The following is a 1,153,433-nucleotide window of genomic DNA, read 5'->3' on the forward strand; positions in this document are numbered from 1 at the left end:
AATCTCCTAAACGCCTTTCACGATTACATTTACTGTAACGAATTAAGATTAAATACTAACAAAACTCAAATAGTATCATTCTGTCCACGATACCACACGCCTTTATCCCATCTTTGGCACATTAATCAGATCCCTTTATCTGTGGTTTTCCAATATACTTATCTTGGGATGATTTTCGAGGGCAAGTCTCACGCTTCCAGTCATCTCGCTCATGTAAGTAGCAAATTGAAAACTGCCATCTCGCAGGCCTCTCTCATAATGTTTAAATATGACAAATTTTCTAAAACTATGACACTGCTATTTTGGAACTTGAAAGTTACCCCAATTTTACTTTATGGCCTGGAAACCATTCATGATGATCTATCATCGCTGTTCACACTTTGGGAGGCCAAATTTTGGAGAAATGTGTTACACTTACCACAATGCACTCCTTATCCATGGATCAGGTTTGAGTTGGGTCTTGTCTCATTGCAAGCACTTTATAATTGGCGTGTTTGTGCACTTTTTAGGAAATGTTTGATCTCTACCCCTCACACTTCCATACTGAAATTGTTATCTGACTACATGTTCTCTGTAACACATGTCTTTACACATACATGGTTAACAAAAGCTTACCATATTCTGGTAAATGCAGAAGTCTCAATCGAAACTTTAATAACTAATCCCGATAGAGCCAAATTTAAAATTTACCAATCTGATTGGCTTCTGACAAGAGATCTCTGCCTCCAGTACAAAGATGGGGATGGCTTAAGATTTCCTCAGAAATAAATTCGTACAACGGCACCGTATTTGCTGCTATCGCCTACCCCGAAATACCGCTTAGGCATTTTACGCCTGAGGTTTAATGTATGCCCTGTTGTTGTTTAAGTTTTTATTCATGATTGTTTTATATTTGAAAGGTTGATTAATTTCAACCAACCAAATAATAAAAAAAAGAGTGGTTAAATTAACTATTTGTTGTAGTTGTGCCCAACTAAACCAGCCACAAGGCTAAACTCCGCCACAAAGTTATGCAATTGTAACATGCCAAATATGGATAACTCGAATGAGTCAGCCCTGACTTGTCTGGCAGTAGAACAACGGAAGGATATGTGTAAATTCAGGGGTCTGACTCTGAAAGGAAAAAAATGTGAATTGATTATAAGGTTGTTAAATCACCAAACTTGGGTATGTAACACCTACTAACCCACATAATGTGGAAGATAATGATGAGGATGCTAGTTTAGAGTCAAACTCCAATCTGCAAGAGGAGCTAGAGGAGGGAGAGGAGTCTCCCTCTTCCACAGCCTGCCCCTGTACCTCAGTCACTTCCCATTGTGACCCCACAAGGTCCAAATCTAAATCCAGATCATATTTCACTTGAGAGACTAAGATTAGAGTTGGAGTTCAAGAAACTGGATGTACAAGCCGGAACCAAATGTCAAGGGGTGAAACTAAGAGAAAGTGACATGCAGCATGAAATGGAGATGAGAAAGAGGTCCGTTGATTCTGCTTCCCTTTCAGTGTTTCTAGGTCTACTAGTACCAAGAGGCCTTTCCGGCCCAAAGAATCAGTGAATATGTATGAACCTAAACTTGATGTGTTGGATTGGCTAGGTACGTTTGAATACACCTGTGGTCTTCAAGGAATAAGTGGGAATGATTTGATTCCATGGCTCCCCCTGAAGGGCTGTGATGGAATTGGGTGCCAGTTATAGAAAATAATATGACTCAGTTAAGCTGGCATTAATAGCCAGATTTGGGAAAACTCCTCCCCAGTACCTTAAGATGTTTAGGACCCTCAAAAATACTAATGGTACCCCTTGGGCTACCTGGGTATGTGAATGTTTGAAAAATGTAGATGGTTGGATTAAGGGGTGCAGAGTACACACCTTTGAAGGAATGAGAAATCTTTTTTTGCTTGAATCTATTTTTGTTGCCTGCTCTCCTGAGCTGAGACAGCGCTTGGCTGACTCAAAGGATATTTTTCCTGAAAAGCTAGCACAAGCTTCTGACTTATGGGTAGCCAACAGGGCCACTCATAAAGGCCCTGTGGCCACTCACAAGAAGGAAGAGGGGAAGTAGCACAAGAAAGAGGTTAAAGAGAATTCTAATTCCAACCATCCAAAAGAGGGCCACAAACATAGCAAGGGTACATTTAATGGGAAACCTAGTGAACCCTCTGGTGCCAAACCAGAGGGAGGTCAACAGAAACCCCCATTCCAGTGAACATTTGGGAAATGTTTTGTATGTGGGTCTGTATATCATGTGAAAGGGGATCCCAAATGTAAGGGTAAACCTTCAGGGGTCCACACTGACTTCTTAGCCTTCATCCCTGAGGGAGAAGCACAAATGGCAAGTTCACACTTTCAAAAACTGGCCGAAGACCCAATTGAAGTTCAAGCCAGTGTATCTTTAGTGTCCCTGGGTCAGGGGGAACAACAGAATGTGGATGTTTATAACTCCATTCCAGACAACACCAAAGAATATTATAAGGCTAGTGTTCTTGTAAATGGTCAGGAGACCCCTGCCGAAAGTTTCGGACACTGGTGCACACTGGTGTACCCCTGCCATCAGAGACACTGGGGCAAACATTACAGTGGTTGATGAAGGTTTTTTTCAAACCTGAGTGTGTAGCTAAGTCACCCAAAGGTCCCACTAAACTTTCAGGAGGCCCTATCCATATGGTTCCTATTCTGCCAGCTCTCATACAGTGCAATAATATGACTGGTAGAATGTCTGTTAGTGTACAGAATGAAGTGCCAGGGTGAGTCCTGTTAGGAAATGACAATAAGACACTTGGAGTAGTGTCTAGTACCCCCAGGCCTCCCAGCAAAAAGAAGCAGGAGCAAACAAGATTGGCCAGAGCGGCAACCTTAAGAGACTCTCAGTTTGAGGTTAAGGAGATTTCCAATACCTCCAGTCCACAGGAAAACCACCCTTCTACTTCCAAAACCAAGAAAGAGACAAAGGAGAAATCCAAGACCTCTGGGAGAAAGAAAGTTTGAATCCTAAACCTGTCCCAAGTCACTCCAGTGACCCATACCCCGGCTGCTGCTGAGTTGGAGGAACAACCAAATTCTGTGGAATCAGCTACTGGTGACACAGAGCTGGATTACAACCTTCCCTGAGTTAGAGGTATGGATCCTAGAGATCATCCTGAGCTGCAGACTTTACTTGCAGAAGGTGGACCCTTTTTCAGCAGAGGACAAAGAGAGGGTACCTCGCTAGAAGGTCTGCGCCAGCAGATAGCTTCCCAGCTGGAAGGACAAGAGCCAGGGAAGCATATGCTTTACTGGGAGGATGGCCTCCTCTACAGTGAACCTACTGAGCCTACCCCAGGGGACTACAGGAGACTGGTAGTGCCTCGGGAGGTGAGACACAAGTTCCTACAGTTAGCACATGAGATCCCGTTGGCTGGTCACTTGAGTTGAGGCTTGTGATAGCCAACATGTGATGCCCATTTTGCCTGACAAGTGTAGTTTTCTTGTCATGTGACCTGCTAGATGTATATGTTGTCCCTCCCCTCCTTCTCCGCACCTCCCATACTCCTTGGAAACCACCCTCCCTAAGCACACAGATTTGCTCTGGACAGATAGTGGCCTATGGGGATGGGTTTACAGCTCATCTCTGCTTCCCCTGGCTCCAGCTTTATAGTCTCTGTTTTCGCCTCTGAGCTGGCTTTATCTCACCACTCCATCTTTTAGAATTGGTATTGTTTTAATATATTTCGTTTGGTGCTTGGTGTTTGTTTCTAGTCTTAAACAATACAAAATATTGAACACACCAAATACAGGCAATTACCATCACGACCTGGGTCGCTGAGCGGAAGGTTGTGTGTGCTCCTGCAAACCTTCAGTGCACTCAGTTCCTCCCTGCATCCCTTGACATCCAATTGCAATTTAGTTTTTTTCCCCAAAAAATACAGAGAGTTTCCGATGGCCCATTTTGTTGCCTTTTTAATTGTATTTCCTTGGATTCCTTTTCTAGCAAAAAGCAATGTATGGTTGAAACTTTAATCCACAAACGATATGAACGAAAACATGTCGGCTCAGACTCCACGTGTTCACATGTTGCCTTTTTCCATACGGCTACTGTTCTGTGTGCATTTTATTTTGCTAGTTTTATTTTATAGTTTCTGCTGCCTTTTGTAACAAAATGTAATATGGAATGAAAGCTTAATCCACAAACCTGTTCCATTTAACCATGTCGGGTTTCAGCTGCTGTGGAGAAAGGGTGGCCCCCGGATGGGGAGATGCTGACATCCTGCAGAGCGCCGAGTATCACTTTTGGCCTCTGCCTTGGTTACGAGGTGGCTATTTTTTCAAACCTATCAAGTTGATTGAAAGTAGCTTTTTGTGTGCGAATATATCTGTTGTTCCCATCATGCTTAATATAATGGGCAACTGTATCAAACAATCCATGACCGATGATGATGCGTGGATGCAACTTCCTGCAGTAGGTGCATAAACATCTGAGCATGCTGACAAATTATATTCCAAGTACATATTCTGCTGCATTAACTACTTTTGTAAAAGTGAAACAATACGGTAGGCGGTAATAACAATGTAATTCCGGGGGAGAAAGTTTGCAAAAATCAAAAGGTTATTTGATGCACTGCTTTGAGTTAAACATTGCCACTATAATTTCTGTGTGCAGTCTTCCATTCCATAATTCTTTAGTATATCTGTGCCATTACAGAAGGGCACAAGCCATTACTCTTGTTTCTATCATCAAACTGTGCAGTTCAATCTCACCTGCTGGGCCATGCCCCCTCTGCACTGGAACACAAACCACCACAAGCTTTTTTCGACGCTGTGGATTAGGAGTTTGGGCAGGGCTGCTGACATTCGTGGCAGGGCCGAGGCTGCTTTGCAAACAATGGTATGGAAGGCTGGCCAAAGCAATACCAGTGGTTAGACTGATTCAGAGACTTACAACCATCAGCATGTGGGCCCCCACAAATTGCAATAAAAGTATATATTCTGCTGCAATAACTACTTGAGTATAAGGGAACAGATAAAGTTGGTAGTAATACACATTTAATTCTGGTGGGGAGAGTGTAGTAAAATCAAAAGGTGATTTGATGCAAGCCTTCGAATTAGGCTATTAGGTGTAAACCAGAACGATTACATTGGACTACAGATAGGATGGAGATGGGATGTTAGGAGGGATACACACCTCATGAGAGCATTTGGTCATTTATCCACCCATTGCCACATTAATCCCTATGGCATTCTTTTGAACTACCTGCCCCTCCCTGCTGAAACACTCTTTCTTGGATGCTCTTTGAGCTCGCTCTGTAACAAAGTAACACCAAACTGTGTGCTGTAGAGGGCCTGCTAGTGTTATGTCTAGGCATTCTTTTGATTGTTTAATGACTTAATTGCCTCTGTAAATGAGCTGCACTTGTAATAAGAATCTCGTAACAATGTGCTTCTTCATCCATTTGAGCAATGTGTGTGTCCTCGCATCTGTTACTTGCATTGGAGTCCTGTCTAAAAAAAGAAATTGCAAAGCCAACAGTTTTGGCTTGTCTCAGTATTTGACATTGTCCAGACAATGGCATCATATGCTCAGCACATTCTGCCCTCCGGAATTACACTGTTATTACTATCTACCTTATTGTTTCACTTCTACACAAGTAGTTAATGCAGCAGAATATATACTTAGAATATAATTTGTCAGGGTGCTCATACGTTTATGCACCTACTGCAGAAAGTTGCATCTAAGCATTATCACCTGTCATGTATTGTTTGATACAGTTCTGTATACATTATAGTAAGCATGATGGGAACAACAGATATATTTAAACAACTTTAAATCAACTTACTAGGTTTGAATAAATAGCCACCTCGTAACCGAGATGTTGTACTCTAGGATGAGCAGCGCCGTTATAAAATAAAGCACAGTAGGAAGCCTGCTGCAGCAAGTATTAGAGGTGTGAGTGGCCTCCATCTCCCAGGTCATGTGTGTTTTCATGGCTGTGGGGCATAATACATTCTCCAAGGCAGGCAAACAAATGTTGGCCGGGCCTCCTGCAGTGCAGCCCCTCAGAATGTTAACCGCTCTGAAGTTGCTACGGGATGTTCAGAGTGAAACCCCCTGCCTGAAATCCCTCCCCTGGTCCGAGTGGTGATTAACACCACTGGTAAGGCCTCGTTTCTTAGGGATCAGGGGGGCAGAGGGAGACCTTAGGGCCCTGGTCCCCCTGCTGAGTAAGAAGTGGAAAATGAAATGCCATTTGGAGGAGGAAAAGGATGAAATGGCATCAGGTTAGAGGTGGGGAGGGGAAAAGAGCACACCATAAAATAATTGTGAGTTGGGGGCGCTAGGGACCAAGTTCAGAGCTCGAACATTTTCGCATAACCAGGGTTATACTGGGGGTGGCCATGGTTATAGTAGAAAACGGGATCAGGAATGCAAGTGCGTCACATGAAAATAACCAGGGGTTATTTGTAATTAATAAATCTATTCGCTGATTATGGGAAAAAAGAGAGTTAAAAAAATTAGATTCATACAAAAAAAGGTGGGGAGTAATGGGTGTGGCTGAAGGATATGGCTACTGTCTTACTTTAAGGTGCCAAATGGTGCCGTATTGGAAAGTGGACATGGCTGAAGGTTGTGGGCACTGGCCATGGCCTAAGATCATGGCGAGTGGGACCGAATAAAGCTATTGGGGTAACATTTAAAAGGTTGACGGCTGAAGGCCGGGGCCAATGGTCATGGGAGAAAGCCAAGGCTAGTGAGTAAGAAAGAAAGGTAGTGTTTTAAAAGGCCATGCTCACTGGCCAGGGCCATAGGGAAGTAGCCCGAAAGACATGTAGAGTGGCCATGGCCAAAGTCCTTGTCCACCTAGTGAGTCCAAAAGAAGGATATTTGGGGAACACATACAGTGGACACGGAAAAAGGTCATGGCTAGTGGCCCGGTATTGTTTTAAAAATACAGTGGGCACGGCCAAAAGCCATGCTCACTGGCCAAGACCGAAGGGAACTCATGACCATCTTAACGTGGCATGCGCCTGCTGATGCCTCCATAATGCCATTTTGTGTGTCATTGTGAATCTCTTCTCATATAATATGTATGTGCTCATGGGCTTTGCAACGGGAACGTGCCGAGTTAAGTTGGTCATGACTTCCCACATCTGCTGAATTTCAAGGTTTTTGTTACATTAAATCTGTGCATCTTACCTGCAGCTTAACTACATCTTTTCATTTTTACGGGCCACTAGCTATGGCCTTCAGCCACTGGCCATGGCTGAAGGCCGTGTTCACTGTACATGTTTCTTCAGTATGTTTCTTTCTGACCCACTATGTACATGTTTTTTGGGCCCACTGGTCACGGCCTCTGGCCAGAGATGCATGACTGCGGCATGGCCGCACCACTAGGTTTCTTTTGAGAACACGAGCCTCCCACCCACTTCTTAATTTCACCTGGTGTCCTCTTGCCCCTTCCCCACCTCTAGCCTGATGCCATTTCATCCTTTTTACTCCTCCAAATGGTATTCTTTCCACTTTTCATTTTCGGCTAACCCCGGTTATACCCATTATAACTGCGGTTAGCTCTCGCATCGAGACGCCTCCTGGACATTTTATAAGCCTCTCTGAGTCTCTCTGCTGCAAAGCACCAAGACCAACAGAAAGGTTTTAAGGAGCAGGGGACACCCTGTTCTCTGTTTTCTGTCGAATATTTTAAAAACTACTGTATAAATTTACCCCAAACCAGCCAAGGAAATCAAGTCAACGCTTTGTGCCCAAATTGTTTCTTACTTGGTCCATATCTGGCAAGAGGTTTTCGTGCTATGGCTGTTAAAAAACAGCACTTTTTCCCTATGAGAAAATGAATGGGCTGAAAACTGTGAAACTGTGGCTTTTGCTTTCTTATTCATTTTTTCTTTTCATAATGTTTTGTTGCCGAAATGTGCAGCTTGGGGGGCCCTTGACAAGCCTCTTGTTTTAAAAATGTCATCCAAATCCATCCAGCAAGTCAAAAGTAATTACCAATGGTATTCTGGGAAAGAAAGGCTGCTTTTGAATTCCGGAACTGCCTCTCAGCCTCTATGCTGCAAAGCACCATGGGATATATAGCTATATTTTTGGGAGAAGGGGACTCGTCTCCATTACAGTTTTAAATACTACTGGATGAACCCCAGACCGTTCCCAGAAATCAAGTCAACGCTTTGTGCTCAATTTTCTTCATACCTGGTCCAATTCTGTTCAGTGGTTTTGGCTGTGTGCTTGAGCAGAAATTTGACTTTTTCTCTATGGGAAAATGAATGGGGACTAGGCCGAAACAGTGTTTTGATGTGTGCATTTTTCATGCCTTATGCACCAAAACAAAAACTACAAATCAATACCATAACAATTTATACATACAATTTCATCAAATAATAAAATTAAATTAATAGCGTATTATCCTAATGCATACAATTCATCTGACCCAATTAAAATTCTCATCTCACAATACAGAAGCCTAACCTACAAAAAATACATCTTATAAAACAATCACAGTACACCAATCCTTCACATTTCATTGTACTCTCAGAACTTCAACTTTTCTATAAATTGTTTCCATATATAAAAAGAAGCGTCAGATATAACCAGTGAACTCCCCATGTAGATGGTGGACATGAATTGGTCTGTTGTGTAATCACCTTCTGCGGTAATAGATTTACCAGACCCAGTCCTATACTGGAGAAGCAAAGCTTTGCAGCCAGTAAGTATGTTGTGCATGGGCGTTTCTATGTATGTATTACAAGGCCTGCATTTCCGCTTGTCTCTAGGTGTCGCATTCCATGCGCCCATATACTCTAGCACAGGCAGAATGTTCAAGCGTAGGTACAGTATAAATCGGTGCAATTTTATACTGCACCATTTTACTAAATAACTAACAGGGGCATTCAATGGGAAACTCTGCTTTCCATATTCCACAACTCTCTTTTTCCTGGTAAATTCTTCAATATTATCAACCTTGTCCATATTTGCTGACTTTCTTTTAATCTTTACCTTGAACTCTTCAGTCTCGTTTACCTCATTCAAAGGGATAGATACATCAATAAAGTGTTGTTGTGCAGTGCAGTACAGTTAATTGTAGATCAGATGTATGTGGCTTCCCGTAGGTCTAGCCAACATTTGCTTGACATGTTCCTCCAAGAACTTCCTTAGTGTATGGGTTTCACCTGCTTTGCAGTTTAGTCTTATATATAACATACACCTCGCTATCTTACAACATGTTCTCAACAATATCAGGCCTAACTCTCGGCACAAGGCCTCAACCGGGACCGCCCGTGGTACTGCTAATAAGGAGCGTAATATACGCCCTTCTAATTGCCTCGGCCATACAACGTGTTTCTCAGGTAGTGTCTCCAGAGCATATAATATTGCAGGAACCATGCTCTTTACACAGGCATTGCGTAGGGCCTCAACTGAAGCCCCACAATACTGGTTCACACATTTCCTTATAACCTGCCACCTTCACAGTATTTTCATCTGTATTATGAACCTATATAATTGGCTATTGGGCACTGAAAGAATAGGGCATCCCAGTTATAGATACCTGTTCACAATTTCCAATTTAGACCCACTCGATACGATGCACATCTGAGGTTACTCTACTGCCTACCACCCAGGGTCATAATCTTTGTCTTATTTTGATTTATCTTTGGCTCATTTTCTGCGGCACATTTTTCCGAGCAGGTCAAGGATCTCTGTAACCCCAAAGGTGTTTGATCCATTCCCATCGTATCATCGGCATAGCACAGATGACTGATTGGTAAGGGGGAAGATTGTCACATTTTTGTAGTGCATTTTTCAAACCACTCACACATAAGTTATAAAGGGTAGGGGCAAGTACACATCGTTGCTTCAGGCCCAGGTTTGTGCCTACTGGCCTTGTCCGTGTTCCCGCCTGCAAAGTTCTACCCGCTACAGAGGTATCAGTATAGAGTGCCTTTATGAAGTGGAGAAGAGTCTGATCTATGCCCCATGATGTTAACTTCTCCCAGAAGCGCACGTATAATCCACATAACACATCTATAATCGGCTGCTTGATGTTTTCTTTAGCTCGCCATATACTAGCTGGATAGCCCAAATGCAGTGTGTAGTCCTGCAACCACTCAGCAATCCTGTCTGACTCAGATCTAGCAACCTTGATGCTGGCACCATTTATTTAGCTGGTTCAATAGTAGTTTCGCAAAAATGTTGCTACTGGTGTCTAGCATCGCCAGTAGTCTGAAGTTCTTTGGGTCTGATCTTGAGCCCTTTTTATGCACTGGTATTAGCACAGAAGTTCACCAACTATCCTGGATTGTGCCACTCCCTACCATGGCTTTAAACCCGTGGCAAAAGAATTTCGCCCATAATGATGGATTCTTTTTGATCTGGGAGTCTATCGGGCCGTGGGGATCTAGAGGACTTTAAATGCATAATAACATCGTATATATCGTCCTCATCAAAACCTATTTCATGCAGTACCGCTCCACCTCTTCTATTGTACCTTTCCTTCTTGTGCTTCAGTGTCTTGCAATAGGATTTGCCAATGTGCTGCACCCAGGTGACCTCCGGGATGCTAGTTATTTCCCGGGGATTATCTTGCACTAAGTAAGTGTGATACAGTTGCCAAAAGGACTTCAAAACCTTTGCGCTCATTAACCTGCAAGCCAACTTCCAATTAGAAGAGTTCCAGTTTTACCGATATGGCTTCAGTTGAGATTTATATTTGGCCGTTAAACTTTCCGAAGCTACTTTTTTTCTCTTTGTACATTTGCTTAGAATTCTTAATTTTCCGAAGAGATATACAATGCTGTTTCGTTTTTAAAATTTTTTTTTTAGCATCTCAGCGTCGTACTGACGCCCCTTATGTTCTTTGATGTAATGTGTATTTCTATCTTGCTTTAAGGACAAGACAATCTTCTGTGCTACCTCGGCCATATAATGCACATTTCTCACAATCATTGTCTCCTTAGAGGGCGAGCTGAGGCAAGATTTCATTGGCCTGGTCCATGTTCGCGAGCGTCCATCTTATGCGGTTCCTCTTTACATTTACTGTGGCTAACGCTGATCGGTTCTTTTTTGGCGTGACCACACTGCCATCCAAGACATAAATCAAAGCTGCCTGATCGCTTTGTCCACTAGACCTTGCCTCAAACTTCCTCTTACGTATCCTTAAATCTCCTGTGACAAAAACAGCATCTAGACAAGACCTCTTCCCCCTTCCCCGCCTTGCCTCAAAGTGCAAAGGATCACTACCATCAGTCGGAGACAGTGGGTGCATATTAAACTCATTCAATACTTATACCCATGTTTGTCCTTTGTCCAATAAAAGGGTCTGGTATTTATTCTGGAGACAGTCCCCTGCACAAACTCATAAGCCATTATGTCTATTCTTTTGAGGGAAAAGCAAGTCACCTGCTATGGCAGCTTTTTCTCCTTCCCCCCTTCTCGGAAAACCATTGAGGCAATTCCCGTGCCTCTGCGCCCCCATTAGGGCAGCTGTGCCTTTACCTCTGGGGGGGTCATACAAGGTAACGACCAATGTTTTGGTCTCTAAATCAGGGAAATCGCTGATAATTACACATCACAAATTGTTTCTATTTATGTCATCTGTATAGAACACAACATCAAAATGGGTTTTTAGCCCAGTCGTTAGGCCGCCAAACGGGCGTCCCTCTATGCTTAACTATGCTCACCATGTGTGCACTATATACCCATCTATCAGCAAATTCCCTGTAGCCCATGTTTCCTGCAAGACAAACATGTCTGCTGTATTAAACTTCTGCCCTCCGGATTTGCCATAAAAGAATGAAAACCCCTATTATACCGATATATAAATAAGTTCTCAACTCTAGGGATATTGTGTCAATAGTCTGTCTTCTGCGCACGGTTCAGGTGCCCATCAATGGCTAATCCCATAGGGTTAGCGTATGGTACTTTGTACCTTTTGGCTTTTCATATCGGGTTCGGGGCGCTGCACAGATTTACGAGTTTACCTGAATATCAACACCCAGCTTTACACACTGCTCATAATATGCATTCACATTCAGGGCCACCACTGGAGAAACAAAAGGGGCGGTAACCCAATTGCTATCACTTCCCCACCATGGTAAGTCAACCTCCTTAATGTCCCCTGTTGCAATTATTGGTAACTCTGGTGTCGAATGTATCATTTGCAACAGATCAGTTCGACTTAAGAGGGGTTTCTATAAGAGTGAAGAGCATGCCAAGTGTTGCATTGTTGGGTTATCTCTAATGTTTGCCTGTCTATGCCCATTTCCTTATTCCAAGAGTCGGCGGGTGGAGAGTGTTCAAGTTGCTCTGCATAGGGGTTCCTTCCATTTGAAATGAAGTTTCCTCCTGATAGACAAGTTGGAAGGGTTTCTAACCCTACTATTTGCTTCAGATTAGCAAATTTACGAACAGGTAATAATGCAGATTTTCCAACAATTGCAGGGCCGGCATGTGGGACAGAAACCGTCTCCTGTGCTTTTATCCACCTATCCAATGTCTGCGTGTTTTGTACTTGCTGCTGCACCTGTTCTTCCCCTCTGTTCTCCTTTATTTGAGAAAGGATGTAGCAATCTTTACTTTCAATACATGTCATTCCAGCTTGAGTACTCCTAGCCAGTGCTTCTACTTTCAATTTTATTTATTTCCTTTTGTTAGTTGTTTCTCCACAAGATGTTCTTATTGGTTGTCATGTTTTTTTAGGATGTCGTCTTCTATATTTATGTTTCACTTTGTTGATAGTAATGTTTGACCCCTCAGAGGTCTCTTCTGTTTCCTCATATTGGCCCTTTTTGTTGGGGAGAGCTTGAGAGCATCGCTGGCAGAGTGCCATAGTCTGACAACACGGTTACGTCACCTTCCAGCATGTCACTCCTAGGAGGTATAGGTTCAAAAACACTCTGGCTATTTGCTAGGATAATGTCCACCATCCTTGCAATAATTAATTTCATATTCTGCTGCTCTTGAATTAGCATCGTACACATTGCGAAGGTAGCGTCGAGCTGACCCGTTTGGAATATTAATATGAAAGTTAGCCTCATGCATATCGCTATTTCCCTTTGGGGACATTGTGGAGTCACTTGTGAATGAGTAGTCCGAAGAGGAGGACTGAAGCTTTTTCAAGTTAGGAGTTGCTGAAAGATTGGTATTTTCGGATCCGTTAGACGCCATAGACACTCACTTGGATGATTTGTTAGATTCACCTAAATTCAAACACAGTTTTAACAACAAGCTGCTATTGTCTATATTAATAGACGTTGTTGGGGATGTAGGGGAGAAATTGGGTCAGCCAGAGAGATTCCCTATTGACTTGTATTCTCTGTATACTTTTTGGTTGCAGTGAATTTGAGTTGAAGAACGGGTATCTGTCAATAGGCTCTTGTTGTATAAACCTGCGGGCCAGTGGGCCTTTTTCAAGGCGTGTATGGTGATCACAAAGCATATATTATGTTTGATGCACTCCGTCAATAGGCTCTTGTTGTATAAACCTGTGGGCCAGTGGGCTACTGCATCAAGATGGGCTGTCACAGCGATCTTTCGATGACCGGGTCGAAACACATGTCGGCTGAGTGTATTAATAAATCACCAACAAATATAAAGTGACAAGACTGCTCAAATTCCTTGTGAAACCTGTACACAATCATACAAAGAGTCATTACTTCAATGAAACAGCGCCCGGGTCATACTGGTTCTTCATCCCAAATTCACTCGATCCCTCGCCGAGACAGAAGAGCACTGTCTTGTAAGAACCCCCTCAGCGGCAGCAGGTACTACTTGCTTTCATAAGATCGGTGCAGTGATCTGTGAATTCTAATGCTCTACCTACCCTGCTTTTTGGTTGCACCTTGGAACAAATTTGTAATCTTAGTACTTCTTTTCTCCTTCAGACTTTCAATGTTCCTTTTGACATTTTCCTTTCCTTTCATAGCAACAGGCATTATTTGATAATCTAATCGGTTTTACCCTTATGATGGGATTTGTTTGTCATTGTGTGCTTGTAAGTCTAGGCCCCGAGATTGTTCTCACTTTAATCGGTGCTGCTGTTAATGATTTCCTAGACCTCACTACGGGCGTGTGGCATTCCGTTCGATTACGCAATCCCGGCAGACTGGGCAAAGAAGGTTTACTACTCTTCCTCTTCCGACCTCTCACTGGTTTTATAGTGCCCATACCACGCACGGTATCTCCGAGCCCAGCTAGGCACCCCCAAGCACCCTACACAGAGAGAAGATGTACGACCACAAGTGTGGAAATAATGGCTCAAATTCCACTGGCTTGGTGCCTTCACAGTTTTGATTGCAGCCCAAAAAGTGTTCTCAAAGGTAGAATTACAGCTTGTAATGTACTATATTTGTATGACTATACTGACGTCGGAGGGGAAAAACCACTGGCCATGGCATTTATCTGGGACTCCTATACATGCAGTAACCCAGACTGACCCTGCCGAGCTTCAAAGTGAGGAAGCGGCCAGCCCCCTCAGGCAATGTTGCCTAATAAATGAGCACAAGTTACAAGACCACTTGGAACAAGTTTCTTTTTATTTTTTGCTGAATTGTATTATGGTATTTGTAGTCTCTTAGTAAAGATGGGCGGAATAAGGCCACAAATTAACACTTTTCTTGCCCAACATAGTTTTATAAGGATTTATATATTTCAGTGACACTATTGTATGTGTACTTTTCACAATATCTTTACAACGCAGAGTATTGTTGAAAGTAAGACATGAGGATGAGGAGGGGAAATTATGAGAGGGCAAGTAAGTCATGAGTATTTGCCCAGGAGGTAGCAAGAGAGGCTGTAATCCTGGACACTGGTGCAGTTATCTTCCCCTTATGTGGCTGCTTTTCAGGGGAAAAGTAAAGGACACATGTGGGTGGACAGCATAACTTGCTTTTACTGAATACACACACATATGTAAATATTTTCATTTTGATTTTTCAAATAATAGAGAAGCTAATAGAGGAAAAGCTAGTGATTGGATGAAACGCATACACTGATAATCGCAGCAACAACTGAAGGGTGTACAAAAGCGCTAATCGCTGTGCGGCACATGTAGTCACAGATATTAGTGGAGCTCTGTGTAATCACAGCTATACACAGGCAAATGGTACGTCGTGTTTTTTCACGGATTCCATAGCCGCAGCAACCTGACATTTTGATCAAAACTGCATCACAGAAACGACAAGTGTTATAGGGAGAATGGGAGGGGGCAAATGAGGTGAGTAGCACATTAAGGGAGTGGGGTGACTGGGGGGGGTGGCACAGATGGTGGGGGCACTTGGTGAGGGCGTGGGAGTGCAGGAAAACATTTTTTGTTTTTCCCGATAGCCACAGCTATGAAACAAACAAGTTGAATTGCCATCGGTATTAAGCATATATTTCTTTGCAATGATCATATTATTCTGTGGATGTTAGAACATACATTTTTACTTGTGTTTCTGATGTCATGTCTTTGTTAGGCAAGATTGGATGCAGTAACCCTGTGGGAGACTACACCAGCCTTGTCCTCTTGGTAATAGGTAACCCACCTATTGGTATAGGTCTGTACTACACAGGTTGGTAGAGTGACTGAGCAGCCGGACTTATCTCAAGAGGGGTAAATGTGAGCTGTGTAGGTGCAACAATGAGATTCACAATTACAAGTATCCAACTAACACTTACACTCAAGGTTTTCTAATAAAACAATTATTTATTTATTTAGCAGTCAGTTTAAAATAAGCCTTCTTTAGAAAGGGCAATATGCAACAATAAAAATACACTTCAGAACACCTCCTCAGATTTAATATAAGCAAGTAGATACCCTTTTGGCATGCCTCACACACAATTCGTACATGCTGAGGTGACTTCAATTACTAGGATAATGTTTGTCATTAATATATCACGTTCTTCACTGAATGCAATTCTGAGGTTGTGGAAAAAAAATGTTAGGGAAGGAAGAAGGTTAACAGGTTCTCAGAGAATGTGAATAATTTTCAATCTCCCAATGAAGTCTAGATTAGATCTTTCCCAGCAATACAAGTTAAACTTACGCACCACCTATGAGGGTCAGTTAGAACCAATGTCAATGGGTCAGAAGAGTCTGCATGGAGCCAGGACAGCCAGAGTCAATTTGAGCAATGTCTAGGGGGCTGAGGCACTTCTTTAGATAGCACAAAAGGCTTTCACAAAGTTTAGAGAGTTTGTAATGAAATCACTGTTGGGCCACAACCTGTGAGGCTTGTGAAGGGCAGAGCTGAAATCAACTCTGCAAAAAGCAGCTACTGCAAGTCTCCAGTGAGAACAAGCATGCTACAGACAAAAGAGGTAAGTACCCTTTAGTCAGCACAGTACCTTAGGTTTGAATAAGAGGATCAAGATGGCTTCTGTTCTGGTTGCAGTCTTGCAGATCCTGGGTTCCTAGGCCTCAGTCGTGGGGACAAGAGGGAGGACGTCTGGAGGACTCCTGCACTGCAGTTTGAAGGTCAGCGGCAGCTACGGGCTCCTTTCAGATCAGCAGCACTTCATGGTTTCAGCTACCGGCAAATAGTGAGGTGGGTCAGGCTTGGGTCGTCCTGCTTTGGGAGTGTCCTCAGGATCTTTCTGGAGCTTGGCCCGGCTTAAAGACGATGCACTAGATTTTGGGTTTCCTGACCCCTGGCACTCGCTTCCAGCAGCAGCAAAGAAGTACAGCCAACAGGAAAAGGTCTTCCAGCACAGTTCGGCTTGGGGTCAGTTGGTCCCACCAACCTGAGGGAAGAAGTTGTTAATTCCGGGCTTCTCTAGTCGATTTAGCGTTGGAGTGTCAACACTGCAGCAGGGCTTCACCAGGCAGTTCAACGGTCCAGGAGGGTGCAGCAAGCTTCTTTTGCAGTTTCCTTTGTCAGATGTTTCATCCAGTGGTCATTGGTTCCAGAGACCTCAGCTTTTATGCAGGTTTCTCCCATTCAAGCACAGCCTAGCTGTCACTCACACAGCAGGACAGCCAACCTGCCAATCACCACTGGGTGCATTCAGGTAACCAGGGAGGCTAAGAACAGGGAGTTTCGGGCACCTCCCTCCCTCCCTTCCTGCCCTGCCAGAAACACTGGAGTCAGAGGCGGGTTTCAGCACTGAAGCCCGCCAAAGGCAAAATTAACAAAATGGTTAAACCTGGTTTGGCGCGCAGAGTAAAACCCAAGAAAGATCTCATAAGTAAGAAATGGCAAAAAAAGAAGAACAGGGCCATTTTGACAAAATGGGCACCGATGGGTGCAATACTGCAGCTGAGGATTCAGCCTGCGGTAAAAACGCACAGTTGTAGGAAAATTAAACCACTGCCACCAGCAATTAAATGTAGTCAGGGTAACATAAAACATGTTACATGAGTAAGTAGGAAAAGGGGCTACCAGTACTTCCCCATAAGTAGACCTATTGGACCTACATAGAAAAAACAGGTAAGTAAAGACATTTTCACTTTACTACTCTTGGGAACAGTAGTTCACACAAGAGAAGGTATTTAAGCCGGTATTGTACGAAATTACCTACTATAAAAGTCTGACCCCAGCAAAAGACCTAAAACACACACCACGAAAAGTTCTAACTACCAAAAGTTCAAAAAGTTGGGACTGGGGGGTGTCTCTCGCCAAAAGATTTTTAAAAATGTCCCCCGCAACACCCCGCTCACTATGCTTTACAGTATAGTGAGTGGGGGTTGCGGGGGAAACCCCTGCAGCTGCCCGGGAAAAAAAAAGACGAAAAAAGAAAAGGACCCTGCGGCGCTGGTTCCTGATCACTGAAGTGAAAGGGAACTGGCGCCGCAGGGACTCAGTGCGTCTTCAAAGATAAGTAGGGTGGGGGTATGTTAGGGGTGTGTGTTGTGGGGGTGGGTGTGGGTGGGGGTGTGGGTTTGTAGGATCTGCGTGAATGTATGTTTGCATGGGAAATGTACGAACCTTTTGTGGTTCATACATTTCTCATGCAAACTTTTCCGACGCTGACCTTTCCGCGACGGAAAATTCACGTAGATCCTTTCAACCTTATGAGAAATCTAAAGGACTTATCTGTGACACTGCACTGAAGGTGCTGTGTGTCACAATACAAACGTAGATGCCCATGGTGTTTGTCAGACTCCAAAAACATAAGAAAACACACAGGTTTAATATTAAAAAGTCCTAAAGTCCAGCAAAAGAACTGGGGGTCTCTAAGGTGGGAGGAATTTAGCACTGAAATGAAAACGCTCCCTGACAGTCTTCAACTCTAACCTTGTCTTATTTGAAGTTGGCATGGTCTGTTTTTGAGTTAGTAAAAAAATAGTACGTGTATCCCCGGCTACAATAGTTTGTTTATAGCCGCAGGTTGAATTGCTGTGGCTATAAAAGAATGGTTGGAAAAGAAAAGGTCTTGTGTGAGTTTCTGTGTTTGCAATTGTTTGGTGTTATTGTTGTAATTGTGTACTTGGCTGTGAAATGTTGCATTGAAAGTGTGTCGGCTATTTTAGTATTTTGCTTATTATTATTAGTCCTCTTTTTGTGCTATTGATTTTGAAAAGTATAAAAGCCACCATTTTGTACACTTATCTCATTCTGATTTACAGAACTCACACTGTGCGCATGCTGAGTGTGTGGCAGTGGCATATTTAGGCTTTCTGCTGCCCTAGGCCCAAATAAGTGCATGCACCGCCAACTTTACTCCACCTCTGCCAGAATCTGCACCTTCACCAGATTCCGCCCCTTCAACAAACTCTGTCCACGTTGTCCAAACTTCACCCTTTCACCTCCATTTTGGCTGCATAACATTATACAGACTTTTTTGTAAATTGCAGGGATTAGAAAGTTATTGCTTCCTCTCTATTAATTCAAGCCTGTCACAAGCTATGTTATGTTAGTTGAAAGAGTGTTTTCAGATATCTGCTGCCCAAGATTTGGAGATGGCAGTGTGTTCTACAGTTTAGTTCACTAGAGGTAATTGTTACGGCTAATTGTCTACTTTCAGTTAAGCCTGAAAACAAGTTTATAGAGGAAGTGATAAGAAAATAAGCTGTCTACTAACTGGACACAAGTGAAAGAAGGTTGGAATGAGGAATTTGTGTTTCAATGCCAATATCTGGTTTCTCTCGTACATTGACTGCTGTCACTCGGAGAAGCACCTAGACAGGTCTGTGATATTAATGCAACATAACTAAATTTCTGCATCCGGTCTTGTCAAATGGTAACGCTTACATATTAAATATATGGGAGTGGTATAGGCACATCTTATAAAAATGTTGAATAAAAAGAACTCAACCCCCTTCTCATGGTTACAGCTCTAGTGTTAGCAGGGAGCAAAATGGAACTAAAGCAAGTTTCCTGCTGCAGCCGATGTACCTCCAATCACTTGGGCTGGAACGCCAATAAACTATGGCAAAATCACATGTGAAATGTGTAACTTCTGCCTGGGCATATACACCTCAGTAGAGTAAAGACAGTTGGAAAAGGTTCTTGGAATCTTTGGCTGTGCATTCTCGTGGTGGAGTAATTGATAACACTGGCCCAGAATGTGTGGAAAGCAACAGCATTCCTTGTAGCTGCACAATGCAGGCACCTTTTATAACAAAACATGTGGTAAATACTGTGTACATAGTTGCTGTTTGTGCAATTGTTCAAAATACCCAACACTCCAAGAGTAAAATTTGAGCAATGGATCAGGCGTTCCAGCACAATATTACCTTTGTGTGTGTGGTTTAGGCTATGGGTCTTGCCAGATTGCGTTTCAGGTCATTTAAAATGTTTGTTAACTATGTAGAGTTGGTTGGGCGGTACAATGGATAGAAATATTTTGAGATGTGTGGGTATATATAGAGGTCTTGCTGTTGTTTGAGGTACTGTTTCACAGTAAAAGTCCTACCCTGTATTTAAAACATGATAAACCCAGCAGGGATGCCATTTGCCTGCTTAGCACTGAGCAGCTTCTGTAAAGATGGATGAATGGATATCTTTACGGGACACCTTTATAGCTGTGAAACAGTGTGCACATTTGGCACACAGTTTTAGTTCTCACCCTTCTACGGCTTTGTGTATCCTTTCACAAGTTTCTTGATGCACTTGCGCATTTAGATTTACTCTTTGCCATTTTAACTTCTCTATGATCTAATTCATGCTTGCACCTTTTGGGCGGCCACAGATCACTGAAATGTGGAGCCGGGGAGGGAAATTAGTGCTTGCTTCTGAACATCATTTTAGTGCAACCTGTGGGATCTCTATGCTTGACTTAAGCATAGGCATACATTTAATGTTGTGAAATGAGGCATCATTTTTAAACTTTGCTTTTCTGAAGGGAAATTCCTCATTTTTGCAACGGTTTAAAAAAAATGCATGTCATGTATTTCAATATAAAAGTGATTGCTTAACACAGTGCATGTGTGCATTGATTAGAAAGAACTCCAACGATAATGTGAAGTGGCGCCAATAAAACTAATTCCGGTTAGCTGCTTTGCATATTAAAGAGCATTTTGGGAAGATAAGATGACCAAAGAGCGTAATAGCTGTCATATCATGTCTTTGAGAGTTGTATGACTGAATCACTAAATACCTAAAGCACTCTGGGTTTGGTACGTAGTTCTAAAAAATAAAAGCCACCCTAAGAATAAAGCTTTTGTAAATCTCAAGCATATATAAAAGTTTGCCCATCAAAAGCTTTAGTTGTCAGAGTGGAATGACTGCTAGCAGCTCAAAATTACTGGCAATGTTGTGGATGAGCCAGCCTCAGAGAAACAAAATTAGCTTTGTATTAAAAAAATTACAACCAGTAAATTGAAAATAAAACACTGCTGCACTAGGCCTGGGCTTAGTTAGCCTTGTTGTAAATACATCTATGATTATTGGCCAACGTTGATGAGTCCAGTCTGCACATGTTTCTCTACTGTGGCATGGCATTTTTGAGTGGGCATCAAGGGTGAAGGCAACTTTACGAGTGTTCCCACGTGGTGGTGGGTCCAGTCTGGACATGTTTCTGTACTGTGACATGGCATTTTTGAGTGGGCATCAAGGGTGAAGGCAACTTTACGAGTGTTCCCACGTGGTGGTGGGTCCAGTCTGGACATGTTTCTGTACTGTGGCATGGCATTTTTGAGTGGGCATCAAGGGTCAAGGCAACTTTACGAGTGTTCCCACGTGGTACTGGCTCACATTGGTGGGTCCAGTCTGGACATGTTATCTACTGTGGCATGGCATTTTTGAGTGGACATCAAGGGTGAAGGCAACGTTACGAGTGTTCCCACGTGGTACTGGCTCACATTGGTGGGTCCAGTCTGGACATGTTTCTCTACTGTGGCATGGCATTTTTGAGTGGACATCAAGGGTGAAGGCAACGTTACGAGTGTTCCCATGTGGTACTGGCTCACATTCGTGGGTCCAGTCTGGACATACTTCTTTCATGTGACATGACATTTTTTACTGGCCATTAAGTTTAAAGGCAGCATGATGAGTGTTCCTACATAGGAGTGCCCCACATTTCTTTACTGTGGCATGGCATGTTAAACAAGTAAAGCCAACAGATCCAAGGGAGGACTGCCGGACAGACACTGCAGTTCCAAACCGGCACATCTAATGCCAAAATAAACAAACAAGCAATTGTGGGTTTGAAAGCTAGTCCCTATTATTTTCTGCTTCCAGAAAATACAATAGGGAATTATGCTACAACTATTCCATTATTAACCAATTCATAAACAATCACATTTTCCAAAATATTTGAAGAAAATATATTTATTATTTAGAGAAAAAAACATTTTCGAAAAAGCATATTTAGAATTTAAAACAGGAAGCACATAGACCTTAACATGTCAAATGGTCATTACAATCGTGCTCGTGGATTTAATCATAAAAGCCTAACATGCCCATTTGTGCACAACTAACTTATTATTGAGGCCAAGTCTGTATAGTTAGACAAGCTATCCCAGACATGCGCACGTTTCCGTCCTATAGTGGTCCTCCCGTGTCCTGGACTTTCATCAGGGGAGAATCTAATCTTTTTTGTATTTCTCATAATCAACGTCCTTTAGAAGCCACGTTGCCAAAATAGTTCCAGAAAGAAGCTGAAAATTAACAGAGGTCGCAGTTAATATATCTAATCAAATAAATAGATTACTAGTTGTACTTTAGTATACACGAAAACACATTAATGCCATTTTATACCTTCTGGAAATCCCAGTATTAATCATAATTCTGCAGACCCTACGTAGTAGCGTCATTATATAATATTCTGGAAAATATACAACAACAAAAAGCAAACCAATTCATTCAAAGGTTGTCTGCCAAAATATCAAACGCCAGTGTAACCTGATCTTAACTTTTGTCACCTGTTTAACCAGGCGACGATATTATCAAGGGTTTATATTTTCTGGAAGCTGAAAATAGCAGGGGCTGACCTTAGCCCAACCAGTTGCCTGTTTGTTTATTTTGAACTGATGAAGCCAACAGGAGTAGGTTCTTATATGGTAATACTGGCATATATTGGCTTAAGCTTCATGGATATCTATGGACACAGCCGGCATAAAAAGATGTTTTACTGGCATATATTGTGGGCAATGGCATCATGAAAAAGAGTTGGAAAATGCTCCTGTGCAATGTTGGTAACTTGTTGTAGGAATTGGATTTTGACATGTGTTGCCCACGGGTGGGTGGAGGTAGAGAGAATGTGGTAGGGTAGGTAGGTGGATGGGGGTAGAGAGAGTGAGGGTAGGGTGGTGAGTGTGGGTAGAGAGTGTGGGGTTAAGGTGGGGACAGAGAGAGTAGGGGTAGAGAGAGCGGGGTAGGGTGGGTGGTTGGTGGTAGAAAGAGTGAGGGAAGGGAGGGTGGGTGGTGGTAGAAACAGTGGGAGTAGGGTGGGAGGGTGGGGATAGAGAGATTGGGGGTAAGGTGGGGGATTTGGGGTTGAGTGAGTGGGGAAAGGGTGGGAGATTGGGGGTAGGGTGGGACAGCAGGGGTAGAGAGTGGGAATAGAGTGGGTGGTTGAGGGTAGAGAGAGTGGTGGTAGGGTGGCCAGGGGTATATAGAATGGGGGTAGTGTTGGGGGGTAGAGAGAATGGAGTTTTGAGAGAGAGTGGGGTAGGGTGGGTGGGATAGAAGAGTATATTAGGGTGGGAGTGAGGGGGTAGAGAGAGTGCAAGGGGGTGGCTGGGGTTAGAGAGTGGGGGCTTTGAGGGTGGAGAGAGTGGAGTAGTTGGTTGGAGCAAAGGACATAAAGAACAAGGCATCATGCAAGGAATTGCCAAAAGTAATCAAAAATAGCCCAATCCCAACCAGCACATGTAATGTGGGTGGGGTGTGGGGGGTGGGGCATAGAGGCAGCAGCCTCTGGAGAACTAGATCTGCTGTAGAAAACAGGTCAAAATAGGCATTGTATGCAAAATAGTTCAAAATAGCCCATTATAGTAAGCTCACACGGCGTGGCTGGGAAATTGAAAGCCCGGCTATAGACTTTCTTCTTACAAAGCTGCACATTTTCTTTTGGTAGAACAGCAGAGGAGTTTGGAAAAAGAGACTTTAGTGATTTGGCATTTTCATGCCGTGGCCAACCAGATATTCTCATTTCAGAACACCCCTTCCCTCTCTCTCTTCTCTAACAATGATTTTGGCAATTTTGCGTCACCAAAGTTCACCAAGAGCAAATAGGCACGCCTGAGCAATCTCATGACTGGATGGGGTACTCACACCTGACATGGAACATCTCAGGAGCTCTGACTGCTGGAGCTAAACCCGTCAGAATGAGTAGAGGTGCCATCTGGCCCGTGTCGTCAGGATCATGTTCGTCCATTGCACCCTTTTTTTAGCCAGCAGCTCTTTGCATGCTGAGCTTGTAGACCCATACTGTAACTGCAAAGCCGAAACTACCAACCTAAGCTTGCAAAGAAGTTCGGTTGCCTAAAAAACGATACTGGATAATGTTGATATTGATGACATAGCGTCAGATGCCATTATACGATTAGTGTTTATTTTATAAAGTGAAAATGAATTGGATTTTAACAGTTGCACTGAAATATATTTCAACCTATATTAAATCTTGGAGTAAAAAAAACAAGAAATTGATCAACATGGAAACTTAACAGAGCATTGAGGTTGGTTAAAAATCCCGGAGTGGGCCGGTTTGTCACACATGACATGGTGTGTCTGATTTGGGAAATTTGAAGGAAAAAAAACGCTTTGTAAGCCAGGCCCGGTGTCTCTAGCTTGGCAGCTATGGCGTCTGAAACGTGCTTGTGTCACTTCGTGTGACTATTACTGTTGACGTATTTTCATGTACATATTTCCTGATGGCCTAACAGGAAAAACAAGCGAGTAAGAAGCAAGCTGCTCCTCCCTGTGTGTTTTTGGTTTCAACGTGTCTCAGGCTGGGAAGAAAGGGGCCATGATACCGCCATTGCAGGTTGGTTTACTGTAAATATGGACGCTGTTCTACTACAGATATGTATCTTGTTACACTGTTGTGAAACAAGGTTGGGCTACCAAACATAAAAAAAAACTCCGTGCTGCGTGACTGGAGTTGTATAATCTCACCAAACAGACTTGTCTCCCTGCAGCGGACTTCACCTCCGCACATAAAAAAATGTTTCAGTTTTATTTAGGGCTTGGTTCATTTATTTAAAAAAAAAAGAAAAAAAAGTGGCCTGTGTTACATAAAATGGCTTCAATTAAAAAAGTGCTTTATTTTGCGTCGGGATGCTGTGTTGAGAGAGTTTCATGTATTTACTTTTCTGCATTTCCAGTGCTAGTTTTACAGCACGTGTCTTCAATGCGCCACCACTTGCCATGTGCTTGTTGTTTATAAGGCTGCCAGTGCCACACCCGCTTATCTTTGCTTGAAGGGGTCTTCCCCTCACCCACTACTCCTCCACTGTCCTGCCCTTTTGACGGGAGGTCCCACCCATGTCGCTTCCCCTGCCCAGCCCCATTACGCTCTATGTTCCGCCTTCCTTGCTGCGTGCATCCAGGTCGCCCCCTTCCCGCCAGACTCAAAATTACAGCCCATGCTGCCATTAACAGTGGTTTAAACGCTGGTGCGTCACGGCTGTACTCATAAATACCAACGCTGGTAATGGCAGCACCGAAAGGCAACAGCCATCACATGCCCAGTGTAGCCGCGAACACACGATTAATGTCAAATATTGACTCAATTGCCTGGTATAGTCACAATATGTAAGGCAGAGGTTCACGTGTGTAGAGAATGCCCCCAAATTACAAATATGGCACCAAATGCCCTATTTTCCTCAGATAATCCCCACATGTGCAGGTGCCACCATGATATACCAAGTGCAGCCTCAAATACCTCAGTAATGTCAATTATTACCCTATTCGCCTGGTATAGTCACCACATGTAAGGTTGAGGGTCTCATATGCAGGGGCCGCCATGATAGGCCAAGTGCAGCCTCTAATCCCCCAGTAAAGCTAGCGCACCCAATGCTAGGTGTAGTCACCATATGCAAAGTACAGCATCACACATGACCATATGCAGAGTCGCTGAAAAGGATTTTTGACACCTATCAAAAGGTCATTTTGCTGCCCCAACCCATTACCCATACATGTTTTGGCGCTTAAATGCATAAAATTAATCTTTTATAAGCGCACAACCAGTATTCGAACCTGTGTTGCTCTGCATTATCTTGCTGCGATGAACCACAAAATGTAATCACCCCTGAAAGGGGAAAATGGATGCTCTCTCCCACCTCTAACCCCTGTGCCAACTTCTCGCAGTGCCTCGGCCCGTCACAAACACGACCGATGTTCAGCCGCATGGCGTCTAAGGACTGCTGCGAACGATAGCTGCAAATCAGGGTCTGGCCCGGGAATGCCCCTCAAACTATCACACACTTTCTCCTGGGCACTGTACTGTCGGACGTGTACTGTTTGCTCAGCCCATCACTGTTGTTTGGGTGATAGGCGTGGCACCGCTTAGGCCACAATACTGCGAAGTGACATGGGCTACGGAGGAGGTTCCGGGGTACAGGGCAGTGAAGAGAGGGTTGAGAATAAAGACGGTTGTGTTCAACCAGCTGGTGTCTGCGTCCTTATTCCAGCAGCAGGGAGGTCTTCCGTTGTTGTAGCAAGGTGAGGCCTCCACACTGACGACGATCGGGTGAGCCGACCCAGTGACTCTCGGTCTCTGCGACCTGGTGGACCCAGGTAGCATGGACAGAGGTGTAGGCAGGGTAGGGCCTGAGGGGCAAGGCCCACCCAAAATCTGTAAATCCCTACTCAGCAGCTCTGTGTGGGCATTTACAGATATTTTTCTCAGTGCAGTGGGCCCAACTACATTAGCTTCAGGCCCCATTTGCTAGACAATCCTGGCTACGTCTCTGAGTGTGGAGGGCCCAGAGTCTACATCAGCAAGGCCAACGCGGGCCAGGAGCGTGCCGCGATGAGGGCACGCTTGGTTTTGGCTCTCTGGTGGGAAGCGGAAGGCATGGGCTCAGCAGGAGGGGTGCGGCCGAGCACTGTAAGTGTGTGCCTGCACCTTCTGCAGGTCCCCGCCACATGGTGTCACCGAGGTGGGCGCAGAAGCCTGCTGGCCTGCAAGGGACCTCACAGGGCAGGATATCGGTACACTGCACTCCGCTGGAGCGGGTGGACATTGAGAGTACTGCAAGCGCCACCCGGGGAAGTGGAATAAAGGCCTCTGTTGGCCTGCGAGGGCCTGTGAAAGTGAGTTCAAGTGAACAAACCTGGCAGACAAGGCCATAGTTGATCATACAGCTGCAGAGGCCCCAAGTAAGACATACATAAACTCCACAGGCAATCAAAGCATACACAAATTTGGGGGCAAAGAACAATATCAACGCTACTGCAGGCCCAACATAAACTTCTAGCAAGGCTGTGTGGTCTGGATCATAACAGACAAAGGATAGTGCGGCACCCATCTAAATTTGTGCCACGTGCCTCACGTTATGAGGACAGCAGATTTCACCACGTCCTAAAGTGAAATACTGGCAGCGCTGTCCGCAAGACCATCAGATGTTTCTAGACAGACGCCTTGTTAGACACTTACCCCCTGAATTTGACCTGCACAAAACCAGCAATCTGGGTCCAAGATGGGTGAGGTGGCTCAGAGACTTCAAGTTTCATGTGGGGGCCATGGGTCTCACCGACAGTACCAGGGTGAAAAACATGCTCTCCCTCGCAGTAGGCCCGGCAGTGAGGCATATTGTAGGAGAGCTCATCGACCCGGAGATGGCATCATTTCGAGACCTACATGAAACACTGTCAAACTATTTTGCACCTCACACGAATGTGGACTATGAGAGGCACATTTTTCATACGACACGCCAGGCGAAGGGCGAGATGCTTGACAACTTTGTAATGAGACTGTGCATCAAGATCAAGCATTGCAAATTCCACAGCTACTCCAACAATGAAGAGCTGCGGTCGCAAGTCATTGCTGGATGCGAGTCCGAGGCATTCCGCAATAAATTGTTGCAGAAACAGTGATCCCTGGAAGAAATACGCCATTGACCTGCAAATAGCCAACATGAGCAAAGTGACCATACAACCGCAACACGCAGAAGGTGAGAGTGTACACAAACTCACCACGACCACCAGTAATGCCTCCAGACGTAGTGATGCTACATGATTCAAGCGTTGCTACAAATTTCCCCATGCGGGCGCGTGCCCAGCACTGGGACAAAAGTGTGCTGCCTGTGGAGGCAAAGATCATTAACAGGCTGTCTGCAAGAGCGCCCCTCTGCCACCACGAGGGAGGTGGATGCTGAAAGAAAGATGGAGAGCCGCACACACAAGCCCCAGGGCAGCCGAAGCGGTGGCAAGACAAGGAGATACAAGGTGGAGGACTGCGAAAACACCAGGTCGTACCCCGACTGCGAACACCAAGCATCTGACGGTCAGGGACAGTGGCGCCCCAGGTGACATGTGAGGTTCATAATGGTGTGGTCGGCATCTAGGAGCGACTCTGTGTCGTCTATGGATGATCGGCTTCATATGGACACTGAATAATGATGTGGGCAAGGAGCATAGACCAACCCTGGTCATGCATGTCAATGAAACCCCTGCTGAGTTCCTCATCAACACAGGGGCGACAGTCAACATCCCAAGTGAGGAGGCGTACAACAGTTTCCTGCAACCACCAAAGCTGAGACCATTGACTATAGACATATACCCGTATGGGTCCTCCACACCCCTGCGCTGCAGAGATGTCATTTCTGCAATATGCTCACATAAATCACATACTGCATGGCTACAGCTCCGTGCTTAAGATGGAGTCCAACAGCGGGTGCATACTCAGCTTCAAGACCGCAGTTGACATGTGTCTGGTACATGTCCCCTCCCAGTTAATGGCACACAAATATCTGCCGAAAGTCTTGGACATTGAAACAGCATTCCCAACACATTTTAAAGGGCTGGGCAAGCTCAAGAACTGCAAGATCCAACTGCATATAGATCCAAATGTCAAGCCAGTAGCCTAACATTATCGGGTCATTCCAATCAATATACAGAGGCAGGTGGAGGATGAACTCAAAAAGCTGCTGGACCAACAAGTCATAGAGCCTGCCGTAGGGCCCATAACCTGGGTGTCCTCTATTGTACCAGTCCCCAAAAAGGCAGCAGGAGGGTCCTTATGGTTATGCATGGATATGAGACGGGCAAATGAGGTGATACACAGAGAAAAACACCAGGCACCCCGAATCACGGACATGATTCACCTGCTTCACGGAGGCAAGGTATTATCGAACCTGGATCTCACCATGGGGTATCACCAGGTAGAAAATGCCTCAGAATCAAGATGCATCACCACATTTGTGACGCACATGGGCTTCTTCCGTTACAAATGGCTCAGTTTCGGCATATCGTCTGCAGCTGACATTTTTCAGGAAGAAAACCACAAGGTCATTCGACATATTCCAAACTGGCTAAACTACTCAGATGATATCCTGGTTTTCGGCAAGTCTACAGAGGAGCATGTTGCAGCACTCCACCGAGTATGCTTGGCACTTGAGGTGGCGGGCCTGACTCTCAACACAAACAAGTTTGAGTTCTTCAAGTGCTCAGTGAGATTCTTTGGGCACATTGTTTCTAAAAGAGGCATGCAACCAGACCCAGACAAAGTGGCGGCACTCAACAATGCCACAAGACTGCAGAACATGTCCGAGTTGCACTTGTTTCTCAGACTGGCCAGCTATTGCTCCCGGTATCTGCAGGACTATGCGACCATTAGCATTTGAAACACCATCTCTGCGGCAGAACAGATGGCATATTTTCACGCCGAGAGAACTACAGAAGTGGCCGTGGACGTGAGCCCAGTTGGCCTGGGTGCCATGGAGAAACGACAGGACTGTGATAATTCGCAATACCAATTCATAGTGGCATAAGCCAGCCAGAGCCTCATGCACATGGAGCAAGCATACTCACAGACGGAGAAAGAGAGCCTAGCTCTCGTATGGGCCTGTGAGTATTTTCATCTGTTCTTTTATGGAAAAGCTTTCACGGTTGTCACGGACCACCAGGCCCTCTTGGCTATCTTTGGCAACCCGAAGGCAAGAATGCCTCAGAGAATTGCAAGATGGGGCCTGCGACTGCAGGATTACAAGTTTACCATTGTTCACCAACCGGGAAAAGAGGCAAACCAGGCTGAATACCTGACCAGACACCCGACGAGGCCGGCAGGGGAGGGCCCGTTCATTGAAGATGCATAGCTAAACTACGTAGTGCACAACATTAAACCTTTCCCTGTGGACTAGGCCACCCTCAGGAGTGAATCAGAAAATGATACAACTCTGGACATCATTGCAGGATGCCTGTGTAAAGGAAAAATGAAACATGCCAGAATGCAGTCGAAGAGTCAGCCTGTAGCCGGGCAGGATGATGTCTGCAGCCTGAAGCTAGTAGAGGACGAACTCACGGTGGTGCAGGACCACATCATGAAAGGATGCAGAGTCATGCTGCCCAGCATGCTCAGACAGCGAGTTGTCCATCTCGCTCATGAGGGGCACCGGGGGTGGTGTCAATGAAATGGCTTCTACAACAAAAAGTTTGGTTTCTGAAGCTGGACGCCATGGTAGAGGACACGGCCCAGAACTACACCACATGTTGCGTAGTAGCACCACCACCTCACCCCAGTCCGTTACACATGTCCCGCTCCGGGAGAGAGTATGGGAGGAACTGGCCATGGACTTCTTTGGGCCACTGAGGGACTGGTCACAAGTGCTAGTGTTGATTGCCGCACATTCCTGTTTTTCAGATGCACAGATAATGATAACCACTTCGGATGTGTGCGTCATACCAGTGCTGGATCGTATGCTCTTGACCCATGGTATCCTGAACATAATCAAATCTGACAATGGTCCCCCATTCACCAGCCAGGACATCGCACACTTTGCAAGATATATGGGTTTCCAACATAGGATCACTCCCTTATGGCCAGAGGCCAACAGCATCACTGAACGCTTTATGGCAAATGCCAATCGCTCTCTGCAGGTATGCCAACGTCACCAACAGCCCATTCAAACAGATCATACCATCTGCTCAGAGAGTACCGGCACACCCCACACAGCACCACGTCAGTGTGACCTGCGGACATCATGTTCGGGAGGGTCATTCGCACCAATTTACCAGATGGAACAATTGCTCATGCCCAGAGCCCACTAGAACAACAAGTCAGGGTTCATGATCAGACAGAAAAGGAGAAAATGAAGGACAGGGCTGATCCTAGGAGAGAAGCCAAAGAAAGCAAAATAGAAGTGGGAGATCAGGTGGTGGTGCGACCACTGAGGACCTGGAAGGAGAATAACACATTTGCACCAGAACGGCTGACTGTCACAAGAAAATGAGGGACAATGCTTACAGCACAAGAGGGGTCTCACCGGACAATCACCAGGACAATCACCCAAAACTCCACACACTTCAGCAAATACCCCAACGTGGGACCCTAACAGGCAGGGCTCAGACTTGGATGACTCATATCTGGGGGATGGAGAAATGTCCGAAAATGATGCTGTGATCCGCACAGATACGGAGACAATACGCCCCCACCACAAGACATACAGAGGTGAGCTGCATACTTGTGACGGCCAAAATGCATTTGCAGAAGCCGTTTTGTCAAACTGACCATGAGCACGCAATTAAGTTATTCATTTTCCTCTGAACATGGAGGGCGCTTCTCAATTAGGTTGCACTATTAAGCACATACGTGGAGTACACCTTTGCTGGGCGCACATTAATTGTGTCTTATACCCGCTCATGAACTCTGACTGCGTTTTGCAACTGCAATCTACTTTTCCATGCAACGTGTTTATAGCACGATACATACCAGAGGCAGTGAGGAACCTACAGCACTATTCATGTCCTGATGAAGGCCGTTAGATTGGAGCTAAACAAAATGCTATAGGCCAAAACACTATTGTGTCGACTCTTGTTTGTCTTTTCGAGCCAATGTGGCAGAAAACACGTTATGTTTCACTCTTTATTGTTTTTACTGTAACCCTGTTAAAAACAAGGCTGTATATGTAAGGAATCACCAGACGATTGAAATACATTTATGAATTGTAATCATTCTTTGTTATGAATGTGTAAGGTTCACCATATGTCCTCATGTTATGTCTCACTTATGAACTTATTTTGCATAAAATAACCACATTTTGTGTGTGAACAAAGGCACAGGACGGCAGCGGGAAAGAGGAAGATGCCTGGGCTCGACTGCCTTAAATACCCTGACCCCACTGGATGCTGGTAATTCACCTCCTCACCTGCCCTTCCACCGCCAAGCTCCGTCCTCTTTGCCCCTCTGGAAGCCGCCAATAAAAACTAAAGCCCCCACCATTGCCCATGCGGCAGCCTCTAATGGCGCAGCTCTTGTAGGACAATGGTGGTGCCTCCAATTGCTAGCAGCAGTGCAGGCTTCATTGACACAGTTCATGTACAGGCATCAACAACAGTAGTCTCAACTGTATTCATGTACAGTAATGGTACAGCATCAGCTGCAGCAGTGCAAGTGAGTGTGCCTCCAACAGACAAACACACACAGTGAAACATTGAATGCAGCAGTTTACATGTCCTCCAGACAGAAAATAACATGAGCAGTGACTGTGCATTTCCCTTTCTACACACAGATCAGGACAGCATCGACCACAGCAGTACAAGTTCCCTTCACAAGCCAGCCGAGGCAGGAGCAGTGCACTCTTCCCTTGCACACACACACACACACACATCAGGCACTGCATGTTTGCAGAGGAGCAGACATGCTGAATGCAATATAATGTGGCTGAGATAGCGCAATCCTCCCTCATGTGCATTGAACAGGCAAGGAATGGGGCTCAGCAGAGCAAGCTTCCGTTATACAGAACAAGATAACCTGGGCAGGGACGGTGAAAGGTTCTCAGAGACCAACAGGATAGGCCCTGCATCGATTACACTGGTGCAAACTTTCATTATGTAGAAAGGGGGTGCAGAGCAAGCCTCCTTTGTGTGTTACATAAACAACTCACAGAATGTATTTGAATTATTTATAATGCACTGTTGTGACTGACCAAGTAAACTTAATTGCCCCTGGGCCAGGGGAGAACTGGCAACATTTGGCCTGGGGGGCAAGTTTATTTTTCTGGCCCTTAGTCCAATGGCCCAATCCCACAGCGTAGTGCCCCCAACCTCCAGAACAAGGAGTCTCATTACCAACCTCTCCCCCTCCCACACATTTTAAAGTATATATAGTAGACATTATTGACATACTTTCCTTTTATTAAACATATTTTTCAGTTATGCTTGTGGTTTCTTAGAGACACAGACACCTGGAAATTCTCCCACTTACCAAACATAGTACAACTATTTCACCAAAATAATATAATTGGTGAAATGGAAAAGCTGGGGTTTGAGCTCAGTTTTCAATGAGTTGAAGATTGTAGTTTGACAGCAGGCTGGATCTCCTCCCATCTCATCTCATCTGTAGTTTTAGAAAAATGTAAAGAGGCGGTGAAGCTAGAGAATTCATTGGTAGAGCAGAGCCATTGCTGAACCATGATGTCTGTGTTTGCTCTCATAGTCAAACATGAGCGGCATGGCAACAGACCCAGACCTGACTTTCTGCCTCCCCAGCCCACAACACAAACCCCATACCTGCACCCTAGGCACCCCCCACAACATAACACATTTATAGAGTAACACCATAGAGTTTAAACCCATATGAGTGAGACTTTATCTACAGATAGTTAAGGAAAATAAGGCACAGTGATTTGCTCAGGATCACATAATGTATGAATTGTGTAAGATGGGGATTTGAGCCATGTCTTCTTGGATCCAAAGCTTCCAATCCAGAAAGCAGGGGTGAATTTATCTTTTCCTATTCCACCTTCAATATTAGAAACAAAAAAAAGTATTTCTGTAAAGTTGTTTTTTAAGGGCTAAACTAGTATACGGTTCGATAAATCTGGTTTTCAAAGCACCTATGTATCTACAATGGGGAAGCCTATTAATCACCTGTATCATGAGGCAAATGCATCATAGAAGCAGACTAAGATTATGAAATTGAAAATGCACCAGCATTATAATCTTAGTCTGTACAATTGTGTACTTTCAAATCACCAAGAGACATGATAAAGCAAGGTGAAGAAACATAAGATAAGTCGTAATTGAAACATATGTTCATGAAGCAAGTATGCATCACTTAGTCAGATAAAAGAAAGGGGGTCAAGCCAGTCCTCCAATTGGATGCAATGGCATGCAGGTCAGATATAGATCTCAGCAACACTCAACATGCTGACCTACCACCCCAGATGTGTATCTCAGTCTCATTTACCCTATCTTGCTTACCCATCATCTTCCAGCACCCTTCCCTTGCACCACATTCGTAATGCCCCAGTTTCTTACAATTAACTTTCAGACCTCTGTTCCACTTTTGCTCAGAACTTTAATTGTTAATTCTATCCCCCTCCCTTGAATGCACCTCATTTGTTTGCCCACATTGCTTAGTCACCAATTCCTTGCCATTCATGCCCTTTAATTGCCCAAACCCATTCCTTGCCACTCAACACCTTCTGTTGCCCTGGCTTACAGTTAGACAGTAGACCACCTTGATTTGCCAGTCATCCTCTGCCAGACACAAAAGGGCGTGGTCAAGGGTCTTCCTGGTAAATGTGGCTATGGGGTCTGCACTTGGATAATTCAAAGTGAAAGACAGTGAGGGGATGTGGCTTTTTTGTGCTCCCAAGTTGCACTTTCTTGGAAGGTTGGCTGAATATTTCAACTTATGGAAGCAGCGAGAACTGCAAGGGGAATACTCTTTGGATCTGTTGATGGAAAGGGAAAAGGAGCAGCCTATAAGGTGAAGTGTGTGTGTGTTTCAGTTTCTGTGACTTGGTTTATGCGTTTGAGTGTGTTTGTGACACTATAAAGTATAGATGGAAGGATATATCTGTGTTCATGTGACTTTGTATCTATATATCTGAATCTGGTGTTGGTTTGCATGTGTGTCTTTTGTTGGTGACATGATAGAAGAGTGTTCTGGACAAGACAATGGAAAAACAATCACATACTTAGGGGATAATTCAGAGTTGAGTGGTAACAGTGAAATTGTCAGTATTTGGCAAATACTGGTAATTTTACCATCCACCCAATTCAGGTGTTGATCAAATACGAGCAGTGTTATTCAAAGGGTATACCAGATGTGGTATTTTAGCTGTACTTTCTGCAGAAAGTCCAACTATTTATACCTCAACCTTAAAGGAGGCAGTAAAATACCCAAACTGGACCCACATTTTTCAAATCTTTCTTTTTACTTGTAATTTTATTGAGAGGCCACCCTCAACACAGGGAGTTCCGTCCCTGCCCAATATAGGTGTCACACAGTTAAACAATTTAATGTCTGTTTTTTATTGTGCCCTATTTCCGAGGCAAATCTTAACCGTTGGATCCCTCCCTGTGAGCTACCAAAGAACCAGGCCAGTGTACAGAAAAGCTTTTTTTTCTTTTGGATGACAAAGGCAACCAGGAACACTTACCTGAAGTATAGTGGCTTAACCGCAGCAGGACTGGACTACCACGTGCAAGGGACCAGTGAAGGAACTCGGTCCAGATCATACAAGTGCACCTTCCAGAAGCAGCAGGACGGAGTGCTCGCCAAAACTAATCAACAGGTAAGCTTTCCAGGGACAGCGCATCCCACGGGTACCATGGTTTAGGAGAAGAGGTCTGGAAGGGGATCAGACGCACAAGCTGGCATACTCACGCCCCCTATTCTCCATGCAGGAGCAGTCCCGATCAGCATCACCTATTACCACCAGTCACCACATAAGCGCAGAGTGCGAAGTCGGACCTGAGCGACCTCACCCCCGGGAGGGCTGCAACCATGCCCCAACGCCTCCGCTGAGACCAGGTGAGCGTAACACTATCTTGGGGGTAATCTTAGCAGCTCTTTCTTTCTCCCATAGTGCATCCACTTTATATAGCAGTGGTGGCACCATCAAGATTTCAATTTTGGGCAGTGCCCTGCAAGAGTTGTTGCAAATAAGATTGGACAGTTACCCTTCTTTTTCCTCCCAAATCCAGCCACTCTCTAAGGATTGGTTTAGGAGTCTGGAGCAGACATATGGCAATTACCATTTGCAATCCTCTTTTGTTTTCAGCTCAAATTGTGGCAAAAATCTAGTTATGTGTCGAAAATGTTGTGATTAACTAGTAACTGCCATAATGTAAATTTATTCCACTTCAGCTAATCATGGGGAATTAAATAAAACAACAGCCGGGTCCACACCATGTTGCATGGCCATTTAGCAATGTTCTGCCGTTTTTACAAAAAGCTAAATCTTTAGGAATATGCCATTTATTCCTCCCCACATATGTAATTTTACCCCTCCACTAGTATGCCAACTCTTAATTCAGACACATGTTCATATCAGCCAGGAACACCTTTTAGCTCACCATTAAAATTCCCTAAGTGGCAGGTGGAGGAATTGTATATCACCAAAATCGCCCTTGAAATTAGCTAAAAAATAGAACATCCATGGATACAGTGTGATTTGTAGTTTATAGAAACAGCAACAATTGTGACAGTCCATTTAAACTAAGGGGAATCTTCATATGTGCAAATATGAGCTTCCCTTCATCTGTGCCATTTGCCATCCTTGGCCAGCCTTTGACCAGTGTTCATTTTTCTTTTATTATCCTCTTTGTTGTTTGAAGTTGGTAGCTGCCGGTCATAAAACCCTCGGCCTTGGCAACACAGAGATCCCCAACATTTCAGGTATGCACCGGCTAGAGCCATTTGCTCTGCACAAAAATGAGCTTCCAGAGACACCAAGTCTAGGAAAAGTCCGTTTTCAACACCTCTCAGTAGCCACACTTTATTGCAGTTGTAAACAGCTGCGATGCCAGCCAGGCTTTTAGTGGGGGAGTCCTTTGTGAAGTTTGTCCCACAGCAAGCAAAAGGGTCTCCTCAGGCCTACAGGAACCTTTTCATTGAAACAAAGTGGGCTTTTCTTTTCAAATGTTGCAGGTATTTTGCATGTGAAGCATAATATACATTACATTTTGTCAACACGCACCATGTCTTTTCCCTGCCATCTTTATGTTGGCAGGGGAACATGTTTCTATTGTCTTGCTTTAAACTGCAAACACAAATGCAAAGCCGTTTTGGTGTCAGTGTTTCAAAATACTGTTTTTCATGTCAAAGGGGCCTTTGGATTTTTTCTGCCACTGTGAATTAAAAAGGCTGCTTTTCCTTTTGTAAGGACAGTTAAGCCTTTTCATATAGCACATCCTTGTGTTACATGCAGAAACCCCCTTGGCCTGCCTTAATAGGCCAAGTTTCTGTGTGCAGGTTTTTCTTACTTTCTTTGATAAAAGCTGGCAGGCAATGCATCACGTGGCCATTAAGTTTTTTTTATTTGGGGGCTTTGATTAATCCCCACATACTGAACACAATGGAAGCACAGGGGCTTCCCTTCAATAGAGTGAACAAAGTTTTTACAAATGGCCATGTTGAGGGGGTAAGAGGATGAGCATCTCTGATTGCTCCTCTCATTACCGTACTCATATAATGCATAAAAGGGACAGAATTGAACCTTTTGTGCATACATCAAATCAACAGTAGTGATATAATCCTTTTGTCCCTTCATGTTGTTGCTGAAAAAGGCTGAGAAAATGTTAAAAAACCATTTAACATTAGCGCCATCCGAGGTAGTATTTCTGAAATAGCATTATAGGCATTCCAGAAATACCACCTCTGCTGGTGGTAAACTTTGAGTAGGGCCGATTTCCAGAAATACCACAAGCTGTTAATTTTGTCAAAAGTATTTAAAAAATCCACCCAACTCTGAATGACCCCTTTAGTTTGCAGTATTGTAATAATGAATACCTGAATATTACATCTTTCTATTCAGGTCTTTGAACTGTGATCCAAAGTAAGTACCACAAACAGTTCAAAAGCCATTCTATAATCTCTCTATAAGTATAAGGTGCTATTCAGGTCACATAGGGGAAGCATTTGTAAAGAATCAAAGCAAGAACAAACACAAATGAGATATGGACCCTTACTTTCTTGGAAAGTAAGCTGGGTCGTCTTAAGGTACGATCGAGTGGTGTGCCTGCACAGAAGGGAACAAAGTAAAAGGTGCTCTGCATCACCCCTTAAGCTGGCTGCGTCAAGCTTTTTGAAGTTGGGGTGCACCATGGGAGGCCTTCCAGGCAAAGACGGACTCAGTCCGGTCGAAACAAGGGAGCCGTTAAGAACAAATTATTTGTTTTTGTGTGTGTGTGTGCAAGCACGCATGGAGGCACATGTGAATTTGTGCTGTGTGTTTATGATGTATGTATTCGTGCATGCAAGGTTGTGTTTTATTTAGTATCATGTAATGTGTGTGTGTGTGACTGTGAATGAGCGAGTGTAGTATGGGGTATGGGTGCGCAAGTGAATGGTTTGAGTAAATGAGGGAGTGAATGTTGTGAATGGATGTGGCTTACTGTGGCATGATTTTTAAATTCTTGCATCTATGATAAAGCAAACATAGTATATCTGCCATGGTTGCTTTATCATCGATGCCCAGAAATAAAAGCAATGTCACAGTAAGAAAGGGCTAGATTGGCTGCCCCAAAATGCTAGCGTAGCCCTTTCCTACCGTGGCATCACTTTCAATTCTGGGTACCTATGATAAAGCAAGCATGGTATATGTTATTACTGGGCTAGACTGGAATTTTTGGGCAGCAGGTCTTACTGTGGCATGACTTTTAATGTACCCCATGTCGCTTTACCAAATACACATGTGTGAACCAGAACAGTGGGGGGGGACCCTAAAATCTCTCACAGGGTGCCAGGAGATCTGGGGCTGGAATGGCAAGTAGACTTCATGATAGGCTGCTTTTGATTGTAATCGACCAATGGTGTATGGGCAGCAGTGGTGCCAACATTACCATCCAGGGTCACAGAATATGTTATTTAAATGCATCCATGGTCACTGGGGGCGCTATGAACATGCCACTGCAGCCTAGACCCCTCTCCCTCTCCCTCGCACTCACTGTGGTTGCCCATGTGTGGGGGCTATCCAGGTACATCTACAACCTTGTTGAAATCAAGACGTATGCCTCGCCCCATTTACACAGAATCTGAGCAGGCCGTGCAGCACTCGGTTCTGTTGTGGCAGGCCAGATTCTGAAGGATTTCGTCTTTTTCGACCTATTTCTTTTTATATTGTGGAGCTCTGGCCCATGGGGCAACAGCTCAGCCAACCTGAGGGGGGGGGGCAGTTCCCACTTTAGCCCCTTGTGAGTCTGCCCCTGCCCTGGGCGCCAGACAGAAGTTAAGGACTAAAGTGGACAGATGCGTCTCATGTTCCTTCCTTAACCTGGTGAGAGTATTTAAGAGTGCAACATGAGTAGGAAGGGACTTCCAGAGCAGAGGGCCATTAACAGATGATTCCCTTTTTCCTCTGGTTGAACATTAAATGGAAAGAACAACAAAAGATGCTGCTCCCGTGACCGTGATGTACATGGAGGAGCAGGAGGGATGAGTTTCTTGAAGAAGTAATCCAGGGCTAAACCATTAAGGCATTTAAAGCCTATGCAGAAGATCTTGAATACAATTTGTTTCTCAACCAAAAGCCAATGCGATTCCTGTTGAAAGGAGAAGACAGATTGACATCTCTGCAGACCTCAAAGAAGACGGACTGCAGAATTGTGAACAGCGTGGAGGCTAGAATTTACAAGAGCGCAAACAACAGGCCAGTGCCAATGTTTAGGAATAAATGGGAGTGTCATTTTACATTGACATAAGGTGAAATAGGAGATATTGGCCCTCATTAGGACCTTGGCGGAGGACCATGGCGCTATTAGCACCATGGTCCATGGCGCTAAGTTGCCAACTCCGCCATGGTGGTTGGCGGATTTACCGCCCCATTCCGACCTTGGCGGGGCGGTAAGTCCCCAATCCCCATTTACCCTTCCCCATTCCCATTTTTGCCCCATAGGGCATAATGGGAGTGGGGAAGGCGTTAATTAACAACAAGGTCCCTTAGCGCCATGCTAAAAGCAGGTGTTAAAACCGCCATGGCGCTAAGGGAACTCGTACTCAGGCGGTAAGGGTCGGCGATGTTTACGCCGGCGTAAACCCCTTACCGCCTGGGTCGTAATGAGGGCCATTAACTATTAATCCAATGTAAGACTTTAAGGTTAGGTCTGATTTCCAATTCTGGTTTTTCTAGCAAAGGACACTTGGTGACCTAACAGAATTGGTGGAGCTGGGCAGGTGGCTGGATTGTTTAAAAGGTGGCCAGTTCCCAGCAACATGGACTCCGTTTTAGCTGCATTAAGCTTCAAACTGCTTTTTCACATCGATGCCTGAACATGTTCAAGACCGTCTGAAATGTCAGATCAGTCCTCAGAAGGCCCTGGGGTTCTTACCAGAATGTGGGCATTATATGCATAAGAGAAATATTGCAGGCCCACTGAGCCTAACAGGATGAGCAATGAGAGAACATGGATGCTAAACAGCAGGGGGGACAGTGGAGATCCAGGTGGTACACCACACCCCACTGCAAGAAATGTAGACTGGATTCATCCCAATTTCACACTGGGCCAGATTGACAAAGAATAGCACAAATGATTTGTGCTATTTATTTTTAGAAATGCGCATGTCACCTTATTCTCAAAGGTGAACTGTGCATTTCAGGGGGGGCTGGAGAGTGGAGCAAAATTGAGCTTTCCCCTCCTTTGCATACATCAGTGTTTTGCTCCCGACACTAATGTATGACAGGCTCCCAGCAACCAAGTGGTTGCTGGGAGCTCATTTCACAGAGACGGGCCCATAGACGCCTGTCTCTGTGAAATTATGTTAAATGTTAAAGGTATTTGTACCGCGCACCGTCACCAAAGGAGTTGATCCCCAGGCGCTCTGGCGGATCTGCAAACAAGAAGGTGGAATAGGTTAGTAGGTGAAGCAGGAGTAGGATAGTGAGAGGAGTAGTGTTCTGTTGGCAGCTTCAACTCGGTATACACCTGGTGCTGAGCTTTGGTGCGAGTATCGGATCGATGTCAGTTCTTGGGTGCTGTTGGTGCGGCTTATGTGTTGTTGCAGTGATGTGAAGTGCGTGCGGGTTGTGTACAGGAGGACGGAGCGACCTCTGACGGGCCCATGGGATCAGAGCTCACCCTCAAGTACTTTTAGGACGAGATAGCTGCACCTTGAGGAGGATGGGGTGAAGGATTCTCTTACTCCAACACCAATCAATACAGACAACTCAGTAGTTTGGCAAAGGGAAGTCCGTTTACAAAAAACGGGGAAACAAATGGAAATCAACAGTGATGCGATCGCCTGTCTCGCTTCAACTCCCGATTTCTTCATTCAGACAGCAATAGTTATAGTACATTCTCATCATCACTGACGTGTTATACTCCAAAATTGTCATGCAATTCTATTGGTTGGGAAAGGTAACTTAAGTATAGGTGCTATATCTGTATATGGTACCAGAGCGTGAGGATTGGATAACTCTTACCGGGTGGGAGTCTACGCCCATCCCTCTACATCACTCATGATAGACGTCAATACAAGTACGACGTCTCATTGGTTCTACTAGCTATAGGACCCTAGATTATTTGGTCCATTGTGATTGGGTGGGTTACACCCCTAGGCATAAATCTCCACTTTAATTAGCAGCATGCAGAATGGACACCCAGATGCAGTGTGCCCCAAGATTCACCCTGCCTCCCTTCCATCAATCAGTACTTTAGGGCTATGTGTCAATTAGTTGGCTGAGGATGGCCTCGAAACTGTAGCTTCTTATCAGGAAACGTTATGGCATCCTCGAGTTCTGGGTGACATCAGACGTTGGTACCTCTTCGCGCTTGGCTGGTCACGTGTCTGTTCACCACAAATCTGCTTCATTTTCCTTCTTTTCGTGTATTTGATTCTTCCTTAGCCTTGCCACCTGCCTGGGGCCTCCTTATCTCGACCTTCACTGGCTGGCTGCTATGCTCTGAAGTTTCGATTCTTCGGAGTTGCCGCTCTCCTCCCTTCCTTGAGTTGACCTCGAATTCCCAGGCATGAGCTGCTTTGTGCTTAGTTTCGATTCCTCTCTTTCCTTCTGGCATTAGCTGGAATATGAATCTCGGCCTGGTTGGCCCCTTGCAGCCTGGGCTTAATTCTGCTTTTACAAAATGGAGTCGCACTTGTATAATGTGCTTCATTGAGGTAGATATATAATTGGTGCTTGCCGCTCTATTCTTCTGCTAAGCATTGCAAGCAGTACCGTTTTCTTAGCTTCTTGCGTTTCAAGCCTATTTACAGGCATTTGTTAGTTGAATATTTTCATCTCACTTCATGGTTACGTTTCTTTATATATCTACATCATTTCTTCTTACAAGTCCATTACATCATTACTCTTCACATTTCGTCCTTGTGTGTCATCTTTCGATTGTCGTTTATGTTCATCTGTACGTCTGCCTGGCCTCTTATGTCGTCACCATTTGCCTTCCGTTAAGGCTCTTTGGGTCTCTTCGGGGACAGTCTGTAGGTAGTCTTCATTTCGTGTGAGCTGCTGGTACGGTTGTCTCAGCGGGTACCTAGCTGCCCATGGTTGTCTGGTTATAGGCACTTCAACAGGTATTGCTCTTCTGATGGGCACTGGGCAGAGTCCTAGTGCTTCTCTCTGTTGGTTTATTTGTTCCTCACACGTCACATATCTTGGTGAGTATGTTCCTGGCACCTCAAAATGACTGGCTGGAGTGCAGGCCATATCAGGGACCTCCTCTACACTCCCCCCTCTGGTCGGTTTATCGACCACTTCTGCTTCCTCCTTTGGATTTGTCTTGCTTGGTTCTTCTGTATCTTGTTCATCATCTTCTGGGCTTGTACATGATGGTGTGAATGTGTGTTTCTTTGGCGTCCATATTTTTATCACACCTTTCAGACTTCCTGTTGTTTTTACATGTTCGTCTTTGTTCCAGGTCATTAACTGGCATTGTCCATTTGGGCTGCAATAGATCCATTTTCCTTCATACTTTCTTCATTTTCTGGGATACACAAACTTTGTTCCTTCTGGCGCAAATTTGCTCGCCTTCACAAAGTCTCTTGGTTTGACATCGATCATGATCTTCATCCCTATGGCTTTCTTCACAGTTTTCTGGCATTGTGTGATGATTATCTTGATAACACAAAATCCTAGGAGTATCATCAATAGCAAGGCTCCCAGAAACTTGAATATGTCCGCCATCCATTGTGGGACCCATGAGAATAGTGTTACAAACCAGCTGTCATCATCTACTTTGTCAGTTTCATCGATCACCTGGTTCTGTAGGTTTGTCAGCATACTTATGGCTTCTGTTAAGGTTCCATTTTCTTCATCATGCGAAGGTATAAATGTGCAACATGATTCTCCGATTTTTGTGCAAACACCTCCATCCATCGTGGTGATCATGTCAAGTACATATCTGTTCTGGAGGGTCATCAATCGGATTGCTCTTAGTTCTTACTTAATCCCATTGAATCCTTTTATGGTTGTGTTGATGGTCTGCAATAACTCCCATCTGGTTATCTGTAACCATTTCGTACTTACTCCAACTTGGATTCTTGGCATGAGGATTGTTGTGAATACTGATGAGGTGAGGCTGAACAGCCTGTGTTCATATGGGATTGCATGGAATACTTCTTCTGATTTTGCAGAAAAGTAATTCTCTCTCTTCATCCGGGATACCAGCTTCACTGATCTCCTTTTCCTCAGGTGAGCATCTGCTTTCGGAAAACTGTCAATATTCAGGTCACTTTTCAGGATCACTGGTGCAGGAACGTGGACGTTCACTATTGTGCATATGCCTCCCCAGTCTCTTGGCAGTCTGATGTATGCTTTGGATCCACATGCCCAGTAATGATCCATAATTACTGCGGTTCCATGAGTCATTCCGGGAGCTTCAAAGATTTGTCCACAGTTTTGATTCTCTCCCATCTTCCTTGTGCCATTGTTCCTGAAGCACAATTTTGGGCTTTCCAGTGGCACTATCTGCAAGGGTCCTCCTCTGTCTTCGAACCAGGTCAGTAACTTTACCAACTTTGGCCATAGAGGTTTGCACAGTCTTTGTGAGTTTTCTATCACTTCTTTGCAGGCTCCAAGGACCATCCAAGCTCGGCAGATTACCACTCCTTCTTCCCATCCGTTTGGGGAAACCAATGTCCCCCAAATCTGCATTTGGCCTCTGTTCTGCCAAATTTGAGCCTCTTCTGGAGTCTTTCTGTGGACGTTCAGCCTCGGGTTTATTTCCCATCTTGTTCCTGATCCTTTAACTTCAGGCTTCTCATACCTGATCACGTGGTTCTTAGTATGCACTCTGTTTCTTGTTTTGATGTCCTGGACATAACCGTCTTCATCCGGGTACTCCGTTTTGGTCACCCATATCAATGAGGCGTCCCTCCCCGTAAACTGTCCTCTGGTGTTGCACATTGCCACGTGTGACATACAGTGTGCTGTTGGAACATCAATTTCTACAGCCACAAAGATCTTGGATTTTCCCATGCTTTATGGTAGAAGTGCACAGACGAAGCATTCTCCTTCTGATTTTACTTCTTCCGACCTCTTTCATGTGTTGGTACCAGATGTTGTTTCCTAGATGTGCTGTGCTGTCCAGGTAATCGTTTAGTTCATTGTTATCTTCATGTGGGCTTCTCTTAGCTATAACTACATCTCTAAACGCGTCTGTGTGACTTTTCCTTGCTGGGGGTCTCTCTGGCATGCTTGTCGGTGGAGCAGGTTTCTTCATCTGCATCGATGTGATGGGTGGGGGTTTTGCAAATCTCTTCCCCTCCTCTTGCGCTCTTGTCCTGCCCTCTTTAAGTGCCTTTAGCCACCACCTGTCTGCCTTCAGCCCTACGTATGGCTGCATCGTGGGCCTGGTGTTTGTTCCTTGTGTTGGAACTGGTGTGCTTGTCACTACGGTCTCTGCGGTTCTATTTTTCAGTTCCTCATGTACTCTCTTCGCTCCGGCTATAAACGGGAATAAATGATCTATCAACATGTGTGTCCCTGAAGTGAATTCTCCCGTAGCCGCTTCTGTCTTCTTGAGGGATTTTGCTTTTGCTATATCTTCTTTAGTAGGCCTTTCACTTGGTTCTTTTCGGTCACCTTTACTATTTTCTGGAACGGGTTGTTCAGTAGGCAGTCTCGTACTTTCTGTTGTTTTCGTTTGAGGTTCTGTAGCCATTGACACTTGTCCTGGTTTGTGTGCATTCAGTGTGTGTGTGTGTGTGTGTAGTGGTCAGTGCTACGTTTTCATTCATTCCGCGGTGACTCTGTCTCCAGCTTGTCTCTTCATTTGTTACCTTAAGTGTGTATGAATCACTACTAATTACATTCAATTTTAGTTTGTATACTTTACCATCAGATTTTCTTGAACTGGAATAACTATATAGGGTCTGGGTGCTTTTGTGGGACTCATGCGTACATTATCTGGTGGGTGCACTGAAATTGGACCGCTTCGTGCACCAATAAAGAATGCAGTTCTGATTGTTAATGACAGAAAGACAATGATAATCACTATACATATACACATAATCGTGCGGTATGACAATTGGCAACATTTCCTTCCAGGAAAGCGGGGGCGCCCCTCTGGTTGTGGGAGGACCAGGTTACTGTTTTGGGCCCCCATTTCAATCATAGCAACTGCTAAAGTTCTATTCTTTTCACTTACTCCATTATTGTTTTTCAGAAAGTTTGTATCATAAAGTGTCTGGTGCTTCGCATGTGTCCCACCTCTTGCGGGTGACGATTGTCTCTGGTTATGGGATACAGTTCTCTTGCTAGACTATGGAAAAAGATTAGACTAACACTTTTGGTGAGTCACATTCATTGTGCATATTCAAAATAGGTAAGTTCCCAGTCCACCCCCCGAATCTGCTTCAGTCCAGAGGACATGCTGGAACCTGTTCAATGCGAAGAAATAGAGAAATAGCAATCAATCAAAATCAAAGTAAAAAAATAATAAAAACAAAACGGTGAAGTTCTCATCTCTGCTCCCACGACCTGTCCCACAACGGAAAGATGAAGTGCTTTGTCTTTGTCTGCCGGATCTATCCCTCGGGGGAAAGATGAAGAGCTTTCTTGGCTTCCTTGATCTGTCCCTCAGCGGAAGGTTTCACTGGAATCTCCTCAGATACTCTCTTTGGAAGTTGGACAGTTCCACTTGGAGCATAATGCCATGTAGGAGCGTTCCCATATGCGCGACATTATCTGGATCTCTGATGAAGGTGATGATGTCAACCTCGGCAGGTCTCCCCACCATTTCCTGAAAGTCAGTGACTAGACAAAACAGGACGTTGTGAGCCAGTCGGCTGTCCTCGGGAGACAGGGACATTTGTCCTGCTTTGATGGGTTCTGGATCACAGGCCCTTCTTTTGATGTGAACAGTCCTTGCACTTTCCTGCCGCGTGGATTTCGACTACGTAGTTCAGTTTGACCCACAGCTGGTTCAAACGCTCAGAGTTTTCTGGATCTCTAATGAGTGCGAGTGTGTCGGTGGTTCTTCCGACAATAGCTGGGCACTCCTCTATGATGCGAAAGAAAAGTGTATTCGTGAGTTCATCTACTATCTCCTGTGGTGGAAGCATTTGGGTCTTTATCACTGTATTCAGGTAACACAGCGAAGGCTTCCGCGAGGACAGTCAGCAGTTTCCGGATTACTTTCTTGTTGGCAGGATCTTGAATAAAGTCTGTGACACTGGTGACTCTCCCTACAAGTGACGGATATGTCTCTAGTACTAATTGGAAACAGGACAGTACATCCCTTGTGATATTTCTGCTGGGGCATACCATAAATGCTGCAAAATGACGTCTTGATCTTTGTCAATTCAGGATACTGTGTTAGCTCCTTTGGGCAAAAGTCCTTGATCACAGTCTATTTGGGTTTTGTTGTTCAACAATGCTTGAGTGTGGCTTGGTTCAAAAGTTCGTATCACCAAACATGTTGTGGCTCTGATGTGCAATTGTCCTTTTTTAACCTAAAACTGAGATGCTCATGTGTCCTTCTTCCTCGTCATGGATCTTGTCTGCACGTGCTGAGGTTCTTCCCCGTTGTCTGTAATTTCTTCGCTGTGGGGTGCAGCTTGAGGGCTTTCTCCGATATAGGGCTTAATGCCATTTAGAAAAATCCATGCTCTCCTGCCTTGCAGTTTGACAGCTCAAGGAGTGCAGTCCTCTACGATAAAAGGGCCATTGAATCTTGGCTCGTCCCACCTTTTCCTCGTGTGGTCTTTCACCAACACGGTGTCTCCAGGGAAGATGAGTGGCGTACGTAGACCTTGAACTGCGTCTGTTTCAGCATCTCCTGCTGTGTTTTGTGCTGTGCTGCGCCCTTTTCGCCGTCGCTGTAGTAGGTCTGAAATGACAGTAAGGCTTGATGTCATGCAGTTCAGGTATTCCTGCAGCTTGGTTCCCAAGACCTCTCGGGTTGACTGGGCATCACATCTAGATCTGTCTCGGGAGGTAAATGGGGTGTTCATTCTCCTTCCTGTGACTATCTCGTGCGGCGTAAGATGATCGTGGGAGCCTGGTCGGTTCCGAAGAGCATACAATGACAGTGGAAGGCAGTGCAACCATCCCCTCTTTAGAGTAAGCTTCAACTTGGCTATCCTCTCCTTTAACAAGCCATTGAGCCTTTCACAAATACCATTACCTTCCGGATGATACACCAACAAGAACTTGTGCTTTATACCAAGCAGTAAGCTGATCTGCTCAAAGACTGCATTAACAAAATGAGCCCCGTTGTCTGACCTCATCACCTCACACACCCCCCATCTAGGGAACACTTCCCTCACCAGGAATTTGGCAGCACAGGTTGAGTCTGGGTGTGTACAGGGACATGCGTCTATCCATCTAGAGAATGGACACACCACTACAATACAGTACCTGACCCGTTACACACTTGAATCATGTCGACATAGTCAATATATAAGTGCTGAAAGGGCCCATTTGGCCGGGGGATAATTCCTCTCACTACTTTTAATGTCTTACCAGCGGTGAATTGCTGGCAGATTATGTAGTTCACCATAAAGAATGCAACATGCTCAGCTGAATTCGGTACGAACCAGTCTTCTGCGAGCGTTGCTGCTAGATTCTCTTTTGACATGTGAAATGGGTAATGCAACTGTTCCAATGCTATTTTTAGTAGGGCTACAGGCATAACTGGTTACCAGTGCTGTCTTGCCGCCACAATCCGTCAGAGGGGTTTAAAGAAGACCCTCAAAGCCTCCATAGGTTCTTTTCAACCTGAGGGGCCTTCTCTTTGATCTCCATCAGTTGGGTCTGCCCCACATTACTATAGGTTTCTAGTGTGGCTCATGCTATCATCATTCGTTCATGGGTGCACACCACTTCTACTTCCATGATCGTTTCACTCTTGGATGCCATACGCTTGGCATCCGTGTCTGCTGCATGGTTTCCACGTGACACGAAATCTGTCCCTTTGGTGTGGGTGGCGCATTTCATGACCGCTATGCCTACTGGGAGCTGTAGTGCCTTAATCAGCCTGTCCAATAAGGCTGTGTGCTGCACTGGCGTGCCGTCCGCTCGGAGGTAGCCCCTCCTTTTCCATCGTGCTAGGCCTGCATGCACTTTGGACGTCACATAGGCGGAGTCACTGTACACTGTGACTTCCTGGTCTGCGTGATTCCCAATGGCAAGTATCAACACCAATAATTCTGCAGCTTGAGCTGAATAATGAGATGGTATTTGTGCACTGACGAGTACTTGAAATTCTCTGTTTGCTATGTGTTTCATAACGGCAACGCCTCTATATCTTTGTCCGTCTTCTTGGTCGATTCTCGAAGAACCGTCAATGAAAACGATCTCACCACCCACCAAGGCATTTTCTTTTACCCTGGGGATTTCATCATAGAATTCTTCATAGTTTGCACAGTCATGTATCGGCTCTCCTTCAGCGACTGGCTCAGCTATGAATGTAGCTGGGTTTACTGTTTTACATTGAACTATTTTGATTGATGGATTAGATATGATCACTTCATAGGCAGAAGCTCTGTCACGACTCGCTCCGTTCGCTCCCGTTCCCACCACTTGGGGGCATGTTTTGGGGTTTATTCCCTACTGGACATTTTCTCCGAACCTAATGCTACAGTGCTGTGATGAATTGGGAGCGCTAAAACCTTATTTTCCAAATTACTTCCCTTCCGGATCCATTCCAGGTTTTTGGCAGCCAGCATGCTACTTTACTCAAATGACTATGCTTCCCAGAATGCCTGGCTCACTGCTTCACCTCCTCCCTTGCAGGACAAGGTTGGGTGGAGGATAGGCAACACCTGTGGCTGCAGGTGCAGCAGGCGGCACACCTGAGGGGTGTGCTCGTTAAGCAGCTTTAAAAGCCTCAGTTTACTTCAGTCCAGCGCTGGTCATCGTTGTAGTGTTCCTGTTGTGACTAGTCCCTTGTTCCTTGTTCCTAGCTTTTGTGCCTAGTTCCTAGCTCCTGTTTCTTCCTCCGCCCTGGATTTCGGATTCATGTGCTAAATTGATTTCTGCTTTCTGGACACTGTTCAGCCCCTGAGTGCAGAGACTTTGGTAAACCATGATATTTGTCAATATGTTAGATCTATTGGGAGTGAAAGTCTTTCTTCTAGCACAGCGCTTAATCTGGGCACAGTTTCTGACAATGGTTCTGCTGTTTGTCAGGGATTGCAGTTAGCTGAAGATTTACAAGCTACTCCTTTACCCAAAAGTTCCTGTGTAGCAGTTTGTCATAATTCTGAGCTTGAACACATACATGCTTCTGATTTCCAAACACAATCCACAATGGTGACATACACAGAATCAGTCACTACTGTAGGCTTAGGTTCTGCCCTTGATCTTGCTGCTGAGACTGAAGTAGACGTTCAGGCTGATGTGGAAAACGATGCTACCTCTGTGTTCGCTCTTCCTTCTGCCAATTTTGGTCACCACGAACAGTCAGAGACAGTACAGATTTCAGATTTTGATGGACCCATTCCACAGGATACTGAACCAAAAACCTGGCAGACGATTCCTGAACTGTTGATTGTTAATCTGCCACTTTCAGAAGCTAAGACAGAAGAATGGACAATTGACGAAATCCTGATTAACAGAGACTTTACTATGGTGATTCCATTGGTTGATATTGACTTCTACAAAGGAAGAGACTCTGTGCCATCCGCTAAGGAGAGGGACTGCAGGGGTACAGCTCAGTCATTGGTTACTGGTGCCAAGGAGTCAACTGCCCTAAAGGTGTTTTCCATTCCCGAGCCACAAATGTGTATGTCTACTTCTGGGACTTCAGTCTGTCCTCCTACAACCATTGACTCTTCGATTATCCAGTCCACGGCTCTGCAGTCATCGTTGACACACGTGTCTTCAATCAATGAACAATTGCTATGTCTGCCAGTCACTCAAGAGCCTTCACCATGTACGTGGTCAGAGCCAAAGATCTTGACAAGTTTGTCTTCAGCTAACGAGATGGCTCCAGCTTGCATGCCCTCAGCCTCAGAATTTCCTCTGGCATGCCTGTTTTCGGCTACAGTGACTCATCCAGCGGATTATCCTTCAGCCATGGAGCCTCCGGTAGCACATCCTGAGTGCATGTCTTCAGTCCCAGAGCCTACTGCTAGTTTGGCTTCAGTTCATGAGAGACCTGTATCCTTCTCAGCCTCGCGGCCAATATCGGAGGTGTACCTGTCTACACTGTCAGATCCTGCTGCATATTCTTCTGCTCCAAAGATTCCTCCTGAATCCCAACCATTTATTACCGATGAAGGTCCAGCCAGCCCTTTGTATGCTTCAGGGGGATCACCAGATTGCCTGCCTTTTTCACAAGACAATTCTCCCCACTGCTTGACTGTAGCATCAGAGCCTCCCGAAGATGCAACATCTGAGTCTGAAACTTCTGCCAGCTCTCTCTTCAGAAACATCAAGCTGGATCATGATTCGGGAGAGCCTTACATGCGAGGCCATTGGACTTGGATTCCTGGATTCGCCAGGAGTACTACGACAGGTAGACGGATACCATCCGCCACGGCCCAGTCACCGAACAAGTAGCCGACCAGGATAGCAGGCTGGGTGGTTCGCATCTGGGGTCCGGTTTGGACCAGCCGCTTGACAGCTTTTTTGTTGCCGGATCACGCATGAGCCCGAAGGAAGGGACGGGCACGGTCCCCCAGCAGCAGCACCAGTTGGGTGCTAGTAGCCAAAGGAAGAGAGTGACTGCTGCAGTTCAAGATGTGCCTGTTATTGCTCCTGCTGCGAGTGTGCCTGATGTACTAAGTACTGCTTCTATCACTCCTATCAGTATGCCAAACATCCCTGCGGTTGTATCCCACGCGCAACAAAATGGACACATGACTGTCACCAGGTGTACCAGTCTCGTACAACCCATTGGACTTCCAGGCATCCAAGGCATGGAACATATGCAGTCAAACCTTAGTCACTTTCAACCACAAGCCTTTTCCCAGATGGATGACAGAAGAGGATCCGAACCTCTACCTCGGCCGCCACCTTCTTTTTCTGAACATAAACATTTCCCGAAACCTGCAGTTTCCTCATCTCCTGCGTGTCCACTCTCGGCAGAAAGGCTAACAGGGCTTCTACCATTGTCAAAGGCATGTTGCACCAGCCTGCCTCCCTCCTCAAAGACTTATAAGCGTCCACTCCCAGTGACTGAGCTTCCTGGACCTTCCAACTCTGCTTCAGGTCCTGCAAGTCCTTCATGCCTTTCTTCGAACCATGAGTCTCTTCCTCACCAGAAGCCTGCCTATGACTCTTCTAGACTGCAGCTTGATTCTATTCATTCCAGTCCATCTGCTTTTGCCCACAGGCCACCGTTTCCATCAGTGCCACCTCCAAAGACAAAGCGCTCCTATCATAGAAGGAAGATGTTTTGTGCGGGTGATGGTCGCCTGGAGACGGCCGTGGTAGGGGGTATACTGCCACGACTCGCTCCCTTCGCTCCCATTCCCGCCACTTGGGGGCATGTTTTGGGGTTTATTCCCTACTGGACATTTCCTCCGAACCTAATGCTACAGTGCTGTGATGAATTGGGAGCGCTAAAACCTTATTTTCCAAATTACTTCCCTTCCGGAACCATTCCAGGTTTTAGGCAGCCAGCATGCTACTTTACTCAAATGACTATGCTTCCCAGAATGCCTGGCTCACTGCTTCACCTCCTCCCTTGCAGGACAAGGTTGGATGGAGGATAGGCAACACCTGTGGCTGCAGGTGCAGCAGGCGGCACACCTGAGGGGTGTGCTCGTTAAGCAGCTTTAAAAGCCTCAGTTTACTTCAGTCCAGCGCTGGTCATCGTTGGACTGTCAATCAGTGTTCCTGTTGTGACTAGGCCCTTGTTCCTAGCTTTTGTGCCTAGTTCCTAGCTCCTGTTTCTTGTTCCTCCGCCCTGGATTTCGGATTCATGTGCTAAATTGATTTCTGCTTTCTGGATTTCCCTTTCTGTCTTCCTCTGTCTGCAGGCAGCCTTTCCCTGTGCTTTACCCTTTGATGCAGCCCAATTTGCCAGTGTTTTCTATTTCTTTGATGCTGTCCTTTGCTACTAAAAAACTTGATGCATTAGTCTTTCCTTTTTTAATTTAGTTTCCTGCCTTTTCTCCTTGGATGGGTGGGTAAGGATTCCTTTTGTGATATCATTTTCCCTGCTCCTGATCCTTACTTCCTATTGGGATCCATGCCATGTTTTCCATTTCACTTCTGCATTTATTTCCCATTTGGTTATTTAGGTGTGGGGTGCTGTAGTAACTAGTCCCTGTGTGAATGCCTTTTGTTTTCCTCACTATTTCTTTAATCACAATTCCTACTTGCTCCTTGACTTAGGTCTTAGGTATTTAGTTATCCTCCACCCATTGCTGTTATAGCCTTCTGGGTCCTTGTTTGATCAACTGGGTTCGTGGGTTTACTGACATTCAAGTGGTCGTTCCGGTTCTCGTGAGTACTGTTTCTAAGTTCCTTATTCAGTATCATCCAGAGTGTCAGCACACAGATCCTGTCCTTGCTTGCCCTCTACGTGGGCTTAGCGCTGTCAGTATCTGTAAGAGCATAGTGGGTAAGGAGTTTGCCGACTTTCCTTTCAGTCATAAGGAGGTTCTAAGTGCTTACCCCACATCCCTTTTCATATATAGGTATTTTTGTTTCACTCTATCTGCACTCCTGGGTTTTAGTATTATGAGTCATGGTTCTTGTGTGCACGTTGTTTGATTCAAGGTTATTCACTGTGTGATTTTGTGCACATTTCCCTTGCCATATTCGCTGCCTTTGTACTCACCTGATTAATCCTGACAAGCTCTCTGAGATGTCAATGTGCCTTTTGGTTTCTCTAAGATGGCAAATAATGAGTGCTCGATGTATAACGTCATGGAGCATCCCATTACAATGGTTGTCGCATTCTCTACTGCGAACGCTGCGGCAGCTAAGCTTTGTTTGCATGGGAAGTGGCCTCTCATTACTGGATCCAGGCTCCCACTGTAATACGCCAGGGGCTTGTACCCCAATGAGGTTTTTTGAGTGAGCACTGCCGTCATAACGCTGCCATCTGTGTGTGAGAATAGGTAGAATTCTTCTGCATAATTAGGAATCCAGAGAACTGGGGCCGTACAAATCGCTCTCTTGAATTCTTTAAACCGCTTTCCATTGCCTCAGTCCATTCAATTTTTTCCTTTGTCACCTGGGCCTTCTTTAGAGCCTGGAGCAAGGGCTTGGTATAAGTGCTGTAATCGAAAACCGATGCTTTAACATAGTTGCACAGGCCTAAGAAGCTCTGCATTTGCTTTATCGTGAGCGGCTCAGTTGTGTTCATGAAAGCTTCCGCCCTTTCTGGGGTTACCTTTTTCCCTTCATGCGAGATGAGCTGGCCTATGTACAGCACTTCCTGTTCACAGTATTGTAGCTTTTCCTTGTCAACCTTATATCCTTTCTCAGCAGTAAAGTCAGCAGCTGCACAGAATCTCGCCTGCATTGCTCTTCAGTGGTGCTGCAGATTAGAATGTCATCCACATACTGCAAGACAATATTGTCTAATGCAATATTGCATAGCTCCATCTGTAGGACTCTGTTGAAAAAGGACGGGCGCTCACAGTACCCCTGTGGCAACCTTGTGCTTTTCAGGCGCATTTGTCTGAATGTAAATGATGTCAGATCTTGTGAGTTACGGTGCAACGGGATTGAGAAAAAAGCATTTTTCAAGTCAATCACTGTGAAATATTTTGCCTGAATTAGTATGTTACACAGGATCGTAGATGGATTAGGGACTAGAGAGAACTCGGCTTCAACAATATTGTTTAATGCTCTTAAATCTTGGATTAAACACCAAGACCCTCCCTTTGATTTCTTGACAGGGTAAATCACCGTATTACAGGGTGATTTTGACGTCACTAGGATGCTCTGATCCATCATGGCGGAAATTGTCTTCGCGATCCCTTCATCCGCTTCTCTGGACATGGGATATTTTCACGCTCTTGGTAAAATTGCTCCTGGTTTCAGTTTAATTTTCACTTCTCCCACCCCCTTCAGGAGGCCTACGTCATAAGGTCCTGTAGTCCATACTGAGGCAGGCACCTGGGCCATGTCATCCTCAAAATATGCTGGATGGATCAGTGCCAACATCATTCTCTGTGGCACTTCTCGTTTGATCATTTTTACCCAAAATATGAGACTCACTTCCACTCTCGTCTCTTCTAAATCAGGCTGTTCTTCAAACAGATCATCATTGGTGACTTCAGTCACTCGATACCCTTCTTCAATGGCGATAATCGCACACCATTGTCTGCCTTCATCATCGTACCCTTCGACCATTGCTAATTACCCTCGTACTGCAGCAATATGTATCATCAAGGGAAATACTTGACCCTCTTCTTCATGCATAGGTATGAATAGAAACTCGTCAGGGGTTCTCATGGTCCTATCTGCAAGGCCTGGCAATCCCGCCATAAGCACACGCATGCCATATGCGAAGACTTCTGGTTCTAATGGTATAGCTCTCATGGCTATGTGTCCTGAGTAAGCTCTGATCATCTTGCATACCGTTGAATAATACATTCCCGGAGTGGAGCATACTATGCCCTCCTCCGTGAATGAGATTGCCATGTTAAATTTTGTCATTAAGTCTAGACCCAAAATATTTACTGGGGTCTGATGTGAATATAATAAGGGTACATTCATTTCGCACTCTCCTACGGAGACTGGGAGTGCGTCTGTAAAGGGAGCTCGACTGTAAGCTCCTGTAAAACTCTGAGTGTCTATGGCCATGCCGGACAAGGAAAACTTGCCCTCCCGTATGTACAAGTGTTTTGCACCCGTGTCAACTAGGAAGGAATATTCTTTACCCCCTATGACGACATTCACCCTTGGTTCCCTGTTAGGGTCTGGTGTCACTGATAGGATAGAGCACATCAGGGTTCCCAGTGAGCTGTCCTAGTTCATATATAAGTTCGGTCCACTGTACACGTGTGGATTTTCTCCATTTCCAGGGTTGCCTCCCCTTCCAGAGTTTGTGCCCTGAGACATTTGCAGTGGTGCCTGTTGGAATTGTCCTTGTGGCAAGTTCCCCATGCACGGGGGTTGAACCCCCTGCTGTGCACCCTGCTGTATGCCTGGTGCTTGCTGCTGCACTGTGTGATTCTGTGCACCGCCCTGTTGGGATATTGCAGGCGGATTCACCATGCCTGCTCCCATTCCTTGGCCATTTTGCCACGCGCCTTGACTCCTGCACGAGTGCACCAAATGCCCTATCATTCCACACAACCAACACACTGGCGGTGGTCGGGCTATTTGTCCATTTGACATATCTGGATTACCCATCTGCACGTTTTGGAAACCTCCCTGATTACTCTGAAAATCTCCCTGATTACTCTGCCATCCTCTTCCTTTAAATCCCCTTCCCCTTGGGTACAATCTCACGTTACCCTGGTTGTTCTGTTGCGGGTTAGCCACCTGTGGCATGTTCTGTTCAGCTGGGTTTGTCAGCATGGCTCCTTCGAGAGCATAATTTGATAATTTCTTCTGCAGCAGATTCGCTTCCTAACCCTTACGAGTTACCTCCTTTTTTTGATTCTTTTCTTGTAACAATCTACAGTAATGTGCAATAGTCAACTGTATTTCAGCCCAAGGTTTAGCCTCTACCCCTACCAATTTGTTGAGCTGTTTCTGTACTGGTTCTGGCAACCCTTGGCACAATATGTGATAGAATACAGGTATAGATTTCGTCCAAGATTCATGCGTTTCGAGGACCCACGCTTCTTGGACATTCTGGATATAAATCAACGGATCTTCTGACTCCTTCATTTATTTTTCGAGTCATTATAGCTCCCATATCGGAAGTGGCTGGGTACAGTAGTCTTAGCACTTTCCATACTGCTGCTCTGCAATTATTGAATGGCACTCTGTCGTGGGCAGTGTTAATTATGGTGTCACCAGGGTACCCAGCCCATGCCCATACATCGTCTGCTCTCTCACCAAGTATGGCAATCAGGAGACCTTTAATGTCCCCTATAGCTAGTGTGACACCCCCTGTCATCTTTTCTAACTCGTGTATCCACTTCCCAGCTCCCGATGTCAGCATTGGAAGCTTGTTTTTCAAGTTCTCTTAATCCATATGTGGCCATGGGATATATGGCGGTCTTGCTCCACCCTTTTCTAAAAGCGGGAATTGGAATGCGCAGACTTCCTTCTCTTTCCCCATAGCTCTCCTGTCTACCGCTGGGGTATTATTCCTGCATCGCTGTCTACCTGGCAATGTCCTCAGCCTGTCTGCATAGGTGGATGTTGACACCCCCCTCTGACCCTGGGATGTTCCTTTGTGTCAGTCAGGCTGCGTGGTGGACTCTGATGTCCTAGGTGTGGACTCGCTAGCATCTGACCATCGTACCCCTTTCTCCCTTGGGAGCCGCTTTTCGTGCCGTCTCCCTTCTTCGGTTGTCTCGCACTACGTCTCCTCTCCAGAGTCAGACAATGATTGTTCCCAATTCACGCAACACCTTGCGTCTTCATCATTCTTACTGATTTCTAGCCTATCCAGGGACAGCCTCCTGCTCCCCCTACTTCGGGTGACATCCTCAGTGTCATACAGCTGAGTGCCTTCCAAGCGCTCGTCTTCCCTTTCCCTTTGCGATATTGGTTCCAACCCCATTTCATCATATATTTTATCGATCTTTTCCACGATGCTTCTGGTGTCGAAGTCATCTTCAATATTTGCCCCACTCGTGCCTGGTACTGAGTCATACGCAGGAAAGAATTCTTCAATGTCTTCCCATTCTGCAACAGGATTGGGTTTTTTAACTTCCCGCTCCAGATACTTGAGGTTGCGTGCCCTCTGTTTACGCTTTCGTTCAATATCATCATTGAATTCCTTGCGCCTCCTTGCTTCTTCTCTGACCTTATCTTCTTCCCTTCCCCTTTCGTTTTTACGTTCATTTGCCCTTCTAACTTACTCATCTTCTTGTCCCTTTACTCTTTTTTCACGTACTCTTTGCTTTTCTTCCAACCTTTGCAGGTTCTGTCTGTACTGGTCATAGGCTGCTATCTTCTTGCGACTGAGCGGCTTCCTTGCTCTTCGCGATATAGCTGTTCTCGCCTCAGCATATCCTTCCTTTTTATTCTCTCGTCCCTTATTTCCTTCTCCTTCTCCCTTCTCTGTGTCTCATCAGACTTCTCTCTCGGTCTCACTTCATCACTTCCTTTTCCATCGAGTTTCAACAATATCTGTCCTCCCATCCATTCGTCTGTCGCGAATGCTATCCCATCCGTTCTGCCTTCACTTCCTTTCCATTTTGTCCTCTCTCTCTTTATCAAGAGGTGCACTTGTCTGTGCCTGATCCCTCCTTCCATTATCGCACCTCTCCTCGTTCCTCGGGATTTTGGAGGTAAGATTAATTTCCTGATCCTTCCCTTTATTGTCATCACTACTGTACGTAGGTGACTCATATGCGGGGCTGCTATACCCCGGGGCTGCCTTTAGCTCTCTTAATGGCTAGAGTCCCTCTGACTTACTTCCCTCGATTTTTGGCTCAGGCGGGGCTGGTGGGTGCGGTAGGCGTCCCACCCCCCTCCGTGCAAACGTTTAATATCCAATCTGCGGGTGTCTCTTCCTCCTTCGGCTGTTCAAACATCTTCCAAAGTTCTAGAACAACAAGATGTTTTTCTAATTTCTTGCCTGTATATGTGGCATGCAAGTAAGTCGTCATATGTTGTAAGACGGCTTTGGATAAGGACCCATTCTGTGGCCACGGCATGAACATCTTGTGGGCGTTACCCTTAACCCACTCGGTGCTATATTTCTTAAACTTGGGTGCATGTTTAGGCAATTGTTTACATAAGTGAGCAAGTGGAGTAATATCTTCCATTCTTGAATTCTGTTTCTAACAATACTTTCATGCAATTTCACCAGTCCCAACAATATGAGCGAGCACCAAACACTGCAAGCTCCAATCCAATCTTTTCCCGCCAAAATTTTATATCACCAATTTACTCAAGAACATCAATTCAGGTGCGATTCCCTCTCAACTATAGAATCGCGTAAAACCCCTAATGAATTTCAAACATCAAGGAGACAAATTTCCGTACATATGACACATCAACAGGACATGTATGACAAACGTTAAACAGATTAGACAGACACCAGCTGGACACAGATATCTCTGCCTTCTAATCAATACCCCGACAGGGAGTTTAAACAAACTCCTTTTACGACGTCTTTAATCGTCGTAGTAGCCTAATTATTTCCCTATTATGTAAGACTATGGGCCTCATTACGAATCAGGCGTTAAGGGGTTAACGGCGCCGTAAACGGCGCCGACCCTTAACGCCTGATTACAAGGTCCCTTAGCGCCATGGTGATATTAACGCCTGCTTTTTGCAGGCGTCAAAATCCATGGCGCTAAGGGACCATGGTGCTAATTACCCCACCCTAATTTACGGTGGCGTAATTAGCGCCTTCCCCACTCCCATTATGCCTATGGGGCAAAAATGGGAATGGGGAAGGGTAAAATGGGAAATGGGGATTTACCGCCCCACTCACCTTGGAATGGGGCGGTAAATCCACCATCCACCATGGTGTAAACATAGTTTACACCATGGTGGTAAGGGTACGACCGAGGCGGTAACTTACCGCCTGGGTCGTAATGAGGCCCTATGAGTTCACGTTTCTTCTGACCGCAATATTAAAGCGCAGGAACAAGGCGTATCCTCTCTCTTCTCGGGTGTCTACCCCGGTATCCTCTCTCTTCTCGGGTGTCACCCCGGTATCCTCTCTCTTCTCAGGTGTTTACCCCGGTATACTCTCTGTATATTCAGTTATTTTGGAGTCATTACCCCTTATATATTTACAGTCTTCTCTACTTCTGACTATTTTGTTTTTCTCCACCTCCATCCATTACCTTTCCCTTACTTGTTCTAATGCCATTTGCCAAAGCATTTAATTTTTTGTTTCACTCACTGCTCGCATTGTTCCTCTCTGGATCCTCAGGATCACCGCCTCCTTTACCGCCTTCTTCGGTCTTTTCGTCCGATCAGCTGCCCATAGGAATGAGAAGGTATTATGCTTTGTAAGGCAGGTTCCTTCATACCCACTGCAGTTTTTGATGGACTTACACTATCATTGTCCACGGGAAGCTTCTCAGTCTACTCAGCCGAATGGCGAAGGACTCGTGATATCACCAAAGACCTAGAGTTACTTCGTGTCGACGGTCAATAGGTGTCTTATCAATAATCAATGTTCAATAGTTGATGGTCAAAACCATCCTCTGCTACCAAGTGTACAGGAGGGCGGAGCGACCTCTGACGGGCCCATGGGATCAGAGCTCACCCTCAAGTACTTTTAAGACGAGATAGCTGCACCTTGAGGAGGATGGCGTGCAGGATTCTCTTACTCCAACACCAATCAATAAGGATAACTCAGTAGTTTGGCAAAGGGAAGTCCGTTTAATGACAAGTACAAAAAACGGGGAAACAAATGGAAATCAACAGTGATGCGATCGCCTGTCTCGCTTCAACTCCCAAATTCCTCGTTCAGACAGCAATAGTTATAGTCCATTCTCTTCATCACTGACGTGTTATACTCCATAAATGTCATGCAATTATATTGATTGGGAAAGGTAACTTAAGTATAGGTGCTATATCTGTATATGGTAACAGAGTGTGAGGATTGGATAACTCTTATCGGGTGGGCGTCTACGCCCATCCCTCTACATCACTCGTGATAGACGTCACTACAAGTACGACGTCTCATTGGTTCTTCTTGCTATAGGACCCTAGATTATTTGGTCCATTGTGATTGGGTGGGTTGCACCCCCAGGCATAAATCTCCACTTTAATTAGCAGCATGCAGAATGGACACCCAGATGTGGTGTGCCCCAAGATTCACCCTGCTTCCCTTCCATCAATCAGTACTTTAGGGCTATGTGTCAATTAGTTGGCTGAGGATGGCCTCGAAACTGTAGCTTCTTATCAGGAAAAGTTATGGCATCCTCGAGTTCTGGGTGACATCAGACGTTGGTACCTCTTCGCGCTTGGCTGGTCATGTGTCTGCTCACCGTGAATCTGCTTCATTTTCCTTCTTTTCGTGTATTTGATTCTTCCTTAGCCTTGCCACCTGCCTGGGGCCTCCTTATCTCAATCTTCACTGGCTGGCTGCTATGCTCTGAAGTTTCGATTCTTCGGAGTTGCCGCTCTCCTCCATTCCTTGAGTTGACCTCGAATTCCCAGGCATGAGCTGCTTTGTGCTCAGTTTTGATTCCGCTCTTTCCTTCTGGCCTTAGCTGGAATATGAATCTCGGCCTGGTTGGCCCCTTGCAGCCTGGGCTTAATTCTGCTTTTACAAAATGGAGTCGCACTTTTATAATGTGCTTGATTGAGGTAGATACATAATTGGCGCTTGCCGCTCTATTCTTCTACTAAGCATTGCAAGCAGTACCGTTTTCTTAGCTTCTTGCGTTCCAAGCCTATTTACAGGCATTTGTTAGTTGCATATTTTCATCTCACTTCATGGTTACGTTTCTTTTATATATCTACATTGTTTCTTCTTACAAGTCCATTACATCATTACTCTTCACATTTCGTCCTTGTGTGTCATCTTTCGATTGTCGTTTATGTTCATCTGTACGTCTGTCCGGCCTCTTATGTCGTCACCATTCACCTTCCGTTAAGGCTCTTTGGGTCTCTTCAGGGACAGTCTGTAGGTAGTCTTCATTTCGTGTCAGCTGCTGGTACGGTTGTCTCAGCAGGTACCTAGCTGCCCATGGTTGTCTGGTTATAGGCACTTCAACAGGTATTGCTCTTCTGATGGGCACTGGGCAGGGTCCTAGTGCCGCTCTCTGTTGGTTTATTTGTTCCTCATACATCACATATCTTGGTGAGTATTTTCCTGGCACCTCAAAATGGCTGGCTGGAGTGCAGGCCATATCTGGGACCTCCTCTACAGTTGTGTGAGATTTTTGAGTGAGATAAGTCTGCAGAAATGCAGAATTTTTTTGTTAGTGGGTTGTTTGAAGTTTAACATGCTAACATTCAGAACTCTGTCCGAATGTGGCGCTCGCCAGTCCTCCCAATCTCATCAGGGTGGGTGAAGGGGTTATGCCTGGCAGGGTTTTAGGTTTGTGTGAGGCGCTCCCTGTGCTCTTCTAACGTGCTCTATAAGTGTTCTAATTGATCAAAAAGAAAAGCATTTCCATCCAAGTTAGGGGGATGAAAATGCTAGTGACACACGCCTGTCAGAAATGACGCTGACATGATTTGCTCCTGCCCTGCTCCTATTTTAAAAGGCGCAGGAGGATAATCCTCATTTCAGGGTCTTTAAAAGCACACCCCATTTGTAAGTTGGGACAAAAGGGCATCTGAATGAGTACATTAGGCTGTCAATTTTTTGGGTACAACTGAAGAGATGCACTGGTGCACCTCCTTACTTGCACCATAACAAATTCTGAAAATCTGGCCCACTGTTTCCGGTCGGTGAGAAAAGACCCGACCCAGTCCAGAGCGTGTTGTTTGATACCTGCATACCAGGATAGCCACGTCAGCAGCTGCTCACGATTAACAGTGTTGTCTAAGGCAGGTGGTAGTATGGTTTTCTTTCCATGATGGGGGCGAATTGTCCACAAAGTGCAAGTTACACGCACAGACAGCCTAAGCATGGACTATGTGACTACAATGTTCCTTAAACAAGTCAGCAGGGTCAGTGCAATCTCTCCTCAGATATAGATGACAACCACATGCTGAGTCACTGCTCTGCAAACTTGCATAAAACAGAAAAGATCGGCAGCTGCAGTGAAAAGCACCGCTTTGGCACCCAGAACACATAATACATCCATTTCACTGAACAGGTTGGCAGCATCTGTGGAAAGGCTGCTGGTGCACAAAAATATGGGCACAACATTGTGTGCAGGATTAGAAGGTTCATCCTGTTTGAGTGCTTTGAGTGCAGTTGGCAGCAGGAAGGTCTCTCCTCACTGCATGTGTATTAACAAGATACAGGACTTGTGTGGATAACCTTACACGCCTATTGGAACTGTTACAGTGGAGTACTTTGAACTGATTTCTTTTGGCTGCTCCTAAGCTCCACCCCCACAGTCACTCCTCCGTTTAAGCACCGAGCACACGCATTTGCGCGCGCGTGCATTTGTTTGAGCGCTTTGAGTGCAGTTGGCAGTTGAGCGGGTGAGCTTTCGCTTTACCTTTACTCAAATTGAAGGTGTAGGTGTTATATATTATTATCATTGTGATCTACTTGCATCTTTACAGAGTTCTTATTGCTGACAAAAGTGTATTAGCAACCTGCTTTAGTAGATTCGTTTTCCTGTGGACACGAATCGTCTGAGTATGCCTCATGTATACACTTTTAAATCGCATATGCCGAATTCTCATGCCACGCAGTCAAGTATGTAAAATTGGGCAATCGATTGACTAATAACCTGGGCCTGAAGCGGACATCTTGTCAACTAGCTCCCTGCTCGGGCAAGCGACCTAATTCCAGGATTAAGGACATAAGAGAATTCTGTAGAGTTAAAACAAACTTGGCGAGTTCCTTGGACGAGCACAGCCAAAATAGCACAGAACTAGCTGTGAAGCACTCGCCTGCTGATATTTCCGTGGCCATATCAATTGAACTCGCTGACTCGGTAACCGCGCATCCAGCATTACTGTTACAGTCAAATGACTGCAAGACACTTCTTGTTCCAGCACAACTATCTATTATCAAACCTGTTGTATCCTTTTCGAAAGACATTCCACCTAATTTGGAATCTGCCTCGCATTCTCTGGCGCCCTGCCCAGATTCTAAATCCAGTCCGATTGCAAGAGTTCCAAAGTTACATGGGCTGGTTGCCTGGTTCATAATATTAATACGAATATAGTGCCTGCCTGTCTACGCAATTGCTCTCTCCCCAAGGTAACTCAAAGCACTTGCGTATTATGCTCCCCAAAGCAGGTTCAATTAATATCGATCCAAGGGGATGTAATTAAAACTGATGAGTTGGTGTCTGCAAATGTCGCTGAATTTGAGGCTTCCGTTACTGCACGCACGCCTGATCACAGTGATGTGGTTTGTTTCTCTGAATTACCTCACCCCCTGCCAACAGTCGTGTGGATACCTCAATGAATCTACCACAAGATACCATCTTACCCTCTCCCTTATCGCAGTCATCGATTATGTTCTCTAATTCGTCATCATCCTTCTCACCTTTGTCCATTTCTTTTGCCCAACCTACACCCCGTTGATTATCCTTGCCCAAACAATCACCACCTCCGCTCTTGGAGGTTACACTGGGAGCAATGCAAGCAGCATCGATTTCACTTACCAAATTATATCAATCTTTGCAAGAACATTTTGAGCACAATAATGACTTGCTCATGACACTTTTGATTGCACAATTAGTGGACAGTTTCGCACACATAATGCCTAAAGAAAGAAACGAAAAAAAACAACGTAGCCAAGACAGTGTTTTGTCAATAGAACCGTCTGAACCAATTCTATGTCCCGATGGCTTCGTGCCCCTGGCTTCGACAACGGAACAAGACCCCAAAGAAATAAATGGAAACAAAGAAAGCACACAAGAAGATGTTTTGTTAACAGAGACCCAGGAAACGTTATCATGTCTTCTGCCTGTTTTAGGTTCTACGTGCTCAGTTACACAAAACACAGTACTCAGTTGTGTTCGGAGAATCAGCACAAACTAACAAGGACGAACAGGTGAAATGCCCCTCTTACAACAGCACTGGAAAATCATTTGAGTTTCCACAACAGAAATGTGCTGCATTGCAACACACTGTGCAAGCTCTTAAGTCTAATACGCTTAATTCTACTTGCCAGCCGTGTACATTTTTTTTACAAATTCTAAGACTATCAGACAACCAATGTTGCTCACAAAAAAATCCAAAAATCAAAGGGCTTTGCCTAAATCTTCCTAAGTGAGATCACATAATTTAATTAAATATTTGTCTATTTCAAAGCAGCAGACTCACAAAACAACGGAATTAATATCGAAAAAATATGCACAAATGGCAAAAGTGCAGAAATCCTTAAAAGAGGACACGTTAACCAACTCTGCCAAATCTACCGCAATTCATGTCATGAATTACGAACCACTTGATGCTTTAATAACCGAAGCTGAGCAAATGAATAGTCATAATAATCCAATGGAAGAAATGCTTACCTCACAAACTACTTTAGCGGCACACACAAAATTAGAAAGTTGTGCGAATACTCAGATGATTCGTCCCTCCATCAAATGTGACTATAATTTTGTCACTCTTGAACAAAAGAGGAAAGAGCTTGAGCATGTTGCAATGGACCACCCAGTTCTCACGGGCCCGACTCCTACTATTATTCACATGAGTCTGACGAACAAAATTCCGAAAGGTGACTCTTTTGAAACCTCTCGTAATAACATCAAGGTTAAGTCACTAACTACAAAGTTGAATTTTCAAACATCAAAAAACATAGTTAGTAACCCAAAAAAAACATGTGCCTATGCTCTGTCAGAACCAACACTCTCTGTTACTACAATGCAGAGATTGGGATTTCCCCATATATACTCTATATAGATCTAGTTTACTAGCAATCTTCAGTGAGATTCAATCACTCGAAGATCTTTGTTCTTTGGACATATCTCAGGTCGAATTCCCACAAGAGTCAGATCCCACGCAGGTTAGAGTGTGGATTCCACCGGGAATCGTATTAAACACCATTCGGAAAACAAAAACAGATCTATGCCACATGGGCTTTCTCTTAAACCAAGATCATTCTCGTGAAGAAGAAGTTTTAAAAACCAGAACAATCACAGTCTCTGCATTTCCAAAGATTTGGATGCTTATACAATGTTAAAAGTCACATGTCTGAGAGATGCCCTTGAAACGAGGCGTGCAGTTGTCACAGAGAACTTATGCATGAAACACGATTTAGGGAAATTAAAATATTTTGAGACCCCAGCATGTCAAGAATAGCAACCATTGTCGCCTCAATTCATTAATTTAACCCTAGCATCATGAACACAAGGGGATTTAAACAGCTCCTTTGTCATGATCATAACCCTCTTCTCAACTTTGATATAGTTTTATTGCCGGGAGCATGGCTAATTGACCCTCCAATGTGGAATGGTCATACATTAACTTTAATATCTGCTGAGACCCACAATCATGGCAGACCCTCTGCCAGACTAATGGTTGCTGTTAGTATGAAATCACATCTAATATTGGAACCTTGGGCTTGTCCAGGTGCATTTATGCAGTTTGTTAAGGTTATGGCTCCAGCATTGAATCTGGCTATTATCAATCTGTACTGGAACCATGCTGGCATGTTGGAATCACTTTTCATCCAGCACTCAGAACAAATACTGGAATTAATTTTGCAGGGTACAACAATTGCATATACTATAATAGCGGGTGACCTAAGCATACATTGTTTTGACGGTACTACTCCTATTATGAATGACTCTAATCAAAGGTGGCTCGAAATCATGGAAGAGAGACAATTTACCAGGCTTAATGGGTCTCTAAGAAGTGATATTCCACCAAAACCTACTTGGAAACCTGGAACCCAATCTGCCATCATTGATTATATTTTCGTGCAATGAAGCATGTTAAATATCATTACGGATTTTCAAGTAATTGCCCAGATAAACAGCTACCATGATCTCTTGGCTATGAAATGGGGCACCATCTGCACTCCACATGCTCCAGAGTATTATGCACCAAATCTGGAGATCCTTAGTGGGCGAAATAGATTTCGATGGTCGGCACCAGAGTTGAGACGTTTAGTTGGCTTGCCTATGCCTGCTAGGCATAATGCCTCTAGAACTGTAAAGACCAAAATCTTTCAGTGACAATCTGAGCAAATGCTATTGGCTATTGTCTATAGCAGCCAAAAATAGTGCCCAAATATTGAAATTATTAAATGCCTCTTATCAAGTTGGATATGCCACCTATCAAATTAACTCTGTATCAGAGGCAACATGAGTACGACATTATCAAGAGTTACACACAGATCACAACCAAGGGATATTGGGGAATGTATGTGATTGGATTACCAATGACAATCTGCATTTTCATATGGATGACATACTGCAGCAGATAAAAAAAAAGAAATACTTCTTGAGCCCTGGCCCTGATGGCCTTACCAACCAAATCCTTAAAACTGATCCAGATGAGTGGCCTTTAGTTCTATATGCCATGTTCACTAGGGTTATCATACAAAGACGAATCCCCACAGCCTGGAAGAGATTGGTAATCGTGCCCATTTTTAAGAAAGGTGATCATGGATGTCCTACCAATTATCGACCTATCGCCTTATTAGATATTCGGGGCAAGATTTTTGTTAGACTGTTGCTGAGAGACTTTACAGCGTGGGTCCAAGAAAAGTAAGCTATTTGATGCACATCGAACCGGATTTATACCAGGTTTGGGGATTTCTGTTAACTTGTTTACTCTGTGTAATCTTAAAAGTCGTGGCCAACACATGAAGCAACCATTGTACATGGCTTTTGTTGATATCCGCGCCGTATTTGATTTTGTATCTAGAGGTAAGCTGATCAATAAACTTCAAAAAGCTAAATGCCCTCCCTACATTCGATCCTTGATTTCTCAATTTCATACGGACACATGGTTCAAATTAGTTTGTCTGCAGGTGGCATTTTATCTGAATCTATTCCAGCTTCTCGGGGGTTAAAGCAGGGCTGCATCCTAGCCTCGTCCTTGTGTAACTTGTATGTAGCAGATATTGGTCAACATCTACATGCACTAATCTCGGATCCACTAAAACTAGGACAACGAGCATCACCGTGGCTCCTGTATGCGGATGATTTAGGTTTGCTATCTAAAATCCCTAAGGGTTTCCAAAATCTTGTTTTGGCTCTTGAAAATGTGCAAATAAAAATGCTCTCAGTATCAATTTGGTGAAAACATAAACATTAATCTGTGCGCCTAAACAGCAGATAAAAAAAACAAATACAATTGGCACCTGAATTGGAGCAAACTGGAAATAATTAATGAATACTACTATCTTGGTCGGAGTACAAATAACCATCTAATTGACTCTCCTTATATCGAACAATGCAAAAAGAAGGTATACGCAGCCAGAAGAAAATATGGAAAATTCACTTAGCAACCAGCCATTCAATTTTGCAAACAAAAGGTAATGCTGGTACTCGCCTATGGAGCGGAAACCAGAACTCATCGTGAAATAGCCTACTGGACGAGCCTAGAAGGCTACTTCTGGAACAGAGTATTGTCATTACCCCGCAGCGTGCCAATGTGCATACTGCGCCATGAACCGGGATTATTGTCTCTTAGTGCTGTGTGGAAAATGTTTAACACTTAGAAAAAATGCATTACGAATAAGGAAAAAGGGTCACTTTTAGAGAATTTGGACACACATCTTAAATGTAATGGTTTGGAAACAGCAAATGTTAGCAGCAGGTATTTTTGTTAGAACCTCTAATAAATGACCCTAATCGTGCCAAAAAGAGATTGTGTCTTCACGATTGGATGTGCACAAGACAGCAATGCATGCAATGTAACCTTTTCAAGGAAAGCAATGTTGAAAATAAGAGTCTGAATAATCCGGAACCATATTTAATAAAATGTCCTTAACAGAAGAATGTTCTTGCGTTTTAGACTAAATCTTTGGTCAACTGGCGAAATCATAGGAAGAAGGGTTACATCCTGAAACACCTTGAGAACATGCAGATATTGCAAACATGTGAATGACATTCAGACACTTATGCACATAGTGGCCCACTGTCTCGCCTCATTACCACTTCGTAAACTATATTTGGAATGACTGTATCGCGATTTTCCATACACTTCATCCAGCATGCTACGGGAAAGTCTCTTTAATGGAAAACGTAACTGCCTCACATTTGATATAATGAACTTTTTGAATTCACTTGAAATTGGAAAAGAATAGTTCCTCTTCATAGGAACCAATGCGAGTAATATGAACCTTGAATATTTGTGTGATTAACTGTGTAAAACATGCTAATTTTATCTTATTTCAGCAATTATGAATTTTTTAATAAGATACATTGTTTTTTAATTGATTCTTCTCTGTTTTACAAATATATATTGTGTCCGACTCTCTGTGAACACTCTGTAAATAACAACACAACAGTTAGTCTACTATTTTAAATAATTTTAAGTATGCATTGATTAAATAATATGTCACAAATTATGTATGTACTGATGAAAGAATAGCTGTGTTTTTTTTTAATGTCTTAAAGTTTGTTGTAAAGGTTTGAAATAAACCAAACACAATAATAAAAATAATTAAAAAAATAAATTCAAAAAAAGGTTCATGCTCACAAAAAGCCAGCAGTATAACAAAGCTCCCCTGTGACAGCAGCTCTTACATGTTACAGTGAACAGCCAATGAATGCACCCTCCAAAGGCTGCCACCTTTTCCTTTGAGTAGTCTGCTTTTTTGGTGCTCTATTGTGTTGGTGTAGGAGCTGGGGGAGCGGCTAATAGATTGGCATGCACCCTATGTTTTCTGTAGGCGCCAAAGGAGACAGGGGCTACGGGTGGGCACGGGGGAGTTGGGTGGCTGTTGTGTAGACCGTTTTCTTGCCAAACATAGCCTTAAAGAAAATATTTGCAGCAAGACACAACTCAACCCAGACCACCTACTAAGCAATAGCTTCTAGTTTTGGGTTAATGGGTGGCGGGGCAGAGTGGACAGCCCCAGAAACAGGGCGGAGCACCATGGACGCAGCACATGGGCTCCATATACCTATTGCAGTCACCATATGGACGACACAGTCTCACGTGCACAGGTGCTGCCGTCATACACAGAGCCCGGCCTCAGATGCCTTAGTAATGCCACCCAATGCCAATTAAAGGCTCGTATGCCTGGTCCAGTCACCATATCTAGGGTACAGCCACACGTGTGCAACGGTTGCCATAATGCACCAAGGGCGGTCTTAAAAGTCTCAGTATCCCATTAAATGACAGCTAACGTTCCATGTGCTTGGTCTAGTCTCCTGCCCATCAGTTCCTCCCCAACCACCAGGCCACCACCGGGCACACGCATGAGCGCTGACCTACAAAGGCAACCAAAGCTCCGGCCGACAGGTGCCATGACGATGACGTGGCCTCGTTTTCATCTGGCGCCCACTTCCCTTCCAATGTGCACTTCGTTGGGCACTTGCTGATAGGATGGGTGTGGGAAGAGGAGTTCCCAGCAGCCACTCCTCCCCATCTGTTCAGCAGCCATTAGGAAGTTGAAGAAGGTTTGGGAGGGCTGTAAAGGGTGAGAAGCTCTTGTGCGGCTGGGTTTACACTCGGGGTATGGCACTAGACCTGCACAGAAAGAGGCGCTGCAAGGACAGCCCTCAGAGTACCAAAGCCATCTAGGGGTAACAACGAGTAGCCCCGGAGAACTGCAAATGACGCCCATTCTGACCCACCCCTGGGCTCTGTCAGGGAGAGGGCGTCATTCAATTCCAGGCCTACAAATGTGGGGGTCATTACATGACTTTGGTAGTTAAAATACTTCCACGCTTAAAGTTCTGTGAGTAAACAACTTCTAGGACAAAAAAACGGAAGTAACATCGTAGCTAAAAACAGACAGGCAGAATTCTTCTGACTTCCGCTTTTCAAGCGTGGGAACAAAATGGCAAGTCCCAATTTGTCCGAAAGGAGTCAATAGAGGAAGGAAGTGCTCCTGAGGAGCTGGGACTGGAAGTCCAAGTATGCAAGACTACGTTTCTGGCGCCCATTTTCGAGGTGTTAAGTGAGGCACTGGACACAGCTATTCAAGTTTGTTGCACACACTTTTACCTTCAGCCCCAAATCCCTCACCTTGGTCACAACAAACACAGACAGGCACGCACACACACACACGCACACACGCACACGCACACACGTCACATGTATGTCAGAATGCATGTAAACGGAAACTGATGTCATCGTTGAAGTGTTGTAACACATCTGACCACTCGTTCTTTTAACCATTTGAAACACACTGGCGGAAATAATATAGTTACAAACAAACCGAACACGTTACATCGCACATCTCACGCAATGCAGTCAACAAGGACACACATATATTGTACCCACATCACCAAGCACGTCACGCGCATTTGTGTGTGCGTGTGGGTTTGCGCATGTGCACACATATGGACTCGATGTTTCCGTGGCAGTCGGCTTGCTCTGCCACCTCACTAGCCAGGGCTGTGTATCTTAAGCACAGCTCACTAGTGGTGGGTTCTTATATCGAATGTGTTGGATTCAAATAACAAATAATCATGTCATTTTAATATAGCACTTTAGAGTAGACTCCTGGAGTGACTAACTATTGCACACCAGATATTATTTTCCCCATTAGTGCTACTCAATCTATTGGTTGATCTCGGGAATATTACAGGAATTTGAATCTGTGATCTCAGCAACAGGTGCTTAATTTGCTGAGCTACAAGTCCCAGAAAAACATAAAACACTCATTTCTTAAATGAAAGCCCATGGGGGTGAAAATGGTAATTGGGTAACAGACTATAAACTATACATAAAGCATTTAATCTATTTTATTTAGTTGAAGTCCTGAGACTGCACTCTTTTACCGTGGGTGCAATGATTTTGCTAAGCTACACGATGTGAAACGCACATGAACACGCGCAGTCCCCTAATGAGATCCTATCAAAGGTGCTGGGATCCAGTCGAGACAGGTTACCGGTGGCAGGTCCTGAACACGGGCAAAGGAAACCAAAACAAGGTGCACTGCGCATCACACCTGCTCTGTCCAGTTCCGCTCGGACCAGAACGTCTTGGGGTGCTCTGTGGAAAGGACGCGCGTTTCACACTCACTGCTCCGGCGAAGCTACGCTTTGGCAAATGTTAGCTGCTCTCTTTCAGAGGAGGAGGGCGTCCTCTGCCAGCGAGGACCGGCTGCTCCTGGCCGAAGATGGCCCGGACCTAATAACTTCCCTGGACCCGAGCAAATGCTGCCGGGGGGCCGCAGTGAACACCCCTTGCACAGCCAGGCAGAGGGAGCGCCTGGCGGCCCACGAGAGCTTGGACTATTTCCCTCCCCACAGCGAGGCCTACAAGAAATGGCTGCTGGACAGGCCTCACAGGTAACCGACCGAGCCTGCGCTTGGGAACGAGGGCGGCTGTACTGTATGTACATCATTCACTGTTTGTTGCATTAAAATCCCGCGAGACAGGGCAGGTAGAAGATTTGCGGGCTCGTTTGCGGTGCCTCCTTGCCATACAGCTCGGAAAAACGGGTCTGCATATCTTAACACCTATTGATCTTGTGTATTTAAGGTTTTCAAATGCAAATAGACCGTGGGAAAATGTTACATGTGTTTTTGGGGGCACAAGCAGTTTCAGTTGATGCAGCTTTGTTTCCCTCAAACACCTTCCTGATCACTCAATCAATATATTGTAATGAAGGCGAAGAATGAATTAGCACGTTTTGCGAGGTCTGTCATTGGCCAGCAAATGCTTCCTTAGGGGGTATGCACATGCCATCAGCCTCACCTCATAGCTTCATTCTGTGGCAAAATCCGAGATAAAGCAATGGAGGGAGCGGGTGAGTGGTTACAGATCATGAAAGGACAGGCTTATTGGCCTCTGCACGGCAGAACAACGAAAAGCAACTGGGGAGTTGAAACCTTAAATGACCACTTTAAACATCAATTAAGCTTTCTTTGTCTGAGTCAGGGGTGGCCTGAGGTGTAAGGCCCATTTCAATTGAAAACAATGAAAGACCTTGACACTGGGCCTGCAGTGAGCATGTTCAGTGATATATTCTCAGAAAGAGATGCGGACCGTGGGGCTACTGAAGGTGACGAAGCTCATAGAATTCTAGTTGTGAATGTTTGTATGCTGTTGTTATGGTGGTTTCTTAGGCAGCGCTCAGGTGATTGGGGTAGGATTCAGAAGAAGTTTGACTCTAGTGGCGTCAGGTGGAAAATCCAAACTGAAACGTTGAAGAGGCCCTCGGCAGAGTCGTTTAACAGTGATGAGGTGGCGACACGCCATTCAACTCAGTGAATCTTTAAGGAGGGGGGAAGCAAAACATTTTGAAGGATGTTACCATTCAATGAGGAGAACCTTTTTGGGAGGGTGATAAAGGTTGATGGGGGAAGTGGTTCCATTGATGTCTATGGAAGACATTGAGCTTGTAGAGAAGGTGGAATTAGTCAGTGGCGGGTGACAACCTCCAAATGAGAGTAGTTGACAGGTAAGTGGTGTGTGTTTTTCGTCAGAGGCCTCACCTGATCTGGATAGGGTACGTACATACATGTATGTGCTAGAATCCGGACCTTTTAGATGAACCTGCCTGATGTGCAGAGTGAGACAAGCATGCTTGATGCCTGGAGGGGAGGTGGATCTTGAGTGTTTGGACAGGGAGCATGTGACTGTTTTATGTGAATAATGATAACATCACATTTCAATGTCAAGCTTAATGCTGGATTCCTCCCGCTTCTAAGCATTGTAATAACAAGTGTTAGAGCTCACACCAGAGGGCTCTGTTGTGTGGTAGTTGACTGCCTTCTGATTTTCTGGACCCAAACCAAAGGCAAAGGCAAGGGCTTCTAGCAAAGGTGAAAGTCCCCTAGCATGCAATAGGGTGCAACGATAAGTGTTCTAATGCTCTTAGAGCTTGTGGAGAAGTGGGGGGAAGGGAAGCCTCACCCAGGACTTCCTCTGACGCGCTGCTCCATGTTTCCTTGCTCAGTGCCGCGTGTGTATACATCACAAAGGGAAGCTTGGAATGCAGCCTTTTACAGGAGGTTACAGCCTCCATTCTAAGATTGATAATTGGCTAGAGAGCTGGAAACAGTGAGAAGGACAAAGGATGAGCGTGGGACGGAAGCTTCTGCTGTGGGCTACAGCCTGCATTCTACACGTTTTGATTTTTTAAAGAAGAGAAAACATGCCCTAATCTCTTTTAATATTCCCCAATTCAAGGGCATGCATTGTATTGACAAGGGTCTGTGGGTACAGACTGTATACTCAAGCCCCCTTCCTGCTCACTCTTTCTGCCCACCTGACCCCTGATTGGGCACAGGTCCGTGTCTTGATTCCTGGGTGAATCTAAGCTGTCGTGCTCAGCGCAGCTTTTTCCATCTGTTGGTCTGAGCACAAGGTAAGGGGCTTGTCTGCCGAGCTTCTGCTCGTGTTGCCACTTAAAAGGTAAATCTATATTAAAGCCTCGTGGCTTGCATTAGTCAGGCTTCCACCCCCTCTTAAGACCTTTTCTTGCTCCCTCCCTCCTCCCACCCCAACCCCTGATTGGGCACTCAGCTCTAGTTGCTGTTGCACTCAGGGTTTCCCCACTGCCCGTTGCAGCCCCTGCGGCTAAGGGCCCTGCGCCAAAGGGCAGCTCCTGCAGTTGCAGCTCCAGATTGTGTTTGCCTGTGTTCACTGTGGGAGCATGCCGTGCAGCCGTCACAGCAGTGACTGACAAGGTAAGAAGGTTGCGGGCTGAGGGAACAGCCATTACTGCTCCCTATTTAACTGTCCCTCCTCTCTTATTGCTCCTATTAGCTACATTTGCAGTCTGCTGCACGTCACAGTTATATGTTATCCATATCTGGCATTAGGTGAAGTGTTGTAGTTAGCAGCTTTTCCCCCTATGTAGAACAGTCTAATCTTCTGTGTGTTGTTTCATTCGCTGCTGTGTTTGAAAATTAGGATTTTCCCCTCTGTCTAGGAAAGTCAAATCTGTGTGTTTTTGCATTTGCTGTTGTGTTTGAAAATTAGGTCTTTCCCTCTATCCCTATCTAGTTTTTTCCCCTGTATCCAGAAACCTCGCCTCTAGGTGTCTTGCTTTTCTGCTGTATGCTGAAACTTAGGTTTTCTCCCTTTATCGTTATCACTGGATTCTAGTTTGTTGGTTTGCTGAATGTTGTAGTTCAGTGTCGTGCACTGCAGTTTCTCCCCCCCCCCCCTTCTCTTCGCGCTCTCATTCTATGGTGCTTTCAGTCTCCACTATCTTCTCTAAGTGCTATTCTATCACCTATTCTATCTCTATTTTGAATTCTTGAAGAAAAAAGTTCAAGAAGCATCTACTGGTCTCGAATCCAGGCCTGCCCGTCCCTGACACCTTTGTCAATGCCTCTTCCAGGCAGACTGTCACTGATATCCTCTTTGTCATTCCCTCTCCGGACCTTTGGATTCCCCTTAGGGTCTCAGTGCTCTCCTCTTTCTCTTCCTCTCCCATTAACGGTGGCACCCATTGGGAAGTACTCTTGGCATACTTCCTTTCATCAAGGGCCATCATTAATGTCTACCTAAATAGCACTGTCATGGTTCAGGGCTCTCAGCCCTATCTCCTCCTTCTTGATACACGTCTTCCATCTCTCTTCAACTTCCTCACTTCTCCTGCCATTCCTTCTGCCACCCCTCTGGACCCTCTGCCACCACCGACAGATGTACCACATTCCTGTACCCCTCCTTGGAAGACCTTCAAAAGTGGCAACCAGCTCCACTTAGCTACCCTAATCCCTTGTTCTGCCATCAAACACTCCCCTGACATCTACCACCTCCTCGAAGACCTCGACATCCTCGCTCTCACCGAGACGTGCATCATGGCCAGCTCTGTCACGGTTTTTGCTACTCTCCTTCCAGAGGGCTGCAAGATCCTCTCCGAGCCCAGACCTAACGAGTCCAGGGGATCGGAGTGGCCCTGATCTTCCCTGAATGGGTCTCTGCTACTATCATACCCACCCAGTCCTACCCCCTCCTTCAAATGCCTTACCTGCAGATTTGGTGTCTCTCCTGCGCTCTAGCGAACTGTGGCCACCACCTACAGGCACCCTGGCCCGGTCTCCCTGTTCCACTCAGAGTGGTCTGATCTCACCTCTTCTCTCCTGACCTCCACCTCCAAGCTCCTCCTATGCAGAGACTTCATTATTCACATTGACTCTCCTGGTGCAGCCTCTGGACTCTTCCGCAACCTCTGTGACTCTCTTTCACTCTCTATTCCTCCCTCCGGCCGACGCACTCAGCTGGACACACCTTGTATGCTCTCACCGCTGCAGACATCCCCCTCCCCATCCCTTTCACTACTCCTCTTTCATGGTCTGACCATGCTCTCCTGCCTCTCACCTGGACCTCCTGGGTCCCCCGGCTAAACCCCCACCCACACTGCCAATCTCCTTCCCCGAGTGTCAGTTGCTGCTTTTGCTGCCACCTTCATTCATCTGCCTACTCCTGCCACTGACTCTCACTCAGACACAGCCCTTACTAGCCTTCAACTCTCCATCTGCAACACTCTGGACATCCTTGCCCCTGTCATGAGGATCTGTATGAAGCCTACCTCCAAATACAACACCTGGTTTGACTCCGACCTGGCCTCTCTGAAACACAAGTGCAGAGATGCTGAGTGGTAGTGGGAAGCTTCGAGCACATCCTATGACAAACTTGGCTGCACCTGCTCGAAAGGCAATATAGACTTTCCATCTGCTGGAAGAAAAGGGCCTATATCCAAGCCTGCATCTCTGGGGCCACTAACAATACAGCTGAACCTTTCAAAACCCGCAAGAAACTCGCCAATCCTACTGCAGTCTCCATTTCACCTCTGCCTTCCCTGGCCCTCTGCACTGGCCTCTCACTTCATTCTAAAACTCAGGACATCCTGTCCCCACTCTCCTCTTCACCCCTCTTGTCTCCCTGACCTGCTCTCAGGCTTCCCTTGGCCCCCACCCCTTTCCCTCCTACTCTCCTCTTTTTCTCCCCTATCACGTGATGAAGTTTCTAGACAAGTCTGCTCTATGAAAGTCTCAACCAAACAGGTGTTCCCCTGCTCCTTTAGAACTATCAAGGACAACATTGTCTTCCTTGCTCCAGCCTTGGCTGATTTGTGCAATCACTCCTTTACCACTGGATCCTTCCTGCTACTACTCAAGCACTCCCTTGTGCACCCTCTCCTCAAAAAGCCTTCTGCCGAGCTTTCCTGTCCAGCTAACAACCACCCTATCTACATTACCCCATTCCTAGGCAAGCTCTTGGAGAAGCTGGTCATCTCCCAGTTTATCCACCACACGGAATCTGTTGGTTGTCTGCATGACCACCAGTCTGGCTTCAGAGCTGCCAGAGGCACGGAAAGTGCACTACTGAACACCCGTGAAGACTTGCTCTCTAATCTCGATTCCAACTCTCCTTCTGTTCTCATCCTTCTTGACCCTTCCCCAGCCCTTGATACGGTCAATCATGCCAGCCTTATAAATTGACTCCATGATACCCTTGGCATCACAGACTTGGCTCCGGACTGGTTGACCTCCTTCCTCACTGACCGACCTTCCCAGGTCCAACTGGGTCCTTTTCTCCCCTCCATCTCACTCTCCACCTGTAGTGTCCATTAGGGTTCTATTCTCACGCCTTGACTTTTCAACATCTACCTGTGCCTCTAGCCCACTTGGTCTCCACCTTCTCTCCTAACTTCCAGTGTTATGCGGATGACACGCAGCTGTCCTTCAAGCTTCCCTCCTCTGCCTCCCCCTCTTCCTCTCTCATTCCTGACTGTCTGTCTGCTATTCAGTGCATTGTGCAAAGCCGATGATCTCTGCCTTAATGCCAGTAAGACTGAGATTCTTCTCATTGGGATCCCAGCTCCCTTCTTCCCACCTACACTCTGGCCGCCCTCCACGGGCCCCCTCCTCTCACCTTCCTGTGAGGCAAAAAACCTTGGTGTCATCTTCGACTGCTCTCTCCTCCTCTCTCCTCACATCATGGACCGTGCCAAGAAGGCCCACTTTCCACTGCACTGCCTCAGAGGCATTCTCCCTTTCCTCACTTTCCCCCGAAACTCAATATCTCCAGAGCTCTGGTCCTCTCCGGGCTGGACTACTGCAACAGCCTCTTCCTCTTTCCTAACTCCTCCCTTTGCCCCCTTCAACTAATCCAGAATAGGACTGCAAGACTTATCCTTGGCCTCAAGCCCAGGGACCGCATCTCTCCAGCCCTAAAATCTCTCGACTGACTCCCGGTTGCTGCGAGAATCAAGTTCAAGATCCTCTGTATCATCCATAAGTCTTTATGGGGCCTCGGGTCCCGCTACATCCAACTCTCTCTCACTAAATACCTCCCTCCATTTCTCTTTCTCCATCCCTCTCCCCCTCCCATTGTTATGTCCCCCTCTGCCTCCTGACTGTGCTGCCTGGTTCGTTCAGATTCGTACAGGGCACCAGACCCTCCTTGACCAGTCTACCCCTGCACTTGGTCTCTCCTAACGCCCCTCCCTCCCCCTGCACTTGCCTTTCCGGGTCCCCTTCCCCTGCACTAGCCTGGCTGGGCCTGCACCCTTGAGCCCTTCCAGCCCCGTTCCTCGCACTCAGCTCATGGACCTTCCTTCCCCTGGCTCTGCCCATCTGGCCTCCTCTGTCACTCGCTTAACCCATGGGCCTTTGCACCCTGACTGGCTCTTCCCCCCTCCCCTGCACTTCTTGTTCTACACTGGCACAATCCGAATGTTACAAGGCCTAGTAGGACAGTTTTTGTTTTTGTCCCTGTCCCCCCCTTGTCTTGTTGCGCCTTGAAACACTTGTGTATATGCGCATTATAAACACCCAACAAATAAAATAAATAAATACAGATCTAAGCAGCAAGTGCTTAACTCACTGACCTTTCTTACAGTTTAGGAGGGTTGAATGAGTTGTAGAGAAAACAGTATATAGTCCAGCTTATTGAGAACGAGTGTGCTAATCAAGCACTCGTCACAGTGTATGGTTTTGTGTGATTTATGTGTCATAATAGAACATAACATAACATGACATGACATAACAGATAGATTTGTAGAGCACACAATCATTTCCTGAAGGCTATCTTGGCACTGTTAGCTGCTACTAACCCTTAAAGGCAGTTTATAATCTCTTTCGGTTATATCCGTCGAGATATCAAAAGCTCTCTACCTCAAATGAGCCACAGTTTTACTGCTGTATTTTCACTTGATCAGCTGATGATCCATGAGAGCGGCCTCATAGTATCAGCTGCTATCAGTGCTTAAAAGTGAGAGTTATTCTCTGAGAACAACAATATCACTCTTATCGGCCAAAGAAACCTGCCTTTGAGCTGTCGAGTGGTTGACCCCAATTTCTGCACCCAGACACGTTGCTGCGGGGCTGGAGCAGCTATAGTGTTATGAAAGCAGGGACGCCAGCATAAGGATTTGAGGTAATTTATTAAGTTCACAAGAGCAGGCAACAGACACTCCTGCAGGGCTAAGTAGAAACCTCAACTGACACATTTAGAATCTGTTTCACAGAATCAGAACATAAACAATTTACGCAGATAGAATGAATGTACCTCACAAAGAACTTTGAGAACACATAGCTACACAGACAGATTGGAATGCATAACAACAACACACATCTCCCTCCTAACATGCAAAAGAAAACTTAATGATAAAGTCATTCAAGGTAAAAAGTAATTGAAACGGTTGGGTATTTTTCTTGCCCTTTTGTTGGATGCTCCAATGTGGCAATCTGTATTTCCAGTGTTTTCCTTATCGGATTTGCATAACCCCTCCACCTGTTCCTCATTGAACTCACAATCCACTTTATCCTCATTCAACCTTTGAACCTTTGCCTGTACACATTTTGGGCATCAGCAATTAGTCTCATTATTTCCTGCCTGTCTACTTCCACACATCCAGAATCTCCTAACCATCCTGGGCACAACCTTGTTGCCGGTTGTCTTCCCTTCAACGACACAAACGGAGAGATTTTGGTGATAGAATGCGGTGTCGTGCGGTAGCTCCAGACCATTTCCTTTAACAACTCAGACCAATCCAAACCAGAACAAAACGCCAATTGTATACCTCCCTTAACAAACCTGTTAGCTCTTTCTACTAACCCATTTGCCCTGGGATGGTCCAAGGCGGTCCTCATATGTTTAATGCCAAAACTCCTCAAGAACTCCTTCATTCTATCTGAGCAGAATTGCACTCCATTATCTGTGATGGTCTCTGTGGGAAAACCTTCCCTATAAAAAACCTCCTCAAAAAATGCAATCAACTCACTGGTGGTAGCTTCCCTTAATGCTTTCCATTCTAGTCATTTGGACTGATAGTCAACTAACACCACCATAAACTTAAACCCATCACCCAAACCTTGAATAGGACCAATTATATCTACTGCTGGTTTCTTCCACGGTTCACTGGGGACCTGAACAGGACTGAGGGGAACTTCTCTTACTATCTTGCCTTTGTCTGCCTTTTCACATTCTTTACATCCCTGAATACTCTTGTCTACTTCACTGTCCATACCTGGCCACCAATATGATTGTCTCAGGCGTCTCTTGGTGCCACTCATGCCCAAGTGACCCTGATGGGCCAAATTGGCCAAACAGGATCTAATACTCAAAGGAGGAACTATCTTTGAACCTCTCCTCAATTTTACCCCATCTTCAGACAAACTTAATTCCAACTTAACCTCATAGTAAGAATCAACATTTCTATCCAAAGCTTCTCTATTGGGCCATCCAGCCCTTGTCCATTCCTTTACTCTAGACAGTATCGTGTCCGCTTCATCAGACTCTAGTCATTCCTCTCTCCCCACCGCACATGCAACCACATCAGAAATGGTCATGTCTTCTTCATTGGCCACTCCTATGACATCTTCAGTATTCTCAGTAGGCAGTCTAGATAAACAGTCTGCAACCACATTGTCTCTGCCAGGTATATAGCCCATCTTCAAATTATATCCTTGTAGCCCTACCATCCATCTTGAGATCCTTGGAGACTCTTTGACCCAGTCATTGCTACTTAAGAGTTGTACCAATGGTTTGTGATCAGATTTAATTTGGAATTCCTGCCCCCAAAGAAAACATTTGAGATGCAGAATAGCCCAATAGACAGCCAAAGCCTCTCTCTATAGAACTGAGTAGTTCCTTTCAGCTCCTCTCAGAGGCCTGGAAGAAAACGCTATTATGTGAGCTTCCTTCCCTGAATCCAATTGGCACAGCGGAGCCCCCAAACCTGATAGACTAACATCCACCATAAGTACAGTCCTCCTCCCACTAACAAAACCACCTGATGAGGGGGTCTTTGATTTCCCTTCTTTTATAGCTGTGAATGCTGCCTGACACTCTTCGGAACATATGAAACCTACCCCTTTTTTCAAAAGATTTCTCAGAGGGGAGGAGATGGTGGCGAACTTATCTATGAATTTGTGGTAGAATTCTGCCATACCCATGACAGATCTAAATTGGTCTGTATCTTTCGAGACAGGCACCCCACAAATACTCTCTACTAAATTGGCTTTTGGTGACACCCCTTGATCAGACACTCTGTGTCCTAGATACTCCACCTCCCTGTGCAATTCTACATTTTTTTCTCTGTACTGTCAGACCAGCTTCTTTCAACCTCTGCAATACGCTTCTCGACACACCATCATGTGCACTCTCAGAATCAGCATATATTAATATATCATCCTGAAATACTGTAACATTATTGAGGCATTTGAGTACTTCCTCCATAACCCTCTGGAACACTGAAGCAGCTGATGCCAAACCAAATGGCATTCGTAGGAACTTGAAGGGGCCTTCTGGGGATGACGAAGGATGTGACATGTTGGCAGTTATTAGACAGTGGTACTTGGTGATAAGCTGCTGGTAAATCGATCAGCGAGAACCAGCTGGATTGTCCTAATGTAGCTAGGGTTTCCGATATTACGGGCAAAGGATGTCTTTAGACGAGAATGTTCTTGTTGAGATCCCTGAGGTCTAAGCAAAGTCTCAAACTACCATTGCTTTTGGTGACAAGTACAACAGGAGAGAGCCACTCAGTGCCATCAATACGCTCAATGACACCTTTTTGGATCAGATCATTAAGCTCCTCTCGCAACTGTTGTTTTAGCTTCAGAGGGACCGGTCTCACTTTGTGCACCACCAGTTGTGCGCTCTTTTTCAACTTGATGTTATGTTCAAAGTTATTCAGTTTTCTCAGCTCTGAGGTGAAAACTTCAGGGAATTTCTTCGACCATTTGTCTTCAATTTCTGCAATGGTCACCGGCTCTGCGGCACTTGCCTGGATGCGAACCCCCAGTTTTCTTTGTTCGTCCCAACATAAAAGGGATGCACCCTTTTTGGCCACTAATATTTCAACAGAGCATTCTCTTCCTCTATATGACACACTCCCTTGAAATTCACTAATAAGAGTGATGGTGGTCTCCCCATAGCCACATGGTTGAACTTTGGCAGGAGCTAGAATTCCAGGGTCTTTGCGAAGAACATTTCTGAAAGTGTCTTCAGAAATTATTGTCCATGGAGAGGCTGAATCCACTTTCATCTTGAGATGACAGCCATCAACTAGGAAATGATCAACTGGCCCTTTAATATCGCCTGAGACAGCATAAATATGAAATATGTGCTTGGTGTTCCTTTCTTGGACAGGTGGTCCTTCCAAAGTGATGGTAGAAAGTTGGTTATTCATCTGGTTGTCGAAATCTCGCTGTTCTATCGCATTTATTGAGGATTCTTTGCACATATTCGCGAAATGTCCTTTGCGCTTGCATCTGAAACAATCTGCAAATCTTGCCGGGCATGTGGGGCAATTAGCCGAATGTTTGGGGTTTCCGCACCTGGAACACCTTTGAATCCACCACTCTCTTCTGCCAGTCATCCTTTTCTTTGATGTCATGGCACACAGGCTTTGTGCAATACTTTGTGAAATTTGCTTATCAATTTTCATAACCTTCATATATTGGGATGTTTGTTCGATGTTGCGAGTGAGTTCTATGGCTTTTTCCAGAGACACATCTTTGGCAAGCAATTTCTCCTGTACTCTGGGACTACTTGTGCATCGTACCAGTTGTTCTCTAATCAGAGAGTCGGTCAGGTCGCCAAAGTCGCAGGTGTGACTCAAAGTCCTCAGTGACACCACATAGGATTCTACTGATTCAGCACTATCTTGAGCGCGTTGAAAGAATGTATGCCTCTCGAATGTTACATTTTTTTGGTTCAAAATGTTCTTCAATTTTGTTTTATAGCTATGAGATATTTATCTGCATCACCAGCACCCTCTTCAGTGCCGGGTGTAAGTCCATCAAATACCATCCGTCCCTCAGGGCCCAGGTTGTGAAGGAGTAGAGCTTTTTTCCTGGCAGGACTATATGTCTCCTCCAATTGCTACAATGTAATTCTCAAACATACGAATCCACCTGTCCCATCTCACAGGGGGACGGCCTGGCTCAGTTAGAAAGGGCGCAGGAGGAGGGATTGCTGCAGCCATGTCACCAATAATGAACAGGAAAAGAAAACTGTGGAGCAGAATTACATTGAAGGGACAAGGTGCAACCCGAGAATGGTCCTTGAGAGGTTTATAGAATGGCAGGATGCACATTGTCAATTGGCCTGCATGACGACCCAACACAGAGAAAAACAAAAATGGAAAGGGAAGCACTACCAATGTCGAGTGGTTGTGTTTAAAAGATGATAAATGAAGAGTAATATCCCCCTCTCTTGTTAATTCTATAAAGGTGTGTCACTCAGACTTCAGGTGCAGCTGGGTAGCTCTCAAGGCCATTTGAGAGCAAAAAAGACACAAAGAACCAAATACATCAGCAGTCACCAGCCGATAACCCAGAATTGCACTCTAATAAATGTATAAACCCTAATACTTTAAAGCCACTATGTGATGGCCATGCCCCCAAATGTAGAGAGCACAGTAAAAACTGGTCAATTCAGTGATTAAAAATACCTAAGCATTCAGAATTCAAGTTGCTTTGTGGTCTCATTTGATGCACAATACTATCACCCTTGATTCAACACAGTCAGAGGCCAACCTGACCATAAATGATACAAGGTAGACAAGGTTTTTCATCAATAGCAGAGATTCTTATGAAATACACAGTACTAATATTACAAATATATACATACATCTGTTCAACAATTTCATCAGTAACAACATAAATGTGTTTTTTCAGTCCATGAGCAGCAGTATCCCTACTACTCAGTCATACATCCTATACACTTCTTAAAAAATGCCAACGCGTTTCGGATCTCAATACATCCATCTTCAGGGCTGGAAGTGTAAAGTTTCAAGGTATCTCTATTAACTCCCTAAAAAACCCAAAGATAAGCTAATTAATTCCCAATGTACTACATTAGAAAACTTAGAAGATGTACCGCCATGTGAAACACTGACCTTATTGTCGAGATAAATAGGGGGGGGAACGCCTCAACCTGTGTTAAGAGTAGAAGAAAACACATCTCAGACGCCATAAGTATCACTTCTCTTTGTAACTCAAATCTCTTTGTGACAGAAAAAATGCTCACAGCCAGTCGAACACTCACCCGGTCCAAAGGGATATACTTCGCCTCGGGTGTGTGCAAGCTGGTGAACGGAGAACCGCAGGTAGCATGAGCTAAAAAGTTCCAAAAAGGATATCGTTTTTGAAGCAATCCATTAACTTAACGTTGTTACAATAAATGCTTGTGTTTACTAATTCGTATGTCAAGGGATCTACATTTAAGGGCTACTGTTGCTGATACAGTAGCACTATGGGTATAGTTGTGTTCCCCCCCTGTTGTTTAATCAGTGTGGGTACCAGGAGGATGACTCCCCTTAGTTATAGGCATCCACCAAGTAAATGCTGAGACAAATACTATATGGATATTTCAATTACTGCGGGTGAAGAATCGTAAGGGTATTCATACCTGCTTACTGCAGTCAAACGCCGAGCTCGAGCCGTCCATCAGGAAGACGCGCTGCTCGGCTCGGACTTTGTTTATAGGTTACCATGGAAGTGACGTGCACGCGCGACGCCTCTATGGTTGCCATGTTGGTGTGGGAAATTCACTGTGATCACAATACAATGTACTAATGATGTCTTCACTTAATTACTAACTGTTATATATATGATACACTGCACAGACCGCGTTGGGATAATGGAGGACGTAACATAGTGAAATCATGAATGCTAGAACACAGTAAGATCTAGTTAATGCAAGTCTTAGACTTGGATCACACATCCTTCACCGCGCCCCTCTGAAATCCTCATTTAATGACGCCCGTTGCCTTTGCAGAGCCGTCTCACATTTCGTTGTTCGCCTGCCTATCTAGCCTTGTCTGGCTGCTGTTCACCACTTTAGTGCAACTAAGCACGGTGAGTTCTTATTTGTTTCGTGGATATGTTCTCCTTCCTGTAAACACTGAAAAATTTAATTCAGAGCTGTTTCTCCACAGCAGGTATAGATTGCCATAGGGAACGTTTATTTTAGGGTTTTCTGGGGGTGTGGATTAAAAGCAAACCCATTTTTTCCCTTTATCGTCCACCTCAGCTGTGAGAAAGTAACACAGGGTAAGAAGTAAACAAAGCAGTAGTTTGTTTGTGCCTACACCTCTTTGCGCCAAATTTCTGATGTAAATGAATAAAAGTACGTGGTCAAGTTTCTTCAAGTATATTTTCTTAATTTATTTGATATATGTTCTGCCCATATGGATGACACGTGTTTCGGCGTTTCTTTGGCGCCTTTTTCAAATCCGGGCCTTATTGAATGTAATGCGAATCTCCCTCCCTTTCCTTATTTCCGGGAATTAGTTTTTAGTTGAAGTGTATCACGGTAGTTCCAGGGTTAAATCCCACCTACAAAATTTTCTTGTTCATGCCTCAAGCATCGGGGATGGATTTTCCCATGCTGTACGGTAGAAGTGCGCAGACAAAGCATTCTCCTTCTGATATCCTTCTTCCGACCTCCTTCATGTGTTGATACCAAATGTTGTTTCCTAGATGTGCTGTGCTGTCCAGGTAATCGTTTTGTTCATTGTTATCGTCGTGTGGGCTTATCTTGATTCTTAGTGTCTTTCTGTAGTTAGCTATAACTACATCTCTAAATGCGTCGGTGTGACTTTTCCTTACAGGCGGACTCTCAGGCATTCTGGTTGGTGAATCAGCTTTCTTCATCTGCATCGATGTGCTAAGAGGCGGCTTTGCGTTTCTCTTCCTTTCCTCTTGTATTCTTTCACAGAGTGTCTTTACCCACCATCCGTCTGACATCAGCCCAACGTAAGGCTGCATCATGGGCCTGGTGCTTGTTGTTTGTGTTGGAACTTGTGTGCTTATCACTGCAGTCTCTGTGGTTCTATTTTTCAGTTCCTCAAGTAGTTTCCTTGCTCTAGCTATAAACGGGAATAAACTATCAATCAGCATTTGTGTCCTTGCAGTGAATTCTCCCGTGGCCGCTTCTGTCTTCTGGAGGGCTTTTAGTATATCTTCTTTAGTCGGCCTTTCATTTGATTCTTTTCGGTCACCTTTACTATTTTCTGGGACTGGTTGTTCGGTAGGCAGTCTCATACTTTCTGTTGTCTTCGTTCGATGTTCTGTAGCCATTGACACTTGCCCTTGTTCGTGTGCATTCAGTGTGTGTGTGCATGTAGTAGTCAGTGCTACGTTTGCATTCCTTCCGTGCTGACCCTGTCTCCAGCTTTTCTCTTCATTCATTACCTCAAGTGTGTATGAATCACTGCTAATTACGTTCAACTTTAGTTCGTTTACCTTGCCATCAGATTTTCTTGAAACCGGAATAACTATATAAGGTCTGGGCGCTTTCGTAGGACCCATATGTACCTTATCTGGTGGGTGCACTGAAATTGGAACGCTTCATGTACCAATAAAGAATGCAGTTCTGATTGTTAGTCACAGAAAAACAATGATAATCGCTATGCATATACACATAATCATGCGGTATGACAATTGGCAGCCTTTTCTTCCAGGGACGCGGGGCACCCCTCTGTTTGTGGGAGGACAAGGTTACTGTTCTGGGCCCCCATTTCAGTCATATCAATTGTTAAAGTTCTATTCTTTTCACTTACTCCATTATTGTCTCTCAGAAAGTTTGTAACATAAAGTGTCTTGTGCTTTGTAAGTGTCCCCCCTCTTGAGGGTGACAATTGTCTCTGGTTACAGGATGCAGTTCCCTTGCTGGACTACGGAAAAAGATTAGACTATCCCCTTTGGTGAGTCACATTCATTGAGCATATTCAAAATAGGTCAATTCCCAGTCCACCCCCCGAATTTGCTTCAGTCCTGAAGACATGCTGGGTCCTGTTCAATGTAAAAAATGGGAAAAAATAGCAATCAATTCAAATCAAAATCAGAAAATAAAAAATAAAAATAAGAAAAATAAGACAGTAAAGTTCTCGTCTCAGCTCTCTCGATCTGTCCCTCGGAGGAAAGATGAAGAGCTGTGTCTCTGTCTCCTGGATCTGTCCCTCGGTGGAAAGATGAAGTGCTGTGTCTCTATTTCCTGGTTCTGTTCCTCGGTGGAAGGTTTCACTGGAATCTCCTTAGATACTCTTGTTGAAAGTTGGACAGTTCCACCTGGAGCATGATTCCATGGAGGAGCGTTCCCATATGCGCAACGTTAGCTGGATCTCTGATGAAGGTGATGACGTTAACCTCGGCAGGTCTCCCCACCATTTCTGGAAAGTCAGTGACTAGACGGAATAGGACATTGTGAGCCAGTTGGCTGTCCTCGGGTGAGAGGGACATTTGTCCTGCTTCGCTGGGTTCTGGATCACAGGCCTTTCTTTTGACGTGAACAGTCTCTACACTTTCCTGCTGCGTGGATTGCGACCACGTAGTTGAGCCTGATCCACAGCTGGTTCAAATGTTCAGTGTTTCGTGGGTCTCTGATGTATGTAAGTGTGTCCGTGGTTCTCCCGACGATACCTGGGCATTCCTCTATGATGCGAAAGAAAAGTGTATACGTGAGTTCATCTATGATCAACTGTGGTGGAAGCATTTGTGTCCTTATCACTGCACTCTTGTAATTCTGCGAAGGCTTCCGCAATGACAGTCAGCAGTTGCCGGATTACTTTCTTGTTGGCAGGATCTTGAACAAAGTCTGTGACACAGGTTACTCTCCCTACAAGTGACGGATATGATATTACCTCTAACTGGAAGTAGGTGAGTACATCCCATGTGAGATTTCTGCTGGGGGATACCATAAATTCTGCGAAACAAAGTCTTGGTGTTGGTTGCCTCAGGATACTGTTTTACACTCTCAAACGAAAAGTCTTTGCTCACAGTCTATCAGAGTCTTGTTTTCCAAAAATGCTTACGTATGGCTTGATTCCAAAGTTCTTATTATCAGTTTGTTGTGGCTTAGATGCACAATTCTCTTCTTCACCCTGCAACTATGATGCACAGAGTGTTCATTTTAAACCCTTACCCCCTTTTCATTCTTCTTCACCCTGCAACTATGATGCACAGAGTGTCCGTATTATGTCTTTATTCCCCTTTCGTTCGGCGGAAATGTCCAATTTTTAAGCCACAACTTGCAGAGGAGTTCTTTTTTTCTTGGCATTTGCTGCTCATGCGTCCTTCTTTCTCGTCATGGATCTTGTTTGCACGTGCTGAGGTTCTTCCCCATTGTCTGTGATTTCTTTGCGGTGGGGTGCAGCTAGAGAGATTTCTCCGATATAGGGTTTAATGTCATTCAGGAAGATCCATGCTCGCCTGCCTTGCAGTTTGACCTCTGAAGGAGTGCAGTCCTCTACGATCAAAGGGCTGTTGAATCTTGGCTCGTCCCACCTTTTTCTCGTGTGGTTTTTCACCAACACGGCATCTCCGGGGAAGATGAGAGGCGCACATAGACCTTGAACTGCGTCTGTTTCAGCATCACCTGCTGGGTTTTGTGCTGCACTGCACCCTTTTCGTCGTCGCTGTAGTCGGTCTGTAATGACATTAAGGCTTGATGTCATGCAGTTCAGGTATTCCTGAAGCTCGGTTCCCAAGACCTGTCTGGTTGCCTGGGCATCACATCTAGCTCCATCTCGAGGGGTAACGGGGGTGTTCATTCTCCTTCCCATGACTATCTTGTGCGGCGTAAGGTGATGGTCGGAGCCTGGTTGGTTCCGAAGAGCATATAATGTCAGTGGTAGACAGTGCAGCCATCCCCTCTTTAGAGTAAGCTTAAACTTGGCTATCCTTTCCTTTAACAAGCCGTTGAGCCTCTCACAAACACTATTGCCTCCGGATGATACGCAGACGAGAACTTGTGCTTTATACCAAGCAGCAAGCTGATCTGCTCAAAGACTGCGTTGACAAAATGAGCCCCGTTTTCTGACCTCATCACCTCACACACCCCCCATCTAGGGAACATTTCCCTCACTAGGAATTTTGCAGCACAGGTTGAGTCTGGGTGTGCACAGGGACCTGCTTCTATCCATCTAGAGAATGGACACACCACTACAATTAAGTACCTGTACCCGTTACACACTTGAATCATGTCGACATAATCGATATGTAAGTACCGAAAAGGCCCATTTGGCCAGGGGATGACTCCTCTCATTACTTTTAATGTGTGCCCAGCGGTGAATTGCTGGCAGATTATGCAGTTCACCATAAAGAATGCAACATGCTCAGCTAAATTCGGTATAAACCAGTCTTCTGCGAGCGTTTCAGCTACATTACCTTTTGCCATGTGAAATGGGTAATGCAACTGTTCCAATGCTATTTTTAGTAGGGCTACAGGCATTACTAGTTTACCAGTGCTGTCTTGCCGCCACAATCCGTCAAGGGGGTTTAAAGAACACCCTTGATGCTTCCACAGGTTCTTTTCGTCCTGCGGTGCCTCCCCTTGAAGCTCCATCAGTTGAGTCTGCCCCATATCACTATAGGCCTCTGGTGTGGCTCGAGCTACCATCCTTCGTTCATGGGTGCGTGCCACTTCTACTTCCATGATCGTCTCATTTTTAGACGCCATACGCTTGGCCTCTGTCTCTGCTGCATGGTTTCCGAGTGACACGAAATCTGTCCCTTTGGTGTAGGTGGCGCATTCCACGACCGCTATGCCCACTGGGAGCTGTAGTGCCTTTATCAGCCTGTCCAATAATGCTGCATGTTGCACTGGTGTGCCGTCCGCTCAGAGGTAGCCCCTCCTTTTCCAGCATGCTAGTCCTGCATGCACTGTGGACGTCACATAGGTGGAGTCACTGTACACCGTTACTTCCTGGTCTTCATGATTCTCAATGGCGAGTATCAACGCCAATAGTTCTGCAGCCTGTGCTGAATAATGAGATGGTATTCGTGCACTGACGAGTACTTGAAATTCTCTGTTTGCTATGTGTTTTATTACGGCCACGCCTGTATATGTTGTCCGTCTTCTTGGTCGATTCTCGAAGTGCCGTCAATGAAAACGATCTCACCACCCGCCAGGGCATTTTCTTTCACCCTGGGGATTTCATCATAGAATTCTTCATAATTTGCACAGTCATGTATCGGCTCTCCTTCAGTGAGTGGCTCAGCTATGAACATAGCTGGGTTTACTGTTTTACATCAAACTATATTGATCGATGGATTAGATATGATCACCTCAAAGGCAGAGGCCCTTTGAGATGTCAATGTACCCTTTGGTTTCTCTAATATGGCAAATAATAAGTGCTCGAAGTATTACATCATGGAGCATCCCATTACAATAGTTGTTGCCTTCTCTATGGTGAATGCTGCGGCAGCTAAACTTTGTTCGCATGGGAACTGGCCTCTCATTACTGGGTCCAGATTCCCACTGTAATATGCCAGGGGCTTGTACCCCAACGAGGTTCTTTGGGTGAGCACTGATGTCATAATGTTGCCATTTGTGTGTGAGAACAGGTAGAATTCCTCTGCATAATTAGGAATCCCGGAACTGGAGCTGTGCAAATCGCTCTCTTGAGTTCTGTAAAATCATTTTGCATTGTCTCAGTCCATTCAATTTTTCCATTTGTCAAATGGGCCTTCTTTAGGGCTTAGAGCAACGGCTTGGTATACGAGCTGTAATCGAAGACCCATGCTCTAACATAATTTTACAGGCCTAAGAAGCTCTGCATTTGCTTTATCGTTAGTGGCTGAGCCGTTTTCATGATAGCTTCAGCCCTTTCTGGGGTTACCTTTTTCCCTTCATGTGAGATTAGCTGGCATATGTATGGCACCTCTTGTTGACAATATTGTAACTTTTCCTTGTCAACCTTATATCCTTTCTCTGCCAGTATAGTCAGTAGCTGTATCGAATCACGCCTGCATTGCTCTTCAGTGGTGCTGTAGATCAGAATGTCATCCACATATTGCAAAACAACACTGTCTACTGCAATGTTGCTTAGGTCCATTTGCAGGACTCTGTTAAAGATTGATGGGACTCATAATACCCCTGTGGCAACCTCATGCTTTTTAGACGCATTTATCTGAAAGTAAATGACGTCAGATCTTGTGAGTCACTGTTACGCTCATCTGGCTCCCACGGAGGCATCGATCTGAACTGGACAGCTGCGGTCTCCACCAATGTGACGCGTAGGGCCGAGATGACGGACTGGACTGGCCCACCTAGCTTCGTTTGCTTGGCCCGTAGGAATATCCTTCTGCAAATGGAGAAAGGGAATTAACCACCCATGAAGTTGAGTGCAAATTCCCCTCACCCCCGCTGATCTCCCCACAGATCACCTTTGATGTTCCCCTCCTATAGTCTCACCTGATGGTTTGAAAAGATGAGCTCTCCATCCTGCATTGAGCGCAGGGGCGCGTTGATAACCAGTTGCTTCACTGGCTCGAAGGAAACAGCGCCTTGGTGTAAAGCGCTCTATAAATCAATAAATCAATCAATCGGTGAGTTCCAGAAATGACTCCGAAAAATATGTAGTTCGTAAAAATATGTAGTTCGTAAGAGTTCACATGTCTGACTTTCACTCTTGTCCGATCCCTTGCAGTTTGCAGTTTGCAGCTTGACCCCAGCGAAGAGTTCCTCGTGGTAGCTGACGAAGTTCAGGTAAGGATTTGGCTTATCCTACACCGTTCAATAAAATAAGGCCAGAATGTAAGCTGCCTGTTCCCTTATTCAGGTGTGGCGAGAAAATATGGAGTTCGAGGAATTATGCCTCCGGCGGTAAAATTAGGTAAGTCTATTGCTGTGAGAAGAATTCCCCTTATTTGTCCCGTTGTCTCACCTTGTCGTCCTTTTGTTCCCCTTAGGGGCCGGGGTGCGGAAAGGATGCAATGGAGACTGCGCCGACCCGTGAAGAGGAATAGTCCCCCCGGCGGTAATCAGGTAAGTCTATGGGGGTAGTTACTATTGCCTCTGTTTATATCCTTGGCTCACCTTTGCTGATCTTGTGTTCCCCTTAGGTGCCAGAATGCGGCGGAAGGTGCAGAAGGATGCGGTGGATCGTGAGGGTGCTGCGAGGGCCGGTGAGTTCAGCGCGGCGCTGCAGCAGGCGAGGCGGCGCGCGTAAATGCTTCTTTCTTCCAATTCGAAGGTGCGGTGGATCCGGAATCCAGGTAAGGATCGAAGGTTTGCTCTTATTCTAACCTTTCTGCTTCTGTTCCTCCCTTTTTCTAGGAGCTGCAGACTCGAGGCGGGCGTGGCAGAAGACTGGATGCAACATCATACAAGATGGGTATCCCCTAAACCATGGAACTGGGGAGCAACAATAAGAGAACAAAAACCCCAAAGGGGGAAGTTCACATGGAGGAGTACTATATTAATTTAAGTACCCAATTTATAGGAATAGAGGTGGAAAGGAATAGTGGCCCAATCATAACAGATTCATATTTTCAAATTTTAATAATCATCAAAAAACATTATAAAATTACATAATACATAAACAGTATAACAACAATAAAATGGATGAATTAATGTTAGTATAAAATACTTGTCGAATCTAATACATTAAACCATTCGATCACAATTTAATTCCCACAATTCATGACCCAGTATTAATCAGGGTAAAGCATCACTATCTTCACATTTTTGAATTTCATTCGAATGATAAGGATGCTGTAAAACAGGAAATTACTGCCAATGGAATAAAGTGCTAGGTGCAAAAGGGTAATGAGTGCCTAATCCAGACAAAGCATCATTGTCTCATGTTTTTTAAATATCATTTAAATGATAAAGATGCTGTTGGAAAGGAAGTTGCTGCCAATAGAATAAAGTGCTAAGTACAAAAAAAGTGCTAAGTGCCCTGATTAATACTGGGTCATGAATTGTGGGAATTAAATTGTGATCGAATGGTTTAATGTATTAGATTCGACAAGTATTTTATACTAACATTAATTCATCCATTTTATTGTTGTTATACTGTTTATGTATTATGTAATTTTATAATGTTTTTTGATGATTATTAAAATTTGAAAATATGAATCTGTTATGATTGGGCCACTATTCCTTTCCACCTCTATTCCTATAAATTGGGTACTTAAATTAATATAGTACTCCTCCATGTGAACTTCCCCCTTTGGGGTTTTTGTTCTCTAGAAGACTGGATGCAGGCTTGCAGACACGGTGAGCGTTATGCTGCTGGATGCAGAATAACGCGAAGCGTGTGCTGCTCTTCGGGCGTGGTTTAAATAGCCTCCAAAGTAGTCCCAGGTGAGTATTCTTCCCCAGCCCCACCCGAGTAAAAAATAGTCCCTAGGTAAAATAGTCCCTTCCAAGCCTCATTTGGCTTGGAGCGCTGCAGCATGGTCTGCACCAGGTAAGTTTGCAGCATGGTCTGCATCAGGTAAGTTTACTCTATGAGCCTGGCACCTATGGTGCCAGGACTGACTCTCCATATGAGCCTGGCGCCATAGGCGCCAGGACCGCACCCTAACAGCCCCTAACAGGGGCTTTTGGGCTTGCTCAAAACAACTTGATGCCTGCTTCCGGGGTTGCTGGACCTGGTCTCGTTCCCCGGGGGTAGGCATCATGACAGTCACAGTGGAGCGTGATTGAGAAAAAAAGCATTTTTCATGTCAATAACCGTGAAATATTTTGCCTCGATCGGTATGTTACACAGGATCGTAGATGGATTAGGGACTAGAGGGAAGTTGGCTTCGACAATATCATTTAATGCTCTTAAATCTCAGATTAAACGCCAAGACCCTCCTTTTGATTTCTTGACAGGATAGATCAACGTGTTACAGGGTGACTCTGACATCACTAGGATGCCCTGGTCCATCATGGCGGCAATTGTCTTTGCGATCCCTTCATCCGCTTCTCTGGACATGGGATACTATCGCGCTCTTGGTAAAATTGCTCCTGGTTTCAGTTTAATTTTCACTTCCCCCACCCCCTTTAGGAGGCCTAGGTCATAGGGTCCTGTAGTCCATACTGAGACAGGCACCTGGGCCATGTCGTCATCAAAGTATGCTGGACGGATCACTGCCAACATCATTCTCTGTGGCACTTCTCGTTTGATCATTTTGACCCAGAATATGAGACTTACTTCCACCCTTGTCTCTTCTAAGTCAGGGTGTTCTTCGAACAGATCGTCATCAGTGTCGTCGGTCACTCGATATCCTTCTTCAATGGCGATTATTGCACACCATTGCCTGCCTTCGTCATCGTACCCTTCACCCAATGCTACTTTCCCTCGTACTGCAGCAATATGTATTGTCAAGGGAAATACTTGTCCCCCTTCTTCATGCATAGGTATTCTTGGTCTGAATAGAAACTCATCAGGGGTTCTCATGGTCCTCTCTGCAAGGCCGGGCAACCCCACCATAAGCACACGTATGCCATATGCGAAGACTTCTGGTTCTAACGGTATAGCTCTCTTGGCTATGTGTCCTGAGTATGCTCTGATCATTTTGTACACATTTGAATAATGCATTCCTGCAGTGGACCATACTGTGCCCTCCTCCATGAACGAGATTGTCATATTCAACTTTGTCATTAGGTCTCGACCCAAAATGTTTACTGGGGTCTGACGTGAATACAATAAAGGCACATTCATCTCACATTCTTCTACGGAGACGCGGAGATTGTCCGTAAAGGGGACTCTGCTGTGAGCTCCTGTAAAACTCTGAGTATCTATGGCCTGGCCGGACAAGGAAAACTTAGAGCGAGTTGCACCCGTGTCAACTAAGAAGGAATATTCTTTCCCCCCATGACGACATTCACCCTTGGTTCCCTGTTAGGGTCTGGTGTCACTTTTTGGATAGAGCACATCAGAGTTCCCAGTGAGCTGTCCTAGTTCATATATAAGTTTGGTCCATTGTACGCTTGTGGATTTTCTCCATTCCCAGGGTCGCCTCCCCTTCCGGAGTTTGTGCCCTGAGACATTTGCGGTGGTGCCTGTTGGGATTTGTTACGCTCACCTGGTTCCCACGGGGGCGTCGACCGGAACTGGGCCGCTGTTGTTTCCACCAGCGTGACGTGTAGCGCCGAGATGACTGACTGGACTGGCCCGCTCAGTCTAGTTTGTCTGGCTCGCAGGAATATTCTTCTGCAAAGGAGAAGAGGAATTAACCACCCGTGGAATTGAGTGTCAACCCACCTTCCCCACTCCCGTTGTCTTCCCACAGATCACTCTTGATGTCCCCTCCTTAGTCTCACCTCATGGTTTGGAAGGATGAGCTCTCCATCCTGCGTCGACCGCAGGGGCGCGTTGATGACCAGTTACTTCACTGGCGTAGAGGAATTGGTGAGTTCCAGTATTGACTCTAAAGTCCAATTGTTCATAAGAGTTCAAATGTCTGATCTTCACTCTGTCCGATTCCTTGCAGGTTGCCGATTAATCCACTCGAAGATTTCCAAATGGCAATTGGTAAGATTCAGGTAAGTCTATTGTGGTTTTCCCCTTAGGGGCCGGGGTACGGCGATGAAGCAGAGTTGACTGCGCCGACCCGAGATGAGGTGAGTACCCCCCATGGTAAATCAGGTAAGTCCTTGGGGGTAGCTTGTATAGCCTTAGAGAGTCCCCTTGCTCACCTTGCTGTCTTTGTCTCCTTAGGTGTCGGAGGGCGGCCGCGAGATGGAGAGAGCGTGATGGAATGCTGAAGTACCGCCAAGCAGGTGAGTTCAGCGCGGCGCCGTAGGAATGCGAAGCGATGCTTCAAAGACTTCTGTCTTTCAGCTCCGTGGCGAAATGGATCAGGATTCAGGTAAGGATTAAAGTTAAAACTCCTGTTCTAACCTTTATCCTTCTGTTCTTCTTGTTTCAGGAGTCCCAGGACTGAATCGGGCGTGGCTGAAGACTGGAGCTGCTGAAAACACGGTGAGCGTTACGCTGCAGCAAGCAGAATAACGCGAAGCACGTGTGGCTGTCCGGGTGTGGTTTAAATAGCCTTGGAAGAAGATCCAGGTAAGTATTCTTCCACATCCCCACTCAAGTAACAAAATAGTCCCTTCAGTAAAATAGTCCCTCCTAAGCCTCATTTGGCTTGAGTCTTCATGCAGCATGGTCTGCCTCAGGTGAGTATGCAGCATGGTCTGCTTCAGGTAAGTTATCAATAATGAGCCTGGCGCCCATGGCGCCAGGACTGACTTTATCTTTATGAGCCTGGCGCCATAGGCGCCAGGACTACACCCAAACAGCCCCTAACTGGGGCTTTTGGACATGCTCCAAGTGGCATGATGCCTGCTTCCGGGGCTGCTGGGCCTGGTCTGGTCTTCCGGGGGCAGGCATTATGACAGGATTGCCCTTGTGACAGGTTCCCCATGTTCGAGGGTTGAACCCCTTGCTGTGCACCTTGTTGCAAGCCTGGTGCTCACTGCTGCACTGTGTGATTTTGTGCACCGCCCTGTTGGGAGATTGCAGGCGGATTCACCGTACCTGCTCCCATTCCTTGTCCATTTTGCCACGTGCCTTGGCTTCTGCATGAGCGCACCACATGCCCTGTCATACCACACAGCCAACATACTGGCGGTGGTCGGGCTATCTGTCCATTTGACATATCTGGATTGCCCATCTGTACATTTTGAAAGCCTCCTTGGTTACTCTGGAAACCTCCCTGATTACTCTGAAACCCTCCCTGATTACTCTGCCATCCTCTGCCTCTAAATCCCCTTCCCCTCGGGTAAAATCCTGTGTTACCCTGGTTGCTCTGCGGCGGGTTAGTCGTCTGTTGTACGTTCGGTTCAGCTGGGCTCGTCAGCGTGGCTGCTTGGAAAGCATACTTTGATAATTTCTTTTGCACCAGCTTCGCTTCCTCACCCTTATGAGTTGCCTCCTTTTTTTGATTGTTTTCTTGCAACAGTCCACAGTAATGTGCAATAGTCAACTGTATTTCAGCCCAAGGTTTAGCCTCTACTCCTACCAATTTCTTGAGCTGTTTCTGCACCGGTTCTGGTAACCCTTGGCACAATATATGGTAGAATACAGGGATAGATTTCGTCCAAGATTCATGAGTTTGGAGCACCCACGCGTCTTGGAAATTCTGGATATAAATCAACGGATCTTCGGACTCCTTCATTTTTGGAGTCATTATAGCTCCCATATCGGACGTGTCTGGGTACAGTACTCATAGCGCTTTCCATACTGCGGCTCTACAGTTATTAAATGTGTTAATTATGGTTACTCCAGGGTACCCTGCCCGTTTCCACACATCGTCTGCTCTTTCAGTATGGCGATTAGGAGGCCCTTAATGTCCCCTATTGATAACGTGACACCCTGTCATTTTTTCTAACTCATGTATCCACTTCCCGGCTCCCGTTGTCAGCATTGGAAGCTTGTTTTTCAGGTTCTCTCGATCCATGTGTGGCCATAGAATATATTGTGGTCTTACTCCCCCTTTTTCTAGCAGCGGGAATTGGAATGCGCAGTCTTCATTCTCTTTCCTCATGGCTCTCCTGTCTATCGCCGGGGGAACATTCCTGCATTGCCGTCTACCTGGCAATGTCCTCAATCTGTCTACATAGGCGGGTGCTGGCACCCCCCTCTGACCGTGGGGTGTTCCCACATGTCGGTCAGGCTGCTCAGCAGACTCTGCTGTCCTAGGTGCGGACTCACTAGCGTCTGACCATCGTACCCCTTTGTCCCTTGGGAGCCGCCTTTCGCGCCATCTCCCTTCTTCATTTGTCTCATCCTCCGTCTCCTCTCCGTAGTCAGACACAGATTGTTCCCAATTCACGCAACTCCTTGCATCTTTGTCGTTCCTACTAATTTCTAGCCTGTCCAGGGACAGTCCCTGCTTCCACTACTTCGGGTGACATCCTCTGTGTCATACAGCTGAGCGCTTTCCAAACGCTCATCTTCTCTTCCCCCGTGGGAGTTTGATTCCAACCCCATTTCATTGTATATTTTATCAATCGTTTCCCCCGATGCTTCTGGTGTCGAATCCATCTTCAATATTTGCCCCACTCGTGCCTGGTACTGAGTCATACACAGGAAAGAATTCTTCAATGTCTTCTCATTCTACAACAGGATTGGGTTTTTTAAGTTGCCGCTCCAAATATTCAAGATCCCGTGCCCTCTGTCTACGCTTACGTTCTAAATCATCATCGACTTCCTTGCGCCTCCTCGCGTCTTCTCTAGTCTTATCTTCTTGCCTTCTTCTTTCATTCCTACGTTCTAACTTCCTCATCCTCCCGTCTCTTTATTCTCTTTTCACGTACTCTTTGCTCTTCTTCCAACCTTTTCCGATTCTGTCTGTACTGGTCATAGGCTGCCTTCTGTTTGCTATCGAGCTGCTTTTCTTGCTCTTCGCGATATAGCTGTTCTCGCCTCAGCCTATCTTTCATTTTTATCCTTTCGTCCCTTATTTCCTTATCCTTTTCTTTCTCCCTTCTCTGTGTCTCATCAGACTTCTCTCTCAGTCTCACATCATCACTTCCTTTTCCATCGAGTTTCAACAATATCTATCCTCCCATCCATTCTTATTTTGCGAATGCTATCTTATCAGCTCTATCTTCACTTCCTTTCCACTTCTTTCTTTCTCTCTCTCTCTTTATCGAGAGGTGCACTAATCTGTGCCTGGTCCTTCCTTTCATCATCGCGACTCTCCTTGTCCCTCGGGACTGCAGAGGTAAGATTAATTTCCTGCTCCTTCCCCTTGATGTCGTCACTACTGTACGTAGGTGACTCATATGTGGGGTTGCTATACCTCGTGGCTGCCTTGAGCTCTCTTAGCGGTTAAAGTCCTTCTGAGTTACTTCCCTCGATTTCTGGCTCAGGCGGGGCTGGTGGCACGGTAGGCATCTCACCCCCCTGCGTGCATACATTTAATATCCAGTCTGCGGGTGCCTCTTCATCCTTCGGCTGTTTGAACATTTTCCAAAGTTCTAGAACAGCAAGGCGTTTCTCTAGTTTTTTACCTGAATATGTGGCATGTAGATAATTCGTCACATGCTGTCAGACGGCTTTAGATAAGGACCCATTCTGCGGCCACATAATAAACATCTTGTGGGCAGTACCCTTAACCCACTCGGTGCTATATTTCTTAAACTTGGGTGCATGTTTAGGAAGTTGCTTACATAAGTGGGCAAGTGGGGTAATCTCCTCCATGTTTTAACACTGTTTCTAACAATACTTTCATGCAATTTCACCACTCCCAACAATACGAGCGAGCACCAAATATCGCAAGCTCCAATCCAATCTTTCCCGCCAACAATTTATCTCATCAATTTACTCTAGAACATCAATCCATGTGCGATTCCCTCTCAGTTACAGAATCGTGTGAAACCCAAAACCTTGTTTCAAACAATCAATGATACACAATTCTTTACATGTGACATACAACAGAACACGTACAATAGACACTTGACATACTAGACAGACACCAGCTGGACACATATATCTCTGCCTTCTAATTAATACCCCGACATGGGGTGTAAACGAACCCCCTTAACCACGTCTTTAACTGTGGTCGTATCCTACTCGTCCCCTATTCAGTGGGCTCAGAGTTCACGTTTCTTCTAACCGCTATATTAATGCACAGGAACAAGGCGAATCCTCTCACTTTTATCTCAGATGTCCTCCCTGGTATCCTCTGTTTTTCTCTCGGGTGACTATCCCGGTACCCCTGTGTTTTCTCTCGGGTGTCTACCCGGTAACCTCTGTTTTCCCAATTATACTCAAGTCATTATTCCTATATATATATATATATACAGTCTTCTCTACTTCTAACTATTTTGTTTTCTTCGCCACCCTCCGTTACCTTTCCCTTACTTGTTCTAATGCCTATAAGACGTTTGCCAAAGTGTTGAATTTTTCGATTCACTCACCGCTCGCATGGTTCCTCTCTCGATCTTCGGGATCATCACCCTCCTTTACTGCCTCCTTCGGTCTTTTCGTCCGATCGGCTGCCCGTAAGAATGAGAAGGGTTTTGCTATGTAAGGCAGGTTCCTTCAGACCCACTGCAGTTTTTATGGACTTAAACTATCATTGTCCACGGGAAGCTTCTCAGTCTACTTAGCCGAATGGCAAAGGACTTGTGATATTGCCAAAGACCTACAGTTACTTTGTGTCGACGGTCAATAGGTGTCTTATAAATAATCGATATTCGCTAGTTGATAGTCAAAACCATCCTCTGCTGCAATGTGTACAGGAGGGCGGAGCGACCTCTGACGGGCCCATGGGATCAGAGCTCACCCTCTAGCACTTTTAAGACGAGATAGCTGCACCTTGTGGAGGATGGGGTGCAGGATTCTCTTACTCCAACACAAATCAATAAGGACAAGTCAATGGTTTGGCAAAGGGAAGTCCGTTTAATGACAAGTACAAAAAATGGGGAAAAAAATTGAAATCATCAGTGATGTGATTGCCTGTCTCGCTTCAACTCCCCGAACTTCATACAAACAGCAACATTTATACCCAAAACTCGTCATCATTGACGTGTAACACCCTAAGTTTGTCATGCACTTCTATTGGTTGGGAAAGGTAACTTTACTATAGGTACTATATCTGTATATGGTAACAGAGCGTGAGGATTGGATAACTCTTATCGGGTGGATGTCTACGCCCATCCCTCTACATCACTCATGATAGACGTCACTACAAGTACAATGTCTTTTTGTTCCTACAAGCTATAGGACCCTAGATTATTTGGTCCATTGTGATTGGGTGGGTTACACCCCTAGACATAAATCTCCACTTTAAATAGTAGCATGCAGAATGGACACCCAGGTGCCTTGTGCCCCAGGATTCACCCTGCCTCTCTTCCATCAATCAGCACTTTTAGGGCTACGTGTCCATTAGTTGGCTATGGATGGCCTCGAACTGTAGCTTCTTATCAGGAAAAGTTTTGGCATCCTCGGGTTCTGGGTGACATCAGACGTTGGTACCTCTTCGCCCTTGGCTGGTCATGTGTCTGCTCACCGTGAATCTGCTTCTTTTTCCTTTTATTCGTGTATTTGATTCTTCCGTAGCCTCGCCACCTGTCTGGGGCCTCTTTATCTCGACCTTCACTGGCTGGCTGGTATGCTCTGAAGTTTCGATTCTTCGAGGTTGCCGCTCTCCTCCCTTCCTTAGGTTGACCTTGAATTCCCAGGCATGAGCTGCTTCTTACTGTGTTTCGATTCCGCTCTTTCCTTTGGCTTTGGCTGGAATATGAATCTCGGCCTGGTTGGCCCCTTGCAGCCTGGGCTTAATTCTGCTTTTACAAAATGGCGTTGCACTTGTATACTGTGCTTCATTGAGGTAGATATATAATTGGCACTTGCCGCTCTATTCTTCTATTAAGCATTGCAAGCAGTACCGTTTCCTTGTCTTCTTGCGTTCCAAGCCTATTTACATGCATTCAGTCAGTTGCGTATTTTCATCCTTCCTTCATGGTTACGTTCTTCGTGCTGCAACGTTGTTTCTTCTTTTAAGTCTGTCCTACCACTATTCATAACTTTTCGTCTTGTGTGTCACCTTTTCGCTTGCCGTTTATGTTCATCTGTATGACTGTCCGGGCTCTTATGTCGTCACCATTTGCCTTCCATTAAGGCTCTTTGGGTCTCTTCGTGGACAGTCTGTATGTACTCTTCATTTCGTGTCAGCTGCTGGTACAGTTGTCTCAGTGAGTACTGGGCTGCCCATGGTTGTCTGGTTATGGGCACTTCAACAGGTATTGATCTTCTGATGGGCACTGGGCAGAGTCCTAGTGCAGCTCTCTGTTTGTTAATTTGTTCCTCATACATCACGTACCTTGGCGAGTATGTTCCTGGTACCTCAAAATGGGGGCTGGGGTGCAGGCCATGTCTGGGACCTCCTCTAAACTAGAACGCCAGGTGGTAGGTTTAAGAAATGTAAGCCTAGTCAAGTAGGTCTCCTGGAGAGATGGGTAGGGATGTCCAGTGGGTAGGCCATTGAGAGAAATTAGGTCAAATCCCTAGCCATTTTCCGACTGGAATTATGATTCCGTGCTCAGTGTAGCACCTCGTGGCTTAAAACAGCGGATATCACATCTGTTTATTGAACGGTTTGTCTTGGGGCGCGGAGTTACAATCGACCAATACTAGCACATGTTTATTTGTTTCATTGTGCCACCATGTCAGTAACCTGCTTCGAGGCACCAGGATATGGAGAGGGCAGCAGGGCAGGACCTTCAGCACTGGACCAGAGATCTATGCCTACACCCAGCCGACTCTCATCGTCATTATTTTGCTCTGCCTATGCGCACACGAGCCTGGCAGGCTTGGCGAGAAAAGAGCCCCTCTGTCGTGGTAGCCGCAGTGAGTGAGTTGGTGATGCAGAGGCCGGCAGATTCTCTCTGCGTGCTACTTCTTCGTGTACGGGGTGTTGGGATTCGCAGTGTCTAGGGGGGAGCTCTACTCGAGAGCCTGTTGTAGTGTCAAAACACGGGGGTTCATCTGTCCGTTTATTTACACCCCTAGCATCCTTTCCAGAACCATGAAATATTTTACTTAAGTTTTGCCAAGGTGTCCCCGCTCAGCTTTGGGAGCCGCTGTCCAATAACACGCCAATAACTCTTTAGGCCGCCTTTTCAAGAGGCCCTGTTGGACCAGCTGAACATAATGCTTCCAGTAAAATAGAAGTGTTGCCAGGAGCCCATGTCTCAGATTTTCTTTTGCCTGAATACCGGCCAAAGGGCATCCACTTTTACAGCTTCCAGAAAACCTGCCCACTACTGCAATCTCCCCAAATATCGCGAAGAACCAAATGAGGCGAACCCCACCGTGTCCAGTAAATAGTCTTTTATTAGGATGATTCGCCTTATTCCATACATTGCCAGTAGGTGGTGCTACAACCTCTGACAAAACCACTCTGAATGTTTGCATTGACAGCGAACTTCACTACTGCACGAAAAGTCCTAGTTTGGTCCAGTTATGGCACTTACCTGCCGTGCTCATTTCGAAGGGCTTTACACTAGTTTGGAAAAAAGAAAAAATACATTTAATAATGCATGGTCACATAAGTACCCCCTCATGCTGTGGCCAAAAAGATGTAGGATTTTTCAAGTTTCAAAATTAACACTTTGCATGACAATTACGTCACAGGAAAATACAAAACGTACATTGTGGCACCACTGGAGCATTCTAAAATGCACAACATGGAAAGATGTTCAAATGTTTAAAATGTATAATTCTGAATGGTAAGTTAACACCAAATTCAATTACCTAACTTCACAGAAAATAATCACACCGAGCTGGTAGGCAACGTTTGTCACTGCTCTGTAGCAGTAGCATGGGCAGTACCTATTTATTCCTGCAGTGCAGGTTGAACACTGAACAAAATGGAGACTGATACCCTCCTCGGTCTGATAGGCAGATGCTGTATGATGGCGCTACGCTCTGCCACTTGCCTTCACTGGTGGTTCACCTAAGGTCTTTCCCGGCAAGAGTGCCGGGCAGAGTCATGTAGCTGTCAGGTCACTGGACTGGTCTGAGCCCATCACTCAGAGTAATCACTTACTCACCCACTGCACAGACAGACTAACTAATGTGTTGCATGCTTTGTCCTGGGCCGGTCTCCAGCAGCCTGCCTTGGAGTCACATAAATTACCTGCCCTTGTAAAAAGCAGTAGGATCCGTCACCCAAATCTGTAGGCGGTAGGACTGCCTAAAAAGCAGTAGCCTACTGCCTAAATCAGTAGGGTTGGCAAGTATGCCCCCTGTGTGACTCTATCATGGTGTAACAGTATATTCTGAATGCCATTACGCCATGTTTAAACAGATCTATGTGATTACTGCGAAAAAAAATGCTGATGACAAAAATGTACATTTTTTCTTCCTTTGTGATATTTTAATGCAATTATACAATTATAGGCAGGGGAAGACCCCTGCAGCTCCCCTCATACTTCCCTTAAATTCTTTATTACACTAAAAGCACTGCCTCTGGCCTGCATAAAGGGTAAATGGAACACTGCACAGTGCATGTCACCCTGAGAACAGCGCCTCGCACACCTGTTAAGAATGCTCGGCTTCACTGTTCACGCTTCTGGCACATATCTGTTTTAACAAAGCTAAGCGTGTTGCCTGCGTGCCTTTTAATGAAAGGCGTCTTGAGCTGGCGGATGTCATCCTATTACTATACCTCTTGCCTGCCTCGAGGGGCGTGTGAAGCGTTAGGGAGTACATGCACCTTGAAGAATTGTCTTGCCCTGTGCTGCTTTTACTGATGACGCTAACAAGCACTGCTGAGTGCAGCTGGCATCGAAAGACCGTACAATGAAGGTTTGTCTCGGTCAGCAGTTAAAGTTGCAAGGTGTGATCTTTGTCAGGCTGAGACCCCTCCCCCTTTCCATTGACAATCATGTATTCCTGTGAGTATAAGAGATCTGGACCCAGGAGGGAGGGGGGTTCACTTGCGTCGAAGTCTCATGGTCATTTGTTTGCTTACTGCCTAACAAATAAAGTGTTCATTAATCCACCGGAATCGTGAATGGTCGTTATTAAACACTACACATAAGTAGGTACTGTGGCAGTCCGACATGCGGAACGTCAGGGCAAGCGTAAGAGGGTTAGGGTCGGCCAGCCATTCCCAATAATACTTTACATTCCCAGCAGGGTAAGTGCAGGGAGCATTTCTCCTGCTGCATTTTGTAAACAGATACATGCAGTCATTGAAAAGTCCTCATTACGAGGACTCCAGTAAAGGTAAAAAGTTGTGGAAATGGAATTGATGCCACTTTTACAAAAATCTGCCGCTAATTACGCTGACGCTAATTCCCCAGGAGGAATCACAGATAGAAAGAAACAGCAATTGTGCTGGGGGAAATAGCACCAGAGGAATAACTGCCGAAAACAAACAAGCAAATTACACCCAATTACAATTGGAAATACCACCAAAATAATACCAAAATCCAGCTGCAATTCTCCCCCAAAAGGGCGCAATTACCTCCACCTAACCGGAGAATCTGAAGGTTCACCCAATAGCCAACAGGGTATGTAACTTATCAACCTTCCCAACACACATCCAAGTAGTTGCACACCACACCGTCCAGGGCTTCCTGATTTACATTGCTCTGAAGGAGATCACATGTGGAGGAGACGTGCCATGAGGAGGCCTCCCATTCCCTGAGTGCGACCACCCTCTCGGCACAGACAGAAGGCCAGTTGATGTCACTCCATCCTCCAAACCTGCAGACCATAGCAGACCTCCTCACACCCGCCCAGCCTGACATTGAGAGTGGGATCGATATGCAAACAGATGCACCGCTGCTGCTCAAGCAGGTGTCTGTCTTGCCCTGTTGTGCAACAAGCACATATCAGCACACTGTCGGCATGCTGCATGGCATGTTGCAGCCAACATTTTCAAAAGTGGTGGGACAAGTTCTTGATGCACAAACGAAAGATACCCAAAATCACATCTCCTTGCCCACCATCCCAACATAATTGTATGCCACAAAGGTGACATTATATGGCCCTGCCAACTTCCCAAACATAATAGTAGTCATAATCATTTATTTGGCATAAAAACTATAAATCACACAATACAAAAGCATTTTATTCATATATAATATATATACAACTCCCACAATATAAAATCATTCTTAATTAATCACTACACTATTGATGTTGTCTACAGGTTCATGATTTATGCTAATTCACACATTTACACACAATATATGAACTTATGTTAATTCATGGACAACCGTTTTCTTTCTTATGCGCTTCTCTCCTTACTTACCAAGCTTTAGTTTCCCCATAGTGCCTGATCGTCCTGAGTTTGAAAGCAGTATGATTTTGCTTTGGTGTACAGTTTTAATGTTAATATGCCTAAAAAGTAACAGTCACCAGTTGTTCTTCAAGTTTGTGTACAGTGAACGAAAAATTAAAAAATGAATCGCATCTCCTTAAATATTCTGACAGAAGTTACATTGCTTGTGATTATCCACTTGCAACTTGTAAATTCCACTCGGGGTAATATACCCAATTGGCACCCAGGGCGGGGAAACCAGCCAATCAGGTTGCTCGGATCACCTACTGAATTCCACGATTCAAGCCTGCGTGCCGAGTAACCTGAAGGCTGCTCAAAACGGCCTGCCATCTTCCTCCCTCCCTCACCTTCCCTCCAGTCCCTGCCCTCACCACACCCTGCCCTACTTACCTGATTCCTTCAGCGGCGGCCACTGCTTTGCATCCCCCGATGCCAAAGAAATAGAAGAGGGGCTCTGCACCATCTTCACTGCGCCCATCTTAGGTACGTATTTTGTTTGAATGAACGGGACGCTGAAAACGCATCCCATTCGTTCAAACAAAATGCATTGGTTTCAACACCCTGTGTTTCCAAATTTGAAAACCTGGGGTGCTAATAGCAATAAAACCTGATCCTGCAGGCCAGATTAGGTGGTACCGGTGCTGGGGCCCATCGTTAGCTTGAGCCCCAGGCCGTTAGCACCCAATTCGGCCCGCCGGATCAGGCTTTATATCTGTAATGGAGTTTCAGATTCAACCTCTTTGCTTCAATAGCCTCAATTATCGTGATATACTTTGCCAAAGCCCAAATGGGTTTTATTATGCAGCTATCTTATAGTCAGGCCTATAGTTTTTTTACCTCAGAGAATTTACAGCTATAGAACTATTCTTCATATTTTTGTTTCGTTTGGAGTTTAGTGAGTGGTGCATTACTTAATACTAACTGGATATTTTTGGGCAACTCTGGGATATTTAGATCCAAACTCATAGCAAGATTTTGATCATACCGTACCCAGGTTAAGGATTTAGCACCGTTTTGTAATAATACATCCTTTAATTCTTTCAAATGAAATTAGATGTTCGGATGTCCACCGTCTTTGCCAATAAAGTAGAGATTGCAGTTTGGCGTCTAACACGACTCCATTTAACCCCAGTTCCAAGCAGAGTGGTAATAAGGGAATGCTTTTTGGCAGTGAAAGCACTGTTTTTAAAAGAAGTGCTTCTTTGCTTTCTAATCTTTGGAGATTAGCGTATCCCGAGATCTCTGCCCCGAGTAGTGCTGTAGAATTTGCATGCACTCTGAGAACCTCCAACGATCGTTTGATTGCTCTTCCCCAAATCTTTCTGAAAATGAAGAGACCACACCCCCTTGTCTAGCATAAACAAGCATGCTCTTAGTTATCTTCTTCTCTCAGTATGCTCCCTTATCAATCGGCACACCCAGATAATCATAATATTCGATTTTATGCTCCATTAGGTATGCCCCTGAGTTTGCCATTTTTCGTTTTTTCAAACAAATGAGGAGGATAGTTTTGGTTAAATCTAATTCCAATCCAATTTCACTACACTTGGATGGGAATGTACTCAAACACTTCCTTATACCTGTTGGGGCTTTACTAATTAACACTGCATCATCTGCAAAGAGCAGGATACCAGTTTTTTCCCCCTATATCTGATGCATCCATTTTCAGATCCTCTACCAAATTTGCCAATTGGTTAATGTATAGACATAAAAGAGTTGGTGCAAGGATGCTTCCTTGTCTAACTCCTCTCTTGTCCCCTAAAGGTTCTGTGGTTTCCCCAACAAACCCAAATCTCCCTTGCACAGTTTTCATAATAGCGGTTTCAATTTGCAGCTATTAGATCTGTCGGTACTCCTATCTCAATTAAATTATTCCATAATACAATTCTAGGTACTGCATCGAATGGCAATCGCAGATGGACACATATGAAAAAAAATCCTGTTTTTGTATATTTCTCTTGTAGCAAGAATAAGCAAAGGATCTGGTCTAAGTCCAGCTTGGAGATCCAAAATAGCATTATTCTCGCTGGTCCACTTTATAAGTCTCTCTACCAAAACATAACTGTGATTTCTACGTGGATATCTGTTAAAGAAATGGGATGATAATTATAGGGATTGGTTCAAATTCCTTTTTTATGGATTGGGATTATTTCTGCCAACTCCATGTGTTTTGTATGTGATTACTTGAAGTTATGCTATGGAATAGGTCGTGAAATAATGGTGCCCAGATTATCCTTTCCGATTTAAAATATTCAGATTATATATTATCTAGTCCTGCCGCTCTTTTTTCTTTCTGTGCAACTATTGTCAACCCCACCACTTTTACAGAAAGGTCTAGTTCATACATGCCTGGAATTGATTTTTTGTGATCTTCCCTCTATTGATTTGAATATCCTCCCAAGGTTTATTGTAGATGTTACTTTTCCACATATCTCCAGTAATGTGTATGTCAGGGGGAACACTTAAAACAAAATAGCATTTTTGGACTGCATGAATTTACTTTCCCCTAGGATAATCAATTGCACCTGGATGGAAAGTCAATCCTCAAAACGGGAAGACCGCAAAATGCAGTATTAACAGCAACGTGCAACATCGCTGTCTGGTCGATGTCTTGAGCAATGTTGGGGAAAAGAAAAGCGGCACTCCATAGACACTGTGCAGTAGCCCAAGCCTCAGTTTACTGACAGCGTGGCATCAAATAAACAAAAATGAAATACCTAAACAAAGTCTTGTGATCCCAATCGTAGGTGCTGCAATGTGTACACAGCCGTGCACATGCCGATGTACCTCTTAGTCCAGAACGGGAACATTGCTGGCGGCAGTAATCCTCCGCTGTAGGAAATGTTGCAAGATGTGTTCGCTAAAATGCGACAGATTTAAATAGCTCTAGTTCCGGTTTTTGGAAATACCCCGGTAAGACAGGAACTAGAGAGGCTGCTATTTACCAGTGGTGTGAGTATTAGGAAACGGATCTCACTGCAGGCCCGTACTTGCGAGTTCATGAAGGCTGCCAAATCCTCCCAGGCAAATGATGACTCACAAGGAACCTGAATTTAGCAACAGGTTAGAAAAACCTGACAAGAGGCAGAGACTCCAGGCCATGCATGTGCTGTAATATAAAGAGAAGTGCCCTTTGCATATTTTCATGCACAGCGGACACTGCCGCTGCAAACTCCTCCACCCACTGGCCTATGAAGCTATTGGTTTCTGTCACCTCAGTTAGGTCATTTCAGTAAGGAGACATTTCCCTGGCGATCCTTCTTTTGAGGCCCCTTGCACAGCATCTCACATTCCATGCACACACTATAGATGGAACTCAATAAGGTGTCCATCCTCTCTTGCTGCTGCTCCATTTTTGTCAGCCTATCACAGATCATAGATAAGGAGTAACTGGACAGGATGGTGGGTGTCTAGGGCCTCTCTCTAGCCCATTTCGCTTGCCCCAGCATCAACATTTGATCAGCAGTTGAGCTAAGTCAGCCTTTATAGCAGGTTGCAGCAGGTTGCTCCTCCTGATATTGCTGATCCCTATATTATGGTGGATGCTCCTTTGCTATGGTGCCTGCATCATCCCCTCCTAGAATCCCTACCTGGATTCCATTCTTTTAGTTGGTGTCATCATGTCTTTCAGGGTTGTGCTTGCAGATTCTGGACCACTAACACCTTTTGGCTTATAGAAAAGGAACTCATTATCGCTTTCGTATCATAACACTCCTTTTGATGTTCTTGTGCTCGGGCCATATTAGTGTGGACTATTTTCCTAACCACAGCCATGTGTTCTTTCAATCTCTGAGCTGTTTGGGACAATGGAATAGTGGTCTTTCTCTTTCTTCCCTGGTTTCCCTTTGCATGTCTAATACATCTCTAGGTTCTCTTCCCTAGAATAGCTCAAAGGGGGAAACACCTGTGGATGATTGGGGCGTTTTCCAAATGGCAAATATGGGTCCTGGTATCATCATGTCACAATTTTGCCCATCTGCCTCAACTAGGTTCTTTAAGATTTGTATCAAGTTTTGATTAAATATTTCAACATGTCCATCGGTTTGAGGATGATAAATGTAAGTCCTTAGGGTTTTAATCTGAAGATTTATTTAACCTCAGCCATGAGTTTTCTCATAAAAGTAGACCCCTGATCAGTCAGAATCTCCTTTGGAAAACCGGTGTGGGAGAAAAAGGGAAGTAAATGTTTCAAAATGTTGCTGTGAGGTATTGTTCCACAGGGGAAAGGCTTCAGGGTAACGAGTTGCGTAGTCTAAGATGAACCTAACCTTGATGTTTCTAAAGGGCCTACTTTATCCATTCCAATTCTAGAAAAAGGAACATTAATAATGGCCAAAGGTTGTAAAGGAGCAGGAGGTGGCATTCCATTGCTTATTTTCTGACACAAGTCACATGTATTTAAGAAATTCTTTATATCAGCATACACCCCAGGCCAATAGAATCTATTTATTATTTGAGCTTGTGTTTGAGCTGTTCCTAAATCCCCCCCCCCGGTTAAATGGGCATGAGCCATTTCCAGTACAATATTTGTATGACTCCTGGGAATGTCAATTTGAGTCCTAGGGGTACCAGAAGGATCTATATCCCATCTGTACAGGAATCCAGTCTAAAGAAATAAAAATGGAGAATTATTTTTCGCCCCTTCCTCCACATTGGTTACCTGATTAAAAGTTTCTGCCAGTAAGGGATTGTTACATTGGGAAAAAGCTAAATAAGGTATAACTTCATCTTCATTGTATTGAGGTATTGTAGCCACTGGTTCAAGATCAGCTTGACATGATATGATTTTTTATTTATATCGCGGCCATACACAAGTATTTCAGAGTGCGACGAGGCAAAGGAGGGGTACAAGGGAGGACAAAACAACGATCTTACTAGGCCCAGTGACATTGAGAACGCGCAAGTGCAGGGGAGAGGGAAGGAGGAAAGTGCAAGGGGCAGGGGAGGGGTGGAAAGTGCTGAAAACACATGATCAAAACAACAACATATAGTGCAGCCAGCAGGGTGCAAGTGCAAGAAATAAGCGCAGAGAGCAGGTATCTGATAAGGGCAGGTAAGGGGACTGTAGGGATGTAGATACAGACCCAAGAGCAAGGGTTGCCAGGAGGCAGTGCAGTTATGCAGCGGGGTGGGAAGGATACTGTGCCCTAATTCAGAAGGTAGCCAGGTGCCCAGTGCAACAACAGACAGATCAGCAAAGGAGAGGAAGAGAGACAGCAGAAGCAAAGAGGAAGGTCTTGAGGTGCTTCCGGAACCGCAGATGGTTCTCCTTGAGTTTCAGAGAGGCAGGGAGGCTGTTCCAGAGGGAGGCCCAGCCGAAGCAAGAAATCTACCACCAACTCGTTGCTTGGAGAAGCGACTGACCCTGAGGGAGTTGGAGGTGGAGGAGCAAAGAGCTCGAGTAGGAAGGTATTTGTGATGGGAGAGTTGAAGGTATTGCAGACCCAGGCCCCAGTGGCCTTGTGGACAATGCAGAGGGTCTTGAACTTAATCCTTGCAGCCACTGGGAGCCAATGAAGGGATTTCAGGGCTGGAGAGATACGATCCCTGGGCTTGAGGCCAAGGACAAGTCTTGCAGTCCTGTTCTGGATGAGTTGCAAAGGGCTGAGAGTTGTGGCAGGCCTATTTAGAAAGAGGCTGTTGCAGTAGTCCAGCCTAGAGAGAACCAGAGCTCTAGAGACAGTGAGCCTCTGAGGAAAGGAGAGGAAAGGAAGAATACCCCTGAGGAGGTGCAGTTGGTAGTTTGACTTCTCAGAAACGTCAGCGATGTGTGGAGAAAAGGAAAGCATGGACTCGAAGATGACCCAGAGGTTCTTAGCCTCACAAGTGGGGGCAGGAAGATAGTCAAGGCAGGCCGGCCAGAATGAGACAGGAAAGGAAGGTGCAGGAGTGCAGAGGAGCAGGATCTCTGTCTTACTGGCATTAAGGCAGAGGTCGTTTGGCACCACACCACTCCCGGATTGCAGACAGACAGTCAGCGATGAGAGAAGGAGAAGAGGTGGCAAAGGGGAGCCTGAAAACAAGTGTTAGCAAGTGTCATCCGCATAGCACTGAAAGTTGGAGCAGAGAGCAGCAATGCGGCGGGCCAGGGGTGCCAGGTATTGGTTGAAAGCCAGGGAGAGAGGTTACACCCCTTGGGAACACCACAAGTGGAGCGTGAGATAGAGGAAAGGAAGGCCCCAATTTGGACCTGGGAGGGTCGGTTGGAGAGGAAAGAGGTCAGCCAGGCCATGACCTGATCAGTGATACCCAGGTTATCACTGAGGCGGTTGAGGAGGATGGCAGGGTTGACCCTGTCAAAGGCAGAAGATAAATTGAGTAGGATGAGGACAGAGGGGAGATTAGAATCAATGTTGCAGAGCAGGTCTTCGCGGATTTTCAAGAAAGCAGTTTCCATGCTTCTGAAGCCAGACTGATGGTCATGGAGACAACCAACAGAATCAGTGTGGAGGTTATGCTGGGAGAGGGCCAGCTTTTCCAGTTTTCCCAGGAAAGGACTGATAGAGATTGGGTGATAGGTAGGTTCTACAGGGTTGGCTGTGGTTTTCTTGAGAAGAGGGTGCACAAGAGAGTGCTTGAGAGGGGAGGGGAGGGGATGGGTCCAGTGGTGAAGGAGTTATTGCAAAAGTCGGCCAGGGCAGGAGCGAGGGTGTCAATATGGTCAAAACCTTGGGTTCCTCTCCCTGTTTGAACAATGTTTTTAACTTCCTTAGGTTTTGTAAACACAGCTTTCTCCAGAATGCCTTGGGCAATCCTTTCAACTGTTTTGATTTGGTGCTCCTTCTTTCCATTATTTTGCATCAGTACTTTAACATCTCATCTGTAGTGTGGATCAGTTGCCCCTGCCAATACATCTAGGCCACAACGCCAGGCCAGACTTGACTTAGATCCAAGGTGCACATAAGTACCCTGTGGACGGATAAGAATTAAATCTGTGGGGATCGGGGCTCTTTCTGCTGGTTGGATTAACTCCTCTCTACTGCTTTATATATCAAAACCTATCAACTGTTCAGTAGCTATAGTGGGAACAGAGGCTCATGTGCTATGTTTTTTATGTAAGGGTTCCCCAATTTGTATCAATTGATTCCAATCCCACACCTGACATCATAAGTGAGGGGTAAGAAATGTGAGGTCGACAACTTTGTAAAGAGCTCTAAAAATGTGCCATTTTATTAAATAAAAAGGTTGGATCAATGTCTCACTATACCTACCCTGACGAGGATTTCCCTGCCTAAAATAAAGGAAAGGAAACACTCTAACAAAAGGATATCTGTCCCTCATACTTGTACATTCAATAAAGCAACAAGGAAATGTATGGCAGTTCAATTCAACTAATATATATATATGTAACATACCATCAAATTCAAAATATGACCACTGTCTCTTTTCATAATCTGGGTGAATTCCCCTTCCGCAGACCTGAGCAAAGTCTTGCTCCACAGTTGAAAAGAAATAAGGAAATCCTGGTTTGCCACAAAGTTCCAACACAGTTCTTGAGGATTTAAACTTAATAACAAAAGGTCCAGTTGTCTCAATAATGTGCTAAAAGAAATAGTATGTTCCAGCTACTCCTGGAGTAAGAACAAGTATCACATTTGTCTTCTTCAGGTAAACAAAAACAATTGTCTTTGTCAGGATGATTTGCCACAAACTTTGATTTCCGAAGAAATGAATCTCATCCACAGCAGGTTAACACAATTCTTCTTTCAATGTCGCAATTAACATAAGTTGTCTTTGTTAGAACCACAGTTCAGCACTCTCATCAACTACTACCTGGTTTACTCCCAGGCCTTCCACATCAATAACTTGCCATACGGGTATATTCTGCTGCCCGCTCAACACTTCACAAAACAACAAAGGGTGCTTCAGTGGTAACTTCCAATTTAGGACAACTACAACATCACAAGGTTTCATTGACATCAAAACCACTTTCTGGGAAGCATGGAATCACATTAGTGCTCTTTAGGACTCCTCTGCATCTATGCTCCTCTCCCTCTTTATAGTCTTCTCCAGAAGGGCAGTTTGTTTGCCACCTTTCTTTCCCCTCTACTTATACAACCAAATAGTGACCAGGATATGGTTTGACTCTGCTTCTGTCTTGCTTCGGCAATGTGTGTTAATGTCATCTAATGATCTGGATTTCCCATCACATAAGCAGCAAGTCTTACAGCCCTTGCATTTCCCAATATTCCCCTCTTGTCTTGAGCAATTTGTTGTATTGGTATTGCTGAGTTTTTATGTACTCCTGGCTTGGGTATTGCTTGTAGGCTTTTGTTTTTTACTAAAGCGTCCCCACAGGGTTTCTAGGCCTTCCACCAACTCAAACGCTCTCTTGCAAAGTCACTCTGGTTCAATAAGTGTAACTTGCATTGTTTTCGAATAGTTCAGTATTAAACATTTTAATTATCGATTCTTTCACTCACACGCAAGTGATAATGCCTGCCATGAACACGCCGACAGCGTCGGAGTGCTCCGGAGTCACTTGCAAGCTGTGAACTCACCGGGTAAGTATCACGCTCCGCTTGGTGTTCGCAGGTCTTCTGTCATTGTGACTCCATGTGATCTGGCGAACACCCTTCTCTTGTCCACCTCTGGTCATGCCACACAGAATTGGATCTTCCTCCAGCCACCTGAAGCCTCTAAAGAGGGTACACTTCCCTTGCTGCTGCTTCCCGCTGCGCTACCTCTGCACTACAAGTCTTCAATTGGCAAGCGTCCTTTTCTCACGCTTCCTGCTGTGTGACCTCTGCAACAGGGACATCTCGAGGCAAAGACCCTCTCAGGACCCACCACAGTGTTTGGCTTTTTAGTAGTCCCGGCGCCTTTTCTTGCATCCAGCTTCACTTTCCTACATACATGGCCTGCACTGCTTCTTCTCTCCTTCTGCTCTCCTAATGCCGGCACCTGAGGGGGCATTTTAAGCCTCTCAGTCTCGCTCAGGCGTAGGCCATCTTCACTAATTAGCGGACCGCTCCTACAGCCGTGTTCCTCTGCATCCCTCTTCCTCGTCCCAGTACAGAGGGAATTCTGGGACTTGAAGTCCCTGCCAACAACGTTAGTTTTCCTAACCTTTTCTACTTTGCAATAAGCCATTGAGAGATTGGGGTTTCAGGGAAATTAAACAAGGGGGTTTCCTCTTCCTCCTGACCTGTTTCCCCCATGTGAACCTCCCCCAGAACACCACCCCGAGGGTCGGGATCAGGAAGCGTCTGCCTTTCCCATGCCACATGAGAGGTGGTCCCAGGCCAAGATTCTGGGGGGATCATTGCTGATTCAGGCAGCCTTATTCGTCCATTGCGATATGTACAACAGTCGATGTGACGGGAACATACAATCCTGAACATTAGGCACCTGGTGTCAATGCGAGTCCCTGAATAGCTCTGTGAACTTCAGTTTAGCCATGCAAAGCCATATGTTGCTCTTACCCGTCCGTGCCATGCAAAGCCATATTTTGCTCTTGCCGGCCAGCGTCATGCAAAGCCTTATTTTGCTCTTGCCTGCACGCGTCATGGAAAGCCATATTGTGCTCTTGCCCGCCCGTGTCATGGAAAGCCATATTGTGCTCTTGCCCGCCCATGTCATGGAAAGCCATATTTTGGTCTTGCCCGCCCGCGTCGTAGAAAGCCATATTTTGCTCTTGCTCGGCCACATCATGGAAAGCCATATTTTGCTCTTGCCCGCATGCGAATGGAAAGCCATATTTTTCTCTTGCCCGCACGTGCATGGAAAGCCATATTTTGCTCTTGCCCGCCCGTGTCATGGAAAGCCATATTTTGCTCTTGCCCGCGGCACGGAAAGCCATAATTTTGCTCTTGCCCGCCCATGTCTGTCTGTTATTTTTGTATCGCAAAGCAACTGATTGGAAACATGTCCAGATCTTCTAAAATTCCAATTCGATGGACCCCATTGGGCTCAGAGGCCAACAGTAAGGGGTCAAGTGAGGAACCCTTCACTTTCCTGCCATCTATGAATTACTTTTTGCAAAACGTCCAACATCTCATTAAGGCCTGGCCGCGCGTTCCACCGCTTATCTTACAGACATGTGCTTTCAAAGCCAACTTCATTATGTTTCGCCTGATGAAGACTTCGTGCTACAGAGGCAAAACATTCCCCTAAATTAACATATTACCCTGGCTTCGTGAAAAGGTGCCAATATGCGTGTTGCCAGGAAATGTATATGCTTCCCATGTGTGTTTCGCGTGCCACGAGCTTGTTGTGAACTGTGAAAGCTAAAATAAACACGTGGAAGGAGACCCTGGAATACACGGAATGGATGCACCCTGGAGAGATGGACAGGATGACCGCCAAAACCCAAGCAATCTCATTAGACCTCTATCTACTGGACAAACCTGCGGCCGCCTCCCTTCCCTCCACGTGTCAGGGCCTTCGGGTCACCTTTGCTAGCAAATGTTAAAGGTCCTTTATTTTTACCCTTTCACAAGTGAAGCAGCGTTTTGCCATTTATTCCCATGGAAATCCATGGAGTTGGTAGGGTCCTTAATCAACTCTAGTTTGGATTATACCAACGCAATCTATACGAGGCGGTTTGGCCCTCAATTGATTCGACGTCTATGGTGCGAAATGCAGCTGTGTGACTGATTCATGGCCTTATGGAGTCTGACTCCATTTTAACTCTGTGCAGGGCTGTCTGTTAATAGGCAGATCGAGTTTAAGGTTTTCTCTCTGGTTGGTTTTGGCTATCACACGGCGTTAAAACGCCACCTATAAAATGAAACTATTGCATCAGAGTACAGCTAGGGTGAAATGGCATATTAGGAGGGGAGTAAGGCTTGTAGGTGTTGTTTGGTTATTTACCCACCCACTGCCTGCACCTGGCCATGCTAATCCCTATGAACACCCCCCACTTCCTGCCCCTCCCCACCCAAAACACACCCTACTTGGATCTCTTTGAGCTGCCTGCCAGTGTTTGTTCAAAGTTTTCTCCTGTGAGTTAATGACATGATTGGAGCTGTAAAGGTGCTACGGCGTAATAAAAATATCTTAAAAAGGTGTGCCTTCAACCAACCAATTTATGAGCACTGTGAATGTCCCTTACTGAAGACCTGTTAAAACAAGCATTGGCAAAGCCAATAGTTCACATTTGTGTATATAGGCATTTGTCCAGGTACTCAGACCATTTGTCAGCTGCTACCGTCGATGGTCAGTTAACACCACTACGACAATGCCCGGCAAATGACTTTCACATGCCTACATAAAAGCCATAACTGTTGGCACCGGCCATGCTTGTTTTAGGACAACCAGGCTAGGGCACAGGGAGTAGAGTTGGTGGGGAGGAGGAGGAGGGTGAGGAGATCCCAAGCAAGGTATGCACCCATCACAAAGGTTAGGCCCTCACCCTGGACCCTCACTGACAGCCAGTTGGTGTCTCTGCACTGCCTCAACAGGCAGACCATAACTGAGCTGCTCAGAACAATAGAGGATGACCTAGGGAGCAGGATAAACATCCGGACAGCCGTGCCCCCACTGCTGAAGCTGGTGTACGTATTACGACCCTTAGGTACTGGCACCTTCCAGCACTCTATGACCATGATGCCTGGCATGGCATAGCCCACATTTTATGCAGTGTTGGCCCAGGCGCTGGATGCCCTCCTGTGGCATGTGCATCAGCACATTGCACTGCCCACCACCCCAGCCCAGGTAATTGCCATGAAGGCAAAGTTCTATGGCATAGCCCAACTGCCAAATGTAATAGATGCCCTGGACTGCACCCATGTTGTGTTGGTGGCCCCCAGGCTCACGAAGCAGTCTACAGGAAACGGAAGCGTACCACTCCCTCAATGTGCAGGTGACCTGCAACCCCAACCTCATCATCACGCACTGCTGTGCCCGATAGCCAGATTCCACCCATGACTCCATGATCCTACAGAACAGCACACTGCCAGGATACATGGATAGGCACAGGGGGCAATGGGCGTGGATAGTGGGTGAGTAAATCTGCCTGCACGCATGTATTGTGAAGCACCTGACCAAATGAGGGTGGGGGTACGATGAATGACACAAACCATGTCCTGACAACAAATGCAAATGTACCTGTGCGGCCCCTGCACCAGCGTCAGAGTACAGCCCAGAGTGCATGCACATGCTGTCCACACCTGGATGGACATGCTGTCAAACACATACAGCATCAATGCAAACCACACACATCACTACAGGTACCACAATGCATGATGCATGATCCAAACAAATGCCAACATTGCGTCGCCCAACTGCAGACCTGCCAGTGCCGCAGCCATGTACCCCTTTTCACCCACCCTGCAATGCTGCCCAACTGCCCCAAGAATAGTATGGAAGGCCGATGGGAAACCCTGCATGTCACAAGCAAGAGAGCAATACACAGGCCAAATGCCGCCTACTGGGACATGTCACAACAGACACATTACCAAATATCTACTGCAATGTAACAGGGTGCATGTGAAGGTAAAAGAATGCATGATACCTGTGACACAGCATGCAGAGGAATTGTAGAGGCACATGCCATGTGACAAGTCCCCATATGCATTCACATGATGTCCATTTCCCTGATACAAAATGTTAGTCCACCAACACACTTTTCACAGTGACCGATGTCTGTGCCTCCCCCCATGTAGGTGAGTCTGGAGACCCGCATCTGACCTGGCTGATGACCCATGTGCATGATCCACGAACACCGCACACCATGGCATACACCCACGCACATTGCAGGACCCATGTGTGCACTGAGCGGACATTTGGACTCCCGAAGGCACGCTTTCGCTGCCTAGATCGCACAGGCAGAGCCCTTATGTACACTCCTGAAAAAGTAGGGAAGAAAGTGCTTGTGTGTGCTATGTTGCACAACATTTGTATAAGGCGGAATGTACCCCTACCCCTGACATGGACATGCCACCTCCAGTGGATGATGAGGCAGTGCCTGATGCAGGGACCACAGCAGGCAACGCCAGAGATGATGTGAGGGAAGGGAGATTGGCTCGCCAGGCACTGATTGACAATTTATTTTAAGTAATTTCCCTTGCACAAGCCATGCACCACTGTGTGTGTGTCATTTCTGTAAATAAACTCCACAATATCAAAATCAGGAATGCCCTTGCATTGATATAGTTCAACTGTTTTATTCTAACTATGTGCCCAACTATCCCCTCTCCCCCCTCCCACCACTATCTCCCCAGCACACTATCCCTTTACCCTCTCCCACCACCAACTCCCCAGCACAATATCCCCCTACCACCATCAACTCCTCAGCACACTATCCCCCTAACCCCTCCCACCACTAACTCCTTAGCACCCTATCCCACTACCACCACCAACTCCCCAACACACTATCCCCCTACCCCCTCCCACCACTAACTCTCTAGCACACTATCCCCCTCCCACCACCAACTCCTCAGCACACTATCCCCCTCCCACCACCAAGTCCCCACCACACTATCCCCCTCCCACCCTCACCACCAACTCCCCAGCACACTCTCCCTCTCCCACTCCCACCACCAACTCCCTAGCACACTATCCCCCCTCCCACTCCCAACCCCAACTCCACGGCATGGCCATTCAGGGCAATTGGTGTCACATCATTATTTCTGTGCCCCCCCTTCCAGCACCCGGTGATCTGGAGCACAGCTGGTGCAGGGACTGATGCCTTGGCGTGCTCTGCTGGGAGTCCCCTGTTGGTGTGGTGGAACTTGAAGGAATTGAGCCAGGCCCCAGGAGCTCTTGGCGTACCAATTCATTGCTTTTCCGATGGCCTCAGCAAGTGCTGAGACACCTTCCATCATCTCCCTTACCCTCTGGCCAAATGCTGTCAGTGCAGACGTACTGGCAGTTATCATGCTCTGTGTCCTTGTGTTGTCCCACGCAACTGTGCGTGTGGCCCTCTGGTTGCTATTACATATAGTATGCATGTTTACTGCTTGGGTGTGCCCGATGGCCTCCATCTCCCTCTGTTCCATGTCCCCAGCCTCTGCAGCACCATTCCGAGTCCCTCTGTCTGTGCCATGTCCCAAGCCTCTGCAGCACCATGCCGAGTGTGGCTGAAGGCTGCGTTGGAGAGGGTCTGCGCTGTGGCCATGGGCTGTTGACATGGAAGCCATATGATGATGCGTCGGTGTCCGGGTCCGGTGTATGAATGCGGCAGCGCGGGGTAGGCACTCAGGGGTCTGTCCACGCTCTTCCCGTGTTGTGGGCTCTCAGGTGGGGTTGAGGTCTTCCGGTAGATACTGCGACCAGGGGTTGTTGGCACCTCTGCATATGATGTGACCGAGCTGCTGTCTCCCTGTGTTTCCACTGTCTCTGCGCTATGTGGTGTGGCCTCCGTGGTGGTACCCACAGCTGTGGGTGCAGCTGCCATTGCTTTGCTCCTGGTGGGCTGTGGGGGTGGTGTGGGCCTAGGCCTGCTGTGATGCGCCGCTAACATAAGGGGCGATAAGATAAGAGCCCTTTTCGGCGAGCCGAAAAGAAGTAGTGGAACTATGTTTCCTACGGGCCTGCACAGCTCCCCACAAACCCCATCACCATGCCCCCTCACATGCACAATGCAAACCCCAAAACACATGTGCCTTCTGCTTAAGGGAACGTCCAGTGAAGTGCACTGAAAGTGCAAGTTTCAACTTCTTCCTACACTTTTAATTTAACACTTAACCATTTCGGAATGGTTTCTTTTTAAAATAAAAGTATAGGAACGGTAAAACGTAATTAAAAGAAGTATAGGAGCACCGCTCCCGACCGCTCCCGCCCGCTCCCGCCCACTTCGACCATGGGATGACAGCAACCGTGGCAATGGCTTCTGTGACATTTTCCACCAATGGCTGCCCGGCATGTGTGTGAAGAGAATGGCCACCTGGCCAAAGCACTCGAGTCGAACCATACACGAATAATATCAGAGCTACCACTGGATCGACAACTCATGAACCAAAACCTGAAAAGTGTGTCTTTGAAAACCCTGTGATGTGATTGCTCGGACCTTCGCATCCATGTAAATGTGGCCCTTGCATGGTTGCTCCAGCTGCTTTCATTGTCTGCGACCAGCCTTTATAATGCTCTATTGCTATCCATTTTCATTTAGACGGAAAAGCTACTTTTACAAATACATCATGTATTTGCTTAGTTCTGTGTTTTACAAGGGGAAGGGAAGCTCTCTTGCAGTTACATCTATTTGTCCTTTCATAATGCAGATGCTCAAGACGAAAAAGCCTCTTTGGAAACTTACTTGAGCAAAATATGCTTTTAATATAAAGTAAGTTTACTCAAAAAATGCAGGCAAGGAAATGCACTTGAAATGATTTCTAGGGAAAATTATACCGGGGATTTTTTTACTCCCATAATCCATTCACTGGTTCATGATGTCATGCCCCGCCATTTTCCTTTTTATCTGAACAATGTTTTTCTTCAATTCTGCAATGACCACCAGTTACACCCATTTCTGAAGCCAGGGCTCCCCATTACAAAAATGGCGTCCAGTTTGCATATTGTTTCTTGCAAATGTTCATTTTGACGCAAAAGCTAACCTAAGTGTATGTACTGCCTACTGTGTTCTCTGTCCAGCCCAGCTGTCAGAGTACTTCACCGAGTACATATGAAGAGAAGACATGTTACCACTTGAATGCAATGTCACATTGGTATCTATCCAGTAACCTCAGAGTAATGACAGCTGTTGTATCTGTGTATTGTTTAGATCAGAGTGGGACCGATGGCTGATGATGGGGCTCATCGGGACCGTGGTAGGGACCCTGGGGTTCCTCACGCATCAAATAATCGACTACATGTTCAAAATCCGTTGGGAGTTTGTGGAATCATATATACAGGTGAGAACCGTGCGTTCGAGTGATATACAGAATATCTGCCTTCTGAATTTAATGAAAAATCCCAAGGGGACTTGTCTGCCATTTTAGGACCTGATAAGACATGGGGCCTCATTACGAGTCCGGCGGTAACCTGCCGGTTTTTCTGGCTTGGTTACCACCGGACTCGTCTTACCATTCCGCCTCCATGATTTCCGGAATTACAAGGGCATTACAACCCTGGTGACCCGGGAATTCCTGAGGCGAAATGGTGTAAATCCCCATTCCCATTGAGTCCCATAGGACTCAATGGGAATGGGAACCATGGAAACACCAGCACCATCTCGTGATGGTGCCGGTGTTTCCTCGTCCGCCTGCAGGCGGGCGGTGTAAAACCCGCCAGGTCAGACCTGGCGGGAACGCCACCTCCCGCCTGCAGGACTCGAGATCGGGCGGTCCGGAATTAACAGTGGTGGCGGGTTTACCGCCACTGTTATTTCCAGACCGCCCGACCCGTAATGAGGCCCATGGGCACCTTGCCTCTTGGAAGCTACATGAAAAGAAATGGCGCAACATGCCACCTTGTTTCGAAAACTGTGTGTGTTGTTCTTGGTTTTCTACTGGCATTGACTTGCCCATGCGCATAGGTCTATTCTTTTACTGCAAAGATTGAGGACTAACATGTTGTGGAAAAGAGAGACTATCTCACACATGCACCTAGGACTAGGAGGTAGCCGGATGCATGTCTCAGTGAAATCAAGCTTACCAGTATCGCTGCAAAGTGACGCTATCCCTGACACACCTTTCCAGTCTCTGATGCTCGTAAACCAACCGGCTGGCATTCTGAAAGAATCATCCAGGCTAAGGTATCTGCAAAACCACTCCAAATAATTTAAGCATGTTGGGTTCTGATAACATGTGCTTTTATTTACTAATCCCACCTTCACCCAAGCCAGGGGTGGAAAAGATCTGGGGCTACGCTAATGCCAGGACTTTCGAGACTCAGGGATAGCTAGCCTTCTGGTTATAGCCCCTGAGCTTCTATCCGGAGGTACAAGCAAATGACCTGAGGCTATAAAGCCCTGACCCCTCACGCCCTAGGTTTCATGCTCCAGTACAGATTTAATGAAACAAGGGGGGCATGCTGCCACATACATCTGAGTATTCACATTAATTCATGTAAATATTTGGATTTTGTCATGTGTATCTTGACATGGATGTCTCTGTGTCTACTATTACCATCATGCAGACAGAAGAACAATATACCGAATTAAGGTCACACAGCATTTATTACTTGGCTAGCGAAACAGTTTTATTCTTTTTCAACATATTCTTTGAAAAACTATTTTTCTGCTTTCTATTTTACTTTTTTCTTTTGCCATAGTAAATTAATTAAACCATGAACAGTGCATAACACAGTGCATCAACATATACATAGAGACAATGAATTACCCTACATGTATTACTTTCACATATCTAGGTTCCATATTTGTGCTACACAAAACCTTACAAATCATTACATGCAGAACATTGAAAATAAGAGCTCTGTTTGTCCTGGAGAGTGCTAAATGTCTCTGAGGTCATATATGCCAGGCAGAAGGGAGACCTAATCATAGTACAGATTTAAGACACCGGGAAAATTGCTAATTATTTTACAAAAAATGAGGCCATAGACCGGTAGCCAGCCCTACAGATAAGGGGTGTATCAGCCACTTTTACTCCCTAAAAATAGGCAAATACTCCCAAAAAATAAATACAAGGAGTAAAAATACTCCCATTAAAAAATTGGAAGTTGACACATAGGAGCTTGTGCCCCGTGCATTCACCCAAACAGATGCATGGATGTGTTTAGAGCAGTAGTGCATGTAGTAGCACATGCAACACACTACTATCATTATGGAAGAGGTCAAATTCATCTTTTAATGCGCATGAATAACTTGGTGCCAATAAGTATTTCTCAAAAACATTTCTGTTGTATAATTGAACATATGTTTAATCATTTATAAAATACTCCCATTGGGAACTGGACTCATGTTTTTACTCATAAAAATCATTTTATTCCCAACTTTCAAAAATAGGGAGTAAAATACTTCTGCTTCAAACTCTTATCTGGAGCACTACAGGTAGCCATTGAAAGTAAATGTATATGTCATGTTTTTACCTAGATCAATAAGTATAAAATAGCTATTACCATTAATCCCGTTTCCTTCTCTATCTTAGTCTTTTTTTCTACATCAACTACGGTAGAGTAAAACAGTTTGTATAACACCATAGGACAAAGCAGTACAGGGATACTGCTCGCTTTTTGCATTTCCCTAGAGCTCCAGTGACACAGAGCATGTCTGACAGCATCTGCAGCCATTCTGGTGTGTCGTCCATGTTGTGGCGTGTCATCAATGTTGCTGGTAATCGTCATTAACACATATCAAAGGCCCAATTTTGTCCACGCCCTAGTGAGCCAATTTGTGGGGGAAGGCATAATGGGCCAATGAGACTTGCTCCACTTCAAATATCTTGCAATGGAAATGTTGCTCTGGGTGCTTCAAACGCCCCACCAACGCCCCCCCACCCCCAACCCCCCCTCAGTGCACAAGCGCAAATGAGGGATGATAACTCACTGTTCCTATTTTCAGGCACCCCAACCTCATTGTTTCTTTAATTCCTGCAAGCTGGAGAGGTGGATCGAGGAGAAGTCGTAGAGCCCGGTTACCTCCAATAGGATCCCAACATGAAATTCTGCAGCATATGAAATGGTGCTTGGCTATGACTCCCTACCCCTAAGGGGCAGGCTCTATATGGGAAGTGGGCTGGCACAGACTAGCCGCATTTTAATAACTAGCTGCACTTCTCCTCAGGATACGCTCTGTTACAGGCACACATGTGTCCACCTCTTCGCTCAAGAATCTGCTTCCAGAAGGGCCTCGAAAATTGGTGGTGTAACATCCACAGGACCTGCTGTGGTCGCATTACCCATGTGTAACTAATTCAGTGCTCTTTAGGATGATGGACAGCATGAAAAAAACTAGATGGCCACCCTTTATATGCTTCCCAGGTATGCACTTGCTTTTGAGATGTTTTTCTAGATCTAAAGATCAGGCTGGCCAGTCAGGAGCAGAGTAACAGAAGTTAGGGGACAGACTCAGAAAGAGGGCGTTCTTTAACCGTGGACGGATGAAGTGCTCAGGCAGTGCTACACGGCCAAGATGTTTGACCAAGCGTCAAGATAAGAAGACCTATTTGTTCAAAAAAGGACATTGTAATCAACTCCTGAAATCGAGAGTCAAGATGATAATAGAATAGATCACCAAGCGCATGCATGCTATTTCTGAACACCCAATGTATACCCAGTGTCTCATCTGCATAAGGCCATTCATTGGCTGCTAGTTATTTTACAGGCTGATGGCTATTTAAACAATAAGTGTAAGAGAGGGACGCTATAGATGTTTTTTGCATGCCCATAGGCACCTATATTTGCATTGCTTTGTGTAGACTTTCAGACATTGGGCCTCATTACAACTCAGGCGGTCAGGAAATAACGGCGGCGGTAAACCCGCCACCACCGTTGTTTCCGGACTGCCTGATCCCGACTCCTGCAGGCGGGAGGTGATGTCCCCACCAGGTCTGACCTGGCGGGTGTAACACCGCCCGCCTGCAGGCGGACGAGGAAACACCAGCAGCATTACGAGATGCTGCCGGTGTTTCCATGATCCCCATTCCCATCGAGTCCCATAAGACTCAATGGGTTGGGGATTAACACCATTCCGCCTCCGTGATTCCCGGAAAACCGAGGTTGTAATGCTCCGTTAATTCCAGGAATCAGGGAGGCGGAATGGTTATACAAGTCCGGCAGTAACCAGGCGGTTTTACCGCCTCGGTTACCGCCGGGCTCGTAATGAGGCCCAGTATGTATCCAACGCTGTATATTGTAGGGTTCTGACAAACTTTCAAAAATGTGAAATAAATGTGAAAATATTAGAAAAGAACAGATTCTTTCATTTTTTTTTTAAAGTATTTTATTGGCATTTATATAAGTACATAATAACCATCAAACGGTAACATAACAAACGAACAACAACCAATTAATGACCACAGTCTTCATAGCTCAGCGTATTGTTCGTAGTTGTGGTGAGGGGGAGGGGGGCCGGTGGTTGGTGTACCCAAGGTCACGGGGGCTGAGTTTCCGGGTTGTCCATCCTTGGGGGAAAACCCCAGGCAAGTCTCTGGTAGGGGTGAGAACTCAGGGGGGTTTGTGATCCGAAGCGTATTGGATGTCGCGCAACAGGGCCCTCCATGATTCTAGGTTGTCATTGGAGTTATCATTGCTTGAGTTGATTCCATCTTGCCAGGCTCTGGTCTCTGCCTCTGTCCATTTTTCCAGGTCCTTAAGCCAACGTCCATGCCTCGGGCCCCCTGGAGATTTCCATGCCATAGCTATGGACCTTTTTGCGAGTATGCAGGCTAGGTCCATTAGTTTGACCAGGTGTTTGTATTTGCTCAGTCTGGGATGGGCTCCCAGTAAGCATTCCTTTGGGTTCCATTCATATCTTGTGAGTCCCGCTTTGGTGCAGGTGCTATCTACCATGGACCAGAATTTCGCCATTTTGGTGCAGGTCCAGAACATGTGGATCATGTCCGCATTATCATTTCCGCACCAGGGGCAGTTCGGAGATGCTTGTTTGTTAAAGGTAGCAACTCTTAGTGGGGTCATGTATGTTCTGTATAGCACATTTAGTTGAACTTGTTTAAATCTAATGTTCCTCGACACCTCTTTGGGGTATAGTAATATTCGCTCCCATTCACTGTCAGATAGTGTGATCCCCAATTCGGTTTCCCATTTTTGTCTCAGGGTTGCGCTTTTTGGATTGGATCTATCGTTCAGTTTGATGTATAAGCGGGAGACCGGCTTCCAACCATCTGCTAGGTCGTACATTTCCTGGAGGTGGGGGTCCGGTGGGGGTTCTTCTGGCCAGACAGGCCATTGTGCCCTAGCTATCCTCTTGAGGTGGTGGTACCATAGGAATTGGGTGTTCGAGATGCCTTCATTAGCTTGTAGCGATTCAAGTTCTCTGAACATGCCGTCTTCAAACAAGTCTCCCCATGTGTAGATTCCGGCTCTCTCCCATTTCCTGGCTGTCGCTAGGTCTGTCTGAGTTTTGCATACATCTGCCAGAATGGGGGTGTTGGGATTGTAGGGATGTTTTAATTGTCGAAGGAAGCCAGTTCTGGCCCATATCTGCCTGCCCAGGGTAACAATCATGGGAACTTCAGATGTTTGTTTCATCGGGTTCCAAAGCATTTCTTTGGGGAATAGCTTGGAGGTCGCATGTCGCAGGAGCCCCACTTCAGCTGACGGTTCATCGGAGAGCCATTTCGTCACGTGGCTGAGCTGTGCAGCTAGATAGTACCTTTGCAGATCGGGTAGTTGTATCCCTCCTTCCTTGTACGGGAGCGTAAGTGTAGGTAAAGAGAGCTTGTGTCTGGATGACCCCCATATGAAGTCCTTGATTAGAGAGTCCAGTTTTCTGAAGAAGGGAGGTCTGATGTAGAAGCAGACGTTCGTGAAGTGATATAAAAAACGGGGGAGAACTATCATCTTGACTATTGCCGCTCTGCCCATCACTGCCAGTGGTAGCTTCGACCAAAAGTTCATGGATTTGCAGAGGGCACCCACTGCTTTTTCAGTGTTGTGTTCATGCGTGAGTGCAGGGGTATGACACACATCGACTCCTAGGTACTTAAACTTCTCTAATTGCCATTGTATCCCGACGTCTGGTAGATCGGACTTATCCAGACCCCTGAGTCTGGCCAGTGGAAACGCACACGACTTTAGCTTGCTAAATGTTATCCCAGAGTATCGGGCATAGTTGTCTAGGATGTCCAACGCGACTTGTGCATTGAGCTGAGGGTTATTTAAATACAGGAGGACGTCGTCCGCGTACATGGATATTATGGAATGGTCACTGCCCAGCTCAATGCCCGCGTCAAAGTGTTGTTTCCTGAAATAGGCGGCTACTGGCTCCAGGCCCAGTATGTATAACATCTGGGACAGCGGGCATCCTTGCCTGGTGCCCCGCTGTATCGCCCAGGCTTCGGACACCGTCCCTCTAGTCTTCACTCTCGCTGCCGGTGAATTATACAGTACCTCGACCCATTTTACAAAGCCCTCGCCAAAGCCGAATTCCCTTAGTACTTCGATCAGCCACTCCCAGTAGATGGAATCGAAGGCTTTTATGGCGTCTAGCGATAGCACCGCTAGGTCCTCGTCCCGATCATAGGTCTCTGCCATGATGTGCTGGAGCCTCCTCAGGTTTACGGTAGTATTGCGTCCTGGAATGAAACCATTCTGGTACTCGTGAATCAGGGTTCCTACCACCCTCGCCAGCCTCTTAGCCAGTATTGTGGTCAGGATCTTGCAGTCATAATTTAGCATGGCGATTGGGCGGTATGATTTACAGTTGTCGACAGGTTTGTTGGGTTTAAGTATAGGGATGATAATTGTTTCTTTCATGGAGTTGGGTAGGATTCTGTTTTCGTATGCCTCCATATACACCTTGTGTAGTATCGGGGTGAGGGTGGCTTCATATGTTTTATAGGATTCTGGCGGAAGCCCATCGCTCCCGGGGGTCTTGCAAGTGGCTAGCGATCTAATCGCCTCCGTCATGTCTTCTGGAGTGATTTCCGTGTCCAGTAGCTCGCTTTGGGCCTCCATCAGTCTTGGGAGCTCAATCTCTGCCAGTGTAGCCCTTATGTCCTCCACTGTATTTTGGTGTTGTGGGCATACAGTTTGGAGTAGAAGGCCGCAAAGGCAGAGTTAATATCTTGTTGCATCCTGTGGGTTGTCCCCCTTTCATCAGTTATTTCGGTTGGGAGGTGTCTTGGGAACTCGCGTTTACACAGCCAGGCGTACCAGGTTTATCTGCTTCTTTGTGCGCCCTGGCTATGTAGGTTGTGTAGTCGAATTTAGACAGTCTATTCCAGGCCAAAAGGCATTCCTCCCGGGTGCCCTTTAGTTCTGTTTCAGCGTCCGGCATGGTGTCGATTTCGGATTCCACGTGTGTAATCTTATTCTCCAGATCCTCCAGTTCTGACTTCAGATGCTTGCGGATGCCACCAGCTCCGGATATGACTTCTCCCCGTGTCACAACCTTCATGGCCTCCCATAGTGTGCTCCAACTTGACACTGAGCCTGTGTTAATGTCTAGGTATTCTTCGAGTTTAGCACCAAGTTCCTCCTTAAAGGCGTGGTCAGTGAGTGCTGCCAGTGGCATTCTCCATAATGGGATTGGCGGTCTGGGTCCTCTAGGAGCCCATTGCATAATCAGCAGAGAGTGATCGGATATGGTTCTGCCTAGATACATTGTGGAGTCTACTTGTTGAGCCAGCTCACGATCTATGAACAAATTGTCTATCCTCGTATGGACCTTGTGCGGGGCCGAGTAATAAGAATAGCTCCTCTCGGTGCGATGTTGTTCCCTCCAGATATCCACTAGGTCGGGTTGCTCTATTGTGGTGTTTAGCACGTTAGATGCAGGGCTATTTAAAAGACGGGGGCAATCTGATCTGTCCATAGCTCCGTTCCTGATGCAATTGAAGTCACCACCCCATATGAACACACTCTCTCTGCGAAGAATCATTTTAGCACTAAGCATTTTGAGGTGTGAGGGTATTCCGTGTTCTGGTAAGTATGAGTTCACCAGGCACACTGGCATGGATTTGATAGTTCCCCATAGTATTAGATATCTGCCCTCTTTGTCGGCTTCATAGTCCAGTAGCTGGAAGGGCAGTGTCAGGTTTACCCACGTGAACACTCCTCTAGCAAATTTGGAGTATGGCGCCCATCTTCCAATCCCACCCCATCTTTCGGACAGTTTGGCTGTGGATTCTTCGATGAGATGGGTCTCTTGAAGCATCACTATCGATACCTTTTTCCTGCACAGGTAATAGTGGATCCGATTCCTTCTCATGTACGTGCCCATACCCCTCACATTCCACGTCTTCACCTTAAGTTGGAGTGCCATTGAGTTAGTGTTTTGGTTTCATCTTTCCGGTCGCCCCAGATTTCACGGGGCGGCCCCTTCTCCAGGTGATGTGGCTCTCCTCCTGGGTTCCGGTGTTTTCTCATCCTCGGCCCCCAAGGACTTCTGGTCCCGTGATTCCCCTTTCTTAATATTTCGAGGACTGTTGGGTGAACGAAATGATTAACAAAACTGGAACTGGTGCACCCAGCAATGACAAGTTCCTGCTGGTGCTCAGGTGCTCTCGTACCGTCAGGACCCATCTGGGTGTCAGGCACGAGTGAGGTCGGTCAGGCAACTGGCCTGTCCTGAACTGTTCGTGGGGGTAGGGCTCTGTGCCTGGCGTGGGCCGAGCAAGGGCCGCATCTATGTATCTGACTGTTGGGTGGTTTTACTTTCTCTTTGGTTATTTGTCTTGTGTCTGAGTTAGCTTTGTGAGTCATGGATCCGTCCATGTCTCAAGCGCAGGTGATTCTTCAGTTTTCCGTGGGTTGAGGATCCTTATCTGCAGGTAGATTGTTGTCTTCCAGCCACATGTTGGCAGCTGCTGGGGATTCCAGGAAAATCGCCCTCCCCTTGTGGATCACTTTCAGTCTGGAGGGGTACAATAGCATGTACTTCAGGTTCAGTTGCCTGAGCCGGGCTTTAATCGGCACAAATGAGTTCCTCTCCCTTGTTGGACCTTCGGGGTGTAATCGGGGTAGATTGTTATCCTGGAGCTCCCACTTTCAGTGGGGCCCTCTTCTCTGGAGTGCCGGAGGATGGTCTCTCTATGCTGGAAGTTGAGTACTTTAGCGATTATGGGGCGAGGATGCGCGCCCGGCGGGGGTCTCTTCTGAAGAGATCTATGCACCCTTTCGATCGAGAATCCTGCGTTATTCTTCCAGCGCCCACCTCCTGTTGTATCAGGGATTCTATATAGGCTGTCGGATTCGAGCCCTCGCTTCCTTCCGGGACCCCAAGTATTCTGATGTTGGCCCGTCTGGCCCGGCCCTCAGCCTCCTCAGCTCTGGCCTCAAGTGTGAACACCTTTCGTTCCAGGTCCAGCACCTTAGCTTTCAGCTCTGCTGTGTCGTCTGACATTTCTTTTATGGTCGTTTCGGCAGTGGTCACTCTTTCTGTTAAGTTGCGGGCATCCTGGCGCATGAGTTGCAGCTCGGATTTGAACTCCCCGATTCTGGAATCTATAAATGACCGCAGTGATGCAATTGCCTCCAATACCTGGGCTTGGTTTTCGGGGGAGTCTGCCGGTTTTGCTTGCCGAGGTTCGGGGGTGGAAGTGCGTGGCTGCGGAGGAGTTTTGGCTTTAGCGGATACATGTGTCCATGGTGCTTGTTTTCGTCTTATTCCTGGCCGCCATGATGAGGGACGTTCAGAGACGCCACTCGGTCATGTGTGGGTAGGTGATAGTGGACGTTGCCTCCACAGCAATGCCCCCGCCAGCCCGGTGATTTTAGTGTGCGGGCTGGGGGAGCTTATGGTTCCGGGGGTGGGAGGGTCAGCATTCAGCATGTACTGGAAGGTAGTCCAGGCCAGTCCGCAGCGTGTGGGAACTGTTTTTCGCGGGTCTCCAGGGATCAACAGGGAGGCAGCGGATGGGGGCCCCTCTGTAAAGGCCGCATCGGCCTGTTGGGATCAGTGTTCAAGTTCTCAGAGGGGCAAACAACAGCACGCCGATGGTGTGGCGCTATGGTCCCCTATGCTGGGGGTATTCGATTGGTTTATGCCCTCACCCCGTGCTCTCCTCACCTCCACCTTCTTTTGCTGTCGGTGGCGGGGCTCCCCGCGCCAAGGGGTCAGCGTGTCCTCTCACAGTGTCTCTCTGGTTCTTACTCCTCGGCCGCTACAGAGGCCAGAGCCCAGGGCCCAGGCCCAGTCTCCCAGGGCGGGAGCGTCCACTTGTCTCTCCGGTCAGCCACTGCAGCAACAGCAGATCGGACCCGGGTGGAGGGGCAGGCTCCTCCTTATTTTTTCGGTTGTGGCAGCAGCTTGTGGGTCGGCTTCGCTGCAAAGGCGGTTAGCGTTTTCCTCCGGCGCCGGCTTCAACAGATGGCCGCCATCTTGGGTCCTGCCAGCAGTGGGGGGGGACCTTTGCAGGGGAAAATCCGTGGGTCTGGAGGTCCAAACCCAGGAGAAAACCACAGGTTTGTGTCCGGGGCTGGTTCTCCTTCGCTCGGAACCGGTTCTTTTTGTCTTAGAAGTAATTTCAGGCAGGCAAAAGGATCAAGATACGGCGCCTCGGCCGGAGCACGGCGACTCTGCTTCCACTCGCCATGAGCTCCAGGCCACGCCCCCCCAGAACAGATTCTTTCATGATACAGTTTCATTATCACGCTTAACTTAAAGAGGTTCAATGGACAAAGAGAAACCATTTCTACGCAGCTGGTGTTAAGGATTTCAATCAGACGACACACACTTTGGTCTCAGCCTAGTATGTAGCGCACAACTGAGAGGCTTTTCTCCTTATTTTATGCAGATTCAATTTGAGATGGTACACCACTCGTATCACACCCCCTTTTCTAATACCCCGGGTCACAATGGACCATGAACCAGGCTGGTTGGTGAAATGCAATATTTATTTATTTATTTTAAAATTCAAAAGAAATCATACAATTTTTAATATGGGGCAGCAATCACCAATGGGGTGATAATCACAATGCAAATGGAATCAAGACACTTGGTTAAGCTTTTAGTAGAACAGATACACAGCACACACGAATAGGGGCACTTTTTGAATTAGGAAAGATAGCACACAAGTTAAGGTTTCCCCCTGCAATGTTCTCTAAACCCACAGATAATCGAATTCTGAGTGGATAGAAAGAAGCAGCAGGTAATCAGGAATAAGAGGCAGAAGACTATTAAACGCTTAACAAAGTCCTAAAATAGCAATCGGAAATGGCAAATAATGAATTAATGTGTGGTTAAATTATAATATACATATGTTTTATCACAATAGCATGTAGGTTATATCACTGGCAATCACAAGGCAATGGATCAGCCAAAGGCATACAATTCAAAATTAGTGGACATTTTAGAACAGATTGCAGCCAAATGACACGTGTAAAAGTTGCATTTCTTTTCAATTCCCGCTTTGAATTACCCAAACGGTTTTTAATAAAAATGGGTGAAATACTCTGATTTGGAGTGGGGGATAGAGGTATATAACAGGGATATTATAAAAGTGAAAATAGGTCTCTAGCTATGAAACTGGATGAGTTATGCAAGATATAAAAAGGTGTGCTTTGAGCAAAATGAAGCCGTGAAATAAGAAAGGAACTCAGTTGTGACAAGAACAGTTTTACTGTAAACTAGAGTATGCAGACTAGACCACCAAAGATGTACACAGTAAGATCCAAGGTTGATTAGCAAATTCAACCCTGTCACCACAGCACCCAACCCTGGCGGAAACCAGTCCGATCACTCGAAATAGGACTAATGGTTTAGGATTACACAAGACAAAATTGAAAAGAAATGGCGCTAGTACTTTAGAAAGTCAAGGGCAGGGTGCACAGATATTTCTAACAGTTTTTAACAAGTTATCAGGATAAGGATACAATGGCTTAGAGAGTGGGAGAAGGACAAAGGCAAGACAAGATAGGTTATGGGTTTCTATTGGGGTAGGGGTTATACTCACAGTCCACTTTTAGTTTTGGTATTTTTGGACCGTCACCAGGTTCTGGTCACCACACAGCTGCACAATTGGGCCGTTCCGGTCACCGGATGTCAAGGACAGCGTAATGGCAATTCTGGTCACTGGAGACTAAATGGCAGCTGAATGGCAGGATTGCAGCGGGCATGCAGTTAGTGGGCAGCAAGCCAGTCTGCAAAAGGATGCAAAAGGTACCACAGCTTTCCCCTCTGGTTATTTGGGATTTTAGTGGATTTTTCTGGATCAATAATCTTTCTGGAGTAGGAATCAGCTATGCTTGGGTTTTGCAGTGGGCTCTGGAGTAGGGTCAGCACTGCTTTGGCCTTGTAGTGGAGTCTGGAATCTGGATGGAGCAGGTCAGGAATGCAGCGCAGGAACTTCGAGAAGAGTGTTTGTGGAGTTTTGTCAGGGACTCTTATTTATAATACATAGTGACATCATCAAAGTATATGGCTGGGCAGGTTTAGTTAAGCACACCTCTAAACTACTGGATTGGTCAGGGGTGCTAGTCCCGCCTCACTCTAAGCTGGTTGGATTTCAAGGGAATGATGTCAGATTTATGATGTGAGTTTAACAATGTCCAGAACCTCCCACAATTACTTTAACTAAAATCCAGTTTTGCCGTAAATGGCACTTTTATACAGTGGAAATATCTAAACAAATTATGTAAGCAGGTTACATAATTTAAGCAGCACATAGCAGTCCAATTCTCCAGTTTGTGAGACATTGTTTCGCCCTTCTACCAGTTTTTTTGCGCTTTTCAGTGTGAAATGTTCGACCTAAAATTCCATAACTTTATACATATATGTGGATCATCATAAGGCATGTAAATATGAAAATTTGCATTGGCATCATGGATCCTTTCCTTGTAATACCTGATTCTTTGCCATTTCTATTCCCAATGGGTCAGTGAATTCTACAATGTCTCAAATTATAAACCACAAAATCACTTTTAAACTACAAAATGTTTACATTTTTACAAAGTTCTGCTGCGGAGGTAAACATCTTTACATTTGTATTCATAAATAGTCTTTGGAAGCAAATGGCAGTCCTTTGTCTGTCACTGGACCATTTTTTTATTTCTTCAGCTGCCACCAACTGTCATCTCCTCCAGAGAAAGGTGGGGGGGTTTTCAGCCTGATTGAAGGTTTATTGCCAACTTCACACTTCCTTTTTTCTGGAGCTTCCATTGTCAGTGGGTTCAGCCTAGACTGCATTCTGTCCAACCTAACAATTATCACTGGGGTGTTAGTATGGGCTGAGAGAGGCCCTCCTGTTGGTAGCATCCACCCCCCAAAAGCAGAAACCTATTTTTCTTTTCGAGCTTGAAAAATCCAGCCAATATGGTTTAACAGTTTTACTTTCTTATATTTGGTCCTGAATTAAACAAGCCCATTGAATAAAATAACCCATGTGTGTATTTTTCCCAGCACAAGCTCCTTCACGTTGCTAGATTATGGCAGGCTTTCATTCAACAATTTACTTTTTAAAAACAGGTATTTTTCTCCTTGAGATTGCAAAGCCCATTTTACATGTGTGGTGAAAAGCTGGCATTTCTTTTTAAATTCGGTTTTGCATCTCCCTTTGCATTACCACACTGTCTTGCAGCTATAGGTATTTCCTTGTATGCAGCAGTTTTGTTTGAAGCAGAGATGCCTTGAAATTGACCTGGCTCAGATTGCTGGAGTTTTTTTTAACTACTGAGCTTTGATACTTTGTGAAGAAAATGAACGCGTTTTCCCATGCGGGTAAAAGTGGAGTTCCTTGTTGATTTTTCTCAGAGTTGATTTGACAGGGCCTGTCATTCAGAAATCATGCCTGGTTTTGCTGAAGCACAATGAAATATACTGGGCATGGCAGGGCCTTATTAATCCCAGTGGTGTAAGGAAGAACAAATGGAAATAGCGTCAGAACACCATTTTTTAAAAGTGAAAAAGTTTCCTTTTTAATGAGGATTTTGGGCTGGCAGCAAAGCAACGCTGTTTTTTTTCTCACTTATTTCTTTTGTACAGGTAAGAACAGAATGGCAAGCTTCCTCAGTGTGCCCTCTTGTTCCATCCTGCCCAATATGTGCTTGGCAAGACGGTGCAGGCATCTTTTTGTTGCTAAAAAACGCAGTTTTGAGGCCATGGTGCTCACTGGAACCAGCGCAACCATTTCGCTGTTTCTGTTGAAGCGCAGTTTGGTTTTGCAGACATTCTGTTCAGTTGGTCAATGTAGCCCACAGATTTCCCCCCCCCACCCCGACTCTTCTGAGATCCTTGTTGAGGGAGAGTAGGGCAAGGTGGGCTCCATTGGTTAGGAGTCCTTCGTCCATCAGAGAGCGGAACGGCTCAATCCTCTTGCTGTCTCTCTTTGGAGCGTGGAACGACACTCACATATTTCTCTTGGATCTTCCTTCATGGTGTGGAGCGACGCCCCGAGATTTTCTTTGATTTCTCCCTTCCAGGTCGCCAGGGAGGTCCTCCTTGGTCTTTGAATAGGCGCAACCAGTACAAATCTGTTAAATAAATAAGAACTGGTTACTTAATTTTCCCTCTAACTGCCTTCCAATAGGGTTGACAGCAGTGGGACATGCATGCATTCAATAATGACAATTGATAGTGAAGAAAAATACTCCTTGTTACATAATTATACTTATAAATCCATCATTCCCTTCTGATTCTTCTTTTTCTTATCGTCATGCTTCAGATGTCTCCTCTATGTGATTCTCTCTTGGTTCCTCAATTTGCTGCAAAGTGTGCTTAGGTTGACAACTCTTTAGCTGATTAATATGAACCCATTTCACTTCTGTCAGTTTTCCTTTGGGGATGCGGATTCTATAGGCGACTGGTGAAATTTTATCTACAATTTCAAAAGGACCGCGCTAACTGGGTAAAAGTTTACGCTCTTTGGTCTGGTTCCTTTGGAAATTGTACAAGTAGACCCTGTCTCCTACTTGGTATTCCTTTTTGGTTGTTTTTAAATCATATTGAGTCTTCATCCTCTCCGCAGATCTTTCCAGATTCTGCTGAGCATATGAAAAAGCATGTTGAAGGTGTTTTCTTAGATTCTCAACATACTCATGAGTTGTGGAGGCGTTTATCAGTGCCTGCTCCTGTGTTCTATAGAGCAGATGCTGAGGTAAGACCATCCTTCATCTAGTCATCAGCTCAAATGGAGACATCTTAGTTGCAGAAGAAGGTGTAAATGTGATTGCCATCAGGACAAGCGGTAATCATATGTCCCAACTTGGCCCAGAGTCTACCATAAACTTTTTTCGAATGCTCACAATGGTTTTATTGTACCTCTCAACTCCACCACTAGAGGACGGAGATATGCAATGTGAAGTTTCCTTGTTACCCCAAGTATCACCCACATCTCTGTCATCACTTCGCTGGTGAAGTGACTACCTCGGTCTGACTCAATCCTTTGGGGTATGTCAAAACACGAGAAGATGTGGTTGATCATTAGGCCAGCTGCTGTTTCTGCCTTGCAATTTGGGACCAGGAGACATTCCACCCATTTAGTAAACAAGCATGTTAAGGTTAACATGTACTTGTTCCCCCTAGAGGAGCGAATCACGGGCCTGATGAAATCTACTTGTAAATCTGACCAAGGCGTGTGTGAGTGATGTTGGCTGAAATTGTGGACACACCCCATGTGTGGCCTGTATGCAACCTCTCGCAAGATTTCTAAAGTAGTGTGAAACCCCGGATGACCGGCTGTGGCTGCATCATGGGCATGACTTAGCATCAGGCTTCGGAATGAGGCAGGGACCACACACTGGTCACAGTCATATATGGATCTCCTTACCAACAAACCGTCTTGGATTCGGAAAATATTTTGACATTTCATCAAAACCCTAAGGTCCTATTTCCCAATGTAATTGCTATCCGTCAGGGGAAAGGTCTCAGGGTCCTCAATGTGTTGATAAAATTTACCAATAATTGGATCCCCTTTTTGTGCCATGATTAAATCAGCATCTGGGGTCTCCTTACTCCACTGGGCTGTTGATAGTTCATTGTGAGCATTTGTCTGGGATCTAGTGATCACAGTGACCTGGATTTCCCCCAACAGGGACTCCATCTCAAGGAGATCATCCTGGATGGCTCCCGATTTGGCCAGCTGATCAGCTAGGTCATTTCCAGTTTTGTCTGGTCCCTCTATTCTGGAATGACCCTTGATCTTCTTCCAATAGATGGTCATCCCACTAGAGGAGACCAGATCATCAATATTTTGGATTAGCTTGCCATGTTTAAGCGGTTTGTTGTTAGCACATAGCATGCCTTTGGTTTTCCAATTAACCAGGTGTTCCATGAACCTATTTCGGACATAATCTGAGTCGTTGATTATGACCAGTTTGTGAACTTGGTGTTGGACGGCAGTGAGGATGACCTGATGAACTGCTATCAACTCTTGCACCTGACTACTGCGGGGACTGATTTTGTATCCAGCAGAGGGTTGCAGGGCATCATTTACCCGAACATTCACAACGCCGGCCACCAGTTCCTTTTCCCCATTGTTATCAACATGGTAGGAGCACCCGTCCACATAAACCATGGGCATTCCCTCACACATGTCCTCTTCATAGACTTTGTGTGGGGAATTCAGGTACGCCTCCATGTTGTCCTGGGTTTTAAGACTTTCGTCCTCGAGACCGTTTTCTCTGGCACAATCATGCAAGTCAGCCAGACCTTGCGCGAGGGGACTCTTCTTGTCTTGGCCATATCTGACCTCCACAGGAAAGCCTTGCATTCACAGAATCCAGGAAGTAATTATGGAATTACTCACATTTCCGGGCCAGATTCTGTCACTTTGAAGGTATTGCAAAGGCTTGTGTGGAGTCTCCACTATGATGTGTTCCCCCTGGATGAACAGGCGGTAATTTTCCAATGCCCACACCGTTGCCAAGAGTCCCTTCTCACAATAGTTGAATTGTTCCTTCACAGGGGATAAAGTCTTGCTTGCATTGGAGATGACTTCATTGACCTTGTCATGCTTTTGATATAATACTGCTGTCAAGCATGTATTCAAGAACCTTGTCTCCAAGAACAACTCGGTTTTTGACAGGGTAAGCTAGACAAGGCACTTGTGAGAGGCTTCTTTTGAGTTGCTTTACTGCCTCAGCTTGTTCTGGACCCCACTCCCACTTGACCGCCCTTTCAATAGATGGATCAGGTGTCTTGTGATCTCTGTGTAATCCTCCACGAGCTTCCTACTGTAATTAGTCAGTCAAAAGAGGCTTCTTAGCTCAGTTGTGGGGGTCTTTAAGTTTAAGGAGTGCTTCTACTTTCTTTTCCTGGGGACAGAGACCCTCATGAGTTATCTCATGCCCCAAGAAGTTGACACGGGTCCTGCACCACTGTATCTTTTGAAAGGACTGTTTTGCTCCAGCAACCCTCAACTGTGTTAGAACATAACAGATTTCCGCTATGTGTTCCTCCACATTTGAGCTTTTTATCAGGACATCATCCACATAGGCCAGGTTATCCCTTTCACCCAAGTCGGGCATGGCCTTATGTAGGAAGATGTTGAATTAATTGCCGGAGTTGATGTATCTGAAGGGAGTCCGGGTCCACGTGTACTGCTGCCCCCCGAAGGTAAAGGCCAGCTTGTATTGGTCCTCCCTACTGACAGGCACGGTCCAGTACCCATTGGTCAGGTCAATGGCAGTGTATACCTTTGACCCCTGGATCTAGGCCAGTCCTTGGTCAATATATGCGAGAGGCCATCGGGACATATGGACCCGTTTATTTAGCTCCCTAGGGTCAGCACAGAGTCTCCACTGGCCGTTCAGTTTTAAAATCCCCAGCACCGGATTATTAAAGGTGCTGTGGACTGGTCAAATGATCCCAGAGGACTCAAGGTTTTTGATGATTTCCGTGAGGGACTCCATGGATGCGAGAGGCAAGCGATATTGCTTTACAAACACTGGAGTCATTCCAGGGTCCGTGAGACTTGTTGTTGTATGGATTTCGGGGCGACCAGAGTCATACAAATCCACCGCAAAAAGATCTTGAAAATCTAAGAAAACCTGTTTCAACTTTTGCATTTGCTCCGGAGTCTCACAGGCATCAGCTAGGTTGACCTGCTCTTCACCCATTTGCCTGAAGCTTGGAAAGACTTCAGATTTTGCTATCTCAGCGGCCTCCTCCAGCTGGGTAGAAAGGTCCCTGGTTAGAGTATTGACCTGGACAGAGGGTTTCAGGTAGTAGAGGCTGTCATTGTGGACCTGGAAGATCACCTCATCCTGCCTAATGTCACTGGTCACCTCTTCCTCACCATAAGGGCAAGAAGAGTACACCAGGAAATTCCCCCCCCTGCCAGGTGAAGATCCTGTCTGGTGGTAAGTCATTGTCACTATCACTGTCAAAGCAGTCATTGGGGATTGGTCCTACCAGTTCATTACCTAGATCCATGGAAAAATGTCAGTCATCAACCCCCATCCCAATAATGGTGCCTGCGCCCAGAGTGATACTCGTAGGGTAACTGTTATCCATCAATATTGGAATAGTGCTGTGTTCTACATTGACTAATGGTGTTGGGTTTAACCCCAACCTCTGCTGTTGGAGATGGGCATTGAGGTGTACATATGCGTTAGGATTTTACAGTTTCTGTCCTCTTTTAACTTTTAATTCAAGTGGGAATAGTCGGGTCCGTCCTGAGATAGTGACCTCCTCTCCAATTTGAACTTTTACTGCATACAGCAGCAATTGGGCTGACCAAAATGCTTTTTCTGAATCATCAAAGTCCATGGGATTTCCCCATAGTCGGGACCAGGCTTTTTAATTTATCAGGTCCAAATTAATGTCAAAACGATTGAGAATGTCACTGCCTAAATAAAATGCAGCAGGGACATCTCGCATGACCCAACAATTGTGTTCTATGCTTTTGTTACCTACAGCAATTTTGAGCATACACCTGCTAGGCAGGAGATGTTTGGAATTGGGAGTTTCCAGGCCCATTTCCCACTTATCGATCAATTTAAATGTGGGAATGGCTGGATCTTTTGGGAGCTGCTTGAACGTGGCTTTGCTGATGAAGCTCTTACCATTGTTCATACACGAGAACAGTCTCTTTCCCCTCATTTAACTGAATAGGGATGAACAACTGTTCTCTAATTTTCTGAATATCAGCTAAACTCTGAGCTGGTTTCTCATCACTTTTGGCTATAGTATTGGGATTTTCAGATTGTGAATCAGTATAGAATTTCAAAGTATTTCCTTCCAGTGTGGAATGCCACTTCAGACTGGAAGGAAGGTTGATTTTCAGGAATGGAGAGTAGTTCCCATCCCCAGTTTGTTGTCCTACAGCAATTATTGTCACGTCAGGTATTTGATTGTTCTGGAAATGAAACTCAATATGATCAGGTTTTTGTTCAACCATTGCCAATGTGCCATTTAAACTAACATGGTTGACACTCTGTTTCAATTATATTGGCCTGTTAGTCTGAGTCCAGAGGACCTTATTCACACAGTCTATTAGGGGGAACAACCTGCGCAGGATGTCATTCCCCAGTAGACAGGGTTTGCCCTCTTGAGTCACAACTATGACCGGATGTTTCACTTTGTGTCACCCAATTTTTATTTCCAAATCCGCTCTCCCCTCGACAGAAATTTCATTCCCTTTGAAGTTTTGGCGTTGTCCACGAAGAGGGGTGAGAGGGATCTGGTATCTCTCCACCCTTCCTGAATTTAGCTGTTCAAAGGCCCTTTTTGACAGAAGGGTATCTTGGGATCCAGTGTCCACCAGCGCTGCAAATGTACATTGCCCTTGCCCTTGCACTTGGACCGGGGCATAAAATCTACCCTCCTTCTCCTCAAGTGGGCAATGATAATGCACATTTTGGGCCAGCTGGGTGGTCAATTTCCTTATTTTTGACTCCAACACAGGGGTAGTTTGTGCATAATTCTGTGTGGGAGTTTGGGAATCTGAAAGAAAAATTTGACATTTGGATATTTGGGGAGTTTTGGGCTCCCCTTTTTCTGATTCTGGGCTGCCACTCCCTTTTTGGAGGCAGTCGCCAGAATTGATTCGGGAAGCTTGGGATCCCTCTGTTACTATTGGGTTTCCTGGATGCTCATTCTGGGGTTCAAGGATGGGCAATTCTGACTCAGTCCCCACACCCAACCAGTCTTCATTTAGATATCTTGGGACCCATTTTTCTTTGGGAAGAGTCCCCGCGTCCCTGAAGGAGAAGATCTTTTTCCCAGAATCCTCTAAGGATTCTTCCCCTTCAAATTGGAGGACACTAACTTCTTCCACGAAATGGGCCTTTTTAGCTCTTTATTTCTCCTACCCACCCTCTGTTCCCTGGGTTGCAGATTTTCGGTGGAAGGAGATTTTTGTTCCGGTTCCTGGGTGTCTAATAACCCGGGTCACAATGGACCATGAACAAGGCTTGTTGGTGAAATGCAATATTTATTTATTTATTTTAAAATTCAAAAGAAATCATACAATTTTTAATATGGGGCAACAATCACCAATGGGGTGATTCACAATGCAAATGGAATAAAGACACTTGGTTAACCTTTTAGTAGAACAGATACACAGCACACATGAATAGGGGCACTTTTTGAATTAGAAAAGATAGCACCCAAGTTAAGGTTTCCCCCTGCAGTGTTCCCTCAACCCACAGATATTCGAATTAGATGGAAAGAAGCAGCAGGTAATCAGGAATAAGAGGCAGAAGACAGACTAAAAATCTGAGCTTCCCTCAAAGAATAAGAGGCAAAAACAGACTTTAAACCCTTAACAAAGGCCTAAAATAACAATCGGAAATGGCAAATAATGAATTAATGTGTGGTTATATTATAATATACATATGTTTTCTTACAGTAGCATTTAGATTATATCACTGGCAATCACAAGGCAATGGATCAGCAAAAGGCATACAATTCAAAATGAGTGGACATTTTAGAACAGATTGCAGCCAAATGACATGTGTAAAAGTAGCATTTCTTTTCAATTCCCGCTTTAAATTACCCAACGTTTTTTTAATAAAAATGGGTGAAATACTGATTATGAGTGTGGTTTTTGGGTTGGGGGATAGAGGTATATCACAGGGATATTATAGAAGGGAAAATAGGTCTCTAGCTATGAAACTGGATGAGTTGTACAGTGTAACACAGTATTCCAACCACACAAAGTATCACTACCCTGCAGGTTAGTCTACTGTGCTAGACTGCACGGGTGGTAACCAAACACAATCCTGGATGAGCCCCCAAGTTTGTTAAGGATTTCAATCAGGCGACACACACTTTTGTCTCAGCCTAGTATGTAGCGCACAACTGAAATGCTTTTCTCCTTATTTTATGCAGATTCAATTTGAGATGGTACACCACTCGTATCACACCCCCTTTTCTAATACCCCGGGTCACAAATGACCATGAACCATGCTGGTTGGTGAAATGCAATATTTATTTATTTTAAAATTCAAAAGAAATCATACCATTTTCAAATGGAGCAGCAATCAGCAATGGGGTGATTCACAATGCAAATGGAATCAAGATACTTGGTTAACCTTTTAGTAGAACAGATACACAGCACACATGAATAGGGGCACTTTTTGAATTAGAAAAGATAGCACCCAAGTTAAGGTTTCCCCCTGCAGTGTTCCCTCAACCCACAGATAATCGAATTAGATAGAAAGAAGCAGCAGCATGTAATCAGGAATAAGAGGCAGAAGACAGAATACAAATCTGACCTTCCCTCACAGAATAAGAGGCAAAAACAGACTTTAAACCCTTAACAAAGGCCTAAAATAGCAATCGGAAATGGCAAATAATGAATGAATGTGTGGTTACATTGTAATATACATATGTTTTATCACAATAGCATTTAGGTATATCACTGGCAATCACAAGGCAATGGATCAGTAAAAGGCATACCATTTAAAATGAGTGGACATTTTAGAACAGATTGCAGCCAAATGACACGTGTAAAAGTTGCATTTCTTTTAAAATCCTGCTTTAAATTACCCAAACGGTTTTTAATAAAAATGGGTGAAATACTGATTTGGAGTGCGGTTTTTGGGTTAGGGGATAGAGGTATATCACAGGGATATTATAGAAGTGTAAATAGGTCTCTAGCTATGAAACTGGATGAGTTATGCAAGATATAAAAAGGTGTGCTTTGAGCAAAATGAAGCCTTGAAATAGGAAAGGAACTCACTTGTAACAAAAACAGTTTTACTCAAAACTAAAGTATTCAGACTAGACCAACAAAGATGGACACAGTAAGATCCAAAGTTGATTCGCAAATTCAACCCTGTCACTCCAGCGCCCAACCCTGGCGGAAACAGTCCGATCACTCGAAATAGGACTAATGGTTACACAAGACAAAATTGAAAAGAAATGGCGCTAGCACTTTAGAAAGTCCCGGGCAGGGTGCACAGATATTTCTAACAGTTTTTAACAAGTTATCAGGATAAGGATAGGATGGCTTAGAGAGTGGGATAAGGACAAAGGCAACACAAGATAGGTTATAGGTTTCTATGCGGTAGGGATTATACTCACAGTGCACTTTTAGTTTTGGTATTTTTGGACCGTCAACAGGTTCTGGTCACCACAAGGCTATGCGCCTGGCAAAAGAAAACAGCTGAGCCGTTCTGGTCACCGAATGGCAAGGACAGCGGAATGGCAATTCTGGTCACTGGATACTAAAGGTCAGCTGGTTGGCAGGATTGCAGGGGGCATGCAGTTAGTGGGCAGCAAGCCAGTCTGTTTTCAGGATGCAAAAGGTACCACAGCTTTCCCCTTTGGTTATTTGGGATTTTAGTAGATTTTTCTGGATCAATAATTTTGCTGGAGTAGGAATCAGCTATGCTTGGGATTTGCAGTGGGCTCTGGAGTAGGGTCAGCACTGCTTTGGCCTTGTAGTGGGGTCTGGAATCTGGATGGAGCAGGACAGGAACGCAGCGCAGGAACTTCAGGACGCGTGTGTGTGGAGTCTTGTCAGGGACTCTTATTTATAAGGCATAGTGACATCATCAAAGTATATGGCTGGGCAGGTTTAGCTATGGACACCTCTAAACTACTGGATTGGTCAGGGGTGCTACTCCCCGCCTCGCTCTAAGCTGGTTGGATTTCAAGGGAATGATGTCAGATTTATGATGTGAGTTTTACAATGTCCATAACCTCCCACGATTACTTTAACTAAAATCCAGTTTTGCCGTAAATGGCACATTTATACCATGGAAACATCTAAACAAATTACATAAACAGGTTAAATATTGTATGCAGCACATAGCAGTCCAATCCTCCAGTTTGTGAGACATTGTTTCGCCCCTCTCAGTGTGAAATGTTCAGCCTAAAATTCCATAACTTTATACATATGTGTGGATCATCAGAAGGGATGTAAATATGAAAATTTGCATTGGCATCATGGATACTTTCGTTGTAATCTCTGATTCTTTGCCATTTCTATTCCCAATGGGTCAGTGAATTCTGCAATGTCTCAAATTATAAACCACAAAATCACTTTTAAACTGCCAAATGGTTTCATTTTTACAAAGTCCTGCTGCAGAGATAAACGTCTTCACATTTTTATTCATAAATAGTGTTTGGAAGCAAATGGCAGTCCTTTGTCTGTTACTGGACCATTTCTTTCTTTCTTCAGCTGCCACCAACTGTCATCTCCTCCAGAGCAAGGCAGGGTTTTTTCAGCCTGATTGAATGTTTTTTGTCTGCTCCCCAGTTCACACTTCCTTGTTCTGGAACTTCCAGTGTCAGTGGGTTCAGCCTAGACTAGATTCTGTCCAACCTAACAATTATCACTGGGGTGTTAGTATCTGTTGAGAGATGCCCTCCTGTGTGTAGCACCTCCCCCCCCCCCAAGCAGAAACCTATTTTTCCTTTTGGAACTTGCAAAATTCAGCCAATGTGTTTTAACAGTTTTACTTTCTTATATTTGGTCCTGAATTAAAGAAGCCCATTAAATAAAATAACCATTGTGTGTATTTTCCCCAGCACCAAACACCTTCACATTGCTAGATAATGGCAGGGTTTCATTCAAGAGTTTACTTTTTAAAAACTGGCATTTTTCTCCTTGAGATTGCAAAGCCCATTTTACATGTGTGGTCAAGGCTGGCATTTCTTTTTAAATTCGGTTTTGCATCTCCCTCTGGATTCCCACACTGCCTTGCAGCTATAGTTATTTCCTTGTATGCAGGAGTTTTGTTTGAAGCAGAGATGCCTTGAAATTGACATGACTCAGATAGCTGGAGTTTCTTTGAAGTACTAAGCTTTGATACTTTGTGAAGAAAATGAATGGGTTTTCCAGTGCAGGTAAAAGTGGAGTTCCTTGTTGATTTTTCTCAGAGCTCATTTGACAGGGCCTGTCATTCAGAAATCATGCCTGGTTTGGTTGAAGTACAATGAAATATACTGGGCATGGCAGGGCCTTATTAATCACAGTGGTTTAAGGAAGAACAAATGGAAATAGCGTCAGAACATTCATTTTTTTAAAGGTGAAAAAGTTTCCTTTTTAATGAGGATTGTGTGCTGGCAGCAAGGCAACTCTGTTTTTTTTCACTTATTTCTTTTGTACAGGTAAGAACAGACTGGCAAGCTTCCTCAGTGTGCTCCCTTGTTCCATCCTGCCCAATATGTGCTTGGCAAGATGGTGTATGCATCTTTTTGTTGCTGCAAAACGCAGTTTTGAGGCCATGGTGCTCACTGCAACCAGCCAACCATTTCGCTGTTTCTTTTGAAGCGCAGCTTGGTTTTGTTCATTGGGTCAAAATAGCCCACACTGGATAAATATGAACAGAATGGGCCAGTTTAAACTATTTACGGAAAGACAAATATTGCTTTCTTTTCAAGCCTTGCTCCCAACTAATTTCAAAGCCCAATATCCTTAATCTTCCATAGTCAAAGTATGAAAGTTCATCACACAGACCTTATCGAGTATGGTGACATCCTCGCCCAGCGATTGCTCACAGAATCATCATGGAGTCAATGTGTTACCATCATGAAGTCAATATTTTACCATAGTTTGACCAATGCAAAGAAGATCAGCTAACAGAAGATAGATATGGGAGAGGGAGAGATTCGGGTGGGCGGTGTGCCGTGACTTCATAGCAAGGAACCATACAGACTACATGGTAGGCATTGAAAAGTGGGTGGTCAGTGGAGTAGAGAAGTGGAGATAGTACAAACGCTATCCGGGTGATGACAGACGAAAGACAATATAACTGGAAATGAAGGAATAAGCTAGAATGGAAAATGGGGATTTATGACAAGAAGAGCAACCAGCAACTAACTGTGAGCCAAGTAACAGGCAGCAGTAAACAAAAGAGAAAAATGCACCCCACGGCTTACCATATTGATATTCATGGCTACATATTTTCCCCACTATGGTGGATCTGGCTGCAATTGGTCTGCATGCAGGCAGATTTACCATGGACATTTGGACACTGTAGCTGGATGCAAACAGCTGAATCACCAGGCAATTTCAGTAAGACTGGGCATTACTTGTCCAGCCCTTCACTTGATGCAATCCTCTCACTGCTGTGTAGACAGCATGTGGGTAGCCAGTGTTTGGGCTGTTATCTTTTAACACTAGCGCAGTACTGTGGGTTGCGGTCTGTTCGTAAGTCTGTGTGTCCATTGATTGGGATTGGCAATTGGTCAGGTGTTGTTGAAAAAGCCACGTTTAGAGACATTGGAAAATTGTGGGGGCATTTGGAGTGGATACCGGGATCGAGTTTCAGAGGTTGGCTCCGTGACAAGAGAATGATTGTTTGCAGGTCCTCTCTATGCGGAAGAGTTGTGATCTGAGCCAGGTAGTCTATTTGCTGCACGACAAGTGTGTGCCACCAGATATGTGTAGCTTAGCCACCAGATATGCTGGCCTGTTATTTGTGACTGCTTTGTAGATACCATGCAATTTTGAACAGTATCCTAGCCTGAAAAGGAAACGATGCAGTTTGCGTATGACTGGGGTGATTCGGTCAAGTGCCTGGGCACCCGTAATAACATGTGCTGTAGCTTGGTGGACTGCTTTTAGGCGAGCCAAGTGAGTGGCTGGGAGCCTAATGAGGAAGGCATTTCCCCGATTGATGTGCGAGACAACAAGGGCACATATCATTCAGCCATTGATGGACAAGTTATTCTGCAAGGGGGGGGGGGGATCAATGAGGACACATCCAGTCTTGGATGGGTTAGGTTTGAGGTAGGCAGTTGACATCCTGGACTGGATATCGGCTAGGTATACGCAGAGACGACTGATATCCTGAGAGCTTTTTACTCTCATGTACAACAAAGTATCATATGCTTATGCTATATTGGGATCTTTGGATCGTGTGCCTCGAGGCTCCATGTAAAGGTTAAAAAGGATTGTTAGAGGATGGGACATTGGTGGACTCTGCAGGGTGAATGCAATGTGCTCATCTGCACAGCCTGGTGTCGGCCTGAAAAGTATAAGGTAAGCCAATTCAGAACGGTGCCAGAGAATCACATCCTGTCAGCGATGAGAATGCAGTTGTCGACAGTGTCTAATGCAGCCGAGAGTTCAAGGAGGACAGGGCGGCATGAGTCACCCTTATACATGATTTGGATGGCATCATTCACAACCTGGATGGTGGCTGTCTCGATGCTAGATTTGGGGTGGAATCCCGACTGATAGTTGTTTAGTGAAGTTGTTCGATTCTGGCAGGTAGTTGTTTACTAACTACTTTTACCAAGATTATTTTAAGAAACAGAATGTTTGTAATGTTGGCTAGGTCGTCTGGGACGAGTGTCGATTTTTCAAATGAGTTTATATCAGACCAATCTTGAGGTTGGGAATGACCCTTCTGTGACAGAGGCATTAACAATGCTGAGGAGTGTGTTGAGTGCTAGGCCCATCAATAGATCACTGATGGAGGCTGGGATGATATCCTCAGAGTAGGAAGTAGGTTTGCAGCAGGTGATTGTTTTTGGAGGTTTGGGGAGAGATGGGAGATAATTCAGTCCAGAGGAGCAATGGGTGTATTCGATTTCAGGGGGCTAAAGCTGTGGGAGGTTGATTCAATGATCTGATGGATTTTATCTATTTTTTCAATAAAAAAGTTGTTGATTGCATTTCATTTATTCTGAATTGCTGGCACTTTGGGTTCTGGTGATGGTTTGGTACAGTGCTTACTACTTTAAAGAGGGCTTTGCTGTTGTTAGATGCTACTGGAATGGTGGTGGTGTAATAAGCAGCTTTGGCTTTGGTAATCAGAATCCTACGGTTGGTGCAGAGAGATTTGAGGTTTATGAGATCTCCAGGGTTACAGATTTTGTGCCGCCTTTTTTCTAGGGCTCTGAGTGAGTGTTTGTTTGGCAGTGAGCTTGTGGGTGTACCAAGGAGAGGGTGGCTTGGTCTTAATGTGTCTGGTATTTAAGGGGTCATGAGTGTCCACCAGTTTCATAAGAGAGTTGTTGAATAATTCTAGGAGGATTGAGGCATTCCCTGTTGTGGGGAGGTCAGCAAAGTTTGCTTCTAGCTCATTGACCAGAAAGGTTTTTAATGAGCATTGCTGAGTGAAGGGGCATTTAGCCTGACCTTTGTGTGTCATGGTCCAGTGGGTGATCGACGGTGAGATGATGGCATGATCAGACCAGTCGACTGGGATAGGGTCTGTGCAGGTGATGAAGTGGGATGATGTAAAGACTGTGTCTAGGGTGTTTCCTTTGTTGTGTGTGTGGGACAGCACAATTTGCTTATGGTCCATAGATGTGGTCAGTGCGAAAAGCATGCATAGAGTGTGGTTGTGGGTCTGCGACATTAACATCTCAGAGAAAGACAATAGTAGTGTGTGCTAATTTGGCAGAGAAGAGTAAGGTGAACCCGTTAGATGGTCTATAGATGAGGTGGAAGGTGATGGATTCCTTATAAAATAAAGGTAACCGGCAGGTGAGTGATTCAAAGAAACATATTCTGAGAGTGGGATGATGGAGCATAGCCAATCGCTCCTGTGGATGATTTCTACTCTGCCCTCTGCCTTTCCTGGCTGGTGGACATATTGGATGTGGTTGCCTGGGGATAGGAGGATGTTGAAAACTTGGGGGGAGGATTGGGTAAACCATGTTTCAGTGATGAAGAGGGCATCAAGGTTGAGGTACGAGATGAGGTCAGCGATCTCTGTGGTATGAGCAACTGCTGAATGAGCATTGATGAGCATGAGGGTGATTGTGCATGTGGTCCATGGGCGTTGTATGGGAACAAGATGTCAGGCCTAATCAGGCAAATCCTTGTCTTTGTCTGGTTCTTTGCTGAGGTCGCTGGTGATGAGGATCCCTCAGGGGGATTGGTGAAATAGGTGGTGGGCGCAGCAGTTGAGTGGCAGGGCCTGCTCACATGATCAGGAGCTTCCTCAATGTGGTCTACCTGTAGTTGGCCTCGAGTCCCAAAGTAGCTATCTGGAAGGCACAAAACCTGGTGGTGGGTGAAGCAGCTAACAGCGGGCCTGGTCATTTGACAAGAGGCCTCCTCAATATTGTCTGCCTGGAGCTGGCCTGTAGTCACAAATTAGCTGCCTGGAATGTGCGAAACGCGGTGGTGGGTGGAGTAGCTGAGTGGCAGGACCTGGTCACATGACCAGCAGCCTCCTCAATCCTGTGTCAATTTGTGCAACACAAATGGAAAAAAGTGGGTCTTGCATGGCTTCGTAATCAAGGGCAGGAAAGGTGTGGCTCAGAGTTCAGTGGGCCAACATTGGGGTTGTGGTAGCATAGAACAATATAGACTGGTAGAGTGTTTGGGGCCGTGACTTGGTATTTGAATCAGTTTTCATACTAAAATGAATATACAAGCCCATTTGTTCCATCTTTCCAAAAAGAATGTAATGCTATGTTATATTCCTTTATTCAGCTCTGATGCCTTCCAAGTGCTAATGAGGTTGTTCCACAATATTACAGAAAACTTGATGTTTGCCTACTCTCCTCCTGAGTGTATAGTAGTATTTTCATAATTTGTGGGTTATTTATTGAGTGTGGACCTGGCTTCGGCAAACAACGGAGCACTCATCGGTGGGGGGTAAATAGTGAGTGAAGCATAGATAGAAGGGCGAGGGGGCTAACAATGGGATAAGTGAATGGCATAGACTGAGAAGACCAGTGCTTTGCTTCTTACCTGTCTACACCTGTGGAGTTCAAGTCTGCACATGTCCTTAATTCTGCAGGATTGTAGGTCTCACATGTCCTTACTTCTGGAGGATCATGAGCCGGTCCCAACGAAGAGTGCTCTTCACAACACGGCACATTACAGAAAGGGACCCGGCAGCACCTTGGACATGGAGAAAGGGAGACAGGACTGGATTGTGTAAACAGATGTGCCGAACCACTGCATCAAAAGAAATACACTATGGAAGTGCAATCTGTAGATGCAGGTAGACAGAAGGAGTGGAGATTATGTATCTGCTGCACCGACTGCAAACACTTCAAAACTCAGCGGTGAGAGTTGCAACTTTGACCCCTTTGCGTGCCCATGTCTCACCTATCCTTCACTATCTACATTGGCTTCCAGTTGCCAAACAAATAGAATTTAAGGCACTATGGGCCTCATCACGACTTTGGTGGTAACCCTTAAATCCGGCGGTCGGGCTATTACCGCCGGATTTAAGGGTCCGCCAAATCAGGACTTTGGCGGATTTCGACCCAGATCTTGGCTGGGGGGAAATCCGCCGAAAATTCACGCTATTACCGCCGGCGGGAAATCCGCCGGCGGTAAGAGTGCGAATTTTTCCCATTGTACCCAATGGGGAATGGGGCATTCCCAAATGGGCTCAATGGGGAATGAGGAATTACATTACCGCCGAACTCCTGATCCGGCGCTATTAGCGCCGGGGAGTTCGGCGGTAGGGCTAATACCGCCCGCGGTAATACCGCCAGCGTTACTGCCAAAGTCGTGATCAGGCCCTATGTATTGTACATCACGCTTACTACCAGGCTGGCCCAGAGTATCTGCAGGAAAAAATCTGTCACTATATTCCACCTCGCTCACTTCGTTCATCAGAGGTAATTTTGATCAAAGTTCCTAGGTTTAATCCGACTTGACTTGGTGGCTGTTCTTTTTCTGTTGCTGCTGCCAGTCTATGGAACAAATTAGCTTTGTCCCTGTGGGCTGTCGAGCACCATCTTTACTTTCAGTGGATGCTGGAAACATTGTTGTTTTAATCTGGTTTGTTTTTGGGTTGCCTGACCTTTCCATTTTCAGTTTAGTGCGAAGATGCCCTTGCTGGTGAAAGTTGCGCTGTATAAATAGGCCTAGCATAACATGACAGAAGGGTGATGAGACGACAGAGGAGGTGAATGCTGCATTGTGAGTGAACGCAGAGTAGTGTGGCAGCCAGAAGAAGATTATTTGTTTCTGTCTTCATTTAGGACATCAGAGGGATGGTCATGCAGAATGTCCCTAGCTCCATAGTATTTATGCCATCTGCGCGCCCAGTAAAGATAAAATGGGCACAATAGAAAAAGGGATTCCTGCACTGTCTCAAGGCCACATGTGGTGCGGCGGAGTTGACGGAAAGCTTTCCCTTTTGATACACTGCCTGGGGTATGAGGGACAATGTATATATAAGACGTTGCCTGACTTGTCAGAGGAAGATCCTGTTGTGGAGGGATTTAACGAATTGGAGTTTGCTCTCAAAAAGGTAGTCATGCTCTTTAATCCCAGAATAAATACTACACTATAATAGGTATCATTTTGCGAAGAAGATAGTGAGCCTGTGGAAGACTATGGGCCGCATTACAAGGAAGGCGGTAGGGGGGTTAAAGGGGCTGGTAGAGCTGCCGGCCACGTTAACCCCCTACTGCTGCATTACGAGGTTTGCTGGCGGGACTTGGGAAGGACGCCTGGTAACCAGGCGTCCTTACCGCGTCCCGCGAGCAGATCAGGATGCAAACAACAGGCCCGTTATTAACGGGCCCGTTGTTTGCATCCTCCCCATTCCCATTGAGCCCTATGGGGGCTCGAATGGGAATGGGGATGTAGAGGGTCTGGGTTCCTGGAATGAGGAAATACCGGGCCCTCCAAAGTTGGAATGGCCCGGTATTTCCCCATTCCAGGAACCCGGACCCGGTAATGGGGGTAGCCATGCCGCAAACAGCAGCATTGTTACCTCCTTCCCTGTAAGGAGGCCCTATATCATGGCATTGCAGCATTTGTTACTCACGTGCAACTTTGGAGTATCTATAGAAGAGCACATAAGGCGTCAATTAATGGTGCATTGTTCCAATAATAAAACAGGAATTGTGACTGAAAGTCGATCCCACACTGAACAAGGTGATTGTCATTACCAAGAGAATGGAGCACTCGATGGCATGAGTGGTGTGTCTCACTAATAGTGACAACCATGAAATGGAATAGGGGCTGGCCGAAGAGATATCGATACCTAAGTATATGTACAATGCACACTTGTAAGGTACGTTGGAGTTAGAAATTCAGCTTGTAATCTTCAGGTGCGGGGGAGAGAAAATCCACCCTGACGCGTGGGTGGGAAATGTCAACAGAACAAAGAAAGAGTTCCCAAAAATGAGGGAACTCCCATCCCCTGCATACTATCATAGGCTGAAAAGATATCAGCCAAACATTTTGGATGAGTAACTCATGTTAATACATTGTATAAGTACTGTAGATGTATTCAAATTGTAATGTAACAAATCCAAGTATGATTATCGACTGTAGTACAAAAGTAGTTTGATTCAGAAAATGTTTTTTATTATTGATATAGCCCAACGTGTTTCGAGGATAATCTCTCTTCATCAGGGGCAGTTTATCTAGAAAATAATACAAGAGGTATTTTAAGTAACGGTTAATCACTTGTTAATCCTACAAATAAATGCATATCTGATGAGTCTTGTAAACATGAGAACAAATGGCGAAATATTTCAAATTTAGTCAACATTAAGATGTGCTATGGTTCATAAGGGCTAAAACCACAGTTATTCTGCCTAAGGGATGGTCTCAATCCTAAAATATTGTTGCTCATCATTAGATTATAATCTATCACTCAAATGTTTGGCTGATTTATTTTCAGGCTATGAAAGTGTGCAGGGGACGGGAGTTCCCTCATTTTTTGGAACTCTTTCTTTGTTCGGCCGAAGAGATATTGACAGTTGGGACTGGGGACCCAGAAAGGTAAAGGTGGTGAAGGGACAAGGGAACCGAGGAGGGGGGTTCAGAATGCACAAAAATGAGTACAGAGAAGTGGCAGGAATGACAAAGTGTGTTTTTGGTGTGGAGGGAAAGATCACTTGGCGGGGTCAACTGTGTGTCCCGGTAGGAGGGTAATGTGTAATGAATGCAAAAAGCGGGCTTATTATGCAAATTGCTGTCGTACTTTTCAGTGAGGGGCGATGCCATGGAAAGGTGTTATGATGGTGGTGATTAGCATTCTAGTGGAGTCATCAGAGAATGAAGATTTGGAAACTTTAAATATGCTAGATGTGCATGTAATCGGGGATGGAGGAGGACATGAGGAGGATGAGTGGGACAGCCCCATGGCAAGGATGTTGGTGAATGGGAGGGAAGTATTGATCATGGCTGGTTCAGGAGCCAAAATAACTCGAGTATCGAGAAAGGTGTTAGAGAATAAACTGAAAGAGAGTGCCACAGAATTAAAACCACCAGATGTTAACCCAGGTGTACAAGTATATATTCTGTGCCAGTTCTGCTGAAATCACTTTCTCTATAGGGGATTTGAAGTGGTTGAAACTAGTGGAGGGGTTACTGTTTAGCGCCTCTTCAAGAGCTCAACATTGAAAACAACAGAGGGTGATACAATTGTTGTCTCATATACTAGACATATGGCCTAGGATTGTAGGGGGTTATCCCAATCAATTATTTGTTCATGTACGATTGTTATTCTAGCACATTGATGGAATTCAGTATTTATTGAAGCACACAGCACCTTGTGATTCATGAACATGTGTCTATGCACTTTGCGTTTTCTGTATGTATTTAATATGCATGTATTCTATTGTCTGTTGTTAGGTGTAGGTCTTATTTGTCTTTTTTATCTATTTGTATTTTTATTTCGGAACATGTGACTTAACAGTTTTTAGCTAAAATTGGGCAGTTGTTTTTTTTAATTTATAATACAATGATGTAACTGTATTTATGTGACCTTCATTCACATTCTTTTGTCCATGCTGGGTGGTTACAACATGGAAAGGATAGAGATATTAGGATATGTAGAAGCAAGTCTAGAGTTCAAAGGATGCAATTCAAAAGAAAAGTTTATATATAGATGCAAGGTGCTTCATTATTGGGATGAGAGAGCAGAAGAAGCAACATATTAGATATGACCCAAACACGAAGGAGCAAGTCTTGTAAGTGGGTCAGGAAAGTGAAACAAGAGAGGTAACATTGTTTCCAGAGGTTTTTGCCGATAAGTTTGGAAGGTTAAAGAGATTTGCACACCAGATAAGTTTAAGGGATAGGAGTGTGCTGGCAGTGGTCAAACTAAGGAGTGTGCCCATGGTTTTGAGAGAAGGTTTGCATTTTGAATTAGGCATGTTGTGTAAAATGACCATAATCAAGCATACAGTGGCCATTGATTGGTTGGATCTATGATGTTTGCCACAGGCTGTTTTCACAGAAGCCTGATTCCGCATGCCCAGTTTTGGCACTGCAGGGAAACATCATTGCCTTTGAGCGCACACTTCCCAGGCCTCTCCTGATGCGGGGGATACCCCTGCCAACACTGTTCCCTCCCCCCACAGCCTATTGTGTATTTAGCGGGGGTCTCCCACTACCCCGGCCCCCCGGCGCACCCTCCCATTCCCAACTCTAAAAACATTTACACACACACACCAACCTCTCTCCCCAGTCTCCTTTTTAACTCTCTGGCTCAGCTTCCTGATCCTTCACAGCATGCTCAGTAACTGCTCATGGAGTGTTCCCTGATGGGCCGCTGGTCGGTGAAGGCGGCTTATCAGGGAAATGGATACAATGGAATTGGGCACATTGGATTGGTTATTGCCATTAATGATGGTGCAAAAGCAAAATGGAGGTATACGGATGTGTATCGACTTGAGGAAATTGAACAAGATTGTGATTGTGTAGTGTCACCCACTACTGAACATGAATGAGATCATGTGTTTGATAGGGAGGTGCAAAATGTTCACAGAGCTGGACCTACTGTTAGCTTACCACCAGGTGGAGCTCCAACCAGAGTCTTGGGGATTGCCTGCTTTAATTTCACATGAGGGCATTTTTCAATTTCAATGGATGCTATTTGGGTTCATATCTGGTTCTTGGTGTTCTAGAAGACGATGTTGAAATTACTTGCAGGAATGAAGAATGTACAGTGTTTCCAGAATAATTTATTGGTATATGGATAGACCATCGGAGAACACGATAAAATATTGATGCAGGTGTTGAGAATATTAGCAGAGCAAGGTCTCACTCTAAAAGCAGAGCAATGTGTTTTTCAAAGAGGGGTAGTAGGGTATTTGGGACACAAGATTTCAAGTGAGGGGATCAGGCCAAAAATGGAGGTAGTGGAAGGTATGTTGTGTGTTAGTGACCCCAAGAGCAAAGCGGAGTTGAGATTATTTTTGGAAGTGATGGAGTTTAATCAAAAATTCATTAAAAACTTTGCAGACAAGGTGTATGGAATGAGGAAACTATTGAAAAAAGGAGTGGAATTTAAGTGATCAATGTGCTATGGAGTTTAAGGGGATGAAATAGGTGATTGATATAAGGGTCCTTTCAGGACCGTTTGCTACACAGAAAAGGTTGTTAATCAGATCTGACGCAAGTGACTTTGGCTTGGGGGCAGTGTTGTCACAGAGAGGGGGCAACGGGGAGGAAGTCATAATTGTCTATGCAGTAAGACTACAGGAGGGTGCTGAGGAGAGGCTTTCGGTCATCAAATGAAGAAGCTTTAGGCTCTGTACAGTAGTCCTGAAAAACTAACAGAAAAAACTGTCCAAGAATGCAATAATGGAGTGCACGATTTGCAGGATTCTTTTTTTTAATATATGCACATTATGGCTGGGAGGGTCGATCAGCTCTGTCGAACTGAAAACTGAAAACTCTTGATCCGCCCCCATTGAGTTACAGTATTTAAGGACAAAACCCACAATATTAGAATACATTACAAATATCAAGTACATGTTAATACCATGTTCCCTATTGGCTCCCACCTATAGAGATATTGAAACACAATATACATTACTACCCCCCATTGATTAGTACACATGACCATCCTAAGTGCAGCCCCCTATGAAGGACCCAGTTGTGTAGTCAGCAGAGAATACTGCATCCTGATTGGCTAAAGTTATAAATGTAACATTTACTTAAATGGCATATCCTTATTGGTCAAATGAAATTCATGTAACTTCTGATGTGCAGTTCCACCAATATTATTCACTCATGTAGTAGGTGTGAACAGTGAAGTCAGAAAGTTAGACACAGCAATATTCTCTCCCATGAGCTCAGCCAATTTGGCAATCCCAGGCAGTTCTCAGGCTGTATAGTGTTTTACTTCTGCAACACTTTTTGCAACTCCCATTTTGAAACTTGCTGCCCTAGCACACATTATTCTGGCTATCTCTTGGGAACCAAGTGGTTTTAAAAAAAAGCGCAACTGAGGCTCTGCTCCTTGGAAATTAATCTCTCCTATGTATTCGTTCTACCAAGCCATTCTAATGCAGAGCCAGGTCTTCCAACACTGCTTAGGGGGCAGTATGACCACAAACTAGTTTTGATGCTTTGGCAATGCCTTCACTCATGGCTTTGTTCACACCAAAATATGTCCTTAGCAACTATTGTATTTTATCTATTGTTGAGAACACAAACCGTTATTCTACATTTTACTAAAAGCTCCTGAGAACTGCTAGGCCCTGCAACAATACCTAATATGCGTGCTGCACTCTACCCTTCCTCCATGGACCTTGGCATGCTGAACACTCAGCAGGAAAATAGTTTAATTAAATGGAAAGACATAGGCTCAGAACTGAAAGCTACATACTCTGATGGGGCCTAGTTCAAAAGAGCAGGACCCTGGCTAATGTGGCAAGATGACCTTGTACTAATGGAAACCAGTAACAATATATTTGCTGCCCCTCATTCCACCATGTGCTTGGTAGCCTAGTGCTCTCTAAAATGTGGCAAAGCTAAAGTAAAACTGAATCCCATTTGAAAATGACCTGAAACACTGCGAAACATGACAGAAACACTAACACTAAAAATGACCAAATCTTCATGATAATAGAGCATCCACAGGTTGAATTTCCCTACACAATTGGGGCATTGCACCTGCATCCTAACATCCCCCTGTTTAGTTAATTTAACTACCTTACTGGCTTCTTTCATTTTGTGAAAATCAGTCTTTGGTACCCATACCTTACTAACATAACGCATGTCACCTTCTTGCCTGGCATATTCCTCTGGGCTAATCATCAGAAAACAGAAACCTCCACCCCCAATGCATTCAACATATTCTTCCCAATAGTTCTCTGGGTTGGGAGAGGGATAAGAAAGTGTTCCTAGTGGACCAATCAGTTCTGATATCCTAACCATGCGATGCTCAATCTTGCCATTCTATTTGTCTATCTGTGTGTGCACATGTTTCAAAAGGTGAGTGACCTCACCTGTATTAAGTTGAAGTGACATCATAGGCATTCCCTTGGACACCGTATTTCTGCAGCAAACCATAACCAGCTGACAGGTGCAAAGAAGAATAAGAAGAATTCTAAGAATTCTAAATAAGAAGAATAAGCAACAGAATACGGACAGGAGCCAGTACTTTGAATATATTTCCCAACCACAATGGTACCCGTGAAAACATGGAGGAAAACCAGTCTTGCTATGTGACCCCCCTACTTGTTTCTCCATCCTAATGCGGAAAGTAGGTAGTGAGTAAATAGCTTTATGTTAAGGAACTGTTATCTGCATCTTTGAAAGGTGTGTACAACAAGAACTAGCTATCTTGGCACAGACACCACCCTCCATGACAGTGAGTAAATCAAGGACATATCTATTCTGGAGGGTGGTCAACCTAATCGCTCAAATCTCCAGCTTGATGGCATTGAGTCTATGTCCGTTTCATTCGCAAGCTGTAGCATTTCCCACCGGGTTATCTGGAGCCATGTTGCATTCGCTGCTGTCTATACCCTGGGAGCAAGAAGAGAGTTAAACATTGTCTCAGGTTTACTAGACAACATATACTTCTTGAGGATAGCATTCAGTCTCTCACTAGAATCCTGGGAAAAATAGTTGCTACGTTGAAGATGTTGCAATCCCAAAGAGTGCTGGGTCCGCTGATGCATTAGGTGCACTGGGTGTTTGCTGATGGTGGTGAGATTGACATCTGGGACAACGAGCAAGGGAGTCTGCAGGGTTTCCAAGGAGCACACCCTTCCAGAGTGGCGGCAATTGGGTATTCGCTAGTCCCCCACAAGCCCAGTATACACCCATGAGGCCTGTGATGTCTCGGAGATCAATTGTGAAATTGCATCATGTGTTAGTCCCCACATGCATGCTGCCGTTGCTTGGGAAACACAAGGAGAATTGGATGAGTTTCAGTACTTGAGTAGGCTTTTCATGCTGGTCTATCCAGGTCAATTTCGTAACATACTTCTTCCAAACAGCATAAAAACTTGCATTTATTTGCATTACTGCACTCTTTGATAGTCCAGCCATCCCTCCTGCTTTGCAGTCCTTTAGTCCGCCTACCCACTCATCTTTATAATACACAGCACCTTCCATCTTCAATTGAGGTCTTGTTTTGCACCAAAACTGTTCCTGTCCTACTTCTTCAGGACACCTGATCAAGGGTGGTACAATAAGGACAATCTCCTCTTTCCTCTGCACTGTTTTCTGATCATTCAATGTAGCTTATTCAAACTCTCTTTATCTGCCATCTTCTTCATCTTGATATAGTTATCGTTGTATGCTGTAGTGTCAATGTCTACCTATTGTGCGTGGGCCTTGTATGCCTGAATCATTCCCTGCACCCTACCTAAGGCAAGATACACTAAATATTGTACTACTTCTGGTGGAAATGCCCGTGGTATAAACAGTCTGGGTGTGCCTGTTGCATGGGGGATTAAGAACACACATAACAAGTGTCGCTTGAATTCCCTCTTCCCACCACCTTCATGTAGTTGTACCACTTATTGTCAGTCTCGGGGTGATGCACATCTATAACGGTACCTAATTACTCCTGGGTTTGACATTTCCCTTCTAATTCTGGTCACGGATACACTACTATTCACTGGCATATATAGTGTTAGTAATGTTATTGGGCCCACCCCTAGAAGACAACCATATGAATTCAGCGATGAGGAGAGAAAGAGGTAAAGAGAAGACAATTAAAACAATACAAGGCATAATCCTTTTGGCATTATCCGCTGTGAAAAAGTGTTAACATCCATCCCCCCGAAGAGGTGCATTGAGTTAAAAAAGGAAGTATCAGTGTCACTCATCTTATTCACCACCCTTTTTCCTCCTTTGCCTGGAGGGGGGGTGCTGGATCTGTTGTCCTTCCGTGTTTCTGTTATATGGATCCATGTCTTCCGTCCTGCATCCTCGACCTCTCTGGGGCTGGCATAGATGACATCGTAGGGCCTTTGAAATTTTGGTCGGTTCCACTTCCTTTAAATATTCTAATGAAGACCTTATTGCCAGGGAAGAGCTGTTGCTTTTGTGGAGGTGATGTGTCCTGTTGTGCTGCTGGAATGTCTGTGGCTGGTGAAGTGAGCTCTCTGTGATGGGGCCCAAGCTGGTAGGAGATAAATCTGAGAGAGTTTGTTAACTCCCTAAGATATCCCTGAAGCTCATCACCTAGAATCTGTGCAGAATTTTGGGCATTGGGGGCTGTGTGTCTGGGTTGTGAGTGTAATATGCAGCCTCCTGCCTGTTACTATCTCATGAGGAGTAAGATGATGAGCTGACCCTGGTTTGTTAAGAAGAGCAAACAGTGATAATGGCAGACAATAAAACCAGCTATCTATCAATGTGTCACATATTTTTGCAATACGTTGTTTCAATAGATCATTCAGGTGTTCCACAATGCTGTTGGCTTTCAGGTGATAAATTGAGCACAATTTGTGCTTTGTGCTCAATAAAAGGGAAATTTCTTTGACAGGCTCATTAAAGAAGTGAGTCCCATTATCAGATCTGAGGATGTCATATATCCCCCACCTGGGAAATACTTTATGTACTAGAACGTTTGCTGCCAGTTTTGCCTCAGGGTGGATACAGGGACCTGCTTCAAGCCAACGAGAGAATGGACACACCGCAACAAGTAGATAATGGAAGTTACTGCACCTGTTAACCATGTCTATCTAGTTAATGTGGAGGTCTTGAAAAGGCCATGAAGGGTGGGGCAATTTTGCTTTCAATGTCTTACGGGTGTGAATTGTAGTGTACATTTGACATGTGGTACAATTAAGTATGAAATTATTAAAATGTTTATCAAGATGCTCTTGGAGGTTGGGAACAAACCATTCTTCCGGTAAGTCAACTGCAATGTATTGCTTTGATACATGCACAGGGTAGTGGAACTGCTTGAGTGCTACTATAAGTACTACCTGGGGCCTTACTGCTTTTCCTGAAATATTCTGTCTCCAAATTAAATATGTGGGGGAAAAGAAACACCCTCTTTTGATACATAACTCCTTCTCTTGCTGGGGGAGCTTGTCCCTGTAATTCGATGATCTGGGTCACTTGGATTGCATTGTAAAAGATTTTTAGTTCTATCTGCTGTAATATTACCTCAGTAGACACTGTGGGAATTGGCACTTCCAGATATGCTGCTTCTTTTGCTGCTTAATCTGCTGCTTTTTTACCATGAGAATGCCCCATTCCCCATTGGGCTCAATGGGGAATTTTCGCGCTCTTACCACCAGCGGATTTTCCGCCGGCGGTAATAGTGTGAATTTTCAGCTGATTTCCCCCCAGCTCAGAGCTGGGTCGAAATCCGCCGAAGTCCTGATTTGGCGGACCCTTAAATCCGGCGGTAATAGAGCTACCGCTGGATTTAAGGGTTACCGCCAAAGTCATGTGCAGGGGACAGGAGTGTTCCACAAATTTGTGGTCACCCGCTGTTCTTACATAGTTTGATACAACCCAGTGTCAGGGTTGATATTCTCCCCAGCACCCTACCAATTATCCTAAATCATTTACCATATGTTAAATAAGGTGTGCTCTAGGCCAATTAGATTTTAGCCTTTTGGCGCCAGGCTCATGTTCAGATTGGGACTTTACCTTGAAGGGACTACTTTTCCCGTGAAGGCCTGCGGCCAACATGGAGGCACCCATACAGTCTTGTTCCTAGGAACCAGACTGTGTGGTGCAGTGTTTTAGGGTGTGGTAGCCTGGACTACTGTAACTGGACTACTTTACAGAGGACTATATGTTAGGGAGAATTCTCTGTTTAGGCTGAATTTCCTAACCTAGTGAGTCCCCCAGCAGCTTTGCTGGATTTTTGGGGTTTAATTTTTTCTCCTGCCAAGAGTGAGACTCTTTTACCCTCACTCTTGGACATGATTTGAGTGTGTTCCTTTGACTCTAGATGTGTTTAATGGGCTATGGGGTCTTTTACTCCATAGGGCTTCATGTGTTTTTGTGATGTGTGTTACACAGCACCCTCAGTGCAGTAAGACAGGGGTGTCATAGTGACCCCCCAGTATAGACTCCATACCCTGGGACTGACTACTGTCTCCCAGGGCATGTAAAGTCACCATTGACTTTACTAGTCTTGAATTCTGAACAGAACCAGTACAAACCATCATATTGTGGACGTACTGGCTGGGGCAATTCGATTGCCCCGGGGTCTGTTAGTCGAGGGGGCATGTCTCCGTCCCCCCTGATCGAGTTTTGGCTGGTGGCAGTGGATACTACATTTTATATTCAACCACGAATATTTCTCTGTGGGATTTTCCCATTGTTCGAGGCTACTATCTTTATTTAATTAATTACGATAGCCTCGAACATACCGCCGGTTTATTTAATTATTATTAATTTTCCGGTTGGTATTTTTTTGCCAAAACTCAGTTCTAAAATGGCGTTTGTGTTCTCTTCTATGACTCCAACCCAAGTCGAGCCCTTTGTTCCACTTTTTGGCGGGCTTCTCCACAGAAGCCCTCCAAAGTGGTGCCACTCTGTCTGGGGTACTTAGGAGGGGTGGAGGGGGATGTAGGCACCCGGGACTGAGTTGCCAAGCAACTCAAGTCGCACTCCGTCCTGATTGGCCCAAGTGGTGAGCCAGCCGGCTCACCACTTAGCATGTTTGAGTGACAGCTAGGCTGAGTGAATGGGGGTTTTCTGAATAAAAGCATGGCTTTGGGGACTGGAACTTCAGAAGTCGCCACAGGACCTAAGAATCCGACGAGGGAGAAGCTGAGCCGACCTGCTACGACGATACCACCGGTGGAGCCCTGCTGAACCGTCTCACCACTTTTCCCAACGACAGAGGAAATCTCCCGCCGTAGAGTCTTCCTCCTTTGACTGGTGGGGATAACCAGTTTCACCGTCTTTTCGCCTTCACGACGCATCTCCTGGCCACCTTGCCTGTGCCAAGCACCCCGGCAACCGGAATACCATGTTTTACCACGACCGCGAAATAAAGGGTAATACCTTTAACCGGAAAACTCTGCGGCTGCTTTCTTCCCTGGCAGTGCAACGACCTTCATCTTTCCTCCAAGTTGAGATCTTCTCTTCCTCTGGACGAAGCAGAGACTTGCACCCGCTGCCAGGAACAACTGCCACCACTGGAGCATCCTTCCCACTTAAGGTACCGTGTTCTGCCTGGCTTCCCTTGCCACCGACTGTACAGGGTTGATTTAGCCCCCGGCTTTCGAACCTGGGTTAGCCTGGGACACCCTGGCTAAACTTTTTTGAGCCTCTCTAAACTCTTTTCGACTCTCTGCAAGACTTTCAAAGCCTAGTGTAACTGTGTGATCTTGGGCGCATTTGTGCTCTGCTCTCTCTAAGAGTGGGTCCAGCCTATGGACTTTGGCTCACAAGTGACTTTTGCTCTTCTGCCTTGCTAAAAAGTGTTCCTAAATCTTAGAGTGGTGTATCTTCACATATTCTGTCTTTTTCCCTCCCTTCTTCGTGAACTTATTGGAGTGCCATCTATAGTTAAGCGCTCACCGCTGTCTGGAAATAAGTGGTGTTAACTAAGACTTGTCAGATAAGGAATAAGGGTTGTATATATTATAATAGTAACTGTGTTTAGAGTGTTTTACAATAAGAGTGCTGGAGTGTTTCAAACAGTGTGTTTTTAAATAAATAATTATATACTTTGATACCAAAGCTCTGGTCAGTGTTTGCTTGTGCTATTGTGTATGAGTGCCTATTGTGTATACTTTGCATACTGCCTAACTCTTCTTGAGGGAAGTCTGACTGCTCAGCCACAGCTACCAGGTAAATTTGGGTGGTACAGACTGCTACCAAGTGGGTTTACTGCTAACACCTGTAGTCCTAAATCTTTTGCAGTGTTCCCAAAGGGAACTGCACAGGTTTCTGCCTAACACTATATAAACCGCACCCAAGCTACAGAACGTGCTTCGCGTTATTCTGCAGCCAGCAGCGTGACGCTCATCGAGTTCAGAGACCAGCACCCGTCGATCCTTGAATAGCGGACCTGCAGAGGAGACAAAAGAACATCATTAGCAGTCTCTGCTTACCTGCAACTTTCCATCCGTCATTTCCTGCTGCTCGCGGTCTTCCATCCACTTGGCAGCATCATCAGGGCACCACGCTCGCACCAGAATGAAGCACCTGGAGGGAGGGAGAGAGAAAGAAGGACAACGTTAAACAGGTTACTCACTACATTCACGGCAGTAATCACAAAACCCTCACCTGGCTGGGCATTTCTTGACTGGTTCCACTCCGGAAATCTTCACACGCCCAGAAAGACCATCGCAACCTGAAAAGGAATAAAGAATACAGGTTAGCAAGAAAAGATATTACCGCGCCGCACTTCGCGCTTAACCTACCATCCATCATACGCTCCTGCGTCCATCATCCTGGCAGGAGCCTGATCCACATAGCGCACCCACCGAACCTCTGTGCACCAAAAGGGAAAACAAACAAGAAAAGACATTATTAGCAAGAAAGGAAAGCAAGGACATTTAAAGACTGCTATAACCAGACTTACCTCCTTAAAGACACTTGAATGGGTTAGGACCAGTGAAGTTAACTCGGTCGCTTCAACCCGCAGAAGACTACGCACCCCTGCACAGAAGGCAGGACGGAGAGCACGCCAGACATCATAACAAGGCCCGACTGCCACAGAAGGCATCGTCCAGAATTGGGAACGTCCAGGGTGAATCCGGCAACCAGGGCATAAGGGCGTCCCCATGGATACCAGGTGAGCGTGTGTTGCATGGGGACTCTGATGGCACTATTAAATCCTGCTGCCATAATGCTACAATGGTGGAATAAATCCCTTTGTCTGCTTCTTTGGACATGGGGTACTGTCTGACCCAGGGCAACAGTTTGATTCAAACTGCCCCTATCCCTTTTAAGAAACCTTCATCGTGGGGGCTACTGGTCCATAACTCTTTAGGCACCTTCTCTAAATCTTTCTTCAGGTGTGGTGGCAGTGTCTTAGCAAGTAGCATAATATGGGGCACTTCTCTGTTCGATAATTATCTGACAGGTTACACCTATTTGAAACATCATCTCTCCTATGTCATCAGTGTCTTCAAACAATTTCTCATCAGACACTGCTCGCAAATGCTGTGCTGGGTCAATACATTCGATGCCATTCTCATCTGTGCCGGACAGTATTACTTTTTCTGCCTTAGTTATCACTGCATCTAAATCTAATGTGATAATGGTGCCTGGTGCTACCTCCTGGGAACAGCTGGTCTGAATAAAAATTCAGCCAGCATAAGTGGTGATTTGATCTTGATCCTGGGCACGTAACGTAACAGAATGGTTATCCCATAGAGGAACACATCTTGGTGGAGGGACACACTCTGCAGGGTGCTGTGGCCACAATGCGCTTGAATTACCAAAGTAGCTCTAGCATGGTATGTGCCTGGGGTAGAACACACTATGCGCACCTCAGGGAATGAAATGGTTATGTTCAATTTGCTCATGATATCCCTGCCCAGGAGGTTAACTGGGGTATCTCATGAATACAATAGATGTAATGTCAATTCTTGTGTACCCATGGTGATGGGTAAATATTCAGTGAAAGGAACCAAAAGAACTGCCCCAGAGAATCCCTGCATGTCCATTATTTTGCCCTTCAAAGGAAACTTCCCTTCCCTGATGCAGGACTTCGTAGCTCCTCTGTCAACCATAAAAGAACATTTTCAATCCTCTATCTTCTCTCCCACTCGGTGTTCTTCTTCCGGGTCTGAAGTTACTGATAATAATGTCAGAGGTCTCTGTGTGTTTTCCTATTGTGAGTAAACATTTGTGCCTGGCAGTGGGAAAGGATTGCCACATAGCAAACACACTCCTGTTTAATGAGTTATCCTGCCCTGTGTCGTTGGATTTTTTTATCCCAGGGCTGAGCAGGCGACTGTTTCATATTTATCTGAGGGAGATTTGGTGCTGTGTACTGAATCGGCTGTGGCTGCATGGGACATGGGGCAGGTGGGAAAATGGGGGGCTATATCTGGGAAGGTGGGTGGTAAGAGAGCCGATACATTAGACTGCTAGGGTTATTGTAGGACAAGGGCAGCCTACTCCTGCATTCTCATGCAAAGTGTTCTATATCCCACAAGACCAGCATGGTCCTCCAAATATAGGTCTCATTCCTCCCCATCCACCCCCTCTACCGCTTTGGTAATTACTCCTTTGCCTCTAGAAACATCCTATCTCATATCTACCATCTCCTGGCCCTTCTGTCCATCCCTGCATGGGGCTCTGTCCCTGCTGTCCTTCCATGGTGTTCATAGTCACTGCTCCTACCAAGCTGAATTTAGCTAACTTTTTCTGTACTAGTTTTGTTTCTGCCTCCTGTGTTTGTTCTTCTCTCTCCTTCTCCTTTTGTTGCCTACCTCAACAGTAGTGTACTGTGTGTGTCTGTATTTCAGGCCATGTCTTGGCTTCGATGCCAACCACCTTATTCAAATCTGCTTGCACTTCTGCTGATAGACCTTTGAGCAACCTGTGGGAAAGGAAGCTACATGCTTGTCGCATGTCTCTCCCATCTCTAACCACCACATTTCCTGTATCTGCCAAATTTTGTGTGCAAGGTCCTCATCTGCCTTGATTGTGCGGGCCATGATAGAGTTCATGTCAGATGTGTCTCGGTATCTGTCTCTCAAAGCTATGCATACATGTGCTCGACAGTTATTAAATAGCACACCATTGTGTGCATTACTGCTCAATTTTATTCCTTAATATCCTGCCTTCCTCCATATTTCATCTGCCTGTTCCCATAACAGGGCGGCGAACAAGCTCTTCATGTCTCCTACAGCTAATGTGTTCCTTGCTGTCTGTTGTTTGAGGGCATAAATCCACTTGCCTGCTCCCACTGTGCCGGAGGGCAAGGTGCACATTATGTTATCCCTATCCATAGGGGTCAGGGCACATAATGGACTCTCTGTAACTGTGTTCCCCATGTTTTACTCTTGGAGGCTTTCCTCCTATTCTTAACGAGGGCAATTCGGTTTATAGTGATTGCATCGAATGCCAAAGCAACGAATGCCTTAGCATCTAAAAAAAAGCAAGAAAAAAAAGCATTGAATGCATTTTTAAATTTCTTTTTTTTTAATGGGGCCCCCAAACCCTGTTTTTCTCCCCTTAAAACCCATTATAATTAAAATAAAACCTTTACCTTTGAAATAAATGCATTCAATGTTTTATTTTGATGCATTTTTTTCTATGCTTTTGGCATTCAATGCTTTGTATTGGATGCAATGACTGGATACCGGAAATTCGCCCCAAGCCACAGCCTGAGCTGGCGGACCTATTGTGTTATTTCCACCTGCTCCTCTGTCTACCACCCATTGAGGGTACACTGAGTCATACTCTACACTATTGCAGCACTTGTTCCTTTCTTGAGGATCTTCTGGGCCCCCCCTGGATTGGGAGATTCCCCACTTGTGCTTACGTTAAGATCTTTGATAGCTTTCCTGTCTATTTTGAAAATAATCTGTTCTGCCCTCCATTTGTCTGTGCCTATTGCTTCGCACTTCCCATCCCCTTGTCCCTACACCGCTTTCACTAGCTGCTCTTCCACCTTCTGCAATGCCACCTCTAACTCTCTACGAGCCTTGTTTTCTATTTCCATAGTTAATGGATCTCTGGTCCCTTCCCCAGGTTCCCCTGATGTTCCCTTTTTGTCCTGCGATGGGCTGTAAAGGAAATCACCCATAAGGGGGTGGGGTGGTGGCCTGAACGCATACTTGAATGGTTTCCTCTGTACTGTCATCAGGGGCATTAGCATCTCTTCAAACATTTTCCATAATTCAAGGATTCTCTGCCTATTCTTCAGCTTCTTCCCTTTCTAAGTTGATGTGTATACATACGTTTCAATACATTTTTATCATGCATGCCCTCCTTGGCCCAAGGATTAAACAATTTGTCCACAGTTACCTCAACCCACTCTTGCTGGCACTACAGAATGTTCGCTTTATATTGCGGAAGTGTTTTACACATGTGCTCCAACTGAGTACCCATAACAACACGAGGTTCCAACATCATCCAAAACAACAAAAACTCCACAGGCACCGGACCTGGGGTGCCTTATTTACCAAAACTCACAACCCACCAATAAACCGAGTACTCACACAAATGTAAAAACACCTTACCCTAAAACACTGTCACTTACACTTAATGGCCCAAAACTCCCCACTTCAAGACACCTTTATATGCACAATATGCTAACAATGCCCAAAAATGATGACCTCTACATACACGCCAGCTTCTAACACCTGCAAGGAAAACACATTTATATACACAATGATGTAGATCCTTCCTCTGCCTCCCTCCTCAAACTCCCCTTCTAGAGCTGAGGGATATCCTGCCCTTTTCTCATAGGACAATCACTTTGTACACAGCACTGTTTTTCCCCGTTTAAGAGGAGTTCCCCCACATTAATTCTTCACTTTTACTACTCTATATGATGTCATTTCTCCCTGCAACAGGGGGAGCTACACCTCAATACCAGTCAAATACTCATGCAATACTACACGATGCTGTTTTTCCTCATCTTCGAGGAGCTTCGCCCTTCTACCACAATAACAAATTTACAAGCAATAATAAAGATATCAACAACACTGTGTTTCATGCAGAAAGTGCACTCATGTCCAATGTGGTCTCTGAATTCCCCCGAGGCCTCATCCCCTGTAAACTGCCTGCACAGCCCAGCCTGGCAGCCCTCACTTCAGGTACCAGACAGACATTCAGAGTAACACAGCCTCTACTCATCTCTTTCGGGAGGCAGGGCTCTGTGGCCTGGGGCCGTGTGGCCAGGGGACCACTGCGTCTTTGGGAGGCACTGAACATCATGCCAGGGTCACCAAAAATGTACGATAGGCCCAACAACCAAACAGCATGTCAGCAGTGGAAGGAAGCTGGTGACCTCTGTTTGAAAACAGCAAGTGCGCAGAGAGCGATGTTTGAATCACCACTGAGGGAAGTGGAAGGTGAGCAAATCAACTTTTCACAGCTTCTACAAGGAATTATTTTGCCATAAGCGAAGATAAACTGTGCCATTAGGGTTGCACTACATGCCATAATCGGCAAGTCGAAAAGGCTCATTGGTGGGACGATGCCTCCTCCCTCAGGGTGTTTGATGTCAGAGCCAGGTGGTCATATAAGGGAAGGGGCAGATGCTTGGGGTGAGCCTGGAGCCTGGTGGGTTTAACTAGGTCCCAGTGCTGAGGCTGGGGCCGAGACTAGTTTCTGGGTATGAGTCTGGGGGTCAGGTTGGATGCAAGGGGCAAATTTGGGGATGGGTCCATGGGCAGGGCATGGAGCTACATGGGGGATGGGCAAGCATGCTTGTGGGCAGAACTAGTTCTGGGGGACAAGGGTATGTGTGTCTCTAGCTGATGGTGGGTTAGGGAGGTGCCAATAGCAAGCCTAGGGTCGAGGTTTAAGTGCTTGGACTGAGGCTTGCAACCTTGCTGTGGGCAGGAGGTAAGGCTGGGGCTGAGCTGCGTGGTAGTAGGGCTAGCTATAGGTGTGGGGTTATGGTTGCCAGCAACAACCCAGGGGCCAATCTGTTTTGCTGGGTGTTAAATTAGAGCGTGCCAGGCTTGAAGTAATAAAAGTATGTTTATTCAAGATAAGGAGTACGCGGCTGCAGGCCTCATGAGAGGCAAAGCTCAACTGACCATCATAGAATTATACACATACAATAACACTCCAACCCGAAACACTATGACATCATAGTTAGAAAGAACAGGATAAGAAACAGATAAGTATATTATCAGTACAACTGAACATGTGAAGCATACACAAGCTACATCTTAACACCTTCCCTTACAAAAACAACAAATTAAATGTCATTCAACATAGTAATCCCTCAGCCACAAAGGTTTGCTCCTAAAACGTCCTGCATTGTTTCTATTAAGCACATCACTGTGTTCTGATAGAGCTCCACTCTTCCTTGAGTCATAACCCAAGTCACTATCACTGCCTTCATCCTCACATTCTTCAGCCTCTCCATTGTTGTTGCATCTCACAAGTCTGGACATGGACCAGCACTCCCCTCCTTCCAGAATCACTACATTGCCTCTTACAGCGGTAATTCTTTTAGGTCCAAGGAACTTGCTTTCAATACACTTGGGTGACCGTCTAAGATTCTTCACATATACCATATCACCTTCCTTCCAATCAACACTCTTACACTTCTTTTCTAGATCAAATCTGACTTTATACTCATCTTGGGCCTCTCTAATAAGTGTGACAATTTTGTTCCTATCGACATTAACGCTCCTGTCCAGATTCAACCAACAAGGGCAGAGTTGGGTGCCTGGCTGACTCCCTTTAAGAGACATAAAGGGGGAGATCCTAGTAACCGTATGGGGTGTAGTACAGTAACCCCATATCATTTCCCTCAAAACTCTTTTCCAATTCAATCCTGCTGCCATGGCTAGGTGTAGTCCTCCCTTAACAAACCTGTTTGCTCTCTCTACCAGTCAGTTGGCTCTGGGCTGATAGAGAGCCGTTCTGTAATGCTTGATGCCATATTTTCTAAAAAATTCTGTCATCCTGTCTGAACAGAATTGGACGCCATTGTCTGAAATCAACTCTGTAGGAAAACCCTCCCTGTAGAATACTTCTTCGAAGAAGATTATCATCTGAGCAGTGGTGGCTTCTTGTATAGCCTTACACTCTGTCCACTTAGAATGATAATCTACCATGACAATCAAATATTTGAGGTCTTCTCCCAGGTCCTGCAGAGGGCCTATCAAGTCTACTGCAACTTTCTTCCAAGGCTCAGTAGGAACACTCACTGGTCTCATGGGTGCTTCTCTTACTATTTTGCTCTTGTCACTTTTCTCACAATCTTTACACTTCTTAACACACTTTTCAACCTCTCCATCAATCCCTGGCCACCAAAAGGTCTCTACAATATATCTCTTTGTGCCTCCTATTCCTAGATGCCCTTGATGAGCTAAGGTCACCAATCTAGATCTAATACTGGCAGGGGGGATACCTTTCAGACCCTTTCTAAGTTTGAGACCATCCTCTGATATACTAAGTTCCTCTTTAATGTTATAATAGCACTCAAAAACTTTCTCAACATCATTTCTCTGAGGCCACCCTGTTTTGGTCCAGCTTTTAACTTGTTCTAACATAATATCTTCACCATTGGCAGTTTCCCACTCTTCCTTACTTATGGCATTATATTCAAGAAATAAGTACATTTTGTTCTAAGCAGTCTTCTTCATTACTTTCGTTCCCCACTGGTAGTCTAGACAGGCAGTCCGCCACTACGTTATCTTTACCTGCTATATAAACCATCCTAAAATCATAAGCCAACAGGTCAACCATCCACCTTGAGACTCTGGGTGAACCTTTGGCCCACTCGACACTTCCTAACAATTGGACTAAAGGTTTGTGGTCCGTTTTGACCACAAATGTTTGACCCCACAAGTAAAACCTGAAATGAGCCACAGCCCATGATACAGCCAGAGCTTCCCTTTCAATAACTGAATAATTCGCTTCAGCACCTCTCAGTGATCTGGATGCGAACGCAATGATGTGTTCCACCTTGGCAGAGTCATATTGAGATAAAGATGCCCCCAGACCTTGATTGCTAGCATCAACCGCCAAAATTGTCTTTCTTCCAGCTACAAACCCACCAAGTGAGGGCGCTTGAACAATACTTTCTTTAATCTTTCCAAAAGCCACCTCACACTCACTTGACCAGTCGAACTTAACATTCTTCTTCAACAATTCTCTCAGGGGAGTGGAGATGGTGGCAAAATTATTAACGAACTTGTGTAATACTCCGCCAGCCCCATAAATGACCGTAACTGATCCTTGTCTTGAGGCTGGGGAGCATTGCTGATGCTGTCCACGAGTGACTTCTTGGGAGAAATACCGTCACTAGAAATCTTATGGCCTAAGTAATCTACTTCCCCTACAGCAATCTTACATTTGCTCCTCTGAACAGTCAGGCCAGCCTCTCTGAGCGTGGTTAGAACAGCCATAAGAGTGTTATCATGCTCCAATTTATTGTCGGCAAACACTAGAATGTCATCTTGGAACACCGTGACTCTTTTTAAACCTCTGAGCACTTCCTCCATTACTTTTTGAAAAACGGACGCAGCAGAAGCTAAACCAAATGGCATTCTCTTATACTTAAACACACCCTCAGGAGTTATGAATGCAGTGAGATGCTGCACATCTTCTGATAGTGGGACTTGGTGGTAAGCTGCTGATAAATCAATGATGGAAAATATCTTTGGCTCACCCAAAGTGGAGAGGGTCTCAGAGATGTTGGGAAGGGGGTGTCTCTCAACGATGATATTCTGGTTAAGGCTGCGTAAATCGACACACAACCTCAAATTCCCATTGGATTTAGCCACAAGGACAATGGGTGATAGCCATTCTGTTGCAGCTACAGGTTCAATTACCCCTTTTGTAACCAAGTCATGCAGTTCATCACGGAGTTGACTTCTCATATTTAATGGAACTTGCCTTACCCTATGTACGACAGGTTGAGCATTTTGTTTAAGTCTTATGTGATGTTCAAAGTTTCTTAGCCTTCCCAGTCTCTCGGAAAACACTTCGGGAAAATTCTTTGTCCAGACATCTTCTATCTCTGCAATGGATACAGGATTAGGTGCACTTGCCTGGACTCTCACTCCCAAAGCTCTCTGCTCTTCCCATCCTAATAAAGAAGACCCTCTCTTGGCAACAAGTATTCTGGCTTGACAGTCCCTTCCTTTGTAGAATATTTTCACTGGAACTTCACCCATGATATCAATGGCGGATTCTGCATACCCACAAGCTTTGACATCAGTGGGTTTGATTTTGGCTTCATCCTTCTTTAAAACATTCACCAGAGTATCCCTTGATACTATGGTCCACGGAGAGCATGTGTCAACTTTCATCACAATATTGTGACCATCCACACAGAAGGTATCCGTCGGTCCTTTCTCATCACCATGTATGGACAACACTTCAAAAATGAACCTTGCGTTTGGTTCTTGATTGTTTGATACTTCTTGGATGTTATAGTTCCTCCTAATTTCTTCTTCGTGAGTGGATTTCACTTCCATCCTGGGTTCTACAAGGTTCACTGAACTTGCTCTACAAACGTTGGCAAAGTGTCCCTTTCCCTTGCATTTGAAACAATCAGCGAATTTGGCGGGACAAGACGGAAAGTTCACGCCATGTCTGAAACTTCCACACTTGGGGCATGAGCCCCTCGAACTCCAGTTCCCTTTTTTTACTGATGAGAAGCTCCCCTTCTTCTTTTGATCGATAGCACAGACTGAGGCTGGAGTAATTTGTTTGTCAACTTTGAGCTCCTTCACATATTGAGATGTCTGCTCAATACTCCTTGCCAGATCAATTGCTTCTTCTAACTTCATGTCCCTCGCAAGTAGTTTTTCCTGGATTCTGGGATTATTCGTGCATCTAAGTAGCTGATCCCTGATCAGTGAGTCCGTCAGTTGTTCGAACTCACACGTGTAACTTAAGGACCTCAAGCAGGCAATGTATGATTCAACAGACTCATTTTGTTCCTGCATCCTCTGAAAGAATTTATGTCTTTCAAAGCTGACATTCTTGCGTGGTTCAAAATGATCTTGCATTTTCTTGATGGTCAGAGCATACACATCTATGTCACCAGCCTCAGGTACTTGATCGCCAGTCAAACCATCATATATTCTGCGTCCTTCAATTCCCAAATTATGAATCAAGAGGGCTTTTTTCCTGACAGGGGAGAATCTGTCCCCCCCATTGCTATCAAGTAATTTTCAAAAGTGTCCTTCCACTTATCCCATCTAAGGGAAGGGCGACCAGGTTCATTTAGAAATTATTGTGGTGAAGGAATAGAGGTAGCCATAGTAGATGGGAACTAAATAAGAACTTTTTGAATGATGTGGAACACCAGCAGATTGTCTGGGACAGAAATAGGCTGGAGTAGCAGTGCTTGAAGTGAATTGTCTGCTGATCACAATTGTTTCAACAATGTATCCTTTGCTCCGCTAGATTCGATGTTCCTTTGTGCTTTCAGGACAGAAATCAGGTTGCCAGGCAACCGACGTCACAATGGAGGCTTTATTTGCCTTTCCGAGCCGTAGCGCGTAATATGACGTGCCCCCAGGGAGCCAGCCTCAGCAAACGGGTATGGAAAGCTTAGATGACACGTGCGTGCGCGTGCGCGCACGGGCCAGTAGAAGCGTTGTGCTTTTATGGCGGCACGCGGAATCACACAGTTTCTTGCTTTCCCTTTCCCCCCTCTCTTCACACAACAAGGCACAACTCGCTGACTTGCCTTGTGTGAGGATTCTTCGTACGATATTCTCCGCCTCCCTCCGCGATCCACCTGCTGCCGCTGCTAAGGAGGAGGACCGGACGAACACGACGCTGATTAGATCAGCTGGAGATACGCCTTCAGACGCGCACACAGGGCCCGCTCCAGTTATCCTCGTCGCCAATGTTAAATTAGAGCGTGCCAGGCTTGAAGTAGTAAAAGTATGTTTATTCAAGATAAGAAGTACGCGACAGCAGGCCTCACCTTGAGAGACAAAGCTCAACTGACCATCATAGAATTATACACATACAATAACACTCCAACCCGGAACACTATGACATCATAGTTAGAAAGAACAGGATAAGAAACAGATAAGTATATTATCAATACAACTGAACATGTGAAGCATACACAAGCTACATCTTAACACTGGGGTTCAGGGTCAGGGGGAACAGAGATTTTGTTGGTATGGTGTGACAGAGCCATTCATCCAATCAGGCTGTGCCTGATGCTGCCATATTAGGGTCAGGCAAAAATCTGAGCGGATTAATGCCTAACATCAAGGAAGCAAAAAGCCAAAGTATTGCTGAACCCTATACACATCTAAAAATTCACACTACAGGATAATTTTTGCCACTTTGCTACCTTTCAGCAAAAACTAAAAAGCAACTAACAGTCTTAGTTCCCCATTCAAGCAGCAGCAGCCATCGCCGTCAGCATAGTACCATATTCTCTTTTTAAAAAACAGTCAGTCAACAAGCCCATCTCTGCTTGCTGTCCATACGGGTGTTTGAGATGCATGCCTGCTGCTTAGAACTTCTTTTCGCCAACTACTATAGAATTATTAGTACGGGCAGCGTAGGGACATGACACAAGGCATGATGGGAATCTTTTTTACATTTTTGACAGGGTCATTGATGCACACTAGAGAAGTGGCCTGCTCTTTAACGTATAATTGCAGTCTGTGTTTGTTTTCCTTGTTTAGATTTTTGATGTTTTGGTTTTCTAATGCAAACTTTGCAAGGAAGCAACCGAATGATGTACTGAGGGGCTGAAAACTACTAACAATATGCTGCCGGACTTGCAATATTTACTGGCGCCTGGTTTGCCGGAATAACCGGGGGATTACTTTCTGGGAAGTCAGGCGCTGGTAAATTGTTAATCCCCATTGCCATTTGAGTCCCATTGGACTCAATGGGAATGGGGATCATGGAATGAATGCCGGTGCTTCTGTGAAAGTCTGCGGGCGGGTGCCATCCCGCCTGCCAGGTCTGACCCTAACAGGCGGGGCGGCACCCGCCCGCAGAATCAGAGTGTGCCGGTCCGTTAACAACGGTGCCAGTATTCTTACCGGCACCGTTGTTACCGGACCGGCACCCTCGCAATGAGGCCCTATGTCTTTTTGTGATGGGGAGAAAAGGGTTACAGTTGGGGATGGCAGTGATATGGGATCTGGTAAAAGAGTGTGGGTACCGGGTGGGGTTATGGAGCGGTCAGCAGTGGTGGTGAAGTGCTCTTTGTCATTTGCTTAGAATGATAGATTTATTTTGAAAAAAGATCTTCAACCAAAAAAGACAGAAGAGGTTTTGAGGGGGGATCGAGTTTCTTTTTAAATTTCACATTTAGAAAAACAAACAAAAAAACACATTTCCTTTTGCTCTCTCCCTATGGAACGATTTGCTTCTCAGAGAACAGGTAAAATAGCACTGTAGGCTGATAAAGTGCCGACACACACCAGCAGACTACAGGTTTAAATAGACACTTGACCAAATAAAACATACATTCTTTTGAGATTGATGTAATTAGAACTGCGCAGGTATAAGTACGACTATTACTGAAGTTTCTGTCAACATTGTTGTGTGCTACATACATTGCCATTGTTATTTTACTACTGCCACTAAATGATTTCACTTTCGTATGATGACTGAAAATATATATTTATATCACTGGCAGAATGGGGACTTCCACATGACCTGGATTTTCATTCTTGGGACTGGATTTGTCATGGTTGCAGTCGCCTCAGGACTGGTTGTGGTAAGTCTTTTTCAAATTCACCAGTAAAAAGTGTCCCCTTTCTCTGGCTATCCTTTGATGAAGGAGCATGAGAGCGATGACTGGCGTCACTGTGTGCCACATTTCTGCAACACGGTCACATTGCCAGACTTATAATAATAATGACCTTGAATATTCAACAAAAAAGAAGAATACAGCATCAGAGCAAGTATTTCTGATTGTGATATGCAATCCCAGGCTTGTCTCAGTTCGGCGACAAGTGTCATCTGTAACATAATACCTATGCAAGCAACTAATGTAACCATCCTTCTTAAGCAAAGAGCGCCTAGATGCCTCTGGGCTAGGTGTGCTATACAAACGAGAAAATAAATAAAGAAATGAATACATTATGAGACATGGAAATTGTCAAGTTTCATTGTGGAAAATGCGCCACTGCTAGAACGCAGTCCATGCGAGACCAGTTTGCAACACACAAATCACCCCTTTGTGTAGTTTCCACCACACTCTGCTGTTATTTTGCCTATAGGGACTGGCCCATATGTCTCCTCTTAATATCTAAATAGTTGCGGACCCGTCTACCATCTTTCCCTAGCACCAATCCAGACTAAATGAAGCACTTAGCACTTAGAAGCCAGTTCCAAATTTCAAATTCTAATTACAAGATTCTTGGCATTTTGTCACTAGTCCTCATAACTAAATTATTGACCTGAAAGCGGTTTAGGGCGGTCTGTCTACCTTTTCTCCTTTTCCTACTTCAGCAGGACTATGTGCCATAAGGGCATTGTTATACTCCTTTCCTTATCCAACAGAACATAGCACTTCCTCTCCACCCCGTCCACTTTCAAACAGCTCTTCTCTGGCTGCCCTGTCTTCCTACTACAAGCAATTTCTCTTTTCCAGCACACCACCCTTTTTCTTAGCATCCTCCTCCCACTAGCCTTTACTCTGCCCTTCATCCTCCTCCTCCCACCAACCCTTGCTCTCCCCAATGTGTCCTCCCTTCAGCACTTGCTTCCCCCCTCATGTAGCTGTAAAGGGCCCCCTATGTTGTGTTTGACACCTTGAGTCACTGACAGCCTTTTAGCCAAAAGCAGTCTCCATTTTGGCAGTTATAGTTTCATTTGTTCACTCTAAAATACAGGCTTTCAAAAACTATAGGTCTATATGTCCCAGCATGCAAAGTTCTTGATGTTGGCTAAAAGGCCAGGCCTGGCAGGCATTGCCAGAAATTATATGGGACCACTAGGAAGCTAGTCTCCTCCTCCTTCCTTGAACCCTTCCTTTCCGTGGCATTCTTCTGAGAGTTCTGCCTTTTCCCCATCACTTCTCCCTTCTCTTCTCTTTTCATCTTTCACCCAGCTGCTGTTTCTCTCTCCTTATTCTGTACCCATCAGCAAACCCTTCCCCTCTAATCCACTCCTAACCCCTTTGTTCACATTCTCTTTGCTGTAGCCTTTTTTCTCCATCATGCCTTTCTCTCCTTCCCCTCCTCTGCCCCTCATGCTTTCCCCATTCTTCTGTTCCCCTATCCTTTCCTTGCACATTTCTTTCTACACTCTCCCATTGACCCTTCTTGCAATGAAGCCCTGATTCCCAGTGCATGCCCCAGACCACTCTCCTTCCCCCTCATAACCTAGCTTAGAAGTTTAGACTTGCATTACAGAGGGGGCATGTTAGGGAAAAAGAGTCGGGGCTGACCTGGGCCACCAACCAATACAAACCCACGCCTCTGCATGCTGCAGAAGGTAGGCGATCCCTCAGCAAGCATATACACATGTAAACATGTGCACAGCCAACGCGAGTTTAGGGGCATCGTGTATACAGCTGTCTCTAATATTAATAAGGGTGGCCAGTCTGAGAAATACACTACATTATCTCACCTGCCTTGCTGTTGTTAAACCTGCTAGGGTGTTGAACTGTCTGTGGTTTTAGTTGACTGTATGTGTGCCTTCTGGGCTCAGCCTTGGCTGTGGCTTGGGCCTGCGAGACAGCACAGCGCCTCCAAGCCGCGGCAAGGTGTTTGTGCTACAGTTTCTTCCATTCTTGCCAATCGTTTGTACATAGACACATTGCTAGGCTCACAGGAGAGCAGGTGCACAATGCATTCACAAGCAATCAGCCTCAGCAACGAAATGAGAAGGTCTGCTCCTCATCAATATGTTGGGCGGTGAAGGGGAACAACATGTCCTCTTCTTGCCCTCAACACAAATCCCCCCTCAACTTCGCCCCATGAAAAGGCCACTGCAAGGAACCTGCAAAGATAATCGTAAAAAGAAACTCTGTAAAGTGAATTCATTTATCAACACACTGTGAATTTGCAGGCAAGTTCCAACGGCCGCTTCTTTCGTCCAGTGGTGCCCCCAGCTGAGTCCCCCATAGGCGAGCGCCCAGCTGGCCTAGTGGTAGCACAGGCCGTGATTGCATCAAGTGCAAGGTTAAACATCGACCACCTGCAACATGCACTCTTATTGTGGGTCACAAAGACTCCCCCATGCAATATTTTGACTGCCCCACATTGCACTTGGAAATGGACCTGAGTAAGTCTGAAACAGTAGGGGAATAGGAGCACTTTCAGAGAATTTATTTTACAAAGATAATGTGTATTTCTCCAGATCTGGCCAGGCTGTAACAGCAACAAATTGCTACAGTTGTGTGACTCAAGTTCCTCCATTTGAGTGTGTGGGCGTGTCCCGAGCTTGATTTGAGCAGCTACTGACACTCCTCAGGCCACATCCACTCTGTTCCTGCAAATGAAGTGTTACTGGGGGCGCGCCTGCCACCCACTCATAAGTCGCGGGGACACTTTTTTGATCGCGACAGGCTACGAATGGCCTTTTGAACGCTTTCGTTAAGCAGGCTTAATTGAGGACAGCTGCAATTTGCAAATGTTTTCCAGGCATGCATGCATGTTCTGCCGCAAACGACATCTGTGAATTAGGCCCAGACTAACCACGCGTTAAACCTCTTATGAAGAACGAACACAACGGGTATGAGCAAGCATGTGTTCATGCATGCCAGCATTATCCATTCCGTTCAGCAGACGGCTGTCCAGTCCAGGTTTTAATTTGGCATTCTGGGACTTGTTCGCTTGGATTTATATTGGGAAAATCCAGGACTACAAGTCCCAGAAGTAAAGTTACAATGGGACAGGACTATTGTCTCCCGAATGCAATGTATAGCGTTGGCATGTATCTATTTTACCAGTAATTCAGAGGAGATGGTGCTGGCAGCTCGAAGAGTGCGCTCTTATTGTATCAAAAAGACCTGCTTAAATGTAATGGGGGGATTTGCTTAAGTTCACATCACACTTCACAGGCAGCACCTTTACATTTTATAGTTGAGACTTCAGAAGAATCGGTTATCATTTTACTGGTCAGCCTTTCAAACTTTGACTTAGGCTTTTATTGACCTCCTGATACTTGCTCGTGCAGGAGCACCTTTGACTACGTAGAAACTACAGTGGTTGCCGGCAAACTTCGATTTTTTTCATGTTGGGTGGCATTATAGAAGGGAACCCGCAGTCTCATTCTTGCTCTGCTCGGGGTGGGCACATGTGCCTTTCATAGACAACCGGGAGGTGCCACAGCATAGCAGGTGCCTGTTGCTAGCCCATCAAAAGCTAGCCCTTTTGCACCCGTCTGTGCCCCCCTCTGTGCCAGGACCAGTCACGGGCCCAGTAACGCTGCACAGAAACGCTATGTTATCCAACATGTGTACTGCGCCCGTCACCACCGTAGTGGTCTTACGGCGCCTGGCCTTGTCTGAAACATGGCATATTGTGACCCTGCCAGGGTGTGGTAAATCACTAAAATACAAAACTACCCAGCTGGAAGCAGTCACCAGTAAGAATTTGGCTATTTCCCTAGAGACAGGATTAGTTGGACAACTGCAAAGAGAAAACCCATGGGTACATTTGGACGAAGACTGCATTGAAACAGGAGTCGGCGGGGGGGGGGGAGCTTAAGGGGGCGTGGCTGTGGCCATGGGATAGTCTATTGTAATGCTTCTATACTCTGGGTCAGCAGTCACAAATTACCACAACATCGTCACCTGGATCCTGGATCCTGGATCACCAGCTGTATCCTTTGTGCCCATCAAACACTTGATTGTAGTCTGGCAGCACTAGATGATTGCTGTAGGAGTTTAATGGTTGCCTTGGAGACGTGCAGGAGGGACACCAAACCCTTGGGGGACCTTATGTGGAATGTGGGTTTGGAACAGTTTGTGGTTGTAGCCACACAAGAAGGCAATACTGTAAATGTAGCCAGTCTTAGCACTACCCTTGCCAGGCAATCATGCTTCCCCCTGCTAGTCCCTCCTTAGGCCTGAATCAGAACCTGGGGAGCTGGCAATGATACCTGCAGACATGGTAGAGCTTAAAATCGTGTAACTCGTGGGGCACCACTGAAGACACTTAGTGGGATGGCTTTGTGATCCCTGTGTGTGCCTGACACAGTCCTTGGAAAAGTGTATCAACAGAAGAATAACCAGCCTTTTAGAAGGGATTGTCCATGAACAAAAACAAGGACATTAGGAAGAAGAAGAACCATGGCACAGGGTTTACCGAGGCCCTCACGGAATCTGGAATGCGAATGGCGCAAGAACCATTGCCAAACAGTCTCTGATGTCTTATGAGCAGAGGTTATGAGCTCAAAACAAGACATAACAAATGCCAAGAAAGCCTTTTATAATAGTTACAAGTGCAAAACATCCCAAAGGAACTTTTTGGCATCTGCAGTGACTTTAAATAGGCAAACTCAATTAGCAAACAGACCCCTCGTCACTGGATGTGAGCAATTGGCTGCGCATTTTGTCAGCAAGGTATCTTATAGGGTATGCAGTGATTTTCTCGAATTAAAAATAACGAATAACTTTTTTATGTGAACATTTTTGCGGAAGAAAATGCTGAATTTTTTAAAATACATATGGATGGTGGGGTAAGGGGTTAAAATGGGTGGGGAGGTTGGTTGGGGTCGTATCATAAACTAAGGGAAATGCGGTGGGGGGACCCTCTCCAATAAAAAACAAATTCGGTATTTTGTTTCGGTACAAATGTTTAGTTAAACAAGCTTTCGTTATTTTTAATTTGGTAAAATCACATGTAACCATTTTATAGGCTGTAAAAACCGAGCCTTGCCATGGTTAGCGTGGCAATGCCATAGAGAGTCATAGATGGGTAGTCTGATAAAGAAAGCCAGGGCTTCCCGCTCTCCTAGGTATCCCGCCCATCCAGAATAGCAACGAGAACAAAGGTCTTTCTTAAATCAAAGATAGGTGAGATGATTATTCAATCGTTGCAGATAGGCCTGGTTCTGGAGGAGCTTATCTTGCCGTTGGTTAGACCGCTGTCATGGAAATCGCGACTTGAAGAAACTGGACCTGCAAACTATCAGACCATCACTGCTGCCTTTCCCTGTGAAGCTTTTAGAATCAGTGCTTATGCAACAACCTCAGGATCTTGTGCTGGCCAATGATCATCTCTGAACAATCTTGAGGGGGGTTATAGACCAGTCCATATCACTGAGGCTGTAATGGTCTCCAAGGCTGATGATATAAGCAGCTTTAGGCATTGATATTGATATTGATATTTTATTTGAATCACGCTCCTACACAAGTGTTTCAGAGCGCGACGAGCCAAGGGAGGGGAACACGTGAGAGACAAAAACAACGATCTTACTAGACCCAGTGACATTGAGAACACGCAGGTGCATGGGAGAGGGAAAGGGGAAAGTGCATGGGAGGGGGGAGAAGTGGAAAGTGCTGAGCAACTGAAGCAGAGCTCTGAAAGCCTGCCTCATAAGCACTGCCATTTGTATTGCATGGCATTGTGTATTTCTGTGCACGTTACACAGGTATCAGAAGTAATGAGACGTGTACCTGAAAGCCAAGACTGCTGTATTACTTCCGGGTTGAAATGGCACAATTTGGGATCCCTGCAAACTACCCTACATGTGTCTGTTCCTGTTTTATATTTGCACACCATCCAGAATAAACTCTGTGGTAGTTACCTGCTTGTAGTCATTGTTTGACACATGCACATATCTTGGTAGTATGCATAATGCGCATGACCTTTATTTGCATTGCATTCGTATTTATTTGTTTGCACAGATGAAGGGGCTGAGTCTCTTCCACCAGACACGCAGTCAACTGCTTGTTTCTGAGCTGGGAACGTAAGGGTTACTACATGCTTTATTAGTGTTTGTTTTAGAAGCAGTGTCTTTCTGAAGAGGCTCCTAGAGCTCTCCTTTATAGAAGGGGACTCCATCTTGGGAAGACCTCCTAACATGCACGTACCACTCCTCTGTCCACGTGTACATTGTAGTATAAACAACCAATACCCTGAACTCAAAGCATGGAAATACTTCCCAACAAGATGTGTGTTTACTTCTGTGCCCAGGCTCCGTTTGCCAACATGGCACTGAAATAGTTGAAATACTTTTATTGATATTTTTCAGTACACTGAGTCAGACGGCGCTGTGGTCCCGATTGGGCTTTGATGGTTTATGTTCACGCTGTGCTGTCTTCTGTTCCCTGTGACTTTGTATCTGACCCTTTAAGTGTGCTCACTTATCAGCACACTCTTCGCAGTATTGCTGTTAACTCACGAACAGCAGCGTTCCCCTCCCAACTCATCCTCTCCCCTGCATGTAATGTCACAGGTTGGGCCCTGAGAAAAAGAGGGCAGGCTTCGCCCCTCAGGCCGCAGCCTGTCTAAGGGTGTAGTTAGAACGCTGGTTATGGCCCTTACTACCCGTCGGAATGCTGTGTGGCAGCCCAACCAAGAAGACAGCTCCAGAAACTGTATGTGGGGTAATAGAAACAGACATCAAAACATGAAACAGGGCGTGTACTTGTTAACTTGATGAATTGTAAAATCGAGTTGTATTTTCAGACTGCCCAATATGCAAATGATCTCTTTTTAATTTGCCTCTAGTCTCTATATAAATATAAACCAGAAAATCAGTTAGGTTGTTCCTCATACAATTCCCCAGCGTTCCACCAATCTGCACCACATTTGGCATAGTTACCTGTTAGGACCCTCCAGACATTACTGGCTACATGACATTTGGACACCCCGCCCCTTTCCCTGGATTTCAACCTGTTCACACATGAGACGGTTGCCTGAAATCAGCGAGACACCAATGGGGTCGTAGAAGGACCTGGTAAAGCTCATTCTAAGCGTCTCGAAGCGAAGGTCAAAACTCAAAAGTCTTTCAAACCACGGTTTAAGGCCCCAGGACGCACCGTTTCAGAGTTATTTGTGCTGCAACGCACTGCATCACACCAAATACATTTTAATTTTGTGTAATAACTGATTTCCAAAAATTGAAGGGAGTGTTTCTATTTCTGTCTACAGAACCCGTGCAGAGTAAGGGTACTTTTTGCTAGTATCACATACATGTTTACCTTGGCTATTCATTGTGGATATCCTGTAAACTTGAATGGATGGCACCGTTCTGTGGTTTGGCGAGCCCAGCCCTTCCGCAAGCCTGCCCCAAAGCCTGCGCTGTGACTCTTGGTGGGGCAAAGAATGCCCTACAGAATGACGTGCCCTGTTCATGAAGCTTTCTGGGGCAAAGGTACGCGAGACCTGCAGAAAGTGGCCCCACACAACACCCTGACCAGCAACCTGAAGTCAGGCTGGGTTATAGCACTGTCTTGAGCTAACACACGAAATGGTGCAAACAAAGGGGCAGTCTTTTTCACTAGAGGTTCCACCTTGTGGAACACACTAGATCAAAACCTGAAAGTCCAATGAAATGTCCTTCATTCAGAATTAAACCGAAATGAACACTCTTTGTGCTATTGTTGTACCCTTGAAGTTATTTAACAGTTCCTTTGACTCTCTGCTACCTCAATCCTGACTGAATTAGAAATATGTATGCGTTTTAGGCCTCGCTTTGTAATGTGCCCTCACACTAATGCTGTTACAGTTGCAAAGGGCTCTGTAGTTGCATGGCACATGTCACCATAGAAAACAAATTAATCCATTCATAAAGACAGATGTCTATCATTGATATCTATACACATATCGGTCTATTAATCTCTCTTTCTCTCTCTCTATCTCCTCTCTCACTCTCTCTCTCTGTAGCTAATCTATCTATCTATCTATCTATCTATCTATCTATCTATCTATCTATCTATCTCTATCTATCTTATCCATCTGAATTGTTGATCTTTATATTCAGTTCATATTATACTCCTACATCGCCTCCCCTTTCTTCCATACTTGTGGGACATTCAGTCCTTCAGGGTGGGACTGGAGCATTCTTTTACGGTACCACAAATGATTACGTCCTGTTATTTTTAACAGGGCTCGTAACATTGTAGCTACAGCCCAACTCCCCAAAACCTGCACCTCAGTCCTTTTTCTGCACGGTTAGGATTGGACGTGTTTGGCACAGCAAGGTTTTTTCCCGTCCCTATTTCATATATTTTATTTCATTTTATTTCTTCTTCCCTTGCTCTGTGGGAATTCAGTCCTGCGGCTATTCCAGGGCTACAGGGGTTTTCTGTGCGTGTTTGTCATGTGGCCACCATTTTGCGTTATCTGACCCTCATGCACAGTTCCTTGAGTGTCTTGGGCCAGATCACTTTTGGGACAGGTGTTGATGTTGTGACACACACTCAGAACACTAGGCCGGTGGCGCCTGTGCTGGGAGGAGATCTGCTGTTGCTCTGCTCCTTTGCAATTCACATTGATGCAAATTGAGGAAGGTAAGCGACTTTGTTTTCAGAGCCCCAGTTGGGCAAGCTCTTCCCGATGGTTGCCAGTGTTTGGAGGGATACCAGTGCTGCTACCAGCAGCAGGGGAAACCCTGAGGCTCATTATCAAGAGGCTAATTTGGAGGCCCAGGGAATCCCACAGGATCTCCACTCTGGGTTCCCCGTCATGGGGCGAAGACTGTAACTAACTCTGTGGAGGCTCCGCGCTCAGGGGCTATAAACAACTTGGCCAAGGTTGCAAGGCCAGGGACTAAAGGTTGCACCAGCTCACCTGAGGTTTTCTGGAAAGGGGCTCATCTTCCACCGGGCTTGCCCTGAGACTCCATCTAGTCAGAATGCTAAAGTGGCCTACTCTAGTGCAGTACCCACGTCCAGGCCTTTCCCTATAAGGCTGCTAGAACACTGTAAAGCCACGAGTCATTCCTTAATGGTTCCCACCACAGGGCCCATTCATGTGACACAGAATGGCAGACGGCCAGCGCATTGCCGCTAGGTCTTCCATTTTGTCTGCTAGTGCCATGGTGTCCAGAACATTTCATCCATGGTGATCTTCCCTGCCTGGTGTGCCTTTGGGAAGAAATCATTTTGCACTGAGAGTAGGGTGACCAGTGCCAACATGGATGTCTCTGCCGCCTGCCCTTTCCTTCTCCTCCACCTGTTCCCCATTTCAATATGTTGACCTGTGGTTGTGAAGGCCATATTGGCACCCTTCCTCAGTCCATTTGTGGGCCTGTCTAGCACCTCAGCAGTCACCAGCCCCTCAGCCACCCCCGGCTCTTCAGCCTCTGGCAGAGGACAGGTTTCTCTTGTTTTCAAGCTCTCATGCAGTCTTCACAAAATAAATCCTATTCCAAAGAACTTATAAAGGAGTCGTTCCAGCCACAGCTTCTGGTGTTTGGGGGCAAGCTTGTCTGTAAAAGCATTGGAATGGAATGGTATTTCATTACACAAAGATGTCCTGGCCAAAACCAGGAACATGTGGACCTAGCCTCACTCTATGTTGCCTAATGAAAGCAAAACAGATCTTTGTTTTCAACGAGTGGCTCTGAAACTGGTGTGTTTGACTTCATGCCCAGAGCCTTCCTCGTCAGTAGATGAGGCAGCCACACTTTATCTGTAACCCTCCGCCTCACTTCTCAGTAAGGAAGTCAAAATACTGGAGACCCTTAGAAAGAAGGTCTCTGCACATTTAGGGCTGAATCTATGGCAAGCAAACACAGGCTCTCTGCTGGCAGCTGCAGACTCATCACATTGGTGGGAGCTTGCTGATTTTGAAAAGTCAATTCCGGTGGAGAAACTTGATTAGTTTGGCCTTAAAGATTTTAAGAGCATAGCTCAGGATGTGTTAGAGTCGCCTGCACATCGTGTTGACATAATGGGCAGGGGCATGGCATCAGGGTGTGCGCAGCCTAGACTGTATGCCACTACATTTGCAAAGGAGGCACAGGACGCGGTTTTGGACCTTTGCGATGATGGGATCGCCCTGTTGCACAGTTCTGCGGATGAGGAGCTAGCCAAGAGAAAAGTACTCGCACTTACACGCAAGTCCCCATCTGTGATTAAAAGTCCTCGCAGGACCTTGAAGGCCAGCACATGAGTTGTTCCAAAGCTTGCCCCGTAAAGAAACAGCAGAGAACAGAGGCCACATTTTATGTTATGCTGTTTTCCTCCTCCAGTTATGCTCCCGCCTTGGGAGGAAAGACCAAATCACTTCCAGGTCAGATTCTATGCTTCTCCAGTGGGGGTTCTCTGACTCGCCACGTGGAAGATTGGAAAATGATAGCAACAGACCTATGGGTTCTTTCTGTGGCGAGTCGGGGCTTCTGACTTCGTATTCCTGCCTCTCTCCTATATCATCCCCCTTGGAGCAGACTGGGTTGCCTTCTCTTTTGGGGGGTGATCGAGAAACCTCTACAATTGGAGCCTTGAAGTCCTTTCCCCATTAGTAAAAGGATATGGCATATTTGTCCCATCTCTTCGTGGTGCCAAAACCAATCCAGGCTGGGCTGCATGCCTTGCTTGACCTTTCCAAATCCAACCTGTACCAACCATCTGAAAGATTCAAGATTATCCCACCAGCAGAACGCAAGACGGTGTTACACAAGAGAGACTGGATAGTTGCAGTAGATCTGAAAGTTACATAGCTCCACATTCCCATGTGCTCTCTGCATCACTGGTTTCTTTATCTACTGGTGGGGAACTGCCCTTTTCAATGCAAAGTATTGAAAAGTACTCCCCTCTGCCCCCGCACCTCCCACCCCCCTGCACTTGCGCAATCTCAATGTCACCCGTCCTAGTAGGATCGTTGTCTCTGTCTTCCCTCTGTTTTCCCCTCCTTTGCCTCATTGCGCCTTGAAACACTTGTGTATAGGTTCGTTATAATTGCCATATCATATCATGTCATATCAAAGTACTCCCATTTGATCTGAACTCGGTTCTATGTGCCTTTATTGACATGATGGCAGTGGTAGCTGGTCATTTCCATCTTAACGGAGCCCATGTACGTTTTGGCTGGATGAATGGTTGGTCAGAGCAGAGGCGTAGACAGGATAGGGCCTGAGCGGGCAAGGCCCACACAACATCTGTAAATGCCAACTCATCAGTGCTGTGTGGGCATTTAGAGATGTTAATGTCACTGCAGTGGGCCCATCTACATTAGCTTCAGGCCACACATGTTAGACAATCCTGGCTACGCCTCTGGGTCGTAGAGCAGTTTCCCAAGGCAGCCAGTTAGGCAATGCAATTGCTGTGGGACTTTGTATTCCAGGCAAGCCTTTCAGTGACCTTTCAGAAGTCTTCACTGAAGTCCTCTCCGGGGCTGACATTACGGTTTGGATGGAAAATTGCTGTGGCCGGGAGCTTTCCCAAGGCAGGCAGAATTGTGGACATTTTGACCAGAAGGGCTTTGTTTCTGGACCAAATGCACTCCAAGCATGGTGATTTCAGAGGTTACTCGGCCTTATAGAATCTAGTGTGTTAACAGTTCATCTGGATCATATGAAAAAGCAAAATACTCATTTATTTCTAGGAACCTTCTGCTCTTAAACTACAGACCCAAAGTCCAAGTTCCAAATTACCATCTCTATGATTGCAGATGGCAGTTGTACTCAAGCAACCTGGCGGTGGGAGTATGTTTCATGAGCTTAACGCCTCAGTAACCATTATCATCAATGTCCCTGTTAGGGTGGGCAGCCACCCTGGGCGATTGTCGCATCGATGATATTTGGTCCTTCCAGGAATGCAAAGACCATATCAATGTTTGGGAATGGAGAGCAATCTTTCTTGCATGGAAGGCATTCTGATCAAAAAATAGGAACAAGATGGCACATATTAAAACAGGCAATTCAACCTCAATGTTCTACATCAACAAGCAGCGTGAACCAGAGCCCCTCCCCTGGTCATCCTGATGGTGAAGATGCAGGAGTGGGAGGTGAATAACAGCATTTCTCTCCAGCTCCCGGGAGTCAATTGCCAAAGCAGTCTCACTGAGTAGCCTCTGGGCAGTGATCCACAAATGGCAGCTTCACAAAGAAGTCACAACAGGGTTGTTCAGAGACTGGGGACTTCCTAGGTGGAAATCCATGCATCTTACACCCACAAGCAATGTCACCTCTTTAACCTTAATATATTTAGTAGGTGCACCAGAGGACCCGGAGGCGTAAGGGCGCACAACATCAAACACACAACATGGGGTGGGGGAAATCAGGGAGAGGCAAGGCTTTCTTGGCAATTCTCTGGAGAATGAATGGGAGGGGATATCAGCCTCCGCCTTTCCCTGCCTTCCCCTCATTCACTGAGCAATCCCAAAATGCCACCATGCCACCCTCTTTTCCACCATCAGGGGAGGCCCTTGGAGGACGGCTTCATTCTGGTTTTCAGATCTGACATCAGAGCAGCTAGTTCCCCTGCCTTCCAGGAGGAATATTCCGATCGCAAGGGAGGACTCATTCTTCACCCCGCCCTTCAATCGTTCTCCTCAGCAGATTGGCTCCCGAGGAGCTGACTCCAGGATGTCCACGTCTGCCAGTGGATCATATGCTGATCATTCAAGCTGCGAGAAAATAAATAGACCGGTTTCTGCTATTGGGCTTTTAAGAGGGTGCAAAATCCCCTACAGTGTTCCCTAGATGATGCGTTGATTTTCTGCAGTTATGTATTTTTGTGTCCTTGCAGTCACAGACTGCAAACAATGACTGTACCTATAGTAGCCTGAATTACCTGGGGTGCAAATAGCTCTGTGCCGCGGAAGATCTTCTATGCAGCAGGATAACCGAGAGGGGCTGGCATTGTGCAGAGCTATATGAGTGGATTCCCTAATAACATTATGACCTACAACCATGTGGCAGCCAACCGCCATTCTGCTGCCTTGCTTCCTCTGTATTGCGAAACAATGAAGTTATGTGCGTGCTCTCTGCACCCAAATTCTGGCTGTTGCGAAGTATGGCAGCATTCGATGCACTGTTTATCAGAGAGCCTAGCTCCACTGTGCCACGCGGCAACTCTGATCCACTGGAGCCCCACACGGGTAACACACTCTATCTGGCCCCGTGGGACAACCCAAGGGTCTCTGGCAGCAGTGCCCCAGAACTGATTTGGCGCAGGAGCTGCTAAGAAATTAATGAGAGTATTGCATTAGTCGGTCATTGCCCCATGCCAACACAATTCCCTGGTACGAAGCAGCCTCAGAACTCGATGCCAACCCCTCCTCCTAAGAGACAACATAGGCAAGCTGGTATGGCAGTCAAAAGGCGGACATCTTCTGCCCTGTAATTTCCTTCAGCGACAATGACAGGTACATTTGAAAAAAGTATCCAGTACGGCCTGCTAACTCTGCACAGCATTTACCAGCCCGTCAAGAGAATCAACCAAATTAAAGTAAGATCTCACCTGAAAAGGGCTGAATTGTGTTTTGGGTCAATAGGTGTGCCTTCTTCATTGTGCCCTCCCCCCACATCATGCTATGTGCTTATTTCAAAGGTCAACTCATCCCGAGCATACCAATGTATGTTCGTCTCTCTGCAGTCGCATACCATGTGGAACCAGGTCGCAGCATTATTCACAGATATGCAGTGCTTAATTTGTGGGGGTGGTTGCCAGTGCCCAACACTGGCACTCTTTTTTGGGCACCGGAACTCATGCGGGGCCAGCGCACGTGCAATTGCTTTGTTTGTTCTTCCACTTCGCTTTGCTTCGATTATATATCATTGGGATTTGTCATTCTGATCTCTCTCGTGCTTGCAGGTTGCAGGCCATGGCTGGCTGGGCCTGGGAGAAGCAATAGCAATGAACAACAAACTGTTACAAACAACAGCCAATGAAAACTACCATTCTATTGTTACTATGCAGTATTTGATAGATTCTGTATAGTAACACAGAATGTGCAGTTTTCATTGGCTGTTCTTCTGAGCCAGTGAAATTACATGGTGACGTGTTGTTGTTGCCACAGGAGGCAGCACAGCGCCACCTTCATTTCACGAGTTACTGTGAAGTGAAGGTGTCGAGGCGTGGCGTCGTCGGTCCTGTCTTGTGAGAGAGAGACCCTGCCCTGGTGCACTGCGTGGTGCGGCCTAGTTGCTTCCTGGGGCCCCCCTGCCTGCTTTTTCATTTGTGCGGGTGCCAGCATGCGGACCTGCCCCCCCCACCCTGAGGCCCGACAGGAGACCAAGTCCTAGCCGGCAAAGCAGGTAAGTCACTTGTTTTTGCGTGTGGTGCAGCCTGAGCCTATCACAGTCAAGTGATCAGGCAAGGAAGGCCCAAGTCGGGGCCTGGGAGGTGGCACGGCCCCCTGGTGGTGTCCTGGCTGCCAAGGAGTCAGGATCCCACCAGGGGCCCGTCCGCACCTGGGCTTCTGTCTGTGTGACCTGTGTGCAGTGTGCTGCTGACTGCAGTCAGTGCCAGGCCCAGGCCAATTTCTGTGACCAGGGGCTGCCGGCTGCCGCAGACTGAGTCGGATGACTCTGCCGCAGGCGGCCAGGCCCGTGGATTGTGCCCAAAAGTATGTTTTTACATTTTTTTTTTTAAAACCTGACACCCCACGGAAAGTAGGTTTTAAAAGAAATAACTTATTTTGAATGGCGGCTGTGGCCCATCACTTCGTAAGTGATGGGCCCCAGCCACCCAAATATACGTTTTTGCCTTTAAAATCTTACCTTCCGTGGGGCCGCTGTGCACCTATTTTTGTCATCATCAGGCTCAGCATGGTCGTGGCGGTGGTGGCCCCACGGAAGGTATCCTAAGTGATTGAGGCAAGGCAGGCAAAGCCCAGGACAAGGCGGGGCCCGGGCGGCAACATGGTCCCACTAGTGTCTGTCACAAAAGGGATGAATTGTTGTTTGCAACTTTGGCCACTTTTTCATTTTTGCCGAGCCCGACTTGAGATAATTGTATGCCCCAGTCCGACCCTGGATAGCATTCATCTAAGCGAAACATGAACTGTGAATTTTTGGCTGGGTGTTTCCGTTCTTCCTTTTAATGTTATCAGCCTCATTAGTTCACAAACGAACTTCAGCTAGGGGACCCTGAACGGTGCATGTATTGGGCCGAAACTGAACCGCTGCACTTCGCGAGAAAAGCTCATGCAAAGACGAACTTCTGAAATGCCATTTCAGGCTTAAAGATACACACATGGAAACTAGACAGGGATAAACATGGTGCACATGCCCACTAATCTGTTATTCGTGAATAATTCTCAACCGTCTTTTGCTGTAATTTTTTTACATAATTCCAGTGCATGTTTTCTAGCCTGATGTGTGGTTTATACACCAGATGTGGCCCCTTAACCTGGGTACAATACACTCCGAGCATGTGCTCCGAATAAGAGCACATGCAATCCTCAGATAGGAATCCTCAGATAGGGAGGTGGGTGTCTGTTACACCCCGCAGTTTAGTGAAGTTTTTCAAGAACATGTCAGTGGGGAGGAGATATCTGAATATGCATTCTCCTCTGGCTCCTGAATATTGGGTGACAAAACATATTTAGTTTTTTAATATGTGTTAAGGTGGAAAGAGGCCCTAAAGCAGAAGTAGCACAAGCTGTTGATTTCACAACAATGTCTTGCAGAAATGACTTTTTCCAAGTTATACAAAAACATGCTCATGCTTGAAGGAAGGGTGAAGGGGGATGCATTCATGAGATGTGATGACTGTTAAGGGCTTGAGAGTAAATTGATTGCACAAAACACCTGGATGAGGTGACTGAAGAACGGGCTGAGGGGAGGGTGCTCTTCCTAGAGGTAACCGATTAACAATACTTTGTGTACTTTAACAGACTGTCAAATGGGGCAGAAGGGGTAGGGACAAATACAGTGCAACAGTGATTTTTTATTTATTTGCTTTTTTAAAGCGCTCACACAGCCCGGGCGCATCGAGGCGCAGTTACAGTAGGAGCATGTCTTAGTTGCGTATTTACTGCTAGCCTGTGCCAGCAGTTGCTGCAGCGCCAAACATGTGACATGGAGCAGCAGCAGTGTGATGGGCTGGTGGTGGGCCAATCTAGGTAGGTATAGCACTGAACTCACGCGGCCGGCGCACCCACGCTCAGGGTGGCACCCAGCATTATCGGGCCAATATTCTTTGGGCACTGGCACTTATTTTTTTACAAATTAAGCACTGCAGATATGAACAGGTTCAAGTTACGATAATATAGAGAGAAGACAAAGTTCACACGCACCGGCCATCCTGAGGCATAGCAGCTCATGACCCAAATGACACTCTCCGAACACTCGTGCATCATTGACCATCAACCATGCACTCAGGTGTCGACCAGAAGGACACTTGGACAACTCACATACAAGTCATACATGCTTGTTACACAAAGCCAGGGTGGCACACCTTCATTTTGCAGTTGGCATCATCCAGTCTTCAGAGAGGTTCCTGCGGGACCTTCGTGTTGACTATATGGCATGAAGAAATTTGGAAGCCTTTTCTTTTCAGCCTCAAATCCTAAAGTTAAGCATTATTGTGATGGCTATTGCCAATTGTTTGCACCTGAAAAGCCTTTTCACTTTCATTGGGATCTTAATGTAGTCATTTCAGCTTGCGTTCATAAACCATTTGCGCCAATGGCCATGGCGGTATTAAAATGGTGACATGGAAGACTGCCTTCCTAGTAGCAATCATTCTGAAAGGTGGGTAGAGGAATTTCAGGCGGCCGGTGAGTCGCTCACAGTTTAAACAAAGACAATGCGATTTTATGAACACACCCTTCACTCATTACCAAAGTCGCGTCTGAGTTCCATATGAATCAGGAGATCTATTTACCTACTTTCTTCTGGACTCCTTCCTCGGAGGCAGAAAGGGTTCTTCATTGCTTGGATGTTCATAGGACCTACCAATTTTATTTAGACATGTCCAAGGCTTTCCAGGCATCGGACAGGCTATTTCTCCCTTTGGAGTCACTACTAAGGGAAGTCAGGCCTTATAAGCTTTAATTGTCCTCTGGGTAGACTCTTGTTTTCCTGAAAGTTACTTTATTCAGAAACGTCCTTCTTTTAAAGAGATTCATGCCCATGCAGTTTGGGATAAAGTAGTAGCCTTCCAGCGGCATGTACCTTGGGAAATATTTGTGAAAGCGGCTATTTGGGCTTCTCCATCAGCATTCTGTAACCGTTACAGTTTGGGTGGCAGTCCAAGGGCTGATGCCCATCTCAGACAGATTGTTCTGCAGAAATGATTTGACTAAGCTAATTGCAGGCCCATCCACACTTCTGTATTTAATGCTTGGGAATCTCCCATAAGTATGGAGGAAAGGTGATGGGACATAGGAGTAATAAAGGTTACCCTACAGACTACGGCACACCACATCCATAGTTCCCTCTCCTTCCCATGCTCACCTTCTTTTCCGTCTAAAACTTGCCATATGTCAGGTAAGATCCAGGCAGATGGAAATGACACAGGTGCAAAGCCCATGCAGGCATCGGGAGGCGGAATGCAGCCGAATATGCACCAGGATTTGCTAAAAATAAAAGAAGGACTGATTATTACATGGTGCTACAAAAATATGCTGGAGTCCTGTCCCTGTAGGGGGGAATGTCCCACAATTGTGAAGGAAAGGGAACAATGGACTAGGAGTGCAGTAGTCCCTATGGAGATTAACCTTTTCTTTTTTTCTTTTTGGCACATGTGTACGCAAGTGTGGGTTCTTGCCTAACTTAAATGGGAGAAGGTTTGCCTGTCAATCAAAAGCAGAGGAAATTATGCCCTCTTGAATTATTCCTATTATATTGATGTTCATTATTTCTATGTGAAATTTCTGCATATTGAAGACCGAACACAAAAAAGACAGATTTTTTGCGGTCAGTTTTGTGCGGTGCCGAAATATCACATTACATTATCCCCAACCCACCACCCCTTCCTTCTCCCAACCCACTTACCTCCCCCGCCCCTCCCAAACAGGCAAGTTCTTTGTCAATTGGGGGGGGGCTTCACCCCGGACCCCTCTTTACCTCCCTCTCCTTCGCCCTTCCCTGCCAAAAGCCTTTCTCACCACACACAGGCTAACAGGCATTCAAACATGCACACACTTACCTGTTCCCCGCGCCCCTCCCCAAACATTGCTCACACACACTCAGACACACACACACACACAGCACTCACAAAAACAAACCATGTACCTGGGCCCCAACGACTTCCCTCTTCTGGCTCCGCCATGCCTGTTAGCCCCTGTGTACACTCGTGTGCATCGCAGGGGCGGACATTCGATTTAGAAAGACCGCTCGGAGCAGTCTCTGAGGGGTCTTTCCAATTCGGTCTTTGAAGAAATCGATTTTACCAAATCGATTTCTTCACTTAGTACCGTGAATTGCCTATGCAGTTTGTCGGATACGGGCCTTTTGGTATAGTCAATAAGACTGAATGCATTAGCTAGAGCAGTTCCCTGTTTATGTCAGAACAGGACCCTCCTCCTTGTGGATCACTTTACATTTTCTGATATTCCCTTCCAAGCTTCTCAGGCTACTCCGTTTCAGAATGGATCATTTAAGAGATGCCAGTTGTGTCCTGAAGCAGCTCTAGAAGCACAGTTAAAGAACAGTTCTCTCGGGAAGCTGACTTAAAGCATAACACAGAATCTGAAGCACTAGACAGGAGAGTAGAAAAGAATGGGATATGTGGGCGATTCCGAGAGGTGTGTAGCATCCGACTTCAGAGTGGCAAGGATTCTATAGCACCACAGTAATCCCAACAGGACTTCTGGCGGCCGAGAATCAGTACTACACAGTCTGAGGACCCACAGGCTGAAGCCCACCCTCGCTTGAGTGCAGTCTCTTCCCACCCTAATAGATTGTCTATAGGATCTGGGTGTTTGTGAGGTTCAGAGAGATAGTCAGAGTCTACGACCAACCTCTCTAGGATATTGCTAAAGCCACAGCGCAAATCATGTTTTTTACATCAGTGCAGGTCTGCGGTTTAAGTGAAGGCATGGGTTCCTTCCTCCAATATACACACACAGCTGCCATCCAAGGCACTAATGCCCACGTTCCTGGAGGTTATATTAAATGTATGCATAGCGGTGTACTGCAGTGGTTCCCTTAGTGATGTACAACCCTGGCCTCAGAGGCACACTGTCGTCCACTGCATCGCTGACTTCCACCGTAAGGCTGTTAGCAGGAGCGCTTATGGGTGTTTGTGGGCATCCATCAAAGGAACATTGTAGGTGGTCCTCGCTATCCTCTCATGGGCATTGCCAGAGCCCCAGCACTGCTCATCTGTCAGAGCACGTCTGATGCTCATGGAAAGGCACGCTAAAATGACTCACACTGCCAGGAAGGAAATTACCATCCACTAACCTCATCATGACCCCTTCATGTGTGTTAGTGTCCAAGGTGTTAGAGGCATTTCAGCCCACAGTTTGCACTCCATGAAAATCATTATACATCATTACACGTTGGCTGGTGCAGCACATCTTGGGTAATAATTCTCTTCCACTTTTTTTTGGCAGTGATGGAATTACCACCAATTTTACTGCAATGCTTAATTCTGAGATTGGAGGTGACAGGGACGATTTACCACCAGGACAGAGATGGATTTCCCTTGCTCGAATCACTACTTGCGGTAAATCCACTAAATTCTCCATGGATGGAGAATGCCTATGGACTCCAGAAATGGAGATGAACACCACCTTTGACAATAATTATAATAATTATAATAATACCACCTTACCATCACTTGTCATTTGGCAGTAAATCCACTGCAGTGCTTGGTAGCAATGGTAACTGACTTTGACAAATTCTCTGGAAATCATGGAGTTACTGCCAAACACGTAATGAGTTCCATTGTGTGTTGCGGTTGCACCCTTCTCACTGTGTAGCAGTGGGACACCATTAGTTTCAAATAGTGTTCAGTGAGTGAATATAATAATTCAACTGTCTGCAACAACCCTCTAGCCACTCTTGCCCCAGCACCCCCACACAGTTCTGTTGTGTCTCTACAGTTCGAATAACCGCCACTGGCATACTTACTTGTTAAAACTCCAGGACGACATACAAAACAATTTACATGTCAGTACTGTGTAACGTGGTTGACTATGATCATCACATGAATGACCCAACACAAGAATGTGATTAACAAAAGGTTTATTCAGTGCTGTGTAGAAATTGGGGCCAAACTAATGAATAGGAAGTATTATAAATAAGTCAAAGTGGACAGGATAGTGATTCTCCAGGAGGTGGACAGTACTTCAGCATAACTTAAACATTGAGGGTTTTCCATGAAAGTCAACGACTGTCCAAAAAAGGAGCTCGCTGTGTTCTGCATAATTAGGGGGCCAGGTTTCTACTGGCGAGTAACTGAATAAACGGTATGCTTTTAGTCTTGGATTGAATAGGGTCCCACACCCTTCTTCACTGTTCTTCTTGGGTTCTGTCTTACTTGGTTTTCAGCCCTGCTTTTACAGGGTTCCTGCACCCTTCTTCTATGGCCTCCTCACTTCTCAGTCTCACTTTAGGGGTTCCTACACCCTTCTCCTCTAGTGTTTTCAGAGTCTCTTCCCCTTGGATGTCAGTCTCTTGTTTAAGGGGTTCCTGCACTTTTCCTCTATGGTCTTTTGGGGGCCTCTCTCTGCTTGGTTCTCTGTTCTCAGGTTTAAGGAGTTCCACACACTTCTTCTATGGTCTTCACACGATACTCCTTTGCTTGGTTCGCAGTCTTGGGTTTTAGTGGCTTCCCACACCATTCTTCTACGCTATTCCACAAGGGGGAGCCTTGTCATAAGAGCCAGCTGTGTACTGGCCGCTGTTGGTGTAGGTAGTGTAGCAATGGAGCTGTCCTTCCACCAAGGCCAGGAGTCACAGGGAAACTGAGGGCTAGCCTAAGGTCTTGCCAGGTTACTGGTCCGTAGGCCTCTTACTCCCTCCCTCTCCTTCAGGGTCCTGGTTCTCCAGACACCTTCTCTAGTCCCTTTGTCACATCAGCATATTGCTTCACGTCTTGTATGGACTCGGTCCTGGCATCATACCTCCTCTTTCTCCCTCATTGATTTGAGATTCTCCTGCTCCTCCTGGATGCCTCTACACAAGCGTGTTCCTCCAGCTCTCCCAGGTGTCCTCCTTGGTGTCTTATGGTCTATCAACTTCTGGTCCTCACTACTGTAGTCAACCACCTTCTCCTCGTTCCATATGATTCCCCACTCCAGGGGGGGAACGATAGCTCAGAGGCAATGCATTTGTCTTGGAAGCAAGACAACGCAGCACATCACCAGTTCAAATCCCGATCCTGCACTTAGAAACCACTCGCTTGTATTAAATGCATCATAAAAGAACAATTACAATACTAATAAACTCAACAACCTTTCCACACACCCCTTATGTCTTTCTTCTCTTTTCCTATCAACCTCTCTTTGTCTGATAACTTTTCCCAACCCTCTGGATCCCTCTCTGCCCAGCATACTGGGCTTTTCCACTCCCAGCCATCTTGCTCTTTCTCCTCCGAACCCTCTGGGCCTTTCCCCTCCAACCCTTCTAGGTATTCTCCTTCCAGTCCTCTTGGTCTTTCTTGTTTCTCCCAGTGCTCTGGGAAGTTTTCCTCCCAGCCTTTTAGATCTGTCAGCTCACAGTCTTCTTAGTACTCTACTCCAAACCTTCTGGGCCTTTCACTCCTCATCCCACTATATCTTTAATTTCCTAACTCTCTGGGTCTCTAAATTTCCCACATCCAGTGCTTCTGTTTCCCCAGCCTCCCGAGTTTCCCCTGCAGCCTCCCATTTCCTCACCTTATTGTTCTGAGCCTAATCTCCAGCCTCCTGCTCTCTCAAGGTTCCAAGGACTCTCCTCCAGTCTGCAGAGCTCCAACGTGGAAGAAGATTCACCTTGATTCGCTACGCTATTCTGGTAGACACGGGACACTTTTGCTCGGGCTAGGCCGGCTCCTGGACATCATCACGTCAGTCCATTGGGCAGACACCTCCAGTCAAGGTGAATCTTCCTCCACGTTGGAGTCTTGCAGGACCGGCCTTCCTTCCTTTTTCGAACATTCTTGTTTGATACCGTGATCTATGACGCATGTAAACATTTCCGGATCACATGGACCAAACCACCTCTGATGACTTACAGAATCAGCCTTTTCAGCCATTGTGCCTCCTGATACGATCACATTGGACCTTCTTGCTCTAACTCTTCCCGTCCTGATGAAGGCCGTCAAAGTTACAGCTTCGCGAGAACCGCGTTGAGGCCGAAACACAGTTGTGTAGACCTTTTGCCATGCCATATATTTTCATACCTGAAGTATTGAATGCACTACAGCTACATCACTTTCCATATGTATCCCATGTAAGGGACCCTGAAGATTGTTACTGTTGTTGAAAATCTGTCCAAAAGGGGTTATTTTGGCACATTTATTTATTCATTGTTGTATGTATGTTATATATATTTTATGGAATGTCCTATATCCTTTTTACATATTTGTAATATCTGGTTGATGCATTAAATTTGTTTCACATGCAATTGTTTTGTCGCTACCATCTATATGTACCCTCACTATCAGAAGTAGTGTGTTGTGTGTGGAGGGTTCATAGTACATTGCTCAATTGAACTTGATAAATACACATTCAATCTCCTGTTTCAGGTCCCTATCTTTCCCCCTTATCTTTTATATTGGATTTCCATGTGAGGGGAGCCGAGTGAGCAAGTGCAGCGGGCTCTGTGGTTTCACAGATCCTCAAATACTCTTAAAGGTGCAGGAGCATCTAAACTGGACATGTAATGGGCACCTCCTTCCTGCATGGTGGGGGGCACCTCCTTCCTGCATGGTGGGGATGACCATCCCAATTTCCGTTCCCATCATCAAGAGGCTTGTGGTGTCACCATGCCCCCTTGGCGACCAAACCATTCACTAGTAAAGCGGTGTGAGGCAGGGGACTTTGTCAAACGCACTGTTCAAACCGAACCCCTGCACTTAGCTTTTGGGGCCACACATGCTATACAAATGACCTATTTCATAGCATAACGTAACATAGTGCATGTGTATACTGGCAAGCGAGATCTCATGCTCAGCATTTATTTAACGGTTCAGGGTAGGAGCCATTTTAGGGATCATTGTAAGTTAAAAGCAAGGTGAAGGCCTGACTCTTTGTATTTTGGGTTTATGTACACTTATGCTTGTCGTCTTCAGTTTTTCTGCCCATCAGGTTCACCGAGCGGCCTACCTGAAGTCATCGGGTTCCTGAATGGTGCTTCCATACCACACATTTTCAATGTAAAAACGTTTTTTGGGACATTTATTTCCTGTGTGCTGTCCGTCGCATCAGGACTCTTTTGTGGACCGGAAGGACCTATGATTCACATGGGGTAAGGAGCAATGTGATTGAACTGAACAATCCAATTCATGATTAATGGAAATCAGTAGAATGGCAGGAGACCTAATTCTATGTTTAATATTATCTGGGATATCATGTCTGGGGAGTAAAGGACACGAAATTCATATTGTAGGATCAGAAAATCGTGTCCCTAGTACCCCCTCTCAATGCGGGTGGTAAACGTTGCGCTTGTAGTTGACTGTGGGGACTAAGTAGGAGATTCACTGGGCGCCTCTGGTGAGAGGGGGCACCTTCCCCAGTTACTGTGGAAAGGAGCAGCAAACTCCATGCCTGTAAGGGATTTTCCTCCTGGCGGATTGACTGAATGTATATTCAAATTGGGGCACCTGGCTCTTCCTTGATCAGCCCAGACATCAATATATGTCAACCACAAAATAATCAGGGCGATTTCGGATAAGGCTGAACCAAATCGATATTTCTCTATACAGGTAGTTCTGGTTTAAATATCTACAAATGAAAAATCATTCGTGCAAAGCGATCAACAAAACAGTGTGCCATAGCAACCAGCATACACGGCTGCGCATGACTCGCGCCAGGGTCGAGTCCCTTGCTTTCCTGCCGCGTGGTACTGTGCAAGCTTAACAATTGATACACACACCCCTCGCACTACAATCTACCATATCATTTATCTTTTCTTATCTGGTAATTAAACACTAGTGACCACGTGTACTAGATGGTGAAATGTGGGCAGCACGCACAGATACCCACTCGCCACTGCTTTGATATTATCATATCTTAAGTGCATATCAGATATCCAGAAACTAAGAATATTGGCCTCATTACAAGTCTGGCGTTAATCGTGCTGGATGCTTTTGGCGGCTTGCCGCCAGACTCTTAACATTTTACTGGCACCTAGCTTCCCGGTGCCACCGGGACATTACAAGTCCCGGCGGACTGGGAAGTAGGTGCCGATATAATGTTGGTCCCCATTCCCGTGGAGTCTGATCGGACTCCATGGGAATGGGTTCATGGAAGCACCGGCACTGTCACTAATGGTGCTGGTGCTTCCATGATGAGTCTGCCTAGTGGGCCCGCTGCGGCTGGCAGGGTCGACCTGTTGGGCGCAGTGACCCCGGTAGGCAGACCCATAGTGTGGCAGTCCGGAAACAAGGGTGCCGGTGAGCTTACCGGCACCCTTGTTTCCGGACTGCCACACACGTAATGAGGCCATATATCTGTATATTTTTCCAGAACATGGAGACTTGGGGCTAGAACAGAAACGCATGCAATTTACTAATAAGCACAGTACAGATTCTTTGTTTTGGACACACTGGTCCACCTACTAGAAATTGACAGATTCAGTGCTGATGCTATTAATATGCATACAACCCTTAATCACTCCACAGAGTAGGATTCATGCTGGCACCATTGATACGAATAAAATGTTATGAGAAAACGAGAATAAGGTAATCATTAGTTCTGGTAATTATTAGTTCCTAACTAGTACATGAGATGTAAAGTGAGATTGTTGCAGGGTAATGTTCCTATGAGTTTAGAGGCTATGTGTTGTGTCTTACAGATACAACTCAGACTAACTTGGCCAACACTCTCTTACCACTTTGCCAGATGTGCACCTGGCCCAATGAAATTGCATGATATGTATCCCATTAATGGTTATAAGAGGAATTTTGAGAATAAGTGCTAGAAAAAAAACCTGGTTAAGACAACCTTTTTAATTGTTGTCCCACTTCTTGTATTTATATCTGTACTGTAGATAATTGAACACAGGAATCCTCACCAGAGAGATGAGAACAAACACCTCTGTCCTGATGAAGGCCACCATAATAAGAGCACCATTCAGTAGATCACAGAGCCAAAACACTGTTGTGTCGACAAGCTGATAACACAGCAGTGTAACAGACATGCACTGCTAAATTAGCCGAATGGCATAGGCAGGTAGACTTAGATAGCCCTAGTCGAGCAATAGGGACTGTATTTTGTGAATGTATAACACTTTTTGACTGCAAATCAAATGTACTCTATTTTCACTCCTGTGGAACACTGTTTTGTTGATTGTTTTGTATGAATGAGTTTTAAATTGTATATATAAAAACCAGAACTACCTGTATAGAGAAATATCAAGTTGGTTCCGCCTTATCCGAATCACCCTGATTATTTTGCGTTTGATATGTATTGATTGAAAGTGACAGCGTGTGGCGAGGAAGAGGAGCATTGTCTCGCTGGCACTGCATCTTGCAGGATTTGTGCAGGAAGATAAGAACCCACCTCTACCCAATTGTAATACCCTGCCAGACATTGGTTTACCAGTAACCAATCAGAATTGCCAGTTCTGACATTGACTAATGTGCCAAATTACAATTGCATATCAACTGAACATGTATTACTAAGTCAAGAACATGCATCCCCAAGTCATGAACCTGTGCAAGCACGTGCAATGTTAGAACAGACTTTAGAATGTATCAATTTGTTCTTTGTTATCGTGCCCTTAAATTAAGTAGCCTTTCTATTTTGCCCATGATGCCAGAATACACTTTTGATCTCCACCACATGAAAGTGGTTTTACCAAAACATCATTAACTTTTGCATTTTTAATTTTAGAGCAATAATAGGATGTGGCCTGAGCCAGTTCAAATCGGATACCTTGGGCTTCCAGTTGCCTTTCTTCACAAGGTTTCGCAACTCAGCTGATAAGTGAGTAACTTCAAAAATGAAAATCTTTGTTTCAGCACACAGCCCTCCCTTTCCTTATGTACCTTCACAGCTCTAGATGAAGTAGGTAGTCCTCCCCATTCACTCTGCCCCCATTCCACCCAGCAGTACCAGCCAGTGCCCCCGAAGTCAAGCAGCAACAGGTCCGAAACCACCTGCCAGGCTGATAGCCCCGGTCCCTCCTCAGGACCATGGCTGGGAGTCCTGTGAGAGAAGTGGTGGTAGAGGAAACGTGAGAAATATGGAGCGTACTTCACCGCCAACTCCTATGGCATTCTCTGTGCTTAACCATCTGCATAATGTCAACAGAAGATATAGTCACCAGTGTAGCAGATCAGATCCTTCGATTGCCTCGAATATGCTGTCCACATACGTCCCCACTACATAGGGTATTGCCAACTTAGAAGTAACTTATGATGCTAAGGTACTACTCAAGTGTAAGGTTCCCAGGACAGCCAATGTAAATGCTGGAGTGTCGATAGACTGTGCTATACCACAATGGTTACACTCCACTCAATAATGCCTGTCCATTCAGTGTTGACGTAGAATAGACGTTTTGTTAATCTCTCTGTTCTATGCCCAATGGGATATTAGTGTCCATGGGTTTTCTGCTATGAACAATAACACTTACTTTAAGCTCTATCGCTGCAAGATGGATGCTATGTTTGCTTTACTTTCTTGCTAAAAGCTGGTAGACTTTCCCAAGTGGGTACCTGCTTTAGCCCGTACACCATTCTTCAAGGTGCGGGGCACCTACTTCCTCTTAACAACTCAGTCGTTGGTCACACCTGTGGACTCCTTGATGCCCTGACTCATGGAGTGTTCCCTAGACCATGACTACACAAGACCCATGGAGGACTCCCGATTGACACAGCGCTATGTGCAGGGGTAGAAGTGTACCGAAAAAAGTAGTGGAACTCTAGTCTTGGCAGGGGAAAGGGTAGGCAGAAGCATATTGCAACATGTTACCAGGTGTGGCAGCTGGGGCACTACAATAGTCTAAGTGACTGGTAACTAAGGCTCCTATCACAACTTTACACTTTCACAGGAACATGAAGGGACAAATCTTCTATATAGAATAGTGAATATGGTCGTAAAAAGTACAGGAATGGTAAACAGAAAAAATGAAAGTAGTGGAACACCGTTCCCGACCGTTCCCGCTCAATTCTATCACTGCCTATGCGAGCCAGTTCTGAGTTGACATATGTGCTTCTTCACAAACCCTTAAAGAGCACTATTGCTTATACCTACGTGTTACGTGAACTCTGTGTTAAGGCCTGTCTTTCACACAATTCCATGAACACCAGCAATGTTAGTAATCTGGCTAGCTGGTTCCTTTCAACCCAAGTTCACCTTAAGAGTTCTCAGTGCCAGGATTCTGACACGATCACATTATCAGAGGGGTATGGAGGCATTACTGAAGCAATGCATGACTACTCTGATGCACAAACTGTTTGGGCAGGAGAAGCCCCCGAGTTCATGGAGTCAGTACTTATTGGGCCCAGACCTTGAACTCTTCGACTAGGTTCAGGCTGGTTAGCAACTCTCGCCAATATCCTGGTTCCTTACTGGGCTCCTATTTTGTGCTCCTCTGTCTCATCCCCAGTGTGCTCTCCTTTTCAACCTCTGCCAGCCCAGCACAACCTCCTTTACAGCACCCCACCACAGTCGTACCGTGCTCCTACATGGTTCTCATTCTGCCCCTCTGTTGGTCCCCCGACTCCTCTTCTTTGAGAGCTAGTTCTAGTGTACCTCACTTGCTGCACTCCTCCCTTTTGTGCTATGGGGTAAATAACATGTTTCAAACTTGGCTGATTGGAACCTGTGTTGCAGCTGCTCCGGAAAGTGTCTGAAGGTTGCATAAGCCAGTGGAATTCCCATCACTGACTCATGAGTATCAAGGTGCCAATTCTAAGTCTATCAGACCAGGGTTCGGATTTGACATTTCAATTCCTTGTTTAGGGTACCTGCTAAGTCACAACACCCTGCTTCTCAGCCACTTTGCAGAGCCATGGGTACTACCTCTTCTCAAACCTTCAGTGATAGGTAGAACATACATATTACGTTCACTTCTACTATGTAACAATACTACTATACAGCTACCTTTTATAGGCCTGAATTTAGAACTCATACACATTATGTGTTTAAATCCAGTATCTTCAGTCACAATGATGATTGTTCTTCTTTGTGAATTATAGGAGGAATTTTGTGACGGCTGGTGCCGGAGCAGGAATAGCGTCGGTGTTCCGTGCCCCTGTAGGTGGACTTATGTTTACAATGGAAGAAGTGGCCTCTTTCTGGGACATCAAACTCGCCTGGCAAACCTTCTTCTGCTGCTTAATGGCTGCCTTCACCACAGATTTGCTCTCCTCCTCCTTTTCTGGCTTTGTCTACAGAGGCCATTTTGGATTTTTCAAAGCAGAAAGCAGAATCTTGTTTTGGGTATGTACAAGTTTGCTGTGTGCTCCATGTTTTAAAGGAAATTGTGGCCTGGCTGTTTTTTATTTGGCATTTTAGGAGGGGGCCAGGGATTGCATCCAAACATATTCTCCATTGGTGTGGCAACACAAAAGTGGGGAATATCTGTTACACATTTTCCCGATGGTAAAGTCAGTCGACTGATATGCAGGCATGGCGTTCTGGTCCATTGTCCACTATGCGGAACGAGAAAGAAGAGACGCTAAACGGGAAGGGTTTGATCTGTGTACCCCCTGCCCAAAGTTAAAACCATTTTCTAGTCTTCAGCAAGTTGGGCTCCAGGGGATGGGAGGGTGGTCACTCAGTAGGTCAAGATCAGGGACAGTGGAAAACCTTGGCTCTTACTTCCGGCTGCGACACTTTGGGAGCAGAGCAGGAGATAGGGTCTATGTAGAGAAGGGGAGTGAGGTGGGCAGGGATTTAGAGGATCAATCCAATGTCTTCACTCAGTCACTTTCTCTCGCGCACTCACGGCCTGTATCACTATAAAACATTTATTCTGTGGAGCAGTCGTCGAATACAGTGAACAGTATTCCATAGTACATACATTTATAACATAAGTGAATAAATCAATGGCAATTTAGTGACAATCAAATTTGCTTACACAAACCATAGTTATGCTTTCCAACCCATGCTGGATTTCACAGTGAGAACCATCAGAGCACTAGGCATTCTGGGAAAAGTACAGCAATAGATGTGACATATACTGAGCACGCCAGTTCCAGGGGAGTACCGGTGCTTCTTATGTTATGTAATAGGTCAATACCCCAGTGTGAGCATAAACAGTTTCCCTAAATGTATGAGATGTGATCAGCAACCCATCGAGTCGCAGAAAAACCCAACAACAGTCCTTTATGATATCCACAATGAAAATGTGTGAGAAGTATGCACAAAGAGTGCAATCATCATGAAAACTGACCTGGGCGACCACTTAAAATGCACTGATTCCTAAAATACAGCTTCTGATGGGTCATTGTATTTAATGTTTGAACGTAGTAAAACATATCGCAAGATACACCAGAAGAACTAACATGTGTAGGTGATTACTGCGCAAATGAGAGATTTTCTCAAAAAGAATTGCAACCAAACCTAAAACGTTTTTTGCAATAAACATCTCATGAAATCTTATCAAATATTTCCATAAAGCACACGCCCTTTGCTCCAGCACCACCCTGAACCTTTCGTTTGTTCACTGACCCAGCGACTCTTTCTGGATCTGACCCTCCTCCGTTCTGGCTCCTTCCCCAACATCCACTCTTCCAATCAGCACTTAATGTTCTTCTCCTCCTTAAAAATGCACATTCCCAGTGGGGCAGAGTATGGCCATGCAAGATGGCCACCTGAGTGTGTAGCTCTTTCGAACCTAGGGTGAAAAAGGGTCCAGGCCTCGCAAATCCTGCACTCTTATGGTGTTTTTCTGCAGTGTTCACTGGCTCAAGCCCCGAGCTCCAGTTTGGGCCAGTGGACGCTGTGTTGCTTTTGCCCCAGAGCTGTACCCTGCTGTGTCTTTGACAGTGGTTGAAGTGGGCGGGAGCGGTTGGGAAGGTGCTCCTCTACTTTTATTTTTGTAATTTTACTGTTCCTATACTTTTATTTTAAAAAGAAACTGGTCCGGAGTGGTTTAGTTTTCAAATAAACGTGTAGGAAGAAGTTGAAACTTGCAGTTCAGTGCACTGCACACGCCATTAAACAGCAGGCGCGTTTGTTTGGGGGTTTGGAGTGCGTGTGGGAGGGAGCGTGGGGATGGGTATTGTGGAGAGCAGGGGCAGGCTAGCAGGGAAAATAGTTCCACTGCGTCGTTTTATACACTTCGACCACTGGTCTTTGTGTTTCTTGGGCCTCCTCTATGATGGCGATCCTATGGTAGCCGGTTCGCTGAGTTTATCTGCGCCCATGGTCCGCATCCCGTATGTTACATGACATCTTCCCTCAAAATGGAAAATAAATATCCTAACTTTGATAGGAGTGTTGTATAATCTATTCAGAATCTTAAACTGTACAAGGCAGAACTTTGAGTTCATGGAGACTGCGGCATTACGTCCACCGTATTAATTATGCTTGTTCATCTCTCTCCATTTCATCGAAACCGAGCTGAGTCTCCAGACAAATTCTTTATTATTTTCAAATGTTCTCAAAAGAAGACTCACCCTTGCCAAATGGGCACATTTAAAAAAAATACATAGCAGCTTGCAGAACCATCATCTTAATAAGTGAGACATTGAACATCTATGATATCGGAATCCTAGCCAATTTCGACATCTTGAGCATAACCCTAAACCGGTATTCCCCATTCCTCGAACTATATGAAATTTCCCGACTCCATAGTACCCCTTCTCCCTTCTCCTAGATCTTGAAAAGATTCCTCTGCCCAGCTAAACTTACACAAGTCCTGGGGATCTGGCTTTCAATTGGATAATGGGAACGGCTCCGATTTATAGCGGTTCACATGCACACAACCTTAAAAAAAAATAAAAAAAAATGTGAGACATTCCTCATTACTGGGTCCAGAGATTCTCACGAACAGCAACATATCTGCATATAAAGAAATTATTTCTGATGATCCACTCAATTTAATACATATGTATTCCTGTCTCTAATTAAATCAGCAAGAGAATCAATAATCAACACAAAGAGGTGAGGCCAGAAAGGGCATCCTTTTCACACACCTCTCCCCAGTACAAATGGGGAAGAAAGGGTCCAACTTTGTAGATTCTCGCAATAGGCGGTGTACTGAGCAGTTTGTCAGCCTCTCCATAACCACTAGCCGTGGCCAGAGCAGACTAGAAATGGAGTTCCCTGTCAGCAGCCTCACAGAATCTGTCTAGTAACAATTTGATTTTTGACATGAGAGAAGCTGAGGGATTAGCAGTGTGCTGTTGCTCCAGTCTTTGTAACCCAGTCCAAGTATTTGCAATATCCCTCCATGTTTTCTTTAGTATACCAAATGTACTTGCCACTGCAATCTCTCTGATGTACACCTTGAATACCTGCAGCAAAATTGCTACTGATGATATCGACCCTTCATTTATATTGAAGTAAAAGTTTGATAATAGACTTAAATCTCCAAAGGGGCCTAATAACACAACTAGCTCCAAGTCAGACAAGTAGAGCAATGGAGAAAAAATGCTCAGACTACGTACATGGTAGAATCTTGTATGATTCAACATCGCTTAATAAAGAGGTAGTAAACAACCATATATCAGTGCGACATGACATGGCGTGTCTTGTAATGTGACATTGCTTGTATAATTGTGTTCCCTCAGATGGAGAACACGCTAAGCGTCTAGAAGCCCCACATCATAAATGTGCAGTAGCACCCTGTAGTGTCTCATGTGCTCAATGGAATTTCCAATCATGATCTCAGACCCAAATAACTGGACAGACTCAAAGATTATGGCAAAGTACTACTTTGTTATCAATTTAATAAAATAGGGCAATCTGGCGAACAACCAATTGTAGTCCACGCACTAACACTTAAGTTTCGATTATACAAAGGCTTTATACCTCAATGTACGTCAGCTATGACGTCATCATAGTGGCAAACTGTAAAACCTATTGAAGGGAGGGATTGGTTAAGGAAACATATGTACCTATATGTCATGTAAGTATTAGTAACGTTACTGGATGCCCCTTATCTGGTAGGCACTCTTTGAACCACCTCTAAATACGTAAGGAATGGATTTTAGCAGAATAACAGCAGCAGATTGTCCTGTGCAACTTTGTATAGCATGTTGCTACATAGACCTTTATTAACGGTTGGCATTCTCTCCCAACCTTGGACTTCCGACTTGTTAGCAGCACGTAAGCAAAATGAAACTCAGGTGCAGGGAAAAACACCATACTGCTACCCACTTGCCCAATTAGTCAATCATCTCTCATCAGTCAGGCCCTAAATCAAGGCTTCTTTTTTGCAGATGACCTTGCAGCCTGTTGTCTGCTGTGGGACTTTTAAGGGAGTGTAAGTACAACATTATCTTTGTCTAGAGCTTAATGAATAGCCTTTGTTTTCGACTTTTGAATCACATGTGAGGAGACCATGATGTTGTCCATTTCAACCTTTTATTTAGTGCTATTTAATTCAATGATCCTGGGTGTCATTACTCCTCTTGACCTCTGGAAACTTGGTTGTGCTACTTCACATAAGCTTTCTGCATCCTTGACTGTCCAGTACTTGGCACTTGCAGATATTTTCTTCTTTTCTTAATCTAAGAGAAATATGTCTTACATACATGGCTTATCCTCTTGACTCCCTTTGTGACTTGCAATTATTTCTTGATGTGGTATCCTTGATCCCAGGACAATAGACTCCTCTTTATTCCTCACATGGAGCTGTTTTTCCAGCATCTCCTGACTCTGCAGCCCTGGTCTGTCTCTGAGGTAGCTCGATTGGTTTCAACATGAGTCCTACGCCCATCTTTTTCTCATGCTTGCTTTAGTCATGTTACATTTTCTTCTGTAGCAAGCTTCTGTATGCCTCATCTACCTTGCGTTTCTACATATGTACATTCACTTCATCTCTTCCCACTTATTTCTTTAGTGCACATGATTTCTTCGTATCCAGTTACATTTTTCTCATGTTACTTGAGTTACATCTTCATTCTTTAAGAATTCGTATATCGTTTCAGTGCAACCCGGTGTCTTTCCTTCATGACGTCACTTTGCAGCTGTCCAATTTTCTCTACAGCTCTTCAAAGCTTAGTGGTTCCTGCAAATCTCCCACTACCCTTTTAGTTCAAGGGTATTTCGATAAGGCTGTCTGAGTGCATATCATCTCTCAAACAGCCGATGCAGTATTGGGACAACACCTGGTGTAACAATCTTCTACTGTTGTTCCAGTATGACAGAGGTGAGGGGGCATATTCTATCAGTGTCGTTCCCTTTCTCTACATCCATACTGTCAAGCAGGGGACAAGCTGCTCAACTCAACACCTTGGGCATCCTACTGGTGCGTTCAACTTGAACGTCAATTATTGTAATGATAGCTCCCCCCAGATCATTGAAGCCTCCAGGTATCTTGTAGATATTTGAAACATAGCCATGTAAAAGTCTGTCTCACTGAAATGGGGTACATAGGTGTTCACCAGCAGTATGTGCTGGTCAGATATTTTACCATTCACCACAACATAACTCTCTTTAGGGTCTATAATAGTTGCCAGGCACTGAAATAGCAAAGTGTGATGAATTAATAAAGGCACCCCTCTCTGGCCTGTGTGGAATATGATGTAGGAAATATGTGTGCTCCCCAATGTTTGATAAATCTAGCACCACCTCCCATTCTCGCATGTGTCTCCTGCAATAAAATCATATTGGCCCTATGGTTTTCCTTCACAGGATTGCTCAGTCCTCACACATTGAACTAATACATGTGACGCTAGTTGTGCAATTACCTATGCAGGATGCTTTGTGTATAATGGGAATGTTTCCTACCATACATGGTACACAATGTTCTAGACTGGACACCGCAAACTGCCTAGCACATAGAGTACAGATAACCAAGTGCAAGCATAATTAAATGTCTCCAGTAACTCACCCCCTCCCTCACCGCACCCCTTACTTTCACAGTGAAAGGGCCGTCCCTAGTATTATAACAAATGCAAAAATGCACGGGAGCAAATTGTAAAAAGACTTCCCATTAAACAGCAAAAATACAATCAGGTCATTGTACGCATAATACTGTGCACATACCAAGACATAGCTTCATACATGCCATCATCCAAATTAGCTTAGTTACACTAATACATTTCACTGTTCACATGCTAACTCTATCTCATCAGCAACAACAGCAGGATGTGTTCCTTGGGAAACACATCAATGAAAGTAATAACTTTGTCTGGCATTGTGAAATAATAAGTCTTAGTGTTGAAGAGCTTTGCTAGAAAGAGCATGGCATATGTTAGGATAGAAGACCCCACATATTAAATGATGACAGAGAGCCTCTTTACTCTTAACTCCGTTTATTCTCTTTCCTTCTCAAAATTAACTTTTCCTTGCCTTGTCCCTCCCCTTCCTCCCGCTTCCACCTGCCCTCCCTCATCATGTGTTCCTCTTCTTAAAGGCCCTGCATGTCCTTATGCTCCACAACATCTCCCCCCTACTTATCATAAAGCGTCTCGGGTTCACATTTGTTCAATTAAGCGGGAGGGCTGTTGAATGACCCGGTGGGGTCATACAGGCGATTTGCGAGTCTCCCAGATCCTTCTTCATCGGTTTCTGTCCGGTTTCCCGCAGGTCATTCAGCTGGTCTTTCCTCTGGCATTCTCTCTCGTGTCTTGATCTGTTCTTCATATACTCTTGGTGGCTCTAGGCTTTCTGTGTCCGGTGGTGCAGTCGGTGGAAGAAGGAGGCGGTTCGAGTTGTGTCACACCTGTCTCTGGCCACAGTGACCATGGACCCTTTTACTTCGGTCACTTGGAATGGGTTGGAGTCGTGCTGAGTGTCAGTCTTCCTCTGTTGCCTCTGACACACCAGACATTGCCCTTCATTAGGCAGCTGTGGCTCCCTCACTCTTCTTCGATGGTCGTCCCATTTCTTTAATTTAATTTACCTCTTGGCATCTCTTTCCCAGATTTCAGCATCTTGTTCTTCCATCTAGTCTTTAAATTGCAGAATGTGGGTGCAGGGTTTGTATCAAATCATTGGGCCTCATTACGAGCTAGGAGGTAGCCATGGTGCTATTAGCACCATTGCTCGGTACACCCCCGTTTCGGCACCGCCGGTTCGGCGTGGGCCGATTTGCCATGGTCAGTTCGGCGCAGCCAGTTCGGCGACGTCATGTTTCACCGCTGGGATGTTTTTGCGCGCCTGCTGTTTAGGGAAATGTTCAGTGCAGTGCACTGAAAGTGCGAGTTTCAATTTCATCCCACGCTATTTTAAAATGAAACTGCTCTAGAGCGGTTTCATTTTAAAATAAAGGCATAGGAACCCAGACTTTTGCATTAAAAGCAATGCCCTGTGCGAGCACTTAACACAAAGAGTAATCTACTCTGTGTGCACTGTCCTCGCACAGGGCAGATTAGATCTGCCGGGCTCACGAGGGTGGGGGCTGTGGAGTCTGCGTGGCTGTGGTGCCTGCATGAAGAACTCGTAGTGACAGTTCTGGAGCAGGACATTTATGTGCGGCCAGTTCGGCTCCTGCGCCGAACTGGCCGCACCAAATCATCCCGCGCCGAATCGGCCGTGCCGAAATGTCCTGCTCCGCCATGGCTACCCCCTTACCGCATTCCGTGTCTGGGTTCTCGAAATAGGGACTTAGCGGGTCATCCAACCTTGGAGGACCCGGTAAATCCCGATTTCGTGAACCACTCCCCATTCCCATTCGAGCCCCCATAGGGCTCAATGGGAATGGGGATGGAGCTAATAACGGGCCCGTTAATAGCGGGCCCGTTATTAGCTCCCTGGTCCCTTAGCGGCTCCCACTAAGGGCGCCTGGTAAAACCAGGCGCCCATAGCGGGACCCGCTAAGGGACCTTGGAATAGGGCGATAAGGGTTTCCCGGCACCGGTCTCCTTACCGGTGCCCATTAACCCTTACCGCCCACCTCGTAATGAGGCCCATTATCTCCATTGGAGTCTTCCCGGTGACCTCTTGAGGGGTGTTCCTGTAGCTTCTCAACATTTGCACACAGCTTGTGGAAACGGCACCTGATACATGAGGTCTTTCTGCCAGGTTTGTTTGATGGTGGACATAGATTGTTCCACCATCCCATTGGCCTGGGGCCAGAGCATGGTGATCTTCTGGTGCTAGAAGCTGAGATGGGCTGCAAACTTCCTGAAGTCTGGTCCTTGGAATGGGGGTCTGTTGTCTCTTTTCACTATGTTTGGTACACCTCACTTGGTGAATAGTTCTTCAATAACTATCAATATGGGAACCATGAATACTCATTGATGGCCACATATAAGTACCCCTTTCTTCCAGGGGCCCATAGAAATCTGTTGGCACTCACTGCCAGGGACCCTTGAGCAGTGGCACAATCCTCAGGGGCCATGGGGCGTGGTTGCTGCCACCCTCTGACAGGCCTGTTAGTGCATCAGTATGCATCTACTACTGCATCCATGTAGGGGAACCATACTTGATTGCAGAGTATCTTTTTTGTGTTCACCAGTCCTCTGTGACCCTCATGTGCCAGGTTGATGACTGTTTTTCTCAGGCCTTTGGGTACTACCAGATGACTCTCTCTCAGTATAATCCCTTGCTCAATGGTGGCTAGCTCCCCTTGTACCTTGGCCATCCTTTCTAGCTCCTTCATGTCCACCTCTGCGCTCATCTGCAACTGCTTTCAATGGTTCTTCCACTTGTTTGTGTTAGTGAACTGCACTGCAGCCTTGATGGTGGGATATTGTCTGCTCTTGTCAGTGAACGTTGCCAGGGTGAGCATCGGGCCAGTGCGTTCTCTGACAGGTATTGGGTATAATGCTCAACCTCTCTCTCCAGCATGTCCTTCACTTATCCTTCCGGGTGTTGGGATAGGTAGTCTGCCAGATTTGCCTCCCCCCGGTTTGGGAATAATGTAGATGTCATACTCCTGAAGCCTGATGTCCCATCTCTCAATGCGTGGGGGCATTCTGGTCTTTGGGTTCCTGAACAGGGATATCAGTGCATGATGGTCAGTGACAAGGGTCAAACGCCACCCGATAATGAAGTGGTGGAACCTTTCACATGCCAACACTGCTGCCAAACTCTCCCTCTCAGCTTGTGAGTATGCCCTCTCGTTGGTCAATAATGCCCTGCTGGGGAGGCAACTATGCGTTGTCTGGGCTGTTGCACAGATTCACACTGGGCCAAGATTTCTCCCAGCCCTATGGGGCTGGCGTCCATTGTTATTTCTGTGTTCCAAACTTAGGTGCCTTAAGAAAAAGGCCTTCCAAAATTGGAAGAATGGTCCATCTATGGCCAACATATGCTGCCAAACAGTACAAACTTGCCCTCTATGAGGCAAAAGGACACCTGTATGACAACAGAATTACAAACTTAGAAAAGCCAAACAACAAGCTCACCTAAACTCATGGTTCACGCCACACCTTAGAGCTCTGTGTAAAGCAAAACGCAAGGCGGAATCACTTTGGAAAAGTCTCCCTTGTGCTTCTAACAAAGACAACTCTTCATCGCATCCCTTAATTACAAGGAAGCGATTATTCAGGCAAAAAAAGAAACGTACAACCTGCGCATCTCGCAAGCTGAATCCAACACGAATGAGAATTTCAAAATTCTCAAAGAATTAGAATCCCCTTTGCCTATACCAGATACGTGTAACAAAGACAGCTCCTGGTGCAACAGCATCCAAAATGCTCTTCTCTCCAAAATAACCACATTACAAGTCAAAATCAATGCCAAACAAAATTCTCTTCTCTCCAAACCTCTGGCACCTAAAACACCCACCACTTTCACTCAGCCACCATTTAGCTTCACTCCTCTTACTATCTCTGAGGTTGAAAAAAGGATCAGCAACCTTAAACCCTCTAACTGCCAAGGGGACTCCTGCCCGCACCCCTATCATTAAGGAATCTGCCCACGACCTTGCTCCCTTCATCACCACCTTCATTAATTCCTCATTTCATTCCGGAATTGTGCCCAACAACCTTAAGGACGCCGGGGTCATCCCACTGCTGAAAAAGCCGACACTTGATCCGTCCATACCAACTAACTTCAGACCAATCACAACGGTTCTGTTGCTCCTAAAAATCTTAAATAGAGCGGTCTACTTCCAGATACAGAAGTATAATAACTTACTTGGCACAAGACAATCTGGATTCAGATCTAGGCATGGGACAGAAACAGCCTTATTAGATCTCAAAACTCAAATAGAGGACGTAAAAGATAATGACAAACTAGCCCTACTATTACTCTTGGACCTCTCTACGGCCTTCGATCTGGTCAATCACCAAATCCTATGCCAACACCTGAAATCTGCTGCCCACTTTTCTGAAAATGCCAATAACTGGATCAGATCCTTCCTTGACAATAGACTCATGAGAGTATTCTCAACAACGGACTCCGCTGACCCTTCTCCGTTCCCATGTGGAGTTCCCCAAGGATCGTGCGTATCTCCTACACTCTACAATGTTTTCAACAAGCCTTTATTCGATGTGCTTGACTATCTGGGCGTCACCTACACCAACTACGCGGATGACACCCAGATACTCATCCCCATCACTGGTGACTACATCGCAGATGCCAAAGCGTTGAGCGACGTATACCAAGTCGTCCAAGCATGGATGGCACATCATGAGCTCTGTCTCAATGATGACAAGACAAAGCTCCTCATCCTTGGCACCCAACAAAGGCTTAGCAAGCTTGACCCGTCCTTCAGCACTTTCAACATTGATGGTAATTCCATCAAAGTGGCTTAAGAGACCAAAACTCTGGGAATCTACCTTGATTCCACACTGTCCCTTAACCGACAAACTAACGCAGTTGCCGTTGCATCAGCCTACACTTGTAAGTTGATTACAGCCTGCCGCCCATTCCTCTGTACTCAGAACTGTATCACTCTTGCCAGGACATTGGTTATGTCTAAACTTGATTACTGCAACGCACTTTATCAAGGTACTAACCAACGTAACCTCAATAAAGTTCCGATCGCCCAAGACAATGCGATCAGAGTAGCCCTCGCCATTCCTAGGTCGGCACACATCTCTGACACTAGGAAAAGCTTACACTGGCTATCTGCCGCCCAAAGAATTTCGCTCAAATCATTGACTCTCACTCACAAATGTGTTAACAACCAGGCCCCTACCTACTTAACCTCCCGCTTCTCTCAATACATCCCCTCACGGACACTAAGATCTGCCCAAGCACAATCGCTGACCATACCGAAATACAATTTGCAGACTGCCAGAGGCGCCAGATTCCCTATGCACGCATCCAAACTTTGGAACTCCGTGCCGCTATCCATCAGAACTCTCCCGTCCGCTACGCTTTTCAAACACAAAGCCAAGCTATGGCTATCCTCTACACCTCACTCACTATCAGCTTAAGCCACCTGCTCCACTACTTATGCACTACCGGCACCTTTGCTTGTGAATTCATTGTTTTGCCTGCACCTGTTGCCATGCCACTTTTGTACCGTTGCACCTTATTATATGCACCTGTGATTATAATCTTTGCCTGTCTGTAACTGGATCAATGCCTTTTTTGTACCTTGTGCCTTAAGATATGCGCCTGGTTGCCCTCGGGCCTAGTGCGCTATACAAATAAATAAAATACAAATACAAATACTGAAGCACCCTCTAATACCAAGGAACTGTTTAGGATCCTAAAGGAACTTGAGACCCCATGCCCCTTCATAACAGAAGTTGTTAATAACACCACCTGGTGCACCAGCCTACAGGAGGCAATGAGAGGAAACATTGAAAAGATCAGAGAAAATACCACAATAAACTACACCATCTTAGATCTATGATCTTCCTCGACACATTGCCACACCTTTCTTCTTTAAGGAGGTAACGGAAATGGCAGTTATTCTGTCTAGTCTGAAGCCAACTACATGCAAGGGGGACTCCTGCCCAGCAGTGATTAAGGCCTGTGCGGCTCAACTGCTGCCAATATTAACCAAATTTGTCAACAGCTCCTTTTAAGAGGATAATGTACCTGGCTCCATCAAACAGGCATGTACCTCCCCTCTCTTGAAGAAGCCATCTCTCGACCGAGCTCTACCAGAGAACTAGCACCTCATTACAAATACACCCTTTCATCTTAAGATTCTGGACAGGTTAGCACATATCCAGGTTCACGGCTTCCTGGAAACTCACAACCTCTTAGGATATAAACAGTTAGGTTTCAGAAAATTACAGGCCACTGATCCACGTTACTGGATCTTAAATCCAATATCCTGCATCACTTCAAAGAGGGTAGTACAGTTATGCTTATGCTGCTTGATCTGTCCTCTGCGTTTGATGTAGTGGATCGTGCCATACTGGTACGGAGACTGTGATTCCGCTTTCTTTTCTCCCAATGCAGCCAACTGGGTCAAATCATTTCTCTCTGACCGAATGGCTAAAGTTTTCTGTGATGATGCCATGCCCGAAAGCTATTTGGTGACATGTGGGGTGCCCGGGGGGATCATGTATCTCGCCTACTTTGTTTAACATCTTTACCACTCTCCTTTTTAACATGCTGGATAAGGAAGGCACCCTGTATGCCAACTATGCTGACGACACTCAGTGTCTGATCCTCCTCACTGGAGAGTATACCAAAGATACCATCTCTGTCAACCATGTGTTCAGTCACATTGGATCCTGGATGAGGGATAATGGGCTTGCACTGAATGCCAAGAAAACAGAGCTGATGATTGCTGGCACTGTTGGCCAGACTAGAAAACTTGAGAATGAGTACCAAGTCTTTAACATCGCAGGCTGCAAAATTAAGATGCAACAAGGTGAAGACCTTGGGGTGGTGCTGGATCAGGAGCTCTCCATGAAAGCACAGATCAGTGGCCTGGTATCTAGCACAGGCTACTGTCTGAATCTGACGGCTGAAATCAGACCCTTCCTCAGTAGATCCAACTGTGTGGCGATCGCAAGAGCGATTATCGGGGTCTGCATAGACTATTGTTCTAGCCTCCTCCAGGGCTTTAGCAAAGGGGAACTGGCCAGATTACAGGTCATCCAAAATAATGCGGTAAGAGTGGTGAAGGGTCTTAAAAGATCTGAGCACGTCTCTGCCGCTAGACAAAATATCCACTGGCTCCCAGTGGAAAAGAGAGTGGTTTTCCAGACACTCTGCATCACACATCAATGCCTACACAGAGATGTCCCCAGATATCTTGCGGAGACACTGGTCCGGCTGCTGGAAAGATGGGTCCTGCAATCTAAAAACTCAAATCTTTTGCTTATTCCTGAGGCAAGACTGGCTGTTGTCGCATGGAACTCTTTTGCCTAAACAGCTCCAAGGCTCTGGAATGACCTTCCACCGGATCTGAGAGCCTGTAGCATCTTTCTGAAATTCAAACGGGATCTCAAGACATCCTCTTCTGTTAAACCGATCTCTGTCCACCTCTGCCCTGCTCTCTGATCATAAATGTGTGTCCTAATTGTGTGTCCTTGCGCTATTATGCCTATGGGCCATGTCTATGCGCATTACACATAAAATAAATAAAATAAATGAGGTTGAACATGAGACCCTTGAAAAAGTGACAGGAAAACATGTTATTTGTTAAGGAATAGTTATTCTCAATGGGAATGGCGTTGAGCAATCAATTACTTTGTGTGGATACAAAGTATGGGAGATATTCAATCTAAACCTCATTAAAGTTTTATGAGGGGAAGATTGGAGCCAATTTTTTTTGTTGTTGCTGATTTCAGATACTCCCATTCTGGGCACTGGACTTGCTTTAAGGTGTAGAAGGCTGGTTGTAGAGGAGGATACTTCAATTTTCTCAGGGGGCTCCAATATCGGCAATTTGATATGAACTTGGTCTATTTTCTCTCAAAGGCAGGGCTCAGTGGAAGTACCTATCACAGTATTTTACGTTTTTGTGTCCCCCTTGCTCGCCATCCCTATATGAGGAACTTAATAGGTTAATATCAAATGGTAAGGAAGCTTTTATACAAGAATTTTCAGATTCATGTGATACACAACTCACAGACTTGGGGCTCACATCATCTGATCTTATGGAGAACCCAGGAAGAGTGAACAAAACTTCTATATAGGAGAGATTGGGCAAAAATGATGGACTCTGTACACTTTTTTGAATCGCTTATCCACCCAATATCAGATTTAAAATGTGTTGGAGTAACTGCCCCTTATTTAACGGTGTATCCAGTGCTATGCAAATGACACTCGGCTCATTTTCAGGCTACCCTCAGCCACCTCTTCTCCCTCTCTCATCTCTGACTGTCTACCGTCCAGGAGTGGTGCGCCGCCAATTATTTCTGCCCTAATGCCAGTAAGACCGACATTCTCCTCATCGGCACACCCACTCCTCGTTTCCTGTCACTCTCTGGCCGGCCTCTCTTGGCCCTCTTCCTGCTCCCACCTGTGAGGCTAAAAACCTCATGGTCATCTTCGACTTCACACTCTCCTTCTCTCCTCACATCTCTGACGTCTCTAAGAAGTCACACTACCAACTGCACCTCCTCAGAGGTATTCTTCCTTTCCTTTCCCCAGAAGCTCACTGTCTCCAGAGCTCTGGTTCTCTCTAGGCCGGACTATTGCAACAGCCTCTTTCTGAATCTGCCTGCTTCTACTCTCCGCCCTCTGCAACTCACCCAGAACACGACTGCAAGACTTGTTCTTGGCCTCAAGCCCAGAGATTGCATCTCTCCAGGACTGAAATCTCTGCACTGGCTCCCAGTGGCTGCGAGGATTAAGTTCAAAACCCTCTGCATTGTCCATAAGGCCTTCTGGGGCCTGGGGCCTCAATACCTTCAACTCTCTCTTCCTAAATATCTTCCTTCTCTAGCTCTTTGCTCATCTGTCTTCAACTCCCTCATGGTCAGTCGCTTCTCGAAGCAACAAGTTGGTGGTAGATCTCTTTCTTTGGCTGCAGCCTCTCCTTGGAACAGCTTCCCTGACTCCCTGAAACTTGAGGAGAATCATCTCCCGTTCCAGAAGCACCTCAAAACCTTTCTCTTTGCTTCTGCTTTTTCTCCTCCCCTCTCTCCTGCTAACTTCCTGGCTGTTACTAAAACTGCACTGGTTACCTGGCCACCCTCTGATCTCAAACCCAGGTCCTCCCACCCCCGCCAGTCGCACTCCTGCACTGCCTTCCTGGCAACCCCCGCACTTGGGGACTGTTTTCTGTATCCCTACAGTCCCACTACAAGCACTTGACACCTGATGTCTGCACTTACCCTTGCACTTGCCACCTGCTGGCCGTAATTTTACTTTTGTTATTTATTTTATTACCCCATGTACTGCACTGACCCCTCCCCCCGCACTTTCCTCTTTCCCCTTCCCCTGCACTTGCGCAATCTGAATGACACCTGGCCTAGTAGGATTGTTGTGTGTCTTCCCTCTGTTCCCCCTCACTTGCCTCGCCGCGTCTTGAAACACTTGTGTATAGGCGCGTTATAAATGCCATATCACATCATATCCTATCCACACAAAACAGTGAGGTGATTATTTCTTAGATTTCGCAGGAATCAAATTCAAAGGAAAGAAATCTTAATACGGTATAAGATGCTAGCGGTTGATCCGGAGGAATGTGGGTTCTGTGGAGAAGCAATAGAAACCATAGAACATTTGATAACAGCCTGTTCTGTCTTAAGGGGTAAACGCGAGACACATTTTAGACGTTTTTTTAAACACTTTTATCTACACTGCAGAGTGATTCTTTTATGAAATTTAGTTTGGCAGGAAGAACTACCTCAGTGGTATTAGCAGTTACAGTTTTTTTAAAATCTCTACAAATAGAATGAATTGTACGATGATAATTGTATTATGAATTTTGTATGCAATTGTGTTTTGGTTTTATTGTATATAATTTTGTATTTGAATTAGTTACATTGAACTATGTTGTTAACGTTTTTTTAATACAATTTAATAATAAATAAAACAAATTTAATAAATGAAGAAAAGATGATGTAATTGTGTTGGTATTTTACTGTTCTAATAAGGTTAATGTGCATTATTCATTGTCATTTCAATGGTTTTACACATTCCTAGCACTCTTTCCTGCTACATGTGTTGGATTAGAGTGTCTAGTGTAAAACATAACTGTGTGTAATGTTATGCTATTGAGATCTACGTCACACACTGCTGCCGTTTGCTTGGCCTCCAGGCGCTCTGGCCGATCTGAAATGCAGGGGTTGGGTCAGGTGAGCGGGCAGAGAGGTAAAATAGCTCTGCTGTTGTGTTGATGTGTGCAGCTTGGAAGTAGGTCTGTGTCCAGGTGTTCTATGTCGAAGGCATAGAGGCAATTGTGTTCAGATGGGAGCCTTCCGTGGCTGCAATGTTAGCTTTGCTGCAATCGAATACGTAAGATGATTTCAGATGTGTAGCTTTTTGCTATTTGATTTCTGTTTGGAGGGCTATTCAGTTTTCGGGCGCGAGTGGCTTTGTTGGTGTGTGAATAGTGTGCTTGATGGCAGAGGTCGGGAATGTTGGTGCTGGGAGGTTAGCAGTGGGGCTTTGGGCAACTTTCTAATGCTTTCTTCTTTTCGATCCAGATAAAGAACTTGCTGGATATGAGCGTTCTGGCCTTCATCCCTACGATCATCATTGGAATTCTTGGGGGCCTGCTGGGGGCTCTGTTTGTATCCCTGAACATAAGGATTAACAAATCCCGTATGAGGTTTTTTAATATGATTCAAAATGAATCCTTGAAGAAAGTGAGCAAGCTCTGTGAAGCTTTATTAATTGTGGTAAGTAAATAAAGGAACATTGTCACCGGCACTCCAATTTTTGTATCTGCTGTAGTTTACTGGGTAATTCCCGGGATTGTATCTGCTGTAGTTTACTGGGTAATTCCCAGGACAGAAATGATAAATAAAGCTGAATACTGGCAAAGTAAGGCCAACTGTTTGTGCTGAAGCACAGACTCTTCCCAGGCCTCTGGCCCAGACACTGGATTCAACTGACTGTGACTGTGGATGGATGGGACATCAAGGGATGGAGAAACACCTTCCGGGGCCAGCCAGCGGTTGTACTGCATAGTTGGGGACATGGTTCCCTTTAAGTAGAGAACACGAGTGCAGAAAAGGGTCTAACTATTCTCAAGCAGTGGTCGAAGTGAGCGGGAACAGTTGGGAGCAGAGTACTTTTATTTTTTACTGTTAACAGCTCCACTACTTTTTGCAACCATTTTCACTGAACTGTTCTTTGTGAAGTTAAAGCACACTTCTTCATTTTACCACCGCATATCAGTTACAGCTAAACTGAAATCCGTTTCAGCTCAATTGGCTGTCAACTAGCATGACCGCGACCAGGGGTGTTGCTAGGTCTGGAAAAGACCCGGGGCTAGGCTAATGTCAGAATTGTCGGGATTGGGGGCTAGCTAGCCTTTTGGTTGTAGCTCCTGAGATTCTATCCGGGGCTACAACCAAAAGACCAGGGGCTATAGCCCCCTTACCCCCCCCTAGCAACGCCTCTGACCGCGACCCTTGAAAAATGTGTTACTTGGTGATCCCTTCCTTCCTAATCTGTCCCCCGCCGGAAGTCACAGTTCCACTACTTTTTTGGTACACTTCTTTTACTGTCCTTAAGTAATTAAACTAAATGTACTGCAGTAAAAATAAGTCCCTAGTGGATGAAAGAAGAATTAAAAAGGTCCTAAGCAGAGACATTTTTAACAGAATAGACGCACAATACAAAAAAAGACAAGATTTATTTTCTGGAAAATGTACTTTATAAATGTATTCATAAAGGATCATTATGAAACATATATCACAACATCGTGATTTACGCGAATAAAACGTTCCGACCCTACAACTGGCTAGAAAGGGCCCCCAATCCTATATATATATAAAACTAAAGTTCTAAGATTATATTTAAACCTATATATGTTTACATCACAAACAATGACTTTGTATGAAAGCAATACTTAATGGACATTTTAAACAAAAAAGCAAGATCTAGGGATTTACATAGCATGAAAGGTTGCTGCTGGGGAAATACTGCCTTCGGGTACAGCCTACATGCACACAAACTACCAAACTAGAGCAACATGTTTCGACTCTACGGGTTTTGCGTTTCTTCCCCAGGCTTCCTTGCTTTCATTCTTGTTGTGTGAATGTAGTGAGTATATACGTGATTACTAGTTCATTCGAGGTTTGAAACTTATTTTATCTACTTTGCTTGAGTATCATGCTCACTATATATTCCTGCCCTGTGATTTTAAAATCGCTCCGGCTCATCAGAAGATAGGTCTTAATGATCCTGATCTGGAAGTTAGGCAGGACTTAGAAGCAAGTTTATCTGCATCCTATGGGTGGGATCAATGAAGCACTTATTCAGAGGCAAGAACAGCCGTACTGTACATTAAAGTGCCCAAGTGTATCTCGTTAGTACACACATGCAGTCTCTCTCAATGGATGATTGTGAATCTTACAGATAGATAATTGAATTTCAGGTTGCTACTATCATTGGCCCACAGTCTTGTGCGCAAGACACAACAACTTGTTTAAAAAACTCCAAGTATCCAAGCCCTTTGTTTATGGCAGTTCTGCAGCTTTAACAAGTTTTGTCAGGATATAAAGCAAGAGCCTGAACAAGTCAATATATTAAACAGTGACCTTAAGATTGTTATTGCGAGGAGAAGGGTTTGCTTATAGAAGTCTTTTTAGAGTGGTGTACTAGTTTGATTTTGTGTTCTTTGTTTTGGGAATATCAGTATTTACCTGTGTTACCCGATTAAACTGGAGGTCAACATGGGTAAAAACCGGGTGGCCTGGAACAGAGCTAGTATGCAATTTTTCTACTGTACCTTAGAAAACTTGTATTCACCAGAAGATCTGGAGGCAGTACTGCTCCAGATTCTTTACCGCGCAGTTTTGGATCAGATTTATTCACGAATGCCATGGCAACAGGCAAAAGGCTGTGTGGTGCGGAACCATGAGTATGACCATGAGGTCGAAGAAGAGGCAGTTGAGGAAACAAATACATAAGAATAAAGGGTTAAGTGAAGCAAGGACGCTTAAAACTGCATATAGAGTGGTTGTTTGAGATTTCACTGCTACGCAATGGTGTTGAGAAACTCTCAATAGATGCTGCATCAGATTGCGACCCGCAATGCTCGGCTGTTCTGGAAATTGATTAACCAAGCAGCAACATTGCTATTATATACTCAGGTTATTCCGATATCTGAAGTCGCGTGGGTTGAGCACTTCGGGACAGTGTATAGGGGGAGTAATAGTTATGGCCAGATTACAAATGACTTCCTCACTGAACCTTGGAAGCTAGACTTTGATGAAGATGACATCAGGTCTGTAATTAGTTGCAGTAAGAACTTACGGACTTCAGGCCCAGATGGACTGTCCAATGCAGTCCTGAAGGAAGATCCTAATCTTTGGTCATGATTATTGGGTAGTATATTTAATGTACTTCTATTAACTCAGTGTCTTCCTAAATCCTGGAGTCAATTATAGTACCTATGCATAAGAAGGGACTAAGAACTGTAGGAGGTAACTATTTGCGCATAGAAACCCTTATATCATATCATATCACCCAGTAGCCTTACTGGATATTCCAGCTAAAATCTTTGCCTCCCTCCTTTTAAGAGATCTCTCCCAGTGGGCTAAGAGAGGGGTCAGACTGGATTTGTTCGAGATGGGGTTTAGGGATGGGCCTGGCACTCATGCAAATGCTTTCCTATTGGGTTTGTTAAAACAAGAGGGCATGGTGAAGGCCAAGCCTGTTTATATAGTGTTTATTGACTTCACCATGGCCTTTGACAGTGTGAACGGACGCCTTCTATGGAGAGAATTGCAATTGTGGGGCTGCCCAGCTGGTCTTTGCAGATGATTGTGGCTTTCCACTCAAACACTTCTGTGGTGTCAGGTTGAACAACCGGGGAAAGTTATCATCTTCAATTGTTTCCTTAAGCAAAGCTGCGTCTTGGCCCGCTTCTTTTTAGTCTGTTTCTTTCGGATGTCAACGAAGTGTTGGAAAATGTTTGTTGCTTTCCTCCGTGTTTTGCACATTCGAGCTTGCATTCTGTATTGTACGCGGATGATTTAGCAATGTTCGATTCTAGCCCGATTGTCCTGCAACATAAACTGGAGGCAATAGATCCCAGGGCCAACAGCTTGTTCATGAATGGCACTAAATGGAAGGTATTTCCCTTTAGACCTGCAACGAGGAAGAAATAAAGAGACTTTCAATGGTTTTTAGGAACGGTAAAACTGGAATGCATCCTAAATGTTTCGTATTTGGGGATACATTTGTACGAACTTTGAAATCAGGTAGAACTGTATGGATACTACAGAGCCAAAACGAGCACCTTAGCTGCACAAGCCATTACAATCAATTGTAGTTATGGTCAAATCTCACTTACGCCGACCCTGGGATTTTACAAAATGAAGGTCTTATCAACTGGCAAATCTTGGTTTTCCAGTCTTACTGGATTGCAATACGGTTTTGAAACTGCCTAGTGGGGTTCCAGCAGCATACAGTATGAGCTAGGCCTACCCCCAATTAAGCGCTTTTTGGCTCGCAAAGACCATGCGATTGTGTGTATTGGCGTTGGATCCATGAGGGATTCAATCACATCTGAAGGGTCAAGACACTTGATTATGTATTCAGTCTTGATTTAATCGGGTCATTTATTTATGTATTGTTTTTTTATAACGCGCTTAATACCAATAGGAGTTCGGTTTCTATGCACGGATCCAGGATTCGAACCTCTGTTGCTTTGCTGTAGTCTTGATTCGAAGACCAGCACGTTACCCCTGTGCTATCCACCGTTAGGGTATGCTTAGGGTGAAGGGTAAATCCACACAGTTTATGTTCAGGGCAATGCCTGGAATATACCCACACTTTTCCTGCTACTGAAGTGTAGTCCTGGCAGCCGCTGTCAATTTGTATTTTTTTTATGCTGGCAGCCTGTCCCGGTTTTTCATTTAAAATATCTCGTCACTCTGTAAAGGGTGGTGGCTAGGGGGGCAGGTTCAAGAGATTTTGGTAGAGGATGGGCTACAGACGCTGCCAAAAAAAAACACTTTAAAGTACATGCGCTTTCGGCAGTAGATATCGGATGAAAATAGTGCCGAAACCCACCGGAAACAGAAGGGCAGAGAACAATGGAGCTAATTTGCAGTGCATCCATATAAATGACTGCACGCGCAGACTAACTGGCCCAGAGCGCAGACATCTAGACGGCTGTTCAAAGGGTGCTAGCTTTGTTGCAAGACTCATTTTTCCGGGATTGAAATTGCTGGGGGATCTGAGCTGTTTAGCTCCTGGATAGGGCCCAGAAGAGCCTGCTTTGCTTCACACCAACGCCTACCAGGAGCTACGTTTGGCTCCCCAAGCCAGTTGGGTCCATGCCCAGCGTCGGATTGGGTCGTCGGCCAATCGGCCCGTGGCCGATGCAAAATCATGGCCGGAGACCTGGGGGCCGGTTCCTGAAGCCCACGTGGGCCGGTTTCAGCCCAGGCGTGCGTGGGCTTCACACTTCAAGAACCAGCACCCAGGGCCTCGGCCTCGCCGGGCGGATGCAAGTTGCAAAGGATCTGTAAGTAAATAACTTACAGATCCTTTGCAATTGCAGCCCCGCCGCCGGCCCGTCGCAGATGCAGAGAAAGGTAACACTGAAGTGTTACCTTTCTTTGATAAATGCGGCGGGCCGGTGGCTAACTGCCTTGGCCCACGACACCCTGGCGCCAGCAGCAGTCAGTGCTACAAAACACTGGGAGGGAGCGGCAGGGCTGGGCGGGACTGCCGCAGCCCGGCCTGCTCCCTCCCAGTGATTTGTAACAGACTCTGCTCGCCTCTCCGCCGAGGGCCAGTCTGGGTCTGCAGAGAGCCAGTTTGTGTATCTCTGCAGAGACAGCCAGGGCTGTCACAAAGGGGGTGGGGGGGCAAACTTCACCAGGCCTTGCGCTCAGGGGTGGCCTCGCGGCTGCCTGGGTCATGGGGTGTCATAATAGACTTCTTGCGAGCTGCCATTGATTTGCTGGCTGCAGCGCCAGCCTGCAACAGAGAGAGACGAAGACGATGCAAAACAAAAGTTCTGCGCACTGAAGACTGTTGTCAATTTCACACTTCATCAACACGGGCTGGCCTGGCTCCCGAGTCCCGCCAACCCGGCACCAGGCCGCCAGGCATGCGCATTGGGCTGGCTGGGTGCGGTGCGTGTTACAAGCACAGGCTGCCGGGGAGGCTGGGGACTGGAGACACCAGTGTGACTGCAGCAGCAGGCCTGGCCAGCAATCTGCAGTGCAAGGGGAGTATGAGACAGGCACCGAGTGGCGTCGGCTCATTGAAGGATTCGAGCTTCAATTTGTGCCCTGCAAAGTAAGTAAGAACTAAAGTCAAGTGCTACTGCTGCTGTTGTCATTTTTAAAATTATGAAGACATATATGATTTGTGCTGCCGGTGTTGGTTTTCCAGCCCACATCCTGTGGTGTCCAGGGTAAGGGGAGATAAACTTCCCTTCAGGGGCACGTTTGGATAAAGAGATGTGCCCAAGAGAACACAATGGGGCTGATTCACAAAGCGTTTTGCAATGGGTATATCCCATTGAAAACGCGCTGTCAATCAGGCCCGATGTGTCATGCGTTGCACCCCATCTCCGGCCAGGCATTGGCATGGGTCATCGTTAGATGCCCACCAGGAGCCTGCCATTTTGGGAGGATTTAAGCCGCTATCCCGCTAACCTGCACCCCCGTGTGATTGTAGATGCTTTTTACGGGAAGAAAACAGCAATGATTTCAAGCCCCCGTTATCGCTACCAGCCGAGGGATGCGTTTCATGTGGCTTATTTAAAAAGAAAATGTGCATTAAGACGGAACGGGTGTGCATCCATGTTGGACCACTTTCCCGGTTTAATGTGGGATGGAGTGAACCAGTCTGGCTTTCACACCCATAATTGCTAAATTATTTTTCTCTGGGGCACGGCGGTGCAAACCAATTTTGCACAACGCACACAGTGGCAAACTGAATCTAATGCGTATATATCGCAGCTTGTAGGTCAACAATTTAGCTAAATGAATAGCCGCTTATGCTGGACTTTGTTGACCTAATAAGGGGCAAACCAGCGGCATTCACGCTTGGGTCGAGGGCGGCTTGCTGGAGCTTTTCTCCCTTAAGAATTAATCGTGCGAATGCAGGGAATCTTCTTCAAAACTCACCCCCAAGCAGCGTGCATGATATCAATGAGCTGGTGCCCGCCAGTGCCATTGCCACTACACCTGGCACCTAGTTGGCAGCCTCAGCGGAGAGAGCCTCCAGACATGCAGCCCTTACGGCTGCATCCCCAACACTCATGCAAGAATTATTGTATGCTGTTGTTCAATTTCTTGGGCATTCCATTTACTTGCCGGAATCCGCTGTGATAAGCGTGTGGGCAGACAGGAACTAGCGTGTGGGCATGGGCAGACAGGAACTCCGCTCGTAAGGGGCTTCAATAATGGTGCCACCATTTTTTGTGCTATGTGTGTTAAAATGCCATCTGCCACTAATTTACCCCAAAAGTGGATGAAAGGTGGCAGAGGGTGGAATGACACTATATGGAACCACGCGCACTGCAGGCCGCTTTAAATGGCTACCACTTCTAAAGTGTCCTGCAAAACCATTTTGTAAAGTTGGCCACCCTACCTCTGAAGCCTGAAAAGTAGTGCACGCAAGGCTGACATGCGGCCAAATTTGCACCAGACCTGCAGATGAATTTAACTGGTCTGCTGTTAAATCTCAGTTACCAGTTTAATGGTATCCAGTGGATACTAATTGCTCATTTTACTATAGCTGATATGATAGCTCAGTGGGTTGAGCGCTTGCTGCTGTGATGCGTGTGTGATCTGCAGGTTGCAGGTTTGAATCCCAGCAAGTCCATCTCCGCCTTTCATCCTTCTGAGGTCGATAAATGAGTATCAACACAGGTTGGGTGATATTGTATGCATATGTGTTCTATAAAAAAAAGAGCTTAAGCATAAGTGCTATACAGTACATATTATCATTTGGCCTTGGATGTCTGCTTGCATTCACAGTAATTTGACAATATGGATCTATACACACAGATATTAACGATACATATGGTAATCCATTCTTGTATGCAAAGTTATGTTATTTTATGAGTTGTGTTGTAATGTAACAGACACATGAGCACTCCATAAGTAGCATTTTTTGTAAAGTCCTGAATTGACGCAATTCACGGATGATGGTTTCAGGGCCGCTTTTTTGAGGTGAGAGGTGGGCCACTTTTTTGAGGCGAGGGGTGGGCCACTTTTTTCTGGGTGTCCGGGTCTATTTCTTGTCCCAGTCCGACCCTGTCCATGCCAATATACCTATCTGACATGAACGATGCGTCTGGGAATTTGCATAGAAGGTGCAATCGTAAACCTCCAGGAGACATGCAAAGCGTGAATGGTCAGGCATACACATACTGGCACGCAGTTACAGTTGCATCTCATCTGAAAGTTATATCTCTTCCATACTTTGTGTTAGTGCCTCATTGTGCAGCTGAGAGAGAGAGAGAGCGCGAGACTGTATCACACAGAGGTAGCACCACAGGACAATGTGGCAGCAAAGAGGCGGTAACTGATGTTGTGGCAGAGTTATCAAAGATAGGCGAAGACTGAATGAGAGGTAGCAGCAAGACGGACGAACTAACGGGAAAGAAATGAAAGAGAAATGAAAGGGTAAGCCATTCAAAGAGGAAGTGAACGGTGAAGACAGATAAAGCAACCGGGCAAGAGACACAGGATTCAACAGAAACCGCACGAGACATAGCAACATAGCAATAGAAAGAGGGCTTCAAGGAATGCGTATTTTTGGGCGCATGCCACAGTTTAGGAAAAAAGTTCTGCCACCTTTCAGGCACTCCTTTCTTGAGGCTGGCCCATGGTCCACGGTGAGTAGGGGGAGGGAAAACCTGACACCCAGCAGCTGCTGTCGGGTCCTGCTTAGTGAATTCCAATTTCAACCCCTGTTTTTCAATATGAAAATCTCTGTACAGTAAAGAAAAAAACACGTAAGGGACATTCCATGCGCATGTTGGGGACATCATTGTTTTCCTTTAAAACTGCATTTCGTGAATCCAATATGAATTGGTTGCTGCCCTCTAGTGGCTAAATAGAGAATAACAGGTGATTCAATCTGTCAATTCATCGGTATGCACACAATGACCAATACATTAATTAATAACTGTTCCATCTTTTCAAATACTTGGAAGATTTGTATCCCTTTTTCGGCAATCCTCTAATATATATTCCAGTAATTTATTTACAAAAATAAATTAGTTCATAAATGAAACAGAGACGAGAATACACACGTCATACATTACTTTCACTTCTGAAAAGTATTATGCTAGTCATTGAACACGCTTTCTAAATCTTTACAGAAACAACATTGAACACTTGGATGATTTAGAATTGTTTTTATATTTGTTTTAAGTAAGTTCTTTTAGGTGGTCAATGTCAAATATATAAATATTCAGTGAAAAAACCTTAGTTAAGGTGCACTTAAGTTCTGCAGATTTGACGCAACAAAACCCTTGAAACTCAGCAAATGGTGACCAGTTCAATTCGACGCACTCTTGTTGATGTCCCTCATAATGCTATTTTTTATTATTATTATTGTTATTATGGTATTTATTGAGCACAGACATTTCTTCGAGAAGCAACTGAGCGCTTTACAGAGGTATACACCAATACATATACATAACAAAGCACTTTACAGAGGTGTACACCATTACAGATGCATAACGGAGCACTTTCCAGATGCCTACACCAATACAGATACATAACAAAGCACTTTACAGAGGTGTACACCGTTACAGATGCATAACGGAGCACTTTCCAGATGTGTACACCAATACAGATACATAACAAAGCACTTTACAGAGGTGTACACCGTTACAGATGCATAACGGAGCACTTTCCAGATGTGTACACCAATACAGATACATAACAAAGCACTTTACAGAGGTGTAAACCATTACAGATGCCTAACGGAGCACTTTCCAGAGGTGACAACAGAACAGATATACAGCGGGGGGTAGGATACAGAAGGGCACATATGAGGGGTACAGCTGTACTGGGTGGCGGGGAGGAGAGGGTTGTGCCGCGTATAGCAAGTCAAGTGGCACGAGTGGCGTTATGATGGCCTTGTATTTCATTATGAATCCCTTCTCTTATAATTTGTATGTTCCATTTAGCTTTGCAGCAGGAATGCGCTGAGGTAAACTGGTCAAGACTTCCCACATTCACTCAATTTCAAGGGTTTTGTTGCGTTAAATCTGCACAATTTAAGTGCACTTTAATTAAGGTTTTTTTCAGTGAATTTCAAGGGTTTTGTTATACCATAGTTTTTTTACAGGCCACAAGCCATGCCTTTGGCCAGGGCCAGTTGCCACGACCCTCAGCTGTGTCCACTGTACATGCTCCCCCATTATGTTTCTTTTAGAGTGGCCGTGGCCACTCTACATGTCTTTTGAGTCCATTAGCCAGGGCCTTCAGCCGTAGCCATTGTGCACAGTCTTTGGCCCTGCCCAGTGGATCTTTTAAACACTACCTTTCCTTCCCGCTCACTAGCCATGGCCTTCACCTATGACCATTGGCCATGGCCTTCGATGGTGGCCCCTTTACATGTTGCCCCAATAGCTTTCCTCCAGTCCCACTGGCCAGTGGCCACAGCCTTTCACCATGGTCTCTTGACATATTGCCCCAATAGGTTTCTTTCGGCCCACTAGCAATGGCCTTTAGCCATGGTCATTTTCCATATTGCACCATTCAGTTCCTTAAAGTATCCCAGTACCCATATCCTTCGGCCACACCCATTACCCCCACCTCACTGTAGCTGCAACATTCCACTTTATTTTATATTAATCAAATTTGTTTAACTCTCTTTCAAAATAAAAAATGTTTTCCAATAACTGCCGTTAGTATAAAACCGATAATAGTAATGTACTACAAATAACCCCGGTTATCCATAAAATAATCCTGGTTATTCATATAATAACCCGTTATTCATGTGACACACTTTCATTACGGATACCGTTTTCCGATATAACCCCGGTTATGCAAAAATAACCCCAGTTATGAGAAAACGTTCGAGCTCTGAACTTGGTCCCCAGCGTCCTCCATCCCTACAATTTTACATGGTGTTCTTTTTCCCCCTCCCCACCTCTAGCCTGATGCCAATTCATCCCTTTTCCTCCTCCAAATGTCATTTTTTCCACTGTTTGTTTATGGCTGATCCTGGTTATCTCTCGCATTGAAACAAAAAAAAATATGCCTGCTTTTACAGTTATGAAAAACCACTCTGCTGCAAAGCACCATGGGAGATATAGCTATAATTTCAGGAAAAGAGGGCACCCTCTTCTCTGTCAAATATTTTAACAACTACTGGACAGATTAATCGAGTCAACGCTTCATGCCCAAGTTGTTTCGTACAGGCCCAATTCTATCCAGCATTTTTTCTGTCCACTGCGCAGAAGTTCAGACTTTTTCTCCATGGGGAAATGAATGGTAGTAGGCGGAAAACCATGTTGTTTTTCTTTCTTAATAACTTTTTCATTTTTTAACAAAACTTTCCCAATATTTCCAGTCATGTCAGTCTATAATATATCATTAACAATATGAAACATGGGGGCATTCAGGATAAGTACATTGTTTTGCTTCTCGTTTGTAGAAGCGAAAATTTCAAATTTCAAATTAAATGATTTAATAACTGAATGTGATTGAGATTGTACGTATAATGTCTCAAACTGTTTTGCAGAATTTCTTATAAATTGCGTATAATCGCTGTGATTACTATAGGGAATATATTGCTGAACCGAACAATGTCTGGCAACAAAAAAGACAATTTGTAAAAAAACAGATTTGTGGTCGGTGATTTCATTTCATGCACATTTTCCAATGAAAATAATGCTATGAATAATGTGCCGTGCTTGCGTCTGCCATGTTAGGTTGTACGTGCAGACGTATTGGTCACGTTGACTGTGCACGTGAAGTGATGGTGGGCAGTGTTAGTCAATATCAAGACTGAATATCAGCGTTTCCTGTAGATCCAGGGAGGTTTTAAACATAGCAGGCATACAATGTACCAAGTAGCTAGAAGAGTATGCTTGTTGAGTGTGTGCAACCTTATCATTGGATGGAGGGTGCCAGGCTGTTCCATTGCTCTGGTCTCTGTGGGGAGGATGCTTATTCTCCATATGTAGCAATTTGGCTGGTGGATGGGAGCAGCATTTCTGTTCCAGATGATCAGAGTCCTCTGGTCATGTATCAAATTAACATTGCTCAGTGTGTTGAACTCTTGGCGCCGAGGTCTGGTGCAACATGCGCACTCACACCCACATCACCCATTTGATTATGGAGATGCTTGTCCAGTCCTGGTTCTGTCTTTGCATTCTGAGAACTGTAGCCCTGGACTTATAATGGCAGACCCAGGACTAAAAGTGCAAGAATGCAAACAAAATAACAGAACAGGACAAGAACCTTCAAAATAGAATGTGACACAACGACATTTATACCTGCAGATTACAGGGGTATCCATCCCATTCAGGAGGTGCTAGTCCAGTCTTTGGTTTTACTTTGCATTCTGGGATTTGTAGTTCTAAGAGATGGTTACTGTTGACCAATATAGTAACACTAATGTATTGATCTATAAAACAGTGATACAATTTGACTGGTTGTAGAATGTGACCATAGTGAACGCTTGCTTACTGGGCAATTGTTACCCTATTACAAATATAAGTTTGGACCTGGGTTGCTTTATCTGGGGTAAAACAGGATGCCAAAGGCACAAGTTTGCCATTTCGAGGATAATGATTTCACCAGTGTTTGGGGACCCAGGACGGTATTTCGAGAATTTCAAGGCTAACAAGTCTAGAAGGAAACAGAGAAGATTGTAACTAGAGAGATGGAGGGATTCTCAGCCAGCGAGCGAAAAGGAGCCATTCTTGGTCAAAGGTCGCAAATCTGGTTTGGGTTTCCAGGAGCCGGGGCAGCCTGGGGACTGGGGGGATGGTAGAATTACCTGTTAGAATTTGCACTTTCCTGTAGAATCCATGAATAGGAGAAGAAAATGAGAAAAAAAGAAGAAAAAAAATGAAATACAGATTGACTACCCCTCTCTATAAGTCCTGTATGTAACACAGGTAAGGGTGGAGGTTACCCTATCCCAATCATTAACAGGGTTAACACCTTAATGGGGACGTTATTGAAGCTCACTGCAACTTTGCAAAACATAAATCTCTTTAATTATTCATAAAAAAACATTAAAAAAACATTACAAACATTTTTCTCTAATGATCATCAATCATACCATTCAATCAACATGCTCCTATTGTAACAACGGGGTACTGTAACATGAAATTTCTTCCAGCATAACAGTTAGTGTAAATATGCGTGCATGACATAGGAAAAAAGAATTTGGTTTTCCTTTATCGGTCGACATATGTTTCGGCCCTTGATGGTGTACCACTTATGTCAGCAGCGGTCAGTAAAGTAGATGTTGGGCCATCTGCAGGACAAAGGTTACTTCTAGAGGATCAATCTCGTTCCCCATTTAACATAGACTGACAAATCTAAAAACATAAGTATACATATATTAGTATAAAAAGAGATTATGCTCCCCAATAGGACTTAATGAAAGGTGATGGCTAGTATATATTATCCTAGACATTAACACAAAACCCACCTGAGGTCCATAAACTATGATTTGGACTTCTGAGCTTTTTGGACTCCTGGGTGTAGCAGTAATTAAGCATCCAGTGTCCGGTTTCCTGCATTAATGAGGAAAGTGAACTGATCACTCTACTGTTTAGACCATTTCATGTTAATTGTTGCATCTAGGTAACAGAAAAACGTACAGGCAAAACACGTGTACGTTTGTGTCTTCTGATCCAGTCTTAATCCTATCGGGATAGACAGTCGTCCATTTGCTGAAATATGGACCTGTAGACTTAGCTGTTGAAACCGGCAATGGCGGATTTCCCATTAACGGGTGTTCTGCCTAAATGTTAACAAAGGGAGAGATGTACTACTTAGTTTGTGTATTTCTAAATCTTGTTCATAGATTTGAAAGCTGCGAGAAAAAGAAAATATCTATTTTACATTGGTCACTCTTGAGTTAGGCATAACATTGGAGAAATCACTCCAATAGTAATATCTTAATTTGTGCCTATTCGAAAAATATTTATTTCACCAAAATGTGTGTTGTATTAATTACGTGCAAACTGTTCATGCACCTTTAACAGCATTCATCTACTGTGCCGTCTAGAAGTGATGTGAATCCATGAATAGGCCACTCCCAGGCAGCCCCTTGTAAGACATACTGCATGTGTTGGGGAAAGCAGCTTATGAGCTCACACCAGCCCTTAGATCAGGGGTCCGGAAGCTGCTGATCTCCAGAACTTTTGGACTATGACTCCCATGGTCCCTCACTATTGACTGTGCTGGCTAGGGCTGATGGTACTTGTTGTCCAAAATATCAGGAGAGCCAAAGACTGTAGACCGCTTCCTTAGATGATAGAGGTTATGCAGCCAAGGATTTTCATTAAGGCGTCACCACTCCCTTATGACTTCAGGGTACAGTGTGCTCTGTGCCCTGTTGGAGGACACAAAGGAAGTGTTTTTTGCAGTTTTATGCCTGCACTGGCACTACAGTCTGGAAGTCCTTTCTCCTCCTGACAGGCATGAGTCAGGGCCCTCAACCTGTGGCTGTAGACTGCACAGAGGTGCATCAGATCTCAGCTCCACATCACTTAAAAGCAGGTTGCAAACTTAAATGTGTTATGCCCCACAGTAGGGCGGAAGCCCATGAATGATGCTGAGTGCTAAGTCTCCCCTCAGAGGTTTACGCTCCCCTTTTAAGGGTGCTGATCTCCCCTTTCACACTCCATCACAATTGGTCGCGGTGGTTGAGGCGTGTCTTATCCGTGATTTTGCCTCTCGCTTTCTCATTCTTTGCTATCACGATGTTCACCCTCAAAATCTGGCAGCTGGACTGGCCGCTTCCAGGTTCAAGCTGATGCTATGACCATCAGAGACATGTATATATTGACGTCGGTGTGGGGTTGGCCGAATGTGTTTCCCCTCTGCCTAACGTACGCGGTGCACCTTCTTTGTTGTCCTGCTGTAGACTAGATGAGTTTAGTGCTGCACGTAGAGAAACCAATGCACCAATACTTCAGACCATCATAGAAGTTCTTAAATAAAACCTCAGTGAAGGGCCTGGTGACGCGGACGTCACTCAATGATTGTCAGCCTACCTACAAATTCCCACAGGGGCTGGCGTACAGACTTTGTAAACTCTCTACAAGCCCCCTAAGCACCCTCCCCCTGCACAGGAAGTGCCAGAAGATTCCTCGAAATCAAAAGCATGAAGCAGCAACTTCCCAAATGAGTGAGACAGGAACATATTCAGAGGCAAGCTTACTTTTAAATATAAACAGGATTGGTATGTAGACAGGTGGCTCGTTTCCCCTCCCTACTCTTCCTAAGCCTCCTCCCCACTCCCTGTTTCCCCTTTTCTTTCCACACCATCTCCCCCCTTCTTCCTCCTCTGTTAGTTTCCCACTGAACATGTTTGCCACCATTCACATCTTTTTGATTTCTCTATTGATGTAATGGAGTCTGATGGGATTGGGGTTGGCAGCTTTGTCTATTGTGTACATCTGGGCAACTGCTCTTTGTTCCAATGATGCTTACATGTGGACATTTGACCCAACACGGGAAACCCACCCAGCCCGGACTTGGAAAGGATTGACAGATTGATAGCTCTTTCTTGATTCTGTGGGTGCTGGTGCATGATCGTTGTTAGTTGGTGGAGTTATTTGTCTGGTTAATTCCAATAACAAATGAGACTCCTCCATTCTAACTAGTTACGCGACCCCTACCTTAACTTTTATTTTATTGTTGTACAAATAACAAACATGTATCAATTTTGGAATCATATTGGTGGTCATGTGTGAGAATGACATATTCAGCCTGGAAAAAGACTGTGAAGGTCGAAACACGTGTCGTCTGTGTTCTGAGGGTCCAGGCGGACACAGGGACCTAATTGGCACTATCACCCACAGTCGATTATTTGTATTGTATTTACATATATATTCTTGACAAGCACAGCAGGTTATACGTCTAAGTGCCCCTTTTCTGTCCTGTTACAAGTCGACATGGTTATGTCTGATACATTATGTGGGTGGTGGTGTATTTAGAAAGAAAATCAATAAACAAAAAGGTTTAGTACAAATATAACGCCAGGTGAACAGAATCCAATTGTAAAGCATTAGTGAATCCAATTGTACTTAACATGTGTTCATAGGTCTGCTGCTTAAAAGAAGTGCTTACAACACGTCATATTTCACACAGAAAATATACTGCACTTGTCGTCCAAGTCTCCTCCACGGGAGCCAAATCCACTCCATGTTATCAAGATATCCAAACAAAATACATTTCAACACAGGCCTCATTACAAGTATGCCAGTGTGGAAATAACGTGCCGGTATTAACATATGCCAGCACATTTTCTCACCAGCATACTACAGGTTTGGTGGTGCGGTGGCCGTATTTACCTGCAACTCCGAGCTGCCGGTAATTCCAGCACCCCACCACTAAAAATGGTGGTATTGCTGGCACCGGTATTTCCGGTGCTGGTAATACCGACAGTTCCCCCCGTGGACTCCTATGGGACTCCATGGAATGGGGAACACCCACCCTTACCGGCACTTGTAATCTGTAAGTAATTCTGGCAGACCAAGTGCTGGTAACGGTAATACTGTTCGGTGATATCCCGCCGGATTTACCAGTGGGATACCATGAAACTTCTAATAAGGCAGTCTTGGTCTGGGATCATTTTAAAATTCTGTTGTGTCTGGGGCTTGAGAGGATAGTCATTGGCGAGGGCGACCCTTCTACAGTGCGTCAGATCCTTACTGATCGCAGGGTGGACCGAGGATGTCAGGCGGTCCCTCATACTGCACTCTAATGCAGTTTGTCTCAAACACTTGGACCCTGAGATGCAAAACTGTTGGCTGAAGCTGGTTCTCTCTTTTTGCTCACAGTCGAGTGCTACATGGTCCCCCGGCCATGATATGCTTCCATGGTCTTGGCCACCTTAGCTAACATTATTTGGATTGCTGTCATGCCAGATACTTGCATGCATGTTTATGCGTGTTTGTGCTTTATTTGTTCCTGTGCAGGTGGTCACTCTCACTGTTACCGTCTACGCTCCCTACGTCTTTCCTTGTACTCCAGTCATCAGCGAGGAAGAGCTGCAGTCCGGGATCCGGCCTGAGCCGTAAGTCGCCGGCAAGAGTGCTCTCTTGTGTATTTTACAGACATGGATAAAGACCATAAAGTGACACAAACAGCTGTAGAAACCTAGAAAGAAATCCTTTCTCAGCCCCCACACCCCCTTACTGTAATGAAATGACCCTGAGAAAAGCTTCCAAAATGCCAGGGACCAGATCCACTAATATCCCCATAAATATTCCCAATGCCAGTATGCGGAGTGTGTGCAAATTTGACCATGAGTTCCCAAAATGTGCAAGTTCCTGATTCACGAAAGGTCCTCGGGTTTATTGTGGAGGTGGGCTATGCAAGGCATCTTTGTGGTGCTGTGGCAAGCTATGCGGCAGCCATCTGACCACAAGACTCTTAGCTGCTCGTTGAGTCCACCGGCGGGGTTGATGGTCCGCTGACATGTTTTTCAAGGGGTGAAAATAAATATAGGGTCCTGCTATAAACTTTCCCTTGCTGCCTGCAGAGTGGATGGCTGTTTTCTGTGGTTTACGCGTCACCTGTCCCTGCTGTTTCAATGTCCTGCCTGCTCTTGCTGACTTCCTGATCTCATTGAGTGTTGCGCGGCCCTCACTTCCAGAGCCTGCTCCCATTGTTATTGCAAGGCACTACCCAGACTTTCCTTGGTGTCTTGACCCTCCCCATAGACATATGGGATATCACTCTATTTAGGTGTGTGAGTAAGGACTTTACTGGGGTGCCTTATCATGGGTTAAGTCTTCCTTTTAAAAGTTATGCATTTGCCATGCATGCTGTATTGCTGTTTTAAAAATCTTCTGGAAAAGAATTCTAATTCTAATATTTACCCATTATTGGTAGTTCCTGGGAAAACACTGGCCGGTAGGTGCTTGGAAGCCCGACTTGTAGGTTTGAGAGGAGTGTCCAGGTGTAGCTTTTACACCTATTTCTGAGAAATGAAAGTGTACTGGGTACATTTGTAACCAGCATCTGCAGGTTAGATTCAGAAAGCAATGCACTGAATCTGTTTTGAAGGACAAAATTCTAATGTTGAGTAATTGTTGACATTTGAATTGTATGTGTCGAATACATAAAGTCTGAATTTTATAGTATTTTATCTTGTTTGAATTGTGTGATGTATGTGTTTGCTTGTATAAGGTTGTTGGATACAACCAGTGCTATAATTAAACCAAAAAAAATGTAAAAGTGTAAAAAGTGGTGTAGAGATGACAGCTGAGCAATTGATGCTTGGTGGTCTCCTGGAAATGGTTCTTCTTGTGTGGTCCCAGCAGCCTCAGTGAATGAGTGCTCAGCTGCAGGCCTGGGAAAGGAGGCAGGAGTAGTGAGGATGAGGATGGCTGGTAAGTGCTTGGAATCGGAGAAAGGGGTCAGGGCGGATACAGTAGGGAGCAGTGAGAGTGGGCGGCATCCAAAGCGGTGTGTGGGATTGCGAGAGCTGCAAGGATCCATGGACACACTGGTAAATGTTGCCGGAAGGCTTGGACCCTGAATGGCTCTCAGCATCAATGAGTCATACTCAGGGAGAGGATGTACCTGCATTCCATGTGCGCGGCTAGTAGCGTGTACGCCTTATTTGCCACATTTTGAGGAATTGTATAATATTGTATACAGACTAAATAGATGTGTTTTCTGCTCTCTCCATCTCTTTTCCATATGAGCCTCCTTTCGGTTTACTACAATGTTGCACCTTCAGGGAATAGGATGCACTTTAAACTTACCCCTCCATCCTACACTTCAGGAAGGATCCGACGACCCTACTCTTCGAAGAACATGCCGCCAATCACTGATGCCCCCCCCACTCAAGCCTATTCCTCCCCCTCGCCGCCTCCCTTTACCCATTGCATTTCCTCTGCTACCCATGCACAATACTTCTAACGCCCTGTGGGCATGCCCTTTGCACAACGGTCTGCTTCTAAACCCCTTGTGTGCATGCCCTTTGCACAGCACACTGTTTCTAACCCCCTGTGTGTATGCCCTTTGCACAGCGCTCTGTTGCTTTCCAGTCTCCTGTGTGCATGCCCTTTGCACAGAGCTCTCCTTCTAACCCCATGTGTGCATACCCTTTGCACAGCGCTCTGTTTCTATCCCCCTGTGTGCATGACCTTTGCACAGCACTCTGTTTGTATCCCCCTGTGTGCATGCCATTTGCACAGTGCTCTGTTTCGAACCCCTGTGTGCATGCCCTTTGCACAGTGCTTTCCAGCCTCCTGTGTGCATGCTGTTGTGATTTAGTCTTCCCTGGACCCTGCTTTTGATGCATGGAATGTTGAGAGTGACTGACGAGGAATACTGAGTGAGAGAATGTTATATTATGAGTCGTTCTGTGAATGTCAGTTGAGAAGATGGGGTGACTGAGAGAGGATGCAGGTGGATGTTTATGTCCCTATGTACTTACCTGATGTACCTTGTAACCGGTACCTGGAGTCTGAATACAGTAAAGATGTTACTTGCACCAGCACTGAGGTCAGTCATTCTTGGCCAGGGATCTGCTACTACGCATGCCCTTGGCACAGCGCTCAGTTGCTTTCCAGCCTCCTGTGTGTATTCCTTTTGCACAGCGCTCTGTTGTTTTCCAGCCTCTTGTCTGCAGTCCCTTAGCACAGCGCTCTGTGCATTGTGTCACACACCAAAACCAGATATCCACAACACAGAATGCAAGTTGACTTCAGACTCCATTCATACAGGTCCCTCCACAAGGGTGTACCAACAAACACATCCCCTGGGAAGACTACAGTTAGTCGAACAGGAGGCAGCCCCAGAGCCATATATGGTCTTTCCACCGAACATCCAGTCAGGAAGAAACAGACAGAGACAGGGCTTCCTGGGACTTTGGGAAACAAGGTGCAAAGGCAATACAAACCAAGAGGCTACAGTGGCCATCTTGCCTTTCTTCAGGAATCAATTGATTCCTATGGCAGGGCCTGGGTGTCCCAAACATGGAGGGCACTCAGAGCCACTGTCAAGTCAGCATGTAGCTGCTACCAGCCCATACCCTGCTCTGAGGGCAACACGCAGGTGCCCAAAAACACATTAGGTGCCATAAGGGTATCCCATGGGTGTTGTTCACCAAAAGAAAAACATAAAGAGCTGCACTGCCAGAGGATCCAGGCTGGTCCTCAGTGGCAGAAAACATAAGGAAAACACACACACACAGAAGTGGTAGGACAAGGGCTAGGAGGCCCTGTTACTCCAAAAGGCATTTCCAGCATCACAGAGACTCACCTGGATCTCTGGCCACTGCATCGTATGCGTCCTGGGCTCAGCAAAGGAGTGCAGAGGATTTGTCTGCTCAGATCTGCTATGAGGCATCGCCACAGAGGAAATGTGGGCTTCTTTAGCACTGTATAGCAACTCCACTGACATAGGGGAAAAAGGGCCTGCAGGTGGAGCCCTGAATATAGAAAATACACTGGCACGAGGAAATAATTAACAGCACACTGCCACGGAGGAAATAATTAACACACCGCTATGGAGGATAATGTGTTTATAAGTTCAGCAATGCCAGGCACTTCTGCAGAGTGGTGGACAGAAGCATAAAGGGAATGTACTTTGACCCTTTGAATATAGACTTTGACGGATGTAACAAGACATACACTAATGACTAATAGCAGACTGCAGCTGCCATTGTTATTTAAAGAAGGGAAATAAAGTAGCTCCATTGTGTGAAAAGGAGGAAATGTATAGTATTAAGGGGGGAAGACCAGGGAATGTGTGAGCAGGAACCTGCGTAAATCCATATGGTGTAGTATTTGTTTGCAAAGGGTATCCGTATTGCCCTCAGTAATCCAGGGACAAATAGTGATTGGAAAATTAAAGTGGGTTAACTGACAAATGAAGAACGTGTTATATTTTCTTTTAGGTTTTGTAATACAAGCTCCTGCAATGCCTAAAACCTCCCCTACAGTTTACTACAAATGCCGCTATGTATTCTTCCACCTTTTTACTTGGGTGTTCATACCTTGTGCAGAAAAGGTGTCTTCCCATCACTACATTTAGCTTTGCCAGGTAGTATTTGTCATGTTTTGCTCTGGTTTCTTGGAAAATGTCCCTTTGTTCACTTAGGATTACTCGTAAGTGCCTACAACAGTCTTGTGCTTCTCAACCTAAGCAATGCATCAATATTTGCATACATGTTTCTGGGGTTTCATCTAACCTGTCAGTTGCTACAAGGTATGTCAGGAATTCAGCTTTCCATCCTCTCCATGGTATGGAGGGAACACCCGGATAGTCCAAATATAGGAGTAAACATATGAAATAGTGTACTGTAGGATATATTTTGGGGTTATATCTAGTGTATAGTAGTATTTTCTGTACTTTGCTATGGTGATATTTTTATAGTGGTGAGACTAATTTCAGAATACTCCTTAATAATTATTTCACAAGGGTCACAAACAATAAACACATACTGGACCTAATACACTGTGAATAAATGGCTAATGCTCTCCTATGATGTTTTATTTACAACATCACGATGATGCTCTTTGGGCTGTGTTCCAACAAATGTAAAGCATGCAATTTAAATACAACACTTTCAGTCAGCCTCGCTGAGTAAAACAATTCACTGCAACTACAGACATGCACACACATCGCACATCTGAAAGGCTCAACTCCCACAAGTAATTTACCTTATGTTTTGCCACATGTGGTAAAATGTGAATTACTGCCTCCAGTAAAATAGGCTTACCACCTGTTGGACTTCAGTCTATGTGTTAACAATAATTCGGACACATAATAAAATGCTAGTCCAATTTCTTTGTCTTTTATGGCTTTATAAAATGTTAAAATTCAGAAAATTACCCAACAGTTGTATTCTGCTGTACTCCTTTACAGAGACTTATATTTAAACATGGATACAATAGATTGTGAATTGCTTTAAGAAAACAAACATATTTCTATCACACAACCTGTAAGCATTTCTCACATACACTCCGTGCTCCTCAATTACTGCTATATTTACCTAGATTAAGCTGGCGATATTCCCGACTCAGCTTGGCAGTAAATCCTTCCCCGGCCTTTCTGCCTGCCTCGCACAGGGTGAAACCAGATAAGGATTCTCGAGACTTCGCAGCTCTGCTAAGTATTGCCAACCCAGGAGAGAGAGAGCCACAGCCTTAATCAGCTTGCAAGCACTGAATGCAGTCTACCTAGGAATCAGCACTTCTGCCTCCTGCGTCAGTCAGTGCAAGAATAGGAATGCCTCTCTAACACTGCCTCAAACCCTTTTCATAAAGAAGCCTGTCACTCAAAACCACCTCCCTTTGCAAGATCGTCCCACTAAAACATCACACAATTTCCTCTGTGCCTTTCTCATTGTGCTAATTGCATAGCTGAAGAAATAAACTTATACATCTTTTACTTGCACTTTCTGCTCTAATAAAATGCCATAATTTTAGTATAACAGATCTTCACATTCAGTCCCAGCCTGCACGTTTAAATAATTTTTCCCATTTTCAGAGCATTATGCATTTCGCTCAGTCTGCATCCAGTTTATATCATGGGCTAAGTTGCACTATTTGTTATTATGTGAATCTGTTATATGTTAAATGGGGTTGGGTTAATTAGTATGTTAATTTCATGTTAGTATAATTTTTTTAGTGCAGCTAAACCCATCAAAATAGCATCCTGGAGCAAAGTGATAATTTTCTATCATGTGCTCTGCACATTGGCATCTATTTAATTCAATCTGAGACTCATACTCTTGAGTACCTCAATGAGTCTCACACCCTTAGCCCGAACTGAAGTTCAAATCATCGCTAAAATGTGAATGCTGAAATGCATAGTCTAGATGTTGAAATGCAGAGTCCAGACATTGAAATGCGGAGCCCAGATTCCTACTCCTACAGTACGAACATGTAAGATCTAATATAGCAGCAAATTGCTTCTCACGCCTTCCTCAACTGGAGAAGGGCACCGAAACACACAGAATACTAACATGTATTACATTTAATGACCACAGTGGAAGCAACAGAAGTTATGAATGTCTTGGAATCAGAATGGACTGTAGCAAGTGAGCTGGATCAAGTCTTGGCGAGTCTCAAGCAACATAGTCGACGAGGGTGGCCTGTAGCAAGAGTGGTCAGTGAAGAGCTCAAGCCAGATTTTAAAGTTGCAGATGAGCTAAGTATAGTCAGGAGGATGGTACTAAGAGAAGACTGAATAATTCCCCAGTGGGCGCAATATTATACAAAGCACCCATAAAGGTCATCCCGGCATATCATTAACACAGAGACTAGTGCGTGAACGTTTTTGGTGGCCTGCAATGGTCACAGAAGTAGACGATTTTGTCAGAGTTTGTCAGTACTATTGTGGACATGACAAGACGATAGCAGCATTTGGGGCTCTATTAACGCCTGTTGAACTTCCGCAAGAGCCATGGCAGAATGTTTCCCTTGATCTCTCAGGCCCTTTCATTAGATTGCAGAGGGACAAAATATTTGCCATTGCCTTGGTTGATTATTATTCACGATGGCCAGAAGTGGAATTTGTAGAACAGGTTACAACATTTTTTGTTATAACATTTCAGTGTTTATCCATGAATTGTGCCCTGAAATCATAGTGATTAACTATGGCATGCAATTCGTTTCCCAGGAAATTAGGTATTTCTTGGCGAATGCAGGGATTAGGCACCAAACTGTGGTGCTCTATCACCCACAAGTGAATGGACTTGTGGAGAGGTTTAACAGGGTTGTAAAGGATGAGTTGCAGACAGCTTTATTAGATGTGTATCCAGTGGAAGAAGTCATAGAAGACATCTTAGAAATGTACAGACACACCCGTAATGGTTTCACTGGAGTCGTTCCCTTTGAAGTGATGCAGGGGAGGAAGACAGTTAATCATACAAGACCATGGTAGTTAATAAGGGAGGTGAAGTTCAACATGAAACCCTTTCATGATTTAGTCAGAATGAGGGAAAAAGAAAAACATGATTTTATTAAGGCTTACTATAATGCTAGGGTCCGGTTACACAGCAGGCTCTCTAGTCACTGGAAATCTCTACAGACACCCTTTCATCATCTTCCTCTTAGGTTTCCGCTCCAGTGGTAGACTTTCCAGCAGCTTCCAGGTTCGGAGTATTTATCAGGAACTACTTTACAACTTCTGCAATCTCTCCCTGCATTTTACAACAAGGGGCGGTCTGGCTGTCCAATCAGGACAGCCAGCCACCCACTGGGGGTTGGATCCTTTCAGGAAAGGGGAAGGACAAAGGGCTGCAGTGTTTTGGACTCCTCCCTCACTTCCTGCCTTCTCAGACACTCTGGAGCCTGGGCAGAGAGTCCAGAGGATTCCTGCCAAAGAGAAAAACTTCCACTGAGGTCTTTCCTGCCTAGAATGGCAGGGGAAGACCTCTGAAACAGCAAACATATGAGAAATGGCGAAAAAAGATGGACCCCGCCATTTCAGAAAAATAGTGACCCTTCTGTGCATTACTGAGGCTGAAATAACAGCCTGCAAGTAATAAAGACATAAAAGTAATACAGATAAAACCACTGCCACCAGATATTCAAGTAAACTGCCAATTGTAATAAACATGTTACCAGGTAAGTAAGAAAGAGAATACATTGTATCCCCCAGCACTCCACATAAGGTGGGGTGTGCCGGCTCACTTATACAAAATCTAAAGGGGATGAAAATCAGTAGTTCACCCAAGTACATGAAGGAGAAATTAACAGGGGAGCCCAAAGGGGAACCCAGCCTAAGCCCAAAGGGGAAACCCAGCCTAAGCCCAACCATTATAGGAAACTATAATTCCAACCCTACACTATGGAGAGACATTAAAATGTCACCCATAAAAGACTAGGTGACAGGGGAAAAAGATTCCCACTTACATAGGGGCAAAGTAAAATAATTACCAAGTTCAAGCAAAAAGTTCTGTGGTTGACACAGGTCAGGAAGATTTATCATTAATATAAACATCTTATCTAACAGTTCGTATGGAAAGTGGAGCAAATAGCCAAATGCTCCACAGGAGGCCAAAGAAGCACCCCAGTAGCAGAAGATGAATACTTCTGGGATACTCATTTTCCTAACTTGCGCCTATGTGGAACGACCGCAAGGGGGGAAGCTCCAGCAACCCTGGCTAACCAAGATGCAAACGGGTCTGATGCTCCAGAGAGAAGTTGATTTGATTTGAGGATTTAGATCACGCGAAACATGACAGACTGAACCGTATACAGGCACAGATGATATAACACAGTAAATAGCAAGACCGGATGATTAACTATTACAGACATCAGTCACCTATGAGAATCCCTAAGTCCCTTATCTTCCTATTTAAAAAGGTATGTTTTAAGGGCTTTGCGAAACTGACAGAAGGATGCCAATACTTTACTCTCCCGAGGGAGCCTGTTCCACAATCCAGGGCCTTGTACTGATCATTTTCTGTCTCCCTAGACACACAGGCGGGGGTGGAGGGATTACCAGCAGCAACAGGTCCCCCGAGCTGAGAGTCCTCGTAGGTTGGTATCTGATCATTTTATCCACCCGATATGGGAGTGCAAGACCGTTCAGGCATTTGTATATCAAACAACCTTAAAACCAATTCTGTCCCCTACAGCCAGCCAGTGAAGAGACCAGCATTAGGCGGAGATAGAGGAAGACTTTCCCACTCAAGTTGTACACACCATGAGGGTGGTTTCCCAGAGGAGAGTGTAAGTAGGCCTTACGCAGACCCACATTTTGAATATGCTAGTCTGATAGCGCATAGAGAAGTTCCTACCTCTACTCATGAACACGAGAGGTCCATGTCAGAAAGAGTAAAACAAGCAAAGCATCCCTTACACATTCCTATCAGGTACAGGGAGTTATACCACTAAGATGAGGATAAACTGTTAGGGCCAATATCACATTGAAATTGTGATAGTAAATTGTGTAACTTTAGGAATTCCCATAGTGTAAGACGTATTCATATAGGATGCTGTGCGTGAACAAGTTACTAAATGAGGGAATCATTTAGGCTGTCAATGTTAAGTTATGTTTGTTTGTTTGTTTGTTTATTAATTTGTATTGCTCACCAAACCCAAAGGTATCTGGGCGCATTGCATAAAGGTACAGGTATTACAGTTTCCTACAAAGTACAGTACAATTCAATTCAGGTAAAGTGCAGTAGTAGACATACATATTAGGCAGACAGGAAATAGTATAAGGCCAAAACGTAAGCCAAGACACAAGTTAACAGAGGACAGGAGCAGAGGTACTCAGATATCATTTGCGACAAGCCATATTTTGGTATTTTTCCTGAATTTTTGGAACGGCCTGTCCATTCGCAAGTGTAAAGGGAGAGAGTTCCAGAAGTGGGCAGCCTGAACCGGGAAGCTGGTACCCTGGGATTTATTTAGGTTGAATCTGGGCATTACGATACAGTGTGAGTTTACAGTCCCATTGGGGTGTGCTGAGGTTTTTCTCATGATTTTGTCACTGAGGTACTGCGGTGCAGCATTATTTAGGCATTTGTCAGTAATGGATACAATTTTCAGATGGATCCTGTCCTTAATGGGGAGCCAGTTGTGGGTTCTTCTGGCCTCAGAGATGTGTTGCCTCTTAGAGATGTTCAAGGCTGTTCTTAAGGCATTATTTTGTAGGATTTGTAACTTGTTTAAGATTTGTTTGTTAGCTCCTACATAAAGGTCATTACAATAATCAAGTTTCGATAAGATTAATACTCTCGCTAGTGTGATGCAGCTGTTAGTAGATAAATATGGTTTGACCGCCCGAATCAGCATGCACGTGTACGCCGTAGCCGAGGCAGTTGCATTAACCTGTCTGTCCAGATTCAGGGTTGAATCCAGGTAGAATACTAAAGTTTTTGTTTCCTTTGCAACTTTGATGTTGATACCAACAATGTTAAATGAGGTGTATTGGCTTCCCAATTTAATGAGGTTGGTCGAGGCTCCTAGAATCAAGATCTCTGTCTTGTCATCATTCAGGCATAGGCCATGGACAGTCATCCATGCCTGAATGATTAGGTATATTCTATTGACTAGAGTCAGGTCTGTGTCATAGTCACCTGAGAGAGGTAGGAGTATCTGGGTGTCATCTGCATAGTTGGTGTAGGTGACACCAGATGGTCCAGATCACCAAACAACGGCTTTTTAAATATATTATACATGGTCGGTGAGACGCATGAACCTTGCGGCATGCCGCATTTGATAGGTGTGGGATTGGCGGCCGCTGAAGGAGAGAAAACTCTCATCAACCTGTTGTTGAGGAAGGATTGGATCCAGTTGGTGGCTTACAATTGTAATGGAGGAGGAATTGTTGTTTTAGATACTTGTCCTTTCTTCCTTTTCCCAGTAATGGATATGTAATGTTGGGGGCATTTAAGCGGTTTACAGTTAGAGAGGAACGTCAGCCGGAGATGTGCAGTGTGCGGGCCACTCTGTTTGTTTTGAATAAATAACGCTAAACGCCTACCTGACTCAGCAGTCTTCATTTCAACAAAGTTTCACATATCTATGGCCCGTCCGCCTGCCTCCACCTGGCTATCTCCACCCCTCATTACTCATTCCCTCACACTATGAAATCTTTAGGTCCCCTCAGCCCCTCTGTTACCTGCCCTAGCATGTACTACTTCCTGCTTTTGTTCTTTCACCCTATTCACCCCTCACGCTCCCTACCTCTAATTCTAAGTCCTTCCCCACTTCCTCAGTCTTCAGACCTGTCCTAAAAAGGCCCTCCTTCCCACTTGAAGGAGTGCCCGAGCTGGTAAATAGTATTACCCATCCCCCGCTCTGCCCATCCTCTCCCATCTCCTGTATATACATGTGTATGCGGCTTATGACAACCCCCTTATATGTGTACATTTTTGATACTGTAAACATTGTTCTCTGTAGATTGTGTTCTTATCATGTTGGTGCGGTCCCCTCTCACTCATACTATATCTGGTTAACGAGGTGCATGGCAGTTCTTATCTTCCTCCCATGTCCTTTTTTAATTTCCTCCACACTACTTGGAAAACCCACATTCCATATCCCACTGGAAAATCACAAATGTTGCCCCCAACCAAATATCCCATGAGACAGCAGTAACTCTTGGTCAACACCAACATGGACTGCAAATGGCCCAACAAAAGAAATGTCAGCAAGTTCTCCGGTCTGACCATGAAATTGTGTGTATGACACTTTAAAAACCAATGTAACTACATAGATGAATTATGTTCTTTTACAGAGACATGTGTAGAGAATTCTGATGAAGCACAAACTCGCCCTAAAGACATCTTTGTTATGGCTATTTTTTAACAGGGCTGGCACTCAACCTTTCAAGAGTGATATTTCACAATACAATTGTCCTCCAGGCATCTCATGGGATGGGACAGGTGGAAGCAACAACACCAATCAAACGTTCAACCAAGGTAAGTGCTGTGCCATTACTGTGTTGGATACTAATGGCTTGATACACAAAAATGTTTCCCTATGTGCATGCGTCTGTTGCTTACACAAGTAGGGCACATTAATACATTTTGTTTATGGGCGTCTTCGCGGTGTGGAACAATTGCATGTGCAAATGACCTTGCATAAGTAATTTGCCTGACCAACAAACTGTTGAAAGGTAGATGGGATGTAGATGTGTAGTCCCTTTGCCCCCTTCCATGGCAGCCATTTTGTTTGTTTAATTTGTTTCTATCTTTTTCATAGCCGCCATCCCTGTGGGCCATTTTCTTCACTTTTATTTCTTGAGTTGAGAAATGGTTTCAACAACGTTTTCTCAAATCGAGAATAAATACTATTAGTACCCCAGTACGGCGTGACAGGGTATTAGTAAAATTAGAACCCTCGAAGGGTGGCATTACCGGTCAGGTAATGCCCCTGGGGCTACGTTAAAGCCCTCATTTTTGTTCAGGCTTCTAACTATCACCCCAGGGGCATTACACGACCGTTGAGGCCCCCCTCCTTCGGTTCTATTGCTGAAAAGATGCATTACAAGTGACAGTACTGACATTAGCATAGTCCTGTTTTTTTTTCAGACCTAGCAACACCCCTGCATATAATATATTTTAGAGAGTTGCGATGGACTAAAGGCAGAGGATAGAGTCCCTTGTATTTTCAAGAAGCATCCTAACCCCCACCCCCCGAGACCCCGACTCTTATAGAAAAACAAAGCCGTCGCAAATTAAAACCTAATCTTTGATAAATAAAGCAATAAGGGCATTGTTGGCCCGAACCATTTGTTCTTCGATGTCCTCAATAATCCGTCACCTGCATAGGTCTACTTACCACACAAACCACCTGACCCGGAACCTTCTAGAAGGTCCAGTCTCATGGTGGCCTCCATCATCCTTCTGCATGTTCTGGTAACATCTCATTCGCTCACACAATACTATTATCTTTGTCGTATGAGTGTCCCAATCATGTGACACACCCAGGTGCCAAGGCCTTGAAACATAATGCCAGCAGTTCTAATGCCGGCCAAATAATGCTATGCTGGTCCACTGAGTAATTGGTCCACTAGTTCTATACTGAGGTCACATAAGTCCTATCAGAGCTAAGACAAAAGCAGTTTTTTCAAAAAGTCAAAATGCATTTACAGCCTCTATTATTTTTAAAGCCCAACCTGCAATAGAAATGGGGAAAAGGAGCAGTGAGTAGCGCAGGAGAGTGAATAACTGTAAACGGGAAGACGGATGGATTCAAAATATGTCAGCGCCCTACAGACTATCTTGTAGACTAGACTAACCAATCTTCCCCTCTGTTGTGCAATCATCTGGATACACTAAAATCCAAACATAAAGAGCTAATACCCCTACTCCCTGTCATCTGTGCCTATTGTGTCTTCAGTGGCGGAGAGCCTAGGCTAATCTACTATTCAACTTTAAGCTCTCACTTCTTAAATTGTGCAGGGATGTGCCCTCTAATCCAATGTGCGAAACCCTTGAACACAATCTAGATCTATGGTGCAGGGCTATCCAGCATTAATACCTAAATGGAAGTATTTTGATCCTAGACCTTTCTCTGAGCTTCTCTGAGCTCTCCATGTGTTACTTAATTGGCTATAGGGTTTGCTGGTTTACTCTCCACCCTGAATACATCCTCATGTGATTGTTAGGTTTGCAGTGTCTTGAGTTAACACAATCTTTTTTCTTGTGGTCACATATCTTCCTTCACTTTAAACGTTGTCTGGATTCACATCTAGAAATTCGAAGCTTAAAAAGAAAGGGGACTTATGATTCTGGGGCATTTTCTTTTAGCAGACATCTGGGGCCGCTGCAGAGGAAGTTACCCGCAACTCTAGGACATTCGGGGTCTGATTCACAGAAAGTTTTCCTATGGGATTGCGCCATTAGACTCAGGCCCTCAGTGTCATTCGAGTTTCTTCCCTGGGATCAATATTTAAGTCTACTTGACATCTTAAACATATTTAGCTGCTCCTGAGTTACTAATATCTGGCATTTCTTTATTGTTTTCATTTATTGTGCTTGGTTTGTAAAAACCTTTCACACGTGACGCTACAAAAACTATTTATATCACAATCATTACACAATTTGTAACATTCTCAATATCATAATTATAGAAAACCAACATTCAAAATCTTATGTGCAAAATGAATCGCTGCAATAATTTAGTTACCATTAGAATATCTGGTGTAGACCTTCTAACCCGTAATAGGGTGGGAGGTAAAACAGTTTGCATTTGGCAGATAACCCCTACTTTACTGTTACCATCCAGACTCTAATGACCCCTTCATTTATAACTTTAACTTAATACAGATGTGCAAATGACCTAAAATAGGGTTTCCACACTGTCTTATTTTTATTTCTTTTCCCTACTTTAACACTTATTAACACCCGGGGCGGTGGCACAGCAAATCAGGTTCCGTGGATCGAGGGCTGAAACCAGTAATCTCAGCCCAAATTCCATGGAACCCGCAGGCTGCCTCCCCCAGCGCCATCTTCTCTCCATCCTTTCTCTTTTGTATTTATTTTTAAAACTAATCCCAGCCCCTCTACCAAGCCCCACTCACCTGATTGTGGGGCCCGCGCCGGTTGCCGCAGCAGCTTCCCTCCTTCTCGGTTTGCAGCTGCCATAGAAATGGAAGAGGGGCTTGGTATAGAGCCCAGCCTTATCCACAACCATGGCGGCCATCTTTGCAACGTACTTTCCTCCAATAAACGGAATGCTGCGCGCGTCTTGTTCTTTGAATGAAAATACGTATTTCTTAACACCCCGAGCTACACAATATTCAAAGCATTCTTTTAAATGAAAATTTATTTGGAAAATTGTCTTCATTCTTCAATCTATAATTGGTATCCGGGCAGTGCTTTGTGTCTTCCATAAAGGCATATTTTTAAAAAATAGGGCTTTTCCACAACATGGCGGCCATCTTTGCTGCGCGCGTCCTGTTCTTTGAATGAAAATATGTTTTTTTTTTAACACCTCGGGTTACACAATATTCGAAGCATTCTTTCAAATTAAAATGAATTTGGAAAATTGTCTTCAATCTATAATTGGTATCGGGGCAGTACTTTGTGTCTTCCATAAAGGCCTGTTTTGTCCTTCCTTTGAAGCTGCTGCGCTGCTCGTTGAAAACGGGAAGAGAGGCATCATGCTACTGTTCAAGCGCGGGACACAGGAAGAGTTTGGCTACGCCTCGCTCTTCACAGCTCTGGGCTTCTACTTCTTCCTCTCCTGCTGGACTGCTGGGGCAGCTGTTGCAAGTGGGCTGGTCATCCCCATGCTGTAAGTACCCCCAAATACAGTGTACAGTGACAACATGATTCTGTACTGCGACTGAATGTGTACCACTCCACTGAGGGACATCTGACAGGCTACGAGAACAAAGCTCGAAATGTCTTTGGAGTCACTCAGAAGGTCAGGGTGAAATATCTCACTGTTTATATTGCTTATGGTCACCTCACCATTCCTTTATTACCCCTGTACTGTCTGCTTGGATTCAGGTATGCATATATTTCCTCAGCCAAAAAATGCATGCGAACATGTCCCCTGCTTTCTCTCACCACACCACCAGACCTGGGGGGCTGGGGTGCAGAGGTAATCCTGCAATGCCCTGCTGTGCAGTCACACTGTGCAATATGGCCTTGATGTTCCCCTGGTGTGATGTCATTACAGGAAAAAGCAATATTTTCACACATCTTTATGCACTTATGACTTCCTATGCGAGCCATAAGCAACACACTGAATACTTGCTCAGCTCTCTTCAGCCTTCGATCCACTCTGATGTACTGAGGAACCATAGCGGACACCGAAGGTCATGCTTTTCAGAGAAGTAAAAGTGGATGCCCTGGTAAGATGCTGCCAGGAGGCCACTGGCTCCCACCACCCAGGCTGCATCCTTGCATCTGCCTTTGGTGGAACGCCAGGGACACGCCATTCTCACCCTCATGAATACACATTCTAGCATTCCATCATTCACTCTGACCCCATACATTCTAAACTGGCATCCATCCAGCCATGCAGCAAAGCACATCACAGCACACCTCCCTTTCTTACTGAACACACAAACACACACCATCAGACAGAGCAATAGAATGTGTGAATAAGAGTTGACCAACAACAACACCCTTGCAAAACCCAAGAACAAGGGGAGGCCATATGCCCACATCCACACTGGCGAGAAGCTACCGCCCAAACATCCAGACATGCTGCCCATGCCATTATCAAGGTAAAACCACCCTTCGTCCTCACCAACATTGCTCTAACACCTCCACTCACAACACAAAACTGTCATATGCTTGACCCAGCTCCAGGTGTAGTGAATATACTTTAATCCACGTATCTCCTTAACACCTGGCATAGACACCATACACACCAATCCACACATATGACCCACTTCCACGAATAGCCAACATCCCCGCTACCAGTGTGATAGGGAGGATCCATGACTCTTCGGGTGATTGTTACATAAGGCCATCAAGATGCAGGACAGGAGGCCACTGGCTGCCAGCACCCAGGCTACATCCTTCCAACTGCCTATGGTGGAAAGTCAGGGACACAGCATTCTCACACATACACATTATACCATTCCATCATTCACTCTGACCTCATACCAGCAGCCATCCATCCATAATCAAAACACATCACAGCACATATGACGGGCTGATCGGCTTCCTTCTAGCCAATTTCATCTCATGCTCAGTACCGTAGAGCTGGCTCAGGGATTCAGTGTATGCAATGGTGCTTGGGTTCCTGACTCCCTCACCGCATGCATGTAATGAATCTGAGGTGATCTATGTCGTGTGCTCATTGGCACAGCGAATCGTCGCAACGGCGAATGCAGTAGTTGCTATGCTGGCCGAAATTGAAACTGCTTTGTCAACTCTTGCATTGACTGCGCCTGAATATTAACTGAGTGGAATAAACAGGTACAACCAATGTAAATGCACAGAATCCCCAAACATCAGGAGGATAGCTGACAACGGGAGGATAGCTCCGTGGCAATGGGCTCACCTGCTTAGAAACCTCTGGGTATTAAGCGTGTTATAAATAACCTATCATATCATATCATACAGCCATCTTTCAAGGCCCTAACATAACACTACATGTGCAGGGTGTGTCTTTAGGCGTGGAGTCTCTGGCCATTGCGCACATTGCAAGATGCCCAGCTAAGGAAACAGAATGGGAAGATCATTTTCCAATTGTGTTCATGCATCTATTTGCTCACATGTGACTGTGGGAGTGTGCTTAACATAGCGCGCAGTGGAGCAAGTGCAGTGGTTAAGTTTTGTGGTACTGTCTAGCTGTCCTGCTCTTCGCTGCCTGTTGATACGGAGAACTGTTTTTGCAGCTGCCGTGATTCGAGTGTGACGAGATGCCTGCGTTGTCTCTGATTGACTGCTCATGCTGGACCCGTGAACCCGCCTCCTATTTAGTGCACGTACCCGCGCATTGGCGCGCGCACAGTGGAGCTAGTGCGGTGGTTAAGTGTGGTGGTACTGTCTAGCTATCCTGCTCTTCGCTGCCTGTTGATACGGAGAACTGGTTTTGCAGCTGCCGTGATTCGAGTGTGACGAGCTGCCTGCGTTGTCTCTGATTGGCTGCTGATGCTGGGTACAAACGAACTAACCAACCAAACTGTGTTGCTTTTGAAAAAGACTCTAATTACCAATGGACTGGTAACAGCCGGTAACAGCTACCCTTTCTTGTTTATTTTTTTGTTGCAGACCCGTGAACCCGCCTCCTATTTAGTCCACATACCCACGCATTGGCGCGTGCGCAGTGGAGCAAGTGCAGTGGTTAAGTGTGGTGGTACTGTCTAGCTGTGTAGCATGCTAGCTTGCAGCATAAGCAGTATTTTTATTCTTCACTTATTTTTTTTTAGTTAAAACAGTTAATTAATCCTTTGCATCATTCATTCTACTTTTTTTTTTTTTTTAATTCGGAGCATTTAAGCTCTTTTTTAGTTGTGAAGTTAAAAATATAATTTATCTAAATTGTATATCCTTGCGAATTTAATGTACAAAAAACTATGACAGCAAAGAAATTCATGTTGAAATCTGGTATGCCTTTGATGGCGGGGTTGTCATCCGTGCCGACTAAAGCCCAATCTGATGCAACAAAGCGCTCTCTGACCAAATCAGCATTACAATGGCCGGGTACCGTGAGTGTTAAATTACGCCGCACCCTATCGTTATCAGCTGATATTTGTTCCTACTACGATATTGACTCTCAAGCAGGAGCGAATGCTTTTATTGAACCAAGTCAAGCGCCAGGTGCCCAGACAATTTTATCGAGACAGCAGTTGCTTGCTATTTCTTCCAACTCTGTCATGCAAACTCTTGTTCACACAACCCCCGAATCAACTTCCGAAGGCACCGAAATCCCAGAACCTAATCAAGAGAGTGTTAAAATACAAACTATAACAGTGAATACTTTACCTGATTCCAACCTGCAGCCAACTAATAACCGAGTAACTCTATCTAAAACAGCTCTTAGGATGGCTGATCTGAAAACTAATGGACTGAGGGTATCGACAGAGCTAACAGATACTACGTTAGAATCAGCCGCAATTGCAACTGAATTACTTCCAGCTGAACAGCAGCAGAGGTCAACAATCATGAGCGAAATAGGAGACGGCTGCCTGAATAAAAGAGAATCCCCAGTAAAAGAGAAAATCACCGGGTTGGGGAAATCGATTGAAGTAACTGACCTCACATTCAAATCAGTCGCCATTTCGAGAGAACTACTTCCAATTGACATCCAGCAAGTTTCAATAGCCACGAGTGAAGTAGAAAAAGAAGGTACAAATAAAACAGAAAAACCTGGTGAGTGCGATGGAGCTAAGCCCGCAGAAATGATTTCCCAAATTATGGAACCTGTCATATGCTCAGTTGAAGCACAAATAAAGCTGCGGAAAGCTTATGAATGTCTAACCATGACGGGCGACATCGACCATGAGGCCCTTGATTTTATAGATACATTGTCTAGCTCTGAAATTCCAGAAGCTTGCATATTGTATATCTGTTCAAACTCAGGGGATCTTATCCAGTTGCAGGAAGAACACACGCGGAGCTTACTTGAAAAATCAGAACAAGCCATGGCAAATCTACAAGATCCCGCCTGCAATTGCAATCATGAAAATGATCCCCGTCAGTTAAACCTTTCAACGCGACCGATTACCCAAATGGTTGATGAATCACCTTCTTTCATAGCACCAACTCCACGGCGGACGAGATTTCGATAAGTAACCCTTGAATCTGATTTCTTCATTCAAAAGGCACAATCAAAGCGTTTCTCGTTTCCAGAGGCTCCGGCCCTGAACAATACGCTAAGTGCTATGAACACAGCTCTATTGTCAATAGCAAAGTTGTATGAAGTTTTAGACAATAAGGTGACCCAGCAAAGTTGCTTGAAAAGCTCCTAGAGGCGGGACTGACGCCTGAACACAAACCGAAAGAACAGAACACCTCTAGCACCAGATGGGACATTACGGAAAAATCAATTTACGTCAGAGAAAGACCGAGTCACACAACGGCAGGTAGTGATCTTGAATTGGTAAAATAACCTGAAATACACATTGTGGAATCTGACGAATCCTCCCTGCCACAAGTTGCTACGAATGTCTTGAGACCAGTTGATCAACTGTCTGAAAACCAACAATCGATTGGGGAAGCTCAACCCAACTTGACAACAGGAATCTCAACCGATACAGTTGATCTGCCACAGGCAAAGAGAAATATATTTGACCTATTTGGGCCGAACAGTGGCGAACAAATAGCAGGCTCTAACCTCATACCTCCTAAAGATGGTAGAATGAATCATGTCAAATCAACTAATCAAGGTCATTCCAAAATGTTAAGACCAAAGAGACGTAAATACGTTAAAATTCAGTCAAAAACTATAAAGAGAAGATGCGTCTAACACAACAGACGTGATACCTCAATTAGTACCACCATATGAACCTTTAGACACCTTGGTGGCCTTGTCTAAACAAACTACTGTTCTGAGTGAAGTATTGTCCTTCCGTGATGTGAATAAAATATAGCGCCAGCGTTAAGGACGACCATGTTCAAGGATAACAATTCGTTAGCTGCCATCAACCTAATCGGTCCTTATAATCCTGGACTCTCAGCAGCTCAAATATCCATCGAAGACCTAAGAGAAGAAATTAGAGAATCCATCAAGACATATCAGGCTCAACAAATCGGAAGTGTTCAAACAAATGACTCTCTTATGAACCCCACTTTCAAAAATGATAACCTGACAGCTGCTCTAAAAACTGCTGAATCTATGAAGATATCTAATCCGGCTCCTGATAGGCCAAGTAAACTAATGGAATATAACCACACTAAAGACCATAACGTTAAACTTAACACAAATTTCACAGCTTCAAATCCAGACCATATTTGACAAACCTAAAATTCAAACAATAGAAGCAGAGTTGCCTCCACCCAGTATCCCAGCAAGATCTACGAGAGCTGATCAAGTCGTCAATTGAATCTTACATAGTGGACACACGTTCTCACACCTCCAACCCAATGATGCAATCAAATGTCACCTTTCCCGAAATTAGCCTATTACTTCATGGACCAAATGTGGCAGCCGGACCACAAGTTCAGCAACCGAATAATCTTCTGAATATTCGTACTCAAGTCCAGCAGTCTCTACAGGCCTTAGCAACTCCAAGCCAGTTGACTTCGAATAAACAATCGACATTTCCTTGTCTGAATTTGAAGTGCCGGGCTCAACCCTTTCAAACCTATGTACTCAATCGCACAAGTATATTGTATATATGCAATTCTGAAAGAATTGACTTCGACTGACCTTGAGCTGATTGAATTTGCAAGCCAGGAAAACACCTTTGAAGCTAACATCTATGTTAAATCTGCCTTAATTTACAACTTGATATGGCAAGCCAGAATGAACCTGTTTGACATGGGTTTTATATTGTGACAGGTCAATCCTCTCTCTGGCGAGCAGGTGGATAAACCGGATGTATACGAATTGTTCGAACTACAATTGTTCGAATCACAATTGACCTTTGCACAATTGACCGAATTGTGAACATCAATTGTTATATATCTGCGGGGGGAAACCCCCTGCAACCCCCCCATATATATATATGGTCAATTGTGCAAAGGTCAATTCGGACCCTTGACTTTCAATCAATTGGGTCATTCGAACAATTGTGTTCGAACAATTTGGGTAATACCGATAAACCCCAATTAAACATCTACCAGTCTAGAAATCTCAAACCATGTCAGAAGTCTCACTTACAGAACTACGTGGGCAGATCATAACAGATTCTTACCCAGACCATAATCAAACTAGTCTCTTGGAACTCGAGAGGTAACAGTCATAAACTCTAAGCAAAGTAAGCTCGAGGAATATGACATCATCGCTCTCCAAGAGACGTGGCTTATGGAATCCCCAACATGGGATACCCATATCATTTTTGATACCTTGGCATTAAAAAAGTTAAAAGGCAGACCATCAGGTGGACTTCTATTAGCAATAAAGAAAACCTGTGGGCTTATTGGAGAAAAATATCCATCTCCCTCCCCGTATTTCCAAGTTGTCAGACTCACAAGATCTACAGTTAATATTGCTATTGTGAACATATATTGGAGTAGATCAAACCTCACATCAGATCGATTTTTTACCATTCTACTGTGGCATCTCGATAAAATAGCGCGGATTATTGAACCTATGACTATACTCATCGTTGGCGATCTAAACCTGCACTTGCTTTCAGATCAAAACATATTGCAGACAAGTGATGAATACACATGGAATGAAATTATGAAAGATAGGGGTTTAGTGATGCTCAACAATGTATGCAACGGTGACTCCCCGTCATGTAACACCTGGCAAAGGGGTACCTCTGGTGCAATACTAGACTATATCTATGTGAGCAAAGAATTTCTCCCACGAGTTGAAACAATGAATGTCGTATCAGCTGATGAAAGTGATCACAACAAATTGGTCTTGTGTTTTAAACTTCCAACTGCATGGTTATCCCAGGAGAAAAACCCAAATACTGCACACATTGGCATTAACAACCGTGGTAATCGTCTGAAATGGAATCCCCAAAATCTTCTTCAAATGAAGAATATTTTACATGAAATGTATAATGACAACCCTCCCAATTCTTCAAATTGCTACGTGAGAAAAATGCAGATATTTAAACACATCATCTCCCCAGATCTCTCCTTAGAAATTAACCACCGACATCCTTTTGACATTAAGATCCAACAAGCCAAAATCAATTTGAGGCAGGCCATACGCAATTTAATACATTACCCCATCAATCTACGAAATAATATGAAAATGCAACTAAAGAAGAACTATGCTTGTTGGCTGAGAGGACAAAAAATACAATTGCATCAAGAAAATAGCGAACATATGCTAATGCATCTGGTGAAGAAATCGAGCAGTGGCATTTGGGCATGTATAAACGGAGTGTCTATGCGACCTCAAGTGGCTGTACTAAACAACTCAGTACAGAATAAAACTTGGGAAACATATTTTAAAAATCTTTATCAATCTCCCTTTCAGGACACAGATGGGTGGTTTCAATTTAATTCTATGCCATGTTCATTCCCAATACATCTTAATTACATCCTAGATTGCATTAACGCCCTGAGTCAATCTAGAGCTAGTGGGCCGGATGGATTACATAATTGTATGCTCAAAAACTATCCATATGAATGGGCATCCATCTTGATGCACATTTTCCAGAATGCCTTTGTTACTAAGCAAATTCCGCGAACATGGAAACAATCAATTATAGTGCCGGTATTCAAAAGGGGCAACAGAGCGGATCCAAAGGCTTATCGGCCCATAGCGCAATTAGATTGTCCGGGCAAGATCTTTGGACGCCTTGTCCTAAATGAATTTAATGAATGGTTAGACGCTCGTTGCCTTTGTGATATTTTCCAAACTGGCTTTATCCCTGAAGTGGGCACAGGAATAAACATCATGACCTTGAACAGTATTATTTATCGAGCACATGAAAGGAAGGAAGCATTATACATCGCTTTCATTGACATTTGCATGGCTTTCGATGCAGTACCTCGCGAATTGCTATATATAAAGTTGATGAATAGTGGTTGCCCGTGGTCAATTTTAAAATGGGTGATTGAATTTCACACAAGCACCACTATTCAAATCAGATTAGATTCCACTGGCCTCCTCTCTGATCCGATAAATACTGCTCGTGGGTTGAAGCAAGGATGCCTTTTGGCATCCACTTTATTCAACTTTTTTATAGTAGACATAAAATCTCGATTTGAATTAATTGTGACGGACTCACCAAAAATAGATGGCATCCCAATCCAACATCTGTTATACGCGGATGATATGGTTTTACTTTCTAAAACCCCCAATGGCCTAAGTGCCCTACTGAAATCCTTGGAGACTTATTGTTCTGAAAATCATATTTCGATTAACTTTGCGAAAACCAAGGTGATTCAATTTGGCACTCATAGGCAGAGATCTAAAATCCATCAATGGCCATTACAATTAGCAAACTTGGATTCAGTCCCCTCATATGTTTATTTGGGAACCTTGATAACTCATCAAGTGAGCTCAATGGGATATGAAAATTATATAAAGCAAAAAGTGATTATGACGCTTTCTCAGGCCCGATTGATCAAGGCCAAATATTGCAAATTTTCATTAAAGCCCATTTTAATCTACTATAAACAAAAGTTTGTGCCTGTGGTCACACATGGTAGTGAGGCCTTCAACATAAAAACCTATGAATATTGGTCTGCACTGGAAGGCTATTATTGGAAACGTTTGTTAAATTTACCAATGTCGATACCATTAACTATTCTGAGGCATGAGTTAGGCCTATTGTCGCTATATGCAACATATAAATGGAAACTTTGTTCCTTAAATAGGAAAGTTTAATGGCAATTGAAAGAAACTTTGAGGGGCTAATGTATATTGTAGCGAATTATCTGTTAAAATCAAAAGATCATTTTACCACTATGTGGCGAATGAAAGCGCAGAAAATTCTTGACCAATTAAATCTTTCTGATCTCACTTTGCTCAACAACCCTAATGCGGCTAAGAAGCGATTATGGAAATTTGATTGGATCAAGACAAGTAATGCCTGTACCTCATATCAGGCATTCATAGATAACCCATTCAACTTAAAACGTTACGATATAGTGGAGCCTTACTTAATGCTATTTCCAAATTCTCGCCAAAGGGATGATTTCCTGCGCTTTTGTTTAAACATATGGCCTACCCATGAAATATTATGCAGAAGAAAAATTCTACCACTAGACGCACTGCCCTGTCGATACTGTCAATCTGCTCCGGAAACTTTAAGACACTTATGTGCAGAATGTGTAATACTACTTCCGCAGAGGAATTTGTCCTTTAAACCTTTATTTGAGGGATCATATATTGAGTCTACTACGGAATTATGGAATTTCACACTATTTCACACTGCAAGGAAATCTGTTAGATATCCTATTCTGAATTTTTTGTATGGTTTAAAAATGAATAAGCAAGAAAAATCTGTTAATCAGTCTGATTTCCATGTTTTTTACATAATTGTGTTAAAATATATATCAATTTATTTTTTACTCGTCTTTATCAAATATTATGTATGTATAAATGATATATTTTATCAAAGAATTTTTATATGCTGTAATGTTGAAAAAATCAAGATTTTTTTCTTGATTAAAACAACAAAAAATAAATAAAAAAAAGTTAAATAGCACATTCAAAGGGTTACCCAATTCACAGTTTCCTCTGGACTGGAAGAGCCGCTTCCTTACAGCGTGTCCACTTCCTGGGCATTCCTCGTGGTATGTGGGATATGGATTCAGATGATGCTTTGGGGAAAACATCTTCTGTACCAAGGTGGCTCCCAAGGGGAAGAGTGACAAGAGGAACAGGTGTAGGTCCCATAGCCAAAAGGTCACAGCATCAATAGCAAACATCATGAGGACACCCTGTGGGAAATTCTGCGATGCCTGGAAAACCTGTTCTGCCCACAGTTTACCCACATGGAGTGGGAGGAAGGCCCTCTCCTGGACCTGGGAAATGTGACTATCCTGAAAAAGGTGGCTGACCACATTCTCTAAAGCAAGCGGAAATGGTGTACAGTCCCTTTGGGATCACCAGACCCACTGGAGCCCCAGGAATGTGGATGGCCCTGTACTGAACAGGGCTATACTGGGATGCAAAGGCAGCTCTGGAAACTGCGGTCAAGCCCTATCCCATTGTGACCTGAGCGAATACTCTGCAAGACAAGCACGCCTGACCAAGTGAAGGGTTATTTGGTGGGGGTGTTCTCCCCTCAGGGCGCTTTAGGTGGCGCTCTAGGTGTTGGTCAAAAGCAGAAAAGATTGGCATGGGAAGTGAAGAGAGGAGAGAGATGGGATGTGAGGAGGGGCACAGCATGTGTGGGCTATTTGGCATTTATCCACCCATTGACTGCCCATGGCCATGCCAGTCCCTATGGCCATTCTCATCCACTACCTGCACCGACCTGCCCAACACATCTGCTCCCGCATCGAGATATCGTTGAGCTGGCTCTATCACTCAGTAGCATCACACCTTCTGCTGTTACGAGGCTGTCTTTGTTATTTTTAAGCATTCTTCTGAACGGTGATGCCTTAATCACAGCTGTAAATTTGCTCCAGGTGTAATAAAAAAGTCTTAACCAAGTGTGCCTCCAGTCACTTCATTTATAAACAATGTCTTCCTATAAGTTGTTTAAACTCCAAAACCTTCCACTGTAATGTAATGGGTTATTTATAACACGCTTAATACCCAGAGGTTTCTAAACACGGACCCAGGGATCAAACCGGTGTTGCTTAGCGTCGTCTTCCACGTTGCCCCTTAGCTATCCTCCCGAGATCAACTAATTGGACACACTTCTTGCAACTGTTTAATAATACAGCTCTGTTTATGCATGAACAGCTCTGGACACCATGTTGATGTTATCTTCCAGCACATAACAGAGGTAGTTTTCCAAAGGCCATTGTCTACATGCATTATCAAACAGGTTTACAGTTTTTTTATTTAATTTAGGGGGCTGCCCATCCTAGCGTTTAATGTAGTAGTACAGAGTAGGGACCAGGACCCACTCTACACAGAAATGGCGAGGGGCTATCGGAGCACAAGGTGTGAACCGTTGCAGCTTTGGAGGTACTGAGGTATGGGAGGAAGTACCTCACCCATAAACACCTACTTCCATTACAAAAGGGTGAGGCTGGAGGTGCAGGGACTGATTTTGGATTTCATTCACCTAACCTATACCATCACTTTTGCAAGATTTCGTAGGGTTTTGTATGTTTTGTAAGGATCAGGGTCCAAATGATGGCTAGTTCTAAAGGTTGCCAAATGACCTCTGCTTTGACCATGTGAGTACATTTTGACTGAATGGTCAATTAAAAAACTGCCAAAAAATCTTAAGTATTTCTACAAAGAGCCCAGAAACTTACACACTCGGCTTAAACTGGGGTGTGCAAAAAATGAGGCACAAATTGAAATGTGGATTTTCTATTGGCCTTTTGAACGCCTCCCATACAAGAAGAATGCCCTTTGTACGACCTGCTTTTCCCCGGACGTGCAAGCTGGGCGCCCGTTCACGTGCAAACTCAGCGACAAATTGCCTGTGAGAGTATAGCGTGCCTGAAGCATTTGGAGGAAGTTGGTCTTTTTTTTCTCCTCATTAATTAAGCGAATTAACCACTTATAATCAAATAAACATAATTTGCAGCAGAAGGTTTTTTTCCAAATACCTTCTCAATACCAAGATACCAACGTTGAACTTTTTTTTAGGACTGGTGTTGGTTTAATGTTTCTACATTTGCTAACCAGTTCCAATCGTGGATTAACGTCGCTAGATATTTATTTTTAGCAGGATGTGGGCTATCTCCTGTTCTTCTGTAGCGTGGCTCCTCCCAGTGGCGAATTGAAGGTACTGCCAGTACTTCGTAATTTTAGCCGGCTGGTATCTTAGCCAAAAAGAACTGCCTATTCACAAAGATCAAACCATGAAGTCTTGCAAGGTTAACACATTTATAAGACTAATAGATGCAGTTGGTTATTAGCTTCAAAGGCCACGCAGGGAGACCTGTCCTAAAAGACAGCAACCACAAGCCTTATTTATGAAAGGCTCAAGCAGAAGATAGTTAGAAAGATCCTTCATTGAAGCCCGCAGAGCACAGCATCTGCTGCAGGCTCACTGGGCACCTCGTCTGCTGCACACTCAAAACAAAGCATTCTAGAACAGATCACACATTCCTTCCAAGAAGGGAAACACCTTAACTAAAGAACGCAACCCGTTACAAATACACCAACCTTCGCCTGTTGTTTTCGTGCTTCACAAAGACAAGACCACAACTCAGTTTCATGATATTTAGCTCCACGTAGAACTGTTTTACTGATTTTCAACTTCAGTGGCTTGTTAATGAATTGCTGCATTGTATTGATTCTTTGTATGACGATGCTACCAGCGCGTTTCCCCACACTTTTCAGTTATGTGAGCCCCATTGTTTCCAACTGGGTGACTATTCTGAATGATTTATAATACATCTTCGAGTGCTTTCGCTTCTACTCCCATCTGCGTCAATTCTTTTAGCATTTCTGCTCTTCCCACTGAGTGTTCATACTGTTGGTGATGTTGTGTTATTGGGATTTGCAACCCCAAAAAAGGTACACTGCTGTCTTCTGAGCCCCCACACATGGCCTGTGGAGCATGCAGGCGATATGAGCTGCTCCTTTCCCAAAATGCTGCACTTCTGCCTTTTGGGGACCTTTATCTCCTGGGCTCCCCCACTTGCCCTGTTGGAGTCACGGCTTAGGACAGGGGGCCTGTGACCTGGGGTTCTCCAGATCTCTTGAACTACATCTCCCATAATCCATCCCCATTTACTAAGGTGGCTCGGCTTAATGGGCGGTGTGGTTTAAAACATTTCGAGAGCCAAAGGGGGCAGAGCCCTGGTTTACGAGATGCAGGTTTGGTGCATACAAATCACTTAGGCCCTGATTCTGAGGTGCGTGTTATAATGGAAAAGTGCCGTGTCAGTGTTGAAAGACACTTTTCCGTGGAGACATGTATTCTGAGGAAAGACAGGAGGGGCAGCAATAAACAAAGTCTGCCACTCCTGCAAAGCCATGATTTACGGCATGGCAACAACCTTGCCAACCACCTCACATATAAAGGGCTGGCAAGGACTGTGTTCAGAGGCCGGAGCACCTTTCCTGTATCAGCCTAAAGAGGTGGTCATTAACGGGACTCTGGGAGGTGTAGTTAAACTCCACAGCACACTCTTTCATGTTATAAACATTGCATTTCTCAGACTACAGCACCACCTTTCTAGTTTAATGAAAGTTTAGGAAACTTTCTTAAATTAGAAAAGTGGCAGTCTTTTGAGATGCCACCGGAGCACATCCCCCCCCCATGCCCCCCCACAAAGACAGATTGTAGCGGCTTTTGCTGCTGAAAAGCACTACATTTGCCCCCCCCCCCCCAATATTTCTACCCATCTAAGAATGCTGGTGCTGGAAACTAGAGGGGAGAATGTCACACAATCAGGGACTTAATGTGAATGGGGTGGGAACAGATGTTTATACTCTGTTGAGAAGTGCAAATTAAGTTTGTGGTGCTAAGTTTGTGCGCTCCTGGGAGCCTGAGCTGGTTGACTCCTGCCTGTGACCCCGTGACCCTACAAAACTACAGACGGCGCACCATTGCCCCTGCATCTACTTGCATATGAGGTAGGAGGAATCCAGGCTGCACTACAAAAACGAAAAGGTGTTTGCTGACTTTAGATGTTTTTCCTGAAAGAAATCAAGAAAAGAAACTGGAGCGTTTTGATTTCATCACTCACTTTTATTGCTTTCTTCCTACATCCTAACTGCTGCCCTCTGTGTTCATTGTGAGGTGGGAGCCACAAAGGAGACCTTTCTCTGTGGCCTCTCGGGTCTTTTAATATGTCTGCCGCCTTTTCTTATTACTGAAGGCGCACTGTGGCCACCAGCATCTACTTCTTTGCCTGCTGATTGGCCACCTGCAATTACATATCAGCCTATGGGGGACTGGTAGGCTTTAGCCGGCCCACCCCTTACAGGCCCACTTTCTAAGGCCCTCTCTGCTCCCTGTCCATTGCCTGGCCGGGTCTGGGGGTCTCGCTGCAACCCCCACCAAGTGCACATGGAAGCTGAGGTGACCTCCATATGCTTGGGACACTGGAAATCAATGGAACACCTAACTTTTTCTCTAAAGGTTGGCTATCTTAACTAACTACTTCAACCCTCTTCCTCCACACCTGAGTCTGTCTCACATTTCTTCCCTAATTGCTACACTGTTTTCTTTCTACTTGTGCTGCCAATTGAATTTGGCTGTGCCCACTTCTCACACATTTCTTTGTGTTTCATCTTGCATTGTTAATTTTTGCGAACTTAGCTGTGCCCAGTGGCTGCTCTGTGTTTCATCCTGCATTGTTAATTTTCAAACTTAGCTGTGCCAAGTGAATGCATTCTGTCTCATTCTGCCCTGCTGTTCCTGTCCTGTTCTGTCTCTTCTGCTTGCACCCCTCTCTTGTCCTCCCCCAGTGTTTCCACCACCCTCCTTCCGCTCCTCTCTCACTCCCCACCCCTCCTCACTCTCCTCTTTCCCTCTTTTACATCACCCATGTATGTCCCTCTCTGTTACTCCTATCTTCTCCAACTGTTTCACCATCGACTATCCCACCCTTTTCACTAAAACTGGTAGGAAGAAATTCAAAAAATTCAAAAAAGATATCCTGTTCTCCAACCCTGGCCTCCCTATTGCTGATACCTACACCAGCGCTTTCTCCAGACAGACCCTCACCGATGTTGGGTGTCCTGACCCACGTTTGGACTATTCTGCTGCAACATTTGGTGCTGTGGGCTTAGAAAATCCAAGATGGCCGAAAAAGCCCACATTGCGCCAGAATCCAGGAAAACCGTGCAGTTTTTGCGCACACCAAAATGGTCGCCTGACCTACCACCCACCAGTGCAAGCGTGATGGGCCAGAAGCACCATGAGTGAAACGTGGTGCCAAAGGAAAAACAGCAGTGCCTGTTAGCTCAAAAAGCGCTTTGAAATCACCTTTGTTTCACTGAAATGCAAGCTAAAAATGCCTATTTTAAACATTGCAAGATATTCAAACATCTCAATGAACACCAGCAGACATTTGGCAGAATGTAGTCTTGTGTACATACAACATCTGGAAAGATGAAGAGCCCAAAACAATGTTTATAATAAAACTGGCTGAGCTGTGGATGTCAGCAGCTTAAGTTAAATTGGACTGAAAGCCACTAAAATCTAAATGTTTAAAATAAATGAGTGAGCTACTGTTGAGTGTCACATAGTTTGCAACTGTTAAATGTCATAGTTTTGAACTTAGAATAAGCATTCTAGCTGCATGTGTAAAAATTGTAAGTTTGATTTGAATGAAGAAAAACTGGGAACAAAAGTGACATTTGGTTGAAGCCTGGCTTGAAGAGAGTGAATTCTGCCCGGCAACTACCCCCGACAGGAGTTGAAACTTGCTCAGCCACTCTTCCCAGGCCTGGCTGCATTCTGCTGCCCCCACCAAAAGGAGATAACACCTCCCTGATTGAATCAGGGGAGGTCAACACACATTGGGGAGTCCCCCAGATAAACCATTCAAGAACAAATTTGATGGCCCAGTCTTAACTCTTACTGGGTCCCACTCCGTAGGTTATTTGCATCGCCTCACAGAATGTAATACACATTGCACCGTATTTTTCATTTAGTATAAAAAGGTTATAATTTTATTTCATAGGCCATTGGTCCTACGTTTGACAACATAAAACAAACCACATACAGACATATATCAATGTGGAAGATGTATATATACATCTACTAGCATTTTCATGGTTTATTCATAAAAGCCAGAGGTGACACAGCAAAAATTCTCTGATACGGAGGAGAACGGGCACACATACTGTCTTCCTGGCCCTATCTGGCTAACTAGTCACAGATATACTCCATAGAGCAGTGTCACCTAATTCCAGTTCTAAAATTGATTAAACATGGCGAAGTGAATTACACCTGACCGAAAAAACACACAGTCCAGGTCTACGTCCATTGTGGCGTTGCTGAGCCATGTAGCATAACTCGATGACACGGAGAAATGCCCAGGATGTTTCGGCAGGGTATAAATTCTGCTGCCTTCGTCAGGACCCCAAGGGAAATGGAGTTTTGAAGGGAAGAAATGGTCCCCCCAAGAGATTTTTCGATGCCACGTAAGCGGCAAGAAGGAGAAAGAGAGAACCTCCAAGCCTAAGTCGGAGGGCTGGACAGATCATGAGTAAATGTCCTTCTGACGGCCGTCACAGTGGTCAAAAGACCGAATTGACAAATGTGAAGGGCGCGGGACGACTGTGCAGTCAACTCCTCCTCCTTGGAAACTTCAACATCCATCTGGATGCCCCCTGTCCTGCCACTGGTCTCTTTCACAACCTCTGTGACTCTCTCTCTCTCTATTCTTCCCTCTGGCCCAACTCACTCTGCGGGCACACTCTTGATATTCTGATCTCCTCTGACCTTCCCCTCTCTAACCCTCTCACCACTCCTCTCTTCTGGAGTGATCACTTTCTCTTCTCATCTCTACCTCACTACCCCGAAGGGCCAGTCCTACCCCCAGCCACCCACCCAACTTCTCAGTCATTCGACCTATGAAGCGTGTGTCAGTTGAGGCTTTTGCCACTTCTTTATCTCCCCCTCCTGCACCTCTGACTGACACACACCCTAACATAGCCCTCTCCATGCTCTACTCTGCTATCTCTGATGCTCTTGATGTACTTTTCTCAGAGGTCAAAGTGAGTGGGAGCGGTCGGAAGCGGTGCTCCTATACTTTTTATTTTTAAGTTTCACTGTTCCTATACTTTTATTTTAAAAACAAACTGTTCTGGAATGGTTTAGTTTTAAAATAAAAGTGTAGGAAGAAGTTGAAGCTTGCACTTCAGTGCACTGCATGGAACATTCCCATAAATAACAGGTGTGTTTGTTTGGGGGTTTGGATTGTGTGTCGGAGGGGGTGTGTCGGTGGGATTTGTGGGGAGAGGGAGCAGGCCAGCAGGGAACATAGTTCCACTACTTCTTTTTGTACACTTCGACCACTGACTTTCCCCTGTCATGAGGATTTGCATGAAGCCTAAAATGAAGTTCAACTCCTGGTACGACTCTAACCTCTTCAACCTTAAATGCAAGTGTAGGGTGGCTGAGAAGAAATGGTTGGCATCATGTACATCCTCTGACAAACTGGCCTGCCGCCTGCTCCAATGGCCTCACCTACTCTCTGTCCTTGCCAAGAAGAGAGCTCACATCCAAGCCCGCGTCTCTGCTGCATTTAACAACTCGACCAAACTCTTTAAAATCTGCAAGAAATTGGCCAATCCTTCTGCATGCTCTATCTCTCCTGTCCCTTCCCTGGCCCTCTGTACGACCCTGGCCTCTCACTTCATCTCTAAAACCCAGGACATCCTGTCTAACCTCTCTGCTTCTCCTGCTTTTCCCTCCACTCTCTCCTCTTCCTCTGGCCCGGTTGCAGCCATTCCCCCTCCCTTCTCTTTCTTTCCTCTCTTCTCCGCTGACAAGGTTTCTAGACAAGTCTGATCTATGAAAACCTCATCTAAGCAGGTTCTTCCCTGTTCTTCCAAAATTATCAAGGACCACATTGAAACCCTCGCCCCAGCCTTGGATCGCTTCTGGAACCACTTTTTTTTGCCTCTGGAACCTTCCCCTCCCCCTTAAGCACTCTCTTGTGCACCCTCTCCTCAAGAAACCCTCTGCCGACCTCTCCCTTCCGGCTAATTATCGCCCGATCTCTAGCACTCCTTTCCTGGTTAAACTCCTGGAAAAGCTAGCGCTCTCCAAGATTAATCTTCACACTGAATCTGTTGGTTGTCTTCATGACCATCAGTCTGCCTTCAGAGCAGTCAGAAGCACAGAAATTGCTCTCCTGAACATCCGTGAAGATCTGCTCTCCAACCTTGATTCTAAACTCCCCTCTGTTTTCATCCTATTGGAGGTCTCTTCTGCCTTTGATGCGGTCAACCCTGCCATCCTGCTCAACCGGCTCTGTGATAATCTGGATGTCACTGATCAGGCGCTATCCTGGCTGACTTCTTTCCTCTCTGACCGACCCTCCCAGGTCCAACTTGGGTCCTTCTTCTCCTCTATCTCGGTCTCCACTTGTGGTGTTCCCCAGGGGTCTAACCTCTCTCCCTGGTTGTTCAACCAATATCTTGCACCTCTCTCCCACCGCATTGGCGCTCTTTGCCATAACTTTCAGTGTTATGCAGATGACACCCAGCTTGCCGTCAGGCTCCCCTCTGCCGCCTCTTCTCCTTCTCTCATCTCTGACTGTCTGTCTGCAATAAAGGAGTGGTGCTCCGCCAACGATCTTTGCCTGATGCCAGTAAGACAGAGATCCTCCTCATTGACACACCTGCACCCACCTTTCCCGCCACTCTCTGGCCAGACTCCCTTGGCCCTCTTCCTGCCCCCACCTTTGATGCTAAGAACCTCAGGGTTATCTTTGATTCCACCCTTTCCTTCTCCCCTCACATTTCCGATGTCTCTAAGAAGTCCAACTACCAACTGCACTTCCTGAGAGGTATTCTTCCTTTCCTTAGAATCTCACTGTCTCCAGAGCTCTGGTTCTCTCTAGGCTTGACTACTGTAACAGCCTCTTTGTAAATCTACCCTCCTCTACTCTCCATCCTCTGCAACTCATCTAGAACAGGACTGCGAGACTTGTCCTTGGCCTTAAGCCCTGGGATCGTATCTCTCCAGCACTGAAATCTCTCCATTGGCTCCCAGTGGCTGCAAGAATAAATTTCAAGACCCTTTGCATTGTCCACAAGGCCTTCTGGGGCCTGTGTCCAAAATACCTCCTGCTTTCTCTTCAGAAGTATCTTCCTTCTCAATCTCTTCACTCTTTTTCCACCAACTCTCTGAGGGTCAGTCGCTACTCCAAGCTACAAGTTGGGGGCAGATCTCTCTCTTCGGCCGGTGCCTCCCTCTGGAACAGCCTCCCTGCCTCTCGGAAACTTGAGCAGAACCATCTCCGGTTCCGGAAGCAGCTCAAGACTTTTCTTCTGCCTTCTTTCTTCAACTTCCCTGCTGATCTCATGCCTGAAAATGCACTGGTTACCTGGCTACCCTCTGAATCACAGACCCAGGTCCCTGCCTTCCAAGTTGCACACCTGGCAACCCTGCACTCGGGGGCTTTATTCTGCATCCCTACAGTCCCCTCTACTTGTGCTTATCTAACAGCCGTTGGCTGCACTTAACCCCTGCACCGCCACCTGTTGGCTGCACTTTTTTCCTATGTCTTGATCCTATGTCTCGCACTTCTCCTCCTTCTCCTCTCCCCCCTGCACTTTTCCCCTTCCCTCTGACCGGAATTGCACAATCTCAATGTCACCTGGCCTAGTAAGATCGTTGTCTTGTCTTCTCTTGCCCCCCCCTTGCCTCGCTGCGCCTGGAATCACTTGTGTATAGGAGCACTATAAATAAAATATCATATCATAAAGTGCATTGCTTTCATTTATATTTTATTCCAATGCTGTAAAAGTGCACAAGTTGAGAGTACATATGGTGAGTTATTAGTTGTATTGCTTTCCGTCTTTTTCATGTGTAGTTGAGGTGTACCACAGGGCAGTTTCTAGACACTATAGCTCCCCGAATGCAACACTAGGATGAGCTTCCCCACCCACATACTGCAAACCCTGCTCTTACATTATAAATAGCTGCCATATAAGCCAAGACTATTGTATTAGCTTGTAAGTAAAGTTCTTAAAAGTTACAAACAGACTCAGAAAAATGGACAACCATATTCCAAACATCAATTCTCATTGATTATCTTTATTCTAACATACGTTTTCATTATTTAAGCAAAGGGCAGTATCCTAAATTGTGTTCCAACAAAATTGTTTGCTGCTCAAGGGTTGGGCGGTAATGGGTATTTTTCATTCCCCATTGAGTCCATTAGACACAAAGGGGCATTTTCGGTGGAAATAGCACACAATAATAGCACTGTGCTGGTTGCATCCAAAAATGGGCGTTAAGTTGCCACATTTACCCCCAGTTTAGAGCTGGGGGGAAATGCTTGCAGACTCGTGATTGGGCAGACCCTTAAATGCAGTGGTAATAGCGTTACTGCCGCATTTAAGGGCTACCGCCCAACTCATGATGAGGGCCTCTAAATACTGTTTCATCCATCTGAATTAAGTGAAACTCCTCTCACAGTTAGCAACAATGCAGATCCTCAGGGCAAAAAACACACTTCGGGACAGGGGGTGGGTATCTAACCTGTAACCATACCCTAACACGTTCACACACTGCGGAGAAAGGTTAAATATTTAATTATAATTTTTTTAGTTTTGTCATTAAGTACACTCTATATTGCCCTCTAAGCATTCTTACAAAGCCATCCTTAGGTTGCTAAACCCCAGGTTGTGGCGGTGTGCCACATATCTAGGGTTAGGGGACAGGGGAAGAGGTTTGCCCTAACTATTAGGAACAATGTAAAGGACTGTTGAAATGCCTAATTTAAAAGCACCTTGGAGGCGTTGTTTGCCAAGCCTCCACCTGTGTTAGAAGCCATACATGGTTCTGATAATTGCTTTTAATAAGTTGTCCTCACTCCTCGCGGGAGTGTGAGAGGCAGGGGAGGGTGGTTTGAGAATTTGACAGTTGGTGTTGGCGCAGCTGGTAGTGGTGGGGGTGGAAAAGGAGGTGTGCATGCTCTCAGGTGAGGTGAGTATAGTGCTAGTTCCTCTAAAGTGTCTATAGGTGGCGCTGTAGGTGCCTCTGAACCGGCATCTCTGCTAGTGTCTGCAGTAAAACTTGGGTAGAGGCCTGTTTTGCTAGTGGGTCTACTGTTTTACCAGACGGATTTTGAGAGCTGCCTGTACTGCTCCAATTGTTTCTCTAACCTAGCCTGAGATTTCTTAAGCGATCTAGTCTGACTGTGGTGCACTCTGTCCATAGACACTTTGTACCATGCAAAATAAGTTGACCAATGACCATCAAACACCTTACACTTTCTTTGTTCCAAAGCCTTGCGCAAGACAACAAGGTGGTCCACCTGAAATGACCCCTCCAGTGGCCACTGAAACCCCTTTTGACCCCAAGTCAAAAAATGTCACTCTTTCACATATTTACAGGTACATACGTTGAAAATATGACAAAGGCATTTGTCCCTACTGCAGAAGTAAGATGTGTTGTGAAAAGCTCAGAGCCCATAGCTAAGTCTAGAAATCCACAAGAGCAGTGGAGACACAAAGGGAGGTAGGCCTGCAGGTAGTGCAGACCAAGAGCGGTAGTGCAAACAACCTCCCGGCAATTGGTATTTACTGGTGGTGACAGCTTAAAGACAAACCGGAGAGGTGGTACACAAAGGGAAACAGGAGCAAACAAGGATTGTTAGAGTTTGCTGTATATAAAGATAAAGTCAGACAAGATGGACCAAATGAACGTTTCAGGATGCCACAGCAATAACATTTGACATCTCAAATGGCTGAAGTCCATTCACATCACCTTTTTAGTTGAAATAAGACATAGATATAGACCGCAGGGCTCCGAGTGTTGTGATAAGTAAAGAAATGAAAGTGGGAGGCCAATCATGCAAATTTAGTTAAGCAGGAACTTTTTTCTTGTCAATCAAGGCCTCGCCATGCTTGGAAGTAAAGCATGTAGGTATTTCTGTGGCACTACGTTGTCTGTATCCTGGAAAGGCCATCAGTGAAAAGCAGCAAACTAAATTCTGACAGTGCCCACAAAAATCAATTAATTAATACAAAATAAAATCACAATCACAAAGAACCCCAAGGGAATAACGCCTAGGCCAGGGATTTACAGTAATGGCATACCATGTTGATCCTCTGATTTTGTGGCAAAGCAAATCACAGCGCAATAACACGGCGGCGGAGAACAAAAAACACAGGCCAATTCTGTCAGCTGCAATCCTGGAAACGGCAGCCCACAGGAATGCACACCAATCAATTTGAGAAAGTACCCTCAATAGCTACCCTTTGGCAAAAGCATTGCAACCTGGGGGCATTTTGACAACACACCTGGACCCCTCACACCTAGTCACAAACTGTGTTTATGTGGCAGCACACAGACACCATGGGCACAGTGATTCTCAACCCACTTAACTAGGAGACAGCATTATGTCTCACTAGCTCCAAAACTAAATTACAATTACACAATAGATCAGTTTGGCAGAAAGGCCCTTTAAAAAAACAACACCTCTCCTGCCTGCTGTAGTCCAGAGCTTGACTTTATCATTGTTTTATGTTTGTCGAGAACATTTGCGAAAAACATTAAACACTGAACACTAAATTTGAGTCTTCGATATTGAGCTGTGCCAGCACTTTCTGCATTCAGATCGTGCTGCACTGATACAGGGAAGAGGGGGTTGTGGGCGAATGCAGGGGCACTGCTCTGCTATACTATGGAACACTATGGGACACTATGTTTCTCTATTTAGCTGCCACAAACTGTACACAAACTTGTAATACTATTTATCTCTCAGTAGATGGCTAATAAAAAAACAATCGTTATGTGCAAGATAGCTTTCTGAACTCATTCTTAGTTATTCAATTTTATCTCCAAACCGAAGCCAGCATCTAGCTCCCAGAAGCCCAAAATAGACAGACCGTAGACAAACAAGATGAATGTGGTTGGCAGAGCTGAAATTCTATGCCGTGCCACTATCACATACAAATACTCAACACAAAACATCAGGGCATGTAAGGAGAGAGAGAGGGAGCATACAAGATATTGCAAATCAAATCATCTTTAATCAAAATTGCAGGCAGTGCTGAGAAAACACAGTGCCTTAAGCAGAAGGCTGATATTTACCACTCAGTCTGAGGAAAATCAAACAGGTTCACGGTTGTGCTCTGTGATGGAGATTTTCCGGAGGACACTTCCCATTCATACTGCTGAGTTTGGCAACTTTGGAGATAACAGGTGTGCCGTGCTTCTTAACAGCACCCTCAGTATGATGATGAGGAACTAATGTAGTCGGCCTGTTGTGGTCGGTCGGTGGCTGCCCCCATAAAACTCCTGTGCAGTCCTGATGAGAGTCACAGCACCATTCCTGTGGTGGCCAAGGTAAGGCCCCCTCGGTCCAGCCTCAGTTTGCATCAAATAAGGAGATCAGACGGACAGGTGGTAAATCAAGAGTCATATATTTATATCACAAATACATAGAATACAAAGTTATCAGCAGGGAAAACAGCATGCAAGTGTTCGACCAGTCGGCACAAGGAGCTCTCTAGCCCCCCCTCCCCAGAGTGCCGATTATATAGCATATCATAGGCAACCACTAGCACTTTCACAATGGGTGTGTAACTTGGCATGATCTAGCAGACCTTTGGCAAGAACTGTTGAAATCTCACTTGTGACCTTGTGACACAGTCCTGCGGGGACATCATGTTTTATTACGGATAAGCAGCATTCATAGAAACCCTACGAAACCCCAGGTGGGGTTTGGTCCTGTCCGGGGTGCTGTGTGCAGAGGGAGGCAGAGGGAAGTGACATGGAGGGTCTAAGGCCTACCTGTATGGGAGACCCTACGGTAGCATACCATAGCATAGCATTGCATAACAATCCGGTCGCATCAATGTCAAAGGAGCAAGAGCTTACCAACCGTAGCATCATCCAACTTTTCATTTGGGAATAATAAATGGATTCCCTTGGTCAAGTGAGCCCTACATTTCCAAGAGTTACTAAGTACTATGTACAGAATAACCCCTCCACCCACACACCTCGTTGGTTTTTTTTAACTACTAATTTTATTTAAATACAATGCTATTTGATGTTGTTTTTGTCTAGGATCATACCTATTAAAAGGCTGGGCCATCGTGGCCCTGATAGGCGCCTAATGGGATGTTGCAGATGCTAGACAATGGGACTGGTCACCCCCCTGGTGACACAGGAGAATTGAATGTGCTATATGAATGGTTGTTCTGAAGGAAGAAGTAATGTGAGATGAAAAAAGACAGGATAAACGACTTGTGGGGGTCGCTGACTCAGGCAGCCCCTCAGAGGGGCTGACTGCTGGCTTGTGGATGGGCCCTAGTGCTCCTCAGCTTGGGGAGGACAAACAAGGTGGCGGTCCTGTGTTGGAAAGGAATTGCAGTGCACCAGGCCTTCCTGGCATCAGTGTGGAGAAAATGAAGAGGTCCCGCCCAGCGTCCCATAAAATATTGCAACTACAGAAGGAGTTCATGAGAACACGGAAGTGAGCATGCCATGTGCCTCTACCCCTGCAGGCCTCCCGGATGCACTCTAAGGAAAAAGAAGAAGGTGCTCTCTGCCCCCTCAACCCAGGGCTTTCAACTGCATGGGTATCTTCACAGGACAGCCACATAACATGCTTACATGTAGGTGTGAGCAGCGAGGGAGCTTGTCAGCTGCTCCATGCATCCTTCCTTGCAGTCTCTTGGAAGCAGACAGCAGGAAACCCAAGAGAGACATCCTGATAAATTGTGGACACTGCGACAGAGTGGACATGCGCTGCCAGCTGGCATGATGCTCACAGTAGCGAGCAAAAGAAAGCATCATTCTAGTTTGGCATGCCATGACGGCACCAATAGGAGAAAGAAGCGACTTTGCTCTCTCTACGGCGGGTGATGTTATGAGGGAAAGACTAGTCTTGCCAGTTTCCTACAGACAGTTCACCTAGGAAAAGTTCTACCGGGGCACAGCATGTACTACCAAAGGACTATGGGGGAAAGAGTGTGCACCTCCGAAGATGTACATTGAGCTGGAGATTTGTCGATCTGTTGGGCCCAAAATCAGTTCATGTCTTCTGAATAAAAAACAAAGCAATGACAGACTGCAGCTGGCCATGGAGTATGTTTACTTGGTGTTCCTGCGGAGTCATTTGGGGGTTGCATTGTCCACTCTACCCAGACTATGATTCTTTCCTTAAGGTCCATTAGTACCCGGCAAGGGTCAATGAGCTTGTTACAAGCAAGCTCATTGGCACTCGCTGGGGCATTAGCCAGCCGACATGGCTCCCTCACCTCTGCGGCTACGGGGTTCCTTCTGCACCTGGCTACTGTGTGTAGTCCCTTCTCCCTGTTCCATGGTGGCCATTTCCTTTTTTTTTTCTTTTACATTGACTTCAGTGGCCGCCATTTTCTTGAATTTATTTCCTCGAGTCGAGAAACAGTTGCATTGCCGTTTCTCCACTTGAGAAAAATTGCAATTAATACCCTGGTACGACGTGCCGGGGTACTAATGGCAATATGACTTGCAGAGGGGGGCCATTACCGGTGGGTTAATACCCACAGGGCTCCATTACAGCCCTTGCTATGGCCCCGTGGGCATTACCCGACCGGTAATGGCCCCCCTTCTCGGGTCATATTGCCTAATTATGAGATTTGGGGAACAGGGGGTAATGCAACTCTATGTAGATGTACCCGAAGCTATTGAGAACATATAATGCAATTAAAGGTAAGTCATTCGCTTCATTAGATTTGGTAGCAATACAATGTACATCTTTAGAGACTGAACATTTGGAGTACATGAATTGGTAGGGTGGAACCATGAAATCTATCGCATGCGGCAGGAATATGGATCTCCTACACGGCTCACTGCTACAATTCTCAGTGTGGGTGCCTTTGTGGGAGGCACTGGTTATAGTCCAAGAGTGACTCCTTGGGAGTTGGGTTTAATCAATGCAGTCCTGGGTGCTCTGTTCGAGGCCTGGGTTTGGGATGCGGATGACTAAATAAAAACAACCCCATTGTGCACCATGCCTGTTACTAAAGCAGCATTTTTGTCATCAACATTAGTGCGTCACCTGAGCACATGTACAATGAGGGGGTGAAGTCAATTTCCCTTCTGTCTGTTGCATTCATGCAAGATTATGGTGAAGCAAAAGACATTCTGAGTGTGGTGTTCTTGTCTACGTGTAGCGTCAAGATCTCAGTATTGTAGATATCTTTTTTTTGTTTCCTTTGCAAGCTGCCTAACATGCTTTTCCTGTGCGGCGGGTCTGGGGTGGTGGTTGGTATGTAGTTTTCCCCACTCTAACCAGGTTGATTTGGCCAGCCACCGGAAAGGAGGCAATACACTTGGTCTACAAATGGTATTCCCACATTCCGGTTTTTATATAAAGCTTTGCTCTAGATTCTTGGCCTGTGATATTACTAAAGCCAAATTTAACGGTGCTCAATTTGGCGACTTCTGAAGGACGAAGGACTGAGTCGGCCCTGCCAGAATTTGAACCTGCTAGTGCTAGTGCAGACTTGCCCCGTGGAAGAGTTGAGCGTTTTACCTGAGTGCTGCCTACCTGGACTGGAAGGGGGAGGCTCTCCTGTGCTTCTTTCAATTGCCTGATCCTCTGGAATTCCTAACATGCACTCCTGGTCGTCTACACATTATCTCTACATCCTACATAATCCAGCGCTCTGTGATGTAACCATGACAATCACAATACTATCTCAGTGGAGGCTTATGATCAAAATAATCACCTTGGCTGGTGAAGCGTATGCCCTGTACTATGGATGTTTTCAAAAGATTGTGGCGAGCAGTGGTGGAGGTACTGCTGGACTGAAGCAGTCCATGACTGCTCCGCACCCATCTGGGGAAACTGGACACCACAAGTAGCCTTGCAACTTTACTTCCAGTGGCCTTCACAATGAAGACGCTCCAATAGAAATGTGGCCAACCTCTATGAAAGCTGACCTTGGATGGGTGGGTCTCAGTGGTTCATTGCAGCTCATTTCTAATAGAGGACACTAGTGAGAGGGGACCACTTTGTTTGGACTCTCTGCTTGTTGTGCTGCAGTGAACAATGTGTGCTTTTGTATTTCCTGGTGTGTTTTTGTGTGCAAGGTTGTCCCATGTTATATGCAAAGGCTGGCATTGCTTATCTGATGTTCATCATGTCTGCAGGTACACCGGCGCCTTGTATGGGAGGATAGTAGGTCGCGTTCTGGTGTCCATGTTCGGTGTTCAGGATGACGAGTACGGAGCCTGGATCGATCCTGGCCTCTTCGCTGCAATTGGTGCTGCTTCTTTCTTCAGTGGGGTGACGAGGCTGACAATTTCTCTCACCGTCATTATGGTACGTTTTAAATACTCTCATGTGAAGGGGTGCTTCCTTCTCTCTTGTCCTCTTCCTCCACAGCTAGGCACACTATCTACCTGCATTGCATTCAAAGTGCTTAGCACGCTATTTATTTATTTATTTATTATGCATTTGTAAGGCGCTTATACATCAAGTAAATTGTGTTTCAAAGCACCCTATTGATATCACAATTAACTATATTAAACAGTAAATATCAAATAGTGAAATCCATTCTGTTATTTGGAGTCATTAAGTGTAACAATAAACTACTGACGGTAAATATTTCCGGAAGTGTCTCAATTGTTTGTGTAAGATTTGAGAAACATTACTCAATTGCCGACATGTGTTTCAAGCTCTTAGCTCTCCATCAGGACATATGTCATATTGAGGTTAGTAAATGTCATGATAACACAAATGTACACATTGTTGCTTGTTCTGAGGCCATATGAGCATGAGCAGGCACATACCAGACACATCAAACTGCATTATTTGAACAATTAATTATCCACTGGACTGTATATCAATGGCACGCAGACCTGCATATAAGGGGTTGACCAAATCTAAGCCAGATAACGCCAATGCTCTCATTAGAGCCTGCAACAGCAGTGGGACACCATGGGAGGATATTTTGATCTCACTTGAAGTCAAATTAGTTAGATCTTCATAGCTTGGCAATTCAAACGTCCTACACAGACAAGCCAGACAAGTACATATGAACATAAGCGAGCTGGTGACATACATTGCCTGCATGTCTGAGGGAGTACGGTGGGCACCCCCAGAAAATAATTATATTAGTCCTTGCCGAATTCCAGTTGATTCGATAAGCATGTATAGAGGAGATATCTGTGATCCTGTCTGTGATCCTATGACACAGGGTTCTAAAAACCAAACTCGCAGAAGAAACTGGGTGATACCGCTCAGTCGACCAGGTGCTTGGAAGATGCTCTTATTCAAAAGCTGGCTCAAAAAAAGGGCTCCTGGCTTGGCCCTGATCTACCCAGGCGGGTATACAATTATATAATAACATAATGATCAGGGTGACTGAAAAACACAGACCTTTGTGATAATACCCCTTCATAAGAAAAAAGGAGGTTAATCTGAATGCTGGCTGGATCAAGGCAAAGTGCTTAGACCCCAAGATATTTAATGTTCATCAGTGTATCAAGAAAAACAAAACAGGACACACTTGCTTATAAAAACTCTCTACAAAATACACAACGGTACAGTCCAGTCAACTTGTCTGGAATTGGATACTGGTAGGCATGTTTCTTCCCTTATAACATCTAGGGAATTCAGTTTATAGATAACATGTGAGCACAAAAAACTTACATTTCACAATTGACAACATAAAATCGGTAGTCGACAGTACTGTGTTTCAGCCAAAACGATCAGCCTTGTAATGAAGCTGGTGTGTAGTATGCCTTCATCAGGACGGAAGAACAGGTGGAAAGAGAGGGTGTCCTGTTGATCTCTGTCAAAGCAATGACAAGAGACAACGTGGTTTAGACGGTATGTGGTTTCAAGATCAGTTTTCATTATTTACAGAGGCTTATTCATGCTCCAAAATTCAAATGATAGTGATAATCTCGTAGGACATATCACTTAGCTCACCGTATGATGGATATCGCTACAGTGGGTGCTATTGCACAAATCCCCCTGTCCAGAGTACAGGAGATTGTGACCACACGATTCTGTGGTATCACGTGTAAGACCGAGTGCCTATGGTGGGACAATAGGATACCCAAAAGACTATTAGTCTAGTTGTGGGTGTATGTATTAAAAAAACATGCCCACCCAATGGTATGCTGCTAAGGACATCTTACTATACAGGGTCATTTTTATGACAAGTTTCTCAGACTGTAAAGGTGCAAGCTTTTTATACTTAACCAGCAAAGTAATATGAAAATCTGTTCTCTTAGCAAATACTTTGCTTTCCTGTGCGATTTTTTCAAACATGAAAGACAAGACTGAATGAAAGTTGCATATTTCACTTTGACGTCCCGTGTTGTCACTTCCCAATGCATGTCAGAGTCCCCCAATTTTTTTTTCGGGCTCGAGCCCTGTTTACCTTTACACTAAATGCAACGTTTCCTTGTTCAATAAAAAGGCACCATACTTTTGAATAGAAGTGATTGAAACGTTATGCCTTTAGAGCAATTTAGGACATATTCCTCTCTGCATAGGGTTTACGTTACAGGCTATTGTCAGAGCACTAGGCAGTTAACCAGGAACTGCTGAGGCAGGGGAAAGAGCATGCAGAAGTGACGTCATCAGCGTGACCGCAGCGTGTCCTGAAATCGCCTCTGTGTCATGTTCTGACTCGCTTGAGCTTTTTAGGCCGTTCCGACCTGAGTCCGTCCCTGAGTTTGGTTCATGTGCGTCCAAAACAAATAACATCCTCGCTCGGGTGATTATTTCCTTTTCTTCGGCGGAGCAGGCTTGGACGATGACCGCGCAAAAATGTGCGTGCAAGGTGCTGCAAGCGGACTATGCAACATGCGCAGACTGCTTCCTATCGTTCTAGGAGGTCGTTTGCCTTGGCCCTTTTCCCACAGCTTTCCTTGTGTAAACTGATAATGCAAACACGAGCCTCGCAAACTGCGGACATTACCAGCGAAGAGGAGCTTAGTGCTGTCCGCTCTAAAGGATGCTTGATGGTTGAGATCCACCATGCAACCTTTCTGAATCGACCATTCCACCCACGCTTTCGTTTGCCAATGTTGCTCATTAGTTTGAGGCGGTTCGTTTGTCTTGGTGATCGGTAAGTTTGCCCTTTGATCAGCAAGCCTGTAGAACTGTCTACAGAGAACGTGGCTATGGCTAAGGGTGTCTTTATTCAGCTAACGGTTTAGGGGTTCTGCTAAATAACTACCATACATGGCACAGGGAGTTGCCAGGTGCAAGTACGTGGGGTCAGGGCTTTAAGTGGGCCGGGGCTAGCCAGGGCCCAGGCCCAGTAGTCTCCAAAAAGGGCTCCCTCGATTAGCCCCAGCCACGCCAACACCTCCGTCAGGCAGCCTGTGTAGCCGAAGCACTGCAGTTACACAGGCTGCCTGCAGGTGTCAGCACTTCCGAAGGTAATAATGTCAGTGCTTGCAGCTCCACTTCTATTACTTAGCCGAAGGGGTGTGGCCAAAGATAGGATAGGCCTAAGATAAGATAGGCTAGGCCTCTCAAGGAGAGCCCCACCCTCAATTTCGAATCCCACTTAATGCATTGGGTGGGGTTCAACGTTGCCCAGAAGAGTGCAGGTAGTTAAGATTAAATCAAAACCTTCCACTCATCACCTTTTTAGCTCCAGGTTGGGGCGTGGGACATAGTAGAGTGTCCTGTCTCTCAATGATCAGCTCCACAGTTCCACTTAATCCCAGCTGGTCATCCTTCACTCTCTGCATCTGTTCCGCTGCGACGCGTAAGCATGGCGCTGCGCGCTGTGGCATGCCTCACCTTTATAGTTGCCCTTATAAACTGGTTAGAAAGAAAAAAACTCTCAGCAGTGGGGTAAACAGTACACCTTCAAACATAGAGACCAACGCATTTTAATAGTAAAATAAAAAATGAATGCTTTCCTAAGTATTCACCCCATCAAGCAGGGCCACGGGAAGGACCGATGCTGCAGGCATCTCCCTAGGGTGCCAAAAGTAAGTGGGTGCCCACGAAGCAGCAGCGGCCGGATGACGGATACTCTTCACCGCTGTAAATGCTAGCTGGTAGGGCATTAGATCTTGGAGCAAAAAATTGCGCTAGTGCAAAGAACAGATTCTTACAATTCATTTTTACACCAGGGAAATGTAACCATTTATTTGCAGCAGTGCATGCGCAATTTTGCATCGTATTAGCACTTGAGGGGAAAAGTGCCCCAGTGCAAAAAGCCTATTCTATGCTTACATGTCCATTTACAGCCACTGCATGAAAGACAGAAACAACTTCTTGTGCCCACGTTCAGCCTTACATTCTCACTGCCTTTATGCTAATAACGAACCAAAGCGACCACATTCAGCATTGCATGCCTGTATTCTGCCAGCACATGCCATCGCATGGCATTTAGTCTCAATCGGACCCTATAGATGGGTTTCTATATCACCTTGGCAGCAGCAGCGGAACAGGAGGGTATACATCGTTTCTGGTGCTAGATGACTATGCATAGTGATGCGCACCTGGATCTCCGCGTATGACACTGTTCCTAGCATAGAACTGTATGATGCAATGTAGTTGTCATTTATATAGCGCTTTTTATCATTATTATAGTGCCAATGCGCTAGTGCTGGGAACGCCCTCTGGGACTGAAGTCCAGAGTGTTGGAGGTCACGCAGTCGGATTAAAATGCGTGTGTGCATTTGGCCTTGATAAGGCTTAGCGGGGCTGGCCAGGCTCCAGTAGACAGCAACCCGCGGGTCAGGCCTGTTGATGGGTGCTGAGAGAGGTCAGGAGATGGCGTGAGTGCTGGAGACTCGCTATGTGTCCAGCTGGCCCGTATGTGTCATAGGTCTTCGCTGCATACTGTTGTCAGAGGTGTTGAGGCGTAGTCTGATGTAAGTAGGTCGAACAACATTGTGACCAGCGAGTCCGAAATTATCGCAGTCGTTGCTGTAGTCTGATGTGTGCGGGTAGCCATGCCTGCGGTCGGCAAAGGTCACCTTTGCACATGATTGTGAAATCTGGACCTGTGAGGCTAAACCGGGATGTATACAGGTGTTGCTGGCACCTGATGATGGGCTATGGACATATAGCTCCCAGAATGGTCCTATGAAGCAATTCCTGGCATATGATTATTATTTAGTTTTATTTCTGTATAACAGTCATGCTGGCTCCTTGACAGTTCAGAGCACTCCAACAATAACCGATATACATAGACCATGACCCGACGAATGCGACACGCTACTTTCCAGGGAGCCATGCTAGATTTGTTTGGCCAATGATAGAAACATAAAACAAGATTATGAAATATTGTATATAGCAATGATAGTCACTGTTTAGGAGACAACCCCACTGGCTTCCTTCAGACCGAAGTAGACGTCACAATTTAGCGTGCTTTGTTTGCTATTGCAACGTATGCACGCATGTCACATGTTCATTGAGACTGGCACCTGCTTTGAATGGACCATACTCACATGTGTTGTCAGAGCCCATGTATGGGTTGTGATTCAAGGGATTTTCCACAGCAAGTTATGTTTCTATATGATCTCCATTATGGCAGTAACTATTTGACTGCATGGTGATATTGGATGTGTGATTAGTATTGATAGCTTTGTGTGAACACTCTGCAATGCTTTTATGTTTGATGTATAGCAAAGCTGTTCTTTTTTCAAGGTGGAGATTACAAATGACGTGCAATCCATCCTACTCATCATGGTGGCCGTTATGGTGGCCAAAGCGATTGGAGATCGGTTCAACATGGCCTTGTACAGCTCCTTGCTGACGTTGAAGTGCATCCCGTACTTACACTCCGAGCCGTACGTCGTACACAGCAAAAAACAGTAAGTCTCCATGGACAGTATGGCGGGTTGCCTTAAGCAACATGGCTGACTGAGTTATTATTTCCACTGTGCGTCTCCACTGTTATGTTTATTCTGGGCTTGCTTGGTCGCACTCCGTAGGTAATGGTGCATTATGGTGCTCACGTGGTTTCTTTGCGATTCGTTTTTTAATTATCTTTCTCAATCTTTCATTTCTCAGTTTCTTCTTTTTCAATATTTGTTATGCATTGCTTTTGCAGTAATGAATTACTTCTGGATTTAAATTCTCTTTGAACTCCATCATCTATGTCTCCTTTTGTTTTTTTTTTTCATGGCTGTTTATTTGTTGTTTCTTTTTTGTGTTCTTGTGGTCTGTTGTTTGGAGACCTCTCACCTTATCTGCTATGTTTCAAAATGAGTGTCTGATTTAGTAAAGGGAAATGTTTTTGAAGGAGAATTTTTTCAAGAAGTTTCCCTTTTTTAACAGAATTGTTCTGAGCATCTTTACTCGAAAGTTATGTTCACATGTTAGGGTTCATGTCTATTTTAAATCCACTTTCCACTTACCTAAAATGTTGCCCCCCTTTGCCCAATCAACACTAAACTTCACATTGTACCAGTTTTTGTGAGTCAATTTGTGGAAATTGATTAAAGAAGAAATCGTATCAGGGTGTGAAAAAATCCAGTGTTTTTACATTGACTTGAAGTGCCTTCCTCAGAAATATAACAAAACAGCAGTCAAACCAACCAGACCCATCACTCTACGGTAGGAACAGAGTCCCCCTGAGCCCTGATTGCCTCTGATAAGTTGTTTTGATTCATCTTTTTTCTTAGATTTGTGTTAAAACATATTTTTACAAATGCAAGTATTTTGATCAATGAAAAAATAGCAATATTTCTGAAATAGGATTATTTAAAAAATATATCATGTTTATAAAAACAATGTTCACTGAAACATTGATTGTTCCATAAAGCACATGAATCGTGTATTCATGTAGCACTTTCACCTGTTGTATGTAATGCCTCACAAGTTGACTTGCAACCACTTCGGAACACTTTGCTATGCTTCCACATATCAGTTGTGCTAATTGACACATACTGAAGTTATAGGTGATGGGATGGATACGTTTTCACAAAGTCTGGTCGTTCCTGTAGATGGCCAGCGGTTCAGAGTTGTCATTGTATGTGTGGACAAGTTAGTAAAGCAGGTGGAACAAAGACACACAAAAGTTGTGGTGGGCCTCCAACATAGCATTACAGAAGAGTTGCATCCCAGTGTGAAAGTCTCCAGACAAAAGATTCTTTGAGCAGATAGGTTTTCAAAAGATTCTGAAGAAGATATACATTGGCTATGCTCACTTTTCTAGTTTATTCTGGAGTTCTCTAGAGCATGTGACTCTGTACTCTCATGGACTTTGCCACTGGTTTTTCCAATCATTCTTGGAGTGGTAGATTGCGTGCCGGTCTGCTTAATTGCAGTTCCCAAACAGTACATTGTGAAGGGCCCTATTTGGGAGGTATCCTGGGCCCTTCCTATCTTTCTATGGTGCACAGGACAAAACACTATTCAATGTTTTCAAAATGGCAGTCGTTTCCCGATATCAAGTCACCTCTAACTCTAACTGTGTGTCCCATTCCCTTAGGAAAATGGAGCGCCTTGGCTCGGCAGTGGTGAGAAGAGCTGCAGAATATTCTGCCCCTCATGAAATGGTTGCAAACGGCCCACACAGAAGGGGCACCTACAACGATAGTGGGCACACATTTGGTGTTACAGGATGGTCCTGGTGGGCACTTGTGTAATGCAAATGTGCACCCCCATGCAGCGCAAACAACACATGGCAACCTGTGTGCGAGGGGTGCACATTATGTAATGAGGCTCTTGAGCCCATGGTACCCAAACTTTGCATCACTGTGAGTGTAGGTTTGTACGGATGGGGCCTACATTTCTCTGGAGCCAATAGGTCACAGTGTTAGCATATGGGCAACCTTTATTTTGCATTATAGGTGCCGGTGTGCAGGATGAAATTAATAACACATCTTTTTACTTTCTATTTTAAATATTGACTACTGAAATGTGCATTTAGTGTTCTGACTGTTAGAACATTGTTGCATCATGAATGCTTTTTTAATTGATATGTCCTGTTAGTTATGTGTTTTTACATGCCTTCGTGTCTGGCTTTATTGTTTTTTTTTTTTAACTTTTCTTTATTGGCACAGCGAGAGAACAGACAATCAACATAATGTACAAGGTATATATGGTAGCAGGTACATGGGAGACAATACAATGTATGGGAGATACAGACGGGGTAGATATACAGTGGTACCTATGGCTGAGGCTCAATAGTGGGCTAGTTCACTTCACCAGGAGGAGGGGAAGACAGTAGTTCTAGGTCAACCTTGCTGTTCAGATAGGTACAACATTCTGTCCATACATTCTTGGGGCGAGAGGTCGAAGGGAGGGTATTAATGTAGTCCTCCTCGCACGCTTGAGTCCAAGTAAGGGCCCTTAGCCACATTTCAAAGGAAGGGGGGGAGCGGCGCTTCCAACATTGTAGTATGCATTTTTTGGCAACTATGGTGGCGACATTCAGAAACTTGGACCCTTTTCTCAATTCGGGGCTATCCCACAGGCCGAACAGTATAGCTAATGGTTCTGGAGAGATGTGGGATGCTGTAATCTCTGAGAGAGCGTTTATTATGGCTTTCCAGTATGGGCCCAGTGTGTCACAGGACCAGAACATGTGTATATGATCCGCGTCCGGGGATTTACATCTAGGGCATGTCTGACCCTGGTTGTGTGTAAACTTGTCCAGTCTGTGTGGTGTGTAGTATAATCGGTTTAGAAGCTTATATTGTATACACCTATATCTGGCATTTAAAGAGGTGGTACGGGTGTGTATGCACATTCTCTTCCACATTGCGTCAGTGATGGGAAGCCCCAGCTCATCGCTCCTTGTATCGCGTGCCATATGTGGCATATCTGTAGGGTTGGCCATCAACATTTTGTACAGCGAGAACACTACCCCTCTAGCCCCGGCTGAGTTAGATATATAGTGAATTACCGGCGAGTCTGGGGGCTCGTCGGGGTATGAGGGCCACCAGGCTCGAATCGCTGCTCTCAACCGGAAGTATTGCAGTAGTTCCAGCGAAGTGCCGGAATGACCGGGACGCCATGTCTGCGGGGTGATGAACTTCCCTTCAGGGTATAGGTCGGTCAGGGCTTGATATCCCAAGTCATACCAGTGTTTCATTAGGAGTTTATCGTGTGTGGGGCTTGTAAGAGGATTCAATTCAACACTACAGCTAAGTCAATGCCTAGTCTGGGATACTGAATGGAAACCCTTATTGCTATATCTTTACGTCCAGTTCATGCGTTCTGGATGACTACCCCTATATAACACCCCTCTCTTGGAATCCCCCTAACCCCACTGAGCCAAGAAGTAGTTCTGTTTTGCAAGTTTAAAAGGTTTATTTGATAATTTAAACAATATATATATATATCACACTTTATAATAAATTAATAATTGAATATCACACTTAACCTGAGCAGTAATCAATAATGGATAGTCCGGCACTAGCACACTTGTGAATAGGAACAGAAGAATAAGGTGGTAGAGAATGCTTTATATAAATTCAGATGGATGCAATGTTGAATGAAATGCAATACAGAAAATACTCAATATGATTTCAACAAAACAATGTAATCACTTTTCTCTAGCAATCCACTCCCCCCCTTTATGCAATGCAAGGAAATGGAAGGAAAGCACACAGTTCTCAGAAATGCAATCAAATGTAATTCAGTTCACCCCAGCAAGCTTAGACTACAGAAGTTTGAAACACAGGCCCAAAATGCTTTTATATGTGCTGGCAATGAAGTGAGGAATATGCTGAAAATGGTTTTAATTCCCTTTAGGAGGTTCAGGGTGAGTGAAATATACTTGTCATGAGTTCCGGCTCACTTTAGCAAGGATCTAGGAGTAACTAGCAGGTTAAACGAATTTTTGGCAAAGGAAAGCAATGAAGCTGCTGTTTTCACACGTGGCTGGATTTTTAACCAAATTGCAAGTCGCGGTAAAATTCGCGAGTGCGAGAATCGTGATTACGGAGAAAGTATAAGGAGTAGGAAGTCGGTTTGGAAAGGTAAGATTCTAAGCTTTCAGAGGAAAGTTAAACCAAGTTCCTAGCCCAAACGGTTCCAGAGATATGGACGATTAAATAAAGGTAGTTCTTCGGATTTGAAATTTTAAAAGTTCAAAGCGACAGGTTACAGCTTGCAGCTAGAAAATGACAACTGACAGCTTTGCAAATGACAGGTGACAGTTAGGAGGAAGTTCTGGTTAGATTAAAATAGATTGAATTATATTATTTTAACTAAGAGATTGGTTCTGCACAGTTCTGCTAGGTACTCACAATATATTTAGAAATAGGCCTCGCCACGGATCTGGTCAACAGGTTTCCTTCACTCGCCACGGACGGTCTCTGCGCACAGCGTCTGGGTCAGCTCTACTCTGCTGGTCTAGCCTCTCTGGATTCTGGATACTGCTCTGCTTTCTCTGGGTACAGCACTGCTTCTGGATCTTTCTGCACAGCTTTCTCTGGACCCAGTGCTGATCTGCACGGCTCCTAGATGCTGCTACCGCTGTTAGGTTTGCTGGATGCTGAGGCCTACTGAGAAGAGTTCTCAGTTTGTGGGTTTAGGCCCTTGCTTTGAGTTCTGAATCAAGTTCTTTGGAGTTTTAAAGTCTAAGTGTTGGATCTAGTATCTTCTGGATGTTGTGTGGTCCGGCAGAGCGCGTTGCAGCAAATGGATTTGAATGTCTCTATCTGTCCTGACTGTCTGCTTTTATGTGTTTTGAAAGTGGGTGGAGAGGCTAGCTTTCTAGGCCCTACCCCTCTCCACTTGTCATTGGCCACTTCCTCCTCTTCCCCTTGATTGGGGGAATGAAATGAAGTGTCATCATGATGAGGTCCGTTTATGATACAGAGAACCCACCCCTGTCAACTTGACACCCAAATCTATATCTGATCCAAATACATATTTACACAGGTACACATCTGTTTAAAATTACACGCACCCATCACATATCACATGAGGTATACTCTGTCCAAATCTTCTCTTCCTGAGAGCTTGCATTGAGAAATGGCAACTTTTTTGCGCTTTTTGGTCGGGTTACCAATATCGGATTCTTACTCAAATTTACCCAAATGTGTGCAAGGCATGCAGGCATTAATTGATGAAGTATCAGACTTTTCACATGCAGACATTTTAAGTAATACCCTCTTAACTGCTAGTTTGCCCCCAGATCATACCACCGGTTCTAAAAACCTCTTAAATTGTGGGCAGAAAAATCACAAGAATTATGGTACCATTTAAATAATTATGACAAGTCCGTACTATGAGTTATTCATCTTTTTCTAAAACCATATTCTGGCTACAGGGGTGTGTCTTTTCAGGTCACATTGTACAGAAACCAGTCTTTCCACTTTCTTCAAGCTCAGCCTCTGTCTCCAGTTTCTCCCCCTCCCAGTTTCTGCCAAGAGGAAGCCATTTTTATGGCCCCTGCAATAAACCATCTGCCTGGGTGAAGGGGGTTGCATTGTTCAGAGGAAGCCATTTTTACGACACCCCCAATAAAACATTTGCCTGAGTCAGGACAGGGCTTTGTTCAATTTCCTGCAGAGCCCAAGTAATTCAATCAGAGAAGTGTCATATCCCTTTTGGTGGGAACAGCAAAAGACAGCTAGGCCTGGGAACACAGCTGTTGTGCAAGTCTCAACTCCTGTCGGGGGTAGCTGGTGGGCAGAATTCAGTTTCATGAAGCCAGGTTTCAGATAAAATGTCACTTTTTTGTTCCCCAGTTTAAGTCAAGACAATTTTTACATATGCAGCTAGAATGCTGATTCTAAGTTCAAAACTATGACATTTCAACAGTGACAAACTATGTGACACTCAAAAGTAGGTCACTCAGTTCATTTAAACATTTTCGATTTTTGGTAGTTTTAAATCCAGTTTCAGTTAGGCTGCTGCAGACCTGCAGAGCTCAGCCAGTCTTGTTATGAACATTCAAGTCACTTCAGAATATAACTTTACATTGTATCCACCTCTCAGTAAATCTTTCTTTGGCCTGCTTTGGGTTAATTTATTCAGTTTTACACAAAGTCTGGTGGTTTTAAAACGCCGGCTTTCTGATAGTGGTGAGTACTGGTAATGCAACCATTTTTGGGATTTAAGAAAATGAATTCCCCACAGTTCTAGGTTGCTTTTGGCAATCAGCATTGCCATTCCCAATGGTTTCAGGCTACTGTGTGGGTAGTCCAATGGTGGTTTTAGGCAGCACCCTTCTGTGCCCATAACATCGGCAAAAATGGGTGGCAGTCTATTCTTCATGCATTTCCCTGGGCATTTTCTGGGAAGCTCTGGCCATCGTGATGTTTTCAATGCCAGTACTGCACAGTTTTTGAGGTAGGGCTCGGATGCATGGGTAAAAACATCCCACAGGCTGAGGCCAGGGAATTGCCAAATGGGCAGCCATTTGTAGTACGGGTGGTGGCCGGGTTGTGCCTGCAGTATTCGTTTCCAGCCCATAGTTGTAGCCATCACGGGGTCGGCCGGGCATTAGTATGAAATGTGTGGTGGAGTGAGAGAGGGTGTTAGTTCCCTCACTTGCTAGCTTCTCGAGCTTCACCTGTGGGGGGGATCAGTGAACGTGCACTAGTATGTGGCATGCTGGGCCTGCGTGGCTGTCCAGTATTTGGCAAAGTCAGGGGCAGTAAAGCCCCCCTTCTCATATGGAAGAGTCATATGCTGCCATTTCTTACGAACCGCGCTGGAGTACCACAGAAATTGGGCATACGCAGAGTGCAGTTTCCTGAAGTATTGCTTTCCGGGCCAGATCGGGACATTCACAAAGACGTAGAGCAATTTAGGGACAGTTATCATCTTGATTAGAGATAGCCTGCCTGACAAGGAAAGCGGGAGATTGCGCCATTTCAGCATTTGGGTCTCTGTAAGCTGCGTCACAGCCTCGTAGTTATTGGCCAGCAGTGAGGCTTTGGTGAGGGACACCTGCACCCCGAGGTATCTGATACCGTTTGATGACCAATGGAGGGGAAATTCACATGTCGGTTGTGTAGTGGTCGGCGTGAGCAGAACGATTTCAGATTTAGTATAATTTATAGAGAAGCCCGAAAATGTGCCGATTTTTGTTATGTCCCGTATGATCGGGTCCAGGTGAGCGGCCGGATCTGTGATGTAGAGAAGCGCATGATATCTGGAGTATCACGTAGACGTATTCCTTTACGTGTGTGTTTGTCTCTGACGCAGTCAGACATGGGTTCGATAGCAAGCGCAAAGTATCAGGGAGAACAGGCCGCCTTGGCGGGTAGCTCTATAGAGAGCGAAGGGGGCCGAGGTCCTGGTGTTGACCAGGACTCTGGCCACGGGGCCTGTGTAGAGCAGCTTGATATACGATATCATGCATGGGCCAATTTCCATTTTATGAAGTACTGCCCATATATATTGCCACAACATCATGTCTAATGCCTTCTGGGCATCGAGGGTGACCGCTACAGCGTTTGCGTTGGGGTCGGTTCTGGACAGGACATTGAATAAGCGATGGATATTGAGGGCTGTGGATCTGCCGGGCACAAAACCACTCTGGTCAGGATGGACTAAGTGGGTCATAATACGGAGGAATCTATTTGCAATAATCTTAGCAAATATCTTCATATCAGTGTTAATCAGAGAGAGGGGTCTATACGAGCCGCACTCATCTAGCGGTTTGCCCGGCTTGGGCAGCACAGTTATAAGCGCTTCGCGCATGGAGTGTGGTAGGGTGTTCAACCTGAGTGACTCGTTCCAGACCTCCAGGAGCCTGGGTGCCAAGATAGCTACATGTTCCTGGTAAAACTCGGCAGTGAGGCCGTCCGGGCCTGGTGCCTTGCCCTTGGGATAGTTCGAGATGACTGTGGTTATCTCGTCGAGAGTAAATGGAGCTTCAAGTTGGTCGGTCATCGCGCGGGAGAGGAGGGTCATGGGGATTTGGTCTAGTAGGGTATCTGTGTGTTGTGGGCTGTGCTATTGCTGGGGGGGCCGTAAAGGTTTGTGTAGAACGCAGTGAATGTCTCGAGGATTCCCTGGTCGGACCAGCACAGGGCGCCGCCTGCGTCTTTGACACATTCAATGGGAGTCCTGCCCCCCTCTGCGCGGATCAGTCTGGACAGTGTCCTCCCAGGTCTGTCCCCCTCACCATATTTCCTGGCTGCTACGGGGCAGGCATAGTATTGGACCTCCCTCTGGGCGTGGGATTCAAATGTTTCCAATTCCGCTCTGATCTGTGCCAGTGTGGTCGGGGAAGGGGCAGAGGTATATTCCCTCTTGAGTTCTTTTATCTTCGCTTCCGACCGCTGGAGGCTACTTTTTATAGCTTTGAGGACTCCGGCTTCTCTAGAGATGCACATCCCCCTGATGAAGACATTAAATGCCTCCCACCGCACCCCATCGGAGGTGTCTTGCCTGTTGTTGCAGTCGAAGAAAGTGTTGATATCAGCTAGGATGTCAGCTCTGAAAACTATATCCTGGAGGGCCTTAGATTTGAATCTCCAGGAGGAGTGGGGAGGGTAGTTCTGTCCTAGTGTTATGCAAAGTGTTACCAGTGAGTGATCTGATAATGTGCGCGGCAATATCCTAGTCTCCGCGGCCCTGCCCACCATGCAGCCTGATACGAGAAAGAGGTCTATCCTAGAGAAGCTATTGTGTACCGATGAGTAAAAGATGTACTCTCTACCCTGTTGGTTGAGGCCTCTCCATACATCCTTGAGACCCAGTGTGTCCATGTGTGCCTGTAGCCTATGAGCCGCCCGTGATGGGGCTCTGTGGGCGGTCCCAGATCTGTCATGTTCATGTCTCCGCCCCACATGATAGGAATACCAACATACTTCAGAAGCGTGGTGGTGATGGCATTGAAAAAATCTGGAGCATCGAAGTTAGGGGCATATGTATTGACAAGAAGGCATTCCATATTGGCGAGCAAGCAGTGAAGTATTACATATCTATCCTCGGGGTCAACGTGGCTGGTGCGCAATGAGAATTGGACTGATTTGTGGATTACAGTTAGAGCCCCCCTGGACTGGGTTGACTATTTCGTGTAGTTTCTATTGTTGTCCCACGTCGGGGCAAGATATGACGCTAGGCGCCCAAGGGCATGAGTTTCTTGGAGGAAGAGAATCTTGACGGCATGCCTCTGGGCATAGGCAGTTATCCTACAGGCTTTGGTGAAGTTGCTCAGTCCACGAATATTCCATGTCATAATGTTAAGAGCCATAGTGTCGCATTATGGGACATCCCTGCAGTAGTATGCATAAACATACTGTAGTTTGCCTTCGCCATTTGTGTAGATACATTGGGTTGAGGTCATGTAGCTCTCTGCCATGACTTTTACTTTTAACCCAACCCCAACTGTGCACCCCCCCACCATCACTGCCCAACCCCAAAATGCAGTGTAGTCCCCCAAATCCAAAACACAACTGGTGCCAATTGGACCGACTACCGACGGGAGGTGAAGGTCGGAGGGCCGAATCCAGCGTGGATGAGCCCACATCCCAGCCCAACAGGGGCCAAACATTAGGAATAACCAAATAGAAGCCCAACCGGGACTAACCCACAACAAAGGTGCATGGAACATTGCAATCGCAGTGGGGTGCGCCATTGCCGTGCACTGGCACACTTGGGACCCTGGAGGTCCATTGCAGAACAAGCAGTATTTTGCGGTTTTATGGTGCTAGTCCATGAGTCTTAAACAACAACCTAGGGACTATATGCAGGCATTACAACATTGCGAATCATACTTTTATGACCAATAAGGATACTCACGATGAACAGTTCAACAGTGCGTTAGTTTAGCAATAGGTATCAGAAGTGCTAGAAGACATGCATACGTAAACAAGAATAGACGTCCCCAACCACGTAGACCCAGGGGAGTAACAGAACCATTAACAAGGGAGAAGAAGGGGTCACATGAATCCAACCGCTGAAGGATCAAGCGGGATACATTGCTCTCAAAGTCGGAGCTCAATGAGGGGATAGGCCAGGCCAAGGATCATATAAAATCAGTCAATCTTTATTATTATATATATATACACAGCTGGAGCCCTGGAGCCATATAACAGGGCAAGTGATACGACAGGTGAACTATTAATAGGGTTGACGACCAGCGAGGCTCTCAATACACATGTGACTAGGACAATTAGATGGTGCAAGCCTTAAGCAAAGTTCAGTCATTGTCCATAATGTCCTCAGCGGGAGGATGAGGGGAAACATGTGCCTCTATAAATGTCACTGCTTCCGAAGGGACCGTGAAGAAGTAAAGTTTATTGTTGAAAGTGAATTTCAGAAGCGCAGGAAACAATATGGCGTATGGGATATTTCTCTCTCTCAGCAGTTTTTTCACTCCAAGAAATTGACGACGCTCCTGCTGTACTCCAGTAGAGAAGTCAGGAAAGATTCTAATAACCTGTGAATCCATTCTGAGCCCTCCCTTTTCGCGTGCATGGCGGAGTATCAGGTCACGGTCTTTAAAGCTAAGAATCTTTGCAATAATGGGTCTCGGGAAGTCTCCAGGTTTGGGGTGAGGAGACAGCGTTCTGTGGGCTTTCTCAATGGTGAAAAAGGGGGACATGTCAGGATTACCCAGTCGGTCTTTCAACAGGTTTTCAACTGCCAGTTCGAGCCTGCCCTTCAGCGTGTTCTCCTGGACTCTGATAATGCGTATATTATTTCTCCGCGATCTGGATTCGAGATCGTCACACTTGGCTTTTACTGATTTCATATCCGCAACCAGAGTGGACACTGTGCCCTGTAATGTAGTTATATTATCCTCAATAGCTCCGATCCTATTCTCAGCCTCTGCGATTGTCGTACCCTGTTGATCCAGTTTAGCTCTCAGTGACGCCACATTTGCATTAATGTCATCCAGCTTTTCATGGAAGGCAGCAAAGTTTCTGGCCATCGATTCCATCCTTGCCGTCAGGTCTGTGGCAGGGGCTTCGGCAGTGGCGTGTCGTCTGCCTGGCCGCTTGATGTGTGGGCCGAGTCAGGTCTCGGGGTGGCTTTAGCGAATTTGTCCATGGCTCCGGTTTTGTTAGTGTTTCTGGACCTGTTGGACTTTGTACAGTATGGTGGCTGGACACTCAGTGCTCAGGATCGGATCACGTGCAGGTGTTCCGCACCAGGTGGTCATGTGGCGCAGAGACGGAAAGAGGGTCCACTGCAAGCACTTCAGTGAGTGAGGGACAGGCTGACGGAGACAGACCGTATCCACAGCGATCATGTAGGCAATTTAGAGGAGAGCCACAGGGGTGCAGGCAGCCAGGGAGCGTGGGTGTGTTGCCAGAGTGATTCCACCGTGGTGAATACCACACCAGTACAAGGAGGTCACAGACTCTCTACGCCGAGTGAGGAAGGTCGTGGAAGTTGCAGACCGAGGAGTTTATTCAGGGAGTGGCCCTTCACCCCCTTCCAAAAAGACTGACGCAAACATACATGGAGCAGGCAGGCCAATGTCAGGTCAAGGGCGGGATTGTGTCCGGGGGCCAGATGGCCGCGTGGTGTGGTCAGTGGCAGGCAGCCTCACAGAGTCACGTTATGGTGGGGGCCCCTGATAGTGTGAATAGTTCTCTCCCAAATGTTCAGCATTAGGGCACAGTGCTATTCAACGAATGGCGATGATGCCTGGAGGAGGAGATCAGGGGAGATAGTGCTTGAGGGGGCACCCGGGAGGCAGCCAGGGCAGCACATGACATCCATGCGATCAGGGCGCAGTTGAGGTGATTACATGCATTGGCAGCATCTTGGAGCCCCAGGATCACAGGGAACGGTGCCCGCTTTGAGTGAGGTGCAGCAATTGAAGCCGGGGACAGCAGATGAGATCAGCATGTGGCCGCCCCCCAGACCCGCTCCTCACCTGCTGTGCAACACACGGCCTGGGCCGCGAGCATCTGGGCCACCACGAGGCCCGCGGGAGCCGCTCGCTATTGGCGGATGGCAGGCTCAGCTCCCCAGCGTAGAACCGCAATCAACAGGGGCGGGAGCCGCGGTGCGGTTGCAGCGAAGCAGCGGCGTAGGTGGAGGATTGCCACGGGGCCCCAGCCGCCAGACGCACCAGAGGGGGAGCCAGGCACAGCGCCGCAGGGTGGCCCCAGCAGCCGCACGGTTCCAGTTCGAGCATAGGCCGCCAGGACCCCCAGCACCGGCCCAGCGCAGCAGCGCATCTCTGCCAGCAGTGCCCCGGGTCATGCTGACAGGCCTCGCGCACCACACGCGGCCCAGGCCCCTGGGCAGTCAGATCCAGAAGTGACCGCAGGGGGGTCAGGCAAGCGTGCAGCACAGGGCACAGCGGCGCAGGGGTCCAGGCAGTAGCCAACGCCACACGGGGCCGCCGCGGGTCCCCGCCATCACCAGGGCAGGCCCCGGCCCCACAGGGAGACGAGGCAGGGGGGCCGTATGTCAGCTCCAGCAGACCGTTTAGGAGCCAAATCCCACACGTTGGTAGCCCTCAGTGACAGCAGAGCAGAGTGACGAGCATCAAGCGATAATGAAAAGAAAAACCGCAGATGTCCACAGATGAAAAGCGGCTGTGCAGGGAGCCAGAAAGGTAGGCAGCCATCTTGTCGGCTGCTCAACAGCACCCCCCGTGTCTGGCTTTAATGTTAAGTGTTCAGATGCCTCTGGCACAGTTCTTGCATCTAAACATATACAAAATAAACAATAACACAAGATGTACTTCACTGTTTGGTGAGTCGTTTTGACAAACGTAGATAGAGGCTGTCCCCGTCAGTGGACTGGTCCTCATATCTGGTCTGTGTCCACTTACATGTATGCTTTTGCCAGGTATGTCCATGCTGTAGCACCACAAGGCCATATACAAATCTCATCTATCTGCAAACAACCACAATTTTTGTTGCAAACCCCAACATGACACGCCGAGTGTATCAGTGTAATTTCTAATGACTGCCGCCAGAGGTTCAATCGCCAGAACAAACAACAATGGTGATAGGTGACATCCCTGTCTCGTCCCTCTTGCCAGTCTTAAAGGATCACAGCGATTCCCATTAGTTTTAACATCAGCTGTCGGTTCTGAATATAACAGTCTAATCCATGATCTGTAATTCACTCCAAAACCCAATTTTTCAAGGACTAAAAAGAGGAAGTCCCATTCCACACGATCAAAAGCCTTCTCCGCATCCAATGAAAAAACAGCTGCATCCTCCAAGTCATCCGCTGCCTTTTTAATTGTATGAAATAGTCGCCTGATGTTACTGGATGTTTTCCTCCCTTTCACAAAACCCGATTGGTTATCATTGATCAAATTTGGGAGTAGATTTTCCAATCTGACGGCCAAGATTTTTGCCAAAATTTTGTTGTCCGTGTTAATAAGACCAATCGGTCTATAACTCCCAGGGAGCGTTTCATCCTTCCCCTTCTTAGGAAAGACAGATATCATAGCATGTCTAGTCGAAGTCGGCAATAGGCCATTAGCCAAAGAGGCCACATACATATCTCTAAGTAATCCCAGGGCATACACAATAATTTGTAGAATTCCACAGGAGAACCGTCAGGTCTGGGTGACTTCCCAACATTTAATCTGTTGATAGCCCTCTCGATCTCATCCAAAGTCAAATCCTCCCCTAGTAACTGCGAGTCTTGATATGACATTATTTTGGTTCTGCGGGACTTAGATCATTCATTGCCGACTTTAATGGAAGTATTGATTATTTCACACTTTTTCTGGGTATAGAGTGAGCTGGACCAAATCAGAGGTGATGCCGCTAGTGCCTGGTTGTAATAAAAAATATGTTACTGACCTGGGGTTTCGATGGTGCCCAGATAAAATGTTGTATCTGGGGATTTGGATCACTCCGAAGATTGGTGACTTGGTGAGAGTGAATATGAGTGTGGTTACTTTGGCTTTTAAAAATGATTTGGAGCGCTGGGGAGTATTGAATATTTTACTTTGGGGGAAGGTTAATGCTTTAAAAATGGTGTCCACCCCTAAGATCAATTATATCTTGGGTATGATCCCTCTAAATATTGAAGATCCTTACTGGAAGGATTTGAACAGGCTTGTACAGGGGTTTTTGTGGGACAAGAAACTGCCAAGGTTCAGTTTGTGGAAGTTACAATGGCCTTTGGACAAAGGTGGACTAGGAGTGCTAGACTTCAGGGCCTATCATCTTGCCTTTAATTGTGCTTTCATTGTTGATTTCGTGACACCGAATCCTAATGAATGGGCTATGGCAGAGGCAAGTTTTAATGGTCCTTTGTCACCGAGGGCGTTATTGACCACTGAATCGAGAGGTGTGAAGGATCCATTGACCACATGTTTGAGAAGTTCCTGGAGGAAACTGTCTGGATTGTTGGGTCTGGATGCGTGCAAAGATCCTGGTGCGTCGTTATGGATGAATCCCTCTATTAAATTGGATGGCAAAATTATATTTTGGCCTGAATGGTGTTTGGGTGGTATCAGCTGGATTGATGACCTCTTTAACGAGGGGAAATGGAAGAGTGCTAGAGACTTACAACTTGAATTTCGTATTGAGAATTTAAGGTTCTCAGATTACAGAAAATTGAAGATTGTAGTTGGTGAGCTTGATTTCAAGGCTAGATTGAATCTGGACTCTCTTACGAGGCACTCTTTGGTGGATGAGGGTGGCCTAGCTAGCCGGGTATGCAGGCAGATTCTGCATGAACACAATAACTGTGATTTGCTAAGAATTGAATGGGGTTGGAGAATTGGCTCTGCCATTACAGTGGAGACATGGACGAGGATGTGTTCGAATGTCAAACTTTGTTCATTGGGTTTGACTGAAAGAATGAGACAAATTAAGATCCTACACAGGGTTTATTGGTCCCTGGAGAGATTATGGAACAGAGGTTTGAAGGATGTTCCAGATTGTTGGGCATGTGTTCAAGAGAGTGGTATGTTGGAGCACATGTTGTGGGATTGTGGCAAGGTGCAGGGGTTTTGGAACGATATTGGTGAAATTTGTGAGTCCTGAATAACTCATTTGGTTTCAATTTTGAGACATTAACTTTGGGGAATGATTCAATCTTGGATGAACTCACTCAGTGCCAAAAGAAATGGTTATTTCGAGGTGCTGCAGTGGGTAAGAAAATCATCCTTAGAAATTGGAAACCTACTGTTACATTAGAGAAAGAAATTTGGCTGAATGAGATGCATGTTTTGGCGGATGGAGGAGCGTTTATATAGAAAGCAGTCCAAGAATGGATTATTTGCGAAGATTTGGGGGACATTTTTGGCACTGTACTGAATCTGACTTTGTATATAATGTGATGTGAACTGTGGGTTTTGATGGGGTTTGCTTTTGTGCTATGGTTATTTTTTATGTTTATGTGACTTTGTATATGGACTTTGTAAATATGTTGATATATATTGATGTTATTTTATATTGTAAATAAAGTTTCAAAAAAACAAAAAAACAAAACAAAAAAAAACAAATCCCATCTATCTATATGAATGAAAGGGAACATTTGTGGGTTTATGGACGGGTGTGTGGCTTGGCAAAGTATTGTTCCACACTGTTTCACCAATCTGCACCACATTTTGCATAGTTATCTGTTAGGACCCTCCGGACATGACTGGCTACATTACATTGGGACACCCCACCCATTTCCCCGGATTTCAGCACCTTCACACATGAGACGGTTGTCAAAGTGCCAAAACATCAATGTGGTCGTAGAAGGACCGGTCCTCAAACCTAGAATTCATGACGTCTGGGACATTTGCACCGCAATGCACTGCAACAAACTGCACCACGCCAGTGTGAGGCAAGAGTTTGGGAGGGAGCACAGAGGATCCCAGTATGCAGCAGCACATCAACTCTCGCCTCCCCCAATATCTGCTCCGAGGTATGTCATCCCGCCACACACACCCATTCTCAGTGCAGTTTACTTCTGAGTGCAAAGCACATCCAGCGATAAGTGAATCGGAACAGCGACCTACAGGATCATTGATGTTCAACAATTCATGAGAGTGTTGTCATGTCTTTCCACAGAACCCTTATGGAGAATGGGTACTTTTTGCTAGTTTAATATAAAATATGCCCATGTGTTCACATCATTTGCCATCAAATTCCCAGATATTTTCATCAAGTACCTGGTTTTGCGAGGATCTGCTCTGATGCTAAAATCATCTAATACAGCATGTGTGTTATGTTATGCTATGTTACTTGGCATTTGTATAGCGCCTTATGTATCATTGGTATGATCTCAAAGCGCTGGTAGGTTGAACACCATCGGGAACCATGGTTCAAGTCAGTAGAGAGAGAGAGTGTCGTACGGTGCGTGGGTGCACCGGATATGTGTGCAGCTGGTGTAGTTGTAGGATTATAGCTGCTTCCTAGCGATAGGTGTGGTGCTGAGGAAATCAGTTGGATGTGTTCAGTCTGGTGGGTGGACACCTAGACTGGGTTCTGGCTGCGTTAGGCCTGAGGGACGCCTATGCGAACAGCTAGCCAGAATGTGCTCAGCTAGCTTTGTTTTATTAGGGCTATGAGGTGATCATGGAGTCGTGTTCGTATGTGAACAGGTAGGCCGAATTAACAGGTGTATAGCTGTGTACTAGTTAAATGATGGTGAATAGTAGAAAGTAGGCATAGTGGTGTGATATGGTGGTTATCAGCATGAGCACCTGATACCAGGCACGGGAGAAGGACAGTGGGGATGTACATAGCGACATACGGCTATATAGCGACAGGATGGATACAGGTATATATGGGATACAGATATATATAGGGATACAGGTAGATAGTATATATAGGGGATACAGATATATATGGCAACATCATGGTGAACAGGTGTTGCCTCCATCCGCAACATCCGCACCAACCGTAACATCCGCAACAATCGTAACATCCGCACCATCTGTAACGTTCGCACCATCTGTAACATCTGCACCATCTGTAACATCTGCACCATCCGCACCATCCGTGTCATCCATAACGTCAGCACCATCCGCACCGTCTGGAATATCCGCACCATCCGTAACAACCGCACCATATTGTTAGCATTTGACAGGCATTTGCCAACAAAAGCTTCGGCAATCAAACCATTTCCAGGTATTGCCATTAAATGCCCAGGTATTCACATCATTGCTAGGTATTTCCCTCAAAATGTCAGAAACTCACTCTGTTGCCAGGTACTTCCAACAAAAGCTAGGAACCCATGACGTTTTAGGTATTGACAACAAAAGTCAGGGTACTCGCTTGATTGCCAGGTATTGCCATCTGCAGCCCATCTACTCACCATATTGCTGCCCTGCCCAAAATGATATCTTATTATTATAACATTGTAGCATAAAATAACATAAATAGTGCATACAACTACATATGATGACATTATAGAGATCCTGACATTAGTCACTGTCAGAGAAGCATATCAATGAGGAGTGACACTTTCAACAGGGAAACAAAGAAGTCCAAAATTCATATTAATGAGGAGACCGAGTTACCAAACTTATCTACTTCCTACAACAGGGTCAGAAAAGCTGTACATTTATATAAAATGTAATGCTGAGTCCAAAAATGCAAACCATACTCACCTTTACATGTCCGGGGCAGTGGTAAAAGGCGTAACTTACATCAATGCAGAGTGTCGTAAAGTAAAAGCAAAGATCCACGTCGATGTGTGACGATTGTGTGGCTTATGCCAATTCAAGCCAAGCACAATGAGAAATGGTTTAGGATTCTTTCTAGAAAAAAATCTTAATTTAAACCATCTTGGATTATTTGAAAATGACCAGGCAATGAAATGCCAATCAGGACATCATCGTCTTCCGGAAAGGCAGCTCCTCCCGCCCCTTTTGTATGGAAAGTAGCTGCTGATTGGTGAAGCTGCTCCTCCCTGAATCTCGGACACCCCATGTGGGGACACATCACACCTTGAGACGAGGATAATGCCTGATAGATCCTCCCAATCTCTGGAAAAACAACCCCCTGAAATTAGATAAATACTGCATGACTGCTCGAGAATGCATGATTCCTTTGAGACCTGGGAACCCGTAGGCTGAGAGATGATGCGCCCTGCTCTGTGGGACACCTTGAAGAACCTCATGTCGTAACGACAGCCATATTTGACTCCTCATGTGGGCAGCCTTCACATTTTTTGTGTATGGGGCTACAAATCTGTTCTCATTTGTGTTGGAACCACCCGTCCTTGTGGCTTTGTGCATTCTTTATCTGCTGTGCAGAGGTTTCCAATGAGGTCGGCCAGATAGCAGTACCTGTTAGGGGCCCAGAAACACTGCAAATGAAAGATTGGAGGGATGTGGGTTGCTATCCTACCACCACTCCTCACTCTAAAACCTACTTTCTTTCACTGCCAGTATGCTTCTCCTCAGCTTCCTGCAGCTGAGGTAACACCTTTGCACAAAGAAGTGGTGCACCCAGATCTGTGTGACACTTTAAGGGAGTGACTCAAGGAGAATGTTCAGATCAGGGAAGAAGGATTTGAAAGGACCAGGAGGTCAATAGAGAGCCCTACAAGTGTCAGTGAGAGCAGTAGGAGGGCGGTGCTGAATAATAACATATTTAACTCCTTGAGTGCCAGGCTATTATGCAAGTCTATGCACAAAGGACGTGCCTAAAGAGGAAATGCTGATCTGAGAGACAGTGGGGGACAGTGTTGAGGGCCTTAATGAGAGGCAGTGGGGGAACGTGTTGAGGGCCTTATTGATAAGGATCCACACACCGGCACACTTCACAGGAAGTCGTGGAGAGGGGGGACCATAGCAGCATCAGTGTGCAGTCGCCAGTGTAGCAGAGTCAGGAGCGATATCTAGTTATCTGTGATAGCAAGAAGTGAAAGCCGAGGGTGAGACGAGTCATAGTGGTCAGTGGTTTACACGACTTGTTGCAGAGGTATTGTGTATTCCAGAGGCCAAGTGAAAGAGAGATAGGAGGTGGGGCGGGGCGACAGATGAGGTTAGAGGTCTTGGGGGCATCAGTGGTGCAGGTGCAAGGGGAGACGAGGGAGAAGGGGAGGGAGGAGAGTGAGGTAAAAGTTAGACAGGGTTGTAGCTGACGGCTACGAGAAACAGGAAGGATAAGAGCCAGTTCATGGAGGAATGGAATTAAGTCAAGATTCATGATGGAGAGTAGAGTAAATAGGCAAGTAAAGACAGTGAACGAAGGATTCAGCCCAAGAGCCTGAGGGTAGGCAGGTGTGCAGAAAGGGAAGAGGGGAAAGGTTGGGTGAGAAGAAGCAGGTGAAAGTTCTGAGTTTGGCTAAATGGGACTGAAGGTACTGAAAAGACAGGTAACAGGCCCAAAATAGGGATGTTACTTGGTCCTGTGAGGTAACAGCAGCTCTGCGGTGAGCGGAGAGTCACTGTCTGAAGAATCCCTATATGTGGAATCAGAAAATGGTGAGCACTGAAAAGTCCTTGCATGAGCTGGGACTCTGGCTCTTTGCCCTTTCCTTTTCATGCCTTGCTCAGCCATGTTATGCCTTCATAGGTGTGGCTTCATTGATTGAGCCCCTTGATCACCAATATGCGTTCTAGCTTAGACCACACTGCTCCTGTGTGCCACAATGTGATTCTACCCACTGCAAATTAACGCCCATGTATCCCACTCTAATTGTTCTCCTCTGAGGTGCATCCCTTAGTACCGAGTGCAATTACTACCCTACTGTGCTTTGTTCCTTAATGCCCAATGTTCTGGAACTCACCCATCAAAATTGCAGATTGACCATGCAGCATGCTGAATTGTTCCTGGGAACCTCCCAAGGATCTTGCACTCTCGGAAATACCTACTCCGAACTCTCCCTAGGAACTATTTTCACCCACATTATATTTGGCACCCACTGCAACATGGTCCCTAGGTCTTCCACTCTTCCCCATTTTCCCCACACTCCCATTGAGGACAAGTCACTGCACACACGCCACTGCCAGGCATACCAGACCATTCCAGGGTGTATCAGCACATGCCTTTGCAACTAATTTACCCAGAAAGCACTGCCACCAAGATGTCACCTAACGGACACCCCTACTGAGCCATCATAATGGTCACACCGGATGGAAAGTTCAAGTTGCCCACTGTACCCAACAATCACCTCCCTGCACTAACATTATCCATCTCTTCGCTCAAGCACACATACATAAACCTATTAAGACCTATTAAGACACTAACACATGGTAGCTGAATAATCCTCCCAGCAGACATCAAACAACAGAAAACTCCAAAACTACAGTCAAATTACAACTCACAGTCCTGGCTAATGCATCCTAAAACCATCAGCCTGTGAGGGTCCCCTGTGGATAGAAATGCTTGCATGCTCTTAACAAAGAACACACAGAAACAGTTTCTCAAGCAGTGCTCAGTGTACTTCTTGTCTGCATGCATTAACAGAAACAGCAAGGCTATCTTTAATGTTCCCTCTGTTCCCACTAACTTGACCCATCCCCTTTATGATTCACCAGAGTTCCCGGAGACGTGGAAACATGTGTGGTATAAATCCCAGTATTTTCACATAAGATAGCATGACATAACATAACATAACATAACATAACATAACATAACATAACATAACATAACATAACACATAACTAGAAAAAATGCCCACTAAAATGCATAGTATGGGAAGCATGGCAGTGGAAGCACTGAATGTGTGCATTAGGTGCATCCAGGGTGCACTGCCTGTCTGTGATAATAGCAGAACCTAGGACTCTGGGTTGTGGGCCTGGTCTAGAGGGCAGCGGGTCAGGTAGGGTGGCTCCTCAGATAGTGGTGTAGGAGGCATCCATGCAGTGATATCCAATGAACATGAACCCTGTCCCCAAATATCACTTTGACTAGTCTCCACCACCTGCCTGACCTCTGCTCCTCTTCCTTTGCCCACTTATCTCAGCTAAATCCACTATCATTACATTTTTCAAAATCTGTATTTATAAGAGTTTACCCATTTTTTCCCCCTCAAAACAATTGCAGACAACTGGGTAGCCCTGGTTATGACTTTCCATTTTAAGCTTTGTAGTCATTAATTTATAATGGAAAAGGAAATGTACATATATACAACAATTCAAACAATAAAATAAGGCCTTGATGGGCTTCTCTTGAAAATGAATATACAGTTAAACCTAAATGGAAACCAAAATTCTCTTCACACAGATTACAATGAATCCCTTAGTAAAAATATAAAGTGTGCACATTTACTAAGGGGACATTTACATAGATTTTGGAACCATAAAAAATATCTGGATTTTGTATTTGATGGGAATGAGGGATGCCACGTCACAGACATATTTCTCCTATTCTTTAACTAAACTGTACAATGAAATGATGCTGAAAACCATGCTTTATGAGAATTGAAGTGACTTCTCTGTGGTCCATTTCCCCAATAGAACATTAACATACTAATGCTTTTTGGAGGTTCATTGGACTACAAGGCACCATTTGCTCAAGTAGTCCATTCAGATCTTCTGTAACAAGTGGCTAACTGAGGTTTTTCAGCCCTATAGCTTTGAAAATCCAATTCCCAACCGATACCACGTATCAAGGGAACATATCACATACCCTGTTTCAGTTTGAATCTTATATGGGTACGAAAAAGTCAGAAAATGTTGTCTAGGAGGCAGTGCTGGCAGCCAGTCATCATATCATACAGAAAAAATATCAGCAGAACAATGTTTTGTTTGTTCCGCTTTCTAGCACTTTCTCCACTTATTCTAGGGATGAAGTCTGTTTATATAATCATTCCCATTACAGAATATGTTGAGACTGCTGTTCATTAGTAGAAAGAAAAAATAAAATGTTGTTTGCAGCAATAACAATTCAAACGCTAAAATGACATGGTTTTAAATATGAATTTAATGTTGCAATCAATGTGTAGCAAGGCCAGTGTTGCCATCTTGTGGACATCGGTAGATATTTTGGGGAAAAACTCCAGATCAGAGCTGACATTGCGACATGCATCTCAAGTTCCCCTGCCAAGCTTCAAAGTGGCCTACTGTCAGGCAATGCTGAAGCACAGCACAGCTTAATTCATCTGCAGCACACTGTGAGAGAAGCGCGGTGTATGTAGGCTTAGCTACCATGCTGGAGGGGAGCTCAGGGGCTTGGAGTGCTGCATGCTTGTGTGGTGGGGTTAGAATGACTGGAGGGGGGTGCAGGCAAGTTCAATGGGGGGCCAACATGGTGCTGGTGATGCCTACTGCTCCCATGGCCGTGGAAAAGTGCTTCCCGACATCCTTACTTGGAATGCTCTTTATTGAAGAACGGTTGATGCGTAACACATCCATGAGTAAAGGACCTTCAGACGTCCTGTAACTGAAGAGAAATCTAGCCTGCCTTCATGGTGCAAGCAGTGCATCAGTAAAATATAGGAGAACCAACATTGTGTTGCTGGACAATGCTTCAGGCTATGTTTGCCACAACCTGTCACAATGCCAGGTTTGTTGTTTACCATCTGGGGTACTTTAATGTTATGTTAATACTGTTGAAACATTAAGGCGCATTAGCCCTGCTACATGACAGAGCTGACATCCCATTATAATCAGGGACCCTCATTACGCGTTTGTCCGGCCAGAATAAAATGCCAGAATAAACGCTGGTAATTCCAGCACCAGCATTTATTCCAGACTGGCAAAACACAAATCTGCTGGTAGGGGCCACGGACCACCTGGCAGGCCTGACCTGCCTGTCGATCAGGCCCCTACGGGCAAATAAAAACCTGAATCACCGGCACTGGTACTCCTGGTAACGGTGATGTGGGCAATCCTATCTCCTGGAGTCCTAAGGGACTTCATGGGAAAGGGAATTTACTATCACTCTGCTGCCCGTAGTATTCCGGTAATACTGGGATATTGGGCGGCGGAGACAGTAAGTCAGCGTTGCCGGTATCCCACCAGAATTACCAGCGGGATACCGGCAACCCTGTAATGAGCTTGTAAGAGTTGAACTTCACACATTAAACCAACTCTAAAAATCAGACAACACAGCCATATTTTTTTGGAGAAAGCAGAGCTGAAATAACAGGCCCTTGTCTCAACCCGGGATTTATCAGAACTAGGCCATGCTTCTTACATCTGTAAGGGAGCAAGATGTTCATTTGCATTGCGGACCAGAATTTGTTCTGTAGGATATGGATAACGCCATATTGTTTTCATCTAATACGTTTGACCTTTGGCTTGATTGTATCGTAATATTAATTATTGACCCGAGGCTTCCACAACAGCTGTGCTGTGTTTGTAAAAAGACCACTCGAGTCCCCACCATCGTGTGGTGCAGCACTCTATAGGGACTCTCATTGCGAAACTATGTTTATGAGCCCATGCTTAGCCAAAAAAGGCTCTTTAAAGAGGGCAAAGCGCGGCAAAGCGCAGCTATGTTTTGGAAACTGCCACTGCGTCCTTTTACAAGCTACTCTGCGCTTCAGAGGCGCGTATCGGGCAGGCTGTTCCTTAATGGGCCAAGTTTACATAGGAGCGAAGCGGGCCGGTGCCAACTCTTTGGGATTGATGTCGCCTAATTTAGGCCCACTACAGCGTCTTTTACAGAGGTCCCTGAAATGATTTTGTATTTAACAGCAAATTAAGTTGTTTTCATAGCCAAGACCTTTTGCTCAAATGCAAACTAAGTTAAAAACATAATGATTTTATTTTAACAGGTGATGGTTTCCAACACATGTACCACACAGTGTAGCAAGGCTGGGTTATTTTTATGTCTGGCATGTGTGAGCTTTAGCTCTCCTTGCAGTGTTTATACTGTGAAAGTGAGCGTCCCCCAAAAAGGCATTTATAACTCCCCAGTGAGAGTCAATGATGGACACACCCCAGATGGGAATGAGACCAAGACCAAGTGCCGGTGAGGTAAAAAGTAAAAGTTTATCCAAACCAATATAGGGCAAGCAGAGAACTCTGCAAACTCCGAGAGCGCTCTGCCAAACATCAGCAAACATTCGCATTTTGTTACAAAACCACGTCACCTATGATGTGGGGACTAAGGGATACATGAACCGATGAGATTGGGCAATGGGGAAGGGCACATATGGATCTGTAGGGGCAAAGCTTCTGGATTGGCGGGGCTCCTTGAGGTGTCATGGTGGTGCTTGTAGACTAGCTGGATCCATCGGGTGGAGCTCTGGTCAGATGGTAGTTGATTGATACATCTTTACTGCACTAACATTTTGCCCTTATGGCCACACATACTCATTCAGTGTTAATTGTAATTTATGATGCCCTGTAAATCGTACAAATCGTTAGTCTAACATCACAAGAAAAAAGACACATAACTCTAGGTGTGAGTACATCATTATCAAAAAATGCTATACAAGGGGTGATCAATAGGTAAGCAGCTTTCATGGGTTTAGGTGGCTTACCAAGGGGGCACAGGCAGGGATACATCTACCATTCCTCTATGTTATATCTAGTGGGGACACCTTTGTAGTATGTTAATACAAGAGAAAATATGTGGCCTCTATGGTCAGTCGGGGTTAGGGTGAACAGGGATACTATTGGGTCAGAGGGCACTTAGCCGGTATATCAAGAGGTGGTGGGATGAGAAGAGTCTGGGGGCACGGGTGGGTAAACACTGTGTACTGGCTCAGGCGGAGGGTGAGAGGTTACATTCATAGCATCACATTGTCGGTAGGACCAGGGCTTTACATCTTATCCTGGCCAAAAGGGGGAAGAAAGGGGGATGGCTGAGCACGCGGCGCTTCAGGAGAGCGTAGAGAAGGTCCTGCAGCTTGTTGTGCCATGTCTCGTGCATTTTGCGGGGGTACACTAGAATCATACGAAAGAGATAAAAATAGGCCAGTGTATGTCTAAGTATATTAAGAGGTGTGTGAAGTAAGTTTTATTTGCAATATGGGGTGCATACTTTCAATGCCTGGGAGGTTATACACATGCTACAACGGACACTCTATTATACAGATGACACACATCATAATAAACCATGCATATTACGGTACGTAATTTAATATATTGGGAATCGTAGATTTTTAGAAACTCATTGAGTATATATTGATATCATACATTGCTTTGTATAGTCTGTAACAACCACTAATCCCTGCCCGGTGATGAGGGGCTTGAACATACAATCCATGGTTCTGCATGCAATTTGGTATTGGTAAGGGTCACCATATTTCAATATATATACAATCTGGCTTGTGGCATACAACAACAGGAGTTAATTTATAGTCCCTTCAAATGGATCAGCTGTATGGGTGGAACAGGGTGGCACACTGGCTATGTATGCGTGTCTGGCACTTCAAATGGGGATCAGGGTTGGGGGTTATCGACAGCATATGTTATAAATGTGTGGTCTGTGAGGGGACAGATTCAAAAGGATCCCACAATACAGCTTCCTTCCCTTGCTGTTCAGAGTGAGTCACCCTGATGCATATACACTTGCTCATGCTCGCCTCTTAACCAAACAAAAGGGGCGAAAAACCATGTACTTATCAAAAATATACACATATTTTAATGTTTATCAAAAAACACATCACATTCACTATACATTTAAAAAAAACACATCATTGTGGTACAAACTCATTGTGAACCACATATATCTATGCATACATTTTCCACTATTGGCATAGAAGCTGACACTTCAAAAACCTTGTCTATGCCTAAATATAGGGTATTTATATATTTCAAACACCACTGTTACTAATGCCCTCCCTGATTTCTGTGGGCAAAAAGGCTGTGCCGACACTTCAAGAATGTGTTTCTAGAACCAACATAGATCTTAAACATACAAATATACATAGAAATACATCCGCTCTGTATATCCTGTTAGTGCTATCTTCAGGGCACTCAGTCTTTATACATGTTCTGGTTTTCACATGTGTCATCACGTGTCAGTTTGCCATAATTTCAACATTTCTACAAAACAAACAAACATTGAATCTTAAAAACATGGTTTCTTTTCTTTTGTGCATAACACGTCGTACATCACATCTATACCAACTTCACCTTCATTATCAATGCAAACAGCAGGGTTCATTTCTTCCTGGTCTTATTACTTTCCCAGCTTTACTCAATATTTACACATTTTGCATATTCTCATTATTTTACCACAAACTTATTTCAAGGAGGCGCTATCCAATTTTTATCGCCTCTTACCACACTTTATGTTCATTCTATCGTAGGGCTTGATTGCCTCTGTCTGTCTCTCTAAGATTTTCTCTGATCTATACATTTATTTACTGTCTCAATGTTACAGTCTATACAAGTAGGTTCTATTGTTTCCAACCAGATAACACCTACTGACCCTCCACATGTCTGCACTATATGTTGGCTTACCTATTAGAAGCAGGGCAATAGTTTCCCACTGCTATCCTTGCTTCAAAAGTTGTGGACTGTACTTTTACTGCAGGTCGCTGCGGCGCAACAATCTGTTTGGATACCTACACCAAAGATCTATAACAAAATAGAGATCCGTGTTGTAAAATGTTTACTCTTTGAAAAATGAAACGTGTTTCCTCTCTACCTCGTGCAGCTTACCTATTTTACTTCGCCCCACGATCTTATTCTCAGGAGAAAGATTAGTGGTTTTCCACCACATTCGGCATTGTATTCTTGCTACGAAATCTAAATGGCCAAACACAAACAAAAGCACTTATTAGGTTTCCCTTGTGGTGGTGCATCAGTAAATCTTCACACAACCCGCATCCCTCTTACCTAATAATCTCTGTGCTGGTCTCCCGTGTAACTCGCGTATGCTAGTCTCCTCTCGGAACGCTGGAGCGGATAGTTCGTCCCAGCTGCCCTCTAAAATAACCGGCAGATCTATCTCACGTGAGACGTACGTCATCGCGTGCTTTTCTCGCTCACGTGACCGGCACCATCTTGCTTAGGTTCCCTCATCCGCTATGATGGAGCGGGTGCATAAACTTGGTACTTGCTTCAGACATATTTGTATGCATGTAGATTAACCATGGAAAACAAAAGATATAGGGTATCAATCTGCACCACTATCTATGTATTTTCCAAGTGTGTGTTTGTTTGTTTTGTAGAAATGTTGAAATTGTGGCAAACTGACACGTGATGACACGCGTGAAAACCAGAACATGTATAAAGACTGAGTGCCCTGAAGAGTGCCCTTTTACTGTTTACTTAAGATTCATAAAAACAATGAGGTGCCACCTGGACGGCCTATTGTGGTAGCCATTGTCTCTATTTTAGAGCCTTTATCGGTCTATACCGATTTTTTCCTAAGGCCTTTCGTGAAAATGATGCGCTCTTTCATTCAGGACACGACACAGATGATCAGAGTGTTAGATACGATAGATGTGGGAACTGAGGATATTCTAGTCACTTTAGATGTTGAATCGTTGTATACCAGTATCCCCCAGATGAAATGTGTTAACATAATGGGCAAGTATCTTGAAAAGAGGGAAGATCAGACGGTTTCATCAGCATTCATTTTGGAATGCATTAGACTCGCCTTAACTAACAATTTCTTCATTGAACAAAATACGTTCTACTTGCAACAACATGGAACAAGTATGGGCTCAAGCTTCGCACCAGATCTTGCGAACCTTTTCATGGACGATCTTGAGATTAATTCAAACACCTGATGAAAGTCTGGGTCCGTTACATCGACGATGTGTTTATGCTGTGGGGAGGTACCTCTGTAGAACTTGACTCGTTTCTTACTTGGGCCAACAACCAAGAACAATGTATTAATTTCACTATGAGTTTTAGTGACAACAAGATCTCATTTTTAGATCTTGAGATCTACAAAGATGCTAATAAAAAATTTGGCATGACTTTGTTTAGAAAAGCCACGGATAAAAACACATTACTATTGTTTGAAAGCTTTCATCCACAATCTCTGCGGCAAAATTTGCCGTTTGGACAGTTCTTACGCGTAAGAAGAAATTGTACCCATAAAGAGGATTTTGAGAAGAACAGTAAAGATCTATCAACTAGACTTAAGGCTAGAGGTTACCCACCTTTTATTGTACGTAGGTCCATGAAAAGAGCGAAAAACACCCAAAGGCAAGATTGTCTTACACCACAACCAAGAGTTACAGAAGACAAGATTACGTGTGTATCCACATTTTCACCGGTTAGTAATGAGCTACTCCGGTGTATCATGAAAAATTGGAACACTATCAATACTGATGATTTTTCCATCAGTAAACCACGTTTTGCATTTCGGCATATGCCTAATCTGAGAGACAAACTGGTGCATACTTATACAGCTCCCACAGAAGAAAGGTCTATGACCCAACCGACATTGTGGAATTTACCACCGGTACTGGGTCATTATACCTATGGGCATTGCTCGGTTTGCAAGTTAACATCCAATATGAAAGCAGTCGACCTTAAAGGAAGAAAATGGGAATTAAAAAACTTCACGAATTGTAATTCTAAGTGGGTAGTCTATGGCATCAGATGCCCATGTGGTTTACTGTACATTGGGAAAACCAAGAGACCGATTCGTCAGAGGATCTGTGAGCACAGATCCTGTGTGAAGAATCAGGTACCGGAGAAACCATTGGTAGCACACTTTAAGAGCGCCCGACATTGAGTGGATGATATTCACTGGTTCATCATTGAGATGATACCCCCCCAACCCAGAGGGGGTAACAGAGATTTGAAATTAAGACAGGCGGAACAGAAATGGATCTATTCCCTAGATAGTGTAAAAAATGGGCTAAACATTTCGATTGAATGGTCCCTATTCATTCACCATAAAAAATGAAAAACGTAAAGTGGGTGTGATATGGATGTGTTGGAAGACACATATAGTCGTATTCTGATTGGTTAAACCAAAGTTGGTCTAGGTTTCCTCAAAAGACAATGAATGAGGAGCTCATACAGTGTAGAGTATCGACCCCGTCAGGAGGATACAACTCGAGGTTGGGTATAGATACCTAATGATATTCGACACATACTCTGCATATCTGTCATAGATGTAGAACGATTTGTGGTACAGATCGATACCATTTGATGTACATGGTGACTCCACACGTATACAAATACTAGTCTGAAGTAAGTACCGACCCAAGTTCCCAATCCCGCTCCATCATGGCGGACGAGGAAGCCAAAGCAAGATGGTTGTCGGTCACGTGAGCGAGAAACTAATGCCTTGAGAATATAATGATATTTGACCACACACTTGGAAAATACATAGATAGTGGTGCAGATTGATACCCTATATCTTTTGTTTTCCATGGTTAATCTACATGCATACAAATATGTCTGAAGCAAGTACCGAGTTTATGCACCCACTCCATCATGGCGGATGAGGGAACCTAAGCAAGATGGTGCCGGTCACGTGAGCGGGAAACGCACGCGATGACATACGTCTCACGTGAGATAGATCTGCCGGTTATTTTAGACGGCAGCTGGGACGAACTATCCGCTCCAGCGTTCCGAGAGGAGACTAGCATACGCGAGTTACACGGGAGACCAGCACAGAGATTATTAGGTAAGAGGGATGCGGGTTGTGTGAAGATTTACTGATGCACCACCACAAGGGAAACCTAATAAGTGCCTTTGTTTGTGTTTGGCCATTTAGATTTCGTAGCAAGAATACAATGCCGAATGTGGTGGAAAACCACTAATCTTTCTCCAGAGAATAAGATTGTGGGGCGAAGTAAAATAGGTAAGCCGCACGAGGTAGAGAGGAAACACGTTTCATTTTTCAAAGAGTAAACTTTTTACAACACGGATCTCTATTTTGTTATAGATCTTTGGTGTAGGTATCCAAACAGATTGTTGTGCCGCAGCGACCTGCAGTAAAAGTACAGTCCACACCTTTTGAAGCAAGGATAGCAGTGGGAAACTATTGCCCTTCTTCCAATAGGTAAGCCAACATATAGTGCAGACATGTGGAGGGTCAGTAGGTGTTATCTCGTTGGAAACAATAGAACCTACTTGTATAGACTGTAACATTGAGACAGTAAATAAATGTATAGATCAGAGAAAATCTTAGAGAGACAGACAGAGGCAATCAAGCCCTACGATAGAATGAACATAAAGTGTGGAAAGAGGCGATAAAAATTGGATAGCGCCTCCTTGAAATAAGTTTGTGGTAAAATAATGAGAATATGCAAAATGTGTAAATATTGAGTAAAGCTGGGAAAGTAATAAGACCAGGAAGAAATGAACCCTGCTGTTTGCATTGATAATGAAGGTGAAGTTGGTATAGATGTGATGTACGACGTGTTATGCACAAAAGAAAAGAAACCATGTTTTTAAGATTCAATGTTTGTTTGTTTTGTAGAAATGTTGAAATTGTGCGAAACTGACACGTGATGACACGCGTGAAAACCAGAACATGTATAAAGACTGAGTGCCCGGAAGATAGCACCAACAGGATATACAGAGCGGATGTATTTCTATGTATATTTGTATGTTTAAGATCTATGTTGGTTCTAGAAACACATTCTTGAAGTGTCGGCACAGCCTTTTTGCCCACAGAAATCAGGGGGGGCATTAGTAACAGTGGTGTTTGAAATATATAAATACCCCATATTTAGGCATAGACAAGGTTTTTGAAGTGTCAGCTTCTATGCCAATAGTGGAAAATGTATGCACAGATATATGTGGTTCACAATGATTTTGGACCACAATGATGTGTTTTTAAAAAATGTATTGTGAATGTGATGCGTTTTTTGATAAACATTAAAATATGTGTAAATGTTTGATAAGTACATGGTTTTTCGCCCCTTTTGTTTGGTTAAGAGGCGAGCATGAGCAAGTGTATATGCATCTAGGGTGACTCACTCTGAACAGCAAGGGAAGGAAGCTGTATTGTGGGATCCTTTTGAATTTGTACTTTATTGTCCTCACTCACACAGCTCCTAAAAAGAGGACATTCGTAGCTCATCAGAATTGACTGTGAGGGGACAGGACAAGTTTTATGGAGATAGCTTGTTTTTCTCAAACTCCAGCTTCGGCCCGGTCATCTGCAGGTCAATGATGGAAGGCGGAAGTTGAAAGATAGTGTTTGACATGTAACTTGTTTGAGCCTAGTCTCCTGTGAGAACAGGCCTGCAGCAGGGACGCTGAGGGGAGGAGGGCGGGGGAAGTGCCTGGCTCGCTGTGCGCGATCAGGAGGGGAGAGCAGCAGCCCTGCAGACCGCTTGTGTTCGTGAGGCCTAAGTTATTATGTTCAAAATGGAGTCTGAGAGTGCCACAAAATGGAGTCTGGTACCATGCTGCTGGCTGAGTATTGCAGCCACATGTGTCGACCCACAGCCATCCCGCATCCCTGGCCACAGGCGCAGTGGTGGCTGCTGGACGAGCCATCATCTGTATGTCGGGGAGAATGAAGGGGAGGGGGTACTTGAAGACCTTTCCTTCCATACAACTGCTAATCAAAATATTAAATAGACTGTTACCCAGCCAAGCCTATTACATTTTTGAATTGTTTTTTGGCTTTCTGATCATGGTAAATGCATGTTGCACTGTGTGTACATCTGCAAAGCATTTTTTAAAGTGTCTAATAATGGTATCTAATTCGAGCAGTGACATTTCCTGCACTGAAACCAATTGCTGCAACAACACTAGCCTGGGACACTTTGCTCAATATTAGATGAGGCATGATCTTTGTTGCAGCAATGTTTATTCAAAAACGTTTGTTTAGTCACACATTTCAAATTCTTCTTGATCTGTCCCTAAATTATTGTCGGGGGGAAAATTCTCCCGGGGGTCGGCTGGGCCGCCTGCAGACCTCCGGGCAGGGAGGCCCCAACTCCTCCCGCGTATCCCAAAAATGAGTATGAGGCACACACAAGAAGCAAGGTGGTTCTGCTGTTTATTGAACAACGGCAGGGATGGGTCTAGGATCGTACGCGTCCGTCCTGACTCTCGAAATTCGTGGGGCTCGCAGGCCCCTTTTTGCTTAAGTATGACGCGCTACTTGCGTCACCTGGGAAAGTTAGCAAAAAAACTATCGCCACTCTGGATTGGTTCCTCGAGTGGTAGGGTTAGAATAGCATACGTATAGAGGAGATTGTTAGTGGTTAAGGGTCAGTCAGGTGGTATACTTGGGTTGTCCCTTCTATTAGATACATGAAAATTGTTACACGAAGACCCCTGATGATTGGCTAATGTTAGTGGCGTCAGTGATGAGTGCCCCATGTTCTGATTGGTCCACTCGCGAGCCCCCCAGCCTGGGACCATCGTTGTTCCCAGCTCGCGGTGTACCTTTCATTCGCAACAATATGTAACTATGTGTTTATGCAGACAATGCATGGATTTGCTCATATGCCTGAGAGCAGACTATTCCCACCGCTGTAGGTGTCCATTGGATAATTTAATTGTTGCAGTCTGTGTCTCAAACGTGGGACCCAGGCGACTTCCCTCTCCTGGGGCTGGCACCCTGTCAGGTTCGGCTTGGTCACGTGAGGAGAGACCGTGATTGAGGAAGAATTCTGCACATTTAATGTTGCATTTTCCACTGTGTGTCTGGCTTAGTTTGCAGGTGTGACCTTGGCTTCGGCTTGTGGCATGCGAGTTGCAACATTGCCCCCTTGGCTGTCAGTTCTCGCTGGGCTCATTCTGCAGGGTCAGCAATTGTACTCTTGCTCGTTCAATGTTCGTGGAGGCTCTTGCTTGCAGCCTACTTGGGCCTGGTGCATAGATGGGGATGTTCAATGTACGGCACTTTAAGTTACGGTATCATATTGCTTCATATCCAGTATCATGTCTTCGTTGCATTTTTCATCACAATGCATGGGTTAGGAGAAACGTCAGCAAGCATTTTAGATGAGTTCTTTGTGCGTCTTGCGTTTCTGCATTTTGAAAAACCTATGTGAAAAATAATAAAGATGCGCGTCAGTGGGTGTGTCCGTCACCTACGTCATAGCACTGAATATGTTCTTCGTGTGGATTGGTGTGGGAGTGTCCAGTGTGCATGGTTGCACGGGTGTTCTGACCGTTGGCTAGGTCGTCATGGCATCTCTAACGATGTGTTTATTTACCGTTGAATGGTTCAGTCGGGTTCATCCATGCCGCAGGTGTCGGCTTGAGCAGGGCAGGCTGGTGGGCAGGCTGGTGGGCACATCCGTATGTTCCTGTACCAGGGTATTTGGTCGTCTGGTAAATAAGCAAATTCCTCTCGTGGCGGGTGTCTGGGCCGCGATCCTCTAGGCCAGGGGCGCGAGGGGATTGGGGGGAGTCTTTTGTCCCATTCTCCCAATTCAGTCCCCCCTCTGGTCGACTTGTCGACCACAAACATATCTTTTTCCTTATCTCCTCGTACTCTCCATATTTTAGTTACTCCTCCCAGGTGTCCATAGTGGTTGACATGGTCTTCAAATGACCAATACATATACACACAACTTTCTACAGGTGTGCAGTATACCCATTTCCCGATATAGCTCCTCGGGTTTCTTGGGTTTTCGAGCTTCACGGATGGCGGGTCCAGGTGGTTGGTGATGATTTGTTTGCGTAGTTTTTCTCTTTCTTTTATTATTGTGTCTGTGTGCTGGCCATCATCAGTCGGCATCAAGGGGTGCATACCAACCATTTCGATCATTTCGTCTGTAGTGCGTGCTTTCCCGGCTTTCCAAACCTTATTATTATCAGTGCAGCTCCAGCCAGTATTATGCATCCAACTATAATCTTCAGTCCGTCCGACAGCCATGATGGCATCCATGACCATAACATTGAAAACCAGCTGCCATCCTTCTTCACTCCTTTACTTTCTTCCATCATTTTGGAGTGCATCTGGGCCAGTTGTGATACTGCTTCGGTGAGTGTACCATTGTCAGCATCATTAGCAGGAATAAATGTGCAGCATGATTGTCCTATCTTTGCGCAAACTCCTCCTTCCATTGCTGTAAGGAGATCTAATACGTATCTGTTCTGTAGTAATACCATCCTTACTGCTCGCAATTCCTCTTTTATTGCGTTGAATCCATTTACTGTAGAATTAATTGTCATCATCAGCTCCCATCGGGTTATCTGGAGCCATTTTGCGTTTGCGTAAGCTTGTAGTCCCGGATGTATTATTGACGAGAAAAACATTGCTGCTCTGCTGAATAGTCTGTGTTCTGGTGGGATTGAAGTGAGTGCTGTTTCCGACCTTCCCCATAGGTAATTTCCTGTCAGAGGTTCTCCTTGTCTCTTTTTTCTATTCAGGACATTATTGTTGTTGTTGTTTTCGTTCTCTGACTCCTTCTGAGGTTGTACAGATCTCTTCTTCCTCTTGTTTCCTTCATCCATTTTGGGGAAGTTCGCCATGTTCACATGTTGACATGTTTCTGGGGCACCACTAGTGATGGTACATTAATGTGTACCATTGTGCATATACCGTTCCACAGAGGGGGCAGTGTGTGGTATGCCTTGTTTCCGCAGGCCCAGTAGTGGTCCATTAGTACTGCTGTTCCTGCTCCCCCCTCAGGTAACTCTATCACGCTGGCACAGTTGGTGTTGTATCCCACGTCCACTTCTCCTCTATGTTGGTAGCATATCTTAGGTGCATACAGCGGCAGTATGCTCATTGGGTCTTCATCCTTCTCCATCCACGTCAGCATGGGTACGTACTTGCCCCAAATCGTCCAACATCTGTTATTGTGTTCATCAATAGTGGTAATATTTTCTCTTGTTACCATGTTGCTGCCAATCACCCCTATGTCCCATTTGTTGTCCATGTACACCTTCCCTGTTATTGTTACCAGTGGTCTTTCCCAACATCCTTGTGTACCAGGTACTTCAGTGGCGTACCAGTTACATGGTAGGTATTGTAGTGTTACTTTCTTCGTTTCTCCATTTTCAGGACCACTTGTCATGTATCTGAATGCTTCGCCATGCAAACTGCTCTTGTGGTAACTCAAATAAGTCTTGAGGAAGTTGTTTTCGTATGGATATGTGTCTCGCGTTTTCCACAACAGTCTCACCACCGTCCCTTGAAATCGCCCTCTCGTTTGGAATAGTGCCAGGTATATTATACATCGTGCTGTCTTCATCTATTTCCGTGGCAACGAATGTTCGAGAAGTGCTCATGGCGTATGGGATCAATGAGCAGACGTAGCAGCTGTCTTCTGTTGTCTGCTTACCTATTTGGGTCATGTGTTGGTACCACATGTTGTTCGAGACGTGTGCTGAATCTGTTATGTAATTATCAATGCCTTTATTATCTGAGTATGTGCTGCGTTTAACTCTATTTCCTTTATGTGGAGATTTGCTAGTACCACCTGACGTAACACCTGTTGCAGTGATCATCAAAACCCCTATCATCTTTATTACAAAAGCTAGTCTCACCGGCATTTTGTTCTTACCTTGCTGCAGTCCGGCAGCTTATTCTTGCGACGTTAAAGTTGCCCGCCTGAAAATTCTCAATAAGCTTGTTATTATTGTTAGTTGTTGTTGTCAAGCCCTCCCTATCAAGTAGTCGTTCAGTTCCCAGGCAAAGAGCTGTTCCCACGCCAATCTAAGCGATCTGTCTCTTAGGGCAGGTAAGTGCTCGTGAAGATGGGGTATTGATTGTTCTATGGCCAAGATAAATGCGGTGTAGTAAACACGTATCCTCCTTCTTTTTAGGTATTTTGGCCTTTTTATGTAATATACAAATTGGTGTGATAGGGCTTCAGGGTAATTATCGTCTGAGGGTAGCATCTACTCCTGGGCAATGTACGCTGTTAGTTATCTATTTCCTTAGCAATACAATAATACACGGTACCTGCATGTGCGAGAAAGAAAAAAAAGAACATACAAGTGTTTACATGTGTATATGTGCAAAAAACAATGTCCTTCAATTGGGTGGTGGCCGTAGTGGGTAGGGGGTTTGTGGGCAGAGGGTTTGGGGCTCAACTGCCGGAAGTCTCTTTGCTCTTTGATCGTGTGACCATGGGGTGGGCGGTATGGGAATTACCTGTTTCTATTTCAGTATTTGTCTCTGGGTATTCTGGGGGGTTACAGGGTATGGAGACAATGAGGTCGTCAGCTGTGGTAGACGTCTCTTTCTCTGTAGGTGACGCTGTCGTTGTTCTTCCAATTGCCCTGTCGTTGATGCTAGGGCGGGTCTGGAGTTTGCAGATCTTCACGTCGTGTAGGTGATTCCAAGCACGTTTATCCTGCAACTTTACTGCTCTCGTAGATACCTCATCTACCAGGTGGGGGCCAGTGAAGCGTGGGCTGTTCCACTTTCTATTGAAATTGCGGAGTAGCACGTGGTCACCTTTAGCAATTTTGCACAGTTTTTCCTTTTCCACTTCTTTATCCGAGTCTTCTTGTTGATCACTCTTAGACCCGCCCTGCGTGCGCTCAAGCTGTTGGGACACAAACACTACACTAGTAATCAAAGAAGACACATATTGGTACATTTCATCACCAAGAACAGGTGCAGTATTTTCATGGTCTGTGAATGCTCTTGATGTTGGCGTTAGAGGAAGGCGCATTTGACGTCCGGTCACCACCTCGTGAGGAGTGAGGTGGTGGTCGGAGCCTGGTCTATTCCTTAGCTCAAATAGCCAGTGGAAGGCAATACAACCAACTCTTCTTTGTCGTTTGCTGTATCTTTGCAATTGCCTCCTTCAATAGGCCATTCAGGCGTTCGCATATACCGTTGGCCTGCGGGTGATATGCACACGCAAATTTATGCTTGATGTTCAATAAGGATGTGATGTGCTGGAACATTTCATTAGCGAAATGCGGGCCGTTATCCGACCGCAGTATCTCGCATACTCCCCACCTGGGGAAAACCTCCCTCACTAGAAATTTAGCTGCTCTAAATGCATCTGGATGTGAGCAGGGTCCTGCTTCAATCCACCTGGAGAATGGGCATACCAGTACGATCATATACCTATTTCCTTGACATACATTGATCATATCAACGTAATCGATATGGATGTGCAGGAAGGGTCCCTCTGGCCGGGGTATAGTACCTTTTATCACTTTCAGCGTGTGACCGGCCGTAAACTGTTGACATGTGAGACAATTGCTGATAAAATTTGTCACATGGGAATTTAACTCGGGACAGAACCAATCTTCCCTAATTCGTGCTGCAATAACTTCCTTGCCTGTGTGGGCTGTGTGGTGGAGTTGGCTCAGGGCGGTGTTCAATAGTGCCAACTGCATTACCATCTTTCCAGTGTTACCCTGGCGCCATAGTGAGTCAGTTGGCGACATCGTACATCCTCTTTTTACCCATATTTCTTTTTCTGCCATTGGTGCAGCCGCTTGTAAATCCATTATTTGTGTGGCTGGGAGATGAGTGTACCCTTCTCTCATCAACATCTCTTTAGCTATCCCCCTCCCTCTCCCTCTCTCTGACTCTGGGGGGTTCCATATCTCACCAAAATATGCGGCATACTTCGCATGTGCGTCTGCTGCTGCATTTCCTTTTGAGATATGATCTTCTCTGTTAGTGTGTGCGAGACATTTGACTAAAGCTAGTTCTTGGGGGTCATTTATTACTTCAATTAACTCAGCTAATAAGAGAGCATGTTGCACTGGGGTGCCGTCAGCTCTCCTAAACCCTCTTCTTCTCCATTTTGTCAATCCTGAGCGGACAGTAGACGTGACATATGCGCTATCAGAATATATAGTAACTCTTTTGTCAAAGCTTTCCTTCAATGCCAAGATCAATGCAACCAATTCTGCTGCTTGAGCAGAGTAATGTTGTGGTAATTGTACACATTTCACTGCCACACACACCAATTCCTCTGTCATTTTTACAACTGCTGCCCCAGTTCTCCTTATCCCATCACTCTGGTCTATTGTTGATGACCCATCAATGAACAAGAGCTCTCCTCCATTCAGCGCATTCCTCTTCAACTTTTCTAGTACATGAGTACATTTCGGTAGTCTGCGTACAATCATGTGCATAGTCGCCTTTCTCAATAACTTCCGCTATAAACCTTGCAGGATTAACTGTGCTGCATCTAACAATGGATAATTCTGGTCTAGATAAGATGATCTCATAACCTGACGCCCTCTGTGTGGTTAGTGTGGATTTAGGCTTGTTCAATATTGCAAATAGGGCATGTTCCACAAATAGTGTGGTTGGGCACCCCATTGTAATTGATGATGCTTTCACTACCGCGAAGGCAGCTGCGGCGAGACCTTGTTCGCAAGGGAAATTACCTAACATAACAGGATCCAAGTGACCGCTGTAAAATGCTTCTGGTTTGTATCCCATGCTTGTTTTTTGAGCCAACACTGCTTTCATTACTGCTGAGTCGCAATGTGAAAATATAAAGAATTGTCGTTCATAATCTGGGGTGGCCAGCACCGGAGCAGTTGATATTGCGTCTTTCAGTTCATCAAAGGCCTCTTTCATTTCCCTTGTCCACCCCAATTTTTTCTCCCCTTTGTTAGCCTCTCGCAATGCTTCAAGTAGGGGTCCTATGTATGAGCTGTAATCAAATACCCATGCTATACAGTAGTTGCACAATCCCAGGAACTGCTGCAGCTCCCTCACTTTTTGTGGCAATGGCATTTTTGATATAGCCTGTGCTCTTTGTGGTGCAATCTTTCTTCCGTGTTGGGATATCAGCTGACCAATGTATAATACCTGTTCCTGACAGTACTGTAACTTTTCTTTGTCTACCTTGTAACCCTTTTCAGCCAATATTGTCAGCATCTTCAATGAGTCCTCCCTGCATTTATTTTCGCTTGTGCTGCAAATTATTATGTCATCAACATATTGCAACACTGTGCTTTCCAATTCAATGTTTCCCAAGTCCATCTGTATTACTCTGTTAAAAATTGAGGGTGACTCGCAGTACCCTTGTGGCAATCTGGTGTGCTTCCATTTTGTGTTTCTGTACGTGAAGCTTGTCAGATCTTGTGAATCTGGATGCAGGGGTATTGAGAAAAAGGCATTTTTGAGGTCAATCACTGTAAATCGTGATGCCTCTGCTGGAGGCATCCACACAATATTGTGGCGGGGTTTGCTGCTATGGGGTATTCTGCTTCCACTATGTTGTTCAAGGGCCTGAGGTCCTGGATGAAACGCCAAGACCCCCCTTTAGCTTTGCGCACTGGATATACGGCTGTGTTACATGGTTATTCTGATGGTACCAATATGCCATTATTTATAAGGGCCGTTATTGTTTCATATATGCCCTCATCTGCCTCTTTTGATAGTGGGTATTGTTTCACTCTAGGGAGTATTGCACCTTTTTTCAATTTAATTCTTACTCCCCCTATACTTTTTATACATCCCACGTCATAGGGACTAGTGGTCCACAATGACGTTGGAACTTTTGCCATATCCTCTTCAAAAAAGGAAACTGGGGTGGATGTGGGTGCTTCAAATGCCATTGCAATTTTCTGTGCCACTTGTTTGTATGTCACTCTTAGCCATATACCTACACTCATCATAAATACCATTTCGCCTTCTTCCTTTTCTTCAGAAAAGAGCTCCTCGTCTGACACCTGGGTGGGCCTGCATCCCTCAGCTAGGGCTATTACTGCCCTCCATGCTCTTCCTTCCCTATCTTGGGAATGTACTGCAATGTAATAAGCAGTCGCTATAATGCTCTCCATGCTCACTGAAATCACCTTTCCTTCTGGTTCATTGGCTGGTGTTTCTGGTCTAAACAAATAGGCTGTCGGCCTCCTCCAGATCTTTCCTTCTATTCCTGGCATCCATGCGAATGCCATGTCTGTTCCGTACTGGAACAGTTCGCCATCTACTAGCTCGGCCCTAATTATTGTCTGTCCACAGTATGCTTGCATAATTTGCCGTGCAGTGAGCATGTTGATTCCAGGAGTGGAACAAATTATGCTGTCCTCCGTGAAGGAGATCGTCATATTCAACCTGCTCATTATGTCTCTCCCGAGTATGTTTACTGGTGAGTCCCTTGAATATAAAAGCGGGACGGACATGTCATAATCCCCTATCGATAAGGGGATGTTACCAGTAAAGGGAACCAACCCCCTAGCCCCAGAGAATCCTTGGGTGTTCATGGCCTCTCCTGACATCTTAAATTTACCTTCCCTTATGCAAGACCGGGTCACCCCGGTGTCAACAAAGAAGGATAATTTTTTGTCACCTATCGTTACCTCTATGCGTGGTTCCTCCGCACTATTAGGTGTTACCGACAGGATGGGACACACCAAGGTCGTCTGTGGGTTGTCCTATTGTGGGTATAATGATTGACCACTTCCGGTGTAAGGGTTGTGTCCCAGGACCGTCACTTTTCCCAGTTGTGTTTGATGTAACTGTGTATTGGTGGATGTTATTTTATGGTCTTGAATTTGAGCGGGTTGCTGTACTTGCTGCACTTGAGGTTGTTGTGTTATCGCTACCTGTTGTTGTGGTAGTGAATATGTCTGTGGCTGTTGTTGTGTTACTAGTTGTCGCTGCACATTTCCCTGCAGCAGTGCCTGCTGTTGTTGCTGGCCCTGCTGTTCCCTTGTAGGCCCTTGTTGTCCCTGTTCTCCCCATGCTGGTGTGCCGGGTCTCATTCTACATGTGCGTGACATGTGTCCCAATAATCCACAAATCCAACATACCGGTGGTTCCCTGGTCTGCCATGGGAAACTTCCTGAATTGTCCTGGTATACTGGTTGCCCAGTGGGGTAGAAACTTCTGAATCCTCCCCCTTGCTGTTGTGTGTTATAGCCGTATCCCCTCCCCCTCATCATTCCTCCCCTTCCCCTGTTATAATTATAATAACCAGCTCCTGATGTTGAGTATCCTCCTCCCATGTTAGTCGTGTATGGTGGGGGTGGTGGCAGCTGTTGTGCTAAAATCTGTGGTGATTGTATTTGGGAGGGATCTTGTGCAGCAACTACTTGCGTGGGGTTTTGTGTCATTGTTGTAGGTGTAGTTATAAGTGCACCTTCCATCGTGTATTTAGTAAGTTTCTTCTGCACCAATTTAGCCTCTTCTTCTTTTCTATCCTCTTCCTTTTGTTTCATCTTTGCTTGCCATGTCCTACAATGATGTACTATCGTCAGTTGTATTTCTGGCCATGCTTTTGCTTCCATCCCCACTACTTTCTTCAGTTGTTTCTGCACTGCTTCTGAGAGCCCTTGTATTAGTATATGATAGAATATTGCTGGTGTTATGTCCCATTGTTCTCTAGTTTCCATATGCCACTTCTCTTGAATTTCCTGGATATAATCAACAGGATCTTCGTTCTCACGCATCTTGCGTGATGTAATCGCTCCTATGTCTGATGTGTCTGGGTACTGTACCCTCAGCGCTTGCCATAGTGCATGTCTGCAGTTTGTGAATGGTGCCCCATCGTGTGATGTGTTTGTTATTGTGACCCCGGGGAAGCCTGCTCTCTTCCAGATGTCATCTGCTGCATCCCCCAATATTGATATTAGGAGGCCTTTCATATCTCCTACTGCCAGTTTCTGTCCTGCGGTGTGTTTTTCCATTTCATATATCCATTTCCCCGCACCCCCACTTAATGATGGGAGCCTGCACTTTATATTTTCTTTGTCTGCATGCTTCCAAGGGACGTATTGTGGTTTAACTCCTCCCCTCTCCAAAAGTGGCATTAGGTTGTGTCCTGTCTGACCCCCTGGGTTCCCCAGAGTCGAGTCCGTGTACCCCTCCTCTTCTTCCGTGTCGTCTACATCGTCTGTTGTGTCCATATTTCCCCTGCTCGTAACTGTTTCTCCTCCATCTCTTCCCCTTCGTTTATCATTTCCTTTATTTAATGTGGGCGTGTGTATTCGTTCTTCCTGTCTGCGTCCAGGGAGGTCTCTAAGCCTGCCTGCATAGGGTGTGTGTTCATGAGGGGCGGGTGCGGGTGTGGGTGGGCATGTTGCACGGGATGAGTGTGGGGTGGTGGAGCATGTTGGACGGGATGATGAGGGTGTAACTGCATGTGTCTGCCTTCCCGCCATTCCTTGCTCTTCCCCCTCACTTCCCCCCAGTTCTTCCTTTCTTCTGCAGGCCCATGGTGATTCCCTGTTTGTCCGGGTGATATACAATTTATCTAAGCTTTCCCTTTCCCTATTTCTTCCTTCCTTCTTCATTCCTTCTTCTTCCTCACTACAAAAGTCATCCAGGAGCGACAATCCCCAATCTGTCTTTTTCCCCCTAATCGTTACTGTTTTTAAGTCTATTAAATCCGTTCCTCCCGTTTCTTCTTTACCAATTGCTCCCCTTTGTGCTGATGTTGTTGCTACTTCTGTGTCTCTGTGTACATATCTCCTTACTTCTCTCTCCCCTTCTTTTTTCTCCACTATCTCTCTACCAATTTCCTCTTTTCTTTATTAATTCCTCCATTACTTCACTACTCATCTTTTCCAATATCCTTTCCTCTTCTCTCTTCCGTTCCCATCTCTCTCTTTCCCTCTCTAATATGCTTTCTATCATCCTCCCTTCTTCGTATTTCTTGGTCGTTTCTGATAGTATTCTCCTCTTCCATATTTCCATTTCTTTTTCTTTCTCTTCTTCCTCTCTTTTCTTGTTGCGCTGTGCTGCTCGGGATACCCTTTCTGCTACTGCCTTTACTCTTTCAGCTTCTCTCTTTCGCTCTTCAGTTCGTTCCCTCATTTTTTCCAACTCGTTCTTACTTTCTTTCCTTTCCCGTGCTCTCTCTCTTTCCTCTCTCTCAAGCTGATTGGTCAGGGCATTTTGCTCATTTCTTAATTCTGCTAATCGTTCCTCCAAAATCTCTTCTTTTCCTCGTGATAGCTCTTCCTCCTTTCTTTTTCACCCTTCCCCTTTCATCTCTCTCTTTCTCTCGTTATCCTCGTCCATTTTCCTTACTACCTCCTTTTCTTCTCCTGTTAATGAACCTCGTAATTTTAATAATACCTGCGCAGCTACCCACTCATCATGTCCTATTGCTGCTATTTGTTCCTCGCTAGTCCTCCCCTCCCCTGCGGGCATCTTCGTATAATTTGGCCCCGCCGTACTTGTCTGCTCCCCTCCCGTGTGGCCACCTGTAGCTGTATATGGTGGTGGGCTGTATGCCGGGTTCGAGTACCCCTCAGCCGCCCTTAATTGTTCTCTCACTATTTCTCGTAGGTCCGTTAAAGGATATAACCCCCTTCCTCTTTTTTCACTACCTTCGCTAGGGGCATGTCATCGCTCTGTTCCTTTTTTATTTCTTTTTCGTTTAAGTTGCTACTCTTTTCTCCTCCCTCTTGTCCGTTCCCCGTGCACTGTGTGCCTTCACTCTCTTTTTCCCCATTCTCTTCTTCCTCCTTAATCTTCTTCTCTTCCTTTGTTTCCCCCACAGTGAACATTCCGTTTGGTCCTGGTCGGGACCCCTGGAACATTCTCCATAAGTTAAACACCTCCACGTGGTGTGTCAACCTCTTTCCCTTGTATGTGTTATGCAGATGGGTTAATAGTGAGTGTTGGGTATATGGGTCGAAACTGCCATTAGGCGGCCATGGTGTCTTCATTTTGTTGTCCGTACCCTGTGTCCTTTCTATACTGTATTTGATCAGTTTCTCCCTATGGGGTGACAGTGTTTTGCATATGTGTTGTAGCGTGGTAGTGAGGGTGTTCCCCCACCCTCCCGACCCTGTCCCGTATGACATAGTAGCACTAACTTGTTATCCTCCCTCTATACGGTAGCGGTTATCTTGCTAATAATGTACGCCATACAATTTCAGATGTTTTACCTGGCCCCGTAATTTTGGGGACTTGCGATTGTCCGCTAAAAGAAAATAGTAAAATATAGCATTTGCATTTGTATATTCTTTTCTCTCTTTTTCTTCCTTCTCCTAACACCGTTACAGCCCCTTACGGCCGAGGCGCACGTAGCCCCCTGCGGCTGCGTGCCCCGTGTGATGTTCTTATACAGCCGTCCCACTTTATTTCACCCCTCCTCCTCTTACTTCACTTGTCGTGGCCGGCGTTCTCCGTGCGCGGCCACGTCCTTCTCTTCACCTTGCCCCGATCTAATCGTTACCGTTCATCTCCGTCTCCACTCCCTTACCATTATTCTCCTTCCCACCACTCTCCAAAAAATGCCTTATGCTCGAGATATCCTATGAAAGCCCTACTGGTGACGTCACCGACCTCTTCCAAAACTACCGGTAAGTTCTTTACAAGTTTTTTTTTTTTTTTTTAAAGTTTGAAATAAGTTTGCAATCTACCCCCATTAGCCCCACAGCTGTCCTCTTGTCACGCCTGGAACAAGGTAATCAACAATATAATCAGACTGCGTACGCTGCGTCGCCTCGCGTGTGATATGCCCCTCGACAGGAGGGCTTAACCAGCCAATTATCTTCCGTATTAGGCAACCAGCTAGCTACCGCCTACAGGGAAACGTCATCTATCTATCGAGTTTTTTGCTCGAACAATAGGGATCCTCATCTACTCATTGATCAATAATCACCAATTCGTAGGAAACCTCACACACACACACCCTTAGAGGTGGTCGCGACCTAGGCCAATCAGTATCTACGAGCGGCCGCACGTGATGTTTTCGTGCTCCGCCCCCTCCTTCTTCGTAACGTAGCGGACTGATCTCGCACTTGTCCAGCTACCATTCACTTCACCGTCAACACTAATTTATCAAACCTTTGCCGCGCACCTGTGTAAAACCTCCTACCTCCCGTATTCTATTCCTCCCCCCTCCCTCACAATTTCACATTGCTTGTTGGGCGTGGCATACTCACCAAGTTCTCTTGATGCGGGGCCGCTCCACTGCGTGCACCCCTCCAAGCGGCTCGCCACCTCCCCTCGTCTGGACCACGTCTGGACACTCGCCAACCGCGGGCGGGATACTTCTCAACCGGCTCCCGAAGGCCAATATCCGGATTGCGCTGTCCGGTCTTCTCGCAGTTCCGCGATGGTCCTGTAGTCCTCAAAAGGAGGCAGCGGCAGAGGGGGCCGCGCCGCCGGGCCTCCTCGCAACAAGAGCACTCGGAAAAATAAAATAAAAAGCAGATCTTAAACAGATCTCAGCAGTGCCTCCAACTTGTCGGGGGGAAAATTCTCCTGGGGGTCGGCTGGGCCGCCTGCGGACCTCTGGGCAGGGAGGCCCCAACTCCTCCCGCGTATCCCAAAAATGAGTATGAGGCACACACAAGAAGCAAGGTGGTTCTGCTATTTATTGAACAACGGCAGGGATGGGTCTAGGATCGTACGCGTCCGTCCTGACTCTCGAAATTCGTGGGGCTCGCAGGCCCCTTTTTGCTTCAGTATGACGCGCTACTTGCGTCACCTGGGAAAGTTAGCAAAAAACCTATTGCCACTCTGGATTGGTTCCTCGAGTGGTAGGGTTAGTATAGCATACGTATAGAGGAGATTGTTAGTGGTTAAGGGTCAGTCAGGTGGTATACTTGAGTTGTCCCTTCTATTAGATACATGAAAATTGTTACACGAAGACCCCTGATGATTGGCTAATGTTAGTGGCGTCAGTGATGAGTGCCCCATGTTCTGATTGGTCCACTCGTGAGCCCCCCAGCCTGGGACCATCATTGTTCCCAGCTCGCGGTGTACCTGTCATTCGCAACAATATGTAACTATGTGTTTATACAGACAATGTGTGGATTTGTTCATATGCCTGAGAGCAGACTATTCCCACCGCTGTAGGTGTCCATTGGGTCATTTCATTGTTGCAGTCTGTGTCTCAAACGTGGGACCCAGGCGACTTCTCTCTCCTGGGGCTGGCACCCTGTCAGGTTCGGCTTGGTCACGTGAGGAGAGACCGTGATTGAGGCAGAATTCTGCACATTTAATGTTGTATTTTCCACTGTGTGTCTGGCTTAGTTTGCAGGTGTGACCTTTGCTTCGGCTTGTGGCATGCGAGTTGCAACATTGCCCCCTTGGCTGTCAGTTCTCGCTGGGCTCATTCTGCAGGGTCAGCAATTGTACTCTTGCTCGTTCAATGTTCGTGGAGGCTCTTGCTTGCAGCCTACTTGGGCCTGGTGCATAGGTGGGGATGTTCAATGTACGGCGCTTTAAGTTACGGTATCATATTGCTTCATATCCAGTATCATGTCTTTGTTGCATTTTTCATCACAATGCATGGGTTAGGAGAAGCGTCAGCAAGCATTTTAGATGAGTTCTTTGTGCGTCTTGCGTTTCTGCATTTTGAAAAACCTATGTGAAAAATAATAAAGATGCACGTCAGTGGGTGTGTCCATCACTTACGTCATAGCACTGAATATGTTCTTCGTGTGGATTGGTGTGGGAGTGTCCAGTGTGCATGGTTGCACGGGTGTTCTGACCGTTGGCTAGGTCGTCATGGCATCTCTAACGATGTGTTTATTTACTGTTGAATGGTTCAGTCGAGTTCATCCATGCCGCAGGTGTCGGCTTGAGCAGGGCAGGCTGGTGGGCAGGCTGGTGGGCACATCCGTATGTTCTTGTACCAGGGTATTTGGTCGTCTGGTAAATAGGCAAATTCCTCTCGTGGCGGGTGTCTGGGCCGCAATCCTCTAGGCCAGGGGCGCGAGGGGATTGGGGGGAGTTTTTTGTCCCATTCTCCCACGTCATTATTCTGTTTGCAAACAGCAACTTGCCAACACTTGTTTCGATCTATCGGTTTCTCCTGGGTAAGGTTTTCCAATTGTAAATTGGTGAACAACTGAAGGAGTACATACCTTGTAATTACATTTGTTCTTCCATTAATTGTGTTAGCATATTCTCCTGTTATCCAGTTGATGTCTCTTCTTTGACTGTGCTCAGTATACTGTTATTAGTGTAACAACCACACCTTTCATCCCCTACTGGTTTCTTCAGCTTGCTCTAGCCTTTTCACCTCATGTTTCAGGTGAAATGGCTTGATTTGGTTAACATGGACAAATTGTTCCACGGTCAAATCTCCTTCTTTTACCATGATTCTGTAGACTACAGGTGAAACCTTGTCCCCAATTTTGTACGGGCTGCGCCATGATGCTAGACATTTGGCATGCTTGTGTTTACCTTTTGGGAAATCAAACTTGAACACCTGATCAGATGTCTTTCTATCATAGTATGATTTTGCACTGTTAGTGGCTTTTTCCAGATTCCGCTATGCAAATGCATGCTGCAAATGCTTTCTCAGCTCTTCCACGTATTTATGAATTGTGGCTACACTTACCAGGACCTGTTCATTTGTCTGGTATAGCAAATGTTGCAGTAAGACCATTTTTCTCCCAGTTATAATTTTGTGTGGACTGAGGTTTGTGGATTTCAACGGTATTGACTTAATATCCATTAACACTAGAGGGAGTCAAAAATCCCAGCTGGATACTGCTTCCGCTACGAACTTTTTCAAAATATCAATGATTGGCCTATTACAACGGTCCACCCCTCCAGAAGAAGAAGGCCGATAGGAAATGTGCAGTTTCCTTTTTTACTCCCAAAATTTGCCACAGCTTGGTCATCACTGCACTAGTAAAATGACTTCCACAGTCTGATTCTATTCTTTGAGGGAAACAAAACCTAGAGAAAATATTATTCACCATCAATGTGGCTGTTGTTTGTGCACTGCACTCAGGTGCTGGGATGCACTCAAACCACTTAAACATTAAACAGGTGATCGTCAGCATATATCTGTTTCCCTGTGCTGATCTTTGGATGGGACCAATAAAATCGATTTGCAAATCTGACCATGGAAGTGTCAAACCTCTCTTCATTAATGCCGCCCTATTTGTTGGGGAAGTAAGTTGAAATTGTGCACACAACAAACATCCTCTTGTATATAACTCTACATATTGGAAAATGTGTGGCCAATAAGCATATTCTTTTAAGGTTTCCAATATTTTCTGGGAACATCTGTGACCCACAGTTATGGCATCATGGGCATGATGTAGCATCAATCCCCAAAATGACAACTGTATCACCCATTGAATTTGGCCTGACAGCGACTCCCGAATCATCAGCCCATCTTGTAATTGAATTCTCTTTTTGCTCTTTAATAACACCCTCAGTTCTTCAGTCCCCATGCAGTCCTCCTCCATCAGAGTAGTCCTCTCTGCATCTAGCAAATGGTTATATAATAGGCCTAAAATGGGGTCTTGTTTTTGTGCCTTGACCAATTCCTGATCAGGGGTATCAAAACTCCACTGCACACAGGCTGATCAAGCATTCCCAGAGATTTGGAGCGTGTTATTGCATCCACCTGGATTTTACCAAGTAGATGCTCAATAGGAAATAACTCCCCCATCACAGCCCCAATTTTGGTTAACTGATCTGCCTTGTTAGTCCCCTCTTTATCTTCCCCCGATGTTTTCAGATGGCCTTGTATTTGCCTCCAGTGAATGATCATGTCATTTTCTGAAACCAGTTTATGTATGGCTTGAATCGTTTTACCATGTTTGAATGGCTTCTTGTTATGTGACCATTCCTCTCATTTTCCACCCAAGTAAATATACCACAAAACAGTTTCGGGCATAATCAGAATCCGTGACTAAAACTATTTCTTTGACATTATTTTCTACTGCTGTGGAGACTGCCCTATAAATGGCAGCCAGCTCTGAAACTTGACTGCTTTTGGAACCTTACGTTCTGCTTACTCTTTAGATGCCATTACACTTAACCCACAAAATCCCTTTTTTTGGCACCTATTCGTTTTCAGAATCACCTCCCGTGTGGTATGCACATCCATCTACATACATGGTTGGGAGATCCCTACATGTCTCTTCATTGCTTGCCGTGTGTAGAGATGTGCAAATTCGATTAAATTTGTTTCTAGCTCTGTGTTATCAGAGGCACAGACAGCTACACAATCATGCAAATCTGCCAACCCCTGAGCAAATGGGCTCTTTTTATTCCGTCCATATCTCACTGCTACTAGGAATACCTACATTGCCAACGTCCATGATGTGATTCTTGACTGAACCAAATTCCCTGATCTGATTCCTTTACTCTGTAAAAATTGCAGTGGGTTATGACTTGTTACAACAATCACCCGCTCCCCATGAATAATGGGGCAGAACTGTTGTAATGCCCAGACAGTGGTCAAAAGTGCCTTTTCACATTCATTAAATTTTGTTTCTACCTGTGACAATGCTTTGCTGGCATATGCAATGGTTTTGTTATTTGCATCATGTTTTCCGTATAGGAATGCTAACATACATTGATCCTATCCCTATGAAGGAATCCTGGTTCTTTATTGTAAATGCTAAACATGGGACTTTTATCAAACATTTTTTTTAACTTGGCCACCTTATCACATTGTTCCTTTCCCCATTTCCAAGGGTACCCCTTCTTGCTTCAGTAATTTAGTCAATGGCTGTGTCATTTCTGCATAATCTTCAATACATTTTCTGTTGTAACTTGTCATTCCTAACAAACTCTTTAGACCCTTTAGATTGGTGGGATCTTTTAATTTCTGAATAGCTTCGACCTTTTTCTTTTGTGGGTTTAACCCATGCTCTGCTGCTTCATGCCCCAGGAAGTTTACCCTTATTCTACACCACTGTGCTTTCTGTAATGATACCTTTGCTCCAGCCTTTTGTAACTGACTGTGTACATGTCTAATTTTATGGAAGTGACTTAAGTCTTCATTCTTGAATAGAACATCATCCACATAAATCACAGTTCCCCTTTCAGCTGCATCCGGGAGGGCTTTGCTCAGGAATATTCCAAACTCACTCCCACTATTGATATACCCAAAAGGGGTCCTATTCCATGCATACTGCAATCGATTAAATGGGGTGGCAAATAGATGTTTCTATATCTTCAGCTAGTGACACACTCCAGTATCCTGCTGTATGATCCAAAGTGGTAAATACCTTTGACCCTTGAACCTGTGCAAAGCCATGATCAATAAATGGAAGTGGCCAGGTACTCTCTTGCTTAATTCTCTCAAGTCTGCACACAAGCGCCATTGACCATTGGGTTTTAGCACACCTAATATGGGAGTATTTGAAGTACTGTGGATAGGCTTAATGATTCCTCTGGATTCTAGATTTGTAGTTATTTCTGTTAGGGACTCCAGACAGGCCATGGGTAGCCTATATTGTCGCACAAATACCGTCTCCCTACCATATCCTTCTGGCAGTGTAGAAACATGCAAATCAGTAAACCCACAATCATAGACATCTTTAGCAAATACCTCCTTGAACTCCATGACTATGTTCCTTAACTGATCTCTTTCATCTTCATTTGTGCACGCATATGCAGCTTGAATTTGCTCTTCTACCATCTTAGAGAATTCTGGGTAGTCCTCCAAAGGAGGGACCTCTGTGCTTTCCTGTAATAATAATAATAATAATAATAATAATAATAATAATAATAATAATATAATAATAAGTATGCAGTTGTGTAGCAGTGTGCCTCAGATATTTTGGCACATAAACATACATTCCAACTTTATGTATTTCACCTTGCTGCTCTTCTTTTTCAGATTCACCCACTTTAAATACGATGCAATTATCCCGATGATAGCAAATCACATCTTTTGATTTGTAATGGTAAACAGACTTCACCCTGAAAATCCCCTTTGGCTTAGAGTCTTATGATTCAGGCAACTCACCATGTGAAGTGACATGGCTTTCAGGGTTGTTTCCGATCACTGGGTTATTTAGATCAGAAGTATAGTGCGATTCCTTCACTGCCATCCCTAATGCTGTATTTTCTTCCAAATTAATTTCTTGGCACCCCTTGTTATTCACCAGTATTCAAACCAGGCCATCCCCAATCTCTACCAATGGTGCATATTCACATTATAATCCTTATTGTCTCATGGATTAATTTAGGCACACAAATGTGGGCCCTTGTATCTATTGTCCCTTTCTGTATTTTAATGCTATACCTATTTGCCTGGTGAAAGCAGGATTAGTGACATCCTTCTTTACCTGAAGCTCAACTGCCTATGGCAACATGTGGGCACAATGGTAAGCTTGTCTTTTGTTCTCAAATTCAGGTGCTGCTCCACCCAGCCTAGACCAGACCTTTTGATTCAAGAACTCTAAAACCATATACATTAAGTGCATGATGTCCTTTCCCAAATAGAATTATTTTTGGTCCCACTTACAGTCAATACATTGTGATTGATGCATTTGGAACCAATTGTGACTCAACATGCATCTCCTCACAATTCTTTGCCACAATTCAGGGCTATCCAAACCAAAGATTTGTTGATTTTTTATTTTAAACTTGGCATTTCTCAACTGTCAAGCATCGGTCTAAACACCTTTTCATTAATTAAACTCTTTTCCTGCTCTAGGGCCAACACTGCTTCAGTTATGTCAGTGTGCCCATTCACATGCACAGGAATCCAGGCCCAACTTTCTTTCATGTGTATATCTGCAATCGTCAAAATGTATTTTTTTCTGACCTGACTCTGCAGCAACATTTGGTTTACCATTTTACTCAATTAGATAAAAACGCAATGTGTTTTCACCTATCTGTGTCTGCCAATTTGTCTTGGGGTCCAAAGAAATCTATAAAGATTGTTTTTCATTTTCTTCTTGCATTTCACCTTGGCACATGAGAATGACAGTGACACTAGGCACACAGCCATTTTGAAGATACACTTCGCCTGCACTCTCTGATCTAGCAATGGTGTGACATTATTTTGCAATTTTTTTCTGGCTCATTACCTTTTTAGGTTTCAGGTTTATTTTGACCAATGACCACAAAACTCCATTTATCCCATCAATGAGGGGTGACAGTCTCTTAGGGCAATTTTTCCTATAAGCAATGGTATCTCTTCAATGGGTGTGACCACCACTTCCTGTCTTATTCTATGCCACCTTATCTTGATGTCAACTTCAGTGACACCTTGCACTGGCATTTCTTCCCCATTGAAATTATGCGTGGAGCCTTTGCTTTGCCTCAAATTCAACATGTCCTGTTGGGATCTCCCTTCATTTATGCTTGCCATTAATTTCTTTGACATTACGGTTGCCTGCGCACCTGTGTCAATCATTGCAAATCTATACCTCTCTTCAACAGTAATAGGCACATAATACCTTCCCTCGCATTCTTCAAGTACACACAGGATATGTGAATTCCTCTATTGCTTTTTTCCCATTGCCTAGGTCCTTTCCACTTACCTTCATTCTGGAACCTAGTGGTTCTGTATCTTCACCACTGTCATGGGGCAGAATATCAATTTAAGGTGTGTGACACCTTCTTTTGGTATGGTACCTGTTATTTCTACCTCTTGAAACATCTGTGGCTTGAAATATTCTTCAGGTAACTGAGACATTCGGTGTACCATTAACCCTGCAATGATCCACTTTGACACAAACCATTATTTGTTTGATGGCATGTGTCTCATCATTTTCATGTTGCACATTCTTTTTAAATTGCCTTCTAACCCTTTGCTCTTTTGGTTGTTCTTTTTCATTTTTCATTTCTTGTTCCTCACTTTCACACACTAGAATGGTCTGGTTCAAGTCTAAATTAAACCACCACCCCTTTTTGTGTGTGTTCGCATTTCCTGTATCATTGTCATTCAGTGGTTTTCTTAGTTTTACATAGCTATGCTCTTCGGATTGTTCATTCAATGGTAAATCATTGTCATTTTTGTTTCTGTTGTGGAAGCCTGGCTAATTAGTCATTTATTATCACCCCGTGCAATGTCACTCTTGTGACATTCTGCACTTTCATTCATTTGCTGTTTCTGTACTGTGCAAAGTTTCCCTATCTGCTCAGACAACATTTTGACTTGAGCCTCCGAACACAGGAACGTGGCCATACCCCTGAACGCATCCCTCTGTGCTCTAGCCGCTACTGGTTAAAGTCACCCTGATCAGGCATGTTCTAGTACCTTTCAGGAGACTGAATCCTGTTTGTGTTTCCCCTGAATTTCCATGACAAAACAGGTGGGGAGCGTGGGGTGACAGTCCTCTGACCATAGTCAGACTGTGGTGGGGACTAACTATATTGTTGAGGTGCGCAGTTCACATTCTATCTTTCATGTGGCTTGAATTGTTCCCTTTGTTGATTTCCATTTTCAATCATCCTATCTACATATCTTGGTATTGCTTGATTGCTATATACCATTGTGGCATGGTTAGACCTACTCTGGGCCGCCAAGGTCTGCTATGGCCCATTATACATCTGATTCTGGATATTAATTGCCCCTGGCATTTCAAAGAGAAATCCCACCTTGGGAGAATTACTGAGACACTGAGGACTAATCTATGTGTTTCTGTTACTGGGATCTATTGATTGGACCACAGGTGTTTGCGGTGGTGCTGTCTTCCCCTGCATGGCCACACCCCTCTGATTATGTGGTGTGTCATTCCTTGTTTGAATTTGGGCTGTCTCTAATGGCATCTTTCCAGATTTCACCTCTAGAACTGCAGGTGTAGATTCCTTAGTGTTTTGCTTGAGTTCCTTACTCCTAGCCTCTCCCTTTTCATGAGAGATTATTTCATAGACTTTAGTAGCTTATTCATTGATCCATTCTATGGATTTATCCCTATTGAATTCATGCACTAAATGAGAAACAATTTCTCGCTGCAGCCTATAAAAGAAAGCAGTCTTAGTGAGGGTCATAGGCCACATCAAAACATGAGAACGCCCTGGCAGACATGCTGTAAGCAGGCTTCTTGACCTCTTGGATAGAATGATACGGCGAATATTGCCTTCTAATCTCGTTTTCAAAATCCTCCCATGATAAATTCTGCTGCTCATTTAAACCTCGAATAAAACTAGCAGACATAGAGTTCAGGGTAAGATGAAACCATCTAACGTATTGGGCCCCGGGATTCTCAACCATTTAAAAAAGGTCAGGTACACTCTCCAGGTGGTCTTCGATCGAGATATCTGACCCTTTTTTGAACGGTTTGATTAAGGCCTTGATAGACTTCATTATCTTCAGTGCATTGCCTGATGTATTGCAGAATGGGCCATTTTGACCCCCCTGGCCCTGTGCTGGGATGGCAGGTCTCAGCCTCCAGTGTTGGAGAGTAACCAGCTGGCCTATTTCCTGGACTGTGACTGCATTCAGCCTCGATGAGGGAAATGCCATGTGCCTACAGGGCATTAGCAGCCGTGTGCTCCTATCACTTCTGACCTTGCATTTTGTTGCCTTACCTCCAGGCATTGTGCTGGGAGATCCTGAATAGTGCAGAATTCTTCCTCCACAGTTAAACTATTTCCCCATGCATTTCATTAATTTGCGATTTGCACAGATCAGCTGTCTTGGCTTTTCTATCATTATCCTCCATGAGCCTGAAAGTCTCCTCCTCCAACAATTGTAATTCCTTGGCAATTTGAGTGATACCCTTTCTGAGCATTTGCACCTCTGATAATGCTGTGTATTTATCTTTTTGGACTCCTCCCAAAACAAGCTTTATATGTTCTACTTCTCCCTCACTTTCCGATAAGAGTCTTACTTTCTGAACCAACTGTGCACTGACATCGTCATATCTGGCTTGCAACTGTGCATCGAGCTCTCGCTGTTTCAAATTCCCTTCCATTTGTAACAGTCCTTCACATGCTGCAGCCAAATCACATTGTAATTCTACAATATCCTCAGTTTCCTTTGCCCGCAATTTAATACGTTTATGTAATGAAAACCAAAGTTTGGCACACAATCGAATGAGGCACTCAATCTCTTGCTTGCGATCATTTGTCCGAAAGAGCCGGATAAGACACACCTGCAGATTGCTCCCATCAGCAAAAATCTCATTGAAATGTTCCTTTTCCACTTCAAAATTAATTCTGTCTGGCCAATATGACAGTTTAACGGATGACCATGTTGCCAAAGCAAATAGTTTAGCCTCTGCATAATTTCACAGATCAGTAAATCCATCTTCTATCTCTGTCATATTTACACTGTATGCCACCAAGGCAGAAACGAGAAATATTACGTGCACCCAGCACAACCGCTGCCACACCCCTACACAATGCAATTCAAACAGGGGAATAACAAAATGAGCAAAATACAGAATGCACCTATATGAACCACACTGTACTATGTAGAGCCATGCCCAGCAGTTGTACCTTAGGTCAAGGGCTCACAGAGGGCACCAAAGACATATTAGGATATTTTTATCATCAGGCTACTACAGTCTCATGTGTTGTCTTATGTGTTTTTCTGAGTTCTAGCAGAGAGATTAGCTCTCTGCAAAATGTATCTTTTATTCGAATGCTCTGATTTAGGTCACTGCCGGGCCCAGTGTTGTGTAAGGCACTCTATCTTGTTTCCTACCTCTGCAGTTATGATTACGAGAACACTGCTCTTTACACCTTACAAAATAAACACACCATACAGTAAACAGTCACGCACAGCCTTTGTTGTTTTACAATACACGTTATACATGTTCTGCAGATCAGAATGAAAACACATGGAAATACACACAATGTGCAATCAATATAATATTGAAAGTGAGCTGAGTAAACAGAAATACATTCCCATTTAGCAACACATGCTGGTTTCACAATCTGTCAAAATAAGCAATTTTAGAACTTTTTCTAGCCTCTTCACACCAGGTGAAACTCTCCTCCACAAACAACAAAACAGGCCTCTATCTCTCTTTTTCAAAACCTGGAAGAGTACGCTTGTGCAAACAACCTTGAGAAATAGCTGCTGCTCTTTCAGCTTTTAGAGCGATAACCCCTCTTTCTGCAGGCAGCTAGCTTCAAATAGGAAAGTGCATTTGTGCTCTAGCGAATGAAGAACAAAGGGGATTTCTTAAAGCCTCATTTGACATTCTGCTAATCAGTGCAAGTTTATCTACAAAGTGTAAAATTCTTTTTGTTTGTCAATTAATGCTTAACATAAACTTTGGAGTGCCTTGTCTTTATCGACTGACAGCAAACCCTCTTGCAGGCCCACAAGCCCTCTCTTGCACGCGCTCTCACGCATGTCCAGTGAAACTGCAGCTCTTTCCCTCTCATCTGCCAGTCAGCACAAGGAATGCTGGCTCTGCCCTACACAGCAATCACCCTACGACTTTTTCCTTCTCTCCTCTTGGTACTAGTGTTCTTAGCAAGAAGCCCCAGCCGACCTTTTTTCTTTCTCTCTGTACCTTTTTAAAACCCTTTCTCTGCCCGCCCCTTTCATGTATATCTCTCTACATAAAGTATATAATATCCCTGCCTCTGCCAGTGATGTCACGCATCAATCAGTCACCTCCTTTGGCATAGCCAGGCCTTCTGGAAACTTACAGAAGTCCCTATTCTTTTTCACCTTACCCTTGAACAGAGTTTGGTTCAATGGACCCGGAATCAATAATTGCAACATTCACCTTCCAGTTTCCTGGCTAGCAACTCCAACACAAAGGCCTGTTTTAAACAGTTAATTCCCTGTGCTGCCTTCATGTCTTCATCGCAAAAACAGTTTGAATTCCAGCATTTATTTCTAAACAGCACTGCAGAGTCTGTGCCTGCAGTCCAACATCTACACCCCAGTTTGCACCCTAAATTTGCATCACTGATTTGCAGCATGTGCTATGGACTCAGCTGTCCTATTCTAAACACTAATCATATTAATGGATTGAGGGTTAAAATTACTAATTAGAATGTTAGCAGTGAGTAGTGTTAGTCCCTACTCTACATGCAATGCAGTCCAATGCTATGCCATGGTATGGTATGCTAAGGTACGCTATTCAACCAATTCAAGCAGCACCATGCTGCTATGCAATTCTAACTCCCAATCACCCTTTCCTTGGTTTGTATCATTTCACAACACTACCTCACATCAGTCTCAACCACACACACCATGCAATATTTTATCATCATTCATACACTAGCATACACCTTCAAGATACGTCTGAATTTTGATTCGTGGCCCAGTTGAACTTTGAACCACTTGTATTTCTTACACTGTGCAATAATCCTTAACTGTCTTTACTGAGGTATACCATTGATTGTTTGCTGGTCGTCCTTAGTTGAACCAGTATTACTTATAGTGTGGTCTTCGCTTGTCTGGTACCTCTCTAGCAGACCTAAGGATGAGCCTTCTCGGCTGTGCCAATTGTGTTAAAATTACTAATTAGAATGTTAGCAGTGAGTAGTGTTAGTCCCTACTCTACATGCAATGCAGTCCAATGCTGGTCGACGAGGTCAAAGGCTGTCGAGAGGTCAAGCAGCAGGAGAATGGCTAGGTTGCCCTTATCCTTTGCCTCGTCCATCTTGATTTTTAAGTCCAGGAGGGCTGTCTCCGTTCCATGCTTAGGTCTGAAGCCAGATCATCTAAGGCCCAGGAGGTTGTTCTCTTCCAGATGCTTCTAGATTTGCAGGTAGTCCACTCTGTCTAAAATCTTTAGGATGTAAGGGACAGTGGTAATTGGCCCGTAGTTGGTTGGGATATTGGGGTCTAGGTTAGTTTTTTTTAGCAGGGGCATGGCCCAGGCTTCCTTGCAGCTGCTAGGGACTGAGCTTGTTTTGAAGGATGCATTGATTAGGGTTGTTATGAAGGGGGCCAGGTCGGTGGCACCTTCCTGGAGGATGGGAGTTGGGCAGGAGTCCCCTTTGCATCTGGATGGCTTGAGGACTTTGATGATGCCTTGCACTTCTTTTGTGGATACCGGGGTGAAGGAGAAGGGGGGGCAAGATAGAGTTTTAGAGGTGGGTGGTAGAGGAGCGTTTCCTTTTTTGGCTAGGCTGAGCTTTTTCATTTCAATTTTCAATTGTAGCATGGCAATTATATCTGCCAGGGCTTTTTGGATCCTCTCACACCAGTCTGCATTTTTCATGCAGGTTTCTGAGGGTAGGGAGGGGCACTCGAGTTCCCTGAGGATGGTGAAGAGCTCTTTTGTTCTAAATTTGGCTTTCTCAATTCTGTTATCATAGGTCTCTATTTGGCCCTGAGGATAGAGGTTTTGTAGGAAGTGGCAGCTGATGTGAATAGTGTTTTATTGGCCCGGTTGGGTGTTTTTCTCCAAGTTGCTTCTGCCGCTCATTTGGTGTTCCGCAGGATTTGAAGCTCTGGGGTGAACTATTTGTTCAAGTGGGCTGCTGGTTTAGCTTTAGTAAGTTTGATAGGAGCGATGATATCTACTGCAGATTTGAGTGTTTTCTTATAGAGATCAGCAAGGTTATCCACATCTAGGTTGGAATAATTTGCGGGAGCAAGGATGTTGTGGATTAGAGGGTGAAGGCTCTGCAAGGTGATGTTACGGTTTTTCCTGGGGGAGGTTTGCGGGATGGTGGCTGGAGGGGTGTTTGGTTGCGTCTTCCCTTGGATGGAGAAGGAGATGGCGTGGTGGTCTGACCATGCCATTGGTTCATTTTTGAGGATGAAGGTGGAGCAGTTGTGCTCTGCCAGCCAATCCAAGGTTCTGCCTTTGTTATGGGTTGGGGCTGTGATCCTGTGCTTGAACCCCAGTTGGGAAAAGGTGCTTTCCAGGGAGAGTGCATTGGCGTCATTAGGATCACCGAGGCTCAGGTTGAAGTCCCCTAGGAGGAAGTCTTGCGATCCTGTTTTGGTATTAGTGGACAGGAGGCCGGATATCTCTTCCTCAAATGAGGAGATGGGGCCCGAAAGTCTGTATATGAGATGTATCAGGATGGTTTGTGAAGCAGAGAGTTGGAACTTAACGGACAAGAGTTCAGCGGACCGGAGGCTGGATAGAGGGGTCATTCTGAGGCCAAGGGAAGTTTTGGCGATAAAGGCGACTCCTCCTCCTTTACCTGAGTTTCTGTCGTTCCTTAGTATTGAAGGAAGGAAAGGTAGGAAATGTGTTGCACTTAGATGAATTTTGTGGGTGGGAAAGGAGTTGCAATTAGATGGATTTTGGGAGTATGAAATGTGTTTCACTTAGATGGACTTTGGGGGTAGGAAATGTGTTGCACTTAGATGGATTTTGGGAGTAGGAAATGTGTTGCACCTAGATGGAATTTGGGGGTATGAAATGTGTTGCACTTACATGGATTTTGGGAGTAGGACATGTGTTGCACTTAGATCTAGTTTGCGGGTGGCAAGGGTGTTGCACTTAGATGGGTTTTGGGGGTAGGAAATGTGTTGCACTTAGATGGACTTTGGGGGTAGGAAATGTGTTGCACTTAGATGGATTTTGGGAGTAGGAAATGTGTTTCACTTAGATCTAGTCTAGGGGTGGGAAGGGTGTTGCACTTAGATGGAATTTGGGGGTAGGTAATGTGTTGCACTTAGATGGATTTTCAGGGGGTAGGAATGGTGTTGCACTCTTTCATTAGTCTGTCCATTCACGCAGATGTTCCGGATGATGTTCTGTCCCCGGCACTCCAAAGATCATAGGAATAACTGGCCCAATGCACCTGAAACCATCTGAGGACAGACTGTTAATTGCACCAAGAAGATGTATTAGGATTGCCCATGTTGTGCTTAAAGATCAGTCAGGGTAGCTTGCCACTGCTCCATGGCCTTGGTACTGGACCTGACAGTTTCTTGATATTAGCCGTGGAGTTGTACCTAGATATGCAGGGAGCCTGGCATGGCAACTAGAAGAAAGCACATGCAGGTTAACACATGTGGTAACCATATAGCATTTACGCCTTAAAATGTTTAGCCCGCCTATGACGCTCGAAGATATATGCTAGTAACCCTCCATTGCACTTATAACTACTTATTTTAGCCATTGTAATGTTGTAATGTGCAGTGCTTACATGCCGGTATCCTTGATATTGCACATATTAGACTGCGTTGGTAAGCATTTATAGAACGTGGAAGATATGTAGTAAGACTATAAAGGTAACCTGTCTATTGCGCTCAGAGAATCCCATTAGCCTATTTCTATGGTAGCCGGTCTGCCCCACCTAGAAGATGTTCTAGGACAACCAGTCTATTGCAGTGTCTATGCTCAGAGTGGAATTACCATAACAAATAATCTTGGACCGAAATAACCGGACAGACTCAAAGAATATGGCAAAGTACCACTTTATTATCAGTTCAATAAAGTAGGGAAACCTGGCGAGCAACAAGTTGTAGTCCACACACTCTCAGTTACATTTCAGGTATACAAAGGCTTTATACCTTGATGTACATCAGCTATGATGTCATCTTACGTGGTAAATAATAAAGTCTATCGGATGGAGTGATTGGTTAGGGGAACATACCTATTTATAGATTCTGTAAGTGTTAGTAACATTATTGGCTGCCCCTTGTCTGATCGGCATGCCCTGAAATTCCCTCTAACTATGTATAATACAGATTATATCTGCATAACAGCAGCGGATTTGCTTCTGCAACAATGTATGCTCACCATTGCATAGGCCCTCTGATTGGTTGGCATTCTCCCCCAACCTTGGACACTCTGATCGTTTGCAGCATGTAAGCAAAATAAAACTAAGGTGCAGAGGACAACATCAGACTACTGCCCATTTGCACAATTAGTTTACCATCTCTCATCAACCAAGCCTTCAGCCAAGGCTTCTCCTTTGTACTTGACCTTGCTGGATGTTCTCTTCTCTGGAACTTTAAGGGGAGTTAAGGTACTGTGCCCTAGCACCTTGAAGCGTCTCTTGTGCTTGATGGAATTAACAATAAACATCTCAGATCAAATAACTGGACAGACTCAAAGAATATGGCTAAGTACTACTTTATTCTCAATTTAATAAAGCAGGGTCAACTGGCAGACATCGGACTGATGCTTGCACACTCACACACAAACTTGACTATATAGAAGTCTAATACCCCAATATGCGTCATCTATGACGTCAACCTACAAGGCAAATTATAAAGCATATTACCGGGAAGTATTGGTTAGGGGAACATGTCTACTTATAAAATACATAGGGGTTAGTACACCATTGGCTGCCTCTTATCTTTGAGGCACACCACAAACTACCTCTAAATACGTATAATACTGATTATAGTGAACAAAATGGCAGAGAATTGGTATATGCAACTTTGTATAGTAGGTTGTCCCATAGACCCACTGATTGGTTGGCATTCTCACCCAACCTCAGACATTTGGCTCGGCTAGTAGCACGTAAGTGAAACGAAGCCCAGGTGCCTGAATCACGTCAGATTACTGAACAGATCAGGTCACTCTGTGGGCTGTCATATTGTGGATACAAATTTGAACCCGTGAAAGGATTTTATCCCACCACAGTGACACTCCCTAATTTGAGTGCAGGTGCTTGCTGGACTCCTGTAGTCATATTCCTTCCTGGCACCATAGCCTGCTGTGTCTTTGCTTTCTGAGTTTGTACCTGTTGTGTCTGTATGGGCACTTGCTGTGAATGCCCTTCTTGCAATTGTATGTGTAATGGCGTTTGCTGCATTTGCTGTGGTTGCAGTCATATGTCTGAACCTGCGTGTGATCTTGAGCATGATATTCCTGTGGTTCTGTATTATCTTGTGGAGCATAGCCCAGCCCATGCCCCCTCTTGTTGATTGCCAATTTTACTGCATGCCTCCTCTACTTCTACATGTTCTAGCTATGTGTATTCACCAATGTTTCGGTTGTCTGCCATTATCATCCTCCTATTCCATGAGGTTTTTGAAATCCACCTCCTCTTCCTCCTCAAGGCCCATTGCCTCTTCCCCCTGGCCCAAGATTGTACCCACTCTTATCCGTGGGATACACTATGTTGTTTTGCTGCCCTGATTGCATCTCCTGTGTCACCCCGCCTTCTTTGCTTGTCAATACCGCTGCGTCTATGGCTATTTTTGATAGCTTTTTCTCGACTAACCTCGCCTCTTCCTGCACTCAGCTTTCTTCTTATTCTTCTCCTGCATCAATCGGAAATGATGCACAATCACCAATTTTATTTCTGGCCATGGCTTTGCTTCCGTTCCCATCTTTTTCCTTATCTACCATTGCACTGGCTCCGGTAGTCCCTGACACAAAATGTGCTCTAAAATAATGTTACCGTTTTATCCTATGGTTCATGCATCTCAAGGTGCCATCTCTCTTGAATATCTTGAATATCAGCAAAAGGGTCTTCATCCACCCCCATTTTCCTAGTCATAATCGCACCCATATCTGATGTATCGGGGTATTGTACTCTGAGTGCCCGCCATACATCTGCTCTGCAGTTATTAAATGGTGCTTCATTGTGTGTCGTGTTTTGTGAAGTCACACCTGCATACCCTGCTTGCTTCCAAATGTTGGCAGCTCCCTCCCATATAATGGCTGCCAGCAAGCCTTCTATCAATCAATCAAAGTTTATTCGGATAAAATCCATAAACCACAACAAAGACATTACAACAACATATAAAATCCATAAAATATAACCATTAAAATAATCAGATCACTTAAGTATCAGCAGCAGTTAAAAGTTTACAAGTTAAAATTAATCATTCAATTAATGCATACTTCTGTTCCATGATTTTCTTAAAAATTCCAAACAACCCCATGCCACAGCAGTAGATTCGGCACATGATAAAAAGATCAATGTAGGTCGACATTGATTAAAATTACCTTCACTCAACAAGAGTAGAATGGCCTTTTTTCTAATGTCATGATAAAATGGGCGAGTAACCCAAAGTGCAACAGATCTTCTTTTCCTGCACTGCAACCAGGGCAGATCGTAGACTGCTAAGGGCCTGTCCAGTTATTTGTATTCTCTCTGAGCCACAAAAGATTAAAACGGGCTCTGGCCAGTGCCCAGCAGTCTGCGATTTTATAGCTATGCCTCAGTTAAGTTTGGATTACATCTGTGTAATTAATGAATGTTTCCTGTTTGAAGCTACTGAAAGCCTGGAAGTTTCCTGATTATTTCAGATTAATGTACAAAACATCCTCTTATACTTATTAGTGTCAGTTGATGTTAGTAAAACAACAGGGCATTGCAAACTTGGGACAGTCATCTGTAATAAACACTTTGAAATGAAATTCAGCCATGGGATCCTGCGCCAAAAGGACCTCAGCAGTAGGCCTTTAATGATACTGTGAGTGAGAGTAGCTCATATATTTTCACCAAATAGATAGCCAGTGTAAGAGAGGTGCCATATGCCAATCATCCCCAATGTGAGTGATACCCAGTTCTGTATCTACTGCAAAGTTCGGGGCAGAGCAAGGGAAGCCCAACCGTTTCTTCAAACAATGATGTTCAGTTACCTCAATACTCGCAATTTTTTCGCTGCCTAGAGAGCCGCGCCATAATTGGTCACAACTTTGATTTGTGCTTTATAGACTTCAAGAATTAGGTTAATTGGCTGACCCTGACACATATTCACAAATTGTTTAATTCCACCCAACGATTGTTTCATTTTTATGCTATGTTTCTGAATGTGGGACAGCCCTCACCAATTTTTAGTGAAACAAATAACTAGATAATCAAATTTAGACACTTGTGGGATAATAGCACCATTACTTAGCATATTGCGAATTTTGATGTTTTTGCTCTCCCTTCGAAAACAAGGTATTACTGCCGATTTGTTGGTGTTGACTGTTAACTTCAAATCAGAAATTAAAGTGGTATAGACATCTATTACTTTCTGCGAGGCTTTCACGGTGTGGCCAATTCAAAACTGTATCGTTTGCATATGCCAATATGGGAAGTGGTTTGGTTCCCACCCTTGAATAGTCTGCCTTTGAGTCCACCAAAGCCCGATAAAGCCCATTAATGTACAATGCAAACAACACTGGAGCTACAACACATCCCTGATGTACTCCTGAAGCTACCTCAAAGTAATTCTCACACTGCCACTGTTCCCCAAATCGTACACAAGCTTTAGTGTCCTCATGAATGATTTGCAACATTTTTATTAGCTCGGCCGGGCAGCCCATGGACTCAAGCACCTACCAAAGTGAGGCCATGTCCATTCGATCAAAGGCTGTGCTTAGGTCCATGAAGGCTAAATAAATAGGTTTGCCCTTTACAAAAATAAGAGGACTCCCCAACCAAGTTTAAATGAAGAGCTTGATCTTGGGTACCTAGTCCAGGCCGGAAGCCGTATTAAGTTTCTGAAAAGATTTGACTGTGGGGAATCCTGTCCTCGAGACTTTGCAGGTTTACGCATCCAAAGACCTGGAAGGAGGTGTCTAGGAGAGAAAAGGGCCCATATGCTAAAGGATTTTCAGGATCACCCTTTTTGAATATTGGTTACATGATTGCGGATTTTCATGACTGTTGGATACCCCTGTTTCCAAATAGGAATTAAAACATGTTATCAAAAGTGGAACCCACAGGTCCAGTTCCCCCTTAAATAAATCTGCAGGCACCGTGTCTGGGCCAGGTGTGCAGTTTTGCAATTGTTGTTTAGCTGCTGTTTCCACGCCCTTCAAGGTCAGGCGTACAGTAGAACGCCGGTCACCACTCTCAAACCTGGCTACCTGCCCCTTAAACAGGGATGTAAAATGATCTGCCCATGTTCTACCTCCCACATGGTTTTCCCTGTGTGTCTTTACTCTCTAATATGCCGGTCCGCCTGTGACAAAGTCCTAACATTTCTTAGTGTCCCTGTTAGAGGCAGCCAAAAGTAATTGTTCCCATGCTTCATCCTCCAGAACACTTTTCCTGGTCTCCACTGGCCTTTTGTAAATTGCCCTTGCCCTGATGACATCGCTTCCGGTGCTGTCCTTACTACTTACATTCCTGATGTCATTTTTTCTAGTTCATAGATGCATTTTCCTGCACTGGAAGTTAAACTCAGTAACTTAAATCTAAAATTGTCTTTATCCATTTGTGGCCATAGTATATATTGTGGTTGTCCTTCCCCTTTCTCTAATAATGGGAATTGTGAAAATCCTGGTCCATAATCATACCTTCCAACACTTCCCGTCTTCCAGACAGGACTAGTCTCCCCCATTTGTCTCTGTGCTGATAATGCCCTTAGTCTGCTTACATAAGGAGGGAGAACATCCCCTGCACTGCATAATCGTGATTGTGGTCGATCAGTTGATAGTCCCGATTCTGGTATTCTTTCTTTGGGGTCCTCTAAATCTGACCATGTTACCCCTTTTTCTACACTCAATTCTTTTGAAAATCTGCATGCGCTCTTCCTTCGCTCTTTCGTTTTCTTTCTGTTCTTCATCTGACATTATTATGCCCCAGCTTGTATGACTGTTATCTTTTTCCACATCATCAAGATCTAGTCTACTTAAAGACAGCGTTCTATGCTCGTCTGTTATGACATCATCTGAAATGGCAGAGTATCCCCATCCCAGAAATGTGCCTCCCGAGCACAGAAGCCTCAGGGTTTTATAGGGTTTTACTCAACAAGTCTCACCCAGAACATTTCCAAGATACATTTAGTCAGTTGCATTAACAATGCGCTTCCCAACAGAGCATACTCTGACCTCGGATAGCATGACTTTACAGTACCATCCAAAACCTGTACAATTCCACTTAGCCTACCCAATTGATACAGACCACCGGTGTCTAGCACCCATACTACCAATGTTCCGGTTCTCAGGTAGTTACAGCCAGCCTTCTTTGGTGATGATATATGCACCACTGGGTGTAACTGCACCCCGGGCAAAGCTCTCACATCATGCTCGCATAGGCTTATGAAGTTCTGTTTGTGTGCCAGGCAATAAGAGTTCTCACTATGCCATCTCAATCTTTAAAGACCTCACCACCCCGGCCCCCAGCCCTGATGAAATCATCAAGGACGAAACCTGGTGCTCCAACATTCAGGCAGCACTGTTAAACAAAGTGAAACGGCTGCAAGAAAAAATACTAGTACAGCGCAACTCCCTTCCTAACCAAAGCCCACCACCACCACCCTCCCCACCCAATCCTACCAATCAAATCCCTCCCTTCCTATTCAGGAACATCAATGAGAAGGAAGTCACTGACATCCTCAAACACATCAAACCTTCCACATGTAAAGGGGACATCTGTCCCCCGACCATCATTAAAGAATGAGCAGAATCACTGGTCCCTATCATTACAGCATTCATCAATGCCTCATTCTCTACTGGAATTGTACTTCAAAGCCTGAAAGAAGCCTGGGTTCGCCCACTCTTAAAAAAAAACACTGTAGACCCTGCCTGCCCCAACAACTACCGCCCAATAACCACTGTCTCCTTTCTCCTCAAGATCCTCGACAAAGCAGCACACGTCCAAATCAAACACTACCTAGAATCCAATGCCATTCTCGGCAGAAGACAGTCAGGCTTTCTCAAAGGACATGGCACAGAAACTTCACTCCTAGATCTAAAGAACCAAATCACTAAAATAATGGACAAAGGCAACCCTGCACTCCTTCTCCTCCTTGATCTCTCCGCAGCGTTTGACCTCTTCGATCATGACACTCTTACATCCCACTTATCTAACGCAGCCCACTTCTCATGTAAAACTTCCTCATGGATTTCATCCTTCTTAGAAGGAAGAGCCATGAAAGTTTACTCCGAACAAGGTAATGCAGCCCCATACACGATCAACTGTGGAGTCCCCCAAGGCTCATGCACTGCACCCACTCTCTACAACCTGTTCACCAAACCCCTCTTTGTCATGCTGGGCGTGCTCGGCAAATCTTACACAAACTATGCCAACGATACCCAAGTCCTCCTCCCTCTCACTGGTGACTATGACAAAGATGCAGAAGCCCTATTCCAGATATACACCACCATACAAACCTGGATGGCAATAAATGATCTCTGCCTCAACTGGGACAAAACCGAGATTATCATCCTAGGCCCCAAGGAAACCCTCTCAAAACTCAAACTTAAATACTCACAATTCACCATCGACAACACAAACATTCCAGTCTCTACCTCTGTAAAGATCCTCGGAGTCCACATAGATGCTACTCTCTCAATGACAAGACAGATCAGCGCCATCTCCTCTGCATCAGCCCTCACCACCAAACTGATTTATGCTATAAACCCTTCCTTACCACTCAGAACTGCCTTTCCATTGCAAGAGCCACCATAGGAGCAAGACTTGACTACTGCAATGCCCTTCTTGCAGGCACCTCCACAAAAAACACCAATAGGCTACAACTAGTATAGAACAATGCGCTCCGCGCTGACCTACATATTCCAAAAAATGAACACATATCTAAGGCCAGACGAGACACCCATTGGTTCCCAGTTAAAGAAAGGATCAACTTAAAAATCCTCACACTCACACTCAAATGCATCAATCTTGACGCCCCCTCCTACGTATCAGAAACCATAACCAAGAACACCTCTGCCTGCCCTAAAAGAAGCCATCACGCCAACCAACTCTGCGTACCTGCCATAAAAAGAGCCAACGCTGGTGGCATCAGCTTCCCCTACATAGCTCCTAAACTCCGGAATGCCCTACCCAACACACTCAGAGCAGAACCGTTGCTACTCTCCTTTTCGCAAATCCCTCAAAACTACGCTATTCACATAAGCATCTCCCCACACCTCAGTCTACCGTGCTACTCAATGTATGAAATCCCACGACAAATAGGAAATGCAACTTTTTCTGTAACATGTAGAAAGAACCAAATGCATAATCTTATGTAACTTTAAGAAAGAACCAATTGTATAATCTTTGTAACTGCAATGCTTTTTCCTCCCTTGTAACCAGTAAGCCTACCTGTAACAGCGCCACGATGCCCAAGGGCCGATGTGCACTTCAAAAATACGAATAAATAAATAAATAAATCTCACCAATGATTGCAGCATTATCCTCCCAGCCATGGTTGCAGTTTTGTTTTGCCTGTGGCTCGTGCACATCCAGGGCCTTTCAGAAATCAAATACTGCCAGCTTCAACAGGTGTGATGAAAATGTGATAGAGATGCTAGTAAGGATGCGTTTTAACTTCTGGGATATTACCTTTGTGACCGTAGAGCGGCGTGCCATTATTATTTAAAGTGCTATCACGGCAGTGGACCAAATGTAAGCAAATCAGTTCACCGTCATTCCAAAAGCAACAACTTAGCTTAAACTAGTATCCACACCCCATATGTACGAGATCACAAGCAATACCAGCAGGGTGGCTATTTTAGGCTGGCAAAGCGGGTGGCAGCACAGTGCACGAAGATGTAAATGGTGCTGCAGCATCACCGGCTGATATTCACAGTTACCATGATAGAGACTACACAACTTTGTGCATTACTGTGGGAGTATAGTGACAGCAGAGGAACTTCAGAGGAGCACATTTCGTGCACCAAAATGACCCACCTCCAACAGCCCCAGGTATTAGATTGCATCAATTTCTCTGTTTAAATCTTCCGAGGTCTCGAAATAAGAGGTTTTAGCCATTATTCATTCTCTTACGCCCACAGTCTGCAAGGGGGATTCTTGCTGTAAAGGAGTTTGCCTCACCTGTGTTTTCTGCTATCATCAAGATCATTGCCATCTCCTTTAGCTCAGCCACCATTCTGTCATCTATCAAACAGGCTTGGATCACCCTGCTACCGGAAAAAACATCAGTGGACCACAGTGTGGCTACCAATTACTGTTAAAGATCCTTGATAGGGTTGCTTATTTACATGTTCAGCTGTATCTCGAAAGGCACAACTGACTTGGCTGTAGACAGTCGAGATTCAGGGCCATAAATGGCATGGAGACTGCCTTGCTAAACCTTAAGACTGGCATGTTACAGATCCTGGCCAAGGGTGGGTTAGTCTTGCTCATGCTTCTGGAACTCTCTGAGCCGCTTGACCTGGTAAACTACCACATCCTAATTGACAGGTTGCGTTCCTCAGCTAATTTTTCATCTGACGCTGAAAGCTGGGTGAGTTCCTTTTTGGCCGAATGCCCGGCCATAGTCTTTAGTGAATCTGCCAGAGCCGCTCCAGTTAATTTGGAATGCGGCACGCCACAGGGATCTTGTCTGTCCCCTACTATTTATAACTTGTTTACTATTGCTAAATCTCTCTTTGACGTCTTGGTGTTCTTTATACTAATTACGCCGATGACACACGGATATTGCTTCAGCTTTCAAGGGATTATAAGCAGGATGCTGTTAGCATTGATAATATTTATGACATCATCCAAAGTTGGAGGGCTTTAATGGAGCGGCCCCTAAGGATGCCAAAACAGAGCTTCTTATTGCTGGTACATAATATAGCCCAGATAGCCTTTCCCCAGAGTTCCAGGTTTTCACTGTGGCCGGCTGCGCTATCCCAGTGGTAGCCAAACCTAAGATCTTAGCGGTCTACCTTGACACTATCGTAAATATGAAAGCTCAAACCAACTACATTGTTTCTGAAGTTGATATGCTATGATATGATATGATGTGGCATTTGCTTGGGCTGGCGGGCCGTTAAAGGACATGTCCACCCTCCCGGCAGGGCATGAAAGCCATGTTCGCGATAAACAGCCAACGCCTTTTCCATGGGTTCTTCTTTCATAGAGTCCCTGTAAAGCTCACAAAATGTCACTTGGGGACAACCGCAAAGCGAGGGAGGGCACAACAACACACCACTAAGCATCCCGCCGCTCTCCTCTCACGAAGGCCTTTATCATTCCAATAGCAGCAGCTGAAGCCTAGGCTCGCTTAATCAAGTTACATACATTTAAGATTGATATGAACATAAACAGTTATGCAGTATCAGTTAACTCAGTGGTACAATTGTTCCAGAAAAAACACAGATGGTTGCATTCTGCGGCGCAGGAGTCATCACACGGCACACGCAGAGTAGAGCAAGAAAGGCTTGGGGTTTGTGCTTATTTAGCGACTGATTACTTAATGGCAGTGAACGGCTGGAATTAGTCAGCCGGGGAGGGAGGGTTTCTGTGCCACTGATTGTGATTTTAAGGAGATGCAATTAAATGACTGCGCACATGTGTCTGCATGCTGCTTTCAGGGGCTTTGCTTAGCACAGCACATCTCATTCCCATAGAGTTTCCCATTTTTAGCAGTGAGGTTTACACGAGGTAAACACATATCAAAAGGCATAGAGCCAAAATGCAACACTGTGCAGCTTTCTAAATGGCGAGTTAGCCCTGTGTTACCTGGTGCTGGGTGAACGGACGACACCACACACAGAGGGTCCGCCTGCACATTCCCTTTATTCGTATACATCTCCTTCCGCTTCCTCCACCAAATACTTTCTGCCTCTTCCGTTCCCCCTTCCCTTACCCCCAAGTGGTCCTCACATCACGTGGGCCCTTGCTGATGTCACATGGTGACATGTGGAAAGGGACGATGCCCCACTGCTGCTGTAACAAGTGGAAATACTACATGCAAATCCATCTTGATCAAATTCTCAGGGAGGCTCAGCTCCAACTGCACGCTCAAGTGTCTTCTGGAAAAGACCACAAGCAATCCCAGACATAGGGCCTCATTATAGGTTTTCCGGTCTGGAAACAAAGGTGCCGGTAAGCTCACTGGCACCCTTATTTCCGGATGGGCAAACTACAGGTCTGACCCTGCCAGGCGCAGCGGTCACGGTAGGCCGACTTGGTCCTGTGTCCCCACTCCAATAGAGTCCCATAGGACTCTATGGAATGGTGATGACCAAATATACTGGTGCCTGACTTGCCGGCTGCTGGACTCGGAATGAGCCGTTGGCACCAGGAGGTCAGGCGCCGGTAAATTATTCTGAGTCGGGTGGCAACCCGCCGATAGCACCGGCAGGGTTACCGCCAGACTCGGAATGAGGCCCGTAGTTCAGCTGTGTAGGCAGTCAACAGTGTTCTTGGGACCATAGGCACGGCACGCAGGAGCCAATGTCTGGGCATGTACCAGGGCATCCATAAAGGACCACCAGGATCACCACTTGCAATCTCCTTGGTACCCCTGCCATTGACTGCGTAAGCTCTGGTGACGGAGGCCGTGTCTCTGCCCCTGGCTCCTTAACATCGTGCCAAAAATGATTTATTTCACCCCAAAGCATTTTGCTTCTTCCAATGCCCGCTCACCTATAATCAACCATTATGCTTGTGACTCAAAGTGTGCGTGGTGTGCGTGTTCTTTTTTTCATTACCACAACCTACTAAAGCACAATGAGAATTAACCGCATCCGCTGGCACAAGGAAGCAGAACCTTTTCCACAATTGCGCCTAATATGGTGGCTGTTGCACGTGCATCAACCTTGTGAGTTAGCCAGTATAATGTGTTTTTAAATGTATATTTGGAAAATAATCTACTCTTGTTTTAATGAGTATTCGTTTTGCATCATGTGAGAAAAGTGAATTGTTGAAGTAATTCATACAAAAAAAAACAATTGGGTGTGTGTGACATTTCCATGTTTGCAGTTTGCGTGTGAGTTTTCACATCATGTGTGTGTCTTAACCGTGTCTTAATTGCACATTTACAAAGCACTTCTCACTGAATTCATTTGCACATTACAATCCCCTCTCTTTATACCGTGAGTAGTTAAGGAAGGAGATGGCTCAGTGGATTAAGTTCTTGTTGTGTGAGTAGTTAAGGAAGGAGATGGCTCAGTGAATTAAGTTCTTGCTGCGTGAGTAGTTAAGGAAGGAGATGGCTCAGTGGATTAAGTACTTGCTACGTGAGTAGTTAAGGAAGGAGATGGCTTAGTGGAGTGGATTAAGTTCTTGCTGCGTGAGTAGTTATTGAAGGAGATGGCTCAGTGGATTAAGTTCATGCTGCGTGAGTAGTTAAGGAAGGAGATGGCTCAGTGGATTAAGTTCTTGCTGCGTGAGTAAGTAAGGAAGGAGATGGCTCAGTGAATTAAGTTCTTGCTGCGTGAGTAAGTAAGGAAGGAGATGGCTCAGTGGATTAAGTTCTTGCCTCGTGAGTAGTGAAGGAAGGAGATGGCTCAGTGGATTAAGTTCTTGCTGCGTGAGTAAGTAAGGAAGGAGATGGCTCAGTGGATTAAGTTCTTGCTGCGTGAGTAGTGAAGGAAGGAGATGGCTCAGTGGATTAAGTTTTTGCTGCGTGAGTAGTTAAGGAAGGAGACGGCTCAGTGGATTAAGTTTTTGCTGCCTGTAATTGCGCTTCCCATTACTCGTCAGATGTGTATTAGCTTCATTAAATATAGACAACTGCTTCTGCTCTTGACTGGACTAAAATATCGAAATCTCGGGATGTTGCTTTAAAAATAAAGATGGGGTGAGAGGAAAAGAGATCTTCTGGATAAACTGGAGACTGCGAAACGAGGACAAAGGTGTTACAATTCCAGCTTCCCCTCTTGACCAAGTAGGGTGCTCCAAGGCAAACCACTTTACCCCCTTATCATTTACCCCTATAAAGAATCCCTGTCACACCCAACACCACCCAGAGCCGGCCTACCTCTCAACCCACCCCATTACCTACCAACCTTCACATTTGTCTTAGTTTTGCCACTGCTGGTGGGGCATGGTAGGCCCAGGCGCACAGGGCTATTACCACATGATGGAAGCTCAAGTGCATTTGAGGCTGTACCTTAGATATGATGAATATACCTGCCATATCATGCTATTTCCGGCATAAGATGGTAGTGCATGGATGGTTGAAGATGCACATGACACATGATGGCATCAGCTGGACATGCTAGGCAGGACCTTGCATTTCATGACGGGCACTTGGCATGCACGGTCTTCTGTGGTTTGATATGGCACTACTTCGATATATGACGCTGCACTTAGTATATTATGGCAATATGTGGACATGTGAGTTGGTAGTTAGCTATGATAATAATAAATGTCATGTGAGGCTGTAACAGGCATAAGCTGGCAGTAACTGGCCCTAAAGGTCTGGCCAGCCATATGAAGGCAGTTCCCCTGGCCTGTGATCTCTCTGCATGACATACTGAGATGGCAGTCTTGGTTAATGCATGACTGAAGCAATGTTTCTCTGCATTGGTGCTATTTGTTATGTTATTAATCTTACACTTATATTAGGTCATTTTCCCATTTGCCATTGTAGACTATTCTGATGCAATCATGGCCAAAAGTCACGTGGCATCACTTGCTGTGAGATTATTGTGTGCAAAGATCATGTGATGTCACTTCCTGTGAAGGAGAAAAACAAGAGGTATGAGGAGATGGTAATTCATTTAACCACATGTACTCTCCAACTTCAAACAAAGCAGAAGGCCTGAACAAAGGCTTTGTTCTGTGTCCACGCAGGGACACAACCCTTTTCCCTTTCGCAGTGAGATCAAGGAACACAAAAGGAAAATAAAATTGAATACTTTTTTTCATCCATACAAGGAAGATCTACGTAGGTCTCATGTCTGCTTTGGGTTTTTGCCCAATGAATACTGCCCTGGAATTGTGACTTGTGAAATTAAAGTTCTTAAAGAAATCAGAGATTGAAAACAAAAATGGATTGAGATGTAATCAATTAAATAAAGAAAGAACAAAAATCAATGAATTCCCAACAGGCAGGTTTCCACCAAGCCCACTGTCATATGAGGAGCCACAGAGCCCTGAGATACTGAAACATAGACAACTGAATGACAGAAGCTATCGTCAGATTGTGCCATTTAGTTAGCCCTGAGCAATGATCCTAGTGAGGAAAAAGGTCAGATGACTAAAGTCCAGATAGAGGAACTGCATTGGACGATGCGCTTTGCAAACAAGAACAATTCATTTGTCAAAACAATCCTATAGATGCCATCTTTTATTCCATTCTGAAGGTTCATAAAAGTTTGCAATCGCTGCCAACCATCCCATTGGGGGTCATTCCGAGGTTGGAGGTAAGGGATTACCGGCGCCTGTAAGGGCACCGATGGCGGTAATCCCTTACCTCCGTATTCCGAGTTCCCTTTGCGGGTCCCTCTTTACCTCCTGCTTTTAGCAGGAGTAAATTACGGGACCCGCAAAGTGACCTTGGAGTTGTCACACCTCGGCTCCGTTCCACACTACGACACCGTGCTCCATACCTACCTCAGGGCCGGCTGCGGAAAAGGACATCCGACAAAACTATTGCGCTGCGCCGTTCTCTTCGGCATTCTGCAGCGCCATTCCTGATGAAATGGAAAATGCCCTGGAGGCTAACGACTACTGCAACAGCCAGACGGTTCCGAACTACGATTCCCATGAAACCTAAGGGAATTCGTAGTCCTTAACATCACGTGATCTCCACTCACTTGGCTCCACCTCCTCATTGATATAAGCGGCTGCAGCCCGGAGGACGCTGCTTCTGTTTGATAGTTACAACCGGCGCTTAAGTTCCTTCTTTTCGCCCTACTTCCTGAAGCTCCTCCTTACGGTTCTATTCTGCTTCATCCCGTGCTCAGGTAAACAAACCCTCTTTTGAACTAAGGACTGCCTGTCTGCCTGCTGATTCTGTTACCTTCCTGCTCGCTCGTGTACCGACTTTTGGATTGTTATAAGGACTGTCTGCCTGCTGATTCTGTTACCTTCCTGCTCGCTCGTGTACCGACTTTTGGATTGTTATAAGGACTGTCTGCCTGCTGATTCTGTTACCTTCCTGCTCGCTCGTGTACCGACTTTTGGATCGTTATAAGGATTGTCTTCCCATTTTGCTCAAGAGTTTAAAGTGCACTTTGGGGACGCCTTGCAGTTGTGCACCTACCCGGATCTAGTGCGTCCCTCGTTCCGCCCAGGACTAGTTACCCAACTAACATTCCCCGTTTATTATTTTGCACTATCGTTGTTGTTCTGCATCCTGGAGTAAAGGGAACTGTGACTTCCTAGAGGACTATCAGAACATTGTGGTATCAGGCTCCTAGGATTGGGTTGTTCAGCTGGGTCCGTGGTGGCGCGTTTTCTCCCCGCTCTTTCGGGTGATCGGTCCCTCTGTCTGGCTTACACATCAGCAGTGGGTCATATCATCAGAAAGGTCGTTTTCCCTCATAGAGAGGAGGCTCGGGTGGAGGCTCCAACCCGAGCTCTTCAATCAACGCACAGTCTCGCTGGTTTGGCCTCCTATCTTGTCCACTCCCGTGCGGTGAGTAACAAAAACAGAAGCCATGGAAGAGATGGACCCTTTGGCTGCTCTGGTCCGTTTGGTATCCGACTTACGGTCGGACATGACGGCGGCATATGATGCCCTGCACCACCGTATTGATGGTTTGCAACATTTCCCGCCTCCCCACACACTGGGGATAGACACATCTGGTGCCACTGCTTCTGGTTCCGGTGTCTCTCCGGCCTCCACGTCGGGATTTACAGCAGCCCCTGTTCTCATGGCCACACAGTTTCCATTGGCCCCGCCAGAACGCTTCACTGGCGATCCAAAGCATTATCGGACATTCCTCAATCAATGCAAACTGCACTTCCTTTGCCGCCCCGCAGCTTTTCCCAATTCAACCACAAAGGCGGCGTTTGTCCTTTCACATCTAGGAGGGACGGCTGCAGCCTGGGCCAATCCGTTACTCGAAGCAAATAGCTTCCTATTATATGACTGTGATGCCCTCATCATCGCCATGAACAGGGTTTTTGATACCCGTTATAAATCCCAAGCTACAGACCTAGAGTTCCTGAACTTACGTCAGGGTACTTCTTCTCTGTTCACTTATCTTACCAGGTTCAATCAACTCGCTGCTGAGACTGACTGGCCCGAAGAAAAGAAGTCAGCAGTGTTCTATAAAGGGTTGTCAGAAGAGTTGAAGGACACCCTAGCAACGGTACCAGTAGTCCCTACCGTATTTGGTGAACTCCTGGACCTGGTATTACAGATTGACGCTAGAAGAGCTGAAAGGAAAGGGGAACGCAAGTCAACTACACCAATACCCCCTCCCTTGGATTCTGTCAGTCTTCCTTCTTCTGTTCCAGAACCTATGCAGGTGGGAGCCGTCCGAGGTCCTTTAACACCTGCACAACGGGAGCACCGGCGATCCCATAATCTGTGTATGTATTGTGGATCAGCCGAACATTTGCTAATTGATTGTCCCAAGAGACCCCACAAAAAGGCGGGAAACGCCAGAACCCGGCGATAGACGGAGTCCCTACGCCGGGGGTATACTCTTTGGACTCTCACGGGGTCGCTTTTGCCCCAGTCAGCTTGCCGGTAGTCTTTACCGTGACCCCTGACACTTCATTTTCATCCCTTGCCATTATTGATTCTGGGGCCACCGGTAATTATATGGACTACGAATATGCTGTAAAAAACAACGTACCAGTCCTGTCTAAAGCTCAACCCGAAACTGTACATGCAGTTGACGGTACATCCTTGATCTCCGGTCTGGTGACCCAAAACACGTCTCTGCTCCGGATGCAGACAGAGGACGGGCATGTGGAATCCTTATCGTTTGACTTGATCAAAGCTCCCCAGTTTTGGGTCATATTGGGAATCCCTTGGCTACGACACCATAATCCCTCTATTGACTGGGCAAACAGGGTGGTTCAGTTCCCTTCCTCCTTGTGCAATGAAAAATGTTTTCAGAACACAAGTGTGTATCCAGAATCATCTTCTCAGGCGTTGGTAGCATCCATGGCAGTCATCGGGGCCGTTTCTACCCCTACGCACATTCCTTCGGAATACCTCTCCTTTCGGGATGTGTTTGACAAAGGGGGGGCAGATCACCTGCCACCTCACAGACCATATGACTGCCCTATTGATCTGGTGCCAGGTTCTAAAATCCCAGTTGGGAGAGTGTATTCTCTTACCATACCCGAGGACAAGGTACTGAAAGAGTACATTGACAAATCATTGGTCACTGGGTTTATTAGACCTTCTAAATCTCCTGCTGCGTCTCCTCTCTTCTTTGTCCCGAAGAAAGAAGGAGACCTCCGTCCTTGTGTTGATTATAGAGCATTGAATGCCATTACGATAAAAAATCAGTACCCCCTTCCATTGATTTCGGTCCTTTTGGATCAACTCGGGTCTTCTGTCATCTTTACCAAATTGGATCTCCGGGGCGCCTATAATCTCGTCAGAATGCGTGAAGGGGACGAGTGGAAAACGGCATTCAAAACCCGGTATGGTCTGTTCGAGTATCTAGTGATGCCCTTCGGACTTTGTAACGCTCCGGCCACGTTTCAGGCCTTTATGAATGACATCTTTCATGACTGTCTAGACCAGTTTGTTGTTGTTTATCTGGACGACATTTTAATATACTCATCCTCCACTGAACAACACACTGAACACGTACGCTTTGTACTACAACGGCTCAGGGAAAACAATCTATTTGTCAAAGCAGAGAAGTGTGTATTCAACACTACCGAGGTTGAATTCCTCGGTTACAACCTTACCAACCAAGGCATCAGAATGAGTCGTTCCAAAGTTAAGGCGGTACTTGAATGGCCTGTCCCTACCTCAATTAAAGCCTTGCAGTCCTTTCTGGGATTTGCTAATTTCTATAGGCGTTTTATCCACTCTTTTTCATCCATTTCAGCCCCCCTCACTGCTCTGACAAGCTCTAAGAAACCATATCGATGGGATGAGGAGGCGCAGAACGCCTTTGAGGCTTTGAAAGCTGCGTTCTCCACCGCTCCGGTCTTACAACATCCTAATCCTCATCTACCCTTTCTAGTGGAGGCTGATGCTTCTGGTTCCGCCATTGGGGCGGTTCTGTCTCAGCGTTGCCCCGACTCCGGGGAGATCCATCCAGTCGCCTATTATTCTAGAAAACTAACCCAATACGAACGCAACTACCCCATCACTGAAAGAGAACTCTTGGCCATCAAGGACGCCTTCTCAGAATGGAGGCACCATTTACTGGGTGCACGTCATCTGGTCACGGTCTTCTCTGACCATCGGAGTCTCCTGGCGTTTAAATCCATGAAATGCCTCACCGCTCGTCAGGCCCGCTGGCATCTCTTCTTTTCCCAGTTCAACTTCACCATCACCTTCCGGCCGGCCCGACTCAACACATGTGCCGACGCATTATCGCGTCTGAATCACAACCCGAGCAATTCTGCATCAGACCGTTCTCTATTGTTACCTTGTAGGGTGGTTTGTGGTTGCACACCCCAGCCTTCGCTTCGCTCCCTGGTCTCGGAATGGGTTTCCTCACATGCAGAGGAATGCATGGCCCTCAATCTCGATGTAGTACAGGGATTGCCATACATTCAGGGTCGTTTATACTTGCCACCTGGGGAGGCACCCTCCGCGCCCTGGAATGGTCTCATGACTCGTTAATAGCGGCCCACCCGGGTCAAGAAAAAACTCTGGACTCTTTGCGTCGCTGGGCGTGGTGGCCCTCTATGTCTAGGGATGTGGTTGACTATCTGGCCGCTTGTTCTGTGTGTGCCCAATGCAAAATATCACGTTCCAAACCAGTGGGGTTATTGCAACCACTTCCGGTGCCGCACAAGCCGTGGTATATGGTCTCCATGGACTTCATAGTGGATCTGCCTCCGGTGGATGGTTTTGATACTATCTGGGTGGTCATTGACTATTTCACCAAAATGGCACTCTTTATTCCTTGTATGGGTCTGCCCTCAGCACCAGTTTTGGCATCTATGTTCCTCAAGCACATCTTCCGTTTCTTTGGTCTACCATCCATCGTGGTGTCAGATCGCGGCCCACAGTTTACCTCGCGTTTTTGGAGAGCCTTAACTGTATCTTTACACATTGACGACCGGTACAGCACTGCCTATCACCCTCAGACGGACGGGCAGACTGAGAGAGTCAACGCTACTCTAGAGCAGTTCCTCCGTTGTCTGTGCTTACGCTTTCAGTCTTCCTGGTTGACGATGTTGCCGCCAGCTGAATTTGCCTATAATAATTCTTTGCACTCGGCTTCTGGGGTGTCACCCTTCTATGCATTGTATGGGCAGCATCCACGGTCGTTGCCCTTGGATCCTTCTGTTCCCTTGGATAATCCAGCGGCTCAGGCATGCGTTCGGGACATCAAATCCGTCCACATGGCAGTTCGTTTGCATCTCCTCACTGCCCAGAATAGGGCCAAGAAGTATGCTGACCGGCGTCGGAGTCCTGCGCCGACATACGAGGTGGGCATGAAGGTCTGGTTATCTACGCGCAACCTGAAAATTCCTGGTAAACGCATGCTTTTGCCCAAATTTGTGGGTCCCTATTCTGTCACTGATGTGGTTAGTCCTGTGGCGGTGCGACTTTCTCTGCCCGCCTCATGGAAATTGCATCCTGTCTTTCATGTATGTCTCCTTAAGCCCTGTCCTCCTGCTACTCGTTTGCCACTCCGCCCCCCTCCCGTGCGGCTGCAGGGCGATGTTGAATACGAAGTGGCGGATATCCTGGACTTCCGATTACGCAGGGGTCGTCCGTTTTACCTGGTTGACTGGAAGGGCTACGGTCCTGAAGACAGATCTTGGGAACCGCTGCATAATATCCGTTCTCCTAGACTCCTACGCCGCTTCCATGCGCGCAGGGGGTGGGCGCCGCCTTTGGGGGCGGATGCTGTCACACCTCGGCTCCGTTCCACACTACGACACCGTGCTCCATACCTACCTCAGGGCCGGCTGCGGAAAAGGACATCCGACAAAACTATTGCGCTGCGCCGTTCTCTTCGGCATTCTGCAGCGCCATTCCTGATGAAATGGAAAATGCCCTGGAGGCTAACGACTACTGCAACAGCCAGACGGTTCCGAACTACGATTCCCATGAAACCTAAGGGAATTCGTAGTCCTTAACATCACGTGATCTCCACTCACTTGGCTCCACCTCCTCATTGATATAAGCGGCTGCAGCCCGGAGGACGCTGCTTCTGTTTGATAGTTACAACCGGCGCTTAAGTTCCTTCTTTTCGCCCTACTTCCTGAAGCTCCTCCTTACGGTTCTATTCTGCTTCATCCCATGCTCAGGTAAACAAACCCTCTTTTGAACTAAGGACTGCCTGTCTGCCTGCTGATTCTGTTACCTTCCTGCTCGCTCGTGTACCGACTTTTGGATTGTTATAAGGACTGTCTGCCTGCTGATTCTGTTACCTTCCTGCTCGCTCGTGTACCGACTTTTGGATTGTTATAAGGACTGTCTGCCTGCTGATTCTGTTACCTTCCTGCTCGCTCGTGTACCGACTTTTGGATCGTTATAAGGATTGTCTTCCCATTTTGCTCAAGAGTTTAAAGTGCACTTTGGGGACGCCTTGCAGTTGTGCACCTACCCGGATCTAGTGCGTCCCTCGTTCCGCCCGGGACTAGTTACCCAACTAACATTCCCCGTTTATTATTTTGCACTATCGTTGTTGTTCTGCATCCTGGAGTAAAGGGAACTGTGACTTCCTAGAGGACTATCAGAACATTGTGGTATCAGGCTCCTAGGATTGGGTTGTTCAGCTGGGTCCGTGGCGGCGCGTTTTCTCCCCGCTCTTTCGGGTGATCGGTCCCTCTGTCTGGCTTACACATCAGCAGTGGGTCATATCATCAGAAAGGTCGTTTTCCCTCATAGAGAGGAGGCTCGGGTGGAGGCTCCAACCCGAGCTCTTCAATCAACGCACAGTCTCGCTGGTTTGGCCTCCTATCTTGTCCACTCCCGTGCGGTGAGTAACAGGAGTAAATTAAGGCACCGTAATTTACGGTGCCGTAATTACCTCCTTCACCATTCCCATTGAGCCCTATGGGGGCAGAAATGGGGATGGGGAAGGGCTATGGTGAATGGGGAATTACCGGTCCATCCAACCTTGGAATGGACCGGTAATTACTCCATTCACCATGCCGGTATTCCATGGAGTAAATAGCTCCATGGTTGCCAACCATGGAGCTATTTACTCCATGGTGTAGTCCTAACTCGGAATGAGGGCCATTGTCTTTGGTGTAAACTCAGTAATGGAGCCTCTCGCTAAATATGCAGATACATTTTTTCATATTTTTTACCAACAATGGCATCATATATATATTAAGGTACAACTCAAGAAGTCATAAACATGGAGAGACTGCCTTTTTCTCTAATTCCAAATCAATGTATCACCAGGCCCACATAGTCCCCAAATACCCCAAGAACGGAAGCTAAAGATTACTGGTCAATTATTGATGCATAAATCACTGTCTTTGGAAGTACCACCTGAATTCATCCTAGGGTGCATAGAAATGAAATGATGGAGTACATATTAGGTAGAAGGTACCCTCCTGGCCCCTAACCAGACCAATCTACATATTCAAGCCTTGAAAGAGTAATGGATATGTGACAACTCCAACCCATTGAGAGCTAGCATCAACATATGGAAAGGTACATTGATGAGGTCACCGTCATCTGCGAAGGCATTAACGCAGAGGCGGCACAATATTTCCATTTCAAATTTACATACCAAGCAGACACACAGAATGGTGATTTTCTTGACTTGAACAGTGGACATCAAAATGGCAAATGGCGCACTAGAGAGCAATACATCACAGTGCATTGCTCAGAATACATTCCTGGAACCCTAAGTCCCTCTGTGAAAATCTTCCTTCAGGACACACTGCACAATACAGCACTTGCTAAGAAGATAGTGAAACACAGGTGCTAGCATGCAAAATGAGGGCAAGGGGTTATGAAAATCACATTTGAACTATTCTAGGAAGAGGGCTGCTAACAATTATAGGGAAGTCCTTTGCACAATACCAGTCCTGACAGAAAAGTACAAATGATCTTCATCAATACGTTTATCCCAAGGTCTGAATGAAATCTAAATATAAAGCATGACTGCCTTTGCCATGGCGGTCTGTGGGGATTCACAATAATGCAAGTCAACATCATTTGGTATCATTTTATTATCACCTTGCATTACTTGTGACATTCCAGGTCAAGGGGTCTCTGCGTTCACTGCAGGGGACTGGGTTTTGCCCAAAACACACCATATAGACTTGGCCCCAGAAAGAAACAGGGGAACAGGCTGTCACCTCCTTAGAAGGTTGGGAGTGTCCCCAGGGGGCAGGATGAGTTCCTGTACTTGAAAGGGCAGGCTCTGCCAGGCTAAGGGAAGACACGCCAGGGTGTTAAATAAAAGAGAACGTTTGAATTAGGCAGACAGGGGAAGGAAACAGGGCAGAGTCGGAGCAGCCCAGGAGATAGCTGCAGCCCGCAGAGGGATCCCACATCCTTAGATTCTCTTGGTTCTCCCGCATGTTCTGTCCCTCTCCCCATTTCCTGCAGACAAAGTAATCCAGGTCTGAGAAGAAACAGGCTAGCCATGCTGAAACAGCAGTCAGGAATGGGGACCCATTACAGAAGGCCAGTGGAGGAACTATCCCAACTGGTATTTTGCCTATATAAAGGGGGACATTTGTTGCTCTAATTATTTCTTGTCTGGCACTGACTTCCAACTTAGAGTGTCCCCTCACCTTAGTGGCTTCATATTTGAGCGAGTGAGCAAAGGGAGGTGGCATTGCTTTAATCCAAAAAGGTCAGTTAAAGCATCAGACACACCAGGCTGTGAGGCCCTAGGTATACATTGCTTGAGTTTGTTTGTCCATTCTATGTCGATTATTATACTGTGTTGCCCCTTCACTGTAACCCTAGTTTTTTCATCACTTTATCACTTTATGGGACTGCGTTTTCGTTCTTAAAGCTTTCTTCCCCATTAATGGTGCTGGGTGATTTTAATCTAAACCGGATAGTGTTTACCTCTTAATCATTGCCCATGAAGTCCTTTTTGAAGATGCTTCTAAGTGTAACAAAGAGCAAGGGAAGTGGCAGGGCTCCTCTGTGCCACTGAGAGGGGCATCTTGCTGTATCATGATCACCAGTGTTCTCTAAGGGTCTGGGCAAGTCTGGAACGGTCATTGCAGCCACACTCTGGATTGCTCTTCCGTATGATTTACACTGCTCTCATAACCTCAAGGCTTCCAGAAACAAACTCAAGACACACCTGTTCTAATCTTGTTCTGCGCTTCGAGATGGCCCAGGATCTGCACTTAGATACCTGTTAGTTGTGGCTCCTGCCCACCCAATACAGCAATAATACAGGTACCACTGTACTATTGCTGATTTGGACTGCTTCTGTGCAGGCTTGCATCCCTTCTGGTGAGTTCCGCCTGCCCTCGGCCTGGGCAAACCCAAAGGCAAAGACAAAGGTTGCGCTTTAGTCACTACTCATCCCTGTACTCCGGCAGAGCAGCAGTCATTTTGTCACAGTGGGTAAAACAGGGGTAGGCCTCCTGTGCATATTTAATTCATTCCTCATTTCATGGTAGCATGAAACCTGGAATTTCGAGTTCTGGGTAGAGACTAGGCTACCACCGAAAGCTCCCATTGGTGCTACTGTGAAATCCGTCCACTTCCAACTCCAGAGACTAAAACCTACTCTTCTCATTCTTCCTAAAGCCAGTAGTGTTTTGGGGGTGGGAGAGCTTGCCAGTACCAGGCTGGATTCTTGTAACAGTCTGTTTACTGGACTTTCACACAGAGCCTCAGCCAGATGGAAGCGCGGCAGTCTATTGCTTTGAGAATCCCTTTAATAGCATCATACCTCTAAGCTAATGCGAGCCCAGCATGGGCTTTCTGTTATGCCGACATTATATTATGGTATGTTATTGTGTTAATGGACTTTCATACTCCGGAGTGGGATACTGTGCCTGTGGTAGGGTCATCCACACCAAGTTTAAGATAAGAGGATGGGAAAGTGGTTAATACTTGCATGTCAGTGCTGTTAAGTGGACAGTATTTATTGAAAAGAGAGGTGAACAATAGTGCTGTGATAACTGGGTAATGTTTTCAAGGCAGATTTGAAAATAAAATGTTGGATACTTGATGGTCTCAAGAGTATGGTTAAATCGGGATGTATGTTGGCTTATTTACCCAGGCATCTCTATAACTTGTACCCCAGGTCAAACTCCAGCGAGGTAATTCTGGGACTGCCAAGCTGAACCAAGAGCAGCCGGTTCCATGTGAAAATGTAGCCAGCAAAATGTAGTCACCCATTACTCTACTAGCCCTGCCCTTGCCATAACCCCTATCCTCACACGGACCCTGGCACTTAATCAATCCTAACAACTAACCAAACCCCAACATCACAGCCCTGCAAGCAACCACCCTGACCCTAACTCCTACCCTAACTCTAACCAAAATCTTTACTCTAACCCTTGCCCCTATTCTTACCCTAACCAGAATTTGAACCCCAAATCAGGAAATCATAGCCCACAAAACCCTCCTTAGCCCTAATTTAAGTTCCAGAAGCTCTTCAAGACCTTTCTCTTCTCCTCCTCCTCTCCCCTCTGACTCCCCTGTTAATGACCTCTCTGCCAGTGACTGGTGGCCTGATTCCTTCAGAGTCTTACAAGGTGCCAGGCCCTCCCCTGCCCAATGTACCACTGCACTTAGTCCCCTGTACCCCCCCAACCTTACCCTGCACTTGCCCTCACAGGCCCCCCCACATACACTTATCTGTTGGTGTGCACCCTTGTAGCGCTCCAGCCCTTTACCTTGAACTTAGCTCGGGTTACCCTCCCCTGCACTTCCCCACCTCCCTTCCCCCTTGCACTTCTTACCAGACTTGCACGAGCTAAATGTCCCGTGGCCTATTAGGATTGCTACACTCTTCCTTCCTGTTCCCTCTCACCCCTCTCCTGCCTTGCTGGGCCTCGAAACACCTGTGTATAGATGCATTACAAATGAGCAATACATAAATAAAATTAAATAAAATAAATAACAATTACACTAGCAGCACTACATTTCTGGCTACTTTTCAGCTGCATTTCTTGACTACATTTTGCTTGGCAACTTTTTCACTGCAGAGGTATTTTCACCACAACTTTTTCACTGACTATGGGCCTCATTACAAGTAGGGCGCAAAGGGATACCGGGCACCAGTAATGACACCGGTGCCGGTAATCCCTTTGCGCCCTACTACGAGTTCCCTTTGCGGGTCCTTCCTTAACGCCTGCTTTTAGCAGGCGTTAAGGACGGGACCCGCAAAGGGACACCGGGGTCAATAACGGTACCGTAATTTACGGTACCGTTATTGCCGCCTTCCCCCTTGCCATTGAGCCCTATGGGAGTTCAAATGGGAATGGGGAATGGCCCTGGTGAATGGGGAATTACCGGTCCCTCCGACCTCGGAATGGACCGGTAATTACTCCATTCACCAGGCCAGAGTCGGAACGATTTTGGAGGCAGCCATGCCGCAAATAGCGGCGTGGTTACCTCCATAGTCGGAATGAGGCCCTATATTTTTGCCGGCAACATTTTCACTGTACACTGAGCGGCCAAGTCATGAATAGACTGTGTACAAAGGGACAAGTTGGTGAGAGGAGGTAAGGTGAATGGAATGGTCAAACTAATACAGTGAAATTAAAAAAACCTACTATCTTAATGTCAAAAAGGTTATTATAAAGAGTGTGTTCCAAGGGTTCCATGTAATTTCGTTGCAGCATGTTTTTTCGTGGGGGATTTTATCATGGATTTTTTAACGAAAAAAATCAATCAAATAAAAAAAGATTTCTTTTTGTATTTTTGGGGGGGTTCCCCCACCAAGTCCTCATCCCCTTTAACTGTGTTGCTATTCTCAAACACCCACACCCCAAATATATATTTGTCTAGCCCCCCTAAAAATTCGATGAGTTTTTTTGTTAAAAAATCGCTGTAAAATCCCCAGCTAAAAAACCTCCCATGATGAAAGGACGTCGAACTGTTCCATGTCATCTCACCATAGACTTTATTTTAGTTCATGGCAAGGCAGTGTGGTGCCTTATTTGGGAGAAGGTCATCAAAGTGTAGCAATTCCTGGCTATCCAAAGTGAGAAACTATCCCCTTTGCTCCCTAGGAAGACTGTGCTCCTTAGTCTGTTGGATGCGGATGCAGGACAACCAGGGTAGATAGGACAGAGAAGGGCCAGATTTCTGTTCTTCTGTATGTATGATTCACAAGAGACAATTGCTCCAGAGGAAGGGCTTAGCCCGAAGCGCACCGAGCTCATCATTTTAACAATTTGTGTGTTGATTAAATAATGTGTGAACTGAACATGGTAGATGGTGTTTTCTCCATGAATGAATGTTGATGAAAATAAAGTATTTTGTATGATTTCTTGAAATGGGAAAAAGTATACAAGCAATATTGCTATACCTACTGTTTGACTGATCTCAGGTAGGAAGGTGTGCTGGGGACAGGGGTGTCCACTCCTTAAGGATACTGTATTGGTTCATGTTATTGCAGCGGCTTTTAGTGCCAGGGCTGTGGTACCCCCCCCACACAATAATTATAGCACTTCTCAATATTCTTTAACGTATTCCAGAATCTGGTGTGCAGACCACAGCTCACTGTGGCTTCTGTATACAGTGACAGGCTGCTACCTTTTGGGGTGAAATTAGGATTTGAGTACTCTTTGCCTCAGGGGTGATCAGACATTTTAACCCTCCACAAATCCAGGGTGTCATTGTTAGCCTGGGTTTGTTGCAAGCATGCACCAAAGAACAGGAGTGCACACACCCTCCTACTTGCTCCCTAGGCTACACAGCGCCGGGTTCTATATATAGTACCTTATGGCTGCAGAGAAATCTGGGAGGCACTTTTCAATGCTTGTGGAAGCTGAAACGTGGATCCTCTTTGAACTTCCTGGGAGTTCTTGACGCCTGCTAGGTACTACACATAGATGGCTATAGTGGTGTGGGAGGCAGTATTGCTGTCAGGCTGAGGTTGGGCCTTCTGCAAAATCCAGCCTTGTCTACGCTTCTCAGCCTGGAGTTCATCTCCCTTGTCCTCTTATTACATGGCTTTGGGTAATGATATAAGTGAAGGTAGGCCTTTTTGGAATATTCCACATTTGAGGCACCTCTCCAGGTGGTATGGATCGAGGTATGACCATCACAGGATTCTCTTGAGATAAGTTCTTCGGTGAATGGGCAGTGGCCATTTGTGCATGAGCAAAATGTAACATAACTGTTTCTCATTTATTGTAAAAAAAAAAACAATTCAGGCTCCTGCATGGTGGGACATCTATCACCCCCACCTGCACTGACCTAAGTATGTAGGCATTGATTTAAGTTTTTTAAAGCACTTTCTTGTCTGGGACAAGTGTACCCCCCCCCCCCCAGTGAAGCCATAGCCCACACTCCACACTCCTAGCATCATGTTTTGGGCTCACACTGGCTTGTTCATGCATTGCAGAATACCCCGACAGAAAATAGTAGCTTGCGCAATAAGAAAGGCAAATGTAAAAAGTCAAGATTTTGTTTTGGCTATGACACAATAAATAAAAAAATAAGAAAGACAAGAAAATGGCAATTTTAACATGTGATCACAAACAAAGGAGTCCTCCAGTTCCTGTTTTCTTTCCTACCTTGCAGAAACCTTGTGCTTCCCCCCCCCTCTTTGCTTCGACCTATCATCTCTGGCCTGACTTTGAGGTATTTGTGCTACTCGGCATGACTGGTGCTGGCAGCAACCCCTAGCAAAATACCAAAAGCCAATACCCAAAACAAACACTTGAGGATAATTTACTCAGAAACCAATTGTCCGAAAAGAACAGTTTATGAGGAACACAAACGAGATGCACGAGCCCCCTGACTACATTGACACAAGGGGTAAACATCTAGCCACAGGAGGGTGTGATTGGCCCCTCTGAGGAATGCAGGAATTTGATCCAAGACACCACGAAGCGTGGTTTCCTCTCTAGGATTAAGTAAGTAAGACATGTATAAACAATGCTACGCAATTGGTATTTAGATGCATTTGTGCAAAACTGTTCTGTTCTTTATAAGTTACTTACTGCATCAAGGACACGTAATCTGTTCCATTTGGGCAGCCCCTTACTCTCATGATTGTGTATTTAGAAGACAAATAAACTTGTCCACATACTTGCTCTGGCATGGCAAACCTGCTCCCTCAAAGCAATCAATTACATTTATTTTCTTTTGTCATACTGTCAGGTAGCTCCAGTTTACTTTGGAGGCTGTCTTCATGGGATTTTAGAGTGCCATACCAAAAATGTTAATCATGGTCCCAAGAATTCCTTGCATAATAAATGGATACCAATGGGCCTCTTTGGAGATCTGCGGAGGAAGACTGTGGCCTCCACCCACCACTCTCAACGAGAAGTGAGCTATTGGCAACAGTGCCAGCAAAAAGCTCCACTGCTGCCTCCCTCCACCCACCCCACTATGAACTACATGGCAGAAACCACTGCTGATTTAAAGGTGGGCAGGGTGACGCACAGCGATAGTACCCAGGCTCCCACCACTAAGCATGTGCCAGGGAGATGGGTTCCCTGAATCTGAATTTTACCTGGACTCAGGCTTTCCTTTGCAGCCCTGTGATGGTGACCCACCTTACTCTGCACTGTGAGACAGGCCTGGTGCCCCAACTGGTAGTGCACAGTACCAGCCTTGCACACGCGCTGCCACAAGTCCCACCCATGCCTCTAGGCTGCCCTCGTGTGCCAACACTTTCATTTAGTGAGTTTTCCCCACACTAGCTGCCTTGTATACGCGTGACTGCTCATCATATCCAAGCAACTGGCCACCTCTAGGGTGTTGCTGTTATTTTTAAATGAAAATGGTAGATCAATCCCTGAGCTCTAAGATGGGATGTTGAGCAGGGCTGCTTTCTCTAGGCCCTTTTTCAATCACGCCTGAATGATCACTTGAAAGCAAAAAACTGGATTCAATATTTTAAACAGGGATGCTAAACCCCTCGTTTCAACCCACATTTGTAAAGATCCAATTGAAAAGGTCTTCTCAACAACAATTGTAGAAACACAAGTCAAGTAATGAAGAAAGCGTGGAACCAATTTACTTTTCCTTCAATGTAATGCATGTATAATCCATAATTCCCTTTAAAAAATAATGTCTTGATTTATTTTCCATATTTTAAATAAAACATGAAATCCATTGGCAATGCCCTTCATCATGTTCTACCTTAAACAAATACATGATGCAAACATTTAAATCAGTATACATAGCAAACATAATTTTTCATGAAAAAGAGCATATTAAATATCAGCCTCATTACGAACACTCACATAATTTAATATGGTTTTCACGGCCTGGCGGGCAGGGGGTGGGCATGGCCATTAACGGCCCGCCAACCCGAGCCATGGGGCGTGAAAACCATTTGCAACCCCAGGGTTCATCTGGGGTGCAAATGGCTTTTTTCTTTCCTCTGGACGTTGGCTGCTGTAAGAGACGCAAATCTCGAAGTCCCTTTTCCATTTCTATGACAGCGGCTGGAGCGAGAGGTATGGCGGACCAGAGCATAAAGCGCTGGTCCTGCAGGTATGTGGGGAGGGAGGGGGTTGGGAAGGCATTTGGGATTGTTTTGGGAATCTGTGGGGAGTCAACAGGAATAGGCTTCCTGTTGACTCCCCACAATCAACAAAATATGGTGCCACCCAGGGAAGGGCCTAGGGTGGCTGGAACAGCGGGTGGAGAATATATGTTCTTGCCCGCTGTTTCAACCACCTCATTGGCCAATGGCCCTTACTCACCTGCGAACTTACCATTCATCACCCACCCTACCTCCTTTCCCCCAGAAGTAAGTATCTTTGTCAATGACATCAGATACCCAGATTCCCTTACTCTGTGAACAGAAAAGTGGAATTAATAATAAACAACTCATCTTCCTTCTAACAAACTTTTTCAACGACAATAGGAAAAAAGTCCAAATTAAATCACAACTAGCTACTCAAATCCAAGTGAGCGTTCCTACTATACGGTCCCATTGAACCCAGAAAGTACTCCCAAAATGCTTCTTCCGGTTTCAACACTTGCTTTTGGTTGCCACTTCGTATATGGCTTTCAATTACATCAATAGCTTTAAACAAATGTGGGCTATTGGGTGACTGGCTTCAGTAAAATGCAATGTCCCTGACGATTTTGCATTTTCATTTCTAATATTAGATTTTTGGGCAGTGATATGTTCTTTGGACATTCTTGTCTCTTCAGTCTACAACCTGCCACACAGCCCTTCAAAAAGTGCACCATATATTTTGTGAAATATGTTGCATCAAAATTTAATGCAGTTCTCTTGCAAGTTTGAGAAGGTCTCACTCAATTACCCTGCATAGCATTAATTGCAGTTAACACAATTTAGACAGGGGAGGGTCCCCTTAAGTTGTGGCAGCTGGTGACTCTGATCATCTTTGGGAGCATTTATTTTAGTTTTTTTCATGGTGTCACATACATTTGGTTTCTTCTCTATGCTACCATTGGTGGCTCCAGTATTATTTTTCAAGATCGGAAGCAGTCTATAAATTAGTAAAAAATGTTTTAATACACATTTTGCATCCACCAAGCCAATATTTGTGATGAATACCAATGTGATTATTTTACTCTCTCTCTCCTAAAACACCTGATGATGTTTCTAGACAAGTCCGGTTTATGAAAGTTTGATCCAAACAGGTAACCCCCTGCTCCTCCAGAACCATTAAGGAAGACATTGGTTCTCTCGCTCCAGCCTTGAACGATTTCTGTAATCACTCCTTCACCACTGGATCTTTTCCCTCTTTTCTTAAGCACTCCTTTGTGCACCCACTACTAGAAAAGCCTTCTGCTGACCCCTCCATTCCGGCAAACTATAGCCCATTCTCTATCACTCCTTTCCTGGGCAAACTCCTTGAGAAATTGCCCATCTCTCAACTAAACCTCCACTCTGAATCTGAATCTGCTGGTTATCTGCATGACCATCAGTCTGCCTTCATATCGTCCAGAAGCATGAAAACTGCTCTCGTGAAGATGTGCTCTCCAACCTTGACTCCAGCTCTCACTCTGTCCTCATCCTACCTGACCTCTCTTCTTCCTTTGGCACGGTCAATCATGCCACCCTGATCAACCATCTCAGTGTGAAACTTGGCACCACTGTGCAGGCACTGGTGTGGCTGACCTCCTTCCTCTTGGACTGACCCTCCCAGGTCCTACTTGGGTCCTTTCTGTCCACCACCTCCCATACCACATGTGGTGTTCCCCAGGGCTCTATCCTCTCACCCTGGTTCTTCAATGTCTATCTGGCCTCCTGGCCCACCTGATCTCTACCTTCTCCTCTAACCTTCAGTGTTATGTGGATGGCACTCAGCTCTCTTTCAGGCTACCCTCAGCCTCTTCTCCCTCCTTGCTCATTCCTGACTGTCTATCCACTGTTCAGGGATGGTGTGCCTCTAACGACCTCTGCCTTAATGCCATTAAGACAGAGATCCTTCCAATTCAGACCCCTGCTCCCGCCTTTCCAATTCAGACCCCTGCTCCCACCTTTCCACTCTCCCTCTGGCTGCCCTACTTGGGCCGCCTCCCCCACCCTCCTGTGAGGCAAAAAACCTTGGCATTATCTTCAACTCCTCACTCTCCTTCTCCCCACACATCACAGACCTTGCCAAGAAGGCCCACTTTCAGCTGCACCTCCTCGGAGGTATCCTACCTTTTCTCACCTTCCACCAGAAGCTCACTGCCTCCAGAGCTCTGGTTCTCCCCAGGCTGGACTTCTGCAACAACCTCTTTCTCAATCTTCCTAACTACTCTTCACCTTCTTCAACTAATATATAACAGGATTGCAAGACTTATCCTTGGCCTCAAGCCCAGGGACTGAATCTCTCCAGCTCTGAAATCTCATCCACAAGGCTTTCTAGGGCTGCAGTCCTCTTTATAGCCAACACTCTCTTCCCACATACCTTCCTTCTAGAGCCCTCCGCTCAGCTACCACAAACTCTCTGCGGGTCAGAGGCTTCTGCAAACAGAGAGTGGGGGGTAGATCCCTCTCCTCTGCAGGTGCCTCCCTTTGGAATGGCCTTCCTGCCCCTCTCAGACTTGAGCCGGATCACCTGAAGTTCTGGAAGCCGCTCAAGACCTTCCTCTTCTCTTCTTCCTTCTCTCTCCCTCTCCCCTGCTAATCTACATGTCTGCTTGCTGGACTGCTGGCGTGGTTGCCCTCAGAGTCACACAGGGAGCACGCCCCCTTCACTCCCTTGATCAGTCACCCTGCACTGCCTTCTGGTCTACCCAGCACTTCCGGTCTGGGACTTTACCTATGTAGTCCTGTACCATCCCCGCACTTACTCAGATCCTTGCTGCCCTGAGTGCACTCCCCCTCATATCCCTTCCCTGCACTTCACCCCGCATCCTCTCCCCTGCACTTCTCATCGCACTTGTATGATCTGAATGTCACAAGATCTAGTAAGATTGTTGTTGTCTCATCCCTCTGTCTGCCCTCCTTGTCTTGTGGCACCTAGAAACACTTGTGTAAAGGTGTGTTATACATACCAAATCATATCATATCATATCATTACTAGGAGCCGGTTTTTGACTTCATGAAATCAAGGATATGATAGAGGCTTTCTCTGATGCACTTTTGATACAGGCCTTTGCATAGCCTCTTTCAGGAATATTTGTCACATCGTTGATGCCACATGTTCAAAACCCCTCTCCACTGAGAGTAGGGTAAGCTTTGGATCATGCTGTGGAGATTAGCAGAATTCCAATAGAATGTATGCCTCAAGAAGCCTATGAGGCATGTACCTGGTCACTCTACTTGAGAAAAAGTCTCTTCTACAGTATTCAGTACTGACCAAGGAATTGTTACTTCATTTAAATCAAAATCTCAATGAACTGAAAAAACACACTTCGTACATATCTTTTGAAGACAATTGTATTCATAATTCATACAATGTTCTTGACAATCTAAATTACAGAATTCATTAAACAAAATTATAGAATTTTTCACATCGAGATTCTCATCAAAAGAGTTCTTAATGTAAAACAATGTCATCCAAAGACAATTCGCTAAATTTCTCGTTTTAAATGCACATTTAACAGACAGGATTTTATTTCCCCACACAATCACAATCACATGATGTTCATCCACTACGCGTTTCGGGGTTATCTTGACCCCTTCTTCAGGTGCTGATTTGATTTGTATTAAATTCCTTGTGTCCTAAAATAAATTTCACAAAAAACAAAGGTTTGTACTAAGTTTATCTCTGTAGAAAAGTGAACACCACTATATCAAGAATTCATTTTGGGACACTCTACGTGTAAATTTCACTAACCTTGGAAATATCCAGGGTCTAAATAGTCATCATTGACTCTCGTGTCACTTCTAATTCTTGCCACTGGTTGATGAATAGATGGTAGACTGATAATGTAACCCTCCTCAATGGTCTTGTCCCAATGGTATAGCAAGATATTGCACCCACTCTATGGAGAAAAATAATTTCATTAACACTGTGTCACAATCTACACTCAGTACTGCCTCCCTGCAGCCTGCACTCGCTCAATCACAAGATTTAAACAGATGCCTCCAAGAAGACTTACCCTAAATTCGAAGCTTTCCAAAAACGCAACGCGGGAACGGCGAAACAGCTGCAAACACAGCCTCCCGTCCCGCGGTGCATTTAAATTAGGTATTGCAATATGTCACTTGATCGTGACCCGAATCACGTGACAAGACGTACGTTTTCATGGTAAACTATCGCGCCAGTTCCTCTGTCCCTGCATTATGTGTGTTCTTGAAATACACCTCGCTTAATGTGCAAAATGTTATATTGCCACCAATACTTGAAAAGAGGGACTCTGTGCATGCTCAAAGGCATCGTGCCTACACCGTAGCTCCGCCCCACGTGATCACCAAGTGCACACGTGATGACACGTCTGCAATGAGACACATGATCCGAGGATCCATGCGCCGTCCACTCATGGAGACGCTGTACCTCCCTTAAATGGTGAGTATAAAAGTATACTACTGTAATTTGCTCATGCTGTAATTCCATGCCGGATTTCATTTTAGGGAAATCGCACAGTGAGTACTGCTTCTCATATTCCGTACATCAACAAATTATTCTTGCTTGATGTGAAAATAAGGTAGAGTAAATATTTAGCTGATTTCTTCGAGGTATGATGCTCACTATGAAGCACCCTGTCCCAGTGAGAGTATAATTCCTCTGATGAAAATAGACAGAACCAATTCTGCTCTCTACATAGATGGATTGATTACTATTCCCTGGGTGTTAGTCCCCTATTCTCCCTATGGGGGTATGCAAAAAGTTATAATACAGAATTAAAGTGACCAAATTCACTACAATGTAATAAAAACCCAAATTTATTCAGATACCTCTGGCGTTCACCATGCAATCAGAAACAACTACAGTCATTTCCCCTTCTTTTTAACACGTTAACATTCTTTCATTCTACTGAACATATCCCCAAAATGAATCAAAGCACCAATTACAATTACCACAATTCTATATACACTTTGTGCCCACTAGGGCAGTTCCAGAGACAAACAAAGAAAGCAGTTTTACTAGCAACTGTCAACTCCAAATTATATCAAATAAAACAAGTCAAATCGAAATCATTGTCCATACCCTTCGGCTCAAGCCCATCTAGCCACTCGATACACTCAATCTCTTTTTGTCTCAATAACCAGTGTATATCACCGCCTCTTTTAGAGCATTTTACGTGCTCTAAAATCACAAATTTCATCTGGGCTACTGTGTGATTATGTTTCTTGAAATGTTGTGCCACTGGGGAGTGGACTGAGCACAATCGGATGTTAGATTTGTGCTCAGTCCACCTCAGTTTAACTTTTCTTGTTGTTAAACCTACATAAAATAACCCACATGGGCATTTGATTCCATAAACCACATTACTTTTGTCACATGTAATAGTATGCCTTAGAAAGATCTTTTTGCCTGTATGAGGATGGCTAATGCTAGAGCCTTTAATCACATTGTGACAATGCTGACAATTATTACAGGGCAATGTGCCCTTAAATACCTTTGAGCCGGTAATCAGTGTTTGGTAATCAGCTCGAACGACAAAGTCTCTTATTGATTTACTCTTTCTCTATGCAAAGGTCGGTTCCCTTTCAAACAAGTGTGATAACAAAGGGTGCATTTTCAGCATTTGCCAATTTCTTTTAATTATTTTCTTGATTTTATAACTCTGTTGAGAGTACGTTGTGACATATACCATGGGTTCCGAACCCTCCTTCGGTGACCGCCCCAATGTGTTAGCTCTCGGAACTGCTGAGGCCTTAACTAAGGCAGCTTCTAATGTGGTTGTTGAATAACCTCTTTTGGAAAATGTGTCTTTCAATTTGTTGCATTGAATCTCAAACTCCGGTGGCTCTGAAATCAGTTTATGATACCTTAAGAACTGACTGTACGGTATACTTTGGATTGTAGTAGATGGATGAAAGCTAGATGCCATCAATGGGCTGTTTCTGTCGTGGGTTTATTGTAAATAGTCGTATGTAGATGATTATTTTTGATGTAGTTTTCCATGTCCAAAAACTGGATCTGATTTTTGTTAGTCTGACTCGTTAATTTGATTCTTGGTGCCAACTGATTCATGAACTCAAAAAATTGAAGAAGACTTTGGTACGGACCTCTCCAGATCCCAAAGATGTCATCTATAAATCTCATGAAACTTTTTAAGTGGGGCTGATATTGTGGATTGTTAAGAACCATTATTTGTTCTAAATAAGCCATATAGGTATTGGCATAACCGGGTGCCATGGCGTCACCCATCGATGTTCCTGCAATTTGAATGAAGTAGCTGTTTTCAAAACGAAAAAAATTGTTGTTTAAGACTAATTTCAATAAATTCAATATGCACATATTGTTTGCCTTGCATTCTTTCGATGACAACAGTAACACTTTTATTGCCTCAATTCCTGCTTCATGTGTAATGTTCGTATACAGACTACAGACATTCATAGTGAAAAGGATGTCTGTTGTATCATAAATTCAAGGTCTTTGATCTTTAATAAGAAATCGGTAGAGTCTTTGAGATAAGTTATAGTTTTTTGCTCAAGTGGCTGTATTGCTCGATCGATATACTGTGCCAATGGTTCTCAAAGACTGTTCGTTGCTGCTATAATGGGTCTCCCTGGTGGATCCTGGAGATTTTTGTGCACTTTTGGTAAGATTTACAAAACTGGCATAATCGGACAATTTTTAGTTAAGAATGATCTTGTTTTGTCTGTTATCCACTCTTGTGATACTGCTTCATCAAGAAATTCATTGATAAGTGTTCTCACCCGATTTGTAGGGTCAAAAGTGACCTTCAAATACGTTTATGATCGCTCAATTGGCATTCAACTTCCAATTTGTATTTCATACGGTCCATTATAACTAATGCGCCGCCTTTATCGGCTGGTTTCAGTATAATATCCTCATTCTGGCACAATTTCTCCAACGATAGCCTTTCATATTTAGAAAAATTACTCATCATGCTTCTACTTTTGAAAGAAATAGACTTGAAGTCTCTTAGAGTTTGTTTATAAAAAACTTCCAATATGTGGTTTTGAGTGTGTGGTGTAAACACACTTTTTGGTGAAATTTCCAAATATTTTGAAGACTCCAATGGTTCTGTACCCAACGTAGAAGCAAAAAATACTTTCAATTTCATCTTTCTGATCAATCTGAATAAATAAATGTTCTCTTTCAGAAGATTACTTGAGTATGTTGGAACAAAAGATAAACCCTTTTGTAGAGTCTTCGATTCAAAATCACTTAATTGGTATGATGATATATTAATGACTACGTTTTCCTTTGAGGTAGATACACTTGACGTGATGGTTTTTTTCTTTTGGGATCTTCTGGTTTTCTTTTGTCTAAAAAAGACGCTCTCGCACTTGTTCCGGGCTGATTTCTCAAATTACCCCCCCCTCCTTCTGTTGAAACTCTTTGTTGATGCCTTAAGCGAGCTTCTTCTTCAGTTTCAGGGCCTGAAGCTTCAGATGATGTTTGTGAAATTGACGTTCTCCTTGGTCTTGCAGGGAACTGTTGTGGATTCCTCTTATTATAATATTCTTTCCACGTGTACACAATATCAAGTTTGTAATCTATTGTGTCTCTCCGAAACTTTCTAATTTTCTTCGTTTCAATTTCAGATTTGAATTGGTCCAGTCTATTATTGATGTCTTCCAATGTTGAAATAAGTTGTTCCTTGGTCATCAAAGATGGCAGATTCAATTTTAAAGTATCTATTTCCTCATTCAATGATGTTAATGATTCTGATAATTCTTCTATAGTTAGAAGAATGAGGTCTAGTGAACACCTATTAAGTATTTGTCTCCACTTTTTGACAAATCCCAGACTTTATCTACACATGGTTGGTTCTAGATCTACCCTTAAACCTCTAGGTATTCTTTGAGATTTAAAGTACTGCGCCAAAGTACTAGCATGTAATTTCTGATTGATTTCACGCTTAATCACTCTTTCCAACTGCTTAATTAATTCCTTTGAATTTTTAGTGGGCTGTGTATTTTCTTTTTCTGTTGTAGCAATCAAATTGAGGATACGTTTGGCTTCTTCCTCCGAGAAGCCCAATGTTTCTGCTCTATTATTGGTCAATGATTCTATTTTCGAAAATGACACTCTATGTCAAATATCCACATAACCTACAATACACTCTATTTTATATGTACTTTTCACAAAAATACTTTTGAAAAAAATGTGTGCAACCGTGAATAGGAAGTAGCACAAATGGGTCAACCCCAAAGAAAGATGACGGTGCACAATGTTGTAATCTGATCACTAATCCTAATTTAACCTAGAACAGAAAGCTACATTTATTCATTAGTTTCACGGTGCTCAAGGCTAAACCCTCGCTACTAGCAAAGAGAGAACGTAATACCAATAGAATCTATGCCTCAAGAAGCCTATGATTAACAGAATTCCACCCCAACAACCTATTTGTGTCAGTCTTCTTCTGGTCTACTGAAAAGACACATTTGCCTTGCACATCTTTTACTGAAATATGAACACAATATTTAATTCTCTCCCTGGTCTATCTTTAAGCTAGTGAAATCAGAGAAAGCTGATACTATCATTGGGAGGGTGTGAAATTGAGATCAACACTGTCCTGTGATGTAATTTAGATGAAACATAGATGTATTACCCATTAGCACCCCAGCGGGTGGTTCTGACTAACCAGGATGCTGGAAACACAGGCTGTATTCACAGATACAAGCCTGTATGCGGAGTAGCCTCAGTTCAGCTCAGTCTGAACCAATGCTCCCGCCAGTTCTCAAGGCAAACCATAGCACCCACAAACACCACATATGAGTGGTCAGGGCTCTTCTGTTTTTTTTAAAAAAGGACTTGCTTGGTAATCTACAGATCTGCTCCACACTTCTAAAGTCCCTTTTCTTTGCTGATGATATATGTGTCATCAACAAGGCAAACAGACGATAGAACTGCAGCACAGCTTCACGTATCACTAGCTATTATTTTGTTTTATTTCCTAAGAACCTTTAGCACAGGTGTTAATGGTGATATTCCCTGAGGTAGTGGGACGACCCTGCCAGTAAATGCACTGCCTCTTGTGGTAAGGGACCCTCACTTAGCTTAGGCCATTAACTCATGCAGCAGGCCATCATCAGCATGGTCGACCCGCCGCCTCAGGGAATATCGCCTCACAACATGAACAGCATGTGACGTTTCAGGACTGGTATTTAGTCCAGACTCATCTTGAGAATGTTTGGAACCAGGCACAGACTTACTTCCAAATCCCCTCAACAACCAAAAATAAGGGGGTATTCACAATTGATTGTACACCCTCAGTCAAACTCAACATCAATTCATCTAATGTTCAAAAGGGTGCATTTGGAAAATTGTGGGTGTCGAGATTTAAATTAAGGAGGACTTTGAGAGCAATTTGTGTGAAAATAAAGAAATCCACTCCTCCCATATTAAATTAGCAGTAAGTGCTGGAAGGCAGAGTTGAATTGTTTTAGGACAGCTGAGTGTAGACCAGCATTGCAATACATGTTAGGTGTAGTACATAAGCCAGTTGAGAAGTAGCTGCAGATCAGTGTAAGAAGCAATTTTGAAAATGCAAGGGAAGCTGTATGGCAGGTTGTGGTATATCCAAGGAGCTGTGTGAATACCTATACTGCAGGAAAAAGTGGCTTTGTAGGCCATGGTTATTGTGTTGTTGCTTAGACTAAATGTCAGTATGGAGGTGTTATGTTTCAGTGTCAGGACTGAGTTGCATCCACAATGCTGTGTGTCCACCATTGTTGTGTTAGTAATGGTTCTATTACTTTTGTACAATTCCCCAACAGATGTCACTGGTTATAAAGTGGAGAACCTTTTATGAAGTTTAATTCTTATATGTATGCTATTGGAACACTTTAGGAATGTTTTGTCATGTGTATTAATATCTTTTCTTATTTTTAGGACCTTCTGTAAAGGTCTATCAACAAATAAATAAATTGTTTGATTTTGTATTGCACTATTTGAACTGCTGTGGAGCAGAACCGTGATGCCAGCTATGTGTGTGTGTCAACATGCATGGTCCTAAATGGGGCTCCAATAAGGCGGGGGCCGTAGCTGGTAAAGAGCTCAGTTTGCACAGGTTACATGTCTTTATATCGAGTTAATGTGTACTGAATGCCCATATATTGAATCTTTTATCTTGAAAACCTTTATAGTGAATGCATTTTTTTTGGGTGGGGTCCACCACCCTAAGCCCCATTTGCCACCCCTAAAAACCAATCATGACCGTTTCCCCAAAAAATGTAACCCTTTACCCCACCCTAAACACATTCCCTATAACGATTTTCAAGATAAAAGATTCGATATATGGGGATTCAATAAACAGGATTCGATATAAACACTGTATACCGTTTGCTTATACCTTTAAGACATAACATATTAAGCAAACTGATAATGCCCAGAAAATTCCAAGACAGCTTGACATTTCATCAAAAGTTAGGTTCTACGTTTCTGGTTGTGTGGACATCCAGATGGTTTGGACTCAAAACTCCCACTAGCCATAGCCAGAAAGTTGAGAATGCACATAGCTTTGGGAAGTAACAAAGCACTTTACAAACATAGGCGGAAGAACTTGGTGGGGTAAAAAGAGAAAGGAGGGAGCGTGGAGCTAACAACAGGGGAGAGGGAGGGTGGGATACTTGGCAGCAAAAGAACTACAAGCAACACAGTCTCAGGTATGGCAAGGAGTGGAGGGTGACTGGACCTATGTGTTTGAGAGGATCATTCCTTGCAGCAGAGAGTCTTGATCGCCTTCCAGAACTGTAGAAGTGAGGAGATCGAGAATGATGTTGATGGGGAGGAGATTCCAGAGTCTTGTGACATAGATAGAAAAGGCCTGTCTTATGGTTCTTTCGTCCCTGCACAGGCTGAGTTCAAGTCTGCGCATGTCCAGGATCTGAAGATGATATGGGCTTGCAGCAGAAGCCAGTGCAGTTTGATGAAGGTCAGGGTGATAGTCTCGAATTTGCTGGGGCCTTTGATGAGTTGCAGGATGCAGGACACCTCTCAGGCGTGCAAGGCAGTCACCGGAATGCCTTCCAAAAGGGCATTGCCACCAGAGAGGACCAGAGCTTGGACAGCAGATCTGAAGTTGTTTACTGGGATGAAGGGCTTGATTTTCCACAGAAGAGAAATTTGATACAAAGATATTTGTGTCTTTCTTGCTATGTGCTGTTTGAAGGAGGAGTGTCTGTTGATCTCAGACCCAAGGGACTTGTTGCAGGTGGCCAGCTGGCTCTCGACATTCATAGTAGAGAGCCAGGTCAGGATGTCAGGGTGTTTGCTGTTGTTGGTCAGCAGCAGAAATATTTCAGTCTTGGAGAGGTTGAGCATCAGGTAAGCACTGGATATCCATGACTGGATCAATGTGAGGCAAACCTTCAGCCTGTTGATGTCCTCGATGGAGGATATCTTGAGGTAGATCTGCATTTCTCATGCATATTGGTGGATGTGAATGTTGTATGGAGCGAGAAGGATTTGAGCGGTTCCAGATCAAGATTGAAGATCTTGGGGGAGTGGACTCCACAGGTGATGGGTAGAGTTGGGGATCTGCAGGAACCCATTTGTATGAACTGGTGGTGAATAGCAAGGTATGATTTGAACCAGCTGATGACTATTTCAACTATCCCAATGTGATGATGTAAATTGTCTGTGAGCCTCTCGCAGTCTACTATGTCAAGGGTTTTCATGGCATCGTCAATGACCATAATGGTAGCCATTTCTGTGCTGCATCTGAGACTGATGCTAGATTGGTAGGACAGATGGAGGTTGTTGGATTTGGTGTGTTGGAGGAGTTGCGTGGCTCTTGCTTTCTCAAGGTCCTTAGCTAGGAAGAGAAGATGGAAGATGGGGCAGTTGTTGCTGAGGTCTTTCGGTTCCGTGATGGATTCTAGAGAATTGAGAGTATTTATCTGGTCTTGAGGGTCAGGGGAAAGTACCTTGAGTAAGGGAGCTGTTCCTGATTGTCAGGTAAGGGGTGAGTGCTTCAGACTGAACGGTCTTGAGTATGGAGACAGGGAGGATGTCATTGGTGTGCTCAGTGGCCTAAGGGGATGCTAGGGTGGCAGTGCGGTCTTCCATAGTGAGTGTCTTGAAAATGGTCAATGTAGTTATGGTTTTGCAAGGTGGGATGTGTGTAGTGTGCTGTCAGTTGTGGCATTGACTATGTGTTCCTGGATCATGCTGAACTTGTTGCTAAAGAAGGAGTTGATGGCAGTGGATTTTTCAATGTAGTGCAGTGGGTGGGTCGGGGACAGGGTTGATGCAGTGCTTGATGGCTTTGAAGAGAGATCCGCTTCTATTGTTGGCCTGAACTATAGTGTTTTGGTAGAAGTTGGCCTAAGCAGTGGCGATCAGTTGTCTGTATGTGGCATGGAGTTCCTTGAGCACAGTGAGGTTGGGTATGCTGCAGGATTTTTGTGAAGTCTTTTCTTGTTTTCTGATGGTTTGTTTGTTGAAGTTGGGTTCTTCAGTGTACCAGGGCACATAAGGTTTAGGCTTTAGGGTGCATTGTTTTACTGGGGCAAGGTGGTTGACATTGATTGTGAGGCGGTGTTGAGTTCTTGGAGAAGTGAGCTGCAGTCTTGGTTTGTCAGAGGTAAATCAGCTTATGTGAGGTGGAGTTTGGTGAGGTCTTTCCATGAGAGCCTTCACTTTGAAGATCTTGAATGATCTGAAGGCTCATTTGCTGGGTTTCTGATGAGTTTCCCTGATTGGTGGAAACAATGTCATAGGGATTTGGAAGATGGTCTGACCATTGGATCAGGTTTGGAGAGATGTGATTGAGAGTAATGATGATGAGGTTGAGGATATTACCTTTCCTGGGAGTTTGGGTCTTTGGTGTGCTGTGTCAGGTTTGGAGTGCCGAGTAGGCTGTGGAAATCTTCCTCCATTGACTTGCCAGGGATGTTGAAGTCACTGAGGAAGATGTTGACATGCGTGAGAGACATGGTGGTGACCAAGTCCATGAAGCATTCGATGAAGGATTTTTTGGGCTTGGGCTGTCTGCAGATAAGATGGAAACTGACTGTGGGCCTCATCACGAGTTTGGCTGTAGCCCTTAAATGCGGTGGTAATGGTATTACAGCTGCATTTAAGGGCTGGCCCTATCACGAGTTGGGCGCTAAATCGACTGTTATACCTCCAGCTTTTTTCTGGAGTTGAAAATCCCTGTTTTTGGCTGCATTACAGCCGGCTGTATTAGCCCGCATAATTAGCGCCGAAAATTCCCCATTGGATCCAATGGACCCAATCAGGAATGGGGATTTACCGTTAAGGCCCAACTCGTGATCCGGTGGTAATACCATCGGACTGGTCAGTGTTAGAGCTATTACAGTCGGCTGTATTACAGCTGGGAATACAGCCCAACTTGTGATGAGGCCCTGTGTCTGTTGGGGAGAGTGGGAAGTGGCAGAAGAGTTTTTTGATAGAGCTAATAGTGGAGCTATCCAATTCAGTGCATGGCCATGATGACTTGTGAATGATGGGAAGGACGCTACCAATCTTGTTTAGACAGTCTACTTGTAGAATTCTCTAGTCATTGAGGATAAGGACATCTAGGATGTGGGTGGAGGTGGATGTCATCCAGGTCTGAGTAAGGAAGACGGCATCCAAATCATGTGTGGTGATGAGGTAAGCAATGTCTGCTGCTTGGTTGATTGCTGAGCATTTGTTTCATGTAGTGGTGGGTGATGTAGTGGAAATGGGGTCTATGGTGATGCAGGTAAGGTTGCTGCTATGCAGTGTCCATGATATTGCTGGTGAGTGGTCTGGTTCATGATAAGTGGTGATGGTAGCGATGGGCTGTTAAGAGAGAGGGGTGAAACACATATTGGAGGGCTTTCTCATCACCCCACCCTGTCCTTCACAGGGTGTTGCAAGATGCCTCTCTCTCCCTTCTCTTCTTCAACCTCTACTTCAACCTGCTGCCTGCCCTCATTTGATCTCACAGTCTATCATGCCATGATGATGCCCAACTCGTCTTCAAAATCTCAAATAACTCTTCCTCTATCTCTCCTGATCTTGCAACCTGCCTCTCTGTGTTCTAACACTGGATAAAGGCCATTCACCTGCTACGCAACACAGACAAAACTGAAATCATGCTATGTGGAGAAAAGGTTCTCTTCCCACAACCCATTCACTGGCCCCTAACTCTGGGCCCACTGCCCTCCACCTCTACCAGAAATTAAAATCTTTGGTGCCTTAGGGACTCAAACCTGTCACCTCACATTAACTCAGTCGTAAAAAACGCTTTCCTTTAGATCCATATCCTTCGCTGCATCTTTCCTTTTCTGACCTTTCCACACAGAATTACCACCATTTTCACAATCACACTATCACGCCTATACTATGACAACGCAATATACTTAGGAACACCCGCCTCACATCTGAGAAAACTCTGAGCGCAAATTACTGCTGCAAGACTCCTCCTAGCCTGAGGTCCTAGAGAACACATCTCTCCTGCCCTCCAAATCCACCATTGGGTTCCAATCGGTTGGCGCGCTACCTACACAGAGATGTTTATCACCCATTGAGCCTTCTACAATAAAGGACCTGAATACCGGCAACAAAGGTTTACTTGCTACAGACCAAACAGAGGCCTTGGGTCCCCTACCATGTTAGATGGAAAGGATCAGGCAGTCAGAACTACCATGTGGGAAAAGGATATTCAGGGGACTAGGGTGAGTGGGTCAATGAGTGTGGGTTAGTGAGTTGTTTCTCTCAGGACCACGCAGCCTGGAGACTGGCAATGACACGGAAAACCAGCTCAGTGTTTTTCCATAGGTGACTACACATTATCGCTGCCATGTTTGAATCTCTAATACTCCATTTACTGCAATACCATGATGGTATAGACAAGAGGACCTACGCTGAAGAGAAGGCATATCACGAAGTGCTATAGCAAAGGAGAAGGATTAGGAGGAAGGACTATGATGAAGGAGAATAAATAGGACAAACGACTATGACAAAGGGAAATGACGGAATATGATTATGAAGAAGGACTACAATTAAGAAGGACTATGATGATAGAGAAATGCTATCTCAAGCATTATGATGAAGCACTGTGAGATAGGAGAAGGGTATGATGAAGGGCAATGATTAAGGAGAGGGAATATATGAAGGTCTGTGACTAAGGAGTATAATTAAGAACTATGATGAAAGATAAGGACTATGACGAAGGACTATGATAAAGGAGAGGGACTAGGGTGAAGAACTATGACAAGGGACTTTGAGGAACGGCCATGATGGACTATTACAAAGTTGAAACACTGTTGCAAAGGACTATGATGATGCACAAGTTCTCGGATGAATGACTAGGACAAAAAAGGAGGGCTATGCTTAAAGACTATGATCAAGCAAAATGAAGAGGATAAATTACTAGGGCGAAGGACTGTGATGATGGAGAAGGACGAGACTTAAGGTCTGTCATGAAAGAGAACTATTAGGAAAGATTATCATGAAGGAGAAGTATATGAAGGATCAGGAAGGACTATGATGAGGGAGAAGGACAATGATGAAGGAGAAGGCATCGGTGGGAAGACTAGGATAACAGAGAAAGACTGTGATGAAGGAGAATGACCATAACAAATTCATAAAATGAAGTGAAAGGACTATGATTAAGATAAACAAGCAGGAAAAAGGATTTGACACATGACGATGGCAAATGACTTTGGCAAGGACTTTGATGAGGACTATGACAAAGGATTATGGCATAGGTAATATCACTAAGGACTATGAAGAAGGAGAAGGACTATGATGAAGATAATGGATTGTGTAGAAGGACAAGGATTGTGATAAAGGGTTATAAAGAAGGAGACAGACTAGAACCAAATACTATGATGAATGAGAAGGATTAGGATGAAGTACTTTGAAGAAGAAGGACTATGAGGAGGGAGAAGGATTAGGATGAAGGTTTGATGAAGGACTATGTTCAAGGATTGTGATGAAGGAAGAAGGAATATGGCAAAGAAATATAATCAAGGAGAAGGACTAGGAAGTAGACATTCCAGGACTAATGAGAAGGACTATTATGAGGGACTGTGAATCAGGACCATGACAAAGGAGTAGGACTATGACAAAGGGCTCTGATGAAGAAAAGAAAACATACTACCATGAAGGGGAAGGATAAGAAGAAAGAGAAATACTGTGAGGGATGACTATGCAGAAGGAGAAGTGCTATGATTAAGGAGAAGTACTGGGATGGTGGTCTGTGTCGAAGAAGAAAGAAAAGGATGGAGGACTATAATGAAGGAGAAGGACTATAATGATGGACTATGACAAAGGTGACAGACTATGGTTCATAACTATGATGTTGGAGAGGGACCAGGTCAAAGGAGAAAGATGTAGATGAGGGGCTATGATGAAAGAGAAAGACTTGACAAAGTAGAAGTACTATTATGAAGGTGAAGGTCTAGGACAAATGACTGATGTTTGGAAGGATACAAAAAAAAGAACAACTCTGATGCAGCCAAAGCATTGCTACACCATGGCCTGTTGCACTGCCAAGAACATATTTTGCTACCCAACAACCTTTTCCTCTTTGCCATCTCTGTAGCAATGTTTTGACCACCATATGTGCCTAACCAAAACATCTATCAGTGTATAAATATTGATGTGAAGTAGCTGGGTTTGGTGCAATTCGGTGAGATGGCCTGTTCATTTTCTGAAAGCCAATTCAAGTTGATAACACCAAGCCTTCCCACCAACTGGTACATCATGCAACACAATAAGCTGTTCTCCAGGGACCTCATTCAAACATCTAGTGCTTTCTAAATGCTGTTTCTAGTGGCTGAGAGTGGTGTTGATTATTATTTTCTTAAAATGGATTCGAGTGGCTGGTACTGACTAGCCCTCCCACAAACTGTCATGGGAAAACCCAGGCATGCGCCTTACCCACCCATAAATCTAACATCATCTAAATGTTGCTTACACATGGATGAATGTGGTGAATTCCCTAAAGTGTTGCATACTCTTTCTGAATGTGCTATCAGAGAGCTGATTCTATTGCCCCCTACAAGCTATGTTTCAACCCACAACAAGCCAGGCCTTTGCCATATTCACGCAAGGAACACTCTACCTCTGCCATGTTCCTTCTTCGTGGCTGGTATGGTGAAACTCTCTTGTGTGTAGCATTCCATTTCTGAAAGTCATTTGTAATTCAAATTGCCAAATAGTTCTTCTAAAAGCTGTGTTACACCACACAACATTCTAAGCCTGTATCTTACTTGATGGGACAAAGTCAGTTGTGTGGTGCCTACCCAAGAAATAGAGGGGACTCTGAACCGCAGAAAAACCAGCCTTAGAGCCAGAGATGTGTGCTACCCGGAGACAGTATAAACTGTGTAATTTACAGCACCCCTCCTAACCCATGCCAGTCTCCAAGTCTGATAACCTAGACTCTGCAGTTCTAGATCATATTAAGGGCCCTTAGATCTGTTTTTTAAAAAAAACACCTTTATATACATTCAGTGGTGGGCAGGCCAGATTCTAATGGTGTTACTGTAAGCATATCATCTGAGTGTCGAGAAAATCAGAAAGTCCCAACCTCTAAGTTACTCTATTCAAGGGGACCCTGGCCAAATGTACCTACTTACTACTGAAGAGACCCTACTGTAAGGAAAGGCTTGGTAACATCAATGAAGACCGACACAAATGAAACACAGTTAAAGGGTGTTTATGGAATTTTAAAGGGTTGGTTAAACACCTATCTAAACCTAAATCTAAGGATGGGTGCAAGTACAACCATCAAATAATAGTAACGCAGTCCTAGTCGAGTCTGTCAAAATAAAAGGGCCTATGCTAATAAACCTATTGCCAATCTTCACTTCTAAATACAAAATGGCGTGGGACAGTAGAGTATGCAAAAAAGAAAAAGTGTTCAAAAACATTATGTTGGGACAGTTGAGCATTTGGCCTCCATTCTCAACACTTTCAGCACGAGACAAGGCAGCGCGCTCGAGCCTCGTGCACACCCTGGCTTCCTCTAAAAAAGTATCGAAAGAAATGTGTGAGTACCCTCTTTTTTGTTTGTGGGGGCCTGACTCTTGAGGGTTGTATCAGTTCAGCAAAAGAAATGAGTCAAGGCTATCCCTCCCTTCAACGCACAGGTAGTGCAAACAACCTAAGGAGGGCTACGGTGTATTTCACTTAGCCATTCATGATCAAACTAACAAGTTAAAGACTTGTTAAATCAACATGTATTCTGAATAAAGTATCACATTAAAAACAGATGATTTAAGTTGTCATTTACAACACGAGAACATTTGGTTCTAAAAGAGTGAGGTTAGTAACAAAAGGGTGATTTTATGTACTTATGTACAATAACAGCACATTTCACCTGTGGACACTATTGCGCGTTTCCAGTTCGGGGGTCATGCAGAAAAAAGAATTCTGGTTAGCACAGTTTGAAAAAAGCCTTAGAACTTTCCTCAGGACACTGGTGCTACAGGCAGTGGGAAGTTGTTGTCAAACACGTTTGGTGATAGATGATTCTTTGAATCTAAGTAAAAACACATACAATTGTATCGGAATGGTGTATCTAGTGTACGTAAGATCAACGAAAAAGCCCTGCTATAGGGTTCTAGTATCTGAAGGTTGTCACCTACCTAATATTTCTTCTCTGCGTCTTGGGCTGAGAGTAGAATGGACTATACTCTGTACAGAGACGTGTTTCAAAATTGCTCTGGTGGTTGCTGCAGAGGGATGAAATAAGGGCTTATTGTACCTCATTGGTCATGAGATTCATCTATTAGTATCTTTGTGTTAGACGGGGCAAAGCAATAGATGTTCAGTTACCTGGTAGAGTGCTTATGTCAGGTGAAGTACTGCAAAGGTAATAAATACTCAGGATCAGCAGAGCTGGGTCAGCTAGGCGCTGTAGTTTGTCTGGAACACAAAAGTGTAGATAGGATGTGTAAGCACATTCTCGTATTTTAGAAATCCTCATATTATTAAAAAAATCCTTGTATTTTAAAAATGCCGCTTTCATTGTCTAGTCTTTACTGAGACATCAGACAACATGCCCTTTTGGGGGCCGTCTGGTTGTGCGCTGCATTGTAGGATTATCGAGTTGAGGCTGAAGAGGCACTTGATAGCAGAGGGAATGCACTGCATAATGATTAGAATGGCAAATGCGGAGTGAGCAACTCCTACTAGAGCGTATTTTTTAGGTGTAGATGTGTATGGATTGACATCTAAGTCAAAGGTTGCTAGGCAACCTACTAACGCGACGTGAATGTAGTACAAGTATGCTATGCGATTGTGTCCGAGTAAATCGTAAAACTGCTCAACAACACTGCTCAGTGCCGAGTAGTGATAGGGCAGCGGCGTGATGTTGACGGAAGCCAGCATATTTCGAAAAAGGGGCAGACTTACTACAGCGTATGTTTATGGAATGCCATCTAAGGCAAGGTTGCTAGGCAACCTACTTATGCGACGTGAATGTAGCACGAGTGAGCTCTGCGATCGTGTCTGAATAGATCGCAAAACTGCTTGACAAAACTGCTAACTGCCGGGTAGTGATATGGCAGTAGCTTGATATACAAATATTTTTTTTAAATATGAGGATTTCAAAAATACGAGGATGTGTTATTTTTAACAGAGATCCTCGTGCTTACAAATTCTATTTACACTTTTGTGTTCCAGATCCACCTACAGCGCCTAGCTGACCCAGCTCTGCTGACCTTAAGTATTTATTACCTTTGCAGCACTTCACCTGAAATAAGCGCCCTACCAGGTAATTGAACATCTATTGTTTTGCCTGGTACTAATAGATGAATCTTGTGACCAATGAGGTACAATAAGCCCTTATTTCATCCCTCTGCAGCAACCACCAGAGAAATTTTCAAACACGTGACTGTACAGACGATAGTCCATTCTATTTTCAGCCCAAGACGCAGAGAAGAAATATTAGGTAGGTGACAAACTTCAGATACTAGAACTCTAGAGAAGGGCTTTTTCGTTGATCTTACGCACACTAGATACACCATTCCGATACAATTTTATTTGTTTTTACTTAGATTCAAAGAATCATCTATCACCAAACGTGTTTGACAACAACTTCCCACTGCCTGTAGCACCAGTGTCCTGAGGAAAGGCTTTTTTCAAACTGTGCTAACCAGAAAAAAAATTCTGCATGACCTCTGAACTGGAAACACGCAATAGTGTTGACAGATTAAATGTGCTGTTATTGTTTGCAGTACATAAAATCACCCTTTTGTTACTAACCTTACTCTTTTAGAACCAAATGTTCTTGTGTTGTTAATGACAACTTAAGTCATATGTTTGTTTTTAATGTGATACTTTATTCAGAATAAATGTTGCTTTAACAGTACTTTAACTTGTTAGTTTGATCATGAATGGCTAAGTGAAATACACCTTAGCCCTTTGTAGGTTGTTTGCACTACCTGTGCATGGAAGGGAGGGATAGCCTTGACTCATTTCCATTCCTCGGCACAAGGACATAGTTCATTGGTTCCGCTGGTCTCACACCACTCTGAAAAAGTCTTTAAGAAACAAAAAGTATTCTCAAAAGTTCACTTTGCTTGTCAAATGCAGACTTCCTCTGTCAGAATACAGGCTTCCTCCACCTTGAAGCAGAAGTTCACTTTACTTGTCAAAACACACATTATTACCTTCTTTGCCAGTGACTGCAGGTAATTGTAGTTCCTTTTGATACTCATGCAGTTCAATATCTCAGTATCAGGACCTTCTGTGCCAAAGTCTCTTTGTCATTTAAAATATTTTACTACAGAGGATCTGATGTAGCAAACACAACACAAAAGTTCCTTTCCTTTGTCAAGATTCTCACATTCATAAGTTCACAATTGGTCTCCCTCCTTCGGGCTCAGACCAGAGGTTCCGCTTGCCCGGGCTCAGACCCCTTTTCTACAATGTTCACAATTCACATCTTGGTCTTCCTCATCCGTGTTCAGACCATGGATCCCCCTTGTCCAGGCTCAGATCCCTTTTGATACCAGAATCGAAGACTTGTGACTGTGTGCAGGATTTTGCTTCACCCGTCGCAGGACCACTTCGATTTATAATTCTTTACAACTCTTTAACTTTCACTTCTGCGACTTCTCCGCTGGAAACTTTACAGACACCTTTGATTGGGCACATAGGCGTTGCCAGACCACTCTGTCTTACAGCTTTGCTCTTTTGGACTACAAGTCCTAGAAGAAGCATTCAAGGTTTTGTTCTAATTTCGTCAGTGACAGGCACTTTTGGGATTTACACAAAGTTCTTGACACAACAGGTTATCCCACCTTATCTTCCCTCGAGTCACAGGGTCTCCATCTTTTAGCCTCAGTGACGAGGTGTTAGCGGATCCTCAATGGGGATTCACTTGCAGTCAGGGTTCCAGCACCTGGCCCTCAACTACCTGATTTTCTGGAACTCACCCAGGTAGCAAGCACTGATTTTAACACTACCAGAAAAGTGTAGCTGGAGTTTTGGTCCCCTGGGGCATGGCTCTCCTGCCACACTGTAGCCCCCTTAGTACTCACAGGCCTCAATGTCTTGGCAGTCTGTCCCCCCTCATGTTCTCCCAGCTGCTGACTTCTTCTGGTCTTCACGTTTCCTTCAGCATCCCCAGCTCTCTGAGAGTGTGCTGGGGTAGCTGACATTTTATACTCTTTGAAAGAGTTGATTGGAGTCAGGTGTGAGTAGTTGTCCCTCACTGCCTGACTCTGCCTGACCTCATTATCTGGACAACATCGACACTGCCCATAGGAATCCATTGCACATAGATTCCTATGGGTAATCCTCATGACTCCCATCTGCCTCTTCTCCGCCCCAGTAGTTGGACTTCTAGAATGGAAGTAGGGATTGTGGGAGTTGTAGGTTTTCCTGGCGATCATGGAAAAACCATATAGGTTTTTGTACGGATGAAGGGGGTAAATGTATTGTGATAGGTGAATGGATTTTCTATTGGGTTTTATTTTCCCTGGTCATTCTCTCATTTTTCTTACAGAAAGGTACTGGGGTATGATAGGACTCTGTTGACAATATCCCATGACAACAGAGGGGATGTCTGGTAGGGGTGTATCGGAACGGGAGGGATACTATGTCTTACCCGAGGGCATGTCTCCCATGGTCACCAAGCACCCCCTGCTCAGGTGATCCTCCCTCGCTTGTCCGCCCCCAGGGTTGGGATCCAAGAGCGATGGCCCTCTTCTGGCCACCAGATCAAAGGATCCCGGGAATAGCCTGGGAGAAACACCTCAAGATTCTCACACTACTTAGAAAGCATATAGAGAAAGCACAAGCTGTGTAGAGAACTCTATGTCAGGTGGAACCCTCACAGAGCAATGCTGAAGAGACTCCTATCTCATGAGCCAAATAAAAGAGCATGATGTGGAAAGCAGAGCCCAGGGATCCCCACAGTCTCTCGCTAGGACTTCAAGAAAGATGACAGCCAAAGCAAAGCCAGCATAGCAGAAGCCATCAGAGCCAGAGTTTTGGTTGCCGCTAGGCAGTTGAATGGAATGGATGGGTCTTCTCTCACAAACCAAGATGGCTGCTGGACCTTATCAAGCCTTGGAAAGCAGTGAAACCACAATAGCTGGGTTATATAAGCAGATGCAGATAATGTATATATGTTGGAATTAAAGGGCAAATAGAGGGTGAGATATGGTCTGGCAAAGGGAGGCAGTTATCCCAGAGCTGGTGACCTATTGGGACACAGAGAACAAGACCGAGACTCCAGGAAAGCTGAGGAGAAGCATGGGCCAGGATCACCTACACAGGCAAGTAGAGCAGCAAGAGCTGAAGTTCCTCAGAAACCTTGGTAGCGTGACCAGGCTTATGGTACTTGAAGAGCTAAGTGGCCTGAGGGTCTGGAGGGCTTGAGCCTGCTGGAAAATCTTGGAATGCTGAATAGTGAGCTGGATTCTATAACCCTTACAAGTGAAGGGGTACAATATCCCTTGTACATGAGAGAGGCACTATAAACCTTACAAGTAAGCTTGGCTCTGTATTCCTGAATTCATTGAAGCAAGTTGAAGTGATGCAGGCACTATCCTCTGGTATTGATTATAATTAGCAAAATGGGAGCTATATTCTTGTGCGGCTAAATGTCATTGACTTAATCTACTTTTAAATTAGTGTACTTTAGGTATCTATTGAGCAGAAGCCTAGCTTCAGAAAGCAACCGTGCCTTACATCAAGGGGGGAGTTGGTAATGAACAGCATAGGTTAGGTGTAGATATATGGAATGAGCAATGAAGGGAGGAGGGGGCAATCCAGAGAAACAGGCAACAGTGGGCTAGCACTAGATAAAAGATGCAGCAACTGGGGATTAACACAGAAGAGTGTACAGGAGCAGTGGGTGGGAGGAGGCAGGGAAATCCAGCAGGGGGCTGTACAGGAGGGGGTGGATGGCTGTACTGGCTGCAGGGAGCATGCAAGGAGTAAGGGACACCATGAGGGCAGGGGGCACAGGGGAGCCCCAAGGGTCCGTTCCGCGGGGAGAGCAGTTTTGAAGCCCTAGATGTTGAGGAAATCTTAAGAATTTAGGTCATCAGACTTGGAGATGGGGCATGGTCTGAGGGTGTCGCTGTACTATTGCCATCCTGTCCTATCTCCAGGTAGCACAAAGATCTGGAGTTTAGGTCCCGATCACGGTCGGACTGGGACATACACTTTTCTCGGGCGCCAATGAAAAAGTGGCCCACAGTTGCAAAAGGCTAGTCATTCCTTTTTGTGACATTGTTTGAATAGTACAGATGGGGCAGTTTTTTTGATAAAATGTAATGCAAAGTGTGCATTTTAAAGAAATGTATTCAGCAACCAAGGTCAAAACTACTAGCCTCGTAGTGAAGCAACTCATCAAACTGGCCCACATTGGCCTAAAAAGTGGTCCACTTTGACCAAAAACCGGGCCCACGCCAGCATTTTGTGTTTTTGGTTCGGCCATGGGCCTATTGCCCTGTAGGCCAGTCCGAGCCTGCCGATAGGTTCGCTTTTCCGGGGTGGTATATCCCTGTGACTTTGATTGTGACCAAGGAGTGTGCTCAGCTCTGTATCCCCATGACTGTGATAGGGGCCAAGAAGCATGCTGGGTACTATATCCCCGTCTCTGTGATTGGTGCAAAAGCCCTTTCTGGATGCTAAATCCCTCATACTGTGCTTTAGGCCACATTAAGAAGCGTGCATGGTGTTATATGCCTGAGATAAAGTAGAGACACACACAGAGACCAATATCCTCCCACACAGAGACCAATATCCTCCTATTAAAAAACAGAAAAGAGGTAGATCTCTCACATCTTATCGTTTAACCCTTTCTGTCACTTTGGGTCAAATCTCCATATTAAATGCAAGTAAAACAATTGTATGGGATGCACTTTTTTGAGTTTGAGAAATGTATAGGTCACCATATTCTTAAGGGTGACCTGTGCATTTCAGGGGTGCTGGGCAACAGTGCAAATGATTCACTGGTCAGCCCCTTGCATGCAGTACAATATAGTGCAATCCATTGTGATGGCATGACAAGTAAAACATGTCCCTATTCTTGGTGGGGAAATACGTATCTCGAAATGTCTTTGTATGCAGGACAGTGAAGGAGAAAGCCTCTCCTAATTTCCAACAGAATCTGTGCAGGCCAGTCTCTATTTCTACATAGTGGTCACTCAGTCTGTATTTTATTGAATATGTGCCTGTGCCTTTGGTATTTTACAAACATTAAGTAATCTGAACACTTAACATTTTGCCCAATGAAATTAAGGAATGTATCTTGTGCTGTCCTAGTTCTGCTCTCCAATACATTGTGTGTTACTTTTATGGTCCTTTTCTAAGTCCTTGGCCTATTTCTGTTGCTGTCTTTGATTTGCTATGCTGTCAAACTGTGGGGCATGGCCCAATGACCACAATTTTGTAATATATATTGATCAGGGGATTTTTTCATGAGTTTTTGCCGTTTGGTTGTTGCAGTGCCTGGTAATGTAGCACGTTTTATTTACTGCTCTTTATATAGCACCAGATTTTAAAAATACACCTGTGGATGTGGAGCAGTCGATAGTGTGAAGTAGCAGTTTTGGCGTTCTAAGTGCCGATAGAATTACCAATAAATGATCTCAGACCCAAATAATTGGACAGACTCAAAGAGTATGGCAAAATAATACTTTATTATCAGCACGCTAAAGTAGGGAAAGCTGGTGAACAAGCAGATTGTAGCGCACTCACTCTCAAAATACATTTCGATTACATAAAAGCATTATACCCAGATGTACGTCAGCTATGACGTCATCCTACGGGGCTCACAGTAAAAACTGTTTGTGTGGAGGGATTGGTTAAGGGAATTTATATTCCTATACTTTGATTATGTGTTAGTAACATAATTGGCTACCCCATATCTGGTAGGCACGCCTTGAACTACATTTGACTACATATAATACAGATTAATAGCAGAATAACAGCAGTGGATTGGCTTCTACAACCATGTATGCTCCATTGCTACATAGGCATTTATGAGTGGTTGGCATCCTCTCCCAACCCTGAACATTCATCTTGTTAGCAGCATGTAAGAAAAACAAAACCCAGATGCAGGGAACAATGTCGGACCACTGCCCACTTGGCCAATTAGCCTACCATCTCTCATCAGTTAAGCCCCAAACCAAGGCTTCTTTCTTGTAGTTGCCTTGCTGTCAATTCTCTTCCTTTGGGCTTTTAAGGGAGGGAAGGTACACTGCTATCTTTGCCTGGAGCTTAATGAATAGGCCTTGTTTTCCAGTCTTGCTCCACTTGTGAGGAGACCACGATTCTGTCCATTTTTACCTTTTTTTGTGCTATTTAATTTAATTATACTGGGTGCTATTACTCTTCTTGGCCTCTGGAGACTTGGTTGCTACATCTTGCACGCGCTTTCTGCATCTTTGATTGTTCAATACTTGGCACCTGCAGATGTTCACTCCTTTGCTTAATCTAAAAGAAATATGTCAGGCATATGTAGCTTATCCTCGTCAACTCGTCTTGTGCCTTGCAATTGCATCTTGCTTAAGGCATGCTTGATCCTAAGCCAAGCAAATACCCTTTGTTCTTCAAACAAAGCTATTTCCCAGCCCTCTTAGCTCTGCATCTTTGGTCTCTCTCTTTGGGGTCTCTCGCTTACTATTATATGAAACCGACATCCATCTTTACATCATGGTCGCTTGGTCCATCTTATGTTTTCTATTGTAGAAAGCTTCTATATGCCTAATCTACCTTGCATGTATGCGTATATACATCTACTGCATCTCTTCTGACTTATCTTATTAGTGTATATGATTTCTTCATACTTATATAAATGTTACTTTGTTACTTCATTTCTTATCTTTATTCTTTAAGTATTCACATATCATTTCCGTGGGTCCTTATATCTTTTCTTAATGACATCACTTTGCTCTTGTCAGATTTCACTTATAGCTCTTCTATGTTCAATGATATATGCTGACATCCTTCTACCTCATCAGTGCAAGGGTATATTCGATACAGCTGTCTGAGTGCATAACGTCTTTCATATATTCAATGTGGTATTGGGATGATATCTGGTATCATGCAAAGTGCTTTCTTGTTCTTCCAATATGACAGAGGTGAGGGGCGGGCATTAGAGATGACATGTACATCTGCCTCTCTACATTCCCCTTTCTGGTTGAGTCCTCGACCACTTCCTCACTTTTCTTCACCTTTTTTTCACCTTTTCTTCACACTGTGGTTTCTTTGGAATCCATATCTTCGCCACCCTCCTCAGTTCACCTGCATTTTCTATGTGCTCACTCTAGGTCATATAGCAACATTCCCCAGTCAGTTGACAGAATAGCCAACGTCCCACATAGTTCTTACGATCGTTGGGGTAATAGAACTTTGTTCCTGGGGGTGCCTAGGAACATTCTTTCAGGTGCTCATAGGTGGTACTTTCAGTCTGTGTGTGTTCGTCAGTCACAGCATTTACACTGATCATTATCTTCATCCGAATAGCTTTCTTTATTGTCTTCTTGCATTGTCCAATGATTTTTCTTATAAGACAGAATCCAAGCAATACTAACACTAGCACTGCTCCAATCAACTTAAAGCGATTTGCTAGCCAGGTTGTAACCCATTAAAACAGGGATGCAAACCAATCATCATCTTCATTTTCATATACTTTGTTCTCCATTTCTGTATGTAGCGTTGACTATATAGTTATTGCCTCTGTCAGGGTTCCATTTTCCTCATCATGGGCAGGTGGGTACATACAGCAAGATTGCACGATAGTGGCGCACATGCCACCTTCCATTACCGTAAACAAGTCCAAGACATACCTTTTCTGGAGGGTCATTAGTCTGATAACCCTCAATTCTTCTCTAATCACATTAAATGCTTTTATTGCTGTATTTATTGGTTGTAACAGCTCTCACCTGGTTATCTATAACCATTTGGCGTTCACTGCGGTCTGAAATACTGGCATGAATATAGCTGTAAATATCACTGCCATTCTACTGAACAATGTATGCTCAGCTGGAATGTCATGATAGGCTTCTATTGATTTTGCTTAGAAATTATTTTCTCTCTTCATTTGAATGAGGTTAAGTTACCTCTTCTTTCTTTGGCGCTTTGGTGTGCATCCATTTTTGGAAAATCATTGATATGGAGATCACTTTGGGGAATCTTCAACGCAGGAACATGTATGATCACTATAGAGCATATTCCTCCCCTATTTTTAGGCAGCTGCATGTCCGCTTTAGATCCACAGGCCCAGTAGTGGTCCATCAACACGGCAGTTCCTTCATTCATTCTAGCTACATCAATTATTTGCTTGCATTCTTTGTTTTCTCCAACTTTGGTCAGGCCCTTGTTTCTGAAACACAATGTTGTGTTCTTTATAGGCAATATGGGTACAGGTCCGGCTTCCTTCTCAGTCTATGGTAGTAATTTCAAATACTTGGCCCATGAATTCAGGCATTCATCATTCACGTTTTGCCCTATCTGTACTGGTACTGTCATCAAAAAGTGTGCACTGCATGTTAGCATTACATCTATCCATCCTGTGTTGGTTGCTACTCGTCCATATAGTTATAACTGGGGTCTCTCCAAGCATCCTGGTAATCCTGGCGTTTCCCATGTATCTGCACAACCCAATCTTCTTTGTTCAGCAATCCTTATCTGGTCTCCAGTCCTACCACTGAATGACTATAGGACCATTCTAGTTTTCCAATCTGGGTCTTTTCCCATTTTCTCTGTTTTTATGTATTCATCTTCATATGGGAATGTTTTTGTCGACCTCCATCATAGGGTGGCCAATCTTCCTTCAAATTGTCCTTTTGTTGTGCATGCTGCTAGAGAACTGAAACGATTTACGGCATGTACAGATATTTCTCTTGCAATTAATGTTCTGGCTGTGCTCATGTCATAAGGGATGAGAGAACGCACATGGCAGCTCTCATCTGACGGTCTCCTTCCCACCTCCGTCTCTCCTTCCCACCTCCTTCATGTGCTGATACCATATGTTATTCTTTAAATGGGCTGAATTATCAAGGTATGTAATCATAGCCTCCTGATCTTCACCTGCATTCATCTTAAATCGAATAATTTGCTTGGAAATATCAGGTAAAATGTCACTTGTGCTTTCATTAGGGAAAGAAATAGATGTCTGATTACCTAACATTTCATCTGCATTTTTGATCATCATATGATGAAATGCCATAATAATAAGGAAGAAAAGACCAACCATTTTACAGAATGAGGTTACCAAAAGCATTCCAAATAGACATATCGATCTTCGTGCTGGCCATATGTCTCTTATTACTTGAAGGATTACCATTTTTTTATTCAACGTGTAATTTCTATCACTTTTATAAACCAAACTTTTTATGATAGGAATTGCAAAATGATCACAAAAATGACCCTGCAAATAATGAAACTGTTTTAGGATTTCAAATAAATGTGACAATATCAACGTGTCGTCTCACCAAAGCTGGGTAAGACTGAAGAATGTAAGTAAAACCAGCATACAATGTGTGCAATGTTATTGTTATAGGCAACATAGAATGTCATGTGCAAGCTCTGTGTATTATCACCAACACATTATCCTTTTGTCCTAATTGGAATTGTTCTGGAACTGCTGCAAAGTTTATCAAAGCTTAAAAGTAGTTGAAAGTTCAATTGTCCTTATTTCAATGAGTCTTTGTTTTGGCTCTTGGTAGCTGGTCTGGTCTACATTCGCAGAACTTCTTCTCTTGCTTCACTGCCAGCAGGTGCTGGAGGGGTAAGGGTCTCTCCTTTGTAGATCTTTACGTCATTCAGGTGCAGCCAGGCTCTTCTTCCTTTGAGTTTCACTGCAGAGGGAGTGACCCGCTATACTAGGTACGGTCCTTCGAAGCAGGGTTTCTTCCAAGTGCGCACAAAGCTTTTCACAATCACTTGGCTCCATTGGTACAAAATAGGTTGCTTCAGCAAATCAATAGGATCAACTGTTCCGCTGTCTTCCTCAATCATTTTCAACCCTTTCCTCTAATTTTGACCTCTTGAGAAATTAAAGAAACTCTAGCAGTCATGTTTGTCAAATATGTATGCATTTTATACCCTAATGTTTTTGCTACACTGTGGGCATCAGTTTCTATTTGAGTAGGAGGAGCAAGGGGTATTCTCATACGGCATCCAGTCACCAACTCATAAGGAGTCAGATGGTGATCTGCACCAGGATGATTTCCCAGGGCAAACAGAACAAGGGGTAGGAAATGTAGCCATCCCTTCTTCAGGGTTAGTTTGATCTTACTTATCCTTTCCTTAAGTAGTTTGTTTAATCTCTCACAAATACCACCCACCTGTCGGTGGGTGATAGGCATATGAAAACATGTGCTTTATGTCTAGAAGAGTTACCTGTTTGAAAACAAATAATTTACAAAATGCATACCATTATCAGACCGCAGGACTTTGTACACACCCCATCTAAGAAACGCCTCCAGTAAGAGAAACTTGGCAGTACCTGGGGCAGTGGGATGCGTACATGGACCTGCCTCAATCCATCTGGAAAAGGGACATGCTACCACTAACGTATTCCTATAACTATTGCATGTTTGCATCATATCCACATCATCCATATGTATATGCTGGAAAGGACCATTGGGCCTAGGGATTGCTCCTCTCACTGTTCATATGGTGTGCCCTGATGTGAACTTCTGGCATAAAATGCACTTCACAATAAACTGTGTCACATGTTCTAATACATTTGGTGAAAACCAATCTTGTTCAATCATGGCAGCAAAATTCTCTGTAGTTGTGTGCGTGGGGTAGTGAAGCTGCTCCATCAGCACCTTCAATAATGCTAGAGGCATAACTGGCTGCCAGCGCTGTCCTATCTCCATAAAGCCTCAGTGGGGGATAAGGAACACCCCTGTCTCTTCCATAAATCCGGCTCTTAATTGTTTAACTGTACAATGGACAACATATTAAAACCTTCCCTTACCGTCATACATTGCCCTGGCATTTTCCTAACACTTTCTACTTCAAAATCAGAAATATTTTGAAAATGCACTGCTCTTTTTGCTTCAATGTCTGCGGCTTTGTTACAGCGAGAAATCAAGTCTGCCCTCATAGTATGGGCTGCACATATCACCATGATGAAAGCCAATGGGAGCTTTAATATCTTAATGAGTTTATCCAATAGGGACACATGTTGAAATGGTGTGTTACCTGCATGGAGGCAGCCTCTCCTTGTCCAACGTGACAATCCTTTGTGTACAGTTGATATCACATAGGCGGAGTCAGAGTACACTGTCACTTCTTCATCCTCATATCTAAGGAGTGTGGCGATAAGCACCACTAATTCTGCAGCCTGTACTAAGCAATGTGAAGGCAGTCTGGCACTTGTCACTTCTTCAAATTCAGCATTCTTTTTAACCTTTACTATTTGTCTATCTCCCGTTGTTTGCTCAATTTTTGAAGAATAGAGTTCCCCCTCTCATAGAGCATTTTCTCTTACATAGGGGATATCATCATAAAACTCAGTATACGTTGTGCAGTCATGTACATAGTCCTCCTTCCCTATTGGTTCTGCTATAAATGTTTCTGGATTCACTGCCCTAAATCTAACAATGTTTATCTCTGGGTTTGAAATTATTACCCTGATGCTCTTTGTGTAGTCAATGTAATTTTGGGTTTCTCTAAAATGGCAAATAGGGAATGCTTGATGAATAAGGTCATTGAGTACCCCATACTTCCAGCTTTTTCAATCTCGAAAGCAGCACAGCTAACACTTGTTCGCAATGATAATGTCCCTTCATTACTTGCTCTAGAATCCCACTATAGTAGGCTAATGGTTAATGTCCATGTCCTAGTGTTCTCTTCTGCATGAGGACTGCTGTCATTAACTCTCTATTTGAATGTGAGAATAAATAAAACTCTTCATTACAATCTGGAATTTCTAACACAGGGGCTGTACCAATCACCCTTTTTAATTCTTCAAATCCTTCAGTCATCTCATCTGCCCATGTTATTTTGCTTTTACCTATCTGTGCTTCCTTGACTCCTTTTAAAAGTGGTCGAATGTATGTACTAATCAAAAACTCAGGACCGGCAAAAATTACATAGGGCTAAAAAGCATTTCTCTCACTGTTTCAGGTGATCATTTTTGCTCTATCAGGTGTCACTTTTCTCCCTTCTTGAGAGATTAGATGTGCTATGTACAGGACCTCTTCCTGACAGTACTGTAGTTTATCTTTGTCTACTTTGTATCTTTCTCTACTAATATGGTCACTAGTTGAACTGAGTCTGTTCTGCATTTTTCTTCTGTCTCGCTAAAAACTAGTATATCATCTATGTACTGAATTATTGTGCTCTCAAGTTGTGCGGTACCTAGGTTTATCTGAAGGACCCTATTCAAGATTTAGGGGAACTTTCAGTACCCCTGAGATAATCTTGTATGTTTCCAGCACTGGTTTCTATATGAAAACGAGGTCAAATCTTGTGAGTTCTCAAGAAGGGGAATTGAAAAGAAAGTGGTTTTTAAGTCTATACCTGTAAAATAATTGGCTTTAGCTGGGATGTTACATAATATCCTAGCTGGGTTTGGAACCAGAAGAAATTCTGTTTCAACTATATTATTTAGGGGACATTAATCCTGAATAAATATCCACAACCCCCCTGTTTATTTCTTGACTTGGTACACAGCTCGGTTACATGGAGATTCTGATGGGACCAATATTCTCTGCTGTACTAAAGCAGAAATGGTTTCAAATATGCCGTTGTCTGCTTCTCTGGACATGGGATACTGCTTTGCTCGTGGCAGAATTGCTCCAGGCTTGAGCTTAATTTTAACTGCTCCTGCTACACTCAATAGACCCACGCCATATAGACTGTTGGTCCATAAGATGCTTGGCACCTTTTCTAAATCTTCCTGGAACAATGACGGTTGCTTTTTCACGAATACCATTCTCTGCGGTATTTCCCTATTCTCAACTTTAATCCAATATTGAGAATTATGACAAACACTAATTCATCATCTGAATAATCATCTCTAAACAATTCTTTGTCCGTCTGATATGTTAGTTTGTATCCTTCACCAAGAGTGATTATTGCCCTCCGCCCTCATCATCTGTTCCATGGACAACCACCCTTTCCTCTCTTACCACTGCTGCTTCTAGTTCTAAAGGAATAACTTGTCCTCCTTTGCCATTCATTTGTGTTTCCGACCTAAACAAAAAATTATCAGGTATTCTCAATACTTTACCTGCCAATCTAGGAAGCCATGTAAACAAAATATTCAGTGCATAAATGCTAATAAGAACTCTCTTACATTCAAATAATGTATCCCTGGAGTGGAACACACAATCCTTTTGTAAGTAAAAGATATCGGCATGTTTATTTTTGTCATCAAGTCACATCCTAATATATTAACTGGTGCCTGCTGAGAATACAATAGTGGCATAGACACGTCACATTCTCATATAGAGACTGGTCATTTGTCAGTAAAAGGAACTAGGCTCACCCAATGCCAGACATTGGGTACTTCCACTCTCGAACAGAGGAACAAGTCGCTACAGTGTCTTCAAGAAACAAACATGTCTTGCCTCCTATCTTTACCCTGAACCTTGGTTCCTCTTGAGGGTCTGGTGTCACTGATAGTACTGAACACATCAGGTCACTATGTGGGCTTTCCTATTGCGTATATAATTTAATCTCTGTACCCGTTAAAGGATTTCCTCCCACCACGGCCACACTTCATATCCTGGGTGTGGATACTTGTGGAACTCCTGTATTTCACATTCCATTGTGGCACCATTGCTTGTTGTGTCTGTGCTTGCTTGGTTGTACTTGCTGGGTTTTCATGAGTGCTTGCTGTGGTTGCCCCTGTGGTGATTGTGTTGCAACAGAACTTTTTGAGCTTGCTGTATTTGCGGCACACATGTCTGATTCTGTGTGTGATCTTGGGCATAATATTCTTGTGGGTCTGTATTATAATGTGGAGAATAGCCCATCCCCCCTCTTGGAGCTTGCCAGTTCTGCTACATGCCCCCTCTGCGTCTATACATTTTGGCTATATGTCATATCCTCCCACAATTTCAACATTGATTGTTGTGGATTCCCACCATTAAATCCTCCTCCCCCTTGAGGGTTTTGGAATCTGCCTATTCCTCTTGGTCTATTCCCCCTACCTCTTGGTCAAAAATGATACTGACTTTGATCTATAGACTACTCTACATTGCTTGGCTGTGCCGGCTTTAACTCTTGTGTTGTTAGATCTTCAACACTTGTCAATACTGCTCCTTCTACAGAACATTTTGCCAATTTTTTCTGAACTAACTTAGCTTCCTCCTGCTATCTACTGTCAGCTTTATTCTTGTTCTTCTCTTGTAGTAATAAAAAATGATGTACAATAGTCAACTATATTTCTGGCCATGGTTTCGCTTCCATCCCTACCTATGTCTTCATCTGCTGTTGGACTGACTCGAGCAGTCCCTGACACAAACGATGATAAAATAATGCTACTGTTTTATCCCACGGTTCTCTCATCTGAAGACACCAATGTTCTTTAATCTCATGAATAAAAGCAACAGGATCTACGTCCTCACCCATTTTCCTTCTCATAATTGTGCCCATGTCTGATGTGTCAAGATATTGTACTCTATAGTCTTGATATTGAACCTTCTTGAGGCCAAGGCATGAACATTTTAGCAGCCGTGCCCTTTACCGGCATGGTACTTTCTGATGTTGGGTGCGTATCTCGGTAGTGTTTTGCAAAGGTGTAGAAGGGGAGTGTCCCCCATAATGACAAGTCGTTTTGAACTGTCAATTAATTATACTAAGACAATCAATTCGGACAGGCATCATCAATCGCCGTCCATAGCGCAAAAAACAATGGGCCTCATTACACGGATGGCGGTAGGTATTTAACGTTACCGGTAATGGAATACCGGTAACGTTAAATGCCCATGCGGATTACGACCTGGCTCACCGCCATTAGTGGCACTGCTAATTACGGTGCCACTAATAGCGGTCAGTCCGCGTGCCCGTGACCCGCCAACCCATAAATAATGACATGCCGCTAATAGCACATCATCACAAGGCCAGTGCACACGGCAATAGCGCCATGGTAAATACCCCAAACCCCTTACCGGCATGGCGGCAATACCGCCATCGCGAACCACCCGTTAAAAGAACTAAGCAGTGTCAGCACCTGCCACAGGTGGCCACAATCAGCACAGGTGGAGGCAATGGAGACTGTGGCTGCTCAAAAGAAGCAGACCACACCCCTTCCCACACCCCTTCCCACACCAAGATGGTTCCAATACTGGCAGCATTACATGGCCTGAAGGACCTGATTGCAGCGCTGCTGCTACAACAACAGGCTGCACAGAGGAGAGGCAGGAGGGCCAGACAGGCACAGCAAGCACCACCACGCCACCTAATCATACCACAGAGGCACCCACCAATTCCCCGGATCAGAGCCAGTCCATTTAACCTCACACCTGAGCAGATACACACCCTGTACCGTCTGGACCGGGACACCATCACCAGCATCGTGGACATGATACACAACGACATTGTGAGCCTCATAGATATCCGAACTGCCATCCGCCCTCTACTCAAGGTGGTGACAGTGCTCCACTTCCTGGCCACAGGAACCTACCAGCATACAGTGGGGCAGATGCATGGCATCTCCCAACGAGTATTCTCACGCATACTGAACCAGGTACTCGATGCCCTACTGAAGCATGCACCCGAACACATATCCATGCCACGGACTGCCCAGGAGATTGCAAACACCAAAGTTGGCTTCTATTCACTGGCAGGCATCCCAAGTTGCATTGGGGGCATCGACTGTACCCATGTGGAATTGGTGGTCCCACATCACAATGAAGTAGTTTACCGAAACAGGAAGCAATTCCACTCCATCAATGTCCAAATGGTATGTTACGCAAACAAGATAATCACACATTGCTGTGCCCGATTTCCAGGATCTACCCATGATTCAATGGTCCTGCGGAACTCAACTATCCCCCGCTACATGGAGCGACAAATGGGACAACGTTCGTGGCTACTTGGTGAGTTCCATGCTAAGCACATGGCAGTGTGATTGGGGGGGTAGATAGATACTCCAACTGGGTGTGCATTGGGGGGGGGTAGATATATACTCCAACTGGGTGTGCATTGCGGGGGCGTAGATAGATACTCCAACTGGGTGTGCATTGGGGGGGAGATAGATAGATACTCTGAGTGTAGCCTGTAGTCCGTCGCCCAAATGCACGTACAGATGTACGCAAATGGGCATCTGTGAGGGCAGCAACGTACTTAGGATGAACAGACATGCAAGTATATGCCATACGACAGAGCTGACAACCCAAATCTGGTGACATCAAACATCAATCCTCATCCACATTGCACGACACTCCACGCCACGAAATACACAAATGTCATCCATGCCGCCAACATAGTCATGCAGCATTCCTACAGCACAACATCAACACTGCATTGTGCCCTTGGATGCATGCAAAGGTATACCCCCTAGCTATGGCAATGCACCACAAACTCATGGCACCACTGAAGCGTTGCCTCTCAGCATGCCAACAGCAATGTCGGAAGGACAGTACACCACCAGTGTGGTACCAAATGTGCCTGCCCACAGGGACACCAATGACCTGGCCTCACCCAAGACATGGCAGTCACTGTTGGAGGCATCCATGGGGCATGTCTACTTGCATGCTTGTGCTCACCTTTGCACAAAGCAGTCACACAGACCATATTCATTGATGCAGTTGAATGTGTACATGAATCAAAATGATAGGCCAAAGTATGTGACGTGAACAGGCCACACATGTGTCAAAAAGTAACAGGAACCCATTCCTCCCCCCATGTAGGGGATGCCGGCTATCCCCTGAAGAGGTGGCTCCTCACACCTGTACGGAACCCACAGAACAGGCACGAAGAAGAATACAATCATGCACATACCCATACCCGCCTCGTCATCGAGCAGACTTTTGGACGGCTGAAGTCACGGTTTAGGTGCATTAGCAGGTCTGGTGGCGCCCTCCTGCATGGCCATGAGAAGGTTGCAAAGATCACCACGGCATGTGTCATGCTGCACAATATGTGTATGAGACGGAATGTGCCACTGCCCCTTGATGTTGAAATGGAGGCACCTGATGAGGATGATGACGGGGATGAGGATGGAGGTGAAGGGGATGCAGGTCATGCAAGAGGGGATGGCCAGGAGGGACGTGCTGTGAGACAGCATTTGATCAACCAAATATTCTGAGTGACATGTAGTCATACTGTCACCTGTATATGGCTGGTAATGCACTGGTGTCTGTTTGTTAGCTCACAATGGACCTTGCCGTCAATAAATTGATCATACACAATGAAGGAGTCAAGGCCTGTGTTTTGCTCAAACAACAGTGTATTAATTAACAGAAACAGGAAAATGTGCAAGGCCCCAACCATCCCGCCACCCTTCCCCCCACAACTGTTCCATCACACCCTTCCCCCCCCACAACTGTCCCATCACACCCTTCCCCCCAACCCCCACAACTGTCCCATCACACCCTTCCCCCCACTACCCACAACTATCCCATCACACCCTTCCCCCAACCCCCACAACTGTCCCATCACACCCTTCCCCCCACCCTTCACAACTGTCCCATCACACCCTCCCCTCCAACTGTCCCTCATGAGTCTCCAACAATGTATGTGTCCAGGCATGCACAGAGGTCAATGGACATTCACGCCCTATTGTTCATTGCCAGGGCCAGCAATTGGGGGCTGGCTGGAGGTGCGTCTGGTGGTGCGTGTAGAGCAACTGATTGGGCTTGTCTGCCGTGAACTGGTGGTCGAAGAGGTGGCAGACTGTCCTGGTGGAAATTGGCGCTCCATAGCATCTGCGATGCGTGTTAGCACCTCCCGGACGCGTATCAGCTCCCCACACAGCCTGTCTGTGCATGACTCCATTCCCTCCCTCGAGTGCCTGGATGTCTCCTCGAGGTCAGCCCTAAGACGGGCAACCTCCTCCACATGTTGACCTACGAGGTCTGTGAGAGCCTGCTGGCGCTGGATGACGCTGGCCAGGTCAGGGGAAGTGGCGGCCTATGGTGGTGTGTCTGCTGCGCATCCTGATGCTGGCTGGTGTGCAGATGCCACCTCTGTGGGGCTACTGAAGGCCTCCATAGACTCGTGAACGGTGACGTGCGAGCAAGGTGTGTGTGTAGGGGTGATTGCTGGGGGGTTACAGCAGGGCTTGGGGTGTGCATAGGCAGATCGATTTCCGTGGGTTCATCCACGTCGGACAATGGGGCAATGTCTGCTGCCTCCCCTGCCGAACTGGCAGCAGCTGAGGGTGGACCCTCGGTGGCAGTGATTTGGGGGGGGAGTGGACCTCCAGAGGCGGGGCAGTAGGGTTTTGCATGGCACTGGCAGTGGCGCGCAGGAGTTGTTTTGGGTGCTGCAATAGGGGCCTTGGCCTTTTTCCACCTGATGTTGTTGGTGCGTCCTCGCTGGGCTGTGGCCTTTTCTTCTTTTGCACAGGGGGTGCCTGGGGTGCTCCCTCGCTGTCTGTATGCCACCCTGTCTGGGACAAGAAGGGGGATGTCATTGGTTATGGTCGCATGTACTCAATGCAGGGTACATCATGAATTCATTTGGGGCCGTTTGAACTTCATTGTGGAGGAAGCAGGTGAGGTGTCATTTCAGTGCCTCATCCATGCAGTGTTGTGTGTGGCACTTGGCTCTGTTGATGTATGCATGTGTGTGTGTTGGGGTCTGGCGCTGACATGCGCAGGGTGGGATGCATGTGTGGATGCCGGGCCATCCATGCAGTGATCCAGGGCTGCCATTTGTGGGGACTTGTACATTCACATTGCATGCTTGCATCAGTGCACTTACCTCCATCAGAAGTGTCCGGCATGCCGTGCGCCATCCTCCCGACTCCCTCATAACATTCTACCCCGATGAGGTTTGCACATGTTTCCTCCCACTCCTTCAGCTTGATCGGTGACCCTGATCCTCCAGCGGTGGCAGTCTTGTGGTTCTCGGCCAGGATCATCCTGACCCGGAGTCTCAGGTCGTCCCATCGTTTTCTGCACTCGCGTACAGTGCGCGTGCTGGTGCTTACAGCACTCACTTTTGTTGCCACTTCAGCCCAGATTGCTTTCTTCTTTAGGAGGGTCTCCCGCCGCATGTCATTTGCGAAGACCACTTCTGCATCGTCCGTTGGCGGTCTGTTGTTTTTTTAATGCCTTGGGCATGGTGACAGTGTAGCAATGGGTCTCAGGCAGCAAGGTAACATGAACAGGTCCAGGGGGCAGAGGATGGCAATGGATTGTGTTTTTAAAGATGGCCGCCGTGCTCTTTCCCGTTCCTGTGCGATGATGCTATTTCCAGTTCCGGTATTTAACGGTCACCACTATTAGCGGTGGCTGCTATTTGCACGATGTGTCAAGGCGGAGTCGCTATCTGCACTGTCGTGGAAGGCGGTAAGTGACTTTTGGGGGAGATTATCGGCAAGGCTGGAGGGGCATTACCGGCATGGCGCAAAGCTCGTGTCCGCGTACTCGTAATGGTATACTATTAGCGCACTCCTACGAGGGCGGACACGTTAAGGGCGCCATGCCGGTAATTTGCGGATTTTACCGCACAACGTGTAATGAGGCCCAATGTCTTTAACCAATTTTAAAGCCTATACAATAATGTTCTCTTTACTCCTTCGTGTATCGTTCTATCGATTCTTGCTGTCCTGCTATTTTATTATTGACACTTTAAGAATCTTATTTCACTTACTATTTTTTCCCAATTTTTATCCTCCTCTGATTGACGTCAATCATTTGGTTTTAGAGTATGATAACAGCTAGATTACTGCTGTTGTTTTATTTCTCTTAGTTTAAATTAATCAAACATATTATGCTGACATATTCATGACTCCAAACAAATGTGCACTTAAATTTATTATGATTGTCTTCTTACTTTCTGTAGTAAAGGTAGCTCATCTCAGTTTTACCCCATCTTGGAGTTCGACACACATTCTTCATCTCGGCCTTGCCTCAGGAATCTCTAAAAAAATACCCACTTGGATTGTAATGTCTTCTTAGGCCCAGGGATCGAGGTATCTCTCTCTTTCTTTTAAAATCAATCATGTTACTATGTATATTTACACTTGTAATACAACCCCTCCTCTTTATTTGCCACTTTCGATGCTCTACTTACATCTGTGCTCAGCTCGAGTCCCTCGGTATCGACTCTTCCCCAATCAACCAGTTCACCTTGAGTCCACAGGGCACCTTCAGTGACTGGACAGGAATTTCTTCAAAGGGGCTCCTGCCAACCCTCTTGTTTTCACATGTGTGTTTTTTCTCCGCTCTCCACAGAAAGCTCTGTGATCTTCTGGCTAATGGTGGAAAATCTGAGAGTCTGGATCTGGCACCGGGAGACCCGACCAGAACCATCCGCACTGCTACCTAAATGTGCAGTAGCATCTTTAGCATTCTAAGTGCCGATGGAAATACCAATAAACGATCTCAGACCCAAACATCCAGACATACCCTAAGAATATGGAAAAATACTACTTTATCACCAGCTCAATTAACTAGGCAAACCTGGTGAACAAGCAGATTGCAGCTCACTCACTCTCAAAATACGTTTCGATTACAAAAAAGCTTTATACCTTGATGTACGTCAGCATGACATCATCCTACGCGACTAATAGTAAAAACCTATCGTGCGGCGGGATTGGTTAAAAGAACATATATACTTATACTTTGTTTAGGTGTCAGTAACATAATTGGCTACCCCTTATCTGGTATGCATGCCTTAAACTACTTTTGAATACATGTAATATAGATTAATAGCAAAATAACAGCAGAGGATTGGCGTCTGCAACAATGTATGCTCCATTGCTACATAGGCCCTCATAATTGGTTGGCATTCTCTCCCAACCTTGGAGATTTGGGTCGTTAGCAGCATGTAAGCAAACAAAACCTAGTGTAGGGAATAATGTCAGACCACTGCCCACCATCTCTCATCAGTTAAACCCTAAACCAAGGCTTCTTCTTTGTAGTTGACCATGCTGACTGTTCACTTGCTCAGGATGGTTAAAGGTGTGACGGTCCACTGCTATCTTCATCTGGAGCTTAATGAATAGGCCTTGTTTTCCAGTCTTGCCCCACTTGTGAGGAGACCACGATTCTGTCCATTTGGACCTTTTATTTAGTGCTATTTAATTCAATTATACTGGGTGCTATTACTCTTCTTGGCCTCTGGAGATTGGTTGTTCTGTCCTGCAAATGCTTTCTGCATCTTTGATTGTTCAATACTTGGCAACTGCAGATGGTCACTTCTTTTCTTAATCTAAAAGAAATATGTTGTGTGGATGTAGATTATCCTCTTTAACCCCTCTTCCCCTTTGCAATTGCATCTTGCTTATGGCATCCTTGATCCTGTGGAAAGCAAATGCCCTTGTTCTTTGCACGAGTCTGTTTCTCAGCGCCTGTCAGCCCTGCAGCGCTGGTCTCTCTGCTAGGGGCATCTCGCTTAGTATTATACGAAACCGACATCCATCTTTTCATCATGGCGCTTTGCCCACATTATATTTTCTACTGCAGTAAGCTTCTATATGCTTCATCCACCTTGCATTTCTGTGTATGGACATCTACTGCATCTCTACTTAGTGTATATGATTTCTTCGTACTTGTGTAAATGTTACTTTGTTACTTCAGTTCTTATCTTTATTCTTTAAGTATTTGCATATCGTTTCAGTGTGTCCTTATATCTTTTCTTCATGACATAACTTTGCTCTTGTCATGTTTCACTTATAGCTCTTCTATGTTAACTGGTGTATGCAGACATCCTTCTACCACATCAGTGTGAGGGTACATTCGATACGGCTGTCCGAGCACATAACGTCTTTCATATCTTCAATGCGGTATTGGGATGATACCTGGTGTCACGCACAGTGCTTTTTTGTTTTTCCAGCATGAGGGAGGTGAGGGGGCGGGAACGAGAGATGATCTGTACATCTGACTCTCTACAATAGTTCTGCTCTGCACCCCGTTTACATGCTTACATGTTTGCAGAGCTGGAGGTGCAGAATTTCAATGTGAGGTGTGTTCCATTCTGCATCCTCCTATTTTGTGTTGGAACCCACACCTCACTCCCGTAAAGCAGGATAGGGTTAATGGTTCAGTCAAAAAGCTTTGCCATTCATTTTTTTTTTTTTTAAACTTTGTTTTATTGGCATTTTCATAATATAACAGAAAGGCGCAAGACATTTTCACGAATTGTGCAAGTGTCTGGCCCAAAGATCCCCCCCTCACCCTCCCCAAACACACCCACCCCCTCAAAAAACTTAGTCCCGTAGAAACTTTTTGCTGGGGAGCCGCTATGAAAGCTCCGAAGGTCTGGAGCTCGAGAAAGAGCGAGAGCGTTGACTACATGAATGGCTGATTAACTACCATCGTCCCCTGGGCCGTGGGCCCTGTCCATTCCTTGTTCCCCCCTGAGGCTCAATGCACATCCCAACCCCATGTCTGCTGTACCCTGTACCAGTTTGCTTGAAAAGAGCCCAAGTCATTGTTCATCATTGCCGTCAATTTATCCATCAGGAACATGTTTTTTTACCTTTTTTAACCAGTCCTCCTTCGAAGGGGTCTCCGGGCTCTTCCATTTCTGGGCCAGTGCAACCCTTCCCGCCCTCAACATTGTTTCCCACATTCTAGGGTATCAGGGTATGTCCATGTCCTCCGGAGGGAGGCCCAGCAGCATTGTCAGGGGGCTCTGGGGGAGAAGCTCTTCAGAAACTTTGGCGATCCAGCCCCTCACCTTCTCCCAGTATGCCTGAGCTTTCGGGCAGTGCCACCACATGTGCCCTCTCGTACCGACCTGGTCACATCCCCTTGGGCATGCGGGGGACACTCCCGTGTGCATTTTAGCCAACTTAACAGGGTCTCTATGCCACCCCTGTAGGATCTTGAAGTTGTGTTCCATGTCCGCCGTGAATAAGTTCCCATGGAAGGCTATTTTAAATATCCTCGACCAGGCATCCTCTGAGATCACATCCCCTGCTAAGTCATTCCAGAAAGTGCGGAACCATCTTCTCTCCCCCAAGTTAACCATGTTCAGTAGTCTATACATCCCTGATACCGCACCCTTCCTGGAGGTTGCCGAGTCCAGGAGTTTCTCGAAGGGGGTCAGCTGTCTTTTCAGGTTCTGGCCCCAGGCCTGGTCACATATGATTCCCTTCAGGCGGATGTATTCAAATATGGAGAGGGACCCCTGACCGAGGGCATCTCTCAGTTCCTCATATGGTCGGAATTCCCCCTCCCTAAATATTTGCCCCGCCCACTCCATTCCCAAGTCGGACCACGACTGGGCGTTGCGGAACCCCCTGCTTCCCAGTTTGAGGGGGTGACCCCAGAGCGATGACATCGGTGACAGCCACGATGTTAGGTGTGCCGTCTGGGGGCTTTCCCTCCAGATTGTCCAGAGGACTCCCAAGGTTGGGTGAGATTTGAGTCTGTTCGGGATGAACTTGCTAGGGGCCCACAGGAGGTCTCGAATCTTTAGTGGGTGAGCGTCCATGTCCTTCAAGTATGACCAGTAAGTGCCCATCCCCTCTTTCATGTGTTCTAGGAGGACACGCAGCTGGGCGGCCCGGAAATAAAGTTGAAAGTCTGGCAACCCGAACCCTCCCTCCTCCCTCGGTAAGGTCAAGACCCTATTTGCGGTCCTCGGGGTCTTGCCCTGCCATATGAACCCCCGCACCGCATTCTGGAGGACCCTGAAGGTCTGGTCGGGGACCACAGTTGGGAGGGCGGTGAAAAGATATAATAGTCTCAGGAGAATGTTCATCTTCACAGCTGTCATGCGGCCGTACCAGGACAGGATCATTGACCTCCACCTCCTTAAATCTGCGGTAACTCCTGACACAACGGGGTCGTAGTTGGCAGGGGCTAGATTGGATAAGTCCCGGGTGAGGAGGACTCCCAGGTATCGAATGGAGGCCTTCCCCACTGTTATTCCCTCCAGGCTGGCAAGAGGGTCCAAGCCCGGGTCCCGGGTTCTCATGGGGAGCAGGACTGATTTGGATGCATTGATCTTGAGACCAGAGAAGCGCCCAAAGGCAGTCATCAGGGAGAGGAGTGGGGGGAGCGAGGTTCTCGGGTCTACCAAATAGGCCAGGATATCATCTGCGAACAGGGAGAGCTTAAATTCCACCTCCCCCCTCTTAATCCCCTTAATCTCTGAGTGAGCTCTGACTGCTATGGCCAGGGGTTCCATGGAGAGGACATAGATTAAAGGGGAGAGTGGGCATCCCTCCCTTGTCCCCCGCAAGAGGGGGAAGGGCTCCGACAACCCACCATTCACTTGGACTCTGGCCTTAGGGGCCCTGTATAGAGCCGCCACCCAATCCCTGATATGTGGTCCAAAGCCCATTTTCTGGAGGGTAAGTTCCATGAATCTCCACTCCACCCTGTCGAACGCCTTTTCCGAATCTAGGGACAGGATGCTCGCGTCCAAATCCGACCCCTGGGCATAGTGCAACAGATCTATAGTTTTCCGGATGTTGTCTGAGCCCTGTCTCCCCCGAATGAACCCCACCTGGTCACCGTGGACCAGTTTCAGCAAGACCCCCTCCAACCACCCCCCCAGCACCTTGGCCAGAATCTTTACATCAACATTCAATAGGGAGATGGGTCGGTAGGAGGAGCATTCCCTGGGGTCCCTGCCGTCCTTGGGGAGCACCACAATAATTGCCTCCATCATGGAGTCCGGGAGGGACCCCCCCTCCAGCAGGTAGCGGCCCCCTGGGTCCTTCAGCGTGACTTCATTCTCGAAGCCCACATGCTTCGGTACTAGGATGGCAACCCCTCTCTTTTTGCACTTGTGGGATGCAATATAAACCTCGCCAATTCCCCCTCCCCGCAGTTTGGGCTCCTTCCCCCGTGGCCAGTGAGTCTCTTGCACGAAGAGAAATCCAGGTGTGCCCTTCTAAATTCCCTACAGACCAGGGACCTCTTAGTGGGGGTATTTAAGCCACGAACATTAAGTGAGCCCACACCCAGGGCGGGCAGCCTGTCAGCCATAGTCTCTATGTTCCTCTCTCTCGGTCAACGTCTCCCCCCGCCCCCTCCCCCCGGGTGGGCCTAAAACAAAACCCCAACTGCCCCCCCTCCCCGAACCGTAACTGAACTTCCCCAACTTCCGTGTTCCCCCCCACCCCCTGCCCCGGCGTCCAGCCAAGTAGTTCTGCCATCGCTGGCTTTTGGCCGAACCACCAGCCTGCCCACCTCGACCAGGCAATCTGCATAAGAAGCTCATCTCCTTGAGCCCCCTAAGATCCCCTGTGGCTGTGACCCCTCTGCGGACCCCACCTACTTGCAGGTCGTAGGGACGTTGATAGTAGTGAGTCCTCTGAGTCTGCGTCCCTCCGACCAGGGCACACCAGGGTGCCTCTGTGCTCAGTCGTCAGAGTCGTTACGTTCTCCGTCCTTTGATGGGGAGGGGGTGTTCATTTTCCTGAATTTCCTCGCGCCGGTGCGCTTTCTCCTCTCGCCAGCCAGTCCAGGGCCACCGGGTCTCCCATGCTCCGGCCCCGACGGGCCCCTCCGGGGGTTCGTGTCCACTGTATACTCTTGTATGGCTCCCCTTATGCCCTCTTCCGTGATCAGGGTCGATCTTTGGCCCATGTGTTCAAATGTCAGGGAGAAAGGGTAGCCCCATCTGTAGCGCACTCCCTTTTCTTTACGCACCTGTGTAAGAGGGCGGCACATCCTACGCCTAGCCAGCGTGTAGGCGGAGAGGTCTTGGTATATGGAGACCTGGGCGTTGTTATAGGTGATTTCCCTAGCCTTTCTGGCCTCCTCCAACACCTTTGTCTTCTCCGAGTAATAGTGGAACCGGACCAGAATCGACCGGGGGGCCCCGGCCCTGCCGCCCGCCCTGTGCACCCTATCAAATGTTAGCTCAGTTGTCATTTCCTCCGCGAACAAAAGGGTGATGATATCTCAGACTGCTCGGGTGACGTCCCTCTCCGTTTCCCCTTCCATTTCGGCACCCCAAAGATTCTGAGGTTGTTCCTCCTCTCCCTGTTTTCGAAATCATCCATCTGCCGGGCCCTTTCCTCGTCCCTCTTCTCCAGGGCCTCCAGCCTCATGCTGTATTGTACGTCTTGGACTGCTGTAGAGGATTGGTTGGATTCGACCTGCATCAGTCTGTCCTCGATCTTATCCACCCTTTGGTCCATTTTTTCAAATTTCTGGGCAATGTCGGAGCGCATGTCCCTGATTTCCTGTAAGATCGAGGCGAAGCCCCTTTCCATTGCCGCCGAGGAGGGGGTAGCATCCCCGGATTGGGCCATGGTCCTTTCGCGGTTTAAGCCTTTGTCACCCCTTACCACCTCCTGCAAGCGGTATCTCTGTAAGGCTTCCCTCTAGCTCATGTGGTTCTTTCCTGTGTCCTGTCGCCGGATCCCCGCGGCCACGGCGTGGGGCGGGGGGTCCCCTGCTGGCCAGTCCTTCCTTGCTTGGGTTGTGCGCTCCTCAGATGTCCCGAAAAGGGTGTCACAGTCCGGGAGGGCGGGCACACGCCCCACCTGTTCCCAGGCAGGGGCCTCTCACCCTTTTCAAGCGCCTCGTGGCAATCTGGGGCCTCCTCTGGTCTCCTTGAGGAGGGGAGGTGGTGATTCGAGGGGGCCCGACCTTCCAGGCCAAAGGGGCCCTTCCCGCAGAGCCAGGGGGGAAGGGACGCCGTGGTTCACGCCGCAGGTCTTGGGGGGGTACCTCTGGGCGGGCACTCGCCCCACCAGCAGCTGGCGGGGGCCTCGCACCCGGGTCACCCCCGCTTCAGGCCGTGCTGTCTCTGTGTCCCAAAAAAATGGGGGGGGTCTGGAGCCCCCGGCCCGCAGTCCACTCTTGTTCCCAGGGCTCCTCCCCGCCCGAGCCGCTCACCCGTGGGGGGGCGAGTCCCAGGCCCCCCGGGGCTCCACGAACTCTACTACACTGGGCTCCTCAATGATGTCTCCCGGGGGGGGGCTGCCCCGCTCCTTCCTCTCGCTCCCGGGGGGAGGACTCCGAGTCCCCGGGGGCGCCGCTCCAGGCCCCCGGATGCCGCCTCCTAGCCGCGCGGGTGATCCCGGCATGGTAAGCTCTGGTTTGGGCCGTGGGGGGAGGGGCGGAGGGAGCCTTCCCACACTCCGCGTCCCCGAAGTCCCGGGGGCCCGGACCCCGACCGGGTCGCTTCCCGCACTCCGAGGGGGGGTAGTCGTAGGGGGAGTGAGGGCTAGTCGGGCGGGGATGCCGTGTGCGCCCGAGCAGGGACCGCCTCACTCGCGTCACAGAGGCCGTTCTGGTCCTGCTACGTCACCCGCCCATGCGCCTTCGGTTACAAACTCCGGCTCCCCAGGGAGCTCAAGCTCCGCTCTTGCGCTCGATGAGGGCCCAGGGGGGCGCAGAGTCGATCTCTCGGGTCGAACTAGCAGGGGGGTCTCGGGGGGGGGGGCTCAATCCCCTCGGATTCCCGGGCTTCGGCGGGAGCTGTGCACTCAGGCAGCCATTGCCTGTGCGCCCCCTGGTGGCCTCCCCTGCCATTCATTTTAAAGGTGGATTGAAGTATGATAGTTGCTTTTTGGTACCGCAAAATGCATCGATGTCTTTTTCTTCAAGTGTTATGTTTGCCAGTCTATAACACCCAGATGCACTTTTTCTCAGACCCAGGTAAATGTAGTGTAATGTGCTGATCGTCTCAGGCACAGAGCATTCGTTAGAATGTGTTGCTGTTGTTCTTTGCTTTATTCTGGAAGACCATGATTTTGGTCTTTTTATGTTCACCTCTTGAGCGTAGACCTTGCAGTATTCTTTGAGGAGGTTAGAATTGTATTGGAGCCCTTCCCTGGTGGAGACCAACTCATCTGCGTATAGCAGGCCTTTTTTTGTTGCTGCTTAGACAGTCTGAGACCTGGGCCTGGGACTCACCTAGTAACGTGGGGAGGCCACTGATATAAAGATTGAACAGAGCTTGGCTGAGGCTGCACCCTTTTCTCACTCCTCATTCCTCAGTTAAAGGGTCAAAGAAACACTAATGCACGACAGGCTCCCCACACCCACATGGGGGCGGGAAGTGCATTTCACAGTCACCGGCCCTTACATGGACCCTCATTTTGAAATGCACAGCAAAAAAAAAAACTTTTCAATCCTTGTGTGAGGGATCGAAATGCACGTGCAACAGTCGTAGTTCATGCCGCTGCTGTTCCACTTAAACAAAAAGGCTTGGCAGGATCACAAGTGACCCTCTCGCGCAGTACTCGTATCCTGTGCTACTGTTTCACACTGGCGTAGTGGAATATCTTTGCTTTCGCCGCATTTCAAAGTGCATCACATTTTTTAAAGAGGCTGCACTTTAAAATGCGCAGAAATGCCCTCCATGTGCATGCGGGGTGAAGAGTTCATTCCTGTGTGTGCAACTAGTCCTTTATAGTTGTCATCATCATACATAGTTTATTTCGGGCTACAGCTCATAAAACATGTGTAAATATTCCAATCCCAAAAAAGGAAATTCATTAAATTCATTTGTATCAATTATCTCACAAAACCACATAAGATAATTATAATGCACACATATTAGAATAATGAATGCATAAAGTATGTTTCTGAGCCCTCAGACAAAGGCCTAAGCTAAGCAAGCAGAGCTACACAGGATCTTCACCTAAGTGCTATTTGGATGCAAGTCATCAATGTACGCAAAGTCTCAGGGGCTGTGAGGGCAAGTACCTGTCTTGCTGCCCCCTGTTAGTCAGTTTATTTTTCACTGCATCGTCTGTATTGCATTCCAGGGGCAGGAAACAAGAAAATGGGCTCTAGTTTCCCAATACCCTGTGCCACAGTGGCATAGCCCTTTTTTCTTTGTCGGTGCTTAGACAAGTGCTTAATTTGTTAAAAAAATAAGTGCCGGGGCTCAAATATTTTCTAACATGCACATGACACATCAGGATGGGCAGCATCCCGCCCACTGTTGCCATCACGCACGGCTGCTCCCCATGCTGTCAACATATTTGGGGTTAAATCTGCAACTCCCACTGGCTTCTTGTGGTTGATGGATGTACTCAGTCACTATAACAGATGTGTGATTTACAAATATCAATGAACATACACATAAAATAACGTACTCCTTGTGTCTTGACATGAGACACATGTTTAAGTGTGTCTTTAAACACAATCATCATTTACATTTCGCTCTGATTTTATAGGTGTTTATTATGTTTCAATAATAAAGTTGCCCAAACACCAGTACTCAAGTCGAGAGTACACGCGGGTGGCCGGAGTTCCCGCACTTTTTTCAGAAGCCCTCCCACTGTTTTCAGATAGCACCTTGATATGATAATTCCTGGTGACACCACATTGAATTGGTAGGTTAATGAGCCCCCCCGCTTTTTTTTTCAGGAATTGACCCCGGCCAAACTCCACACAATAATCAAACTGAGTGGAGACAATAACTGGCGGGACTCAGAAATAAGTGTCAGGGCTGAGGCTTAGCAAACACCCCCAAACATTAAGCACTGGCTTAGATCCGCCAGCTGTCACATGATTTCATTTATTTATTTATTTTATTTGTTACATTTGTATAGCGCACATACCCGAGGGTATCGCACCGCTGGTACTTGTGGCAGGCTTAGTTACAGAATTACAGAGTAATACAATACATTGTCCAAGCATACTACTATAGTAAACACGATACATACATTCTGACAATCCTAAACAAGTGTAGGGTTTTGGTCAATACGTTTTTTGGGCAGGACTTAAGTGAAGAGCAGAGTTTTCACAGCTTTGCAGAATGGTAGGCGGGAGACTGTCATTGATTCAGGCATAGACGTAAGTAAGTAACACCCTCGGAAGCAAGACGGCACAGAGGAACACAGGTTCGATCACCGGGTCCACGCTTAGAAACCTCTGGGTAATAAGCGCGTTATAAATAACCAATCATATCACACTGTTATGGGTCAGGGTTCACTTTAGCTATCGATAAACCAGTAGGTCCCATAGGTGTACTTCTTAACATTGCTGATAAAGTCATTGAAAGTTGATCTTTTGTGTCACGTGTTGTAACTGTCACCATGTTGCGGTTTGAGACATTGGGTCAACAGAATTGAACCACAACGTCCGCCACGGGATACTTCAGACCCAGAGGAAAGCACCTATACATGCTGTAGGACAATAGACGAGGCCACGCCCATTAAGGAGAACAAAGAATCTCCGGCAGCATTGGACACGTAGGGCCTGATTCACAGAAGCGTTTTATAATGGCGCAATTCCATAGGAAAACGTTCCTTCAATCAGGCCCTTATTTTGTTCCATTAAATACTTTATACAACCTAATGCAAGGTCACTTTTTGAACGCAGGATGAGATCCGGTGGTTTGAGCTAGGTAGCGGGCCTTGGGTCTTGTGAGCATCGTCCTCAGGCTGATGGAATACTTTAGATGGTGAGGGGAGCCAATAGCCAAGTCCTTCTAATTGGCTGAATGCAAATAGACACGTTGAGACTGCGAGCCTGGGGGATGATTAATTGAGATCACTGGGGGATAACTGATGCAGCTTATGTTTATGTTTATTGGTTTATAGCGCGCCGGAGCCCCGCAGGCATTAGGGCGCAGACACAGAACAAAGAAAACAGGATGACACACAACAATCTAAGCAAACAGCAGTGTCTTAAGGCTTTTCCTGTGAAGGAGAGCTCGGAATCATTTTAGTTAAAGTGTCCCCTTGTTTGCAGTATTCTGCCTGTCAGACTGTTGGTGTTCCGGTGATGCGTTCTTTGGAATGTAGAGCGTTAGCCTGGGTGAGAGTTGTGGCGGTTAGAGCTGAGCTGGCTGTGGTGCTGGCGGCCAGTGGCCATACCTCCGTTCTATGCTCACCTGTACCTGGCAATAAAGGCACTTCCCTTTCAACGTGGTCTAGGCGTTGGCAGCGTTGGCCGCAGGGAAGGACCCCACCACGCTATTCTTCTTCTTGCACCCCCATTTTTTCGCTATACTCCTTTTTGAGACCGGATGAGAGCTGTGCAGTGTGGTATCATGTGATTAAATCAGAGGCAAACAGAGGAGTGGGGGAAAGAGTGTTATTGCTTCCCATTATCCCGCCCCTTCCCCCCACGCACTAGGACTGGAGTTTGTGTTCATGGTTACACTGGTCCCAGACTATGTTGGGAAGGCTGATTAGCTGTAGAAGAAACATTGCATGTAGGCTCTATCAGTAGGTTTTCAACCAATGTAATTGCAACCCACAGCGCAGGGCAAGGGTCTCTTAAGACAACCAATAGGGATTTCGCTAAATGCAACATAAAGACATCTAAAATAAATGTAATAGAGGGATTTGTTATTCTGTTTTGAGGAGCATCCCTGACTGAAATTCTCCCTAAAATATCGCCTCTCCCGTTCCTTTGAATCCGCGTGGAGCGCCTGGTGACCATACACATGGCAGCGATGCTCAGTAGCAATCCTGGTCACATGACATACAGACATTGGCCTAGTTGTTTCTCTTCTACTGCAGTTCTCAAAATAATCCAAATCCCAGCAGAAACCCATCGCTGCTTCCTCACTTCCCACTGTCCCCAGACTGCACATGCTGTGTTGACAAGCTGTTGCAACAGTTTCCTTGTATAGTAGGTTGACCTCATGACCCTGTACTTTGCAACCCGCACTTCATCCAACTGTGTATGTGCAGCAAACAGTGTGAATGTAGGTAGTTCAGAGTTCCTTCAAACTAGTTTACCCAGGTCCAATGTTAACATAGTAAAATATTAAGCCTATTCCATGGACCTTTGTCCCAACGGGGACCTCCAAACCCTGTCGTCTCCTGAATCGTGTGACATTGGCATCTGCTATTCTTCCTTTCTATATCCAATATGCAGGCAGTCCATAATTGGCCCCAGACCTTAATTTATTTATTTCATTCATTTATTTCTGCATTTATAGCAGCACACAAAGGCCCGAGGCATCTAGGTGCTAGATACAGTAAAAGGACGGATGCAAGATGCATAATTACAAGATGGTGACAAGTTACAGGGTTACAAGCAGGTTGCAAGTTACACAGTTACATGACGGTTATGGTGAGGTGCACAGCATTGAAATGTAAGTCTATATGAATATCTTTTGAGACATTCCCCCATACTGGGCCCATATTAAAGCACAGTGGACGTGTGGGATCACAGTAATGTTTGTATGGGGAACAGTTATAGAGTGGAATGATGGAACAGAGATGGGGGCAGTGCAGAGCCCTGCACTGGCTGCCCTGTGAAGACTGCATGCAATGCAGGATCCCTCCTGCTGCCTTTTCACACAGTGAATACAACATGGGACAAATCATTTGCGTCGCTGCCTCTCCAGTCCCAACCAGGCACCCCCACAGTCTCAGTAATGGGGGCTGCTCACATTCCCATGGGGTAACTGTACCCATTTCAGAGACTCCCGAAGCCTCGTGTTCTGTTCACCCAGGCCTCTACAGTGCTTGCTGCCTGCAGAACCTCACTGCGACTCTGTGGGCACCTACATTAAGACAGACACATGGCCCCCCGAGGATCCTCCTGTGGGAACCTGATGAAGACCCCTTTCCTGCAGGGATGTCGATTCATTGTGAGCTACAACTTCAAGCTAAGCAGCCACATCCAGACAGCTGCCATAGTCACTCGCATGCACTCTGCATGCTGTTTAGACAACCTTCCTTTAAAAGGCTGATCTGTTTACGGTGTAACTAAATAGGGAATTATCAAACTTGAAAACTCGAGGAGTAATTGTTTAAAAGTGTTATGGCCAAAAAAACAACATGCTTGATTTCTCAAATATTCCCATGGCTTGAATGGTGGGAGGTCAGGACACCCCAGGCTGAAACACTCAGGAAAAAAATATATACATAGTCCTAGCTCATTGTATACAAAGTGTTTCTGTGTGAGTTTAATGGCACTTGATTTCAAAGCATGGAGGACAGTTGATGATGTTAGCCCACTGTGTTCCATCCCATGATTGTAAAATGACACATACAAAGACCATTCAATTTGATAGCAGAAATGCAAATAACAAACACTGAAAAAACAGAGTAAAACATCTTTTTTTCTGATAAATTAAATGTAGAAAGATAATAAAAGACAAATTATTGTGTTTTTTTTTCTCACTGTGCAAACGAACATTACTGGTCAAAAGCAGTCCGGTGCAAATCAGTCGTGGGGGACCGGGGAGGTCTGAAAGCTTTATTGAGGTACGGGGTTCTGCACATTTTAGAAAACTATCCCACTAAAAAGGGAGGTATCGTCAGTTGGGCAGGAAGGATCGTAGGATGCCCTTCTTCAAATTACTATTAACGCACCATATAATAAACACATACTGAAATGATAGAACAAAACAAACTTTACAAAAAAACATCTATCATGATTACAATATTTTCTCGTTTTCCAGATTTAAAAACACTTTGGGCCGCATTCAAAGTATGGTGGTAAATATGGCGGTAATTGGAATTACTGTTACTGCCGTTGTGTGTGGCGGAATTACTCTCACATCACAAGTGGACGGGTGAACCCACTAACAATCAGCAGTACCAGCAAATCCACCTGAGGAAATTGCGGTCAAAATCCACTACCGAGCGGTAATTCTGCCAATATTTGGCTGAATTACAGCTACTGGCAAACGTTTTTGGAGGAATTACCGAGCCGGCGGAAATAGCGCCATGAAGGAAACGGCAAGCTACAGAGCGAAACTCTTGAAAAACTCAATCCATTGAAAATCACCCATTTCCTGCAGCCATCCAAGGGTGAAAGAGTGTGAACATATATCTGGGAAAAAGGGCAAATACAAATTGCCCGAAACGCAGATCGGGAGCCCAAAGTTCACAGAGGCTGAGCTCACAATATTGTTTGAGGAGAGGCCATTCAGAAGAGCTCTATGGAGCCCAGAGCAAGAAGACATCCCACCAGAGGAAGGCTGCCATCTGGAATGAAATACAGTAGAAGGGGGTGGCAGTAGGGACGGTGTCCCGACACATAGACAACATTAAAAATAGATTGAATGAGTGTTTTGCACTCACTGCTGGCAAAACACCACAGGGAAACGGCAGTCACAGGATGATGGCACCATTGAGCCCCCTAAGCTCACCCCCTGGGCAGAGACAGGCAGCTCCACCCGCCCCATGGCTGGCCTGGATGGCCTAGGAGCATTGGAGGTCGGTGTTGGGACTCCTACATACCATGGTGAGTAAATGTATAACCAATTGCCAATGACATAACCCATAAACATTGGGAAGCCGTACACTCTTGCCACCACTGCACATGAACAGAGTTTGCAATCAGTCCAGCGGTCTGACCCATACACTTTGACATGCAGTTTGCAAATGAGGACAGCAAATGTCAGAACTCAATATTGCACATGGGTTGTCATTTGACCCCACGTGCCCACGGGATCCCCAGTACCACCCAATAACCATGGCTCGACTTCCTCATTCACATGTGAGCCAAATACCAGATGACCCCTCACTAGCACATATTACATACCATATGTCAGACATAAAACATGCTTGTCAATAAGCAGCTGCCACTAGGGCAATGCGAGATGTAATGCACATCAATCAGCGGGCACAATCTGACAAGTCCCAGGAACACTCACTGGCCAAACTTTCCCAAGAGCCACATGTGACCTGCAGATTGTCCACGTGCATCATGTAGACAAATACCATGACCCTGGAAGAATCTGCACAGGCCTACCTGTGTATTACACACACATGACAAAGCCAGTGGCATACCACAGCAGCAGTCTAAACATGCATGTAGGGCAGGATGCCACTTACAGCAGCCCATGTGTAACTTCAAAATGCGGTACCAAAATGAGTGGCATCCCACCACTAACAATGAGCAACATGTATTGACTAGACGTTCCTGTAATGTACACAGGAAGTGACAGCATCTGACATCTCTCCTAACAGGCTCTCACAGCAGCCAGGCAGGAGATGAGGGGCCCTGTACATCCACCGCAGCGTCTGACTCCTCCACATCCTCTGGCTACACAGCCAAAGACGCAGGGCGTGGACCTGCTATTCAGCAGACATCTTCTGCCTAGTCTTCTACAGACATCCCTTGCCTGTGCCCACAACATTACCACCTACAGAGCCAGTATTACAGACCACCAGCACCATTCCCACCCCAAACAGGAGTGGTACTGATGGCGGCACAACTGCAATGGGAAACTGCAATACTGCCCAGCAATTGGCTGTCGCAAACAACACCACTGCACCCACAGCCACCTCCATCTCGGCACAGCCTGCACCTGCTGCCACCATGAAATGTGTGCCAGTTACGGTTAGCAGGGACATTCAGTTGCCAGACTCCTCTCCCCTTCCCACCCTGTCCCGTTTCCTCTAACACTCCCTCACCCTTCGCCAGGGGCCGTGAATGCAGTGACATCATGAATAGGACTCTGACACTGGTGCCCATGGTGATGACATACCTGCACATGGTGCACATCCTTCAGGGAGGGAGCAGAGCCCCAACCTATCTTCCCTGATGCACCACCTGCACACACTATGGGAGAGACTCAATAGCAGTGGCAGGAGCCAATGGAGAACATAGCAAAGGAACAACTGGGCCATTCATAGACAATAAGGGATGCCATGTAGGGGGCATTGAGCTGGGTGGCCAGTGCTATGGAGAGGTAGAGCAGGCACACTGCTGATGGTACAGCTGCCATCACCTTGGTTGGCCAGAGGGTGTGAGAGCTGACAGAGGCCTTGTCAGCCAGAAACGAGACAGTCATGAGGGCCAGGGCCATCATGCTGACACTACAGCACATCGGGGAGGATACAGACAGCTCCATCTCTGCGACTCCCTCAGAGAGTTCCATTCCCAATACTCCGGTATGGAGATCCCAGAGGATACAGTCTCGCTTCCCACTGCCAACACCAGGACATGTCAAGCACAAGCAAATGTAGATATGGCAATATCACTGTCATAGTTTCTGTGAACATGGGAAGTGGGAGGGTATGGTGTTGGGGAGGAGGGTGTGGGGAAGGTACAGTTTTGGGGCTGATGGTGTGAGGAGGGCATGGTGTTGGGAAATGAGGGTGCGAGGAGGGTATGGTGTTGGGGATGAGGGTGGTGGGAGTGCATGGTGTTGGGGATGAGGGTGTTGGCAGCATATGGTTTTGAGGATGTGGGGAGGGTATGGTGTTGGGGATGAGGGTGTGGGAAGTGTATGGTTCTGAGGATGAGGGTGTGGGAAGGGTATGGTGTTGGGGATGTGAGTGTGAGAAGGGTATGGTGTTGTGGATGAAGGTGTGTAAATGTCAAAGAAATCACTTAGAACTACAGCCAATGAATCCCATGGTAATTTAATTTAAGTGATACATGTGAATTCAATGAACGGTAACAGTACAGTGACCGATGCATATTTCTAGAGTAGTTATCCATTAGGTCCGGGTGGACAATGTGACCTTACCTCACTTCCTCACGTCCGTTGTTACCTGCACTTTCTTCACCATCAGAGCCAGGCGGAGAATTATCCTTATGTGAAGGCCACCGTATGCAAATGCTGTGCAGCATTGCATTTACTATGATGATTTTTTAAACTTGTCCTGGGCTGTACATGAGTATCCCATCTGTCTGGTGGAGGCACTGAGTCTTCCTTTTAGCACTCCAAATGTGCGCTCAATGCATGTTCTGGTCCTCTTGTGTGCCTCATTATGGGAAACCTCCAGCAGTGTACCAGGGCTCCTCACGGTGTCATCAACCAGGGTATCTGCAGATAGCCTGAGTCACCTACAACAGGTACAAAGGACAGTGTTGTACATGGCTGTTGGATGCCAAATTGCTAGTAACTAATCCTATTATGCAGGTAGCCTGTGTGTGCTCATATTTGTTTGTGGATGACAGCCCATACATCACGGGGGCGGAGAGTCGGTGGCTTTCAATTGCACAAGTAGAACAGTGCAGTGTGTCCTGCATCACTGTTCATGGGTTTCTGTCTGTTTGAGCATCACCACAGAAGGTGATACTATGGCAATAGGGATATTGCATTTACTGGCCTATCCCCGTGCATTGGTTGGGAATTTCACAGGGGCCTTGATTGATGCAAGGAATTGTGTTCCCACATTCATGCATGCCATGATAGCATATAGCCTATTATGTGGCCACTCTGTGGGCAGCTGAAGGTGGGTAATGGGCTAAGGCCTATTACTTGCATCTTGGACTTGGAATTATGAGACTTGCAGTTTGCTCACATTTGATCTCATTCCTGCACCATGTGTGCCTCTGTGCCATGTCATTTTCAGATTGGCTGCTTACCCAAAAGTCAGGAACGCTCTTCTCTGTGTGTGCGCATGTAGACTGGGAGGGTGCTGTTGCTCAGGACCATTGCATCATGGGTGGAATCTGGAAATAGGGCACATCAGTGGCTGATGGTGAGATCTACATCACATGCCATCTGATTGTTCAAGGGTTTATCCTGTTTCTGGTTTCGATATGGCACCTTCACTGCCTGGGGGGGCACTAATGCTGCCACATGTGTGCACTGGGCAATGGTGTAAAACTGTGCCTTTGCAGCGTGCACATGGGCCTTGGTGGTGGGCAGAGAGATGTGCTGATGGGCATGCCTCATGAGCGCATCCAACACTTGCTCAGCACTTTGGAGCATGTTGGCTGGGGCATGCCATGCAACATCCCAACAGTGTGCAGCAATGCGCCCGTGGCACAGATGTGGAGGATGGACACCAGCTTGAACGGGGGTGGGATGGCAGTTCTGATGGTGAAGACGCAATACAGTGTGACTAATTGTTCACCAGTCAGTGTCGAGGGGGCGGGACGGACACATGGTGTGGGTGCCCTGCGCAACACACCTCTCCTCCACCTTTGTGGTGCCTTTATCCTTCCCTGCTGTGACCTTGTTTGCCGCTGGAGCTCAAAGAACGGTAACAGATTGTGTATCCCACAGTTCATGTTTGGTTGTGGATGCATGTTGCTTGCAAGTGTGTTTGGGGAAGGTGCACACCCTAAATACTCTTTTGGTGGCAATTATTGCCACCTGTGGTGCTTTCCCCTGTATCTTTTAGGTGGAGGTAACTATACTGTGTTTTTGGTGGAATTACTGTACGTTTTTGGTGGTATTTTGGCACTATTTTCACTTGTCATGTGGTGGAATTACCATTTTTATTTCTGCCGGTAAATCCGCTGGCAGAATTAATATTGGGGCTAATTCCACTGGTTTTCTGCAGAAATTTGGCCAGTGGAATTAGCACCCATTTTCTGCGTCCTCTAATTCAGTGGTGTGGTAAAAGTGGTGGCAAATTCATTACTGCCACTTTTACTACTTACCGCCCAACTTGTAATGATGCCCTTTATTTGTACAGTTTACATTCTTTATAACATTATGAGTTGCCTTTTGTGTTTTTAGACTGTACTTGCAATTAAGACATGAATTTATGTGATGAGCAAATGTATTATTGAATGGATGAGATTGCAAAAAGGTTTGAAATAAGTCAAAATGTGCATAATAAAAAATAACATTAAATGAATCATGTGTAACTCCACAAGTTTACTGTTTTATATTAAATGCGCATTATTTTTGACCAGATCATTATTTTATTTTTTTAAACAATTTTATTATTATTTTTTAAAAACAACACTCCAAACCAATCCAACATATAGGACATTTCCAAATACATGCTACTTGTTATTACATCCACTTGTTACACATTCCAGTCCTCGCCCCTCCCTCCCCGTTAATTTGAGTACCCACTTTAATGCCGCAAATTCCGTGTTTTAGGGTTCATCTCCTTCACTATTACCAGACGTGTTGCCTTCACTAGGCTCGACATGGGAGAGACCCGACATCTTGGCCACCATTTGTCTCCAAGCTATCAGGGGGCCCGCTTCCTCTTCCCCTCCCCTGCTGACTGCTTCGTACCATGCCACCGTCTCCGCCTCGGCACATTCCAAGAGGACATTCCACCACACCTCTAATCTAGGTCTTTGGGCAGCTTTCCAGCTCATAGCAATTCTATGTTTAGCCATGATGTAGGCCAGGTCTTTCAATTTGCTGATATGTTTAAGGTTACGTGGTCTAGAAAATCGCCCCAGCATGCATGCCCATGCTGAATCTACCCTTAACTTGATCCCCTTCTGGGACAGGCGTAGTTTGACTCTTCCCAGAATCTTCCCACCTCCGGGCATGCCCAAAACATGTGTACCATCCCAGCATCCACCTCCCCGCACTTAGGGCATTTCTGTATCCCTGTACTTCCAAACTTAGCAATTTTACTGGAGGTCATGTATCCCCTGTGGGTAACATATAGCTGGATCTGCTGCAGCCTTGCATTCCGGGATACCTTCTTGTGATATCTCTGGGCTCTTTCCCATTGCCCATCCTGCATAGGTTCTCCCACCTCCTCCTCCCAGTCCTTCCTCAGCTGGAGCAACTCCCTGTCCCCTCGGGACATCAATAACTCGTACATTCAGGATATTTCGTTCCCGCCCTCTGAGATATCATACATTGTTTCAATGGTCATATCGGGTTGTTCTGATAATACTATCTTGGGCCTTTTTTCCCTCACTCGTTTGATAATTCTGATGTATGTGATGTGTTGTCCTATGTGTACACCGGTTTCCTCCATTAGCTTTTGGAAGTCTAATACCTCCCCTTCTTGCCATATGTCTCCCAGGGTCACAAGGCCCACTGGTTCCCAGAATTTGTGGATCCCCCTCATCATTTGCTCGTCCTCTCCGCATAGCGCAACAAGTGGTATCTGTGGGGAGCATAGGGTCAGGTTTCCCACTACCTGGCACGCTTTGAACCAAGTATTCCATCCTAGTTCCATCAATCCGCTCGTCCTCGCATCTTTGATTTGGGTAGCCATATAGGTTCATTTAGAAAGAATGGGGAGGCAATCTGGCCTCTGCCGTTTCTACTTCCGACACCCATCTGGCCACATATCTGAGATGCCCCGCTAAGTGGTACATCTCAAAATTCGGCAGGTTTATGCCCCCTTTCTCATACGGGTTCTGCAGTTTGCATAGGGCCACCCTATTTCTGGAATTATGCCATATGAAGCCCCTGCATAAGCTCTGGAGTTTCGTAAAAAAGCGTTTGGGGAGCATGTATTGGATATTCGTGAAGAAGTGTAACAGCCTGGGCAGGACCACCATCTTAAGCAGAGCCACCCTACCCACCATGTCCAGGGGAAGTTTCGCCCAAAACCTCATGCTGTTCTTGATTCCTTCCACTGCCCTCTCTATGTTGTGTTTATATTCGTCTGCAATCGTGTGGTGCACATTGATCTGACCAAATCATTATTGTTAGAAATCTCAGAAAAAGCAATATGGCCTTAAAGGAATGGTTCACCCAAAAAATTTTATTGGCCAAAAAGATGGGAAATAATAAAAAAAATAGAAAGAAAAACAGCAGCATTATTGAAACACAACCGCGTGTCCCCAGGGGAGCACCAGAGACCCAACTTGAAAGCCAAGGCAGGCAGAAACACAACGCGGTTGTGTTTCCATGCTGCAGTGTTTCTGCCTGCAGCTGCTTTCCCATTTGCGGCACTCGGGCTCCCCATGGGTAGCCCGAGAACCCCAAATGGGAAAGCAGCTGCAGGCAGAAACACAACGCAGTTGTGTTTCCATGCCGCGTTGTTTCTGCTTACAGCAGCTTTCCCATTTGGGGCACTCGGGCTCCCCGCGGAGAGCCCGAGAGCCCCAAATGGGAAAGCAGCTGCAGGTAGAAATCTTTCTAAGTTTCACAGGCTCTTCCGACTCGGAGGAGCCTGAGAAACTTAGAAAGAAAAACCAATGAAGGAAAAGCCAGCCAGTGGTAGCTTTTGTTTACTACAGCTGGCTGGCTTTTCCTTCATTAGTGCCGCAAAAGCGAGCGCAGGCGGGCATCCATTTCACAAAATGGATGCCACCATATGCTTGCTTTTGTAAATTTTGAGCTTCAATTGCTCAAAATTTTACATAGGAACTTTAAAAAAAAAAGTGGCAGTATATTTTTTTTTATTATTGCCCATCTTTTTGGCCAATTAATTTTTTTGGGCGAACCATTCCTTTAAAGTTCCTTGTTTTCTAGTTCAAGTGAGGAGTGTGCAGGACTTCCAAGGTCATGCCCTGAAGAAAGCAAACACAATGTGAAATGTGCTTGCTCTCTCTGCACCCCTATTCCAGTTTTCCACACATTACAATACATTGTGAATGTGCTTCACAAAGCCGAGGAGGACGGCTCGGAAGCATGAACTTCGACTAACTGCATTAAAAAGCAAAAGCAAAACCAAGAAAATAAGGGAGGGGGATGATAACACAGACAGTAGACGCTCATGCGCATACAAGATCCGTAGCAGAAGTAACGTAAGTCACTACTTTACAGGAGCGGAGCAATATTGTATACAGCCATGGTGACACCGTGCCAGAGGATCAGGCTCACACAAAGAAGTTGCCAGTAGCAGCGGTGAAATGGGTCCATGGCGTCCTTTCTATAGCTGTGTTGGTGAATATCGCCTGTGGGCGAGTGGCAGCTGTGGATGCCATCTGACCCAGTAGCTCAGGGCATCGTCATAGACTTCCAGGTCTCTTATGCAGCCAATCAGTGGTATTTTAGGTTATTTTTAGTTTTAATATTGGTTTTATTTAATCCTTTTAAAGAGGAGAGGAGGCCATTATTGCAGGATAATGACCTGCATCCAAATGTTTGCTCGAGGTCAAGTCAAGGAGTATATGTCGGGGAAGGAACATTACTGTTAGTGTTCATGAGCCATTCCTAGGTGTATAAGGCTATGGGTATAGGGAAGTGTGTAACTAAAAATCAACGTTTTTTTGTGGGGGCTGGAGGGGATAAGAGCAAAAACAAGTAACTTGTGATGTTTATTTAAAGAACATGGGATTGACAATAAACATGACACTTTTTGATGGTCATTTGAAATAAAATGCTAATTGCATGCAGGAGACCACCAACATCAGCACTTACATGCTGTCGCAGACCCTGCATGTCATTTTGGATATTTACCAAGTGTAGTGCAAATCTGGAAAGTACAGCTAGGCAAAATCACCTTCACTCTTCAATTTTACTCTCGCTTTATCAAAAAAGTAAACACTGCTTGCAAATTACACGCTGCAGGCGATGTTTACTATTGGGTTCCTATGGAATCCACCTGCTCATTCGCTGGTGAGGGAGATTCTGTAGGAATCCATCTGTTTTACACCTGCATGAAAATCGCATGCAGGTGTAAAACGTTTTGCTCTTCCAAGATGGAAGTGGAAAGCACAACAGAGATGCAAACTCTGTTTTGTGCCCCCTCTCCTCTATGCCTCCAATAGGCTCTAAAATGAGGTGGGGAGCAAAATGAAGCCGTAAAAACATTACACCTTGCTTTTACGCTTTCATGTTGCACTCCGCTCATTGTAAAATGACCCCCTCTATGTTTCATTGCTGTTTAGATTTTGAGGAAATGAATTGGACATGCTGCCTAAGCCTTTACACAGACAAAGACATTTCTTTGTGCGCTGCTTGTCAGGCTGCAGCGCAACTAAGAATATTTTGGATGAGGTCAGTACCAGAGATTATTGGATATACTCCCTGCATTGTGATTGGCTGAGAGGAGGTCGATAATGGCATCCATGTGTTATTTTATGTCTATTTTTCTTTTTTGACTGACTTGTGGCTTTAGTTGTGGGTATGTCTCGCCAGTACAGGTGGTCTGTAGGAGTTAGTTTGAGTGGCTGACATGGTTAGTGCATTTGTGTATGCTTTTGAGTATTTTGGCATTTGTGTAACGTAAATGTATGTTTTTGGGGGCAGGTGGAAGTGCCTACAAGAAGTCATGTGTTTTTAATTATGTGGAGTGAAGACCATGGTTTTTAATGGGCACTATCTTTAAATGCAAAGTCCAATCAAGTTTTGCACCGCCATCCACACTATATGCACATACACACTTTTAAAATGTTGCATCTCTCTTTCTTGCACGCATGATCTGCTGTACATTGATGATACGATAAATGATGTCATTTGTGATGTCATCAGTGTGATTAGAGGCTGCGCAATGGGGTCCTTATAGTGAAGGTGGCATAGCTCCCAACATCTGCCAATGATGGAATTTTATAAGTTTGCTTTTAAAGAAACCAATGAATATATGAGTGTTGTATTCTTGCCTTGTTTGATGGTTAAGTGAGATCGTTTGAATTCGCTAAAGAATCTGTATATTTTGTTTGTGTTGTTGTCCATTTTCTATGTATTGTTGTGATTTTAAATTTGTTAAAGGATGTTGTGTCTGAATACAATTCTATCTATCCATCCAACACCTGCCACATTTCAGTGGTTTTGTTGCATTAAATTGGTACCATAATGCCACTTCAACAAAAGTGTTTTCACTGAATATTAACGGTTTTATTGCAGTGAACTTATTCACCTTAACTGCCCCTTAACAAAAAATGTGTCACTGATTTTCCAGGGTTTTGCTATGATACCTACCACCACCTATAATTCTACCGTTGTTTCGTCTGATAACATATCTGGTGTCATATGCAAGTGATGTATCCTTTATCGTCCACTAGAGAAGAATTGATTACTAATGGTGTACTGGGATGGGAAACAGGGAGGTGGGGTAATGCAATGAATTACTAATGGTGTACTGGGATGGGGAACAGGGAGGTGGGGTAATGTAACAGATTTCTAATGGGGTGTTAGGACGAGCAAAAGTGAAATGGAGTAATAGAGAAGGAGGGGTGTAATGGGCTACTGGGACAAGGAAGAGTGACGTAGGGGTCATGGAGGACTGGTGCATGAGAGAGAGAAGTCCAGATAATGTAAGGATTACTAACAGGGTTATGGGCCCAGGACGAGGGGGTAATGCAATAGGTTTCTACGGGGGTACCGGGATGAGGAAGAGGGAAATGTGGTAATGTAACAGATTACTAATATTTTACTGGGATGCGGGTAGGGAGGTGGGGGCATGTATTGTTCTCCACAAAGTGCACGGAAAAACATAAATCACCAATGCAATTACAGAGCAAATACTTTGAACGTAGACAGATGCAATAACTCACAACCACTGTCAAGCTCACCTGATTCCCGGAGGCGCAGGTCTGGCTTCGAGTGCTGATGCTTCTTCAATGGTGAAGCGCAGGACTCTGACGATGGACAGGAAGGGCCCCTCTACTCTGGCTTTTCTGGCTCGCAGGAATATTCCCCTGTGCGTGAAAAGGGAGTATTACCTACTGACGGAATTATGCTCAAGCCTCCCACTCCCTTCCAACCCTCCACGATACCCTTCCACGATTCCCCGTGAAGTCTCACCTTAGGGTCTGGAAGGATGAGTTCTCCATCCTGCTTCTGATGCAGGGGCGCGTTGAAACCCAGTTACTTCACTGGATTGAGGTTTGATGGGAGTTCAAAATAAGCTTGACTATTCAGGTGAGGCGCTGTAAGAGTTCTGTTGCAAGTTCAAAAGTTCAAGCTTAATAATAATGTTCATTGTCTTATTGCAGCAAGCGCTAATGCTTATGTCTTTTTCCCCTTAGGGGCCGGGGTTCGGAATGCCGGAGATATGGCGCCGACCCGAAGTGAAACGTGCAGTTCCAGTAAATAACAGGTAAGTTCTGGATGAGCGTTCAGGTAATGTCTTTGCATTTGCTCATTCAATGTCTTTGTCTTTTTTCCCCATAGGGGCCGGGGTCCGGAATGCCAGGAAGCGGCAGGACCCGAAATGAAATGGGAATGACCCAACAGGTAAGTCTTAGAAGGAAACTGAGCTTTTCCTATTTCCCTTCCTTCTCTCACCTTGTTTTCTTGTCTTTTCTCTCTAGGCTCTGGGAAGTGGGTGCGGATCCGGATGATCGCTGCTGAAGATGGAGGCACCCAGGAAAGGTGAGTGAAATGCAGCGCTGCAGCGATCGAAGCGAAATGCTTTTAAAATGATGTCTTCCCTTTCAGGATCATCGGTGTGATGTCTCCGTGATGCAGCTTTAGCAGGTAAGGTCTTCTTTCTCACCAATTCTCTCTTATCTCCCTTTGCAGGCGACCCAGGATGCTGACAGGCGTGGCTGAAGTCCAGATGCAGGAGCTGACACGGTGAGCGTCCAGCTGCGAGGAGCAGAACAACGCGAAGCGTGAGTTGCTGATCGGGCGTGGTTTAAATAGCTTTGGAAGAAGTTCCAGGTATGTATCCTTCCACCGATCAGGTATGTATCCTTCCCCGACCACACCCAGGTGGAAAGTAGTCCCACAGGTAAAGTAGTTCCATTCAGGCCTCAAGAGGGCCTGGATGTAGCAGCATGGTCTGAATCAGGTAAGTGCACATTAAAACACTTGAACACATGTCTAGCTTTATGAGCCTAGCGCCTAAGGCACCAGGACAGGGGTCCGACATGAGCCTGCCGCCTAAGGCGCCAGGACTGTGTCCAAAGGGCCCCAGCTTGGGCCCGCTGGCACTTCCCTGGGGGGACTGATGCCTGCCTCTGGGGTTGCTGGGTCGGACCTGGCTCCTTGGAGGTAGGCATCATGACAGTACCCCCCCTCAAGGCCCCTCACAAGGTTGTTCCCTCCGGGGGTTTTGGCTTGTTCGGAAATCTCCGGTGGAACCTTTGTATTAATCGAGGTGCGTGAACATTATTACTAGGCTCCCACGATCTCTCCTCAGGTCCATATCCCTTCCAGTCAACAAGATAGAAGAGTTTTGACTTTAACACCTTGGAGTCTAAAATGTCTTTAACTTCGAATTCTAATTCCCCTTCAATTTGAACTAGGTCTGGAGGCTTGGACAGTCGGGCCCCTGGTTGTACTGGCTTCAAAAGTGATGCATGGAAAACTGGATGAATACGCATGTTAGACGGTAAATCCAGTTTAAAGGCCACGGGATTGATTATAGCCTTGATGGGATAAGGGCTTATGAATCTGGGATTGAAGGTTCGTGGGCCCTTGAGGGGTAAATGTTTTGTTGCTAGCCATACCTGATCTCCTACTTGGTTAGGAGGAGTTTTACTTTGGTGCAAATCAGCGTTTTCTTTATACTTTTTCTTGGCTTGCTGTAAATGAGTTGCAGCTTCTTTGAAGGCTCGGGTTATTGTGGAATGCAGATGATTTACTGCGGGCATTTCCAGGGTCAGAGGTGGATCTAGGTCAGGGGTCCGAGGATGGTGACCATACAAAGTATAAAAAGGAGTTTGTCCGGTTCCAGAATGCACTGAATTGTTGTATGCATATTCTGCGATCCAAAGGATGTCTTTCCAATTTAACTCGGATTGGTGTAACATGCACCGAAGATATTGCTCGAGAGTCTGATTGGTTCTCTTGGTTTGTCCGTCGGTCTGGGGGTAGTGGCTGGTGGATAACCGCACATCTATTTGTGCTAGTTGGCAACACTTCTTCCAAAAATGGGAGATAAATTGACTTCCACGATCCGAGACTAATATGGAAGGAAAACCATGTATGCGAACTATATTCTCCAGAAATTCCTTGGCCAAGGTGGAAGGTGAAGGCAAACCTTTTAAAGGGATAAAGTGGGCCATTTTGGAGAATAGATCCACAATTACAAGGATAGTGTTGTAACCAGCACAAGGAGGCAGGTCAGTTATAAAGTCCATTGACAAGGTGTGCCATGGTGCCGGTGGAATATCCAAGGGTTGAAGTAGGCTGGCTGGCCTTTTCTTTTGACCCTTGTTTTGGGCGCAAATTCCGCAAGACAATACAAAAGACTTTATGTTTTTTCTCCAAGAAGGCCACCAGAAGTGGCGTTTGATTGTTTCCTCCGTTTTAGTGATACCAGGGTGTCCTTCCATTAATGATTCATGATGATGGGCAATAACAAGTTCTTGCAATTCTTTACTTGGCAGAAACAACCGCTCCTGGAAGTAGGGTAAATCATCCTTAACGGTGTAATGAGGACACATTTGACTCCATTCCAGTAAGGCTGAAGAATCTAGAAGTTGTTTTACTTGCGTTTGGATGTCCTCAATAGTTTGCAATGAAGTTAGGCCTAAGATTCTTTGTTCAGGTATGATTGGCACAGGTTCTAAACTTGAATTGGGTTCTTCCATGCCAATCCGGGATAAGGCGTCCGCTTTACCATTCTTGCAGCCAGGGCGATAGGTAATTACGAAATCAAATTCTGCAAAGAATAGAGCCCATCGGAGTTGTCGTGAAGATTGAGCTTTGGCCGTCTTTAAATACTGTACATTTCTGTGGTCCGTAATTATGGTGATGGTGTGTCTTGCCCCGAGAAGGTAGTGACGCCAAGCCTTGAAAGCAGATTTAATAGCCAGTAACTCCTTGTCGGTAATTGCGTAGTTGATTTCAGGAGGAGAAAATTTCCTGGACCAAAAGGCCACAGGGTGTAGTTGGTTAGTTTCTGGGTCTCTTTTCGACAGGACAGCTCCCATGGCCGAACTGGATGCGTCGGTTTCCACAATGTAAGGGAGATCTGGGTGCGGGTGCTTCAATACAGGTGCAGAGGTGAATTTGGTTTTCAGGTCCTGAAAGGCTTGTTCGGCCTCAAGAGTCCATTCAAAGCGTTTGTTTTTCTTTAGGAGAGCTGTGATGGGTTGGACTGTTCGGGAAAATTCCGGAATGAATCTTCGATAGAAATTGGCGAAGCCGAGCATGCTCTGAACTCCCTTCACCGAGCTAGGAGATGGCCATTTGAGGATGGCGTCCACCTTTCGCGAGTCCATTCGGACTCCTTGAGGTGTCAGGATGAATCCGAGAAACTCAACTTCTGTGGTATGAAAAATGCATTTTTCGAGCTTTGCAAATAGTCTGTGCTGGCACAATTTCTCAAGAACTGCCCTAACATGTTTTCTGTGATCAGATTCTGAAGAAGAGTACACCAGGATGTCATCAATATAAACAATGACACAGACATCGATAAGTTCCCGAAGAACATCATTCATAAAGTACTGAAAGGCGGCAGGTGCATTGCACAAACCGAAGGGCATCACCTGATATTCGAAGAGCCCAAATTTGGTGCGGAATGCAGTCTTCCATTCGTCGCCTTCTTTTATACGCACCAGGTGATAAGCTCCTCGGAGATCTAACTTGGTGTACACACAAGCGTCTTTCACCTGGTCGATAAGCTCAGGGATCAGGGGCAGAGGATAACGATTCTTAATCGTTATTTGATTTAGGGCGCGATAGTCTATACACGTTCTAAGGTCGCCCTCTTTTTTCGGCACGAAGAACAGAGCTGAGGAGACAGGAGACTTGGACGGGCGAATAAAACCATTGGCTAGGTACTGATCTAAATACTGACGCAAATGCAGGTTCCCAGGTTCCGTAAGAGCATAAATCCTACTACAAGGTAGTTGAGCATTGGGTACCAGATCGATTTGGCAATCATAAGACCAATGGGGAGGTAACGTTTTAGCCTGTTCCTTCTGAAAAACGTCTTGGAATTCTTGGTATTCTGACGGTAGCTGTACAGGGGTGGAAGTTGCTGAGGCTAGACCCATAACTGGATTTCTTGGATAACAAGTTGGTTCACAATCAGGAAAACTTATCTTCTTTGCTCGCCAGTCGATTCTGGGATTATGTGTTTCTAACCAAGGAATTCCAAGAATTACTTGAAATTGTGGGGCCTTGATCACATCAAACACGATTGCCTCCCGATGTCCATCCTGACCCACCAGTGTCATTTCAACAGTGGAATGCGTTACAGGCCCTGAGGCTATTTCGGTTCCATCTACTGTAGTAATGACATCTTGGGTTACTTTCGGGCGGAGAGGGAGCTTAATCCTGGAAGCCAATTCACGGTCTATGTAATTTCCAATAGCTCCACTGTCGATGTATGCTTTTACAGCATGCAACTGCTGAGGCTGTTTTGGGTCCACGAGCACCATTGGCATGACAAAATGCGAGGTCAAAGAGTTTGTTTTCAAGCTCGGCAAGCGGACCCCTACGCTTGTCGGGCTAGGTCGTTTCCCGAATCAGGTGTCAATAAATCGTTATCAGTGGCTCCAACCACCTTCTTAGGTGGTTTAACCGGACAATTTCGAAGAAAGTGACCGGAAGTCCCGCAATACAGACAAAGTTGCATTTGCCACCTTCTCTCTCGTTCCTTCTGCGTTAATGGTCCTTTAACACCGCCGATTTGCATAGGTTCGGATACATCGGTACTCTTGGAGTTTGCGTGGGTTTTGATCGGTACTCGGGTTTCATACTTGAACCGATCTGCTTTTCTATTTTGAAGTCTGTGATCAAGTTGAACCACCAAGTCTATGTAGTCTGCGCAGACCTGGGGTGGATCTACTATCTGAGCTAGAACATCCTTAAGCTCTCCGCGCAGGCCTCGATGAAACAATGTGATCCTTTTGTTTTCTGGCCATCCAGTTTCCACAACCAGTCTATTAAAGGTGGAAACGTAGGACAGGAGATCCTGATTACCTTGTCGTAAGGATAGCAGTTCGTTATCAAGGGCCTGTCCTTGCGAGTGTCGAGCAAACAATCTTTCCATGCTGGCCTGGAAGCCCTGAAAATCCTGGAGAATGGGATCATCCTGCTTTACCAATGGAATAGACCAATCGGCAGCACTGCCACTGAGGTAAGATAGTATAAAGGCTACCTTGGTCTGGTCGTCAGGGAAGGCCCCGGGTCTGCATAGAAAGTGTAAACGACATTGGTTCATAAAGACGGCATATTTCTTGGGATCCCCCGCAAAACGTTCAGGCGGGGCCAAAGGCATGTGTCCAGGTAGATTGATTTGTACCGGGTTATTCAAACCCATTGATGTGGAAGTACCTCTGGAATTAGGTAAAGGAATGTGCCCTGCCTGGGCCTGCAATAACCTTTTGGCCAGGTCATCAGTTCTTCCTTGGATAGGATCAGTTATCTTTTGAGAGCGTTAGTCTCCTGGCGGGCTGAGTGCACTTCTGCCCGTAATTCCCCCAAAAGCTGGGCCAGCTGATCTGTCTCGGAAGTCTCCATAGCGCCCGGGTGGGAAATTGTGGGTAGGCTTTGCGTTCTGTCAAGCTCACCTTATTCCCACGGAGGCGCAGGTCTGGCTTCGAGTGCTGATGCTTCTTCAATGGTGAAGCGCAGGACTCTGATGATGGACAGGCAGGGCCCCTCTACTCTGGCTTTTCTGGCTCGCAGGAATATTCCCCTGTGCATGAAAAGGGAGTATTACCTACTGACGGAATTATGCTCAAGCCTCCCACTCCCTTCCAACCCTCCACGATACCCTTCCACGATTCCCCGTGAAGTCTCACCTTAGGGTCTGGAAGGATGAGTTCTCCATCCTGCTTCTGATGCAGGGGCGCGTTGAAACCCAGTTACTTCACTGGATTGAGGTTTGATGGGAGTTCAAAATAAGCTTGACTATTCAGGTGAGGCGCTGTAAGAGTTCTGTTGCAAGTTCAAAAGTTCAAGCTTAATAATAATGTTCATTGTTTTATTGCAGCAAGCGCTAATGCTTATGTCTTTTTCCCCTTAGGGGCCGGGGTTCGGAATGCCGGAGATATGGCGCCGACCCGAAGTGAAACGTGCAGTTCCAGTAAATAACAGGTAAGTTCTGGATGAGCGTTCAGGTAATGTCTTTGCATTCGCTCATTCAATGTCTTTGTCTTTTTTCCCCATAGGGGCCGGGGTCCAGAATGCCAGGAAGCGGCAGGACCCGAAATCAAATGGGAATGACCCAACAGGTAAGTCTTAGAAGGAAACTGAGCTTTTCCTATTTCCCTTCCTTCTCTCACCTTGTTTTCTTGTCTTTTCTCTCTAGGCTCTGGGAAGTGGGTGCGGATCCGGATGATCGCTGCTGAAGATGGAGGCGCCCAGGAAAGGTGAGTGAAATGCAGCGCTGCAGCGATCGAAGCGAAATGCTTTTAAAATGATGTCTTCCCTTTCAAGATCGTCGGTGTGATGTCTCTGTGATGCAGCTTTAGCAGGTAAGGTCTTATATCTCACCAATTCTCTCTTATCTCCCGTTGCAGGTGACCCAGGATGCTGACAGGCGTGGCTGAAGTCCAGATGCAGGAGCTGACACGGTGAGCGTCCAGCTGCGAGGAGCAGAACAACGCGAAGCGTGAGTTGCTGATCGGCGTATTTTAAATAGCTTTGGAAGAAGTTCCAGGTATGTATCCTTCCACCGATCAGGTATGTATCCTTCCCCGACCACACCCAGGTGGAAAGTAGTCCCACAGGTAAAGTAGTTCCATTCAGGCCTCAAGAGGGCCTGGATGTAGCAGCATGGTCTGCATCAGGTAAGTGCACATTAAAACACTTGAACACATGTCTAGCTTTATGAGCCTGGCGCCTAAGGCGCCAGGACAGGGGTCCAACATGAGCCTGCCGCCTAAGGAGCCAGGACTGTGTCCAAAGGGCCCCAGCTTGGGCCCGCTGGCACTTCCCTGGGGGGACTGATGACTGCCTCTGGGGTTGCTGGGTCGGACCTGGCTCCTTGGAGGTAGGCATCATGACAACCACACACTCTTAGAAGATAATCAGCTCTTATACAGCTATTCAAAGCTTAGAAGCAACCAATAATAACATAGAAATAACTCACATAAATCACAGAAGAAGCAAAGAATTCAAAAGGAAATACATCACCGTGAGCGTAACAGAATTCCTCATCTCGCCCAGAAGCGGCTGGAAGACCCCGGGAACAGCCAGGCCGAGAGCACCACAGCACACAGGAGTGCCGGACATAAGCGCCCTTCTCCGGCTGAAGTCTCACCTGACCACCTCCGGGTTTCCACATATATTCAGTTTTCGAACCTTCTGGAAATGGCACTTGCGTAGAGCAGCCGTCGGTTGCCAGCTGGATCAATCGAGAGCTACCCTCAAGGAGCAGAGTGCCTCCCTTCTCTAAAAACACGCTGCACGGAGAACAGTAGCAAACCATAACAAAGTTAGCTTTCCCAGCAGAAATGTCCTTGACCGCATACCAGGCTTGGAAAGCATGTTTTCCTCAGCACCGTGAATCTAACTCAAAATGTGTGCAGCTTTTCACTGCGGTATGAAGTAAATATCCATCATGGCTCCGAACGCTCCCAGAATACACTGCGCACCAGCGCCATTTTAGTTCAAGCATAACAGGGCAATCCAACACATTACGAATGGGGTATTGGGACAAGGAAGTGGGAGGTGAGGTTAATGATGTACTGGGAGAAGGCAGAGAGTGGTGGGGTAATGTCATGGATTACTAAGGGGGTAATGGCATGAAGAAGAGGGAGGTGGGGATAAAGAAGTACTGGGACGAGGTAGAAGCAGGCAGATGTGAACAAGCCTTGGGATGAGGAAGAGGAGGGTGGTAACAATGTAACAGATTGCTAATGGGGTACTGGGATGGGGAAGAGAGATGTGTGGTAATGCAGCAGATTTCTATGGGGTACTGGAACAAGGAAGAAGGAGGTGGCAGGAATGTAATAATTACTAATGGGTTACTGGGTCGGGGAAGCGAGAGGCTGGGGTAATGGAGTACTGGGACGTGGAAGAGGCAGGTGGCAGTAATCTAATGCATTTTTAATAGGTTACTGGGAGAGGAAGCAGGAGGTGGGGTTAACGCATCAGCTTACAATTGGGATATTGAGATGGAGAAGAGGCGGTGAGGGTAATGCAATGGATTACTTACTGCGATGAGGAAAATGGAGATGGGTAATGAAATACTGGGACACTGAGGAGGGAAGTAGGTGTCATGGAGTACTGGTGTGATGAAGAGGGAGGTGCCAATAATGTAAGGATTACTAATGGGGTGATGGGCCAAGAAAGAGCGATGTGGGGGTAATTCAATAGATTTCTACTGGGGTACTGGGATGAGGAAGAGGAAAATGGGATAATGTAAGAGATTTCTAATGTTTTACTGGGATGCAGAATAGGGAGGTGGGGCAATACAACCAATTATGTATGGGGTATTGGGACAAGGAAGAGGAAGGAGAGGTTAATGGTGTACTGGGACAAGGAAGAGAGCGGTGGCGTAATGTAATCGATTACTAATGGGGTAAAGGGATAGGAAGGGGGAGGTGGGGCTAAACAGTACTCGGACGTGGAGGAGGCAGGCAGGTGTAATGGAGCACTGGTACGAGGAAGAGTAAGGTGGTGATAATACAACAGATTGCCAATGGGGTACATGGATGAGGAAAAGGGATGTGGGGATAATGCAGAAGATTACTAATGGGTACTGCGATGGGGAGGAGAAGGGTGGGTTAATGGAGGACTGGGAGGAGCAGGTAATGGAGTGCTGGTATGAGGAAGAGGGAAGTGGTGGTAATGCAAAAGATTACTATTATGGTATTAGGATAAGGAAAATGGAGGAGTGGATATGCACTGATTATTATTGGGGTACTGGGACGAGGAAGAGGGAGGTGGGGTAATGCAACAGATTACTAATGAGGAACTGGGACAAGGATGAGGGATGTGTGCGAATAGTGTGATGTTCACAGCGGAAGTGACAGGAAAATAGAGATCGTCATTGTTAAATCACGTGAAACGCTTGCCCAATCAAAACAAAGGCTATTGAAAACATGCATCGGCACCATGCACACTTTTATTTTCAACATCAGGAACCAAATTAAAGCTTTCAAAGCTAATCCAACTTCCTCAAACAATAATACCCCCCTTCCATACATTTAGGTTTGTCAATGATGCAATCCCTATATTTTCTTTTACAATACAAAAATAGGGATTGCTTCAAAAATACTCCTGAAATTCTCCTCCCCCCCCCAGAAGCAATTACTGTGATTGCCACATTTAATATCTGTAAATATTTACTCTTTTCCTTTGCTGCTCAAAATGAGTCAAGATCTCGGATCTCGATCTCGGAACAAGTCTTGAAAAAACAAAAAACAATCCACACTACCCCAGACCTCAAACCTTCACAATCCTCTTCTCTTACCCTGCCCACATGTTGCCCAGCCTCAAAACGACATTACTTACTCCATTCATATCAGTTTAGGGCTGTTTTCCAAACATGTATCTATATTCAATTCTCTCTTTTCAAGCTAGCTGCTTTTCAGAAATGTAAAGTCTTGGATACAGCAATTCATCATGGGCGATACACAGCGGGGTGTGTCGTTTGATGAGTCCTTTTAACCAATAATATCAGTCATTAAATATTAATAATGACATTGTGTAGAAAATCTGAACACTACTGTTATAACAGAAATTTCTTTGGTAGGTAAGTATTCCAGATGTGTGAAGGTAATATTAATGGATGAAATGACATTTCAAATGTGTAGAGCAAAGGTCCTCAAAATAATTAAAGAGTCTATTCTCGATTAGAATGCAGGGGATTAACAGCAATTGCTTTCACTGTGAATACTTGTTAAACATAGCGGTATGTGCCACATAGTGTCAAGAGTCTGCCAAAACACATATTTTGCTTATAGAAGATAATTTTTCCTTACATTACATTACACTGCCATGTAGTGACCGAGTTGCTGTGACCTTCATTCATTTCTACAAGGGTCATAGCGCCTATATACTGAGCTGCTGGATACATAAACATGTCTAGTGGGGCTTTCCAAAGGTCACCATTTAGGCATTTCCCAAATGGGACGTAACCGCTCTTTTGATTGTTTCTGCACTTTATAACCTTTGAAACGTTAGCTACAATGTTGACTACTGGCAATCCTTCGTCCCATGTTATAGTTCCCACCACCGTGATTCATTGAATGCTGTTACATAGCGCATCATATGTGGTATTAGTTTTCGCTGCATGAAAGCACTAATGCAGTGGGTGACAATACAATAGCCAGATTACCCCACCACCAGCACAAGGCTCTGTCATCTGGGTTCATGGTTCCTTTTTTATGTGATCACATGGAATGACCTGTGATTGTTCCCAGTCACAGACCATCTGTCAAGGGGAAACATTAAGGGCCTTCCACAGGCAAAGTGCACTTATAAGTAGTGCTTTTGTCATTGATGCGTGGACAACATGTGTGTATCACTCACGTTACGCTTATCAGCATTGTCTTTACTTGTGACCTGTGTGCACAGTTAACTAATTTCTGCTAATGTGACATTAGTTGAGATTTTGAAGGGAGCGAGATGTCACTGTTAATATCTAATATGTGATTTTGTTTGGTAGAGTGATAAGATATGCGTGGATGAAGTACACATGAACTGAACATGAATAGTGGTATGGTAATGTGATATGGTATATGTGCAGTGTTGATTAGTGATTATAAGTGTGATGTATGGGTATAGGTTACATCTGACCTGTAATGTTGGCTATGTGCGACTTATAATAATTGATATGCTGCTTGGAAATTAGATGTGTTTTATATTCACTGGTGTGATTTGTGTATACGGTTTAGGTGTAAGCTATGAGTTCCTCTGACGTGTTTATGAAGGGCGTGTGATGTTGCTTTTAATTTGTTAGCGTTTTTTTAGTGTGATTTGTGGATACCAATAGCATTGATATTGCTGGAAGTTGACTTCTGAACTGCATTTTTGGTATTGGGTCTTAGGGTCATCAGGCAAGAGTCTTAGGGAAGTGATGAGAAGGTGTCACCGAAATCTGTAGTAGTGAACGTTTTCATTCCTTTAAGAAAGACAACACCCAATGCAGTAGGGCACCGGTGGAAGAGATGTGGAGAGAATCCTTGATTTGAAAACGAGGCATATAATATATCAAATAACTCACAACAGGGAAGAGTAGACGTGATTCTAAGAAGGTCCAACAAAATGTTAAAGTCTCCAGGGTGAGTATATTACCCAATGCTGGCTATAAAATCTAGCATCCCTTAAAAAATAGGTAGCCGTTCCTAGGGGTGTGGCCAATGCCTTCATTTTTTAAAAGGTGGAAACGATGTCTTCAGAGATTGATTGAACGTAAGCAAAGGAGGAGACACAGCAAACTGCACTTTCAGAAGGGAGGGCAATAAAGTTTTGAGCGTGGGTGTTCATGCCTTGGATCAGTTGACAGCCAACAAGGAGCCTCGCACAATAACAGGGAAGCTACATCGGAAGGATGCATCAGCACACAGAAGAAAGAAGAGATGATTTAGTGTTCTCTAGTTTCTAGTGATTTCATCAATGATATTGTAAAGGATGCCATAAAGTACGTCATAAGTGATGTCATAGGCGATGTCCTCATTGTGCTCATTCCCCTTAACGTCACTTCACATAAGACTTTTTAACTGAATGTCAAGGGTTTTGGTGGATTGAGCTCTTTCACCTTAACTCTGTGTCAAGTAAATCTTGTTCTCCGAATTTCAAGGATCTTTGTGATGCTATATCCCTGTGTATCAGTAGCCATATCCTTTGTCATGTAAAAAGGTGCAGTGTTAGTTTCTGTAAAATCTTTATTTTACTGCTGAGCTGTCCAATAAGGGGTGCTAAGCCACTGTCACTGATAATGAGCCTACAGGCATATTTCTTTTCTCCCTATACCCATCTCAATGCATTTTGCCCCTCTGCACTGTCATTGCAACCAGATGCCAGTTTTAATACAGGGCAATACATCCACTATTCGGTCAAGTCTCAACTAGCTATCATTCTTTCCTGAAAAGTGTCCAGCGGTGTGTTTTCTTTCTTGACACTTCTCAGCGCTTCTATAATGAGCCACACAACCCACCATTGTCCTTTACCACATACCACCCTCATTGCAATATTTAGGAAAATAGTTCTTAATGTTCTCCCTACATGCAGGATGAATCTACTTCAAACTGTATCTTATTTGCTAAGTTCTTCCTCCTCACATCTTCGCTCCCTGCACCAAAACTAAAAAGAAATCTGGAGAGAGGCCGATGTACACGTCATCTGTAGTGGCCACACCCTCACCTCCATCATACTGGAATAGCAACAAAAGGGCACTGTTTGTGACACTAGGTATCATCCCAATACCTCATCAAAGATACGAGAGATGTTATGCACTCAGACAACCGTATCGAAAGTACCCTCACACTGACGTGGTAGAAGGATGTCTGCATACACCACTATATATAGAAGAGCTATAAGAGTCATCGAACCAGAGCACAGTGACATCATAAAGGGAAGATACAAGGATGCACTGAAACAATATGCACATATTTGATGAATTAAGATGCAAATGCAGTAATAAAAGAAACATGTATGCAGAGATGAAGAAATTGTATTAATTGAGAAGATAAGTGAGGAGAGGATCAGTAAATGAGCATACGCAGAAACACAAGGTAGATAAGATATATAGAAGCTTGCTGCAGACCAAATATAACTCAATAAGAGAGGCCATGAAGAAAAAGATGGACGTCAGACTTGTATTAAGAATTACCAAAGTACCTCCGAGACGGACCAAGGTTGCAGAGCTGAAAGGCGCTGGAAAAATGGTATTACCCAAATTATTCAAAAAAATATTTTAACGCATGGTAGATTTGACCGAATTTGTGTCTGAATATACCTAACATGAGGAGCAGGGGTGTCCCTTGCATCCTTAACAATGGAGGTGGGGGAAACAAATTGCCGGGGCCCCTGTTTTCAATAAACAGTCAAAATGGGGGCCAAGTAGTTTTACTTTGGGCAGTCTGCCCGCAAACAAAACGTTCACGGGCAGATCACCCAGATCCGGAAAAATAGCTTTGTCCGAAGATCAAAGAATGTCTATTGACCTATGATCAAGGAATAATTTCAAGGCACAAAGGGAGTCAAAGAGGATAGGCTATATATGCATGACATATTTCGCTTAGATTAAGCACAGAAGAAAACATCTGCAAGTGCCAAACATTGAAAAATGAAAGATGCATAAAGCGTACGTGAGATGGAACAACCAAGACTCGAGAGTGTAAGAGGCGTAATAGCACCCAGTATAATTGAATTAAATAGCATCAAATAAAAGGTAAACATTGACAGAATCGTGGTATCCTCACACGTGATTCAAGACTCGAAAACAAGGCCTATTAGTTAGGATCTAACTGAAGATAGTGATGTACCTACACTCCCTTAAAAGTCCCAGAGAAGGCCTATGTAGCAGTGTAATATACAATGTTGCAGAAGCCAATCTGCTGCTGTTATTCTGCTATTCATCTGTGTTATACATATTTAGAGGTAGTTTGGGGCGTGCCTACCAGATATGGGGCAGTCAATTATGTTGGTAACACCTAAACAATACATAGGTATTTATGTTTCCTTAACCGTTCCTTCCACCCAATAGGGTTAACTATTTGCCACGTAGAATTACGTCATAACCAACATACATTGAAGTATAAATCCTTTGCATAATCAAAATAACGCAGAGTGTGTGAGCTGCATTTTCTTTGTTCACCAGGTTTCCCTACTTTATTTGAGCTGATAATGAAGTAGTACTTTGCCATATTCTTTGAGTCTGTCCGGTTATTTGGGTCTTAGATCATTTATTGGTAATTCCATTGGGCACTTGGAACGCTCCAAGTGCTACTGCACAAATCATTGTTTTTTATGTACACATTAAATACATCATTTGCAATTCTCAGCCAAAACATCTCGATGTTTGCCAAATTGTCCCAAATTACCTCGGCACACACCCCACAAATATACACCAAAGCTTCTCAGTAAAGATTGTTGGTCCCTTCTTACTTCATCTATTCTGCTGGATAAGTCTTAACTAGACCCTTCCAGATGTACTTTCATACCTGGCATATATGTAAACATCTTAATATCACATAGAGATGTGTAAACTGCAGAGGGCAACTTGATGTTTTCTCAGCCTAATCCAAAACTACGCCACTTTCAAACAATCCATAACGAATACACATGCTGGATGCCTCGTGCCTCTGTGGCATACTAATAAATTCATGTGACACCCGTTTTCCTTATCTTGGCTATATTTCCCCAGCCCCCTTCTTCTCAATCCTGTATGCAAACCAAACTCATTTGGTTACATATATTTGGAAAGTAATCCCTAATTTCTTTAAAAACTGTAATACTTTGTAAATTTAATTAAAATATCCTTTCACCCAGCAAGGTTTCCTTTTATCACAATTTCTCAATGTTGATTAATTTTTCCTTTTTAATGCTTTTTCTTAACACACTCATAAAAACACCAAGCTGCCAAATCGCAATGTTGGACAAACGCTTTAAAAAAAAAGATTCCTCAAGCATCCACAAATTCTGGACCTTCGCTATGTTCCACTCACTAGCGCACTCCACATCCACGCTATGTTCCACTCACTAGCGCACTCCACATCCACGCTATGTTCCACTCACTAGCGCACTCCACATCCACGCTATATTCCACTCACTAGCGCACTCCACATCCACGCTATGTTCCACCTCACTAGCGCACTCCACACCCACGCTATGTTCCACCTCACTAGCGCACTCCACATCCACGCTATGTTCCACTCACTAGCGCACTCCACACCCACGCTATGTTCCACCTCACTAGCGCACTCCACACCCACGCTATGTTCCACCTCACTAGCGCACTCCACATCCACGCTATGTTCCACCTCACTAGCGCACTCCACACCCACGCTATGTTCCACCTCACTAGCGCACTCCACACCCACGCTATGTTCCACCTCACTAGCACACTCCACATCCACGCTATGTTCCACCTCACTAGCGCACTCCGCATCCATGCTATGTTCCACCTCACTAGCGCACTCCACATCCACGCTATGTTCCAACCTAGCCCAGGAACTCCCCATATTCCGTTTTTCAGAATGTTTTTTTTTATAAAACATGGAGTTGTTTTTTTTTCTTTTGAATGGAGGACAAACATGGTAGGTTTTCAAAACTGAAAAGCCTCTACACCTGCAATGTTTCATGGTAAACATCTCGATCTTTGCCCAAATATTCAGAAATTGCCTATGCACTGACACTACCAATATGCACCAAACCTTTTCATTTGAGATCTTTGGTACCTACTCATTTCAACACTTCTGGCCAATCAAGCGTGCTCTTTATATGTGTTTTTTCTTCTGTGACAAATGTGCAAACATCTCAATGTCACATCGAGATGTTTATACTGCAGAAGACACAGATGTTTTCTCAAACCGACTCAAAATGTGTAGCCATTTCAAATGGCACTTAACAAACACGCTGGATGAGATCGACCTCTATGACGTATTTATACATTGAAATGACTCCTATATTTCCTTATCTTGTCGTTATTTCCCAGTTCAAATTCTCCTCAGTCCCTTACGTACATCAAACACATTCTTTTAATAATATTTAGAAACCAATACCTCCTTTATTTTGGCCCGCATCACTAGTTGGGTGGTAAACCAGGTGGTATTACTGCCAGGGCAATTAGTTTTACTGCCAAACCCCTGGTGCTATTAGCTTCAGATCATGGGTTTGGTGGATCAGTAAGTTCCCATTCCCCATTGGGCCCATTCGGGAATTTCCTATTCCCCATTGGGCCCAATGGGGAATTCTCTGCGCTATTACCGCCGGCTGTATTAATGCCAAAAATTGGCAGCTGAGAGCTGGGGGCAAATCCGCCAAGCCCGTGATCTGGTGGACCCATAAATGCAGCAGTAATAGCGTTACCGCTGCATTTAAGGGTTACCGCCAATCTCGTGATGAGGCAGATGTTATTATAATATTCATCGCGAACCCACTAAGAACTTTCTTTCTTATACCATTTCTCAATTTCTATTCCTTACCTCTTTTTTTTTTCTTTTTTCAATCATGCTGCTAAAACATCAAGAAGTCAAATAACGATGTTGGAAAATCGCTTGGAAATAAAGGAGGAAAAACCCCTGACCTTCACTAGACCACCTCAGTGATAAGGTCATGAGGTATTAGCCACAATGGCGCCCAGTAATGATCACTGGTAGTTCATCTCCATTGCACCAGGTTTCCGATGTTTCCTCTTTTTTCTTTTTTGGGCAGTTTCTGCGTGTCAGAGTACAGGGATTTTTCAGTTTGTTTGGTATCCCAGAGTTTAACTAGTTTTTCTTTCTACCCTGACTCCTGGGGATGTTTGGAGGGGGCCCTTACCAGGAACACAGAAGGTGTTTGAGAGCTTCCCTTGTGAACGGCAGTGAAGTGCTTTGCATCCTGATCCTGAAGACTTGAAAGGAACCACAAGCACCAAAGGCACATACAGAAGCATTAATGGTTCATATAGGAAAGCTTTTCCCTGTTCCTCTTCACTACAAATCAGGGAATTGAGCAGGCAACCGGAGTGCACCCCTGAACCGCCCCCCCCATTATAAAAAGAAATATCATGGAATCCTGGACTTGAGAGGGGCTGCACTATGTTGACCCATGATGGGCTTTGGAGTGCCATAATGTGGCCTACTCCCTTCCCCTCCACTGTGGTTGACTCACTGGAAGATGGGGGTGAACTAGTTCCGCGTTGCCTGTAAGCTATAGCTACGAGAATTCCCTGCTAGGATTAGTGGTATTAAACACAGACACCTGCACTGCCTGCAAGTCAAGACCGCCTCCCTGATGAATGGATGGGACCAGAAAATGTTTGGAGGAGAAGAACAATGACTGTTTTGTGAATTGAGCAGGGAAGCAGGGGGCGCCCCTGCCTCCCGTGTTTTATATATATACTATATTTTTTACTGAAAAAACTTTAGTTAAGTAGATCAGATGTAATGCAACAAAACCCTCGAAATCCAACAGGTGGAAAGTGTTGACCAGCTTAACTCTGCGTCCCCCCATTGATGACCCCTAGGATCTAACGATGTGTTATTTGTAGAGCATTTACACATAAGCGCTTTACATAGAACATATATACATACAATATCGCCCAACCAGAGTTGGTACTCATTTATCAACCTCAGAAAGACCAAAGGCTGAGTTTACCTTGCCTGGATTAAAACCTGCGACCTGCAGATCTCACACTGATCACAGCAGCAAGCACTCAGCCCACTGAGCTATCTTGTAAGCGTCTAATGTCTGTCATTGTGAATCTCACCTGTTATGCATGTGCTCATGGGCTTTGAGGGGACACCAAGTAAAGTTGATCATCACTTACCACATCCGCTGAATTTCAAGGTTTTTTGCATTGAATCTGATCACCATAACTGTCCCTTAACTAAAGATTTTTCAGTGAATTTCAAGGGTTTTGCTATACCATAGTTTATTCCAGGGCCACTAGCCATGGCCTTCAGCCTTCGGCCGTGGTCACTGTGCATACTGCACCAGTAGGTTTCTCTAGCTCCCTCTAGCCATGGCTTTCGGCTGTGGTAACTGTACATGTTGCACCAATAGGTTCCTTTGGGCTCACTAGGTATTACATTTCTTTTTTTTGTTCACTCTCTTTCAATTCCTGCGGGATTCCCGTGATATCGCTGATGGCAATGAACTACAGATACAGCAGCAATGAAGTACCCATGCTTGCAGTATTCCCATGAAAATGCGAAAAAGCTCAATAATAAAAAAAGCTCTTCCCTGCTCTCACAGGCACTCACCAAGTGCCCCTCCTCTCTTTCCGTGGTCTCCACTCCCTTCAGCTGCTTTTTCCCTCCCTAGCCTTCACCCATTACCCTCTTTAACTCTTTGCTTTGTGTGAGGCATTTTCTTTTCTGAGTGCATCTTGCATTATTAATGTGGAAATTGTGTGAGATTCCCCCGGTATTCCCCCGATAATCCAAAAGCATTCAAACTCTAACTGGCTCCCAAGTCCACCCTCAATGCTCCAATTTCACATGGTATCCTCTTTCCCCATCCCTACCTCTACTCTAGTCTAATGCAATGTCATGCTTTTCCTCCTACATATTGCTATTTGGGCACTTTTCATTTTCTGCTTCCCCCAGTATTACCGCAGTAATAACTCGAATCGAGCCAAAAAAAATTGTGATTTTTTATTTCTGAAAAGTCTCTCTGCTGAAAAGGACCATGGGAGAAATAGCTATATTTTTGGGAGAAGGGGAGCCCACTTCCCCGTCAAATATTTAAAAACCTACAGAATGGAATATTCCCAACCTGTCCTAGAAATTAAGTCAATGATACATTCCCAAATTCTTTCTATTTTAGTTCAATTTCCTCTAGCGATTTTTGCACTTCAGCTTGATAAAATGTGGACTTTTTCTCTATGGGAAAATCAATGGGAGCAGGCCGAAAAACATGGTTTTTTGCCTTCTTAATAACCTTTTTTTTAATTAATCTTTCCCATAATTTCCAGTCTGGGGGAACCCGTGACAAACTTTTTATTTTGAAAATATCAGCTAAATCTGTCATGAAAGTCAAAAGGTATTAGCAGTAGACTTTTCATATATCCTATGGCTCATGTCATCCACCTTAACTATATAATTCAATGAAACACCTTTAGTTAAGGGATAGTTAATGCAAATAAGTTCATTGCAACAAAGCCCTTGAAATCTGTCCTTGCCAGGGGCCAGGCCCCTGGCCCTGGCATCAAAGTTATATCACTATTTTGGGTAGCTACATTTTGACACTTTTGAAAAAATAAAACAAGGAGAGATTTGCAAAAGCATGCTTTCGTGTCCTTGCCGATGCTCCTCGCTCAGGTTTGCTGCAAACTCGTCCAGCACTTCAGACTGTAGCTGCAAGAAGAATTTCTTTTCCCATTCAAGCCTATCCCAATTAAAAAAATGTGATAACATAACTGGTCCCTGGTGACTATCCCCACTTTAGCCCCATAGCCGTCCCTGGTGGCATGGCTAGTGGCCAGCGTACAATCTGGTTATCTGTCATGGCCACAGGGTATGCCTCAGGCATCAAAGTTATATATCACTTTTTTTGTACCTGTCCTTGACCGGGGCTAAGCTCACTGCCCACTTTAACCATATAGCTAGTCCCTGGTGGCTCTGCCCACATTAACCCGATAGCTAGTCCTTGGTGGACATGGCCAGTGGCCAGATTGTCTGGGGCATGGCCGCACTTGCCACGGTCACAGACTATGCTTCAGGTGCCAAAGCTCTATCACTATTTTCTGTACCTAAATGTTGACACTTTTCAAAAAATAAAACACAGGGCAGATTTGCAAAAGCATGCTTTTGGGTCCTTGCCAATGCTCCTCAAAATTGTTTGCTGCCAATCCGTCCAGCATGTCAGGCTTTAGCCGCAAGCAGAATTATTTCCCTTTGAAGCTTATCCTGATTTTGAAAATGTTGTGAATCTCCTACAATGTTGCCCCACTTGACAAAATCCCTTCAAACGTTGCAGAAACGTTTATAGTTGGGTCTATATTTTTATTGCAACATTTCATACAGTTTGGTTCAATGTCGCAAACGTTATAAGCCGTCCAAAAAACTGCTCTTCAACGACCCTGTAATACAGACATATGCATGAAAGTCCTCGAACATTTGTCAAGTTTGCAAACATCACAGCAATGTCCCCGAACATCTGAGATGTTAACGAACATCGGAGGAGAAGAAACACCTGATTTTTCTGGACATATCCCATCCCATGCTCATCACTCCTCACCTCCTCAGAGATTGTTTCATTTGTGTAATGCTGTATTTTTAAACATGTTTTTTGCAAATCCAACATGGCGTCCATTTCAAATGTTTTGACGCACCTCACATTTTTAATTGACCATTCAGTGGGCATGTACGATGTCTGCAAATGTTACGTGGCTCCCTGATTGGCTGAAAGGCATCCACAGACACTGAACCAGGAAGTGAGTTCCTGGACCGGATGCAGATACCAATATATTTTTTTAACAACATTTTGGGAATTTTAACAAAATGTACTGGGTGAATTAACAGCTCCTTGCGCAGGTTTGGTGCAAATCTGTGCAGTTGTTTTGGCTATAGTTACGAGCAAACATATTTTGCATTCATGTATATTTGGATTTCAAAAGATTTGGGCCCCCTCCTACAACCTTTCTCCCTCTTGACGAAACCAAAATTTGCAAAACCATCCAGAGTCGGATATATACTTGCGTTATTTTTCGTCAACTTAACTGCACTTTAACAAAGGTTTATTCCTTGCATTTCAAGGATTTTGTTATACCATCGTTTTTTTCTGCACCACTTGCCATGGCCGCATGACCACTGTATTTCTTTATGTGCCACTGGCCATGGCTTTTGGCTGTGCCCACTGTATTTTTTTCACCCTTCTCCAAAAAAGAGACATAGCCGTGGCTATAGCCTAGGGTATCAGAAAATGAAACGCCATTCACAGGTCAGACAACATGCAAATGGTATCAGGCTAGAGGTTGGGGGAAGGCAAGAGGACACCAAGTGAAATTTGGGAGTTGGAGGGGGTCTAGCGACTGAGTTTGCAACACAAAGCTTTTCGGACAGAATAGCCGCAAACAGCTGACATTTCCATAGCAAATTGGGTCACAAAAACAGCGAGTGTTTTCGGGGAATGGGAGAGGACAGGGGAGGTCAGGAGGCCATCATGGGTGTGTGGGGGAAATGCACAAAGGAGGGCACTTGGTGAGAGCCTTGGGGCAGTGAATCATTTTTGTTGTTGTTGCTGTTTTCCTCGATAACCACAGGTCTAAGGACTGCAAAATAATAACCAAGGGTATAACCGAGGGTATTTGTAGTTCATAGCAGCGGCTATAGAAAGAAAGTGTTGTAAAAAAATAGATAGATCGGGAGTGAAACATTCACTGGCCTTGGCCAGTGACACGATTGGCACTCAGGGCTCTGACCCTCCGTAGCCCCCCTCAGGCCATGTTGCTTAATAAATGAGCAAAAGTTTCAAGACCACTTAGAGCAACATGGCCTGAGGGGCCGGTGCCTTTCTCGCTTTGAAGTTAAGAATATAAGGGGAGACATGTGAGAGAAAAAAAATGGACAGCATTTTTTTTCTCTGCGTTCACATTGATGCCTATTGTGTCACAATGATTTTTAACCCCTGATGTCGTTGTAGCAGTCTAGAGAATATTTCATTACAGATTGCTGGGTTTAAAATGTGCACACCTTTTATACTTTGCCAGCATTTGTTTTTGGAACATTTCCTCTCTCAGATTATTTTGCTGATGTTCATTACTTTTTTTTTAAGTACAGTGCAGTATTTTGCCTTGCTCCAGTGCTATTAGGGGAAGGTAAATTTAACTACATTTGTATATTCACTTTAAGATATATATTCTCTTACTGTTTGTCTCTTAATTGGTGCCCGCTTTTGATTTTATGATATTATATTATATGATATGGCATTTATAACACGCCTGTACACAAGTGTTTCTAGGCGTGACAATACAAGGAGGGGGAAACAAAAGGAGGACAAAACAACGATCTTACTAGACCTTGTGTCATTCAGATTTCTCAAGTGCAGGGAGGGGGAGTGGAGAAGTGCAAAAAGGTTTAGGGGGGATGGATAAGTCCAAAAGGGAGGGGAGAAGGTGAAGTGCAGGTAACAAAGTGCAACCAATGGGTGGCTAAGTGTCAGTAATCAGAGGGTGCAGCCAGCAGGTAGCTAATGAGTGCGAAGAGTGGGTGGATGTAGCATTACAGAAACAAACCACAAGTGCTGGGTGGGCCAAGAGGCAGTATGAGGTGCATCTGGATGTCAGGGACCTGGTCCCAAATTCAGAGGGTGGCCAGTTGACCAGGTGCATGGAACAGATGGATCATCAGCAGAGGAGAGGAAAGAGAAAGCGGAAGTGAAGAGGAATGTCTTGAGTTGCTTCGGGAACCAAAGATGGTTCTGCTCAAGTTTGAGAGAGCAAGGGAGGCTGTTCCAGAGGGAGGTCCCAGCCGAAGAAAGAGATCTGCCCCTAACTCTCTGCTTGGAGCTGGATGAGCGGAGAGCTCTAAAAGGGAAATACTTAGGAAGAGAGAGAAGGGGGTAATGCAGACCCAGGCCACAGAAAGCCTTGCGGACAATGCAGAGGGTCTTGAACTTGATCCTTGCCTCCACTGGGAGCCAATGAAGAGATTTCAGAGCTGGAGGGATACAATCCCTGGGCTTGAGGCCAAGGACAAGTCTTGCAGTCCTGTTCTGGATAAGTTGTTGAGGATGAAGAGTAGGGGCAGGAAGATTTACAAGGAGGCTGTTGCAGTAGTCCAGCCTTGAGAGGACCAGAGCTCTGGAGACATTGAGCTTCTGTGGAAAGTGAGGAAGGGAAGAATACCTCTGAAGAGGTGCAGCTGATAGTTTGAATTCTTAGAGACATCAGAAATGTGAGGAGAGAATGAGACGGTGGTGTCGAAGATGACCCAAGTTTCTTAGCCTCACAGGCAGGAGAAGGAAGAGGACCCAGAGTGGGTGGCTAGAGAGGGAGAGGAAAGACGGGAGCTGGTGTTCCGATGAGGAGGATCTCCGTCTTACTGGTATTGAGGCAGAGATGATTAGTGGCACACCACTCCTGAATTGCAGACAGACAGTCAGAAATGAGAGAAGGAGTAGAGGCAGCCGAGGGGAGCCTGAAATAGAGCTGGGTGTCATTCGCATAACACTGAAAGTTGAAGCAGAGAGCAGCTATGTGGTGGGCAAGAAGAGCCAGGTATTGGTTGAACAGCCAGGGAGAGAGGTTAGACCCCTGGGGAACACCACAGTCAGAGAGAGATATAGAGGAGAAGAAGGACCCCAGTTGGATATGAGAGTGTCGCCCAGTGAGAAAGGAGGTCTGCCAGGCCACGGCCTGATCAGTGATACCCAGCTGATCACAAACGCGCTTCAGCAGGATGGCATGGTTGACTGTGTCTAAAGCAGAAGAAAGATCAAGATGAATGAGGACAGAAGGAAGGTTAAAGTCAAGGTTGGAGACCAGGTCTTCACATATGTTCATGAGAGCAGTTTCTGTGCTTCTGGCCTCTCTGAACCCAGACTTATGATCATGGAGACAGCCAACATATTCAGTGTGAGGGTTAAGCGAGAGATGGACAGCTTTTCCAAGAGTTTGCCCAAGAAAGGAGCGATATAGATTGGGCGATAGTTAGCCAGCTGAGGGCTTTTTGATTAGGGGGTGCACAAGGGAGTGCTTCAGGGGGAGGGGAAAGTTCCAGTGGCAAAAGATTGATTGTAGGAACAGGAGAGCTAGAAACTGCATCAGGGTTGGCCAGCTCCTTGCAGATTTTGAAGATTTCGGCTGGGTTGTTAGATGCCACAGAGACGTGGACTTGGATGTGTGTTCTCTTCTTGGCAAGGACAGAAAGTCTGTACTGCCTTTGGAGCAAGCGGTAGGCCAGTTACCCAGAGGGTGCGCCAGTAGCCTTCCACTTTCTCTCAGCCACCCTGAACTTGTGTTTCAGGGTGACAAGGTCAGAGTCGTACCAAGAGTTGCACTTGGATTTAGGCTTCAAGGTCCTCATGAAAGGGGCAAGTACATCAAGAGTGTCAGAGATGCAAAGATGGAGGTTAGAGAGGACTGTGTCAGGATGTGAGTCAGCCAAAGGTGCAGAGGTAGGAGAGAAAGTAGCGGCAAAAGCCTCAACTGACACATGCTTCATGGGTGGAATGACCGAGAAGGTAGGTAGCAGTGCTGGGATAGGCTTTGCCTGGGGGGCAGAGAGAGTGAGATGGGAATAGAGGAGAATGTGGTCACTCCAGAAGAGAGGAGTGGTGAGAGGACTGGAGAGGGGGAGGTCTGAGGTGATCAGAACATCCAGGGTGTGCCCTGCAGAGTGGGTGGGGCCAGATGGAAGAATAGAGTCCTGCAGAAAGGTAATGAGCATCTAGGTGGATGTTAATGTCTCAGAGGAGGAGAAGTTGAGAGGTCGAGGTGGGGAGGGTGGATGAGAGATCCGCCCACTCAGAGAGGAAGGTGGCTACCTGGCTGGTTGGCCGGTAGATAGTGCCCACTGTGAGAGAAAGGCCAGGAGAGAGAGAGAGCCTGCAGACCAGACATTCAAAGGAGGAGTAGTCCTGCATAGGATTAATAGATGCAGGGATCCACTCTGTGAAGATCAAGGCTACACCCCAACCAGGGCAATGGTTCTGGGTGTGGAGAGGATCTTGTAGCCAGTAGGAAGGAGAGTGTCAATGCTCGTGACAGAGCTGGCCGTGAACCACGTCTCGGTCAGACCGAGGACATCCAGATCGAGTTCTTCCAGGAGACGGTTGATGTCATCGGAGTGTTTGACAGCTGAGCGAGAGTTGAGAGTGGCAATGTGGAGCAGGTTGCCACCTTTGAAAGACTTCCGTGGACGGGTAGAGGTAAGGGGTGCACCCTGAGGAAGGGTTGGAGGTGCCTGACAGTGGGCAGAGGAGGAAGGAGGAGAGGGCAAGGTATCCGAGGAAGAGGAGCTGGGTGCCAGAGGGGTGGCAGAAGGAAGAGGCAACAGGGTTGCTGGAGAAGCAGCAGGGGCAGCCGTAGTGGTGGCTGAGGAGGAGGGAGGCAGAGGACCCAAAGAGGGGAGAGAAGGGAGAGCAGAAGAAAGAAAGTTCATAAGGCGCGGGAAGCGTCTATCAAAAAGGAGGAGGTTGGCCTGAGGGAGTAGACCAAGACGGTGCCATTTAGATACACATTAATGATGTCTTGGAGGAGTGGAAGGGGTCAGGGGGAAAAAGTACTTGGGCATATGTTATTCTTGCAGGCAGTCATTTCTTCCCCTTTTTCATGCTGCTTAAATGCAGTTAGTTGAGGTTGTGTGATGTATCCCAACAGTCACCAAGAGACCGGCCAGAAAACAAGGGGCTTGTAGCACGCTGCTTAACCACAGTGTGTGAAACCAGGAAAATACTGTAATCTCACTACTGTGATGAATCCTATGAATCCCTCACTAAAGCCCTGCCTAAGGCCTCCTCCCAGGTGGCCAGGGAAAAGCAGACACTTCCTGATCCTGACCTTGGGGCGGTCTACTGCGGTAGGATCACCTGGGAGGAGACAAGGCCCAGGACAGTGAGGGAATCTAGTGGGATGAGACACAGTATTTATCTCTGAAAGGGAGATTCCTTTTAAAGGTACCAAGACAGGTAATGGCCTATTGTCATTGTGATGTAGCTGAAACACACATTAAGCCTGTGGATGTGGGTAAAGCTGGTATGACATCTTTACATACCCCAAGAAATGAAAGATAATTTGAGACTTCCAAGGTTGAAAATCCCCCTTACTCCCAAAGGTACAGTCAAAGGAAACCTATGAATATTAGCTTAAACCAACTGCCTACCTCTTTTCAAGTAAACCTTAATGCTGCCTCTTTAAATGCATTTAAGAAAAATAAATATTCATTTAAAAACAAACAAGAAGTTAAGAAGAAAACATAATTGTGTTGTGTGGGACTATGAGTCCCATAATCTCCTAAGTACTGTGACGAGGAAGAGGTCTGAAGAGCAATGCTGTAGTAGTAGTCAGCCTGTTAAGCTTAATGACCCACACCTGAGGGAAGCAGAGAGGCTTAAAAGGCCCCTTCAGGTGTAAGCCATTAGTTGGAGCTGCAAAGTCAGTGGTCGCAGCAGTAGGCTTGGCCTTAACAGTAGCAGAAGCCGAGCACAGTGTTCTCAATCCCAGAAGAAGTGGGTGAACAGAAGGGACTCCGGGACTTTAACCAAGCAGATTCCAACTGCGTGTCCTGCGAGGGTCCTGTTTCCCCAAGGTCTGGAGTTCAGAGGTTGCACAGTGGAAGGTTTAAACTCCAAAAGTGTGCACGCATTGCCTAAAGTCAAAAGAGGCTGACAACAGGGTCTCTAATTAAACTACTCTGGTTGGCAGGAAGGAAAGAGGCAAATGCAAGTTTGGAAAAAAGGAAGCTTGTTACTTGGGACTGTTCTCTTAACGTTGTTATAACTCACATTACCAAAGCCAAGAAGAGGAAAGGTAGAATTACATCCTTCAGGGCATTTAAGTTGTTGTTGCAGAAAGACAAGAGTGGAAAAGAGTCTACCCTTCTGGAAAGTGAACGGTCAGAAGAAGAGTGCCTTGCTTACTTGAAGGTGTTGAGGTGCATTAAAACGAATTGTGTCTTTTCCGAAAGGTTGCTCAAATTCACAAAGATACAAACTGCTGAAGTTGTGGTAGTACATTGTGTTGTCAGTAGATTCAAAACTTCTGAAGCACAGTTGAATGTGGAACACTATGGAGCAAGTGGGTATACTAACATGGTGAATTCTGCAGAAATTAACCTGATGGGAGAGTTATTCAGGTAAAAGCAGAAGGCCTGTGAAGTCATCCTGACAAAGATATAAACTTTGACTTATAATATCATAAATAGACTTAAGAAGTGCTGCCAAAAGCTGTTTTACCTTGCCGGAAATTGTGTTTCATTGAATCTGACAAGTAATTGTAATTCTTCTTCGACATTTATAAATTATGGCAAAGCATCTTGACCTGGAACATCCCTGATGCTATTTAACAAATTGGAAAATCATTCTTCAAGGAAGAGGAGAAACATTTCTGTTGGTTGAACATTGGCTTACAGACCTTTCTTTTGATACAGTGAAGGAGCCAAGAACTGAACTGAAACTTTATTGTGAACCCGGATTCCCCTGTTTCTTTTAGTTGAACTTTGGAACTGAGACTAGCTTGAAACATGTGGAAGGGGGTCTTGCCCAGGTTACCAAAAGAGACTGTGAATATATTAGAAGTATAATTACTGACATTATTGTGAATTGCCATATATTTTCTTTGTATATTTTATGTGTAATTGTGAGGACGAGATATCCCTTGTTAGAGGGTTTTCCTTTAGTTTTGATAGTCAGGGAAATCCTCATCAGGGTAGTGATAGTGAGGCGTTGGTTGAAACTTATAGTTTAATAAAACGACACAATTTGAGAAATCATCCAAAAATTGTGCACCTCACTTTTCTGACCCCTCACACTACGCATTGCCTAAAGAATTATGAGTTCACAAAGCCTGTCATTTTTTATACATAACAATACCACTGTCAAAACACGTCAAAATCAGTCTGTGTTTGATGAATGTCTTTGAGCGATGGCTTGCAACTGTTTTAGAATATAGAGTGGGCAGCCCACTGTATACTATAATAATGAAGCTAGGTCATAAATGCTATCATGTCTGATGCCATCACAGGTGTAATCAGTGGTGTAATGTATGATGTAAACAGTAATGTCACCAGTGAATAGATGCAGTAATTAGTGATGTCATCTGTGATGGCATCAGGGATGGCATCATTGTGGTCATAGGCTGCACAACAGGGGGCACAACGTTAAGGTGTCTTTAGCTAAATTTCAGGGTATATGTTGCATTACGTTCTCACATTAACGTCCCTGCAACTAATGTTCTTTCCTTGAATATATATTTAATTCCATTTAAGCCAAGTAACAAATGCCACAACGCCACCTCGTTGTTTAACACCAATTCAGAACCACTTCAGCAAGGCATTGTGGGTATGAACATTAGCTTAAATTAACTTCTCTGTCTGCCTGTTTACAGAGACCATTTTATTAGGCTAAGGCTGATTAGGTGAGGAAGGATAGCACAGGGGAAACGCGTTCGTCTTGGACGCAAGACAGTGCAGAGCCAGGGAGTTTGGAATCCCGATCCTGTGCTTAGAAACCACAACGCTGGTATTAAGCGTGTTATAAATGCACAATTAAAATAAATAGACTCTAGTTAAGTTCAAGGAATCAATGTCTACAGTCAAATTCCTTGGTTTGGCTGTTCAGCAGCTCACTGCCACATCCTTTACATCTTCTACTCTCTAGAACTTTACCTTAACACCTCATATGCCCAAAGAGGCCATTGCCTGGCAATATCTTTTGAACAAACTCAAACATATGTTCCCCATCAGGGCTGAAGCAGAGATCACTAAAGAAGTCACATCATGACTGTCACCCTCCTTGCGACCACTGCTACAGCAAAACCTCTTTGGTGAGGCCTTAACCCACTTCTCCCCAGTGGGCATAAACCTCTCCCTGCATGTTGATGAATGGCAGCACACTGCTCCAGAGTGTTGCATTTTCCATGGTAACCAGTCTTTTAATGCTTTGCAACCTAACGAAAGCTATTAAGCCTAACCCTTTACAATCTCCATTGAATTGCATTGACCGCTATTCAAAAAATGCTGATTTCTAAGTGCTGTTTGCACACTGCTCTACCGGTTTGTAAACATTAGCAACGTGTTGCTTTGGGCATCAGAAATGTGTGCTCTGCTGTATTATGTGCCCTTTTCATTTTGATTTTAAAACAAAGTGTTCACATATTCCAAAAGAAAACTGGATGCTGTGCTTCAGAAATATAATGTTAAATTGTATTAATTTATTTGGAAATGCGATCCATTATGTAAGTGGCTTCAGATTTACTACGAAGTAAAGTCATTGTTTATATTTCTTTGGTGAGCAAATAACAAAACACATTTAAAGTTAGCTGGAATTCCCCATTGTACTGATACATGCTCCTTATTGAATTTCGGCCATTTTGTAAATTCATCTGCATGAGAAAAACATAGACTAATTAACAGATGTTAATTTCATGAATTAGCCATCCAATTGGCTATGACTATTGTGAGATTTCTCATGGAAGGAAACTTTAGATCAGCCTCTGACATCAACATGATTGACATTTAAACTGCCAATTGTATATGGGGATTTTTTTTAACGCTCGTATATTATCTCGACAAGAGAGTAAATATACATAAACACAAAGAGTGAAAGCATTATTTGTGTCCAGTGGTCGAAGTGCACAAAAAGAAGTAGTGGAATTATGTTCCCTGCAGGCTTGCCCCCGCTCCCCATAAACCCAGCAGCCACGCCCCTGCACCACACAATACGAACCCCCAAAAACACGCGCCTACTGTTGAAGGAAACGAACGTACAAGTTTCAACTTCTTCCTAAACTTATATTTTAAAAGGAAACCATTCCAGACCACTTTCTTTTTAATATAAAAGTATAGGAACAGTAAGACGTAATTAGAAAAAGTAGAGGAGCACTGCTCCCGACCGCTCCCGCCCACTTCGACCACTGTTTGTGTGTTTTTCTTTATGAGGCACTGCATTGCAAGCGTAAATGCTTGTCGTTTTATAGATAAAGCTGTGTAGGGAAGTTATTGATGACATCAAATGCTAATCATACACACAAGGGTGATATGAATTGCTTCCTAGATGCACTAGTGGTGGACCCAACACAATACTGTTGACCAATATTAAAGCTGTCAGGTATTTGGGGAAGCGTTTCCCTTGCACTAAGCACAAAGAGCAACCTTTCCAGATCCTGTGGTAGGGAATATTTTTCTTCAGCCTTCTGGGAGGTGGGGGTAGGGGGGAAAAAAGAGGGTTTCTACCTTACTGGCAAAACAGGGTTCCAAACAAAAGGTAGACTCATCCTCTCTATAGCTGTATGTATGTCAGAGAGGTCAGGCTTAACTTAAGGGAGGGAGGAAGGCTGTCTGGCATCAAAGTACAATTGTTCCCAGTAGTTACCCTCAAAGAATACACCACACTCATATACTGACAAATGTACCCTTTTATATGAAATCACAGACACATACAATATCCATAAGGTCACATCAGTACTTATGGTTAAACATAATCACAGTGCATCTATACAAACTGTAATGGTCAGTGAGAACCTGGTGCTACTCTAAGGGTAAGAGGCTGGAAGAAAAGGGAACCCTGGACAACAGTAAATAATACACTCACAGGGTCATGATAAGGACCAGAAAAAGCCAGATATGAATATGTCACAGTAATTTCTACACCCCAGTACACGGATGAAAATGCACATCATGCAGGGAGAAAAGGGGTAGACACCTCGCCAAAACAGTCCACATAGGGTCACCATAATGAGGATAACATCAGGGTTAAAATAGCAGATCCACAAGGTCTTGTTACTCCTCTAGAAATTCAATGATTCAGAATAACCAATAGGTAGATAAAGTATCAATGCATTTCCATATGCAGAAGTGGGATGTAGAGATTTAGAAATTACAAAAAATCATGGGCTTCAGCCAAAAATCCATATGTCTATCGAAAACTCCAGGGACCCAGGAAACACATTTCAATGTTAAGTACCCTATAAAGGCACTTTATTGGAGTTTTCAGAGTTGGCAAACGTGCCTTACAGGTAATAACATGACAAAGCCAAAAGTCACAGCTGCGTTTACTGTAAAAATTCAAGCAAGTCTGAGTTCTACTCCAAATATGTAGAGAAAGGTGAACTGGGCCCAGGGGCCACCAGAGAAGAACCTTGTGCATCGTTCCATTCCCACGTTCGAGACCCCGTATCACCCAGGAACAAGAGAAGCAAAGCAAAGCATGAGTCTGGCAAATGTTAACCAATGGTGAACCACAGTAGAAGACACGACCATGGACCAATGTCACTTCTAAGGGGTAATTCGAAGACTAGCCCACCAGCCCAGGGCCCAAGTGTAAGTGCTCATGGTGCCAGTTTTGTAGAACATCCTTCGTAGGTTGAAATACAGGATTCGGTCACCTGCGAAATTGTACACTAGACCACTGATGACTCAGATGACCCAGAATGAGAATAATCAGCCTTCTCAGGTGGGTGACCCACTGATCAACAGAGAAAACAACCGCAAGTAAGAGAGAGTACCCCATTGGATCAGAACAGGTCAGAGCACAAGACTGGGTAGCCAACCAGCAGAAGTTGGCTCCACATTAGAAACAGTGGTGGAGGCAACCCAGGACAGCCCAAACAAGAAGCAGAGGTGGAGTACTGGTGTCCCTCCACCCTGCTGGGTGACGGCAGCATCCTTCCTCAAGGTGCACAACCAAGAGAATATTTCAGGAGGATTGGAGCAAGATGGCCCAGGAACACTCCCAGCATGGGACATCCAGTCCATACAATGAGGGGCAGTAGGGGGAGGACAAGGGACAGCCTAGAAAGGATGCCCTGCAGCCAAAAACAAAATAGAATTGGAGCTAATTTAAAGGACAAAAGACTCCGCCACAGACATATTACTTTGAGAAAAAAAAACCTTCAGCAGCAGGTAAGTAAATCTACTAAAATCCCAGCAGGGTTGAGAATGGTTCAGCGTCTCCCTGAGTTATACCCATTCACTCATGGGTTTCCTCAGGTAGGCTAGCCTTCCAATCAGACAAAATGATAGCCACACAAAGGTTATGGTGACCAGCCACTCAGGCTGGCGCTTACACCTGCTAAACATACACTAAACACCCCACACACTTTGTGTATTGGCCTGTATAACATCACCAGTACATCAGCCACACCACTATAGAGAGTGCAGGGCTGTGCTTGGAGTGAGCCCATGTTTGCACAATGGCCATTTTAGCTGTCCTGCCTCATGGTTTTCTAAACAAAGGAAAGGGCCAAAGACAAAATGCTGAGAGTAGGACTTAAAAAATACATTAGTAACTCAATGGCTATTGTGAGAAACCTGAAGGGTTTCTCCCATGTAATTCCCAGGGACCCTTTATCCAGGTGGTCAGGGAAGGGCCATTACTCTTGGATCCCAACCCTTGGGGAGGACAAGCAAAGCAGGATCACCTGGATGGGGGACTCTTGGGGATGGACTTGGAGAACCTTTAGGCGAGACATGGTATTCCACCATTCCCAAGGAAATAGATAACTATCTCTATGAAGCTATTATGGGGTTTTCGGATACATATCCCTTAAAACCTGGGGAAACTCTAAACGCTTATCAAGGAAAAGGAATAGAAAAAGAATAAGAAAATCTAAAAACAAAGTTAGACAAACCTTTTTTGATGACACTAACCCTAACCTAAACTCCATTCCCTCAGATGTCCCGAATTTTTGCAAGAACCAATCATTGCATTCCTCGCTATTCGAATCTGAAGATGGTCAAAGAAAGGAAGGGTCAAAACCATCATTCCATTATCATCCCAGCCATCATGATAAAAATAAAGCCAGACAAGGAGAATTCAATACATCACCTATTTGTCCACAGCAACTTGTCTATTCCCCTTTCAAACATACACCTACCCAACATTCCCTCAGCCTATATGGCTTATTGTTCCCCAGACACCCACTTTTTCCCATTCCTCTGACGAAAGGACTGAGACGAGGAAGAGGAGCATTTCACCACTATACTCTTCCTTTCCAAAACATCACGGTGCCATCAAAATGACTAAACAACATTCAGAGACACTCTACTATATTCATGAATGTCCCACTAACAAGGTCAGGCGAAGTCACAAAGTCAGGCACTGTGCGAAGATTGTGTCTACCTGAAGCCTGCTAATACTCCCCAGGTGTATAAAAGGAGTAGCTGTAAAAACAGATAGAACAAGTTGGAGCCCGAGAAGAAACCTGAGTTAGAGAACGAGCTGTCAGGCAACTGGGAAAGCCTGAGCACCCCGAGATCTGCTGTCGGAGAAGGGAGAGCCAAGACATAGACAGCCCATGGTTGGAGAAGGCTAGAGAAAGTGTGGTGAGGGAGCCGTGTCTCCAAGGAGCCAGAAGGGGATTGCATGGTATGCTGATCTCTGAAAGGAAGTTCTTGAAGAGGTGCTCATTCTCCTGGGCCAGTGATGCAGCCCAGGAGTGTCTGAGGGGCAGGCAAGGAGCCCCTTACCTTGACACAACATAATCGTAAAAGCTACGCTGAACTAATCCCAACCGGTGAGTTCAAGGTGAGATGGGAGCCTGGTTGGTGAAAGACGCGAAGTGCGAGAGATCATTTGTTGCAAGTGAAGGACAAGCATAGGATGAAAGACGCGCTGAAGAGCAAGCTTCAATTGTCCTTTGTGAACTGTACTGTGAAATCGATAATTGAGAAAGCGAAGGAAACAAAGTAACAGGGTGGTCATGTGTACATTTACACGTTGTCGAAAGACTGTTGAAATTAAAGCACTCTCTGAAAGTGCAGGGAAGCTGTGTGAAGCTCAAAGTAGGAGCAAAAGAAAGCATGGGAGGGGAGCTGCGTGAGATTGGAAGAGCAAGCTGAAACCCTGAAAGAAGCTTAAGAGTGCCTGGGGCATGAACCTGTTTGTTTGTGAACAAATAAAGAAGCTAAAGAGTGCCTGGGGCACAACACTGCTTGTGAACTGTGATAAAAGTGATAGAGTGCAGTGGGCACTATCCCGTGAAGCCAAGGTATCAGAGATGTCCCGCACAGGGCTGAGTATAACTGTGTGCTCTCGAAAGGCTCTGACATGAAGAGCTGTTGAGTCATTAAGAACTGTTGAATTGTAGGGAAAGGGAACCCCAGTTTTGAACAAGAGAATATGATGTGAAGGGAAACCATTGAACTGTTAAGTTGTTTTTGAACAAGAGAATTTGATGTGAAGAGAAACCATTGAACTGTCAAGTTGTTGGAATTTCAGGGGAAGGAAACCTCTGGTGAAACTAGAGCAAGAGAGTCTTGTCAATGCAAAAGATTATGAACTGTGAAATTCCCAAGAGAAGGTGACGAGAAGGGCTTCTAAGTCTGTGGAGAAAGAAAGTCCTTAGAAACCTGAAGGAATTTTGTGTGAACTATTTGAACCCAAGTCGTACACCTGCACTGCCTTCCCGGCAACCCCCGCACTTAGGGACTGTTTTTGTATCCCTACGTTCCAACACCAGCACTTGACACCTGATGTCTGCACTACCCTTGCACTTGCCTCCAGCGGGCCTTACGTTAATGGTTGTTTATTATTCTTTATCCCTTTTACTGCATTTTCCCCCTCCCCTTTCCCATGCACTTGCACAATCTGAATGACACCTGGCCTAGCAGGATTGTTGTCTGTCTTCCCTCTGTTCCCCCTCCCTTGCAGCATCGCGCCTTGAAACACTTGTGTATAGGCGCGTTATAACTGCCATATCATATCATATCATATATCATATCATATCATATCAAGGAACTTTGTTGAAGCCCAAGTAACTCAAGATTGGGGAAGGGAGCTCTGGGACAACTCTAGTGCAATCCTGATATTATTTTGACTCACTATTTTATTTTGATCCAATCCCGTACACATTATTGTTCTAGATGAAAGTGAAGGCAAGCATAGGTTTGACACAGACATCTTTATTATTTTGACTGACAGACTTTTGACTATTTTTTGACATAGTGTAATGGTTGAGACCACTCCGATTTAGAAATAGGGCTAGTTGGGAAGTCTTCAGTACCTTCTCAAGTTAATAATGATTTTAAAAACTTGCTTCCTTGTATATGTGTCTACCTTTTGATACCATGTCTACCTCACACTATCAAAAAGGTACACTGGGCTACTACTGCAGTAAATCAGGCAGCACCCCTGGTGCAGCAAGAACATTAAATTACCTCTATAAATTACCTCTAAAGCTACAAATCCAATGTAAAAAGCAACCCTGTCCTTGAAGCAATATGTTCCAAAATAGGACCATATAGTGCAGTGGCATGGGGACTTCAGTAGAAGTCCCTCTGACTACATAAATAGGCCAGAGATCCATAAAATAAACAGAAAAAGCAAAAGAATTGCGTCCCATGAGTGGGATAGCAGAAGTCCCAAAAATGGAATTCTGCCCTAACACCTTGCTTCAGGTTCAGCACTATTCCCTGCCGCAAAACATTCCACAGCCCCTGGTGGGCCTTTTTACTGTCTTTGGGGTGGAGGTTATACTCTGGCAAGCAGGTCGTGAAGAAAATCATGACATTGAGAATAGGCACTGCAATTAGTGTTTTAGGATACTACCTTTACTTCCTGCAGCACCTTCCAAACCACTCCAATTCCACACTCCGTCGCTCCCAGATCCCCTTCTTTTAGAAGGATCTATCTACTTCTGTTGAAAATAGCCCTCAAGCTGGTTCTTGACTTGGGAAAGGGGCAGGGGATCGTGCTCTTTGTACTTGTTAGTGATGTTCAACAAGTTCCTTTGAAATGACAAATTCAAAATAGTTGCTCTTATCCAGATCTTTCATGCTCTTCATTCACAGAACAGGTTGGTGTCAGTGGACCTCCGGAATGCATACTTCCACATGCCCATGTATCCTAAGCACAGGAGGTTCAAGAGGTTCGTGATTGGTAAACACACACTACCAATTAAGGTTTTCTTCCTTTTCCATAATGTGGCCCCGCTAGTCTTAGCCAGCCGTTAGCAGTGGAGGCTGCATGTCTCAGGAGGAATACGATGCAACTCTTTCCCTACTGGAATGACAGGCTAATGCAGGTCTGTATGCCATAATTTGTATCAGACTACCTACACTATGTTTGCGACCTATTACACAGGTTGGGATTCTCCCTGAATTTAGAAATCAGGTGGTTAGCATTTTCCAGACCTATAGAGGGAAGCGATGCAGCACAGGTTCTGGGCCATGAAGAACAATATCTGTCTTTCAGCAGCCCATCTCCCTGAAAAAGAAATATGGTTGGATGAGATCTTTGACCTCTGAGAGACCCATCAAGACCCATCAAGTGGAATGCTTCTCCTGCAGAAAGTGTGAATTGTCCTGCTCCAGATCCTTTCCTCTGATGGACATCTTGAGTGTGGATTAGAACCATGATCTTCTGTATGCATTCCCATCAATTCCTGTCATCCCATTGGTTCTCAAGAGGTTGAGGAGGTTCAAGTTCCGCATGATCCTGATTTCCCCAGATTGAGCTGATAGGATTTGGTACACAGATCATCTGGACTTTTCCTGTATGTCATCTCTTGTGCCTCCGATCATGCTTCTTTCTCAATCAGAGGGGAGAGTGCTCTTTCCAAATCTCATAACTCTCAGCCTTCAGGCTTGGCTGCTGAGAGGATGAGATGTAAGGAGTAGCACCTGTCAGACAACATCCTACATGTACCTCATTCTACCAAGAGGCCTACCAATAAGTCCATTTATTTCTTCAAATGACGTTTGTTTATGGGTAGCTGTCGGAAGAGAAATCTGTATACCTTGCTCTGCCCTACAGTCACTCTGAAAGTGTTATTTATTTTGTTTTCTACATACTGGTTCATTATTTCTGCCTGGGATCTAAGCCTCGTGTTAATTCTTCTCATGCGGATCCCCTTCAAGCCTTTACGTTCATGCTCTTTGCTAATGTTGACAGTTAAAATTATTTCTTAGTCACCATAACCTCTGTTAGGAGAATAAGAAACTTCCAATCATTATCTTGCAAATCTCCCTCCTTGTTTTCTTTATGCTGAAAAAGTGTGAGGCTGACCTTTCTTCAGAATGTGGTGACAGTAATCCACCTTCTGATTTACTACCCTGCTCCCCAACCAGGTGGACAGATTCCACTGTTTGGATCCAAAAGAGCTCTCACATGCTACATCTCCAGCACAAAATACTTCAGGATGGATGATCAGTTGTTCCTCTCCTTTTCCAGGCCCCAGGTGGGTAATGGTGGTATCCAAGCAAATTTTCTCTGGGTGTATTACACAATGCATTGCTGAGTGCTATGACTTCCTAGGAAAAAGGTGTCTTATTCCCATTCCACCATAGGTCTGGTGGCCACTTCTGTGCTACTGAGAGGTGAACCAGCCTCATCTTCTTTCTCATCTTACTCTTATTATTAATTCTACATTCTCTAACTCTTATTTTCATTCCCTCTTCAAACATGCTTTTATTCTCCTAATTATGAAGAAACCTTCTCTCAACCCTTCTATTCCAGCTAACTCTTGCCCAATATCTCTCCTTCCATTCTTGTGTAAACTCCTTGAACGCGCTACTTATTCTCAAGTCAAGGGCTTTCCCAATCTTCATTCTCTCTTACCTCCTCTTTAATCTGGATTTCAAACTTCTCACTCTACCGAGACTAGTGTTTCCAGGGTCTCGTGTCTCTCTATCTTCACTCATTTCACTCTATACCCCTTCTCGGCCTCTCCGTTCTCAGAATCAGTTTCTTCTTTCTGCTCCCAAACCCCCTGGCGCTTCTTTTCATTTCCTCTGCTTTGCCCTTCTTTTGCCTAAGCACTGGAATTCTCTTCCTTTTCCTATCCACTCTTCCCTTTCTCATTATGTTTTTTAGTCATGTTTACATTTTATTTTATTGAATAGTTGTAAAGCGCCTATACAACAAATGGTGTTTCAAGGTGCCACAAGACGAAAAAGGGGGGTGCGTTCAAGGGAGAAAGATAACAAAAACAGTCCTAGCAGGCCTTGTGACATTCGCCTCGTGCAAGTGCAGGAACAAGAAGTGTGAGAGAGGGGGGTAATGGTCTGCGTGAAATGCCAAGTGCTAGGGTGGGAAGGGTCGTGCAAGGTAAAGAGGAGAAAGTGCAAGTGAAAAACGGGGCTGAAGGAGGGGGGGAAGAGGGGCTAAGAAAGTGCTAAGGGGAGGACCGGGAGGGCAAGTGCCAGGGATTGCATGGGGTGCAGGGGGTGAGGGTACACATGCTAAGTGTGAGGAGGGGCTGGACTGGGCAGGGCGGCCGGGGCCCTCTAGAACTCAGAGGGAACCAGGCGGCCAGTCACTGCAGCAGACAGGGGTGTTAGCAGGCGGAGAGGGAAGGAAGAAGAGAAAAGGATGGTCTTTAGGAGCTTCCAAAACTTAAGGCGATCCGGCTCAAGCCTGAGAGGGGCAGGGAGACCATTCCAGAGGCAGGCTCCTGTGGAGGTGAGAGATCTAACCCCCACTCTCAGCTTAGAGAAGCAATGGATCTGCATTGATTTGGAGCTAGAAGACGGAAATACACGGTTTCTCGCCGTTCTCGAATCGGTACGGGCAACGGCCAGGAACATCCAGCTAGGGAATTAATCCCATAGAAATGCCAGAAAACATATGAATACTACTCTCGAGTGACAAGCTGGAAACGTATGGGAAGAATTCACAGACTTAACAATTTGAAAGATTAATGGATAGTCACATCGGAAACATTTGATAAAGGCACACAGTTCCAGTGGTGAAGATTTGAAATGGATGACCGGCCATCTTGGCCCCCATGATAGGAACACCTGATTCTGCCATGGTTTCAAGTCTGTGTGTGGGTCTCTCGTTCACCCCAAACTGATGCTCTCTGGTGCCATAGAAAGCACTTGAGGCCTCATAGAAGTCCCCAAGTCCCCTCAAGTCGCGCTTTGCCACGGGTGATTCTTGCTGCTGCAGCTCCTGTTTGGGCGTGTTTTAAGAAGTCGCTGGAAAGCTCTCTTCTCAGTGAACTACAGACACCAGAAGGCTTTGCCTCTTTAGAGGTGGCACTATATAAACTGTTGTGCGTGCGCACCGCGCGCGCGCACCCAAGTAAGTCCCCTCAAGTCCCGCTTTGTCGCAGTTGATTCTTGCTGCTGCAGCTCCTGTTTGGACGTGTTTTAAGAAGTCGCTGGAAAGCTCTCTTCTTGGTGAACTACAGACACCAGAAGGTGAACATACCATCCGTTCATATTGACTTTCATTAGCACTTACACCTTTAGTGCTACAGTGCTACAGAACATGTGTGTTTCCATTTTTCTTCAGGCTTTGCCTCTTTAGAGGCGGGACTATATAAACTGTTGTGCACGCGCACCGCACACGCGCACCCAAGCAAGTCCCCTGAAGTCCCGCTTAGCCGCTGTGTTGCAGTGTTGTGCCCAGGGGATTTATTGTTTTTTTGCTTTTTGATTTTGATTTTCCTTGTTCCTCAAATTCATGTGTATGTTTTATTTTTTTGTGCATACATTTTAACTTTTGTGAACTCTCATCTTTTTGCTGTTATATTCACTTTTTTTGACAAATAACACGGTTAAAGTATGCTTGTTTTTTTCAAGTGATTTATGAGCGGTACTGTTTCAATTTTTAAAAAAGTGCTGTGCTGTGAAGAGGCACTATTTTATAGATTTTCATTACTGTTACATTTAAACATTGTACAGGTTACTTTAAGTGAAATTGTCATGGGTTTAGTACCTTACACTCTCAAAACCAACATGCCGCATTAAGCAGCTCAGTTAGGCTCACCTCTGAGTGCTAGTGCAACCAAACTAAAAAGTACCTTGAAAAAAGTAATGTCATCCACATCAATTAAACTTACACCTTGTGCTAAAACACGATTGAAAACTCCTACGGCGAGTAAGGATATTAGGCAATTTTGCCCCTCACTGAAAAATACCCCACATCACATTACGATTTCAACACCACAGAAGGGCCATTCTTCGGAAGTAGGTATCCCTATTTCAGAACTAAATGCTATCCCTGGAAGCAATTCCCAGAAGCACGGTGAATTACAAACCAGTTCGAAACAAATGGCCCAGAATTCGACACCCCCTTCATCTCAAAGTGAACCCTCCACGAATGTTAAGATATCAGATGCCGAACCGGAGTTGCCTGAAGATCTTCCGGTCTCTGATAACACTATGTTACAAACACAATAGATGAAATCCCTGAGGCTGAAACCGTTGAATGTAATGAGGATGTATTCTTAGAGGTACCAATTCATACGATTACTAGAGGAAAGAGCACGTCACCAAGAACTTCGCCCACGGACTATCATCAGCGTTGTTCAATGGATTCCTCCATCTCCGAGGCTGCCTCATACATACTACGCACGCCGAGACATTGTGTGTCTTCAAGAGAAAAAGAAGGTACATCAGCGAAGTCAGGGCTTTTAGAAGTTACGCTCGTGGCAGTAAATACAACGATTCAAAGTTTATTTAAGCTATTTAAAACACTTGAACAAAAAATCAACCTACAATCAGAAATGATTGACCAGATTACATCATGGATTCAAGCACATCCACTTCGGAGTGAGAAGTTTCAACATGATGAATTATCCATAAATGATTTATCTAGAAGTGTCGAAATTATGACTGTACCTTCAACACTTCCATCAAGTCTTCCTGCATTTGAGCACATTATTTGCCCAATCGAAGTAGATGTTCCGAAAACAGCTGATCCAAACTCTTCATGGATAAGTGTTGATAACAATCCCATAATAACTAATCAACAAACTAATAAGGTGTCTTATGATGTCTTCACTAAACGCTCGTATAAAAGGAAAAGCTAGGCACCTTATTACTAAACAGTTTCAACCAACAAAAAGAAGTAATAAAACTTCTATTCCAGCTTCACGTTCTCATATAGTGGACTTGACTGGGTCAATAAAGATTCCTGATGTCCCACTGACTAGAGCTAGTCTACTGGTTGAAAAGACAGCCCCTTTAGACCAAACGCCACATCAACCCCAACTATCAACTAATCATTCTCCATTAAGTCAACTTGTTACGGCACTTGATACAGCAAATCAGACCCCTCACAATAAAACAAATCCATTAAGATATCATGATGGTGTCTCAAACACCACAAACCTGCCGCTGTCAGGTGCTACAACACATCAAGATGTTCCTACAAATACCAACCAACTGCAGATTGATAAAATTAAAACTGCGGTGGATGCATATCTCCTTCAACGATCAAACGAAGCAAAGGTACTAGCATCAAAAAAAGAGAACCATAATCATGCTGTGAACATTCCACCTCAAGAAGTGTCTTCTAAGGAAGATACACCCGAAATTCACCACTCGAGTTATAGAGAAGAAACAAATCAACTTACCTCGAAGAAGTCGACTGCACTGATACTAATAAGGGAACTGTCCGCCATCGACTCGAGCAAGGAACAGAACGAGGATATGAGGTCCGCAATCGAAACCTACTTTGCAACCCACTTCCAGATGTCAAATGATCCTACTCGATCGAGTAAAAACCACCAAAAAGTTACATTCTCCGATGACAATATTTCAGTCTGTGAATCTCTACTACGCCAAAAGACGAACAGATCGAAGAACTCAAATGCATCAACACTACTAAGGGAATTGCGTGCCATCGGCATGCGCAACGACCAGAATGAGAACATTAGGACCGCAATTGAAACCTATTTTGCAACCCACTTCGAGAGGTCAAACGTCCCTGCTGGATCGAGGGAAAATCACCAAAAAGCTACATTCTCCGATGACAATTCTTTGGTCCGTGAATCTTCACTACATCAAAAGGCGAGCAGCGTGACGAAAAATTCATCTTGCAAAAATCAAATTAGAACTGAAGATGCCTCAACTAAACAGCAAAAGATGGACCCCAAAAGAAAAAAGGCTTTTGCAAATTATCACACATTAATCCTGAAGTGTCGTGCTGCCCCGCAATATGACATATCACGAGCAAGTGTGCTTAACATCTTCAATGATGTGCCGGAATTAGGAGATTTAACTTCATCAGACATCGATCAAGTGGAATGTATCTGTGATATGAACTTAGCCATTGTTCGATTATGGATGATATCCGGTCTTGTGATGAACTCTTTATGGCAAGTTAGAATGGAACTCTTCAAAATGGGATTCTTGCTGGCCCAAGATCCGGAAAGGAAAAATTGTGAGTCTACATCTGAAAAACAAACAAGCTCTAATTCTCCCACAATTGTATGCCAGTGTGTCAATTGCACTCTTGATGAATCTACAACAGAATATCCATCCATGCCTCAAGCATAACCACCATTGCAGCCAAAAGTGAGTAAGACTAAATCAAGTTCCTTGACATTAGTGAGCTGGAATACGAGGGGCTATGCTCACTTATTAACAGACCAGAACGATTCACTCATTGAAGCAGATATTGTAGCCCTGCAAGAAACCTGGATAGTCACTATTCCAATTTGGGGCAATCATGAAGTATCCATCATTCCTGCGATTCCGGCACAGAAGGGTCGTCCTATGGCAGGTCTTTTAGTTGCTGTTAAATCGAGTTTGAGCTTAAAACTACACCCTTGGGTTAGTCCGAACAATTATACCCAAATGGTAAAAATCTCGATTAACTCCCAAGTGTTGGCACTAATTAATCTATACAGAAATCTGGCAATGATATCTGATGAGCGCTTTTACAAATATTTATCGGATTTGTTTGAATTAATCGCTAAAACTAAAGGAATAACATCTGTCTTACTAGTCGGAGATCTTAATCTCGATTCCATTAAACACACTAAAGGCAAAAAAACACAAGAAATTAATAAATGGTGCTGTTTTATGACTCATATTGGCATGAAAATGGCCAATGGATCACTCCCTGGAGATATTCCTTCCCTGGTGACGTGGCAAAGAGGATCCTCGACAAGCACCATTGATTATCTATATATCTATCGGAGGAGCTTTTTAAGCTGGCAACCTGCTTCACGATAATAAACCAATCAAGGAGTGACCATCACATGCTTATGCTAACTTGGCCAATAGATACTCAGGATGATCGGTGCGATCAACAATGGATGCCTCAAACATTGACCGTTAATAATGCTAAGTCTCGTTTCAAGTGGTCCCCGAGAAACTTGACATCGCTGAATGAAACTCTGTTGATGCAAGATGCATCTCAACACACAAATTTGTATGTGGAGGTCCTGTCATTCTACAAAAATCTTTATATTCCATCTAGAAGATCACATCACCATACATTTGACCCAACAATGCTTCTAACGAAAAAAGAACACCGAAAGGCACTAAGAGCAACCAGACATCTTCCCTGGACAGAGAGGATCAAAACTCGCAAGGCGCTAAAATCACACTATAGAAATTGGGTGAGATCCCATAAAGGCAAATTATTTCAGCAGGATGGAGAGGCATTTTTGGTAGCTACATCAAACAAAAATGCCACACAAATTTGGCAGCTACTAAATGTAAACGCAAACACTAATCAATCGTCTCAATTAAATGGCGTTTCCGAATTTCAATGGATATCACATTTCACGGCTCTTTATGTGGATAAGTCCTTTGAACTTTATGTGTATAAAAGTCCATCTACAATCCCTTGGTGTCTGGAATGTTCTGAGGATATAATAGAAGATCTAATAGCTAAGTCGTCATCATCGCGAGCGGCGGGACCAGATGGCATCACCAACTACATGCTAAAACAACATCCTAAGCATTGGGCCATAATCCTGAATAATATCTTTCAGCGCATTTTAAAATCTCAGAAAATTCCAGACTCTTGGCGCACATCTGTTATTGTCCCTATTTTTAAAAAGGGAGATCGTGGAACACCGGCGAAATATCACCCGATAGCGCTTTTGGACTCTCCAGGCAAAATCTTTAATCGCCTATTCTTAAGGGACTTTAACAGATGGACATACGAAAATATCTGCCGTGATCGAAATCAAACAGGCTTTGTCCAGGGTCTTGGGACAGCAGTCAATCTTATGATCCTCAATGCATTAAAAGCACAAGCGCAAAACACAAAAACATCCTTGTTTTTCGCATTCATCGACTTAAATGCAGCGTTTGATTCAGTTTCTCGAGTGAAACTCATTGAAAAACTCATCAAAGCTCAATTTCCACAAGACTTAATTGATATTATATTTGATTTGCATTCATCAACGTCCATTCAGGTTTGCTTATCTATAATGGGCTTGTTATCTGCGGTGATTGAAACATCGAGAGGGCTGAAACAGGGATGTATCCTTGCCTCCCTATTTAATGTTTTCATTCATGATGTAAAAGACATCTTCCTCTCCATAGTGTCTGATTCGCCTAAAATGAATCTTACTGTTATCCAAGCGCTATGGTACGCTGACGATCTCGTTCTCATCTCCAAGACTCCGACAGGGTTACAGAAGCTAATATCTGCTCTCGCCACTTACTTCGAAGAGAATGAGTTGTCGATGAATGTAAAGAAATCTCAGATAGTAGCTGATATTCCTAAACCAACTCAAAGAAATAAGTTTATCTGGATGGTCAAGGATATCACCCTAGAGATTTTTCCGTATTATAAATATTTGGGTTCCCAATTTGAAGCAAAATCATCTACACAGAACATCAACAGTCATTGCAAAACAAATTGACCTCTGCAATATCTCAATCTAAACTAATTCTTTATAAATATGGTAAATTCACTATCAACCCTGCACTACACTTTTGGCAACAAAAAGTAACACCAGTGTTATTGTATGGGTTAGAGGCAAGAGACATAACTAACATCAAAGAGCTACACAAATTGGAAGCCAAATTTTGTAGACAAATCTTAAAGGTACCACAATCAACACCTGGCCCATGTATAAGATATGAGCTAGGTCTCACTTCACTTAGTGCAAAATATCATTGGCAGCTATGTGCACTACTCCGAAAATGCCTTTTGAACACCAATGAAGGGTCGATCCTAGCTACTTTATCTACATATTTGTTCACCTCGAGCCATCGGTTCATTCGGAAATGGACTAAGTATGTTTACCAAATTATGTCCACGGTAGATGTTGCTTTAGAAACACTTATACAGACCCCTGTAAGAGTAAAAAGGAAAATCTTTTTTCATTATTGGATTGAGACTCGTGTATTATGTCTTCGATATAAAAACATTTCCAGTCAATTATATGCTGATAAGAAAATGTGGGCTTTGGAAAACTATCTGTTAAAATCCCCTTCTCCTCAAGTTCGCATGGCAATTTTGAGAATGCGATTTAATCTTTGGCCGACTCGGGATATCTTAGCTCAACGTAAACAAATTGCCATGAAAGATAATTTTTGTAGATTCTGTAGTGATGTATTACAGAAGGAAACCTTGCAAAATATTATTATTGAATGTACAGCCTTGTGCCCATTAAGAAACAAATTATATGTGAAGCACATGTCTATAGTTGCAAATGTTCAGCCAAATCTGAGATGGGCATGTTTACTAAACTCTGCTAACATGAGCTTACTTATTGCATCAGTGAACTTCCTTAACGCACTTCATTTATATGATTAATGGAATATGTAAAAACTGTTGTTGAAATGTGTATAATAGTAACCTGTTAGTGATTCTCTTATTATTTGAACTGGCCAATTATAATTAGAATGTTTTCTTTCTTTCTGTAACCTAGTGCTAACTGTTTTACTTCCAAAAGTTTCTTAAAAGTTTGCCTCTATATATTCATGTAAATACTGCAGATTTTAAGCTTATGTTTGCATTTAATAATGTTCAGAATCTTTGTTAAATTGAAAAAAAGTTGATTTATTTCAGCTAAACATTCAATAAAAAAAAAAAAGCTAGAAGACCAAAGGGCTCTAGCAGGGAGGTATTTAGGGAGAGAGAGTTGGATGCGGTGGGGTCCCAGGCCCCCGAAGGCCTTGTGGATGATGCAGAGGGTCTTGAACTTGATCCTAGCAGCAACTGGGAGCCAGTGGAGAGATGTTAGGCCTGGAGAGATGCTGAGTCGAACATTAAAACCTATCTGTTATCTTTTCTTTCCAATAATTGACTGATTGTCTCTCCCCATCTTCTGATTTCTTACTTTGGAAATGCATTGCTCAGGTTGATTGTACCGTTTTTATTTTAATTTGTACCAGTGCTTTTGGTGAAAAGCGCTATATAAATTCAATAAAATACAAAAATACAGACATGGATATATGCAAAAGAGCTCCTTGGACTTTTTTTGCACACTTTTGAAAAGAAAATATTGCCCAGACATTTTTCAAGTCACTATGCCCAGTATGGTTTGCCTGTTTTGCAGAGATTTCTGGTTTAAGTGGTGTTCCTTGCTCGCCTCCCACCTACAGATTGCAAGATGCAATCCATTAAAAGAACAAATGACTAGCCTTTGATAATGTTCTTTCTACTAGAGTCTCCTCCCACAGATGTCTTACCCTCCCAGTCTGTCCTTCATGCAGTGATCCCATTCATATTTAGTTCTGGGTTCAGTAAACTGCTGAGCACAGGGGAAACAAGGGTTGAATTGGCATCATTGGGCAAGGCACACTCCCTGTATGCCAAACATGGTGTCACTTCTGGAGTCATGGAGTCAATGTCGCTGATGGGCCAGTGTTGAAAAGCATTGGACCCTTTAGTGGCTGAAAGATTTCTGCAGATTAGATGGTGCTGGGAAATATATGGAGCAGTTCATTTGTGGTGTTTCTTGTCTAGATATGGGCACTGTTGTATCAATGCTCCTGGCCAGTAGCTGGCTGTTGCAAAAGAGCCAGTAGCCATGAATGCAATAGGTAAGGTAAGCATTTTGTGAACAATAGTTTACAAAATTGTGTCCATTGTGTGTGAGCCAAATGCCTACATATACTGATTTGTTTGAGACTAGGACACAACTAGAGGAGATCCAAGCTAAATAGAGCCAGACAGTAAGAGTAAAACATCTTGCTTGGTTGAATAACCAAGTCTTTATGAGTTTCCTGAACTAAAGAAGAGGTGAAGCCTGGTGGATAAAGGGAGGAAGAGAGTTCCAAAGGTTATGGGCAGCCAGGCAGCTAAAGAAAACCTTTGATTGCCTGTACAAGTGTAGGATCTTTCAGGAGTATTGGGTTGACAGAACCTAATACATTGACAGGGCTGTACGGCTGGACGGCTGGATCTTGAAGGTCTAATACGAGCCACATCTTTGAGCCAATTGTAGGTCATTCGCGGGAGTTTGGAGGAAATGTGTTTATATACACAAAGCCAATGGAGATCTCTTAGTAAAGGGGGTGTGGGAAGCTGTTTATGGATGCTTGTAATGAATCAACCAGCAGCACTTAGGACCAATTGAGAACATTGTAATTGGTATTTGGGTAGGTTAGCATAAAGAACATTCTCATAGTCCAGTCGCATAGTCCAGGCATCATTCGTGGAACCCTCCCATTCACTCAGCTTACAATGCACCCGCTGACATTCTACATCCTCATAACATGTGGGATACTATATGCCCCCCTTCGTATAAAAGCAAATGGTGTGATAAATAACCCCTACAACAGAATGTGAACACTCAACATAAAAACCTTCCTCAGGCATCCAACAATCCACATAACAGCATTCCCCAACCATCAATCACTTACAATATATCAAGGTGTACAACTACTTTAACCACAGGGTAACTCTCACAGCACCTGCAAAGAACCTGCAACATGTAGAAACCCACACCCTAACAAAACTGCAAGAATCCCAACACTGATAATTTTACCTACGCATTCATGAATCAACCAAGAAAACACAACTACCCAGATTACAATGCATTTGGCCTATGACACATCCTGAAATCAACCACACACAATCCCATCCAGAACATTTCAAAGAAGTAATTGATAGAAAAGTAACTCACTTGACAGAAGATCCCAATCAAAACAAGCACTGCATGAGACCAGTCAAGTGTAAAAGCATGCAGATATGGAGTACTTCCATGTGTATATTCCAAAGTCAAAATAAGAAATTCACAGAATAAGAAGTGGTTAATAAACCACTGGAAGGCAACCCACAATTAAGAGCCAATAAACAACAAATCAAACAGACATGGGAATTAACCTTATTCATTTCAGCCACCTTTGATGTGTGCCTCTTCCCTTCAAATAACTGGGATTCACACACACATTTGTATATGACACCTGGGATGTGTGCCCTTTCCCATAAACAATTGTGAGAGATTTCATCTGCCCTCTGTTCCTCCAGGGATTTTTTTTTTGCATCTTGGGTTAATTGGTATGCATGCTTATAGGGCTCCACTGGGACTCTTGGGCCTTATAGAACCAGACTAGCATCCTCTGTGTTTTGTGTACTGTTAGAGCAGAGGTCTTCAAAAAAGTGGCATGGTGGCCCTTGGGGGGCGCGCCACCATGCCTGGGGGGGCGCGTGATGCCTTCCAAAAGAAAAGAAAACGAGTAACGCTTTTTTTTTTTTTTTGGCCGCACTGAACTGAGCATGTGCAGTGGGGAGCCACTGGCTCCCATGCACATGCTCAGCCAGTGCGATGTGGTGGGGGCGTGGCCATGGAAACAGGAAATAAACGCAGCCTGGACGCGCGCTTTCCTGCATTTGGATCGCGCGTCCAGGCTGCGTTGTGGTGTCCTGTGTTCCCTGTTGTTGTTGCTGCTGCTGCCGCCGCCGCCGCCGAGTCCGAGGTAAGTGACTCGTTCCGCTTTATGTTTAACACGGCTCCCCCATGGCAATCTGCCATGGGGGAGCCGCGTTATTAATGCAGCACCGGTCCCCCTGCGCCCCTCTCTCCCTGCATCCCCCACATTGGGGGGCATGCATGGGGGAGAGGAGGCGAGCGGGGGACCGGAACTGCTCTGTTGGTGTTTTTTTTTACAACGCGGCTCCCCCATGGCAGATTGCTGGAGCCCAGCAATCTGCCATGGGGGAGCTGCGTTGTTAATGCAGCACCGGTCCCCCTGCGCCCCTCTCTCCCTGCATCCCCCACATTGGGGGGCATGCATGGAGGAGAGGAGGCGAGCGGGGGACCGGAACTGCTCTGCTGGTGTTTTTTTTTTACAACGCGGCTCCCCCATGGCATATTGCTGGAGCCCAGCAATCTGCCATGGGGGAGCCGCGTTGTTAATGCAGCACCGGTCCTGCTTCATTTGCCATGGCTGTGTTTCCAGTCATCCATTGGATCCCTAGCTTGCGCAATGCTCCTCGTTCTGGAAAAAATGTGTTGGTTAAACCAGGGCTCTCAACCTTCACCTGCCAATAGCGAGTGATCATGGGGAGTATATATATGGTGTGCATTTGGCGAATTGAAGTGGTGGCTGACTTCTCATGCCTGGTAGTAACTTGCAGCTTGAAATTTATTTCTCTGGATATGAAGTCAGGTTCGTTTTCAGTGTTGGTCCTGTTTGACAGATGATTTACTGACTTTTGGAGAATGTTTTTCAACTTTTGGTGGTACCTTTTTTCTTTCCCAATTCTGAGGTTGATACTCCTTTCGGCAAAGCCTCTCCTACAAACTGATGGCACTTGGCCATAACTAAGGTTCTTGGCTCTAGGGAAAATCCCCAAATGGTATGTAATACCACATCTGTCACTACTGCAAATTCAACTACTACACTAAGCTCATTTCCTTTCTCCTCCCCTAAACGCAAGCTATCTATGGACCCCTAGTCAATGCTTGCCCTCCTCGTTCCTGCTCAGATTGCGCTACCGTTCCATTTTTCCCAAAACTGAGAGCTCCGCCATCCACCACCACCACCCCTTGCCGGTATGGATTTCACAAGGCCCCATTTTCTTCATGCCGTATGCCACCTCTCACTGCAAACCCATCTCCTTTGGATTCTCATATCCTGTATTTGTGGGTAAAGCTCCAATCTGCTTTTAGTTGCCTGACCTCCCCACAAAGCTGTCCTCTTGCACTACTAACTGCCCATCTGATTTCTATCACTGTATGGCGCTGCATTGCTTGATGCCACATCATGGGTGACCGGGGGGACGGGACATACGCATCATCAAGGGCAACCCAGGGGGGGGCACATTATCACCTACAACCTAGTCCGGGGCCACACTGCAAAAAGAAATTAGAACTGGGCCTGCATGATCTGAATAGTAATTCTGCAGAGTATCCAACTTTATCGAAATGTGCAGTCAATGTACTTTTACCTTTCAGCACCTCATACCTGTGCGAAATTGGGTTCTCTGCACTTGCAGCCCTAAAGACAAAATATCGGTCAAAGCTGGAGGTGGAAGAAAGCCTGCGGTTGGCTATTGGAAAAATTGAACCCAATATTGACAGGCTGGCTGGTGAAAGGCAGGCCCACCCTTCACACTAGTTCTCCAGTATGCCACTGTCCAACTTGCAAGTGACAGCATTGACAGTACGTTGTTGTACTTCAGAAACAAATTGTTACAGCACTTGCATAGCAAATGTTACTACAGGACAGCAATATTGGGTGTTTTCGTTTGTGTGAAATAAATACCCAACACTATTTTTAGTCGAGTCCTCTGTATTATAGCAAAATAATCGGAATGCTTTGTTCACAAATATTTGTCCTCATCTGATTTGAATCATTGCAAGCAATGATTTTGAAACAACGTGGTGTGTGGCATGCACTCCTTCGTTGGGGGCACCATTATACTCCAGCGCGCGATAACCGTACGCAACCGAGTAACATTTTGGAGTACATGTGTGTAGGGGGGCCTGGGCCGGAGAAATTTTTCTTAGGGGGGGCTCGGGGTCAAAAAGTTTAAAGACCACTGTGTTAGAGGCTGGTACAGTGGTTAACTACTGACAATTTGATCAATGAAGTAGGCAGTCTTTTCTCACTGGACATAAGCTTCCAGTCCATTACAAAGACTATCCGTAGGTATTAACACAGAGTTTGATTTTGTACTGTATAAAACTAAGTGAAGTTCCTTATAGCCTAGGGGTCAACTTTGCTGATTTGAAATACACTGATTAATCAATATTTTGTCACAATTGCAGTGATCATACTTTATGTTCCCCTATCCGAGTCCCACATATTGTGTGTGCTTGAATTCAGAGTTGTTATGCCCCCCCCTGTTCAGTAAGGGATCAGAGCCTTAGATTTATGTTTGTCTTGATGCTCCTAGGATGAAACTAATTCAGACCCCATATAAGCAGAGCTCACCTCCATGTGAGATGGGGTTAAGGTTGAGAAGGGGATTTAGACTTGTGAGGGACAGAAGCCTCTCAATATATGTATCCTCCAGCCTTATTTTAGTAAATGGGAGTGGACTCATTAAATATATAATATATAAGTAAGATGACTGGTAACACTTTGGATCTTGTGGCTACCAGGACCTTGCCTTTGCAGGATTGGGCCTTTGATCACTGTAACCAAAATCAGGCCCACCCTTAAAGAGTACATACACACTTTGACTGTAAAGCAAGTTTATTGTACAAACGGCCAGGAGTGGTTAAATGACATCAAAGAGTCAAACTAACTGTCTCTCCGAACCAAACAAAGAACACATATTTTATACAATTTGCGACAGTTAAAACACTCCCAAAGGTTTTGTTTCACCCCACATGATTGGTTGAACCTATACAATGTAACCATATTCTATTTAGTTCCCACACTGATTACTGGATACATTCATCTAAGAACCATCCTCTTTAACTTACAGTTGCATGCTTCATATTTACACTACACCCCTCTCTGGGGCCTTTCCATATTTGGTCATAGTCCCATCTCCTAGTTGCACAGTTTACACAACGTACACAAATTTCAATTATCACAGGTTCCATCTGGTTAGAAGCCATTACCCCTACTTGTGACGCACATGGCTATTCTATGGAAATTCCATTGATGAAAACAGTAGGAGAGCGAACACATTTCCTTTTGATCTATTGTTTCTGCTTTTATTGCCGAAACATGTTGGTGTTCACATTTCATTCTAAACTATGCGACTTACCATTGCAGCCCACACGGCCCAACCCACACCTTGACAACTCAATTGAAAATCCATGATCTATCCGTGCTCCTTTCCCCTCAAGCAAGCCACATCAGGTTTAGTTGTCCGGCCCCAACAGGTGGCCGGAATCCTCCTGTGATTCAATAACAGACTGCTATATGCTTTTAGAGATTGCATCTCCCCTTCACAATGCACCTAGACCATAAAAAAGACCCGCCCAAAACGGACCATCTGATGTTCATTGCAACTGCTGCTGTCTTTCCCTAACCTTGTAAAATTTGTTTTTCAGTCACACAGAGTTCAATTGCCCAAGCCAGGATTTTAGCCAGTGCAATTCCTAACTTGTCAGAGAACTCTGCAGCAAACCAGATCTGTATATTCTGTATATTGATACTGCCCAAACCCTAGATAGCCCCATGCATGTGTAACTATACATGTATGTTCAGGCCTACTGTATCCCCTCACACTGATTTTCCCATAGCAAATCTCTTACCTCACATGCACATGTAGAGCTCCCCGCTGCCTGACTGTTCAGCGCTATGTGGCATGACACACCAGTATTGTGTTTATATTATATCAGCAATGTTGACACTTATCTTGCTGTGCACATGCAAATCGAAAATGTGTCAAGTAAAACACAAACAAAGCTATAAATAATGCATATCTCATTCCCATTAGCTATGCTAGCTTCATAGTAAATTGCCACATTATGTCAACATTGCTCTCACCTCAGCCACCAATATGGCACATGCAATTAAAACTTCTCTTTACCCGTGGGACCCTTATCAACCACCCCAACATTCTCCCCATTAGTTAATACATTAACTAGCAAACCAATTTCCAACTCATCAATCTCACCTTTTCAGCGGAATGAAACCTTAGAGCCATCTCTCATTAGTCCCCTCGCACACATGCTCCTCTGCTGGGCAATCCCAATTTGCTCTTCCACCAATTCTGCAATCTACACTTGTCCTACATATTCACGCCAACCTGGTGGAGGACATAAAACTACTCCTGTATTCATTTCAAAATCAGTTTGAGTACCCACGTGAGATGGAATGGCATTGGCCCTAGCCTTGGAGAGGGTCACAACCATCATAGCAGCAGCTCTAGCCATTTGGACAGAGCAGCACCATAGACATAGTTGAGAGGAACAAAAGATAATTGAAAAAAGACAAAAATAGGTATGAGAATGTTCATAACTACGCTCACCCATGAAGGCACCCAAGAAAAAAGAGAGTCCAAAAAAGAGTAGTCAGCAATTCCCACCTCCCTTTCCATGGCCCTCCTCAGGTTGTCCAATGCGGCAATCGTTTGGACCAGAGTGTCATTGTCCAAATCATTGGGAGGTGCATATGTGCAACACATACTCCCTATATTCCCGCAAACCCTGCCCTCCTAAGCCGCTAGGAGGACGAAGATATACTGATTCTGCGATGCTACAACCCTCAAGGCCCTGAGTTCTTCTTTAAATGCACTAAATGCTGATTCAGCGGAATTAATAAATAATAATAATTCATAGCAAACCATTTGTAACCACTTCTGTATGCTAGGGGCCAAAAGGGAAGTAAAAACATCTCTGTATCTCTAAATAGTCTAAATTGTTCAGGAATGTTCATAAGAGCCTCAGTGGATGCTGATGAGATGTAGTTTGATCTTCTCGATCCTTTCAAGGAGTCAGTTTCTACAACTGTAAAGTTCCTGAATTGTCCATGTCTGTTGATACAAGGGATGCAAGAGGCATGGGGGACAAAGGAGGCACAAATGTAGACTCAGATTTGGATTTTGCAAATGTCAGGTGGCTCTGGGAAACCACAAGGACGGGCACATGCAAGGTGGTGAGACTGCAAACACCTTGCCAGGCCAGAGGTAAACAGTTGAGAAGTGCCTCAGTACCTTCAGCCAGGTCAGCAATGCAAAGCATGATGCTGTCGTTTTGATTTATGTGCACAGGCACTGTGCCATCGCCCTTAAAACACAGAGAAAAATGAGTAAGTAACTGGATCTTAACAAGATTCTCTGGCTCCTTGAACCATGTTAAAATGTGCATATACTTTTTCTATGCACTTCCACATACTCTGTTTATTTGTGCCACCCCTTCTTCAGGAAGTGCCACCAATCCTACTGTTCTGATACTCTTCACGCCTTGCTCCCATTTATTGTTCATGATGATTTGTCAGTCAGGTTTGAACTGTACTCTTTGCATGCAATGGACATCCTTCTGTTTTTCCCCATCTAATGGTAAACATTATTCTTCCACTGGAAGGGTGGAAGCTGTTACAGATTGCCCCTGAAACTGCCCTTGAACCCTGCACAAGGCTAGGTGCACTAGACACCATGCCTCCACTACCTCTACCATATCAGGAATTAATAATCTAGGGATACCAGAAGTATAGAGGATGAGAGAGAAAACATAAGACAACTCTGTCGCTCTCTCTCTCCCCACCATCTTCATATGATGATACCACTAATTATCTGATGCAAATCTGTGTGCGTCATTTACTGTTTCTAAATTTACATCATCATCAGTATATACAAAATCTATTTCAAGGTCTTGTTGTGCTCTTAATATTTTTTCTGCCATATCCATAGTACTTGATAACTCAGACCTATTTACATTTCTACTATGGAGAACATATACCACAGACATCAAGAGAGAAATAGATCTACACATTCTCATACACATTTTTAAATGCATTCTTTTGTTTTACAGTTTGAATAACAAATAACAATTCTCAATCTCTGTGTTTCCTTAGAGCACATTTCACTTTTTAGGACTGCTCTTCCCCAGGTGTCATTAGGCGGACGCCAGTATCCCTTCATGTGTCATGGACGTGGATCCAGGTTTTGCTTCCCTCCACTTTGACTGTGTTTGGTGTAGCAGAGATCACTCGATGATGCCCATGAAAATGCTGTTTCTTCCAGCGGCAAACAAAGGAACACATATAGATTGAGTCCCTGGGTGTAGCAATGGTTGCTGTTGATATTCTTGTCCTTGCTGTCTTTTCTCCTTTCTTCCTGGTGTGATGCTGTAACCTGAGAAGACACAATCGTAACGCTTTTATTCAAGGCCCGAAGATATTCCCCAAACTCTTCTCCAAGAATCTCTGCTGACTTATGTGCATCTGAACCTGTGCATGCGGGTAAGGGTGGTGTATATAATCTACTCTGGACACCACCTCATGAGGGCTGAGATGATGATCTTTCCCAGGCTTCTTTTAGTAAGTAAAAAAGGGCCAACAGAGGACAGTACAACCAACTTTTTCACAATTCACTACATAATTTAGACAATTGCATTTTAAGCGCACCATTACATCTTTCTGCTGGCCTGTTGGCTTGTGGGTGATACACCGAGCACATCCTGTGCTTGTTCCCCAGAAAGGATTTATTCTCTGCAAATAATGCATAAGAAAATGTGTCGCATTATCTGATCTCATGACTTCACACATTAATCACAGTGAAAATACATCGCTCACCAGAAATGTAGCTGCCGATTTTGCATCAGGGTGCACACAGGGACCAACCTTAAGCCTTTGAGAAAATGGACACACAATTACAATCAAATACCTGAAATTATTACACTTCTGTATCGTGTCAATAAAGTCAATGTGAAGTTCTCTGAAAGGTCATGAAGGCCGGGGAATTACCCCTCTCACTGCTTTCATGGTGTTAACAGGATTGAATTCTTTACAAACTATACAATTCTCCATGAACCTCCTTGCCTTTTTGTGAATGTTTGGTATAAACCACTCCTCTTGGAGTTCTGCTGATATTTGTTTTTGGAACATATGTGATGGGTTGTGTAGCTGCTCTAGAGCCACAAGAAGAGGTTCTACAGGCATTACTACCTTTCCCGTCAACTCCTGTCTCCACAACAAGTCTGTGGTCGAGAGCATACATCCCCTCTTTGCCCAGCGGTCTTTCTCCTCTTGAGGTGCATTTCCCTGCATTTCTACAATTTGAAGCAAAGGGACTGCAGAATACAGGACTTGCAATTGCATCTGTTGGGACGCCATTTTCATTTTTGGAGGTTCTGAAAAGGGCAGGTATGCTGCTTCCTTTGCCGCTCTGTCTGTAGCATCATTAGCAAGTGCTATTAAATCAGATCTAGTAGTATAAGCTGCACACTTCACTATTCCTACCTCTAAGGGCAATCTTAGCGCTTCTATTAGTAGGGATAGCAGCACGGCATGCTAGACTGGGGTCCCATCGGATCTTATAAACCCTTTTTTCTTCCATTTAGATAACCCAAAATGTACTGTGTAGGTGACATACGCAGAGTCAGAGGAATAAATAGTAACTGCTTTCCCCTTACTCATCTCTAGTGCCTCAATGAGTGCCATTAGTTCTGCCACTCTGCAGAGTAATGGGGAGGCAGTCATTTCTCCACTCCAACCCGGTATTCCCCATCCACAAGAGCTAGCTACAACAGCCACCCCTGTGTGCCTCTCACCAGTGCCCTAATCAATTGTTGATGACCCGTCAACAAAGAGTACCTCATCTCCTTCCAAGGCATCCTCCTTATCATTCATCTTCTCTTCTTCTTCTCTCTCATAAATTGCACAGTAGTGGACAACGTTGTCAGGTTTCACTGGTTCGGCTAAGAATGTTGCCAGATTGACTAGGTGATACCTTACCGGATGTATAGAAGCATTTGACAAAATAACTTCACACCCTGATACTCTTTGGGTTGTCAACGTAACTTTTCTTCTAAGATAGCAAAAACGGCATGCTCTACATACAATGGGCCTCATTACACGGTAGGCGGTAACCATGGCGCTATTAGCGCCATGGTTGCTGCCGGTATTTTACCGTGTCCGCCTTGGTGGATGGCGGAATTACCGCCCTATTCCAAGGTGAGCGGGGGCGGTAATTCCCCATTCACCAAGGCTCTTCCCCATTCCCATTTTTGCCCCCATCATAGGGCATAATGGGAATGGGAAAGTGCTAATTACGGTACCGCAAATTGTGGTACCGTAATTAGCTCCGAGGTCCCTTTGCAGCACCCAAATTTAACGGCTGGTAAAACCAGCCGTTAAAGTCGGGTCCCGCAAAGGGAACTCGTAGTAAGGCGGTAGGGGTTTACCGGTACCGGTGCCCTTACCGGTACCGGTAAACCCCTACCGCCTACTGTGTAATGAGGCCCAATGTCACAGTGCAGCCCATAGTAATGGTTGAAGAATTTTGTGTCACAAAAGCTGCTGCCGTGAGTGCTTGTTCACAAGGAAACTGACCTTGCATAAACAAATCCAAAAGCCTACCGTAGTAAGTCTAGGGCTTGTAACCTAATGATGTTTTTTGAGCTAGGACTGCTGTATGTGAAAATAGAAAAAACGGTTTCTGGTAATTCGGGGTTGCCAAAACTGGAGCATTACTGATCTCAATCTTGAGTTCCCGAAAACATGTTCTCATATCCTCTGACCATGTTATCGGACTCGTCTCCTTCTGTGCTTCCTTAAACGCTTGAAGTAGGGGCCTCGTGTAACTAGAGTAGTCAAAAATCCAGGACCTACAATAGTTACAGAGCCCCAGAAACTGCTGACTCTGTTTTACCGTAACTGGTTGAGGTGTATTCTAGACTCCTGTGGCTCTCTCAGGCATCACCTTTCTCCCTGCAGACAATATTACATGTCCAAAATATACTATGTCTACCTGGCAATACTGCAATTTATCTTTGTCCACTTTGTACCTCTTCTCCGTGAGCAGGGTGAGGTGCTTGACTGTGTCTCCTCAACACTGTTCGTCTGAAGCACTACAGACCAATAAGTCATTCACATACTGAATTATGGTACTGGGCACTTATAAGTTTCCCAAACCCATTTGCATTATCCTTTTTAAAACACTTAGGGATTCATAGTACCCCTGGGGTAAACTTGTGTGCTCAAATCTCTGCCCACAATACGTAAACACAATGAGTTACTGGGAATCACGGTGCAACGGTACCACCAGAAACTCTGCTTCAACAATGTTGTTCAGAGGTTGCAAATCCTGGACCATCTCCAACTGGACGCTTTTACTTCCGTCACAGGGTAGATGGCCGTATTGCATGGGGCTACAGATGGTTGGCACATTTTTTTTTTTAACAATGCCATAACAGTCTCAAAAATCCTTTTGTCTGCCTCCCTAGACATGGGGTATTACCTAACTTGTGGCAATATTGCTCCTGATTTTAATTTAATCTGTACTGCTCATACACTTTTCAACAACCCCACATCATGAGGATTGCTGGTCCAGAAGTTGTCCGGCACATTCTGCAAATCCAACTTCCAACATGGCACTGATTTCATAATGACAAGCATAGCCTGTGGTACTTCCCTTTGCTCTATCATTACCTGGCAAGGCACCCTAATCTCAAAGACCATCTCTCCTGTGTCTTCTGCGTCCTCAAACAATTGCTCATCAAACATGTCTCTTAACAATGAAGTTGGATTGATGCACAACACTGTGCACCATTCGCCTTCGTCCTCATCAGTGCTTGAAAGAACCACCCTGTCCTTCTTGACAACTACTGCTGCTGCCACAGAATTGTAACGATGGTGACTGGTGCTTTCTCCTTTGACTCAGCAGGCCAAACAAAAATTCAAGATGTACATGCCATGTTCGATCGTTTATTCCCGGGACACAACTCAACACTATCATCGCCCCATACAGAAATAATGATGAATGCACTGGCACTCATCTAGTCACGCTGTCAGTGTAATACGCAGGGGAAAGTGCTGCTTCTCTCGCTGTGCACAATCCTGGAGTCAAGCATACTATGCTGTCTTTCAAAAAAGTAATTGACATATCAAGCTTGCAAAGGACTTGCCGGGGTATTCTTACAGTATAACAAGGGAGCAGATAGAATTTGCTTACCCACCTCAATACGCAGATCCTTGGTATAAGGAACCAACAGGACAGCCCCAGAAAATCACTGTGTGTCCATCGTCAGCTCACCTACCTTTAATCCTATCTGAGGTTCCTCTCCTGGATTAGTAGTAACTGATAGAACTGGACACATCAGAGATCCCAGTGGGCTGTCCTATTACCGGTACATATGAGCACCAGGAGGCGAAAAAGGATTTCTTCCGAACAAACTTGCTCTGGTGTAGTGGGTGACTGTCCCGTGGGGTAGAGGGTTTTTATTCCAAGCCTGTACCTGTGCCTTGGCTGACATGATCGATGGGGGTGCATAGATCTGTGCCATTCCAGCACCTGGGTTTTGATCAACCTGGAATTGCTGCAATGGCACAGAGCTTGGGGCGTATGGCAAAGTTGTGGGATGTGTTTGTGGGGGACCTGCATGGAAATATTGTGTCTGGCTTTGACAGTCCTGTGTGCCGTGTCACATTCTCCCAGACTCCCACCACTGAACTCCAAACCCTCCATAACCTCCTCCAATCGGCCCATTAAACTGGGGCCCCATCCCTCCAAACCTGCCTAATGACCCAACACCCTATGAAAACCCTCTCATTGGTCTCAGTCCAGGTACGTACCCATCCACCAATCCTTGTCCCATTTCGGTTTCCATTTGTCCCTGCTGTCATGATTGTCTCTGCTGTGCCTCTGTTGAGCTTGTTATCATTGCTCCTTTCTAAACAAATCTGTGCCAACTTTTTCTGGACCAGCTTGGCCTCTGCCTTCTGTGCTTGCTCCCTGCTTTCCTTCTCCTTCTCCTGCTGCCTTTTACAAAAATGCACAAAGTGCACTTGAATCTCTTACCAACTCCTGGCCTCTATTCCTACTACTGTATCAAGGTTGTGCTGAACTTCTTTGGGGAGCCCCTTTTTTACCATGTGGTAGAAGATAGCTACATTCTTGTCCCATGCTTCTCCTGTCTCTGTCCTCCACATTTCTTGAATTAATTGAATAAGGGCAGTAGGATCCTCATCTAGGTTCATTGTTTTCGCCAAGATAGAGTTTATATAGGGCACATCATTCTCAATGCCCCTCAAACTTGTACCCTATAATTATTAAAGGCTGCTCCATCATGGGTGTTCATGTTCAATTGAACCCCCAGATATCCCGCTTTTTTCCAGAGCTCATCTGCCCGCTCCCCCATCAAGGCAATGAAAAGTCTTTGCATGTCCCCAATTGCTAACATGATACCAGTGTTTTTTTTCCAAAGCATAAATCCACTTCCCCGCCCCTGCAGTGAATGAAGGAAGCATCTTCATTAGATTATTCCGGTCCATGTGTGACCATGGGACATAATACACCTTCCTGTGACACTTCTGGAGTAGTGGGAATTGAGTTGCCCCTACCTTCACTGAGGCTTTTCCCATCTGACCCCGGACTCTCCTTACAGCCATGTGAGCCCCATGGCATGTCAGAAGGCCCCATGGTGTGCTTTCCCTAATTACTGCAGCAGTGGGAGGCACAACTACTACCCTTTGTCCTCCCTGCTCATCATCTGGTTCCCATTCATCCTCTTCCTCCTCAGTCGCTATCGCCCCATCCCATAATCTTTCTATGGGGGTGTAAGCATTTTCAGTGCTACCATAGCATGCCGCTTCTCTTTCTCCTTATTCTGATTCTGTACCTGTGGCTGCACGTCTTTCCTCCAAATCCACATTTACTCCCTTTATAACTGATTTATCTAACCTAACTAGTATCTGACCATGCCTCCATCTCCCTTCCTCAACCTCCTTCACTTGCCTATTACCTCCTTCCTGTTCTTCACTCCTGCTCTGTTGTAACCGCATTACTTCATTCTCTACTAACCTTATTGCTTTTTCCCCATTTCCTTTGTTCCTGGCTCTCTACCACCATCCGCAATATATCTTCCATTCTAGTGACGGGGGGCACCTCATCCCTTCTAAACTTTTAATCACTCCTTGATCTCACAGTTCTCTCCTAGTCTTCTTCCTCCAGCTCCAATTCCGGTGCTGATCTAAATGTCAAATAGACTTTTCTCATTCCACCTTCCATTTGAGACCCATCAATAACTTTACTAAAGAAGGAGTTATTCTCCTTTTCCCCTCATGATCCCATCTTTCGAAAATTGGAGTTGACGGGGGTGTCACCTCTGTCCGTCTTGTAACTGCTAGAGTGGTTACTGGAGAGTATGGAGGTTCAAACTCAGGGTTAGTATATCCTTCTGCGGGATAGCACCCATATGGGGGTGGTGCTGAATAAAATCCTACACCCTGCTTTCTTGTCCCCTCCTCAACATCATAATGTTATGGGTCTTCCCATCGTTCTCATACTACTTCCACAACTCCAAGATATTCAATCTATTCTTTTATGCTTAGTCACTAGGAAAGTATGCAAGTTCTCCAACATACCTTCATCATAAGAGGCTTTGTTAGGCCAGGAATTAAGCATTTTGCCTTTCGTTTCCCTCAACTATTTTCAATCATATTATAAAATGTTAACCTTATATCCGGGGAGCGCCTGACATAAACGATTCAATGGAGTCTCCATACTCAAGACCAATGTAACTCGAACAAATTTTCAAAAATCGCGATATAAACTCAGAGAACCAAACCCACAGCACAAAAATGACTACCCATAAAAAATCCTCTTTTTCTTTTCCTTTTTTTAAAACAAAGAATTTCCAACACTCACTCTCCTTACTCACTTTACCACTACCGTCTCGTTAATCAGACACTCCTCAGGCATACACTAAAGACAGCATATTATCAAAACACACGCCCGCCAAAAATCCATTTTACTTCTCTGAGATTTCTCCTTTTCTCAAGCATAATAAGGAGCACAATGTTTTACACTACAACAACGCTGTATCTTTCTCTTCTTTACTAGGACAACACTCTCGACTACAGCGCGTCTTTCCTGAATACAGGAAGATACCCTTCACTACTTTGACTAACCAAGAAAAAGTGAAATGCAGGCTCTGTCTGCACAATAGATACAAAGTGAGGGGGTACCAAGGGTACACTCCAGAAAGGTATCTACAGGTGGACTTACCATATGATGCCACCTCACCCTAAGGCAAGGGCTCCTGCCAACCAGGCAAGCAACCTAAAGGGTATCAAGACTGTCCTTACAATGGACGTGCAGGTGCACGAGACCACAACTCTAAAATAACAAGCTAGGTAACGACTTATGACCTAGAACAATTAATTCACTCCTCCAAAAACACTAACTCTACCAACTTACTTGACCTATTCTAAACTTACATACACCTATTTTGCTCTATCCAAAATTTAAAAAAAAAATGTATTTCTTTTCCCCTGTTACCCTCTTACCTTTACCTGGCAAAGGTGCACTCTCATGAACGTGAACCCCAAAGCCCTCCGACGTGATGCTCCTTTAATCTGGCCTGCACAGCCTGCCCATGGTGCCACACCTCCGGGAGGGAACAGACTGGTCCCCGTAGAGACGCTTCACAGCCAAGCTCAGCGGTCCAGAGACCCCTAATGTCTCGGAGAGCCTGGGGCCCACCCAGGGATGCCAAATGTAGAATTGGGCCTTTTATCACTGTACCAAAAGCAGGCTCAACTTTAAAGAGTATGTCCACACTTTGTTCATAAAGTAAGTTTATTATACAAATGGCCGGGAGGGGTTAGATGACATCAAAGAATCAAACTAACCTTACCCCTACTTGTAACGCACATGGCTATTCTGTGGAAATTCTATTGATGTAAAGAGGAGTGGAGCGAACACATTTCCTTTTGATCTATTGTTGCTGGTTTTATCTCCCAAACATGTTGTTGTCCACATTTCATTCTAAACTATGCGACTTACCATTCTAGCCCACATGGCCCCAACCCACACCTTGACAACTCTATTGAAAATCCTTGATCTATCTGTGCTCCTTTCCACATAAGCAGCCCAGATCAGTTTAATTGTCCAGCCCTAAGAGGTGGCTGGGATCCTCCTGTGAGTCAATAAAAGACTTCTATATACTTACAGAGATTGCATCTCCCCTTCACAATGCACCTAGACCATAAAAAAGACCTGCCCGAATCTGACCATCTGATATTCACAACTGCTGCTGTCTTTCCCCACCTTATGAAGTTTGTTTTTTCAGCCACACAGGGTTCTATTGCCCTAACCCTAACTTGTCTGAGAACTTTGTGGCAAAACCGATCTGTATATTCATACTGCCCAAAACCTATTTCCCTAGAGACCCCCATGCATGTGTACCTATACATGTATGTTCAGGACTACCGCATCCCCTCACACACATTTTCCAATTGAAAATCTCTTACCTCACATGCACATGTACATGTAGAGCTCCCCAATGCCTGTTAAGCGCTATGTGGCATGACACACCTTTATTGTGTTTACATTGTATCAGCAGTTATTGACACATATCTTGCTGTGCACATGCAATATCAAAATCTATCAACTAAAACACTAAAAATGTTGCATATCTCATTCCCATTAGCTACACTAGATTCATACTAAATTACCACATTATGTCATCACTGTGACATCAGCCACCAGTATGGCGTGTGAAGCTCAAAAGGACATTGTAATGCTTGCTTCAATCTGCTTACATAAGGGGGGCAGAGGTGACCCCTCCAAATGTGTTTTCCCATGGATAATTAATGTCACTGCCTATGAGCCTTCTTGCTGCTGTCGAGTTCTACTGCCGGTAGAAGGGGTGCCCGGGGTCATCCTGAGTGCCCAGAAGTCATGGATAAGAGGACCCAAGCCAGTGTCTAGAAGGGGTGCCATAGGATCTATGAATAGTTGCAGAGTACTTCATTGATGTATAGTTGCCAGGAGTTGAAAGCAAGAGAAGCCCCCTCTACAAAGGAATTGAACCTGCAAAGGACACTGACCGGGCCCAGTGACAGAGAGAATTCACTTGATGTGGGCCCGGCTTGGGGCTACTATTGGACTTTTCTCATTGTGGAAGGAACTAGTGATGGAAACAGCTACAGTTCTGCCACGTTTCATGGACTCTGGAACACAGTCTATGGACTTGCCATTTGGTGAGATTTCTGCCCTATGCCAGAGACTGGTCATTTTTTCTCATCATGTGACATTTTTGCAGTAGTCAACATTACTCCCAAGAGTGTAAGATACCTTGATGGGTTCTCCTTTTGGCTATTGTGTTATTTTCCCCTCTAGTCCAGAGGTCTTCAAACTGTGGGGCACGCCCCCCTGAGGGGGGCACGGCCTCACTCCGAGGAGGGTGGGGTGCGAAACCCCATTCTGAAATGTAAAGAAAATGTGTTCATGGAGGATAGAAAAAGCAGGGCAGGGGGAGTCCTGGGCAGCGGTGGCTCGTCCATAATGGGTGAGGGGGTGTTAACCCAATGGCCCCCTCACCCATTATGGAGCAGCCGAGGAGCCAGCACAAGGAAAAACTGAGCACTGCTTTTTCCAGCTGAGGGAGCGTTCCTGGACTGGCAGAACTGTCAAAGGGAAACATTGTTTCCCTTTGACAGTTCAGTTCCCGAGCCGTACATGCTCAATGAGCCATGCAAGCCTGGGGGCGTTTTGCTTCGCCAGCCTTCCATAGCTCATTGGAAATGCTGGCTGGGGAACTGCAGGTCTGTATGTGTGAGGGGGAGTTCCTGTACCTCCTCACACGTACAGACAGAGCAGGTTGGAACGGGGCATTTCCGAACCCACGCGCGGGCCCTTGCATGCATGTGCAGGAACTAGGAACCTTTTGCTACCCAATTCCTCTTCATGTTGCAGGAGCGGAGATGTCCGGACCAGGGCAGAAGGTAAGTTTATGTTCATTTTTTTTTTTTTTAACTTTGTTTATTTTAAATCAAGGCAGGATGACAATTACATAGCAACTTAAGCAATCATTTAGGCATGTTGACCGCCAGACATTTTCTTACCCTCTTTTCCTCCTCCCCCCAGCTCCCAGGGCAGGATTCCTCCTTCTCAGGCCGTCTGCCTCGTGCCCCATCATCTATGTGTCCCTTCCGGGGTTTTCTTGGTCCCTGAAGGTCCACCGTGCGTTGATGGGTTTGTAGGTCAGGGCAGGAAATCGCTGGTCATATTCCAGTACTGGGGCCCAGAAGTTCTGGAATCTGTGGAGGGCTCCTGCCTTTGCCGCCGTTACCTTTTCCGCAATCAGTATATCCCAGAGCTTTATCCACCACTGGGCCATGCGGGGGCCTTTTGGGGACTTCCAGGAGCGGGCCATCACCGTTTTCCCGGCTAGTAGACATTGGGTCAGCAGTTTTGCTCTGTTTCCGGAACGTGGGTAGATCGCAGGGATCGGCACTCCCAACAGGACGGGCTCCGGTTCTAGCGGGATCACTGTCCTTGTGATTTGTGCGATGGTCCCCAGGCATACCTTCCAGAATTACTGGATCTTTGGACATGTCCACCACATGTGGAAAAAGGAGCCTGGGTGGCCGCACCCTCTCCAGCAGTGGTAGTCCAATTGGGGGTTCATGTGATGGAGTCTAAGGGGCAGGTAATACCAAGGTAGCATGATTTTGTATGCACATTCCCTGTTGATGATGCAGGTGGATGAGGCGTGTGTTTGGGTCCAGATGTCTACCCAGGTCTGGTCTTCTATCGGGTGTCCCAGATCTGCTTTCCATTGGGCCATGCAGCGAGTTATCTTGCTCAGGAAGTCACCCAAAAACCGCCTGTATAAGGTGGATACCCTCCCACAAGCCGGGAGGTCCCTGAGTGTTAGTTCCAGGGCGGTGGGAGCACGCGTTGCCGCCTGCAGAGTTTGGGGGTGTGGGCACCAGTGACGCAGTTGGATGTAAGTATATTTGTCCCTTTCCTGGAGTTGGAACTTTTCTTTACATTGCTCAAATCTGATGGGTGCCTCTCCCACATATAGCTGGTCTATGGTCTCAAGGCCACCGTTTATCCAATTTTGGAAATTGCTGGGGTTCGCTCCGGGTGAAAAAGCCGGATTATGGAAGATCGGGGATTGTGGGCTCAGACCTCTCGGAACTCCCTTCGTTTCAGTGCCCAATCCCAGGAGCTTAGAGTATGTCTGGTTGCCAGGAGGAGGTCTCCCCAGTGCGTTCTGAGGGGGGGTGGGATGTGTGGCAGGAATCATAGGGGTAGGGGCACTCGTGACTGTTCCAGCTCTACCCTTCTGGGGCGGTTTGTGATTGTTTGCCACACGTGGATCTGTGCTAATTGGGCCGCCACTCTGTAGGCCTGTAGGTCTGGGACCCCCAGCCCTCCCAGTTTGGAGCCCCCAAGTAGCGTCTGAAGGGGGATTCTCACCTTCTTACCTCTCCAGATAAATTTCAGCATCTTCCTCTGTAGGTCTCGGAGGGTTGGAGCGGGGATTGCCACTGGGAGGGAGGCGCAGGCATAAAGGAACCTCGGGAGGAGGTTCATCTTGCACGCTGTTATGCGTCCCAGCAGCAAGATCTCTTGGGTCGCCCAGTGTTTCAGGTCACCTTTCAGTTCTTTTAGTAACCGGGGGAACTTCGCTTTGTATGTGTCTTTTGGGTCTGCCGGGATGTAGACCCCCAGGTAGGGGATGGCCCTTTTTTCCCATGAGATTGGACACATTTTAGCCAGTGGTTCCCGTTCTCCTGGGGTGAGGCCGATGCTTAGGGCCGTTGACTTGGCGAAGTTTACTGAAAAGCCGGCTACCTCTCCGTAGCTAGCTATTTCCTCTAGCGCGTGCCTCAGAGACGAACGGGCCTCTGAGATCATCAGTAGAACGTCATCGGCATATAGGGCGATTTTGTGTTGCGAAGGGCCGACCTGCGGGCCTTTGATCTGGTTGTTTTGCCAAATTCTCTGGGCGAAGGGCTCCATAGTCAATGCGAAGAGCAGAGGTGACAGTGGACAGCCCTGTCTAGTACCGCAGGTCAGGGGGATTGGGGCCGAGTTATATCCGTTAATCCTCAGGAGTGTCTTTGGGCCTTTATAGTTGGCCAGGACCATTGTTTGGAATGGTGGCCCAAATCCAAAGGCCCCCAAGGTGTGTTTCATGAATGTCCAATCCACCCTGTCAAATGCCTTGGTCGCATCCAGGGCCATTAAGACGAGTTTCTGGGAGTTTCGGGTAGCAAGGTCCACCAGGTTTAGGGTTCTCCGGATGTTATCTCCTGCCGCCCGGTGTAGAATGAAACCTGCCTGGTCTGGTTGGATGATCCCCAGTAAGATGTGACCCAGGCGATACGCCAGGAATTTAGATTATAGGTTTGCGTCTATGTTCAGTAGTGCAATCGGCCTTTATGAGGCCAGGTCCCTCAGATCTTTCCCTGGTTTGGGCAGGAGGATGGTGGTTGATTCCTGCATCGAGGAGGTTACCCTGAAGGAGTTGAAAAGAGTTACCAGGGGGGGAACCAGCTGGGGTTTAAATAGTTTATAGAACCTGGTAGAGAATCCGTCTGGGCCCGGGGCTCGTGTTTTGAGCGATTTAATGGCATAGCCAATCTCTTCCTCTATGATGGGGGCCTCCAGTTCCTCTCTTGTTGAGTCGGGAAGTCAGGGCAGCACTGTTTTTGCAGGTATTCCATTTGTTGCGGTTGGTTCCTCAGAGTGGCCGTCATGACCTGGGTGAGATGGTCCACCGCTAGTTGTTGTTTTTTGGATTCTGAGTATTGATTGACTCCTTTGGGGTAACGCAGGCCTGCGATCATATTAGTTTGTCTTAATTTGGCCAGTTTGGCCACCAGGATTTTATTTGCCTTATTGTTCTTCGCATAGTATGATTGTTTGTCCTTGGCCATGAGTAGGGCGGTTTGTTCTGCATAGTGGGCTTCCAATTTCTTCCTGGCTGTGCGCATGGCTCTCTGTGTCCTAGGGGACCAGCCTTTTTTCTTATGGGCTTCCTCTGCGGTCCCTAGTTCGTCCTCCAAGGCTGTCGCCTGTTCCTGTGGTAGGCCGCTCCCTGGGCGATCAGGGTGCCTCTAAGCACTGCCTTCATAGCATCCCAGTTGTTCGCCACAGAGGTGTCAGAAGCTGGGTTTTCTTCAAAGAAGTTCTAGATGGATTTTGCAATCTTATCCCTTGTTGCCATGTCATTGAGGATAGGGTCGTATAAAGACCATCTACGTGGGCTGTCGGGTTTAGGGTTCTGTGCCCGATCTCCAGGATTACTGGGGCGTGGTCGGATAGGGCTCTTGTGCCGATGGACACCTCCTTGATGAAAGCAGAGTTTGAGGGGAAGTTAGGAGGAGGTTGATCCTCGAGAAAGTTCGGTGGACATATGAATAAAAGGAGAAGTCTTTTTCAGTGGGGTGAAGCACCCGCCATGCGTCCACCACCTCTAAGGATCTGAACAGCTGGAGGAGGCTCAGCGCCTGGGTGAAGTCGCTCGGAGTCAGAGGGTGCGATTTGTCTCTTGTAGGGTCTGGAACACCATTGAATTCTCCTCCGATTATCGTTTGGCCTTCTATGAAGTGTGAGAGGGAGGCACCTAGTGAGTCGTAAAAATGTGGTTGTCCGACGTTGGGGGCATATACCGAGACACAAGTGCATAGATCTCCCAGCAGAAGGCATTTGACCGCTACGAATCAGCCTTTCGAAGATGTCTTTGTTTCCAATATCTGTGGGTTTAGGTCCTTCCTAAAGAGGATCACGGTGCCCCCTTTTTTAGTTCCTCCTGAGGCGAAGAATTGGAGTGGGTACCATTGGGAGCGGAGCCAGCCAACATCTGTCTGTAGCAGGTGGGTCTCTTGGAGCATGGCCACTGCTGCCTCTTCATCCTGGAGTTTTAGCAGTATTGCCTTTTGTTTGCTAGGAGAGTTCAGCCCATTGACATTTAGGGAGAGGAGCCTTAAGGTTTGGTAGTCTGCTATTAGGTCTCTCTCTGTGAGTCAGGCTGGGGGGGGTGGATCAACCGCCATTTCTGTTGTGAGTTAAGAGTGTGTCATCCTGCACTTGGGGTTTTAACACGTGCCCCCAACGGGAGGCCGTAACCTTAACCAGTGGGTGGGCCGACATTGTGTGTGCGGACGCACCCTTGGCCAACTGGGCCAATGAACAAATCGAGGTGTTGTGTACCGTGGGTTTCCAAGGATTTAACCTTGGAACTTTCCTTGGAGTGGGTATGAGCCATGGGTATGGCCCGCCGCCACCGTCGTTGAGATATGTTTATTTAGAAGTGAGCTGGTGGTTCCATAGTAGGTGAGGCCAGGCGATCCGAGGCCAATGTCGCCTAGAGCCATGGGGCGCAATCCACCCCAGGCTACCTCCTCCTGTGGTTCTGCTGTATCTTTGACCATGATGACCGCCTGGGCTTCGGGGAGGGGGGTAGTTCAGGATCTCCAGCCCCCTCTGGGTTCGGTGAGGAGGTCTCCCTGGGTGAGGTTGGATGCATGATTTTGTTTTCGTCTTCCAGGTGGCTGATTCGTCGAACAGTGCCTTTGTATGAGAACTGCAGAGCCGTTGGGAATAGCCATCTGTATCGCACCTGTTGGTCTTGGAGAAAGAGTGCCAAGGGACGGAGTGCTCTTCTTTTCTGAAGGGTGAGTAATGAGAGATCTTGATAAATCTGAAGTGAGGTGCCCTGGAACGAGAGATCGTCTCCCTTTCGGCTAATCGCTGAGATGGCCTCTTTAGTTGTAAAGAAGTGAACCCTGGTGATCACATCTGGGGCAGGGTCTGAGTCCACTCCCCAGCGTGGGCACAGTCTGTGGGTTCGGTCTAGCAAAAGTTGGGATTTGTCCAGATCTGGGAGCAAGGCCTGGAAGAAGTCCCCTATGTAATCCGCTAGCTTTTTGTCGGGGACCGAGGATGGAACGCCTCGGATCCGGAGATTATTGCGACGTGCCCTGTTTTCAAGGTCCTCTTGTTTAAATTCCAGGATCTCATATTTGTCTTGTAGGGCGTTGATAGATCGCTGGATTTCCCCCAGGGAGGCTGTGTGGTTTTGTGAATGTTCCGTGATCTCCCCTAGCCTCTGCTCCACCTCTGTTACCCTCTGGTCTGTCTGTTCTACTTTGGTGGTGAGTTCTCACAGGCAGGAGCGGAATTCAGACTTAATGTCCGCCATGAAGGCCACCAGGTCCCCCTTGGTGGCGAGGGCATCTCTTTCCTCTGGATGTTTCTGCGGGGTAAGTTTGGGAGGGTCTTGCTGTTTGCCTTTGTCCGCTGTGGCGAACATAGTGGTTATTTCCGCGCCTTTGCTGGCCTTTGTTTGTTTAGACATGGTAGCTATATTGGGGGGCCTCGTCCTAGGCGATCGAGGTGTCCTCCGGGGGGCACTAAGATTGTGGAGGAGGTCTTGTGGGGGAACTATCCGAGTGCGCACCCCAATGGGTCAGGTCCGGCGGATTCCTGCGTGTTGTTAGACTGGTCAGTTGTGTACTTCCAGTATTGGCTATCGTGGGGCTTTTTGCGTGGAGGGAAGCTGGAGGTCCATGCGTTGTTCTGAGCTAGGTCAGGGCGCCCCAGGAAGCTCGTGGGGGGTGGGAGTTCGTATTAGATTGGGCCTTAGCTGGAAGAATCCTCTGTATGCTGTGTGCCGTATTGGCCTGGGCGAGCGTGGACTTGTTCCGGGCGTGATTCATTTCTCAGGTGGCGGGAACCCCGGCGTTCGGTCCAGGGCTCAGCTCTATCAGGCGTCAGGAGAGGCCCTCGGCTTCCTCCATCAGGGGGGCCTGAGCTCATTTTGGGGCGGAGACTGTTTATCTGTTCTTCTGGGTGGTTCCCCAGTGATGCTCATGGACCGGAAGAGTCTCCCCCCGTTGACAGTGGGGTCGGTCTCAGGCTCGTAGCTGGCAATCTTCAGTAATGGGAAAGGGTCTTATGGGGATGCTGGTGGTCTGTGGCAGTGGGGCTGCTTCCTCAGTTGTTGTTGGTCGTCCCCAGGGGTGGGGAGGGTTTGTAGGCGTACCAGGCGGTCTGCGGTGATGGGGTCCGTTCTTGAGCCCTTGATTGGGATGCTTGATGGTGTAGCGGGACCTTAGGCCATTGCTGGTGACCCCTGCTAATGAGGCAGGTTAGGTCTGCTGTGGGGCCCCCGGTTATTTCACTGGGGCGGATTTCGCCTCCCGAAACTCTTGGGGATAAGGCCCGTTTGCGTGGGTGGGGGGAACTTCCACCTGGTGCCTCACACCTCCGATGCTGCTTTACCTGGGGGGGGGGCTTTGGCCATCCCAGCGTGGCACTCTTGTGTAGCTGGAGTGTCCGCTGACCAGAGGCCGGGCACAGCGCTTGTGCCTTTCCTGGGAGCGGGATCTCACCGCCGCTCCCCAGTTATGCGGGCTCCCTCGCCAAGGCTTCGGATGAGTCCGGCTCATGGCACCACCGACGGAGTTCCGGGTATGGGAGGGCCCCCGGCAGGTGCTCCACCGCGGTCGCTGCTGCTGTGCGACCCGACTGAGAGTCGAGGCTGGAACTCCTAAGCAGGTACTCCCCCGCCCCCTTCTCGTCCTGGCCAGTCCTCTGCAGCTGGATCTGCGGATGCCTATGCGATGTCGGGTGTCAGTGCGCCCCTTCTCTCCGACTTCTCAGCTCTCTGCTTGTGCCTCACATCGAGGTCCGTTACATTCTCCTGGGTTCTCGGGCGCCCGCCATCTTGCTTTTTGTGGAGGGCGCCGGGTGCTGGGTTTGGCGGCCAGATCCGAGCATAATGCTCACGCGATAGACTGTCATCTTCGACCTGGATGTGCTTCAGTTGTTCCGATCACCTTGGGTGGTATCGGTGGTCGTATATCTTCATGGGAATCGCATTATATTCGCGGCGGCGGCGGGTCACCCACGGGCGGCTTCAAAGTAGAGACTACATCGGTGGCGCTCCAAGCCACACCCCTTATGTTAATTTTTTAAAATTTAAATATGTGTATGGATGCTTGAATGCTTGTGTTATGAGTCAGTCTATGGTGATGGGTGCTCATGTGAATGATAGAGTGCTTGCTGTGTGAATGTGTGTGTGTGTGTGTGTTTGTGTTGGTCCGTTGAGCTGATTTTGGCAAGTGGGGCACAGGGGGGAAGGAGGGTTGTACAACAACAGCATTTTAAAAAATGGAGCCCAGGGGACAGGGATGGTATTTTTTATTGGACCTCTATCATAGATGTGTAGTCAAAAAGACCATGCTTTCCCCCTGGGCCTCCCAGCGCCATGCATACACACACAATCATGTTGATTGTGTGAGTGTGTTAGGTGCTGTGGGGCCCAGCGGACAGGCATGCTATCTTTTTCACTGGACATCTATCATAGATGTCCAGTAAAACATGCCATACCTGCCCCCTGGGCCCCACAGCAGCAATTGCAAACTGTTTGGCTTTTTAATCAATTTCTTTTTAAAGTATTATCTAAAATGCAACATTTGAACCCATTATTTTAAAAAAAATCCTGGGGGCAGAACCTCCCCAGACCCCTCTTGATTGGTTCAGGCTCCCTCGCTACGCTCAGTCACCATGGCATATCTAGAGGAAATATTTATGCCCCTCCGTTTAATAAATTCACCAGCTGCCACCAGCCCTGGGACTGTGCTGGGAACGGGCTGGGAGGGGGGGGAGTCCAGGGACTGAGATGGGAGCAGGATGGGGGCATGGGATAGTGGTGGGAGCAGGGTAGGGAGAGCCCAGGGTCTGTGTTGGGGTCAGGAGGACCCAGGGACTGGGTAGGAGTGTGATGAGAGAGCCCAGAGACTGCGATGGGAGCAGGTTGGGAAGCCCAGGGACTATACTGGTAGTAGGGTGCGGTAACGGCGCGGAATAATTCATAATCATTTGGATTTACTATGCATTTGGAATTTTTGGGGGGGGCCTGGCCTGCCCACATTTTGCTCAAGGGGGCAGGGGCAGGCCAAAAATGTTTGAAGACCACTGTCTAGTCTCTTGATGGTAATTAGATATTAACTCTCTATTTTTCTAACTTGGTTATGACAACAATGTTGTTGGTTGATAGTGTTTTCTCTTTGCGCTTGTGAACTGATTGCCCTTTTATGAGTCAATCTTGCCCTTCACCCACATAATCAAAGGGACGTTAAGGGATTTCATTAGGGTCTTTTTGATTTGGTCCCTCATGAACCCTCTTCCAGAATGGTGTGATTTCTTGCAACAACTTTACCAAACATTTCTCAACCATCATACACCATGCAAGCAACTTGGAAAACAGAACCCTAAGAAATGGGTATTCTATAGGCTTGAAAAAAATATGTAAGAGCAAATGAGAAATGCATAATTGTTCATAGTGTGCCTATGAAATGAGAAAAATGAATGTTAGCAAATGAGGTTCAACTTCCTATGGGTAATGAGCATAGTGTAAGGTGTAGCTAATTCAGTAAAATGATGCATGGAGGGCTGAATGCTAAATAATGTAGCTGTCAAATATTGGCAACCTTGCCATGTAACAGGGTGTGGGCTACATTTCACAATGAAATTGTGTGTATTTTCCATATCAGTTCATAATAAATCATAGGAAATCTGAAAACCTGTGGAGAGACCAGATGAGCAACACGAATAGTGGAGACTATATTAAATGCATCAGGCTACCTCCTCGTTGTCATATACAGGGTTGCAAAACAGTGCAGAATTATTTTGCTGTATTTCTTGCCATTCCATTGCCTTACAACCTCTTTCATGAGCTGAGACACATGCTCCCAGCAATAGATTCTAGTACTCGCAGTACTCGTGAGCCGGGGTGCGCAAGCGGTTAGAAACTCCTCAAAGCGTTGTGCTACCGGGATATCGCTTACAAACTCCTCAAAGCAGTGTGTCCCAGAGGACTTCTGGACAGGCAAACACTTGGGACAGCAATCTCAGAACATCCTGAAATGTGTGTTCCCTGCTTTGCATTAAAGTCAAAACACCTGTGTGGCATTCAGCGGCACCATAGACCAATGGAGACCTTCACCGTCCACCACCGAACACCTTTTTGGGGACTCCGAAGGGAACACAAGAACATCTTCCACAAATAATATCTCCTTTGTTTCTAAATTCCCTATGAGGCATTTCTTAAAAAGACAACACATCTGAATGAAGGGGCGAGAAACCCCACTCAGTATTACACAGAGGCCCCATCTGGCATTTGCAGTTTATTGAATTAAAACCCCAAAAGGAATCAGAGGGCAGATCACTGGAGTTGCCCAGCCTGACGGACTTTTTCACATGAGGCACCATTCCTACAACAACCTCGCTTGGACCACCACTTCCAGAGCTAACTGTAGTGCCAATGAAAGACATCTCTGATAATGTCATGATCCAGAGCATGTCCTAATAAAGACAAAGGTGTGTTTTCCATATTTTCGACTATTTTAAGTTCAAACTTAAATTCTTAATGCAGTTGAGGTTTATTTGTGAAATCCATTCTCACGTGAAGTGTTGTTGAAGGAGTGGCACAGCGCAAACCTTTTCTTTTAAAACAGAAATAGGCATCAGCAGTGCTCTGGGGACTGACTATAAACAAACATGTAAATTAGCCCCGTGAGCACTCAAACTGACCCTTGTGGGCAGCCATTTCAGAATTAATCTCTGCGACGCCATGGCAACTATTACACAGTAACAAGCACACGCGGATTACTGGAAACATGGCATTGTTCTGCCGAGGCTTCATCCTGTATGAAAGTAAACACAGAGTCACATTGCATCAATGCACTGTGTAGTTTCCACTATGAAATATCTGCTGTATCGGCGCATGTCTAGCTGTACACTGAAAGGAAACACTGGGATACTTTGTTTACTTCCCAGTGAGACTCGATGCCACTGAAGAAAGACTCGCTAAGTGTGTGTGAGAGCTTCCCTCCCAGAGGGTGAAATATGTTCCTAGTAGATGAGACACCTCAGATTGGATCCCGGTTAGTGAGTCGCATTACCAGTGAATGGTGTCACTCCTAGTGAGTATGTAACATGAGAAGCTAAACAAAATGTAATCCCTTTTCTACATGTTGGTCTCATGTGCGGTACCTTCACCATAGAAAATATGCAATTTAATGAAAGGTTGGAGGGGTCAAAAAGGCCTCCCAATTTGACTAAATTCTATCTGTCACACGATGATAAACTGGAAGTACTAAAACAGTTGAAAAAACTTTTCGAGCCTAAACAAAAACGTAGAGATCAGATATAAGATAACCAAGAAACAGAATCATGTATTAAACATATATCATCAAAACAACTTTAAAACGTTGAACGTTATTATACCTTATTGAGATAAACATTAGGCCTTGCATGAGTCTGGCCGAAAATGTACTTTCTACAAAGGCTAGATGTGGTTTTCCCATGCCAACACATCTCAGAAATGAATTTATTTTTCTGAATGTGCCTGAGAATATGTTATGCATGCAGAGAAAAAAAAATCTAGGCCTTTTGCCATGGGAAATATAAGTAATGAGAAACATGTTCTCATTATAAAGCATAAACAAAAATTAAGTACATTTTAATGTGAGCTAATATTTCATTTGATTGACTTTTTTGTTTTGAGCCAACATACTGTGAAGTGCTAGGAATGCACAAGGGGCCAAGAGGCCCTGAAATCTGGATTTATCACATAAGAGAGCAGGGTCAGCTTTGTTGTCACTTCATAAATTGGTGTCTGTTGAGTTTGTGATGTATCACAGCAGAGCGTGCCTTACACTTCCCTTGGCCAGCAATCTGGAATGCTCGGCCATGCCGGGCACACGCTCCACCGAGCGGGACCACAGTCGAGGCAGTGATGGCCATTGGGACCTACACTGTCAGTGGCGTAAACTGATAGAATATTCAACGGCGAACGCTGAATGCTGTCATAGTGCCTTGAAAATGCTGTGATTGATTTAGGAGCCGAAATCAAAGCGAGCCGTACAAGCATCACTGAAGCAGTGGCTGGCAGGGGGTGCCGGCACAACTCTGGGAAAATGGAAATCATAAATCACACGCATGCCAGTGGAAATGATACCAGTGCCAAATAATGTGATGGTGGAGGGGGCTTAATGCACATCACTGTTTCCGTGTTAATTAATTATATACAATTAGGACTCGCTTGCAGCAATCTTGCAGCCATATGCCACAGTCAGCCATAAGCCAGGTTCCGCTATATGCCAGGGCACTTAAGAATCTGCAGCCATATGCCACAGTCAGCCATAAGCCAGGTTCTGCTATATGCCAGGTCCCTTAAGAATTTGCAGCCATATGCCACAGTCAGTCATAAGCCAGGTTCCGCTATATGCCAGGCCACTTAAGAATCTGCAGCCATATGCCACAGTCAGTCATAAGCCAGGTTCCGCTATATGCCAGGGCACTTAAGAATCTGCAGCCATATGCCACAGTCAGCCATAAGCCAGGTTCCGCTATATACCAGGGCACTTAAGAATCTGGAGCCATATGCCACAGTCAGCCATGAGCCAGGTTTCGCTATATGCCAGGGTACTTAAAAATCTGTCTGAGTGCTGCTCAATAATTCAGAGTGCTGTCAACCAGATCACTGATCGAATAATCCAAAGTGGGGTACACTGTATCAGTCACCACATACGTGATGCCGCACACAAATATATTAGTCAATTTTTCATGCAGTGTTTCCATAAAATGCCCAATTTTCTGATGGACACAAACCATTTACGGCTGACAAATGTTCCTGTGTACCGTTTGTGATCTTCCATCTGCAGTGTTGGAATATTTCAAGTGTTCTCCTAAAAACCCACGCTACTCCTCACTGATGAAGCCCAAAAAGGCCGAAACATGTCTGGGGATGCTTGCGATCTCGTGCAGAAGGGATGTGACCTAGCCGTTTGGGCTGGACTTCCCCGTTTGGAGTGGGACCAAGCTTGATTACCATATATTCTTTCCCCTTCCATAGTGGCTTGGCAGGCAAAGAACGATGGTCTGTAGGGGTGCCCAGAGCAACGCCAGAGGTTAAGATTCATTCTAAACCTTGCAGTCATCACCTCTTTGTTTTTGTGCCTAAAGGACTGCCAGTAGATCCTATGGGCCTCATTCCAAGTTTGCCAGTTTCGGTAGTAACAGTGCCGGTAAGCTACCTGCGCCATTACTACCGGACCGGCAAACTACGAGTTTTGCTCGCGGGTGGCTTTCCGCCTGGCAGGTCTGACGTGGCGGGCGTACCGGCACCCGGTAGCAGAGCATGTCAGATGCACCGGCACCATTCACGAATGGTGCCGGTGCATCCGACCTCCACATTCCCATTGAGCCCTACTGGGCTCAATGGGAATGGGGAGTAATTATTACCGGCACCCGGCAATGGGGATGTACCGGATCTGCCGGGCTGGAATGCCCTGGTACATCCCCATTGCCAGGTGCCAGTAAAAACAAGTCCGGCAGCAGCCGTGCTGGTAATTACCGCCACTGCTACCGCCGTAGTCGTAATGAGGCCCTATGACTTTTCATACAAATTTCCCCCCAACAATGGGACGTAAAATCAACCATTAAGACGAGCTGTTGTGATAATGAAGTGGGTGGACCCGGGACCCCCCAATGATCCCGTGGAGTGGGAGGAGGTTTCCACTCGTTCGCTCATTCGCATCAATCTGGAGAAAATATTTACACATTCGATACAAAAAATTATCTTCACCAGCAACAACCTTTTCCCAGCGGACCATTCTGGTGTAACTTCAATAATTCTTCCCTTTACACCATCAACTGTATTGCGTAAAACAAACGCATTTATAAAATAAACATTTCTTACAATATCAACATTTACCGAGAGACAAAGGAAATACCAAATTGGTTAGCTCATCCAAATGATTATGCTACTACAGAAATCATAACCGAATATATATGACAGTTTAAACACGACCTAGAAGACTAATGCAGCCCTTCCCTCGAGCTCACCTGGTGCTTAACCCAACCCCTCTAAAGCTGGGCCAGTAAATACTCTTCGTTTCTTGTAATCTTCTTTCTTCGCAATCAAACCAGGTGCCTGATTAACAAAGCATTTTTCAATGGGATTCTGCCATTGTAACGCGCTTTTGTAAATCAGGCCCCATGGGGAGGAAGTAGCAACCTCTACATCAGGAAGACAGACAAAACCCACAGCAGCCCTGCATGTGCAAATAACATTGGTTTTGGACAATGGGCTAGGCTTCTTCCTTCTCCAAAGAATGCAACTTTGGTAAAAAATAAAACATAATAAAGGAGATACAAGCTTGCAGATTCTAGACTTCTATATCTCAATCAAAAACTCCGGGTCATGGCAATTCCCAATTTGCAGTTAAATATTCCAAGTGGAGGCAACCATACCCAGACCTTGCACACCTCCTCTTCTGATATGGGCAGCAAGAGTTATTTTCTCTGTGACCAGGAACTTTCATCTTATATTAGAGAGAGAATTTGTCTTGTTGCAGGTGGTCTCGGCCGCGGGACTCCCCACGCCTCACATGTTCATATTTCCCCTCGCCGTGCTCTGAGAGGGTCTTCTTTGGTACTTTCAGATGTCAGTGGCTCCACCAATCCTCACTCTTCCAAGTATTACCCGGGCTTTGCTGGGACTTCTCATGGAGGGCATCCTCCCAGCGGGCGCACCTTTGGACTCCCCTATATGCTTTAGCACAGGTTATGGGATCCTAGTTAGTGTCACAGAGCACCCTGTAACGACTGAAGGGGAGACACTTACAGTCTTACTACTGGAAATCCTGAAATCCCCCAATCCCGCAGTAATGTGGACAGTGTCTGCCTTAAACATGATCTCTGCAAATATCTACACCACACGACTTGTGTACCAAATGAAAGTAACGTTGCCTTCCTTTTATTGCTCTCTGAGGAGCTTTTCCTGTGCTCCCCCTGTCACCAGTGGTTGAAGTGAGCGGGAGCAGTCGGGTGCAGTATTCCACTACTTTGATTTTTTTACTATTAACGGCTCTACTACTTTTTGCAACCATTTTCACCATTCCGGAACTATTCTTTGTGAAGTTAAAGCACACTTCTCCATTTTACCACTGAATATCAGTTACAGATAAATTGAAATCTATTTGAACTCAATTGGCTGTCAACTAGGCTAGCATGACTGCCACCCTTGCAAAATGTGTTGCACCTTACTCCCATCCTTCCTTCTCTGGCCCCCGCCAGAGTCACAGTTCCACTAATTTATTTGGTACACTTCTATCACTGCCTGCCGCTTATGTTCGTGGTTGCCTTTACGATTCGCCAAACTGCTCCCTCTGTCGCTTTCAGTGCTGTGTCTCCGTTCCTCTTGTACCATCTGGTTTTTCTTCCCAATGTCCACTCATATTCTGACTTCCTGTTCTATCCATTCTCACTGTCTCCCCCTCTGTCTGCCTATCTTTTTTGCTCTCTCTCCCTATATGACGCTCTCCTTTGTTTTGCTTGTGTGTTTGTCCCCCTGTCCCCCAAACACTCTTTTCTACCCGCTTCTCTGTATGGTCACGGTCTCATTCTCCTGCTGAAGCCCCCCCCTCTCTTATTTCCATTGTTTGTCTCCATCCTCTTCTTTTCCTCCGTGCCACAAAGCGCAACCAAATGGACACTGGGGACAGGCTGGCTCCTCAACCTTTGAAGATTAATGACTGGTCAAGAATGTGTGCCCGGACCGCCCGGATTTATAGGACACGGTTTGGGAAATAGTTCTGGCGAGATGGTCAAGTGTAATGTCACAGTGAACATGAGAAATGATAACTTTCCCAATGAGCCAACATTTGTTTGACCAGGTACCTGTATCCCCTTTAAGACACACAAGAACCGACCCTGCTAGGCTCTTGTGAGGCACACAGAGAATGCTCCTTGTCAATCAGATGGCAGTATGTGTTGGGTTTAGTGGTGACAAGTATACAGGAGAAAGATATTTCCCTAGGATGCCATCACGCCCCTTCATACCAGTGGCAAGCACAGCATCTCTGATCGCCTCTAGAACTCAGCTATGGAAAAACATTACAGGGCCTTTAGTGGCATTTGAGAAAGAGGGACATCTGCCAGACCCCCTTAAAGTTAGAAACCAACGCAGGTTTCTTTTACTAGACTGTAGGCTTGCTTTCCCTCTGTAAACTCGCTCCGACAAACGTATCGCATGGAAGTATGATGGTATGAGGAAATATATGTCTGCAAACCTATATACCCAATCTTATGTTAAATGTGCAAAGCCCTGCTATGTTTTGTAAATCTGACCTTACATTATACATCCAGATTGTTGTTGTTTCACCCAGAGTTCTGCAAACGTCGGCTCCCCAGACTACAACAGCCATGATCCTGCCTCATTGGCTCTAGTGGCCAGAGCTGCTGGGAGATGTATGTTATGTTATGTTAAAGGTTCCTATTCCGCACACTTTTGCTACCTGCATGGCTTCTTGGCACACTGGTGGATCTGTAAAGCAACAGTGAGGAGAGTAAATTAGTAGGACTGAGCGGGAGAAAGAGCAAGGGAGCTGTGATGTGCTGTTGGCAGCTTTAGTTCGGTTGAGCCCGTTCGCTGAGCGTAGGTGTGTTTTACGGTTGGGAGCCGGCATTTGGTGTTGGGCGAGGCTATGTGTGGTTTGTCCCATTCAAGTGCCTCTCTTCTTCCCTGCACTCCATTCCTGTCTGACCTACTCCTCTATCCTTCTCAGTTGTGTGTTCATTTCATGTGGGTTTTGTTCAATCGTTTTCATCCCGTTCAGAGCTAAAGAGCCAGGTTTTAGAAGTTTTCTGAATTTTAGATGGTCTTTCATAGTTCGTATTTCTCTCGGGAGTCAGTTCCAAAGTGGTACGGCTAAGCAAGCGAATGCTGATCCAGCAGGATTTTTCTTCATGTATGGTTTAGGTTCCAAACGGATGTCATCGCAGGATTTTAGTGTTCTAGTCGGCTGGCAGATGGTGATTTTCTTTTGTATGAATTCCGATACTGGGCCGTGGGTTGCTCTGTGTGCTATGCACATTGTTTTGAAGGCGATTCATTTTTTGACTGGGAGCCAATGTAGCATCCTAGCGCTGGAGTGATGTGATCCCTTTGTGAGAGTTTGAGGAGAAGATGGCAGCTGCGTTCTATATTCGTTGCAGTTTCCTCAGTAAATAGTCCGAGATTCCGAGGTATAAGCTTTTGGCATAGTATACCCTGGACATGACGAGGGAGATGATGGCCAGTGTTTTGTGCGTGAAGGAGGTGAATGGTAGAATCTTTTTCATTGTGTTTAGATGGAAGAAGCAATTCTTAATTATCGTGTTTACATTTGGTTCTAGGATTAGCTCGTTGTGTTAGGTTGAGGTAATCTGGGCACTCATGAAAGTTTAGAGGCTTTTATGAAGATAATACATATACATAAAGACCTCCAGCAATGCCAGCACAGCACTACCAGGGAAAGCTAACATCAACTGACTACTGTAGAACCTCAACAGAAAGTAAACAAGCATATCATACTCAGAACAATAACAACAGCTGATGACCTACTAGCATTCCAGCCATCAGCAGCATTGCACATAACACCAATAAAGAACTCATTAACATTGGCTTGCAAGGCACACTATAACACATCTCCCTCTGTTTATTTATTCAAAGCATCTGCAATCACAAAGCACACCAATCATCAAGCTCTCCAATCATCAACCTGTTTTCACAACCGCTATTCTATCCTTGTTCCACACCTGCCCTCCTACCACACAAACAGCACTACGCATCACTGCCACTACCACTCGCTTCTTTATTCTCACAATGTCGCCACATTCATCCCTCAATTCTTTCTTACCTCTTCTCACATTCTCACAGGCCACCCACTCTCCTTTCTTCATCTTCAACACTCTGCTCACACCATCCACCACATAGTCACTCTCCATGCTTCTGCCCAACCATGGCGGACTAACTACAGTGTTGGACTTTTGACCTCTCATTAGCTCAAATGGGCTTAATACCGTAGTAGCATGCGGAGACATCCGCATTGCAAACAGTCTTTCCTGAATTGCCACCTTTTTGTTGCACCCTGTTTCCACAGCCATGTGTATGCTTTCCATGATGCATCTATTCACTCTCTCGACACACCCATTAGATTCGGGATGACAAAGGGCCGTTTTCTTATGTCTCACACCACACTTCTTTAAATAATTCTCAAAGCATCCACCTGTAAATTGGGGACCATTGTCTGTTAAAATGCTTTCTGGAATGCCCTCCTTAGAAAACACTTCCTGAATCGCCCTCACCATAGTTTCGCCTGAGATTTCCCTCACAATACTAAATTCGCACCATCGGGAAAACAAATCAATAATGACCACCGCAAACTTTCCTCTTCCATAACCCAGATCCACTGGACCAAGAATATCCATAGCTAATTCTTTCCATACACCCGCTGTCATACCGACCTCTACTAGAGGTTGTTTTCTTGCTTCTTCTCCCTTTCCTATTTTGCTGCACAATTGACACTCTAACAACCTCCTCTCAACATCCCTGTCGAAACCAGGCCACCAGTAGTCATTTCGCAAAACACCCTTCGTTTTGGTAATTCTTATGTGACCTCCATGAGCTAAATCTATAACCCTATTGCGTATCCCTTTTGGCACTACAGCATGCTCCCATCTGAATATCACATCATCCACCACACTTAGCTCATTCCTCACCTCCCAAAATGGTCTGACCTCCTGACAAACATCTGCCCTTCTTGGCCACGTACCTGACTCTACATTCACCTTAACTAACTCTAAAATCCCATCCTTTCTGACCTCTTCTAACCACTCCTCCTTAGACACAATCCCATCCGTGTTGATAAACACCATTTCCATCTCCTTACTTTCCGAGTCAGTATTACTCCTCACTCTCAATCTCGATAGGCTATCAGCTATGAAAACTATAACACTGCATCTGCATAATCCATCCAGCTGCCCTCCTCGACACTTTGTCTAATCCCTTATCCTCCAATATATCCTTCAGGGGTTTGTGATCTGTACATAAGACAAAATCAGTACCCTCATACCAAATTCCTAAACTTCTCCATCACCCAATAACACGCCAGAGCCTCCTTATCCAAAACTGAATAACGAGCTTCGACACCCCTCAGACCCTGAAATGCATGAACAATAATACTCTCTACACCCCATCATCCATCTGGGACAAGATAGCACCAAAGGCCCTTTCCGAAGCATCTACAGTGATCCTGCTCTGACGTCTTGTATCAAAATGGCCAAGAGGTTGTGCAAGATCTTTCTCGCTCTTCAAATTCTCAAACTCTTCTTCACACTTTGCGGACCACAGAAACTCACATCCTTTCTTCAACAATTTTCTCAATTCCTCTATTTTACTTGCAAAATTGCAAACAAATTTCTGATAGAATTCCGTCATTCCGAGAAATGACCTTAATTGTACTTCATCCTCCTGACACTTAATCTCTTTTATGGCATTTACTAGGCCCTCCTTAGGTCTTATGCCATCTGCAGATATCTCATGCCCCAAGTATTCCACCTTGGTAACACCAAACTTGCACTTCTCCTCTCTCAATACAATGCCACTCCTCTCAAAAATCTGCAATACTTTGTCTAGTCTCTCATCATGCTCCTCTTAGGTCCTCCCGCACACCAGCACGTCATCCTGAAAACAAAACACCCCACTTATTCCCCCTACTAATCTATCCATGACCTTTTGAAATACCGCTGATGCTGACACAAGTCCAAAAGGCATTAGTCTGAATTGGAACACCCCTTCATGGGTATTGAACGCCGTCAACTTGCAACACCTCTCTTCCAATTCCACCTGGTGGTACGCTGACGCCATATCCAGCTTGGAAAATACTCTCTCTTGCCCTACTCTCGATAGCATTTCTCCCATGTTTTGGAGAGTATGGCGCTCCACTTACACACACTTATTGAGTTGGCATAGATTGACACATAAACGTAGCTCAACTGAGCTCTTTTTAACCACAACCAGTGGGGAAGACCAATCTACCCCTCCTGCTCTTTCGATAATCCCGTACTCCAACAGTTTGTCAAGCTCCCTCTTAACGCCATCCCTTACCACCAGGGGTACGGCTCTCAATTTAGCTGCAATTGGCACACTCCCTTTTCTCAGTATAATCTGGTGCTGAACACTTTTAATCTTACCGACTCCCTTTCTAAACACCTTCGGGCGCCTACTCACAACAGTGCTTCCAATCTGTAGCACTTCATTGGGGTCCAACCTGATCTTCAGCTTCCTCTGCTCCATCCATCCCAACAATGGGAGGCCCTTTTTAGTTACGTACACTTTGCCTTCACACTAACAGCCTTTAAATTCAAACTGCCCTATCACATACCCCAACAATTCAATGACATCCTGATTGTACCCCTGGGTCTTATATCAGGTTTCAACAAGCTCTGGATATCGCCTCTCATATCCCTTTCAAATACTTCCCTGGACATCAAAGTAAACTTTGATCCAGAGTCTGCCATCATCCACACATCCCTTTCATTGATCTTCACATTAGCATAAGGATGTTCACATTCCTTATCGCCATCCCCATACACCACATTTATGGTATTAACAGTAATGTTTTCTACTGGGTAATCAACTTCTTCATCTGACAACCTCCGAGCTTTTTCCTCATTGAACGGATAGAATGAATCCTCTGGTTGAACGGATAGTATTTGCAACAGTTGGCGAAATGTCCTTTCCTCTTGCACTTTGAACACTTTGTCTTCCTCCCCGGACATGTGGCTGATGCAGCAAAATGGGTGCTACATGTGCACTGATAGCACAAGCGCTCCTCTCTACCACCCTTTTCACCATTTTGTCAGGTAATCCGGACACTCATGAAAGTGTAGAGGCTTTTATTAAGATAATACATATACATAAAGACCCCAGCAATGCCAGCACAGCATTACCAGAGAAAGCTAACATCAACTGACTACTATAAAACCTCAACAGAAAGTAAACAAGCACATCATACTCAGAACAATAACAACAGCTGATGACCTACTAGCATTCCAGCCATCAGCAGCATTGCACATAACACCAATAAAGAATTCATTAACATTGGCTTGCAAGCCACACTATAACACGTTGTCCATTAGGATTCCAAGGTTTTTGACAACTTTGGATGGTGTGGGTGGTTTCCAGTGTTGTGGGCCATGGTATGTACTGGTTGCTTTCTTGGTCGTTGGATGTAATCATGATTTCTGTCTTGTCCAGGTTGATTTTGAGGTATTTAGTGTTTATCCATTGATAGAGTTCTTTGAGACAGTCTATTAGCGTTGTGTTCTCCTCTTGCTTATCTGTGATTTTGTAGATGATTTGGGCACCATTTGTTTTCTTGTAGCAAGTGAAGCTCTGTCTTTTTATGAGGTTGATTAGTGACGTCATATAGATGTTGAAGAGGAGCTGGGATAATGAGGATCCTTGTGGAACTCCACAGGTGGTGTCCCGTGGTGCGGATTTGAATGGTTTTATCAATACATTCAGACAAGAAAGACTTAATCCAGAGCAGCGCCAGGTCAGTGATTCCTATTTCTTCCAGTCTCTTGATGAGGATGTTATGGTTGACTGTGTCGAATTCTGTGGAGAGGTTGAGTAGTATCAGTGCTGAGTTTGTGTTGGAGTCTGCGTTGGTCTTTAGGTCGTCTCACATAGAGAGAAGTGCCGTCTCCATCCCTCTCATGGGTCTGAAGCCAACTTGTGCCTGGTCCAATAGTTGGTGATTTTCGACGTGTTCCAGTGTTTGTTTGTAGACATAGGTCTTCAATAGTTTTGCTGGATAGGGAATGTTTCAGATCGCTCTGTAGTTTCAGAGGTCTTCCACATCGCCCATTGTATCCTTCAGGAGTGGTTTCATAGAGACAGATTTGAATGATTGCGGTATTCTCCCATTGAAAGTGAAAGGTTGAAGAGGTTTAGGTAGCATTCCGACGGTGTATCTTGTGTAAGGACTGATTTATAGATTTCTGGTGGGCAGGGACCCATTGGGGCACCTGACTTGTTGCTTGTTTCACCAAACTGAGGGGTTTTTCTCTTGACATTTGGGCGAAACTGTTCAGCTTGTTCTCTGGTCTCGGGATAGGTAGGGGATGGTGCATGGTCTGGTTGATTGATCTACTTTGTATGATCCAGTGTATGTCAGTGGTTTTATTCTTAAAATGATTTGCAAGATCATCGCATAGTTTTTGTGAAGGCACCAGTGTGTTATTGCATCAGGGGAGATTTCTTATCTCGTTTATGATGTTGAATAGTTCTTTGTGTTTATGGCTTTTGTGATCCGGTTATTATAGTATTTCTTTTTGGGTTTAAGAGTTTCCATTTTATATGCTCAGATTTGTTTTGATACATTATTCTCTTGGCTTGGTTGGAGTTTTTCCCCCATTCTTGTTCTAGTTTCCATTTTTTTTCATCATATTGAGGTGGGACATGAACCATCTTGCCACTGCTTTCTTTCGTGATGCAATGAGGGGTTTTTCCGGGGATTTTTTTCAATTGTTTTCATGATACATTTCCAGATTAGGTCTGCTTTTTCATCTAAGTCAGTTGCGTCCAAGGTTACAATCGATGGCTTTGAGCATTCTAGTACTTCTTCTAAGTTACTGCTTTTGATGGTATTCCAATCTCTTTTTTCCAGATCGGGGGTCAGGGGAAGGTTGGGATTTTTGGATGCTTTTGATGGTAGTTGGATCATCAACGGTATAATGACGTGGTTGCTCCATGATATTTGTATTGGTGGTACAGTTGAGATCAGTTTTTTTATTGGCGAAGATTGCATCAAGAGTGTGTCCTGCCGAGTGTGTTGTGACTTTCACCATCTGTCATAGTCCCATTGTCCTTAGCTGCTTAGTTAGGGATTTCTGGGAGTTTGTGTTCTCTTCTTCGAATCATATGTTGAAGTCACCGGAGATGATCAAGTGATCATGTTTGGTGGCCAGTTTCGTGACGGCTTCTGTGAAGGTGTCTATGAAGGTTGCGTCGTAGATCAGCGGTCTATAGATGAGTATGAATGTGAGGTTTGTTTGTGGGTCCAATGTCAGGTGAAGGACGAGGGATTCACAGTGAAGGATGTTCAGTGGGTCAGCTGTTTTTATTTTTAGGTGTTCTTTGTCAGCTACTGCAAGTCTTCCTCCTCTTTTTCCTTTTCTGTTTGCCTGTATGCATTTGAAGAAGTCGGCAGATAGCTCTGTAGTGTGACTTTGTAGTTGTCATCTAGTCAGGTTTCTGTGAGGAATAGGATGTCCATTCCACTGTTGTAGAGAAGATCGTAGATCTCTGTTGCGTGTTTGGACATCGATCTTGCGTTGATTAGATTGCAGTGTATCTTTTTCTTTATGTTGTCCTCTTTTGTTCCTGTCCGTCTTTGTGCGGTCTTGTTGGTGATTTTCCTCATAGGCCTGGATTCAAAAACGAGTCACTTCATTTTCAGTCATATTTAGTTTCCTACTTGTCTTCAAGAATTTCACATGCATCTATGCTATAACTTTCCCACTTTCCCTGACCCATGCGGGCCATCCCTCACATCATCCAGGAGCTGCAAGCTCTTTATAGAGCGGATTTACAAGTGTTTATCTAATTATTGCTAAAATCAGTGTCAGGCAGTATTTGGTGGTGCAATTAAAAGTAGTTACTTTTTAACAAAACAGTCCACCATGTAGTAGATTAGTAATGCAAAACAAATATTCTCGCTTTACTGTTCTAAGCAGAAGCACGTCTTATAGGCAAGCGTTAAGTGTTCAAGATGGTGTCTAACCAGACCAGTTCAGAATGATATGGCCTAATCTAAACTGATCAAGCAGCATCATTAGATTGGTATGTCTTTTGAGTCTGCATCCCATTGCATTATGCTATTTTCATGTTTTTCTTGTTTATAACATAAAAGGTTTCTGCTTTAGCACCTTCATTTCAATAAGGTTACAATCATGCTATGTCATGTTGTGCTAGACTTTATTTTATTTCACTGTGATTGAGACAGGGAGGTGCCTTACTTGGAAGTGGATTATGAAATAGTTTTGTGTAGTGAGAAAATATGGTCTGAGATCCCTACGCAGACTACATTAGACTATGTAAAATGCAGAGGTGAATATGCAACCAAACAGGGGCAGGTAGGGTGAGAAGTTGCAGATATCTGTCCTTCAGTATGCAGTGACAAGCAGCCACTCTTTTCTCATCTTATGTTACTATGCTTTTACTGTTACCAAGAGGCTATGGCAGTCTCTGCTCAGCACTTTATGCCACGGTAAGGCCACCACACAGGAATGATAAGCAGGGAGGGAATCCTTCAGGTTACAAGCCAGCAAACCTGGACACCAATGTGTTCAAAGATCAATACTGAGGAGCTCCTCATTCAGCCAGCCAAAGTGGATTGAATGGGTGTGAAACACGTAAATGTGCCCCAAAACAGATTCATATGCAAGAGAAATGGTGATCCAGGCAGCTTGTACACCTGCGAATCCTTTTAATAACATTCGGGAGAAGTTGTATGTTGGAAATGTGAATTCGCTAGGTTTGCAACTTCCTCAAACAAGAGCAAAATGGCTTTTTTGTGTTTTGCGTGTTTACCCTTTGTTAAGCTATCAACACTTCTACACTGCACTGAGTTACCACCACAGTAGTCTCAGAGAAACCAAGGCGTGTGCTTTTGTGCAAAGGGTTTAAGGGCATGGATCCTTTCTTTGTTTCTGCAGTGGTCAGACCTTTAATTGTACCCAATGCCATGGTGTCGTTGTGAGACTGTGCTTGTTGATTTGCCCAAGAGGGCAAAGCCCTTTGTCACAGATGGCAAAGAAAATCACTCTGAGTTTTAGAGACATTTCAAGGGTATTTATTTTTCCCTGTAGGTCCTGGGGTCATGGGCCGTCCCTCTCAGATATATTTGATCCTCCTCCCTAACACAGGTGTCCGCTGGTTAGTGCTAGCAAATGTTAACCCTACTGTCTAAATAACGGTCTTGTGCTACAGATAGCATTCTAAAACGCTGGCTGTCTAATCTCCCTCAGGTACTTCCTATCTGTCCCTATTCTATCTAAGGGTTAGTGTCTTAAAGGGAATTTGAATAGTGCCTTGCACTTACTCTGGTTTGGGTCAAGCTAGTCATGCATGTTCACTCTCACCTCTTTCTATTCTGACTTTTTTCCTTCTCCCTCTTCCCTCCTTTCAGATGTCCTTTCAACATGTCTCTCCTCTTGATTTTGCTTCCACTCTTTGATGTTACCTCTAATCCCACGCCACTCAACTACTTCCCCTCCCCTTACTACTTTCCTCCTCCCCCTACTTCTTTCCTCCTCCTCTACTAAGTTCCTCATCCCCCTACTAAATTCCTCTTCCCACCACTACTTTCCTCCTCCCACTACTACCCTCCTCCCTCTACTATGCTCCTTCTACAATTCTCCTCCTCACCCTCCTACTCTCCTCTAATAAAACTACTCAGAACACCCTTCTTTTTACCCAGTACCATTCAATTTACACTCCCCCCTTATACTAACCTCTCTGCTCACTCACCACACAACAACGGCAGGTATACCCTTGCTAACGCCATCATAGTGTAAGGCAAAAACAAAGAGGTGATGGCTGGAAGGTTTAGACTGAATCTTAACCACTGGCATTGCTCGGGGCAACCCTCCAGACCATCGTTCTTCGCCTGCCAAGCCATTACAGAAGGGGAAAGACCATATGCAAATCAGGCTTGGCCCCACCCTAAAAGGGGCAGTCCAGCCCGAACTGCTAGGTCACATCCCTTCTGCACGAGACCACAAGCATCCCCAAACATGTTTCGCCCTTGTTGAGGCTCATCAGTGAGGAGTAGCTTGGGTCTCTAGGCCCAGCAGGCACGGGACCCACGTCTGGGCATACCCGTCCCACTCGGGGTGACAAAGCAAAAACAAAGAGGTGATGGTTGGAAGGGTTAGACTGAATCTTAACCACTGGCATTGCTCGGGGCAACCCTCCAGACCATCGTTCTTCGCCTGCCAAGCCATTACAGAAGGGGAAAGACCATATGCAAATCAGGCTTGGCCCCACCCTAAAAGGGGCAGTCCAGCCCGAACTGCTAGGTCACATCCCTTCTGCACGAGACCACAAGCATCCCCAAACATGTTTCGCCCTTGTTGAGGCTCATCAGTGAGGAGTAGCTTGGGTCTCTAGGCCCAGCAGGCACGGGACCCACGTCTGGGCATACCCGTCCCACTCGGGGTGACAAAGCAAAAACAAAGAGGTGATGGTTGGAAGGGTTAGACTGAATCTTAACCACTGGCATTGCTCGGGGCAACCCTCCAGACCATCGTTCTTCGCCTGCCAAGCCATTACAGAAGGGGAAAGACCATATGCAAATCAGGCTTGGCCCCACCCCAAAAGGGGCAGTCCAGCCCGAACTGCTAGGTCACATCCCTTCTGCACGAGACCACAAGCATCCCCAAACATGTTTCGCCCTTGTTGGGGCTCATCAGTGAGGAGTAGCTTGGGTCTCTAGGCCCAGCAGGCACGGGACCCACGTCTGGGCATACCCGTCCCACTCGGGGTGACAAAGCAAAAACAAAGAGGTGATGGCTGGGACGGGTATGCCCAGACGTGGGTCCCGTGCCTGCTGGGCCTAGAGACCCAAGCTACTTCTCGCTGATGAGCCCCAACAAGGGCGAAACATGTTTGGGGATGCTTGTAGTCTCGTGCAGAAGGGATGTGACCTAGCAGTTCGGGCTGGACTGACCCTTTTAGGGTGGGGCCAAGCCTGATTTGCACATGGTCTTTCTCCTTCTGTAATGGCTTGGCAGGCGAAGAATGGTGGTCTGGAGGGTTGCCCAGAGCAATGCCAGTGGTTAAGATTCATTCTAAACCTTCCAGCCATCACCTCTTTGTTTTTGCTTTGTCACCCCGAGTGGGACGGGTATGCCCATACGTGGGTCCCGTGCCTGCTGGGCCTAGAGACCCAAGCTACTCCTCGCTGATGAGCCCCAACAAGGGCGAAACATGTTTGGGGATGCTTGTGGTCTCGTGCAGAAGGGATGTGACCTAGCAGTTCGGGCTGGACTGACCCTTTTAGGGTGGGGCCAAGCCTGATTTGCACATGGTCTTTCTCCTTCTGTAATGGCTTGGCAGGCGAAGAATGGTGGTCTGGAGGGTTGCCCAGAGCAATGCCAGTGGTTAAGATTCATTCTAAACCTTCCAGCCATCACCTCTTTGTTTTTGCTTTGTCACCCCGAGTGGGACTGGTATGCCCAGACGTGGGTCCCGTGCCTGCTGGGCCTAGAGACCCAAGCTACTCCTCGCTGATGAGCCCCAACAAGGGCGAAACATGTTTGGGGATGCTTGTGGTCTCGTGCAGAAGGGATGTGACCTAGTAGTTCGGGCTGGACTGACCCTTTTAGGGTGGGGCCAAGCCTGATTTGCACATGGTCTTTCTCCTTCTGCAATGGCTTGGCAGGCGAAGAATGGTGGTCTGGAGGGTTGCCCAGAGCAATGCCAGTGGTTAAGATTCATTCTAAACCTTCCAGCCATCACCTCTTTGTTTTTGATCATAGTGTAAGGAGCTGTTTCCTGGGGGCCGACCTGTGTTTCTTTCGGGGGTGGAGGGGTGAACGCCAAGCCAGAACCGGAACCCAGCAACGACGTGACCCAGTACTTGACACACTCGCACAGTAGAACAGTGCAGAGCCACGTTCACTCCTAAGCAGGGCTTTAAGTGGGGTAAGAAATCGAGGGGGGGCCCTCATTTGGGGGAGTAGCTTGTGGGAGGGGCGTGGCCTAAAAAGTACGCAAATCGTAAGGTATGCACACAAATATATATACATGTTATATATTTGTATGCGTACCATACTATGGTTTGTGTACTATGCAAGCCATCTTTTCTAAACATAGAAATATGTAACATATTTCTATGTTTAGAAAAGATGGCTTGCAAAGTACACAAACCATAGTAAGGTACGCACACAGATATATAACATGTATATATATTTGTGTGCATACCTTACGGTTTTCCTAGTTTTAATCTTTTTAAACGTTTCGGGTTTATTAAAGAAGGCTTTGAAAGTACACAATTCAAGACATCTTTTATAAAGCTTTGACTACGGACAAAATTGTCCGTCGGCAAAGCTTTATAAAAGATGGCTTGAATTGTGTTCTTTTCAAGCCGTCTTTTATAAACCTCGAAAAATGTCAAGGAATCCCCAAGTTCGCCGAGGGCTAAAGACGCCTCAGCGACCTGGGGAAACAAAGGGACAGTAACTGCCTCTGGTGACCCATCGCGCGGGGGGTCACCAGAGGCAGTTACTATGACTGACGGAAGTGGCAGCCAGTCTCAGCGTCGCTGTGGCTGGCTGCTACTTCTGTCAGCTCGCCTGACTTCATGGCAGGAGCATCTCCTGTCGCGGCTGCGGCCGCGACGGGATAATGCATCCCACCAATGTTGCGGTGGGACTGAGGGGGGCCCCGGCAGGGCCCCGGCTCAGCTCCACTTTTTGGAGACTGCCGGGGCCCAACCCCGGCAGGCCCCGGCCCACTTAGAGAACTGCTCCTAAGCCAATACCTCACCTGGTCCACAAATCTCTTGCACAAGCCCTACTGCTCCCTCTTTCCTCCTGCTGCTCTTTTGGTTGAAACTGCCTGGAGAGCCAAACGTTGCAGACACCCATACCACGTGATATAAGTCCCACATCAGTATCTTTATAATGGGCTCATTTTCTAAGCATCTAAAGTGTAAAAAGGTGCAAATGAGAGGAAAAAAGATGTTTTGCCTATCTTGCCCACTTGTTTGCACTCCAGGCGATTTTTGTGCGTTTTGGATGCGGAGTTGGGGCCCCAGAACAGAAACACTGTTTTCATCCCCACATCAAAACCCACTACACATGTGTATGTTGGTGTAAAGCCAATTGAATCCCATGGAAACCACCTGTTTTTGGCATCTGCTAAAAGGATCTCTCTCTAATTGTTGGCAGGCAGCATTTACACAATTCATTTCACAATGTGCAAAAAGAAGGTGTGTAGGTGAGGTCTGTTTTTACATATTTTTTTTTACAGCTAAATTGCATGACGGGAATATTTCAGCACATAATTACAAACACAGCAGGTTCCCGCCATATGATATGATAGGTTATTTATAACACACTTAATACCCAGAGGTTTCTAAGTGCAGACCCAGTGATCGAACCTGTGTTGCTGCGTGTTGTCGTGCTTCTAAAGCGAGCACTTTGCCCCTGAGCTATCCTCCCGAGACAATTTTATAATGTTCTTGTTTTTTATAATGTTCTTGTTGCATAATGCGTATTTCATCTTAAAATGAAGAAGTATCTTCAGTGTGTGCCTATATCCCTGAACAGGGCTGTCAGAAGATGTGGTGAGGCCCGGGGCAAAACATTTGGTGAGGCCCCCTTACAGTTTTTTGCACTCGGCCAGCGGCGGCATATCCGCACACAGGAGACTTGAGAAATCTACCCTTCAGTTTGTGTGCAGGATCCCAAATATGGTTTATTACTACTTTCTCTACTGAAGAAAGGTTCATGCCAGACTAACTTTTTTATCATATGAATAAATATATATAAGATGGCATGAGCTCTCTACTGCGCCACCTCCAATTCTCTGAGGGTCAATCACTTTTCCAAGCAAAGAGTTGAGGGCAGATCTCTTTCTTCGGCTGGGGCCTCCCTCTGGAAACAGCCTCCCTGCCTCGCTAAAAACGAGGAGCACCATCTCCGGTTCCGGAAGCACCTCAAGACCTGTTTATTTGCTTCTGCCTTCTTTCTTCCTCTCCCTTGCTGATCACCTGCCTGATCCATGCACTGGTCACCTGGTCAAGCTCTGAATTCGGGCCCAGGTCCCTGCCTGTACGTCCTATTGCAATCCCGCACTGCCTCTTGGCTCCCCTGCACTTGTGGTCTGTATCTGTAACCCTACAGTCCCCGCTCTTGCTCGTATTGTCCACCCGTTGGCTACACTTATGAGTACTCACACTTGCCACCAGTTGGCTGCACTCTTGTTTCTACTTTGTTCCTGCACTTCTGCATCCTACCCCACCCTCGGCACTTCTCCCCTCCCCATTCCCTGCTCTTGTACGATCTGAATGACACAAGGCCTAGTAAGATCTGTGTTTTGTCCTACTCTTTTGTTTCTCCCTCCTTGCCTTGGCGCGCCTAGAAACACTTGCGTACAGGCACGTTATAAATGCCATATCATATAATTAAGGAGCACCCTGCCCCCGTTTGCGCATTAAAACACACATCATACACAGTGACAAATGATGTACAGTGGAGGCTGGTACATTTCTGAACTTAAGAGGCTTAAATGTTTGTTCCAATTAGTCAGGATCAACAGAGCACAGTGAGGGAGCCCAAACCAAAGGGTGGCTTGGGGGGGGTTCTCACTCCCAAGAAAATGTTTGAAACATTGGGTTAAAAGTATGCATTTTATAGCACTTTCTTTGCAAAATTGGGTAGAAATCCACACAGTTTGCAATTGGTTTTGTATGGAAGCACATGGAAATTCCCAATAGTTGCAAATCACAAATTGTGCATAGGAACATTTTCCAATACATTTCATGCCGCCTTTCCACACGGGATATGCTAGTATAAACATATATTCATGCTGGTTGTTCTAATTATGTTGAAGCAGGCTGCATCAATATTTGACATTATTACCATGTACGGATTCCCAACCAGTAAAAATGCCATGCCACAGAAAGTATATCCAGGCTGACTGTGTACCATAAGTGTTATTACTGGCTAGATTGGCCTACATTCAAAGTGGGCCAATTTAGCCAAGTAGTATGTTTGCTTTAACCTTGATGCATAGTCCTGTGCATCAAGGGTAAAGCAAAAAGAGCACTGGCAATGCTAACAGTTTGGGCATTTGTGTAGGCATGGCAAAGGCACTTCTGTATTGGTATTAGCTGGCCATTGATAGTGCCAGTGCAAAATGGTTTGAGTACCTGAGCAGCTAATAGCAGTGCCTCGTAAATGCCTAATACTTATACATAAGCCAAAACTGTTGGCTTTGCCAATGCTTATTTTTAAAAGAATTTCAGCGAAAGACATGCAGGGTGTTTTTAAATTGAGTGGCCAAAGGCAGACCTGATTAAGACATTTTTATTACACCAGTTACGTGTTTACAACTCCAATGAAGTCATGAACTCTTAGAAGACTCCTTTGAGGAAACACTTGCAGGCACATTGAGGGCAAAGTTTGATGGCTAGCCATGTTTAAAGCTAGCCCAAAGAGTTCCAGTGAGGAGTTGTTTTGGGTGGGGAGGACAGGGACTGGGTGAGAATGCCATAGGGATAAGCATGGCCATGAGAAGTCATTTCACTGTTAGCACCTGCATTCATATCCATACACTTTTAGGTAATTGAAATCGTGATGTGGGGTTAGCACTTGCATGCTAGGGGAGTGATTAGAAGGGAAGTGGTGACATGAGACATCTCATTCTCACAGCAGTCCTTAAGTGTGATGTTTCAGAAATGAAGGCAAGAGGTAGCTGCTTGTAACATTGAAGCTTCACCAGAATAGTCTCATTCGAAAAGTGGAAAGATTTTAGGTGCCCCCACACAAGGAAGTTTGCCCCTTCCTCACAGCTACTGACGTTAGCACCTCTCCCAACATTTGAAGTATTAGTCCCCTTTCCCCCCTGACATTTTAGCCTAGGTGCACCTCTGATGCCATGAGCCCACCCCTTAATGAAGTGGCCCCCAGGGTGGCTACATTTAGGGGTGGTGCTGAACACACACTCACAAAAAACACTTTCACCCATGCATTCAACCACCAGTTACACAACTCCATACATGCATGTATACATAAAACCAAACACAGCATTGACACAAACATCAACATGCACGCATGCATTCATACATACATACACATATACATACTAATTTAATTTAAATACACATACACACTTAATTTAAAATAAAAAAACACTTACCTTACCTCCATGCACCCTTAAAAAGCATCCACGCAGCCGACACGTAGACATGCTGCCTGACAAGAGAGAACTCCTCTCCCATCAGTCAGCGGGGTCACGCTGAGCAATGTGAACACACTGACTGACAATAGAGAACTCCTCTCCCATCAGGCAGCGTGGTCACGCTGAGCAACGTGGACACACTGACTGACAAGAGAGAACTCCTCTCCCATCAGTCAGCGTGGTCACGCTGAGCAACGTGAACACACTGATTGACAAGCGAGGAGTCCTCTCTAATCAAGATGAACACACTGACTGACAGGAGAACTCTCCTGTCAGTCAGCGTGGTCATGCTGAGCAACGTGAACACACTGACTGACAAGAGAGAACTCCTCTCCCATCAGTCAGTGTGGTCACACTGACAACATAACACACTGACTGACAAGAGAGAACTCCTCTCCTGTCAGTCAGCATGGTCATGCTGAGCAACGTGAACACTGACTGACGAGAGAGAACTCCTCTCCCATCAGTCAGCGTGGTCACACTGACAACATGAACACACTGACTGACAAGAGAAAACTCCTCTCCTGTCAGTCAGCGTGGTCATGCTGAGCAACTTGAACACACTGACTGACAAGAGAGAACTCCTCTCCTGTCAGTCAGCATGATCACGCTGACATGAACATACTGACTGACAGGAGAGGAGTCCTCTCCCATCAGTCAGTGTGGTCACACGGACAACATGAACACACTGACTGACAAGAGAGAACTCCTCTCCCATCAGTCAGCGTGGTCACACTGACAACATGAACATACTGACTGACAAGAGAGAACTCCTCTCCTGTCAGTCAGCATGATCACGCTGACATGAACATACTGACTGACAGGAGAGGAGTCCTCTCCCATCAGTTAGTGTGGTCACACTGACAACATGAACACACTGACTGACAAGAGAGAACTCCTCTCCCATCAGTCAGCGTGGTCACACTGACAACATGAACACACTGACTGACCAGAGAGAATTCCTCTCCTGTCAGTCAGTGTGGTCACGCTGAGCAACCTGAACACACTGACTGACGAGAGAGAACTCCTCTCCCATCAGTCAGCGTGGTCACACTGACAACATGAACACACTGACTGACAAGAGAGAACTCCTCTCCTGTCAGTCAGTGTGGTCACGCTGAGCAACGTGAACACACTGACTGGCAGGAGAGGAGTCCTCTCTTGTCAGTCAGCGTGTCCACGTTTTCAGCTGAATGACGGGAGGCAGCAGAGCTCACTTCTGAGCCCTGCTGTCTCCCATTATTTTGCTGTTTGTTGCGGAGCCAAACGGCTTCACAAGAAACAGCAAAATCATTGCAGGGGCAGCACAGTCCCCCGTGTGAATAAAGGACACGGGAGACTGTGCTGCCTTCCACTTAGGAGAGGGGGCCGCGAGGCCCCCAGCAAGCGCGAGGCCCGGGGCAGTTTGCCCCCCCTGGACCCCCCTCGTGACGGCCCTGTCCCTGAAGCAACCACAGCAGAGCCCTGTGTGCTTTCCACTTTCCTTCTATGTTGCATGTTTTGTGTGATATGCTGCTTACGCTAAGGGCATATTACATTGTTTATGTATGTAATCTGTGTAAGATTACATTCCTGGTTTCTCCTGAGCACTTTTCCAAGCCACAGAATGATATACGCAGATTTCTTCTTGGCAGGCGGTTATTGTGTTATGAAGCGCTGTCACGGGCAGTTGTCGAATGCACACCACATTCATGGCGCAATGAGGTCTCACTGGTGCCAGGGCTGAGTCCTCGAGCAGCGTGGCAGAAAGGTTTATGGCTGAACTCTCTCAAGACTAGAATGGGTGGACAACCCTTTAGGGACACGCAAAGTTTTAATAAACATACAATAAATTGAAAAAAAGGGCTCAAATCAAGATATCAGTATTTTAAATCTAGCCGGCCGTCAATGGAACTGTCAATCAATATGAAAATATGAATGAACCGTGCCAGTCCATGAAAATATTATGCCCATACATGTCTGTGCACATGGGCATGTAGAAGTGTGTAGCAAAGTCTAGGTTGATGTATGTTCAAAGGACATTTGTAAGATCTGCTCTCTTTATTTATGTACTTATTTATTTATTGTTTATTTATTGATCATTTATTAGGCGCTTACACAATTAGCAAAACTGTTTCAAAGCGTCCACAGGGTGACAGGGTGGGGACAGGGGGAAGTAGACAATGAATTACAACAATGATAAATAATTGAATTAATAGTACAAACAAATAGTGAGACTAACAGGGAGAGGAGACGTGCAATTGCAGGGGGACAGGGGGACGGGTAGGTACTGTTTGTTCATGGAGGAGTGCTAGGGGTGAAGTGCTAAGAAGAGAAGAACTTAAGTGCAACCTCCCGTGGGGAGGGTGAGCCAAGTAAGTGGAGTAAATAGACAGCGGCTGGGATGAGATATGCGGAGGGTCAGGGCCCCTGAGGATACATAAGGGCCCTGCACATCAGTCATGCTACTGTATGATTAGCTGGGGAGAGAGGAGGAGAAGGAAGAGGTAAAGTCTTGAGGCATTTTTGGAATTTAAGGAGGTCCTGCTCAAGATGCAGAGGGAGAGGGAGACTGTTCCAAAGGAGGGAGCCGTTGAGGAAAGAGATTGACTGCCAGCTCTCTGTTTAGCAAACTACTTCACACGCAGGGAGGTGGTGCCAGAGGAACGCAGGGCTCTAGAAGGGGAGTATTTACTCAGGAAGCATTGAAGATAGAGTGGTCCCCCGCCCCAAATAGCCTTTGGATGATACAGAGGGATTTGAATTTAATCCGTGCTGTGACCGTGAGCCAGTGAAGGCTTTATAGGGCAGTAGAGAAGTGGCCAAGGATAAGTCTTGCTGCCCTATTCTGGGTAAGCTGGAGAGGTTGCAGGGTGGATGCAGAAAGATTAAGGAGAAGGCTATTGCAATAGTCTAGCCTGGAGAGAACCTGAGCATGGGTAACATTGAGTCTCTGGGGGAAGGTGAGGAAAGATAGAGTTTCTTTGAGAAGGAAGCACTGAAAGTGGGACTTCTTGAAAATGTCCTGAATATGAGGGATGAAGGAAAGTTGAAGTCGAAGATGACAATGAGTTTCCTGGCTTCAGAGGAGAGGCCAGGGGGGGAGCCCATGGAGGAAGGCCAAAGGGAAGAAGTAGGGTGCAGGGGCGCCAATAGGGAGAATCTCTGTTTTGCTGTCATTGAGGCAGAGGTCATTAGCAGTTCACCAAGCCTGGATGGCAGAGAGCCAGTCAGGAATGAAGGTAGGTGCAAGGGCATCAGTAGGAAGTTTGAAGAAGAGTTGTGTGTCATCAGCGTAGCACTGGAAGTTGGGGGAGAAGGAGGAAATGAGGCGTGCCAGCAGAGAAAGGTATATGTTAAAGAGCCAGAGTGAGAGAATGGAGCCCTGGGGGACGCCGCAAGGTGAAGAGGAAGTTTGGGAGGAGAATGGGCGCAGAATGGTGTTGTAGGAATGGTCAGTAAGGAATGAAGTGAGCCAATCCAGTGCCCGATCCGAGATACCAAGGGTATCATGGAGCCTTTTTATGAGGATGGAAGGATTCACTGTATCAAATGCCGAAGAGAGAACAGGGAGGATGAGGACAGCAGGAGGGTTGGAGTGAAGGGATGCAAGCAGTTCTTCACGGGTGTTCAGAAGAGCAGTTTCCATGCCTCTGGATGCTTGGAATCCAGACTGACGGTCATGTAGACCACCAACAAGTTTGGTATGAGAGTTGAGTTGAGGGAGGGCCAACTTCTTGAGCCATTTCCCCAGGAAGGGTGTGATGGAGATGGGTCAGTAGTTGGCTGGGCAGGAAGAGCTGGCAGAGGGTTTTTAAGGAGGGGGCGCTCAAGGGAGTGCTTCTGGGAGGATGGAAAAGAACCAGTAGCAAAGGAATAGTTGCAGCGATCAGCAAGATCACGGGTTAGAGAGCAGATGTTGTCCTTGATGGTTCCGGAGGAGCATGGGGCAACCTGTTTGGAAGAGACCTTCATGGAGTTGACAGCTCTGGTGACTTCTTCAGAGGGGACAGATAGAAGCGAAGAAGGAAGGAAGAGGGTGGGTGGTGGGGGGGAAAAAGGGAGGAGGGTTGGGTTGGAAGAGTGCATGACAAGGCTGTTCAGTATGTCTTGGGTTTTGGAAATGAAGGAGAGGCTAGTGGGCTGCAAAGGGCTTGGGAAGGAGTAGGGGCAGAAGATACTGTGGACTGGTTGGCAAGTTCCCTGCAGTTTTTGAAGAGTTCAGCTGTGTTTAAGGATGCATTGGACACTCGTGCCTGAATATGGGATCTTTTTTTGGCCCGGATGGAGAGTCTGTGCTAGCTTTAAAGATTTGAGGGTAGTATTGAGCTGTGGCCTGGATTGCTGTTTTATGAAAGCTTTTTGGCGTGCCAGCAGAGTTATTTTTGGTGCTCTGAGATCAGGACAGTGGTTATACAAGTACTACACTGAAGTACTCCTGTTTTTATACTTATATTCGTGCTTGGAGTGTGGAAATTGAACACATTTGGAACACACAAAAATGTGGATTTCACAATGATAAATTGACGATAAGCCTATTATTCACCAATCAACATCTGGTCTGCTGTCAAAATTATATTAACAATACGGATTTTCCAAACAAAGCCACATCTATGTGCAGTCTGAGGTACACATTTCCGCATGACACATTGTTGTAGGCTACCCTGAAACATGGACAACCTGCTACCTTAATTGTGTGCAGAAAGGGTTGTGCCATTCCTACCTTTCCAGACACCCCCCAATCCCCATGCCAATTTTGCTTGTCCTTTTTATTGCGACTGGCAGCAAATTGCCAGTTTTTACATTCCTGTGCTTTACAGCAGCCGCATTTTGCTCAGTTTTGGAGCCGAATGTCCACTTGCGATCAATTAAAGGCTTTGTAACTATCAGGCCCGTAAGGGTTCTTTTTACCAAATGACCAGTGACCTAGATCAAAACATTATAACTTAAGTGACCTATTGCAGTATCCACAGTGTCCAGTACTGTAACGCTTGAAACAAAAAGTACTGCATTAACTATGCTGGTCGAGTGAATAAGAAATTGGCTAAGTGATCGAAGTAGGAGCGTCGTGGGCAGGCGTAGCTGGGAACCGGATACGTGCCAATTAATGTGGTGATCACTTTGTTACACAACGGGTCAGCTTTGGGTCTGGTCCAATGCATTGAAGGTATTTCTAGTTGACATTCGCTCTAACTTTGGATCAATAGGGAATTTTCTAAAATATTTAGGAAACAAGGTCTTGTGCAAACTTCTGATAAAGGGATTTGTATTCAGGTGGCATGAGCTCTGTCAGACGGTGTTCAGCAGTTTAGGAGAATGGCGTTATTCAGGACCCCACTTTTAACTGTTTAAATGTTTACTATTTGACTGTGAAAGACAGTACCCAAGGCCTTGAGGCTATTTTAAACCGAATACATAGCAACAAAAAGATCACCAGTGCTATGCTTCGGTATAACCCACATATTACAGAGATATCACAAACCACTTGTTAATTCCTAAACCCTTTGGAGAAATAGTCAGCATACACAACAACTAAAAGATGATTGGCTGATGTCCAGGAATTCAGTGTGTTTATAGATTAAATGCTGTAGGATCTGTCATATTGGGGCAGATTTTTTGTTCATGACATTTGATGGGATTGGTGCTGGAGAGAGAAGTGATGACTCAGGAGAAAGATGGGCAGGTGATGATTACAGTGGTTTTGGTCATAACTAAAGTGACGGACATAAAGAGGAAGTGGAGTTGAACTTGCTAAGCTGCTATGTTACAGAGGACCTGCTGTCTTCTTGTCTCATTTTGCCAAGGTGAATATGAGCCTCTTATGTGTGATGAGGAAGTAAAGAGTGTCCTCTCCTACATGTTTGAAGTATGGCATCACAATGGTAACTCATGAGGCACATGCATAGTGGTGTGTGACCCATTTGGCGGGCTAGAGAAACACACAGGTGTCCTGGGAGGGACACTGACATGAAAACAGCCATAGAGGATTTCATGGCATGTTCTGCCTGTAATGATACATAAAAGTGTGTGCGTGTGTGTGACTGTGAGGGAGAGAGACTGATGTGAGTTGCGAGAAGATAGCATTGGACATCATTGGCATTCACACATTGACAGGAGTGTGGGGTGAAATATAGCCCCTGAAGGCCAGAAATAAAGAGGCCAGAGTCATTTGTGCATGCTCACTGAAACAGAAGACCAGCACAGAAATAATATCAGGCCTACGGACCCGGAAACAGACCTAAAATCTAAGGAAAGAAAGTGGGCCTGACTCTAAAATGTACAAAGATGTGCGCAATGCCTTTCGGGAAGAAAATGGCAAAGATGTTTTTTTTTTTTTTTAAATTTTATTGTAAAACTTCAACTTGATATTTCATATCATGTTTTTGTTACATTTCCAAAAGAAAGAAAATTCAGATTCTTCCATCTCCTCCTTGGATAGTCTTAGTTAAATTTAACAATAGATGTTGTAATTTAGGGTAACACAGTTACCGGAAAGGGCGACCACCGAGAAGGCAGATCTTTCAGATACTGGCGGCCTTCAGTTGGGTACTGACTTTAGGGCTTCATCAAAGAAGTTGATGAGGTTGCAAGAGAGCTTGATATTGTGACCTGCTGTTGCGTTATCCCACCAATCATCAGGCTCCTCGGATTGTGTTTTGAATTCATTTAGATGCACCTTACGGAGATCTGTCAGCATTGGGCACAATATAGCTAGGTGCTTTAGAGATTCAACTTCTGTGGTTTTGCAAAAGCGGCAGTAATTATTTGCTGTTTCTTCATTCTTTTGCCTCCAGAGCATCTCATTAGTATTTAGAGCGTTCAGTCGCAGCCTTAGGAATTGTGCCCTGTGGTGGCGAGACGGACAGTTTGTGAGATATTTTGGTTGACAATTCAGTTTAACTTGACTTCTGGAAGTGGGCAGGGTTGATTTAAGGGCTAGGCGGGTATTGTAGGTTGTGATCCAATCCCATTCCGCTAGCTTCTTTTTGGCGTGTTGTGGGCGCTTGACTAGCTCTTCCTCCGATATGCCTGCGTCAGCCATAATAGAATTTAGTTTGAGCTTCCATGTGTGAATGAGGACATTGTCGGTGGATTCCAGCCCCGGCTTAAAGATGTTATATGCCGGGATGGTAGAGCTGAGTAGTATTTTGCGCAAGGTAGATAGAGATTTCCAGACAATTGTCATATACATGGAATTCAAAGCTAGCTCATATCTCAAAGCTGACATGGAGATATGATTCGGAAGGCTCAGGACACGTCTCCAAAACTTTCCCTCCAGTTGGCACCATAGGTTGTGATTGATATTCAAGGCTGCTTCGCCGCCAAAAGTGATAGTTGGAATTACTTTTTGAAGATAGAACGTTACTATGGGAGTGATAGAAAATTTCCCGTAGTCAATGTTTATTTTGGCAGCTTGGAGACTCAGGATCTTTATTTTGTCCATCAGATCACTGATCCATGCAGCTTCGCAAACCGAGTCATTGACCATTACTCCAAGGTAGCGGATAGACTTGACAACATTTAGCACTTTTTTTTCTATGTGCCATTGGAAAGACCTGTCTTTTTTTGACCTACCTTGGCCGATGCACATGATTTTTGTTTTCTCTGCATTTAAATAGAGCTCGTTAAAGGTTAGAAACTCATGCAGGCGAAGAAGAAGATGTTGAAGGCCAATTTGGGTTTGATCAACCAACACTATGTCGTCAGCATAAACCAGGTGATTAATGAAGGTTCCGTTTAACTTGGGTGGAAAACAGTGGACAGACTTTAGCCACTCGGGTAAATCAGCTATAAAGAGTTTAAAAAGGTCTGCTGCGAGGGGGTAGCCTTGTTTGACGCCTTTAAATGTTCTTATTGGATCTGTAAGATCGCCTTGTGAATTGACTCTGACTTGGATGGACGTGTTGGAGTGCAAGGCGATGATGGGCTCTAACAAATGCTCTGGACAATGCCACATATGTAGTTTTGCCCATAGTTTGGTCCTATTTATGGCGTCAAATGCTTGTCGAAGATCGACAAACGCCAGGAAGATTCTTTTTTTCGCCTCCATCGCTGACAACTTTAAGAATGATAATATTGTCAGATTCACATCAGTCCCCACGTTTTTCGTGAACCCTGTTTGGCGACAGTCAAGTTTTCCTGTTGAGATTGCCCAATTCACCAGCTGTTGGCGCAAAAAGGAGCCGAATACTTTCCCAATAGTATCTAGGAGGGCGATCGGGCGATAGTTAGTAGGATCAGCTCGACATCCCTTCTTATATATCGGAACTACAATTGCCCTGCACCAGGAGGAATGCAGTTTCTTGCAGCTAGTAATCTGACAAAACAGCTCGTAAATAAATTTCGCCCAGTGTACACTGTGTTTTTTGAGCATGAGATTTGATATTTGGTCCGGACCAGCAGCTCTTGAATTTTTCAGCTTGGAGATTGCATGTTCAATCTCTTTGCAAGAAGGTATGATGTCCCAAGTAGAGAGTGTCACGTCAGGCTGCGGGGAATCTTCAGACTCAGGTTTTTCGTACATTAAGGTGAAGTATTCGCGCCATTTGTCGCTGGTGATTTCATTAGATATTGCTGGGGATGATTTGGAGCGGCCCTTATTCAGGATGGCCCAGATTTCACGGGTATTTTTCTGTACAAGGAGTTTTAACATTGTTTCTGCTCGACCTTGATCGATGATGGTTGAGTGTGATCTTAGCCAATTTCGATAATCTTGTCGTCGGTTCTTGATCTTCATTGCCTTACAACGTAGATCGCACGGCTCTCTTTTAATTTGCCTGAGATCTTTCCTTAGTAGTTTTTTTGCCAGTGCAATTTCAGAACTATATAGATGTTTCGGCAGTTATCCGAACATTCTTGAATTGGAAATTATTTGAGTGTGGTCCATCAGCAGATGTGTATATTCTACTGTCTCGAATTCGTTTACGCTGTGGCATAAATTAACGATGGCAGATCCATTGATTACTAATCGATTGCCTGCTGCATTTGTTTGTAATTGAAAAGAGTATTTGTCTGGCATTTTGCAGAGTTCTTCATGCCAAACAAGCCGCAGCAGGTTATGATCGCTAGATGACATCGGCTGCACTTTAAGGCAAGAGACCTTGTGGAAGAGATCCGCCGAAGCCCAAATATAGTCGAGGGTATTTGTTCGAGCCATGCTACGCCACGTCGGATTTGCAGGAGAGTCGCCCTTTGTTGTTCCATTTAGCATCTGGCAGTTGCGTTCCACAAGATCCTTTGACCAAGTTTGGCCTCGCTGAGCTACTTCAAGATCCGGAAGCCGGACGTTTAATTTAGTAAGTGGATCATATTTAAACCAACTGCAGTTGAGGTTGCCGCAGATGAGTACAGAAACATTGTTGTGTTCTACAAAGGTGTGATCTATTTCATTCATGAGTTCACTGATGTGGAGGTTTGTGCCGGTACATGTCCTTGTGACGAGATTTCTTTTGTTGTGAGACTGCTTGTTTGCAGGACTGATCCCTGCGTTTTGGAGTTTGAGACCTAAGTGTCATAGGAGGGAGCCGGAAGGCTCATTGTTGGATCAGACTGCGGTGGTTCTTTTCCAAGTGTCGCAGGTGCGGTCGATACTTGAGAATGGGGGAATCTTGATGAATTTTCTTGTTTCTTGCAAGGGTCTCGGGAGGCAAAGATTGTGTTTTTTCGCATCCATTTCACGGCGTCCAGCAAGCCTTCCATTAAAGAATCGTTTTGACAGTGGTGACGAGCAGCGAGATTGCTCAGCCTGTCTTGCCATCACACCGCATTTTCAGCATTTGATGTCATTTGGGCTTGAAGGAAGCACGAAATGTGTTCAAGTTTATCGAGTTTTGCCGTTAGGTTGGAAATGGCTGCACCTTGGTCACTTATTGATCCTATCAATGATTCAAAAACTTTAGTGAATGGAGCTAAGGCAACAGCCGAGGCAGCTAAGACGTTGTTGTGTATCTGAGAAAGTGCTTCGGGTGAAATGCCAAACGATTGAGGTGCAGAGTCATGAAGGGACAAGGAGCCAACAGAATTGTCCAAGTTGTAATGCGGGTTAAAAGTGGTAAATATTTTTGCAGAAATCGTCGGATGAACTTCTTCACCAAACTGAGATGGCCTTGGGTGTGGAGTACTTGCATTCAGCGTTGAATTTTCACATACAGGAGGTATGATGGAAGTACGTTTTGCCTTAAGCTCGGCGACTCTTTGTAGACGACTAGCACGAGCAATCGCACTCCGATCGCATGGAATGGGGGGTGGATTGAGTGCTGGTGCCGGTGGCTGAGGGGTGCTAAATGGCTGAACGTCGCTGAGCTGGTCGTTTGCACTCGAGATGGAAGAGCGACCAACGTCTGGAGCTTGACATGCCAAAGCGCTATCGTTATCAAGTTCGGTGCATTCAAAGGCTGCTCCTAGAGCAGTACGACCTGCTATTTTTAAAGTGGGAGGATCAATTTGGGAATAAATTGGATTGGTTGTGGCCAAGAAACGTGAGATATTAGCAGGGGCCATCATTGAATTTTCGGTGCTGACCAATGCGCTCTTGGGGCCGCGCGACTGAACCGGAAAGTGACAAGTGCTTCCCTTCTGTAACAGAATGTCATTGACTGTGGGGCGACAAGTCAGCCTCACAGTTGGCGTAGAAGGTCGTTTATTGTTCAGAGCTTGTTTGGGAAGTAAATCGTTCATCGCAAGGTTTCCCGACTCAAGATTCGGGATTGTTAACAGTTCTTCATCGGTCACTAAATGTGACAAGAGACCTTTGTCTGTAGAAAGACCAGCAGCATTCATGAAGTTGTTGTTATGAAAGGGTGTAGATGCCATTATAGCCGGCTGCGTCGTTCGTAATGTATCAGATGTCTTAACATCGAACCGAGGCGCCGGAATGTCACCTAGAACGTTCACTGAGTTCGGTGAGTCCACCGTGCTCACTCTGTTTGCTGATATGTCTGTTTCATTGACAAGTGAGATTTCATCATTAGGAGCTGGATTGCATTCCAAATTGATAGTGAGGAGTCTCGATGGATCAGGAATATCTGCCTGTGTTGCTAAGGCATGGGATGGAACTGTGAGCAATACAGGTGGAGTTAAGGCATCAATTTGCGCGCATTGCTCTTCGAGAGACAACAAGACTAGGGGTTTTGGAGAGCTGCTAGCTTCTGTTGGTAGTAACTCATTTGTAGCCATAAGTGCACGTCCAGTAGCTTTGCTTACCTTTGGGCCGACTGCAGCTTTCATCATAGACCAAGGATTTGTAGAGCGCCGTTGCTGTAAGGATTTTTTTCGGGTCTGGGGGCCGTCTGCCGATAAAGTCATTATTTGTGGCGACTCGGCAACAGTACGTAGAATGAGGCCACCAGTGCCTAACAGTCGCTTAACAGTCACTGGGCTTTACTCCTGAGGGGCTTAACGCCGCAAGGGTGGTAGCCTCTGTCCTTTGAAGGCCGGCCTGAGTCACGTGATAGGGTCACGTGCCGATGTTGCCACGCCTCCTCCAGGAAGCGTGTTGGAGCAGCGTTCGCGGCAGGAGCAGGGGGCAGCTGAGGACTTCAAAGTGCTTTCTGTGGTAAGTTCCACGCCAGATGTTTTGATTCAATCCATGGAGAGATGCACTTACACTTCGGGAAACAGCAGTGCACGATATCTTCAATGGGATACCAGAATTGTGCTCCAAGCAGCTGAAGTGAAACAGAGCATTGCATGTAAATTAAAGAAAATAATGTCATTTTCATTTTTCCCTCCAAACTAACTGTATGCTAAGCGAAATTCCCACTAGATGCTCAAGCCTGGGATGGTGTTCTCATATACATGTACAATCCAGAAGTAATCCGCATGTATCTTGAAACTGTGTGCCTAATAAGATGTCCGTTTCAAACAAAAATTGGGTGTGAGTTTAAAAAAAATGTGCAGCCTGGGTGCATGAAAGGCCGTTTCATCAGAAATGAAACTTAACTTCCCGGACCTTTTCCCTTGCTGCTCTGAACAGAGGGGTCTGGGTGTCATCATCAATCAAAGCCAGTACTTCACTACATAGAAAGAAATGCAATGCTTTTGATGAAAAACAGTGGAAAACTGATAAGCCATGTCTGTTCTGGCAGCACTTGTGACTTCCAGGTCACAAGTCCCATAAAAAAATCCATTAGTGGCTATTAGGCATTGAAGGGGAGGCGAAATCTAAACACAGACCTCTCTACTTAGGTCACATTTCTGAAGAGGAACGAAAATCAGGGAGCAAGGGTAGGTGCCAGAGAGACAGAGGATGTGAAACTGCAGTTTGCTTAAATGGGAGAAATACATTTTATTGCATAACATGGGCAGCGTACATGTCATAATGGTCATTCCAGGTTTTTATTAAAGGTCACAGTCACCCCCCTGTAACCATGCTAAAGCTATTTTGGTGTGATAAAAACAACTAAAGTTATTAATGAAAATGTGATTTGGGACTTCCCTGGATTCTAAGAGATGCGCAAGTTGATAAAAGCATGCTGGTAATAATTAATATGATGACTGTAAAGTGGCATGTTTTTCATTGATATGGCTCCTGAGTAAATGAAGAAAAACTGTATCTCTGCACAGGAACGAATTGCAGAATCCAGACTAGTCTTACCTGATTCACCTTAAAATATAGTTCTCAAAAATGTATCTATACATGTAGAGATTTGAAAATTCAGAGTACTTGCCATGTTGAGATATTTTGTGAGCTCAATGCAGACCGAGCCCATCTGTCAAAGTGAGATGATGAATATTTTTCCTCCCAAAGCTATTCCAAATCACACCCCCTCCCCTGGTCCTATGAATGCACAGGTGGGAGGGGGGTTGTGATAATAAACCAATCCCTTTCATGAGAATCTTGACAAACTTTTGATGTCATTTGCCTTATAAATAAGCCAGTTTGCATCAGAACTCGACTTCTTGTACTAATTCCGAGATCCAATCTGCTGCCTAAATCTGGCGATCCCAGCAAAGAGGCCTAAGTCTTGCATTGGAAACTGGAGCCAGGAGACATAGGAGCTGACTCTGGCCCCTTGGAGGAAAGAGAGTAGACCCTTGACTGACCCCCTTGCTGTCCCAGCAGTGCCCTGATGCTCCCTGATGCCCAGTTCCAGGCCTCTCCTGTAAGTAGAACTACCCCAAAGCCATAGATTGTGTAGGCCCTATATTCTTCCAGCATTGTTTTAGTTATTTTCCCATTGAAAATATCCTGTTTGTCTATATAGATCCCGAGCATATTTGTCAAAGTAAATCAATTAATTCCCCAATTGAATTCACAGGATCTGTAATGTTGGCATTCAAACCAATAATCTTTTCCCAGTGTGTTTTGAGCCAGTATAGTCATAAACATTTTCCAAAAGAATTAACCGCAAAGCCCTGTTCCATCTGTGTGCGCAGGGTGTACAAACGAAATCCCCCATTGATACCCTTCATTTTAAATCAGGAGTGGAAAACCTTGTAGTGCCTGTGCATATGCAAAGTGCAAAACAAAATTGCCCCTGTGCACCCATTGTGCTCTGCAAAACAAATTTCCCCCTGCTTTTCATTCTTTCACATTGCATCTGTGCTAAATATCCCAAAATCAATTTTCCCATTGTACACTGGCACAAACCCCATAAGCCCAACCTGTTCTTTGTAGGTGCGGCAAACCAAATTTTCCCATTTGCATTTTCTTTCTCACATTGCATCTGTGATTCCAAAAAAACAAAGATTTTCCCATTCTATTCTGACCAAAACCCCAAAGCCCTGTGTGTTATTGTTGTAGCAAAATGATGTTTTCCCATTGCTTTTCTGTCTCCCATGTTGTTTCTTTGATTAATACTCAAAATCCGATTTTCCCATTGTGTTCCCACTCCCTGCCACTGCCTTCCATTCAAAGGTGTCAAACCATATCGATGTTTTGGAGGGTGAGGGTTGCTGGGAGGAAAGCTATCATCACATTGTGCTTTTAAATCTGCACTCACTGTGTGTCTTCAATTGTTATTTTCTGTATTGGTGGGTGATTTAAAAGGAAACTATTGTAACTGCATATTTTAGTGTCATCTCTGTGTGGGTACTTTACGAAAGTCATTTTGTTTTGGGTTGCGACAGCCTTGGTGGCAAATGTTAACCTATTTGTGAATTTGATTTCATTGCATTAATAAATGTATATATATCCAGACACACCACCGTGGTTCCTAGTCCATTTTGGGACCGGGTACTTGTTGGGGGTTGGGTGCGAGACGGGCTGGAGTCCTTACCACATTGAACTTTATAAAAAAAACTAAAAGCGTTTTATTGTGTGACTGCGTAATAAACCGCGACAGGAGCAGCACACATTAGTTCAGGTGGCCTATGACCATGTAATGCGTTTAAAGGGTGTGTTTGTAGGATACTCGTAGTGTGTAGCAAAATGTTATGATGTGGAATAAACAATGTGAGCTTGAGTGACCTTACCACATAGAACTTTATAAAAAAACAAAAAGCATTTTATTGTGCTCCACATTAATTGTGGGGGAAGGATCTCCCTGACTTGGGTGTGACCACGTAATAAACCGCGACAGGAGCAGTGCAGCTTAGTTCTGGTGGCCTATGACCATGTAAATCCTTTAAGGGGTGTGTTTATAGGATACTTGTGGTGTGTAGAAAAATGTTATGATGTGGAATAAACAATGTGACCTTGAGTGGAAATTAGATGTACTCCTTTAGCTCTGGTTTGGATATTACTAGAATGTATGGTAACATGATAAATGAGGGTTAACATTCCACCGGCTTCCAGGGCCCTGGGACAAAATTTGGGTTTTTAATTAAGTATTGGATATTTTTAAGGCGCCTATACAATAAATGGTGTTTCAAGGTGCCACAAGGCAAAAAAGGGGGGGGGGTGGCAAGGAAGAAAGATAACATAACGGTCCTACTAGGCCGTGTGAGATTCGGATCATTAAAGTGTAGTGACAAGAAGTACGAGGGAGAGAGAGCGGGGGGAAGTGCTGGTCTGCACAAAATTAAAAGTGCTAGGGTGGGGAAGGGAAGTGCAAGGCAAAGAGGAGAGAGTGCAAGTGTAGGGGGGGTTTAAGGAGGGGAGAAAGAGGGCCCCAGGGGCTAGGCGAGTGGTAAGGGGAGGCCAGCTGGGCAAGTGCCAGGGACTGCATGGGGTGAGGATCCGCATGCTAGGTGCGAGGAAGGGGGTGGACTGGGTGGTACAAGTGGGAAACATGCGAGTGAGAAATGGAGCCTGAGTTCGAGAGGTTTGTGCTTTCAGTTTCAGTGACTTCAAATGTTTTCCACCGCAAAAGCCAAGCAGATAAGAAAGAGCTAGACCCAGCAATGTCAATGTCCTGAACCAGAGAGTGTCTAAGACCTGAGTCAAAAGAGAGCTCTCTCATTCTTGCCTTCTACTCCCTGTTGTGCATCAGAGCCCACAGAAGATTCCTGCAACAAGGTATGACCCATGCACATGCCTTAACTGGCATCTTCCCCTTGTGGGGCAGTTGGCGTAGGCCGGATGCTTTTCGGCATCCAAATCAAACCCGATCACTTGATCACTGCTACTGTTATTGAGTCCACAATTATCCTTCCAAATATCAGGAAAAGTTGTCGCCACATACTATTGCTCAATCTTACACCTGGGTCTTCACCTTTACGCCTTTGCACGTAGTAATTTTCTGCAACCCAGATCATTTTCCATCTCATCTTCCTTTCACCTAGCAGGATGGCTCTAAATCTAAAATGGCACCCTCTTCAAGGTTATACTCCTCGTCTTAAAATCTATTGTGGGTCTTGCCCCCAGTACCTTCCAGGGCTGCATTTCACTCTACCTCTCTAGCTGCAGGCTCCTCAACTTGGAACCATATATCAGTTGCAAGTCCCACTACTTCCAGCTAACCACCACCTATGCCCTGAATTCTCCTCCCCCAGCGATCAAAGCAATCCAATGTACTGAGCTATTGAAAGCCAGGTGCAAGATCCATTTGCTAGCCAGCTTTGAGGGATCCCCAAATTCCGCCCAGTCCTTCTGCGTGTGACCTCTGATAACCCTGTCTGCCTTACCTGGACGAGGTTCATATGCATACATGTGTATCACACCTTTTTAAATACTGGTTGGAGGCCTATATGTTGATCATATTTATACAAGAGTCCCATTTCCATGTATTAGGCAATTACTTTGTCATCAAGCTGCTGGATCTCATCCAACGATTCACCGTAATTTGAAATGTCCCCTCCCCTAAGGCTACCTTTGCTATCTGTACTGTGCCCTAACAGAGCATGTTTGGGTCAGAGTGTTTGCTAAACTACACAATAAATTACAAAGACAGACTAAATAAGTATGGTATTGAAGGTTGCCCATGGCAATGTCACTGGTTATGATTGATTCAAAATCTTTAAGCCATATCTATTTGGTTTAGAGTTTCTCCCGATGTCCACATCGTACCAGGATGTGGACAGCTGTCATAAATCACCAAAGTGTCAACTGAAAAGGATAAGGAAACCAAAAAAGGATACAATTTGGTAGGGCTTTTCTGGATCCTATCTTCACACGACTTGATTGTAGGCAGGTCAAATTAGACCTTCCAAATGATACAACTCTCTGACTGAATAAAACAGGCAGAGAGATGGATCACTGGAAAGGGCGTGGGAATTGTATAGGAAGTATGCCTAGAATAGATAAGTATCATAAAACACTGACCCAAGTCAAATACTAAGAAACACAGAATTGGTATTAATTCAGACACTGACCTTAAGGCTAAACTGAAGAATTCCAGGACAGTTTCTTGAAGAATCCCAAGAGTAGAACAAACGACAAAGGAAGGGAAGATTAGTAAGGGAGACTTATCCCGAACGGCACGAGGCTCTCGCTAGATACCAGGTTGGTGCACCACAGGATAGCGTCCAATGTACTGTGCACAATCACCTTCCAATAGTTCATGAAATACTTCCTTTCCCACGAAGAACAAAATAAGAATCTCACCTGTTGACTGTCACAGGTACCAAAAGTTCGAAGTAGTTCAGAAAAACACGTGCAGGATTGCACGCGACAGCATACACGCAGCCAGGCCAGCCGCGCTTGTAGACAGCGTTTTCGTGTGAAGATTTTGACACGCGAACAGGATTCACGCAGCTCAGGACAGCCGCGCTTGAAGACAGCGTCCGCGTGGAGATTTGGCACGCGAACTGGATTCACGCAGCTCAAGACAGCCGCGCTTGCAGACAGCGTCCGCGTGGAGATTTGGCACGCAAACTGGATTCACGCAGCTCAGGACAGCCGCGCTTGCAGACAGCGTCCGCGTGGAGAATTGGCACGCAAACAGGATTCACGCAGCTCAGGACAGCCGCGCTTGCAGAGAGCGTCCGCGTGGAGATTTGGCACGCGAACTGGATTCACGCAGCTCAGGACAGCCGCGCTTGCAGACAGCGTCCGCGTGGAGATTTGGCACGCAAACAGAATTCACGCAGCTCAGGACAGCCACGCTTGCAGACAGCATCCGCGTGGAGATTTGGCACGCGAACAGGATTCACGCAGCTCAGGACAGCCGCGCTTACAGACAGCATCCGCGTGGAGAATTGGCACGCGAACAGGATACACGCAGCTCAGGAATTTGCGTGTGGAGGAAAGCAGGCTCAAATTGGGCCAAAGAAGTCTGCTGAAAAGAATGCGAGAACGCAGGTCCGGAGTTCAGCTACAAAACGCCAAAATTGATTTAATCAGAAGTAGCGAATGGAGTTTCCACGCTGCTTATGTACGCACTGCCGTGATACACATGACGGACCTAAGTCACGTGAAAATTAACGACGTGAAAAATGCAGACGTCGTTTTCCGGGCAATGCATCGAACAACCTCCATTTTGAGTAAAAAGGTCTAATGGTTCTATGGGCGTAACTCATCTTGTATGGAGAAGTTGTTCCTGGTCCAGAGGTATGTCCGGCAGGCATGACAACAGCCCAAGGATGGAAGACCTCTAAGAGTAGGCCCACCTCACTCTTCTGTTGCCCACCTCCTCTGGAAGGCCCCATGCCTCCGAGGAACCTGTTTTGGCTGCACTGCCGCTGTCCTGCCTTATTTCCTAGCTCTACGGTATTTGGGGAATGATATGAGTACCTGGCTATTTGAAGGCAAAACCTGGCATATGAAGTTATTGGGCCTCATTACGAGGCTGGCGGTATCCGTGCCTGTAGTACAGGCACGGCTGCCGCTGGCATTCATTTTTTTCCAGCGCCCAGAAAAGGGCAATTACCGGGTCATTATAACCTTGCCAGACCGGTAATTGCCCTTTTCTGGGCGCTGGAAAAATTCTTCCCCATTTCCGTTTCAGCCCCATAGGGCTCAATGGGAATGGGGAAGGTGGTCAGACCTGGTGGCTGCAAAGGCACCGGTGAGAAGATCTCGTAGTATGGAGGTACGGTAGCAACCGCCATACTCGTAATGAGGCCCATTGGTACATCCAGCATGTAAATTAGTGTGAGCATCCAGCATGAAAATTAGTGTGAGCAACTGTGCATATTATTATTATGGCACATTGAAAATCATAGGAGGACCTGGGTATATAATGGCCAAGTCTAACTAATGATACGGGTACTTGGGCATATGATGGTGATGGCTGGGAAACACTGTGAGTACCTTGACACACGGTGACAATTTTGAGGTGATTGTATCAGTTCCTTGCCTCCTTCTGGTGGTAATAGATGGCATAATCAAACCTTCGGCATCTGTAACTCACTAGCTCTGCATCTTCGTCTCGGACCCGAACTGCATGGAGTTCCGGCGAGCATTGAAGGATCATCCGCTGCGTGTGACTCCTAGACCCTATTCTGTTCTATTATCTTCCCTTTTCCCATCTCCACCTCAATTCAATGCTAGGAAGTGACTGCAAGATGGTGTTATACAAACAAATCTTTTTAAATAATCAAAAGAATTAACGAAAATGATGCTGATGCCTGGTAAATTGTGTATCTACCTGGGCATATGATGGTGATTGATGAATATACTATGGAAATGGTTTCACGAACTATGGATACACTCTCAATACCTGGCAAATGGTGTTCCTAGGCCTAGAACTAACAGGTCTAGACAATGGTACAAGCTTCTCAAAATGTGATGGCAATGCATGGAGAATAGTGCACACCTGCCAAGTGATGACAGCAGCAGGCTTGCATTGTGTGTATTTGGCATGCCATTGCCTGGTAAGGAAATGAAGCACATGGGCATATGTTGGCAGCACCTAACATATAGCAATGCCTGACAATGGTAGAGAATCCTGGGCATTTGATGGCAAACCTGGCAGATTGATTAAATACCCGGACAAATGTGGGAATACCTGGGCATATTATGGCAGTACCTGGAAAAGCATTTGAGGACCTGGGCATTTAATGGCAGTTGATGTCAATGATGTACGTCCTGGGCATATTGTATTGTATTGTATTTGTTATTTATATAGCTCTCTTTCCCCACTTGTGTGGTCTCAATGCGCTTTTTCCTTGATTGGAACGCCCTTGGTGACTGTAGTCGATGTGGTTAGAGATTCTAGGGGATTAGCTTAGGTGCGTGTGTGCATGTTTGCCACTCTAAGACTTGGGTGGCTGGCAAGGCTCGACTAAGCAGCCCAGTAGAGGTCAGACACGTGGATGGGTGCTCTTGAGGGTTAGAGAGAGATTGCTGTTGTCAAGCGAGAGTCTATGTGAGGCCAGCTATACCGGGTTCCTTTCGGGTGGTGGTCGCTGTATAATAGTGGCAGAGGTGTTGGGGTACGTCAGGTGCTTTAGTCTGAACGGCTATGTGTGAAACTAGGCTGGATGTGCATAGCCGTAGACGTGTTCTATCGTGCATGGATGTTTGGCCGTGCCTGTGGCCTGTGTCCACGCTAGTTGTGTGAGCTATACGTACTGTAGGCTGCGAGATTGCTTATTTGTTTTGGTTTAGAGTTGAGAGTCCTGTAGCGATGGGCCTAGTTTTCACACTGAGGCTGGTATCAGCATATAATAAGTAGCAACAGGGTCAAGACCTAGATTAGAGGATCCTGTACCGTGGGAGAAAGGCCTATGTTTCACAGTGCTGATGGTTTAAGCATATGGGACTCAAATCGGAATGGGGAGTAATTTTTACTGGCACCCGGCGAAGGGGAATTAACAGGTCCGGCGGGGCCGCAATGCTCCGGTACATCCCCATAGACAGGTGCTGGTAAAAAATGTACTCCGGCGGCAGCCGAGCCGGTATTCACCGGCACGGCCACCGCCACCCCTATAACGAGGCCCATCGTGTCTAAATATGACTTTAGTCTTTAAAATTGTTTTGCAGCAATATGTGCTTTTGTTTGCGGCGATTAAATGTTTATAGAACTATCAAGTGCACCAGAATGGCCCTGCCCTTGCACAAGCATTACCATTTGATCCTGGTATACCCAGGAGCAGACTTACCGCAGACTTACCACACACACTAGCACCCGCCCCACACACACACCCTGCTTCAGACAGTGCCGTTCGACGGGCTGTGGTGGTAGGCTTTTCCACACATTCTTGTAAGGCGGTACGCCTATTTGTACGGTGCATTTCCCATATGTGGTAAATGTAGTACATCCAAGCTATGGCAGACATTTAGGGCCTGATTAATGGAATGGCAAGCTATGGCAGACATGCAGGGCCTGGTGCGTGGAATTTCACGCTATGGCAGACATGTAGGGCCTGATTCATGGAATTTTTAGTGTGGCGCAAAATGACTTTGCACTGCCAACAAACACCCTAATTCACAAAGTGGTGCAAAGTGTATTTTTGCAGTGCAAAATGACTTTGCACTCAAGAAATACACTTTGCACTGCTCTGAGAATGAGGGTGTTTGTTCCATGAATCAGGCCCTTTTTTTTCCTTTTCCCCGGGCTTGGGCTTTGGGGGAGGGCCCAGACAGTATAGAAGAGTTTCCGGGGTTCCCTATGGGAGATCCGTAATCCCAGGTATTAACCTTTCTAAGTCCTTGGGCCCTTTCCAAAATCTCAAGTATTTAAATAGTTTCAGGGTATCGGATGCTGGACTTAAAGGATTTGCAAATGAGCTTCTTGCATCTGACATTTGAGGGTAGGCCTTAGTGCTCATGCAAGTGTGGGTGCAATCTCAGGGTGCCTTTAGGGCCCTGAGCAAATGACATGAGGGCCTGTTGCATACTGTCACAGAATCAGCTTAAGCCGCTGCACCATAAAAGTATACCGCACTGAGACCGAAAGCTGCGCTGACCATTACCCACGGTAGTGCGGGCAAAGAAGCAATGCGCACCACATGCTAACCATTACTGTTTGCATGCATCTTCTCTAATTTGCTCAAGTGTTCAGTCTTGTGAATCAGGTATACGGCAGCCCGTGCAAAATCTGAGATGCTCCAGGCATCTTCTCTAGTTTGCTCCAGACAGCCCATGCAACATCTGAGATACTCCAGGCATCTTCTCCGGATTGCTCCAGACAGCCCATGCAAAATCTGAGATACCCCAGGCATCTTCTCCAGTTTTAAGTCTTGTGAATCAGGTATACAGCAGCCCGTGGCAAATCTGAGCTGCTTGAGGCATCTTCTCCAGTTCGTTCCAGGCAGCCCATGCAAAATCTGAGATGCTCCAGGCATCTTTTCCAGTTTGCTCCAGTTTTAAGTCTTGTGAATGAGGTATACAGCAGTCCGTGCCAAAACATAGATGCTCCAGGCATTTTCACCAGTTTGCTCCAGGCAGCCTGTGCAAAATCTGAGATTCTCCAGGCATCTTCTCCAGTTTGCTCCAGACAGCCTGTGCAAAATCTGAGATGCTCCAGGCATCTTCTCCAGTTTGCTCCAGTTTTAAGTCTTGTAAATCAGGTATACGGCAGCCTGTGCCAAATTTGAGATGCTCCAGGCATCTTCTCCAGTTTGCCCCAGGCAGCCTGTGCAAAATCTGAGATGCTCCAGGCATCTTCACCAGTTTGCTCCAGACAGCCTGTGCAAAATCTGAGATGTTCTAGGACTCTTGCTCCATGCAGCCTGTGCAAAATCTGAGATGCCCGAGGCACCTTCTCCAGTTTGCTCCAGGCAGCCCTTGCGAAATCTGAGATGCTCCTGGCATCTTCTCCAGTTTGCTCCAGTTTTAAGTCTTGTGAATCAGGCATACGACAGCCCATGCCAAATCTTAGATGATCCAGGCATCCTCTCCAGTTTGCTCCAGTTTTAAGTCTTGTGAATCAGGTATATGGCAGTCCGTGGCAAATCTGAGACGCTCGAGGCATCTTCTCCAGTTTGCTCCAGGCAGCCCATGCAAAATCTGAGATGCTCCAGGCATCTTCTCCAGTTTGCTCCAGTTTTAAGTCTTGTGAATCAGGTATACGGCAGTCTGTGCCAAAACTTAGATTCTCCAGGCATCTTCACCAGTTTTCTCCAGGCAGCCTGTGCAAAATCTAAGAAGCTGCAGGCATCTTCTCCAGTTTGCTCCAGACAGCCTGTGCAAAATCTGAGATGCTCCAGGCCTCTTCTCAAGTTTGCCCCAGTTTTAAGTCTTGTAAATCAGGTATAGGGCAGCCCGTGCCAAATTTGAGATGCTCCAGGCATCTGCACTAGTTTGCTCCAGACAGCCCGTGCAAAATCGGAGATGCTCCAGGCATCTTCTCCAGTTTGCTCCAGTTTTAAGTCTTGTGAATCAGGTATACGGCAGCCGTAGCAAATCTGAGATGCTCCAGGAATCTTCTCCAGTTTGTTCCAGACAGCCTGTGCAAACTCTGAGATGCTCCAGGCATCCTCTCCAGTTTGCTCCAGTTTTAAGTCCTGTGAATCAGGTATACGGCAGCCTGTGGCAAATCTAAGATGCTCCAGGCATCTTCTCCAGTTTGCTCCAGACAGCCTGTGCAAAATCTGAGAAGTTCCAGGCATCTTCTCCAGTTTGCTCCAGGCGGCCCATGCAAAATCTGAGATTCTCCAGGCATCTTCTCCAGTTTGCTACAGTTTTAAGTCTTGTGAATCAGGTATATGGCAGTCCGTGGCAAATCTGAGATGCTCCAGGCATCTTCTCTAGTTTGCTCCAGACAGCCCGTGCAAAATCTGAGATGCTCCAGGCATCTTCTCCAGTTTGCTCCAGTTTTAAGTCTTGTGAATCAGGTATATGGCAGTCCGTGGCAAATCTGAGATGCTCCAGGCATCTTCTCCAGTTTGCTCCAGACAGCCCCGTCAAAATCCTAGATGCTCCAGGCATCTTCTCCAGTTTGCTCCAGTTTTATGTCTTGTAAATCAGGGATACGGCAGCCCGTGCAAAATCTGAGATGCTCCAGGCATCTTCTCTAGTCTGCTCCAGACAGCCTGTGTAAAATCTGAGATGCTCCAGGCATCTTCTGCAGTTTTAAGTCTTGTGAATCAGGTATAGGGCAGCCCGTGGCAAATCTGAGATGCTCGAGGCATCTTCTCCAGTTTGCTCCAGGCAGCCCGTGCAAAATCTGAGATGCTCCTGGCATCTTCTCCAGTTTGCTCCAGTTTTAAGTCTTGTGAATCAGGCATACGACAGCCCATGCCAAATCTGAGATGCTCCAGGCATCCTCTCCTGTTTGCTCCAGTTTTAAGTCTTGTGAATCAGGTATACGGCAGTCTGTGTCAAAACCTAGATGCTCCAGGCATCTACTCCAGTTTGCTCCAGGCAGCCTGTGCAAAATCTGAGATGCTCCAGGCATCTTCTCCAGTTTGCTCCAGACAGTTTGTGCAAAATCTGTGAGGCTCCAGGCATCCTCTCCAGTTTGCTCCAGTTTTAAGTCTTGTAAATCAGGTATAGGGCAGCACGTGGCAAATCTGAGATGCTCGAGGCATCTTCTCCAGTTTGCTGCAGGCAGCCCGTGCAAAATCTGAGATGCTCCAGGCATCTTCTGCAGTTTTAAGTCTTGTGAATCAGGGATACGGCAGCCCGTGCAAAATCTGAGATGCTACAGGCATCTTCTCTAGTTTGCTCCAGACAGCCCGTGTAAAATCTGAGATGCTCCAGGCATCTTCTGCAGTTTTAAGTCTTGTGAATCAGGTATAAGGCAGCCCGTGGCAAATCTGGGATGCTCGAGGCATCTTCTCCAGTATGCTCCAGTCAGCCCGTGCAAAATCTGAGATGCTCCTGGCATCTTCTCCAGTTTGCTCCAGTTTTAAGTCTTGTGAATCAGGCATACGACAGCCCATGCCAAATCTGAGATGCTCCAGGCATCCTCTCCTGTTTGCTCCAGTTTTAAGTCTTGTGAATCAGGTATACGGCAGTCTGTGTCAAAACCTAGATGCTCCAGGCATCTTCTCCAGTTTGCTCCAGGCAGCCTGTGCAAAATCTGAGATGCTCCAGGCATCTTCTCCAGTTTGCTCCAAACAGTTTGTGCAAAATCTGTGAGGCTCCAGGCATCCTCTCCAGTTTGCTCCAGTTTTAAGTCTTGTGAATCAGGCATACGACAGCCCATGCCAAATCTGAGATGCTCCAGGCATCCTCTCCAGTTTGCTCTAGGCATCCCATGCAAAATCTGAGATGCTCCAGGTATCTTCTCCAGTTTGCTCCAGTTTTCAGTCTTGTGAATCAGGTATATGGCAGCCCATGCAAAATCTGAGATGCTCCAGGCATCTTCTCTAGTTTGCTCCAGACAGTCCGTGCTAAATCTGAGATGCTCCAGGCATCTTCTCCAGTTTGCTTCAGTTTTAAGCCTTGTGAATCAAGTATACGGCAGCCCGTGGAAAATCTGAGATGCTCCAGGCATCTTCTCCAGTTTGCTCCAGAGAGCCTGTGCAAAATCTAAGATGCTCCAGGCATCCTCTCCAGTTTGCTCCAGTTTTAAGTCTTGTGAATCAGGTATATGGCAGCCCGTGGCAAATCTGAGATGCTCGAGGCATCTTCTCCAGTTTGCTCCAGGCAGCCCGTGCAAAATCTGAGATGCTCCAGGCATCTTCTGCAGTTTTAAGTCTTGTAAATCAGGTATAGGGCAGCCCGTGGCAAATCTGAGATGCTCGAGGCATCTTCTCTAGTTTGCTCCAGACAGCCCGTGTAAAATCTGAGATGCTCCAGGCATCTTCTGCAGTTTTAAGTCTTGTGAATCAGGTATAGGGCAGCCCGTGGCGAATCTGAGATGCTCCAGGCATCCTCTCCAGTTTGCTCCAGTTTTAAGTCCTGTGAATCAGGTACGGCAGCCTGTGGCAAATCTAAGATGCTCCAGGCATCTTCTCCAGTTTGCTCCAGGCAGCCCATGCAAAATCTGAGATTCTCCAGGCATCTTCTCCAGTTTGCTCCAGTTTTAAGACTTGTGAATCAGGTATATGGCAGTCCGTGGCAAATCTGAGATGCTCCAGGCATCTTCTCTAGTTTGCTCCAGACAGCCCGTGCAAAATCTGAGAAGCTCCAGGCATCTTCTCCAGTTTGCTCCAGGCAGCCTGAGCAAAATCTGTGATGCTCCAGGCATCTTCTCCAGTTTTCTCCAGTTTTAAGTCTTGTGAATCAGGCATGCGGCAGCCCATGCCAAATCTGAGATGCTCCAGGCATCTTCTCCAGTTTTCTCTAGTTTTAAGTCTTGTGAATCAATCAGGTATACGGCAGTCTATGCCAAAACATAGATGCTCCAGCCATCCCCACCAGTTTGCTCCATGTAGCCTGTGCAAAATCTGAGATGCTCCAGGCATCTTCTCCAGTTTGCTCCAGACAGTTTGTGCAAAATCTGTGAGGCTCAAGGCATCCTCTCCAGTTTGCTCCAGTTTTAAGTCTTGTAAATCAGGTATAGGGCAGCCCATCGCAAATCTGAGATGCTCGAGGCATCTTCTCCAGTTTGCTCCAGGCAGCCCGTGCAAAATCTGAGATGCTCCAGGCATCTTCTGCAGTTTTAAGTCTTGTGAATCAGGGATACGGCAGCCCGTGCAAAATCTGAGATGCTCCAGGCATCTTCTCTAGTTTGCTCCAGACAGCCCGTGTAAATCTGAGATGCTCCAGGCATCTTCTGCAGTTTTATTTCTTGTGAATCAGGTATAGGGCAGCCCGTGGCAAATCTGAGATGCTCGAGGCATCTTCTCCAGTTTGCTCCAGGCAGCCCGTGCAAAATCTGAGATGCTCCTGGCATCTTCTCCAGTTTGCTCCAGTTTTAAGTCTTGTGAATCAGGCATACGAAAGCCCATGCCAAATCTGAGATGCTCCAGGCATCCTCTCCTGTTTGCTCCAGTTTTAAGTCTTGTGAATCAGGTATACGGCAGTCTGTGTCAAAACCTAGATGCTCCAGGCATCTTCTCCAGTTTGCTCCAGGCAGCATGTGCAAAATCTGAGATGCTCCAGGCATCTTCTCCAGTTTGCTCCAAATAGTTTGTGCAAAATCTGTGAGGCTCCAGGCATCCTCTCCAGTTTGCTCCAGTTTTAAGTCTTGTGAATCAGGTATAGGGCAGCCCGTGGCAAATCTGAGATGCTCGAGGCATCTTCTCCAGTTTGCTCCAGGCAGCCCGTGCAAAATCTGAGATGCTCCTGGCATCTTCTCCAGTTTGCTCCAGTTTTAAGTCTTGTGAATCAGGCATACGACAGCCCATGCCAAATCTGAGATGCTCCAGGCATCCTCTCCAGTTTGCTCCAGTTTTAAGTCTTGTGAATCAGGTATACGGCAGTCTGTGCCAAAACTTAGATTCTCCAGGCATCTTCACCAGTTTTCTCCAGGCAGCCTGTGCAAAATCTAAGAAGCTGCAGGCATCTTCTCCAGTTTGCTCCAGACAGCCTGTGCAAAATCTGAGATGCTCCAGGCCTCTTCTCAAGTTTGCCCCAGTTTTAAGTCTTGTAAATCAGGTATAGGGCAGCCCGTGCCAAATTTGAGATGCTCCAGGCATCTGCACTAGTTTGCTCCAGACAGCCCGTGCAAAATCGGAGATGCTCCAGGCATCTTCTCCAGTTTGCTCCAGTTTTAAGTCTTGTGAATCAGGTATACGGCAGCCGTAGCAAATCTGAGATGCTCCAGGAATCTTCTCCAGTTTGTTCCAGACAGCCTGTGCAAACTCTGAGATGCTCCAGGCATCCTCTCCAGTTTGCTCCAGTTTTAAGTCCTGTGAATCAGGTATACGGCAGCCTGTGGCAAATCTAAGATGCTCCAGGCATCTTCTCCAGTTTGCTCCAGACAGCCTGTGCAAAATCTGAGAAGTTCCAGGCATCTTCTCCAGTTTGCTCCAGGCGGCCCATGCAAAATCTGAAATTCTCCAGGCATCTTCTCCAGTTTGCTACAGTTTTAAGTCTTGTGAATCAGGTATATGGCAGTCCGTGGCAAATCTGAGATGCTCCAGGCATCTTCTCTAGTTTGCTCCAGACAGCCCGTGCAAAATCTGAGATGCTCCAGGCATCTTCTCCAGTTTGCTCCAGTTTTAAGTCTTGTGAATCAGGTATACGGCAGTCTGTGCCAAAACTTAGATTCTCCAGGCATCTTCACCAGTTTTCTCCAGGCAGCCTGTGCAAAATCTAAGAAGCTGCAGGCATCTTCTCCAGTTTGCTCCAGACAGCCTGTGCAAAATCTGAGATGCTCCTGGCCTCTTCTCAAGTTTGCCCCAGTTTTAAGTCTTGTAAATCAGGTATAGGGCAGCCCGTGCCAAATTTGAGATGCTCCAGGCATCTGCACTAGTTTGCTCCAGACAGCCCGTGCAAAATCGGAGATGCTCCAGGCATCTTCTCCAGTTTGCTCCAGTTTTAAGTCTTGTGAATCAGGTATACGGCAGCCGTAGCAAATCTGAGATGCTCCAGGAATCTTCTCCAGTTTGCTCCAGACAGCCTGTGTAAAATCTGAGATGCTCCTGGCCTCTTCTCAAGTTTGCCCCAGTTTTAAGTCTTGTAAATCAGGTATAGGGCAGCCCGTGCCAAATTTGAGATGCTCCAGGCATCTGCACTAGTTTGCTCCAGACAGCCCGTGCAAAATCGGAGATGCTCCAGGCATCCTCTCCAGTTTGCTCCAGTTTTAAGTCCTGTGAACCAGGTATACGGCAGCCTGTGGCAAATCTAAGATGCTCCAGGCATCTTCTACAGTTTGCTCCAGACAGCCTGTGCAAAATCTGAGATTCTCCAGGCATCTTCTCCAGTTTGCTACAGTTTTAAGTCTTGTGAATCAGGTATATGGCAGTCCGTGGCAAATCTGAGATGCTCCAGACAGCCCGTGCAAAATCTGAGATGCTCCAGAAATCTTCTCCAGTTTGCTCCAGTTTTTTGTCTTGTAAATCAGGGATACGGCAGCCCGTGCAAAATCTGAGATGCTCCAGGCATCTTCTCTAGTTTGCTCCAGACAGCCTGTGTAAAATCTGATATGCTCCAGGCATCTGCAGTTTTAAGTCTTGTGAATCAGGTATAGGGCACCCCGTGGCAAATCTGAGATGCTCCAGGCATCCTCTCCTGTTTGCTCCAGTTTTAAGTCTTGTGAATCAGGGATACGGCAGTCTGTGTCAAAACCTAGATGCTCCAGGCATCTTCTCCAGTTTGCTCCAGGCTGCCTGTGCAAAATCTGAGATGCTCCAGGCATCTTCTCCAGTTTGCTCCAGACAGTTTGTGCAAAATCTGTGAGGCTCCAGGCATCCTCTCCAGTTTGCTCCAGTTTTAAGTCTTGTAAATCAGGTGTAGGGCAGCCCGTGGCAAATCTGAGATGCTCGAGGCATCTTCTCCAGTTTGCTCCAGGCAGCCCGTGCAAAATCTGAGATGCTCCATGCATCTTCTGCAGTTTTAAGTCTTGTGAATCAGGGATACGGCAGCCCGTGCAAAATCTGAGATGCTACAGGCATCTTCTCTAGTTTGCTCCAGACAGCCCGTGTAAAATCTGAGATGCTCCAGGCATCTTCTGCAGTTTTAAGTCTTGTGAATCAGGTATAGGGCAGACCGTGGCAAATCTGAGATGCTCCAGGCATCTTCTCCAGTTTGCTCCAGACAGCCTGTGCAAAATCTGAGAAGTTCCAGGCATCTTCTCCAGTTTGCTCCAGGCGGCCCATGCAAAATCTGAGATTCTCCAGGCATCTTCTCCAGTTTGCTACAGTTTTAAGTCTTGTGAATCAGGTATATGGCAGTCCGTGGCAAATCTGAGATGCTCCAGGCATCTTCTCTAGTTTGCTCCAGACAGCCCGTGCAAAATCTGAGATGCTCCAGGCATCTTCTCCAGTTTGCTCCAGTTTTAAGTCTTGTGAATCAGGTATATGGCAGTCCGTGGCAAATCTGAGATGCTCCAGGCATCTTCTCCAGTTTGCTCCAGACAGCCCCGTCAAAATCCTAGATGCTCCAGGCATCTTCTCCAGTTTGCTCCAGTTTTTTGTCTTGTAAATCAGGGATACGGCAGCCCGTGCAAAATCTGAGATGCTCCAGGCATCTTCTCTAGTTTGCTCCAGACAGCCTGTGTAAAATCTGATATGCTCCAGGCATCTTCTGCAGTTTTAAGTCTTGTGAATCAGGTATAGGGCAGCCCGTGGCAAATCTGAGATGCTCCAGGCATCCTCTCCTGTTTGCTCCAGTTTTAAGTCTTGTGAATCAGGGATACGGCAGTCTGTGTCAAAACCTAGATGCTCCAGGCATCTTCTCCAGTTTGCTCCAGGCTGCCTGTGCAAAATCTGAGATGCTCCAGGCATCTTCTCCAGTTTGCTCCAGACAGTTTGTGCAAAATCTGTGAGGCTCCAGGCATCCTCTCCAGTTTGCTCCAGTTTTAAGTCTTGTAAATCAGGTATAGGGCAGCCCGTGGCAAATCTGAGATGCTCGAGGCATCTTCTCCAGTTTGCTCCAGGCAGCCCGTGCAAAATCTGAGATGCTCCAGGTATCTTCTCCAGTTTGCTCCAGTTTTCAGTCTTGTGAATCAGGTATATGGCAGTCCGTGGCAAATCTGAGATGCTCCAGGCATCTTCTCCAGTTTGCTCCAGACAGCCCCGTCAAAATCCTAGATGCTCCAGGCATCTTCTCCAGTTTGCTCCAGTTTTATGTCTTGTAAATCAGGGATACGGCAGCCCGTGCAAAATCTGAGATGCTCCAGGCATCTTCTCTAGTCTGCTCCAGACAGCCTGTGTAAAATCTGAGATGCTCCAGGCATCTTCTGCAGTTTTAAGTCTTGTGAATCAGGTATAGGGCAGCCCGTGGCAAATCTGAGATGCTCGAGGCATCTTCTCCAGTTTGCTCCAGGCAGCCCGTGCAAAATCTGAGATGCTCCTGGCATCTTCTCCAGTTTGCTCCAGTTTTAAGTCTTGTGAATCAGGCATACGACAGCCCATGCCAAATCTGAGATGCTCCAGGCATCCTCTCCTGTTTGCTCCAGTTTTAAGTCTTGTGAATCAGGTATACGGCAGTCTGTGTCAAAACCTAGATGCTCCAGGCATCTACTCCAGTTTGCTCCAGGCAGCCTGTGCAAAATCTGAGATGCTCCAGGCATCTTCTCCAGTTTGCTCCAGACAGTTTGTGCAAAATCTGTGAGGCTCCAGGCATCCTCTCCAGTTTGCTCCAGTTTTAAGTCTTGTAAATCAGGTATAGGGCAGCACGTGGCAAATCTGAGATGCTCGAGGCATCTTCTCCAGTTTGCTGCAGGCAGCCCGGGCAAAATCTGAGATGCTCCAGGCATCTTCTGCAGTTTTAAGTCTTGTGAATCAGGGATACGGCAGCCCGTGCAAAATCTGAGATGCTACAGGCATCTTCTCTAGTTTGCTCCAGACAGCCCGTGTAAAATCTGAGATGCTCCAGGCATCTTCTGCAGTTTTAAGTCTTGTGAATCAGGTATAAGGCAGCCCGTGGCAAATCTGGGATGCTCGAGGCATCTTCTCCAGTATGCTCCAGGCAGCCCGTGCAAAATCTGAGATGCTCCTGGCATCTTCTCCAGTTTGCTCCAGTTTTAAGTCTTGTGAATCAGGCATACGACAGCCCATGCCAAATCTGAGATGCTCCAGGCATCCTCTCCTGTTTGCTCCAGTTTTAAGTCTTGTGAATCAGGTATACGGCAGTCTGTGTCAAAACCTAGATGCTCCAGGCATCTTCTCCAGTTTGCTCCAGGCAGCCTGTGCAAAATCTGAGATGCTCCAGGCATCTTCTCCAGTTTGCTCCAAACAGTTTGTGCAAAATCTGTGAGGCTCCAGGCATCCTCTCCAGTTTGCTCCAGTTTTAAGTCTTGTGAATCAGGCATACGACAGCCCATGCCAAATCTGAGATGCTCCAGGCATCCTCTCCAGTTTGCTCTAGGCATCCCATGCAAAATCTGAGATGCTCCAGGTATCTTCTCCAGTTTGCTCCAGTTTTCAGTCTTGTGAATCAGGTATATGGCAGCCCATGCAAAATCTGAGATGCTCCAGGCATCTTCTCTAGTTTGCTCCAGACAGTCCGTGCTAAATCTGAGATGCTCCAGGCATCTTCTCCAGTTTGCTTCAGTTTTAAGCCTTGTGAATCAAGTATACGGCAGCCCGTGGAAAATCTGAGATGCTCCAGGCATCTTCTCCAGTTTGCTCCAGAGAGCCTGTGCAAAATCTAAGATGCTCCAGGCATCCTCTCCAGTTTGCTCCAGTTTTAAGTCTTGTGAATCAGGTATATGGCAGCCCGTGGCAAATCTGAGATGCTCGAGGCATCTTCTCCAGTTTGCTCCAGGCAGCCCGTGCAAAATCTGAGATGCTCCAGGCATCTTCTGCAGTTTTAAGTCTTGTAAATCAGGTATAGGGCAGCCCGTGGCAAATCTGAGATGCTCGAGGCATCTTCTCTAGTTTGCTCCAGACAGCCCGTGTAAAATCTGAGATGCTCCAGGCATCTTCTGCAGTTTTAAGTCTTGTGAATCAGGTATAGGGCAGCCCGTGGCGAATCTGAGATGCTCCAGGCATCCTCTCCAGTTTGCTCCAGTTTTAAGTCCTGTGAATCAGGTACGGCAGCCTGTGGCAAATCTAAGATGCTCCAGGCATCTTCTCCAGTTTGCTCCAGGCAGCCCATGCAAAATCTGAGATTCTCCAGGCATCTTCTCCAGTTTGCTCCAGTTTTAAGACTTGTGAATCAGGTATATGGCAGTCCGTGGCAAATCTGAGATGCTCCAGGCATCTTCTCTAGTTTGCTCCAGACAGCCCGTGCAAAATCTGAGAAGCTCCAGGCATCTTCTCCAGTTTGCTCCAGGCAGCCTGAGCAAAATCTGTGATGCTCCAGGCATCTTCTCCAGTTTTCTCCAGTTTTAAGTCTTGTGAATCAGGCATGCGGCAGCCCATGCCAAATCTGAGATGCTCCAGGCATCTTCTCCAGTTTTCTCTAGTTTTAAGTCTTGTGAATCAATCAGGTATACGGCAGTCTATGCCAAAACATAGATGCTCCAGCCATCCCCACCAGTTTGCTCCATGTAGCCTGTGCAAAATCTGAGATGCTCCAGGCATCTTCTCCAGTTTGCTCCAGACAGTTTGTGCAAAATCTGTGAGGCTCAAGGCATCCTCTCCAGTTTGCTCCAGTTTTAAGTCTTGTAAATCAGGTATAGGGCAGCCCATCGCAAATCTGAGATGCTCGAGGCATCTTCTCCAGTTTGCTCCAGGCAGCCCGTGCAAAATCTGAGATGCTCCAGGCATCTTCTGCAGTTTTAAGTCTTGTGAATCAGGGATACGGCAGCCCGTGCAAAATCTGAGATGCTCCAGGCATCTTCTCTAGTTTGCTCCAGACAGCCCGTGTAAATCTGAGATGCTCCAGGCATCTTCTGCAGTTTTAAGTCTTGTGAATCAGGTATAGGGCAGCCCGTGGCAAATCTGAGATGCTCGAGGCATCTTCTCCAGTTTGCTCCAGGCAGCCCGTGCAAAATCTGAGATGCTCCTGGCATCTTCTCCAGTTTGCTCCAGTTTTAAGTCTTGTGAATCAGGCATACGAAAGCCCATGCCAAATCTGAGATGCTCCAGGCATCCTCTCCTGTTTGCTCCAGTTTTAAGTCTTGTGAATCAGGTATACGGCAGTCTGTGTCAAAACCTAGATGCTCCAGGCATCTTCTCCAGTTTGCTCCAGGCAGCATGTGCAAAATCTGAGATGCTCCAGGCATCTTCTCCAGTTTGCTCCAAATAGTTTGTGCAAAATCTGTGAGGCTCCAGGCATCCTCTCCAGTTTGCTCCAGTTTTAAGTCTTGTGAATCAGGTATAGGGCAGCCCGTGGCAAATCTGAGATGCTCGAGGCATCTTCTCCAGTTTGCTCCAGGCAGCCCGTGCAAAATCTGAGATGCTCCTGGCATCTTCTCCAGTTTGCTCCAGTTTTAAGTCTTGTGAATCAGGCATACGACAGCCCATGCCAAATCTGAGATGCTCCAGGCATCCTCTCCAGTTTGCTCCAGTTTTAAGTCTTGTGAATCAGGTATACGGCAGTCTGTGCCAAAACTTAGATTCTCCAGGCATCTTCACCAGTTTTCTCCAGGCAGCCTGTGCAAAATCTAAGAAGCTGCAGGCATCTTCTCCAGTTTGCTCCAGACAGCCTGTGCAAAATCTGAGATGCTCCAGGCCTCTTCTCAAGTTTGCCCCAGTTTTAAGTCTTGTAAACCAGGTATAGGGCAGCCCGTGCCAAATTTGAGATGCTCCAGGCATCTGCACTAGTTTGCTCCAGACAGCCCGTGCAAAATCGGAGATGCTCCAGGCATCTTCTCCAGTTTGCTCCAGTTTTAAGTCTTGTGAATCAGGTATACGGCAGCCGTAGCAAATCTGAGATGCTCCAGGAATCTTCTCCAGTTTGTTCCAGACAGCCTGTGCAAACTCTGAGATGCTCCAGGCATCCTCTCCAGTTTGCTCCAGTTTTAAGTCCTGTGAATCAGGTATACGGCAGCCTGTGGCAAATCTAAGATGCTCCAGGCATCTTCTCCAGTTTGCTCCAGACAGCCTGTGCAAAATCTGAGAAGTTCCAGGCATCTTCTCCAGTTTGCTCCAGGCGGCCCATGCAAAATCTGAAATTCTCCAGGCATCTTCTCCAGTTTGCTACAGTTTTAAGTCTTGTGAATCAGGTATATGGCAGTCCGTGGCAAATCTGAGATGCTCCAGGCATCTTCTCTAGTTTGCTCCAGACAGCCCGTGCAAAATCTGAGATGCTCCAGGCATCTTCTCCAGTTTGCTCCAGTTTTAAGTCTTGTGAATCAGGTATACGGCAGTCTGTGCCAAAACTTAGATTCTCCAGGCATCTTCACCAGTTTTCTCCAGGCAGCCTGTGCAAAATCTAAGAAGCTGCAGGCATCTTCTCCAGTTTGCTCCAGACAGCCTGTGCAAAATCTGAGATGCTCCTGGCCTCTTCTCAAGTTTGCCCCAGTTTTAAGTCTTGTAAATCAGGTATAGGGCAGCCCGTGCCAAATTTGAGATGCTCCGGGCATCTGCACTAGTTTGCTCCAGACAGCCCGTGCAAAATCGGAGATGCTCCAGGCATCTTCTCCAGTTTGCTCCAGTTTTAAGTCTTGTGAATCAGGTATACGGCAGCCGTAGCAAATCTGAGATGCTCCAGGAATCTTCTCCAGTTTGCTCCAGACAGCCTGTGCAAAATCTGAGATGCTCCTGGCCTCTTCTCAAGTTTGCCCCAGTTTTAAGTCTTGTAAATCAGGTATAGGGCAGCCCGTGCCAAATTTGAGATGCTCCAGGCATCTGCACTAGTTTGCTCCAGACAGCCCGTGCAAAATCGGAGATGCTCCAGGCATCCTCTCCAGTTTGCTCCAGTTTTAAGTCCTGTGAACCAGGTATACGGCAGCCTGTGGCAAATCTAAGATGCTCCAGGCATCTTCTACAGTTTGCTCCAGACAGCCTGTGCAAAATCTGAGATTCTCCAGGCATCTTCTCCAGTTTGCTACAGTTTTAAGTCTTGTGAATCAGGTATATGGCAGTCCGTGGCAAATCTGAGATGCTCCAGACAGCCCGTGCAAAATCTGAGATGCTCCAGAAATCTTCTCCAGTTTGCTCCAGTTTTTTGTCTTGTAAATCAGGGATACGGCAGCCCGTGCAAAATCTGAGATGCTCCAGGCATCTTCTCTAGTTTGCTCCAGACAGCCTGTGTAAAATCTGATATGCTCCAGGCATCTGCAGTTTTAAGTCTTGTGAATCAGGTATAGGGCACCCCGTGGCAAATCTGAGATGCTCCAGGCATCCTCTCCTGTTTGCTCCAGTTTTAAGTCTTGTGAATCAGGGATACGGCAGTCTGTGTCAAAACCTAGATGCTCCAGGCATCTTCTCCAGTTTGCTCCAGGCTGCCTGTGCAAAATCTGAGATGCTCCAGGCATCTTCTCCAGTTTGCTCCAGACAGTTTGTGCAAAATCTGTGAGGCTCCAGGCATCCTCTCCAGTTTGCTCCAGTTTTAAGTCTTGTAAATCAGGTGTAGGGCAGCCCGTGGCAAATCTGAGATGCTCGAGGCATCTTCTCCAGTTTGCTCCAGGCAGCCCGTGCAAAATCTGAGATGCTCCATGCATCTTCTGCAGTTTTAAGTCTTGTGAATCAGGGATACGGCAGCCCGTGCAAAATCTGAGATGCTACAGGCATCTTCTCTAGTTTGCTCCAGACAGCCCGTGTAAAATCTGAGATGCTCCAGGCATCTTCTGCAGTTTTAAGTCTTGTGAATCAGGTATAGGGCAGACCGTGGCAAATCTGAGATGCTCCAGGCATCTTCTCCAGTTTGCTCCAGACAGCCTGTGCAAAATCTGAGAAGTTCCAGGCATCTTCTCCAGTTTGCTCCAGGCGGCCCATGCAAAATCTGAGATTCTCCAGGCATCTTCTCCAGTTTGCTACAGTTTTAAGTCTTGTGAATCAGGTATATGGCAGTCCGTGGCAAATCTGAGATGCTCCAGGCATCTTCTCTAGTTTGCTCCAGACAGCCCGTGCAAAATCTGAGATGCTCCAGGCATCTTCTCCAGTTTGCTCCAGTTTTAAGTCTTGTGAATCAGGTATATGGCAGTCCGTGGCAAATCTGAGATGCTCCAGGCATCTTCTCCAGTTTGCTCCAGACAGCCCCGTCAAAATCCTAGATGCTCCAGGCATCTTCTCCAGTTTGCTCCAGTTTTTTGTCTTGTAAATCAGGGATACGGCAGCCCGTGCAAAATCTGAGATGCTCCAGGCATCTTCTCTAGTTTGCTCCAGACAGCCTGTGTAAAATCTGATATGCTCCAGGCATCTTCTGCAGTTTTAAGTCTTGTGAATCAGGTATAGGGCAGCCCGTGGCAAATCTGAGATGCTCCAGGCATCCTCTCCTGTTTGCTCCAGTTTTAAGTCTTGTGAATCAGGGATACGGCAGTCTGTGTCAAAACCTAGATGCTCCAGGCATCTTCTCCAGTTTGCTCCAGGCTGCCTGTGCAAAATCTGAGATGCTCCAGGCATCTTCTCCAGTTTGCTCCAGACAGTTTGTGCAAAATCTGTGAGGCTCCAGGCATCCTCTCCAGTTTGCTCCAGTTTTAAGTCTTGTAAATCAGGTATAGGGCAGCCCGTGGCAAATCTGAGATGCTCGAGGCATCTTCTCCAGTTTGCTCCAGGCAGCCCGTGCAAAATCTGAGATGCTCCAGGCATCTTCTGCAGTTTTAAGTCTTGTGAATCAGGGATACGGCAGCCCGTGCAAAATCTGAGATGCTACAGGCATCTTCTCCAGTTTTCTCTAGTTTTAAGTCTTGTGAATCAATCAGGTATACGGCAGTCTATGCCAAAACATAGATGCTCCAGCCATCCCCACCAGTTTGCTCCATGTAGCCTGTGCAAAATCTGAGATGCTCCAGGCATCTTCTCCAGTTTGCTCCAGACAGTTTGTGCAAAATCTGTGAGGCTCAAGGCATCCTCTCCAGTTTGCTCCAGTTTTAAGTCTTGTAAATCAGGTATAGGGCAGCCCATCGCAAATCTGAGATGCTCGAGGCATCTTCTCCAGTTTGCTCCAGGCAGCCCGTGCAAAATCTGAGATGCTCCAGGCATCTTCTGCAGTTTTAAGTCTTGTGAATCAGGGATACGGCAGCCCGTGCAAAATCTGAGATGCTCCAGGCATCTTCTCTAGTTTGCTCCAGACAGCCCGTGTAAATCTGAGATGCTCCAGGCATCTTCTGCAGTTTTAAGTCTTGTGAATCAGGTATAGGGCAGCCCGTGGCAAATCTGAGATGCTCGAGGCATCTTCTCCAGTTTGCTCCAGGCAGCCCGTGCAAAATCTGAGATGCTCCTGGCATCTTCTCCAGTTTGCTCCAGTTTTAAGTCTTGTGAATCAGGCATACGAAAGCCCATGCCAAATCTGAGATGCTCCAGGCATCCTCTCCTGTTTGCTCCAGTTTTAAGTCTTGTGAATCAGCTATACGGCAGTCTGTGTCAAAACCTAGATGCTCCAGGCATCTTCTCCAGTTTGCTCCAGGCAGCATGTGCAAAATCTGAGATGCTCCAGGCATCTTCTCCAGTTTGCTCCAAATAGTTTGTGCAAAATCTGTGAGGCTCCAGGCATCCTCTCCAGTTTGCTCCAGTTTTAAGTCTTGTGAATCAGGTATAGGGCAGCCCGTGGCAAATCTGAGATGCTCGAGGCATCTTCTCCAGTTTGCTCCAGGCAGCCCGTGCAAAATCTGAGATGCTCCTGGCATCTTCTCCAGTTTGCTCCAGTTTTAAGTCTTGTGAATCAGGCATACGACAGCCCATGCCAAATCTGAGATGCTCCAGGCATCCTCTCCAGTTTGCTCCAGTTTTAAGTCTTGTGAATCAGGTATACGGCAGTCTGTGCCAAAACTTAGATTCTCCAGGCATCTTCACCAGTTTTCTCCAGGCAGCCTGTGCAAAATCTAAGAAGCTGCAGGCATCTTCTCCAGTTTGCTCCAGACAGCCTGTGCAAAATCTGAGATGCTCCAGGCCTCTTCTCAAGTTTGCCCCAGTTTTAAGTCTTGTAAATCAGGTATAGGGCAGCCCGTGCCAAATTTGAGATGCTCCAGGCATCTGCACTAGTTTGCTCCAGACAGCCCGTGCAAAATCGGAGATGCTCCAGGCATCTTCTCCAGTTTGCTCCAGTTTTAAGTCTTGTGAATCAGGTATACGGCAGCCGTAGCAAATCTGAGATGCTCCAGGAATCTTTTCCAGTTTGTTCCAGACAGCCTGTGCAAACTCTGAGATGCTCCAGGCATCCTCTCCAGTTTGCTCCAGTTTTAAGTCCTGTGAATCAGGTATACGGCAGCCTGTGGCAAATCTAAGATGCTCCAGGCATCTTCTCCAGTTTGCTCCAGACAGCCTGTGCAAAATCTGAGAAGTTCCAGGCATCTTCTCCAGTTTGCTCCAGGCGGCCCATGCAAAATCTGAAATTCTCCAGGCATCTTCTCCAGTTTGCTACAGTTTTAAGTCTTGTGAATCAGGTATATGGCAGTCCGTGGCAAATCTGAGATGCTCCAGGCATCTTCTCTAGTTTGCTCCAGACAGCCCGTGCAAAATCTGAGATGCTCCAGGCATCTTCTCCAGTTTGCTCCAGTTTTAAGTCTTGTGAATCAGGTATACGGCAGTCTGTGCCAAAACTTAGATTCTCCAGGCATCTTCACCAGTTTTCTCCAGGCAGCCTGTGCAAAATCTAAGAAGCTGCAGGCATCTTCTCCAGTTTGCTCCAGACAGCCTGTGCAAAATCTGAGATGCTCCTGGCCTCTTCTCAAGTTTGCCCCAGTTTTAAGTCTTGTAAATCAGGTATAGGGCAGCCCGTGCCAAATTTGAGATGCTCCAGGCATCTGCACTAGTTTGCTCCAGACAGCCCGTGCAAAATCGGAGATGCTCCAGGCATCTTCTCCAGTTTGCTCCAGTTTTAAGTCTTGTGAATCAGGTATACGGCAGCCGTAGCAAATCTGAGATGCTCCAGGAATCTTCTCCAGTTTGCTCCAGACAGCCTGTGCAAAATCTGAGATGCTCCTGGCCTCTTCTCAAGTTTGCCCCAGTTTTAAGTCTTGTAAATCAGGTATAGGGCAGCCCGTGCCAAATTTGAGATGCTCCAGGCATCTGCACTAGTTTGCTCCAGACAGCCCGTGCAAAATCGGAGATGCTCCAGGCATCCTCTCCAGTTTGCTCCAGTTTTAAGTCCTGTGAACCAGGTATACGGCAGCCTGTGGCAAATCTAAGATGCTCCAGGCATCTTCTACAGTTTGCTCCAGACAGCCTGTGCAAAATCTGAGATTCTCCAGGCATCTTCTCCAGTTTGCTACAGTTTTAAGTCTTGTGAATCAGGTATATGGCAGTCCGTGGCAAATCTGAGATGCTCCAGACAGCCCGTGCAAAATCTGAGATGCTCCAGAAATCTTCTCCAGTTTGCTCCAGTTTTTTGTCTTGTAAATCAGGGATACGGCAGCCCGTGCAAAATCTGAGATGCTCCAGGCATCTTCTCTAGTTTGCTCCAGACAGCCTGTGTAAAATCTGATATGCTCCAGGCATCTGCAGTTTTAAGTCTTGTGAATCAGGTATAGGGCACCCCGTGGCAAATCTGAGATGCTCCAGGCATCCTCTCCTGTTTGCTCCAGTTTTAAGTCTTGTGAATCAGGGATACGGCAGTCTGTGTCAAAACCTAGATGCTCCAGGCATCTTCTCCAGTTTGCTCCAGGCTGCCTGTGCAAAATCTGAGATGCTCCAGGCATCTTCTCCAGTTTGCTCCAGACAGTTTGTGCAAAATCTGTGAGGCTCCAGGCATCCTCTCCAGTTTGCTCCAGTTTTAAGTCTTGTAAATCAGGTGTAGGGCAGCCCGTGGCAAATCTGAGATGCTCGAGGCATCTTCTCCAGTTTGCTCCAGGCAGCCCGTGCAAAATCTGAGATGCTCCATGCATCTTCTGCAGTTTTAAGTCTTGTGAATCAGGGATACGGCAGCCCGTGCAAAATCTGAGATGCTACAGGCATCTTCTCTAGTTTGCTCCAGACAGCCCGTGTAAAATCTGAGATGCTCCAGGCATCTTCTGCAGTTTTAAGTCTTGTGAATCAGGTATAGGGCAGACCGTGGCAAATCTGAGAGGCTCCAGGCATCTTCTCCAGTTTGCTCCAGACAGCCTGTGCAAAATCTGAGAAGTTCCAGGCATCTTCTCCAGTTTGCTCCAGGCGGCCCATGCAAAATTTGAGATTCTCCAGGCATCTTCTCCAGTTTGCTACAGTTTTAAGTCTTGTGAATCAGGTATATGGCAGTCCGTGGCAAATCTGAGATGCTCCAGGCATCTTCTCTAGTTTGCTCCAGACAGCCCGTGCAAAATCTGAGATGCTCCAGGCATCTTCTCCAGTTTGCTCCAGTTTTAAGTCTTGTGAATCAGGTATATGGCAGTCCGTGGCAAATCTGAGATGCTCCAGGCATCTTCTCCAGTTTGCTCCAGACAGCCCCGTCAAAATCCTAGATGCTCCAGGCATCTTCTCCAGTTTGCTCCAGTTTTTTGTCTTGTAAATCAGGGATACGGCAGCCCGTGCAAAATCTGAGATGCTCCAGGCATCTTCTCTAGTTTGCTCCAGACAGCCTGTGTAAAATCTGATATGCTCCAGGCATCTTCTGCAGTTTTAAGTCTTGTGAATCAGGTATAGGGCAGCCCGTGGCAAATCTGAGATGCTCCAGGCATCCTCTCCTGTTTGCTCCAGTTTTAAGTCTTGTGAATCAGGGATACGGCAGTCTGTGTCAAAACCTAGATGCTCCAGGCATCTTCTCCAGTTTGCTCCAGGCTGCCTGTGCAAAATCTGAGATGCTCCAGGCATCTTCTCCAGTTTGCTCCAGACAGTTTGTGCAAAATCTGTGAGGCTCCAGGCATCCTCTCCAGTTTGCTCCAGTTTTAAGTCTTGTAAATCAGGTATAGGGCAGCCCGTGGCAAATCTGAGATGCTCGAGGCATCTTCTCCAGTTTGCTCCAGGCAGCCCGTGCAAAATCTGAGATGCTCCAGGCATCTTCTGCAGTTTTAAGTCTTGTGAATCAGGGATACGGCAGCCCGTGCAAAATCTGAGATGCTACAGGCATCTTCTCTAGTTTGCTCCAGACAGCCCGTGTAAAATCTGAGATGCTCCAGGCATCTTCTGCAGTTTTAAGTCTTGTGAATCAGGTATAGGGCAGACAGTGGCAAATCTGAGATGCTCGAGGCATCTTCTCCAGTTTGCTCCAGGCAGCCCGTGCAAAATCTGAGATGCTCCTGGCATCTTCTCCAGTTTGCTCCAGTTGTAAGTCTTGTGAATCAGGCATACGACAGCCCATGCCAAATCTGAGATGCTCCAGGCATCCTCTCCTCTTTGCTCCAGTTTTAAGTCTTGTGAATCAGGTATACGGCAGTCTGTGTCAAAACCAAGATGCTCCAGGCATCTTCTCCAGTTTGCTCCAGGCAGCATGTGCAAAATCTGAGATGCTCCAGTCATCTTCTCCAGTTTGCTCCAAACAGTTTGTGCAAAATCTGTGAGGCTCCAGGCATCCTCTCCAGTTTGCTCCAGTTTTAAGTCTTGTGAATCAGGTATAGGGCAGCCCGTGGCAAATCTGAGATGCTCGAGGCATCTTCTCCAGTTTGCTCCAGGCAGCCCGTGCAAAATCTGAGATGCTCCTGGCATCTTCTCCAGTTTGCTCCAGTTTTAAGTCTTGTGAATCAGGCATACGACAGCCCATGCCAAATCTGAGATGCTCCAGGCATCCTCTCCAGTTTGCTCCAGTTTTAAGTCTTGTGAATCAGGTATACGGCAGTCTGTGCCAAAACTTAGATTCTCCAGGCATCTTCACCAGTTTTCTCCAGGCAGCCTGTGCAAAATCTAAGAAGCTGCAGGCATCTTCTCCAGTTTGCTCCAGACAGCCTGTGCAAAATCTGAGATGCTCCAGGCCTCTTCTCAAGTTTGCCCCAGTTTTAAGTCTTGTAAATCAGGTATAGGGCAGCCCGTGCCAAATTTGAGATGCTCCAGGCATCTGCACTAGTTTGCTCCAGACAGCCCGTGCAAAATCGGAGATGCTCCAGGCATCTTCTCCAGTTTGCTCCAGTTTTAAGTCTTGTGAATCAGGTATACGGCAGCCGTAGCAAATCTGAGATGCTCCAGGAATCTTCTCCAGTTTGTTCCAGACAGCCTGTGCAAACTCTGAGATGCTCCAGGCATCCTCTCCAGTTTGCTCCAGTTTTAAGTCCTGTGAATCAGGTATACGGCAGCCTGTGGCAAATCTAAGATGCTCCAGGCATCTTCTCCAGTTTGCTCCAGACAGCCTGTGCAAAATCTGAGAAGTTCCAGGCATCTTCTCCAGTTTGCTCCAGGCGGCCCATGCAAAATCTGAGATTCTCCATGCATCTTCTCCAGTTTGCTACAGTTTTAAGTCTTGTGAATCAGGTATATGGCAGTCCGTGGCAAATCTGAGATGCTCCAGGCATCTTCTCTAGTTTGCTCCAGACAGCCCGTGCAAAATCTGAGATGCTCCAGGCATCTTCTCCAGTTTGCTCCAGTTTTAAGTCTTGTGAATCAGGTATACGGCAGTCTGTGCCAAAACTTAGATTCTCCAGGCATCTTCACCAGTTTTCTCCAGGCAGCCTGTGCAAAATCTAAGAAGCTGCAGGCATCTTCTCCAGTTTGCTCCAGACAGCCTGTGCAAAATCTGAGATGCTCCAGGCCTCTTCTCAAGTTTGCCCCAGTTTTAAGTCTTGTAAATCAGGTATAGGGCAGCCCGTGCCAAATTTGAGATGCTCCAGGCATCTGCACTAGTTTGCTCCAGACAGCCCGTGCAAAATCGGAGATGCTCCAGGCATCTTCTCCAGTTTGCTCCAGTTTTAAGTCTTGTGAATCAGGTATACGGCAGCTGTAGCAAATCTGAGATGCTCCAGGAATCTTCTCCAGTTTGTTCCAGACAGCCTGTGCAAACTCTGAGATGCTCCAGGCATCCTCTCCAGTTTGCTCCAGTTTTAAGTCCTGTGAACCAGGTATACGGCAGCCTGTGGCAAATCTAAGATGCTCCAGGCATCTTCTCCAGTTTGCTCCAGACAGCCTGTGCAAAATCTGAGAAGTTCCAGGCATCTTCTCCAGTTTGCTCCAGGCGGCCCATGCAAAATCTGAGATTCTCCAGGCATCTTCTCCAGTTTGCTCCAGTTTTAAGTCTTGTGAATCAGGTATATGGCAGTCCGTGGCAAATCGGAGATGCTCCAGGCATCTTCTCCAGTTTGCTCCAGACAGCCCCGTCAAAATCCTAGATGCTCCAGGCATCTTCTCCAGTTTGCTCCAGTTTTTTGTCTTGTAAATCAGGGATACGGCAGCCCGTGCAAAATCTGAGATGCTCCAGGCATCTTCTCTAGTTTGCTCCAGACAGCCTGTGTAAAATCTGATATGCTCCAGGCATCTTCTGCAGTTTTAAGTCTTGTGAATCAGGTATAGGGCAGCCCGTGGCAAATCTGATATGCTCCAGGCATCCTCTCCTGTTTGCTCCAGTTTTAAGTCTTGTGAATCAGGGATACGGCAGTCTGTGTCAAAACCTAGATGCTCCAGGCATCTTCTCCAGTTTGCTCCAGGCTGCCTGTGCAAAATCTGAGATGCTCCAGGCATCTTCTCCAGTTTGCTCCAGACAGTTTGTGCAAAATCTGTGAGGCTCCAGGCATCCTCTCCAGTTTGCTCCAGTTTTAAGTCTTGTAAATCAGGTATAGGGCAGCCCGTGGCAAATCTGAGATGCTCGAGGCATCTTCTCCAGTTTGCTCCAGGCAGCCCGTGCAAAATCTGAGATGCTCCAGACATCTTCTGCAGTTTTAAGTCTTGTGAATCAGGGATACGGCAGCCCGTGCAAAATCTGAGATGCTACAGGGATCTTCTCTAGTTTGCTCCAGACAGCCCGTGTAAAATCTGAGATGCTCCAGGCATCTTCTGCAGTTTTAAGTCTTGTGAATCAGGTATAGGGCAGACCGTGGCAAATCTGAGATGCTCGAGGCATCTTCTCCAGTTTGCTCCAGGCAGCCTGTGCAAAATCTGAGATGCTCCTGGCATCTTCTCCAGTTTGCTCCAGTTTTAAGTCTTGTGAATCAGGCATACGACAGCCCATGCCAAATCTGAGATGCTCCAGGCATCCTCTCCTGTTTGCTCCAGTTTTAAGTCTTGTGAATCAGGTATACGGCAGTCTGTGTCAAAACCTAGATGCTCCAGGCATCTTCTCCAGTTTGCTCCAAACAGTTTGTGCAAAATCTGTGAGGCTCCAGGCATCCTCTCCAGTTTGCTCCAGTTTTAAGTCTTGTGAATCAGGTATAGGGCAGCCCGTGGCAAATCTGAGATGCTCGAGGCATCTTCTCCCATTTGCTCCAGGCAGCCCGTGCAAAATCTGAGATGCTCCTGGCATCTTCTCCAGTTTGCTCCAGTTTTAAGTCTTGTGAATCAGGCATACGACAGCCCATGCCAAATCTGAGATGCTCCAGGCATCCTCTCCAGTTTGCTCCAGTTTTAAGTATTGTGAATCAGGTATACGTCAGTCTGTGCCAAAACTTAGATTCTCCAGGTATCTTCACCAGTTTTCTCCAGGCAGCCTGTGCAAAATCTAAGAAGCTGCAGGCATCTTCTCCAGTTTGCTCCAGACAGCCTGTGCAAAATCTGAGATGCTCCATGCCTCTTCTCAAGTTTGCCCAGTTTTAAGTCTTGTAAATCAGGTATAGGGCAGCCCGTGCCAAATTTGAGATGCTCCAGGCATCTTCACTAGTTTGCTCCAGACAGCCCGTGCAAAATCGGAGATGCTCCAGGCATCTTCTCCAGTTTGCTCCAGTTTTAAGTCTTGTGAATCAGGTATACGGCAGCTGTAGCAAATCTGAGATGCTCCAGGAATCTTCTCCAGTTTGTTCCAGACAGCCTGTGCAAACTCTGAGATGCTCCAGGCATCCTCTCCAGTTTGCTCCAGTTTTAAGTCCTGTGAATCAGGTATACGGCAGCCTGTGGCAAATCTAAGATGCTCCAGGCATCTTCTCCAGTTTGCTCCAGACATCCTGTGCAAAATCTGAGAAGTTCCAGGCATCTTCTCCAGTTTGCTCCAGGCAGCCCATGCAAAATCTGAGATTCTCCAGGCATCTTCTCCAGTTTGCTCCAGTTTTAAGTCTTGTGAATCAGGTATATGGCAGTCCGTGGCAAATCTGAGATGCTCCAGGCATCTTCTCTAGTTTGCTCCAGACAGCCCATGCCAAATCTGAGATGCTCCAGGCATCTTCTCCAGTTTGCTCCAAACAGTTTGTGCAAAATCTGTGAGGCTCCAGGCATCCTCTCCAGTTTGCTCCAGTTTTAAGTCTTGTGAATCAGGTATATGGCAGTCCGTGGCAAATCGGAGATGCTCCAGGCATCTTCTCCATTTTGCTCCAGACAGCCCCGTCAAAATCCTAGATGCTCCAGGCATCTTCTCCAGTTTGCTCCAGTTTTTTGTCTTGTAAATCAGGGATACGGCAGCCCGTGCAAAATCTGAGATGCTCCAGGCATCTTCTCTAGTTTGCTCCAGACAGCCTGTGTAAAATCTGATATGCTCCAGGCATCTTCTGCAGTTTTAAGTCTTGTGAATCAGGTATAGGGCAGCCCGTGGCAAATCTGAGATGCTCCAGGCATCCTCTCCTGTTTGCTCCAGTTTTAAGTCTTGTGAATCAGGGATACGGCAGTCTGTGTCAAAACCTAGATGCTCCAGGCATCTTCTCCAGTTTGCTCCAGGCTGCCTGTGCAAAATCTGAGATGCTCCAGGCATCTTCTCCAGTTTGCTCCAGACAGTTTGTGCAAAATCTGTGAGGCTCCAGGCATCCTCTCCAGTTTGCTCCAGTTTTAAGTCTTGTAAATCAGGTATAGGGCAGCCCGTGGCAAATCTGAGATGCTCGAGGCATCTTCTCCAGTTTGCTCCAGGCAGCCCGTGCAAAATCTGAGATGCTCCAGACATCTTCTGCAGTTTTAAGTCTTGTGAATCAGGGATACGGCAGCCCGTGCAAAATCTGAGATGCTACAGGGATCTTCTCTAGTTTGCTCCAGACAGCCCGTGTAAAATCTGAGATGCTCCAGGCATCTTCTGCAGTTTTAAGTCTTGTGAATCAGGTATAGGGCAGACCGTGGCAAATCTGAGATGCTCGAGGCATCTTCTCCAGTTTGCTCCAGGCAGCCTGTGCAAAATCTGAGATGCTCCTGGCATCTTCTCCAGTTTGCTCCAGTTTTAAGTCTTGTGAATCAGGCATACGACAGCCCATGCCAAATCTGAGATGCTCCAGGCATCCTCTCCTGTTTGCTCCAGTTTTAAGTCTTGTGAATCAGGTATACGGCAGTCTGTGTCAAAACCTAGATGCTCCAGGCATCTTCTCCAGTTTGCTCCAAACAGTTTGTGCAAAATCTGTGAGGCTCCAGGCATCCTCTCCAGTTTGCTCCAGTTTTAAGTCTTGTGAATCAGGTATAGGGCAGCCCGTGGCAAATCTGAGATGCTCGAGGCATCTTCTCCAGTTTGCTCCAGGCAGCCTGTGCAAAATCTGAGATGCTCCTGGCATCTTCTCCAGTTTGCTCCAGTTTTAAGTCTTGTGAATCAGGCATACGACAGCCCATGCCAAATCTGAGATGCTCCAGGCATCCTCTCCTGTTTGCTCCAGTTTTAAGTCTTGTGAATCAGGTATACGGCAGTCTGTGTCAAAACCTAGATGCTCCAGGCATCTTCTCCAGTTTGCTCCAAACAGTTTGTGCAAAATCTGTGAGGCTCCAGGCATCCTCTCCAGTTTGCTCCAGTTTTAAGTCTTGTGAATCAGGTATAGGGCAGCCCGTGGCAAATCTGAGATGCTCGAGGCATCTTCTCCCATTTGCTCCAGGCAGCCCGTGCAAAATCTGAGATGCTCCTGGCATCTTCTCCAGTTTGCTCCAGTTTTAAGTCTTGTGAATCAGGCATACGACAGCCCATGCCAAATCTGAGATGCTCCAGGCATCCTCTCCAGTTTGCTCCAGTTTTAAGTATTGTGAATCAGGTATACGTCAGTCTGTGCCAAAACTTAGATTCTCCAGGTATCTTCACCAGTTTTCTCCAGGCAGCCTGTGCAAAATCTAAGAAGCTGCAGGCATCTTCTCCAGTTTGCTCCAGACAGCCTGTGCAAAATCTGAGATGCTCCATGCCTCTTCTCAAGTTTGCCCAGTTTTAAGTCTTGTAAATCAGGTATAGGGCAGCCCGTGCCAAATTTGAGATGCTCCAGGCATCTTCACTAGTTTGCTCCAGACAGCCCGTGCAAAATCGGAGATGCTCCAGGCATCTTCTCCAGTTTGCTCCAGTTTTAAGTCTTGTGAATCAGGTATACGGCAGCTGTAGCAAATCTGAGATGCTCCAGGAATCTTCTCCAGTTTGTTCCAGACAGCCTGTGCAAACTCTGAGATGCTCCAGGCATCCTCTCCAGTTTGCTCCAGTTTTAAGTCCTGTGAATCAGGTATACGGCAGCCTGTGGCAAATCTAAGATGCTCCAGGCATCTTCTCCAGTTTGCTCCAGACATCCTGTGAAAAATCTGAGAAGTTCCAGGCATCTTCTCCAGTTTGCTCCAGGCAGCCCATGCAAAATCTGAGATTCTCCAGGCATCTTCTCCAGTTTGCTCCAGTTTTAAGTCTTGTGAATCAGGTATATGGCAGTCCGTGGCAAATCTGAGATGCTCCAGGCATCTTCTCTAGTTTGCTCCAGACAGCCCATGCCAAATCTGAGATGCTCCAGGCATCTTCTCCAGTTTGCTCCAAACAGTTTGTGCAAAATCTGTGAGGCTCCAGGCATCCTCTCCAGTTTGCTCCAGTTTTAAGTCTTGTGAATCAGGTATATGGCAGTCCGTGGCAAATCGGAGATGCTCCAGGCATCTTCTCCAGTTTGCTCCAGACAGCCCCGTCAAAATCCTAGATGCTCCAGGCATCTTCTCCAGTTTGCTCCAGTTTTTTGTCTTGTAAATCAGGGATACGGCAGCCCGTGCAAAATCTGAGATGCTCCAGGCATCTTCTCTAGTTTGCTCCAGACAGCCTGTGTAAAATCTGATATGCTCCAGGCATCTTCTGCAGTTTTAAGTCTTGTGAATCAGGTATAGGGCAGCCCGTGGCAAATCTGAGATGCTCCAGGCATCCTCTCCTGTTTGCTCCAGTTTTAAGTCTTGTGAATCAGGGATACGGCAGTCTGTGTCAAAACCTAGATGCTCCAGGCATCTTCTCCAGTTTGCTCCAGGCTGCCTGTGCAAAATCTGAGATGCTCCAGGCATCTTCTCCAGTTTGCTCCAGACAGTTTGTGCAAAATCTGTGAGGCTCCAGGCATCCTCTCCAGTTTGCTCCAGTTTTAAGTCTTGTAAATCAGGTATAGGGCAGCCCGTGGCAAATCTGAGATGCTCGAGGCATCTTCTCCAGTTTGCTCCAGGCAGCCCGTGCAAAATCTGAGATGCTCCAGACATCTTCTGCAGTTTTAAGTCTTGTGAATCAGGGATACGGCAGCCCGTGCAAAATCTGAGATGCTACAGGGATCTTCTCTAGTTTGCTCCAGACAGCCCGTGTAAAATCTGAGATGCTCCAGGCATCTTCTGCAGTTTTAAGTCTTGTGAATCAGGTATAGGGCAGACCGTGGCAAATCTGAGATGCTCGAGGCATCTTCTCCAGTTTGCTCCAGGCAGCCTGTGCAAAATCTGAGATGCTCCTGGCATCTTCTCCAGTTTGCTCCAGTTTTAAGTCTTGTGAATCAGGCATACGACAGCCCATGCCAAATCTGAGATGCTCCAGGCATCCTCTCCTGTTTGCTCCAGTTTTAAGTCTTGTGAATCAGGTATACGGCAGTCTGTGTCAAAACCTAGATGCTCCAGGCATCTTCTCCAGTTTGCTCCAAACAGTTTGTGCAAAATCTGTGAGGCTCCAGGCATCCTCTCCAGTTTGCTCCAGTTTTAAGTCTTGTGAATCAGGTATAGGGCAGCCCGTGGCAAATCTGAGATGCTCGAGGCATCTTCTCCCATTTGCTCCAGGCAGCCCGTGCAAAATCTGAGATGCTCCTGGCATCTTCTCCAGTTTGCTCCAGTTTTAAGTCTTGTGAATCAGGCATACGACAGCCCATGCCAAATCTGAGATGCTCCAGGCATCCTCTCCAGTTTGCTCCAGTTTTAAGTATTGTGAATCAGGTATACGTCAGTCTGTGCCAAAACTTAGATTCTCCAGGTATCTTCACCAGTTTTCTCCAGGCAGCCTGTGCAAAATCTAAGAAGCTGCAGGCATCTTCTCCAGTTTGCTCCAGACAGCCTGTGCAAAATCTGAGATGCTCCATGCCTCTTCTCAAGTTTGCCCAGTTTTAAGTCTTGTAAATCAGGTATAGGGCAGCCCGTGCCAAATTTGAGATGCTCCAGGCATCTTCACTAGTTTGCTCCAGACAGCCCGTGCAAAATCGGAGATGCTCCAGGCATCTTCTCCAGTTTGCTCCAGTTTTAAGTCTTGTGAATCAGGTATACGGCAGCTGTAGCAAATCTGAGATGCTCCAGGAATCTTCTCCAGTTTGTTCCAGACAGCCTGTGCAAACTCTGAGATGCTCCAGGCATCCTCTCCAGTTTGCTCCAGTTTTAAGTCCTGTGAATCAGGTATACGGCAGCCTGTGGCAAATCTAAGATGCTCCAGGCATCTTCTCCAGTTTGCTCCAGACATCCTGTGCAAAATCTGAGAAGTTCCAGGCATCTTCTCCAGTTTGCTCCAGGCAGCCCATGCAAAATCTGAGATTCTCCAGGCATCTTCTCCAGTTTGCTCCAGTTTTAAGTCTTGTGAATCAGGTATATGGCAGTCCGTGGCAAATCTGAGATGCTCCAGGCATCTTCTCTAGTTTGCTCCAGACAGCCCATGCCAAATCTGAGATGCTCCAGGCATCTTCTCCAGTTTGCTCCAAACAGTTTGTGCAAAATCTGTGAGGCTCTAGGCATCCTCTCCAGTTTGCTCCAGTTTTAAGTCTTGTGAATCAGGTATATGGCAGTCCGTGGCAAATCGGAGATGCTCCAGGCATCTTCTCCAGTTTGCTCCAGACAGCCCCGTCAAAATCCTAGATGCTCCAGGCATCTTCTCCAGTTTGCTCCAGTTTTTTGTCTTGTAAATCAGGGATACGGCAGCCCGTGCAAAATCTGAGATGCTCCAGGCATCTTCTCTAGTTTGCTCCAGACAGCCTGTGTAAAATCTGATATGCTCCAGGCATCTTCTGCAGTTTTAAGTCTTGTGAATCAGGTATAGGGCAGCCCGTGGCAAATCTGAGATGCTCCAGGCATCCTCTCCTGTTTGCTCCAGTTTTAAGTCTTGTGAATCAGGGATACGGCAGTCTGTGTCAAAACCTAGATGCTCCAGGCATCTTCTCCAGTTTGCTCCAGGCTGCCTGTGCAAAATCTGAGATGCTCCAGGCATCTTCTCCAGTTTGCTCCAGACAGTTTGTGCAAAATCTGTGAGGCTCCAGGCATCCTCTCCAGTTTGCTCCAGTTTTAAGTCTTGTAAATCAGGTATAGGGCAGCCCGTGGCAAATCTGAGATGCTCGAGGCATCTTCTCCAGTTTGCTCCAGGCAGCCCGTGCAAAATCTGAGATGCTCCAGACATCTTCTGCAGTTTTAAGTCTTATGAATCAGGGATACGGCAGCCCGTGCAAAATCTGAGATGCTACAGGGATCTTCTCTAGTTTGCTCCAGACAGCCCGTGTAAAATCTGAGATGCTCCAGGCATCTTCTGCAGTTTTAAGTCTTGTGAATCAGGTATAGGGCAGACCGTGGCAAATCTGAGATGCTCGAGGCATCTTCTCCAGTTTGCTCCAGGCAGCCTGTGCAAAATCTGAGATGCTCCTGGCATCTTCTCCAGTTTGCTCCAGTTTTAAGTCTTGTGAATCAGGCATACGACAGCCCATGCCAAATCTGAGATGCTCCAGGCATCCTCTCCTGTTTGCTCCAGTTTTAAGTCTTGTGAATCAGGTATACGGCAGTCTGTGTCAAAACCTAGATGCTCCAGGCATCTTCTCCAGTTTGCTCCAAACAGTTTGTGCAAAATCTGTGAGGCTCCAGGCATCCTCTCCAGTTTGCTCCAGTTTTAAGTCTTGTGAATCAGGTATAGGGCAGCCCGTGGCAAATCTGAGATGCTCGAGGCATCTTCTCCCATTTGCTCCAGGCAGCCCGTGCAAAATCTGAGATGCTCCTGGCATCTTCTCCAGTTTGCTCCAGTTTTAAGTCTTGTGAATCAGGCATACGACAGCCCATGCCAAATCTGAGATGCTCCAGGCATCCTCTCCAGTTTGCTCCAGTTTTAAGTATTGTGAATCAGGTATACGTCAGTCTGTGCAAAAACTTAGATTCTCCAGGCATCTTCTCCAGTTTGCTCCAGACAGCCTGTGCAAAATCTGAGATGCTCCATGCCTCTTCTCAAGTTTGCCCAGTTTTAAGTCTTGTAAATCAGGTATAGGGCAGCCCGTGCCAAATTTGAGATGCTCCAGGCATCTTCACTAGTTTGCTCCAGACAGCCCGTGCAAAATCGGAGATGCTCCAGGCATCTTCTCCAGTTTGCTCCAGTTTTAAGTCTTGTGAATCAGGTATACGGCAGCTGTAGCAAATCTGAGATGCTCCAGGAATCTTCTCCAGTTTGTTCCAGACAGCCTGTGCAAACTCTGAGATGCTCCAGGCATCCTCTCCAGTTTGCTCCAGTTTTAAGTCCTGTGAATCAGGTATACGGCAGCCTGTGGCAAATCTAAGATGCTCCAGGCATCTTCTCCAGTTTGCTCCAGACATCCTGTGCAAAATCTGAGAAGTTCCAGGCATCTTCTCCAGTTTGCTCCAGGCAGCCCATGCAAAATCTGAGATTCTCCAGGCATCTTCTCCAGTTTGCTCCAGTTTTAAGTCTTGTGAATCAGGTATATGGCAGTCCGTGGCAAATCTGAGATGCTCCAGGCATCTTCTCTAGTTTGCTCCAGACAGCCCATGCCAAATCTGAGATGCTCCAGGCATCTTCTCCAGTTTGCTCCAAACAGTTTGTGCAAAATCTGTGAGGCTCCAGGCATCCTCTCCAGTTTGCTCCAGTTTTAAGTCTTGTGAATCAGGTATATGGCAGTCCGTGGCAAATCGGAGATGCTCCAAGCATCTTCTCCAGTTTGCTCCAGACAGCCCCGTCAAAATCCTAGATGCTCCAGGCATCTTCTCCAGTTTGCTCCAGTTTTTTGTCTTGTAAATCAGGGATACGGCAGCCCGTGCAAAATCTGAGATGCTCCAGGCATCTTCTCTAGTTTGCTCCAGACAGCCTGTGTAAAATCTGATATGCTCCAGGCATCTTCTGCAGTTTTAAGTCTTGTGAATCAGGTATAGGGCAGCCCGTGGCAAATCTGAGATGCTCCAGGCATCCTCTCCTGTTTGCTCCAGTTTTAAGTCTTGTGAATCAGGGATACGGCAGTCTGTGTCAAAACCTAGATGCTCCAGGCATCTTCTCCAGTTTGCTCCAGGCTGCCTGTGCAAAATCTGAGATGCTCCAGGCATCTTCTCCAGTTTGCTCCAGACAGTTTGTGCAAAATCTGTGAGGCTCCAGGCATCCTCTCCAGTTTGCTCCAGTTTTAAGTCTTGTAAATCAGGTATAGGGCAGCCCGTGGCAAATCTGAGATGCTCGAGGCATCTTCTCCAGTTTGCTCCAGGCAGCCCGTGCAAAATCTGAGATGCTCCAGACATCTTCTGCAGTTTTAAGTCTTGTGAATCAGGGATACGGCAGCCCGTGCAAAATCTGAGATGCTACAGGGATCTTCTCTAGTTTGCTCCAGACAGCCTGTGTAAAATCTGAGATGCTCCAGGCATCTTCTGCAGTTTTAAGTCTTGTGAATCAGGTATAGGGCAGACCGTGGCAAATCTGAGATGCTCGAGGCATCTTCTCCAGTTTGCTCCAGGCAGCCTGTGCAAAATCTGAGATGCTCCTGGCATCTTCTCCAGTTTGCTCCAGTTTTAAGTCTTGTGAATCAGGCATACGACAGCCCATGCCAAATCTGAGATGCTCCAGGCATCCTCTCCTGTTTGCTCCAGTTTTAAGTCTTGTGAATCAGGTATACGGCAGTCTGTGTCAAAACCTAGATGCTCCAGGCATCTTCTCCAGTTTGCTCCAAACAGTTTGTGCAAAATCTGTGAGGCTCCAGGCATCCTCTCCAGTTTGCTCCAGTTTTAAGTCTTGTGAATCAGGTATAGGGCAGCCCGTGGCAAATCTGAGATGCTCGAGGCATCTTCTCCCATTTGCTCCAGGCAGCCCGTGCAAAATCTGAGATGCTCCTGGCATCTTCTCCAGTTTGCTCCAGTTTTAAGTCTTGTGAATCAGGCATACGACAGCCCATGCCAAATCTGAGATGCTCCAGGCATCCTCTCCAGTTTGCTCCAGTTTTAAGTATTGTGAATCAGGTATACGTCAGTCTGTGCCAAAACTTAGATTCTCCAGGTATCTTCACCAGTTTTCTCCAGGCAGCCTGTGCAAAATCTAAGAAGCTGCAGGCATCTTCTCCAGTTTGCTCCAGACAGCCTGTGCAAAATCTGAGATGCTCCATGCCTCTTCTCAAGTTTGCCCAGTTTTAAGTCTTGTAAATCAGGTATAGGGCAGCCCGTGCCAAATTTGAGATGCTCCAGGCATCTTCACTAGTTTGCTCCAGACAGCCCGTGCAAAATCAGAGATGCTCCAGGCATCTTCTCCAGTTTGCTCCAGTTTTAAGTCTTGTGAATCAGGTATACGGCAGCTGTAGCAAATCTGAGATGCTCCAGGAATCTTCTCCAGTTTGTTCCAGACAGCCTGTGCAAACTCTGAGATGCTCCAGGCATCCTCTCCAGTTTGCTCCAGTTTTAAGTCCTGTGAATCAGGTATACGGCAGCCTGTGGCAAATCTAAGATGCTCCAGGCATCTTCTCCAGTTTGCTCCAGACATCCTGTGCAAAATCTGAGAAGTTCCAGGCATCTTCTCCAGTTTGCTCCAGGCAGCCCATGCAAAATCTGAGATTCTCCAGGCATCTTCTCCAGTTTGCTCCAGTTTTAAGTCTTGTGAATCAGGTATATGGCAGTCCGTGGCAAATCTGAGATGCTCCAGGCATCTTCTCTAGTTTGCTCCAGACAGCCCATGCCAAATCTGAGATGCTCCAGGCATCTTCTCCAGTTTGCTCCAAACAGTTTGTGCAAAATCTGTGAGGCTCCAGGCATCCTCTCCAGTTTGCTCCAGTTTTAAGTCTTGTGAATCAGGTATATGGCAGTCCGTGGCAAATCGGAGATGCTCCAGGCATCTTCTCCAGTTTGCTCCAGACAGCCCCGTCAAAATCCTAGATGCTCCAGGCATCTTCTCCAGTTTGCTCCAGTTTTTTGTCTTGTAAATCAGGGATACGGCAGCCCGTGCAAAATCTGAGATGCTCCAGGCATCTTCTCTAGTTTGCTCCAGACAGCCTGTGTAAAATCTGATATGCTCCAGGCATCTTCTGCAGTTTTAAGTCTTGTGAATCAGGTATAGGGCAGCCCGTGGCAAATCTGAGATGCTCCAGGCATCCTCTCCTGTTTGCTCCAGTTTTAAGTCTTGTGAATCAGGGATACGGCAGTCTGTGTCAAAACCTAGATGCTCCAGGCATCTTCTCCAGTTTGCTCCAGGCTGCCTGTGCAAAATCTGAGATGCTCCAGGCATCTTCTCCAGTTTGCTCCAGACAGTTTGTGCAAAATCTGTGAGGCTCCAGGCATCCTCTCCAGTTTGCTCCAGTTTTAAGTCTTGTAAATCAGGTATAGGGCAGCCCGTGGCAAATCTGAGATGCTCGAGGCATCTTCTCCAGTTTGCTCCAGGCAGCCCGTGCAAAATCTGAGATGCTCCAGACATCTTCTGCAGTTTTAAGTCTTGTGAATCAGGGATACGGCAGCCCGTGCAAAATCTGAGATGCTACAGGGATCTTCTCTAGTTTGCTCCAGACAGCCCGTGTAAAATCTGAGATGCTCCAGGCATCTTCTGCAGTTTTAAGTCTTGTGAATCAGGTATAGGGCAGACCGTGGCAAATCTGAGATGCTCGAGGCATCTTCTCCAGTTTGCTCCAGGCAGCCTGTGCAAAATCTGAGATGCTCCTGGCATCTTCTCCAGTTTGCTCCAGTTTTAAGTCTTGTGAATCAGGCATACGACAGCCCATGCCAAATCTGAGATGCTCCAGGCATCCTCTCCTGTTTGCTCCAGTTTTAAGTCTTGTGAATCAGGTATACGGCAGTCTGTGTCAAAACCTAGATGCTCCAGGCATCTTCTCCAGTTTGCTCCAAACAGTTTGTGCAAAATCTGTGAGGCTCCAGGCATCCTCTCCAGTTTGCTCCAGTTTTAAGTCTTGTGAATCAGGTATAGGGCAGCCCGTGGCAAATCTGAGATGCTCGAGGCATCTTCTCCCATTTGCTCCAGGCAGCCCGTGCAAAATCTGAGATGCTCCTGGCATCTTCTCCAGTTTGCTCCAGTTTTAAGTCTTGTGAATCAGGCATACGACAGCCCATGCCAAATCTGAGATGCTCCAGGCATCCTCTCCAGTTTGCTCCAGTTTTAAGTATTGTGAATCAGGTATACGTCAGTCTGTGCCAAAACTTAGATTCTCCAGGTATCTTCACCAGTTTTCTCCAGGCAGCCTGTGCAAAATCTAAGAAGCTGCAGGCATCTTCTCCAGTTTGCTCCAGACAGCCTGTGCAAAATCTGAGATGCTCCATGCCTCTTCTCAAGTTTGCCCAGTTTTAAGTCTTGTAAATCAGGTATAGGGCAGCCCGTGCCAAATTTGAGATGCTCCAGGCATCTTCACTAGTTTGCTCCAGACAGCCCGTGCAAAATCGGAGATGCTCCAGGCATCTTCTCCAGTTTGCTCCAGTTTTAAGTCTTGTGAATCAGGTATACGGCAGCTGTAGCAAATCTGAGATGCTCCAGGAATCTTCTCCAGTTTGTTCCAGACAGCCTGTGCAAACTCTGAGATGCTCCAGGCATCCTCTCCAGTTTGCTCCAGTTTTAAGTCCTGTGAATCAGGTATACAGCAGCCTGTGGCAAATCTAAGATGCTCCAGGCATCTTCTCCAGTTTGCTCCAGACATCCTGTGCAAAATCTGAGAAGTTCCAGGCATCTTCTCCAGTTTGCTCCAGGCAGCCCATGCAAAATCTGAGATTCTCCAGGCATCTTCTCCAGTTTGCTCCAGTTTTAAGTCTTGTGAATCAGGTATATGGCAGTCCGTGGCAAATCTGAGATGCTCCAGGCATCTTCTCTAGTTTGCTCCAGACAGCCCATGCCAAATCTGAGATGCTCCAGGCATCTTCTCCAGTTTGCTCCAAACAGTTTGTGCAAAATCTGTGAGGCTCCAGGCATCCTCTCCAGTTTGCTCCAGTTTTAAGTCTTGTGAATCAGGTATATGGCAGTCCGTGGCAAATCGGAGATGCTCCAGGCATCTTCTCCAGTTTGCTCCAGACAGCCCCGTCAAAATCCTAGATGCTCCAGGCATCTTCTCCAGTTTGCTCCAGTTTTTTGTCTTGTAAATCAGGGATACGGCAGCCCGTGCAAAATCTGAGATGCTCCAGGCATCTTCTCTAGTTTGCTCCAGACAGCCTGTGTAAAATCTGATATGCTCCAGGCATCTTCTGCAGTTTTAAGTCTTGTGAATCAGGTATAGGGCAGCCCGTGGCAAATCTGAGATGCTCCAGGCATCCTCTCCTGTTTGCTCCAGTTTTAAGTCTTGTGAATCAGGGATACGGCAGTCTGTGTCAAAACCTAGATGCTCCAGGCATCTTCTCCAGTTTGCTCCAGGCTGCCTGTGCAAAATCTGAGATGCTCCAGGCATCTTCTCCAGTTTGCTCCAGACAGTTTGTGCAAAATCTGTGAGGCTCCAGGCATCCTCTCCAGTTTGCTCCAGTTTTAAGTCTTGTAAATCAGGTATAGGGCAGCCCGTGGCAAATCTGAGATGCTCGAGGCATCTTCTCCAGTTTGCTCCAGGCAGCCCGTGCAAAATCTGAGATGCTCCAGACATCTTCTGCAGTTTTAAGTCTTGTGAATCAGGGATACGGCAGCCCGTGCAAAATCTGAGATGCTACAGGGATCTTCTCTAGTTTGCTCCAGACAGCCCGTGTAAAATCTGAGATGCTCCAGGCATCTTCTGCAGTTTTAAGTCTTGTGAATCAGGTATAGGGCAGACCGTGGCAAATCTGAGATGCTCGAGGCATCTTCTCCAGTTTGCTCCAGGCAGCCTGTGCAAAATCTGAGATGCTCCTGGCATCTTCTCCAGTTTGCTCCAGTTTTAAGTCTTGTGAATCAGGCATACGACAGCCCATGCCAAATCTGAGATGCTCCAGGCATCCTCTCCTGTTTGCTCCAGTTTTAAGTCTTGTGAATCAGGTATACGGCAGTCTGTGTCAAAACCTAGATGCTCCAGGCATCTTCTCCAGTTTGCTCCAAACAGTTTGTGCAAAATCTGTGAGGCTCCAGGCATCCTCTCCAGTTTGCTCCAGTTTTAAGTCTTGTGAATCAGGTATAGGGCAGCCCGTGGCAAATCTGAGATGCTCGAGGCATCTTCTCCCATTTGCTCCAGGCAGCCCGTGCAAAATCTGAGATGCTCCTGGCATCTTCTCCAGTTTGCTCCAGTTTTAAGTCTTGTGAATCAGGCATACGACAGCCCATGCCAAATCTGAGATGCTCCAGGCATCCTCTCCAGTTTGCTCCAGTTTTAAGTATTGTGAATCAGGTATACGTCAGTCTGTGCCAAAACTTAGATTCTCCAGGTATCTTCACCAGTTTTCTCCAGGCAGCCTGTGCAAAATCTAAGAAGCTGCAGGCATCTTCTCCAGTTTGCTCCAGACAGCCTGTGCAAAATCTGAGATGCTCCATGCCTCTTCTCAAGTTTGCCCAGTTTTAAGTCTTGTAAATCAGGTATAGGGCAGCCCGTGCCAAATTTGAGATGCTCCAGGCATCTTCACTAGTTTGCTCCAGACAGCCCGTGCAAAATCGGAGATGCTCCAGGCATCTTCTCCAGTTTGCTCCAGTTTTAAGTCTTGTGAATCAGGTATACGGCAGCTGTAGCAAATCTGAGATGCTCCAGGAATCTTCTCCAGTTTGTTCCAGACAGCCTGTGCAAACTCTGAGATGCTCCAGGCATCCTCTCCAGTTTGCTCCAGTTTTAAGTCCTGTGAATCAGGTATACGGCAGCCTGTGGCAAATCTAAGATGCTCCAGGCATCTTCTCCAGTTTGCTCCAGACATCCTGTGCAAAATCTGAGAAGTTCCAGGCATCTTCTCCAGTTTGCTCCAGGCAGCCCATGCAAAATCTGAGATTCTCCAGGCATCTTCTCCAGTTTGCTCCAGTTTTAAGTCTTGTGAATCAGGTATATGGCAGTCCGTGGCAAATCTGAGATGCTCCAGGCATCTTCTCTAGTTTGCTCCAGACAGCCCATGCCAAATCTGAGATGCTCCAGGCATCTTCTCCAGTTTGCTCCAAACAGTTTGTGCAAAATCTGTGAGGCTCCAGGCATCCTCTCCAGTTTGCTCCAGTTTTAAGTCTTGTGAATCAGGTATATGGCAGTCCGTGGCAAATCGGAGATGCTCCAGGCATCTTCTCCAGTTTGCTCCAGACAGCCCCGTCAAAATCCTAGATGCTCCAGGCATCTTCTCCAGTTTGCTCCAGTTTTTTGTCTTGTAAATCAGGGATACGGCCGCCCGTGCAAAATCTGAGATGCTCCAGGCATCTTCTCTAGTTTGCTCCAGACAGCCTGTGTAAAATCTGATATGCTCCAGGCATCTTCTGCAGTTTTAAGTCTTGTGAATCAGGTATAGGGCAGCCCGTGGCAAATCTGAGATGCTCCAGGCATCCTCTCCTGTTTGCTCCAGTTTTAAGTCTTGTGAATCAGGGATACGGCAGTCTGTGTCAAAACCTAGATGCTCCAGGCATCTTCTCCAGTTTGCTCCAGGCTGCCTGTGCAAAATCTGAGATGCTCCAGGCATCTTCTCCAGTTTGCTCCAGACAGTTTGTGCAAAATCTGTGAGGCTCCAGGCATCCTCTCCAGTTTGCTCCAGTTTTAAGTCTTGTAAATCAGGTATAGGGCAGCCCGTGGCAAATCTGAGATGCTCGAGGCATCTTCTCCAGTTTGCTCCAGGCAGCCCGTGCAAAATCTGAGATGCTCCAGACATCTTCTGCAGTTTTAAGTCTTGTGAATCAGGGATACGGCAGCCCGTGCAAAATCTGAGATGCTACAGGGATCTTCTCTAGTTTGCTCCAGACAGCCCGTGTAAAATCTGAGATGCTCCAGGCATCTTCTGCAGTTTTAAGTCTTGTGAATCAGGTATAGGGCAGACCGTGGCAAATCTGAGATGCTCGAGGCATCTTCTCCAGTTTGCTCCAGGCAGCCTGTGCAAAATCTGAGATGCTCCTGGCATCTTCTCCAGTTTGCTCCAGTTTTAAGTCTTGTGAATCAGGCATACGACAGCCCATGCCAAATCTGAGATGCTCCAGGCATCCTCTCCTGTTTGCTCCAGTTTTAAGTCTTGTGAATCAGGTATACGGCAGTCTGTGTCAAAACCTAGATGCTCCAGGCATCTTCTCCAGTTTGCTCCAAACAGTTTGTGCAAAATCTGTGAGGCTCCAGGCATCCTCTCCAGTTTGCTCCAGTTTTAAGTCTTGTGAATCAGGTATAGGGCAGCCCGTGGCAAATCTGAGATGCTCGAGGCATCTTCTCCCATTTGCTCCAGGCAGCCCGTGCAAAATCTGAGATGCTCCTGGCATCTTCTCCAGTTTGCTCCAGTTTTAAGTCTTGTGAATCAGGCATACGACAGCCCATGCCAAATCTGAGATGCTCCAGGCATCCTCTCCAGTTTGCTCCAGTTTTAAGTATTGTGAATCAGGTATACGTCAGTCTGTGCCAAAACTTAGATTCTCCAGGTATCTTCACCAGTTTTCTCCAGGCAGCCTGTGCAAAATCTAAGAAGCTGCAGGCATCTTCTCCAGTTTGCTCCAGACAGCCTGTGCAAAATCTGAGATGCTCCATGCCTCTTCTCAAGTTTGCCCAGTTTTAAGTCTTGTAAATCAGGTATAGGGCAGCCCGTGCCAAATTTGAGATGCTCCAGGCATCTTCACTAGTTTGCTCCAGACAGCCCGTGCAAAATCGGAGATGCTCCAGGCATCTTCTCCAGTTTGCTCCAGTTTTAAGTCTTGTGAATCAGGTATACGGCAGCTGTAGCAAATCTGAGATGCTCCAGGAATCTTCTCCAGTTTGTTCCAGACAGCCTGTGCAAACTCTGAGATGCTCCAGGCATCCTCTCCAGTTTGCTCCAGTTTTAAGTCCTGTGAATCAGGTATACGGCAGCCTGTGGCAAATCTAAGATGCTCCAGGCATCTTCTCCAGTTTGCTCCAGACATCCTGTGCAAAATCTGAGAAGTTCCAGGCATCTTCTCCAGTTTGCTCCAGGCAGCCCATGCAAAATCTGAGATTCTCCAGGCATCTTCTCCAGTTTGCTCCAGTTTTAAGTCTTGTGAATCAGGTATATGGCAGTCCGTGGCAAATCTGAGATGCTCCAGGCATCTTCTCTAGTTTGCTCCAGACAGCCCATGCCAAATCTGAGATGCTCCAGGCATCCTCTCCTGTTTGCTCCAGTTTTAAGTCTTGTGAATCAGGTATACGGCAGTCTGTGTCAAAACCTAGATGTTCCAGGCATCATCATCAGTTTGCTCCAGGCAGCATGTGCAAAATCTGAGATGCTCCAGGCATCTTCTCCAGTTTGCTCCAAACAGTTTGTGCAAAATCTGTGAGGCTCCAGGCATCCTCTCCAGTTTGCTCCAGTTTTAAGTCTTGTGAATCAGGTATAGGGCAGCCCGTGGCAAATCTGAGATGCTCGAGGCATCTTCTCCAGTTTGCTCCAGGCAGCCCGTGCAAAATCTGAGATGCTCCTGGCATCTTCTCCAGTTTGCTCCAGTTTTAAGTCTTGTGAATCAGGCATACGACAGCCCATGCCAAATCTGAGATGCTCCAGGTATCCTCTCCAGTTTGCTCCAGTTTTAAGTCTTGTGAATCAGGTATACGGCAGTCTGTGCCAAAACTTAGATTCTCCAGGCATCTTCACCAGTTTTCTCCAGGCAGCCTGTGCAAAATCTAAAAAGCTGCAGGCATCTTCTCCAGTTTGCTCCAGACAGCCTGTGCAAAATCTGAGATGCTCCAGGCCTCTTCTCAAGTTTGCCCCAGTTTTAAGTCTTGTAAATCAGGTATAGGGCAGCCCGTGCCAAATTTGAGATGCTCCAGGCATCTTCACTAGTTTGCTCCAGACAGCCCGTGCAAAATCGGAGATGCTCCAGGCATCTTCTCCAGTTTGCTCCAGTTTTAAGTCTTGTGAATCAGGTATACGGCAGCCGTAGCAAATCTGAGATGCTCCAGGAATCTTCTCCAGTTTGTTCCAGACAGCCTGTGCAAACTCTGAGATGCTCCAGGCATCCTCTCCAGTTTGCTCCAGTTTTAAGTCCTGTGAATCAGGTATACGGCAGCCTGTGGCAAATCTAAGATGCTCCAGGCATCTTCTCCAGTTTGCTCCAGGCAGCCCATGCAAAATCTGAGATTCTCCAGTCATCTTCTCCAGTTTGCTCCAGTTTTAAGACTTGTGAATCAGGTATATGGCAGTCCGTGGCAAATCTGAGATGCTCCCGGCATCTTCTCTAGTTTGCTCCAGACAGCCCGTGCAAAATCTAAGAAGCTGCAGGCATCTTCTCCAGTTTGCTCCAGACAGCCTGTGCAAAATCTGAGATGCTCCAGGCCTCTTCTCAAGTTTGCCCCAGTTTTAAGTCTTGTAAATCAGGTATAGGGCAGCCCGTGCCAAATTTGAGATGCTCCAGGCATCTTCACTAGTTTGCTCCAGATAGCCCGTGCAAAATCGGAGATGCTCCAGGCATCTTCTCCAGTTTGCTCCAGTTTTAAGTCTTGTGAATCAGGTATACGGCAGCCGTAGCAAATCTGAGATGCTCCAGGAATCTTCTCCAGTTTGTTCCAGACAGCCTGTGCAAACTCTGAGATGCTCCAGGCATCCTCTCCAGTTTGCTCCAGTTTTAAGTCCTGTGAATCAGGTATACGGCAGCCTGTGGCAAATCTAAGATGCTCCAGCAATCTTCTCCAGTTTGCTCCAGACATCCTGTGCAAAATCTGAGAAGTTCCAGGCATCTTCTCCAGTTTGCTCCAGGCAGCCCATGCAAAATCTGAGATTCTCCAGGCATCTTCTCCAGTTTGCTCCAGTTTTAGTTCTTGTGAATCAGGTATTTGGCAGTCCGTGGCAAATCTGAGATGCTCCAGGCATCTTCTCTAGTTTTCTCCAGACAGCCCGTGCAAAATCCTAGATGCTCCAGGCATCTTCTCCAGTTTGCTCCAGTTTTAAGTCTTGTGAATCAGGTATATGGCAGTCCGTGGCAAATCTGAGATGCTCCAGGCATCTTCTCTAGTTTGCTCCAGACAGCCCGTGTAAAATCTGAGATGCTCCAGGCATCTTCTGCAGTTTTAAGTCTTGTGAATCAGGTATACGGCAGTCTGTGCCAAAACTTAGATGCACTAAGCATCTTCACCCGTTTGCTCCAGGCAGCCTGTGCAACATCTTAGATGCTGCAGGCATCTTCTCCAGTTTGCTCCAGACAGCCTGTGCAAAATCTGAGATGCTCCAGGCATCTTCTCCAGTTTGCTCCAGTTTTAAGTCTTGTAAATCAGGTATACGGCAGCCTGTGCCAAATTTCAGATGCTCCAGGCATCTTCTCCAGTTTGCACCAGGCAGCCTGTGCAAAATCTGAGATGCTCCTGGCTTCTTCTCCAGTTTGCTCCAGTTTTAAGTCTTGTGAATCAGGCATACAACAGCCCATGCGAAATCTGAGATGCTCCAGGCATCCTCTCCAGTTTGCTCCAGTTTTAAGTCTTGTGAATCAAGTATATGGCAGTCTGTGCCAAAACCTAGATGCTCCGAGCATCTTCAACAGTTTGCTCCAGGCACCCTGTGCCAAATCTGAGATGCCCGAGGCATCTTCTCCAGTTTGCTCCAGGCAGCTCTTGCGAAATCTGAGATGCTCCTGGCATCTTCTCCAGTTTGCTCCAGTTTTAAGTCTTGTGAATCAGGCATACGACAGCCCATGCCAAATCTTAGATGATCCAGGCATCCTCTCCAGTTTGCTCCAGTTTTAAGTCTTGTGAATCAGGTATAGGGCAGCCTGTGGCAAATCTGAGACGCTCGAGGCATCTTCTCCAGTTTGCTCCAGGCAGCCCATGCAAAATCTGAGATGCTCCAGGCATCTTCTCCAGTTTGCTCCAGTTTTAAGTCTTGTGAATCAGGTATACGGCAGTCTGTGCCAAAACTTAGATTCTCCAGGCATCTTCACCAGTTTTCTCCAGGTAGCCTGTGCAAAATCTAAGAAGCTGCAGGCATCTTCTCCAGTTTGCTCCAGTTTTAAGTCTTGTGAATCAGGTATACGGCAGCTGTAGCAAATCTGAGATGCTCCAGGAATCTTCTCCAGTTTGTTCCAGACAGCCTGTGCAAACTCTGAGATGCTCCAGGCATCCTCTCCAGTTTGCTCCAGTTTTAAGTCCTGTGAATCAGGTATACGGCAGCCTGTGGTAAATCTAAGATGCTCCAGGCATCTTCTCCAGTTTGCTCCAGACATCCTGTGCAAAATCTGAGAAGTTCCAGGCATCTTCTCCAGTTTGCTCCAGGCAGCCCATGCAAAATCTGAGATTCTCCAGGCATCTTCTCCAGTTTGCTCCAGTTTTAAGTCTTGTGAATCAGGTATATGGCAGTCCGTGGCAAATCTGAGATGCTCCAGGCATCTTCTCTAGTTTGCTCCAGACAGCCCATGCCAAATCTGAGATGCTCCAGGCATCCTCTCCTGTTTGCTCCAGTTTTAAGTCTTGTGAATCAGGTATACGGCAGTCTGTGTCAAAACCTAGATGTTCCAGGCATCATCATCAGTTTGCTCCAGGCAGCATGTGCAAAATCTGAGATGCTCCAGGCATCTTCTCCAGTTTGCTCCAAACAGTTTGTGCAAAATCTGTGAGGCTCCAGGCATCCTCTCCAGTTTGCTCCAGTTTTAAGTCTTGTGAATCAGGTATAGGGCAGCCCGTGGCAAATCTGAGATGCTCGAGGCATCTTCTCCAGTTTGCTCCAGGCAGCCCGTGCAAAATCTGAGATGCTCCTGGCATCTTCTCCAGTTTGCTCCAGTTTTAAGTCTTGTGAATCAGGCATACGACAGCCCATGCCAAATCTGAGATGCTCCAGGTATCCTCTCCAGTTTGCTCCAGTTTTAAGTCTTGTGAATCAGGTATACGGCAGTCTGTGCCAAAACTTAGATTCTCCAGGCATCTTCACCAGTTTTCTCCAGGCAGCCTGTGCAAAATCTAAAAAGCTGCAGGCATCTTCTCCAGTTTGCTCCAGACAGCCTGTGCAAAATCTGAGATGCTCCAGGCCTCTTCTCAAGTTTGCCCCAGTTTTAAGTCTTGTAAATCAGGTATAGGGCAGCCCGTACCAAATTTGAGATGCTCCAGGCATCTTCACTAGTTTGCTCCAGACAGCCCGTGCAAAATCGGAGATGCTCCAGGCATCTTCTCCAGTTTGCTCCAGTTTTAAGTCTTGTGAATCAGGTATACGGCAGCCGTAGCAAATCTGAGATGCTCCAGGAATCTTCTCCAGTTTGTTCCAGACAGCCTGTGCAAACTCTGAGATGCTCCAGGCATCCTCTCCAGTTTGCTCCAGTTTTAAGTCCTGTGAATCAGGTATACGGCAGCCTGTGGCAAATCTAAGATGCTCCAGGCATCTTCTCCAGTTTGCTCCAGGCAGCCCATGCAAAATCTGAGATTCTCCAGTCATCTTCTCCAGTTTGCTCCAGTTTTAAGACTTGTGAATCAGGTATATGGCAGTCCGTGGCAAATCTGAGATGCTCCCGGCATCTTCTCTAGTTTGCTCCAGACAGCCCGTGCAAAATCTAAGAAGCTGCAGGCATCTTCTCCAGTTTGCTCCAGACAGCCTGTGCAAAATCTGAGATGCTCCAGGCCTCTTCTCAAGTTTGCCCCAGTTTTAAGTCTTGTAAATCAGGTATAGGGCAGCCCGTGCCAAATTTGAGATGCTCCAGGCATCTTCACTCGTTTGCTCCAGACAGCCCGTGCAAAATCGGAGATGCTCCAGGCATCTTCTCCAGTTTGCTCCAGTTTTAAGTCTTGTGAATCAGGTATACGGCAGCCGTAGCAAATCTGAGATGCTCCAGGAATCTTCTCCAGTTTGTTCCAGACAGCCTGTGCAAACTCTGAGATGCTCCAGGCATCCTCTCCAGTTTGCTCCAGTTTTAAGTCCTGTGAATCAGGTATACGGCAGCCTGTGGCAAATCTAAGATGCTCCAGGCATCTTCTCCAGTTTGCTCCAGGCAGCCCATGCAAAATCTGAGATTCTCCAGTCATCTTCTCCAGTTTGCTCCAGTTTTAAGACTTGTGAATCAGGTATATGGCAGTCCGTGGCAAATCTGAGATGCTCCCGGCATCTTCTCTAGTTTGCTCCAGACAGCCCGTGCAAAATCTAAGAAGCTGCAGGCATCTTCTCCAGTTTGCTCCAGACAGCCTGTGCAAAATCTGAGATGCTCCAGGCCTCTTCTCAAGTTTGCCCCAGTTTTAAGTCTTGTAAATCAGGTATAGGGCAGCCCGTGCCAAATTTGAGATGCTCCAGGCATCTTCACTAGTTTGCTCCAGACAGCCCGTGCAAAATCGGAGATGCTCCAGGCATCTTCTCCAGTTTGCTCCAGTTTTAAGTCTTGTGAATCAGGTATACGGCAGCCGTAGCAAATCTGAGATGCTCCAGGAATCTTCTCCAGTTTGTTCCAGACAGCCTGTGCAAACTCTGAGATGCTCCAGGCATCCTCTCCAGTTTGCTCCAGTTTTAAGTCCTGTGAATCAGGTATACGGCAGCCTGTGGCAAATCTAAGATGCTCCAGGCATCTTCTCCAGTTTGCTCCAGACATCCTGTGCAAAATCTGAGAAGTTCCAGGCATCTTCTCCAGTTTGCTCCAGGCAGCCCATGCAAAATCTGAGATTCTCCAGGCATCTTCTCCAGTTTGCTCCAGTTTTAATTCTTGTGAATCAGGTATTTGGCAGTCCGTGGCAAATCTGAGATGCTCCAGGCATCTTCTCTAGTTTTCTCCAGACAGCCCGTGCAAAATCCTAGATGCTCCAGGCATCTTCTCCAGTTTGCTCCAGTTTTAAGTCTTGTGAATCAGGTATATGGCAGTCCGTGGCAAATCTGAGATGCTCCAGGCATCTTCTCTAGTTTGCTCCAGACAGCCCGTGTAAAATCTGAGATGCTCCAGGCATCTTCTGCAGTTTTAAGTCTTGTGAATCAGGTATACGGCAGTCTGTGCCAAAACTTAGATGCACTAAGCATCTTCACCCGTTTGCTCCAGGCAGCCTGTGCAACATCTTAGATGCTGCAGGCATCTTCTCCAGTTTGCTCCAGACAGCCTGTGCAAAATCTGAGATGCTCCAGGCATCTTCTCCAGTTTGCTCCAGTTTTAAGTCTTGTAAATCAGGTATACGGCAGCCTGTGCCAAATTTCAGATGCTCCAGGCATCTTCTCCAGTTTGCACCAGGCAGCCTGTGCAAAATCTGAGATGCTCCTGGCTTCTTCTCCAGTTTGCTCCAGTTTTAAGTCTTGTGAATCAGGCATACAACAGCCCATGCGAAATCTGAGATGCTCCAGGCATCCTCTCCAGTTTGCTCCAGTTTTAAGTCTTGTGAATCAAGTATATGGCAGTCTGTGCCAAAACCTAGATGCTCCGAGCATCTTCAACAGTTTGCTCCAGGCACCCTGTGCCAAATCTGAGATGCCCGAGGCATCTTCTCCAGTTTGCTCCAGGCAGCTCTTGCGAAATCTGAGATGCTCCTGGCATCTTCTCCAGTTTGCTCCAGTTTTAAGTCTTGTGAATCAGGCATACGACAGCCCATGCCAAATCTTAGATGATCCAGGCATCCTCTCCAGTTTGCTCCAGTTTTAAGTCTTGTGAATCAGGTATAGGGCAGCCTGTGGCAAATCTGAGACGCTCGAGGCATCTTCTCCAGTTTGCTCCAGGCAGCCCATGCAAAATCTGAGATGCTCCAGGCATCTTCTCCAGTTTGCTCCAGTTTTAAGTCTTGTGAATCAGGTATACGGCAGTCTGTGCCAAAACTTAGATTCTCCAGGCATCTTCACCAGTTTTCTCCAGGTAACCTGTGCAAAATCTAAGAAGCTGCAGGCATCTTCTCCAGTTTGCTCCAGTTTTAAGTCTTATGAATCAGGTATACGGCAGCCGTAGCAAATCTGAGATGCTCCAGAAATCTTCTCCAGTTTGTTCCAGACAGCCTGTGCAAACTCTGAGATGCTCCAGGCATCCTCTCCAGTTTGCTCCAGTTTTAAGTCCTGTGAATCAGGTATACGGCAGCCTGTGGCAAATCTAAGATGCTCCAGGCATCTTCTCCAGTTTGCTCCTGACAGCCTGTGCAAAATCTGAGAAGTTCCAGGCATCTTCTCCAGTTTGCTCCAGGCGGCCCATGCAAAATCTGAGATTCTCCAGGCATCTTCTCCAGTTTGCTACAGTTTTAAGTCTTGTGAATCAGGTATATGGCAGTCCGTGGCAAATCTGAGATGCTCCAGGCATCTTCTCTAGTTTGCTCCAGACAGCCCGTGCAAAATCTGAGATGCTCCAGGCATCTTCTCCAGTTTGCTCCAGTTTTAAGTCTTGTGAATCAGGTATATGGCAGTCCGTGGCAAATCTGAGATGCTCCAGGCATCTTCTCCAGTTTGCTCCAGACAGCCCCGTCAAAATCCTAGATGCTCCAGGCATCTTCTCCAGTTTGCTCCAGTTTTTTGTCTTGTAAATCAGGGATACGGCAGCCCGTGCAAAATCTGAGATGCTCCAGGCATCTTCTCTAGTTTGCTCCAGACAGCCTGTGTAAAATCTGATATGCTCCAGGCATCTTCTGCAGTTTTAAGTCTTGTGAATCAGGTATAGGGCAGCCCGTGGCAAATCTGAGATGCTCGAGGCATCTTCTCCAGTTTGCTCCAGGCAGCCCGTGCAAAATCTGAGATGCTCCTGGCATCTTCTCCAGTTTGCTCCAGTTTTAAGTCTTGTGAATCAGGCATACGACAGCCCATGCCAAATCTGAGATGCTCCAGGCATCCTCTCCTGTTTGCTCCAGTTTTAAGTCTTGTGAATCAGGGATACGGCAGTCTGTGTCAAAACCTAGATGCTCCAGGCAGCTTCTCCAGTTTGCTCCAGGCAGCCTGTGCAAAATCTGAGATGCTCCAGGCATCCTCTCCAGTTTGCTCCAGACAGTTTGTGCAAAATCTGTGAGGCTCCAGGCATCCTCTCCAGTTTGCTCCAGTTTTAAGTCCTGTGAATCAGGTATACGGCAGCCTGTGGCAAATCTAAGATGCTCCAGGCATCTTCTCCAGTTTGCTCCAGGCAGCCCATGCAAAATCTGAGATTCTCCAGTCATCTTCTCCAGTTTGCTCCAGTTTTAAGACTTGTGAATCAGGTATATGGCAGTCCGTGGCAAATCTGAGATGCTCCCGGCATCTTCTCTAGTTTGCTCCAGACAGCCCGTGCAAAATCTAAGAAGCTGCAGGCATCTTCTCCAGTTTGCTCCAGACAGCCTGTGCAAAATCTGAGATGCTCCAGGCCTCTTCTCAAGTTTGCCCCAGTTTTAAGTCTTGTAAATCAGGTATAGGGCAGCCCGTGCCAAATTTGAGATGCTCCAGGCATCTTCACTAGTTTGCTCCAGACAGCCCGTGCAAAATCGGAGATGCTCCAGGCATCTTCTCCAGTTTGCTCCAGTTTTAAGTCTTGTGAATCAGGTATACGGCAGCCGTAGCAAATCTGAGATGCTCCAGGAATCTTCTCCAGTTTGTTCCAGACAGCCTGTGCAAACTCTGAGATGCTCCAGGCATCCTCTCCAGTTTGCTCCAGTTTTAAGTCCTGTGAATCAGGTATACGGCAGCCTGTGGCAAATCTAAGATGCTCCAGGCATCTTCTCCAGTTTGCTCCAGGCAGCCCATGCAAAATCTGAGATTCTCCAGTCATCTTCTCCAGTTTGCTCCAGTTTTAAGACTTGTGAATCAGGTATATGGCAGTCCGTGGCAAATCTGAGATGCTCCCGGCATCTTCTCTAGTTTGCTCCAGACAGCCCGTGCAAAATCTAAGAAGCTGCAGGCATCTTCTCCAGTTTGCTCCAGACAGCCTGTGCAAAATCTGAGATGCTCCAGGCCTCTTCTCAAGTTTGCCCCAGTTTTAAGTCTTGTAAATCAGGTATAGGGCAGCCCGTGCCAAATTTGAGATGCTCCAGGCATCTTCACTAGTTTTCTCCAGACAGCCCGTGCAAAATCGGAGATGCTCCAGGCATCTTCTCCAGTTTGCTCCAGTTTTAAGTCTTGTGAATCAGGTATACGGCAGCCGTAGCAAATCTGAGATGCTCCAGGAATCTTCTCCAGTTTGTTCCAGACAGCCTGTGCAAACTCTGAGATGCTCCAGGCATCCTCTCCAGTTTGCTCCAGTTTTAAGTCCTGTGAATCAGGTATACGGCAGCCTGTGGCAAATCTAAGATGCTCCAGGCATCTTCTCCAGTTTGCTCCAGGCAGCCCATGCAAAATCTGAGATTCTCCAGTCATCTTCTCCAGTTTGCTCCAGTTTTAAGACTTGTGAATCAGGTATATGGCAGTCCGTGGCAAATCTGAGATGCTCCCGGCATCTTCTCTAGTTTGCTCCAGACAGCCCGTGCAAAATCTAAGAAGCTGCAGGCATCTTCTCCAGTTTGCTCCAGACAGCCTGTGCAAAATCTGAGATGCTCCAGGCCTCTTCTCAAGTTTGCCCCAGTTTTAAGTCTTGTAAATCAGGTATAGGGCAGCCCGTGCCAAATTTGAGATGCTCCAGGCATCTTCACTAGTTTGCTCCAGACAGCCCGTGCAAAATCGGAGATGCTCCAGGCATCTTCTCCAGTTTGCTCCAGTTTTAAGTCTTGTGAATCAGGTATACGGCAGCCGTAGCAAATCTGAGATGCTCCAGGAATCTTCTCCAGTTTGTTCCAGACAGCCTGTGCAAACTCTGAGATGCTCCAGGCATCCTCTCCAGTTTGCTCCAGTTTTAAGTCCTGTGAATCAGGTATACGGCAGCCTGTGGCAAATCTAAGATGCTCCAGGCATCTTCTCCAGTTTGCTCCAGACATCCTGTGCAAAATCTGAGAAGTTCCAGGCATCTTCTCCAGTTTGCTCCAGGCAGCCCATGCAAAATCTGAGATTCTCCAGGCATCTTCTCCAGTTTGCTCCAGTTTTAATTCTTGTGAATCAGGTATTTGGCAGTCCGTGGCAAATCTGAGATGCTCCAGGCATCTTCTCTAGTTTTCTCCAGACAGCCCGTGCAAAATCCTAGATGCTCCAGGCATCTTCTCCAGTTTGCTCCAGTTTTAAGTCTTGTGAATCAGGTATATGGCAGTCCGTGGCAAATCTGAGATGCTCCAGGCATCTTCTCTAGTTTGCTCCAGACAGCCCGTGTAAAATCTGAGATGCTCCAGGCATCTTCTGCAGTTTTAAGTCTTGTGAATCAGGTATACGGCAGTCTGTGCCAAAACTTAGATGCACTAAGCATCTTCACCCGTTTGCTCCAGGCAGCCTGTGCAACATCTTAGATGCTGCAGGCATCTTCTCCAGTTTGCTCCAGACAGCCTGTGCAAAATCTGAGATGCTCCAGGCATCTTCTCCAGTTTGCTCCAGTTTTAAGTCTTGTAAATCAGGTATACGGCAGCCTGTGCCAAATTTCAGATGCTCCAGGCATCTTCTCCAGTTTGCACCAGGCAGCCTGTGCAAAATCTGAGATGCTCCTGGCTTCTTCTCCAGTTTGCTCCAGTTTTAAGTCTTGTGAATCAGGCATACAACAGCCCATGCGAAATCTGAGATGCTCCAGGCATCCTCTCCAGTTTGCTCCAGTTTTAAGTCTTGTGAATCAAGTATATGGCAGTCTGTGCCAAAACCTAGATGCTCCGAGCATCTTCAACAGTTTGCTCCAGGCACCCTGTGCCAAATCTGAGATGCCCGAGGCATCTTCTCCAGTTTGCTCCAGGCAGCTCTTGCGAAATCTGAGATGCTCCTGGCATCTTCTCCAGTTTGCTCCAGTTTTAAGTCTTGTGAATCAGGCATACGACAGCCCATGCCAAATCTTAGATGATCCAGGCATCCTCTCCAGTTTGCTCCAGTTTTAAGTCTTGTGAATCAGGTATAGGGCAGCCTGTGGCAAATCTGAGACGCTCGAGGCATCTTCTCCAGTTTGCTCCAGGCAGCCCATGCAAAATCTGAGATGCTCCAGGCATCTTCTCCAGTTTGCTCCAGTTTTAAGTCTTGTGAATCAGGTATACGGCAGTCTGTGCCAAAACTTAGATTCTCCAGGCATCTTCACCAGTTTTCTCCAGGTAACCTGTGCAAAATCTAAGAAGCTGCAGGCATCTTCTCCAGTTTGCTCCAGTTTTAAGTCTTATGAATCAGGTATACGGCAGCCGTAGCAAATCTGAGATGCTCCAGAAATCTTCTCCAGTTTGTTCCAGACAGCCTGTGCAAACTCTGAGATGCTCCAGGCATCCTCTCCAGTTTGCTCCAGTTTTAAGTCCTGTGAATCAGGTATACGGCAGCCTGTGGCAAATCTAAGATGCTCCAGGCATCTTCTCCAGTTTGCTCCTGACAGCCTGTGCAAAATCTGAGAAGTTCCAGGCATCTTCTCCAGTTTGCTCCAGGCGGCCCATGCAAAATCTGAGATTCTCCAGGCATCTTCTCCAGTTTGCTACAGTTTTAAGTCTTGTGAATCAGGTATATGGCAGTCCGTGGCAAATCTGAGATGCTCCAGGCATCTTCTCTAGTTTGCTCCAGACAGCCCGTGCAAAATCTGAGATGCTCCAGGCATCTTCTCCAGTTTGCTCCAGTTTTAAGTCTTGTGAATCAGGTATATGGCAGTCCGTGGCAAATCTGAGATGCTCCAGGCATCTTCTCCAGTTTGCTCCAGACAGCCCCGTCAAAATCCTAGATGCTCCAGGCATCTTCTCCAGTTTGCTCCAGTTTTTTGTCTTGTAAATCAGGGATACGGCAGCCCGTGCAAAATCTGAGATGCTCCAGGCATCTTCTCTAGTTTGCTCCAGACAGCCTGTGTAAAATCTGATATGCTCCAGGCATCTTCTGCAGTTTTAAGTCTTGTGAATCAGGTATAGGGCAGCCCGTGGCAAATCTGAGATGCTCGAGGCATCTTCTCCAGTTTGCTCCAGGCAGCCCGTGCAAAATCTGAGATGCTCCTGGCATCTTCTCCAGTTTGCTCCAGTTTTAAGTCTTGTGAATCAGGCATACGACAGCCCATGCCAAATCTGAGATGCTCCAGGCATCCTCTCCTGTTTGCTCCAGTTTTAAGTCTTGTGAATCAGGGATACGGCAGTCTGTGTCAAAACCTAGATGCTCCAGGCAGCTTCTCCAGTTTGCTCCAGGCAGCCTGTGCAAAATCTGAGATGCTCCAGGCATCCTCTCCAGTTTGCTCCAGACAGTTTGTGCAAAATCTGTGAGGCTCCAGGCATCCTCTCCAGTTTGCTCCAGTTTTAAGTCTTGTAAATCAGGTATAGGGCAGCCCGTGGCAAATCTGAGATGCTCGAGGCATCTTCTCCAGTTTGCTCCAGGCAGCCCGTGCAAAATCTGAGATGCTCCAGGCATCTTCTGCAGTTTTAAGTCTTGTGAATCAGGGATACGGCAGCCCGTGCAAAATCTGAGATGCTACAGGCATCTTCTCTAGTTTGCTCCAGACAGCCCGTGTAAAATCTGAGATGCTCCAGGCATCTTCTGCAGTTTTAAGTCTTGTGAATCAGGTATAGGGCAGACCGTGGCAAATCTGAGATGCTCGAGGCATCTTCTCCAGTTTGCTCCAGGCAGCCTGTGCAAAATCTGAGATGCTCCTGGCATCTTCTCCAGTTTGCTCCAGTTTTAAGTCTTGTGAATCAGGCATACGACAGCCCATGCCAAATCTGAGATGCTCCAGGCATCCTCTCCTGTTTGCTCCAGTTTTAAGTCTTGTGAATCAGGTATACGGCAGTCTGTGTCAAAACCTAGATGCTCCAGGCATCTTCTCCAGTTTGCTCCAGGCAGCCTGTGCAAAATCTGAGATGCTCCAGGCATCTTCTCCAGTTTGCTCCAAACAGTTTGTGCAAAATCTGTGAGGCTCCAGGCATCCTCTCCAGTTTGCTCCAGTTTTAAGTCTTGTGAATCAGGTATAGGGCAGCCCGTGGCAAATCTGAGATGCTCGAGGCATCTTCTCCCATTTGCTCCAGACAGCCCGTGCAAAATCTGAGATGCTCCTGGCATCTTCTCCAGTTTGCTCCAGTTTTAAGTCTTGTGAATCAGGCATACGACAGCCCATGCCGAATCTGAGATGCTCCAGGCATCCTCTCCAGTTTGCTCCAGTTTTAAGTCTTGTGAATCAGGTATACGTCAGTCTGTGCCAAAACTTAGATTCTCCAGGCATCTTCACCAGTTTTCTCCAGGCAGCCTGTGCAAAATCTAAGAAGCTGCAGGCATCTTCTCCAATTTGCTCCAGACAGCCTGTGCAAAATCTGAGATGCTCCAGGCCTCTTCTCAAGTTTGCCCCAGTTTTAAGTCTTGTAAATCAGGTATAGGGCAGCCCGTGCCAAATTTGAGATGCTCCAGGCATCTTCACTAGTTTGCTCCAGACAGCCCGTGCAAAATCGGAGATGCTCCAGGCATCTTCTCCAGTTTCATCCAGTTTTAAGTCTTGTGAATCAGGTATACGGCAGCCGTAGCAAATCTGAGATGCTCCAGTAATCTTCTCAAGTTTGTTCCAGACAGCCTGTGCAAACTCTGAGATGCTCCAGGCATCCTCTCCAGTTTGCTCCAGTTTTAAGTCCTGTGAATCAGGTATACGGCAGCCTGTGGCAAATCTAAGATGCTCCAGGCATCTTCTCCAGTTTGCTCCAGACATCCTGTGCAAAATCTGAGAAGTTCCAGGCATCTTCTCCAGTTTGCTCCAGGCAGCCCATGCAAAATCTGAGATTCTCCAGGCATCTTCTCCAGTTTGCTCCAGTTTTAAGTCTTGTGAATCAGGTATATGGCAGTCCGTGGCAAATCTGAGATGCTCCAGGCATCTTCTCTAGTTTGCTCCAGACAGCCCATGCCAAATCTGAGATGCTCCAGGCATCCTCTCCTGTTTGCTCCAGTTTTAAGTCTTGTGAATCAGGTATACGGCAGTCTGTGTCAAAACCTAGATGCTCGAGGCATCTTCTCCAGTTTGCTCCAGGCAGCATGTGCAAAATCTGAGATGCTCCAGGCATCTTCTCCAGTTTGCTCCAAACAGTTTGTGCAAAATCTGTGAGGCTCCAGGCATCCTCTCCAGTTTGCTCCAGTTTTAAGTCTTGTGAATCAGGTATAGGGCAGCCCGTGGCAAATCTGAGATGCTCGAGGCATCTTCTCCAGTTTGCTCCAGGCAGCCCATGCAAAACCTGAGATGCTCCTGGCATCTTCTCCAGTTTGCTCCAGTTTTAAGTCTTCTGAATCAGGCATATGACAGCCCATGCCAAATCTGAGATGCTCCAGCTATCCTCTCCAGTTTGCTCCAGTTTTAAGTCTTGTGAATCAGGTATACGGCAGTCTGTGCCAAAACTTAGATTCTCCAGGCATCTTCACCAGTTTTCTCCAGGCAGCCTGTGCAAAATCTAAGAAGCTGCAGGCATCTTCTCCAGTTTGCTCCAGACAGCCTGTGCAAAATCTGAGATGCTCCAGGCCTCTTCTCAAGTTTGCCCCAGTTTTAAGTCTTGTAAATCAGGTATAGGGCAGCCCGTGCCAAATTTGAGATGCTCCAGGCATCTTCACTAGTTTGCTCCAGACAGCCCGTGCAAAATCGGAGATGCTCCAGGCATCTTCTCCAGTTTGCTCCAGTTTTAAGTCTTGTGAATCAGGTATACGGCAGCCGTAGCAAATCTGAGATGCTCCAGGAATCTTCTCCAGTTTGTTCCAGACAGCCTGTGCAAACTCTGAGATGCTCCAGGCATCCTCTCCAGTTTGCTCCAGTTTTAAGTCCTGTGAATCAGGTATACGGCAGCCTGTGGCAAATCTAAGATGCTCCAGGCATCTTCTCCAGTTTGCTCCAGGCAGCCCATGCAAAATCTGAGATTCTCCAGGCATCTCCTCCAGTTTGCTCCAGTTTTAAGACTTGTGAATCAGGTATATGGCAGTCCGTGGCAAATCTGAGATGCTCCAGGCATCTTCTCTAGTTTGCTCCAGACAGCCCGTGCAAAATCTGAGAAGCTCCAGGCATCTTCTCCAGTTTGCTCCAGGCAGCCTGAGCAAAATCTGTGATGCTCCAGGCATCTTCTCCAGTTTTCTCCAGTTTTAAGTCTTGTGAATCAGGCATGCGGCAGCCCATGCCAAATCTGAGATGCTCCAGGCATCTTCTCCAGTTTTCTCTAGTTTTAAGTCTTTTGAATCAATCAGGTATACGGCAGTCTATGCCAAAACATAGATGCTCCAGCCATCCTCACCAGTTTGCTCCATGTAGCCTGTGCAAAATCTGAGATGCTCCAGGCATCTTCTCCAGTTTGCTCCAGACAGCCTATGCAAAATCTGAGATGCTCCAGGCATATTTTCCAGTTTGCTCCAGACAGCCGGTACAAAATCTGAGATGCTCCAGGCATCTTCTTTAGTTTGCTCAGACAGCCCGTCGAAAATCTGAGATGCTCCAGGCATCTTCTCCAGTTTTAAGTCTTGTGAATCAGGTATACGGCAGTCCTTGGCAAATATGAGATGCTCCAGGCATCTTCACCAGTTTGCTCCAAGCAGCCTCTGCAAAATCTGAGATGCTCCAGGCATCTTCTCCAGTTTGCTCCAGACAGCCTGTGCAAATCTCTGATGCTCCAGGCATCTTCTCCAGTTTGCTCCAGTTTTGAGTCTTGTAAATCAGGTATACGACAGCCTGTGCCAAATTTGAGATGCTCCAGGCATCTTCTCCACATTGCTCCAGGCAGCCTGTGCAAAATCTGAGATGCCCCAGGCCTCTTCTCCAGTTTGCTCAAGTGTTCAGTCTTGTGAATCAGGTATAGGGCAGCCTGTGCCAAATTTGAGATGCTCCAGGCATCTTCTCCACGTTGCTCCAGGCAGTCCGTGGCAAATCTGAGATGCTCCAGGCATCTTCTCCAGTTTTCTCCAGATAGCCCCGTCAAAATCCTAGATGCTCCAGGCATCTTCTCCAGTATGCTCCAGTTTTCTGTCTTGTAAATCAGTTATACAGCAGCCCGTGCAAAATCTGAGATGCTCCAGGCATCTTCTCTAGTTTGCTCCAGACAGCCCGTGTAAAATCTGAGATGCTCCAGGCATCTTCTGCAGTTTTGAGTCTTGTGAATCAGGTATACGGCAGTCTGTGCCAAAACTTAGATGCACTAAGCATCTTCACCCGTTTGCTCCAGGCAGCCTGTGCAACATCTTAGATGCTGCAGGCATCTTCTCCAGTTTGCTCCAGACAGCCTGTGCAAAATCTGAGATGCTCCAGGCATCTTCTCCAGTTTGCTCCAGTTTTAAGTCTTGTAAATCAGGTATACGGCAGCCTGTGCCAAATTTCAGATGCTCCAGGCATCTTCTCCAGTTTGCACCAGGCAGCCTGTGCAAAATCTGAGATGTTCCTGGCTTCTTCTCCAGTTTGCTCCAGTTTTAAGTCTTGTGAATCAGGCATACGACAGCCCATGCGAAATCTGAGATGCTCCAGGCATCCTCTCCAGTTTGCTCCAGTTTTAAGTCTTGTGAATCAGGTATATGGCAGTCTGTGCCAAAACCTAGATGCTCCGAGCATCTTCAACAGTTTGCTCCAGGCACCCTGTGCCAAATCTGAGATGCCCGAGGCATCTTCTCCAGTTTGCTCCAGGCAGCCCTTGCGAAATCTGAGATGCTCCTGGCATCTTCTCCAGTTTGCTCCAGTTTTAAGTCTTGTGAATAAGGCATACGACAGCCCATGCCAAATCTTAGATGATCCAGGCATCCTCTCCAGTTTGCTCCAGTTTTAAGTCTTGTGAATCAGGTATACGGCAGCCTGTGGCAAATCTGAGACGCTCGAGGCATCTTCTCCAGTTTGCTCCAGGCAGTCCATGCAAAATCTGAGATGCTCCAGGCATCTTCTCCAGTTTGCTCCAGTTTTAAGTCTTGTGAATCAGGTATACGACAGTCTGTGCCAAAACTTAGATTCTCCAGGCATCTTCACCAGTTTTCTCCAGGCAGCCTGTGCAAAATCTAAGAAGCTACAGGCATCTTCTCCAGTTTGCTCCATACAGCCTGTGCAAAATCTGAGATGCTCCAGGCCTCTTCTCAAATTTGCCCCAGTTTTAAGTCTTGTAAATCAGGTATAGGGCAGCCCGTGCCAAATTTGAGATGCTCCAGGCATCTGCACTAGTTTGCTCCAGACAGCCCGTGCAAAATCGGAGATGCTCCAGGCATCTTCTCCAGTTTGCTCCAGTTTTAAGTCTTGTGAATCAGGTATACGGCAGCCGTAGCAAATCTGAGATGCTCCAGGAATCTTCTCCAGTTTGTTCCAGACCGCCTGTGCAATCTCTGAGATGCTCCAGGCATCCTCTCCAGTTTGCTCCAGTTTTAAGTCCTGTGAATCAGGTATACGGCAGCCTGTGGCAAATCTAACATGCTCCAGGCATCTTCTCCAGTTTGCTCCAGACAGCCTGTGCAAAATCTGAGAAGTTCCAGGCATCTTCTCCAGTTTGCTACAGTTTTAAGTCTTGTGAATCAGGTATATGGCAGTCCGTGGCAAATCTGAGATGCTCCAGGCATCTTCTCTAGTTTGCTCCAGACAGCCCGTGCAAAATCTGAGATGCTCCAGGCATCTTCTCCAGTTTGCTCCAGTTTTAAGTCTTGTGAATCAGGTATATGGCAGTCCGTGGCAAATCTGAGATGCTCCAGGCATCTTCTCCAGTTTGCTCCAGACAGCCCCGTCAAAATCCTAGATGCTCCAGGCATCTTCTCCAGTTTGCTCCAGTTTTATGTCTTGTAAATCAGGGATACGGCAGCCCGTGCAAAATCTGAGATGCTCCAGGCATCTTCTCTAGTTTGCTCCAGACAGCCTGTGTAAAATCTGAGATGCTCCAGGCATCTTCTGCAGTTTTAAGTCTTGTGAATCAGGTATAGGGCAGCCCGTGGCAAATCTGAGATGCTCGAGGCATCTTCTCCAGTTTGCTCCAGGCAGCCCGTGCAAAATCTGAGATGCTCCTGGCATCTTCTCCAGTTTGCTCCAGTTTTAAGTCTTGTGCATCAGGCATACGACAGCCCATGCCAAATCTGAGATGCTCCAGGCATCCTCTCCTGTTTGCTCCAGTGTTAAGTCTTGTGAATCAGGTATACGGCAGTCTGTGTCAAAACCTAGATGCTCCAGGCATCTTCTCCAGGTTGCTCCAGGCAGCCTGTGCAAAATCTGAGATGCTCCAGGCATCTTCTCCAGTTTGCTCCAGACAGTTTGTGCAAAATCTGTGAGGCTCCAGGCATCCTCTCCAGTTTGCTCCAGTTTTAAGTCTTGTAAATCAGGTATAGGGCAGCCCGTGGCAAATCTGAGATGCTCGAGGCATCTTCTCCAGTTTCTTCAGGCAGACCGTGCAAAATCTGAGATGCTCCAGGCATCTTCTGCAGTTTTAAGTCTTGTGAATCAGGGATACGGCAGCCCGTGCAAAATCTGAGATGCTACAGGCATCTTCTCTAGTTTGCTCCAGACAGCCCGTGTAAAATCTGAGATGCTCCAGGCATCTTCTGCAGTTTTAAGTCTTCTGAATCAGGTATAGGGCAGACCCTGGCAAATCTGAGATGCTCGAGGCATCTTCTCCAGTTTGCTCCAGGCAGCCCGTGCACAATCTGAGATGCTCCTGGCATCTTCTCCAGTTTGCTCCAGTTTTAAGTCTTGTGAATCAGGCATACGACAGCCCATGCCAAATCTGAGATGCTCCAGGCATCCTCTCCTGTTTGCTCCAGTTTTAAGTCTTGTGAATCAGGTATACGGCAGTCTGTGTCAAAACCTAGATGCTCCAGGCATCTTCTCCAGTTTGCTCTAGGCAGCCTGTGCAAAATCTGAGATGCTCCAGGCATCTTCTCCAGTTTGCTCCAAACAGTTTGTGCAAAATCTGTGAGGCTCCAGGCATCCTCTCCAGTTTGCTCCAGTTTTAAGTCTTGTGAATCAGGTATAGGGCAGCCCGTGGCAAATCTGAGATGCTCGAGGCATCTTCTCCCATTTGCTCCAGGCAGCCCGTGGAAAATCTGAGATGCTCCTGGCATCTTCTCCAGTTTGCTCCAGTTTTAAGTCTTGTGAATCAGGCATACGACAGCCCATGCCAAATCTGAGATGCTCCAGGCATCCTGTCCAGTTTGCTCCAGTTTTAAGTCTTGTGAATCAGGTATACGTCAGTCTGTGCCAAAACTTAGATTCTCCAGGCATCTTCACCAGTTTTCTCCAGGCAGCCTGTGCAAAATCTAAGAAGCTGCAGGCATCTTCTCCAGTTTGCTCCAGACAGCCTGTGCAAAATCTGAGATGCTCCAGGCCTCTTCTCAAGTTTGCCCCAGTTTTAAGTCTTGTAAATCAGGTATAGGGCAGCCCGTGCCAAATTTGAGATGCTCCAGGCATCTTCACTAGTTTGCTCCAGACAGCCCGTGCAAAATCGGAGATGCTCCAGGCATCTTCTCCAGTTTGCTCCAGTTTTAAGTCTTGTGAATCAGGTATACAGCAGCCGTAGCAAATCTGAGATGCTCCAGGAATCTTCTCCAGTTTGTTCCAGACAGCCTGTGCAAACTCTGAGATGCTCCAGGCATCCTCTCCAGTTTGCTCCAGTTTTAAGTCCTGTGAATCAGGTATACGGCAGCCTGTGGCAAATCTAAGATGCTCCAGGCATCTTCTCCAGTTTGCTCCAGACATCCTGTGCAAAATCTGAGAAGTTCCAGGCATCTTCTCCAGTTTGCTCCAGGCAGCCCATGCAAAATCTGAGATTCTCCAGGCATCTTCTCCAGTTTGCTCCAGTTTTAAGTCTTGTGAATCAGGTATATGGCAGTCCGTGGCAAATCTGAGATGCTCCAGGCATCTTCTCTAGTTTGCTCCAGTCAGCCCGTGCAAAATCTGAGATGCTCCAGGCATCTTCTCCAGTTTGTTCCAGTTTTAAGTCTTGTGAATCAGGTATATGGCAGTCCGTGGCAAATCTGAGATGCTCCAGGCATCTTCTCCAGTTTGCTCCAGACAGCCCTGTCAAAATCCTAGATGCTCCAGGCATCTTCTCCAGTTTGCTCCAGTTTTAAGTCTTGTGAATCAGGCATACGACAGCCCATGCCAAATCTGAGATGCTCCAGGCATCTTCTCCTGTTTGCTCCAGTTTTAAGTCTTGTGAATCAGGTATACGGCAGTCTGTGTCAAAACCTAGATGCTCCAGGCATCTTCTCCAGTTTGCTCCAGGCAGCCTGTGCAAAATCTGAGATGCTCCAGGCATCTTCTCCAGTTTGCTCCAGACAGTTTGTGCAAAATCTGTGAGGCTCCAGGCATCCTCTCCAGTTTGCTCCAGTTTTAAGTCTTGTAAATCAGGTATAGGGCAGCCCGTGGCAAATCTGAGATGCTTGAGGCATCTTCTCCAGTTTGCTCCAGGCAGCCCGTGCAAAATCTGAGATGCTCCAGGCATCTTCTGCAGTTTTAAGTCTTGTGAATCAGGGATACGGTAGCCCGTGCAAAATCTGAGATGCTACAGGCATCTTCTCTAGTTTGCTCCAGACAGCCCGTGTAAAATCTGAGATGCTCCAGGCATCTTCTGCAGTTTTAAGTCTTCTGAATCAGGTATAGGGCAGACCGTGGCAAATCTGAGATGCTCCAGGCATCTTCTCCAGTTTGCTCCAGGCGGCCCATGCAAAATCTGAGATTCTCCAGGCATCTTCTCCAGTTTGCTACAGTTTTAAGTCTTGTGAATCAGGTATATGGCAGTCCGTGGCAAATCTGAGATGCTCCAGGCATCTTCTCTAGTTTGCTCCAGACAGCCCGTGCAAAATCTGAGATGCTCCAGGCATCTTCTCCAGTTTGCTCCAGTTTTAAGTCTTGTGAATCAGGTATATGGCAGTCCGTGGCAAATCTGAGATGCTCCAGGCATCTTCTCCAGTTTGCTCCAGACAGCCCCGTCAAAATCCTAGATGCTCCAGGCATCTTCTCCAGTTTGCTCCAGTTTTATGTCTTGTAAATCAGGGATACGGCAGCCCGTGCAAAATCTGAGATGCTCCAGGCATCTTCTCTAGTTTGCTCCAGACAGCCTGTGTAAAATCTGAGATGCTCCAGGCATCTTCTGCAGTTTTAAGTCTTGTGAATCAGGTATAGGGCAGCCCGTGGCAAATCTGAGATGCTCGAGGCATCTTCTCCAGTTTGCTCCAGGCAGCCCGTGCAAAATCTGAGATGCTCCTGGCATCTTCTCCAGTTTGCTCCAGTTTTAAGTCTTGTGCATCAGGCATACGACAGCCCATGCCAAATCTGAGATGCTCCAGGCATCCTCTCCTGTTTGCTCCAGTGTTAAGTCTTGTGAATCAGGTATACGGCAGTCTGTGTCAAAACCTAGATGCTCCAGGCATCTTCTCCAGTTTGCTCCAGGCAGCCTGTGCAAAATCTGAGATGCTCCAGGCATCTTCTCCAGTTTGCTCCAGACAGTTTGTGCAAAATCTGTGAGGCTCCAGGCATCCTCTCCAGTTTGCTCCAGTTTTAAGTCTTGTAAATCAGGTATAGGGCAGCCCGTGGCAAATCTGAGATGCTCGAGGCATCTTCTCCAGTTTCTTCAGGCAGACCGTGCAAAATCTGAGATGCTCCAGGCATCTTCTGCAGTTTTAAGTCTTGTGAATCAGGGATACGGCAGCCCGTGCAAAATCTGAGATGCTACAGGCATCTTCTCTAGTTTGCTCCAGACAGCCCGTGTAAAATCTGAGATGCTCCAGGCATCTTCTGCAGTTTTAAGTCTTCTGAATCAGGTATAGGGCAGACCCTGGCAAATCTGAGATGCTCGAGGCATCTTCTCCAGTTTGCTCCAGGCAGCCCGTGCACAATCTGAGATGCTCCTGGCATCTTCTCCAGTTTGCTCCAGTTTTAAGTCTTGTGAATCAGGCATACGACAGCCCATGCCAAATCTGAGATGCTCCAGGCATCCTCTCCTGTTTGCTCCAGTTTTAAGTCTTGTGAATCAGGTATACGGCAGTCTGTGTCAAAACCTAGATGCTCCAGGCATCTTCTCCAGTTTGCTCTAGGCAGCCTGTGCAAAATCTGAGATGCTCCAGGCATCTTCTCCAGTTTGCTCCAAACAGTTTGTGCAAAATCTGTGAGGCTCCAGGCATCCTCTCCAGTTTGCTCCAGTTTTAAGTCTTGTGAATCAGGTATAGGGCAGCCCGTGGCAAATCTGAGATGCTCGAGGCATCTTCTCCCATTTGCTCCAGGCAGCCCGTGGAAAATCTGAGATGCTCCTGGCATCTTCTCCAGTTTGCTCCAGTTTTAAGTCTTGTGAATCAGGCATACGACAGCCCATGCCAAATCTGAGATGCTCCAGGCATCCTGTCCAGTTTGCTCCAGTTTTAAGTCTTGTGAATCAGGTATACGTCAGTCTGTGCCAAAACTTAGATTCTCCAGGCATCTTCACCAGTTTTCTCCAGGCAGCCTGTGCAAAATCTAAGAAGCTGCAGGCATCTTCTCCAGTTTGCTCCAGACAGCCTGTGCAAAATCTGAGATGCTCCAGGCCTCTTCTCAAGTTTGCCCCAGTTTTAAGTCTTGTAAATCAGGTATAGGGCAGCCCGTGCCAAATTTGAGATGCTCCAGGCATCTTCACTAGTTTGCTCCAGACAGCCCGTGCAAAATCGGAGATGCTCCAGGCATCTTCTCCAGTTTGCTCCAGTTTTAAGTCTTGTGAATCAGGTATACAGCAGCCGTAGCAAATCTGAGATGCTCCAGGAATCTTCTCCAGTTTGTTCCAGACAGCCTGTGCAAACTCTGAGATGCTCCAGGCATCCTCTCCAGTTTGCTCCAGTTTTAAGTCCTGTGAATCAGGTATACGGCAGCCTGTGGCAAATCTAAGATGCTCCAGGCATCTTCTCCAGTTTGCTCCAGACATCCTGTGCAAAATCTGAGAAGTTCCAGGCATCTTCTCCAGTTTGCTCCAGGCAGCCCATGCAAAATCTGAGATTCTCCAGGCATCTTCTCCAGTTTGCTCCAGTTTTAAGTCTTGTGAATCAGGTATATGGCAGTCCGTGGCAAATCTGAGATGCTCCAGGCATCTTCTCTAGTTTGCTCCAGTCAGCCCGTGCAAAATCTGAGATGCTCCAGGCATCTTCTCCAGTTTGTTCCAGTTTTAAGTCTTGTGAATCAGGTATATGGCAGTCCGTGGCAAATCTGAGATGCTCCAGGCATCTTCTCCAGTTTGCTCCAGACAGCCCTGTCAAAATCCTAGATGCTCCAGGCATCTTCTCCAGTTTGCTCCAGTTTTAAGTCTTGTGAATCAGGCATACGACAGCCCATGCCAAATCTGAGATGCTCCAGGCATCCTCTCCTGTTTGCTCCAGTTTTAAGTCTTGTGAATCAGGTATACGGCAGTCTGTGTCAAAACCTAGATGCTCCAGGCATCTTCTCCAGTTTGCTCCAGGCAGCCTGTGCAAAATCTGAGATGCTCCAGGCATCTTCTCCAGTTTGCTCCAGACAGTTTGTGCAAAATCTGTGAGGCTCCAGGCATCCTCTCCAGTTTGCTCCAGTTTTAAGTCTTGTAAATCAGGTATAGGGCAGCCCGTGGCAAATCTGAGATGCTTGAGGCATCTTCTCCAGTTTGCTCCAGGCAGCCCGTGCAAAATCTGAGATGCTCCAGGCATCTTCTGCAGTTTTAAGTCTTGTGAATCAGGGATACGGTAGCCCGTGCAAAATCTGAGATGCTACAGGCATCTTCTCTAGTTTGCTCCAGACAGCCCGTGTAAAATCTGAGATGCTCCAGGCATCTTCTGCAGTTTTAAGTCTTCTGAATCAGGTATAGGGCAGACCGTGGCAAATCTGAGATGCTCCAGGCATCTTCTCCAGTTTGCTCCAGGCAGCCCGTGCAAAATCTGAGATGCTCCTGGCATCTTCTCCAGTTTGCTCCAGTTTTAAGTCTTGTGAATCAGGCATACGACAGCCCATGCCAAATCTGAGATGCTCCAGGCATCCTCTCCTGTTTGCTCCAGTTTTAAGTCTTGTGAATCAGGTATACGGCAGTCTGTGTCAAAACCTAGATGCTCCAGGCATCTTCTCCAGTTTGCTCTAGGCAGCCTGTGCAAAATCTGAGATGCTCCAGGCATCTTCTCCAGTTTGCTCCAAACAGTTTGTGCAAAATCTGTGAGGCTCCAGGCATCCTCTCCAGTTTGCTCCAGTTTTAAGTCTTGTGAATCAGGTATAGGGCAGCCCGTGGCAAATCTGAGATGCTCGAGGCATCTTCTCCCATTTGCTCCAGGCAGCGCGTGGAAAATCTGAGATGCTCCTGGCATCTTCTCCAGTTTGCTCCAGTTTTAAGTCTTGTGAATCAGGCATACGACAGCCCATGCCAAATCTGAGATGCTCCAGGCATCCTGTCCAGTTTGCTCCAGTTTTAAGTCTTGTGAATCAGGTAGACGTCGGTCTGTGCCAAAACTTAGATTCTCCAGGCATCTTCACCAGTTTTCTCCAGGCAGCCTGTGCAAAATCTAAGAAGCTGCAGGCATCTTCTCCAGTTTGCTCCAGACAGCCTGTGCAAAATCTGAGATGCTCCAGGCCTCTTCTCAAGTTTGCCCCAGTTTTAAGTCTTGTAAATCAGGTATAGGGCAGCCCGTGCCAAATTTGAGATGCTCCAGCCATCTTCACTAGTTTGCTCCAGACAGCCCGTGCAAAATCGGAGATGCTCCAGGCATCTTCTCCAGTTTGCTCCAGTTTTAAGTCTTGTGAATCAGGTATACGGCAGCCGTAGCAAATCTGAGATGCTCCAGGAATCTTCTCCAGTTTGTTCCAGACAGCCTGTGCAAACTCTGAGATGCTCCAGGCATCCTCTCCAGTTTGCTCCAGTTTTAAGTCCTGTGAATCAGGTATACGGCAGCCTGTGGCAAATCTAAGATGCTCCAGGCATCTTCTCCAGTTTGCTCCAGACATCCTGTGCAAAATCTGAGAAGTTCCAGGCATCTTCTCCAGTTTGCTCCAGGCAGCCCATGCAAAATCTGAGATTCTCCAGGCATCTTCTCCAGTTTGCTCCAGTTTTAAGTCTTGTGAATCAGGCATACGACAGCCCATGCCAAATCTGAGATGCTCCAGGCATCCTCTCCTGTTTGCTCCAGTTTTAAGTCTTGTGAATCAGGTATACGGCAGTCTGTGTCAAAACCTAGATGCTCCAGGCATCTTCTCCAGTTTGCTCTAGGCAGCCTGTGCAAAATCTGAGATGCTCCAGGCATCTTCTCCAGTTTGCTCCAAACAGTTTGTGCAAAATCTGTGAGGCTCCAGGCATCCTCTCCAGTTTGCTCCAGTTTTAAGTCTTGTGAATCAGGTATAGGGCAGCCCGTGGCAAATCTGAGATGCTCGAGGCATCTTCTCCCATTTGCTCCAGGCAGCGCGTGGAAAATCTGAGATGCTCCTGGCATCTTCTCCAGTTTGCTCCAGTTTTAAGTCTTGTGATTCAGGCATACGACAGCCCATGCCAAATCTGAGATGCTCCAGACATCCTGTCCAGTTTGCTCCAGTTTTAAGTCTTGTGAATCAGGTATACGTCAGTCTGTGCCAAAACTTAGATTCTCCAGGCATCTTCACCAGTTTTCTCCAGGCAGCCTGTGCAAAATCTAAGAAGCTGCAGGCATCTTCTCCAGTTTGCTCCAGACAGCCTGTGCAAAATCTGAGATGCTCCAGGCCTCTTCTCAAGTTTGCCCCAGTTTTAAGTCTTGTAAATCAGGTATAGGGCAGCCCGTGCCAAATTTGAGATGCTCCAGGCATCTTCACTAGTTTGCTCCAGACAGCCCGTGCAAAATCGGAGATGCTCCAGGCATCTTCTCCAGTTTGCTCCAGTTTTAAGTCTTGTGAATCAGGTATACGGCAGCCGTAGCAAATCTGAGATGCTCCAGGAATCTTCTCCAGTTTGTTCCAGACAGCCTGTGCAAACTCTGAGATGCTCCAGGCATCCTCTCCAGTTTGCTCCAGTTTTAAGTCCTGTGAATCAGGTATACGGCAGCCTGTGGCAAATCTAAGATGCTCCAGGCATCTTCTCCAGTTTGCTCCAGACATCCTGTGCAAAATCTGAGAAGTTCCAGGCATCTTCTCCAGTATGCTCCAGGCAGCCCATGCAAAATCTGAGATTCTCCAGGCATCTTCTCCAGTTTGCTCCAGTTTTAAGTCTTGTCAATCAGGTATATGGCAGTCCGTGGCAAATCTGAGATGCTCCAGGCATCTTCTCTAGTTTGCTCCAGACAGCCCGTGCAAAATCTGAGATGCTCCAGGCATCTTCTCCAGTTTGTTCCAGTTTTAAGTCTTGTGAATCAGGTATATGGCAGTCCGTGGCAAATCTGAGATGCTCCAGGCATCTTCTCCAGTTTGCTCCAGACAGCCCTGTCAAAATCCTAGATGCTCCAGGCATCTTCTCCAGTTTGCTCCAGTTTTAAGTCTTGTGAATCAGGCATACGACAGCCCATGCCAAATCTGAGATGCTCCAGGCATCCTCTCCTGTTTGCTCCAGTTTTAAGTCTTGTGAATCAGGTATACGGCAGTCTGTGTCAAAACCTAGATGCTCCAGGCATCTTCTCCAGTTTGCTCTAGGCAGCCTGTGCAAAATCTGAGATGCTCCAGGCATCTTCTCCAGTTTGCTCCAAACAGTTTGTGCAAAATCTGTGAGGCTCCAGGCATCCTCTCCAGTTTGCTCCAGTTTTAAGTCTTGTGAATCAGGTATAGGGCAGCCCGTGGCAAATCTGAGATGCTCGAGGCATCTTCTCCCATTTGCTCCAGGCAGCGCGTGGAAAATCTGAGATGCTCCTGGCATCTTCTCCAGTTTGCTCCAGTTTTAAGTCTTGTGAATCAGGCATACGACAGCCCATGCCAAATCTGAGATGCTCCAGACATCCTGTCCAGTTTGCTCCAGTTTTAAGTCTTGTGAATCAGGTATACGTCAGTCTGTGCCAAAACTTAGATTCTCCAGGCATCTTCACCAGTTTTCTCCAGGCAGCCTGTGCAAAATCTAAGAAGCTGCAGGCATCTTCTCCAGTTTGCTCCAGACAGCCTGTGCAAAATCTGAGATGCTCCAGGCCTCTTCTCAAGTTTGCCCCAGTTTTAAGTCTTGTAAATCAGGTATAGGGCAGCCCGTGCCAAATTTGAGATGCTCCAGGCATCTTCACTAGTTTGCTCCAGACAGCCCGTGCAAAATCGGAGATGCTCCAGGCATCTTCTCCAGTTTGCTCCAGTTTTAAGTCTTGTGAATCAGGTATACGGCAGCCGTAGCAAATCTGAGATGCTCCAGGAATCTTCTCCAGTTTGTTCCAGACAGCCTGTGCAAACTCTGAGATGCTCCAGGCATCCTCTCCAGTTTGCTCCAGTTTTAAGTCCTGTGAATCAGGTATACGGCAGCCTGTGGCAAATCTAAGATGCTCCAGGCATCTTCTCCAGTTTGCTCCAGACATCCTGTGCAAAATCTGAGAAGTTCCAGGCATCTTCTCCAGTATGCTCCAGGCAGCCCATGCAAAATCTGAGATTCTCCAGGCATCTTCTCCAGTTTGCTCCAGTTTTAAGTCTTGTCAATCAGGTATATGGCAGTCCGTGGCAAATCTGAGATGCTCCAGGCATCTTCTCTAGTTTGCTCCAGACAGCCCGTGCAAAATCTGAGATGCTCCAGGCATCTTCTCCAGTTTGTTCCAGTTTTAAGTCTTGTGAATCAGGTATATGGCAGTCCGTGGCAAATCTGAGATGCTCCAGGCATCTTCTCCAGTTTGCTCCAGACAGCCCTGTCAAAATCCTAGATGCTCCAGGCATCTTCTCCAGTTTGCTCCAGTTTTAAGTCTTGTGAATCAGGCATACGACAGCCCATGCCAAATCTGAGATGCTCCAGGCATCCTCTCCTGTTTGCTCCAGTTTTAAGTCTTGTGAATCAGGTATACGGCAGTCTGTGTCAAAACCTAGATGCTCCAGGCATCTTCTCCAGTTTGCTCTAGGCAGCCTGTGCAAAATCTGAGATGCTCCAGGCATCTTCTCCAGTTTGCTCCAAACAGTTTGTGCAAAATCTGTGAGGCTCCAGGCATCCTCTCCAGTTTGCTCCAGTTTTAAGTCTTGTGAATCAGGTATAGGGCAGCCCGTGGCAAATCTGAGATGCTCGAGGCATCTTCTCCCATTTGCTCCAGGCAGCGCGTGGAAAATCTGAGATGCTCCTGGCATCTTCTCCAGTTTGCTCCAGTTTTAAGTCTTGTGAATCAGGCATACGACAGCCCATGCCAAATCTGAGATGCTCCAGACATCCTGTCCAGTTTGCTCCAGTTTTAAGTCTTGTGAATCAGGTATACGTCAGTCTGTGCCAAAACTTAGATTCTCCAGGCATCTTCACCAGTTTTCTCCAGGCAGCCTGTGCAAAATCTAAGAAGCTGCAGGCATCTTCTCCAGTTTGCTCCAGACAGCCTGTGCAAAATCTGAGATGCTCCAGGCCTCTTCTCAAGTTTGCCCCAGTTTTAAGTCTTGTAAATCAGGTATAGGGCAGCCCGTGCCAAATTTGAGATGCTCCAGGCATCTTCACTAGTTTGCTCCAGACAGCCCGTGCAAAATCGGAGATGCTCCAGGCATCTTCTCCAGTTTGCTCCAGTTTTAAGTCTTGTGAATCAGGTATACGGCAGCCGTAGCAAATCTGAGATGCTCCAGGAATCTTCTCCAGTTTGTTCCAGACAGCCTGTGCAAACTCTGAGATTGCTCCAGGCATCCTCTCCAGTTTGCTCCAGTTTTAAGTCCTGTGAATCAGGTATACGGCAGCCTGTGGCAAATCTAAGATGCTCCAGGCATCTTCTCCAGTTTGCTCCAGACATCCTGTGCAAAATCTGAGAAGTTCCAGGCATCTTCTCCAGTATGCTCCAGGCAGCCCATGCAAAATCTGAGATTCTCCAGGCATCTTCTCCAGTTTGCTCCAGTTTTAAGTCTTGTCAATCAGGTATATGGCAGTCCGTGGCAAATCTGAGATGCTCCAGGCATCTTCTCTAGTTTGCTCCAGACAGCCCGTGCAAAATCTGAGATGCTCCAGGCATCTTCTCCAGTTTGTTCCAGTTTTAAGTCTTGTGAATCAGGTATATGGCAGTCCGTGGCAAATCTGAGATGCTCCAGGCATCTTCTCCAGTTTGCTCCAGACAGCCCTGTCAAAATCCTAGATGCTCCAGGCATCTTCTCCAGTTTGCTCCAGTTTTAAGTCTTGTGAATCAGGCATACGACAGCCCATGCCAAATCTGAGATGCTCCAGGCATCCTCTCCTGTTTGCTCCAGTTTTAAGTCTTGTGAATCAGGTATACGGCAGTCTGTGTCAAAACCTAGATGCTCCAGGCATCTTCTCCAGTTTGCTCTAGGCAGCCTGTGCAAAATCTGAGATGCTCCAGGCATCTTCTCCAGTTTGCTCCAAACAGTTTGTGCAAAATCTGTGAGGCTCCAGGCATCCTCTCCAGTTTGCTCCAGTTTTAAGTCTTGTGAATCAGGTATAGGGCAGCCCGTGGCAAATCTGAGATGCTCGAGGCATCTTCTCCCATTTGCTCCAGGCAGCGCGTGGAAAATCTGAGATGCTCCTGGCATCTTCTCCAGTTTGCTCCAGTTTTAAGTCTTGTGAATCAGGCATACGACAGCCCATGCCAAATCTGAGATGCTCCAGACATCCTGTCCAGTTTGCTCCAGTTTTAAGTCTTGTGAATCAGGTATACGTCAGTCTGTGCCAAAACTTAGATTCTCCAGGCATCTTCACCAGTTTTCTCCAGGCAGCCTGTGCAAAATCTAAGAAGCTGCAGGCATCTTCTCCAGTTTGCTCCAGACAGCCTGTGCAAAATCTGAGATGCTCCAGGCCTCTTCTCAAGTTTGCCCCAGTTTTAAGTCTTGTAAATCAGGTATAGGGCAGCCCGTGCCAAATTTGAGATGCTCCAGGCATCTTCACTAGTTTGCTCCAGACAGCCCGTGCAAAATCGGAGATGCTCCAGGCATCTTCTCCAGTTTGCTCCAGTTTTAAGTCTTGTGAATCAGGTATACGGCAGCCGTAGCAAATCTGAGATGCTCCAGGAATCTTCTCCAGTTTGTTCCAGACAGCCTGTGCAAACTCTGAGATGCTCCAGGCATCCTCTCCAGTTTGCTCCAGTTTTAAGTCCTGTGAATCAGGTATACGGCAGCCTGTGGCAAATCTAAGATGCTCCAGGCATCTTCTCCAGTTTGCTCCAGACATCCTGTGCAAAATCTGAGAAGTTCCAGGCATCTTCTCCAGTATGCTCCAGGCAGCCCATGCAAAATCTGAGATTCTCCAGGCATCTTCTCCAGTTTGCTCCAGTTTTAAGTCTTGTCAATCAGGTATATGGCAGTCCGTGGCAAATCTGAGATGCTCCAGGCATCTTCTCTAGTTTGCTCCAGACAGCCCGTGCAAAATCTGAGATGCTCCAGGCATCTTCTCCAGTTTGTTCCAGTTTTAAGTCTTGTGAATCAGGTATATGGCAGTCCGTGGCAAATCTGAGATGCTCCAGGCATCTTCTCCAGTTTGCTCCAGACAGCCCTGTCAAAATCCTAGATGCTCCAGGCATCTTCTCCAGTTTGCTCCAGTTTTAAGTCTTGTGAATCAGGCATACGACAGCCCATGCCAAATCTGAGATGCTCCAGGCATCCTCTCCTGTTTGCTCCAGTTTTAAGTCTTGTGAATCAGGTATACGGCAGTCTGTGTCAAAACCTAGATGCTCCAGGCATCTTCTCCAGTTTGCTCCAGGCAGCCTGTGCAAAATCTGAGATGCTCCAGGCATCTTCTCCAGTTTGCTCCAGACAGTTTGTGCAAAATCTGTGAGGCTCCAGGCATCCTCTCCAGTTTGCTCCAGTTTTAAGTCTTGTAAATCAGGTATAGGGCAGCCCGTGGCAAATCTGAGATGCTCGAGGCATCTTCTCCAGTTTCTTCAGGCAGCCCGTGCAAAATCTGAGATGCTCCAGGCATCTTCTGCAGTTTTAAGTCTTGTGAATCAGGGATACAGCAGCCCGTGCAAAATCTGAGATGCTACAGGCATCTTCTCTAGTTTGCTCCAGACAGCCCGTGTAAAATCTGAGATGCTCCAGGCATCTTCTGCAGTTTTAAGTCTTCTGAATCAGGTATAGGGCAGACCGTGGCAAATCTGAGATGCTCGAGGCATCTTCTCCAGTTTGCTCCAGGCAGCCCGTGCAAAATCTGAGATGCTCCTGGCATCTTCTCCAGTTTGCTCCAGTTTTAAGTCTTGTGAATCAGGCATACGACAGCCCATGCCAAATCTGAGATGCTCCAGGCATCCTCTCCTGTTTGCTCCAGTTTTAAGTCTTGTGAATCAGGTATACGGCAGTCTGTGTCAAAACCTAGATGCTCCAGGCATCTTCTCCAGTTTGCTCTAGGCAGCCTGTGCAAAATCTGAGATGCTCCAGGCATCTTCTCCAGTTTGCTCCAAACAGTTTGTGCAAAATCTGTGAGGCTCCAGGCATCCTCTCCAGTTTGCTCCAGTTTTAAGTCTTGTGAATCAGGTATAGGGCAGCCCGTGGCAAATCTGAGATGCTCGAGGCATCTTCTCCCATTTGCTCCAGGCAGCCCGTGGAAAATCTGAGATGCTCCTGGCATCTTCTCCAGTTTGCTCCAGTTTTAAGTCTTGTGAATCAGGCATACGACAGCCCATGCCAAATCTGAGATGCTCCAGGCATCCTGTCCAGTTTGCTCCAGTTTTAAGTCTTGTGAATCAGGTATACGTCAGTCTGTGCCAAAACTTAGATTCTCCAGGCATCTTCACCAGTTTTCTCCAGGCAGCCTGTGCAAAATCTAAGAAGCTGCAGGCATCTTCTCCAGTTTGCTCCAGACAGCCTGTGCAAAATCTGAGATGCTCCAGGCCTCTTCTCAAGTTTGCCCCAGTTTTAAGTCTTGTAAATCAGGTATAGGGCAGCCCGTGCCAAATTTGAGATGCTCCAGGCATCTTCACTAGTTTGCTCCAGACAACCCGTGCAAAATCGGAGATGCTCCAGGCATCTTCTCCAGTTTGCTCCAGTTTTAAGTCTTGTGAATCAGGTATACAGCAGCCGTAGCAAATCTGAGATGCTCCAGGAATCTTCTCCAGTTTGTTCCAGACAGCCTGTGCAAACTCTGAGATGCTCCAGGCATCCTCTCCAGTTTGCTCCAGTTTTAAGTCCTGTGAATCAGGTATACGGCAGCCTGTGGCAAATCTAAGATGCTCCAGGCATCTTCTCCAGTTTGCTCGAGACATCCTGTGCAAAATCTGAGAAGTTCCAGGCATCTTCTCCAGTTTGCTCCAGGCAGCCCATGCAAAATCTGAGATTCTCCAGGCATCTTCTCCAGTTTGCTCCAGTTTTAAGTCTTGTGAATCAGGTATATGGCAGTCCGTGGCAAATCTGAGATGCTCCAGGCATCTTCTCTAGTTTGCTCCAGACAGCCCGTGCAAAATCTGAGATGCTCCAGGCATCTTCTCCAGTTTGTTCCAGTTTTAAGTCTTGTGAATCAGGTATATGGCAGTCCGTGGCAAATCTGAGATGCTCCAGGCATCTTCTCCAGTTTGCTCCAGACAGCCCTGTCAAAATCCTAGATGCTCCAGGCATCTTCTCCAGTTTGCTCCAGTTTTAAGTCTTGTGAATCAGGCATACGACAGCCCATGCCAAATCTGAGATGCTCCAGGCATCCTCTCCTGTTTGCTCCAGTTTTAAGTCTTGTGAATCAGGTATACGGCAGTCTGTGTCAAAACCTAGATGCTCCAGGCATCTTCTCCAGTTTGCTCCAGGCAGCCTGTGCAAAATCTGAGATGCTCCAGGCATCTTCTCCAGTTTGCTCCAGACAGTTTGTGCAAAATCTGTGAGGCTCCAGGCATCCTCTCCAGTTTGCTCCAGTTTTAAGTCTTGTAAATCAGGTATAGGGCAGCCCGTGGCAAATCTGAGATGCTTGAGGCATCTTCTCCAGTTTGCTCCAGGCAGCCCGTGCAAAATCTGAGATGCTCCAGGCATCTTCTGCAGTTTTAAGTCTTGTGAATCAGGGATACGGTAGCCCGTGCAAAATCTGAGATGCTACAGGCATCTTCTCTAGTTTGCTCCAGACAGCCCGTGTAAAATCTGAGATGCTCCAGGCATCTTCTGCAGTTTTAAGTCTTCTGAATCAGGTATAGGGCAGACCGTGGCAAATCTGAGATGCTCCAGGCATCTTCTCCAGTTTGCTCCAGGCAGCCCGTGCAAAATCTGAGATGCTCCTGGCATCTTCTCCAGTTTGCTCCAGTTTTAAGTCTTGTGAATCAGGCATACGACAGCCCATGCCAAATCTGAGATGCTCCAGGCATCCTCTCCTGTTTGCTCCAGTTTTAAGTCTTGTGAATCAGGTATACGGCAGTCTGTGTCAAAACCTAGATGCTCCAGGCATCTTCTCCAGTTTGCTCTAGGCAGCCTGTGCAAAATCTGAGATGCTCCAGGCATCTTCTCCAGTTTGCTCCAAACAGTTTGTGCAAAATCTGTGAGGCTCCAGGCATCCTCTCCAGTTTGCTCCAGTTTTAAGTCTTGTGAATCAGGTATAGGGCAGCCCGTGGCAAATCTGAGATGCTTGAGGCATCTTCTCCCATTTGCTCCAGGCAGCGCGTGGAAAATCTGAGATGCTCCTGGCATCTTCTCCAGTTTGCTCCAGTTTTAAGTCTTGTGAATCAGGCATACGACAGCCCATGCCAAATCTGAGATGCTCCAGGCATCCTGTCCAGTTTGCTCCAGTTTTAAGTCTTGTGAATCAGGTATACGTCAGTCTGTGCCAAAACTTAGATTCTCCAGGCATCTTCACCAGTTTTCTCCAGGCAGCCTGTGCAAAATCTAAGAAGCTGCAGGCATCTTCTCCAGTTTGCTCCAGACAGCCTGTGCAAAATCTGAGATGCTCCAGACCTCTTCTCAAGTTTGCCCCAGTTTTAAGTCTTGTAAATCAGGTATAGGGCAGCCCGTGCCAAATTTGAGATGCTCCAGCCATCTTCACTAGTTTGCTCCAGACAGCCCGTGCAAAATCGGAGATGCTCCAGGCATCTTCTCCAGTTTGCTCCAGTTTTAAGTCTTGTGAATCAGGTATACGGCAGCCGTAGCAAATCTGAGATGCTCCAGGAATCTTCTCCAGTTTGTTCCAGACAGCCTGTGCAAACTCTGAGATGCTCCAGGCATCCTCTCCAGTTTGCTCCAGTTTTAAGTCCTGTGAATCAGGTATACGGCAGCCTGTGGCAAGTCTAAGATGCTCCAGGCATCTTCTCCAGTTTGCTCCAGACATCCTGTGCAAAATCTGAGAAGTTCCAGGCATCTTCTCCAGTTTGCTCCAGGCAGCCCATGCAAAATCTGAGATTCTCCAGGCATCTTCTCCAGTTTGCTCCAGTTTTAAGTCTTGTGAATCAGGCATACGACAGCCCATGCCAAATCTGAGATGCTCCAGGCATCCTCTCCTGTTTGCTCCAGTTTTAAGTCTTGTGAATCAGGTATACGGCAGTCTGTGTCAAAACCTAGATGCTCCAGGCATCTTCTCCAGTTTGCTCTAGGCAGCCTGTGCAAAATCTGAGATGCTCCAGGCATCTTCTCCAGTTTGCTCCAAACAGTTTGTGCAAAATCTGTGAGGCTCCAGGCATCCTCTCCAGTTTGCTCCAGTTTTAAGTCTTGTGAATCAGGTATAGGGCAGCCCGTGGCAAATCTGAGATGCTCGAGGCATCTTCTCCCATTTGCTCCAGGCAGCGCGTGGAAAATCTGAGATGCTCCTGGCATCTTCTCCAGTTTGCTCCAGTTTTAAGTCTTGTGAATCAGGCATACGACAGCCCATGCCAAATCTGAGATGCTCCAGACATCCTGTCCAGTTTGCTCCAGTTTTAAGTCTTGTGAATCAGGTATACGTCAGTCTGTGCCAAAACTTAGATTCTCCAGGCATCTTCACCAGTTTTCTCCAGGCAGCCTGTGCAAAATCTAAGAAGCTGCAGGCATCTTCTCCAGTTTGCTCCAGACAGCCTGTGCAAAATCTGAGATGCTCCAGGCCTCTTCTCAAGTTTGCCCCAGTTTTAAGTCTTGTAAATCAGGTATAGGGCAGCCCGTGCCAAATTTGAGATGCTCCAGGCATCTTCACTAGTTTGCTCCAGACAGCCCGTGCAAAATCGGAGATGCTCCAGGCATCTTCTCCAGTTTGCTCCAGTTTTAAGTCTTGTGAATCAGGTATACGGCAGCCGTAGCAAATCTGAGATGCTCCAGGAATCTTCTCCAGTTTGTTCCAGACAGCCTGTGCAAACTCTGAGATGCTCCAGGCATCCTCTCCAGTTTGCTCCAGTTTTAAGTCCTGTGAATCAGGTATACGGCAGCCTGTGGCAAATCTAAGATGCTCCAGGCATCTTCTCCAGTTTGCTCCAGACATCCTGTGCAAAATCTGAGAAGTTCCAGGCATCTTCTCCAATTTGCTCCAGGCAGCCCATGCAAAATCTGAGATTCTCCAGGCATCTTCTCCAGTTTGCTCCAGTTTTAAGTCTTGTGAATCAGGTATATGGCAGTCCGTGGCAAATCTGAGATGCTCCAGGCATCTTCTCTAGTTTGCTCCAGACAGCCCGTGCAAAATCTGAGATGCTCCAGGCATCTTCTCCAGTTTGCTCCAGTTTTAAGTCTTGTGAATCAGGTATATGGCAGTCCGTGGCAAATCTGAGATGCTCCAGGCATCTTCTCCAGTTTGCTCCAGACAGCCCCGTCAAAATCCTAGATGCTCCAGGCATCTTCTCCAGTTTGCTCCAGTTTTAAGTCTTGTGAATCAGGCATACGACAGCCCATGCCAAATCTGAGATGCTCCAGGCATCCTCTCCTGTTTGCTCCAGTTTTAAGTCTTGTGAATCAGGTATACGGCAGTCTGTGTCAAAACCTAGATGCTCCAGGCATCTTCTCCAGTTTGCTCCAGGCAGCCTGTGCAAAATCTGAGATGCTCCAGGCATCTTCTCCAGTTTGCTCCAGACAGTTTGTGCAAAATCTGTGAGGCTCCAGGCATCCTCTCCAGTTTGCTCCAGTTTTAAGTCTTGTAAATCAGGTATAGGGCAGCCCGTGGCAAATCTGAGATGCTCGAGGCATCTTCTCCAGTTTCTTCAGGCAGCCCGTGCAAAATCTGAGATGCTCCAGGCATCTTCTGCAGTTTTAAGTCTTGTGAATCAGGGATACAGCAGCCCGTGCAAAATCTGAGATGCTACAGGCATCTTCTCTAGTTTGCTCCAGACAGCCCGTGTAAAATCTGAGATGCTCCAGGCATCTTCTGCAGTTTTAAGTCTTCTGAATCAGGTATAGGGCAGACCGTGGCAAATCTGAGATGCTCGAGGCATCTTCTCCAGTTTGCTCCAGGCAGCCCGTGCAAAATCTGAGATGCTCCTGGCATCTTCTCCAGTTTGCTCCAGTTTTAAGTCTTGTGAATCAGGCATACGACAGCCCATGCCAAATCTGAGATGCTCCAGGCATCCTCTCCTGTTTGCTCCAGTTTTAAGTCTTGTGAATCAGGTATACGGCAGTCTGTGTCAAAACCTAGATGCTCCAGGCATCTTCTCCAGTTTGCTCCAGGCAGCCTGTGCAAAATCTGAGATGCTCCAGGCATCTTCTCCAGTTTGCTCCAGACAGTTTGTGCAAAATCTGTGAGGCTCCAGGCATCCTCTCCAGTTTGCTCCAGTTTTAAGTCTTGTAAATCAGGTATAGGGCAGCCCGTGGCAAATCTGAGATGCTCGAGGCATCTTCTCCAGTTTCTTCAGGCAGCCCGTGCAAAATCTGAGATGCTCCAGGCATCTTCTGCAGTTTTAAGTCTTGTGAATCAGGGATACAGCAGCCCGTGCAAAATCTGAGATGCTACAGGCATCTTCTCTAGTTTGCTCCAGACAGCCCGTGTAAAATCTGAGATGCTCCAGGCATCTTCTGCAGTTTTAAGTCTTCTGAATCAGGTATAGGGCAGCCCGTGGCAAATCTGAGATGCTCGAGGCATCTTCTCTAGTTTGCTCCAGACAGCCCGTGTAAAATCTGAGATGCTCCAGGCATCTTCTGCAGTTTTAAGTCTTGTGAATCAGGTATAGGGCAGCCCGTGGCGAATCTGAGATGCTCGAGGCATCTTCTCCAGTTTGCTCCAGGCAGCCCGTGTAAAATCTGAGATGCTCCTGGCATCTTCTCCAGTTTGCTCCAGTTTTAAGTCTTGTGAATCAGGCATACGACAGCCCATGCCAAATCTGAGATGCTCCAGGCATCTTCACTAGTTTGCTCCAGACAGCCTGTGCAAAATCGGAGATGCTCCAGGCCTCTTCTCAAGTTTGCCCCAGTTTTAAGTCTTGTAAATCAGGTATAGGGCAGCCCGTGCCAAATTTGAGATGCTCCAGGCATCTTCACTAGTTTGCTCCAGACAGCCTGTGCAAAATCGGAGATGCTCCAGGCATCTTCTCCAGTTTGCTCCAGTTTTAAGTCTTGTGAATCAGGTATACGGCAGCCGTATCAAATCTGAGATGCTCCAGGAATCTTCTCCAGTTTGTTCCAGACAGCCTGTGCAAACTCTGAGATGCTCCAGGCATCCTCTCCAGTTTGCTCCAGTTTTAAGTCCTGTGAATCAGGTATACGGCAGCCTGTGGCAAATCTAAGATGCTCCAGGCATCTTCTCCAGTTTGCTCCAGACATCCTGTGCAAAATCTGAGAAGTTCCAGGCATCTTCTCCAGTTTGCTCCAGGCAGCCCATGCAAAATCTGAGATTCTCCAGGCATCTTCTCCAGTTTGCTCCAGTTTTAAGTCTTGTGAATCAGGTATATGGCAGTCCGTGGCAAATCTGAGATGCTCCAGGCATCTTCTCTAGTTTGCTCTAGACAGCCCGTGCAAAATCTGAGATGCTCCAGGCATCTTCTCCAGTTTGCTCCAGTTTTAAGTCTTGTGAATCAGGTATATGGCAGTCCGTGGCAAATCTGAGATGCTCCAGGCATCTTCTCCAGTTTGCTCCAGTTTTATGTCTTGTAAATCAGGGATACGGCAGCCCGTGCAAAATCTGAGATGCTCCAGGCATCTTCTCTAGTTTGCTCCAGACAGCCTGTGTAAAATCTGAGATGCTCCAGGCATCTTCTGCAGTTTTAAGTCTTGTGAATCAGGTATAGGGCAGCCCGTGGCAAATCTGAGATGCTCGAGGCATCTTCTCCAGTTTGCTCCAGGCAGCCCGTGCAAAATCTGAGATGCTCCTGGCATCTTCTCCAGTTTGCTCCAGTTTTAAGTCTTGTGAATCAGGCATACGACAGCCCATGCCAAATCCGAGATGCTCCAGGCATCCTCTCCTGTTTGCTCCAGTTTTATGTCTTGTAAATCAGGGATACGGCAGCCCGTGCAAAATCTGAGATGCTCCAGGCATCTTCTCTAGTTTGCTCCAGACAGCCTGTGTAAAATCTGAGATGCTCCAGGCATCTTCTGCAGTTTTAAGTCTTGTGAATCAGGTATAGGGCAGCCCGTGGCAAATCTGAGATGCTCCAGGCATCTTCTCCAGTTTGCTCCAGGCAGCCCGTGCAAAATCTGAGATGCTCCTGGCATCTTCTCCAGTTTGCTCCAGTTTTAAGTCTTGTGAATCAGGCATACGACAGCCCATGCCAAATCTGAGATGCTCCAGGCATCCTCTCCTGTTTGCTCCAGTTTTAAGTCTTGTGAATCAGGTATACGGCAGTCTGTGTCAAAACCTAGATGCTCCAGGCATCTTCTCCAGTTTGCTCTAGGCAGCCTGTGCAAAATCTGAGATGCTCCAGGCATCTTCTCCAGTTTGCTCCAAACAGTTTGTGCAAAATCTGTGAGGCTCCATGCATCCTCTCCAGTTTGCTCCAGTTTTAAGTCTTGTGAATCAGGTATAGGGCAGCCCGTGGCAAATCTGAGATGCTCGAGGCATCTTCTCCCATTTGCTCCAGGCAGCGCGTGGAAAATCTGAGATGCTCCTGGCATCTTCTCCAGTTTGCTCCAGTTTTAAGTCTTGTGAATCAGGCATACGACAGCCCATGCCAAATCTGAGATGCTCCAGGCATCCTGTCCAGTTTGCTCCAGTTTTAAGTCTTGTGAATCAGGTATACGTCAGTCTGTGCCAAAACTTAGATTCTCCAGGCATCTTCACCAGTTTTCTCCAGGCAGCCTGTGCAAAATCTAAGAAGCTGCAGGCATCTTCTCCAGTTTGCTCCAGACAGCCTGTGCAAAATCTGAGATGCTCCAGGCCTCTTCTCAAGTTTGCCCCAGTTTTAAGTCTTGTAAATCAGGTATAGGGCAGCCCGTGCCAAATTTGAGATGCTCCAGCCATCTTCACTAGTTTGCTCCAGACAGCCCGTGCAAAATCGGAGATGCTCCAGGCATCTTCTCCAGTTTGCTCCAGTTTTAAGTCTTGTGAATCAGGTATACGGCAGCCGTAGCAAATCTGAGATGCTCCAGGAATCTTCTCCAGTTTGTTCCAGACAGCCTGTGCAAACTCTGAGATGCTCCAGGCATCCTCTCCAGTTTGCTCCAGTTTTAAGTCCTGTGAATCAGGTATACGGCAGCCTGTGGCAAATCTAAGATGCTCCAGGCATCTTCTCCAGTTTGCTCCAGACATCCTGTGCAAAATCTGAGAAGTTCCAGGCATCTTCTCCAGTTTGCTCCAGGCAGCCCATGCAAAATCTGAGATTCTCCAGGCATCTTCTCCAGTTTGCTCCAGTTTTAAGTCTTGTGAATCAGGCATACGACAGCCCATGCCAAATCTGAGATGCTCCAGGCATCCTCTCCTGTTTGCTCCAGTTTTAAGTCTTGTGAATCAGGTATACGGCAGTCTGTGTCAAAACCTAGATGCTCCAGGCATCTTCTCCAGTTTGCTCTAGGCAGCCTGTGCAAAATCTGAGATGCTCCAGGCATCTTCTCCAGTTTGCTCCAAACAGTTTGTGCAAAATCTGTGAGGCTCCAGGCATCCTCTCCAGTTTGCTCCAGTTTTAAGTCTTGTGAATCAGGTATAGGGCAGCCCGTGGCAAATCTGAGATGCTCGAGGCATCTTCTCCCATTTGCTCCAGGCAGCGCGTGGAAAATCTGAGATGCTCCTGGCATCTTCTCCAGTTTGCTCCAGTTTTAAGTCTTGTGAATCAGGCATACGACAGCCCATGCCAAATCTGAGATGCTCCAGACATCCTGTCCAGTTTGCTCCAGTTTTAAGTCTTGTGAATCAGGTATACGTCAGTCTGTGCCAAAACTTAGATTCTCCAGGCATCTTCACCAGTTTTCTCCAGGCAGCCTGTGCAAAATCTAAGAAGCTGCAGGCATCTTCTCCAGTTTGCTCCAGACAGCCTGTGCAAAATCTGAGATGCTCCAGGCCTCTTCTCAAGTTTGCCCCAGTTTTAAGTCTTGTAAATCAGGTATAGGGCAGCCCGTGCCAAATTTGAGATGCTCCAGGCATCTTCACTAGTTTGCTCCAGACAGCCCGTGCAAAATCGGAGATGCTCCAGGCATCTTCTCCAGTTTGCTCCAGTTTTAAGTCTTGTGAATCAGGTATACGGCAGCCGTAGCAAATCTGAGATGCTCCAGGAATCTTCTCCAGTTTGTTCCAGACAGCCTGTGCAAACTCTGAGATGCTCCAGGCATCCTCTCCAGTTTGCTCCAGTTTTAAGTCCTGTGAATCAGGTATACGGCAGCCTGTGGCAAATCTAAGATGCTCCAGGCATCTTCTCCAGTTTGCTCCAGACATCCTGTGCAAAATCTGAGAAGTTCCAGGCATCTTCTCCAGTTTGCTCCAGGCAGCCCATGCAAAATCTGAGATTCTCCAGGCATCTTCTCCAGTTTGCTCCAGTTTTAAGTCTTGTGAATCAGGTATATGGCAGTCCGTGGCAAATCTGAGATGCTCCAGGCATCTTCTCTAGTTTGCTCCAGACAGCCCGTGCAAAATCTGAGATGCTCCAGGCATCTTCTCCAGTTTGTTCCAGTTTTAAGTCTTGTGAATCAGGTATATGGCAGTCCGTGGCAAATCTGAGATGCTCCAGGCATCTTCTCCAGTTTGCTCCAGACAGACCTGTCAAAATCCTAGATGCTCCAGGCATCTTCTCCAGTTTGCTCCAGTTTTAAGTCTTGTGAATCAGGCATACGACAGCCCATGCCAAATCTGAGATGCTCCAGGCATCCTCTCCTGTTTGCTCCAGTTTTAAGTCTTGTGAATCAGGTATACGGCAGTCTGTGTCAAAACCTAGATGCTCCAGGCATCTTCTCCAGTTTGCTCCAGGCAGCCTGTGCAAAATCTGAGATGCTCCAGGCATCTTCTCCAGTTTGCTCCAGACAGTTTGTGCAAAATCTGTGAGGCTCCAGGCATCCTCTCCAGTTTGCTCCAGTTTTAAGTCTTGTAAATCAGGTATAGGGCAGCCCGTGGCAAATCTGAGATGCTCGAGGCATCTTCTCCAGTTTCTTCAGGCAGCCCGTGCAAAATCTGAGATGCTCCAGGCATCTTCTGCAGTTTTAAGTCTTGTGAATCAGGGATACAGCAGCCCGTGCAAAATCTGAGATGCTACAGGCATCTTCTCTAGTTTGCTCCAGACAGCCCGTGTAAAATCTGAGATGCTCCAGGCATCTTCTGCAGTTTTAAGTCTTCTGAATCAGGTATAGGGCAGACCGTGGCAAATCTGAGATGCTCGAGGCATCTTCTCCAGTTTGCTCCAGGCAGCCCGTGCAAAATCTGAGATGCTCCTGGCATCTTCTCCAGTTTGCTCCAGTTTTAAGTCTTGTGAATCAGGCATACGACAGCCCATGCCAAATCTGAGATGCTCCAGGCATCCTCTCCTGTTTGCTCCAGTTTTAAGTCTTGTGAATCAGGTATACGGCAGTCTGTGTCAAAACCTAGATGCTCCAGGCATCTTCTCCAGTTTGCTCTAGGCAGCCTGTGCAAAATCTGAGATGCTCCAGGCATCTTCTCCAGTTTGCTCCAAACAGTTTGTGCAAAATCTGTGAGGCTCCAGGCATCCTCTCCAGTTTGCTCCAGTTTTAAGTCTTGTGAATCAGGTATAGGGCAGCCCGTGGCAAATCTGAGATGCTCGAGGCATCTTCTCCCATTTGCTCCAGGCAGCCCGTGGAAAATCTGAGATGCTCCTGGCATCTTCTCCAGTTTGCTCCAGTTTTAAGTCTTGTGAATCAGGCATACGACAGCCCATGCCAAATCTGAGATGCTCCAGGCATCCTGTCCAGTTTGCTCCAGTTTTAAGTCTTGTGAATCAGGTATACGTCAGTCTGTGCCAAAACTTAGATTCTCCAGGCATCTTCACCAGTTTTCTCCAGGCAGCCTGTGCAAAATCTAAGAAGCTGCAGGCATCTTCTCCAGTTTGCTCCAGACAGCCTGTGCAAAATCTGAGATGCTCCAGGCCTCTTCTCAAGTTTGCCCCAGTTTTAAGTCTTGTAAATCAGGTATAGGGCAGCCCGTGCCAAATTTGAGATGCTCCAGGCATCTTCACTAGTTTGCTCCAGACAACCCGTGCAAAATCGGAGATGCTCCAGGCATCTTCTCCAGTTTGCTCCAGTTTTAAGTCTTGTGAATCAGGTATACAGCAGCCGTAGCAAATCTGAGATGCTCCAGGAATCTTCTCCAGTTTGTTCCAGACAGCCTGTGCAAACTCTGAGATGCTCCAGGCATCCTCTCCAGTTTGCTCCAGTTTTAAGTCCTGTGAATCAGGTATACGGCAGCCTGTGGCAAGTCTAAGATGCTCCAGGCATCTTCTCCAGTTTGCTCCAGACATCCTGTGCAAAATCTGAGAAGTTCCAGGCATCTTCTCCAGTTTGCTCCAGGCAGCCCATGCAAAATCTGAGATTCTCCAGGCATCTTCTCCAGTTTGCTCCAGTTTTAAGTCTTGTGAATCAGGTATATGGCAGTCCGTGGCAAATCTGAGATGCTCCAGGCATCTTCTCTAGTTTGCTCCAGACAGCCCGTGCAAAATCTGAGATGCTCCAGGCATCTTCTCCAGTTTGTTCCAGTTTTAAGTCTTGTGAATCAGGTATATGGCAGTCCGTGGCAAATCTGAGATGCTCCAGGCATCTTCTCCAGTTTGCTCCAGACAGCCCTGTCAAAATCCTAGATGCTCCAGGCATCTTCTCCAGTTTGCTCCAGTTTTAAGTCTTGTGAATCAGGCATACGACAGCCCATGCCAAATCTGAGATGCTCCAGGCATCCTCTCCTGTTTGCTCCAGTTTTAAGTCTTGTGAATCAGGTATACGGCAGTCTGTGTCAAAACCTAGATGCTCCAGGCATCTTCTCCAGTTTGCTCCAGGCAGCCTGTGCAAAATCTGAGATGCTCCAGGCATCTTCTCCAGTTTGCTCCAGACAGTTTGTGCAAAATCTGTGAGGCTCCAGGCATCCTCTCCAGTTTGCTCCAGTTTTAAGTCTTGTAAATCAGGTATAGGGCAGCCCGTGGCAAATCTGAGATGCTTGAGGCATCTTCTCCAGTTTGCTCCAGGCAGCCCGTGCAAAATCTGAGATGCTCCAGGCATCTTCTGCAGTTTTAAGTCTTGTGAATCAGGGATACGGTAGCCCGTGCAAAATCTGAGATGCTACAGGCATCTTCTCTAGTTTGCTCCAGACAGCCCGTGTAAAATCTGAGATGCTCCAGGCATCTTCTGCAGTTTTAAGTCTTCTGAATCAGGTATAGGGCAGACCGTGGCAAATCTGAGATGCTCCAGGCATCTTCTCCAGTTTGCTCCAGGCAGCCCGTGCAAAATCTGAGATGCTCCTGGCATCTTCTCCAGTTTGCTCCAGTTTTAAGTCTTGTGAATCAGGCATACGACAGCCCATGCCAAATCTGAGATGCTCCAGGCATCCTCTCCTGTTTGCTCCAGTTTTAAGTCTTGTGAATCAGGTATACGGCAGTCTGTGTCAAAACCTAGATGCTCCAGGCATCTTCTCCAGTTTGCTCTAGGCAGCCTGTGCAAAATCTGAGATGCTCCAGGCATCTTCTCCAGTTTGCTCCAAACAGTTTGTGCAAAATCTGTGAGGCTCCAGGCATTCTCTCCAGTTTGCTCCAGTTTTAAGTCTTGTGAATCAGGTATAGGGCAGCCCGTGGCAAATCTGAGATGCTTGAGGCATCTTCTCCCATTTGCTCCAGGCAGCGCGTGGAAAATCTGAGATGCTCCTGGCATCTTCTCCAGTTTGCTCCAGTTTTAAGTCTTGTGAATCAGGCATACGACAGCCCATGCCAAATCTGAGATGCTCCAGGCATCCTGTCCAGTTTGCTCCAGTTTTAAGTCTTGTGAATCAGGTATACGTCAGTCTGTGCCAAAACTTAGATTCTCCAGGCATCTTCACCAGTTTTCTCCAGGCAGCCTGTGCAAAATCTAAGAAGCTGCAGGCATCTTCTCCAGTTTGCTCCAGACAGCCTGTGCAAAATCTGAGATGCTCCAGACCTCTTCTCAAGTTTGCCCCAGTTTTAAGTCTTGTAAATCAGGTATAGGGCAGCCCGTGCCAAATTTGAGATGCTCCAGCCATCTTCACTAGTTTGCTCCAGACAGCCCGTGCAAAATCGGAGATGCTCCAGGCATCTTCTCCAGTTTGCTCCAGTTTTAAGTCTTGTGAATCAGGTATACGGCAGCCGTAGCAAATCTGAGATGCTCCAGGAATCTTCTCCAGTTTGTTCCAGACAGCCTGTGCAAACTCTGAGATGCTCCAGGCATCCTCTCCAGTTTGCTCCAGTTTTAAGTCCTGTGAATCAGGTATACGGCAGCCTGTGGCAAGTCTAAGATGCTCCAGGCATCTTCTCCAGTTTGCTCCAGACATCCTGTGCAAAATCTGAGAAGTTCCAGGCATCTTCTCCAGTTTGCTCCAGGCAGCCCATGCAAAATCTGAGATTCTCCAGGCATCTTCTCCAGTTTGCTCCAGTTTTAAGTCTTGTGAATCAGGCATACGACAGCCCATGCCAAATCTGAGATGCTCCAGGCATCCTCTCCTGTTTGCTCCAGTTTTAAGTCTTGTGAATCAGGTATACGGCAGTCTGTGTCAAAACCTAGATGCTCCAGGCATCTTCTCCAGTTTGCTCTAGGCAGCCTGTGCAAAATCTGAGATGCTCCAGGCATCTTCTCCAGTTTGCTCCAAACAGTTTGTGCAAAATCTGTGAGGCTCCAGGCATCCTCTCCAGTTTGCTCCAGTTTTAAGTCTTGTGAATCAGGTATAGGGCAGCCCGTGGCAAATCTGAGATGCTCGAGGCATCTTCTCCCATTTGCTCCAGGCAGCGCGTGGAAAATCTGAGATGCTCCTGGCATCTTCTCCAGTTTGCTCCAGTTTTAAGTCTTGTGAATCAGGCATACGACAGCCCATGCCAAATCTGAGATGCTCCAGACATCCTGTCCAGTTTGCTCCAGTTTTAAGTCTTGTGAATCAGGTATACGTCAGTCTGTGCCAAAACTTAGATTCTCCAGGCATCTTCACCAGTTTTCTCCAGGCAGCCTGTGCAAAATCTAAGAAGCTGCAGGCATCTTCTCCAGTTTGCTCCAGACAGCCTGTGCAAAATCTGAGATGCTCCAGGCCTCTTCTCAAGTTTGCCCCAGTTTTAAGTCTTGTAAATCAGGTATAGGGCAGCCCGTGCCAAATTTGAGATGCTCCAGGCATCTTCACTAGTTTGCTCCAGACAGCCCGTGCAAAATCGGAGATGCTCCAGGCATCTTCTCCAGTTTGCTCCAGTTTTAAGTCTTGTGAATCAGGTATACGGCAGCCGTAGCAAATCTGAGATGCTCCAGGAATCTTCTCCAGTTTGTTCCAGACAGCCTGTGCAAACTCTGAGATGCTCCAGGCATCCTCTCCAGTTTGCTCCAGTTTTAAGTCCTGTGAATCAGGTATACGGCAGCCTGTGGCAAATCTAAGATGCTCCAGGCATCTTCTCCAGTTTGCTCCAGACATCCTGTGCAAAATCTGAGAAGTTCCAGGCATCTTCTCCAATTTGCTCCAGGCAGCCCATGCAAAATCTGAGATTCTCCAGGCATCTTCTCCAGTTTGCTCCAGTTTTAAGTCTTGTGAATCAGGTATATGGCAGTCCGTGGCAAATCTGAGATGCTCCAGGCATCTTCTCTAGTTTGCTCCAGACAGCCCGTGCAAAATCTGAGATGCTCCAGGCATCTTCTCCAGTTTGCTCCAGTTTTAAGTCTTGTGAATCAGGTATATGGCAGTCCGTGGCAAATCTGAGATGCTCCAGGCATCTTCTCCAGTTTGCTCCAGACAGCCCCGTCAAAATCCTAGATGCTCCAGGCATCTTCTCCAGTTTGCTCCAGTTTTAAGTCTTGTGAATCAGGCATACGACAGCCCATGCCAAATCTGAGATGCTCCAGGCATCCTCTCCTGTTTGCTCCAGTTTTAAGTCTTGTGAATCAGGTATACGGCAGTCTGTGTCAAAACCTAGATGCTCCAGGCATCTTCTCCAGTTTGCTCCAGGCAGCCTGTGCAAAATCTGAGATGCTCCAGGCATCTTCTCCAGTTTGCTCCAGACAGTTTGTGCAAAATCTGTGAGGCTCCAGGCATCCTCTCCAGTTTGCTCCAGTTTTAAGTCTTGTAAATCAGGTATAGGGCAGCCCGTGGCAAATCTGAGATGCTCGAGGCATCTTCTCCAGTTTCTTCAGGCAGCCCGTGCAAAATCTGAGATGCTCCAGGCATCTTCTGCAGTTTTAAGTCTTGTGAATCAGGGATACAGCAGCCCGTGCAAAATCTGAGATGCTACAGGCATCTTCTCTAGTTTGCTCCAGACAGCCCGTGTAAAATCTGAGATGCTCCAGGCATCTTCTGCAGTTTTAAGTCTTCTGAATCAGGTATAGGGCAGACCGTGGCAAATCTGAGATGCTCGAGGCATCTTCTCCAGTTTGCTCCAGGCAGCCCGTGCAAAATCTGAGATGCTCCTGTCATCTTCTCCAGTTTGCTCCAGTTTTAAGTCTTGTGAATCAGGCATACGACAGCCCATGCCAAATCTGAGATGCTCCAGGCATCCTCTCCTGTTTGCTCCAGTTTTAAGTCTTGTGAATCAGGTATACGGCAGTCTGTGTCAAAACCTAGATGCTCCAGGCATCTTCTCCAGTTTGCTCCAGGCAGCCTGTGCAAAATCTGAGATGCTCCAGGCATATTCTCCAGTTTGCTCCAGACAGTTTGTGCAAAATCTGTGAGGCTCCAGGCATCCTCTCCAGTTTGCTCCAGTTTTAAGTCTTGTAAATCAGGTATAGGGCAGCCCGTGGCAAATCTGAGATGCTCGAGGCATCTTCTCCAGTTTCTTCAGGCAGCCCGTGCAAAATCTGAGATGCTCCAGGCATCTTCTGCAGTTTTAAGTCTTGTGAATCAGGGATACAGCAGCCCGTGCAAAATCTGAGATGCTACAGGCATCTTCTCTAGTTTGCTCCAGACAGCCCGTGTAAAATCTGAGATGCTCCAGGCATCTTCTGCAGTTTTAAGTCTTCTGAATCAGGTATAGGGCAGCCCGTGGCAAATCTGAGATGCTCGAGGCATCTTCTCTAGTTTGCTCCAGACAGCCCGTGTAAAATCTGAGATGCTCCAGGCATCTTCTGCAGTTTTAAGTCTTGTGAATCAGGTATAGGGCAGCCCGTGGCGAATCTGAGATGCTCGAGGCATCTTCTCCAGTTTGCTCCAGGCAGCCCGTGTAAAATCTGAGATGCTCCTGGCATCTTCTCCAGTTTGCTCCAGTTTTAAGTCTTGTGAATCAGGCATACGACAGCCCATGCCAAATCTGAGATGCTCCAGGCATCTTCACTAGTTTGCTCCAGACAGCCTGTGCAAAATCGGAGATGCTCCAGGCCTCTTCTCAAGTTTGCCCCAGTTTTAAGTCTTGTAAATCAGGTATAGGGCAGCCCGTGCCAAATTTGAGATGCTCCAGGCATCTTCACTAGTTTGCTCCAGACAGCCTGTGCAAAATCGGAGATGCTCCAGGCATCTTCTCCAGTTTGCTCCAGTTTTAAGTCTTGTGAATCAGGTATACGGCAGCCGTATCAAATCTGAGATGCTCCAGGAATCTTCTCCAGTTTGTTCCAGACAGCCTGTGCAAACTCTGAGATGCTCCAGGAATCCTCTCCAGTTTGCTCCAGTTTTAAGTCCTGTGAATCAGGTATACGGCAGCCTGTGGCAAATCTAAGATGCTCCAGGCATCTTCTCCAGTTTGCTCCAGACATCCTGTGCAAAATCTGAGAAGTTCCAGGCATCTTCTCCAGTTTGCTCCAGGCAGCCCATGCAAAATCTGAGATTCTCCAGGCATCTTCTCCAGTTTGCTCCAGTTTTAAGTCTTGTGAATCAGGTATATGGCAGTCCGTGGCAAATCTGAGATGCTCCAGGCATCTTCTCTAGTTTGCTCTAGACAGCCCGTGCAAAATCTGAGATGCTCCAGGCATCTTCTCCAGTTTGCTCCAGTTTTAAGTCTTGTGAATCAGGTATATGGCAGTCCGTGGCAAATCTGAGATGCTCCAGGCATCTTCTCCAGTTTGCTCCAGTTTTATGTCTTGTAAATCAGGGATACGGCAGCCCGTGCAAAATCTGAGATGCTCCAGGCATCTTCTCTAGTTTGCTCCAGACAGCCTGTGTAAAATCTGAGATGCTCCAGGCATCTTCTGCAGTTTTAAGTCTTGTGAATCAGGTATAGGGCAGCCCGTGGCAAATCTGAGATGCTCGAGGCATCTTCTCCAGTTTGCTCCAGGCAGCCCGTGCAAAATCTGAGATGCTCCTGGCATCTTCTCCAGTTTGCTCCAGTTTTAAGTCTTGTGAATCAGGCATACGACAGCCCATGCCAAATCCGAGATGCTCCAGGCATCCTCTCCTGTTTGCTCCAGTTTTATGTCTTGTAAATCAGGGATACGGCAGCCCGTGCAAAATCTGAGATGCTCCAGGCATCTTCTCTAGTTTGCTCCAGACAGCCTGTGTAAAATCTGAGATGCTCCAGGCATCTTCTGCAGTTTTAAGTCTTGTGAATCAGGTATAGGGCAGCCCGTGGCAAATCTGAGATGCTCGAGGCATCTTCTCCAGTTTGCTCCAGGCAGCCCGTGCAAAATCTGAGATGCTCCTGGCATCTTCTCCTGTTTGCTCCAGTTTTAAGTCTTGTGAATCAGGCATACGACATCCCATGCCAAATCTGGGATGCTCCAGGCATCCTCTCCTGTTTGCTCCAGTTTTAAGTCTTGTGAATCAGGTATACGGCAGTCTGTGTCAAAACCTAGATGCTCCAGGCATCTTCTCCAGTTTGCTCCAGGCAGCCTGTGCAAAATCTGAGATGCTCCAGGCATCTTCGCCAGTTTGCTCCAGACAGTTTGTGCAAAATCTGTGAGGCTCCAGGCATCCTCTCCAGTTTGCTCCAGTTTTAAGTCTTGTGAATCAGGTATAGGGCAGCCCGTGGCAAATCTGAGATGCTCGAGGCATCTTCTCAAGTTTGCACCAGGCAGCCCGTGCAAAATCTGAGATGCTCCTGGCATCTTCTCCAGTTTGCTCCAGTTTTAAGTCTTGTGAATCAGGCATACGACAGCCCATGCCAAATCTGAGATGCTCCAGGCATCCTCTCCAGTTTTCTCCAGTTTTAAGTCTTGTGAATCAGGTATACGGCAGTCTGTGCCAAAACTTAGATTCTCCAGGCATCTTCACCAGTTTTCTCCAGGCAGCCTGTGCAAAATCTAAGAAGCTGCAGGCATCTTCTCCAGTTTGCTCCAGACAGCCTGTGCAAAATCTGAGATGCTCCAGGCATCTTCTCCAGTTTGCTCCAGACAGTTTGTGCAAAATCTGTGAGGCTCCAGGCATCCTCTCCAGTTTGCTCCAGTTTTAAGTCTTGTGAATCAGGTATAGGGCAGCCCGTGGCAAATCTGAGATGCTCGAGGCATCTTCTCAAGTTTGCACCAGGCAGCCCGTGCAAAATCTGAGATGCTCCTGGCATCTTCTCCAGTTTGCTCCAGTTTTAAGTCTTGTGAATCAGGCATACGACAGCCCATGCCAAATCTGAGATGCTCCAGGCATCCTCTCCAGTTTTCTCCAGTTTTAAGTCTTGTGAATCAGGTATACGGCAGTCTGTGCCAAAACTTAGATTCTCCAGGCATCTTCACCAGTTTTCTCCAGGCAGCCTGTGCAAAATCTAAGAAGCTGCAGGCATCTTCTCCAGTTTGCTCCAGACAGCCTGTGCAAAATCTGAGATGCTCCAGGCATCTTCTCCAGTTTGCTCCAGACAGTTTGTGCAAAATCTGTGAGGCTCCAGGCATCCTCTCCAGTTTGCTCCAGTTTTAAGTCTTGTAAATCAGGTATACGGCAGCCCGTGCCAAATTTGAGATGCTCCAGGCATCTTCTCCTATTTGCTCTAGGCATCCCATGCAAAATCTGAGATGCTCCAGGTGTCTTCTCCAGTTTGCTCCAATTTTCAGTCTTGTGAATCAGGTATATGGCAGCCCATGCAAAATCTGAGATGCTCCAGGCCTCTTCTCTAGTTTGCTCCAGACAGTCCGTGGTAAATCTGAGATGCTCCAGGCATCTTCTCCAGTTTGCTTCAGTTTTAAGCCTTGTGAATCAGGTATACGGCAGCCCGTGGAAAATCTGAGATGCTCCAGGCATCTTCTCCAGTTTGCTCCAGAGAGCCTGTGCAAAATCTAAGATGCTCCAGGCATCCTCTCCAGTTTGCTCCAGTTTTAAGTCTTGTGAATCAGGTATATGGCAGCCCGTGGCAAATCTGAGATGCTCCAGGCATCTTCTCCAGTTTGCTCCAGACAGCCTGTGCAAAACCTGAGATGCTCCAGGCATCTTCTCCAGTTTGCTCCAGACAGCCTGTGCAAAATCTGAGATGCTCCAGGCATCCTCTCCAGTTTGCTCCAGTTTTCAGTCTTGTGAATCAGGTATATGGCAGCCCATGCAAAATCTGAGATGCTCCAGGCATCTTCTCTAGTTTGCTCCAGACAGTCCGTGCTAAATCTGAGATGCTCCAGGCATCTTCTCCAGTTTGCTTCAGTTTTAAGCCTTGTGAATCAGGTATACGGGAGCCCGTGGAAAATCTGAGATGCTCCATGCATCTTCTCCAGTTTGCTCCAGAGAGCCTGTGCAAAATCTAAGATGCTCCAGGCATCCTCTCCAGTTTGCTCCAGTTTTAAGTCTTGTGAATCAGGTATATGGCAGCCCGTGGCAAATCTGAGATGCTCCAGGCATCTTCTCCAGTTTGCTCCAGACAGCCTGTGCAAAACCTGAGATGCTCCAGGCATCTTCTCCAGTTTGCTCCAGACAGCCTGTGCAAAATCTGAGATGCTACACGCATCTTCTCCAGTTTGCTCAAGGCAGCCTGTGCAAAATCTGAGATGCTCCAGGCATCTTCTCCAGTTTGCTCCAAGCAGCTCGTGCAAAATCTGAGATGCTCCAGGCATCTTCTTCATTTTGACCGAGACAACCTGTGCAAAATCTGTGATGCTCCAGGCATCTTTTCCAGTTTGCTCCAGTTTTAAGTCTTGTAAATCAGGTATACGGCAGCCCGTGCAAATTTGAGATGCTCCAGGAATCTTCTCCAGTTTGCTCCAGGCATCCCGTGCAAAATCTTAGATGCACCAGGCATCTTCTCCAGTTTGCTCCAGTTTTAAGTCTTGTGAATCAGGCATACGGCAGCATGTGCCAAATCTGAGATGCTCCAGGCATCTTTTCCAGTTTGCTCCAGTTTTAAGTCTTGTGAATCAGGTATACGGCAGCCTGTGCCAAATCTAAGATGCTCCAGGCTTCTTCTTCAGTTTGCTCAAGCCAGCCTGTGCAAAATCTGAGAAGCTCCAGGCATCTTCTCCAGTTTGCTCCAGGCAGCCCCGCAAAATCTGAGATGCTCCAGGTATCTTCTCCAGTTTGCTCCAGTTGTAAGTCTTGTGAATCAGGTATACGGCAGCCCGTTCAAAATCTGAGATGCTCCAGGCATCTTCACTAGTTTGCTCCAGGCAGCCCCGCAAAATCTGAGATGCTCCAGGCATCTTCTCCAGTTTGCTCCAGTTTTAAGCCTTGTGAATCAGGTATACGGCAGCCCGTGGCTAATCTGAGATGCTCCTGGCATCTTCTCCAGTTTACTCTAGACAGCCTGTGCAAAATCTGAGATGCTCAGGCATCCTCTCCATTTTGCTCCAGTTTTAAGTCTTGTGAATGAGGTATATGGCAGCCCGTGGCAAATCTGAGATTCTCCAGGCATATTCTCCAGTTTGCTCCAGACAGCCTGTGCAAAATCTGAGATGCTCCAGGCATCTTCTCCAGTTTGCTCCAGTTTTAAGTCTTGTGAATCAGGCATATGGCAGCCTGTGCCAAATCTGAGATGCTCCCGGCATTTTCTCCAGTTTGCTCCAGTTTTAAGTCTTGTGAATCAGGTATACGGCAGCTTGTGCAAAATCTGAGAAGCTCCAGGCATCTTCTCCAGTTTGCTCCAGGCAGCCTGAGCAAAATCTGTGATGCTCCAGGCATCTTCTCCAGTTTGCTCCAGTTTTAAGTCTTGTGAATCAGGCATGTGGCAGCCCATGCCAAATCTGAGATGCTCCAGGCATCTTCTCCAGTTTTCTCTAGTTTTAAGTCTTGTGAATCAATCAGGTATACGGCAGTCTATGCCAAAACATAGATGCTCCAGCCATCCTCACCAGTTTGCTCCATGTAGCCTGTGCAAAATCTGAGATGCTCCAGGCATCTTCTCCAGTTTGCTCCAGACAGCCTGTGCAAAATCTGAGATGCTCCAGGCATCTTCTCCAGTTTTCTCCAGACAGCCCCGTCACAATCCTAGATGCTCCAGGCATCTTCTCCAGTTTGCTCCAGTTTCTGTCTTGTAAATCAGGTATACAGCAGCCCGTGCAAAATCTGAGATGCTCCAGGCATCTTCTCTAGTTTGCTCCAGACAGCCCGTGTAAAATCTGAGATGCTTCAGGCATCTTCTGCAGTTTTACGTCTTGTGAATCAGGTATACGGCAGTCTGTGCCAAAACTTAGATGCACTAGGCATCTTCACCCGTTTGCTCCAGGCAGCCTGTGCAACATCTTAGATGCTGCAGGCATCTTCTCCAGTTTGCTCCAGACAGCCTGTGCAAAATCTGAGATGCTCCAGGCATCTTCTCCAGTTTGCTCCAGTTTTAAGTCGTGTAAATCAGGTATACGGCAGCCTGTGCCAAATTTCAGATGCTCCAGGCATCTTCTCCAGTTTGCACCAGGCAGCCTGTGCAAAATCTGAGATTCTCCAGGCATCTTCTCCAGTTTGCTCCAGTTTTCTGTCTTGTAAATCAGGTATACGGCAGCCCGTGCAAAATCTGAGATGATCCAGGCATCTTCTCCAGTTTTCTCCAGACAGCCCTGTCAAAATCCTAGATGCTCCAGGCATCTTCTACAGTTTGCTCCAGTTTTCTGTCTTGTAAATCAGGTATACAGCAGCCCGTGCAAAATCTGAGATGCTCCAGGCATCTTCTCTAGTTTGCTCCAGACAGTCTGTGTAAAATCTGAGATGCTCCAGGCATCTTCTGCAGTTTTAAGTCTTGTGAATCAGGTATACGACAGCCCACGGCACATCTGAGATGCTCCAGGCATCTTCTCCAGTTTGCTCCAGACAGCCCCGTCAAAATCCTAGATGCTCCAGGCATCTTCTCCAGTTTGCTCCAGTTTTATGTCTTGTAAGTCAGGGATACGGCAGCCCGTGCAAAATCTGAGATGCTCCAGGCATCTTCTCTAGTTTGCTCCAGACAGCCCGTGTAAAATCTGAGATGCTCCAGGCATCTTCTGCAGTTTTAAGTCTTGTGAATCAGGTATAGGGCAGCCCGTGGCAAATCTGAGATGCTCGAGGCATCTTCTCCAGTTTGCTCCAGGCAGCCCGTGCAAAATCTGAGATGCTCCTGGCATCTTCTCCAGTTTGCTCCAGTTTTAAGTCTTGTGAATCAGGCATACGACAGCCCATGCCAAATCTGAGATGCTCCAGGCATCCTCTCCTGTTTGCTCCAGTTTTAAGTCTTGTGACTCAGGTATACGGCAGTCTGTGCCAAAACCTAGATGCTCCAGGCATCTTCTCCAGTTTGCTCCAGGCAGCCTGTGTAAAATCTGAGATGCTCCAGGCATCTTCTACAGTTTGCTCCAGACAGTTTGTGCAAAATCTGTGAGGCTCCAGGCATCCTCTCCAGTTTGCTCCAATTTTAAGTCTTGTAAATCAGGTATACGGCAGCCCGTGCCAAATTTGAGATGCTCCAGGCATCTTCTCCTATTTGCTCCAGGCATCCCATGCAATATCTGAGATGCTCCAGGTATCTTCTCCAGTTTGCTCCAGTTTTCAGTCTTGTGAATCAGGTATATGGCAGCCCATGCAAAATCTGAGATGCTCCAGGCATCTTCTCTAGTTTGCTCCAGGCAGTCCGTGCTAAATCTGAGATGCTCCAGGCATCTTCTGCAGTTTGCTTCAGTTTTAAGCCTTGTGAATCAGGTATACGGCAGCCCGTGGAAAATCTAAGATGCTCCAGGCATCCTCTCCAGTTTGCTCCAGTTTTAAGTCTTGTGAATCAGGTATATGGCAGCCCGTGGCAAATCTGAGATGCTCCAGGCATCTTCTCCAGTTTGCTCCAGACAGCCTCTGCAAAACCTGAGGTGCTCCAGGCATCTTCTCCAGTTTGCTCCAGTTTTAAGTCTTGTGAATCAGGTATATGGCAGCCCGTGCAAAATCTGAGATGCTCCAGGCATCCTTTCCAGTTTGCTCCAGTTTTAAGTCTTGTGAATCAGGTATACGGCAGTCTGTGCCAAAACCTAGATGCTCCAGGCATCTTCTCCAGTTCGCTCCAGGCAGCCTGTGCAAAATCTGAGATGCTGCAGGCATCTTCTCCAGTTTGCTCCAGTTTTAAGTCTTGTGAATCAGGTATACGGCAGCCCGTGCCAAATCTGAGATGCTCCGGGCATCTTCTCCAGTTTTCTCCAGTTTTAAGTCTTGTGAATCAGGTATACGGCAGCCCGTGCCAAATCTGAGATGCTCCAGGCATCCTCTCCAGTTTGCTCCAGTTTTAAGTCTTGTGAATCAGGTATATGGCAGCCCGTGGCAAATCTGAGATGCTCCAGGCATCTTCTCCAGTTTGCTCCAGACAGCCTGTGCAAAACCTGAGGTGCTCCAGGCATCTTCTCCAGTTTGCTCCAGTTTTAAGTCTTGTGAATCAGGTATATGGCAGCCCGTGCAAAATCTGAGATGCTCCAGGCATCCTTTCCAGTTTGCTCCAGTTTTAAGTCTTGTGAATCAGGTATACGGCAGTCTGTGCCAAAACCTAGATGCTCCAGGCATCTTCTCCAGTTCGCTCCAGGCAGCCTGTGCAAAATCTGAGATGCTGCAGGCATCTTCTCCAGTTTGCTCCAGTTTTAAGTCTTGTGAATCAGGTATACGGCAGCCCGTGCCAAATCTGAGATGCTCCGGGCATCTTCTCCAGTTTTCTCCAGTTTTAAGTCTTGTGAATCAGGTATACGGCAGCCCGTGCCAAATCTGAGATGCTCCAGGCATCCTCTCCAGTTTGCTCCAGTTTTAAGTCTTGTGAATCAGGTATACGGCAGTCTGTGCCAAAACCTAGATGCTCCAGGCATCTTCTCCAGTTCGCTCCAGGCAGCCTGTGCAAAATCTAAGATGCTGCAGGCATCTTCTCCAGTTTGCTCCAGTTTTAAGTCTTGTGAATCAGGTATACGGCAGCCCGTGCCAAATCTGAGATGCTCCGGGCATCTTCTCCAGTTTGCTCCAGTTTTAAGTCTTGTGAATCAGGTATACGGCAGCCCGTGCCAAATCTGAGATGCTCCAGGCATCCTCTCCAGTTTGCTCCAGTTTTAAGTCTTGTGAATCAGGTATACGGCAGTCTGTGCCAAAACCTAGATGCTCCAGGCATCTTCTCCAGTTCGCTCCAGGCAGCCTGTGCAAAATCTGAGATGCTGCAGGCATCTTCTCCAGTTTGCTCCAGTTTTAAGTCTTGTGAATCAGGTATACGGCAGCCCGTGCCAAATCTGAGATGCTCCGGGCATCTTCTCCAGTTTGCTCCAGTTTTAAGTCTTGTGAATCAGGTATACGGCAGCCAGTGCAAAATCTGAGATGCTCCTGGCATCTTCTCTAGTTTGCTCCAGTTTTAATCTGAGATGCTCCAGGCATCTTCTCCAGTTTGCTCCAGTTTTAATCTCCAGTTTGCTCCAGTTTTAATCTGAGATTCTCCGGGCATCTTCTCCAGTTTGCTCCAGTTTTAATCTGAGATGCTCATGTGCATCTCCTGTGTCAGTGCAAATCTTTCTTCATCAAGCTCAGAAATGACACTGTCCAATGGGTATTTGCCCGGGTAAAATTGGTTCTGCAAAGAAATAATAAAGAAGAAAAACGAGGACTAGAATAAGGAAGTCAAGGATGTAACAGGGATGTTTACTGTCTACAGCATAGCTCCGCTTCCTGCTGCTCTCCAGACGATTTGCACTCCGACTCAAATGAACCCTCACGATTGATAAGGCTGGCTGCTACTTATGGGAATTGTAGTCCAAAACATCTAGAGAACCAATGGTTAAGATGCCCTGGTTTGCCGGGTAAAAACACTGCCTATGAGAACAGTGATTAGTGTGCACCAACCTATCTTATTACAATAGTGCTCGACAGGTATTTCTTGTGTTCCAATCCGGAAAACAACTTTTGAAGAGGCCTATGGGGGAATGGGACAACACATGTCTTTGTAAGCATTGTTTGCGTTTCAGGGAATCACACGGAAAGGGTGCTTGGCACGTACATGCACTGAGCCGTAAAAATCAAGTTTTTCATGAAAAATGTAATGGCTTTTTTCTGAGTATTTCAGCTGGGAGTGATTTCCGGACGCAGCGCTAATTCGATACGCAGCATGTCCTGTTTACGACACTGACCCGTGGGTGTCTGCTCTCTGTCTTCCAGGCTGAACCTGGAGCTGTTCACTGCCAGCGACGTCATGAAGCCATGTGTGCGAGTGCTCCACCTCCAGGAGAATGTGTCCTCATTGGCCCAGCTCCTTGTTAATACCAGTCACAGTGGATTCCCAGTGGTTTACAAGCCCCAACCGGACCAAGACGACGTTTTCCTGGGAACTATTACAAGGTAACGTTTTGTGCAATGGCTGGATTCTGGCTTCCCTTTGGATCCACGCCTGTAATTAAAGAACGTGCAATGTTCCCAATACTAAGCAGCTTGCATTCCACAAAGAAGCCCTTGCATTGTATGATCCTGTTATATGAGTGCAACTTGCCAAGTGAGTTCCAGCCTGCAGGATTACTGTGGGCCAGCCATAGATGCGGATGCAATGCTTTCATGTGATAGTAGTCTTAATGCTTTGACTATTGAGGGCCTGTTTTGCCAAAAGAACATTCTAGGGCACTGCCCGTGGCACCACCAGAAGGCTGGCACCCGCAGGAGGCACCATATTGACCCAAAGAAATGAAAGACCGCGTTATGATTTAGGATGAAACAGCAGCACTAGTGCTGACACAATGCAGTAAAACCTCATTATTATGAATCCTTCTTATTGAGAAATGACCGCCATAGGTATTCTGCCAGCAATAATGTCTCCATTTTTTTTGTAGTAAATACCTTCAGACATATGGAGATATTGCCTTTGGTTTTCCTTGGTGGAGTGGTAATTCCGTTACTGCCATTTGTTACCGCTACCACCCTATTTGCAACCAAGCCATACATTTGCTCCTATTGCAACAGAAGGAGGCGGCTGCCAACCTGCCGGTTCACTGAAGACATTATAAAGCCTTACACCGCCCTGCAAATCGATGAGTTCTAAGGTTAAATACACATTCTATTGCCTCAGCCACCCTGACTCTTGGGCGGTGCCGATGTAAGACCCCTCTGAATTTGGCATGGGAACACAGGCTATGAAAACTTGTAAATTAGAGCCACCACCTTGCACCCACTGCTCCCCTGGGGGGGGGATATCTGTGAGGCAGTTAGGCGTGTGCTTTGAGGTTTTGATGTATGGTGACCAATCTAATGTTAAATGGTTTTATAGAGCGCCCTTCTGCTAACAATGCTAGCTTCTCTGCGCATGGCTCCGGGAGAAAGGAGGGCAGGATGTGTTCATCAGATAGTGGGAAGGCCGGTGCAGGCCCTGGTGGTGTTGATGGTTGCAGGTGGGAATTCCAAAACACTCTCTAAGACAAGGGCTGAAGAGCAGCAACTTCCGCCTGATGCTCACAATTTTGTAACATAACACACGCCAACGTTTTTCAAGATTCTATTCTTCACTTCAGCACATTTCACGGCCTACAGCTCGCTAAATCTCCCGATCAGAAAGTCTAACTACCCCTCAGTTTATTCTCTTCCTAGTCGGCGCTGGTGTGCCCCCTATCTAGGACAGGCACAGCAAAGAGCACTGACCCGAAACTGACTCACTACTTTCTTATCCAAGATATACCTCAAAATTACAGCACTCGGGGGAGTATTCTCTTATTTTTATGTCTCCCTCTTTTGTGTAATCAAATCTGCAGACGATTCTGCTCGTTCAACATTAACATGATTTTTTTAGCCCAGGCTCTCACTCACTCCGAGTGTCGTGGGGTTCAGGGAATCAGCCTGAACTCTTATGGTCGTCTACCGGTTTCAGCGGGTTAAGCCATAGTCTAACTATTTTCTTCAGGACCAGAACCCAGCCATCGGGTTGGGTTCCCTTAAAAACAGGGGAATCCTAAATCTCCCGTTTCTAAATCAGCCAGCCTTTGCCTTTTCTTTCAGCCCCTTTATTGTAGTTCAGAAGGTTTTCAGGGAACCTGGGAACAATTTTTCCAGTGTCTCCCCGCGGATCTTTTGATTTGCCACTCAGAGCTGTTTGTTATAAAGTATATTTCATCTGTTCTTTATGATACTTTGTTATTCTTTTTCTCTGCTACTCAGGACGGAGGAGTATTTCTTTTTCGAGGTGCGTTCCCTGATGCAGGTGGGAGTACCTGTTACCTGTGTGCCGTTATGAATATGTTGTTTGTGGTTGGTACAGTCCGGCAGGTTAGCCCTCGGATTGGGAAGTGCAGAAATGCCTCTGCCTCTCTTTCCCGCTAAATGTATAATTCCTTTCCCAACAAAGGGCAAATTTTCATCATTGCATGTGACGCTAAGCGAAAAACCGCCAGTGTTGTGTACTATCAACCACTTGATTTACTCATTAATGCTGTCCATAAAACTAACATGTCACCTTCTACCTGCCTGTGAGAGATGGGCTGTAAATAGAGTCCCTCCTCCCTGACAGACTCTCCTCCCTGGCAGACTATTTAGAGTTAGGAGCTACTCCTCTTTTACCGGGTTGCAAAAGGTTGGGACACAGTCTTGGGAGGATAGCTCAGGGGCAACGTGCTTGCCTTGGAAGCAAGCCAACATGCAGCACCACATGTTTGATCCCTGGGCTCGCGCTTAGAAACCTCTGGGTATTAAGCGTGTTATAAATAAACTATTATCATCATCATACATTAGCCAATGTCTATCAGCCCTCAGCTAATGTCAGATGTTCTGGTTCCTCTGTTAAGCCCCTTGTAGTGCACCTGCTGGCGTAGGATTCCCATTGTAGCTGCTACTCTATAGCTTTGAGAGTAGATTTTGGATTTTACAATCACAGAGCACAACAGTTCTGCACGTATGCTGCTTTCTCAGGCTGCCTATTCTTTATCCCCTGTGCAAGTTGTGACAATCCATGATGAGTCTAGCCTGTTCTGGGCAGCCACTCCACCTCCAGCTGGGGCGTGCGAGAATGTAAAATATAGAGGGAATTGATGTATGTGGAATAAAGTACCCCCACAAAATGCTATTAGAATATTGCAAGTCACTCTGGAGTCCTGTGAGAAAATAGTGGAATGAAGCTGAGGGCCAAGTTCCATTAAGAGGTAATCGAACCTCTCAGTGAGTACTTATAGAGCATTTTGTTGGTTATGATGGATGGCAGCAATCACCCTCTAGTTTAATATTCAGCCTCTTGTTTACGCAAAGGCAAGAGAGCTTCTAGTTGTTAAAGCATATAGTCAGTTAGAATTTTCTCAGATAAAAAAAAACACTCTTCCTTTCTCTCTCCCTCTCCCGTGCTAACCTCCTCTCTCTTTCTCTCCAGCCTCGCTCCTCCATCTCTCCCCTAACTCTGTTCAGCTTTTGTTGACTGGTCGCCTGGTTCACCTCCAGAGCGTCACAGGTTGCAGGCTCCCCCACCAGCCTTTGCACTCTCCTTTGGCCCTCTGCACTATGCTCAGAACTACTGCGCTTTCAGCATACGTTCCATGAGAGGGGTAACCTCTGCTGCACTTTCACCATACATTCCATGAGAGGGGTAACCTCTGCTGTACTTTCAGCATACATTCCATGAGAGGGGTATCCTCTCTGCACTTAACCCAGGGCCCTGCTGCACTGGGCGCACTTGTTCTCCCTCCCCTCCTTTGCACTTCCATCTGCACACTTGAATGACCTGAATTTACTAGGCCTAGTACTCCCCCCCAATCCTGTTGAGCCTGATAAACTTCATGCACTTGCACTAGGAGAAATGTTGTCAGGCCTAGTATGCTAGTTACTTTTTTGTTAGATAATTTGTAAAACCTCAAGTCCTAAGAATGACTACTGCATTCTCTTGCTCCCTTGATTTGATATGATAGTTTATTTCTATCATGCTCGTACACAAGTGTTTCAGAGCACGACAAGGCAAGAGAGGGGAACAGGGGAGAACACAACAACGATTTTACTAGGCCCAGTGACACTGAGAACGCGCAAGTGCATGGGAAAAGGAAAAGGGGGAAAGTGCATGGAAGGAGGAGAGTGGAAAGTGCGGAGCAGAGGAGAACAAATAAATAATAATAAATACAAATAAATAGAAATGGAGGCAATAAACAGTGGTAGTGCAGCCAGCAAGTGGCAAGTGCTGTGTTTATGGCTGCAGAACTGAGTAAGCCTGATAAGTGCAGAAAAAGAAGAAAAAAGGGGATGGGGGACTGTATGGGTACAGATACAGTCCCCAGTGCAAGGGGTGGCCAGGAGGCAGTACAGGAGTGTGGCAGGGTGAGCAGGTACCTAGGCCCAGGGGGCAGAGGATGACCAGGTGCACAGTGCCAAGAGAGAGCAGATCAGCAGGGGAGAGGGGGAGCAAAGGCAGAAGCAAAGAGGAAGGTCTTGAGGTGCTTCCGGAACAGGAGCTGGTTCTCCTCAACTTTTAGAGTGGCAGGGAGGCTGTTCCAGAGGGAGGCCCCACCCGAAGACAGAGATCTACCCCAAGCTAATTTCTTTGAAAAACGACTGACTCTGAGGGAGTTAGAGGTACAGGAGCAAACAGCTCGAGAGGGGAGGTATTTGAGGAGGGAAGCTAAAGGTACTTTGGACCCAGGCCCCAAAAAGCCTTGTGGACAATGTAGAGGGTTTTGAATTTAATCCTTGCATCCACTGGGAGCCAATGGAGAGATTTCAGAGCTGGAGAGATACGATCCCAGGACTTGAGGCCAAGGAAAAGACTCATAGTCCTGTTCTGGATTAGCTGCAGAGGTCGGAGAGGCAGGTAGATTTAGAAAGAGGTTGTTACAATAGTCCAACCTAGAGAGAACCAGAACTTGGGAGACAGTGAGCTTCTGGGGGAAGGAGAGGAAAGGCAGAGTACCTCTGAGGAGGTGAAGTAGGAAGTTTGACTTTTTAGAGACCTCAGAGATGTGGGCGGAGAAGGAAAGTGTGGAGTCAAAGATGACTCCAATGTTCTTAGCCTTGCAGGTGGGGGTAGGAGGAGGGCCAAGAGAGGCCGGCCAGAGAAAGAGGGGAAAGGATGGTGACGGTATGCTGATGAGGAGGATATCAGTCTTGCTGGCATTCAGACAAAGATCATTGGCAGCACACCAATCTTGAATGTCAGTTAGGCAATCAGAAATGAAAGAGGGAGTGTCGTCAGCCTAGAACTGAAAATGTGAGCAGAAAATGGCAATACAGTGGGCGAGAGTTTCCAGGTATTGGTTGAAAAGCCAGGGCGAGAGGTTAGAACCCTGGGGAACACCACATGTAGAGAGGAAGATAGATGATAGGAAAGACCCCAGGGTTGATCGGAGAGGAAGGAGGTCAGCCAGGCCAGAGCCTGATCAGTGATACCAAGGTTATCACAGAGACGATTGAGCAGGATGGTATGGTTGACTGTGTCGAAGTCAGAAGAGAGATCAAGTAGGATGAGGACAGAAGGAATATTAGAGTCAAGGTTGGAGAGCAGATCTTCACAGATGTTCAGGAGAGCAGTTTTCGTGCTTCTGGCCGCGCTGAAGCCAGACTGGTGATCATGGAGACAGCCAACAGAATCACAATGAAAGTTAAGCTGAGAGATGGCCAGCTTTCCCAGGAGTTTGCCCAGAAAGGGAGTAATGGAGATTGGACGATAGTTAGCCGGACAGGAAGAATCAGCTTTGGGTTTCTTAAGAAGAGGATGCACAAGGGAGTGCTTCAGAAGGGAGGGGAAGGATCCTGAGGCAAAGGAATGGTTGCAAAAATCATCAAGGGCTGGAGCGAGGGCGTCAATGTGGTCCTTGATGGTTTTAGAGGAACAGGGATGAACCTGTTTTGACGAGGCTTTCATAGATCGAACTTGTCTAGCGACCTAATCAAGGAAGAAAAGAAGAAAGGAAGAGAAGGGGGATGGGAGGGTTAAAGGGGCTTAGCAAGCACAGACTGAGAGGTAATAGGCGGGGGAGGAGAGGAGAGGAGAGGGTAGACAGGATGTCCTGGGTTTTTGAGATAAAGTGATAGGCAAGGGCATTGAAGAGAGCCTGGGAGGCAGGAGGAGGGGTGGAGACTGCAGAAGGGTTGACAAGCTCTTTGCAGATTTTAAAGAGTTCAGCCGAGTTGTTATATGCTGCAGTGACACAGGCTTGAATGTGGACTCTCTTCTTGGTGTGGACAGAGAGTCGGTATTGCCTTTGGAGCAGGTGACAGGCCAGTTTGTCAGAGGATGAACAAGAAGCCCTACATTTCTTCTCAGCCGCCCTACACTTACGTTTATGTGTAGCTAGGTCAGAGTTATACCGCAAATTACACTTGGTTTTGGACTTCAAGTGGATTCTCATGACAGGGGCAAGAGCATCAAGAGTATCAGAAATAGAGTCAGCCAGATGAGGGGGGGGGGGGGAAGGTGGCAGTAAAAGCCTCAACTGACACACGCTTCATAGGTCAGATGTCCGAGAAGGTAGGTGGCAGTGTTGGGGTGAGCTGGGTTTGGGGGGAAGAGAGTGAGACATGAGAGGAGAGAAGGCAGTGGTCACTCCAGGAGAAAGGAGTGGTCAGTGGGATAGAGAGGGGGATGCCAGAGGAGATAAGGACATCAAGTGTGCCCTGTAGAGTGCGTCGGGCCAGAGGGGAGGATAGAGAGAGAGAGGGAATTGCAAAGGTCACGAAAGAGCAGAGATGAGGGACAGGGAGAATCGAAGTGGATGTTGAAGTCACCCAGGAGGAGGAGTTGAGTGGTTGAGGTCAGGAGGGAGGAGGAAAGGCCAGCCCACTCAGAAAGGAAAGAGGTGATTTGCCCAGGTGGCCGGTAGAGTGTAGCAACAGTAAGAGAGTGGCTAGGAGAGATTGAGAGCCTGCAGACAAGGATTTTGAAAGAGGAGTACAACTGAGTGGGAAGGATAGTGGCAGGAATCCACTCAGGAAAGATTAGGGCTACGCTCCTCCAGGCTGAGTGGATCTGGGTGCAGAGAGGATCTTGTAGCCATCATGGAGGACAGTGTCAAAACTTGTGACAGAGCTGGCCATGAACCATGTCTCTGTAAGACTAAGGACATCAAGATCCAGTTCTTCCTGAAGGTGGCAGATGTCAGAGTAGTGTTTGACAGCAGAGCGAGAGTTGAGAGTGGCAAGATAAAGAAGGTTGCCGGCCTTAAAGACCTTCCGGGGAGGGGTACAAATCAGAGGTATGCCCTGTGGAGTTGTGGAAGTACCCTGAAGAGGGGCAGAGGAGGAGGAAAGAGTGGGCAAGGTAGCAAAGGAATGATAGGAGGGGACAGCAGGAGATGAAAGGAAGTTGATGAGGCGAGGGAAACGCCTATCGAAGAGAAGGAGATTGGCCTGAGGACCTTGGACCATGACAGTGCCATTTAGGTAGACATTTAGGATGACTCTGGAGGAGTCGAATGAAACCATGAGGGCAGCCCAGTGAGTGCCACCATTTATGGGAGAGGAGAAGACAGGACAAAGCACAGAGATCATATGGGAGGTCCATAGATCTGGCGAAGGAACAACAAAGAGGATGTCAGTGAGGGTCTGTCTGGAAGAGGCGCTGGTATAAGTATCAATGACAGGGAGGCCAGAGTTGGAGCCCAAGATATCCTTTTTAAACTTCTTCTTTCCAGACTTAGTGAGAAGGGAAGGATAGTTGATAGAGAAGCAGTTAGAATAGATGGGAGAAACAGACAGCGCCATGAGTGGGAAGAGAGGAGTCAGAGGGAGGAGTAAGCAAGTATAGCAGTATAGGACGGTCACTGGGCTAGCAGGTTGCAATCAATGGATTCTATGCAAAATACACCCACGTTTGACTTTCAAGTTAAATGCAAAATACACCCAAGTTTGACTTTCAAGTTAAATGCAAAATACACCCAAATGTGCCTTTCAAGTTAAATGCAAAATACACCCAAGTTTGACTTTCAAGTTAAATGCAAAATACACCCAAATTTGACTTTCAAGTTCAATGCAAAATACACCCAAGGGCCCAGTAGTTATGGAAAAATAGGAGTGAGATGGTAAAGTTGAGAATGGAAAACAGCTTCAAATGAGTAACATAAGAGGGAGGGAGCTAACGCTTGCAGAATGTGGTAAGAGAGTCATGGTAGTCCAATAGTCCAAGGGAAGCAGCGTCAGGGAGGGTTGGGCTGTGGCAGAAGCAGTAGTCTCATTTGGCGGCCTGTTAGCGGACAGGAAGCTGACACAGGCCTTAGAAGTGGGCCCTGTAGATGGAGCCGGCTCCTGCCTCCCGGTTGCTATGATTGGGCAATGAAGGCCCAGGCAACCAATGGGGTGGGAGTCAGGCAAGCAAGGCAGACAATCAGATCCAGGAAAACGGAGAGGCCATCTTGGAGGGACCTGAAAGGAGTGAAAGCCAATGGCAGCAGCAGACACAGAGGCTTAAACAAGCAGCTGTGTGCAATAAAATGGAAGAAAAAGCAATTTCCAGCGGTCCAGCACCCACAGAGGATTAAATAAATTAATGTAGGCATTTATTTTATTTTCCCGAAAATCGCGCTTGGCGCACAAAATGCACACTGCTAAAAATCAAGGCTTACCCTACCGAGTAGGGTCTGCTCTCTGGAACATGTAGAAATAAAGACAGAGGCCCAGCCAGGGCACAGGAGGCAAGCATCAGCCCTGGAAGACTCAGAGGGAATGAAGCACTTTGAAGCACTTCACTTGTGTATAAGCGCAGTACAAATAAATAATTACAATTCCAATTACTAATATGTAGCATAAATGTGTTGCAAAAATATTTTATGCAGCTTCCTACAATGTTTTTAAAAATCCGTTTTGTGGTTTAAAATAAGTGATACCATGCAGCTAGATGTTTGCATTCTCGTGTTAAACTCCAGCAGTGCACAAACATCCTGATATAAACTGTGCTTATCAAAAAATTGCTATATATTGTCTCAGAAAGGTATAGTATATGAATGGAATCTGAAATGTTAGTCATTGCTTTAATTAAAAGTGCTCCAGAAGCAGCTGGAGTTGTGCTTTGAACTGGTTTCAGCAGACATTAAGAAGGCACATGCAACTATAATACGTTATTACAGGTACAGTAGCAATGCCACAATTATGCCACGTTCCATAAACAAAAGATACTCGACTTGCAGGTCTAGCAGGATTATAACGATTTCGCGTGGCTGGATTCGGCTTTCTCCTGCGTCACTGAGAAACTCTTGAAGCGCACCCTGGCGGAGTGTGGTGCCGCCCCACGCTTCGGAAACAACAGACGAGCGAGAGAAAGTGCGTGGCTGGAGGTGGCTTCACATTTAAAAGGAGACTGCTGCAGGAGGTGAAAAAGAGCCAAAATGAGCTTCCATATCAAGGGCATGTGTGCATGTATGTATGTATGCATGTGGATTTCTATAGCTCACGCCAATCGGGTAGCCAAAGGAGTGGTGTACAGAGCAGAAGAAGAGTATAATATCACAGCGGGTTGGGTAACGAGGTGGGGAAAGGCGTCTTGTCGGGCTCCCAGACCAGTGGCTGACGAGGTGTCCTTTGCTGAGTTTTATTTTCCTCCCTGATGCGCATGAGGAGGTGGTCATCCTTGATGCTCTTTTGGATGGTGTTTCAGAGCCGGGCTGAATAGACGTGTTCCCTTGTTTTTTTCTTTCTTATGGTTGTTATGATATTTATTGAGCATACACCTAGGTTCAAGAAGCAACAGAGCGCTGTACAGACGTATGCAACAATACAGATACATAACGTAGCACTTTACAGAGGTATGCAACAATACAGATACATAACGTAGCACTTTACAGAGGTATGCAACAATACAGATACATAACAGAGCGCTTTAGAGAGGTATGCAACAATACAGATACATAACGTAGCACTTTACAGAGGTATGCAACAATACAGATACATAACGTAGCACTTTACAGAGGTATGCAACAATACAGATACATAACAGAGCGCTTTAGAGAGGTATGCAACAATACAGATACATAATGTAGCACTTTACAGAGGTATTAAACAATACAGATACATAACAGAGCGTACCCATACAGACACAAAATGTAGCACTTCACAAAGGTATGCAACAATACAGATACATAACGTAGTGCTTTACAGAAGTATGAAACAATACAAATACATAACGGAACGTACCAATACAGATACATAACCTAGCGCTTTACAGAGGTATGCAACAATACAGATACATAACGCAGCGCTTTACAGAGGTATGCAACAATACAGATACATAACAGAGCGCTTTACAGAGGTATGCACCAATACAGATACACAACGTAGCACTTTACAGAGGTATGAAACAATACAGATACATAACAGAGCGCTTTACAGAGGTATGAAACAATACAGATACACAATGCAGTGCTTTATAGAGGTATGCAACAATACAGTGTAAGAGGATTCAATTCAACACTACAGCTAAGTCAACGCCTAGTCTATAATACTGAATGAAAACCCTTATTGATATAACTTTATGTCCAGTTCATGCGTTCTGGATGACTACCCCTATATAACACTCCTCTCTTGGAATCCTCCTGACCCCACTGAGCCAAGAAGTAGTTCTGTTTTGCAAGTTAAAAGGTTTAATTGATAATTTAAACAATATATATATATATATATCACGCTTTATAATAAATTAATAATTGAATATCACACTTAATCTGATATGATAAAGATTAACAACAGAGAATCTGGCACTAGCACACTTCTTGATAATCACTAAGGAGTTGACATGAAATGGATAAGATAGCAACAATACTTTTATGGTTTCAAATGAATGCAATGTGGAATGAAATGCAGTACAGAAAATAACTTGATAGGATTTCAGCAAAAGACAATGTAATCACTTTCTTTGGACAATTCACCCCCCCCTTTTTATGCAATGCAAGGAAATGGAGGGAAGCACACAGTTCTCAGAAATGCAATCAAATGTGATTCAGTTCACCCCAGCAACTTAGACTACAGAAGTTGAAAACACAGGCCCAAATGCTCTTAAATGTGCTGGAAATGAAGAAAAAATATGCTAAAATGCTTTTAATTCCCTCTAGAGGTTCAGGGTGAGTGGTATCTAGTTAATATTAGTCCAGGCTCACACTAGCAATGATGCAGGGATGGTTTTTATGAGGCAAACGAATTTCTTTCAGAGGAAAGCAAAAGCAGCTATCTTTTTGCAAGTGGAGAAATTTGCAAATCGCGGTAAAATTCGCGAATGCGTCTGGTGCGATTACAGAGGAACTACAAGGGCTAGCAATATCGTTTTGGGGTCCTAGGAAAGCCTAGGATCTCAGCTTCCAGATGAAAGTTACTGCAAGTCTCTAGCACAAACGGAGATATGAGCGATTAAATAAAGGTCGTTTTTCAGATTTGAAATTTTAAAGTTCAAAAAGACAAGTGCAGCTTGCAACTAGAAAATGACAGGTGACAGCTTTGCAAATGACAGGTGACAGTTAGGAGACAGTTCTACTTAGATTAAAATAGGATTGAATTATATTATTTTAACTAAGAGATTGGTTCTGCACAGTTTTCTAGGTACTCACACTATATTCTTGAGTGAAATGGACCTCGCCACGGATCTGGTCAGGTTTTAAACTCGCCTCTGGTCTCTGCACTTCACAGTGATCTGGGTCAGCTCTCTCTGGTTCTGCTAATAGTGATCTGGGTCAGCTCTCTCTGCTGGTCTGGTCTGGGTCTCTGGTTCTGGATAGATTGAAGTCTCTAGTTTGGCTCTCTGGAGGTTTGATGGAGGCAAGGTATGGATTTTCCCGGCAGAGCTTCCAGCTGCAAATGGATTTGAAGGTCTCTATCTGTCCTGTCTGTCTGCTTTTATGTATTTTGAGAGTGGGTGTGTATGCAGCATCACTAGACCCTACCCCTCTCCACTTGCCATTGGTCCAGCTTTCATTTCTCCCCTGATTGGGGGAGCTAAGTTGTGTCAGAGTGATGTCAGCCATTTATGATCTCTTGAAAAAAACTCCCCTGTCATCTGTGCACCCAAATCTATATATGATCAAAACACATATTTCACAATTACACAGTTGTTTGAAATTACATACCCATGTCACATATCACATGAGGTATACTCTGTCCCAAATCTGCTGTTTCTAGGAGCTTGCATTCAGAAATGGCACATATTTCACTTTTTAACTGATTTTGCCATTTCTGACATTGACCCCACTTTACATACATGTGCGCAGGGAGTAGGGACATTAATTGATGAAGTTTCAGATTTTTAACATGCATACATTTAGAGTAATATCCACTTTTCCGCTAAAACCCCCCTGAACATACCACCGGTTCTAAAAACCTCTTAAACTGTGGGCAGAAAAATCACAAGAATTATGGTATCATTTATAAAATTTTCACATGTCCGCTCTATGAATGATCCATCTTTTTAAAGTTATGTTCTGGCTCCAAAGGGGTGTGGTTTACCCTCAGCACAAGGTTGAATTTCTGGTTTTTCCAGTTCTGCCAAGCCAGCTTGCTCTCACAGGCAGTGCTCCTCCCCTTTCCTTTAGGAGGAAGCCACTTTTTACGACCATTTACGACTCCTGCCATAAACCATCTGCCTGGGTGAAGGGGGTTACATTGTTCAGAGCTCCTGTATTCTGTAGGGGGCTCCCCTTAATTCAATTATCAGAGAGATGGTATATCCTTAGTGTGGCCAGCAAAAGGCAGATAGGCCTGGGAACACAGTTGTGACTCAAGTTTCACTCCTGATGGGGGTAGCTGTCAAGCAAAATCAAGTTCCTTAAGCCAGACTTTCAGCTAACTGTCATGTTTTTTGTTGCTTTTTAAATTAACTTGCAATTTTACACATGCAGCTAGAATGCTGATTCTAAGTTTAAAACTATGACATTTAAACAATTGCAAAGGCATGTGACACCAAACATAGGTCACTCATTTAATCTAAACATTTTCGATTTTAGTGTCTTTAAATCCAGTGCAACTTAAACTGCTGACTCCATAGCAGTTTTGTTATAAGCATTGTTTTGGGCTCTTCATTTTCCAGATTTTGTAAGCACACAAAACTCCATTCTGCCAAATGTCTGCTGGTGTTCAGTGAATATTTTGCACATGTTGCAATGTTTGAAAATAGGCATTTTGAGCCTGCCTTCAGAGAAACACAGGGTGGTTTTAAAGCGCTTTGAAGCTAACCGGCGCTACTGTTTTTCCTTTGGCAACCCATTTCCCTCATGGCAACCCGGCCTATCATTCTCGCACTGGTGGGTGGCAAGTGAGGCAACCATTTTGGTGTGCGCACAAACTGCGCAGCTTTCCTGGATTTCGGCGCACATGTGGGTTTTCCGCCATCTTGAATTTTCTAAGCCCGCAGCACCAAATGTTGCAGCATGATAGCTTAAACGTGGGTCAGGACACCCAACAACAGATACATAACAGAGCGCTTTACAGAGGTATGAAACAACACAGATATGCAGCGCTTTACAGAGGTATGCAACAATACAGGTACATAACAGAGCGCTTTACAGAGGTATGCAACAATACACATACAAAACGTAGCACTTTACAGAGGTATGAAACAATACAGATACATAACAGAGCTCTTTACAGAGATATGCAACAATACAGATACATAATGCAGCGCTTTACAGAGGTATGAAGCAATACAGATACATAACGCAGCGTATCAATACAGATACATAATGTAGCACTTTACACAGGTATGCAACACTACAGATGCATAACAGAGTGCTCTACAGATATACGGGGTGGTAGGATACAGAGGAAGGGTGCAGCTGTACCGCGTGGTGGGAAGGAAATGGGCGGACAGAGCCTATCGAGTTAGGTGGCAGTGGTGACACTCTGTTTAAAGTAAAGTTGTACCCATGCTCGTTACCATTTTTATAAAATGTTCCATCTTCCTTGTTTCCAATATTCATTTGAAAAACAACCCTTATTCCCGAAATCAAGGAGTCTGTAAACAATTACAACACCCTAATGCTGAACATTTTCAAATCTGCACAAGACTAGACATCTCTATGTATGGCCCTACTTGTCTTCACATCATAGAATTGTTTCACACAAGCATCTTCTGAATAACATGTGCAAGTGTGCATGCATTACACTGTTTCAGGCGTATGCAGTGCAGGCATTTACTGTGGAGTATAAAGAGAATGAGGGGCTTTGGGGATGCTAATGGCCCCTTCCCAGTGAGCTGTGACTTGTCAGGGAAAAGGGGCCACTAGATCTCTCCATTTCACACGTGTGTCTGCCCCAGCCCAGTAATAAAAGAGAAGACAGCAAAGAAACAGACTTGGGGAATGACCTGGGGTCTGCCCAGCTATTGCGTTTACCATCACATACTCCAGAGACTTGGTTAGTGCCAACCAACAGAATGCAACAACAAAAAAACGCCCTTTTGTTAGGTTTTCAAGGAGGCAGACTCCGTGTTTACACTTTAAAAAATATCCTTTTTCCTTGTTTTTGGGGACGAGGATGCATACCACAGAGCATTTGTGGTGCCACCACCGGTCATGGGGGGATGTATTGTTTTCCCACCTGCCTAAGTTAAGGCTTCTTATGCTATACATGAATCTAGGGAGGCGGACAGGATCTTGGTCGTCATGTCTTGTGAGTGATGCTGATTTGTGCCTGGTGCGGTCACCAGGGCAACCTCTTAAGGATGAGTGTGATGTGGTCACATTTCTTTGCTCCGCTGTTGAGACACGCTGCAACACACTGGATGGTTTTCAGCTGTGCCAGGGAGGTAACTGGAACACAGGAGCAGGGGTGTGGATAGAGGCCATGTGGGAGAGAACGAGGGTTTGGGTGAGTCTTGAAGTCGGGGGTTGGAATGAAGGGCTTGATGTTGCAGGTGACGAACAGCCCACAGTACTGGGACAACAGAGAAGAGAGGACACACTGGCACATAGACAATGACAAGATAAGGGGGGTGGGGTTGAAAACCCATGAATGCACTTAAAGATGATTCACAGAAAACTAAACTGACGGCAGGCAGAGAATGGTTATAAAGGCGGGTGCTACCAGTCACCCCAACACTGTGGTAGTAAGGCTTACTTCGTGAGTCTCGAAATTGACTCATTAAGGTTTTTGAGATATCTGCCCCTTTAAGCAAATCTAGCGTGCTCTGGAAGGGCGTCCTCAATACTTGCCAGCCTCACAGAGACTCTTGGGATGCATCACACAGGCAGATGATAGTAACAGGATGCCTGGCTCTTGGAAAGTACATCGCATAGCAACAAAATAAGCAAACCCACAAATCAACATCAAGCGGCAAGGGGTGGAGGTCCACAGGTAGACACAGAAGTGCTTCACACTGAGGGCAGGGTCAGCATTGAAACCCACACTCCAAAGCAACACAGGCTCTTTAATGGCACTATCAAACATTTGAAATGAGATATTGGGTGGGTGTTCTGTATCTGAAAACAGATGCATTGTGTGGAACAAGTGTGTGTGTGTGTGTGTGTGTGTGGTGGGTGCGAACGGGGGAACACCATCAGCCAGCACCCATTATGACTATCCTGGAATGTTTTCAAAAGCTTTCAGTACTGAACAGCAATGTGCCATGCAGATGATATTCAATCTGTCGTTAAAGCGCAATTATGACAACATGTGTGATGCACAACAGATGGCGTTCTTATGCATGCGCCAATCGTGTGGTATTTCTGCGGCCTTTATACTTTTGTTCTAGATATACAAATTCCAACATCAAACTTCCAATGGGCCCTAAAGGAGGGTTTACGCCCTTGTGATTTTAATTTGTTAGACATGCTTTTATTTTGCAGGTCCATTCTGACACTGGTGTGTAATGGTGCATTGATTGTGCTAATTTAAAAGAATTTCTGAATAACAAGTTCAACCTAGTTTATCCAACCGCAGGATCCTCTTGGATATAGGCGCCCTCTTGAAATAGGTACTGCATATGTTCCGGTACTCTCTGATGTTTACACCCCACATTCATTGCAAGATATGCTTTCTCTACACAATCCCTCCAACCTGCAATTCGTTTGGCTTCAGTCTATAAACCCACCAAAACGTGGGAAGCAAGAGATCTTTCCCACCATGGCAGATGTTTGCTGCTCCACCTCTGCCAAGTCACCTTTTAACTCTGCAACGGTTTTATAAAATCAAGATAATAATTCTGACAATTATTTAATGTCAGCAACAACTATTCATCCCAGAGAATCCATAAACATTTCAAAATACAGACCATGACATTGAAACCCAATAATCATTTAATCATCGCATGACATCAACTATCCCCACCCGAAGGAGGATACAAGTTCAAGAAGATTTAGAGGTTTTTCACGGGAAAGGAATCATTATTTTGAGGTGTAAATTGAGGCTGCTGCCACAGTGCATGATTCCGTCCACTCACCGAGACACCACATCAGCAGGCAGACTTTTGGACCAGTGGATCGCAGTGAGGTGAGGCATGAGGAGTTTGTCGAAGGAGTTGTCGATGAAAGGAGCATCAATGCAAAAATGCACAGAGAGCCAGTGTTCATTGTTGGCCTCTTAGAGGAATGCACATTTCATTCAAGTTGTCGTTGACTTGAGGGATATGCTCACTGAATACTACCCAGTGAATGTATTTCCGTGTCCGTGCTGCGAACATGTCTTTGGCGTTTGTGCAGTACTACTGACATTGCAAATCTTCACTCATTGATAACTTGCTTTTCAGCATGGTGGTGTTTGGTTAAAGCAGACTGGGAGTTTGGAAAATAATAATCCAAGGGACGGTGAGAAGAATGCCTGGGAGTACCTGGTTAGGCAACAGGAAAACAGGGGTTGTGGGAGATGTAGTTTCCCATGGCAGCAGGGTTTGGATTCCTAATAGATTTACGAGATGCAGAGGGGTTGTTGGATTTAGGTAAGGGAGATTCATTAGGTAGAAGGGAGGTTCATCTAGAACTGCCCATGAAAGCCTCAGGGACTAGGTCCTCCTCGTCTTCTTCCCCTATGTCATACCGCGTCTCACGTGGGGGATTCCCCCGAGCATAGCCCTGGGTTCCCCTACCCATGTGATCCCCCCCCTCTGGTCCACCACCAGGAACTGGATCCAACAGCAATGTCCGTGTCCTGGCCACCTGGATAAGGGATTCCTGGGCTCTACTCGGGAGAACACCCTTAGGTTTCTCACAGTGCTAATTAAAGTTATGCATGCTTCAGTCATCACTTTGCTTGTATACAGTGTGATGGGATTTTGCAGAATAAAAATTGAACAGAAAAAAATGTTAAATGTCACGAGTTGCAATCAAGTTGCTGGAAAAGGCAAGAAGAAATGAAAGCAATCCTGATCTGGGAAGACTCATTGTTAAGTGCAGCATGAACATAAGTATATTTCACTGATGCCATAAGGCAGAGAACTCACAACTGTACATTTATTTAAGGTACATGACACATAATTTATTTCCTTTTTGTGAGGTGCGATCAACGCAATATAAGTGACATTGCCATGAGTGACCTCAATGATGGGATGAGTGATTACATGGGGTAACAGCTTCACACATGTAGTCCTTTGATGTACCATGACAGGGAGATTAACATACTTCAAATCCACTCAGCTGGGATATTCAGAACCCGACAACTGCATATGAAGATTGTATGGGGGAAGATTGGACCCACCAGCATGGGACCATCAGCAGCAGCAGCATGCAGGCACATCATCATCATAATCATCATCAGCTGCATCACACAGATTGCTGGTAGCATTGGGAGTAGATGGACACTTTGTGTATCTTCAAAGTGGTGGTCATACTGGGCCAGGGTCTCAGCAGTGCACACACGCTGGGAAGACATCTTGGCATGGTCTCACAAGATCGTGTTTCATTGCAGATGCTTTCTTGGGAGTTCTAACTGCCCCATAGAAGGAAGATGCGAAACAAAGCGAGAGCGCCAAAACAAGTGGTGGCCATCTTGGAAGTAGTGCAAATATTGAACCAATGTGGCAGCCATCTTATAGTCTGAAAATAAGAAGGAATAAAATGGTGGCTATATTGGGAGAGGCACAAACTTGACAGTAAAGAACAAGATGTACCACGGTCATACTGAAGTGGGCAAATTTCAACCAGAAAAGATAAAGCAAAAACGTAAGACTACACATATGAAATACAAGAAAAGGAAGCACAAGACAACTAAGACAGCAAAATGTGTAAAGAGTGGTGAGCAATGTTGATCCTTTGGTCATTAAGACAGAGACAAAAAGGACTGAAAGACACATGCATACTGTTATTACAAGAGTGTCAGCCACAGAAAGCAAGGTTAAGTCGGCCTGCCAGAAGCTGTCTCAGTTTGACATGTCCAACTCTTATGCGCCGGGTCCTAAATGGGAAAAGTGGATCTGAGAATTTGAAAGCGATCTTGAAGCCCAATGTGAAGAGTACTCTTGCAAATATGCCAAGCGATTGTTGACAAATCTATAATGAGTGATGGTAGAAGGGCTGTTTCTGCTATTCTCACCGGACACATTTAAACCTATGCAGGTGTGAATAAATGCCTCCCTAAGGAACATTGGCTGTGAAAGGCTTGGATCCAACACAGTATTTCCACTGCTGGAAGAATCAATAGGCGCCTTTGCTGCCAGACCGAGCAAGGTGGTGGTTCACTATGACCTCCACAAGTTTTCAAATGATGAAGCCATTTGATTTTATCACTCAAAGATGTTTGTCCACATCTCTATGAAAGAGATTTTCAAAAGAACAAGACCCATTGGCAAAATGCTTAGTTTAGCAAGATCAGAATCATGGGCAATAAGCACAGGCAGCAGAGATGAAACGGGGTCAAACTAAGTGATGTAAATGTCAAATGGTCAAAGGAACAAAGATCAGGAGAGGCAATCAATGAAGTACAGAAGAGCGCATGCTCAGGGCACCCGGCCAAATGGCAGGTGCTGCTACAGATATGGCCAACCATTCCAACATGAAGAGAATTCTCCAGGTTATAGGACATAGATGCTGCAAATGTGACAGAGAAAAGATCCATGTAACGGAAATACAAACAAGTTGATAGACAGGAAGAAAATATTAGCCCATGACAAGTAAATATTCCTAAGGCTCAATCGGGAGAGTGACAGAGCAGATGACATCGAGCTGGTTTTAGGAAAAACATATTGCATGTTTTTTTAATGACACTGGAGCCACTGCAAATATTATGTTCATTAGGGAATACACGTCTTTGCACTAGCTACCAAGAGGACTGTAATGAATTTGTGAAAGTGCACCACGTCAATGTGGTCTCAAGCTTTATGCAGAGGAAGTCACCACAATGTTGCACAATCACAAACTGATGACATACAAAAACGAAATTGACCTGCCTGCATTAATCTTGCTATTTTTCACTCACAAGCACTAATTTCTATGATCAATATGTATGTATATTAAGTTCTGAATAATACTAGACATTCTAGTTACACTTCTGCTGCTTGTAGGTTAATACCTCTCAAAATTCTTGACTTCACCAAAACATCTCTACTCTACAAACCAAGTCAATTTGCAACTGTATCAAAATTAAGTTTTACTTTCCCCAAATGACACCCATCATTCACAGAATCATACAACAGTGACTTGTTTCACAGATTGTAGCATACATGTGTTGCAGTGGGTTCATAACGTGTGTGTGTGATTTCAATATTCTTATAATGACTTGCATTACAAATCTGCAGGTTTTGAGTTTGAGTAGTAATGTTTTTAATTAAAATAATTTTTATTTTTTTGTTATCGTTTTTGGTTTATTTCAAACCTTTACAAAGGAAGATAAAATGATGCAGAACTAAAAAGGAAAAGAAAAAGATAAAAACAATAAAATAGCAAGCATCTTACACCATATTCTGTATACAAAATGTTGTGCATACCACAATAATATCACATGTCAGTTTTGCCAACATATCATCTTTTCAGTTTCAATTTGAAGGACCAACAACTTCCTCTTCGAAAATTTTCTAAGATTTTATAAAAGCTGCTACAGCTAACCCTTCTGAGGTTGTAGCCGCATGCAGAAGTCTATTGTAAAGGTCATTTAGATCCAACACAGGAAAGGCCCCAATTTTATTTTGAAAATATACCATTCTTTCAAAATGTAGGGCTGTACATTCCAAAAATAGATGCCTAGCAGTTTCTACAGACTCTTTGATTTTACAAAAACTACAACCCAAATCCGATGAATCTATTTGCCCTCTACTTAACAATATCTCCTTCGTAGGGAGCAAATTCCAGCAAAGGTGCATAATAAGTGAGCGGTAATACCTATTCTGGAAGAGTAATAAATATGCTGCAATTGTGCCCCTGGGCTTGTGCTCATGCGACAGATGCTTCAAGGAGGAATAACCATTGAATGAGTCTATGGTGTAAACTCAGTCACGCTCATACAAGGCCTCCTTACCTTTCTCAGGATTTGACACCAACATATCTCTGTCGAGTCCCAATTCGTTTACCAGGAGTTCACAATTGGCTCTCAATTTTCCCAGAAAAGTATCTAAATTAGACCAAGAATTCATCCTGGCTTCTAAAGTCAAACATGCTACCATACACAGATCATCAGAATTGGACAATATTATTTTCTGATATAGGGACATACTCTGCCACTATATCTAGACCCTTAACGAATGGAGACCCAGCTCATACCTCATAGCTGCCACTTGGACACCCTTGGGAACCTTCAGTGCACATCTCCACATTGTCTCCTCTGTTGTATGCAACCAAGCAAATGTTTTTTCAGGCCAAAGCTCTAGGCCATATATCAATTTGGGGACCACCTTCCCCTCATAAAATTGGATCGAGAACCTCCCGTGCTTCTTATTTACCAATAGTAACTGGTGAGTTAGGATCTATGCTTTCGAGTTAACTAAAACCTGTATATCTCTTAGTGCTTAGTGTTAGGCTCTGTACTCCAGCCACCAAATGATTTTGAAACATCCACCTTTGAGAGCCTCAATTCTTGCCTCTCGCTCCAGGACTTTAGTTTGTATAGGGTTTATTGTTAAACCATTCTCTTTTGCATAGTTGGAAAAATTCCCCAAAAGTCGCTGCATTCCTATCCTGGAGCAGTCGAAAAGGACAAAATTATTGGCATATGGCCCCCAGAAAGTTTTTATTGGACCCAGGATAGGGGAAATAAGGGTCTCCCCTATGTCTGATATGTATAAATTAAAGAGGCAGGGAGCCAAAACTCATCCCTGCCTTATTCCCATATTGGTATTTATTCCACGGGAAAGATCTCCATATTGATTCAGATGGCCATAAATGCCAAAATTATCATTCGAGCCAATAATTCGTTGTAAGAGGCCCTGTGGCAATCCCCATTTGTCTAATTTAGACCATAGTCTGCAGTAGTCTACCTGATCAAAAGCCACAGATAAATCAATCAAGGCCATGAGCACACTAAGGTTCAGCGTTCCCCGGGTCCTTTTCTGAAAGTCCCTGATGATAGCTCCACTGATGTTAGTTCAGTGCCGCCAACGGAATCCCGCCTGGAAATGGTCCAATCCCCCAGTTGAACTGGCCCAAACCTCAAGATGACGTAAATGGACTGCTGCAAAATGCTTTCGGCACCCAACAGGGCAATTACACAATCTTAGTTCCCTCCACCCAGCCTAGAAGAGTATTCAGATTGCTTTGAATGGATAGAAGCGCCACCTGCACCTTCACTTCACAAATTAGTCCTTCTGTACAGTTCAGATTAAGGAGTAGCATGGAGTTTGAATTTACACTTTTTTCTGGTAAAAGAAACAAGTCATCTAAGCTATCTCGAATCCACAAATATCTGTTAATAACTGGGGCTCCCACTGTTGGCAAATTATGACACATGTATGTCTGGTTATGAAGCTTCATGATTGCTTCATAGCCCAAATCATCCACCATGTAGGTAGAAACACATGGATGTACTTTTATAATTGAGCTTAATTTTGCAAAAACAAAACTGCTCTTAAATTGCACAGAAGTGCTGTCACTTTGCACAGCACCCTCAATACGAAATGCAATTAGTTTAATGGGGATGAAATCTCACTTTGCACTTAATTGCAATATAGCACACAGTCTTTTAAATTAGTGTCCCCTTTTTGCTCCGAGACCATCTATTCCAGGGAATTTCTATGAACAGGATGACACAGGCAATCTGAATTTACATTGGGGTTGTACATACTTAATTTAAATGCCATTAGCACCCACGGGTGGGGGGGTGGAGCGAGCCAAACAATCAAGTTGCTCGGATCGCGGGATAAATCCCACAATCTCAGCCCATGTACCGCTCAGCCCATACTGTTGCTTCCCCCACCCCACCATCTTCCCCCCACCCTTGCCACCCATCCCCTCTGATTTTCTGATCCTTTCGCACCCCCCACCCTACTTAAATGATTTCTTCAGCTGCAGCATCAAGCAGCTGCTGTCGCTTGTGTCCTCGCCGGCCGTCATAGAAATGGAAGAGGGGCTCTGTATGTAGCCCCGTCTTTCAGCTCCACGGCTGCATTTGTGGTTAAGTATTTTGCTTAAATGAACGGAACACTGTGAGTAGTCCCATTCATTCAAGCACAATACATTGCTGTTACATTCTGGGGTTCTGAAATGAAAACCTGTGGTGCTAATAGCAATAAGCACCCATCACAGGGGCTTCACCGGGTGTTAACGGTGCTGGGGCCCAGGGTTAAGGCCCTCATGATAACTTGGGACCCCAATCCTTTACCACCTGGTGAAGCCCCCAGAATGGGTGCTTATTGCTATATTCTCAATTTTTGAAAATCAGCTCAGACCCTCTCAGATTGGATCCCCTCACTCAGCAAGGCACCCAAGCAGATCTGTGCAGGTTCCCATATTGTCTGCTCATCGCCTTATAATAGAGATAATCCTGTCTTCAGCCTCCATGGAACCATGACTCTGCCTTTGGTGTTTCTCATCAATCCATATATTTTTTTAACGTTTTTTTATTGTGTATTTAGCCCGTTAACAGACTTTTCACACATAAATTTACAAAATTCATATTCAAATTTCTACAACATAGAAGATAGGACCAATTCTACAAAATTAAACAAGGTTCCTTATATACATATACAAAACACAAACATTGAGTATGATTTTACTACAATGTAATCATAACTAATTAATTTCAAAAGTTGATCATTTCAATTGATAAAGATCGTTCATGTCCTGCTATCATGCGTTCCTAGAAACAGTCTGTGTTAAGCCATACATTAAAGTCCACAAACTTCCCTACCCTTAATTTGCGTAAAGCTTCTGTACCTTTGCACAATGTCAATATATGCTGTAAAGATTGTCTTTCACAATCATCGCAGAGGTTACACTTAGCTAAGGCTGGTAGCCTTTCTCGAACTGACTGAACCTCACTGGTTTTGATAAGATTCAGTCTCATTCTTAACATTTCTATCATAAATTTGTGGTCAGGAAAACGGGACAGATAATTTGGTAAATGATGCTTCGGTTTGTAAAAAGCTGAGCGTGATGCATGTATTTTATAACTTTGCATTTATGTAATAGTGCTAATCCAATCTGTTCGTGATACAGCTGATTCTACTCCCTCTGGGTTATCTATCAAATCAGCTATGGAAAGATCGCAATCGCTCAAAACAGACAGTACATATTTGTTTAGTTGATTTAGATAGTTATTTTGACCTTTAACAAGTTCACTTTGAACATTCCTATATAAGGAATCTTCAGTGGAGATATGAATGTGTCTGAACAAAGTTATTATTTTCCAGTCAAGGTTCATTCTCAATGATGCTAGCCCTAATTCATATCTCAGGCTGCTCATTGGATAACTTATTGGAATGTCTAGAAATTGTTTCCATATTTTACATTCAATTGGGTCCCAATTTATCTTTTGTGAGTCAGGGATCATATCAAAGCCATATAGCAGGGATGGGACAATCTTCGCTTTATAATAAGTAATGAAAGGAATTATTGAGAATTTGCAATAGATTGAGAATATTTTTTTCATCTGTGCTATAAGGAGAATGAGCTCATGTGCAATATCTTCCTCTCGAGCAGCCCTAGACTCAGCTGATTTTATTTTAATTCCTAGATATATCAGGTCTTTCATTTGTGGGATTGCTTGCTTCTGCAACTGCAATTTACAGTTATGATTAGGAATTCCTTGATTTTTAATGATCAGAATTTGAGATTTTGCTGGATGTATTAATAGATCATTTTTTCCTGCATTAATATCAAATGCATTTAATAGTTGTTGTAAGCATTTTGGCGTGTAATCTAACACGACCGTGTCGTCTGTTTAACAATCAACTGGAGTGACAGGGAACAAAATTTAGGACTACCTAAAGAGTAGGGAATTAGAGCATTATTGAGGTCTGTGGTGTGAGAAACCTGAAGATGTCTCCCTATATAGTCCCTGTAGATCTGTCATCCAGGTGGCCAGGACACATCCATCGCTATTAGATCCAGTTCCTAGGGGTGGACCAGTGCAGGAGGATAACCTGGATGGGGGGTCTTCAGTGAGTGGAAGTGGGACACCGATGGGTGAGACGCAGTATACCCCTTCTTTTAGCACCTTTTCTCCATCCTACCACATTCAGAAACACTTAACCCCCCTTTCCCCACATGAACACTTTCACATACCAAGACAGACAACGGACTAACACCAAAGCCGTTTACCTGACAGGTCACAATGCAAGGGTCAGGCAATTGACCAGAATCACAAAAACCTGACGGCCCTTTCCCTTCCCCACAGGAATAAAAGGTAGAGAGCGAGAGCACACTACGAACAAGGCAGATTGCAAACCGAGACAGCTATCCCAGTACATCAATTCATGAGGAGGAGAAAAGCCGCAAGAACTGAAGGGGTGAAAAGGAAGCGACCTTGCCCTTTCCAAGCAAGACCCGTGAAACCTCCCTGCAAGGAATCATAAGACTGTGAAGAATAGCCAGCGTGTGTTGCAGCAGATGCCAACGCTACACAGCGCATGCCTACACTGATAAGCAGGACAGAGAGAGACACCTGCTACCGTGGTACCGTCCTTGACGCCAGATACAAGAAAAGCCAAGCGGTGCATCATAGCTGGTGATTAGAGGGGAGAGCCGATAAGAAACTGAACTGTGTTGAACGAAAGTCACAAAGTACCAACTTAAGGGAAGTTCAAAGAACTCTCAACATAAAGGGAAAACCAGCTGCAGAGGGGTGCAACACCACGTGGGTGTGCATTCGACAGACTCTGGTTAATCCCACGTTTGTTGAAACTACTGATACCAGAAGGGCCGCAAGGGAACAGTCAAAGTGGTCATACAGGGGTCTAGCAAAATCCTCTGTACAGTTGAAAGCCTGTGACCAACAAACCATTGAAAGCTACAGGAGACGAATCCCGTTCTATGTGAAAAGAGAAGGAACTGTGTGCTTGGCAAGAGTGAACTCTGATGGAGGGATGTCAACAGTTCACTGTTTAAAAAGAAATTAAGACTTGTGATTGCAACAGGTACAAGTGTTATGAGCAGAAGCTAACAGTCGAGAGGGGTCTGCGCCCCGGAAGAGGAGGATCCAGGGGTGAAAAGCTATCACCCAACAACACGTGAAATAAAAGCCATAGTGAACCTGATGGAGGGAGACTGAGATTCGGGAGGGGTCTGCGCCCAGAAGAGGGGGATCCAGGGGTCAAAAGCTATCACCCAACGACACATGGAATAAAAGCCATAGTGGACCTGATGGAGGGAGGCTGAGATTCGAGGGGGCCTGCGTCCAGAAAAGGGGGACGCAAGGATGAGGGACCATTTCCCTAAACTGCCATAAGAAACTAACAGGGTCTGCACCCAGCAGAGGGGGACTGAGGGGTGGAGAAGCATCACCCTAAGTACAATTGGAAAGGAACTTTTGTTTATCATTTTGGAACAACCAGGCCCTCGAAGGCAAGAGACTTTTTGATAGAAAAAGAGACTTTGTCATTGATACTGCTGATAGCTGAGAACAGGACCGTCGTCTTGTTTTGGGAGGGCTCAAGAGTGTGCTGTGTTCAAAGGTCCCAGCTTGTCCCCTGCTCAAAACGTGGGGAAGACAGACCCTGCCTACTGCATTCTGACATATTGTTTATGAACACTTCTTTCTCTTTTATGAATTAATCCTACACCCTTTTTGGTATTTAGTCTTGAGGTTTGGCAATAGTTTTATTTTTACTATAGGCCCTTTTTGATTTGACAAGACACCACAAGAACTCCCTTGACACGTGACATTCCAGCAGAAAACTATGGACACAGTCAGATCCAATCCAATGGAAGATGGCACAGACGGAAATAGGCAGGCTCACACAGAAAATCTGTAGACAGTTTCTTGCTAATGGCAAGAAAACTGCGAGAAATAATAGGTACACATATATAAAATTGCAGAATTTTAGGTGAAATATTTCCCACTGAAAAGTGCGAAAGGTTAGTAGGAGGATGAAAAGGTTTCCCCTTTTCTTCCCAGCGGGTTGATAATTGATTCGTGAATGTTGTCATTTTTTAAGCTTGATTTTGGAATCCAGTTTTTAGTTATTTTATTTCCTCTGGAAAAGTTGTATTAAGAGCAGATCTCAGGCTCACTAGTTCGGCCTCACAGGTCTCCATACCTTTTGTCAATTCTAAAAGGGTTCCTGTGTGAGACTGCAGCTCCATTCTTAATAGGGCAAAAACATTGACTAAGTAAGTCAGTACGTAGTTCAAAGTAGATAGATAATGTATCAGCAGGCGGACTTCTTTGTTTTTGAGTTGCTGTGCTATTTGAGCCAGGTGCAATTGCAGAAGAAAGCCTTTGAGGTGAAGAAACCATTATTTCATGTTCAGGGCTAATTCTCAGAGGCGTAGTTGTGTGAATGAGCATCTGTTGGTTTTTGATCCCATCAGCGCAGGTGTGTATAATGTTAATTTCAATAATTAATTGTCTCACAATTGGAGGCGATGTTAATCACACATTTCTAATGAATCTGCATCTCCATTGCTCCAACGTTTTGATCGAAAAAGGTCATTTATCTTTTTCTTCATGTTCTTGGTGGTGAGGGTGTACTCGAAACCTCTCATCCACATAACCTTTGGAGAAGGCGCCAATGAGTCATTGAGGTTCAAGATGTTCTGCATCGGTTGTGCTGGTGGTGCTGGTGGTGCAGGTGGATCTGCATAAATAATGCTTGAGTGAACTAAAGTTCCATGAGTTCGTTTTTCTTGTGAGGGATTTGTAAAAGAAGAATCCCAAGGACCATTATCTAGTTCAAGAGCACGAAGATCATCCGCTAGCATTGCACTGCATATATTATATATATTCGAGGGACTGCGCGTTTTCTGGCGCACTCGCATATTTTGTCTCTAAGATAAATGTAGTGTTGTTTGTTTAGGCAAAAGGACTGCATCAGAGGAAAGGCAGATGGTAAAAACAATCGTGCAACAAAGTGAGTCTTACACGTTGGTTCTGTGCTCAGAATGAAGGGCACTGGCTATGTGCTTATCTGATGAAAACTGTTGTGCTTTTTTAAAATATATATTTTTTCAAGTTCACATGGAGACTTCAGCAGCTAACACGTGCAGGTTGACACATTACAAGTTGAAACAAATAGAGAAGTGTTAGGTTTCCTGAGTGCGTTTAATTGCCGGCTCAAAGGGCTATTAAAATAGGTGCCCCACAGTATTTTCCTCCCTTTCATATCTGTGTGCAGCCTATTTTATATTCCTGATATCCTCCCCTAGGGCAATATGATAGTGCTTATTTGTATTGGCATATTCTACGACAGGATTCTCATACAGAATATACCCCCCAATCTTCATTGGATGGTTATGAATTCTACATTTGTGATTAGAATAATGGTGGCCAACCACTCCTCGTGATGCTGCATTTGTGTCCTATAACTTCGTACAGAAATATGCTAACCTAATGAAACCAAGACTATCAGGATTCAGATTCAACCTTTCAGACTGCATTGTTGCAAATGTCATTGAAATCAATGCTATCCAATCCTAATACAAAACAAAATATTTTGTATGTATATAGTAACATGCAGGAACCCTGAAATTGCTCTACTTATCAAATAGCTGTGCTGCATTGACAATCAAGTAACATGTTAGTTTGGAGAACCAATGGTCAATTTTTATTCTTTGTGTGACGCCTAAGAACATTGCAACTTCCTATCTAACCACACAATGATTAATTTCAATGATCCTACTTTTCAGTTTATTTCTTAGAACAAAGGGTGTGTTATTCAGTAACTGACTTAGCTTTCACACATTCAGGCCTCTTTGCAATTTTCAAGATAGAACACCACTATAAACTGATGCTCTTTGCATCTCCGGCTTTCATTGGTATTGGAAGAAACCCAGACTTTGGATGTAATGTACTCGAAGGCCCTTGGAATGGTTATAGTTTGGTGCACTTTTCCATTTGTCGTTTACCATCTCTCAGGTGCACAGAGGAGTATCTGTATCTCGCAGATAGACATTTTGCCTTGTTTCTGGTGCCTCTCTCACTTAATCTTCCACTTTCCCAGCACTGAGCCATCTGCCTCACACCTGCAAGAAGCAGTGCCATGTTCCATTCCTCTGCTTCAGTTTTTCCTAAGGAAATAGTCATCCATTCCATTTACCTCAACACTGCCCAGCTATATGTGGCTGGGTCACTGCCATGACATCGCCCTGCACCTTTAGCGAGTAGACCCAGGCTTTGAACGCAACGCATACCTGTTACACATCAATGATTTCTAGAAGAGATGTGTACACTTCATTGGAGTGGTGTATAGAGGCTATAAGATCTAAGGAAAGATCATGGATCTGTTGGATATCAGTCTTCGGGGTTTCAGTGCTATGATTACGTATATTCCTAGAATTGACTTGCACTGCTCGTTTTAAGAGAAGCCAAAGTGAAAGAAATTCATGTCCATCAGTTGTCCATACCAGCAACAAATATCTGTGCTGTCAGATTTGCACTTTCATTGTATTCGCCTATACTTGTTCCCCTATGTCATTTTCTCGGTCAGGATTCTTTCTATTTCACTGGCCAGGAAATGAACAATCAAAGCTGCCTGGGTCTGCAGGATCTAAGGTCTCTGCAACCTTGTTCCTTGTGTGAAATCATGCATAATGCTTATTGGCTTGGTGATCCTGAAATGTGGTGAGGGGTCCTTGACAGTAGATGACAGTATAGTACCATCACAGAAAATGGGGGGGTCATTACGAGTTGGGCGGTAAGGGTTTACCGGCACTGTTAAGGATGCTGGTGCCGGTAAACCCTTACCTCCCTATTCCAAGGTCCCTTAGTGGGTCCCAGCAGGAATGACTGGTCTGACCAGACGTTCTTAGCGGGACCCGTTAAGGGACCTTGGAGCTAATAACGGGCTTGCAATTTATGGGTCCGTTATTAGCGCCTTCCCCATTCCCATTGAGCCCTATGGGGGCTCGAATGGGAATGGGGAATGGTATTTGGCATGGGGACTTACCGGGTCCGCATAGGTCGGAATGTCCCGGTAAGTCCCCATTCCGCCTACCCGGACCCGGGTTTGGAGGCAGCCATGGCGCTAACAGCGCCATGGCTACCTCCATACTCGTAATGACCCCTATGTGTGTGAGTAGCTGTACCTTAGCGACTGGGTGACTGACAGATAACTCAGCCAATGACTGAGAGGACTTGTGACAGGAGTGGGAAGCTGGGGATTTCTATGAGGTGAAAGTGAGGGCTGAGGCAGGTGTAGACTTCTTTCAGGCGAGAAGTGGTACAAACAGACTCCCTCACCATGTCAGGGAGGGGAAAATCCAAACACATAAAGAATGAAAAACTGACACTGGGGGTCATTACGAGTATGGCGGTAGGGGCTTAACGGCACCGTTAAGGATAGCGGTGCCGTTAAGCCCCTACCGCCATATTCCGAGGTCCCTTAGTGGGTCCCAGCAGGAATGGCTGGTCTGAGTAGCCGTTCTTTGCGGGACCCGTTAAGGGACCTTGAAGCTTGCGGGCCCGTTATTAGCGCCTTCCCCATTCCCATTGAGCCCTATGGGGGCTCAAATGGGAATGGGGAATGGTTTACTGACTGGGGACTTACTGGGTCCGCATAGGTCGGAATGTCCTGGTAAGTCCCCATTCAGTGAGACTGGACCCGGAACCGGGTTTGGAGACAGCCAGGGCGCTAATAGCGCCATGGCTGCCTCCAAACTCGTAATGACCTCCATTGTGTGGGTCGATTCATAGTGAAAGAGGTCCCGGGAGAGGGCCTAATCTCACGCATTTAGTCATGGCTGAAGCACCCAGGAAACTGAATAGGCATCACAGTGTATTAGAGATAGACCTGTTGACAGAGTGTTTGGTAGGTAAACCGAGTGTGAAGAGTGGCATAGGTAATATGTCCACTATGTGCCCCAAAGGATGTCTTCTGTTTTTTTACAACAGCTATCTTTACTGAAAGACGTTGCCGAAGAGGGGGGAGTAGCGGACAGTTGCCTGTATTCAGGCAACTCCTTCGCAATGGGGGGCCCCACACCGCAGTGCAAGGGATGTAGAAGAAGGCAAAGGACCACTAATCCTTAGCTAGGCCATTTTGAGCTCTATTTCAGTATTCCCAGAAGACAATCTCACCAGCTGGAAGGTGAAAAGGCAGCATTCCAGAAGCAAATGTGCAATTCCCAGGATGCCTTGCTGCTGGTGTCTGGTGCCGCTGCTGAGTGGCAGATGCTGAGCATGCTAGGCAAGCCAACATGGTGTGAGTCTCATTGTCCCTGAGCTCCTATTCTGCCTCAGCTGGGCCCTCGTCCTGCCTCCTCCAGAACAAAGGGCCCTGGCTTCATTCATGAATCGTCTGCCCCAATCTCTCCTGCTCTACAGGCCCAAGAGTCTGCTATGGGCGTGGTTCATTTAACGAACGCCCCCCTTCCCCCGTCGCACCTAGCTGACGTGTGTGTGTGCGTCGCTTGGAAGAACAAGCAGCATTCCTGTGCTGTGCACAAGCCCGCCGGTGTCGGTTCGGAGAGAGGGGGCTGGTTTCCAAGCTACAGCACTGTGTCTTGCGACCATTCAGTGTTAATTTTGTTCATGTTTAGATTTATTTTAATGTGCAATGTCCTTTGTAAAGAGTGCTATATTTCAATGGATACTTCCTTGGACATTCCGTTTATTTAGAATTAATGTACTGTGATTGGCTGCTTCTGTTGGCCCCTCCTTTCCGGGACACTGAGAGCATAGCCTTCCCTTGGCCATTGCTACCTAAGGCAAAGGAGGTATACTATCTTTTTTGTTCTGTTTAACCTTCATGATTGTAACATTTCTGACCCAAGCTGCAATATAATTGTGAGCATAGTGGATAGACGCCCCCTTTTACTTTTTCTATCAAGAAGGATTTCATTAAATTTGCGCTCACTGCTTCCTAATATAATTGCACTTAGTGTGCCAGCCTCAGAAGACTAGACGGTTCTGACGGCGCTACCAGGATTGTAACCTGTAGATGAAACAGGCATTTTTAGCAGCAAGCACTCAACTCACTGACCCTTTTGAACAGCAAGTAGAGTCTTACACCCTCATCATGAGGGTCACTGATGTATGAGGGAAATGAATGGGCAGACAGGCATTGGCTGGAACCTTTTGCATCTGCCAATTTCCTGCATTGCGGCTTGGGGCATGCGCACATCTACGTGCCCCTGCACCCATGCCACACATGTGTGACAGCAATGCCTGCAATTATGCATGTGGATTCCAAGAGCCTTCTGAAGCTTGCACTGGTGATGCATATTGCCAAGGGGCACAATGGCCTTCCTGGATGAGACTTTTAATTCCTCCACATGACCCCAATTTAAAACTTTTGTGTGTCCGGTGAAACCTTCTGTATAAAGGCATTTCCTTGGGCAATTTTATTTTTTAGCCCACACTCAAAACTGCTCGTTTTTTCTACCTCTTACTTGTCCTCCTAACACATGCAGGTGCTCTATATGTTTTGTGGCTCTGGGCCTGTGTGTTTATGCATCAGCCAGGACATATAAGTCATCATTGCCATTTGCCGGATCTTAACGCATGTTTTCTTTACTAAACATATTTCTGAATTCAGCCAAACGGAATCTGGAAGTTAAACAGAGTTGCCTCCGGAGAGAGTAGAGTACACAATGGAAGAGTGCTTTTGTGTTTTGAGTCTCCATTGTTCTGAAGCAGGCCATCTCAATCCAGAAGATGGCCTTTGCTCCTATTAAAAACAGAACCATAAATGCAAGTGATGCGTAGTAAACAGCTCTCACGAGGCAGCCCGTAACCACCAGACTCACTCCAGGCATTATGCGCCCGAGCCCTGCCAAGTCATTTCAAGCTTTGGGAAGAAGTGTCATCACTAAGAAAACATGTTGGTGATCAACTCGCTCCACTGGGCCAGCCCTAAAGTCATTTGGCAGGATTCTCCAGAACAATAGGACTCGCTTGGACGATAAACATGTTGAGGGTCAGAATGTATCACTTGCAGGCCTTGAAATGTTCCCAAAATTTTATTTTCAAAAATAATCTACAGTGCCTCCCTAAAATGAGGCTTTGCAGGTTGTAGTGTATTTCAAAAGGGGACAGCGGTTTCGGCTATGGACATAGGACATATGATGTCGATCCGCACAGTGGACCTGTGGTAGAGAAGCCCAGGAACAGTGCTCACCCCGCGACCGCAGGAGAGTGGCTGCTGTATGCCACCCTGGTTATACCTCCTGAGCTCTTAGGGAAGCTGGCGGATGGAGCCGTGCCATGAGCCTCCACCTATTCCTATCTGGGCAAGATTAGGAAACCCCTGTGGCATTTCATGTATCCAAGGCAATCATCTACAAGTGTGATGTGTAAACAATGAGAAAAGGAAACGGCCAATCAATAAAGTTTCAGGATTCAGAGTGCATGTAAACCACTGTGTGTGGATACCCAAAGGGCAAAGAATTCCCCTAAACATGAATCATTTGAGCAGGGCAACTCCTGGTGCCTTTCCAAAGCTATGTAGCACGCCCGGCCCTCCATTCCCTCACTGAGCATCCTTTGGAGGGAACAGGGTAATCTTTTCATGATGTAGGTTTGAGGGTGTGCAAAGTGTGAAATCATGAATGGGGAAATCACTTAAGACAAATACATCACATCTTCAGCCTTCGACATGACCATAATGAAATGGGGAGATGATAAAAGTATCGAGGATCCAAAATGGGAAAACATAAGATAGTCTTTGGTCTCTGGGTTTCCCCAATTTTTTACGGTAAAAGCATAGCTTGAGACAATCGTGGTAGTCCTTGGGTGCACAATTTTTGTCCATCAGTGGTGGGAAAGCGGGACCGCTGGTGCATTATCGTCAGTTCCCCGGAAACTAAGATTTCCTTTCTGATTCACACTCTCTTTTCTTGGTATCAGGTAATAATGTCCCCATACATAATGTCCCCATACATAATGTCCCCATATATCATTTTGCTGGGAAAAGCCATTGGCGACATTATACATGGTGACATAATGTATGTGGACAGGTTGCAGGGATGTCCCCTGCTTCCCTTGTAAAAAAAACGAATTGGGGGTTGCAGGGGTGTCCCCCGCATGTTCAATGTAATAATGTATCCATCAAAATCAGTGACTTTTTTGTCAGGAGACATTTTTGAGGGGACATTATTATATGGAACCACTTTCTTCTGGTCACAGAACTAGTGGTTCCCTTTGGCAGGGTCTATTATGTTCCCAGTTTTACTCACAGGTAGAGATGATCGTCTGGTGGTTGGATCTGCTTACCAACACTTTTCTCATTTTTCTATTTTGTCACTTCTACATGCTTTTCTTAGTGCTTTGGACCTTATTTTCTGAGACGGAAAGCCTTTTTCACAATCCTGTCTGCATTTGTTTCTCTGTAGGGATTTCTGCGCTTTGGCCTATGACATCCACTCAATGGCAAACTGTTTCCAGTAGCACCCTTTATTGTGTAGCTGCAATTGCCAATGCTATCTTACACTGCAGATTGAGGGTTTCTAGTAATGACATCTACACCTTGTGGGTTCAGAGCATCTGTCGTGGATGATGTGACCCTCAAACAGGTTTCACAGGTTTCGGTAACTTCACCTTTGAGCAGTTGTCTGACAGGTCTGTGGCAAATATGGTTCTTTGTCTGATAGCGAGTCCCTGCTGTTGAAGGCACCACATCTCATAAAGGCTTTTCTTCTGCTTCGGACTCTGGTTGTGGATTCTGAATGATGAGGGCGGGGTGGGAAGCAACCTACCACTATAATCCACTTTGGACTGCCCTTTTTTGTCCTTGTGAGAAGTACACTTTGTCTTTCTTCTGCTTCATCTCATCCTTGTATCCTTTTGTATGCTTATCTTCGTCACTTTTCTTTGACCCGGACCATGGCAACGCGGTCTCCATTGCCACAGGTTTCTTCCATCTTGGACTTGTCAGAATCGGTGGTCCGGCATGTGTGATGACTGGAACTTTAGTGATTCTGAAGAGTGCTGATCTTCTTTTCCTCTTTCATAGAACTGGGCTGAGATGGAAATTGTGTGAGATAGTAAACCACCTTTTACAGTATCAGGTAGACAACCTGTAGCAGTAACAATTGGTACTCCAACAGCACCAGATGTTCTCTGAAAACTACAGGATTTTTCTTAGAAGATGATGTTGATTTCTTCAGCTAGTGAACATTTCCAGTGTTTCGTTATCTTGAATAGCAACATAAGATTATGGTGAAACGTCTGTCGTGAAGAAATGAAAGTTCAAGTACAGGAAACATTTCCTTTCTGCAATCATAATTCCAATGGATGTTGTTAGGGAGAATTCTCAAGAATGGCAAATTTCCCTTACCTACTGAGTCCCTCAGCAGCTTTGCTGGATTGCTAGGATTTATTTTTTTCACCTGGTAAGAGTGTGAGCCTTCTTTCCCACTCTTACATGTGTTTTGCTGTGTGTGTTTAACATTTTCTTGTGTTCATAGACTGTGGAGCCTCACCTACTCCATAGGCATCATCTTTTTATTGTGTGTTACACAGCACCTTCAGTGCAGTGACACAGGGTTGTCTTTTAGACTTCCCAACTCAGACTCCATTTTCTGGGACTGATTACTGTCTCCCAGAACATGTAAAGTTGCCATTAACTTTATTAGTCTTTTAAAATCCACAGACCCAGTACACCCTATCTTACATAGAGTACTGGAAAGGGTTGATACTTATCCCCTTTTGTCTGTTTCTCTTGGAGCATTGTTTTGCTCCCTTTTCATCAAGACTTGGCTGGTGGCAGTGGTAACTACCCTATTTTTCCTACCGCGGTTATCTTAAATAACCTTGGTATTGTTTTAGGCTATCTTGGTAGCCTCGAACTTAAACCCACTAGACCATATAGGTTTTTATAAGAGTCCGGCTGGGTTTATTCGCCATTTTTTTTTAAATTGTCTTTCTCGTGTTTTACTCCACATGCCAAACAAGGTTTGGTTCCTTTGTTCACCGTCTTTTCGCGGGCTTCTCCGCAGAAACCCTCCTTAGGCGCCTGAAAGTCTGGGTAGGCAGGACGTGAGGGAGGGGTTTTAGGACCCCTGCCATGGGTTCCTTTGGTAACCCAAGTCACACTCCTGTTTGATTGGCTAGGTGACTGTCCCAGCGGGACAGCCCCCCTGCTGTGTGACTGACAGCCAAGCTGTGTGAATGGGGAAAACTGCATAAAAAGCATGTCTCTGGGATTGGAAAGGCAGAGTCGCCACTGGAACGAAAGAACCGATGAGGAGCTGACAGAAGAGGACCCTTACAATGACTGAACCACCCGGTGAAGCCGTGCTGCAGGTCCAAATCTTCAAGCTCCAATGACAGAGATGATCTACCAGGAATCTTCTTCCCCTGAGCTGGTGGGACCAACCAGTTTGCCCAAACTGCAAGCCAGGACTCCCTCCTCTGGTCGAATTTGCTGTACCGAGCTACAGTGAACTGGATAGCCAGGAAGGTCGGACCCTGCTTGGGTTTTAAGGAGTGCACCTTTTATTTGTTGCTTTGCTCTGCTGCTGGTTTCTTCTCTGGGCAGTGCAGGACCCTCCAGTCTTCCTACTTCGTGTCAGTCCAACAGTCACTTCAGGAACCGTGAGCCTCAGCTACAGCTTTTTCTCCATTTAAAGGTACTGTGCAAATCTGGTTGTTCGTTTTGTTCAGCCGTGGTGAAGGTGTGTGAAACCGTTCACAAATCCGAGGGCTTGTCCTTCTCTACTCTTCAAACGAACATTTCTGCCGACCAACTTCATCCGGAACTCTTGGAAAAGATTTAACCGCAAACTGCCCTGAAATGTGTGATCTTGAGCAAAAGACTTTTGTCCTTTTGCCTTTGGCCCTAAGCCTTTCTGATTTGATTCCATCACTGTAGTTCCTCTTTCGAGATTGCCCTGCTTACTTACCTGTTGGCGCTGCTCAATTTTACCTAACTTTTTCTTTCCCTCCCTTTTTTAATTACTGGAGTGCCATTTTGCTCATACTTCATTTTCAGTTTAACTTGTGCAGAATCTATTGGGAGTGGTGTGGTGTATTAAGAGTGTGAATTTTCAACTGCTTTACCTTAGTGAGATGTTATACAACTGATGTGTAAATAAATGTATATTCTTTTACTGAGAAACATTGAGTCAGTGTTTGTTTGAATCATAGTTATTGCTGTCCTTTGTGTAACTATTGCTCACTTGCTCTTGAGGTAACTCTGGCTGCTCAGCCATCGCTACCACTTTACTGTGTAGCACAGGCTTGCACCAGAGGTGAATTTGTACTGTCACTTGTAGTCTTAATTGTGTGTGGTGTTCCCAAAGGATATGGCATATAATTCTGCCTAACACTGGTGTACAGCGGTGAGGATCAAGTAGAGTGCTGCTATTACCTTGGATCAACTAACCACAAGGCTAACATCACTAAAAAGCAATATTGATCATATCTGATATGGAAAGCTACAGTCAGGAGACCCCCTTTAGTTACACTGTGGATTATTTAAAATATATGTGCAGAGAACCAAAGGCAAAAAGTCTGAATTAATTGAAAGGTTGTTGAAGAACCAAAGTCTGGGGAGTGAGTCTGAAGTGCCTAACTCTCCACCAAATGTGGAAAATAATGAGGATGATAATGTGTCTATTATTGATGAGTTAGAGGAAGTAGATGTGTCTCCTAATGTAGGCCTCACTGCTCCCTTACCTGCTCAACAACCTCAAGCTTTGTCCAGTGGGACCCCATCAGGTCCTACACTCAGTCCTGAATTCATTGCTCTAGAAAGGATGAGGCTTGAACTGGAATTGAAATGTTTAAATGCTGAAACTGAACAAAAGCACCAAGAACTTAAGCTCAGAGAAATGGAGTTGAATCATGAACTAGAAATGAAAAGGTTATCTCTTGAAAATGCATCTCTCCCAGAGTCTTCTAGGTCTTCCAGTCCTAAGAGAGAGACCCAGGGCCTCATCACGACTTCAGCGGTGATGCGGCGGCTTGTCCGCCGAACGTAATTAGCGCTAACGCCAATGTCCCCGGCGGACAATCCGCCAAATCACGACTTATCGTGCACGCGCCCTGGTCCATGGCGGTATCGCAAATAGTGCAAACCTTTAAATTCAGCGCACCGTGCAATACGGCCATATCGCGCACATAGCGCGCGCTCATAGAGTGCACGAAACGTGTCACCACCGGAACGGGAAACAAAGCGGCAGCCATCTAGGAAATCACAATCCGTCGGATATCACAGTCCCAGGAAGCCACCCACGCCATCCAACCCCAAAACATGTCTCAGGAGCGCACTAGGGGTAAGACTGCCCTGGACAGGGTGAGAAAGCCAGATTCAGTGACCAGGAGCTAGCTGTACTGGTGGAGGAGGCGGAGACACACCATGAGGAGCTGCAGCAGCGCAAAACAAGTGGCCAGCGCAGAGCACAAATCTGGCGCAACATCACCCAGAGGGTCACTGCTGTGGGGCGCATGCCCCGGGATGGGGAGGATTGCCGCAAGCACCTGAACGACCTGCGCGTGTGAGTCCGTGGCATCCTGTAACAGCACAGGAGTGCAAGCAGGGCCACTGGAGGAGGGCCACCACCACCCCCACCCGAACTCACACCATGGGAGGAGAAAATGAGTGCCCTGATAGATGTTGGCACCATCGAGGGCATTGGTGGAGCGGAGGCAGGCACTGGAATCGATCCAACTGCAGGTGAGTCCCACACCCGAATGCATGCAGCTGAAAGAACCACACATGCAGAACCCAAGTGAATGAATGGGAGGAAATGTGTGTGAGGAACAGCATTCACCCATAAGTGAGGCCTACATCCATTGAACCGTAGTGCTGCCAAGACGACCCTGCACATGCAGTGCATGGATGACAGGGGCAGGGGATAAACATCCATAGCCATAGGACAGCTACGTTGAGTTGAAGTGCGCATGAATACACCCCCAAAACCCTGAGCGCAGTGCACCCCAACCACGCATGCAATCTTGTCACTCCGACATTCCCATGCAGTCTACCTCCATACCCACTCACAACAAGCACCACAGGGCGACAGATCAGAATGCAAGGAGAATGCGTGAATGATACTGTCTTCAATCCCACTTGTTGGCATGAACTGCATCACACAAATATATGTAGCATTGAACTCAAACCACACCCTATGTACCCCACAGGAACACATCGATCCCAACGGGATGAAGATGATGGGGAGGAGGCCACACCATCACAGCGGCCATGGCACCGCCCATCCACCAGCACCACCACCCCACAAAGAGGCCGCACGGAAGGGAGACGAACCAGGCCAAGCCCCACTACACCCAAACGCAGCCCTACCAGACAGCAGCAGCACCCAAATGGCCGCAGGGAAGCCACCAGTCACAGCCTCCATGCTGAGGGACAGAGCAGTGGATCAGAGCCCGACGTGGGAGGAACATCTCCACATGGTCATCAGGCAGGAGGACAGCACTCTCCCAGATGCAGTGCCGCCGAAGGGATGGTCACACCCCAGGGGAGCCCAAGGCCAGGCACACAGCTTGCACAAAGCCCACATCTGCCTGTGCGTCGTGTCCGCACACCACACCTGGACGTGGATACACCATCATATGGCAGCCCAGAGGACCGGCACTCAGAGCCTGGCAGCCCAATCCAAGCCGTCCCAATGTCCCCATGCAGCCCCACCACCCGACAGCGCACAAGTCGCAGGCCAGCACATGACACACCAGCGGTGCCCTTCGTCACAGGGGCTGGAGTGATGGGCCGACTCGACATTATTGAGGCCAAACAGGCCAGGGTGGAATCAATGGCCAAGGTGCAGAGTCATCACATCAAGGCCGTCCGTGCATCAATACAGCATGGATGCAAATATACAGCGCGGGACAATGCGCGCACACGCAGAGTCGTTGAACAATGTACCGCTGCCCTGACAGGCTTCGGGCAACGAGTGAGAGAGTTGACGGAGACAGTCTCAACACTTGCTGAGCAAACAAGGGAGGGAAACAACCTCATGCGACAGCACATGCTGGCCGCCGCTTCAGTCCCTTCGAAATCGACCACACCCACAGAGGGTTCTCTCAAGCCATCTCCTAGGTGCCAGTCTATGCGCCACCTAAAGGCACGCACACCAGAAGAGCCCGGAAAAGGAAAGCACCCACGACCATCCTAGTGGTGCATGGCTTCGTTGTTGGTGCCCTGATAAGACAGATGTGCCTATCTGCACAGTTGGGGGTAGTTCACTGGGGGGAGGGTGGATTGTGTGCTGGGTGTTTACGAGGGGAGAGGGGATTGTGTGCTGGGTGTTTACTGGGGATTGTGTGCTGGGTGTTTACTGGGGGCAGGGGGGATTGTGTGCTGGGTGTTTACGGGGGGAGGGGGGATTGTGTGCTGGGTGTTCACTGGGGGGAGGGGGGTTTGTTGGACTGAAAATAAATCACGTTAGAAAAATCACAATGCATGGACAGTAGTGATTGTTACAAATGCAATTTAATGTTGAAGTGACAAATTTCCAATTTACCCATTACCCATTTCTAAAAGAATCCATCAATCAATCCCTGTCTGGCCAACCTCCCCTCCCTCAGCCCAATCCTTTGTGCATGTGCAACACCTTCTGGCACTTCATCGCCCTCACTACCATCCTCTGGTGGCTGCACATGAGCATCAGGGGGCAGTGGCACATTTCTGTGACAGCAGATGTTGTGCAGCATGGCGCATGTCAGTACAATTTTGCCAACTTTTTCTGGTGCATACATCATTGCCCCTCCCGTGCGGTCGAGGCACCGGAAGCGTGCCTTCAGCAGTCCAAATGCCCTCTCCACGCAGATCCGTGTACGGGCATGGGCAAGGTTGTATGCCCGCTCCGCCGCCGTGTGTGGATGATGCGCAGGGGTCATGAGCCACGTGTACTGGGGATATCCAGAATCACCTGCAGGGGAGAGAAAGCCGGTATGGGAACAAGGTAAGTCCAGTGGGTGTACAGAGCTCTGTCATCAGTGTGATTTTTCCATATTTGTCATTTGGCCTATAACATTGTGGACTGTGCTGTCCTACATGCACGATTGAATCAATGGGGTACTCTCCACTTGGTACGCCTATGTTTCTGGATGTAACAGTACTCATTCACTTGTCGCTGGATAAGGTGGCCCTTCCATCTACTTCTGCATGACAGAAGTGGCTGCCTCATGTGTCATTGCAAATCCATTTGGCTACAGTTGCATTTGCTGGTTGTCACTGTTCTGTACTGTTCTCCATGCATTTCCCTGGTCATTCTGGGGACAGTGTTCGTGGGATGTACATTGTCATTACTTAGCCTACTTATCTGTGGTGCATATGTGGATGTGCCAGCTAATGGTTTGGAATTTCATTACTGTCGGATGGCCATGGTGGGATTTCTGTACTGTGTCAGTGTTGGGAGCCATGGTGCTACTCACACAGGAGGCTTTATTGTAGTGGGCCATCCATATGTCACTGTGCCGCCACATGTCTCACATCCTGCATGGGTGTGTTCTGCTGTGTTGGACATGTCCAAGGTTTATCGTGCAAGGTGCTTGAATGTGAATGCTGCAGTAATGATGCTGCCTATTGGGAATAATGGATTCTGTGACAGGCACCATCAGTTGTGGATTGACATGCTTTATGGTATACATTTGTACTCACCCAGTAGCCATGTGTTTTGGCCTCGGTGCCTTTCCATATACGCCGGCAGGGTACTGTTGCGCAGGACCATGGAGTCGTGGGTGGATCCTGGGTAGCGGGCACAGCAGTGGCTGAAGGTGAGGTCAGGACCACATGTCATCTGCACGTTGAGGGAATAGTACTGTTTCCGGTTTCTGTAGGCAGCCTCATGTGCCTGGGGTGGTACGAGTGCCACATGTGTGCAGTCCAGGGCTGCTATTACATTTGGGACTTGGGCAATGGCATAGAATTTACCCTTCAGCTGGTGCACTTGTGCCTGTGTGGCTGGCAATGCAATATGTTCGTTCACATGATTCAACAGTGCATCAAGCACCTGTCCCAGCATGGCACTGAATGTGGACTGGGCCATTCCATGCATCATGGCAACGGTATGTTGGTAGCTGCCAGTCCCAAGAAATTGAAGCACAGACACAAGCTTCACTAGGGGAGGTACTGCCGTGCTGGTGGCTATGCGGCTGCCAATGTCACCCTGGATTGTGTCCAGCAACTGGGTGATGGTTGCCCTGTCCAGCAGATATTCTGTCACCAACTGACCATCAGTCAGGGCCCAGGGTGTTGGCCTGACCCTGGGTATGGCTGGCCGCATTCCTTCTCCTCATCCCCACTGCCCCCTACACTCCTTGGGCCCTGGCCTGGTTGGCTGGCCTCTGTAGCTCCAGGAGCAGCAGGTAGAAGTAAACATCAAGGCTCCCGGCTCCAAATGGCAGCATGGTGTTGGGAGGGTGTGTTGTGCATGGGTGGCTCCTTTGTAGGCCTCTGATTTCCATTGTTTCCACTTGGGCCCTTATTGCTGTCTCCTCCCTGCTCCTGCTGGTGTAATGGTGTTGGGGAGGGTGTGTTGTGCATGGGTGGCTCCTTTGTAGGCCTCTGATTTCCATTGGTTCCACCTGGGCCCTTATTGCTGTCTCCCCCCTGCTCCTGCTGGTGTAATGGTGTTGGGGAGGGTGTGTTGTGCATGGGTGGCTCCTTTGTAGGCCTCTGATTTCCATTGGTTCCACCTGGGCCCTTATTGCTGTGGCCTGTGTTCTATTACCTCCAGCTTTTTGCTGGAGGTATTTTCGGCGGATTATCCGCCGCTTTTCTGGCGCTAATAGCGCCTACGCCGGACTCGTGATTGCTGATGTTTTAGCGCGAATGGTTCCTGGTGCTGTTATGGCCGACGCTTGTAAAGCCGGCTGTACTTGCGCCGGCTGTAATGGCGCCGGCGGTATTTGGACTCGTGATCCGACAGACCCTTAAAATCAGCGCTAATAGCGTTACCGCCGATTTTAAGGGTTACTGCCAAAGTCGTGATGAGGCCCCCAGTATGCCTAAAGAAACTGTGGGTATGTATGAGGTTAAGCTTGATATTTTGGATTGGTTGGCAATGTTTGAATATAACCATGGGATTCAAGGTCTTACAGGGAATCAGTTGCTTTGCTGGCTCTTCTCTAGGCTACTCACTGTTGCATCTGATGTTGTAATGGAGTAGGGGGAGGTGGATAGGATGGATTATGAGTGTGTGAAGCTAGCTTTAATTGCTAGATTTGGGAAGACCCCTTCCCAGTACCTCAATAGGTTTAGGACCCTCAAAAAGCATGATGGTACCCCTTGGGCTACCTGGATATGTGAATGTTTGAAAAACTTAGATGGTTGGGTTAAGGGTTACTAAGTAAACACTTATGAAGGTATAAGAAATCTTGTTATGTTGGAGTCAATTTATGATGCCTGCTCTCCTGAGCTCAGACAACACTTGGCTGATTCTAAGGAGATAGATCCAAAGAAGTTAGCTAAGGCTGCTGACTTGTGGGTTGCCGACAGGGCTAATCACAAGGATTCTGGGGCAACTCAGAAGAAGGATGAGGGAAAGCAGCCAAAGAAAGATAACAAGGATAATTCTAATACCTCCAATCCAAAAGAGGGCCACAAACAGCAACATAAGGGTAAACCACAAGGGAAACCAAATCAGGCTAGTGCACCATCTGGACCCAAACCAGGTGGAGGTCAGACCAAACTCCCATTCATCAAGACATTTGGGAAATGTTAGGTTTGTGGGTCAACTGACCATGTGAAAGGGGATCCCAGATGTAAGGATAACCCTTCAGGGGTCCACACTGTCTCCTTAGCCTTCTCCCCAGAGGAAGAAGTACCTATGGCAAGTGGAAACTTTCACCTACTGGCTGATGAACCCATGCGAGTCTCAGCTAGTGTTTCTTTAGTGTCCCTGGGCTTGTTGGAACAACAGAATTTAGATGCCTATAATTCCCTCCCAGATAATACTAAAGAGTATTACAAAGATAGTGTTCTTGTGAATGGACAGGAGACTCCTGCCATCAGAGACACTGGAGACAGCATAACTGTGGTGGATGAATCATTTTTCAAAGTGGATTTTGTAGCTAAGGCACCCAAATGCCTCACCAAGTTAGCTGAAGGCCCTGTGCAAATGCTTCCCCAGTTACCAGCTCTCATCCAGTGTAATGATATGACTGTCAAAATACCTGTTAGTGTGCAGAGTGAAGTGCCTGGGAGAGTGCTGTTGGGTAACAACCTGAAAACTCTTGGAGTTGTGTCAAGTACCCCCAGGCCTCCCAGTACAAGGAGACAGGGGCTCACTAGGCCTGCAAGGGAGAGGACCCTAAGAGGCTCTCCAGAGGAGTTGATAGTGGAAACTATCACTCCCACTCCACAGGAGTTGCTCACTGCTATTTCTGGAAAGAAAGAGGAAAAGGGGAAACCCAAGACCTCAAGGAAAAAGTCAGACAGCACCCCTATGCTACCAACAAGGACATCCCCAAGATTGTCCAAGATCACACCTGTGATCCCTCCACCTGCTGAGGCAGAGAGTGAGGTACAACCTTGTGTGGTTGATCCAGTTTCTGAAGAGTCAGACCTGGAAGAGGACACTGTTTTGGTTGGAGGTCTTGACCCTGTTGACCATCCTGAGCTGCAGTCTTTACTGGCAGAAGGTGGACCAAACAGGGCAGACTTCAGCAGAGGACAAAGAGAGTGTCCTACTCTCAAAGATCATCGACAACAGGCTACTAACCAACTTGATGGGCAAGAAGTTGGAAAGCACAGATTAAGCTGGGAAGATGGCCTCTTCTACAGTGAACCAACATAGCCTATCCCTGGGGACTGCAAAAGAATTTTAGTGCCCCTTGCCAACAGACTCCAGTTCCTATAGTTGGCCCATGAGATACCTTTGGCTGGTCATTTGAGTTTCAAAAAGATTAGGTAAAGGCTCTCCTTATACTTCTACTGGCCTAAAATGGGTTCAGAAGTTGACAAATTCTGAAGGAGCTGTCACACTTGCCAAACCACTGGCAAGAGTGGAACCAAGAATGTGGCACCCCTGGTGCCTCTCCCAGTGGTGGGAGTTCCTTTTGAGAGGGTGGGCATCGACATTGTTGGTCCCCTTGACCCTCCCACATCTTCAGGGAACAGGTTTATCCTGGTTGTAGTAGACCATGCTACAAGATACCCAGAAGCCATACCTATGAGAACTGTTATGGCTCAGGCTCTACTTGGTATTTTTTACCAGAGTAGGGTTTCCTAAGGAAGTGATATATCCGACAGGGGATCCAATTTTATGTCCCACTACATGCAAGCCATGTGGAAAAACTGTGGTGTCACTTCCAAGTTATCTACAGCCTACCATCCACAGACAAATGGACTGGTAGAGAAGTTTAATCATACTATGAAGAGCATGATAGGTGCTTTAGAAGAACCCCTTAAAGGAAAATGGGACCTTCTACTGCCATGCCTTCTCTTTGCTTATAGAGGGAGGGAGTTGGTTACAGTCTCTTTGAACTTCTCTATGGCCATCCAGTCAGAGGTCCACTGGCCCTGATCAAGGAGGGGTTGGAGAGTGCTCCTTCCCCCAAGCCAGTCAGAGTGACTGACTATGTGATATGTCTCTGGAGGAGAATGTCACACATGATGGCAGAAGCTAGTGATAACTTAAAAGCAGGTCAGGCTCTGGTCAAACATTGGCATGACCAGAAGGCCAGCATGGTTGAGTTTACTCAAGACCAGCTTATATTAGTTATGGTACCAACAAGGCAGAGGGCCTTGCAGGACAAATTGATAGGACCCTTCAAGGTTGTGGGCATACTTGGAGAGGTGAACTATTTGGTGGATTTAGGCAGACCTAAGGAGGCTCCCAGAGACTTTCACACCAACCGTTTGAAGGCATTTGTCTTGAGACCAGAAGTGGGAGCTTTGCTTCTAGCTTCAGCTCAAGAGGAGGAGGAGGAGAGTGACCGTAGAGGCCAACCTTTGGATGAGAAAATAGAAGGAGTCAATATCCCTTCTCAACTGACTACTGAACAACAGGAGGAGTGCAAAGATCTGTTAAATTAGTTTGCCTCCCTGTTTTGACTAACACCAGGCTTGACCCCTTGGGGCCAGCATGATATTCTCACTGGTGACTGTTTACCTGTGAAAAGCAGAGGTTACAGAATGTTAGAACTTGTGAGATCCCACAACAAAGGAGAGGTCAACAGGATGCTTGATCTCGGGCTTATAGAACCCTCTACAAGTCCATGGTCTAGTCCAGTTGTTCTAGTACCAAAGGCAGGATCCACGGAGTTGAGATTCTGTGTGGACCTTAGAGCTCTAAATGCAGTCACTAAGACTGATGCCCATCCTTTGCCAAAGACAGATGAACTGGTGGATAGACTTGGTTCAGCCAAGTACGTCTGTACATTTGATCTGACGTTAGGCTATTGGCAAATAGCCCTGACAGACCATGCCAAGGAGAAATCTGCATTCTCAACCCCAGCAGGCCTCTACCAATTCAAGGTTATGCCTTTTGGATTAAAGAATGCACCTGCTAGATTCCAAAGGATGGTCAATCAAGTTCTGCATGGCATACTTGGATGACATTGCAGTGTTCAGCCCTACATGGAAAGAACATATTGAACACTTAGCATATGTTTTGCAGGCTCTTGAGCAGGCCCATCTGACCATAAAGGCAAGCAAATGTCAAATTGGCCAGAGCAAAGTGGTCAACCTTGGTCATGAGGTAGGAGGAGGTGAAAAAAGGCCATTGCCCAGCAAGGTACAAACTGTGCAAAACTGGGCCACCCCTACTACTCAAACCCAAGTGAGAGCTTTCCTAGGTCTCACTGGGTATTACAGGAATTTCATAGAGAACTATGGGACCATAGCTTCTCCCTTGAATGTGATCTCCTCTCCAAAATTCCCTAAAAAGGTTAGATGGAATGAGGAGTGCACGCAAGCCTTTGAAAACCTGAAGAAAGCCCCTTGTCAAGCTCCAGTCCTAAGAGCTCCTGATTATCACCAACCCCTCATTGTGCAGACAGATGCCTCCAATAAAGGTATAGGTGCAGTCCTTAGTCAACTGGATGAGAAAGGTAGGGAGCACCCCATTTGCTTCATCAGTAGGAAACTGAAGGAATCAGAAACAAGGTGGGCAACCATAAAGCGTGAATGTTCTGCCATTGTGTGGTCTCTGAAGAAGTTTAGACCAGACTTGTATGGATCTACTTTTGTGATTCAGATAGACCACCAACCCTTGAGATGGTTAATGGAAATGAAAGGGGAAAACGCAAACATTCTGAGATGGTCAATCTGCCTGCAAGGGTTTAATTTCACCATTGAGCACAGATCAGGATGTCACCACCAAAATGCTGATGGTCTCTCTAGGATGTTTTTAACCGACTACAGGTAGAGATTCATCCAGGAGTGGATTAAATCCTCCTGTCCCTTAGTCTGGGGGGAGGGGGGTGTTAGGGAGAATTCTCAAGAAAGGCTAATTTCCCTTACCTACTGAGTCCCTCAGCAGCTTTGCTGGATTTCTAGGATTTTTTTTTTCACCTGGTAAGAGTGTGAACCCTTTTTTCCCACTCTTACATGTGTTTTGCTGTGTGTGTTTAACATTTTCTTGTGTTCATAGACTGTGGAGCCTCACCTACTCCACAGTCATCATCTTTTTATTGTGTGTTACACAGCACCTTCAGTGCAGTGACACAGGGTTGTCTTTTAGACTTCCCAACTCAGACTCCATTTTCTGGGACTGACTACTGTCTCCCAGAACATGTAAAGTTGCCATTAACTTTATTAGTCTTTTAAAATCCGCAGACCCAGTACACCCTATCTTACATGGAGTACTGGAAAGGGTTAATACTTCTCCCTTTTTGTCTGCTTCCCTTGGAGCATTGTTTTGCTCCCTTTTCATCAAGACTGGGCTGGTGGTAGTGGTAACTACCCTATTTTTCCTACCGCGGTTATCTTAAATAACCTTGGTATTGTTTTAGGCTATCTTGGTAGCCTCGAACTTGAACCCGATAGGCTTTTATACGGTTCCAGCTTGGTTTATTCGCCATTTCTTTTTGAAAATGTCTTTCTCGTGTTTTACTCTGCGCGCCAAACCAGGTTTTGTTGTTTTGTTTATTCATTTTATGGCGCACCAGACCAAGAGGTATGAGGGCGCAGGCATAACAAGGATATTCTCAGCTTAGTTACAGTGTTGTACATTAGTTAACAAAGTGTACATAGGTTAGGACAGTTGCGACGGGAAACAAAGATATAGTTACAGTTTATACATATTTACAATAATAGCATCAGAGATGTAATTTGCAATAATAGCATCAGAAATGTCAATGGTCTTTGTTCTTTAACCACTGAAGGTAGTTGTGTCTAAAGTGGAGGTAAGTTTGGGGTGCTCTTACAGAGTGGTAGGGAGTTCCAATGTTGGCCCGCTTTCACCTGGAAGCTGTTGCCTCCCATTTTTGTTCGCTTGAATCTAGGAACGGAGAGCAGGTTTGCATTGCTATTTCTAGTGTGTCTATTGGCCGTGTATCTAGTTATTCTGTCGGCTAGGTAACGGGGGGCTGCATTGTTGAGGCATTTGTGAGTTAGGGAGGCTACCTTGAGCAGGATTTTGTCAGAGGTAGTGAGCCAATTGTGGGTTCTCCTAATATTAGAGATGTGTTCTCTCTTAGGGAAGCTGAGCGCTGCTCTGAGAGCATTATTTTGTAGGATCTGGATTTTGTTGATAACCTGTTTATTGGCACCTACATAGAGATCGTTGCAATAATCCAGTTTGGATAATACGAGGGCTCTGGCTAGAATAATGCAGCTCTGGGTAAATAGGAAGGGTTTGGCTGATCTAATGAGCTTACATGTGTAAGCAGTGGTGGAGGCCATAGAGCTGACCTGTTTGTGGAAGGAGAGGGTGGAGTCAAGGTAAATACCAAGGGTTTTCACTTCCCTGGCTACCTTGATGGAGTTGCCATCTATGATGTTATGGTCCAATTTGTTTAGGTTATTAGTGGATCCTAGGATAATGAGTTCAGTTTTGTCATCATTCAGGCCTAGACTGTGGGAAGCCATCCATGCCTGGATGATGAGGTACACCTTGTTCACCAAGGCCAAATCCAGGTTGTAATCTCCCGTCAGCGGGATGAGGATCTGGGTATCATCGGCATAGTTAGTGTACGTGATACCCAGACCATTAAGATCGTCAAACAGGGGCTTAGTGAACACGTTGTACAGTGTAGGGGAGACGCAAGAACCCTGAGGGACCCCACATGTGATGGGGATAGGGTCAGCAGAGGCCGAGGTGGAAAAGACACGCATGGATCTGTTACTCAAGAATGACTTGATCCAGCCGATGGCTTCTTGGGAGAAGTGGGCAGCCGAGCCTAAGTGGTTGCATAGGATTTTGTGATCAACAAGATCAAATGCTGCCGAGAGGTCTAGGAGAAGCAGTAAGGCAGTTTTCCCATTATCTCTCAGAGTGTCAATTTGAGCCTTGAGATCAATGAGAGCATTTTCTGTCCTGTGTTGGGGTCTGAAACCTGATTGCCGGATGCCTAGGAGATGGTTTTGTTCGAGGTATTTTTGTATTTGTTGATAGGCTGTCTTGTCTAGGATTTTAAGCAGGAAGGGGACGGTGGTGATGTGTCTGTAGTTCGTGGGTATAGAGGGGTCCCGGGAGTTTTTTTTTAGTAGGGGGAGGACCCAGGATTCTTTGAGGTTATTGGGGAAAGTACCTGAAGAGAAAGAGGCATTGATTAGTTTGGTAATAAATGGTGAGAGGTCTCTTGCTGCATCTTTGATTATTTGTAGTGGGCAGAGGTCGCCTTGCAAATTAGAAGGTTTGAGGCCAAGTATGATTTTTTCCACTTCTGACGTGGAGACTTTGGAAAAGCTGAAGCGGGTGGGTGGGCATGGGGTGGGGTGCTGGTGAGTAAGGCGCAGGGGGGTTTTGTTGGAGTTAGAGGGGTTGGCTAATGCTTCTTTTTTGTTGTTGATTTTGATTTGAAGGCCTGCAACTTTATTGGAAAGGGCATTTTGGACATTGGTGCACCATTGTTTGTCTTTTATACAAGTGTCTGGAGCTTTGATAGGTGATTCCAGCTCTTTTAAGATGGTAAACAGTTCTTTGGTGCTGGAATTGGCTTGCAGAAATCTCTGGTTGTACGATTCTTGTTTGGCAAGGATAATTTATTTTTTGTAGGTGGAAACTATTTTGTTAAGGATCAGCTTGTTGCTGTCTGTGGGGGGTTGTCTCCAAATTTGTTCCTTTTTGCGTTTCTCTAATCTTAGATCTTTTAGGTGGGCAGTGAACCAGGTGTTCAGGTGTTTTATCGGCTTACATTTTCTCAGTTGTAGTGGTGCGATAGCATCTAAGGCTGACCGCATACTATTGTTGTATCTTTCGACAAGATGGTGGGGGTTAGAGTTGGCTGGGAGATGGTTCAAGGTTGGGAGAATGAGGGGGATGAGTTTATCCGCAGTTATGTTTTTCTTGCTTCTCGTCGGGATAGCTATAGCTAGAGGGTTGTTCGTGATGGGGCGTGAGGCTTCAAGTAGAAAGGTCAGGAGGTGGTGGTCAGACCAGAGTTGTGGAGTGATGGCAGTAATGGAAGCCATGCAGTTATGGTCTGCTATCCAGTCGAGGGTTCTCCCTTTGTTGTGTGTGGGGGTGGACACTCTTTGGGTGAAGCCTAATTCTAACAGGGTATTGTTGATGCTGGTCGCTTGGGGGTCTTTGGGGTCATTGAAGCCGAGGTTGAAATCTCTGAGGAGAAGGCTCTGGGAGGTATTTTTTAAGTTGTTGGAGAGGATAGAGTTAAGGTCTTCCTCGAAGGAGCCTAGAAGTCCTGGAGGTCTGTAAAGTAGGTGGAGGGTGATGGTTTGGGAGTTGGCGGTGGGGAGGTTAGCTGTGAGAGATTCACACGATGAGTTGTGGTTAGTGGTGTCTAGTTTAAAGTTGAGGTGAGTTTTGGTGATTATGGGGAGGCCTCCGCCTCTAGATTCTGTTCTGTCCGCTCGGAGGATGGTGAAATCCTCGGGGATGGCTAGTGAGAGAGCTGGGCCAGCGGCTGCATGAAGCCAGGATTCAGTGATGGCAATGAAGTCTAGTTTCTCTGTTAGGATGATGTCTGCTATATCTGTAGCATGTGCTACTGCAGATCTCGCATTGATTAATGCGCCTCTTATAGGCAGGGTGGTAGTTTTACTAACCGTAAGTGTGGTGGTTAATGTGTGAGCCTTTTGCTTAGTTGTAGTATTGGTTAGGTTAAGCCTGGGTCGGTTTATGAAGTTGTTGGTAGGGCTAACCACGGGTGATGGCAGGGACCTGTTGGTTGGTTTAGTCGGGATGGTGTCCCTTGCTCTAGGCTCGTATATTTTGGGTAGGCTGGCGCGTAGTTTGGAGTTTCTGGCAGAGAGGCCGCATGGCGTAGAGAGGTACATGGTGAGTGTGGGTGGGGGGAGGTATCTATGTTTGTAGGGCTAGGGGGTGGGCTGAGATGACTAGATATGTGGATTATGTGGAGAATGACTCCTAGCAGAGCAGAGTAGATACCTGGTAGGTACATTGTGATGGTGGGGAGCAATGGGAATGTGTCAACTAGCTGCTAGTTTCTAGATGGGTCTGCGTGGGGATCAGGCAGCTAAGTGCAAGAATCACAGCGCAGCCAAAAACACATTGGAATACATAGAGTAACTAGGGCAGTGTTTCACCTAAATGCAAGAATCACAGCGCAGCCAAAAACACATTGCAATACATAGAGTAACTAGGGCAGTGTTTCACCTAAATGCAAGAATCACAGCGCAGCCAAAAACACATTGGAATACATAGAGTAAGTAGGGCAGTGTTTCACCTAAATGCAAGAGTCACAGCGCAGCCAAAAACGCATTGGAATACATAGAGTAACTAGGGCAGTGTTTCACCTAGATGCAAGAATCACAGCGCAGCCAGGAGTCACATGTGTGAACACATCACTTCAAGACCCAAAAAGAGTAGGTTGAGTGGGACTTGGTGTTACAGTGGTGCGTGTTCTGCATCAGGAGCCTGAGTCAAAGTTTGTTGGATTTGGGGTGGTCAAGTCAAGCTTAGAATGTGTAGCAAACGTTACCTCCCATTGATTGTTCAACATGTGGCATTTTCTGTGTGTGCATAGGCAGGGGGTCTTGCCCTGGGATCTGGCCAGCAACGGGACAGTCTCTGGACAGTTATCAGCCTTACCCTCAGGGCCTTTCCTGACGGCTTTCGGTAGGCTGTGGTAGGCAGGGCAGGGGCTAATCAGCAGGAGGCTCTTCTCTCCTGTGTGTGTTGGCCAAGGCACATCAGGCCTGAGACACGGGTGGCCATCTTTGAGAAATGAACACCTCGTGTGTTCAAATGGTGAATACAGGGGATGTTTGTCATCAGATGGCCAGCACGGGTTGTCTGCTGACTGTAAGCAAAGAGGGGCATGCAGACGAGGTTGAGAAAAACGGCAGAGACTGGGGCGCTACTGCCTATTTGTTGGCAAAGGGCAGCATACCTCTGGGTGGGCTCCACATTGACGGTTTGGCTCCTTTGTTCACTGTGTTTTCGCGGGCTTTTCCACAAAAGCCCTCCTTAAGCGCCTGAAAGTCTGGGTAGGCAGGATGTGAGGGAGGGGTTGTAGGACCCCTGCCATGGGTTCCCTTAGTAACCCAAGTCACACTCCTGTTTGATTGGCTTGGTGACTGTCCCAGTGGGACAGCCACCCTGCTTTGTGATTGACAGCCAGGCTGTGTTAATGGGGCAAAACTGCATAAAAAGCAGGTCTCTGGGATTGGAAAGGCAGTGTCGCCACTGGAACGAAAGAACCGATGAGGAGCTGACAGAAGAGGACCCCTACAATGACTGAACCACCTGGTGAAGCCCTGCTGCAGGTCCAAATCTTCAAGCTCCAACGACTGAGAAGATCTACCAGGAATCTTCTTCCCCTGAGCTGGTGGGACCAACCAGTTCACCCAAACTGCAAGCCAGGACTCCCTCCTCTGGTCGAATTTGCTGTACAGAGCTACAGTGAACCGTATAGCCAGGAAGGTCGGACCCTGCTTGAGTTTTAAGGAATGCACCTTTTATTCGTTGCTTTGCTCTGCTGCTGGTTTCTTCCCTGGGCAGTGCAGGACCCTCCAGTCTTCCTACTTCGTGTCAGTCTGACAGTCGCTGCAGGAACCATGAGCCTACAGGAACTGCCAGGAACGTCCGCCTCAGCTACAGCTTCTTCTCCATTTAAAGGTACTGTGCAAATCTGGTTTTTCGTTTTGTCCAGCCACGGTGAAGGTGTGTGAAACCTTTCGCCAATCCGAGTGCTTGTCCTTCTCTACTCTTTAAATGAACTTTTCTGCTGACGAACTTCGTCTGGAACTCTTGGCAAAGACTTAACCGCGAACTACCCTGAACTGTGTGATCTTGAGCAAATTACTTTTGTCCTATTGACTTTGGACCTAAGCCTTTTTGATTTGATTCCATCACTGTAGTTCCTCTTTCTAGAATGCCCTGCTTACTTACCTGTTGGTGCTCCTCAATTTTTACCTAACTTTTTCTTTCCCTCCCTTTTTTAATTACTGGAGTGCCATTTTGTTCATACTTCATTTTGAGTTTAACTTGTCCAGAATCTATTGGGAGTGGTGTCGTGTATTAAGAGTGTGATTTTTCAACTGCTTTACTTTAGTGAGATGTTATACAACTGATGTGTAAATAAATGTATATTCTTTTACTCAGAAACCTTGAGTCAGTGTTTGTTTGAATCATACTTATTGTTGTCCTTTGTGTAACTATTGATACTGCTCACTTGCTCTTGAGATAAGTCTGGCTGCTCAGCCATCGCTATCACTTTACTGTGTAGTACAGGCTTGTACCAAAGGTGAATTTGTACTGTCACTTGTAGTCTTAATTGTGTGTGGGGTTCCCAAAGGGTACTTCATATAATTCTGCCGAACAGATGTCAAATCAGGAAGTCAGCCATTTTGAATTCTGGTGAGCCCCTTGTTGTGGTTTGATCATTCATGTGCCTAGTCAGCAGTTTTCTTTCGCATTAACAGCATGGCACTGATGGTATTCTCGAAGGCATAGGGACTGCCTTCAATAGGGAACCTTTCAAATGCGTCCCCCTTTCCTCTTTGAACATAGTTACATAAACTTCAAGCTTGGCCGAGGAGGCGATTTTACTGATGCAATCACTAAAGTTTCCCTCACTGTTTTGTGGAAGCACATTTAGCATATCCCCTGTGCAGAAAGGGCAGCTCCCATAATCCAGGGAATATTCTGGTTACATGCATATTCATGCTAAAGTATGTGTGCCTCCTATTTCCTTTCACAGCATAAGTGTGGCGAGTACCAGGCTTTAAATACTGTTCCTTCTTGGACGTTTTTTTTTTAATTTGAGTGAATTAGTTCATACAGAGCTTTTCACAAAAACAACAATCACATCGCAATTTGCGGTACCGTAATTAGCGCCTTCCCCATTCCCATTGAGCCCTATGGGGCAAAAATGGGAATGGGGAAGGGCAATGGTGGAAGGGGGAATGACCGCCCCGCCAACCTTGGAATGGGGTGGTAATTCCCCTTTCCGCCAAGGCGGTGCCGGTATTTTACCGGCATGAAACATGGCGCTAATAGCGCCATGGTTCTCCGCCATCCGTGTAATGAGGCCCTTTGACTTTTGAACAGCCCAATAATAAACACACTGGTGGTTGTCCTGACTCCCTTGCAAATGCTAGTCTGATAGATGTCCAATCTCTGAGTCGCCCTGGCGCATTCCTGTAAATCACGCAGTAGCATGGCAGCAAACATCTTCAAAGGGACATCAGTGCGATCGGCCTGCAATTTGCCAGATGAACTCGGGGCCCTTTTTTATAAATCGGAACTATGATAGAACACAAACAAGAATCTGGATTTTTTTCAATGTGATCCCTCTATCAAAAATGGCCAACAAAGTATTAGCCCAAAAGTTAATATTTCCCTTAAGGACTACCATTGCCAGGACATCAGGGCTCAGAGCCCTTAGGTTATTACTGCAGAAGATTAAATCAAAGTGTCCAGATCTCTTTCCAAAATCCAAGGCTTATGAGTGCACTGAATAACCGGAATTGGATTGTCGATATTATATGCGTATATGTTCGTAAAATAGAAAATCCATTTCTCCTCGGAGATTGTATTTATCTAGACCCTTGTCTGATAACTTAGGTCTGAATTCATAACAGACCAAAGCTCTCGAGTAATATTTTGTGACAGAGTAGTCAGTGCTTAAAGTGGGCCGGGGCCTGCCGCGTCCGGGCCCCGGCAGTCTCATAAAAGTGGGGCTGAGCCGGGGCCCTGCCGGGGCCCCGTCCCACTGCCCGCAACATTGGCAGGATGCATTATCCCGTCGCGGCCGCAGCCGCAACGGGAGAGGCGCCTGCCATGAAGTCAGGCGATCTGACAGAAGTGGCAGCCAACCACAGCGACGCTGTGCCTGGCTGCCACTTCCATCAGTCACAGTAACTGCATCTGGTGGCCCTCACTGCAACCGTGCCCACCACAACGACAATGACTAGCAGAAATAAGGCGGGGGCCCAAGGAGGCACAATGGAGAAATACACTAAAGCGGTCCCTTCGAGATGACCCAGCCAGCATGTCATCGCCACAGGACGAGCCAGATTTAACCCAGCACCGCGCGGTCGAGGCTCCTGACCTCACCCTACTAATGGAATCCATGGCTAAAAACTTTGCCTCCTTCCATGAAAAATTAGACGACATCAACGCTATCGTCGCCTCGCTTAAGGCTCGAGTGGACCAGGCAGGATCGAGGATCACCGAAGCCGAAAATAGGATCTCCGGGAACGAAGATAGCATCACCGCGCTCCAGGACACTGTGGCCTCCCTAACGCGGGACATGAAAGGAGTCAAGGCGAAGTGTGACGATCTGGAGTCGCGCTCCCGTAGGAACAACCTACACATTATTGGGGTCCCCGAAAATGCCCTCAAGGCGCGGATGGAGGATGCAGTGGAGAAACTCCTCAAGCACCTGCTGGGCGACCCTGTTCTCTCTCCGTATTTCACGGTCGAGCGGGCTCACCGGGCCCTGGCTCCACGGCCTAGACCCGGCGACATCCCTAGACCCATTATCGCCAAGATTCTCAACTACCATGACAGAGATCTCATCCTCCATCTGTCGCGGGAAAAGGGGGGCCTGCGTTTTGAAGCCCATACGGTTAGAATCTTCCCAGACTTCTTGCTGGCGGTGCAGCAGGAAAGGCGCCAGTTCCTAGGCGTCAAAAAACTGCTCAGGGAGCGCAACGTCCCCTACGCCATCCTGTTCCCGGCACGACTAAAGATTACCCATGACGGTAAGATCTTCTTCTTCACTGTCCCTGACGAAGTGGTGAAGTTTATTGAACTACACATACCTCTCCCCGGGCCGCGAGCCGACCACACGCCATAGACTACACAGCCTACGATGTTCTCAAAGTGTCCACGGATCTGTGACTTTTGGATGTGTTGATAGCAACCCCACCATGTCCACTCAATAACGGCGGCCTCCTGCCATGTGTATGCGGGCCATGGGCTAGCTCCTGCACTGCTTCTTTGACTTCTCCTTCTCCTGCCCCTGGAGCTATCCCTGTGCCCTGCTCTTTCTTGTGATGTCATCTTGCCAGAGCGTCTTCTCTGGTTCTCGGAGGCTGTCTACGATACCTGTTTTACCGCAACAATACACTCGGGTCAGCGTCTGCTGCCCCACATCAAGCCATGCAAGCCGGCCGCACGGCACTAGCGCCCCCCCGTTGCAGTTGCAATGTTTGCTTTCACTTTTATTTGGTTCTTCCTATTGCCTGGCCCCTGTTGGGCTAGGATGTGGCCCTATCCACGTTGGATCTGGTCCTCTGACCTTTGGTTCCCCGTCGGAGCGAGCCCATGGGGCATCGGGTGTGTTTTGGGGTGGGGGAGCTGCACTGCATGTAGGGGTTGGGCAGTGAGGGTGGGGGGTGGTGTAATTGGGGTTGTGTTAACAGTTAAAAACATGGCTGAGAGGCGCATGACCTTAACTCAACGCTGCTGTGCACACGACAGGTGCATGAGGGACAACCCTTATGAAGACTACTACTGGGATATTCCATAATATATTGCTATGGCTTTAAACATTGTCACATGGAATGTTCGCGGCCTTAGCAATTTCACTAAGGCCCGCAGGATAACTGCCTATGCACAGCGACATGGCACCAAAATCCTCTTTCTCCAAGAGACCCACGCTCTCAGGCGCCTAGCAGCATGTCTCGCCCCCTCGTGGGGCAACAACAGATTCTACACGAAGTACTCCACCCAATCCAGGGGGGTCCTAACCCTAATCCATAAATCAGTCCAGTTTTCCCTGCGCTCCAGCCATATTGACTCTGAGGGTAGATACGTGATCCTCCATTGCTCACTCACCAATATGGAATGCCTCCTAGTGAACACATATGCCCCGAACTTAAATGCCCCTGAGTTCTTTGACGCCATCGCCACCATGCTTCTGAAATACATTGGGATTCCCATCATCTGGGGTGGGGACATGAATTCGATCCTAGACAAAGGCCTGGATAGATCTGGGATGGCCCGCAGAGCCCCGTCACGCGCAGCCCACAGGCTACACGCCCATATCGACACACTGGATCTTAGGGATGCATGGAGAGCTCTCAACCCACAGGTTAGGGAGTACACTTTCTACTCATCGGTACACGATAGCCTCTCTAGGATCGACCTGTTCCTCATATCGAGCTGCATGATGGGCAGGGTCATGGAGACCAAGATACTACCGCGCACACTATCGGACCATTCACCCGTAACACTCCAGATAACACTGGGACATGACCAGCCCCCCCGCTCCTCTTGGAGATTTAAGTCAGAGGCCCTGCTAGACATAGTCTTTAAAGCCGATATCTTAGCTGATATCACCACCTTCTTCGAGTGCAACTACAGGCATGACACCTCTGATGGAGTGCGCTGGGAGGCATTCAAGGTCTTCATCAGAGGGATGTGCAAATCTAGAGAGGCTGGGGTCCTCAAGGCCATAGAAAATAGCTTGCAACAGTCAGAAGCGAAATTAAAAGAGCTAGAGAGGGCATATGCCTCCTCCCCTTCACCTGCTGCACTCGCACAGATTAGAGCGGAATTAGAAACATTCGAGTCCCACGCCCTGAGAGAGGTTCAGTACCTCGCCCGGCCTGTGGCGGCCAGGAAGTATGGTGAGGGGGATAGGCCGGGTCGAACACTGTCCAGACTGGTCCGTACTGAGGGGGGCAGGAATCACATTGACTGCATCAAGGACACACGAGGCACCATGTGCTGGTCCGACCAGGAAATCCTCGGGACATTCACCACATTCTACACGACCCTATATGGCCCACAGCAAGAACACAGTCTGCAAGACACCGACGCCCTATTAGATCAGACCCCCATGACCCTCCTCTCCCGCGTGACCAGTGACCTCCTTGAGGCCCCTATCACCCTTGATGAAATAACCACGGTCATCTCGAACTGCCCCAGGGGCAAAGCGCCGGGCCCCGCCGGCCTCACCTCGGAATTCTATCGGGAGCATGTAGCCATTCTGGCACCCAGACTCCTGGAGGTGTGGAACGAATCCCTAGAGTCAAACATCCTACCCCCATCCATGCGTGAGGCGCTTATAACTGTACTACCCAAGCCAGGTAAACCATTGGACGAATGTGGGTCTTATAGGCCCCTTTCTCTGATCAACACTGACACTAAAATATTCGCCAAGTTCATTGCCAATAGGTTTCTCCCCATTATGCCCCACCTAGTCCACCCCGACCAAAGTGGCTTTGTGCCCGGCAGATCTACCGCCCTAAATATCCGTCGCCTGTTCAATGTTCTGGCTAGGATTGACCCCAACGCACAGGCCGTGGCAATCACCCTCGATGCCCAGAAGGCATTTGATAGGGTGTCCTGGCAATACATGTGGGTGGTGCTCCACAAAATGGGAATTGGCCCACGCATGAGGTCGTACATCAAACTCTACACAAGCCCCGCTGCCAGAGTCCTGGTCAACTCCAGGGCCTCGGCCCCCTTTGCTCTCCACAGAGGTACCCGCCAGGAGCTGCCCATTTTCTCCGATACTCTTTGCGCTCGCCATAGAGCCCATGGCTGATAACGTAAGGGACAAACACACGCGCAAAGGTATACATCTCCGTGATACTCCCGAGATCATTTCTTTATATGCCGATGACGTGCTCCTATATATTAGAGACCCGGCTGCCCACCTAGATCCGATATTAAGAGACATAACCAAAATTGGCACTTTCTCGGGCTTCACCATAAATTATTCCAAATCCGTAATCTTCCCGCTCACCCCTTCCACTACACAACCGTCCTGCGAATTCCCCCTTCGATGGTCACCGGGAAGCATCAGGTACCTTGGAGTGCAGGTGTCCCTCACTAAAGATTCACTGTTGGCAGACAATTATGCGGCTGTGGCACAGCTTGCTGAGGCTCAAATGTTGAAATGGCGCAGTCTCCCACTCTCTTTGTCGGGTAGACTATCTCTAATCAAAATGATTATGGTCCCTAAATTTCTCTACGTCTTTGCAAATGTGCCGATCTGGCCCGGAAAATGATATTCCAAGAATCTACACGCTGCGTATGCCCAATTTATGTGGCACTCGGGCACGGTTCGCAAGAAATGGCAACACATGACTCTCCCCTACGGTAACGGGGGCTTCACAGCCTCCAATTTTGCCAAATATTGGACAGCTGCGCAGGCCCACCACGCCACACACTGGTACACGTTCTCCGACCCCCCCCTGCATATGAAGCTCGAGAAACTAGCGAGCAAGAGCGTTAACACCCTCTCCCTAATCCTCCATCATACATATCATGCCGACGCCCCGGCAGACCCCGTGGCGGCCACTGTTAGGGCCTGGAAACATATCTTGCAGATACAACCTGATCACCACCCATACTACAAATGGCTGCCCATCTGGCAGTTCCCGGGCCTCAGCCCCACACATGATAAGCTTTTGATGAAACACTGGCATGATCTAGGCTATCGAGCTCTGACCGACTTTTACCCCGACGGGAAGTTTATCACTCCGCAGACGTGGCGCCCCGGACACCTAGGTACTGCATTGGAACTGCTACAATAGTACAGGCTGAGAGCGGCGTTCCGCGCCTGGTGGCCCTTATACCCAGATGAGCCTCCAGACTCACCTCAGATCCAGTATATATCCAACTCGGCTGGTGCTAGGGGGATAGTATCCGCGCTGTACAAACTGTTGGTGGCCGACCCCACAGACGTGCCAATCAAGGCGCGAGATAGCTGGAGTGAGGAGTTGGGCCTCCCCATCACGGACACAATGTGGGGGAAAATGTGCACACACACCAGGTCCACCTCTCTAAATGCCAGGCATATGTGTATGCAATACAAGTTCCTTAACAGACTATATTACACACCTCAAAGACTGGACAGGTTTGCACACACCCAGGCCCGAATCTGCCCTAAGTGCGGTTCTCCTGCTGCAGACCATACACACATGTTCTGGTCCTGTGACGCGCTGGGCCCATACTGGAAGGCCATAATTGATGCTCTCTCAGACATTACAGCGTCCCGTATCCCTGCGGAACCCCTATCTGTACTGTTCGGCCTGCGGGATAGCCCAGAATTAAGGAAAAGGTCTAGGTTTCTCAATGTTGCCACCATAATAGCCAAAAAATGCATATTACTATGTTGGAAGCGCCGATCCCCCGCCTTGTTTGAGATGTGGATGAGGGCCCTCACCTGGACTCAATCGTGCGAGGAGGACTATATCAATACCCTCCCGCTGGCCTCCCGCCCCAGGAATGTGTAGACAGAATTTTGTACATATTTAAATAGCAAGGACATCCTAGAACTATTGTCCTCCCCTCCTCCTGCTGATGTAATCTAATTCACTGCTGTGCCGCTTGGAGCTGGGCAATGGCCCCACCGATATCTACCTAACATTCCCATGTATTGCACTACTATGTATATACCTGTCACTTTTGCTATGCTGTACAGTATGTTGATTGTCTGTTCTCTCACTATGCCAATAAAGAAAAGTTTTTTTTAAAAAAGAACACAATCACAATTCTTAACTTTCTGCAAATTTCACTTCCCAAAATAATTACACTGATGAATAACAAAGCTTCTTATGTAATATTGTGTGATTTTGATTTTCCTGCAGGCTTACAAGGGTAGCAGTAGAATTTCAAGATTGGTAAAAATACATATGGCAATTATAATTTTGCCCACAATTTTGGTTCAAAAACAGCACAGGGTGATTTATCGCTTTGTTTTTTAGACCCCACCCCCCTTGCTTTGGTCTATGTTGGGAAGTCAGATAGATAAATGGGAATGCTTTAGGGAATTCGGGATTTCAGACTGCCTTACTGAAAGGCTTGTGTTAGGGAAGCTAGATAAAAAGGTTGGGCTGAATTAAGAACAAAGACACCCCTCTTCCTTAAGGATGTCTGGGTCATCTGCACAACAAGGATTACTCAATTAACTGATAGGGTATAGTTTTCAGCGCACACTGGGAAGTGAACTTTGGTAATTTCGAGTTTTAAGAAAATTCACCATGTAGTGTTCTGCCAAATGGGGAATTGCCAAAATGTATATTTTTGGTTAAATAGGCTAAGGATCTACACAGTTTTGCCCCCCCCCCAACCCCTGCCCACTATAAAGGTAAAGGATTGAAGACAAGCAGACTCCCCACCTTTTGGTTTCCCAAGGCTCAGTTCTACTTACATAGCAAGCCTCTGTTTAAGGTTCAGGAAAGCCAGCTGCATCTCAGGACACTCTGGAAAGACAGGGCAGGCATCTGGTCACTCCACTCTCAAAGATGGCCTCCCGCTCTCCACCATAGGACTCAGTCAGCTTTGAGGCCTTCCTAGAGATAGCCAGCTTCACCCAGATGCACTTTCAGCAATCTCCTCTGGTGTCTCCTTACAGCTGTCAGATGGTACGTTTCAGCAGCCTTCCTGATGGTCTGTCTCTTCTCTGTGCCCTCCTGTCTTTCTCCTTTTTCTGTGTGTGTCCTAGTGCAGTGCCCCTTATATAGCAGCGATGACACCACCAATTTTACAATCTTGGTGAAGTACCCTGCAATAATCCCTGCCCCTAGGATTGGACAGTTACCCTTCTCTCTCCTCTCAAACCCAGCCTCCAAGTTAGTATTGGTTTAGGGGTCTGGAGCAACATATGGCACTTCCCATTTGTTATCATCCTTTGTTCTCCTTTCAACTTTTTGCCAAAAACCAGTTACGTATCACAACTTGATAATTTTACTAGCAACTGCCAGACAAAACATATTTTCTGTTTCATCTAATCATGGGGAATAAGATAAGATGACAACCAAATCTGTCTCATGTAGCATGCACATGTGGTACCTTTCTGCTGTTTCCATAAAATGCACACCAGTTATGAATATATAAGTTATTAAGCATATCCCTAATTTCATTTTCCACCCCCTAACCAACTCTCACATTTGGAACCTGGTCAGACCAGCCAGAAACCTAGTTTAACTGGCCCATACAGTTCCCAAAGTCACATGAAGATGAATTTTATATCCCCAAAACCACCTGGAACGACATAAATAATGGTACATAGATGAAATCCATACACCTTATGATGGCTGAGAAAAAGGCCTAAATGATAAAAGTCCTTTTAAATAAATTGTAAATCATGTGGGACAAATGTCCTGCTCCTACTTCCGGCCATTTGTTTTCACTGGGTCTGCCTGAGCCCAGTTTTTTTTATCAATCTCCTTGTGTTGGAAGTTTGTCCTTTGAAGTGGGTGCCCCCATTTTCACACATATTTGTCGTGCTCCAGCCAAGGATGACTTTTCTTGAAGTCCATGCTTTCAAAGCCTGCAGGTCTGGAAAACACTGATTTTCGAAGGTTTTAGCACGACATTTTTATTGCGGTTGGTCATTAGATTGGAGATATGACATCCAGGCTCGGAGTGGGAGTTTTCCTTGTGAAGTTTTGACCACAGCCAGCAAAAGGGTCTGCCTTCGGCTGACATTTTTTTTCATGAAGACAAAGTTGCTCTTCAAATGTCACTGGAGTTTTGTGTGTGAAACATAATGTGCAGTGCTCTTTGTCAACCCACACATCATGTTTTGTTTTCTTGACATTTTTCTGTGAGTCGTGATATTTTTTTCACTTTTACTTTTGCAAACCATTTTTATTTGAACACACATGTGCAGGCCGTTTTTGTTTTCAATGTTTCAAAATCCTGTTTTCCATGTGACAGGGATCTTTGATTCCTCCTTCTTTTGTAAACCAAAATTCTGCTTGTCCATTGGTAATGACAAACAGGCCCCTTTCCACATGGCTCTTTAACTTTACTTGAAAATCAAAAACAAATGCCAGGTCGTTTTTGTTTCAGTGTTTAAAATCTTGCAATTCATGTGAAATATACTTCTGTTTCGGGCCTTAAAATACACCCACATCCCCCATATCCTTCCATGACCCTTTGTAGGGGAAGAGCAGGGAACAATGGGGTTTCATTAGGTGTCATTTCCTTCATCAGGATGTGGGCACTCCAGTCTCCCCTTCCATCTCTGAGTTGGGGGGTATGGCATGGCACCCCCTTTTCCTCCTATTTTTGGGAGTGGGCAATCCAGCCTCCCCTTACATCTTTGGGTTGGAGGGCGTGGCATGGCACCCCCTTTCTTCCTTTCTTTCCAAGTCCCTGGGGTTCTCACAGGACTCAACTCTCAGCTCCAAGCTGAAAGTTAAGGAGGTTAGTTCTCTAATAAGTGATAGAAAAAGAGTTTCAGTGTTTTTTACACACATTTTTCCCCAGGAAGATTTACATATAATTTACAACATGACATTTCCATTTCACAAAAAACATTTTATTTATTTTCTTCATTTGTACAATAACAGCAAATAAATGACTCCCTGCTTTTTATATGAGGATTTATGCTCATTGTAACCTTGAGCAAAGAATCATCCTTGTAACTAAGACACTTTCTTAGAACAGCGCCTTGATGCCTCTGGGCTGCCAGTGCACTTTATAAATTAAAAAAAAAAAAAAAAAATGTATATATTTATATTTCCATCTGATTTTTCATCCCTCCTTTTCATTCTTCAGATGGTTCCTCTGCTCGACTTTCATTTGACACGTCAATGAGTCGTAAAGAGTGTCTGGGATGACAGCTTTTCAACTGGTTGATGTTAATCCATTTTTCTTCGGGCAGTTCTCCTTTTGGGATGCAATCTTGTAAGCAACAGGTGATATTTTATCTACAATTTCAAAGGTTCCTTGGCCTGATCCTTTGAAAATTGTACAGGTAAATCGTATCACCTATTTCATACTCTTTCTTGGTGATCTTTAGATCATAGTAGGTCTTCATTCCTTCAGCTGACTTTCTAAATTGCGCTGAGAGTAAGAAAAAGCATGTTGAGGTGCTTTCTTAAATGTTAATTAAATGTACTCATGAGTAGAGGACGCATTTATCAGTGTCTGCTCCTGAGTCCTATAGAGCAGATGCTGTGGTAAGGCCAGTTTTTGTCTTGTCATGAGCTCAAATGGAGACATCTTTGTTGCAGAACATGGTGTAAACCTAATGCCATCAGGACAAGTGGCAATTGAATGTCCCAACTAGGTCCAGGTCTGTGACAAAAGTCTTTAAAATACAATTGTTTTGTTGTATCTCTCTACCCCCCACTTGAGGTCACGCGTTAGGCAATATGGAGTTTTCTTTTTACCCCTAGAATCTCCCACATCGTTGCCATCACCTCACTGGTAAAATAGCTTCCTCGGTCCGACTCAATCCTTTGCGGGAAACCAAAATGAGAGAAGATGTGGTTGATCATTAGTGCAGCAGCTGTCTCTGCCTTACAATTCAGGGCTATAAGAAATTCTACCCACTTTGTGAACAAGCATGCCACAGTCAACGTGTACTTGTTTCCTCTAGTGGAGCGAATCACTGGCCCGATGAAATCGCCTTGCAAATCTGACTAAGGCAGTGACATTCCCCTTTTTTTGTAGAGGAGCTCTATGTGTGAGTGAACTGGGTTGGAATTGAGCCCACACAAGACACCCCTTTAGGTAAGTGTTGAGGTCCTGTCCCATGTGTGACCAGTAGTCAACCTCGTGCAAGATTTCCAATGTCGTAAGAAACACCCTATGACCGGCAGTGGCTGCGTCATGGGCATGGTTCAACATCATGCTTCGGAATTAGGTAGGTACCAACCACTGGTCACAGCCAGATAGGACTCTCCTTACCAACAAACTGTCTTGGATCCGGAACATCTTGGAAATCTTCATGAACACCCTGAGATCCTCTTTACTGGCATAATATGACTCTGTTAGAGGAGAGCTTTCGGGATCGTCAATTTATGATAACATTTCCCAATCATCGGGTCCTCTTTCTGTGCAGTGATCAAATCTGCATCTGGGGTATCTTTACTCCAATGGGCTGTTGAGAGTTCACTGTTAGCCTGAGTTTGTGACCTGGTGACAACGGCCATTTGCATTTCAACCAGCAGGATTCCATTTCTATGAAATCCCCCTGCAGAGCTCTGGTTTTAGCCAGCTGGTCAGCCAGGTCATTCCCAGTCTTATCTGGCCCTTCTATCTTGGAATGACCTCTTATCTACTTTCAATAGATGGTCATCTCATTGGAGGTCACCAGGTCATCGATTGACTCAATCAGTTTGGCATGATTTCGGTGTTTGTTGTTGGCACAAAGCATGCCTCGATTCTTCCAATTAATCAGGTGTGCCACAAACCCATTTGTGACATAACCAGATTCAGTGATTATCACATGTTCTTTGAGTTGGTGGTGCGCTGCAGTGAGGATGGCTTGATAAACAGCCATCAACTCTGCAACCTGACTTCTTCTGGGTCCTATTTTATAACCAGCAGAGGGTTCTGGGGTATCATCTACCCAGGCATTCCCAATGTCAGCCACCAGTTCTTTTTCCCCGTTGTTATCAACATGGTAGGAGCACCCATCCACATAATCTGTCGGTGTCTACTGACACGTGTCTTCTTCATAGACCTTGTGTGGGGAAGTTAAGTATTCCTCCATGTTGTTGTTGGTCATTAGACATTCGTCCTCAAGACAGTTTTCTTGAGCACAATTATGCAAGTTTGCCAACCCTTGCGCAAGGGGACTCTTCTTGTTTTGGCCCTATCTGACCTCCACAAGAAAGCCTTGCATGGACAGAATCCAGGAGGCAATTCTGTAATTAATAACGTTCCCTACCTGGATTCTGTCACTTTGCAGATACTGCAAGGGTTGGTGAGGAGTCTCGACAATTATGTGCTCCCCGTGTATGAATGGGCAGTAATTTCTCAGCACTTACACCATTGCCAGGAGTTTCTTCTCGCAGTCATTGAATTTTTTGTCCCCAGAGGACAAAGTCTTGCTCGCGTATGAGATGACTTTGTTGACCTTGTCATGCTTTTGGTACAATACAGCTGTTAGGCAAGTATCTGAGAACACTGTCTCCAAGAAGAACTCCTTGTTCTTTATGGGGTAAGCCACACAAGGAGCCTGCGAAAGGCTTTTTTTCAGTTGTTTAACTGCCTCAGATTGTTCTGGAACCACTCCCACTTGACCCCGGCCTTTCATAAATGGACCAAGGGGCGAGTGACCTCTATGTAGTCTTCAATGAACGTTTGACTATAATTAGTAAGTCCAAGAAGGTGTCTTAATTCTTCCAGAGTGGTACGGCCTTTTAATTTTAATAAGGTTTCCACCTTCTTTGCTTGGTTGGGAATTAAGACCCTCAGGTGTGATCTCGTGCCCTAAGAAGTTCACTCAGGTCTTACACAACTATGCCTTCTGAAAGGACAGTTTTGATCCAGCCTTCTGCAACTGGGTAAGAAAATAGCGGATTTCTGCTATATGTTCATCCACAGGTGAACTCTTGATCAAAACATCATTCACATAGGCCAGGTTTCCCCTTTCACCCAAATCGGGCATGGACATATGTAGGAAGATGTTGAACTCATTGCCGGAGTTTTTATATCCAAAGGGAGTTTGGGTCCACATCTACTGTTGCCCTCCGAAGGTAAAAGCAAGCTTGTAGTGGTCTTCCCAATCACAGGTACTGTCCAGTAACCATTGGTAAGGTCAATGGCGGTGTACACCTTTGACCCTTGGATCTGTTCCAGTCCCTGATCGATGTAGGGAAGGGGCCATCTTGACATGTGGACCTGTTTGTTCAACTCTCTAAGGTCTGCACATAGCCTCCTTTGGCCTCTTGGTTTGAGTATCCCCCGTACCGGGTTGTTGAAGGTACTGTATATCGGACACATTATCCCACGAGATTATACATTCTTAATAATCTCCATGAATGACTCCATGGATGCGAGAGGTAACTGGTATTGTTTCACAAATACCGGAGCCCTCTCGAGATCCATGGGAATGGTTGTTGAATGAATGGATATGTGTCCACAGTCATATGAGTCCACTGAAAAGATATCATGGAATTCCAGGAAGACCTGTTTTAGCTTTTGTCTTTGCTTCTCAGGCTCACAGGCATCACCAAGATTGATCCTTTCCTCGACCATCTGCTTGATACCTGGAAAGACCTGAGGCTTGGCAATTTCAGTGGTATCCTCCAGTTGGGTGGAGAGATCTCTTTTGGTGGTGTTGACCTGGAAAGAGGATTCGAGGTAGTGGTCCTTGACTCTGAACACTACCTCCTCTCTCCTAATGAAACACTTGCATATGGGTGCGATATAAATAAAATATATCATATCACAATGTCACAGATCACCTCTTCCACACAGTACAGGCAGGAAGAGAACACCAGGAAATTCCCCCCATGCCTAGTAAAAATCTTTTCTGGAGGAATACCGTCGCTGATGTCGAAACAGTCATTTGGGATTGGTCATCAACTGCCCTTCCAATAAAGGTGCCTGTGCCCAGAGTGATACTTCGAGGGTCGCTGTTATTCACCAATAGTCAAATGGTGTTGTGTTCTAGGTATACTAGCAGTGTCGGATTTAAATTTAACCCTTGTTTTTGGAGATGGGAATTTAGATTTATATATGCATCCTGATGTTTGAGGTTCGGTCCTCGCTTAATTTTTAGGGGAAGAGTAAATTATTGCACACGTCCAGAGATGAATACTCACCAATAACAGACTGGGACTGGCCTTCTTGAATGGCTGAGCCAGGCCTGGGTAAGACTAACTGCCTCATGTCACCCTGCTCTTGATAGGTGGCATGCATGCGATTGGTCACCATTGGTGCACAAGAGGTTGTAAATGACCGGCATGAGACCCCTGTTGGGAAGGGCGCCTCACATTGATCAGTGGTCCTGGTCCCATATCCTGATTGGTCAGGGTGCCTCAGGTCCTGTTTATAATTTTCGAATTCCTTGGTGTGGCTCTCACACCTATGTCTCTCTTTATTTATTTGCTATTTGTAGTCAGAGAGCTTGTTATTTAATTCGACACTAAGGCCTGATTAATCTCATGCACCCTGCTCTGAGCTACCAACTGATTTTCTGTTTGCTGCACCTCCTGCTGAGTGTTTAATTTTCCCTCTGTGAGCCTTGTATGCTGCGTGTATATTCAAGATGCTTTTCCTTCAGGAGACTAATCTCTTTCTCTTGCTCATCCCTACATTTAGCTGCCTCGAACAGTTCAGCTTCTATTTGCCTCACTCGCTATACAAGCTCATTCCTTTCTTCTCTAATTCTGGTCAGTTCCTGAGAACCTTACTGTTCCTATTCTGCCTTCATTTCCAAATGATGCATCCTCTGTAATAGGATGCTGTTATCCTGATTCAAGAGGTATTTTTCCTGAGACAGCTGCGTCCTCTGTTGTTTCAGTGTACTTATCTGCTGATGTATCCGATCACAGTCATTTTTGGAATAAACCCTGTTGACAATTAATTGACTATTTTCAGTTTTCAATTGTTTTATTTCAGATTGGAATGCGATAATGTCCTCCAGAAAGACTCTACTAAGAGCAGACTGCTCATTTAGCTTGTGTTGCAGTCTGCTCAGATTGTCTACACACTCTTTATATGAATGTTTCAATGCACAAACTGGATTTAATGCTCTGTACTCTCTTGCTGCAGTGTTTTTAAACTCAGCTTTGAGTTGTTGAACAAGATCCTGAGCCTGTGCCAGGTCTCCAGCCTGACTCATCTTACTAGCCTCACTATTTTTCCAATGCTCTTCTACTAAAAGCAAATTAAAATATAACTGAGCAGTTAGCTGAGCCATTTGTATTTGTTTGTCACAAGCAGTCGTGGTCATATAAAATGCTTCAAGTGCTTTATGCAATATCCCGGCTTCAAACCAAATATAATTGCTTACTGAGGTAACCTCCCGCACAATTCTGGTTTGCCAGTTTCCTGCATCATCCTCAACCCATTCTCCTCTGAGAAATAACTTAATTAGGAGATGCTCCTTGGCTTCTCCAATGTGTACAGTAGTCATTTTCACAATTGGCTTTTTGCACTTCAATACATCTTTCTTTATTCAGGGACAAAATCACCCTGTTCCTTCTTGATTTCCTCACTCAAATAAATTCTTACACACTCTTAATGTTTTACCTATACACCACCTTGGCACTCAGGAGTCAAATCCCAGCAGCACTTTAACAAAACAAAGACGACTTTCCATCCACGTTAATGCAATTGCATCAAAATTAATAGACTGTCACAATGTACTTGTCATGGGCCAGGAATAGGAAGCTAAATCCCGTCCCGAGCCCCCAATTTGTAAAGGTTTATTGATAAGCCACACTTAACACAGGGAGTTCCTTCCCTCCCCACTCAAGAGGTTATGCAACAAACTATTTAACACATTCTTTTTTTTAGCCCTATCTCTGACACATATCATGCCTCTTGGATCTCTCTCTCCTGAGCTAACAATGAGCCTAGAACCAGAAATATATTGGTATTTATTTAAATTAAAAGTATTAGAAATGGCCACAAAAATATTAAAAACAACACTTTATCCGTGGCATTACACAAGCAACTTCTCTCAGCATAAATAAATCACAACAGTGAGTTTAAAAAGAACACAGTCACAATTCTTAAATTTCTGCAAATTTCTCTTCACAAAATAATTACACTGATCAATAACAAAGGCTCTTATGTAATGTTGTGCGATTTTGATTTTCCTGCAGGCTTAAAAGAGTAGCAGTAGGATTTCAAGATTGGTAAAAATACATATGGCAATTATAATTTCACCCACACTTTTGGTTTAAAATAAACACAGGGTGATTTATCGCTTTGTTTTTCAGATCCATTCCACCCTTGCTTTGGTCTATGTTGGGAAGTCAGACAGAAAAATTGGAATGCTTTGGTGAATTCAGATTTCAGACCCACTTTACTGAAAGGCCTGTGTTGGGGAAGCTGGATAAAAAGATTGGACTGATTTAAGAACAAAGACCCTCCTCTTGCTTAAAGAAGTTGGGGACAGCTGGACAACAAGAATTACCCAATTGATTTGTAGGCTAAATAGTTTTCAGTGATAACTGGGAAGTGAGCTTTGTTAATTTTGAATTTTAACAAAATGCGTCCGTAGTGTTCTGCCAAATGGGGAATTAATTAAATTAATATGTTTGGTTAAATAGGCTAAATTTGGCCCCCTTACCCACTACAAAGGGAAGGTATTCCAGGCAAGCAGACTCCCCCACCTTTTGGTTTCCCAGGGCACAGTTCTACTTACATAGCAAGCCTCTGTTTAAGGTTCAGGAAAGACAGCAGCATCTCGGGACACTCTGGAAAGATAGGGCAGGGGTCTGGTCACTCCAGTCACAAAGATGGCCTCCGACTCTCCACCATAGGACCCAGTCAGCTTTGAGGCCTTCCTGGAGATAGACATCTGCACCCAGATGCACTCTCATCAATCTCTTCTGGTGTCTCCTTACAGCTGTCAGATGGTACGTTTCAACAGCCTTCCTGATGGTCTGTCTCTTCTCTTTGTCCTCCTGTCTTTCTCCTTTTTCTGTTTGTGTCCTAGTGCAGTCCCCCTTATATAGCAGTGATGATACCCCCAATTTTACATTCTTGGGGAAGTACCCTGCAATAATCCCTGCCACTAGCATTGGACAGTTACCCTTCTCTCTCCTCCCAAACCCAGCCTCCAAGTCAGGATTGGTTTAGGGGTCTGGAGCAACATATGGCATTTGCCATTTGTCATCATCCTTTGTTCTCCTTTCAACTTTTTGGCAAGAACTAATTATGTATCACAACTTCATAATTTTACTAGCAACTGCCAGACTAAACATATTTCCTGTTTTGGCTAATCATGGGGAATTAGATAAGCCAACCACCAAATCTGTATCATGTAGCACCGCCATGTGGAACCTTTCTGCTGTTTCCATAAAAAGCAGAACAGTTATGAATATGTAAGTTATTACACATATCCCTAATTTCTATTTCCACCCACTCACCAACTCTCACATTTGGAACATGTTCAGATCAGCCAGAAACCTAGTTTAACTGGCCCTTTCAGTTCCCAGAGTCACAGGAAGATGAATTTTATTCAGGTGTCAATCAACACAGCATACCTGGGGAAACAGAAATCTTACAGGAAAGGGTACGAAAAAGGGTGATCCCAAAGATATCACTGCGTCAATACAGGTTCTTTTCCATGGCTTGCCTTTCTTGCCCTTCTTCTGGGGGACCTTCATTTTGTGCTGGAATCTTCTTTCAGCAAAACTCCTCATGGTACTAACGGTTGGATGAAAATAAACGCCTACAGGTTTTACATCCCATACAGACAGGTTTTAGGGTTTAGCAACTAAAACACATAAGAAAAAACTCTGTATGTACTGTGTCAGGATAGAGGGATGACTTAGATCAACTGAAAATGGCCCTTTGTTAAAAGGAGTGTCCTTAGACCAATGTCCAATCCTGATTCTAACCCATGTAACCTTCCAAGATGCCAGCTTCCCAAAATGTGTCATTTAAAGCATGTGTAGTCCAGGGTGGTTTCAAATGTCCTGGCACACTGCTTTTCTTGGCCTTTGCTAATCCAGAAGATGAGCCATCCCCCAGAATTCTGCAGCCGCTGTTATGTGCCACTACCAAGGCAAGTACACTCAGGTGTCCCCCTAGCAGTCACTTTCAACTTTTAATGAGGCAAGCCCTTGCAGTTTTCCTCCTCTTACCCTGGAGGTCTCCTTGGGTAAAATTCCACCATCCACCTGGGTACCTTTCGGGCTGCATAGTTATGACCCCACCCAACCAAGAATCACCCTCTGGTTCTGTGCATGCTTCTGACCCTGTTCAGATTCTCAATGTTCAAGCTACTCTTTAGCTCTTGTGGCTTTCAATCTACCAGCAGGATCTGGGATAGCCCCACCAACAGCAACTTTTACTCCTTCTCTTTAGTATACTTGGCTCGTGCCAGCTTCAAGGTCAAGTTCCCCAGCAGGCTCCGTATTCTCTTCTACCCTCCAAGTCTAAGCTATGCCACAGTATGGCATATTTGGCTGACCACTTCTTGTTTCTCGGCTTTCTCACAGTGCTGCATACATGACCCAGTAACCTCCTGTTCGCTCTCTTTCTAATGCTCCTCACTCTGGAATACCATCTTAAGTTCCTTCCACTCTGGTAGTTTCTGCTCCATTTATATGTTGGATTGGAAAATAATTGTTTTCCTATTGAGAGTTTGGATTGGTGGGCCCCTTTTCCCATCACCTCTGGGCAGTGTGACTGATGGGAGATAATTGGGTCTACCTCCTCCCCAACTGTGTGCGCATCTCCTCCTTGTGGTTCAGCTGTTGTAAGTCTTTCAATGAGTCGGTTCAGCTTGATTCCTGTGCCCCATCTGTGAGGGCTAAAATAGCAGCTAAAATAAGGGACCCACCATCTTGAAGTCAACTTGGCGACCGGGCGGCATGGTATTCTGGATGGCAATGTGTTTCCTAACTGTACTCACTCACTAGACCCAAGTTTGCGATGGGTGCATATGCTCCTTGTGATTCACTCCCTTCACGAGCACCTGAACTCCTTCATGCTCTTGTCCACGCTCAACTAGGGAGCTTTCGCGTTGAAGGCATGCTCACTCCAGAATGCCCCTCCATGACTAGACTGCATGCAAAAGCCTGGTGCAGGTGGTTGACTTCTAAGGTGCATGGTACTCTGTGTAAACTTGCTCTGGAATAGATGGACTCTTTCTTCCTCGCTGAATTGCATCACTCCATGTGGGGTAGTGCAGGGCTCTTTGTCTCACTTTTCACGCATAGCATCTACTGGTGACTTCCCTTTTGGGGTGACTGTAAAATGTATGGTGGGTGTCCAAGGGGTGACTGGGGGATTCTCCATGTACCACCTTCTGCTGGCTCCCCAAGTTCCTCACTGACCCACCATGATTTGTCTAGGCGTGACCGCTTCACATACAAAAAACTATTTCCTGGATATGACAATTTGAAAAACTACTTACCCATTCTAAGAGGCAAATACTTAAAATGTACTCCCTGTCTCACTATGTATCTGCCTCTGTCTCTTTTTTGCAGGAGTCGCATTGTCAGGTGTCTGTTTGCCAGATACACCCCAGCCGTTGCCGACAGCAGCGCGACCATAACAAAATAACACAAATGTCTGTTTTATGGTTAAAAGTGCAATTTATTTATTTATTTATTTATTACATTTATATAGCGCGCAGGCAGCCCAGGGGCATTGTGGCGCTGTTACTTGTAAAGGAACTTAGTTACAGGTACAGGTATAGGTTGTGCCTTGGGTTACAGTGAGGCAGGATCCTGTGTCAAGCGATAAGGAGAATCATAGAACAGAGTACATCATACATCATAGCACAATGAGAGCAGCAGCGTCTGAGGTGGGGCCCGGTCCGGTATTTGGAGACATACTTTGCCATTACGTGTTCCTTCCAGGAATGTCACCATTACACTGAGGGCATATTGTCAAAAGGGCAGTAAGAAACAAGGATGTATTTAGGCTGTGCTTGGGGTGCTGGGGTTCTGAGAGAACTTGTAATGTCCACGCTATTGGTTATTTTCTATTTTGTGGTTATTCATAGTGTGTGTGCATACTGAAACAGTGCTCACACACGAAACAAACCATTGATTTTAATCTGAGAGTGAACTTCTCCGGTACACAGTGATAATAACGAATCAGGAATATCGAGCAACTTTTTAAACGACCCTAATTTTTATTTAAATATATATGGGGTTGGGCTAAGGGAATACAATGGGTTGTGAGGGTTTGGGGCAGCGTTATGGACCCATGGAAACACAGGGCTTTGGGGGACTCGCCAAATTAAACAAATAAAAATGAATTCATTTAGTTGTTTTAGGGTCGTGAAAAACGCTTTGGTTATTCCTGTTTTCGTTGTAATCACATAGAACCACTGCTCCAAGAAAGAATTACATTTTGAGGGACACGATTGCGTGTATTCTTGGAAAAGGAAGCTATTCAAAATATTGAATTGCACTAAAATTGTGAAGTGGCCCGTTTTGAAATTTTACAATGTTAGTTTCTAATGATCCATTCCAGTATAAATTGTACTCGTTAAAAGAATATTACACTTGGCTTACAGTGCAAAGCACGATATAAGAACCTAAAATAACCATATGAATTATTTTCTGATATAAAGCTATTATTCCGATGGACAGTATGGTGCATTCCTATTGTACTTTTTTAACATACCCCAATGAGAATGGGAAATGGGGCAAATACCTATTTTATATAAAATCAAAGAGCATTTTGGGATCATAGGAATGCCCACACAACTTTAAATTTGACAAATATATCAGTGATAAAAGGGTTACGCTCAACTCACTCAGAGCTTAATGCACTCTGAGCTTGGTGACTATTTTATGCTCGTCAAAAAAGGCATACTAGCGTCATAGACAATGCAGTAGTCAGCCAATCTCGCGACTTTGAAGGCGAAGAGGAAAAGGTTCTGTAGAAAGGTGACAAAAGGCAACTCAAACCATTTCAACTGACAATAAAGAGACACCATTTTGAGTATTGCTATTTTACCCAAAAAGCCAAAAAAGACATCGATTGGCTGAGACCAATATTTGTGTTTCATTTTTTTAAAAATGTAAACAGCTTGAAGACCCAAAATGTTATCAAGAATGGCAAACTCAAAAAAGCTGCTGGTAGGGGTGAGAGTGGAATACAGCCGCATGTGCCACAGAGCCCACGCACAGGCCTGTGTCTGGTGACGTTGAATGTGCTGACTGGTGTCATAGGCAATGCGGTGTGCTATTGATTGTGCGCCTCGGATGGCCGCAGCGAAAGGCGGAGTGAGCGTAGCAGCTGTTCTATGTTATTCACAAGATTTGGAACCCCCTTCGCTATTCAGCGCTGATTGTATGTTGCTATTTTTTTAAAATTTTATTTGCTTTTGCGACATCAAAGCATTATTCGGAAACAGTAGAAACAGGTACATACTTGTCCTACACTTCCTAATATTCTAGGGTGACCAGATGTCCTGGTTTTCCCGGGACTGTCCCGGTATTTGGTGCTCTGTCCCCCTTTATCAAGATTATGTTCCCATTGGAAACTGCAGTGGTCCCGGTTTTTGGTAATAGGTCTTCAGAGCTGGCAGGCAGGAATGCACAATCTCACACAGAAGAAATGCTGCATTTTACAACTTAAGATGGTGTTAGTTTCATGGACATCATTTAGGGGTTGCCAGGGTTTGCAATTGCGACCCCTGAGGTCTCCCTTGCAAGCCCTGTGGTCTCCCTTGCTACCCCTAAAATTAAATCTTAAAACCCCCCTTTGAAAAAATATCTTTTTTTACATTGAACCTTTTGGGCTGCGGCCAGCAGCATGTGGCTCTTTGCTTCTGGAGTGGCTCGTTTTCTGATAGCTGTAGCCGGCAGGATAGCTCAGTGGGTTGAGCACTGGCTGTTGAAATGTGCGTGTGATCTGCATGTTGTTGGTTCGACTCCGAGCAAGGTAAATTCAGTCTTTCATCCTGCTGAGGTTGATAAATGAGTAACAACACAGGATGGGTGATATTGTATTTATATTTGTTCCAGGGGCCTTGCTAGGGGGGAGCTGAAGGGGCTATAGATCTGGGCCTTTTGGTTGTAGCCACGGATAGAAGGTCTGGGGCTACAACCAAAATACTAGCTAGCTCCGAGTCCCGACAGTCCCGATATTAGTGTAGCCCCATATCCCGTCCAGATCGAGCAACACAACTGATTTTTTGTATATGAAGCACTTAAAGGATAGTTCCGGGACTTTTTTTTTATTGTCCCTACGGTTCGGCCATGTGTTTTTAAGCATAACTCGGTAGATCGTAGAAAACTTTCCTATGGACCATACCCGACTTTTCGTCCATTAACGCACTCGAAATCAGCCGTCATTTTCTGATAATCCTATCATTTCCCCCCATCGCCCTGGCTCACTTGCTTTTGCGGCACTAAATCAAATCCCCCGCCCCTGAAACAGACTTTATCAAAACATTCATATTCCCTGCCTCTATCCGTGACGTGACTGTGCTGCGTAGGCAAACGCGCCCAGGCGTCTTCTACGCGACTCCACACAGAACCCGGAAACCAACACAGATCAGCTCACAACACAGCGCGCCACAATTCGCAATATGAAACTGTACTTTTAAATCAAACCGCAAGATTGTAAATTTGGTAAAGTACATTTATTTGACATCAAATGTTTAGAGAATATTCAGCGATTTGCATTTTTATTTGCTCAGGTTCCAAAAAGTTCGTATTGAGGCACGCGATGTTCCTTTGCTGTACACAGGGTCTTAGATCATCTCACAATACAGCGCCACAATTCGGAATATGAAACTGTGGTTTAAAAGCAAACTGCAAGATTGTACATTTGGCAAAGTACATTTATTGGACATCAAATGTTTAGAGAATATTCAGCGATTTTCATTTTTCTTTGCTCTCGATCCAAAATAGTTCGTCTTGAGGCAAGCGATGTTCGTGTGCAGTACACAGGGTGTTGGTTTACGATAACATAAGCTCTTCGGTCGCACTGATAATCACATGGCTGTTCCAACAACGTGGCACTAGGCCACCACAGCGGTCTGTATGTTGCATCTAGCCGTTAGTACCGCGTAAGGGCATACTTGTACTTGGCGATCGTCCCATAAAATGGTCAGGGTGGTAACGTTGTTCACGCGGAGAAGCAACTGGCGGTTATAAAAGCCATCCGCCGGTGTCTGGTACTCGTGACACAGACAATAATGGGTGAAGTACCTGTTTGAAAAACATAAAAAATGAAATTAGTCTCACCATCAGATCTTTATTAAAATTATTCATTTTATGTATTCGGTCGGTAAATTATTTCATAGCTAGGACAGTGCAACTGGGTTTTAAACGTCAAGGGGGGGCTGTAGGATACTGAGACAGTCCCCCAGTGCAGGGGTTGACAGGGAGTGCAGGTGGAGAGTGGAAGGGCCCAGGACCGAGATCGCAGACAGTGGACCAGTTGTAGCAGGGGAGAGGGAGAGAGAAAGCAGAAGCAAAGAGGAAGGTTTTGAGGTGCTTCCGTAAAAGGAGACGGTTCTCCCCAAGATAGTGCACGGTACAAAACAATATGCCACATAGAACGAACAAGTCCAACTTAACCCGTCTTTAAAGCTACTGTATAGTAATTAAATTGCGGTATAAACTCATCTAAAGAGTTACTTACATTATATTTGCATTTTCCATTGTGTCTGTGCGTAGGGCAGTCCCGAAATACCACTCCTTCTATGCAGACGTTATTTCTTCTAATGAACGAACATGAAATGGCTTTCGTTTCTGAAACTATATTCATTATCGTTTCTTACGTGGTCCCGGCCTGTCAAGGTCAAATAACAATAGAACCTTATACTGAGTCGTGGGCCATTCTGGCACCCTAGAAAAAATCAAAGCAGCTGACCTTCACTTTGAACGAGCACACATTCCTAGTTAGCTACATTCAGTGTAAGGCCGTCTCACAGGACTTGAAATTTACACTCCATCTTTGCATTTTGTCTGCGTGCTTTGCAGCCCCACAGAACCATAAATACGGAGACATTCTATATTTTTTGAAAAATGATTTATATTACTGTTTGGTTTAATTTAATGCGCAAATGAACAAGGGTGGAGAGACACATTGCATGTACACTGAGCAATCACTTTTATTTACACAATACATAGCTACACATATTCAATGGGCCTGCGACATGAGGAGACTCGAGAGAACAGACAATCAAATTACAATCATTTAAACCGTGATGTGTATTTCTCAATGAGTTCTTCTTTAGGTGGACATGGAACAGAGGCAATGTTGGGTGGCAATGCAGTTGTCCCCTGCACAGGTTCGTTCACAACTCCATTTATGTGCCTATCTAGGACGTCAACAATAAGTTTCTCAATAAACTCATATTGCATATCCTCAAACACTGGTTTGATCACCCATTGTTTACTTCTTTTAGTGAAGGCCTTATTGTAGCGAAGCGTCCCTAAAGTTCCGGTCGTCCTACTTTGTTGACGGCCAACATTATGGTTATGTGCCAAGACCGCTAAAAGAGTCCGATTTATCATGCCCTCCATGCCAAAATGCAATCGTTTTGGCCTGTACTTTAGGCACATATTGTGGAACACCTCCAAATCTCCTGTGTGGCAGAATTCCGTGAGTCCCCTCAAAGCTTTTGTTATAGTTTTATCAAATACAATCTTTTCAATGGCTTTGTGAGTGGGTGATGAAGGAATCAACCACTTCTTCTTCCGTGCCTCCTCTGTGGACAAATGGCCATGTTCACAATTGTGGAAATGTTGGTTCGTGTTCCATCGGTGAACGTTCGTACAGTGTGGCATTACTGACCGCCATTTTTCCAGTAGAATTTCCAACGACCCTCCACATGTTTTTGAGCTCCACCAAAGATGGTTGCTGATTGACTTGGACCACTGTGAAATACCTTGCAATTCTTTTTTTTTACCTGCAGCCAACAATTTTTTATTGATTGATTTTGCAAGATGCCAAACGTCAAATTGGTGATTTATATTTTTGTACTGTTCTCTCATTGTCTTGGCAATTGAAACGTGTCTGTCCGTGGCTATCAGGTCTATCACCATTCCCCGCGATTGTAGTTCTTGCAATGATGCTACAAAGCCAACTTTCTCCATGGCCACTGAGGATGTACTTTGTGACACCTGCACGACCACCGAACTCACAATTTTCTTACTTTCCATGTCCTGAAAGTGGTAGGTGCAGTACTTGGCTGAAAATCCTGGGCTGTCGCACTGTCCATCACCGGCTAGCCTGAACCGTTTGCCCGCGAATGTACTATCAATAGACATTTTTTCCATTCTCCAAGCTTCGCTAATGGCTGGAAATAGATAATCGGTTTGGTATTTGTAGAACTGAGTTTTCGCAATGAAATGGATTCCCACAAACTGAAAGAAAGACTCTAACTTTTTAAAACTTGAACCACTAAAAAGTGCAGCCGCTGCACAAAGTAGATTGCCTGCTGGCAGTTGCCCCAGCATGGGTTGTGCAGACCATGAGAAAGGATGATATTTTGTACAGGTGGCATGTATTTTAAGGTTAGTGCCTCGAATTGCACGAGTCACATTAATGAATGGCTCCCCACATACTTCCCCACCAACCGAATGCCCACATTTCATCCGAATAATAATATCAATCAAACAACTATCGAATACAATGAATTTGGCCTCTTTCCTTATACTGTCACTCTGCATCCCAGCTGGTTCGGCCTGTAACGTTGAGGACATGTCACTCACATGAAAGGTAGAATCTCTGATATCGTCTTCCGCTATGTTCAGTGATATTGATGGTGTTTCATTGTCGTCCACTTCATTCTCTTCCATTGCAACATCTGTTCCTTCTCCGGAGATGGGTGAATAAAACAATTTCTTCAACTTTCTCGCGGTCTTAGTTTTTGCGGGTGTGGATTCTGTGAATTGATCTCCGACTGCATCCGAACTACCAGGAGGACATTCACTATCAATGGCTGGTGGTGGTATAGCTCCGTTGTCAATCACTTCATATTCTTCCCATTGGCACGATGCATCTCCAGTCTCAAGTCCCTGCCAAAAGGTTTGACAAGCAACATCTCTCATTCGCTTCACTGTCTGTGTAGATCTAGTTCGTACACCCACTCGCAACTAGAGGACAGATTGGAAAAGGGATGTTCAGTTTAAACACAACTTACAGTATTGAACTATTAACAGTGAAAAACAACATAATATAGTGACCAGGACACTAACCTTCTTTTGCTTTCTTTTCTTTGAAACTTTCTTGCCTCGAACTTCAACATCAGGACGCTGTTGCTCCGACTCGTGTGTGCATGTCTCCACTTCCTCTTGCGCTGCAACGACTATATTTTCCTGATAAGCACATCCATCACGCACTGACGCTCCATCGACTCCCTGAAACATAGAACTTTCATTAGTATGTATAATAATATCGAAAACACAAAATGTACTTGGGGACCAATACCCACGTACATCTCAATAGCAAAACACGAATGAACGCTTTGTGTAGAACATTCAAACGACAATTATTCACGCATTGTTGATCTAGTTAGATGGAACTGTCAAGATCCATACCTCGGGCTCCTCATAGACTTCCATTGATGATATTATTGAAGATGATGCTTCAGTGACTCCCTGAAACACAGTAATTGCATTAGTATGGTTTTCTATTTTGATAAAAAGAACAGAAACTTTGTGCAGGCGTGAACGGCTCATCTAAATAGACCTGCACAAATGATCAGTTGTCTAAAATAAATAATGGATATGTAAATATGATTCGATTTGCTCGATCGTTGGAAGTGTCACCACCCAGAGATCTGCATCAACTACTAGGGGTGATGTTCTTGTAGAAGAAGCTCCGTCATCTCCCTGAAACATAGTACTTGCGTTAATAAAGAAGGAAGTATAGCGGATGTAATCATGTCATATGATTTCGCTTGATTGAACTGTCAGTATCCATACCTCGAAATGCATAAGAACATCAAGGGACGATGTAACTGCGGTGCACACTTCTGCAAGCTGTTGCGCCGACCCGTAACTGCACGCTCCCCCTTCTTCTTGGACTAATGCTCCATCGACTCCCTGAAACATAGGACTTTCATTAGTAATGAACACAATATTGAAAAAAGAAGACACATAGGAGGGCGACGACAGAAGGACATATCAATGGCTAAAAACGAAAGAAACATTGTGTGTAACAATCACGCTACAAGAATGCAAGATCTGATGATCTCCATCGATGGAACTGTCCTGAAACGTACCTCGAGCATCTGAGTGACATCAACGGTAGTCGTCAATACGTTGGACTCCTCAGCATCTCCCTGAAAGACAGTACTTGAATTATTTTGGATAACAATAATTATAACTGAAAACAAAGACTAGAGGACGAGCACAAGGGTGTACCATTAGGTAAAATAATTACACGATAAATTAAAACTATTGATTTACATGCCTAAAACAAGTCAGTGGCAGAATAGCCAAGTAAGATTACCCGATAGGCGCTTGAAGTGGCTGATGACTGCAATAACGACACGGATGGAGAATCTTCCGCCTTCATATTGAGTGGATACATAAATGGGGAAATTATTGTTAGCTAATGCTACACACTACCGCAAGGCCGAGAGATAAATACGTAAACTTGACTCACCAGTGGAGGGATGTGGACGAATAGAGTGGGAATAGCGGTTGAGAGCAATTTTCGCCTCGCTCGCGGTGTGTTCTTCTTTATTAGCAATGATGTGGAGTACATGTCAGAGGTAAAGTGCCTGCTGCAGATGCGGTATCGATCACCCCTCTTGTCCGCAAAGACTTCTAGGACTCTACTTTCAAGCTCAGAGGGTGGATATCCGCAATATCGGACCCATTCTCTTATCTGATCTATTGTCTTAGGGAAAATATGCATTATAGTACCTTCAGATTTATTATGGGTCTTCGAAGGGCAACCGCCAATGGAACAGGCAGGCATTGTGGAAAGTTCTGAAAAGTAAAGATCAACAATTCTCTATGAATACCAATGTGTTAAAAAATTAAATGACACATAAAAGGTTCAATGCAAGGTATGTTTTGGTTCTTGGAACTATACACGTTATTCACATGCGGATAAGTATTTGAATAACTTTAAAAAAATAGAAAAATAATTTGACTAAACTCAGAACATGTGACTAGTTCCTTGCATGTACTGTCTTGAACGAAAAGAAATTGGACGCAAAATGAGTATGGTACATGGCCTTACCTTGACGAGCAAACAGTTAGATGCAGGGATCAGAGTAGTTTCTTGTCGTAGAACAGGGAGCAGTTCACAGGTTGCAAACTGACGAGTTTCCTCGAAGTGGTCACAGAAGTTCACAGAGACGAAGAGCAGATAACCAGCACCTTCACGGGTTGACTAGCAAAGCGCAAAGAAGTTCTCATTAGAAATATGAAGTGGGTTATAAAGAATTCGAAACAGGGGTGTGTTTGTGAATGAATGACGTGTATATGCCGTGGCATTATGCGGTTTGCAGGGGGCCGTCCAGCGTGAGGGGGGATGCTTGGCAGGAGACACGGGGTCTGGCGGTAGACATGGGAACAACAACCCATGCTCTATAGACCACTTTGAAGTGTACATGGTCTTTGGCACCTCTTGGCCTTTATCGCTCCCTGACAGCTCCACTTGGCAGCACAAGTACCCCGGTGCGAACTGCCTTTGATAGGGCGGGGGGTGGATTGGGGCGGTGGTCGTGCAGACAAGACACAGGAAGACTCGTGAATGGAGACACACTTATGTGGATTGCAGGGGGCCGTCCAGCGTGAGGGGGGATGCTTGGCAGGAGACACGGGGTCTGGCGGTAGACATGGGAACAACAACCCATGCTCTATAGACCACTTTGAAGTGTACATGGTCTTTGGCACCTCTTGGCCTTTATCGCTCCCTGACAGCTCCACTTGGCAGCACAAGTACCCCGGTGCGAACTGCCTTTGATAGGGCGGGGGGTGGATTGGGGCGGTGGTCGTGCAGACAAGACTCGTTTGCTGCAGGGCCTCACCAAGGAGAGGCCATCTAACTGCATGTAAGAGGCAGGCTGCAGGATCTAGTACATGGAAGGCAGGGGGGTGAGTTTATAAATACCTCACCCTCCCAGGAGAATATATGGGTGCAGTTCACCCTGGAGACCCTGGATGCCTAGGCAGTTAGTCAGCAGCAGGCTGGCCTGTGGTGGCAAGGCGGCACGGGCCAGAGGGGGTCATCTCTGTACCCGGTGCCCAAAAGGATTATTTATTATGATCAACCATATTGATTATTTACCTATAACCATGTTTTGTATCAATAAAATCCAACGGCCTTCCTTTTATTGCCAACGCTTGAACAAAGTGGTGTGGTAAGTATTTTTGGGGTCGGAGGCAAGGCCGGGAGGCTTGATGCCAACCCGCAAAATAACATATGTATGTCTGCTGCATATGGGTTCAACGGTTATGTGGATTGAAGGTGGGCGGCCAGCGTGAGGGAGGATGCTGGCCGGAGACATGTGGTGTGACAAGACAAGGCACAGGAAGACTATTCAATGGAGACACACTAGATTCATTTAAAAAATCAAAACAACCATTGTTAAAATATATGTTGGGTTTTATTTTAGATCTTAATTTCAATTGAACATAAATAATAAACATTACACATTGTAAAGTTGCGGTTGCAGCACATCCAGGGAAAATCCGCGGTATTGTCCACTGTCGCTGGGGAAATGTTGTCTAATGGCAAGTACCGCACAGGCAGGTATTACTCTCCGAACGCGGTGTCCGAGCCTCCCGTGAAGCCACCAAGTGAAGCAACGATAGGCCACCAGCCTGTACCACCTGTGAAAATGAAAGATGCAAACTGTATTAAAATGACAACTTTCTTATCACTGTCGATTCAGGTAAAAAATGTCATTCTGCTTTGAAAAAAATTCTATCTAGAAAATGCACAACATGGAACCAATTTACATGCATTCGAATGATGAGACGACCATGAAATAGTAGTGGCATCACTGACATCACAACCAGAGTATACTTACTCGTTACTCGGATTACGCGGACGAACAGTGCCGCAAAGTTCGTGCATAAGCACCATCATCATCCTCAACACGGTCCGTGAGAGGCAGGCTTCCCTGAACTCTGGCAGCTCGGTGATGCATTGCGGACTTGGCTCGCCTTCCGAAATGTAGGCCAAGCACCCGGAATTTTCACGGCAGCAGCAGTTCTCCTCCTCAGTTGGCATTAGCTCGCACCGATTGCACGTGCACCAGGTGGAGACGTCGTCCATGCGACATGGTCCAGGCTCTTCATCCGTTGACTGGTCCTCCCAACTGCCGTCCGAATCCCCATCGTTTTCGCGTGCTTGCCTTTCCAGTAGTTCTTCCTCGGTGTACTCGGGCTCGTACATATACGGCATTATTGTAGCCATTGTGTGGTAAAGAAAGTAAAATAATTTACAGAGATGGTACAGGTGTTCACAAGGCCTAGAAGCGGCGAAGGTAGCTGACCAGAGCACAGAAACGAGTCACAGAATACTCAAAGTAACACAGAGAGAGTAATGGAATCGAAAATCTGCTGCTGTGTGTTGTGAAACGGTGTGTTTATACTTATTGAGGAAAGAGGCGTCCTGCCATTTCCATGGCGACACGTCATTAGCTGAGGCGCAGCGATTGTTGACACGAAACGTGCTTTGGCGTTGGGAAATGGGCGGTACGCGTCTGCTGATGTCAGGCTCAGGGGCGGGGGATTTGATTTAGTGCCGCAAAAGCAGGTGAGCCAGGGCGATGGGGGGAAATGATAGGATTATCAGAAAATGGCAGCTGATTTCGAGTGCGTTAATGGACGAAAAGTCGGGTAAGGTCCATAGGAAAGTTTTCTACGATCTACCGAGTTATGCTTAAAAACACATGGCCGAACCGTAGGGACAATAAAAAAAAAGTCCCGGAACTATCCTTTAAGCGTAAAGGCTATATAATAACACATCATTATCGTTTGGCCTTGGACGTCTGCTTGCATTCAGAGTGATTTGGTAATATGGGCCGATACGCACTTATATTAATGATACATATGGTGATCCATTCTTGTATGAAATGTGTATCACTTTACAGTGATATCGTAACCATATTTTGTGTAGGTTACTAAGAAACAATGTTATGTGATGCCACTTCCTGTTTTGTCTAGGGGTGAAAGGTCGTGTTCCATCGCTTCCCATGATGTCACTTCGGGGTGGGGTCAAATTACATCACTTCATGTGATGTCATCAGAGGTCAAGGGTCGTGTGATATCACTTCCCATACCCCTGCCATTTTGGTGAATGACGTCCCTGGTTAGTTTGAGATAAATTAATTATAATATGTGTTTCTTTCAACAGTAACACTTAAACCCCCTTCTCCAAACGCTACTGAAGTGTAATGCCTTTACAACCACTTTCAAGAGTTAGTCCTACTTTTATGTTAGTTGCCCTGTCCCAGGTTTTTACTTTTTAAATCTGGTCAACCTATAATATTCTAATTGTGTCATAGGCACCACAGTAGGTTGGTGTTTTGTCAGAGGTGAACACTCTGACTTCTTCATGACTAACACAGTGAAGATATGCAAGGAGATGCATCACCACAGACCACAATGGTATGCAGTAATAAAATCGCGGCCAGAATTTTGCCTTTAAAAAAATCGCGGCAAAAATGCTGTGGATTGACCTGGTAAAGGTGTACCCCATTATACCATTTAAGGGGAGCGGGGATTGCGGGGGTGTCCCCCGCTCCCCTTAAATGGTGTAATGGGCCCGGGGGTTGCAGGGGTCTCCCCTGCATCCTTTACATGGATGGCAGAGGCAAAACCACAGCCTTTTTGCTGCGATTCTGTGTGTAAACTGCCATTTTTGCCACGATTTTAACGCATGGAACTACCACAATGCACCCTGCTATATCCAGGCTTCGTTTGCACAGCGCTGGATTGGCAAAGTGGAGTTGATCTGAGCCTCGAATTGAGCGCTCATGCAGGGTTTGAATACCACCTACACAAACTCGGTTTGGAATTGGCCTTGCATTTTTAGTTTGGGCTATTAGGTGGTGCTTTAACGCCACCTATATGTCGAAACTAATGCATTGGGGAACAGGTAGGAGGGAGATGACTTGTGGGCAGATTGTGGGTGTTGATTGGCTATTTACCCACCCATTGACAACCCATGACCATGCTAATCCCTATTGTCATTACCACCCGCTACCTGCCCCTCCCCACCCTAAACACATCATCCTGGGGTCTATGTGAGCTCGCTCTATGAAGCAGTATTATCAAACTGTAGACTTCCAGTGTTTTTTCTAAGCAGTTTGCTGAGTGCCACCTAATAGACCAAACTAAAGAAGCATTTGGCAGGTACTGACATCATAGGCCCAGGTAATCATTTTACAGCTGTTGCGATCTGATGGACGGATGGTATCATTATATCAGTGCCTGGAAAATGCCCATCCCATGCATAACCAAACACCCAAACTGTTGACTTTGCAAATGCTTGTTTTAATTTGGTAGAGTACTACAGCATTACAGGAAACAGAAAATAAACACCCTTCATATGTTCACTGCTCTTCTTTATATTATAATAGTGTTGCTTGTTTTATTGTGTTGCTGACACAGTCTTGCAGCTGCCAGGGTCCAGATGGGATTTTTTATCTTAGTTGCTACAGACCAGGCCCAAGGCTGATATCCCCTGTGAATCGAAAATAAGCAGACTTTTTTATTTAAAAAAATGTCAATAGCACATGATTAAGATGCCGTGTCTTGATGGCTGTATTTAGAACAGTACAGTATCCCAGCCTAGAGTCAGTTCACACCCACAGCAACGCTGGTCAATCACATAGCCTTCCATAGGCTTCAATGGGCTTTCCCCTGCACAAAGCAAAATCATATTATTGCACCCTCCCTGGTTACTCAACAGGTTGAGAGGGGTGCAGCAAAGTAACAGACTGTGCTGTATTCAGCAGTAGGCGTACAGAGTAGAGGGAGGGAGTTTCCAATAGAAGACAGTACATTGGACCACGGACGTTCCTCTTCTGTGCTACCTTAGCAGATAGCTTATGGCGTTTCTGGGGGGGGGCTTTGGGTGGTAGAGCCTGTTTATAGATTAGGCGCGGAAGTGCTCTTCTAAGCTCTGGCTGATCTGAGAGAATTTTGCATGGCAGGACGCTGGCCTCATAAAAGTTCTTTGGCGAGTACTTCAGTCCAAACAGTGATACATTGCAATATTGCCTGGGCTTTTAAACATCCTCTGCCCTTTGTCCGGACCACAGCAACATTTATATTTTAACTGTGGCATTCCCAACTTTGTGGTGAAGCCAAAAGTGAGGTGCCAGCAAGTGCGCGCTAGGTATTCAAAGCGGGGAAGGCCTGTCTGGTGACACTCCTTTTTCTTTGCCTGTGGAGGATGAGTGAAGACAGTGGCCGTCAATTCTAACAGTATTTTTTTTTAAAAAATGTTTTATTTGTTTGTGTTTATACAAAACCTTTACAAAATCCACATGTATGCAAAAAAGAAAAAAAGACCAAGATTGAAAGAGCAAAAAAAATAAAAGTAAATAAGTTTAAAAGACGAAAGATGCTACAGAAACCGGAGAGCATTAAGCCCATACACCAGCTCTCATAAAAAAGAAAAGAAAAGACTTCAGTTTGAATCAGAAAAAGGAAAAAGAGAATGAAAGGCAAAATCATGAACATTGCTGTAGTGTCTCGTGCCCATATGTATCCCGTTGACATGAGATGCTACACAGAGGAAAGGAAGGATGGGCACGAGAATGGAGCGCGAGGTGGAAGGGAGGACTCGCGCATGGAACGTGGAGGTGCGGCAGTTGGAGAAGAGTGAAGAGAGAGGAGCAGAGACATCATTCATATCCCCTTTCCTCCCATTAACTCTATGATGTATTTTCATATATGTATTAGTAAGTAACAAAGTACTTAAATATCCTACCAATTGCCCCGTGTCCGCCCCTACTTCAATGGCGACGAGTATGTCTCATTTCAACCAGCCGTTGAGAGGGATCTCTGGCAGGTGAGCAGGTAGGAGCGGCGGCGACTGCCCCACACCCAGCCTACGCATGTATCAGTCAGAGTAGGCTGTTCCCCTGGATGTGCCGTTGTACGAAGCCTCATCCATTTTAAACGACACGCTTCTGCTGGCGTCGACTCCATGCCCCGAGTGACCCTGCGCTTCTGCGAGTGAGAAGTATTGTTGTGGCCAAGTAAGGAAGAGGCAGAGGCGGTGTTGAAGCAATCTGCGTATGTGTTCGCGCACACTCCCCGCATCTCGCTTTGTACGGAACGGGAAATGGCCAGTGTTGCCAGGACGGAAGGAAAAAATGGCCGTCGCAGTGATAAACAAGAAAAGGGGATTGCACCTGCGCACTGTATCGTAGATTCGACCTAGCTCACTATACGGCAAAATATTTGACTACGCATGTGCACTGTCTTCCACTGTGAGAGAGCACAGGTGCTATTGATCTGATGACGATGCATGGATCACACAAGGAAATCTTCACCACTCGCTTTGCTCGTCTTCGTTGCAGTAGTTTCGTATAAATGAAATAGAATCAACAATTTCAACCAATCCTCACTGCATCCTTCGTTTTAAAAAAAAAAAAAGAAAGAGGAAAGAAAATAAAGATAAAGAGAGCTGAAATAGCACTGCTCTCGGAATTTGAATCTAGGAAGGACTGTGAATAACTAAAGCAATACACTGTGAAGTTGCCACACAGTTCATTGCATAAGTCCAGTGGTTTTGACGCCTTGAGGTAACTCCTAACCAAAGCAATATATTAGCTCAGCGTTCGCCAGCATGACTACGTTCTGCAGACTATGGCATTACATGAAGTTCCTGCTCCTCAAATGTTCTTACCAGAAGTGGGAGAACCAACTCTTCTGTGGAAAAGATGGTTCAAGGCCTTTGAACATTACGCAAGTGTGGTCTGTGGGATCAATTATTCTGTTGACAGAAAAAAGTTATTACTTTTGCATTGCTTAGGACCGGCTGGGCAGGAGAAATATGAGGATTTGCCGGATCTTCTGGAAGGAGAAGCGGGGGACATGAATGAATATGACAAGGCAATCAGAAAACTCAACAAGCATTATGAGAAGAACGTTAGTACCATGCTAGAAGGATACAAGTTTGGCAAGAGAATTCAGGAACAAGGTGAGACGGTGGAACAATATGTTACAGCCTTGAGAAAGCTTGCACACACGTGACAATTTGATCAGCAGTTGGAGGAAAGAATCAGAGACCAGTTCATGTTAGAATGCAGGAGTGGGAAAGTCAGAGAAAAGTTGTGGCCTGAAGACGGCCCTTCGCTCGATGTGGTGCTGTGACTGGCCTACGAAATGGAACACACGGAAACTTGTGTACAGGCCCTGGAGAATAGAATGAAGGATGTTACAGTTAAATCAACAGTCAGCACTGTACAAATAGATCAAGATGAAATCATAGGAGCAGTGAGAGGGAACAACAGAAAGGTTTCAACAAAATCCAATACGCTTCCCCAGAGAGATGCAAAGGTGAGATCTGATGAGAAGCATGAGTTTGACAGGAGAGTAAGTCGGTTTGACTCATACAGAATGATAACATCTGAATCCAAACACCATTTTAGAGGGAGAAATGCTCAAAGAGGAAGGAGAAGAGCAAGACTGAGAACATGTTATCGGTGTGTCAGTCTGTCACATTGGGCGAATAGCAACAGTTGCCCTGCACTGAAGGTGATCTGTAGGAGATGCAGTGGAAGAGGGCACTTAGCCAAGTGTTGCAGAAGCAGTAAGCGAGATGATCCAAACATGAACTGGATTGCTGTTGATGATCAAGGAGAAGAATGTGTATTCATGGTAACGGATGAAGATCAGCAGATTGATAGTCCTAGGACAGCGATATCTGTGAATTGGCAATCCATTGTTATGATGGTAGACTCTGGGGATAGATACACGTTAATTCCTGAAGATGTATGAAAACACTGTGGTCCTGAGTAAATGCGAGAGGTTGATGTTAGACCAAAAGACTATGGAGGGGCCAAGATTGAACTGCTGGGTTGGTTTCATGCCACCATGAAGTTCAAAGACAGGGAAGCAGTTGGTTGTATCTATTTATCAAAGAATGGACAAACCTCGCTATTTAGTTGGACTCATCAGAAATTATTGAAAGTTCGATTGGATCCCAATGCGAGTGACACTGTGTACATGTTGGAAGGAACAAATGTAGATCATATACAGAAGATCAAAGCTGAAATATTTAAGGAAAACACCATAGGATGTTTAAAAGGGTTCTTCCATTGGATCGGATATTGCTCAAATCAGGTTCCAGACCTATTGCCCAGAAGTTGCACAACAAAACCTTTAGCGCTCGGGAGTGAAGTCAAGCTAGAATTAAAGAAGTTGGAAGACCAAGGCATAATCAAAAGAATAGATGCTGCGGAATGGGTATCGCAGTTAGTTGTTGTCAGGAAAGGTTCTGGGAAAGTAAGGTTGTGTGTGGACATGAGAGAATTGAATAAGAGCATAATACCTGAAAGGCATCCTTTGCCCAACATCCAGGAACTGATATCGACTTTAGGTGCAGCAAGAATATTTTCCACTTTAGATCTCATGGCTGCCTACCACCAGATAAAATTACATGAAGAATCCAAACACTTGACGGCAGTTATAACACCCGAAGGTCTTTACCAGTATAAGAGGATGCCATTTGTCCTGATTTCTGCAGCATCTGTCTTCCAAAAAGTAATGTACAGGATTCTGGAGGGAGGAGAAGATGTTGTATTTTTCCATGATCATGTGCTAATATATGCCAAAAATGAGGAAGAACACAATAAAAGACTAAACAGAGTGCTGAGGAAATTACATCAAGCTGGAATGGTGCTCAGTAAAGAAAAATCCAAAATTAACAGAAAAGAAATCGAATACTTAGGTCACGTGATTTCTGGTGAAGGGATTTTGCCAAAGAAAGAATTGGCAGATTCTTTAAAACTAATGCTTACACCAGGAAACAAGGAACAACTCAGAACCTTCTTAGGGATGGCTGAGTATTATGCCAAGTTCATAAAACATTTCCCAGATCATACTGTTAATTTGAGAGGTCTCTTGAAAAGTTGTAAAAAGTTTGATTGGGATGAAAGATGCGAAAATGAATTTCAGTTCATCTAGGAAGCACTTGCTGTAGCGCTGGCTTTGAAGAGTTATGTGAGAGGAAGGAAAACCATAATCACAACTGACGCTAGTGATGTCGGTCTGGGAGCATAGTTGACTCAGTATCACGAGGGGAGAGAAAATGTGATAGCTTTTGCTTCCAGACTTCTTAAAGGATCAGAGAAGAACTATGCAGCGATAGAGAAAAAAACTTTGGCGATAAAATGGGCAACTGAGAAATTTCTGAGTTTTGTGTGGGGCGTCAGATTTGAAATTCATACGGATCACAAACCTTTAGTAGAAGTCTTCAGTACAAAGGGTTTAGACAAGATTTCTAGCAGGATCAGAAGATGGGTTTCCAGGCTTCAAGAGTTTAATTTTGGCATCATCTACATTCCAGGTGCTATGAATCATACAGCAGACTGTTTGTCGCGTCTGACCTATTATAGTGAGGCAGAAGATAATTCAGAAGAAAAGGAGTTGGTTTGTGAAATGTCGGATCAAACTCTGTCGAAACAGGAATGGGATGAACAAATGAGTAAAGATGAGGTGTTGAAGACAGTGATGAAAAGTGTGGAGGAATCGAGATGGAACAGGAGAGCAATGACAGAACTGGGAATTGATAAGTTCTGGAACATCAGAGACGAACTGTATATACAAAGTGGGTGTTTGATGAGAGGAGACAAACTAATTCCCCCAGAAGGTCTTAGAGAGAAGATAATTCAACTTGGCCATGAAGGCCATCAGGGCATTGTGAAGACAAAACGGCGTATTAGGAACACGTATTGGTGGCCAGGATGTGACCGACAAGTGGAAGAGAAGATCAGGAGCTGTATCGTTTGTTCAAAGAGTGACAAAGTGTGTGTGGGGGTGAGCTATCCTATGGTGTTAAGAGAAATACCAGATGCACCATGGAAGAAAATTGCAATAGATGTGTTGGGTCCAATATGGAGTGAGGGCTATTCCACATTCTGTTTAGTAGCTATTGATATGCTAACAAGATGGGTAGAAATTTCCTTTATGCCTCAGGTCACCACACAGAAAGTTATTGGTTTTCTTGAGGAGCTGTGTGGGTGTGAGGGGTACCCTGAAGAGGTACTTACAGATAATGGCTCGCAGTTTAAATCAAAAGCAATGGAAAGGTATTTGAGCGATAGGTCTATAGTACACAGCGTTTGTGCGATTTATCATCCCCAATCCAACGGGGTTGTCGAAAGATATAATCGCATGATTAAAGATGCTATTAAATGGGCCTGGGCCAATGGAAAAGATTGGAAATCTGTTGTAAAAAGGACTGTTATAGCCCATAGATTCACACCACACAGTACCACTGGCGTTTCACCGTTTGAATTAAGCAGACGGAGAAAGGCAAATACCATGTTATTCCCTGGGTGGATGAGTGGTGTGATTGGTAAAGGTGTAGAGTTAGACAATGTGAGGTTGAATATTATGTAAAAGCAATTGTACAATTAAAAACAACATGATGATAGATGTTTCAGGAAAGGAAATGAACCGTATGTTGGGTGTTTTGTTCGGGTTAAAGTTCCTTTTCCTTTAAGAGAGAATGGATGTCATTGGTCCAGACCTGTGGAAGTGGTGGAAGTGTTTAGTCATGCAGTCAAAACCAGGGATGGTAGAGTATGGAATAATGAGAGAGTGATGGTGTTAGGAGATGGTCATGTTGCTGATGGTGAATGGTACATGGCAAGAAAAGAGACAAGGAGAAATGATGGCAGTGATAGGCTGAGAGAATGTGACACTTATGATAAAAGCTCCAGAGTTAGTTGTAGTCAAAACTCAGAGAAATCATTTTCCTTGGCGAACAGTACAGATATGAGTTTGGAGGAGTCCAAGAAGAAGTCAAGAGGTTGAAGGAACTACAGACGTCCCAGACACTTGATGGACTAAGTAGACTTTAAAAAACCTTACATATTTCAGTTATTTGTTTCCGTTATTAAGGAAACGGGATGTGTAGTGTCTCGTGCCCATATGTATCCCGTTGACATGAGATGCTACACAGAGGAAAGGAAGGATGGGCATGAGAATGGAGCGGAAGGTAGAAGGGAGGACTTGCGCATGGAACATGGAGGTGTGGCAGTTGGAGAAGAGTGAAGAGAGAGTAGCAGAGACATCATTCATGTCCCCTTTCCTCCCATTAACTCTATGATATATTTTCATATATGTATTAGTAAGTAACAAAGTACTTAAATAAATATCCTACCAATTACCCAATTAAATTAAACAAAGCTTATGGCCACATTCCATTTTGTTGCGAAACATTGAGCAGGGGACAAACTGGATGTCACTCAAAAAATTCCCATTGTTTTTTGATGTTTGAGATCCTGCTTGGATAATACCCTTCTACATACATGACCTCTACTCGGATAAAATTACATTTTTCTAAAATTTGTACCACAGTTGACATTAATGCAACCTCATGACTCGAGATTATTCTATCCCAGAAATCATCTGCGATAATCCCTTCCTCTTTAATAACAAATCTCTTAAAGAGAGCCAATCTCACTTTCCATGTTCCCTCACATTCCATTCAGAGTTGTTTTAGTGACTGATTTGATGGTATATTGCAGATTTTGCAAAGCTTAATTGCTTTGATCTCTTGGTTCCATTTGGTTAGCACTTCCTCAGTATGGATTACATGTAATCTTATCCTTAAAATGTTATTTCTCCCTTGTTTGTCTGAGAATTGCACTAAATAGCGTAGAGAAATCCCAGCTTTTTTTTCAATTGACAGGAATGGGTTAGCTGGAATCATGTTTCTTACTTTAGCAATAGTGTCAATCCAATCAAGGATTTCCAGCTCATGTTTGACTATTGCTGGATTTGTCACCAAGATTTCCAAATTTAGTTCAAACTTTTTTAGAGATTCCTTTGCTCTGTTTTCAAGATTAACCAAAAATTTTGACCCAGAATTTTTCAAATGGGTTTTGATATTACTATACAAAGTGGTCTTTTGCCCCATAACAATCTTCTATATAGTAATATCATTTTTCAGTTTGCCATACAATCAAGTGATCTAAGACCTAGCTCGAAGCGCAGGCACCATGATGGAGTACTTGCCTGCAGAGCTAGAGCCCCTTTCCATAACCGTCCCTCCAGCATACTCCAATCTATTTTCCAGAGCCTCGGCTTTGCTTCCAAGCCACAGAGCACCACAGGAACGCCCTTTGCCATATAGAATTTGATTAATGGCACAATGGAAAATGTGCAGTATTTATGCCTTAGTTTTATCATCTGCAGTGTTAATTGTGCAATCTTCTCAACTATATCTGCTTCAACCTTATAAAATGTGGGGGACGCATAGACTTTATAATCCAAATAGGTCAATACCTCCACTCTTGGGATAATTTGACCCTCCAGGACCCAGTTTATGAAGCAAATCTTTTTCTGTGGCTGTCTAAAGACCATTATCCTTGATTTCAACGGATTTATGGTTAACTTATTTAACTTTGCGTAGTCATCCAGTTTAGTCAATAGATGCTGCAGACGTATCGCCGTTTTGTCCAGCAAAACAATGTCATCCGCATAGGCCAGCCAATGGATCCTGACTCCATTTACTTCTGGGCTGACCAATGTGGACGACTTCAGAAATTCGCCCATGTCTACTAAGAATACATTGAAAAAAAGAGGGGCCCCAGGCACCCCTGCATGACTCCTCTCTCCATTCTAATCAGCTCAGATAGGTGTCGCTGGTTGTCGAGGCATACCCTTAGATGTGTATCCTTGTGAAGTTCTACCAACATTGATAACAGAGTTTCTGTGATCCCCCAACCCCTAAGTTTGCTCCAGAGTGACTCTCTACCCACCTGGTCAAATGCCTTGGAGAGATCAATCCAGGCACCATATAAAAGTGCCTGCTCTTTCTCCATGGTATACTCACTTGCTAATTTCAGAACAAGACCATTCACTATCTGTTTTATGCCTAATGCGAGGGCACAGAGGCATTGCATTGCACTCCACTGTGGCCTTCTGACCTGAGGAAGGGCAGGTACCCCCCAGTACGAGCATGCAGCTGGTATGGACCTGTGTCATTTAGGAATCTCTCTTATGGATAGATACAGGAATGGGGTGCCTTTATCAGGCAATACAACACTAGATTTGAGTTGGAGAGACCTGCTCCCAGTTTGTTCGCACAGGCTGGTCATAGTACATTACTGCAGCGTACACAGAATGTTAGACCGCATATGCTGCTATGCATTTCCCCTTGATCAGTAAATAAATGTACACAATGCTGCATTTTGAAGATCCCAGTTCAGAAATCCCCAAAATGGATCCCGCAGGACTGTGCCCAGGAATGCAACGGATGCAAGCCTGGTATCTGATGTACGGGCTGTACAGTAGGTACATATCATAGTGACACAAGTTGAACCTACAATCAGCGCCTCACAGAATGTTTTGCATTACAACTCCCATGACCCTCTATGATTCACCCTGATGGCTGGGGCTGATGGTAGCTGTAGTCAAAAACATCTGGACTGTAAGAGGATTCAATCCAGCACTACAGCTAAGTCAATGCCTAGTCTGGGATACTGAATGAAAACCCTTATTGATATATCTTTATGTCCAGTTCATGAGTTCTGGATGACTACCCCTATATAACACCCCTCTCTTGGAACCCCCCTGACCCCACTGAGCCAAGAAGTAGTTCTGTTTTGCAAGTTTAAACGGTTTATTTGAGAATGTAAACAATATATATATCACACTTTATAATAAATTAATAATTAATATCACACTTCAGAACATGAGCAGTTAACAACAATGGGTAATGTTGTACTAATAAACTGATTTGATTACCCAGGAGTAGTATAAAGGATGAGGTAGCACGCTTGGGAATAGGAACAGAAGAATAAGGTGGTAGAGAATGCTTTATCTAGTTTCAGATGGATGCAATGTTGAATGAAAATGCAATACAGAAAATACTCAATATGATTTCAACAAAACAATGTAATCACTTTTCTCTGGCAATCCACTCCCCCCCTTATGCAATGTAAGGAAATGAAGAGGAGAGCACACAGTTCTTAGAAATGCACTCAAATGTAATTCAGTTCACCCCAGCAACTTATACAACAGATAGGAGTTTTGAAACACAGGCAAAATGCTTTGAATATGGTGACAATGCAGTGAGAAATATGCTGAAAATGCTTTTAATTTCCTTCAGGAGGTTCAGGGTGAGTGGTATCTAGTTAATATTAGTTCAGGCTCACTTTAGCAATGATCTAGGAGTAACTAGCAGGTTAAACGAATGTTTGCAAAGGAAAGCAAGGAAGCTGCTGTTTTCACACGTGGCTGGATTTTTAACCAAATCGCGAATCGCGGCAAAATTCGCGAATGCGTGAATCACGATTACGGCAAAAGTATCAAGTCGGTTCTAAGCTTGTTGAAAAGCTGAGATTCTAAGCTTTCAGAGGAAAGTTAAACCAAGTTCCTAGCCCAAACGGTTCCAGAGATACGGACGATTAAATAAAGGTAGTTTTTCGGATTTGAAATTTTAAAACTTCAAAGCGACAGGTTACAGCTTGCAGCTAGAAAATGACAGGTGACAGTTCTACTTTGGTTAAATAGATTGAATTATATTATATTAAACTAAGGGATAGGTTCTGAGTTTTGCTGAGTACTCACAAGAGATTTTGGACAGGAAGGCGACTTTGTCACGGATCCGGTCACTGCGCACAGCACTTCACGGCGATCTGGTCTCCGGTTCCGAGTACAGCTCTGCTTTCTGGGTCACCGGCACTGCTCCTGGATCTTGGGTTCTGCTGGTCTGGTCTAGCACCGGTCTGCACGGCTCCTGGTCCCGCTTTCTCCGGACACAGCAATGTTCTAGGCAGGGAATTCAAACAGCTCGCCCGGCTGTTGATAGTCTGCAAATGATTTTTGGGCTTGCTGACAAATACTTTTGCTTGCAGTGGGCCTTCTTGGTTCAAAGTTCTGTAGTCTCTGTTTAGCTTGTAAGTCTAAGTGTAGGATCTCTGGATGTGAAGTCGTCGGTCAGCATGATCCGCAGCAAATGGAATTGAATGTCCTCTCTAGCTTCCAGTGGCTCTTTTTATGTGTTTTGAAAGTGGGTGGAGAGGTTAGCTTTCTAGGCCCAACCCCTTCAGAGTTCTGATAGGTTGGAGAATTCTTTGCATTCTCACTGGAGAACAGGATTGTGTGTCAGAATGATGTCATTTAATGGCTTGCAGAAAGGACACTCCCCTGTCAAATTACACACAAATCTATATTTGACCTAAATACATATTTGCACAGGTACACATTTGTTTAAAATTACATGCAGCCATCACATATCACATGAGGTATACTCTGTTCAAACTCTGCTCTTCCTGGGGGCTTGCATTCAGAAATGGCAACATTTTGTGCTTTTTAGTGGGTTTTGCAACATCAGATTTTTCTCCAGATTTATACACATGTACACGGCCTGTCCATACATACTCCAGTAAATTCCCATGTCTCTAGCTTAAACACAGAGTCTGTGGTGTCAATAAATAGCGGGGTTTTGCCCCAGAACATCACACAAATTCCCAACGCGTCTTAAAACGTGCACCGAAAAATCACAAGAATTATGGTATCATTTAAATAATTTTGACAAGTCCGCACTGTGAGTTATACATCTTTCTTAGAATCATATTCTGGCCAACAGGGGTGTGTCTTTTCAGGTCACATGGTGTAGAAACCAGTTTATCCAGTTTCTGCCAAGCTCAGAGACCCTGCCCCTCCCAGCTTCTGCCAAGAGGAAGCTATTTTACGGCCCCCAATATAACATTTGCCTGAGTCAAGGAAGGGCTTTGTTCAAAAGGAAGCCATTTACGACCACCCAAATAAACCATCTGCCTGGGCCCTTTCTTTAGTTTCTTGCAATCCCCTGGTAATTCAATCAGAGAGTGTGTGACCTCCTTTTGGCAGGAGCAACAGAATGCAGCCAGGCCTGAGAATGCATTTGTTGGGCAAGCCCCCACACCTGTCGGGGGTAGCTGTCTGGCAGAATTCCAGTTTCCTTAAGCCAGGTTTCAGGTAAAATGTCACTTTTTGTTCCCCAGTTTAAGTCAAGACAATTTTTACATATGCAGCTAGAATGCTGATTCTAAGTTCAAAACTATGACATTTTAACAGTTACAAACTATGTGGCACTCAAAAGTAGGTCACTTAGTTAATTTAAACATTTTCAATTTTTGGTAGTTTTAAATCCAGTTTCAGTTAGGCTGCTGCAGACCTGCAGAGCTCAGCCAGTCTTGTTATGAACATTGTTTTGGGGCTCTTCAACTTCCCAGATTTAGTATGCACACATACTTCATTCTGCCAGATGCCCGCTGGTGTTCAGTGAGATTTTTGGATGTGTTGCAATGTGTGAAAATAGGCATTTTGAGCTGGCATTCAGAGAAACCAAAGGTAATTTTAAAGTGCGGTTTTTCCTTTGGCACACATTTCACTCATGGCACCCCGGCCCATCCTGCTCGCACAGGTGGGTGGCAAGTTAGGCAACCATTTTAGTGTGCACAAACTGTGTGGTTCTCCTGGATTTTGGCGCACATGTGGCCTTTTTGGCCATCTTGGATTTTCTAAGTCCACAGCACCAAATGTTGCAGCATGATAGCTCAAACGTGGGTTAGGACACCCAACAAGGCCCCCCCACGCGACTGCACTTTGAATTAGAGTCGATGGGGAGTTGGGAGCACAAAAGGTGATGACCCACGCACTGGTATGTCCGCATAATCTTCTTCTAATTCTGCAAATGGCACAGTTCAGCATCTTTTCCTCCATCCGGTATTGATCGATCGGTTCTCCTCGCCGGTCCTGATGGGAATATTGGCCGGTACCCCGGGCCCCTTGGGTCTTTGCTCCCGGTCTCCGGATCGTCCTCCTTGGCCAGTCTCCAGGTTTTCTTTCTCCTAGGATGACAAAGGAAGAGCGGCAATACCTATTCATGGACATTTCTCCCCCACCATTGATATAGTGGGGTGGCGTATATATTTTAGAACTCAACAGATATGAACATGCACATTTTTTTTAAATTAAGAGACAGGAACACATAAACTTGAGAAACACAGAATTTGATAGGCTATATGTAGGATCTTTTAGGGTTGGAATTGAATTACTCTGGAGCGGTACCCTCTGGGATTGCAGAGGATTCCTCCAGTTGCTGCAAAGTGTGCCTCGTATGGCAACACTTCAACTGCTTTATGTGGACCCACTTGTCTTCCCCCTCTGCCAAACCGCCTTTGGGGATGCAGATCTTGTAGGCCACAGGGGAGATCTTGTCTATAATCTCAAAGGGTCCCTTCCATGTAGGCAAACATTTTCGCTGTTTGGCCTGGTTCCTTTGGAAATTGTATAGATAGACCCGGTCCCCCACCTGATATTCCTTCCTGGAAGTTTTCAGGTAATAGTGGGTCTTCATACTCTCGGCTGATCTTTCTAGATTCCGCTGAGCATAGGCAAAAGCATGTTGAAGGTGTTTCCTTAAATTCTCCACATACTCATGAGTTGTGGAGGCATTTATCAACGTTTGCTCTTGGGTTCTGTAGAGCAAATGCTGAGGAAGCACCATCTTGCGTCCAGTCATCAACTCAAATGGTGACATTTTGGTTGCAGATGAAGGGGTAGATCTGATGGCCATTAGGACCAGAGGTAATCGGATATCCCAACTTGGCCCAGAATCTGCCACAAACTTCTTTAATATGCTCACAATGGTTCGGTTATATCGCTCTACTGCCCCAGAAGAAGCTGGCCTGTAAGCAATATGTAGCTTTCTTTTGACCCCCAGTATATCCCACATCTTTGTCATTACTTCACTGGTGAAGTGGCTACCTCTGTCCGACTCAATCCTTTGAGGTAGACCAAAACGGGAAAGGATGTGGTTAATCATCAAGGCAGCTGCTGTTTCTGCCTTGCAGTTTGGGGCTGGGAGACATTCCACCCACTTGGTAAACAAGCATGTCACAGTCAACATGTACTTATTCCCCCTAGCGGAGCGAATCACGGGGCCCACAAAATCGATTTGTAAATCTGACCATGGGAGTGTCATTCCCCTCTTTTGGAGAGGCGCCCGGTGTGTGAGGAATGTTGGCTGAAATTGTGCATACACAAGACAACCCTTCAAATATTGGTTGAGGTCCTGGCCCATGTGTGGCCAGTAGGCAACCTCTCTTAAGATTTCCAGTGTTGTGTGAAACCCCCTATGACTGGCGGTGGCCGCATCATGGGCGTGCCTTAACATCAGGCTTCGGAATGAGGTAGGAACCACCCACTGATCGTGGCCAGCTTTGGATTTCCTTACCAGCAAGCCGTCTTGGATTCGGAACATTTTTGGACATTTCATCAAAACTCTTAGGTCTTCTTTCCCAATGTAATCGGTATCCGTCAGAGGAAAGTTCTCAGGGTCCTCAAGGTGTTGGTAAAACTTACCAATAATTGGATCCCCCTTCTGAGCTGTAATCAAATCAGCATCAGGGGTCTCCTTACTCCATTGGGCAGTTGAAAGATCATTGTGAGCATTTGTCTGGGACCTAGTGATAGCAGTGACCTGGATTTCCCCCAACAGGGACTTTATTTCAATTATATCCCCTTGGATGGCCCCGGTTTTGGCCAGCTGATCAGCTAAGTCATTTCCAGTTTTGTCTGGTCCCTCTACTTTGGAATGACCCTTGATCTTTTTCCAATAGATGGTCATCTCATTCGAGGTGACCAGATCATCAATGTTTTGGATCAACTTCCCAAGTTTCAATGGTTTGTTGTTAGCACATAACATGCCTCTGGTTTTCCAATTAACCAGGTGCTCCACGAACCCGTTCCGTACATAATCAGAATCTGTGATTATGACCAGTTCGTGGAGTTGATGTTGGACAGCAGTGAGGATGGCTTGATGCACAGCCATCAATTCTGCCACCTGACTACTTCGGGGACCAATTTTGTATCCAGCGGAGGGTTCTGGAAACTCCTTCACCCATGCATTCCTTACGCCAGCCACCAGTTCTTTCTCCCCGTCGTTGTCAACATGGTAAGAGCATCCATCCACATAGACAGTGGGCATTCCCTCACACTTGTCCTCTTCAAAGACTTTGTGTGGGGAATTAAGGTATGCCTCTGTGTTGTCCTTGATTTTTAGACTTTCGTCCTCGAGACAGTTTTCTCTGGCACAATCATGCAAGTCAGCCAGACCTTGCACGAGGGGACTCTTCTTGTTTTGGCCATATCTGACCTCCACAGGAAAGCCTTGCATTGACAGAATCCAGGAAGTAATTCGGGAATTACTCACATTCCCGGCCCGGATTCTGTCACTTTGGAGATATTGCAGAGGCTGGTGTGGAGTCTCCACTATGATGTGTTCCCCCTGGATAAACTGGCGGTAATTCTTCAATGCCCACACCGTTGCCAGGAGTGCCTTCTCACATTCGTTGAATTTTTCCTCCACAGAGGATAAAGTTTTGCTCGCATAGGAGATTACTTTATTGACCTTGTCATGCTTTTGGTATAATACTGCCGTCAAGCACGTATTAGAGAACCTCGTCTCCAGGAAGAACTCCTTGTTTCTGACAGGGTAAGCTAGGCAAGGTGCTTGTGAGAGGCTTCTTTTGAGTTGTTTTACCGCCTCGGCTTGTTCTGGACCCCATTCCCACTTAACCCCCCCCTTCAGGAGATGAATCAGGGGTCTGGTGATCTCTGCGTAGCCCTCAGTGAACTTTCTGCTGTAATTAGTCAGTCCAAGGAGGCTCCTTAGTTCCCGCAGAGTTGTGGGGTCTTTCAGTTTCTGAAGTGCTTCCACTTTCTTTTCCTGGGGACAGAGACCCTGAGGAGTAATCTCATGCCCCAAGAAATTAACACAGGTTCTACACCACTGTGCTTTCTGAAAGGAAAGTTTTGCTCCGGCGGCCCTCAACTGGGTCAGAACATAACGGATCTCCGCTATGTGTTCCCCCACAGATGAACTTTTGATGAGGACATCATCTACATAAGCCAGGTTACCCCTCGCACCCAGGTCGGGCATGGCCTTATTTAGGAAAATGTTGAATTCATTGCCGGAGTTGAGGTATCCGAAGGGAGTCCGGGTCCATGTGTACTGCTGGCCCCCAAAGGTAAAAGCCAGCTTGTATTGGTCCTCCCTACTGACAGGCACGGTCCAGTGTCCATTGGTCAGGTCTATTGCAGTGAATACCTGTGACCCCTGGATCTGGGCCAGCCCTTGGTCAATGTAGGGCAGAGGCCATCAGGAAGTATGGACCCGTTTGTTGAGCACCCTAAGGTCGGCGCAGAGTCTCCACTGGCCATTCGGCTTCAATATTCCCAGCACCGGATTATTGAAGGTGCTGTGTATTGGACGAATTATCCCCCGGGACTCAAGGTTCTTAATTATTTCAGTAAGGGACTCCATGGATGCGAGAGGCAAACGATATTGCTTCACAAACACTGGAGTCATTCCAGGGTCCGTGGGAATTGTTGTTGTGTGGATGTCGGTGCGACCACAGTCATATTAGTCTACCGCAAATAGATCTTGGAAATCCAAGAAAACTTGTTTCAACTTTTGCTTTTGTTCCAGAGTCACACAGGCATCAGCTAGGTTGACTCTCTCTTCCACCATCTGCCTGAAGCCTGGAAAGACTTCTGGTTTGGCTATTTCAGCGGCCTCCTCCAGCTGGGTGGAGAAGTCCCTGGTCAGAGTGCTGATTTGGACTGGAGGCTTCAGGTGGGAAAGGCAGCCCTCATGGACCTGGAAAATCACCTCATCCCTCCTGAAGTCACAAGTCACATCTTCCTTACCATAAGGGCAGGAAGTGTACACCAGGAAGTTCCCCCCATGCCGGGTAAAAATCCTGTCTGGTGTTGTATTGTCATCACTGTCACTGTCAAAACAGTCCTTGGGGATTGGTCCTAACAGTTCGTTTCCTAAATCGATGGAAAAATGTCAGTCATCAACCGCCATTCCAATAATGGTGCCTGCGGCTAGAGTAAAAGCCAGCTTGTATTGGTCCTCCCTACTGACAGGCACGGTCCAGTGTCCATTGGTCAGGTCTATTGCAGTGAATACCTGTGACCCCTGGATCTGGGCCAGCCCTTGGTCAATGTAGGGCAGAGGCCATCAGGAAGTATGGACCCGTTTGTTGAGCACCCTAAGGTCGGCGCAGAGTCTCCACTGGCCGTTCGGCTTCAATATTCCCAGCACCGGATTATTGAAGGTGCTGTGTATTGGACGAATTATCCCCCGGGACTCAAGGTTCTTAATTATTTCAGTAAGGGACTCCATGGATGCGAGAGGCAAACAATATTGTTTCACAAACACTGGAGTCATTCCAGGGTCCGTGGGAATTGTTGTTGTGTGGATGTCGGTGCGACCACAGTCATATTAGTCTACCGCAAATAGATCTTGGAAATCCAAGAAAACTTGTTTCAACTTTTGCTTTTGTTCCAGAGTCACACAGGCATCAGCTAGGTTGACTCTCTCTTCCACCATCTGCCTGAAGCCTGGAAAGACTTCTGGTTTGGCTATTTCAGCGGCCTCCTCCAGCTGGGTGGAGAAGTCCCTGGTCAGAGTGCTGATTTGGACTGGAGGCTTCAGGTGGGAAAGGCAGCCCTCATGGACCTGGAAAATCACCTCATCCCTCCTGAAGTCACAAGTCACATCTTCCTTACCATAAGGGCAGGAAGTGTACACCAGGAAGTTCCCCCCATGCCGGGTAAAAATCCTGTCTGGTGTTGTATTGTCATCACTGTCACTGTCAAAACAGTCCTTGGGGATTGGTCCTAACAGTTCGTTTCCTAAATCGATGGAAAAATGTCAGTCATCAACCGCCATTCCAATAATGGTGCCTGCGGCTAGAATAATACTCTTTAAGTCGCTGTTATCCACCTCTATTAGAATGGTGTCATGTTCTATGTTGACTAATGGAGTTGGGTTTACCCCCATCCCTTGCTGTTGGAGAGAGGCATTTAGATGAATATAAGCATCAGGGGTTTGCATTTTTTGTCCTTTTTTAACTTTCACTTCAGGGAGAATTGTCGGGTCCTTTCTGGGATGGTGACTTCCTCTTTGATCTGAATTTCAACTGCATAAGGTAGTAATTGAGCTGACCTGAATGCCTTTTCTGGATCATCAAAGCCCATGGGATTATCCGCTAATCGGGACCAAGCTTTGAAGTTTATTAGGTCCAAACTAATGGCAAAGCGATTGAGAATGTCACTGCCTAAGTAAAAAGCGGCAGTGACGTCTCGCATGACCCAACAATTGTGGACTATGCTCTTGTTGCCAATGGAGATTTTGAGCATACACCTGCTTGGCAGGAGATGTTTGGAATTGGGTGCTTCCAGGTCCATTTCCCATTTGTCTATCAGTTTGAATGTGGGAATGGCTGGAGCTTTTGGGAGTTGGCGGAACATGGCTTCGCTGATGAAGCTCTTACCATTGTTCACGCACACTCGAGCGAGAACAGAGTCCTTCCCATCATTTAACTGAACAGGGATGAACAACTGCTCTCCAATTTGCTGAATATCAGCCAGGCTCTGAGCTGATTTCACATCTTTCTGGACTATAGGAGTGGGAGTTTCTGATTGTGGATTAGTAAAGAATTTCAAAGTGTTTCCTTCCAGCGTGGAGTACTGGAAGGAAGGTTGATTTTCAGAAATAGAGAGGACCCCCCATCACCAGTCTGTTGTCCTACTGCTATTACTGTCACGTCTGGAGTTTGGTTGTTCTGGAAGTGAAATTCTACTTGGTCAGATTTTTGTTCAACCATGTGGCAGGTGCCGTTTAAACTAACATGGTTGACACTCTGTTTTAATTTTATTGGTCGGCTAGTCTGGGTCCAGAGGACCTTGTTTACACAATCTATTAGGGGTGACAACCTTCTCAGGAGGTCATTCCTTAGTAAACAAGGGGTGCCCTCTGGAGTCACTACTATGACCGGGTGTTTCACCTTGTGTCGCCCAATTTTAATGTCCAAGTCTGCAGTCCCCTCAACAGGAATTTCCTTCCCGTCAAAGTTCTGCAGTTGTCCAGGAAGAGAGGTGAGAGGAATACGGTAATTCTCCCCCCTTCCTGCATTTAGTTCATCAAAGGCCCTTTTGGACAGAAGGGTAGCTTGGGATCCAGTGTCCACCAGTGCCAAAATTGTAACCTGCCCCTGTACTTGTACCGGGGCATAGTATCTTCCCTCCTTCTCCTCAAGGGGGCACGGAGAATGCACATTTCTGGACAACTGGTGGGCTAACTTTCTGGTTTTGGACATTGCTAGAGAAGAGATTTGGGCAGAATTTTGTGGAGAGCCTTGGGAATCTGAAAGAAAAAGTTGGCAACTGGAGATCAGAGCCATTGTGGGTTCCCCTGGTTCCGGTTCTGGGCTGCCCCCCCCCTTCTTGGAGGCAGTCACCAGGATGGGTTTGAACCAGGGGATTTCGGTATTGTGGGTTCTGGGATGAGATGATGGGCGGCGGTAGCTCAGTCTCCATATCTCCCCAGTCTGGATTGGAATCCCTTGGGACCCATTTCTCTTTGGGAGGAGTTCCCCCATCTCTGAAGGAGAAGGTCCTTTCCCCAGGATCCTCTGAGGATCCCTCTCCCTCAAATTGGAAGATCTGTACCTCCTTCAAAAAGCGGGTCTGTTTGGGTCCTTTGTTTCTCCTACCACCCCTCTGCTCCTTGGGAGGCAGGCTTTCAGGGGTAGGAGATTTTGTTTCCGGTTCCTGGTTTTCCAGGGGCTGTTTACAAGTTGGGAAGGAAGCTTCCTCCAAGGCTTTACACCCCCCTTCCCCTTGTGCCTCCTCCCTGGGAACCGGTGTGTTATCGGGGTGCTTCCCCTGTCATTGTTCTGGAGCACCAGGTCCAGAGTTTGGGGCATTCTGCGGTGGCATGCTCATCTGAGGGTTCTGTTGAGCCCTCAGTATGTGACCCAGATCCCGTGCCATATTTTGGACCTGGCGCTCTAACTGGGAAACCCGCTCAGGCTGATACGGGGCTCTATTTTCTCCCCTGGGCTGATCCCGGGAAGGGTAGCTATCCCTTCTCTGGTAGTACCCCTGGTTGGGAAGATTTTGGTACCCCTCCACCCTTGGCCTCCCCTCTCCCGGATTAGGTTGTCTGGGCTCAGGGAATTGGGGAAAGAAGGATGGATGATTTTGGGGCTGGAAATTGGGCGGATACCTGGGGAAAAAATTCTGCCCAGGATTTGGAGAATTTCTGCCCTCCTGGGGGAAGTTAGGAGGGAAGTTCCCTGGGTCAGGTGCTTGGCTGGATCCCCCCCCTTGGGCTGGAGGAGTCCACACATAACCCAGGATTGGTCGGTTTCCCTTGTAGCGGGGACTTACATAGTCAGGGGAGCGGGGGACCCCATTTGTGGGACTACCTCCTCGATTCCCTGTCTGTGACTGGCCCGAGGGATTTCTGGGCTTAGGATTATTAGGTGCAGGTAGGTTTTTAGGCCCCCCCATCTCCAAGTCTAAAACGGGGCAACCTTTACCTCTGCCACCTTGGCAGCAGCAGGGGTGCTGTTGGTTTTGGGGTTTTTGGGCGCATTATTTTTATTTTCTATGGGCTTCTGCACCTCATAGATCCGGGTAGCCTGTTCAATGACCCAGTCTAAAGATCTTTTCTCGTGAAAATCTCTCACGAGCTGGGTCATGATGTATTTGGGCAAGGCATGGAAAAATGTATTGACAAATTCTCTGCTGTCTGTGCGCACCCTTCTGGTGGTCTGCGCAAAGGCACGGTTCAGTTCTTGCACAAATTCTTGTGGGGCCTGATCCTCCCCACATTGCAAATTGTAGGCTGCCTTGCGAGCCTCTTGGGGATTTCTGTGAACAGAAAAATGTTTTAATATGGCCGCCCTATAGGTGGACCACCTTGAATGATTTTGGTCCTCCAGCCCCGCAAAGAAACTGGAGTACTCTGGGGAGAATGTCCACTTTACATATTGGATACAGCTTTGGCTGTCCTTCAAATGAAAAGTCTCCATCATTTGCTCATAGAGCTCCAAGTGTTCCCAAACAGAGTACTTGGCGTTCTTATGATAAGGCGTGATGACACTCCTGATTGCCTTAATCTGTTTCAATGGGTCCTTAAGCAAGGCCCTTTTTGCCTTATTGGCCTTTTTGGTTCGGGTAACCCTGGTCCATTCATCCTCTGACTCAGAGGCACTGCTCCCAGAGGTTCCTGTCTGATCTTCCAGGTTTTCCCGGATTCTGCGAGCCTGGGAGTGGCTGGCAGAATGTGGGGACCTGGTCTCCTGTGTCCTGTACCGCTCAGAGGAGTCTTCAGATCCCTCCTCGCTGCCAGGATTTGATGGGTACCCCCCCCACTGACCTAACTGGGCAGAGGTTTTCAGGATGCCCTTAATGGGCCTACTCTCCTGGGGTTCCCCACTAAATTGCACTGTGCTTGGGTGCCCATACCCAGATGCCCGCCCCTCCATACCTGGGTGGTACTGGCCTATGAGCCCCATGCTTTTGGCTGGATAGTAATCTGCCATCCCTGTGGCCCAGTGCTCATGTGCGCCAGGGGACATGGGGGTGGCAGAGTCCAGGGACTGAGAGAGATAAAGGCCTCTGGTACTAGGGCTCCTGAGGTTATGCTCAGGAGTTTCCCTTTCCCAGCGAACCTGGTCTCTATCTGTCCCTGCTCCCTGTTACAATGCAAGAGCCTGCGCTTTCAGTTCCTCAGTTAAGGCCTTACTCGACTCTATCAGTCTCTCCTGCATCGCTACCTGTTGCTGGAGCCTATCATTGTGCTGACAGAGAGCCTCATTTTCTCTCTGTGCCTCCTGATTGGTCCTGGAGTACTGGGCCAGTCTTTGCTGCAGGAGGGTTACCTCCTCAGTCCCTTCCCTACTGGCCTGCTCCTTTCTTGCCAGAGCCTCCTCCACCCTCCTGGTGTGCTCTAACAAGTTCTGGTGTTCTTTTTGGAGGTCACCCAGTCCCTGGAGGGCCAGGTGATTTTCTTCCATTTTTCTTTTTAAGTGGCAGACTTCCTGGCCTAAGGTGTCCCTTTCCTGACTAAGAGTCTGCATCTGTACCGTCAGGTCGTCCCTTTGCCTTTGGAAGGCACTAGCTTTCTGGCGCTCCTGATCAAACTCTGCCTGGGTATCCAGGTCTTTCAGGATCAGTTTATTGCTCTCCTCTTTCTCTCTGTCTAGTTGGATTTGCAGGGTGGCTACCTGCTCTGTGCATGCCCTGTTTAAATTGATCTGTTGCTCCAGCTTTTTCTGGCTCTGCAGTAGGGAGTCCAAACTGTCTTGGCGTTCCTTCTGCAAGGCCAGAATTCTGGTATCCTGGTCAGCCTTTTCCTGTTGCAGTATATCCATGTCCTCTTTTATTTTAATGATATACTGCCTACTATCATTTTCTGACTCCTGGCTCCTCTGCAGCCTCTGCTCAGAAGAGTCCAGATCAGATTGGGCCTTCTGTAATGCCAGCAGTTGCCTACTCGCCAGATCTTGGCCTTCAGCACATTTGTCCTGCATGGCTCCCATATGTAAATATAAATATGCCGCTACCTTGGCAATCTTGTTGTGCTCATCCTTGGCCTTAGGGGACATATATAGTTCACTCAGGGCCACATGTAAGGGACCCCGGTCTCTCCATATATCTGACCCTGTTTCAGTGATCTGGGGTGCGATTGCCTGCAACCAGACCGTCTGGTCCTGATGAGTCCACTCAACTCTCACAAATAGCTTATGTAAGAAGTGCTCTCTGGCTATTTTCATATCTACCAAGGTCGTCATTCTGGAATTTGAGTTCCTTCCTGACTTACAGAAGTTTGTATTTTATTTTTGCAAAACAGACCTTTTCCTTAGAGCGTTCCTTTGAGGAGTGCTTTACAGCTTAACACAGCGTGGTGATCCGACCGAATATGTGTATCTGGTCAGCTGGCACACTGTATTAATCTGCACAAGTGATAGATCTAATCCAAACATCCCGGACGAGCCCCCACTTTGTAAGAGGATTCAATCCAGCACTACAGCTAAATCAATGCCTAGTCTGGGATACTGAATGGAAACCCTTATTGATATATCTTTATGTCCAGTTCATGAGTTCTGGATGACTACCCCTATATAACACCCCTCTCTTGGAACCCCCCTGATCCCACTGAGCCAAGAAGTAGTTCTGTTTTGAAAGTTGAAACGGTTTATTTGAGAATGTAAACAATATATATATATATATATCACACTTTATAATAAATTAATAATTAATATCACACTTCAGAACATGAGCAGTTAACAACAATGGGTAATGTTCTACTAATAAACTGATTTGATTACCCAGGAGTAGTATAAAGGATGAGGTAGCACGCTTGGGAATAGGAACAGAAGAATAAGGTGGTAGAGAATGCTTTATCTAGTTTCAGATGGATGCAATGTTGAATGAAAATGCAATACAGAAAATACTCAATATGATTTCAACAAAACAATGTAATCACTTTTCTCTGGCAATCCACTCCCCCCCTTATGCAATGTAAGGAAATGAAGAGGAGAGAACACAGTTCTTAGAAATGCACTCAAATGTAATTCAGTTCACCCCAGCAACTTATACAACAGATAGGAGTTTTGAAACACAGGCAAAATGCTTTGAATATGGTGACAATGCAGTGAGAAATATGCTGAAAATTTTTTTAATTCCCATCAGGGGGTTCAGGGTGAGTGGTATCTAGTTAATATTAGTTCAGGCTCACTTTAGCAAGGATCTAGGAGTAACTAGCAGGTTAAACAAATTTTTGGCAAAGGAAAGCAAGGAAGCTGCTGTTTTCACACGTGGCTGGATTTTTAACCAAATCGCGAATCGCGGCAAAATTCGCGAATGTGTGAATCACGATTACGGCAAAAGTATAAGTCGGTTCAAAGCTTGTTGAAAGGCTGAGATTCTAAGCTTTCAGAGGAAAGTTAAACCAAGTTCCTAGCCCAAACGGTTCCAGAGATACGGACGATTAAATAAAGGTTGTTTTTCGGATTTGAAATTTTAAAAGTTCAAAGCGACAGGTTACAGCTTGCAGCTAGAAAATGACAGGTGACAGTTCTACTTAGGTTAAATAGATTGAATTATATTATATTAAACTAAGGGATAGGTTCTGAGTTTTGCTGAGTACTCACAAGAGATTTTGGACAGGAAGGCGACTTTGTCACGGATCCGGTCACTGCGCACAGCACTTCACAGCGATCTGGTCTCCGGTTCCGAGTACAGCTCTGCTTTCTGGGTCACCGGCACTGCTCCTGGATCTTGGGTTCTGCTGGTCTGGTCTAGCACCGGTCTGCACGGCTCCTGGTCCCGCTTTCTCCGGACACAGCAATGTTCTAGGCAGGGAATTCAAACAGCTCGCCCGGCTGTTGATAGTCTGCAAATGATTTTTGGGCCTGCTGACAAATACTTTTGCTTGCAGTGGGCCTTCTTGGTTCAAAGGTCTGTAGTCTCTGTTTAGCTTGGAAGTCTAAGTGTAGGATCTCTGGATGTGAAGTCGTCGGTCAGCATGCTCCGCAGCAAATGGAATTGAATGTCCTCTCTAGCTTCCAGTGGCTCTTTTTATGTGTTTTGAAAGTGGGTGGAGAGGCTAGCTTTCTAGGCCCAACCCCTTCAGAGTTCTGATAGGTTGGAGAATTCTTTGCATTCTCACTGGAGAACAGGATTGTGTGTCAGAATGATGTCATTTAATGGCTTGCAGAAAGGACACTCCCCTGTCAAATTACACACAAATCTATATTTGACCTTAATACATATTTGCACAGGTACACATTTGTTTAAAATTACATGCAGCCATCACATATCACATGAGGTATACTCTGTTCAAACTCTGCTCTTCCTGGGGGCTTGCATTCAGAAATGGCAACATTTTGTGCTTTTTAGTGGGTTTTGCAACATCAGATTTTTCTCCAGATTTATACACATGTACACGGCCTGTCCATACATACTCCAGTAAATTCCCATGTCTCTAGCTTAAACACAGAGTCTGTGGTGTCAATAAATAGCGGGGTTTTGCCCCAGAACATCACACAAATTCCCAACGCGTCTTAAAACGTGCACCGAAAAATCACAAGAATTATGGTATCATTTAAATAATTTTGACAAGTCCGCACTGTGAGTTATACATCTTTCTTAGAATCATATTCTGGCCAACAGGGGTGTGTCTTTTCAGATCACATGGTGTAGAAACCAGTTTATCCAGTTTCTGCCAAGCTCAGAGACCCTGCCCCTCCCAACTTCTGCCAAGAGGAAGCTATTTTACGGCCCCCAATATAACATTTGCCTGAGTCAAGGAAGGGCTTTGTTCAAAAGGAAGCCATTTACGACCACCCAAATAAACCATCTGCCTGGGCCCTTTCTTTAGTTTCTTGCAATCCCCTGGTAATTCAATCAGAGAGTGTGTGACCTCCTTTTGGCAGGAGCAACAGAATGCAGCCAGGCCTGGGAATGCATTTGTTGGGCAAGCCCCCACTCCTGTCGGGGGTAGCTGTCTGGCAGAATTCCAGTTTCCTTAAGCCAGGTTTCAGGTAAAATGTCACTTTTTGTTCCCCAGTTTAAGTCAAGACAATTTTTACATATGCAGCTAGAATGCCGATTCTAAGTTCAAAACTATGACATTTTAACAGTTACAAACTATGTGACACTCAAAAGTAGGTCACTCAGCTAATTTAAACATTTTCAATTTTTGGTAGTTTTAAATCCAGTTTCAGTTAGGCTGCTGCAGACCTGCAGAGCTCAGCCAGTCTTGTTATGAACATTGTTTTGTGGCTCTTCAACTTCCCAGATTTAGTATGCACACATACTTCATTCTGCCAGATGTCCGCTGGTGTTCAGTGAGATTTTTGGATGTGTTGCAATGTTTGAAAATAGGCATTTTGAGCTGGCATTCAGAGAAACCAAAGGTAATTTTAAAGTGCGGTTTTTCCTTTGGCACACATTTCACTCATGGCACCCCGGCCCATCCTGCTCGCACTGGTGGGTGGCAAGTTAGGCAACCATTTTAGTGTGCACAAACTGTGTGGTTCTCCTGGATTTTGGCGCACATGTGGGCTTTTTGGCCATCTTGGATTTTCTAAGTCCACAGCACCAAATGTTGCAGCATGATAGCTCAAACGTGGGTCAGGACACCCAACAAGTCAAGTGAAAGTTGTAGATCGGTGATTAGTTTAGTGGCAAGGAAGCCTCTCCCTAATTCTAAGCTCTGATTTTGATGATTTTAGGTTTTCTCTTCCAGTCTTTCATTTTCTGGGCTGTCACAACCAAAACCAGCATGTTAAGCTATTAGGCAACTATACATCTGCCATTGGGAACAGCCATGCTAATCTTGTCCTTTGTTGGAACAGAAGCTGTGTGTTTGATAGCACAGCCCGCCATAATCACAGACTCTGTGCTGGATTGTTTGTGGTAATAAAGTACCTGTCAGAAAAAGCTATGTAGTATATATTTATTCAATTTCTTTAATGTTGCATTGAACACACATGGAAATGTCTTGCCTGCCCACCACACTCCCCGCTGAGTCTGTAACCACAGGCGCTGGCTAGGAGCTTCAGCCAAACTCTCTGCAGGGAGCTGGTGGGTAATCGAAGAAATTTCATTGCCCTTTGTGGGAGGGGGTGTACTGTATCAATGTCGATCATCGCGTTCAGGGGACTTCAACGTGAAGACCCCAGAAGGCTGGGGCAAAGTCTATGGTGCCTGGCACACAATCACCCACAACTAAGGTCCTGTTAAGGGCCATTACCAAGCTGATGGAAAAGAAGTGGCTTAAGGTCTTGTGTGAAAATGTTGTTCTTCTGTGAGAGCAGTCAGAAGTGGAGAGGAGGAGAGAAGTTAAGTCTGGGGCCTACCTGTGGGGGTATGATAGCAAGAGATAAGAGACAAAAGTGTGTGCAATCTTCCCAGCTGTGCTGTATTTAAGCATAGCACTCAAGAATGCGGCTGAATGCAGTGAGTGAATGAATGTGGGGAGTGTACACTATATATATTTTTTTTGATGATTTAGTTTAATTGTAAACTTTTTCATCTGCGTGTTAGGGTGTGAAAGAGTAGTGATTGAAGTGTATCTCAGGAAGTTCTTTTATTGAGTTCCAGTATAGTGCTGAGAAAGAAGAAAAAGTGGCAGAAAAGGCCAGCAGGATACAGCGCATAGAACGGTAACTTATGTGGCTGTGATAGGGCTGCGGCTGAGAGCTTGAGTAGGAGCCTGCCAAATTCCCACTGGAAATTGGAATTAGAGAAAGAAAGGGTTTGCTCTCAAACTGCGCACACACATAGAATAATAAGCAATTGCAAATTAAATGAGTGGTTTTAATCAGAATTGGTGCAGCCTGACACGTGTTTCGAGCTTCCCGCTCTTCTACTGAGGCTGCTTGTGCAAAATTATAAAACATTGATGTACAACGAAAACATTTGTTAAGCATGATTCAATAGCAAAACAAACCAGTCCCCAGACCCAGGGCAAGGAGGCAGTTAGGGTTTGCCAAACCAACACATTGAGTATATGGTTTAAAGTAACAGACAGTTGCAACGAATGCACATATCAAATCAACCCAATTCAAAGAAAGAAAATGAAAACACAAAAAGTGCGTAATTCGGTGGAAAAAACATAACACATTATAAAACAATGAAAAGAGGGAGGAGAGAGAAAAAAGACAAAAGAACAACAAAATTATTCAGTGAGAGAAGATGCTCATGGTAATCAGCCAGAAATACATGTATAAGGCCACTGACTGTTAAAATTGTACCTTAATCTTGGCTAGTGTGTATTTTGAATACTAGAGAAAAATGCAAAATTAAAAAATGTTTTATCAAGTGGCAACTTAATGAATCGAATACGATAAAAAGAGGGGTTGCAAATATATTGCGTCATAGAAAATTGTTTTAATATTCTATATATAGTTTTATCCCACTTACCAAAGGTAGAAGTTGAGTAATCTGACAAAGTTAGGCGTGGGCTCCCTATAAAGCAAAAGACGGGATGGCTATTTATGTAGGAATCTGACTGACTAGATTTCCACCCAGCAGTCATTTGAAAATAAAGAAATGACATACCATTATTTTGCAGTTGCACGAATGAATTTTCAGTAAATTATTATCTTGCTGCAGCACAGGCAGGAAACGAAGAATGCAGGTGCGGCAAGAGCCAAAGAAAACAAAGCAACAAAAGGTCAATTAGCTAATTGAGTGGTTTATCTCTGTGGACATCTGAAGCAGCAAGAATTCTTGCTGGAAGGGTCCGTGTACAAATTGTCAACGTTGACTCACCAGTACTTTCACTGCTATGTGGGGAACTGGAGCCAAACGGGAACCCTCTGTGTGCCGAGTATAACTCGGAGATGTGAGGGAAGCGACAGTGAAAACGCCCGTGCACAGGCGAGTCACCACAGAGTTAATGGGAAAACAAGAGCGCCATGATGGACTAGTGTAGATATCATGTAAAGGAAATCATTAAGGCTACTCCATATAGACATGGATATGTTTGAGGTGTGCGTATGCCGGAAATAAATTGCGCATGGTAAATGCACAAATAGAATTGGAATTACAAAAAAATAAATAAAAAATAAATAAATAAATAAATTAAAAAAAAAATGTTTAAAAAAAATTGCGAGACAGAAGGACATAGATCCGGAAGACATTAGTTAATTAATTGGAGTATGAAGTCACTTGAGCTGTCCACGGATGGCAGTAGTGTATTTTAAAACACCTGTGCCTGCATCTATAATAAAGAGTGTTGCATGTGCTGAAAAAGATGCTAAATAAAGGAAGTGCGCCTCGACCTGACTGGATATGCAAGGATTGTGTTAAAACGGTTGCGCCCATGCTAGCAAGTGTATTCATTAAAAAAAAAAAAAAAAAAAAAAAAAAGGGGGGGGGGCGCTGCACCCGGGTAGATAGCATGATAGTTGAGTAATGACATGTAAATAGCGGCTGATTACCATTGACATCCATACAAATAATCGGTACCTATTGGCATGACATGTGCGAAGACCTTAAAAAACACACGTGTACCATAACTTTTAAACAACATGTAATCACAAAAAGACAGATAGTTCATGGTCTGTGTTCAGGCCAAACTCTACAGTACGGTATTGACAAATCAATCGGGCTTCCAATTGTCTAAGTTTGGGTATCTGGTTGCCTCCACGTTGTGGAAGTGACACCTTCATCATCCCAGCAAATTTGATCATTGTCTTGTTATCCATTTGATGGGATCTTTGCCAATGCAAAGCTAGGGGATATTTGGAGTCAGATTGAGTAATTGAGTACAGATGTTCCCTGATACGAATTTTCAGCGGGCGTATTGTACACATGCACTGGAGACTACCTCCATCGACTTCGGACACTTAGGTACACATAAGATTTTGTCTTTTATTAATTGTAATTCGAAATTCTGCATTTACTGTATTAAATGTGTCTGCGGCCTATTCTATATTGGCAGTACAATACGCCCGCTGAAAATTCGTATCAGGGAACATCTGTACTCAATTACTCAATCTGACTCCAAATATCCCCTAGCTTTGCATTGGCAAAGATCCCATCAAATGGATAACAAGACAATGATCAAATTTGCTGGGATGATGAAGGTGTCACTTCCACAACGTGGAGGCAACCAGATACTCAAACTTAGACAATTGGAAGCCCGATTGATTTGTCAATACCGTACTGTAGAGTTTGGCCTGAACACAGACCATGAACTATCTGTCTTTTTGTGATTACATGTTGTTTAAAAGTTATGGTACACGTGTGTTTTTTAAGGTCTTCGCACATGTCATGCCAATAGGTACCGATTATTTGTATGGATGTCAATGGTAATCAGCCGCTATTTACATGTCATTACTCAACTATCATGCTATCTACCCGGGTGCAGCGCCCCCCCCCCTTTTTTTTTTTTTTTTTTTTTAATGAATACACTTGCTAGCATGGGCGCAACCGTTTTAACACAATCCTTGCATATCCAGTCAGGTCGAGGCGCACTTCCTTTATTTAGCATCTTTTTCAGCACATGCAACACTCTTTATTATAGATGCAGGCACAGGTGTTTTAAAATACACTACTGCCATCCGTGGACAGCTCAAGTGACTTCATACTCCAATTAATTAACTAATGTCTTCCGGATCTATGTCCTTCTGTCTCGCAATTTTTTTTAAACATTTTTTTTTTTAATTTATTTATTTATTTATTTTTTATTTATTTTTTTGTAATTCCAATTCTATTTGTGCATTTACCATGCGCAATTTATTTCCGGCATACGCACACCTCAAACATATCCTTGTCTATATGGAGTAGCCTTAATGATTTCCTTTACATGATATCTACACTAGTCCATCATGGCGCTCTTGTTTTCCCATTAACTCTGTGGTGACTCGCCTGTGCACGGGCGTTTTCACTGTTGCTTCCCTCACATCTCCGAGTTATACTCGGCACACAGAGGGTTCCCGCTTGGCTCCAGTTCCCCACATAGCAGTGAAAGTACTGGTGAGTCAACGTTGACAATTTGTACACGGACCCTTCCAGCAAGAATTCTTGCTGCTTCAGATGTCCACAGAGATAAACCACTCAATTAGCTAATTGACCTTTTGTTGCTTTGTTTTCTTTGGCTCTTGCCGCACCTGCATTCTTCGTTTCCTGCCTGTGCTGCAGCAAGATAATAATTTACTGAAAATTCATTCGTGCAACTGCAAAATAATGGTATGTCATTTCTTTATTTTCAAATGACTGCTGGGTGGAAATCTAGTCAGTCAGATTCCTACATAAATAGCCATCCCGTCTTTTGCTTTATAGGGAGCCCACGCCTAACTTTGTCAGATTACTCAACTTCTACCTTTGGTAAGTGGGATAAAACTATATATAGAATATTAAAACAATTTTCTATGACGCAATATATTTGCAACCCCTCTTTTTATCGTATTCGATTCATTAAGTTGCCACTTGATAAAACATTTTTTAATTTTGCATTTTTCTCTAGTATTCAAAATACACACTAGCCAAGATTAAGGTACAATTTTAACAGTCAGTGGCCTTATACATGTATTTCTGGCTGATTACCATGAGCATCTTCTCTCACTGAATAATTTTGTTGTTCTTTTGTCTTTTTTCTCTCTCCTCCCTCTTTTCATTGTTTTATAATGTGTTATGTTTTTTCCACCGAATTACGCACTTTTTGTGTTTTCATTTTCTTTCTTTGAATTGGGTTGATTTGATATGTGCATTCGTTGCAACTGTCTGTTACTTTAAACCATATACTCAATGTGTTGGTTTGGCAAACCCTAACTGCCTCCTTGCCCTGGGTCTGGGGACTGGTTTGTTTTGCTATTGAATCATGCTTAACAAATGTTTTCGTTGTACATCAATGTTTTATAATTTTGCACAAGCAGCCTCAGTAGAAGAGCGGGAAGCTCGAAACACGTGTCAGGCTGCACCAATTCTGATTAAAACCACTCATTTAATTTGCAATTGCTTATTATTCTATGTGTGTGCGCAGTTTGAGAGCAAACCCTTTCTTTCTCTAGTGCTGAGAAAGAAAGTGATTGTGTATGTGTATTTGTTGTTTTGCCCGCTGAGTAGGGCGGCCCATCTTTCTTCTGTGTGCATTTGTTGTGATGAAAGTTAAGAAATGGCCCCAAATTGTTTGCATTGACATGAAAGTGACTGGCATTCCATCACCAGGTGGAATAGGGTTTCCGGCATTTTTTCAACCTTGCAGAACCGACAATGGTTATTTGTGGTAGCAATCTGCCTCGTTATTGCCAGGTATGAGTTTGTAGGTAAGATGTTCAGACGTATTCTTAGAAATGTAGTTCTGATGGTTTGGTCTGGAAACATTTGAAGATATGGTGGTGGCTCGTGGATTTTTTGTTACCTTTGGTGCATTGGAGGGTCCGTTTGTAAGCATTTTTCCTTTGGATCGTTTTTATCCAGTCGTTCCGAAGAAGTTTGATTTTGGCATGTTGTGGGCTTAGGTTTAGTAGTTCTTCCGATATCTCTTCGTATTCCATTTACTTCATTATTGACTGTTTCTGTTTTTGTAATACCGTGCTGTTGAAGGTATTTGCATGAGCTCTCAAAATTTGGATCGCTGGGGTTTTCTGGTCGGAAAGGATTTTTCGGAAGATGTCTAATCTCTTCCAGAGTACAATGGATGCAATTGATTGGGTTGCCATTTCGTGTCGTATTCTTGGCATTGGATATGAGTGCGGAAGGTGAAGGATTTTACGCCAGAAAATTGCTTCGAATTACATCTGGTTTACTGTGCCAGCATTCATCATTGCTTCTGTTCCGTACGTTGTTATAGGGATGTATTTTTGTCTATAGTAAGCGATGATAGGTTTGAAAGAGAATTTCCCATATTTCCTATGAAGTGGACATCCTTGTCGAGCCAGGGTTTGTGATGTTTGTTGTATTTTGTCCAGCCATTGTTGTTCCGATTTAGATTGATTTATTAGTATACCAAGATATTTGAAGGTTGTCATGTTTTCTAATTGGTTTCCATTGATGTTAAATGTTGGTTGTTTTACTTTTTTTGTTTGTGGTTTAGTTAAGGTCATTGTCTTGGTTTTTGAAATGTTGATTGCTAGTTAGTTTTTGTTCATGTAGCTGCTCAGTGCTGTCATGGCTGCTTGTAGTCCAGAGGTCGTTTTGTCAAGCAGGATGATGTCATCTGCGTATGCCATAGCGGGAACTGGTGTTGAGTTTATTTCGGGGGATTAGTTTGGTTGCTGATCAGATGTTCTTCAATGTCTGCTGTGAACAGTTTGTATAGAGTTGCCGCCAAGGGGCACCCTTGCTTTAGTCCGTTTGATGTGGCAATTGGGCTGGTGGTAGCGCCTTGTTTTGATAGTCTCGCTTTTATGGAAGTTTCTGAGTATAATAGGATGATTGGCTCCAGGATGTTCGATGGGCACTTCCATGCTTTGAGGTTCGACCATAGTTTGTGTCGTGATATGGCATCAAAGGCCATCTTCAGGTCAATAAACGCAGCGTGTATAGTGGTATGATTGTTGATGGCTTCATGTTTTATTAGATGAAGTAGTATCAGGCTGATGTTGGTTCTGACGTTGGCAGTAAGACCCGTTTGCCTGGCCGAGAACCTGCCGTTGTCAATTGCCCAAGCAGTTAGTTGTTTCAATAGTGTTGACACAAAGAGTTTCAAGGGCAGGTCCAGTAGGACAATTGGGCGAAAATTCTGCAGTTCATCTCGGGGGCCTTGCTTATAGATGGGGACGATTGTGGCCGACCTCCAAGAGTTTGGAATTTGGTTGAGTGTGTTTAACAGGGTTATGATCTGACACATGAAATTCACCCAGGCCGGTGGGTCCTGCTTGATGACGGCATTGGATATTCCGTCGGGACCAGGTGCTCTGGAGGTGTTTAGGTTTTTGATCATTTGTATGAGTTCATCATAATTCACCTTTACTTGCCATTTGAATTCGTTCTTGCTCGTTTCGTCTTGAGACTGCGTTGGTCGGGCTCCATAGATGGTTGAAAAGTGAATGATCCATGTTTCTTGCGAAACGTTGGCCGTCAATTTGTGTTGTTTTTGCGGATTGTCATTGAGGAGATTCCAGAGGTCTCTCGTATTGTGTGACTTGTATGTTTTCATTATCTGCATCAGCTTGTTGGAGGATTTTTTGTTGAGATTTTCTCCAGTTAGTGTATGCTTGTTTCAAGCTTTTAATCCGTGTCGTGTTTTCTGCGGATTTTGTTTTCTTCAGGTGACGTATCGATTTTGCCAGGCATTTTTTCTTGTCAGCTATTTCCTGATTGTATGTGTGATGGTGGTTTTGTTGTGGTTGGTTTTTGACTGTTTGTCGGAAGAGTAGTAGGATCCATTCATAGTTCAATTTTTTGGCATCTTTCAGGTTGGATGCGTGGAGTTTCTTTGATAGATGTGCCATCGCTGGTTGTGGAATGCGTAGTCTGGATGTTGTTCCATCGAGATCTAGTGGGCATGCTGGTGCGGTTTCTTCTTGTTCAGTTAACAGACGCGAGTGCACCGTTAATTGGTTGTGGTCACTTTTGTTTGATGTTATCGTTTAAGCTGTCATAACAGATTTGTGCAAGTTGTGTGATAAAAATTTATAATCAATGATTGCAGTTGAGGATCCTCTCGATCATGTAAGATGTAGAGTTGTTCCTTGCATGGTCAAGTAGGGTGAGGTTGCGGGTAGTGATTTCGTTCATCCATCTGCTTGCTTTTGGTGAGAGTTGTGGTTGCGTTCGGAGAGTACCATTCTGGGTGAATAAGTTGATGTTCAGGTCTCCACAGATTATTATTTCTACCGGTTGGTGATTTCCAACAATTTTATCAATTGATATGAATACTCCATCGATGAATGCTTCGGTTGTTATTGCTGCGGGGTTCCAATAAAGGTTTAATATTGCAATTGTTAGCTCATGCTTTTTTTTTTCTTGGATGTTTCTCGATGCTTGTTATTTTTGTGAGTTGGATCCAGGAATTGATGTTTTCGGTGCTCAGTACAGTCCAATGAGGATTTATCTTGATTAGGGTGAGGAGGCCTGATGCTGTTCTTCCTTGTTTTTTGACTATTGCAGGATTGAGGAAAGTGAGAAAGCCATCGCAGGCTGGGGGTTCGCTGAGCCAGGTCTCTTGCAGGCAAATCATTTGATATTTTTCTAGGTCCTGTGAGGGGTTGGTGAAGAGATGCAAATTTCCTCTGGTGTTCCACGAGCAGAGTGACCACGTGTTTTCCAGATTTGTTAATTGTTATGATCGAGAGATCGTTGAGTTCCCTTGGGATGCAGCTTCTGTGTATGAGTTTTCCAAGTCATAGTTTCTTTTGATTGGTCGTTCGGCTCTACTCGATTGTTCTGATTGTGGTGATCGGCTCTGTTTTCTGGCTGTTCTTGGATGATCATTAGTGTAATTGTTCGTTTGTGTCCTTGGTTGATGTTGCCAGTAGTCGTCTCTGTCTTTCTTCGGTCTGTATTTTTGTATGTTGGTTGTTCTTGTTGTTGTAGAGGCCCAGCATGTGAATACGAGCTTTTGGAGCTGGGAGCGTCTTCATAGGATCAGTTCTTGATCATTGAGGTCACCTAGCTCAAGGGTGATTTTGTCTAGATGCAGGTCGTCTTTGAATGTTATTAGGTCGATGTCTCTTGTTGCTATCTTGTCCAGCTGCGGTATTGCTCCAAAAAGGCGTAGACATTAGTTATGTTGAGGATTAGTGGTTCAGGTCTGTTGGTTTCATTTTCGATGTGGATTTCATAGATTTGTTTTTGTCATAGCGGGTTGACAAATGATGGGAGTGTGCAGCTGACTTTGGTGTGATCTAACGATCGTGATCTGAGTGAGTCAGATGAGATTTGGTCGTATGTTTCCTCCACAGTTGCATCCGTGGAATCACTTTCCAAAGACGCATCTGAGATTTCTTCCAAGGATGCATCTGAGATTTCTTCGTAGTTGTCCGCTATTGGTTGTTCATGTTCAGGGGCCTATTCATCTATTATCATGAAGCTCGAGTGCACTGTGGGTTGTATAGATAGTGGTGTGTCATCTGGTATTTGATCTCTGTGGGTGGATAGGTTGAGTAGGTCTTCATCGTTAGGTGAGTTGTCTGGCGTTGTTCGTGGTGCCAGGGGCTGTGGCTGAGTTTTGGTTCTTTGTTTTCCTTGGGTTCGGATGTTGGGTGGGTGGTGTAAGGGGGCTTTGTGTCTTGCATTTTGGCGGTGTGTGGAGTTGGTCAGTTGTTTTCACTGTTCTCAGGAACGCTCTTGATACTGTTTGTTGTTTTTTATTGGGTTTTTTTGTATTGGTTTCAGGTCAGGTATTTTTTTCTCTTTTGAGAAAATCTGGAATGACTCTGTAGTGTTCTTGTTTAGCTGTGTAGGTTCTTGAGTGACCGATTGTGGGGTAATAGTGATTCTGGTTGTTCCTTTCGGAAGACGCTCTTCAATGGTTGGAGCTATAGAGTTTGGCTGTTGCAGTAGATGCGGGAGAGGGGGGCTGGTGTAACTTGATCAATTAGTGGATTCAGTTAAAGAGCTGTTTGTTGTTGGTGGTGTGCTTTCAGCAAGGATAAAACTTCTGTTGTTAGTTTTGCTTTTTCTTGGCGGTCGCCTCTTGCTATTTCGGATAGTCTTTGTTGCCAGCGATTTGATTGTTCTGCTTCAATGTTCAAACGGGATTTGATTGTCGATATGAAGTTCTCCATATAGGTCTGCTTAGAGTGTATCAGGGCTAAGAGGGTTGCTTGGTCTATGATGCTGTCTTTCATAGATTCATGTAGTTTGAGAAAGGGGATCATCAATTGGGAAAGTACTGCAATGAGCATGTTTTGTAGGTCCAGCATGGTAGTAGGAATACAGGGGTTGTTGTTTTCCTCGAGGTCTGGGTCTGTTGGTGTAGTGTTGGTGTTTTTATCTTGTGGAACGTTATGGTGGGGGGTGGGTTGTTGGTTCTTGGTCTTAGGATCTGGCGTGTAGTAGGAGTCATCTGAGTCGTAATTGAAGCAGCTTGGAAGGGATTGTTTTTCAGGAGTGCCAGTTTCAGTTTCTGTTTTAGCGGGTAGTTGGTGGCTTTCTTGTATCATACATGGAGTCGAGGTTAAGTGCAGTTGATGATTTTCAGCCAGGTTGCCAAATATTTCCTTTCGTTTGTCTAGGCTTGTCATAATTGATTCGATTTCAGTGATGTCCATCGATAGTCTTACTGCCTTGGTTGTATTTTTTGTTAACAGCACTTTCTAGTGGTTGTGCAAGTTTGATTGAGTTGTGTGTTTGTACCCATGAGAGTTTGGCTAATCTTGCTTTTTCTTTCTTTGTCTGTTGAGTTGTCATACTTGACGGCTTTTGGAGATTAGTATTGAGTCTAGGCTTGTTTGTTTTGTGTTTAGAAGTGTCTTTTTCGGGTATGTGGCTGTTGAGATCCTTTGTTGTAGCGTTAGCTTCTTCCTGTGTTGCGGCAGCAGGTTTGGGAGCTGCTGAGTTTCCTCATGCTATTGGTGTTTGTGCATATGTCCTGCTATCTTGATGTTGGCCTTAGGGTGGTTAGTGATGTTACTTTGAGGGTCGCTGATGTCGGTCACCAGTTTTCTGTTTTCTAGGAGGTTAGAGGTGTTTCGTACCTGAAGGGTTTCTTGATTGTCGAGTGTGGGTGCTGGTGTTTCTTCTGGTTCCACTGTGCATTGTAGGCTGTTCTTTGAGGTTTGCACATTGTCAGCGGCCTGAGTAGTACTATTGTCTGCTTGGTGAGTGGTGGGCTCCACCAGATTGTGGGTTTTTGGGAATTGTAGGTCATGTTGCTGGATAATAGTACTGGCGCTGTGGATTTGTGCTTGTATGTTGATTTGGTTAGGTATTGTTTCTTCATAGTTGGAGTGGTGGATAACCTCAGCGGTTGATCGTTTAGGCTCTGGTTGGGGGTTCTCTTGGGGTGTGGTGTTGGTGATGGGGGGTCTTATGTTTTGTTGTGATCTTCGTAATCCAGTTCAAGGTGCTGTGGTAGGTGTTTTGCAGTTCCTTTGACGTTAGGTGCTCTTAGGAGTGATTGTTCCATGGTTAGTTGTGAGGAGTCTAGATCGGAGGTAGCAGCAGTGTTGAGTTTTCTTCTTAGGCTTGTTTTTGGACGCACAATGGTTTGTTGTTTGGTGATTCGATTTGTAGACATTCTTCCTGGGTTGTTGTACCGTGTTTGTTAGGATCCAAGGGTCGAACCCTTTCGGTCTCCTAACAGTGATAGAAATTACCTTGGAGTGTTTGTGGGATACAGGATCCAAGGGTCATGCCCTTTCGGTCTCCTGGACAGAGGTTCAGCAATGCCTGTGTTGGATCTGTGGCAGGTGAAGCCAAGGGAGTTGCCTTCTCATTTGTTACATTTTTTCAAGCTGTGTTGGGTAGGGTCCAAGGGTCGAACCCTTTTGGTCTCCTACCGGTAGTAGAAATTCAGTTGAAGTGGTTTTTGGATACAGGATCCAAGGGTTATGCCCTTTCGGTCTCCTGATCAGAGGTGCAGTAGTCTCTCAATTGGGTTTGTGGTAGTAGGAGGCAAGGGAGCTGCCTTCTCAGTCTCCTCGCAGGTCTTTAGGATTTGAAGGGTTTGGCTGTTTCGGGGTGCTTTAAGATTTTTCAGGACGTTATGGGTAGGATCCAAGGGTTGAGCCCTTTCGGTCTCCTACCGATAGTGAGGTTCAGTTGAAGTGTTTGCAGGATAGAGGGTCCAAGGGTCAGGCCACTTCGGTCTCTTGATCAGAGGGGTAGTCTTGTCTCAGTTGAGGTTGTGAAGCCTGGGGGGCGGCCCTCTTAGTCTACTGGCAGTTCTTTTTAGGGTTCGCATCGTTGCACGCCTGAATGGGGTGGTGGGCCAGGTGAGCTGGTGGTGTGGGGGCCCAGGGGGTGGGTTCTTTGGTTCTCTTCCTGGATTTTCTATTGAGGGCTTTTCTGGGGGTTCGTGTCGTCCTGTTGGAGTTGTCTTAGGTGAGTGAACACCTCCTACGGGCGAGCAGCATCCCCGTTAAGCCATGGATTCCCTGTTGTTGCATTGGCGAGGTGGGGTGCCGTATGACTCGAGTTTTGTGCTCTCCTGAGCAGGGGAATTTCAGTGTGGGTGTCGTAATGGGCAGCGCCACGGTGACACTCCTCTGTTGTGGGTGTTACAGGTGCATTGGGGTCACTAGGGAGCAGCCTCGGAATATCAGCCATGTGGGGTTGGCGTTTGAGGGGCGTCACTCCCGCGGACGGAGCGGGCTCGCGCCGGCGGGCAAACTGATGGAATGAGCTTGTCGTGAAGACAGCATAGCTGTGCAATGGCGGTGCTGGGGAGCATCGCTGTTTTGGTGAAACCCGCGGACGCTGCTTGCGCGATGGAGGTGCTGGCGGGCAGGCTCAAGGACGCGGCTTGTCAAGAGAGCAGCGCTGCGATGGTACGCCTTACCCGTGGGCACTGCTGGAGTGATGGAGGCACCGGTGAACAGCCTCAGGGAGCCAGCTGTGCGGGGCCGATGGTTGATGGTTGGCCGTGCCGTGGCAACACGTCACTCCCACCGGTGTTGTAGGTGCGCCGGATGGCCAGCCGCGGGTTCCTCCGTGGGGTGAGTGCTGATGTGGAGTTTCTTGGGAGGAGGGTCGCAGCTTCTTCGATGTGCTGGGGCCTGGGGGCAGGGGCAGGGGAGTGGGGGGACACGCAAGGAGGGAGGCCTACTTGTGAGGGACGGGCAGATGCTGGAGATGCGGGAGCAAGTTCTGTTTTGGGCATGTTCCGATGTAATCACACAATGTCAATGGCAAGTTCCAGGGGGCCGTGAGCGGTGCCGCGGAGCCTGCATTGCCCAAAGACCAAAAGACTCTGCAGCCGACTCCACGGCCCGCTCTGCGGTGTTCTGGGGCTTTTGAGTTTGTAGGTGATAACAATAGAAAGAGGACTAGCACAGTCCAAAGTGAATGCAGTCAGTAGCAGCGAAACAAGGAGCACCTTCTCTATTGCAGATCAAAAGACTCTGCAGCTGACTCTGCGGCCCACTCCGCAGTATTCTGGGGATTTTGAATTCGTAGGTGATGACAATAGAAAGAGGACTAGCACAGTCCAAAGTGAATGCAGTCAGCAGCAGTGGAACAAGGAGAACCTTCTCTATTGCAGACCAAAAGACTCTGCAGCATACTCCACACTATTCTGTACCATAACATGGAGCACCGGGAAGTGATTGCTTTTTTGTAGCTGTGTGCGTTGTAGATTGTGAAATATGGGGATGGGTTGACGCCCATTTACATTTCTACAGGCTTCATTGTCATTGAACTAGCTGGTAAGTGGCAAGAGCATTTGCCTCCGGTGGCAAGGAGCTGAGTCCGATTCCCACTTCTGCCAATGCCTTGTTTGATGTCATCAAGCATCACTATAATCGCTATACTAAAAAACGCCTGAAAAAACCTGTGGCAAATCAAACCCGGAAAGCATAAATACAGAACACACTCAATGAATGCTGCAAGTGTAAATGCACTTAGAATAGCAACAACAGGCCGAACCCTGTCACCCAGTTGATTGACAAGTACCCCAATTGATGAAGCCATCACCCAATTCTTGAGGCTCACAGCACGTACGAACCCTGATCCCCGGTCTAGCTAGCACGGATGCGCCATGTTAGGCTTTTAACCCAGCTATGGCACACTATCCTTCCACTTGCAGCACACTTTTGGCCAGAGTCAGCCCACGAAGTAGCAGGTGCTCCCACCCCTATTGGTTGACAAGGAGCTACCTATTGGTGAAATGATCATTATCTCCCTGTTTGGAATGTCCTGATAGGCTAAGTCTATCAGGACATTCCAAACAGGAACACAAATTCTGCAATTACTTGGAATCGTTGCTCCAGAATGACTTGGCCTAATGGAAGGCCCTGCCCTGTGTGTTTTGTTTTGCCCTAGCTCTTCCCACTTCTGTCTCCCCACTACCCGCTCACTTCCATCCACCATTGAGAGTGTGGGTGGCTCACAGCCTTCACCTCCACAATCCCTTAGCCTGCTCATGACTTCCAACTAGCCTTTCGCTGAGAGTAGCCGCGCCTTCCCCTAAACTGCTTTTGGACTTTCCATCACCTCTTCCCTGACTGCTAAAAGCCCTAGTGGCCTTGTGGGTGGAATTCCTCAGCATTAGGGGGCGACAACTATCTGACTGAAATCCCCCTCAGGGTACTAAGGATTAAATAGCATCTCGAAGGGCTGTGCATAATGAATACAGAAGACAGACTGGGGACAAACCAGCACCAAGATCTGTGGATGGTGAGGCCAATTCTACCGATAAAAAAGGGATACATTCAGAACGCACTCACAGGTCCTAACATCATGGCTGCTTTACACCACCACACTTCTCCTGTGGAACTCTTAGCTGAGATCTAGAATACCAAGGTGGACATTGTCAGGTGATCCTATTCAGTGGTCGAAGTGTACAAAAAGAAGTAGTGGAACTATGTTCCCTGCTGGCGTACCCCCGCTCCCCAAAAACCCGTCAACCACACCCCCTCCGACACACAATCCAGACCCCCAAACAAACACACCTGCTATTTATGGGAATGTTCAGTGCAGTGCACTGAAGTGCAAGCTTAAAATTCTTTCTACACTTTCATTTTAAAACAAACCATTGCAGAACGGTTTATTTTTAAAATAAAAGTATAGGAACAGTGAAACTTAAAAATAAAAAGTATAGGAGCACCGCCCCCGCCCACTTCAACCTCTGATCCTATTGCACTTTACATGGACAGCACTACCATTATTAAAGTCCTGTTAACAATTCAAAGGCTTTTCCCTTCACAACTCAACAGAAACAAAACACAAAATAGCACAATTGAATTGTCACCAGGCATTATAGGGTTAAATTACGGCGTGATTAGAAGAACAGAGCAGGTCAAGATAATATCATAGCTCTCTTTGATTCTGAACAGTGTGCACATTTGAAGTGATTTATTCCATTCCATCGAATTACTGAATAAATAAGTCCAAAATGCAAGCTGCACTGCATCCAAATAGTTTCGCAGCATCTCCCCTAAACTGAAAAACTGCTAGATTGGCGTATCCTGAATACCACACCTGGCATAATTATCTAGGAACTTGGTGATACGCCTTTCTTTCACTCGGGAGGTCTGGTGGCTTTCCCAGGCAATTATCCCACAGTAGAGCACAGAATTAAGGACTCCCTTGAACAGTTCTAATCTGGGGGTCATCCTCACGAATTTGAAATGGATATCAAACTCATAAACCCAGATTAATCTTTGTCTGCAGCAGTTTATGACGGTGAACCTATTTTTTTCAAGTCCTTCCTCTATGATAATTGAGGTACTGGGGTACTCTGCAAAGATGATGCATACGCCAAAAGACCCCCTTGTCAAGACTGTATGGACCGGTATGGCTCACGAAGCTTTACCAACTGATGACACTATTACCAGTTTACTTCTAGCCACTGTTTAACCTCTGAATGAGTGTGCGAACCTGTCGAACTATCTGGATTGAAACCTTTGAATTTCAGGCTACACACAGGTCGCTGTTGCTGCATTTAGTCCGCTAAACCTGTGTACTCTGTTATCCTTGAGGCACGCTGGTCTAAAGGCTACATTTAGGCTTTCTCTTTGAGAACGAGTTATTAATTGCCTTGACTGTATTTGCCGTAATGAGCCACAAAGGTAGTGGGCTTGGTAGACTATTGCTTAGTTAAATGCCCTTTAAATTGCCCCTTGTTAAAAAATCCTAATTCAGTCATTTTCAAACTTTTATATACTGAGTCCCCCGCCCACCCGAATAAAAATATTGTTTCGAGGCCCCCAGACAATATTACTGCTTATATTTGTTTATTAAAAGTAGTCACCATAATCAATTTTGAAAAAGCCTCATGCCCATCCATCCATCGAGCCTCCTCGGGGAGGGGAGGGCGGAGCAGCCCCACTGCTTGAAATACCAATGCCCTAATTGAAAGTGAAATATGTTATTAGAAAATGCCGCCCCCTGTTAGTGCTGGAGTGTGTCCATGTCCCCGTGCCGGCTGTGGTGCTGCCCCTTTAACGGTTTCGGCAAGCGGCGGAGTGACGTTGCACTCCGCTACGTGCCTTTAAATAAAGGGGATGTGCCCCAGCGGTCAGTGCGACCGGGGAGCCCGAACCGAACAGACGTCTCCTGTGTGAGTCTGTGGCGGGTGTGGGGCTCACGGGACATCGCAGGGGTACAGATCGCCCCACAACAGTGACGACGAGACAAATGAGGGTTGGAATCATCTTGTTCTATGCCGCGGGTGTGGACCATGCGGCTGGCGGCCATTTTGTCAATGAGGCCTAGGATGATCACAGCGCTCTGGAGGGGCCCCCATGTGCCATCCAGGCCTAATTTCTGGACATTCTTGCAGTGGGCAGCTGTTTCCGCTCGCACAACCCATCAAATCATGGAATTTTCTATTTTCTATGTGTATTTCATCGAGTGAAGGTGAGGTGCTGGGGGAAGCCTGCTGGTTTTCCTGGTAATACCCTAGGCCTCCCTGGCTCAATTTTTGGACACTTCCTGCTTTGCCTGTGGCCGCAACTACATCTACAACTACATCATATGGGCTGGCTGTTCATGACTGGACCATATCTGCATAGCCCATGCTGCATTTTGTACTGGTGTGGAAGTTTGAAGATCAAGAAGGCCTACACATATCTGACTGTCTGGGTGAGTTGCAGCCCCATAGCCATCCAAAAAGGGGTGCTTGTGTGCTTGACCCATGAATGTCCAGGCTGATCAAGACAGGGGACAACAAATAGCTCAGCCACTGCCCCAGGTCAAGCTTCACCTGTGGTTCAGCCTTTGTCCCTACCTGTGCCTCAAGCCATGGCCCAGATGAGACCTCCCGGGGTGCTTCAGCCAATCCCTGAATTCAATGTGTCTGGCCCTCCATCCAGCCTGCAGCCTAGGTGGAAGTGATGGATTGCGATGGACATGTACTTCAGGGCCACCATGGAGACCAATGAGGACAGCAAGTTGGCGACCCTGTTGTACTCTGCAGGGCCTGTGGTACATCACATTTTTTACTCTCTCCAACCAACAGATGCTTCCTATGGCGCAGCGAAGACGGCTCTCCACAACTATTTCCTTCCCTTGGCAAATGCAGACTATGAACGGTTTGTGATGCTTTCCACCCACCAAAAAGAGGATGAGACACACTAGACACATTCTATGGCCGTCTCAGGTGGCTATCAGTGGCGTGTGCCTGGGACAACCCTGATGATATGGTGAGGAACCAGCTAATACAAGGTTGCTCGTCGGGGAAGCTATGGAGACAGGTGGTGAGGGAACTTGGGATTACCTTGCCTCGTCCTGGATCTGGGTCGCTGCCAAGAAGTGTCTGAGGTACCTGCGTCCAGAATGGAAGCAGGAGTGCATCCAGCCAAGGCGGAAGAGGTCTGTGCCATGGGTCGTGGCAGCAGAGGCGCCAGGAGGCCAGCAGGCAACTTCTGTGACAGGGGCGGAAAGCCAGGGGAGGCGTGCCTGAAGTGTGGGTAAGACCTGCACCACCCTTCCGAGTGTCCAGCGGCAGGGAAGGCCTATGGTCGATGTGGCCTGGCCGACCACTATGCCCGAGTTTACAGGGCGTCCCTGCGGTGATGGTGCCGAGAGGTCCTGTGCGGTCTGGCTACTTTTGCCAGTCACGCCCTCCCAACGTTGCCCAGGTCAATCAGGGTGAGGATGGTGCCCAACTGGATGAAGAGGAAGGGGAGGAAGAAGAGAACATTTTGTTTGTATCCATCGTTGAGGCCCTCAAATCTAAGAACAGAAGGCAACCGCAGTTCATTGTCGCAGTCAATGAATCAGCTGTCCCGGTACTGGTGGACACGGGGGCCTCCGTCAATGTTATGGCCAGGGAACACTATGATGTCATGGAGTGGCCCCCGAAACTGACTGCCCCCAGGGCACGCATATTTATGTTTGGTGGTCCCCAGCCAATCCCCCTAGATGGTGCTTTTGTAGCAGAGGTGGGGCATGGTGGTTCGAAAATAAGAGCACCCTTCTATGTGACACCTGTCAGCACCAACACGCTGCTGAGCTGTGCTGCAGGCAGAAACACTGGGGATTGTAAGTTTCACATACTCAGTATACGTGGAGGACATTCAAACTTTACTAGGAAAGTATTCCCAATTATTCCAAGGGATTGGACAAATGGCTGGCGATCCAGTGAGTCTGCACATCGACGACTCGGTGCAGCCCATCGATCTCAAGCACTGCAGGGTGACCTTGAACTTGAGAGAGTTAGTGGATAAAGAACTGGACAAACTTGTTAACCTCGATATCATTGAGAAGGTTGAAGGCCTGACACCGTGGGTGTCCCCCATCGTTGTTGCAAGAAAACCCAAGCAACCAGACTCAGTGAGGATTTGTGTTGACATGAGGCTCCCCAACAAGGCAATCTGGAGAGAGCGACATCTAACACCAACCATAGACGATATCATCACTGAGCTGCAGGGGGCCCGGCTCTTTTCGGAACTGGACCTTACGGCCGGATCCCACCAGGTCGTGTTACACCCTGAATCCCGGTACATTACAACATTTACTACTCACACAGGGTTGTACTGATACAAAAGACTCAGTTTTGGGGTGTCCTCTGTGGCCGAGGTATTTCATAAACATCATATGTGGTGCTTTTTGGCGGACCTCTACGGGGTTTTGAACATAAGTGACGACATCCTCGTGTTTGCAAAATCAGAGGTAGAGCATCTGCACAAGCTCGCCAAGACTTTTGAATGGCTGCAGTCGCTGGGCCTGACGCCCCATTGGGAGAAATGTGAATTTCTGAAACCACCATCGAGTTTTTCGGATTTATGTTCAAGGAGGGAGGTGTATCCTCCAACCCCCGCAGAGTCAAGGATATTAAGATATTGTCAGAGGTACTGAGCTTTTTGGGCATGGTGACCTACTGTGGCTGTGCATCCAACTATGCGGCCGACTATCTGTCTCGCCATCCGAGAGGTGACATCGAGAGTGGAACGGATGCCGGTGCAGAAGAGGCTGACAACCATTTTCAACTGGTGGTGAGGCGGCGACCCCAAACGCCTTGCCATTGGGAGTCCTGGAGGTAACGGCGGGCCAGGACGAATGTTTTCCCATCCTGAGAGTTGCAATGCAACATGGATCCTGGAAGAGTGTACTGGACTCTCTGGCAATGCATACCCAGGATGCTAGGTGGCGCTTGAGTAGCTGTGGAAGGTGAGGGATGAACAGTTATTCTCTGCGTCCGGCCTCCTACTGAGGGGTGACCGAATCGTGGTCCCTCAGGCCAAGGTCCAGGAAGTCATCAGGCAGGCCCACCAAGGTCATCAAGAGGCTGCCAAAACCAAAGCCTGTCTGCGCCTCAAGGTGTGGTTCCCAGAGCTGGAGAAATGAGTGGAGGAATTTGCGGCCTTGTGTGTGTGGTGCCAGGCAGCATCCCCTGCACAGAGAGAGCCCTCAATCGAAGCCATGCCCCGAGGCATGCGTCCCTGGGAGGTAGTCCATGACGATTTTGGGTCCACTACACAAGACACCCACCTCCTGGTGGTGGTCGACCAATGATCCAGGTATCCGAAAGTCAAAGTTATTGAGTTGGTGGCCTTTCAGCATGTGGTGGTGGCCATGGAAAAGGTATTTGCGGCTCATGGACTTCCTAAAACTCTATGTTCAGACAATGTGGCATGTAAAGACTGGAGGGGTGGCCTGTACTTCTTCTCTCTGTATGGTAGAGGAGAGGCACAGAGGACCCCAGGCAAGATTCTAAATTGCAGTAGCAATGGATGAGCAATCAAGGCCTACCTTCTCAGGAGGTGATGCAGGCTGGTTCTTAAGTACAGTGTAGTCCCCAAACCCCCACAAAGGAATGTCCACACAATGTATTAGTTAAAACACAGTCTTTATATAATTAATATTCAAGGTTATGTACACTACCACAATAACTCACTTTGTGCTCGGCAGATATATCATGGCAAATATATACAGTTCTAAGTGGTACCACAATTATTATTAGATTCCTTTAAAGTGCATCAATTGTACTCTGGTTAAATGTCACACAAATCAATTAATAAAGGTAACCAACAATAGGCATATGAGGGAAGCAGTTGGTTCGAACAATTGGCAGAATACTGGCCCCGTTACCTAGACACAGTTCTGTGTGGAGATCCCCCACATGGACAACCTGTAAAGTAAAAATATATCACAAGCCCAGTCCATATATTATTCTAGAAGTCTTATTTCCTTCTAAAATAGTTGTACAACCCCAATGTACCTGGAATAGCACAGTTTGTCGTCGGGTCGTCGACGGATCCTTCTTGAGCAGCTCCCTTTAAGGCAGGCACCACGGATCATCGAGATCCCACGAGGAAAAGGGTTGAACGATGACGGAGTGTTGGCGTCCTGCAAGAAAGAGGCGTGCGGGGCACCCCGATGATGGTAGTTCAGGACTGCAAAGATATTGTGAAGAACTGTGGCCCAGCAAGGGCGGTGAGTCGTCCGGCGTCAGGTGGCGGGAAACCCACCGGTGGATGCTCCTCTCTGCATCGGCGGCTTCGAGTTTCTCCGGCAGGACAAAACGGTCAATGGTGCAGGCGAGAGCGTCCTTGGATCCAATGTTATTTAGGCAAAGGGAGCACAGCGGCTTCGGTCGGCGAGAGCGGTGGACAACAGTGTCCAGGTGCTTTTCCTTGTGGTTCCGCGGCGGTCCCCGTCTCTGGTTGCCAGCCTGTCGTAGGTCTGTCTACCAGGGAGTTTTGGCAAAGATCAGCTGATGCACGATGGTCCCTCGTAGCTCGGGAAGAGGGCGCCTAACGAGGTCCTCTCTGGGTCAGTCCTTAGAGACACAGCAGCTTTCCGATTGACAAAGTAGAGCAGCAGCAAGACTTCTCTTCCAGCAGGGCTTCAAGGTTAAGTTTCAGTTTCAACTCCAGTTTCTCTTCAGCTTCTGAACACAAATTCTAGCAGTGAGAGGCCCACAGATATTCTAGTTGATCTCCCATTCATTCTGCTGGGTCACACTCGGGCAACCAATCGGTCAGTAGGGCATTCATGCAGGCAGCAGCCAATAGGGTGCATAGTGCATTCAGGCCATTCACTTCTCTCAAGACACTCACAACAAGTTATGTGTATTGGGACAAGTACCCAGCCATTCAACACTCCACCCTCCACACTGCATTCATACCAGTTTCAGGCAGGGCTGTCTCAGTTCTTGTGTCAAACACCAGAAACTAGATATCTAAAACAAGATGTGCATATTCGTCACACACTCCATTCACCCAGGTCCCACCCACAGGGCGTACCCACAACATACAGTCACTGGGAAGGCTCCAGCCAGTCTGGTCTGAACTTCACAACAACACCATATATGGAACTTCCACCCAACAGCCAATCAGGGTGAAGGGACAGAGTCGGGGCTTGTAAACAAGTTAACAGGCAATAGAAAGCAAGAGGCCACAGGGGCCATCTTGTTTCCTATCAGGATTCAACTGATTCCAATGCCGTCTGGGCCTACTCACTCTGCAGGGCACACTCTTGATGCTCTGATCTCTTCTGACCTTCCCCTCTCCCTCCCTCTCTCCACTCCTCTCTCCTGGAGCGATCACTTTCTCCTATCCTCCCACCTCTCCCTCCCTACCCCACAGGCAAAGCCACCCTCTTCACTGCCACCCACCTTCTCGGTCATCCGGCCCATGAAGCGCGTGTCAGCTGAGGCTTTCGCTGCTACCTTCTCGCCCCCTCCTCCCCCCCCGGCTGACTCCCACCCTGACACAGCCCTCTCCATGCTCTATTCCTCTATATCTGATACTCTCGATATCCTTGCCCCCGTCATGAGAATCCGCCTGAAGCCCAAAGCCAAATGTAACTCTTGGTATGACTCGGATCTCGTCACCCTAAAACGCAAGTGCAGGGTGGCAGAGAGGAAATGGCGTGCTTCATGTTCATCCTCTGACAAACTGGCCTGCCGCCTGCTCCAAAGGCAATACCGGCTCTCCGTTCTCACCAAGAAGAGAGCCCTTATCCAAGCCCGCATCTCTGAGGCATCTAACAACTCGGCCGAACTCTTTAAAATCTGCAAGGAGCTGGCCAACCCTGCTGCAGTCTCTACCTCTCCTGTCCCCTCCCAGGCCCTCTGCACTGCACTGGCCTCGCACTTCATCTCAAAAACTCAGGACATCCTGTCCTCGCTCTCCTCCGCTCTCCTCCCTCCCTCTCTTCCCGGCTCTTCCTCTTGCTCTCTTGCAGCCGCCCCTCCGCCCTCCTTCTCTGCTTTTCCACCTTTTTCTGCTGATGAGGTTTCCAGACAAGTCCGATCTATGAAAGCCTCGTCTAAACAGGTTCACCCCTGTTCCTCCAAAACCATCAAGGACCACATCGACTCCCTGGCTCCTGCCCTGGCTGACTTTTGCAACCACTCATTCGCCTCTGGAGTCTTCCCATCCCCCCTCAAGCACTCCCTTGTGCACCCCCTCCTCAAGAAACCCTCTTCCGACCCCTCCTGCCCGGCCAACTATTGCCCAATCTCCATTACTCCCTTCCTGGGCAAACTCCTGGAGAAACTGGCCATCTCCCAGCTTAACCTCCATGCTGAATCTGTTGGTAATCTTCATGACCATCAATCCGGCTTCAGAGCGGCCAGAAGCACGGAAACTGCTCTCCTGAACATCCGTGAGGACCTGCTCCTGAACCTCGATTCCAACACTCCCTGTGTTCTCATTCTGCTCGATCTCTCCTCTGCCTTTGACACTGTCAACCATGCCATCCTGCTCAACCGTCTCCGTGATAACCTGGGTATCACTGGTCAGGCTCTGGCATGGCTGACCTCTTTCCTTTCCGGTCGACCCTCCCAGGTCCAAATGGGCTCCTTCCTCTCTGACATCTTTTTCTCCACCTGTGGTGTCCCCCAGGGATCCAACCTCTCTCCCTGGCTTTTCAACCAGTATCTGGCACTCCTCGCCCACCGCATCGCCACTCTCTGCCCTCACTTCCAGTGCTATGCGGACGATACCCAGCTCATTTTCAGGCTACCCTCGGCCTCCTCCTCTCCTTCCCTCATCTCCGACTGTCTGTCTGCTATCCAGGAATGGTGTGCCGCCAATGACCTCTGCCTTAACGCCAGTAAGACCGAGATTCTACTCATCGGCACACCCACTCCTTCCTTCCCTGCAGCTCTCTGGCCGGCCTCCCTTGGCCCCCTTCCCGCCCCTACCTGCAAGGCTAAAAACCTCGGGGTCATCTTCGACTCCACACTCTCCTTCTCTCCTCATATATCTGACGTCTCTAAGAAGTCACACTACCAGCTGCACCTCCTCAGAGGTATTCTTCCCTTCCTCTCCTTCCCCCAGAAGCTCACTGTCTCCCGAGCCCTGGTTCTCTCAAGGCTGGACTACTGTAACAGCCTCTATCTTAATCTGCCGGCCTCCACTCTCCGCCCTCTGCAACTTATCCAGAACAGAACTGCGAGACTTGTCCTTGGCCTCAAGCCCAGGGACCGTATCTCTCCAGGACTGAAATCTCTTCACTGGCTCCCAGTGGCTGCGAGGATTAAGTTCAAAACCCTCTGCATTGTCCACAAGGCCTTCTGGGGCCTGGGGCCTAAATACCTTCAACTCTCTCTTCCTAAATATCTTCCTTCACGAGCCCTTCGCTCATCCGTCTCCAACTCCCTCATGGTCAGCCGCTTCTCGAATCAACGAGCTGGGGGTAGATCTCTCTCCGCAGCAGGGGCCTCCCTCTGGAACAGCCTTCCTGCCTCCCTGAAACTTGAGGAGAACCATCTCCGGTTCCGGAAGTACCTCAAAACCTTCCTCTTCGCTTCTGCCTTCTCTCTCCCTCTCCCATGCTAAACCTGCTTAACTCCCCACTGAATTCTGCACTAAACCTGCATCTGGGCCACTCTCAGCGACCTCGGTCCAGGGCCCAGCCACTCTCCTCTTGCACTGCCTCCCTGGCTCCCCCTGCACTGTGGGACTGTCACTGTATCCCTACAGCCCCCCTTCCCAGCACTTGCTCTGCACTTACCTCGCACTTGCCACCAGCTGGCCCTTTTTATTTATTATTTATTATTTTATTTTATTTTATTACGCTACTTACCTTGTATTGCACTTCCCCCCCACCTCCTCCCCCTGCACTTTCTCCTTTTCCCCTTACCACTGCACTTGCGCAATCTGAATGACACCTGGCCTAGTAGGATCGTTTGTCTGTCTTCCCCTTGTTTCCCTCCCTCCCTGCCTCGTCGCGCCTTGAAACACTTGTGTATAGGCGCGTTACAAATACCATATCATATCATATCATATCAGGGCCTGGGTATCCCAAAATCGAGGGTACTCAGAGCACCTGTCAAATTCTGTATGGAGCTTCCACCAGCCCATACCCTGCTCTGTGGGCCACACAAAGATGCCCAAAAACTTACACTAGGGGAACAGGGTTGCGCCCCCCACCCATGGGTGCCATAAGGGTATCCCAAGGGTCTGTACACCAAACCAAAAACAAGAAGAGCTCCACTGCCAGGAGTCCCACATGGACTCCTGGGCAGAAAACAATACAGAAAACAAATCAAAAAGGACTACAGGACAAGGACAGGGATGCCCTGTCCCTCCAATGCATTTCCAGCATCACAGTCGCCCCCATAGACTGAGGTTAGGGTGCCTAATCTCCCATGAGATAGACACCCTCATCCAGATGGTCAACATACCTTCTGGAAAGGCCACCTGCATTATTGTGACTCTTCCCTGGTCTATGCTCTATGGTGAAGTCTAGCTCTTGCAGGCTAATGGACCACCTGAGCAGTTTCGGGTTCTCACCCTTCATCTGCATAAGCCACTTCAGGGGCTTATGATCTGTTTGGACCTTGAAGGTAGACCCTGTTAGGTAGGGCCTAAAATGCCTAAGGCTCCAAACTATGCTAAAACATTCCTTTTGAACAGTAGCCCACCTAAGTTCTCTACCCTTGAGTTGTCTACTGATGAATATGATCGGATGTTCCCTCCCTTTTTCATCTAACTGCGACAGGACAGCTCCAATTCCGGTGTCGCAGGCATCCGTCTGGATAATAAAGGGTTTGCTGTAGTCAGGCGCACACAACACAGGTGCCCTACGCAGACTTTCTTTCAAGCCATTAAAGGCCCTCTGACAGTCTTCAGACCAATTAACCTTCCTCGGCTGTTTGGGTGAAGTCAGAGCTGTCAGGGGTGCAGCTATGGTTCCATAGTCTGCCATGAAATTGCGATAATACCCAGTGAGGCCCAAAAAGGCTCTCACCTGGGTTTGAGTAGTGGGAGTCTCCCAGTCCTGTAAATCCTGTACTTTACTGGGGAGAGGCTGGATTTGACCCCCTCCTACCTCATGACCAAGATACGTGACTTTCCCCTGAGCTTTCTGGCACTTGGTGGCCTTGATAGTGAGGTTACCCCTTTTCAAGGCCTGCAACACCTTATCCAGATGTGTCAAATTCTCTTCCCAGGTGGAACTGTAGACGGCAATGTCGTCTAAGTAGGCCACACAGAAGGCCTCCAGCCCACTGAGCGCATGATTGACCAATCTCTGGAAGGTGGCAGGGGCATTCTTCAACCCAGAAGGCATGACCCTAAACTGGTAGCGTCCCTCTGGTGTTGAGAACACCATCTTTTCCTTGGCATGGTCCATCAGAGCTCTTTGCCAATAGCCTGAGGTAAGGTCAAAGGTGCTCACAAATTTGGCAGCACCTATGGTGTCCACTAGCTCAGTCAGTTTTGGTGACGGCATTGACTCCTCGGTAGCCCACACAGAACCTCCAATCCTTGGTACCTGCCTGGGAACTTGCCTTGGGGACAAGGACCACTGGACTGGACCAGGGACTGGTTGAGGGTCCAATAACACCCAGATCCAACATCCTGGCGACCTCAGCCTGGATATGGTTTTTAACTGTATCTGACATACGGTAGCACCTGCTTTTGAAAGGCACCCTGTCACCAGTGTCAATTTCGTGCCTATACCACGGTGTAAGGCCTGGTGTCAGTGAAAACAGAGAGGTATACTGCTGGAGCAAAGCCCTGCAGGCCCTCTGCTACTCTGTCGTCAGATCTGGAGAGGGATGCACTCCCTCCACTGAGCCATCCTGAGGGTTGAAATGCAGCAAATTGGGAAGGGGCTCACTCTCATCCTCTTCTTGCTCTGAAGCTAGCAAGAGACATGAGACTTCTGCTTGCCTGTGGAAAGGCTTGAGCCTGTTAATATGGAATACCTGAGGCGCTACACCAGGAACTCCCATGTCAACCAGATAATTGACTTCACCCATCTTGGCGATGATCCTGAAGGTTCCAGTCCACTTGTCTGCCAAAGCTCTAGGCTTGGTAGGCTCCATCACAAGGATTTCATGTCCCAGAGTCCAATCCACTTGCGAGGCTTTAAGGTCATGCCAGTATTTATTCAGTTCCTGGCTGGCCTTGAGATTCGCTGTCACCTGACCCATCATCTGTGTCATCCTCCGTCTGATGCCTAACACATAGTCCCCCACTTGCTTGGTAGGACCTGGAGGGGTGGCTTCCAAACCTTCTCTGATCAAGGCAAGGAGCCCCCTCACGGGGTGTGCAAAGAGTAACTCAAAGGGGCTGAAACCAACACCTTCTTGAGGTACCTCTCGGTAAGCAAACAGCAGGCATGGCAGGAGGAGATCCCATTTCCTCCTTAGGGGCTCTTCCAAGGCGCCTAGCATGCCCTTGAGAGTTTTATTAAATCTCTCAACAAGACCATTGGTCTGGGGATGGTAAGAGGTGGATAACTTGTAGGTTACCCCACACTCTTTCCACATGGTTTTCATGTAACTAGATATGAAGTTGGATCCTCTGTCAGAGACAACCTCCTTAGGGAATCCAACACGGGTGAAAATGCCCAGGAGAGCCCTTGCAACTACCTTGGCAGTAACAGTACGAAGGGGTATAGCCTCAGGGTACCTGGTGGCATGATCAACCCAGACCAGGATGAACAGATGTCCACCTGAAGTGGGAGGGTCAAGGGGACCGACAATGTCGATGCCCACCCTCTCAAACGGTGTGCCAACCACTGGACATGGCTGCAGTGGGGCGATAACACTGCCACCAGTCTTGCCAGATAACTGACAAGTGGGGCAGGTCTTGTAGTAGGACTCCACTTCTACTCCCATCTGGGGCCAGTAGAAATGGGCAGAGAGCCTCTGCTTAGTCTTCTTGGTACCAAGATGACCAGCTAAGGGCACCTCATGCGCCCTCTGCAGCAGGAAGGGCCTGTAAATCTGGGGTACCACCAACCTCTTGAGGGCACCAGGCTCAGGCTTAGTGGGTTCACTAACAAGGAGCTCACCCTCACAATAGATCTGGAATGTCCTAGGCACTTCTCCTTGTGCCTGGGACAGGGTCTGTTTCCTCTGACCCTCGAGAGAGTGGCACTCTCTCTGTCCCTTACAGAAGTCCGCCCAGGAGGGTCCCCCTTCAGCCAACAGGCCTTGAAGGTCGGGTGGTCCTCCGGCTTTAGAACCTCTCCCGTAGGACAGCCTACTGCCTCTTCTCTCTCAGGAGTTGAGTTTGGGTTTTCCACTGGACCCAGCCCGTCCGGAGAATGGATCCCAATGGGTGCTGTAGGAACAGCAGGAAGAGAAGGAGCCCCCTTCACAAAGGTGGACTTCTTGTTCTTCCGTCTTCTTGCCTTAGGCCTCACCTTTGGCTCGGGTACCTGACTCACAGCCAGACCCTGTGTCACCTGTGACCTAGTGACTGCAGCAGCAGCCATGGGGAGACCATCCAAGATCAACCCCAACTCCACTAGATCATTACCTAACAGAATGTTAGCATGGACATTGTCCTGAACCTGGACAGGAAGCTTTGCTGTCTTGTCTCCAGTCATGAGTGTGTCTAACGCTACAGGTGATAATTTGAGAGGCTCATCAGCTAACCTGGTGGTTCTCAGAGGGGCACCTACATAGTCCTCTGGCTTGAGCAGGGTCCTGGCCACCACTGTCATGCTTGCCCCAGTGTTTCTCAAACCAGTAAAAGGCTGGCCATTCAAGAGGACACTTCTCAAAAACCTATGGGTGTTCTGTGGGATAGTCGCCAGTACTTCCGCATACTGGTCCCAGGCCCCAAGGGACACTAAGGAAATCTCTACAGGAGCACCAAAGGTGATCCCAGTAGAGGAGGGGAGGGCAATGGCCTCCACCTCAGGTACAGAGTAGGGGTAGGTCAGACTGACAGCCTGGACTCCAAGTGCCTTACCACTACTCTTATTCCCACCCACAGATGATTTATCCCCACTAGCTTTTTGGGTGTTAGGAGAGGAAGGTTTTGGTTTAACTGACTGTGGTTGCTTCTGGGACTCCTCAGCTTTCTGAGAGGTCCCCTTTTCTTTGTCCTTGTCCTTCCCACTAGAGTCCTTAGGGGACACCCGGAGGGAGACCCACTTGTCAGCCAACCTAGCCGGCTTAAAGGGATCCACAATGTTCTGGTCAGCAACATACTGATGCAGCTCTGGTGAACAGGCTTCAGAAAAATGCTCAAAAACAAAAGGTGGGACAATTCAACAAACATTTTCACTTTGTAACCATCAATCCACCCCATCATGTTCATGTGTGCAGCACTCACCCAGTCAACCCAAGACACATTCTCTCTCTTCTTAAAATCCCTGAACCTTTTAAGGTATTGGGTAGGTGTCTTGCCAAACTTGGCAATCAAAGCAGACCTCATGCTCTCATACTGACCCCTTTCTTCCACACTCAGTTTCAGAATACAGTCATATCCAGTCTGAGGCACTCTGCGTAACAAACACTTAGCCCAATATCTCTTATCAACATCATGAATTGCACAAGCCATTTCAAACGCTTCAATCCATTGGAGGATCTCTGAACCCTCCACAAACACGGAAACCAAATCTTTCATAAACTTGGTGGCGGGGGACCTGACGCTCTCAATGGGTTTAGCTGAAGTCTCCACTCTAGCTTTCTCTAGCTGGATTTTTTGGTGCTCAGTGTCCCTATCTTTGAGTATCACTTGCTGTGCCAACTCCTCTTTCTTCAACTCAGCTTCTGTTGTCAACTTTTTGTATTGAAAGGCTAACTGTTCCTGTTGCAGCTCCAATTTTAACAGTTCAATCTTCAGGGCTTCCCCCTGAAGAGGAGTTCTGGGGTTTGGAACAGAGGCAGCAGGAATGGTGGCATTCCAGAATCAGATTCAGCAACAAACCCAGGGGCAGAGTCCTCATTGGTTTCATCCCCCCCTTCAAGAGTTTCACAATTAATCTGGAGGTCCACCAGGGCAGCTATCAGCTCAACCCTAGGCTTATCTACAAAGTCTAACTCCCTGGCTTCACAAGCACTCTGGAGAGCCTCTAAGCTCATCCTAGTCAATTTACCATTGGCAATAGACTCCATTTCTTGTAATGCAGTTATCTAGCACACAACTAAACCTCAATTTAACAAAGTGCAGATATTTTGTAAGTGGCACGGTTATACACTGATTCTTAAAACCATAAGCATCCCCCCGCTGCCACCAGTGTAAAGACTGGAGGGGGGTCAGTACTTCTGCTCTCTGTATGGTAGAGGAGAGCCACAGAGGACCCCAGCCAAGATTCTCTATCACAGTAGCAATGGACGAGCAATCAAGGCCTAGCTTCTCAGGAGCTGATGCAGGCTGGTTCTTAAGTACAGTGTAGTCCCCAAGCCCCCACAAAGGAATGTCCACACACTGTATTAGTTAAAACACAGTCTTTATATAATTAATATTCAAGGTTATGTACACTATCACAATAACTCACTTTGTGCTCAGCAGATCTATAATGGCAAATATATACAGTTCTAAGTGGTACCACAATTATTATTAGATTCCTTTAAAGTGCATCAACTGTACTCTGGTTAAATGTCACACAAATCAATTCATAAAGGTAACCAACAATAGGCATAGGAGGGAAGCAGTTGGTTAGAACAATTGGCAGAATACTGGCCCTGTTACCTAGACACAGTTCTGGGTGGAGATCCCCCCACCTCGGCAACCTGTAAAGTAAAGATATATCACAAGCCCAGTCCATATATTGTTCTCAAAGTCTTATTTCCTTCTAAAATAGTTCTACAACCCTAATGTACCTGGAATCATCAGATTTCGTCCTTCTTGAGCAGCTCCCTTTAAGGCAGGAACCACGGATCGTCGAGATCCCACGAGGAAAAGGGTTGAACGACGATGGTGAGGTGGCAGCTTCGTTCCTAGCGGTGCTCATCGAGCATGGAGCATTGGCGTCCTGCAAGGAACAGGTGTGCGGGGCACCTCGATGACGATAGTTCAGGACCGCAAAGATATTGTGAAGAACTCTGGCTCAGCAAGGGCATCGGGTCGTCCTGCATCTCTACGGTCATCAGGTGGCAGGAAACCCACCAGCCGATGCTCCTCGGCGCATCGGCGGCCTCGACTTTCTCCGGCGGCTCTGGTCGGTGAGGGCGGTCGGCGACGGTGATGGACAACAATGTCTGGGCACTTTTCCTTGTGGTTCTGCGGCGGTCCCCGTCTCCTGTTGGCAGCCTGTCATGGGTCTGTCTACCAGGGAGCTTTGGCAAAGATCAGCTGGTGTACGATGGTCCCTCGTATCTCGGGAAGAGGGCACCTAACCAGGTCCTCTCTGGGTCAGTCCTTGGAGAAACAGCAGCTTTCAGATCGACAAAGTAAAGCAGCAGCAAGACTTCTCTTCCAGCAGGGCTTCAAGGTTAAGCTTCAGTTTCAACTCCAGTTTCTCTTCCGCTTCTGAACACGAATTCTAGCAGTGAGAGGCCCCCATATATACTAGTTGATCCCTCATTCATTCTGCTGGGTCACACTCAGGCAAACAATCGGTCAGAAGGGCATTCATGCAGGCAGGCAGCCAACCAGGTGCACAGTGCATTCAGGCCATTCTCTCCAGACACTCAAAACAAATTATGTGTACTGGGACAAGTACCCAGCCATTCAACACTCCACACTGCATTCATACCAGTTTCGGCAGGGCTGTCTCAGTCATCGTGTCAAACACCAGAAACTAGACATCCACAACAAGAAGTGCATTTTCGTCACACACTCCATTCACCCAGGTCCCACCCACAGGGCGTTCCCACAACATACAACATACAGTCACTGCAAAGGCTCCAGCCAGTCTGGCCTGGACTTCACAACAACACCATATATGGAACTTCCACCCAACAGCCAGTAAGGGGGAAGGGACAGAGTCAGGGCTTCCCAGGACTGTGGGAAAATAAGGTAACAGGCAATAGAAAGCAAGAGGCCACAGGGGCCATCTTGTTTCCTATAAGGAATCAACAGGGCCTGGGTATCCCAAAATGGAGGATACTCAGAGCACCTGTCAAATTCAGCATGGAGCTGCCACCAGCCCATGCCCTGCTCTGTGGGCCACACAAAGGTGCCCAAAAACATACACTAGGGGCACAGGGTTGCACCCCCACCCATGGGTGCCATAAGGGTACCCCATGGGTCTGTACACCAAACCAAAACCAGGAAGAGCTGCACTGCCAGGAGTCCCACGTCGATTCCTGGGCAGAAAACAATACCGAACACAAATGAAAAAGGACTACAGGACAAGGACAGGGATGCCCAGTCCCTCCAATTCATTTCCAGCATCACAAGGTGCCATTCCAGGGTGAGTGGTTTGCGCCCCTGATGGAAGACAACGGGGTTCAACACAGAAAAATCACCCCGCTCTGACCCAGGGCAAACGGGGAGACGGAGAGACTGATGCGCACCCTAAAAAAAGTGTTCCGAATAGCGCAGGGGCAAGGGCGATGTCTGGAAAGGGCGCTATACCAATTCCTGCATGTCTACCGGACCACCCCCCACACTTCCATGGGATTGGCCCCAGCGGAAGCACTATTCAAACGGTGCCCGAGGGGGCTGCAACCAGAGGTCGGAGAAAAGGAGCCGGCGGTCATTGACGACCATCAAATAGAGCAGAACCGCAGGCTGAGGACTGAACAAGAGAACCAAAGGAGAGGTTTTAGGCCTCAAAAACCAGGGCTTTAAGTGGGGTAAGAAATCGAGGGGGGGCCCTCATTTGGGGCATGGCTTGTGGGAGGGGCGTGGCCTAAAAAGTACGCAAATCGTAAGGTATGCACACAAATATATATACATGTTATATATTTGTATGCGTATCATACTATGGTTTGTGTACTATGCAGCCATCTTTTCTAAACATAGAAATATGTAACATATTTCTATGTTTAGAAAAGATGGCTTGCAATGTACACAAACCATAGTAAGGTACGCACACAGATATATAACATGTATATATATTTGTGTGCATACCTTACGGTTTGCCTAGTTTTCATCTTTTTAAACATTTCAGGTTTATAAAAGATGGCTTTGAAAGTACACAATTCAAGCCATCTTTTATAAAGCTTTGACTACGGACAAAATTGTCAGTCGGCAAAGCTTTATAAAAGATGGCTTGAATTGTGTTCTTTTCAAGCCGTCTTTTATAAACCTCGAAAAATGTCGAGGAATCCCCAGGTTTGCCGAGGGTTAAAGACGCCTCGGCGACCTGGTGAAACAAAGGGACAGTAACTGCCTCTGGTGACCTATCACTCGAGGGGTCACCAGAGGCAGTTACTATGACTGAGGGAAGTGGCAGCCAGTCTCAGCGTCGCTGTGGCTGGCTGGCACTTCTGTCAGCTCGCCTGACTTCATGGCAGGAGCATCTACCGTCGCGGCTGCGGCCGCAACGGGATAATGCATCCCACCAATGTTGCAGTGGGACTGGGGGGCCCCGGCAGTGCCCCAGCTGAGCCCCGCCTTTTGGAGACTGCCGGGGCCCAGCCCCGGTAGGCCCAGGCCCACTTAAAGCACAGTCAACAACTCATGCCTGGTGATGAGGTGCTCATCAGAAACAGGCACCCACACGGGAAGTTATCCCTGACGTACGAACCTGAGCCATTGGATGTGGTAGCTGTAAAAGGGTCCATGGTGACGCCTCGGATGACAAGGTATCGGTCACGAGGAATGTGAGCTTCTTCAAAAGACTGGGGAGCTCCGGACATAAGTGCCCCAGACCAGGACTTCGAGGAGGTCCCAGATGAGGACAGGGGTGCAGCCCCCTCCCTCGGTTTCCAGTGAGCGTGACGGCCGCCGATGGATCCCCACTCCAGGAGGCGACCAGGAGGTACCCCCTGAGGACAGTGCGAGGGAAACCTGTTTGCCTCAGTGTCTATGTGTTGGAACAGTGATTCTGGGCTGCCCCGGTGGGGTGCGCCAGTGATAAGGGGACCCGGGTGGCTGCGATTAAATGGGTCCAACGCGGTTCTAGTTTTGTAGTTTGATGTTATTGTTCTGTTTCAAAAGTGTGATGTTCATACTGTTTAATGTTTGTCCTCATGAAAAAGGAGGTGTGTGGTGCTGCCCCTTTAAAGGTTTTGGCATGCGGCGGAGTGACATTGCACTCCGCCGCGTGCCTTTATATAAAGGGGACGTGCCCCAGCGGTCCGTGTGACCGGGGAGCCCGAATCGAACAGACGTCTCCTCTGTGAGTCTGTAGCTCACCTGAGCCATTGGATGTGGTAGCTGTAAAAGGGTCCATGGTGACGGCCTCGGATGACAAGGTATCGGTCACGAGGAATGTGAGCTTCTTCAAAAGACTGGAGAGCTCCGGACATAAGTGGCCCAGACCAGGACTTCGTGGAGGTCCCAGATGAGGACGGGGGTGCAGCCCCCTCCCTCGGTTTCCAGTGAGCGTGACGGCCGCCGATGGATCCCCACTCCAGGAGGCGACCAGGAGGTACCCCCTGAGGACAGTGCGAGGGAAACCTGTTTGCCTCAGTGTCTATGTGTTGGAACAGTGATTCTGGGCTGCCCCGGTGGGGTGCGCCAGTGATAAGGGGACCCGGGTGGCTGCGATTAAATGGGTCCAACGCGGTTCTAGTTTTGTAGTTTGATCTTATTGTTCTGTTTCAAAAGTGTGATGTTCATACTGTTTAATGTTTGTCCTCATGAAAAAGGAGGTGTGTGGTGCTGCCCCTTTAAAGGTTTTGGCATGCGGCGGAGTGACATTGCACTCCGCCGCGTGCCTTTATATAAAGGGGACGTGCCCCAGCGGTCCGTGTGACCGGGGAGCCCGAATCGAACAGACGTCTCCTCTGTGAGTCTGTAGCGGTTGTGGGGCTCACGGGACATCGCAGGGTTACGGATCAACCCACAACACCAGCGATTTCAATAGGGACCTCATTAAAACAGCTGGAATGTGTAATGTATAAATGCATTATTATGGTACTTTAAGCACCTTTGAAGCTGACAGTATTTAATAGCGGCCTTACAAAGGTGTGATGGCTAACTGCCTTTTGGACTTTCCAAGCCTGGAAAGTTCAAAGTGTGTTGTGAGTAAGCCCGTCCCAATTCCAAGACACCATTGCTTTCTTGGATGCTTTCATGGATTCCTGGCTCATGAAGGACCAGCTGTTTAGTTTTCGATCATATGTGTTTACCATAGTTAATGGTATAGATTTGGAGAGACGAGGGTTGGCAGATCAGAGGCAGAAATAGGTCCTGGGTGTTTCAGTTAGCCGCCATTTTAGGGTCAGGCAATGGATATTACTCGTATTTTATTAGGATCAGGTGTCTGATCTATGCTCATTAAATAAAATTGTCGGTTTCTGTCCACCATTGCGAAACTCTGCCGACCATTCTTAAACATTACATGATATTATGGGTTATTTATTGCGTGCTTAATACCCAGCCGTTTCTAAGCGCAGACCCGGGGATCGAACCTGTGTTGCTCCTTGTCATTTTGCTTCTCAGGCGAGCACGCCACCCCTGAGCTATCCTCCCTGTCACCCTGGATAAACTATTGCCCACCTTGGCCACTTATCAACACCCATAGCTCATCGTAGACAATCATATTGGACCATCTACGACTATAGCTCACCGTCGCCATGCAGGCTACTTCTCTTTTGTGCGTTGGAGGACGCCTTTCTGAAAAGTGTAGTTCCCTTTAGCAAAGTTGAACTGTTGGCTTTGCCAATGCGTGTTAATTTTTACGGGATACATGGCAGAGGAGCAGCTGTTACAAGTAATCATGATGACACTATTGCTGAGACAAACATTTTCACGATGATGCATGGGAAGACTAAATCCAAACCACATTGTTTAACTAATACGTGCTTTCAGTTCAGCGAGGGAGATGCCACAATGTGTGTAACGTAAATGAAGCTGCTTACAGTTTAGAAAACATGACAAGGCTGAAACCATAAAGCTGCATTATGGAATAACAGCACTTTATGGGGTAACACACGACCCCTACTCTTGGGCATAATGCAGAGTTTATTAGGCATGCGTTTATTCTCCTGGGAAGCGCCATCGCAATATGGGTGAGCCTGAATGGTCTTGTTTGGCAGTAACGTTGACACACACGCCGTGGGAACCGGCCAGCTTTTCATAACCAGACCACCATGCGCAGCCCATCCTCTGAAGCATGTCCTTAAGCTGCCCACCCTGAGAAGACAAGTCGCGTTGGCACTTGGAGGCTGTTTGTTTCTTAACTCCTTCACACATCAACAACAATAGGGCTTGAGGGATGAAACCCATGTGCTGTAATGCGGGGCTGCTTCTGGAAACGATTAGCGCATGGCCGCTGTCACGGGAAGGGCCCTTTGAAGGGCGGCAAGTTACACAGTGTGTACAGTACAAAGATAGCCACATCTTAACGAGCCAAATGCATGCGACTCCCTCTGATGTGGGTAATGCGGAAAACATGGTACAGCATCCAGCGTGTACTGAGATAAACCTATTGCACCACCCCCAGCCCCCCGTCCCCGACCAGGGCGGGCGCTGTGTGAATGAGTGTTCGACCTCTGGAGGGACAGAAGGAAACCTCTTTCAATTCCTAGCAATATTTTTTACATTTTAATTGCGGGAATATAAATGACAGTTTAAAGACAAAGGGCTCCTGGCTCGGCCCTGATTTACCCAGGTGAGTATATACTTATCAAATCTCACAATAATCAGGGTGAGATTACACACACTTTGATAGCTAGAAATCTACAGTTATTAAAAAAACCTTTAGTTTTTAGTTTTTCCTGAGGGTCAAAAAGGGTTTTTGCCTCCAAAGTTCTTTTAATGCATATTCATTTGTCATAGTACAAGATATATAATCAGAGGCAGTTGTCAATTTTCAATTTTGTACATAAAATGCATACATACAGTCCACTACAATTGACTGGATTTGTTGGACGTGAAACGTTTTTCCTTTTCTTTGGTGTAAAGACTGGACTTAGTTTACAAATAACATGCAGGCACAATACACAATTTACAGTGAACAAATGTCAGTTTGGATGGTGGTAACTGAGATGGTAGAAAAGACAACTTTTCTGGGTTTTTTCATAACTGTAGATTTCTAGCTATCAACGTGTGTAATCGCTCACCCTGATTATTGCGAGATTTGATACAGGAATATAAATGACAACAATTGACAATCTCAGGACAATTGGCACTTTAATAGGTTGTATGGCATTTGATATTTTCTTCTGAAACTAGTTTTATTCGATTTTCCAACAAACAAGTGAACATACATTAACTTATACTTAATACACATAACTCTTCTAAATTCAACGGCCATTAACCAAAACCATCCCCACAATCAAACAATGCATAATAAAGACCAAACCTAAGTTCTGTGTTGAATGGGAGAAGAAGGGACAAGGGAAAGAAGAGTAAAGTATAAGAGAGGGGAAAAAAATGGATAGGCCAAAGACGATTTGTATAGCGCTCAGCTATTATTTTCTGACTTCAAAGTGCTGCGTCCTTGTCTGAAGGTGTATTTGTTGCACGGCTGAGACTTGAGTCTTGTTTGTGGAGTCGATGAATGAATGAGTGCTGCCAGTGCCTTAGATACATACTGTATGCCATGACTAGCAAGTGTAAAGTTGGGCCTGATGGGTGCTCTGAAGTGGGACAGCAAGCTTGTTGCTGGGGCCAGGTGGCAGTGACGCAGGGTGTGAGATGAGTAGTATGAGTGGTGGCCGATCCAGTGCGGGCCAGACTTTTCTGCGAGGATGCTTGTATCAAATGTGCCTCCCTGCCAAGTTTCCCAGTTCTGTGCGTGACACCTCGAGGCAGTCCAGATTTTTGGTTCCAATTGCATGCTGGAACTTGTAGTTTTGTTTTTCCCATTACAAGGGTGGGCCTACAAGTCCCAGCATGCAGTGTGGAGAAAAAACAGGACTGGTTCCCGGTACATCATTGCACCAAAATGCGGATGTGACATCATATCACCCTTGACCTCTGATGACATCACAGGAAGTGATGTTTTGACCCCACCCCAAGTGGCATCACAAGAAGCAATGGAACACGATCTTTCACCCCATGACAAAACAGGGAGTGGCATCACATAGCAATGTTTCTGAGTACACTACAAAAAATATGATTATGATGTCACTGTAAAGTGATACACATTTCATACAAGAATGGATCACCATATTGTTAAATATTTCAATCAGGCGATGTACCCTGGTCTCAGCCTAGTATGCAGCGCACAACCAAAATGCTTATTTTATTATATATATGGGTTCAATATTTTGAGTGATACACCACTCATATCACACCCCTTTTCAAATACCCTGGGTCACGATGGACCAGGAATCAGGCTGGTTGGTAAAGGTAATATTTATTCATTCATTTAAAATTCAAATCAAACATACTTTTAATAGGGAGCTGCAATCACAAATGTCGTGACTATACAGATAAGAAGGTATGTAATACACTTAAATTCACTCTTTAGCAACACAGATGGAAAACACCAGAGAAAAGAACACTTTTGGCTTGTTTGGAAAGATAGCACTTAATAATAATAAGTTTGAATTTCCCCCTGAAATATTCCTCAACCCACAAATAAGCAATTCTAAATAGATATAAGGAAGCAGCAGGTAATCAGGAATAAGGAATAGAAAACAGAATTTGAATCCAACCTTCCCTCCCCAAACAAAAGAGAAAAATGGATTTGAAACCCTACTGTTTAAAGTGACATTTTCGAAATGGCTGAATAAAACACTAATAATGTGCAAAAATCCTTAAATCAGTACAAATCTCTATGGGAGCAACATTGGAAAGGTAGTAGCAGTAATAAACAATAGTTTGAGCAAAAGTAAACAATTCAAACTTGAATGGAAGTTTGAAAATAATTTATAATAAAAATAACATGTAAAACTGCAAAAATGTTGATTCCCGCCGAAAATTAACCAAACATATTTTAATACAAATGGGTGAAATTCACTGATTTTGAGTGCGATGTTGGGTTGGGATGTTACTATAGGTCTTAGGCATAATCCAAAGTTGAAATGAGGTCTCTAGCTATTAAATGTGGGAGATATACAATGTAGAATGAGAGGCTGTTTTAGAAAAATCGGGTAGTGAAAACAGAAAAGAAACTCAGTTTGGACAAGAAAATATTTACTATAGTTTTACTCTAGACTAGAGCATGCAGGCTAGAATACCAAAGAGGGACACAGTAAGTTCTGGAGTTGATTCATGACTTCAACCCCAGATCCCCAGCGCCCGCTCTGGCGGAACCAGACCGACCACTCGAAATAGGATTGATAGTTTAGGATTTACAAAAGATAAAAAATGACTAAAGAAATGGCGCTTAGCAAAACAGATCAAAGACAGGATTGCAATAAGGATTCTGACAATATTACAAGTTATTAAGGTAAGGATAGGATGGTTTAGAGATTCGGATATGACAAGACAAGGCAACGCATGCTATGGTTTTCTATGATTCCTATTAATACTTACAGTCCACTTTAATTTAGGATTTTGGACTGTCAAGGGTTCTGGTCACCATGGATCTGGTCCAACAAAGGACAGCTGGGCAAATCTGGTGGAACAGGATCAGCTGGGCCGCTCTGGACACCTTACTGCACTGGACTGGCACTTCTGGGTACTGGATATTACAAATCAGCGGGATGCCAAGTTTGGAGCAGGCATGCATCTAGTGGTAGCAAGCCAGGCTGGATCAGGATGCTTCACTTGGGCTTTTGGGATTTTTTTTAGAATTTGAGGCCTAGCTGCAAAAGGGGTTCAGCAATGCATAGGCCTTGCCAGATAAAAATCTGGAATCAGGATCACACAGGATGAAGAAATCAGGAACTGGACGCCACGCAGGAATTCAGGAAGAAAGTCGGGAATCAGTGCCTTGTGTGCTGTCAGGTGTATGGTAAGGGCATGCTTACTACCCACACCCATAATGCTAGGATTGGGCCAGAGCATAGTTTCCACCTTGCCCACAGCTGACGGGATCACAGAAAATGGGTGTCATGTTTATGAGGTGATTTTTACAGTGTTTAGAAACCTCCCCTAGCTACTGGACCCAAAATATAATTTTGCCAAAAACACCTCTTTATGTATTTGCAACCTCTGAGAAAATCAGATACACAGGTTACATATTTTGTGCGTCATATTTCAATCCAAACCCCAAGTCTGTGGGACCTGGTTTTGCCTTTCTGCTACATTTTGGCAATTTTAACCATGAAAGTTTGGGCCTAAAATTTCCCAATTTGGTACACAGATGTGCGTTTACACCTGGGATGTGTGTATAAAATGTTATGTTCACAACAGCAATACTTTCCTCGCAATCTGTCATTTTTTACAACCTCTGTTCCTTATGCAGAAATTAGTTCTAACAAGTTTTCAAAGAAAGAACATAAAATAATATTTAGAACTACAAACTTGTCATATTTTTCCTCATTCTTGCTGCAAAGTTAAACGTCTTTAAAGTTCAGTTACAAAATAGCCTTTTAAAACTAAATCTTACTTGATCCGTTTTTTTTCTTTCCCCCAACTGCAAGCAGCTGTCAATTCCTTTGAAGCAGGATAAGGGGCCTCTCTCTTGGTTGAAGGTTTTATTGTCCCTCACACTTGACAGGTAAGAGTCTCAGACTGCTATTGTCCCAGCCTGGAGCAAAGACGAATGTCTGACTAGCTGGGGAAGTTCCTTTGTCCCGGTGCATTCAAAGTCCTCCAAGCTAGCAATTAGCACTTTCCTGTTCCAGAAGTTTATGAGGTGTCACCCTTTCTCAGGGCTAGCAAATGGTAGAGCAAGTTTTTTATTTATAGTTTGCCAACTAAGCCTAAGTTTTAGCTTTTATTTTCTCATTTTACATCTTGACTTAAACCTATGGAATCAAAACAGTTTATGGGTGCACTTTTACCAGCAACAAATGCTTTTACATTTCTAAGTAAGCAGGCCTTTACCCAACAATGTACTTTTAAAAAGGTGATTTTCTCTCTTCAGTCAGAAAAAGCACATTTTACTATTTCTTTACATTCTGTTTTCATCTACACACTTTCTGCAGCTATAGTTCTTTTCTTGAGTGCTGGAGTTGTTTTGCAGCATGGATACATTTAACAGGAATCTATTTAGAGTCTTTCTCTGAACAGCTGATTCTTGATACTTTTGCAAAGAAAATAAACGCGTTTCCTGTGTAAAATGAAAACAAAGCCCCTGGTTGATTCTTCAAAGATACTTTTGACAGGAGCTGTCATTCAAACAAGGCCCGGTTCCTCTGAGGCATAATGAATGATCCTGGGCATTGCAGGGCCTTTTTAAGGAAAGTGGTTCATGAGAAATTGATGAATTTAGCACAAAGCAGCACTTTTAAGGTTGAAAAGGTGTCATTTTAAAGATGTATTTTGGATTTACAGCAAAGTAATGCTGCCTCTTTCACTTCACTCCATGTTAAATTTTGCAGAGCACACTGGCACATTCCTGCAGTGAGTACTCTGTTCCACCCCACCTGAAATGTGTGTGGCAGGGTGGGGCAGCCATTTTCTGGTTGTTGCAAAAACGCAGTTTAGAGATCTTGGCGCGCACTGGCCATTTTGCTGTTTCTTGCACCACTGCAGCAAAGTGATGTAGCATAGCACAGCTGAGTGGGTCAAAATATCCCACAATATGTATCGTTAATATCATTGCGTATAGGCCCATATTACCAAACCACTGTGAATGCAAGCAGACATCCAAGGCCAAATGTTAATGATGTGTTATTATATAGCACGTACAGCACATAGGCTTAAGCACTGCATATAGAGCAAATATACATACAGCATCACCCAACCGGTGTTGGTACTCATTAATCAACCTCAGCAGAATGAAAGGCTGAGTTAACCTTGCTGGGAGTCAAACCTGCAACCTGCAGATCACACATACATTGCAGCAGCCAGCGCTCAACACACTGAACTATCTTACCGGCTATAGCCATCAGAAAACCAGCCACTCCAGAAACAAAAAGCCACATGCTGCTGGCCACAGCCTATGAGCCTCAATGTGCTTTTTTTTTAGGGCTAGCAAGGGAGACAACAGGGCTAGCAGGCTAGCAACAGAGACCTCTGGGGTTGCAGTTGTGACCCCTGGTTACCCCTAAATGACATCCAAGACTGGTTCAAAGATTCCACATGGAACTGGGAAAATTGGCAGCTATGAATGTGTGCTTCATTGACTCCAGGAACCGAGTGGTGCAGGCTCCTCTTTTCCCTAATTAATAGCACAAGCTGTCACATAGGTATGGCGTTCGGGTTTCCCCAGGGTTGATACTGTTGCCTCATTTGTTCTGCCAATGTTCCTTCCTTGGCACACCTAGATTTATCAAGTAGTAACGAGCTAATGACACTCAAATGCATCTTAGCGTGAGAAGCGGTAAGAAATGTTTAGAAGATTTCTTTTTTCGAGTATGGCCTATGGGAAAAGAAACCAGTTCCAACTTTCACAGCATCGCCATGCTAAATTGGTGTTATTCATCCCGGAACCAATATCAAATCTGATAATAATGTTTGCATTCATCGGGCCTCATCATGACCCCTGCGGTAAGATTTAAAAGTGGCTTAAACGGATGTTCTGCCGCCAATACCGCTCTGCCAGATCATAAGCCGGGGCAAATACCTCCAACTGTAAAACAGACGGTGCAATTACAGCCGGCATAATTACATCCGGCACTATTACAGCTGGCAGAATCTGCACCAATACCAAGAAGCGCAATCACTGCTGCATCACAAGTCCCAACATGGTGGTAATAGTGCCGAAATACGGCGCTAGCACCGCCAAAAACACTGTGCAATTAGCTCCAGCCGCAGGCAGTAATGAAGCCACAGTTGAACCCAATACACCCAAGAACGCTACATAAAGCACACGCCTTTCCCAAACACATTTCCTAAAACAATGCTGCCAGTACACAATGCAAGATGGGAGATGCGCCTGGAAGTACAGAGGCAGGATAACCAGCCCAGGACAGAGGGTGCACAGAGGACGAGGAGAGGCCAAGCAAGGCAGGCACCAATACCCAGGGTCAGGCGCTTATCATGGACCCTCACTGACAGTCAGTTGGTCACCCTGGACCGCCTCAACAGGGAGACCATAAATAACCTGCTCACTACAATCCAGGGTGACATAGAGAGCAGGATCATCATCTGGACAACTGTGTCCCCACTGCTAAAGCTAGTGTCTGTCCTACAATTTCCGGGAACTGGCACCTTCCAGAACTCAGTGGCCATGATGCATGGCATGGCACAGCCAACATTCAGTCTTAGTGCCGGTGTTGGATGCTCTCCTGCGGCATGTCTCACACCACATCTCACTGCCCACCACCCCAGCACAGGTGCACGCCATGAAGGCAAATTTCTATGCCGTTGCACAAATCCCAAATGTCATTGCAGTCTTGGACTGCACCCATGTGGCGTTGGTGGCCCCTCAGGCCCACAAAGCAGTATACTGCAACAGGAAGCACTACCACTCATTGAATGTGCAAGTAACCTGCAATCCCAACCTGTACATCACCCACTGTTGTGCCCGCTACCATGGTTCAACCCACAACACCATGGTCCTACAGAACAGTACACTGCCTGGATATCTGGAGAGGCACAGAGGACATCGGACATGGATAGTGGGTGAGTAAAAGTGTCAGCACACAGGCGATGCAATGCATCCGACCACTTGCGGTGTGGGGGCATGTGCAAAACAGCACAATGCATACCATGACAAGTCAATGTACAAGTCGGAACAGCCCACCGCCCAAACCATTGTCACAGTACAGCCCACAGAACATGCACATGCCGGACATACCTGAATGGATAAGCTGATGCACACAAGCAGTAGCGACTCCACACATGACTACAGGCACCATAATGCAACATGTATTATCCTAAATCAATGTCACACAAAGTGTCACATCACATCACACAACAGTAACTCTGCCAGTACCACAGCCAAGTACCCATGGACACTCAGCCTACAATGCAGACCCACTGCCCCCAGAAGCCTTTGGAGGGCCGATAATAATCCATCAGGCCACATGCACGAGAGCAATACACTGGCACAAGAGAACCACCATGTGAGATTGACATGGCAATAACAGACACATGATGTAACATCAGCTGCAAGGGAACAAGGGTAAGAAAATACAATGCATGAGGCTAGTGATACAACATGCACAAGCATTGATTAAGACACATGCCATGGAATGAACCACTGTATGCATGCACATGATGTCCATTGCCCTGATGCTATGAAAGGGCATCCCCACACAATACACTGTGACTCATGGCTGTGCCTCTCTCAATGCAGGTGATTCTGGATACCCGCAGCTGCCCAGGCTCATGACACCTATACGGGATCCACAAACACCACAGGAGTTTTCCTACGATCACGCTCACAGCAGGATCTATGTCTGTATAGCGCCTACCTTTGGACTACTGAAGGCCCGTTTCCGCTGTCTGAACCATTCAGGAGGTGCCCTAGTGTATATACTTGAACAAGTCGGTAAAATTGTGCTTGTGTGTGCCATCCTGCACAATATCTACCCCCAGTGGAATGTCCCTCTAACCCCTGATGTGGACATGCCACCCCCAGAGCATGAGAACGCAGTGTCTGTTGCAAAGGCGTCTGTATGCATTGCCAGAAACGACATCAGGGATGGCTGACTGGCTTGCCAGGGACTGATTGACAATTTTTTCTAGGACATTCACATGACACACACCGTGCACCACTGTGTGACACTCACATTTATGAATAAACACAACAATGACACAATGAGGAATGTCCTTGCAGTGATGAAATTTAACTATGTTTAATGTTTTGAAGTGAACTAACTATCCCCCCTTCCACTACCCCCACCCCCACCCCAGCACACTATCTGAAGTATGCCTCGGAGACAACCCCATCGCCCACCACTGCCCCAGCAAACTATCCCCTCTCACCCACTCTCCACCACCCCAACACATTATCCCCACCCCCCATCAACACCACAACACGCCCACTGTTGGTAACAACTGTGACACTGTCACTTGCGTGGCCTCTTCTCCCTTAGGGCTGCCCCTAGTGACTTTGGGCCCAGATGATGCTCAGACCGGTGCCTTGGTGTGCTGGGCTGTGACCCCTCTATGGGTGTGGCTGAACTCGAGGGTATGGACTCTGGCCCCAGGATTTGTTGCAGAGTGAGGCTCTGTTGCATGTAGTCTGCAAATGCTGATATCCCCTCAGTCAGCTCCTGACTCATTGGCCAGAGACCGGCAGTGCGGCAGTACTTGTAGCCACCTTTGACTGGTTGTGCTCCATTGACCTGATGGTCCTGCTGGTGGCTCCCTGCATACCATCACGTATGGCCTGGAGGTGTACGGAGTGAGTGTTGGCAATGGCCTCCATCTCACGCTGCTGCCTCTCCATGTCATCTAGCCTCTGGAGGATGGAGTGGCTTGGTGGTGGGTGGTGAATGGGTTGGGGGCTCAGCAGAGAGTCAGGGCTGTAATACAGAGATCCATATGAGGGGGTGTCTGAGCATGCTGCCTTCATGGAATGCTGTCAGGGCTGTGTGTCTCTAGATCACCCTGTGGCACTTGGCTGGATTCCTCCTGGGTGCCACTGGAACTCCTTTCAGAACATGTGTCCTCGGTGACAGCTACTTTGGCTGGCTGTGTGGGTGCAGTTGGTGTGGAGGTGCTCCTGGTGGCACGTGGGGTTGGCACAGGGCCTGCGCTGCCACCAACAGGCTTGGCCTTGCTGGGGCCAGGTGTGGAAAGGTGGAACTTGCGCTTCAGTGTCACATGTTTCTGCCTTTCTGGGGTGGTCATGAACTTTGTGGTCCTGGAGGCACCAGTTGCCAATTGGCCTACCCCCTTAACTTCCTCAGATTAATCCGGAGCTGCCTGAGTGCCTGTAGGGGACAAATGACATGTTGCCAGGTATGGTGCATTCACGTGGGTTGGCATGCAAGTCACAAATGCTATTGTACAGAGTGACACCCCACCCATTTGGTCAGGTGGCCATGGTTGATCAGGGACCATTGCATGTGGCAACAGCATTTTGGGAATGGTCGCAGTTATGTGTCTGTGACCCATGATCAGGTGGCCCTTGGCCTGTGTGCGGTCAAGGTGGGATGTCCATGCAGGGGCAGCTGTCTGAGTATTCCATGCATGCATGTGGTCCTTCACGGTCACGCATATTCTGACATGCTCTCATTGTCAAGTGCTGGCATACAGGCACAGCCCTAATAATTGCAGCACATTGGACGGTTGTATGTGTTCATGACCCCATATCCCATCCCCTGGTGACACACACCTTTTGGGAGTAGGTATGGTGGCTTTGTCTATTGCACTGCCATGGCTCAATGGGATGCTGCTGGGCAGCCAGCAACGGTGTGCTGTCTTGTTTTGTGTTTGGCTTGCTGCATCCATGTAGGTGCAGGGAGTCAAGCACTTTCATGGGGCTTGTCTGCCATGCCAGCATGGGTCTTGCCAACTGGGCCTGCAACATGTTGGTGTGACAAGTGCACAGTGTCATGGCTACTCACACGTCACAATCCTGCTGGCACGGAGAGCGCAGCAGGGGTGTGGGGTGCATTGCACTTGGATTGGCCGCTTGCCTCACCTTCACACTGCAGAACCGTTCAGGGGTGCACTTGGTGCCCTCAACCCAGTCTGCTGTGGAGGGGGGCTAATGTGCACCCCATCACTTCACCCTAATTAGCCAGCCCAGCTGCTGGGTCTGCTGGCCTGTGTCCCTTTCCACTACATCATTTTGTGCTAGGCTAACATTTATGGATGGTCATTTGCTGTGTGGATTGGGAGGGGGGGTGACTCCCCTCCTGCCTCCTGGCTGCTGGTATCCACCTACTCTCCACTGACTCACTCAATGGCCTCCATGTCGAGGATACTGCTGCACTTCTCTTCCCATGGTGTGAGGACTAGGGGCTCGGTGGTTCTGCCTCTTGTTGCCATGGCCTCCTGCCGCTGTTGGGAGAGGAGTCCCAACACTTTGTGTATTCATGCGCCATGACTCTTATTTGTAAGTTATAATCATTATGTCACTAGTGTCATTTGCCTCAATCACTTTTTCAACAGTGGGGACCTCAGTCACTACTTCAATCAATAGTATTGTTCAGTTCCTGGTTCCAACACTTTTGTCTTGTTGTATATAGATTATGCACTTTTTCATAAACGTACATGGCTCATAATTCATTGATATGTAGGGTTTATTTTATAAGCTAAGTTTGTCAACACGTGTTTCGACCTAAACATTCTTTATCAAGGCAAATATTGTTTTAAAATCCTTAAAACAATTCCCACATTTGTCTGTACCAAATCAAAATTCTAGCGATATAATTGTAGCTTTATTAGTGATCCTGATTATATTTCTCTTGAATAGACCCGTGAAATCTTCATATCCTCCATTAAGTCCATGGGTTAAGGGTGTCCCTGTTCATACTATCCATGACGCTAGATTTTTTATTTTTATTTTTTTATTTGTATTTGGTTTAATATGAAACTTTTCAAAATGTACTAAGTTTGCATACATATTTACAATTTTTACAATTCTTCTCCTTTGGTATTCATAAAGTAATCTTTCAAAATTACATTAGATTAACGAACCGTATACAATTTACAATAGCAGTCTGAACCCTCCTATTTTTTGTCAAGAGGATCAGCTTCCAAAGTTCCTGTGGCGTAGTTATGACACAATTTCCATATAGCTGTTAAAAGTAAGGAGTCCTCATACTCATCAACTTTGGACACTCGGTTATAAGATGTTGTAGTGATTCTTTTGCCATACAGCCACAGTTGTTTCTGCAGCTGCTCTCCGTGATGTTGATTTGTTTCCGTCTTAGTTTAATTTCTCCAGTATACAGAATATTTAGCCGAAATCGTAGAACGATCTGTCTGTATTCTGAGCTGAGAGCTTTAAGCAAGTATCCTTCAGTGGTTTTACATTTTTTTACAATGAATATAGCGGTATGACCACATTTATAGTTTTTTGCTTGATTCACCTTAATAATCCAGTCACACAAAAGGATATTTGTCTTTGCACGATTAGGATTTGTAAGAAGAGTTACTTCAGTAGTGTCAGCTTCTTCAAGAATCTGTTTTACTATTTTCCTCCAGTTACGAGCAAATATTTGGTCAGCTTTTTCCATGTGCTCAGCAAGTCCATGGGTTAAGGGTGTCCCAGTTCATACTATCCATAACACTAGTTCCATTGGTGTTATTGCAAATCCTATTTTCGTTAGGACATTCTAATCATGAGCTGTATCCAGCTCCTATTGGCTTGCCCAATTTCATGGATAGTAGGGTAACAGGGACACCCTTCCCACATGGACTTGATTGAGGATATGAAGATTTCATTTGTCTATCCAAGAGAAATATAATCAGGATCACTAATAAGGCTGCAATAGAATAGGGTAGGAGCAAAAAGTAAACAAATAACTGTGACAAATAATACAAACAGGGATAGGGACTACAACATCCAAATAAAAAAATAGGCCCTTAGGAACGATCTTAGAAAAATACTCAAGGGACGGTTAGGGCCTGCTTTACAAATATGTTTTAACATGGGAAAGTCCTTTTGAAAAATTTTTTTGTAAATCAGGCGCTTAGACACCAACAGTAAAATTAGGCTACTTAATATAAGAAAGAATGCCTACAAGAAGTGGCTGAAAGCTTATCAGGCTCTGCGTAAAAAATAGAGCGCTGGCGATGACTGATTGAAGCATTGAGAAAAAATCAACCCAAACGATTTTGGAAACTAGTGAATGGCGACAGTCATGGCCCCAAGCTACTGGTTTGGGCGCCTTGCGAGAGCTGCAAAACATATATCGCCGCTATTGGCACTGCATTACCACCAACTCTGTTGGCAAACTTGATCATGATCAGCTGGACTTATAAAAACACCAAACAACTGCTTGGGGAGGAAGGATAGCTCATGGGCAACGTGTGTGTCTTGGAACACAGGGCAACACAGGTTTGAATCCCAATCCCGTGCTTAGAAACCACTTGCTGGTATTAAGCATGTTATACAAGAATGATTGTAATATACATAAACAAGACATATTCAAGATCATGAGATCTGTCAGCAATTTCTGTGCCCTATGACCTGATGGGGTGTGCAACAAGCTACTAAACGAAAGGCAGGAGATATGGAGAAGTAGCCTTTACCAATTGTTCTTAAACATCTGCCAGGCTGAATTCATTCCAGATTCGTGGAAAAGCAGTATTACCATCCTGGTTAATAAGTGTGTCTTGCACACAGTACCTTCTAGTTCTAGTTACAGGATCGTGGCAATGTTGGTCACTCCCCACCAAGAATGTTTGGGAAAGTCCCAATAAAAGAACTAACAGAATGGGCAAATAGGGGAGACATTATCCCATACAATCAGACAGGATTTAGGAGCGGTCAGTCTACATTGACTAATCATAAATCTTTAGTAACTATTGTGGAACAAGGGAGATCCAGAAACAAGCTGTGTCTATGTACATATACTGCAAAAGTGGACCTTAGTGCAGCATTGGACACTGTCAACTGACAAGAACTGTGGCTCAGGCTCCATAAGTGGGGTATTCCGCCTGGTCTATTACAGATGGTGATTGCTCTGCACAAAAATACAGTAGTGAGAGTATGATACACACAGAGTGGCTTGTTAAGCAAGAGATACCAAACTATACCAGATTTAAAGAAGGGTGCATACTCGCCCGAATTCTTTTTAATTTATATTTGATAGACTTGCCAAATTGTGTAGGGACATACCCACCAAGACTGGGAAAGGAGAGGGTCAGGTGGATGGAGTATGCATACGATTTGGTCTTATAAGACACCAACCTTGTGGCCTACAAAAAGAGCTGAACACATTGGCTGACTATGCCAAAGAAAACAAACTAATAATTATTTATTTATTATTACATTTGTATGGCGCAATAAACCCTGGGGTATCAAGGCATATCTTAAATTGTGAACAAAATAACATACACTCTGAAGGAGTTTCAGGTAAAGACATGAATAAGTGAGCACAAGTCACAGTGCTCTACTTGAAGAGCCAAGTTTTCAGTAATTTGCGGAAGACCCATTATGATCGTTCCGCTCTCATTGCTGGTGCAGATGAGTTCTATAGTTTGGCTCAATGGTTGGTAAACTTGAACGCCTGCTCTTAATAGTCTGAATTTGGGCAGGGTGAATCTGTTGGCATAGGCAGATCTGGTCGGTCTTGTGGCCAGGGCTCTCGTGAATTTCAATTAAATAGGCGGAGGGGCATCTTGGAAAAGCACCTGTGGATGATTGACAATATTTTGAAACTAATTCTTTCTTGTATCGGGAGGCAATGGGACTCGCTTTTGGCCGTGGTGATACAATCCCATTTAGGGGTGCGTGGTGCTGACCGGAGAGCATTATTTGGGATCACTTGCAACTTTTGGATTTTGCTCTTCGTGGTGCCGGTGAATAGTAGGTTGCAGTAGACAAGTCTTGCCACTATGACAGCCCGGGCAATGGTAAGGCAGCTATCCTCTGACAGGAATAGCCTGTTACTGTTAACGAGTTTGATGGTATGGGCTGTTGAGGAGGAGATCGCTTTGACTTGGCAGGAAATTTAGAGGGAAGAGTCAAGGTAGAGTCTCATGGCTTTTACTGACTGGGAGATAGAGAAGTTAATGCCATTGATGGTAAAGGAGGGATAGAGCTTGCTGAGGTTGTGGATCACTGTGGGCAGGCCAACAATGAGTAGCTCTTTTTATCATCATTGAGACAGAGGAAGTTGGTGGCCATCCAAGTTTGAATGGTTAGATAGAGTTCAGTTTCTCTGTGTCTTGGTGGTAGTTGTCCGAGAGGGGGAGTAGAAGCTGGGCATCATCGGCGTAGTTACTGTAGGAGATACCCATAGAGTCAAGGAGGTCGAACAGTGGTTTGGTGAATATCGAACATGTGGGGGAGACACAGGAACCCTGGGGGATGATGCAGGCGATCAGTGAGGGGGCTCAAGCATTGTCATCAAATACTCTGATTGATATGTCTTTCAGAAATGAGGCGATCCAGCTGGACGCCTCTTGTGAATAATTGGTTGTGGAGGTCAGGCGCTGCCAAATAATTTTGCAATCCACTAGGTCGAACGCTGCAGAGAGGTCTAGTAGTAGCAGGAGAGCAGATTTTCCTGAGTCTTTGATTTCATCTAGATGTTTTTTTATGTCAAGAAGGGTGAATTCTGTCCCATGTCCCGGGAGGAGCACTGATTTACAGGTTTCTAGTATGCAATTAGACTTCAGGTAGTGCTGAATTTGGATCTAGGCTTCTCTGTCCATGATCTTCAGATGGAATGCAACAGTTGTGATAGGTCAGTAGTTTGTAGGGGAGGAGGGGTAGAGACATGGTTTCTTTAGTAAAGGAAGTTACCAAGCTCTGCAGGATGTGAAGGATGAGTTGATAAATGTGGTGATGAAGGGGACTCTGGCTTCTGCACAGTCCTTGATAATAGTGGCAGGGCAGGCATCACCTTTTCATCTAGTGAGCTTCAGGCATTCAAGTAAGGAGGTGACTTCATCTTCCGAGATGTCATTAAAACTGAAAGTAGGGCTGTTAAGTGAGGCTGTTGGGATGAGAGGCGGAGAGGCGGAATGACGTGGCTGCTAGTGAGTTGCTTCTGTAAAATATTTGTGCTTAGAAGGGCAGTTTTGTCCATCGGGGCATTTTGGACCTTGGTACACCAGGTTACGTCCTTGAAGATGTCAAGAGTGGGGGGGAGGGGCAGGTGTTTCAAGTTTTCTGAGGATTGTGAAGATCTCTTTAGTGTCTGACTTTGCATTCTTGATTCTTGAATTGTATGTGCTTGATTGTAGGATGGCTGTTTTACAGGTTTTTGCTGCTGTGGTGAATATGTATTTGTGTAAGGTAGATGTGGTCTTTCTCCATTTGGCCTCAGCCTCCTGTTTCCTCACACGGTGTAAAATAAGGTTATTAGTGAACCCGGAGTTGAGATGTGTGGTGGGCTTTGATTTGTGAGGTGCGAGAGGTGCAATAGAGTCGACTGCATGGTGCAGCGTGATGGAGTATAGGTTGGTTAGCATGTCTAGGTCAAGGCTGGTCAATTGTGCCAGTTGTAATTTGTCGAGCAGGAGCAGGGTCCGGTCTTTGGTGAGTTTCCTGAGCTGCGCGCGATGGTGGAAGGTAATGGTATAGTGCTATGGGCAGGTGGGCTATCAAGGACAATGTTGACGGAAATTATGTGTTGGTCGGTCCATGGACAAGGAAGGTTGTACACGATGGAGACTTGTCAATTGAGGGCAGTTATCCAGTCTAGGATGCAAACCATAGGTGGGTGGGAGCTAAGACGCACTGTTCAAAGCCTGGAGCAATGAGGGTGCCTGCTACCGTGGTGGCATTGGGGTGTTGGGATCGTTGAGGCCTAGATTGAAGTCACCAAGGAGAATAGTTTTGGATGTGGTGTGATGTTGGTGCTCAGCAGGTGAAGCATGTGCTCCTTGAAGCAATTCAACATGCAAGGTGATGGTACTAGTGTGGGAGAGGGGTATTTTGCAGGAGAGTACATTGCAATTTTCCAATGGTGTAGGAGGACAGAGAAAGAAAAGAAGTGCCACTATGTGTCCTCTTCATGTCACTCTTATCTAGAGTTGCCACCTGTCTGGCTTTCATCTGGACTGACTGTTATTTTTGAGCTTGGTCGGATTTACAAACTATACATCCGGATTTTATCTTTCCCTTGGCACAGCAGTCTGAGTTTCAAGACTCAGGAGCGGCCTATGGTGTTTTAAGGTGGGTGTTAGTCAGAGCTGAATAAGCTCCCTGCAGTGTTCTTTAGAGAGCTGTGATTAAAGGCCTCCTGTCAGAAAAGGTTTGCTTAATAGACACAAATTAATATATCATTAAAACCCGATCCAGCTGACCCAATCAGGTGTTATTGCCTCAGGCTTGAGTTAAAGAGGATCCCCCAGCCAATAACACCTGAACCAGCCACCGGAGAGGGTTGTGCTGATGGGCCTTTAATCACCTTAACCCAACCAGCCCCACCACTCAAGAAGCGAGTGCACGTTTGTACCTAAAGCAAGTTTATCTTACAATCGCCTGGCTAGGGGCTAGATGACGCTGCAGAATCCAACTAACCTGAGTCTCTCCGAACAACGAACAACATAAGATGACACATTATATACATTTTTGCAACAGTTAAAACACTCCCATATATTTTATTGCAATGCACCCCCTCACCTGTGATTGGTTAAGATCTATACAAAAGAAATTCAATCTTTCTCCAGTTCCCCCATTCCCATTGGTTACAGTTATCTTAACTAGCATCTTCAGCTCATGTATAAAACACATCCGTTTTTAGGATATGTCTGTGGTAGGTCATGACCAGGGGTGGACTGGGAACCAAAAGAGGCCCTGGAAAAATGTTCAAAGTGGCCCCATATTACACATTTTCAGCAACCCCAACCCATTTACAATGCGAACATTTGGAAATAAAATAGGTTACCACACAAAAGAGGCCCATAGGGCAGAGGGCTACAGGGAAATCTCCAGAGTTACCTATAGTCCAGTCCTGGTCATGACATCATCACATAGTTACACATTCATCTACAAACATAATTTATTACAACTGTCGATAACCATCTCACCCATCTCACAATTACTACCAAATCAGCATGCATGGCACATCCACAGAAAAAATTAAACCCATGCGTATCGGTCACTCTGGCCTCGAGCGTCACTTCACTCCACATTTATTGTTGGTCAAAGAAAATGGCTGGATCCCTCTGCAAGCTCCCATGGACTTAAAACGATTACATCTGCCTTCTGTGAAACTACCAGTTCACTAAAACCCTGGGCGGTTTGTTGGTTGACCATCTGCTCGGTTAATCATTACTTCTCCTTTGGCCTCCAACTCTGCAAAACTAGATTTTGCCAGTCACTTAAAATTCACAATGCCCACCCCTGACTGCAGAAATTAATACATTTATAACAGAGCTCATTACATGTAGATTTGTAAATTCCCTATGTATGTATCTCAGTGTGCATGCATTTTTAATAACTACTGTGTCTTGTTCACAGTGGGTTTTCTGTAACAAATAACCTTCCTCGCATGTGCATTATGAAGTTCCTTGTTGCCCAGTTTCTAGGCACTTTGTAGCACACCATATCTAGATTGTGTTTATATTTCATTGGCAATTTTGACATTTGAATTGCTGCATGAATGCAAATCAAAAATTTATCAACTTAAGCATTTAAAGTAACACATAGCCCAATCACATTAACTACGCTGGTTACATAAAAATTGCTACATCGCAATAACTTCACCATACCCACCATCACAAGTATGGCAGGTGCAACGTGAACACGTCTATCTTGGTGGGATCTTTCCTGACTACCCCAACATGGTGTTAACGATATTAGCACCCAGGGTTTCAGGGCTGGAAACCCGGTGTGTTAAGAAAAATGTATTTTCATTCAAGGAACGGGATGCTGCACATGTCTCGTTTCTTAAATGAAAATAGGGCACAAGATGGCTTCCATGGATCTGGAAGGCAGGGATCCACAAGGTGTAACGCTTACCTGAACTCTGCGGGGACACGCTCTACTGAACAGTTCACTGAAGGATTCTTCTTAGCTTGCGTTGCTATCTTTCTGTCAGAAGAGTTTTCATCAGATGCAGTGACAATATTCCTACAAAATGATACACTGTAAATTACTCTGGAATAAATCCGAAGTTCACAATTGACACAATGGTAACTGGTTTCCTCTTCTTAGAGTCAGAGTAACACTCTCTTCACCTTTGGTTCTTTTATGGTGGGCTCTCCATCCTGCTTCAGCGCAGGGGCGCTTGTCCTGAATAGTTGAAATTGCGAGATGAAACTAATTCCTAATGTAGAGGTAGGATGAAGAAGACCCTCAAATTATTATTGGCCAGATGGGAAAATAAGTGGCACACGTAGTACGGTGGATAGTGAAGGTATGAGTGAATCCTACAAATGGAGATTTAACTGAGAACTAGGGAAGAGCTTATTAAACTATGGAGCATGTACACATATTTCTGAGGCTTTACGTATGAAGGGAAATAAATATTGACAGCGCTAAATGATGCTATCCCTGTGAATAAACACTAAACCTTAATGTATTTTAATGGTAACACTGTGATGGTAGATTCTATATAACTTCAGCTAAAGAGTGATATGCTGAATTGAGGGACTGACTAAAATGCTCTGTTAACTCAAAACCTGAAGAGGCTAATGAAGTTCAGTGACACGGAAACCTCCTTTTGTAAAATTGGAGTCTTGTGGTGACGAACCCTGTATCTTTTAGGTAAACGATCTTTCATATATCAGAACTGATGCTGTGATTCCGAATACGGAACAAATGTGTACACGGAAAGTCGTAAGAAGCTTGTATCCAACAACATTAAAAAATACAAGAATGCACGGAGGCTTAACGAGAATGGAAACCCCAGCATATTACTGACAATAGAAGGAGATTGATACTTGCGGTGAGGAAGTTCGCCGACTGGAAAAACTGCTCGGAATGGGCACTGCCTGCTGTGAGGTGTTTTTTCTCAAAACTGTCACAGAAAATCTTTAGCCGGGAAAAACAGATACTAACTACGCGGGTGATTACAGCGAAGTAGTTAGTGACTAGGAACTGTGGAAATCGGTTAGGATATTTTACACTATGGGCTCACTGGAAACGAAGAACGGATCCACGGTAAGCGTTCACTGCTGAGAAGCAGAACGACGCAAAGCGCAAAACACTTAGTGGGAGAGGGTTAAATATGAAGTGGGTGAAAAAGCCTAGACAAACACTGCCACTTACAGGAAGACAACAAGGCGGCCATGATTAGTAGTCAGGTATCAAGACTTGGCTCGCCTTCCCTTAACTCCTCCTCACCTGTTTCTTCTAGTATCTCCTCCAACCTTGCTGCTTCCTTTTTCTTCTTAGTCCTTGTGATTTCTATTGGCTTCTTCTGCTTCTTCTGACATAAGTAGGGACGCGCTCCCTCGGTGGCCACCTTGATCTGGATTGGATACAGATCTTGGGGAGACCCGAGGAGCACGCGCTTCGTGCTGGGAAAAAGCCCAAAGGCAAAAAAACCCTGATAGGTGTTTACAGTCCGTCTTCAAATGTGGTGAGTAGTCGGTAGGATGTCAAAAAGGAGCACTTCCGCTTTAAGAATTGAGAACTGGAAGGATCAACACTGCAGGCAGTAATCCAAATAATCCTAGAGGTAGGATTGCAGGCGAGTGTCCACCATAACCGACCGGTATGAGACTGGAAGATCTGATCCTCGAAGACCGACGGACTCCAGGTAGTCTCACAAAACAGCAGGTACCGGAACACCGGTAATGGAAGAAGGAGGTAAGAATTCGGACGGAACGAAGAGGAAATGTTCCAAAGCCAGTACCAGGTAAGGCGATAGTTATTATTTAGATGGTTTACAGAATAAGATAATCCAGATAGCAAGAACGGAGAGGAGAATAGATAGAACTAAGCAGAAAGACTCATGATACTGAGGAAGGCGGTAATATAACAGATCGAGAAAGGCTAAGTGAGAAAGCCGAGGTACACGCGTACACGGAGATAGCATTAGCCACAAAGATGGCTAACGCTATGTGCATGAAAGAATAGTGAAAAGAAACACCCGTTACCTTACCTGAAAACCTATAAGTACCTAACTTGAGGAAATTTAGGAAGAAGGAACATAGACAGGTAGGAAGGAAAAGAGGCTCGGAGTAAGGCTCTGTAAGGTGAGTCACTTTGGGAAAGAGACTGGCAGCGCACGTAACAATTGTTGATACAACGCGCCGAGCGCCGGTTTGCATTGTTGTTTATAGGTTCCGGCGGCCATGTTTGATATAGACTAGACGGTCAACCTGGAACAACCGGGACCATATTAGTAGTATTTCCAATGGTGCAGGATCTTCTAGGGCTGGTGCATGACAGTATGCCCTCTTCGATACCTGCTTCCTCCAGGCTTCCCCGGATACAGTCTGTGGAATCGTTGAAAAAGTCTGGGAGCATGCACATGAAATCTTGGTTCCCCTGTTCTTTCAGCAATGGGGTAGCCCTTCCAATGGACTAAGTATTGAAGAGTTCCTTTTCTGTAACGGGAATTGACTAATATGGCCACCATATTCTTCTGGTTCATTGAGAGGAGCAGTGATTGGGTTTCTTCGGGTTCTTTTTCATGGATCTTCTTTATGAGCTTTGAGAAGTGAAGAATGAAAGACCGGGTGGATTCTTCTGAGACCGCGGGGTAGCTGTAGTTTGAACGCTACCGTATTAATTCTGGATAGAATTTGATATGGACCAATAAATCTGGCTGCAAATTTACCCATATGGGTTCAACGGGGTAAATACTGAGTAGATAGCCAGACTCGATCTCCCGGCTTCCATGAGGGGGTAGGACCTCTTTTGGTGTCTGCATACACCTTGTATCTCTTCTTGCTGTCTTCCAATGCTCGCAAGGCTTCTTTGTGTGAAACTCTGAGATCCGTTAGCATCCCTTGCATGGCTAGAGTGGTGGTCTTGGTAGTTGGAGATAGAGCTCCTGCTAAGTGGTGCGGATGATACCCATAGGTACATTTGAAAGGGCTCATCTTGATCGCCGTATGATACGTATTATTATATGCGAACTCTGCATTGGTATCAACTAAGCCCAGTTATCTTGCTCTCTGTTGCAAAAACAACAAAGGTACTGCTCTAAATTGGCATTCAGTCTCTCGGTCTGTACATTTGATTGAGGATGAAACCCCGAGGACAGAGCTCTCTGTATTCCTAGTTGATGACATAGAGAGTCCCAAAACCTGGAGGTGAATTGTGTACCTCTGTTGGTGATTATTGTCTGTGGTAACCCATGTAGTCTTACTATCTCTCTAAGAAATATGGCAGCAGTCTCAGAGGCTGAGGGTACTCCTGATGAAGCTATAAAGTGGGCTAGCTTTGTGTAGGAATCTATCGTTACCAGGATTGCTATTCTACCATTTGAAGTGGGTAGCTCCACTATAAAGTCCATAGAAAGATCTTCCCAAGGACGTGAGGGTGCTTCGGCTTGATGAATGAGCCCTAGTGGTCTTTGTCGAGGTGTTTTGTTGATGGCACCGATGGAACAAGCATAAACATAGGAGGTGATGTCCTTTCGCATAGATGGCCACCAAAAACTCCTAGATGTAAGCTCATAAATTGCCTTTTCACCCTTATGTCCAGCCAATGGCAAATCATGACAAAAGCTGATGGCTTGGTCCTGAAGAGTCCAGGTAGGTAGAAATAGTGCAGAATGGTGAAACCATAATCCGTCGATCTCTTGTAAGTGATAGGCTTGTCTTTCCTCTTGTGTGAATTCCTCCAGTCCACTATGGACTTCCTGTAGAAAGAGGTTTGCTATCATTTGGAAATGATGCTTCGGTAGGATTCTTTCCTTTTTTATTTCTGGTCTCTCCTCCTCTGACCAGCTTAGGGATAAAGCGTCAGCAATGCTGTTCTGAGATCCAGGTATATAGGTGATCTGGAAGTCGAAATTGGAAAAGTAGTAAGCCCAGCGAGCATGCCTCGTGTTTCTGCACTGCATCTGTTGGAGTACCTTCAAGTTTCTATGATCTGTACGGATAGTGAACTGTTGCGAGGCTCCTTGCAAAAGGTGACTCCATTCTTGACAGGCAGCTCGCATAGCCAACAGCTCTCTCTCGAGTACGGAATAGTTTCTTTTGCTTCCAGTCAAGGTGCGAGAATAGTAAGCTATGGGGTGTTCTTCCCCATTACCGTCCTCCTGTAGTAAGACTGCTCCCAAGGCGCCTCCTGAGGCGTCTGTCTCCAGGACAAAATGTTTAGTCTGATCTGGTTGTAATAGAACCGGTGCAGAGGTGAAATGTCTCTTAAGGTTCGTGAACGCCTCCTGCGCTTCAGTTCCCCACTGAAAGACCACACCTTTCTTGAGGAGTGAAGTGATGGGCAAAACGAGGTCTGAGAATCTTGGGATAAATCGGCAATAGAAATTTGCCAGACCTAGGAAGCGTTGCACCTCCTTAACAGAAGAAGGTTCTGGCCATCGGCCTATCGCCTGAATCTTGTTATGATCCATTCGAACCCCATTAGACGACAATATAAACTGAGGTATGGAATCTCGGAAGCCTCGAAGATGCACTTCTCCAGCTTGGCAAAGAGATGATTCTCTAGTAATCTCTGTAGAACCTCACTAACATGGACTCGATGTTCTTCCAAGGAAGTGGAGAAGATCAATATATCATACAGATACAACACTACGGATGTATATAGAATATCGGCAAAGATCTTGTCCACAAACCTCGGAAACACCGCCAGGGCGTTCACTAATCCGAAAGGCATCACACAGTACTCAAACAACCCCAGCGGTGTTCTGAATGAGGTCTTCCACTCGTCCCCGCTCTTAATTCTTAACAAATGGTAGGCCCCTCGGAGGTCGAGTTTGGTGAAGACCCTTGAGTTCCTAACTGCCGCGATAATGTCTCGAATAAGCGGCATTGGGTATCTGTCTCGGATGGTAATGCTATTTAAACCCCTGTAGTCGATACATGGGTGGAATTCCTTTGAGTCCTTCTTGGATATAAAGAACAAGGAAGCCCCCCCTGAAGACTTCGAAGATCGGATCAGTCCATTCTCCAAATTAGCTTCTAGATAATACTTCAGCGCTTCCTTCTTTGATAAGGACAATGGATACATCCGTCCAAATGGAAGAGAGACCTCCTCCTTGAGATCTATGCTGCAGTCTTCATTACGGTGAGGTGGGAGAAGTCTAGGGTTCAAATCTTCAAAAACCTTTGAAAAAGACTGATACTGAACAGGTATGGAGGAAACTGAGACTCTGGAGGGCCTTTCGGTAATGCTGGATTGTACTTCAACCTGGAGCCCCTTCATACAGTGTTCACCGCAAAAATCTGAATCAAAGCTTAGTTTGTTAGCAGCCCAATCTATTCTGGGGTTATGATGTCTTAAGCAGGACACTCCTAATATCAAAGGGAAATGTGCCGCCCTGATGGCATCAAAGCTGAGGGTCTCCATGTGGTGACCCATCTCCAATGTGACCGGAACCGACTCCATAGTAATAGGTCCAGAAGATAAAGGCTGTCCATACACCCCTTCAACTGCTACAGGTCTTGTTTTCTCCCAGAGTGGGATATGGTTCTCTTAGGCCCAGGTCACGTCTATGAAGTTTCCCGCAACACCACAGTCTAGCATTTCCAATACAGAGATGTTCTGCTTCAGTCTGTGGGAAAAAGAGACCTGAAATACCATTAAACGATTGTCTTCTATTCCTTCGTGGCTGGATCTGGTAAGGTTGCAAGGGTTTGGGCGGTCGTCCCCATGGTCTCCCTTGCATAAACCTGGGGTCTGACGTTTCCCTGTTGTTTGGAGGGAATTTCAGTACAGTCCTTGAGTACGTGTTTAGAGGATCCGCAGTACATACAGAGGTTCAGTTCTTGTCTTCTCCTCCTTTCGGCCTTGGTTAAGGGTCCCCTAGTTGATCCTATCTGCATAGGTTCCTCTAGTGTTGGATGTTCCCTTCGTCCTTGAGGGGGGCTGTACCGTTGTGCATATCCTGCCTCTTCTTTGCTCCGAACGTCTCTCTTGAAGACGGAATTCAATCTGGAGGACGAGAGCACCAGTTCCTGAAATCTGTTTGGTCGGGCCACCCGGGCCAGCTCGTCCTTAATGTCCTCGTTTAACCCTCTTCTAAAAATAGTCTGTTGCGCCGTGTCTGGCCAACCTGTGGAAACCGCCAGACTCTGGAACTGCGTAATGTAAGTTTGCAGGTCCTGATTACCCTGTTTAATATCGAGGAGGGCTTCATATTTGGTATACTGGACATCTGGACGTTCAAAACGGTTCTTGAAACCTTGTACAAATAGGGCATAGTCATTAACCAAAGGATCTTGGTTAGTGACGAGGGGGGTGGCCCAGGCCAGGGCACTTCCAGCTAAATTGGATATGATAAATCCAACCCGAGCCCTTCCAGACTCGAATGCTCGGGGCCTGAAGGAGAAATATACTGCACAGGCATCTAGGAACTCCTTTATCGTCTTGGGGTTTCCCTCAAACTTACCGTAGGAAAACGACATTGGTGGTAAATCATCCTTGCCTTCATCTCTGGCCGCTGCCTGTTGATGAAGAAGAAGGTTCTCAGCATGAAGGGTTTGCATCTCCACTCTGAGTCCTTGTATGGCGTTGCACATCTCCTGGAACTGCTCCAGAGATGCCATGGGTGCACTTGGGCGTTGTATATTGTCAAGACTTGGCCCCCCTTCCCCTAACTCCTCCTCACCTGTTTCTTCTAGTATCTCCTCCAACCTTGCTGCTTCCTTTTTCTTCTTAGTCCTTGTGATTTCTATTGGCTTCTTCTCCTTCTTCTGACATAAGTAGGGACGCGCTCCCTCGGTGGCCACCTTTATCTGGATTGGATACAGATCTTGGGGATACCCTAGGAGCATGCCCTTCATGCTGGGAAAAAGCCCAAAGGCAAAAAACCCTGATAGGTGTTTACACTCCGTCTTCAAATGTGGTGAGTAGTCGGTAGGATGTCAAAAAGGAACACTTCCGCTTTAAGAATTGAGGACTGGAAGGATCAACACTGCAGGCAGTAATCCAAATAATTACTGCCTGCAGGCGAGTGTCCAACATAACCCTCCGGTATGAGACTGGAAGATCTGATCCTCGAAGACCGACGGACTCCAGGTAGTCTCACAAAACAGCAGGTACCGGAACACTGGTAAGGAAAGAAGGAGGTAAGAATTTGGACGGAACGAAGAGGAAACATTCCGAAGCCAGTACCAGGTAAGGCGATAGTTATTATTTAGATGGTTTACATAATAAAATAATCCAGATAGCAAGAACGGAGAGGAGAAGAGATAGAACGGAGTAGAAAGACTCACGATACCGAGGAAGGCGGTAATAGAACAGAGCGAGAAAGGCTAAGTGAGATAGCTGAGTTAGACACGTACACGGAGATAGCATTAGCCACAAAGATGGCTAACGCTACGTGCATGAAAGAATAGTGAAAAGAAACACCTGTTACCTTACCTGAAAACCTGTAAGTACCTTACATGAGGAAATTTAGGAAGAATTAACATTGACAGGTAGGAAGGAAAAGATGCACGGAGTAAGGCTCTGTAAGGCGAGCCGCTTTGGGAAAGAGACTGGCAGCGCACGTAACAATTGCTGATACAACTCGCCGAGCGCCGGTTTGCATTGTTGTTTATAGGTTCCGGTGACCATGTTGGATATAGACTAGACCGTCAACCTGGAACAACCGGGACCATATTAGTAGTATTTCCAATGGTGCAGGATCTTCCAGGGCTGGTGCATGACATCAGGAAGTAACTACCTCATAGATTCTCCATAGCACTGTGTAATTTACGAACAATCCAAGAGTGATAAGCAGAAGTCCAAGTCTTTTTGGGGATCAAACTAGAGACTTTACCTGTGATCATGACAGTACCCCTCCCCCCCCAAGGCCCCTCCTAGGTTGGAAACCCCCCTCCTCAGTTTGCATGGGTTATTCTGATGAAAGGCCTTTAACAATCTAGGTGCGTGGATATTCTCAAGGGGTTCCCAAGTTCTATCCTGTGGCCCATAACCCTTCCAGTCCACTAAATAGAATAACTTTTTGCACACCACCTTAGATTCCAAGATTGCCTTGACTTCATACTCAGGCTGATCATTTTCCACTTCTACTGGAGCTGGGGACTCTTGGATTCGGGTATCTGGACAGACTGGTTTTAACAAGGACACATGGAATACTGAATGGATCTTCATATTCTTGGGAAGTGTCAATTTCATAGCCACTGGGTTGATGACTTTTTTATTATAAAGGGCCCCAAAACCCTGGAAGGAATTTCCGAGTTCCTTTTAATTCAAGATTCTTAGAAGCTAACCATACCAAGTCTCCCATCTTGTATTCTGGAGTGTCCCTTCGCTTGCGGTCAGCAAATTTCTTCTGAGAATCTTTAGCTAACGAAAACTGTTCTCGCGCCTTAGCAATGGCTGTAGAAATATTATTGTGCAGAGACTTCACTGCTGGCATTTCTAATGATTCCGGAGGATCATAGACTGAGGTTCGTGGATGCCGACCATATAAGGTGTAGAATGGGCTTAATCCTCTGGAGGAATGTACTGAATTATTGTAGGCATATTCTGCTACCCACAAAATATTTAACCAAGAATCTTCAGTCTGATGAAGCATGCATCTGAGGTACTGTTCCAAGGTTTGATTTGTTCGCTCGGTCTGCCCATCAGTTTGTGGATGATGGCTGGTAGACAGGCGTACGTCAATCTTGGCTAGCTCACAGCATTTCATCCGGTATTTAGAGACAAATTGGCTTCCACATCAGATACTACAATTGAAGGAAAACCATGTAACTTCACAATGTTCTCCAGGAAGGTCCTCACCAAAACTGATGCAGAAGGTAGTCCTTTTAAGGCCATGAAATGCGCCATCTTAGAAAAAAGATCTACCACCACCAAAATGGTATCAAACCCTTCACACTTGGGCAAGTCGGTGATGAAAGCCATCGAAAGAGTATGCCATGGAATTGGTGGCACATCCAATGGTTGGAGAAGACCAGCAGGTTTCTTCTTCTGAGCTTTATTTTGAGCGCAGTTGCCACAGGTTTTGATAAATTGGACCACATCTCTGCGCCAAGTGGGCTACCAATAAGATCTCTTAATTTTTTCCATAGTCTTGGTCACCCCAGGATGACCTTCCATCATTGCATCATGGTAATTTGCAATTACTTGAGCTTGTAACTTTTGCGTGGGCAAATATAAACATCCTTGATAAAATGGCAATCCATCCTGCACACTACAGTGTTCTTTTTCAGACTCCCAATTCTGCAACTCTGCCATAGTCATACTGATCTTAACTTCTTCTCTCAATTCTTCAAACGATGAATCTGTGGTGCCCATAACTCCAAGCATTTTCTCCCCAGAAATTATATCCATGGGGGTGGGGGCTACTTAGGCCTCTTCTCCATTCCCAATACGAGACAGGGCATCAGCTTTTCCATTTCTTACTCCAGGCCGGAATGTGATAATGAAATCATACTCTGCAAACAAGAGGGTCCATCTCAGCTGTTGAGAAGATTGTGCTTTGGCAGAATGTAAATACTGCAAATTTCGATGATCGTGAAAATGGTGACCGTATGCCTGGCCCCAAGCAAGTAATGTCTCCATTCTTTTAGTGCACATTTTATAACCAATAACTCTATAACAGTGACTGTATAGTTAAGTTCTGCAGTTGAGAATTTTTTCGACCAAAATGCCACTGGATGTAACTCTTGAGAGTCTGGATTGCGCTGAGATAAAAGTGCACCCATAGCCACATTTGACGCATCAGTCTCACCCACAAAGGGAAGATCTGGCCGCGGATGTTGCAGGACTGGGGTTGCAGTAAATCTTTCTTTTAATTTCTGGAAGGCCTCGTCCACCTCTTTGGTCCAATTAAATCTTTTATTCTTTTGTAGCAATGACGTAATGGGATGAACCAACTGGGAAAAATCAGATACAAACCACTGATAGAAGTTTGCGAATCCCAAAAAACTTTGGACTCTTTTTACCGATGTGAGTGCTGGCCAGGTAAGAATTGCATCTACCTTCCTGTTGTCCATCTTCACTCCCTGTGATAAGATAAATCCCAAGAATTCGACTTCAAGAACATGAAAATGGCATTTTTCCAACTTCACGTATAGAGAATTTTCCCTGAGTCTCTGAAGAACAGATGTTACATGCTTTACATGTTCCAGAGGATGAGCAGAAAAGATTAGAATATCATCCATGTAGATCACCACACAAATATCTAGTAGTTCCCTGAAGATGTCATTCATAAAAGATTGAAAGGCCACCGGGGCATTGCACAGTCCAAAGGGCATTACTTGGTATTCATAGAGCCCATACCGCGTTCGAAAAGCCGTCTTCCATTCATCTCCTTCCTTGATGCGGATTAGATGATATGCATCTCTAAGGTCAAGTTTAGTGAAGATTTGTGCCTGTTTCACTTGTCCAACAGTGTTGAAATGAGGGGAAGTTGGTAGCAGTTTTTACAGTAATTTTGGTTCAACGCTCGATAGTCTATGCAAGTTCTTAACTTCCCTTCTTTTTTTGGCACAAAAAAAGAGGTGAGGCTGCCGGGGACTTGGACGGTCTGATAAATTCATTGGCCAAGTACTGGTTGAGATATGTTTTCATATGGAGGTTTTCTTTCGCAGTTAATGCATATATCATACTGCAAGGAAGCTGGGCTCCAGAGACAAGATCAATCTGGCAATCATATGGTCTGTGAGGGGGTAATAGCCCAGCTTGCTTTTCCTCCTGAAAAACATCCTGAAACTCCCAGTACTCAGATGGTAATGAACCTATTAAACCTAAGGTGATTTCTGCTGTTTGCTTAGGCTGCACTCTCTCCACAGAACTTTCCAACAAACAGCATGAGTCCTTACAATTCGGAGCAAAAGCCAAGGTTCTGGAACGCCAATCAATCACAGGGTTGTGCTTTTCCAACCAGGACATTCCTAAGATGATCTGAAACTGTGGTGCTCGAATAAGGTCAAAAGAGATCCTCTCCTTGTGTCCTTCCTGGCAAAGCACTATAAGATTGTTAGTGCACAGGGCCTGACACTAATGGAGTGCCATCCACCCTGGAAACATTCTCGGCTTCTAACTTTTCTGTCAAGGAGAATCCTAATTTGCTAGCCAGGTGAAGATCCATATAGTTGCCAATTGCGCCACTGTCAATGTTAGCTTTCAAAGCTAGTCTTTTTATGGGATGCTCATGACTAAATAGGATAATTGGAAACACAAAGTGTGAGGTCACTGAAACCTTTTCCATGCTCGACAAGCTGACCTCTATACTTGTTGGGCACTGGAGTTTTCCGAACTCTGGTCCTTCTTGTCTTGGTTGACCCCTCCCAAGGGTTTTCTTGATGGTTTCACTGGACAATCTTTCAGGAAGTGTCCTGCTTTTCCACAATATAAACATAACTGTTGTTGGCGTCTCTTGTCCCTCTCAGCCTGAGATATTGGCCCTCGAATTCCACCCAACTGCATGGGTTTTGGATGAGTCTCTGGTCCCGATCTTCCAACTTGTTCCCTTGTATGAACAAAATACGCTCGATTCTCTGGACGAATCTGCAAACGATGGTATAGCTGAATGGTCAGATCTATAAATTCAGAGATACTCTCTGGCGGGTTTACCACTTGCGCTAATACATCTTTTAATTCACTGCGCAAGCCTCATTAAAGCAAAGTTGTCATTTTCTCTGTTGGCCAGTTGGACTCTGCCACCAATCTGTTAAAGGTAGCCACATACGCCAGTAAATCTTGATTACCTTTCCGAAGTGACAACAACTCATTATCTAGCGCCTGTCCTTGAGTGTGGCGAGCGAAGATCTTTTCTAATTCTTACTGAAATTCCTGGAAATGTCTTAACATCGGATCATCTCTATTCACAAGGGGTATGGACCAGTCGGCAGCATAACCACCCAGATAAGATAACAGAAAGGCTACCTTAGATTGATCCGTAGGAAAAACTCCTGGTCTGCACAGAAAATGTAATCTACACTGATTTAAAAATACCGCAAATTTTTTGGGATCTCCTGTGAAACGTTCCGGAGGTGCCAATGGAATATTTCCAGGTATGACCACTTGAACAGGAACCGGTGGTACTGTTGGAGCTGAAGCCTGAGGATTACTTAAAGGTAGTGGAACCTGTCCCGCTTGAGTCTGCAAAAGCTGGCAGGCTAGTTCTTCTGTACGATCTCTGTTCACCACTAACTCCCTTCGAAGGGCACTGGTCACAGAACAAGCTGCATGGACTTCAGCCCTTAGCTCCCCCAATAGTTGTGCCAACTGATCAACCTCTGGAGTTTCCATGGTGCCCAGGCAGAGTATATTCAGTACGGCTTCGCGTTCTGTAATGCATACCTGAACTCTGCGGGGACACTCTCTACTGAACAGCTCACTGAAGGATTCTTCTTAGCTTGCGGTGCTATCTTTCTCTCAGAAGAGTTTTCATCAGATGCAGTGACAATATTCCTACAAAATGGTACACTGTAAATTACTCTGGAATAAATCTGAAGTTCACTATTGACACTATGGTAACTGGTTTCCTCTTCTTAGAGTCAGAGTTACACTCTCTTTACCTTTGGTTCTTTTATGATGGGCTCGCCATCCTGCTTCAGCGCAGGGGTGCTTGTCCTGAAGAGTTGAAATTGCGAGATGGAACTAATTCCTAATGTAGAGGTAGGATGAAGAAGACCCTCAAATTATTATTGGCCAGATGGGAAAATAAGTGGCACACGTAGTACGGTGGATAGTGAAGGTATGAGTGAATCCTACAAATGGAGATTTAACTGAGAACTAGGGAAGAGCTTATTAAACTATGGAGCGTGTACACATATTTCTAAGGCTCTATGTATGAAGGGAAATAAATATTGACAGCGCTAAATGATGCTATCCCTGTGAATAAACACTAAACCTTAATGTATTTTAATAGTGACACTGTGATGGTAGACTCTATATAATTCAGCTAAAGAGCGTTATGCTGAATTGAGGGACTGACTAAAACGCTCTGTTAACTCAAAACCTGAAGAGGCTAATGAAGTTCAGTGACACGGAAACCTCCTTTTGTAAAGTTGGAGTCTTGCAGTGACGAACCCTGTATCTTTTAGGTACACAATTTTTTATATATCAGAACTGATGCCGTGATTTCGAATACGGAACAAATGCGTACACGGAAAGTCGTAAGAAGCTTGTATCCAACAACATTCAAAAATACAAGAATGCACGGAGGCTTAACGAGAATGGAAACCCCAGCATATTACTGACAATAGAAGGAGATTGATACTTGCGGTGAGGAAGTTCGCCAACTGGAAAAACTGCTCGGAATGGGCACTGCCTGTTGTGAGGTGTTTTTTCTCAAAACTGTGACAGAAAATCTTTAGCCGGGAAAAAACAGATACTAACTACGCGGGTGATTACAGCAAAGTAGTTAGTGTCTAGGAACTGTGGAAATAGGTTAGGATGTTTTACACTAGACAAACACTGCCACTTACACGAAGACAACAAGGCGGCCGTGTTTAGTAGTCAGGAAGTAACTCCCTCATACATTCTCCACAGCACTGTGTAACTTAACAACAATCCAAGAGTGATAAGCAGAGGTCCAAGTCTTTTTTGGGGGTCAAACTAGAGACTTTACCTGTGATGATGACACAAGGAGCCCCTCTTCCATTTCCATGGTGGCTGGCAAAGGGAGAAGGAGTGAAGATGCAGTGGCAGTGGATGGCCCCGCCACCACAATCAGGTATGTCTGGCTGGGGAGGGGGTTTGGGGTTTCTAAAAAAATGAAGGGAACTGGAGGGTGCAAAGAAGATGGTGCTGCAGCGCGGGGCAAACAGCCTCCAGGTTTGATGAAATGTGGGCTGAAAGTTTCAGCCAGAGACCCAGGGAACCTGATTGGCTGCTACCCCTCTCCAAGGTGCTAATAGAAAATGGGTCAATGGTCCAAGTTCACCTTCCGTGACACTTTTGTGTGTAAAATACCAACTATACTTTTAAAGTGCTAATTTTGGGGCTGTTCATTTGATGTGCCATATGCATTTTCAAGGCAAGTCCAGACAACAGGTCTCCCATGCTATCTGCTTTATTTGTGAATAAATAGTTCAATTGTACAATTATAGAAATGTACATGCATGCCTGCTTGTGTGAAAACACAAAAAGAATCACTTCATTTTTCAAAACTGCACATTCTATTTACACTTTTACAAAACTACATGCTTTGTGCCTGTTTGCAAAATAGAATAACCAAGCAACCTTTATTGATAATACAACTAACCCACAGAAGACTTCAGACACCTCCTTGTTGCAGTGTCACGTGTGAATTGAGCATCCAGGCATGACTCCTTTTTTGAATTCTGTTATTTACATCTCTGCAATGAAAACTGAAAAGCATGGATCATGTCCCTCTACCATGCAAGCTCCATTGAGAAAGATTGTGCCCGCCTATCTGCTCGCTATTGGATCCCAAGCACTCTTTATTGGCCTTTGGGCAGCCGGTGGGCTTTAGCGGGCCCTACCCAAAGGCCCACATCCTAAGGCCCTGTCTGTCCCTGTCAGTGCCGGTATGAGCCCGAACCCGACCTCCTGGCCCATCAAGCCACATGCCGCCTTTGATCACTTTACATTCAGAACGCTCTGCGGATTGGTTTGTTCGCAGACCGTACATTTCAGTTCAGCGACCACTCCAGACTTCGATTTCCGAAACCTACCAAGTTGACAACTATGGTTTGGCTCTATGCTTCACGGCAACTCTGCCTCTCTTCCGATACCCGCAGTGTCACTACTTCCACCACAGTGCCTTGCTGCAACTCTATCATACTTCCAAGTATTGTGCTTCCTGGCATTCACTTTTTACTCTGACTATTTTTACCTGAATTGCTTGTATTTCTCGCAAATTACGCTGGATTTGCTACTTCCCCATCCCACCCAAGCTTCATATTGTCTAACTGCCGTACCCACTGCCACTACCCTATGTGCTCTCCTAACATGCCCCTCTTGTGCTTTCTGCACCACCTACACTCCCACAGCTCCCATTTGGTCTCACCAAGAAGACACGCCGACAATAGCTCCTCTATCAGCCCTTTAGCCTGACACCTCCCCTACTTCACCTCCCTTCTCCTCTCGCCTTCGTCTGACTGTGCTGGCTGCTTTATTGTTGTACTCCTTATGACAAGCCCGCCTCGCATGTCTCCCACCCTCTCGTAACAGCATGTTTTGATGTATCGCCCTGTACCATGAGGTGAGGCTTTCCAAATTGTGCACTTAAACCTATGTTGTATTTTACCTACCTGCAACAGCATGTTGTGATGTAGCACCCCGTACCATGAGTTGAGGCTTTCCAAAAATGTGCACCTAAACCTATGTCGTATCTAACCTACCTGTAAGAGCATGTTTTGATGTAGCACCCCGTACCATGAGGTGAGGCTTTCCAAAATTGTGCACCTAAACCTATGTCGTATTTTACCTACCTGTAACAGCATGTTTTGATGTAGCACCCCATACCATGAGTTGAGGCTTTCCAAAAATGTGCACCTAAACCTATGTTGCATTTTACCTACCTGTAACAGCATGCTTTCATGTAGCACCCCATACCAGGAGTTGAAGCTCCTCGTGTAATTACTGTAACCTGCTACCCATGTAAACCACTGTAACTGACTTCCTAAACCAAATGCACCTAACTACCTCTGGGTTTTGTGCGCTATACAAATGACAAAATAAATAAATGTATACATCTATAAATACTAGAATGGACAGAAACACTCAGCGCTAGATGCACTACTCACAGCAGACCAACATGGCGTGTGGGAGTGTGCATCTCTGCTCCTAAACCACCAGATAGAGCAAGGAGGCAGTGGGGAGAAAAAAGCTGACTGGTCGTCAGTGTTTGCTTTGTAGCCAGTGCCAATTTGTATTTGATTTGTGGTACACACATTTGAGAAAAACGAAACTACAACTACCGGAATGCAAATTGCTGTTGAATGAATGGCCAAACGTGTTATGCAACCACTTCTCAATACTTAAAGCTTTTCTTCAATGTAGCCCCCTCTCTGTAGATCAGGAGTCTGCTTCCTACTGCTCTCCAGATGTTCTGGACATGAATTCCCATGATCCCTCACCATTAGCTATGCTGGTTGGGACTAACAGGATTTGCAGTCCAAAACATCCGGAGAGCAAAGGCTGCAGAACCCAGCTGTATGACTAGCAAGCTAACCAATTTCTAGTGAGAGTTACACCATTTCTTACCAGTGACTACAGGATTGTCATCTGCAGCCCTGCAATGTACATTTTGACTTACTCGTGACCACTGGATTGACACTCGCAGCCCTACGCTGCTCCTTTATCTGACCAACTTGTTCACCACCAATGTTTGCAGCATGCCATTGTTGCACCTACCTGTACCTGGATACGTGTTGTTGTGCCCTGCACCTCAGGGTGTGACCTTCCTGTTGCTTTTTGCCTACCTTTACCTGCATACATTCTATTGCCCCCTGCACCTCAGGGCGTGACCTTCCTGTTGCTTTTTGCCTACCTTTACCTGCATACTTTCTGCTGCCCCCTGCACCTCAGGGTGTGGCCTTTCTGTTGCTTTCTGCCTACCTTTATCTGCATACTTTCTGCTGCCCCCTGCACCTCATGGTGTGACCTTCCTGTTGCTTTTTGCCTACCTGTACCTGGATACGTGTTGTTGCTCCCTGCACCTCAGGGTGTGACCTTCCTGTTGCTTTTTGCCTACCTGTACCTGGATACGTGTTGTTGTGCCCTGCACCTCAGGGTGTGACCTTCCTGTTGCTTTTTGCCTACCTGTACCTGGATACTTGTTGTTGCGCCCTGCAACTCAGGGTGTGACCTTCCTGTTGCTGTTTGCCTACCTTACCTGCATACTTTCTGTTGCCCCCTGCACCTCAGGGTGTGGTCTTCCTGTTGCTTTTTGCCTACCTTTACCTGCATACATTATGTTGCCCCCTGCACCTCAGGGTGTGACCTTCCTGTTGCTTTTTGCCTACCTTTACCTGCATACTTTCTGTTGCCCCCTGCACCTCAGGTTGTGACCTTCCTGTTGCTTTTTGCCTACCTTTACCTGGATACATGTTGTTGCGCCCTGCACCTCAGGGTGTGACCTCCCTGTTGCTTTTTGCCTACCTTTACCTGGATACATGTTGTTGCGCCCTGCACCTCAGGGTGTGACCTTTCTGTTGCTTTTTGCCTACCTGTACCTGGATACGTGTTGTTGCTCCCTCCACCTCAGGATGTGACCTTCCGGTTGCTTTTTGTCTACCTGTACCGGGATACTTGTTGTTGTGCCCTGCACCTCAGGGTGTGACCTTCCTGTTGCTTTTTGCTTACCTTTACCTGCATACTTTCTGTTGCCACCTGCACCTCAGGGTGTGGCCTTCCTGTTGCTTTTTGCCTACCTTTACCTGCATACTTTCTGTTGCCCCCTGAACCTCAGGGTGTGACCTTTCTGTTGCTTTTTGCCTACCTTTACCTGCATACATGCTGCTGCCCCCTGCACCTCAGGGTGTGACCTTCCTGTTGCTTTTTGCCTACCTTTACCTGCATACTTTCTGCTGCCCCTGCACCTCAGGGTGTGACCTTCCTGTTGCTTTTTGCTCCCCTTTACCTGCATACTTTCTGCTGCCCCTGCACCTCAGGGTGGGGCCTTCCTGTTGCTTTTTGCCTATCTTTAACTGCATACTTTATGCTGCCCCTGCACCTCTGGGTGTGACCTTTCTGTTGTTTGTTGCCTACCTTTACCTGCATACTTTCTGTTGCCCCCTGCACCTCAGGGTGTGACCTTCCTGTTGCTTTTTGCCTACTTTTACCTGGATACGTGTTGTTGCGCCCTGCACCTCAGGATGTGACCTTCCGGTTGCTTTTTGCCTACCTGTTCCTCGATACTTGTTGTTGCGCCCTGCACCTCAGGGTGTGACCTTCCTGTTGCTTTTTGCCTACCTGTACCTGGATACTTGTTGTTGCCCCCTGAACCTCAGGGGGTGACCTTTCTGTTGCTTTTTGCCTACCTTTACCTGCATACATGCTGCTGCCCCCTGCACCTCAGGGTGTGACCTTCCTGTTGCTTTTTGCTCCCCTTTACCTGCATACTTTCTGCTGCCCCTGCACCTCAGGGTGGGGCCTTCCTGTTGCTTTGTGCCTACCTTTACCTGCATACTTTCTGTTGCCCCCTGCAACTCAGGGTGTGGCCTTCCTGTTGCTTTTTGCCTACCTTTACCTGCATACTTTCTGTTGCCCCCTGCACCTCAGGGTGTGGCCTTCCTGTTGCTTTGTGCCTACCTTTACCTGCATACTTTCTGTTGCCCCTGCACCTCAGGGTGTGGCCTTCCTGTTGCTTTGTGCCTACCTTTACCTGCATACTTTCTGTTGCCCCCTGCACCTCAGGGTGTGACCTTTCTGTTGCTTTTTGCCTACCTTTACCTGCATACATTCTGTGGCCCCCTGCACCTCAGGGTGTGACCTTCCTGTTGCTTTTTGCCTACTTTTACCTGCATACCTTCTGCTGCCCCTGCACCTCAGGGTGTGGCCTTCCTTTTGCTTTTTGCCTACCTTTACCTGCATACTTTATGCTGCCCCTGCACCTCAGGGTGTGACCTTCCTGTTGCTTTTTGCCTACTTTTACCTGCATACCTTCTGCTGCCCCTGCACCTCAGGGTGGGGCCTTCCTGTTGCTTTTTGCCTACCTTTATCTGCATACATGCTGCTGCCCCCTGCACCTCAGGGTGTGACCTTCCTGTTGCTTTTTGCCTACTTTTACCTGCATACCTTCTGCTGCCCCTGCACCTCAGGGTGTGGCCTTCCTTTTGCTTTTTGCCTACCTTTACCTGCATACTTTATGCTGCCCCTGCACCTCAGGGTGTGACCTTTCTGTTGCTTTCTGCCTACCTTTAGCTGCATACTTTCTGTTGCCCCCTGCACCTCAGGATGTGACCTTCCTGTTGCTTTTTGCCTACCTTTACCTGCACACTTTCTGTTGCCCCTTGCACCTTAGCGTGTGACCTTCCTGTTGCTTTTTGCCTACCTTTACCTGGCTACGTGTTGTTGCGCCCTGCACCTCAGGGTGTGACCTTCCTGTTGCTTTTTGCCTACCTGTACCTGGATATGTGTTGTTGCGCCCTGCCCCTCAGGGTGTGACCTTTCTGTTCCTTTTTGCCTACCTTTACCTGCTTACTTTCTGTTGTGCCCTGCACCTCAGGGTGTGACCATCCTGTTGCTTTATCCCTACCTTTACCTTCATACTTTCTGTTGCCCTCTGTACCTCAGGGTGTGACCTTCCTGTTGCTTTTTGCCTACCTTTACCTGCATACTTTCTGTTGTGCCCTGCACCTCAGGGTGTGACCTTCCTGTTGCTTTTTCCCTACCTTTACCTTCATACTTTCTGTTGCCCCCTGCACCTTAGAGTGTGGCCTTCCTGTTGTTTTTTGCCTACATGTGCATGCATACCATCAAACCTGCTGTGTTTTGCATTTGACCTACCTGCAACCACTGGATCGACTATCGCAGCCTGTGCTGTGTTTTACATTGCTTCACCTTGAGGCGATACTTGATGTAGCCCCTGCACCATGAGGCGAGACTTTGTGCACCCACTCTTCATTCCAGCCCTGTGCTGTGCCTGAAACTGCTCACTTGCATTTAATGTACCTTTCTTCTCCCGCCCTTATTTTGTATTTCTCCCCTCTCCCTGTCTTGCACTTCCCCTCCACCCCCCCCCACTCCCCGCTTCATTTCATGTTATAGCACGTGCACAATCTGAATGTCTCAAGGCCTAGTAGGAACGTGTTTTGTTGTTTATCTGCATCCATGCCCCCCCTTTTTTGTCTTTATGCGCCTTTAAACACCTTGTGATGTATAGGCGCATTATAAATAACCAATAAATAAAATAAATAAAGCCTGCTAGTTGTGGAGCTGCATTTCCTTTGGAAAAAGTGAACTCCAGTTTTGAGTGATGGTGCTATAATATTGCTGAATGGTGTTTTTGATTAACAAGTGTAACAACAAAGTTAAAATGGGGAGATTTAATAACAGGTCAATTTCTGTGAAAGGCTGGGTGGAACGGGGAAGCCTCCTATCTCATCTCACAAAATGAATACGATTTTGGTGGAAAAAAAGGATGTGGCAGGACTTTATGACTGGCCTATGCCTCTAAAGTGTTGTTAGGTTTGGGGAGAGTCGGCTTAATGTTAGAAGTGCCTAAATCAGCTTTTAAACTTTCTTGCTCCTATAACATTAATTTGGTTGGGAAATATTGGCAATATTTCTTAATATTTTCAACAGACCATTCTTTTATGGGTGTGCGCTTTATGAAATGGTTGAAGAGCATTTTCTCCCTATGAATTCCTTTTGGAATATTGGCTTGGTGGGCTAACATGCCAGCTGCAGTGATTTATGTGAAACCTGTAGCTAGATCTCTGCTGCAATTTCTTAACCCACTGAGCTATTGTAAGGATTTACTGACTTTCAAAGCTTAAAATAAAGCTCCTAGGAATGATTTTACAGCTGCTGCTAAAGCTAGTAAAAAGAAATAGAAATGAAAGGATCAGTGTCATCTATTGATCCTGCAAGATGGACAAGTGAGTGCGTTCACATCTTGATAACATCTGAACAGCACGATACAGAGCTGCCTAACCTCTGGGACTGGCCCAGAGACTCTGGGATTTTGAGACTTTCTCTGGGGAGAGAAGGGTACCTACGGATTTCTGTTGTGCACAGCTGTCGCAGTAAAGCTATAAAACCTGGAGCTCCAACCACAAATCGAACCTGTGCAATGCACAGTGTCACCAGCTCAGTGTGATGAATGCTCCTATCTCCCCTGTACAATGTGAGGTCAAGTCCCTCAATAGTGGACTGGTCTCAAATCCTAGCTTCATGTTTTAACTAAAGTGTGTGATCCTGGGCAACTCAATTTATCCTTTTTGCCTTATCTGTGGCCCATCTAATGTGAACTACAAAAGGCAGGGTTTTGCATCAAATAGAGGAAGACTGAGTATATATTTTTAGATTTGTCCAGACAAAATAAATCGAAAGTGATGAGTTATAGGTTACAATTGTTCTTTTTTTATATATAGTTACAGCGTGTGTATGTGTGTCATTATACCCACCTTTTTTTTACACTGAGATAAAGCAATGGCAGAATGTTTAATACCTAGAAGCAGTGCTAGGCGTCTGCTGTAAATATCAGAAATTTCAGAGGTTTTGATTTCAACTGTAGGCAGGTCTGACTTGACATCATTGGAACCATTTTTGTTAGAACCAGCTTAGCTTTCTATCGTTCTAAGGTAAAAACAAAAAAAATGTATGATATATGATTTTGTAAATGTCATTTCAGCCCTTCATCATTGTTTTTTAATGTTAGTAATGCAGATTGCTTTAAAAAAAAGCGAATATAGGTTTGTTAAAAATAATAACTGCTAACATGCTTTTGTTCCCTCCCTTTGCTATTGCACTAAAGATTTTTAATCTATGAAAGGGGTTTGCGACTGGGCGGGGCTTCTAAAATGTGGGCGTGGCTTCAAGTCTGGTTTTTGCTTCAAACGAAGGAGGCAACCCTACCTTTGTGATGCCTCAAAGTAGTTTAGAGCGAGAGGCCATCTTGCGAGCCTGGCTTGCCTCAGGTCTCATTGCCTTGCCAAGTTTGACAACAGGGCTTGGGTAGGGAGGTCTGTTAAGGTCCGGCCATTCTCAAAATAAATTAATGTAACCCTTATGCTGTCCACGGATCCACCTTTATCTATAGTGCAGGTTTCATTGAATTATTTTAAGCCTGGGGCCTTTTCTTAAATAACTCCACAGCCACCCTCATTTGAGTTTCTTGCAATCTCCTGGGTGCTTCCTGTTTGTTTTACCTGGAGCGTCTAGAACAGCGGTCTGCCACCTTTGGCTCTCCAGATGTTTTGGCCTATAGCTCACAGGGTCACTCACCATTGGCTAGGCTGGCTAGGGCTGATGGAGTTTGTAGTCCAAAAAATCTGGAGAGCCCAAGGTTGCAGACCCCTGTCCCATTCTTAGTAGGTGGACGCACTTTTCATTATATAAACGTGTACCGTGTGCTTCATGTTGTTGTGTGGGGGTCTAGTTGTTTGGGCAACGTGAGCGCCGTGACTGTGTCATGACGCTCACGTGCTCCTTTAATAAAAGGGGCTCTGTTGGCTCTGCGAGGGCAGAGCAGCAGAGCCCCAGGAAGTGGCAACTCGTGTCTGTGTTTATTGTGCAGGGTGGGCCTGCCACGTGGTCGTGGCCTTGTGTGTGCGGCGCGGCCCGAGTGCCCTCGGAGCCGCGACCACTGGAATCAGGGGGTGACACCCCCGCACGTTTGATCCTGCGCCCGGTGACACTGGGCGCCGCAGGGTGCTTCCCTGCACGAGACACACCAGCTGTCCGCCGACGTGTACCCTGCCCTCGGGTGATCCCGACGGCATCAGAGGGCTGCTCCAGAGATCAGAGGCAGCCCCCAACACTGGCGACGAGGAAGTCGCGCTCGCTGGCTGGTGTTCGCGGCGGCGGGCGAAGAAAAGGATCCGCGCTCACGGCCGCAGTCGTCGGCCGTATACCGAGCGGCCCTCAAGAACAAAGGAAGGGGGCGGGGCCTGGAGCTCCGGCCCGCGGCGCCGTGGGATATCAGTGCGGGGAGATCACCCGCTGAGCACCCGGGCTGCCACGGGTGAAAACATTTGCATTTTGCAAAAGAAAAAAAAAAAAAAAGTGGAGGTTTCCTTTTTCCTCGCGGTGCGGGAAAGGGGCGAGGCCTCATCACGGTGTGGCCCGAACAAAGGAGGAGAGGTGAGGCCAACACTCCAGCCCTCCCACACGAGAGGAAAGGAAAGGGAGACCTATCCGTGTCCGGGCCCAAAGTCAAAGAAGGAGGTACAGTTTCCAGTGGCCCATGGCTGCCTTCCCCAGTCACATACAGTGATCAGCCTGGGCAGGCCAGGGGCCGCTAGGAAGGAGGTGCCACAAATACCAGGGTCAGTGGAAGAAGGTAATCCTTCTGTACTTCTGTCACGTGTGGACCCGGAGTCAGATACAAAACTCTGACCCCTCCTGCAGGTCATATTTACACTGAGCCTGAGGGTAGCGGCTCCGACCTGGAGTGCTCGTGCACCCTGGGCAGGAGAGACCAAGTGGCCCCGGTGAAACTAACCAGGGAGGGAGAGACTTTGGAAGGACCCGGGGAAACGGGCAGTGCAACTCCACAAGTCACACGTGTGCTAAGCCCTGGGGTTGCGGCTCCACCTGGAGTGCTCGTGCGCCCCTGGGCAGGGAGAACGCCAGGCACCTGTCGACAGCTACTTGACCCCGGCAACGGCAAGCGCACAACAAGACTAGTGAGTGGCAGATGACGTCCTCACCTGCCAACAGCATGTCGGACGATGAAGGGGTATGTAGGGGTCAGCTGGCACCAATACCCCATTTTGATGTCCTCGGTGTGCCGGCAAGCCTGGGGGCCTGGTGGGTGGCCTGGGTGGAGAACCTGGAGTTGTACTTCGAGGCAATGGAGATCAAAGACGCAGCCGAACGCCCGACACTCCTATACTCTGCCGGGTTGGCCGTCCAGAGACTGTTCAAGACACTAAAGCCCCGAGATCAATCGTACGGTGCAGCCGTCGCAGCCCTGAACGAATACTTCAGACCCATGGTCAACAGGGACTATGAGAGGGTCAGGATGAGGTGTGCGAAGCAGGAGGAAGGGGAAAGCCTTGATGCATTCCATGGGAAGCTGCGCGGCATTGCACTGGCCTGTGACCTGGGGAACTTCGAGGAGGACGAGATCCGGGCGCAAATCATCTATGGCTGCAGCTCCACCAAACTGCGCAAGCAGGTTCTGAAGGACCCAGCGCTGACCCTCGATCGAATACTTGAGCTTGGCCGGGCCCAGGAACTGGCGGAGGCGCGGGCCTCGGTCATGGACTCCTCTAGACACCACCCAAAGATGGAGAGCTCAGGGGACATTTTGTTGCACCCTTCTTCTGGTCACCAGTCAGGCAGAGTCAAGACTCTCCCACGTGCAATGAGGGATATCAAAAATGGGGTTACATCAGAGCTGCAAAGACCATGCCTCATTGTGCAAAGTCTACCGTAGTTATCATACGTCCTAAAAGCATAAATTATCTAACGGGATGTTTAAGGATATAAGAGGTACTTACACTGGGAGTTTAGCAGAGTATACAGGGACTGTCATCTGACTGGAATAAATATAAAACACTCACACTTGTTAGCGAGTGAATGAGTTCTGTGTGAATGTATTCGTGAAAGCCATTTAAACGTGACCTATGTTCCTGGTTTACGTGTTTATATAAGTAAATACAAGGTTTTGCTCAGGCTGCCCGTGAGAAAGGGAAGGCGAAAAGCAAAGACCGAGGTGTCCTCACGGAAGTGCCACCCTTGAGGAGGCCACCCCCGGGGGCACCACAAACCCTAAACAAAAGGCTTACATTCGATTCAGGAGTAACACTACTTGTTCTTACTGCATGCACAGCCATGTTTAAGGCATCCTTGGCACTAAAACATAAGAAATGTTCATTGATGCTGAAAACAGCCATGGGAGCATGGTTTGGTGTTTTGAGCATATGTGGGCATCCAGGGTCGCCTCCCAAAGCGTGGCACCCTGTAGCTGCACCACATCTGCTATGCCCCTCGAAGTACTGGGCATGAAATACTTCCCCAGACAAGTTTCCCAGTTCCATACGTGACACCTGGCTGGAGCCAGTCCTGGTTTTTGCTTCCAATTGTATGCTGGAACTTGTAGTTTTGTTTTTCCCATTGCAAGGATGGGCCTAAAAAAATAAGGACTAGCTCAACGATTCCACATGGAGCGGGGAAAGTGGAAGCTGTTGAAATCGAGTGTGCTTCTGGAACTTCCCTCATGCTTCACAGTGCTGAGCCAGAGCGCCATTCCTAATCCTCAGCAGCAGTAATCGGAGAAGGTGTCATAATCATACGGATTACAGAAGTGGTGCGCTGCTTATTGCTTTTTACAACTGCAAGTCTAGCTACTGCCGTCTAGCAGTAAATGGGAAGTGTTTCCTAAAACCACGAAGGCTACACTGGTGGAAAGACTCGGCCGTGTACAGCACATTTGTGAGTAACTGTTTCCATGCCTCTCCACCTTATAGGGCCCCAGGGTGGGTGGAAGCAGACAATTATGTTTTGGGCGGCTGAGAGTCCATTGAATTATATGGGCGGGTGAGGGACTTGGGGCGGGCACTTAAACTATTTCCAATTGCAGTGAGACCTGCCCAAAGTGTGTGAGCTGAGACCTATGTGTTCCCGGCATAACAGCGACTGACAGGCGCGTTGTTCTAGAAGAAACAGGGCAGCAGAGGTCTGCCTTTGCAGGCTGTTCACCCGTTTAAGGCATGTGTGTAGTCCTCTGATCATGACAGGTTTTGCGTAGACTCAAAGGGCATTTTGATGTGGGTGGAGGGGGGCGGTTTGTAATTTACTGGTGGAGACTGCGGGCCTCATTGTCAGTTTTGCTGATTTAATTCCAAATGAAAATATTGCCTTTGGTAAATTACCACCACTGCATGTGGTATATCTGTAAATGTGATTAATTATGAAAAAAGTGCTGTTTTAGTGATAACGGATGCTGATTTTCTGAACTACCACATGTGCTATTTCTGGAAATTGGCAAGCATTATTTTTCTATTGTTTAAAATCCATTCCCCCTTCATTTTGAGGATGGGAAAGGATTGGGCAGAGTAGCAGCTAATATTGACACAGTATTAAATGAGGCTTTTGTGCATTGCGCGGCAAATGTGATGAGATGATGGGCAGCAAAAATGCCCACCTTTTCACCCCTTTCATTCTCACATGCAGGGCATGTGTTTTCCTGCGGTGAAGGGCACCACTTTTCACTTCCCTTCACTAGATCAAAACACTTAAAAAAAACTTGGGGTAGAATGTTTACCCCATTCCTTCTTTTCTTGGGTTAGAATGTTTACCCCCTTCTTTCTTCTCTTGGGGTAGAATGTTTACCCCCTTCTTTCTTGTCTTGGGGTAGAATGTTTACCCCCTTCCTTCTTTTCTTGGGGTAGATTGTTTACCCCCTTCTTTCTTTTCTTGGGGTAGAATGTTTACCCCATTCCTTCTTTTCTTGGGTTAGAATGTTTACCCCCTTCTTTCTTCTCTTGGGGTAGAATGTTTACACCTTCTTTCTTTTCTTGGGGTAGAATGTTTACCCTCTTCCTTCTTTTCTTGGGGTAGATTGTTTACCCCCTTCCTTCTTTTCTTGGGTTAAAATGTTTACCCCCTTGTTTCTTTTCTTGGGGTAGAATATTTACCCCCTTCTTTCTTTTCTAGGGGTAGAATGTTTACCCCCTTCCTTCTTTTCTTGGGGTAGAATGTTTACCCCTTCTTTCTTTTCTTGGGGTAGAATGTTTGCCCTCTTCCTTCTTTTCTTGGGGTAGATTGTTTACCCGCTTCGTTCTTTTCTTGGGTTAGAATGTTTACCCCCTTGTTTCTTTTCTTGGGGTAGAATGTTTACCCCCTTCCTTCTTTTCTTGGGGTAGAATGTTTACCCCCTTCTTTCTTTTCTTGGGGTAGAATGTTTGCCCTCTTCCTTCTTTTCTTGGGGTAGATTGTTTACCCCCTTCGTTCTTTTCTTGGGTTAGAATGTTTACCCCCTTGTTTCTTTTCTTGGGGTAGAATGTTTACCCCCTTCTTGCTTCTCTTGGGGTAGAATGTTTACCCCTTCTTTCTTTCCTTGGGGTAGAATGTTTACCCTCTTCCTTCTTTTCTTGGGTTAGAATGTTTACCCCCTTGTTTCTTTTCTTGGGGTAGAATATTTACCCCCTCCTTTCTTTTCTTTCTTTTCTTGGGGTAGAATGTTTACCCCTTCTTTCTTTCTTTTCTTGGGGTGGAATGTTTACCCCCTTCCTTCTTTTCTTGGGGTAGAATGTTTACCCTTTCTTTCTTTTGTTGGGGTAGAATGTTTACCCCCTTCTTTCTTCTCTTGTGGTAGAATGTTTGCCCCTTCTTTCTTTGGGGTAGAATGTTTACCCCCTTCTTTCTTTTCTTGGGCTAGAATGTTTACCCCCGGGGGGGTGCATATAGTCTGCACCCGCCTCCCCTAGCCGCTCCATGAGGGAAAGGCACATGCATCCTCACCACACTGACTTTTCGTGTAGGTGGAGAGCATCCAATCTCATGGTTTTTGCACCCACATGCAGAACCCATTGGGGGCTCAAGTGAATGGTCCTTTCCCTGCAACTTACACATTTTCTAAAATGACCCCCATAGCATTGCTCTCTTGAACTACGAGGGCCTTAGCGGTGTCAGCCCCCATTGGTGCCCCCCGCTACCCCTTTTGTCGTGGGGGATGACATGTCCTGAGAACAACCTAAACATAACTTGCTGATAAATAATAGCCAGACACTAGTTTACATTTTTTCGAAACACAGTTCACAATTTATTGGAGCATACAACACAGGGGGCAGTCCTAGCCTAAATCATCATGGTTCACGACCATACCATACAAAAAGCAAGCCCAAAAAAGTGGGGCATTACATCTGAATGTTCTTGTGGTCCCCTTGCCGCTCAACGCTGTCGCAAGGCACCGGTCATAGGCTCCAGATTTTAACTACGCAGGTCTGAATGTTCTCAGTGTCCCCTTGCCGCCTCCATGCATGTCACAAGGCACCGGACATACGCTCCAGATTGCTGCACAGAGTACTTCCACCTCACACACACTGAACTGAAGATGAGGAGTCTCCAGCGTCCATAAGGGATTCAGTGCCCGTCGTCCGAGATTGGCTTGAGTGCGGCCATCGGGAAACTACCCAAGGTTCAAGCCGCGGCCTACTCCTCCCTGGCTAGGACTGCCCGAAGTTCGCCTGTGACAGAAATGGAGCAATTAATACAAAATACAGGAACATAACGTAAACACTTCTTAATTTTTTACCACTTACACCTCGAAATTCGCTGAAACCGAATCAACCATTGTACATATTTAACACATATTTGACACTGGTACCGTAGATACAAACCAAGCCGTATTACCCAATTTACCCTCGAAATCCACTGGAAAAACACAATAAACACATTTTGCACATATTTACATGTGGTACCGTAAATCCAAAACCTGGCAATATTACCCAACTTACACCTTGAGCACCAAGCAATGCAAATATCCGTCTTACTCGCAAGCCCTGCGGGGTCCTGCCTGCTCCAGGCAAGCTGCTGATGATGTGGGTCGGTGGGCCGGAGGGACTGGGAAAGAGGCTGTGGTCCAGCCCCCCTCTGGCTTATATAGGGTCCCCAGGGCAGGCCGGAATTGCCCGCCTTGAAGACTGCCAAATCCCCGCCTCCAGAAGGAGTGGTGTGGGAGTATAGTGAGAAGGGGGGGCAGCCAGAAGGGGCGGCCCGCTATCTGGGATGTCCCTTGAGTGCCCCTTCAAGGGGCAGGTACCTCCTCTTATTTACAAACATTTTTCAATGGGACTTTCCCATGTCAAAAAATTTGTGTAAATCAGGGCCTGCTTGTCTCTAATTAGTGTCCTCTAAGGCAATGTTCCTGTTGCATGTTTCTGATGTAGGGTGCTGTGTGTTTTGTCTGATTTATAGACAGTATTTCAAAGCATTGCTTATCATTTATGAAGTCAGCAAGAGAAGGCGAGAGTCGTTATTGGTTTCACCTGCATGGGCGTATAGTTTTTTTTGGCCAATGTGGGCCAGTTTAATGAGTTACTTCACTAGGTGGCTAGTAGTTTTGACCAGTGTTACCGAATAAATATTCTTTAAATTGCACAATTTGCATCACATTTTATCAAAAAAACTCCCCTTTGGGTATTACTCAGTCTGTCACAAAAGGAATGAATTGCCATTTTGAACTGTGAGCCACTTTTTCATTGGTGCCCGAGACAATTTTATGTCCCAGTCGGACCCCTTTGTTCCTGCCCCTAGATGATGATGCAATAGACAGAGATGGTCTTCAGTGCTTCTCAGTTGATATTTGTAGCTTAGTCCGAACGTGCAGGCACAGCAAAAGCATCTCTGTGATGGGGGACTATTGTCCACACATGCTTGCAACTGCATGAAAGAGCGTAGTGAGGAATTAAGGAGCACATTGAGTGGACGACTTCGCTTTGCTGGTACTGCGGCTTTGCAGAATGAAACCCAGGAGGCACACCTAATGATAATGTCAACCAAGAAGAAGAATCCAGAATGCAGCTGTGTACAGCTTCGAATGTATTGTTTAGGTGTCGGAATTCTGGTATTGTCCCTGCGTGCCACGCGCGCACACTGATGCTCTGTCTTCCGGCACCTAACTGAAGGACATAATCTAATTTAATGGACTGCCCCAGTCCATTGGAATTAATTTGGGAACAATTTTTGATCTGTTGCTTATGTTTTGCAAAACTGTCAACATGTGTTTCGCGCCCTGCCGCGCTTCCGCAGGGTTCCGCTTTCGTAAGTGCAAGAAGGCAATGCATTGACACAGAGCTTGTTTTCTCGGAATACGTGGCTACAAGGATTCCGAGAATTGAGTAACTGAGTTCCCAGCCCTGCAGCCATGAAGAGTTACTGGTGCTAATGTGGGAAAGTGGAAGCTGTGGGGCAATATTGCAGTTTCTTCTGGCCAGATTCTACCGATGTCGCAGGTGGCTTAAGTTCACAGTGACCCCAGAGCTGTGTTTAAAAAAGCCATCAGCAGGATAGTAAAGAGTCACAAGAACACCTCAGATACAAAATATTTGTAAGATGTTAGATCAGTAGGCATATGAGGAGGTGAAATGTAAATCATACCTTCCTCTTGTCCTATCTAATCAATAAAGCAATGCAATTCAGAAGAAAGTGGCATCATGCTACTTGTTAGCTGAGCAGCTGGTTTTTTGCACTTGGTTCTTTACACCGCTTTTCCGTACATTTGCACGCTTAACCTGGACTTTCTTATTAGTTCCTTTTAGCTTGTCCCATTTAATCAGTTTGCTCAGATTCTAATTTTCCTTTAGGTGTGATGCGGTAGTCTTAGTGGGCTTTCTGGCCCTCAAGAACATTTCTTCTGGTCTTGTTCTTTGTGTAAACTACATTTCCTGTGCACCTGTTCCTCCCGGTTGCTGGGTATGTCCGTTTTTAGTTTTCATTATTAGTTCTCTCTTCAGATCGACCTACTCAGTAATGTAGGTATTTGTATCTGTTACGCTCTCTGTTTCCTGCACCCTCTTTTACTCTTCGTAATAAAATGTCTGACACAACAGCAGAACTCCTTGCTCCTAATCTCCCTGCTGGGTCTGTTCTGTTGGAAGCAGTTTCAATCACCAATGCATGTGGGATAGTCCACCAAGCCTCTCATTCGTCTAATCTTCCACCCGATCCACTGCACCTTACCTCCCCCTTGTCCTTCTTCGTTTTTGAAATTTGCTCTAATCAATGCTAGTTCCGCACTGTGTAACACAGTTCCCCTATACGACTTGATCATTGATGCTGCCGTCGATATCCTTTTTTTCACTGTTTCTTGCTTTTTCTCAGCCCCTTCTCGCTTCCTTCCGCTATTTCTTCAGTGCTAATCTCCAATGATCATCTTATTTCTTAATTGCGTAAAACGTAGTGGTGAAGGCGTGCCCATTATTTTCAAAAGTACACTCCCCATTTCTAATTTTGCTTTGCTAGCCTGCGATAATATCTCCCATATTTCCTCTGTGAATCTTCTACATTCAGCTACTCTGGCCATTGACATTTTCCTCTGCTATCGCCCCACCAGTAAGTGTTCCACCTTTCTTGACGCCTTGACAGATTATGTGGTTGGCAATGTTTTAAATGTGAAACTTCTTTTAATTGTGATGGATCTTAGTTTTCCTATCGACTGCCCGATCACGCAGAGGCTAAGAAAGATTTAAATCTGTCAGAATGCAACACTCTGACTCGTTTTTACAGGACGTCCTCTCAATTTAAAGAACACTGCCTGGACCTAATCTTAGTCAGAGGCAGAGAGTCATTCATCTCTGAAGAATATTTCCCCTGTTTCGTGGCCGACCATTATCTAAAATGCTCTGAGATGCTGACTTTCAGAGTTTTGAAAAAAAGAGAGAATATGGAGGAAGGGCCTTGGGTGGCTGGGATAGGAGTGGGGATTGTGTATTCTCGCCTGTAGTTCCAGCCACCTGATTGGCTGAGAACCCTTCCCTGGGTACGAACCTGACAGAAACAAAACCTGACTCTCTAGTTAATTGTAAAGTAGCCCTACAGGATTTTTAAAGCCAAGAGTGAACCCCTCCAATCATAAATTCAACTCTGACTATAAATCTAATGTTTTCATTAATAATAATAATAATTTGGCATTTATATAGCACTACAAACACTCAGGTATCTGAGCGCTGCATATTATTACCCACGGTGTGTGGTGCTCATTTATCGACCTTGGAAGGATGAAAGGCTGAGTTTGGCCACACCGGGATTTGAACCTGCGTTAGCAGCCTCTGCACGGATGTCAAAGCGAGCGCTCTACTCTCGGCTACAGCAGCTACTTTTCTTTCTCCTTCCCACATGAAGGAAAAAGAAGGCTTCTTCCTCTCTGAGTAAAGTAAATGATGTCAACTCTTTATTTCATGACACAATCTTAGATACTCAACAAAAGCTCCACTCCAGAAAAAAAGATCTTTCTGATTGTTATGACTTGACGATCGTCTCCTCGATAGATGTGCTCTTTTTCAGTTTCGACCCACCCTAGTTGAAGAGGATGTTCCCCTTCTCGCTTCCTTGGCTCAGTTTTGTACAACTTCTGATGCTCTTCTGGCACATATTGTCTCTTCCCACCCTGGCACTATTGCCCCTTTTAAGTTAATTCATCTCTCTTTTTCTGAAGGCCTAGTTTCTGCTGCTCTAAAGTAAGCTTACCTTAGCCCCCTTCAAAAGAAACCTAATCTTAATTCTTCTATTCTTCTGGACTTCCGTCCCATAGGTGGCCTCCCTTGGCTATCCAAGATCTTGATAAAGATTGTGGCTGCGCAACTTCAGCATCATCTTGAACAGGCTCGACTTCTCGATCCTTTTCGGTCTGGCGTTCGGTTGTTTCATATCACGTAGTCAGCCCATATAGCGGTATGTGATGATATCCTTTCACATGCTGATGAAGACCACCTGGCCTTATTAGTCATGTTCAACTTAATGGTAGCGTTTGATACAGTTGATCATCTTCGTCTTCTCCGTCTGAAGTGGCCGTTGTGTCAAGTGGCTGGCGTCTCTAGTCATGCCATGACTTGGTTACGATCTGTTCTGGCCAACAGAACTCACTGAGTCATTGTGGGCCAGTTTGTTTCTTTTCTGACCCATTACCTGTTAAATGTGGAGTTCCACAGGGTTCTCCCTTTTCCCGGCTTCTTTTTAACATTTATGTTATGCTGCTGTTTGCCCTTCTGAAAAATCTGGGTTTATTGTGTCATTCCAAAGTCGATCAAAACCTAGCATACAAAAAAATGTGCTCTACCTTCAAAGACCTAGACCGTCTCTAAATGGTTGTTCCACCCCCTCTGAAAATGTGGGCGGACCCTGTGCACCGACATGTATCCTCAACCTGTGCCCTGAAAATCAGCACAAGGCCAGAGCCAGGGTAAATAACCCCTCCATTCTCCAGGACTGTAACCTCTCTTGCCACATCCTGGGCAAATATTCATGACTCACTTGCCCTCTCGTCCTTTCCCCTCTCACCCGCAAGTTTGCTTTTCAACAACACTCTTTTTTGTAAAGATAACTTAAAAAGTGCACAAACCATAGTAAAGAACTCACACAAACAAATGCATACTTATAGAAATGTGCTACGCAAAAAGTGAATAATTGTGGCAACACTACAAATACCAGAATGCAATTCAGCAGAAAAGGGCCTGTGGATTTTGAAAATGTACTTTCAAGACTTTCACATCAAAAGGTAATGTGTGAAATGGTTATCTATTTGTATTTCAATATTTGGCAAAGGCCTGCTTCAGATATAATGTGAGTAAAATGTTACATTCTACCTATAATAATCGCTTTTTGGAGTGTTAAATATGAGCATTTGAAAATAACGCAGATTATCTTGAACTGTTTTGTGTGGTATATGCAGTTGTGCTGGAGGTAGGCATAGATTTAGGCAACTAACTGGTGCTTTGTGTCTGCTTTCAAAATAAAAAGACCCATGGGCATTCTTAAGAACGTCTTGTCCAAAACAATGGTCTCTTAAATGGGCCATCACTGGCAAATCACTCCCACTTTGAAAGCTCTGCTTGAAGAAAGGAATTGATAGGCAACACTTACGGGGTCCTGCAATGTTCAGTGGGCTGCTGAGAGAGGTGGTGTTAGTCTCGAGAGCGTTGCAGCAGGAGGTTGAGCAGTGACACGTTGCCTCACTAGAAAAACAAAAAGAGTCCCTCATACATGGAGGCAGCACCGCCCCTTTTGAAAGAAATAGCTCTTTATATGCTAGTGTTCAGTGGATTGACCAGGGGTTAGCAAGATCATCCTCTGTGAAGAGCATGGTCTTCCGGTTCTTTCTGAAGGGTAGAATGGAGAGGGACACCCCTTTCTTACTCCTCTTGATTTCTTTTGTTCCGCCCCTTTTGCCTTTGTTTTTTCTCCTTACCTATGCATCAGTTTCTTCTTTATGGAAGATACTGGTCTTTCTCTCGTCTCCCCCATCTGACTCTTTGCCTCAGTCCTCATCCATTTTTCCTGACTGCGAAGATGGCATTGAAGTCTAGGATGTCAAGTGCTGTTGTACAGGGGTGTCGAACAATGGTATGGTTTCAGTCCTTCCAAAGTCCTGATCTGCTCCAACTAGAGCGTAAGGGGGTGGCACCATGGGTCTTCGGTATTGGCTGGGATTAGTCGGTATAGTGTAACGGGGTGGTGTCATGGGTCTTCGGTATTGGCAGGGATGATATGATATGATATGACATTTGTAACGCGCCTATACAAGTGTAACGGGGTGGTACCATTGGTCTTCGGTATTGGCAGGGATTTGTCAGTATAGCGTAAAGGGGTGGCGCCATGGGTCTTCGGTATTGGCAGGGATTTGTCAGTATAGCGTAAAGGGGTGGCGCCATGGGTCTTCGGTATTGGCAGGGATTTGTCAGTATAGCGTAAGGGGTGGCGCCATGGGTCTTCAGTATTGACAGGGGTTTGTCAGTATACCGTAAGGGGGTGGTGCCATGGATCTTCGGTATTGGCAGGGATTTGTCAGTATAGTGTAACGGGGTGGAGCCATGGGTCTTCGGTATTGGCAGCGATTAGTCAGTATAGTGTAACGGGGTGGTGCCATGTATTGCCATGCCATGGGCCTTCGGTATTGGCAGGGATTTGGGTCTTCGGTATTGGCAGGGATTTGTCAGTATAGCGTAAGGGGTGGCGCCATGGGTCTTCAGTATTGACAGGGGTTTGTCAGTATATCGTAAGGGGGTGGTGCCATGGATCTTCGGTATTGGCAGGGATTTGTCAGTATAGTGTAACGGGGTGGAGCCATGGGTCTTCGGTATTGGCAGGGATTAGTCAGTATAGTGTAACGGGGTGGTGCCATGGGTCTTCGGTATTGGCAGGGATTTGTACGTATAGCATAAGGGGGTGGTGCCATTGGGTCTTCGGTATTGGCAGGGATTTGTCAGTATAGCGTAAGGGGGTGGCGCCATGGGTCTTAGGTATTGGCAGGGATTTGTCAGTATAGCGTAAAAGGGGGGCACCATGGTTCTTCAGTATTGACAGGGGTTTGTCAGTATAGTGTAAGGGGGTGGTGCCATGGATCTTCGGTATTGGCAGGGATTTGTCAGTATAGTGTAACGGGGTGGTGCCATGGGTCTTCAGTATTGGCAGGGATTTGTCAGTATAGTGTAAGGGAGTGGCGCCATGGGGTCTTCGGTATTGGGCGGGGTTTGTCCGTATAGCATAAGGGGGTGGTGCCATTGGGTCTTCGGTATTGACAGGGATTTGTCAGTATAGCGTAAAGGGGTGGCGCCATGGGTCTTCAGTATTGACAGGGGTTTGTCAGTATAGCGTAAGGGGGTGGTGCCATGGATCTTCTGTATTGGCAGGGATTTGTCAGTATAGTGTAAGGGGGTGGTGCCATGGGTCTTCGTTATTGGCAGGGGTTTGTCAGTATAGCGTAAGGGGGTGGCGCCATGGGGCTTTGGTATTGGCAGGGGTTTGTCCGTATGTGCCTGCCGCTCAATCTGTGATCTCTGCCCAGCTTGGCCTGCAAGGATGCAGATACCAGCTGCAGCACACACTGCAGGTGCTGCAGCTAGCCTGTGATTGGGGTGGGGGTGACAGCGGCGATACAAAGAGAGGGGTATGACCTTAAAGCAGTGACTTAGATTGGTCTATTAAATTATGCATTGAGGGACTTGGGGAGATATTGCGGGTGGTGACATGTGCATCTGTCCAAGAGATGGCGCTCTCTTCAGAGAATGATCTTCCAAGGCTGGGTCCAGAGGAGAACACCTCGGGCAACGGTTGTCAGGACACAGCCATGTGTGCACCTGGAGAAAATGGTGTGCATTGACTTTTGTGTATCTGTTTGGCTCCTAGAGCCCCCCCCATGCCCCTTAGTGATGCCTAAATGGCAGGCTGTGCCAAGCAGTGGCGCCTGCACAATGAGCCAGTGAAGTCACCCAGCCACTCAGATTTGCCAGTTATGGATTTGATTGGATATGCAGTCTCCTGGGCGTGGCCAGTGTCACACACAGGCCAGGCGATGCTGAGGAGAGGTGAATGGTATCTGGGATGAGGACTCGGGGAGGGACTAAGAGGTTGGCATCAGTCAATGCAGTGGGTCTGATGAGGCGTCTGCTCTGGGGCGGGCTGGCGTGGACAAACCACATTATAATTTGCTTCCTTTAGGTAATTTGGTAAAATCAATATGGGCATTTCAGGGTCCTGCTATTGTTTAGCATTACACGGAAGAAAAAGAGGAATTTACATTCATTATGTGGTTTCAGCGGATTTTCAGTTTTTCCATGAAGGTTTTAATTTTATTTACCAGAAATGTGCGTAACATTTCTGCCTATTTTAATATATTGTTCTGCGGGTTTGGACTGCATTTCATGTCTTTCAGGCAACAAGGCGTCCGTTTTTCAGAGTGATGTGGTGTGCTTGCGGTGTGCTGCTCGTGAATTTTCAGAGCGTGTCTTTCCGTTCATGCAAATGCGTAAGACTTAGGGCCTCATTACGACTTTGGAGGCAGCCATGGCGCTATTAGAGCCATGGCTGCCTCCAAAATCGTGTCTGGGTCCGATCTGGTGGAGTGGGGACTTACCGGGACATTCCGCCCTTGGCGGACCCAGTAAGACCCCATTCCAAATGCCATTCTCCATTCCCATTTGAGCCCCCGTAGGCTAATAGCAGGCCCGCAATTAGCGGCCTGGTCCCCTAACGTAACCCGTAAGGACATGTGGTCCGACCACACGTCCCTAGCGGTACCTGTTAGGGGACCTCGGAATTGGGTGGTAAGGGATTACCGGCACCGGTCTCCTTACCGGTGCCCGGTATCCCTTACTGCCCACCTCGGAATGAGGCCCTTAGTCACATACGGCCACCGACGAGGGAATTGGGGCACAATAGGCCCCTTCACATAGTAGCAAAGTCCCTCCGCCACAGCTTGACAAGAAACGGCCGCACTGGTGAACCCCTGCTCGAGCTTCACCCCAATAATCGAATACTAATATTGCAATGTCGTTATGTACTTATCAAATTCCTCTCGCTTCCAAGCGCTGTCATAATAGGTGCTGTTACTACCCAGTTTAATGGCGCTCAGAATGATGACCGGCTGAGCTGACTGTACCAATTCAGTCTTGGGGCCTGCTGGGCGCTACGATATGACCCCAGGACAGCTTTCTACTGTGCTTAGACTTGAAAGGAAATCCCGGGAAGACGTCATGGAAATGCTTCATAATACACGTGGGCCTACGCGGCTTGCGTGATCACGTGTACACAGCTGCAGAGCTCTGCCAGGCTTAGACGCATACTTTGCTGTGATTCCTAGATATACCTCTGACCATATAGAGCTCTGCTGTGTGCCTGCCTGGGCCCAGATTTATAAAACCAATATTTGCCCAGACGTGGCGTGGTTTCGCCGTGGATAGTTCGCGAGCGCGCTGGCATACTTCAGTGAAACCATATGCAGGCACTTGCTGGAGTGTGGGTGGCATGCAGGTGGCTGCAGGCTATTCTTAACCTTTGCAGACAAAAATACAGTTACTTCGGATTTATATAGCTCCTATGATTTGGAACGGCAGCCCAGGTGCGGGGGTGGATTATAGGGCGTGGAGCTTCCAGCTGCCACTGAACAACTGTAGGCCCCAAGTTCCAGACTACTAAATCTCCTCTTCGCCTGGCTTCGTGAAACAGGGCTTGCTTAGAAAGGCAGACCTATCAAACAGTACTGTGCATTCTTCAGGTGTTGCCATGGACACCAGGTCTACCAATCCTTGATTGCTTCCAGACTTTGCATTGCTTACACGCTTCTATTTTCTCGTTGCCTGTCGAGGTATTTATCAATTAATTTACATAATTTACATAACCTTTCCCACAAATCGTATCTTGTAATGTTACCCCTGAACCTCACAGGCACTTTCTCGTGGAAGACCTGTTTTTCTAGGCATACACTTGTCCCAAAAATATGACCTCTTGTAATTTGTGAGCTCCCTTTTTAATTATGCATGGGGTGTTCCGTAGCACAAACTTACCTCGTGAGTAACATAACGCTATGCAAAAGGACGAGGGAGATACAAAAAGTGAAGGGCAGGAAGATATGGCGGGTGTGGAAGGGTTAATCAGTAGACTTGGGCCGTCTGCCCCAAGTGGAGTGCACAAAACCTATTGGCAATGCTGCCAAGTGATGGTAATAAACCATTCAAATATTCTTATTATGAATTCATTACATAATCAATACTGCCTCTCAAGTATATTTGAAAAAACATTACAATTTACTCAAATTGTGTAGGAAGCTGCAAATTAGCCAACGTGTTTCAGACCATGCTGGTGCTTCGTCAGGGCAAAATCTAGCCTGCACCATACAAAGATACAACTTCACATTTAAAAACAAAATAAAACCTCTAATGTCTCAAATCATGAGACACAAAATGCATCTAAAATCACACGAGTCTCCTCTTAAACACACATATCTCAGACAGGTCTGTTGCTAGGTCTGGAAAAGATCTCGGACTACTCTAAAGTCGGGACTCTTTGCGACTCGGGGCTAGCTAGCCTTTTGTTTGAAGCCCCTGAGCTTTTATCCGGGGCTACAACCAAAAGACTCAGGGCAATACCCCCTCCCTAGAAACGTCTCTGATCTCAGGGGATATACTTTGGTTCATCACCAAACTGAGTGTCTGCTATGCAAAGGCTCTTCCAGGTGCAGCCATTAACTCATCTCTCCTGCTTCATGCTCTCTGTCAGGTAAGCAGGAGTTATTTTCCCTTTCTCGTTCGCAAACACCAAAAATTTGGGAGAACTAAGTACTGTTAATTGCGATGTTAAGCAACAGCTCCTATTTCCGAGTATTGGATGTTCTCTGAAAGGACTCCCAGAACATAGTCCTCATTATTCCTGCTAGTCAATAGTAATCACTGTTCCCAGGTAATTGGCACCTTCAATAAGGATAATCTGGATACTTGTCCATAAAATATACCAGCATCATTGCTTTTCCATCTGTTGCCCTTGCCTCACCCTATGCATGAAAAAGGTAGATGGAGACATGTGTTCTATTGTTGGCATAAAAGGCTGTAGGTTTATTATCACAACATTAGTAAACACTACATGCTTGTCTTCACTGCAAAACACTCTTTGCAAAACTTATCTCCAGGGGTGGCGACCAGCCGACTGCGCCATCTCTACATTGCTTCCCCCATTTTCCAATCAATTCCACTCTAGGCCAAAGCTCCGCCAACCGTTATTGTCTGCGCCCCAGCTGCCCTTGCAGGTGATCCTGGGCAGGAGGAGTGCCGTTCTTGCTGGGGGAAACCAAGTCCTCTTAGATACCTTAAGTGCACTTGTCGCTCGGCCTCAGAAGAGCGCGAGAGGAGTGAAAACGGCTCCGTCTTTCCCATGCTCATTTATAGTAGCTACAGTGTGATTGGTCGCTAACAGACCACCACGCCACTGAGGGGGCCACGCCCATCCATGGCTCCCCCATCCATGTCTCATAGTGCCAGCAGCTTTGCGAACAGGTTTCGGAAAAATAAATCCATGCCCGCCATTGACAGATGCACCCCATCCTTCTCATAATACTCAGGAGACTTCAGGTTGATCAAGCCGTGCCTGACTGGGTGAAACCTCTGCCCCTGCAGAACTTGGCCATTGCCCCGTTCAACTTCTTTCTCGATTTTTCCATAGCGAAATGACATTCAGCTCTTCTCAATGTTTGCCTCGGTATGACCTCAGACCAAATGATTTCTGTCTCCCCTAACCAGGAAGCCAATTTGTGAAGGGTGTCCATCATTTCCCCCATTAGCGCCCCTCTGCCCAAGCTTGTGAGGTCGTTTCCACCCAGATGAATCATTAGCACGTCAGCCTGGCGTGTTTTCTCAACAGCCGTTGCACACGACCTTCCAGCCGGCCCCATCTCATCCCCGGCACCCCATGCCACCAGATCAGAAACTCCCTCTTCCTCTCTGGGGTCCATTTATCCGTGGCCCTTATCACAAAGGAGTGACCCACCACCCAAACGCACCATTTCCTTCTTATAGCTGCTGTTTGTTGAGGGGAGATGAGAACGTGCCACATTAACATCACATTTTGTCCATTTTATATATCTTCTAAAACAGCTAGACTTCCATCCCCCTATTTCCATAATTGATTCTGGCCTCATGCCCAGCCCTGCTGCTGATGTGGCTGCCCCAATTCTGAATGAGTGGGTTCCCAAAACCCCCTCCATTACTCCCATGTCCTTTAATGCCATATCCATCACGCCTTTGAACTGGTACCTGCTCAGGGCCGTTCCGTCCCTATGCAGAAACAGTGGCGCACCTGCTGCATGTTTTATTTTCAGGTATGCAGCTAGACCTGCTACTGGACAGCATGGGCTCCAAGACTCCTTCCTAGCAGCGTCGTTGCAGCAAAAGATGGTGAGGTTTGTAGGATACGCCTCCTTATACATCCTGGCTCTCCCCAAACCCTTTGTTCTCCTTTCGTGGGCTTTGCTGCCCATTTTTGCAGGCATCCTGCCCCCTTCTTTTTCGCAGGCTGCAGCCCCGATATCGCGGGCTTTCACCTGCCCCCTGCCCCCTATCCAGGGGGAAGGAAGGAAGAATGTGGCCAAGTTATCTGGGCGCCTCCTTGAGGGTTCAATGTCATTTCATCGTCAGGTATTTCAAAGCCTGCAATTTAAACGTGTTTGACAGTGTTTGGGTCTCCCCCAATCCCCGCCCCCTGCACCTATTTTTAACTATACCCAGCCCCCCTAACCACTTACCCCCCCCCCCAAAAATTTGATGAACTGTCAAACACGTTTAAACTGCCGGCTTTGAAATGCCTGACGATGAAAGAATGTCGTATCTCTTTGAGGTCCCCCGTCATCACCTCCGTTCTTGGGAGCTGTAGTCCTTACCTCTGCATTTCCTCAAAGTGTCTTTCGGGCAGTGGTCGAAGACATTATAAAAAGTGACTAAATAGGCATGCAGCTTTCTGATTCCAAAATGCCATTCAGCCTTTTCTGTGATGTGATGATGATCACATGTGCCTCAGGGGGATCTTTCACGTGTTGCTTCTGAAGGCTCTGGGTGGTGACGTGATATTAAGAAAATACCATTGCCATGAAATGTTGCCTTTCCCTGAAAATCAGTACATAGCATGGCCCAATTCCACCCATATCTGCACATGGAAGCACACTTGATTCATGTAGGATTGGACTGTGATGATCAAAAGTGTTGACCAGCTCAATTGTTACATATTTGTTTCTCGATTGCGCAAAATGTTCTATTGCTTTGGACTGTAAATCTCCCCAATTTTACTTGAGTGGTGCTTGTCAACTTCAATCGCCATCAAGCTAGTTTTACAGTGTGAATAAAAATGTATCATTAGATTGCTTTAGTGACACTTCCATGAAAGAAATAGGAACTACGCAAGTCATAGAAAATTGATAACTCAAGCAATTCCAGAAATTGCAAAACGTGTGCAGGTCTCCATTTCTGTGACTCCCTTCCCCTCGCACGCGCCCCGACTGTCATGTGTTCAAACTGTAGCATGATTAGTTTCACAGGGTATGTTGATTCACTAACCATTGTCTCTACTCTAGAACTGACTTGATTAACTATAGAACCTCACTGGAAACGGGTGCAGTTCATTTTATGCCATTGCCTTCAAGCAGCTACTATGACAGAATGACTTCTGTCCTGCAGGAGTTGAAGGGTGAGCAGTGACTAAAGCTCAAACTACTACACACGAAGAGTGATACCAATCATTTGTGTAAAACAGGCAATGCTAAGAGATAAACCTCCTTACCTTTTCTGGTAACGTGGTCAGAGGGAAGACTATACTGTCAAGAGGGGTGTGAATGTGATTCAGTAGCAACCCAAACAGCAATAGTACAATAGTCCAAAATAAAGGCAATATCCAGTCAAGGGTCTTTAAAAATAGATATACTTTAATTAAACACACCATCTGCAAAATTAACTAACAGAAAAACACTGCACAAAATCCCACCCCTGAGGAAAGAACACAGAATATGTATAGATATAAACATGTAGCACTCTAGGTAATGAATCAGAGGTGCAAGGCAAGTAAAAACCACAATATTTGTAAAGTGATATTGTCTTTTGAACACATGGATTAAAGGTGACCGAACCAGTCTCTATGGCCAAAAGGTGACTAACTGGTCATTGAGCAGTCAATGATACCATCTACTGTTCTTGACGGTTCAATATCGGCAAACCAGGCTTCTTGGTGCTGTACGTTCAGTTCAAGGTTCGAGTTCAGCGGTCGCATTGCTCTGGATGGGAACGGTGTCGAGCAGGCTTTGAACAGGAACTTGCTGTATTTCAAATGCAATGCTTGAAGAAACATAGATTGTGAGGGCCTTGAGGGTTGGTTCAACAGTTGGTTAGACTGTGAAGCTGCTGGTGACTGTGCGGTTCTTACTGGATCGAATTGATGAAGCTTTCTAAGGGTTGTGCATCATGAGGTCCACCCAGGTCAGTTCGGTGGCTAATTTGACAACAAAGAGGCTGGAGACTGTCGGTTCAAGTGGTTTCATGTGCCTTTCGAGGGTCAGGTCTCTATGGTCCATGAGGGTTGGTTCGACTGGTCGATGAAGGTCGAGCAGTGGTTCAACAACGGTAGATGCAATAAAGAGCTTGTGGTTGGAGGCGAGGCAATGAGGTGCTCAGTTAGTATGGTGCAAAGGTGAACACATTTGAATATTCAGTTCAGCAGTCTGGTACAGCAGTTACATTTTTCTAAGCAGGGAGAGGGTGCAGAGCAGAGGCCGAAGAGAAGCTTGTGCTGTTTGAAGATGATACCTGGAGAAGTGCAGATCCTGAGGGTTACCAGGGTTGGTTCGACAGTCATTTTGAAGAGGATGGTGACTGGATGCACAGTTTGAGTCGAGCGGCTCCTGTGTGGTGTTCAAAAGTCGTGTTTCAAAGTATCCATGTGAGGCCGACGGTCAATGAAGATCAGCAGCGAATATGCTGCCCGTTTGAAGAGGCAGTTTGAAGACTGTAGGTGCAATGATCAGCTTCAAGTTCAAACCGGGGCAAAGGCACGTTCAGTTACTGCAGTGCAACGATGAAAACGTTTGAATGCACAGTTCAGCGGTTTGAAGAACGGGTGAGTGGCAAAGGCAGCTCCAAAGGGTCCTGATGGTTTGATGCAGTCGAACAGGCTTGTACCACAGTTCGAATTGGTTTGATGGGGAAAATAAAGGGATCCTGGATGCCTTGACTCTCTTGACGTTGCTATGAGTCCCAATCCACAGACTCAGGGAAAAGTTGTAATCCTTATTCTCGTGCTTCCACACACAGGGGAGCTGGCCCTCAACTGCAGGTGCCCCTCAACACTGTGATGTCCTGGGTACCAATTTGGATGGCAGAGAAGCAGGTCTTGTCCCAGCAACAGTTCACCCCCAATGGTCCATGGGAATGGTTAGGGGACAGAGCTGGCCTCTGCCCTGTATACTCAGTCTTCACCTCACTGTCAGAGGACTTTAGAGAGATCAACTATCCCAATTGACGCCTAACGGATTCTTTTTTAGGTGTTTGTCCAAATGTGAATCAAAGGAGGAGTGGGAGACCCCCTTAAAGGCAAAAACCCTCCAATGATTGGACTAAAGCTAGCCTACTTTGGGGGTCCAAGCCCTGTTATTGGAACAGGTGGACTTGCCTTCTGACATGACACCCAGAGTGCTTTGTGCTACAGGAAGTGGAAGGGACAGGAATGACAGATATAGGGAGTGAGAAACAAGCTGGGAGAACCTTTCTCCAGCTGTAAAAAGTTCCCTCTGTCTGCAGTAACCCACCCCCTTTCCTTCTCAATGGAATCAAAATCCTTTACATATGCAGCATCATAGCGTGTGGCTACTCCTGTTGTGAATGGATGTGCCCTTTGATTCCTGTTTCCACTACAGCTTCCTATGGAGTGGCTGACTCTCTGGGGAGGGTGTCTCTTTCCCTCATAAAGGATTAAAGAGAGGAAATCCCCACATCAACAGTTCTGCTAGCAGTAGGAAAGACTGCCTGTCTGGGAAGAATATACATCACCCTTTCGCAGCTGAGCTAGGTTCACTGGGCTGACACATGTGATAGCAAGTTTTTGTGGCTGTAACAATTATGAGAAATAAAAATACCATCCAACATACCATAACTCAAGTATGGCTTATATTTAAAGAGGTATCTGCCACCAGTACAGGAAACCCATAATTATAGAGTTTTGATACAGTGGTGCATGTCTTAAATGCAGCCCCTGTGCTGAAGAGACTTGGCTGTTGCTGCAGCTGTCCAATGGGCACGTGTGCCCTCTGAAACTTCTCTGCAGCACTAGTAGAGCAGTTGCTTCAGGTTAGGATACTGATGCAGCAGAGCACATGTACGCACTATGCTTTTGGCATGTTGCTTACGAAAGGGGAATCTGATTACCCTTTCAGAGATGGAATTACTCATATAATTTATAAATTTAATAAATAGAAAAAATACCATTTCTACACCCTTGCTAAATGGTAATCCCTTAAATCCATCCTTTTTATATTCTGGAGTTTGTTCAACAAACATGCCTAGGAGAATAAAGTTGGGCAAATCCAGAATCAGCAGAATGTTCACAGTATTCTGGCTAAGCCAAAACTGAAATCCTTGTAAAGTTTGGGGCATTGGAGCTTGTGGGCTGATTTGTCTGGCTAATAAAGGGCCTTGTTTCACATGCGTCTCAGGAGTCTGTTAAAAGCTTAACAGGAAGTAGGGACCCACCAGAGTGGGAGGCTCCCTCCTCGCCAAAGTGGGAGGTGCTTTATTTTTCATAGAGGACTGTGCTGCCTGCCTCTTATCAGGGGAGTGTCCCTCACTGGGCTGTTTTTGTTTGTTTGTATGCAAACATAGCACAGAGTAATGGAGGCTGCTGGGGCATCAGAAGAGAAGCCCTGCCGGGTCTCATTATTCTGCACTGGCAGCGTAGATATGCTGCCTGACACAAGCAGAGTCCTATCAGGCAACATGTCTATGATCCATAGAGGAGGGGAGGGCCATCTGGCCCTCCCTGGGGCGGGCAGGCACCTCTGGAGGGCTCATGCAGGTAAGTGTTTTTTTTAAATGTAATGTGTGTGTATGTCTGTATGTGTGTATGTATGCATATTGTAATGTGTGCATGCAGGGAGTTGTATGAATGTGCGGATGGAAGTATTGTTTGTCTATGTATGTCTGTGTGTGTCAGCTCCCACCCCTACATTTAGCAACCCCACTCAGCAGGACACCTACACTTAAGGGTAGGTGGCTACTGTGGGCATGGCTTTGTTGTTTTCTTTACCTTTGATGCACAGTACCATGCATCAAGGGTAAATAAAAATGATAAGTGTTATGGTTGCTTTAACCTTGATAAACCAAACATAAGTGTTATTACCTGCTAAACTGGCCTACATTGGATGTAGGCCAGTTTAGCCAGGTAATAACACTTATGTTTGCTATAACGCTGATGCCAAGTAAAAAATGTCATGCCACATTAAGAAGTTTTTTTGCAATCTGGCACTACTACTGTCATTGTGGTCAGTCTATATATATTTTCCTAATGTGGCATTGCATTTTTCACCTAGCCTGAAGGGTTAAGCAAAAACGATGAGTGATTTTACATAGCTAGACTGGCTTACATTTGTGGCTCTACTGTGGCCATATATTCTTTGTGTGTCAAAGCATTTTTGTACTTTGCATCAAGGGTAAAATTTAACATACCTCTGATTGAATAGTATACTAGCCTATCTTGGTATAGCTAGTCTGGATATACTTCCTTTCTGTGGCATGACATTTGTCACTGGCTATAAGGCTGTATTTGGTAATAATGGCATATATTAGTGCAGCATGCAAGGTTATGTATTGGCACAGTCAGCATGATAATGTTTTCTATAGTGGCAGATGTTGTCGGCAAAGACATCATGAAAATGTGCTGCACAATTGTCCTGTGTGTTGTTGGTGGCTTGCATCTATTGGGTTTTTTCATGTGCTACCATAAAAACTGATTTCAAACTGTGTGGCTTTCTACCTAATACTTCACAGGAATTGCTGTAAAATGCACCATTTTAACCCATTATTTTAAAAAAAACATCTAGGGGGAAAATCCCACAAACCCACCTTGCTTTGGTTCGGGGTTTGTTGCTGCGCTTAGTTGCTCCTGCATCTATCAAGTGCACACAAAAACACCCCACCAGTTAAAAAATTCACCAGCCAGCACCCAGCCAGCACTGTTGCTACGAGACGAGGTTGTGCGGTGGATGGATACCATTGTAGTACAAATTGTCTTTAGGCGAGATGGCATATGATTTCCTAAAAAATATATTTTTGGCAGCTCTTTAACAGAATAGAATGAAGCAAGCATTATTTAAAATTGAACTTTTAACTAGATTTCACAGAAACATGGATAAGACCTGAGGTTGAGGGTTGTCTTTCAGCGCATTTGGAGGGATATTATACTTTCTCTGCCATGAGATTTTATGGCATCTTGTTCGTATCTTTTTAGCCAATGCACTTTATTGATTACAAATTACTAGCTGTACTACATTTAGCTGACACTTGATTTTGCCACTACTTTTGGGTAATGTTAATTTGTGTGGAGAGCGATGGTGGCAGGCAGTAGCAGGGTATTCTGCTCTCTGATGTAAGGGGGCCTAGTTAGGGATTTTGTGCAAGTGCTGTATTGAATGCACAAGAACATCCCAGGGATCACACTATTATTATTATTATTATTAGAGTATTTATTGAGCACAGACCAAGCTTTGGGAAGCAACTGAGCCCTTTACAATAACAGGGGGATGGACATAATGAGGGAAGCAGGGTAAAAAGGCAAAGGGAGCTAACGGGAGGGCAAGAGCAATCAATTGGCAGCAAGGGGTCTATAAGCAACCAGGGTGGAGACAGTGGGGAGCAGATCCACGAGTCTCAGGTAGGGTGGGGAGTGCAGTGTGTGTGGGCCTAGGTGTTAAGGAGGAGCCATTCAATGAAGAGGACCGTCTTGTGCCCTTTCCTGAACTGTAGAAGTGATGGGGCAAGTCTGTTGTTGACGGGAGGAGGTTCCAAAGTCTTGGTGAGTAGACAGAGAAGGCTTGTCTTCTGGTTCTTTCCTACCTGTACCATTGTAATTCTAGTCTGTACATGTCCTTACTACTGGTGGATCGCAGGCCTCCGGAGATACTGAGTATCCCATCGAGGTTGGTTGCAGACTTCAAGATGACAGCCTTGTAACTGCTGAAACAGGATTTGAAGATGATACAGGCTTGCAGTGGGAGCCAGTGCAGATCGATGAGGGTCTTGGTGACGTGGTCGAATTTACAGAGTCCTTTAATGAGTCTTGCTGCAGCATGCAGTACACATTTCAATGGTGTCAAAGCACTCAATGGAAGACCTTCCAAAAGGGCATTGCCACCATCCAGGTGGGAGAGGACGAAGGCTTGGACAGTGGATGTGAAGTTGTTTTCTGGAATGGAGGGCTTCAATTTCCACAGGAGAGAAAGTTGGTACCAGGCCGTTTCTGTCTACCTTGCTATGTGCTGTTTGAATGAGAGGTGTCTGCTGATGTTGAACACAAGGGATTTACTTCAGGTGGCTAGCTGAGGTGTGAATCCCTCAAGGTTCATAGCAGAGAGTCAGATCTGGATGTCAGCGTGTTCGGTGTTGTTGGTCAGCAGTACCAATTAAGTCTTGGAGGGGTTGAGCTTCAGGTAAGCACTGGACATCGAGGACTGGATCAATGTAAGGCAGGCCTTGAGCCTGTGGATATCTTTGATAGAGGATATCTTGAGTTAGGTCTGCGTCTCATCTGCGCACTGGTGAATGTGGATGTTGTGTCGAGCGAGGAGGGTTCTGAGCGGTTCCATGTAAAGACTGAAGGTCAAGGGGGAATGGATGGATCCTTGCCGGACTCCAAAGGTGATGGGTAGAGCTGGTGATCTGGAAGAATCCATTTGTACGAATTGTTGACAATTCGCAAGGTAGGATTTGAACCAGCTCAGGACAATCTCGCTGATCCTCTTGCAGCGACAATATATTTTGTATGTAGTTGATTTGCCACTACCTTTCGTGACCATGATATTGTTCGAGGGCAGAGGTGGGTGAAGGATGTTATGCTAAATCCTCTGCTTGAGAAGTTTATGCAAGGTACTTTTTTGAATACACATCAAGGTAACAGAGAGCACTCGAAATGTGTTCAGATTTGATTCTGTCACCGATTTTGCAGACCACAATGGCACAAATGAGAATGTCTGCATCATTCCATGTTGTAGCAGTCAAGATTACACTTCCACGATTGTTCAGGTACCAGTGTAAGCCTTTCCCACTGATATTCAACCAAAGGGGGTGTGCTTAGGTGCTAGAGGTTTCAGCTACAGGTGGTATCTCTGGAGCAGGGCCAAGGCCACTCCTGCATTGATGAGGAACATTGATCGTGTTCCCCCATCATGCTAAGAGAACTCTTGGGCAGGATCTGGACACCACCTGTAATGCTGTGTCCAACATCATCACTATCATTGACACAGAGCAAGGGTGGATGAAGGAACACCTAGCCAGTGAATTCTTTAAAAACATTTTTTTTATTATTTTTAGCTTGTAAAAGAAATCTTTTTTTTAAAAAAATGATTATATAAGCATATGTGATCATAATAATGTCATAAAACATTCACGTAAAACAATATGAAATATTGTCACATAAAATATGAACAAGACAAAGTAATAGAAAAACAAGATAGAGGCATGTTCTTAAATTAGCGATTGGAAAGAAGCAAGCAACAGCTATTATCCAATCGTTGTAGAAGCTTAACATCTATTATCCAATCGTCGTAGAAGCTTCAGCTTTTGAACTCAAAATATTCGGTTTATACACTAAAAAGTGCAGTTTTAACAATAGAATATAGCCTCAATACAAACAATAAGATTATAACAATAGAACATAGCCTCCATACAAAAGACTTAAATATTGTTTCTGTTGGGTCAATAGGTATACAGCCAAAATATGTATACACTCAATTCCATATATAAGCAAGTAATGAAGTTACTAAACTTGAGCAGATATCTCAATATAATATATATACATAAAAGTCACAATTGGGATATCATGAACCTATACATCAGGAAACATATTGCCATGCATTCGTATCAATGTACAGCAAAAAAAAGGAAGACAATTCACTGCATAAAATTATCATAAATGACAAAAGTGAATTGGGCAATCGTCACACAAGTTAAGAGCGGAGACATGCCACAAAGCACTGGCCCTTTTTACACTCTCTTTAGGATACCTCAGAGGACCCAAAGTCTCAGTGGGATCTTTCGTCAAGGAAGGGCAGCACCACCAGATCATCACCCCTATCATCAATCAGTACAACTATGTAGCCTGCTCTCCGTGCTGAGGGAAATGATTGCTCGCCTTCTGCCTAACACACCGCTTATCAGTCAGCAGCACCTATGCCACCAGTGCATATCCTCATGGGCATAGTTTTAGGGGGTGACGGGGGTGTTTGTCCCCCCCAACTTTCATGGAACACTATTTTGTCCCCATTCATTTGAATGGGGCACCTTTTCTTCAGAGGTCATGTCCCCCCCAACATTTTCAGCAAAGTTTCTCCACTGCATATCCTCCATGCAGAATGTATTTTTACAGAAAGCCCGGTGTTACCGGACACTGTGCCTTTAAGGCATGGGCCCGGCAAGCAAGGTGGGCGTAGATAGTGACGTTGGGCAGAGGGAGGAGTGAGAGAGCCCAGGAGTTCAGTTCCTGTTAGGTTTAATAAAGAAAAGTTGTGTTACATTAACCTCTGGCTCCGTGTCCTCCTTTACGTGCAAGCGGCCGATCCCGGCCAACACCCAGGTACCCAGAACACAGTGTGAAGTCTGGGTACCTTAGCGAGGCTTGACCATATAAAGCAGCATGATCCATTTGATTGGGCTCCACATAGATAGCAGTCCCCCACGAACCAGCATATACTGTGGGCTCCATTCATGAAATTATTTGCACGTTCAAAGTGACTTTGCTCTGCTGAAAAGTGACTTTGAACTGCTGAAAAGTGACTTTGAACTGCTGACACAAACGTTGATTCATGGAACTGTGCAAAGTGTATTTTTGCAGTGCAAAGTCAGTACAAAGTCATTTTTGCAGTACAAAATGACTTTGCACTGCAAAAATACACTTTGCCCAGTTCCATGAATCAGGGGTCGACAGTGCAAGTCACTTGCTGTAGTGCAGTCACTTTGAACCATGCAAACAATTCCATGAATCGGGTCCTTAGTCTCATGCTAGCAGTTGTGCATATATTCCAGCGTGGACAGCAGGGCCCATCAACCAATAAACACAGAGCTGCCTGCATAGTTACCCCGTGGCTAGCAATCAACCTGGGGCTAACAGTGCTACCAGCACCATAAGGCAGTGACCGGGGGACACGCAGAATGGCCACCCCCCTTTCTCATTGGGTCATGTCAACACAGTTAGAAATACCCTCAGAGCCGTCGTCAACTATGTCTGCTTATTCTCACTTTGTTGATAATGTTGGCAGAAGATATTCGCAATACTCCCTTCTAGAACACAAAGGTTTTAGGGAGTCGCTAGCAAGCCCTCATCCCACAGTCAGAGTTACATTGCAAGCAGGGCTCAATCGGCAGCGAGCGAGACAGGGCAACAAAGTTCACTTTACAGTAGACAGTGGGCAAAGCTCAGACTACATGGTAGTGATAGCACCCTGCGTCGCCTTCCCACCCAGTGGCAGGCCAGAGAATGGAGGGGCACATGTTGGCAGGCACTCTGTGCATGCAATGCAAGGTGTTCAGGGCACGACCACAGAGGAACTGACATATGGAAGAAAGTGAAGCATTGGGGGCACAGTGGTTTGGTACAGCAACTTCCACCTTCAAGACTGGCCTTGAAACCTTGAACAGTTGGTACTGCTTGAATCCCCCATTTTCACATCCAAATTGCACCCACCGAGTGACAGCTGCTGTTCCATTTGATTTAGAATGTGGCTCTGTTTTTTTTAAAATCCATATTAATGTTCTATGGTGCCAGAAGGACTATTCTGTTATTATATTGTCCCAAACAGGTGGAATTTCAAGTTGTCCCTCTTGTTTGCATTTCGGAGAGCTACATAGAGCCTCATAAAGTGAGCCAATGCGTAAGCCTACAATGCTAGCCTTACCATTGCGCCTTTTAGACTGTATTATCTTCTACTTCCCCTCGCTGGTTATGCTGGATTATTTGTGCTTTGCTCGCTTATGTGAGCCTTGTTTTTGGTTCGGATTCATTTTCGTATGGAGAATTTATTATTAATATTTCACTTGAGTTTTAGAGCCCCTTCAGGGGGCAGTGGTGGCCATTAAGTGCCTGGAAGACCGATTTAATGGACCGATTTAAAGAGCCCTAAAGAAGGGTTCAGAGGACCTTATGGCCACCATTGGCAACTGCTGGGCACTCCAAGACTTTTAGCACCCATGGGGGTGCATGGCGGGCTCCCCAAATTCAAGAGGGAAGGAAGGAATGAGCAATGGCTGCATGCGTGGACCACGTTACCATGTTGATACAGCACTCGAGCATGAAAACTGAAGGCCAGAGACTTACGCCATCAGAGGCAAGGCAAGCGACACGGAGACATGGACAAAACTGACGTGAAGGGCCCAGGAAGCCACATGTGTGGGTATTGGAGGCCATCTGCAGACCAACAAGTAAAAGTGCGGTAAGTGTCAGGCACTGAGAGTGGCGAGGGCAGTCCAGCGCTCAAGGGTAGTGAAATTCTGCACATTCTAACAAAGTTAAGATCCTTCAAGTCCGCAATCCTGAATTCTTGGGCTTTAATCAACCTTCAAAAAGCATTGGCAATGCCAACAGTTTGGGATTTTCTGTAGGCATGGGAAAGGCACTGACAGGCACTGCCGTAGTCATATTACCATGCCACTGAAGGTAGCAGGTGCAAAATGGTGGGCGTACCTGGGCATCTATTAGCAGTGCCTGGCAAATGCCTACTACATAGACACAAGCTAAAAGTGATGACTTTGCCACTGCTTGTTCTTAACAAGGCTTCAGTGAAGGACACACATTGTTTACTGCTTCAATTAAGTCATTAACCTTCAGAAGACTGCTTTGAAAAAACACTGGCAAGCAATTAACCCTTTGAATGAGGCATTAGGGGCTGTCCTACCGTTTGATTTATATACATAGGGATTAGCTTGGCCATAGGCAGTTAATGGGCAGGAAAATGCCCAAACAATACCTAGAAGCTTTCTGTCCCTCCTTTGTGTCCCTCATGGCTAAGGGCCACAAGGCAAAGGGCAGCTCCCTAAGGCTCCTCCGTCCCCTGTTTGCTGCTGTTTGCACAGGAACGCTGAATGGAACACCATAAAGCTACAACAAGGTAAGGTGGTGTGGGTTGGGAGGACAGCCATTTCTGTGCTCTGGTAAAACCCTGCCACTCCTATAGTACTACCACCTACTTTTAATATTATGCTGTCTTGCACTGTGCTCCTTGTTTTACCATTGCATTGCCCTTTTGTGCAGGTTAGCCTATGTACTGCAACTAGAAGACATGTGAAGGTCAGCCTGTGTATTGCGTATTGCGCTTAGAGGAATTTAGCAGGTTAGCCTATTTATTGCATCTAGAAGAACTGTGAAGGTCAGCCTGTGTATTGCATCTAGAAGAAATGTGAAGGTCAGCCTATGTATTGCGTTTAGATCAATTGCGCAGGTTAACCTATGTATTGCATCTAGAAGAAATGTGAAGGTCATCTTGTGCATTTCGCTTAGATGAATTGTGCAGGGTAGCCTATGTAGTTCATCTAGAGGAACTGTGAAGGTCAGCCTGTGTATTGCATCTAGAAGAACTGTGAAGGTGAGCCTGTGTATTGTGCTTAGATAAACTGCAAAGGATAGTCCGCTATTGCTCTTGATGAGTCTTGTAGGTTAGCCATTGGTTTGCACTCAGAACAATGCAAAGGGTAGCCATGTACTGCGCGTAGAAGATGTTGAAGCTAGCTTAGATGCAGCACACATAGATCTAGGAGAATAGCAAACACACCACACTTAGATGAAATATAAAGATAACCAATGTGTTACATTTGGAGGATTTTGAGTGGAGCCAATGTGTTGCATTGGTTACTAATAGCTCTGTAACTTCCTAACATTCAGCCTATCCACCAACCATTACATAACTAACTTGACACAAACCTCTGACACAAGACACCGAAACTACAAACACTCTCCCATCTCTCCACAACACTGAGCACACACAGTAAACACCTGCATACATCATACAAATGCCAATCTACCAAAATCATAGTAGCACACAGTGACATGTTTTTCCCGAACTGAGGTTGCCAACAGCACATCAAAGATCTCTTGCGCTTTTCCCTCTGAATCCCACTAACCTTCCCAACCCCCTTCCTTTTCAGATCCGCCTAAGCGCCTGGAGACCATGAAAAATCGCAGTGTTGTGCAGTACAAGTCCCCATAACATAACATAACATAACAGATGCCATGTAGCCCCAGCTGTACTCTAATGCAATAGTTTTGGCTTATAGGTGGCACAAAAGTGCAACCTAATAGCCCAAACTAAAAAGGGTGATTACATGCTTTTAGCATGATGGGGCCCATCATTAAGAATTAAGATGTTTGCTGTATGTTGAAGTGAGATCATTGCAAACATTTGTGTGTACATTAGAATGTAAAGAATAGGTTTTGCAGCTGGCATCACATTAAAATATGACATTTGTTTGACCTGCACCGATGCAAAGCTTACTTTAACACCTCGCAGACTGCCTCAGAAACTCCTTTGTCTTGTCATGGCAGCCATAGCAGTTCCCATAAAAACAAATAGGCACTTGTATTTGTTTAAAGTTGTTACTGTGCTGTTTGCTTTGATGGGAATTATCCTGAAATATTATGCCTAAAGTTTGCATATGCGGCTCTGCCAAACACCAGCAAAAATGCAATGAATTTGTATAATTCATGAAAATGCTTCAAGATATATGTAATTGATATGCATTGATTTGGGCAGCTGTTTATTATTTCTGACTTGTGTTGCTTTGATTCTAGATTGGAACTGTGCATGTTGCTGGGAAATGAGCACATCTTCCGCACTCTGGAGAACAGAGAACCTCTTCATTGGGGACCGGTCCTCACATACCAAGAGGTAAGATACACAACATGAGAAAGCTTGCCATAAAAGAGCTGGCATGTCTGCTCGTGGCCAGTGTATAGCACAGTGTCGCCCACACCACACAACAATACTGGGGCACTGTGTGTGTGGATGGTGCAGGTTTTCCATTATAGAAGGTAGACACAGAACTGGTCCTCAAATGAGAAGCTCGCATTCTGTGGATTTCTTCAGCATAGTCGTAATGGCAGAGAGGTAGTGCTAGTGGAGGGTGTCCCGAATCTTCTGTCTGAGTGGGAAGCTGGGAAAATGCTCCTAGTTGCTCTGTTCATTTGATAAACCCCTTTGTAAACAAAGCTGTCTTCCTGAAGGTTGAGATGCTTGATGGTGCTTCTCATCTGGGGCAGTCTAATGATGGTCTACACTTCTGGAATGCAACATCCTACATATACATATATTACACGGCCTGCTGTAGTGGCCGTGTAGTTATGGGTAAGTTGCTCAAGCCATAGGAAGAGCACTTTTTGGGAGGCTTATAACTTTGCCCCCCTGGACGAATCGTTCTGGAACTTTGTTAAAAAAAAAAAAGTAAATAGCCCCGTCAAATTGATTTTGTGAAGTTTGATGAGGTTTCGTCAAGGGGGGCAAAAATATTTGGCGGGGTCCAAAAATGGGTGGGTTTCCCCATAGATGGAATGGAAAAAAAATATTTGGTCACACCTACAGCCCAAACCGCTGGACAGATTTTCACCAAATTCGTGGCAGGAGCGGCGGCTTGGTCCCACAAGCGTACTTTTGTAAATTTGGTGTAAATCCGTCCAGTAGTTTTTTTTAAAATGACCAAAAAGTAGGTTAACATTTTATTTTGATATCCGGGTTCGGTCTGCAGACTTCCTTCCCTGTTTGGTCCGCCGACGGGCCTCTGATTGGCCCAGAAGTCGACATGAGGTCTGCAGAGATCGGGCACGCCCGCTGATTGGTCAATACAAAACTTGAGGTGTGTTAGATTTTTGGAAATTCCCACCATGTTGGATTCGCGGACATCCGCCGGTGTCGGCGAACATCGCAGTAAAAACATATTAAAAAACACAACACTGCACTTGTCAAACTTATCAATCTCTGGGGAACTGAGGGGTGATGAGGATGGGATGGTAAATGGCCTTAAACAGCCAAAAAACGGATGTGTATCTTCTCCCATGACCGCAGACATTCCGGGGTATTCCTGTGATGTCCGAGAACATCTCAGATGTTCGGGGGCATCTATGCTTATTTGTTCATTACAGTGTTGGTGAAAAGCAGTTTATGGAAGGATTATAACTTTGGTGCCACTCAATGAAACTGCATGACATTTTGGAATGTTATTCTAGACCTGATTCTGAATGGTCGGAAAAGTGTGGTGCTGTTTTGTCAAGAGGGAACAAAATTAGAGGGGGGGTCATAAAATAAAGTAAAGTCTTATAAATGTGGTGCCATTTGACGTATGTTCACAAACATTTGCAAACAGATTTTAGATCTAGATATAAATGTTTTAGCAACGTTGGTGGGATTTTGTCAGGAGGGCAAAATTAGAGGGGGTCTCAAAATATTGTAAAGGCTTATAAATGCGGTGCCATTTGACGAATCTGCACAAAGGTTTGAGAAAAGATTTTAAATCTAGATGTAAATGTCTTTGCAAAGTTTGGTGGAGTCTTGTCTAGAGGGTGTTAAATCAGAGCCGGGTTTTCAACATTTTTAGATGGCTTATAACTTTGTTGACATTTGATGAATGTAGACAAAAGTTTTTAGAAAGAGACCCAACCTTGAATGTTCGTTCAAAGTGTGAAAGGATTTTTTCAAGTGGGGGCTAAGTTATATGACTATTGTAATGGACGTACATTTCCATACTTTTGAAAAAATACAACATGGGCGGATTTCCATCAAATTCATGTAAGGAGCATTGGCAAGGACCTGAAAGCAGTGGCCAGATGGTCCGGGTCATGGAATAAGGTCATTACCTGGGCAATTTGACTACTGGCTAAGACCACGATTGATGGCCAATGGGGATAAAGTGGCCATGTCTACCAGGGACCGGCTATGTGGTAAAGCATTTTGAAATTGGGATACATTTCAAAGGGAAACAAAGCATGCTTGTGGTAATATGGTGCTAGGGTTCACTCTTCGTCTTCTGCAGGCTGCCATGGAACTGGAAGAGGGGCTCTGCATTGAGCCCCGCCTCTTGCCTTTCCATGGTGGCCATCTTGGAAAAGGATTTTCCTTCCTACAGTGGGACGTTTTGCCAAGAGGGGGCTAAATTAGAGAGGTGTCTCAACATTTTTAGATAGCTTATAACTTTGTTGCCTTTTGACCAATGTAGACAAAGGTTTTCAGAAAGATTAGAGACCCAACCGTGAATATTTGTGCAAAGTATGAATGGATTTTGTCAAGTGGGGGTAAGTTATATGACTATTGTACGTACGTACGTACGCACATTCGGACACTTTTGAAAAAAGAAAACACAGGCAGATTTCCAGCAAATTCGTGTAAGGACCTGAAAGCATGGTTTTGCAAATGTATCAGTGTTTTATTTTTTGACAAGTGAATCTTTCACCTAGTGCATGCATATCCCAGTAACATCATGATCATTGTGCACAATACGCATGCGTGGTGGCCCAGGCAAGCTAGGGAGTTTGTGGCATGGCCTGGGCTTCTTCGAGGAGCTTGGAGTGGGGCTCCCTTAGCAATGTTCACAGAGGTTGCAAAAGATCCACCATTGGTGGCATATTTTAGAGCCAAGGGGTTGGGCAGATTTTGAGGGGGTGCTGACATTTTAAATAATTCAAGGTCAGTGGCGGTGAAAGTGCTGGTGGTAGTCTATTAGTGGGTCTCTTGCAAAGAGGACGTTTTTCTTTTTTTATGTACTGTGTCGGTGTGGGCTTGCTCCATTACGGCTGGTTTAGGAGGAGCAGTGTAAAGCCCCCAGCGCCATGCGCCAAACTCGGGCGTGGAGCTGCAGGCAACAAGTGTTGGCGACAGTCTAACGGTGGATCTCTTGCAAAGAGGATGTACTTCGTTTTTTATGTACTGTGTTGACGTGGGCTTGATCCTTTAAGGCTGGTGGAGGAGGAGCAGTATAAAGCCTCCAGCGCATAACGCTGGCGCGGTCTTTCATGCGGCAAGTGTAGGTGGCAGTCTACCGGTGGATTCTTTTTGTATACTGTGTTGGCATGGGTTTGCTCTCTTAAGGCTGGTGGAGGAGGATCAGTATAAAGCCCTCAGCGCGGCATGAAGTGCCAGTGTGGAAGTGCAGGTAGCAATTGTTGGTGGCAGTCTACCGGTTGTCCAGCGGGAGTCAGACAGAGTGTAGTTGGATGAAAGCCGGTAAGACCTTTCCTCCACTTATTGTTTTGACGCGCCTGGAGTGATTTCCCAGATGTCGTATGCACATGCCTTAAGAAGCAAAGCGCCGGTGGCAGTGACTGTAGAGGCCTCTAAGAATTGTGTGACGCTGGGCTCTACCAAAAAGGAGTGCGTATTGCCGCCAGCTCCCCAATTCCATACTGAAACTAGAACTACTTCAACTCTCTTAATGGTGGCTCAGAACTACTGTCTGCCTGATTTGCATTTGCAATTGGATTCGCCATCTTTCTCAAAATTAAGCCTCTCTAAAGTCTCCAATCCTAAAATCGTGACTTTTTATCAATGCATTAACCTTCTGTTTTTTCTGCTAAGGAGGCCGAGGTGGTGCAACAGGGAGATCATTGTGAGATCCCAGATGCTGCCCTACTCTCAAGAGCTCGAGCTTTGGAACATGCCGCCGTGGACGACCGGCTGGGATTCCTTTTAACATTCCAGAGGCAGCTTTATATTTCAGAGGCAGCTTTAAACTCAAACATTTTAAACTTACTTGAGCCTGCATCTGGAAATGAAGCTGGGCAGACATTGTTTGTTTTAAGTGCCTGGCCCCAGCACGTTGGTCCTCTGTAGTATCGTGAAACACATGATGCTTGAGGTGAAAACGTACTTACAGGAACAAGTACTAACGACAAGGGCATTGTTCCTAATAAAATTGATTCCCATATACCTAGCGTCCCCCATGGGTGCCCTTGTCGGTGTCCCCAAGTTTGTATCCAGACACATCATCTAGCTCTTCTGACTCTTCGGCATTGGAATCATGGATTTCTCCCCACTATAACCCGGGAGGCTTTGCCTTCAATTTCGCCAACAGCCGCTACCTCAATCCCGGCACTGAATTTTGCCTTAGTCACCTAGGAGGAACTGTATAAATCATTGAATTCTAAAATCAACTTGCACGTCTCAATACTGACGTTGCTGAATTCAAAAATCTTTTATAGAGGGATATATTACAGCCTGCAAACGGCTGCTCCATCAACGGGTGGGTAATAGACCATCTGTGAGTAGTCCGCGGCTTGAGGAGGCTTTCCCAAATGAGAGTGAGTACTTTTTGGAGCTGTCTCAACATCAAATGGAGGCATCAAAGAGGTTGGAAAGTTTGTTGTTACAGTTGAAGGAACAACAGAAGTCGGCTATTTTTATCCTAGATTACTTTTACTTGGCCCAGACCTCCCACTGCCCTCACTACCGCCTACACGAGTGGATGCTGCCTCAGATCCTCAGGCAAATTATTCAATTTTCTATCAGCGGAGAAAGCATAGATTTAAGGGAAAGAAGAGCGATACAAGGAAGAAAACTAAGAATCAGAAAACCATGACAAAAACGCATAACTTTGACTCTAGGAAGTTCCTAGGTTCTCTAGCGATCCTTCTTGCCTAGGCTGCAGCAACCCGAGGTCCGGAAGGCGGGGTAAAGAACAAGAGAGTGAAAGAGCGCACTGCTGTCAGGACTCAGGAAGCCTTAAGCGCAATTAGCGAGTCACCCCAGGCTGATCATTTAAATTAAAAGGACCATATAGGGGGGGATTGATGAATGTATCAATCTACTCTTTGGAGAATCCAGTGGGAATGCCTAATGTGTCACTGGATGTCAATGCTAAATGTTGAAAGGAAGTGAGTTTAATCAATCTGTAAAGTTGAAGTCTTCAGAATTAAGCAGCTTTGAGTGCAGGGCCCAGACTGGATTTCAAGAGCCTGCCAACTAAGATGCCCGCTTCTACACTCTGGAACAAAGAAGTGCTCTTTAAAGTCAAGCCCCTTTGAAACAGGATAATAAGCTCTTGAGACAAGGTTCCCATCATCCCTACCAACAAGATCCTTACAGATTTCTTTTATTGGAACGCTTACTGATATCTAAGGAATTTGCCATCTTGAATTGGTCCAATCATTTTTGTTTGATTCTGTGCCTACGCTATGGTTTATCTAATCTAGGGTTAGTGAGCTAGTTGAGTTGTGTAATGACATTTGTCTCAATCATGTTTTTCTACACATTCGCTCTAGGTTGGTAATGAACATCATATTGCAAGCTGCCACCTTGTTACTTCTGATGGGTTATGACCTTTCGGAGGTTAATAGGGTAGATACCCTAACATTAATGAATGAAGAGCTTTCTGATGTATCGGTCAATAGAAGGCTAGATCTGTTCTCACCTTTCAAAGTAACTTGTTCATTTGCAAACTCAGAAGTTAGAAGAGTTATGGAGCTCCATAAAGTGTTGGGCCTAAGACCAAGGATGAGAGTTGACAACAAAAGGGAGGGTTCCTTACAATGTTTAAGAATTAATCAAAAAGAAATATTTAGCAATCTGGATTGAGTTGTTCAAAACACTGAAAGTTGATTAGTGTATAATCAAAAGTGCATAAGAATCTAGTGACTAATGAGAGTTGGTCATGACTAGCAGGAGCTTTAATGGGTGGCAAAATGTATGTGTAACTAGAACAGGTGGGTGAGAGGACAGATGTAGTGATTGGATCATGGAACATCCAGGGTTTTTCCAATCCAATCTCTTTCTGTCTATTAACAACAGTTTCAAATCTTTTACTGTGTTTTTTTTACCGCCAGTGGCAGTGACTCGTTGTTTGCCTCTAGAGTCCTCTACGACCTCTGTGATGCTAGGCTCTAACAAAAAGTAGTGTGTATTGCTGATAGCTCCACAATTACATACTGAAACTATTACTACTTCAACTCTGTTAATGGCGGCTCAGAACCACTTTGTGTCTGACCTGCATTTGCAACAGCCCTCCCCATCTTGCTAAAAAATAAGCCTCTCTAAAGTCTCCACTCCGGAAATCACGACATTTTATCAAAAACATGCACCTTCTGTTTTTTCTTCCAAGGAGGCCGAGGTGGTGCAGCGGGGAGATCATGATGATATCCCAGATGCGGCCCTACTCTCAAGAGCTCGAGCTTTGTATTGCTTCAAATCACCAGCGTATGTGTTTCAAATCTTCTAGCAGAATCACTTTGATATTGGGAGGATAGCTCAGCGGCAACATGCTCGCCTTGCAAGCAAGACGACACGAGCAACACAGGTTCGATCCCCGTGTCCGTGCTTAGAAACCTCTGGGTATTAAGCGCATTATAAATAACCCATCATATCATATCACTTTATGAGGGTGACATGGAATGTTGTGTGTTACTCTGGACTTGCCTAGTTGTGTCCACAGGGCATGTTCTGCTCTCATTAACATAGTACGGGCCAGATTGCTGTGATTTATTTATGTTGTTTTCTGGTGTACTTATCCGAAGTGTCATCAAGCCACAACCTACTAGATAACCCTGAGAGAATAGTAATGGTTTTTTGGAGGGGGTGGGTCTGGGAATGCTGGGATTAGTCGGTAGGAGACACGGGCCATTTTGCATAGTCCAGAAAAGGGAAAATGGTCACGCGTGTCAAACGCAGGACATAGCAAAGGCACACTGGTTACTGATATAACATCAGCCAAAAAGAAATAAACAAGTAAATCATGATTTTGTTAACTTCAAAATATATTTTTTTATACAGAAGTTAACAAAAAAAATATTTTGAAGTTAACAAAAACATGATTTACTTGTTTATTTCTTTTTGACTGATGTTATATCAGTAACCACTGTGCCTTTGCTATGTCGTCCGTTTGACACGCGTGACCATTTTCCCTTTTCTGTATTATAGTCTGGTAGCACAGACCTAGGAGAGCTGCACCTAGAATTGTATGTATACTTGTCAATATCAAGTCATTATTGACACGTGAGTGCACCTCCACACCGAACCGGCCAGCATTTTGCATAGTCCTCAGTGGTTCCCCTCCTCATATGTTCACTGCTGGCGCATGCGATAGTCTCGGAGTAGAGGAGGCGATCCTGGGGAATGGCGGCTCAGAGAGGTGCACATCATGTATTCATAAATAGCTTCATTATACACTATCAGGCCATTTCCAACAGTGCATTTGTGGCACGGAATTACTGCCAAAAACCCATACCACATGATAAATGTGCCATTTTCTTTGTAGATGTATTGATAATGCCTGGTTATTTAGTGGAATTATCATCGGTCCGATGTAACAGTCGATGTCACAGTTACTACTGAAATAACCTCATTGCAGAAATGCGATTCAGAGTGGCAGACATTTTGAAAAATCTAATCCTTTTGAAATCTACTATTTCCCACTGTCCCCCAAGCCTCACACACATGTGCAAGATGCCATGAGACAAAGTCAAAGTGAAGGTGCCTGAGCTGAGGGCGCAGAAGCACTAACTCATTGAGGGAGAGTTACAGATATTGACAAATGAGATGGTGGCCAATGCTCAAGAGTTACTTGGCTCCCAGCAGGGTAAAATGACCATCCAGCACACATCCACCATATGGACAGAAATCAGGGACTCGTTATTTGCACTGGGGACAGTGCAGTGTGACGTTGATGACTTCAAGAAGCACTGGAAGCACCTGAAGTCACAGGAACACATTCTCCTCACCACCCACAGTTGCAGAAACACTCACCTGGTACTGAGGAGTAGCTGCATCCCACACACTGGGATGAAAACCTGTCCAGCATTCTCCAAATGGCAGACATTGGGGTAGTTGGGAGTAGACATCCAAATGGACTAGGGTCAGTTTACATACGCACTGGCTGCTCATACACAGGGATGTGGGCCTTGAGTGCCAGTCCATCAGCAGGTGGGCACAGTGCTGGCACTGTTGCTGGTAAGGTGCATGCAAACTTACTGCCTACAATATCATAAACATGAGGACTCGCATCAGGGGGATGAAAACCAGCAAGTGACCCCACGTTGATTTGAGTGAGCAACATGCAATGCCTGAAAGCATAAAAGGTCATGTGAGATCATGCAATCCTAATAGGCAGAATGCCACCAATCCCGGGCCCTTCCACCCTAATATACTTCCAATCAAGCACCACGAACCGTGCCAGCTAAACAGCATATGCACATCACAACACATATGTCAAACATCTTGTACATGTATCAGCTGATATGAGTCACAAGCATAGTCCCTAAGTGCAGAGATGCCTCCGTGTGCATCAGAATTGCATGGATGTAATTCCAATATATACACTTACCAACATGGCAACTAATGAAAGGTCAGTTCACTCCCAACATGCCCCAGCCGGCAGTAAGGAAGAAAACACCCAGGGCAGTGTAGCTGCACCTCACGAGCTAAGGCCATGACCCCACAACACCCAATTGTGCTGGCTCCGAATCTAAGACCCGAGCCATGAAATTTGCTCTCACAGTGCCACCAGGAAATCATGCCATCTCCAGCTGCACTCTCTTCTCCACAGCAGCTTAGAAGGCAGCCATTACTGCTGGCAATCAACCTGTCGCCTTGCCTGGAGAAGAACATCACACAACCACTGTCACCAATCAACCACCGTCATTTCCTGGCAAAGAGCCTCTCGCCACCACCGCTGCCACCAGTCTGCACTGATTTCGTGTGTGCTTCCCATTACATCTCTCTATGGTAGCTCCCTGGTCACCCTTCCTTCTTATCCTCCTCCATGCCAATCACTGCTTATGGCCTCTCCTCCCCCCTCCGCTGTCACTCATGCTCTTCATTGGCATTAACATGAGGGCACCAATTTTGGTACAGATGATGATGGTGAGACTGTAGATACTGGACTCAGAGGAGTGAGGATGAGAAGCTTGGAGACCCCCCCTCCTTGTCCATCCTCCAGAGCACCTGTCCAAAGGTATATTAGCTGCCATCTCAGGAGGGATCAACAGGATGGAGCAATGGCAGGAAGGAATGCAGCACTTAGCAGACCTCCATCTACAGCAATGCAGGATTCCATCCAGGGGACCTTGCACAGGGTGGCAAGGGAACCTGGTTGGCAGTACCGGCACTCAATGCATTCCACATGAAGAAGTAGCACAGTGGGCCCGAGGAAACTGGAGATTGCCCAGACAGTATCAGGACTCCACAAAACCACACAGAGAGCATTTCTCACATTGCAACACATCTATCAACTACATTCCATCAGCTCAGGATCAGCTAACTCCACAATCGGTTCACATGCTAGAAGTCCCCATCTGGGATCCAAGCGCATCATTCCATGCTCAACAACGGCACACTCGGGACTTGCAACAATATTTTGATGTCACCTTTATGGCTTGGACATGGGACTTCATCATGGTGGGAAGGCATGGGTTTTGGGATTTGAGTCTGATGGGACGGCATGGGTGTTGAGGAGTGACGGTGGTGTGAGGGCATCCGTATGCTACATTTAAGAAAGGCACTTTGGCATTTAGACAAACGATTCAAGTTGTCATTTTGGTTGTGTCAGGAATTTCCCTTTAGTGAGAAGCGATAAAAATTTGAAATGTGTGCACATACCTGATCTGAAAATAATTCTATTCGTTCTTGACTGATCAGCCATCTGTCCCTTCCCTATGCATGACGCCCTGTGGTGGCATGCGGTCCAATGCAATGACGGATTAAACCCTGTAGAGTACCGTAGGCAGCTGAAAAGTTGGGGCCCCCTCACAAATTACTTTAACTCAGGCACCGACATTATCGGTCTACAAAAGAGCAACAACAAACAATATTTATGCTTTGTTCAAGAAAATCAAAGAATTCTTAAGTCTCAGCCAAAAACGAGTAAAAGTGCCTGAACAAGATAGATTTGTTGTGTTAAATTAGATGGTGAAGTTAATCAAACTGCATTATTACTCAGAAAAGCTAACTTACAGTAACCCCAAAGTCGGGTATATATACTCATCGATGTTCTCGAAGCTTCGACTCACGAATATTCATCTAGGGATTGGAGTCGGCAGTAACTCTCGTGGAAACATCTACAAAAAGCATTGTTCCTGGAGGTTCCTCGCGAAGCTTCGACTCACGAATATTCACCTAGGGATTGGAGTCGGCAGTAACTCTCGTGAAAACATCTACAAAAAGCATTGTTCCTGGAGGTTCCTCGTGCGCGTGCAGCGCTCTAGTTGAACTAAGTAGTGTGCAGGTCGGCAGCTAGATGAGATGACCATCACTACTGTACATTACACAAACGTAGTTTGCACCAGATGTCTTTACTAATTCACAGCTGCCAGAAGATTAGCTTTTAAGAGACAAACTGTTATGTGAATCTTATGTCTCTGGTGTATGTTCTTTAAGTTGATAATGGGTACATTACATTAATACAGTCTTTAATGTAAAGTTTTTGTTTCTTTGAGTTGATTCTTTTTGTCTATCTTTTGGAAACAATTTAAGAAAGCTTGATTGTAATTTTCTTTCAAGATCAAATCAATATTATGTTGATCCATTGTCAAGGGGCCCCTTAAAGGAGTGGAGCCCATAGGCCGGTGCCTACTTTGCCTATTTGGTAATCCGGGACTGGCCCAATGAATCTTTATCATCATTCTCTGAGTCCTAGTGTGCTAAGTCCTTGTCTGGAGGCATGTGAAGATTCTGACAACTAGACATGCTATGTGGTCATCGAACACAAAGGCACAATCTTGTCCACTTTTTCTCAGACTGCCTGCTTTGTGCTTGTATTCGTGATGGGAGTTGCGAGCAATGGTAGGACTGGATACACAGTCGCCCAGAAATGGAAACAAACAGAATGACCTGAGTCTTGGCCTTTGAGGTGGTTATTAATTATAGGACACTCATCATGGAGTTTTTCTATCCTTACCTACATATGGCTACATTCCTGCAAGTACTCTTTGTGAATATATTCCATGGATTTCCCAAGGCCAGAAAGATTAGCAGGTCCAGCTCTATGCCCTATGTGTCAGACCCTTTTTAAAGCATCAAGACCATCGTAATTGGCCAATTGCTGACCTGCCCCGTCTGTTATGTAGTGATTGGGGTACGCGTAACTTGTTTTTTGTCCCTGGGATGTTTCTGTGCATTTGACTGCTTTTGTAAATGTCACAAACAACTTGAAATACTAGAAATCTGGTGGATAGATCCCTGATTTCCAAAGTAACTAGCTGTGACATGGCATATTTCCATACTGTTGCCGGGAGGTGTCTACATAGCCTATGAACTATTTCATACTTCATTCCCTATGCATTATATTTCCTGCAGTTTCAACATGCACAGTGTGGAAATGACCCTGAGATTCACAGTAGCTGTGGATTCGATTAGGAGGGTGTGAAGGTGTGAGAAATGAAACAGGGTGTTATTATGAGCATGTGGATAATGCGAAGGACATGGTGTGGGAATACATGCATGACATGTATATTGAACTTCCCCCGCACCCCCTTCACATTTGCCTGCTGTTTTCTCGGGAACGTCATTTCACTAAAATGCCAAAGGTTATGGAAGTGACATCACATGACCCTTGACATCTGATGACACCACGGAAGTGATGTCATTTGACCCTACCCCGAGTGACATCATGGGAAGCAATAGAACACGAACTTTCACCCCTTCAATGAGGCTAGCAATTATTGTATTGAATTCCAGAAAAACAAATTATTTGTTATTCCTATTCTTTCTTATGTAGGGTCACTGCTCAAAGTGTTACACTCGTGGACCCGCCTGTTTTCTTTGAGAGGCCTCAACAAAAATGCCAGCCACTCCAGAAACAAAGAGCCACATGGCACTGGCCTTTGCCCATGTAAACAATGTGAGCTTCAATGTAAACAAAAAAAAGTTTTTTTTAGGGGTAGCAAGAGAGACCACAGGTGTAGCAAGGGAGAACTCAGGGGTTGCAAGTGCAACTCCTGGCAAAACCCAAATGACGTCCCTGTGTTTTCTCCCTGCCGTGTTCCTTTCTTCATAGTCTTTTTCGCTAGATACCCAAGATCCAAGTAGAATGTCATCTGTGGGTGGCGATGCATCCTGGCAAGGCGCTATTTCCTAGGACAGGGGCATTGGGAGTTAACCCGTGGAAAATGCATAAAACAGTGGCTTGCAGTGAGAAATTCATGAGAAATTCATCAAAGTTCTTGTTACAGAAAACGTGCTGCAATGGCTTGCGGCAACCAATACCACATCTGTGCAGCCGAAGTCACTTAAGCATAGGGAAAAGTGTAATGGCATAGAACCGTGCCATTGCGGCATATACCTCAGCCATCCTGCACTTGTAATAACATAACATAACATAACTTGTCCCAGAACGTTCGAGCGACATGCAATGCAGCATGCCCTTGATGTGACGAAATGTGCCCATGGTGTACAGGAAGGAGGAGCGACCTCTGACGGGCCCATTTAATCAGAGCTCACCCTAGAGTACTTTAAGACGAGATAGCAGCACCTTGAGGTGGATGGGGTGCAGGATTCTCTTACTCCAACACCAGTCAATTAGGACAACTCAATAGTTTGACAAAGGGAAGTGTGTTTAATGACAAGTACAAAAAACAGGGGAACATTAAGAAATCATCAGTGATGCGATCGCCCGTCTCGCTTCAACTTCCAAATTCTTCATTCAGACAGTAATAGTTATAGCAAATTCTCATCATCATTGACGTGTAACACTCAAAAGATTTTCATGCAATTCTATTGGTTAAAAAGATAACTTAAGTATAGGTACTATACGTGTATATGGTAACAGAGTGTGAGGATTTGATAACTCTTATTGTGTGGGCGTCTAAGCCCAACCCTCTACATCACTCGTGCTAGACGTCACTAAAAGTACGACGTCTCATTGGTTTTACTAGCTATAGGACCCTTGATTATTTGGTCCATTGTGATTGGGTCGGTTACACCCCTAGGCATAAATCTCCACTTTAATTAGCAGCATGCAGAATGGTCACCCAGATGCGGTATGCCCCAAGATTCACCCTGCCTCCCTTCCATCAATCAGGACTTTAATGCTATGTGTCAATTAGTTGGCAGAGGTTGGTCTCGAAACTGTAGCTTCTTATCATGAAATGTTATGGCGTCCTCTGGTTTTGGGTGACATCAGACGTTGGTACCTCTCTGCGCCTGGCTGGTCACGTGTTAGTACACCATGAATCTGCTTCATTTTACTTCTATTTGCGTATTGGATTCTCCCTTCGGCCTTGCACACCTGCCTGGACCTCCTTATCTCAACCTTCACGGGGCAGGCTGCTATGCTCTTAAGTTTCGATTCTTCGGAGTTGCCGCTCTCCTCCCTGCCTTGGGTTGACCTTGAATTCCCAGGCATGAGCTCTGTTTGCTAATTTTCGATTCCGCTCTTTCGTCTGGGTTTGTGCTGGTATACGAATCCTGGCTTGTTTGACCCCTAGCAACCTGGGTTAATTCTGCTTTTGTATAAAGTGGCTTTGCACTTATATAATGTGCTTTATTGAGGTAGATATATAGTTGGCGCTTGCCGCTCTATCCTTCTACTAAACATAGGAAGCAGTACTGTTGCCTTAGCTTCTTGCGTTCCGAGCCTATTTACAGGCGTGAACTAGTTGCGTATCTTCATCCTGTTTCATGGTTACGTTTCTTTAAAGTTCAGCATCGTTGCTCCTTTTAAGTCCATTACATCATTATTCCTTACATTTCGTCTTTGCGTGTCGTCTTTTTATTGTCGTTTCTTTCATCTGAACATCTGTCCGGGCCATTGTGTCGACCATTCACCTTCAATTAAGACCCCTTGGGTCTCTTCGGGGACAGTTTGTAAGTAGTCTTCATTTTGTGTCAGCTGCTGGTACGGTTGTCTTAATGGGTACCGTGCTGCCCATGGTTGTCTGGTTATATGCACTTCAACAGGTATTGCTCTTCTGATGGGCACTGGGCTGAGCCCTAGTGCTGCTCTCTGTTGGTTTATTTGCTCCTCATACATCACATATCTCAGCGAGTATGTTCTTGGTATTTCAAAATGGGTGGCTGGAGGGCAGGCCATATCTGGGACCTCCTCTACACTCCCCCCTCTGGTCAATTCATCGACCACTTCTGCTTCCTCCTTTGGATTCATTCTACTTGGTTCTTCTGTATCCATTTCTTCGTCTTCTGGGTTTGTACATGATGGTGTGAATGTGTGTGTCTTTGGAGTCCATATTTTTATCAGATCTATTTTTCCTCAGGTGGGCATCTGCTTTCGGGAAACTGTCAATATTCAGGTCATTTTTCAGGATTACTAGTTCTGGAATGTGGACTTTCACTATTTTGCATATGCCCCCCAGTTTTTTGGCAGTCTGAAGTATGCTTTGGATCCACATGCTCCGTAATGATCCATAATTACTGCGGTTCCGTGAGTCATTCCTGGAGCTTCAAAAATTCGTCCGCAGTTCTGATTCTCTTCCATCTTCCTCGTGCCATTGTTCCTGAAGCACAATTTTTGGCTTTCCAGTGGCACTATCTGCAAGGGTCCTCCTCTGTCTTCGACCCATGTTAGTAATTTTGTGAGTTTCGGCCATAAAGGTTTTATCAGTCCTAATTTTGTTAGTAATTTTGTGAGTTTCGGCCATAAAGGTTTTATCAGTCCTTTCAAACTTCCTGCTGTTTTCACATGTTCGTCCTTATTCCATGTCATTAGTTGACATTGTCCATTTGGGCTACAATAGATACATTTTCCTTCATAATTTCTATGTTTCCTGGGGTACAGGAACTTTGTTCCTTCTGGCGCATATTTGCTGGCCTTCACAAAGTTTCTTATTTCTTCATCAGTCAGGTCTCTGGGCTTCCATCCTGGTTTGACATCGATCATGATCTTCATCCCTATGGCTTTCTTCGCAGTTTTCTGGTATTGCGAGATTATTATCTTGATAACACAAAATCCTAGTAGTATCATCAATAGCAGAGCTCCCAGAAACTTGAATATGTTTGCTATCGGGAGGATAGCTCAGCGTCAACGTGCTCGCCTTAGAAACAAGATGACGCAGAATACCAAAGGATCGATCCCCGGGTCCACACTTATAAACCTCTGGGTATTAAGTGCGTTATAAATAACCTATCATATCATATCCATTGTGGGACCCATGAGAATAGTGTTCCAAACCATCTGTCATCATCAACTTCTTCAGTTTCATCGATCATCTGGTTCTGTAGGTTTGTCAGCATACGTATGGCTTCTGTTAAAGCTCCATTTTCTTCGTCATGTGAAGATATAAACGTGCAACATGATTCTCCGATTTTTGCACAAACACCTCCATCCATCGCTGTGATCATGTCAAGTACATATCTGTTCTGTAGAGTCATCAATCGGATTGCTCTTAGTTCTTCCTTAATCACATTGAATCATTTTATGGTAGTGTTAATGGCTGCAATAACTCCCATCTGGTTATCTGCAACCATTTGGTATTTACTCCAACTAGTATTCTTGGCATGAGGATCGTTGTGAACACTGATGAGGTGAGGCTGAAAAGCCTGTGTTCATACGGGATTGCATGAAATGCCTCTTCTGATTTGGCAGAAAAATAATTTTCTCTCTTCACTCGTGTTGTCAGTTCCACAGATCTCCTTTTCCTCAGGTGGGCATCTGCTTTCGGGAAACTGTCAATATTCAGGACATTTTTCAGGATTACTAGTGCTGGAATGTGGACTTTCACTATTTTGCATATGCCCCTCAGTTTTTTGGCAGTCTGATGTATGCTTTGGATCCACATGCTCCGTAATGATCCATAATTACTGCGGTTCCGTGAGTCATTCCTGGAGCTTCAAAAATTCGTCCGCAGTTCTGATTCTCTCCCATCTTCCTCGTGCCATTGTTCCTGAAGCACAATTTTTGGCTTTCCAGTGGCACTATCTGCAAGGGTCCTCCTCTGTCTTCGACCCATGTTAGTAATTTTGTGAGTTTCAGCCATAAAGGTTTGCACAACCTCTGTGAGTTTTCTATTGCTTCTTTGCAGGCTCCAAGGACCATCCATGCTCGGCAGATAACCACTCCTTCTTCCCATCCGATTGGTGAAAGCACTGTTCCCCAAATCTGCATCTGGACTCTGTTCTTCCAAATTTGAACTTCTTCTAGAGTTTTTCCTTGGACGTTCAGTCTTGGGTTAATTTCCCATCTTATTCCTGCTCCATTCACTTCTGGCTTTCCATACCTGATCACGTGATTCCTAGTATGGGCTCTATTTCTCGTCTTAATGTCCTGGATGTAGTTATCTTCATCGGGGTAATCCATTTCGGTTGCCCATATCAGTGAGGCATCCCTCCCCATGAACTGGCCTCTGGTGTTGCACATTGCTATGTGTGACAGACAGTGTGCTGTTGGGACATCAATTTCTACAGCCATGAAGATCTTGGATTTCCCCATGCTCTACGGTAGAATTGCGCAAACAAAGCATTCTCCTTCTGATTTCTTCTTCCGACTTCCAAAATGGTACCAAATGTTGTTTCCTAGATGTGCTGTGCTGTCCATGTAGTCGTTCAGCTCATTATTATCTTCAAGTGGGCTTCTCCTGATTCTTAGTGTCTTTCGGTAATTTGCTATAACCACATCCCTAAATGCCTCCGTATGGCTTTTCCTTACTGGAGGATTCTCGGGCCTTCTGGTCCACAGAGCAGGTTTCTTTGTCTACATCGATATGGCAGGTGGAGGTTTTGCAATTCACTCCTTCTCTTCTTGCATTCTTTTCGTGCCCTCTATGAGTGCCTTTATCAACCACCAGCCTGTCACCTGCCCAGTGTATGGCTGCATCGTGAGCCTGGTACTTGTCCCTCCTGTTGGAACTTGTGTGCTCGTCAATACAGTCTCTGCGGTTTTATTTTTCAGTTCCTCATGCAGTTTCTTCACTCTGGCTATAAACGAGAATAAATGATCTATTAACATTTGTGTCCTTGCATTGAATTCTCCTACAGCCGCTTCTGTCTTCTTAAGGGATTTTATTAAGTCTTCTTTCGTTGGCCTTTCTCTCGATTCTTTTCAGTCTCTTTCATTATCTTCTGGGACTGATTGTTCAGTATGTGGTCTCATGCTCTCTGTGGCCTTCACTCAAGGTTCTGTGGCCATTGACACATGCCATGTTTCGTGTGTATTTAGTGTGTGTGAGCGTGTAGTTGTCAGTGCTATGTTTTCATTGATTTCGTGCTTACCCTGTCTCCAGGTTTTCTTTTCATTCGTCACCTCAAGTGTGTATGTGTCACTGCTAACTATATTCCTTCTTAGGTAATTTAACTTACCATCAGATTTTCTCAGGACTGGAATTACTATATAGGGTCTGGGTATTTTTGTAGGACTCATTTGTACACCATCAGGTGGGTGCACTGAAATTGGACCACTTCGTGTACCAAGAAAAAATGCAGTTCTGATCGTCAATGACAGCAAAACAATGATAAACACAATGCATAAATACATGATGGTACAGTAAGTGAGGTGGCAGCATTTTCTCCCAGAGAAGCGAGAGTGCCCCTCTGCTTGTGGGAGGACCCGGTTACTGTTCTGGGCCCCCATTCGACCATTTATTCAATGTCAATGTTATTGAATTCCCCCAATTTAATATTGTTCTTGAACAGTTTGTATCATAAAGTGGCTGGTGCTTCACAAGTGTCCCCCCTCTTGCGGGTGACGGTTGTCTCTTGATACAGGATGCAGTATCCTTGCTAGACGATGGAAAAATAGATTAGAATAACACTTCGATAAGTCACTTTTACTGTGCATGTTCAAAGGAGATGAGTTCCCAGACCACCCCCCGAATATGCTTCAGTCCTGAGGACAAGCTGGACTCTGGTCACTGTGAAGAAATGGGAAAATGGCAATCAAACAACAAAAGGTGAAGTTCTTGTCTCTGCTCCGTCGATCTGTCCCTCGGCGGAAAGAAGACGTGCTTGACTCTGCTTCCTCAATCTGTCCCTCGGCGGAAAGATTCACTGGAATCTCCTCAGATAATCTCTCTGAAAGTTCGACAGCTCCACATGCAACATTATGCCATGGAGGAGCGTCCCCATCTTCCGACATTAGCTGGATCTCTGATGAAGGTGAGGACGTAAACCTCGATAGGTCTCCCCACCATCTCTGGAAAGTCAGTGACTAGGCGAAAGAGGACGTTATGTGCCAGTCGGCTGTCTTCGGGTGACAGGGACATTTGTCCTGCCTTGCTGGGATCAGGATTACAGGCCCTTCCCTTGATGTGAACAATTCTTGCACTTTCCTGAAGCGTGGATTGCGACCAAATAGCTTAGTTTGTTCCACAGCTGGCTCAAATGTTCAGAGTTTGCTGGATCTCGATTAAAAGTCAGAGTGTCAGTTGTTCTCCCGACAACAGATAGGCACTCTTCGATTATGCGAATGAAAAGTGTATTGATGAGTTCATCTAGAATCGCCTGTGGTGGAAGCATTTGTGTCCTTATCACTGTATTCCGGTAGTACAATGAAGGTTTCTGCGATAACGGGAAGTAGTTGTCAGATTACCTTCTTGTTGGCAGGTTCTTGGATAAAGTCTGTGAAACTGATGACCCTCCATACCAGTGACGGATATGATGCCAATACTAAATGGAAATAGTTGAGCACGTCCTTTGTGATGTCTCTACTAGGGGAAGCCATAAGTGCTGCCAAACAAAGTCTTGGTGCTGGATGATTTTGGATGCTGTATTTTGCTTTTACTATAAAAGTCCTTGATCAACGTTTGTTACAGTCTTTTCCTTAATAAGTGCTTGAGTGTGACTTGGTTCACAGTTCGTGATAACAACTAGTTGTGGCTTACATTCACAATTTTCTCCCTCACCCTGCAACCAGGATGCACAGAGTGTCTGTTTTATGTCGTTATCCCCTTTTTTGCTTAGAGGAAATGTCCAATTTAAGCCACAATTTGCAAAAGGTTCTTTTTTGTCTTTGCTTTTCTGCTCATGCGTCCTTCTTCCTTGTCATGGATCTCGTCTGCACGTGCTGAGGTTCTTCCCCATTGTCTGTGGTCTCTTCGCGGTGGGCTGCAGCTAGAGTGCTTTCTCCGATATAGGGCTTAATGTAATTGAGAAAAATCCATGCTCTCCTGCCCTGCAGTTTCACAGCTGAAGGAGTGCAGTCCTCCACGATAAAAGGACCGTTGAATCTTGGCTCATCCCACTTTTTTCTCGTATGGTTTTTTACCAACACGGCATTTCCAGGGAAGATGAGTGGAGCACATAGACCTTGAACTGTGTCTGTTTCAGTGTCTCCTGCTGTGTTTTGTGCTGTGCTTCACCCTTTTCGTCGCCGCTGCAGTTGGTCTGAAATTACAGTAAGACTGGATGTCATGCAGTTCAGGTATCTCTGCATTTCGGATCCCAGGACCTCTCTGGTTGGCTGGGCATCACATCTAGTTGTGCCTCGTGGGGTTAGGGAAGTATTCATTCTCCTTCCTGTGACTATCTTGTGCGGTGTAAAATGATGGTCGGAACCGGGTTGGTTCCGAAGAGCATACAATGCCATTGGAAGGCAGTGCAACCATCCCTTCTTAAGAGTAAGCTTCAACTTGGCTATCCTTTCCTTTAATAAGCCATTGAGCTTCTCACAAATACCATTCCCTTCCGGATGATACGCCGACCAGAACTTGTGCTTTATACCAAGCAACAAGCTAATCTGTTCAAAGACTGCATTTACAAAATGAGCCCCATTATCTGATCTCATCACTTCACACACCCCCGATCTAGGGAACACTTCCCTCACTAGGAATTTGGCCGCACAGGTAGAGTCTGGTTGTGTACATGGACCTGCTTCTATCCATCTAGAGAATGGACACACCACTACAATTAAGTATCTGTACCCGTTACACACTTGGATCATGTCAACATAGTCGATATGTTAGTGCTGAAAAGGCCCATTTGGCCAGGGGATGACTCCTCTCACTACTTTTAATGTGTTCCCAGCGGTGAACTACCGGCAGATAATGCAATTCACCATAAAGAATGCAGCATGCTCTGCTAAAATTGGTATAAACCAGTCTTCCGCGAGCGTTGCTGCTAGATTTTCTTTTGACATGTGTATAGGGTAGTGTAGCTGTTCCAATGCTATTTTTAATAGGGCTACAGGCATTACTGGTTTACCAGTGCTGTCTTACCGCCACAATCCGTCAGAGGGATATAAAGAACACCCTCAACGTTTCCACAGGTTCTTTTCATCCTGCGGTGCCTCCCGTTTCAAACTCCATTAGTTGTGTCTGCCCCAGATTACTATAGGCTTCTGGTGTGGTTCGTGCTACCATCATCCTTTCATGGGTGCACGCCACTTCCACTTCCATGATTGTCTCACTTTTGGAGGCCATACGTTTGGCTTCCGTGTCTGCTGCGTGGTTTCCACGCAACACAAAATGTGTCCCTTTCGTGTGGGCGGCGCATTTCTCAACCGCTATGGCCACTGGGAGCTGTAGTGCCTTAATCAGCCTGTCCAATAAGGCTGCGTGCTGCACTCAAGTGCCGTCCGCTCAGAGGTAGCCCCACCTTTTCCAGCGTGCTAGTCCGGCGTGCACGGTGGACGTCACATAGGCGGAGTCACTGTACACTGTAACTTCCTGGTTTGCATGATTCTCAATGGCGAGTATCAATGCCAATAATTCTGCAGCCTGTGCTGAATAATGAGATGGTATTCGTGCACTGACGAGTACTCGAAATTCTCAGTTTGCTATGTGTTTCATTACAGCAACGCCCATGTATCTTTGTTCGTCTTCTTGGTTGATTCTTGAAGATTCATCAATAAAAACGATCTCTCCTCCCGACAGGGCATTTTCTTTCACCCTGGGGATTTCATCACAGAATTCTTCATAGTTTGCACAGTCATGTATCGGCTCTCCTTCTGTGAGTGGCTCAGCTATGAATGTAGCTGTGTTCACTGTTTTACATCGAACTATTTTGATCGATGGATTAGATATAATCATTTCATAGGCAGAAGCTCTTTGAGATGTCAATGTCCCCTTTGGTTTCTCTAAAATGGCGAATAATGAGTGCTCGACATATAACGTCATAGAACATCCCATTACAATGGTTGTCGCTTTCTCTATGGTGAATGCTGCAGCAGCTAAGCTTTGTTCACATGGGAAGTGGCCTCTCATTACTGGGTCCAGGTTCCCACTGTAACATGCCAGGGGCTTGTACCCCAACAAAATCTTTTGAGCGAGCACTGCCGTCATAACGCTGCCGTCTGTGTGCGAAAACAGGTAGAAGACCTCTGCATAATTAGGAATTCCGAGAACTGGAGCCGTACAAATTGCTCTCTTGAGTTCAGCAAACCCTTTTTCCATCGCCTCAGACTATTCAATCTTTTCCTTTGTCACCTGGGCCTTCTTTAGAGCCTGAAGCAAAGGCTTGGTATAAGAGCTGTAATCGAAGACCCATGCTCTAACATAGTTGCACAGACCTAGAAAGCTCTGCATTTGCTTTATCGTGTATAGCTTAGCCGTGTTGAAGATGGCTTCAGCCCTTTCTGGGGTCACCTTCTTACCTTCATGTGCCATCAGTTGGCCTATGCATAGCACCTCCTGTTGACAATATTGTAGTTTTTCCTTGTCAACCTTATAGCCTTTCTCAGCCAGTATAGTCAATAGCTGGGCGGAGTCGTGCCTGCATTGCTCCTCTGTAGTGCTGCAGATTAAGATGTCGTCCACATACTGCAAGACAACACTTTCTAATGCAATTTCGCTTAGGTCCATGGACGGGGACTCACAATACCCCTGTGGCAACCTCATGCTTTTCAGTCGCATTTGTCTGAATGTAAATGACGTCAGATCTTGTGAGTCACGGTGCAACGGGATTGAGAAAAAGCATTTTTAAAGTCAATCACCGTGAAATATTTTGCCTCCATGGATACGTTACATAGGATTGTAGATGGATTAGGGACTAGAGGGAACTCGGCTTCAACAATATCATTTTATGCTCTTAATTCTTGGATTAAACGCCAAGACCCTCCCTTTGATATCTTGATGGGATAAATCATGTATTACAGGGTGACTCTGACGTGACTAAGATGCCCTGGTCCATCATGGCAGAAATTGTCTTCGCAATCCCTTCTTCTGCCTCTCTGGACATGGGATATTGTCGCGCTCTCAGTAGAATTGCTGCTGGTTTCAGTTTCATTTTCACTTCTCCAACCCCCTTCAGGAGGCCTACATCATATGGTCCTGTAGTCCATACTGAGACACGCACCTGGGCCATGTCATCATCAAAGTATTTTAGACATACCAGCGCCAACATCATTTTCTGAGGCACTTCTCTTTTGTTAATTTTTACCCAAAATATGAGGCTCACTTCCACCCTTGTCTCTTCTGAGTCTGGTTGTTCTTCAAACAGATCGTCATCGGTGACGTCAGTCACTCGATACCCTTCTTCAATGGCGATAATTGCGCACCATTGTCTGCCTTCATCATCATATCCGTCAACCAATGCTACTTTCCCTCGCACTGCTGATGCGTGTATCATCAAGGGAAATACCTGCCCCTCCTCCTCATGCATAGGTATTCTTGGTCTGAATAGAAACTCACCAGGGGTTCTCATAGTTCTATCTGGGAGGCTTGGTAATCCTGCCATACACACGCGCATGCCAAAACTTCTGGCTATAATGGTATAGCTCTCATGGCTATGTGTCCTGAGTACGCCCTGATCATTTTGCACACGTTTGAATAATGCATTCCCGGAGTGGAGCATACTATCCCCTCCTCTGTGAATGAGATCGTCATGTTCAATTTTGTCATTAAGTCTCGACCCAAAATGTTTACTGGGGTCTGATGTGAATATAATAAAGGTACATTCATCTAGCACTCTCCTATGGAGACTGGGAGTGCTTCTGTAAAGGAAACTCGACTGTGAGCTTCTGTAAAACTCTGAGCATCTATGGCTTCGCCGGACAAGGAAAACTTGCCTTCTCGTATGCACAAGCGTGTTGCACCCGTGTTGACTAAGAAGGAATATTCTTTACCCCCTATGATGACATTCACCCTCGGTTCCCTAATAGGGTCTGGTGTCACTGATAGGATAGAGCACATCAGGGTTCTCAGTGAGCTGTCTTAGTTCATATATAAGTTTGGTGCTCTGTACACTTGTGGATTCCCTCCATTCCCTGGGTTGCCTCCCCTTCCGGAGTTTGTGCCCTGAGACGTTTGTGGTGGTGCCTGTTGAAATTGCCCTTGTGGCAAATTCCCCATGTTTGGGGGTTTAACCCCTTGTTGCGCACCTTGCTGCACGCCTGGTGCTTGCTGCTGCACTGTGTGATTCTGTGCACCGCCCTGTTGTGAGATTGCAGGTGGATTTTCCGTGCCGGCTCCCATTCCTTGGCTATTCTGCCACGCGCCTTGACTTCTATACGTGCGCACTAAATGCCCCGTCATTCCACACAGCCAACATATTGGGGGTGGTCGGATTATTTGTCCGTTTCACAAATCTAGGCTGCCCGTTTGCACATTTTGAAAGCCTCCTTGATTACTTTGGAAACCTCCTTGATTACTCTGCCATCCTCTTCCTCTAAATCCTCTTCCCCTCGGTTACAGTCCTACGTTACCCTGGTTGCTCTGCTGTGGATTAGCCACCTGTTGTATGTTCTGTTCAGCTGGGTTAGTTAGCAGGGTTCCTTCGAGAGCATACTTTGATAATTTCTTTTGAACCAGCTTCGCTTCTTCACCCTTTCGAGTTGCCTCCTTTTTCCGATTCTTTTCTTGCAACAATCTACAGTAGTGTGCGATAGTTAACTGTATTTCAGCCCAAGGTTTAGCCTCAACCCCTACCAATTTCTTGAGCTGTTTCTGCACTGGTTTTGGCAACCCTTGGCACAATATGTGGTAAAACACTGGTATAGATTTCGTCCAAGATTCATGCGTTTCGAGCACCCATGCATCTTGGAAATTCTGGATATAAATCAATAGATCTTCTGACTCCTTCATTTTTTGAGTCATTATAGCTCCCATATCGGAATTGTCTGGGTAAAGCACTCGTAGCGCTTTCCATACTGCTGCTCTGCAATTATTATATGGCGCTTCGTCGTGTGCAGTGTTAATTATGGTTACACCAGGGTACCGTGCCCGTGTCCACACATGGTCTGCTCTCTCACCAAGTATGGCGATTAGGCGACCTTTAATGTCCCCTATAGCTAACGTGACTCCCCCTGTCATTTTTTCTAACTCATGTATCCCCTTCCCGGCTCCCGATGTCAGCATTGGAAGCTTATTTTTCAGGTTTTCTCGATCCATGTGTGGCCATGGAATATATTGCAGTCTTGCTCCCCCTTTTTCTAGTAGCGGAAACTGGAATGCGCAGCCCTCTTTCTCTTATCTCATAGTTCTCCTGTCTATTGCAGGGGTAATATTCCTGCATCGCCATCTACCTGGCAATGTTCTTAGTCTGTCTACATAGGGCGGTGATGACACCCCCCTCTGACCATGAGGTGCTCCTTCATGCCGGTCAGACTGTGTGGCAGAATCTGATGTCCCCAGTGCGGACTCGCTAGCGTCTGACCATCGTACCCCTTTTTCCCTTGGGAGCCGCTTTTCGCGCCATCTCCCCTCTTCATTTGTCTCGCACTCCATCTCCTCTCCGGAGTCGGACATTAATTGTTCCCAATTCACGCAACCCCTGGTGTCATCATCGTTTTTACTGATTTCTAATCTGTCCAGGGACAGTTTCCTTCTCCCACTACTTCGAGTGACATCCTCAGTGTCATACAGCTGAGTGCTTTCCAAGCGCTCGTCTTCCCCTTCTCCTTGGGATATTTGCTCTAGCCCCATTTCATCATATATCTTATCGATCGTTTCCCCGATGCTTCTGGTGTCAAAGTCATCTTCAATATTTGCCCTGGTCGTGCCTGGTACTGAGTCGTTTGCAGGAAAGAATTCTTCAATGTCTTCCCAGTCTACAACTGGATCAGGTTTTTTAACTTCCCTCTCCAAATATTCGAGATTGCGTGCCCTAAGCTTACGTTCAATATCATCCTCAAATTCTTTGCCCTTCCTCGCCTCTTCTCTGACCTTATCTTCATCCCTTCTCCTTTCATTTCTACGTTCATCTGCCCTTCGAACTTCCTCATCTTTTCGTCTCCTTATCCTTTTTTCACGTACCCTTTGCTCTTCTTCCAGCCTTAGCTGTTTCTATCTGTACTGGTCATAGGTTGCTTTCTGTTTGCGATCGAGCTGCTTTCTTGCTCCTCGCAATATAGCTGTTCTCGCCTCAACCTATCTTTCCTTCTTATCCTTTCATCCCTTAACTCCTTTTCCTTCTCCTTCCTCTGTGCCTCATCTAACCTCTTCTTAGGTCTCACGTCATCACCTCCTTTTCCATCGAGTTTCAACAATATTTGTCCTCCCATCCATTCGTCTTTTGCGAATGCTATCTCATCAGTTATGCTTTAACCTCCTTTCCATTTCCATCCCTCACTCTCTTTACTGAGAGATGCACTAATCTGTGCCTGATCCTTCCTCTCATCATTGCGTCTCTCCTTGTCCCTCGGGACTGCAGAGGTCAGATTCTTATCCTGATCCTTCCCTCAATTTTCGTCACTACTGTATGTAGGTGACTCATATGCGGGGTTGCTGTACCCTGTAGCTGCCTTAAGCTCTCTTAATGGGTAGAGTCCGTCTGGTTTACTTCCCTTGGTTTCTGTTTCAGGCAGGGCAGGTGGCACGGTAGGCGTCTCACACCCCTTCGCGCATATGTTTAATATCCAGTCAACAGGTGGCTCTTCCTCTTTCGACTGTTCGAACATTTTCCAAAGTTCTAGAACAGCAAGGCGTTTCTCTAGTTTCTTATCTGTTTACGTGGCATGCAAGTAAGTCATCATATGCTGTAAAACGGCTTTTGATAAAGACCCATTTTGTGGCCACGGCATAAACATCTTGTGGGCGGTACCCTTAACCCACTCAGTGCTGTATTTTTTAAGCTTGGGTGCATGTTTCGGCAGTAGTTTACATAAGTTTGCTACTGGAGTAATGTCTTCCATGCTTAAATCTGTTTCTAACAATACTTTCATGCAACTTCAACCCTCCCAACAATATGAGCGAGCATCAGACACTGCAAATCCAATCACATTTTCCTGCCAAAACTTTCATATCACCAATTTACTCAAAAATATCAATTTGTGTGCGATTCCCTCTTGGCTAAAGAATAGCGTAAAATCCTTTTCAGTTCTAAACAACAAACAACAAAATTCCTTACATGTGACACACAACAGAACACGTATGACAGACACATGACAGACTAGACAGACACCAGCTGGACACAAATACCTCTGCCTCTAATTTGCACCCCGACATGGAGTTTGAACAAACCCCTTTTATGACGTCTTTAAACGTGGTAGTAGCCTAGTCGTCCCCTATTATGTGGGGCTCTGAGTTCACGTTCCTTCTGACCGCTATATTAAAGCGCAGGAATAAGGCGTATCCTCTCTCTCCTCAGGTGTCCGCCCTGGTATCCTCTAACTTCTCAGGTGTCCACCCTGGTATTCTCTCATTTCTCAGGTGTCCACCCTGGTATCCTTTAATATCTCAGGTGTCTACCCTGGTATTCTTTAATATCTCAATTATTCTCAAGTCATGATCCCCTTATATATAACAGTCTTCTCTACTTCTGACTTTTTTTTTCACCTCCCTCCGTTACCTTTTCCATTTACTTGTTCTAATGCCTATGACATTTGCCAAAGCATTCAATCTTTGTTTCACTCACTGCTCGCATCGTTCCTCTCTGGACCCTCGGGATCACCGCCTCCATTACCGCCTCCTTCAGTCTTTCGCCTGAACTGCTGCCCGTAGGAATGGAAGGGTTATGTTTTTAAAATGGGTCCCTTCAGGCCCACTGCAGTTTTTGGATCAATTTAAAGTATCATTGTCCACAGGAAGCTTCACAGTCTACTCAGCCAAATGGCAAAGGACTTGTGATATTGCCGAAGACCTAGAGTTACTTCGTGTCAACGGTCAATAGGTGTCTTATTTTAATAAATAATAAGTAATCGATGGTCACAACCATCCTCTCCGCTACCAAGTGTACAGGAGGGCGGAGCGACCACTGACAGGCCCATTGGATCAGAGCTCACCCTTGAGTACTTTAAGACGAGATAGCTGCACCTTGAGGCGGATGGGGTGCGGGATTCTCTTACTCCAACACCAATCAGTAAGGGCAACTCAATGGTTTGGAAAAGGGAAGTCCGTTTAATGACAAGTACAAAAAACGGGGAAACATTAGGAAATCATCAGTGATGCGATCGCCTGTTTCGCTTCAACTTACAAATTCTTCATTCAGACAGCAATAGTTATAGCAAATTCTCGTCATCATTGACGTGTAACACTCAAAAGTTTGTCATGCAATTGTATTGGTTAAAAAGATAACTTAAGCATAGGTACTATATCTGTATATGGTAACGGAGTGTTAGGATTGGCTAACTCTTATTGGGTGGGCGTCTAAGCCCATCCCTCTACATCACTCATGCTAGACGTCACTAAAAGTACAACGTCTCATTGGTTCTACTAGCTATAGGACCCTTGATTATTTGGTCCATTGTGATTGGGTCGGTTACACTCCTACCCATAAATCTCTACTTTAATTAGCAGCGTGCGGAATGCTCACCCAGATGCGGTATGCCCCAAGATTCACCCTGCCTCCCTTCCATCAATCAGTACTTTAAGGCTAAGTGTCAATTAGTTGGCAGAGGATGGCCTCGAAACTGTACCTTCTTATCATGAAATGTTATGGCATCCTCTGGTTTTGGGTGACATCAGACGTTGGTACCTCTCCGCGCCTGGCTGGTCACGTGTTAGTACACCGTGAATCTGCTTCATTTTCCTTCTATTTGCGTATTTGATTCTCCCTTTGGCCTTGCCACCTGCCTGGGCCTCCTTATCTCGACCTTCACGGGGCAGGCTGCTATGCTCTGAAGTTTCAATTCTTCGGCATTGCCGCTTTCCTCCCTTCCTTGGGTTGACCTCGAATTCCCAGACATGAGCTCTTCTTGCTAAGTTTCGATTCCGCTCTTTCGTCCGGCTTTGTGCTGGTATACGAATCCTGGCTTGTTTGACCCCTAGCAACCTGGGTTAATTCTGCTTTTGTGTAAAGTGGCTTTGCACTTATATAATATGCTTTATTGAGGTAGATATATGGTTGGCGGTTGCCGCACTATTCTTCTACTAAGCATAGCAAGCAGTACTGTTTCCTTAGCTTCTTGCGTTCCGAGCCTATTTACAGGCGTTAGCTAGTTGCGTATCTTCATCCTGTTTCATGGTTACGTTTCTTTAAAGTTCAGCATCGTTTCTCCTTTTAAGTCCATTACATCATTATTCCTTACATTTTGTCTTTACGTGTCGTCTTTTGATTGTCATTTCGTTCATCTGAACGTCTGTCCAGGCCCTTGTGTCGTCACCATTCGCCTTCAATTAAGGCCCTTTGGGTCTCTTCGGGGACAGTTTGTAAGTAGTCTTCATTTTGTGTCAGCTGCTGGTACGGTTGTCTCAATGGGTACCGTGCTGCCCATGGTTGTCTGGTTATTGGCACTTCACCAGGTATTGCTCTTCTGATGGGCACTGGGCAGAGCCCTAGTGCTGCTCTCTGTTGGTTTATTTGCTCGTCATACGTCACATATCTCGGCAAGTATGTTCCTGGTACTTCAAAATGGGTGGCTGGAGTGCAGGCCATATCTGGGACCTCTTCTACAATGGCACAGAAGTGCGACACACATACCAGTTTGAGCAGTGGTTGAATGGGCATTCAGGCATTCATCCCACTCTGGATGTCCTTGGGATGAGGGTGAGGAGGTCTACTATAGTCTCCCAGCTCAGGCGGTAGTGTCATTAATTGACTATCTGTGCGAGCCTAGGGTGGCGGCCCCAGAGCTGTGTTGTGGGGTGGCCAGATGGCCTCCTCGCTGCACATCCCCTCTGTCTTTGGCAAAGTTGGATCATTTGCTTCTACCTTTGTGTAACTCTTTGCGGATCAATGAACACATTGAGATACTGGGTGCAAGGTTTGCAACTTTCAGGCGCTGTCTGCTGCTTGGAAGTATATTGTTTGAGGAAGGTGTGGCCCTTACACGCCCTCTTAGAAGCTATTGGCTGCACCTGTGGGTTCATTTTCATCACCTGGATGCATTTACTTCTTTTCAGTGGAGGTAAATACACCCTTTTTAAGTTGATTTACTGCCATTTATTGGTGGTATTTTCGCAGTATTTAAACTTTTATTAATTAGGAATTAACAACTCTATTTTTGAAAGAAATGCCTCCATCAGTAGTTCCAGAATTACTGATGGAGGAATTGCCTCCAAAATGGTCTTACATGTAATTAGCTGGTATGGTGGGATGGTAAAAGTGGTTGAAATTGCATTATTGATGCTTGTGTTGCCATTCCGCCGAACTCGCGGTAAGAGCATGAAGAACAGATCTCATGTTTACAAACCAAGTGTAGTTTCGTGTGAGGAACCTTTCAAAACGCACCTGGGAAATATGGCACACATGATTAATAATTTACACAGGAAAAGTGTAAAGGGGAAAACGAGGGGAAGAAGGAGAAGACTTTCATGATGTGGCACATAGGAGGGAAAGAGGTTCAATTTGCAGAATCATTTTATAAAGATGGGTCGGTTTAAAATCCTAGGGAAACGTGAGCCTTCAAATGAATTAAGATTTTAAGGACATCAGTTTGAAGAGGTTCACTTGAAGTAACTATGTGTTGGAGAGAAATTTAAATAGAGATGGTTAGAAATGCTTTCTGTTGTTTTTCTGGCTGCAGGTGCTGTGAGAACTACTGGAATTAAGTGGATGGCAAAGATTATTGCCTGCCTGCATTCTAAAGACTCTGATGGGCTAGGATGCCATCAGTGATGGAATCCATGTGCTAAGAATGAACCCTTCATGGCCACTGCAGTCGGCTGATCCGGCTGGAAAAGGCCTGACAGCCCATTGTGATAGGCGGCAGTGCAGCTGGCGGTTTGGGGGAATCAGTAGTTAACTGGGTGCCTCATTTTTAGACTACTGCCACTTTGGGATTGCTGGATTTGGAGGTTGCCTATGGGGTGGCAGTCATCAGATTATTTGGAACCCGTATGTTATGGCAACATTCAGCCTGTGAGCCTAGCAAGCTTATTGGCTTTATCGCCCACGCTGGATGCCAATGCGATTTATTTCCCTCATCAGATGCTGGCGAAACAAAAGGATGGTTGGAAAAATGCACAGCTGTTTTTCATCTTTTGATCTAATATACCATCCTCCCCAATATATTCTAGGGTTACCAGTCTATTAAGTGATGCACCTTAAGTACTTTTCTGGGGGACTTTAATATATCATCAAACGGCCCTACACAGTCCCCTTTTGACCCAACATGTTTTATCTGCAACCCATGAGAGAGGATATGTATCAGATTTTATTATGGATGATTTCATGTTCGTAAACTGTGGAACTCCAACTTATCTTGATTAGTCAGATCACTTTCTAATTCCTTTTTTTTTGTTGTTTAAATGATTTCCATTATTTTGCATAATGGCCAACAAAAACAACCTACTAGAAGTATTTCCTATTTTTCTTTACATGCGCTTCCCAAATTGGAAGAGAATATTCTTTCAAAATCACAACTTTTAAATGTATCTCTTTTTACTAGTGATCTGGTAGAATGCTATCATATAATACTGCAGAAGGACTTAGATGAGGCTTTCGAACTTCAAACGTTTATGCCAAAAATCAGTTAATGCATGTTACACCTTTATGTTAACAAACACCTCATTTGTAAACAGGAAAAGAGTTGGGGCTGCTTTAGATCTGAAGTTTAATTGTCTATATTTAAAACTATGCGTTTATAGAGGCAACAACGTATTAAGGAAGCTAATACTATTTTTTCAACTGGTTTTAATTCAGATATTCTCTTCAGCACCGTTCAGAAATGCATCAACCATGTGAAATCAGCCATCCTAGATAAATCTATGGAATTATGCAAGAAATTCAATTGGTTGTTTGCCGACAAAGTGAAACTAACTTGCGCTGAGTTTAGGAATCAACCACTAAATCACTAAAGTCACGTAGATAGGATATCATCAATTTTAACTTGGGACAATTTCTATCTTCCTACATTGGATTCATTTTGAAATGTAGTTAATACTCTGGAGCCAACTTTCTATGTTTATGACTTTTTCCTAGAAAAAATTGTTAAACAAATATCTGGACTAGGTATGCCATTTCACATCACAGTTTCCTCTCTTAAGTAGGGCATCTTTCCCGAATCGATAAAAACTGACATTATTATCCTACCACTGAAAAAGAGTAATCTTGAGCTATAGGATATAAAAAAATATCACTGTGTTTCAAACCTGCCCTCTTTAGGTCAAATGCCGGAAAAATCCATAGCATTGCAACTGAATTATTAAATTCATAAAGCAAATGTACTCTCGCCATTTCAAACTGGCTTCAGAGACAATCACAATACTGAATCAGCGACTATTCAAGTGTTGGATGACATCTTCTGCATTGTTAATGGAGGCAGTGCCTACCTTTTGGTGCTACTAGATCTCTCTACGGCATTTGATACTGTGCACCATTCTATGCTTCTTAACATCTTGGCACATCGCATGGAAGTGGGTGGGGCTGTCTTAAAGTGGTTCCAATCCTTCTTGGCCAATGGACATCGAATTGGCAAGATGGGAACCAATGAATCCTCCTCTCTTTCTATGTGATGCGGTGTCCCTCAGTGCTCAATCCTGTCCCCCATTCTTTTCAATCTTTGTATTAACCACGGCGAGGTCTGGCACTGAGGCATGGCATTTCCAACCATCAGTATGTAGACGACACTCAATTGTATCTTCCAGTATCATCAGAAGGTGGTATCATCAGATTACATTAATGTCTGTTTGACGTTGAGGCCTGGATGAAATCGGTATGTTTGAAATGTAATCATTCTAAAACCGAATTTGTATGGTTTGGCACAAAGAAAATTCTGGATACTGTCTCTCCTTTTTTCAGTCCCTATTTCCAGGCAATTTTCAATTAAACTCAAAGCCAACTGTAAAATCTTTAGGATTCCTTCTAGATCCTGAGCTTTTCCTAAAAACACATATAAACAAGAAAACACAGTTCATTGCAAAGAATCAGTACTTTTTACCATCAAGCTGTTTCCACACTCTTGCTCAATCCCTGGTTATCTCGCACGTGGTTGGAGGGAATGCCTTACTCATGGAAGTCCACCGTTCTGCTTTAAACACCCTGGAAATAGCGTTTCATAGTGCGGCCAAATTGATTGCTGGAGCCAGAAAGTTCAATTCAGTAATGCCAATTTTTATGGTTCCCTACATTGACTTCTCTTACAGGCTTGGTTCCTTTTTAAATTAGGCTGCCTGGCTTTTAAAGCTCTTCATTTAGGCCATCCTATGCATCTTTCTGAAAAACGATCCATTTAAGGCAGAAATAAAAATTCTCGAGATAAAGATAAATTGGTACTTTTTATCCCAAAGGCAAAGAAAGCTCAAAGAAAAAAACAAGCATTTTCGATTGCCACCCCAACTTTTTGGAATTCTCATCCAATTCATATCTGTAAAGCGGATTCTTTACTGCATTTTAGGAAATAGTTGAAAGCCTACCTTTTTACTAAAAATTAATTAGTGATCATATTCAGGATATTTAGCATTGTCGGCCTGAATTCCTCTAATATTTCGAGTTGTTTTATCGAAATTGTAATTTTAAAACCATACAGTGTTTTATATATGGTGTTTTTGTATTTTAATATAATTCTTTCATGTTTTACTTGAATTGTACTTCCACTTGAACAGTACAATGTTGTGTTTGTTATCTGTTGGTAAAGGTTCTGAGTTCTGTTCTTTAATCTTGCTGTTTTCACTTTGTTAGATTGCATTTCTTTTAACTCTGTACAGCACTCAGTATGTCACCTTTGCATGATAATTCGGCATCTGATATTCATGAATGCAGATGTGAATAATGGAAGCCTGATGCAGCTCGCAGGAAGATGCCATACTCGCTGTTGCATTTTCATTTGAGGAGCCGGCCGATCAGCACCTACACCGCCCTGCATGTGCACGCCACTGCCCACTCGCTTGCTCTTGTACACCTTTAGTCCAAAATAACCACACACAAACCAATGATCACTTTAATGTGGTTTAAAAGAGATTGTTTGAAAGGGGTCCTGCTTTGAAATCAATGCCATTGAGGGATCATGTTTCTTGACACTAGCGTCCCTGTTTGTTTTGTATACACTTTCCCGCTGAGTTTGTGTAAGTTAAATCAGTCTGATAGGAGTGGGTCTCAACAGGTTATTGCCCTTTGTCACTGCAAGTAGGCGCCTCGGTGCATTATATACTGTACGTGGACAGGAGCCTTCTCCTTAAATGTGTCCTCACATAAGGAGCCAATGTGAGTCAATTTGACCTCATAGCGGGAATCCCCACAGGAGACCCACACGTTGACATGCCTGTTTTGATATGAGTTGGTTTCCAAGTTCCTGCACCAAGATCAAACAGCGGAAAGTACTGGATCAAAGGATTACTCTAGAGAACTCGTGTTTAGGAATGTTATAAAAGAAACAACATATTGCCAAGACTAGAGGGACCAGATGATTTCATAGGCCCAGGATAACACGGTTGCAGTCCCGACCTCCTAGGAGCTGTAGTCTTGCTTTGTGCAAGTTAAACTGTTTGGCCTAAAACATTTGACCTAATCACATTTTATTACATTTATTTGACCTTTTTACAGTCTAAAATGCGGGGGTAGACCCCTCCCGCAACTCCTCCCACTTTCCCTCAACCTAATCTATACTATTGACCACCCCAGATATATATTTAATTAAATTTGACTGAAAAAAATGTCCAAAAAATTCGATCAAATGTTTTAGGTCAAATGTTTTTAGGTGAATTATGGTAATACCAGTTAAACAAATTGGTCAAAGGCAGCTGGTAACAAACAAGAGGAAAGCCAGCAAATGAAGCACGATGTCCCAGTGACATGGATCGTTCCAGTTATCGTTGGCAACGTAGGAGGATAGGGAATGTGCAGGATTTAAAGAGAAAACTGAACCTTTATTAGTGCGTTGAGAAGAACGCAGAAGTGAATTAGGCCCAGCATTGTCCAAAATGTTTACGGTTAGACGGATGCAAGTCTAGTTTGATTTATTTTATTTTAGTAGGGGCTTTTGTCATGCCTAGCTCCAGCCCTCGCAGGTGCTTTGCATAGCATGGGGGTATTTCAGCCTGCTGGGGCCTTTTTTTGCGTAGGCCATCCATAGGTCATAGGTGTAATGTGGGCTTCACATAAGGCACATGTGGGTTAATGGGTTTGAAGGTGGACTGGCATGCATGGGGTTGGGAGCGGTAGGGAATGAGTTGTAGCGACAAGGTGCCTTAAGCTCTTTCCTGACTTGCTGGTGGTTGGCTGTTATCGGCTCTGGCACATGCACACTGACCACACGATGAACAAGTACACAGGAGCCGGTGCCTGGTTAAGAAGATGTGTGCACTTGATTATATAGGCCATACATAGGTTACAGCTGGTGCATGCACTTCACATAAGTCACAAGTGGGTCAGCAGGATCCAAGGTAGGTTGGTATGCAAGGAGTTGGGCGGTAGGGAACGACTTGGGGAGAAGCAGGTTTTTTTCTGGAACGTAGTCTTAAGCTCTTTCGTGACTTGGTGGTCATCAAGGACACTTGTTACCTAGGCTGACACACACACACAGTCGCCACATGATGAACACGTGCACAGCGGTGGTGACTGGTTTAGGGGTGAAGAAGTCCTCCTGAGGCACCAGTCATTATCATTTCATGCTTTTGCAGGTTGCGGGGGGATTCGATTTGACGGGAGAGTCGGGTTGGCCTAACCCCCTCATGCCCCGCCACGTCCTCTCTCCGCCACTGCTTGTACATAGCACAGGTTTTTCTGCAGAGTCCCACGTCTGACACTGGATTGCCTTCACTGTTTCAGGTCGTGGTGGAGAAGTTGCCCGATGTACCGCGTGTGACCAGACTGCTGAAGCGCTACAGTACAGACCCCCAGTATCAGCGGCTCTTTGTCAATCTGGTAAGAGCGGCGCCAACTACGAAAACAAACATTTCCTCTCTGAACAATGTGCTTGTTATATTTATGATCATTTGTTTATGATGGCTGTGTCAGCCGCACTGATTTACATAAACAATGCCAGGCCCAAGACGTTACACTTTCAACAAAAGTAGCGGAGCGCAAACAGCATTCCTGCCTTTTAATTCCTATCGTATAAACAGAACAGATGTTGTAGAAATGAGCCAACAGGAAAATACAACAAAGGAGTCCATCTCAAGGAGTTCCTCTCTATGGAAACGCATTCCAGATTGACACGCAGATACGATGTTAATAGAAAGGATCATTTGTATGTCAGTTTTGGCTCTCGTGTAACCGCTGAGTAATGTGAGGCAATGCAGTTGAGTGCTGTTTCTGTAAACCTGTTGCCTGCACAGTGTGTCCAGTTATGATCAGCTGCAGTTTGCATCCCTCCTGGCCCCTCCCCCCGCTCCGTGCGGCACCATCCGTAGCCTGCACTGACAAGCCAGTGCTTTTATTGGGCCTGTATGTATGTGCTGAAGTGTTTGGCGGTGGAGCGGTGTCATGGGCCACTGCTTAACATGGACGAGTGTGTCGCCATGTCAAATGTGGAACTTCTGGCCCAAGAGCCACACCTGGGGCCAGATTACAGAAACTTTGCACCGGTGCAAGTGTAAAGTTGCACGATATTAGCACTAGGGCAAAGTGTGCCCTATTTCCAAAAACACTGCGGCATAGAAACCCATTGCACCGTGACAAGTGCAGTTTGGCATGGTATAAGCACCGACAATTGCCCTACTGCAAAAAAAAGATATATTTCGATCTTTTTTTGCATGGGGGCAAGGTTTGCCCTAGTGCTAATACATTCCAATTTAGCATTAGGGCAAACTTTGCCATGGTTGAAAAATGCAGTGAAAATAGTTTTTTTTTGTACTAGAGCAATTTTTTGCCCTGGTGCTTATAGCATGTCAAACTGCACTTGTCATGGTGCAATGGGTTTCTAATATGTCCCAGTGTTTTTAAAATATGGCAAACTTTACCCTAGTGCTCATACCATGCAAATGCACGCTTTCACCGGTGCAAAGTTTCTGAAATCTGGCCCCTGGTGTATTCATCAGTCACTTCGGTTCTTACATGTGACATTGTGCTTGTAGCGCGGTTGGTAACTGCGCCTGAAGGTGGCTCAATCCGTAGTAGTGTGCTATATGATTCTAGCGAATCAATCATCAGTCATGGAGCCTTGATGGTTAAATAACGTGGGTAGGTGTGATCCCACGGGTGGCTCTTGCCCATTGGCTTTCATATCAGCAGGTTGCAGCAACCCTGGGGGCCATCCAGGGCCCAGAACAGCTGCTAAATTATGTCAACCCATAGTTTTGCGCGGAACTGTGATCCGACGAGTACAGAAACGCTTAATAAAAGTACAGGCCCTCCTTAGGGCCCGAGCTGTCACTCAGCTTGGAAGTGCTTGCCATGCAAGCATATGTGTGCGTGCGCACTTGCATCGGACGTCCATTGTTATTTTCTGGGGATGATGTGGACATGGCCATAGCACACCCACTTGTCTAGCACCTAAAGATGAACTCTCGGGTTGAATTTGGGCCATATTCAGAGTTAACCTACCAAGGGCATGCATGGGACATACCATTGAGATGGACAGTCCGCTGGTATATTTCAAGTGGCCTTCAAGGGAAATCTACGGACTAACTATGTCAGCAATACCTACTGCTGTCACACCCCCCAGAGGTGTTGCTGTGCGGGGTGAGGGGGTTATAGGCCGCCCGCGTCTTTTTGCTGTAGCCCCGTATAGAAGCTCAGGGGCCACAACCAAAAGGCTAGCTAGCCCCGAGACCCGATAAGTCCGGAAATGAGCGTAGCCCCAGATCTTTTGTAGACCTAGCAAGACCTGATACCGCCAGGCATTGGACGGCCTTCCCCCGCATCACCTCCCCTGTGAAATGTTCTATGGATGAGAGCACGTGAAGGAATAATGCGCCATATGAACTAAAAATGGGACAGAGCAAGTTACTCTTCACTTCCGGGGGTGCTCCACTGTCCCTTGAGACAGGAAATGGCCTCAACAAACGATGCTGTTAATAAACCCCTGCTGCCTAGAACCAGGGAACGTGCCCTCGTTCGCCGTCAACGCACAACTGATATCATGCATGCATGAGTTCCCATGCCTCCCTTCATGTGAAGTGGTGCATGCTATCTCTAGGTCTGAAAGGTCCCATGCATGGACAGCCTGTTAGCGGATGCAGCATGCGTGTTGCCCTGGTTCTTGGGACCGCCTTCCATAACAGTGGTGGGTTGTGAAACCCGGCTGCAAACCCACTGGTTTAGGTGACTCTACTCAACCGCATCCACTTATCACCCATCCCTGTTCCTAACCCGGTAGCATTGTGCTTGCGTGCCATGGTGGTAAGAAAACCACACGTTCACGAATAGGAGCAGTCCAAAACAGACATGTTATTAACACAATTACATTTTGTATGCGTTGAAAACGCATTTGAATCGGAAATTGTTGTTGACCAAGAATGTTACTTAAAATAAATATTCTAATTGTTAAAATAAAAGCTAAGTGTGATTTTACTAACTGACCAAGATTTTAGGATTATTTTCCTTAACTGTGAAATAGATCCTGCAGCACACATGTTCAGTAAAAATCAAACAAAAACTCCATGTACCTCCCATGCTTAACAAATAGGTCCAAAATTGTAAGCAAAATAGTTACTTCAAATTATAATGAAAAAGAATGATACTTTTTAAATGTAATTCCAAACAATTTTTGTGTCAGCATAAACGGGGGCGGGGCTTTTTCAGTGAATGAGCGCAAATTATGTCAGAGGCGTGTCCAGGGAATGGCCTCGGGTGGCACGTGCTACCCCTGGAATCTGATTGGCCACCCCAGGTGCCACCCCATTATCCTAAACTATCATCACTGTCTGGTGTGTGTGCGCGCGCTCGTACTTCATGCCACCCTTGCATAAATAAGTCAGTGCCCCACTTGGGCCACCCCGTCATAAGAGTTTGGGCACACCACTGCATTGTGTTTTCTAGGCTGCTGTTGTCCAGGAGATGGGCACACCGATGCCACTTGGGCACTTCAGTAAATTAGTGTAATGACTTCACTTGCCATATTTTGAGGGTGTCGTTGGAATCCTTAAACAATGACACCCCCCCCCCCTGAGACCCAAGACCACCATTACTAGCCCACAGAACACGCGGGTGTAATAACACAACATATGCTCCATCACAGACATGTCAGACTAATTCATCTCTGTCATCAACATGCCATTTGTTATACACAAATGCTAGATTATTATACACGTGGGGTCCCACCAAGAAATAGATATGTGGCTTCTAGCTCATAGTAAGTGTGGGCGTGGCTAGGTCTGGAAAAGATCTGGGGCTACGACGATGTCCACGCTGTCGGGACTCAGGGCTTGCTAGCCTTTTGGTTGTAGCTCCTGAGCTTCTATCCGGGGTTACAACCAAAAGACTTGGGGCTATAGCCCCCTCAGCCCCTCCTAGCAACGCCGCTGAGTGTGCGATAGTTATATGGATCGGATTCATACATGTATCAGAATCCGTCTTATCACTAGCGATATACACAACGTGCAGCACACATGCCACGCGGTCGGAAGGCAAATTTTGGGAAACCGGAGGCAGGAATTTCTTAAGACGTGCAATGCCTCTGAGCGCGGCAACACACCACAACACTAGTGGGAACTCCACAGAGCCACTCACAAGAATATTTCAAACCCTTTTCCTCGCACACAGTCAATAAATAAATAAAATAAAATTGCTTTGTTTTTATTTGTCGAACTCTGGCTTGTAAGCGTGGAACCGGGTATCAAGCCCCGCCTTTTCGTCATTGGCTGGTTTCCAAGAAGAGCGCCTTGCCCATAAGCTATCTGCACGGCTATGATGGCCAGTCTTAAGTACTGCAGTAAATTCTGTGTCACGTCCAGAAAGTATGCATTGGTGCAGCTGCGTTAAGCAGCGCTGAGTTGACAAAGGGGAACCTGAAAAAGCACTCGCAGATGCGTCACTAAGGCAGTGCTTCAATACAACACCATATTCAGAGCAAAGCCCACCTGCGGGACACTCAAAAGCAGCACTTTACACGCACTTAAAGGGCAAGGAGCGCCTGTGGAGCCAGCAGGTGACAGCACACATGTGACAAAGCCTAGATTCTCCTACAACCTACCAACGGAGCACAAACACAAGGACCAGGCATCTGCAGTTTGTTAGTGATGTCCCCTGCTTCCCCAGCCAAGGGAAAGAGATACCCTGGAAAGTTAAAATAAAAAAAACTCCCAGTGTAGGGACATATTTTGGCTCCCCTTAGTATACACCATCTGTTGTCTTCAGGCTCTATGGTTTAACCTTGGTTTAACTCTCGGTTTATAGTGAAAATGTGGACTGCAAAAATGTCCCAAAAAAACATTTTGAATGTTTTTTTTCTTTTTATTTTTTAATGGGGGGTTCCCCTCCAATCCCCCGTTTATTTTTACTAGCTAGACCCCAAAAAACACACAAATAAAAAAAACACATTTGAATTTTTTTTTCGAAATTTTTTTTTCAGACATTTTTGCATTCGACTTTTTGCAGTCGACATTATAACTGGACATCGCCACTGGTACTACACTGCCCTTTGTCTTGATGGTCCCTCACTGCACGCAGGCAGGCTGGCTAATGCAAACCCACTGATGTCTCCTCGCCCTGGTCCAGGAAGTAAGGGGAATTAACTCTCTGTCTACCAGCTCACAGATTCCAGAGGAAAACATGAAGTGACACATTTAAAAATAGGATGTGGAAGGTTCCAAAATGAGCTGCCGGCTCCAATTGTCTTGTTTTTCTTTTCGGAATACGTTATGCTTAGGTACAAGGGATTTTACCAATACAATCATTTATACATGGCAACCTTATCCATTCCCTTGGGGCGACTATAGTACAGTCCTGTTATAACTGTGCATTCTGGGATCTGTAGTCCTGTATTTCCCCTTTATAAACCCAGGTCGTAATATCCCAGAATTCAAATTTAAAACCAGGACTAGACTCCTTTCTCCTAAATGGAATGGATAATGTTGGCACGTATGACCATGACCTTCTCTTACTATAAGTGAGTCACTCGTACCATTTGTATTTGGCCACAAATTCCTATAGGTTTAATGCGGGTTCTGTACATTGAACAAATAGAAAGACATGACACGCCACCTGGGCATTAGCACACCTAAATACAAGTTATAATCTCGCTGTCAGAAGCAAATGACATTTTGGTTGATGTCTATGTTTTCGAGTGGACTTATTCTTTTCTACCTTGAATTCCCCCATAAACTACTCATTTCAGATTGTTGTTAGGAAGCAGAGCAAGCCTTCACTACTCAGACCAGCCACTCCCAGCCCTCACTCATCACATCGTGCATTGTTCCCTCTTTTTTCAACATTAACTGCTCAAAGCTCTGCCTGGAATCCCCCTCTTTTAACCATATTCCTCCGTGCTCATTAGCAAACATTGCTAATGACTGTTTTTAAAACACTTGGATTCATTTTTTTTTCTTTTCAAAATGTACCTCAAATCATAGCAAATGCCACCAGTCCATGACAGTAAATAACATGACCGTATTGAAGATACAACTTGCAAGGAAAAGCTCAGCCAACAATTCCATCATTGCAAAATCTGCAAATGTTTAAACCTAACTACCACACAGATTTTTCTCAATATTCAGCTAACAAAAAAAGGTTATGTTTACTTACATGAATACCCATTACAATTGTGATATTAGGCAACATTTCACAGGAACCTGAGAACACATGGGGATTATGGGTAGGGTTGGAGATGGTGGTAGGAACTTTGGGATGGCAGATTGTGAGATGAAACAGATGGCAAGGGGCAGTAGAGTAACATGGTTTTCCGTAACCACGGGTACATTCTCACGAAGGATTGGGGATCACCCCAAACCTGGTGACCTTCCTCCTGTACCATCTCAGGACAGGTGGTCTAGGACTTCAATTCCGCTGGGATCCTAGCAGCTCTGCTTCCAGCATGCCAGGCCCAGCTGTTGCACTGACTGGGAGACCCGATAACACAAATTCTAATTTAATGTTGCGTGAGGCAGTCCCAGGTGGAGATGTCCAAGTGTCTGCTGATACCTCTCTTAGCCAGATTCCTGAGAAGTAGACAGTAGAGTCACCAGCTCATCTGTGTTCTCCTCCTTAAGTGTCACACCCATAACCACAGGCGACTGTAGGCTGGACTTCACACGTGGACTGATTTAGCATAAGTACAGCTGTGGCATGTGCCTCCTGCTCAGTGTATGGTGTCACGATTTATTGGACAGCCACTCTCAACTCAGGGAGTTCCTCCCCCGCAAGCAAGATGGTGCACAGCGAAGCGCTTTGCAGATTCAACTTTAGTGAGGCCTCCAACCTATATAGTACCATTCAGCAAATACCCTCTTTACCACCAATAAGCTAGGAACCAGGCTGGTGTATAGTAAGAATATACATTTATTTAAGTTTTTACAAACAGTAATAGAACAGTCACAAAAACATCAGCCACCAACACTGTGGCACTACACAATATCACAATTTCAAATTAATTGCACCAACTGATTGACCTATATTTCGAATGGACTTTTAGTTACTACAACACACAGGTAAAATTTGGAGATGGGCAGTCATCACTTCACATTGGATTTCTTGCAATTCAACTCATAGAAAAATGTAAAACACACAGTGATTGCTTAGTTTGTTACCATGTTCTTTCCTCCCAGCAACCCCCACCCTCCAGGCATCAAGCAGAGATATGACCCCGTTGGTGTGGAGGCAAGGTATAGGGAGTGGGAGTGCAATGGGAAAATCGGTTTGGCTTTTTATTTGAAAGGCAAGGTTTGGGAATTAACTCTCTGCGGAATATCGTTTTTCAACACACAGTAAAGTGAAATGCAAGGCTTCGAGAATAAATGGGAATAAATATTTGGTTCTGCACCACTCATACAAGGGAAATGCAATGCTTTTGGATTCTTGTTCGAAATGAATAGGAACGTTTGTTTTACACACTCTACATTCACTTGAAAGGCAGAGTTTTAGGGTTAGTTCTTTTTGGGATTAAGGACACCAGCTTCTGTACAGAAGTCAGGGGTTTCAGAAAAATAGTCACCCAAGTACTTATTGTCTATACCGGCTCTTACACACTGGGCATTGACTTTGTTAGTTTCAAACTCTAACAACACTCATCCAGTGATTTTTCTATATGGGAATTCATTGATTTAACTTTAATTAAATGTGCTAATGGTCTACTAATTTTCACTCCCCTCCCCCACAGTGAAAGGTAAAAGATTAAGGTAGGCAGTTCCCAACACAATTCAATTTAAATGGATAGCAGGTTTTTCTACAGGGGAATTAATAGGGTTATATTTTTTATAAAATGTGACAAGGGTCTACCCAGTTCCACCCCCTTACCCGCTATGCGAGATGAAGATTAAGACTGACAGATTCCCCCCACACTTTTGTTGGCATTTCGATTAATCTACTTACATGGGAGGCCTTGGTTATGGTGCATCCAGGGAACAGCAGGGCACCTCTGAGGACAGCACAGATCTGGTCAAAGGCTTCAGTCAAGGATAGTCCCCAGCACGCAGTCCTCCTTTGGCTCCCCAAATTGCAGGCCCAGCTAGCTTCTAGATTTCCCAGTAGCTGTCTCCTATGCAAGGTTTAAGGCCTTTCCAGGTAAACAGCTTTTCTCCTAGCAAAATTTACCCTGATGCCATTGATAGCTCTCCTTGCCTCTCTAATAGTTGTTCCCCACAAGAGTCCAGAAGTAGACTATATCCAGGAATAGAGTGAAAAAACCTACCTCATATGGAAAACTGATCTCTTATGGGGCTGATGACACTCACATTATAATAATTCCCATGATACGGATTGGCTAGCTCTCTCCCTCCCCCTCCCACTATTTATGCCCACTACCTGCTGATAGTAGAAGGAGTTGGGAGGTGTGGATGATGGATGCTGAGGGAAGAGAAAGATTCATCATCCCAAAATGACAAGTGGGTTTACCTTTTCAGTGTTCCTAAAGTCTCACAAGATGGCAGCTTCCTTAATTTTTCAGATAACTGCAGGCATATATATATATTTGAGTTTTATATTTTATGGTGAGTCGGAAAATAATAATCTAATTTTGGCATGCCCTTCCTGGGAGGAGCTACCATTTTTTGCGATTTGCTACTGCGCCACACTAGTGAAATATATTTCACAATCTAGCTCAGTGGAACTCATGATGCTCTTATTATTAAGGAAAATGTAATCCGATGTTAATCAGCCAATGATTCACATGTGTCCCTTAGTTTCAAAATAGCCCCCACCTTTTTTTAAGTTCCATTTCTCCATTGTCACAGGACCAGGACACCTGCATGGCTCATATTATTCTTCCTTCCCCTTGTTGGCTTCAAAAGACCCTGTTCGAGGCTAATGGACAGTTAATGGGGAGGTTTGACCTTAAGGTCATTTCTGATGGCCATTTTATCTGCAACTACCACAATTCTGATCTAAATCTCTGTATTTCTTAGCATTTAAAATGAAACCCAGACCCTTTTCTCCTAGAGGGCCTCAGCCAAAGGTCTTAAGGTCGCAGATTCATTTCAGTGGAAAGGCACAAGCTGCATCCATACTTCAGTACAACTTTTTACATCGACAAGATGTGTTTACAAATGACATTTTGCATTGCCTCTGGTCCTGCTTTTTATAACTACAATACAATATTTAAACAGATATAAGTTCTCTTTTGGTATTATTCACCCATAGGCCACAGTTAACATAAGAAATTATTGTTCACTTCTCCAACAAGAAGGCCTTTTCATTTAAATGTTAGTTTATTTGCAGAAAGTAGGTGTCTTTGTCCGATATGTGTCACTTGGCTTCAATTTTTAAATGTAAGGCACAATTCCTCCTTTGTATTTTTCAAATGCACAGCATTTCAATGTATCTTTTCCCATGTGCACTGCTGCAGTTTTGAATCTATCAAAATGTGCCTTTTCCCAGTTTACACAAAGTCAGCATCTGCAGCACCACAGGTTTCTTTTAGTTTGACTCCGTTGGACGCAGTTAACAATATTACAGTTCTAAGGCACTCTCTCCTTCATCTCGGTGCCTTTCCATTTTTATTAAAGTCAAGTAGGCCCGTTTTCATCTTTCAATAGGCCTTATGTCAAAGATCAATGTTTTTAATTAGCCTGCATCTTTCAATGGTTAGCAGCTGTAGCCAGTTTCATTTATAGTGTGTCCTTGCATGGCCTATCTATATCTGACATTCTGGGGCTATATTTTACCCCACAATGGCTGCATCCACATTACTGCTCAGCCATTACCAGTGTAACTTTCGAGTCATGATGGCTATGTGATGCAATGAATAGTCCAGGTGTCGCCATCACCCTACAGTCAGGCTTAGTGGTGTTTAAACTGTTGCAATGCCAGCGACGGCTTCATTTGAAACTGCTTCCTTCACCTAGTACTATCATCACTTTGGGAACTGAATACAACAAAATGGATCACTATCCAACTGAATTAATCCATAGAACTGGAACTTACTCCCATTTCTCAAGTCAATCTTCAAGCCAAATTGACACATGTGGATCATTATTTTATGAAATGCTTAGATCCTTGCCTGCTGGAACTCCACACCAATTCATGCTTAAGGCGGACCAGGAATGAGATGCCAGACATGTGGCCTAGGTGGACACATGGCCTGCGGAACCTCAGTAGGACAATTGGGATTAGTATGTGTGAGAAGCTGACTGGAATGCACTGAGGGGCATAATGTGCCACTCTTCCTCAGTCCGTCTCTTCAAGACTAACTAAGTGCAGAGAACTGGTGTCAGCGTCTAAAGAGCCACTCATTCCTTACATTCTGCACAAAGTGGGTCTACACGCACTGTACCTGCTGAATTTATTCCACACAAAAAACAATTGACAGGCGACCCAAGGGCGCACTGGAGAAAAATAACCCAGGGATTGTTGATGTGTAACATCTCAGTCAGTCTCTCCATGTAGTGTAAAGCCTATTATTATTATTTTTTTTTATAATTATGAAGCAGTATCTCTTCTTCAATGAATAATAGGACATTATGTAAAAACAAACAAACTCCATCAGGGAGATGGCAGACTACTTAAACATTGTATTGCTATACCAAAATGGAGGATTAATAGATTGTTTCAATAATAAGCACCACCTATGTAGATGGCATCCCAGAAATTGAAATGTGGGTTTTAATTCATAGTAGGCAGCAACTATAATACAGATTGGATTCAAATATCAGAACCTTCACACTAATCACCAGTATCCACCACAGAATCCACAACATACAACCACCCGATCAAAGTCCATATTTAGGTAAATGATCAGGCAAGGAAATATCAAGACACTGTTAGAGCGTTCACACATAGCCGCACTGCATCACAACACTAGTGGGGACTCCATAAAGCCGCTGCCAGGAATATTACAGCATAAACATACCAGACACTGCCAAGTACCCCAGAAAAACCTGTGCTACTTCCAGACAGAAAGTACAGCACTTGCATAGCACCAATAAGCTAGGCTGAATTGATGTAGGGGCACCAGAGAAGTCATTTCAAGAAGCGGCATTAAGGCAAAACCCCAACACAACACGCACTTTAGAGCAGTGAGAACCCATGGGGCACTCAGAAAGCAGCAATTTACTAGTACTAAGAGCCCAACATCATTAACAGCAGAAACAGGGGGCCACACAGGGACAGCACACATGTTGCATCTAGTTTGCCATACAACCTTTCAATTGATAGTAACACATGTTTGTCTCCTTCCTCCTCCCTATCTTGTATTCCCCCATGGCCCCCCAGTACTATCTGAAATGTCGTCAGACCTAGTCAGGCTTAGTACGAGAGTCGTTTTTTATTTTCCTCTCCCTCCTATCTCCGGCGCTACCAGAAATGCTGTCAGGCCTAGTACGGTAGTCGCCTGTCTGTTTCCCATTTCCTTCCTATCTGTGTTTTAGTTCTTGTACTATCTGAAATGTCGCTAGGCCGAGTACGATAGTTAATTTCACATTCTTGTTGTTCATGGCCTGTAAGAATGTTTTGTATTTTCCCTTGTTCCCTCCCTTCTCACGAAGCGCTTTGAAACACTTTGTGTATAGGCGCTATATAAATAAACTATCATATCATATCAATTGAGCACCTGTGGGGTACTCAGATAAGCATACAGATATAGTACCTCGTTTGTCATAAATGTGTGTGGCACTCAGGTATCAGCACACATTTATTAAGGATCAGGATGTAATTTCAAACAGAAATAATATTCAGAGTAAACACTAACAGAGTGTGGAGGCAGTCCCTGGATAGGGTGCTATTACAATATGCATTGCTGGACTGAATGAAGTGAACATGGTGATGAATGGGCAACAATGGGAACATAGACCGGGGATAGAGACAGGGAGATAAAACATGTATATCCTGACATTCAGAGCCCAGGACCAGTGTTGACATTGCACGATCCTGTGAGATGAGACCAAAAGAGGCGGTTAGGTGGTCAGTTGGGATAGGAAGGTGAGGTGGTTAGTTCCACCGACAAAATTACTTTCCATTTCCAGCAGGAAAGCATTCTAGTGGGATGGAGCAAGGAAACTAAGAAAAAACAAGCAAAAGTGGGAGGGAGTGCAGGGGTCGCTGGGGGTGATAGGTTTCAGAGAGATGAGGAGCAGAGTGTCCAAGCAAGAGGAAAATAGTGAGACGTTGTCAGCGAGGTAGTGGGGGGCAAGACCGACCATTGATGGATTTAAAGACAAGAAGCATGAACTTAAAGAGAGAGCTATTTTGCACGGGGTGTCCTGCAGCATGGTGTTGCTGGGGAGAGGTGGAACCGTATCTCGACAGGTTCAAAACAGTGTGTGTTGCAAAGTTGAGAATGTTGTTTCGGCGAGGGAAGGGATAGAGGGCAAGACAAAGTCGAATGCTTACACAGTAGTCTAGTTTAGTGGGCACTGGGGTAGAGACAAGGGTTGTAATTCGGTGGGGCATGAGGCAATGGTAGATCTTTCCAGTGTTTGTGTGGTTAAGCCTGGCGGTGGTTCTAGTGGCTATGATAATCTGTAAGAGTTTTAGTTCCAAGTCCAAGAGAACCTCAGCGTTGCGCACCATGGGTGTGGGGGTTAGGAATTAAACGTGGAAAGAAAACAGTAAAAGGGAGATTGAAGATGGCAAGGAGGCTTAGAGAAAGATGGCTTCCCTTTTTGAAGAATTGAGCATGAGGCAGTGTAGAGCCATCTAGTGGTGGAGAGTGGTTAGGCAGTCAGTTAAACACTTGGAGACAGCTGGTGTGAAAGAGAGGAAAGGGAAGATGATGTGGGTATTGCCAGTGAAGAACTGATAGTGAAAGGAAGAAATATATTTACACAGGAAGGTGGTGAAAAGGACTTGGGGAGCGCCCTTAGGGTTGAGTCTGGGGAGGTGTTGAAGTTTCATGAGATGGAGAAGTAGCAGTCAGGGACACTGTTTGAAGGAGGCAGGGATAACTCATAGTTTCAAAGGCTGCAGAGCAGTCTGGTAACATTAGAAAGATGAGAGGTGAGAGTGGTGGGCAGTGGTTAAGAAGTTGGGGACTTGAGTTAGAGTAGTCTCAGTGGAATGTCTGGACCGGATGCCAGATTCGACAGGCTTTCTGAATGAGTGTACATTGAGACAGTTGACTATGCAGTTTAACACAACCCACTCAAGGACTTCAGAGTGGGTGGGTAGGAAAAAGACAGGTCAGTCAGTCAGTTTTTAATAAAAGTGTTACTGTGGCTATTTTGCAGCAAGCTGGGAAAATGCAAGTTGCGAGCGAGAGAGGTGGAAACTGGTGCCAAAGTAAGTGGAGGTGACAGGTGCAAGATGACCAAAATACTGATTGGCAGGGGCCTAATGCAAGACTGCTAAGTCCGCTGCCTGTGTAAATCAGCACACAATGGCCCTCATTACGACCCTGGCGGAAAGTGACTGACCGGACCGCCACAGCGTAAATAGCGTTTCCGCCATTGCACGAAGGAGCAAAGTGCGGCCCATTCCGACCCATCGGGCACGAGCACCACGGCATGGCGGAAGTGCAAAGTCCGCGATGGCGGAAATGACCCCAAAACGGCCCACACCGCCGCCGTACGGCGCCCTAGGTGCAATACCGCCACCCATCACAGCGGACACCGCAGTGTGCGCCTACCGGAAAGTACGGTGACCGTAAATATACGGAAACGGAAGTAAAAACATGGGCCCGGAACGGGAAACATCCCGCCGTACACCTATAAAACCACTAAAACCACACAACCACCAAAAACACTACCCTGAGACACACCCCAACCCGTCATCCACCCTATCGAAACCAAGAAAAATGGGAAAAGTAGCGAAGAAAGCGTGCGACCGCAAGCGGCAGGTCCACTTCTCCCGTGAGGAACTCACCGTGCTAACAGAGAACCTCCAGGAGAATGCTGCCGTCGTCTTCTCCACGCAAATGACCAGGACGGCACTTGCAAACAAGAAGGCCATATGGGCTCTGGTGGCACAGCGGGTAAGTGCGGTGGGGACCGCACCCCGCACCCCACAGCAATGCCGAAAGCGATGGGACGACCTGCGGATACGCGTCCGCAGCATACTCTCTGCCAACCGCAACATTGCCACAGCCACCGGGGGAGGTCCTGAATCACCCATCAAGTTGACCCCCTGGGAAGAAATCTGTGCCTCCACCATCGGAATGGAGAGCATAGAGGGAGTCGGAGGGATGGAGAAAGGAGTGCAGACATCCGAAGATTCAGGTAGGTGGGCCAGATAAAACAATGCCAAATCCACAAAGTCCATCCATGTGAAGTACCATGTGTCCACATAGTGCAACAGAAACACATGTCCAGGAGAACGTCCACACACATCGGCCTGATAGCGCACGTTAAAACCCACAATAAATACATAAATAATTAAAAACCCCTAAAACACGCACTACACGTGCAGCAGGCACACCCTAACTGCAGGCTGCCAAACAACTGCACCCTCACTCCACACACAAATGAAAGCACCTCCAAGGCCCCGACCCAAATCACCCTCAGGTACCACCCCAATGCATGTGATACAATGCCATTCCAATTCCCACAGACCCATCAATAACCCTCGCCCTCCTTTACTCCACCACAGGGTCCGATCCAAACGACGAGCATCAGGACACCCCTACCAGCACACCTGCAAAGAGGGCCAAGACCAACGGCCAAAGACCCTCCACCTCAGCTGCACGCATCAAGACACGGCAGCAGCACAAATCAGGTGGCAGCACAGAGGAGGGAACATCAACAGGCACCCCAGCAGCCAGCATGCCCACACCACCACCACCACAGGTCCCCCCAACGGATGCCACAGAAGGCACTGCCTCTGGTGGCAGCAGCACCATAGGTGACACCCCATTGATGGCAGCATGCTCCGACACAGAAGACGGGGATGTCGAAGTCAGATCCATCCATGACCTGTCCCAATCCCCCTGTCTGTCCCATCCCGTACAACATGAGGATACCACGCAGGGGCACCCACAAGACGACGACTGGCCATCCCCCACAAGCCCTGTGGCAAGGCAACATGAGGTCAACAGCCCCTCTGTGACACCCCCGCAAATGGCCATGGCCGAGCAGAGGCAACAGTCCCTCGACCAGTTAATCGTGCAACAGCAGCAACTGGCCACGCTCCTCAAGGACCATGCCGATGAATGTGGGGGCACTAAGGCAGACATAGAAACATCAACTGAGACACTTAGGGCAGAAATGGAGAGAGGTACAGAGACACTAAGGGCACAAATGGAGAGTAGCACCGAGAGCCTGGGAGTCCAAATGGAGAGAAGCACCGAGAGCCTGAGGGGGGAACTGCATGCGACGTCCAAGGACGTATGTGCCGAACTTGCCGCAGTGCGCCGTGTGCTCACTGAGCTCTCGCAAACCCTTAGGGACATGCATGGACGTGAGCAGGCCGAGACATCATCCGTTGCAAGTTCCGTCCAGGGCAGCCCCCAACGTAGATCTGGGAGGAACCTGCGCTCCACAGGCAGGGGTGCCCCTGATACCCGCAGAGGGGGCTTGCAATAGCGACTGCCCACTGACAATGAGCATCTTTGGACACTGGTGTTCGGGGGGGAGGTAGGAGGGTGGAGGGGGTGTGTTGGGCTCACTTGGGTGGCGGGTCGATAGGGTGTACAACATGATATCACATATGCCATAAACAGTGCACGATCAACCAATGAGATGTGTGGACATTGATCTTTGTGTACTAGGCCATCATAGGCGTACAGTCCATATTGTGCATGTCCCAGACACAAACAGTGCCACGAGTCCCGTGTCCATGTATCAGCCACCAGGCGTGAGTGCTAGAAGCATACATCAATGAGATGCTGACGAATGTCACGGCCCTCCGGTGCCTCGCAGACTCCTTGAGGTGCTGCCACATCCCCACCCTCATCATGACCATCATCAGGTGCTTGCAGTTCTGCGTCAGGGGGCATGGGCACATTTCTACGTACGCACATGTTGTGGAGCATGACACATGCCATCACCATCTTTGCAACCTTCTCATGGCGGTACAGGAGTGCCCCGCCAGACCTGCTGAGGCAGCGGAAACGACCCTTCAGTAGGCCGAATGCCTGTTCAATGACTACACGGGTACGTGAGTGGGCATGGTTGTAGTCCTCCTCATGCTGGTCCCGTGGGTTCCGGACTGGTGTGAGGAGCCATCTCTTCAGTGGATATCCAGCATCACCTGTATGTGGACGATAAACGTATGATGTGGAATGCCATTGCTACGTACGCACACCCCCCCCCCCCTTCCTGCCAGGTCATTGCCGAATCACATACCCCACATTATCATGCATGTAATGAGACTCACCGAGTAGCCATGATCTGTTCCCTGCGTGTCGCTCCATGTAGCGTGGTATTGTAGAGTTCCTCAAGACCATAGAATCATGGGTTGATCCAGGGAATCTGGCACAACAATGTGTAATGATCCTGTTGGAGTCACACACCATTTGTACATTCAGAGAATGAAATTGTTTTCAGTTGCGGTACTGGGCCTCCATGGCATGTGGGACGACCAATTCCACATGGGTGCAGTCGATGGCACCAATGCAACCCGGTATGCCGGCAAGTGCATGGAATCCCACTTTTGTGTTGGTAATTTCCTGCTCCGAGCGTGGTAGAGAGATGTAGTCGTCTGCGTGCTGCAGGAGGGCATTGAGCACTTGCAATAGTGTCCGTGAGAACAGTGGCTGAGAAATGCCATGCAACTGTCCGACTGTGTGCTGGTAGGTGCCTGTGGCCAGGAAGTGGAGTACAGACACCACCTTCAGTAGGGGTGGGATGGCGGTTGGGCTATCTATCATGCTGACAAGGTCAGCCTGTGTCATGTCCACATTGGCGGCTATGGTGTCCCGGTCCAGACGGTAGAGGGTGTGGATCTGCTCATCAGTGAGGTTGAACGGATGTGCTCGGAGGCGTGGGATTGCGGGCTGCCTGCGTGGTGGTAGTGGCTGTGCTGGCGGCCCTTGCTGGCCCTGCCTTGCCCTCCTCCTCCTCCTGCGTCTCCTCCGTGCGGCCGGTTGTAGTTGGTGTTCGTCTTCTTCTTGGAGTTGGAGTACTTGCAGTGCTATCAGGTCCCCCAGGGCCAACATCGCGAGTCCTGTCGGTAGCATTTCGGTGTGGTTGTGGGAGGAGACTGGGTGTGCAATTTATGTGTTTTCAGGCTGTATGGCCTCCACCTGTGGTGATTCATTCCACCTGTGCAAACTGCTCTCCCCTTTGGCCGAGCACGTCCCGCACACAACGCTGCAATTCGGGGAATGGCATCTTGCTATTGCAATCATGTATTTGTACCCGATGGCCGTGTAACATTGGTTGACATGTTCATTCTGCTGTGGTCCCATTGTTTCACATACTATCTGTGCAGTCGCGAACAGACTTGTGAAGGGTCAGTGGAACGTAGTACTCGAGTAACGGTGGGCCCTCATGCATCACTGTACCGAGTTGCAACGACGGGCGGGGCGTCCCATTTGTGGGTGAAGGCAGTTGCCATTTTCACTCACAGCCGCACTCGATGGATTAATTAGTGATTTCAAACGGCCACAGATGCCTCTTCGACGTGATGTTGCAAATGAGGAATTCGAAGGGCGGCGCTTTCGGTTTTCAGCTAGCGGCGAGGAAATGCCCACAGGTCTGACTGCAAATATAACGTACTATTGTTCAATGTCCTTGAGACAGGGGCCATGGCGAGGATGCAATGATTGATATGAATGGTTTGGGATGCGCAATAGCGACGTGGGCGATGAGGCCGGACGTTCCCAAATACATGTTACTTCACTACACTGGAATTACGGGCTGGGGCACTGTGGATTTTGCAGGCTGCATAACGCACAGACTCAATGGATATTTCTAATGTTATGTGAGTAAATATTCAGGCGTTTTAATCCCGGGATGAGGGAATGATGAATGGATGCATGGGCAGGTGATTTGATACAGAGTTTGCCATGTACAGGGCTTCTTGGAATCTATCCGCCTCCCCTACGCTATGTGATGCAGGGCTGCCATAGTGGGACCATCGTCTATCTGGCCTTGTTGAGCCCTCCCTGTCTCGACGCGCCCTCAGACACTTGTGTCCATGCACGTTACCAATCCCATCTGATGGATTCTGTTTTGACAGACGCATGCACAGGTACACTCGTTTGTGATGGTGTTTACACCTCGATATAGATAGTTATGAGTCGCAAGTGGTTTTTGGGTGGTGATGAACCTTTGGAGTGGGCTAGCATGCATATGGCTGTGGATTTAGTGTGATCATTGAAGTGAGTTGTTCGAATGTAGTTCTGATGGCCATTCTGTTCTTTTTCTTTTCTTTTGGTTGACAGGTATCTCCTCCCCTTTTGCCACTGCCATCTGTATGCCACTCCTGCAGATGGCTTTTACTCCCGACACCTGCTGCTTCGTGTTAATCAGTGGAGCAGCATTACGATCTTATGGGACGATCGCCAATGGGCCACATGCCCTTACGCAGTACTGGTGGCTCGGAGCAACATTTCGGCCTTTCAGCTGGACTAGTGCCTCCCCATTGGGACGGCCCTGCGGTTCTGTGCGCTTCCATGTTGCCTTTTCGTACGTGAATGTGGCTCTGTGTACCATGATGGAACAGGGCGTCACACAAGTAGTGGCTGGTCATTTCTTGCGGATGCAGCCCACAATGGTGAAATGTGTTTTGGAGTTCATGGCCTGATGGCTGTATGGGCTTGGTGATTTTGTTGTGCATTAAATTTCTATTCTGATTTGGCCCGTGTAGCGTTCTTCTTTGCAAGTGATGTGGCATATTCCTATTTGGGGAGCGATGTATTGGGAGGAGATCTGCATTGGGTTCCAGCTTCGGAGTTTAGTTGCGTGGTACTGTACTGGGCGCGTTTGCCTACGAAGCCCAGTGAGGTCAGGGATGGGGGCTGCCAATATGACTGTTTGAATGTTGTCATGCTCAGGGGCGGGGGATTGGGTTTTGTGTAACAGATGCCGGTCAGCCAGGTGGACTGGTGGAATGATGTGATTTTCGGAATATTGCTGGTCACAGGTGCCTGTGTTTGCGTGCGTTTCTTGGTGGGGGACTGTGGTCATGTCCATTGGGATGGCTTCTGTATTCGTGCCATCTGTGCCCTGCAGCTCCCATTGGCCCCTGTTGTGTTTCTTTTGTTCGTTGGCATGCATGGGTGACTTGTACATTTCAATGGTTGCATTGTGACTTCATTGCACCTACGGGGAGTTGTACTTTGTGGGCAGGGAGCGGTGTACAGGCACTCAGTGGGGCCGTTTACGGTTGATTCGCGATGCCGTACTTCTCACCATGGCGGAATGGTACATTCCGCCATGCTTGATGGCGTTAGGTACATGTCCGCTAGGGTCGGAATTAGCGTACCCTTGCGCCATGGTGGTGTTTACGGTTTGGCATGGCGCGCGCGCGCGTGCTTGGTGCAGTTAGCGTTGGCGTTCACTACGGTGTCGCTAATGGCTTCGTACATTGCGGTGACGGGTCATAGTCGCACCGAGCGCTATTCGATGGCGGTATTGCATTTCCGCCATCGTTTTCCGAATTCCGCCAGGGTCGTAATGAGGGCCAATGTCATTTAGTGCCCTTTTTATCTCTTTAGATATATTCATACTCTCAGTCTTCATTTTAATCAGTCTGTCCATTTTGTAAGCAGACTTTAAATCTCACCAGGGACTTTCCCCAGTATTTTACATGATGTCACAGTCCACATTGAGAAAGTAAAGTGAATTAACCCTCTGTGTACTAGCCCACACCTACAAAAGGAAAGCTTGCAGCGAAACGTTTAAGAACAGTCTTCGTCTGTCTCTGAATATTGCAGGGGCTACTTAAAAATGAATAAGGAAGTCATTTAAACCAGAACATACCTTACATCGTCATAACAATGTGAGTGCTGTCAAAGTGAACTATATAGTGAGACAGAGGCAATGTTTATAATGGTGTTTGGCTGAATAACATCGACCGAAATGGGAGCGGCGGATGGAGATAAGAAAATAACAAGTCAGGGAAAAGAACTTCGGTGGGGGACAGTACTTAATGTGTGGGGGGTGTTTGCCAGGGCTCAGCCCAGGCAATTATTTCTGAGCCGCGACACTTATTGTCTCAGACTCTGTTTGATTATGATGTGGTGTTTTGGCAACTTTATTATTTTAACTGCCAGTCACATATCAAACAGCTTTAGAATCGGAGCAAAATGTAAATGATGATTGTGTTTAAAGACACATTTATGCTTGTTTCTCATGTCAAGACACGCTACGTATGGTATTTTATGTGTATGTTGATTGTCATTTGTAAATTACACTTCTGTCATAGTAAGTACATCCGTCAACCACAATAAGCCAGTGGGGGTTGCAGCTTTAACCCCATATATGATGGCAGCATGGGGAGCAGCCATGGGTTGTGGCAACAGTAGGCTTGGAGCCGCCCATCCTGACATGTCATGGGTGTGTTAGAAAGTATTTGAGCCCCGACACCTATTCTTTTTTTACAAATCAAGAATTGGGTGGGAACATTTATGTGTGGAAATGAGGAATCAGAGGCACTTCCCCCAGACATATGGGGCCTCATTACAAGACCGGCAGTAACTGTGCTGGAAATTCCGGCAGGTTACCACCGGACTCGTATTACCATTCCACCTCCGTGATTGCCGGAATAACCGGGGCATTACAACCCCGGTGACCCGGTAATTCCAGAGGCAGAATTCTCTTAATCCCCATTCCCATGGAGTCCTATGGACTATGGATTCCATGGGAATGGGGAAGTAGAGACACCGGCACCATGCTTTAATGTGCCGGTGTTTCCATGTCAGCGGGTGGTGTTAAACCCACCAGGTCAGACCTGGCGGGAGTGACACCTCCTGCCTGCAGGACTCTTAATCAGCCGGTCCGGAAGGAACGGTGGTGGCGGATTTACCACCACCGTTCTTTCCGGACCGGCAGGGTCGTAATGACGCCCATGGTTTCAGTTCTAAATAAATGTGCACAACTTTTGTTAAACAATTAAATCCCTACTGCATCTTGTGAGGAATTGACATCTGCCAAGGGTGTAGAGGCCCTGAATATTTTTGATTTATATTAAATAATACATGTAAGTGGGTAGTTGCATCTCAGAAAGGGTGGTCTGCTGAACAGACCTCCCTTTCAGAAAAGCTCCATGCCAAAAGCAAAGTGAACACATCTGGCCTGTTGCATCAGTGTCCAAATCTGCAGCACCTGCTCTGGCAACAGAACAGGCTCAAGGGTTATGTGTGCCCTGTTTGACAGCTGCTGTGACAGCAAAGTCACTTATGTGCAGAAGCTGCACTTACATTTTCACCTCTGATCCAAAACCATAGTAATTATGATATACGATCACATGTTAGCAGGGTCACCTGGAAATATAAGCCATACCTGTATTTTGGTATGGTGGCTGGTAGTTCACATAATTATTGACTCCACAGCAGATCTGAATCATAGACATATAAGCATTCTAAGCCCAGGCCAGCTGTGGAAGAGTTTATGTGTGCATTCTTGTCACCACACCTCTGTGTCTGATCAGCCAGAAGAACAATGGGCAGGAAGACTTTGCCTCTTTTTCTTCTCTTGTGATGTCAGGCAACACCTCTCCTCAGCCCACAACGTGCCCAGCAGGGGATTCCTGAGATATGAGCTTCAAAGGGCATACCATAAACACAAAGGCCAGCCTCACACCAATCTGTTGCATACCAAAGAACCTTTGAAGCTGCAGCCATGGGAACGGGATGTGATTTGGCGGTCATACAGAGCAGGAACACAGGGAGGAAGAGTTCCCCCATCTTCATTTTCTTTGGGCTTCTCTTTCCTTCTTGTCTTCCTCACTTCCTGCACAGAAAACCACTTTAGGTATGATGCAAGATGGCAAGAGTCACTTGTTCCCTTAGCAGGGATTGGACCCCTTAAATCGAGCTTGCTTTTGTCCAATCCCCACCCATCCCGAGGGCACTTTTGGGGTGAACATCTGTTGGAGCAAGACCTACATATATGGGTATCCAGCCTTCTCACTGGAAGTGACGATCTCCTGCAGGTGCTAGCCAGCATTCCCTAGATTTGGGAGTGAAGAGAACAAGGACCAATCTTGCCCTCGAGCCCACGGATTGGGTCTCACAGCACCGGAAGATGCAAAGCAACTGGATTCCTGCATTCTACAGCATTAAGCTGCCTTTGAACCAACATTAACAATGCTGAAGCACTTTCAAACCTCTGGGATCTGCAGTGCTGCATTTGGCTCTCCTTCGAAACAGTTTGAACTGCTATTGCTTCATTCATTGAACCGGCCCACCACTGCATCATGCCAGACAGACAACATCACCTCTTTGGCTCAAACCACCTGCCTGTCGCTGTGGATGACCTTGCACCACCGCCTCTTCGAAAAATGCATCAAATCATCAAGGTCACCAATTCGAACTACTGAACTTTAACTCAAACTGCTGGAAGCATTGTGTCACTTGTCGACTAAACCAGCGGTTACCAAGATCTCAACTCTTGTGAGCCATCTAAACTGAACCACCCGAACACCAGCTTTGAACCACCCGAACACCGGCTTTGAACCACATCACACACTCAATTTGAACTGACTTGGCACCAGCTCGCTGCCTGGACTAGCAAGACATGCCACATCCAAACCTAGTTCGACTCACAGAGACAGCACTTCAAAGCCTGGTTCGACCCTTTTGAACACAACCTGTCATAAATCGGTCATCCTTGCTGCATCACTGGAACCTCAGCTCTCACCGTAGTACCCGTGTCCGTACCCTTTCGAAGATGGTGGCTCCCTTTGCCAATCCCAAATTGACAGCTCACTGGTTCCCTGAAGCCATTCCCAAGATGGTGACTGCACTTCCCGTTCCGGTGTACGGTGTCCTGTGTTCACCGGCAGGTGTTTCTTTGTGGAGAGCAGTGGGGTGATATGCCTTATTGTGTACAATATTATGTGTGCCACCTTGGACTGCTGTGGCTCCTTTCTTCATTCTGCCTCGTTCCTTGTCCCCTTTTGGTTCCTGTTTTTTCCCCTGATGTCCCTCCCTGCTTGTGTTCAGCCTTTATTCCTGAAACCTTCCCCTCCTTCTCCATCAGTAGTAATTGAGGTCTGGTTTACCTTGGACTTCTCAATTGCTTGCCTGTTGTTCTGGAAACAGGTTTGGACTTCGAAGTCTTCTGAGAATCCTTCCCTGCTGGATTTTTCCCTCTCCTTAAGGAGGATTTTTTCCCCCACTTCCTTGGCCCTTTTATTTGGGGTACACCACGTTGGTTGTTTCTGTGAAACCACCAGGGTGGCTTCCTCAGAAGGTAGGCCCTATTTCGGAAACAAAAGACATGCCACAAGACCCTGACAAGAATGGCTCTTGACACAGCTCCATTGGTCCACTGTTGGGACCCTAGTTACTGATAAACCGCATATTTGAACCTTTTTCAACCAAGAAATATGCTTTTGTTAAATTGTAGGTGATTTATTGCTTTTCAGCCCTGCTACACTACCCAGAAATCATGCGTCATCTACATTCTGCATATTCTACAGGGGTTGGTTTTTGTTAGTTTTTTTCTAGCATAGTTATATTGAAGCTGCGTGTTTAATTGAAATATATATATACTTTTTGTACCTGGTTCTTTGCAGGTGCAAAGCCGAGCTCAGTTGCATAGGAATCCATTGGTTTTATGCCTGAATGAACATCTCATACAGGCACAATATGAAATTTACTGACAAGATGAAGGGGCTCAGCACAGTGGAGATCTAATCTGAGCTCCTGAGTCTGTAGGCTCTGGCTGAACTTACCTAACAAAGGAAATGGTATCTTCAATCATCCTTGCTAGAGATCTCCTTTCTGTTATAAAGGATTGAGCAACCACCAGACTCCTTTTTCCGGCTCCCTTTCCAACAGCCCCCACCTTCCGAATGAAGGTCCTGGCTTATATAGACCAGTCACCCATTACCCTGGTCTGTACTCCTCTCTAGGGTCAACACCTATGTACATTATGGCCTCCAGGAATATATTGGCTAAGTCAAACATGGTCATATGGCCAGGAAGAGGGATAGGCTAATGCTATGTTCGAGATTGCCGCTATCACTTATGGCATCCTGATAGAATAGCTGGCCTCCCCTACCTCTGCTGTATCTATAGCTTTGGGTGTGTTTACTTGAGTGTCGGGCTGTTTTGGTACTGGTAAGCGTGAGATCTGTAATAGTGAGCGTGTCACTGTCTACATGGGATCTCTCTGAATGAGGGTCTTACTGGAAAATGAACGCAGACGTGTCTGAACCATCTGTCTTGTTACTGGCGTCTCACGAGAAGTCCACGAATACTGGGATGCGTTGGCTCAGCTCAGCTCAGGTCCAGGGTCTCTTAGCATTCAGCGTGCAAGGTTGTCGTGGAGCATTTGGGATGGGCTATGAGTTGGATTAGCTCTCTTGAATTCTCACTGCGAAGACTATTTTTCTTTTTCAAAGTGAGGTGTTGGTGGTAAATGTGAGCGTCCATTTCCTTCAAGAGGGGACTTGGAGGGAGGGATCCGGGGTTCCCCCAGATACATCCTCTGGATCCAGCATCCCCTACCTTGGAGTGGCACCCAGCCCCTTTGACCACCCCACTGTTAGTCCACTAAATGAGGCAGCTGGCTTTCTCACAAGGAGTATGCATGCACACAATAATGTCAGAATGTATTATCAGCATAAGGCATCTTCTCTCTAAGATACCGCTGTATCCATAATTTTTATTCATGGATGGTAAATCAGCTGGATCCTGCAAAGTGAAAATCAGTCCTTCAGATTCATTGTGACCCTGACAAACAAGTATTGTACAATAATGGTGCATAACCATACAAATATATGGCTTCATCCCTCACACCCCCCCCCCCCCCAAGTGCTCAAAATCGTTTAAAAATGTTTTGCACAGTTCAGAAAAAACTGTGAGTTAGATCATTAATTGCCACAATGGTTTGCATAATTTGTCCATAAATGTACCAAAATGTAGTAGATATAAAAAAAAGTTCCCATATTAGAAAACAGTTTGATAGTGGAGTTTGGACAAAAAAGTTTCTGGTAAAAGCAGCCCACTGAGCTAACTTCAAGGTGTGTATGAAAGCAAAATAACAGCCAGACTGCTCCTGTTAGAGAGTGAAAATGCTCGAACTGGTGCCTACCCTGGTGGCTATCCACATGGACTCCAATTCCCAGCTTCTGCAGTACGCAAAGAGATGTACATTACGGTATCTCCACAGCACACTCACACAGCGTGTGTCGCTACAGAAAGTTCTTGTCACTCGACAGCTATAGTGAGGCTTCCCATGTTTATGTCCCACCTTCCTTTGTGTTGCCACCTCATCTCCAATTATTCACGGCTCTGATCCGTGACTAGCCTATTCCTAATCTGGAATTTCTTTCTGTCGCTTCCCATCCTGCCGTAGATCTCCTGGTATTCCGACCTGCATACGCTCTTGGGTCTGCTCTGGATTCACCTATAATGTAATTTCTTGGTGAGACTGATTTTCTGGATTTTGGGCTGCTCTCTGCCTTGGATTGGATTAGTGGATTTACTTTTGCCAAAGAAGACTTTGGATCTGCAATTACTGATCTTCAGGATCTTTGTGCTATAGTTCAGACTTTTTTCTTAATGGTTGGATTGAACTAAACTGCTACTTCTGGACCAGTTCCTCATTAGCTGCAACCTCATTCCACCTGGGGTTAGGACCCTGTGTTTTTTTTGCCTTTATTTCAATCCTCGTTCCCCTCTCCTTCATCTTCTGCATCAGAACCTGATTCCAGCTTCCCTACCTAGCACTTCAGGTAATGGAGAAATTCATTACCTTGGGCAAGGGAAAGCGGAAGAATTCTCAGGAATAATTTGTTCTATCTTTTTTCGTTTTCATCTAGAGGTCAATTAATTGGTCCAAGAAAGGGAAGAGTTATCTGGTCCTGTCATCTCAACAGTAATTATACAGAGAGCATCTCTCCACTCCCACTGGTGGGTTGCTTGGGCTCAGATCTGCCACGCGGGTCTGAACAATTTTGAGGAAACCCAGTTCGACCCATCTTTATAGAATGAATAGATTCTAGTGACAGGGGAGGGAAGTGATCTGTTTTTTAAGAATTGGGTTTAGTAGAAATATGGTGTTCATTTTTGTATTACACAATACAGAATATGAGCAAAATATAAATGTTAACCGACTTCCATTCATGATAATTGATGATACTATAACTTTTTAGTTTTTCACTCAGAACATGCTTACGGGAGACATTTTAAAAATTAAGGGATGTTATAATCAAACATAGGGCATGTGCTCAAAGGACGGAGGGATGTGTTTTTAAAGACCATGGGCCTCATCACAAATCCGGTGGTAATCCAGTGCAATTTCCGCCAAGCAGAAATAGCGTTACTGCCGGGTTGTGCAGCGGAATTAGTATCGCATCACAAACTGGTTTGAATGCGTGCTTGACTCCGGCAATAATGCTATTAGCGGTTCGCGGAAATTGCGCTCAAATAAGGGTTACCACTGAAACATCAGCGCTAATAGCGCTACTGCCGGCGACCCCTGCGCTGTTAGCGCCAGTGGAAAATGTGTCACTGCCAGAGCGGGAAGCATTGCGTTGGCCATTTTGAAAAACTCAATCCATCAAATATCAGTATTAGGTCAAAAGACCTTTGTTGGGGAGGAGCTAGTGCCTTGGCTAGTGCATTCCTGCACCCCCCAAGTGCCTTACAATTAAGCAAGACTTCTATAAGCACTATGGCACTGAGAAAGCATTTTTCATGCAAAAATAATCACACACAGACATGGGTGGCCACTAAATGAAAATAGTGAGTATTTAAATATAAGGAGCAAATAACTATTTAGCTGAATACATTTGTAAAATGTTTTAATTGTAGTTAGTTTTTCTCAGAGCATGGTAAAGAGCACGGTAAAGAGCTCTGTGCCAAAAGGAATGCAGCCTGTGCTAAAAATACAGGCATTATTTGGGGCCCAGCTAGCTCTGACAGAGCACACAAAGTAGCTGAGCAGCTGTTCCCTGTCCATCAAAACACCCAGGCAGGCTGGGGCTCATTTACACAATGTAACAGTATGGGAAAACAAGGTTTTAAGGAGAATTACTGGATGAGATAAAATATGAGTATATTGAATGAAGTGTGGAGAGTATGGCGGGAAAGTGTGTTAATATATAAATGTTTATAATATAGCAAAATGATGATAAGCAGGAGCTACAATATATTCTTGCATAGCTAGCAGTATGCTAAGTAGTTTTGTCCTAAATGGAAACCCGGCCATGCAAGAAGGAAGACTGCAGCGTCACTTGTATGGGAAGAAGAACCGTTTTGGATGAGCTAGGCCAGTATCCAGTAACCAAGTTGAACAGTATGTAAGGTGCCTGCTTAGCACCAGTCTGGCGGGCCTGCCATGAAAGAGAGAATGCTGGTTGGGGAGCAGAGCCATTTGCCCCCCGCCACAATCTTCATTTTTGTACAGACTAAATTTGTTATCCTTGCAAGATAAACTCTTGGCCTTAATTCCCTAGAGGGATGAACTATTAATCTGGAGTGAGCGCGATTAGGGGTACCTGTATTTAGTACCCCTGTAAGTTGGGCTACCTTTCAGTGGTGACCCCGATGTGACCTTAGTTTCTTACCCACGTACTTTGTGAAGCCCCAGGCCAGTCAGCCATGCCCAACTATAGTGACCGGTCCCCTAAATCAAAAAGCATGTGTTTCCTGAGCGGTTTTAGTAGAAGCCATTTTAAAAGAAATCCTCTCCACTCACTGAAGCAGGGCGTAGCTCCAGAAAGACAGGCCAGCATGGGACTTCGTAACGGAGGAAAACTCAAGTGAAGCACGCCCATGTGAGTATACTCTTGCAAGTGATAACAACATGCGAACATGTATTTATGACATGGTGATGTGAATGATAGTATGGGGGTGTGAACATAATATTTGGTGATGTGAATGATACTATAGTGATGTGGATGATGTACGAGGCCAATGGAATAGATGGAATAGGACTTTTTGGTGATCTATTATGGAATGGGACTTTTGGTGGTGTATTATGGAACAGGACCTTTGGTGATGTAATATTGAATAGGACTTTTTGGTGATAAGGAATATATTGGATAGGATAGATTGGATAGGATTTCAGGTGATGTGTTAAGGAGCAGATTGGATAAGAGGTGGGTTATGTATTGTAGTTGTCACATATTTCTGTTTTTCTACTTTTTATAATGGAAAAGGCAACCTCAGCAAATAAAAGACTGAGATGAAAGGGAACCTCAGCTTATTAAAGACTGAGATGAAAGGGAACCTCATCGTATTAAAGACTGAGATGAAAGGGAACCTCAGCGTATACAAGACTGAGATGAAAGGGAGCACCATCTTATAAGGACTGGGAGGTAAGGGATCCTCAGACATAACAGGTTGAGAAGGTAGTACCACGCATTATTCCTTTATGACGATAGAAGCAATAGGTGCTATTACAAAGTAGTGGCTCGGTATAAAGAATGGGCCTGGATTTTAATCAATTATTTTTTGTATATTTTTTCTTGCTGTCTTTTGTGGTAAAGAAAGAAGGTGGATGAGTCGTGGTGTTTGTGTGAATATGTGAAATCAAAGTGGAAAAGTGTGAAATCAAAGTGGAAAAAGTGTAAAGGGGGTGGGGAAAAAGTGGGTTGATCTGTATAAAAAAAATAGCTGCATGTGCAGCATAGCAGTCGGGTCTAAGTGAAGTATTAGGGAGGGGCGCAACATTATGGAGGAGGAAACTCCAATAAAACAGATGCATAGGGTTCTGCCACTATTGTGACAAAATAAATAAACAATGGATGGTACAAACAAAGGAAGGGGGGACGTCGTGCTCCTGGTCAGAGCAGGGCTCCCATAACAGAAACATGCTACAAAAAATGTCCATCTTTTTAGCAGCAAAATATGAAGGGAACAAATCCCAAAAAAGAAAAGAGACCCAATGTAAGGGGATTTACCCTGTAATGCCTAAACCTGAAGTAGGGTATACAAATCCAGTCTATAAGCCTCCAGTTGTAGAGAGAGTGTCATCAGGATTATCAGGATTAGCAACTGGGGGGATTACTCAAGAGCGTTTGCACCGCTATATAGACTAGTGGCCTGGAGGGGTGAACTATTAATCTGGTGTGAGCACGATTAGGGGTACCCGTATTTAAGGGGTAACCCTGTAAATTGGGCTACCTTTCACCTTTTTAAAAAAAACAACAAAACAACGATTTAGAAAGACTACTCAGTGACCGCACAAGCGGTCTTTCTAAATCGAACTGTCAGCCCATACGATACATACAAGTGTGTACAGGGGCTGACAGGCACACCAGGATCCTGAACCGCCATCGGGGGAGAACGGGTAAGTGTTTGTGTGTTGCGTGTTCGCGTTTGTGTGTGTGTTGTGTGTTGCGTGTTTGTGGTTGTGTGTGTTTTGGTGTGGTGGAGTCTTGGGTGGGAAGGGAGATGGCGCAGACTGAGGGAGGGTGGTTCAGCGGAAAAAAAACCCGATCTGGAAAGAATCCTTAAGACAAGGTGCCTGGCAAAGGAATGTCATTTTTTCAATTTTTGTAGGCCACCCAAAATCGGCCAAAAGAAATTGGTCTTTTTGTTAGGCGGCATACAAAAATCGTAAAAAAGTGGCATAGAACCCAAATATCTGCACTTCCTGCAGCCACCCAGACCTGGAAACAAGGCAGAATGTCTTAGGAGAGGATCAGAAGCAAGGTGGCTGAAAATCAACTCAGAAAACCAAAGTTTAGCGAGGGAAGCTTGTGGCCCTGACCAATGAGGTTGTTGCTCACACTATTAAGCTATATAACAGAATTGGGTTTGGGAAGGTATCTCACACTCTATCACCCCTAAAGTTGTAAAAAAGTCCACTGGTATAAAGATTATATCACTGCAATAATTCAGATGATTAGTAAATGGATGTTTATTCTTCAGGTTATAGACAGCCGATATGTGTTTCGACCTCCTGGTCATTATCAAGTCTGTGATTAGTATGGCATATTATACACAATGAGTTTGTAACAGAAAATCAACAGAAAATTGGTGCAGCACATAGTTCACATAACATTACATATTTCGAACAATATGCAAAATATATATGTATATGGTCATTCCAATTATTACAAGTTAGAAAAAATAGCATATAGGGCCACACGTCAGGTCAAAGATGGGGGAATGGAGTCAGGTTGAAGCAAGTTGGTTGAGGGCGAAATGAGAATTTGAAAAATGGAAAAGAGGCACTGGTTACAATACTTTTTCCAGTACGTCTTATCATTAAATAGAAATGATTCAATTAACAGTTGAAGATCTCACCTAAAATACAACTGAATCTGGTCTTGTGTTAAGCATGCCAAAGCCCATGCATCATGAAATTGAAAGAACTTGTGATCCCAATCTGCCTGGCCAAAGTGATGATAGTGGGTGAGTATCCTTAATATAAACTGTACTGTCGTAGAAGTTAAGAATAATGCTGTGTTAAGGCAGTAGAATACGTTATGGCGATCTCACACACCCAGATATTAGTAGTGATTGAGATTAAATATGAGAAGCTAGTGAGTTCAATACTTATGGTGTAGTAGTGGAAGTGCGGGATAGCATAACAAGCTTACCACTCACAGGTGTCATTAAATTCCAGTCCCTTGGTGGGATTAACATGTTGTCACTTGGTCTAGAGTAACCACCATATCTGAAAGCTTCATATGGCAGTATTAAGATGGACTTTCGAATCTCTGACATATGATCAAAATGAAGAGAATCCTCATTGCCCGTCTGGCTAGAGACAAAAAGTTGTTAATGCTGAACATCACAACAAAGTGCTCTGAGAATAAGTCTCAACTGTATAAAGTAATTCTGAAGCTTGGATTCAACAATTCCTTTGAGAGTATGATTCTTATTGATGATGAATGACTTGAATGCAACTTTAATATCGCACTCAAAAATAGCGTTGCCTACAAAAAGTATAATGAGATACTATAATACAAAAGTAATGTAATATTCAAGAAATCAATTCTAGTAAACCCAATTGCCATTGAGTATCATGTACACAGCCGCCCTGGCTAGAGATATTGATTACTTATAAGAGTCTATTCAGATAGACGCATATGATGCATTCCTAGATTTGTAAGTATAACACAGTCAACGTGGACTTGAAACCTCCCTTTAAACAATGGCTATTAAGCTAATTTTGTGCTAGGGGATAAAGTGGAAAGCTTAGAATACCTAGTAATGGATGCTCAAAGGATAATACGGGATAAATCCCCTCACATGGTTGCTGTGGCCGAAGCCTGCAAAAGGTGCCTTGCAGCGCGAGTGTCTATCAACGCAAGTCGCTGCGAGAAAAAAGAAAGATGGTGTCCCATACGTCATGACATCATGCATAAAATGACGCATGACGTCAGTAGTAAACAAAAGAGTTCTGGTGATGTCACAACAAGTTGTTGCTCACATAGTACTGTTGTATTGTGCCCATCCTTCATATAATATAACGAGGAGTATCGACAAAATGTCCACCAATGAAATTTAGAGAAAGTTAATGCAAAATTCAGATCGCAAAGCACAATTGCCTAAGGCTGAAATATGTAAGAATAGAAGGCGGAGCATTAATCACTATAAATGCCTCCACCAAAATAAGACCATCTTGAATTCCTTGTTGTTCTGATTCACATACTTAGTTTGCTTGTGCGTCATGAAAAAACGTGGTTATGTCACACGTCCTAATAGGTGTGACGTCAATGATAAACAAAAAATACACTTCCAAAATCATCACTATTATCAAGTTAGTGTGACTACAAGCTAAAGGAATTTACCAGTGTCCGATCAGAATAAAACTAGTATTGTAAGGAACTGAGCACAACCTGAAGTCGCCAGTGATTTGAAATGGTTAGAGACTATAGTAAAAAGGTTCAATGAGGTGACACAGTGCCAACTGAGTCTACATTATCATCCCGTACTGGTCAGAAATAAGCACCATTAAAATGGACTGTTAAATGAACCCGGGGAACTAATCTACGTTTACTGTGCTAGATAACAGGTGAAGCATGAATAATCAATTACAGAAGGCAGTAATGCATGCCAGAATTACCATTGGATATCGTGGGCTAGATGTCCCAAGAATGCTAATTTTTGATGGTGAAGATGATGGTGCTAATTCGGGATAGGCAGAATGGTTTCACATTAGCGTACTAGGATTGGTGTGATGTTCCAATAATTCATCTTGAAAGGCCTCTTGAAAATAGTAACGTACCTTCCTATGGACAGTCACAGAAAAACATAATAACATGCAACTCCTGATCACAATTGAGGCCGATCAAAGTCCATCTAAAAGAACAGATTAATTTGCTTTCCAATTGTCGTAGTTTGAGCCTAACATTGCCACCTCTTTTTCCCTTCTTAGCTTTGATTAGTCCAATAAATCGAATATCTTCTTTGTTACTCTACTGTTGCTGTTCCTGCCGGTGTATGGCCAATGGTAATTTGGAGTCAGCACTTCTGAGGCTTGCCAAATGTTCCCTGATTCGAATTCTCAGCTGTCTAATGGTACTGCCAACATACAGCTTACCACAAACACAAACGATAGCATAAACCACATAACAAGTTTTACAGTTAATGAACCCATTGATGTGAATAGTTTTCCTGTTAGTGTCAGTAAATGACTGACAGTTGACACAAGCATATTTACAGTAATTACAGCTCCCACACTTGAAGAAACCTGTATTTTTGTTGAGCCAATTCCCATTGGTACTATCATCTGTAGTATTCAAAAATGAACGGCTCAGTTTCTGCTTAATTGTCTGTGCTCTAGTGGAAGTGATTTTTGGTTTATCTGACAAAAATGGTAGCAGATCCTTATCCAATTTCAGAATGTGCCAGTGTTTAGAAACCAATTTGTAAAGAGTGGAGGAATCTTGAGAAAATTGACTAATGATAGCAATATGCCTTTGTTCTGGTCTCAACTTGGTGCGTTCACATAACAGATCTGATTGTTTGAAACTGGTGTACTTATTGAGAGCTTTGCTGATCCCATTAGGATGATAGCCTCTATTTTGAAACCTTCTAGTAAGTACATTGGCTTCTTCCAAATAATAAATGTCCCGACTATAATTTCTCCTGGCCCTGTAGAATTCTCCCGCAGGAATATTGTTAATTGTAGATCGCTAATGACTGCTCTTAGCAAACAGGACTGAATTGACCTCTGTTGGTTTATGTTAGGTTTTAGTTTGTAGCAGGCCCTCTTCCACAAGGATATGAAGATCAAGAAAATCAATGGCAGCCGGGCTGGCAGATCCTGTAAAGTAAATACCAAAAATGTTTATGTTAATATGTGAAACAAAGTTGTCAGATGAATCCGGTGTCCCTTTCCAAACAAACAAGACATCATCTATAAAACGTCTCCATGCATTCATTCTGAAAGACACTTGGTTGTAGATGTGTGTTTCTTCGAAAAAGGCCCTGAATAGGTTTGCCAAACATGGCGCAAATTTTGCGCCCATGGCAACCCCCTTTGCTTGTGCATAGTATTGATCATTAAATATGAATACATTGTTATTTAATGTAAATTTCAGAAAACTTTTCAGCATATTGATGTGTTTCATATAGGATGCAGATGAATCTCTAAATGTCTAGTCAATTGTTTGTATTGCCAAATCATGATCAGGGCTGGTATACAAAGCCGAAACATCTAGGGTGGCCAACAGATACTCTGATTCCCATTTCAAAGTCTTGAGAAATCACAGTATATGCCTACTATCTCAAATGTAGGATTTCATTGAAAGAACATGGAGTTTCAATGCTTCATCTATCTATTGAGACAAACATTTTGTTGCCCACCCTATACCACTCATAATAGGTCTTACTGCCAGTAAGATATTAAAAGGCTTGTGAATTTTGGGTGAGAAGTATAGGGTGGGCCTGTGTTGATTAAAAAAGTATTTTCTTCTTCTGTTAGAAACCCCTTCATGTACCATAATTGTCTTAGATCCAGAAGCTTAGCTACTATCCTCTTGGTCGGATTGGATTTAAGCTGACCATAGCATAGTGGTGTGTTTAGATGGGACATGGCCATGGACACATATTTTGTGGTATTCATCACCGCAATGTTTCCTCCTTTGTCAGCCTCTTCAACTGTTATTGATTTATCTTTTGCTAGATCCTCTAAGGCTTTTGATTCCTCCCTACTCAGGTTGGATCTGCATTTCATTTTGTTGTGGACATTTTAATCCAGATGATCATGTATATCTTTACTGATTGCTTTGTGAAAGGTTTCAATCACATTATTGGTCCCTAATTGGGGTGTGAACTTTGATTTCGGTTTGAGTTCTCTAATCTCCAAGTGTCTATCCTTAACCCCTAAATCATGGCAAATAGCATCTGTATCTGTGTCCTGATTCAATGGGCCTCATTATGACCGAGGCGGTAGAGGGTTAACGGCGCCGGTAGAGCTGCTAGTGCTGTTACCCCTCTACCGTTTTATATACAAAAAGAAAGTCCGATATTTAAATAGGTGTCACTAAACACTCTTCCCACATCAAAGTGGAAACAATTATCACAAAATGTTATTAAGATTCAATACAGTTCATAAAACAATCATAAAAATGATCATAGTACATAAAACATATACATTATGTTAAAACCACACAAGTAGAAGCACCATGGGTGAGTAATGTTGCAATAATTTATTTAGGATCACACAGTGTGTGTACATATCACACTCTGATTCCTATGCCTCACTGCTAATGGCCTATTTCCTATTAGTATAATACAAACAACCCGACTTGTACAAGTTTCTGTCCTTGATATACAGTCATGTAGGACATTCTTCAGGGGAAATTGCCTTGTGCCGGAATTAAAATCTTCTTTTGTAGGGGAGAACCCTGTTAATCAAAAAATGGACACCCTATTAGTTTCTAATAACAAAGTATCAATCTCTATTGACATGAAACTATACCCTCATCCCTGAAAGGGTAAAAATAGTATGTTTTATTACATACCTCTCTTCCCATTAATAGATCTCGGGCCTGTTCTGTTATTTACTGCAGATTCCCAATTTCTTCAGGAATTCTTGCGTTTCCTTTTTCCTCTTCTCTATAGTAGTGTACAATTTAGGCAAAATTAATATAAGGGGACATTACATAGTCCCACTTCTATTCACTTGAAAAAGGCTTGTCAAATTAAAGGTGGTCAATCTTACCTATCTCAGGATTATGATGCAAGATTGAACGCCACTTCATAAATGGCTAAACATCTGGGTCCCATGTCAGTATTCCACAAGAACTCTCACATGCACGAGTAAGTGCAAAGTTTCCACTACCCTTTCTGGGTCAACAATCTGTGAAAACAGAAAAAACGTGCAGAGCCCCAATTAGTTACCTCTCATCTCTAATGATCAAAGTGACAGCCCCCCAAGGGCCTCTAAGGGCCATTCCCTCACTTACTTATAAGTATTCCTCTTTCCTGCCATGCGCGATCAAACTGCTCCTGTGTTGCTACAGGGATCGCATGAAAATCACGGGTCAGAACGTACTGACGCGACGTCGTGACGTCACCACGCATGCATGGCACGTGATGACGTCACGGTGCCGGGCGCATGTCCAAATCACGGCCCGAAACGTATTGCGGAAACAATTTCGGCAGGCCTGTGTCATTCTGGGACTTGTAGGTCAGCCACATTCACCTACAATTAAAATGTTTATCGTTTTCCCTCTTCTGGGCATGTATTAAGGCACTCCAATAAACTGCACAAAGGTGTAGCAGTACCAAAAAATCATCTCAACCTACATTAAGAGCCTCCTGTTATTAGTAAAAATGATGGTCGCTACATCAATTTAGACACAAAACATCTTGATGTCAATAAATTCGAAAAATACTTGCTGGCAAAACAGTACCTGGCAAACAAACTCCATGTTACAAAGATGGTGAACATGATGTCATAAGGGTGCTTCACAATATTACTCCCATTGGCATTAAATAGTATTGCATCAACTTGGTATTTCATTATCCAAAAGGGGAAAAAATGAGCACAACAAAGGCAATCCCCAATCATGAACACTAAGAAACCCCAAACCCACATGTCAAACATTTTTATTTCCTTCTTAATTATCTCGTTATTATCAAAGGGTAACTCGTGATCATTCTACTCAGGTTAGGAAGCACATTGTCATGGTTCTCTAATTACCTAGTTAGGCATTGTGCCATTCAACTCCTTCATTCAGACCTTTGATATGACTTTTAAACAAAAAAATAAGTTTCTGTTCTAGATGCAGTAGTTTCCTGTTAATCGCCATCTGTGACTGCCCCTTAATCTGTTTCAGAATGCACCACTCAAAGTCGTTACATGAATGTTTCATTTCTATAAAATGTTTGACCATAGGCGCTTGTTCCACCTTATTCCTGATACAGCTCCTATGTTCAATCATTCTAGTTCTGCATTTCCTGTTCGTTTTGCCAATATATATCTGTTTACATGGAGATACAATCAAATAGATCACATTATTTGTATTACAATTAGTATGTTCATTGATGTTCCAGATCCTATCAAGACCCAAATCTACGTTCACTGTCTTCTTTGTTTGGGTGCACATCGAGCAATTGCCACAAGGAAAATGCCCTACTACTGTGGGAAGACCCCACAGATTAGTTTGTTGAAAGGGCTTCTTTTTGATACTCACATCGTTTCTCATTATCAAATTACGTACAGTGGTACTTTTCTTAAAGGCTACAATAGGCCTCCCTACTTCCTTGGTCATGATCTTATTCCTATTTCTTGTTATAATGCCCTTAATGTTGTATGACAGGTTGCTGAACATATTTACAAATACCAAAGGCGTCTCTTTTGCCTTTCTTTCTCTCTGAATTTGCTGATCAAGGAGAGATTCCCGATTGTAGTTAAAAGCCCTCTTGGCTGCTTTTTTTACCAGAGGGGTAGGGTAGCCTCGATGTACCAACTTGGTAATCAAATTGTTGGCTCCATTTTCATATGATTCATTGGTGCTGCTGTTCTTTTTCAACCGCAAAAATTGACCAAACGGGAGATTATTCTTCACATGTTGGGCATGATCACTCTTAAAATGCAACAAAGCATTCTTATCGGTGGCTTTAGTGTATGGTCGAACAAGGAGTGACCCATTCTGATGGTATATACAGATATATAGATAATTTACTTCCTTGTTGCTAATATTACTGGTACATTTCTGGTATCTGTTTTGTTGATTCAGCCACTGTAAAAAGTGGCCTGCTTCCTCTTCATTCCCTTTCCAAATAACAAATACATTATCTATATAACGAAGCCAAAAGACGATATTATTCTGAAAAGGATTGCATTCGTTATAAACCACCGTTTCCTCAAACATGTTAAAATACAAATTGGAAACATTCGGGGCCATAGCTGAGCCCTTTGCTGTCCCTTCAATTTGTTTGTAAAACTGTCCCATAAATTGAAAGAAATTTTCTGTAATGGCCATCTCTGTACACCATTTGATAAAAGAGTTAGATACCGGATTTTCATCATCTCTTTTCAGTAAAGCATCCTCTACTACCTCCAATGTGGCCAATAACGCCTCATTATGAGGTCTGCTCACGTGTCCCACTAAGGACGTCTGGTAAAACCAGGCGTCCTTAGCGGGACCCCCTAGCAGACCAGGATGCTAACAACGGGCCTGTCATTAACAGGCCCATTGCTAGCATCCTCCCCATTCCCATTGAGCCCTATGGGGGCTCAAATGGGAATAGGGATGTACCAGTTACGGGTCCCAGGAAAGGGAATTACCGGGCACTCCAAGGTCAGAATGGCCCGGTAATTCCCCATTCCTGGAACCTGGACCCGGTACCGGGTATGGGGGTAGCCATGCCACTAAAAGTTGCATGGCTACCTCCATACTCTTAATGAGGCCCATTGTCATTAAAGTTTCAATATTCACAATGTCTGATATGGTATAAGTTCTAAGAGGGTCCAGTGTGGCCTTAGGCACAAATGTGTGAACCTATGTGGCAGTTTTAATTTCCTCAAGAATTTGAAGAGATCAATTTGGAAATTCACAAAATCTGTACCCACACTTGGCGCAAAAGAAAGACCTTTATTCAATACAGAAATCTCAGCATTTGTTAAGTGTCTTCTTGACAGATTAGTGACCAAATTTGACTGAGTTATTTCACCAACCGTTTCTTGGTGTTTGATCTGGTAAAAATCCCTGGACAACCTGTAAATCTTTGATTTCCTTTTCTGTGTCTGCAAATTTGCTCTAAAAAACTTTGACATCCCCTAGATGTTGATTCTGCAGCCTCTTCATTCACATCACTATTGCTGGCAGCAATTGCATGATTATCTTCTTCTGAGTCTGGATCTGAGCTGGCTGGTGTAGTGTTGGAAGAACTGGGTTTCTGTCTTGGGGTAATATTATTATACTTTGGTTGGAAAGTGTATACCCTGTCTAATCTATAATCTTTATTATCCCTGAAAATATTTCTAAATTTCCTCATTTGGATGTCGTCCTGGTACTCATGCAGGATTTTGTGCATCTTCTCATTTCTTTTTTTCTTTGGTTGTCTCTGCATTAGGCTTATTCTTAATTTCTTCCTTAACAGTATTAATTTGTGCAATTACTCTCTTGTGTTCCCGTGTTGCATGTGTAATGAGTAATTCCAACATGATTTTTGAACTTTGATTAAGATTTCTTTCCCAATTCTCTGCCAGGTCCGCATCCTCATCAAAATTAGAAAAAAAAGTACCCGTAGACCTCTTGGACTTTTTACAACTTTAGGGGTGCATAGAGCGCGAGATACCTTCCCGAACCCAATTCTGTTGTTTACTTATTCTAAACTTTGTGGGAAGTTTGAGAGAAGTAGTTTACTCGCTGCCACCCTTGCTTTATTCATTTTGATAATTAAATTGAACACACTAACTCGTGAGTGGTAACTAGCGCACACTTAACAGATCGGTCCCACAACACCAATCAAATATTGAGCTATATAGCCTTCGCCAAAGGAAAACATCAGCACAGTGCAGGACAGCTATCTGGCATACCATCAGCCAGAAAGTGACAGCTGTGGCCAGCGTTCCATGTGTTCTAGGGTCAGGGTGCATGGGCTGCTGTCGCAACACCACTGGGAGTCCCTTGCCACAGAAGGATGAACTGTGCAGCCACTGGTTCTCACCATCTGGGAGGAAAAGTGTAGCGCTGTGTTGGACATGGAGGGAATCGAGGGAGTGAAAGGTGCAGAGGCGGATGCCAACAGCCAGGAGGCAGAATGCAAGCCAACCTCCCCCCAGCAAAAGTGCATGCACAAATCATAGTCTAGCATAAGATGCCCCAGTGGACAGGGACACATGTCAGCAGACCCAGTAGCTGGGTATGCCAACAGGGTGGATTGAGGGGGTGGCACATTAGCCACCCTTCACAGCAGCCGCAGGGCACCAAGGGCACCCCTGTGCATTGCAGCAGCAGGAAGGGGTGGCAAGTGACCTATCCAAGTGCCATGCATGCCACACCCCCACTGGTGCACCCTGTGCCAGTGGGACTGTGGTGCGTGAGCAACCGTGACACTGTTCAGCAGTCACACCTGCATGTTGCAGGCCCAGTTGGCTGGCCCCATATTGGGAGGGGATGTGCAAGCATGAAGGACCACAACATGCATGCCAAACATCAGCTCCCCAAGCATGGACACCCTGCCCCCCTCCTCCACAGGGCAAAGACCAACTGGCTATGTGTCACACACTCATTGCTGCAACCATCCCCATGATGCTGGACCCAAATGCAATCTCTCCTTACCAACCATGCCCATCTGCCTAAATGTGTAGGGTCTCACCCTGTACCATATCAAATGTGCATTGCATGCCAGCAGAGGTGGGGGGGCATACCCGACATTTCCTATGTCCCCTACAGGCCCTCACGCATTGCCAGAGGTATCCGATGATGTGGGGGCAGGCTCATCCAGGCCCTGAAGGTCCGCCACCACCACCTCCACCCCGCAAAGGTGCAGTCAGCCCATTCCAATGTAGATGTTCCACCGTGAGACACTGCAACCCAGCAGGGCCTAGCCGACATACACCCCACAGTCCTCCAGAACCACTACAAAGCTCACTGCACCCACTCCCGCAACTGGAGGGTCTAACACAGAGGCCATACGTCTCGTTCAGGCAACTGTGGAAACACAGGGGGACACCAGCCCCGCGTTGCCACATGCAGAAGGGCTTCAGACCCCTGGGCGCCCTCACCGCCGGCAGCGTAGCCCAGCATCTGAAACTCCTCATTGCTGCCAGCATAGCCCAACACCTTTAGGGCCTCATCGCTGCCAGCGTAGCCCAACACCTAAAGCCCTCATTGCCACCAGCGTGCTCACACACCTGAACCAGACGTGGACACCCCACCTTCTGGTTTCCCCTGATGACAGCCCTGGCACACTGCACAGCCCCTCTCCCATACGGCATACACCAACAAGCAGCACAGTGCTGCAGAGTCTTGTGAGATGGATCGTAGACAGAAGGATATGGAAGCAATAGGGCACAAACACTCCGAACACTTGCACACCATATGGGACAGCATCCAAGGGGCCACCAGCAGGATTGTGCGTGCCAATCGCAAAGAACCGGGCATAGACAATTGCCAGTACGGCTGCCCTGACACTATACGCCAAGAGTTTTCAGGAAAATGACCGAAGGTGTCTCAGCACTGGCATAGGCCAATCCCCATAGCACAGAGGCAAAACGCCAACAGATGCATGGTTCAGGCTCCATCCCTTCTACTTCTAACGCGCCCACAGAGAAGCCATAGCGCCTTAAGTGCCCAACACCACTGGAGGCTGGCAGGGGTGAAAGAGGCCACAGTTGTAATGGACTTTCAGACACTAATTGCCATGAGTGGCCATGCTGTGGAGTTGGTGGGGGGGTCAGGAGGGAGAACAGTGTGCTGGGGAGTTGGTGGGTTGGTGCAGGAGGGGGGATAGTGTGCTGGGGAGTTTGTGAGGGGAGTTGGGAGGTGATATAGTGTGCTGAGGAGTTGGTGGGGGAGACACAAAGGGGGATAGTGTGATGGGGAGTTGGTGGGGGGCAGGAGGGGAGGTAGTATGCTGGTGAGTTGGGAGGCGGGAGGGGTGTAGTTGTGGTACTTCATTACATTAAAACTGTTAAACTTCATCAATGCAAGGACATTCCTGATTGTGTCATTCTCATGTTTATCGATAGAGGTGAGTATCACACAGTCGTGCAGGGCTTGTGCCATGTTAAAGTGTCTGAGGAAATTGTCTATCAGTTCCTGGCAGACCAATCTCCCATCCCTCATATCATCTCTGGCAATGTGTGCATTTGCCTCTGCCACAGGCACTGCATGCTCATCCTCTCGGGGTGGCACGTCCACTTCAGGGGGTAGCGGGACATTCCTCTTCAGGGAGATATTGTGCAGCATGGCACACACAAGCACAATTTTACCCACTTTCTCCACCTCTACGGTTGTGGCAGTGGAAACGTGCCTTCAGGAGGCTGAAGGTACGCTTGATGCGCACACAATGTTGTGAGCGTGGTTGTAAGCATTATCCTGCAGTAATTGTGAATCACACACAGCGGTTATCAGCCAGGGCAGCTGTGTGTATCCAGAGTCACCTGCATTTGTCACGGTGTAAGGTTTTGGGGTGGGCTTACAGAATTTCAGGGCAATGGACAACTTGTGCATCTAAATGGGCCTTCTTTTCATGTCATGTATTGAATTTATGTCTGGGCATGCTGTCACTCGTGTCATGCATAGTTTCTGCTTCACATGCACCCTGTTCCCGTGCAGCATATGTTATGTGAGGTGTATGTTGGTGACATGTGCAGCTGACATAGTGGCTGTCATGTGTCAGTGCATTTCTGTTCTGCATGCAACATGCAGGGTTTCCCATTGGCCCTCCCTGAGCATCTGGGGCCACCGGGTCGCCATTGTGGGCTTGGTGCACATGCGTGCATTGCTGTGGTACTGGCAGGGTTGTTGTTGTGTGAGGCGATGTGGCCATTTGTCAGCATTGCTTTGGTGAGTGCATGTTGCATTGTGGTACCTGTAGTCATGTTGGTGTTTATAGTTGCTACTGTATGTGTACATCAGCTTCTCCATGCAGGTAAGTGTGACATGTGCATGCTCCCTGGCCTGTACTGTGACGTTGTTGCGGTAGGTGGTAAAGTACAGATTTCGCATTTGCTTATCATGCCATTCTTTGTATAGTTATTTGCACGCCCCCCATTTGGGCATGGGCTTCACAGTGCATGTGTGCTGGCTTTTCTACTCACCCACTATCCAGGTCCATTGTCCTCTGCGCTTCTCCATGTATCCTGGCAGTGTGCTGTTCCGTTGGACCATTGCATCGTGGGTGTAATCAGGGTAGCGGGCACAGCAGTGGGTGAGGTACAGGATGGGGTTGCAGGTCACCTGGACATTAAGGGAGTGTTTGTGCTTGTGGTTACCGTACACTGCTTCCTGGGCCTGGGGGACCACCAGTGCAACATGGGTACAGTCCTGGGCAGCAATCACATTTGACATTTGGGCAAAACCATAGAACTGTGCCTTCATGGCATTGAGCTGGTGTGGTAGGCAGTGAGATGTGGTGTTGCACTTGCTGCAGGAGGGATTCAAGCTCCTGGCCCAACACTGCGCATAATCTGGGCTGTGCCATGCCGTGCATCATGGCCACAGAGTGCTGGAAGATGCCAGTTCCAAGGAATTGTAGGACAGACACTAGCTTCAGCAGAGGGGGCACAGCTGTCCAGATGTTGATCCTGTTCCCTATGTCGTCCTTTATTGTGTTACACAGCTCTGTCATGATCTCCCTGTTCAGGCGGTACAGGGTGACCAACTGGCTGTTGGTGAGGGACCAGGGGGAGGGCCGAGCGCTGGGGATCGGTGTATGCCTTGCCTGGGCTCTCCTCCTCCTCCACCTAGGCTCCCCTGGACTCCCTGTTTCCTGGCCTGGTTGTCCTGCCTCTTTAGTTCCAGGTGCAGCATGAGCAGCTGCCGGCCCAGCTCATAGTGGCTAGTGGCAGCATGGTGTTGGAAACAGTGTCTGGGGTAGGTTTGGGATCGCCTGTGGCGTAATTTCAGGCACCTGTGTTCATTTGCCTCCAGCTGTCAGCGGCAGTATTTGCAGCAGTTTTCAGCGCTAATACTGTCGGACATGGACTTGTGATGCGGCTGTGCTTGCGCCTCATGTGGCTGTCTGTAATAGCGTCAGCTGTAACAGAGCTGGCTGTAATTGCGGCAGCTGTAATAGTGCCGACTCATTTTGCAGTCAGTGGTATTCGTGCTGGCTCATGATCCGGCAGAGAAGTATTGGCGGCGCTAATTACATTACCGCTACTTTACTGGTTACCGCCAGACATGTGATGAGGCCCTATATATTTATCCATTGAAAAACAGATCTCGAGTTGTGTGTGATGTTAACAAATTATTTTGTGCCCACGATCATGCTTATGATTTTGGTGAAGATTGACAAATGTTCTTATGTCGCCTGACATATTTTACAGGAGTTAGGAGCGGGGTCCCTGCACTTACACTTTGGGTTCCTAAAGTTTGTCCTTGTTTAAAGGAGTATCTGTAAGGAACCAGAATGATGCACATACTGTGAAGCGCTCTATTATTAAAAGGATGAGTCAACAAAAAATATAAAAGTCAAGGATACACACGATTATAGGAGGTGTGATTATGCGCATTCAGAGGCCGTCCTGAAAAGCCATGCAAAAGAACTGAAGAGGTTACTAGACCAAGAGCCACTGAATCCTCATTGGCTTCACTGTTGAGATATCAAATGCACAGGAGTTGGAAGCAGGGGAACTGAAAGGGCCTGGGAATGACCTACCCGGCCAGGAAAAAAATGAAAACAAGTTATTGGGTGCTGAAGAAGACAGCATAAGAAGCACATTTTCTATATTATGTGACTGTCGAAACATGAACACTATAAATACCCTGTTTTTACAGTTAATTTGTTGGAAAAAAATTGGACTTTATTATGTTTGCCTTAATGTTATAGTATATGTAGAGATAAAAAGCTAAACAAGTGATCATAGATGTTTTTGTATGTATGGACATATCATTAGGAATCTCCCTTATTATGTTCAGTGATTAAAATATTTTGATAAACAAATGCAACTACTTAAAGTTCAAGTAATGTTACTTGGATGATCTTAGAAAGTGTACTGAACATTTTCTTGACTCAATGGGCCTCATTTCACGGACGGCGGTAAGGGTTAACGGTCACCGTTAATGGCAACGGTAACCGTTAACCCTTACCGCCGTACTACGAGGTCCCTTAGCGGGTTGGTGCTCTAACGCCTGCTTTTTGCAGGCGTTAAAAACCAACCCGCTAAGGGACCTCGGAGCTAATTACGGCACCGCAAAATTGCGGTGCCGTAATTAGCGCCTTCCCCATTCCCATAGAGCCCTATGGGGCAGAAATGGGAATGGGGAAGGGCAATGGCGGAAGGGGGATTTACCGCCCCACCGACCTTGGGATGGGGCGGTAAATCCCCTTACCGCCAAGGCGGTGCGGGTAATTTACTGGCATGGTCCAGGGTGCTAATAGCACCCTGGATCACCGCCTTCCGTGTAATGAGGCCCAATGTGTTTGCAGGAGTAGAATTTGGTGGTTTTAGCATGGATGCTCATGATATTATATTCATATGAAGCATGAATACAAATAAATGAATACAAGGAGGATTTTTGTGAACAGCAAATGCTGTTTTGTGCATGTTTTTCTGCTTATCCCTTTATGCATTGACCAGTCGCTTCTCCTGCTAATCATGCGTGTCTCTTTCTTTCACCCAGTCCTCCAGCTGTATCGTGCATACAGACTTTGGGCCTCATTATGAGTTTGCCGGTCCGGAAACAAGGGTGCCGGTAACCTCAATGGTACTGCTGTGGGCGCTGTGCCCGACAGGTCTAACCCTGCCGGTCGCTGCGGCTACAGTAGGCAGACTGATCAAGGAAGCACCGGCACCGTTAGCAACGGTGCCGGTGCTTCCGAGTCCCCACTCCAATAGCGTCCCATAGGACTCTATGGGAATGGGGACTTACATTTTACCAGCGCCTGACTTCCCAGGTAGCCGGACTTGTAATAGCCCGGGAAGTCAGCAACCTGCTGGTAGCACCGACAGGGTTACCACCGGACTCCTAATGAGGGTTATTGTCCACCCTCATTTTTATCTGCTATCTATTAATAATGTTCATATCGCATCTTAATACAGCTCTGTATGTCAGATTCCTTCTACCTCTAGGCACTGTAAGACTGGGTGTCAATATGTATTTCACCATTTAATGGTATTCAAAGTATCTATCTAAAAATGATGAAATGCTGAGTCAGTCCTGCTGGGATCAAAGACTGAACGCAGACAGTTTGGGCCGAGCCCTTACTGGCACTATAGCTTAGTGAGTTGTCAGGTGCAGTGGCGTGTCCATACTCTATTGACTGGAGTGACGCAAGTGGGGCACTCACTTATGCAGCTGTGGCATGAAGTGCGTGCGCACACTTAATAATCATAGTTTAGGATAATAGGGTGGCACCCGGAGTGGCCAATCAGATTCCAGGGATAGCACGTGCCACCCCAGGCCACTCCCTGGGCACACCTCTGGTAAGGTGTTGACAAAGTATCTTCATGTCAATTAAAATGTATGAGCATGTCAATATGTTAACTATCTCAGTTGTGAGTCAGGGCATATTATGGTACTAGTCTGCTTTGCAAGTGGCACATCACTGTTTTCTTTTTACCTTCAATTGCCCGGATCCCACCGTTCTGATATTTGGGCACTGTGGTGGGACCACTGGCATGTGTGCCCACTTCTACACTGTGATGTATCTCCCATTACCATCTCATTTCACACAATGCCCCTTTCTGTCTTTTTCACAGGAGCCATACATTAACAAGTCTGCGGTGGCGGTGCAGGCCCACTTCTCTCTGCAGCGCGCGTACCTCATCTTTCGGACGCTGGGCCTTCGCCACCTGACCGTTGTTGACCTGCGCAATCGGGCCGTGGGGATACTCACCCGAAAAGATCTGATGTCCTTTCAGCTGGAGGAAAAACTGGGGTTCCAACTGGATTCTGGGATTGTCGACTCTGATGTGGAGCCTTTGGAATAGTGGAGCCCGAGCATGGGCATCATTTTAGGGGGACGACGAGGGTGTTTGTCCACTCCCACCCCCAACTTTTGGGACACACCATTTCGTCCCCCATATTTGGCAGGGGTCCCTTTCATTTAGATGTCATGTGTCCCTCCCAACATTTTCAGCAAAGTTCCTCTACTGAACCCGAGCAATTATCCTGCACCCTGTGGCAAAAGCATCCAGCCCGGCATTGATCATTTATTCTGCCAGTAGTCTGCTGTATTTTCACTTGAATGCCCCTATTAGGTGCGAGCCTACCACTGTCCAGCCATTGGCATGTTATTTTGTAGCCACAGCGATTTCCTTAAGAAACTTTAATGCAGAATTAAGGCTCGAACATGCGCCTGGGCTTCAAACATATTGGTCAGGTTGACATTTGTTCTATCACATATTGGTCAGGTTGACATTTGTTCTATCAGAAGTGCTGACCAATAGCAGGTCACAGTGGCCATCTGATCTGATGGAATTAAGTCCTGGGCGGCCTGCAGTGCATTCAGTGATCACCGCTGCCTCAAACGGGGAAGCATCCAGACGTATTTTACAGGCTGGCCCTCATTTCGAGTATGGTGGGAACAATTAAAAACAGGTGGCACTCAACAAATACCTCCTATTTTTAAAAAGCAGCACATTTAAGATGAGATTACAAAGGCTACTCATGACGTGGAGTAGAACGAAAATACTGCATGGGGTAAATAACCCATATCTACCACATGTAATGCCTCGAATAGCCTCTCATGCCCCAAAAGCAAACCCAAATCATAAGTGTCATTTTAAACACAGCAGGTATTGAGGTTCAATGTGATTGCCTCGAGATTTTTGTGGGACATTTTACTGCAAATGTATGTGGGGGGAGACCCCGCAGACCCGCCCTCGAGATCTCCTCTAGATGTTTTATTACCCTAACCCACACCCCACATACATTTGCGATAAAATTAGTTGAAAAAAATGAGATGATTTCTCCTTCGATGGAAAAACCTGCCATGGAATCTACCTATCCTGGGACGAACATGGAAATACTCAAAGGTATAAACAGACTCTCATTAAACTATTTACTGTGCAAAAGTGATCTCTTTCCATAAGGGCCAAACTGTTTATTAATTATCAAAAATATTCTTTATTTTGTATACTGCATGAAAAACAATGTAAACACAGTGTAAAAAAAGATTTAATGTCATTAAAGATACATTGCTAAGTCTGTAGCTCAACAGTACATTTATCATACCCAGCTGTGATCAACACTATGGGCCTCATTACATGGAAGGCGGTGAGCCATGGTGCTATTAGCGCCATGGCTCATGCCGGTAAAATACCGGCACCGCCTTGGCGGAAAGGGGATTTACCGCCCCATTCCAAGGTTGGTGGGGCGGTAAATGCCCCTTCCGCCATGCCCTTCCCCATTCCCATTTCTGCCCCATAGGGCATAATGGGAATGGGGAAGGCGCTAATTACGGCACCGCAATTTTGCGGTGCCGTAAATAGCTCCGAGGTCCCTTAGCGGGTTGGTTTTTAACGCCTGCAAAAAGCAGGCGTTAAAGCACCAACCCGCTAAGGGACCTCGTAGTAAGGCGGTAAGGGTTAACGGTCACCGTTGCCATTAACGGTGACCGTTAACCCTTACCGCCGTCCGTGTAATGAGGCCCTATGACTCATCCAAACCAAACACATTAATTCCCATACCTAGTCCATTCATACTGTACAAACAATGCAAAGAAGTTAATTGATAGAAACAAACCTGGGTCTCACAATTCGACCTCAGATGAAAAGTGCTGTTCTGACATTAAATACACCAAATTGTTACAAAATTGGCATGTATTGATATACAGTTCTGATACAATGATTCTCCACAAACGCCATAAAACCTATCCAATGTGTTGTCCAGTGGAGCTTGTGACAAAAAGTGTCAGACACACCTCATATGAAGGGCAGGAGAAGCAATAGTGCCTGCTACAACTCCATAGATTTTACATAGTTTTCAGCTCAGTCTTTGCTCTTGCATCAAACATATGGTGACCACGGAGACTGAAGGAGGCTCTGAAGTGTCGTTGAGGTATTCTAAGGGGGGAGAAGGAGACGCCTGTAGCTGACCGTGCCATTCCATGCCCAAGTAATGTCAAAAGTTAGATGTTGTCCTGTCACACTTGCTGGAAAAATAATCCCTTTTACTGGGACTCCACTGCCTTATTCCACCAGCTCACTCTAGTGTTCCTCCCTTTCTCTCGCCTTTGTTTTTTTTTGCTCTTTCCCCATCTTCCCTGGCCCTTCACCTCTCTTCCTTTCTCAGTCTTTTCGGAAAGTCAGGCTTCCCTAAAGCCATAAATGGCAAGCCATTTGCCAAGAATCACGCAGTGGTAACGTGCAGTTAGAATATATATTTTTTACTTTGCCAGCCAGCTGATTTTCTCCTTCTGCTATCCATACCCCATGCATCGGTACCACTTTGTAAGGGCATACGTGTGTATGGGGCACACACAACACAGTCATGTAGGTACAGTGTCTCAAGTCGGTGGCCAATAGTCAACAACATGGCACAGACACTGCCTTGATTGACCTTGTAACCCAAACACAAGATATAAAACAACAAGGGCAAACTAGCACTCCTACTACTGCTCAACCTATCGGCGGCCTTCGATCTTGTCAACCATCAAATACTGTGCCAACACCTAAAAACAGCTGCACACTTCTCAGACTCTGCTACCTCTTGGATTAGGTCTTTCCTTGCTAATAGAACCATGAGAGTCTTCTCTCCTTCAGCCTCTGCTGAACCTTCTCCAGTAATCTGTGGGGTCCCACAAGGATCATGCATCTCCCCTACGCTTTATAATGTCTTTACTAAGCCTTTATTCAATATTCTTGATCACATGGGTGTCACGTATACTAACTACGCCGATGACACCCAGATACTTATCCCCATCACAGGAGACCACACTGCAGACACAAAAGCCCTTAATGGAATCCACTCAGTAATCCAAGCCTGGATGGCGCACCATGGACTCTCTTTAAACGACGAGAAAACTGAGATACTAATACTCGGTTGCCACTCCAGACTGAACAAACGTGACCCTTTAATCAAATCCTTCATTATTGATGGCAAAACCATCACGGCCTCTAACAACATTAAAACTCTCAGTATTTACCTAGATGATACATTATCCTTTACCAGCCAAACTAACGCTGTGGTAGCAGCGTCTGCTTATACCTGCCAGTTAATTACTGCATGTAGGCCATTCCTCACGACACCCAACTGCATCACCTTGGCCAGAACGCTAGTTATGTCAAAAATCGATTATTGCAACTCTCTCTTTCTAGGGACTAGCCTCAGAAATATCAACAAATTACAAGTGACACAAAATAACGCTATCAGGGCCGCCCTCAACATCCCAAAGAAGTTACATATATCTGATACAAGACGTAACCTTAACTGGCTATCTGTTAAGCACAGAATTGCCCTCAAAACACTTGCATTAACTCATAAAGCCAGAGCCAATCTCGCCCCTGCATACCTCTCCAACAGACTTCTGCCACACACCTCAACAAGGCCCCTAAGATCTGCCCAAGTCCATACTATGACTATCCCTAGATTCAAGCTACAGAAAACAGGGGGATCCAGCTTTCCGGTCCAGGCGGCAAAGCTATGGAACACGCTTCCGCCATCCATTAGGTCTGAACCCTCCTTCCCTATTTACAAGAGAAAATCTGCACTCTGGCTGCATGATCTTGACCCTGAGAGTCAGCATTCTCATGGCTCTCACTAGTATGGCTGTGGCTGCGGCTACGCCCTTTGTTATTTGTTTGCACTCAATACTGTTCCCTGCCTATTCATGTTGTAACCTATTTAAGTTGTAATTGAATTGTATAATCTTTTGTAACTGTACTGCCTTAAGAGCTTTAAGAGCTGTAAGATATTCGCCCAGTTGCCTCAGGGCCGGGAGCGCTCTACAAATAAATAAAATACAAACACAAACAACGCCAAAGTGCCAATTCACCCATTGTGTTACTTACATTAAGATCACGCGGCTTGCCTGCAGATTCTCACCATTCTCCCAGTCTGCCAGGGGTTGCAACCAGCAATGTGAAGTGGAGAAAGATTTGCCATGGGGTGTTGCTAGGTCTGGAAAAGCTCCAGGACTACACTCATGTCGGGACTGTCTGGACTCAGGGCTAGCTTACGCACACACGCACACGTGGTAGGAAGAGTGTGAACGGATACTTACCTGTGAGGCCCCGCTCCCTCTACCATCCAGGCCCTTGTCACGAGCCTCTTTCAAGCTGCCTCCAGTCTCGCGATATTCCCTGAGCACTGCGAATGGAAAGCCTCAGGACAGAGGGCAGGGGAAGGCCAGCCAGGCATGAGAACAATGAGGTCCAATATGAGAGCGAGCCCCTGAAGCCTGGGGCGAAGGGCTCTTTCAGCGGCACTGCCCTGGACCGTGCTCAGTGAATTGGCGCTGCATCCTTTCAGTAATCGTGAAGATAAATCAAGGGCATATGGCAGTCTGTGTGCCCTTCCCTATGCCAGGAAAGGTGAAAGGCGAAGGAAACACATTATAATCCGTAAGGAAAGGGAGTTATTTGGTATAGTGCCACTTACAAGTAACATCACTTAATTGTGAGCCATAGAATGGAGACATGACTGAGCCACTAGCTGGCACAGCCAGTGGAGTAGTAGCACAAAGTGAAGGGGGGTGGGGGGCAATGTGCCGAGGCGCCTCGCGATTTCCAACACCTAGATCCATACAGACACCTCTGCATTCGGAGGGTGCTCCACCGCACCGGGAGTGTTTAGGGGGCGTCTGGTGCGCCCCTGGGGACAGCCCTTTTGTTTTATTTAATGGTAATTAGAAGAAATGATACATGCACTTTCACGACAACCATGTTTGGAAAAACTACTTCCAGCCTATTGTATGTAAAACTCACTTTTCGGGTGCTTTTCTCGCGTAGACGTGCAATTGACTGTTTACATGTTGGGCAACCCCCCAGAAAGGATGGGGTGCAAGGGCGTGGGTCTGCCTGCAGCAATCAGCCCGAGAATATTGGTGGTGGTCGGAAGTTCTGTCAATTCAGAAACGTGGGATCACATCCGTTTACACACACACAATACAAAACTATTGCTATATCAAAGTGTAAACGAGAACCTTTTCAATGTCGCGTTTCCAGCGGCTATTGCCGATTGGTTGGGGTTCATCACATCGGGGGCCTCTGGTGCAAGGTTCTTTTTCCGGAGTCCAAACAGCATCGCGCAAAGTAACAATATTGCATAAAGTTCTGTCCTAACCATTTAGTGCACAATGCATGTTTTGCTTTTTCTCATTACGAATTTAACAGATTGTTCAAGTAAAACGTTTATGGCAATCCACATTGTTTCTCTCATTATAACAGAAATAGGAATGTGCACAGTAGTGTCTTTCTCAGCTGTGCAAGTGTTTTTTTTTTAAGCGCTTACCCGTTACCTGCTTCAGGTTAGAAGTGAGACTTGCTGGAGGGAAATAAATGTGCGATGGAAACCTATTGGAAGTGGAGGAGAGGTCGGGTTCTGACCTGCCCAATCTCTGAACCACTCTCACGGGGCCGAGGCGCAGGAAGTGGATGACGAACGACCGCCACGCTTCAATACCACACTTCACCTACACAAAAGGACCCTGCCAGTTCCATGGGCGCTCAATCAAAGAGAAATCCCCCACATGCACCCGTTGTATCTTACCATAACCCACCCGTGCATTAACGCTTTTGTGTACATCTGCTGCTTCCTTCTGACCATAACAATATCACAGAACAGGAACGTGAGAGGCGTGAGTAACGGGAGGAAGTCCCCATCAACAATAGTTCTGTGAAATGTCAACCCATCCATGAGGCAGGTAGCTCTCTGCCCGGTAATAGCTATGGAGTTGCGGCGCCTGAGCGGTCCCTCTGTAAACACGTGGATGAACCCGTACATTCCGAACCTACAAGTGGAATCCTGAATCAATGTGCTGGCTTGATTGACGGTGTCTGTGTGATGTCACAGCCGGGACGAGGAGCGGAACCATGGGCACGTGTCAGGTGTGAGTGTCCTGACACTGTCGGGTGCCCCTGTCTGCTTTCCTTGGGTGGACGGACTGGTGGGTGCTCCCTGTGCTGCCTAACTGCTCTTTTAGATGTGATATGCCTAAAATGTAACCTGCTTGAAAAAAGTAAGAAATAATGTGTACCCTAACATGAATTACAACACTATGATAACCAGGCAATGCTGTCCTGGGAGGACAATGGGTCTCACTACAAGCTCGGGCAGTAACCCGCTGGTGCTGTTGCCGCCGTTCTCGTAACATCGTGCTGCCGGGACATTACAAGTCCCGGCAACCTGGCATGTCAGGCAGCGGAAAGTGTTAAGTCCCTATTCCCATGGAGTTCCATAGGACTCCATGGGAATGGGGACACGGAAGCAGCGGCACCGTTGCTAACAGTGCCGGTGCTTCTGTGAAAACCTTGCCTGCAGGGGTCGGTGCCCCCGGCAGGTCAGACATGCTGGGAGCAACGTGCTTGAAGGCATGCTTGTAGTCTGGCAGTCCGGGAAGGGTGCCGGTATGCTGCTACCTGCACCCTTATTTCCTGACCACCAGGCTTGTTATGAGACCCAATGTCTCAAATGTGTGCGCTGTCAAAATATTACTAACAGGTAGAACTAATGCTTATATTTTATTTCTCACACACAATATATCCCTTTGGTCTATTTCCAAACCCAGTTCAGTGCTTTCTCTGTCCCCTCTATGGCCAGTTGATATTGGTTATTGCCGGAAGAGAGAACATTGTTTACTTTCAGCTGGAAGAAGAGAGAGGAGGGTTGAGGCTGAGGAGGAGGTGAGCATGAGTTGATCAGAGCCATTCCTGTCAGGGTTTTCCAGGCCTCGTCACCCACAATAGCAAGTGGCAATTGTGGGGGTATATGTAATCAGTCACACCTTGGCTGTGCTGCAAGAGCCTTGTAGTTTTTTCACTTTACGCAGCCGCACCAGTATGCATAGATTGATGCTGAAGCTGACAGCCAGCCTCTTCTTGTTTGAGCATTTGAGGCTGGTGATGCCCTGAGTGATTGCTCACTGGTGGAAAGGAGCAACCTGCTCATTGATTTACTTCTCCGCAGGGGTCAAGTTTCCACTCACACGGTTGTCTTTAGGCACTCTGTTTGCATTGATTTAAGAAAAAGGTTTCCAATTAGAAAACCCACGTCCCCTACACACTATCTATGGCCTTAGCCTTCGGGTTTTTTTTTATAAAACAGTCTAACGTCTGTTCTCTAATATCAAGAGCAACAGAGTACACTGTAATGTATTTGAAAGGTATTTACTGATAATAGTATATGTATTTCTTCAAACATGGAACATGCAATTCATTTGAGCAAAAACATTCAATTTGACAATAAAGGTACTGTATAAAATACTTTAATTTTCAAGTAGCCCAACGCGTTTTGAGTAATTTCCACTCTTCATCAGGGGCAGAAAATTCATTTAAACCAATTGTACAAAAGAAAGCATTTATAAGAGAGATTTTAGTTCATGTCTCTTAAATTTTGTACAATGAAAACATCTGGCCAAGCTTAGTTATCAAGGTTTACATGGGAAAACATTTTAAATAAATGTTCCCTTCATCTTATCTTACTTACAATCGAAGAACTTGCAAAATCGTTATCCAACATTAACCTGGAAATAGACGAGGTGTCAACACAGTTATCCAAGTTAAAATCCGGAGCTGAATTTAAACTCATCTTGGAAGGCACCAATACAAAACTTCAAGGCTATAAAAAGGACACTGAACAATGAAAACAAATTCAAAAATTCAGTAGGGACACTCTTGACTACGCAAGGGACATTGTGTATACTTGGCAAGAGTTTTATGGCAACAGTAGACAACCACCACAAGACCACCATGACAACCGTTTACTAACAACAACACAGATAGCAGTGACATCACAATCGGAGAAACAGACGAAAAGCCTACAACAAGTACAAACCCTCATAACACGACTCCACAGGAGGAGCCAGCGGTGGAACTACCGAATGCTACAACACGAGTAGCTCCTCCACAACCTCCTTTTTTAGGAGAAGGAAGAATAGAAGAGGGAAAAAGAAAACCCAGGCAGAAAAACAAGTAAACCAACACTTGGTCATCAACATCTCTTCTAAACCCCTATCAAGAACTCAATTGGAAAGGGAGGATCTTGGGATATCATTTATACCAACGAATAGCACCTCCCTATTCGAAGAGGAAGTCAATTTGTTTAAATTGATAGGCAAAATGGAACTAAAAGTCTTCTTTAATAACATTGAAGAGGCCACACACCAACAAGCCAAATCCAGATACCTCGAATTGAAAAATAAGAGTAGTTTCTATCCTCAAATCAATCATCCCCTGATTAATTTATTCAAACAAAGAACAACCAAATATTTGAGACGTCGCAAATATGACACCTCGAGAACTGGTAATATTCGTAAACACCAACTTAACATCATCAAACAACTAGCTGAGGATAATAGCCTCACCCTCAAGCAAGCAGACAAAGGAGGGGCGCTAGTCCTCATGGATACAACACTCTACAGCAAAGGTTGTCTTAAACATTTGACAGATACCAGGACATAAATGCCTTTGGAAAGCGATCCAAAAAACCTGAAGGCTTAGGCCACAGATAGTGTGCAGGGGACGTGGGTTTCCTAATTGGAAACCATTTTCTTGATCACTTCCCCCCAGCCTAGATGCCAAGGCTGAGACTTTCTTCCCTGCACCTAGAACTCTACAAGATAATAACCAACTTCTTTACACAATTCAATTGATTATTTAAGCCACATCCATAAATTAGTTGTGCATAGTGTTCTCTTCCTTTTTCTTGTATTGACTTAATAACAGGCAGCCATCTCAAACAGAAATGACTTACAAAGTAGGAAATAATAGAGCAATAGGTAGTCGTTGGGTAAGGTGCATTTACATAAGAGAATTGCTAGATTGAATGACGTGTTCCAGGTAGTCAAGGGGTAAGAGGAGGAACATATAGCAGGCACACTGGGGGTCATCCCAATATCTTTAACATTGAGAGTCTGAGGCTGGTGTTTCAATATTTACAAATTACATAGAGGAGAGTCCTGAGGGCAGAGTGCTGGAGGGGTAGGTTGGGTGGTTTGTTTGGATAGGAGGATTTGGGGGCTCCTTGCACTCATTAAGGAAGCCACCACCACACACCAGGCAGCACATCAGGGACAGAGGCTCCAAGGTGATGTGTTATATCTCCACCTACATGCCCAGCCCACATTTTTACCTTAAGGGATGTTCTTCACAGGTTTGGCTATGCCTGGAAGAGCCAGAAGAATTCAACGCCCAGCAATGAAGGAGAAACTGTCTTAAGCTGGACAACATTTCTATGGGGTCCCATTAGCATTTTGTTTACTAAGAATACAGCTGCCTTTCTTAAAGTTTGTCAGTGAATGGTTCATCTTTGTGCCCACTGCTCAGTGTGATTTCCATACTGCTTACGGCTTCCCTAATTATAGTCAGGAACCTAAACTATCTGGAAAGGGAATAACACTCCTTTAAGTGGGAGGGAGGCAAAGGGAACTCTGAGTGGAACTGGCATTTCCTGCTTCATTCGATCTTACTGTTCATAATATTCTTACTCTGGTCCCAGTGTTAATATAAGCCCTCACTAGAGAACACCTGCATCCTTTGCCCTGGTTTTGATTGAAGCAGGGGTATGTCTGTTTTATTTCGAGAGCGTGCAAGGGCACATTTTGCTAACCTCAAAGGGTGACTTTCATTTGCCTTCTAAAGGTGATCCTCAAGTGTACCCCATCACCTTGGGTAGAGACACATTACATTATACCCAGTGACATTACTGTTTATATGTGTTGCCTATTAGAGACTCATTTTAGGGCCATCCTCAGTTACTGAAGGGGTAGTGGAATCAGTTTATCCCAGTAGCTTGGGCCCCTTTTTCTAGACCAGTTGGGCCAGTGCGTGGGTTAACAGGTATAACAGTCTTAAATAAATGTCTAAATTAAAGTCTAGAAGTAAAATACATAATTCTGAAAACATGAGCTGTCAACTGGTTCCCTGAAAAAATGCAGATAGCAATGCCGCTGACATCAGCAGGGGGAGGCTTTTAGTGCAACAATAAAGAACAAGGCCATGAGGTGCAGGTAGAGGCACTGAACACCAAAAATACTGGAACTAACATCAGCAACAGGGGAGCCTGTGAGTGTGGATACCAGGTGCACGTGGTCGAGTGTGCTGCAAGAGTGCTCCTACTGTGGCTCCCAGCCTGACTGCACCCTCATGTCCGCTGCCTCCCCCGCAAGCTGCCCGCTGCTCACTCATCACATTTGATATGATCCGGTCTCCTCCGTAATCGAATCTTGTGCCTGGCTGTGAAGCAAAGGGGGACAGCCAGAGCCGCTGCCATTGCAGGGACACTGCTGACAGCTTGGGCAGAAGAGGAGGAGATAATGGGATAAGTTAGAAGAAGAGTGCAAACACTGACTCAAGGATCTGATGGATCTGGTAGGTGGGCTCCATATCCTGGGTCTGCTGGCACTCTGCTGCTCTCAGGATGTCCTGCTCCTGCAGTGAAAATAGATGAGAAACAGTGGGCACCACTGTAGGTCATGAAGTTCAGAGGACTGATGCACTAGTGCCTAGAAACACTTGTGTACAGGCACGTTATAAATGACTTATCATATCATGAAAATGTAGTAGAGCAGAGCTAATTTCCAGATGCATTTTAGGTTTCTCCCAGAGCCCAGGTAATCCACAACAGGGAACACCAATGAACATTCAAGCGCAGGACCTTCTGTGGAAATCCCCAGGACTAAGTCACTACCCAGTAGACAAGTAACGGCAACATTTAAAATGAACCAAACAATATTCATATAGAAAATATATATTTTAATGTAAGGTCCAAAGATCCATACTCATGCCAAGATTAAAACTTCCAATACATTTCAGAACTGAGATTCATCAACCGGGGAAAAAGTAAAAAACATATATATTTGTAGTGCAATCGACATACACTATACAAAAACAAAGGCATATGAAATAAGCAATATGCAATATATATGGTGACAAGAATTAAAAATGGTACCTGTGCCATTAGTGCCATTAACTTCAGTATAGATTTTTTGTAGGTGGCTGAACCTTTCCTCTTCAGGATGTATAAATACAGTGTGGGACGGCACCCTGGATACAAGGTTTGTGTTTGCTACCAAATAGCTGATTATGCACTACCATTTTGAAACATAGACACAAGGAATGATATGACATGATATGTTATTTATAAAACAAGTGTTTCAAAGCGTGACGAGGCATGGGAGGGGGACAGAGGGACGACAGAGACAACGATCTTACTCGGCCAAGTGACATTGAGATCGCGCAAGTGCAAGGGAGAGGGGCTGGGAAAAAGTGCCAGGGGAGGGGGAGGAAGGACAAGTGCCGTACACTGGATCAAAAGAAAACAACAAGAAGTAGTGTGGCCAGCAGGTGGCAAGTGCAAGGGTTAAGTGCAGACAGCGGGCATCCAATAAGTGCAGGTAAGGGGAGTGTAGGGTTGCAGATACAGACCCAAGTGCAAGGGTTGCCAGGAGGCACTGTGGGTGTGCAACTAGGTGGGCAGGGACCTGGACCCAAATTCAAAGGGTGGCCAGATGACCAGTGCAGTATCGGACAGGAGATCAGTAGGGGAGAGGAAGGGAGTAGGAAGAAGCAAAGAGGAAGGTTTTGAGGTGCTTCCGGAACCAGATATGGTTCTGCTCAAGTTTCATAGAGGCAGGGAGGCTGTTCCATAGGGAGGCCTATGCAGAGGAAAGAGATCTATGACCAACACGTTGCTTGGAGAAGCGACTGACACTGAGGGAGTTGGAGGTGGAGGAGTGAAGAGCTTGATTAGGAAAATATTTCCGAAGAGAGAGTTGGAGGTATTGAGGACCCAGGCCCCAGAAGCCCTTGTAGACAATCCAGAGGGTCTTGAACTTGATCATTGCAGCCACTGGGAGCCAATGAAGAGATTTCAGGGCTGGAGGGATACGATCCCTGAGCTTCAGGCCAAGGACATGTCTCGCAGTCCTGTTCTGGATGAGCTGCAGAGGGCGGAGAATAGAAGCAGGCAGATTTAGAAAGAGGCTGTTGCAGTAGTCCAGCCTAGAGAGAACCAGAGCTCTAGAGACAGTGAGCTTCTGGGGGAAAGTGAGGAAAGTAAGAATACCTCTGAGTAGGTGCAGTTGGTAGTTTGACTTCTTAGAGATGTGAGGAGAAAAGTAGAGTGAAAGTCGAAGATGACCCAGAAGTTCAAAGGAAGAGGCTCAAGGGAGGCCAGCCAGAGAGTGACAGGAAAGGAAGGTGCAGGTGTGCTGTTGAGGAGGATCTCCATCTTACTGTCATTAAGGTAAAAATCATTGGCGGCACACCACTCCTGGATTGCAGACAGTTGGAGATGAGAGAGGGAGAAGAGGTGGCAGAGGGGAGCCTGAAAACGAGCTGAGTGTAATCCGCATAGCACTGAAAGTTGAAGCAGAGGGAGGCAATGCGGTGTGTGAGAGGTGCAAGGTGAAAGTGAGCGTCCCCGAAAAAGGCATTTACAGCTCCGCAATGATAGTCAATGATGGACACTCCCCAAATGGGAATGAGACCAAGACCAAGTGCGGGTGAAGTAAAAAAGGTAAAAGTTTATCTAAACCAATATAGGGCAAGCAGAGAACTCTGCAAACTCCGATAGTGCTCTGCCCGGCAATAGAAAGACATTCATATTTATTACAAAATAACGTTATCAGTGAGGTAAGCTATAGGGGGCACATAGTCGTGGGGATTGGGTGGCGAAGACTAGCTACTGCTCCATGACTGGCAGAGATCCACGTGGTGACAGTGCGGGGTGCTCGGGTCAGCTGGGCTCATCTGGGTGGAGAGCTGGGTCCGAGGAAGTCCGAGCTGTTACAATTTATGCTACATAACAGTTGCCCTTGTGGCCACACATACTTTGACCATCATCTATCTAAGTTGACACATGAGAGACATAGGGCCTCATTACAAGTGAGGCGGTAAGGGGTTAACGGCGCCGGTAAAGGTGCCGGCGCCGTTAACCCCGTACCACCTCATTACGAGGTCCCCTCGCGGGACCCGCTCTGGATGTCTGGTCAGACCAGACGTCCTTTGCGCTTTCCGCGAGGGGACCAGCATGCTAATAACGGGCTCGTCATTAATGGGCCCGTTGTTAGCATGCTCCCCATTCCCATTGAGTCCTATGGGGGCTCAAATGGGGATGGTCTGGGTCCGGGTTCCCAGAATGGGGAAATATCGGGCCCTCCAAAGTCGGAATGGCCCGGTATTTCCCCATTCAGGGACCATGGACCCGGACCCGAGTTTGGAGGCATGGCTGCCTCCAAACTCGTAATGAGGCCCATACTCTTAAACGTTTGACATGAACAAAAAAAGTGAGAACGCATGGGTCCAAGAGGCAAAATTACTCACAACATTATGGTGTCACATTCGTCAATCATTCTGTTAGATCTCCTAAGGCAAATATTTATTGTTTGTTTTGTGAGAAGAATATATTGCCACACGGGGGTCAGGGGTTAGCTGGGGCGGTACACTTCAGGAGGGGCATGCACTCTTACTTCAAAAAGCATTATGATTAAGATAAAGGGCTTACTGCCCATATTTCATTAACCAGATTCTGGGGGTGCCAGGCAGATTCATGGTAGCATCGTGAGTTACAGGGGCTGAGGGGAGGGTGCATGCTTGGTGCAGGCTTAACGAAAGGGGTGAGAGGTTATAGTTGTAGCATCACATCATTCACAGGGCTGAGGCTTTGAATCCTGGGCCGGCCAGAGGGGGAGGGTAGGTGGGGGCTGTGCATGCAGTGTTACCTGAGAGGGGTGAGGGGAGAAACGGCCCAGAGCATGTTGGGCCGTACATTCGCTATGTTGTGAGGGGCATACATATGAAGTTTACATTCAAAATGAGGTAGAAATAGGTTAGTGTGTGCATTGGTACAGTGAAAAGTCTGTAACGTTCTGCTTATAATATGACGTGAGTAACTCAATGCTCAGAGGGTAAACAAATGCTTCAAGGGACACTCTATTATACTGTTGGCACCCATTTCATTAAGACCTTACATATTGCAATACTTAATTGAATACATTTGAAATCGTACATTTTTAGGGCATAATCGTGTATATTTTGATATCATACATTACTTTGTGTATTGTGCAACAACAGTAATCCTTGATTAGTAATGAAAGGCTTGCTCATACACTTCATGGTTTCGTGTGCGATCTGGGATAGGTGAGGGCCATCTTATTTTAATATGTACAATAAATCTCATGGACTCGAAGCAAATTTATCATCCCTTCAGATGGCTTAGCTGCATGAGTGAAACAGGGTGGCACACGGGCTTAGCATGCATGTCTGGCACTTCAAACGGGCAACAGGGTTGGAGGTCATCCACAGCATATGTGAATGTGGGGTCTGCGAGAGGACAGGACAAGTTTTATGGAGGGAGCTTGTTTTTCTCAGACCCCAGCTTCAGCTCAGTCATCTGCAGGTCGATGATGGACTGCAGAAGGTGAAGGATACAGTGTTTTTAATGTAGCTTGTTCGCGCCTAGTTTCCCATGAGAACAGGCCTGCAGCAGAGCCGCCAAGTGGAGAAGGGTGAGGGAGGGGCCGGGCTCGCTGTGCGTGGTCAGGAGTGGAGAGCTGCAGCCCTGCAGGCTGCTTGTGCCAGTGAGGCCTAAATGATCGTGTTCAAAATGGAGTCTGAGTGTATCACAAAATGGAGTCTGGTACCATCCTAACAGATGAGCATTGCAGCCACATGTGTCGGTCCGCAATCATCCTGCATCCCTGGCCATAGGCGCACGGTTGGCTGCTGGACGAGTCATAGGGCCTCATTCCGACTCGGGCGGTAAGGGATAATGGTCACCGGTGCCGTTAAACCCTTACCGCCCAATTCCGAGGTCCCTTAGCAGAAGCCGCAAAGAACGTGTGGTCTGACCAAACGTCCTTTCTGGGTCCCGCTAAGGGACCAGGGCGCTAATTACGGGCCTGCTATTCGCGGGCCCGTAATTAGCGCCTTCCCCATTCCAATTGAGCCCTATGGGGGCTGAAATGGGAATGGGGAATGGTTGGTTGAATGGGGACTAACCGGGTCCGCACAGATCGGAATGCCCCGTTAAGTCCCCATTGAACCAGACCGGATCCGGACCCGGTTTTGGAGGCAGCCATGGTAGCGCCATGGCTGCCTCCAAACTCAGAATGAGGACCATAGTCTGAATGCTTGGCGAGGAATGGATGGGTGGGGGGCCATGAAGACCTTTCCCCCCATACACAGGTATTGGTTGAAAAGCCAGGGAGAGAGGTAAGACCCCTGGGGAACACCACAGATAGAGAGTGAGATAGAGGAAAGGAAGGACCTGGGAGGGTAGGCCTGAGAGGAAAGAGGTCAGCCAGGCCAGGGCCGGATCAGTGATACCAAGGTTATCACAGAGGCAGTTGAGCAGGATGGCATGGTTGACCTTGTCAAAGGCAGAGGAGAGATCATGTAATATGATGACAGAGGGGAGATTAGAATGGAACATTATAATGGAAATGGTAGACCATAGCTCGTTAATCACATCTAAAATGAATTGGAAGACTGAATAGTCCTCTTGCAAAGAATACTTTTTTTAGTTGAATGTCTCCATTAATTGTTTGCTCTACAGGGACTTTAGTCACATGGATTTCCTCTGTGCTATGGAAGGTCCTGCTGCTGCACATCACTGCTTCTGCATTGACCCTTTCTTCCCCCTGGCAAGTTCCTCTGGGCTGCACTGTGGCACTGGCTACTTCATGCAACGAGGGGAATATTAAAGGAAACATCCCACGAGCACAGACATTACACAGAGGCACACAAATATATTACCCCAGGTTTTTTTAAAAATTATATAGGTATATAAGTCATAAAGATGGATTGATCGGCCAACACGGTTTATAGTGATTGCATCGAATGCCAAAGCATCAAATGCCTTAGCATCCAAAAAAAAAGCAACAAAAAAAAAGCATTGAATCCATTATTTTTTCTCATTGTTTATGGGGGGGTCCCCTCCAACCTCTGTTTGTTTACCCTTTGAAACCCATTATAATTAAAATAAAACCTTTACCTTTGAAAAAAATGCATTCAATGCTTTTTTTCGATGCTTTAGGCATTGAATGCTTTGTATGTGATGCAATGACTGGATACCGCTAACACACAGCCCATCTGCTTGGACAAGGCTTTCTGGCAGCCTTGATTTGGCTTAGCTCTGGCATAGGTCCAAGTCTAGAGTAGTCATAATGCTAAGAAGGAAGTTGAAAATGCACTGTACTATTAGAGCCCAATGCTTTGTTCACAGTTCAGAGGACTGATGCACTTGCCTGAGGGTGAAGCTTCGAGGATGAACCTCCATGGAGACAAAGTGCAGGGTCCCCAGCGAGCCGCTTCGAGGGGAGTGATCCAGGGAGGTGGAGGGTGGTCAAGAAATTAAGTGGGGATGTTTCTTATAGAATCCTACTAAGATTCTCTCCTGTTCTAGGATGGGAAATTATGTGTCACGGCCAGGTACTCAAGGACCAGATGATTAAAGATGGGAACATAATATGTGGCATTGGTGTTGTCACACAGCACTTTGTGTCCTGAATGTATTCAACAACCATGATATACCTTCATCTTCATTGCCCCATCCTAACATAGGCAAAGATGTCACTGTCGGACAGATAAAAGTTCCTGGTGTGGCTGTCATAAAGCCCCTAGCCAGTGAGGATAGCTCAACACCATAGAAGCGTAGTGCCTGTTGGTCTGAACAAGCCTTGAATGATGCTGTAAATCAACAGTGGTCACTCCTTCGTTTGAATACAGCTGGCCAGGCTACTAAACTGCAGGACAGCACCAGGCAGGAATACAGCACTGGTTTCGTGCTGTTTGTTTCAAGAAGACCAGTTCTGTAAACGCCATACCCAATCAGAGGCTAACCGTTCACAATATCATGGCCCTGAAGTCTCCATGATTATGTTCTTCTGGGGTTTGTGTACATTGATTTCTGTTGGTTTTTCCATTGATTGTCATCGAGTTGGATAATGGTTTCTCTGATCCTGAATGCAGGCATTTGTGCTGGAGACCGAGCCTGCATTTGTACACAGGAAAATCAGAGGGAAAGGTGTGGAGTGAGACTGCAATGTCTTATGCTGGAATACTCCCCACACCCCCCCACCCTCCCTGCCACAGCGAGGGTGAGCGGGGGTATGTCAGGACATGACATTCTGGGGCTGATTCATGGAACAAATGTGTGCCGAAAATGGTGGCGCAAGGTGGCGCAAGGTGGCGCAAGGTGGCGCAAGCATGGAAAAGCAAGCGCATGCGCACGCGCGCGATTGATGGAAGGGCCTGCGTGTGTTTTCCCCGGGATGTGCGCCAAATCCATGCATGGCACACAAGGGCGCACACGTCATTGCAACATCCTGAAAGCCGTGCGCGACACGCACAACGTTAGCGCACACACCAAAAAGGGGGCGGAACGCGGGGCGGAACGTGCGGAATGGGGAACAATGCGTGAAAAAGAAGGCGTAACTGGGGAAGTACTGCAGGGAAATACACAGAACGTCCACACGCACACGAACAACATGTATTCATGGAATTGAATACGGGAAACCCACGCACAGCAAAAGACGCGGACAGGCCTAAACACGTCCGCCACACGCAGGCAGGCGGTAGCGTCCCTGCGCATTACAAAAGTGTACGCAAGCAACAAACATGTATATACAGCCAAGATGAATGTCCCATTCTGTGTCCCCTTAGGAGAAATGACATGTCACGCAACGCACAGGCATCCCATAAAAGAAAGAAAAAGATATAGGTGACCCCTGTAGCCCATGTGCATGCAAAACAACACACACAGTACGCTGTGGAAGCCAGGAACACAAAAAATACGTACGTGATCAACACGCAGGCTAGTATGGCCGGAAAAAAAGGGGTACGCGGCAAACAGGGACACCCACAGTGGGAAAAAAGCGTGTGCGACTCACCATCTGCCTTGCGTGTAGAAGAAGAACGCGTAGCCAACACCCACCCGCTGTGAAGTAATCGCGTGTGAACCCCAACACCTGTAAAACACATGCACCGCTTTCCACGAAAAGCACGTACAGAGCGATGGAAACCCACGTGGGACCTTCAACCCGTGCCAGGGGAATGCTTGCGCGTGTCATGTCATAGACGCATACGGGGCCAGATGCATGACCCTCTCATGATGCGTGTGCATGTGATCAGCATGTCCCATGATGCATGTGAGTTTCAGCCCACCATTGGATGTTTCTACGGTGTGGTGGGCATGGATGCAAATTTTTGTTGCATGTGCCATGCCGGTTCCTGCATGTGTGTTGCCTGCACTGACCCATGTGTTGTTGGGAGACATGATGGAAGTCTAGGGGACTATTGTACAGTACCCTGATGCTTGTGTTCAGTGTCTCCCTTTACACAGTGGCAAGTGAAGAAGAGGGCGGCGACGCAAGGCCCAGTCACCCGATCGAGTCCGTCCTGATTGGTGTCGCGTTGCGCATACGTGTCATTCGTGATGACGTGCGTGCCTCCTGGGGGGACCACGCACGTCATCACAAAGAGATGTGTGCCAACATGACCCAGTTGGGAGGGGCCATGGTCGGGGGGTTTCCTCCAAGTGTCAGCCAGTCTTGCGGCCCTCTCCTCCTCTGTGCACACTATATGCCAGTCATTCTCCCTGCCGTCTTCTGGCCCAGATGCCACCAGGGCCCCCAGTGGATCTGCCCCAACCAACGCAGCCAGCCAGGTGGAGATCCCATCCCTGCCGCAGTCAGGAGTCGGAGGTCCAGCAGGGGTGGCCACCCCACCAACTGGACCCCAGTGGATGGAGGATGTACCAGCATCATCGGGCAGGGCACGTGCATGACGGCACCGGGGGATTCCATCAGCCCGGATGCCATCGTGGTGGCAGAGGCAGTTGCGTCGGAGGCAGCAGGCTCAGCGTGGGAGGCATCATGGCTCGGTACCATCAACACCCCGGGGGCAGGCATCGGCCGAGGGGCAGGAGGACCCCGGACTGGGAGTGTCTTCCGTGTGGCAGCGGTTGGGCCGGCAAAGGTCGATGTGGAGAGGCGGCGGGCGGAGAGGGCACGGCTCAGGATGGTCAGGGCGGAGAACTCCATGCACCGGGCTTTGAGGCGGGCGGTGGGCCTCGAGGAAACTCGCAGGGAGTTGAGGGATTCCATGGCTGCATCCCTGCGAGACCTCGAGTCCAGGGAACAGGCCTTACTCCGGAACATCGACATGGAGTTCAATGATGCCCTAGTCCGGAACATCAAACAGTGAGCCGTGGGACTAGCCCGCCGCCTTTGTAAATAGTTATGTAGTTGTAGGTTTCCTTTATTTTTATTTTTCCTATGGGGCGCATGGACTATGCCCTGCCTTTTTGTTAATAGTTATTCATTAGGTAGGTTTTTTCTTAGGTTTCCTTTGGATTGTTGGGCACATGGACCCTTCATTTTTACATTGTATATAGTTATGGACCTGATTTTACATAATTTATTTTTTACCATGGAGGAATGGTTTTGTTTTCATTTTGCCTTTGGATTTGGTGTTATGGACGGACACTTTGGAGGCATTTTTCTTTGCATTTCATTCATTTCAGCATTAATAATTTTTCCTCGATGACATGTCACGCAACGCACAGGCATCCCATAAAAGAAAGAAAAAGATATAAGTGACCCCGTAGCCCATGTGCATGCAAAACAACACACACAGTACGCTGTGGAAGCCAGGAACACAAAAGATACGTACGTGATCAACACGCAGGCTAGTATGGCCGGAAAAAAAGGGGTACGCGACAAACAGGGACACCCACAGTGGGAAAAATAGCGTGTGCGACTCACCATCTGCCTTGCGTGTAGAAGAAGAACGCGTAGCCAACACCCACCCGCTGTGAAGTAATCGCGTGTGAACCCCAACGCCTGGAAAACACATGCACCGCTTTCCACGAAAAGCACGTACAGAGCGATGGAAACCCACGTGGGACCTTCAACCCGTTCTAGGGGAATGCTTGCGCGTGTCATGTCATAGACGCGCTTACATGCTAAGGGCCTTTCCTCGAATTACATGCTGACGTGCAGTTTTTCCACGTGCCAAATCACTCCGTATCAAGCTGGCCACGCGACAACACATGGAAGACCATGCTCCAGCCCAGAAAGCTGAATTACTGCCCCCGAGAGCCCTGAGCAGCCTCCCACGAGCCAACTGCTGCTGCCTGCATGCTTCCACCGTGCCCTGCCATTTGGTGCCTGCACATCTGCCATCTGCAGGGGTCCAGTTGCTGTGACCACCCCTGCTGGAACAGAGGACTCCCGACTGAAGTTCCATCGCTCCACAGCCCAGCCCCAGGACCCAGTTGCCCACCCACACCTGCCTCGGGGGTCGCCATGTCGGGGCAAACACCATCAGGCACCACTGGCGACCACCAGCCAGAGAGGCAGAGGGCTACCAGCTTCAGTGATAAGGAAGTTGGTATCCTGGTGGAGCAAGTTCTGGGGCATTATGATGCCCTCTTCACACCATCGTGCGCCGACAATGAAAGACGGAAGAGGATCTGGGAGGACATAGTGGGTGCCGTACACGTGGAGGGGGTGGCACCCCGTGACATCAAACACATCTGGAAGCGCTGGGAGAACTACAAATCCAGGACCCTTAAGAAGGCCCGGTGTCTCTTGGAGGCAGCGGATGCAGTGGGGCACCGGGCCCATCTTACCACGCAGCAGATGAGGGTCCTGGAGCGCTTCGCCCAGTGCTTCACCACCAGATCCCCAGGATGCAGGCCCGTCTGGAGTCAAGCGATAAGTGCCCATGCATTCACGTTTGAAACAGTGCATGTTGAAGCGTGGTGGTAGTTAGCTACTCGGGTGCATGTGTGACATGGGTCACGTATGGATGTGTGTGTGCAGGGAAATGATGGTGCTGCATGTGAGTCTAGTCAGGTGTGACCCACATGGATGGTGTATGTGTTACAATGCATCATGCTGAGCAGCATGCGGAATGCACACATGTATGCATGCCCGTACTTTGACATGTTTGGGGTGTGAGAGATGTGTGCCGCTGTCATGGACATGCATGATGTACATGTCCGTGTGTCAGAGTAGTGTGTGCGCCATGGATGCATGACACATGTCCGTGACGATGTGTTGAATCACTGTTACAGCCTACTCATCCTTGTATCCACTGTGTCTGTGGGCATACGGGGCCAGATGCATGACCCTCTCATGATGCGTGTGCATGTGATCAGCATGTCCCATGATGCATGTGAGTTTCAGCCCACCATTGGATGTTTCTACAGTGTGGTGGGCATGGATGCAAATTTTTGTTGCATGTGCCATGCCGGTTCCTGCATGTGTGTTGCCTGCACTGACCCATGTGTTGTTGGGAGACATGATGGAAGTCTAGGGGACTATTGTACAGTACCCTGATGCTTGTGTTCAGTGTCTCCCTTTACACAGTGGCAAGTGAAGAAGAGGGCGGAAACGGCGCTGTGGAGGAAAGCGGCAAGGATGCCTCCACCGGCCGGCGACGCAAGGCCCAGTCACCCTCCCAGGAAATTCCATCACCCGGGAGCCAGGGGACTGGTGCCGTGTCTGCCACTACGGCTGCAGCGGAAGGGGCGGATGAGCCCCCACAGGGGTTTGCTACGGCGGAAGACGGTGTGGAGCCATCCAGGTTGGTGGTGTGTATAGAGGAGGATGAGGCCGCTACAGAGCCACAAATGGGGCCTGGTGGGTGTGGTACCACTGGTGCAAGTGGTGCAGTCCAGGGGCAGGGGCAGGAGGCAGCACAGATCACCGCAGAGGTGCCTGTGCATGTCTCTGTCCCTGACACTGTGACTGCATCACCATCTACCAGCAGGGATGCCCCGTCCCAGGCCCGTCCGCAGGTAGTGGGGAGGTCCACGTCATCTGGCACTCCTCTACCTGCGGACGAGGGGACTCGTGACCGGATCGAGTCCGTCCTGATTGGTGTCGCGTTGCGCATACGTGTCATTCGTGATGACGTGCGTGCCTCCTGGGGGGACCACGCACGTCATCACAAAGAGATGTGTGCCAACATGACCCAGTTGGGAGGGGCCATGGTCGGGGGTTTCCTCCAAGTGTCAGCCAATCTTGCGGCCCTCTCCTCCTCTGTGCACACTATACGCCAGTCATTCTCCCTGCCGTCTTCCGGCCCAGATGCCACCAGGGCCCCCAGTGGATCTGCCCCAACCAACGCAGCCAGCCAGGTGGAGATCCCATCCCTGCCGCAGTCAGGAGTCGGAGGTCCAGCAGGGGTGGCCACCCCACCAACTGGACCCCAGTGGAAGGAGGATGTACCAGCATCATCGGGCAGGGCACGTGCATGACGGCACCGGGGGATACATTCAGCCCGGATGCCATCGTGGTGGCAGAGGCAGTTGCGTCGGAGGCAGCAGCAGGCTCAGCGTGGGAGGCATCATGGCTCGGTGCCATCAACACCCCGGGGGCAGGCATCGGCCGAGGGGCAGGAGGACCCCGGACTGGGAGTGTCTTCCGTGTGGCAGCGGTTGGGCCGGCAAAGGTCGATGTGGAGAGGCGGCGGGCGGAGAGGGCACGGCTCAGGATGGTCAGGGCGGAGAACTCCATGCACCGGGCTTTGAGGCGGGCGGTGGGCCTCGAGGAAACTCGCAGGGAGTTGAGGGATTCCATGGCTGCATCCCTGCGAGACCTCGAGTCCAGGGAACAGGCCTTCCTCCGGAACATCGACATGGAGTTCAATGATGCCCTAGCCCGGAACATCAAACAGTGAGCCGTGGGACTAGCCCGCCGCCTTTGTAAATAGTTATGTAGTTGTAGGTTTCCCTTATTTTTATTTTTCCTTTGGGGCGCATGGACTATGCCCTCCTTTTTGTTAATAGTTATTCATTAGGTAGGTTGTTTCTTAGGTTTCCTTTGGATTGTTGGGCACAAGGACCCTTCATTTTTACATTGTATATAGTTATGGACCTGATTTTAGATAATTTATTTTTTACCATGGAGGAATGGTTTTGTTTTCATTTTGCCTTTGGATTTGGTGTTATGGACGGACACTTTGGAGGCATTTTTCTTTGCATTTCATTCATTTCAGCATTAATAATTTTTCCTTGATTTCGGACATCCTTTTATTTATCATTTTATTCTTGTGTAATTTCCTTTCATTCTTCTTTTTTGTATATAATACATTTTTATTTTTTACTTCAATTGTGTGGTCTTCTCTCATTGGTTTCGTCCATGTCACAATGTGGGTTTTCTCAGTCATGTGCCGCCATTGTGTGGGTCTGACAGACTTGTACTCATGCGCATACTGGTTATTTGGGATCTATCATGACATGGGGATTTAAATTTGGAGTGGGTGGAATGCTTGGTTGGGTGTTTGGACTGGGGTGGCGTGGGTGGGATTTGGGTGGCCATGAGGGCCATGGATCTGGATTGTGATGACGTGTTGTGTGGGGGACATAATTCGTGGCCTGCTGGCAGGTGCCTGTCACTGGGGGTGGGTGGGGGACATGAGTCGGGGACTGCTGGCAGGTGCCCGTCCTGGGGGTGTGTGGGGGACATAAGTCGGGGCCTGCTGGCAGGTGGCCGTCTCTGGGGGTGGGCGGGGGACATAAGTCGGGGCCTGCTGGCAGGTGCCCGTCACTGGCGGTGGGTGGGGGACATAAGTCGGGGGCTGCTGGCAGGTGCCCGTCACTGGGGGTGGGTGGGAGACATGAGTCGGGGCTCCCAAGTGCATGGTGCCATGTGGCCTGCCTGTGGGGCATGCCCAGGGGAGATGGGCTGCTGTGGGGCATGCCCAGGGGTGATGGGCTGCCTGCGGGGCATGCCCAGGGGTGTGGGGTGGTCCCCTGTGATGTTCGCTGTCTGAGGGAGGGGCATGGGGGGGCACACCGGGAGGGAACACCCTGCCAAATCACGTATAATACTTCACACAATCCCCCGGAATACACGTACCCGACTTGCGCCAGGCCAATAGCGTGTTAAAATTCACATGCACCCCTCAGAATACACGTACCCCTCACGCACCAGGCCAATAGTGTGTAAACCTTCACACGCACCCCTCAGAATACATATACCGCGCACGCGCCAGGCCAATAGCGTGTAAAACCTCACATGCACCCCTCAGAATACACGTACCCTGCTCGCGCCAGCCCTGTCGCATGTGAAACTCCACGCGCCTCCCCGGAATATGCGCAGGCAGCCCATCACCCGGTCCATAGCCCGCATGCAGCCCATCACCCCTGGCCATGCCCTGCAGGCAGGCCATCACCCTTGGGCATGCCCCGCAGGCAGGCTGCTCCATAGGGGGGACTTTGTCCACGTGTTTTCGCTGGTGCGAGTGGGGTACATGTATTCTGAGGGGTGCGTGTGGAGTTTTACATGCTATTGGCCTGGCGCGAGCGGGGTACGAATATTCTGAGGGGTGCGTGTGAAGTTTTACATGCTATTGACCTGGCGCGAGTGGGGTACGTATATTCTGAGGGGTGCGTGTGAAGTTTTACACGCGATAGGCCTGGTGCAAGTGGGGTATGTGTATTCCAGGGGTGCGCGTGGAGTTTTACACACGATAGGCCTGGCGCGAGCGGGGTACGTGTATTCTGGGGGTGCACGTAGAGTTTTACACGCTATTGGCCTGGCGCGAGCAGAGTGCATGTATTCCGGGGGTGCGCATGGAGTTTTACAAGCGATAGGCCTGGTGCAAGTGGGGTACGTGTATTCCAGGGGTGCGCGTGGAGTTTTACACACGATAGGCCTGGCGCGAGCAGGGTACGTGTATTCTGGGGGTGCACGTAGAGTTTTACACGCTATTAGCCTGGTGCGAGCGGAGTGCATGTATTCCGGGGGTGCGCATGGAGTTTTACAAGCGATAGGCCTGGCACGAGCGGGGTACGTGTATTCCGGGGGTGCGTGTGGAGTTTTACGCGCGATAGGCCTGGCCGAGTGGGGTACGTGTATTCCGGGGGTGCGTGTGGAGTTTTACACGCTATTGGCCTGGGAGAGAGGGGTATGTGTATTCCGGGGGTGCGCATGGAGTTTTACACGCGATAGGCCTGGCGCGAGCGGGGTACGTGTATTCCAGGGATGCGTGTGGAGTTTTACACGCTATTGGCCTGGCACGGCAGGGTACGTGTATTCCGAGGGGTGTGCGGGGAATTTTACACGCGTTTTCGTTGGCGCGAGCGGGGTACGTGTATTCCGAGGGGTGTGGGGGAAGTTTTACACGCGTGTTCGTGGTTGGGGGGCTGTATGCTGGTCCACTGGCCTTTGTGCCATGTACTGGATTTGTGCAATGTTTTTGGCACACAGGGTGGGGTTGGGGGCGTAACTGGTGCTGCTGCAGGGTCGCTGCGCCACTCTGCGCCACGGCTGCTTATGGATGTATAAATCCATTAATACGCTGTGCGCCTAAATGGGTTTTGGCGCACGCGGCTGGCGCAGACTGCCGCACGCGCACTCTGTGCGCCAGCCGCATTTGCCACTTGTGAGCCGAATTCTATGAATTATCCCCTATATGTTTTAATGGGGATCAAGATTAAAGCAAGCATGACTTGACACTAGGCCGACTGATGGGTTTTATGTAAGGTTTCTTGCCTCGGACATCCTGTAAGGGATATAAGTGGGAAGTCCACGCAAAGAGGCAGGAGCCTCTTGGCTGTTCTTTGCAACCCCAAGGTTGCCCCATATATCTGGTGTAATGGGCGCTGTAAATGCAGGTGAAGAGCTAGGACAAACCGCTATAATGTTAATAATGCCAATAAGATCCCTGCCTCCTACCCACCTTCGGACTCGATCTTTGATCCATTCCGCTTGTTCTCGGGGAGACTTGTTGTGTTTTAATTAAACCTCTCCCAACTTTCTCTAGTAATATTCCTCATCGTGTGCCCTGTTCTTCCTGGAAGGGCCTTCTCCCGCCCCTCTCTATTAACTAATAGAACATTCGTTATTTTGTTAGGAATATTTAGTTTAGTTTAGTTTGTTTATTTGTAGAGCGCACCGAGCCCTGAGCCATCTGGGTGCTTGTTTTACAAGTTACATAGGTGAAAATCACTTAATTTACAGTTTGCATAGTTACATAACATGTAGATGAAATACACTTACAGGCCGATTCATGGAATTAATGTGCGCCGAAAATTCCGGCGCAGAGGTGCCAAAACGTGCGAATCGCCGTGCAAGTGTGAAAATCACAGGGAAACCAGCGCACATCGATTCATGGAAGTCTCTGCGCGAGAAAAATATTGGATGTCCGCTGAAAAAGTGCGCGGCGCACGCCGGCGCACAGGTCATCCAACGGCGTGCGCCACGGCCACAGTCAAATCGCACATAGCGCGGCTCACATAACAAAAGTAGGCGGAACACGGGGCGTAACACTCGGAATGGGGAACAACGCGGGAAAATATGGGCGTCACAGGGGAAGTACAGGAGGCAAGTGCGCGGAACGCCCACATGCTCGCCTACAACTCGTATTCATGGAATCGAATAGGGCAAACCAGCGCACGGGCAAAGACACGCACAGGGCCAAACAAGTCCGCCACAAGAAAGCAGGCGGTAGCATCCCTGCGCCTGAAATAAATGTGCGGCAAAATGTGCGCTAACAAAAAGCACCTATATACAGCTATGATGAATGATCCATACTGTGGCCCTCTAGGACAAATGAGGCACAAAGGGGTACCGACAAACACGGACACCTGCTGTGTGAAAAATAGCGTGTGCGTGTATTTCGGGGTGCGCGGGAAGTTCCACACGCGATTGGCCTTGGTACGTGTATTTCGGGGTGCGCGGGAAGTTCCACACGCGATTGTCCTTGGTACGTGTATATCGGGGTGCGTGTGAAGTTTCACACGCGATTTCAGCAGGGTACGTGTATTCCAAGGTGCGCGGGAAGTTTCACACGTGAATTTGCAGGGTACGTGTATTTCGGGGTGCGCGTGAAGTTCCACACGCGATTTCAGCAGGGTACGTGTACTCCGGGTGCGCGGGAAGTTCCACACACGAATCCAGCAGCCTACATGTATTTCGGGGGTACCGGGGAGTACTACACGTGAATTGGCCGTGTGGGTCCTCCCAGGTGTTCCCTCTACACCCTCCACGGCCCCTGCAGGCGGCCCACACCACAGTGGAATACCCTGCATCCCTGCACATGTCCCGCAGGCAGCCCATCCACCATGGACATGCCCCCCAGCCAACCCACATGTCACCTTGCACTACTGCCCACCAACGCATGTCTCCCAGCACCCCCACCCCCCAGCATCCAGGGGCACCCTCCACCAGGCCCCCACTCATGTCTCCCAACACCCCCACCCCTCAGCAGTCAGGGGCACCCTCCACCAGGCCCCCACTCATGTCTCCCTGCACCCCCACCCCCCAGCATCCAGGGGCACCCTCCACCAGGCCCCCACTCATGTCCAACTCATGTCTCCCTGCACCCCCACCCCCCAGCAGTCAGGGGCACCCTCCACCAGGCCCCCACTCATGTCCAACTCATGTCTCCCTGTACCCCCACCCCCCAGCACTGTGGGGCACCCTCCACCAGGCCCCCACTCATGTCTCCCAGCACCCCCACCCCCAGCAGTCAGGGGCACCCTCCACCAGGCCCCCACTCATGTCGCCCTGCACCCCCACCCCCCAGCAGTCAGGGGAACCCTCCACCAGGCCCCCACTCATGTCTCCCAGCACCCCCACCCCCCAGCAGTCAGGGGAACCCTCCACTAGGCCCCCACTCATGTCTCCCTGCACCCCCACCCCCGAGCATCCAGGGGCACCCTCCACCAGGTCCCCACTCATGTCCAACTCATGTCCCCCTGCACCCCAAACCCCCCAGCGGTAAGGGGCACCCTACACCAGGCCCCCACTCATGTCTCCCAGCACCCCCACCCCCCAGCAGTCAGGGGCACCCTCCACCAGGCCCCCACTCATGTCTTCCTGCACCCCCACCCCCCAGCATCCAGGGGCACCCTCCACCAGGCCCCCACTCATGTCTCCGAGCACCCTCCACCAGGCCCCCACTCATGTCTCCCTGCACCCCACCCCCAACAGTCAGGGGCACCCTCCACCTGGCCCCCACTCATGTCCAACTCATGTCTCCCTGCACCCCCACCCCCCCAGCAGTCAGGGGCACCCTCCACCAGGCCCCACTCATGTCTCCCAGCACCCCCACCCCCCCGCAGTCAGGGGCACCCTCCACCAGGCCCCCACTCATGTCTCCCTGCACCCCCACCCCCCAGCATCCAGGGGCACCCTCCACCAGGCCCCCACTCATGTCTCCCAGCACCCCCACCCCCCACCATCCAGGGGCACTCTCCACCAGGCCCCCACTCATGTCTCCCAGCACCCCCAGCCCCAGCAGTCAGGGGCACCCTCCACCAGGCCCCCACTCATGTCCAACTCATGTCCCCCTGCACCCCCACCACCCAGCACTGTGGGGCACCCTCCACCAGGCCCCCACTCATGTCTCCCAGCACCCCCACCCCCAGCAGTAAGGGGCACCCTCCACCAGGCCCCCACTCATGTCTCCCTGCACCCCCACCCCCCAGCATCCAGGGGCACCCTCCACCAGGCCCCCACTCATGTCTCCCAGCACCCCCACCCCCCAGCATCCAGGGGCACCCTCCACCAGGCCCCCACTCATGTCCAACTCATGTCTCCCTGCACCCCAACCCCCAGCAGTCAGGGGCACCCTCCACCAGGCCCCCACTCATGTCTCCCAGCACCCCCACCCCCCAGCATCCAGGGGCACCCTCCACCAGGCCCCCACTCATGTCCAACTCATGTCTCCCTGCACCCCCACCCCCAGCAGTAAGGGGCACCCTCCACTAGGCCCCCACTCATGTCCAACTCATGTCCCCCTGCACCCCCACCCCCCAGCACTGTGGGGCACCCTCCACCAGGCCCCCACTCATGTCTCCCAGCACCCCCACCCCCCAGCAGTCAGGGGCACCCTCCACCAGGCACCCACTCATGTCTCCCTGCACCCCCACCCCCCAGCATCCAGGGGCACCCTCCACCAGGCCCCCACTCATGTCTCCCAGCACCCTCACCCCCCAGCATCCAGGGGCACCCTCCACCAGGCCCCCACTCATGTCCAACTCATGTCCCCCTGCACCCCCACCCCCCAGCATTCAGGGGCACCCTCCACCAGGCCCCCACTCATGTCCAACTCATGTCTCCCTGCACCCCCACCCCCCAGCACTGTGGGGCACCCTCCACCAGGCCTCCACTCATGTCTCCCAGCACCCCCACCCCTCAGCAGTCAGGGGCACCCTCCACCAGGCCCCCACTCATGTCTCCCAGCACCCCCACCCCGCAGCATCCAGTGGCACCCTCCACCAGGCCCCCACTCATGTCCAACTCATGTCTCCCTGCACCCCCACCCCCCAGCAGTCAGGGGCACCCTCCACCAGGCCCCCACTCATGTCTCCCTTCACCCCCACCCCCCAGCATCCGGGGGCACCCTCCACCAGGGCCCCTCTCATGTCCAACTCATGTCCCCCTGCACCCCCACCCCTCAGCACTGTGGGGCACCCTCCACCAGGCCCCCACTCATGTCTCCCAGCACCCCCACCCCCCAGCAGTCAGGGGCACCCTCCACCAGGCCCCCACTCATGTCTCCCTGCACCCCCACCCCCCAGCATCCAGGGGCACCCTCCACCAGGCCCCCACTCATGTCTCCCAACACCACCACTCCCCAGCAACCAGGGGCACCCTCCACCAGGCCCCCACTCATGTCCAACTCATGTCTCCCTGCACCCCCACCCCCCAGCATCCAGGGGCACCCTCCACCAGGCCCCCACTCATGTCTCCCAGCACCCCACCCCCCAGCATCCAGGGGCACCCCCCAGCATCCTGGGGCACCCCCCAGCATCCAGGGGCACCCTCCACCAGTCCCCCACTCATGTCCAACTCATGTCCCCCTGCACCCCCACCCCCAGCACTGTGGGGCACCCTCCACCAGGCCCCCATTCATGTCCAACTCATGTCTCCCAGCACTCCACCCCCCAGCAGTCAGGGGCACCCTTCACCAGGCCCCCACTCATGTCTCCCAGCACCCCCACCCTCAGCAGTGCGATTGGCCTGGGTACGTGTATTTCAGGGGTGCGCGGGTAGTCTTACACGCGATTTCAGCAGGGTACGTTTATTACGGGTCCGCGTGAACTTCCACACGCGATATCAGCAGGGTACGTGTATTACGGGGTTCGCGTGAACTTCCACACGCGACTGGGCCTGGGAGAGTGCGGTACGTGTATTCCTGGGGTGGGCGGGAATATTTAGACGCGACTGGGCCTGGGAGAGCGTGTTACGTGTATTCCTGGGGTGGGCGGGAAGATTTACACGGTCGCCTACAACGCGCCAAAAAAAAAGGTCCAATCCGGAAATACGTACGCCAGCATGAAGCAGGCGCACGTCCCGCGCAGCATGAAAGTGTGCGCAAACAACAAACAAGCTCAGACGCCAGGATGAATATACCGTTCCTAGCAGCAGTGGCCGTGGGATACCGCAGGAGGAGGAGGAGGATAGTCAGGGCCAGAATCTTTACACCTAGAACGAGCCTTTTTGGTATGCCGGATGACCAGGTGTATGGGAGGTACAGGTTTCCACCTCACATAATACTCAACCTGGTCAGTGAGTGGGAGGATGACCTCACATCACCCACCCTGTGCTCCCAATCACTCAGCCCCCTGGAGAAGGTCCTCAATGTACTGCACTTCTTGGCTACCAGATCATTTCAGCGGACAAGTGCCATAGTGGGGGGGGGTGTCACAGGCCACGCAGTCACGTGCCTACACCAGGTGTTGGCCGTCATCACTGCACGCCCATCAGTCCGCAGGCACATATACCTGCCCAGAACACCTGCAGAAAGGCAGGCTGTCAGCCAGGATTTCTACGGGGTGGCACAATTCCCCAAAGTGCTAGGTGACATTGATTGCACCTATGTGGCTCTACGTCCCTCCAGGGCATCTGAGCACATCTATAGAAACCGCAAGCACTGGCATTCCATCAACGTCCAGGTAGTATGTGATGCCAAGGGAATCATCACCTCAGTATATGTCAACTATCCAGGGTCCACCCACGACAGCTTCATTTACAGGATGTCAACCCTAAACCGGGACATGGAAGCTGGGCGGCATGGCGATGCATGGCTGCTTGGTGAGTATAAATGCCACAGCACATGCATGCATGACAGATACAGAGTAATGTCACTACCCTACTAATGATCCCCATCACCACCTCCCCAGGGGACAGTGCCTACCCTCTGAGCACCCACATGATGACGCCAATTCGGAACCCCATCACGCCTCCCGAGGTAAGATACAACACAGCCCATATTGCAACCCGGGGCATAGTGGAGCGCACATTCGGAGTGCTCAAGTCACGCTTTCGCTCCCTTGACCGTTCTGGCGGGCAGCTGTTATACGCTCCCCCAGTACTGTGCAGGATCATAGTGGCAGCATGTGTCCTGCACAATGTTGCAACACGCCGGGCCTGGCTGTGGACATGGTGGTGCCCCCCCATCCCCAACCACATGCACGCCCGCTGCGCATGGGATGGAAAAGGGCATGGGGTGAGGCAGCCCATACGCAGCTGGTGGCTAATTACTTCACATAGAAATCACACCCCTGTGGAATGCACACAGCCCTGGCACATACCATCTGACAATCAATGATGACTCAATCTGACAATCATGATGAATGAAGGGACAGTCAACTGTCAGAACCATAGCAGCCTGAGATTGTTCACCTGGAAGTGTCACAATGTGTGCATCCCTACCTACACAAACACCACCAATGCAGTGTCATCAAAAGATACACTTCTATGCAGCAAAAATGAATACCCACTTGCAAAAAACAACATGAGAACAGTGCCATGTCACCCAACCCCTCCCCGGCACTGCCACACAACACACCATGGCATGTCATGCTATGTGAGAGCAAACAAATTAATCCCCACAACATGACACAAGTGTCACAAAGTACAGTGTCCCTAATGGAAACTGGCCACACATGAAATGCTCACAGTAATGCAGGACCAACAACACACATTACCAAATATTTAGCAATAATACAAATCACCTACACAACCTCCAACCTACCATAAACATGACAGTACGGATTTAAAAAATTGGTAGTCTCACTACATGATAATGCCAGCACTTCGACCACTTACAACTGTACAGTGTTAGCACCACGCAAAAGTGTAGGTGCACTGCTTACAACATGGACTCCAATTCCAAAGTAGACCGCCTTGTGAAGACATGAGGAATGGACCTGCAAATTAGGAGGATGAGATGGATGCAGAGGCACATATCAATACACCATGCAGTGTACAATACAACAACAATATGCACTAGGAATGTATACACAGTATTGACTACAGACTGCCCACAGAGCAAATGGGAGTCCAACGTCACTGTGTAAGTCAATGTCACTTGGGCACACCCTTTGCAAGCCCATGGAAACGAGAAGCTGGAGGGGTGTGTGTCACACAAACCCAAGCACCTAACCCAAATTCAGCACAAGCCTGCATGTGCCCAGCCACAATACAGCGTATGCCCACGGGAGCCACACAATGCAACACATTGTAAAAAAAATCAAAAATCAAAAATCAAAAATGGCCATGTATGGGCCGGGGGGGTGGGGGAGGCCACCCAGGAGGTCTGAGGACAGGGTGCACACCAAAACCCACTTGTGTGGATTTTGGGGGAAAAAAAACACCTCCATGGGCTCATGGCCTGCACGGCTACCCTATTGTGCGAGAATCTCTGCTGTCGCTCTCCTCACCCTCTGCAGCTGCATCAGGAGGTGGTGGTACTATGGGAGGCAGCCCACGCAAAGCCCTAGTCTGGTCCTCCATGGCAGCAAGCATGCGGGTGTGGAAGGTCTGGTTCTGGAGGATAATCGTGCGGAGGTCCCCATGTAACAAATCACGGGATGCCCGGACCTCCTCCCTAGTTGCCTGCATCTCAGCTGAGAGCATACGTGTGAGCCGCTCCAGCTACTGTTCTGTCCTCATGTCAGTTGAAGCCTCAAGCTCAACAAGAGTCACCCTGAGCTGACGGAGTTCCACCCTCAGGGCTTCCCTGTGGCCCTGGGAATCAATAGAAATGGCTTCCCGCAGAGTCTCCAGTGCCGCCCGAATGTCCCTGTTGGATCCCAACATGTCCTCCCTGTGTGACTGGAAAATGGAGTCTGTTGCCTGCTGTAGTTGTTCCATCAGTCTTTCTTGGGGGACAATGGAAATGGCCACCCTATCCATGGCCTGAGCCATCATCTCAGATGATGCTGCCTGTTGGTTTGCCATACCGTATATGGATTGCTCCCATGCGGTATTGCCAGGTGACGTATGGCCACCGCGTCGGCGGGCACCACACCTGTCTGAGGCAAGGCGAACTGCGCCTTGCTGTGCCGGCACTGCCTGAGGCTGCAGGACTGCATTCCCCCTCTGATCTGCTGGCCCAGGAACAGGATCAGATGTTGCGGAGTGTGACCCTGCATCCGTAACCACCAAAGGCGGACCTACCGACACTGACATCCCCATTGAGGGTTCTACCCCTGGTGCAGGTGGGTTGGACAGTACAGAATCCCTCCCAGAAACACTTACCTGCGACCGCACATAGGTCTCATCATCCGAATCGACACCTGAATAGAGCTTGAGGGAGATGCACCCAGAGACACCCCTTGAGATAATGATCTGCAGCAAGTGTGGGTTCTCACCCACCACCACACCACCACGACTCTCACTGGTGCCCGGTCGGGCCTGAGACCCCTCCTGGGTCTGCACCATCTCCACAACCCCAGCAGTATCAAGTGCGTCATCCCCTGCAAAGACATGAAAGAAAAGAAATGGGAACAGGCATTAGCACCATGGCACACAATTAGGGCTGAGAAGCAACAGAACCAGTACTTCATTGACACATGTCCCACATGACTATAACCCTCCCATGCATGCACCGTCACTGCGTATGAAGGGGAGGCAAATGGCACACATTGATGACACCAAGATGGAAGACCAACACATTTGCTGCATGCTGGCTAGCAGTGCCATCACACATTGCCTGTGATTGGCATGTCCAGTACACATACATGACACATGCCATCACACAGATGGCATGTACCATAGCCATGTCACACATGTGACAATAGGACTGAGAAATGCCTAGTGAAAGTGGTGGAATGCAAACAATCAGCCTGAATGAACACAGAATAATACACAACAATGTTGTGGCAAGATGACACTTCAAGGGCAACTGGCGTGAGGTTGGGCTAAATGTCTTCTGTTGCCAGAAGGGATACTGCAATACCCAAATCATGGTGCACAGAATGTATTGGATGAAGCACATGGGTGACCCAAACCACTCAGGCACACACACCCTCACCTGGCACTCAATCAGAAGCCCTCACACACACACCATGCACATGGATGACACACACATGCATGTGCACTCACCGGACAATGCCTCGTAATCTGGCAGGTCTCCCACGCCTTGGATCTGTCCCTCCGTGACGTAGGTCCCAGCAACATACTCATGTGGAGTGAGTTCAATGTCCTCTGCTGGAGACCCACCTCCAGTCACTAGAGTAGCGGCATGACTTGAGGCCAGCTTTTTCTTTGCCCTGCGCTTCAGGTCATTCCAGCGCTTGTAGCAATCATTAGCTGTGCGCCTCACGAATCCAAGGGCACTTATGATGTCCGCGATGGTCTGCCAGGGTGCCAGACGTTGTGCAGGTGTGGTCTTGCATCCTGCAGTAATCACCATTTCGCTGTCATGTGCGGACACATACTCCACAAGTGCATGAAGTTCGGCCTGATTGAAGCTGGGCTTCCTTGGCGGTCCGGACTGTGTAGCCGTGTCTGGGGCATCAGCCTGTACTGGACGAGCACTCTTCCTCTTCCGCTTGGAAGGTGGTGGGGATCCTGAGCGTCCTACGCCACTCTGGACACTAGGGGCAGGAGCCCCGGTGGACTGTGGACTAGGAGTGTGGGAATGAACACTCACCATGGGACTTGGTGCAGGCATTAGCTGAAGTGTGATGTAGTCAGGGGGAACGTCAGCAGGATGGACTGGGACCGACACTGTCCTGGCTGGGAGACTCAGAGCTGGGGTGGATGGAGCCGCAGCTGCCCCTGCAGCCTCCCCAACCTGCCTACTCGGGGCAGCAGATGACAGAGCTGCCCCTGATCCACGTGGCCTGGTGACACCAACGTGCACCGCCACACGTGGCCTAGACCTGCTGACCTGGAAGTCAGCCATGGAGTCACCTGTGCCAGGTCTGGTGCCACAATGGGCTGGTCCAACAAGGGCTGAGCAGGGATGGTGTCAGCCACGTTACCCCCAACCAGGGGGGGGGGGGCATGGGTGTCCCTGACTGGTCACCCACACATGGGGGGCTAGGGGCACCCTGCAAGTCCCGGCCACGTCCCCTACCGTATCCACCACACCCACCTCTTGAAGCTCGGCCACCTTTGCCACCCTTACCGCGTGCTCACCTCCCAACCATGGCACTGATGTTGTTGTGCGTATGGGAGTTGCAGTAAACTATTGTCCTGGGCAATTGGGGGTCAAAGGGGTAGGGTACTAGATGGAATTCATACCCTAGTGCTCTAGCAAGGCTGTATGTGACCCCTGGGGGACGATGACGGGTCACGCAACGCACAGGCACCCCAAAAAAGGGAGATAATGTGCACGCAACCCCTCCTAGACCACGTGCGGGGAAAAATATACCTGCACTACGCTGTGGCACCCAGAAACACAAAAATGAACGTATGTGTGTCACACGCAGCCTAGAATGACCTCTGAAGGGGTCCGCGACACACGGGGCAAGCACAGATGTTAAATATGTGCGCGACTCACAGTCTGGCTGGAAAAATAGCGTGAAAAAGACGCGCGCGTGCGCGTTGGCAACACCCCCGCCAAAAGAAGAATTGTACGCTGTCTGAGGAGACAGGACAACAGAAGAAGTGAACGCTGTTTGAGGGAACGGGCCCAGGAAAAAGACAAAAAGAGAAAAAGCTGTCAGAGGTAACAGGGAGTACGAACTTGGAACGCCGTGAAGTAAATCGCGTGTGAACCGACAAGAAGTACAGATTTCACCCACTCGCTCTCCACGAAAAGCACGTACGTAAGGAAATGGCGTTCTACACGTACCTTTTAAACATGCCCACACGTCCAGCGTCACTTCCGCATGTACGCGCTAAGGCCCTATCCTCCAATTACACGAGCTGACACTCTGACGTGCAGTCATTGGACGTGTAACATGCACCTGTGTACGCCCGTGCACGCACGTCACAGACGCGCATACGCGCTGAGGCCCTTTCCACCAATTACACCCTATGACACTCTGACGTGCTTATTTTTTCTACGCGCCATGGAAAATGCACGTGCGTAACGTCATAGACGTGCCTACACGCTGGGGGCCTTTGGGCCAATGAATTCGCGTACGTGTGCTGACGCGCTTACGCGCTAAGGCCCTTTCCTCGAATTACACGCAGACGTGCTGGATTTTCACGTGCCAAATCACTCAGTATCAAGCTGGCCACGCGTAAGCACACGGAAGACCACGCTCCTGCCCAGAAGGCCAAATGACTGCCCCCCAGAGCCCCGAGCACGTTCCCACCTGCCATCTGCTGCTGCCTGATTGCCTGCTGCCCACGTGCCCTGCCATTTGCTGCCTGCACATCAGCCAGGGGTGCTGTTGCTGTGACCACCCCTGCTGGAACCGAAGACTCCCGACTGGGATTCCATCGCTCCACAGACCAGCCCCAGGACCCAGTTGCCCACCCACTCCTGCATCTGGGGTTGTCATGTCGGGCACTGCAACATCTGGCACCACTGGCAACCCCCGGACAGAGAGGCAGAGGGGCACCAGCTTCACTGCCACCGAAGTTGGTGTCCTGGTGGAGCAAGTCCTGGGGCAGTATGATGCCCTCTTCGGAAGTTTGCGCGCCGACAAGGAAGGACGGACTCGGATCTGGACGGACATCGTGACTGCCATCAACGCGGAGGGGGTGGCAATCAGACTATTCCATCATGTCAAGAAGCGCTGGGAGGACTTCAGGTCCAGGACCCTCAACAAGGCCCGACGCCTCTTGAAAGCAGCGGATGCTAAGGGGCGCCGGGGCCACTTGTCGGAAGATCAGATGAGGGTCCTGGAACGCATATCCCCAGCACTCCACGTCCAGGTCCTTGAGAGGCAGACCCATCTGGAGTCGAGCGGTAAGTGTACATGCATCCTGATTGTAAGCTGTGCGTGTGGTGGTGTGCCAGTAGTGTGCAGGTTGCACATGTGTTTTAATGGGGCCAAGTGGGGGGGTGTACAGGGCCGTGAGGCTAACACATGCGAGGGCTCTCATGTGTGAGACATGGATGGTGCTTGTGTGTGTAGGCTTGCATGCCAAATGCAGATGTGTGGGCACACATGTTTGAATGAATGTGTATGTAAGTAGGCATGTTCGTGATGTCACACATGGATGTTGGTTTCAGCTACATGTATCTGCACTGTGTACATGTGCATGTGTGTGTATTTGACAAGGGGGCAACAGTGATGCAACATGGATGCATGTGACACCGGGATGTGGAAGACTGATTGGCAGATGTGACATGGATGCCGATCTCAACACTGCAACAGTTGGAAGAGGTGTACACATGCATGCAAGTGTGGTGGTGTGTATGCATGTGTAGTGCACTCCCTGTGTTGCATGTGATGTCTGGCTCACTTTTGCCTGCTCATGCTGTTGTATGTGTATGGATGGTGCTGGCTGTTGCGATATGGCTGTGGTATGGCTCATGTGTGCGAGTTGAAATGATATGTGTGTTGCTGATTGTGATGCCATGTCTGAGGTTTGCCCATGCCACTCATGTACAACTGTCATGTGTGTATGTGTCCATTGTACAGTGCCCTGATGCCTGTGTTTTATTTCTCCCTGTCTGCAGCATCAACTGATGAAGAGGGCGGAGAAGGTGCTGTGGAGCACAGCAGCAGGGATTGCACCGCCAGCCGGAGACGCAAGGCCCGGCTCCCTTCCCAGGTTGTCATCTCGTCGGGGAGTGAGGAGTCCGGTGCCGCGTCCCAGGCCGCAGCTGCCGGGGGGTGGTCCAAGAGGCGGAGGTCAGAGTTGGACTCCTCGGCAGCAGAAGGGGCAGCTGGGACCCCACAGGGCCCAACAGGGGAAGATGGCACGGAGTCATCCAGGTTGGTGGGGGGTTTGGTGGAGGAGGAGGCCGTGCAAGCGACAGAGACGGGGTCTGGAGGTGGGGATTCCACTGGTGCTAGTGGTGCAGTGCAGGACCAGGGACAGGAGGCAGCACAGGCCGCCGCGCAGGTGCCTGTGTGCAATCCTGTCCCTGATCCTGTCACTGCATCATCTTGCACCAGCAGGGATGCCTACATCCAGACCCGTTTTCAGGCAGGGGATGAGCTTACAACAACTGGCCTTCCTCTGCCTGCGGACGTGGCTATACAGGTACGGGTTGAGCCTGTCCTGACTGGTATGGCTTTGCGTCAACGGGCCATGCGAGGTGACCTGCAGTCTTTTCATGAGGAGACTGCACGTCATCTCGAATGGCTCGTTGACAGCGTCGGCCTACTGGGACAGGTCACCCAGGCAGGATTCCTCCGTTTGCTGGAGCTTGTTCCGACCTCCTCCTCAACTGAACACCCTATGCGCCAGTCGTCCTCCGTGCCATCTTTCCACCCATTTGTCACCTGGGTGCCCTGTGGAGCTGCCTCTGACGGTGCAGCCAGGCTGGTGGAGGAAACATCCCTGCCAGAGACGGGAGTCGGACGTCCAGCAGGGGTGGCCACATCAACGACTGCACCCCGGCCGGTGGAGGATGTGCAGGCAGCAGGATCCAGGGCACGGGCACAGGCACAGCTGCAGCAGCAACGAGGTGGGAGCCATGATGGCTCAGGGCCTTCGACATCGGAGGGGCAGGCATCGGCCGGAGGGCAGGAGGACCCAGGACGGGAAGTGTCTTCCGTGTGGCAGCGGTTGGGCCATGCCATAGATGCGGAGCGGCAGCGGGCGGAAGAGGCACGGCTCACGATGGTCAGGGCAGAGAACTCCATGCGGAGGGCCCTGAGGCGGGCCGAGTGCCTCGAGGCAATCCGCAGGGAGTTGGAGGAGAACATGTCGTCATCCATGCGGACCCTCGGGGCCATGGAAGAGGACCGCCTCCGGGACATTGAGCAGGAGTTCGATGATGCCCTGGCCCGGAACATCCAAAAGTGAGCCGTCGGACTAGCCCGCTGCCCTTGTAAATAGTTATTTAGTGTTAAGTTTCCTTTCGGTTTTGTTTTGTTTTGGGGCACTTGGACGATGCCCCAACTTCTTGTATATAGTTCTTCATTAGGTAGGATTTTATTTTATAGGTTTCATTTAAAGGATTGGGCACATGGACCCTGGATGTTCACTTTGTACATAGTTTGACAATGGATTTGGATTGTTGATTTTTTTTACCAATGGATCAATGGTTTTTTATTATTTTTGCACCTTGGATTTATTTTCTCAGACTGACACTTTGGAGACTTGCTTTTGGATTGCTTTTCATTTGGATTTCATGCGTCTTTTTCATTTATTGGACATGCTGGTTTCATTTATTATTTCCATTTTCTTCTGTTCCATTTCATTGCCTTGCATTTCTGTTTAATACATTATCATTTGGTACTTCAATGTGTGGTATTCTCTCTTTGGTTTCATGCATGTCGCAATGTGTGTTTTATCATTCACATGCTGTCATTGTGTGGGTTTGACGGATATATGTTGATGTGTAGACTAGCCATTTGGGATGCATCATGTGCTGGTGATTTCTTTGTGGGGTGGATGTCATATCCGGGTTGTGTTCGGACTGGGGTGGCGTGTGCAGTGTATTGAGGGGGCATGGGGGCCATGATTATGGATCGTCATGAGGTGTTGGGGGGACATGTATGGGGGCCTGCTGGCAGGTGCCCTGCACTGCTGGGGGGTGGTGGTGCACGGGGACATGTGTGGGGGCCTGGTGGAGGGTGCCCTGCACTTCTGGGGGGTGGGGGTGCAGGGGGACATGAGTGGGGGCCTGGTGGAGGGTGCCCTGCACTGCTGGGGAGTGGGGGTGCAGGAAGACATGAGTGGGGGCCTGGTGGAGGGTGCCCCTGGATGCTGGGGGGGTGGTGCAGGGGGAAATGAGTGGGGGCCTGCTGGCAGGTGCCCCACAGTGCTGGGGGGTGTGGGTGCTGGGAGACATGCGTTGTTGATCAGTAGTGCAAGGTGACATGTGGCTTGGCTGGGGGGCATGCCCATGGTGGATGGGCTGCCTGCGGGACATGAGCAGGGGTGCAGGGTAGTCCCCTGTGGTGTGGGCTGCCTGCAGGGGCCGTGGAGGGTGTAGAGGGAACACTTGGGAGGACCCACATGGCCAATTCACGTGTAGTACTCTCCGGAACCCCTGAAATACACGTACCCTGCTGAAATTGCGTGTGAGACTTCCCACGCACCCGAAATACACGTACCCAGGACAATCGCGTGTGAGACTTCCCGCGCACCCCTGAAATACACGTACCCTGCTGAATTCGCATGTGAAACTTCCCGCGCACCCCGAAATACACATACCCTGCAGGATTCGCGTGTGAAACTTCACGCGCCTCCCGAAATACACGTACCCCGGACAATCGCGTGTGGAACTTCCCACACACCCCTGAAATACACGTGCCCTTATGGAATCGCGTGTGAAACTTCATGCGCAGCCCTGGAATACACATACCCAGGACAATCGCGTGTGGAACTTCCCGCGCACCCCTGAAATACAGGTACCCTGATGAATTTGCGTGTGAAACTTCCCGCGCACCCCAAAATACACGTACCCTGCAGGATTCGCATGTGAAACTTCACGCGCACCCCGAAATACACGTACCCAGGACAATCGCGTGTGGAACTTCCTGCGCACCCCTGAAATACACGTGCCCTGATGGAATCGCGTGTGAAACTTCACGCGCACCCCTGGAATACAGGCACCCAGGACAATCGCGTGTGGAACTTCCCACGCACCCCTGAAATACACGCCCCCTACTGAATTTGCGTGTGAAACTTCCCGCGTACCCCGAAATACACGTACCCTGCAGGATTCGCGTGTGAAACTTCACACGCACCCCGAAATACACGTACCCCGGACAATCGCGTGTGGAACTTCCCGCGCACCCCTGAAATACACGTGCCCTGATGGAATCGCGTGTGAAACTTCACGTGCACCCCTGAAATACACGTACCCTGTTGGGATTGCGTGTGAAACTTCCCGCGAACCCCTGAAATACACGTTCCCTGCTTGGCGTTTGCTGTTTGGCAGCCCTGTGAACATGTCCAGGGTTAGCGTAGACATTTGCGATGAATTGGGGATTTTGATGGATTTTCCTTGCGTGAGGGCGTTCTTGGGGGCGTAACTGGCGCTGCTGCAGGGTTGCTGCGCCACTCTGCGCCACGGCTGGTTTTGGAGGCTAAAATCCATGAATACGCTGTGCAATGAAATGGATTTTATCGCATGCGGCTGGCGCAGTGTATCGCACGGGGACACTGTGCGCCAACCGCGTGCACCACTTTTGTGCGAAATTCTATGAATTACCCTGTTAGTTTACAGTTTGCATAATGCAAGACAGTTTAGTTGCAAACTTCAGAAGTGATGAAAACCCTTTATATTAACTTCCCTTAACCAATCCCAAATAATATGAACAACCGTAACCCATTTTTCAGGGTATGATAAATCCCCCACCGCTTATGATATAATCATCATTGCCCTTATCCACTGCCCCCTGCCCCCACCCCCCGATTTTCAGAACTAATTGTAATTGCCTTGAAGAAGTGTGTGGCCTAAATGAGAGAATGACAGGCACATTGAGAAAATAATGCCCGACTACTACAATATATTGGTCTGATTATCACCAATAAAATAATCACTTGCAAGCAAAAGACAAATGACTTTGAGTCCCACATATGAGTGTGATAAAAATTCCAGCCTCATCAAAAATATATATCTTAATTATTCAAGCTTTGTATACACACGTGTGTTTCTATAGCTTCCCCAAAAACATGCGCCCTCCAGCCCTTGAAAACCTGTGTTTCGAGAAAAGCGGGCAGAAAAAAAATAAATGAGCTGTGTAACCCAGTGGGCCCCAATCATGGAATTTTCTGCGTGGTAAATAGGCACTTTGCTCACCAAACCTTGCGCAAAATCCGATTCATGGAATCGACTGCACAGGACTTTTTCGTACTTTGCAGGGACTTCACGCAGGCTCAGCATGTCTCTGCATGCAGTCGATCGCCCTGCGCGAGACACCTCGCAGAGCATGGGTGTGGCCTGTGCAGAGGTCAGACCAAAATGGGGAATAACATGGGAAAATATGGGCATTACAAAGTTTGGGCCACAGGCAGTCCAACACACGCCCACAAATGCATAGAACGAAGCGTATTCGTGGATCTGACCATGCTAGCACTCGTTGAGGAAAGGCACACGCAACGCCCTTAATCTATCCACCACCGGAAGTCAGGCAAACAGACACTTGCGCATAGGAATCACCTCTGCTCGGTAAAAGTGCCTGTTGGATTTAGGGGCGCATACACCCAGAAGGGGTCAGAACTTACTTAGGGGTCCGTGTATGCTGTGTAGCGGGGTGCATGAACGGTTTACGGATGTTCACACGCATATTTTCCACAGTTTAACCTGTGTTACTGAAATTTGTATGCATGTCGTCGGGGTGCTGGCAATAGTTATGGGGGACCCCACGCAATGTCCCCAAGCTGCAGACCTGGTTGCGGGGGACCCCACGCACTGTTTCAAGGGTGCATGTGTTTGCGTCCGAGGAGCACGCAAAGCTAACTATATCTGGCTCTTTTTGCTTTGCGTGGTGGCGTGCCAGGGGCGTTCCTGCTGCAACTTGCTTATATGGTCACTGCGTGAACAATTCTGTGAATACGCGGAGCACACAGAATAACTTTTGTGCACAGGCTCATGCAGAGGCATTCTCGGCATGCAGTCTTTGCAGGCTCTCTGCGCACTGTTCCATCAATCGGCACCAATGTCACACATCTGCAGATGCCTGATGAAGAGGGGTCTGGGTAGCTAACAGAAGCGGAATGAGCCTGACCCTGGCACATGTGGATCCAATATGTGCTGAATAGGCCACATTGCGTCAACACTGAGAGTCCCTAAAAAGTTTGACTTCAAAATATGTAATAGCCATGAAAGGGCACCTTGCTCCAGCAAGGTTATTTCCTTTGATGTAGCTCCAGAATACTTTTTTTCACAATACCAATTTTACTTGTCACTTAACCCCTGGGATTATCCCAGAATCTGTTTAACTAACCCATTTTGATAAATAATCATTTAATATGCCTGACCCCGTGGCAATGTGAGTTATTTAGCATGATTCACGAGGTTCAAAAGGGCATCACTACAGGATTGGACTTTACATGGACCCAAAATGTTAGTGTTTTAATGAATGGCAATAAAGTCTGCTGACCTATCATCAAACTGATATCACCAGGATAAGGTTGGGGGCGGTTGCGTTTGGTTGAGAAGCTTTCGGTAGGATCAATTATTTTGCCTGGTCAAACTATCTATCTTTATGTGACCCCAGAGTTCTACCCTATACACTTTGCCTCAAAGGATTTCCCGTCTATGTATTTCAATTTGGGCTGATAGACCATAGCCCCCGTACGTAACATTAAAGCATCAGAGAGTGCCATATGCAATTTACAGGAATGTGTGTTGGTCTGTCAAGTTATTTAATTTATTTAAATCCAATGTCCAAAGGCTCAAAGGTAGAAGACAGACCCAATAGAATATTATTTACCATAAATGTAGGTCTCAAAGGCTTACTCTGAGCAACAACAAGATGTTTACTTTTAAGGACATCAATGAATAGGCCCATGGATAAACAGAATACATCAAAGTCTGTAAGCAACCTGGATGGAACAGCATCAGTACTTGCCACAGTCACAGCATCATATCTGCAGGGTAGGTTCGGAACAGGGGACATCTCCAAAAAGGCATGGTCAGCATGAATCGATTTTAACCTCTCAACCAGATCATAAACACTAATATTAAATAATGTTGGTAGAATTATGCAGTCCGGCATAAATTGCTGCAGCTGGTTGGCTGTGAATGCCAACATGTACTATAGTAGTAGGGAGGGAGTGTGAAACATTGATACCGTCCAGATCTATCCCCTCAGCTTGTTACTCCTTTCAGCAGCTTGCCTGTGTCAATTTCAACAAAAGCGGACTTCATGTCCTGGAATGCTACTCAGATCAGCGTTCTATGTAATTGAAAATACTTTATTACTACAGCAGACAATTAGAATCCCTGGCCCATTGCACCAATGCCTGCTCTCAATGCCCCTTGGGCAGGGGACAAAACAGAATCTAACACAATCAAGTACTGGAAACGAAGTCTTAAAATAAATCCTGAGTTTAGAATCCAGTAGATAAAGCCCTTCAAGTCATGCAAAATAGGGCTGTCAGAGCAGTATTGGGTTTCTCCAACAGGCAGCCCATCATTGCAATATTATAAAACAAAGGGGTGCCTGATTACAGTCCCAGGTCCTTCAGGCGTCATATAATAGTCAACAAAAATTGGACCAATGGAACCAGGAATAGCCTCTCAATACATTTATTTATTTCATAAATACCAATAAATGTTGAATTGTCAATTTCTAAAAACTTTTATTTGCATATCAAATTCATATAAAATACTGGAACATTTCCACAGGCAAGTATCTACAAGTTCCACTCATACTCAATCACTCCTACCATTCATTCTATTTTTTGCTTTTTCGTATCAAATTATTGACATATAAATATATATATATGGCCTCATATAATGGACGGCCTCCGACCCTAATTCCACATTACACAAAAGTCCTCCATTCGATTATCTGATGGTTCTGTCTGTGTGTTCCTAATTACACCGACGTTCGTCTACACGTGTTTCCGTTGTCTTTTTTCGGGATGTCAACATTCATCGGCCCTTCGTTCATACAACCTTCTTCAGGACAAAATTTAGGGGAGTTTCCTTATTCCCATAAGCATCGAGTAGGGTGAGTATCACCACCTGAAATACAATATACAATATCAAAACACGCTAAAATAAATTAAACTCAATTTCATACATTATCTACTAACCATAGGCTATTCCCACTTATTTGAACCACAATTAATGTGAAGGTATGATTCTAAATAGTAATCATCATGACAATGTCTATGGGTGACAAATTTTTAGCACCCAATTCCATTGTTAACTGGATTAATCCTGTCTGCATCTCGGTATAGTAACCACCTTTATCTAGCCCCATCGAAGATGCAAACAAACATGTTGGATCACTACTTGTGGAGCATTGTACTTACTCAACTAGATTGTGTCTCCCTTTTCTGTATTATTATAGGACATTCAAACTCTTTCCTCAAGAGGGATTTTTCGCAGCTCAATCTGGATGGACCTATTAATTCTCAATGGCCCCTAGAAGGAAAGAAAAGAGCACTTTCAAAGCGGGTATGGATACAGAGGAGTCTCTTTTTTATATATATATATATATATATGTATATATATATATATATATATGTGGGCCGACCCGATACTTACAATGGCTCAGATCTCATTGTGCAACAATTCTTTACAAGGAGCCGCCAACACTTGCGATCGTGGTGTAAATTGACACGGTCTGTGGGCCAAACAGGGAAAAATAACTTAGTGCGTTCGTGTCATTCTACATCAAACTGATCGTGGTAACTTTCCTTCTATTACTTACTCCCTACACCTTATAGCTATTCCCCACGTCTCATGGTTACCTTTCTAATATACACCCCTTCGTGTACCTAAGCTTTGAACACGATCTATTAGATCTAGTAAAAAACGTATTCTACTCCGTGCTCTCCCGCCAATTAGTTCTCTCAGTTGTTTTACAGGCAGCCATCCCCACTGACTCGCTTACCTTGCTTCTTCTCTTCAGAACCAAACTGCATGCAATCTCGCTTTTCGTCTTCCAGCGTTGTCTTCCGGCATTGTTTGCATAAGCGCGGTGCGGATTTACTTGTACTTATGTGTTAGTCGTGGTAGAAAGAGGACTGCTGTTAGTGTTCCGTTTGTCACCATAAAGAATGGACTACTTGGCAAAATTCCTCTCTCTTTCATATTTGTCGCGATAAAGAACGGACTGCCTTTAATGTTTCGTTCGTGAACATTGAGAATTTAACTATTTCCTTTACTTTTTACTGAATCACGTATTTCCAGAAGGAAAGGGGTGCATCTATGCTTTCATTTACTAACCCTACTAGGGAGTACCTAGTTTCTCATAGAAATTGATATTGTCCAATGGGCCCCACGAGAATGTCTGTATCTACTCTCAGACATTCTTCATTAGTCCGACGTTGTTAATAAAGAATACAAAATCTCAAAATACTCAATTCCCTCATACATTGACGTTGCATTAGATGTGCATTTACATATCTCACTGTTCTGGATATGATACGCCCACAAAATTCTCATATTTGTGCATGTAGAGTGAAAAGAAATTCTAGCACATTCCACATTTATTTAGTGCGTTATCAAGGCACCCCATTCCACCGAAACATTCAGGCCATTCTTCACCGTGTCTAAATGATATATCCATCGTTGTTCCAATTTGTGGAGCATAGTTGACATGTCCCCGCCTCTTTTTAGTAGTTTAATAGTCTGTAACACAAACCATCTCAGGTCGGTGTCTTTGTGTCGTTTCAGACTAAAGTGGTCCACCAAGGGTTTTTCCACTACTTTGTTCCAAATACAGCTACGGTGTTCCCCTATTCGCTGTCTCACCTCTCTAGTTATTTTTCCCACATACAACAAATTGCAGGGGCATCTGATAATATAGATAGGGTTCTTAGTACGACCGTTTGTGTATGTTTTCATTTTCCATTTTGTCACCCCATGATTGAACTCATGTCTGGTCTCTGTCAGTGGACAGGACACACAGTTGCCGCATTTATGATGGCCTGTAATTGGGGGTAAGCCCCATTGGTTCAATATAGTTTGTTCCGAATTCGAATCTCTGTAAGTATGCTCTAGACGTTGTCTAAGATTTAGATTCTTTTTGAAGGCAAAAATGGGTTTTATAGTGGCGGCAATAGATTCATTATTGGAACCACTCTCTGTTTATGTGGAATTTGTTCTAAAATCTTTTGTGGGTAAGATGCCATCTTACGTAAAAGATTCAGGAGATATGATAAGAATAACTCAGAACCTCGTGCTAGAGGACAATGATATCCTAGTCACAATGGATGTAGAGTCACTCTACACCTCCATCCCCCAGACAGAATGTCTGGAGGTGTTGGGTAGAATTCTGAATACAAGACCAGAACCACATACTCCACCCACAGAGTTTATACAAGAATGTGCACGGATAGCAATGACCGAGAACTTCTTTTTATTCAAGCAATTTGCGGTACCGTACTTAGCGCCTTCCCCATTCCCATAGAGCCCTATGGGGCGAAATTGGGAATGGGGAAGGGCCATGGTTCAATGGGGAATTACCGCCCTGCCAACCATGACGGACCCGTTACAACACCGGCACCAACCATGGTGCTAATAGCGCCATGGTTTAGCGCTGGTGTTGTAATGAGGGCCTTTGACAGAAACGTACCTTAGTTAATCTTTAATGTAAATATGTATTATTAACAAGTTGGGGATATTGGAAATATGTTTTTTATGAAAAATAGATTTTCTTGGTAAAAACAAAGGGGAGGGTTTTTCTCTGGACCATAAACACAGTGTCACTCTGACACATCATGACACATCATGACACACTGGCCCTCATTACGACCCTTGCGGAAATCAACCGACCGGACCGCCATAGCGTAAATAGCGTTTCCGCCATTGCACGATGGAGCAAAGTGCGGCTCCTTCCGACCCATCGGGCACGAGCACCACGCCATGGCGGAAGTGCAAAGTCCGCGATGGCGGAAATGACCCTAAAACGGCCCACACCGCCGCCGTACGGCGCCCTAGGTGCAATACCGCCACCCATCTCAGCGGACACCGCAGTGAGCGCCAACCGGAAAGTACGGTGACCGTAAATATACGGAAACGGAAGTAAAAGCATGGTCCCGGAACGGGAAACATCCCGCCGTACACCTATAAAACCACAAATTCCACACAACCATTAAAAATACTACCCTGAGACACATCCCAACCCGTCATCCACCCTAGTGAAACCAAGAAAAATGGGAAAAGTAGCGAAGAAAGCGTGCGACCGCAAGCGGCAGGTCCACTTCTCCCGTGAGGAACTCACCGTGCTCACAGAGACCCTCCAGGAGAATGCTGCCGCCGTCTTCTCCACGCAAATGACCAGGACGGCACTTGCGAACAAGAAGGCCATATGGGCCCTGGTGGCACAGCGGGTAAGTGCGGTGGGGACCGCACCCCGCAACCCACAGCAATGCAGAAAGCGATGGGACGACCTGCGGATACGCGTCCGTAGCATACTTTCTGCCAACCGCAACATTGCCACAGCTACCGGGGGAGGATCGGAATCACCCATCAAGTTGACCCCCTGGGAAGAAATCTGTGCCTCCACCATTGGAATGGAGAGCATAGAGGGAGTCGGAGGGATGGAGAAAGGAGTGCAGACATCCGAAGATTCAGGTAGGTGTCCCAAATAAAACAATGACAAAACCACAATGTCCAGTCATGTGAAGTACCACGTGCCCACATAGTGCAACAGGAACACATGTCCAGGAGAACGTCCACATACATAGGCCTGATAGCACACTTTAAAACTCACATCAAATACATAAATAATTAAAAGTCCTAAAAACACCCTCTACACGTGCAGCAGGCATACCCTAACTGCAGGCTGCCAAACAACTGCACCCTCACTCCACACACAAATGAAACCACCTCCAAGGCCCCGACCCAAATCACCCTCAGGTACCACCCCAATGCATGTGATACATTGCCATTCCAATTCCCACAGACCCATTAATAACGCTCGCCCTCCTTTACTCCACCACAGGGTCCGATCCAAACGACGAGCTCCAGGACACCCCTACCAGCACACCTGCAAAGAGGGCCAAGACCAACGGCCAAAGACCCTCCACCTCAGCTGCACGCATCAAGACACGGCAGCAGCACAAATCAAGTGGCAGCACAGAGGAGGGAACTCCAACAGGCACCCCAGCAGCCAGCATGCCCACAACAACACCACCACAGGTCCCCCCAATGGATGCCACAGTAGGCACTGCTTCTGGTGGCAGCAGCACCATAGGTGACACTGCATTAATGGCAGCATGCTCCGACACAGAAAACGGGGATGTCGAAGTTAGATCCATCCATGACCTGTCTCAATCCCCCTGTCTGTTCCATCCCGTACACCATGAGGATACCACGCAGGGGCACCCACAAGACGACGACTGGCCATCCCCCACAAGCCCTGTGGCAAGGCAACATGAGGTGATCAGCCACTCTGTGACACCACCGCAAATGGCCATGGCCCAGCAGAGGCAACAGTCCCTCGACCAGGTAATCGTGCAACAGCAGCAACTGGCCACGCTCCTCAAGGACCATGCCGATGAATGTGGGGGCACTAAGGCAGACATAGAAACATCAACTGAGACACTTAGGGCAGAAATGGAGAGAAGTACAGAGACACTAAGGGCACAAATGGAGAGTAGCACCGAGAGCCTGAGAGTAGAAATGGAGAGAAGCACCGAGAGCCTGAGAGTACAAATGGAGAGAAGCACCGAGAGCCTGAGGGGGGAACTGCATGCGACGTCCAAAGACGTATGTGCCGAACTTGCCGCGGTGCGCCGTGTGCTCACTGAGCTCTCACAAACCCTTAGGGACATGCATGGACGTGAGCAGGCAGAGACATCATCCGTTGCAAGTTCCGTCCAGGGCAGCCCCCAACGTAGATCTGGGAGGAACCTGCGCTCCACAGGCAGGGGTGCCCCTGATACCCGCAGAGGGGGCTTGCAATAGCGACTGCCCACTGACAATGAGCATCTTTGGACACTGGTGTTCGGGGGGGAGGTAGGAGGGTGGAGGGGGTGTGTTGGGCTCACTTGGGTGGCGGGTCGATAGGGTGTTTAACATGATATCACATATGCCATAAACAATGCACGATCATCCAATGAGATGTGTGGACATTGATCTTTGTGTACGAGGCCATTATAGGCGTACAGTCCATATTGTGCATGTTTCAGACACACACAGTGCCACGAGTCCCGTGTCCATGTATTAGCCACCAGGCGTGAGTGCTAGAAGCATGCATCTATGAGATGCTGACGAATGTCACGGCCCTCCTGTGCCTCGCAGACTCCTTGAGGTGCTGCCACATCCCCACCCTCATCATGACCATCATCAGGTGCTTGCAGTTCTGCGTCAGGGGGCATGGGCACATTTCTACGTACGCACATGTTGTGGAGCATGACACATGCCATGACCATCTTTGCAACCTTCACATGGCGGTACAGGAGTGCCCCGCCAGACCTGCTGAGGCAGCGGAAACGAGTCTTCAGTAGGCCGAATGCCTGTTCTATGACTACACGGGTACGTGAGTGGGCATGGTTGTAGTCCTCCTCATGCTGGTCCCGTGGGTTCCGGACTGGTGTGAGGAGCCATCTCTTCAGTGGATACCCGGCATCACCTGTATGTGGACAATAAAGGAATTTTGAGGAATGCCATTGCTACGTACGCATGCCCCCCCCCTTCCTGCCAGGTCATTGACGTATCACATACCACACATCATCATGCATGAAATGAGACTCACCGAGTAGCCAGGATCTGTTCCCTGCGTGTCGCTCCATGTAGCGTGGTATTGTAGAGTTCCTCAAGACCATAGAATCATGGGTTGATCCAGGGAATCGGGCACAACAATGTGTAATGATCCTGTTGGAGTCACACACCATTTGTACATTCAGAGAATGAAATTGTTTTCGGTTGCGGTACTGGGCCTCCATGGCATGTGGGACGACCAATTCCACATGGGTGCAGTCGATGGCACCAATGCAACGCGGTATGCCGGCAAGTGCATGGAATCCCACTTTTGTGTTGGTAATTTCCTGCTCTGAGCGTGGTAGAGAGATGTAGTCGTCTGCGTGCTTCAGGAGGGCATCGAGCACTTGCAATAGTGTCCGTGAGAACAGTGGCTGTGATATGCCATGCAACTGTCCGACTGTGTGCTGGTAGGTGCCTGTGGCCAGGAAGTGGAGTACAGACACCACCTTCAGTAGGGGTGGGATGGCGGTTGGGCTATCTATCATGCTGACAAGGTCAGCCTGTGTCATGTCCACAATGGCGGTTATGGTGTCCCGGTCCAAACGGTAGAGGGTGTGGATCTGCTCATCAGTGAGGTTGAACGGATGTGCTCGGAGGCGTGGGATTGCGGGCTGCCTGCGTGGTGGTAGTGGCTGTGCTGGCGGCCCTTGCTGGCCCTGCCTTGCCCTCCTCCTCCTCCTGCGTCTCCGCCGTGCGGCCGGTTGTAGTTGGTGTTCGTCTTCTTCTTGAAGTTGGAGTACTTGCAGTGCTATCAGGTCCCCCAGGGCCAACATAGCTAGTCCTGCCGGTAGCATTTCGGAGTGGGTGTGGTTGTGGGAGGAGACTGGGTGTGCAATTTATGTGTTTTCAGGCTGTATGGCCTCCACCTGTGGTGATTCATTCCACCTGTGCAAGCTGCTCTCCCCTTTGGGCGAGCACGTCCCGCACACAACGCTGCAATTCGACGAATGGCATCTTGCTATTACAATCATGTATTTGTACCCGATGGCAGTGTAACATTGGTTGATATGTTCATTCGGCTATGGTCCCATTGTTTCACATACTATCTTTGCAGTCGCGAACAGACTTGTGAAGGGTCAGTGGAACGTAGTACTCGAGTAACGGTGGACCCTCATGCAACACTGTACCGAGGTTCACCGACGGGCGGGGCGTCCCATTTGTGAGTGAAGGCAGTTGCCATTTTCACACACAGCCGCACTAGATGGATTAATTTGTGAATTCAAGCGGCCACAGATGCCTTTTCGACGTGATGTTGCAAATGAGGAATTCGAAGGGCGGCGCTTTCGGTTTTCAGCTAGCGGCGAGGAGATGCCCACAGGTCTGACTGCAAATATAACGTTCTATTGTTCAATGTCCTTGGGACAGGGGCCATGGCGAGGATGCAATGATTGATATGAATAGTTTGGGATGCGCAATAGCGACGTGGGCGATGAGGCCGGACGTTCCCAAATACATGTTACTTCACAACACTGGAATTACGGGCTGGGGCACAGTGGATTTTGCAGGCTGCATAACGCACAGACTCAATGGAAATTTCACATGTTATGTGAGTATGGAAACAGGCGTTTTCATTACGGGATGAGGGAATGATGTATGGATGCATGGACAGATGATTTGATACAGAGTTTGCCATGTACAGGGCTTCTTGGAATCTATCCGCCTCCCCTGCGCTATGTGATGCAGGGCTGCCATAGTGGGACCATCGTCTATCTGGCCTTGTTGAGCCCTCCCTGTCTCGACGCGCCTTCAGACACTTGTGTCTATGCACGTTACCAATCCCATCTGATGGATTCTGTTTTAACAGACGCATGCACAGGTACACTCGTTTGTGATAGTGTTTTCACCTCGATATAGATAGTTATGATTCGCAAGTGGTTTTTGGGTGGTGATGATCCTTTGGAGTGGGCTAGCATGCATATGGCTGTGGATTTGGTGTGATCATTGAAGTGAGTAATTCAAATGTAGTTCTGATGGCCATACTATTCTTTTTCATTTCATTTGGTTGACAGGTATCTCCTCCCCTTTTGCCACTGCCATCTGTATGCCACTCCTGCAGATGGATTTTACTCCCGACACCTGCTGCTTCGTGTTAATCAGTGGAGCAGCATTACGATCTTATGGGACGATCGCCAATGGGCCACATGCCCTTACGCAGTACTAGTGGCTAGGAGCAACATTTCGGCCTTTCAGCTGGACTAGTGCCTCCCTATTGGGACGGCCCTGCGGTTCTAGGCGCTTCCATGTTGCCTTTTCGTACGAGAATGTAGCCCCTGTGTACCATGAAGGAACAGGGCGTCACACAAGAAGTAGCTGGTCATTTATTGCGGATGCAGCCCACAATGGTGAAATGTATTTTGGAGTTCATGGCCTAATGGCTGTATGGGCTTGGAGAATTTGTTGTGCATTAAATTTCTATTCTGATATGAACCGTGTAGCGTTCTTCTTTGCAAGTGATGTGGCATATTACTATTTGGGGAGCGATGTATTGTGAGGAGATCTGCATTGGGTTCCAGCTTCGGGGTATAGTTGCGTGGTACTGTGCTGGGCGCGTTTGCCTACGAAGCCCAGTGAGGTCAGGGATAAGGGCTGCCATTATGACTGTTTTGATGATGTCATGCTCAGGGGCGGGGGATTAGCTTTTGTGTAACAGATGCCGGTCAGCCAGTTGGATTGGTGGAATGATGTGATTATCGGAATATTGCTGGTCACAGGTGCCTGTGTTTGCGTGCGTTTCTTGGTGGGAGACTGAGGTCATGTCCATTTGTATAGCTTCTGTATTCGTGCCATCTGTGCCCTGCAGCTCCCATTGGGCCCTCTTGAGATTCATTTGTTCGTTGGCAGGCATGGATGACTAGTACATTTCACTGGTTGCATTGTGTGACTTCATTGCACCTACGGGGGGTTGTACAATGTGGCCAGGGAACGGTGTACAGGCACTCAGTAGGGCCGTTTACGGTTGGTTCGCGATGCCGTACTTCTCACCATGGCGGAATGGTACTTTCCGCCGTGCTTGATGGCGTTAGGTGCATGTCCGCTAGGGTCAGAATTCGCGTACCGTTGCGCCATGGTGGTAATTACGGTTTGGCATGGCGCGCGCGCGCGTACTTGGTGCAGTTAGCGTTGGCGTTCACTACGGTGTCGCTAATGGCATCGTACTTTGCGGTGACGGGTCATGATCGCACCGAGCGCTATTCGATGGCGGTATTGCATTTCCGCCATCGTTTTTCGATTTCCGCCAGGGTCGTAATGAGGCCCACTGTTCCCCTCTCAAATAAGGGGAGAGGGAATTCTCTGTCTTATCAGATTCTTAGAGGGTTGGGCATAGTATAATCAGCCTACCCACCCCCTTGAAAAATACATAAATAGGGACTGCTGAGGACAGATAGACACACAAATTCACTCATCAACTGATCCACTGGCGAAGCAGCCTGCAGGAAGAATCCAAAACTATCCAGACTCCAGAACTATCAAGACTCCAGAACTATCCAGACTCCAGAACTATCCAGACTCCAGAACCCTGAAGCAAAGGCCCAATCCAAAAAGCTGAACCCTTCTCAGCTGGCCTTTGAAATCTGGCAACTTGATTTTAACCCCTAAACTTCCACTGGGCCTAACCAATTCAACAACCTGGCTGTGCGGTTTTGGCTGCTTCTGGCTAAGAACCCTTGCTAGAACCCCGAGATCCAGATCAGTAGAGCAGAGCTGTACCCAGAACCAACCCGTTAGATCCAGTCCAAGAGGCCATGCAGACCAGAGTGCCTTGCTGAGAGCAGAACCAAGCGCCTGAGACCTGTCCGGTGGCGAGCGAATTCCAGCCAAACCTTTGACCAGATCTTTGATGGGCCCATTCCAACCCATAGTTGTGAGTCCATAGCAAATGTCTTAGTATTAAGTAATCCAATCCAACCCATTCCAACAAATCCAGACTGCATTATAGAATCTCTTTCGTCTATCCTGAATCCTTCTCTAATCCATATACTTCTGTGATGATGGTAGTGATAATCATCTTTTTCGCTAAATATATTTTCTGAATAAAGACAAGTGTCTCGGCAGGCAAAAGTCAGAGCGGAAGTGCCCTGGTCTGGTGGCTGATCGTTCGGGTATCTTGCATCTTCATAGCCTCTTAGTGTAAGCCAATCTTTGTTCTAAATCTTCAACAGCGCATCTTTCATTTTGAAATCTTGACTCTTTTGAGAAAAATCGACCTTTACTAAAACCTCTGTAAATTCTGAACTGTAGCTAACATCCTCAGCTTTCAAACGAACTAAGAACCGCACTCCAATTCCTTATAGATTTTCTGTAATCGCATTTCTCTCGCGCTGAAAAGTTTGCTGCGATTTGCATTTGGCTCAATTTCACTCCATATAAAAATAGCTATTTCTTGCTTTCAACTTCCGAATTTCATTTTCAATCTGATAATCATTCAACAATCATTGCTAGTGTCTACCTGGACCAATCCAAAGCAACTCTCATTAGTTCTGAATCAATTTAGCGGATTAAAGTCATTTTAACATTTTTCCCATCACTTAATTACATTCAAAAGCATTTGACCTGTTTAAAATCATTCCTGTTCTCTAAGCTTGCTGGGGGAAATGGGATTGAAACTGCAATTGTTGATTGTTATTCCTGAAACCTGTGTGCCCTCATTCCATCGCTTCATACTGCATATAAGGCGGGATTGAGTAGTAACAGGGAGAAGGAGTGATTACACTGTCTTTGATTGAATTCATTTCAAGTTTTATTTTTGTGCTGCATTAGTTGCATATCATTGCATTTCATTGAAATCACACAACATTATTCTCTGCTACTTCATTCTTCTCACCCATACTCCTAATTGATTAAAGAGACTGTTGATATACTACCCATTGCTGATCATTGCATCAATATTAATAAGTGTAATATTTAGATATTGTTCATATTTATAAAAGTGTGATATATATGTTGTGCAATTCTTCAAACAAATCTTTTAACTTTGCAAAACAAACCTACTTCTTGGTTCAGTAAGACCGGGGGGGATTCAAAGAGAGGGGCGTTATATAAGAGTACATCATCCAGAAATAAAATAACTTTTGACATAAAAATATATAAATAAGGGTTTCAATTGGGCATCCCATACTAGGCATTGACTTAGGTGGAGTGCTGGGTTGAAACCACTTACAGATTGGGGGCTCGTCGGGGGATTTCTGGATTAGATATAACACTTGTGCAGCTTAATACAGTGTGCTAACTGACAGGATACATAAATCCTGTAGGGCTACCAAGCTGTGTTACACTGTAAAAGCACCCCTCAAAAGGGAACACTCTAAGGAAACGGTCTGTTTTGCAAAATATAAGAAAACCTCTGTAAGTCAGGAAGGAAATTAATATTTCCAGAATGGCGACATTGGTAGACATCAAGATGGCTAGAGAACACCTTTTGCATAAGTTATCTGTGAGAGGTGAATGAACAGAACAGGAGCAGAATGTGTGGTTGCAGGCAATCACACAACATATCACTGCAACAGGGTTAGATATCTGGAAATGCCAGGGTCCCTTACATGTGGCCCTGAGTGAACTATATATGGCCCCTAAGGCCAAGGATGAGCAAAATTAGATTTCCAAGATAGCGGCATATCTATATTTATCTATGGGAGCCATACAGGATAAATATGCTGAAGGCCAAGATCTTGACAATAGGCATCTGATGGCATTAGAAAAGGCCCAAACCAATCTGGTCTCTTCTGAGCAGAGGCTGCAGAGGAGCCAGGAGTCTAAAAATGAAAGCGGGCAGTATATAGTCAAAATTAAAGAGGACTTGGGTATCCTGCAACAGGAAAAGGCAGAAAGGATACCAGAATTCTGGCCCTGCAGAAGGAGTACCAAGAAAGTTTGGACTCCCTACTGCATAGCCAGAAAAAGCTTGAGCAAAAAATAAACTTTAACAGGGAATGCGCAGAGCAGGTAGTCACCCTGCAAAGCCAACTATATAGAGAGAAAGAGGAAATCAATAAATTAATTCTGAAAGGCCTGGATACCCAGGCAGAGTTTGATGAAGAGCGCCAGAAAGCTGGTGCCCTTCAAAGACAGAGGGACGACCTGGCCGCACAGAGGCAGGCTCTTGCTCAGCAAAGGGACACCTTAGGCCAGGAAGTCTGTCACTTAAAAGGGAAAGTAGAAGAAAATCACCTGGCCCTTCAGGGACTGGGTAACCTCCAAAAAGAGCATGACAGATTGTTAGAGCACACCAGGAGGGTGGAAGATGCTCTGGCAAGGAAGGAACAGGCCAGTCTGGACAGGACTCAGGAGGTATCCCTCCTGCATCAAAGACTGGCCCAGTACTCAAAAACAACCCCGGAAGCACAGAGAGAAAATGAGGCTCTCTGTGAGAACAATGACAGTCTCCACAGGCAGTTAGCCATGCAAGAGAGACTGATAGGGACTAGTAAGGCCTTAATTGAGGAACAGAAAGCTCAGGTTCTTGCATGGCAACAGGGAGCAGGGGCTGATAGAGATGAGGTTCACTGGGAAAGGGAGACACCTGAGCATAACCTCAGGAACCTTAGTACCAGAGGCATCATCTCTCCCAGTCCCTGGACTCTGCCACCCCCATGTCCACTGGTGCACATGAGCCCAGGGCCACGGGGAGGGCAGATTTCAATCCAATCAGAAGTATGGGGCTCATAGACCAGTGCCTCTCAGGAATGGATGGGTGGGCATCTGGCTATGGGTACCCACGCACTGTGAAATTTAGTGGGGAACCTCATGAGGTTAGGCCAAGTAAGGGCATCCTAAAAACCCCTGCCCCACTAGGACAGTGGGGGGGGGGGGTACCCATCAAATCCTGGGAGAAAGGAGGAATCAGAAGACTCCTCTGAGCGCCCTAGGACACAGGAGACTAGGTCCCCACATTTTGCCAGCCATTCCCAGGCTCAGAGAATCCGGGAGAACCTAGAAGACCAGACGGGCACCTCTGGGAGCAGTGCCTCTGAGTCAGAGGAGGATTGGACCAGGGTTACCCGAACAAAGAACGCCAATAAGGCGAAAAGGGCCTTGCTTAAGGATCCCTTACAACAAATCAAGGCGATAAGGAGCGTCATCACGCCTTATTATAAGAACGCTAAGTATTCTGTTTGAGAACACTTAGAGCTCTTTGAGCAGATGATGGAAACTTTCCATTTGAAAGACAGCAGTAGCTGCATTCAGTATGTGAAATGGACCTTCACACCAGAATACTCCAGCTTCTTTGCGGGGCTGAAGGACCAAAATCATTCTAGATGGTCCACATATAGGGCGGCCATCTTGAAGCATTTTTCTGTTGACAGAAATCCCCAAGAGGCTCGCAAGGCAGCCTACAACTTACAATGTGGGGAGGATCAGGCCCCACAAGAATTTGTGCAGGAATTAAGGTGTGCCTTTGCGCAGACCACCAGAAGGGTGCGCACGGACAGCAAAAATTTGTCATTACTTTTTTCCACGCTCTACCAAAGTACATCATGACCCAGCTAGTGAGAGATTTTTATGATAAAAGATCACTAGACTGGGTCATTGAACAGGCCACCCGGATCTATGAGGTACAAAAGCCCATAGAAAACAAATATAATGCTAAAAGCCCCAAAACAACCAACACTCCTGCTGCTGCTAAGGTGTCAGAGGTGAAGGTTGCCCCCATTTTGGATTTAGAGATGGGGGGCCCTAAAAACCCCGCCTGCACAGCAGAATAATCCCAAGCCCAGAAGGCCCTTAGGCCAGTCACAGACAGGGAGCCAAGGAGGTAGTCCCACAAATGGGATCCCTCACTCCCTTGACTATTTAAGTCCCCGCTACAAGGGGAACAGACCCATCCTGGGTTATGTGTGGACTCCTCCAGCCAAGGGGGGGATCCAACCAAGCACCTAACCCAGGGAACTTCCCTCCTCACTTCCCCCAGGTGGGCAGAAATTCCCCAATTTCTGGGCAGAACTTTTTCCCCAGATATCCACAAAATTTTCAACCCCAGAGCAGTCCAGCCTTCTTTCCCCAATTTCCTGAGCCCAGACAACCTAATCCGGGAGAGGGGAGGCCAAGGGTGGAGGGGTACCCAAATCTTCCATACCCGGGGTATTATCAGAGAAGGGTAGTTAGCCTTCCCGGGATCAGCCCAGGGGAGAAATGAGAACCCTGTATCAGCCTGAGCGGGTTTCACAGCTAGAGCGCCAGGTCCAAAACATGGCACAGGATCTGGGTCGCATGCTGAGGGCTCAACAGAACCCTCAGATGGGCATGCCGGCACAGAATACCTCAAACTCTGGAGCTGGTGCTCCAGAACAATGACGGGGGCAGCACCCGGACAACCCACCGGTTCCCAGGGAGGAGGCACAAATGGAAGGGGGGTGTAAAGCCTTGGAGGAAGCTTCCTTCCCCACTTGTAGAAAGCCCCTGGAAACCAGGAACCGGAACCAAAATCTCCTACCCCTGAAAGTCTGCCACCCAAGGAGCAGAGAGGGGGTAGGAGAAACAAAGAACCCAAACAGACCCATTTTGTGGAGGAGGTACAGATCTTCCAATTTGAAGGAGAGGGATCCTCAGAGGATCCTGGGGAAAGGATCTTTTCCTTCAGAGATGGGGGAACTCCTCCCAAAGAGAAATGGGTCCCAAATAATCCAAATCCAGACTGGGTAGATGTGGGGACTGAGCTAGCGCCGCGCATCATAAAACCCCAGAACCAACAACATAAAAATCCCCTGGTTCAAACCCATCCTGGTGACTGCCTACAAAAAGGGGGGGGGCAGCCCAGCACCAGAACCAGGGGAACCCAAAACTCCTCCCATCTCTAGTTGCCACCTTTTATTTTCAGATTCCCTAGACTCCGAACAGAATTCTGCCCAAATCACCTCCTTATCAGTGTCCAAAACTAGAAAACTAACCCACCAGTTGTCCAAAAATGTACATTATCTGTGCCCCCTTGCGGATAAGGAGGGAAGATTCTATGCCCCGGTACAAATACAGGGGCGGGTACAATTTTGGCCCTGGTGGACACTGGATCCCAAGCTACCCTTCTGTCCAAAAAGGCCTTTGATAAACTGAATTCAGGAAGGGGGGAGAATTACCAAATTCCTCTTACTCTCCTTCCTGGACAAGTTCAGAACTTTGACAGGAAGGAAAGTCCCGTCGAGGGGACTGCGGATTTGGATGGTAAAATTTGGCAACACAAGGTGAAGCACCCGGTCATAGTTGTGACTCCTGAGGGCACCCCTTGTTTACTAGGGAATTACCTCCTGCGAAGGTTGTCACCCCTAATAGATTGCGTAAACAAGGTCCTCTGGACTCAGACTAGCCGACCACTAAAATTAAAACAGAGCGTCCACCATGTTAGTTTAAACGGCACATGGTTGAACAAAAATCTGACCACGTAGAATTTCACTTCCAGAACAACCAAATTCCAGACGTGACAGTAATAGCAGTAGGACAACAAACTGGTGATGGGGGGTCCTCTTTATTTCTGAAAATCAACCTTCCTTCCAGTTTAAGGTGGCATTCCACACTGGAAGGAAACACTCTGACATTCTTTACCAGTCCACAATCAGACTTTCTCACTTCTATAGTCCAGAAAGATGTGAAATCAGCTCAGAGCCTGGCTGATATTCAGCAAATTGAAGAGCAGTTATTCATCCCTATTCAGTTAAATGAAGGGAAGGACTCTGTTCTCGCCCGAGTGTGTGTGAACAACGTTAAGAGCTTCATCAGCGAAGCCATGTTCCGCCAACTCCCAAAAGATCCAGCCATTCCCACATTTAGACTGATAGACAAATGGGAAATGGATCTGGAAATATTCAATTCCAAACATCTCCTGCCAAGCAGGTGTATGCTCCAAATCTCCATAGGCAACCAGAGCATAGTCCATAATTGTTGGGTCGTGCGAGACGTCACTGCCGCCTTTTACTTAGGCAGTGACATTCTCAATTGCTTTGCCATTCGTTTGGACCTAATAAACTTCAAAGCTTGGTCCCGATTAGCAGATAATCCCATGGGCTTTGATGATCCAGAGAAAGCATTTAGGTCAGTTCAACTGCTGCCTTATGCAGTTGGAATTCAGATTGGATTGGAAGTCACCATTCCAGAAAGGACCCGACAATTCTCCCTGGAAGTGAAAGTTAAAAGAGGACAGAAATTGAAAAACTGTGATGCCTATATTCATCTAAATGCTTCTCTCCAACAGCAAGGGTTGGGGGTAAACCCAACACCACTAGTCAATATAGAACATGACACCATTCCAATAGAGGTGGATAACAGCGACTTAAAGAGTATCACTCTAGCCGCAGGCACCATTATTGGAATGGCGGTTGATGACCGACATTTTTCCATAGATTTAGGTAATGAACTGTTAAGACCAATCCCCAAGGACTGTTTGACAGTGACAGTAATGACAACACAACACCAGACAGGATCTTTACCCGGCATGGGGGGAATTTCCTGGTGAACACTTCCTGCCCTTATGGTAAGGAATATGTGACCTGTGACTTTAGGAGGGATGAGGTGATTTTCCTCTTCCATGAGGGCTGCCTTCCCCACCTGAAGCCACCTGTCCAAATCAGCACTTTGAACAGGGACTTCCCCACCCAGCTGGAGGAGGCTTCTGAGATAGCGAAACCAGAAGTCTTTCCAGGCTTCAGGCAGATGGTTGAAGAGAGAGTCCACCTAGCTGATGCCTGTGAGACTCTGGAGAAAAGGCAAAAATTGAAACAAGTTTTCTTGGATTTTCAAGATCTCTTTGCGGTAGACTCATATGACTGTGGTCGCACCGACATCCACATAACAACAATTCCCATGGACCCTGCCATGATTCCAGTGTTTGTGAAGCAATATCGCTTGCCTCGTGCATCAATGGAGTCCCTTACTGAAATAATTAAGAACCTTGAGTCCCGTGGGATCATCTGTCCAGTCCACAGCACCTTCAATAATCCGGTGCTGGGGATATTGAAGCCAAACGGCCAGTGGAGACTCTGCGCCGCCCTTAGGGAGCTCAACAAACGGGTCCATACTTCTCGATGGCCTCTTCCCTACATTGACCAAGGGCTGGCCCAGATCCAGGGGTCACAGGTATACACTGCAATACACCTGACCAATGTATACTGGACTGTACCTGTCAGTAGGGAGGACCAATACAAGCTGGCCTTTACCTTTGGAGGGCAGCAGTACACATAGACCCGGACTCCCTTCGGATACATCAACTCCGGCAATGAGTTCAACATTTTTCTACATAAGGCCATGCCCGACCTGGGTGAGAGGGGTAACCTGACCTATGTAGATGATGTTCTCATCAAAAGCTCAACTGTGGAGGAACACCTAGCGGAGATCCGTTTTGTCCTGAGACAGTTGAGGGCTGCCGGAGCAAAGCTTTTCTTTCAAAAGGCACAGTGGTGTAGAACCCCTGTAAATTTCTTGGGGCATGAGATTACTCCTCACGGTCTCTGTCCCCAGGAAAAGAAAGTGGAAGCACTCCAGAAATTGAAAGACCCCACAACTCTGCGGGAACTAAGGAGCCTCCTTGGACTGACTAATTACAGTAGAAAGTTCATTGAGGACTACACAGAGATCACAAGACCCCTGATTCATCTCTTGAAGGGGGGGTCAAGTGGGAATGGGGTCCAGAACAAGCCGAGGCAGTAAGACAACTCAAAAGAAGCCTCTCACAAACGCCTTGCCTAGCTTACCCTGTCAAAAACAAGGAGTTCTTCTTGGAGACAGGGTTCTCTAATACATGCCTGACTGCAGTATTATACTAAAAGCATGACAAGGTCAATAAAGTAATCTCCTATGCGAGTAAAACTTTATCCTCTGTGGAGGAAAAATTCAACGACTGTGAGAAGGCACTCCTGTAACGGTGTGGGCATTGAAGAATTACCGCCCGTTTATCCAGGGGGAACACATCATAGTGGAGACTCCACACCAGCCTCTGCAATATCTCCAAAGTGACAGAATCCGTGCCGGAAATGTGAGTAATTCCCGAATTACTTCCTGGATTCTGTCAATGCAAGGCTTTCCTGTGGAGGTCAGATATGGCCAAAACAAGAAGAGTCCCTTTGCGCAAGGTTGGGCTGACTTGCATGATTGTGCCAGAGAAAACTGTCTCGAGGACGAGAGTCTAAAAATCAAGGACAACATGGAGGCATACCTCAATTCCCCACACAAAGTCTTTAAAGAAGACAAGTGTGAGGGAATGCCCACTGTCTATGTGGATGGATGCTCTTACCATGTTGACAACAACGGGGAAAAAGAACTTGTCGCCGGCGTAGGGAATGCATGGGTGAATGAGACCCCAGAACCCTCCACTGGGTACAAGATTGGTCCCCGAAGTAGTCAAGTGGCAGAGTTGATGGCTGTGCATCAAGCCATCGTCACTGATGTCCAACATCAACTCCACAAACTGGTCATAATCACAGATTCGGATTATGTACAGAACGGGTTCGTGAAGCACCTGGTTAACTGGAAAACCAGAGGCATGTTATGTGCTAATAACAAACCCTTGAAACATGGGAAATTAATTCAAAATATTGATGATCTGGTCACCTCAAATGGGTTGACCATCTACTGGAAAAAGATCAAAGGTCATTCCAAAGTAGAGGGACCAGACAAAACTGGAAATGACTTAGCTGATCGGCTGGCCAAAACCAGAGCCATCCAAGGGGATCTACTTGAGATCGAGTCCCTGCTGGGGGAAATCCAGTTCACGGCTATCACTAGGTCCCAGACAAATGCTCACAATGAACTCTCAACTGCACAATGGAATAAGGAGACCCCAGATGCTGATTTGATTACGGCCCAATAAGGGGATCCAATAATTGGTAAGTTTTATCAACACATTGAGGACCCTGAGAACTTTCCCCTGACGGATACCGATTACATAGGGAAAGAGGACCTCATAAGGTTGATGAAATGTCCAAAAATGTTACGAATCCAAGACGCTTTGTTGGTAAGGAGATCCCTAGCTGGCCATGATCAGTGGGTGGTCCCTACCTCATTCCAAAGCCTGATGTTAAGTCACGCCCATGATGCGGCCACAGCCAGTCATAGGGGGTTTCATACAACACTTAAAATCTTAAGAGAGTTCGCATACTGGCCACACATGGGGCAGGACCTCGACCAATATTTGAAGGGGTGTCTTGTGTGTGCACAATTTCAGCCAACATCCCTCACACACCGTGCGCCTCTCCAAAAGAGGGGGATGACACTGCCTTGGTCAGAGTCGACTATATCGGGCCTGTGATTCACTCCTCTAGGGGGAAAAAGTACATGTTCACTGTGACATGCTTGTTTACTAAATGGGTTTAATGTCTCCCGGCCCCAAACTGCAAGGCAGAAACAGCAGCTGCCCTGATGATCAATCACATCTTTTTGCGTTTTGGACTACCGCAAAGGATCGAGTCAGACCGAGGTAGCCATTTCACCAGCGAAGTATCAACAAAGATGTGGGAGATACTTGGAGTCAAAAGGAAGCTACACATTGCTTACCGGCTAGCCTCTAGTGGTGCAGTGGAGAGATACAACAAAACAATTGTGAGCATATTAATAAAGTTTGTGGCAGATTCTGGGCCAAGTTGGGATATTCGATTACCTCTTGTCCTAATGGCCATAAGATCTACCCCTTTAACTAAAATGTCACCGTTTGAGCTGATGACTGGATGCAGGATGGTGCTTCCCCAGCATCTGCTCTACAGGACCCAAGAGCAGACATTGATCAATGCCTCCACAACTCATGAGTATGTTGAAAATCTAAGAAAACACCTTCAACATGCTTTTGCTAATGCTCAGAGAAATCTAGGAAGATCAGCCGACAGCATGAAGACCCACTATGACTTAAAGACTACCAGAAAAGAATACAATGTAGGAGACCGGGTCTACTCATACAATTTCCAAAGGAACCAGGCCAAACAGCGCACATTTTTGCCTTCCTAGAGGGGTCCTTTTGAAATTGTAGACAAAATCTCACCAGTCGCCTACAAAATCTGCATCCCCAAAGGCAGTTTGGCAGAGGGGGAAGATAAGTGGGTCCATATTAACCAACTAAAATGCTGCCCTCCTAGGCACACTCTGCAGCAACTGGAGGAGTCTTCTGGAACCCCGGAGGGGGTCACTCCGGCTCCATAAAATTCCAACTATAAAATATTCCATTTATAGTTCATGATTTACCATAGAAAAATGTGTCCTGATTATCAAAACGTATGTGTCCGCCCCACTACATTAATAGTGGTGGGGAAATGTCTACACATATGTTTTTACTTTGTCATCCTATATTGGAAACCACGGAGACTGATCAAGGACTACCCGGGGACCGGGAGGAAAGATCCGAGGGGCCTGGAGTATCGCTCAATACTCACACCAGGACTGGCGAGTAGAACCGATCAATCCACCCCTGATGGAGGAAAAGATGATGAACTTTGTCATTTGTAGAATCAGAAGAGATGAGACTAACATCCCAGTTTTGCGAATTCCCATTGATGGAAGATCAATGCCAAATCGAAAGAGGGGGGCTTGTGGGATGTTTTAACCCACTAGCCAATGCCCTGAAACATTCCTGTGCGCTGCTTGCATAATGAACATCAGAATGGCCGCCAGAAAGCATGGTGTGCGCTAAAAATCACCCAGAAGTGCGCAGGAAAACCTGAAGAATAGGCCGCCAATCCACTCTTTGCCTATGTCAGTGGTAACACAGGAGACCACTGCCAAAACCTATCATTTTGATACCCACAAAGTCAAAGGAAACTACTGGAAAAAGTAATGCTGCATTGCAATGAGGAACACAGAGCTGTTTGATAATCCATTTTTCTTGGCTGTCAAATTTGCAAAAATCATGGTTCACAAACCACACAAAAGATTCAACCTCCTTGTTGGGTGTTAAACATCATTTTGCTTCAAGAATCCACCTAAGTACGATGTCAGCAGAAGTACATTTATCAGAAGAAAATCCATATTTAAATATGCTTGCTTGGAAAAATATGTTGGAAATGGGCACAATACCACTACTCACCTGTGTCAGAAGCTGGCGATCTCTAAACCTGTCATGTTAAACTTGTGTCTCAAAATCTAAGTGTGGGGAAAGAAGAGACTTCCATCAAATGCAATATAGGTTGCCACCATTTAATTTTAATGTTGAAAAAGACTTGAATTGAAGATATGTTTGCTTATTTTAAATTTGTAACTTTAAATTTCACAAAGAACAATGTCAAAATTTACTGTAAGGTACCCTGATTCAGCTAAACTTCAAAGAGGTCTTCCCCCACTGAGAACACACCACCCTTTTCCTTCCCACCAAAAGGAGAGGATCTCTCATTTGGATGCTAATGAGAAGAGGAGGAGACTTGCTTTGCTGCTCTGGCAAAGAGACAATGGGTTTCTTGAACTGAAAGAAAATGCTAATTTAGGGCGTCAGCAGAAACCAGCCCAGGCAGGAACAAGCTCATGCTACTCTCTGGCTCAGCCAGGCCTTGGAGGCAGGCCAGACTGAAAATGTGGATTTGAAACTGAAGTAACTGTATGTTTGAGAAAATGGTAAAAATATGGAATTTAGAGGTTACTAAAATGAAAAGGTCTCTCACAGTTTAAAACTAATCTGGAATCTGTGCGATGTTCAGAGACTGAACCACGAAAATGTTAAGATTGTAGCAATTGTGATAATGTTAGGAATATGCTCGGATGTTATGTGCATGTATGTAAAAGAAATTGGACAAATCCGACAATGGGTAACCAGCCAAAAGCGTGAAAAACTGTCATTTGTGAACCAAAACTCGCGGGAAGATGAGACTTTGACAGAAACGTACCGTAGTTAATCTGTAATGTAAATATGTATTATTAACACATTGGGGATATTGGAAATATGTTTTTAATGAAAAATAGATTCTCTGGGTAAAAACAAAGGGGAGGGTTTTTTTTCTGGAACATAAACACAGTGGCCCTCATTAGGACCCTGGCGGTAAGGGGTTTACGCCAGCGTTAGCTGCGCCGACCCCTTACCGCCAACTACGAGTTCCCAAAGCGCCATGGTCACTTCTACGCCCGCTTTTTGCGGGCGTAAAAATCCATGGCGCTATGGGACCTTGGTGTTAATTACGCCACCGTAATGTACGGTGGCGTAATTAATGCCTTCCCCACTCCCATTGAGCCCTATGGGGCCGAAATGGGAATGGGGAAGGGTAAATGGGTCAATGGGGACTTACCGCCCCGCCAACCTCGGAATGGGGCGGTAAGTCCGCCATCCGCCATGGCGTAAACGGACTTTACGCCATGGCGGAAAAGTCCGTCGATGGCGGAAGAAATCCGCCAGGGTCGTAATGAGGGCCAGTGTCACTCTGACACGTCATGACACATCATGACACACTGTTTCCTTTTCAAATCAGGGGAGAGGGAATTCTCTGCCCTGTCAGATTCTTAGAGGGTTGGGCATAGTATAATAAGCCTACCCACCCCCTTGAAAAATACATAAATAGGGACTGCTGAGGACAGATAGACACACACATTCACTCATCAACTGATCCACTGGCGAAGCACCCTGCAGGAAGAATCCAAAACTATCCAGACTCCAGAACTATCAAGACTCCAGAACTATCCAGACTCCAGAACTATCCAAACTCCAGAACCCTGAAGCAAAGGCCCAATCCAAAAAGCTGAACCCTTCTCAGCTGGCCTTTGAAATGTGGCAACTTGATGTTAACCCCTAAACTTCCACTGGGCCTAACCAATTCAACAACCTGGCTGTGCTGTTTTGGCTGCTTCTGGCTAAGAACCCTTGCTAGAACCCCAAGATCCAGATCAGTAGAGCAGAGCTGTTCCCAGAACCAACCCGTCAGATCCAGTCCAAGAGGCCGTGCAGAGCAGAGTGCCTTGCTGAGAGCAGAACCAAGCGCCTGAGACCTGTCCGGTGGCGAGCGAATTCCAGCCAAACCTTTGACCAGATCTTTGATGGGCCCATTCCAGCCCATAGTTGTGAGTATTTAGCATAGAACTGTCCATAGCAAATGTCTTAGTATTAAGTAATCCAATCCAACCCATTCCAACAAATCCAGACTGCATTATAGAATCTCTTTCGTCTATCCTGAATCCTTCTCTAATCCATATACTTCTGCGATAATTGTAGTGATAATCATCTTTCCGCTAAATATATTTTCTGAAGAAAGACAAGTGTCTCGGCGGGCAAAAGTCAGAGCGGAAGTACCCTGTTCTGGTGGCTGACCATTCAGGTATCTTGCATCTTCATAGCCTCTTAGTGTAAGCCAATCTTTGTTCTAAATCTTCAACAGCACATCTTTGATTTTGAAATCTTGACTCTTTTGAGAAAAATCGACCTTTACTAAAACCTCTGTAACTTCTGAACCGTAGCTAACATCCTCAGCTTTCAAACGAACTAAGAACCGCACTTCAATTCCGCAATTTGCATTTGGCTCAGTTTCACTCCATATAAAAATAGCTATTTCTTGCTTTCAACTTCTGAATTTCGTTTTCAATCTGATAATCATTCAACAATCATTGCTAGTGTCTATCTGGACCAATCCAAAGCAACTCTCATTAGTTCTGAATCAATTTAGCGAATTAAAGTCATTTTAGCATTTTTCCCATCACTTCATATTACATTCAAAAGCATTTGACCTGTTTAAAATCATTCCTGTTCTCTAAGCTTACTGGGGGAATTGGGATTGAAACTGCAATTGTTGATTGTTATTCCTGAAACCTGTGTGCCCTCATTCCATCGCTTCATACTGCATATAAGGCGGGATTGAGTAGTAACAGGGAGAAGGAGTGATTACACTGTCTTTGATTGAATTCATATCAAGTTTTATTTTAGTGCTGCATTAGTTGCATATAATTGCATCTCTTTGAACTCACACAACCTTATTCTCTGCTACATCATTCTTCTCACCTATGCCCCTAATTGATTAAAGAGACTGTTGATTAGTGTAATACTACCCATTGCTGATCATTGCATCAATATTAATAAGTGTGATATTTAGATATTATTCATATTCATAAAAGTGTGATATATATATTGCACAATTCTTCAAATAAATCTTTTAACTTTGCAAAACAAACCTACTTCTTGGTTCAGTGAGACCGGGGGGATTCAAAGAGAGGGGCGTTATATAAGGGTACATCATCCAGAAATAAAAGAACTTTTGACATAAAAATATATAAATAAGGGTTTCAATTGGGCATCCCATACTAGGCATTGACTTAGGTGGAGTGCTGGGTTGAAACCACTTACAATGGTCACTGGAAGTAAAGAACCCGGAAAGGCATACAAAATGATTGAAGCAGTGAGTGAGCGATGAACAGGCAGATGCGGTGCAAATGAGCTCAGTATGCCCTTACACATACATGTGCCACTGAGGTGTGAATGGCTGCAAGACCAGGAGTGGGCCACCTGCAGATCTCTAGATGTGTTACACTGCGACTCCCCTGATCCCTCACCGATGCTGGCTAGGTTTGATGGGAGTTGTAGTCCAAAACATCTGTAGAGCCAAACATTGCAAGAACTCTCCTGTATTGAGTGTGGACCTAAGGTAGCGCTGCGTGAGAGTTCCAGAAGCTCTGTGCGAACAGATAGTGCCACAGTGACATGTAACGGGGGTCTACATTTTCTATCATCTTGTCTGCTTTACTCACTGCAAAAATCTAGAGTCCACTAATTGTAAATCGAAATCCATAGTTTCAATAAAATGACTAAGCATCCTGATTTCTTTCAGTTTCAGAAAACGGAGAAATCAAGGCCACCACTGTGGATGGTCAAGGGCTGATGGCTGATAAGACAAGGCTGACCAGCAGAAAGAATAATGAGAGTAGACGAACTGCTATCACTTGGGTTCAAGTTGGTGGCATTGGAAGAGCTTTGCTTCTGAAGACTTAAGGACAGTCAAGGACAGTTAGTGTTTGGTCCTTCTTCCTGCATTTATATTGAATAGATATTTTATTTATATCGCGCTCGTACAAAAGTGTTTCAGAGCGCGACAAGGCATGGGAGGGGAACAGGGGATAATAAAACAACAATCTTACTAGGCCCAGTGACATTGAGAACGCGCAAGTGCATGGGAGAAGGGAAAAGTGCATGGGAGGGGGGAGAAGTGGAAAATGAGGATTCAAAGGAGAAAACAGATAAATAATAATGGCAACAAACAGTGGTAGTGCAGCCAGCAAGTGGCAATTGTTGGGTTTAAAGCATTAGACAGGGCATGTCTGATAAGTGCAGGAAGAAAAAGGGGAGGGCTGTATAGGTACAGATACAGACCCCAGTGCAAGGCGTGGCCGGGAGACAGTGCGGGAGGGTGGCTGGGTGAGCAGGTACCTGGGCCCAAAGGACAGAGGGTGGCCAGGTGCACGGTGCCGAGAGGGAACAGATCAGCAGGGGAGATGGGGGGCGAAGCAAAGAGGAAGGTCTTGAGGTGCTTCCGGAACCCGAGAAGGTTCTCCTCAAGTTTCAGAGTGGCACCTGGCACCCGGGGTTTGGAGATGAGTTTCCCCTTGTTCTAGTAGTTAGGAATACTCTCCTTGTTCCTTCGGCCTTTCACCAGTGATTCATTGTGTTGCTGGCATGGGCATGTATTCTGATGTTGCTATTTATTTCATGGAAACCTGGTGAACTCCTTTGGAGAGCTTGAACTTGGCAGTTTTCAGATGTTTGAATTATAGTGAAAAGGTGTGTATCTTCTTTACTGTGGGAATCTTCTACAATGTTACATAAAACTTCAATAAAAAATACTTACAAAAATAAAAGTCAACAGGGGTTTTTACCATGCGGTTCACAAATGTCAAAGGAGAGGTCTTCAGAAAAGAGCACTGCGTGAAGGCAAGGTCGTCTCCGAGATACCTTTCCTTTGGGCAACATGTAAACATGCCCTCGGGTGCAGTCTGCAAAATGCTGACATGAATATGCACTTTCACAAAGATTTGCACTGAAGCAAATCATGGCCCTGAGCATCTCTGTCTTAAAAAGATGAAATCAGGAGCCATTCTGCGGATACCTGGAGCACATTTGCTCACGTACAAATGGGTGATATCAAGATTTGCCCAGGTGCATCTCAGGGACGCCCCAGGAGTCTCCAGGTTTACCCTGGACGTAGGCAAAGTTTATCAAGTATAAGGTTGCAGGTGCAAATCAGAAATAATCACTGGCGTTTCCCTGTTTCCTTCAGTGCAAATCTTGCACTGCTTATCTGTGTATCCTGTCAAGTTCTCTTCTTAGAATGCACCTGTGTTAAGCTTGTTTGAGCCCATTTCCGCATGGTTCAGCTGTGCAGCGAACGCTCTTGTCAGATCACATTCTCGTCGGCCTAACCAAAGGGACATGTTGCCACCGCCGCTCCTTTGCGATAGGTCCACGTTTGCTGCTTGCAGGATGCATCTGGCGTCCTCTGCTCGCAGAGCCATAGGCAGGTGCCTAGAATTGGCTAGCGTAGAATTGCCTCTGAATATTCCAAAGGTGGCCACGAAATAGATTGCAACTTTCCTATCCTCTCTCTTTCTCTAGTGATCTGAGCCCATATTCCTGGGCACCTGCGCAGTGTCATTTTGCTCAGACATGGGTGTAATTTTAGGGAGGACAGGGGTGTTTGTCCCCCCAAACTTTCATGGCACACCATTTTGTCCCCATTCATTTGACTGGGGCACCTTTCCTTCAGATGTCATTCCCCCCACATTTTCAGCAAGGTTACTCCACTCTCAGATACAAACATGTCTGAAATTAAAACACGTTTGCCTCCGTGCAAATGCAGTTGGAACATGTCATGCACAGGTGCAAAGTTTGTGTAATATAGGCCCAAGAATGAGAAAGAGGTGAGGGGAGAGCGAGCAGATTGGAAGCCTACGCGAAGGCTTCGCAGCACTTTGTCATTTTGTCTGCTAAAATAGCACATGTTGGGTTTAGAAACATTTTAAATTGTTGTGGCTTCAGACATATCACACACGTTTAGGGTCTGTATCTGTCTAAGAATTAAACATAATAGAATTTGGAAGCTAACACATATGGCAAAAACAGCACTTTGATTAAAGAAGGAAGTTTTGCCAAGTGACATTCGTTTAATGAAGGCATTCAAGGTTCCCACTACTCCCTAATGTTCATTAATTAAGAGCACACGGATTCCTCTGGCATGACAGCAGACATTGGAGTACATTAAAGACCTCTGCAATGATTTCTGACTCTGGCTAACGTGCTGTGAACACCACAGGACTTGAATGCTGATGAGCCAATTATCATTGAGTCTTGCCAGATGTATTTTAACGAGAATTTCTGAGGCACAAATTGCAAAGGACATTTGCACATCCAAAGGCTAAAATCATGTTGCATGTGAGCAACAACAGTACGAAGGACCAAGCAGGAATGCATTGTGATGCCATCTGCTTTGTGTTTGTTCTCAGATGGGAAATCGGGTGCATCAAGGTCACAAACTGCTGCCTGGTGTACATGGAATGAGTTTTTAGCTTTGTGTTCTGTATCAGGCTCGTTCTTCAAGTTCAGCTTTAACGCATGTTCTTGATAAAATGTCTTGAAGCTTAGGACTAAATGGTTAGACTGTCACCAGTTCACCCATTACCTCTTAGCATTCCACGAAGCTGGCCGTTTTTATGGGCCAAATTCCATTTCTGGGGTTTCCCCAGTCCCATTTTATGGAACCGTAAACCCTTTTTTCTTTTTTGTTGTTGTTTTTCCTGGCTCTTTGACTTATTTTTGTTGTCATAAGGACTTCAGCTGAAGTTCCCCTGCCACCACAAACCTTTTGATGTGCTTATTTTGGCCCCAAGATGATCTTATCACCCTACACTGGTTTTGTAGAATTTCGGTTTGGCTTCTCCAGGGCTGTAGCCAGTGTTTCCACATAAGTAGGCCACTGTAACCTGTATGGTAGCCATTGGGGTACTAGTGCACTGTTTAAGCTCCATTTCAGCCATTTTGGTTCTTGTCATCCCATCATCTGTGGGGTTCATGAGGTAGCGCTTCAAAGGCTGTTTTGCAAACATGGGCTCACCCTGAGCCCAGCCCTGCAGCCTTTAAAGTGGTTTGGTCTGGTGAAGAATGGCTTCCTGTCCCACTCAGCCGCAGTACACATCCAATGTGGGTGGACCTGAGTGTTTGGCAGTTTTTAGGGCCAGCCTGATGGGATTGCTGCCAAAACCTTTGAATGTGTGCCTGGTGTGTGATTGGAGGGCTAGCTTAGGGCAGCCTCTGGAGGAATGCCCACATTTAGGGGAGACCTTGAGCATTCCTCAGATAAGATGATTCTACTGAATTGATAGAGGATTTGCCATTAAGATGGGCTGCCAATTTCCTGGAACCAGGTTCGGCCATACCGACTGGTTCCCGGGTCCATTATATCGGCAAGGGTTTCTACTTTTGGCTGCAGGACAACCTTCGTTGGCTGTTCCTTGGCCTCCTTCTGATCCTTCTTCTTAGTGTGACTGACTGACCACGCTGGGAATATTTCCAAGCCTTTATGTTGCCTCCCTCTGCTATCCTACATGATATGGGGTATGTGGACAGACAATTGAATCAATTCTAATGAAATCTACATACATCGTTTTTACAAAAATATATAATTCTTTATTAGAAATCCCTGAACCGTGCAGTTCATCATTACCAAGTTAAAACACCACATCAACAACATCAATGTGCACGTATACATACAAATGTGTGGCCACTAACAATACATACATCCTAACCATATTTCCATACCAATCCTAATCAAAGTGTATAACCCTATTCAACAGTTAAAAACAAACAACCTTTAGAAAGTTGGGAACCCAAACAAATGTATTACAAATGACACATGAAAACAGAACTTGCTCTATTCATAAATACAGTCATCACAGTTTTGTCTGCAGTCAATTTTGTCTCATAAAGCATCCCTTCTGTTGCATGTAAATAGCAAAGAACATCCGTTCATACCCATTTAACAATGTTAAATACACATTGTAACAGATATCGTCAACATGCAGTGTTTCAGCCAATGTGAGCAACACGCTCTTTCACAATGTACTTTCGGCCTTCATCAGGACAGCTTTTATTGTTGTGTGAAATGCCCATATGTGAATTCCTGTGTTCTATCTACGATAAATATAAATAACATATGTGAGCAGTGTGTATGACTCTTGTTACTCTTCCAATAAAGACTGTCTGTCCACAGCATTTGTATTTATTCTATAACGAATACCATCAATTTCCTTTTAAGCCATGAATGTATTCCACACCAATACCTTTCTTTGTCTTCATAATGAGGTATCTTTTGATGTGGGCATGCTTTCTCCAAACGTGTTATGCTGCTCTGTGATTCCTGATAGGAATAACACATATGTTTTTTATATTATCTTCTAGGATAATCAATCGGGTACAATGGCAGATTCGTGCCTCGTAGTTCTTAACTAATTGATCCTGGCTGTATAACTCCTTCACTCGTAATTTTCGGATGAGGAGTTTGTTTATAAATTATTGAACCTACAAACAAAGACAATAGTTGCTGTCTAATGCGGTCAAACCAGAGTATATTGCATGTTCTACAAATGAGCACGTGCAATTTACTAAAGGAATGTTGTGGCCAACATGCCCCCATGCTTGTATTTGCATGCCATTAGACATAGATCAATCTCATATCAGCAGGGGTGCCTTAGCATGCCATTACTAACCATAAGGGATCGTAGTCTCTGGGTACCTACAACGTGTGGTCCCAATACACTGCAAAGTGTGTGAACGACTCCCGTGTTATTGTTCCACAAACTGTAGTGTAGCGCATGCACCCACATGCACTGTATGGAGTGTAGATCGTTATGGCCATAACCCTTCGTATCTTTTAAATAAGCTTACCAGAGTTTTGGAAACGTAGCGGTCAATGCGTTCAGCCTGACTTTACTTCACATGGCGTGTATGGCTTCTCTGCTATACAGCATCATTCCATAGTTAATTTAACACTTTCCAGGACATGAAAACACAGATGAACATCGATATAGGACTAGTGCTAGTGTCTTTCATGTTCCCACCATGGCGGCCATCTTAGAATGATTCAGTAGATTGGTATGGACGGATAAATCCTTGAAAAGATTGAAGAGGACGATACGTGCCTCTTTTAATCACTTGCTATATGGATTAATGAATGGCAAATGCATTCCAGCCCAGCTACATTTAATGAAAACCTGAGGCACACATTAAAGAAAACAGTGAGACTCATTAAACAACGGATATCGGAGCACAGATCATGAAATAATATGATATTTCATTTATATAGCGCCTATACACAAAGTGTTTCAAAGCGCTTCAAGGCAGGGAACGGAGCAAGGGAAAATACAATACATTCTTAAAAGGCCTTGAGACATAAAAATGGGCAAATAAACTATTGTACTAGGCCTGGCAACATTTCTGTTAGTCCAAGAGCATTGACAATAAATTAGGGAAGGATGGGGGAGGGTGGAGGAGCTGAGGAACAAAATAATAAACTATCGTACTAGGCCTGCGACGTTTCTGATAGTGCAACAGCATTGACTATTGTGAGGGAAGGGGAGGAGGAGAAGAAGAGAAGGTTAAGGAAGGGACCGAAAAGGTAAGGATAGACTGAGAATCAAAGTGAGTAAGGTGAGCAGAGGTAACGCCAACGAAATTCAAGTGACCAGGAACAAAACATACAAATGGAAGATGGTGCAGCGATGTGAATGCACACCATGGTTCAAATGTCCATTAATGCATTTAATATCCCAACGGTGGTGCTACATCCGTAAAGTCCTCATCTGTTTCTGCACTTCAGAGGCATGGCAGTTAGTGGAAGCAGCAGGGTCACTGCTGCTGGAAGAGACAGGGCAAGGCAGTCCAGCTGACAAGGGGCAGGAGGTTGAGGCTGCGGATGGAGCAGGCAGATTAGAATTTGCAAGAACAGGCAGAAAACACAATGTGGCCGCTGGGCATAGCCAAATGCGAATTTGAAGTCAAGATGGAAAATTAATGCCAGAGCTGGGCACGGGCAGAGTAGTGGGAGTACAGGAGAGATGGAGTGAGAGGAGAGAGATACCCCAGGTGTGAGGGAAAGCTGGTCAATGAAAGGATGTTGTAGGGACTGACCATAGAGAAATGTAGGATGCTCCATTACCTCTGTGTGACCGGCATGTGCCTGGGTCTTCTCTGCCTCCATCTGCATGGGATGCATGAGGGGTCCAACAGGTCTGGCAAGGCAACGGACAGAGGAACAGCAGGGCCTTAGGAAGTGGGCCTTGGAGAGGGGGCCGGCATTCGCCTGCCGGCTTTGGATTGTCCTTCTTTTGAAGGAGAAGGCCAATCACGCAGCAGCATCCGGTTGCTGCAGGTAGTGCTGAGGGGGGAGCAATATTCGGCGGCCATGTTTGGAAGTGCATGAACAAAGTAAACAGAGCATGGCCAAGCATGAGCAAACATTGCCCATGGAGCACACTATGCACATGGATGCTAGAAAATCATAGCGTTGTAGAGGCAATGCACAACTCTTTTTTAACCCATGAAAAAGCGTCCCTCGTCAGCATGCTCCAAGTGGAGCCTACTTGCATGTAGAATGAAGTCTGCGGTCTCCCAGGTGAAAGAAAAGCCTCATGGTGTTGTCGGAGGCTGTGGGCGGCCAGCTGATATTAAATCTTCATGTCCTGTGCAGGCTCAGGGGAATAGGGTAGCTGAGAAACCATTATTTGAGCACAATCAGAAACAAGGACATACAGACAAGGACATTTATGTGGTTTGTCCTATAAAAAGTGTTTTCCCCATCTAAGAGGTAGAGACTTGGATAAACAACTGCACACGATAGAACAGAAATAGATCTATCATTGAGATACAGCAGTACAAAGTGGTCTCAATATTTATGTGGAATGGAATGAACTGATCTTTTAAACACCCACATTGTCCACTATAGTATAGGAGATGAACCTAGTACCATCTGTACTCTGTATTTTTATATTTTCTTTAATGTGTCCCTCAGGTTTTCAATACATGCTATAGTGCATTTTCCATGTATTATTTCATATATCAAGTGGGAATATTGGTGGGATAGCAACACAAGCCTGTACCATGACCTAAATACCCTTCCAAATAACATATCCTAATTGCCTTAACAGGGCTTCTACAATACACGTCAAAAGACAAGAATGATTCTCAAAAGCAAACTGTAAAAGGAAAATACAAGGTAGGACATGGAGGAAACACGGGCACCCATTGGCTGAGGTATTTAATGAATTAATATTAATCACAATGAACATGTCATGTCTTGTAGATTAGACATCAAGTAACATGTGAGGAATTTATATCAAGTTGATGATGCTGTAAAAACATATGGAAATGTGTAGTGATACAAATAGCCATTTTGTGGGTTGAATAGAGACATTGAAATATACTAAACCAGTCTCTTTTCAAGTTCTCTTATATTTATATAGAGATGATCAAGATAGAATTCACCAGCCAACCAGATAGAGGCCGAACATCCCAAAGATTGTGATCTGTTGTGTCCCCATGAAGGCCGTGGTGAAAATTAAAGGATATTCTAGTTGCACCCTATGTTAGGCCGAAACGCAGACGGTCGATATTATTCTTGTCATGTTTTTGAATGTGTAATTGATGCCTTATTGACATCAGGACGGAATATACCCAAGCCTCACAGGCCATAAGAGGCCTGTGTTACTTGAAACAGTATAGGACAGTTGAAGCATAGGGGACATAGAGATTGCCATTGATCCTATGCTGTACCATATCACAGATGGTACTTCGGGGACAACCCTTCCATCAATCTTCTCTTTAATAGGTGTGTGTGTAAATACGTGTTATGGCATGTGCTGAACCATACACAGTGTACTAACCTCACAAAGTGGTGCTATGTGTAGATCAATTAAGTCTGGTGATATTGATATATTGTCTATTTCTTTGTTAAAAAAAACATTTATTGGACTATGCATGCTTTGTCAAATAAAGTATAAAAAATATATTTGGAGACAACATCATATCTAGTCTGTATCATATAATTACCTACTGTCTAACATGCATAACTGTCTTTGGTAGACCTTGGTCAAAATGCCTAAATAATTCTCAGTGGTGTGGATTTGACTCTGTCCCTTATTTAGGTTGTCTGTTGGGATACACCTTCTCAATGATTTTTCCAAGGAATGGAAAGCTAGTGAACGGTTAGTTAGTAGTCTCAAATCTCATCTGAGTCCAGGGTTTGCTTTTTGAGGAGATGGCAAATTAGAGCACCAGAGTGCAGCAAACAACTAGGATGGTGATGTACCCAAAACAGTCAGATCCCAGAGTAAAAAAACAATGTCTGATAATTGGAGACACAAAGAGTGCATGTGTAAACATGGAAATCACTTCTAAGTGAGAAAGAATGGTTGAAGGAGGTCTTACTTCAAATCAAGAAACATAACTTTTAGCAGACCTGGCTGGCAATAAACTATAAATCTTGCGGAAATGACAAGAAAAATGGACAAAGCAACAGGCAACAGTTGACAAGAAAAGTACACCCGGAGAATATCCAGTAAAGCTCAAGGATCAACTTCCAGAAGAGGTTTTCACTCTGCTCTATAAAGATACGCTTTTAGAACATGTGAAATGTCAGTCCTCGGCGTATGACAGTTTGATTTAGAAAGAACGCTCATAGCTTAATGAAAACTATTTTTTTGCTCCATAGGATATGGATGTGTGATGAATCGGTATGAATGGGTGTGAACATGGAAAGCTGGGGGTAAGATTGGTGCCTGCAACAACAGGGGCATGCTGTTTTACTGTGGCATAGCATTTCAGACTGGGGTTAAGGATAAAGACAACATGATTAGTGTCCTCACATGTGGGGAGGGACATTTGGGTAGCCAGCAATAAATGGTGTGTTACCTGAAATTCTATACTGGCGGTAAGGGCAAGGCTAGCATGATTGTTCATATATATGGGGGGTCAGGGTTGTCACCAGCAAATAGTTTTTTCTTACTAGGGTATAGCATTTTATACTGTTGCTAAGCCAACATGGATGTTCTTACATTTGGGTGGAAGAGGAATTTGTTTAGTCAGCAGACATATGTTCTTAATGTGGCATGGTATTCTATACTGACATTAAGGGCAAAGCCAGGACGAGTGTTGTTACATATAGGGGTGCATTTTGTAGCCAGTGGCATAGCATTTTACACGGGCGTTGAGGGCAAAGCCAGGAAGAGATTCAAGCAGATAGGCTTCAATACTGTGTGCTCATATAAGGGGTTCATCGAAGGCAGCACAATAGTGTATGTCCAAACAGAGGATAGAGATACAAAGGTTATTGAGTCTTTAAAATGCAAATCATATATTTTTATATGATTGCAAATGTAATGTTCCAATAAAAACAGAAGAGATCAGAAGTCGTAGCCAATGCATTTTGGATAGGCGAGTATCTTTCATCAGGGTGCATCGACATGAAATGAGTATACAAATAGAGAGAGGGACATCGGAAATTTGAAATAAATGTAGAGAAACAACGCGGAGAGAAACATTTATGCATATTAGTATTGTCAGAGATCCTCCGCTAATAAAAATCAAAACTTATAAATTCAAACACATAATATAAGAGACAAACATGCTACCTGTCTCTCATCAAATATAGAAACCACTTCTGAGAAAAAAACAGCAAAAAAACAAAACAGCCTTATCAATACTATCACAAGAGTAACCACAATGTGGCAAAAAGAAGGGAACACAGCTGCGCGGAAAGTCATGAACAAATACCTGTCTCTTGAGTAATGAGAGTCCAACCTCTGAATAAGAGCAAAGGAAAAAAACAAAATTAATGTTCTTACACGTGGGGATGCAGGGAGCATTTGTGCAGCCACCAACGGCATGTTTTCATACTGTGGCATTGCATTTTACACTGGAATTAAGGTAAAATCCAACATGATGAGTGGTCTTTCATGGGGTAAGGGGAGGGGGGATATTTATGTAGCCTGCAAAGATGTGTTTCTTACTATGGAATGACATTTTATACTAGCGTTAAGGGCAAAGCCAAAATGAGTATTCCCACACTTGCAGTGCATTTGTGTAGGCAGTGGAAACATGTTTTCTTGCAATGGCATGACCCTTCACACTAGCGTTCTTACAATGGCATGCCATTTTATTCTGGGCATATTTTTCTTGGGTACAGGTGAGACAAAGAGAATCACTATCCCCAGCTAAGTCAACCCAGTCCTCAACATAATTTTCTAGATCTGGCGGGGGTGAAGTTAATGTCCCTGGGGGATCTATAGAATGCTCAATTCTCACCATACGTGGTCAATTTGGACTGTCTGTTTGCCTATATTGGTGTTTTGTGATAGGAGGAGCTCCGCCTGTCCTTATCTATACCATCATCATGGCACTGTTTAGGAGAGTCTTCATACAACATTGTAAGACCATCTGGCATGTGCAGAAAATTAAAAGCAGTAACACAATGATAGGAACCAATATCTTCACCGCTATTCCTAGCCAAGTTGGGAACCAGGAGAACATGACGTTGAACCAATCACCAGCTTCCACTCCCGCTTCTGTCTTCATTCCTGCCTTCAACTTCGGTAGGGCCCCTATTATCGGGGACAAGGACCCATTGTCTGCATCATTTGGGGAGATACACGTGCACCATGACAGTCCCATTTGTTTACATACCCCCCTTCCATGGCCCTCAACAAGTTCAATAGGTTCTGATTATGCAGGGTCATCAGCTGTGTTGCCCGCAGCTCACTTCTATCGAGTTCAGACCCTGCTCTGTATCGTTCACCAACTGGATCATTTCCCACTGCAGTAACTGCAACCATTTGGTGTTGGCGGCAGCATGGATACCTGGCACCAAAAGGGAGGCAAAGAACATGAGCATTTCTTTCTTCGTATAGAGGCGATATTTGTCTGGAATGGCCTTGAACAGTTTGGAAGATTCTTTGGACAGGTAATTAGATAATTTCAGGTGGCTTCTTCTGATTGAGCGTGTTTGTGAGGGTTGGGATGGCTATCTTCTTGGCATATTTACAAGAGACAAGTGTTTGTCAGGAACCATTAAGACAGCTGAATGCAGGGTAGTTAGTGAACAGGTTCCTCTCCATGATGGCAGGAGATGCATGTAGGCTTGCTGGCCACAAACCCAGAATATGTCCATCAGAGCAGCTGTTCCTTTGCTAAGATCATGAATGAATAATATTTTTTTGCATTTGCTGTTAGTTCCCATACGAATGGTGCCATTTCCTCAGAAGCAAAATGCATATTTGGCTACTGCCTGTATCTTCACCGGAGTCTCTTTTGTTTCAATCCATGTTAGTTTTGACATTAATATACCGTTATGGCAACACAGATCTTGTTCTGGTTCCCTATTACTTAATTGAATCCCGTCCAACCCCCTGCTGCACAGCTTCTACTGATGCCTCCCATTTGTTAGCAACAAACAGTACTCCTTCCATCTTTAGCAATTGGCGCGTCTTGCACCCTGTGTCATTCACTTTCTTTGCACACTCTCCATCATCTTTGTCCATCAGTACAACTTGTACTTCATACCCTTGGAACGTGCTTCGTACCTGACACAGTGCTGAATGAACTAAACATTGGGCTACGAGAGGTGGCATCTCTTCAGGTATTAATAGCATCAGCGCCCCTGATGCATAATGGATAAGGAAGCAAACATAACAGCTCCCATTTGACCCCTCCTTCCCCACTGAGGTCATGTGACTATACCATAGATTACTGAATTTTGGATGCTGTATGTTGGTCACTGTATCAAGCACCACCCCTTTGTATTGGTCATATTCCTTATCTTCTTCAGCCCCCCACCGAATATGTTGTTTTCTGATTGTTGTCTATTATTCCAGTCCTTAATTCCAGTGCTCCTCTGCTCCTCCGGAACTATCAAGGACAGCATTACCTATCTCGCTTCTGCCTTGGCTGACCTCTGCAACCACTCATTTGTCACTTTCCCTCAACCCCTCAAGCACTCTCTTGTGCACTCTCTCCTAAAAAAGCTGTCTGCTGACCTTTCCTGTCCAGATAACTATCGCCCTATCTCCATCACCCCTTTCTTAGGCAAACTCATGGAGAAACTGATCCTCCCCCAACTGACCTTCCACACCGAATTGGCTGGTTTCCTCCACAATCACCAGTCCAGTTTTAGGGCTGCCAGAGGCATGGAAACTACTCCCCTGAACACCTGTGAAAACCTACTCTCCAGCCTGGGTTCCAACTTCCCCTCTGTTCTGATACTCATTGATCTCTCTTCTGCCTTTGACACTGTCAACCATTCCATCCCCATAAACCATCTCTGTGATACTCTAGGCATCATGGACAGGTCACTGGCTTGGCTTACCTCCTTCCTTTAAAACATACCCTCTCAAGTGCAAATAGGTCCTTTTCTCTCCTCCACCACACTCTCCACCTGTGGCAACCCCCAGAGCTCCATTCTATCAACATGGCCCTTCAACATCTACCTGGCCCCTCTGACCTACCTGATCTCCACTTTCACACCTCAATTCGAGTGTTATGAAGACGACACACAGCTCTACTTCAAGCTGCATCCTCTACCTCCTCCTCCACCTCCCTCATACCTGACAGCCTGACTGCTATTCGGGCATGGTGCTCTGCCAATTATCTCTGCCTTAATGCCAGTTAGACTGAGATCTTACTCATTGGGATGCCTGCTCCTTGCCCCCCCTTTCTCTGGCCACACACCTTGGGTCCCATCCCCTCACCCACCTGTGAGGCATAAATCCTTGGGATCATCTTTGACTCCTCTCTCTTTTTCTCTCCACACATCAGGCTTGACTACTGCAGCAACCTCTTCCACAATCTGCCTCTTTACTCCCTTTGCCCCCCCAAATAAATCAGAATAGGACTGCAAGACTTATCCTTGGCCTCAAGCCCAGGGACTGCATCTCTCCTGCCCTAAAACCTCTCCATTGGTGCCACAAGGATCAAATTCAAGACCCTCTACATCATCCACAAGGACTTCTGGGGCCTGGGACCTCTTGTATTCTACAAAAAGAAGTCATGTAACGACTGTGCCTATAAAAAAGGGTATCCTATCTCGCAGTTCTAATTAGGGTTTCCTGTTTTAGGGGTTTATTTTTTTTTTACTTCCGGGGTGTTTTTCCAGTGTTTTAAAAAAATTTCAGAATCTGTGTTTATCAGTGTTTTCCCATTTGCCCCTTTCAAAAAATCGCGGACAACTGTTTTTCCAGGTGTAAACACAGAAATGTTATTTTATTGCTTCATTGCATGCAAATGTAGGGTAATCTCTCAATGTGAGATGTTCTAAGGTCCTGCCCCGTTCTGCTCCTCTGCCACGGCCTTGTTTTTTTATTTATTTGGACAATGTTTTTCGGGTCAACATTGCGGAAATAAATAATTAATCAGGTCCACGGACCCGAAGAACATTGTCCAAATAAATAAAAAAAAACAAGGCCGTGGGTGAGGCCTGTAACTGCCGCTGGGCACAAGTGACAGTAACCGCCCTCCCCACATCCCGCTCCTCTGCTGGTGGGGGAGCTACTCGGGGGCCAAGGGCATGACTTGCCTCTGGCCACGGCATGGTTTATTTATTAATATGGACAACGTTTGTCGGGTCCACAGACCCGACAAACATTGTCCAAATAAATAAATAAACCAGGCCGTGGCGAAGGCCTGTAACTTATGGTGACCAGATTTCCAAAACGAAAACCGGGACAACCAACAACATAAAAGAGGGACTACCACATTGCAGCCCACCAATGACCACCCCTCCCCCAACACGTCCCCACAACATCCACCCAATCATATTTCCAGCTCTTCTCCTTTTTATAAACTGTATATGATCACATTTGTGCAGTTTTGTCTCTGAATCTTGGCATGTTAATTCAAAACAAGCGTTTGCTATAACTGATATTACATGGCCTGCTGTACAATTTTTTCCAAGCCAGTCTCTGCAGCACAGTTAGTAAGTGTTGTGACTTGCACCTGAAAGGTTGGGGGTTTGAGCCAATACTCCAACATTGTAAAAAAAATTCTTAATTTTAATTACCATAGTCACCCAACCATGCAAACCCCGGACGGGGTTTTAAAATGGAAAAAAACTCCTGTGTTGCGGGATGGAGGGTGATTTCCCCGGGAAAACCGGGACTTCTGGTCACCCTACTGTAACTGCCCCAGTCCTGCTTCTCGGCCACGGCCGTGTTTATTTATTTATTTGGACAACTTTTTTCGGGTCCGTGGACCCGATGAATTTATTTATTTCCGCAATGTTGGTCCCACCAACATTGCGGAAATAAATAAAATAATCGGGTCCACGGACCTGAAGAACATTGTCCAAATAAATAAAAAAACAAGGCCGTGGCTGAGGCCTGTAGCTGCTTCTGGCAGAGGCAGTAACCGCCGTCCCCACGTCCGGCTCCTCTGCTGGTGGGGGAGCTACTTGGGGGCCAAGGGCATTACTTACCTCAGATACTGAAAGCAGGTTGCAAAATGCAGTCAATTCACCATTCAGCCACAAGGTGGCAATGGTGCATAATCATTTAAAGCACTAAATCCACATCTTTCATAGAGCTGCCATGATAGCTCACTGGCAACACTTCTGTCTTGGATACAAGACATCACAGCATCAAATCCCACTCCCTGCATATGATTACCCCTACCCCCCCTGAGCAGGGAAAATCAGTAATCACTGAAAACCAGACTCCCTAGTTATAATAATACCGTTTCCTGTTTTCATTTCCAGCAAAATACAAATTTTTTTAATCACATAAAGAGAACACTTTTAAGAACAATCATTTTTATGATTTGTTTTGTAGAATACAGGTACTTCTCCATATAGTAAGAATTTTGTGAATCCCCCAATGTGGATATAGCCATTTTGAGACCAGTGTGCCTGGGACCTCTTTACATCCAGCTTTCCCTTCCTAAACACCTCCCGACCAGAGTCCTTTGATCCTCTGGCTCCAACTCTCTGCAGGTCAAACATTTCTCCAAGCAGAGAGTGGGAGGTGGATACCTTTCTGTGGCTGGCTCCTCCCTCTGGAATGGCCTTCCGTCCCCCCTCTGACTTGAGCCAGATCCTCTAAAGTTATAGAAACTTCTCAAGACTTTAATTTTCTCCTATTCCTTCTCTCTCCCAATCCCATGCTAACTCTCCCTCTACCGCTACGACTGGGGACTGATCCCTTCAGAGTCATACAGAGGCTAGACCAACTTCCACGAGTCCCCCTACATCCTCTGCCAGCACTTGCCCTCGGGCTCCCTTTCACGGATTAGCCCTTCATGAACCACCCTGCCCAGCACACACATCCTCCCTTTCCTGCTTTTCTCCTGGCACTTACCTTCTTGGCCCCCCAGAACTACCATACCCCCTTCCCTGGGGGCACCCCACTCCCGCACTTCTCTCTCTAACCCCTCACTTCCTGTACCACCTTCTCAAGCATTTGCATGGTAGGATTGTCACATGGCCAATATAACAGTTTTTTTGTTTTCTGTTGTTATTCCCTTGTCCCCCCTCACCCCTCACCATCTTGTCTTGTGGCGCCTGGAAACACTTGTGAATAGGCGCCATAGAAAGGTCCAATAAACTAAACTAAACTTTTCATATGGACATTATGTTTTAAAATATCACTTTGTGCACATCCTCTACACCCCCCTCTTTATATGTCCCCACCATATAAACTGATGCAAAGAATATACACAATACCAATACCCTACAACAAAACCTAAAAATATGTACAATATGGACAATATTAAACAACACTTGTGGTGTGAAACCTGCAGGTGATGAGAAGAACAAGACAACCATGCAGTGATCACAGTATTCTTCATGGTCCTTACCACTAAAACGAATGTGTTATACAATTGAAGGAACACACTCCTTAAAGAAGAACACATGCTCTACCTGAAATGCTTGCTTTAAAACATTTTGCTGAAAGTCATTCTTAACAGTTATATCTTTTTTTCTGGAAGTTGCTGTGGATCAGGCAAAGGGGGAGCTAAATGAGGTGCCTTCCGGACATCAGAAAGGTGAACCCAATACCGCAACTCCTTTAACTTGATGCAAATGGTGTTGCATACAAAACAGTTTGGGGCCCATTAAATCTGGGTTGAGTCCAACACTGGACAAAGTTCGTGACATTGTTGGTACCAGGTTTACCGTATGGGCCCACAGGAGGCGTGTGGTGGCCAGGAAACGCTAGTGTACAGCATGGAGGAAGAATTGGACTACATTTCCCAGCAACCTGTGTGTGGAATGTAGTTCTTATCCGCGCACGCTTTCTCAGCTGATCTTAATCACCAGGTCTATTTCTACGCCGGCCGCCGTGCCCAGGTTTGGATTATTGTAGCGTTAGGCACGGTCAGTTATGGCTACACGCAGGAGGATTTCTCATAGCTTTTCAGGTGCCGAAGGACTGCTGGCGACATGCCCCGGCGGTGGGCGACGAATTAGCAGGATGTATAGTTCCTGAAGCATACAGCTTCACAGACGATCAAGGCAAAGCTTCAGACCGGATCGCAGCGGTGAAAGCACGCTGCAGGGTTGTCTTCGCGTCATTTCTTCAGGTCTGGGTGGTCCTGCGGGGCGCCCAGACACACAGATAAGTACAAGCAAAGTTTATGAGTTGGTGCCAAAGTAAGTATTTGGCAGAGGCATGCCAGATTCCCTGCATGTGTGATTTCTTTAGAATTAGTTAAGAGACTAGAGTGTCGGGGGCCTTCTGCTGGGGAACCAGTTTCCATGTGGACAGTGTGTTGCTTTGCTTGCCCAAAGGGCCATGAGTATGTTATGGTCATATAGGGTGTCACCCTTGTTTGTTCCATTCGCTATGCTCAATGTTCTGTGTGTGCATTTATGTCTTGCTACAGTTGGTCGCCTTTAAAACACGGCGGCATATATGAAAAATGTTACATTATGAGAGATTGGGTTCCATGTTAAGGCAAGAGTAAGAAGTCAGGCAGGTCAGGAGAAAGGATTTAATGTGTATTCATATGTATGTTTTGTTCCTATTTTCCCCATACCTATCCAACTATGTTTTCCTTAACTCTGTTTCTGGTTTTCTTATCTCCCCATCCCCATCCACAACCACTCCCCAATCCCTCTTCCCTCCGTTGTTGGGTGCTGTGCCGTCCTCCAACTGTTCTCTTTTCAGTGCTATCTGTCGAGAGAGAACCTTTATGCATCTAGTTAATTGATGCAAATACCCTGTAAACTCCTCCCCCAAAATACTCACAGACCTGTGAGCATCAGATGCCCTACGTGTAGATGAAAGGGCTGTGTGCATTTATGTCGCCGTCACAATTTTGAGAGGTGATAATCTTTGCAGGGTTGCATTCTCAATATGAGCAAAGGCAGGGCCAAACAGTGGACCCAGTTCTTTTTGAGGGTCACACACAACTAAGAATTGTGTTCATCCATTCAACACTCCTGTTGGCTTGAGGATGGTAAATGGAGCACATCGTATGCCGAATGCCTAACAATGCAGCTATCTCCTTAAAGGGCTTGTTGAAGAAGTGAGTGCCATTATCAGATATAAGTACTTTGCACACTCCGAAACGGGGAACACTTCTTGAACTAACAATGTGGCCACTGATTTAGCATTTGGATGTGCACATGGCCCTGCCTCAACCTACTCAGAGAATGGGCACATAATGACAATGAGGTATCTGTAGGTGTTACATCTTTCCACTATATCAGCAAAATCTATATGGAGCTCACAGAATTGTCTACTGGGGTGGGATAATGAACCATGCAGTGTACTCAATGTTTGCCCCGTGTTATATGTGTGACATGTAGCACAATTAGCCACAAAAACATTCAAAAATTCCTGTACGTTTGGGATGAACCAATCCTCCTGAATGTCTGCAGCAATATGCTGTTTAGACACGTGCGCTGGGTGATGCAGCTGCTCAAAGGCAACCATAACAAACTCCTGGGGCATCACTACTTTACCTGTGATGACATGTCTCCAGATAAGATAAGTAGGCGATTGCATACATCCCCTTTTGTTGTAACAACTCTTTCTCCTGTAGTTCAATAATTTGAGTGACTGGTACAGTAGTATATGGAATCTCTAATTGCACTTGCAAATTTGCTAATTCTGGATAGGCCAGAATGTCTGGCTGGGAGATAAGCTGCTTTGGCTGCCTGATCTGCCACCTCGTTACAGAAGTAAATTGGGTCTGTGTTATTAGTATGGGCGGCACACTTAACCGATGCGACAAGTGTGGGTCGCAAGAGCGGATAAATCAATCTATCTATAGTGCTGCATGTTCTACTGAGGAACCGTCAGCCCTTTGCGAAACCCTCTCCTCTTCCATCGAGATAGTCTTGAATGCACAGTGGTAGTAACATATGCTGAATAAGAGTATATTCTCACTCAGCACCCTTGGGATGCTTCCAGTGTTTCAATTAGGGCAATGAGCTCTGCAGATTGGGCATAGTAGTGCATGTGCAAACCTTTCTGAACCAATACCTCATACTCTCCATCTACAAGGCGGACCACTGCTGCACCCATATGCCTTTTGCTCATCTCCTGGTCTATGGTTGCAAAACTATCCATGAAGAACATTTCCCCCTCCTCAAGAGCACAGTCCTTCACCTTAGATATGACATACTCAAGCCCTCATTGGGAACACAGTCATGAATTTCAACTCCATCCTTAATTGGTTCAGTGACAAAAGAAGCTGTATTGACAGTTCTGCGTCTACCAATGTGAATGGATGGGCTTGATTAAATCACTTCATATTCTGAAGCTCTCTCTGTAGTCAATGTGTGAATTTTGAATACTGCTTATTCCACGTATATAAAGTTACTGAGAACCCCATTGTAACCATGGCAGATCTTTCAATGGTGAAAGCAACCGCCGCTGCCAAAGTTTGGTCACATGGGAACTGACCTTGCATCACTGAGTGCAACATCCCACTATAATAGGCCATGGACTTGCGGCCCACAGTACCTTTCTGCGTCAACACTGCTGTCATCATCTGTCCATTTGAATGGGAAAGCATATAAAACCCCAGTTTGTAGTTGGGGGTTGCAAAAAGCAGGGGCATTACTGATAAAGTCTTCGAGTTCTTGAAAGAATGCAGCCATCTCTACTGTTCATGTGATGGGGCTTCTTGTCTTTTGGGCCTCCTTCAGTCCGTGTGTATGTGGTGTAGTCAAATGTCCATGTCCTGCAGTAATTGCACAATCCCAGGAACTTCTGCATGTATTTAACTGTCTTTAACTCTAAGTAGCTGTGGGGTGATGTGCACTGCAGCTCCATGCTTTAGTGGAAATGTAAATGGGTTCCCACCCACCACACTGGGCCCTTGGTAATTAGTGACAATGCCGCAGGGTACCACATTGTTATTTGGCACCTGTGGGACTTGCAGTGGTGGTTGATGAATGGCATAAACTGGTGTGCTGTTGGGCACTGGTATGGGCATCTGCTGATACTGGGGTGGGCCATTAGGTGGGGACATGTGCAGTACACCATACAGCGCATTTGGAGGTGCCTTGGCATATGACTGTGGATAGGGGGCTAGACCTCCTTGTGCATATAGGGGCATGCATGGGTAATCTGCAGCTGCTTGTCTGCTCCTACATTCCTGTGAGAAATGGCCCGTCCTTCCGCATGTCCAACACCGCCCTACCCTCCCAGACCTTGGGCGCATTACGCCAAATCCTCCTCTGCCACCTCTGAATCCTGCGATCCCCCACTTTTTGTCTGGGATAAACCCCTTGGTATTGTCCCTGATACCCAACATTTCAGTCATACCCTCCTCCACAAGTGGGAGTGGCTTGTATCTCTCCCAGTATCACCCTCGGTTCCGTCTGCCCTCCTTATCGCATGGTTACTACCGCTCCCTCCAGCAACAACTTTGCTAATTTCTTCTGTACATGTTTCGCTTCTGCTTTCTGTGCTACTTCCTTTTCCTTCTCCCTCACAATGGTGTTCAATAATTGACTTTATCTCCATGCACCCTTTTACTTCAATCCCTACCATCTTATATAAAGCTTTCTGTACCTCCTTTGGGAAGGTCCTGCTTCACCATATATTAAAAGAAGGCTATCAACAGGTCCCATGGCTCCCCCGTTTCTGCCCTCCACATATCCTGTGTTTGCAATGTATACTGCACTGGGTCCTCATCATTTTGCATAGTTTGTGACATTATCGAATGGGGATGTGGCATGTCAGGGTATGCGTGCCACAGCGCTGCCCACACTCGGGTCCTAGGCCCAAATGTCATCTGCCTGGTCTCCTAATACTGTGAAGAACAAACTTTTCATATCACCCAGAGCTAGTGCAATGCCAGTGATCTGTTTTTCAAAGTCATATAGCCATTTATCCCCACCTGTGGTGAGGGACGGTAACATCTTAATCAAATTGTTCCTGTCCATGGGTGGCCACAGTACATATTGTGCCCTCCCAGGACATTTGTGTAATAATGGGAACTGTGGCCCTATCGGTCTACCTGTCATCTTCTTCCCCCCTCATTTCCCTTTTACTACCCCCATGCACCCAATGCCGCAAGCTCAATCTCGGCCCCCAAAAACCTTTACTCGCAGTCATATATGGGCAGGGCTGCTCCTCCTCCATGTCCCACTCTTCCACAACTGCAGCAATATCAGCGTCGGACTGAACCGATCCGCAATCCAAGCTCCCAGCCCATGGCCTTCCTCTATGCTGTCCTTCAGGATACTGTCCTTTACCTTCTGTCTCCACATGCACATTCCTAATTGCAGTACAATTTAAAACAGGATGTCCATTGCTCACCATTCATCTGTCCCAACAGGGACTCTCTGTCCAACTCCTCTGTCCAACTTCAACCTTGCTAACTCTTTTTCTGTTTTCCTTAAAACCTCCTCTAAATCCCTCTGTGGTCTCCGCTCTGGTTCCCTGTGCACTTGAGCTCAAGCAGCTGCAGATTCTATAGGGTTTGGAATATTCTCATACTGTGCGAGGGCATTGAAGGAGGAAGGACAGTGGTGTGTAGTGGTACGTACAAAGGATTTGTGTACACTGCTGCTGCATGCATGGTATAACACCCTACTGGGTGAGGCTGCACTGTGGGTACTATGTTCGGAGTGACGGGGCACCCTGGGATGCTTGGTGCAATAGGAGTGGATGGGGGCATTTCTATTTTCATAGGGGCTGGGGGTGCATCCTTCAAATCTTCTACCATCCCCAACAGTTCTAAAACCCCTTTCCTGTTTTTCAATTTCTTCCCCTTATACTTGGCTGCCAAAAATGTGTACATGTGGCCCAAAACTCCCCATTATTTGTCCCCTGCTCTAGTCATGGCTTATACATGCCTCCTCTCATCTCTGCCACCCACTCCTTGTGGGATTTCATCATTTTCTCCTGATACAAAGGCAGAGCCGTACACATATACTTCAATGGAGGCGACGGCACCATTTTGGTGGCCCTTACTCACCCGTAACTTCTTTAATCAACTCAGGCTCTGATCCAGTGGTGCCATTATGCCCCTTCCCTACCCCTTTCCCATTTCTGTTTCCCTTCCCCACTCATCACTCTTCACACACTGACACCTTGTTTCACCACACTACTAAAATCCACACACTCTCACGCCAACCATTCACACATTACGGTCATTCCACAAAATGATATATACACAATAAAGCTGGACCCCTCCTCGGTCCATACTACCACAATTAAAACACCATAAAACACAAAGGAAAACTACTTTTCATCCTCATGCCCCCTTTATATCGGGCAGAGGAATACTAGGCCCTCTCTTCTCTTTGTACTTGGCCTCTACACTTTTCTCCTTAGTTCTGCAGCGCTGCCTTCTCCCCCCTGTGAGAAATCTAAGGGTGCTTTCCTGAGTAAGAAACAGGAATCCCTTAAGCAGGTGGCCAGGACACAGCCATCACCGTGGATCTAGTTAATGGGGGTAGGCCGGTGGGGGAGGATCACCTGGGTAGAGGAACCCAGGGTTGTGCCTGGGAAAATACCCCAGGTGCAACGCGGTATGACATAGGGGAAGACGACAAGGCAGACCAAGTCCCTGAGGTTTTTATAGGTAACTCTATAGGTAACTCTTCCCTAAATCCAACAACCTATCTGCATCTAGTAAACCTATTAGGTATCCAAACCCTGCGGCCGTGGGAAACTACATCTCCCAGAATCCCTATCGTCCTGTTGTCTAGCTGAGCACTCCCAGTCATTCTTCTCACATCCCTCTGATTATTATCTCTCAAACTCCCAATCTGCTTTAACCAAACACTACTGTTCCCACAATCACCCTTGTTCATTTCAAGATAATAATCCCGGTCATTCCTGCTTGTTCCACAAACCCTACCCCATAGGATATCTGGAAAATCTACCACCCCCCTCTTTTGACACAAACACTTTCTTACACTGTAGCAGACAATGGACTAACATCAGAGCCGTTTACCTGACATGTCCCAACACGCGGGTCAGGCAGAGTCAGGCAATTGACAGTAACCACGCACACCTGACAGCCCTTTACCTTCCCCACAGGGATAAAAGGCAGAGCATGAAAGCACACTTCGAGCAAGACCAACCGCACAAGGAAGCAGCTAATCCAGGACAGCAGTGTGAACAGATACGCAAAGTGACGAAACCTGAAAGGACGACAAGGAGGGAGATGCCCTTGCCCTTTTCAACCCTGACCACAAAGCCTTCGAAAGAGAAAACATAAGACCGGGATATACAGCTGCTGTGTGGAGCAGCAAATGTCAATGGTGCACGGGGGCCTCCCGTATTGATAATCCAGGCAGGGAGGCATGCTGGCTACCATGATACTGTTGTTGACTCCCGAGGTGAGACAAGCCAACAAGTTCCGCACAGCCAGTGAGTCAGAAAGAGCTGATAGCGAACCAAACTGTGTTGAGCACAAGGTAGCAATCAACAACATAGTATGAACGCAAGGAACTGATGAACAAAGAACCTCAAAGGACTCCGACCAGGACCTGCTTTTGAGACTGCAAGTACCTGAAGGCCCTAGGAAAGGTTGGCATGAGGCGTCAGAGTGGTCCTACAAGGGTTACATAAAATCTCTTGTACAATTGAAAGACTCTGACCCGTTGCCAGAGGAAAGCTAGGGGAAGAGAACTCCGCTTTCTGATTAGATTGTGAACTGTGGAATGTGGAAAGCGTGATCCCGACAGACGGATGCCAAAAGAAAGCTAGGAAAAGGAAAATGTTGCTTTCTGATGAGAATGAGCAATACATGAACTGTGTTCAAAATACATGAACTGTTTTAAAGAAAGGCGGTATTTGCGGTGCAATCACCCAAGATGCAAGACCATCGAGAGAACCTTTCTTTGTTTATTGTTTGTGAATCAAGAGCAATACACCTGTGAACATTGTGTCAACAAGAGTAAACCCGGTCTGGGACTGTCCACTGTGGGAAGTTATTAAAAAGGACATTTGAATATTACAAGCAATATCTGTAGGGCAGTAGTGAACCTGACAGAGGGAAACCAATTTGCAAGAGGGATCGGAGCCCGTGGAGGGAGATCCAAGGGGCGAAAAGCAATCACCTAAGGTACAGCAGGAACTTTTTGGTTGTTAGTTTGTTACTATGAATCACCAGGCCTTATAATGCAAGAGACTTTCGGCAAGAAGGAGACTTAGCCCCAAACGATTTTGATATCATTGAACTGAACTGTGAACCTTGTGCTGACTAGGTCAAGGAATGTGCTGTGCTCGAGATTCCCGCCTTGTCTTGTGCTTTAAATGTGGGCAAGGGAGACCCAGCCATACTATCCTGATTTATCATTTTGTGAACACTTCTTTCTTTTCTGGTGAACATTATCCCACACTCTTTTTGTAATTTAGAAGTAAGGCTTGGCAATAGGTTTTTCTTAGTACATGTCCTTTTTATTTGACAAGACGCCATTAGGAATGCCTTATTATTATTTGATGGTCGTAGCTTGCTCCCATCTTAGTTTTCGCTCTGGATTAGTCATTTATCTCACCCATTATGAAGTTCAATAAACGTCCTTGAACTGGGATGACTTGTGTCTGTCTTTACCGTTGCCACCATGAGTTCATTACACCCCAATCGGAGAGCATCCTGTTACTCTCTTATCCTTTTACCTCATATTATATACCATGACGTCAATCCATATAACTAAAAACATAGAAAATGTCAGGTGGTCTTTCCACTCCGCATTCACTTCACCATCAACACACACACTCCTCAACACTCTCACACCACTTGCCCTTATTGTTTTCTTCCGCAAAAGTGCACTTACATCTAAATGCTCTCCCAAGCTCCTCCGTCACAAGGTCCCATCAATGGCCAGCACAATCCAGGAGCAGCACCACGCTACAAAGAGCAGACAGAAATTCAGGCAACACGGCCCATGTAAACCTCCCCAGTTTGTGCACAGGGGACTGGTCAATGCAGATGGGTGTGTGGCCAGGAATCCTCCGTCAGTGCAGAGGGTCTGGGTTCACGTCAGGGGTCACCAAATTTGTAAGGCAAGACCGCCAGACAACCAGACAACAAAAAACACTCCCCTAGGGAAAAAGGCTCTGTGCTCCGCTTTACAAGGAAAACGTGATTTATGTTGTATACAAAAAGGAAAAAGATGTCAAAATGTCCTGCAGAACCAAACTGACACAGAGCTCTCTGTTAATTCAAAGCAAGTACAAGGTTTTTAAGGAAAGAAATCATCACTCATGACACAAACAATATACAGTGTTATCCCCCCCACCCTCAATGACTACTGCCTATATACATACTACCAGTCCCCTATAGTGTCATGAATGATTGGCCACATCCTAATCTACCCCTACCCTCTAAGATATGGTCCCCCTATTCCATCATCTTTGTACCGAGCTACTGAATTGCCGAGTTTACCTGGAATGTTACCGCCCCATTGGCCTAGTCACATGGCATGCACCTGGTCATTAGCATGACTTCAGTGGACAACTCTGAGGTCAAATTGGCTCTTTGAAAAAACAGTGGGCTCCTCTTGATGCCATACACATAGGCACCCCAGTCATGCCTCACCAGCTCCACACTAGATGCGTTGGAATCACCTCTTGCTCTTCATATCACAAATCATGGGATGTTCTGCTTCTCGCTAATCCCTTATCAGTTGCCCATCCGCGGTCCACATCCTTGCTCTCTCAAGAAACACATACATTAGCCCAATTCTAATGGATTTATGTACTTTATTTCAGTTACAATAGGATGGCTATTTTCCCAAGTATGGCAGCTCGAGACATCGACCCTAGCTTCTATGTATTTCTCCTTCGGGAAGGGTGCAACCCTACTCTCGCTCTTCCATTCACATTCCAATCTTGTTCCACAGGCCTACAGCTGGATACAATTAAACAATTCCACTATTATCAGCTTTACTCCTGGGGCTTGGGAAAGGGAATAGGATTTAAACTCTTCATTATGTCATGCTGCTACACCACCAACAGGGAATCCAAAATGCTAGGCCGCACTTCCAATATGACGATACTTCATTATTTCCCACAACCCGACCCTGACTCTGCATCGTCATCTTTATACATTATATTTCATTGCTGATATATAATATCACCTATGCCCTATACCTGGGCCTACCTATGCCTCTATAACTACTTTAAAAATCCATTTGTTGCTCCCAACTGGGCTCCCCATCCCTCTGTCACCGCGCACCTTCACTTTCTTGTACGTTTATAGATTTGTATTAGCCTGAATCGTTTACCTGTGTATGGGGGCTGTGCATGCATCCCAATACCATGTATTCTGCCTCCTATCCCTACCTATGCCCATCTCTATGCTACTTGTGTAACCCTATCTGTGCATTCTGCAACCTTTCCCTTAACTTGTGAGTGCACCCTACTTCTCACCCTACTTGTCTAGCACAATCTATTCGTTATGGTGGTTGCATCACCTTTAATCTGTAAACTGGTCATTTAGAGATCACTTCTCAGCTTGTACCTTTGTTTGTTTCTAGGAACAGGTGGGGGCGGTGCCAGACGATGTGCTGATCTTATCTGCATCATCACACTCTCTCCTCTGGTCAATTTATTGACCAGAAAAATAGGCCAGTGTGGGCCTGCATTTAAGGTAATAGGGTAATCCCTGCATTAACATGTTATGATCACATCCAAACACGATCAGTTCAAAACAGTTTTGAACTGATTATATATGGATCAATGAGATATGATGTGTCCAAAATTGATCAGATTAAGTATCTTCACACCTTTTCTTTTTTTGAATATAAGGCCAACCAGACTATTGTCTAATGAAATAGGGTTTGCCATAAATAGCCAGGTGGACCATCCATAACATTGTATGTATGATTGATGAACATAAGTTCAAAAGTATGGGAAAATGAAACATTGTAATAAGATTGAGCCTTTAGAATAGCAAAACTTTGGCCTATTGGATGAAAATACAAATTGTCAGGCAGGAATAGTTAGGCATTCATCCTATCCTGTGACTCGGGCTCTTTCCCCATTAAGGACAAGGGTTCTACTAGTAGGAAGCCCTGTAATTTGTTCCCCAACTCTGTCTGAATGTGGAGTGTGCTGCACCATACACTAATCGGGTGTTTTTGCCCTTCTTTTTGATAACAATTTATTGACCAAACATCAAATTTTCTTCATCCCCTCACAGCTTCCTTTAGGGATGCACACCTTAAAGACCCCCCTCAGGTTACGTCCCAGTTCCACATATTCTTCTGGACCACATGTCATGAAACAGCAGTCCCCATCTCCGCCACAGTTCACCCAATGCTGGGTATAATTTTAAGTATCCAAAGGGAGTTCATATTTAGTACCAGGAAGCCAATTGGTATTTCTATGACATGCATGTGTTGTGGTTCTTCTATTTGAGTGCGAGCATGTGCCATGTTATCTTTTACCCAGTACTATAGTCAGCATGTGTTTCTCTACTATTGTCTTGGAGGCACTCATTGCATATGGAATGAGAGCAGGTGAAGCAGTTCTCATCTGACTTCTTCCTCCCCACCTTCGTCATATGTCTGTACCATAGGTTAGTAATGCTTTGGCTGTAAGCTTCAAAATGTCTTCTCAATACATTTTCATCATCAATCACATCTCTCTTAGTTCCGGTCATACTTTCACTTATGTTAGCAGCTATATTATCATCACTAAAACAATAAAGAAAATAAATGACTGCCAAAGTATCTGCAAATCAGAGAAAACAAAAGGAAAAGAAAAAGGCAGCAATCAGTATACTTGCTTGCACATCACTTGCACCTCATACACTGCCTTCAGCTTCTCCAGAACCTGGCAGCATGGGTAGCTACTGACTCTCCCTATGGTTCCCACATCTCTCCTGTGCTCCGCTCATTATATTGACTGCCGGTCTCTAACTTAATTTCATTAAAGTCTCTTTGTATTTTCATGGCCAGGACGCTGAATATCTGCAGTATAAGTTTCCACTCTATCATCCTGCTCACTCCCTGAATTCTCAGGATGCCAACCTGATTCTGGTTTCTCTGTATTGGCTAACAAGGATGGGTGGTAGTTCCTTTTCTGTTGCAGCAGCTAAATTATGGATTTCCTTACTACCCCCTCTCAAGGCCACTGAAAACAATCTCCAGTTCAGACAGCTACTGAGGACTTATCTTTTTAGCTTATTTGGTCCTTTTGCTTTAGTTGTGCCTGCTTTATCTTTAGTGCCAATATGCCTCTGGTGTATGTGTGCTCTATAAGTACGCTTAGCATAACATAACATAACACAACAAAACATAACATACTTATAGAGTACATTTTCTCAAAATATCGTCTTTATGTACATGGTGAGGCAGTAAAGATAGACAGGGTAATTCATAGAATTTCGCAGAAAAGTGTCGCAAGCGGCTGGCGCAGAGTGTCCGCGTGCGATTGTCTGCGCCAGGCACGTGCGCTAAAACCGATTTCCGCGCACAGCGTATTCATGGATTTTAGGCTCCCAAACCAGCCGTGGCGCAGAGAATCGCAGCGACCCTGCAGCAGCGCCAGTAACGCCCCGAAGAACGCCCTCGCGCAAGGAAAACCCATAAAAATCGCTAAATCATCGCAAAGGGCTGCGCTAACCCTGGACCAGTTCACCGGGCTGGCAAACAGCAAACGCCAAGCGGGGAACGTGTATTTCAGGGGTGCGCGGGAAGTTCCACACGCGATTGGCCCTGTGCGAGCAAGGTATGTGTATTTCAGGGGTGCGCGGGAAGTTCCACACGCGATCGGGCCTGGGGGAGCGGGCTACGTGTATTTCAGGGGTTCGCGTGAAGTTTCTCACGCGATCGGGCTTGGGGGAGTGGGCTACGTGTATTTCAGGGGTTCGCGTGAAGTTTCTCACGCGATCGGGCCTGGGGGAGCGTTCTACGTGTATTACAGGGGTTCGCGTGAACTTTCTCACGTGATCGGGCCTGGGGGAGCGGGCTACGTGTATTTCAGGGGTTCGCGTGAAGTCTCTCACGCGATTGGCCCCGTGCAAGCAGGGTACATCTATTCCAGGGGTGCGCGGGAAGTTCCACACGCGATTGGCCCCGTGCAAGCAGGGTACGTGTATTCCAGGGGTGCGCGGGAAGTTCCACACGCGATTTCAGCAGGGTACGTGTATTCCAGGGGTGCGCGGGAAGTTCCACACGCAATTTCAGCAGGGTAAGTGTATCCCAGGGGTGCGCGGGAAGTTCCACACGCGATTCCAGCAGGGTACATGTATTTCAGGGGTGCGCGGGAAGTTCCACACGCGATTGGCCCCATGCAAGCAGGGTACGTGTATTCCAGGGGTGCGCGGGAAGTTCCACACGCGATTTCTGCAGGGTATGTGTATCCCAGGGGTGCGCGGGAAGTTCCACACGCGATTTCAGCAGGGTATGTGTATTTCAGGGGTTCTGGGGAGTACTACACATGAATTGGCCGTGTGGGTCCTCCCAGGTGTACGCTCCACAACCTCCACGGACCCTGCAGGCAGCCCACACCACGGGGGACTACCCTGCACCCCTGCTCATGTCCCGCAGGCAGCCCATCCACCATGGGCATGCCCCCCAGCCAACCCACATGTCACCTTGCACTACTGATCAACAATGCATGTCTCCCACCACCCCCACCCCCCAGCAGTGCAGGGGCACCCTCCACCAGGCCCCCACTCATGTCTCCCACCACCCCCACCCCCAAGCAGTGCAGGGGCACCCTCCACCAGGCCCCCACTCATGTCCCCCTGCACCCCCACCCCCCAGCAGTGCAGGGGCATCCTCCACCAGGCCCCCACTCATGTCTCCCACCACCCCCACCCCCCAGCCACCAGGGGCAGCCTCCACCAGGCCCCCACTAATGTCTCCCACCACCCCCAGCCACCATGGGCAGCCCCCACCAGGCCCCCACTCATGTCCCCCTGCACCCCCACCCCCCAGCAGTGCATGGGCACCCTCCACCAGGCCCCCACTCATGTCTCCCACCACCCCCACCCCCAAGCAGTGCAGGGGCACCCTCCACCAGGCCCCCACTCATGTCCCCCTGCACCCCCACCCCCCAGCAGTGCATGGGCACCCTCCACAAGGCCCCCACTCATGTCTCCCACCACCCCCACCCCCCTGCCACCATGGGCAGCCTCCACCAGGCCCCCACTCATGTCCCCCTGCACCCCCACCCCCCAGCAGTGCAGGGGCACCCTCCACCAGGCCCCCACTCATGTCTCCCACCACCCCCACACCCCAGCCACCAGGGGCAGCCTCCACCAGGCCCCCACTCATGTCCCCCTGCACCCCCACCCCCCAGCAGTGCAGGGGCATCCTCCACCAGGCCCCCACTCATGTCTCCCACCACCCCCACCCCCCAGCCACCAGGGGCAGCCTCCACCAGGCCCCCACTAATGTCTCCCACCACCCCCACCCCCCAGCCACCATGGGTAGCCCCCACCAGGCCCCCACTCATGTCCCCCTGCACCCCCACCCCCCAGCAGTGCATGGGCACCCTCCACCAGGCCCCCACTCATGTCTCCCACCACCCCCACCCCCCTGCCACCATGGGCAGCCTCCACCAGGCCCCCACTCATGTCGCCCTGCACCCCCACCCCCCAGCAGTGCAGGGGCACCCTCCACCAGGCCCCCACTCATGTCTCCCACCACCCCCACCCCCCAGCCACCAGGGGCAGCCTCCACCAGGCCCCCACTCATGTCCCCCTGCACCCCCACCCCCCAGCAGTGCAGGGGCATCCTCCACCAGGCCCCCACTCATGTCTCCCACCACCCCCACACCCCAGCCACCATGGGCAGCCCCCACCAGGCCCCCACTCATGTCCCCCTGCACCCCCACCCCCCAGCAGTGCATGGGCACCCTCCACCAGGCCCCCACTCATGTCTCCCACCACCCCCACCCCCCTGCCACCATGGGCAGCCTCCACCAGGCCCCCACTCATGTCCCCCTGCACCCCCACCCCCCAGCAGTGCATGGGCACCCTCCACCAGGCCCCCACTCATGTCTCCCACCACCCCCACCCCCCTGCCACCATGGGCAGCCTCCACCAGGCCCCCACTCATGTCTCCCACCACCCCCACCCCCTGCCACCATGGGCAGCCTCCACCAGGCCCCCACTCATGTCCCCCTGCACCCCCACCCCCCAGCAGTGCAGGGGCACCCTCCACCAGGCCCCCACTCATGTCTCCCACCACCCCCACCCCCCAGCCACCAGGGGCAGCCTCCACCAGGCCCCCACTCATGTCCCCCTGCACCCCCACCCCCCAGCAGTGCAGGGGCATCCTCCACCAGGCCCCCACTCATGTCTCCCACCACCCCCACCCCCCTGCCACCATGGGCAGCCTCCACCAGGCCCCACTCATGTCCCCCTGAACCCCCACCCCCCAGCAGTGCAGGGGCACCCTCCACCAGGCCCCCACTCATGTCTCCCACCACCCCCACCCCCAAGCAGTGCAGGGGCACCCTCCACCAGGCCCCCACTCATGTCCCCCTGCACCCCCACCCCCCAGCAGTGCATGGGCACCCTCCACCAGGCCCCCACTCATGTCTCCCACCACCCCCACCCCCCTGCCACCATGGGCAGCCTCCACCAGGCCCCCACTCATGTCCCCCTGCACCCCCACCCCCCAGCAGTGCAGGGGCACCCTCCACCAGGCCCCCACTCATGTCTCCCACCACCCCCACCACCCAGCAGTGCAGGGGCATCCTCCACCAGGCCCCCACTCATGTCTCCCACCACCCCCACCCCCCTGCCACCATGGGCAGCCTCCACCAGGCTCCCACTCATGTCCCCCTGCACCCCCACCCCCCAGCAGTGCAGGGGCACCCTCCACCAGGCCCCCACTCATGTCTCCCACCACCCCCACCCCCAAGCAGTGCAGGGGCACCCTCCACCAGGCCCCCACTCATGTCCCCCTGCACCCCACCCCCCAGCAGTGCATGGGCACCCTCCACCAGGCCCCCACCCATGTCTCCCACCACCCCCACCCCCCTGCCACCATGGGCAGCCTCCACCAGGCCCCCACTCATGTCCCCCTGCACCCCCACCCCCCAGCAGTGCAGGGGCACCCTCCACCAGGCCCCCACTCATGTCTCCCACCACCCCCACCCCCCTGCCACCATGGGCAGCCTCCACCAGGCCCCCACTCATGTCCCCCTGCACCCCCACCCCCCAGCAGTGCATGGGCACCCTCCACCAGGCCCCCACTCATGTCCCCCTGCACCCCCACCCCCCAGCCACCAGGGGCAGCCTCCACCAGGCCCCTACTCATGTCTCCCACCACCCCCCACCCCCCTGCCACCATGGGCAGCCCCCACCAGGTCCTCACAATCCCCAATCATGTGCGTAATGGTCAGCCTCCACAGCCAAAAAGCCCTACCAAGTAACCCATTCACCCACATGGAAATGGAAATCACATGTTACACCCCCAATGTACATGAAGCTAATAAAGCCATGTCTGTCACACACAATGGTTGCAATTGCATGGGAAAACACACAACATGACATGCATGAAACCAATGAGATGATACCACACAGTGAAGTATGCAAACAAAATTGTATTGAAAAAAAATAAGAATGTTAAAGAAAGAAAACAAACTACAATGTGAATGACAAAAAATAAGCTGCATGTCCGTATGAAAAAATAAAACTTGAAATCCAAATCGAAAAAAATTTAGTCCAAAGTCAAATGTAAAAAATTCTCCATTCAATAAAGAACTATGTACAAAAATAACAAGGGTCCATGAGCCCAACTGAACAAAGGAAACCTACTAAAAAACCTACCTAAAAATCAACTATATACAAAAAGTGGAGCAGTGTCCGTCGACTCCAAATCATAATAGGAAAGAAAGGAAACCTAAAACTAAAGAACTATATACAAAGGCGGCGGGCAAGTCCAGCGGCTCACTCTGTGGTGTCCCGGGCCAGGGCATCATCGAACTCCTGTTCGATGTCCCGGAGGCGGTCCAGTTCCATGGCCCCGAGGGTCCGCAGGGACGACGCTGTGTCCTCCTCCAACCCCCTGCGGATTGCCTCGAGGCACTCGGCCCGCCTCAGGGCCCTCCGCATGGAGTTCTCCGCCCTGACCATTGTGAGCCGCGCCTCTTCCGCCCGCCGCCGCTCCGCATCTATGGCGTGGCCCAACCGCTGCCACACGGAAGACACTCTCTGTCCAGGGTCCCCCTGCCCTCCGGCCGATGCCTGCCCCTCCGATGTCGAAAGCCCCGAGCCTTCATGGCTCCCACCATGTTGCTGCTGCTGCTGCTCTGCCTCTGCCCGTGCACTGCCTCCTGCTGCCTGCAAATCCTCCGCCGGCTGGGATGCACTTGTTGATGTGGCCACCCCTGCTGGACCACCGACTCCCGACTGTGGCAGGGATGCCTCCTCCACCAGCCTGGCCGCACCGTCAGAGGCAGCTCCACAGGGCACCCAGGTGACTGATGGGTGGGAAGATGGCACAGAGGACGACTGGCACGTAGGGGGTCCAGTTGAGGAGGGGGTCGGAGCAAGCCCCATCAGACAGCGGAATCCGGCCTGGGTGACCTGTCCCAGCAGGCTGACGTGGTCAACGAGCCATTCGAGATGACGTGCAGTCTCCCCATGAAAAGACTGCAGGTCACCTCGCATGGCCCGTTGACGCAACGCCACACCAGCCAGGACAGGCTCAACCCGGACCTGGATGGCCACGTCCGCAGGCAGAGGAAGGCCAGTTGACATCAGCTCATCCCCTGCCTGAAAACGGGTCTGGACGTAGGCATCCCTGCTGGTGCAAGATGATGCAGGGATAGGATCGGGGACAGGATTGCACACAGGCACCTCCGCGGCCGCCTGTGCTGCCTCCTGTCCCTGGTCCTGCACTGCACCACTAGCACCAGTGGGATCCCCACCTCCAGACCCCGTCTCTGGTGCTTGCGCGGCCCCCTCCTCCACCAAACCCCCCACCAACCTGGATGACTCCGTGCCATCTTCCCCCGTTGGGCCCTGTGGGGTCCCAGCTGCCCCTTCTGCTGCCGAGGAGTCCAACTGCAACCTCCGCCTCTTGGACCTCCCCCCGGCAGCTGCGGCCTGGGACGTGGCACCGGACTCCTCACTCCCCGACGAGATGACAACACGGGAGGGGAGCCGGGCCTTGCGTCTCCGGCTGGCGGTCGGATCCCCGCCGCTGTGCTCCACAGCACCTTCTCCGCCCTCTTCATCAGTTGACGCTGCAGACAGGGAGAAACAAAACACAGGCATCAGGGCACTGTACAATGGACACATACACGCATGACAGTTGCACAGGAGTGGCATTGGCAAACCTCAGACATGTCATCACAATCCCCAACACACATGTCATTGCAACTGGCACACATGAGCCATACCACAGCCATATCGCAACTGCCACCACCATCCCTACACATACAACAGCATCAGCAGCCAAAGGGGAGCCAGACATCACATGCAACACAGGAAGTGCACCACACATGTACACACACCACCACACTTGCATGCATGTCCACACCTCTGCCAAGTGTCGCACTGTTCAGACGGGCATCCATGTCACATCTGCCAATCAGGCTTCCACATACCGCTGTCACATGCATCCATGTTGCATCACTTTTGCACCCTTGTCAAATACACACACATGCACATGTACACAGTGCTCATACATGCAGCCGAAAACAACATACATGCCTGACATCACGGACATGTCTACTTACATACACATTCATCCAAATATGTGTGCACGCACAACTGCATTTGCCATGCAAGCCCACACACACAAGCACCATCCATGTCTCACACATTACAGCCCTTGCATGTGTCAGCCCCACGGCCCAATACACCCCCACCCATACTCGACCCCATACAAACAGATGTGCAACCGGCACAATGGCGAATGATCACCACACGCACTGCTCACAATCAGGATGCATGTACACTCACCGCTCGACTCCAGACGGGTCTGCTTCTCTAGGACCTGGACGTGGAGCGCTGGGGATATGCGTTCCAGGACCCCCATCTGTTCTTCCGACAAGTGGCCCCGGTGTCCCTTGGCATCCGCTGCCTTCAAGAGGCGCCGGGCCTTGTTCAGGGTCCTGGACCTGAAGTCCTCCCAGCGCTTCCTGACATGTTGTAAGTCCCGGACTGCCACCCCCTCCGCGTTGATGGCAGTCACAATGTCAGTCCAGATCCGAGTCCGTCCTTCCTTGTCGGCGCGGGAACTTCCGAAGAGGGCATCATACTGCCCCAGGACTTGCTCCACCAGGACACCAACTTCGGTGGCACTGAAGCTGGTGCCCCTCTGCCTCTCTGGCCGGGGGTTGTCAGTGGTCACAGATGGTGTTTGCCCCGACATGACAACCCCAGAGGCAGGAGTGGGTGTGCAACTGGGTCCTGGGGCTGGGCTGTGGAGCGATGGAATTCCAGTCGGGAGTCTTCGGTTCCAGCAGGGGTGGTCACAGCAACAGCACCCCTGGCTGATGTGCAGGCAGCAAATGGCAGTGCACGTGGGCAGCAGGCAGTCAGGCAGCAGCAGATGGCAGGTGGGAGCGTGCTCGGGGCTCTGGGGGGCAGTAGTTCGGCCTTCTGGGCAGGAGCGTGGTCTTCCGTGTGCTTACGCGTGGCCAGCTTGGTATGGAGTGATTTGGAACGTGAAAATCCTGCACGTCAGCGTGAAAACCGAGGAAAGGCCCATAGCGCGTAAGCGCGTCAGCACGCATACGCGATTCTATTGGACCAAAGGCCCTCAGCGCGTAAGCGCGTCTGTGACGTGAGCCGCACGGGTGTTTCCCACACAGCACGTGATGACAGAGCACACGTGGAAAGACTGCACGTCAGAGTCTCATCGCGTGTGATTGGTGGAAATGGCCGTACACGGGCCGTACACGCAGAAGTGACAAAGCGTGTAATTGGTGGAAATGGCCGTACACCCATGAGTCACAAAGCGTGTAATTGGTGGAAATGGCCCTAGCGCGTAGATGCCGCGTAAGTGACGCTGGACGTGTGGGCCTGTATAAAAGGTACGCGTAGAACACCATTTCCTTGTACGTGCTTTTCGTGGAGAGCGAGTGGGTGAATTCTGTACTTCTTGTCGGTTCACACGCGATTTACTTCACGGCTTTTCAAGTTCGTATTCCCTGTTACCTCTGACAGATTTTTCTCCTTTTACTCTTTTACTGGTTTACCTGGGCCTGTTCCCTCAAACAGTGTTCCCTTCTACTGTTGTCCTGTCTCCTCAGACAGCGTACAAATCTTCTTTTGGCGGGGGTGTTGCCAACCAAACGCGCTCCTTTTACACGCTCGTTTACCAGGCAGACGGTGAGTCACGCACGTATCTAACATCTGTGCTTGCCCTGTGTGAAGCCTACCCCTTCAGAGGTCATTCTAGGCTGCGTGTGACACGCATACGTTCATTCTTGTGTTACTGGGTGCCACAGCGTAGTGCAGGTTTTTCTTTCTGCACACGTGGTCTAGGAGGGGTTGCGTGCACGTCATCTCCCTTTTTTGGGGCTCCTGTGCGTAGCGTGACCCGTGATCTTTCCCCAGGGGTTACAATCAGCCTTGCAAGAGCACTAGGGTACAATTACCATCTGGTACCCAACCCCTTTGACCCCCAATTGCCCAGGACTATATTTTACTGCCACTCCCATACGCACATTAACATCAGTGCCATGGCTGGGAGACGAGGATTCCATAAGGGTGGCAAAGGTGGAAGAGCCACAAGTGGTGGCCGTGGTGGATCCGGTAGGGGACGTGGTCATTACTTGCAGGGTGAGCCTGTCCCCCCATGTGTGGAGGACCAGTCAAGGGCACCCATAATCCCCCCCCTCCCGTTGAGGCTGATGTGGCTGACACCATCCATGCTCAGCCCTTGTTGGACCAGCCCATTGTGGCACCAGACCTGGCTGACTCCATGGCTGACTTCCAGGTCAGCAGGCCTATGACACGTGCGCTGGTGCACGTTGATGTCACCATGCCACGTGCATCTGGGGCAGCAAGGTCATCTGCTGCACCAAGTAGGCAGGGCGGAGAGGCTGCAGGGGCAGCTGCGGCTCCATCCACCCCAGCCCTCACACACCCAGCCCGGACAGTGTCGGTCCTAGTCCATGCTGCTGATATACCCCCTGACACCATCACACTAGAGCCAATGCCTGCACCAACTCCCATGCTGAGTGTGCAATCCCACACTCCTGATACAGAGTCCACCAGGGCTCCTGCCCCTAGTGTCCAGAGCGGCGCAGGACACTCAGGATCACCACCACCTTCCAAGCGGAAGAGGAAGAGTGCTCATCCGGCACAGGCTGATGCCCCAGACACGGCTACACAGTCCGGCCCGTCCAGGAAGCCCAGCTTCACGGATGACGAACTGAATGCACTTGTCGAGTATGTGTCCGCACATGACAACGAGATGGTCATTGTTGCAGGATCCAAGACCACACCTGCACAACGCCAGGCACACTGGCAGACCGTTGCGGACATCGTAAGTGCCCTTGGAATCGTGAGGCGCACAGCCAATGATTGCTATAAGCGCTGGAATGACCTAAAGCGCAGGGCAAAGAGTAAGCTGGCCTCAAGTCATGCCGCAACTCTAGTGACTGGAGGTGGGTCTCCAGTAGCAGACATGGAACTCACTCCACATGAGTCAGTCGCTGGGACCTACGTCACGGAGGAACAGATCCAAGGCGTGGGAGATTTGGCTGATTACGAGGCATTGTCCGGTGAGTGCACATGCATGTGTGTGTCATCCATGTGCATGGTGTGTGTGAGGGCTTCTGTTTGTGTGCCAGGTGAGAGTGTGTGCGCCTGAGTCGTATGGGTCAGCCATATGCTTCATGCAATACATCCAGCGCATCTGTATTTGCCCATAGCTGTATCCCTTCTGCCAACAGTAGACATCTAGCCCAACTGCACGCCAGTTGCCGTTGAAGTGTCACCTTGCCACAACATAGTTGCAAAATTTTCCACTGTTCATTTAGTCAGATTTCTTACATTCCACCACTTTTACTAGGCATGTCGCAGTCCTCTAGTCACATGTCTGACATGGCTATGGTAAAGTGGAGTGACTTTGTTACCTGGATATCATTTGTTCAAACATGTCCCTGTGCAATTGGACCATTTCGGACTGGCAGCTCCAGGTGAGGAATCTGACCTGTTTGAATTAGAAAAGCTATTACATGCGGGAACTGGACATAATGAATAGGTGCTGGCCTCCTCTCCATCTTCACTCAATAGCAATGGTACATGCCATCTGTGTGATGGCATGTGTGTTTCACCTGCCATTCACAGGCCAATGTGTGATGCCACTGCCAGGCAGCATGCAGAAAATTTGTTCATCTTCAATCTTGGTGCCATCAGTGTGTGCCATTTGCATGCCCTTCATACGCAGTGAGGGTGCATGCATGGGAGGGTTTTAGTCATGTGGGACATGTGTCAAACAAGTACTGGTTCTCTTGCTTCTCAGCCCTCATTGTGTGCCATGGTGCTAATGCCTGTTTCCATTTCTTTGTTTTTATGTCTTTGCAGGGGAAGACGCACCTGATACTGCTTGGGTTGTGGAGATGGTGCAGACCCAGGAGGCGTCTGAGGGCCGACCAACCACCAGTGAGGGACGTGGTGTGGTGGTGGGTGAGAACCCACAAGTGCTGCAGGTCGTGCTCTCAAGGGGTGTCTCTGGCTGCACCTCCCCCGAGCTGTACTCAGGTGTTGATTCGGATGAGACCTACGTGCCGTCGCAGGTGAGTGTTCCAGGGAGGGATTCTGTTCTGTCTCACCCACCTGCACCAGGGTCAGAACCCTCAATGGGGATGTCAGTGTTGGCAGCTACGCCTTTGGTGGTTACGGATACAGGGTCACACTCCGCGACATCTGATCCTGTTCCTGGGCCAGCAGATCAGAGGGGGAATGCAGTCCTGCAGCCTCAGGCAGTGCCGGCACAGCAAGGCGCAGTTCGCCTTGCCCCAGACAGGTGTGGTGCCCGCCGACGTGGTGGCAGTACGCCACCTGGCAATACCGCATGGGAGCAATCCATTTACGGTATGGCAACCCAACAGGCAGCATCATCCGAGATGATGGCTCAGGCCATGGATAGGGTGGCCACTTCCATTGTCCCCCCTGAAAGGCTGATGGAGCGACTAGAGCAGGCAACCGACTCCATCTGCCAGTCACACAGGGAGGACATGTTGGGGTCCAACAGGGACAGGCGGGCGGCACTGGCGACTCTGCAGGAGGCCATCTCCATTGAGTCCCAGGGCCACAGGGAAGCCCTGAGGCAGGAGCTCCTTCACCTCAGGACGACTCTTGTTGAGCTTGAGGCTTCTACACACCAAAGGACAGAACAGCAGCTGGAGCGTCTCACCCGTACGCTCTCAGCTGAGATGCAGGCAATGAGGGCGGAGGTCCGGGCATCCCGTGAGTTGTTGCATGGGGACCTCCGCACACTCATCCTCCAGAACCAAACCTACCACACCCGCATGCTTGCAGCCATGGAGGAGCAGACTAGGGCCTTGCGTGGGCTGCCTCCCATAGTGCAACCACCTCCCGATGCAGCTGCACAGGGTGATAATAGCGACAGCAGTGATACTCCCACAATAGGGTAGCCGTGTGGGCCATGAGCCCATGAAGGTGATTTTTTTTCCCAGGATCCACGCAGGTGGGTTCTGGTGTGCATCCTGTCCTCGGACCTCCTGGGTGGCCTCCCCAACCCCCCCGGGCCCTTCAATGGCCATTTTTTTTTTTTTTTTTTTTTGTTTTATTTTTATTTTTATTTCTTTTATTCCCAATTTTTTTGGGATGATTTGTTGGCTTCCGTGGTTCCTGTGGGCATACGCTGCATTGTGGCTGGGCACATGCAGGCTTGTAATGTATTTGGTTCAGATGCTTGGGTTTGAGTCACACACACCCCTCCTGCTTCCCGTTTCCATGGGCTTGCAAAGGGTGTGCCCAAGTGACAGTGAATTACACAGTGACGTTGGACTCCCATGAGCTGTGTGGGCAGTCTGTAGTCAATACTGTGTATACATTCCTAGTGCATATTGCTGTTGTGTTGTACACTGCATGTTGCATTGATGTGTAACTCATCTTCTGTGTCTACCTCCCAATTTGCAGGTACCTTCCTCATGTCTACACAAGGACCTCTAGTCTGGAGATGTGGTCCATGTTGGCAGCAGTGCACCTACAACTCTACAGGCGCCAACACTGCACAGTTGGTAGTGGTGGGAGTGCAGGCATTTCCAGGTGGTGAGACTACTAAAATTAAACATTAGTGATGTCAAGTCAATGGTAGTACGTGCTCAAGTTTGTTGTTGGTCTGCCATTACTGTGAGCATTTCACGTGTTGCAAGTTTCTAATAGGGACACTGTACATTGTGACAGTAGTGTTATGTTGTGGGGATTACTTTGTTTAGCTGCAAATAGCATGACATGGCACGGTGTGTCGTGTGGCGGTGCTGGGGTTGGGTTGGCTGACATGGCACTGTCCTCTTGTTGCATTTTGCAAGTGGGTATTAATTTGAGCTGCTTGAATGTGTAACTTCACAAAACTGCATTGGTGGTGTCAGTGTGGGTAGGGATGCACACATTGTGACACTTCCAGGTGAACAATCTCAGGCTGATATGGTTTTCACGGTTCTTTCTCCAGACATTCAGGATCAGTGTCAGGTTGAGTCATCATTGATTGTCAGATGGAATGTGCCAGGGCAGTGTGCACTCCACAGGGGTGTGATTTCTATGTGAAGTAATTAGCCACTAGCTGTGTACGGGCTGCCTCCCCCCGTGCCCTTTCACCTCCCATGCGCAGCGGCTGTGCATGTGGTTGGGGATGGGGGGGCACCACCATGTCCACGGCCAGGCCCCGGCGTGTTGCAACGTTGTGCAGGACATATGCTGCCACTATGATCCTGCACACTACTGGGGGAGCGTACAACAGCTGCCCGCCAGAACGGTCAAGGGAGCGAAAGCGTGACTTCAGCACTCCGAATGTGCGCTCCACTATGCCCCGGGTTGTAATGTGGGCAGCGTTATATCTTACCTGGGGTGGCGTGGTGGGGTTCCGAATTGGCGTCATCATGTGGGGGCTGAGAGGGTAGGCACTGTCCCCTGTGGAGGTGGTGATTGGTATCATTGGTGGGGTTGTGACCTAGCTCAGTATCTGACATGCATGCATGTGCAGTGGCATTCATACTCACCAAGCAGCCATGTATCGCCATGCCGGCCAGCTTCTAGGTCCCGGCTTAGGGTGGACATTCGGTAAATGAAGCTGTCGTGGGTTGACCCGGGATAGTTGGCATATACTGAGGTGATGATTCCCTTGGCATTACATACTACCTGCACGTTGATGGAATGCCAGTGCTTGCGGTTCCTATAGATGTGCTCAGATGCCCTGGGGGGACGTAGAGCCACATGGTTGCAGTCGATGGCACCTAGCACTTTGGGGAATCGTGCCACAGAGTAAAAATCCAGGGCGGCAGCATGCCTTTCTGCAGGGGTTCTGGGCAGGTATATGTGCCTGCGGACTGATGGGCGTGCAGTGATGATGTTCAAGACCTGGTGTAGGCAGCGTGACTGGGTGGCCTGTGATACACCACCCACAATGGCACTTGTCCACTGAAATGATCCAGTGGCTAAGAAGTGCAGTACATTGAGGACCTTCTCCAGGGGGCTGAGTGCTTGGGAGCACAGGGTGGGTGATGTGAGGTCGTCCTCCCACTCACTCACCAGGTCCAGTATGATGTGTGGTGGAAACCTGTATCTCCCATGCACCTGGTCATCAGGCATCCCGAAAAGGCTGGTTCTGGGTGTGAATATTCTGGCCCTGACTATCCTCCTCCTCCTCCTTTGGTAGGCCACGGCCACTGCTGCTAGGAACGGTATGTTCATCCTTGGTCTGAGCTAGTTATTTTGTTAGCGCGCAAATTAATGCGTTGCGCATGTTGTAGGCGAGCGTGTGACCCGCACACCCCAGAAATCCAGTGCACAGTCCAATAGCGTGTGGAAATTGCCCGCACACCGGGATACAGGTGCGCTGACGTACTTGCGTGTGTAAGTGTCCGCGCACACCTGATAAACACGTACATAGGCCAATCGCGTGTACGCGCACTTTTGTCCAATTACACGTGATGAGACTCTGACGTGCTGTCCAATTACACGCGATGAGACTCTGACGTGCTGTCCAATTACACGCGATGAGACTCTGACGTGCAGTCTTTCCACGTGTGCTCTGTCATCACGTGCTGTGTGGGAAACACCCGTGCGGCTCACGTCACAGACGCGCTTACGTGCTGAGGGCCTTTGGTCCAATAGAATCGCGTATGCGTGCTGACGCGCTTACGCGCTAAGGGCCTTTCCTCGGTTTTCACGCTGACGTGCAGGATTTTCACGTGCCAAATCACTCCGTACCAAGCTGGCCACGCGTAAGCACACGGAAGACCACGCTCCTGCCCAGAAGGCCGAACTACTGCGCCCCAGAGCCCCGAGCACGCTCCCACCTGCCATCTGCTGCTGCCTGACTGCCTGCTGCCCACGTGCACTGCCATTTGCTGCCTGCACATCAGCCAGGGGTGCTGTTGCTGTGACCACCCCTGCTGGAACCGAAGACTCCCGACTGGAATTCCATCGCTCCACAGCCCAGCCCCAGGACCCAGTTGCACACCCACTCCTGCCTCTGGGGTTGTCATGTCGGGGCAAACACCATCTGTGACCACTGACAACCCCCGGCCAGAGAGGCAGAGGGGCACCAGCTTCAGTGCCACCGAAGTTGGTGTCCTGGTGGAGCAAGTCCTGGGGCAGTATGATGCCCTCTTCGGAAGTTCCCGCGCCGACAAGGAAGGACGGACTCGGATCTGGACTGACATCGTGACTGCCATCAACGCGGAGGGGGTGGCAGTCCGGGACTTACAACATGTCAGGAAGCGCTGGGAGGACTTCAGGTCCAGGACCCTGAACAAGGCCCGGCGCCTCTTGAAGGCAGCGGATGCCAAGGGGCGCCGGGGCCACTTGTCGGAAGAACAGATGGGGGTCCTGGAACGCATATCCCCAGCGCTCCACGTCCAGGTCCTAGAGAAGCAGACCCGTCTGGAGTCGAGCGGTGAGTGTACATGCATCCTGATTGTGAGCAGTGCGTGTGGTGATCATTCGCCATTGTGCCGGTTGCACATCTGTTTGTATGGGGTCGAGTATGGGTGGGGGTGTACTGGGCCGTGGGGCTGACACATGCGAGGGCTGTAATGTGTGAGACATGGATGGTGCTTGTGTGTGTGGGCTTGCATGGCAAATGCAGTTGTGCGTGCACACATGTTTAGATGAATGTGTATGTAAGTAGACATGTCCGTGATGTCAGGCATGTATGTTGTTTTCGGCTGCATGTATGGGCACTGTGTACATGTGCATGTGTGTGTATTTGACAAGGGTGCAAAAGTGATGCAACATGGATGCATGTGACAGCGGTATGTGGAAGCCTGATTGGCAGATGTGACATGGATGCCCGTCTGAACAGTGCGACACTTGGCAGAGGTGTGGACATGCATGCAAGTGTGGTGGTGTGTGTACATGTGTGGTGCACTTCCTGTGTTGCATGTGATGTCTGGCTCCCCTTTGGCTGCTGATGCTGTTGTATGTGTAGGGATGGTGGTGGCAGTTGCGATATGGCTGAGGTATGGCTCATGTGTGCCAGTTGCAATGACATGTGTGTTGGGGATTGTGATGACATGTCTGAGGTTTGCCAATGCCCCTGTGCAACTGTCATGCGTGTATGTGTCCATTGTACAGTGCCCTGATGCCTGTGTTTTGTTTCTCCCTGTCTGCAGCGTCAACTGATGAAGAGGGCGGAGAAGGTGCTGTGGACCACAGCGGCGGGGATCCGACCGCCAGCCGGAGACGCAAGGCCCGGCTCCCCTCCCGTGTTGTCATCTTGTCGGGGAGTGAGGAGTCCGGTGCCGCGTCCCAGGCCGCAGCTGCCGGGGGGAGGTCCAAGAGGCGGAGGTTGCAGTTGGACTCCTCGGCAGCAGAAGGGGCAGCTGGGACCCCACAGGGCCCAACGGGGGAAGATGGCACGGAGTCATCCAGGTTGGTGGGGGGTTTGGTGGAGGAGGGGGCCGCGCAAGCACCAGAGACGGGGTCTGGAGGTGGGGATCCCACTGGTGCTAGTGGTGCAGTGCAGGACCAGGGACAGGAGGCAGCACAGGCGGCCGCTGAGGTGCCTGTGTGCAATCCTGTCCCCGATCCTGTCCCTGCATCATCTTGCACCAGCAGGGATGCCTGGATGCCTACGTCCAGACCCGTTTTCAGGCAGGAGATGAGCTGACGTCAACTGGCCTTCCTCTGCCTGCAGACGTGGCCATCCAGGTCCGGGTTGAGCCTGTCCTGGCTGGTGTGGCGTTGCGTCAACGGGCCATGCGAGGTGACCTGCAGTCTTTTCATGGGGAGACTGCACGTCATCTCGAATGGCTCGTTGACCACGTCAGCCTGCTGGGACAGGTCACCCAGGCCGGATTCCTCCGTCTGATGGGGCTTGCTCCGACCCCCTCCTCAACTGGACCCCCTACGCGCCAGTCATCCTCTGTGCCATCTTCCCACCCATCAGTCACCTGGGTGCCCTGTGGAGCTGCCTCTGACGGTGCGGCCAGGCTGGTGGAGGAGGCATCCCTGCCACAGTCGGGAGTCGGTGGTCCAGCAGGGGTGGCCACATCAACAAGTGCACCCCAGCCGGCGGAGGATGTGCAGGCAGCAGGAGGCAGTGCACGGGCAGAGGCAGAGCAGCAGCAGCAGCAACATGGTGGGAGCCATGAAGGCTCGGGGCTTTCGACATCGGAGGGGCAGGCATCGGCCGGAGGGCAGGGGGACCCAGGACAGAGAGTGTCTTCCGTGTGGCAGCGGTTGGGCCACGCCATAGGTGCGGAGCGGCGGCGGGCGGAAGAGGCGCGGCTCACAATGGTCAGGGCGGAGAACTCCATGCGGAGGGCCCTGAGGCGGGCCGAGTGCCTCGAGGCAATCTGCAGGGGGTTGGAGGAGGACACAGCGTCGTCCCTGCGGACCCTCGGGGCCATGGAACTGGACCGCCTCCGGGACATCGAACAGGAGTTCGATGATGCCCTGGCCCGGGACACCACAGAGTGAGCCGCTGGACTTGCCCACCGCCTTTGTATATAGTTCTTTAGTTTTAGGTTTCCTTTCTTTCGAATTATGATTTGGAGTCGACGGACACTGCTCCACTTTTTGTATATAGTGGATTTTTAGGTAGGTTTTTTAGTAGGTTTCCTTTGTTCAGTTGAACTCATGGACCCTTGTTATTTTTGTACATAGTTCTTTATTGCATGGAGATTTTTTTACATTTGACTTTGGACTAAATTTTTTTCGATTTGGATTTCAAGTTTTATTTTTTAATACGGACATGCAGCTTATTTTTTGTCATTCACATTGTAGTTTGTTTTCTTTCTTTTGCATTCTTATTTTTTTTCAATACAATTTTGTTTGCATACTTCACTGTGTGGTATCATCTCATTGGTTTCATGCATGTCATGTTGTGTGTTTTCACATTCAATTGCAACCATTGTGTGTGACGGACATGGCTTCATTAGCTTCATGAACATTGGGAGTGTAACATGTGATTTCCATTTCCATGTGGGTGAATGGGTTACTTGGTAGGGCTTTTTGGCTGTGGAGGCTGACCATTACGCACATGATTGGGGATTGTGAGGACCTGGTGGGGGCTGCCCATGGTGGCAGGGGGGTGGGGGTGGTGGGAGACATGATTGGGGGCCTGGTGGAGGATGCCCCTGGTGGCTGGGGGGTGGGGGTGGTGGGAGACATGAGTGGGGGCCTGGTGGAGGGTGACCCTGGATGCTGGGGGGTGGGGGTGCAGGGGGGCATGAGTGGGGGCCTGGTGGAGGCTGCCCCTGGTGGCTGGGGGGTGGGGGTGGTGGGAGACATGAGTGGGGGCCTGGTGGAGGGTGCCCCTGGTGGCTGGGGGGTGGTGGTGGTGGGAGACATGAGTGGGGGCCTGGTGGAGGGTGCCCCTGCACTGCTTGGGGGTGGGGGTGGTGGGAGACATGAGTGGGGGCCTGGTGGAGGGTGCCCCTGCACTGCTTGGGGGTGGGGGTGGTGGGAGACATGAGTGGGGGCCTGGTGGAGGCTGCCCCTGGTGGCTGGGGGGTGGGGGTGGTGGGAGACATGAGTGGGGGCCTGGTGGAGGGTGCCCCTGCACTGCTTGGGGGTGGGGGTGGTGGGAGACATGAGTAGGGGCCTGGTGGAGGCTGCCCCTGGTGGCTGGGGGTGGTGGGAGACATGAGTGGGGGCCTGGTGGAGTGTGCCCCTGCACTGCTTGGGAGTGGTGGTGGTGGGACGACATGAGTAGGGGCCTGGTGGAGGCTGCCCCTGGTGGCTGGGGGGTGGGGGTGGTGGGAGACATGAGTGGGGGCCTGGTGGAGTGTGCCCCTGCACTGCTTGGGGGTGGGGGTGCAGGGGGACATGAGTGGGGGCCTGGTGGAGGCTGCCCCTGGTGGCTGGGGGGTGGGGGTGGTGGGAGACATGAGTGGGGGCCTGGTGGAGGGTGCCCATGCACTGCTGGGGGGTGGGGGTGCAGGGGGACATGAGTGGGGGCCTGGTGGAGGCTGCCCCTGCATTGCTTGGGGGTGGGGGTGGTGGGAGACATGAGTGGGGGCCTGGTGGAGGCTGCCCCTGGTGGCTGGGGGTTGGGGGTGGTGGGAGACATGAGTGGGGGCCTGGTGGAGCGTGCCCCTGAACTGCTTGGGGGTGGGGGTGGTGGGAGACATGAGTGGGGGCCTGGTGGAGGCTGCCCCTGGTGGCTGGGGGGTGGGGGTGGTGGGAGACATGAGTAGGGGCCTGGTGGAGGCTGCCCCTGCACTGCTTGGGGGTGGGGGTGGTGGGAGACATGAGTGGGGGCCTGGTGGAGGGTGCCCATGCACTGCTGGGGGTGGGGGCGCAGGGGGACATGAGTGGGGGCCTGGTGGAGGGTGACCCTGCACTGCTTGGGGGTGGGAGTGGTGGGAGACATGAGTAGGGGCCTGGTGGAGGCTGCCCCTGGTGGCTGGGGGGTGGGGTTGGTGGGAGACATGAGTGGGGGCCTGGTGGAGTGTGCCCCTGCACTGCTTGGGGGTGGGGGTGCAGGGGGACATGAGTGGGGGCCTGGTGGAGGGCGACCCTGGATGCTGGGGCGTGGGGCTGGTGGGAGACATGAGTGGGGGCCTGGTGGAGGGTGCCCCTGCACTGCTTGGGGGTGGGGGTGGTGGGAGACATGAGTGGGGGCCTGGTGGAGGGTGCACCTGCACTGCATGGGGGTGGGGTGGTGGGAGACATGAGTGGGGGCCTGGTGGAGGGTGCCCCTGCACTGCTGGGGGGTGGGGTGGTGGGAGACATGAGTGGGTGCCTGGTGGAGGGTGCACCTGCACTACTTGGGGGTGGGGTGGTGGGAGACATGAGTGGGGGCCTGGTGGAGGGTGACCCTGGATGCTGGGGGGTGGGGGTGCAGGGGGACATGAGTGGGGGCCTGGTGGAGGCTGCCCCTGGTGGCTGGGGCGTGGTGGGAGACATGAGTGGGGGCCTGGTGGAGGGTGCCCATGCACTGCTGGGGGGTGGGGGTGCAGGGGGACATGAGTGGGGGCCTGGTGGAGGCTGCCCCTGCACTGCTTGGGGGTGGGGGTGGTGGGAGACATGAGTGGGGGCCTGGTGGAGGCTGCCCCTGGTGGCTGGGGGGTGGGGGTGGTGGGAGACATGAGTGGGGGCCTGGTGGAGGGTGCCCCTCCACTGCTTGGGGGTGGGGGTGGTGGGAGACATGAGTGGGGCTTGGTGGAGGGTGACCCTGGATGCTGGGGGGTTGGGGTGCAGGGGGACATGAGTGGGGGCCTGGTGGAGGGTGCCCATGCACTGCTGGGGGTGGGGGCGCAGGGGGACATGAGTGGGGGCCTGGTGGAGGGTGACCCTGCACTGCTTGGGGGTGGGAGTGGTGGGAAACATGAGTAGGGGCCTGGTGGAGGCTGCCCCTGGTGGCTGGGGGGTGGGGTTGGTGGGAGACATGAGTGGGGGCCTGGTGGAGTGTGCCCCTGCACTGCTTGGGGGTGGGGGTGCAGGGGGACATGAGTGGGGGCCTGGTGGAGGGCGACCCTGGATGCTGGGGCGTGGGGCTGGTGGGAGACATGAGTGGGGGCCTGGTGGAGGGTGCCCCTGCACTGCTTGGGGGTGGGGGTGGTGGGAGACATGAGTGGGGGCCTGGTGGAGGGTGCACCTGCACTGCTTGGGGGTGGGGTGGTGGGAGACATGAGTGGGGGCCTGGTGGAGGGTGCCCCTGCACTGCTGGGGGGTGGGGTGGTGGGAGACATGAGTGGGTGCCTGGTGGAGGGTGCACCTGCACTACTTGGGGGTGGGGTGGTGGGAGACATGAGTGGGGGCCTGGTGGAGGGTGACCCTGGATGCTGGGGGGTGGGGGTGCAGGGGGACATGAGTGGGGGCCTGGTGGAGGCTGCCCCTGGTGGCTGGGGCGTAGGGGTGGTGGGAGACATGAGTGGGGGCCTGGTGGAGGGTGCCCATGCACTGCTGGGGGGTGGGGGTGCAGGGGGACATGAGTGGGGGCCTGGTGGAGGCTGCCCCTGCACTGCTTGGGGGTGGGGGTGGCGGGAGACATGAGTGGGGGCCTGGTGGAGGCTGCCCCTGGTGGCTGGGGGGTGGGGGTGGTGGGAGACATGAGTGGGGGCCTGGTGGAGGGTGCCCGTGCACTGCTTGGGGGTGGGGGTGGTGGGAGACATGAGTGGGGCTTGGTGGAGGGTGACCCTGGATGCTGGGGGGTGGGGGTGCAGGGGGACATGAGTGGGGGCCTGGTGGAGGCTGCCCCTGGGGGGTGGGGGTGGTGGGAGACATGAGTGGGGGCCTGGTGGAGGGTGCCCCTGCACTGCTTGGGGGTGGGGGTGGTGGGAGACATGAGTAGGGGCCTGGTGGAGGCTGCCCCTGGTGGCTGGGGGGTGGGGGTGGTGGGAGACATGAGTGGGGGCCTGGTGGAGTGTGCCCCTGCACTGCTTGGCGGTGGGGGTGGTGGGAGACATGATTGGGGGCCTGGTGGAGGATGCCCCTGGTGGCTGGGGGGTGAGGGTGGTGGGAGACATGAGTGGGGGCCTGGTGGAGGGTGACCCTGGATGCTAGGGGGTGGGGGTGCAGGGGGACATGAGTGGGGGCCTGGTGGAGGCTGCCCCTGGTGGCTGGGGGGTGGGGGTGGTGGGAGACATGAGTAGGGGCCTGGTGGAGGCTGCCCCTGCACTGCTTGGGGGTGGGGGTGGTGGGAGACATGAGTGGGGGCCTGGTGGAGGGTGCCCATGCACTGCTGGGGGTGGGGGTGCAGGGGGACATGAGTGGGGGCCTGGTGGAGGGTGCCCCTGCACTGCTTGGGGGTGGGGGTGGTGGGAGACATGAGTAGGGGCCTGGTGGAGGGTGCCCATGCACTGCTGGGGGTGGGGGTGCAGGGGGACATGAGTGGGGGCCTGGTGGAGGGTGCCCCTGCACTGCTTGGGGGTGGGGTTGGTGGGAGACATGAGTGGGGGCCTGGTGGAGGGTGCCCATGCACTGCTGGGGGGTGGGGGTGCAGGGGGACATGAGTGGGGGCCTGGTGGAGGCTGCCCCTGGTGGCTGGGGGGTGGGGGTGGTGGGAGACATGAGTGGGGGCCTGGTGGAGGGTGCCCCTGCACTGCTTGGGGGTGGGGGTGGTGGGAGACATGAGTAGGGGCCTGGTGGAGGCTGCCCCTGGTGGCTGGGGGGTGGGGGTGGTGGGAGACATGAGTGGGGGCCTGGTGGAGTGTGCCCCTGCACTGCTTGGCGGTGGGGGTGGTGGGAGACATGATTGGGGGCCTGGTGGAGGATGCCCCTGGTGGCTGGGGGGTGAGGGTGGTGGGAGACATGAGTGGGGGCCTGGTGGAGGGTGACCCTGGATGCTAGGGGGTGGGGGTGCAGGGGGACATGAGTGGGGGCCTGGTGGAGGCTGCCCCTGGTGGCTGGGGGGTGGGGGTGGTGGGAGACATGAGTAGGGGCCTGGTGGAGGCTGCCCCTGCACTGCTTGGGGGTGGGGGTGGTGGGAGACATGAGTGGGGGCCTGGTGGAGGGTGCCCATGCACTGCTGGGGGTGGGGGTGCAGGGGGACATGAGTGGGGGCCTGGTGGAGGGTGCCCCTGCACTGCTTGGGGGTGGGGGTGGTGGGAGACATGAGTAGGGGCCTGGTGGAGGCTGCCCCTGGTGGCTGGGGGGTGGGGTTGGTGGGAGACATGAGTGGGGGCCTGGTGGAGTGTGCCCCTGCACTGCTTGGGGGTGGGGGTGCAGGGGGACATGAGTGGGGGCCTGGTGGAGGGTGACCCTGGATGCTGGGGGGTGGGGGTGGTGGGAGACATGAGTGGGGGCCTGGTGGAGGGTGCCCCTGCACTGCTTGGGGGTGGGGGTGGTGGGAGACATGAGTAGGGGCCTGGTGGAGGCTGCCCCTGGTGGCTGGGGGGTGGGGGTGGTGGGAGACATGAGTGGGGGCCTGGTGGAGGGTGCCCCTGCACTGCTTGGGGGTTTGGCTGGTGGGAGACATGAGTAGGGGCCTGGTGGAGGCTGCCCCTGGTGGCTGGGGGTGGTGGGAGACATGAGTGGGGGCCTGGTGGAGTGTGCCCCTGCACTGCTTGGGGGTGGGGGTGGTGGGAGACATGAGTAGGGGCCTGGTGGAGGCTGCCCCTGGTGGCTGGGGGGTGGGGGTGGTGGGAGACATGAGTGGGGGCCTGGTGGAGTGTGCCCCTGCACTGCTTGGGGGTGGGGGTGCAGGGGGACATGAGTGGGGGCCTGGTGGAGGCTGCCCCTGGTGGCTGGGGGGTGGGGGTGGTGGGAGACATGAGTGGGGGCCTGGTGGAGGGTGCCCATGCACTGCTGGGGGGTGGGGGTGCAGGGGGACATGAGTGGGGGCCTGGTGGAGGCTGCCCCTGCACTGCTTGGGGGTGGGGGTGGTGGGAGACATGAGTGGGGGCCTGGTGGAGGCTGCCCCTGGTGGCTGGGGGGTGGGAGTGGTGGGAGACATGAGTGGGGGCCTGGTGGAGGGTGCCCCTGCACTGCTTGGGGGTGGGGGTGGTGGGAGACATGAGTGGGGGCCTGGTGGAGGGTGCCCCTGCACTGCTTGGGGTGGGGGTGGTGGGAGACATGAGTGGGTGCCTGGTGGAGGGTGCACCTGCACTGCTTGGGGGTGGGGTGGTGGGAGACATGAGTGGGGGCCTGGTGGAGGGTGCCCCTGCACTGCTGGGGGGTGGGGTGGTGGGAGACATGATTGGGGGCCTGGTGGAGGATGCCCCTGGTGGCTGGGGGGTGGGGGTGGTGAGAGACATGAGTGGGGGCCTGGTGGAGGGTGACCCTGGATGCTGGGGGTTGGGGGTGCAGGGGGACATGAGTGGGGGCCTGGTGGAGGCTGCCCCTGGTGGCTGGGGGGTGGGGGTGGTGGGAGACATGAGTAGGGGCCTGGTGGAGGCTGCCCCTGCACTGCTTGGGGGTGGGGGTGGTGGGAGACATGAGTGGGGGCCTGGTGGAGGGTGCCCATGCACTGCTGGGGGGTGGGGGTGCAGGGGGACATGAGTGGGGGCCTGGTGGAGGGTGCCCATGCACTGCTTGGGGGTGGGGGTGGTGGGAGACATGAGTGAGGGCCTGGTGGAGGCTGCCCCTGGTGGCTGGGGGGTGGGGGTGGTGGGAGACATGAGTGGGGGCCTGGTGGAGGGTACCCCTGCACTGCTTGGGGGTGGGGTGGTGGGAGACATGAGTGGGGGCCTGGTGGAGGCTTCCCCTGGTGGCTGGGGGGTGGGGGTGGTGGGAGACATGAGTGGGGGCCTGGTGGAGGGTGCCCCTGCACTGCTTGGGGTGGGGGTGGTGGGAGACATGAGTAGGGGCCTGGTGGAGGCTGCCCCTGGTGGCTGGGGGGTGGGGGTGGTGGGAGACATGAGTGGGGGCCTGGTGGAGGGTGCCCCTGCACTGCTTGGGGGTGGGGGTGGTGGGAGACATGATTGGGGGCCTGGTGGAGGATGCCCCTGGTGGCTGGGGGGTGGAGGTGGTGGGAGACATGAGTGGGGGCCTGGTGGAGGGTGACCCTGGATGCTGGGGGGTGGGGGTGCAGGGGGACATGAGTGGGGGCCTGGTGGAGGCTGCCCCTGGTGGCTGGGGGTGGGGGTGGTGGGAGACATGAGTAGGGGCCTGGTGGAGGCTGCCCCTGCACTGCTTGGGGGTGGGGGTGGTGGGAGACATGAGTGGGGGCCTGGTGGAGGGTGCCCATGCACTGCTGGGGGGTGGGGGTGCAGGGGGACATGAGCGGGGGCCTGGTGGAGGGTGCCCCTGCACTGCTTGGGGGTGGGGGTGGTGGGAGACATGAGTGGGGGCCTGGTGGAGGCTGCCCCTGGTGGCTGGGGGGTGGGGGTGGTGATAGACATGAGTGGGGGCCTGGTGGAGGGTGCCCCTGCACTGCTTGGGGGTGGGGGTGGTGGGAGACATGAGTGGGGGCCTGGTGGAGGCTGCCCCTGGTGGCTGGGGGGTGGGGGTGGTGGGAGACATGAGTGGGGGCCTGGTGGAGGGTGCCCCTGCACTGTTTGGGGGTGGGGTGGTGGGAGACATGCGTAGGGGCCTGGTGGAGTGTGCCCCTGCACTGCTTGGGGGTGGGGGTGGTGGGAGACATGAGTAGGGGCCTGGTGGAGGCTGCCCCTGGTGGCTGGGGGGTGGGGGTGGTGGGAGACATGAGTGGGGGCCTGGTGGAGTGTGCCCCTGCACTGCTTGGGGGTGGGGGTGCAGGGGGACATGAGTGGGGGCCTGGTGGAGGCTGCCCCTGGTGGCTGGGGGGTGGGGGTGGTGGGAGACATGAGTGGGGGCCTGGTGGAGGGTGCCCATGCACTGCTGGGGGGTGGGGGTGCGGGGGGACATGAGTGGGGGCCTGGTGGAGGCTGCCCCTGCACTGCTTGGGGGTGGGGGTGGTGGGAGACATGAGTGGGGGCCTGGTGGAGGCTGCCCCTGGTGGCTGGGGGGTGGGGGTGGTGGGAGACATGAGTGGGGGCCTGGTGGAGGGTGCCCCTGCACTGCTTGGGGGTGGGGGTGGTGGGAGACATGAGTGGGGGCCTGGTGGAGGGTGCCCCTGCACTGCTTGGGGGTGAGGGTGGTGGGAGACATGAGTGGGTGCCTGGTGGAGGGTGCACCTGCACTGCTTGGGGGTGGGGTGGTGGGAGACATGAGTGGGGGCCTGGTGGAGGGTGCCCCTGCACTGCTGGGGGGTGGGGTGGTGGGAGACATGATTGGGGGCCTGGTGGAGGATGCCCCTGGTGGCTGGGGGGTGGGGGTGGTGGGAGACATGAGTGGGGGCCTGGTGGAGGGTGACCCTGGATGCTGGGGGGTGGGGGTGCAGGGGGACATGAGTGGGGGCCTGGTGGAGGCTGCCCCTGGTGGCTGGGGTGTGGGGGTGGTGGGAGACATGAGTAGGGGCCTGGTGGAGGCTGCCCCTGCACTGCTTGGGGGTGGGGGTGGTGGGAGACATGAGTGGGGGCCTGGTGGAGGGTGCCCATGCACTGCTGGGGGGTGGGGGTGCAGGGGGACATGAGTGGGGGCCTGGTGGAGGGTGCCCCTGCACTGCTTGGGGGTGGGGGTGGTGGGAGACATGAGTGGGGGCCTGGTGGAGGCTGCCCCTGGTGGCTGGGGGGTGGGGGTGGTGGGAGACATGAGTGGGGGCCTGGTGGAGGGTGCCCCTGCACTGCTTGGGGGTGGGGGTGGTGGGAGACATGAGTGGGGGCCTGGTGGAGGCTGCCCCTGGTGGCTGGGGGGTGGGGGTTGTGGGAGACATGAGTGGGGGCCTGGTGGAGGGTGCCCCTGCACTGCTTGGGGGTGGGGGTGGTGGGAGACATGAGTAGGGGCCTGGTGGAGGCTGCCCCTGGTGGCTGGGGGGTGGGGGTGGTGGGAGACATGATTGGGGGCCTGGTGGAGGATGCCCCTGGTGGCTGGGGGGTGGGGGTGGTGGGAGACATGAGTGGGGGCCTGGTGGAGGGTGACCCTGGATGCTGGGGGGTGGGGGTGCAGGGGGACATGAGTGGGGGCCTGGTGGAGGCTGCCCCTGGTGGCTGGGGGGTGGGGGTGGTGGGAGACATGAGTAGGGGCCTGGTGGAGGCTGCCCCTGCACTGCTTGGGGGTTGGGGTGGTGGGAGACATGAGTGGGGGCCTGGTGGAGGGTGCCCATGCACTGCTTGTGGGTGGGGGTGGTGGGAGACATGAGTGGGGGCCTGGTGGAGGCTGCCCCTGGTGGCTGGGGGGTGGGGGTGGTGGGAGACATGAGTGGGGGCCTGGTGGAGGGTGCCCCTGTACTGCTTGGGGGTGGGGGTGGTGGGAGACATGAGTGGGGGCCTGGTGGAGGCTGCCCCTGGTGGCTGGGGGGTGGGGGTGGTGGGAGACATGAGTGGGGGCCTGGTGGAGGGTGCCCCTGCACTGCTTGGGGGTGGGGGTGGTGGGAGACATGCGTAGGGGCCTGGTGGAGGCTGCCCCTGGTGGCTGGGGGGTGGGGGTGGTGGGAGACATGAGTGGGGGCCTGGTGGAGGCTGGCCCTGGTGGCTGGGGGGTGGGGGTGGTGGGAGACATGAGTAGGGGCCTGGTGGAGGCTGCCCCTGGTGGCTGGGGGGTGGGGGTGGTGGGAGACATGAGTGGGGGCCTGGTGGAGGCTGGCCCTGGTGGCTGGGGGGTGGGGGTGGTGGGAGACATGAGTAGGGGCCTGGTGGAGGCTGCCCCTGGTGGCTGGGGGGTGGGGGTGGTGGGAGACATGAGTGGGGGCCTGGTGGAGTGTGCCCCTGCACTGCTTGGGGGTGGGGGTGCAGGGGGACATGAGTGGGGGCCTGGTGGAGGGTGACCCTGGATGCTGGGGGGTGGGGGTGGTGGGAGACATGATTGGGGGCCTGGTGGAGGCTGCCCCTGGTGGCTGGGGGGTGGGGGTGGTGGGAGACATGAGTGGGGGCCTGGTGGAGTGTGCCCCTGCACTGCTTGGGGGTGGGGGTGCAGGGGGACATGAGTGGGGACCTGGTGGAGGGTGCCCCTGCACTGCTGGGGGGTGGGGGTGGTGGTAGACATGCATTGTTGATCAGTAGTGCAAGGTGACATGTGGGTTGGCTGGTGGGCATGCCCATGGTGAATGGGCTGCCTGCGGGACATGGGCAGGGGAGCAGGGTAGTCCCCCGTGGTGTGGGCTGGCGGCAGGGTCCGTGGAGGTTGTGGAGCGTACACCTGGGAGGGCCCACACGGCCAAATCACGTGTGGTACTCCCCAGAACCCCTGAAATACACGTACCCTGCTCGCACTGGGCCAATTGTGTGTGGAACTGCCCGCGCACCCCTGAAATACACGTACCCTGCTGAAATCGCGTGTGTGACTTCCTGCGCACCCCTGAAATACACATACCTTGCTGGAATCGCGTGTGTAACTTCCCGCGCACCCCTGAAATACACGTACCCTGCTCGCACTGGACCAATCGTGTGTGGAACTGCGCGCGCACCCCTGAAATACACGTACCCTGCTGAAATCGCGTGTGTGACTTCCCGCGCACCCCTGAAATACACATACCTTGCTGGAATCGCGTGTGTAACTTCCCGCGCACCCCTGAAATACACGTACCCTGCTCGCACTGGGCCAATCGTGTGTGGAACTGCGCGCGCACCCCTGAAATACACGTACCCTGCTGAAATCGCCTGTGTGACTTCCCGCGCACCCCTGAAATACACATACACGTACCCTGCTCGCACTGGGCCAATCGTGTGTGGAACTGGCCGCGCACCCCTGAAATACACGTACCCTGCTGAAATCGCGTGTGTGACTTCCCGCGCACCCCTGAAATACACATACCTTGCTGGAATCGCGTGTGTAACTTCCCGCGCACCCCTGAAATACACGTACCCTGCTCGCACTGGGCCAATCGTGTGTGTGACTTCCCGCGCACCCCTGAAATACACGTACCCTGCTGAAATTGCGTGTGAGACTTCCCGCGCACCCAGGTATACACGCACACGTATTTTTTGTGAGCGGGTGTCCGTGTTTGTGGGTACCCCTTTGGACGTCATTTGTCCTGGAGGGCCACAGTATAGGACATTCATCATGGCAGTATATAGGTGCTATTTGTTGGCGCACCTTTTGGCGCACATTTCTTACAGCCGCAGAGACGCTACCGCCTGCTTTCTTGTGGCTGTCGTGTTTGTGCCTGTGCGCTGGTTTGAGCGTGCGCTTTTTTCCCCTATTCTATTCCATGAATACGTGTTGTAGGCGAGCGTGTGGGCGTTCCGCGCACTTGTGCCCTGTACTTCCCCCGTGACGCCCACGTTTTGGCAAGTTGTTCCCCATTCCGAGTGTTACGCCCGTGTTCCGCCTACTTTTGTTGCGTGCGCTGCGCTATGTGCGAATTTCGCTGTGGCCTGTGCGATTTTCGCTGTGACCTGGCGCACGCTGTTAGATGGCCTGTGCGCCAACGTGCGCCGCACACTGTTTTATCGCACATCCGCTGGTTTTCTCGCGCACGGCCTTCCATGAATCGATGTGCGCTGCTTTTGGTGCGATTTTCGCACTTGCACTGCGATTTTCGCTATTCCACTGCGATTCGCACGTTTTTGCCCACTTGCGCCGCGCTAATTATTCCATGAATCGGCTTCAGAGTGTCCTTTGACTTTGAAAAATACATCTTTCTGTGGTGTGATGTCAGGTGTCACGTTGCTGTTCAGCTCTTACTCTCACACTCATCTGGGGTCTGGTCACCGCTTCTTCTTCTGGCCTCTCTTCGTCTGACAGGGGGGCCACCCCTCTAAATATTTTCCCATCACCTATATTCACCCATGTCTTTTTTCTTCACACTTTTACTGAGCAAAGGGTTGCATACGGGACAGGGTGTGGATCATCAAATCATGGTGTCTGGACAAAATTCCACATATAAACTGAATCCCTGTTGAAGAGTTGCAGGGGTGGTATTACACCATTTATATCTACAATTCCTTCTTTGCTGTCGTTGATTGCTTCTTGGCCCCACTGCCGCAGCGGTACCTGTCGAGAAAAGAATTTCAAACATGTAGTCATGGCAGTTAGATAATCATGCATTTCTTTCCCAACACAGTTTCAGAACTCTCTGCGTCCATTCGAGCACAAATGAGAGGAGCAATGGTAACATGCATTCTTCTGTCCATCACTATTTCATGAGGTGCAAGGTGGGGATCTGTGCCTGGCTGATTGCGTACCACAAAGAGAGCCAGAGGAAGGCAGTGCAACTAACTTTTATTTAAAGCGTATCCCAATTTTGCAATGCATGCCTTCAAAAGATCATTGAGACATTCCACAACACTGTTGGCCTGGAGAGGATAGACAGAGTAAACCCTGTGCTTAATGCCAAGCAGGGATGTTAGTTCAGCAAATAAATTGCAAAGTGTGGTCCGTTATCTGACTGTAGCACTCCGCATACTCCCCATTGGGGAAACACCCGACGTACAAGGAACTTAACAGCTGACTTGGCGTCTGCATGGGTACATCGTACTGCTTCTATCCAGCGTGAAAATGGACATGCTACCAGACTCATGTATCAATATCCATTACAACTTTTGAGCATATCAACATAGTCTATATGCAAATGCTGAAATGTGCCTATGGGGGGGTGGGAATAGCTCCTCTAACCGTTCTCAAAGTATGTCCAGCAGTATATTTTTGGCATGCTGAGCAATTTATTATGAAATTCACAAGGTGTTCATGCAAATTAAGAACAAACATTCTTCAGAAAGGTTTGTTGCAAGACATTCCCTTTTGGTGTGTGCTGCATAGTGCTGTTGTTCTAATGTTACTACAAGTAACTTGAGAGGCATCACAGGCTTTTCTGTACTGTTCTGTTGCCACACCAGGCAAGTGGGGGAAAATGAACATACTCTCTTTACCGACATGTTCTGTTTGTATGGTGGTGCATGGCCCTGTAGCTCAATTAGCTGTGTCAAAGGTAATGCATTATAGTTGTCATCATCGTGTTGCACTACATTTTATGTGTGGTATATGCTGCCCATTTTGCTTCTACATCTGCTGCTTCATTATCATGGGAAAATCAAGTCTGTTAGTATTGGCTGTGCATTTCACTACAGCAGCACCTCGATCAGTCTTTCTAGTAATGCGGCATTCTGTGCTGGAGTGCAATCTGCACTCTGAAAACCCCTACTTTTCCACTGTGACAGTCCTAAATGTACTGTAGACATCACATAGGCAGAATATGAATATATTGGCAAAACCTGGTCCTCATGTTGTTGGAATGCAATGATCATTGCCACTATCTCTGCTGCCTCTGCTGAAAAATTTCCTGGTAACCTCACACTTTGCACTACCTCAAAATCGTCACCTTTCATTTTTACCACAGCTGCACCCGTATGTCTCAATCCGGTGCTCTAATGTATAGTCGATGACCCTTCAACGAAGACCACCACTCGCCCCTCTAGTGCAATCTCCTTTATCTGGGAGATGTCATTGTGTAGGTTAACGTATGTAGTACAATCATGGACCCAATCTTCTTCCTCCACTGGTTCAGCAATAAATGTCTCAGGGTTCACTGTGCGGTCCCTAACACATTCAATCAATGGGTTGTACAATATATCACCTCATATCCAGTTGCCTACTGTGTGGTGAGCATGAATTTTGGCTTCTCAAGAATGGCAAAAGGGTATATTCCCTGTACATTGTGATGGAATAAGGCATTGTTATTGTGGAACACTTTTCTGTTGCAAACACTGCTGCAGATAGTCATTGTGCTTGCTCACATGGGTAATGTCCTCTCATCACCGGATCCAGAATCCCACTGTTTTGTTATTTTATTTTATTTGTATTGCGCCAAAGCCCGTGGGCATCCAGGCGCTGAGAGACAGAAGTATGAGGCAGCTACTAAAGAATTAGTCATATTGGTTAAAAAGTACAGTTTTTAACTGCTTTCTAAATTCGAGGTGGTTTTCAATTTTTCGTACTATTGATGGGAGAGCATTCCAAGCTATTGCCCCCCGGACATGGAAAGCCCGACCAAGGCCCCTAGCACGTTTGACCGGGTGTTGTTTCAAAGAACAGCTCTCAACAGATCTCAAATTTCTTTGGGGGTGGTATATGCTTACTTGCGCTTTCAAATACACAGGAGCATTCCCATAAATACATTTGTGGCAAGTCGTTAATAGTTTAAATTGGATACGAGCTGCCACTGGTAACCAATGTAATCTTTTCCGTGTTGCAGTGGTTGGTTCCGAACGTTTCATCTGAAAGATGATACGTGTGGCTGAGTTTTGAATTTTTTGTAGTTCTTGGACATCTGACCTTGTTGCACCTCCCAGTAGGGCGTTAAAATAATCAACTCGAGGGAGGATCACGGCCCTCACCAATTTAGCTCTATTTTCAATTGAAATTAGGAGGGCAATTTGTCGTAGGACCTTGAGATGATAATTAGTGTTTTTTTGTGATAGCAGCTACATGGGCGTTGCAATCCAGGCTTTCCTCCATGTAGGTGCCGAGAGTCTTTACTTTGGGCACAACCTTTATTTGGCTGCCATCAATAATAAAGTTGGAATACTTCTGGCTAAGGCCAGCTCTTGCGAGTCTAGGACCAAACAACATAAGCTCTGTCTTGGCTGCATTCAAACAAAGCCAGTTGTTTGACATCCATCCTTTGATGGTCAGGTAGATTGTATCCAGCAATAGCTGATCCTTCTCGTGGTCCCCAGTGATTTCTAGGACCAGTTGAAAGTCATCTGCACAATTGCAGAAAAAAACATCTATCAGTGTCAACTCGTTACACAATGGTAGAATGTAAATGTTAAATAGCAGAGGGGAAAGACAAGCCCCCTGTGGCACCCCACATACAATGGTTTCCACATCAGAGGCATTGTCCCCCAATAGACTTGCGAGAGACAGCCCTCCTGAAAGGATCTGAGCCATGTAATTGCCTCTGGCGAGAGTCCTCCAACTGTAGCCATACGCTCTAACAGGATTTTATGATCTAGCAAGTCGAAGGCTGCTGATAGATCTAATAACATCAGCAGCCTCGACTTGCCATGTTCCAATTTTGCGAGCATGTGTGTCTTGAGGTCAAGAAGAGCACTTTCCGTACCGTGGAAGCTCCTAAACCCAGACTGTTTTTCATGTAGAATGCCAGCAGTGTAGACATGGGCTAGGAGCTGCACCGTGGCTACTTTGTCAAAAAACAGAGTATTTGTAATGGGTCTGAGATTAGTGGCATCTAAAGGGTCCAGTCCTGCTTTTTTTAGTAGGGTTGTCACTGCTACATTCTTGATAGATTGGGGGATAAAACCCGCTCAAAAGGAAGAGTTCACATATCTACACAGGAAGGGAGCAAATAGTTGTTTATGTTCCAATATGATTTTGGATGGGAGTAATTCTCCAGGACAGTTAGTAGGATGCATGGTTTTAAGTATATTCTGCATCTCTGCCATATTCATATCTTTAAACCTAAAACCCAGACCTTGGTCTTACTGGGGATGGGTTTCAGGTGTTGAGTTAGGCACACCTGAACTGGAGTTTGTACTAACTCATAGTGGTCATTTTAGGGGGAGTTAATAGTTCCTCAATTATTTTGTGTTGTGCTTTCCGCAGTTTGTCACAAAAGGCTTTCTGAACTTTATTGCAGTCATCACTGGTAGGTTTAATGGAAGGAATAACAGCAGTAGGTTTCTCCCATGTTCTAAAAAGGTGAAAAAGTTCTTTTGTTTGGTCCCCAGCTGAATTGATCTGATCATTATAAAAGGTCCTTTTTACCTCAATGATCTTATTTTTGTACGTCCTCTCTAGCAGTTTCCACGCCAGTAAATTCTTATAAGATTTATCTTTACACCACTTTTTTTCCACTTGCCTCTTATTAGTTCCAAGTTCCACTAACTCAGTAGTGAACCATTTATGTTGGTTAAGAAGATCTCTAACTGATTTGATTTTAAGTGGGGCGTGTTGATCTAGCATGTCTGTGATTTCCCTATTATAGCTGTTGATAAGGATCTCTGGTCCGTCAGAATCCTCAGTTGTCATCATCAGTTTCAATATGTGAGTGGTCAATACCGGAGCAGTTATATCCTTATAATTTCGGGTATTGACTAAGCGCGCAGTTTCATGTAACCTTCCTACTTTACCACTGTAATATGGTAATGATTTGTGACCCATTGAAATCTTTTGTGTGAGGATAGCCATCATCACATACCCATTTGAATGGGAGAACAAGTAAAAGTCTTCTTTCTAATCTGGTATTCCCAAGACTGCGCTGTACTTATTGCTTTTTTCAGTTCATCAAATGCATCTATCATCGTACCTGTCCACAATATGGTGCAGTTTTCTTGCTGTGCTTCCTTTAATCCTTCCAACGTGGTTGAACATACATGCTAAGGTCAAAGACTCAGACGCAGCAGTAGTTACATAGCCCAAAAATGTCTGCAATTCTTTCACTGTCTCTGGTCGAGGCATATTACTTATTGCCTCTCCTCTTTCAGGTGTCACCTTTCTCCCCTCTAAACTGGCCCAAATAAAGTACTTTTTCCTGACAATACTGCAATTTCTCCTGTCCACTTCGTATCCCTTTTCAGCTAACAGGGTCAGTAACACCACTGAGTCTGTCCTGCACTCTTCTTTGTGGAGCTACACACTCACAGGCCATCTACATATTGTATGATGATACTGGGAGTCTGCAAGTTACCCAAGTCCATTTGCAGCACCCTATTAAACACACTATGAGATTCAGTAACCCTGTGGGAGTCTTGTGTGTTGTAGTCTGGACGATCTATATGTAAATGCTGTCAAATACTGTGAGTCTTCATTTAAGGAGATGGAAAAGAACGTGTTCTTCAAATCAATCACTGTCAATTTGTAGAGGTAGGTGGTATGTTACACACATGGTAGCCATATTGGGCAAAAACTGTAAATTCTGCCCCCAAAATGTTATTTAAAGGGTCAGAACCTGTATACATCTCCAATATCCCCCTTTTTCTTATTCTATAGGCTACACTGCCGTCTAACATGAGGATTCAGACAATATTATTATCACTTGTTTCATCTGGGTGACAGTAGTTTCATAGATGCCTTTGTCTGCCTCTCTAGACATTGGGTACTGTTTTACTCAGGGCAAAATTGCTCCTTTCTTCAATTTTATTTTCCCTGATACAATCAATTTCAAAAATGCTACATCATACGGGCTGCTAGACCATAATTTACTAGGTCTCTTTGCCAAATGGTCTTATAAAAAGGATAGTACCCTTTTAACCAATGATATTATCTGTGGTATTTCCTTGTATGGTACCTACAACTGGCATGGAATGCAGATGTCGAAAAAAATACCTTCATCACCTGTGATATTGTCTTCAAATCCCTCATCATCTGTCACGTCACTTAGTCGCTGTGCTGAGTCAAGTGCTATCAGTGTGTGCCAACTAACACCTTCTTTGTCCTCGTCCCATGTAGTACTACTCTGTCCTCTTGCACCACTGCCGCTTCTAACAGTATCATAATAACCTCTGCTTCTGCTGCATCCATGGGCACCTCCGACCTGAATATATAATCTGCATGTAAGCGCACCAATTATGCTTTTATCCATGGAAGCCATTCTAACAACAACTGTACTCTTTAAAAGAATACTTCTTGGTTCAACGGTACCCCTCTCAGTTCCCTTTGGCCATAAAATGTTTGTTTGAGTTCCTTTGCAGTTATATAATGAATATCTGGTATCGAACATATTATTCCTTCCTCAGTAATTGAAATTATCAAATTCAGCTTTCTCATTAAATCCCTCCCCAATATGCTCAATGGTGTCTTTTGGTAATATAAACAAAGATGCAGCCAACATGTGCTCATTCTGTAAATGGAACCCTTGTCATAGCCCCAGAGAATCCTTTTATGTTCATCACATTGTCTGACAGTGGAGCCCTCCCTTCTTTGACACAAGATCTTGTTGCCTCGGTCTCTACTGAAAGTGAAAATTTTCTGTTTCCTATTCTCACCCCCACCTTGGGTTCCTCATCCAGGTTGGGAGTTACTGATAGTACTGGACACGTCAGACCACTCTGTGGGCTTTCCTATTGTGGGTACATGCTCATCTTTGTCCCCGTAAGATAATTCCCTCCCACAACTGTCACTCCCCCTAATATGGTCACCTGTCCCACTGTCCAAACTGCTGTGTTTGCATTTGTAGTGTGTTCGATAACTGCTGTTGTGTTTGTGGTTGCTGTATCTCGGATATTGATACCTGTGGTACTTGATACTTGTGATACTTTGGCTGTTGCAGTGATATCTTCTGTTGTGGCTGTGGTGTGTATTGCATTGCTTGTTGTATCTGTGATTGCTCATTACAATTTGGAAATGATTGTTGTGTGTAATCAAATGTGCTGTGCTCTAGCTGAAATTGTGTTGAGTCATAAGCGCTGTATGCTGGGGGGTATACAGACTGAACTCTTGGGCCAGGATGCTGCTGCCATGCCTGCTGCACCTCCCTCTGCTCCTGCATCTTAATGAATAATGCCCCATTCTTCCACATGTCCAACATTACTCCTCAAATCCTCTGAGACCCCCAAATAATGGCCTCATGCCATTTGGAAATGATTGTTTTGTGTAATCGAATGTGCTGTGCTCTTGCTGCTAATGTGGTGTGCCATAAGCACTGTATGCTGGGACGCATGCAGGCCCAACTCTTAGGCCATGCAGCTGCCATTCCTGCTGCACCGCCACTTTGGTCCTGCATGTTTGTGAATAATGCCCTATTCTTCCACATGTCCGACATTGTCCCTCAAATCCTCTGGGACCCCAAATCATATCCTAATGCCATCAAATTCTCCTCCAAATCCAGTTCCAAACCCATACCCTTTTCCTCTCGGCTCATACCCCCTCTCCCTGGGGTAATAATTACTTTCCCCTCTTCCTGCAAAATATCCGATGGTGCCTGGCTGTAGACCATTCTGCCAATACTATTCTCCCCCAACATTCGTGATCATTACTCCCTCTACTGATATCTTTGACAATTTCTTTTGCACTAATTTCACTTCCTCCTTCCGTCTCCCTTCAATTTTATTCCCTTCCTTCTCCTGTTTCATTCAACAAAAGTGAACTATGTTCAAGTGTACTTCAGGCCATGGTTTTATCTCAATCCCCACTATTTCTTTTTATTGTTTTTGCACATCTTCAACTATGAGATAGGGCCTCGTCAGGAGTTGGGCAGAGCAGTATAAATGCGGCAGTGACGGTATTACAGCTCCATTACCGCTCTGCCCAATCCTGAGTTTGGGGGAAGCTAGGAGCATTCACCTCCAGCTCTGAGCTGAAGTTGAATGCGCCACTTTTCCACCCATTTTCAGTGCAATTAGTGAAGAGGAATTACCGCTGTAGTAATTGCACTGGAAATGCCCCATTGAGCCCCATGGGCTCAGAAAACATGGGGTAATACCCCCACCACATTTCGCTCCCAGTTCGCTCTCGTCCCCAATTGTCACTTCTCCCTTTTCTCCTGTATGTATGCAGCTGGGCCCTCATTTATCCCCATTTTGTGTGTCATGATCATGCTCATGTCTGATGTTTCTGAGAATTGTACCCTCAATGCCCTAAAACGTCTGCTCAGCAATTGTTAAAGGGTAACCCATCATGTGCGGTAGCATGCTCTTTTCCATATGTCTTCTGATTGTTCCCCAATATAGAAACAAATAAACTCTTCATATCCCCTATTGCCAATGTCATCCCAGACATTTGCTTTTCCAACTCATAAATCCACTTACCGCTGTGAGCGATGTTAATTTAGTCATTAAGTTGCCTTTGTACGTCTGTGGCCATGCTATATACTGAGCCAGCCCCATCCCTTTCTAAAGTCAAGGTAATTGTCTCATCCCTGCATTTCATACGGGCAGAACCACACCCCTTCTTTCCTTTTAATGTTATCACTGGGCGACTTGTTCGTGGGCCTGGCAAGTTCCTTAATCTGTTAATATATGGTGTTTTCCTTCCTGAATTTATTGGGAGAAGCTGGGCAAGCGATGGCCCCCAGCTCTGTTGTAACTCACTATCTCAGAGATCTATTAGCGGATTATCTTCTGGTGTTCTGGGTGCACCTACTGGAGGAGCTTGTGTTGCCTCTTCGTCTCCCTCTCCTGCCTCTTCCCAACCTTCTTTCTCTCTCTCACCTTATTGCTGACATTCCTAAGACCTTCAATTACATATACTCCTCTTTCTGTCTCCCCATTAAGTCTCTGCTAACGCTGTCATAAAACTCCCTTCTGATCTCTTCTGTTTCCCTGACACCTTTCTACTAATGCTAGAAATAAACTCCCTCCTGTACTCATCTGTCCTTTTCTCTTGCTTGTCCCCTCTTTCCAATGCCTTTACACTGTCATTTCATTGTGTGTCTCATCTATTTTAAATACTATTTGTCCTCCCATCTATTTGTCTGTTGTAACTATTTGCTATTGCCCTCCTCTCCTTGTACTTTTTATCCTCTCAGAATCTTCCTTTGCTTCTTTTAATTTTGCTTCTATACTGCAATGTGCATCCTTTTCTGCTTGTAATATTAATGCGCTTCTTCTATTGCCCTGCACGCCTTGTGCCCCAATATCATCTTACTCTCCCGGGGGCAAAAATCTAGGATTTGTATAGACTGCTGCTGCTTGTAACAGATATAATCCTGGCACAGTCAAAAACGAAACGCCTTGTTGATTGAAGGGAGGTTGGCTTCACGTGCCCTTCGACGTGTGGGTTACCTGTATAATTCTTTTAAACCTGCTCCTTTTCCTCAAACACTTCCAAAAGCTCAAGTATGCTTAATCTTTTTTGCAATTCTTGTCCCTTGTATGTGACATACACATATGTGTGCAAGTGTTGCAGCAAGCTTTTTGAATGTGTCCCTTCGTGAGGCCAAGTCTGATACATTTTGCCGGCCATCTCTTTGACCCATTGCATATGGTATTTGACAATCTTCTTATATTGGGGAAGCGACTTGCACAGATCATCAATGGGGGTGTCTGCCATTATAACAATATAGACAAATAAACTTACCATAGAAAAATCCACAATCACCACAACAATACACGTGCATGCCTCCTTCCCTTTTGACAACCCTCTCTCCTTGATTTCTTTACAATGTCAACACAATGACGTGTCCATGTCACAAAATAACGAAATACTCCTACACCACACCAACAACCCACAATCTCAATCTGCTCCATACTTAACTTCAAACAAACCTAACTGTTATGCTACCAACACACAGAAAACACCTCTGCTGCCCTATCATATACAAAACAATGCTGGCAAATGATGATCAAAAACCCAATTCAAAGCAACTGCCTACCCTTTATATGGTGTATCTCCTTTTTACCTCTTTTTCACTGCCCCCGAAGGAGGCTGGGCTTTACACCCTACAGCACAGACTTACCCAACTACTGCTGGACGTAATTACTCTTTCTACCTCCAATACTCTTTTTTCAACTTAAAACAGCATCAACTCTCCCCTCCCTGCAGATATTCTCGTGCACAGGTATAATCACAATCCTGGGATCCCTGAGGTTCATCAGCGTTGAGTTCTCTCTATCTGCCTGCTCTGCCCTCTGTGCCCAGCATGCCGCCTAAGAGACCGGGCAGGACTTTGCGAGAAATGGGCTCCTGCCAATCTCTTCTTAGGTGCACACTCAAAATGCTCCCTGCAAGTGGACTCTGCTGTCTGAGGTAGACAAGGCGAGGAGTGTTCGACCCTCTGCCACACACTGGATATCTCAGCATTACCGCAGTGTTAAGGCAGTACCCTGCACTGATAATCGATAATAGGTAATCAATAACAAAATTAATCGAGTATAACCAAGTGCAAGAGAAAACCAGCTTTATGTGAATACAAATACCCAAGAGTGCATGCAACACAGCATTCTCTCAAGGACATAATACAGAACATGAGTTTTTAATTCAAATACAAGTTACAAATTACGTCTTGGTTAGTGATAAGAAAACTTTTTTTATTCACTTGTCCTGTTGGTTAATAAAATATATTACCTATGCATTCTAAATGCTAGGACTACTACTATTGGATATTCTTTAACTGTTGCTCCTCCTAAGTTCATCCTTCTAAAAAGTGTTGCACTTCATTTTAACGTGCTATTGGTTGTCACTATACTACCTTACCCAACATAGCAGACAGAATTCTAATTGTTACTAGTTTGTTCATCTGACCTTGGACACTTTAATGTGATACCAGGGTATGTGGTGAGGAGGGGGAGATGAATGGAATGCTATGATTCAGTTTGAAGAAGTTACTCCCTTCTCGTTCCCAGGCTTGAGGCATTATCTGTCAATGTGTTTGTGGCCTTGGCATTTTGGTGGTATATGAATGTGCTAAGGGAGTAGCAGGTGCATTATCTAGTTAGGGCTGGAATAAATGATCCCTATTCCAATCACATGGTAGAGGACCACTGTTCACAACTCATTTTCATTTATTTATTGAGATTTCCTGCTACCCTGACCAGTGTGTGCTGTGCCGTGTGTTTATCCATTAGGAGGCCATTTGGCACGATAGCTGTTTGCATCTGGAGATCAAGGCTATCTGTACTTTGTCCCTGCTACCAATACAAATGAATTAACCTTCGTTGCATGCTCGGTGCTTCTGAACAATGTTATCGTTTGTGGATTTGATTCCCTGTGAGGGCCCCCTTCCCTCCTGAACTTGATGCCTGAGCATCTGTCTGAACATCGATGGGGCTTGGGATTGTGTTCAAACCAGTTTTGATGTCAAGATTCAGTATTTCAGAATAAAGACCTTTCAAAGTTCTGTCAGGTACTCTGGTTCTTCTCTCCACCATGTTCATGGTCTTCATGTCTTGTGCATTGCATGCCATCATACATTAATCCATGCCCATGTATTCTGCAATCTACCCCTACTTATTTCCATATCTATGCTATATGTAACCCTATCTGTACATTCTGCAACCATTCCCTAACCTTGTGAGTGCACTATACTTCCTGCCCTGCTTGTATTGCACAATCTATTGATTTTTTTCTGGCTGTGCATTACCTTCAATGTTTAAACTTTTTTTTGCAGATCACTTCTCAACGTGTATCTTTGTTTGTTTCTAGGAACAGGGTGGCAGGGCCAGCCCTTGTGCTGATCTTCTCTGCAACATCACAACTACATATATATGGAATATAAATATGCATAAAGTACTCCCTCCATATGCTAGCATGATATTGCAAGTCACAGACAGGTTCTGTGGCCAAATAGATGAATGAAGTCAATGACAGAGTTCCTTTATAAAGTCAAAAAACTCTGACGTGACTTACATTATCCTTTTTACATACTTAGGGGGGATTTCATTCCTTACAATACATGGCCGCACCATCACTCCTGTAGGAATATTCATGCAAAAAGAGCTGAAGTGGGGGTTTCATTGGGTAGCATGTAAATGCAGCCATTTCAAAGTAGGTGCGAGGCACAGCTTTTTAGCAACAGGCCAGCAAGCAATAGTTTTTGGGAAAGCATTTATCCAAACCAGCAAAATGGGTTTAGTTTTAGAAGCAGGAAGGGGGAGATGAATGGACTGCTATGATTCAGTTTTAAGAAGTTACTCCCTTGACAGTTTGCTGTCATTTTAAAATGCAGAAAATGTGCATATTTTACAATTTGGATGTTTTCATCTGTGTGGGACTGCATTGAAAAAATATAATTAGCTAATCCTATACTAATTTGTCCCACTAACTCATTAAGTGTTCATATAACATATAATGCAGTTCATTAAACACAGTGAGATTCATTCCATGTTAGTTTTTTTTTCTGTGGAGAAATATGCACCAGCAGGAACTAGAAGAAAACATTTTACACTGAAGCCTTCATTGTTCTAAACAGGCAAATAAATAGTGCAGAACATTCTTGTAATTTGATTGGTAAATGAAGGGGTGGAAGAGCTGATGTCAAGAGAGGGCTGGCCTAAGAGTGACAGACAGGGAGAGTTTTTTTAATGAGCTGAGCTGGAAAAAGTGGACAGAGCTGGCTGGGACTTGAGTGCGAATGGTGCTTTCAGAGGCAGATGCTGCTGGTGTCTCATTGAATGGGAGCTTGGTGAAAACAGCTGGCAGCCCATACAAAAAGGGGACGGGTTGCTGGCATTGAAACTGGAGGAGTTCCGAACTCTGTGCCTGTGAGCTGTGAGGTTGTGATGATAAGCTGGCAGCAAGAAATTACGACCTTGCCTGTCTGGGTGAGTTAGTTTTAAGTGAGGGGTGCGGGAAAAATAATGATGAATGAGAAATAATGTATTTTTCCAGATATTGTAGCGAGTCAGGGTTAAAAATAAAACGTGTCAGATTTCTCTCTGCATAGTTGCATTTGCGATGTGTTTTGCTTCTGTTGTTTTTTTTAAATATTATCTTTTGTAGATTTGATGCTGTGACCAATGTGGTAAGAGCAAATGATTGTAACATCACCTCATGTAACCTTGTTATTATCATTTTATAATACATTGGGCCTCATTACGAGCATGGACATAGCCATACCGCTTTTAGCGGCATGGCTACCCCCATACCGGGTACCAGGTCCGGGTCCTGCAAAAGGGGACTACCCTGGCCATTCCGACCTTGGAGGGGCTGGTAAATCCCTTTCACGGGACCCAGACCCGGTACATCCCCATTCCCATTTGAGTCCCCATAGGGCTCAATGGGAATTGGGAGGATGCTAACAATGGGCCTGTTAATGACGGGCCTGTTGTTAGCATCCTGGTCTGCTAGCGGGTCCTGCTAAGGACGCCTGGTCTGACCAGGCGTTTCAGAGCGGGACCCGCTGCATACCTCATAATGGGGCGGCCTGGAATGAACTGTGCCGGTCCCTTACCAGCACCGTTCATTCCGGGGCCGCCTAACTCCTAATGAGACCCATTGTGTACTGAAATTAGATTGGGTTTTTCCTTTGTGCTTCATTTCATGTGTCTGTTGTTTTTTTTTCAAGGGAAAGGGAAATCATGCTGGGGCACTAAAGCATTTGCCATTTTACCACCGTAGCTAAAGTAGTAAACAAGGAAGAGCATATATATATATATATATATATATATATATATATATATATATATATATATTATATATATCTGCAAGGTAGGAAGGTGTGTATGTGTTTTGAATGCACTTTTCTCTGCATGCTATGAAGAGAAAGCAGTGCCTCAGAGCACGTACGTTACTGAATGTAAATAAGTCAGTAACATGAGTTACATACAATAAGTGGCCTTCTGAATAAACTCACTGGGTTCCCTAAAAGTACTAGGTCTACGAATTATCTGCAGTCAGCCAAAAGTGGGTCACAATTGTAATGAGGGAAAATGTGTTCTATGATGGGGCGATAGTATAAAAGACATGCTCACCACCATACCACAAAAATAAGCTAATTCTAAAAATACCACCAAAAATAAGATACCACTCAAATTACTGCTAATATAAGCTAACAATATATTATCACCAAAATAGGTGTAATATTGAACTATCTCTAATAGTAAGATCAGTTTACTGCCAGTCTACCGCCAAATTTCTATGGTAAGAAAATACCACTAAAACCAGAAATTGCCTCAAAAAGACAAAAGAAAACCTATACTCCCCATGGCTCTCTTGCTTACTCTAATACAAGTGATCTTCCATTTGCTGGTACATGTAATCAATGTGAACTCTGCATGAAATTAAAACAGCAATATATTCCTTGGAATGTCGCAAAAACATAGTTTAATCAGTTGTATAACTTCCATTAAAAAGACGTTTTGTTGTTTAAAATAATTCATACCTTGAGATATATGACAGCTCTACTTTGTGGATCTCAGTCAGTGCACAAAATAATCATTGCAACGTTAACAGTCTCATATCAATTAATAGCAGTAAAGTGTCACAGAAAGGTATCTGTGAAAGTGAGTCACGGCTTTAAGCAATGGCTCCAGTGACAGCTGGCATTCTGCTCTGTGCTGTGGTAAGCAAGCAACAGACAGTGTAATTTCACAATCCAACAGTAATAAACAATTGTAATTATTAATGCATTTTCCTTATTACAGAGGAGAATTGATGTTACAACTGGACAGTATTAAAAGGAAATGGTGTGCCGGATTGTATAGGGATATTGCAGGTTACCATGTATCACTTCATATAGCTTTTAGGGAAATAACGTCAATGGTTATATTTAGGTGTGTGTAAATTTGATAGTAAAGTATTATACAAATATATACTTAATCAACTCATATAATTGATTGATAGTTTCATGGTGTATGCAAAAACAGACCATAATAGTTTGAAGTGCAATAATTTGCTTAAGAATGTATATTTTATTATTATTTTTCTTTATTTTATTAGTGGTTGGTTTGTTACACACCTTTCACATTTAATTCACAATCCAAAGTAAAAACAATAAATACATATTGAACTGTCTAACAAGGTGCTTCCTAGACTTTTTTATATCCATTTTTCCATGGATGATAAGAGAAATGGATCAGGTACTGGAACAGCCCTCTCAAGGCCAACGAGACCGGTTAGATAGATCAGAGGCAGAGGTCCAAAATATACACTGATTGATACTGTTCCCACTTTCCCAATATAAATTGATTGAAGGCAAGTGCAGAAGAGTGTCCATGGGTTATGTTCTGGTGTTGGGGGTGGAAATTAATTCCTTCCAGAAGAACATCATAGTAAAGATTATCCTATTATGTTCCCCCAGTAAGAGCAGGTTTCACCATTCTTCTGTGTCCAATGTTGATGGATCATCTAGCAGGCTGGCCCGATATGTATTTCTTTTGATAGTCAAGATCAGACATTCACTCAACAGATGTCTTGATGTTTCAATGTGCACAGGATCCTCACAAACAACAGGTCACAGATTGTCCCTTCAGCTGGTTTTGTTGCCCTAGAATTTCCCTCCTGGGAAGGAGATTGAGTCTTAGTTTTTAAAAAAAATGTCTCTAAATCTCGGACAGGAACATTTTACCAGGTATCGAGGTAGTTGGTTTATTGAATGTCTTTCTACCAGACAATTGATGTATAATTTGTAACAAGCTTTTGTCACTTGACTTTCTATCTAATCATTCCACTGTATTTTTTTGTTGATCTGGTCAGGATTCATCTTCAGGGTTTCTGTTGAAGATCCGAGAAATTGCATCCAGCCTCTGCATTTGTTTTCCATGAGTTGAGCAGTCCATTTTGTGATCCAGCCTGATCTGATCTCAAAATATCCACAGTTGGGAGATCGTCATCTAGAATTGATTTACTATATAGGTCCAAAGATTTCCACAACACCTTAGAATGCAGGGACTGAAGAGCCAGTTCGTACCTTATCAAAACTATTGGAAAAGACATCAGCAGACAGAGCACATTCCTCCAAAAGGTGGCTTCCAAAAAACTCCAAATAGTTCAAGCTAAGCTGAGAGATGTTTCTGCTCCATAGATCAGAATTGGAATCACTTTCTGAAGGTAGAAGGTGACTACCGGTAGCATAGAGAATTTCCCATACTTCTTGTGTAGGATCACGGCTTGACGCGCCAAGCTCTGCACAGTGGATCTCAGAGCTACTTCCCAGTCATATTCTCTAATAATATATTTCACCTGAACATCTAGGTATTTTATGGAGTAGTCGTGCTCTAGTTTGTTTGGCCCCAACAATACGGAACACTTCCCTTTTCTGCTTACATGTTGGTCACAAAAGGACATCATTGGGTTTTTTGAGACATTGATTTTTAAATCATTTTCCAAAATAAAGGATTCAAGTGCTTTCAGTCTTCTTTGCAGGCCAATCGGAGTCTTGTCGAGCAGGACAAGGTCGTCTCCATAGATCATCCAGGGTACAGGTGCAGCACTCAGGATCGGCGGATGAGCTCTTACTTCTTTTTGACTGGCTCCCAGATCCGACATATAAAGATTGAACAAGATTGGTGCCAAGGGACATCCTTGTTTGAGGCCGCACCAGGTGTCCATTTTTTCAGAGAGAGCCCCAGCTCCCGAAAGTCTCACCTGGATGGAAGTTCCTGAATAGAGGGAACGAATTGCATCCACTAGACCAGGAGTACAGTTCCATGTTAAGAGGTTTCGCCAGTTTTCCTCTGTCAACACTGTCAAAAGCTTCTTCAAGATCTATAAAAACCATATAGACTTTAGTTTTGGATCTTATTTCTTCCAGTTTTAACAGGTTGAGCAGTAGCAAATGTATATTGGTGCCTGCACCCCTGACAAAACCAATCTGTTTGGTGTCCATCCTGTTGTTGCTTCGTGCCCAGATGGTCAGGCGGTGCAGTAAGATTAAAGCAAACAGTTTCCCCAATATTGATAAGATCGTGCTAGGGAAAAAATAGAGAGCCTAAGAGACACACCCCTGGGGCTGGAAGCCTTAGGAGCGACCAGTACCATACAACTTATGCAAGTTAAAACGGGACGCAATTGCGCAGGGACTTCAGGAGAATCACCCCTGGCAACCAGAAAGAGACCAAGGAACCAAATAAGGCAGGGGGAAACAGCAAAGAGTTGAGGGCACCCGCAAAGTAGCCCTATATTGCCCAGATTAGGAATTCTGGCTCGATATCAGCCATGACAGGCCTTATATAGGCTACCAGCATCCCTCCTTTAATGATTGCACACCCTTCCAGAGCTGTCCTTTAGCCCCAGGAGAAGTGAAATCATGTTATCTTGTGTTTGAGCAGTTTAAAGGGCCGTGTGGGATAATGTATGTCTAGTACAAAATCATTAGAGCATGTGTTCTTCTCAGTCAGGAAATGTGGAATCCAGACTCTAACCACTGTAGAAGTCAAAGATTCTTCTTTGTTTTTTTTCTGACTGCTCCCTATGCTCTAGCCAATCAGAAGCTTGGAAAAGGCTTCACTTCAAGCTTCCCCTTGTGATGGGTACACCGTGGGGAGGGAGGCATGGACTTTCCACTATTAGAGGAAGCCCAAGGTTAGGCTTCCCTCTTTTGCCCCTGCACAAGCTCTGTGCTACGTGACCTTCGCCCTCATTAGAGGTCTTTGCTTTTGGCTCAGGGCCACTAACTTTGGTGGTGGCCGACCTACCCCACAGCGGTCTCTGGTGCGGGCTGCAACACGTCAGGGGCTGAATGTGGCAACTTCATTGCTCACCAGTCTTTTCAAGGCATATGAAGGGTCTTCTAGAGAATGGGGTAATATCATAGCTCATGAGATCATTTAATTGTGCCGGGGTGCCTAACACACCGCCCTATTAAAGGGATCACAATGGAGCCATTTTGGGCATTGCACATTGGGCACGAATAATAGAGAGAGCAGAAAACAGACCAGTAAACGTTCGAGCACTTCCTGGTAGTGACTTGGACCTGAGGGAAGGGTGGAATTAATGACTGAGACGAGGAAGGGAACAATGGGGGTTATCGGTAAGTAGTGAAAGCATTACATCCTCGTCACCTTCTTGGTTTCACTTTTTGCATAAAATGAGGAGATGACCAGACACAAGCAGCATGTTTATGCTTCGATCTCAAAGGAAGTTAAAGCAATCATGTCTACAATTGCACTGCTACTTTCCAATTTAAATTCAGAATAACTACATTATGGATTATTTACTATGTTAACTAGGACGATGTTTTAAAGCGGACAAGCTACATGTTTCTGATAAAATTCTGTTAGCGTGCCATCCATTTAAAAAAAAAAAGTGTTTGTACTTTTTGAGAACCATTTACCGTTTCACCTGGCAATTAATGTTTTGTGTAATGTTGCCCTCTTGTGCCCTTTTTTGGAATTATGCCATTCCAATTGTCATGTTTCTAGTCAATCATTTCCTAAATTAACCCATTCTTTTCCATCTAATTTCATCTGGATTTTGTTCCTCAATTTTTCTTCGTCGCCTTTTGAAGCAGTCAGACCAGAGGCAGCAAATGTCAAAGGTCAAGTCTCTCTCGCCTCAAGCTGCTAGTGAGACACAAACACAGAGGCGCTGCCCAGAAAGCTGCCCTGCAAATACCTGGAAGTAGAGCGCCCCCAAAGTACATCAGCTAAGCAAAGCAAACAACAACTAAGAGACCCACACTTCAGCATCCTAAAACCTTCATGCCAACAACCAGAACAAAAAAACACCCAATAACTACACAATAAGCAGCACAAAATAGCCTATGACCAGTGACCAATCACACTGCCTATCGCCAAATAATACAATAGGGAAAACAGGCATCAAAGGTCGGGACAAGGTGTATTTCCATACAGCTGTGGAGAAATGGCCTGGGAAACTGGTGAAGTCCCTGTCCCAAAAATGTGGCCCATGGGCTCAGAAACCTCTAGGTGTTATTTGATTTTACACAATGAGTCTTATAACATATGCCCAGTAAACACTGACACTTAAAGGAATGCCAGCTCTGGGCAGGAATGTTCCACTAGGGTACGTGTCCCGCTGCGTGTCAGCCTCCTCCTCAATTTAGGGAGGGCCAGGTAGAATCAGAGGTAGGGAAAGACATATAACCCAGGGAGTATGGAATAGCAAGACACATAGCCTAGCAATAACTGGCTTAAGCTGTACTCCCGAATAACTCCTGACCCATTCCAAATCCTCTCAAATAGAAGCCATCAGAAATCCAAGGTGGTGTCCAGTCAACTGGTCGACGACAAACTGGTCGACTGCAATTTGGTCGACACCATTTGGTCGAATGCCAAATGGTCAATTTTTTTTTTTTTTTATATATATGTGTTTTGTGGGTTTTCGTGTGGGGAAAAAAAATAAAAAAGAAAAAAAAGGGGGTTGGGGGGGGGCCCCCCCCAAAAAAACCAAAAAATGGGTAAAAAAAAAAAAAAAAAAAATCGACCATTTGGCATTCGACCAAATGGTGTCGACCAAATTGTCTGTCGACCAAATGTTTTCGACCATTTGACTGGTAACCATCCAAGGTGTGATTTACAAAGGGCAGTAGACTCCTTGCGAATTGTATCAGAAGTGAAATACAGATTGTCACATTGCTTCCTCTTAGCAGCCTACGCTCTGTTATCCATGATTCAGCCAGTAGATAAGAGTGACTGCAGGTGACATTGGGAATTAGGAGTAAGTTAATAGCCTACAAGGACCCTTCTCCTGGCTCTGTGTTTCAATGGTTATAACACAGGGCTTGCAAAATCTACTAGCCACTCATATATGTGAGGTGATTTTATGACCAATGAGTAGCATTCGCATGGTACTTGACCTTGCAGGCAACTATGGGGATGTTTGAAAATGTTATTTGACATTTACATTTGTTTGCAGTAAATGGCAAATTAATGTTTGTGGGTGACCATTGGGTGGCAGCATTGCACCAAATATGAAGTGTGCTTCTGGCAAAATGCACCATATTACAGAAATCATGAGTAAAAATGCTATCACTCATCACCAGGGGATGAGTGCATTTATCTTAGGTCGAGTATATAAACTAAGGAACTAGCTCTAGTGGGATTTGTATGAATGTGTAAGGCCTGTACCTGCACTGGATGCACATTTTAATGTTGCCTGAAAAACGTATGTCCCAGTGCAAGCATATTGGAACTCTGCTCCACACATGCATGCAAGGCAAACATCATCTCTCTCCAGAACCTCAACATAAGCCCCCACTGAGGATATCCAGTGATAAAGTTACCCGGGGGGGGGGGGAACATTTCCCCAAATTTGGACTCCCAAGCACTTTCCCCAAAATATTCTAGGACTGGAGTGAATAATACCCATCTTACAATATGTGGGGGAAGGCTTTTAGGGGTGCAGGGAAAAATCTTCTACCTGGGAACTTTTTCCCTGGGGACATTTTTACATAGAACCCTGCTGAGCTTATTGCTAAGCAATGAATGCAAGCCTTGCCTTTCTGGATATAACAACCTCACTAAAGGTCACTAATGTAGAGAGGGCCCAGGCACGGCCAGTCACAGATGGAACCACTTAACTGGTATATTTCATCCCGCTACGCTCCCCCCTGGTTAGGTACCAGTGTTACGCAGCTTTCTGCGGTGTATCACCGCAGCATCAGCAGCATTGATACGAAGTAGACGCCTGAAGCCTCTTGTGCATCGTTTAGCACACAAACACAGCATGCACCTGCAGTCTCAAACAGTGGGACTTCAAACTCAAGGTACCACCGGCTGCATCAGCACACATACCCCTTGATGCATTCCCAATACGCACACCCACGACTGCTTGTGGACGACAGCAGGAAATGGACGCAGGGGAAGGGCGAAAGCTATTTAAAACATGTTAGTTCTGCTGTCTGTGCATATGGTTGCACTGAGGGGCACTCCAGTTGATGGTGGGTCTGAAGCACCCATATTGCCCTGCTGGAATTGGGTTGTAGATCTAGATTGATACTTTGAAGGCCTGGCTGCACCAGTCTGAATGTTAAGCCATCTACGTATGGGGTGGAGAGTGTGTTTGTTATTGTAGAGGATGCTTTGGATACCTGTGACGAAGATGTTTGATTTTCGTTCCACGGCAGATACTGGCATGTTGTAATGGCTGTTCTGTGCTGCAGAGCTTAGTTTGTGCTCAGATGTGGCGGGCCTTATGTCTGGGCGTGGCAGGCCTGGACAGATGGGTGTTTGTGCAGTTGTTGCAGGGTTGTGAATGTTGGTATGGTTTCCCTGTTTTGTGGAGCATAGCCTGTGCTCAGGTGTGGCAGGTCGGAGGTCTGAGTGCATCAGGCCTGGACAAATCAAGTTTTGGTTCGCCCTGCTGTTGTGGGCTCACTTGGAGACTGTTAGGTTGAAAGTAATAGCGGTCTGATTGTTTCTTTCTCTTGCTCGTGTGTGAGACTAGTGAGTCAGATCTAGGTTTTTTTCCTGGTTGAAGGGTCGGAGACTGCGGTGGTTGTTCCACAGTTCCACAGGGGTACTGGGAGGCTGTATTCATTCCCATTTCCCTAGTGTGTGCATTGGGTGTTTGGTATTTGTTGTCTCGTGCTTGAATGTTGTCCATTTGCACATGATCCTTAAGAATGGGGCTTGTATTCCCCAGTCAACCTGTCCACCCTGTGTCTCCTTCTTTTTCCAGCTGAATTGGCAATATTGGAGACTACTGTCAGGATGCGTGTGCATATGTGTGGGCCGTGTTTTGTGGTATGCCTGTTCTACTTCAGGTGTTTAGCTGGTTGTGTGCTCTATGTGTGCGGGTGGAATTTGTGTTTTATCCTGTGCTTTCTCTGATGGCCATGTCGACTGACAGAAAAATGCTGATGAATGACACCCAGAGGTTTATAAGCGTGGACCCAGGGATCGAACCTGCGGTGCTCTGTGTCGTCTTGCTTCCAAGGCGAGCACGTTGACCCTGAGCTATCCTCCCGAGACAATGCTGTGTGCATGTGCAGCTCAGAGAATTCTGAGAGAGTGCTTGAATGAATGTGCCATGGGAGTGCCAGTTGGGCCTGAACTGTGACTGAGTGTAGTGGCCGGTGAGTGGCTTCTGTCAGCTATGCAGCTAAGAGGCTTAAGAGACGATCCAATTGAGAAACTGAGGAATAAAGACTAAGTACGTTTTATCAGTGGCCCCCTGACTCATCACGGAAGGACCTGAGAGCCAAAGATATAACACACTACTTGCCCCAAACAACTGGAATTCTCTACCCTTGAGCATCAAAGCCATATGTTCAGTTGAACTCTTCAAGGCACAGCTCAAACTCCACCTGCTAGCAATGGAAGGAGCCGGCCACCCTGCCCTGCAAGCCAAACTAACTGCCCAAATCATCTCTCCAAAGTTCTGTCCTCAGGAATACTCTGCAGTACAGACGAAGACTATAAAACCACAAGTAATGATCTAAGTACCCGGCTTAAAGAACGTGGATACCCGAGTCACATCATACGTCAAGCACGCAGAAGAGCAAAACACACTGACAGAGAGAGATGCCTCACACCAGCACCCAAAGAACAAGACAAAACCAAGATGACATGTGTAACCACATTTACTTTCATCAGCAATCCCCTCAAAGAAACTATTCTTCGTCATTGGGATACACTTTACACAGAAGATTTTAAACCCATGAAACCTAGATTTGCATTTAAACGGAACAGAAACCTTAAAGATCGTCTGGTGCATACCTACAAAGATAAGACAAAAGAAAAAATCTCCCAAACTACCCTTTGGAATCTCCCTCACGTCAGAGGCAATTTCAGATGTGGTAACTGTTCAGTATGTTCCCTGACCAACAACATAAAACAGATTGTTCTCAAGGACGTAAGATGGACCTTTCCCAATTTCACCAACTGTAAAACAAAATGGTCAGTATACGCCATTAAGTGTCCTTGCGATCTAATTTACATTGTGAAATGCAAGAGAGAGATAAAACAACGAATTTGCGAACATCGTTCCTGCCTTAAAAATCTAGTCGATGACAAGCCCCTAGTGGCTCATTACAAATTGAAAAAACACAGCCATAACGATCTTTTCTGGGTAGTGCTCCAAACTGTCAACAATCCATTCCGTGGAGGCAACAGAGATCTCGCACTACGAAAACTGGAACAAAAATTGATCTACCGTCTTGATTCTGTAAAGAATGGCCTCAATATATCTATTGAGTGGTTTTTGTTCTTTAACAAATGATCCAGCACCCCTCTTTTCTCTCTCGGCTGCTGCTTTAAACACTTGTTGTTTTAAACACCTATTAATCAGCAAACATACGAACACAAACATGGGCTTTATTAACAAACTCCCATGATTCATTTATTTCTTCCTTTCTACTCTGTTCTCTGTAATTAATTTTTAATCTTCATTCCTTCATTTACACTGCAGTATTCCTCTATTTACTACCAACTAAAATGATTGTTTCTGTTAACAAGATGGGTCTCTATTCCCTACACCTTTGCAATTTGTGGTCTTTTCAAGGAGCAATATATATGTATGATCCTTTGTCTAAATTTCGAACAATTTTGTATGTTTTCTCATTTTAGATATGTGTTGATACATTAATGCACCTACCTTTCACTAGTATTATTATTATTATTTTTGATGAGACCCTCTATTTCCTTCTTACTTCTGCAAAAGGTTGTATGTTCCACAAAAACAGATGGTTTGGTAAAATGATAATTTCTTCGGTGTACATCAACATCTAAATTACCTTTTATGAAAAACATACGGTTTGGCAAAATGATAATTTCTTCGTTGTACATTAACATCTAAACGACATTCCATCTTGTGAGGTTGCCCTTATTTAAGTGCACACATCGAGCCATGACGCACTGATCATTCCCGGAGGTGTGCCATAATAGAAACACTACCCATGCTCTACACTGCTACGCTACTCGTTTGCACATGCGCATCGTGTCTCTCTTGGTTTAGAAATAATGCCATATATTACAGCCATCAGGCATGCGCACAGTTATGACAACATAAGCCACTGATACATCTCGCTGAGAGGTAAGCTCTAAGACTCCCTGTTCTCCGGGCATTTATTTGTCCTTACTTGGCTAATGGGACCACGGCTATTTCGCTAAGTTACAACATGGCCCCTCACGGTCAAATTAATTTACGTGTACTATCGAGTCACAAGCGCGATCAGCACTCTTTTAAATCAGCTACATATTCTAAGCCCATATAATTTTTGCATTCACCCATATCATCAAATCCCATGCAATATCACGGGTGACCACTCAAACCACGTGAACTAGCAAACTTAGAAATCAACATTATTCATCCCTTGAGTTTTGTCACAAGACTGTGCATGGCCCTCTCTTCTGCATGTTTGTCCGCTTTCACTCGGGCATTGTAAAGTCATGCTTACCTCTGCAGCTAGCAATACGCACCCTGTATTACATACATCTGTGTCCCTTTCAACAGGACTCTCACAGTAACCAGGCGTAGCCATAAAACAACGGCTCCCGCCACTTTTTTTGACTTGAATTCAAGATCAATCCTGCAAGGTAATACAATTCCTTGTTTTTAGCCCTTTTCTCTATACCACATTCAATGTGCCAGTTCCCTTGAACCACAAACATTCTTTTGAATCTCTTTAGCAACCACAGAGATCGCCTATCCACTTTGCGGACTACAATCAACACGCCAGGCACTCAACCGCTGGCACCTCCAACAACAATCAGTCATGACGCTTGAACTACCTTAGGTAGGCTGTTCTTCCTACAGTGTCCCCTTGTGTGCAATTTTACTTTGCCTTTTTCAATGAACTCCAGATCTAATACCCCATCCAATGTTTTACCAATTACAGGCGCATGACATTCTCCTTACGGCACCTTCGTGCTCCAATTCCCCTCAGTCCTGACGACAGTGCAGTGCCACTACCAGCAGGTCACGACCACTCCAACCGCTGGTTCCTTTCACCTATCCACCGCACCAGAAACACCTAAATTGTTTGTGTGTCGACCATGCTTGTGTACTGCCTTATTATTAGCAATACATAAAATCACAGTCACTTGAATTGTACTAACCCACTGAAATATGTACAAAGTATTCTGATCTATATACAATATTTTTTTTGTGCCCAGGACGGCATATGTCATTGTTTTAAATATTCTTTTATTGGATGTCAACTAATAAATTGCAGAACTTAACTATCTCTCTTTTTCTGGAAGAGCATATTGATATACGTTATCCTAAGCTCCACTGCACCCTTTTAGACAAACCACCTTAGCATCACTGACAAGGGTAGACTTTGACTCCATTTTCTTTCGATATATTTGCTCAGGAATACTCTGTAATGTGTAAATATGTAAATGCTGGCCTCAGGCTCTCAATGTTAGAAATATTGTTATGTCCTCCAGTCCCGGTGCACAGGGGCCCGCTCTTACCTCGTCACGCCCTGGTACACACCATTGAATCAAACAATGCGTCTTATATACAACAACAGTTCTCTACCAAAGTGCTAGCGCCATGATACCGCAGGGTCTGGACGCTGTCAACAAATGCAATAAATAAATGTTTTTATATAAAAATATATATATGAAGAGGCACCTTACGCTAGGACGCTCAACAATGTTACTGCCTACTTTGTAAGTCATTTCTATTCAGAATGATACCCTGTTCTTAAGCAAATACAAATACAAAATTCTGACTACACAGACCCAGCAGAGGCTGCAAGGGCTGGGGCAACGCATGGGTTGCTTTGGCTATATGCAAATATATGGAATCTCACCCAACAAAACGCTGGGGAGGTGATGGCCAGATGAGGGTTCTTTTCATATTTGCATTGCATAGTGGGTTCTGTGGTGGGGAGAGATTGTAGGCCCATGCAGCAGTCTTTGACATTGATAGGAGGGAGGGGGTCTATTAGAAAGGACTGGTGTCCCTTGCGAACTGGGAAGGGTGCATAATGCAGTATTGCTGTGTTAAATAAGAATACAGTTTTAAAATCCAAGTGAGAGGTCTTTGACTCAGGATGCTTTGCCTGCTGCTACTGTAACCTTCCCTGCAGCATGGGGGAAACAAAGCTGAGGCCATACTCAATTTGACCAACCTATATTTCTATGGCAATTTATATAGTGTGAGTTTATAATGGCAAGCTAGTATATTATGCTGTGTGGGTTCTTTTCAAGGCATTTCTATAAACAAAGCCTTCAGAAATAATTATATCAATTAAACCTGGGAAGATATTTGGTCAACTGCTTACACTGCCCATATCCAGTTTCCACCCCCTAACCAAAGTGTGTGACCTTGTGGTCCTGGGCAAATCATTTAGGGGCCGATTCATGGAACAAACGTGCGCCGAAAATCCCAGCGCAAGCAGGCGCAAGGTGGCGCAAGCATGAGAAAGCAAGCGCACGTGCATGCGTGCGATTCAAGGAAGGCTCTGGGCGTGTATTCCACTGGTTGTGCGCCAAATCCGTGCGTGGCGCATGTGGGCACACACGTCATCAAATGGCGTGCACTACGCGCACAGCGAAAGCCACATTGCGCGGCGCACACAACAAAAGTGGGCGGAACAGTGGGCGTAACACGTGGAATGGGGAATAACATACATGTGAAAAAGATAGCATAACTGGGGAAGTACTGCGGGGAACTACACGGAATGCCCACACGCACGCGAACAACCCGTATTCATGGATCCGAATACGGGAAACCTGCGCACGGCAAAAGACACACATAGGCGTCAATGCGTCTGCTACAGGAAGGCAGGAGGAAGCGTCCCTGCGCACAGTATAAAAGTGTGCGCAAACAACAAACACGTATATACCGCTACGATGAATGCCCCATTTGTCGCAGCACTGATCGTGGGACACCGCAGGAGGAGGAGAATAGCCAGGGCACGCATTTTTTCACCCCAGACAAGCCTTTTTGGGATGCCTGACGACCAGGTCTACGGCAGGTATAGGTTTCCACCTCGTATCATCCTAGACCTGGTCAGGGAGTGAGAAGATGACCTTACATCCCCCACCTTCAGCTCCCAAGCATTGAGCCCCTTGGAGAAGGTGCTCAATGTCCTGCATTTTTGGCCACTGGGTCATTTCAGCGGACTACTGCCATAGTGGGGGGGGTCTCACAGGCCACGCAGTCACGCTGCCTACACCAGGTCTTGGCAATCATGACAGCGCGCCCCTCAGTCCGCAGGCACATAAACATGCCCAGAACACCTGCAGAAAGGCAGGCCGTTGTCCAGGACTTTTACAGGGCGGCACACTTCCCCAAAGTGCTCGGTGCCATAGATTGCACCCATGTGACCCGACATCCACCTAGGGCCACTGAGCACATCTACCGCAAGCACTGGCATTCCATCAACGTGCAGGTGGTATGCGATGCAAAGGGAATCATCACCGCTGTCTATGCAAACTACTCTGGCTCCACCCAAGACAGTTTCATATACAGAATGTCCGCCCTGAGCCGGGCCCTGGAAGCTGGGCAGCATGGCGACACATGGCTCCTAGGTGAGTACAAATGCCTGTGCACATGCATGCATGTCACACACACACACAAATACACAAAGCCTAATAATCACAACCATCATCACCTCTCCAGGGGACAGTGCCTACCATCTGAGCAACCACATGATGACGCCAATCCGGAACCCCACCACACCACCCCAGGTAAGATACAACGCTGCCCATATTGCAACCAGGGCCATAGTGGAGCGCACATTCGGAGTGCTCAAGTCACGCTTCCGCTCCCTTGACGGCATTGGCGGGCAGCTACTCTATGCACCCCCAGTAGTGTGCAGGATCATTGTGGCAGCATGTGTCCTGCACAATGTTGCAACACGGCAGGGCGTACCGGTGGACATGGTGGTGCCCCCACATCCCCAAGCACAGGCACAGGCGCTGCCCATGGGAGGGGACAGGGCACGTGGTGAGGCAGCCCGGACCCAGCTTGTGGCCACATTTTTCACCTAAACTCCCACCCCTGCGGAGTGCACACAGGCCTGGAACATACCAGGTGACAATCGATGATGACAAAGAGACAGTCAACTGTCACAACCTTACCACCCTGAGAATGTTGCCATGCAAGTGCCACATTGTATGTATCCCTAGCTCCTTAAACATAAGCAATCCTGTGTGACCAAAAAGCACACATGCAAGGTGTGAATCATACAGACCTGCAAAACAGGCCATGACTATCACTGCTATGTCACCCAAACCCTCCCAAACCACAACATGACATGGCAAGTGAAGGCGAGCGTCCCCAGCCAGCACGATCCTCCCCGCAATGAGAGACAATGACGGACTCTCCCAAGTCGGGAATAAAGCCAAGACAGAGTGCGGGTGAGCTTAAATGGGAGTTTATCAATCAGAATAGGGCATGCAAAGAACTCTGCAAACTCCGAGAGCGCTCTGTCTGACAATAGCAAAGACAGGCGTATATATTTACAAAAAACGTCATCAGTACCTACATACTATAAGGGGCACAAGTTCAATGGGATTGGGTGGCGATGACTAGCTATAGGTGCTGCTGCGATGTGGTTGGCCATGGCTGGCGGACGTCACTGGTCAGCCTCGTGGGTTGGGCTGGGCCTGGCAGGTCAGCTGAGTTCATCCGGACGGTGTTGTTGTGCCATTGTGGCCAGTGTCAGAGATGAATGTCTTTTCCTGACTTATTTGCTCTATGCCATGCACACCACAGTCATTCAGTCATTGCAATGTTATCTTCTTTAGTAAATCTATCAATAGGTTGTTCTACAGGTTAATGCAACACAGGAGGAATGCACCTTGTGAGGGGTTTGATGGTGATTTATCCGTGCATGGTTACCAGTGTCCTGTTTGACCGGTACCATAGGTCGTGGGGCTAAGTCTCCGGGCATGGGACGGGCGGTACATGTCTTTCTGTCTCGTTAGAGGTTATTATGAATGGGCTGTTGTGTGTTGCCACAGTATTGGGTGTCTTCGTTGCACCGGGTCATAAGTCTGAGGTGTTCCGGGGGGGGGTTGTGGGGTTTACGAGGGGGCGCCTTGGATTTGTGTATTCAAGCGGAGGTTTACTGCTGGGCTGTAAATAATGCAGGTGGCAGGCCGTGGCCTTGGGTGCTGTAGCGGGGACTACAAATCTTTGAAGGGGCTCCAGCCTAGTTGGGGGAGGTGGAGCAGCGTGGCGCAGGCCTTAGCTCTCTTATTTGGCAAACGTTGCAGGGTGGGGGGGGAATGGCCTTGCACATATTCACAAAGGTATTTTTCTCGTGTGTTGCCGACTTTTGATGAGAACATCATAAACATTTGAACATTCGTATGATACTCATTTGGATCACTTGAAAACATACATTTCAACTCACTACATGTCTCTCGAATATAGCCAGTCTGAGCACCTTATTAGTACATTATGTTTTAACAACTACAGCATTTAGTAATATGCATATATATTTGCATTACGTGAGCTAGTAGTGTGGTTGGTAGAGCATAGAGAACGAGACCCGCCATTGTACGCGGCGGTAATGGCATATAAGGACTGTAGATATGTACACATGACTGGCGCATTTGCCCGCGTCTTTTCACACGAGCCTTATGTATAGTTGCATTCGTCCTCCCCTGCACTCTAGCAGCATTAGTTCAGTTATGGCGCGGGACCGCGGGGTGTACGGTTTTCAATGATACATATAGAGAATAATCCCCCGGAATGCTTTTTATCATTTGCACACCCCTGCAGGGGTGTGGGTCCTTCACTGCTGGTGTCATGTAAACATGCGTTTCTTACAATAATTAAACAATTTTACAGGTTTCTTTAGTAGAAGTAGTTTTATGGAAAAGGATACACGTATTACAAGTAGTTTTTGACATTCGTATTTGGGTATTTTTCTGCTTTCATCGGATGACCATTCTACAGTTCTCCCCATCACCCAGGCCTCGCTGACCGGGTCATGCTGGGAGCAGTGATACACTGTGGACGGTGAAATGTTACAGTGTTAGTATCTTATGCTAGCTCATGTCCGTCTTGTTCGTGGGAACGGGCTCACAGCGGATCTGCCAGGGTGCTGCGGCGACAGGGATAATTGAAACTCTCCGAGGGTGGGGGCCGCGCTACAGTGCGCTGAGCTCACACCATCTTTGATAGACAAAATGGTTTCTGGGCCTAGCTAAATTCAATACGTGTGGGCAATGTCTTCAGCAGGTGAACCCTCCACCACCTGGGCCCGGGTGGTCTGAGGGGACGCCCAATGAGCCATGGCCCTCACCTGGGGAGGGGATGTAGGCAAGGGGGGGTCTTTTGGACCACTCCTCCCCTACATTTCCCCCCTTTCGTTACTTAAGTAACAAATTCTTTAACTCATTTAATCTCCTACACTCTTCTTCGTCCATAATTGCCTCATCCCATGCTGGTGTGCCTTTTATCGGCATCCAGGCTCTGCACACCCCCCTTAAGCTCTTACCCCTCCTAGCATATTCATCTGGGGTACAGGTTAGGTGTATACATCCGCTCTCTCCTTCCAAGTCTACCCACACCTCCTGATACCATTCTAGTATACGGGGCTCTCTGATGGTGGTGTGCCATAATTTGTCTATGATACCTTGGTGTATCATCAGTTCCGGTTTGTACCTGCACTTCCTGCATAGTTTGCATTGTCCCACGGGTGTTGCCCATTGTCACCATCATCATTGCACCATTAGGTACTGCGTTAGCACAACATCGAAGACCCACCTGGCACATGCAAAAAATTAAAAGGAGGAACACCACAGTTGGCATCAAAAATTTCACAGTCGTTCCAAGCCATGAGGGGACCCAGGAGAAGATGTTATCGAGCCACGTACTGTCTTCTGCTCCACCTTCCATTTTCATTTTTTCTCCTAGGTTGTGTACTGCTTCGATCACATGGGACAGGGAGCCGTTTTCTGCGTCTTCGGAAGGTACGAAAGTGCAGCAGGCACTTCCAATTTTTCGGCAAACACCTCCATCCATCGCCATCAACAGGTCCAAGACATACCTGTTTTGCATTGTCATCAGCCGTAAAGCCCTTAGTTCCACTTTTATTACGTTGAACCCTTCTTCAGTGTCATTTGCCAGCTGAATCAATTCCCTGCTTGTTATCTGGAGCCATTTTGCGTTTGCCCTTGCTTGGACACTTGAGATGAGTGAGGCAAAGAATGTTTCTGCTGAGCTGAATAATCGATATCTGTCTGGGATCTGAGCCAACAGTTCTGATGATGCCTTTGATATGTAGTTTGATGCTCGTCTGTTACGGGTCAGCACCTCTCCCTTGCTCCCGGAAGACAGGACATACATTTGTGACTCCGCAGTCGGCTGGGCTGCACTCTGTTGTATGCGTTCCTGTGTCTTTTTGCTCCCATCGATGTGGCTTTCTGGTATTACCATTAGGGCTGAGTGCAGAGTGGCCATTGAGCAGCTGCCACTCCATGACGGGGGAAGGTGCAGGTATGCCTGGTTGCTGCATACCCAGTACGTGTCCATCAATGCCGCTGTCCCTTTTCTCAGATCTGGGATGGTGAGGGTCTTGTTACAGTTCTTGTTTGTCCCCATGGAGGTTTTCCCCTCTCCTTTAAAACATAGTTCATAGTCTATTTCGTTCTGTAGTTTGAACGGTTTTTCAATGGCGGTTACCGAAGTTAGTTTTGAAATGTGTTCCTTCCATACTGGTGTGCATGTTTCTTCTATCCATTGCAATTTCTCTGGTGCCACAACTCTCAGTGCTTCAGCTTTACACATTACTTCTTCATCCTTCCACTTATTGTCCGAAAAAAGTGTCCCTTGTATTACAAAAAATGGTTCCTCCAGACATACCACCCCTGCCGTCTTTGGATAGCAAGTTTTCTCGTTCTGCAGCATTCTAAAAGTAACTCCATGTGCCTGGAAGGTGTTCTTAATCCTGCATAACGTGAGATGAAGGAGACATTGGGTATCTATAATTGGCAACTCTTTGGGTAGCAATACTTTGGGTATACCTGAAGCATGGGGAATGAGGGAGCAGACATAGCAGCTCTCGTTTGTTGTTTGTTTAGCTGTTGCACTCATATCCGCATACCATTTATTCGTCTGGTGGGGGTGTCGTGGGTCTTCCATTCTATCTAATCCTAACCCATAGTACTCATCATACTTCCTCCTTTCCGCTCCCCTTTTTCTTCTGTTATTTCTTTTCCTAATGTACTTCCCGGCTTCAAGGGTGATAGACACAGTAGACCCCCCTTTCTCCTTCCTGCCCCCCTTCACCCAATCATCATATAATATTTCATGTGTTGCTTTCATTCTTCCATTTTCTTCCATTCTATTATTTGACAATGTGTCTATAGCTATGGGGGCAGGTTGGCTGGTAGGGGTGTTATACAACCAGGATATGGCGGAGGGGTTTCGGTCGTTTAGACTGTGAGCATTGTAATTAGATATCTTTGGCGGGGACACTGTGTTATTTTGCATTTCACCCTGTAGCACTTCGTTTTTTATCATGACAGCATTGGATGGTGTTGTATAATAACCCCATACAAGTTTTGTCCCGTCCCATACCAAGAAGTCACCTTCCTTAGTATTTACACTCGTGGTTGCATTACTTACAGTAGTGCTGTTAGTCCCTCCCCCCTCGTTTATCTCGATAGAGATGAACGCTATTAACCAGTATGTGACCAGGCCAAACATTAGTGTAAAAAACAATGTAATACACACTGATAGTCCACATTCATACGAATATCTGCATTTCTCAGTTAACCACTCTCTAACTCTAGTAAATGTATCCGTTGCAGGCTGCCCATTAGATGCCATGGTAGTTCCTGTTCGAGATATAAAAGTGCATTAAGTGCATGAATGTAAACATTTTGTGGGCACTACCAGTGCCAGTTATATATTGACGGGGAATGGAAGCGGGTAGGGTTGCAGGGAAGGGTATTCACAGACAAGGGTGTAAACACGTCATAATTTGATCACTTCTTTAATTACATATAAGTCCACAAGATGAAAAGAAAAACTTTTTTTTTTTTTTGAGCTTAAAAAGAATGCAAGTATACTTATCAGTCATTTTCCCATTCAGGTCCATTACTGTCACACATACATAAGTTCATATTCAGACATTCTGCTCAGCTGCATCGTTTGCTGTTGTCTGTGCCTCCTCATCTACCTCCTCCTGCACATTACTATATGCTTTTCGTACATCTGTCAAGTGTACCCAGTATTTTAGGCCCTTTACTTTTACTGCCGTGGGCGTGCAGAACACTACCTCGTATGGGCCATGGAACCGTGGTGCATTCCATCGACGCACAAAACTCCTGACATAAATGAATTCGCCCGGCATCAGCTGTAGCTGTTGCTCAGGCTCCGTGACAGACCCTGTTATGTTTCCCTCCTCTCTCGTGAAGGGTGGAGAGAGCTGCTTTGATATTGCGCGCGCTGCCCTTGTCAATTTCTTCAAATAGTCTGTGAACTCTTCTCCCAATATCGCGGCGCTTCTGTGTGCATCTGAGTGTTCGCGCAGTGGAGAGTGTGCTGTGCACATTCGTCTCCCAGTCACGATCTCGTGCGGGGACAAATGGTGGTCTTTGCTTGGCTGATTTCTGAGCTCAAATAGCGCAAGGGGCAGACAGTAAATCCAATTATTTTTCGATGAAAAGCATAGTTTTGATAACCTGCCTTTTAACAGTCCGTTCATCTTTTCCACTACGCCATTACTTTGAGGATGATAAATCGAACACAATTTATGTTTTATTCCCAATAATGTAGTAACTTCCTTGAAAAGCTCATTTACAAAGTGAGTGCCATTATCTGAGCGAATAACCTCACAAATTCCCCAGCGCGGGAAAACTTCCCTCACTAGGAATCTTGCAGCGCTCTTGGCATCAGGTCGTGCACATGGTCCTGCTTCTACCCACCTTGAGAATGGGCATACAACCACGATCATGTACCGTGCTCCACTACACCTTTCCCCCATGTCCGCGTAATCAATATGTAGCTCTCTGAATGGGCCAATGGGATTTGGAATTGTTCCCCGGAGCGTGCGTAATGTCATTCCTGAATTGTATATTTGACATGTTGTGCATTCCATCGCTAATCGAGATACGTGCTCCTGGAGACAGGGCACGAACCATTCTTCCTGTATTTCTGCTGCGATGTGCTGTTTGGTATTATGTGCAGGGAAGTGTAGTTGTTGAAACGCAATTTCCAATAACTTGATTGGCATTACCACTTTCCCTGAGTTGTTTTGCCGCCACAGTAAGTCTGTCGCCGACTTGCTGCACCCTCGTTTTGTCCACATCAATTTTTCATCTGCACTAGCTCCTTCCTGTAATTCTAGTATTTGTGATATAGGCATCATGTTGTACCCTTCTGGGAGCTCTTCGTTTGTCTTGTGCTGCAGCATGTACTCACCTGCTTCATATTTCTGAAAATAGGAAGCCTCCTTGGCGGCAGCGTCCGCTGCCGCGTTTCCCAAAGACACAACGTCTGTGTTGGATGTATGTGCTTGGCACTTCACTATTGCTACCGCAGTAGGGTTTTGTAGGGCCTCAATTAACTCTTTCAACAATTCTGCATGCTGTACTGGTGTCCCGTCTGCCCATCGAAATCCCCTCCGCCCCCATCTCGCTAGACCTTCATGTACTGTCGTCGTCATGTAAGCTGAGTCTGTATATATTGTCACTGCGCAACCCTTTGCTGCATGTAGTGCTTCTATGAGCGCAATCAGTTCTGCTGCTTGTGCGGAATAATGTGATGGGAGGCGGTACTGTACTAGTGTTTCATACTCACCGTCTTCTAACCTCACCACTGCCATACCAACATGTTTTTCTCCCGTGTCCACATCAATCGATGCAGACCCATCCACGAAGTACACTTCCCCCTCGCTCAGAGCGTTCTCACACACCACTGTGTCCTCCCCTCGTTCTCCTGTGTAAGTTGCACAATCGTGGTCCTGCATGTCCTCTAGTGTGCATGCTTCTGTAATGAATGTTGCGGGGTTCACTGTCTTGCATCGCACCACATGGATATTGGCGCTAGACAATATGATCTCATAGGCTGTTGCCCGCTGCATCGTCAGTGTGCTTTTTGACCTCTCAAGTATTGCAAATAGTGAATGTTCCACAAACAATGCCACAGGGCATCCCATTACTATTGTGGCACTTTTCTCAATCGCGAACGCGGCTGCCGCGAGTGATTGCTCGCACACGAAATGGCCTTGCATCACGGCATCTAAAGTACCACTATAGTAAGCCAAAGGCTTGTGTCCTAGGGACGTCTTTTGTGTCAGAACAGCTGTCATGAGTGTTCCCTTGCAGTGTGAGAATAGGTAAAATTTGCGTCCATAATCAGGATTTGCTAGCACTGGAGCACTTGAAATTAACTCTTTTAATGATTTGAATGACGCGCTCATTTCCTCTGACCATTCTATTTGTTTATTTTCCTGTTGTGCTTCTTTGAGTGCTTGTAGTAGGGGTCTCGTGTATGCTGCATAGTCTAATATCCATGCTCGGCAATAGTTGCACATTCCCAAGAACTTCTGCATGTTTTTCACTGTTGTGGGTTCTGCTACTGATCTTATCGCTTCTACCCTGTCGGGGATTATTCTTTTTCCATCTTTTGATATCAGCTGTCCCAAATATAAGACCTCTGTCAGGCAGTACTGTAGCTTTTCCTTGTCTACCTTGTACCCCTTATTGGCCAATAGAGTCAGGAGAGTTTGTTGAATCCATTCTACATGTTTCTTCGTCTTGTGCACACACTAGTAAGTCGTCTACGTACTGAATGATCGTACTCTCAACTGATAAGTCTTCATGCAATATGCGGTTGAATATGCTTGGGCTCTCACAGTATCCCTGCGGTAATCTGCAGTGTTCATATCTCTTTCCCCCCTGTGTGAATGCTGTCAGGTATCTACTCTCTTCAGCCAGGGGGATTGAGAAAAATGTGTTTTTCAAGTCGACTACTGTGAAGTGTGTTGCCGTTTTTGGGATGCTGCATAATATTGATGCAGGGTTCGGGACCAAAGGGAACTCTTTCTAAATTACATCATTTAGGGGGCGTAAATCCTGTATCATCCTCCAAGACCCTCCCTTTGCTTTTTTGATTGGATAAATACATGTATTACATGGGGAGTTTGAAGGCACTATTATCCCTTGTGCTAGTAGTGCATCTATTGTCTCTTTTATCCCTTGTTCAGCTTCACGGGACAATGGATACTGTTTCACTCGGGGTAGAATTGCTCCTTGCTTTAGTTTTATTATCACAGGTTGTACTCCATGCAACAGCCCTACATCATGGGTGCCTGTTGTCCACAAATTATTTGGTATGAGTCTCATGTCATCATCAAAGAATGACGGCGGTGCTCCTACCACTGCCATCAGTTGAGCGGGGATTTCCCTAGCTTGAATCAAAATGTCACAGGGCATCGCTATTTCCATTACAATTTCACCATCTCCCTCTGCATCTGAAAAGAGGTCCTCATCTGTTAAGTCTCTTAGGGCGATGTTGGCATTCGTGCACAGTACTGTACGCCACTCACATCCTTCCATATCTATTCCATTCACCGCAATCCTTTTCGCTGATACCTGTACAGCGTGCAAGTCTAATGATACCACTGACCCTGGTGCTGTGTCGGGGCACACTATGGGGCGGAAGAGGAACTCTGCTGGAATCCTCCAATCCATCTTCCTCAGCTCTGGAATTATGAGGGCCAATGTCTTTAGCCCTTCAATAAACATTTCCTCGTTTTCCGGCAAACCTCGTATTTCTTGTGTGGTCGTGTGGGCTTGTACTACCAACATTGCACGCAATGGGCATATTCCGGGTGTTGAACACACTATACCTCTCTCAGTGAATGATATGGTCATGTTGAGTTTACTCAGGAGATCCCTCCCTAATAAATTTATTGGTGAGTGTTCATAATATAGTAAGGGTGTCTTTACAGTCTTACCCCCCACTGTTACGTCCAATGCTTCTGTGTAAGGAACTTCAATTACAGCCCCAAAGAACCCCTGCGTCTCTAACTTCCGGTTAGATAACGGGAACCGGCCCTCCCTGATACATGATTTCTCCGCTCCCGAATCCACCATGAATATGAACTGCTTGTCTCCTATCTGCGCCCCTACCAATGGTTCCTCTGCTGCATCGTAGGTGGTAGATAGAACTGGACACGCAAGTGTTCTCTGTAGGCTGTCCTATGCGGGGTGTCTCATCGCCCCCCCTTCATTAAAGACACTTCCTGAAACTACTGACACGCCGTTGTAAGGTGCTGGTGCGGGGGTCCCGTTTGCTGTTATCGCAAAAGGGTTGCCTGGCATGTACTGCATATTGTCATTGTTTTGTGGGTGGTTCTGTGTTCTATACTGGTGCCCCTGTTGTTGCTCATTATTACCTTGGCCTGGGTTTCTCGGTTGTTGTTGTCCCATTGGAAGACCATATGGGCTCCCCGGGTGGGGATGGCCATACTGTTCTACCTCTTGGAACCCGTTGTTGGGTCTGGCTCTGCACTCCCTAGAGTAATGCCCCCATCTTCCGCAATTCCAGCAACTCCCTTGTGCACCTCTAAGGCCCTGCCATCCATTTCCTCCCATTCCCCCGTACCCCGGTCCACCTCCTCTTCGGCCCCTGTACCCACCTCGTCCCCCTCGAGGGGTCCACTCTTGCCACTGCGGACCTCCGCCTTGTTCCTGCTCGTTCCACTTCCGCTGTCCTGCTCCAGCCCAATTAATTGCCATCCTTCCTTGTATTGCTATCAGCCCCTCCTCCTCCTCATCTCCCTCCCTGCTGTGGGGGAGTGCGGCTACAGCCGCTGCGACCTTCACCAACTTTGTCTGCCCTAGTTTTGCTTCGTCTGCCAATCTCTTCTGCGCCACCTCCTTCTCCCTTTCCTTTATTCGCTTACAATGGTGTACTATTATGCTCTGAATCTCAGGCCATCCCTTCGCTTCAATACCTGCTATCTTGTCAAGCGCCTTTTGCACTTCCTTTGGGAGCCCTCTTTTTATAATGAAGTAAAATAAAGATGTCGATTGATACCAGGGCGTGCCCGTTTCTGCTCTCCACATCTCTTGGACCCGAAAAATGTAATACATAGCCTCCTCCCCGTCATTCATTGTACACTGCATTACTGACTGCAAGTCTGGCGTATCTGGAAACGTTTCTCGCAAGGCATCCCACACCCTTGCACGCACTGTGTTAAAGGAGGCCCCGTCATGGCGGTCGCAATCTAATGTTACTCCCGGGAAACCGGCCTTGACCCATACTCTATCAGCCTGATCCCCCACTGCTGATACAAGCAAGCTCTTCACATCTCCTATTGCTAGGGGTACCCCGGCAGTGTGTTTCTCAAAGGCGTATATCCACTTACTTGCCCCTCCCGATAACGGGGGCAATAGCTTTAATAAATTGGCTTTATCCATCTGAGCCCATGGGATATAATTCGGCCTCCCTCCTCCCCTATGTATCAATGGGAGCTGTAGCCTTCCTTTTGTCATTGCATCTACACCCGTTTTGGCTGCTGAGGTTCCCAGTGATGCCATTTTCCCCACCCTGTTCCTTAATCGCCCCGTCCACTCATCATCCAGTGTTCTCATTGAACATGTACCCTCCACCCCTTCACTTCCCCCTCCCATTGCCATGCTCAACCTGTCGCTTTCTTCTAAATCATCCCTTATATCACATAGTAGTTCCTCTCTGTCCCCTATAGGCCTTTCTTCATTATCAATACCTCCCTCTCGTGTCCCTACTTCAATTATTCGTGTCGGTTCTTCCTCAATTCTGAACAGTATCTCACCTTTTTTCCACCCGTCTTCAAGTGTTCTATTCTCACTCGGCGCTCTAGACGTGCGCCCTGATCTTGCTGCATTAAGTGCTGTTTGTTCACATATGTCTTTTATCCTTGCGAGCTCATCTTTCGCTATTGAGAGTCTTGATTGTAAATCATCTGTTAGCTTTTCTATGTCCACCCTTTGTGTACATGCCTGGGCTCGCTCCCTTGTACTTTCATATGGCGGGGGTGCCGTTGGCCGGTGGGGTGTAGTAGTTGTCAGGGGAGGGACATAAGTTGGGTCACTGTACCCTTCTGCGGGCACAGGCTTGTTTAATATCGGGTACAAGCTTATTACCTCTATTTGTGGCTCTACATTTGAGGATTCTTTAGCATCTTTCTGTATCATCAGTGGATTGTCAGTGGTGGATGGTAGGTCAGGATTTGATGCTGGTGCTTTAGGCGGTGGTATCTCTTCAAATAACCTCCAGAGATCTAATATTTCCCTCCTATTGTGCAACTGCTTCCCCTTGTATTTCAAACAAATGCATGTGGCCACCATATCCAGAACACTTTTATCAAATGACCCCCCCTCGGGCCATATCTGGGGTAACCCCTCTCCCTTCAGCTCTGTTATCCATTGGTCATGATATTTCTTAATTCGTTCCGCGTACCCTGGTAGGTTCTTACAAATATGTGATAAGGGTGTTTCGGCCCCCATCTTTGTGTTTTCCTAGTACTTGTGTGTCTCTGTGTGTCCACGATTACAATGTAAACCTATTACCAATATGGGTTTCGTCTTCTACTTCACATTCTATAATGGGCTCCTTTGTGCTCTTCCCCCTGCCTGCGCAATACAAAACTGGCTGTACACAGTCTCTATTCTATTCTCTTTGGGGGGGGGCACATACAAGAGCAAACCATCAGTGATTTTGACAATATTAACCCGGAAATCAAAAAGGTACACACTCACTTCACCTTGTCATTTTTGTCTTCAAGAAGCTTTATCCGGCCACACTTACCATGACCATTCAATTACTATACATTTATAACCATTTTACACACCCACAGCACCAAATTGTCTTCTGACGCATACGAGGTGCACACACCTCTCTGTAACACTCTATTCACAATTCACGCTGCCCTCCCTTTCCTCCCTAGCCGGCAGTCCCTGTCCGTCTTATTCAGATATATGGATGCGCATATATATATATATATTGGTCTGCTCTTCCCTCTTCTAGTAGGACTCTCTCTCTTTTATTTTCTCCCTAACGTTTTGTACTGATCTCACTTTTATTTTCCCCCCAACCCTAAAGAAAAGAATAGAAAGAAGAAATAGCAGTCACTAATATATTCTCCGTGTCCCCCTTTGCCAGACACTTTTATCTTATTATCCACTTCTTCATATATTCCCAGTACTAGTCAAGATAGCACTATGCGGCGCCGCCTTCCACCCCCTTTCGGAGCTAGGTTCCCATCACTTTATCTCTTATTCACCTCTTAATCCTAATGGCCATATGCAAAGAAAAAGCAAAGAAGTTTTAGGATGATCCTTAGTAGATCTGCGTATCCCCTTTTCTACCCCTCTTCGTTCTCTGTCCTAGATTTCTTCCTCCACTCCCTTTATGATCGCTCGCACTCAATACTCACGTGCCCGTCTTGAACCGATAGTCTCCGAAACTGGGTCCGTCCAGGCAGTGTTGCCGTCCGCTCAACAGTCAGCCCCGGCTCCGGCGAGCGGTACTCAAAGGGGATTTTTCAACCGGGATCCCGTACCCTCTCTCTATTGAGTGCGCACTTCTTAGTGAACCGGTCGCCGTTGGCGGGCAGCCTCCCGGAGCCAGCGCACCGTGCGTATCCCTTTTCGACCGGAGATTCTCGTGCCAAAAGGGGACGGTAATGTTAGGTCGGGAAAAAATAATAATAATAATAATAATCACGCTTTCGGGGTCACCACTGAAGGCGAGCGTCCCCAGCCAGCACGAGCCTCCCCGCAATGAGAGACAATGACAGACTCTCCCAAGTCGGGAATAAAGCCAAGACAGAGTGCGGGTGAGCTTAAATGGGAGTTTATCAATCAGAATAGGGCATGCAAAGAACTCTGCAAACTCCGAGAGCGCTCTGTCTGACAATAGCAAAGACAGGCGTATATATTTACAAAAAACGTCATCAGTACCTACATACTATAAGGGGCACAAGCTCAATGGGATTGGGTGGCGATGACTAGCTATAGGTGCTGCTGCGATGTGGTTGTCCTTGGCTGGAGGACGTCACTGGTCAGCCTCGTGGGTTGGGCTGGGCCTGGCAGGTCAGCTGAGTTCATCCGGGCGGTGTTGTTGTGCCATTGTGGCCAGTGTCAGAGATGAATGTCTTTTCCTGACTTATTTGCCCTATGCCATGCACACCGCAGTCATTCAGTCATTGCAATGTTATCTTCTTTAGTAAATCTATCAATAGGTTGTTCTACAGGTTAATGCAACACAGGAGGAATGCACCTTGTGAGGGGTTTGATGGTGATTTATCCGTGCATGGTAACCAGTGTCCTGTTTGACCGGTACCATAGGTCGTGGGGCTAAGTCTCCGGGCATGGGACGGGCGGTACATGTCTTTCTGTCTCGTTAGAGGTTATTATGAATGGGCTGTTGTGTGTTGCCACAGTATTGGGTGTCTTCGTTGCACCGGGTCATAAGTCTGAGGTGTTCCGGGGGGGGGTTGTGGGGTTTACGAGGGGGCGCCTTGGATTTGTGTATTCAAGCGGAGGTTTACTGCTGGGCTGTAAATGATGCAGGTGGCAGGCCGTGGCCTTGGGTGCTGTAGCGGGGACTACAAATCTTTGAAGCGGCTCCAGCCTAGTTGGGGGAGGTGGAGCAGCGTGGCGCAGGCCTTAGCTCTCTTATTTGGCAGACGTTGCAGGGTGGGGGGGGGGAAATGGCCTTGCACATATTCACAAAGGTATTTTTCTCGTGTGTTGCCGACTTTTGATGAGAACATCATAAACATTTGAACATTCGTATAATACTCATTTGGATCACTTGAAAACATACATTTCAACTCACTACATGTCTCTCGAATATAGCCAGTCTGAGCACCTTATTAGTACATTATGTTTTAACAACTACAGCATTTAGTAATATGCATATATATTTGCATTACGTGAGGTAGTAGTGTGGTTGGTGGAGCATAGAGAACGAGACCCGCCATTGTACGCGGCGGTAATGGCATATAAGGGCTGTAGATATGTACACATGACTGGCGCATTTGCCCGCGTCTTTTCACACGAGCCTTATGTATAGTTGCATTCGTCCTCCCCTGCACTCTAGCAGCATTAGTTCAGTTATGGCGCGGGACCGCGGGGTGTACGGTTTTCAATGATACATATAGAGAATAATCCCCCGGAATGCTTTTTATCATTTGCACACCCCTGCAGGGGTGTGGGTCCTTCACTGCTGGTGTCATGTAAACATGCGTTTCTTACAATAATGACACAATTTTACAGGTTTCTTTAGTAGAAGTAGTTTTATGGAAAAGGATACACGTATTACAAGTAGTTTTTGACATTCGTATTTGGGTATTTTTCTGCTTTCATCGGATGACCATTCTACAGTTCTCCCCATCACCCAGGCCTCGCTGACCGGGTCATGCTGGGAGCAGTGATACACTGTGGACGGTGAAATGTTACAGTGTTAGTATCTTATGCTAGCTCATGTCCGTCTTGTTCGTGGGAACGGGCTCACAGCGGATCTGGCAGGGTGCTGCGGCGACAGGGATAATTGAAACTCTCCGAGGGTGGGGGCCGCGCTACAGTGCGCTGAGCTCACCCCATCTTTGATAGACAAAATGGTTTCTGGGCCTAGCTAAATTCAATACGTGTGGGCAATGTCTTCAGCAGGTGAACCCTCCACCACCTGGGCCCGGGTGGTCTGAGGGGACGCCCAATGAGCCATGGCCCTCACCTGGGGAGGGGATGTAGGCAAGGGGGGGTCTTTTGGACCACTCCTCCCCTACACAAGCAATACCTATACACCAACATAGTACCAATAAGGTACACATTGACATGTGAAAAATTTAAAGTGGCATCACACAATGATGCCTGACATGGAATCAGATGAAATGACTGACCAACAACCTCCCACCCAAAAGAAGTCATACCCAAATGCATTCCAACAGTTGTAGTTGTAACATAACAATGAATGCCTGTCTACATGCACATTGTGCATTGCAAAATCAACACTGCAGCTTCTGTATGCCGTGCCCACCTCATGCAACACACTGCTCAGCGCACAGCATAGTGAACAGCCATTGTGTGTGACGCACACCCTGAGCATCACATCCAAGCGACAAAATACATCAAAAAGCAAATTACACATGTACAGGATCCACAATTGGTCATAGATCATGTGCTGCAGGGACACAGTGGGCACCAGAAGGCAAACAGAGTGTACATGTGGACATGGAAGGGTGGTTGTACATGTAGTGGATCATAGAGCGAGTATGTGGGTCAGTAGGGACATGCACTCAACATATGCATGTGCAATCAAGTGACCATCAGTTTCCTCTACACATCACATGTGAACATTCACCATGTGTGCACCCCAACATGTCAAGCCACAACTATTCCCTCACACCTGAAAGGTAAACACAACACATGAACAGGCATTGATCAGCAGAATACATCCTGTGCATAGGATACTGCAATTACAACGTCAGGGTGTGCATCACACTGTAGGGCAAGGCAACTGTCAACAACAAAACACCCCCATCCCTCACAAATCACCATGACCCACTGAACAACTGCACCTGGGTTATCTAGCCTTCATCCTTGAAGTTCACCTGGCCACAGGATCACCCTTCCCCTTTGTCACCATCTCCCACCTTGTGTGCAAAAAGTGTCCAGCACCCTCAGAGGCCACCTTGACTTGCAAAAACACCACATCAAAGAGAACTCAAAGCAGGCCAACACAGAAACCAAGCAAAAAGCCTCCAGGCAGCAAAAAGAACCAGAGGACCCTCCAGTAGATGACTTGAAGTAGCAGTACATCACAAAGCCAAAGTACTACCACAATGACGTAACAACCAAGGTAGCACAGTAAAACAATTTCACAACAGGATGTGTACCATGTGTAGTACATAACATAGAATAATGCACCACAAACTGATGTGTACTGTCCCTGCTCCCGTGTACAGGTGCAGGAGTGGCACGAACCAACCACCCCCACCGTGGCTGGGTGCTTGCAAGGTCAAACTCACACAGGCCTCTGAGACCCTGGTGGGGAAGGAAGGTCAGGGATATGCAGCCGGGACAGGCATTGCTATACTGGATAACCGGAATGAGGGACAGGAGAGGGCAGTAGGATTCACATGGGAAAGTAGGAAATGCACAAAACTGTACCACTCACATTAACACATACACAAGTACACCAAACCTGATCATCATGCACATAGTAACAAATTACTCAAATGGAAGACAAACAGAAACTTATCTCTGGGGTGAGTGCTGGCCTCCTGCCTGCGCACTCTCAGGTCCGGTAACAGGAGCAGTTTAATGCTTCGAAGAGAGCCACAGTTACTAATCTGTGCGTGCCTATAACACAAAAACACACCACCATATATGCCCCAAAGTAACAAAATACTCTACAAACAAACAATCTGGTGTGGGTGCTTCGTACCCATACGTAACATTACCCCTGTGATGGTTCATACACAGTCAATGCAGTAAGTCATGCGCCGCTGGGTGTGTTGCAAATGGAAGACCAATGTGTCATGAATCACACAACATGCAATGTTCCCTGGGTAAGCAGCCAGACGCATTTATAGCAAGGAATGACTTCAGAACAAGTCGTGTTCCACCATGACCCAAAAAAAGTAGGTAGTGCATGTGTCAAATTCTACATGGTAATGAAATGCACTGCACACGAGTCTGTCCCTTGCTGTCTGTCCCTGTGAGCTGCTTCTTTCCATGTCTCAGAATGCTACATGGCTAATACAAGTGCCTCAATGGACCATGGTAGACCGGAGGGTATGTGCCATTGGCCCTGCAGGTGCCCCAGACAACTTTCCCATCAACTAGCCATTAGTCCACCAATGCATCTCAGCTGTATTGTGCGCTTCAACACCAATATTTGTCCAAGCTCACCATCAGTGCTGCTACTAAGCACGCATGTGCAACTTGCCAGGTGGAAGGTCTGCTGCGTTGTGGCGCCCCGTCCTGCTCACCTTGCCTGGAGTCCCATGAAATACGTCAGCTGTTTTCAGATGTATGAGCACAAGCCCTGTGCCTCTGCTTGCGCATGTCGGCACCACCAAACGTGTCCAGCTTCCAGACGTCCAATGGCCCATGTCTGCTGGCAAAGGTGGTCTGGAGGCTCATCCCTCTGCAGAAAGGGCATGAAACACATGATTAATGCTTTAAAATCATCTGTGTGTGTCTCTTCAGGCATTACATGACTGGACCATGTCAGAGACGTACAACACAAATCACACCATCAGTCCGTCTTTCACAGGCAAACTGTTGAACACACCATCTATGCCATGAATTGCAACAAGCACATGTACATTATAGATAATAAACATACTACACAATGAATATCAATGAGTGTACACATCAATCATGAAAACCCCCATCTAGCGAATGAAGAAAAGTGGTCAATAACACCCCTATCATCCCCACTAGGGGTGTTAACACAAGTTTCACAGCAGCAGGCATGCCACAGATATGACAGTCCAGAGCCCTGTGAAATAGGCTGTTACACCGAACCATCCTTGTGAGCCAATGGATAAGGGAAGCAGGAGTGGCATATGTGAGTCGAGGACCCCAAGCTGCAAACACATACACAAGACAAGCTTGAAGGGCCCAGTTGGAATAGACAGTGGATGCTCTCAAAAGCCACAAAGCATCACACCATCACATGAAAGCACAATAGACAAACAATGTCAAACTATATTAACTAATTACACTATGAAAAACCTACATTACCTATTTAAACTAACTATCAAAATGAAACTAAACTAACTAAACTAAAAGAAAAATCAAAAATGGCCACATACGACCCGGGGGGGGGGGGTAACCAGAAGGGGGGAGGTACAGGGTGCTGCTCAACACCCACATGCGATGTTGAGGAAAAAAAAAAACTCCATGGGCTCAACGCCTGCACAGCCCGACCTATGTGGGAGACAGATTCTCGTCTGAGTCTGGCTCTTCCTGGAAAGGAGGACGTGGCACAGGAGCCTGACCACGCCTAGCCGCAGCTTGCCCCTCATCGGCAGCAAGTCTGCCGGACGGGTGAGCCTGGTTCTGTGCGGCGATCACACGTAGGTCTGCATGCAGATCCTCCCGTGATACACGTGCTTCCTCTTGCAAGGTAGCACGTGTAACACGGAGTTCATCCTGCAAGGACTGGCTGGACAGCTGCTGCACCTCCCGGCAAGCATGTAGCTCAGCCGAGATGGTATGCTCAAGCTGCGCAAACCTCTCCTCTGCCCGCTCCCTCTGGGACATCAGAAGGACACCCAGAGTGGATCTGAGGGAAGCATACTCTTGCCTCAGGGCCTCCATGTGTGCCTCTGCGTGAGCAGCAATTGTTTTACGCAGAGATGACATTTCAGCCTGGCGTGCCCTGTCTGAGGCCACCATGCCCAGCCTGAGTGAGCGGGCCGTGGACCGTGCCGCTTGCTGCTGGAGAAGCACCTGCCTAGCAGGGGGGAGCATGGATTGGGCCATACGCTCCATGCTCTCAGTGATGTTCTCCATTGCTGCCCCCTGCCGTTCAGAATTGGCAGCCATGTCTTGCTCCCACTCAGTATGCTGCGGTTGCGCACGGTGACTGTGTTGCTGGGATTGACCCCTGCGGGACCCAAGGACTGGGTGTCCTCGTTGTGTTGGCTCTGCCTGGGGCTGCACGACTACATGCCCCCGTCGACATGATGGCCCAGGCACATCAGTGACTGGTGTGGAGGGTGACCCTGCATCCTGATCCACCACAGGCGGAGGTTCCAAGACTGTCTGACCCCTCAGTGCAGGTGTCGCAGAAAGAGGAGTGTCCACATCAAAATCACTCACCCCTGACATATGGACCTGTGGCTCATCCAACTCGACATGGACGTCAGAGTGGTCATCAGGGCTGGACTCATTGCCAGCCAGAGACAAGATGTACTTTAGCACATGTGGGTTTTCGTGGCCTACCACCCCACAACCCCCACTTGTGCCAGGTTGCTGTAGTGATGACAACCCTGTGCCTGGCATGACAATACCATCCTCTGGCTCCATTGCATCATCATCTGAAAAGTAGAGAGAAAAAAGGTCACTACACATGTTAGAAGCACACAACACACACACACACAGACATCACACAGACACCAAACACATCAAGCAGACATGTCACACACAAAATAGAACCTGCCATGCATGCTGGGTCAACTTGAAATTACACTGAAGTGGGTCAATGCAGTGCAGCAAATATGAACGTTACTCACTATCTACATGTACAAGAACTTCATGATGTGTGTCAGAAAATGTGAAGGCAGTGCAAGGTCAACTTCAGGCATCACGTGCAATGTGCATTCAATGGGTAGCATGTCTACAAGTAAACCACCCCTCCCCCCAAGTGCAAATGCAGGGATGCCTAGCATTGTATCAAAAGGCTGAACATAGACCTGTGTATTGACAGACAGTGTTGACTAGCATCAACTGCATCATGTGAGTCAAGTGACAACACAGCAAATGATGATGGGACAGTAAGCAGGACACATGATGAAACCTTTGGAGTACACCCACGTGTGAAGAAGGCACTACACCAGTTGGACAGAGTCATTGGTCATTAAACAGGCTGAGGCCTGTGACCCACACAGGCCGTCACACCCTAAACATGTGTGTGACGCATGACTGAGCCACAGTGGAAATGGGAAGGCTGATGAAATGCCATGCAATGTAGGTCCCCCTGGACTCCTACCACAATGATCATCCAGTCAAGGACACATAGGGGCATGAGTAGAATACACATGGAGCATGAATGGGCACTAATGTCCCTGCTGGGCATCTGACCTCTGCACAGTCCAAGTGAGACACCCTTCATCAAGTACAAAGGATGTACCACACAGCATATGTCTGGCAGATTGGCTGCTGGAAGTCAGCATGCACACAGGGCGCATGAACAGGGAAGTATTAAATGGCAAAATTGAAGCATACCAGTGTTAAGGTGGAATTGGGGTGCAGAGGGGGGGTGGAGGGGCAAGGGAGCATGCCTACATGGAGTACCCACATGCAGGCACAGGACACATGCACGTCAGTCATGCTATGACATAGTCCCTGGGCTGAGGTGAAGGTCACCGCACCCCAAAGTCCGGCATCTCTCCCACTCCTTCGACCGATTCAGATGGTATGAACTCCGCAACGAGTGACTCATGAGGAGTGAGGTCTTCCTGCTCAGGTGCAGGCCCACTGCCAGTCACCAGAGTCAAGTTGTAATTTGAGGCACGCTTAGCCTTAGCGCTGCGTTTGAGGTAATTCCAACGCTTTTGCACTGTTGCGCCGTGCGCACCTCATGGCACCTCATGGCCGAATGCACTCACATGTTCCGCAACTTGCTTCCAGTGGGTATCATGGTGGGCAGCCATAGTCTGACAATTAGGACCCACTAGCATATCATGGCTGTGGCCCAGCACGTAGTCCACGAGGCAGTCCAGTTCCTGGTTGCAGAAAGGCTTCTTCCTTGACATGCTGGAGGTTGTGGCTGTGTGTGGGGTGCAACCTTCCTCCTCTTGGATTGTGGCGCAGACCCTGGCTGGCAAATGCCGCCCTGATCACTATGGCCAATAACACCCGTGGATTGAGCCAAGGGAGTGGCAGGTGGAGGGTTGACCAAAGGCCTGACTTGCGTCAGTGGCAGCTGGGTGCCCTCTAATATGCCCTGCGCAGCAATATCCGCTGTGGCAGGGTCATTGACCGCGACTGTCCTGGTTGGCATACTCACAACTGGGGTGTTGTTGGCTGCATCTGCCCCTGCACTTGCCAACACCCGGCTGGTCGGGGCAGCAGATGATATTACTGCCCCAGGGACACGTGTCTTGGTCAGGGCAGCCCTGCGTGCACCTATGGTTTCCCTCCTGGCCTATTGGAAATCTTCCAAGGGCTCTTCAAGTGCCAACACAGCCTATGCTGGCAGACCCTGAGCCTGGGTGGTGGTGTCCACAGCTGCACCTGCAGCTACCACTACCCTTGAGCCCGTGGCAGTCGATGAAACAGACTGCCGGGTCACACAGGCGCCAGTGTCAGATGCAGAAGCTGCATCTCCCGGAACCACAGGGGGTGGTGGCAAGACTGCACTGACACATGGCACAACATTGTGCTCAAGTGGCGCACCCCTGCCTCTTCCCCCTCTGCGGCCACCCTGGACACCCTGGAGTCCCCCTACTCCCTGGTCACCCCGGCCACTTCCTGACCATGCCCGCAACGAGGAGGCCGCCCAGCTGAGGCGCCCCTCACCTTTGGTGGCCTCCCAACCATGGCACAGATGGAGTAGTGCCGGCACAGATGGAGGAGTGCCAATGGGAGGTGTACACCACAATTGTCCTGGGCAATTGGGGTGAAGGGGGTGGGATGCATGATGTTAACAGCCCCCCTGCACCTGCAAGGCTGTATGTGACCCCAGTGATGTAGTGACTGGTCACACAATGCTCAGGCACCCCAAAACTGCAGTAAAACCGTGCACGCAACCCTGCAGCCTACGTGCGTGGAATCAACCTCCCGCAGTACGCGGTGGCACCCAGTAACATGAAAAACGCGTACGCGTGGGACACGCAGGCTACTATGACCTCGAAAAAGGGTACGATACACAGGGGCACCCGCAGTGGGAAAAATAGCGGGCACGACTCACCGTCTGACTAGCGTGATAATGAAAAACACACGTAGCCCATACCCCTGCCAAAAGAAGAGATACGTCCTCAATCTGCTGTGAAGTTGTGATGGCGTGCGAAACAATACAAAGCAGCAACACACGCCGGTCTCCATGAAAGGCACGTACAGCGAACTGCTGGCCCTGCTCATCTTTAAGCCGTGCTGAGGGAAACGCCCGCGCATGTCACGTCACTTACGCATAGGCCCTTTCCTCGGATTACATGCATTCACACGCGGACGTGCAGTTTTTTCATTACGCTTACACGCTAAGGGCCTTTCCTCTAATTATACGCAGACGTGCAAGATTTTCACGTGCCAAATCACTCCGTATCAAGCTGGCCACGCAACAACATACGGAAGACCACGCTCCTGCCCAGAAGGCCGAATTACTGCCCCCTAGAGCCCCGAGCACGCTCCCACCTGCCATCTACTGCTGCCTGCCTGCTGCTCACGTGCCCTGGTATTTGGTGCCTGTACGTCAGCCAGGGTTCCAGTTGCTGTGTCCACCCCTGCTGGAACAGAAGACTCCCGACTGGGATACCATCGCTCCACAGCCCAGGACCCAGTTGCCCACCCACGCCTGCCTCCAGGGTCACCAAGTCGGGGCAAACACCATCTGAGACCACTGGCGACCCCCAGCCAGAGAGGCAGAGGGCCACCAGCTTCAGTGTGAAGGAAGTTGGTATCCTGGTGGAGCATGTCCTGGGGCATTTTGATTCCCTCTTCGGAACATCACGCGCCAAAAAGGAAGGATGGGAGAGGATCTGGGACGACTTAGTGGTTGCCATCAACACGGAGGGGGTGGCAACCCGTGACATCAAGCACGTCAAGGAGCACTGGGAGGACTTCAGGTTCAGGACCCTCTACAGGGCCCAGCGCCTCGTGGAGGAGGGCTGGGTCAACATGAGTGACATCCAGATGAGGGTCCTGGAACGCGTATGCCCAGCGCTCCACGCCCAGATCCTTCGGAGGAAGACCCGTCTGGATTTGAGCAGTGAGTGGCCAAGCATTGGTGTGTGAGACAGGGCATGTTGCAGTGTGCTGGTAGTCTGATAACTGCCTGTATGTGTGACATAGGCCATGTATGGATGTGTGTGTGCAGGGACATCATGGTCATGCACCTGAGACCAGTAATGTGTGAACCACATGGTTGGTGCATGTGTTACAATGCAACATGGGGAGCTGTATGCCAAATGCACACATGAAAGCATGCCAGTCTCTGTTCTTGGACATGGAGGGGGTGTGAGGGATGGGTGCTGCTGTCATGTACATGTATGGTGCACATGTGTGTGTGTCTGAGAAGTGTGTGTGTGATTTTGAAACGCCATGGATGCATGACACATGTCCGTGATGATGTGTAGATTCACTCATGCAGTGCGGTCACCGTTGTATGCACTGTGTCTATCCACTGTGTCTGTGGTGTACAAGCCATGATGCATGACCCTCCGGCGATGTGTGTGCATGGGATCAGTGTGAGCCATGATGCATGTGAGTTTGAAGGCAACATTTTGGTTAATAGAGGCCCTTGTACATGGATGCTGATGTTGATTGCAGGCGCCGTGCCTGTTTCTGCATGTGTGTTGCGTGCATTCACCCATGTGTTGTGGAGGGGCAGGATGGAAGTGATGTTTGACACTGCCACTCATGTGTTATTGCTTCCTGCCTAGGGGAATATTGTACTGTACCCTGATGCTTGTGTTCTATGTCTACCTCTACGCAGAGTCAAGTGAAGAAGAGGGCGGAGACAGCGCTGTGGAGCAAAGTGGCGGGGATGCCTCCACCGGGCGGCGACGCAAGGCCCAGCCACCCTCCCAGGACTTGCCATCATCTGGGAGCAAGGGGGCTGGTGCCGCGTCTGCCACTACGGCTGTGGCGGAAGGGCCGGGTGAGCCCCCACAGAGGCTTGCAATGGCGGAAGATGGTGCGGAGACATCCAGGTTGGTGGTCTCCACAGAGGAGGAGGAGCCCGCTACTGAGGCGCACATGGGTTCTGGTGGGGGTAGTACCACTGATGCAAGTGGTGCAGTCCAGGGCCAGGGTCAGGAGGCAGCACAGGTCACGGCAGAGGGGCCTGTGCATGTCGCTGTCCTTGACCCTGTGACTGCACCACCATGCACCAGCAGGGATGCCCCGTCCCAGGCCCGTCCGCAGGTAGGGGAGAGTGCCATGTCATCTGCCTCTCCACTACCTGCGGACGAGGGGTCCCATGAACGTATGGGCTCCGTCCTGATTGGTGTTGCGTTGCGCATGCGTGACATTCATGATGACGTGCGTTCTTCCTGGGCGGAGAACGCACGCCATCGCAAACAGCAGCATCACGACGTGGCACTGTTGGGAGGGGGCCTGGTCGGTGGGTTCCTACATGTGACGCGCACTCTGGCGGACCTCTCCTCCTCTGTGGAGACTATGCGCCAGTCGTTCTCCCTGCCGTCTTCCGTCCCAGATTCCACCAAGGCCCCCTGTGGACCTGGCCTGACCAACACAGCTAGCTTGGTGGAGATCCCATCCCTGCCACAGTCGGGAGTCGGCGGTCCAGCAGGGGTGGACACAACTGGGACCAGCTGATGGAGGATGTGCAGGCATCATCGGACAGGTCACATGGACAGCACCAGCAGCAGCAGCAGGAGCAGGCTCTAGGTGGGAGTAATGATGGTTCGGGGCCATCGACATCAGGGGGGCAGGCATCGGCCAGAGGGCAGGAGGACCCTGGAATGGGTGTGTCTTTCGTGTGGCTGCGGTTGGACCAGTGTATAGGTGCGGAGCTGCGGCGGGTGGAAGAGGCGCAGCTCATCATGGTCAGGGCAGAGTTCTCCAGGCGTCGGGCGTTGAGGTGGGCAGAGTGCCTCGAGGTGACTCGCAGGGAGTTGAAACAGGCCATGATTGCATCCCTGCGAGACCTCGGGGCCAGGACAGAGGCCCGCCTCCAGCAAATAGACATGGAGTTCGATGATGCTGTGGCCGACAACATCACTGAGTGAGCCGCAGGACTTGCCGGCCGCATTGTAAATAGTTTAGAGTGTTAGGTTTCCTTATCTTTTTTTTAATTTTGGGGCTTTTGGACTATGCCCCACACTTTTGTATATCGTTTTTTTGTTAGGTAGGTTATTAGATAGGTTTCATTTATTTCCTTGCGCTCATGGACCCTTGAAAATTGGATTGTACATGGTTGGACGTTGGATTTATTTGGACATTTTAATTTCATTTCACCATGGATCAATGGATTTACCTTTTTGCGTTTTATTTGGATTTGGTTTGGTGGACAGAGAGTTTTGGCCATTTTTCTTTAGGATTACTTAGGATTCCTTGAGGATTTTTTTTTTCATTTGGACATGTATTTAATTTCATATTTGCCATTATTTTATGCTTTAATGACTTTACATTGATTTTCATGTTAATACATTTTGATGTTTTACTTCAATGTGTGGGATTCACTCATTGGGTTCATGCATGTCGACATGTGGGTTTACTCAATCAATGGCAACCAGTGTGTGTGTGTGTGACGGACATGTGTTGATGTACATAGTTGACTTTTGGTTTGTGTCTTGAGATAGGCATGTCAGTGTGTGGTGGATTGGGAAATCATTGCATCTCAAGAATGGGGTGGCATGCTGTGGTATTTTGGTGTAGAAGTGGGCCATGATTGTGCATCTTTATTTCATGTAGGGGGGACATGACTGGGGGCCTGCTGGCATGTGCCCCTCACTGCTGGGGGGTGGGGGTGCAGGGGGACATGAGTGGGAGCCTGCTGGCAGGTGCCACTCACTGCTGGGGGGTGGGGTGCTGAGGGACATGAGTGGGACATGAGTGGGGGCCTGCTGGCAGGTGCCTCTCACTGCTGGGGGTGGGGGTGCAAGGGGACATGAGTGGGGGCCTGCTGGCAGGTGCCCCTCACTGCTGGGGCCTGGGGTGCTGGGGGACATGAGTGGGACATGAGTGGGGGCCTGCTGGCAGGTGCCCCTCACTGCTGGGGGGTGGGGGTGCAGGGGAACATGAGTAGGACATGAGTGGGGGCCTGCTGGCAGGTGCCCCTCACTGCTGGGGGGTGGGGGTGCTGGGGGACATGAGTGGGACATGAGTGGGGGCCTGCTGGCAGGTGCCCCTCACTGCTGGGGGGTGGGGGTGCAAGGGGACATGAGTGGGGGCCTGCTGGCAGGTGCCCCTCACTGCTGGGTGGTGGGGGCACGGGAGGACATGAGTGGGGGCCTGCTGGAAGGTGCCCCTCACTGCTGAGGGGTGGGGGCGCTGGGGGACATGAATGGGACATGAGTGGGGCCCTGCTGGCAGGTGCCCCTCACTGCTGGGGGGTGGGGGTGGTGGGGGACACGAGTGGGACATGAGTGGGGGCCTGCTGGAAGGTGCCCCTCACTGCTGGGGGGTGGGGGTGGGGGTGGAGGGGGACAAGAGTGGGACATGTGTGGGGGCCTGCTGGCAGGTGCCCCTCACTGCTGGGGGGAGGGGGTGCAGGGGGACATGAGTGGGGGCCTGCTGGCAGGTGCCCCTCACTGCTGGGGGGTGGGGTGCAGGGGGACATGAGTGGGGGCCTGCTGGAAGGTGCCCCTCTTTGCTGGGGGTAGAGGTGCTGGGGGACATGAGTGGGACATGAGTGGGGGCCTGATGGCAGGTGCCCCTCACTGCTGGGGAATGGGGGTGCAGGGGGACATGAGTGGGACATGAGTGGGGGCCTGCTGGCAGGTGCACCTCACTGCTTTGGGGTGGGGGTGCTGGGGGACATGAGTGGGGGCCTGCTGGCAGGTGCCCCTCACTGCTGGGGGATGGGGTTGCTGGGGGACATGAGTGGGGGCCTGCTGGCAGGTGCCCCTCACTGCTGGGGGGGTAGGGTGCAGGGGGACATGAGTGGGACATGAGTGGGGGCCTGCTGGCAGGTGCCCCTCACTGCTGGGGGTGGGGGTGCAGGGGGACATGAGTGGGGGCCTGCTGGCAGGTGCCCTTCACTGCTGGGGGGTGGAGGTGCAAGTGGACATGAGTGGGGGTCTGCTGGCAGGTGCCCCTCAATGCTGGGAGGTGGGGGCATGGGAGGACATGAGTGGGGGCCTGCTGGCAGGTGCCCCTCACTGCTGGGTGGTGGGGGTGCAGGGGGACATGAGTGGGACATGAGTGGGGGCCTGATGGCAGGTGCCCCTCACTGCTGGGGGGTGGTGGTGCAAGGGGACATGAGTGGGACATGAGTGGGGGCCTGCTGGCAGGTGCCACTCACTGCTGGGGGGTGGGAGTGCTGGGGGGCATGAGTGGGGGCCTGCTGGCAGTTGCCCCTCACTGCTGGGGGTGGGGGTGCTGGGGGACATGAGTGGGGGCCTGCTGGCAGGTGCCCCTCACTGCTGGGGGGTGGGGGTGCTGGGGGACATGAGTAGGACATGAGTGGGGGCCTGCTGGCAGGTGCCCCTCACTGCTCGGGGGTGGGGGTGCAGGGGGACATGAGTGGGACATGAGTGGGGGCCTGCTGGCAGGTGCCCCTCACTGCTGGGGGTGGGGGTGCAGGGGGACATGAGTGGGACATGAGTGGGGGCCTGCTGGCAGGTGCCCCTCACTTCTGGGGGGTAGGGGTGCATGGGGACATGAGTGGGACATGAGTTGGGGCCTGCTGGCAGGTGCCCCTCACAGCTGGGGGTGGGGGTGCAGGGGGACATGGGTGGGGGCCTGCTGGCAGGTGCCCCTCATTGCTGGGTGATGGGGGTGCTGGCGGACATGAGTGGGGGCCTGCTGGCAGGTGCCCCTCACTGCTGAGGGGTGGGGGCGCTGGGGGACATGAGTGGGACATGAGTGGGGGCCTGCTGGCAGGTGCCCCTCACTGCTGGGGGTGGGGGTGCTGGGGGACACGAGTGGGACATGAGTGGGGGCCTGCTGGAAGGTGCCCCTCACTGCTGGAGGGTGGGGGTGCAGGGGGACAAGAGTGGGACATGAGTGGGGGCCTGCTGGCAGGTGCCCCTCACTGCTGGGGGTGGGGGTGCAGGGGGACATGAGTGGGACATGAGTGGGGGCCTGCTGGCAGGTGCCCCTCACTGCTGGGGGGTGGGGGTGTAGGGGGACATGAGTGGGGGCCTGCTGGCAGGTGCCCCTCACTGCTGGGGGGAGGGGGTGCAGGGGGACATGAGTGGGGGCCTGCTGGCAGGTGCCCCTCACTGCTGGGGGGTGGGGTGCAGGGGGACATGAGTGGGGGCCTGCTGGAAGGTGCCCCTCTTTGCTGGGGGTAGAGGTGCTGGGGGACATGAGTGGGACATGAGTGGGGGCCTGATGGCAGGTGCCCCTCACTGCTGGGGAATGGGGGTGCAGGGGGACATGAGTGGGACATGAGTGGGGGCCTGCTGGCAGGTGCACCTCACTGCTTTGGGGTGGGGGTGCTGGGGGACATGAGTGGGGGCCTGCTGGCAGGTGCCCCTCACTGCTGGGGGATGGGGTTGCTGGGGGACATGAGTGGGGGCCTGCTGGCAGGTGCCCCTCACTGCTGGGGGGGTAGGGTGCAGGGGGACATGAGTGGGGGCCTGCTGGCAGGTGCCCCTCACTGCTGGGGGTGGGGGTGCAGGGGGACATGAGTGGGGGCCTGCTGGCAGGTGCCCCTCACTGCTGGGGGGTGGAGGTGCAAGGGGACATGAGTGGGGGTCTGCTGGCAGGTGCCCCTCACTGCTGGGGGGTGGGGGCATGGGAGGAAATGAGTGGGGGCCTGCTGGCAGGTGCCCCTCACTGCTGGCTGGTGGGGGTGCAGGGGGACATGAGTGGGACATGAGTGGGGGCCTGATGGCAGGTGCCCCTCACTGCTGGGGGGTGGTGGTGCAAGGGGACATGAGTGGGACATGAGTGGGGGCCTGCTGGCAGGTGCCACTCACTGCTGGGGGTGGGAGTGCTGGGGGGCATGAGTGGGGGCCTGCTGGCAGTTGCCCCTCACTGCTGGGGGTGGGGGTGCTGGGGGACATGAGTGGGGGCCTGCTGGCAGGTGCCCCTCACTGCTGGGGGGTGGGGGTGCTGGGGGACATGAGTAGGACATGAGTGGGGGCCTGCTGGCAGGTGCCCCTCACTGCTCGGGGGTGGGGGTGCAGGGGGACATGAGTGGGACATGAGTGGGGGCCTGCTGGCAGGTGCCCCTCACTGCTGGGGGTGGGGGTGCAGGGCGACATGAGTGGGACATGAGTGGGGGCCTGCTGGCAGGTGCCCCTCACTTCTGGGGGGTAGGGGTGCAGGGGGACATGAGTTGGGGCCTGCTGGCAGGTGCCCCTCACTGCTGGGGGTGGGGGTGCAGGGGGACATGGGTGGGGGCCTGCTGGCAGGTGCCCCTCACTGCTGGGGGATGGGGGTGCTGGCGGACATGAGTGGGGGCCTGCTGGCAGGTGCCCCTCACTGCTGGGGGTGGGGGTGCTGGGGGACACGAGTGGGACATGAGTGGGGGCCTGCTGGAAGGTGCCCCTCACTGCTGGAGGGTGGGGGTGCAGGGGGACAAGAGTGGGACATGAGTGGGGGCCTGCTGGCAGGTGCCCCTCACTGCTGGGGGTGGGGGTGCAGGGGGACATGAGTGGGACATGAGTGGGGGCCTGCTGGCAGGTGCCCCTCACTGCTGGGGGGTGGGGGTGTAGGGGGACATGAGTGGGGGCCTGCTGGCAGGTGCCCCTCACTGCTGGGGGGTGGGGGTGCTGGCAGACATGAGTGGGGGCCTGCTGGCAGGTGCCCCTCACTGCTGGGGGGTAGGGTGCAGGGGGACATGAGTGGGGGCCTGCTGGAAGGTGCCCCTCTTTGCTGGGGGTAGGGGTGCTGGGGGACATGAGTGGGACATGAGTGGGGGCCTGCTGGCAGGTGCCCCTCACTGCTGGGGAGTGGGGCTGCAGGGGGACATGAGTGGGGGCCTGCTGGCAGGTGCCCCTCACTGCTGTGGGGTGGGGGTGCTGGGGGACATGAGTGGGACATGAGTGGGGGCCTGCTGGCAGGTGCCCCTCACTGCTGGGGGATGGGGTGCTGGGGGACATGAGTGGGGGCCTGCTGGCAGGTGCCCCTCACTGCTGGGGGGGTGGGGTGCAGGGGGACATGAGTGGGACATGAGTGGGGGCCTGCTGGCAGGTGCCCCTCACTGCTGGGGGTGGGGGTGCTGGGGGACACGAGTGGGACATGAGTGGGGGCCTGCTGGAAGGTGCCCCTCACTGCTGGAGGGTGGGGGTGCAGGGGGACAAGAGTGGGACATGAGTGGGGGCCTGCTGGCAGGTGCCCCTCACTGCTGGGGGTGGGGGTGCAGGGGGACATGAGTGGGACATGAGTGGGGACCTGCTGGCAGGTGCCCCTCACTGCTGGGGGGTGGGGGTGTAGGGGGACATGAGTGGGGGCCTGCTGGCAGGTGCCCCTCACTGCTGGGGGGTGGGGGTGCTGGCAGACATGAGTGGGGGCCTGCTGGCAGGTGCCCCTCACTGCTGGGGGGTAGGGTGCAGGGGGACATGAGTGGGGGCCTGCTGGAAGGTGCCCCTCTTTGCTGGGGGTAGGGGTGCTGGGGGACATGAGTGGGACATGAGTGGGGGCCTGCTGGCAGGTGCCCCTCACTGCTGGGGAGTGGGGCTGCAGGGGGACATGAGTGGGACATGAGTGGGGGCCTGCTGGCAGGTGCCCCTCACTGCTGTGGGATGGGGTTGCTGGGGGACATGAGTGGGCCATGAGTGGGGGCCTGCTGGCAGGTGCCCCTCACTGCTGGGGGATGGGGTGCTGGGGGACATGAGTGGGGGCCTGCTGGCAGGTGCCCCTCACTGCTGGGGGGGTGGGGTGCAGGGGGACATGAGTGGGACATGAGTGGGGGCCTGCTGGCAGGTGCCCCTCACTGCTGGGGGGTGGGGGTGCAGGGGGACATGAGTGTGGGCCTGCTGGCAGGTGCCCCTCACTGCTGGGGGTGGGGTTGCTGGGAGACATGAGTGGGGGCCTGCTGGCAGTTGCCCCTCACTGCTGGGGGTGGTAGTGCAGGGGGACATGAGTGGGGGCCTGCTGGCAGGTGCCCCTCACTGCTGGGGGGTAGGGGTGCTGGGGGACATGAGTTGGACATGAGTGGGGGCCTGCTGGCAGGTGCCCCTCGCTGCTGGGGGGTGGGGTTGCAGGGGGACATGAGTGGGACATGAGTGGGGGCCTGCTGGCAGGTGTCCCTCACTGCTGGGGGGTGGGGGTGCAGGGGGACATGAGTGGGACATGAGTGGGGGCCTACTGGCAGGTGCCCCTCACTGCTGTGGGGTGGGGGTGCTGGGGGACATGAGTGGGGGCCTGCTGGCAGGTGCCCCTCACTGCTGGGGGTTGGGGGTGCTGGTGGACATGGGTTGGTGATCATATTGCTGTCATGATCTCTGCTTCCAAAAGGTCAGGGTTTTCCAAACTCCCTTGGAAGCAGATCCATAACCCAGGTTCCGAGTGCCAACCAGTCCCAATTGGGACCTTTTGGACCCAGTCCTGGCGCCAGTGGCACCAGGCTCATAAATATGCCCAGTCCCAGCGCTGGAAGCGCCGGGCTCATAATGCTTGGGTGAACTTACCTGCAGCAGACCATGCTGCTTACTTGCCTGCCAGTTGAGTCTCTGATCCTCTTCTGTTTGGAACTACTTTTCCTGTTTGGTGGGGCAGGAGCCACTCCCTAGATTCAGAACACTGGAACTCTTCTGGAAAGCAGGAACTCTTTTCTTAGGCGTGGCTGTGGAAGGAGACATCTAAGCACTACAGGAGGCTATTTAAACCACACCCGATGGATGAATCTTGCTTTGTGTTATTCTGCATCCTCAGCAGCAGAACGCTCATCGTGTCTTCTGCATCTGATCCTGGGCCTAAGGAAAAAGGCTTACCATTCTGAATCCAGTCTTCAGCAACACCTATAAAGACAAGAAAGAACAGGTTAGCATTACGGTCTTCAGTGACAGCTCTTCACTTACCTGGTCCATCGGCTGTCACCAACGCCTTGCGCTGCATTCCGGCATCTGAAAGACAAAGGCTTACCTACTCTTCGTGCGCTCCGGAGGTCTTCACACTGCATTCCGGCATCTGAAAGACAAAAGCTTACCAACTCTTCGCACGCTCCGGAGGCCTTCGGCGCTGCATCCCGCATCTGAAAGACAAAACAAGGTGCGTTTAAAGACATTGGGGAACTTTAATACTCACGTGCCATTACTCCTTTCCACATCTAACCCAGTGGGTATTCCGGCACCCTGCAGCCGCCCCGAACTTGTACCTGCAAAATAAAAAGACAGTTAGAGCGCATCGTGAAGCAGGCAACAAGCGCTTACTTACGTGCTTCCAGGCGCTTCTATTCATCACACAGGCTCCATCTTCAACTCACTTCAGCCCGCCATCCGCCATCACCGGAACCCTGCAAAACAAGAGACATCATTACTAAAGACTTTAAAGACATTAGAATTACTCGAAACTTACCGTTCGTGCAGTAAACGACGGACAGCAGTCCTCTGAAGTCAAGAGGCCTGCTCCCCTTATCCAGTGAAGAAACTGGTTACAGCACCCTGCCTAGAGGCAGATGGAGAGCACGGCGTTCACTTACCTAAGGTGAGAGCGTTAACCTTTGGGGTTCTACAGGAGAAGAGAAAGGGAAGAAGAGAGAGACATTCAATAACCCAGTTCATTAATCCCACATTTTCTATCTGCAGACATCTTACCCTTCGAGCCAGACATACAGTGCAAAGAGGTCCAGCCCAAAGAGCCAGCCGTGTGCTACACATCACCTTTGAAGATACGGTATACGCCCAGTCAAGACTGGCGCCTCTACGGGAATCAGGTGAGCGTTACAGAACGCAAAGCCTACCACAAAACTCCCGTCCAGGCGCTATGGAAACCTCGGATACCAACCAGCTAGCCCAGTTACTTGGGGAACTAAGGGCAGAAGTGCATGCAGCCCGTCAGGAAACGAACGCTCTAAGAAGGGAACTGATTATTTCCAAGGAGCGAACAGATGATCTCGCTAGACAATTGCTACAGTCACAAGCCAGACAGACCCCGTTACACGCATCTGGGGGAAATCTTCCTTCTACATCCTCTATGAATCCAGTGCAGATCAACCTACCTGGGAATGTACCTCTGGCTCCGCCCGAACGATTTTCTGGTGACCCAAAGAGGTTTGCAGTATTTATCAATCAGTGCCGGTTGCATTTCTTATGCCGGCCAGCAGCCTTTCCAACTGATCAAGCTAAAGTAGCTTTCGTGCTTTCGTACCTTAGTGGCAATGCGGCAGACTGGTCGATCCCTCTAGTAAATCAAGATGATCCGGTCCTCCATGATTTTCAAGCTTTTCAGCTCAGTATGGAAAAACTGTTCGCAAGACATTCACAGGGGCAGGCCTTGGACAATGAGCTTCTTTCGTTGCGACAAGGTAATCAAGACCTTTTGGCTTATATTGCGTCTTTCAACAGACTGATAGTGGAAACTCACTGGCCTGAGGACAAAAGGATTACGCTGTTTTATAGAGGTCTACGCGGAGAGCTCAAAGATGTGTTAGCCCAAGTAGTGAATCCCCCACAAGATTGTTCGGACTATATAGACTTAGTCGTTCAAATAGATCACAGACTGCAGAACAGGAAGGCCGATCGTTCCAAGTTTGATGCTCGAGTATTTTCCAAACCGCCAACTCCTTCCAAAGGAGTAGACTCCGGGGAACCCATGCAAAAAGGGGGTCTGAAAGGTCCTCTAACACAAAAGGAGCGGGAAAGGAGAAAACAGTTGCAATTATGCCTCTATTGCGGAAACTCAGGGCACTTTCTTCGAGACTGTCCGGTGAAACCTGCCAAGAAGGCAGTAGGAGCTGCAGTTACCAAAGTTACAAACTCTGAGCAGGGAAACGACCTCGCCCGACAAGAATAGAGGTCCTCTTGCCGAGCGTGAAAACCAGTTCCGTGACCTCGCATTTCGTGATACCTATGGTCCTCATTAGCCCTGATAATCCGGATCGATTACATGCAATTGAAGCTTACGTCGACAGCGGTGCCATCGGCAATTATGTGGATCATGAAATGGTTTTGAGGATGAATCTAACTCTTTGTCCCAAGGCTGTAAAGGACGTCATTACTACGGTGGATGGTACGGAGATAGCCTCCGGGCCAGTAACGCATACCACTCAAGAAGTGACGCTAGTAAGTCAAGATGGACACCATGAGAAGATCGTGTTCGATGTGATCAAGGCCCCTCAGTTTCAGATTATTCTAGGAATACCTTGGTTAGAGAAACACAATCCTCTGATCGATTGGCGAGCAAGAACGGTCCAGTTTCCAGAATGTGTCTCTACTTGTCACCCTCCACCTGGTGTTGCACTGGCAGCAATTTCTTCAGAGACTCCCCAGTTATCTCCCGAATACCTAGAATACCAAGATGTTTTCCGGAAGGATCAGGCTAACTCTCTACCTCCTCATAGGTCTTATGACTGCCAGATCGACCTGATACCTGGATCTACTCCTCCTTGTAGTAGAATTTATGCCCTCACCGAGCCTGAGAACCTTCACCTTCGACAATACCTGGATCAATACCTGGCAAATGGGTTTATTCGTCCTTCCAAGTCCCCTGCTTCTTCAGCTTTGTTCTTCGTTCCAAAAAAGGAAGGAGACCTTAGAACTTGTATAGATTATCGCTCCCTGAACCAGATCACCGTTAAGAATAGATATCCGTTACCTTTGATCCCTGAACTCCTGGACCAAGTCAGAAAAGCATGCATATATACAAAGCTGGATCTTAGAGGAGCTTACCACTTGGTACGAGTAAAAGAGGGCGATGAATGGAAGACGGCCTTCCGCACCAAGTATGGGCTATTTGAATATCAGGTCATGCCCTTCAGACTTTGTAATGCCCCGGCCGCCTTTCAATATTTTATGAACGATGTCCTCAGAGAGCTCATAGATGTGTGTGTTGTTGTTTACATTGACGACATCCTCGTTTATTCTTCATCGGAATCTGAACATCGGAAACACGTGAAAATGGTCCTCGAAAGATTGCGTCAACACAAACTTTTCGCTAAGTTGGAAAAATGTGTTTTCAACGTGACTGAAGTTGAATTCTTGGGATTCATATTATCACCTGGCGGAGTGCGTATGGATTCAAAGAAGGTCGATGCAGTTCTCAAATGGCCATCACCATCCTCCGTAAAAGGTGTGCAAAGCATGTTAGGCTTCGCTAACTTTTACCGCAGGTTTATCCCCGAATTCTCTCGAATAGTCCAGCCCATCATTGCCTTGTTAAAGAAAAACAAACGTTTTGAATGGTCTACCGAGGCGGAACAAGCTTTCCAGGATTTGAAGACTAAATTTATCTCTGCACCAATCTTAAAACACCCTCGCCCCGAACTCCCCTACATCGTGGAAACTGATGCTTCAAGCCTTGCCATGGGGGCAGTTCTATCACAAAAGGACCCGGTAACCAATCAGTTGCATCCCGTGGCATTTTGGTCCCGCAAATTCTCGCCTCCTGAAATCAATTACACGATTACTGACAAGGAACTTCTGGCTATCAAGTCTGCCTTTAAGGCTTGGCAGCATTATCTGCTGGGGGCCCGACACACCGTTACTGTGATTACGGATCACCGAAACCTGCAATATTTGAAAACCGCAAAAGCCCAATCCTCTAGACAACTCCGTTGGGCATTATTCTTTGCCGAGTTTGACTTCATAATTACCTATCGACCTGGTACAAAAAACGGTAAAGCTGATGCCCTTTCTCGGATGGGAGTGGAAGAACACTTGATCAACCCTAAACCTGTACCAATCATTCCCGAACAAAGAATTCTGGGTGTAATCGCCACAGAATCCATAGAGGAAGTTAAGGATAAAGCCAGGCAACTTGTAACTCCAGCAGACATACAGAATTGGCATCTGCAGGGAAAGGACTTTGCAGTAAAGGACAACTTATTGTATTTCCAAGAACGATTATACCTACCCAGCACAGATTTACAGAAAAAAGTAATCTCTTGTTATCACGATTCTTTAATGGAAGGACATCCCGGTATAGCCAAGACCTCAGAAAAGATCAAGCGCTACTTCTGGTGGCCGTCTTGGAAAAAAGATATCAGAGACTTTATAATGTCCTGTGGAGTATGCGCCCAAAACAAGAGTCAAAAGGAAAGACCAGAAGGCCTCTTACGCCCTATTGACATCCCACCTCGCCCTTGGCATACGCTTTCTATGGACTTCATCACCGATCTACCTCCATGCTCCGGATACAATACGATTCTAGTAATCGTGGACTTATTCTCCAAGATGGCGCATTTCATTCCGCTCAAAGGCTTGCCAACAGCAGCAACTCTGGCCCGAGAATTTCTCGAAAACATCGTCCGACTACACGGTTTTCCTTCGGTTCTAATTTCGGATCGAGGTAGTCAATTTATTTCTCATTTTTGGCGAAGTTGCTGTCGGTCGGCTCAAATTGATGTGAGACTATCGACCAGTCACCACCCTCAGACCGACGGACAAACCGAGAGGACCAATCAAACTCTGGAACAGTATTTACGCTGCATGCTGCAACAAACTGAAAAAACTTGGAAAGACATCCTTTGGATAGCCGAATATGCCTACAATAACTCTGTCCATTCGGGAACTGGGAAAACCCCGTTTTTTCTTTTGTACGGCAGTCACCCTCGAACCTCGGAGTTGGATCCCCTCCAAGATCTTGAAACACCAGCAGTAGACTACCTGCACTCTACAATCACCCAAGCATTTAAGGAAGCTGTTTCTCACCTTCAAAGGGCTAAAGAAAAAATACAAGAAAGGAGCAGATCAACATCGGAAGGAAGCCCCTCAATATCAAGTAGGGGATCAAGTCTGGTTATCCACCAAATATCTACCACTAAAAGGGCCACGCACATTCAACCCAAGATACCTTGGTCCCTATTCCATCACTACCATAGTAAACCCAGTAGCGGTCAAGTTGGACTTGCCCCCGCACATGAAGATACATCCGGTCTTCCACGTCTCTCTATTAAAACCCGTGCAACCTCAAAACCGACTAACCAAATCTCCAAAACCTATCCTAGTTGATGGAGAACTCGAGTTTGAAGTCAAAAGCATTCTGGACTCCAAGATCTCCAAATCTAAACTATTCTACCTAATTGACTGGAAAGGCTACGGCCCCCAAGAGAGATCCTGGGGACCTGCTGAATATGTCCATGCTCCTCGCCTAATCAAAAGATTTCACCGAACATTTCCTGACAAGCCAAAACCCCCGGAGAAGCCCGGTTTGGGAGGGGCCTTGAGGGGGGGTACTGTCATGATCTCTGCTTCCAAAAGGTCAGGGTTTTCCCAACTCCCTTGGAAGCAGATCCATAACACAGGTTCCGAGTGCCAACCAGTCCCAATTGGGACCTTTTGGACCCAGTCCTGGCGCCAGTGGCACCAGGCTCATAAATATGCCCAGTCCCAGCGCTGGAAGCGCCGGGCTCATAATGCTTGGGTGGACTTACCTGCAGCAGACCATGCTGCTTACTTGCCTGCCAGTTGAGTCTCTGATCCTCTTCTGTTTGGAACTACTTTTCCTGTTGGGTGGGGCAGGAGCCACTCCCTAGATTCAGAACACTGGAACTCTTCTGGAAAGCAGGAACTCTTTTCTTAGGCGTGGCTGTGGAAGGAGACACCTAAGCACTACAGGAGGCTATTTAAACCAAACCCGATGGATGAATCTTGCTTTGCGTTATTCTGCATCCTCAGCAGCAGAACGCTCATCGTGTCTTCTGCATCTGATCCTGGGCCTAAGGAAAAAGGCTAACCATTCTGAATCCAGTCTTCAGCAACTCCTATAAAGACAAGAAAGAACAGGTTAGCATTACGGTCTTCAGTGACAGCTCTTCACTTACCTGGTCCATCGGCTGTCACCAACGCCTTGCGCTGCATTCCGGCATCTGAAAGACAAAGGCTTACCTACTCTTCGTGCGCTCCGGAGGTCTTCACACTGCATTCCGGCATCTGAAAGACAAAAGCTTACCAACTCTTCGCACGCTCCGGAGGCCTTCGGCGCTGCATCCCGCATCTGAAAGACAAAACAAGGTGCGTTTAAAGACATTGGGGAACTTTAATACTCACGTGCCATTACTCCTTTCCACATCTAACCCAGTGGGTATTCCGGCACCCTGCAGCCGCCCCGAACTTGTACCTGCAAAATAAAAAGACAGTTAGAGCGCATCGTGAAGCAGGCAACAAGCGCTTACTTACGTGCTTCCAGGCGCTTCTATTCATCACACGGGCTCCATCTTCAACTCACTTCAGCCCGCCATCCGCCATCGCCGGAACCCTGCAAAACAAGAGACATCATTACTAAAGACTTTAAAGACATTAGAATTACTCGAAACTTACCGTTCGTGCAGTAAACGACGGACAGCAGTCCTCTGAAGTCAAGAGGCCTGCTCCCCTTATCCAGTGAAGAAACTGGTTACACCACCCTGCCTCGAGGCAGATGGAGAGCACGGCGTTCACTTACCTAAGGTGAGAGCGTTAACCTTTGGGGTTCTACAGGAGAAGAGAAAGGGAAGAAGAGAGAGACATTCAATAACCCAGTTCATTAATCCCACATTTTCTATCTGCAGACATCTTACCCTTCGAGCCAGACATACAGTGCACAGAGGTCCAGCCCAAAGAGCCAGCCGTGTGTTACACATCACCTTTGAAGATACGGTATACGCCCAGTCAAGACCGGCGCCTCTACGGGAATCAGGTGAGCGTTACAATTGCAAGGTGGCATGTGGCTTGGCTGGGGGGCATGCCCATGGTGGATGGGCTGCCTGCGGGACATGGCCAGGGGTGCAGGGTAGTCCCCTGTGGTGTGGGCTGCCTGCAGGGGCCATGGAGGGGGTAGAGGGGACACCTGGGAGGACCCACATTGCCAATTCACGTGTGGGACTCCCCGCGCACCCCACTGGATACACGTACCCCGCTCTGACAGTGAAATCGCGTGTGAAACTTCACGCGCACCCCCGGAATACACGTACCCCGCTCTGACAGCGAAATCGCGTGTAAAACTTCTGACAGCGAAATCGCGTGTGAAACTTCACGCGAACCCCAGTAATACACGTAACCCGCTTGCACAGGGCCAATCGCGTGTGAAACTTCCCGCGAACCCCAGTAATACACGTAACCCGCTCGGACAGGGCCAATCGTTTGTGAAATTTCCCGCGAACCCCAGTAATACACGTAACCCGCTCGCACAGGGCCAATTGCGTGAGAAACTTCCCACGAACCCCAGTAATACATGTAACCCGCTCGCACAGGGCCAATAGCGTGTGAAACTTCCCGTGAACCCCAGTAATACACGTAATCCGCTCGCACAGGGCCAATCACGTGTGAAACTGCCTGCGAAGCCCATAATACACGTAACCCGTTCGCACAGGGCCAATCGCGTGTGAAACTTCCCGCGAACCCCAGTAATACACGTAACCCACTCGCACAGGGCCAATCGCGTGGAAACTTCCCGCAAACCCCAGTAATACACGTAACCCGCTCGCACAGGGCCAATCGCATGTGAAACTTCCCGTGAACCCCAGTAATACACGTAACCCACTCGCACAGGGCCAATCACGTGTGTAACTTCCCGCAAACCCCCGTTATACACGTACCCCGCTCGCACAGGGCCAATCGCCAGGGTGTACATTTATTCGGAGGGGTACGCGGGGAGTTTTACAGGCGTTTTTGTGGTTGGGGGCCTGTGCGCCATGTACGGGATTTGTGTGCTGTGCATGGAACATGGGGAGGGGTTGGGGTGTAACTGGCGCTGCTGCAGGGTCGCTGCGCCACTCTGCGCCACGGCTGGTTTTGCATATTGAAATCCATGAATACGCTGTGCGCGGAAATGGATTTTAGCACACGCGGCTGGCGCAGACTGTCGCACGCACACACTGTGCGCCAGCCGCGTGCGACCCTGTTAATGTCACTGGCTTATCACAAGTCCATGAAAGTGATTCAGTTCATAGCTAATGTTAATATATCACGTGTTATTAAAAAAAAAAGGCCTCGCTCATGGTTTAATGAGTATAAAGTTGCTCCATATATGAGGGCCATCCATGTATTTCACACCACACAGTTATCCGCCACTCGGCTTACTCGTGGCAACTTATTGGAATGTCACTTCCCACGGTGCCTCTGAGTATCCAAGACTGGTGATGCTTCTTGCAGTGCCCTCTCTTGAAGTCACTTATGCTGGTGTCAACCCACATGCAAATCAGGACGTTTGCATATATTTTGCCCCACAGGGCCGTAGAGAGCTCTAACAGGGGAGTGCCCTGCAATTAAAAAGGTCCAACAGCTTTTTTGTTTGGTCTATTTATGTGTTAAACTGCAATCTGGCACTAATATTAACCGAAAAAGTGGATGGGAGTCGCATAATATGGAACGGCGTGCACTGCAGGCCCTTCTAATGCTCAACCACATCTAAAGTGCCCTGCAAAACCATTTTGTAAAATGGTTCCCCCTAGCAGCGTGGCAGGCTGTTTCCAGCGCCTGCATTCCCCACCGCCCAGCCTTCTGGACGCTTTCATTTTACTAATTCTGTTTACAACTTCAAATAATAAAATGTTTGCTGATCCCTTGACACAAGAAGTGGGAGCCCGAGTCCAGGTAAGTGTGGCGCGTGCCACGTTTATTTCCACAAATACAGCCAGGCCTGCAAGTCAGGCTGCAGAGCTCTCCACCAGAGCCAAAGCCGCCTCTGTCTTCACCCTCGCCATCGTCCTCCCAACCATTCTCTGTCCTCACGCTGACCACATAATACCCGTGACCAGCGTAAGCACCAAGAAGGGACTGGTGCTTCCGGGAAGCGGGGCTCTCCCTGGTACGTCCAAACGCCACAAAATGCACACCACCCTTACCTCAAGCCTTCGTTAGTGTCATGCCAAATCACTGCACACGATGTAAACACTGACTTACCCTTACACTCAAGGTCGGAATGGGGCATAAAATGGTCTCGGGGGAAAAGTGGCCCACAGTTGCAAATGGCAGCTCATTCCTTTTGTGACAGACTGTTTGAGAAGAACCCAAGGGGGAGGTTTTTGATCAAATGTGATACAAATTGTGTATTTTAAAGAATATTTATTCAGTAACATTGGTCAAAACTACTGTTGCTTTCTCTGGCAGCTGCATCTCTCTGTTCACAGAGCTCCGTGTCCAAGCTGCTGCTGCCACTGTGCTTGTGCTGACCGACCGAAGAAGAAGACTCTTCTTCTAAAGATAACCTTCTGAGTCTTTCGAAGTATGGATGAAATAAGCAGGTGTCTTACTACCACCATAAAGGTGTATAGGGTTTTCCTTCAATGAAATCGCTGTTTAATCTACATTGATTCTCCTTTGTTCGTTCAAGGATTGAATAAGGTGGAGCGGAGTTGGTGAGGAGAGTTGAATCTGCAGGAGTCACAGTCTCCCTCCTCTGTCTACTACTGTGGGAGGACTCAAAAACCCCCACTCAGAGCGGAGCGGTGAGTGGAGTTGGTGAGGAGAGTTGAGTCTGCAGGAGTCACAGTCTCTCTCCTCTGTCTACTACTGTGGGAGGACTCAAAAAACCCCACTCAGAGCAGAGCGGTGAGCGGAGTTGGTGAGGAGAGTTGAGTCTGCAGGAGTCACAGTCTCTCTCCTCTGTCTACTACTGTGGGAGGACTCAAAAACCCCCACTGAGAGCAGAGCAGTGAGCGGAGTTGGTGAGGAGAGTTGAGTCTGCAGGAGTCCGCGGGAGTCAGCGGGTGAAATGGACCCGACTCAGAAATCCTCAAGGCTCTCATGCCACCAAGATCGAAAAGGTGCCAGAAATGAGCGACTTGAAGAAACAGTCGCAGAATCAGACGCGGTCCAAGACTGGCGTCGTCTAAGGAGCGATAAAACACCAGTTAAGCGGCTGAAGGCAAAGATTTTCACCAGTGAAGAAGCAGTTTATGAAATGTGCAAAGAATCCCAAGCTCTCAGGTTGCAGTAAAACAACATGATGAGCATGGAGGACGCATTAAATGCTTCAGCCCTGTTAGATCAAACTCAAGGCGAAGATACACAAGACACGCAAATGGAACTAAGCGCCAAGGAAAACGACTTACCCAATCACGAGGCATGCAGCGCCCCGTATACCGCCGGTTTGGCGAGTGGGTCTCCGGCAGGGGCGGTCGAGGGGTGGCCACTGACGGACCCTCTGCGGGAGCGCTGCAGGGCTGAGGCGCGGGAGTCAAGAAGCGAAGTGGAGTCAGCAACGAAACTCCTCGCCGGCACTCCGGGCTCGTCTGAACTGGATACAAACAGAGGTAGCCCGATGCAGAAGGAGACGCGGAAGGAGAGCGAAGAGAGGCCCGACCACGAGAGAAGCCGAAGTGTGTCAAGCAGCCCCAAAGGACGTGAAGGAGCAGACTCGGCAACAAAAACATCAAAGAGCCCGAAAACAGGATGCGAAAGCGCAGCCGTGGACGGGGAGAAAGCAGCCCAAGAAAAGGATGGCAGAAACCGGAAGGAAGGTGTCCGAGGGAAGGAAACTACAACGTCGGTTCAGGCGATGGTACACAGGGAGACAGAGCCAGTAGAGGAGTCAGGTAGAAAAGCAAGAGCCGAACAGCATGAACTAAACCCAAAAGGCAGTAACCCGAACCAGGTCACGAAGAAGATGGTTACCATACAGGACAGTGAAGAGAGTGGAAACGAAAATGATATGAGGGAAAGTGAAAATTTAATATCAGATACTGATTCGGACTCAGAGAAAATGGCGTCTTTGCTAAAAACAAAAAAAAAGAAAAGACATCAGCAACATAACGAACCAAAGGAAAAACCAAGAAAAGATTAGTCAACTGAAATCAGTAAAAAACAAACAAGAGAATGGTGGCTCAAAACCAGTAAAAGGGAAAGTGGCAGCAGTGAATAGGAGCTTGAAATCACAGAAAAGAAACGAATTACTGCCGAAAGGACTGCCACCTCCAACGCTGTCAGGAACATTAAAAGCATTCTTTTTAAACCATCAGAAACGAAAAGTAGACTCGGATAATGAACTATCGGATGCAGAAATCCTAGAAGCAGTTCAAGAGAGCATCCCTGTAAACAAACACCGGAGAACGAACACGGAAGGGGACCAAGAAGGTAACAAAGGCCCCCAGGAAGCGGGTCTTGCACAGATCCTATTGGAAAAAAGAAATGTGGCAAAAGCGATCCGACTGCAAAGAGAGGAAAGAGAAGAAAGTCGGAGGCGGAGCTCCTTGAAAGAACAACATGACGTGGCCACACAAGGGCTTAGCAGCCCACAGAGGTATGAAGAAGTCTTACAAAGGCAAGAGCAGGCAAGGGCAAAGTGTCTCCCAAAGCTGCAGAACGTGTCACTAATCCCCCAAGAGAAAACACCACAAGAAGGAATTGGCCAGCCAAAACAGATGAGGCAATCACAAGACACCTGCCAAAACGCCCCTCGAAGTGCCCCGGTGAAAGAGAGAGAGCAGTACGATATGAACCAATGGATTGATGGCCACAAAGGACTGCCCATGCGAACAATGTCAGAAGGGGAACTGCAAGGCACCCGGTCGAGCAACAGTTTGTTCATAGAAGCATTGTCAACTCCGGGCAAAGCAGGGAGCACGCCGAAATCACCAAAAAACAGAAGGTTAAGCGACATAGCCACACTATCACAAAAAGAGTAATCTGGGAAAAAATCTGATCTGTTAATCATCATGTCTGCCATTACGATTGAACTAGCCCCATTCTGCAAATTGTATGAGGCATTAAAAGACGGCATACAAGACAATACATCGATCTTGGCAACTATGTCCTCAAAAATGACACACATAGAAGGTTACATTACAGCATTAGAAGAAAGGAACAACCAACACCAGAAAGGGTGGGAAAAAGAAGTAGAGGAGCTGAAAAAGCAAGTTGTGCTTCTACAAACAGAGAAAGCGAAGGAGGCAGGGAGACATAAAAACAACCAGGCCGGAAGCCTGACGGGAGAATGTCGGGAAAAATCAGAGGCAAGTCAAGAGATAAAGGAAACGAGTGGAGATCGAGTGAAACCCGCCCACCTATACCCAATCAAGTCGGGCTTGCTAAACCAGCCAACGAGTAAACCCTCAGTGGTACTAAAAATCTCTAAGAAAGATTTGCCGCAGAAGTCTACATCAGGGGTGAAGGGGTGTCAGCAGGAATCAACTAGGTCAAAGGAAAAAAAAGCAAAGAAAAATAAGGATATGCAAGAAAATACACTGAGACCTAGAAACAGGGAGAAGAGGAGGAGTTCTCCGAGATCTGTAGAAGACTTCATGAGTGACACAAACTTGATGAATCTCTCCCAACATTGGGAGACGGTCTCCATTAGCTCAGAGAACGAGGAGTGCATAGAGCAACAAACAAATGAAAAAAAATCACAAGATCCAGAATCAAATCGCATAGAAAAGTAAAAAATGCAAAAAAGACCAGAAAATCAAGATGGAAATGAAATCCTAGAGATCGTATCGGCCAAGGATCATAAAAAGACGAGACTGAGGAGTGAGGCGGACACGAATCCGAGTGGGAAAGGAGCAAATGGGCAGGTTACGCCTCAGCGAACAGACGTCCCCAAAATTGCAGAAGAGCACCGAAGCAAAAAAACTATAAGCGCAGAACATGTGGAACGCATATTCAAAGTGGAACAAATAGACTCAAAAGCAGGGTATATGAACCTTAATAGGAAAACGATCCTGAAGATAATGAGTAAAACAAATTCGTTGAAAAGCATAAAAACAACATACATTAAGCTAGTGGAACCTTACCACAGAGGAAAGATTGCAAAGGCTTATGTTCACGTTAAGCCCTTAAGACTGCAGCCTACGGACGACAGCACAGTGAGAGAAATGGAGAAAAAGGGGTTTTGGTTGACTGAAATAAAACGAGAAACTCTAAGGGAGAAAAAAGGATACTCCCACAACGAGCAGGTTGAAAGGCAATATCATTATACATCGAGAACAGAAGAACGATATCGAGACAACAGGATCGGTAAAGGGCAGGATGAAAAAACATATGGGCGAGAAAGGGAGTATGCTCGACCAGATGACAAAAACCCTCGCCAAAATTGGTCAAGCTATGAGAAGAAAAGCAACAATAGGCAAGTAAGGAGTGAACGACAGGAAACTGTCACGGAGAAACACAAGTCTCGTTCAGTAGGGGAAGACTGTCATAAACATCGGCAGTACACGCCAGAGCGTAACGCAAGCAGGCATCAAATCGAGAGGGGTCCCAACGCAGTTCAAACATAAAAAATGAATATTACTTCAGGCAGGGGCCCATGGGCATGGTTAAAATCAACATTGAATCTCAACACAGAAAACTAGCAATTAATAACGACCCAGAGATCCACAAACAGTGAACATACCAATTTAGGACACGAAGGATGTAAGCAAAGTTTTGTCATGGGATCGTGGAACACTAGGGATCACGTCCACCTTACCAGACCTGGCGATGTCGATTTAGGTGTACTGGACATCATATGCCTACAAGAGACCTGGCTTCAAGACAAACCGAGTATAGACGGGTTTGTAGTAGAAACATCGCCGGAATGCAAGGGCCTATTAGGCCGTCCATCGTCAGGTCTCTTGACAGCAATAAATATGGGCGTAGGCTTGACAACACCTACAAAGTTACACGAATCATATGAGATGCTGGTCACCCTGACGGCATGGACAGATCAACCGGACCTGACGAGGAAGGTGGAGAGCAAACAAGTCATAATAATAAATACTTACTGGAATCCGCAAAGAACGACAATCAAAGCATATTGCACAAAAATGGCAGATATATTAGACTCGATCGATGCGGAGTATGAGAATGCGGATGTCATAGTGTGTGGAGGCTTGAATGCAGATTGCAACGAATGGAACGAGGAAACGAAGGAGAGTGGGCCACATGGAGCAACAGGGAAATGAGGAAAAGCATGGGGCGCAATGACTAAACCATGAAATCTGCACAATATCGCGACAGTATTCCCACAACAAAGGAACATCCCAACAAGGGAGCATTTGAATTCCAAAGCGACTTTAGATTACATCTATGTGTCAACCAGTCTTTTATCCAGGATCCAAGAGTATAAAGTGCAAAGAACCATGCACAGCAATCACAATCTCCTGACATGCGCATGGCAAGGAAGACAAATACAGAGACAGGAATACAAATACAATGTTGAGTCAAACAACCAACAATCAAGGCTACGTCTGTCGGAAGAAGATGTACTAAGGATAACGGAAAAATACATACTTCCAGACTGTGGGATGTATTTACCCATGCATCCTAGCCCTACCTCAAAACTGTGCAGTACTGACATGGAAAACATCATGATGGCCAGAGCTTCCCAGAAAATGCACAAGGAAATGCATGAAGAATAGGCTGCCACTCATTTTTGCCGATGTTATGGGCACAGAAGGACACTGCCTAAAACCACCATTGGACTACCCGCACAGTAGTCTGAAACCATTGGGAGTGGCAATGCTGATTGCCAAAAGCAAACCCATAACTGTTGGGAATTCATTTTCTTAAATCCCAAAAATGGGTGCAGTACCAGTACTCACCACTATCCAAAAGCCGGCAGTTTAAAACCACTCTGTTTCCCTGAAGGCAAGTCAAAATGCCTATTTTCAAACATTGCAATATGTGTAAAATATTTACTGAACACCAGCAGACATTTGGCAGAATGGAGTTTTGTGTGCCTACAAAATCTGGGAAATGAAGATCATAAGACAAGGTTTATAACAAGACTGGCTGCGCTGTGGATTTCAGCAGTTTAAGTTGCACTGGATTGAAAGACACTAAAAAAAAATCTAAATGTTTAAATTGACTGAGTGACCTACTTTTGAGTGTCACATAGGTTGCAATTGTTTAAATGTCATAGTTTTGCACTCAGAATCAGCATTCTAGCTGCATGTGTAAAATTGCAAGTTAATTTAAAAAGCAACAAATAACATGACAGTAGCTGAAAGTCTGGCTTAAGGAACTTGATTCTGCCTGGCAACTACCCCCATCAGGAGTGAAATTTGAGTCACCACTGTGTTCCCAGGCCAACCTTCCTTTTGCTGCCCACACTAAGGATATGCCATCTATCTGATAATTGAATTAGCTGTGCTCTGCAGGAGAGTGAACAAAGCCCTCTTCACTCAGGCAAAGGTTTTTATTACGCAGTCGTAAAATGTAGCTTCCTCTTGGCAGGAGCTGGGAGGAGCACTGCCTGTGAGAGCAAGCTGGCTGGGCAGAACTGGAAGAACCAGAAATTCAACCTTTTGCTGAGGGTAAACCACGCCCCTTTGGAGCCAGAACATAACTTTAAAAAGATGAATAACTCATAGAGCGGACATGTGAAAATTTTATAAATGACACCATAATTCTTGTGATTTTTCTGCCCACATTTTAAGAGGTTTTTCGACCCGGTGGCATGTTCAGGGGGGTGTCAGCGGAAAAGTGGATATAACTCTAAATGTATGCATGTTAAAAATCTGAAACTTCATCAGTCAATGTCCGTACTCCCTGCACACTTGTATGTAAAGTTGGGTCAATGTCAGAAATTGCAAAATCAGTTAAAAAGTGAAATATGTGCCAGTTCTGAATGCAAGCTCCCAGGAAGAGCAGAGTTTGAACAGGGTATACCTCCTGTAATGCATGATGGGTGCATATGATTTTAAAACAATATGTACCTCTGCAAATATGTATTTGTTTCAAATCTAGATTTGTGTGTAAGTTGACAGGAGGAGTGGACTTTCTGCAGGCTGTAAAATGACATCACTCTGACTCACAGTTCATTCCCCAATCAAATGATAAATGGAAGTTTGACCAATTAGAAGCTGAGAGAGAGGTAGGGTCAGTGATGCTAGAACACACCCACATTCTAAACACATAAAAGCAGACAGACAGGACAGATAGGGGCTTTCCAAATCCATCTGCAGCGGGACGCTCTGCCAGAAAAATCCAGACTTCAAATCCATCAACCTCCAGAAAGCCAAACTAGAGACTTCAATCTATCCAGAACTAAGAGAACCAGAGAGAAAGCAGTGCTGTACCCAGAGAGACCCTGACCAGCAGAGAGAGCTGACCCAGATCACTGTGAAGTGCAGAGGCCAGACCAGACCAGACCAGAATCCAGTCTAAAACCCTGACCCGATCCGTGGCGAGGCCCATTTCACTCAAGAATATAGTGTGAGTACCTAGAAAACTGTGCAGAACCAATCTCTTAGTTAAAATAATATAATTCAATCCTATTTTAATCTAAGTAGAACTGCCTCCTAGCTGTCACCTGTCATTTCTAGTTGCAAGCTGCACTTGTCCTTTTGAGCTTTTGAAATTTGCAAACCCAAAAACGACCTTTATTAAATCGCTCATATCTCCGCGACCGTTTGGGCTAGAGACTTGCAGTAACTTTCCTCTGATAGCTTAGAATCGTAGCTTTGAATCGCACCAAGAACCGCATTCCTACCCCTTATAGTTTTACCGCAATCGCGGAACACGCATCCGCGAATTTTACCGCGATTTGCAATTTCTTCACATGTAAAAACTGCTGCTGTTTGCTTTCCATTTGCCAGAAATTCGTTTAACCTGCTAACTATCCCTGCATCATTGCTAGTGTGAGCCTGGACTAATATTAACTAGATACCACTCACCCTGAACCTCTGTAAGGGAATTAAAAAGCATTTCCAGCATATTTCTCATCCATTGCTAGCACATATCAAAGCATTTGGGCCTGTGTTTTCAAAACTCCTATCTGTTTTCTGTAAGCTTGCTGGGATTGAACTGAATCACATTTGATTGCATTTCTGAGAACTGTGTGCTTCCTTCCATTTCCTTGCATTGCATCAAGGGGGGGGAGGGAATTGCCAGAGAAAAGTGATTACATTGTTTTGTTGAAATCATATTGAGTATTTCTATACTGCATTTCATTCATTCAACCTTGCATCCATTTGAACTCTATAAAGCATTTTGTACCACTTTCTTCTTTTGTTCCTATTTACCAGTGTGCTACCTTATCCATTTCATGTCAACTCATTAGTGATTATAAGAAGTGTGCTAGTGCCAGATTCTCCGTTGTTGATCTTTATCATATCAGATTAAGTGTGCTATTCAATTATTAATTTATTATAAAGTATCATATATATATCTATTGTTTAAGTTATCAAATAAACCTTTTAAACTTGCAAAACAGAACTACTTCTTGGCTCAGTGGGGTCAGGGGGATTCCAAGAGAGGGGTGTTATATACGGGTAGTCATCCAGAACGCATGAACTGGACCTAAAGATATATTAATAAGGGTTTTCATTCAGTATTCTAGACTAGGCGTTAACTTAGCTGTAGTGCTGAATTGAATCCCCTTACAAATTGGGGGCTCGTCCGGGATGTTGGGTTAGATTTACCACTTGTGCAGCTTAATACAGTGTGCTAACTGACGGGATACATACATCCGGTCGGATCACCACGCTGCATTACGCTGTGAAGCATTCCTCAAAAGGGACACTCCAAGAAAAGTTCTGTTCTGCAAAAATAAAATACAAACTTCTGTAAGTCAGGACAGAGACCAATCTCTAGAATGACGACCTTAGTAGACATGAAAATAGCCAGAGAGCACCTCTTGCATAAGCTATTTGTGAGAGGTGAATGGACCGAACAGGGCCAGGATGCGTGGTTGCAGGCCATCACACAACAGGTCACTGAAACAGGGTCAGATATATATAGAGATCAGGGTCCCTTACATGTGGCCCTGAGTGAACTATATATGGCTCCTAAAGCCAAAGATGAACACAATAAGATTGCCAGGGTAGCGGCGTATTTATATTTACATATGGGAGCCGTGCAGGACAAATGTGCTGAAGGCCAAGATCTGGCGAGTAGGCAACTGCTGGCATTACAGAAGGTCCAATCTGACCTGGTCTCTTCTGAGCAGAGGCTGCAGAGGAGCCAGGAGTCAGAAAATGACAGCAGACTGTACATCACTAAAATGAAGGAGGATATGGATGTGCTGCAAAAGGAAAAGTCAGAACAGGATACCAGATTTCTGGCCCTGCAGAAGGAGCACCAAGACAGTTTGGACTCCTTACTGCAGAGCCAGAAAAAGCTGGAGCAACAATTAGACTTTAACAGGGCATGCACGGAGCAGGTAGCCACCCTGCAAAGTCATCTAGATAGAGTGAAGGTAGAGAGCAACAAGCTGATCTTGAAAGACCTGGATACCCAGGCAGAGTTTGATGAGGAGCGCCAAAAAGCTGGTGCCCTTCAACGGCAAAGGGACGACCTGGCGGCACAAATGCAGGCTCTTAGTCAGGAAAGAGACGCCTTAGGCCAGGAAGTCTGCCATTTAAAAAGAAAAATGGAAGAAAATCACCTGGCCCACCAGGGACTGGGTGATCTCCAAAAAGAACACCAGAACTTGTTAGAGCACACCAGGAGGGTGGAGGATGCTCTAGCAAGAAAGGAGCAGGCCAATAGGGACACAGCTCAGGAGGTAACCCTCCTGCAGCAAAGACTGGCCCAGTTCTCCAGGACCAACCAGGAAGCACAGAGGGAAAACGAGGCCCTCTGTGAACACAATGATAGGCTCCAACAACAGGTAGCGATGCAGGAGAGACTGATAGAGTCCAGTAAGGCCTTAACTGAAGAACTGAAGGCACAAATGCAGGCTCTTGCATTGCAACAGGGAGCAGGGGCGGATAGAGATGAGGTTCGCTGGGAAAGGGAAACTCCGGAGCATAACCTCAGGAGCCCTAGTACCAGAGGCCCTCATACCTCTCAGTCCCTGGACTCTGCCACCCCCATGTTCCCTGGCGCACATGAGCACAGGGCCACAGGGATGGCAGATTACTATCCAGCTAAGAGTATGGGGCTCATAGGCCAGAACCACTCAGGAATGGAGGGGTGGGCATCCGGGTATGGGCACCCAAGTACAGTACAGTTCAATGGGGAACCCCAGGAGAGTAGGCCCATTAAGGGCATCCTGAAAACCTCTGCCCAGTTAGGTCAGTGGAGGGGGTACCCATCAAATCCTGGCAGCAAGGAGGAATCTGAAGACCCCTCTGAACTGCGCAGGACACAGGAGACCAGGTCCCCACATTCTGCCAGCCATTCCCAGGCTCGCAGAATCCGGGAAAACCTGGAAGAACAGACGGGAACCTCTGGGAGCAGTGCCTCTGAGTCCGAGGAAGAATGGACAAGGGTTACCCGAACCAAAAAGGCCAATAAGGCAAAAAGGGCCTTGCTTAAGGACCCTTTAAAGCAGATTAAGGCGATCAGGAGCGTCATCACGCCTTACCATAAGAACGCTAAGTATTCTGTTTGGGAGCACTTAGAGTTGTTTGAGCAAATGATGGAGACTTTCCATATGAAGGACAGCCAAAGCTGTATTCAATATGTAAAGTGGACCTTCTCCCCGGAATACTCCAGTTTCTTTGCGGGGCTGGAGGACCAAAATCATTTAAGATGGTCCACATATAAGGCGGCCATCCTGAAACATTTTTCTGTTCACAGAAATCCTCAAGAGGCTCGCAAGGCAGCCTACAATTTGCAATGTGGGGAGGATCAGGCCCCACAAGAATTTGTGCAGGAGTTAAAGCGTGCTTTTGCACAGACCACAAGAAGGGTGCGCACGGACAGCAGGGAATTTATTAATACGTTTTTCCATGCCTTGCCCAAATATATCATGACCCAGCTCGTGAGGGATTTTCACGAGAAAAGATCTTTAGACTGGGTCATTGAACAGGCTACCCGGATCTATGAGGTGCAGAAACCGGTAGATAGCAAAAGTAATGCCCAGAAAAACCCCAAAGCCAACAGCACCCCTGCTGCTGCCAAGGTGGCAGAGGTAAAGGTTACCCCCGTTTTGGATTTGGAGATGGGGGGGCCTAAAAACCTGCCTGCACCTAATAATGCTAGGCCCAGGAGGTCCTCGGGTCAGTCACAGACAGGGAGCCAAGGAGGCAGCCCCACAAATGGGGTCCCTCGCTCTCCTGATTATGTAAGTCCCCGTTACAAGGGAAATCGACCCATCCTGGGTTATGTGTGGACTCCTCCAGCCCAAGGGGGGGGATCCAGACAAGCACCTAACCCAGGGAACTTCCCTCCAAACTTCCCACAGGAGGGCAGAAATTTACCAAACCCTGGGCAGAACTTTTTCCCCAGATATCCACCCGACTTTCAGCCCCAAAACCATCCATCCTTCTTTCCCCAATTCCCTGAGCCCAGACCACTGAATCCGGGAGAGGGGAGGCCAAGGGTGGAGGGGTACCCAAATCTTCCCAACCCGGGGTATTACCAGAGGAGGGACAGCTACCCTTCCCGGGATCAGCCCAGGGGAGAAAACAGGGCCCCGTATCAGCCTGAGCGGGTTTCCCAGTTAGAGCGCCAGGTTCAAAACATGGCGCGGGACCTGGGTCACATACTGAGGGCTCAGCAGAACCCTCAGATGGGCGTGCCGGCGCAGAACGCACCCAACTCTGGACCTGGTGCTCCAGAACAATGACGGGGGCAGCACCCCGATAACACACCGGTTCCCAGGGAGGAGGCACAAAGGGAAGGGGGGTGTAAAGCCTTGGAGGAAGCTTCCTTCCTCACTTGTAAACAGCCCCTGGAAACCCAGGAACCGGAAACAAAATCTCTGGCCCCTGAAAGTCTGCCTCCTAAGGAGCAGAGGGGGGGTAGGAGAAACAAAAGACCCAAACAGACTCAGTTTGAGGAGGAGGTACAGATCTTCCAATTTGAGGGAGAGGGATCCTCAGAGGATCCTGGGAAAAGGATCTTCTCCTTCAGAGAGGGGGGAACTCCTCCCAAAGAAAAATGGGTCCCTAGGGATGCAAATCCAGACTGGGGAGATGTGGAGACTGAGCTACCGCCGCCCACCATCTCATCCCAGAACCAACAGCAAGAAAATCCCCTGGCTCAAACCCATCCTGGGGACTGCCTCCAAAAAGGGGGGGGCAGCCCAGAACCGGAACCAGGGGAACCCACAATGGCTCTGATCTCCAGTTGCCAACTTTTTCTTTCAGATTCCCAAGACTCTCCACAGAATTCTGCCCAAATCTCTTCGCTATCGATGTCCAAAACCAGAAAGTTAGCCCACCAGTTGTCCAAAAATGTACATTATCTGTGCCCCCTTGAGGAGAAGGAGGGAAGATATTATGCCCCGGTACAAGTACAGGGGCAGGGTACAATCTCGGCACTGGTGGACACGGGATCTCAAGCTACCCTTCTGTCCAGAAGGGCCTTTGACGAACTGAATGCAGGAAGGGGAGAGAATTACCAAATTCCTCTCACCTCTCTTCCTGGACAACTACAGAACTTTGACGGGAAGGAAATTCCCGTCGAGGGGACGGCAGATTTGGACATTAAAATTGGGCGACATAAGTTGAAACACCCGGTCATAGTTGTGACCCCAGAGGGCACCCCTTGTTTACTAGGGAATGACCTCCTGAGAAGGTTGTCACCCCTAATAGATTGCGTAAACAAGGTCCTCTGGACCCAGACTAGCCGACCGATAAAATTAAAACAGAGTGTCAACCATGTTAGTTTAAACGGCACCTGCCACATGGTTGAACAAAAATCTGACCAAGTAGAATTTCACTTCCAGAACCACCAAATTCCAGACGTGACAGTAATAGCAGTAGGACAACAGACTGGTGATGGGGGGTCCTCTCTATTTCTGAAAATCAACCTTCCTTCCAGTTTAAAGTGGTATTCCACGCTGGAAGGAAACACTCTGAAATTCTATACCAATCCACAATCTGAAACTCCCACTCCTATAGTCCAGAAAGATGTGAAATCAGCTCAAAGCCTGGCTGATATTCA

General features: G+C 46.5%; 2 protein-coding genes across 2 annotated transcripts; both read left to right on the forward strand.

Annotated features, from left to right (window-relative positions):
• Nucleotides 1–70,626: 70,626 nt before the first annotated feature.
• Nucleotides 70,627–947,400, forward strand: LOC138497503 (chloride channel protein C-like). The gene is made up of 16 exons (XM_069621029.1): nucleotides 70,627–70,937; nucleotides 120,262–120,391; nucleotides 174,810–174,890; nucleotides 198,198–198,373; nucleotides 200,962–201,054; nucleotides 203,271–203,514; nucleotides 219,657–219,851; nucleotides 236,291–236,388; nucleotides 247,607–247,716; nucleotides 250,867–251,038; nucleotides 277,716–277,887; nucleotides 283,201–283,367; nucleotides 646,890–647,069; nucleotides 865,870–865,966; nucleotides 900,950–901,045; nucleotides 946,498–947,400. Exons 1-16 carry the CDS (start codon nucleotides 70,696–70,698, stop codon nucleotides 946,726–946,728), a joined length of 2,484 nt encoding a protein of 827 aa, XP_069477130.1. The 5' UTR covers nucleotides 70,627–70,695; the 3' UTR covers nucleotides 946,729–947,400.
• Nucleotides 947,401–1,141,629: 194,229 nt separating this feature from the next.
• On the forward strand, nucleotides 1,141,630–1,142,460 carry LOC138498287 (protein FAM133B-like). Its single transcript, XM_069622117.1, has one exon. The coding sequence runs from the start codon at nucleotides 1,141,630–1,141,632 to the stop codon at nucleotides 1,142,458–1,142,460; it is 831 nt and encodes a 276-aa protein (XP_069478218.1).
• Nucleotides 1,142,461–1,153,433: the final 10,973 nt, after the last annotated feature.

The sequence above is a fragment of the Ambystoma mexicanum genome, chromosome 5q (genome assembly GCF_040938575.1).
Source record: "Ambystoma mexicanum isolate Mex_15411 chromosome 5q, UKY_AmexF1_1, whole genome shotgun sequence".
Lineage (NCBI taxonomy): Eukaryota > Metazoa > Chordata > Amphibia > Caudata > Ambystomatidae > Ambystoma > Ambystoma mexicanum.

Bases quoted from the DNA above. Each gene is read 5' to 3' on its own strand.
- LOC138497503 (XM_069621029.1), top strand. From the start codon at position 70,696: ATGTTAGCTGCTCTCTTTCAGAGGAGGAGGGCGTCCTCTGCCAGCGAG. The intron at 203,515-219,656 runs GTATGTACAAGT...TTTTCGATCCAG, and splicing joins AAAGCAGAATCTTGTTTTGG to ATAAAGAACTTGCTGGATAT. The intron at 219,852-236,290 runs GTAAGTAAATAA...GTTCCTGTGCAG, and splicing joins GTGAAGCTTTATTAATTGTG to GTGGTCACTCTCACTGTTAC.
- LOC138498287 (XM_069622117.1), top strand. From the start codon at position 1,141,630: ATGGAGGACGCATTAAATGCTTCAGCCCTGTTAGATCAAACTCAAGGC.